This window comes from Gobius niger, assembly GCF_951799975.1.
Source record: "Gobius niger genome assembly, chromosome: 15".
Taxonomy (NCBI): domain Eukaryota; kingdom Metazoa; phylum Chordata; class Actinopteri; order Gobiiformes; family Gobiidae; genus Gobius; species Gobius niger.
This window is the reverse complement of record NC_136866.1, coordinates 11,880,811-12,805,810: the sequence shown is the minus strand read 5'-3', so window position 1 is coordinate 12,805,810 and position 925,000 is coordinate 11,880,811. Positions and strand designations below refer to the sequence as shown.

General features: G+C 43.0%; 57 protein-coding genes and 1 long non-coding RNA gene across 74 annotated transcripts in view; 31 read left to right on the top strand and 27 right to left on the bottom strand.

Moving 5' to 3' along the window:
• epha7 (eph receptor A7) overlaps positions 1-99,649 on the top strand; it is a 146,887-nt gene extending 47,238 nt beyond the window's left edge. The window contains exons 5-17 of one of the 4 annotated variants that reach the window (XM_079571747.1): positions 15,449-15,784; positions 61,413-61,537; positions 67,862-68,027; positions 73,049-73,157; positions 75,082-75,137; positions 85,996-86,121; positions 86,492-86,677; positions 87,099-87,160; positions 87,562-87,771; positions 88,372-88,521; positions 93,103-93,296; positions 95,869-96,024; positions 98,512-99,649. In XM_079571747.1, the coding sequence (XP_079427873.1) occupies positions 15,449-15,784; positions 61,413-61,537; positions 67,862-68,027; positions 73,049-73,157; positions 75,082-75,137; positions 85,996-86,121; positions 86,492-86,677; positions 87,099-87,160; positions 87,562-87,771; positions 88,372-88,521; positions 93,103-93,296; positions 95,869-96,024; positions 98,512-98,626 (1,991 nt within the window). In that variant the 3' untranslated portion in view covers positions 98,627-99,649. Of the gene's footprint in view, positions 1-15,448; positions 15,785-61,412; positions 61,538-67,861; positions 68,028-73,048; positions 73,194-75,081; positions 75,138-85,995; positions 86,122-86,491; positions 86,678-87,098; positions 87,161-87,561; positions 87,772-88,305; positions 88,522-93,102; positions 93,297-95,868; positions 96,025-98,511 lie in introns of all 4 variants that reach the window. The other 3 variants (XM_079571745.1, XM_079571746.1, XM_079571744.1) reach the window with 3 other exon arrangements.
• A 201,726-nt stretch (positions 99,650-301,375) lies between these two features.
• On the top strand, positions 301,376-317,554 carry map3k7 (mitogen-activated protein kinase kinase kinase 7). Its single transcript, XM_079571755.1, has 18 exons — positions 301,376-301,662; positions 301,989-302,109; positions 302,206-302,316; positions 302,397-302,462; positions 302,547-302,592; positions 303,832-303,970; positions 304,143-304,267; positions 306,842-306,970; positions 307,279-307,409; positions 307,581-307,662; positions 308,572-308,702; positions 308,783-308,921; positions 309,761-309,841; positions 312,546-312,613; positions 313,202-313,295; positions 313,362-313,423; positions 313,508-313,623; positions 315,851-317,554. Exons 2-18 carry the CDS (start codon positions 302,017-302,019, stop codon positions 316,029-316,031), a joined length of 1,794 nt encoding a protein of 597 aa, XP_079427881.1. The 5' UTR covers positions 301,376-301,662; positions 301,989-302,016; the 3' UTR covers positions 316,032-317,554.
• Positions 317,555-326,247: 8,693 nt separating this feature from the next.
• bach2b (BTB and CNC homology 1, basic leucine zipper transcription factor 2b) lies at positions 326,248-364,845 on the top strand. Its single transcript, XM_079571752.1, has 6 exons — positions 326,248-326,516; positions 352,401-352,652; positions 357,154-358,413; positions 359,136-359,234; positions 361,336-361,542; positions 361,798-364,845. The coding sequence occupies exons 2-6, from the start codon at positions 352,413-352,415 to the stop codon at positions 362,212-362,214; spliced, it is 2,223 nt and encodes a 740-aa protein (XP_079427878.1). The 5' UTR covers positions 326,248-326,516; positions 352,401-352,412; the 3' UTR covers positions 362,215-364,845.
• A 2,768-nt stretch (positions 364,846-367,613) lies between these two features.
• gja10b (gap junction protein alpha 10 b) lies at positions 367,614-369,635 on the bottom strand (the record flags this gene model as incomplete). Its single annotated transcript, XM_079572571.1, has 3 exons — positions 367,614-367,737; positions 367,951-368,314; positions 368,695-369,635. 3 exons carry the CDS (start codon positions 369,633-369,635, stop codon positions 367,699-367,701), a joined length of 1,344 nt encoding a protein of 447 aa, XP_079428697.1. The 3' UTR covers positions 367,614-367,698.
• Positions 369,636-371,750: 2,115 nt separating this feature from the next.
• casp8ap2 (caspase 8 associated protein 2) lies at positions 371,751-380,466 on the bottom strand. Its single transcript, XM_079572026.1, has 10 exons — positions 380,137-380,466; positions 379,215-379,274; positions 378,969-379,043; positions 378,780-378,883; positions 378,516-378,590; positions 378,293-378,408; positions 375,475-377,564; positions 372,550-374,971; positions 372,372-372,471; positions 371,751-372,247 (listed from the first exon to the last, which is right to left on the bottom strand). Exons 2-10 carry the CDS (start codon positions 379,261-379,263, stop codon positions 372,194-372,196), a joined length of 5,085 nt encoding a protein of 1,694 aa, XP_079428152.1. The 5' UTR covers positions 379,264-379,274; positions 380,137-380,466; the 3' UTR covers positions 371,751-372,193.
• A 65-nt stretch (positions 380,467-380,531) lies between these two features.
• On the top strand, positions 380,532-423,823 carry mdn1 (midasin AAA ATPase 1). Its single transcript, XM_079571977.1, has 102 exons — positions 380,532-380,782; positions 381,106-381,332; positions 381,739-381,963; positions 382,369-382,476; positions 382,584-382,782; positions 382,859-383,068; positions 383,427-383,558; positions 383,652-383,755; positions 383,857-383,971; positions 384,180-384,352; positions 384,822-384,903; positions 384,970-385,071; positions 385,158-385,264; positions 385,597-385,745; positions 385,844-385,904; positions 386,028-386,239; positions 386,312-386,415; positions 387,663-387,807; positions 387,900-387,996; positions 388,068-388,181; positions 388,412-388,559; positions 388,636-388,743; positions 388,948-389,099; positions 389,177-389,355; positions 389,685-389,893; positions 390,063-390,209; positions 390,283-390,424; positions 390,552-390,686; positions 390,772-390,910; positions 390,985-391,117; positions 391,247-391,377; positions 391,448-391,586; positions 391,784-391,898; positions 391,988-392,230; positions 392,473-392,670; positions 392,792-393,000; positions 393,098-393,220; positions 393,406-393,603; positions 393,675-393,782; positions 393,852-394,040; positions 394,158-394,247; positions 394,314-394,577; positions 394,800-395,064; positions 395,137-395,296; positions 395,577-395,693; positions 395,766-395,974; positions 396,120-396,268; positions 396,582-396,781; positions 396,910-397,130; positions 397,861-397,974; positions 398,195-398,324; positions 398,400-398,500; positions 398,569-398,702; positions 398,767-398,933; positions 399,065-399,191; positions 403,851-404,064; positions 404,141-404,381; positions 404,533-404,656; positions 404,894-405,058; positions 405,122-405,336; positions 405,552-405,936; positions 406,012-406,124; positions 406,460-407,123; positions 407,988-408,143; positions 408,332-408,617; positions 408,684-408,922; positions 409,001-409,096; positions 409,179-409,273; positions 409,448-409,572; positions 409,739-409,894; positions 410,688-410,797; positions 410,874-410,947; positions 411,025-411,199; positions 411,319-411,457; positions 411,693-411,839; positions 411,913-412,039; positions 412,140-412,245; positions 412,329-412,444; positions 412,531-412,917; positions 413,000-413,226; positions 413,298-413,423; positions 413,526-413,719; positions 414,429-414,590; positions 418,206-418,343; positions 418,841-418,976; positions 419,090-419,265; positions 419,344-419,475; positions 419,623-419,764; positions 420,004-420,305; positions 420,387-420,539; positions 420,612-420,713; positions 420,822-421,026; positions 421,113-421,277; positions 421,350-421,510; positions 421,576-421,665; positions 421,782-421,897; positions 422,094-422,268; positions 422,357-422,430; positions 422,512-422,626; positions 422,698-422,764; positions 423,027-423,169; positions 423,250-423,823. Exons 1-102 carry the CDS (start codon positions 380,687-380,689, stop codon positions 423,433-423,435), a joined length of 16,497 nt encoding a protein of 5,498 aa, XP_079428103.1. The 5' UTR covers positions 380,532-380,686; the 3' UTR covers positions 423,436-423,823.
• LOC306974629 (transcription factor IIIB 90 kDa subunit-like) lies at positions 414,952-417,617 on the bottom strand. Its single transcript, XM_079571978.1, has one exon. It carries the CDS (start codon positions 417,432-417,434, stop codon positions 415,341-415,343), a length of 2,094 nt encoding a protein of 697 aa, XP_079428104.1. The 5' UTR covers positions 417,435-417,617; the 3' UTR covers positions 414,952-415,340.
• A 170-nt stretch (positions 423,824-423,993) lies between the features above and the next one.
• On the top strand, positions 423,994-425,098 carry lyrm2 (LYR motif containing 2). The gene is made up of 3 exons (XM_079572345.1): positions 423,994-424,061; positions 424,264-424,404; positions 424,636-425,098. Exons 1-3 carry the CDS (start codon positions 424,011-424,013, stop codon positions 424,711-424,713), a joined length of 270 nt encoding a protein of 89 aa, XP_079428471.1. The 5' UTR covers positions 423,994-424,010; the 3' UTR covers positions 424,714-425,098.
• Positions 425,099-428,365: 3,267 nt separating this feature from the next.
• ankrd6b (ankyrin repeat domain 6b) lies at positions 428,366-437,380 on the bottom strand. The gene is made up of 17 exons (XM_079572244.1): positions 437,227-437,380; positions 436,583-436,665; positions 433,608-433,811; positions 433,323-433,421; positions 432,466-432,564; positions 432,257-432,355; positions 432,080-432,178; positions 431,478-431,576; positions 431,284-431,382; positions 431,093-431,170; positions 430,911-431,009; positions 430,486-430,584; positions 430,258-430,416; positions 430,037-430,189; positions 429,781-429,894; positions 429,493-429,688; positions 428,366-429,414 (listed from the first exon to the last, which is right to left on the bottom strand). Exons 3-17 carry the CDS (start codon positions 433,725-433,727, stop codon positions 428,960-428,962), a joined length of 2,067 nt encoding a protein of 688 aa, XP_079428370.1. The 5' UTR covers positions 433,728-433,811; positions 436,583-436,665; positions 437,227-437,380; the 3' UTR covers positions 428,366-428,959.
• A 1,186-nt stretch (positions 437,381-438,566) lies between these two features.
• On the bottom strand, positions 438,567-444,606 carry LOC306975182 (gamma-aminobutyric acid receptor subunit rho-2-like). Of its 2 annotated transcripts, none has more exons than XM_079572613.1 (9): positions 444,383-444,606; positions 443,308-443,411; positions 441,909-441,976; positions 441,602-441,825; positions 441,277-441,359; positions 440,957-441,097; positions 440,615-440,767; positions 440,203-440,411; positions 438,567-440,103 (listed from the first exon to the last, which is right to left on the bottom strand). In XM_079572613.1, exons 1-9 carry the CDS (start codon positions 444,508-444,510, stop codon positions 439,792-439,794), a joined length of 1,422 nt encoding a protein of 473 aa, XP_079428739.1. In that variant the 5' UTR covers positions 444,511-444,606; the 3' UTR covers positions 438,567-439,791. The 2 variants fall into 2 exon arrangements, with proteins under 2 accessions (XP_079428739.1, XP_079428740.1); XM_079572614.1 differs by having other exon boundaries at positions 443,308-443,452; positions 444,383-444,509.
• Positions 444,607-445,488: 882 nt separating this feature from the next.
• On the bottom strand, positions 445,489-451,668 carry ube2j1 (ubiquitin-conjugating enzyme E2, J1). The gene is made up of 8 exons (XM_079572363.1): positions 451,366-451,668; positions 449,886-449,959; positions 449,104-449,235; positions 448,686-448,770; positions 447,544-447,649; positions 447,001-447,130; positions 446,398-446,619; positions 445,489-446,223 (listed from the first exon to the last, which is right to left on the bottom strand). Exons 1-8 carry the CDS (start codon positions 451,406-451,408, stop codon positions 445,984-445,986), a joined length of 1,032 nt encoding a protein of 343 aa, XP_079428489.1. The 5' UTR covers positions 451,409-451,668; the 3' UTR covers positions 445,489-445,983.
• Positions 451,280-462,186, top strand: LOC306974957 (gamma-aminobutyric acid receptor subunit rho-1-like). The gene is made up of 11 exons (XM_079572362.1): positions 451,280-451,321; positions 453,688-454,156; positions 457,096-457,146; positions 457,557-457,660; positions 458,135-458,202; positions 458,569-458,792; positions 460,385-460,467; positions 460,701-460,841; positions 460,917-461,069; positions 461,166-461,362; positions 461,793-462,186. Exons 2-11 carry the CDS (start codon positions 454,056-454,058, stop codon positions 462,078-462,080), a joined length of 1,410 nt encoding a protein of 469 aa, XP_079428488.1. The 5' UTR covers positions 451,280-451,321; positions 453,688-454,055; the 3' UTR covers positions 462,081-462,186.
• A 900-nt stretch (positions 462,187-463,086) lies between these two features.
• LOC306974724 (xaa-Arg dipeptidase-like) lies at positions 463,087-466,243 on the bottom strand. The gene is made up of 7 exons (XM_079572096.1): positions 465,713-466,243; positions 465,276-465,424; positions 464,922-465,064; positions 464,689-464,843; positions 464,069-464,201; positions 463,882-463,989; positions 463,087-463,604 (listed from the first exon to the last, which is right to left on the bottom strand). Exons 1-7 carry the CDS (start codon positions 466,115-466,117, stop codon positions 463,411-463,413), a joined length of 1,287 nt encoding a protein of 428 aa, XP_079428222.1. The 5' UTR covers positions 466,118-466,243; the 3' UTR covers positions 463,087-463,410.
• Positions 466,244-466,382: 139 nt separating this feature from the next.
• On the top strand, positions 466,383-470,201 carry cfap206 (cilia and flagella associated protein 206). Its single transcript, XM_079572095.1, has 12 exons — positions 466,383-466,601; positions 466,932-467,015; positions 467,080-467,170; positions 467,288-467,476; positions 467,560-467,730; positions 467,962-468,179; positions 468,439-468,558; positions 468,728-468,926; positions 469,016-469,162; positions 469,261-469,454; positions 469,546-469,689; positions 469,946-470,201. The coding sequence occupies exons 1-12, from the start codon at positions 466,494-466,496 to the stop codon at positions 470,165-470,167; spliced, it is 1,887 nt and encodes a 628-aa protein (XP_079428221.1). The 5' UTR covers positions 466,383-466,493; the 3' UTR covers positions 470,168-470,201.
• Positions 470,202-471,238: 1,037 nt separating this feature from the next.
• Positions 471,239-474,118, bottom strand: LOC306974976 (uncharacterized protein). The gene is made up of 8 exons (XM_079572383.1): positions 473,943-474,118; positions 473,728-473,850; positions 473,528-473,656; positions 472,597-472,789; positions 472,139-472,263; positions 471,883-472,070; positions 471,639-471,772; positions 471,239-471,538 (listed from the first exon to the last, which is right to left on the bottom strand). Exons 1-8 carry the CDS (start codon positions 474,105-474,107, stop codon positions 471,306-471,308), a joined length of 1,290 nt encoding a protein of 429 aa, XP_079428509.1. The 5' UTR covers positions 474,108-474,118; the 3' UTR covers positions 471,239-471,305.
• Positions 474,112-483,295, bottom strand: LOC306975151 (uncharacterized protein; the record flags this gene model as incomplete). The annotated part of the gene is made up of 17 exons (XM_079572570.1): positions 483,208-483,295; positions 482,916-483,023; positions 482,517-482,640; positions 482,334-482,433; positions 481,548-481,661; positions 481,348-481,464; positions 479,791-479,951; positions 478,697-478,843; positions 477,717-477,819; positions 477,500-477,628; positions 477,252-477,431; positions 476,932-477,170; positions 475,955-476,806; positions 475,744-475,840; positions 475,591-475,683; positions 474,323-475,487; positions 474,112-474,119 (listed from the first exon to the last, which is right to left on the bottom strand). The coding sequence occupies exons 1-17, from the start codon at positions 483,224-483,226 to the stop codon at positions 474,112-474,114; spliced, it is 3,756 nt and encodes a 1,251-aa protein (XP_079428696.1). The 5' UTR covers positions 483,227-483,295.
• Positions 483,296-487,887: 4,592 nt separating this feature from the next.
• rmdn3 (regulator of microtubule dynamics 3) lies at positions 487,888-491,981 on the top strand. Its single transcript, XM_079572202.1, has 12 exons — positions 487,888-488,491; positions 488,700-488,889; positions 488,978-489,118; positions 489,542-489,887; positions 490,088-490,190; positions 490,745-490,805; positions 490,880-490,955; positions 491,031-491,108; positions 491,233-491,331; positions 491,503-491,556; positions 491,627-491,707; positions 491,779-491,981. Exons 1-12 carry the CDS (start codon positions 488,284-488,286, stop codon positions 491,839-491,841), a joined length of 1,500 nt encoding a protein of 499 aa, XP_079428328.1. The 5' UTR covers positions 487,888-488,283; the 3' UTR covers positions 491,842-491,981.
• Positions 491,982-492,342: 361 nt separating this feature from the next.
• Positions 492,343-495,344, bottom strand: rad51 (RAD51 recombinase). Its single transcript, XM_079572172.1, has 10 exons — positions 495,291-495,344; positions 494,758-494,860; positions 494,478-494,615; positions 494,211-494,328; positions 493,977-494,068; positions 493,772-493,866; positions 493,573-493,686; positions 493,276-493,405; positions 492,944-493,065; positions 492,343-492,745 (listed from the first exon to the last, which is right to left on the bottom strand). Exons 2-10 carry the CDS (start codon positions 494,842-494,844, stop codon positions 492,622-492,624), a joined length of 1,020 nt encoding a protein of 339 aa, XP_079428298.1. The 5' UTR covers positions 494,845-494,860; positions 495,291-495,344; the 3' UTR covers positions 492,343-492,621.
• Positions 495,345-496,306: 962 nt separating this feature from the next.
• Positions 496,307-500,425, top strand: ddx51 (DEAD (Asp-Glu-Ala-Asp) box polypeptide 51). The gene is made up of 13 exons (XM_079572153.1): positions 496,307-496,435; positions 496,601-496,751; positions 496,823-496,968; positions 497,178-497,356; positions 497,435-497,543; positions 497,627-497,766; positions 497,930-498,101; positions 498,183-498,298; positions 498,372-498,488; positions 499,711-499,812; positions 499,888-499,951; positions 500,026-500,160; positions 500,291-500,425. The coding sequence occupies exons 2-13, from the start codon at positions 496,607-496,609 to the stop codon at positions 500,306-500,308; spliced, it is 1,443 nt and encodes a 480-aa protein (XP_079428279.1). The 5' UTR covers positions 496,307-496,435; positions 496,601-496,606; the 3' UTR covers positions 500,309-500,425.
• Positions 500,259-501,112, bottom strand: smim8 (small integral membrane protein 8). Its single transcript, XM_079572154.1, has 2 exons — positions 500,850-501,112; positions 500,259-500,696 (listed from the first exon to the last, which is right to left on the bottom strand). Exons 1-2 carry the CDS (start codon positions 500,970-500,972, stop codon positions 500,538-500,540), a joined length of 282 nt encoding a protein of 93 aa, XP_079428280.1. The 5' UTR covers positions 500,973-501,112; the 3' UTR covers positions 500,259-500,537.
• Positions 501,113-501,937: 825 nt separating this feature from the next.
• gjb7 (gap junction protein beta 7) lies at positions 501,938-505,715 on the top strand. Its single transcript, XM_079572049.1, has 3 exons — positions 501,938-502,097; positions 504,059-504,467; positions 505,296-505,715. Exons 2-3 carry the CDS (start codon positions 504,063-504,065, stop codon positions 505,704-505,706), a joined length of 816 nt encoding a protein of 271 aa, XP_079428175.1. The 5' UTR covers positions 501,938-502,097; positions 504,059-504,062; the 3' UTR covers positions 505,707-505,715.
• A 982-nt stretch (positions 505,716-506,697) lies between these two features.
• On the bottom strand, positions 506,698-518,923 carry znf292b (zinc finger protein 292b). The gene is made up of 8 exons (XM_079572025.1): positions 518,718-518,923; positions 517,102-517,256; positions 516,941-517,016; positions 515,805-515,940; positions 515,473-515,681; positions 515,252-515,388; positions 514,957-515,098; positions 506,698-514,811 (listed from the first exon to the last, which is right to left on the bottom strand). The coding sequence occupies exons 1-8, from the start codon at positions 518,880-518,882 to the stop codon at positions 506,967-506,969; spliced, it is 8,865 nt and encodes a 2,954-aa protein (XP_079428151.1). The 5' UTR covers positions 518,883-518,923; the 3' UTR covers positions 506,698-506,966.
• Positions 518,924-521,982: 3,059 nt separating this feature from the next.
• Positions 521,983-524,758, bottom strand: pcare2 (photoreceptor cilium actin regulator 2; the record flags this gene model as incomplete). The annotated part of the gene is made up of 1 exon (XM_079572569.1): positions 521,983-524,758. The coding sequence occupies exon 1, from the start codon at positions 524,317-524,319 to the stop codon at positions 521,983-521,985; it is 2,337 nt and encodes a 778-aa protein (XP_079428695.1). The 5' UTR covers positions 524,320-524,758.
• Positions 524,759-527,618: 2,860 nt separating this feature from the next.
• LOC306974763 (ankyrin repeat domain-containing protein 9) lies at positions 527,619-529,736 on the bottom strand. The gene is made up of 2 exons (XM_079572152.1): positions 529,133-529,736; positions 527,619-528,306 (listed from the first exon to the last, which is right to left on the bottom strand). The coding sequence occupies exons 1-2, from the start codon at positions 529,529-529,531 to the stop codon at positions 527,842-527,844; spliced, it is 864 nt and encodes a 287-aa protein (XP_079428278.1). The 5' UTR covers positions 529,532-529,736; the 3' UTR covers positions 527,619-527,841.
• Positions 529,737-531,985: 2,249 nt separating this feature from the next.
• On the bottom strand, positions 531,986-559,231 carry lrfn2b (leucine rich repeat and fibronectin type III domain containing 2b). The gene is made up of 5 exons (XM_079571743.1): positions 558,845-559,231; positions 549,434-549,494; positions 543,655-543,734; positions 535,453-536,849; positions 531,986-533,855 (listed from the first exon to the last, which is right to left on the bottom strand). Exons 4-5 carry the CDS (start codon positions 536,826-536,828, stop codon positions 532,901-532,903), a joined length of 2,331 nt encoding a protein of 776 aa, XP_079427869.1. The 5' UTR covers positions 536,829-536,849; positions 543,655-543,734; positions 549,434-549,494; positions 558,845-559,231; the 3' UTR covers positions 531,986-532,900.
• On the top strand, positions 558,646-564,835 carry LOC306974495. The gene is made up of 3 exons (XR_013793642.1): positions 558,646-558,924; positions 560,268-560,353; positions 564,640-564,835. It is a non-coding gene; the product is annotated as an uncharacterized lncRNA (long non-coding RNA).
• An 810-nt stretch (positions 564,836-565,645) lies between these two features.
• On the top strand, positions 565,646-579,679 carry lama4 (laminin, alpha 4). Its single transcript, XM_079571721.1, has 40 exons — positions 565,646-565,988; positions 568,501-568,602; positions 568,681-568,808; positions 568,878-568,958; positions 569,033-569,247; positions 569,518-569,618; positions 569,912-570,092; positions 570,220-570,300; positions 570,453-570,604; positions 570,672-570,782; positions 570,883-570,994; positions 571,169-571,333; positions 571,610-571,803; positions 572,161-572,277; positions 572,386-572,534; positions 572,678-572,819; positions 572,902-572,995; positions 573,096-573,212; positions 573,287-573,472; positions 573,635-573,774; positions 573,854-574,018; positions 574,384-574,529; positions 574,597-574,759; positions 574,922-575,055; positions 575,188-575,359; positions 575,448-575,579; positions 575,656-575,798; positions 575,865-575,994; positions 576,123-576,260; positions 576,342-576,475; positions 576,587-576,751; positions 576,868-577,012; positions 577,096-577,259; positions 577,716-577,905; positions 577,982-578,146; positions 578,434-578,590; positions 578,723-578,850; positions 578,917-579,010; positions 579,189-579,305; positions 579,379-579,679. Exons 1-40 carry the CDS (start codon positions 565,881-565,883, stop codon positions 579,528-579,530), a joined length of 5,610 nt encoding a protein of 1,869 aa, XP_079427847.1. The 5' UTR covers positions 565,646-565,880; the 3' UTR covers positions 579,531-579,679.
• Positions 579,680-581,246: 1,567 nt separating this feature from the next.
• tube1 (tubulin, epsilon 1) lies at positions 581,247-587,368 on the top strand. The gene is made up of 12 exons (XM_079572226.1): positions 581,247-581,347; positions 581,508-581,581; positions 581,861-581,913; positions 581,990-582,041; positions 582,193-582,308; positions 583,937-584,058; positions 584,163-584,350; positions 584,551-584,717; positions 584,891-585,031; positions 586,181-586,321; positions 586,403-586,577; positions 586,812-587,368. The coding sequence occupies exons 1-12, from the start codon at positions 581,323-581,325 to the stop codon at positions 586,968-586,970; spliced, it is 1,413 nt and encodes a 470-aa protein (XP_079428352.1). The 5' UTR covers positions 581,247-581,322; the 3' UTR covers positions 586,971-587,368.
• Positions 587,369-587,543: 175 nt separating this feature from the next.
• Positions 587,544-590,048, bottom strand: ccn6 (cellular communication network factor 6; the record flags this gene model as incomplete). The annotated part of the gene is made up of 5 exons (XM_079572171.1): positions 587,544-587,878; positions 588,093-588,286; positions 588,698-588,934; positions 589,184-589,457; positions 590,004-590,048. The coding sequence occupies 5 exons, from the start codon at positions 590,046-590,048 to the stop codon at positions 587,597-587,599; spliced, it is 1,032 nt and encodes a 343-aa protein (XP_079428297.1). The 3' UTR covers positions 587,544-587,596.
• A 1,457-nt stretch (positions 590,049-591,505) lies between these two features.
• LOC306974672 (putative G-protein coupled receptor 139) lies at positions 591,506-592,836 on the top strand. Its single transcript, XM_079572047.1, has 2 exons — positions 591,506-591,622; positions 591,767-592,836. Exons 1-2 carry the CDS (start codon positions 591,544-591,546, stop codon positions 592,771-592,773), a joined length of 1,086 nt encoding a protein of 361 aa, XP_079428173.1. The 5' UTR covers positions 591,506-591,543; the 3' UTR covers positions 592,774-592,836.
• A 1,830-nt stretch (positions 592,837-594,666) lies between these two features.
• traf3ip2a (TRAF3 interacting protein 2a) lies at positions 594,667-597,548 on the top strand (the record flags this gene model as incomplete). The annotated part of the gene is made up of 8 exons (XM_079572568.1): positions 594,667-594,883; positions 595,101-595,158; positions 595,271-595,419; positions 595,786-595,874; positions 595,952-596,020; positions 596,250-596,354; positions 597,131-597,205; positions 597,279-597,548. The coding sequence occupies 8 exons, from the start codon at positions 594,667-594,669 to the stop codon at positions 597,423-597,425; spliced, it is 909 nt and encodes a 302-aa protein (XP_079428694.1). The 3' UTR covers positions 597,426-597,548.
• Positions 597,549-599,745: 2,197 nt separating this feature from the next.
• Positions 599,746-614,509, top strand: rev3l (REV3 like, DNA directed polymerase zeta catalytic subunit). Its single transcript, XM_079572093.1, has 33 exons — positions 599,746-600,189; positions 601,476-601,665; positions 601,840-601,914; positions 602,058-602,212; positions 602,400-602,523; positions 602,603-602,697; positions 602,779-602,883; positions 603,530-603,614; positions 603,737-603,843; positions 603,909-604,037; positions 604,258-604,489; positions 604,562-604,680; positions 604,785-607,623; positions 607,943-608,422; positions 608,514-609,133; positions 609,226-609,311; positions 609,391-609,516; positions 609,759-609,951; positions 610,022-610,133; positions 610,250-610,365; positions 610,427-610,545; positions 610,630-610,748; positions 610,823-610,964; positions 611,080-611,324; positions 611,549-611,657; positions 611,789-611,995; positions 612,065-612,174; positions 612,519-612,633; positions 612,704-612,841; positions 612,942-613,132; positions 613,340-613,586; positions 613,791-614,009; positions 614,082-614,509. The coding sequence occupies exons 1-33, from the start codon at positions 600,051-600,053 to the stop codon at positions 614,220-614,222; spliced, it is 8,229 nt and encodes a 2,742-aa protein (XP_079428219.1). The 5' UTR covers positions 599,746-600,050; the 3' UTR covers positions 614,223-614,509.
• A 552-nt stretch (positions 614,510-615,061) lies between these two features.
• On the bottom strand, positions 615,062-618,854 carry mfsd4b (major facilitator superfamily domain containing 4B). The gene is made up of 4 exons (XM_079572094.1): positions 618,560-618,854; positions 616,841-617,009; positions 616,654-616,770; positions 615,062-616,344 (listed from the first exon to the last, which is right to left on the bottom strand). The coding sequence occupies exons 1-4, from the start codon at positions 618,725-618,727 to the stop codon at positions 615,317-615,319; spliced, it is 1,482 nt and encodes a 493-aa protein (XP_079428220.1). The 5' UTR covers positions 618,728-618,854; the 3' UTR covers positions 615,062-615,316.
• Positions 618,855-620,432: 1,578 nt separating this feature from the next.
• slc16a10 (solute carrier family 16 member 10) lies at positions 620,433-631,449 on the bottom strand. The gene is made up of 6 exons (XM_079572344.1): positions 631,056-631,449; positions 625,680-625,824; positions 624,603-625,029; positions 623,291-623,434; positions 622,774-623,002; positions 620,433-622,396 (listed from the first exon to the last, which is right to left on the bottom strand). Exons 1-6 carry the CDS (start codon positions 631,369-631,371, stop codon positions 622,167-622,169), a joined length of 1,491 nt encoding a protein of 496 aa, XP_079428470.1. The 5' UTR covers positions 631,372-631,449; the 3' UTR covers positions 620,433-622,166.
• A 700-nt stretch (positions 631,450-632,149) lies between these two features.
• rpf2 (ribosome production factor 2 homolog) lies at positions 632,150-636,314 on the bottom strand. The gene is made up of 10 exons (XM_079572322.1): positions 636,092-636,314; positions 635,367-635,499; positions 635,121-635,158; positions 635,014-635,053; positions 634,861-634,942; positions 634,708-634,784; positions 634,522-634,621; positions 633,987-634,089; positions 633,686-633,830; positions 632,150-632,390 (listed from the first exon to the last, which is right to left on the bottom strand). The coding sequence occupies exons 1-10, from the start codon at positions 636,253-636,255 to the stop codon at positions 632,190-632,192; spliced, it is 1,083 nt and encodes a 360-aa protein (XP_079428448.1). The 5' UTR covers positions 636,256-636,314; the 3' UTR covers positions 632,150-632,189.
• A 487-nt stretch (positions 636,315-636,801) lies between these two features.
• Positions 636,802-643,582, bottom strand: amd1 (adenosylmethionine decarboxylase 1). The gene is made up of 9 exons (XM_079571693.1): positions 643,259-643,582; positions 640,646-640,732; positions 639,822-639,948; positions 639,634-639,736; positions 639,523-639,565; positions 639,316-639,460; positions 639,155-639,247; positions 638,787-638,942; positions 636,802-638,507 (listed from the first exon to the last, which is right to left on the bottom strand). Exons 1-9 carry the CDS (start codon positions 643,366-643,368, stop codon positions 638,364-638,366), a joined length of 1,008 nt encoding a protein of 335 aa, XP_079427819.1. The 5' UTR covers positions 643,369-643,582; the 3' UTR covers positions 636,802-638,363.
• A 787-nt stretch (positions 643,583-644,369) lies between these two features.
• On the top strand, positions 644,370-660,400 carry cdk19 (cyclin dependent kinase 19). Its single transcript, XM_079572612.1, has 13 exons — positions 644,370-644,627; positions 650,878-650,953; positions 652,751-652,861; positions 653,031-653,171; positions 654,817-654,874; positions 655,214-655,345; positions 656,682-656,825; positions 656,906-656,975; positions 657,050-657,122; positions 657,831-657,928; positions 658,000-658,078; positions 658,716-658,922; positions 659,534-660,400. Exons 1-13 carry the CDS (start codon positions 644,500-644,502, stop codon positions 659,651-659,653), a joined length of 1,437 nt encoding a protein of 478 aa, XP_079428738.1. The 5' UTR covers positions 644,370-644,499; the 3' UTR covers positions 659,654-660,400.
• A 2,055-nt stretch (positions 660,401-662,455) lies between these two features.
• tab2 (TGF-beta activated kinase 1 (MAP3K7) binding protein 2) lies at positions 662,456-671,074 on the top strand. 3 transcript variants are annotated; one of them, XM_079572185.1, is made up of 7 exons: positions 662,456-662,748; positions 665,224-665,385; positions 665,529-667,017; positions 667,555-667,715; positions 668,214-668,307; positions 670,441-670,533; positions 670,936-671,074. In XM_079572185.1, the coding sequence occupies exons 2-7, from the start codon at positions 665,284-665,286 to the stop codon at positions 671,061-671,063; spliced, it is 2,067 nt and encodes a 688-aa protein (XP_079428311.1). In that variant the 5' UTR covers positions 662,456-662,748; positions 665,224-665,283; the 3' UTR covers positions 671,064-671,074. The 3 variants fall into 3 exon arrangements, with proteins under 3 accessions (XP_079428311.1, XP_079428312.1, XP_079428313.1); XM_079572186.1 differs by having other exon boundaries at positions 670,441-670,521; positions 670,936-671,066; XM_079572187.1 differs by lacking the exon at positions 670,441-670,533 and having other exon boundaries at positions 670,936-671,066.
• A 90-nt stretch (positions 671,075-671,164) lies between these two features.
• Positions 671,165-676,210, bottom strand: ppil4 (peptidylprolyl isomerase (cyclophilin)-like 4). The gene is made up of 13 exons (XM_079572188.1): positions 676,115-676,210; positions 675,530-675,597; positions 675,298-675,362; positions 675,099-675,216; positions 674,822-674,964; positions 674,615-674,711; positions 674,376-674,492; positions 674,183-674,307; positions 673,944-674,010; positions 673,311-673,422; positions 673,149-673,239; positions 672,955-673,072; positions 671,165-672,736 (listed from the first exon to the last, which is right to left on the bottom strand). Exons 1-13 carry the CDS (start codon positions 676,182-676,184, stop codon positions 672,605-672,607), a joined length of 1,323 nt encoding a protein of 440 aa, XP_079428314.1. The 5' UTR covers positions 676,185-676,210; the 3' UTR covers positions 671,165-672,604.
• Positions 676,211-676,299: 89 nt separating this feature from the next.
• Positions 676,300-699,294, top strand: cenpe (centromere protein E; the record flags this gene model as incomplete). The annotated part of the gene is made up of 50 exons (XM_079572567.1): positions 676,300-676,434; positions 678,249-678,361; positions 678,457-678,546; positions 678,620-678,738; positions 678,821-678,940; positions 679,296-679,377; positions 679,449-679,516; positions 679,594-679,659; positions 679,722-679,773; positions 679,855-679,942; positions 680,139-680,268; positions 680,709-680,828; positions 680,918-681,073; positions 681,137-681,269; positions 681,420-681,516; positions 681,601-681,874; positions 682,567-682,623; positions 682,722-682,889; positions 682,970-683,044; positions 683,110-683,178; positions 683,261-683,392; positions 683,466-683,643; positions 683,813-683,958; positions 684,598-684,744; positions 684,879-685,004; positions 685,116-685,349; positions 685,902-686,036; positions 686,160-686,405; positions 686,499-686,582; positions 686,858-686,962; positions 687,066-687,311; positions 687,407-687,490; positions 687,766-687,870; positions 687,974-688,219; positions 688,315-688,398; positions 688,674-688,778; positions 688,884-689,063; positions 689,188-689,304; positions 691,996-692,184; positions 692,605-692,694; positions 692,774-692,950; positions 693,066-693,275; positions 693,460-693,663; positions 694,390-694,593; positions 694,698-694,868; positions 694,943-695,043; positions 695,120-695,211; positions 697,361-697,481; positions 697,901-698,199; positions 699,269-699,294. The coding sequence occupies exons 1-50, from the start codon at positions 676,379-676,381 to the stop codon at positions 699,292-699,294; spliced, it is 6,717 nt and encodes a 2,238-aa protein (XP_079428693.1). The 5' UTR covers positions 676,300-676,378.
• A 1,422-nt stretch (positions 699,295-700,716) lies between these two features.
• On the top strand, positions 700,717-704,306 carry rpl7l1 (ribosomal protein L7-like 1). Its single transcript, XM_079572380.1, has 6 exons — positions 700,717-700,776; positions 701,973-702,081; positions 702,184-702,347; positions 702,856-702,993; positions 703,073-703,182; positions 703,954-704,306. The coding sequence occupies exons 1-6, from the start codon at positions 700,763-700,765 to the stop codon at positions 704,160-704,162; spliced, it is 744 nt and encodes a 247-aa protein (XP_079428506.1). The 5' UTR covers positions 700,717-700,762; the 3' UTR covers positions 704,163-704,306.
• A 5,440-nt stretch (positions 704,307-709,746) lies between these two features.
• slc5a6a (solute carrier family 5 member 6a) lies at positions 709,747-716,670 on the top strand. The gene is made up of 17 exons (XM_079572361.1): positions 709,747-709,810; positions 710,796-710,976; positions 711,461-711,682; positions 712,344-712,409; positions 712,619-712,670; positions 712,752-712,819; positions 712,887-713,041; positions 713,326-713,466; positions 713,558-713,687; positions 713,830-713,918; positions 714,175-714,287; positions 714,358-714,425; positions 714,500-714,586; positions 714,663-714,838; positions 714,897-715,000; positions 715,200-715,321; positions 715,618-716,670. The coding sequence occupies exons 2-17, from the start codon at positions 710,851-710,853 to the stop codon at positions 715,792-715,794; spliced, it is 1,896 nt and encodes a 631-aa protein (XP_079428487.1). The 5' UTR covers positions 709,747-709,810; positions 710,796-710,850; the 3' UTR covers positions 715,795-716,670.
• A 2,047-nt stretch (positions 716,671-718,717) lies between these two features.
• On the bottom strand, positions 718,718-721,109 carry tcf23 (transcription factor 23). Its single transcript, XM_079572307.1, has 5 exons — positions 720,879-721,109; positions 720,517-720,771; positions 720,203-720,319; positions 719,517-719,681; positions 718,718-719,140 (listed from the first exon to the last, which is right to left on the bottom strand). Exons 2-5 carry the CDS (start codon positions 720,637-720,639, stop codon positions 719,036-719,038), a joined length of 510 nt encoding a protein of 169 aa, XP_079428433.1. The 5' UTR covers positions 720,640-720,771; positions 720,879-721,109; the 3' UTR covers positions 718,718-719,035.
• Positions 721,110-721,703: 594 nt separating this feature from the next.
• On the bottom strand, positions 721,704-725,146 carry ephx1 (epoxide hydrolase 1, microsomal (xenobiotic)). The gene is made up of 9 exons (XM_079572407.1): positions 725,072-725,146; positions 724,185-724,396; positions 723,799-723,979; positions 723,515-723,733; positions 723,169-723,298; positions 722,890-723,101; positions 722,489-722,597; positions 722,019-722,141; positions 721,704-721,939 (listed from the first exon to the last, which is right to left on the bottom strand). Exons 2-9 carry the CDS (start codon positions 724,368-724,370, stop codon positions 721,732-721,734), a joined length of 1,368 nt encoding a protein of 455 aa, XP_079428533.1. The 5' UTR covers positions 724,371-724,396; positions 725,072-725,146; the 3' UTR covers positions 721,704-721,731.
• Positions 725,147-725,699: 553 nt separating this feature from the next.
• Positions 725,700-727,636, bottom strand: srp9 (signal recognition particle 9). Its single transcript, XM_079572379.1, has 3 exons — positions 727,456-727,636; positions 727,288-727,356; positions 725,700-726,075 (listed from the first exon to the last, which is right to left on the bottom strand). The coding sequence occupies exons 1-3, from the start codon at positions 727,525-727,527 to the stop codon at positions 725,959-725,961; spliced, it is 258 nt and encodes an 85-aa protein (XP_079428505.1). The 5' UTR covers positions 727,528-727,636; the 3' UTR covers positions 725,700-725,958.
• A 740-nt stretch (positions 727,637-728,376) lies between these two features.
• Positions 728,377-759,085, top strand: enah (ENAH actin regulator). 4 transcript variants are annotated; one of them, XM_079571732.1, is made up of 14 exons: positions 728,377-728,692; positions 737,034-737,199; positions 742,735-742,912; positions 745,467-745,539; positions 749,642-749,961; positions 751,479-752,180; positions 753,130-753,443; positions 753,533-753,648; positions 753,726-753,774; positions 754,496-754,547; positions 754,636-754,702; positions 756,792-756,870; positions 757,447-757,504; positions 757,601-759,085. In XM_079571732.1, exons 1-14 carry the CDS (start codon positions 728,688-728,690, stop codon positions 757,636-757,638), a joined length of 2,217 nt encoding a protein of 738 aa, XP_079427858.1. In that variant the 5' UTR covers positions 728,377-728,687; the 3' UTR covers positions 757,639-759,085. The 4 variants fall into 4 exon arrangements, with proteins under 4 accessions (XP_079427858.1, XP_079427857.1, XP_079427859.1 ...); XM_079571731.1 differs by lacking the exon at positions 728,377-728,692 and adding an exon at positions 734,694-735,020; XM_079571733.1 differs by lacking the exon at positions 728,377-728,692 and adding an exon at positions 734,698-735,020 and having other exon boundaries at positions 752,085-752,180.
• Positions 759,086-762,817: 3,732 nt separating this feature from the next.
• lbr (lamin B receptor) lies at positions 762,818-770,560 on the top strand. Of its 2 annotated transcripts, none has more exons than XM_079571898.1 (14): positions 762,818-762,980; positions 764,804-764,978; positions 765,127-765,315; positions 765,570-765,653; positions 766,160-766,352; positions 766,433-766,629; positions 766,847-766,901; positions 767,251-767,445; positions 767,527-767,630; positions 767,732-767,857; positions 767,931-768,099; positions 768,285-768,365; positions 768,507-768,629; positions 769,348-770,560. In XM_079571898.1, exons 2-14 carry the CDS (start codon positions 764,808-764,810, stop codon positions 769,506-769,508), a joined length of 1,848 nt encoding a protein of 615 aa, XP_079428024.1. In that variant the 5' UTR covers positions 762,818-762,980; positions 764,804-764,807; the 3' UTR covers positions 769,509-770,560. The 2 variants fall into 2 exon arrangements, with proteins under 2 accessions (XP_079428024.1, XP_079428023.1); XM_079571897.1 differs by having other exon boundaries at positions 765,570-765,662.
• Positions 770,561-771,453: 893 nt separating this feature from the next.
• Positions 771,454-775,033, top strand: katna1 (katanin p60 (ATPase containing) subunit A 1). The gene is made up of 10 exons (XM_079572306.1): positions 771,454-771,623; positions 771,794-771,933; positions 772,228-772,423; positions 773,170-773,285; positions 773,393-773,498; positions 773,571-773,729; positions 773,798-773,924; positions 774,179-774,313; positions 774,439-774,565; positions 774,744-775,033. Exons 1-10 carry the CDS (start codon positions 771,462-771,464, stop codon positions 774,940-774,942), a joined length of 1,467 nt encoding a protein of 488 aa, XP_079428432.1. The 5' UTR covers positions 771,454-771,461; the 3' UTR covers positions 774,943-775,033.
• A 1,918-nt stretch (positions 775,034-776,951) lies between these two features.
• rab10 (RAB10, member RAS oncogene family) lies at positions 776,952-788,937 on the bottom strand. The gene is made up of 6 exons (XM_079571694.1): positions 788,220-788,937; positions 783,470-783,530; positions 780,816-780,954; positions 779,639-779,728; positions 779,210-779,311; positions 776,952-777,465 (listed from the first exon to the last, which is right to left on the bottom strand). Exons 1-6 carry the CDS (start codon positions 788,344-788,346, stop codon positions 777,379-777,381), a joined length of 606 nt encoding a protein of 201 aa, XP_079427820.1. The 5' UTR covers positions 788,347-788,937; the 3' UTR covers positions 776,952-777,378.
• Positions 788,938-791,051: 2,114 nt separating this feature from the next.
• On the top strand, positions 791,052-807,418 carry kif3ca (kinesin family member 3Ca). Its single transcript, XM_079572018.1, has 8 exons — positions 791,052-792,961; positions 802,360-802,461; positions 802,655-802,777; positions 804,984-805,102; positions 805,248-805,364; positions 805,471-805,579; positions 806,129-806,274; positions 806,857-807,418. Exons 1-8 carry the CDS (start codon positions 791,573-791,575, stop codon positions 806,936-806,938), a joined length of 2,187 nt encoding a protein of 728 aa, XP_079428144.1. The 5' UTR covers positions 791,052-791,572; the 3' UTR covers positions 806,939-807,418.
• A 3,839-nt stretch (positions 807,419-811,257) lies between these two features.
• Positions 811,258-813,227, bottom strand: LOC306974852 (toll-like receptor 5). Its single transcript, XM_079572243.1, has one exon. It carries the CDS (start codon positions 813,117-813,119, stop codon positions 811,362-811,364), a length of 1,758 nt encoding a protein of 585 aa, XP_079428369.1. The 5' UTR covers positions 813,120-813,227; the 3' UTR covers positions 811,258-811,361.
• Positions 813,228-815,518: 2,291 nt separating this feature from the next.
• On the top strand, positions 815,519-846,793 carry LOC306974445 (dystrobrevin beta-like). Of its 3 annotated transcripts, XM_079571691.1 has the most exons (21): positions 815,522-815,800; positions 823,396-823,445; positions 828,856-828,938; positions 829,067-829,147; positions 829,335-829,548; positions 829,935-830,020; positions 830,302-830,456; positions 830,537-830,636; positions 831,063-831,229; positions 831,441-831,565; positions 832,182-832,253; positions 835,035-835,112; positions 835,600-835,684; positions 835,985-836,064; positions 836,170-836,283; positions 842,772-842,868; positions 843,599-843,758; positions 844,217-844,306; positions 844,390-844,437; positions 845,127-845,157; positions 845,242-846,793. In XM_079571691.1, the coding sequence occupies exons 3-20, from the start codon at positions 828,857-828,859 to the stop codon at positions 845,132-845,134; spliced, it is 1,842 nt and encodes a 613-aa protein (XP_079427817.1). In that variant the 5' UTR covers positions 815,522-815,800; positions 823,396-823,445; position 828,856; the 3' UTR covers positions 845,135-845,157; positions 845,242-846,793. The 3 variants fall into 3 exon arrangements, 2 of the variants coding, with proteins under 2 accessions (XP_079427818.1, XP_079427817.1); XR_013793630.1 differs by lacking the exon at positions 843,599-843,758 and having other exon boundaries at positions 815,519-815,800; XM_079571692.1 differs by lacking the exon at positions 823,396-823,445 and having other exon boundaries at positions 815,521-815,800.
• A 3,462-nt stretch (positions 846,794-850,255) lies between these two features.
• LOC306974627 (DNA (cytosine-5)-methyltransferase 3A-like) lies at positions 850,256-882,146 on the top strand. 5 transcript variants are annotated; one of them, XM_079571974.1, is made up of 23 exons: positions 850,256-850,395; positions 854,994-855,210; positions 859,196-859,303; positions 866,890-867,007; positions 867,242-867,279; positions 867,355-867,471; positions 873,772-873,972; positions 874,210-874,368; positions 874,512-874,619; positions 874,929-875,076; positions 876,035-876,178; positions 876,250-876,294; positions 876,376-876,455; positions 876,541-876,653; positions 877,056-877,239; positions 877,534-877,618; positions 877,752-877,897; positions 878,041-878,131; positions 878,262-878,410; positions 878,495-878,580; positions 878,653-878,722; positions 880,072-880,190; positions 881,056-882,146. In XM_079571974.1, exons 2-23 carry the CDS (start codon positions 855,142-855,144, stop codon positions 881,195-881,197), a joined length of 2,520 nt encoding a protein of 839 aa, XP_079428100.1. In that variant the 5' UTR covers positions 850,256-850,395; positions 854,994-855,141; the 3' UTR covers positions 881,198-882,146. The 5 variants fall into 5 exon arrangements, with proteins under 5 accessions (XP_079428100.1, XP_079428098.1, XP_079428102.1 ...); XM_079571972.1 differs by having other exon boundaries at positions 876,250-876,455; XM_079571973.1 differs by lacking the exon at positions 850,256-850,395 and adding an exon at positions 850,402-850,809 and having other exon boundaries at positions 876,250-876,455.
• A 3,968-nt stretch (positions 882,147-886,114) lies between these two features.
• Positions 886,115-901,640, top strand: dpysl5b (dihydropyrimidinase like 5b). The gene is made up of 14 exons (XM_079572021.1): positions 886,115-886,256; positions 892,147-892,261; positions 892,355-892,504; positions 896,640-896,798; positions 897,768-897,947; positions 898,015-898,083; positions 898,223-898,267; positions 898,344-898,419; positions 898,541-898,697; positions 898,765-898,906; positions 898,988-899,130; positions 899,214-899,421; positions 899,727-899,898; positions 900,020-901,640. Exons 2-14 carry the CDS (start codon positions 892,151-892,153, stop codon positions 900,103-900,105), a joined length of 1,698 nt encoding a protein of 565 aa, XP_079428147.1. The 5' UTR covers positions 886,115-886,256; positions 892,147-892,150; the 3' UTR covers positions 900,106-901,640.
• Positions 901,641-902,012: 372 nt separating this feature from the next.
• mapre3b (microtubule-associated protein, RP/EB family, member 3b) lies at positions 902,013-907,817 on the top strand. The gene is made up of 8 exons (XM_079571911.1): positions 902,013-902,143; positions 904,645-904,709; positions 904,908-905,035; positions 905,111-905,256; positions 905,329-905,485; positions 906,081-906,208; positions 906,597-906,749; positions 906,893-907,817. Exons 3-8 carry the CDS (start codon positions 904,915-904,917, stop codon positions 906,956-906,958), a joined length of 771 nt encoding a protein of 256 aa, XP_079428037.1. The 5' UTR covers positions 902,013-902,143; positions 904,645-904,709; positions 904,908-904,914; the 3' UTR covers positions 906,959-907,817.
• Positions 907,818-909,728: 1,911 nt separating this feature from the next.
• tmem214 (transmembrane protein 214) lies at positions 909,729-918,347 on the top strand. Its single transcript, XM_079572276.1, has 17 exons — positions 909,729-909,949; positions 911,344-911,534; positions 911,780-911,930; positions 912,053-912,187; positions 912,340-912,422; positions 912,580-912,685; positions 913,458-913,539; positions 913,613-913,714; positions 913,948-914,089; positions 914,693-914,784; positions 914,867-914,915; positions 915,020-915,127; positions 915,305-915,422; positions 915,505-915,601; positions 916,483-916,651; positions 916,948-917,099; positions 917,329-918,347. The coding sequence occupies exons 1-17, from the start codon at positions 909,802-909,804 to the stop codon at positions 917,453-917,455; spliced, it is 2,052 nt and encodes a 683-aa protein (XP_079428402.1). The 5' UTR covers positions 909,729-909,801; the 3' UTR covers positions 917,456-918,347.
• A 115-nt stretch (positions 918,348-918,462) lies between these two features.
• Positions 918,463-920,749, bottom strand: ccdc25 (coiled-coil domain containing 25). Its single transcript, XM_079572225.1, has 9 exons — positions 920,598-920,749; positions 920,441-920,488; positions 920,312-920,351; positions 920,181-920,232; positions 920,004-920,079; positions 919,801-919,904; positions 919,312-919,514; positions 919,096-919,141; positions 918,463-919,017 (listed from the first exon to the last, which is right to left on the bottom strand). Exons 1-9 carry the CDS (start codon positions 920,620-920,622, stop codon positions 918,988-918,990), a joined length of 624 nt encoding a protein of 207 aa, XP_079428351.1. The 5' UTR covers positions 920,623-920,749; the 3' UTR covers positions 918,463-918,987.
• A 288-nt stretch (positions 920,750-921,037) lies between these two features.
• esco2 (establishment of sister chromatid cohesion N-acetyltransferase 2) overlaps positions 921,038-925,000 on the top strand; it is a 4,197-nt gene continuing 234 nt past the window's right edge. The window contains exons 1-15 of the mRNA XM_079572170.1: positions 921,038-921,174; positions 921,642-921,702; positions 921,819-921,970; positions 922,080-922,398; positions 922,484-922,733; positions 922,819-922,946; positions 923,022-923,115; positions 923,251-923,317; positions 923,467-923,500; positions 923,585-923,726; positions 923,826-923,957; positions 924,053-924,142; positions 924,255-924,398; positions 924,578-924,762; positions 924,865-925,000. The exon at positions 924,865-925,000 is cut by the window's right edge and continues 234 nt beyond it. Of these exons, the coding sequence (XP_079428296.1) occupies positions 921,653-921,702; positions 921,819-921,970; positions 922,080-922,398; positions 922,484-922,733; positions 922,819-922,946; positions 923,022-923,115; positions 923,251-923,317; positions 923,467-923,500; positions 923,585-923,726; positions 923,826-923,957; positions 924,053-924,142; positions 924,255-924,398; positions 924,578-924,762; positions 924,865-924,997 (1,920 nt within the window). The 5' untranslated portion in view covers positions 921,038-921,174; positions 921,642-921,652 and the 3' untranslated portion in view covers positions 924,998-925,000. The remainder of the gene's footprint in view (positions 921,175-921,641; positions 921,703-921,818; positions 921,971-922,079; positions 922,399-922,483; positions 922,734-922,818; positions 922,947-923,021; positions 923,116-923,250; positions 923,318-923,466; positions 923,501-923,584; positions 923,727-923,825; positions 923,958-924,052; positions 924,143-924,254; positions 924,399-924,577; positions 924,763-924,864) is intronic.

The window sequence follows — 925,000 nt, the reverse complement described above, 5'->3', positions numbered from 1 at the left end:
TTGCTTTAATTTCTTAACAAATGAATAGGACATGCATCAACCTTTGATGAAATAGTCGCTGTTGCACCTCCGGATGTTTTGCAGATATGAGCGTCTCCTAGTGTTGGTCCATTACGCTTATGCAAAACACTTCCCAGCTCCGTCCCTTCTCTTTGTGTGTACGTTTTTTTTGCATAAATCTCAGAGTGAAGCATTAGCAGCTGCGCAGGAAAAAAAAAACAAAAAAAAACGCTGCATTATATTGTCCTTATGCTGTCTTGGCGCTTCTCTCCTGCAATGTTTTATTCCCGTCCACTCACCGTCTCAGCCTCTCCAGAGATGCGACTCAAGTGGATTTTTAGCTTGCAGCACACATTTTCTGCAAGTAGCAAATCCAATATTGAAGTCAGTGTAGTATTGAAGGCGTATTGAAAATGTGGTTATTGCTACAGCGGTGGCAGCCAAGAGCACAGTGAAAAGGAATATCTACATTACTTAAAGTGCGGCGTGAATGCAGAATATGAATCTTGATTTGTGTGCTTTTGACAAGTTTGGATTGAAACACCTCGTGTTGGCCTCGATAATTGGATTTGTTCCATTTCTGGTGCATTTCAATATTTTTTTTGTCCTTATTTTGAGATTTTTAAATTATTATTTTTTATATCTGCCAGAGGGTAAGAAAGATTATTTTCTCGTGTAATTGTTCTCTTCCCGCCTTCAGAAAATGTCCTTCCTCCACACTCGAGTGGTTGTTTTTTTTTGCATCTCCACCTAAGGGAAAGCGCTGGAATTATGTCCCGAAGAGGGTTGTTTGGGCGTCAAAATGCGGCCCATAATGCCCCGCTTTCAAAACTTTTCAGTGAAATGGCCTCATGAGATAACAGCTTTTTAATTTTTCTGGCAATTCCCATGAATTATGAATGAAAGCACCTTCAGCACAAGGAAAAATTGACAAATCTTTCATTAGCGGAAAAATAATTTAGCTTGGGCTAAAATACAAAATAATAATAATAATAAAACTAACTAATCAACTAGGTCAGCGGTGTTCATCTTATTGTGTGTTTTTGCTTTAGTTCTGCATGTTTTGCATTCAAATTGATCATAACAAATTTGTTTTTGTAGACCTTGTTTAGCCTGGATTTAGCAGCCCTGGTTGTAATCAAATTGAAGAAGATATTTGGTCTTACTTTACTCTTAGTTTAGATTTATTTTAGTTTGTAAAAAGAAAAGGCAACTTAAAGAAGAACTAAGTAACTCATGCCCCTAGAGGCCATACGCCCAACTGCAGGTGTCGTTGCATGTTGCGTTTTTTTTTTTTACTCATTAATTGTCCATGAGAGTAAATACTGCGCTGACAGAAAAGATAAAGGGAGAGAGGGATATTGTACATCCAATTACACAATGGTGATCATTTTTTTCACTCAAACTTGGCGGTAAATACTGTTTAAGTGGTGCTAGCCCACAGTTAGCTTTGCCCGTTAGCCTGTTAGCTTTGTGATTCCACTAGTGTGTATTGGTGGCTCCGACCCAGTGGTGAAGAATCATCCCATTAACACTTGTATTACCCCCAGAAGGACTACGAAAAGGATTCATTAAGGTAAACAAGTTACTTAGTACAGCTTTAAAGGTTTGATAGGTGCGTTTTGATACCTAATTTTGACCAAACACATATTCATTCAAAATGTGACGAAATAGGTATTTTTTAACTGTTTAGTGTCAAACAATGGCAAAAAAGGTTAATCGCATATTTAAATCACAGTTAACACTTTTATGGGGCAATGTTGTCCTTCAAAAAGAAAAATACGTCTGGTATAGGGCCTTAATATATGATGGGAAAAGAACAGTCCACATTGGCTGGTGATATTAAAGTAAATTCCTTTATTATCAGCTAAAATTCGACTCAAAACATTTGTCGATTTTGCAGATAAAACGTGTTCAAAGTGAAGGTTAATATGTGGAGATATTCCATTTTGCTCGGAAACCACAAACCGCATTGGCTCTCGCAGGTTTTTTTTTTTTTTTCATTTTCCATAGCCACATCATTAGAGATGGGGTCGCGGGGTCACTCCACACATTTGTAGAGCGAGGATTAGCTCATCCAGGCCATTTGAATAGCACTCACCCCTGATGCCCCCCCCCCCCCCTCCCCTTCTCCCCACCCCTTCTCCAATTAGAGCGCAGCGGCTAACAGGCGGCGGGGCCCGGGCCGCCTGCCTGGAGCTCCTCTCAGCCCGATAAGCGGCGGATTCTTCTCTCTAAGCTCGGATTTACTCAGGTCTCACAACTCCACGCCGGCTCGAGACGGGCTTTGAGACATGACCTAAAATGATCAGCCTCCTATAGTGTCTGTGATATGAGCGGTTATTGAATGTATTCACCTCTCGCGCCTCTCCTACTGCAGCTCAGGCCCGTGTATAAAGCACTGCTGACTTTCTTTAGCTTTGAAACGTGTTACAGTAGGGTTACGCTTTGTCTCCTTTGCACATGCTTGAGTGATCTCACCTATCCAGGGCTCAGAGCGCTCGGTCCCACCTCATGATGTCATCTGGCAGGGATGCTGTGTGTAAATGGACATTTTTGCCTTAACTTGTTACTGCAGTAGAGAATACTAAGGAGATAAGGCAGGTATGGGCGAGTTTGATTGGTGGTGGGGCAATGAGTTGCTATTCTATACAAATGACAGAGGAGCAGTCAAAAACAAAAACATGCACAATTGGCGAATCGTCCTTCAGCCTGACTGGGTCCCTGGGCTCTGCACTGCGGTCGCCCACTGCTCCTTACGGGTCAACCCAGCAGCAACGAGGGGTCAAATGCAGAGTTCAAATTTCCCTATGGTATAAGTACACCTAAACCTTAATCATAGTCACCTATTGCTGACTACATCTTCAAGCATATATCATTTTAAATATAAGTCTTATTCTATTATTTGGACCATTTACTAACAGTGCTGTTGGAGTAATATAATTAGGTGGTTAGATGTCGCTTGTATGCAACAATACTTCATCTGGATGGACCAAACAGTATATGCTGCGGGCCATATGTGAAGTACAGTATGATAACATTCCAAAATAAAATCAAAATCCAGTCTTCACACAAGGTCCATTTTAAAGGAGCATTATGCAACTTTTTATGCGAAAAATAAAGTTGATATTTGTGCGTATTTGACCTTGTAGTGACCCAATGGCTGTATGAGCGGTCAGCATGGCGCTTTTATTTTTGATCACGTGGTCTCAAAGATCAACGCTCCAGGATCAGTTGTTTTTTATGGTGTGAGGCTCCGTCAACAGAGAAAACCGTCCAAACAATTGATTCTGCAGCATCCTAGAGACCACTGTGATGGAAAGTAAAGGCGCCATGCTGACCACTCACACAGCCGCCAGATCACTACAAGGTCAATACGCACAAATATGAACTTCATTTTTCGCATAAAAAGTTGCATAATGCAGCTTTAAGTTCGAATATCTATGAATGCCTCCAAATAGTACCTAAGTCATACTTCGTCCACTATGAATCAAACGACTCCTGCTAAAATGCAACGTTAATTTGCAGAGGCACGGTCTGCCAGCCATTACTGCCACTTATCTTTCTGACTCCGGGTCCTGTAGGAATACACTAAAGGCATTGTTTGCGCACGAACATAGTTACAGTATTGCAATAAATATCGTGCTGTGAAGGCATACTGACAAAGATCCAAGGTGAGACATCCCCCCCCCCCGAAGCATCAACAAAGACACTGTTGCTGAAGATGATATGGAAAACCCCCCCATTACACGACAGGAATACCAATGTCTCGGTTTAGCCCATGAAATTACGAGCTGTATCGGAGACATGTAACGAGCCCGCCTTACATAAGCATAAACAGTATTTCATCCGGAAACAAAGTGCGCGTGCATATATTGAATATTTATCCGCAGCCCCCGAATTCCCTCACACACAAACACACACACACACACACACACACACACACACACACACACACACACACACACACACACAGCCGAAGAGTGCGGGGAGTGATTGAGACGTTTGAGGCTGTGGGGCTCGGCCAGACTAATCCGTGAAATGAAACTGGGAGGAGGGGTGGGGGCGAGGGTAGATAAGACAGCGGCAGACTGGAGCTGTGTGTGTTTGTGTGTATTTGTGTGTGTGTGTGTGTGTGTGTAAGGAGGGGGGCGGAGGGGTCTGGGAGAGGGGCAGAGGCGGCAGAAAAGTGCACTAGAGGAAGAGAGACAAGCTGCAAGGGATGAGTAGGCAGCAGACAGACAGACACAGGAGCAGGCAAACAAGGGCTGGGGGTTCAGACCGGAGCGAGACGAAAAAGATGGGCTCTCGCCACTATTCAGCTGCACTGCACACATAAAAGATGAGCTCGGAGATAATAATAGCCTCCTGAATGAAGAATCTACCTGTCTGTCCAGAGCATCATGTTCGTGTCCGCTCTCAGTCACCAGTGCTTGGTTGATTTCGAACCGAGGGGGTCAGTGACACGGTAAAGCCTGCACATAATATCAGTGACAACCTCTGGGTACCTCACGATTCGATACGATACGCGATACATGGCTCACGATGACGATAATCTCACGGTACGCCGATACTGCGACGACATATTGCACAAATATAACTTCATCATGTGTTTCGTCCAAGTGCTTCAAATTGTAGCGCTGCCCTCTACTGCTCTGGCTGAATGAATATGCATGACGTCACCAAAAGTATCGGTATCGGAATAAAAAGTATCGGTTTTGTATCATACCGCAAAACATCACGATTTATTGATATACAGAACTTACACAGACCATGATCCTGGTTCATTTTCAGTGCGACCAACATGAATAAATGATTGCATTAAAGAGATAGTTTTTTTTTTAATGTATTTACAGCATTAGCCTAATTAGCATTAGCATTTTTTAATTGATTTTTTATTAATATTACAAACATTGATAGAACCCCCGCCTTAACTGTGCACATTTTCTAAAAACCCCAAATCTAAAAGCTTCTTGATGCTTGCTTATAGGCCAGTGTAGTGCCTCATTTGAAAGCTAAGACCTACAAAACTGACCTTGATTTTTTGTTGCATTATTGTTGCGTTTATCACACATTTTTGACACTATTTTGTTGCAATTTCGCCCCTTTTTCGCAGCTTTCAGTTGTGCTTTTATTGTTGCTTTTCTGGCACATTTTTTTGCGTATTCATCACTTTTTTGGTCACTCTTTTGTTGAGTTTTCATTGCTTTTGTGGCTGCTTGTTTTGTCACGTTTCATAGGCCAGTGCTATACCTCAAAGCTAAGCTTGTAGCTTCTGAAAATCTGTGTAAGATCTGGGTGAGTAACATGTTTGTGGCGTCCCAATCCTTCACAGGGACGAGTTTCGAAACTAGTAGAGTCACTTTTCAGGGTCAGTTTCGCAAAATGCTGGAAAACAGCGGACAGCATTTTCCAGGCATGACAGAGGATCTTGTGTAATTCTTCCAATACCAAACTCAATGGCCATCACCGCATTGTTATGAAAGAAAAATCATATGTATTGCCTCAGTTGGATCTTATTCCCCGATGCCAAGCCGAATTTCGATATAACATTAATAGCAATCTAGCGGGTGATGCATTAGCCCCGTCTTTGTGGGATTGTTTCGCTGCCAAGACGCGGCCACTTTGATCTGCAGCACCTGAGATCAGCCAGAGTGGCACAGGCAAATGAGGCGTTAGCATCACTGCCCGGCGCGAGGGGGGGGGCGGCCGGGTGAGGGCACCGAGGAGGTTACCGGCTTCAAACGGAGACATCGGACTGTGCAACTGCGGCCTCAGGACTGTATCAAATGAAAAGCCCTGTACCTGGTGGTTTTCTGTTCATAAACATTAAAACAGAGAGCGTGTAAATTACAGTTAGTCGCCTCCAAACTCATCCCTGACTTTCCCAACTCATTTGTAGCGTCCTCTGCCGTTAACCATGGCGCTCATTTATTGCATTTCAGATTCATGCAGCAACACGGTGCAAATCTGCAAAGAGGCGTTTTATAAGTTGTCAGAAAAACCTCCTTAGTTTTAATCAGTCTCAAATAAACAGGCTTGGAGCTTCTCCCTGTTCAGCTTCATAAATGCACTCTCCAAATCACGAGCTGCAAAATGCTTACGTCAAAAACCTGCTGTAAGGATGTTAAAATTCGGTGCTGCTGTTTTTGACCACCGTCAACGAGAGTGAATTTGCATAGTTTGTATGATGCGTTAAAAAAATACAACTGTCATCAAAACATAACACGAGAGAATGGGGGAAAGAGAAGGGAAAGGAAATGTTTGACTGCTCTTTTGCTCGGTGACATTATTACTATTTTCAGTTTACATTTTGCCAAAAGTACCATAATTTCCGGCCTATAAGCCGCTACTTTCTTCCCACACTTTGAACCCTGCGGCCAATATGACGGTACGGTCAATATATCGGCGCCAACAGGCACTGGAGGCGCATCTAGCATTAAACGCAACAGTGAGACGAGCTCGGCGAAGGATTATGACTGAACGTCTACACTGCTCTTGGCTGAGGAACGGTCACATTAGCCTAAATGTGGAAGGGCTTTGCTCGCCGGTGGAGCGCTCTGAGCTGTGGCCACAACACTTCCACGTTGAGGTCGGTGACACTGGCCATTTCTTCGTACCTTTTTTACACGTTTATCACTGCTGTCCCTGCCGCCCTCTCTCTGCCCACAACTGCACCTTTCTCCGGGATGAGGCATCTCTTCCTCCTCATCTGCGCCATGGGCCGCTCTGAGCGGAGGCACAGCACTATGTATGCCTGTATGTGTACAAGGCCGCAGAGTTACCTGTCGCGGCTTATAGTCAGGTGCGCTTCATTGGCTGACATTTACGGTTACTCAAAGTGGTGAAGCTCAGTTACATTTTTGAAACTGTAGTATGTATTACAAACACATTACTTTTTAAAACTGTAACAACTAATTCAACCTGGATAGACTCAAACAGACAAAAGCAGCGACTAGTATTTATATGTATATATTCGTTTTGGCGATCAGACCCCGGTGGTAGACATTGATGTATGAAAGTCAGTATGGATAAACAGCTTGGAGTTAGGGATGTCTTCCCCAGAGCCTGGACACTGGTGGTGGTATGGAAGACCCGTGAAGATGCAGCAGGTAGAAGCCGTGGACGGAAGAGGTGGAGATGGGGTGAAGGCGGGTCTTAGCACAGCTGTCTAGTCTACATGGTTACGCCTAGGCTTCAGTATAGAATATATTACAATTTGAAAGTAACTTGCCCAACACTGGTGATGAGAATAGTTTGCAGTTTGCGCTGCCCGAGACACACGTGGAGTTTTACTTCAGCCACTCCAGATTAGACAAACAAGATTCTCCTGAGTTTTGATTGGCCGACAGCCAAAGGCAGCGAGGCACGATCATTCTGATTGGAGAACATGTCTATCACTCAAACGGCGGAGGAGCAAGGCAGGAAAAAAAAACGCAGCCCCTTGCGGTTACGTTGCCGCTGTAGCTCAAACCTCAGTTTTGATGTGATAAAGGTTAATAGTGCAGCCCTAGTCACTGTCACTGAAATGCTAACAAACACTAGCCCTGCAAGTTCATGGAATGTATACAGATGCTAAAAACTATATTTTTGTCCCACTATGAGTAAAAGTCAGATATAGGGCCTTTAACATGTTTCAGTTGGACCCTGTTATAGTTTTTATTATCAAAAGCAAAACAATGTCTCACAGAGTTCTGGTATTTCCTACATTCGGTTATGACTCACACGCTTTGTACCGCTTGCGATAAACACAGGCTTTCATCCCCGGCACATATTTTTGCGGGAACCTTTTCATATGAAGCGATTAAGTCTGTCGTTTCAGCACCTCCCTCCTTTGTGCTCGACGGTCCGCCCGCTCGCTGTTCCCCTCGCGCCTGTGCCGCGTTGTAAGCCGGGCTAACAGTGCTTTTGGGACCGGGCAGCCTCTCGCCCTCCAGCGTGTTGTAGCCTGTTGGTCTCAGTCTTGTGTTGATCCCCGGTCAGTTGTGTCCACTTCAGCGGTTCACAGGTGCTCCTTTCATCTCGCCGCTCCCCTCTCATGCCCACACTCATGAATATGGATGCCCGCGCTCCGCCTGCCAAAAAGTGCTTCTAATGAACCCGCACGAAATGACAGGAGTGTGATGCCGGTGGAAAAAAGCCGCTATGTTTGACCAAATAAAAGGAGACACATGCTAAACGATGCTGCTGCCGCCTCCACTACATGTGCTTGTTTGATTGTTTATTCAGTAACAGGTCACCTTTAGTCTCCTTTATATTTCAGCGCTTAAATTACCTTCACTACAAAACATCTATCTATCTAGCATCATGTTGACTGTAGCCACGCTTCCAATGTGTCGTCTCAAAGTGCTGAGGATTGATAAGGATGAAGCATTGGACTCATCCAAGCGTAGGGCTGGGTACCGTTTCATTTTTTTTTTTTTTAAGATACTGATACTTTAATGATACTTGGTTTTCGATGCCGACACCCGAACGATACCTATGCTCAAATATTTGTCATCTAGAACCAGAAAACAGAACGATAATGTGTGGAAGATCTGCACATTTGCAATATATCGGGTTCCCGAAAAATGGGGGAAAATTTGGGGAAAACATTGGCAAAGTTGGTAGAAATTGTGGTAAAAAAAAAGAAAAGAAGTGGAATGGGAAAATGAGACAACAAATCTGACAAAAATGTGGAGGAAAGTAGAGAAAATATTAGAAATAAAAATGCAAAAATTAGGAAAAAACTGGGGCAAAATTAGGGGAAAATGTGTCCAGACTTCCAGAAAAAAAATAAAAACAACCAAGGCACTTCCTTTAATACCATCCCTGTACCCAAAAGGCAACAAAACTTTTAAAAAAAAATCAGCACCTGCTTTTTTTTATACCAGCACTACCTCACCTTTTATTTCGATACCGCACTGTTATCATTTAAAGGGACTATATGGAGTTTAAAAATGTTAAAACTAAGTATTTTCCTCCCCCTACATGTTCCAGCCATGTCCTAATGTGTAGAATGAGCTCAGACCTGTTCACCACAACTGCCTCTAAAATCCTGCACTGTCACTCAAAAAGGTGTTACTTCGGGTTCGAAGTGCCATCATGCGCGAGCTTAATATAGAAGGTGCAGTAATGGTACCCAGCCCTATCCAAGTGTTCTCAGGGAGAATGGAAGTCCTGGTGATGATCATTTTAAGGGGTTGCCATGTCTGCTCCGGTTTCTGTATAATAGGGCCCCCTCTGAGTACTTTTCCTCTGCACTATATACTCTCCATTCATTTTAACATTTGAGAGGCGACTACAATATGAACAGCTACACTAAATCACATATTTGCACTGGTCTAAACGTCGGCAGGTTTGAAACAAAATGAGACCCCATGTAGACAAGATGCTGTATTTAGTTGCTTGCGAAGGATGCTCCACTAAACAACTGCAGTCTTTACAAAACCAAACAATCTCACAATTGAAATGACAAATTCCACAGCAATCAATTGTGCAGCCAACTTATTTTATTGTGTAAGCTTTAGAGCCGCCTTTAATAACACCCGCCGACTCCCAAAGGTTGCGCGCGAGCCTCACTTTTTAAACATTCATAAACGAAGAATACAAGTCATATAATCTTTACTGCGTCCGGGGGAGTTTATTTATGTCAACAGCTGGCCCATAAAACCCAACAGTCTGAAGTTTGAAAGATTACTACCGCCATTTGTTCGTCACTTTTTATGAGGTGCTCTAATCTGTTCGGCATCACTAAAAAGGGGGGAACCTGAGACCAGTGTCCGGCGCGGTCGCACTGTATGTAGCCGATAATCCCGCTTTAAATCTCACTCGTAAATCGCAGGGAGTTTCTAGCCTGACGTTAACTTTCGGCATCCGGTCTCCTCTGGTGATATAAAGACAGGGACCCCTATGCTGCCGACTCCGCCCCCAGGACTCGGGGCATTATTCTGGGGAGGACGGTGGTGGTGGTGAGACATGGCGGTATCCGTCACAGCTGGCGCGTTCACACTCTCGCCAGCGCCATGTAAACAGAGGCTGAGTCAGAGCCCATGAATCACCGGCTATATTTGCTCTGTCTGCGTGTGCTGTGAAACATTAGCTCGTAAAAAAAGAAAAAAGAAAAAGTAAGCGGACGGCGCGGCCACAAAGCCCGGCAGAGTTCAGGCGGTGCTACGTTTATATAGCTCGAGTGCGTAAAGGGAAATGGCCTCTTTATGCGGCGGGTTCAGAGAGTTGTCAGACCTTTGTTTATTAATTTAGTTTTATTACGCAGCCATCGAATGCATTTCTTGTCTGTTGGTTAAAATGTAATGTGCAATAATATGCTACTCATGGACAATCAAATAGCACAACACATGAAAGGCATATCTTTGCATCTTTGGAAAGTTGTGAGGTGTATCATTTATGATATCCGTCTAAGCAGCTAAACATAGTCAGATGGTTTGTTTTGATAAGTCATCTAAGTTACCATGCATTCCCATTAGTGCTGGACGATACTGAAGTAACTCACGATATGCGATACGGATGTGCAATATTCAATTCAACTTTATTCCGGACTCGTAGTCCATTAAAAAAAAAAAAAAAAGACAAGACAAACAATTAAGATGGCATTTTATCAAGACGATCATGCCAATGTCTCCACAAGTCAGATTGATAACATGCCGCACTTATTATATTTGTGAGGGACACTATTATGTTCAGTCTACACATAAAGCTGTACATCAAAGCTCGTAGGACGGCCTGTAATGTGTTCACTCTGACATTGACAAACATTTCTGTGGCGCTTGTCTATCTCGGCTTCTTCAAAAGCACACGCAAAGCATCATTATAGGTCACCTGCAGCCTGCGCATGCTGGCTTTTTTATAATGAGTCCAGAGATGAGCCGTGTACAAGGGAGTACAGTACGCTTTAAATAATGTCAGCGTTACTCTCTCTGTACAACAGCCAAACTTACGCGCCAAAGCCTGGGCAAACAACATTCTGCATTGTCTATAGACATCATCATCATCAGACATCATCATCAGTGATGATGTGCCCGAGGTACTTGACTTTGCTGACAACATGCAAAACATCATTACACAAATAAAAGTTCGGAAAAGTCATGTTCTTGTCTTCCTTGGTTTTACTGCTCATAACCATACTCTTCAGACTATTGTACTTAATGTCATGTTCCAGACCATAGGTAGAGCAGATATTGAGGAGCTGCTGTAAACCAGCTGTGTTTGGACTAAATCGTCTGCATACAAAAGATGATTCAGAACAATACTTCCAGAGACACAGCCAGTGTTACAGGCTCTGAGTTTAGTTCATCTAAATACAGGTTAAAAAACACTGGGGACAGAACACCCTCCTGTGTGACCCCATTGCTCACTTTAAAAGGGCCAGATGCAATTTAATTTGCACAGTTTGCTGTGAGCTCCAGTATGCTAAAAAAAAAAAAAAAAGCACAACATAACTGGGTACACCTTTGTGAGATAACTTCAAGAATAGTTTTCTATGATTTACCCTGTCAAAAACATCCAAAAAGCACATAAAAACAGATGAATTTTGTCTTCTATATTTAGCAATAGTTTCTTTAAGAGCATATACACACATATCAGTCAGTGCCTAATCTGGTCTTAAATCCAAATGGGTTATCTGTAGATCTCATTTTAAAATCCAGTCTAAAAGGACAGTTTCAATAATTTTGGACACCCTACTAGACAAGGCTATTGGTCTGTAGTTATCCGAACAGCCAAGCTTCCCAGTTTTGTTTTTAATGACTGGAACCAATAACACAGCTAACATAGAGTCTGGTATAAAACCATGCACCAGAAAAGCAGTAAAACAGATAGAAAGCAGTGGGGCTAGCCTCACACTAGCAAACTCATATTATTGTGATATTGCGTCAAAGGACTTAAAAAAAACACTGCATCAGGACCAAAACAAGACGATAATTGAACCAAGTTTGTAAATGTTGAATTAAAGCTGAACTTTTACACATTTATAAGTACAATAAATTGTTTTTGGCTGAGTTTGAAAAAAAAAAGTGTCAATCTCAGTCAGGTTTTAGCGCTGTAGCGATATACTGTGGCTTCTTGCGATACGGATATTGTAGCATCACCTAACATCGCGATACGATATCTTTTGCAATACATTGTGCAGCCTTTATTCCCATACTTAGTTTTAATATCCGTTATTTGGTTCAAGTTTTCCTGCAACCGTGACAGTCAGACTTACACAAATAAAGAGGTGGCGTCATTTCAACCCATGTTCCTCCCTTATTCACTTTGGTTTGTATTTTTGTTTGCTGCTTTCATTTAGACTCACACTTATATATAATCCAGACTTACCAGCGGAGGTTAAAATCTTGAACTTACCTGTGAGACAGTGTAGTTCCAACGTTACATAATACTCAGTTTAGTTTCAGAAAAAGTGCCGTAACCCACCGAGAAGCCTTTTTCTTAAATAAATGCTAAGAGACACTTTTACTGTCAAATCTGCCTCTCATTTTCTTACTTTTACCTTACATATAATTCCACAATTATGCCTGTCTGCAAATTTTGGTGGTTTTCAACTCGGAGATTTTGGATCAATGCATAGATATATCAACGTTCAGGCTTAAACGTGTGGACCTTTCCTATTAACAGTCTGTAACTTACCTGTCTCGCACTTCTATCTAAAGGACTGAGGTGCCAGTGAGACTTTAAGCGAGCGTGGATAAGCGTTCCCCGCGCTGACCTGCGAGTCCTCATTAATCAGATGTTGTGTCTGCTCACTGTGACCAGCGGCGGCACTCGTGGCTTGGCTGAAGCCTCTGTAAACACTGCTATTAGAACTGAAGGCTTTTAGCTCCATACACAGCCCGAATGATAACAACACTTGGCGCTTGTACGGACGCACATTCTGAATAGAAGTGCTGTACCCGCCTCTGGCCTTGCACTGTCGGAGCTGTTGCTGATGTTTCATTTGGCGCGGGTCTGCGGATTGTCTGCAAATACGACGGTAACGTAACTCTTTGACTGTATGTCATAATGATTAATCGCGTTAGCATTGTTTTTAATGAGCGTGCCGGCAATGATGATTTATCGCTCCCTGTTCAGCTATACACTTTTGTTAATAACCATCATAATTACGCAGAATGAAACTTGGCACTTTTTATTCTCTTTTGTTCGTCGTAAAAGTTGCGTTCTCGCTGGGCCAGAAGTTTGTTTTCACCGCTCATGTTTGATTATAGTATATACGGTATAAATGATGGCGCACCTAAACGGGACTAGCGGTAAAATAAATAATGTAGCTCATTTGGGGAACAGATGGCGCATACTTCTAAGTACGTTATAATGAATTGAATGGATTCGATGACATTTTATGGGAAATACTGACAGATATGTTTATCCCCAAATGAAAGCGTCCTTACCTTATAGCTGTATGTAATCTGAAATCCTAAGTGAGTAAATATTTCCGCGTCCTCCATCCACCTTTGGGGCGCTGCCTTTGTTTCCTGCTGTAAAACCCGTGTCGTGGTCTGACATTGTCGCTTTGAAAAGCTGCCCATTCTCCAGTCCCTCTGACCTTGCTACCTGCCAGCTCCGGCTTCTCTTCCCCATGTACCTACCTGCATTTTTTTTTTTTCCTTTCTTTTTTTTTTTTTTTTCCTCGGCGGACCTGAGTCTTATTATAATTGAGTGTCAGTGTTTGGCTCGAGGCTGGAGCTGGCTTGTCCCATAGTGTTCCCCTTTTCTTTTCCTTTTTTTTTTTCTTTTTTTTTTTTTTATACCGGGAGAACAGTGAAAGCGCAGATCCAGTCAGCGCGCACTCTTGGCTGTCACTTTCCCTGGCACTGCTTATGTAATTCCCACTTCCTCTCTGTGTCCACCTCCGACAGGACCTCCCTGGGTGCCCCTGCTCTACTGCATCAAACGTGATTTTTATTTCGTATCCCATAGGCTGTAGCTGTCAATTGATCTAATACACATGATTAAAGTCCTGATGCCTGCACTGTTCTGACGGTGGACATCGTCAAACTCTCTTCCCTGCACAGTTTAACCTGTATCTACCATTGTTTTTAGCTTGATTTGGAATTGTTTCCTCTTCACTCTGGCAACAGGGGAAGATTTGTTCCTTCTGTTGTTGTTGTTGTTTTTTTCTCTTTAAACTACAGGAGGAAGTTAGAGTTAAGTTTTTTTTCTTGGCACATTTTGTGTTTTCAATTTTGCTAAAACGTTGTCGCTTAAAGGTGCATTATACAACTTTTTTTATGTGGAGAAAAAAGTTGATATTTGCTTGTAGTGACCCAGCGGCGGCATGAGTGGTCAGCATGGCGTCTTTACTTTCCATCATGGTGGTCACTGGGACGCTCCAGGATCAATTGTTTGGAGATTTTCACTGCCAATCGAGGCTCTCACCAGAAAACCTACAAAACAGCTGATCCTGAGAGCTGTAGAGACCGCCGTGATTGAAAGTAATGGTGCCATGTTGACCATCCATTCAGCTGCAGGGTCATTACAAGGTCAAGTACACACAAATATCAATATTTTCCCATATTAAAAGTTGCCTAATGCAGCTTTAACGTGATTGTGTGGAAGTCTAAATGTTTTCAAATTTTTATAAAAGGTGCAAAATCGACCTCCTGGTCTTGAGCTTTGATGTTAAGTGTAATAATAAATAAATAAATGTTATTTTTGTAAAGTCCCTCCTTCCCAGATCTCAGCAACTAATCAGAGTCTAGCATCCTGCCGTGTTGACCAATGAGACGAGCTTTTCCTGTGAAGCGGCCTGTCAGGTCCAATCAGGAGGGAGGGGAGGGAGCTTGATTGTTTACTTTTGAAAATTCTGTTCCTGTTCTTCTCATTTTGCAAACTAAGAAGGGCTTCCTGGTTAAAGAGGGATTCTTTACTTTTTACTCTATCTCTCCTCACTTTGCAAACTTACAGACTATCACTTTAAGGGCTAGTATTACTACAGTAGATTCCAACAACAGCACGTCTCATTTAGGGCTTCAGTTGTGAATAAACATTGGCCACTGTCCCCCGTTTAAGATTTAGCATGGTCATTTTCTAGAATGTTAATACATCCTGTCCATGACTCCAGAGTCCAGATCTCCCATCGCCAGTACAAGATCTTGCTGAAAAATGAATGCAACCCTGAATATTTGGACCTTGTGGAAGTTTATTGAAACAATACCAGCTAACGGCTACTTTTTTTTTTTTTGGTAAAGCAGTGTTTTGAAAGGTCAAATGTGCTGAAAATGGAAAGAAGTCTGACTGAAAGACTGAAACTCATCAATTGGTGAAATGGGTTTTCTTTCAAAAGTCGGTATGGAGTCTTTAAACACATTGGCAACACTGTGAATTATATTTGTGTCCGTGAAATCCAACAAAAGATACTGGTCACATTTTGCTGAGAGCTTCCAACACATTTGATTTTGCTTTCATTGTAGGATCACGACGCAAGATCATTTAACATGCCTATGCAATGTTTTCACAGGACCTCCATCGGCGCCGCAGAACCTGGTCTACAACATCAACCAGACCACGGTGAGCCTGGAGTGGAACCCGCCGGCCGACACGGGCGGCAGGAACGACGTCACGTACCGGGTCATCTGCCGCCGCTGCAGCTGGGAGCCCGAGGAGTGCGTGGCCTGTGGACCCAACGTGGGCTACTCTCCCGCCCAGTCCGGCCTGGTGGATACGTACGTCGGCATCACGGACCTCCTGGCGCACGCTAACTACACGCTGGAGGTGGAGGCGGTCAACGGAGTGTCGGACCTTAGCCGGACGCAGAGGCTGTTCGCCGCGGTTAGCATCGCCACCGGGCAAGCAGGTATAGGAGCGACTACTCTTTTCTATACGTTTGGGGTGTTGCTGTTGTGATTGCTGCTGACATCACAAGTGTAGCGAAAGACAAGTCAGTTATCCTATGGTTCTAAAGTGGTTTGAGAGTGTTTCCTTAACTGGCAATGTTGACTGCTCACTTCCTGCAATCTTTCTCAGGGTGGTCACATGATGCGATGTGTTTTGGCGGCATTTTCCTACCGGTAGAGGTGGACAGTGTCATTTACAGTCCAGCTTCCAAGGTGTGCAAGGTGTGAATGAGCATAAAGGCCCCTCAATCTCGGTTCGCTGTCCCGGAGTCACATTTTGGCCATACCGCCTTTGCTATGCCTGATCCCGTCAGATCTCAGGAGCAGGGAAGGGCCTGGTCGGTACTTGGAGGGGAGACCGTTTGGTAACACCAGGAAGCCTGGCAAATGTAGTGAGTGAGTGAGTGGTTGGTGGTTGTCGGAGGGGCCTATGGCGCAGACCGGTTGCCTCGCTACCCAAGGGCAGCTGTGGCTGCAATAGTAGGTTACCTCCACTGAGTATGGTGAATAATGCAATGTAAAGCGTCTTTAAGTGTCCATGTATTTTAGATGGTGACTGGTCAATATTGTATCAATGTAGATGACATTCTTTTACTGTTGCCAGAAATGGATCTCTTGAAAATGTGATGGTGTAGACTAGAGCAACACATTTCAATATAGTAAACCAACTTTTCGAAGGCTGTTAGATCGTAAATGCTGGTATTAGCATTCTCCCAAAATTATCCGATGAGAGAAGATTTTAATCACCTCTTAAATTGCTTATTTTCTTATCGTTTATCTCAATGCTGTTGTTCAAAACATGGTGGGAAAAGGCCTCTAGAATGGTTGTTTTATGAAGCTCTGTTGTAGCTTCTTTTCTTGGTGTATTGAGTAAGATAAAAAAACATATATGACTTTTTGCCTGAGGATCGCTGCACAGTCTATTATGAATCGACTGGAACAGCTTTCATCTTGCGTATCTTTCCGCCGCGCACTGCACTGCTACATCACATACATCTGCGCTAAAGTAACAAACACCATTATCTAGGGGCTGTGACGCTACATCGGCTCCCACGGGAATCCTAAGTGCCTCTGGAATATTTGCATCTAGGTCGGAAGCAAATCGGCTGTAATTAAAATGCCGTAATGCGCAATGACAATCCCCCACCCCCCCTATTGCTTTTTTATTCATTATTTGTATGGATCCATCTAACACGATTGCTCTTTCACGCTCGAGCATCCACGAAACGCTCTGTTCTGCGCACAAGGATTCCGTGACCTCAGACGCAAAGCAAATTGGTATTATACAAACACGCCGTTTCCCCGCCATACTTTGGGGACTTCAAATTCCCGCTTACACTCGGTTACGATAGGTTGCGTGCGTGTGATGTTGCAACATTTTGAAAAGCCCCTATAGTTTCAAATTGAGGTGGAGGACATTCAGGATTTGGTGGAATTGAATAGTGTCAAAATGCTAATGAGTAAATGGGTCAGGTGTTAATATCTCTCCAATTAATGGGCCTGAAAGTTTAATATCTTCTCTGTCAATTAGAGGAATTAGAGACCGTTTTCTTCTATATCACATGTTAGATTGTTCCTAATTACTGATACAGACACCGTTTCCCATTGAGAAAGCCACACTATATCGCTATAACAGCATAAAATCATACAGTAACTTAAAAATATGCAGAAGTTCCGTTTTAGTTTGGATTTTCCTCATTAATGTTCCATTTCAGCCTTGTTTTAGTCCTGATTTAATATTTTGAAAGTCTTCTTTTGACACATTTTGATGAAAAAACAAACCAATAAAGTTGTTTATGCAATATTTAAGGGGTGTAATTTTGAAAATGTCTAATTTTTAGAGTTTTTAGATAGGGGAGGGTGTGAGGGGCTTATGGGGAGATCCAGCTTTTTTTGCTTCTGACACTGATAATGATACTGGGGGTTTAAGTGTCTGCCGATATCCGATATTAACCGATACCAAAAGGCCTTCTTAAAAGTGTCTTTCTCAGAGTGAAAAGAGAATGGTCCTCTTATCTCCAGTGTCAATAAAGTCTTTTCATGATGTCACAGATCATTTATGTATCAATATATCTATGAAAAAAATAATGGAAAACATTTCACAAGGTTCACTGGATTTTTGACACTATCTTTGGGACAGGCTATTTTATATTAATACAACTTGCATAAAGTGATCTGGTCATTACAACTCGTGCAATATAAATGTGTTAGATCAGTGATTGTTTGACAGCGTTCCGATTTTATTTTATTAGGCCACATTAGGTATTTCTATCATAGTTTCTGACCAAGCCTTGATTAGTTGCTGCTAGCAATAGCATGCTCCCGCGAGCTTTAGCATGCTGTTGCTAGCCGTGGCATTTTGCGCTGTGATCCGAAATAGAAGGTTAAAACTAACTCAGACGGCATCTCTGGATTCGCCCATATATGGTCACGTTTGAAAACAGTTAAGGGAGAAAACAATTTGGAGAAAAAAGTTAACTTTCTTTAATTATTCAAAAACGACTTTAACAAATGCTGAATTATGATATAGTTTTGTACTAAATAAAGATACAAAGACATGGAGAGGAGCAAAGTCGTTCAAGAGCCCATAAAAACTACTACTAACAAACTGCTAACTTGATTATTATTATTTATGTTAGCATCGGTAGCAACGGTTAGCTAGCGCTAGCGACACCTGCCGTTATTTCACTTCTACTGAACAATCTGCTGTGGGAAAATATCCATATGAGCCTGATTTAGACTTTACTTTATTTATGTGTGACAAATAAGTTCATATTCCACCAGAAAATATCTAAAAAGAGTGAAAAATTGTATTCTATTTTCCCCCTTGGTGAAGCCACGCCCCCTTCTATGACGAGATGCCGTCTGTATATTCACTTGTGTTTTTAAGGCGTTGAGAGCCAAAACTGGTATCGGTTCAGTGTCAGATATTTGTAGCCGATACCTGATATAGTTTTTTTTCCAGAATCCCTAGATGTGACACTACTGTATATTTTGTTTCAGCTGTTTTAAATTTCCTTTGCATTTTCTAACCAACAAAGGGTAAAATAGTAAAAAAAAGGTGTGTTTGAGATTATTAACCTCAAACTAGTGCCCAAACGTTCAGCACCTCACAGAGCATTTAAAATATTTACCAAAAGGACGGCCAGGTTAAGAATGCAAGATAATGAACTATATCGAGAGACTGAACGACTGAAGTTGCTGCTCTCAGAAACAGTCAGTTCCTATAGTTTTTAAAAAAACAATACTTTTTCTTTCCAGAGTTAGAAAAGTCCCACAGTAGCTTTCTCTCTCTTTTTTTTTCTGCTTAGTGCAGCACAAAACCTCTCGTGGTTGTGCTCCGAACTGCGGTGGAAGACAGTATGTCAGGCAGAGCGCAGAATGATGTATAGAGTGGTCCTTGACAGAGAAAACGGCTTGAATCTGTCCAGCGCTTTTTCGGCCACGGACCAAAGAAACGTGCTGACCAATAAACTAATCCAAAACGACCTTTTATCCTGCGCTACTTTGGCTCAGGTCAGAACTGTTGGACATTTACGGTTAGTCACAGTTATGGCACAAGTCACGTTTTTTTTTTTTACTTGTTGCGATGAGTTCTGATAAACGCCAAGTCTTTTTGAGCTTTGTTTTGATACAGTGGTGTGACTCTGAGACGGTTGTAATGAAATGCCGGGGGGGGGGGGTTAGCAGCTCTTTAGACGGTGTCACCCTCTCCATCTGTTCAGGCTCGCGCATACAGAAACCGGATCAGAATGTGTATTGTGTAAATGGATTGAAGTTTGTCGACGCTCAGTTCAAATGCACTGTATGAGTATGTCTTTTTGGTATATTTAGAGACTATTGAATAACCTGTTTCAATACATACTTAGATATGTGAATTACACCAATGGTTCTTTTTCTCAATATAGAAACAATAATGATCAAAGGAGCGGCATTCAGTTGATGCAAAATCATCTCGATCTCTTGCTAAGCTGAATCCTCTTATCGCAGAGTAAAAAACAGCTGCGCAGCGAAGTGGGAGGAGCTTAGTTAACCAGGAAGTGAAACGACTGGATATTATGTTTCAGCTGTTTTATGCCGCCTGAATAAATACCAACTTGCCGAGTAGAAAATTGCACATGAGCGCCACCTCTTCTCGTACTTTCCACTGGGAAACTGGGAGATCATTTTGACGAGTTCCTGAGACGAGATGACCTTTGACCTTTCAACACAACAGAGAACAGCATTAACACGTTTTTTTTTTAGCTGATACTGTGCATTTAGCCATTAGGCTCCGAGGTTTTAATATCGTCTCTTTTTCCACTTGTAATAAAAAAGACAAACCTTTCGATTCGGAAGCGGATACAAAGTAGATGTGGTTCAGCGGTTTGTAGACGACTTTCTCACCCCACCCTATGAATTTATTTGTTTATAGGGTTCACAAAAGCATCGAACAATGCATTCAGCGTAAGATCAATATTGCATTTTCTAACCAACGAAGTGTAAGATAGTGATAAAGATGACATTGTTAAAAAAAAAAACCTGCATAAAACATAATACCCCATCTGTATTTGAACATTTTTACAAGTATCCCGTGTTGAACGCTGTTACCTGTTTGGGAAAAGCCAAACTAGAGGAGGTGCCGCTGTAGAACAAACGAAACACAGTTTGATGAAGAGTGTCTGGTGCTCTTGGCTCGTTCGGTCCTTGCCGCGGGTCCGTTATTGTTTGATTCCTCTTCCGTTCCCATGCTCCGGTCTCTGGTCTGGTAGTCCTCGCCTGAAGCCTGTACTTAGACTCATTTAGACATAGCTGAGAGGTAATTAGATTTCTGGAACAATAAGCGGCGGGCACTGCGCTGCTCCCGCCTCACTCAGACACTTCCTTTGGTGTAATTAGTGGAGGTGTGAATTCCTCATCACACGGATCACCATCTGCATTCACAGGCTGCTCCCGCGCTCCCACAGCCCCTCGCACTCGCTCATTACCCGGGCTCTCCGAAAAGGATGGGGAGGGCAGGGGAGAGGAGGGGGAAGGAGATGGAGATGGAGAGGCCGCCGCTGCTGCTTTTTAAGGTTTCTCTGAGTGCTTCGGGGGCTTCGGCGGTTTGCCACCAAAAGGTTAATCAATTCTGAATGATGAGCCATAAAAGCTTTAATAATGCAGGCCCTCTCTAATGAGCGGCCGGCTCTGAAATTGTTTTAGGAAGGTCCAATTACAAAGCAGCGGAGCGTCGCGTTACGTCCAATGCGAGCCGCGGAGGACGGAGTCACCGAGTCCGGCGGTCAGAGGCTGAGGCGGTTCGCGCGCCATGACGTCAGGGACAGTGGACATAATAAAAGAGTTTGAGTGATTTTGGTGAGATATCAGCACATCCAGAAGTCATTAGTGTGAAATTGTAGGAAAAGCACTCACGCTGGGATCTCTATTGGGTTATGTTAGTGCAGAGGACGTTTCCTCTCGCCCCCAAGAGGTGTCATCAGTAACTAATGATCTCTTAGCAGCAGGCTGGACTCATACCGTTATTTTTTATGAACTGCTAAACCTGTGCCAGAATGTTTTGATGACTTTTAACTTCAGAAGAAAGGATGTTTTATTGTAATGTGTAGTTGAAGTCTTTGAACATTTAAACCGTTCTTGTTCCCTCAACCAACACATGGAACTCGCAGACTGTAATCTAAAGTGCAACCTTATCATTATAAATTGCGTCTTTGCCCCTTGTTTTGGCTTCGTGGCTAGCTGTACCTTGTTTCGTACGTTGGATTTAGGGGAAAACTGCAGTCGGTTGTTATTGTTGTGGCAGACAGACAGGTGTTTAAAATTTCACGAGTTTGCCGAACCTTTCAGTTTGAAAAATGTACCAGTGAGTGTCTGATGTTGGAGAAAACAAAACCGGGGACATCGTTGCTCTGTAGGTTTGAGTCGGTGTGAGTTTTCAAAAAAAGAGAAGCAGCTGCCTGGCATCTCTCCTTCATAATCCAGCGTACTTATCTCCCATAATAACTGATGTCTCATGTTGTGTTGTAAGTGTGTTTACACATCGAGTCAGTTTCCAAACAGCTCAACAGCTTCAGTCCGGGAATAAACAAGCCCCAAAATTCATAGCGTTGTGTTTTATTCCGGAGTCTGCAGATGCAGCCGAGGGGGCACGGAAGAGAGACCCGCGAAGCTCGCCTTGATATGGCCTGAATAATTATTGAAAAATTCAATTTGAAGGGTTGCGCTTAGCAAATCACAAAGGCTGAGGACAAGTTAACACGTCTCATGGGGTCTTAATATTTATCAAACCTGCCAACCCTGAGGTGTAGATCCCCGCAAACATGTTGTAAAATGCATGAGGTGATGAAGCAGTTCATAAGTGTGTTTAAAAAGTTCGCTCTGAGCTTCATTTCGGTTTGAAAAGTCGGGATGCGTACTTTGGGTACATTTGAGAAGGTTGCACTTTGTCCTCATGTTCACAATAGAACAAAGATGTACGGTGGAGCAAAGGACACGGCGGAGAGCCAGGTTATAGGACTGTGACAGCGGCGGCGCATTATTTATTTAGACTGTGGCGAGGAGGAGCCGGAATGCCGGGAATGTCAGGACAAGCCAACGAAAACATCTGATACAGACATTCTTCCACTTATTGAATGCGGCGCTCAATAATGTTAGTCCAAACAGAGGCATTTAGAGCGACGGTCCTCCACGTTATTGCCGCGCAGGGAAGGAAATAATAAAAGACGTGGCTGTATGGTTTGGGTCGGGTTTATAGCAATGGTTATGACAAGTGTCAGTTTGCGAAGCGCACTCTGAAAGCGCTCTAGCATTTGAGAAGGGATAGAAAAATCGTATGCCTTTCAGAATGCGTTTGTAGAGTTTGAAAGTGCGGTGCTGGCAGGTTTTGCAGAGGAAGTCGCGTCACCTTCAGAATTCCACAGTTCGCAACCATTTTACGTAACTGGGATTGAAAACAGCAACTTGTTATGATGGATGTTTTGGGGGGACTTTCGATGTGATTGATGCAGCAGCGGCTCTGTAAATTCAATTCAATCAGCTTTGTTTTCAATTCCACCACATATTTAACCTCTTAACTCCCACCTCAACCGAGTGCATTGCCCAAATCGAAAAGTTTCTTGACTGGAGAGCTATAGGTCAGAGTAGCACCTCATTTGAAAGCTAAGACCAACAAAACTGATCTTTTTCCTTGCTTTGTTGCCATGTTGTAATTTTTATAGCGCATTTTTACAACTTTTTCGGCATTTTTCGCTAGCTTTTTTTGTCACATTTTTTCCACTTTATCCATCACATTTTTATCACTTTTTTTGGTCATTTTTTCTATTGCTTTTTTATCTTTTTTTTTTTCATTTTTGTCATATTTTTGCCCCCTTTTCCATTACTTTTTTTTGTCATTTTTCCTCACTTTTTTGTCATTTTTTTCCTCATATTTTTGTCAATTTTTTGTAGCTGTTTTTGTTGTTGCGCTTTCCTTGTTTTTGTCTCGTTTTTTTGTCGCCTTTTTCCCAGACGTTTATCGTTTTGAGTAATGACAAACTGGAGAAAATGTGCTGCGTTCAGGTGGGGGTTAAAGGAATAGGCCACCGTTTTTACATACTGAGATATGCTCTTACCTCACTTTAGACGTGTTAATATATCCCCGTCTGGTCTTTGTCCGTGCGCTCTGCCAGGCAAACGGAGCACATACGCAGCCTCTCCCACATGTCACATAGCTCCAAAAAAGCTCACGATAGAAGCTACCAAGCTTAGCAAAGGTTATTGACGGAAGTGAGCGGGGGAAGTCTTTAGGAGTTACTGCACGGACGTTTTGCTCCTCGTATCATTATGCCTCACAATATAGTCCCCCTTTTTATTTGCTTATAAAATCGACATGCTACATTTCTGTGTAAATATACTTCGCATGAAAACACTTCACGTAACTTTATTTAAATAGGGAACACGTGGCAGAGCTTGGTAGCTTCTATCGTGAGCTTTTTTGGAGCTATATGACATGTGGGAGAGGCTGCGTATGTGCTCCGTTTGCCTGGCAGAGCGCACGGACAAAGACCAGACGGGGATATATTAACTCGGCTAAAGTGAGGTAAGAGCATATCTCAGTATGTAAAAACGGTGGCCTATTCCTTTAAGAAGTTAAAGCACATGCTGGGAATTGGAATTGTGTTTCTCTCAATCCTGCGATCATGCGGTGGCCTGGCTCTTCACCGTGGAGTGAGTGCTTGTCTCACATTGGCTCAGACATCCATCAAACGCAGCATCTCAAAGACTGGAAGCTCAATACCCACTACTGGAATTGCTAAATACCATTGTGTCAAGTTGGCAAGACACGCCACTGTTGCCTCATACTGTGAACGCGCGCTACTGTGAACTGACGAAAAGATCCCGTGATGTGTTAATTTGGGCTCAATAGAGATCAAAAAGTGCTTCGTAGTAATGTGTGCGTTCCCAGAATGCTTTTCTGTTGGGATTTGAACCCAAATAACCAACAGATTGTGAGTGACTCGTGCGTAATCGCGTCTGATACTCCAAGTTAGCGAGGAATTTCCCGAACAATTCAAGCTGACAGACGCAGTAACTTAAATAACATGTACTTTCCGACATGTTTTAACTTTTCTCATGCCGGTTCATACATATTGTCCCTAATGCTCAACATAGCGACATCGCCTCCTACATAAGCCTTGTTAGAGATGCAAAAGCATTTTCTCATGTTGACAATCAGAGCTGCCTCTTTTGACGGATCCCGCTGCGTTTTCCGACATAAGCCTTAAATACGAGCGATTCCTGCAAATGGCGTCCCCTGGGTGCGTGGGGGCGGCGCCGATCAGACAGACAGGGGAAGTCACAGTCAGTCAGACGCTTGTTTCACCGCTTTACATCACGCCTTTAAACTCTCATGCAGAACGGTTCTGCTCTTTATCTTTCAGCCCTTATGGATCGGGCTGAAAGGATCCTCGCAATCTGATTCCAAATTTTCAAAAGAAACTCATCTGCATTTCGGTTTTACGCGGCGAGAAAAATGGAAGCCGTACGTCTTCCTGACAATCCTCAAACCCTTCTCGAACATTCACGAACGGACAACTGACCGGTCCCTTCTGCCGGAACCCGCGGAGGGAGTCAGGAATGCGAGCTAAGCGGCGGACCTTTGAAGTGAAAGCCTCGGCCCTTCTGTTTCGCGTGAGAGGCAAATATTGGTGTTTTTGAGAATCAGAGTGCGCCTCTGAGCCCCGGGGCCAAAACGTCTGGATTCGCACCAATGACCAGAGAAGCATCTTTGTTTATGTCCGGGCTGCGAGTCCAGAGACCACCTCGGGAAAAAAGCAAGCGGTCAGACAGCTTTACCCATACAGCGATAATATAGATAACTTTGGGGAAATGGCAAGAAATATACTGGTGAAGACAGTTCAAAGACTGTAAGGACTATTTGGAGAGAGTTCCACACAGTCTGGTGGATGAAGCCGTCCTTCAGTCAGTTGGACCTGGCTTTGAGACTCTTTGAGACCTGGCAGTTTCCTCTTTGAAGCTATTATAGTCCAAACCAAGCTCTTTACAGCAATACTCTCTAATAATTTAAGACCCTCATCAAAAGAAGTTGGTTCCTTCGGAGAAATGAGTCAGACTTTGCCGATCCCTGCTCGTGCTAAACTTGACACGGATCGGCACCGCGCTCTGAGAAGTCGTCCTCCACGTCAGCCGTCGAAGTTTACCGTGTGCGCTAATCCATAAAGGCGCTTCATTGACACGTTGTCTCGGCTTTTGAGAAGCCAACACCGCCGGCGCCCCACTCTGCCTTGGGTGGCCGCCAACAGAAAGGAGCGATTGATTCGTCCCCACCTCTTCCCGAGCCCCAGTGTCACTTTCCAGTTAAGCGGATCCTTCTTTGTGGCCGCGGTTTAGCGTTACCTAGCTACCTTCTATACCTCTCCCCACCTTCTCGGCCCCCTTCCAGCCCCCCTGAACTGCCCCACCCCTCTCCACGCCCCCCCTCCAAGACCAGGATCTGGGCAGCGGCGGACGATCCAACAGCGGCGCGGTGGAAGCGGTCTCAAAGCACTTAACCTGTAGCTTTCTGTAAATGCGTCGTGATTTGCCTGTCACCCAATCCGTCAGCAATGAATAATTTTCATGGAAGGTGCACTTTAATTACTTTCCCCATTTAAATGGCATTATCGTGGCCTATCGAGGTAATTAATCTCACCAAGTATCCTGTTTCAGCCTTTTATTGCTGGCAGACGAGCTCCTAAATCCCCCTGAATAGCTTTGCTTCAGTGACCCCCCCCTCCCTCCGTCTCCTGCCTCCCCTTCCCTTCCCCTGGGCGAACGGGAGCTGGCTGTTTCTCCTTCGCTCGGTCCCAGCGGCGGCGGTGCTGCCGGGTCGGGTCCGGAGCAGTGGAGTGTGGCCCGGCTTTCGGAGAGTGCGGAGAGTGTGAAGTCTTCAAAGCGCGGCGCCGAGGATAAGCATCAATACGCAGCAGTTATTTTGACTGCGGTTATCGATCAGGCCGCTTTGTGATCCGCATCTCAGAGAAGAGTAAGCTACAGTGTTCGCCTCGACTCAAAGGCTTAGCGCGCTGTTCTTAACGCGCCTTCAGCAGGTGTAATAGAAATATTTTTGTTTGGGGCGCAGATAAAAGGGGTGAAAAGAAAAAAAGTGCGCGGCTCATTTCAGTCTAGGGAACATGCGCGTCGATGCAACAGGTGAGAAAATAAACAGGAATCAAGACGGAGTGAAAGGTGAACTCAATGAAAATGTTCAAATGACAACGATTTTGAATCAACAGTTAGGGTGATATTGCAAATCTCAGGTGACTTTGTCTACTGAGCTTTGTCCTCAGCGTTAGGCAAACTTATCGTTATTGCAATAGGCTCTGTGCACGCAAATGACACGTGACTCCCAAGTGTGATCTGATTCCCAATAAGGATTAGTGATGTCTTGCACAAAAAAACGAATAGTTCAAGAAAACATCCCTGACAGTGAGTTACTGATAGGAAGTCAGGAAAAGTCTTTTGAGGAGGACTTTTTATATCAGAACTAACAACTTAACTATGAAACAGTGGCGTGCGGTGACTTTTTGAGTTAGGCAAGCAGTGGCCTTGGACTTAAGGAGGGAGACCCCCCCCAGGAAATTTTTATTTGATTTGATGCGATCATTATGCCCGAAAATCAGTATAAAATACACTAGTTATTAGTTAATATTTTAGTAAAGTGATGCAAAATAAATGAATAACTGTATTTATGGGTTATGGGCGCTATGACCAAAATACTCACTGATGCGTCGACCACCCATACACATACCGATAACACAACATACACAATGAACTGCTGTAGGTCTATGTTTGTTTACTTTCCAAAATACTAAGACCCCATCAATGTGTCTCCAGTCCATAAAGATTTATATTATTGCTGGAGTTTTCGACTCTATGCTGCTTCATGGCACTTCACATTCACAAATTCACTGACTAAACAGCCTCGCCAACACTCACCTTCAGCGTTTTGCGGGACTGAGGGCACGCACAAAGACCGGACAGGTACGCATCAACTCGTCTAAGCTCAGGTAAGAACATATCTCAGTTTGGAAAGACGGTGGCCTGTTCCTTTAACATTTGTATTTCGTGTTGTTAGCTTCAAGACAAGCTAACAAGCTCCAGTGAATTCTTTGCTCCTGACACAATGTTTTTCACATGATGCTCATGACTGTCCAACAGTAACTCACTGCCTGCCATGGAATCTTAAGCTATTTATTTTTGACAATGCGACTCACTCAGAGGGAAACATAATGGAGACAGAAAGGATCCCTTCAGAAGTCACGTGACGCTCGCATGCGTATCCTATCAACGAGGTTTTCCATCTGATATCAGCCAACACAGCCTCGAATAAAAGTGCATGGTGAACAATGTGCCAAAATATGATTGATATTTCTTAACTCCTTAACCCCCGACCTTAACTGAGCGCACTTTCTTCTGTTCGGCTTTGCCCAAATCTCAAAGACCAACAGCGTAACGCCCCATATGGAAGCTAAGACCGACAAAACTGATCGTAAAATTTTTGTCATTTGTTGTATTATTGACGTTTTTCGGACACGTTTTTGTCGATCTTTTGTTGCTCTTTTGTCACACATTTGTTTTGCGATTTCATCCTCGTTTTCGTTGCCATTTTGATGCCTTTTTTCAAGAAGCTTTTTTAGATTTGGGTCACTGTGCTCGGTTCAGGTGGGCGTTAAGAGGTTAAATTCCTCCCATTATAACAGTCTTTTGGCCTCGCTTTGTCCCAATTCCATGAATGATGCAATCGTACAGTTATCACAGTATTCAAGACAACTTTTGTTCCTCACACTGTGCGGCCACTTCGCTTCGAAATCACAAGCGTGCCCGTCTGCCGAAACCCCGCGACGCCAAGACAGATCGACAGAGGACATGCGGAATATAAATATCGATTGACTTTGCGCTTTCTCACAAGCAATTATTTGGCCACCTATTTAGCAGCCGGCGTACGTACAGTCGTTTAAACTCCCCCCCCCCCCTCGCTCCTCTCTGCGGCAGAAGCAGCTGTTATCATTTGTCCCTTTTCTGTTGGAGACGACAAACCGCCGTGGCTCTGTCGCAGCCCTGTTGGCTCCTGCCGTATTAATCTGGAACACATTAGCCCATTGTGCGCCGAACACTACAGCGGCCGCTTTTTGATGCATTGAGGCTGCGGCATGTATAGAAAACCGGGGAGAAAGTTGAAAGCCGAGCGTGGAGATTGCGATGCGCCCGAGCTTTAATTATTCACACCTTCTTCTCTGCGCGCCCGCCGAAAGAGATTGAGGCCAGATTCTTTTGGCAGTCAGTCAGACGCTGTTTACCTCGGTCTCTCGCGGACCTTTCAGGAATCGCATCATGCTCCGCACACGTCAGCAGCGCTCGTTTATCAGCGCCCGCGTTTGACAACTCATTTTCACTGAATTCGGCCCCCCAAAAAACAGGGTTTCCTCAAGCGTACAGTAGAGTTAACACTGTCTTGTGGTCCTTATACTGAATTAAATAACTCACTGCACAAGGTCTCTATGGGAGGTCGACCGATAAGGTTTTACAAAGGCCAATGCTGATTTTGGGGGATTTTTATTGGCCGATGTCGATATGCTCAGCTGATAGTTTTGACTAATATTTCTCCAAATGTCTGGCCTTTAATCCTGTCAAAAAAAACATACAGTCTTGGCCACTCCAGCAGAGGCCGATTTGATCATGTCACTTTAGATAATTCAATCATCAGCTTTGATATATTGCTACTATCATTAGCATGCTGCCGTTAGCATTAGCATACTGTTGCTAGCCGCGACATTTTGCACGCCGATCAAAAATACAATTGCGGAGTTTAAACGAACAGGCCAGCGTTTTTCCATACTGTGATATGTTCTTACCTGAGCTTAGACGAGTTGACGCACAAAGACCAGACAGGTACGCATCAACTCGTCTAAGCCCAGGTAAGAACATATCTCAGTATGTAAATACTGTGGCCTGTTCCTTTAAAGGTTCTGTGCTTCAAAATGACATACAGCATACAGTGAAACTAACTAACTTAAGTCAAACTTGTAGCTAACCAATTTTCTTTGCGATGTTCCCCTCGTTCAAAAGCCCTGACTTCCCTCTTTCCAATGCAAGAAACAGGAAGCCTCTATTACTTTTGGTCTGATCGGCTGAAATACTAGCGCAGCGTGACAGGACTGTAAATAATATCGTACTACTATTTTTTATACCTAACTCTTGAGATAACGCTACTGTTAATTGCTCACCTTGTGCTGAAAGGAGAACAGCTGTTTTAGAAGCCTCGACATCCTTTGCTCAGGCCCTGGTTTTGTTTAGTAGAAAAGTCTTAAACTCTTCTTCAGGAGCAGATCTCAACGGAGCTCAAACAAACTCTTATTACTTCATGCTGCTGAGATGATTGTTTCTGTTCCCTTCGCATTTCACGAGCTAAAGGCTCAGGCTTTGGTCTGACATAAAAACATTAGGGCTGTGTGATCATGTCATCAGGCCGCGCGGCTCTGTTGGACAGGTGTGAGGGCTGGCCAGCAGGGGGCAGGTAACCCTATAGGATTAGTTTAGAAACGTGAGCATATAAAAAAAAAAAAATGCTTTTATTGTCCAAAGAAAATGTAGTCCATAGTTGTTTTTTTAAATAATAATAAAAATTAATAAATAAAATAAAGATTTTTTTTTACGGCAACAAATAATCGTGATTTCAATTATTACTAAAATAATCGTGATTATTATTTTTTCTATAATCGAGCAGCCCTAGGATATATCGGGCCGATAGTTCATGGATCTGAACAGTTCTTTAAAGCCACACCGCGTAACACTACACCCAGTAAACTGTATAAATACAAGCATTTATTTTAATACATATATTTTCATAGTTGAAAAATACAAGAGAAAGCAAATGTTGCCTTTGTTGTGAGCGGCTCACTCTCTCCTAAGACCTGACTCTGACTTTACTGGGAGCAGGGATGTCTCCAAGAAGATGTTGCCAAAAGGCAGCCAAATATGGCATTTAGGTTTGGGTCCATTTTCATTCTATGATTAACAAATGCAAAAATTAAAAAAATCTGCAGCTGGTCATTAGGAGCATGTTTCGTAATGCTGACAAAAGTACTGTATAGTCTAAGATGTTACACAGTGTGCCTTTAATCTGCAGGGCAAGTTACTAGAAAAAGTTGATTGTATAGTGCAACATGTTGTGAAATTTCTCTTTAAACCAATCCACTTTTAAAATCTTGATATGTGTTAGTTTAACAGTTCTTATTATGTTCTCCCTCACATTTGAATGCTCCTGAACATGTTTGTAATCTCTAATCTCATCAAACAATTTCAGTGCTTTTCTCAACAATCGCCGGGAAGAGTTCTGCTTAGTTTTTGGGTTTCATACTGTTTGCACCCAATTCCAAATCTTTGCATTGTTTCCCAACCTTGTCCCACATGCTCCTCGCGGTAAAGAAGCCGGACTCAGGAAGCCGAGAAAATGTCCAGAATTAGCAGGACACACTGTTCTCCGCCCACAGACTCCCTCGCTGTAGCGCACATGCCCCAGATTACTCCTAATCTGTCTTTAAAAGCTGCTGCCGCTGCTGCCTTTGTTTTGGAGCAAGGCCCATTTTAACAAATTCTAAAATAGCCGACGGGCGCCTTAAGAACGAGGGAAACTAAGTGGAGTGGACTTGACCTCTTGACCTTTGGAACAAGTTAGTTTTCTTCAGAAACCGTTATACCATACCATACCATACCAACTTTATTTATAAAGCACTTTAAAAACTGTACAGTTGGCCAAAGTGCCGCACACAGAAACAGATACATATATTTACAGTAAAAAATATGAGGTAAGAAGTACAACAACAGCAGCAATCTCAATTTGCATTAAAAGCCAGAGAAAAAAGGTGAGTTTTTAGGAGAGATTTAAAAACAGGAAGGGACTGGGCCTGTCTAATCTCTAATGGCAGCTGGTTCCACAGCCGTGGGCCAGCAACAGAGAAGGCCCGATCTCCCCGAAGTTTGCGCTTGGTTTTTGGGACAACCAGTTGCAGCTGATCCGCTGACCTGAGAGCACGAGAGGGAGCGTAAGGCTGAATCAGGTCAGACAGATAGGTGGGGGCGAGGCCATTCAGACTTTTAAAAGTAAAGAGAAGAATTTTGAAATCAACTCTAAATCTGACTGGGAGTTATGGATTTTTGGCTGTTCTACATAAACCAACACCTACTTTCCTAATGACTCATTGCAGGGTTTTGCAAGATTTTAAAGTTTCTTTTTTAGACGTTTTAGAGTCGTCATGCTTGCTACAACAGCATGCAGTATCTTCTGTACAACTGAGAACACGTCATATTGCAGTGATTGTGAAGTTTGCAGGTATGAGAGCGTGTTTTATGCAGCGGTCGCTCCTGCTGTTGGTGTTTGTTGGACTGTTTTGTTGTACTGAGTGTGTTTACATGCGTTTGAGTAATCTGAATATTATGACAGTATCCTGGACATGATGTTTACATGCGTCTGAGAAACCAGAACACTCATATCCCTGTTTACATGAGCAGCTACAGTATCCTGGATGATTAGGCTCCAGAGAGGGGCGGAGCTCGGGCTGGGCGATATGACGATATTAGACCGTCGTACGATCTCCAGAGCTCACGATCTGTCATTTTTGTTGGATCGTTTTATCACGGTTCTAAGCACTTTTGCACAGTTGACTCTTGTCACTGTCAGTGAAGCAAACCCAAGCCGTTAACTTTCTGCTACGCAATGTCAGACGCTAATGCTAGCATTTAGCAGCGAGCCGCTCCTCTACAGTGCGTTTTTACATCTTGATTCCTCAATCTAGAGCTTTAAACCCAGCGTTCGGTGTCAATTTCAGCTGTATTTATGTCCGTGTCTTTGCCCCGTAGCGTGTGTTTATTTATTAACATGGCACATGCAAGTTTTATTGTGTTTTTTAATGTACAGAGTTAGTTTAAGTCTATGTTTGCTTTGTTGATTATCACAAAGTTGAATAAATTAGTATATTCATTCAATCTTTTTCTTCTTCAGTGTGTAATTTAAGTTATTTTCGTTCTTATAAAAAAAAAGACAAATATGGTAAAGAGCTAAATACTTTAGCAATGTTGCTAACACATGGCATTTTCTGACATTTCTCTCGTACAGGGACAAGAACTATCCAAAGAAGCACTCATAACAGTAGAGTTCTTTCCCAGCTTCAGCGACTGACAGTTTTTTAAGGTTACTTCAATGTTTTGTTGAGGATACAAAGATTTAAAAGCCCAGGTCCCAGATAAAATGGCTGTAGGAAAGCTTTTTCTCCTGTCATCTCTGTTTCAAAGGTTCGCACATGATCAGTACGTAGTGAAAAAACAGGATGCTGTGTTTACATGGCACAGTATTCTGGAAACTGTGGGATTATCGTGGTTTTTAATAACCATCCAGGTTATTAGAAATCGGCTTATCCAGGAAACTGAAACCAGGATTCTGTGTTTACATGAACCAGACAAAACCAGGGAACTTAAAATCCCCATTAATAACCTGGATACTCCAGTGCATGTTCACACACTCACTGTTATAATGTAGAATTTAAAATAACTCTTTGACTAAATCAGCTTGCCTGTAGGTAAATACAGAGTGGAGTTTTGAACAAATTGTCTGTTTCAGTTATATTATAAATCATCCGGCATAAAAGTCAGTGCGAGTGTGAATAGCATTGAGATCATTCTATAATCTAATGTTCTTGCAGACAATCCCTTTACCTTCATAATCACCGACACAACTCGAGTCTGGAGTGGCTGATAAATGCCTGTTGCAGATCGCTCGGTCGCTCCCCGGCGTGGAGCTCGTGCGCCTGTGCTGTTTGTATAGTAATCAGCCGCCGTTTGACAGGCAGAACACGCTGAGACCGGGCTATAAATCAGCCCGACACGTTGTAATTAATCCAACAGTTAATGTGCAGAAAATGTGTCACTAATTTGGGAAGTGTTGCAGTTATTTATCATAAATGCAATCGGAGGCGGAGTGTGGATCGAGTCAGAACAGGTGCGGCGTGTTGGAGCGTGTGCAGATTGGAGGCTTTTTTTTTTCTTAATAGGAAGGAGAACAATCATTGCAATCTAAAACTGCAATTAGTTACGAGTCAAACACAGGTCAAAAGAGTCAGGCTTGTCCCGGGCTGATTTGAACACGATCGATATTTGTCTCTGGACGGTCAGCGCAAAACTGCATTTCATTGTTGGACTCTGATTGTTGATCTATGGTCTTATTCAGGGCGATTTTTTCCAAAACTTTGGTGACTATTTGAAGCATACCTGGATGACTTTGCACTTACTCAGATTTCTTTTCAGACATTTTCCTTTTTATTGTATTTCATTATACTTTTATTATCGTCAAGACCTCGATTTTTCACGCCGTGGTCTGCGGTGCTGAGATTTCTTTGGCTTGCTCTTAACATCTTCATTTTAACGTCAGATTCAAAAGAAGACCATTACGATTCTTTCACGATGTTTATTCGATGACTTTTTCTTGACTCTTAACACCTTGACTCATCACGTTTTCCTAACAACATCTCCACTTTACTAGCACTTTTTTGAAAGTTTATTGGATTTTAATAGCCTATCTAATCCCAAGCCTGATTTATTGGAGTAGGAGTCTCCGTCCAGCAGTTTGGTGGAGTTGAGGACGTTTCGCTTCTATCTTTGCTCTTGTGGACCAACACATTCTGACCACAAGAGCTAAGAAGAAGCTTCTCTAAGCGCATAGAAGCGAAACGCCCTCAACTCCACCAAACTGCTGGAAGGAGACTCCATTTGCTTTGCCAACAGTGAGTATGTGAGCACTTGAATATGGATGAGGGAAATATGCCTCTCACCAAAACCATGATCGTTTTGCCCAAAGATATTTAATAAAACTTTGATAGGACATGAGGCTCGTTGACGTGGGAAACATGGCTAACCCCTTTAGCAATGCAAAACCAGGAGCAACATTTTCATTAATTCAATGCTAGAATGTGAGATACAGTCATTGTTTGTGATTGGTTTGTTACTTCTAAGTCTCGGCATCTCAGTCAGGATTGAATTTGTTTGAAATGTCTCGTTTTTAGTGGTGTTGTTTAGCCGCATTAGCATTGTTTTCTCCATTCATTCCCAGGGCTCAGTGGTTAGCATTCGTTGTCACTGTCCCATGTAAAGTAAATATTGGTCATGTAGTCTTCAAAAGTACAGAAATACTGTTTTAAAGGAACAGGCCACCGTTTTTCCATACTGGGATAAGTTCTTACCAGAGCTTAGACGAGTTGATACGTACCTGTCTGGCCTTTGTGCCCGTGGAAGAGCTTGGTAGCTTCCAACTTCACCCCCGTTTGGAGCTATAGGAATACGTTGGGAGAGGCCAAATGCTAACAACATCTTTGGTCGTTTTTGCGTGACGCATAAAGACCAAACAGGTACGCATCAACTCGTCTAATCTCAGCTAAGAACATGCCTCAGTATGAACAAACCGTGGCCTGTTATGTTATATTTTATGTAAACAGAAGCGAATGGTTTGACAGGGAAAATCCATGAGCACTAGGCAACTGAAATAACATTGAAAAACTGCAAAAACTTTATTTTCCGACCAGATATGACACAAGGACAGTTACAATTATCAGAGAGCCATGAAAGAACACAGAATACTTTAGATAAAAACAGTATTGAGGAAATTGCACTGGGTTAGACGAGCCAGTCACAACATGGCCGCCAGAATTGCCGTTCGTTTCAATGTATTACTATGCCCATGTCCTATCTAGAGTTCTATTAAAGATCTTTGGTTATACCTCTCAATGCGTCGGACAAGTCCACAAAACTTTGCAAACTTGTCCCCCCCCCCTCCTGTCCCTCCGCTCATGTATTTTCATGCTCCGTGCAGCCACTCGACTGCAGGAATGCGCTCTGCCGCTTTTTAGTGCCGCCGTGGTGACCGTACGCCCCCCTCCCGTAAACACCCAAACACTTTCTCCTCCTCGCTCGTAACCATCCGGACTGCACCTGTGCCCCCTCCTCGTATATACCCCGACACATGCTCCTCTGCGGTGTCACGGCCCCGGCTGCAAAACGGCCTGCCCAGTGTTTCATATCCTGTCCAAGGAGTTAAAAGGACTTCCAAGGGTAATAAAAAAAGCGGAGCCGTGCATGCCGTGGGTCGTTCTACCACCCCCCCCCCTTTACCGCCGGGACGCACACAGCATTCCCAAGTCAATTGCACAAGTTTGATAGCCCGTTTCCTGAAGGCGCTGGCTGGTATTTTGGTTTAAGGGAGTTGGGGGTGGAGGGGGTTGCCGGGGATTGTCGGCGGAGTCCGCGGAGTATTAGCATGCTAGCAGCAGAGGGCACATTTCATCTTTAACACTCAGGGGAGCAGCTAGCACAAGTCCCAGCCTGCACCAAATGCTATAAACAGAAAAAGTACAGATGGCTATAAAATACTCGGGGACCGCTGGGGGATACGGAGGGCGCAAAGAGAAATGTTTCAGTCAGCATAATTGCGTCTCCTTTCTCAAAAGTGTGACTGTGGGACGGTATATAGCGGCGTAATGCATATGTTTTAAGGCGGTGGCTAATGTGCGCTTAACTGCACGGAGGGAGTGAATGATTTTTACGCAGTGGAGGTGCAGTAGCTCATGTGGCAGAGCGGGCGACTTCTAACCACGTGGTTGGCGGTTCAATCCCAGCTCCGAGCAAGTGCATGATGACGATATCCCAGTGTTACATGTAATACAACTTTTACTGTAAGATCTTCAACCTTTTTCTAGTTTCAAATATGGTGATTTTTTCTTGTCCTTGTTGGGACAGGAAATCCTTGTCGGATGTTTTAGATGCTAAAGTGGACGCTATTCAAAACATCACCGGGTCACTATTCGCCTTTAAAGCTAACAAAACATGTATGTAAACTACTACAGGCCTGCCACCATAACAAAATCTGAAGTTCGATGATATATTGAGGCAGGAAACTATAACTAAATGATATTATTGGAGAACTTATAATGCCGCAGAAACTAACTCTAAAGCTTAAATATTAAAGGTAGGCTCTGTTCAAATGTACTTAACCTTAAAGGTGCATTAAAAAAGTTGACATGTGTGCGTATTTGACCTTGTAGTGTGTACGTGGTCAGCATGGCGCCTTTACTTTCCATCACGGTGGTCTCTACAACGCTCCAGGATCACTTGTTTTGTAGGTGTTCTGGTGAGGGTTCGTCAGCAATGAAAACCTTCCAAACAATTGGTCCTGGAGCGTCCGAGAGATCACTGTGATGGAAAGTAAAGGCGCCATGCTGACCACCTATACAGCCGCTGGGTCACTACAAGATCAAATACACACAAATATATTTTACTCACTACTGCCACCTCAGGTCATATGAGTAACTGCACCTTCTATATTAAAGGTGCACTATGCAACTTTTTAAGTAAAAAAAAAGGCTTAATGTTTGTGCATATTTTACCATTTAGAAACTCAGTGGCATTATGGGTGCAACTTGGCACCTTTGCCCTCCATCACAGTGGACTAGGCTCCAGGATCAATCATTTTTAGGGGTTCGTAACAAAAACTTGCCAGAAACCTCAAAACAATTGATTCCGGAGTGTCATAAACTCCACTGTGAGGGAAAGCTATTGTGCCAAGCTGCACCCATAATGCCACTGAGTCACTAAAAGGTCAAATACGAACAAATAATAAGTTTTTGTCTTCCACATAAAAAGTTACGTAGTCCACCTTTAAGCTCATGCATAACTCGGACCCGAAATAACAACTTTTTGAGTAGAGGCAGTTGTGGTGGTGTCTACACCTTAGGACATTGCTGAAACATGTATTATTAAACTCTGTATAGTACCTTTAAAGTATCCCACAACGTAAAAAATGAGACACAACTTACTTTGGGTAAAAAAATAAAGCATTACATTAGAAAAATGGGGGGAAAAAGGCAAATAAGTGCACCAACGATAAATGTTGAGCACAAAAATGTATTGTTTATCTTTCATTTCTTGAACGATAAGCTGATCATTATCATGACAGCCCGAATCAGGATGTTTTAGGAAAGTTTGAAATAACTTTGGACCATAACTAATCATTTGCATCCGTGGCTCCACATTCAAACTCAAAAACAAGAAGTCTGCCCCATCCTAAATACAGTGTGTTTAGCAGGCGTCAGTTGGAGTCTAATAATAACATTCCTTGCCTTAAAAATATAGACTCGTCATTACGTTTGTTGGGAGTTTTTCAGAGCCCCAGTGCGCTCGCGAAAGTAGGAGCAGCTCTTTCTAACACTGAGCAGGCACTTTGGATCAAACCTGACCTGGATTGTGTTAGCGCAAAGCCTGCTGTTCCGCGCGGAGGTTGGAGAGAGAGGCGCTGTGGAAAGAAATGCCGGAGATAGTGGATTGGCAGTGGGGGGGGGGGTTTGGAGAAGGGGAGCGGCGAGGCGTTTCGGGCGGTGCTGCCGGCTGCATGGGGGATTTTCGGCGCCCCGTTGCAGCATTGCGTTTCCGCGGAGCTGGGAGGCGAGAGAGTGACAGCTCGGGCGCTTCGTCTCATCAACGCGCCGACTCCTGCAGTGAGGCAAACTAATTATGTCCTCAGCCCCTCCCCTTTTCCCATCAGCACACTGGGAAACACCGGCGAAAGGTTGACCGCAAATGGAAGTCGCAAATTTACGTAGGTTGTGTGATCTACTCTGCATATGACCAGCAAAAGGTAGTACAGGACATATTGAATATCGCATTCTTTTCTCATATTGCGCGGCCCTAATTGCACTTAGGTTTTACATCCTAAAATGTTGAGGCCAAGGGAAATCAAAAATGGCAGACCACTTTGGGATTTACAGTAAGGGTGAAAAAAAAAGAAGCTGTTAAATCTTCTCGTCAAACAGCCCCCTGGCGAGTACAGCCGACCCCGTGCCCTATTGTTGCGCTGGATGACGCACACCTGCTTTCCTTGTTGTGCGCAGACAGGAGATTTCGGTGTTCAAAGTTGGATCAGTGTACGGCCGCGGTATAGCCATCTGGAAGGGGACTTTAATGTTTGGGTGTAAAGCAGCAGTGGAAGGCCCGGGACCGGGACGCGCGAGCCGCTGCACCAGATGGGCTCGTCAGACGGGACAGGGGAAGCGAGGAGGGTCCACTGGGCCGGCTGGGACTTGACAGCCTGCGTAGTTTCGGTTTGAGGTCTGTGATGTACTTTTTTTTATGATGTGGAACAGGTGCGTTGATTAAGCGTTTTCATATTCACTGTTTAAAGAAATGCGTGTATTTCATGAATAGCTCAAATGAGGAGCCGACTGTGGCATCAGGAGCCATCTGCACCCTGTCACTACGGGCCATTTTGATAAAAGCATTTTGTAATTTGACTGATGTAGCATGTATAGCTGAAGTAAACCACTGATCTAAACTATTTCACTTGGGAGATTATTTGCACACATGTCGTTGGTTGGATTTGGTTTATTTCATACTGATGTTTTTCCCCTCACTTGTAACAGGCTCTGTGCACGGAATGTTACATAGCATTTTGATGCTAGCTCCCTAGCGTAACAACTGTTTCCTGTCTGTTTTATTCCTATGGACAGTTAGCCGTGGAGTTCAGATGGCGGCGCTAATTTTGCATTTGTTAGCGTCAATTAAAAGTTAGCCTTTAGCTTCAGCTGCTAGTTTTCTGCCACGTACTGTTCAAAGGAATAGGCCACCGTTTTAGCATACTGAGATATGTTCTTACCTTAGCTTAGACAAGTTGATATGTAGCTGTCTAGTCTTTACGCGTGCCCTCAGTCACGTAAACAGAGCACAGACGGTGTTAGCATAGCCTCTCCTCCTCGCCTCTATATGGACAAACAGAGGTGACGTTAGAAGCGACTTCGACTTTACTGCGTGGACGTCGAAGCGCTCCTTAGATATTATTACGCCTTGCAATATAGTTCCCCTTTTTATCCTCTTAGAAAATCGACATGTTTAATTTTGTGAAACTACACTTGGATCGTGTAAAGGCTCACGTAACCGTATTTAAATAGGCAAAACGTGGAAGAACTTGGTCGCTTCTAACTTTACCCCGTTTGGCCCCATAGAGGATAGGAGGAGAGGCTAAATGCTAACACAGTCTGTGCTCTGTTTACGTGACTGAGCGCACACGTAAAGACCAGACAGCTACGCATCAACTCGTCTGAACTAAGGTATGAACATATCTCAGTATGGAAAAACGGTGGCCTGTTCCTTTAAACAGTACGTGGCAGAAAACATCCAGCTCTGTTTAAGCCCTGAAGCTAAAGGCTAACGTTAAATTGACGTTAACAAATGTAAAAATAGTGCCGGCATCTGAACTCATTTTCATGAAACATACTCGGCTTGAGCTTTATCTAAGTTTTCTTCTGTTTTTTAAAATCTTATTTCATATTTAAATACGCTAAAATGTGGACAGGAAGTAGTCTTTACCCTACACTGGCAAACAGGAAGCTAGCCAAAAATGTTAGCCTTTTGAAGCCATGAATTGACGTTTTATTTCTGACTTTTAAGGCCATATTGGAAAGAAAAAAACGACATAACCTACTTGGTTATTAGTACTGCTGCTGATGTAAAAAATAAAAATACATTTATGTTGTTATTTATTTTTAGATCGATAGATAGACAGACAGGAAAGTGAGACAGAAGAAAGCATCTACAAAAAGTGAGTCACATGCTTTTTTTTTTTTTTTACTTTTTCACATAGGATGCTGAAAATACACAGTTTCCATTGATATTAGGCAGATATGGTTAACATTCTCATACATTGACAACGCAAAAAAAAAAAACAGCATCATCCTCAAGCCCCTATAAAGCAGTGGAGCCAGTTTTAATTGAAATGCTTCTTGTGGATATTGCGTTCATAAAACCTACTCTGATGTCAGTCCCAGACACCGTCCACAAAATCCATCGCCGAGCGCGCGAGCCAACAGTATCCTCTAAAGTCCCATTACAACTCAGTGAAAGTTGGAAGAGTCTCCAGATCCACGGAGATGCGCTAATTAAATTGGTAGTCAACTTCTCTGGGACTCCAAAAGTACGCCGCGACGAGCTAAGACCACGCGCTTTGGCAAGTAGGCGACGCTGGTGGGAGAAGAAAAAAAAAGAAAAAAAAAAGCGACACTTCTCAGCCGCCGTCTTATCCAAGTCGAAACAGCCCCCAGTTTGAGCGGAGCTTCGGGAGATAATCGCTTACTAATGTCGTGACGTGATGTGATTTGCTGGGGAAATTAAATTACATCTCGCTTTTGAGTTTGGTGGCGCGGCTGGATGTATTTCAGCGCTATGCTAATCTGACGTCTTCCCGATAAGATCCGTTGGCTCGGATGAAATGGAGGCTGATAAGACCGGAGGGATTCAGAGAAGTCCGCCGAGAGGAGATGGTGACGGGCGCAGAGAAGGGGGCTCCTCAAATTAAACTAGACCCTAGACTTGGTTTGAATGTTGAAGGATTGTGATTTATTCATGTTGTAAGAAAGTGTACATTCAAAGTCGTAAACCTTGTTTGACAAATTTTGGTTCCTGCAGTGTCATTCGGGTAGATAAGCTTGTAGCCACAGCTGACATTGAACTGACTAAGGAAGGAAATACAGTCTCAATCAATATCAATATACTCCAACATCCTCTTCGACCACCACCAGCACACAATGACATGTTTTCGTCCTCATAGGTGGGATAGGGAGTGTCTTTTCCATGGGAACGATGAGCAAAGCTAATCACATCACAGAATAGAGGTAATCTATGACTTTGTTTTTAGCAACTGCAACTACGGTGGTCAAAAAAATACATTTACTTTAATTAATTAACTAATTTGTTCTCTGCATTTGACCCATCCTCAATGCTGCTGGGGCGACCTGTAGGAGCAGTGAATCTGACTGTACATGTTTTTAAGAATCTGCACTTTACTTGAGTAGTATTTTTGTTAAGAACTTATTACTCCACTACATTTGAAAGATCAATATAATACCTTGTGCATTTTACTACATAACAATATTTCTTAAAACAGGGTTTCCACGGGGCATTGACAGGCATTAAAGGGACTATGCGGAGTGTAAAAATGTTAAAACTAAGTATGTCATCCAGCAATGTCCTAATGTGTAGAATGAGCCCAGACCTATTCACCACAACTGCCTCTAAAATCCTGCACTGTCACTCGAAAAGTGACTCCAAAGTGCCATCATGCATGAGCTTAATATAGAGACTGCAGTTACACGTAAGACCTGTGGTGGCGATAGTGAGCATAAAATGATCAACTTGCATCTAGACTCTTTAAAAGTCACTGAATTAATTATTTTTAGGCATTTTAGACTTAGGGGCCTCAATTGATGCCAAAATAAAGGCCTTAAATGTCATTAAAATGCATTCAATTGGATTCACCTTAGTATTGAATCAACTATTTTCTACTGTACTTTAAATGAAAAATACAATTGGCATTAAATGTATTGTATTTGGGCATTTAAAAGCATTACCTTTGACTGTCTGCTACCTGTAGAAATCCTGTAAAAAGTTGCGTCGATTTTAAAAGCCTAAATAACACACTCTATGAACAGTAGGTGGCGCCGTGCAGATGTACTGTCAAATGCCGCCGACTCACAACAAGGTAGAAGGTTTGTCCCCGTCGTGTTGCCGTATAGGTGCGGAAATTGAGCGCAATTTTCACGTTTTTTGAAGCCGCGGAAGATATTTTTCATACCACTTATTTCAACGGATTGGAACTTTCTTCTTGAATACCTCATTATTTTCCACAGTAAATACTTCAGCACTTACGGCCGAGCAGCGCTCCAAAAAAAATGCATATATACTTTACAAAGTCTGCGTCTAATTCAAACTCCGTATCTGTTCATCTGCATGCTCGGCTCAAATTCGTGCATATCCAAACGCTAATCAAAAACACCTTTCATTCGACATTGTTGCCGCGCGCTCTCTGAAACACTTTCCGGAAATATTCCAGTGACTTCTCCGCTTACTCCAGTCCTCCGAAACTTGTCAAACAATTTTTTTTATAGAAGCGAGGCATGTCACTGGAAGTCACTACAGGATATGTAAAGCTAATGAATGTGCATGTGTGTGTTAGCAAACAGTTGTCAAATTGGCCCAAAGAAGCTTAAAGCAAAGCCCCAGACAAATATAGAGATGAGAGCTGACATCCTGATCACCTCCATGGAAGCGCGGACCCATCATCGGCAGCCGCGGTGGCCCGGATTTGCCATTACGGTAATTGGTGATTTGTGTATGTGAGGAGTCTTTGAGAGTGCAGCTGGACTTTGAGTGTTACGTCTCTGTGAATCTGGTTCCAATTACCTCCTGGAACAATGACACGAATCCGCGCCGGCGCTGGTGGCTTGTGTCCCCGTGTTTACCTAGTCGATCTCCGTCCACTTTGTCAGGAGCTAATTGGGGAGCGCTGACGCATTGTGATGCTAATGCCAGACGCGGGTTAAGAAAGCCGCCTACCTGGAGGACCCTTTGCGACGGGAGCTGGAGAAAACACAGGAGCTGTCACGGGTGAAAAAGTCGCCTTGTCTCGGCGGCAGTCTGCGTGTGTGGGCTGACCTCGCTGCATGTCTGGGCCTTTGTGTAGAGTGAGACCAGTCGGGGCGCGCCGCATCTGTAAATAGAACTAACATTTTCTGTGGATTTAAGCGAGATGAGATTTCCCAGTAATGTGTCGATTTTCTAAGCGGATAACAATCTTTGAGAATTGATATACTTGTACCATAAACACATGTACCATAAGCTTCTCTTACGTTATTGCTGCCTGACCGTCATCTGGATTTAGCTAAACCGTTATGATCTGGGGTTGCTGCAGTCGGCCTGGTCTAGGATCAACAACTCTATGTTCCCAAAGAATGAGAACGTCCTCAATGACCAGGTAATTCCATCAATGGGTTATTTCTTCCTCGATGGGTATGCTCCAAGATGACAATGGTTTTGGTCATGCAGCGTAGTTCATCATGACTTCCTGGTATTTCACTTTAAAGGTGCATTATGCAACCTTTTATGCAGAAGAAGAAAAAACTTTGATATTTGTGCGAATCTGACCTTGTAGTGACCCAGTGGCTGTATGAGTCAATCACAGTGGTCTCTACGACGCTCCAGGATCAATAGTCTTGTTGATTTTCCCGTGAGAGGGATGGTCTTCCAAGCAATTGACCCTGGAGCGTCCTAGAGACCACTGTGATGGAAAGTAAAGGCACTGTACTGACCACTCATGCAGCCACTGGGTCACTACAAGGTCATCCATCCATCCATCCATCCATCCATCCATTTTCTTCCACTTTTCCGTTTGTGAAATGTTTTTGATTTGTGCCCAAATCACATTGCACCAGCCCCATGTGGTTCCTCCTGCAGGTGGGGGGTCCACGGAAGGACGGCCTCACGATTCAATCCAGGCCTGTTGGTCTCTCATAAGGGGTTTCTGAACCGCTCTTTGTCTGACCCGTCACCTAGGACTTGTTTGCCCTGGAAGAACCTACCAGGGGCACGAAGCCCCCGACAACAGAGCTCCCAGGATCATCGGGATGCTCAAACTCGGTGGCGGTTCTAGGAGGGGACTACAAGGTCAAATGCGCACAAATATCAACTTTTTTCCCCCACATAAAACGTTGCATAATGCACCTTTAATCTTGTGTTCTCAAAAAGACACTGGAACTTACACTTATGCATCATGACCACATTTCTGGAGCGTATATAAAAGTGCGGAACGATTAGCCGAGAAGTCCCAGGCTCCTCTTTGAATCGCATTCTGTTGTTGGATCGCCGTAGCCATTACAACACCCCCCACAATTAAAACACCCCAAAAAGCTTTTTCCCGACTGGGCCCGTCCTTTGTGAATGTGTGAGAATTCCCTAATCCTACACGACTAAACTGCAGAGCCCATTCTTTGCCATAGACGTGCTGAGGTATGGTTTGGCTGCGAGCGCCGGAGCCACGGGGGGTAGCTTTTGGAGGGCGACTGCAGGGGTGGGGGTGGCGTTGTTGATGGAGGTTTGCGATACAGATTCTCCCGTAGTAACAAGACCACCAGCCGAGAGCAGCGCCAATACACAAATACAGCTTTATCGGCGAATGGTACATGCTCGCTTGTACTGTACGCTGCCCCCCGCTGATCGGACCAGGAGGCGGGGGCTCGACTGCGGGAGGTGTCAGCCGCATTCTTTGTCGTATTGAAATATCGGTACCTTACAAGTGCAGTGCATTTCAAGGACTTTTGCTGTTCTCCATCTGACATTGGATAAACTTAGCCCACCCCCTGCATCGGTTCAGCACAATTTGTCCTGCTATGAAAACATTTTAGTGAGAAACGCTAACAAAGTATGGCTTGGTACTCTTTTAGCTAGCATTAGCATTTTAAAGGTTCTATTATGCTTTTACAAAGTGCTTTACTCACCTTTTCCCTGGGTTTTCTTGTAGAATGACTTAAAGATGCACTATGCAACTTTTTAAGTGAAAAACAAAATCTTAATATTTGTGTATATTTGACCTTGTAGTGACTAAGTGGCGTTATGGGTGCAGCATGGCACCTTTGCTTTCCATCACAATGGCCTTTATGACGCTCCAGGATCAGTTCAATTGTATTCTTAGGTTGACATAACTGTTTTCAGTTGTAACTGATGTTTTTCACTTCACTGCAAAAAGTAATTTACTAGATTAGTTTAGATGTCTCAATTTGAGCATGATCATCCAAATTTTTGTTCTTTTGACTAGTTAAGATTTAGTTGGGCATTTGACCTAGATTATTTTACTTGATCTGAGAGGTTTCTGACTCATTTCAATACATTTAGCCTTTATTTCAAGGAAGTCTCTCTGCCAATGGGGTAAGAAAAATGGACTGGTCCCATTGGGAGTTTTACTTTCATATTTCAGGCGAGATTTACCATAGCACCAGTCTGAAATGTCACCAAACTAGCAAAATAATCTTTGCCAAATGAGGAAAAAGGTGTAAATGAGTGAAAACCCCTCATAACAAGATACATTTCCTCAATTCAAGTCATTTAAGCCAATACTTGATATTCACTTTTTGTAGTGTTCAGACAACTGAGAACAGTTTGTCAACTTAAGAATACAATTGAACTGAACTGTCTAAGTGAATCTCAAAATTCAAATCGACTACATTGTAAAGTTGTTATTGTTTCAACATAAAAACATTTGGCAGCCCTTGGAATTAGTTTTTTTGAGTTGAAACAATTTTACATTTTACATTTTGTAAGAAAAAAGGTTTGTTTTTGTACCCTTTAGAAATGGGAGCGCAGCATATAGTAGGCTACGATCATGCCTTAACAAACCCCCTCATTCCTGTGTACTCTTCAGTAAGTTATTGTTTCTTCAGGACTATAATCTCTATAAATCAGGACTAGTGCGCTCCACAGTCCACTCTCTCACCACGGCGCTGTGCACTTTATTGGACCTTGCCTGTCTTCAAAAACCCCTATTACAATCTCCCACACACGCAGTAAACAGCGTTACGGGCCAGTCCCGAACGCCGCGGTTGTTATTATAAAGCGCAAAACCGCACACACACGGCGACTCCGATGTCCTTCTCAATATCGCCCCCGTTTCTCTGTGCGCGCCCGGGCTGATGCTCTCTGACACCTCATTACGCCGCGTGTTATCCGTATTACCCGCTCCGGGCTTGTGATCACGCTGGATATTGGGAAGCAAATTCCTGTAACTAGCCCAAGAAGAAAAGAGCCATTATCGCGTCCAATACACGGCGCGAGAAGAAAAAAAAACACACACACCGACTTCGCTCAATGGAGAGGCTGCGAGATTGTTTCCCAAGATACATTTTCAAGGCTAATTATCTCGCAATAATGACACGGTTATAGAGACGGGGCCCCGGCGTTCGCACCGCTCTCCTCCGGTTTCACTCCCGAAGCGAGCGGTGTGACGGGCTGAGCAGCTTTGTTAACGCTAAAATAAACACATTTAGCCGCGGTTCTGCCAAGGTTCCAGCGCTGCAACACCTGCGAGTTCTGTAAGAGCTCAGAAATGCAACAGCGCCCTTTGAATGTAATCGCCCGTACATAACATGATACTATAATAAGGCCTGCCACAGCAGAAAAACGGAATATTGTCGGAATTTGGGGAGGTTAAGAAAGAGCTATTAAAGGCTGTGTGCCTGATATTTTGAAATGTTAGTTTAGATTGTCCATTGTAGTTCAGATTCACTCCTAACTTTTCTAACGCTTATAAGCAACTTTCAAGGTCCCGACCTGACCAGATTTAACACAATGAGTGCCAAGAACGGAAAAACTAGTCTTTAGCTCCCATGCGTTGAGTGCCAAAAACGGAAAAAAAAGTCAAAAACTTGTCAAAAGTCACGATCTGGACATTTCGTATTACTGCGTTTCTTTTCTCTTTTTTTTTAGTCTGGGGGGCGCTGTGTTGCGTAGCGAACAGCTGTAAACCCGACACTTCTCTCTCGCTCGCTGGAACGCGTTTGACAAAGCAGAGTGGCTTCCCATGGAAAGATCGAAACAGTTGAGATTTTAAAGTTTCTCTGAGTTTTTAAATGGTCAAAATCGGTCCACGGACGGCTGAGAAACATCCTGTTAAAGTTTTCCATCCGAGAACCAGACTGTTTAAATGCACACGCGATTAGCGAAAGTGATCGATAAATCGCCGTGTTTCAAAACGTGTCATTGAAAATTGACTTGAAACCAATATATTTAGGCATTTGCCTCTTAACATAACGTTAGTGTCTGTCCAGAGAGGATAGAGGAGGAGAGGAGGAGGAGTTAATCAGAAAGGATAACGTTTCATAATACACTAATTATCTCCGAATCTAGAAAAAAATCTGTGATTTTGATCAAATTTAGCCTCTGTTTAACTTAGATTTCTTAGGAACCGAGAATTAAACTGTTTTCACCTACGGAGAGCTTAAAGTCTCGCCTTTCAAACGAGCCATAGCATGTGTCCATAGCTAAAACTAAATCCCCAAAACAGCACTCAATGTGTTAAAAAAATGTGAAACTGAGTAGAATTTCAATATTACTTTAGCGATGTTTTCCAGTGAAAGGTTTGACTTTGAGAGTATTTTCGCTTTATTTTGAACTTAACACTCTACTCAGTACTGAATTATCCATATTTAGTTGCTTACTTTGTTAACTCTTTGGCAGGATCCTCGAGTTAGGGGGTATTCGGAGTATAAATTTATGCCTCAAGGGGTACGTGGGACAGAAAAAGGTTGGGAACCACTGATGTAGACAACAACCAGCTTGCATTTTCATTATTTCTGCACGCGTACTGTTGATTTCTTGCATTGTGTCTTGTTTCTGGCAGAGAAAAACAGGATTTTATTTCGGAGTGCAGTTTTTGCCTGGCCATCTGTGAATGAAAGCAAGAATTTGACACTGAACCTCCCGTCAAACGCTTTTCTGTTGTGGCTGTAAGTTGGAACACGGCTAAACTCGGTCGGTTGTGTATTTATTATTAAAAAAAAAACAAGTGCATGTTGCGGATCCTGTACGGAGGCTGCTGACAGGTCACAGTGGGGAGCTGTCATGGGCAGGTGCGTACGGCTGACGCGGGCAGGGGTACGGGCGTGGGTGGATCGTGCTCCGAGCTCATTCAGCCTCCTGGAGCTCTTCTCCGCTCAGTTTTATAGACACACTTTATACAAACTGGCTTCTCACGTGAAAATCCAACACAGCAACCTGACACCTGCTATGTTCTCACTCATATGGTACAAGAACAGTTTCAGCCTTAAAAGTGATCCTTGTGGGGGGGGGGGGGTGAATGTAACAACACTGCTCCGCATGTTTCGTAGAAAATTGGGCCAACCTGTGAATATTGTGGATGATTTATTACTACTATGTCCAATCCTCCAATGAGACATGTGTTGAAATAATACAAAAACGATGTTTGTCTGGGTCATCCGAAACAAAGCCGGGGATTGCCGAGATTTCACAAACGTCTCAGTATTGCTGGATATTAGTAAGCAAGCAACTGTTTGTTTGTATGCTAATGCTAATGCGCGTCTGACTCAGTGGGATCTCGTCATCAGCGGCGCGCAGGCATTATTTTGATAGCACGACGAGCCGCGGCAAAGCCAAAAGGCTGTCTAAGAAAGCACTAACAGTTTTCTTTGAGAAGTCCTTCAGAGCTCTTTAGATCCAGTCGCTGCTTGTCTGCCCGTGTCTGCGGCCTCATTCATCTTCATCATTTGCCCGTCTGACTGAGTTAACCAAACAAAGCGCTCGGAGGTGGCTGAGCTCTGCCTTTAGTGAAACATTTCCCCACATGAAGCGGCGGGACACGCCCAGAGAGAGGGCTGTCTGCCCCGCTCCACAACACAGTCACACGAGGCGGCGCGAGGAGTGACGGCCCCATGACAGATAGAAGGAGAATAGACACAAAACTCCACGTTAAATAGACACTTAAAGGCTTTTGTGACCCTGGTCCTCCGCCAGCTGCAAGGCCTCTCTGATGTTAGTTTTCTCCAGCACTGGGGGCAACGGCAGCATATGCTCTGTAAAAGAAAAAAAACACACAAACCAAGGTGATAGTGATGTCCTTTAAGCTGATGCTTTTCACTAGAAACTCACCTGAAAAAAGGAAGCACAAGTGCACCGAACATAGTCATGACTTTTCCATGCATGTACTGTTTATGTTCTAGATTTGTTGAAAGATTGGGTTCAAGTAGAGTAGCAAAATGAGTCATTGCTCTTGAAAATGTTAAAACTTGAACACAGGTTGTCTGTTTACAAAGCAAAGCTGATTCAAATTGTTTAGATAATCTTTAATTCAGCCTTAGAAATTAATTAGTATATTGAGAGGATGAAAAGGCTTTGGGGTCCGGACTAAAGCCTCTGGAGGTCCGGATCTGGACCCAGGCCTTCCAGTTGGGGACCCCTGATCTAGCTCATTCCTCCTCCTGACTGGACCTGAAATCCTGCCCGACGCCTAATCCTGCCAGATTTGTTACTGAGATCAGCAAATGAGGGACTTAAGACAGTATTATTTCATGTCACGTATCATAGTGCAGGCCCAGAAGGACAAGCATTCTGAAAATGTGTAAACGTGTAAATCAAACTTACAGACTATCGCTTACTGGCTACTCTTGTGTTTGGTATAGCTCATAAAAAAACATATACACCAGCACAATTTTCAACCTTGAATCGTGGACCTTTCCTGTCCATGTAAAGTGTATCCGCGCTTGTCTTTCGCAGCTCTAGTGCCGGAGTGTGCGTCTGGTTGGGACGTGCCGCTCTGCTCGGGATGGATCCTGTCCAGTCTGTGATTAAAAAGCAGATGAGCTCTGATGATTCTAATCATCTGCTGATGACACACATTGGCTTCATAAGTGAGTGTGCAGGAGCAGCTGGGGCCAGCAGCCCTGCGCTGTAACATATGAGCTGCTCTGCATTAAAATTTATGTCAATGGATGAAATGCTTTAATGCGAAACACTTACTCAGAATCATAAATGAGCATATGGAGCCTCCACACAAGTGAGCTCGTCCTTGTGGCGGTTCTTGTGGATTTGGACAATTGGTCACAGTTGGGAACTTTAAGTGATCCAAAACGAAAAATGTTTTGATGATTAAATGAATCAAGTTCATTTATTAGACCACAAAATACTCTTGAGCACATAAATCTGTAAAAATCTATTTCAGAGCAGTTAAAGCAGTATTATTGTTTTTCTCCAGTGTCAATGAACCTTGTAATACTTTACCTTAAATGTTTTCTAACTGAGGAGTTTTTCCTTTTTACAGCGAATGTGCTTTGGGGAAATGTCCCGTCAGTGAAGGATTATCCAGTTTATCCACTCCTCCTGCGCAACTTGATCAATGTTCGTGTCTGCTGCAATACAAGAGCTCTCGTTGCTGTATTTTAGGTGTTCTTTTTCCCGAAAAACAAGAGTGTGCTTTTATGAAGATAGATGGTAAACACTGAGTCCGACAGTTGTTTTGGCGCTTAGCTGGGATGCAAATCTGGAAACGACACGGCCCGGGCTGCTGCTTACGGAAAGGTCAGCGAGGCAGCGCGTATAAGCAAATCCGAGCGTTCTAACGAGTGCCGCGCTGTGGCCCCCGTCTCCGAGCCGCCTGTTAGTTTCACTGCTGACTCTCGCTGACAGAACAGTAATAAGGCCATTACGCCCCACTCAGCAGCAGCATGTGGACAAGTGCAATTTTATTCTTACGGAGAAAACTGCAGTCAAATGGGCACAGGACTGGAAGTTCGGAAATTAACATGTCAAGGTCTGAGAAGTCTCTAGTTGAGTTATATAACAAAACTCTTATGGTGAGTCAGCTTCATATCACTTGTAGATGGATAAACAATGACTACATAAGTGCTGGTTGTTTATAGATGTATTTTAACTGCTTCGGTCCCTTCTGTGCCGGCATATTAAACTTTAGTGAATAATGCTGACAGTTCCGTTTACTGTATAACAATGTTTTTGGTTTGTTCTGTCATAAGAACAATCGCAGAGGCTGTGGCGTTTTCGATGACAGGTTTGCCAGAGCGAGCCTTCATCCGGACACCGACGCAGGAAAAGCCCGGCGCTGCGCCAGGAGAGGGTCCCTGCTGCGAGAACAATTATGTAACGGGGCCGAGTCGTGATTTGTGCGTCTGTTGAGTGCCGCTGAATGGCATTTCGATGCGAGGTCTGGGAACACGGCTCATATACAGAGAGTCCTGTCAGGAGCCTGCTGTGAACGAGCGCCCAGGCGTTTCAACAGGCACCTTCCAATCAGCCGCTCATTCCTCTCTCTCTCTCGGTTACTTTAGCTCGGTGGATTTCAACCTTTCACAGGTTCATTTCCCGCTTTATGTTTTCCTGTGTGTGTCTGTGTGTTTGTGAAGTTTGCATGTTTCCACTGCATCGGAACCAGTGTTGTTTTTGTCAATGAAAACTATAACGATGTAATTACGTTGACGTGTCTTTGAAATGACGATAACGTAGCGATGAAGAGCTAAAAATAGCTCTTTGGAGACTTAAACGTGAGTTTATGTAAATGAGATGAGACGAAAATGAGAGAATGTGGTTCGTCAGACCGCTCGACACCGAGCGACGCCGTCAGCTCATGTGGGCTCACATGCAGCAGGCTGCGCCCCTCTCTCCCTCCTCACACGCTACAATCTGCACTGTTAGCTCTATGGTCCAGTGTTCATTTTGTCGCCTAAAATATTTAGTCTTAATTTTAGTCAAAGTGATTTTTTTTTTTTTTTGACAAAAATTTGACTAAAACTAAAATTTACGTTTTTCATAAGACTAAAACTATGACTCAAATGTCTAGACATTTTAGTCGACTAAAATAACGAAATAAAAATGAAAAGGAGAGACTAAAAACATCCAAACTTCTATTGACAGTATGAAAGAGCCTCATATCATGTAAATTCTCTGCCAAAGGAGCAGCTCTGAGCTTTGTTCATGTGGGAGCAGCTCCTTCAAGTTGAGGACCTTGATTAAATATGATTATAATGAATATTAGGAATGCAAAGTCGACTAAATATGGCTTAATTTTAGTCGACTAAATTTACTTGCAATTTTAGTCGACTAAAACTAGACTAAAATTGATGATATTTTTTTGACTAAATCTCGACTAAAATTGAATTGTAATTTCGTCAAAAGACTAAGACTAAAACTAAATTAAAATATGTTGTCAAAATTAACACTGCTATGGTCTGAGTGCGACTGACAGTGATGTTACGGGGACTTTATCTTATCTTAAGACAGTTTTTCCCTGAGTTAAATACAGTAGTGTATGGACGCAGAAAGCATGTTGATAAACGAATGTGTAGACGCCACTGTTAATAATAAAAAAAAGAAATCCGGCAGCAATGATCAGAGGACGAGGAGAGCGGCAGCTTTTGGGAAATGCCCATTTCACCACACATTGAAATTAATTTGTTGAAACACTAATATTTAAATAACCTTTATAATGAAACTGACTAAACCTTAACTAAAACCTAAAACAATTAGAAGTTACTAAAATGTGACTAGAACTGAAAGCAATTTCGTCCAAGAGACTAACAGTAAGAGGGCAGCCAAAACCAACACAGATAATCTAGTCCCCTGTAACCTGTAACACGACAAATCCTCCGGCTCCTCTTACATGTCCGTGTCTGCGAAAGGGTCATAGTGACATGGGAGAATGACTCTTTAAAGGTGAGACCTGCACCTTTGAAGGAAAACTTTTGTGTAGGTTACTGATATAAATATGAATGGAAAGTATTGCATGTTTTCTGTTATTTTAGGTTTTCATATTTAACACAGTGCACAAACATTGCCTGTATTTTCAGTGACACAATCTAAATAATGGAGCAAAGTTTCAATGTATGGTTTTATTATGTGGACGTGGCTGAGTCCCAGAAAGGATATGACCATATTTGGATCACAGCATCATCTCGGTCGCCTTTTGTGCTACACATGGATACCAAACATGCCAGTATTTGTGAGTATTTAGTGTGGGAGAGCGCTGCAATGTTGTAGTACTAAGATAAGCATCGTAAAGGGTGAGTTTTGTATTCTTTAAGGCAGAAAAAAGCTACTCATCACATTTCTAGATCTTGAGGTATAGAATCTTGGTCAGGAGAACTTAGCTGGAGGACTAGAGCCCGTTGTGCATGTTGTGGGTCATACACCAGAGCTTGAGCACAGAAAGAGACTGGACGATCTATCGGGTGTTGAGCGTACTGTACATTGTTTGACTTTCCCTGCCTGTTCCCAGTGTAACATCCAGCCTACGCTCTAATTCCTGCCCACCATCCGGCCGCCCTCCTCCCCTCCCTCGCCCACCCATCAGGACGACGGCGGGACTCTACTCTCTGACATTGTGGCTGCAGCCGCCTGCATGTCCTCCATCAAAGCCGTCGTTTCCTGCCACTATTTGGTCGCGCTACAATTCCTATTCGGTGCCAACAGCGCCGGCGCGAGGTGCATGCAATACCCTTGAACCGAGCGTGTTTGAAAATAGAGGAGTTTTTTTTTTTTTTTTTTCAAAGAGCGCCGTGGTACTAGCGGAATAACAATGACCAGCTGGGACCGGGGAGGCACCTTTAGTGGCCGTACGGAGAGGTCAAAGTTGGCCGCGGTTCAAAGCAATTAGAAGGTAAAAGAATTCTGCGTCTGGATCTGTTCTGTGTCGCCGGGCTGAAGGCGGCAGCTCTTACGGAATTATTATTAATACATTTGTGGCAGGTGACAGCTCCGCTCTCTTTCAGGGGGCCCGCTCATTACTCCGCCGGTTCATGCTCGGTGTCACCTCGGCGGATCAACAGAGAAGTGTCAAAACTCGCTGCCGCTGTACGGTTTAATGATGTGTGACTGAGGGCTAATATTTGAGCGCGGGGCGGGGACGGCGGCGCGCGGTGGGGGAATTCTAAATGATAAAGCAATGTTTATTTTATGGCCCGGTGGCAGGTAAGTGTAGGGTTCAGGGTGACTGGTCAGACACATCAGAGGAAGCCGGGCCAGTCGAGAACAGGCTTTTTCCTATTCTTTACAAAGACATACAGTATATATAGTCTACAGTGGGCAGAGTAGCCAAAGAAGAAGTACAATTTCTACTAAAAGTTTCTTAAGTAGAAGAAAGATAAAAGACCACATACAAACAGCGCAGGCTTTTCTAGTCATATTACTGAACCTTTGTGATTGGATTGGCACCATGTCTGGTTGTTCATCCTTGTCCGGTTTAAAGTGCATATGACGCATTAGACACAATTTTTGCTGAAAACATAGTCTACACAATTATATTTCATATTTTGTTAAAAATGTGCTAAGCCTTCTTTAGTTTGACACTTTTTTGTGATGTTTATAGTTTCACTTCCTTATTGGGCACTGACAGGAAGTGACATAGATAGAGGCAAACAATGTTAAATTGTTGCCATGTCGACCACAGATACAGTCGGCATCGCGTCATACAAGGGGGCTCCTTTTAAGCCGTTTTCTGGAGGATTATAAACTTATTTATCACACACAAATGAAGTCAAGTCTTAATCGGGTCCATATGGATGTTTGTTAACAGCAGATTGTTCAGTAGAACCGAAAAAAAACGGCAGTCGTAGCTAGCGTTTGCATGTAGTATGCTAGCATGACACATCATGTTAGCAGGGGCTGTTTAACTACTTTGCTCTTCTCCATGTCTTTCTATCTTTATTGGGAAGAAAACTATATTCTTTCTTCAACATCTGTTAAAGTAGTTTTGGAGTAATTATAGATCAAGTTTAGATTTCTTTTTTTTTTTTGAGATGCCGTCTGTATCTATATTATGTCAATGGGAAATGAGTCAAACTGCTATGGAACTTTACCTCTATCTATGTCACTTCCTGTCAGTAGCTCAAAAAAAATTCAAATAAGACTAACTTCTTCATTGAAATTGCAAATAAAATATTTTTTTCATATGCACTTTATAAGCATATAACTAATTTTACACACCACAAAATCCCAATCCCCTTTCCCCTCCGATACCCTCCTATACATACCGCCAGCGTTAAACAGCGGGCTAGCTGACCCGAATGGAATGCCGTCTGCCCCCCTCCTGTACGTTTTCGGGCTGACCCTTCCCCACGCGTCCATATGTCCGGGCAGGTTCTGAGTGCCGCACGCCCCAGTGGAGGTGTTATTGCAGTGAGTGAAGTATAGGGGAGTGCATTAGCGAGAGCAGCTGACACGTGGGCTGAGAGGTGAGACGAGCTGTAGTCCGTTATCGTGCCCTTCAACACGGGCCCGCTCAACCAGGAAACATCCCCCACACAGTCCCGAAGTGGAGTCCGCTTCAAACGACCTTCAGAAGTCTTCCTTGGAGCACCGCAGCATTGATATTTTATGTTTTCATGATTTAAAACAACGTCTGTGTGGGAACGACTTGATAAAACAGTACAAGCTTTCATTTTCAGTCGATGGCATGCTAGAAAATTGATTAATTTCATTCTCAATGAGCAATAAAGCAAGCAACCTCAATTTTAAGCCTGGACAGTAGCTATGTGGAATGGCCAATGCTTTTATTTAATTTGAATTACTTTTATTGTCAGAGCAATAACATGATTAAACTCACCCTTCGCGATGTCTATTTCATGATGTTTTGTCAGCTATCGAGCCGTAAATTTCCCCTGTAAATAACAAAAGCATCGCAGCAGACCCACTGCTTTCCCACATGCATTCATTACATTACAAAACTTTAAAATGAGGTTTTCTTCACACTCTTGGAACAACATCTCCACTTTAGTAGCGCCTGCAGACTCCAAACTTTCCAGTCTTGTACTTTTTCAAGGATTTTCAGAGGGATTTTTTTTTAAATATTCAATTGCCTAGCCTAAAAGCAATGCGAAATTTTAACTATAGCTTATTTAAATACTTAACATGATATCCCACACCCTCTTTTAAATACACTTTGTAGCTAATATATTTCCAAAATCAAACCACCCATTTTAACGGAACAGGCCACCGTTCTTCCATACTGTGATATGTTCTTACCTGAGCTTAGACGAGTTGATACGTACCTGTCTGGTCTATGTGCGTGCCTGTGGATGAGCTTGGTAGCTTCTAACTTCACCCCGTTTGGAGCCATAGGAATATACTGGGAGAGGCTACATGCTAACAACATCTTTGGTCTTTTTGCGTGACCGAAGGCACACAGTTCTTCCATAGTGTGATTTGTTCTTACCTGAGCTTAGACAAGTTGATACGTACCTGTTTGGCCCGTGGACGAGCTTGGTCGCTTCCAACTTCACCCCCCGTTTGGAGCCATAGGAATACATTGGGAGAGGCTTAATGCTAACAACATCTTTGGTCATTTTGCGTGACTTAGGGCACGCACAAAGACCAGACAGGTACGTATCAACTTGTCTAAGCTCAGGCCAGAACATATCTCAGTATGTATAAATGGTGGCCTTTTCCTTTAAACCTGGCCCCATCCTTTATTTAGATTTCGTTGTTGAAATATATACATACATCCCCTTTTTTTTCACCAGCATCTCACCAAATTGTGTCAGCAGAGTTCAGGGACAGGAACTTTGAGATCCTCACCCTGGGATGTGAAACCTCTGTGGGGAAATAAGTGTTAAACTTGACTGAGGACATAACCAAGTCATATCTGACGGTCAAACAGTGGAAAATGAAACAGAAGTCTTATTATGACCCAAACAGACATGCTATGCTCGCGAAGACCTACTCCAAGACAGCAGAGGCAACAACAAGTAAAACAGTTGAGCGCCTCTTCATGAACGAGATTATAATCCCTAATTTAAGGTCCCGGACAGGCTGTGATGCATTGGCTCCGGTGTGCGGTTTATGGGTTGTCCCCGTGAGGGAGCAGAGAGGGCAGAGAAAGGCATGAATATAATGAAGTGCCCACGATCAGACGAGCGAAAGAGGATATTAAAAAACGCCTCTAATATTTGCCGGGACTGCGGGGGGAGGGGGCAGGTGTGGGCTGGAGGAGCATCAGCTGCGGTTACAGATGGGGGTGGGACAGGTCAACGCTGTTTATCTGCGAAAGGGAGATTTTTAATAAGACCAGCGAGGAGATACAAACACCGCAGCCAAGGACGGGCGGAGGGGTTTTGTTGTCACTACCGTTTCAGGGTTTAGGAGCGATCGGAGTGAAACCGTAATCTACCTCTTTATTTTGAGAAGGAAAGAACAGTCTCTGTGTGATCGTTCCATGGTCTATATTTTAGCTTTATTTTCTCAGTAAAATGCTGTTTACTCTTCTGACGCACATATTCTCTAACCTGGTGTTCTGTGTAGGAACAAGCTCCACACTTGGACTCCCGTCTCCACTGTAGCAGCAGGAAATACAGCAGTACATGTGCCACTTCAAACAGATGTGCGATAAGTCTGAGCAACAAGTGGAGAGTGCTTCTTCTGTTCGAGATAGAGAGTGATGTAAACACTTTGATGTGGGCCAGATTCAGAAGGGAGATGCCACTTATCTGCTGGACTCCACAGTGGGAGAGTGAAGGAGACTCACACAGTCTTTTATTAGTGAGCTGCAATATGGCGATACACAAATAGGATCAGTGCTTTTTTTTATATACATATAATCCTGGCAATCACACGGGTTTATTGAAAATGCAGTATGTAGGGTTTGGTGATGTTTGTGGAGAGATTGTGCGGTAACAGGACGCACTCAAGCTCCACTTTTGCAAACACAGTTTCATGTTGTTGCCGGTTTATTGCCCGAGGCTCAAACACAGTGACTGGAACATTCGTGCAGTTACACAGCAATAACGCACGCCAGTTACTGTGATCACTGACTTTAGCCTCTTGTTTTCTCTCTCATTGCCCGCAGTTCAGCTTTACCCAAATCTAAAAGCGGCTCGACTGGAGCTTACAGGTTAGAGGCCGGAGTGTAAGCGCCTCCTTTTGAAAGCTGAGATTGGACAAAACTGATGAGCTTCTTCCTCGTTCTGATTGTCATGTTTTTTTTTTCATTTTTCGGTAGTGTTTTTATTGCTCTTTTTGGCATTTGAACACAGTTGCCTTACACACAAAAAAAGGTGATCAAAACGCTTCAAAAAATAATTGAAAACCTGACAAAAATGCCACAAAAAAAGCCACCGAAATGTGACAAGATTGGGACAAATAAGCAGTGAACTAAAATGTGATGACAAAAACAAGGAAGAAGCTTAAAGGAGTTTTGCAGGTCTTAGCTTTCAAATGGGGTGTTACCCTGCCCTATAGTCTGGAAGCTTCGGTCAAGAGGCTTTTAGATTAAGGTGGAGACTAAGGGGTTAAATAACATGAAAGATTATGAAAATTCGGAATTATTCTAAATGTCAGATTTGGACTCAAAGGGTATTTTTGACGAAATCCATATTTCTTTCCATCACGGTCATCCTTTGGTGTCAAAATCTGACTAAAAAGGTTGTTGTCCCTTTGTTGTCACATATTGACTGTTTGGGTTGACCATAATACTACATTTACAACTTACTTATACGGAGCAAACACAAGGTTACTCTACACAAAGTCAGGTTTAGTGACTTCTCAATATAAAAAAAACAAGTACAATCGCAGCAGCACTAGCTCTTAGCTGAACTTAGTGATCATCAGATGTAAACCAGAGTGTTATCGATATATCAATAGGCCTACACATCAATCGTCGTACCCCCAGTAAATACTCAATACGTTGAACGATTTTCATTGACTTATTATGATGGAATGTGACAAGAATCCCAGATTGTTTATCTCATGGCGGCACAATATTTTACTCTATCCAATACCCCTGTCTCATTAGATGCTGCCCCTGCATGTCCGTAAGAAAAGGACATCTGCGGGCGATGGATGGCTAATGGAAATTGCACAACACGGACAAGAAGCGCCATTTAGTCGCCATAAACGCCAACCAAAAGACTTCCCGGGAAGACAAGGCAAAAAAAAAAAAAAAAGGCTAGTGTGTATGAGCCCGGCGTCTGGAGGGGGCACAGAGAGCGGCCAAATTGGATGAAGTTAAGCTGCACTAACTGCTTGTTGTGACTCCGGGGAGCGGGCTCAATCGTCCTTTCAGCGGGCCGACTGCGGAGGAGAAAGCCCACATTGTTGCGTGTTTGCGGTGGATTATGAGGGCCGTGTCACAACAGCGGTTCTGTGACGGGCTCCGGGGGTCGGCGCTGTCGTGAGCAGCACTGGAGGGGAATGCCGATGGGGTCTAATGAGCGCTTAATCCGCGGGCCCCCCTCGATCAGGAGCGGGTCAGCTGAAACAATGGGAAAGGCGCAGGGGTCAGCGCGGGGCCGGCGGGTCAGCGAGCGCGCACGTCACCGGCCGGGGTGGAAACATGGGAGCCTGTCGGAGGACTGTGAAGTTGCGTAACATAAATCTTGACTTGCGGAATCTTGGAAAAGGGACGTTGGACTGGCCGGGGCAAAGGATGCGGTTTTACTCGGCGCAAGGATGGAGCCTCATGAAGCAAAATGTCTGTCCTGCATATAGTAAACATGCAGTAAGCGATCAGGGCCCACACCTATTAATGGCATTTTGTATTCTATTCCCCTTCAGTGTCTCACCTTAAAATCTATATCCATTGTTGCCTTTGTCTTCCAGCGTGGTGAGTAAGTGCTTTATTTGTCAATGTACAATTGCACAGTGAAATTGCGTTCAGGTGTTCAGGGGAAACTGTCGAACCCAGAGGATAACCTGGCTGCCTTCACTGCTCCTCTGATCCTCTAAAACGATGCACCGCCCACTGGGTTTGTCCCTGTTTGAGAGCGTGGTGTCCTGCACTGGTCAGCTTAACCACCTCCTCCTGCGCAGCTCCCTCCGCTCCATGACAGTCTTTCACCATCCGCTGGGAAGAGAGTAGCAGGCGAATATAATCCGTTTTATTCTCCAGTGAGCGTACATTAGTCAGAACAATAGTAGGGATAGAAGATTTGTGGAGCTTAGCTGTGAGTCTTGCCTGGATACCTCCCCGTTTGCCCTTTTTTTGTTTCCCGTAAGCGCCTCTTGTGACGCCTCCACTGTGCTGCAGGTTTCAGAAGGAATTTGTAGCTTCATTTTGAGGAAAACAGTTTGGTACTAAAGCTGCTGGTGATGTCGTCAATATTTATTCAGTCAATCCAGATTTTAAGGAGCAACAAATTCAAATGTAAATAACACAGCTGAAGATGTTTGTAGCAAACGCTCTCTTCTGTGTCGGGTAAGACACTCCACTCACAACGCTCTTTCCAATCATCCTTTGTATATGGTTGTTGATTGATTGTGCCACTTCGTATGTGAATCGTTGCAATAATTTGATAAATTATGGATTGATGGATTGATGGATTGATGGATTGATGGATTGATGGATTGATGGATTGATGGATTGATGGATGGATAGAGAGACTTCAGTGATCCGCTTAATAAAAACTTGCTAGTTCAAAGTTACTGTCCTCGGCAGAGCGGTTATGCAACCTTAGCTTTTCCAATGCAGAAATCCAAAGTTTGCACTCTCTCACAAAGCCCGTGGCGATGGCTGCTCCCTGAGATCTGAATCCATTCCCAGAACGGCCTTCCAAAACCTGCCGCGGCGTGTTAATGAATGTTATGCTCCCACGGCGAGTGAGTCATCACCTCTGCGCGCATGTTTACAGGTGGATGAGGCAGAGCGCAGGGCTGGGGTAAGCAGGTTTGGACGGCCTGTTGCGGGCTCTGGGCGAGGCACTGTCTGGTTGGAGGCTTTAGCGAAAGGCTGTAATGACGGTGATTATGCGACGATGATCTAAAGTAAGCAGAATTAAAGCTCTGGTATTAGCCGAAAATGCATTGAAGTCCGCCCAGGGATCGGGCAATTAGGAGTTTAAAAATAGATTCATCTGAGCTGGGCGCTTTGTGAGGGGAGTCGAGCCATATCGCAATTATTATTCATTCAACGTGTCATATCACGCAAAATTTAACATTGGTGCCTCATCATTAAAAACATACCTGGAGTAGTATCTGACGTCTGACGACCAGTTTCAAGTAATCTTGTTCAATATGGTTGTTTCTTCTTCTATCGCTGAAAAAAGGAACACATGCTAAAGCCCAAAATCCATCACCGGAGCCCCTCTGATCAGTTCTGCAATTATGGTGTGTTCATCTGGTCGATTTGTTAGCATGCCGTTAGCGAAAAGTGAAAGCTTTTACTCACTGTTTTAGGCCTGACCAGCCAATTTCTCACTCCTATCTGTATTATAAAGCAAAATTATCCGTATCCACTTGTTTACTTTATTATTTTCTGGTTGCAACAATGGAAAATAGGAAGTTCCCTTATCTTTTCAGTTCTCATGCTATATTTATGTTGTTACTGCTTCTTAGTCAGTTTTTGTAGCTGTTCCCTTTCGAGCTTTGTACATAGTTCTTTGTACATAATTCCCCTTTCTGCACGGCCTCATTGTTTTGTGCACAAATGACAAATCAAATCAAATTGACAAACTCCCTGGAAACTTGAGAATTCATTAGTCTGGCTTGTCTTTCCGGATCTTCACTTTTCAACGTCTTGCGCCGCTTGACTGTAATTGGAATTTGGATCGTGCGGTGTAAACACTCGGTGGCGTCCCCGTGAATATTCATCAGGGCCTCTCGGACGGGCGCTGATAGCTGCGCGGGCGGGGCGGCGGTGGTGGTGGTGGTGGTGTCGGGGTGACGGCGGTGTGAGCTTACCTCCCGGGGCTTATCGACGTGTTCTTGTCCCAACAGCGCCGTCCCAGGTCAGCGAGGTCATCAAGGAGAAGATCCAACAGCGCAGCGTGCAGCTGTCCTGGCAGGAGCCGCACCACCCCAACGGCGTCATCAAGGAGTACGAGATCAAGTACTACGAAAAGGTGAGAAAATATGCAGGTTAGGGACTCGTGTTGACAATTCGGTGTCATTTTCAAGCTTGCTAATTACCAAAGATACATTAATGGATGTATTCAGACATTTTTATATATTTGGACAGACAACATCAGACAACATATGACCAATCGAGTTCATGGTGATCAGTAAAAGCCAAGAAAATGCACCCAGTCCTGATAACAAATAGAAAGGTTGACTAAAACGAAAGGTCACTAACTAATACTACTAATATAATAAATAATACTAATATTTGGTGGTACCGACTTTAGCATTGACTGTGGCATTGTGTGAATAAGCTTCTGCAAAGTCAAAAGATCTAGTTGCATATTGTTTGTCCCCTTATGGCTCCTCCTGCAGGTGGTGGGTCCACATAAGGTCGGCCTCACGATTCTCAGGCCTGTTGGTCTCTCATAAGGGGCTTCTGAACCGCTCTTTGTCTGACCCGTCACCTAGGACCAGTTTGCCTTGGGAGACCCTACCAGTGTTAATTTCGTCGACTAAAATATTTAGTCTTCATTTTAGTCAAAGTGTTATTTTTGCCGACTAAAATAGGACTAAAACTAAATTAAAACTTTCTCATGAGACTAAAACTATGACTAAAATGTCCAGATATTTTAGTCGACTAAAATAAGACTAAATAAAAATGAAAAGGAGCGACTAAAATCATCCAAACTTCTATTGACCTGATCTGAAAAAGCCTCATATCATTTAAATTCACTGTCAAATGAACAGGTCTGAGCTTTGTTCATGTAGAAGCAGCTCCATGAAGTCGAGGACGACGATTAAATATGATTATAATGAATATTATAAATATAAGTCGACTAAATTAGTCTTCATTTTAGTCAACTAAATTGACATGCAATTTTTGTCGACTAAAACTAGACTAAAATTAAATTACATTTTAGTCAAAAGACCAAGACTAAAACTAAAATAAAATATGTTGTCAAAATTAACAGAGCTCCCAGGATCATTCGGGCGCTCAAACCCCTCCACCACGTTAAGGTGGCAGTTCCGGGAGGGGATAAAATAATAAAATAATATAATCCTTTATTGATCTCACAATGGAGAAATTCACTTTTTACAATGGGCATTCAATAAGATCACTCACTCGTATGTACAATCAGTTAAAGCAAAAATCTTTAGGGGTGGAATTATAACAATAGGGAAATAATAAAAATGGGATAAAAATTAGAACAGATTATATAAATATAGAATATCAAGGTGTGGCGTTACAGTCCTAGTGCAAGTTGTCAATAAGTGATGCTGGTGGAGGGAATAAAGTGCATCTGATACATAGATTATTGCACGTAGTTTAGTCACCTGACCAACTGGCAGAGACCCCCAAATCAGGGAAATCCAGATGGCCACTTGGCGACGTGGTCAGGCACATTTAAAAGTGTTTGAAGCGACACTACACGGCGCCTCCCCCCCACCCGGAACGCTTCTGTGTGGAGTTTGCATGATCTCCCCGTGTCTGCATAGGTTTCTCTTACCACAAAAAACATGTACAACAGGTCAATCCTCCAGCCTGGCTTCGCATCTGGAGATGGGTTCCTGGGCACCGGCCTACGCTGGCATTGAGGATGGGTCTAATGCAGAGAATTTCCCTACAGGGATGAATAGCATTTGCTTTATTCCGGACGTTCCCGTGGGCGTCGCCATGAATTGTGCCCGCCCCTTTACTTGTATTAGTTTACATAGGACTGGAGAAGTCAGGAGAAAGTTAGGTCTACATGGACACGCACAAAGAAACAGGGCATCTGATTTAAAGTTCATGTATGCTAAACAAGACATTATGCGGATCACTGCTCTAAAGACGCATGACCTCTGTGGAGTGAATATCTTTCCAAACACTCAATCTCAAACTATTTGCCCAAGTCTGAGCATTTGTGGCCGGACTTTGCTGATTCCAACGTTTTTGGCTGTTTTCTCTCTAGTGTTTTCTGAAAGCCGCTTTTTTTTTCTTATTTCCCCATTTGAAGTTGCCAATTTTTCTTCATTTGATATTCTGAGTGCACACCGCAATTCTGCAAGCACCTACTTTGTCTCATAATTGCAATAATGAATGAGAGGCTCATAAGATTTTAATCAGGGCTCCTCTCCCGCCCCCGCACATGTTAGCGTTAGCATACACGCCGACCTCACCGCACGGCACCAACATCAATCTGTTGTAGAGCGCCGTGATCCCCCCGCGGCACGCCACAACTTTACATACAGCTTTAATATGTGACGTCCGTGTAACATGTAGAGCCTGAAGTGAAATATTGATGCGGATTAGTTTAACCTGTGCGTTTACGTCCACATGAAACAAAAGCTGGCACGACTTGTCTTTCAGCTTATAGAAACTAAGATCAACCGTTTTCTCCACTTTAAAACGGAGTCACTTTTTTTTCAACCTCAAAGCTGCAAATGAATTGAAATGCCAATCTCTACTTTGGTGGATCTCTGTGGGACTGTGTGCTTTATATTATCCTGGTTTACAGTCATTTCTCTGGCACAACCAGCACCGAGTTTTGGATTTCTGTGTGTTTAATGACACTGGAGGAAAGCGTTTGTTTTTGTTTGGGCTGAGGTTTGTATAAAAGGTACATGTCAAAGGTCATCAATCGGCGACATGTATTTGTTTATTATGGAGAAAATCTAATGAATTATTTATTTATTTATTTATTTATTTATTTATCTAGCATTACAACAAACATTAGCTAATATGAAAAAAGAAGAGGAAAGAACCACTTCAGTATCTGCTGGGTCACTACTGGTCAGAGCAGTGCCTTTTCCCCTGTTCAACTTCACCTCATTTGAAAGCTAAGACCTACAAAACTGATCTAGAAGGTTATTTTTCCCCCCATTGTTGCCGCATTTTTCTTGTGTTTTTGTCACACATTTTTGTCACTTTTTCGTCATATTTTCATCACTTTTTTGTCACTTTCTAATCACTTTTTTTTAATCAAATTTTTGTCATTTTTTTCACACTTTTTCATCACTTTTTCGTCATATTTTCAGCACTTTTTTGTCACTTTTTAATCACTTTTTCGTCATATTTTTGTCACATTTCATCACTTTTTGTCACTTTTCTAATCACTGTTTCATCACTTTTTTCAAGAAGCTTTTAGATCTGGTTTAAGTCGAACTGGAGAAAATGTGGTCGGTTCTGGTGGGGGCTATATTTGTAAATTCGTGGCTTCAGGGACACTTTAAAACCATAGTCTCAAATCTTTGCCTGATCCTCCACAATAATCCCCAGATCCTTAATGGAATAGGCCACCGTTTTTACATACTGAGATATGCTCTTACCTCACTTTAGTCGAGTTAATACATCCCCGTCTGGTCTTTGTCCGTGCGCTCTGTCACGCAAACGGAGCACATACGCAGCCTCTCCCACATGTCACATAGCTCCAAAAAAGCTCACGATAGAAGCTACCAAGCTCTTCCACGTGTTCCCTATTTAAATAAAGTTACGTGAAGTGTTTTCATGCGAAGTATATTTACACAGAAATGTAACGTGTCGATTTTATAAGCAGATAAAAAGGGGGACTATATTGTGAGGCGTAATGATACGAGGAGCAAAACGTCCGCGCAGTAACTCCTAAAGACTTCCCCCCGCTCGCTTCCGTCAATAACCTTTAGGACCTTTAGGCTGCGTATGTGCTCCGTTTGCGTGGCAGAGCGCACGGACAAAGACCAGACGGGGATATATTAACTCGGCTAAAGTGAGGTAAGAGCATATCTCAGTATGTAAAAACGGTGGCCTATTCCTTTAACCCTGAAAACTGTAAGAAGGGGGAAAATAGTTTATTGTTGTGTTCTGACCTGCACTCGTCTCAAACCTCGCGTTTTCTGATTTCACAATCCCGCGCTCTATCGGCCTGCTGCCCTCCATTTGAAATCATGACATCAAGCCCCGTCCGGAACGCCGCGGTGCGCGAGGCGGAATCAAAAGGCGGCGGGGCGGCGGTGCCAGCTCAGCCTGCGGGGCGGCCTGACACATCAGCTCTCTCTGTCACGTACTGTGGCTTCTGCGCTGGCCAGCTGTAAAAGTGGAAAATTGGAAACTACGATGACTTTCGCTAACAATGTCTGGCATTCCATTTGGCCTCGGCTGGCCGGAGCTCTCATGTCTACAACTAAGGACACGGCGTATGCAGCATGAGAATGAAGTCTGTAATCACAAGCTGCGGTTAGAGATTGTGACTGGAGAGCGGGCTGCATAAATAGGGAAAAGTGGCGGTTCTTGCTCCCGTTTTTTTCTCGTATGAATAGTACGCGTTCACGACCTTCGGGAATTTGATGCCGTCATTTCAGATGGAGGGGAAGGGTCCAGTATAAGTGTATGGTAATTCACAGGTTTGGTGGCGGATTGTGGCCTTGTGAAATGACAGCTTTGTGGTTCATCCATGACACAATGTGATACAGGAAATAAGGTTTGGAGGGCTTCAGCGGGAAGAAAAATATTTAAAAAAAAAATTGTACTGTAACACATATTAGAATACTCATAACTGTATTCAGGTACTCTTTCCCGGTATACTTTCCTAAGATCAAAGGAATACATCATGGTGCTCGGTCATTAAATATCTGCTTCATATTGCATAACATTCAGAAGAAAGAAAAGATCAAAACGAACAGAGAAAGGCGTAGCTCTGTAGCGCTTCACTTTTAATGACCAGTTATCTTTCTCTCCTCCCAAAGTACACAAAAGGATTGAACCTCTTTAAGCCGCGGTTCATGCAAACAATATGGATGTGCGTCATGTGATCTGCTGTGCTTCTGGTGCGTTTTCAAAATGCTTTTTTTTTGCACTTCAAATTACAGGTTGGCCGATATATTGGGCCGATATATGGGGATTATACAATATCGGCTGAGCTCGGGCCGATAAAAGCCAGTGTCTCCGGGACAAAAAGGGATAGAGACTTCCCGCTTTTTTCAAAGTCAGGGCGTTAAAGGAACAGGCCACCGTTGTTCCATACTGAGATATGTTCTTACCTGAGTTTAGACGAGTTGATACGTACCTGTCTGGTCTTTGTGTGTGCCTGTGGAAGAGCGTGGTAGCCTCCAACTTCACCCCTGTTTGGAGCTATAGGAATACATAGGGAGAGGCCAAATGCTAACAACATCTTTAGTCGCTTTGCGTAACTGAGCGCACGCACAAAGACCAGACAGGTACGCATCGACTCGTCTAAGCTCAGGTAAGAACATATCTCAGTATGGAAAACTAATCCTCCCACATCTTGAATATGGACATGCTGAGTGTCATTTTGAAGCACAAAAACCGGAGAATTCATTCTCTATATGTATTTTTGATCGCTGCGCAGTATGCTAATGCAAACGGCTAATGCTAACAACAACTAATTGAAGCTGGGACAGAAACTATGATTAAATCACCTAAAGCATTAAAATAAAATAAATAAATGAATTTACAGGATTATAGATCAGACATTTGGAAAAAACGGAAATATCGGCCAAGCATATCGGCATTGACCAATAAAAATCCCCCCAAAAATCGTCATCGGCCTTAGAAAAACCCACATCGGTCGACTTCTACTTTAAATTAGTTCATAAGAGGCGCTGGAACAAGCGTAGCAACATATTTTTAATCATGTGACATATTTATACATATATATAACGGACACCGATGTGAAAGTATTCAGTATTCTGTAACTAAATCCAATTTAAGAGTATTATGATTTCACTACTTTTGAATATTATATATGAAAACAATGTTCACTGACGTTGTTGAACTCTGTGCCTGTTTCAGTTTCATGTGGACAGGCTCGGCAATTACAGAGATATTAACCTCGAACCACGCTGAGCCTTTTTCATAGAATCCTGACCTTTCCTGTGCCAATGTTAAACGAATAGGCTCTTTTAAATGTTACGTTGCCACTTGAGCCTATTATATATGAAATGACTGAACCGTCTCAACCCATGCCTCTGGGCGAATGGAAAATAGTCTCCCCGTCTAGTCTTTTCTGCTTCCAAACAAGTTAAATTGTGGTAAAATAAGTGTCCGCATTTCCATGACCACTGTTTAAAAGAGTCTGAAACGCGGTATAAATATTAATATCGGACTTGAATGCACTTTTATCAGCCGCCTTTGTGTGCGTTTGCTGTAAAGTGGTTAAATCCATTCAGTCGTTTCACAAAGTGCAGGTAATTACGCCCTGTGAAGTCTATCGGCAGTATTTTAGCGAGCGAGCCATTAAGATAACCGCACTTCAATGGGACTCAATTATGAGCTGGATTCTCACATTACCGCCGCGGCCCCTCGTTCAAAGCTCTGCGCTGAAAAACACACTGTCTGTCTGTTCCCGCAGGACCAGAAGGACAAGGTCTCCACCGTGCGCTCCCGCTCCACCACGGCCACCGTCAACAACCTGAAGCCCAGCACGGCCTACGTCTTCCAGATCCGAGCGTTCACCGACGCCGGCTTCGGCACCTACGGGCCCCGGGTGGAGATCACCACCAAAGAGGAGAATGCAGGTACGTCCCGTCTCCTGCTGAACCCATGCTTCAGTGTGAAGAGCATTGTGTACTCGCTCACATTTTCACAAATTGTTTCAGAAAGGGGTTAGATTCAAGTTGGCCGTTTTATGCTCACTACTGCCACCTCAGGTTATACGTGTAACTGCACCTTCTATATTAAGCTCGTGCGTGACGGCCATTCAGACCCGTAGTAACAACTTTTTGAGTGACACTGCAGGATTTTAGAGGCAGTTGTGGTGAATTGGTCACACATTAGGACAGGGGTAGTCACGGAGGGCCGATTTTCATCATTGCCAAAACACCGAGGGCCCAACCTCACCATTGGAGCCAAAAGTTAACAACCATTTTCTACAAATGCCAATGTTTTGCATCTGTGGTTCTAAAGTGGTCTGGCTCCGAGACCCGCCATTACCTTAATGACAAGATGCGACCCCAATAAAACAAACAATAATTTGTGATATATTGTATAAAATATAATATTTATAAAACATGTTTTTATTGAACAAGCCGTGGATTTGCTTTGAAGACTGAAATTTTGATCAAAACAACCCAGTAATATTAATTTGAACAGACTCTTCTGTGTAGTTTCAGAGGGAAAATATTGAAAAAAAAGTTCCTTATAGGTTCGCGACCAACTTTTGAGTCCCGACCCACCAGTTGAGAATCACTGTTTTACATTATATATGACCAAGTGGGATGTTCTGCAAAGATATTTAAAAAAAAGTTAACTTTTTTATATTATTTGATCCCTTATTTGCATAATAATATTTCTCCAAATCATATTGAGGTTCTGTGCTGGAGGGCTGGAATTGGCCCCCAGGCCTGACGTTGCCTGCCCCTGCCTTAGGACATTGCTGGAACATGTAGGGGGAGGAAAATACATAATTTTAACATTTTTAAAACTCTGTGTAGTCCCTTTAAAGAGGGGGTGTTTGGTAATAATCTCAAGCACATCTTCATCACTGTCTCAGACTTTGTTCATTAGAAACTGCCATATTGATATATAACAGCTGAAACAAAACATCCAGTAGTTTCACTTCCTGATTTAGAAGTGAGCTCCACTTAAGCCCCTCCCACACCCTTCTCTTGCTGTACCTCGCTTTAAGATAAGATAAGATAAACCTTTATTAATCTCACAAAGGAGAAATTCACTTGTTACAGTCTTTGCAGCTATTGCTATTTCAAAAACCTCTTAACACCCGCCTTAACCGAGCACATTTTCTCCAGTTCAGCTATACCCAAATCTACAGCTTCTCAACTGGAGTTTACAGCGTTTTAGGCCTGTGTAACGCCTCACTTGAAAGCTAAGGCCTGTTACTTGAAAGGATTAAGCTTGGCGACAGATCGAAAGGTGAGGAAAGTGTTTCCTGGATACAAAGGACCTCAGGAGGAGCTTTTTGGAAGCTGTGGCTGTGGTGCTAAAAAAAAAAATAGCCTTGTAGGATAATTCAAAGATTACTCAAAGATGCGCGAGCAGGTCGAAATACAGCTCCTGTTATGTGTTTGATGAATTTTGCTCGAATTTCCCTTTCTCTACGAATAAATAGAATTTTCATCTCATTGTTTAAAAAGAAACTCAAAAGTCTCCCTTGCATGCATGCTAATCCCGCATTAAAACCTCCAGAATTGAAACCTTGTCGTGGAATTTCCAAACACGATTAAGACGGATTCCATTTGTCTGAGTTTAATGAGTTTCTTTTGGTCGCGCTCATCATTTAATGCGATCTTCATGTTAAATTCATTTTATTTGGAGTCCAGATTGAATCAGTGTAATGAGCACAGGAGCGGGGAGGTGACCGGCCCGGTATCAGCCGCGGCATCAGTAAACCACATTAGGCTATGTACGGGCCCTAATGCTGCGGCTCACTGTAACAGCCCACAGAAAGGACGGCTTTGGAGCAAGGTAAACACAAAGTACACACAGTTTTTTTTTTTACGCTGACAGGAGTGGAAGAGAACAAGTGGTGTTATTAAGGTGAGACTACAGCAGTGGGGGGATAGACAGGAAGGATACAAGTTTATTTCTGAGGACGACATGAGCTACCGTGCAGACTGTCCTTTACTATATCGTACTGCAGGAACAAAATGTCTCTTCAGTTTTGTGTAAACTGTCGCCTAACCTGCAGTTTGTCCTTGATTATAGTAACTTGCAAGTACATTTGAAAAAGGATCATTTTGAGTGCGATAAGATCTCTTTTCTTAATCAAAGTGTAAATAAAACTTGCCTCACGGGCAGATTTCTTCAGATGAGTTACTCAAATCAAGGACAAAAACTCATTTGAAGAAAATTGTACTTAGAGTATTTCGAGATATCTGTTTTGCAGTTCTGGTACCTCTTTCTAAAAACGATACACTATTAAAGGAATAGGCCAGCGTTTTTCCATACTGAGATATGTTCTTACCTGAGCTTAGACGAGTTGACACGTACCTGTCTGGTCTTTGTGCCCGTGGACAAGCTTGGTCGCTTCTAACATCACCCCATTTGGAGCTATAGGAGTACATTGGGAGAGGCCAAATACTAGCAACATCTTTGGTCGTTTTGCGTGACTGAGTGCACACACCAAGACTAGACAGATACGCATCAACTCGTCTAAGCTCATTTAAGAACATATTTCAGTATGTCAAAACAGTGGCCTGTTCCTTTAAGAGACTAGATGCAAGTTGGCCAATTTATACTCACTACTGCCACCTCAGGTCATACGTGTAACTACACATTCTGTAGTAAGCTCGTGCATGACAGCAGCAGGGACCTGAAGTAACACCTTTCTGAGTGACAGTGCAGGATTTTAGAGGCAGTTGTGGTGAACAGTTCTGGGCTCATTCTACACATTAGGACATGGCTGGAACATGGAGTATTTTAACATTTTTAAACTCTGTATAGTCCCTTTAAAGACGTTTCAGCTTTGGGTAATTCCAAACTGGAGAAAACGTGCTCGATTCAGGTGGGGGGTTGAGAGGTTCATCCTTTCTAAAGCATTGGCAAAGCGAACCCGTTAACTGAAATAAGACATCCACAGTCTTTGTATCTAGAATGTCGACAGGGAAATTCTTCATTTTTTTGCATAACATTTCTTATTTCCAGGTGAAACGATTCAAATGAATGTATGTGTTTACTTCAGTCACCTGCAGCTCAAGTTTCAAATGTATGCCTCCTCCCTATTCGCTTCCTGTATCTATTGTGTGTTTTATTCTACCAAGCCTGCTCTGGTCAAGGGAATGTCTTGCCCAAGAACACCACGGCAGTATGAGTTACCCCCCACACTCACACACACACACACACCGAAACTCTCTATCATTTCCTCCACTTGATCTCAGCTGAACACCTCCCTCCCTCCTGTATTTGCGTCTCCTTTTGTCAGCGATCGCCGGCGTGTCATCAGAAAGCGTAGGGCGCGCGCCTTCGCAGTCCCAACCTGAATGTGTCTTTGTTGAGATGAAGGGCACCGCGGCGCCGTCTGGGACTATTAAGCCCACTTTTCGGAGAGCGAGCGGCTGCGAGGACATCGCAAAAATAGCACCTTCTCCCTCTCTCCCTCCACCAGCGAGCGAAGAAGAGCGGGGTGATCAATCTGTACAGGCTCATTAGGCACACTTTAGCTCATGGAAACTCTGTCGGTTCAGAAATGAAGCCGGAATTTGTATTTTTTGTGGCATTGTACTTTAACTTTAATAAAAGTGAAATGCTAGGTGTAAAGTACTTCCAAAGTACAAAAGCAGGCAATACGCAATAATAACAACAGTACATGGAGAGGTAGCTTACATTTTATTCTATCTTATGCTCTAGTTGTATTTCTTTATTTACATGCACATATACAGTAGTTACAATTCTTAATTTATGTGACAACTGCAATCAAACTTATATTCTCATTTTGAAGAGGCTATTTCATTTTCAAAGCGAACCACTGCATAATAAATATTGTTTATTACATGTTGGTTCCTGAATCCCCATCTTTAGAAATCAATGGGAATTCTTTGATTTTTTTTTTTTTTTTTTTCTGTAGTTATGTATTAGATTGATTTGTTGTTGTATCTTTATAATGTTGACGATACATGTAGATTTTTATGTTTTATAACAAATTAAAACAAACAAAATTAACCATGTAATTGTTTTTAATGGGGATAGTTTTCTTTTCATGCCCAGGTCCATGATCCTTGTGTTTTTTTAACCAATCAGCATTACCAACAGTTTTTTTTTAAAGCAGAACTAAGTAACTTTTTACTCGAGAGGCCACAAGCGCCACTGCAACTGTTGCATGTTGAATTTTTTTTACTCATTAATTGTCCGTCAGAGTAAATACTACGCTGAGAAAAGACAAAGGGACAGAAGAATATTGTACATTGTTCCAGAACACAATTATACAATGGAGATCTTTTTTTCCGCTCAAACTGTAAGCTGTAAATACTGCTAAAGTGGCACTAGCCCACAGTTAGCTTTGCCCGTTAGCCTGTTAGCTTCTTCTGATCGTGATAAACCAAAAAACAATGTTTTGCAAAATGTTCATCAATAAACTGAAAGCTGTAGACAGAATACAGTCAGGACTTTCCTGTACCATGTCATGAACCTCAGTAATGTGAGCCAAAAGTAAGGATAACAGAGCAGCGAGGCAGATATTTTCCATTAGTGTGTATTGGGGCTGCCGGGTCGGAGACAGGGAATGTTGCAAGTGTGTTTTTTCTGGCCAGAGACACCGGGGGAGATGAAAGACCCCCCGATCATTCCATTAACATTTGTATTAAAAGGATTTATTAAGCTGTAAAAGTTACTTTGTTCTGCTTATTGCAATTATGTTTTTAATTTCTTATAAAGCTTTTACTGGAAATTGTTTTGTTAATATTGTACATACAGTATTCTGATTCTACTTTTGTTTGCACATTGTCTTACTATCTGTACCTTACTTGTATTAAGAGCTGCTATAACAAGTGAATGTATTCCACTGTGCGATCAATAAAGGTCGATTTTATATTAAATTAAGCGTTTGCTCTGCACTAACTCTCCCTCGTGCTCTGTCTCCCCTCAGCCACACTGGTGTCGAGCGAGCAGAACCCAGTCATCATCATCGCCGTGGTGGCCGTGGCGGGGACCATCATCCTGGTCTTCATGGTGTTCGGCTTCATCATCGGGAGAAGGTACGCTCTCGCGGGCCCCATTGACTCTCCGCTGCTGTGAGTGTGCGCTTCAGATTTCAGCTTTCTGTCACTGGAGTCCCCCAACGCACCACATCGTCTGTGCATGCGCTGGCATCACGCGCCTCACGCCGACCCCGATCCCCCACCCCGAACATCTCAACTTATATGTTTGCACATCACCAAACCCGTGGCTGAAGCGCTCGTGTCATCTTCATCACAAAGCATCAAACCGCCGAGCCACCGTCCCGTCACTTCATCTCAACTCGTCATTTTATGTGTTTTGTGGTACAGCAGCGTAACTGTAGGAGTGAGCACAGAATGTTTTTGGCTAACTTCCTGTTGGCCAGCGTAGGGTAAACGCTACTTCCTGTCCACAAAAATTAAAAAATAAGATAAATTAAAATTAAGATAAGGGGTTTAAAACAGAAGAAAACTAAAATAAACATCAAGCTGAGCGTGTTTCATAAAAATTAGTTCAGATGGTGGTGCTATTTTACCATTTGCTAGCATCAAATTAAAGTTAGCTTCAAGGCTAACTGAAAACACTGAAATCTAAGTATTTACATCCTAAGTAAAAGATACAATTAGACAATTTTAACATGTTGTAAATAATTATCCAGCAGTCTGTTCTCTGCTACATAGTGTTTCAGTGCTCACAAACAGGAAACAGTCGTTACCCTAGGGAGTTAGCATCATGTTGCTATACAACATCCTGTGCATAGAGCCTCTTGAGATCTTGAATTAATGCCTGCAAACATCTGCTTCAGGAAAATTTCTGTCATTTTAAAAGTTTGTAAATGTTGAAGTTAAAGGGACTGGATGCAAGTTGGTCATTTTTATACTCACTACTGCCACCTCAGGTCGAATGCGTAAATGCAGAGTCTATATTAAGCTCGTGCATGACGGCACTTCGGACCTGCAGGATTTTAGAGGCAGTTCTTGTGAATAGGTCTGAGCACATTCTACACATTAGGAAAATGTAAGGGGAGTAAAATACTTGGTTTTAACATTTTTAAACTCTGTATAGTCCCTTTAAGGCAAAACGGAGAGTTATCAGCTTCAGGTTCATAGGCCTCATAATATGTTTAAGATTCATGTATTGTGAATGTGTTCTAGACCATCTTTTTTGAAAATTTCAGATTACTCTCCTATATTAATGGCCGTTGGTTACCCCATGCAGGCTTCATTTATGCACATTTGTCAGTTAAGTCGATGGGAAATATGAATGGGAAATTTCCTTAGAGCTCTAAACGGACTGGTCACTGCTGTATAAACACTGTGGTGTGATTGTGTATGTACATTGAAGAAGCTAAATGTTGATCATGAGTCTGGTGATAGGAATAATTGAGAAAATGGAAACATTACATTTAAATCCAGTCATTGTTTAAATTCCCAAAGCTATTTCACGATCTGTGCCAATGATTTTAGATACTGATCCTAGAAATGTAAAACTGCAAAAAGTCCAAAGTGAAAAAATAGTCAAAGGTTCAAAAGCACATGAGCCAGGATAGTGAGAAGCCTTCACTGACCAAGCGTAAAATAGTTTGTAATACAGTGCTGTCCTTGTAAGGGTTCTCAAAGGGATCAGCCGGACCAGTTCAAATCCATGTTCGGTAAATGCATGTCCATCAATAGCGGATTACTCACAGCACCATGTCATCGCTCCGTCAGCCCAAATGCTCCTCACCTGCTCGGGACAACCTTCAACAAGCTAATATTAATAAGCACTGTACCCACGCTGCCCCCCGTCCCATACACTGCATGCATTCTTTGATGTGTCGAAGCTTGAGCTGCGTTCCCAGGCGGCTCAGCGGGTTTTACGTTTGTCATGTGCAGATTTGTGTGGCATTAAAAGTGCTGTTTGGGAGACTTATTGCATCGAGCTGACTGTGTGCGTGTGGCTCTTTTTCTTTTTTTTGTGCAGACACTGTGGATACAGCAAAGCCGACCAGGAGGGAGACGAGGAACTCTACTTCCAGTGTAAGTCTCGCTGCCCCGGGCTCCATCCTTACTCTAGACCTGTCTGTTGACATGTTTCTCTGATGGGAAGATGTCTCTATAATAGGGACGTAACAATATCCAAGTCTCATAGTCGGGTATTGTCACGGCCTCGCAGTAGTATTTGCAGCTTTACAGCATTGAATTGCCACTTTTCTGTCACAATGTCTTGCCTCAAGTTCAGTCTTCATTGTCATGTTACAGATACCTGTAAGGCAAAGTGCTTAAAGCCACACTACAGAACATTCCAGGTTATAAATTACTATGTCACAAGAGTAGAGCTCTAAACCTAAACAAACATATCACCACACATCCCCTAATGCAATGGTTCTCAATCTTTTATGTCTCGCGTTCCCCTTGAGTCGTTCATTTATATCCCAGTGCCCCCCTACCTCGAGGATCTTGCAAAGTGACCAAACAATGTAAGATTATTCAGTATTTATAGTGTGTTGTGTACAAAATGAAGCTAAAATACTCTAAAAATCAAACCTTTTACTGAAAAAAATCTAAAATTGATAATGCAATTCTACTCAACTAGCTGAGACCCGGCCTTTGGCCGGGCCTCGCTAGTCTCCACATTTGATATTGAGAGATTATGAGTTATTACAAAGAAATGTCCAGTATAGTCCCTATAACCCGTCACTCAGTACAGCTGTAGACCCGCAGTAAGTAGACCAGTGGTTCCCAACCCATTCCTAAAACTATGGCCACTCCAAATGTTTAAAAGAATGAATGCTAAAAGTAATGTCAAACAAACTGCAATTGGAGTGTTTGCACCCGTACTCCTTTCTTATAAACTACATCAGGGGTGGCCAACCAGTCAGAGACCAAGAGCCGAAATTTTCAACCTTGACCCTGTGAAGAGCCACAAAGGCACCGACCATTAGCGAGATTCCGGGGCGGTAGTTTATTGTGAATAAATAGAATGTGACCGTTTTATTTAATCACAATAAACTATAACTTTATGCCTTCTTTTTATTTTTTTAATAATTGTGTTAGATTGAATGGTTTTACTCCTCACCAAGATTGAAATACATGTATATTAAATGACATTTTGTGCTTTCTGCTCTGACTGAGACAGAATTAGATTATTATTATTATTTTATCTTTTTTTAATGCTGGGGTGTGTTTGTATGTGGGGCCCTGCCCACTGAGCCCCCTTCTCTGATTCGCCCCTGGCCTGTGCGCTCAGTGCCTGCAGCTTCGTCCCGACTGGACTGTGCAGAGAGAACGCACTCTAGGCTGCACTAAGTTCATGAACTTTAACCAGGAGCCTCTGGACGTCTGAGAGTCTGTTTTAAGTTGCATTTGTTACAGTTACTGTCACATGTAAAAGAAAAGTCATGACTTTGCGTATTTCCGTGTTACGATGTCGCGCTTCGCATCATAAGCTTCAGAAGAGCTCCGCTTTTTTCCATTTCCTAATGTAGATCTTTTTCTGTGAATATGAGGCCAAATTACATCAAATAAAGAGTAGCTGATCAGAAACCTGAAAAGCAGAAGCTGATCCCAGAGCCACGATCTGCCTGCCTGTTGTTTAACCTACATCCCGCTTTGAGTGAGGCTGCACGGGCTCCTTTTACGCGCCGCCACGAAAAGGAGAGATACAGACTCTCATTCATGTAGAGATGGAAACATGGTCTGTAGGACGATGGTTGGATTTTTGGTCAAAGACTGTTACAGTTTATGGGAAATATTTACCAATTATTTTGCAAAGAGCCGCATTGTATTAAACATCTCCAATCATGCAAAGAGCCGCACTCTGATTGGCCAAGAGCCGCATGCGGCTCGAGAGCCTCGGGTTGGCCACCCCTGAACTACATGGACAATATGTTGCAAAACTCAGGGAATAGAAATGAAGAAACAGTGGAATAGTTATGGAGAAATATTAGCGGTTCAGCTCTAACGGTTCGGTTCACGGTGCAGGACCCGTGGTTTGGAGCAATCTTGTTGTTTGTTATTAGACAGTATTTATATCCTTATAATACAATTGGCAATGCTTTCAAAGCCAATTTATAGAATGTAAAGAAGAAATAGAGAAGAAATGGTACAGCAGCAAAGGAAAAAAAAAAACATAAAAAAAAAAAAAAGCAACAGTGCAGGCCATGCGCTCGTTAAGTGGTTTCACTTTCGCTTTCCGCACACGGAGGCTGAAGCTCTCGGAGCAGCGCGTTTCATTTGAAGCTCGTGTTTCTGCGTGTACTTTTTTTCGGAGACAAAACTTTGGAGACGGAATATGACCAGGATTGGGTCTTACGCATGTGTCTGAGCTTCTGACATGACAGCACTGGATCTGTAATGAACCACAGCCTCGGTCACTGCAGGAGAGACTTAAACAAAGACGCGTAGATGTGTTTTGGAGGATGTACCTGTACCAGCGGAGCGTCTGCAGCTGCAGTTTAGGGTGAGTGACGATGACACACATCGCCCTGTTAGGATGCGCGCACGCACACATACACACACACACGCACGGCAGTCAGATCTCGTGCACTCGCGTTGTTGTGACGGCGGGTTGTCCTCGGACAGCAGCACCGCTCCATATGGACCCGTGACCAATGCCCGCGGCCGGTGGGACGGTGACGTGGGGCCGCCCGCGTATTGTAGGGAAAAGAACATGGCAAGTCTTCTATAGCGCTTTTCCAGACGCTCGTCGGTGTACAATTTGTTGCAGTATTCATTCAGTCCACAGCGCACATCAGCCCCCACCACCAACCACGCACACACTCACTACTGTCGCCAGGTTCCCAAACGGTCTCCCATCGCAGTTCTAACCAGGCCCGTCCCTGCTTAGCTTCAAAGTCGGTATGGGAAATAAACATGGCGGCGCCCAGGCGGCGGCCATTGAGATAGCGTTTTCTATAATAGATTTCACTTTCTTTTACAATGTGAATCAATTCCAAGTAACCCTGGTTGGGAAACACTGCCCTAATGGTCAGTTAAACATCGACAATCGTTGGGTTGACAAAACTCGCAGAAAAAAAATTACATGACCAAAAAAAGCTAGGAAAACACGACAAAAAGCGATAAAAAATGACAAAAAACCCACAAAAAAAATGTGATTAGAAAAGCAGTGACAACGCGACATAGAGATACAATGCGATTTGCAGGTCTTAGCTTTCAAGTTTGTGAGTGGTCTTTATTAATGTAACCTAATAAGTCCAGTCAGCCTTGTTTAATGTTACAGTAAGCCACTTTTAAGATATTCTCGTGGTATCTGTTGGTATCGGATATCGAAAAATACTCAAACCCAAGCAGGCATATTGGTATCATTTTTTTTTTTTTTTTTAAAGCTGGATCGGTGCATCTTAAACCTCATGTTTGGTTAGCTTACAGTCAAAGGAGCAGTATTTATATGAACATGAGCTGGAGATATCCCACTCCCAGCATCGTCAGGTCTGAGGAGATTCAAGGTCGCTTACTGTCAAGGTGTTTTTACCTATTAAAAAACTCATAATAAACAAACCTATATTTTAATTTGAAATGTTACACAGTATGGCTTTAACCTGTAACCTGCCACTTTAGGATTAGGGTAAGAGTTAGCAATTATTTATATCCAAATAGCTTACAGCGTATATGCCAGTTACCTCATGTGACACCTCATTTGAAAGCCAAGACCTTCTATTGTCTAAAAAATATGTGTGAGATCGGTGTGAGTGAAACGCAACTTGTATCACATTTGCCGTTTCTAACCCTCAGGGGGGACGGCAGGTTCATAACAGCCTTCACTGAATTTGAGAAAAGAATCCTGGTCTGTGTAGTTTCCTGACCATTTTCACAACAAAACAAGTCACTAAATATAGAGTATTGTGTATTGTTAAAAAGACAATGAGAATTTAGATTTTGCACTATTATTATAATGCCATACAGTGTAATGGTATTATCAAATTAGCTGCCAAAATAGGTTTGTTGTAATAATAATAATTACTGTGGAAATGTGGTTCCTGTATATGTTTAAGTACTTTTAAATTTAGTCTGAGCTGGGGAAGTTAGAGGTAGAAGTCATATAACTTGACTTTTATTCCCCCCGAACATTGTCCTCATTTTCATCTCCACCTTCGACACTATTGATTTAGTGGCCCTCCCCCCCCTCGTCACATCTCCTCGTGAGTGTCTGAAACTCTCCCAAATAAAGAAGTCATGGAAACTACAAACGCTGCTCAGTGACAGCTGTCGGCGACTCACCTCCACTCGACCCGAACGCGCAGGGTGACTCTCTTAAAAATGCAAAAGCCAGACATTCACAGAGAGCGACGCAGCGGCCGGCACAGAGCGGCAGATATCGGCAGAGAAGCGGCCCCTAATGAAGCCCCAGGAGACGCCGGTGCCACCAGCGCTTACCCCCCCGGGGCCACGGCACCGTCAGCGCTGTAGGCAAACCGCTCATCCGGGCGCTCGGGGTCGCAGGTGGAGCGGGTTCGGACGGCGCTAAGTGTCTGTCAGATCCGGCAGAAACAAGTAAACACGGAAAACAAGCGAGCGATATATATACACACAAGCAAACGGAATACAAATGAGGCAGAGAGCTGTTGAAAGGAACGTCATGATTTATTCTGGATTTTTTTTGGGCCTGACGTCAGTTGCTGCGTATCGGTCACTGTGCAGGTCTCAACGTCCTGACTCCAAAAGTTTCCAGAATTAATTACACAAATAATAAATAGTAAATAATAAAACAACTTTGAACACTTTTGCGACGGTATTTAAGGTTGTCCTCTGCAATTCGATCCGTCCTTCAGTGGAACCTGAATGAGCTCTATGAAAGTAAATGGACTCTAAAAATAGCACGTAAGAACTTTTAATTTGTTACATCAATGGCTCCCAGTCATTTTGCGTTGCACTCATAGACTGTAAAGTAAGAATGGACTAATTATAGCCTCCTGCTTCCTGAAGCCGTGAGGAAATGGCGACAGGCTCCGGAAGCTCCTTGCTCTAATGCAGGGGTTCACAAACTTTTCTGGCCACAACCCCCAAAATCACTCAACCAACACCTCGGGACCCACTTCTGTAAAATGTGATGAGCGGTATTTTAGGGTTCAAAAAATGCTAAATCTGTTTTAATGATATTAGTTTGGATGCTGTATTTTGATGTTTGGCTTAATTTCCCTAATATATGCTGTTTTCAATCAAAAACACACCAATTCAATGTCAGAAATGTCAAAATTGTTGTCTCATAAGATTACATGTGTTGTGCCCCAGGGTTCGATTTTAGGGCCAGTGCTTTTTAACCTGTCCATGCTCCCTCTTCGTAATGTCATCAGGAGCTGGAGCCAAAAACCAAGCCAAACTGCTAGCGTGAACTAGCTTCAGCTAGCCTGCGCTGGATAGAAGGAGCCACCCTCATTTAGTCCATTCTTAATTTACAGTCTATGATTGCGCTTGTTGATTGACTGCGGAATTCTTCCGCAGTCAATTATTGGTTTTCATGTTCTTTATTATTATTCCTCTTCCATCTTTTTCCCGATTTTCTAGAGCTTTCAGCACCTTCATGCTTTGTGCAATTTATGCAAGTTATGCATCAAAACGTTCCGCATGTTGAGGAGAAGGGTGCTATTACTTTTGGGACTTCTGCAACTTACGGTTTTTCCGCAATCGGCCAAAATGTCGGAGATTTTTCCCATTGACTTATAATGGGGCTGCCGCAATCCATGCTTTTCTGCACTTTTTTCTGCATTTTCTGCAATTTCTGCACTTTGTGCATGTTCAGCTTCTGCAACTTGTGGGTTCTGAGGAAAAATTGGCCTTCTGCAGTTTTCCAGTTTTTTTATACGGGAGTTTGAAATTTTTGCATTGGTGTGTATGGGGGAATCCAGCCAATCAGGAGACTCCAGGGCTTTCAGCCATTTGTGCAGCTTCTGCCAATCAAGCACTGAGGCCATTTCAACAGTTTGACCAGTTTATGGAATACAAAAGTTTATGCAACATTAACAATTTATGCAAATTAACCACTTTATGGGATGTAACCAGTTAATGCATTTTAAAGCGTTTATGCAACTTAAGAGTTTATGCCATTTAGGATTTATGAATTTTAAAGAGTTTATGCGATTTACATAATTTATGCAAATTAACCCATTCATGCATTTTACCACTTTATGCAGTTTATACAGTTTATGCAACATGACATTTTATGCATTTTACCACTTTATGCAAATTAGATTATGCAAATTAAGCAATTTATGCAATTTGAACAGTTTATGCAATTTCTGCATTCGCTTCCCGCAATTCCGCAGTCAATCGCAATGGCGCAGCCATTGCATTTCTAGTTTATTTTTGCGACGCACTTGAAACAGACATAAAGGCAACATTTACTAAAAAATTGACATCAATATTGAAATAGTTACACCTTTGGTTCCAGAACAAATTCCACAAACCTTATAAGGAGTGCTTTTGCCTGTTCAGATGACGACAGCCTCGGCAAATGTGATTAAATGAATATGAATCTGTTCAGTCCAGGTGTATTTTGATGTTCAAACACAGTCAGCCAGGAGGACAGGTAAAAGGAGGAAAAATCCAGTGATTCAGCTTGTGCGGACAAGGTAATTACAGAGAGTGGAGGAGAAGCAGCGGCGCACTATATTCAGACAGCTCAATGCATTAAATACAAAAGACTACACATTATGTAACTGCACATTGGACCGAGTAACAGAGCCTACCTGTGTGGAGTGTAAACATGGCTTTTCCCTAAATGCTCTTACCTCATATAACACTTGTCAGGGGCTGCACCGTGTTGCTCTGTGTATTCACAGAAGCAGATTCCCACATTTTCTCTATCGGTTTAGCAATGTCTAAAAGGGGCTTGACTATTACAGCCTTGCGATGAAAGATTATGCTTGAGAGTAAGTCTGTACATCCAAAACTGTACGTCCTCCTCAATACCACAGGCACTATTTTATGGATCTTGTTGCCTTTGACTGTTCTGTCTCCATAGCATTATTGTATCCAGCCCTTTGTCCGCTAATACGTTTTCCATCTGGGCAATTCCAAGGAACAAAGGTTTTAGACGCCACTGATCTAAAATGTCATAAGGAATGGTCATGAAGCACAATGGCCGCTGTCCAGAAACATGCAAAAAATATATATATATATATTTATATAATCTACATAAATAAAATCCACATACCAAAAAAATAAACATTCAATAATTTAACCTCTTAACCCCTACCTGAACCGAGCACATTTTCTCCAGTTTGGCTTTACCCACATCTTAAAGCTTAGATAAAAAGCATAAAACAAGGATGAAAACACAACAAAAAAGCGACAAAAAAGTGAAATGAAAAACGTGACGTAAACGCAAGAAAAAAGCGAAAAAAGTAACAACAAAAAAAAACGTGATAGAAACACAACAAAAAGTAACAAAAAAGTGACAAAAAAAAAAAAACGTGACGAAATGCACAAAAACGCAAAAAAAGGTGACAAATATACATTACTCTTTTGTAGATCTTCGCTTTCAAATACACTGTTGCTCTCCAGTTGAGAAGCTTTTCGATTTGGGTAAAGCTGAACTGGAGATAACGCACTGCTTTTGATAAACTTAAAGGAATAGGCCACCGTTTTTACATACAAAGATATGTTCTTACCTCACTTTAGACGTGTTAATATATCCCCGTCTGGTCTTTGTCCGTGCGCTCTGCCAGGCAAACGGAGCACATACGCAGCCTCTCCCACATGTCCTATAGCTCCAAAAAAGCTCACGATAGAAGCTACCAAGCTCTTCCACGTGTTCCCTATTTAAATAAAGTTACGTGAAGTGTTTTCATGCGAAGTATATTTACACAGAAATGTAACGTGTCGATTTTATAAGCAAATAAAAAGGGGGACTATATTGTGAGGCGTAATGATACGAGGAGTAAAACGTCCGCGCAGTAACTCCTAAAGGTTATTGACGGAAGTGAGCGGGGGAAGTCTTTAGGAGTTACTACGCGGACGCTGTGCTCCTCGTATCATTACGCCTCACAATATAGTCCCCCTTTTTATTTGCTTATAAAATCGACATGTTACATTTCTGTGTAAATATACTTCGCATGAAAACACTTCACGTAACTTTATTTAAATAGGGAACACGTGGAAGAGCTTGGTAGCTTCTATCATGAGCTTTTTTGGAGCTATAGGACATGTGGGAGAGGTTGCGTATGTGCTCCGTTTGCGTGACAGAGCGCGCGGACAAAGACCAGACGGGGATATATTAACACGACTAAAGTGAGCTAAGAACATATCTTAGTATGTAAAAACGGTGGCCTATTCCTTTAAATCTGACATTGTATACGTATTTAATCAAAGCCAGTTGTCTCCTCCACAATAGTAATCCTAAAAATACTATAATATATATAAAATGTACCCTCTTATTTGACCAGGTTAGTTTGACCGTTATTTGAAGTCTTCTGCCTTCAAAGTACTTCACTGTACTTCTACCTTCTAGGTGAATGATCTGCAATGGGACATAGTAATAGCATCGCAAATCGTCCCAACTTTATTGTAATAAAGTTTTTATTCTGAAGTCATTTTCTGTGAGTGGCTTGTACAAAGTGGCCCGGTAATAGCGTCCCCTGGTCGTGGGCACGTGGCGCGCCGTCCCGGTCCCTTTATGCACTTTATGAAGAGTGTGCGCGCTCATTAAACTTTAACGCTGACAGCTTATATTGTTATCAGTGGGATTTAAAATTCATAGTTACGGCCCCGCGAGCGCCCCGTTCACTTAATCGCACATAATGCAGTAAATTGCTCTTAATTTGAGGCCGTGTTCGGAGCGGGGGCCCCCTACCCCTGTCCCGGCCCCTGGGTGACCCTGTTTGTTTTGGTTATTTCGCTTTTAATGTCTAAGCCGCGTACCTCGTGGATGCTCATAAACTCATATTATTGTTGTTTTGAAATGGCGCAGGGTGTTTTTAAAGAGCCCGGCAGCTCCTCTAAAGCCATTAAAAAAAACGCTGCTTTCGAATCAAATCGCGTTTTTTGGGGGGGCTTGACAGCGTGGTGTTTTTTACAAGCAAACTGAAAGTACAGGCTAATCTCAGTTTGATGTAATAATTACACATTGTCAGCGGCAGACCAATTATAGTGGAGCACGTGGCGCACGCTGAGTTACATTGTGTCTGTTTTTTTTTTTTGCTGTTTTTTTCCGCCCAGAGCCGCACAATTACCTGCAACGCTCTCAGCGATAATCTTCAAATAAACATATTCCAACCCGGGGAAAAAAAGAACACGGAGGCAGTTTCCGACTCGATAAGTTAATGTGAAATGGTTATTTTAAAACCCATCAATATGCATGTAGTTAGTTGAAGAGCTGGAGTCCGTTTGTAAAGTCCTTGGCAGCAAGAACATGGTTTACAAAGTTATGTTTGAATGTGTAACTCACATAGTACCGACTTTCAAGTGTTCTAGTATGTTTTATTCATTTAAAGTGAATACAAGTCTGTAAGTTTGTGATAGAGTGAAATGTGAAAGTAAACTCCTCCCCCTTGGACCAGAAAGCCCTTCTTAGTTTCCAAAATGAGGAGAGCTGGACCAGAATTTTGAAAGTAAATGATGAAGCTCCTCCCCCTCCCCTCCTGATTGGATCTAACAGGCTGGTTCACAGGAAAAGCTCAGTCTCATTGGTCAACGCGGGAGGATACTACACTTTACGATGAAGAAATCAGGGAAGGTGGTCGATTTTGCACATTTTATAAAATGTGTAAAACATTTAGACTTCCAAACTATCACTTTAAAGGTGCATTATGCAACTTTTTATGCAGAAAAAAAAGTTAATATTTGTACGTATTTGACCTTGTAGTGACCATGCGGTTGTCATCATGGCCAACTTTACTTTCGACTACTTGGTCTCTACAACGCTCCAGGATCAATTGTTTTGTAGGTTTTCTGGTGACAGGCTCCGTCAGTGGTGAAAACCTTTCAAACAATTGATCCTGTAGCCTCCAAGAGAGTATGTGTGATGCAACGCAAAGGAGCCATGCTGACCACTCATACAGCCAATGGGTCACTACACGGTCAAACACGCACAAATATCATCTTGTTTTTCCACATAAAAAGTTTAAGCAACTTGGGGAGTCATTTATTAAGGCAGGTACTAAACAGTAGGTGCAAGCTGAAAAATTCAATCGGCTGTTTTGTGGGCATGTTGCACTTCATTTATCAATTGATATCGCCTGTATTACAGTAGAGGCCCACAAATCTGAAATGTGAGTAAAATATGAGTAGAAAATGTATAAATGAGTATTCTTATTTCAGCACAGCCCAAACATGCTCAAAATGGCATTAAATGTCTTAATTTAAGCATTTTCCCTGCCAGTTTGAGTGCTTTTGTGCTATTGTTAGCCATGTGATGCTAACAGGTGGATCACTAAAACCACAGGAGAGACTTTGTTAAGGAACAGTGTGGACATTTCCCATAGATATATTTTCTAAACCTAGATTTGGCCGTTTATTCATGTGTTAAATGTTGCCGATTTTTTCATTTTGTTCCTCTTTTCCCTCCTTTTTTTTTTCTTCCCCTGCAGCGCTTGGAAACTTGGCCCTGTTTTAAGCTAACATCTTTATCATGCATCTGTAACATTTCCTCGCCAGTGCTGAGCTGTTCCTGTGAATATCTTTACAAACCCCAAATCCCACTTGACTGAAACTTTCTAAAACAAATAGGTGCTTAGCATTTGCGACTGAATCTGTGTTTCAGCTGCTCAGAAGGAGACGCCTTGAGCCGGGGGGAGACGCTCACAAATGTTCCAGTCATGAGAGATTTTGTAAAGGCACACTCGGGATTATTTATTTATACGTTTATGCCGTAAAATAACCCTCAAAGGATCTTCTAAAGGAGACAAAGATGCTGAGTATATACATGTTTTCTTCTCCACAGTCAAATTCCCGGGCACCAAGACGTACATCGACCCCGAAACCTACGAGGACCCCAACCGAGCCGTCCACCAGTTCGCCAAAGAGCTGGACGCGTCGTGCATAAAAATCGAGCGGGTGATCGGAGCAGGTGAGCGCATCCTATAGCTCCCCATACATCATGATGACAGCCATATTTACACCTTGAGTATAGGGACGCCGGTCTTTTTTTTTTCTTTCTCCCTGATAGCACGATTGCAGAAAGGCAGGGGTTCATTGCAATTAATGTGTGGTCTCGCGGAGGGCTTCTGCCGGTGAAAAATCGCTGCCACATGGGTTTTTCCAAAGGCGGTCAATGACAGTATCTATGCATCTCGAGCACGTCTTATTATAGGTCCCGCTTCCACTCCCCTGGGGATAACAGGATGTCGCGCTCCAATTTGTATTCCAGCTGCTTTGTCTCTGGGATGAATTTGTCATTGTGAGGCGCGGCTGATCCTGACGCGGTTCATTCCTCACAGGGGAGTTCGGGGAGGTGTGCAGCGGTCGGCTCAAGCTGCCCGGGAAGAGGGACGTGGCGGTGGCCATCAAGACCCTGAAAGTGGGCTACACGGAGAAGCAGAGGCGGGACTTCCTGTGCGAGGCCAGCATCATGGGGCAGTTCGACCATCCCAACGTGGTGCACCTGGAGGGGGTCGTCACCAGAGGTACCCACAGACGGTTGAACCTTCTGTGTTTTGTAGTGATTTTGACATGATCATGTTTTTGTAAGGTGCACTCTTAGTGGTAAAAACTTTATAGGCTAAGCATTAAAAGTTTCCGGCATAAATTTTCTCAACAAATTTGCCCAGAGAAAAATGTTATTCTAAATATTTCTGTCTCCGAGTCCAGGACAAAAGAGCATTGTGTGTTAAACGAATGTCATTAACTGTCATTCGATTAGCCACGCTGCCTGTTTCACTCCGCTTCATTTAGACAGTGTAATAAAAGAGCAGATGGTAACTTTTAATTAAAAGCCAATGAAACTAGCGCTAAAAATATCTGAAAGCAGGATCAGCGTTTATGGAGCAGCATTGTAAGCAAACACCATTTAGGAATCAATTAATCACCGAGTGTCTCTTGTCTCAGGTAAACCGGTGATGATCGTCATCGAGTACATGGAGAACGGCTCATTAGACGCTTTCCTCAGGGTGAGCACAACTTCTGCCACGCTTCCCCCACACTTTCACAACTTTCTCAAAATGTTCATTCACCCAGACCCAAACTATTTCATTAACCAAACCCAGTGTAAAGTTGGTCAACTAATGAACCAATGTTTCAAAGAGGGTGCTTAGTCCAGAGTAACATGCACCCTATACCTGCAGCATGACAGCAAACATTCATGTAAATCTCACTACATTTTTAGTTCACAAAAACACCCTATTTCTAACGACTGAACAGCTGTTGCTGTTGATGTGCTCGACGTGCTACACTCTGCTATAATTTAGAGTAATGAGGCCAAAGCCGTGGGTGAAGCGGGCGTAGCACAGCAGCCCTCTGCAGAGCTCCACATCGCTCTGGTCAGTGATCTGACCTGCTTGTGTTTCCACAGAAGCACGACGGCCAGTTCACAGTCATCCAGCTGGTGGGGATGCTGCGGGGCATCGCGGCCGGGATGAGATACCTCTCCGAAATGGGATACGTCCATCGAGATCTCGCTGCTCGCAACATCCTTGTCAACAGCAATCTCGTATGTAAAGTGTCGGACTTCGGGCTGTCCCGCGTGATGGACGACGACCCCGAGGCTGTCTACACAACAACTGTGAGTCAATTAAAGCAGGACTCACACCCGGCCGTCTGCATTCTGCATGTCTCAATGCTCGAATTAGACCTGCTCCGTCTGAGCACTTTTATATGAGAGAGCCATCCATCACACACTGTTTACCACCAGTAAGAGACACCAGATACAGAGGCACGACTGTTCCCCATGCACAAAATAAGAACAGGCTATAAGTGGGGCTGGGCGATACTGACTACAAATATCATTCTCACTTTTTACTCCAGTCCATATGCAATACATTTCATACTATGAAGGAGTACACACACACAAAGAGCACAGGAAAGGCTTTTTGGTTTGTGTTTTTCACATATTTCTAACTTGACCCAGAAACGGCACAACCCTGTATTCACAATCACAAGTTAAGCCTGAATGGAGCACTTTCTGTGATGTCATCTGTTACGTGTCTGTCCAGGATGTTCTAATGAGACATTTGACGATTCTTTATGTTTGTACATGTGTTCTTGTCAGTGTGCTGTGTCCGTCACTAAGTGTCGCCTCTCTCTGCTGCCGTTTTAGGGGAAGAAGCAGGATGTGTTGAATTTGCTGTTTGCTCCAGCCACTGACCTGCGTTTTGCTGAACAGGGAGGGAAGATCCCGGTGCGATGGACCGCGCCGGAGGCCATCCAGTACCGAAAGTTCACCTCGGCCAGCGACGTGTGGAGCTACGGCATCGTCATGTGGGAGGTCATGTCCTACGGGGAGCGGCCGTACTGGGACATGTCCAACCAGGACGTAAGTCACACACTCACCGCCTCCCCGTCCCAACTCACAAAGCAGATCTTTAACTTGAGAAACAAAGTGCTCGGTCTTGTCAAACTGTCCTCGGAGTAAAACAGTGTCACAACCTTGGGCTAAATGAATTCCTCTGAAATTCCAATGATCAGTGGAGTCTGAAGGAGAGCAGAATGAGACTGAGGCGCAGATGAATAAATCTACCATTATTTTGGGGTGAAACATAAATAACACAAACAGAAAGCCGTCACGCACAGATTCAGTCGTCCTTTAAACTTTCTAATGATTTATGTAGATGACAGTCGGCTGAACGCGCCGCAGCTCCGCGGTGGAGGAAGCTGGATTCAAGAATGCAAACGTGGCAAACTACTTGGAAATGATGTGAGATGTTAGAGTTATTGCTACGAACTCCAACAAGACATCAAAATAATAAAGAGTTCTGTATAAACTTAACTTTTATCTCCAATTCACGCCACGGTTCTGCTGCACAGACTATACAAAGATGCGGCACATTTCGTGAGCGCCACAGACATACAATTCCGATCTTATTCTAACTCATGATACATAGAACACTGGACGTAATTCCTCTGCATCCCTTCAAAGTTTAGGGAGTACTTGAAGCATCTTTCAGACCATCCTTCAACAAAAAGACAACGCAATGACTCAAAATCTCTCAAATGGCAAACTCCCCCGACAACTGCAGCACGTTCGGGGCCAACTCCTGAGTGACCCCCGCCGAGAAGAGCCCCATCGAGCCCCATCGAGCCCCACCGAGCCCCACCGAGCCCCACCGAGCCCCGTCTGCTGCTCTGATCTGCTCCGTCTGTCCCAACTCCCGACTGATTGATGCTGCAAGTCAGATTCCGGTGTACAGCATCAGCACAAGCGTTTAGGATTCAGCACCGGCCCTTGAGCTGAGGGGCCCCCCTTTCCTGTTCTCTCTCTCTCTCCCCACAGTCAGCTGCTGTTGGAAATGCTGAACACCGCGGCGTGCCCTGCCCCGAGTGGCGTTTGCTGTACGTTTTTTTTTCCCCCCTCTTTTACCTCGGACGGTGCTTGACAGGCATCACTGTCAGAATGCGTGTCAGGACGTCGGCTCCTCCTGGGGGGGAGCGGGAGCGGTGCCCATTTGCATTTTTTTTTTCTCCCCACTGTCGGGAATGTTTTGACACCTTTCCTCCATGACTCATTTGGGGAGAGGCCCTGACAGGAGAGATGATGAATATGTGCAGGAAATACATCTTATTCTCAGCAGAAAACGGCGGATGAGGATGACCCAGGCGCAACCTGCTTCTACAATGCTGTTTAATAACTAGCACTGGAATCCTAAGAACTGGTCATGCTGCTGGGTTTTAGAAATGGGGAATTTTCTTCCCAATAATACAGAAAAGAAATCAGAAATGAGTAGTAAACTTCCACACAGAAACGTTTTTTTCATTTTTGGAGGATTTGTGTGATCTTATTCTTTGGGCACATAGCGTTGCTGAATTATTTACCTCTACATCTACCACATATACTGTATACACTCCCCCACAGACACGAGAGAATATACACACTAAACTGCTGTGTGAAAAGTGTTGGAAACTACAGTCAGAGGCGGGGGTCCTTGAAGCCTGTCTGTCTTTTTTCACGGGGAATATGTGCTCTTTAGTGCTGAAATGTCACTATAACTGGCTGCTAGAGGAAAGAGAAAGTAAAATGTGTCTTTGTGTGTGGCACCTCGTGTCGCAGTCTCCTTGTGCAAGTTTCCTTCTCTTTCTTCAAATGTTGTCCAAAGTTACAACCCAAAATGGTGTTGCTTATTCCACTGTGTTTAGGCTGCGTGCTCAGGCCTCTCCGTACCCATCGATAACACGCATACGAAGCTACTATGAGACGCAAACTCAGACAGGGATAATATGCACTGTAACAACTATACTATAAACCAGAGGTGGGCTAAGTAAGGCCCGGGGTCTGTCTGGTCTTCCTGTCGAAGAGCTTGGTCGCTTCTAACTTCACCCCGTTTGGAGCCATAGGAATACACTGGGAGAGGCCAAATGCTAACAGCATCTTTGGTCGTTTTGCGTGACTGAGTGCACACAGTTCTTCCATACTGAGATATGTTCTTACCTGAGTTTAGACGAGTTGATACGTACCTGTACCCGTGGAAGAGTGTGGTCGCTTCTAACTTCACCCCCGTTTGGAGCTATAGGAATACAATGGAAGAGGCCAAATGCTAACAGCATCTTTAGTCGTTTTGCGTGACTGAGGGCACGTACAAAGACCACACAGGTATGCATCAACTCGTCTAAGCTCAGGCATAAACATATCTCAGTATGGAAAAACGGTGGCCTGTTCCTTTAATAATTTGAAACATTTCTATTCGCAACTGGTCAAGGGCTCATGCCGATTTAACAAAACAAAATGTGGCCCTTGCATCAAAAAGTTTGCCCATACCTGCTATAAACTATTAAAGAAAAACTTTATTGAACTATGAGGGGTCATTTTGTTGTCAAGGTAATAAAACAATGTGCTATAAACCAAAACAGCATTGTGATAATAATAGTGTTATAAAGTTGGAAGTAAAGCAGGACAATGTATAGATTTGTAGCCAGTATATTGCATTCAAATAGAAATAGAAACATTTCACATTTAGAAAAGCCCATTATTTTTCATTGTTAAATTACGAATCATAATAATCAATTAAAGCCATGTGATCAGTATCGGCTGATCAAAATGTTAGTAATCGGTGATCCTGATGGGTGCACCTCAAGGCAGTGTATGGAGCCCTCACAAAGCCTTACCTGGAGAACCCCCCAGCCGCCGCAGTTAACAGTGAGCCCATGGAGGAGCCGAGGGGAGAATGGAGTGCAATCTGAGATGTGCGTGGAGTTAAAAGCCTGGCTCAGTGTTAAGCAGCTCTTTATTTGCCGCTCACAATGGAGGCTTTCATAGAGCTCCGCAGAATGGAACGGACACAAAACACTCGCATTTGTCTGACGTTTCAACAGCAGCAAATATACCCAGCTCCTATCAGAAACTTTGCACAGGAAGTATGAAGAATGGATCGCACTGTGCTAATTTTGAAATAAGTTTGTTGCACTTGCTCGGAGTTAAGGAATTACGGGACACAGAGCGAGAATCTGTAATGGATTTCAGCTTAAGCTCATAACCATCATGTTGTGTGGTTTGGGTAGGTTAAGGTTCTTCTCGTCATGGAGAATATCGCCTCTTGGGCATGTTTTGGTTTGATGAGGGAAACCGGAGGATCTGGAGGAAACCACACAGGCATAAAGAGAGTGCGAGGAAGCAAACATTGTCCCTTTTTCCGTGAGACAAGAGCGTTTACCACACGGCCAAATACATAATCCCATGAAAAATGATTATTCTGAAGAAAAATGCACACAATAAAGATGATGGAAATAATGTTCTGAATTGCATAAGATTCTTTCTAATATGTAATCTAAACTAATGCTAGAAGTCTAGAAGAACTTATTTGTTGAGATATGAACTACACAGTAACGTAGCATTTCCAGTTCAGTAATTTTAATCATAATTGCGATTTCTATTTCATCCATCATTACAATGAACTCGAGCAAGTTGTCCAACAGTTGAACAATTTTAAATATTAAACGATTATTCTGAAGAAACTAAGCTGTTAGAGTGAAGGGGTAAAGAGTTTTTGCTTTGTCCCGGTTGACCAGGACTCTGCTGGTTTTGTCACTCATCCTGAACATCACACACTGGTTTGGAGATGGACTCTGCCTCCTGGCTCCGCCCCCTCTGCTTTACATGAGTGTCTTAAATGTGTCTTCAATGTACGTGAGAGCCGCAGATGCTTCTTTCCTCTCACCCCTTGGTTCCGAATGAGCCAAAAACTCCAAGTCCATTCCTGAATTAGAAAGCATGTCCCTGTATAACTGTGCTTCCCGTGTGTGATTTCAATTAGATTAAGATGGATTTTTTTTTCTCAGAAATGTCTTTGCATACCCCCTGGGGTACGTATACCAGAGTTTGGGAACTTCTGATCTATTGTATAGTAACTTGTATCATAATGACTAGTTTTAAAGTGGACATGTCGTGCATATGAAGCCTAAAATAGACTAAAACAGTATTTTGGGCGCCTCAACTTTGATATTTTACCTTTTATAATTTGAAAAAGTCTGGGGCCCCTCCTACTGGCAGCTATAGGAATCATTTTCTTAAAAAATCCCTTCAAGGTTGGACGTATGGTGCTGTTAGCAGCTCTAGCAGTGCGTGATAGAACAGCTCAGAATCGATCATGTTGGGTTATCGGCTTTAAAAATGTGGAGGACAGATTTTGGGTTCGAACAATGACGCAATTGTAATCAAGAAGTACAGAACGAGGCGCCGACACCGTAGAAGAAGAAACAGCTAAATTTAACAGCTTTGTCCGAGGATTAATTGAAAACTGCGTGAAAGTCGTGAAATACAACTCCAGATCTGTCTTTGATGAGGGAACAGTGTTACAAAATTCGTTTAAAGCTCAAGAAAGTCGATTTTGCACCATATGTCCGCTTTTAGATTTGTTGGTGTAGAGTTTTGGTGCTGACTGTTCTAAGGCAGCGTTGTCTCGTGCAGGTGATAAAGGCCATAGAAGAGGGCTACCGGCTGCCCGCGCCCATGGACTGCCCCCCTGGCCTGCACCAGCTCATGTTGGACTGCTGGCAGAAAGAACGGGCGGAGCGGCCCAAGTTCGACCAGATCGTGGGAGTGCTCGATAAGATGATCCGGAACCCCAACACCCTGAAAACACCGGTGGGAACATGCACAAGGTGAGGCCCGCCTTAATGGCTTGTAAAAAAAAAAAGTTGGTTAGCAAAATGAGCAAAAAAAAAGTGGGCATTTTCTTTACTCCCCGATAACAAAAAAATGCGATGCCAGTCTTCCATTTATACGAGCAGCAGGTACAAACCGTTCTGAAGAGCGCTATATCTTTACACCTGCTCCGACACAATGGGGAGTTTGCACCGGCGCTCGAACACATTAGCGGCTGATCCGGAGTCCAGAGGATGATTTAGACGCTGTCGTTCACAGATGAAAGATAAATCCTTTGAGATCGATCCCACAGAGCTGCCTCGGTGGCTTTATGGTCAATATAGCCGCCTTTTAAATCAATCTCTGTAATGAGTTCTTGGTACTCCGAAGTGCAGTGGGAACAGAACAGAAAGGCCTCGCTCCGGAGTTTGTCAAATGAATGCTATTTGCGCTCAGGCCATAGTTTCTGAGGTGAGACTGATGCGCGGCGGGTACATTTTTGGTTAAAGAGCAGTTTAATACTTGCAGACTTTACAGAAATCTATACAGGGAGGGGAAGAGTTATTGAGTGGGTTATTTCTCACAAGGCTGCATCCTTCATCTGTTTCTGAACTTCGTATCGATTCATCAAGACGACTTTTTAACTTTTTCTTTTTTTCCCCCCCGCATTGAACTTGATGCAGAGTGTCTTTGGTACTCAGGTTGTCTTAAGTAGTTTTTGTACAGATCAGTCAGAGCTGCAGGTTGAGTTCGTAAACGGGCAAGAACAAGTCAACTACACTAAAGTTACTTGAGGTTTGAGAAGCATAATGTTTTATTAAGTTTACACTGAAAAGCAAATGAACTGGAAGTGAGATTTGCTGCTGCAGTTGGGGCGCTCTGTTTTGTTGGACCAGTGTGGAGGTTGCAAATACGAACAATTTACTTTTCCCACCGTCTTATACAGTAGATTTATTTATTTACTTACTGAAGAGTGGCTTAGTGAACTGAATACTGTGAGTGAAAAAGTGAATATTTCTCTTTTCTCCATTTGAAGATCAATGAAGTCTTGTCTTTTGTTTTTATGTTACAGATCAAATATCAGTTATATCTATTCATAAACTAATGGGGGAAAAAAGGATATCTGGACTTTTTTATCCATGGTTTAGCTACATGATTATTATTCTTAGCATTTCATAAACTAAAATGCAAACACTTGACCACTCCAGCAGTGGTTATTTTATTTTATTCTATTTTAAGCTTCTTAAGGTATTTCTATCTTTGTTTTTGACCCAGTTTTGATTTGTTAGTGTTAGCGTTGGCATGCTGCCCCAACATTACTTACATTACTGTTTTTAGCCGTAGCATTTTGCGCGGCGATCATTGAATTCTCCATGTTCTCAGCTTCAAAATGACATGCGGCATATCCATATTCATTTCGATTTAGTCGGTGAAAGTTGTGTTTTTAAAGCGGTGAGAGCCAAAACAGGTATCGATTTAGTATTGGATATTTGTTGCCGATATCGTAGTTCTTCCAGTATTGGCTCCGACATCTGATACCTGTATCGCTCCATCCCTAGTTATAATCATGACACACGTTTATTGTCTCAGAAAGCAAAACTATCGCTGTGGAGATAAAAAGTAAAGTTTACTCCGCGCTGTCAGAAGATCCTCTATTGAAAGATTTCTCAATCTCAGTATTTCAGCTGTTACATGACGTAAAGTAATTAACATTATCTAAAAATGTATTTATTAATCTTAATACATTAATTTTATGTAGGTATGTCTTTATTTAATTCATTATCTCAAAGCAACTTAGATGCCCTTACATTCTCAACAATATATGCACTGCAAAAAGTAATTAACTAAATTAGTATAAACATCTCAATTTGAGCATAATAATCAAAATTTTAATCCAGTTGTTTTGACTAGGTAAATTGTTCTTGGGCATTTGTCCTAGATTATTTCACTTGTTCTGAGATGTTTCTGACTCGTTTCAATACATTTCGTTCTTATTTCAGGTCATTTTCTTTGCCAATGGGGTAAGAAATATGATCTTAGCTCATTGGCAATTTTACTTTCTTATTTCAAGCGAGATTTACCTTAGAACTGGTCTGAAATGTCCTCAAACAAGCAAAGTAAACTTGGTCCGATCAGGAAAAATGTCTAAATTAGCGAAAAACACTCAATACAAGATGTTTTTCCTCAATTCAAGTCATTTAAGACAATGCTTGATATTTACTTTTTGCAGTCCTGTTGTAGAAAACATTCCGATGTTTCTAAAGTAGTGTGCTTAAGTTATGTCCTTGTGCACCTAAATAAGAAAACAGTCCCGATGCAACCAACCAACACTGTTAGCCTGGAGTCCTGTTATGCACTGTATACTTACTTTATTAATGTGTACCTTTATTGTACACATGATGGAGCCTCCATGCCTGTGATCCACCAGCCACACACTGCTCTGAGAAGACGCTCAGTCCTTGTCTTGTTAGGTCTAAGAAGCCGTATCATGCGTTTGATCGTAGTGCACCTCCAGACTGGGCCCTGCTGTAGCTGCAGTGGCGTCTCCTCTGCCTGTTAGATGTAAACATGTTGTGTACTCGTCCACAGACCAATTAGCCCGCTGTTGGATCAGAACGCCCCAGACTTCACGGCGTTCCGCACGGTGGGAGAGTGGCTGGAAGCCATCAAGATGGAGCGATACCGAGACAACTTCACAGCGGCAGGCTACAGCTCCCTGGAGTCTGTGGCCCGGATGTCAATCGAGTGAGTGCTTACCAGCTACTTAAGATGTATTACTGATATGTACGGGGAGAAATGCCATAGCTCTGCTCAGAGATCACAGCACTATCTTTGCAAAAGCAGATGAGTGCCACTGAACAAAAATGACATGCTGAAATTTCTCCTGTCAAAGCAGAGTTTAACTCCCAGTTCTAGTTTAGAAAAAAGCATAGGAAGTCATTTGTTTCTTTGTCAAATCCACTCTTCTGAACAGACGCACACAAACAGAAAATGGAAACTTGCAGTTCCGTTAGACCCGGAAGTGGAGTGATGACATTATCCCTTTCAACAATGAATTCTCCCGATATACTGAAGTAAAATGTTGTAAAAATCTAGCTCATGTGCTCTATGAAATTGCACTGTCAAATATATACTCATCGAATCAAAGCTGTGAAAATATTGCAACACTTTCCCGAAATCTCCCAATTAGACGTCTTGGTCGCCTTAAACTCTCCTTTTCTGTAACTTTAGTAATGAACAGAGTTGATTTACTGTTGATTTCCTGTTCTGCCATTGTGTTAAGTTTGGGGACCCTCTAAATCTTGAAAGGAGGCCAATAAGTGTGAACGCCGCGGTCCGCCCTTGAAAACGACCACGTAAAATCACTTAAAATGTCACTGCCATGATCCATGTCCCCCCACAAGAACATCCAAGAACATGTCCGAAATCAATCTTCTTAAAAGTCCACATTTCTGCAGCTTACAAACAAGTCTGGCTGTCTTTGACTAACTTCTTACTCCCAGTAATGAAACGCTATAAATCTCGAAGCCCAGCGGGGGCATTCTAGGGAGTAGCCAGGGTTAGAGCGGCCCACCCCCGGGACATGATTGGTCCTGACCCCACTTAGAAGTGCTGATGGGCTATTGGCTATATGTACAAACTTAAGTATGCAATTTGACCAGAAGGCTAACAGTTTAATGTGAAAACAATCTGAAAACACTTGTATCATTCATAATTTGCGATGGTTGATGGCTATTGCTAACGGCTATAGGAAAAATACATTGAGCAGGCTAACCAACCACACACGTTAGGATCGGCTTCTCCTTTTTATTTCTATGTAGTGGTATGTAATAACATTTCCAATACGGGTAGAGTTCTTAACTTGAAATAGACTTCACTTCGTTTTTTCCATCATATTGCGATAAATAGTTATTAACTCTCACATAAAGAAAGCTGACAGTAACAATGAGGCCCATGTGCGGGGCTTGGGGATGGTCGTCACTATTGTTTTTAACCTCTTAATCCCCACCATAACCAAGTGCATTTTCTCCAGTTTGGCTTTACCCAAGTCTAAAAGCTTATTGAACTAAAACAAAGATGAGAATGCAACAAAAGAGCAACCAAAGAATAACAGAAAAGTGACAAAAGAGTGATGAATAAGCAACAATAAAGAGAGTCACAAAAGTGCCACAAAAGAGCAACAAAAAAAGCTTTGGAGAAAAAAAGCGCAGCAACTCCACAAGGAAAATGAGGCGTTACACTGGCCTATAGACTGTAAACCTTTAGATTAGAAGTAACTTGTTTACCTTAATAAATCCTTTTCGTAGTCCCTCTGGGGGTAATACAAGTGTTAATGGGATGATTCATCTCCCCCTGGTGTCTCTGGCCAGAAAAAACACAATTGCAACTTGACTGCCACCGGACCTGAGCAACAAATACACACTAGTGGAATCACAAAGAAGAAGCTAACAGGCTAACGGGCAAAGCTAACTGCGGGCTAGCGCCACTTTAAACAGTATTTACAGCCAAGTTTGAGTGAAAAAAATAATTTCCATTGTGTAATTGGATGTACAATATTCCTCTCTCCCTTTGTCTTTCCTGTCAGCGTAGTATTTACTCTCATGGACAAATAATGAGTAAAAAACTTAACATGCTACGACACCTGCGGTTGCGTTTATGGCCTCTAGGGGCAAGAATTACTTAGTACTGCTTTAACATGAAGTTTGATAAACCTTTGTAACTTTGTTGCTTCTTGAGATTAAAGGCCAACATACATTTTAAAATAGTCTGATATGTTCATAAGACTAATTTAAACTAAATGTACAAATTCACCAGATGACCCAAACATGCAGCCTCCAGAAAAGTTACAGTTAAAATGATGTGATCGATCATAAAAACATATTAGCCACAAATGAAAATGTTTCCCACCATTTATGCCCCATGAAAATGGCACTAACGAAAGGAAAGCTTGGGCAAAGGCATGAAAACAATTCAAATGTGTCCTCTCCTCATGGCTGCCGTCCAAATGAGAAAATCATTATTGGAAGAGAAGAAGAATACCAATACACATTATGCCAGTACCAGCCTACAGCGCCCTCTAGTGTGGCTATAAAAAGCGATGTGACAATTTGTCCCATGTGACAAGTAGCCCTGGTTTCCCCTATTTTGTAGACACATGCATACATTACTTTACAACAAGCGTACTCTGGACACCGCCCAGCCCTGATAAATGCCTCTTTCTCTGTCTTACAGCGATGTTATGCGTTTGGGGATCACGTTGGTGGGTCATCAGAAGAAGATCATGAGCAGCATACAGACTACTCGCGCCCAAATGCTGCACCTCCACGGCACGGGTGTCCAGGTGTGACGCTCCCGCGGGCCGATCGGGCGGGACTCTTAAGAAAACGTACTCCCGGAGCGGTGTGCCCCGGTGGACCTCAGCGAACCGGGGGATCACGGACTACTTTTCCGGCTCTTCAGGTGCGGAGCGGACCTAATTCCTCCGGGGAAGGAACGCAATCCGCTCTCTGCTCGCGGGCACTGGCAACAGGACAAGGGCAAAAAAAAACACACACACAAAAAAAAAACTCCAACAGCAAAGAAACTACCTGGAAGACTTCTTAGTTTTTTTTTGGTTTTGTTTTTTACAGAAGCGCTTATGAACTCTTCCACATATCAACAGCGCTTTTTTTTTTTCTTTTTCCCGGGGAGAGGAGAACATTGCGACGGATTAACTGGCAGTGTCTGCTTTTGTTTGTGCTCACAATATGGCACTGCACTTTTTCTGTCTCTTTTAATTGAACTTGACACAGGGTAAACTTGTCCAAAACGGAGCATCATTGTCTCGTGACTGCGGTGAGGACTGCGGAAAGATCTCTCGGAAAAGATTGCACCTGGCAGAACCTTTGAATCACCAGACTTCTTTTTTCTATTTGAGTAGCAATATCTATGTCTTAGTGTTCACTGCAGGTGTACTTTTAGACAGGAATGCTTTGATTGTATTGGACGCACCGCAAACTGGCTTGTCTTTTCTTACCTGAAATGTTTTAAAACGAAAAGTCCTGATACTGCCTTAAATGTATTTTGAAGTATTGACACTGTCTTAGGTTTGTGGAACGGCGATGCTATTTGGAGTTCCTCAGTGGGGCTCCCGGTATCTTTTCTTTCTTTCTTTTTTTTTTTCTTCAAAGTTGAATCAGTCTAGTGAAGCGCACGGACACGGCGCAACGGCACGACGGTTAGCGCTAGCGGAACGACCAAACAGAGCAATAATTACAAGTCGAACGCGATCTATTACGGTGCTAGGGTTTGCGCGCTTGCGGTGAGGCTCTGTAAAGCCGATAGATGGGAGGGGGGGAGCGTCTGATCAGGGCTCAGTCACCAAATGAAAGCCTCATGATGTATTTTCGCTGCAATGACACGCTCGGGTGTTTGATGAGAATCCGAGGCGGCGTGTGGGGAGCGGGAGATGTGAGGGGCCGGAGAGGCCTGTTAGGCACGCTGACATCATCCTCTGACACCGCGCGCGCACAATCAAAAAGAAGCGCCATCCGCCGGGCCGCCGGAGATCCAAGAGGCAGGGTGCTTGTTCATGTGTCGCACGGCTCGTTCCTCAAAGACGGAGTAAGGAGCATGCACTCAAGTGTCCCACCCCATCCCCGACCGCCTCCTCTCAAACGGGGAGCCCCTGCTGAATATGTGCTAAAAGCCAATCAAGCTATTTGGTGCCATCTGCTTCCCCTTCTAAGGTGACACGGCGCTCTGGACTCGTTTTTGATCAGTATTCCGAGATCAGAACACGGGCTGTGAAGTGAAGTGGCTTTTATTGAAAAGGTGACAACAACAAGCCACTTTTGTTCCACCCCGATCGACATCAAACTAAGAGTAATACAATCTCACTTTTGGACGCTTCCAAAAGCACAGCACAGATTTACACTTATGATAAACTTCACCTTTGTGGTTGTAGGGCCCCTTTTACTCATGTTGTGCACTGTTGTACTGTCACAGACACGAAGCCAACAGGTGGAGCAGCGCGTTGCTCACCCTCTGCTCCGTTCAGAATGAGCTAGCGTTACCCCCCCCCCACCCCCCGTTACTGAACGCCGTGGAGCAGTGAGCACTGTGAGCTGACACACAGCCCTCTTTATCCATCCAGCGCGCTCAGCAGTTGGGCCGCAGCCAGACCTTTGAATTGAATACTGACCTAAAGTCATTCGCTCAGCACAAAACACCCCACCCCACCCTCCTCCTCCTCCTCTCCGCTTCCACCGGTGCGGGTCGGCCCCTGGAGGCCACCCGCTGGACCCCAAAGCTGAAATACCTCTGCCCCTTGTCCCGCTGCGCTGGAGAGGCGGCGGGTTCCAGCCAAATTGAGATTAAGGCCAGGATACAATCGATAGAATGTCCCGATCTCTCACAACCCCCTCCGATGACAGCCACTCGTCTCTCGGCCCGTGTCGTCTGAACTTCAGGCCGGGCTCTGGAGTGGCTCTGTGAGGACAAACACACGGGAAATAATGCAAAAACAAAAGGGTGAAGTGGAGATTTGAAAGAAATCAGGACCGAGGTGTTTAGCCACATTTCTGCTAAGAGGTACTGCATGGTTTGAGAAGTCTTTGGGATATGAGTATTGTCTTCTCACACTATCCTCACAACGTCATCCGTCACTTTCAAAGGTACCTCTTGGTGGAAATGTCCCCACATGTTGGACAGATGCGAATGAGGTGTTGAAGCATGTCTCCAAAGAGCAGCACCACTGATTGTTCCAGGAAGCGCCTGGCGTGAGGGATCCTTTGTAGGCGTTCTAATTGTAAAACTTGTACATTTTATTTATGTTTTCCTTTTTTTTTTTTTTTCTTTTTTTTTTTTACACCTATTACTCAGTAGAGCTCTGAATAATTTGAAATGCACTATATTTTTCTATGTCCAGAGGAATTATTGTCACACCGACTTCAGTTGTACATACTTTTTTCATTTAGGACCAAAGACGGCAGGTCAGGTAGGAGTCCCGTGGTTTTCTTTGGCCTTTTTTTTTTTCTTTTTTTTCTTTTTTGACTGTACAGTGATAAAAGTGTTGATTTATTATTTATTCTTTCTGTGATGAACGTTGAGGACGTCCACTGGTCATGGTACAGTTTTGCCCAACAGCTTTGAGTTAGACTTGTTACATTGACAATTCTTTTGCTTTGTAACCTTTGTACTAGACTGTACATATATTTTTGGAAATACATTACGATCTCTACAGAAACCGCTGTGTCTGTCTCATTATTTACTCTCGCACTTTTTTCCTGAGAGTCCATGGTTCAGATTAATTACACAATAAAGACTCTTGGCTAGAAGTGGCTTCAGCTCAGTGACTAGAGCACATGGCAGCTAGTACAGTGCTGACTCATCTTAAAGACACCAGTTCTAATCTGGCCCATGTAAAGCTCATGTTCTGATTGATTTTGGTGTGATTAATGCCATGAGGGCCATTACGGCGATACATAGAGCAACAGACTCTGATTTTTAATCACTTAGTTAAAGTGAGAGACCTGATCCCAGAGCAGAACCTACATTATACTGCAGACAGGTGCTGATTAAATTAGTAATGAGATCAACACAGCTCAGCATATGAACAGGTCATTATTTGAACCCACTGAGTCAGGTTCTGTTCGAGGTCAAATTTGTTCCACCAGGTACAGGTTGGAGGTGGCCTTAGCTCAGGGAGTAGCGGAGTTGATAAGAAGACCGGTGTCGATGGTGATCTGAAGGTTCGGAGTTCGAAGCTCAGTGAAGCCCAACAGCTCTGACCAAGGTCAGTGAACAGTTGTGACAAGCTCAGACACTGGATGCTACACACCTGGTGGAGTGTCCAGGATAGTCCAGACATTTACCAGGCAGAGCATCCAATGTCTGGACTGTCCCAAAAGGAAGAGATTTTTGTGTTTTTATGACTAAATTGCAATTTCACAAAAATGCTGCAGTCCACTGAACAATCTCACAGGCAGTAGAAGTTACAGGATATTGGCACAAGTGGGACTTGAACCCACAACTCGACAGTGGCGCCGATGGTAGAGCGGGTCGTCTTGTGATCGGAAGGTCGGGGGTTTAAAATACCTCCTCCTGGAAGTGTACACTGTCGTTGTGTCCTTGGGCAAGACACTTTACCCACATTGCCCCCAGTGTCTGCGTACATTGGTGTATGAATGGGAGTATGGATGGGTGAGTGGATCCTTGCTGTAAAGCGCTTTGAGTGCCTAATGTAGTGCCTATAAGTTGAGACCATTTACTCAGAACACAACACACTTTTTTTGGCTCTGGACCTTCAACCACTCAACCACATAGTCATGGGGCAGTTGTGCTTAACTTTTAAGACATGCACAATTAATTTTGAGCAGATTTTGGAGCTGACAGTAGCTCAGTGGGTAGAGCACTTGGTATAAAGAAACATGTTGCCTTTGATCTCATGGTTGTGAGTTTCAATCTGCTCATATGCTTTGAACTAGGCGAGTGTAGACCCAGATTTTTTATTAACACAGAACAATCACCGAGAGAGAAGCTCAACTGACATGACAAAGACCCGGGGGGGACTTGAACCCACGATCTCAGGCTGTGAGACAAAGATCAATGCCCAGCGTTGTAACCACTGCACCACAGAAGCACACTGGCAAAGTCTGTCATGAGTTAGTGTTGCCAAACGTTATGAATATGCAGTTCACTTTGCTCAGATTACTGACTGACTATTGACATTTAAAGACACCTGGAGGATGACAGTAACTCAGTGGGTACAGCACATGGTACAAGGACCCTGTGATCTCATGGTTTTCTGACACATTAAGTTGTTTTAAAGTGTTGACTCATTATTAAATTGCAATTCCACAAAAATACTGTTGTCCGCAGAACATGCACATATATCAGGGCACAACAGAGATGAATAATGTCATCTATATTAACCACTCGACCACATCAGCTCTCCAATTAGCAGTGTGAACCCGCTAAAGCACGCAACAGCCTCCTCCGCTCTCATGTTTGGGTTCATTTCAAATATGTGAGATAATAGCAACAAAAAGACATTGTACTTGGGTAGAACAGATGCTGTATTTCATTGCATGGCTCTCCTCTGTGGCTCACACACATTTCTCCGCGATTGCAGTCCGTGTGTTCATGAGCCTGAGTGGACATATTGCGAGACGCTCTGAGACAGAACTGTCCCTCGTCAGTGTCTTCGTCTCAAATCCTCCTAAAGTCCAGCACACGGCTCCGACTGCTCGGGATTTACACTGATCTGCTACGGATTCGGCTAAGTCCGGTACAGCTGACCATTCTGTCGCTGCCGGCTCGCTCTCGCTTACACATCGCACACAAGTCGCTCTCAACCCCTTCTGTGTTTTGCTGAGGATCCGATGTTTTTTCTCTGTCCAACCACAGACTCTCCAACAACAGTAATCAGACATTACACAGCCCATGTTTCTCTCACTCTTTGGGCAACGTAGTGTGTTTGCTGGATGGAGAGCTTGAGCGGCTGGCTATTGTAGATTCAGCACAAAATACATTTTTCCGAAAACTAAAAATGCTCAACGTTTTATATTTTCATTGTTCTTTTGGCTATACCTTTTGTGGGCAATGAACGGCATTGATAGAGACATAAGATTCATAAACAATCAAAAACAGCACAACGATAATTATAATGAGTCTGAAGTTGTGGTGTCCATTTTCTTTTTCATTCAACGACACTTGTAATAAAACATTTTCGAAGCTGAAGGCCCAGCGCTAGCGATTAATAACTGATATTGGTACAATCGGTTGAGATTTGGTTTGACCACGCCCCCGCACCTGAACATTAGGCTTTAAACCTGGAAAACAATTGGTCTGAGGGCTGCATTTGGTTCACATTAAACAGGTCACTGTGTAAACCGAAAGGTAAGGACTTCCCTGAAACATAAGCACTAAGTCTGACCGAATGCAACCAAGGCAACATCACGCCAAATGATGATTTTATTTCTATTTCAACTTGTATTAAAAAAACAATATTTCAATTTGATTTTTCAAGTTAAAAGCTACACGACAATGACAAAAGTGTTCACAGCGCTGAAATTACCAAAAGATAATGTAAGGTGCTGTTTTGCTAATGAAGGTGCTAAATGTACAGATGACTCTGTTAAAAAAAAAAAAAATACATATATATATATATATATATATATATATATATATATATATATATATATATATATATATAAATGCAGTAGCACCAGCCAAAATCCCTTTTTCTAAAGAACCAAATTCACAGCACCAGACCCAGCACCATAACATTACCTGAGTAAAAGCTCAGATACTACTGCAAAAGTTTCTCCGTCAAATTAAGTAAGTGCTTTATTTGTCATTGTACAACCGTACAACAAAATTGTGTTCAGATGTTAGTCCTGAGTCGCTGTGGCTGAGCCACACCGCCACAGTTGGCCAACCGGGCCAGCAGGTTTTTGCAGGTAGTCCTGTCTTCAGTACTCCTCTGATCCTCTGAAACGGAGCAGTGTGTCCTGGGTTTGTTCCTGTTTCAGAGCGTGGTGTCCTGCACTGGTCAGCTCCACCTCCTTCTCCTTCCTCCTGAGCAGCTCCCTCCGCTCCACAAAAGTCTTTCACCAACTTCTCCTCACTTGTCCATTTCTTTGTTTCCTGCAGTGCCTCTTGTGACGCCTCCACTGTGCTGCAGGTGTGAGGGCTCTTGGTGCCTCTTCAGTCGTGTCAAATGACAATTGTCTTTAGCTCATAAGCTAGCTGTTTGTTTACTTTTAAAAAGCTGATTTCTTCAGGACCATTATGGACTCTCAGCAGTAAAAAATCAGCTGAACCCCAAAAAAAAAAAACACGGCAAAGACGTACAAAAGCATCCAGTAAAACAATGTGGAACACAGAAACCACAAATGCAGTTCTCAGAAAAAGGCAAAAAAACTCAGCTGTACCAAAAGAGAGGAAGTTGCTGCTGGTAACGCGCCGCCATGACGCTGGTTTATAGAGCTTAAATTAATGTGTCATAAAACACTTTAAGACTGTTCCCACATTAACAGATAGTCAGCTGTTGAAAGCACATATACTTGTTGTTTCTTTGGAAATACCTCACTCGAATTCACATGGGCTAATATGTCTCATTGTGACATGACATCAGAAAAATGCATCTGGGTCTAAGTTAAAAAAAGATGACACCTATTGAAAAGAGTTGTCGTGTTCCTCAGTTCTTTACGTCCACTTATTTGTCCCCGTTCCCTCCACACAACAGCCCACAGAAAACACGCTCAGACATTGGCCGACTGCCAGGAGAAGAAGAAAACATTAGCGTTTGTTGATTCGGCAATAATCCGCCGCAGCGTTATTACACTATCTGACATTTTGCATGGAGTACAGCAGTCAGACGTGGATATGGAGATGAATGGTGCGAAAGTGTGTAAATTGATTTGGTGCGGCACGGGCCCTGACTAATGCCTGGGAACACGTTCGATACACGAAGGTCCAAGCAAGAAGGTGGAATATCCAGCAAGTGTTGTTATGAAATGATATGCATTTCTCTCAGATTTGCAACATTACATTACTCACAAAAAAAAAGCATTCAATATTTTGGTTGGAGCATAAAAAGCGAGTCTTTTCTAATTCGGGTACCAAATGGGAATATTAAAATGATTTGTCAGAGGTGATGTGGGAAAAGAATGACTGTTACCAGGGCAACACAACAGGAAGTTCTGTAATAGAAAAGATGAAATGACAAGGTGGGTGTTACATCCGCGAGTTTCGACCTGCTTTGTAAAGTTTATGCTCAGCTTTCAAAATAGAGACAGTGTTTAATGTGCGATCACTGCAGCTTCATAAATCAAAGCTGGAGTACGCAGTACGCTATATTGCATGTCAGTCAGGCTGGGTACTTACAGTAGTTTGCACTATACGAGGCTGGCTAATTGGAATTCTTTGAGAGACGGTGTTATTAAAGTCACATCTATTTAAAGATTAAAAATGTCCTGAAAGAAGAAATTACAGATGCTTTTTAGCACTAGTGTTTACACTGCCTGACCAAAAAAATAAAATGAAATGGCAACCAAATAAAAGGTCACACACGCTCTAATATTTGGTTGGAGCGTCTGTAGCTTTGATTACAGCGCGCCTTTGCTTAATCTTTAAACAGGACTGAGTTAAAGGCCACAGCAATGTCAGAAGATCCAGTGTTGCATTACTTTTCACCAAGATCTGATATTGAGGATGGGGGAGTGTGACCACTGCGCAAAGCCTTGTCCAACACTTAGACCTAAAGCAGTACTAAGTAACTTGTTTACCTTAATAAATCCTTTTCGTAGTCCCTCTGGGGGTAATACAAGTGCTAATATGATTGGGGGGGGGGGGGGGGTCTTTCTTCTCCCCCTGGTGTCTCTGACTAGAAAACCACAATTGCACCATCCCTGCACTGGGTCAGGAGCTAACAGGCTAACGGGCAAAGCTAACTTAAACAGTATTTACAGCCAAGTTTGAGTGAAAAAAAAATATTTCAATTGTGTAATTGGATGTACAATATCCCTCTCTCCCTTTGTCTTTTCTGTCAGCGTAGTATTTACTCTAATGGATAATTAATGAGTAAATAACGTAACATGCTACAACACCTGCAGTGTCGCTTATGGCCTCTTGGGCCATGAGTTACTTAGTAAAGAAATACATCCTCAATAGCCAGCTGTGTCAGCATCAGCCCACTTCATTTTTTACAAATGCAATATCATCGCATATATCTTTTACTACTTTGTATACATTATATGCTGTGATGGTTTCTTGAAGACATACCATCTGATACATTTTAAATGGTTATTTTTAAATGTTAATTTTGCTATTGACAATTATTGCATGTGCATCTTTTCACAAAATGCACAAAATCGTATTTTGTGCATTGTCCCTGTCAAATAAACTACTGGTAATAAACTAAACTAAACAAATCCCAAAGATTCTCAATGGGGTTAAGATCCTGATTCTGTGGAGGCCAAACCATGTGTGAAAATGACGATGGGAACAGCACAAGATGTTGATACACTACAGGCTTCCATAATTTGTAATAACGGGTCGTGGTTCATCGTGATACAGCGAAGGTGGGTCCTAAAGCCACAGCAGTGGAGAAGTCCATTTGTATTTTGTCTGAAAAGTTCCTGAGTTACAGCATTACATTACCTGCATTCTTACAATTATTGTTAACGACATTCTCGACGCGGCTCCTCAGTCACCTCAGCTCGCCTCACGCCTCCCGCCCCGTGCGCACTCATCCCCGGCGCGAGAGTATATACATGAGGTACTGTCTGATTGAGAAGCGGCTGTAGATCCTTGCTGTGCTTTTCTGAGCGCGCCCCGTGGCACCTCCTGCATTAAGTATTTAAAGAGCTGCTAAAAGATGGCCGCGCTCTCTCCCCTCGGCAGACGATCTGTTTCCCCCGGCCGCGCGTACCTTGTGATCAATAGCCGCTACCTGCACTGCATTATGTCGTTGTGGCCCGGGCCAGGCTTGATCCATCTCTCCTTTATAAATTTGAGATTGCGGTGGTTAAACAAATAGCTCAGTGCCTTTAGAGTTGGAACTATAGTGGCAATTCATCACCCGTCGGCCAAAGGAAGTGAGTTTGAGTGCATAAAAAGCAACTTATGATTGTTAAATGCTATCATGTTTCCCTAGACACTCCTCCTATTGGTCACGCTCATAAACGCAAAGCTACAAAATGATCCCTTTAAGAAATCCATAATTCTCCCCACCTGCTCGAGTCTGGTAAGCGGCAAAGTTTAGCTGTTAAAAGTCTCCACTGGTTGAAATATCCAGCCGACTGTTGAGCGAGATGATTGACTGCATATAGCTCCTGTTAATAAAGTCGGAGTCGGCTTGCATTTTGTATTGTGATTGCCCGCCTGGTATTGCACTGTGTGGGATGGGATGAGCAGGTTGCGCGAGCAGCAGCCCTTGTTGATGCCTGACTTTTTGTAATAACACAGCGAGATTGAGAAAGGTTCACCAGATCCATCAAGATGCATTGACATTTGGAGAAGGCGTCATGCTGATGGGCTTATAATGAGAAAAGGCTGTGCTTGGATACAGCGGGGCTTACACTCTTGTTCTTACGTTCGCAGGTTTCAAATGTCTCTGCGCATTCAGATTTGTCCCGATGAAAGGTTAGGGGGATTTAAACCGATTTTTCGCATGGGAGTAAACACCACAACGGATGATATTTTTGTGAGGTTTGCTCGATTACAGGATTTTGTCAGATTCTGTGAAGTCCAGCAAGGTCTTTATTGTATATGGAGAAATTTGTCCTATTTGACCTATTGTCCACCAGGGAAACTTCTCCAGAAAGTCCAGGACACGGCAGATTTACTTCCATGAATCTAATAAAACTGTGACACAGTGCAAAAATTGTCTATATCATTAATCAAACCCAGAAAATATAGTACCTAAACAAATAATGTATCTTAGCTTTCTTAGATCTGCAGCTTGTATGATAAAGGCACAAAGCTAACTAGCCTAGCACAAACTAGCTAGCTTGTTAGATGTCTCAATAATGTTACACTAATCAAAATGAGGCGTTACCCTAATACATATGATAAATACTTAGACGATGCCTTAGCAAAATTGTCAAATAGAAGCAGATGATAGAGAGGGCTCATGCATGTCTTATGCTAATCGTTTCGTGGCCATTGTACGTCTTGTTTCCCATCATGCCTTGCTACTATGTTTACAAATAACCTAAACTGAACTGCTATGACAAAGTAAAAACATAAGTGGCCGAACAGTTGGGATCGCCTGGCTGGACGATTTTGTGCATGCTTTTTGGTTGTGGGGCAACGACCAAAGCTGCAGTGACCAATGGGTTTTTCGTAGCAAGATCATTCGACAGTTATGAAGCCTAGGTGTAAAATTCAACAAGGAAGACTAGTGTCACCGACCTCCAGCAGACTTCCACCTCAGCCTATCAGCGCAGGGCCACACCTTTGTCGCAGCCAATAGTCGCCCTCGGTCCTGCGTTTAAGTTCGTCCGCTTCCCAGCTGTGCTGTGACCCACCTCCACCCCTTCACCGCTTCTTCTATCCACGGCTTCCCCCTGCTACATCCTTCACTGGCCTCCCACACCACCACCTGTGTCCAGGCTCCGGGGGAAGACATCCGTAACACTAACCTACCCATCCATAGTAACTATACATCTATCTTGGTTGAAATGGCATTAGTGACGTGCTTTTCTTTTGATTCTAGAATGGTTCTTGAGGAGAAATTGAGGCCCAGTCAGAGCACTTATAAAAAAGTGAACAGACCGAGCTACATCCGTGAATTCTAAACTCGGTTCACCTTCCTGAGAACACAATCCGGTCTGGCCGGACAGAGTTGGACAAAATAGTTCATCTTTACTTTTTTTTCCTCTCTCTTTTTCATTTGACATCTTACTTCACCGAGAATGTAAAATATATTGTCAAAAATAACCTTTTCCCGGGCACTTGTTATGTCCACTAAGTTGACCGGTAGCAGTTTTGCGGCTGGTTGTCCGCTTGATTTAGCCGCTGCGGTCGTTTGGCAGTCTGGCCGGCCTCATTATGTGCTCCTGAGAGCTGCTCGGTGGCAGAGTGTACTCCCCACAGCTCGACGCCGCACTGTCCCTCACACGCATACTTGTTATCACGGCACCTCCACTCGGACTCGCCGCACAAGCAGGACAAATATCGCCGGCCACACAAGAGGACAGGGTTTGATGGTAGCTTGGGATTCTGTATTTGTTTGTGTCATGTTTTTTTTGTTTGTTTCCGCTTTAGCTTTTTGCGTGTGTGATTAATACTAATAAACAGGCCTTAAACCGTCTCCCTCGTCATTCTGGGCCAGGAGAAAATCCCGACAGTGTTCCTCGCGGTAACGTCGGGATTAGCTGTGGGCATCATCTGTCCTGATTTCACTCCGACATCATTTGGCTGATTTTAGTCACGGCCCACTTCCTTTTATTCCTCCACTCCCCATAAACTGCACAATTATGGATCGTTACATTAGCTCTGAGTGCTGTTCATTAAGGCAAGATCCTATTCTTTAAAGTGATGGCTGCATTAGCTCGGCGGCTCGCACCTGCAGCGACTCCCTGCACTTATGCTGGATCAAAATGAACTTCAGCCACTCTTGCTTGGAATTCCTACTGTTTTCACCATTTGGTTCGAATAGAAGTGCCTTAGAGTCTGAGGCTCTATCATTGAGAACCTTCAGTTAGATGCAAATATAACCTTAATATCATATCATATAATGAAGAATGGCTTGTCTTATGATCAGATGTTTGACCAGTGCTTTGGTTCCTTGGTAAAGATTCATTCTCAAACACTAAAGCTGTAGTGTTTGAGAGTGTGATTGAAGGTAGAACGAGAGGCCATTGGAGCAATCCCTGCTTTGTTAACTGAGATAGTACTGTATTGTCATGTCAAAAGTCATGTACAAAGGTTAGAGACGGCATTTCTAGAGAGGAACATACGCAAGCAAACAGGAAGTGGAGTAAACCAATCAGGCGAAGGGCGGGCTTGTGTTGTCGTCGCGTTGTTATGAGCGGTACTGTGTTAATATTCGGGACAGGATTATGAATCACGGACCTACAGTCGATGTGTTTTCGGTCATTTACCACCAATTAGAGACAGACATCAAAAAGACAACTACAGCTAAAAATATCTACCTCTAAATATCTACCACCTATGGTTCATTTCCCTTTCCTTAGTCCTGTTCTCATATATTTCGATAGTAAAACACAGGGCTTCACCAACATAAATAAAGAGCTGACATCATTTGCATAATCAGGCATACACAGTTTTGGTCGGGCGTATCATTGAAATAGCTCTGTTTGTTTATGTTTACAAAAATCCAATCTGAAAACCTACCGAGCCCAAGGCAGTAAACCTAAAAATATGATGAACCCCAGCTTTTCATTACCGCGTATCCATTATGAAACAGTAAGCGTGCATGCCACACTTACGGGGTAGATTGGTATAGGGCACCTTTGAGGACACCAGGCCACAAATGAGGGGAAAGTCCTCAGAGAAAAGACATTGGGAGAGCAACAACCCAAAACGTGTTGTTATTATGAAAAGCAAGATGGTGAAACCTTAACAAAAGTCCAAGTTCAGCCCGGCCTTGTTCCCTGCACTCTGTCTGTTCCCACCGTCAGCCCGAAGCGCAGGTGTCTGGGTAAAATAAAAGTGACTTGTCAGATTAGTATTAATTCCGCTGCACCGCTGCCAATGAACCTGTGTGTAACAAATCACTCACCAACGGGGTTAGCTCCAAAGCAGTGCGGCGGCGGCCGAGTTTTCGAAGCCCCGAAAGTTTCTCTTGCCAAAATGTAATCAGTTTGGAATTCATTTAATCCGGGGATTCATGGGGCGAATGGTAATACTGCTTTTCTTAATCATCGCGTCTCAAGCAGAGTTCAATAGCATTCCAGGCGCACGTCGCTGAGACAACACGGAGAAACGCAGCCAACGTGGAAGTGTTGGCTCAGGGCTGACATAATCCAGCGCAGATCCTCCTAATGCTGTTAAAACAAGAGAGGGGCGGCCGCGTCTGACGGACCCATCTGCAGCTTAACGGCCACCTTTCACTCCACCGTGGAAGGCGCTCACGTCATTATCAGTGCGTGATGTTCGATGTGTGCAGGGTGACGACTGCGGTGTGTCAATGATGTACATATGATAAACAAGATGTGGACAAATATTTCTCTTCAGGTGTGGCGACAAGACACACCTTCAGCTTTTTCCCCCTGCCATAGGACTCAAGAACACGAAATAACTCTGCAAACAGACTCAAGAACACTAAATAACCTTTGCCGTCAGACTCATGAACACTAAAAAACCTTTGCCGTCAGACTCATGAACACTAAATAACTTTGCCATCAAAGGCATTGACTCTACACTTAGTTCCAAATTATTATGCAAATTGTATTTCAGTGTCAAAAAGGTAAAAAATGTTTTTTTTTTTTTGTTTTTTTTTATGAAACTCATGGATGGTATTGTGTCTAGGGGCTCTTTGAATCACTGACATCAATCTCAGACGCCTGTGATGATTAGTTGTCAGGTTAAGCCCAGTTAAGAGAAAAACTACTGAAAAAGGACGTTCCACCTTATTAACCATATCATCATTTTCAAGCAAAACGGGAAAGAAAAGGGATCTCTCTGTTGATGAAAAGTGTGAAATAGTTGAATGCCTTGATCTAGGTATGAAAACCTTCGATATTTCATGAAAGATTAAGCTTAATCATATTACTGATAAGAGATTCGTAGCTGATTCAGAGCCCACACGGGTTTGTGCAGATGAAGGCACAATGAGGACGGTTTCTCCCAGACAAATACATCAGATTAAGAGAACAGCTGCTACAAAGCAGTAGACATGTATTTGAAGCTGCTGGTGCCTCTGGAGTCTCCCGAACATCAAGGTGTAGGACCCTCCAGAGGCTGCAGTTGTGCATAAACCTTCTATCCGGGCCTCCCATAAACTGTTAATTGAAGCTGATGAACAGAAACGGCTACAGATTTTTTTTTTTTGAAATACCTTTTGATTGCAGTAAATATGACTTCCTAATGCTTTAAAATGTATTGAAACCCTGATTTGCATAATCATTTGGAACAGTAGATTTTGAGTTTTTTAATATGTATTTATAATATACATATTTATATATATTTATAAATTTATCTATGAAAAAAATACTGTTATCACTGGGAGATTTTTCATCCACATTTAAATGATCCTCTACCAGTTAAAGACTTGAAAATTATGCTGACTCTCATTTGAGTTGACAGTTTAGCAATTTAGAAAAATGTACCTTGCATAATAATTTGGGTGTAAGTAAATTACTTTGTGTACATTGTGTGTATTTTGATTATTCAGAGTTATCCCGTTTATTTCTTATCCTATTTTATCAGAAAATTTGCATACCCTTATAGGCTTAGCATTTATTACTAAAAGTTTATGCTTCATGTTGCACTGGGGAAAAGTCATTCCTTAAATAAAACATCCAAACACTATAAGACTGAGAATAAAAATTATTGACCAAAATGATCCACATATTTGCCAAATGGAGGACACATCCTGTACCAGGACAGGACAGAGTGATAGTGGCTCAGTGGTTGGCTACAGAAGCTGCTGAGTATGGAATGTAAAAGAATAAAGGCCTTGAAGCACTTCAATATTAATCCAAGCCATTATTTTTTATGAACAGCCCTCGACTTGGGCAGTGTGTGATGCTGATGAGGCCCTCCAATGCTCACAATGCGCCAGCTCTGAGAAACACCCCCCCTGCCGCCTCTCCTTTACCCTTCTCTGCTCACCAGGACCTTCCCTTCCACGAGAGCGATGTAAAAGTCCTTGTCGTTACAAGGCGCCACTGGCCGACTTACTCTCCCGCCCCCCTCTCGCTCCCTTTCCCTTCAGCCCCGCTCAGCCCTTCTTGCTCTGAAATCTGGATTATGTCTCCTCTGGGGCCGGCCGAGTCTCTAAACCCCAATTACTGCGCTACCATTTGATTTATGGCTTTATTTTTAATGACACATTAAAATGCAATTAGCATCCGTATCCAGAACAAACTGTGTGCATCCAGTGAAGGACTTTGAGGGAAAAAATGACGCGGGCCGCAGTACTCAGACCGGCCCAGACGCTGTTTCAGGACTTACTTTAGATGAGCAGTGCTTTGCCTTAATGAGACTCTATTAAAGCTACATATATTGACTTTTCTTAATGGCACAGCCGAGCGGCCACCTCTGCGGCGCACCCTGGAAACTTTGTGTTATGCTTTATGCAGCAACGCCATAATGGTGTAGGCAAACCGGGCCGCTGGCTATTGGGCTCCAAGCCGAATTGAACAATATTGAGGATGAGCAATGTTTCTCCACATACCTTAAAGGAAAACACACCAAAAAAGTGAGCTGAAAATATGGAAACTCTTGCACCATCCATACATTTTATTCTGCTTTATCCGGGGTCATGGAGGCCGTAGTCCAAGCAGAGATGCCCAGACTTCCCGAGCCACTCTTGCGCCAGACTACGTTTATTTCCAATACTCACACACAGCTATAGGCTAGCTAACAGACACTTGACGTTTTTTTGAACTAACTGTCTTGCTAACTGCACACGCTGCAACTTAAACTTATCAGAGCAGTAACATCAGCAGCTTTTTATAATCTAAAAAACATTGCTAAGATCAGAGGTTTAGTGTCGGAACCAGACTCAGAGATTAATCCATGCACTTGTCTCCAGCAGGTTAGACTATTGTAATGGCCCGCTCCCTGTTAGACAGCTGCAGGACATCCAGAACGCTGCTCAAGTCCTGTCAATAAACAGGAAATACGACCATAATAATAATGCATTGGTTTTATATAGCGCTTTCTGGACACTTAAAGACACATTATTCATTCACTTCATATTTGGTGGTGGTAAGCTACTATTGTAGCCACAGCTGCCCTGGGGTAGACTGACGGAAGCGAAGCTACCAGTCTGCGCCATTGGCCCCTCCGACCATCACCAACCACTCACTCACTACATTCACTAGGCTTCCCGGTGATACCAATCTCTCCCATCCAAGTACTGACCAGGCCCTTCCCGGCTTAGCTTCCCAGGTCTGACGAGATCAGGCAGAGCAAAGGTGTTATGACCATATTAGTCCAGTGCTCCGGTCTCTGCACTGGCCTCCAGTCGCATAGAATTTAAAACAGCTCTGTTTATTTACATTTTTACATTTTATTTAGCTGTATGAACCATTTTGGGCTCTGAGAACTTCAGGGAGGGGTCTGGGGGTGGTCTAGGAGTCAGGACTATACACGGTGAGGCTATTTTATGTCTAATTTTATGTGAAGCCCTTCATACACAAGGTAATTTGACCCATTACCTTGAACTCTTTTCCTTTAGATTTCTATTGTCCATAGACTAACATTCTCTAAAAAAAAAACTGTATAAAAGTTGAAAAGAGCCAAAGATTCACCTGAGCGATCAAAGCTCGCTAACTTTTCTGTGCATTGTTCAATATTCATTTTTGTACTTCTGCCAGACATACTGCGCTCAGCGCTGCAGTGGACAGCGTCTAATAAGAGCATCTCGCAGCGGCCTGCTGCTCACTGCGCTGCATGCTGATGAAGACAGGATTGTATTCCTATAGAAAATAAACGGATTTACATTGGCGCACTTCCGACAAACAGCTTTTGATCGTATGCAGTATTTGAGGTCAGGAGAAGTGCTTTTGTTTTCACATTATGCCTGAATTACCTCATCAATATAAGTGAAAGAAGAAGGAATTAACATCTTTCTGAACCTTCGTAGGAAAATATAACCCGTGCATTTGACCCATTTGTCAGGGAACGCTGCCGGCTGCTCTCAGGAACAAATGTCCCATCTTCAGAGTAGATTGTGCACTTACAGTACATCATTTTCATTCTTAACATTACCCTCTATTGGGAAGTGAAATATTGGGAGACAAAAGGAGCTTTTCGGAGACAGCTCACCTGATCATTGTGGGTTGTCAAGAGTCTCCGAGTTCAGCGTTTGATGCATTAGAGGATTACTCATCTCACAGACGTCTTACACCTTCCTCGCATACGTACGCTGCGGGCATGTTTCAGAAAAAAAATCACCTCTGACTGCCTTGTTACAAGCAGTTCCCAGCTTCCTCTTTTTCTGTTCTCCGCGATTGATCTGACTTCTAAATTCTCCCCCCGTCGGCCGCGGCGGAGAAGCACTGACAGCTTAACCTGCGCTTGACCCACGTGCGCCGAGCTTTGACTGACACCGGCACAGCCTCTGCAAGACAACCCTCCCCTCCACAACCGGCTGGATCAAAGCCAGCTACACCAGGCATCTGGAGTCCCAGCTAAGCAAGCCCGCCAATCGGGGATGCAGATCAGGTCCGCGCGTGGGAGGGAGGGGGCGGAGAGACAGAAAGGGCACCGTTAGATAAATTACGTTTGTACAAGTTTGTCGATACTCTGTTCTTGGCAGTAAACGGTAAATCCTGCGCGTGATGATGTGGGATGCCAGACTGAAGAACATATATGTCTAAAGAACAGCTCAGAATATTATATGTCAACATAGCAATAGAGACATGCTGCTCTGGACAGTTCACTGTTGTGACAGTTGTTGTGTTGCACATGATAATACCCTCAAGGTTAAGCACTGTTTACCCTGTGCAATGTTGTCCCTTATCATAAAGAACCCTGAGTTGTGTTTTCAGAAATTCATGCATGTCAGATTAAGCTTTAAATCATCTGTGGAATCAATTTGAAGTGGAGTGGTTGCTGCTCACACTCTCCAACTCAAATAATAGAAATTGAAATTGTGCAGTGTCTTACATGCACACAAATACAATTTAAACAGAGTACGTTAAAGGAACAGGCCACCGTTTTTTCATACTGAGATATGTTCTTACCTCAGATTAGACGAGTTGATGCGTACCTGTCTGGTTTTTGTGTGTGCCCTCAGTCACGCAAAACGACCAAAGATGTTGTTAGCATATGGCCTCTCTCAACATATTCCTATAGCTCCAGACTAGGGTGAAGTTGGAAGCAACCACGCTCTTCCACGGGCACGCACAAAGACCAGACAGGTACGTATCAACTTGTCTAAGCTCAGGTATGAACATATCTTATTATGGAAAAACGGTGGCCTGTTCCTTTAAAATATTTTTTTTAGTATAATGTCTTATATAAGTATGGCCTTATTTTTTAGAAACGAAATCTGCCATATTAATCTTTTTTTTTCTAATCGTTTCGTCTCTATGCTGCCTTGTTTGTGAAGACAACTTGTAAATAATATTGTAGTAATGCATTGGAATTGTAAATAATAATTGTGTGGGGTTTTGGAAATGTTTATAGTAATCTGGTACGTCATGTGATTGTGGTCATGTGACACCCTCCTGTTTCAAATGGGGCTCACACCTGTAGTGTACTTACCCTGAAGAAGAATGAGTTGAAAATAACAATACACTCTGCAAATTCAGAGTGCCTCAGCCTATCCTCATTCGCCTCTAAGCATGCTTGGCCCCACGAGCCTGAAGAGCACCTGATTTGTAAGTTTATTTGCTATTTTTTAGCATTTACTCTGCTACTGCAGTGATCCAGCGAGTGATCTGCCTCTCCTCTTCTAATAAAGTGCATGTTTTTGAATATCATCACTGCTTTTGGAGCCCACTATTATGAGAAAATGATTAGAGTTCATACTCTGTATGACCAAATAAAAAGTCGCTGCCAAAGAAAGGTCACTCGCTCTCGTATTTTGTTTTGTTTCGCTTTTAGCTTCAATTACAGAACACGTTCACTGTGGAGTAGCCTCTGCAATGCCAAATGATCCATTCATTTTTCACCAAGATCTTGTATTGATGACTGCGCAATACCCAAAGATCCCACACATCCCAAAGATTCTCAATGGGGTTAGATCTGGACGACCCATGTGTGAAAATGATGACTCGTGCTCCCTAAACCGGTCTTGTGAGCTCCATGAATACAGGCATTGTCATCTTGGAATAAGCCGTTTTTTTGGGATGTTCAGGTGCACTCATTCTTCTGGTCACATAAGGCGCCTTTCCACATAACATGGTTGTGTCCCGTACGCCTCGGTCTATGTACTCGTCTTGTCATGTATCAGTACAAGCTTGTGTTTACTACTTGTGTACACTACACAACTGCAGTTGTTATGGGCGTCACCCCACAGATGTGCTCTGTACTAAAGCATCAACAGAACGGCCTGAAAAGTTTAGTAAGGGAACAATGTGGACAAATGCATCCGTCTTGTGGGGGTTGAGGAATCATTCAGAGGTGCCAAGGCTAATACTAGAGGAAAGAAGCAGATAAAAGAATGTTTTGCTAACACCAGCTAATGTTGTGCTACCAGCGGCTAAATGCTAACATTGGCAAAATCTCTTTTTAGAACAGCAGTATTATGTGAAATATAAAATCCGTATGACCTGCATGTTAATAGTGAAGGCTGTCCACTCTCTCGTTTGCCAATCAGAGGCCAGAGTCTGTTCACGTCACATTAGTCTTGGTTGAGCGCTTTGGCCAGAGGCTAGTGCCAAAACTTATACCTGGACAGACCAGTTTGGCCCTGGCCTTGGCAGTCGCTCAACCGGGTTGACCAGGCACTGGGCTGTGTAGTGCCTGCCAGTGGAAAAGCCCCTACAGTGTTGTAGAACCTGGACCTGACCAACGCCAGATCAGAACAGTCAGTTACATCCTGGTGGCCACTGTTTCTTACTCAGTTTGTTTGTTCTCCTCCTGTGCTCTGGTTTCCTATATTTACAGTATATCAATCTCAAACTGCGTTAGTTAATCCTCCATCTACTCTTGGCCATTACCCAAGACCTAGAGACGGGCACAACTCAACACCTTCGCTTCAATACACGGAAAACATTCCCCACCATATCATGGCTAATATGAATACAAAGCTAACTTTTTAAAATTCAGATTCCATTGTGTTGTTGTATAGCCGTGATGCTTTGTAAATATTGACCTGTCCCTATTTGAAAGTTACGCATATATTGCCTACCCGTGTATCCCTGCTCCGCCACGGCTGCCTTTTACCCGCCCGCCGCTGTTTACTCTGTCAGCAGAATGTCAATGTCACGGCGACTCCTCTCTCGCGTCTGACAAATATTAAAAAATGAGCCTAATATTTGGAGAAGTCCTCGGTCAGAGCCTCCTCCTATCAATCACTCAAATTACCCCTCACCTTGCAATATTTATGATAATGCCCCCAAAGGCGAGCGTGTTAATTGCAGCCATCCCTCAGCCCCGTGAAGGTGCTGCGTTCAGGGGCAGGGGGAAAAAAAAAAGCTCTGTTAATGTCCATCCATCAGCGGCAAACTCCTGATGAATGCTGCGTTTAGGAGCCATTATTTCTGTTGTTTTACCTCCGCGCTGCTGACTCGGCTGACACACACTTCACTGTGCATTTGGGCTTGTTTAACAATAAGACTGATTCTTCTTCATGGTCGCGGCCATCAATTAGTTTGGATACTGCCAAGTTCCACGCATGCTTTGGAGATGGGTGGAGGCTCGACGCTGGACACATAATGGGTGTTTAAGGATGAAAACGAATAATAAACAGCCGTGACTCAGGCTGAAGGCAAAGACAATACACCAGACAAAGCATCGGACGGATGAGGTATCTTTGGGCCTAATCCATCTGATAAAACATTCAAGATCTGTATGCTGATATAAGGTCATCCAAATCAGAAATCCAAACTGCGCTTTTGACCCGCTCTGCTCTTTGTTTGTAGTGACAGATCAAAAACCTCTCTGCTGCAGCGCCTCTAATGGTGAGGGGGGAGACTACAGACTACAGTCGGCGAGACACTGCAGGTGAATAGGGAATTTTTTTTAATTTACAGATATCAATTTGAAACTTTTGCTGTAGATCACTGGCATAAATGTGAGGATAAAATGCATTGGAAGTTTTCTGTCATTTTATCTTTTCATATAAGAACAAGGTGTTTTTCACATCTTTTCGGCGACGAAATCTGAATAATGGATAGAGCTACATTCAAATGTATTGTTTCATTTCATTGGTAAATGAGCTACCAAGATTTTTTCAGAGGGGATTTTGGATATCTTGTTTAGTTTTAAAATAAGCTGTTTTTTAGTGGAAAAATTTGTAAAAATGTAATTTTCGCCTCATTTTTTGACATTCAAAACTCAATAAATGGGGCTAGGGATTAGATAATAAAAAATCCCTCCGAAAAAATCTTCCAAATATTGTTCAGTCCAAGGCTGGAAAATTTGAAGTCTTTAGGTCCTACTGACATGGACATAGCGTCGCCACAATGACAGAAAAATGTGTTTGGAGAAAAAGGCCCTTGAAATTGCATTGTCCCATATAAGTCTATGGGGGAACATTGAATCAGCGCAATATTTGAACATGTTATTGTGAAGATTAGGCATATTTTCTGTTTCCGGGTGAAAGCTTGTATGTTCAGAGACCAATTTGGCCCAAAACCTGAAAACTGAAAAAAAAAAATTGAGTTTTGCCTGCAGTGTCTCCCCTTAACAATTACAAAAATGTAAGCTAAATAAGGTCCTGTAGCAGAGAAATGAGACTTGGACAGATGGCAGAAGGAGCACGGAGCAGGCGCCACGCTGTGAAGTCAGACCCGGGGTTGAGTGGGAGGCCTGGTCTTAGCCATCCGTAAACTCCGGCCAGTTATCATTTCCCTACATGTTACGTCTGGGTCTGATCTCAGTGGCCGCGTTACATCGGTTGAATTTCAATCTACCATTCAGCGAGTGGGGGAAGCGGGGGTTGTAAGTGACGTCAAGCATTTGTACCGGGATTTGCTGGTTGTAGTTTAGGAATGGCGGCGGATACGAAAGTAAAGGAAGCTCTTCAATTCGTTCTGGCTCGGCTCCCAAGAGTTATGAGAGCTTGCTTAACTTACTCCGGCGGATGACATAAAATCAGATCCAATCGTTTCAAACTTTAAAAGGAGTTCATTCCTCTCACCTGAAAATGAAGCACATTATTGTGAAGATCCAGACCCTCTGTACGAAATGAGTACAAGGGTATGGTACGACCAGGCTACCGTGGAAGTGCTGGACCCCATGACTATGCACAAATAGTCACAGTGGTGCACTGATTTAGCTGAGTTTGCTTGATCTGGCGTTAGTATTGTGATGGTGAAATCCTGTCCTTTTCTCTTCACCTAGACCTCTTGTGGTCGACTCGGGATCAGTCTGGCGCCTGGTGGGCACCACGGGTTTAGCTGATGTTGTAAAGGTAACTGAGTCGCTCTGCTCCCTGAAACACTTTCATAAACTCATCTGCTTGAAGAAATGGAATGTTAAAGGGGGGTATTATGCAAAATCGACCTTTTCAAGCTTACATCATGTTATTATGTCATTCCCTCATTAAAAACATGCCTGAAGTGTTGCCTTGGCACATTCACATATTTTTGAGTAATCTGTAAAAACTCTGATGGCAGCCATTTTAGGGATAGGTTTGCCTGAGTCCTCCTAGGAACGCCCCCACCTCCTGGAGACGCCTCCGAGCTTTCGTCACCAGCCGAGTAACCAACCACTGCTCCTCAGCAGAACCCCCTCCCCACTGATGCCACAGACAGCGTGTGGAGGGGGCGTGTCGGAAAGAGTCAGAGGTTCTTAAAGAGACAGAGGCCTATTTCAAGACATTCACTACAGCCATTTTGAGAGAGCAATTTTATACAAGGCAGTTATTCTAATTTACTGCATTTACAGACCAACAGAAGGTTTTGTCATTGTAGTGTGCTATAGACTGGTGCTATGTGATTGAAAAAAGCATAATACCCCCCTTTAACAATGTGTTGTGGGGAAAAGTTGGGAAAAAGTTTGGACCACAACTAGCATTTTAAATATGATTAAGCTCTTTTTTTTTCAGTTTGAAAACGTGAAAAAGAAAAGAAAGAAAGAAAGAAAGAAAGAAAGAAAGAAAGAAAGAAAGAAAGAAAGAAAGAAAGAAAGAAAGAAAGAATTACATTACAATCAAAACACATTCCATATTTATTTTTACCTCTTCAACGATCTGCCACCCACTAAAAATGGTTCTGCAACCCATTTTTTATTCCTAATCCAACTGAGAATGACTGCTCTAATTGGTAATAAAAAATAAAAGCACATTCCATCATTCCATACTGTATATAACTGTATGAGATCTTTTCCGCTTAGAGGAAAACTTCTTCCAAGCACAGAGAGAAGACCTCTGGCATAACTCCCGATGTTGGGCTCACACAGTTTGGAAAGTTTGCCGCACATACGCGGCGGGTCGGCGCGCTGACTGCTGCAGATGTGCTCCCAGCTGACAGCTGCAGACTCAAATAGAAGCGGCAAATCGCAAACATCGCTCTCCCACAATTAAATCCGAAACACAGATCTGAATGCGGCTCTGAAGGTTAATTTGGTAATCAGCCGACGTGATGATGAGAGCCGCGGTAAAATACCACAACGGCACACATTTATCGGAGGCTCATGAAAGTGCCTCCTGCTAAGCTTTCAGAATAACAACTGCTGTTTTTATGGAAACATGAATGTGAAGCAGAGGCCGACCAGTGGAGCAAAACCATTCTGCGCTAACCAGACGCAGCGGATTCAGAGAGATTTCTATTATTATCCAGTAGTTTAACTTCCTGGTTTTCAAGGAAGCCCCGCCCACTCGTCACCTCTCGCTCCACTTTGCTGCGCAGCTGGTTCAATAACTAGACAGGGTTACCACGGAGCATTAACAAGCATTAAAAGTCAATTAAATCAAATATTTAACTATTCTTACAACATACGCTCATCACAAATACAAACATAATGGTCCAAAACACTTTCAGCAGCAAGTCAGGCTGAAATTGTACTCAATGTTTTGCTGCAAACTTTCCCATCCAATTGGCTTTTATTGCTTTCTGTTGCAAATCTTCAGAAATATGCACAGATTTGTACGTTTGTGGCATTATAATGCATAAAAAGCTTTATAAATAGAGGGAAGAAACAGACTGTGGCTTTGGTGAAGCTATGGTGAGTGTTTTTTACTCCACAATGAAAGGATGAAGCTGATCGAGAGGAGAGGAAAGCATTTCCTGGCAACATAGGACCTCAGCAGGAGCTTTTGGAGCTGTCGCCACAATGCTCTGAATAGCCTCTGGGAAGGACTCATAGATGACTAGGGCTGAGTAAACAGTACCCACAGTATAGGGAAGGGATCGAAAAACTCAAATTCTTTCGGTGCCAAGTTTCGGTACTTTACTCTCCAGATGTCCATATATATTAGGACCCCCAGTGAGTCTACAAAACAGTTATAACCCAGGATTAAACCAGGCCTGAATAATGAACTAGGACAGTGACAACAACAAAGACATCTTTACTTTAGCGACAGGCCCTCGGAGGCTGTTGTTTACTCTGCAAGACTGTTGTGAGAAAGTGAGCGCTCACTACACTTTTGGTACAGCTTTGGTCAACTATAAGTGACAGAGTGAGCGCTCGCACTGTGTAAAGATCTGTGACCGTGTGAAGTACTTTCACTTTGTCACAGCACAGCTCATGTTGCGGAAAGTTTAGCTGTAAGAAAACCATGTCCTGATGTGTATCTGTCCCTGCAGCTCAGGATGTACAAAAAAGTACCGTTAAGGCACCGGTACCAAAAAAACAAAACAAAGATGTGTACTAAAGATGCGCGAGTGGGTCGAAACACTGAGGAAAACAGAAAACACAAAAAAGTTCCTGCGTGTCCGTTTGCGCTCCTAAAATATGGAATAAACTACATGTAGACCTCAAACGACGTCCAAATATCAGACAGTTCAAGTATCAATACAAAGACAGGATATTCTCTGGGTATATATCTGAAAATATGTGACTCTTCATGTTCGGCTGTTGTAAACCACATGTTGATTGGTATAGTATTCACACTGTATACCTGACCACATGGATTTAGATCACAGAGCTCAAATGATTGTTATAACGAAGCCTAATAAGTCAATAGAACAAGATACTGAGAATACTTAAAAGGGGCGGGACTAAATAAGTGTTTACTTCCCTCCCAGTCCTTTTCGGACAGCCTAATCTAAAATGTGCAAAAGGTCCTAAGATGTAAATGTATTGAGCCGCACATTTGATATACTTCAATCATGGCAGCTTGTATTTTGAGTTCATATAAGTGTGTGCTTTTATGTTTTGTTTATGGTCCGAATAAATATGTGTTCATTCATTCATTCATTCAAACACAACATGGAAAACAACACCATAAGAAAGTTCTAAAAAGTCATGTCATGTTTGGAGAGCGGGTTTTAAACATAATAACTCCTTAAAGAGACATATTATTAGTCCGTCTTATATTCCCTAATAGCTGCCGTTGCAAATTGCAGCCGTTCAAATTGCGGTTTTGATTTGAATTGCGCGTAATAGACATAATGAGGAGCGTTCTACCCGCAGACTGCACTGCCTGTGTGCCTGGAGTCTGAGTGGGAGTCTGTTTGTGTGGCCTGTGACTGTCGCCGACCTTCTAGAACAACAGCATTATCGCGGTTTACACTGCGCAAGCTACACCAGGGTCACAGTGGGACATGTAGTCTATACATCATGCGCGGCTGTAGAGGGAGTCACAAACACACACACACACTCACACTCACACACACACTCACACACACTCACACACACTCAAGGGCGAGCGCCTCCTCATGCGCTTTATTACGCGACGTCTCTATCCAAACAAACATCCTCGCGCCGCTGTTGAAATGAAGGGCAGGCCAAAGTGACTGCTGCAGCTGCCTGACGTGATCCAGATTCTTTTCTCCTCTCCTCCCCGCGGCCCAGGGCGAGAGCAGCCCAGATCGGATCGATGCAGCCCCCATTAGGGACCCCCCCCCCACCCATCGGGGCCGGGCTCCTCAGAATCGAGCGGCCTCCCCACGGGCCTCAGGAGGAAGAACAGCTGGGATATCCACCGCTGGCCCGACCACCGGCTACACATGTCCTTCAAACGTGCTCACGCTGTTGCTCTTTTAAGTTTGGAAACACATCAGGGGTAAAAGGGATTTATAAACGCTTCGAAAGAGCCAAAGAATGGCATTGGTGTATATCCGAGACTTCAAATAGTGAGGGGACAGATGTTAACAATGGCTGTTAGTTTTTATGAAAATGTGTGCAGTCTAATGCGTCCTGAAGGGACAGCAGTATACGTGAGGGCGCCGCGGGAGTTCTCCTCTGTCACCGCGTTTGTCAGAGCCGCCGGGGCCTTCATCTGTTCGGGGGTGTCAGTCATGTGGAGCAGCTCGTGGCTCCTTCTGCAGCACAGCCACAGCGGGCCCCTGGGTGGCCCCAAGGAGTAGAGGGAGAGGACGATGTACACATGGCCAAGCTACTCATCAGTCGGTGGCAATGGCAGATAAAACCTCCAGCTAGATTCTCCTCAGCAAGGACGTCAACATCTGGAGGTTTCCAGGTGCTGCCTCTGCCCAACGCTCCTGACATTTTGGTAGAAGGATGAGTCAAATGCAGACGACACTTTTGTCTATGGGAATATAGGTTTGTTGAGGATCAAATATTATATATATTTGTGCAGATCAAATATTTATCATTGCTCTATCCTTCTGACTACCTGCAATGGATCTGGAGAGGACATTTATAAACCTGAATATCTCCCACCCAAAACATGCTACTGAATTCACTCCTTTTGGCGTCTACAGATGACATTTAGTGGCCCTCAGTGCAGACACATCTTGTATGGGAAGAAGAAAAGTAAATGCATAAAACTTTTTATGGAGCAATTTTTGAATTAAAATGTTGATTGTATGTTTTATATATATTTTGTTTTAAGTCTCTTGAAAACACATTAAGACAGAGACATATTTGAACTGTATATAAACTGTAGTATTTAACACATTGAGTGCCGCACTGTTTTGGGGATTTAGCTGTAGAGTGCCAACAATACAGACCATTTCTCATGATATTTGTAGCACCACAACGTATTCTGTGTTATAGCTATGGACACATGCGGTTTGAAAGACGAGAATCTAAGCTCTCCTTAAGTGAAAACAGTTTAATTCTACGTGCCTCTAAGCTAAACAGAGGCTAGTTCGGATCAACATCACTGATTTTTTTAGAGAAATGGAGATAACAAGTGTTTTATGAAACACTCTCCTTTCTGATGAACTCTCCTCCTCTCTCCTCTCTGGACAGACACTAATGTTATGGGAAGAGGCAAATGCCTAAATATCTCAGTTTCAAGTCAATTTTCAATGACAACATTGTTGACACGTTTTGAAACACCAAGTGTTATCGATTGCTTTTTGTGTTTAAATAGCCTGGTTCTCAGATTGAAGAATCTAACAGGATGTTTCAAACTGGATAGACTCAAACAGACAAAAGAAGCGATTAGGAATATTTATTGACATGTATATTAGTTTTGGTGATCAGACCCCGGCGGTAGACATCGATGTATGTATGTAAGTCAGTTTGGATGAACAGCTTGGAGTTAGGGATGTCTTCCCGGAGCCTGGACACTGGTGGTGGTACGGATTGGAAGACCCTGGACCGAAGAGGCGGAGATGGGGTGGAGGTGGGTCGCAGCACAGCTGGGAAGCGAACGACCCATGATTGCTGGGGCTTAAAAGCGAGACCGAGGGCGATGATTGGATGATTGAAGCATCATTCCAGTAAAGCAAAACATGGACCGTTTTTTGGACGGCAAACTCGTTCTCATGTTGACCTTTATTATTTTCGGGACTAACTTTGTCATCAAGGTTCAGTTTCACACGTATGGCCTTTTTATTCTCAGTTTTCTAATGACCTTGCAAAGATTGGGTGATTTGAAACCAAAGAATTTGTGTCAGTCAGACATATAAGGTTATAGGCAGACTCCATGCTTACAGTATCTTGACTGTTTTTTCCCCTGTCTCTCCGTATTCCAGCCTCACAGTCCAGTGTCCAGTGTCTTTTAGAATAACCGTGAACACACAGTGTTGCCGTGGTCGAGAGGATGGTTCGTCCCTGTGGCCAGGCTCCACTGAGGGGAGTATATTTGGGAACGGAGCTGGAGGAGAGGCAGGTGTTTTAAATTCCGGAGCTTTTCGTCGTCAGCCCAGAGCCATGTGTCACTGTCACATGCTTTATCTGTCAGCAGCGCTGCGCACAGACAGCCAGGGGCCCGGGGGGACACTTTCTTCTGGGGCCCCTGATGTCAGCCCGTGGCAGCTGTGGACATCACATCTCTGTTAGCGGCTCTGTGTCGCGGACCTAAACATTAACCTGCTGCTCAGTGCACTGTTAGCCCCTGGACTGCAGCGGGCTCACCCATCTGCCCCAGACGCTCCCACCTGCACCCACATGCACCCACCTGCACCCACATGCACCCACCTGCACCCGTCTGGGGGCTCCTGCACCCCATTAGGACGTCTGAGCCGCACTAAAGGCAACTTCTGTGTGGCATGGTCCACAGCAGTTTCTCCCAACTCCCAGGTCATGGAAATTACATCTGCAAGTCCACATGATGTTAAAACCATCATGAAAATAACACATTTAAGGCGAGACAGGGCAGGGAATAGGGAAACTTTTAATTTAGGAAACTTTACAGACATAAATATGAGGAAAAAATGTATTGCATTTTATGTTTCCATGGAAAAAAGCCAGGTTTGAATATGGTTTCATTTTGTTGACATATTAGTTTCAAACATTTTGTCAGAGGGGGTTATGGATCTTGTTTAGTTTTAAAACTGTTTACACTGAAATAAGTGGTTTAACAAACAATTAAACAGACAAGGCACTCTCTCAAAAATGAATTAAAATGCCTTTATTATATTATATATTTATGGTATGCCCACGCCCACAGGCCTTCATCAGGAGGACAAACTGTAGTTGTCCACCAAGTTTGAGTGAAAAAATGATCTCCATTGTGTAATTGGATGTACAATATCCCTCTCTCCCTTTGGCTTTTCTGTCAGTGTAGTATTTACTCTCACGGACAATTAATGAGTAAAAAAACGTAACATGTTACGACACCTGCAGTGACGCTTATAGCCTCTAGGGGCACGAGTTACTTAGTTCTGCTTTAAAGGAACAGGCCACCGTTTTTACATACTGAGATATGTTCTTGCCTGAGCTTAGACGAGTTGATACGTACCTGTCTGGTTTTTGTAAAAGAGCATGGTACATTTAAGTCTTAGGAATATGCTGGGAGAAGCCAAATGCTAACAACATCTTTGGTCATTGAAGACTAGACAGGTACGCATCGGAGAAGAAGTAGAACGCAGCATTAGACTCTCAAATCAAGGACTAAATTTGACTTGTTTCCACAAAATATCACTTATTTCACGTTTCTTTTTTTGCAGTGTATAAGTGGAAAAATCTGTAAAATAAAATAACAAAATTCGTTTTTTGAAATTCAAAACAAAATAAATCAGGCGAGGAATTATAGTATATTAAAGGAAAAACAAACCCTTCATAAGCATCGTTCAGTCCAAGGCTGGAAATCTTGAAATCTCGGCCCCATTCAATTTCTCAAATAAAAAACATTGAAACATTGAATCAGTGCAGTAAATAAACATGTTATTGTGAAGATCAGGTTGTTGTTGTGTTTTTTCAAGGTGAAAGTCTATATTATGAGACCAATTTGACCCGGAACCTTTGCCTGTACGTAAGTGTCTCCCCTTAGATGTTGGAATAGAAATTGAGACGTCCAGCTCATTTACTCTGATCATAAAACTCTGTATTCCTAACCGAGCTGTTTTGTCTTGGAAGATCATTTAGCACTATTAAAGTAATGCAAACGCTTCTGAGTTGAGTTGCAGCTCACACTTTCTGCCGCAGAGGCACGACTTTGAGCCCTGACACTTGGTCAATTTCCTTCTCTGGTCAGAAAAAACGTTAAAGAGGGGATATTATGCTTTTTTCAATAACATAGCACCAGTCTATAGCACACTACAATGATGACAAAACCTTCTGTTGGTCTGTAAATGCAGTAAATTAGAATAACTGCCTTGTATAAAATGTCTCTCTCAAAATGGCTGTAGTGAATGTCTTGAAATAGGCCTCTGTCTCTTTAAGAACCTCTGACCCTTTCCGATACGCCCCCTCCACACGCTGTCTGTGGCATCAGAGGGGAGGGGGTTCTGCTGAGCAGCAGTGGTTGGTTACTCGGCTGGTGACGAAAGCTTGGAGGCGTCTCCAGGAGGTGGGGGCGTTCCTAGGAGGACTCAGGCAAAGCTATCCCTAAAATGGCCGCCATCAGAGTTTTTACAGATTACTCAAAAATACGTGAATGTGCCAAGGCAACACTTCAGGCATGTTTTAATGAGGGAATGACATAATAACATGATGTAAAGCTTGAAAAAGTCAATTTTGCATAATACCCCCCCCCCCCCTTTAAAGGAACAGGCCACCGTTTTTCCATACTGAGACATGTTCTTACCTGAGCTTAGACGAGTTGATACGTACCCGCCTGGACTTTGTGCGTGCCCTCAGTCACGCAAAACGACCAAAGATGTTGTTAGCATTTGGCCTCTCCCAGTATATTTCTATGGCTCCAAACGGGGGTGAAGTTGGAAGCGACCACGCTCTTCCACGGGCACGAACAAAGACCAGACAGGTACGCATCAACTCGTCTAAGCTCGGGTATGAACATATCTCAGTATGGAAAAACGGTGGCCTGTTCCTTTAAAGGGGGGAATCTATAATAGAAAACGCAATCTCAATGGCCGCCGCCTGGGCGCCGCCATGTTTATTTCCCATACCGACTTTGAAGCTAAGCAGGGACGGGCCTGGTTAGGACTGGGATGGGAGACCGTTTGGGAACACCAGGAAGCCTGGCGACAGTAGTGAGTTTGTGCGTGGTTGGTGCTGGGGGCTACATCCGCTGCCGGCCCCCACGTTGCGGTCCCGCCGCCCGCGGGCATTGACCACGGGTCCATATGGACCGCGGTGCTGCTGTCCGAGGACAACCCGCCGTCACAACAACGCGAGTGCACGAGATCTGACTGCCGTGCGTGTGCGCGCATCCAAACAGGGCGATGTGTGTGTGTGCGCGCGCGTTTGTGTGTGCGTCGGTGCGTGTATGTGTGCGCGCGTGCATCAAAACAGGGCGGTGTGTGCGTGCGTGTGCGCGTGCGTGCGTGTGTGTATGTGTGTGTGTGTGCGCGCGTATGTGTGCGCGCGCACATCCAAACAGGGCGATGTGTGTCATCGTCACTCACCCTAAACTGCAGCTGTAGACGCTCCGCACAGGTACAGTTACATCCTCCAAAACACATCTGCGTGTCTTTGTTTAAGTCTCTCCTGTAGTGACCGAGGCTGTGGTTCATTATAATTCATTATTATAGCGTAAGATCCAATCCTGGCCGTATTCCGTCTCCAAAGCTTTGTCTCCGAAAAAAAGTACACGCAAAACTTTGCCCTAAACCTGCTCAAACACGAGCCTCTAATCAAACGCGCTGCTCCGACTGATTTATCCTCCGTGTGAGTACAAGCGAAAATGAAACTACCACTTAACGAGCGAATGGCCTGCACTGCGTAGTTTTTTCCTTTTTTTTTACTTTGCTGCTGTACCATTTGTTTTCTATTTTGCTTTAACGAATTGTGAGCCCAGAGGTACATTTTATTCTAAAGCAGCTTTGAAAGCATTGCCAATTTTATTGTAAGGTTATAAATACTGTCTAATAACGATCATTAGGCCATTTCAGTTCAAAACCTACTTATTATTTTTTTGATTGCACACTACCGTGATGCACCAAACCACGGGTCCTGCACCGTGAACCAAAACGTTAGAGCTGAACCCCTAATATTTATCCATAATTATCACACTGTCTCTTGACTTCTATTCCCCGAGTTTAGCGAACATATTGTTGTTGTAGTTTATAAGAAAGGAGTGCGGGTGCATCAAACACTCAAATTGCAGTTTGTTTGAAATTATTTTTAGCATTCATTATTTTAAACATTTGTAGTGGCCATAGTTTTTGGAATGGGTTGGGAACCACTGGTCTACAGCTGAACTGTGTGACCGGTTGGACATTTCTTTGTAATAACTCATAATCTCAGACTATCAAATGTGGAGACTAGCGAGGCCCGGCCGAAGGCCGGGTCTCAGCTAGTATAAACATAACCCTCAAAAACTTGCTTCTCCTTCCACAGATCTTTAACCGCATTCTTAGGATATTTTCCTGTTTTGTTGCTATGTTACATTTCCATCCCCCTTCCCTGAGATCGTGCCCATCTCGCAGAAGCTTTGATGACTATGCTGATGTTATTGGTAACCGAGCGCTAACACTCCTCTTCCTCCACATTCCCATTACCCACAATCGACCAATTACACCACTGCTGCTGCTGCACCGGCCCTAACTTCATAACCATCACCTTCGAATTGAACAAAAATTACAATGGGCATGAGGGCGATAGAAAAGCGCTCAAAACACATACCGTAGGGGGGGTGCGGGGAACGGCTGTAATTCTTTGGCTTCGGGTGCCGTTAGCAGTTAGCGGTTAGCTTTGAACGGCCCGGATCGCCACTAAACCAGCCGCACGCTGAGCCGAGCGTAATTCAGCCGCGTCCGCGAGTCGTTCATTTAGCAGCCGAGTTGAAGGCGAGCGGCACTAAAAGGCGCGTTATTGAAGCTACATTAGAGCGCTCCCACTCCCATTCGCCCGGGCACATTACGCCGGCGCACTTTTCAATTAGCCGGGAGAATTTGTGTCCACCTCTTTGAGATTAGATTCTAAATGAGGAGCATGTTGTGCCATTAATTATCGGGCGCGCTTGTTTTGCTTTGGCGGAGCTCTTTAAATGGAAAGAATAAACGCATGGGGTGAGGAAAGACAAAAGGGGAATTCACAGGAGGATTGTGACTCATGCCCATCACGGTCACAGGTTTAGGTGCAGATCAGAGCTGGTAGAAAGATTAGCTGCTTAAAGCCAAAATCCAAAATCGGCTCTGAAAAAATAATAGTAACTAATACACAAACAAAATATATATAAAAAATATATATAAATATATAACCATATATTTAAACCAGGGCCACTGTTAAGATTTTGTTGCGGAAAATATCGTAAATTTTGACCATTTTTAGGGATAAAGTGTCTTATTTTTATGTAAACACATAAAATTACAGAAAACTTGCCATACATTTTCTTCACATATTCATGTTAGTAATCTACAGCAGAAATTTCAAATTGACATTACTACATTATAATTTATTCACCTGAGATTAGGTCCGCATCTGAGTCCATTCTTTAACCTCTTTACCCCCGCCTTAACCAAGCACTTTTTCTCCACTTTGACATTACCCAAATCTAAGCTTCTTACAGCCTTTAGGCCAGGGCCTCATTTGAAAGCTAAGACCCGCAAAGCTGATCTAAGTGGATCTTTTTCCTTGCGTTGCTGCCGCATTGTTGTCACTTTTTGTTCTAGTTTTTGTCGCTATTTTGATGCCATTTTGAAAAGCTTTTATTTTGGTAATGCCAAACTGGAAAAAATCTGCTCGGTTAAAGAGACTAGATGCAAGTTTGGCATTTTATGCTCATTACTGCCACCTCAGGTCTTACACGTAACTGCAGTCTCTATATAAGCTCAGACCCGAAGTAGCACTCCGGGTTTCCCCTACCACTAAAATGAATCCTCCAGCCAGGTGATTCTGACCACCAGCCCAGTCGATCACTGCTCCTTACGGGTTGCCTCAGTGGCATCGAAGGATGATATTTAAATGCAGAGGACAAATATCCCTACGGAGACAACAAAGTATACAAACAAATAGGTCTGAGCTCATTCTACACATTAGGACATGGCTGGAACGTGTAGGGGGATGAAAAAATACTTAGTTTTAACATTTTTAATCTCTGCATAGCCCCTTTAAGGCGGGGGTTAAGAGGTTTTTTACCCACTGCAAAAAAACAACATCATTAGAAGCATTTTTTTATTGCTCACAACCGTCCAAAATGTTACTCGGTGTGTGAGTAGAGTTCAAACTAAATTTGAAAAACGTGACCCCGACGTGATTCACTGTGTTTTAGATTCAAAGTGTCTGTCGTGTTCGAGCGTGCTTAGTAAAACACATCGGCAAATCCTGTTAGACTTGAAGCAGCTGGTTAGGACTTGAAACAAATACAAGCAAAAGGAAGAAAAATATATCCCCTGTCCTGCCAAATGTACTTTGCTTTGGCCCATTTGAAAGGACGACAGCTGATAAGCAAAGGCTACACACACAAAGTTTATACTGTTTACTAACTAGACATTTACTGGCCATTTTTTCAGTTTTATTTTGTTGCTTTCCTCCCCTCATTAAAGCTCCATGTTTTGGTAGCTTTTCCCAATCCCGCGGCCAATCAAACGGTCCCCATCCTGGTAATCAGGAGGGGTAATTGAGTTTGCGGGACAGAGGCGGGACAGAGGCGGGACGTGGCGGCACTGGGACTGCGTTTGTTTGGGCTCATTTCGGGAGAATGACAGTGATCCCGAGCCGAGAAGACAAAAAGCAAGCGCGTCTAACCTAAATGTTTGGTCGGATCAAATGAGAAGTGACACGGGGAGGTAAGAGGGGGGCGGGCTTTGTCGCTTCCTCAGACGGGAGGGGGGCGGTTAGACGGATGGACAGTTTATGAGGTGGTGGTGATATACTGGGACTGACGTGACACAAGGGAATACAAGGGGAAATGTGATGAAAGGGATTAAATCGTCAGATAAGACACAAAACAGCCTTAGTCAAATAACATGAATAAGTACTGTCATCAAGAAATACAGTTACTTCAAAATGTCAATAATGTGGTCACCTTTGTTTTATTTGTTTTGTCTAAGTAAATACGCAAACGCACTCGTAATTCCCACTTCGCAACTGGAAGGGATCATCTTTCCCAGAGCGCGTGAAGGCAGCACAAGCCACTTCTGTGCATTTCAGCACCATGGACAGCGACACCAAACGGAGAGGAGAGAGACGTGTAAGGTGGCGTGAGGTTGTGCAGTAAATCTAAATTATTTTTGATACTTTGTCCTCAGTTCAGCCGGTGCACGGACAGCACCCGCACTGCCCTTGTTTACGCTCCCGTCTGCCCTGTCCGTGGGAGCAGCGTTTGTGAGCGCTTCTGTGTGTGTGTGACGGAGGGGGGGGGGGGTGAACTGTTTGGCTGACCCTCTGTCTAGCCTGTGTGTCCTCCAGAGCAGCGCAGCAGCCAGGACCGGGCTACTGCTGTACGCTGGACCAGGCCAGAGGACCAGAGCGGTGTCCTTCAGTGAGCTGCCACCGACCCCTGTGTTAGCAACCCACACGGAAAGGCCCTGACATAGGACTGAGGTGCGACTCTTAAAGTAACACAAAAGCAATCAACAAAACATCACAGCGCTCTAGTATGTTTTTTTTCTTGCAATAAAATATTTGGAAGAAAGTTTAAGGGGCGGAATCTAATGCCGCAAGTGCTTTCTCTTAAAGCAGGGGTGCCCAAAGTGCGGCCCGGGGGCCAAATGCGGCCCTCAGACCAATTTATGGTGGCCCTCGGCCTCTTGCTGCATCGGTACACATCACCAGAGATGGACCTTTTTATTTGAAATGTAATAATTCTATACAATTCTAACCGAGCTGGCATGAAGGTTTTAAGCTTAAATAGAGGTATGGGGCACAATTTAAACCTCTGCTAGTCGAAGGTTTTGCGGCACTAACTACTGATCTACGGCCCTTCACCCCGTGTACACTTCAATATGCGGCCCCCCATGAAAAAAGTTTGGACACCCCTGTCTTAAAGTGATAATCTGGAAGTCTAAATGTTTTACACATTTTATAAAAATGTGCAAAATCAACCTCCTGGCCTTGCATTTTGATATAAAGTAATAATATTATCTTTATTTTTTTTGTTAAGTCCCTCCTTCACGGATCTCAGCAACGAATCAGAGTCTAGTATCCTCCCGCTTCGACCAATGACACGAGCTTCTCCTGTCCAATCAGGAGGGGAGGAGCTTGATCGTTTACTTTTAATAATCCGGCTCTCCTCATTTTACAGCGGGGAGGAATTCGATTTTTTTACTTTCAGATTTCACTCTCACTTTGCAAACTTACAGACTATCGCTTTAACATTTGCTCGTTTGATTAATTTGTTCATTAGAAAAGGCAAAACAAACAAAAACAAACAACGCCTCATGTCCCATGTGCAGAATGAGTCAAGTGTCAGGCGTAACATAACACTTTGAATCGACATAATAAGATTAAACAGTGAATGATATTTCACATAATAATTAGCGCGAGCATCATTTCAGCATCAGGGAATATGAGAGTGCAGTAATTAGTTTCAGTTTCCATTAGTTGACCTTGGTTTAACTTTCTACACACGTTATTGTTATTCCTGTACTTCCTGTATGGAGGGTGGCTCTGCTGGGTGCGAGCCGTCGAGGAGGAGGACCGTGGGGCGGGTGCGTGGATGCGGCGCTGGATGGCCCCGCTGCAGTCTGTGATCCGTCAGATTGCGCTGCCGCTCCCTCGGGTGCTGGTATTTGTGTCAGGGCTTTCCTCCGCGCGTATTAATCCTCATTAGGCTGGGAGTGAACGCTCATCGACTGCGCCCAGATCTTTTGAACCGGCAAAGGCTCCGGTGCCCCGAGAACGGCCCAGATCTGTCCCGGGGACGGCCGCCCACATCAGGTGCCGGCAGATTCCGCGCGCTCACCCTGCACAGCGGAGGAGCGCGGGACTATCTCGTGATCTCCCAATGCCGGCGCAGGGGGCTGGACGGTTTGCAAAGCCTCCTCCGGCACATCACAGAGGTGCTCAGTGGGCTTGAGATCTGGACTCTGTGGCGGCCAATCCATGTGTGAAAATGACATCTCGTACTTAAATATGGTAGAAATTAAACTTTTAACCTCTTAACTAAGCTAAGATCTTCAAAATTGATCTAAGATTTTTTCCTCACATTGTCATCACTTTTATGCCGTGTTTGTGTTGCTTTTTAACACATTGAGTGCCGCGCTGTTTTGGGGATTTAGCTGCTGAGTGCCAACAATCCAGACAATTTTTCATGATATTTGCGGCACCACAGCATATTCTGTGTTATAGCTATGCACACATGCTATGGCTCGTTTGAAAGACGAAATCTCTGAGTGTAAACAGTTTAATTCTACGTGCCTCGGTTCCTGAGAAATCCTAAGCTAAACAGAGGCTAGTTTGATCAAAATCACAGATTAATTTGGGTTTTATCAAACACTCCTCTTTCTGATTAACTCCTCTCTCCACCTCTCTCCTCTGGTACTAACGTTATGGGAAGAGGCAAATGCCTAAATACATTCGTTTTAAGTCAATTTTCAATGACAATATTGTTGACATGTTTTTGAAACGCCGCGTGTTGCCGCAGATCAATCGCTTTTTATCGCGCGTGCATTTAAACAGCCTGGTTCTTGGATGGAAGACTTTAACAGGATGTTTCTCAGTCGTCCTTGGACCGATTTTGACCATTTAAAAACTCAGAGAAATGTTAAAATCTCAACTGTTTCAAGTCTCAGGTTTACAGCTGTTCGCTACACAACACCTCACCCCCTCGGACTAAAAAAAAAGAAAAGAAATGCAATAATATCTATAAAATGTCCAGATCTTGACTGTTTACAAGATCATCATCACATCACAGAACCACCAAAATACACATTTCGTAATACTTTTTTTTATTTTTTTATTCTGTTTGGGCACTCAGTGTGTTAAACACTTTTCCATCATTTTTTGTCAGCTGTTTTGTTGCGTATATTTGTGGCTTTTTCGCTGCCTTTTTTGCTGCTTCCTCATTTACATCCCACGATTACTCCGCTACTTTTGACACTTTTCTTTTCCCAAGAAGCTTTCAGATTTGGGTCAAGTCCAACTGGAGAAAATGTGCTGAGAACCAAGATTACCGGTAAGCGTTTGATGAATATCTTTCCGTCATTGCCAGGGAGCTGCACAAAGGAGCCAAAAGTCTATAACATGCCTGACCAGCCGACCACCTGCTAATGCGAGCGCTCATTGCTGACCTGGGATGTGCAGACGGCGCTAAATGGAAGGTGACACCGGCCTGTAATGAGTCTCTTCTAAACAAACGTCCGTTGCCAAAACAGGGCGTGATGGAGCCGAGCGTCGGGCTGTGTTTCAAACAGGCTCATGACTGATATGCATGGCTTACCTTTGTAATTGTCTTGGTGCGCTGGACATTGCGACGGTAGCGGCGCCGCGGCTAATGTCGAATGTGCTAAAATGGCTCCAGAAGTGAATTAGCGCCGCGGTATCGAGGTTCTCTCCGGGCCCCCCCCCCCCCCCTCCCCCCCGCGGGACGGGCCTCGTATCATTTCACTGCCGCGCGTGTGAACTGGGTTGGAGAGTCCGTCGGTCCGACCGCGCCGCTCCGGAAGGTCAGCGCGACCTCACGGGGGAAATGGGCACAGGTACCGGAGGTCTCAGAGGGAGCGAATGAACAAATCCTAATTATAAAGTGAAAAGGCTTTGAAGGACCTCCAAACTTTCACATGGCTGTCATCAGTAACAGTGGGGCTCTAAACACTACCTACACGACCTCGGTGGATCCCGCGTGAGAGGCCAAAGACATGTCAGGGGTCGACGCGTTCGCCGCTTCAATCTTCACACTCATTCTGTGCATTTGGGAGAGCGTTTCAGGTGACGTCTAATTGAGATGAGGCCGGGCAGACTGTTATCAAAGTGAGATACTGCAAAGGAAATGAAATATAATGTGCAGATATCCATATGAAACTATTACTGCAGATTCCTCACATGAATGTAAGGTGTTTTATCTGTATGAAAAAAAAAAAAAAAACATTTTAAGGGACAAAATCTGATTCATGAAAAGAATTCCATACATGAATAGAAAATGATTTATGCTTAAAGAATGCAGTTGAGTCAAAAACACCGAGAAGGTAAGCAGTTGGACTTATTAGCGTTAGTGCCTAGTGGAGGCAATTTGAAATAGAGAAAGAAGGAAAGAAAGAAAGAAAGAAAGAAAGAAAGAGGAAAAAGAAAGAAAAAAGAGGAAAAAGGAAGAGAAAGAAAGAAAGAGAGAAAGAAAGAAAGAAAGAAAGAAAGAGGAAAAAGAAAGAAAGAGGAGAAAGAAAGAAAGAAAGAAAGAAAGAGAGAAAGAAAGAAAGAGGAAAAAGGAAGAGAAAGAAAGAAAGAAAGAAAGAAAGAGAGAAAGAAAGAAAGAAAGAGGAAAAAGAAAGAAAAAAGAGGAAAAAGGAAGAGAAAGAAAGAAAGAGAGAAAGAAAGAAAGAAAGAAAGAAAGAGAGAAAGAAAGAAAGAAAGAGGAGAAAGAAAGAAAGAGGAAAAAGGAAGAGAAAGAGAGAAAGAAAGAAAGAAAGAAAGAGGGAAAAAAAAGAAAGAGGAAAAAGGAAGAGAAAGAAAGCAAGAAAGAGAGAAAGAGAGAAAGAGGAAAAAGGAAGAGAAAGAAAGCAAGAAAGAGAGAAAGAAGGAAAGAGGAAAAAGGAAGAGAAAGAAAGAAAGAAAGAAAGAAAGAAAGAAAGAAAGAGAGAAAGAAAGAAAGAGGAAAAAGGAAGAGAAAGAAAGCAAGAAAGAGAGAAAGAAGGAAAGAGGAAAAAGAAAGAAAGAAAGAAAGAGAGAAAGAAAGAAAGAGGAAAAAGGAAGAGAAAGAAAGCAAGAAAGAGAGAAAGAAGGAAAGAGGAAAAAGGAAGAGAAAGAAAGAAAGAAAGAAAGAAAGAAAGAAAGAAAGAAAGAAAGAAAGAAAGAAAGAAAGAAAGAAAGATAAACACACATTGTGGGGTTTCATGGATTGAATGAAGTGTGATGGGAACAGTTAGCAACAGTGCTTAAAAAGCTTCAACAGAAAATTGGTGAAAGTAATTGATGTTATTAGTGGAGTAACACGGACCTGGTAAAACCCACTGAGCTAATTATAGGTACGAGTCGGTCGGTCGGTCAAATGTTTACCAAAGGGAAAGTGCTAAAGTGCTCGCCGTAAAAATATACTTAACTAAAACTACAAATCACTGCTGTGAATGATAATGTTACGGCTTCAAAAATCATGAATATTGTGCCCAAATTCATCTAAAGTAAGTATGGCAACACGGCGGGGACAAGCCTCCGTCATTGTCGTGAGTTTGAGTGTGCATGTTTACGCTGCCACCTGGTGTTGTGGAGTGTTTATAAGAAGTACTGGAATGTATTTATCTTTCAAAGGGGAAGCAAAAGTAGCCGTTAAGATTCTTCTCAAGTGAAGAGACTTAAGTAAATTATATAACTTCCTCCTCTAAAGAAGAAGAGCCTTTTCGGTGCCTGAAGCTGACGAACACAGAGCTGGTTTTATCATCAACTAATCCTGTTATTTATTTATTTCTTTTTTTTTTCTGAAGCCTGTGAATTTTTGAACTTTTAATAGCTACTTATTGGTTCCATGGATTAGCATTGAACAGAAGCTAATAGGATTTATCGCCGCGCTCCCAGTCCGGCGCTGTGAATGGCGGGCCGGTTTCTGGGAAGCGGCCATTACGGTTTAATTGAGTCATATTTGTATTTAAGGGGCGCTCTCGGGCGGGTCAGCCCTGGTGAGCTGCCAGAGGGACGAGCATGGAGGATTGGAGCGCGTCTCGGTGGGATCAGGAACGCGGGTAATTCAGCACAACAAACTGCAGCGGATCGGATTCACATCTACATTTCTACACTGGCACCGGCGTCGTCCCGGGCCGTCCACTTTGATCATTGTTACGCTGACCATTTGTCGGGAGTAAATCCATGGCGATAAAAATACAAATACAGCTTGTATCCACTTTTAAATAGGGCTGCTTCTGTGTGGAGTTTGCATGTTCTCCCCGTGTCTGCGTAGGTTTCCTCCAGGTACTCTGGTTTCCCCTACCACTAAAAACATGTACAATAGGCCAAGATGAATGATGTGTGTGAGGAATGAAGCCTAGGCGTTAAACCTGGTAGACTAATTTAAGCATCACATATCTCCAGCCTATGATCGCTTCCGAGAGGGCCACACCTCTACCTCAGAGTAAGAGCTGCACCTCTGTAGCAGCCAATCATCGCCCTCGGTCCTGCTTTTAAGCCCCAGCAATCATGGTTCATTCCCTTCCCAGCTGTGCTGCGACCCGCCTCCACCCCATCTCCGCCTCTTCCGTCCACGGCTGCTACCTGCTGCATCTTCACGGGTCTTCCATTCCACCACCAGTGTCCAGGCTCCGGGGAAGACATCCCTAACTCCAAGCTGTTCATCCTGACTTTCATACATGAATGTCTACCACCGGGGTCTGATCGCCAAACTAATACACATGTCAATAAATCTCCCTAATCACCGCTTTTGTCTGTTTGAGTGTATCCAGGTTGAATGAATGATGGTGGTCAGAGAGACCATTGGCGCAGATGTGTGTCATCGCGACAGGGGGAAACTGAAGCTACATACATATTACCACCACCGAGTGTGGAGTGAATGTACAACTGTATGCTTTCACTCTGTGACCATGTCTGTGAAAGGCGCTTTACAAATAAAGCTCTTCTTCTAAAGAAAATGTATCAAGCGCGTGTAAAAAGCGAGTGGAGAGGTATACTGGTTTGAGATCCCCATTATAATCTGTTGGGCTTTTCCTATAGAATTATGACACTGTGAATATCTGTAAAAAAAATTAATGCCAATTAATCGAATTTCACAAGTGTGATTAATCTGATTAAAATAATGAATCGATTGACAGCACTAGTTTTGACTGCACTCAAGTAAAACAAAACTGAACATATTCCACACACATGGAAGAGCGAATAGTGCTATTGTACGTATGTAGAATTGTGCTATTCTTTTCAAACCAGGTCTGGCTGAATGTTCCTCTGATGGATTCAGACTTTATTATTCTGATGGTTCACTATTATGCATCAAGAAATAGGTCATTGCAAAAGCAACTGTAAAAATTCTAAATAACTTAATCCAGTTGGAAGGATGGAAACTGGAGAACAATATTACAGATATGTAAGAAGATACAATCGATTGTTTTGAGGTCGATAAATGTGTAAATTACCAAAGCGTACACATGTACTTTCTTTGTTTGTCGTTTAAACTCTCGACTCACAGCAAGAAAGCTCCACATGCGCCTCCTGAAGCAGGTGTGTGTTTTCTGTCTGACGTTTGCATGCGCTCCTTAATGGGCTGGTTTCAGGTTTTATCCGATCGACCCCAAAAATGCACAGAGAGCCAATCTCCCAAGGTTATCCCGACCGAACCTGGCTCAAGATCTGGAGATGAGTCTCTGGGCACTGTGTCCTGGCCGGTTTCACAGATTGCCCCAATGATTGAGAGACGGATCAAATACAAGAGACATATTCAACTTGATTGTCAGTCAACTATAGTACACAAACAAAGTAGTAAAAGTTATAAAGTTGTCAAAAATTGTCACTCATGAAGGACAAAAGAAGTCATTTACTGAGAAAGAAATGTTTGGCCAGCACATGATCTGGCTGCATAACGTCTAAAATGTGAAACAGACACTTATTCCAGGCCTCAGACTCTGATATTTCCTGATATTTTTCTATTCCGTTGACTTTGGTCGCATGGATTTCCTGCTCGATCTGCCACACACTGACAATTACTGACAATTAGCCGGCGCGGCTCTAATTAAGCTGTCAAAGGCACAGTTCTCATCAGCCCGCATCCGCCATCCGCCCTGGCGACAGGGCTTCCACCGGATTGACACGGCGACCTCCTGGCACCGCGCGCTCATCAAATTATATGTTCAGTCGCCGCTGGAGTCCGCCGGGCCATTAGTGTCATCCTCCCGCCAGGCCGCGCCGCACGCCGGACCTCACGCAGGAAAGGCTTGTCAATAGCATGATTGTAATATTCTCACTCTTATTCTCCTGTTATTCTTCATAGTATTTAGCTTTACTGTACCTCGACTTTAGCTTATACCAAAGAGGCACAGTCAGAAATATCAGTGTGACTTGCTCATGGCCCATTGATACAGGATGGTTGTGTGGAGACAATCATCCAGAGAGTCATGTGAATTCTACCTCTTTGAATGTCACGTCCTGAGCCCATGTTGAACGAGGAAGGAACAACAACTGAGGGAGCGGAAGTTGAACCTTTTGGCCGTGTCCAAACTCAAACCCAACATTTCACATCCAACACATTTATAACATCCTAAAAGGGTCACTTTTCAGGGTCACTGTCACAGTCTTTTAACACGAACCACTGCATATTCAATATGCAGAAGGAGAACAGCGAGCACAAAAATGTTGGCCACAATACCTTTAACTACATGTTCCTCATATGCACTTTAAGGTTTTATTATGTTTGAAAACAAATCAAGTCTGGAAAAATAATGATGAAAGTCTTTTTCTCTGCAGTGCTTCTTTGTACTTTGGTTGGTACTTGGTTGGTTGGTTGGTTGTTTGGTTGGTTGGTTGGTTGGTTGGCTGGTTGGCTGGTTGGTTGGTTGGTTGGTTGGTTGGTTGGTTGGTTGGTTGGTTGGCTGGTTGGTTGGTGGTTGGTTGGTTGGTTGGTTGGTTGGTTGGTTGGTTGGTTGGTTGGTTGGTTGGTTGGTTTGGTTGGCTGACTGGCTGGCTGGCTGGCTGGCTGGTCAAAGTTATGGAAACAGAGATGGTTCTGTTGCTGAGCTCAGCAGAGGGAGGGACTAGAAAAAACGCTGCATCGTGTCATATTGCGGCTTATGCGGCTCATCAAACGCAATCTATTTCATTTCTATTTCAATCTATTTTATATAAGACACCTTTATTCTATATTGTTAATCATGTTAATGTTGTTAATTCTTGGCCTCCCATTTTTAAACTGTCTGCACCTGTCTGTGCTTTAAGAGCTACTGAAACAAGTGAATTCCTCCACTGTGAGACAATAAAGTTGTATCTTATCATAAAATACTGTCTTCTCTGAGTTGAGTTACACTTTAATAAGTATTTTTTTTTTTCTTGTGTGGACAGTATGCAGATGAAACACAGACTGGTTGCAGATTGTAATACTGAGTCTCCTGTTGTATTAAATGTAATGTGAGCAACATCTTCTTTTTCTCCTGTGAACCCTTCTCAAGGACAGCGGGTCCTGGGGGTAAACACCGGCAGCGGCACCATTCTATATTCTGTTTCAAATAGATAAATGAACAGAGGAGTATTGAATATTAATTATTAATTTCACAGTGCAAGCAGAAACAAGCGGCGCGGTTCAGACGTGTTCAAATGAAGTGGAATGATGAGTTGACGAAGGTGAGTCTCCGTGAGCTGCATGTTAAGCGCACTCGGCTTTTGTCACTGTGGTATATCAAATCCTTCAACTGGAGCAGGGAAGAGTGTCATAGTCATAGAATTGTTATTTTTTTGCATTGCACTTCTGTCCACTGCAACACCACCGGGATTATGCCGCATGTACCTCTGCTGCCGTCAGCGCTCTGAGCACTGAGCTCCTGCTTCGCCGTGACTTCCGCGTGACCTTTCACTCCTCCCACTCTCCCCTGGCACTACTTCTCCTTCTGCAGCACCCAAACACTCAGGCGGCTTAGGAAAGGGGATCATTTTGCTGCCACATCCTTACTTCTGTGGGCGGGACTGACGCGAAACAGGAGGCTGGCAACGGGAGCACTTAGAGGATTTAGCCGGATAGGGCTCGACAGAGGTACAATACGTTTTAAGAAGAGTTTGACAGAGATGGAGACAGGGAGGACGTGGCGGAATGCAAGAAGCCGCTCTTGCCATTAATTGTGCTTCTTCTCCTCTTGTTAGACTGGAGAGGCTTTAGTGACGGCAGCTCTCATCCCACTTCAGGACCACAGTGCTTGGGAAAAGATAAGTGTAGTAGCACATGCCAATGTTTGTCAAAGGGATTACAATCTGGACTCTGTGGCGGCCAACCCCTGTGTGAAAAAAATGATGTCTCGTGCTCCTTTAACTGCTCTTTCACAATGTGAGCCTGATCAATCCTGGCATTGTCATCTTGGAATATGCCTTTGCCATCAGGGAAGAAGAAATCCATTGATGGACATTCAGGATGTTCAGCTGATCTCATTCTTTGGGCAATGGGCACACAGTGATCATAACAGTTAGTTCATTTTTTTTTCTTCATTTCTTAACACTGTCTATGCACATTTGTTTATCGACCCTGACAGAAGAACTGGTGGGTGATGAACGTGATTTGAATACATACAGCTCAGGTTTATGGGCTTTAAGAAAGCAGAGGACACTTCCAGGTTCCACATATTAACCAACAAAATGGAGAGGAGACAAAACGCAGCCGATGGAGGGGCACGTGGTCAGTGGTGATCACGTGACTCTCAATTGGCTGCCTTCAGACCCTCAGAATGAAGGCGGGTTCTGTGTCCCAGAGATGAAATGAGCTGTGGTTTGAAATGTGAATATAAACCCAAGAACAAATGCAAAAGACCTGGTGAAGATGCTGAACCTGGCATGCATTTGTCATTATCCAGAGTGAAACAAATACTGTACCGACATGGACTGAGAGGGAACTCTGCAAGGAAGAAGCCCTTACTCCAAAAGAAACATGAAAAAGACAGATTGGAGTTTGCAAATAAAAAAAGGATTAAGGCCCTCGAAGATTTTTCCGTGGTCTGATGGAAAAATAATAATAATAATTTGGCCATAATGATCATCGTCAGTTTTGAGGAAAAAGGGGGAATCTTGCAAGTCTGAGAACACCATCTCAACTGTGAAGTACAGGGGTGGCAGCATCATGCTGTGAGGTTGTTTTGCTGCAGGAGGGACTGGTGCACTTCACAACATAGATGACATCATGAAGAGAGAACACTATGTGGAAATATTGGAGCAACATAAGCCATCAGCCAGGAAGTTAAAGCTTGGGCGCAGATGGGTCTTCAAAATTGACCATGACCCAAAGCATATGGTCAACACTGGTTACAAAGTGACTTAAGGAAAACAAAGTCAATGTTTTGAAGTGGTCATTAAAAGTTCTGATCTCGATCTAGTTGAAAATGTACGGGCAGAGCTGAAAAGGCATGTGCAAGGAGGCAATGCTACCAAATGTTAATGAAATGTATGTAAACTTTTGGTTTTGTTTAAAGTAATTTAAACCAAACCAAACCAACATGTAGACAATTATATCTCTTATTCTTCTGGCATTTCACAAACATAAATATTTTTTAAAATTCTTTTTGATCTAAAAAAAAATTAAAGTTAATTCTGGTTTCATATCTGACAGTGAGAAAAAATTCAAATGTGTCTTATGTAAGTGTATGTAAACATCTGGTTCTCACTGTATGTTCTTCCATTCTGTAATCACCATTTCTTCTGCATTAAGATGCATTAATACTAAACTATGCGTCTGGGTTGCTTTTCAAAGCTCTGAGCTCGAATACAAGGCTTTGAAAACACAATGGCAGCTCCTATACTTCCAACTGTCGTATCGTCTGAATGAAAGAGCTGCTCCGCTGTCAAGAATTGCACAATATTTGAATAAGATCATATATATTCTAGCTCATCTTAAGCGTCCCATAGCCCCGTGCTGTTGTTTGTTGCTGGTGGGTTGGGATAGGGATGGGGGTGGGGGTCTAAGTGAGCCGTTAAAACCGTGCGCTGTCAGAGAAGCTGTCAGGAGTGACACCAGCCCGCCGTGTAGAGCGCTCTGACTGATGTAACACACGGTAATGGTTCCTATACCGGCACATACAGACTCCATTAGTGCCTCTATATGCTGGAAAGAGCTGTCACGGTTTCTCCACGCCGGTCACCTTCAGCTGTCTCAAAAAAAAGAAATGTAAAATACTGTAGACAATAATCAATAACAACTAATCAGTGAAGCGCTTCAGCAGCTGAAGAGGAAACAATCAAAAACTTGGTGAATGGAAAACAAGTACTAAAGCAGATAATATGTTTTTGATGAAAGAACAACAAAGAAAAAGCAGGTTAGAAATTAATATATACGTAAAGGGACTCTCTCCTGCTTCCACAATCCCACATATGTCCCCAGTCAAATCCTACTTAGTGCCAGTACAGGCCTCCAGTAGCCTTTTTGAAATCCCTACAAACATAACCTTAAAAAAGGTCATCGTTCCTCACTCTTAAGTCTCGTGTTTGAAACTATGCACCCAGCTCTTCACTTGACTGGCCACGTCAATTGGACAAACAAACAAGTCGACCAATGATAATACGAATATCTTTAAATAACATTACACATAAGTATAGAACGACTTTGTAATCTTTTCTGCTCTGGTCTGCGCTGAGTCCCAAACACAGATAGTGACCGGGGCAGGTGAAGCATGGCGCCGCTATACCGCACTGTCCGCTGCTCGCTGTCTGTCAACATAAATCCCACTCTCCTCCAAGTACGGGAACATTTTTACTTACATTTTCTGTCACGCTCAAAAGTTTGACTGTCTCAAATCATCAGTCCAATTCAGGAACTAAGCGTTCTAGTAAGACTGTGCCGATAATAGACTTTTAAGCAAACTTTGTTTCAATCTTTTGCAGAAACATGATGCTAACTCTCTAGCGTAAAGACTGTTTCCTGTGTGTGTTTATTATATGGGTTAGCTACGCATGTCATGTTCAAATAAATCAATATTTATACAATACGAAGCTAAAGGCTAACGCTTGTTTGGCGCTAACTAATGTTAAAATGGCTCCACAGATTGAAATAATCTAAATGAAACACACTTGCCTTGACGTTTATGTAGCCTATGCTTTTGTTTTGATTTTTACATTAAACAGGAAGTAGTCTTTACGATGACAGGAAGGAGTCTTTTCCCTACACTGGCCAACAGGAAGTTAGCCAAAAACATTGCATGCACTATGGACATTTTATCATTGTTGTGCATTATGTAACTTTTTATGCAGAGAAACAGTTTATATTTGTATATAGTATCAGTGAGCCAGCAGCTGTATGGGTGGTTAGCATGGCACCTTTACTTTCCATCTTGCTTAAAGGGCGCTCAAGGATCAATTGTTTTTTTTAGGGTTTCTGGTTCCATTAGCAGAGAGAACCTACCAGAAACCCTAAAAACAATTGATCTTTGAGAGTCGCTGGGTCACTGAATGGTCAACTACGCAGTAACACCATTTTTTTTTCTGCAAAAAAGTTGCATAATGCACCTTTAAACAATGAAAAATGTAAACAAATAGTCTTTGTGCATGGAATGTTTTTTTGGCTAACTTCCTGTTCATTGTTGTCATTGGAATGAACAAAATGAACGCTATATGATGATGATTCCTGCATGTGTAGATCACGTGTCACATGCATCATTATAATCCCTAATATGCAATAAACGCAAGAAGGTGAAGTGCACCATGGGATGAGCGGTATTATCTGTTATTTACCTGACAAACCGCTGTGTATTTACTCCCGTAAACAGAGCAGCTGTTTGGTCAAACACCTGAAAAATCAATACGGACTCTTTGTTTGGAGGAGCACGCTGTGTCCCTCAGAGCACAAATGAGACGGCACAATGTTTGACGTGCTAATATTGTTTTGAGTGATCTTCATTTCCCAATAGGGGCACATAAGTGGGTAAACAAATATGAATTATGTGTGCCATCTAAACTGTTTGGAGAGCCCTCAGGAGGGTCCCGCACTTAATGCACAGACACACTGTACATCTTCGAGGGGCTCTCTTGGACTGTGCATGTCTCGAAATAGATTGCCGGTTAGGACTTGGGTGGAGTCAGAGCAACAGCGCGGTCCGTGGAGAGAGAAATTCTGGGCCCTTCCGGAGATGTATTGCGCCCATAGTATCGGTGCATTCTGTGCCTCTATTAGCAGCTGTCAGTTGATCACTTACCCCGCTGGCAGATGCTCTCGCTATGGAAGATGGAGTTATCCGAAGCGTCAGGACGGGGGGGAAGGAGGGGCTTAATCAGAGAGCTCCAACTGAGCGCTCCATCTGATGAGCCCCACTCTGTGTCTGTGGCCCGGGCTCCATTAATCATCCTCAGAGCAAATATCACTCAGCTTCACGCTCACATGGGAAGGCCTGAAGGCTGCGCTCTCCAAGTCAGGTCCAAAGAAAGATTCAGCCCCATCAATCCCGTGCAGGAGTTCACCGCTCAGGCAAACTTCTCACTAAGGCTAAACGGTTTCCAATGGCAATTTCTCGGACAAAACATTGCGATTAGCCCAGGAGCGTAAAGAGAGAAGACATATAAAACATTCACACGGCAAAGAACCAACAACGCAGCTCTCCAAAATGGGAGAAAAGTGGATTGAAGTAAAAGGTAATATGACAGTGGGTGAACAATGTGGACATATCATCTACTGTAGAATTGCAGGAGTCTTTTTTCCTCTAAAGAAGTGCTTGGTTCTACCCTTTGCAGTCATGATAAATAAAAGAGCGCGCACTACACAGTTTAAGTCCCATTTTTCCATTTTCGTTGTGTCCTTTTCGAGATGCAAATGTCAACTGCTCACATGGTTTGATCCACTTTTTTCCACGTGCTCCTCCTTTTGTGCACAACAAAACGCTTGATAAATGACCACTTTCAGAGCAGAACTGCTCAGAAAATCGAGTGATGATTGTGCTCTTTAAAAATGTGGTGGACAGCTTTGTGTTTCATCTATTCCCAAGAGGGCCTTGCATGCTGCCGATGGAGAGGCACGCGATCAGTGGAGCTCCACTTCTCCTAAATGAAACTCAATAAGACACCTTCAGTAAACTCCACTGTCCTTAAGGTTAGGGTTAGTTTGGATTAGTTGAAGCTAGTGCTGTCCTTCTCTCACACAAAGTCCAGGAAGTGCAGATTGGAGTGCTGCAGCGGAGGGGGAAAAAAACACCAGGATTACGCAAAACTGTGAATGAAGCAACATTTTTGATGGAACTTGTGATGATGAAAGTTGTTAAAGGGACTATACAGAATTTAAAAATGTTAAAAGTATGTATTTTCCTCCCCCTACATGTTCCAGCCATGTCCTAATGTGTAGAATGAGCCCAGACCTGTTCACCACAACTGCCTCTAAAATCCTGCACTGTCACTCAAAAAGGTGTTAATTCGGGTCCGAAGTGCCGGAGACCAGAGGTGGCAGTAGTGAGCATAAAAGGACCAACTTGCATCTGGCCCCTTCAAGTTTTACTGTTCAATATTTTTGCGCAATAGTGTTAATATTTTCGCCAAGTCAAGTAGCAAAGGTGGTCTGTGATTTCACCCTGACGTACGACATGAGAGGATAATGCTCCTCTTGGACGATGTTGAGTGTCTGAGGATTAGAAAGAAAACAACAAGAAAATGCCATTTTGAAACGTTTAGGTATACAGTACACAAAAGATAGTGCAAACCAAATGGGAAGTAAATTGCCTTCTGAGGTAGAACCAACTCTCAGTAATGTATTTCCATTACAGCAGCTTTACTCTATCTGACAGCAGTGTTTGCGTTGCGCTCACTCGCCCCTTTGAGAACCTTAGTTAAACGTTCATCATTAGTTAAGCTTATGCCTCAGGCTTATGGCTGGTCAATACATCACTGCTATATTTGTGTACATGCGGTCGACGCGGGAGCACAGATATTGAGCCACAAGTATCTGCATGTTTAATAGTCCAGCCACGTCCTGGGGATTCATTTAGAGCAGAACAGAGGCACCTCTGGCAAAGGCGAACTGTCAATTTTTTAAAAGTGGCATTATGGACAAAGGGCGCTGATCTGAACAAATGTGGAAAAGGGATTGCGAAAAAAGGAGGACGGCGTAACTGGGCGAAATGAATTCACGAAGACTTTTCATAATTCAAAAGATTGAACATTTTGTGAAATCGTTAAATCGCCAACGGTTTCCATATTTCATCATTTGAGAACCATGGAAAGGGATGGCAAAAACAAGAGGCCCACTTTGTCGAGACATACATCTTTTTGCAAGCGATTGGAAGGTAGGATACGATTTAGTGCAAAAGATACTATCATAAGCCAACCAACAACCCTCAACTCCATCCCCAGCTCAAAACGATTAACAAGGAGACGAAACTAGCGTAAAGAAGACAGGACATCGGCAGATCTAGCTCGTCACCTCCGGATAAGTGCTTATAGATTCGGTGTGCCGACCAGAGAAAGCCCATGAGCTGATGAAGTCTCTTGGAAGAGACAAAACAACCTCAACTTCAAACAACCCGGCCCAGACTACAACTTTTCGAGAGCCTCTGCCACTTCGGTAAACTCCTGGATGACTGACAGGCGCACACAAACGTCACGACTGATAGCAGTGAAGGTAAAGCTTTTCCGCGAACTCGATTTTCTACAACGCAGTGGCTCGGATGTTCTCGCGGTGAATCTCATCTTGTTTCTTTGTTGTCCAGCATCAGCGCGGCGTCTCAGAAAAAAACATCGTGTCTCCTTATCAGCGGGCTGTTTTCGAGGCAAACAGCTCTCGCAACGTTCATTTTTTTTCCTTTACTGTAACAAAGCTTTCGCCCCGGAGCCAGGGATACGTCCCCGGCGCCGCACTCTGAACGGAGCAGTGCCACGGGGCATCATTTCAGAATTCAGCATCAACATGACAATACATTTGATTAGGGCGACAGTCATTAAAGTCACATTTCCTGAGTTGGCAGAAAGATGAAGTGCCCTTTCAGCAGATACACGAGCTGATGAAGACGCCTCAGCAGAACACGCTTCGTTGTCAATCTATATTTGCTGTAAAAAAAAGAAAAGAAAAAAAGAGTCACAAGCTTCAGGTAACTTTGTTATAGCTTTATGGATTTGTGTAGATATCACACAAATATGGTTATGAACTTGGGAGCTTGTCGTAACTCTGTTGGGGATTTGCAGGTCAGTGTTGGGCGATTTGGACTCGATTCCCTAATGCTTACTGTGCTAAAGTTCCTCTACATATAACGCTGCATTTACACTATCCATGGGCTTCTACAGTCTATCTTTATAGTAGAATTAAAAGGCCAACCTATAGTAAAAGGAATAGGCCACCGTTTTTACATACTGAGATATGTTCTTACCTTAGCTTTGAGGAGTTCTTTAGGACCTGTCTGATCTTCCCCCGTGCCTTCAATCACGTAAACACAGCGCAGACGGCGTTAGCATTTAGCCTCTCCCTCTCTCCACTATAGCTCCAAAACAGGTCAAGATAGAAGCTACCAAGCTCTTCCACGTTTTCCCTATTTAAATATGGCTACGTGAAGTGTTCCACTACAAAGTATAATTACACAAAATTAGACAATGTGGATTTTCTAAGCGGATAAAAGGGGGGACTATATTGTAAGGCGTAATAATACCAGCTTAGCTTTTGTATAATACCTGCGAATCAGACCCTTTATGTTTTGTTTTTTGTCTACTTTTTGTATTTGAAGAAAGGGGCACTTAGCATAAGCGTTGTCTTCATCGTGCTCCTTTTCAATCATGTATAAAAATATATATACATATTAAAAACAATAGTTGTATAGTTGTTGAAATGTGAAAACATGTAACTAACATGACTGAAATAAATAAATAAAATAAATAAATAAATAAATACCAGGAGTAGTTCGAAATCCGAAATCGCAGTAATCTTCACTTTACTGTGCGGATGCCAAACTACTCCTGGTATTACTACGCCTTACATTATAGTTCCCCCTTTTATCCGCTTAGAAAATCCACATTGTTTAATTTTGTGTAATTATACTTTGTAGTGGAACACTTCACGTAACCATATTTAAATAGGGAAAACGTGGAAGAGCTTGGTAGCTTCTATCTTGACCTGTTTATATAGTGCTATAGTGGAGAGAGGGAGAGGCTAAATGCTAACGCTGTCTGTGCTGTGTTCACGTGATAGAAGGCACGGGTGAAGACCAGACAGGTCCTAAAGAACTCGTCAAAGCTAAGGTAAGAACATATCTCAGTGTGTAAAAACGGTGGCCTATTCCTTTAACGAAGTTGCTACATTCCAATCGCCGACCGCCCCCAACTTGGTGGGTCAAATGTAATGGACGAACTTTCTCTACGTCAGAATACAGTATGTGTTACCACAACCTCGATGTGCTGGGTTTGAGAGGCCAACTAAAATCCATAAGGGGTAATCTGTGATGTGTTTGCAGAGCATGGGAGTCAATCAGACCAGCAGCCTTTCAGAAGATGTGGCCATGAATATTTATGACAGCGAGGGCCCTCATGATGTGGGATTGATCGGTTCGTGAACACCACCAGGTCTGTCTCATCTCATCTGATAGACTGTTCCACAACAACACAGTCCCCCTTTCATTACTTCGTTTACTTTACCTCTTTATATTCTTGGTGTTCGAGCACAAGTGAAATGCTTGTCTCCACACCTTTTTTTTTTCCCTTGTGGAAAACTGTATAGGGTCAATGACATGCAAAGACGAGCTTAAAGTGATTCTCGGTGATATAGTTTTTTGGAAAAAAGGGGTCAACAGGCGTTCGCATCACCTTGAAGTGATATCATTGCGAGATGTCAGACCCACTCTGCATCCTCTGTCAACGCATTTCAAACGTGTCATTATGAGTCATGGCACTTGATCAGAGTGTGAAGATGCTGATGTATGAAGACTATCCCAGAAACACGGCGACAGCTACCCACGTTTACCGCAATTAAGGCCCAAAGTCACTCAGATAAATTGTTCCCATAGAATTATATGGTTCTGTCTGCGTTCTCAGTAGTTCTAAGGTATCAAGTTTTGGCCATTCATAGAACTGAATGTAAATGGGTATTGTGTTTTTGCTCATAAATACATGAATAAAAATAATACTTCACACTGCCAACCTTGCAAAAATAGTATAGTAATAGCGTTTTAGTCCTGAGACCTTCATCAGGCAAATTGTTGAAGAGCTCCAGGGGACCACTATTAAGTAGAGTGTGGCTGGCCCCCGAAGGTGACCCTCTTAAAGGGACAATGTGCCAAAAATGGTCAACCTATACGAGCGATCACGATGTCGTCACATCAGGGCGCCGTGGTAGGCATTTTGCGTTTAAAAAAAGTATTTTCATAAACAGGGCATTGCTTCTCTTGCGCTGTAACAGATCGATCATTTTATAAAACTGTGTTAGAGGCCTGGATGCATCAGCTGGTGCCTACCATTCACCAAAACATCCGGCAAAAACTGCGGAAGTAAACACTAACAGCGGTCGCTCGCATGAATACACATTGAACAGACATTAGAAAATGCTCATAAAACTAAAGAGAAAACAGAAAACAAAAAAACTTTGATTTAGTAAACAGAATGGGTCCAGGAACAAGAATATTTATATAAAAAAAGAAATGTCAGAAAGAACCTTATAATTCTAAGGGGTCCGAGTGTCAATTACCAGGTCCTTAATATAATGTTACTCAATGTGAAGTTAACCTCTTGACCAAGTGTATTTTCTCCAGCTTCTGGACTGGAGAGCTTACGGGCCTACAGGCCAGTGTAACGCCTCATTTGAAAGCTAAGCTACAAAACTGATCAAAATTGATCTTTTTCTTTTTTTTTTGTCACTTTTTTGCTGCTTTTTTGTTTCTCTTTTGTCACTTTTTGTTGTGTTTTTGTTGACTTTTTGTGGCTTTTATATGGCGTTTTTGTGACATTTTTTGGTCACGTTTTGATACTTTTTTGTTTTATTTCGATGCTTTTTTTCAAGAAACTTTTAGATTTGGGTAATGTCAAACTGGAGATAATGTGCTCGGTTCAGGTGGGGGTTTAAAGGTGAAATAAATTTGGGGCTGCTGAAGTCCCGTGGTTAAAAATGGCCTGCATGGATGATGTATTTGCTGTGTGTCATACAGCTGAGCGCCTCTGAAGCACACAAACTGTGTACAGTATGAACTCTGGCGCTGACGCTCTGAGCCTTCAGGCTGAACACGTTAAAAGAGCAGACTTCACTGAGGCTGGTGACAGGACATCCCTCCTTCCTCCTGCACTGTCAGACCAACATGTCTGAGCGAGCAGCAGCCCTGACACTGACACATCTGAAAGGAACAGTGGACTAATGCTTAACCCCGGCCCCAGCTCCGTCTGCCCGCGGCTGCTGTTGGCTCATGGAGATGTCAAAGCCCCCAAAGCCTTCACTTTTCTTTGTTGTTTTGCTTGGCCCAGGGAACTCGAACAACATATTCCACCCACCACCAGGGTTGCCAGAAATTGACTGTTCTGAATGTCTCCACGGGTGAAAAAAAGAAACAGTTTGCAGGTTTTGGCAGAACTGTTTTCCATGTAGAATAAGCTATTTATAGCATAATTCTTCATAAAAATCCATCAGAGCTGCTCTTTCAATGGGAAACAGAGGCGGGAGCGGTCCTGCATCATTTGAGGAGTGCAGTGGCTACAATCCAGCAAAATGCATTCGTAATTACGATTGCACAGTATGCCCGCGGGTTTTGGACGGTTTTTCAGAAACTTTTAGATGGGTTTGGTTTCTGATATCTAGCTGGCAGCCCTCTCCACACTGCACAAACAGGTATCTCAATAATTAAAATCACTCAAATTCACAATATTTTACCTTAAAGGACCAGCCACCGTTTTTCCATACTGAGATATGTTCTTACCTGAGCTTAGACGAGTTGATGCGTACCTGTCTGGTCTTTTGCCCATGGAAGAGCCCCGTTCAGAGCTATAGTAAAATGCTGGGAGAGGCCAAATGTTAACAACGTCTTTGGTCGTTTTGTGTGACTGACCGCACGCACAAAGACCAGACAGGTACACATCAGCTCGTCTAAGCTCAGGTAAGAACATATCTCAGTAGGTAAAAAACAGTGGCCTGTTCCTTTAAAGTGATAGTCTGTGAGATGGAAAATGAGGAGAGAGAGTCATTTCAGAAGTTAATGATCACGTTCCCCTCGAACCCGAAATCTACTCCTAGTTTGCAAAATGGGGAGAGTGAGAAGGAAAAAAACACCCCTCCTTCCTGATTGGTCCTGAGAGGCCGGTTCACAGGGAAGCTCGTCTCATTGGTCAAAGCCATGGCACGGGGGAGTCTGATTAGTCACTGCGATGAACAAATGGAGGGACTTTAAAAAAAAAAAAAAAGTTTTAATATTTAAAATGACTTACATTACGTCAGATTGCAGGCCCAGGCGGTCAGTTGTATGCTATCTATTTAATTAGTAAAACATTTAAACTTACACACTATCACTTTAATTTGTCTCGCCAAGTGGTTTAACATGACATTAGATAATAAATCTAAATTTATTTGAAACGATGTTATTACTTATGCTCTTTGTTTTGTTACTTGGCAAGTCGTGATTACTCAAATAGAAGAATAGTAGGATTTAATTACTCAAATTACGGTATAATATATACTATTACTATACTACTATAAACATCAAGATAGGGATTCACAGTTTGTCCCAGAGCTATAGGAGACTGGCAGCGAAGACAATTCCTTAACCACACGCGATGTAAGAGACACGTCCATTATACACCGCATCTGTCGTGATAAAGCACTGACTTCATGTATTGGTTTGGGGAATATGGTGGAAATAGGCCCTGACTGTGGTGTTCCAGAGCATCACTTCCACAGGACATAAATAAGCCCAGACTCCGAGACTTGCTTTTGCGCCACAAGGCCATTGTAGTGAAGAATTTATAAACCATTCAGACAGGCCTATTACAAGTGTGATGACCCCAAGGCCGCCGGTCCACCATTCTTTTACACAGCGAGAGATACAGAGCTGGCGAGACTGGGGTCTTTATTTCGGAAGCTGAATTCAAAACACGCGTGAGAGTCGAAAACGGTGTCAATGTCAAGGAAGATCTGTAATTATGTGACATTTGTGTGGTTAATAGCATTCAGATTTAGACAAACAGGCTTGCTTACATATTCACAAGATGGATGACATTTAGCCCAGCTTGAAAAAACTATTGAAATTTCAAGTGGCATACAAGTTGATTGTGTTTGATTTCGTACTGTTTTATCTGCAAATACAAACTCAGAAGTTCCCGGCATTAGTCATGTAAAAAAAAAAGTCAAGTTGTAAAAGTGAATCGTAGAGTTTGTTCAGTCTTTGTGGAGTGTATGGAGGACCTCTCGATATATATGAAACATTCATGAAAAGCCCAGCAAAGACAACAACTACATTTTTAATGCACCTTGTCACCATTGGGCCATGCAGCAATGCCCTCTCCAGAGACGGGGATTAACAGGAGATGGAGTGACAGATGACACCCACGGGGAGAGTCCACCTCCAAGCCATCAATATGTCATTACAGCCTGACTGCACCGCGGGCCTAATGAAGTGCTTGGGCTGTGATTTGGGACTTTAGGGGAACGAGCCTTTTTACCAAACAGGGCTGAGCGAAAGGCTTATCATCGCAATCACTGGCTACGTATGAGGGAAACAAGAGGGAGGAAGAGCAGGATTAGAGATTAGAGTAATAATGCAGAACCGAGGATGCATCGAGTGGAAAGCACATATTATAACAGCAGGGTGTTACACAGAGTTACATCAAACCAACAAATCTGCTCGAAACCATCCAAAGCTTCATCTTTTGAAAAATAAAGACAGCTTTTCCAATCTGCAGTTTCCGCTCAATGAAACCTCACTGCGATAGGTGGGTTTTAAGACGCACAACTGTGAACTTCTAATCGTCATTATGGTCCGAACGAATTCCTAGCTTTTCTAACTCAACTCTACTATCCCAAATCCTGGCAGGGATCAACTTTGAGGCCCATTACACAACTTTGAGCAACAATAGTGCAACCTCTTATCCCTCCAATTTAACTGAGCGCATTTTCTCAAGTTTGGTTTTACCCAAATCTAAAGGCTTCTCGACTACAAGCTTGGCAAGTTTCTCTTTCTTTTTTGTCATGTTTTTATATGCCCATATATGGTCATGTTTGACAGTTACAGTTAAGGGAGAAAACAATTTGGAGAAAAACTTTCTCTAATTATTCAAAAACTTCTTTAACAAATGCTGAATTATTGATATAGAAGGAGCAAAGCGTAGAATGCTAACAAGATGCTACATGTTAGCACTGTGCTAATGCTAACGCTAGCTAGCGTATAAACAAGGAGAATGCTAATATGGTGCTACATGCTAGCATCGTGCAAATGCTAGCTACGACTGCCGTTTTATCGCTTCAACTGAACAATGTGCTGTGGAAAAATATCCATATGGACCTAATTCAGACTTGACTTTATTGGTATGTGATAAATAAGTTCATGTTCCACCAGAAAATGGCAAAAAGAGTGGAAAATTGTGTTTCCCTAAAGATTCTGTTTTCCCCCTCGGCGAAGCCACGCCCCCTTCTATGACGCGATGCCGTCTGCATCTATTGTTGCTATTGCTACGTTTATGTCACTTTTTAGCTTGCATCCTCATTTACGTCGCTATGTTGACACTTTTTTCAAGAAGCTTTTAAATTGGGGTAAAGCAGAACTGGAGAAAACGTGCTTGGTTCAGGTGAGGGTTAAGAGAGTAAACAGCAATAGATGCTAGATTGCAAGATCACAATCAATAATATGGTTTTAGATGCACAGCACACAAAGGTCTGTTTTCCAATTCAATTTTAAACAGATTTATTAATCCTGCACAAAAAAAAGATAACTGAGGGGTTTGGTCACAGTACACAAGGCACCGCTACGTCGATCGATTCATGGCCATAACGATGTGCAGAATGTCTCTCCACTCTTCGCCTTGTCCCATAAAGCTATAGGTAATACATATTGCACATTTGAGTAGTTCAGTATGCTGTGGTGCTGCCCTTTCTCTCCACATGGGAATGCTTTGATAACTGTCTACGGTAGCAGCGCCATATACAGTAAAAGAACACAAAAAGTGCAATATTAAAACATTTATTCCAGGGATAAGAATAATGCCTTGGGAAATAACCTGTTGAAGAGAAAGAGCTAAATTTGCAGCACGACACGCAGCCAGAATGCGGAGGTCTACCGGAGGGCAAGTGCGAACAATGGAACACGCTCCGCGCAGCTGCCGACGCATCGAGATAAAGTTGCTGCAGATTACTTTGTGCTTTTGCGGGCCGGACACTGGTGTGGGCAGCGGAAGAATGGGGCAGCCAAACAAAAAGAGAAGGTGTTCCTCTGTAGATAAGGCCCCTCTGAGCCGGGCTGTTAGGTCTGTGACTGATGTGGACGACTGCGACACGCTCATACTGTCAGATAGTGAATGACACAGTTCGGGATGTAACGCTTGCACCCTGAACTGAGCTGGAGGGGTTCAGGATTCTAGACGTATTTAACTGATATCAATTTCCTTTGTCTTCCTCCTCCAACTGCTTCTTACAATGTGATTGTTTTTGGATGATTTACACAGGTTTTGGTGCTGCTTTCCTATCGGTGGAGATGGACGACAGCGCCATCTGCAGTCCGACTTCTTCAGAACGTCTCAAAGCAGAAAAGCCCCCCATCCCGGTTAACTGTCCCGCAGGCATGTTTACGAATTCCTCCTTTTATCAAGTGACAGTGGCTCAACAATGACAAGTGCAAAGGCATGTCTCTGCTGTAAGTCACTGTGAGCACATAATAAGTTACATTATGTTATTTTCACATTTTAAAACACATTTATAATAAGTTCTTGTTGTCGTTGCAGTCTCCACATCTTACTTCCTCTGTGTGCTGTAAGTCTGACTGTCCTGGACTCATTCAGAGGTGGTGATATTCCGCTGATGATAAATACAGTGACCACCCTCCTCCAAACACCTCAGGCACTAAATAAGCAGGAGAGCTATGACTTATCACAGCTGCTGTACATTTACTGCAGCGCGCAGACACAGACAACTTTACTGCTCTTTAACAAGCCGACGTGAATCACAATGATATCTCATAAACACATGCTGCTGCTTTATGGACTTGTATAGTGCGCATATAAAATATCAAGTATGGCATTAAAACTGCCTCGCTCTGACTGCTCCATTTGTTTGTTAATTATTATGCCTTTAAATAAATAATGCAGCAGACTTTACACCCATTCTGTTCAGGAAACATCCAACTGCTTTATGCTCTGCTAGGTTTTCACATTTATTATTGTAGCACAGTCCAGGAAAACATTTATGACATTTGCATAAAAGGTTGTCATGTTATGCAAGCATCTGCCATCATTATTGCAGAGAAAAAACAATCCTTACTGTTTCAATTCACTTCTGCATAAGCCTGCGAGCGATACGAGGTTTGTTTGCACAGTAAAACCAAATACGCTAACAGGGACAGAGCTTCATATAAAGCTGTGGGGTAAAAGGGCAACCTTGAGGAGAACCACTTAGAAAGACTGTCAATCCTACAACAAAGACAGTGTCCAGGACTGATGGAGGGCAAGGAGAGACTTGGACAGAGGGGTAGTTCCTGTGGGTGCCACCATTCATAGTGCCCGCCCCTTCTCTCGTATTAGTTTACATAGTGTAATACTGTAGAGAAAATCAGATCTACGTGCACAAAGACGTTTTTTCCCCACAGAAACGGTGCAGCGTCGACTTGTTGGTGCAAATGAACATCGGACATTCTACACAAATCAAGGCAAAAGTGAGCGGGATGGAATAAGGTGAATATGGGCTGCTCGATTATTGAAAAAATAATAGTCACGATTATTTTAGTCATAATTGAAATCCCGATTGATTATTCAAACGATTATTTGTTGCCTTAGAAAAAAGTCTATCTTTATTTTATTTATTAAAAAACTATGCTGAATATTTTCTTTTTTCTGAACAGTCACTCTGTTTCACACCTGCCCCCTGCTGGCCAGCCTGCACACCTGTGCAAGTAAACTGAGCAGCGCGGCCTGATGACATCATCACACAGCGCTGTTTGTTTTTATGTCAGGCAAAAGCCATGAGCCATGGCACGTGAAATGCAAGTCTGCTTTGCAAAAAAATATACTTTTTTTCCCCCAATTATGCTAATTTTGTCATTGTTTAGTATAATAATCGAAATCGTAATCGAATTTAGATTCATTGCACAGCCCTAGGTGAATAGACAACAAATTAGATCAAAAAATATGCTGCACATACAGACATACAGTGTAATATTACACAAACTTAATCAGATATAATGCAATTTGCAACTGTTTCATCAATGTTCATTAAAGTTGTTTGGTGTTTTTGGATGTCCTTCCGAACAGTAACTAAATGCTGAGTTTTCAACTTTCACTGGACAGAAAAGAAACTAGGAAATGTAAAGGTTTGGCTTTGACTATTTCACGACTTATAAAAGAGTTGTGCAAAATCATCCATGAGGTATTGCTAAAAAGAAAAAGGACTATGTATCTTTATAAAAGGTGCTATAAAAATATATATATTAGAAAATAACAAATGGATTCCATCATCCAAGTCAGAAATAAAGTCCCATTTATTATAATATTCAAAACCACTGAGCCATTTTCAGCGTATGTTTCAACTCTTATTCTCACTAATGCGTGTTCTTACTCGGGCTCTGTGTGTGCTAAATTGAGTGAAATCCGCAGTGTGTGGGGTCAGAAGTGACTGCAATAAACACTAATGATGAAGCCGGTGCATAGTGTGAAATGGCGCGTCTCTGATTTCACAGCACTACATCAGACTGGCACATGCTCTTCATCACCGCGTGGAGGAACAGGCTTGACAACGTAATTATCCACTTCCCTTCAGCTCCATAAATAAATAAGCATAACTGGTGTTTGCATCGGGGCGTACATGAGAGGCCCAAAGAAAACAAAAGCAGGCCGCCGCGTCCCGCACAGATCTGACTGGAGCGGTTAGTCTTTTGTCTGCTCCTTCTCCCTCCCGCTTTGTCTCTGCCCCACACTGAGACAAAGCACAAAGAAGCACGTCTTGTTATCGCTCGACGCGCATAGGGTAACATAAAGCTTTCATTTTATCAGAAGCATAAGTCACTGACTAACAGAGGATTGTATCAAGGCTCTCTTCTATTGTAAGAGTGTGTGAGGTGTACAAAAGCGAAAACAGACCCGAAGAATAAAACTATGGGACCTTTTTAAGTTTTCCTTTCAGGCTGCGTAAAGACCTCGGTGATTTTGTGATATATAACGTGGCTTCTTGACAGTAATTCAGCAACAAATTGTGCAACCCTAACCGACATGGACAATTAACTGAATGTGTGTTTCTCAGCTGCATCTGGATTCCCTCATTGCCCTCATTTTGTTCTCTTCAAGCACATTTCCAACTCCCGAGAACTATTCCACTATTCACCATTCGGGCTCAACTTTAAACGGCGGAACTTTACCGAAGCTGGAAGTATCTCGCGTGCAGCTTCATCTCGATCCCCCCCGAACACTGCGAGCTCGTATTCCTGCCTTCATTTTGACCAGTGCTCATCAGCCGCTGCATTCATCCCCCTCATGTCCTTGACAAATAGCTCTGATCACGCTGCGAAAGGTCTCATTTGGTGGAGAGCGTAACGGATGATTGATTATAATGATGGCTAAATTGCTAAGCTAAAGTTGACTCATTGCGATCCTCCGTGCCGCCGTGAATGAGTTTTGATGTAGCCTTTGTGCCGAATCCATCTTCCTTAGACGCCGCCCGGGGGGGGGGGGGGGAGAGGTTAGAAGTACACCTCGCGCCGAGAATGCATCGGCGGCTCTTCCATTAGCATCTATAAAAAGAGAGCTCTGCGTTGGCCAGTGAATTGGAAGGCCATTGTTCTAACTCGAGCATTGTTGACTTAGATCGGCGTTCATTTTTTATGAGACAAATGGAACTATTCTTTCTCGCCGATATTACTTTATATTTTTAGCCTATTGTTTTGACAGGGCTGCACGCAAACGCAAAACAAAACAGCTTTTGCTTGGACTTTTCTCCACTTTCTGAACTATTCGTCGGCAGTCGATGGGCGGTCATCCCATTTCCAACCATCCAATGTGGCTAACGCTTTGAGGTCACCGTTGCACGTTCTGTTTTCACAAAGCTTTGGAACAATGGAACTCCACAAACCAAAGCAGAGAAATGCCAACTGTAGAGAGAGGCTTGAGATGTTCTGCAAACTGGAACTGGAAAGAACAAAGAGTTTTTTATAAGTGCTACAGAGGTGGAGATGTCTGATTCACTCATTTTGTTTCATACTCTACAACAATCATGAATAATGAGACTACACAATACACATACAGTTCCATTTCTATCTCCTCCCATGAATCACGCTGCAAATGTTTTCATAGTGCAAATTTCACTGTTTGTTTTGACAGAAATTTCCTGTTATTCGTCATGGGCCAGACACTGTGAGGAAGAGGGCCAGGTGCCACCATTGTTTTAGCCGCAGTCAGAGCCAAACTTACGGCAGCCAGACAACAAACTCTCCCTCTCTCTCTCTCTCTCTCGATACTGTTACAGCACGGAGCTGGACAACGACAGCATCAGAGAATCAATCTAAGCTTTTGTCTCCATTTTGTTTGGTCTGAGCTGCGGGGAAGTTATGGACTGCGACTTCCTGTTTGAAAGTGATCATAGACACAACAAACAAGTCACGCATTTACTGAAATCTTTGTATTTCCTTCTCGACCGGGCTTTCTCCTCTTACCGCCAGCGCTGTTCCCTTTTCTGCAGTTTCCCTGTTTATCCGTGGCGTCTCTGGGTCAGCCTTATCTGATTGTGGACATAGTTGTCAAAGCTGTTTCTTTATACAGCAACTTTTAGCTTCTTTTTTCCCGGAAAGAACAACAACAAAGAGTGGTAAACTAACTATAGGGTGGCGGTTGTATTTTCCGAGCTCCTCTTTGGGTTTATTTTTGTGGACCTGGCAGCGTGTGCATCTTCTTGAATCTGCCGACCCTGATCCCGGGGCCTCGCTTCTCTCATCAGAGATTCCGGTAGCGTCCGGGTTGCCCTCGTGTCCCTGGCTTCTTTAACCCTCTGAGCAGAGGTTCAGCTGCTCTGAAGGAGGCCCTCTCCCGATCGATGCGGATCACACAGGAATCAGCAGCGCGGTCTTTAAAGCGGTTTGTCGACGTTTGGGAGAAGGTCGTGGAGGTGTGTTCGCTAAAGCAGCCAAGATGTCTTCACCGTGGCAGGTTATTTAAGGGAATTCAAAGACGCTGCTGTTCTGCCTCTGTCTCGGACAGTGATAGTGTTATACTTTAAGAGATTGTACAAAAGAGGAGGTTTGTTGGTTTGCAGCACTTTAAACCCGATATAGTGTCTGGCAGCCGTTGTTTTACAAAGACAAATTAGCAGCATGGCTCTTGTCAACATGATGCTCAAATATAGAAGGCTAAAGGGCTTAAATGATTAAGTCCGATGGCAGTGAAGGCCTGAGGCAGGGGTCCCAGGCCGGAAAACTGTTTTGAGTGGGTGCCACTTTGGGAAGATTATACCTCTGTGTGCCATGACTTCATATCTCTGCACAAATCCATGATTCTTCCAAGTCATCTATTTTTTTGAAAGGAACTATAAATCTTTCTTGTGTCTCTATTGGACTGTTCAAGTGAAAAAGCGGTCTTCCTTATTGCAATTACTTCAAACAGAGAGTTGAAACCTAATGCTTACTTATCCGATCATAAGGAAGATGAGCACACAAACGGTTTCCTTATCTATTGTAGAACTCCTTCCCTGTTTTGAGATGCAAACAACATACAACAGCATAATGAAGCTTCTTTATCCGATTGTCGACTCGTGTTAAGTCAAGTCCTGTCCATGTGAAGCCGATTGTCCTGCTGTCCATGTGTCACTGCGGAAACTCCAGAGAACTTCAGCAGTCTTTGATCAGCGGCTCACTTCATACAATAGCGCTGCGCTCTTTGTGGATACGGACAGCGCGTATAAATAATACATCCCTGTCTCTGGACCATGATTGATTCCATTAAAGTGTGTTGGCTATTGTTCTGCGTATGTTATTTTTGCACAGCGAGCTTTTGAAAAGGCCTCTTCCCTTCTTCAAATTGGTGCATTCCACTTTGGGCACGTCTTCATCCCCTTAAGAGCACATCAGAGTGTTTACATGCTAATCTGCGCTGTTTGTTCAGCCTTGACAGTATTCTTACACCACAAACAACATCTCCAGTCGTTATTGAAATCGCGCGTGCCTGCTGGGGCCTGCCGCACAATGGGCCGCGGAAACTAAGGTTAGCTTCTCCGGCTCCACGTTTGCATAATGTCATTGGCGCTGCGTCGGGGCACAAACTGCTTTTCATGCTTGATGTTTTTATCTGTGCTGGGAAATAGAGTGTGAATAATAAGTGAGGCGCATTAGATCAAGCAAAGCATCTGTCAAACTTTTCACACCATATGACTTAAGATAATGTGTTTGCTTTCTGTGTAACACCTTTAGAGCGTATATATCAATGGACTAATTATAGCCTCATTCCTCCGAAAGCTGTAACAAAGTGGAATTTAACCTACCACAAGAAATTAAATTGATTGCCGGTGCTGGAACACGTGCTGCATCGTCCTATTTTTTTTTTACTTTTGCAATTTTTACTTTGGAGCCCTGGCTCCAAACACTCGGCCAAACTGCTAGCATGAACGAGCTTCAGTTAGCCTGTGCTGAACGCCCTCAGTCCATCGCTATTCTATACAATATGGCAACACCAGATCTAAAACAGGTCAGTCATGGGTTTAAACGTGAGCTATAGAAAAGAAGACCATAAGGTTAATAAAGTTGATTCTTTATCGGACAAATATTATGTTCCACTAACAGTACCAGCAGAGCTACACTTTTGATCCACAAAGCTTAATGAGATTTTTTTATTTACTTATACGTCTATGATGCTGTTGTTTCCCAGCTATTTTACCATCATATGTGATTGATTATGGACAATATCTAACTGGTTATGGTTAGGGCCAGGAATCGGAAAATGCTTAAAGAAGAACTAAGTAACTTGTTTGCCTTAATAAATCCTTTTCATAGTCCCTCTGGCGGTAATATATGTGTTAATGGGATGATTGGGGTGTCTGTCATCTCCCCGTGGTGTCTCTGACCAGAAAACCAACTTTCCCTGCTCCGGGTCGGAGGCACAATACACACCAATGGAATCATGAAGAAGAAGCAAACAGGCTAACGGGCAAAGCTAACTGCGGGCTAGCGCCACTTAAACAGTATTTACAGCCATGTTTGAGTGAAAAAAAAAAGATCTCCATTGTGTAATTGGATGCACAATATCCCTCACTCCCTTTGTCTTTTCTATCAGTGTAGTATTTACACTCATGGACAAATAATGAGTAAAAGACCACAACATGCTACGACACCTGCAGTGACGCTTGTGGCCTTTAGGGGCATGAGTTCTGCTTTAAGTTTAGAAACAGGAAAACAACTAAGAATGGCGTCTACTCCGTCATTACGGACAACCCTCCATTGTGACGTCCCCCCAATCTACCCCCTTTCACACAATAGTAGGGGGGTGAAATGGCAACATGTAGCTTTAAGGATAAGGTTAGGAAAATGGTTTGGGTTTGGTTTATTTAGCGATATATAAGGACAGTTTAAAGTCTTGTTTTTCTAATAACTTATCATTTTGTTTTAACTCTCACACCATTACCAAGCGCTGGAAATGAACAAAAAACAACATGCTGAGCTGTTGTGGTGTGAGCCCTTGGGTACAGGAGGTATTTTTATCAAATGGAGACAGTAAAGTATCAAAGATAAATTTTCCTGTGTTTAAACTGTAACTCCAATTCTTCACAAGTTTATAAGCCAGTTCCATAACTTTAACTGTAACTGCTAACGACACTCATCATTATTTATGCAGTATTTACCTTAATTATTATGATGTCAGTCAACAAACTGGAATATCTCCCTCTGTGAACTCACTCCTCATATTTATGAAACCGCCCAGTAACCCGCACAGATACCTCCATCTTGGCGCCTGGTGGGATGGTCTGAGGACATGCCAGCGGGGTCTTCCTGTAACATGTGCTAAATCATAGCAGCAGACAGGGCAGGCTCCTCCCCGGGTGAAGGACATCCTGATTCACCACGGCCCGGCTGTGTGCGCGCGCGACGCTTTGACTGATGAAGCTGTCCCGGCGGAATGAGGGGAGGCCGCCCCCCCTGTCAGGATGGGACAGACGGATGGGTCGTCACGGAAACAGAGGCGGATCAAACCAGACTCCGCGGGGCATAATGAGAGAGGTCCCAGGAAGACATCATTTAACAAGTATTTAAAGAGCCGCCCGGTGAGAGGGGCCGACCCGTGAGCTCTCTATCTGCTGCCTGACAGGTGTGCATCACAGTGGGGGGAGATGGTGGTATTGACCAGTGTTACTCTCATGGCTTCTGTGTACGACAGCATTGTTTTAGTGCAAATAACCTCCTCAGCATGAGAAATCTGTTGTGTTTACAGTCATTTGATTCTGGATTGGTTATTTGCCTTGTCAGTTGCCTTTCATTCATTATCATTTTGCTCGTCATACAAATGTGTGAAGAAAAGATGTGTGTGGTCAAATGAATAAATAAAAAAGTGCTGGATAGCAACTGGATCAGTTTTGGCCACAGACATCCAACTAAAAACAAACTTTTATTGGTATATTGATCTTTTTACATCTAGTTTATATCCTTCTCTCTGTTTTTTACTTTTTGGAGAGTCTAGGCCCAGAGTATTCCACACAGATAAAAAGTCGAGCCTTGAGGTTGGCAGGATGGTGTTTGCCTGAGAATCCTGGCTCACATAGCTGGGCCTACTCAGATGGTGAGCACACAGGTGTGAACTTCCAAGCAGGTCTCCTAGAAGGAGGACGGCGACCCAATCAAGGAGCAATAATCGGGCACTGCAGGCAAGACTTGTTTTAAGATGTGAGAGTGGCCTGACCTGCTAAGAACTTGTTACTGTGAGGTCTTTATAATGGGCACAGGTATATGCCTACAGTTCTTCAAGAAACATATATGGTTTGTCGTAGCTCAAAGCTTTGATACAATAGGCCTTTTCAGGCTTCAGAAGTTGCCAGCTCCTTTATCCATGGCCCTGGAGAAGCTGTGCTCATCTGTGTTAGATTAGCCTGGCCATAGCCATCCGTAAACTCCGGTCAATTATAATTTCCCTACATGTACGTCTGGGTCTGATCTCAGTGGCCGCGTTACATTGGTTGAATTTCAACCTACCATTGAGCGAGCGGGGGAGGCGGGGCTTGTAGGTGAGTCAAACATTTGCACCACATTTGCTGGTTGTAGTTTGGCAATGGCGGCGGATACGAAAGTAATGGAAGCTCTTCAATCCATTCTGGCTCAGCTCCCAAATATCCAGATATTTAAATGAAAGCCTTGGAATGTGCAAGGAGTGCCCCCAAGAGTTATGATAGAGTTATGATGCTTCACTCACGCAGGCGCATTATGTACGTCACAACCAAACGCTAGCGAAAATCAGATCCAACCGTTTCAAAGGAGTTCACCCCTCCCAGGTGATAACGGAGCTCCACTGTGAAGGTCTAGGCCCTAGACCGAGGGTCTGGTAAAACCAGGCTAGTATTAGATGGACACAGGCAAAAGCTTCTCGGCAGGAGGGGAGCGACCCGTTTGTGAACGGGCAGAGCAGGACTTGGCCTAAATGTTAAAAGTGGCCGCACTAAAAAACTCACAAGGTCTCTATGGACTTGGCATAGGATTGTGCCAACAGAGGGCAAGAGGTATTATCCCCATGTTCAGGCTACTGTAGTACAGAAGCCGCCAGCTCCTGCGGCTAAAGCAGAGGTAGCGCCAGGCCAAAAACGGCATTATATATGTTAATATTACACAAATCAGAAATCACATGCCTGTTAAAGTATTCTACAGTCAGTGTTGGGGAGTTACTAAATACATGTATTTAGAATACTAATTTTGAGTAACTGTATTGTAGTAAAGTTACACTTTCATTTAAGAGTATTTAGAATATAGTTACTTTCCAAATATCAAGAAAATACGTCTCAGTATCAATCATTACATTTTAGCTCCATATTGCACATTATTAAGAAAGAACTATTGATGTTGACCTGTTTTTCCTCCTAAAATAAAATAAAGATTTAAAACGCCTTATGCCACAGTTCATACAAACACTGCACATGTGTCACATGATGCTGCATTTGCCAAGAGAGTTTTGGAGTTCCTAATTCATGGTAAGTGAGTTCATAACAGGTGTGCCAACAATCGTAGACTTCATTTTTGTAATTATACACCATATGTATACATAAATATAATGACAATTAATGTGAAAGTATGGTAAAAGAATTCGCAGTATTCAGAATACAGTTCTCTGATTTGACAAAGTAATGGAATACGTTACAAAATAAATTTCAAGGCAAAGTAGTTCAAAGTATTCTCTCCAACAATGTAGTACATATGTGAAAAATACTGTCCATTCCTTTAAACTGTCATAGCAGAACACCCATTTAGGCCGTATATAATGCCCACTGGCATTTGTACAAAGTGATGCTTTACTTTGGCCCTTGGTCTTTAGAAGATGAAGAAAATGGGCCGGCTCCGAAGCAAATTGCTACCACCAGAACTCGAGCCTTGTTAGTCAAACAGGAGGCGTGAACACCTTTATCAGTTACCGGGATGGCGTTGATAATGCACCACGTGAAGGTGGACCTGGTTTCTGCACTTCTACTGTTGCCTTGTAAGTTGGACGGGAGGGGAGGACAGCTCGTCCACCTTACTGGCACTGACCTGGAGAACTGATTCCATGTATAATTTATAAAGCCAAAACAGTGTAGCGGAGTGTGAGGAGGGTCGGCCCTTTGAATCCCTGTCGTGCGGTGGTTATTGTCTAAAACACAATCATTCAAACACTGAATATATGAATATCCTTGGGCTTTTCCGGGGCTTCTCGGAGCCTGCCGCGCCTCCAGTCCGGCACAGGCAATGATCTCCTGCAGCCCGGTGGCATTTTCATATAAATATCCAGTTTATCAGATGGACCCTCAGTGTGCAGAGTCCCACAGAGGGGCTTTACCTTCCCCCCCAGTCCTGATCCCAATCTGGGACCGTCCCAGCACTGACCTTTCGAGCCGCGCTGAATAATTGACCTGAGCACGGGAGCACAGAAGCACAGGAGGGCGGATCACTGTCACCAACCGGAGCCATCGTTATCAAATGATACCTGCGCGTGTGCAGATGTACCAGAAGAGACTTTGTGAAATCCTACCTAACGTCTGAGTATTTGAAAGATTTTGTTCTGAAGTAACACTGCTCTACATTGTATTAAATAAACCCATAGAGTATGAATTTATATAAGAATATGAAGCGGTCACCATTTATGAGTCATCCGATCTGTCTCTTTTTATGCCCTGTTCACCTTTTTCCTCATTTTTCAACTGCAAATGAGGAAAGAAGCTGAATTTAAACTATTAGCGCTCTCACAAACCCTGCACATTTTCATTCTTCATGTGCGTGGATATTTTATAATCCTCAGACCGTGAAGCTGAGTCGACCGTCGCAGTATTTGGTGAACCTAAAACTGTTACTTTGTATTAATATTATCATATTTACATTTCAACATATCTTCAGTCAGTTATATAAGGGTAGCAGACAGTGAGGTGGAACCTTTGTACAGGTTTTGTATTTTTGCGGTGAACTTCCTGTTTTCCCTCCAACCCAGTCTGGGCTTGAAAAGCAGCGCTCTTGTCATCATTGTGCTTCCCTTTTTATCTCGTTTTCCAGGTCAGTACACGCTAAAATCTCACCAAATATTACTCTGTGAGGTCGTTTTATGTTTGTGTTTCCGTGTGAGTTTTATCGGTCAAGGCTTAGGTTGGCAGTTCATGGTTGTCTCATGGTGGGGGTGTGTGAGTTTTTTTTTTGTCAATAATATCACTGCACTTTATTTGTGTAACTCACATAAAGTAGAGTCTGAGAGTGATTCGAGCTAAAGTTAAAGGTGCATTATGCACCTTTTTTGGAAGGTTTTCTCTACTGGCGCAGCCTCTCACCAGAAAACCGTCCAAACAATTGATCCTGAAGCGTCATAGAGACTACTGTGATGGAAAGTAAAGGTGAACGGTATCCTAAACATAAAGATTTTATTTTGATTTTTTTACTGAACGTTCACACACAAGTAACAGACAACTGTGAAGTGAAAGCTAAATGATACATGATTCTGTTATTTTTCAAAAAATAGAAAACCGAAAAGTGGGGCTTGCATAAGTATTCATACAGCATGAATTAATACTTTGTGGAACCCCCTTTTGCTACAATAACAGCACAAGTCTTTTGGGTTCTGACTCTACAAGATTTGCACATGTAGAGACTGACATTTTAGCCCATTCATCTTTACAAAACAACTCCAGCGCTGTCACATTAGAAGGAGAACGTTTGTGAACAGCAGTTTTCAGACCTTTCCACAGATTTTCAAAAGGATTTAGGTCAGGACTTTGACTGGGCCATTCTAACACATTAATATGTTTTTATTGAACCATTCCATTGTAGATTTAGCTTTGTATTTAGGGTTGTCCTGCTGAAGGTGAATCTCCGCCCCAGCCTCAGTTCTCTTGCTGACTCCAGCAGGTTTTCCTCCAAAATGTCTCTGTATTTGGCTCCATCCGTCTTCATAACTATTCTTACAATCTCCCCAGTCCCCGCTGAGGTAAAGCAGCCCCACAGCATGATGCTCCCCCCTGTATATTTTAAACTGGGGATGGTGCACTCAGGACCATGAGCAGTGTCAGGTTTGCTCCATACATAACGTTTTGCATTTGGGCCAAAAAGTTCAATTTTTGGCTCATCTGACCAAAGCTCCTTCCTCCACATGGAGCTGTGTCCTCCATATGACTTCTAGCAAACTTCAAACGGGATTTCTTATGGCCTCCTTTCAATAATGGCCTTCTTCTTCCACTCGTCCATGAAGGCCAGATTTGTGTAGAGTACGACTTATAGTTGTCTCATGCACAGATTCCCCCAGCTCAGCAGCAGGACTTCACAGCTCCTCCAGAGTTATCTTGGGGCACTTGGTTGCATTTCTCACCAGTGCTCTCCTTGTTCAGTTTGTTAGTTTACGTGAACAGCCGTGTCTTGGTAAGTTGGCAGTGGTGCTATACTCTTTCCATTTCCAAATGATGGATTGAACAGTTGCTCCGGGAGATGTTTAAATCTTGGTAAATCTTTGTATAACTTAATGCTGCTTTAAACTTCTCCACAGCTTTATTCCTGACCTCTCTGGTGCTCCTTGACCTTCATGATGTTGTTTAGTGACCAATAAACTCCGACCACAGCTCTGAGGGCCTAAAAGAACAGCTGAAATTATTCTTATCTAGAGTAGATTACACACAGGTGGCCTCTATTTAACCATTAGGGTGAGGTGTGAACATTCTGGAGTCATTAGGAATGTTCTAAAGGCAATTTAATGCACTCAGAAAATGCTGTATGAATACTTATGCAAGCCCCACTTTTCACTTTTCTATTTTTTGAAAAAAAACGGAATCATGTATCATTTTGCTTTCACTTCACAGTTGTCTGTAACTTGTGTGTGAACGTTCAGTAAAAAAATCTAAATAAAATCTTTATGTTTAGGGTTGTAAACATGACAAAATGTGCAAAAGTTCAAGGTGTATGAATACTTACGAGAGGCACTGTATATCTAAGATTTTGCCAAAGAGCGTACCCAGCTTTCTTTAGTTTGACCATTTATGTGATGTTTATAGTTTCACATCCTTATTGGACACTAGAGGTTATATTTGGCCCAAATCTAAACTCTATTGGACACTGACAAGAAGTGGCATAGATAGAGACAAACAATTTTATACTGCTGCCTTGACAGCCAATGGGAAATGAGTCAAACTGATATGGAACTTTACCTCTATCTATGTCACTTCCTGTTTGTAACTTAAAAATTCAAATAACAATAACTTTTCTGGCCAACATGTCTTCATTAAATTGCTGTTTCACTCAAATAAAATTATAATGATTTACTTACAACAGATGTTATTCATCTGATTTGTTTGCATTGTAGTAAATGTATTTATATAATCATAGACTACGTCAGTTTAAATTTTATTGTCAGATCCAGTAAAAATGCATCTAAATGTAAAAAAGCCTTAAGAACAGTTGAGTAGTCCTGTAAATGCACTAGAACAGCATTAATTTAATTAAAAAAGAAAAAGTGAAGTGATTTGTGGAAAATGTAATATTGGTGACAAATGCACTGCTATTGTGCACTGGGAAAGGTAGTATTTGTGAACAAGAAGAAAAAAACAAATGCATAGTGGACGTGAAAAGCAACCCTCCAGCTCGGGGCCTATATCCAAATATTCCAGTGGATATTCTAGGTTTAGGTTTATTAAATTTGACATAGCAGGAAAGAACAAAATGTTTAACCTGAAATGTGTCAATTACCATAGAATAAAAACAGCAATATACAAAAAAAATGAATAAAAAGATCTATAAAACAGATTCGTAAAACAATGTTAAAGCTCGAGGAATAAAAGACATTTCATGTTTTTTTGTGTTGCTCTTCTTGGCTGCATATGGTCTTCGGTGCCTGAGCTGGTATCCAATGGCCTGAGTTATGAAGGTGTGCAGAGGAGAGGAACTGTCCTTCAGGATATTCTGGAGGGTCTGCAGTGTGGCCATGTCCCGCCTCTCACTCAGAGATTGGATGGAGGATGGTGGGATACCAATAATCCTGCAGCACCTTTTCTGCACCTGCTCCAGTTCCCCTGTTCGGTTCTTAGAGAGGCCGCCCCACACAGGACTGGCATACTCTAGAACAGGTCTGATGAAAGTCAGATTTTGAGGACATCAGAGGGATTCTGTATATACTTACAGGCAGGATGCACATTGCACACAGTTTTCACATTATTTCACAACAGTTTTTAACAATAGAAATAAGAAGTCTAATCAACTACAAAAAAGTGTTAAGTATAGGGCCTTTTAGCTGTAGTTTGCTGATAAACTCCTGAATGCTTTTGCAGAGAACCACTAGTGAAAGAGTAACCGCATCCAAAATGCCCACTCTTCCTCCAGTGAAGAGTATTATCGGCTCAATGAAACATTAATACCCCCGCGATCACACACACAACAACGAACAGAGAGAGATGGACGTGTCCGGCGCCCGGTCCTGACGGGCGGGAGCCAGGGCTGAACTCGTAAATGTACAACACTGGACCTTTAGACAATACCGCGGTCTAAAGGAGAGGGAGGAAAAAAAGCCTCATACTCTCTTCTCTGCAGATCGAGGCTGATAAAAATAGCTCCATTCATTCCAACGCAGGGCTTTTCTCCAAACAACAAGGCCATTTCCAGCCCCGAATAATGCATCTCCTCTAGGTATTACTCTGGAGTGGCTAAATGGACACGGATGACTTTCAACAAAGCACATTCTGGTTTTAAAAGTTGAAATCGCCCATTCGCCCGGGCCCGCGCCAAAAGCTGCCGATTTAATAGCGGCCTATTCTGGGGACGGCGACCGAGAGGGGAATATAAATTGCTTTATTTTTGTCACTCAATATTCAGCAATTGAATTCGCTGCCCATAAAGGCGGAAGAAAGTGGCGTCGGTCTCTTTTCGCAAACATTGAATACTCACAATCAAATTCATTTTTAAAGGCCGAGTACGACAAAACAGGCTTCCCAGTATTTTCACGTGCTTTGAGTCATTCATTCTATTTCAGCTCGGGTGTTTGTATTTACACTTTTATTTAGGCCGTGGAGAAATGGTTGGCCCTCTTCAAGTTTATTACGCTGCCGTGCGAATAGAAGACGCTTTAAGCTGAAGCGAGGGATTCGAAACCTCCCTTTCCCCACACTCCATTGACAACAATCTGTGCTGTGTCCCATGAGGCCACAGTGGCGGGTGTAATGTGGGACTGTAACCTGGTCCACTGAACACAGCCTCATCGTCTTCCTCATAAACTCAGAGGCAGCAGGTCCTGAATGAGCGTTTTACCGAACTGTCTGAGGGTGCACCACCGAGACACGTGTTGCTGCCTCTGCATCCTAATTATAGAATCTTTTTGGCTTTCCGGGTACCACCAAAGCCCGGCCACAATGAAATCCAGATTAAACCAGATCTGAGATACTGGCGTAATCCAGAACTTGGAGCATGAAATAGTATGTAGTAACAACAGCTATTGAAAATGACAGTCATATACTACATATAGGGAATCTACAACACCCCAACCCTACGTGGTGAACCAAGAGAACCCAAATTCATAAACCTTGTATATTCAAACTGTTCCCCGTGGGCTGCTGAATAACGGACTCTCATAGTTGTACTGTTATAGTCCTATAGGCTTTAAAGGAGAACTAAGTAACATGCCCCTAGAGGCCATAAGCGTCAATGCAGGTGTCGTAGCATGTTACGGTTTTTTACCAATGGCCGCTGGCTGTTCTGCTTTGTGACAACGACACAAAGGTCCACCATTGCTATAGCACCGCCATGTAGCCGCTAGTCCCCCATTGGAATGCATTGCGCCTCAATCGTGTTAAAAACAACTTTAAAGCCTGGTTTCTAATTTTCTTCAACTTTCTACAGCTAGATATTCCTCCTGTGATGACGCTGTGTTAGTTACAATTGAAGGGAAAAAAAGTAGAAATCTCGTACTAATGAGGGTCGGTCTGTGAGCATTGGAGCTGCGCGACATGTCACGCAAGGGCGGAGTCTACAGTGAAGATCCCGCCCTTATGCACTTTTTAGGAACATGCTTCGTCAGAGCTGGGGAGGAGGAGTCTGTAAATCCGCCATGATTTCCCCCTCGAGCGTAGTCATTGTTGCAAACGGGGAGGAGTGAGGAGGAGCCGTCTATAATTTTTTACGGTCTAAATTTTTTACGGTCTAAATTTTTTACGGTCTTTACTCATTTATTGTCCGTGGGAGTAAATACTACGCTGACAGAAAAGACAATGAGAGAGAGGGATATTGTACGTCCAATTACACAATGGACATATTTTTTTTCACTCCAACTTGGCTGTAAATACTGTTTAAGTGGAGCTAGCCCGCAGTTAGCTTTGCCCGTTAGCCTGTTAGCTTCTTCTTCGTGATTCCATTATGTATTGGGGCCTCCGACCCGGTGCAAGGAAAGTTGCACGTGTGGTTTATTGACCAGAGACTCCAGGGGGAGATGAAAGACCCCCCCCAATCATCCCATTAACACTTGTATTACCCCCAGGGGAACTACAAAAAGGATTTATTAAGGTAAACAAATTACTTAGTTCTTCTTTAAGTGGGTTGTAAGCAGCCTGCTGTCGGACACCTGAATAAAGTTACTGAGACTGAGGTATTCAAATCAGAAAGAACTCTCCCACTGCGCCTTTCATTCATACTCACAAATTAGTTCAAGCTGGTCCCGTTTAATCATCTTCCAGAGAGAGACGTATCTGCACGAGTAAATAAGTGGAAAATAACTGAAAAAAGGCAGGTGGGGCTGACAAACAACAGCATTAGCAAGATAGGGGTCTAAGTTATAAAACTCCCAGACCAAAATGAGGTCCCAAGTTCAACAACCTAAAGATGTAAATTCAGAAGACTCTAAACACCACTGGTCCTTTCTGCCTGTACTCCCTTATTGTTACTCTCCCCAGCCGTCTCTGCTTCCTTTACCCCGTTCTGCATCCCCTGGGAAAGCAAAAAAAGGTTGCGTCCTTGTGGTCACGCCGCGGCCGGCCTCCATACATCTGGGTTAAGAGCGGGATGAAGACGAGTGGCTCTGTCCAGCTGCGGCACCTCAAGCATTTGTTCTCACCCAATGCCAGTGTCCACGGTTCACACCCACACACACACACACACACACACACACACACACACACACACACACACACACACACACACACACACACACACACACGCACACACACACACACACGGGCGTCTCTGGAGATAGAGCAATGCGCTCGGAAAGTCGAGCGTTCGTCTTCCAAAACGTGCCCACGTATGAATGTGGTAAGTGATTGGTGAATAATGTTTTGCAGTTACCCTTTACTGTCTTTTCCACCACTTACTCCCAGGTCTCCACACACGCCCCGTCCTCAGTGAGTCCGCCTCCAGGCTTGTACCACCCCCTCCTCGCCTCCTGCCCCTCACTCCATCTTCGTCCGTCTTCAGCAGAGAGGCCGGACACTGTGATCACACACCTGGACACTGAGGGATGAGCCCGTGTGCTCCCTGTTCAAACACGCTCACTGCTCCGGCGGGATAGGGATGTTAGCGCAGTGGGGGGGTGGAGATATCTATCACTGTGGTGGGACTTGACTACCCTTTCATTTACAAAATATACATGCAAGACCAAAGGAACATGGAAGTGTTGTGTCTGAAAATTTGAATAGAGGTTGTCATGCTAGATTTTGGTCTTAGCATGTTCCATTTAGCATGTTCCTTGGACCAAACCTTTCTTACTTTTGATGCCGGAAAACTTGACTTTGAAAACTACATTATTTACACATTTTATTCAATAAAATCCCCTTTCTCCTGTCAATATGTTATCAGACTGTTCTAGCCATGCTGTGGAACATTGAAAGTTCTGCCGTAACCTCAACCAGTGGGGCTCGGGACCCCCTGGTGGGTTACGGGACACTGAGGTGGAGGTCATTAAATGATTTTGACAATATTTTTTTACCTTTCTGAAATTGAATTTGATTGAAAACAGCATATTTTAGTGACATGACAAAAAACATCACATCATTAAAGGGACTATACAGAGTTTAAAAATGTAAGTATTTTCCTCCCCCTACATGTTCCAGCAATGTCCTAATGTGTAGAATGAGCCCAGACCTGTTCACCACAACTGCCTCTAAAATCCTGCACTGTCACTCAAAAAGTTGTTACTTTGGGTCCGAATTGCTGTCATACACAAGCTTAATATAGAAGCTGCAGTTACACGTAAGACCTGAGGTGGCAGTAGTGAGCATAAAATGACGAACTTGCATCTAGTCTTCTCTCTCTAAGCCAGATTTTAAATGTTTTGCACCTTAAATTATTATAAATGCTGATTACATTTTATAGAAGGGGCTCCAGAGTATTTGGGTGAGTTAAAAAAAAAGCCAAAATAAGATAAATCAATATCGGATTTGGAAGAGGACCTAAAGTATTTAAACCACATCCATCAATCAAAATACTTTATTTGTCCCTTATAGGGGCAATTTAAAGGGCACAGCAAAGGACGACAAAAATACACACATATAAATCACCCAATTATGGTCGATGAAGGTCACTTACTGGAACTAATTGAATTCAACATATATACGCTATAATAACTATAAAAATGAGCCGGTTACGTGCAGAATGTAATACCAGATCATTAGGTATATTTGAACGATAAAAACGCCTGTGATCAAATGAATGCTTGTATTTGATTCTGTTTGTTGGGTGAAATGTTATGCATGGCTTCAAAGCGAAGCTCTATTATTAAGTAATGACGTCAATGAAAGAAAAATGTTACATAAGGAAGAATATCACTATAAAAAGGAGCTGTGTGAAAACTTTTGGATGTTTTGGGTGCGATCGCTCAAAAATATAGGACACGTTATAGCCACAGTGCCCTTCAGAAGGACAAAGTGGGCAGTATGTTTTCCAAAAGGCTGTAATTGGGTCAATTTTCCATTTCTAAACAAACATTTATGAACAGTTCACCTTCAGTCACTCTTCACCCGGCTGAGGAGTTTGGGGTTGATGTGTTGCTCTTTTTCTCCCCCCACCCCCCCCTTCCCCAGAGTGAGTCGTATCGATCGGCAGTGCAACTCAGCGCATCGTATACGTTTGGGGAAAAAGCGTCTCTATCACGGCACGGACAGAGAAAGACAGATAATCCCGGGAGCGGCCTCAACCAGCTGCAGGAGTGTTTCCCCCCCACCCCCCACCCCCACCGTTAGTTCCGGTGCCGACGCGGTTTAACAATTGCACCTCGATATGACAGGTCCTCTCGCTTAAGGACACTCGCTGCTGCCACAAGGTTATCAGGGCTCTCCCTGCACACCGCCGCCAGCCCCGGCTCTGTCAAAAGAACCGTTTACAGTCCGGTGAATATGTGCTCCACTGCCATCCACTCGGTATCTCCAAAAGTAAAAATGCTTCGCCCGAAACAAAATGCTTTGACCTGTCACTGAAGAAGAAGGAACGTTTACTCAACAGTCTTCAGTCTTCTTCAAACGGAGCATTGATACGCCGATAAAGTGTACAGGTAAATATCAACAGTCATTGTCTGTTTTGCAGTAGAGTTCCGGACTGCTCTGAGTGATCCGTGAGCTGCCGCACTGCTCTGACTGGAGGCTGACCGCACGCTGGGCACTGTGTGGTCTACACTGATCAGGAGGAAGGGCCTGTCACAGCCCATCTGCTCCGCTCCATCAGGACATCTCACCAGCCTCTCAATTAACGCCCCGCTCCAGTCCACTCCGGAGCGCACCTCGCCACAACCGAACATCATTAAGAGGCTGAAATGAGTTTTTCACATGCATCGTTTCAGTGGGTGAGCACTATTGTACTTGGCAGGTAACTATGTGTGGCATGGCGCCTGTTGCACCTTCTCCCGCCAGCTGGTGGCGCCGCGGGTATATAAGCGCAATGCACTCACTCCTTCGTTCTCTGACGTCACTCACTTCCTGGTCCCGCCGGTGTCGGTGCGTTCCTCGCTCTTCCGAAGGACAGGTAGCGTTTGCTCTAGGTTTTCGAATTTAATGTAACTAATTCTGGCCCTAACTGGAGGTTTTGTGGTCTAGCTCCGCGTGGTAACTGTTCCGCGATGTAGCCCCAGATGCTCCATGGGCAGGGATGGTGTGCGTCTGCTGTCATGGCCCCACACCCGTGTGTTGTGCCCTGCGTTAGATGGTACGTTTGGGGCAGAGTTTCACTATATTCCACCAGTAAGGCTAGGTGTTAATGGTTTTAATTATTTACAGGTGATCTGGCCGCGCTGGTGCGATGACGGCGCTGTCCATGTTGTTGCCTTGTCTTTTAATCTGTTCAACTCACGGACTTTACTTTTGTTGTTTTTAATACTGCCAGGTTGTGGTAGTGTATGTAATGTCTGTGCAAATGTAAACCTGTGGATCAACCGAACGTTTTACCAACGAAAGAGAAACAAAGTAACTTATTCAAACAAAATATATAGTAAATAAAATATGTATTTTTGCTAAGCTTGGACTCTGCCTGTGTCAATCATAAACGAACCTGCGTGCCTTAAGGTCCGGAGCCTTCTCTCCGGTGGCGTTGTCAATATTTGTTAAAAGTAGTTTATTTTGGCGGAGATATTTGTTTATAAATCGCCATACCGCTCGACTTGCTACATTTTGGCGTTGTCTCGGCGGATCATTGAATAAGTTAAAGGCAGCGTTCCACTTAGTTCTGACTTATGACGTGCAGCTGTAAGCCTGTTTAAATGGCATTTGGCATTTTTTTGTGTAGGCTGCTAAACCTGCCTTGACATCTTGTGTTTTTTATATTTAAGCGTGTACTGCTTGCATGTATTTTGATTTCATGTGTGCTTCCTATTTTTGTACATGTGTTGTGCATTGTTGATTATTTGGCATGGTGTCCAAGGAAAGCGTTCGATTCACATTTAAGAGTGCTAATGCTAAAAGTCAAGTGTGCGTTGCCGTTATACTGTCGATTGCAATGAAAGTAATGTGTGTTCCTTTTCTGTACAGACAAAGCAGCAGTGGTTGGAGAAGTTTTGCAGTGTGAGAAGCTACTACCGGGAGAACATGAGGCCACAGCAAACCAGTGTTTGCAATCACCCTGCCTGCCATTGCTGCCTATGGTTGGGGACAGTGTGTTGCAGCACTTGGGTAATTTTTAATAGTCTTTGAGGATGTTCCTAGTAGGCCTCTAGGGCACCTTTTATCAGAGTTTCTAGGGTTTAGTACGGGGGTTTTTGTATGATCGTGTATCGTCGGGCCGCCGATAAAATTTCCGGGGAAGAATGTAACAGTGCGAGCTGTCGATATTACTCCGCCCGTCAGCTGGGGGGCGCTGTATAAAAGGGCACAGTCTACCTGCGTTCGACCTCTGACCTCTTGTTCTTCCGTCTGTCTGCTTGGTGTGGAGGTGGTGTAGCTCGGGCTCTCGTGAGCAGGTAAAAACAAACAATACTTTAGCGTGACTTTCCTCAAAAATGTTAGCCCTAATCCGAGCCCTGTGTTTGGTGCAGCTATGGGTCTGGGGTGCGCTTCAGGCGCAGTGCGAGATGGCGGTGCTGTAGGTGGGAGGTGTGGTTCCCCACGGGCCAGTACGCGAAGCATGACGTCCCCGCGTGAATGATGGATCCAAAAGCGGTATGTGCGCTGCACATGTAACATAGACCGGCGTAAGTTTAGAGGCTAACACTATTCATCTTTAGGAACAATTCGCCTGCATAACAACGATCACCACTGCTGCTTTGTGGACCCGGACGTGATGCCGAAGAGTGTCTCGGTGAACTGTGAAACCTGACAAACGGATGTTTGCCATCCCTTTTTGTTTTTGTTAAAGAAACGAACTGAACTGGAACTGAACAAGTGACGACTGAAACTTAACTTAATTCGATCTAGAAAATAAATTGGATAAAACTACTGGAACGACTTGCCTCTTCAATGAACGAACCTGTGGTCCTTTTCTTTTAATGTGGTACATATGTGTTAAGCTAAAGCCTTCCACTCTGTCACATATGCAAGTGTTCTATAATGTAGAGAGAGAGAGTTAACCAAGGCAATACATTCTGAGCACATCCGGATGCATTTAGATAGGAGACAGTGATGTGTATAGGGCTCTGTAGATCAGGAACCAGGAGCGTTTCTCTGAGGCTTTGTCCACATGGTGCAGGGTATCTCATGGTGGTAGTGGTAAACTGCGGACATAAACAACCGTAGTATTAAGTGGCTAAACATCAATGCCTGCGATAATATATGCTCTGACGTCACATTTAGATTGTTCAGGCGCCTTTTGCTGCCTTGTTTTTACAACCTCAAATACTGTTTCACGTCAAAAGGTGATGACTTCACAGTCGGCTATTTAACGCCAAATAACCATCCGGCATCCGAGACCTCTTCCTCGAAGATGGAGAACTTGGAAGTCGTTCTTCTGGAGGAATGGAGAGACGAGAGCAGAAGAACGGTCTACTGTCATGCTTTCTGGTCAAGATATCTGACGAGGGTGGATTACGAAAAACGGCACACACTTTTAGATTGTCAATGTTGTCTCAAAAAATGTTAGAATGTTAGGCACAGCTTAATTTGTAAATGAGTAGTTTCAGGAACACTTTTGGTCTGATGTGATGGATTCGGGGAACAGGCCAAAACCATTGCCAGAACACTCTCATTAAACACCATTATATCAGATCAAATCTTTGCCGGATCCTCCTAAACAGTTGGTTTGGCGGGTACGTAAACAACAATTAATGTACTTGACAACACATTTATGCGGTTAGGTGTGAATGACGTCTTAAACCAGGCTGTTTCTAGACAGAGGGTGGTTTTATAAATACCCTGCTATGGGAGGACTGGGCCTGTGGAATGAGGAAAATCCACATCTTTGCCTTCCTATGTCACATGAATACAGTTTATGGGTAAGTGCTGAGACAGATGGTCGCTATAATAATATCATTAGTCCTATAAAGTGCTTCTGTAAACACTCAAAGCCACTTGACTTTCTCATGCATATGTCTTCACACGTGAAGGGCTGCATCAAGGTCCGGATTCACAATTTGACATATCATTTTGGTTTGATCCAGGTTTTATCATAATTTATTTAAGTCCGGACCATTGTAATTTCCTTGGAGCTAACTCTATTTTAACCATATGGATTATTAGAGTTTTAGTAAATGGTTTATTGCCCTTATATTCAGTCTGGTTACCGAGAGCTTGGGCACAATCGGTCAGCAGTATCCTGGCATGATTCCACTGGCCCCTCTCTCGCTCAGACATAAATAATACTCTGCTCCAGATAATGCTGTCTCCACAACAGTTAGCGGCGAAGAATGCTAGCCTTTATACGAGCCAAATCCGCACCACATGTGTTTACTCGGAGGAGGTGTGTCTGCTTTCCTTCAGCGAGCGGCCAGGAAACTGCACCGCGGCGCTCCTCGGCGGCCCAGACAGCCGAGCAGTGTTCACAATCAGCAGCGGTGCCCCCTGCCCTCCCACCTGCCCCCATTCAGGACGCAATGCAGCAGGGTCGCAGGTCAAACAAAGCTCCTATCTGCTGTCCACACACGCCTTAACCTGCTTTGACTCCAGTCTGTGGCTTGTCTGATAATAAAGACAGAGCTCCTTCTTTACAAAAATGTCCTGTGGGTACCGAGGATGGTACAGCTCTATAGGTCTGTCATACAAGGATTATTACAATGAGCCTCTTTAAGGAGCAAGCTGTACACTCACCCTAACGTGTTTTACATTCAGATTGTGTAGTGTCAAAACAGTTTTCATACATGTTTAACGGATAGTTTTTGTAAGAGAGTACAGGGTGAAATGGGGTGGACAGCTGGGAGAGACATTCAGCAAATTAGAGGACACATGCCTACAACGGTGAAGTTTTTTTTTACGGATGAGACTTTATTCAATTCAACTTAATGCCTAAAAATAAAGGAACTAGACAAAAAATTAAAAAGTCGTTTTAAAAAGACCTGCAAGACAATCATTTAATCGAGTTGGATAACACTGGGGACTGAACACTCCCCTGTTGGACCCCTTTGCTAACTTTAAAGACACCGTTCGCCCATTTGATCTGCACTGCTGCTGTGCGCACCAGTATGTTCACCTCTTACCCCCTGCCTTAACCAACTGCATTTTCCCCAGTTTAGCTTTACCCAAATCTAAAAGGTCACAACCTATAGGCCAGTGTGACACCTCATTTGACAGCGAAGACCTACGATACTCATCTAAACGGATCTTTTTCCTCACGTTATTGTCACTTTTTTGTCATTTTTTCATCACATTTCTATCACATTTACATAATGTGTTTGTCATTCTTTTGCCACACTTTCGTCTCATTTTTGTTGCTATTTTGACACTTTTTTCAAGACGCTTTTAGATTTGGGTCAAGCCAAACTGGAGATAATGTGCTCGGTTCAGGTGGGGGTTAGGACGTTAAAAAAGTAACAACATGAACTGAACAGAATAGTTTTCTATGGTATACCCAGACAAACGCTTTGGATGCATCTAAAAGTACATATGTTTTCCATATGTGACAATAGTCTCTGTAAGAGCATGCACATGTCAGTGTCTAAAAAGGTCTTAAATACAAACTGGTTATCTGTAGATCTGATGAATTTTAAAATCCTGCCCAGAAGGATTGCTTGAATGATTGTGGATACTATACTGGCCAGGGCTATCGCTCTGTAATTGTCCGAACTGCCAACCTTCCCAGTTTTGTTTTATTGACTTTATTGACTCAGCTTTGGCTTGCCTTTCTGCCATGTGCATGCAGCAGTTTTAATTCAATTTCAACTCCTTTTTTTTTCTTCTTCTATCTGTTCAATTATAGCCTCACAGGCCTTCACAAACAAATGCTGATTCGATCAAACCGAACAACAGTTGGAAAATCAACATTGAGAGTGGAACGGAAATGTCCAACAGTGAAGTGTGCAGATGGAAAGTCGTCTCGGGCGTCCCTTGTTCTTCGACCCTTCTTGGCGAAGAAAATCCCCAGTGCGAAAACGCAACACAGAAATAACAGAACACCAGCCTCATCTTGCCCCTGTTAAGCGTGCGCTGCCTTTTGGCTTTGCTCTTAATAATGTGTCTGACTATGTTGGATAGACTCATTACATAATGTCATTGAAAGCAAACCCGACGGGGAGCGCCCGACCTGTACGGATGCACCCCCCCGGCCCACATCAGGCTTCATTTGCATCAGTGTAATTGAAAACACACCGTCGGGTCCCCTCTCTCCTCCAGCCCAACGCGGGTCGAGCGAGCATGTGTTTTCAGGTTGGGAGAGTGCGACGCCAGCCCCGCTTGCCTTGCCCAAGGGACGTGCGGCGCTTCCACTGCTGTCACAACAGGGCTGCACTCGGACGCGCTCCCCTGAAGGAATTGCTTTGACATGAGGGCTTTATTGCGGAGTATTTACTGAGAGGAAATTGAATTGAAAAGCAAAGCAAACCAGCGCGGGTCGTGTGCGTTTTCCAGAGCAGACTCAAAGCACTCTGTGAGGTCCGCCGAGTGATGGAGCCAATTAAAAGTTTATGAGTAAATATACATTCCACGTTCACTATTTATGAATGGGGGGAAGTTTGATTTTTCTTATACAAACTTCAAAAGAAAATATCTGGTTATGATCGGAGAAGAATGTCAAAGGACTCTACAAAATAATCTGAATAAACAAAACAATCTTGTTTAATTTTCATGCATTTTCTTTCTGGTGCACCATGGGATGTGAACCAATGGACAACATAGTGTCTTTGACAAAATGGCGGCCTTTCTACACTGCATCTCCAAATTATTATGCAAATTATGTTTTTGTGTCAAAAAGGTAAAAAAAAAATAAAAAATATGAAACTCATGGATGTTATTGTGTCTCCGGGCTCTTTGAATCACTGACATCAATCTCAGATGCCTGTGATGATTAGTTAAAGCCCAGTTAAAGGAAAAAATACTGAAAAAGGACATTCAACATTATTAAGCAGACCATCCTTTTCAAGCAACATAGGAAAGAAAAAGGGTCTCTCTGCTGATGAAAAGCGTGAAATGGTTGAATGCCTTGGTCTAGGTATGAAAACCTTTTTATATAATTCATGAAAGATTAAGCATAATCATCATACTGATAAGAGATTTGTGCAAGGCTGATTCAGAGCACACTCGGGTTTGTGCAGATAAAGGCACAATGAGGACGGTTTCTGCCAGACAAACACATCAGATTAAGAGAACAGATGCTACAAAGCAGCATACAGGTATTTGAAGCTGCTGGTGCCTCTGGAGTCTCCCGAACATCAAGGTGTAGGACCCTCCAGAGGCTGCAGTTGTGCATAAACCTTCTATCTGGCCTCCACTAAACTGTTAATTGAAGCTGATGAACAGAAATGGCTGCAGTGGCTCAGAAATACATGAGGACTCATTTTCAAACAGTCTTGTTCACTGATGAGGCCGTGTAACCCTGGATGGTCAAATCAATGGAGTAGTGGATAGTTGGTGAATGGCCATAATGTCCCAACAAGGCTGTGATGTCAGTAAGGAGGGGGCGGAGTCATGTTTTGGGCCAGAGTCATGGTGAGAGAGCTGGTCGGCCCCTTTAAGCCCTTAATTAGGCTCCCTGAAGGTGCAAAAATGACTTTTGAATGACAACGCATGTCATACTGTAAAGAATACCTCTGCATCACTGGCTGCTATGGGCATTAAAAGGAGAGAAACTCATGATGTGGACCCCCTCCTCCCCTGACCTCAACCCTATTGCGAACCTTTGGAGCTTCAACAAAAAAACTTCTATGAGGGTGGGAGGCAGTTTTCATCCAAACGGCAGCTCTGGGAGGCTATTCTAACATCCTGCAAAGAAATCCAAGCAGAAACTGTCCAAAAACTCACAAATTTAATGGATTTAAGAATTTTGAAGCTGCTATCACACAAGGGCTCCTATGGTAAAATATAACTTGACCTGTTGAGATTTTTTTGATTTCATTTCTAATGCTAAAAATTCAACAAATGACCATTTTCAGTTCATTACAAGCTTTAAAATGTATTGAAACGATGAGTTGCAAAATAATTTGGAACAGTAGATTTTGAGGTTTTTACTATATTTATTTTTGAAAAGAATACTGTTATCACTGGGAGATTTTTCAACCACATTTAATCTACCAGTTAAAGACTTGAAAATTATGCTGACTCTCATTTGAGTTGACAATTTATAAAATCTTAGAAAAATGTCATTTGCATAATAATTTGGAACGCAGTGTTATGGAGCTGGGACGTAGTGGCCATAGACATTTTCCCCCAAGATGCTCCAGCTATTTGACTGAGCCCAGTTCAAGTTCAAGAGACGGTGGATCTCCATCTAATCCCCCGGTAAATAGACGAGAGACATGCACAATGGGTCAAATGCAAAAGACAAGACATTTTTCCGAAGACAAAACATCTACAATACAATGTTTCAACACCACTTTCCGCCTCTTCTTATAACTTGATGTCTCTTTAGTCAGTGATTATCTTTGCTCTGTTCACAAAGCGGAGAACCGAATTGGCTCTTCTGAATGATACGAACTGCTAAACAATCCTTTCCTGCTGCTCTGTATGCGCTAACATCTCGGTGATTTGGCTCCATTGGGATGATCAGTAGCGTTTCTCCTCTGATGTATTGTGCGGACTCCCCCTGGTACTGGCCCAGCTGTCCATCAAACCCCTGCTTTAAAAGACTCCTTTAACTCTGTTTGAGGCTGAATTCCTGCTGCATTTCAAAGAGGCCTTCCATCCATCAGTGCCTCCGTCGCATACCTGTTTCTCCTCACATCTTCGCGCTGCGGCCAATAGAATTCTCCGCGTGTGATCTCGCAGCCAATAGCACCCACTTTGTTCTCCCTGCGAGGTTTTTTCCACAGCAGTTAGCAGCTGTTTTGTTGGTATTTTGATATGTTTATTTACGTGGGCAGGTCTTTGATCGATGCGGGCGCTAAGAGCTGTGTGTGTGTGTGTGTGTGTGTGTGTGTGTGTGTGTGTGTGTGTGTGTGTGTGTGTGTGTGTGTGTGTGTGTGTGTGTGTGTGTGTGTGTGTGTGTGTGTGTGTGTGTGTGTGTGTGTATGTGTGTGTGTGTGCGTACGTGCGTGCGTTTGTGTGTGTGTAGGATGGGGGGGCTCTGGATGAGAGGAGGGCAGGCACTCATATGCTAGGACTCTCAGGGGAAGGGCCAGGAGCCTTTTGAATGGAATATTGAGAATTTCAGCCTCAGCAGAAGAGCCTGTGACTGCTACAAGTCACTCATACTTATCACTCATGCAACAATAACATTAAGACTACAAAACAAAATAGACTTATATTAAAAGTGTTGTGGACGCTCTCATCCAAGAAGCTTTGTCAGCAACTATTCATCCTGCTGCCAAATGAAGATGATTAATCGAAGCTTCTTGGGACAGAGGCGAAATGTCCACAACACTTATAACTTCTGGGTACAGATGACTTAACAAGAAAGTGACAGGCATTTTGAATTTCATAATGAATAATCCAACAAGATTCTAATATGATGCTAATAACTTTATTTCTATTTTGAGAATTAAACTGAAGGAGGCTCATCTAAATAGGACACCGTTTTTACATACTGAGATATGTTCTATGGATGTAAGTATATAAAAACGGTGGCCTATATAGTCCTGTAAAGATAAGAGATTCCTCCGTATCCATAGTCTGTTAGGGACCCTGAAGCTGGTTCTGTCTTTTCGACCACAGCCAGTGAAGCTGTTGGCTTTTTTGGAAGAATTGCTGTACACTGGTCCTCGGTGATGACATTTTCATCTTTTGGTGTTTCTGTTTGGCACTCCTCAGTTGCTCCGTTGCTACTGTCAGCCTGGCCATCAGACTGGACCAGTGCAGTGTTGGTTGCCTCAACCTCTGGTTTTTCTCTGGGCTCTGGTGAACTGTGCTCTGTAGCCTCCCGGACAGACTGGACCTCATTCACCTGCACATCTGTTGCTGGTGTCTCTGTGGGAGTCTCGGTACTTTGGTCCTCCATGTCTAAAGCACCCTGAATCTCAGTGATGCCATCTTCATCCTTTGGTGTGTCTGTTTGGGACTCTGAAGCTGCTATGGCGCTGCTGTCATCCTGGTCTTCAGTCTGGAGCAGCGCAGTGTGGTACTCCTCAACTTGAGGCTTGTTTTCTGTGCCTTGGTTGTCTGTTAGAGACTCATTTGTAGCCATTTCTTCAGCAGGAGGGTATAATATATAATATCTCCTTTTCCTCTTTCTTTTGTTGGTGTAGAATGTAGAATCCTCATTTATCACATCCTCCATTATTAAAACACCTTGGCCCACAGTGGTTGTATCTTGAACTTTGGGGGTTTCTGCTTGGGACTCTGAAGCACTGTCCACTGCTGTGGCACACGAGATACCCAGGTCTTCAATCTGGAGCAGTGCTGTGTTGTCAGTCTTAACTTGAACATCGTAAGTTGTGTCCTGAGGATCTCCTGGATGCCCCTCTTTATCCTGGACCATGTGTATTACTTCAGCAGCTGGCTGTTCCTGCTCTGTTATCACATTCTTTGTTTTGTTACTGTTTGGAGGTGTAGACTGTGCTTCAGGAGGGGTTTGTGGTTCAGTTATATCTCCCATTGTCACAGAGGGATCATTAAGACCCTCTTGATAAGAATTCCCCACCTGGACCGTCAGAATACAATGGTACAAGTTGTCTCCAGACTCGACACTTTCTGCTGGCATACCCAGTTCAATCTGTGTCACCTGTGTCTGGTCCTCCCCGGTCACACGTGTGATTCTAGGCTCAGGGATTAAACCATTCAGCAATTGCAGCAAGAGCTGCTCCTTGGCGCTCCACTCATCAGCAACTCTGGCAAACTCTAGCTGCTTCTCATGAGCGGCTTTTGTCTGCTCTTCAAATTTATTTTTCCAAGCTTCTTCTCTTTGCTGTTGAGCACCTTCTGCTCCACCAATTGCTTTTCTCTGTCCTGGAGGGACTTTGCCAACTGCATCCCTTTCTCTTGAAAGACACATCTCTCCTCTGCCCATAGAATCTCTCTGTCCTTTAGAGTCCGTGCAGACTCCATCGCTCTTTCCTGTAGGCCACGTCTCTCCTCTGCCCATAACATCTCTCTGTCTTGAAAGGATTCTGCGAGATGTACCTTTCGCTCCTGTTGCAGGGCATGTTTGGCCTCAAAGCGTGCGTCAAAAATGTTATCCATTGTTCCTATTTGATCAGTAGTTTGTCCAGAAGAAACTGAGTGTTTTTTCAGAACTTTCGGTCTGGTCAAAAGCGACGTTGTGAACGGCTCAAGTGATCCTGGCTAAATGAAGTTGCTTGGTTACAAGGTGCATTCCATACCTATAGTATCAAAATGGTCAAAATAGGTTGGGTTCAGTTGGAGGACTGGTGCCAATAGATACAGATGGAATGTCCGGAATCGCCGGACACGTCTGCTGGACAATCTACTGTAAAAAAAAAAAAAAACACCCATATGGACCCAATTTTGACTGGTCTATATCTGTATGCAAAAAAATGTGAAAAATTGAAATTCCAATAATAAACTTCTTTCCCCCTTGTTTAGAATGTGACATGACACAACCTATTACTGTTGTACATTTCTTTACTTTGTTTTTTAGAAGAACAATGATTGAAAATGTTCTCCATGAATCTAAATAGCTAATGTTTTTGTTTTGTTTTTTCACAAAACACATTTAATTTCACTACTGTAAACAAGAATCAGGTTGACTGACTGAGTGACTGAGTGACTGACTGACTGACTGACTGACTGACTGACTGACTGACTGACTGACTGACTGACTGACTGACTGACTGAATGAATGAATGAATGAATGAATGAATGAATGAATGAATGAATGAATGAATGAATGAATGAATGAATGAATGAATGAATATAGGCCCAGCCTGCACTGTTGGCCATTCAAGTGTTATCATAATAACCAATCCCTAATTACACAATCCAGTCCATTAGCCTCTTCCACACTTCTGACCAACCTACTCCACCCTAGCCCATCATTTTATGACTATAACTCCTCAATGACCACTGTGGCCATGTCTCTGCCCCTCGTCCTGCAAATCTCAGGCGCCCCAACTTCAAAGTGCTTATAATTGACTTTGCAAAAACTGCTTTGAGCACGTTTTTCCAAAGGATTTTTAGGATTGAACGCTACATTTCTAACACTAAAATGTAAGCAGTAAAATGTGCCATCTTTGGTGATGTGTGCTGATTTAACAAGAAGCCTACCAGCCTTCCACCCTGTAATCATCATGTCATGTTACTGGCCCCTCCGTCACAGTGCTTGCTTGGTGAATACATTGACTTTGCATCAATGCGATGAACAACACCACAACGCCAGTCTACTCTCCTCTGTTTGAACAAATAGAAAGAAGGCAGTACAGCTGGCAAGACTACAAAACTGGCCTCCAAAAGGCAAACCATAAATCATACAACAGGTGTCTTATTTGCATTCATGCTTGATCTGATAAGATGTGCGGAGTTTCATAGAAATCAGACAATGTTGAAGATTCATGTATAGGTGGGGGTGTTATACTGAGAAGTGCTTATCATGCAATCAGTCTGTTCCCTTCAGGTCATCATAGAGCAGTTTTACAATCCAAGATCTTGGTCAGAAGTGTTACCACATTAAACAGAAAAACTTTAGATTGTTACAAATAATTTGGATACCCTTTGATGCCCCATATGTATACATCATTGCCACCGAAGATCAGCTCATTTGGATAAAAGCCTTGGAGGAGTTTGTAAAAGTACTTTGGGACGATAAAAAAATAATAAGGGAATATGAAATCAATCTATATCAAATCAACCGTGCATGGAATATCATTGGGTCACTGGCTTTTGGACGTGGCGGCCAATGATGTTTAATAATTCCAGTACCAAAAAAGGGTCATCAATTTTACAATTAATTAATTACATTTCAATTACAGTGGTATGTAAAAGCTTGGGCACCCCTGTACATTTTCATAATGTTCCTTTATAAATCATTGGTTGTCTGGATAAGAAATTTCAGTTAAATATATCATATCAAACACTATTTGAGAAGTGAAATAAAGTTTACATGATTATGGAAAGTGTGCAAGAATTATTTAAACAAGATTAGGCATGTGAATAGATTTACCTTTAGCACTAATTATTAGAACTCAAAATTGGTTTGGTAACCTCAGTGACCCATGACCTCTATACAGAGGTGAATCCAATGATGAGAAAGGGTATTTAAGGAGGCCAATTGTACTTGTTTCTCCTCTTTGCATCTTCTCTGTGAGGAATTGGAAGACCAGAGGCATAGTTAAGGCCTGAAGTGGCAGACCAAGAAAAATCTGAGATATGCAGAGGTGCAGGATGGTGAGAACAGTCACAGTCAACCCACAGACCAGTGGCCAGTGCAGTTGTTAAAGTTGAGGGTCGCATGGATTCCACTCAGTATCAGCAGATTCTGGGGAACAATGTCCAGGAATCAGAGTTGAAGTTGTACAGTGCATTTTTATTTTGTGGTGCCTAAATTTATGCACATGCCTAATTTTGTTTAAATAATCATCTATCATGAATACTTCCTGGACGAATGAGAGCCTTCACAAACAAATAATTTCAAGCTAATTTTACACAGTAACTTCTGAGCAAGAGTCTGCTTCAGGAGAAGGGTCCTGATGGAGGCTGCCAAACCAAGGGGATTAATCGTCCTGGCCAAGCAGACTGCTTTGGAAGCAGCACAGAGCGATGACAGAAAAACGCTGAAACAGTAGGAGAACAGACAGTTGTTCTGATAAATGAACACATTCTCTCTGCATCTGTTCAGTGCTGTGACAGAACTGCCACTACCGGGTTTCCAGCACTGAGGGATGGACTTTGGATAGCCTTTTGTTTGTGTTTGAATTGTAGTACATAATTTACTTCACATATAATCTGCATTTGATTTATGGATTTTCACATGAGAGCCTGCCAGTAAATTAATTAAATATGATCTTCTATCATTTTAAATTGAAGTCATGATAGACTTCACTGCTGTCCACTGCCTGGAGACTTATTTTGAACTATAATATTGGTCAGAAGTATCAAAGAAAAATTTTAGATCCATGTGGAAATAATGTCTCTGCATTTGACCTTCAGTGCCCTGGGCCATGTCTCAAGAGCTGGGCCCTGGGCCTGGAGCTTTACTGATCAGAATCTCACATAACGTACAACTACTACTATGTGCACACCACGTGTCCCCACGATCTGTTCCTGAGCGCAACGCTGTGATTGAAAATCTGTGTCCTGGTTTTTTGATTGTGTTTTGGTGACAATAGAATAGTTTTGCTGCCTTCCACCAACTGAGATGCACTCAGTTGAGTGTGCAGGCAATGCAGAGTTGCCAGATACTCAAAATGAAATGATTGTAAAGACAGCCCAAAATGATCGTATTTGGACAAAAATTATGATAGAGAAGAGGACTTTGCACATTAAATATTAGTATTAATATTAATATTAATAAAAATGAAGTAATAAAGGTAAAGTGTCCCCACCAATAGTTACACCAAACCTACGCCCTTGGAAGCCACAGCTGCCCTGGGGTAGAATGACGGAAGCGAGGCAACCAGTCTGCGCCATCGGCCCCTCCGACCACCACCAACCACTCACTCACACCACATTCACCCCAGGCTTCCCGGTGTTTCCAAACAGTCTCCCTTCCAAGCACCGACCAGGCCCTTCCCTGCTTAGCTTAAAGATCTGACGGGATCGGGCAGAGCAAAGGCGGCATGGCCTGATACTTAAGGCAGGTGCGTAGGAGACCAGGGAGTAACCCATGCTACATTGATCAGGAAAAATCCCACACACTGTCAAAACTTGCAATAATGATATAATTATATATATAAACAATATTGTATTTTATTTGGACATAAGTCAACATTTCGACTCTTATGGCCTTCATCAGGCAGAAGATGGGGGCCATAGCACCGAAACGTTGACAAAAATTATCATACAATGCAAAAAAATGACAAAAACCTGCCTGATTGTGTTTGCAATATCCAAATTGAGGCTTTGCATATCGGAATGACAGCAAAGCACTCTCTAGAAACACAATGCAAACGCAAAGTGCATTAAACTGCAATGCAAGCTCCGTGTTGTTTAATCCACTTAAACCATTCTGAACTATTTCACTTTTCAAGCTGTTTTACCTGAAACTGGTTCCACAATAATAGTAGCTTCAAGCGTATTGAAAATAATTGTACAAGTTGTAACACACAGATTAGCCTCTATTTTATGCATTTCTTTATTTTGAGGTGTATGAGCGAATCTACTGCGCTCTTCTGAGCTCCTGACCAAAGGCGAACCAAAGCACATCGAACAGGGAGCCCTATCTCTCGCAAACATGTACAGCGCGGATAGATGAATATTTGATTGGCTGTTAATCCGCGAGTGCGTGGAAGTGCTGAGACAAGCTGAACGCGGTATCAGTGCCACTCAGCGAACACACCCGGATTGTGTTGACCTGAGAGGAACATGACAAACATCGACGCGGGTCCGAGCCGCAGTAATTACTATCGATTGTGGACATACAAGACTGCGCGGCCTGTCTGCCACCGCCAATTACTGCTCACGCTCCTCTGCCGGGCTTCCTGTGGGCAGGCGTTGGCCATTCTGGTCAAACAAACTCCGCAAACAACATTTCTGGACAAGGCCGCCGTACGGGCAGCTGGTGGCTGAATTTCCAACGTTGCATATTGTTGTTGTGTCCTTGGGCATGAGTCTTACCCCAGTCTCACCCATCGGCTATCATCTATGGTTCTGTGATTGAAGGGTTGAAAATGCATGCAATAGGTAATGTATGTTGCAGTGAGGCAGATGAAGTCTTGTTAGGTGCCGGTGCAGGTGTGTGAAGAGGGAGAACTTTCCGACTGGACTGAGGTGAGGTCTCCAGATCAAGGCTTAGAGGATGATGAATAATGCTGCGTCTGCTTCCTCCCTGAGCAGCTGCAGCAGGAGATGTTCTGCTCAGGCCGGATGTCTCAATCTGGAGTCTGGATAGAAAAGCAAGCAGGATTTTAAAGAACATTACTGCACCCAGAAAAATGCGAGATTAAGGCACTTTATTGTTTGTATCCGTCCCATTCCATTCTGCCGCAGCATCTGGCGAGCGAAGTGCACAGTGTAGCACCTATACACCGCGGTCCAAATTATTATGCAGATTGAATTTCAGTGTCGTAAAGGTAAAAAAATATATATGTTTTTCAATGAAACTCATGGATTGTGTCTCGGGGCTCTTTGAATCACTGACATCAATCTCAGACTCCTGGGATGACTAGTTTTCAGGTTAAGCCCAGTTAAGGGAAAAACTACTGAAAAAGGATGTTCCACTTTATTAAGCAGATCATCATCTTCAAGAAATATGGTAAAGAAAAAGGATGTTTCTGCTGTTGAAAAGCGTGAAATGGTTGAATGCCTTGGTCTAGGTATGAAAACCTTCGATTCATGAAATATTAAGCGCAATCATCGTACTGATAAGAGATTTGTGGCTGATTCAGAGCACACACTGGTTTGCGCAGATAAAGGCACAATGAGGACAGTTTCTGCCAGACAAATACATCAGATTAAGAGAACAGCTGCTACAAAGCCGCAAACAGGTATTTTTAAGCTGCTGGTGCCTCTGGAGTCTCCTGAACATCAAGGTGTAGGACCCTCCAGAGGCAGCAGTTGTGCATAAACCGTCTATCTGGCCTCCACTAAACTATTAATTGAAGCTGATGAACAGAAACGGCTGCAGTGGCTCAGAAATACATGAAGACTCATTTTCAAACAGTCTTGTCACGTCAGTAAGGAGGGGGCTGAGTCATGTTTTGGCCTGGAATCATGGGGAGAGAGCTGGTCGGCCCTTTTAGGCTCCCTGAAGGTGTGAAATGACCTCGAAAAAAAATTTGGAGTTTCTGACTGACCACTTTCTTCTATGGTACAAAAGGAAGAGCCATGCTTTCCCTTGCAAAATCATCTTCATTCATGACAACGCGCCATGTCATGCTTTAAAAAATACCTCTGCATCACTGGCTGCTATGGGCGTAAAAAGAGAGAAACTCATGATGTCGACCCCATCCTACCCTGACCTCAACCCTATTGAGAACCTTTGGGGCCTCAAGCAAAACATCTATGGGTGTTGGAGGCAGTTCACATCCAAACATCAGCTCTGGGATCAAAATATCATTTGCATAATAATTTAGATAATAACGCAGTGTAAGTTAAAGAGTAATTGTTTTTTAGGGTATGAATGCTTGAACACTTGTCAGGCAACATTATGCACTTTTGATATGTGTCAAATGATCATTAGAACAAGCAGGTAATGGAGGACTAAGGGCTTTTATCTTCCTTCTCTATCGCCCATGCAGACTACTGACGAATGTAGAGTGAGAGGCTGTTGGAGGTGTCATGCTTAATTCATTACTGACTGACATGGAAGATCAAAAGACCAAATGTGAGCGATAGAAGGGGTCAAAAATGGGCTAACAACAGGATGGTACTGCAAGGCCACTGACCAGGAAGGCGTAAGGTCCTCTTCTGTCATTTCTGGACACAGTATGGAGAGAGAGTTTGGATGAGGTGTCCCAATCCGACGTTCAGGCCTACAACGCAGTCACCAAACTAGACACTCCTGGCAAAGATCCTGCCTCTGAATCCCAAATGTTAAAGCTCTGGTAATCAAATCACTATCGAATATCATTTTGGACTGTTAGTCTACATTGTAAACACGACAGCGTTAGCATTGGCGGTCCGCCCTGTTCATGTTTCGAATAGGACGCAAATTCGAATAGGATTTAATTTTGATTTAGTGTTAGCCGTTAGCTTCACGACAAAAACATCAACCGTGATTTCCTCTGGGGAATTCTATGCTCCTGACGCAATGTTTTTAACATGATGTCGTGACTGTCTGCCAGTTACTCACTGCCACATAATAATCTTGAGCTATTTATTTTTTTACACAATACACTGACGGAAACAGGAAGAGCAGCTTCTCCTGAGCACCTCCTAAGGATCCACTCGCTGCTCACGTGACGCTCTCGTGCATATAGTCTCTTAACTCAAGTGAACAATCAGGAATTTTGGGAGGGTCTGTGAGAGCTAGAAACACATTTTGGCAACACCAGAGAGATTTTACTCAACAACCTACGACTTTCACGGTTTCATAATGGAGGAATTGAGGTAGTCCAGCTTTAAGTACTGCTCATTGCATTTCATCATATCATTGTTAATAGGACACATACTTCATTTAAAGTTATACCACAAAAATATGCTATAAAGCCTGAATAAAGCCAAATGTAGGACCCATTGCCAGACAAGCAAGATTCCTGGTTACTGAGGAACACCTATACGCTGCAGAGTGCTTTAGAACGCTTTTGTCAATATGTCTAGTTTGAGCCTATGACATAGATACATACGTCATAGACTTACCTTCCAGTCTAGTATGTCCTTAGAGCCTATGGCATATGTATGTCCATTACCTTCCAGAATGCGCTTTTGTTTCTTTCAATTGTCCTAACAGCATTTCCACTATGCTACCACACTACAGTGATGCCGAGCAGGTTGCCGTCTAGTGCCTGTTATTATTGTAATGTACAGCAAAGTGTCCGTTTTATAAAATCAAATAACTCCACACCTGATCCCCACCTCCAACCCACAGCCTCACAATCGCCAAGAATCCCTCCGCTTATCCCACTCACGCAGCCTCTGACATTTACGCCACAATTTACTGCATTGTGGTTATGCATTTATTCATGGTTGACTCATTTGGCCGCTCATGAATACAGATGTGATGTCTGACCTGTCTCTCATGCATATACATCAGGCTGAAGATGGCACAGAAATACACACGGCTTTGTCATAGGGTTAACATTCACTGCAGTGCATTGTGGGTACGTGGTAGTTCCGGACGTAGATCTTTTTGCGGTTCATCTTGAAGTGGACTTATCATTGAGGCTTGAAAACAGTCTTTTGGGCATTTCAGTAATAGGCTAATAAAATCTTTTGAATTTGAAATAGTCTGTAAAGAAAAGATGGAGAGGAGAGAGAGGATTTCAAACTAGCCCGAGGCGCCCTCTGGAGGTGTAGTGGGAATAATTTGTTTTACGACTATTCATGATTATCCAAATTAAGGAAGAAATGCAGAGAATTTCTCAAAACTTTTATTGTCTAAATCTTCACAAAAAAGAAGCAAGACATTATAGGAACCTATCCGCTGATTTCCATGCACTCGCACAGTTTCACTTTACTTTTTACCGCAACATGACAAACGCAGCTGCACATGGTTCTTTTGGGACTCTTCCTTCGGCAACATTATGCAACTGTCAAGAAATGGATACAATTTGCTCTCTGCGCATTGTATTCTTTAACCTGCAGCTGACTTCTTGTGTTTTGCGGTGGATTTAGTTAGCAATTGTTTCTTCAAACTTCACTGGGGAGTGGGCGACGTTGACATAATACGCTAAGGGGCTTAAAAATAGACTGAAAATCATTATTCCGGGTGCCTCTGCATTGGTATTTTACATTTTAACATTTTAAATTGTATCTCTGTAAGAATTACAATGAACTACAGGTCTAGATCTGGTAAAGACTTTGACTGGAGCTCCTCCTGCTGGCAGCTTTAGGAATAACTTGTTAAAAAAAAAACTTCCAGCTTTGATTTACAGCGTGGTTTACAGCTTCAGCACAAACACACTTGAACTGAATGAACTGTTGGATTATGGGATTCAGGAAGTACAGACTGAAGCACTGGCACCGTAGAAGAAGAAACAAAACTGCATGAATGTAGTGAAAAATGACTCCAGGTCTTTGACAAGGGAGTGTTATAACATGTTAAAGTTGTTTTTGTATATGCCCACTTTAAGCCCACGCACTACCAGTTGTACAATCTGAAACCAACCAAGCTCCGTACCATTGACTGTAAAAAATAATGGACGTCTTCTGCTCACTCCTCCCCGTTTACCATAATGACCACGGTCGTGGGGGAATTGATGGCGGATTTACAGACTCCCCCTCCCCAGCTCTGACGAAGCATGTTCCTAAAAAGGACATACGGGCGGGATTTTCACCGTAGACTCGGCCCTTGCGTGACGTGTAGCTCGCGCTGCTCCAATGCTAACAGTCTGAGTCTCATTAAGTACGAGATTTCAAAAATTATTTTTACGAAAACCAGCCTGGTTTCATATATTGTGAGTCTAGTGTTGAAAAAATTGAAACCAGGCGTTAAAGTTGTTTTTAAGGCGTCTAAACTCCAATGCTTTTCAATGGGGGCCTAGTGGCGCAATGGAGGTACTACAGCAATGGCGGAGCAATGGCGGAGCAATGGCGGCCCCCAGTGTCGTGGTCATAAAGCAGAGCAGCCAGCGCCCATTGCTCCATACGTATTACCAGGAGGCAATAGCATGAGGTAACTGAAATCCCCTTTATTTATTTACCAACAAGAAGCCGTATCAAACATCAGTAAAATGAACAAAAGCTTGCTTGTGAGGAGAAGATGTAAGTTGCGTGACATTATTGCATTAGATATGATTCGTATGTCTTCCCTATGTCTTCCCTAATACATATGTATGTCGAGCCCATATTTCCCCCCCATTTGCATAAACAAGCACTTTGCATTTTAATTATGGCAGTGCCTATTACAGAATTTGAATTGTAGATTTTTCCACATTTTTCTTCCAAGTGGCCCGTCGTCAAGAACGGAGCTGGGATTTGTGGAACAAATACTGTAAATGTAAAAGGCACCGTGCTTGGTGTTTTAAATCATCCTGGCTCTTGTCGGTGGCACAGGAGGCTCCCCACTAAAAACAGGTCTCAGTCAGTTCATCCGTCTGTAAGAAGGCACTGGCATTAGGAAGTTATTAAAGCCAGAACACAAAGTAATGGCTTGGATATTGGATTTTACAAGCTTCTCATAGTAATAGAGAAAGCTTTCATTAATTTACACCAGACACAGGCACACTGCGGCAGATACTGGGGGAGGGAGACGGATTAAATGTGCAGGATAATGGACATGCACGAACAAAACAAATCAGGTATTTGGTAATGATCTCCATAACCGTGTCTGTATCACTACCGTACACTTGGAAAATGCAATGCTGATTTAAAACAGCTAAAAAAACATATCTAGTAGTGGATCCTCGACACAATCTCCAACCCCCCCTCCTCTTGCTCTCCTTGGTCAATCAGCTGTTTCAATAAAGAGTTCATGTGGCTGTAGTGAAACTGTGGCAACGAGATGATTAAGATTAGCAAGATATCGAGATGTGAGGAATGCATTTCTTGGATACATAGCATAACTCAGGAGGAGTTGATTGGTAGCCATATATTAAAATGAGTTAAAATACAATCAATTACCATAGGCAGCAGTAAATACATGTGCTTTCAGCCTGGACACAGTCAGGTTTGAGGCCTGTCTCAGGTTCTCACGGAGTTCCACACTGTTGCTGCGTGAAACTGAAACGCAGCCTCACCGTGCTTAGTGGTGACTCTGGGAACCACCAGGAGACCCCTCCCTGAGGATCTCAAGGCCCGAGGTGGTTCATACGGCTGTAACATGTCAGCTACATACTTTGGTGCCTGACCATGTAGAGACTTGTTCACAAGCAGAGCTATTTTAAAGTCTATTCTCTGAGTGACAGGAAGCCAGTGCAGAGACCGGAGCACTGGACTAATGTGGTTGTATTTCCTGGTTCTTGTCAGGACTCGAGCAGCAGCGTTCTGGATGTACTGCAGTTGTCTAACAGCTCGTTCAGAGAGGCAGGTGAACAGGCCGTCACAGTAGTCTAACCGACTGGAGACAAACCCATGAATTAATCGCTCCAAATCTGGTTTAGAGACTATGTTTTCAGATGGTAATAGGCCACTGATGTAGTTGACTTAATATTACTTTTAAAATTCAGGTCTGAGTCCATGATCACCCCTAGATTTCTAACTTGATTGTTTGGTTCTAGTGAAAAAACCTCAAGATGACCAATGACAAGCTTTGTGACCATCATCAATCATCTGAGACAATCATCTCAGTTTAATCTGTATTTAACTGGGAACAGTTGTTTTGCATCCACTAATCTGTTTGATACAGTGACAGTGTATCCACAGGCCCACGTAGTTGCTTTTGCATATGTCCCTCACTGTCCTGTTGCTGACTGATAGAAACATGCGTACCAATCTGGCTCTCTGATTCACACCACTCACAGGCAAAGTGCTTGACACAAGTAACTGCCGACCTTCTATGGGCAACAGCTTCATTTTCTCCACAAACACACATTCATTTACATTTCAAAACATGAAGCATCAATACTGAAATGTCCTAAAGCAGGTTTATGAGCCACATTTACGGCGGAGTGTAGTATGGAGTGGAGGGATTTCATATTCAGCTCTGTGGAGACACATGTTGGAGAGGCCAAGGTTTGAGGAAACTCATTTCATGCTTATTGTTTATCTAATCACGGTCCTAATTGCAGTAATGAACAGGCGATACAGCGGCGGCGGCGGCGGCGCCTTGTATCCCAGTGTCGACGTTTGTACATGTCGGATGTATTTAGAGCATGACGGGGCAGTTTTGGCTCCTCGGCGCTACCGTTGCAAATCTGTTTTGTCTCTGGTCTCTTCATGCTGTCGTTATCAATCAATGCACGCAGGCTAATGAACGAAAGTCAACAGAGAGTCAAAACAACAGCAGCTGAAAGTTAATGCGTCTTCAAAGTTTAGTAAACACCCCACAGCTCCAAGAATGCACTTCATCAGACGCACCATCAGATAATATGTGCATGACTGAGAAGTTGTCATGTGGTCTGGGCCGCCTGGAAAATGTCATGGAGATGGATGGGACACTGGCCATTAGGGATGACCTGCTTCTGGTTGAGGTAAGAACACAGCAGCAAGGGCCACCAGGAGAGGACCATGTCAGACACAAGTAAATGCTTTGGACATTTAGCCATCTTTATTACTATCTTTGTTGGCTAAAAAAAGAAAAAAAAAAAGATCAAAAACAGCCGAAACAAAATATCCTGATCCACTTCCTGATCCTCAGAGCCAGCTAAAATAAGCCCACATCGAGAGGTGTGGAAAGCGTTACCTGGATATGTAGGATCTCAGGTGCAGGGGGGGGGGGACCCGGGGACCATGGCTGGTGGTCAGAAACAGGATTCACCTATTGCACATGTTTTTAGGCAAGGCAAGGCAAGCTTATTTGTAGAGCACAATTCATACACAAGGCAATTCAAAGTGCTTCACAGTTGCATAAATATAAGAAAACAAATACAATCAATAAAAACATCAACATAGAATTAATCAATTACAGTAAGAGGCAAGAGTGTAGATAAAATACTTTCAGTTATATGCATTTTTAAGTCTTGTTTAGATTCGCTCTGTCTTGAGAACTATTTTAAGTCTTGTTTTGACTCGCTCTTTCTTGAGCACTATTTCGCTCTGTCTTGAGCACTATTTTTAAGTCTTGTTTTGACTCGCTCTGTCTTGAGCACTATTTTTAAGTCTTGTTTTGACTCACTCTGTCTTGAGCACTATTTTAAGTCTTGTTTTGACTCACTCTGTCTTGAGCACTATTTTTAAGTCTTGTTTTGACTCACTCTGTCTTGAGCACTATTTTTAAGTCTTGTTTTGACTCGCTCTGTCTTGAGCACTATTTTTAAGTCTTGTTTTGACTCACTCTGTCTTGAGCACTCTTTTTAAGTCTTGTTTTGACTCACTCTGTCTTGAGCACTATTTTTAAGTCTTGTGTTGACTCGCTCTGTCTTGAGCACTATTTTTAAGTCTTGTTTTGACTCACTCTGTCTTGAGCACTATTTCGCTCTGTCTTGAGCACTATTTTTAAGTCTTGTTTTGACTCACTCTGTCTTGAGCACTATTTTAAGTCTTGTTTTGACTCACTCTGTCTTGAGCACTATTTTTAAGTCTTGTTTTGACTCGCTCTGTCTTGAGCACTATTTTTAAGTCTTGTTTTGACTCACTCTGTCTTGAGCACTATTTCGCTCTGTCTTGAGCACTATTTTTAAGTCTTGTTTTGACTCACTCTGTCTTGAGCACTATTTTAAGTCTTGTTTTGACTCACTCTGTCTTGAGCACTATTTTTAAGTCTTGTTTTGACTCACTCTGTCTTGAGCACTCTTTTTAAGTCTTGTTTTGACTCACTCTGTCTTGAGCACTATTTTTAAGTCTTGTTTTGACTCGCTCTGTCTTGAGCACTATTTTTAAGTCTTGTTTTGACTCACTCTGTCTTGAGCACTATTTCGCTCTGTCTTGAGCACTATTTTTAAGTCTTGTTTTGACTCACTCTGTCTTGAGCACTATTTTAAGTCTTGTTTTGACTCACTCTGTCTTGAGCACTATTTTTAAGTCTTGTTTTGACTTGAAAAAAAAAAAGATCAAAAACAGCCGAAACAAAATATCCTGATCCACTTCCTGATCCTCAGAGCCAGCTAAAATAAGCCCACATCGAGAGGTGTGGAAAGCGTTACCTGGATATGTAGGATCTCAGGTGCAGGGGGGGGGGGACCCGGGGACCATGGCTGGTGGTCAGAAACAGGATTCACCTATTGCACATGTTTTTAGGCAAGGCAAGGCAAGCTTATTTGTAGAGCACAATTCATACACAAGGCAATTCAAAGTGCTTCACAGTTGCATAAATATAAGAAAACAAATACAATCAATAAAAACATCAACATAGAATTAATCAATTACAGTAAGAGGCAAGAGTGTAGATAAAATACTTTCAGTTATATGCATTTTTAAGTCTTGTTTAGATTCGCTCTGTCTTGAGAACTATTTTAAGTCTTGTTTTGACTCGCTCTTTCTTGAGCACTATTTCGCTCTGTCTTGAGCACTATTTTTAAGTCTTGTTTTGACTCGCTCTGTCTTGAGCACTATTTTTAAGTCTTGTTTTGACTCACTCTGTCTTGAGCACTATTTTTAAGTCTTGTTTTGACTCACTCTGTCTTGAGCACTATTTTTAAGTCTTGTTTTGACTCGCTCTGTCTTGAGCACTATTTTTAAGTCTTGTTTTGACTCACTCTGTCTTGAGCACTCTTTTTAAGTCTTGTTTTGACTCACTCTGTCTTGAGCACTATTTTTAAGTCTTGTGTTGACTCGCTCTGTCTTGAGCACTATTTTTAAGTCTTGTTTTGACTCACTCTGTCTTGAGCACTATTTCGCTCTGTCTTGAGCACTATTTTTAAGTCTTGTTTTGACTCACTCTGTCTTGAGCACTATTTTAAGTCTTGTTTTGACTCACTCTGTCTTGAGCACTATTTTTAAGTCTTGTTTTGACTCGCTCTGTCTTGAGCACTATTTTTAAGTCTTGTTTTGACTCACTCTGTCTTGAGCACTATTTCGCTCTGTCTTGAGCACTATTTTTAAGTCTTGTTTTGACTCACTCTGTCTTGAGCACTATTTTAAGTCTTGTTTTGACTCACTCTGTCTTGAGCACTATTTTTAAGTCTTGTTTTGACTCACTCTGTCTTGAGCACTCTTTTTAAGTCTTGTTTTGACTCACTCTGTCTTGAGCACTATTTTTAAGTCTTGTTTTGACTCGCTCTGTCTTGAGCACTATTTTTAAGTCTTGTTTTGACTCACTCTGTCTTGAGCACTATTTCGCTCTGTCTTGAGCACTATTTTTAAGTCTTGTTTTGACTCACTCTGTCTTGAGCACTATTTTAAGTCTTGTTTTGACTCACTCTGTCTTGAGCACTATTTTTAAGTCTTGTTTTGACTCACTCTGTCTTGAGCACTATTTTAAGTCTTGTTTTGACTCACTCTGTCTTGAGCACTATTTTTAAGTCTTGTTTTGACTCACTCTGTCTTGAGCACTCTTTTTAAGTCTTGTTTTGACTCACTCTGTCTTGAGCACTATTTTTAAGTCTTGTTTTGACTCGCTCTGTCTTGAGCACTATTTTTAAGTCTTGTTTTGACTCACTCTGTCTTGAGCACTATTTCGCTCTGTCTTGAGCACTATTTTTAAGTCTTGTTTTGACTCACTCTGTCTTGAGCACTATTTTAAGTCTTGTTTTGACTCACTCTGCCTTGAGCACTATTTTTAAGTCTTGTTTTGACTCGCTCTGTCTTGAGCACTATTTCACTCTGTCTTGAGCACTATTTTTAAGTCTTGTTTGGACTCGCTCTGTCTTGAGCATTATTTCACTCTGTCTTGACACTATTTTTATGTCTTATTTTGACTCGCTCTGTCTTGAGCACTACTTTTTAGTGGAAACCGGAGCACCTGGAGGAAACCTACACAGACACGGGGAGAACATACAAACCCCACACAGAAAGGCCCCGTCCAGGTGGGAATCGAACCCGGGACCTTCTAGCTACGAAGCACGAGCGCTAACCGTGCAATAATGAGAGAACAACATTGTAAGATGGTAAAAGGCTCTGAATAGTCAATTTTCGCTTAATTCCTCTCCTTTAAATGTATTTTTAATTCATCACTGTCTACAGCAAAAATCTCATTTAAAAAGGCAGATACGTTTATAAACACAATGGAGCATTTCGAGAAGGACTTATTCTCATTGCAAACATACGGTGGAGCAGAACAAAATGAATATGCAGTTTTCCTCTCACGTGTAAACACTCCGATGCATGTTTATAAGGATCGGCGGTTAAAATCTGAATAAGGCTTTTATAATCTGAACACTTTAAAAGGGAAAAAGAAAAGGCACTGCCCGCTACGCTTCCACAGACCAGATACCGGGTTCAAGTGGGCGTTCGGCTGGACCCCTGTGATCGGAGAGGAGGAAATGAGTCTGAAATGGCCCATAAAAGTCACAAGTTCCTTTTTTAATTCGACACAATGACAAATTACCCGGCGGTTCTTTGCTGACATTTCTGTTCTCGCTTTCACCACAGCAGGTGCTATAGGAGTGGGATGGTCACTACCTCCGCACGTCTGACCTCTCCGGACCCCGCAGGCGCCCCCGGAGACCAGGACTCCCAGCAGGTGCGCGGCGAGCCTCATCGAAAGCCTCGGACCACCCTCGATTCTTGAAACTACAGCGCCTGCAACCACGCGGCATCAGGCGGCGCTCGGAACATGCAATCTCTCTTCCTCCACTAGGAACAGCCTTTATTAATATTGAAATTAAATATGTGCTGACATTGGGTGACTTTAAATTCAACTCTGGATGCCTAGAGGAAGGGCAATGTTGTGCGCAGTCAGGGCCTGCCGTTAAGGAATGGGTTTAAACACAGATTGAATTGTGAAGTATGCAAAGCGGCGCGATTCATGGGCGGCAAAAGGAAGGCTCCAGGCAAGTTTTATTTCAGTTGTTTTCAGCCCCGTGATAAGGCAAACTTTAAGTGCCAGCTATTTGCTCCTGGGCTGTTTACTCACGTCCCCATTTTGAAGGCCGTCCCTTATTGTTGGGGAGACAAATGTCACCTCCTCCTCCTGCAGTCGTCGCGCTGTCGAGGAGCTGACAGATGCCTCGAGTTCATGAATATTCCACACAGCGGCAACGGCAGCCTCCACGCGGCTTTGATCTTAATTTCTGAAGAAAGTTGGTGCGAGCGCGGTGCCACTCAGAGCACATTTGTCAGCAGATCGTGTTTGTCCGAGAGCTGTAATAGAGCGGTGATGGCTCCAGCAGCGCAGGGGCCGGTCCAAAAAGGCAGACCAAACGACTTGTCCATGTTAATGCTCCACCGAGCAGACTGACGCTGAATCAGGACTGACAGCAGTTGGGGTGAACTAATTGTGAAAGTGACGCGGCCTAAAATGATGCTGGAAAAATATCTTTTATGAGTTTGTGGAAACCCAGAATTGAGCTGGAATGTGTGATGTCAAACCGGCATGAATGCCATGTCGGTATTCTCTATTAAAGTGATAGTCTGGAAGTCTAAATATTTTGCAAATTTTATAAAATGTGCAAAGTGAACCACTGGTCTTGCATTTTGTTATAATGTAAGTAATAATCTATAATAGAAAACGCAATCTCAATGGCCGCCGCCTGGGCGCCGCCATGTTTATTTCCCATACCGACTTTGAAGCTAAGCAGGGACGGGCCTGGTTAGGACTGGGATGGGAGACCGTTTGGGAACACCAGGAAGCCGGGCGACAGTACTGAGTGTGTGCGTGGTTGGTGCTGCCGTGCGTGTGCGCGCATCCAAACAGGGCGGTGTGTGCGTATGTGTGTGTGTGCGCGCGCGCGCGTGTATGTGCGCGCGCGCATCCAAACAGGGCGATGTGTGTCATCTCACTCACCGCTAACCTGCAGCTGTAGACGCTCCGCACAGGTACAGTTACATCCTCCAAAACACATCTGCGTGTCTTTGTTTAAGTCTCTCCTGCAGTGACCGAGGCTGTGGTTCATTATGGATCCAGTGCTGCGTAATGTCAGAGGCCCAGACAAATGCGTAAGATCCAATCCTGGCCGTATTCCGTCTCCAAAGCTTTGTCTCCGAAAAAAAGTACACGCAAAACATTGCCCAGAACCTGCTCAAACACAAGCCTCTAATCAAACGCGCTGCTCCGACTGATTTATCCTCCGTGTGAGTAAAAGTGAAAATGAAACTACCACTTAACGAGCGCATGGCCTGCACTGCGTAGTTTTTTTCTTTTTTTTTTACTTTGCTGCTGTACCATTTGTTTTCTATTTTGCTTTCACGTGTTGTGAGCCCAGAGGTACATTTTATTCTAAAGCAGCTTGGAAAGCATTGCCAATTTTATTGTAAGGTTATAAATACTGTCTAACAACGATCATTAGGCTATTTCATTTCAAAACCTACGTATTATTTTTTTCATTGTACACTACCGTGATGCACCAAACCACGGGTCCTGCACCGTGAACCAAACCGTTAGAGCTGAACCCCTAATATTTATCCATAATTATTCCACTGTCTCTTGAATTCTGTTCCCTGAGTTTAGTCAACATATTGTGGTTGTAGTATATAAGAAAGGAGTACGGGTGCATCACGCACTCCAATTGCAGTTTGTTTGAAATTATTTTTAGCATTCATTATTTTACACATTTGTAGTGGCCATAGTTTTTGAAATGGGTTGGGAACCACTGGTCTACAGTTGAACTGTGTGACGGGTTGGACATTTCTTTGTAATCACTCATAATCTCAGAATATCAAATGTGGAGACTAGCGAGAAAAAGGTGGTTTCCCCTCTTCAGGTCGGTGGGGAGTCCTTGCCGCAAGTGGAGGAGTTCAAGTATCTCGGGGTTTTGTTCACGAGTGAGGGACGGATGGAGCGTGAGATCGACAGACGGATCGGTGCGGCGTCAGCAGTGATGCGGTCGCTGTATCGGTCTGTCGTGGTGAAGAGGGAGCTGAGTCGGAGGGCAAAGCTCTCGATTTACCGAACGATCTACGTTTCCACCCTCACCTATGGTCATGAGATTTGGGTAATGACCGAAAGGACAAGATCGCGAATACAAGCGGCCGAAATGAGTTTCCTTCGCAGGGTGGCTGGGCGCACCCTCCGAGATCGGGTGAGGAGCTCAGCTACCCGGGAGGAGCTCGGAGTAGAGTCGCTGCTCCTCCACGTCGAAAGGAGCCAGCTGAGGTGGCTCGGGCATCTGTTTCGGATGCCTCCTGGTCGCCTCCCGCGGGAGGTGTTCCAGGCATGTCCTAGTGGGACAAGGCCTCGTGGAAGACCCAGGACACGGTGGTGGGACTATGTCTCCGAGCTGGCCTGGTGTCGCCTCGGGGTCCCCCCAGAACAGCTGGAGGAAGTGTGTGTGGATCGGGAAGTTTGGGCATCTCTGCTGAGACTGCTGCCCCCGCGACCCGGCCCCGGATAAAGCGGAAGAAAATGGATGGAAAATGGATGGATGGAGACTAGCGAGGCCCGGCCGAAGGCCGGGTCTCAGCTAGTATATATATAAGTGTATATATTCTATTTTGGAAAGCCAATCCTTTCTGGATCTCAGCAACCTATCAGAGGCTAGTATCCTCCCGCGTTGACCAATGACAGGAACTTCTCCTGTGAACCAGCCTGTCAGGTCCAATCAGGAGTGGAGGGGGAGGAGCTTGATTGTTTACTGCTCTGCTCTATTCTTTAATACCTGTACTTTCATTCACTCTCAATTTATTCACAAACAAGTCACTTAAAGTACCATTTAAGAGCGTTCGTGTTCCACATTTTAACCTTAAAGATGCATTATGCAACTTTTTATGCAGAATCAAAAGTTGATAATTGTATGTATTTGACCTTATAGTGACCCAGCGGCTGTACCAGTGGTCGCCATGGCACCTTTACTTTTAATCCCAGTGGCCTCTAGGTCATTCCAGTATCAATTGTTTGGAAGGTTTTCACTGGTGACGGACCCTCTCACTATGAAACTTACAAAACAAGCGGTCCTGGAGCATTGTAGAGACCACCATGATCGAAAGTAAAGGTGTCATGCCGACCACTCATATAGCCGCTGGGTCACTTTATGGTCAATAAGCACAAATATTAACATATTTTTTCCGCATAAAAGTTGCATAATGCACCTTTAATACGTAAAGATATGTTTCGGTATTATACTGTATTTTATAACGCTATATTAATAGTTGTACATTCAAATTGTTTAAAGTTCGCTGGTATGTAAATATCTCTCTAATGTAATCAAATTTCAGGCCTCACATACATATATCATATTTTACTTCAAACATGCTTCAGTGGATAGCAGGATTTATAAAATGATAAGTAATTTGTCAGTAGAGAAACTTGCTTTTTCCCCTCCTTTCACCGCACTCGGGCTGAACATATGGTAAACACCGACATTTCCTCCCTGCTTCTCATATACAGTAATCCGACAGTAAACCCTCATTCTCTTCTCTTCTCTAGAGTCTATAGTTGAAACAAAATGACACCGCCATCTGCAGACTGGAAACGGCATCCGGCTCCACCGCACCCCGCCCTCCGCTGGACCCCCCTTTGCCCTTTCTGACCCCCATGAAACGCAGAAGGCTCCGTAGACAGACTGCCCTTTCACAGCCGTGCCCTTGTAGTGCCAGGCATCATATTGGGTTCTCTCGGCACAGCCTTTGAGCGGAGGGAGGGCTGTCCAGGGGCTCCATTGTTGCCGACCTGGGTGGAGGTATCTCGTTCCCGGGCCTGTGTGAGCGCACCGAGCCCCCAGCGGAGCCCGGCCTTCCCGTTATAGCACACTCACTCAGGAGACGGGCTCGCCGGGCACGCTCTCTGCAGCACACAATTAATCTTCTCATTATTTGACACCACACCTAAAGAAGGACTTGGCCTAAAAAACGGGGTACACTGACTGCAATGTGGTAAAGAATCGTGTCAATGACTAATTGAGCTACATTGTTTGGAATGTGCGCGAATGTTTGCTCGGTTGTTGTAAGGAATGTAAAAGGTCAAGTGTTTGTCTTTAGGGTTTCTGGAAAAATGTTAAAAAGTGGCCACCTGGATTTAACTGACTGAGTTACGATCAGGGGTCGCTGCAGTTGGCCAGGTCTATGTGGCCAAAGAATGAGATCATCTGACGACCTGACCATCCTCAATGACCAGGTTATTCCATCAATAGATTTCTTCTTCCATGACGGCACAGACTTATTCCAAGATGCCAGGATTCATTGGGCCCACATTGTGAAAGAGGGGTTCAGGGAGCGTGAGACATCATTTTCATACATGGACTGGCCGCCACAGAGTCCAGATCTTAATCCCATTAAAGAATATGCGGGATGTGCTGGTGAAGTGTTTGCACAGCGGTCACACTCTCCAATCATCAATATAAGATCACTGGATGGATATGAATCTTTCGACATGGTAGAAGCTTATGTAAATAATGCCAATATAAGTGGCCTTATATTTGTAGTGACTTTTTTAGGGGGGTCTGGTATTGTACAAACAGTATGCACAGGCTGAAATAGAAACTGTACCTACAGCCTTAGGGTTAGTGGAACTAATGCTTTACTAACTGAGCTACTGCAACCAATTCCCTTCCAAACTATAACTTTCAGCAAAGTAGCAAACCTAATAACCCCAAACAATATGAGATACTGTGGAACCTCTAGTGTGGAACATTCGGCTGTTCGGGCCATTGTGTATACATTTTAAAGCTGTCATATTTAACAGATTTGGATATGTTGTATTGCTTTGTCAATGCTTTTCTGTTACTAAAATGACTGACAGTAATATAGAACTACTTAAATGTGGGCAATGTTGCCATGGGTCACCTGTAAGTAAAATCAAAATAAACTCTGTCTTACTGTGAAGAATAGCACTGTGTCGGTGTTAGACCATGATATTGAGAAGGTGCTTAATCCTCGGCTGTTCCCTCAAAGTCCCGCGCCCGTCCCTCTCATTTGCGAGATGAACACATTGGACATATTTCCTTGACCCGAGGAAAACTGAGAGATCACTGAAAAGATTTATAGCTGCTGATGTGCACACACAGGATTAAGTCAAGTTAATATGAAGCTGGACCGGTGCCATTTGTGGGCTTTCAACACAAAGATCTGGGCCAATCCCCGCCCCTCGGAGCGGACAAGGAGAACCAATGTCAGCTAATGCAGGTCAGCTCTCAGGAAAACAACGGCATCCTTTCACTTCCAAACATGTTTAATCTCGCTTGATGAGAGTGATGAGAATGTCGGCATTAGAGTTAGCAAAGATCTTAAAATATATCTATGTAATTGTTTAGCTAGAACAGGCTAATGACTATAACAAGGACATTTTCCATACATTTTACTAAATACCTAATCTTTCACTTCAACTGGCACAGAATGATGTCATATTTAATATCAGATACAAATTCAACCTCTCACTCATTCCCAACACATTTCTATAATCCCACACCTTCAAATTCTTGAGTTTAAAGCATGTTTCACAACTTTCAGGTTACTTTCACGGTAATGAAAGCAAAAAATAACCTCTTTGTTTACGCTGCAGGCTTAAAAAGTAAACTATAGCGTACAAAAGACTTTTTTTTTAAAAACGTAATCCTGAAGAACAAAACAAAATGATATAAAAAACAATCAGGTAGAGATCTGATTGTATGCAAGGCACTCTGAGCTGTGTGAAAAGGGCTTTGAGTTGAGAAGTTAAGTTGAGTAAATGCATATATATATCACTAGCTGAGACCCGGCCTTTGGCCGGGCCTCGCTAGTCTCCACATTTGATATTCTGAGATTATGAGTGATGACAAAGAAATGTCCAACCCGTCACACAGTTCAGCTGTAGACCAGTGGTTCCCAACCCATTCCAAAAACTATGGCCACTACAAATGTGTAAAATAATGAATGCAAAAAATAATTTCAAACCAACTGCAATTGGAGTGTTTGATGCACCCGTACTCCTTTCTTATAAACTACAACGACAATATTTTGGCTAAACTCAGGGAATAGAATTCAAGAGACAGTGGGATAATTATGGATAAATATTAGGGGTTCAGCTCTAACGGTTTGGTTCACGGTGCAGGACCAGTGTTGTGGTGCATCACGGTAGTGTACAATAAAAAAAAAATAAGTAGGTTTAGAACTGAAATAGCCTAATGATCGTTGTTAGACAGTATTTATAACCTGACAATAAAATTGGCAATGCTTTCCAAGCTGCTTTAGAATAAAATGTACCTCTGGGCTCACAATACGTGAAAGCAAAATCGAAAACAAATGGTACAGCAGCAAAGTTAAAAAAAAAAAGAAAGAAAAAAACAATGCAGTGCAGGCCATGCGCTCGTTAAGTGGTAGTCAGTACTGTCGCCACACACACGCACGCGCCCTGTTTGGATGCGCGCACACGCACGGCAGCACCAACCACGCACACACTCAGTACTGTCGCCAGGCTTCCTGGTGTTCCCAAACGGTCTCCCATCCCAGTCCTAACCAGGCCCTTCCCTGCTTAGCATCCGAGGAACGGTCTCCCATCCCAGTTCTAACCAGGCACTTTCCTGCTTAGCTTCAAAGTCGGTATGGGAAATAAACATGGCGGCGCCCAGGCGGCGGCCATTGAGATAGCGTTTTCTATAATAGATTGTGTTCAAGCAATATAACTATACTATGGCAGTGGATCGACAACCATATGGTGATTATGATCAAATGTACACATAATCATATACAGTGTGCTGGGATTGGAAACTAATGAGTAGCGGGGGGTTGCCACAGGGGACAGCTCTTGCTCCTCTCCACTTCTATTGCATTTCCTGTCAAAGTCCCTGGATAAAACTTGAAGAAGGATGGATGAATCTCCATAAAAGGGAAGCGATAAAGTCATTGACCTGATTTTCCAATAAAAGCGGTTATTGCAGCAGGGGCAGTTCACACCAGGTGATTTTTAGACGATTGGTGATGTTTGAGTGTTTCGGCTCACTTTACCCTCTCCGCTGCAAAGTCAAATCAATATTGCTTTCGCTGTCTTTTGGAGCAGGATGAACTCCTTCAACACAACCTTGAGACATGCCGCGCACCGTCAGCATCCCCCTTCACTCAAGCTCGCTCGGCTTTGGCATACAAAAATATAGCACTTTTTAAAGAGAATTTTATTTGGTGACTAAAAAGACAATTAACAAGTGCCAAAGCAAATATAGTGCCTGTTTGTATAAGCTTTTCAGTTGTACAGAAGTTTTCCATTGTTGCATTCTTAAGGTTGGTGTTATTTCATGATTTTTTATCTAAATGTAAAGTTATTCATAGATTTACTTCTATTTTGGGCCGCTGTGGTGAAAATATTAAGTTGAAACCGTTGTTTTGAACCCGTGTAATTACTGATGTTTGTTTTTGTCAATTAATCTTTAAAGAAAAAAATATTTCTTCGATTGCAGGAATTGACCTCAACTTTTCAAGGCTAATATAATTAGTAATGTTTTAGTTTTTGAATCATTTTCATACTAAAAGCTTTTGGTTTCACATTGAGCTATGTATTTTTTTTAAATGTTACAAGCTTAAGCCAATTTTTATAGCTGCTCCTTTTTAACTTTAGTAGTACACAGTAAGAAGAAGAAGAACTTCATTTATATAGCGCCTTTCACAGACATAGTCACAAAGTGCACAGCAAAAATTCATCTTCAAGGTAAATGTGTGCATTAACCTGAATCTTTCACAGTAGCTAAAAACAGAGAAGAAGAAAAAAGAACCCGGTAAGATCCGCGACATGTCACACCTGGAAGGACCTGGAATGAACCAAACAAAAAAAAGGACAAGGCAATATTTCTGTGGCCGTGCGTCTGTCAACATGTGGAGCAGGTTAGCTTGTATACATTCGGTCTCTGCATTTTGTCCGTGGTAAAGGTTCTACGTCCGACAATGACGAGCCGATACTTGCAACGATCTCAGATGTGGAGTTATCTAGGAAGCTGCAACTATATAAACAAAAGGCCCCAAACAGCAAGCAGACCCAAACAAAGGCCTTTAACGGATATAAGCCACGGAAAAGACTCATCATTGCGCAAGCAGCCAAAACATGTGGCAAGTTCACTAGTGTCAATGTCAAGCCCTGTTGAAGAGGATAAAGTTCAAAGCTTAATGAGGATAAGACGGTGACATCACAATCAGGATGACGCCTACAAGCCTTTAAACTGTGGACGATTTGCATAACTGTTTTAGTCGAATTTCATTGTCTAGACATGACCGTTTAGAGCCTGGGAGTGACTGACAGTTAAGTCGCTCAGCCGGCAAATTCGGGAGCGTTCCTAAATCATGAGCAATTTTCCAAAGGAGCACTTAAAGCTGTTGCATAACTGCCATCCATGAGCCATCTTGTAGGGGCGAGGGCCATTTGCAATCAGCGCGAAACCGTTTAAGCTCAAATGAGAGATGAACATAAAGATAACGCATCTATAAAATTGGCTAATAACAAGATAATTTACGCATGCTCAGTTTTTGAGTCCTTTACATCTACGTCTGTCCCTAAGCGCGACCGCTCCAAGGACATTTGCTGCTGCTGAAGATGGCTTAATTCACAGAGGTTGGTATTGTAGACAGAATAAAAAGTAAGGCAACAATAATTTTGCTCAAGTTGAAGTAGAGCAGTAACAAAAACTCAAGTAAGAGTAAAAGCAGAAACTTAGACAGTCCGTATAGGAAGAGATTGTATTTTTCCATGCGGATATAGTGTAGATTCTGGTGCATGCAGTCAGTGGTGTGATGTAGCCAGCGTCTGAGAGTCCCCCGTTGCTGGGCTCTTTTTGAAGACGGAGACTTTACATATCACAAGAACATTTCGGACTATTTGCACTGTCCACTTCTCCGTATAAAGCTCGGATAGCATCGCAATCCACCGTTCCTTCGTCATATTTTATGTAGCGTAATCCTCCCGACCCCAGCTTTCCCATATGTAACACAATTTCAGGGTTAGTTTTATAGACCGAGCGCATAAATATTGGAGCGCATGGTAATATGGAAGTGCCTCTCCCTGTACAGTAATACCCGCCGGGCTGTTTGCGCTGTGCCTTTGAAACACAAATGAAGACCTCCTGACAGAGACGGGAGCATGTCGGATCTACCACATGGATCTGCAAAGGGTTAAAGGGAATACATAATCAATACACTGGCAACATGAGAGATAGATGGATAAATACTTTTTTGTCAAATGCAAAGATCTGACATTTGTTTTGCAAAGTTCATCTGCTCCGTGTCGACACAAAATACACATACAGATATAAGACATTTCACACGATGAAATACAATTGTCCACTCGCCATGACACACTTTGATTTTATCAGTGAAGCTCCTCATTTAGTTTCAGGATCAACTGATGAACAAAGGAGTTCCTCAGTATGACCTTATTAAAGCATGGCGCACAGTACTGGAAACTAATGAGTAGCGGAGGGTTGCCACAGGGGACAGCTCTTGCTCCTCTCCACTTCTATTGTATTTCCTATCCAGTTTCTTAAAGAGAGTGCAACTTGTTTAGAAAATTTGGAATCAGCCATTTTGAGCACGAGAATTATCCCCTGAAGACCAAAATGTGCTGGAGTAAAAAAAAAACATACAGTAGGGGATGATAATGTGGTTGGGTTTGCGTGACATATTTACATCACTTTAATGAAGACAAAAATGTATTTACTCTTTATATGCTATCGCGGCTGCCCTGGGGAGTGTGTCGATCTGAACTGTCATGTCTTCCGACCAGGAAAACAGTCTTTTCTTTGTTGGGTTGCCCATAAAAAATCCCCCCCTGTTTTAAAGCTCTGGCATCTTTCCTTTTGTATCACAGATTCTCAAAGCACAAAATATTGTCCTGTCCAGTCGGTTAACACAACAGATTATGGTGAATATCTTTTCAAACAAACCTGCAGGAACAAAACAAAAAAAAAAAGAATGCTGCGATTTACTGTTGCTCAGATCTGGATTTACATGGACATAATCTGCCGTGTTTGTTGACAGCAGGCGGCGGCGATGTCCATGGCTTTCCATCAGCCAAAAACAATATAAGAAAGCAAACAAGAGATCCCTGGAAACCCGAAGGAGCGCGAGTGATGTCCGCAACATTGAGGGTTCAAGAATGAAATTAGTCAGCCTCCAAGTCAGAAAATGCCCCAGTAGTTTTCACACTCTTCACAACAAGCGCCATCAAAATCAAATCAGAACTAAATAAAGTCTTGATTTGAAATAGACCTAAAGGGGACCAGTATGTCTAAACTGGGTGTCTTATACCACGTCTAAAATTGAGAACACAGTTTTTTTTTCACAAAGTAAGCAATAAAACACTTCCGAATCCTCATAGAGATGACTCAGACAAAGCTACCGAAGATGTAACAGTGTTTGGAAAGTGGAATGAAATCTGGCCAAAAACTGACGAAATGATGTAAAGTAAGTGCATGCATTCCCTGTTATGCTGCAGTCTACAAATTGCCGCTGAGAACGATAAACTCAAGCATTTCGCGTTGTAAAACATCTTTTGGCTTATGAAATGCGCGGCTAATCGCAGAATGCTGAGCCGTTTTGACGACACAGTCCCAAGCTCTGTATCATCTTTGTGATTAGGAGCTCCTTGTGAAAGCCATCCCTCCCTCCGCCGCCCGTTGGCTCATTAATCCACACACGAGCCGCGTCCCGGATCAATGCCGTTGTAGCGGAGGGGGCAGAGACGCGCCGTTAACAACAGCGCGTGTTTGATTGACAGCGGCGCAGCCATCAATATCACGGCTAATCAGGGTGATGGGCGATAATGAAGATGTTTGGGGCGGGTCGCTTGCCTAATGCACTGCAGCAGGACTCTCTTCAAACAGAATGCGCGAGCAGCCTGTTTCTCTTCATGTTCCTGGATAAACACGTGCGCAAGAGTCGGGCCGAATCATGTACATCTCCAAATCGCATCCGTCACGTAGCCGGCATTTGCTATTTGCGGCATCTATTATGAAGTGTTTCTCGCGACGTCTCAATGAGGAGCTTTTCATGCTTTGGAGACTAATAAATGTGTAACTAACAGCGCCTCTGTTTGAAATAAGAACACGCGGTGGTGATGTTTCAATTATAAAGTGGCATCATATTGGAGCGGATGCCTGACAGGGATGGGCGATACCACATTTTTTGGAATCGATACGATACCGATACTTTTGGGGTCATTTTTGTCGATACCGATACTGATACTGATACTATACTTCTCTAAAACTGGTTATTTTATATAATTAACTGGTCAATTAAAATTACATTACTTTAACTGGTTAATTAAACAATACTAATGTGAAATTTAATACATAAACAGCATTTTAAATTAATACTTAAATGACAAACAGAACCCAAACCAGAATGATATGCCTGGCTCAGTTCAATCCTTTGCTGTTGTGGACTGTTTTGGCTCAGAACAAAGAAATAAATCATCCTTTTGTGTTGATAATTGCTGCCCCACCTTCTTTTTACATATGCAAATTAGTATCAATACTTTTTGCCCAATATCGATCCGCCCATCCCTGATGCCTGATGCGTGATGGAAAAGGAAACGTAGGACAGTTGAAATGAATTTAGTGGCCCATGGTGTTGCTAGATACATAAATAAACTATTCTGATCATTTTGGACTGGTTTGTGGAGATGCGCTTTGTGAACACCCGTAAGGTGAGAACATTGATTATTAACGCAGTTGTCAATGTTGAGATTCGTTGCTAGTTTTCTTCTTCAACAGCTTAGTTAGAATGTCAGAGTAAAATTAAGATGAAACTCACCTTTTGCGATGCTTAATCCAAATATGGTCATTTCCTTTCTGGAAGACAGCAGTGGCCATAGACGCAGCAGAAAGGATGAATATAGAGGGGCATGCGCAGAGGTTACACAACTTTATGGCCCGTAACAATGTGATTTATTAACCTCTTGACCCCCACCTGAACCGAGCACATTTTCTCCAGTTTGGCATTACCCAAATGGAAAAGCTTCATGAAAAAAGCTTCAAAACAGCATGAATACGCATCAAAGTGACAAAAAAAGCAACATAAAAGCGCTGGAAAAGCAACAACTACACAATAAAAAAGCAGATCTGTAAGTCTTAGCTTTCAAATGAAGTGTTACACTGGCCTTTAGGCATTGAGAAGCGTTTCGATTTGGGTAAAGCAGAACTGGAGAAAATGTGCTCGGATTAAAGTGGGGGAGGGGGGTAAAAGGTTATGTTTTGAATTTTTTTTTCCACTGAAAACAGACAGGAAAAAAAAACCTCTGAAACAATCTTTGTTACTAATGCATCAACAAAATAGAACCATAAATTGAAACCTGGCTCTGTCATCACTGAAAATATCTCAATATCATAAAACATAAAATTACACTACATTTTTTACCTTCATATTTATATCAGTAATGTAGAGCAAAAGTGTCAAATATATATCTCTAAATACATTTGTTTTCAGTGTGTCGCCTTATAACCTTTGCAACAAAGCAAAAAGCACAGGGATGTTTTGCATCTACACTTTGCGGGGGTCCTCAAACTGTGGCCCGCGCGATTTAATCCGGCCTCTGACTTGTAGAGCACAAATCCCTAGTATGTAAATAAAAAAGTAAGTCTTTAACTCATTCCTGTGCGGAGCTATGTTTTTTTTTTTTTTTTTACTAAATAACCAGTATACTCATACCAGCCACTCGGGGGCAACTTAAATCAATAAAAAATAATTCCTCAAATGTCCAGCAGAGGGCACTGACATAAAAGATCAGGATATAAACAACACATTATAGCCACGTGGTAAATGAAAGTTACCACCACCGAGTGTGGAGTGAATGAATAATGACTACAGTGTTTTGAGAAACTTGTGACACAGGCTTGTAAAGCGCAATACAAGTGTAAGCAGTTATGTCTTTGGTCATTACGCAATTGTGTTTTATTTGAAAATAAAAATAAATGGAAGACCTATGGTATTTCAAATTGCCTGGAATCAAGTGTTGATCTTGTGGATGTAGTAGTGGGGGCGACTGTGCCAGGCTAGTAATCTCTACTTCACAATGAGGCCTGCTGCATTTTGCTCTGGGTCATACAATTCTATGTTATAGCCAACCCGGCCCGGCCCCCCATCACAGTCAGGAGCAATAATGTGGCCCCCTGCTTTAGAGCTAATAAGTTGGCCTTAATGTCATGCACTGCAGCTTTACCTGCAGGTTCTGGGTCTGAAAGAAGTCCCCTGCACTAGATCATTAATATATTTGCAGAAAATGAAATAATCAAAGCAAATCTTTTTTGACGTTTGTATAAGGGTATCTGCAGATTGCATATAGCTGCAGATGTTCCGTAGAGCTGCACGTGTTGGAACCTAAAGCGGCTAGACTGGCCCTCGGTAGATTCCCACACTGACAGCCGGGTTCAGCCACAGGTCAGTGTTGAGTAAGCTCCAAATGTGCGAAGTGCATCTACTGTGGAGCTCTCATCGCCGCCCCAGCTCTCGCTCCTCAGATATGACTGTTTTTTTTTTCCCGGCTGTGTCTTTCCGGCTTGTGTCCGGGATGGGAGGTGTGATCCGGCAGCGCTCCCTCCTCAGCTTCCCGAGTGCCTTAATAACATCCCAGCGGCGCAGATGAAACAGGCGCTCCGCCGCTGTTTTGCCGAGCCGCGCGTTTGAAGCTCGGCTCGTGATGTCTTCATTTCTGCTGCTGAGGAATGTTCCAAGGCCAGAAAATGTGATTCAGATCCGAGCCAGGGAAAGGAGGAGGGGGGGGGGGGGGAGGCAGACAGAAGGCACTGCTCCTCTGTCCCTCCCCCCCTCTGCCACCGCCCCCCTGCTCAAATCCCAGACAGGAAATCACCACTGGAAATATCTGCCACTTTAATATTTCGACGGTGTGCTGTCTTCTCAAACTGAACCGTGTTGAACCGAGGCTTAAAAACTCTTCACATTCGGAAAGGCCTGCTGTTGGGACCAGCGGGGACATTATTTATTCATGTGGCTCCGGCTGCCTGCTCAGAACGGGCTTCTTAAGTCTCACAGTTATAAGGAGGAGCAGGATCGGCCATCGCTGGTAATATGTTTGAAGGCAGTGGATCGTTTCATCGGTTGATATTCTCAATTTTGTGATTTAGGTGTGTATAATGGGCAAGTACACCAATAAAACTGACCTTGTACCTTGACCGCCCATCTTGTTCTTCAGCAGATGGCCGCAGTATTTTAAATGTATGAAACACTTCGGAAACCCTTGCTCTTAATGTTGAGTATTCCGCGGGATGTGCTCCTGTGTCTCTGAGCCTCCACTCCCACTGCTGCAGATGGTCAGTTATCCAACAGCCTGACTAAGAACTGTCCATTTGAAAAGACAAAGACACAACGACTTCATCACTGCTGTTCCCTTTTATATACTTACAAACAAGGGCCCAACGTTTGAATATTTGGTACAATATTACTGAACTCAGCCACACTTCTGTCACAGCAGTGCGTATTGAACAAACTGTGTTTCTTTACTTTTTATTTACTTCACGTTGCAACAAATAAAGCACAGAATTGCAGGGTTCGGTGCAGGAAATCTAAAATGAAAAGTTGAACCGAGGAGGCAATCTTTGAATCTTACTTTCTGTGGCCTGTGCTTCAGCGTGTTGTCAGGGCCTCCCGGCAGCCGCCATGCTCTCGCTCAAATTAGCTCTAATTAATGATGGCCTTCAAAGCGTGGCTCTCCGGTGATATTTCCCACATTCTCTGTGTCCCACAGAACAGACTGGTTCTTTGTTAGCCGCGTGCTGCTAACAAGCTGGACGTGACAGCCCCAAAAACAAGCTGGAGGAGCCGAGGTCAGCGACAGTAGTGCCCCTGACGCTGCTCCCTGCTGCTTTGACAAGATTTGCTGCTGATTACACAGCGCAGAGGAAAGACAGGACAGCAGGAGGAGGACCCTGTCAGAGGGACATACATCAGTCCACATGACAGCTGCTTGTCCAGGCAAGAGATGGGAATTTCCAACCATTCCAGTCTGCTGGATCGTCTGGCTGCTCTCATGGATTGTTCAGCTTGCAAATCATTTTATCACATGTATCTTTTCATTTAATGGAGGCACATCACCAAAATCAACCTTTTTTGAGCTTTTAACCATGCTACCACATTGGCTAACACTTTATTTTACAGTACCTTGACATCTTGTAACTAAATTTAGTACAATGTAATGTGTTTCTGTAACAATCTGTGATAACTTGTACCTATACACTACATGCACAATTGAATATTGTGTATTAGTACTTTGGAAGGACATAATGTAATGTAGCTGCCCCCACGAACCGGCAACGGACAAGTGGAAGAACATGGATGGATGGATGGATGGATGGATAGATGGACCTACAAACTACAAATACATATTATTCCATTGTGTATCGAACCCATAGGTACAAGTTATTACACATTATTACAGAGGATATTACGTAGTACTAAATGTATTTAGGTACAATGTATCAATTGTAACTAAATAAATTAAGTGTTTCCCAACATTGTTTCCTTGTCAAACAAACATGGAGTTGTATTTTTTCTTAATTTGTGCAGTTCTGCATTATTCTGTTTCCCGCGGTTGTTTCCTCTTCTACTGCTGAAGCACTCCAGCTTGGATGATACCTCGTATCTGTCCTCCGTGTTTAAAAGCCCATAGATAGTTTAATGTGGCCCTTTGAGTAGTATCAATTCCAGAGCATGTAAAAAAAGAAAGTAAGTCTCAAGCCCATTCCTGTGCGGAGTTATGGATTTTTAAAGAAATAAGCAGTTTGCTCACTCCAGCCACTAGGGGGCAGCTTAAATTTAAAAAAAGGAAAGAATTCCACACGTGACCAGCAGAGGGCACTGACATAATAAGAGATCAGGATATAAACAGCATATTATAGCCATGTGGTAAACATGAAGAGCTTGGTTAAAACATCCACATTTCTTACACAAATTCAAAATTATATCAAATTATAGAAAGTCAAAGAAAAAGAGGTAGTTTTACATTTTGCATGACACCAAGCAAAAATAAAATCCATTTTGGAGTAAGTCTGGACTAAACCTAAGATAAAACAATTGGCAGCACCATGTAAAATAAAAATGGATGGCCAAATAGAACACTGATTCTTACATAAATGCAGCATTCGAAGCAGCACATGCACGCAGTGTTCCCAGCCTATAGTGCAATGTATGTGTGGACAGCGCTGGGCCAGCTCTGTGTCCCTGGGCTGTGGAAGTCCACGGTCATGAAAGCTGCGCTCTCCCTTCGCCCCGGAGGGATCGGGAATCAAAACCCACCATTGGTATTCCCGGCACAGAGCTGCATCCATCAATCACCCCATCATCTCTGAGCGACGCGGCTCAAAAGCTGCCATTCTCCTCTGTGCGCACCCAGGGACGTGTGCGAGAACAAAACAAATCCACGGACGAAGCCACTCTGAGCCTCTGAAGAAAAAGGATCCGGCGACAGGGGCACTTTGAAAAGTCCGGCCTCAACTCGGACTGCGCTGGGAATGAAGATGTGCCGAGCTGAATTAATGCCCATGCTCTGTGTGTGTGTGAATATGAAGCAAACGTGGGACACTGCTGCATATAGTTATGTGCAGATGTTTGGAGCACAGATGTAAAGCACGGACATTAAACTAAACATAACTGTCATACGATGGAAGTGACAGAATTTCCATTTAGTGTATTGGTAAACCGGAGATTTTAATGTTCATAAATTGCTTTTTTTTTAGCTTCTTACCATGCACATTATTAAGCTGTTTCCCTCACACCTAATCTTTGAATCTTAAACTATCTATTCAAATTGCTGCTCTTACATTGTTCCTTCACAGCACAGCTTAAAGGAACAGGCCACCGTTTTTCCACACTGAGATATGTTCTTACCTGAGCTTAGATGAGTTGATACATACCTGTCTGGTCTTTGTGCCCGTGGAAGAGCTTGGTCGCTTCCAACTTCACCCCTGTTTGGGGCTATATGAATATACTGGGAGAGGCCAAATGCTAACAACATCTTTGGTTGTTTTGCGTGACTGAGGGCACACACAAAGACCACACTGCAAAAAGTAATTAACTAGATCAGTATAAACATCTCAATTTGAGCACAATAATCCAAATTTTAGCTGTTTTGACTAGTTAAGAAGTTCTTGGGCATTTGTCCTAGATTATTTCACTTGTTCTGAGATGTTTCTGACTCGTTTCAATACATTTCGTCCTTATTTCAGGTCATTTTCTTTGCCAGTGGGGTAAGAAAATTGGTCTTATCTCATTGGCAATTTTACTTTCTTTTTTCAAGCGAGATTTACATTAGAACTGGTCTGAAATGTCCTCAAACAAGCAAAGTAAACTTGGTCCGATCAGGAAAAGTGTCTAAATGAGTGAAAACCACTCAAAACAAGATACATTTCCTCAATTCAAGTAATTTAAGCCAATGCTTGATATTCACTTTTTGCAGGTATGTATGAGCTCGTCTAAGCTCAGGTTAGAACATATGTCATTATGTAAAAGCGGTGGCCTGTCCCTTTAAAGTACCCCTTCTCCACAAGCTTTGCTACTACAAAACAACAGGATGCAGCAGCTTCTGATACTGGCGCCGATGTTTGACAGTAGCTACATCCGCCAAATCGGAGAGACAGCGGTGTCTGGTGTTCAAACCAAGCCAAGGGAAACTTTGAATAAGCCATGCATCAAAATGTCTTGATGATCCTCCTCTTCTCGATCTTCCAGAAAAGGCGTGAGCAGTCAGTCCATATAGTCATGTTCACTTTCTCTCTCCGTCCAGCACACAGATAGAGTGAGCATAGATGTAGAGTGTAAAGACTCCATTTAGCAGTGACATGCCTGAGAGACAGGGCCCCCCTCCTGTGGGGAGTGGGCATGGTTATGTGTGTATGTGTGTGGGGGGGGGGGTGGCTCTTCACACTGACAGAGATGGATGGATTCCAGCCAAGGACGAAGGGACACCCAGCCTCTGCGCCTTGTGTGTGGCCCGGCTCAGGAGGGGGTGTGCGAGACGAGATGGTGGTGAGGGGCAGCACCATGAATGGCGGGATGGGGAGGGGGGGAGGAAATAGGGCGGGACACGTACCAGGCATTTTGCTGATGAAGTCCTGTCTGCTGCTCTGACTCTGTGGATGTGATCTGTGTTGGGCAGATTGAAACATTTCACTGACAGGGGTTTGGGATAAGAGCGGAAACAGCGTGGTCGGTGGCTTCAAGAAGGAGATGAACAGCTGTCTGCGGTGTTGGTGCAACCTCTTGTGCAAGGGCTGTTTAGTTTCTCCAATATGAATGCTTTCAGCTCTATTATAGCCACAGGGCTTATAATCAGAAATTCAAAGACATTAAGTATGACCAGAATAACTTAAAGGAACAGGCCACCGTATTACCTTAATGACATATGTTCTTACCTGAGCTTAGACGAGTTGATACGTACCTGTTTGGTTGTTGTGCGTGCCCATGGAAGAGCGTGGTAGCTTCCGACTTCACCCCCGTTTGGAGCTATAGGATTACATCAGGAGAGACCAAATGCTAACAAAATCTTTGTTCGTTTTGCATGACTGAGGGAACGCACAAAGACCAGACAGGTACGCATCAACTCGTCTAAGCTCAGGTAAGAACATATTTCAGTATGTAAAAACGGTAAATTTTGTTTTTGTAGAACTGTAGAATGTAAACACACAAAGATAATCTGAAAGTCCACAGCAAGAGAAAGTATTGGGATAAAAGCTCTAACATTTCAGCAGAATTTCTCGATCTCAGTGTTCAGTAGTCATCCTGAAAAAGTGCATGGACTCGACTGTTTCGGATGCCTTTTTGAACGGATCCAAGCAGGAGTTCTCCAGATATTTGTTTTGATCACGCCTGTGTTCAACTGTTCTTCCCTGGACAGTTCCGCGTGTCCGACGGTAGATGACATTGTTGCTAGCTTATACTGCTTTGCTAACATATTGAACTTTCGATTGGCCATTTTAAATCTGCCTGTGTTCTTGCACCGAGCCTCGTTTAAGTGTAGGCTGGCTGTGGCGTCACCTCCCACTAAAACTGTGGCACATTTCAATGTCCCAGCACCAAAGGCAAACAAGAAAGTCTCATAAAGGGTATAAACAACACGTTTTCTCACAGCTTCCTACCAGCGCTCGCGACAAAATGTCAGACTTTAGTCAAGAAGAGCATTTGCCAAAAACTTCTCAAGTGGCACAAAGAGACACACTGTTCACAAGGCTTTGGTTTGCCAAAAACATACAGTGAGCGCAGAGCTAATATAATATGCAGTCGAATATGCAGCTTTAATAAAGATATTTGAACATGTTATGAATAATGAATAGCTCTTTGCTTTTGTTTCATCATTATTTAAATTTTAGCCTTGTAATGAGTGCATTTTAATTACGAGTCGGCGCCACACTGCAGTCTTGATAATTGGTCCCATTTCTTCAAAGCATTTGCACATATTGTAACGGAGTGCAAGAGTTCGCCGCGTGTTGATTATCAGGGAACTCCGCGCCGCTTTCTAAACATCCAAGGTTAAAGTGATGCACGGCGTATTGGTTTGTGCCAGGCCCGGCTTTAATGCCTTTTTTAAAGAGATTATTTAGCGGCCGACCTGGCCCCGAGCCGTCGATTCGGTGCAATAACACAGTGCAGTGTCGGAGGAAGAAGACCGCAGAAAAGTGCAAGGTCTACAATAAACTGTGTTGATTCAGCTTTTAAGAACAAGATTTATATAATGATGTATTTTATTGCCAAACATTCACAGCTATTCGATCCTTTTCAAGTGGTCTGGTTTAACCCCCGGTGTGCCGACGAGTTTTACACTGACAAGAACTTAAAGCATATCCTATGTTTCACAGGATGAAAAGTCCTTAAAAAATGACATTCTGGAAAAGGTAATGAGACTGAAACCTATCTTTAGTTCTACATTCACACATATTACAGTATGAGGTGAAAGAGGCACTGATTAAAGAATAGAAGTGGGTGAGTACAGACAAATATTTACTCCTGAGTAGGCGTTGAGTCTTAAAAAAATGTTTACACTGAAGAAACATGTGTCATCGAATTTCAGACACTGAATATTCAACAGATAATTCAAAGTGTTATAAATTAGATTAGAAAAAATTAGAAAAGAAATGCAAAAGGAACAATTCACCCATATTCAATATTTAAAAAATCAATCACTTAAATTCAACAGTAGACATTCAAAAAGTGAAATTCACAGTGAATAAATTCACACAGAACGTCCTGGGCATCAAGGCCTGAGAATTCAATCCAGAGTCGAGCCAAATTCTGGTTCATCAGCAAACAGGGCAAGAGACCAATGAAAACTTAGATTTGACACGTCGACTCCTGTTTCCTCATTTGTAAGTCCCGCCCACAAAAGACACAAACCAATGGCGAGGCTTCTCTATTGTCCTCAGGGCGGGGAGCAGACATTGCTGTAATACCACCCCCTTGTGGCCAGGGGAGACTCCAAAAGACAATTGGTAGACATGATTCTAATGGGACCAAAGAGTTTTGCTGTTTCTAACAGTCGCTATGACCCATGTGACAATGCTGGGGAAGGTGAAATATTTTTAACCACGCTGGTTTTTAGATATCAGCCCAAAGTAGTGGAAGCATTTTCAGTGCATTGACTGGCTCCAGTCAAACTCTGGAGCTCTGTGGAGGCTCTGCCCATCCCACGAGGGCGGGGCTTCCTTTTGCCCTTTTAAGGAACAGGCAGCCATGTAAGTTTCACAGAGGATTCGGGACCATTACCGTGAATGGGGCTGAACGGGACCCACTCATGTGTATTATATTATATCTACGACACAAACTAAAAGGAAACAGCTCTCAGTCATCCAGGATCGATTGCTCATGCTTTGATGTCCAGGATGTTCTGTGGGAATTTTTTCACTACGAATTTCACTGTGAATTTTACTGTTGAACCTATGAATTTGAATTTTTCATTGCAAATTTTGCAAGATTCAACTGAATTGTTGAAATAATACTGTGAATATTTAAAAGGGGATTTTTTTTCATTTTGAAAAATGTTTAATGAATATTTAGTGACTGAAAATAAAAAATACAAAAATCAAACATGTGAGGTCTTTGGGATCTGTTCAAGGGCCATTCAAAAGACGGGCTCTTCTTAATACAACATTTTAACGCCAGCCAGATAACTCAAAATTTCTAAGACGCAATCGATAAGACACACTTTTTAAACATTTTTTAGATCATCTAAAATTACCATGGGACTGATATTTATACTTTGACAAATGTGTTTGGGAAAAAAAATCTTGCACCACAAATTATAAAAAGTCAGACAAATCATTTTGACTGCATTTAGCTTTCACTTGTTGGGCTGATTCTTGTGTTCGTTCAGGGGAGTTCTGAGTAAAATTGACTGAAAAACAATCCAGCTCAATTGAGATCCGGTTTGAACCGTTCACCTTAAAGAGCCGTTCAAAAGAGCCGCTCAGTCATGAGCGTCACATCAGTACTCGAGAGTGAGTATAGTAAAAGTAATGTAGAAAGCGCTGACCTAAACAAATAAAGCATAAAAACACTTCTGGGTAACAGCTTTAGCACAAAGATCATGTTTTAGTTGTGAGATCATTTACAGACAAATAATGAGATGATAAAATAGTGGGAAAATGCTGATATTTCCAAAGACTACCAGTCTAGATGAGTGGGTAATGGAGACAAATGCCTGGAGAAATGGATAAACTCTTTCACAAAAATAATGAAATGCACATATGACATTTTTCTGCCTGCACATTCCAGGATTACAAGGGGACAGTGCATGTCCAGTTTACGGGCACATTTTCTGATCTCTTTAATAGCCATTACACTCCTGGCATGGACAGATTTATTAGCAGGCGCTTATTGGAAAATATGAGGCCTATTAGTATTTAATAGAGACAGCAGATCTGTGCGGCTGCTTCAGCTTGACTTCTTCAAAGGTGAACACTGTAAATCAAAGGCCCCAGTTAAAATGGCCCCGCTCTCTTTGTCTTTCTCTAAATGAAGGCTGCGCAGTTGGCAGAGCCGGGCCGGTATTTTCCCAAGCCCCGCGGATAATTAGGACGTCCGCTGATGAGGCAGATCTGAGAATGTGTCTCTGCTGATTACCATTATTTTTAATAATGCAAGGTCTCAAGGTGACATTGCCTTAAAATAACAGTTGATCTCAGCCCAGGACACGCTATAAATTAGTTTGGGAATGAAGAGAAAACTAAAACTCAGAGGATGTGTCTTAAATGTACCCTTGAGTGATTGGAATCAACTCTGAATTTTTAATGTCAGATTTGGGAGAATAGTTTCTTGGCTGGACTCACGATTGGCAAAGTTGGAGTTTGCATGTTCTCCCGGTGTCTACGCAGGTTTCCCCTGGGTACTCCGGTTTCCCCCACCACACATGTATGCAGTTGCGACAGCGCTTCTGTCAGTCTACCCAAGGGTGAAACTGAAGATGAAGAACAAATCTCTGACACTATGTGAAGTGCTTTGGGTGACTTGTGTCATGTAAAAAGCGCTAAACAAATAAACTTCCATTCCATACCATGTAGGATCCACGTTGACATTTTCTTGTGATGACGACCATGATAAATACATAGGAAGAAATTGGAGCACAGCCACAAAGCTCATCTGTGTCCTCCTCTATTTCTGTCTACATTTATGTTGTGAGTTGTTGTTATGCTGAAAATGTCACTTGTAGCATATGTTCCGTCACTCCACGAGGAAAATGACAGAATTGTAACTCACAGACTTTTTTTTTTTACAGAGAAAAGTAACTTTAATCTAATTACTGGTCTGGAGAAAGTAGTACAATTACAGTAACCCGGCAACACTTTACAATACAGCCCGGTAAGTCTATGTAGTTACTGTAGTACATCCTAGACATCCACAGTGGTACATCTATGGTACCTATCATGGTACTTCACAGTTAGGGGGATAGGTACCCTAGATGTACCACTGTGACTAACTGTGAAGTACCATGATAGGTACCATAGGTGTACCACTGTAGTTGTCTATGTACTACACTACATAGACTTACCGGGCCATATTGTAAAGTGTTAACAGCATCACTATGATTAATATTTCACTTCATTCACACAGTTTTGAGTAATCCTCAGGTAATCCTATTTAATTTGGCCATTTCATCTTTGGCGTCAGCGCTTCATCCTTTACTTCCTCTATACAGCTGTGTTATTGCTAAAACTTGAAATTGCTCTCCACATTTTTAAAGTCCAGAATCAAGCATTATATCGGTTCTGCACTCAAACTGTGTTCATCACGCCGTGCTGAAGCTGTAAACCACGGCATAAATCGAAACTGAAAGTTATTCCTATAGCTGCCAGCAGAGGAGTCAAAGTCTTCACCAGCTCTACTGCCTGTATTTTATTAGTGCCCGTTGTTGTTGTTTTTTTTACCCTGTGGAAAAACAGAGGGGAAGGATGAAAACAGTGGAAGAAGAAGTTGTCATGTCCTCTGCTGGAATGGCTTCCTCGCTAACTGACTTCCACAGCTGAAAGCGATACTTGAAACCCCTCTGCCTAATCTCTTAATCACCGATGAAAACATGCTTGACAAATCGAACATGTAGCATCCCATGTGCAAACTGGCCTCACCGACAGAAAAAAACAAACACACAGCACATGTTCAGCTCGGAGTCGACAGCGCCGTAAGCCTGTGCCGATCTGCGAGCAGCACCCAATGTTTGGACGATCGAACCGCACGAGCAGCATCGCGCAGAAGATTTTCTCCACATATTGATTCGATGTTCCCAACAGTAACGGACACAATGCCTTATGGCGGCGCGCACAGGCAGGTGCGGGGGAGACGCTTGTTCGGGGGAGGGGGGGGAGGAAAAAAAGGTCAGCGTTCTCGGAGATGTACGCCGTATAACAGCGCGATCGATAAATGTAAATCAAATGTGTAAAAGCGCTACGGGGTGCCATCAGCCGGGCCGAGCCGTGCCAGGCCTAATGTATCCTCATCTGAGCGGTGCAGAGAGGGCTGAAAGTGAGAGAGAGAAAAGTGTGTGTGGGGGGGGGGGGGGGGGGGGGGGGGTTGGGGGGGCTATACACCGGCTGTTTGTGCTAATAAAGCTACATGATCGCGCTGACAGATTGGCGTACGAGGAACCAGTCCAAATGATTACTATTTTGGACGCCGATGGAATTTGTAAATTGCTTTGTCGTGCGCCAGTTACACTTTTGCAGTCCTTACACACAACTGCTAACGGTGAAAGTGGTTCAACAAATAGCCCCGAAGACCGTTCCTGCCGTTCAAAGCAGTGAAGTGTCTTGCCCAAGGACACAAAGGCATTATGGACTGGCTGGATTCTCTGTGCCCATTGTGTTTAATGTAGAGGGAGGAGGCAATTTGTAATAACACTGCATTATTAGTTCAAAATGTATACACTTGGTGAGGACTAATGAGTTCTGATGGTGGTGCCGTTTTGCCATTTGTTGGCGTCAAACATTAGCCTTTAGCTTCAAGACTAAAACAGCTACAGCTATAAACACAGAAGCCTCCTCCGGTGAAGTATTTACATCCTAAAGTTTTTAACATAAGTGATAGTTCAACAGCTGCTTGTTTTCTGCCACATACTGTTAAACATTTTGGCTTTTTTTCAGCGAAACACAGCTAACTCTCCATAGGAATAAAGTAAACAATCACCTGAGTAAGTTAACATCCTGTTGTCATATATGCAGCATAGGAACCCACAACTAAATCTATCAAAATATGGAATCTTGATGCAGCTGAATCATTAAAGGGATGTTTCGAGCTGACGGACTGGGATCTATTGTTTAAAGACTGTAATGACCCAGACACGCTCACAGAGGTACTGACAGCATACATTTTATTTTGTGAGGACTATGTTACCCCAGTTAAGCAGATCACTGTCTACCCAAACACTGAAAAGTGGATTTCCATGGGCATGAAAAAGCTGCCTGGTACAGAAGAGAAAGGCATTTTTGCAGGGGGACAGGGTCTGGGCCAGGGAAATGGAGAGAGAATTCAGAAGGGAGGCCAGGCTGGAAAACATCAATTACAAGAACAGGGTGGAGTCGCCATGGGAGTCTTGTCGCCATGGCGACGTGAAAACAGGAAGTGACCTCCCTCTCTCCTGGTGCAGCTGAATTTTTTTTTCACTTTTTCAGTGAATTATTTGCCTTTTTCAGCGAACCACGTTGTTTTTCTGGATTCTTTTGTACGTCTTTACCGTGTTTTTGTGGAGGTTTGGTGGATTTGTTTACTTTGAGAGTCCAAAATGGTCCTGAAGAAAGCAGCTTTTTGAAGGTAAACAAACTGCTAGCTTATCAGCTAAACCCATTTGAGATCTACAAACATCTTCTTCTGAGACACTGAACAGTGAAGAGGCACCAAGAGCCCCCACACCTGCAGCACGGAGGAGGCGTCACAAGAGGAGCTACAGGAAACAACAAAAGGGACCAACGAGGAGATGGTGATAGACTGTGGAGGGAGCTGTGCAGGAGGAAGAGGAAGGACGAGGTGGAGCTGACCAGTGCAGGACATCACGCTCTGAGACGGGGACAAGCCCATGAGGCGGTGCACCGTTTCAGATGATCAGAGGAGACAGAGGCAGCTACAGTTTCTCCATCCTCCAAGGTCATGCGGGTGGTGTGGCTGAAGGACAACGAGATCATCGACCCGGCCGAGGACAGGAACTTCTACATCACCGTGGACCACAACCTGATCATCAAGCAGGCACGTCTGTCCCACACGGCCAACTACACCTGTGTGGCCAAGAACATCGTGGCCAAGCACAAGAGCTCCACCGCCGTGGTCATCGTCTACGGATTTCCCATCAACCAGTGCTCCTCCTGTGACCAAAACAGTGAAGATGGCGGCCGCGACACAACCATCTTTCACCAAAGAAAAAAAAGAGTGGTGCGCACTGAATGGGTGCTGCTGCCGGATGCTCTCTCATCGAATGCAATTTCTCCATCTGTGAGATCAATAAAGTACCATCTTATCTTATCTTATCTCTTATCTTAAAAGCTAACATCTGGGAATGTGAGAGAGGCTTGGCAGGGTCTGAACATCATGATGGACAGAGCCTCAAAACCTACAGGACCAAACTGTCCGGATCCTGCCTCCTTCACAGAGGAACTGAACATCTTCTTCACTCATTACAACAGCTGCAGCACACCTTGCACCTGGCCCCCTTCAACCTCTGCCCCCCCTGCCATCGCTATCACTGTCAGCGAGCAGACGGTGACTTCCATCCTGGATAAAACAACCCCGATAAGGCCCCCGGCCCCGAGGGAATAAGAGGAAGGGTTCTCAAAGACTGTTCTGCTCAATTGAGTGGTGTCCTGCTGCGTCCCCAGCCTGTGGAAGGAATCCAAAGTGATCCCAATCCCCAAGAAGACACACGCCAAGGATCCTAAGGACTACAGACCGGTGGCCCTAACATCAGTCCTGTGCAAATGCATGGAAAGAGTTGTGGGAAAGCAGCTAACAAACATGCTACGGGACAAACTGGACCCCCTCCAGTTTGCCTACAAGACTAAATGGGAGGTTGAGGATGCAAGCCTCACACTTTTGAATACAGTCACCCGGCAACAGGACTCAACTAAACCATGCACCAGGATTTTATTTACGGACTTTTCCTCTGCTTTTAACACTGTACAAATGGACATACTGCTGCACTGCCTCAGCAACCTTACAGTTTTTATTGGACATACATGTGTTTTTTAATAGCTTTAAATCAAGCACACTAGTTATAAAAACAGGACTTCCACAGGGCTGTGTCCTGTCTCCCATCCTGTTCTCCATCTACACCAATGGCATCAGCTGTAGCAGGAGTGGGATAACACTGCTGAAGTACGCGGATGACATGGCCCTGGTCGCGCATGTGGTGGATGCTGAAGCTCTGTCCCAGTATCAGCAGGAGGTGAGCACCTTAGTCCAGGTGTTTGCTGAAAGCTCACTGGAGCTGAACATCACAAAGACAAAAGAGCTGTGCTGTGGGCCTAGAGGAAAGCTCCCACCTGCCCTCAACCAACCGCTCTGCATCCAAGGTCCTTCAGATAGCTGGGAACTGAAATAGATGTTTGCCTGTCTTTTAAACATCACGCAGAGTCTGTGTTCAAAAAGGCACAATCAACTTTTTGACTGTTAAATCCAAATCCAAACTCTCCCGCTCAAATCCCTTTGTCTGAACTTTATAGTCACTCAGTGCTGAGGAAGGCCACCCAGATCACTGAAGACCACTCACATCCTCTCTACAGTGCCTTCACGCTGCTCCCATCGGGCAGGTGCTTTAAAGTCCTCCTGGCCCACAAATATGGAAGACATCTATATGAAGTCATTTGTTCCAAAGGCAATCGCCACTTTGAAAGAATAGTCCTGTTGTTCATTATTGTTATGTTGATTTTAAATGTGCCTTGTGCTTTTATGGAAGCGTGTGCATGTTTTGAGCCTGCCAAAAACGAATTTCTGTCGCCTTCGGGGACAGACAATAAAGTTTTCTATTCTTGTTCTTGTTCTTATTCTTATCAAAATCTCTATGTAATGTGGCAAAACAAAAATCTAATATTTATGCCAGAAAAGTACATCAAAAGTACCAAATTAATTCATGTATTTTTTTTTATGTTCTCCCGCAGATCACCTTGCTGAAATTAAGTTTGATCTCCAGAAAATGACTCACAAAGGATCTACTTTTTCATTTTGCGTGTAATTGTGAGGGAGTATGTTAACAACAATATTGAAACCAAACAAAGACGCGCAGGAATCCGCAGGTGAAAAGTTTAAACCATTGTTCACACTGTTGTGGGCTGATGCGTGGTGTTGCTCAGCGCTGAAGGGAAGGGTGCTGGGCTACTTTCCTTTTTAAGCCCGGGATGCGGCGAGCAGAGAACACCCCCAGGACTGCAGCGGGTCAGCTTGATTTGTTCCCAGCTTCTTCAAACGCTGCACCTCGTATGTTCATGCCTCCCCAGAGCTACATCTGTGTGTGGGAGGCTCCATCCGCCTCGCATTGTCTCACTACAAAAACAGAAACACCGACTGCGGGCGCTACAGTGCCGTCTCCTTAGTAACAACGCAAAGAGATTGGATTCTCTCCAGCCTCAGACAGATGGGGCCAGTTTGGATTTGTAGCTGGTGTCCAAAGAGCACACAACAACAAAAAATCAATATTCTCCTTGGCAGCGTGGTGTAGCGCCAGCGCTGTTTGCCCGCTGGCTCGCTGGTCGCCGGGTCAACTCTTTGAGCATCCATCATGGGGCTTGTACACGCCCGGGCAGCAGCCAAAAGAAACCTAGACGAGCTCCAGTCGGTGGGGTCCAAGGGAGGGGCTGGGGAGGGGCTAAATGAGTCCACGAGAGACATAGGTGATTGTGTAAATAATCACTCCATGACTTCTTAGCAGAGGAAAGAAGGAAGCTGCAACAACATTTGAAATATAAAAAGAAGCCAAAATGTGCCAAAATACGACTTGTTTATAAAGTTTGTAAGCGATACAGGCCTATGTGACCTGAAGGTGACCTTATGTAATGTCTGGTGTCCTGTCCTCCCTTACAGAGACTGCAGAGCCGGGGAGCAGAGAGATCGGCAGCCTGCCCACACAACCTATTTTTTTAACCTTGTAAGTCATTGACTAAATCGGCTGGCTTTTGCAGTTTCACAATATTTTCTGCTGGTCTATACGGTATCTGTGAGCTGATTTTTTATTTTATCATTATTATCGGGGGGTATGGCATACACTGTGACAACTTGTCAGGGGTGACAGTGTTCCATTTCCCGATCATAGTCAAGTAGATTATTGTACCAAGCTTTTTTCATTTTACTTCATGAGACTAAAATGCACCACAATGCAGGAAATTGCATGCATTTGATTAAAATTTTCTCTCGACCCCCACCCCAATATTCAACAAAACCTTACACCCTTGCGGCAAAGTGATTCATGGGTTCGATGATGCTTATTTGGGTCGTCATCGTGGGGTAATGATGGGTCCCTGATGCCATACCAGTGGAAAACCAGTGGCCTGTTCTATATTGCGCAAGTCTTAGATTGATGAGGGGGGCAGAGGGAACCCCCAAGACACAGGGAGAACATGCAGATTCCACACACTCACACAAGCCCCACATTGTCAGGAATCCATCCGGGGACCATCGTTGCTTTGAGGAGCGGCCTCTCACACCAGCAAAGCATTTTAATTTAATTACCCACGCAGACATTCTTTTGAACGCCGCGACCACACCGCTGACAAATTGCGGCTGCCGTCCTCGTCCTATAGGCTGTTTTTTTTGTTTTGTTATGGAAATCACTGTTTACTGGAGCGGACATGTCCCGCCTGTACATAAATAATTTCCCCCGTTGTTTGCGGAGCTTGTTCAAACAGCTCATTACCATTGCGGCCGTGGAGCTCCTGATGCCTCTACCCCCCGCTCGTGGCCTCCTGTCTGGGTCGGCTAATTGCCTGCCCCAAACGCACACTGTTTTTGGTGGCGCGCGGATCAAAAACTACAAGTCTTTTTAATTAGTATCTTTCGTAATAAACGTAATTGTCATGTCCACACGAAGCCTCCGACATACTTAGATAATGAATTGAGTAACGATTCATTAATGCGGGGAGGCAAAGCACTTGTAATTTCATTAGCTCTTTAGCAAACAGTGTGTGAAAGCATTCCCCAAATTGGTTTCATTATGTACGGCTAATTGTACTTTTCTGCCAAACAGAGCAACATCAGAGCGAGCAGCAGTGTCTCCTGAACTACTTTGTTAATTACAATGTCAAGAGAGTGTGTGCCTGCTCCTGAACAGCCGCCACCAGACAAAAGGTGTTTAGTTCACTGGGAAAAAAACGAAAAAAATATGTATACTTCCTGCTGTATTTTCCTATAGGGCAAGACACTTTACCCATCATAGGATTGAGCTTGTGTGGGAGTGTGTGTGGTCAGTGGTGGAGAGGTCAAAGGTGCAGAATGGTAGCCATGTTGCTTTCAGCGTGCCCTGGGGCAATTGCGATAACTGGAGAAAACAACCCCCCCACACACACCCAGCTTGACTGAGGGGGGATTAAAAAAAAAGGGGTTTTCTTAAGATCTGCTCAGAAAAAGCGTGATATAACTATAGCATATGAGCTAAAAACATTTGAGACCTACACATTTCTTCTCCTGAAACACTGAAGAGGCACCAAGAGCCCTTCACACCTGCAGCACAGTGGAGGCAGGGGCGGACTGGCCATTTGTTCATTCTGGAAGAGCACAGAAGGGCCACTGGCTCTAGGGCCACCGGTCCCGCCTCAACCGAGCTTTGCCCAAATCTAAAAGCGAAAAAGAAAAGCATCAAAATAGCGACAAAAAGAGGATGAAAAGTCAACAAAAACATGAGAGAAAACGCGGGGAAAAAAACAATCTACAAAAAGGTGAGAAAAACACAACAAAAAATGATAGAAAAAAAGATAAAAAAAACAACAAAAATATGAGAAAAATGTGGCGACGTGACGAAAACTTTCCGGCACTTTTGTAGGTCTTAGCTTTCAAATGAGGCGTTACATTGTTGATCTCCAGTCGAGAAGCTTTTAGATGTGGGTAAAGCCCAGTATAAAAAAACATGAATCTAAAAGGAATTCTGTGGAGTATGGTGCACCACAAGGTTCGGTTTTGGGGCCATTATTATTTCTTATTTATATTAATGATTTTGCTTCTGTTTCTACGACCACATTTCCCGTTCTTTTTGCTGATGATACCAATCAAAAAAATAATAATAAAAAGCCGAACTGGGGAAAATGCACTCGTTAATGTTAAGGCGGGGGGTAAGAGGTTAAAATATGTGTTTGTGAAAGTGCACAATTACGCTAATTTGGGCCAGGCTAGTCAGAGCCCAGGGCTGTTTTTCAGTCCCAGTCCGCCCCTGAGTGGAGGCGTCACAAGAAAGGGACAAACGAGGAGGAATCCGGGCAAGACCCGCAGCTAAGCCACACTAGATCTTCTATTCCTTCTATTGTTCGGACTAATGTTTGTTCACTGGACAATAAGGCGGATTATATTTGTCTACTGCGCTCGTGAAAGACTGTTGTGGAGCGGAGGGAGCTGCGCATGAGGAAGAGGAGGTGGATGACCTGACCAGTGCGGGACACCATGCACACGCACTTACTCATTATTGGAATTCAAGGTTACTGGTTTTTTTTTTGGGACCACTAGTACAACTGGAGTCCTCACACAAAAAAAGAAGTTTCAATTGCTGATCAGTGCCATTGATTTATTAGTATGCAGTTATTGAAAAAGTTGCCTTATGGTTTTGTTTGTTCTTTGTTGCATGTATCATTCCCCTAACTGCCAGCAGAGGGCTCTGTAACCCCTAAACACGGCACTTAGAATCACAATCCTTGCTTACGCTATCACTATGAAGTTTTAAAATGTGAAATATCAATGCAGCGCGTTTACAAACTGTGGGAATAAAAGCGTGAATTGCAGATGGTAAGTTGATGCGCCCTCTAGACTTGTCGAATGGCGTTATTAGTTGTGGCATGTTTGCTTGTCTGATTGTGTCTTAGCGGACGGCGTTGACGCGTGGCCGGAGCGGTAATCACAGAGAGATGGCGTGGCAGTTGCTGTGGGGCTAATTCCTGTCTTCGCCGGTGATTAATGCGCGCTCCGGTGAGGTCAGCGCAGATAAGGCCCTGGACGCTGCTATGGCCCCCAGTGAAGATAATGCTGCACAGACTTTATCAAGGGCAGCGAGCCAGCGTGTGTGTGTGGGTGTGTGTGAGTGAGGAGGCGGGGGGTATATCAACAACTCACTGAGGAAATAGCCCAGGACGGATGGTTTTGAATGCCTGAAATGCCGTGTTCGTTGGCAGACACAATTGTGTATTTGCCTCCAGATGCAGGATTTTGGCAAGTTGAGATTTGCTCATTTTTGATCACCTGTGGTTGGAAACTTTCTTTGGAGTTCTATGGGGACCAACAGGAAGAGTTGCTGATGTGTTGCCAATAGACGGTGGTTCTTAAACTTTTCACATCAAGTATCACATAGCTATGAAAGGAGACATATCATGCAAAATAGACTTTTGCGGGCTTTATGCCATGCTATAGTGTTGTTCCCTTGTCCAAGACAGACCTAGAGTGGTATTTTACTGCATTCAGGTCATTTTGAGTCATTTTGTTTCTTCTTTTACGGTGTCAGTGGTGTCATTCTGTACTTCCTGTATAATTGTGTCATTGTTTAAGCCCAAAGCTGTCCCCCATATTTAATTTAATATTATATCATTATAATCATTACAGAGTCAGTCATTATTTCAAATTACATATAAAATGTCAAATATTAAAGCCGAGGCACCAAAATAATGTTTTTAAGTCTATTTTTAAGCCCAATATGCGACACATGTCCACTTTAAAGGTAAACTAAACCAGATCTAAACTAATTCTTGTGAGCTTTACCCAGTGGCGTAGTAAGGGTGCCCTGGGGCCCCAAGCAAAAGGAATCCTATTCCTGTATCGTGTAGAGTGAGAAATTAGAAATTAGAAAATTAGGAAATATCAGTGGGCTCACTAAAGCATGTGTGCAGGAGGGAAGGCCTAAATAGCGCCAGATAGCACCAGTGGTGAGGTGGTGTAACTGCAGCACAATGCTTTATCACGTGAGACTACACAAAGTGTGTCTGCTCGCAGGGGCCCTTGATAATTGGGGGCCTGCCTTGCTTAGTTGCACAATTCAAAATCTGTGTTAAATTAGGCATAAAACAGGGCTATTACAAGGACTAATATGATGTTCGCTCAAGAGCAGGCGACGTGTCCCTGAGTGGTCGACCACTAGCTTACAACAGGAGGAGTCTGAGTACCAACTGAAGCAGCATCAGTGCTTGTACCACTGTTTGAGAACCACTGGCCTTGGGTTAAGTCAGTTCAGCCTGATCTGATGAAATGCAGGACAATTACTGGGCGAAATCGTCTAATGTCCCTCAACTAAACGTATCAACAAGTGCCGTCAACAGCACTTTAGTCACACAAGAGCATTCTACAAAATACAAACTTTCCAAATGTAATCTTTTATTCTCTCAATAATTTCACACTGATCGGAAGTAATCATTCAGCCGAGAGCACTTTTACAAACAAACCCAAGTGTGTTCGGAGAGATTCCTGACATATCTGTGAGAGCGGGGATGCAAATGAGGGCTGATTACGCCTGCAAAGCACCGTAGGGACACGCTACGAGAGCATATGATTGGAATGAAAGTGCTCGCTCAGATTTAGCAGGAAAACCGGCAGGAATTAAAGTTGCGCCATATGAAGCAATTTTAATTACTTTATCCAAACGTGGGGCTGAGGGACACCCGCCTGGACTCTAAATGGAAACGCGGGGTGCAGATTATTGCGGAGCCAAAGCCCATCAAATTAATGACAATTATGAAGGATCTGGTGGTCAGCGCGTCCACATCACGGCGGGGTCCGGAGGCGCGGGGTCCCAGTGAGCTGCACCGGGAGGACCGGCCCTTCAAGAGGCCGCTAATTAGACCCAGCACGATATCCCCCACTGTCCCACTCTCCTGCTGGCTGGGGGAAATCTGGGCTGTCTGTCTCAAGAACTTGGGAAACTAGTTCACAATCTCTGCTGTTGGTCGCCATGATATACTGATTCAAAATTCATTTGCTAGCTTGTTATATGTATTTTTAGATATAAGCACAACACATCATCAGATTATTTTCTCCCCCAATTGTTAAGACAAAATCCAGACACAACCAAGCACCCCGGGTTTTCTTGGTGAAGTACTTAGCCGGTTTTTTGGTTTTGCTGAGAGCGGGGAGCAGCAGAGAGCAGAGATAAGTGGAGAGAGCGAGGAAGGGCCTGTGCCCCAGGGCTCTCCTGTACCGGCCCGCAGTGCGCGCTCCGCGGGGCTTTGCTCGGCCTAAAATAAGATGTCAGGGGATTTTCTCTGCTCCTGTCAGCACTCCTGCCCGCTCGCCAGACTCCTCACTCCTCTCCTCTGTGGATTACAACAAGAAGCTATCATCTATTTACACAGACAGTTGGGTCCAAATGAGCATAAATCCGACTGGAGAACAGAACGCTTTAGCACAAGAGTCGGAGTAAAGAGAACACTGTGACTGTATACCGATCAGCCACAACATTATGACCCCCTGAGCGCTTTGATCGACTAAAACCAGCGTTACTTCAAAAACCTCCGCAATGTCAAAGGATCAAAATCAGAACATTTATTCGAGTTGTTTTCCTACACTTGAATCCCTGCATTTCTTTTGTACGTTAAATACTGTGCCCACTGCGATGCAGCAGATAAACAGCGGCGCGGGCAGGAGACAGTGCAGAGGCTGTGTCTGGAACATGATCCCAGTTTAGAGTCTGGTGTCACGCAGACAGTTCAGCGCTTCAGAGCACGTCTAAAGTGTCTGTCCACAGCCTTTTGTGCGAATGAAGCCCACACAAAGGCACAGTTCAGCCGCGTTCTCCTCTGAGGACACTTTTCTGCTGTGCGGAGGTAATACGAGACAGCTATAGCCCTTTCGCGAATGGAAAGCCTTCTTGGCAGCCCTGCGTTGTTAGCGGCTGCAGAACTATGTGCTGCAACCGACTGAGGACGTAAACCTGCGCGGACTATTTACATGTGTGTATACTTTGCACGTGTCTGGGGAGGAAACATGGGTGAAGGAACTTGCCGCAAAGACAGCATGCACTTCTGAAGAAAGTTTACTCCAAATGACAAAGCTGCCAGAAATGTCGTGTAACTTTTAAAGCCACGTCAAGCATCTGCAGTGTCTCCGCTTGTTTTGTTAACTCTTCTACCTATTGCCCTATTTCTTCAGATTTATCCAGCGCAGCATAAACGACTGCCGGAGGTTAGTCAATAGCATAGCTGTGTCGAATTGATCATTGTGTTCCCCCGCTCCACAGAGGAGCAGGTGAAGTGGTGGAGATGGCCCGAATCCCAGACGGCTCAATATTGTGTGGAACAGGAGGAGAGAGGACACAAAGCCTTCTGCTGACAACAAAAGTCAGCGTTTCTTTGGGAAATATCATGCCTCTTAATTGCAGATGGGGGGCATCAAAAGTGTGCGTACGAGTTGCAGGGAGACAACGGTTCCTTGGTTTGCGTTTCCTCTGAGCTCCTCTCTGCGTGTCTGGACAGTCATCTGGGCCCTCGTGCAGCAGGAAACGTCCTAATGGCACTGATTAGATCTGAATTGCCTGGCGCTGATCTGATAACACGCTGCGAAGATTATCACACGCATCTGCGGACGACGTGAGGGTCACCTTCACTGGCCGTCCACAAGACAGGGGGACTGGGTTCTGTGCAGGCTGAAAGGTGGGAGTATGAAGTTATGGAGAGTTGAAATGAGTGGGTCAGACCGATGCAAAGAACAAACAAAACGATCTGCTGAGTTTGGAAGAATTGTGTGGACATGATTAAGGGAAGTGCATACATTTCCCTGTGATGCTTCCATGTCTTTTCACTCACTGGTGGTGGTAAGTCACATCTGTACAAGATCCTTACTGCTCCTGACTGAAAGAATGGTCCACATGCAGCAAAACAATTTACAGTTTTTCTGTGTAGATGAGACGCAAATCTCCATTGATCTCGTAACGACTGATTAACTAATTTCTCAAAAAGCTTTGAAAACATGCTTTGAATGCAATTCCCAAAGCTTTAGTCTCTCTTTGTCAGAACTCTGCGTACAAAGTGTATGCCGTGTGTCAGGAGCAGCGTCCCATTAAAAATGAAAAAGAACAAAAACAAAACTGTAAACAAAACGATTAAGTCCAGTGCCATAGGTAAATGTGGAGGATTTGTCTTGATGCTGCTGTAGCTCATACACAGCGCTGACTGGGAAGGTACTTTCACAGTTTTCTCTGTTGGAGGACGTCCAAAGAGGAGACAGATGAATATGTCAACTGTCAGCCTGATGAGATTTACTCATCTTTTAATTAAAAAATTAAAGACTTTGTGAACTGGGCCACACACAGCCTTTCAAATTGGACTTTTCAATTCACTCGGCGGACATATCTGGTTCCAGCCGTTTGTTTAACAAATTAAAATTCTTTAATCCCTTAAGCCATTGGCCACTTCCACAGACGGACCTTATTTAGAATTATGTATATTCATTTGAGAGTTTCTGAGCTGCTCAGCAAACTCGTTCACAGTCCATTCACCTGAAACAGGAATGTTAAGAAAGTTGTCAACCTGCATGTCTTTCTCTCCTCGCTCAGCCCGAGGTGAACTTCCCGTAAAATCAGAGCAGCTGAACCACTGCCTTTGAAGAATAATGCTCCCAGAATGTTAAATGCGCTGTGGCTGATTGGGGCTTGTGGGGGCCCGTCCCTCTGTGATACCGGCCCCTTGGACCCTTGGCCCCTATTAGAACTTAGAGTGGACTTTGACCCCCAATACAAAATTCCTTTTATGTATTTTCCACGATACTACACTGGGCCAAATGCAGAGGACAAATTCCGTCTATGAGAGTAACACAGAAGGCCTTTTCCATATAACACAGTTCACTCTTCACTCTGTACTTGTGCAGCTGTAGTTAGTGGTGGACGTTCCTACCAGAAGTCCCACAGCAGTTAAAGCCAGGGGAGTCTGTAAGCTACCAGGTGAACATTGTGGACCGCTTTTTGAAAGAGTTTATTTAGTGCCAACGAAAGAAGCAGAACTATGAAGGTAAACTAACAAGGCTAATGATATGCTAACAGCGGCTAGTGCAGGGGTCACCAACCTTATTTCAGCTGAGAGCTACTTTAAGAGCATTAAGTTGTTCGAGGGCTACCAGTTAAGAACAAATCCTAAAGACTTAAACGTACACTGTTCACTTAAAGGATATTGACCCCATATTATATTAAAATAGCTTTATTTTAAACTCATACCGAGTCACAAGAACCGAAATAGCTGTAATTTTAAGAATTAGATTCAAGAAAATGAAGTGTTTTACACTTTAGAAAAAGTCCCAAGGGCTACTGGATATGCCCCAAAGGGCCCCTGGGTGCTCGCGGGCACCACGTTGGTGACCCCGGGGCTAGTGCTATCGATCAGTAATCTGTGAAAATCACCTCTTATGCTGTGAAATATTAAATCACTGCTATTGTCTGTCTTCTGGCAAATCCCCGGCCAGCATTCTGTTCACATCAACTTTAGTATCTGCACGACTTATTTTAGCCCAGAGGGGGGAGCTGGCCCTGGTCCGACAAGTGAACCGAGACAAAATGCAACAAAACGCCGAGTCGATACCATGCAGACAATAACAGTGGAACACGTTTTAATCGTATTCTGTTCGTGGGATGATTCTTCCCATCGTCAGTCAAACCCCACAGCATGTGAGACCCCTGCGATGGTGCTAGCCCTTGGGGGAAAACACTTGAATCCATTACTTTGCTTTATAATCAAACAATAGCTTGATAAATAGCTCTGACTCTCACACACTCAGCCCGCAGCTCCACCCGTTTCGCTGGTACGCTAAACGAATATTACTGCTGTGTTTACCTCCATACGCACTGTTTTACCTTTTCCCTCTGGAGACTGCGTTTATCGCGGTGTTTGTAGTCCTGCCGACCTCAGAAGGCGGCCCCGCTATACGGACAATTAGACCGGTTTTCATAATGATTCTTCAATGCTCCTGGGGGAGAGATTAGCGCAGCGGTCCCCTGGCTGGAGGAGCGCTCATTCGTCTGGGGCCAGGTACTGATTATTTATAGGACGTCATTAAACTGTGAAGGTCCCTCTCCTCGTCGTCTACAGAGCCCAAGTCAGTTCAGAGGGACTGTTCGGACACTTAAAAGCCCATTTTATCCTCTGGTGTCATCACCGAGCCGATGCTTTAAAGGACGGGGCTTAATAAGACCTTTGGGTATTATATTCTCACATAATACGGGTCTCGGTATCCAGATTAGCGACATTAGCCTGGCCAGCGCACGGAAAAAGATTTAGTTTGAGATGGTCTGGTTGCTCTGGATGGATTTCTGCGGGAACAAGAGGAGTAACACAAGGCAACAGTAAGCAATGGTGAGCAGTTTCTTATAGCTAAATAAATAAAACACTGGGCTAATATAAAGGATGATGCATGTGGTAGAGCCATTGTCACATTATTCAAGGCAAGGCAACTTTATTTATACCGCGCATTTCGTACACAAGGCAACTCAATGCGCCTTACAAAAAAAGATAATGGTATGTGTGTGCCGTTGTTTACAGTCTGAAAGTCAGTGTTAATGCAAAATATGACCCAGAGAGCTCAGTCCGTATCTGGTTTAGCTCCGTGGCTTGGCCTTGAAGGGAAAGTGTAGACTGCGTAGGAGAGATAAGACGTCCAGCTCCTTCAAACCTCCTCTGTCAAGAGGAAGAGAATTATTCCAGTAATAGTTCATACATTTAACATGAATGAGCTTTTTTGCTTGGTCTCAGCATTCGTTCAGTTCTCCAGAGCAGGTAGTTCCTTTCACAGTTCATCCCTTTTCCTTCCAAGATAGTCCATCTTTTGTCCATCTCCACAGCGAGCTACCAGGTCGTACATAACAGTCCATTGTTGTTGTGCGTTACTTTCCGGTGTAATTCCATCACTCGGTCACTCCCTGCTCCAAAGTGCTTGTTAATTTCCGCAGCGTGGTCCGATTGAGAGCTGCTGTCTTTCCAAATGTCTGATAAACCGGGGCAGTCCATCAAATAAGCCTGTTATCAAGAGTCCAGATAAGTAAATAGCTTTAAAGTCTCCGACCGACAGGACCGCTAGGCAAACGACAATCCACATCGCAAACCGAGCTGTGACAATCCGGTCAGTGAAGATGACCTCCTCTGTGGCCTCACTTTGTGAAAAAAAAAAACGTATCAATTGCACTGAGATTCCAGTTAATCAATTCCATAGTTTAACGGTTCTGGAGGACAGTGCACAGGGATCCAAGAGGAAAGATAAATGGAAAGGGAAGGGAATCTTATTTGTATAGAACTCCCTTCCCTTCCCTTTAAAACACTCGACAGACACTCGCAGAGCCAGGAAAAAAGCAGGACAGCCAGGAGCAGTGAGAAAACACGTCTGCACTCGACAGAGACAGGAAGAAACATCTTCAGCATCAAAAACGAGGATGAAAATGCAAAAAAAAAGAAAGCAGTAAAAAGTTGAAGGACGTTTTGTTGATGTAAGCTTTCAAATGAGGCGTTACATTGTGGCTCTCCAGTCGAGAAAATGAAACCGAACAGGAGAAAATGTGCTTGATTAAGGCATGGGCTAAGAGGTTAATGTAGAAAGCCCCTCACGGCTCCCACTTTATTATCGTGAACTACAACTTGTTGAAACATTTGTTCAAATTACTAAACAAACTTTAGTAAGCCGCAGGTTTCACTCGCGACCGCAGCTCAAAGCCAAAATCAAACAAATGATCACAGTGTGAATTTGGTTCATGAAATTGCAAAACTCATCGCAGAGGTACAGAGATGTAGAGTGAGAATATAAAGTCCCCAAACCACGGTGCATACTTTAATTCAAACCCATTGTCTGGTAGAGAGGACGAGGACGAGGACTTCACGAAAAGCAGACTATGTCTTCAGGTGCAGAAAAGACTGATTGTGTCTCTTCAGATGGCTGAGAGGTTTTCAATTGCAGATGTTTTTGTATAGGTCTGGAAACAGATTAAAATCAGATCTATTGTTAAGTGCTTTGTTGCGTATTATATGGCTGAAATGAATAGTAAAGTTATCTTTGACTGGAACAGATTTACACTTTCCTCCCTAAGTGCATGGTGATTATAGGCCAGCACTTTCCTGTATGTTCTGGTCTGGAGTATGACATAGTGGCTGTAACTGCCTCCTGCACATGGACAGTAGAGTGGGTCTGATGGTCCTCTCGCACACACAGCCTGGTCTCTGAGCCCCGCAGGTCATTATGTCAGTGTCTGCCTCAGCAGCTGCTCTGAGCGGGGCCAGGGACTGCAGACAGGGCACCCCACACTGCGCCGCTGAAACCTCCATGAAGACGTCCCAAAGTCACTGCGAGGGGAAAAGGCTTTTGGACACATCTTAGAGCTATCCAAAAGCAGACCAACTCCTTAGTCAGCAAACTGCTACAAATAGAATACAATACAGCTTTCAAAAACAAAGGGTGCTTCTGTATTAATTGGTTTACGGACTAATGGTTTCACAAACGTTTTGCTCAAGGGGAAATATTCAAAATCTACTTTTCTGAGCTTTTGATCATGTTACTGCATGCTGCTGATCCACTTTTTGCTCATTTTGCTCACTAGCAAACACTTTGTAAAGGACCCTCAAAGTGTTTTCATCAGGGCTCATTGACTTGTGAGCATGTGTACTGGTTAGCTAACAATGAAAGCTTGCATTTGCCATTTTATAATGTGCCTTCCTCAATGCTGACTGCAGAGGGTGTTCCAGGCCGAATCGAAAAGACCAACACACATTATTCATATATAGCCATTACTTCAAAATGTATAAATCAATAACTTGAGGAGTCACAAACATGCATATCTCCTCTTTGAAAGATGCTGTTTTTAATCTACTTAAAAGCATAATTTACAGGTAGCACAAAACAATTGAACAGCAGAACATCTATTTTTTAGCGCAACAATAACACTTTTGTTCAGTGAAACTAACCTTGGAAAAAAGATTTGTATTATTCATCTTTTCTTTTGAAATATGTGAATAACGATTGCAGGCTCATTGAGGAAATCAAAGAATAAAGAGCATTCCGACAGCACCCTGAATGCGGAGCGAGGCAGACCCAAAGTGAACACACTGGTACATTGTATCCCAGTGTTTTCCTAACAAGAAGATCCATGGGTGGCGGAGTGTAATGACTTTGGAGTGTCAGCACATGAGATGTCACACCATCACCAATGTTCATGCCCTTTTGAACACATCTCCCGCGCTTGACATGCAATGCTACGAGCGCGAGCTAACAAGAACAGGGTGTCACAATACAGGCGTAATGCACGAGCCATGAACAATTGTCCCCATCCATCAGCTGCGACATGCCACTTAACACGGACAACATCTCCTCGGTTTCAGCGGGCGCCGAACAGCGGCTTCGGTAATGGCGGGGCTTCATGTGACCAGGCGCACGCGGCGGGACATGCCAACGGAGCCGTTCCGATGCAAATCAGGCGGAACAAATGCGTGTGCCATACGTTGAAGGATCTGCAGAGCTGAGAGAGTGCTTGAGAGAGAGCTTGTTTTTTTTTTTTTTTCAAGATGTATCTGCAGTTTATGTCACACAACATGCCGTGCTTTTACAGATGAATCCATGCCTCTTGTAACTTGGTATTTGCATGATTATATACTTAACATAAATTAAGCATACGAGTGTCACCTCACTGGCCCACCGCAGTAGTGTACATCACTTGCATGGACACTTATTATTGTCAAGAAAACATTTTCACAATAATTTACCGGCATCTTCACAAGTGTGTGGAGCTGATTGGAAGGTGACACTACTGATTAAACCAGCGGCAGGTCACACCTCATCATCAGGCACACAACCTCTCGCTCAAATGAGAAGGCAGATTCTTCATCTCGGCGAGGTTTTTCATTGGAATGGAAACAGTGCTCTGCTAATGACACACGGAAGTTCGAACCGCAGGTCGGTTATCAATCTCTTAGGTATTTTTAGACTCAGCTAGTCTCCGTCACCTCTTCTCATCCTCTTCAAGCTCATTTTCTCATGTTTATAAATACTGCCTGCAAATATTTCACAGTTAATTTGGGGAAGCAGAATTGATTGCTGATTAGTGACCTGCTCGGGTTTTTCCAGCGCTTTGCCTGCGATGCCGCGCTCCTCTGTTTACATGAGCGTGGAGGCGGAAGGCAGCGCGGCACAGATGGAGCTTTATGCCGGATGATTCCTCAACAGACGTTCTGTGAATGCTTATTCAATGTTAAACGTGATAAGTGCTGAAGGGGAGGGAGGGGGGTTTGTTCCTGCGATGCGTGATCTGAATTTTAATTGCAGCTCATCGGGAAAGAAAAAAAACACCCCCACCTGCCCGCCCCCCCACGCAGATACATGGTCCTAATGAAACGGCGGAATGCGCTCATCCCGTTAGAGGCTGTTTTGCTCCGTGGACGTGGTGTGGGACCCGCTCCGGCTGAGTAGGCAGCTCAGTTTAGCTTTATTAAATCCTGCATTTCCCTGGAGAAGGTCGTAATTAGATTGTATAAACGAATACAGGCGCGGACACAGAGGCCACCAGGAGGAGCTGAAGTAAAGGTCAGTGTGATCTAGTGGGGCTAGTGGGCTTACTGCGGGGGGCTGTGGAGGGCTTTACTGTGGGGGACAGGTATTGATATTCTACTGTAGCCTACATTTTCAGTATTCAGCACAAAGTGTTCAGATGGGTCCTGGATGGTCTTTCGCTTTGCTTAAACTTGGCAAAGTCGATAACAGTGGATATAATATGCATAATGGTGGCTTATAAACTTATTCAGATTTTATATTAAATTATATATATATAAGTATATTTATGAAAAACATGATGAGTTGAAGGCGCTTTATGCAACTTTTTATGCGGAAGAAAGTTATTTGTGCATATTTGACCTTGTAGTGACCCAGTGGCTGTATGAGGGGTCAGCATGGCGCCTTTACTTTTGATAACGGTGGACTCTACAACGCTCCAGGATCCATTGTTTTGTAGTTGTTTTTTTTAAGGAGAGTCAGCAGTGAAAACCTTCCAAACAACTGGTCCTGAAGCGTCCTAGAGAGACCACTGTGATGGCAAGTAACGGCGTCATGCTGACCACTCATACAGCGGCTGGGTCACTACAGGGTCAAATATGCACAGTATATTTGACCTTAATGGGAGCATAACCATGCGAAAAACAAAATACAAGGCACCAGCTTTAAGCCAGCTCACAAAGCAATGGCTCCATGATCAACACAGTCTGGTGGTTCTCTGCTCTGAACTGGTCCGGTGGGGGTTTATGTTTTTTTTCTGCAGGTTCTGCAAAATTCCATAAATACTGATTGGAGTGCTTTAGCAGCAGTAGAAGAAAAGTGACTCCAACCTGTGTGAAAGAAGAAAGATAAAACCATCACAAAACTTGGTACTGCGTGATATTGCAGACACTTTTCTTCATTCTGCTGCTAGCTCGGCGCATATTGGGCCTGAGCTACATCACTGGACGACTGTGTGGAAAGAACCACTTCCATCCTGTGATACAACACCTGCAAAAAGAAGGGATGTCTTGAAAGCTCATCAAAGTCACCCTTCATGAAGATTTGCATTATAATATTATTAAGATCCAAACAGCCCATCTGTTCTACCCCGTGATCTGCTGATGGGCTGTCCCCTGGTCCATTTCTTCAAACTAGTCTAAAAGACAGTGTGAGTCTTTTTTCTTTCCATTTTTTTTTTGTCGAAATGCATGCTTCTAATATGACATATGGCCTATCCAATGATCTATCCTCCAAATCAAAGTGACAAAAGGGAAATTCATGGCGGGATTTAGAACAACAGCGCATCCGCTCACAGATGTTAGAACACCAGAGAGCATCGGTATCGCAACAGGGGCCGCTAGCATGACCATATTTGTCACTCAAACTCCCATCCCCTTTTGGATTCCATGTCGCGAAGGCGCTGGATGCCTCTCACGCGACATTTTGGGGAGCGATCCTGTTGAAGACTCGCGGCGGGGTTGGAGAAATGACGACTTCCCTCGCCGTTGTTTGAAGAGGGCGACCGAATGGTTAATAAACGGGCGCAATCAAAATGAAGCGCATGGCTGTACACAAAATTGAGAGTGAAGCGACGCCTTTGAAGTCTCCAGCGGGATGAGATGTAATCTAGCGTTGGCTGTGGCGAAAAGGTAGACTGCGTGGCTGCACGAGCGGCAGAGAAGCGCTGCCCCGGGGGGAAATACTGCATTATAAGCGATAATTACACGTTCACTGCTCTCCTGGTTTTTATCCAAGAGCGCTAATTCATTTGGGGTTATGAAGGAGTGAGATGAAAACTAACATACTTTTTCATCAGTTCTTTTTCACTGAGATGTTAATTCACTGTTTTAATAAAATGACTCCCCATCAGAATCCTTGAGAGGTCGGAAATTAATCACAGCTTTGTCCTTTTTGTATTTTCTAGACGCTTGCATTATTTTAAGTTATAATATAGGGAATGCCAAGTCTCCAAAGGAGTCAGGCCAGAATAATGCATCTCATTGGACCTTGAATCTTTATTATATCAGAGGAGCAGATGTACTCTGCATTTTAAGGTGCAAACATGCCATCACACGAATGTGTGCGTCCTGTAAATGGCCTGAGAGTGCACATTACAATCGCTTTAGTGCAACCTTTACAAAACTGTTCATCAGGTTTTTTGTTATCTTTTCCAAACAAAGGAGGCAGCCATATTATTAAAGAAAAAAAAGAGGGTACATGCAGTATACATTTCACACATTACACTTCACAACATCTCGAGTCGAATTTTCCATGCCATATAAGTAAATACTTTCATTGGTAGCTAATGGCATACAAACAAATCAGTGGCTCAGCAAAAGGTGCCGAAACAAGTGATTATTTAGAGGGACCATACTATTAAAAATGTTCAAACTATGTATTTTCCTCCCCCTACATTCCAGTCGTGTCCTAATGTGTAGAATGAGCCCAGACCTATTCACCACAACTGCCACTAAAATCCTGCACTGTCACTCAAAAAGTTGTTACTTCGGGTCCGAACTGCTGTCATGCACGAGCTTACTATAGGGACTGCAGTTACGCATAAGACCTGAGGTGGCAGTAGTGAGCATAAAATGACTAACTCGCATCTACTCTCTTTCAAAACTGTTGCAATCAAATTATTTTCTTTAAGTAAACTTCTTTTTGCACCGTAGATCTACGCAGTGAACGCGACATTTCGTGTGAGAAAAACAGTGTGCGATGAAGTGTGTGTAAATATAGCACATTTTCCTCCAGTGCGAAGCAGGAAGTCAGAGGCTAAATTAGCACAGTGTGAGCATTGGAGGTCCGTCCTGTTACACGCCTCTACTCTTGTTTTGCTATGAACAACGGCTGAAACACACTTCGAATTAACTCAAGTGAACAATCAGGATGTGCGGGAGGGTCTGCGAGAGCTAGAAACTTTCACGGTTTGATAACGGAGTAATTCAGGTAGGGCAGCTTTAAGGGCTTAAAAAACTGTGTTGAGCTACTGTCTCTATTATACAACAAAGTCCGTGAAATTCATATCGTAGAACTTCAGCTGCTGAAGAGACTACCAAAGTAAACAGCATGACACAAACCTGCAAGTATATAGCTAAATATGACTGGCAGCAACGTGTCAAACAATCGGGCGTGCACCAGTTGAGGGGGAAGGATGTTCTTTTTAAACGTTTCCTGGTGGACTATAAGCATATTTTGCACAAAAAAATTAATGGAAATTTTTTTTAATGGATTTTTTGTCTCATTCTTACATTACAATTAAGCCTATTGTCCCATAGATGTGAAAAAACGGCGCTTGAAGCTTGTTGTTAGCATGTAGCATCAAGCTAACATTAGGATTCTCAGTAATGTATGTGTTCATGGGCCGTTGAATCACTTTGCTCCTCTCCATGTATCTTTATTTCATAGAAAATACATCCATAATTCAGCATTTGTCGAAGTTGTAGTTGTGGAGTATTAGGTAAAAGAGTGCTTCTTTTTCTTCTTTGTTTTTCCCCCTTAAATTTGATCATTTGTGGGCGTTCTCAAACATGGCGCGTGTATCTAAAGCTCCAACAAGTCGGGTTGCTGCTGTCCCGATGGTGAGTATTTTGCTGCCCCAGTTTGTTGTGTCCTCTAGTGGCCATCCTTTTTTTTGCTGGTACATGAATTGAGAGCTGCGCCGGTTGACTGCAAACAGCCGGGGAAGGTTCGCTCCTCCGCGGCCCGAATGCTAATGTGGACTCTTCATGTAGAAAAACGTGCTCCCTCCGTTTAGTGGAGATTTTTCAGATAACTTTTTGTTCACCGGGTAATTTCTGGCCTCGGGGCATTCACATTAAACATGCATCGGAGAAGACTGGAGGGAGTCACTGTCCTGAGCCTGTCTGAACGACCATTACCAATTCACTTTTACACTCTTCCACCGGGCAAGGGAAATGGTGCCACTGCGAAAATCTGTGAAATATGCAAAAGCGACCCTATGGTAGTACTCATGGGAAGTAGGGTAATTTTTGTAAGGAAGTGACCAAGAAAAAGTCACTTATTCAAAGTTATTTCTGAAATTGTTTAGCTTTTTTGGAGGAGCAGCGACTCTACTCCGAGATGTTCCAGAGGGAGTGAGCATCGTATTAAAAGGTATGTAAGAAGCAGATGTTCTCCTTTTGTTCATGATGAAAGTTTCGACCACATAGCTTTAGTAAGTAAGTAAGTAAATGCTTTATATGTCATTGTACAATGAAATAGTGTTCAGGTGTTTGTCCTGAGTCTCTGCGACTGAGCTGCGCCGCCACTGTGGACCAACCTGACCAACACATTTTTTGAGGTAGGGGAAACCGGAGCACAACGAGGAAACCTGGCTAGCTGCCTTCAGTGCTCCTCTGAAACGGTGCACCGCCTCCTGGGTTTGTCCCTGTTTGAAAGCATGGTGTTCCGCACTGGTCCTCCTTCCTTCTGCGCAGCTCCCTCCGCTCCACAACAGTCTATCCCCATCTTCTCCTCGTTTGATCCTTCTTTAGTTCCTCTAGCTCCTCTTGTGGCGCATCCACTGTATTGCAGGTGTGGGGGGCTCTTGGTGCCTCTCAGTGTTTCAGAGGAAGACATTTCTAGGTCTCAAATGTCTTTAGCTCATAAGCTAGCTGTTTGTTTACTTTAAAAACTTTTGTGACAACAAAAGGGGCAGATATTATAAGACTTGTTCTTCTCCTCTGCTCCGTTTCATTCATACTGTGTTGGCTTGGTGGTTTAATTGTGATTGCATAACATCACTTTTGAATGAAATAAATAAATAAATTGAAATGAAAAATGAAAAATGAAAAAAGCTGCTTTCTTCAGGATCATTATAGCCTGGCCTTAGCCATCTGTAAACTCTGGTCAATTAAAATTTCCCTACATGTACGTCTGTGTCTGATCTCAGTGGCTGCGTTACATCGGTTGAATTTCAACCTACCATTGAGCGAGCGGGGGAGGCGGGTGTTGTAGGTGACGGCATTTGCTGGTTGTAGTTCGGCAATGGAGGCGGATACGAAAATAATGGAAGCTCTTCAATCCATTCTGGCTCGCCTCCCAAATATCCAGAAATGAATTTTGAAGAGGCAAAACACGCAGCTGTACCAAGAGAGAGGAAGGTGCTGCTTGTTTATAATTCGATTAGAGATTTCAGAGCAACACATTATCTTGACCAGTAAAACAATCATCTCTTTTCAGCTCAGCACCATCTGCTTCATTTGTACATGCTGGGCAGATCCACCTGTCGCTCTCATATTCCCCATTCACTTGAGGAGAGATCTCTACTAATCTCAAGAAGAACAGCCATTCTTTGCCATTGCTGGCTCACAAAATATGATGATACGAAAATCGTCACAAGACACTGGTACAAGAAGCCTGCATACGGCACTTTGAGAACCGCTGTTAAAACAGTATCATGACGGATGCTATCAGTTCAGTTCTATTCAGATCCTCCTGTGTGATGGCGCAAAGAAAAGTCTCATCCATCTGAATGCAGTCCCATTGGTTTGTACATGAGGCGACTTGAAGACAAATGGCTCGTGCTCTTATCAGGCATATCGGTGCCGAGGCTGGAGTAGCTTTGACAGATGAGTGCCAGGCCTCTCCTAAATCACACACTGACAACGCCACTATAGAGAACCCATGTTACTCTGGGGTTCCATTCAATACGGTCAGGAATATTGCGTTTTATCCGAGTAAATTTTGATGATTTATCTTGTAATTTTCCTTCTATCTAATTCAGGGACCTTGCGCCAATAATTTCAGCGAGTTTGACAGTGAGAGTAAAGTCGCACATAGTCTGCACTGTTGCCAAGAAAAAGCCATCACTTCAACATCACTATGACCATGAGGATGAAAACCAGGATGAAAGGGAGTTGCTAAATGGCTTGGAAAAACACCACAACACCAACTGATTGTTCCGTGAAGCTCTGTTGAGGCTATAACCCGGAAGTGGAAAATAAAACTTTTCACTATAAACATACTCACTCAGCTGTCAAAGTCTCCACGCTTGCTCCCACAAGACTCCATTTTTGACTCTTCACAGATTGATGGGACCAAACTTGGACCATGTTGTCAAATGGTACCGCACATCACCCAAACAGCATCACATGTCAACAACACCTTTAGAAACATATTCCCAGAGAAAAATGGTGACATGTTCAATGCGTATTTTACCCACTGTATAAACTGGAAAAACCCACATGATTCAAAGTAACGGTGTCATAAAACAGAGCCCATTGCCAGCCTTGACAGTGAAGAGAAAAGCACACGAGGCAGGGACGGACGGGGTTTCCAGTCGACCGCAGCCATAAACACCGCACACCGCTCACTGGCAGTTTTATAGCGCGCTGGTGCACGCATTAGATCCGCCGAGGAGGAAGAAGGGGTTTCCAGGGTCCGGGGGGAGCCGTTTGGAGCGTTCGAGACCGCAGGTAGCACGAACGCAAACTGCAAACCTTACACACACATGTTCACACACTCATAACAACCCGCAGCCAGCCACAGCCACCGGGTCCCAGGTGGAAAACACTCTGCTCCCCACAGCTCTATTATCCTCAAAGAGATAGAGAGAGAGCCGAGCCGGGGAGAGCATGGACGCTGAGGGTGAGTGAGAGGTATGCCGAGTTGACTCTCTGCGGTTTTTGACATGACACTGTGCTGTTTTTTTATTCAAAACAACAGAAGTATTTTTCCTCATTCAAACATGTTTAAGGTCAGTAGGTGATGTCAAGCTTTAACTCCCCTCTTTGTAGACCAGAGGTTCCCAAACTTTTCAGGCTGCGACCCCCAAAATCACTCAACCAACATATCAGGCATTCTATAAAACATAATTAGCATTTATAATAATTCAAAGTGCAAAACATTTAAAATCTGGTTAAATGATGTTACTTTTGGATACTGTATGTTGATATGTGTCTTAATTTCACTAGAATATGCTGTTTTACTAAGTAACATGTTTACCTTAATAAATCCTTTCCGTAGCCCCCTCGGTAATAATACAAGTGTTAATGGGGCGATTGGGGGGGTCTTTCATCTCCCCCTGGTGTCTCTGGCCAGAAAACCACAATTGCAACTTGACTGCCACCGGGTCGGAGGTGCAATACACACGAATGGTATCACAAAGAAGAAGCTGACAGGCTAACGGGCAAAGCTAACTGCGGGCTAGCGCCACTTAAACAGTATTTACAGCCAAGTCTGAGTGAAAAAAAAATATTTCCATTGTGTAATTGGATGTACAATATCCCTCTGTCCCTTTGTCTTTTCTGTCAGCGTAGTATTTACTCTCACGGACAATTAATGAGTAAAAAAACGTAACATGCTACGACACCTGCAGTGGCCTCTAAGGGCATGAGTTACTTATTACTGCTTTAAATTCAATGACAGACATGTAAGAAATACTGTCTCAAAATCATCTGGCGACCCCCAATTCAGCGTCCCACAACCCTCACTTTGGAAACCACTGTTCTCGACAAATGAAACCAAGAGCTTTACACATTTACCGCACATGATCTGCTTCTACGACTTCTTCCAATTCATTATCATATAGTTTCCATTTTGCAATTTCTCTGAGGAAGTGCTGGCTATTCCTCAAATCGCTGCTCCTTCGGTGGACGATTGGTTCAATATCTGGGCTAGCTTTAAACACAATGTGTGGTATACTGTAGTCCTTACTTTGATTGATTAACTCATGAGAAGAATTTCATATAGTAGAACCTGAGCTCTGGCTGAATTTTCAACCTCCTCACGTTTTCTGTGGAAGAACGGTTCCTATGTGAGTGTAAACATATGCGTACTATAGCATCAATCCCAGGTGGCGCTTCAAACCTGTCTGACTGCGCTTTCTCAATAACAATAGTGCATATTTACTCATTCCAGTCGCAGTTTTTCACAAGGACAGCCTCTTGTATAGATGGGATCGACTTAATTTAACAGAATAAGATCAATCCTATTTTTTTTTCTTTTTGGTTTACAGGCATTCCTTCAGTATATAATAGCTTCTGTCGAGAATTAAGTGATTCTCCGAACAAGTCTGGACCTTCACGGGCGCCCGAGGTGGACCACTTAACAGCTATTCTAAAGTCATAACAGACAGGTCAAATCAATAGGCGCCGTTTCCACCCACCCTTCTTTTCAACTCTTACAGTTGATATGTCGGGGAGGCTATCAAAAGGCTGGCAACAAACTGTGACATAAAAAATAGCAGCGAGGAGCCTCCGGGGAGTCATCGAGAGAAGTGGCTGGAGAAGTGACGGGAAGATTAAGCGATTAACGGAGTCAAGTGCGTGCATTTCTAATACATACAGGATTTACAGCATGGGTGGGCAACGCCAGGCCTTGGGGTAAAACGAGGCCCTCAAGGATTTGTAGAAATGTGATTTTATGCAAAAAATATGGCCAACATTTCTTATACTTTCAGTGAGTAAATTTAAATAATGGATAGAGGCAGGTTTAAATGTATGGTTCAATGTGTTCATTATTAGTTACAAAGAGGGATTTTTTCACCAGCTTGTTTAGCTTTTGATTATTTATAAGTGAAAGAAACTGTAAAACTTTAAAATGTGCCTTGTTTATTGTGGTTCAATAAATTAAGCTCGGAATTAGACTCTAAAATCCCTCTGTTAAATTCCAGACTGTAAAGTTGGAGTCTGTAAAAGCTGCTAAAGTGGAGGTGTTGTTCAGTGTAAAGAAAACCTAATTTTGAGAGAAAAACAGCCCGTGGTTGTTTGCGAGAAAGACCATAATTGGCTTACATGGTAATATGGATCGCCTTTCCTGCTACACGTGGATACCAAATATGTATTTGTGTACATACCAAATATGTATTTGTGTATGAATAAGTGTGGGGAAACCGAATGGAAACCTGGTTCCATAGCGGACAAAACGTAATAAGATAAGCATCGGAAGAGAGTGAGTTTCTTCTCTTTCTTTTTTTTCTTTACTGACATTAAAACTCTGATGCTGAAAGGGGGAGACTAGCTAAAAAACCCGACATTGACCACAGCGTGAAAGAATCGATGTTTCCACCTGCTGGGTCTCGCCTTAAATACTACAAAAATGAAATAAGAATATTGTCAATTCCTTTGGAGGCAAAACACCAGACTGTTCTGTTAAGTCTATGCGATAATCAATACTAATATTTGTAGAAATGGCTTGGCCTGCTAGAATTCAAAACAGCACAAACCAAAACGTTTTACTGTTTGCACTCGCCGCATTCAGCCTCACGCGATCAAAGACGTCAAAGAAGCACAAACATTCCGACCTCTTCGTGTCGCCGAAGTCGTGTTTGCTTGTGGCGCGGGTGAACATTAGCATGACCCAATAAACTTACAGGAGCTTGAGAGTGTTAGCGCGCGCTGTTGTCTCTGAGGGCTGTTGTTTTCACTGTATCACGGCACAGCGCTCGGGGCGAAAGCGAATGAATTATGAGTCGGAGAGTGCGGAGCTGCAGCAGAGCGGCGCGTACACGGGCAGCTGGGAGCGGGCTTCCGTGGCAGCCGCCGCACGCCAGCCCCTTTAAAATATTTACATCACTGAATGCTTGGGTTTTTTACACATACGGCAACATTCTAGGTGACTTGAAATTACGCTGCAGATTTTTTTGAGAGTTTTGGATTAAGGTTGGACGTGGACACTCTGTGGGCGATGAAGATGCAACGTTATAGCCATCCGCCCTATTTGGCTCTGGGCTTCTTCGTACTCATTGACGCACGCGGCCCGCTGAGACTGCAGCCCCGCGCCTCTCTCTGTATCTCCTGTTTCACTTCATTTGACTCCCTGAGTGCGTCCTCTGCCTGTAATTGTTGCGAGGCTGCTCTATAATGGCATCACTTAGAGGCAGAAGACGGTGTAATTGAATGTACACGCGCCGGTGTCTGTGGCGAGCAGACGGCGCGGGATCCTCTTACGTCTCGTGGCCTTTTTTTCCCCCCAGCACCCTTTGAGCCTCGGATCGATGGGAAAGTGCGTCCGATCACCTCGGCACTGCGGGCTGCCTGTCAGGCCTTTGGTTTGTGTTTGTTCGGAGGTGCGGAGGGCTGTGGGTAAAATTACTGATAGATCTGCGTGTCCTGGAACACGAGTGAATCAAGGACGAAGGAACTGAGCCCAGACCTTTTTAGTAGCGCTTTATTTTACACTGCCCTGAGACAATGTAACAAACAAATTTAGTGCAATGTAATGGGCTTTGTTACAATCTGTAATAACTTGAACCTATGGGTTACATGCATACGGAATAATATGTATTAGCCTACTATTACAGAGGTAAACAATCACTGTAATAATACCTAAAACCCTTACCCTAACCTTAAAGTGATAACCAATTTAATGGTTCGAATATAATGTAAATAATATTAAATAATTTTCCTTTTTTTTCCTCCTCTTCTAATTAGAATCCCTGGTGCCATCAGTTTGACCAATGAGACGAGCGTTCCTGTGAACCGGCCAATCAGGACGAAGGGGTGAGGATTAGAACATTTCATTTAAAAATCTCTCTCTCTCCTCATTTTGCTTGAACCACTAGAACTCTAAAGAGACGTAACCGGTCGAATCTCACTGCCGCTTCTATTTGGTCGCTTGAAATGGTTGCTATTAGTCGCGCAAGTTGTGAATGAATATTGTTCCCTGACTTTTTGCTTGTGTTTTGGTGACACTTAACGCTACCCCCGGATATTATTTCAATAGCTTATGTGTGGTTTGGAGTGTGCACAGTCTTGTTTAAAACATGTTAGTAATCCAGTGTGTTCTTTATTTGCGGTATGTGTCCGTGTTTTCATACGTTTATTGAAGCGTATAATTCCTCTGATCCGAATGCCTGGGCTCGGGAAAGGCATTTCATACAAGCTGCTGTGTTGTCACAAAGCTATTCCTTGTAGAGGTGACGTTATGTTGCTCCAAATTTAAACGGATAATCTCCTTTGTCCTTCCCGAATGTGTGTGCTGGACACTTCCTCTTAAAGGAACAGGCCACCATTTTTGCATACTGAGATATGTTCTTACCTGAGCTTAGACGAGTTGATGCGTAACACGTTGTTAGCATTTAGCCTCTCCTCCTCTCCTCATGGACCCAAACTGGGGTGAAGATAGAAGCGACCAAGCTCTTCCACGTTTCCCCTGTTTAAATACAGTTACGTGAGCGGCTACACAATCCAAGTATTCACAATATTAAACAGGGCGATTTTTATATTGTACTAAGTTTATCAAGGGTAGTGTAAAACAAGAGACTTCTAAAAACTGACACATGCTTCTGGCTTTTAAACCTAATTATCAACTCATCCTTGATTATTTCACAAAAGACAAATGTGCAGAGCCGAGTGCGTCAATTGGCTTTTCAAATTGTGGATGAAATACAAGGGTCAGGGCAATTCTGAACCAAAGAGAAGAGACCACTGCTAAACACATACGACCACAAAACTGTGAGAAGCAACAAAAGGTCCGGGGCGCACTGCACTCACAAAAGTAGATTAAAAGTTGTAAAAATGTCACAGTGAAGCTCTTCAGAAGACATTTGTCGTAACACACTGTCATGCTGTACAATAATCAGAACGCTGTGGAGGTTTCAATCTCATTAATCACGCTGCATGATTTGCCTGCAGTAACATAAAGAATGAGGCGAGGACTCAGATTTGTTGCTTTGCTGATGGAAAAAGAAATGTTTGCCCAGAAAATTAGTTTATGACTTCAGTGACTTCTGTTATTGCACTTATAATACCTCTTCTTTTTTTTCTTTCTTTTTTTTTTGCATATACTGATTGTAAAGTGTGTGGTAGAACGAGAAACAGTAATTGCATGATGTCCACTCAATATAAAACATGTAAAATGTGCCCTTTTCCCCCGTTACACTGCGGTAATCTATCACACATATCCCTTTTTTTCCCCTTTCATTAAAAAAGCCCCTTCAGCTTTAACAACATATGTCTTTGTTCTAACTTGAATTGTCTATACATTTCTCCTCTCTCCTCTATAGCCGTAAATCCCAGAAGCGGCAGAAGTTACCGTTGTTTTTGAAGCAGACTAAATGATCTTGAATATTAGCACACAGCGGTGCAATCATTACACATGAAAGAGCCGGTGCCTGTGCGGAGAGCTGCATCCGCGGTGTGCATCCTACGCTCATGTCCTGCAGCAACGCGATGCTATCAGCCTCTGTGACTTTTTCAACTTTCCGGCAGCTTCAGATACATTTGCATTAATTAGCTAGGCTTGCGAGTAGTGGGAACACGCTGCAGGACCAATACTTTAGAGCTACTTGCAGACATGCTCTAAATACTAAAGTGCCGCTAAAGAGTGTTTTTTGTGCACTTGAGAGCAGATGAGAGGGACATTGCGGCGCTCCGTTCTTTGTTTACAGAAATGGGCTCTCAGATGAAATGGTGCTTAGCAGAGGTGCTCTAGCAGCTCTGTTCTCGCCGGGCGCAGGTCCCTGGGGCTCTGGGAGGCTTTAAATGATTCATGTGCCTCGGAGCGCAGCACACTTCCCTTCAGCCAAGTGGTCAACAATCAGCCGCAGCAGCATTAGCACAACACAGCAGTGCGGTTATGGCTTCATTGCGGTGTGGGAGCTCCGGGGGCCTCTGCGGCCGCTGGGGCTGACCTGTGGGTGACCCGAGCCAGGGGGATATATAGGAGCAGGTGAAGGAGCCTCATCAACAGCACTTTCTGCCAGTTTGTTGCTGAACTTGTTTAAACTCTAGTGGCTGACTATAACTGCAGATTGCCATGGGCCTAGCTTGGTCTGTCACTATTTTAACACTATGCTACCACGTCTGCATGTAGAAGAAGTTTGATTATCATCAGATATACAGTAAATGCATAGCAGTAAAAGAGGGAAGCCTAACAAATGCGGACAGCTGTCAAGCCGGCTAGTCAGCTTGCTACAGCCGTTAGCCTTTAGCAATCAAATATCCCAAGCAGCTGTCAATCCACCGATCACATTAGGTAAGGTCAAAGCTTAGTTAGAAATCATTAACCCCTTAACTCCCACCTGAACCGAGCACATTTTCTCCAGCTTTACCCCAATCCAAAAGCTTCTGGAAAAAAGACGAAAACAAGGATGAAAATGTGAAAAAATGAGAAAAAAATGACGAAAAAGTGCCAAAAAATGTACAAAAAATGTACAAAAAAACGACAAAAATTGACTAAAAATTGACTAAAAAGTGAGAAAAATTGAGAAAAAAATGGACGAAAAAGTGACAAAAAGGTCACGAAAATTTTACAAAAATGAGATGACTGCCCAACAAAAAAAGTGATGAAAAAAAATCTGATGATGTGAGGAAAAAGATCAATTTAGTTTTGTAGGTCTTAGCTTTCAAATGAGGTGTTACACTGGCCTACAGGATGTGGGTAAAGTTGAACTGGAGAAAATGCTCTCGGTTCAGGCGGGAGTTAAGAGGTTAATGAATGTACAGACCTATTTAGATTTTACTTAAAGCAGAACTAAGTAACTCATGCTCCTAGAGGCCATAAGCGCAGGTGTCGCAGCATGTTGCATTAATTGTCCGTGAGGGTAAATACTACGCTGACAGAAAACATAAAGGGAGAGAGGGATATTGTACATTGTGTCGCTTTAACAACCCAATTACACAACAGAGATCATTTTTGCCAGTCAACCTTGGCTGTTAACACTGCTAAAGTGTTGCTAGCCCGCAGCTAGCTTTGCCAGTTAGCCTGTTAGCTTCTTCTTCGTGATTCTATAAGTGTGTATTGCACCTCCGACCTGGTGCTAGAAAAGTTGCAAGGGTGGTTTTCTGGCCAGAGACACTAGGGGGAAATGAAAGACCCCCCAGTCATCCCATTAACACTTGTATTACCCCCAGAGGGACTACAAAAAGGATTTATTAAGGTAAACAAGTTACTTAGTTCTTCTTTAAGATAAGAGTTAGCGTATAAAAGTGACCACAGAGCTAACGGCTAAATCCTATTCCATTATGTGTCTGCTTTTTGCGGGGTCAGATACACATCTAATGGTCACTACACATCATCTTATCATATGTTAATGATGATGGAGAAACCACATAAATTACGCAAAAGCCATGAAATAGACATGTCATACCTCGTCATATTTTAATATAAGGCCTGGCTTCACCATCTATTTGTATGGAGACAGAACGCTCAGTTCAAACAGGTCCGAGAAGCCGTTGGCTAACAGGAGAAGGCATTTGTAGGAACAGGCTCAGAGAGAGACACAGTGCAGCATTCTCACAACAGGCCCTCTTACTGATGGACAGCACCACTTTGCCTCCACTTCACCTAGTTACATGTATATCTTCCATTTGGACAAGCTCCACCTGGCACAGACCATAACGCAGAAATCTTTGTGGTTGATCTTGTGTCCTCGTGACAGTACAATCAGACGCCCTCATGCACACAGTATGAGTCTGCAGATTGTGGCTCTGACAACCTCATACTTCCAACTCCCCCATGCCCGGGCGATCGCTGTGCTATTTTACAGCTCCTGGTTTTGCTAATAGATTGCGGGATGAACCTCCAGCCCTGTCCTGTCCCATTGTGGAAGCGGCAGCATGATAATAGGCCTGGTCTGTCCTGTGTGACCTTGATGTTCTACAGAGGCTTGAACGCCAGTGCTGTCAGCACAACCACCGAATATGATGTTCTTTGTAGCAAAAACTGACAGGGAAAAACGCGTGCCTGACAAAATGTTGTTCTAACAGAAAGTGTTTGTTTACAAAGAGAGGTCCACGACATAAAGTATTGCAGCTGCTGAATGTTAAATACATTTTCCATGATAGAATGCGCGCGCTCTCGATGTTCTGAACTTACTCTAGTGCCACAAAGTATTAGCATATTATCCCGGTTTGATCCATCTACAAACACGCCACCTCGTATGCAGACGTGGGTAGAGTAGCTAAAATATTTTCTCAAGAGTAACATAATTTTAATATGATTTTACTGAAATAGAAGTCAAAAGTGGTCCCCAAGCAGCCCTTCGAGAGTATAAAAGGACTTGAGAAACTGTTCTGATTTATGGTCCAATAGTGACATAAGTTATGAAAGACCCAACGTGAAATGATGAGAAAATACTAATATTAAAAAGAAAAAAAAGAAAAAGAAAGTGCACAAAACATAATACAATACATTGACTTTTTACTAAGGCCTGGCAGATATGGATTTTTGGGGTCTGATATAGATATGAAGGGGGCTGACATGGCCGATAGCCGATACATAGGCCGAAGTAATAATTTAATTTGAGATTTTTTTTAAAGATCTCAAATAGCCTTTAAACATTTATTTTGATAGTAAAGGTTTCATAACTATAGGCTATATCTCATAGAGGTCTAGCGATTTTCTTTTGCCAATATTTCAATGGTAGATGGTCTCAGCTTATATAGAGCTTTTCCACCTACACTAGGCACTCAAAGGGCTTTAGAGCAAGGATCCACTCACCCATTGACACTCATTCATACACCAATGTACGCAGACACTGGAGGCAAGGTGGGTGAAGTGTCTTACCCAAGGACACAACAATCTTCAGGAGGTGGGATTCAAACCCCCGACTTTTCGATCCTGACACGACCCGCTCTACCAACTGCGCTACTGTCGCCCCCAATTTTAAATGTCTATGTATTCTATGTATAAATTCTATGTAAGGCGCTTTTAAACATGTCCGTGTTGAACTGTGACAGCAGGGGGCGCTGTGTAAGGGATATAGGGCTGATTTATTCAGGACGTTAATGCTTAGTGTTTCGGAGATTGTTCAAAGCTTGTTTGAAAGACAGAAATTAACAAAAACGGTAACGGTAAGACGGTTTCTAAATCTTATGGTTCCAAAATATATAACAATAAAACAGGTGTACAAATTTGTGAACAATTTCCACCACAGTGTTTCTCCAACCCCCTGAGGCACAGGGAGTTGTGGGAGGACTCATTTTAAAGCTCGGTTTTGGAGATATTGGTCGATAGCCGACATCGGCCAACTGTACAGGCCATACTTAATTTGTAAACACAAAGCTTTTGCCACTTTAAGATTTACTCACAGCAGCAGGAGCAACATTCTGTTACTCCAGTGTACAGATACTTCACTACTACTTTGTACTACCTGCCTCAGCTTCTAAGACAAAGTGAACAAAGCAGGATTTATGTGTATCCAGTGGTGGTCTCATCTCCCAGGGCCGCGGCGGAAACACGTCTTTGTATTTTTAGACTGTACCCTGAGACCGTGCTGCTGTTGCTATACAGTAATTAATATTTCCACAATCATGACTCACTCACATGTGATGTTTGTCCTACTTTTCGATGGCGCACGCATCAAGGCTATACGTACTGGGCCTGTAGGGAAGGCAAGAGCTTATAGAGATGAAGACCTCAGATGATTATGAAACCGCAAGTTCACTAAGTGCTTCTTTTCCTCGGGCAGTGGAGAAAAAAAGAGAGATTTATGCTGACATAATTATAGGAGCACAAATGAGGAAGGTGAGGAACAGTAAATCTCGGCCCGGAGGTAGCGTGCCTCCTGTAAAACTGAGAACATGATCTATCTGCTCCTATTGATGTTGTTTACATGTACTGAAACATGAATCACAGGCTTTTAGCTGGGCATTATCTTTAGTGTTTGGCCACAAAGCATGTCAGCGGGCGAGCGGCTGTCACAAAAACTGAATGCGAAAGATAGAATGGATCGTTTTCAAAGGGTTGGACAATTAAAATGAAGCGAATGAAGAAATAGTGGAAAGGCTATTTTCTACCTCATTTCCCTCTCGCCTGTCTGTTGCTGTCTGCCAATCACATCTACAGTGTCTGACCAAAACAAAGACAGAGAAGTGTGTCCGTGTGAGTAAAGAAGGGAAGAGAAAAAGGGCATTAGCGATCAATGTAGAAAAAGTGGATAAATAATATATGCTTCATCTACATAACTTGGTGCTGACTGTGGAGATGTATCAGCCTCAGACTGTGTGCGCAGCGTGAAAAGAGAAAGATTCTGGGACCAGCTGGGATGTCTATGGTTTGCACTCAGCTGAAATGCCCTACTCCCCCACCACCCCACTCCCTTCCCCTTGCTGGACGCGTGAGTCTGATTGGAGGAAAAAGCAGCAAGCTCTCACATCGCGCCCCTCCTATACTCTATAGTCTGCGTTAAGAAACACAAGATCGGGCCCTATGTGGAACACTAGGAAACATAACACGAGCAGAGGACAGGCAGGTCCATCAGAATTTGAACTTAGACAAACACGAAATGCAGCACATTTTTGATAAGAAGCGAACAAACATAGCTGCTCACGTTAAGAATCGTGTCATTATAGTGTTTGGAACTATGAGCACAGAGAGACACGGAGTAAATCGGTGCATTGGTTCATTAACAGATGTAAGAAAGCAGAGGCGTGCGGTGCCCAATGGACCTTCACACGCTCACACACTCATACCCGGATAATGATGTAAAAGATGCCATGGGTGACCTTTTCCCTGCCCCTCTGCTTTTGCGCTTTCACGACTACGCTGCCCATGAAGTTCAACGACAGCCAGACACTTCCCTGCACTCACGTAACACATCTTCCTACAACGAAAAACACAGCTGAAAGAACACACATGTGCAGAGGAAATTGGCCTCAGTCCCGACAACATACGGCAGCATCACATAATGTTGACACAGCCACTCACCGTTGACGTCTACATCAGAGAGACACTCCAGCGATGTTCATTCATTCTGTGCTCCTCCATAAGAGATCAGTCCGTGTTCCAGCCGCTGTGTTCTTTTCTGAAAGTCCTTCAGTTCTCAAAGCCGCACGACTCCAGGCACCTATTTCTGTGGATGAGCCCGCGTGTTGCTCTGCTTTGTGGGCTGAAAGTGGCGGACGAAACACGGGCTCCAGGGTCGGTTCTTGTGAAAGGAACGGCAAACACACCCGCAGTCCTCGAGTAGTCCAACGTCCAGCCATTTTGGGAAAGTTCATCCTTCCGTTTCCAAAATAATATTACATGTCTACTGGGCAGGTTGATCGAAAAACGGGAATCCAACACTGACTGGTGTGTGTTTGAGCTCAGATGATTCCAGTCTTTAATGTTCTCACTAAAGCTATTCTCATTCAAGCAGCATTCAGGTAAATCGTGAAAGAAGAACACACAACGAGTCCATGGGAATATGTCAAGTCTGGTGTCGGTCCATTGGAGGAAGAAAGTTTGAGACCACTGCTAGCCGTGTATTACAGTTCCTAACTCTATTTACAATATTTAAAAAAAATGGTGGCCAGCTGCTCGGTGTCCTAGACTGAACTTGCTCTTTGATAATGTTTTTCTGCTTGTAAACAGTAGTCCTGGCTGTAGGCTGTGAACCCAACCTTTTCTGCCAACCCCAAGGCCCACCAGAAAACGTCCCAATTCTCCTTTTCACTGAACACATCACTGGTTCTCCAGATTTTCCACCGGAATCTTATTCAGGGATCTGAGTATTGTTTCATGACGTACTCAGAGTTAAAGTTGTTGTATTTAATTCAGGGGCACTGGTGCTGGGAAGCGAGAGGAGTCCGTTAGCTTTCTCGCACGGATCTCCCTCTTACCTGTGGATCCGCAGCTTAATATTTCACTGATTGCTTTTATTTGGGGAGATGTGGCTGAGAACAGCACTTTTCGCTCCGAGCACTTCGCCACCTTCCGAAGCGCTCCCATCCATTCCCGGCCTTGTACTTTGGGGGACAAAGCTGCTCCGCTCTGGTATTTATATCCACCTGAGAGATGTGATGGATGAATTTCAGATGTGCGTCCCAGGAGTCCAGGGCGATGTTTCCATCTGCGGAGAAGGGGGAAAACGCTCCCAGGCCGCGAGGGAGCAGAAGAACCCAGTCCGGGCGCCCGCGTTTCTATTCGATTACCTCAGCACAAACTCCCAGCGTTCTATGTGAAACAGAGCAAATGCATTAACACTATTCATAAAATATAACAGCCGTGCCGAAGGGGGAAAGATGACTAAACAAGCCGGTCCAGAGGAATACTGCCCTGGCAAAAGCCTTCGTGCGGCTATTTCATATTGAATGATTTGCAGCTGCACTTCTAACCTGTTAGAAAGAACACTCGGCTAAATCATGCAAGATTTGTTTATGCTAAAAATAAACTAACTGCAGCATGAATCTGCGCCCACCGAACTAATTAGCAGCAACCTTCATTTTCCACGTGGTCTGATAGCGTGTGATGTGTCGCGCAGTGGTGCTAAGCAAAAACCTAATTGTTCCATTGTTCTCATTTGTTTTCCCTAATGCAACAATATAACCCACCACTCTCCCTCCCTCTCTCTCGTCTATGCACACACATAAGCATGAAACCCGTAATTATATCCATATCTCAAATAGAGGGTGAGGGCGCAAACATTTACAGTACTTTTATAAATAATCACGTGCTGTTTTTGTATGTAGGCCAGCCGTTTTGTCCGCGGCGTCCTATTGTGCGGTGTTTCACTGGTAAATGTAGACCTCGGTGCGCTAAGTGGGTCCCAAACATTTCGCCGCTGTAGCTTGAAATGTGCGACAGAGCTCTCAAGCCTTTTCCTAAACAAAATTATACAGGCCCGACTCCAGTCTGTGAACTGAAAGCCGTAGCTTGAGTACATACCCATGCAACAGTACAGGATCCTGATCGGATTTTGAGTGAAGATGATGAAACGCTCTCTGTTGAGATTTCCAGCTACTGCTACAGACAATTCTGGGAGAGAAAAAAAAGAGTGAAAATGTGTTGCACTGCATTTGTACAATGGTTATAGTTTGTATCTGCGCAGAAGGGCAGCACTTACCTGATGCTCCGGATGACACTAATCCAAACGCCGGCGAGGTCAGTGAGGTCACCCCCTCCTTCCACACAGTGACATGACACGCGCACGTCCAGTCAGCACCAGTCAGGGCTAATAGGCCTCTGCTGCACACGCTCCACATGTGAACAGCTCACTGTGTTGACAACATGCACGACTGTCAGGAAACAAGTTCAATATGTGCATCTTGGAGTGCTTATTATGCATGCAGCAAGGGATAAGAGCTTATGCTGCGTCGAGGCCGGTGGCAGCCAGGAGAAGCTTCCTCCACAGCTGCTGTGTGACAGTCACGGTCCTGCAGGCTGCGGTCTGAGCTAACGCGCCGGTGGGAACACTCTTCACACATCATTGAGAGGAAATACATCAGATGCCCAACAATTAAGAACGCATTTAATAAGCATCAAAATGTTAAAGGTTGGAGAGGTTTCTTATCCCTTTGGAAAACTGTTCACGGCACTCGGCACATTCTTCGCTACACGAACGTACAAATTCTTCACAAAAAGAGCCCGCTTAGTCCAGGACTCAAAACCGTGACCTTGCAGCTGTGAGGCAGGATTGCAAACCACGTCCTCTACAGTATCTGCCAGATTTAGATTTAAAATTCATATCAAATTTCCACAAGCCGTCATATCGACGTGTAAACAAGCAGCAACCTCCCTCTCTCTTAGTATTGCTGCATTTTTTGTTTTCTTTTACTGCAAGCAGCATTTGTGGTTTCTGTGTTCCACATTGTTTTACTGGATACTTTTGTCGTCTTTGCCATGTTTTTGTTGGGTTTGGTGGATTTTTACTGCAAAGAGTCTATAATGGTCCTGATGAAAGCAGCTTTTTAAAAATAAACAAACAGCTAGCTTATGAGCTAAAGACATTTGAGACCTATACATTTCTTCTTCTGAAATACTAAAGAGGCACCAAGAGCACTGTGCTGCCTCCACCTGCAGCACAGTGGAGGCGTCACAAGTGGAGCTACAGGAAACAAAAAAGGGACAAAGGAAAAGGTATCCGGGAAAGACTCACAGCTAAGCCACACAGGCCTTCTGTCCCTACTACTGATCTGGCTACTGACATTTACTGGTGACCAGTGCAGGACACCACGCTCTGAAACAGGGACAAACCCAGGAGGCGGTCCACTGTTTCAAAGGAGCACTCAAAGGCAGCCAGGCAGGTTTCCTCCAGGTGCTACGGTTACCCCACAGTGATGACGCGGCTCAGGACTAACACCTGAACACAATTTCATTGTACAATTTTACAATGACAAATAAAGCACTTACGTACTTACTTAGACGTAATCGTTGACTGTTTTGCACAACTGACTCGCGGTTAGTTACTTGACTCCTCTGTTACCATTTTATGCTCAGTGTTTGGTGTTTGAGAATTTTCAAACAACCAACGTAATTTTCTCCTACATTTCTGGGGTTCTGGTTTAGGCTTGACATTGACTAATACTGGCTCCTTCTACAAATACGCTGTTTGCCTTTTATACTATGTGGAATCAGGGCATTAAAGACCTCCCCTTTAAACAAGTGTCATGTTTTGTTTACCCACTCTCTCCCCGGGCCTCAGACTGTTGCAAATACATGTGACATTTCAGGAGCAATAAAAGTGCACGAGGATGAAGAGAACTGCTGACATTTATGGTAATAAAAAGAATAGTCTATGTGTTTGACCCCATCTCCCAAAGGTTGTTGACTATGCATTGCCTTTTGAAGTGGTCAGGTAAATGAAAGACAGTCCTCTGGAATAATGTGGCGGGGGGCAGGCAAGTGTGGGTGGTTCTGGTGGGGGGGGAGACACAGAGTGACATTCAGCCAGACAAGCGCACGTGTAATCCAGGCTGGCCAGAGGGATGAAGAGAGCCACGCATGACCTGACTCAGAGGTCTATGTCCTTCAAGACTTCAAAACGCAGCGCTCACTGTGTAAAATATATACATTTTTCACATATAAACCACCTGCCGGAGAGTTCAGTTCAGAGCCTCACTGGTTTTGATGCCGGGCAGTAGGACAACAGCGCCATCTGCGGTACAACTTCCTCCGAACTGGATTCCAAGCTGAAGAGCAACAAAAGTCAAGAAACACCAAGGCTGCGCGGGCACACGCACTATCACTCATGTTCCCGCTATTGTCCTTTACTGACGGACATAGACCAGTGCGTCGGGCTAATGCAAAGGTAGCTTGGACACCCAAACGGACCGCTGACCACTTTCTCCATCACACCTTGACGCACTCAAGGTCTAACCGTTTACCGCTGCCTGCTCCGTGGCCTCCGCGGATAGACAGAATGCAGGACAGGCCGGGCCGCGCCAGCTCGAGTACAGACTGTCACTTCTGTGTAATCAGCGCCTGTCACAACGTGCTGAGGAGGCCACTCTTTTGGAACATTACACATTCAGGCTCCATTAGCTCCGCCGCAGCGCCGTACGATTGTCTGATACAACGTGTCCTTGAGAGAATCATGTGGACAGCCCTGGACGCGCACTGACAGGATATTACCGACTACAAAAGAAGATTAAGAAACGTACATCAAGGGAATTATGTTTTTTTATTGAAGGATTGCTCAAATGGAGATGAAACATTTCCCTTCAGGGACATGAAAGTGTTCCATAATGTTGATCTTATTGACCGTAACATGAACATCTAGACCAAGATCACTCTTTGTAGATCAGACTCCAAATTACTCAAAGAATTTAGAATCATTTCTTTTAGGCGAGTGAGGCGATCAGCCCTGTGAAGGAATCTCGTGCAAAAAAAACTGGCCATTAACCATTTGAGCGCTGTGCAACGGTCCTGCGGCTAACAGAGCCATCACCGCCGCTCCCGCGCATCACTGAGAGTCTGTGAAATAAACCTCAATACCAAAAAGAAAAGTTTCAGGCGCCATAGAATGAAGCGAAAACAAGGCCCTGATGTCGGTTTGTGGTGTTGGCGATGTCCCCAGAGTGAGGAAGTTGAGTTTTCGGCTGAACCACACTGTGTAAGTCATGATTTTTCAGTGAGTTTTCTGAACAGCTTTGTGCCGGTCCCGAGAGGAGGTGCCCGTCTGTGTAGCTTTCCACACACGCACCCCCGCACGCAGGATGGGTACGCTGTATGTGTGTGTGCGCGGAGGTGGGTTTTTTACTGCACTCACTGTTTCAAGGTCAGGCCTGATCACAGGACACAGAGAACATAGCCACAACAGTTTGGTTCAGCGGTTGCCAACCTTTTTCTCTCTGTGACCCCCGTTACAACAGCGGATACACCAGTGGCCACAACACACTTTTCCAACAGAAATCCTACTGTATCTATATTCATCTATATTACACATTTTAAAGGTCGGTGTTCAGAGGTTAAAGACATGCATGCAAAGAGAGTTGATTGTAGAACAGCTCCACTACCGTAGATGCAAACATAATTTCCATCAATTGCTGACAATGATTCAAATCAAAGTATTAAGCAAGTTCATACCTCTAAACAGAATAGAAAGAAGATAGAAAGACACTGGGACAAAATTCCTCATATTGAGCTATATTCATCAAAATGAAAATGTTAACTACTCCTTCAACGACAATAACTGTCAAAATACTTTATCTCAAAACTCTGTATATTTTCGCTATGCCATGTGTCACAATTCACAGAATTCAGAAAAATGGTTTTGACAACCCAATCATATCTCTGCGACATTGACACGGTGTTCTATAGTCTGGCTCCTGTGTACGAACGACTGGGGAAGATGTTGTTTTTCTTCGGAGCTGTCGATCTATCATTAGGTGTCTGCCGGGGACAGGGGAGGTGATCAGGTGTACGGCAGTGACAGCAGAGTGAGAGCTCACCATAGAGGATCTTCATTAGTGGCAGTCTGATTTACAGCACTGTCCTGCGAGCACTGACCTTTCCCTCCAGCGCGGGGCTCAAACTAGTGATTCTCCATCAGCGCGAGGGATGGCGGCCGTGGAAGTGCGCTGCCACACAACTCATCACCGCGGAAATATCTGTATCCCTGCAAAATTGCTGTACTTTACAGAAAATATGAGGCCGGCGCTCCGAGCGATGAGGGGCTACAACCACATCATGAGCTTGTGTATATGTTCGGATGGCACCGTTGGAATACAGATGAGCCCGGTAATGACATATTGTTGTCCGTGTTCGCTCTACTTCAAGCACTGCTGAGACAAATTCCAGGAAGTGTCTCAGGGAAAAAAAAACAGGCCGCTTCAAATGAGGGCAGGCAAGGCGGAGGCTCGGAGAGGGTTTTAAGGGCTATCAAAGAGCGAGGGCTTATGGAAAATCACTCAGAGCCAGACGAAATGAACCTGCGCCAGCGAGGTTCATCCTGCAGAGGGTCAGCATGTGGCAGAGACCTATAGCACAATTACGGTGCAGCAGCGGTGATGTGTAGGGCAAAACGGCTCTCACATGCACTGCTCTTAAAGCTTGGGTTCTATAGGCTTTTCTGCTGGTATATGGTAATCATTTCAATCATATCTTTATATAAGTGCAATCCATCGAAACCAGCTCGATTTTCACCACAAACCATGCACTTCTTCAAAGGCTGAGTCAGTGATTGTATCTCATGCACATCTTTATAACTGTCTTACACTTCATTGGTTAAAGTTTAAGAAAAAAAGTTTCTATTGATCAACACGTGCTCCCTATAAACTCCCTATCAAAGCACGGCTCCTGCTTCAAGGATGGAATTAAACGTTCAGACACTGTGCTGCGGACCGGGAGCTGGGCAGGATGTAAAAAGAGGCCTTTCTGGTTACGTGGACTGTGGGAGGAGCTTGGGGGAAATTGTCAGGACTGTGTATTTATATGCAGGCGTTGCGGAGGTGCAAACAGTTCCCACGGAGAATTTGAAGATTTTTGGCTCAAAACACAAGAGAAGAATGAGGGAACATTTACCATATATAAAAAAACAAAAGCTCTAAAACGTCAGTAGTCAATATCCCCTTTAAAACATTTTTGTATTGTGTTGAAGCCTAGGCGCAAGTCAACCTAGAAGACTAATTTCAGTGTCACGTACCTCCAGTGTCATGGCTCGTCCACCTCCCAGCTGTGCTGCGACCCGCCTCCATCCCTTCACCACTCTTCCAACTGCTGCCTCGCCCTGTTCACCGGTCTCCCATACCACCACCAGTGTCCAGGCTCTGAAGGCCAAATACATAAATCTTTTGAATATGTCTCTCTTTGAGTCTATCCTGGTTGAATTACACAGAGTCCAAAACACGAGGAATACAAATACAACACTTTGTTTGAGATATAAATATATGGACAGAGCTCACGTCAGCCATTTTACACACAATGTTATAAGACTTTGTGAAACTGACGACATTTTGCAGCAGGATTCCTGTCCGCTGGAAAAAATGTGGTACATTGTGCCTGTTTTGAACCAATAAGATAAACAACATAGAACTGGCAAAATAAGAGCAAATAGAAATGACCAAGAATAATTCTTAGCAGAAAATAAATTAAAGTTACTTAACAAAAAAAACTAAATTCAACTAAATTCACGCAAACAAATAGTTTAAATCCTATTGTAACATGTGCACACATATAGGTGTCCAAAAGCATATTTTCAACAACTTGAATGATGCCTAAAATTTTAAATTTGCACTTATCAATTCTGATCCTACAGTGTATTTTCTGGCAAAGGCTTCACTGTTTTCTTACTTTTTTATTTTTTAACGTTCTATTTCAGTCAGCAGGAGTATTTGTTTTCTGTTTTAAGCGGTTTGGCAACTTCCTGGAGTCTGATGTAATGAATATGGTCATATGACAATGGTAATCTTGTGAGATCTTTTTGTGTGTACCAATAAAATTCAGTTTTCAGTACCAACTTTAAATTTGACTTTGTGGCATCTCTGGACGGGACGCTCCGATCGCAGAGTGACAAGTGTGAGAGACTGAATGACTAACAGAGGAGGCCCGCAGCGAGAGCAGGGGCATTAGCGAAACAAAAGTGCCAAAAAATACAAACTTTTCTCCACAGAACGGTCTGCTGCTGCGGCACACTTCTTCACGCCTCAGTGCTAAACCAGATTTGCAGAGAGCGTCATGCTGCAAATATGTGAGTCTGAAACCTTATCCTCTGCAATCTGTGTCAGTCAAGTCCGTTTGACGAGCGGCGCCGCAGACAGAGGGCTTATTTCTGCGCTCTGCTCCGCCACAAAAACTGTCGGGAAAAAACGCTCCGTGATGAAGGAGGAAAACATGGCGGCCTGACAGCTCTTTATCAGATTCTTGTCCAAATGTTTCACGGATAAAACGTGATCCTGCACCCTGCCATTCTGGTGTTTATGTGTGGCCATGTGTGAGAGGGTTATAGGAGAAATAGCGCTGTTCACTTTACATTTAATTCATAACAGCAATATGTGCTTTGATTGTGCACTACAGTAAGGGAACACGTATCAATTATGCTTCACAAGTTGCTCTTTACAAACCTCACCTTGCCACACATTTTTACCAGATTAGACATTAAAAAGGATGATGGATCCAAAGCCAAAACAGAAAAAGTAGCCCATCACAGTGTGAATCCCAGAGCTTTGTCGCCCCCTCCTAAGAGGATGGAGGCTCTAGCTCTGACTATCTCCAGCTTCAGGCGATCGAGAACCAAGCGTGGCCAGTGGACATCAGTTACCTGTGGGACAGGACCCCTCACGAGCTCATCTTTCACAATTCTCAAGAATAATTAACCCAAAGAGGCAAATGAAATCCTCCTCTGGGACAGAAGATTAATTGAATTTAATTTAATTCCAACACCTTATCATAAAGTGGATCCCATCAAAGAAGAACTAATAAAAACCAGGAGTGAAACCACTGAAGCGGCATCCAATCACAGAGCAGGGTTTGCACATGTCCCTTGTGAAGAGCTCCTTCTCATCTTCACAGCTTTTCTCACGTGTTCACATATGTGTATGTTAACAAATCTGATGTATTTCCACATTTCCCATGATCATTTCCTGTGCCTGTTCCTTGTGTTTGCTATTTATACCATTTTTGTGGAGATCGTATATAACTACAGTGAAGTGGGCAGCTTTTGTCGTCTCGGAACATTCTGTGCTTATACACCGTCTGTGTTATTAGAGTGCAAAGGTGCTTTTATTGTCATTATGTTATTTTACAACGAACTAGCCTGGATCGAATCGAATTGGATCCATGAAAAAGAAATGACTAAAGTGAATAGGATTTCTCAAAACTCCCCGAATGAAGCAAAGTACTACTCCAGGAGTGTTTTTGATGAGGAAACATTGTAGTTAAAAGCTAAAAAAAATATATATATATAGTCTTCACAAAGTCAGAAAAAGCCCAGCTTGTCTGTGTCACAGCACACAGATCCTTATGCTCCCTGTTTCCTCTCCACCGGGTGACAAACTTGCTGTGGACAGACATTGCGGTTGTGGTGGAGGTGATCTAGTGTGGCTTGTACGTGGAGGCGCATGAGCTGCCACCTGCTGTGGGGCTTTAGTTCCACGCTCTAATCAGCCTGCTCCGGCTCATATAAGCTCATCCTGCCCGCGCTCATCTGTTCAAGGTTATGGCTGCTTATAGAGAATGGCGTCTGACTCCTAGACAAAGTCAGAGTAAATTGTTAAGGGACAGAAAGATGTCTTCTTCCTTTTCTCTTTTTTTTTCATTATGTTCCGAGAGCCAGCTGTGATCAGATGCAAGCTGACTAATGCGATGCACTCGCTTCATCTGCCGACACTATTCTTTATACGACAGAAGTGACTTGATTCAGACCTGGTGTCGAAAGAGACTGAAAATGTACTTCCTATGGTTTCATGTAGCGCCGCATGTGAAGTCGTCTTGATGGTGATGACGGTCCTTGAATTGGGTATAAGAGGGAATCTTTGGTTTTAACTCATCCAGACTTTCCAGAACGCTACGGGCTCCGGCGAAAACATCCACACACGATGATCAACCTTGAAAGTTTGCTGAAGAGAAAATTTGCAGTGTCATCGCTTTAAAAACCGAGACGCCCGCAGCACCGCATCCACAGGGCCCTCATGCATTTTTAAGCAGCGCTCCACACAAACAAGTCGCGCGCCGCGCCCGAACACGCACTGACGTATGGCAATGGCGCTTTAATTAGTGTCTGACTTGCTGAGAGTGAAGAACTTCTTTGACTAAATGTTGTTCCAAAGACCAGTTGTGCTCCCGCGGGGCAAACTGTTGACTGTGGTATTAGTTCCATTATTGCGGCATTGTTGTTTTTGCGTATTCATGACCGGTGCCATTGCTGAGGTAGAATATCTGAGAGAGACAGGGGTCCGTCTGCATAAACAACGCGGTCCCCGCGGCCCTTTGTGGAGTTTAATGAAGACACAGTGTTCGGCTGGCCGGCCCACAGCAGTGCACTGGCTGGCCCTCGACGCATTCAGACAGGCCAAAAAGTACACAATAATACATATATTTACTCCAAATACGTAGAGATATATTCTAGCTTGCATACACATTAACTCCTGTTTGAGATGCTCAAAGTTGCATCATCCACAGGTGAGGTGAGTGAAAACTGCCTATGAATACAATATTTGGCACTGGTCGCCATTCTTGAGAAGGTTTTTGGTAAATGTATGATTCACATGCACTTTAGGGGAAGACTGAGCCGTGTTTGGCTCAACAACAATGATCTGGACAGGGCCTGTTCAATTGACTTTGACACCCAACCTCCAGCCTCTCCAGTCCTTGCACACATATTTTAAAATTGGTCCATATGTAGTGCTATCTTTTTTGTTTTAGGTTTGTTTGTGTTAGTTTGAGTTTAAAGGAGGGGTATTATGCAAAATTGTCTGTTTAGAACTTCTTACCAGGTTACAATGTTGTTCTCTCATCAAAAACATACCTGGACTTCCCCTCACGCCGTTTGAGTAATCTTTGGATCTTCACCCGAGGCTATACATTTGTTCAGCACCGAGACGCTTAGTTTGCACTTCCTCTCATCACAAAGTGCAAACCCTCATCATCGCTTCACTACTGGCACATACGCCTAATTCTTTGCTCTCTTTTCTTTGAAACAGCTACGCAGCAAAGGGGAGCAAGAGGGGGGTGGGAGGGGTTCATGGTAACTCACTTTGAGGAACAGGAAGTGAAACATCAATATTGCATTTTCAAACCAACTAAGTGAAAGATGGGGATGAATGTTTGACATTATTACCAAATAACTGCAAAAAGCACATGTGCTTTACATGCGGTACGTTTGACACTAACTCAACGTCTCTGCTAGAAACCACCTTCAGCACAATGTCAGTGGAAACCAGGATCTGCTGAAGTCATTTTATCTATATTTTACGAGTCACATTAGGAGGACAAGGCTTAATCAGACTAGTACAAGAGCATACAGTGCAAGTGAAACACCACATGTCTTATTATTCTGTAATGCACAGGCCAGACTTACAGCGCCTACAAAAACGGACTTTATCCTTTCTCATGTTGAACAACGTGTTAAAATCCAGCTGCTGTTTAATAAGTGGCGTTTTAAAGGCTCAGAGGAAATATTGGCGATGTCTTCCCGACGACAGCAGGACACGTGAAGGCCACTAAAGTGAATCCTTGTTCCCTTGGTCCGAGGCTCCGTTATCCACGGATAGTTCATTCACTTTGCAGGGACAGGATTAGCCTTGATACAAACTAATATCAAAGATGAAGGAAAGGGTTAGTGGCTGTCTCCCGTGACAGGGCGCCTCTGCAGAGGTCAGAATGGGGAGTGGGAGAGAGTGCGGTGACCTCCAAACAGGAACAAGGCATTTTACATTAAAACGTGTGTATAATAATGCAAAGACTAAACAGAAACAGGTCGTATCACTCAAAAATGAGGACCATGAAGTTATTCCCAATTTTAAGTACATTCTGAGTAGTCTTTTTTTTTTTTTCTTGTTGGCATTTTTTCCTAGAAATCTACTCAAATCTCCTTATTAACCTTAAATGATGCATTTCAACTATTCTTTAAAGGATAGATGAAAGCAATATATTTCTATAGGCAATGGTCAGTACTTAATAATTAATACAGACTCTGAAGTGCTATACTTTAGTAAAACACTTCTTTGCGGCCTTTTATCACTGCTTTCGCTAATTGCCTTCTCCTTGTAGCATGATTTCCTACAAATGAGCCTGTAAAGAGGAGTGGGGTTATGTGCCACAAGATGCATTGTCTCCCTTTAAACGGCCCATTAGGCTGCAGCTAAAGGATTATGAGCGCCCTCATTAGGAGGCTATAGCTCACCCTGACAGACCATCTCTTCTGGGCACCCCGCCGTCAAGGCTCTGTGAACTGTGTTGGAACAAGGCCGGCCCGCCAGCGCAGAAATGGAATTATTAGCGGCGTTTGAGAGAAATGGAGCTTTTCCCTGAGTAAGTAGTGCTCAGACCTCGGTCACTGCTGTTGTTTAATCCTCCATTCACTGCGTCATGTCGAGCACGGCTGACGGAGAGAGGCTTGGGAGACAGAATTCAAAAACAGATATAAATATAGACTTGTTACGTCCTTCAATCGTAAAGAAGGGATGAGTGCTATTCTATTTTTCTGGAGCCACAGACAAAATAACAACATAAAAATTACAGTCCACCGGTTTGGCTACAAATGGTCCTGTCAGATGAGGTCGCTCTTTAGTGTCCAAGAACATCAATCTGAGATAATACTCTTTATGAAGCATCTTTATTTAATCATGTTTCAGTAAGTACAGTGGGAACCAGATGTTTACATACACTATATCAAAAGACACATGGATTATTTTTCTCAGTGTCTGACATGAAACCAGAATTAACTTTGCCTTTTTTAGGTCAATCAGAATTTTCAAATTTATTTCCATTTGTAAAATGCCAGAATAATGAGATTGAATTTTTTTTTTTACAATTGTTTTTGCAGTTTCTACAAAGTCAGAGGTTTACAAAGACTAAGATAACTATACTTTTAAACAATTTGGGAAAGCCCAGATGACGATGTCATGACCTTGGAAGCACAAGTCATTGGGTGCAATTTCAAGACACTTGAATGTGCCACGTTCATTTGTTCAAACAATAATATGCAAGTATAAAAGGATGGAAATGTCCAGTCATCATACAGATCAGAAAGAAGGCCGGTTCTGTGTCCCAGAGACGAACATGCTGTGTCTGAAATGTGAATATCAACCCGAGAACAAATTCAAAAGACCTGGTGAAGTAAAACAACACTGTACCCACATGGGCTGAGAGGGTCCTCTGCCAGGAAGAAGCCCTTACTCCAAAAGAAACATCAGCAAGCTACAGTGCACACAAGAACAAAGACTTTAATTTTAGGAGACATATCCTGTGGTCTGACGAAGAAAAACAAAACTTTTTTTGGCCATAATGACCATTGACACATTTGGTGGAAAAAGGGGTAATCTTGCAAGCCTGAGAACACCATCCCAACTGTGAAATACGGGGGTGGCAGCATCATGCTGTGGGGTTGTTTTGCTGCGGGAGGGACTGGTGCACTTCACAAAATAGATGACATCATGAAGAAAGAACACTATGTGGCAGTATTGGAGCAACATCTCTGGACATCAGCAGCCAGAAAGTTAAAGACTGGGCGCAGATGGGTCTTCCAAATGGACAGTGATCCAAAGCAACGGCCAAACTGGTTACAAAGTGGCTAAAGGAAACCAAAGTCAATGTTTTGAAGTGACCATCACAAAGTCCTGATCTCAATCCAGTTTAAAATGTATGGGCAGAGCTGAAAAGGCAAGTGCACGATGGCCTATTAATGTGTCTCAGTTACACCAGTTCTGTTTGGACGAATGGACCAAAACTCCTGCAACTATTGTGAGAAGCTTGTGGAAGGAAATCCAAAACGTTTAACCCGACTTATACAGTTTAAAGGCAATTCTACCAAATATTAACGAAATGCATGTAAACTTTTGGTTTTGTCAGAAGTAATATAAACCCTTGTAGAAAACGGTATACTTTGCTTGTCTGCGCTCTGGCTTTTCGGCTCAGTTCTCCACACAGTCTTTGTTCCAAATGTTTTTGTATTGTACATAATAAGGCTACACTGTCCCAACAAACCTTTATGCGGTTTATAGAACAAGGTAGTGCAGTCGGCCCTGTTCGTGTTGGTGTGCAAAGAAAGAAAGAAAAAAAAAAAAGACTTAGATCACCAAATACGGGGGAAAAGAAAGCATACCACCGCTTGAGGTTTGTGTGTTGTTGTGACTGTGTGTTATTGTTGGCTGCACAGAGCTTCGCCGTCCCCGTGCGGAGGAGTGCTTTTTGGATGCGGGTTAGTCGACGGAGCTGCGATAGATCCTCTGCATTTGGCTGCTCTTGACACTGCGCTTGAACCCGTCCTATTAGCGGCGGATTAGCACAGCGAGGCCGCGTTTCTGACAGGGGAATACAGCCCCACATTCGGCGCTCGTGTGATTTCATCTCGCCTTTTTTAATTGCTCAAAACATCTATTCATGCCATTTCAGGCGTGCCGAGCGGCTTTGGGTGTCGGGGGGGGAGAAGTCAACGGGTTCTGTGCTAACAGCTAACGCAGAGTTTTGTAGGTTTGTGCAGCAGATTCAAACGGCTTATGTCTGACTGGCGACAGATCCTTTCCCGCTGTAACAGTATTCAGAATCACAGCTTTTATCTGAGTTTTATTGCGGTTTCAAGCAACAAACAGATTTTCAGAACGTGAAACCATGAACCCATTGTGGTGTTTAGCTTTGTGCGGCGAAACAGTCGAACCCACACCGATCTTGCGCTGCACTTAATCATGTCGCATCAGCAATTATCCTCACTACAAGAGTTATGCGGTTCAATCACGCGGCTCATGATTTATTTGTGATCTAATCATGAATAACAACAGCCTGTTTAAAGCTCGAGTTCATTTCCTGCGTCTTGACAATCATCTAAACCCCGCCTTCAGTGTGTTCAGAGCAGAAACAATTATAGGTCATTTGTTTGTATTGCCGTGGTCGTCAGTAATGTGCTCAGGTTAGTACTTCAGCTAGGGGGATAGATGCAAGTTGGCCATTTGATACTCACTACTGCCACCTCAGGTCATACGTGTAACTGCACCTTCTATATTAAGCTCATGCATGACGGCACTTCGGACCCGAAGTAACAACTTTTTGAGTGACAGTGCAGGATTTTAGAGGCAGTTGTGGTGAACAGGTCTGGGATCATTCTACACATTAGGGCATGACTGGGGTGAAAATACATCATTTTAACATTTTTAAACTCTGTATAGTCCCTTTAACAGAGCATGACATTTTCTCCACTTTTCCCCAAATCTAAAAGCTTCTTGACTATAGAGTTACAGTACAGCCTATAGGCCAGTGTAACGCCCCATTTGAAAGCTAAAACCTACAAAACTCGTCTAAGCTTCCTCCTTTTTTCGTTTTTGTTGTGTGTTTGTTTTTAATCGTGTATTCATTGCTTTTTTAGTTGCATTTTCTTCATGATTTGGTCACGTTTGTGTCATGTTTTGGTCACCTTTTCAATGCGTTTTTGCCGCATTTTGGCTGTACTCTAGGGCTTTTTTGTGATCAAGCGACAAAAATGTGACCAAAATATGTGGAAAAAAGCAACAAACACAACTAAACTGTGATAACAAAAACAAGTATGAAGCTTAGATGAGTTTTGTAGGTCTTAGCTTTCAAATGGGGAGTCACACTGGCCTATACGTCCAGTCAAGAAGCTTTTTAAATTTGGATAAAATGCACTCGGTTAGATGCACTCGGTTAGAGCGGTTAAACGGAAATTTGCCCCAAATCTCAACTGCTGGGGCAACATGTCAAGTGTGATGCCAGTGCCAGACCTCAATTACAGCCTATAGGCCGATGTGACGGATCATCTGAAAGCTAAGGCCGATGAAACACCTATTTTTTTTTTTTAAACGACGAGGAAAGAGCTTAGGCCTTAGCTTTCAAACAAGGTGTTACACTGGCCTATAGGCTGCCAACTCTCCAGTCAAGAAGCTTTAAGATTTGGGTAAAACTGGAGAAAGTGCGCTCGGTTAATGCATGTTTTGTATTGACGAGGAAACAGAAGTACCTTGAGGAAACCCACACCTGTGTCCCTCCACACAGACGGGCCCACACAGTCTCAGAAGTATAGACCAACTATCATTTTACCCAAACAAATCCATCATTCTATCCTTTTATCGCACCGCCAACGGCTCTACCTACCAAGTGAAATTAACATAAGAGTTATGTAAATGTTTGTCCGTAATGGTCTTATAAAAAAAACTTCATTTTGAACAAGTGTGTGTGTGTGTGTGTGTGTGTGTGTGGGCAGCGGTAGCCAGCAGAGCAGCATCCTGATCTCCCCGCACTTCCATCACTCACAGAAGGGCCACTTTTTTTGAACAGGACGTAATCCGTCAATCTGTTTGTCACATCACTCATCTCACACTGTTCGGAGTACAATAAGGAGCCCACCTCCAGGTTTCTCCTCTAATCCTCTTAAAGACACATGGGACAGCAGCAGCTTCCTCCTCCTCCTCCTCCTCCTCTGCTGCGGCGGCGGGAGACACAGGCTGAATGAGCACATCATGGGGCTGGGTACACTGGGGAGGCGGGGGGCTAATTGGAGGAGAGAAGGGAGGGCTTTGGTTGGAACATCCCAGGGGAGAGGATGGGGCCTCGCTCTGTGCGTCTGACAGACCTTTCCATCACACGTCACAGCCTCTCATGTGTCATCAAGTTTATGTTTTTAAAAAGCAGAGAGCAGATCTATTTTACAGGTAATCTCTGTCTTGCTCCAGCTTTTTCTTTTGGTGTTATCACTACAAACCGATCTTATCAGTTCCTCTGCACTGAGGCATGGTGCAAAATGTCAGCGAAATAAAAAGCCATTAGCGGAGATCCTTCACTTCAGTTTTTAGTTCAATGTAGTTTGGTAATGTTTGCTTGTCTGGTAGAAAAAATAATGATAATAACATGAAGCGCTAACAAACTACAAGGTATTCATGAATGTAATTGACAGTTTTCTCTTAGTGACTTATCCCATCAAAAGGCTGCTTTGAAATGCTAAATTGTAATGTTTTGTTGAAGCTGAAGGATGAAAAGCAACAAAATAAATAAGTGGTATGACTTCACCACTTTACAGTGATACGCATGAGCCCGTCTTTCCCACCGTCTTCACATATTGGTATTATTATTCCATAGATCTTCAAATAAATCATCATCTGCTCCAAACTGAACTCTGGTTGTGTCCGAATGCCTATTTCCTATAGTGCACAATATAGTGGACACACCATTCTGCAGTGGTGTCCGAATGTCCTGAGAGAAAAAAGTAGAGCACTCAAAAGGTCCCGCAGTGCATTCTGAAAGGTATTGCGCAACGATGGTCACTAGACGGGTCAATATAGACACAGCAGAGGAGAACAGGTGACAGTGACAGGTCTTTGAACTAAACACAACACGAATGAATGAAAACAGCCATTTTAATCACGTGTTGTATATTTTTCATGAATAAACTACATGAATATACACATTTTTATTTACATTTTTAGGGTGAAAAGTTGCTAGATGCAGTGTTGGGGGTAATGTACAACAAAAGCAACGAGTTACCAAAATGTATTTTTTCTATGACTAAGGAATATAACACATTATTAACACAAAATTTGGGATTACATTAGTCATTGCAATTTTAGTAACTCAAATAAAATGCAGCACCAAATCAAGTTGGACACTGGTGTATAAGATCTGCAGTTTGGCTTACGTCATCAAAACAAAACACGAGAGAATGATGAAAGCGAAGGAAAAGGAAATCTTTGACTGCACTTTTGCTTGGTGGCATTATTACTATTTTCATTTTATATTTTGCCAAAAGTAACTCAAAAGTATCTCAAAGTGTAAGTCAGCTACATTCTTGAAACGGTATGTAATACAAACATATTACATCTTTATAGCTGTAACTACTAATATAGAATACATTACAATTTTAAAGGAATCGGCCACCATTTTTCCGTACTGAGATATGTTCTTACCTGAGCTTAGATGAGTTGATGCGTACCTGTCTGGTCTTTGTGCGTGCCCTCAGTCACGCAAAACAGCCAAAGATGTTGTTAGCATTTGGCCTCTCCCAGCATATTTCTATGGCTCCAAACGGGGTGAAGTTGGAAGCGACCAAGCTTTTCCACGGGCACAAAGACCAGACAGGTACGTATCAACTCTTCTAAGCTCAGGTAAGAACATATCTTTGTAAGGAAAAACGGTGGCCTGTTCTTTTAAGGCAACTTGCCCATCACTGATTAGCTGCTTAGCTGTAGCTTGAGCTGTCAAATGACCGATAACTTCCTCTCTCAGGCATTATATTAATAATCAAATCTGTTTTCTTCATGTAAAATAAATGTGTAAAAAAAGTTTCTGACTAATGTTCAACCATATATATTCCAATGTCTCGTGAATTCGGTGGAAATACATTATTTCTAGGGGTTAAAGCAGATAGTGCACTCATTCTGCTGGCATTTCGGACATGTGGCGCACTACTTTCTGCACGCCACGAGAAAAGTAGTGGGCTATGTGTCCAAGTTGCCAACAGAATCAGTGCACTATTGTAGTCTATTTACTATATAGTGTGGGGTGAATGAGGGGTAAGGGACTATAGGGTGGACATTCAGACACTGTTACTTGTTAGCATAGCTGTCATTAGCACAGCTGTCAAGCCTTGGAAACTACCATATATTAACACTCTTGGAACCCGAATGGTCAAAGTACTTTTCATTACTTGAGTCAAAGGTATATACACTACATGGCTGTTATTTTAGACGCTGTTTCCAGGCCTTTTCTGGTGTGTACGTGCTGAGAGGTGGGGTCAGCCATAGACTGTATATATAATGGACATCTCCTCCTCACTCCTCCCTGTTTAGGGGAGGTTTACAGACTCCCTCTCCCCAGCTTTGACGAGGCATGTTCCTAAAAAGGGCATAAGGGCGGGATCTTCACTGTAGACTCAGCCCTTGTGTGACGTGTAGTTCGCGCTGCTCCAATGCTAGCAGTCCGACCCTCATTAATACGAGATTTCGAAAAAAATTCTTACGCAAACCAGCCTGGTTTCTTTAATTGTAACTGACCCAGCGTTATCACTGGAGGAATATCTAGCTCTAGATGGTTAAAAAAAAATTGGGACCAGGCTTTAAAGTCGTTGTTTAATGTGTCTAAAGTCCAATGCTTTCCAATGGGGGACTAGCAGCCATATGGAGGCACTACAGCAATGGCGGTCCCTAGTGTCGTTGTTATAAAGCAGAGCAGCCAGCGGCTATTGGGGTCAGCTAACGGCCTGAGTATTGCTCCAATGCAGATGTAAAAAGTCCACACAAGGGCGAGTGGATTTTGACTTTGGCACCGGCCGACCCTCCGGCGCTCGCATCAGCGTTCATCTCTGCCATATTAATGCATGGGAGTCATACAGCTGTGATGGACGCCTCTGCTGCTGTATTACTCTCGGTGATTGGTGAGGGCGGAACCGGTGCCAACCTAGTGCGCAGTAACAGCCCCGGAGTGAGAGAGCACAGCGATATGGATGTCCGCCAGAGCAGGCAAAGTTTATTATGAAGCCATTTTAATTAAGGTGTCACAGTATATGAGTGTGGATGTGGAATGTCTTTCTCAGTTTATCAATGATGGCGCTTTGAAATGTAGGGATCAGATGTAAAAGATTAAACATTACGAGGGGCACAGGTGCAAACATTTGTTAAAACAACTGTTAAGTGCTGGGTCAAAAATGTATACAGCCACAAATCGCAATGACGCATTTCACTTGCATTTGGCGCTCTGACTCAGGCTAAAAGTACCAGATACTACCAGATTCGAATCAACAAGGGTAAATCTACTTATTAAAGAGATGCTCAAATATTACAGGCTTAACAATATATGTTTTTAATGTTAACGGTCCATCTAATAATTGTGGCAGGTTGATCATTGTTGGTATTCTTCATTGTGTGTTGTTGTTGTTTCCACTTGTTTCATTTTTCCCACTTTCTACAGACAGAACAGATGAGAAAAAAACAGTGAAATGTGTGGCTTGTTTTTAAACCCAAACAGTTCCACAAAATTGAAGCTCAGAAAAAAAGCGTCCAAAGACTCCGGGAATCGGAGACGTGGCGCTGTCAGAGTGAAGAATCACGACACCATCAGCTCAGCAATAACAGCGCTTTTATTGCACTGTGACGCTAAAGGACTTTAATAACACAGTTTCACATCATTCCTGCAATGAAGTGAGTTCAGCAGTGGATGATGATATATCACACGGCTCCACGCTGCTCGGTGCCGTTCACAAACGGCTGTCAGTGTGTGGCTTTGTCTTACTGATGCAGGCAATCTCAAGAGGTTACAAATGAAATATTTCACCGGTAAGTCACTGAAGGACGAGTTCTTTAACTTTTGACTGTAGCATCATCAGTGCCGCTCAATAATAAATCGATCTGAAACCTGCACAATAGGCTTATTTCTGCTGTAGGTTCTGACCATGTAGCCTATGGTAGGAGGTTTAGCTCACTGAGGTAAGATCTGTAATTGACTAAAGATGTTCGCAATGCAAAAAGGATATTAAAGATATTACATTCTCATAGTTCTACAAGCTACTCCAGTTGTATTTTCTTCGACTTTTATTCCAATCTGATTAACTTTATACTTTTACTTGAGTGACATAATTCGACAGTGAGGCTCCGGTTGAGTAGATATTTTGTATAATCCACTCACCTGTATCTCAGAGAATGGGGGCGCCTGCTCCACCCCCCTCTCAGCTCTGACTCACACTCTGAGACGCAGCTAAATATTCATTGTTCTCCTTTAGAATTCACGCTTGACACCAGACCCAAATCCAGCATGAAGTCTTCATTTGTCAGGCGCGTGTTGGAGGGCTGTGTGTACAGGGGTAGACAGCAGGGATTAAAAATCTCTCCCTCTCTCTCAGCACCCCCCCCCCCCTTCCCCCCATCCCTATTTGTCTCTCTCTCTCTCTCTCTCTTTCCATCTCTCGGAGTGGCGCAGACGCTGCTCAGCCATTCCCTTTCATGTCTGCGAATAAAGTTATCACAGATCTGGGAGCGCGCATTGCACGTCGCCCTCGGCACGTCAGGAAACTTCAGACGGAGATGAAACGAAACTAAATAATAGTGGGAGAAATTCGGCAGTCTAATCAGCTGACAGACGAACACAGGGTCAGACAGAGGTCACGGCTCTCTGCACCCGCTACAGCGCGCTGCCTCGGATGGTTTTACAAGTGTTTTCGAAGACCGATCCGAGGTTAAACACAAGCAGCGTCCGACACCCACCCTTACTGTTCCACTCATGCACGCAATTAAGCGAATTAGATACTGTAAAGTTTCCGGTATGTTTTACTCTGCTTCACAGTTCAGATCTCAAAGCCGTTGTGTCTTCGAGTCATTGTGATTGTGAATCAGCGGTCGGTGGTTGGAGAGGCAGCCAGGCCCAGAGCAAGTGTGACGTCTAAATGGAAACGGGAGGAAGCAGAAGTACTATGAGAAATGAAATGCTGTAGAGCCTGTACAAACACTCTGTGGATAAAACGGTTGGCGGCGCATAACTGTGGTGGATCCCTCTGATTGCATTACAGCAGATTAATAGTGTCCACACTGCTGAGAACCAAGGCTATAATTACCCTACGCAGCTGCCGATATCCCAAATCTGCCTCGGATGGAAACATTACCCCCTCTCTGTATGATATCGACTGGCCGGTCAGCACCTGCGTCTGAGCTGTACTGAATAAGCACTATATATTTCTCCTCGTAATGCCCCACTTTGGTTACAGTCACATTAAATACTGTGTCGCTCCCTTTCATATCAGGCAGCCCGCGGCAAATCAATATTCGAGTTTATACACCCGGCTGAGAGCGCGCACAAATGAATTCATTACTGTCACATCGTAGGCGGAGAGGCCCTTTTGTCAGAAAAGCAATATTTACCTGCAAAGGGATTATTGTTTTCTCTGATTGTCATCAATACCACGGCCCGGGTTTAAAGTTTTCGACATGTTTGTCTTTGTGATATTATTCAACAGCAGCTCGGGGCGGCGCAGCGTTCAAACGGGTCGATAAAGCCTCAGCCAGGTTGCAATTAGCCGGAAATTAATCAGCGCCTAGCAGCTTGTTCGCGGCTAAATAATGGCGAGGGGGGGAATCCTACTGCCGCGAAAACACACCCATGAAGCACCGGTCGGCAAATCAATCCAAAGGCTTTTTATGGAGATGCTTAGGAAAAGAGAGGGACTCTGAAACGGAGCCGTGATGAATGCAGCGCTGGAGGAGAGTGTGCACAAATCAATAGCAGATGATTCATTTGTGGCCGGGTAATAGGAGCGAGTGGCACGGTCCCCCGAGCGAGTCCGGCGCGGCAGGCTTTCGGAGTGTGTGTGTGTGTGTGAGGTGGCCATGATCACGCGACAAAGAGCTAAACACAACAAATCACAAGCGCTAACAGAAAACGCAACTAGTCATCCACTGTGTTTGCAGTGAAGATGACAGATATTTATTGACCATTCTGAAGCTGCTTTGGGGGAAGCTAACTGGCAGCTTGACGCAACAGGATACAGTGTTTGGCTATGAGGGATATAAATCCTCATCAACGTGCCTCTGGGTGCCTCTGCATTCATTATTTTTAGACAGTTTTTGAGCAAGGACTGTATTTGGTAAGCGTCTTGTTTCATCAAGCTGTAGGCTCTGGGCACAGAATGCTTTTGGCTAATTTCCTGTTAGCCAGTGTCGGCTAAAGACAACTTTCTGACTACAATTGCATAAAGCTTAAATAAACATCAAGCCAAGTGTGTTTAATAAAAGATATTTCAAATGGTGGCACTTTATTTGAAACATTTGTTAGCACTAAAATTTACGTTGGCTTTTAGCTTCAAGGCTAAACGCAGAAAGATTTTTTTTACGTGCTTTATAATGCTGTAGCCTTTATAATTATTAGTCAAAAGCTGCATGTTTTTAGCCAAGTACTTCTTAAATTTGCATTCATTTCAGCAAGAGACGGCTAACTTTCCATAGGAATAAAACTATGACAGGACACAGTTGTTACCCTAGGAAGTAACAGTAGTTATGCACAGAGCCTTATATCTATAGTCAAGCACTAAAGCTCTTTCATAAAACTCTAGATAGGACATGGCCATAGAAATGCGTTGGAACGAATGGCAATTCTGGCAGCCATCTTGTGACTGGCCCTTCTAACCCAGTGCAATGTAATCAAATAGAAACACCACTTATTTCTTTGATTGTTTTGATCTGACTCTTTGATAATTGCGACTGACCTTATGTCAGATCTGGTATAGACTTAAGCTACATTTGTTCATGGATTTTTCTCTGTCAAACACTATTTCTGTACTTCTTAACACTAAATGACCAATATTTATTGAACGTGGGACAGTGATACAATGCATGCTAACCACCAGAATGCTAACCATTGAACCCTGAGAATGAATGGAGAAAACAATGCTAATAAGGCGAAACAACACGAATAAAAAGACACGACTGAGATACCTCGACTTAGAAATAACACAACCAATCACAAACAATGAGCGTACTTCACATTCTGCCATTGAATCAATGAAAATGTTGCTCCTGGTTTTGCATTGGTCGCTATAGGGGTTAGCTTTGCCGGACAGTCACAAGATGGCCGCCACGTTTGCCACCTCAAGGAGCCTCATATCCTATCAAATATCACTATCAAATATCTTTACCTAGCACCTTCAGAACTATTACAGTTGCTGAATAAAATGTTTTAGTATATATATTAAAACAAGATAAAGCAATAAGAAATAAGCATCTGCAATTTAAGCCAACATAAATTATATAACTTGAATTACATAACAACCTTAGAGTCACTGTCCAAACAACGATGGGTCTAACTACATCCTACATCCTGTGCAGTGTTTTCTCCCATCCACTTTGCCTGACCCGCTCTGAAAGCCCCGGGACATAACAAAATGATAAGTGAATGTCTATAAGCCCGCTGCGAAGTTTCAGCTGGTTTCATCACTTAACAAACGTTTAATGAGCTGCGTGGGCTGATTTAAGCTCACTTAAATACTTTACATTCAATTGGAGGATTCGGGCGATAAATGAAACAGCTTCTGGAGCCACACATTATGCCAAAGTCGATGATATAACCCTGGTCAGAAAGTGCAAACTGTAGGGGTTGATGTGCTGTCATCAGTTTTCATTCAGTCAAAAGCATCATTTTTGAATCTGTCGTACTGTGCCAGTAGATTTCTCCAATCATAGACATGTGTGCTTGGTGGTTAATTGGGTATCTTATATTTGCTTGTTGTTTAGGCAGCTCTGCATGTGCACATATGTATGAGCATGATGGATCCTTCAAAGGCCTTTGTGTTTTCAGCACCATGGAGAGCTACCTTTATGTTAACAGCAGCCTACGTGTTACCCTCCTCTTTTTGATCACAGGTTTTGTCGAAGGGAATCACACTGTTGCTGAATTCTCCACCTGGCTCAGAGCGAGCAGGCCACACACAAATCCAAAATGGCATTTCTGGAAAAAGACTGCCTGTGTGAAGCTGTCGTCACCCGTCGTCTAAAGAGCAGCAGCCTCCCTTACAATTGCAACAAATCTCAATGAAAAACGTCTGACAAAGAGGCATATTTGGGAAATGTCAGTGTTGTCGGAGGTTTCTGCCAACACATGGGCACAGCATGCAACATTTGGAGCAGACCGAGCGGTACCTTTTTATAGACGTAATTATCCTTAACCTCCTTAACTCCCAGTGGCTTGAGGATTACCAGACAGCCTGCTCGGATGCACTTTCTTCTTTTTAGTGGCACTTGTGTTAATAATGATCTGGAACCACTGCATTTTGAAGCAACAGCTGTTTTGACTCCTTTACACAAATACTTTGTTGTAACAGTGCACTTGCGACAACAGGCACAGCATTCAACTGTACTCTCTGATCATTTGGGAGGGGACATGGTGAATCCATATATCCCTTAGTATGGTCGTTCTCAAAATGTTCACACCAAGTAACAGACTTGGACTTAACCTGACACACACGACCCCAAAAATATTGGAAATGCTGTGATGCAGGTACTCGCAGATCAATGATTGTTATGTTGACTAAACATTGACGCCATTTTCCCGACTTGATCAACTTTCTGAACGTCTACTTACCCACACTTGTCCATCCCCATGATCACAGGTGAACCCTTCCACATGGAGAAGCGCTTTTCCCAAAATAACCCGTACTATAGAGGCGGGGGGTTGTGTTTGGAAAAGACTCTGCGAGACATTTGTCCCTTGTGCGTTCCCAGGTCTGATGGATGGGGAAAAGTTTACTGAAGAGTTGACAGGAGCTAAACCCATCTGAGCATTGTCAACACGAATACACGAGTACGCCTGCTCCTCCGCAGTCAGCCCTGTCTGCTCTCTCTGACACCAGGCTTCACAGTGTTGGCAGTTGGCGCCGGATCCAACTTTTATGTAAATGTAATCAGTGCGGGATTACTGCGCGTGCTACAGTGACTTAGAGGGATCACTGTCTCAACAAAAACAATTTTATCAACTTTAGAAGTGAGAAGAGAGTTAGGATCAAGTTAAACAAAAAAGTGTAGCCTAAATATCTGTCAATAAAGTCAGTAAGCAGGTCCAAAACCGGTTACAATGAAGGCCTTCGATTAGAGGCAGATTGACCAAGAAAAGCATAGGCGAAAGAGAATTAGCCTGATGTTCTTGAATTAGCCCGAAAGAGCTGGTGACCTAGCACTTTACGAAACGAGGAGTTAACATCTAAAAAAAACCTCTTCTTTCAAGCATCATTTAAGCTCTCATTTGATCACACGCTAATGCCGTTGGGAATGCGACGAGGACAAATGAAATTCAGCACTGCCCTTGGATCGCTCTTTTGGAACGTGCTTTTACATCATCCGGACGAATTATGCAAAATAAAAATGACAAAGTAACTGTAGTGATAAATGCTCGCCATAATTAGCAGCCGTTGCTCGGAGATGATTGGCTGCGGGTGCGGTAATCAGGTGAAGTGCGCGCCTAAACTCCCTCTGGGGAGCGTAAACTGATGAGCGCTACACACAACAGATTCCTCCGGGCGCCAAGGGACTGTCTAGCTGCGGAGTCTCATCGCAGAGATACTCCGCTTTTTTGGGGTGGGGGGAGGGGGCGGTGGTGGTTGTGGGGCGGTGCATTTGGGTTCTGGGGCTTGTTCCTGACAGTCTGACACAATGAGGTTAGCGTCTTTACTGATTCAACAAGGTGTTATACACTGGCAGGTTATGGATGGAGCCTGTAGCAGCAAGAAGGTCCCAAGTCTGATGAACATATGGGGTCTTTCAAGTGGAGTTTGGATGTTAGCACGACTGATTTCTGTTGGATGCTTTGGTTCCGACCTAAAAATTTGCAATAAGCTGATCCCTACGCTATTGTGGGCGGTCTATGTCTACACATGCTGCAGATCTGGAGATGAGTCCATGGTGTCGGGACTCTGGTGTCGGGCAGTGGGATGGGGACAGTCTCCTCCCTGATGGCAAGGACTGAAGAGAGATGGCTGGGCAGGATCACCCTCTGAGAAAACCTCACATAAATAAACAGAAATGTGTGCCAAAAGACGTTTGAAAGACTTACTTATGCAATCAACGTATAAACTTCGTAACGTTCATTGTGTCTACTTGTGTTCATTTTTTTAGGTTCGTTTTCTGACAAAACAAACCTAAAAAGTGATATTATGCAATCAATATACGATTGAGCCTACAGCTGACCAGAAGATCAAACTCACCAGAGAGAATTCATAAACACAACATCTTGAAAGCAGCATTTGAACACCGTCTAGCGACTACTGGGAATGGGTTTATCTGTCAGTTAGCAGCTGCCCCATGTCTTTCATCTGCACATGTCACAGAACAATCTTCATGAGTAGCACAGGGAGACAGGCCGTTAGACTGGCATTCTGCTCGAGGATGAGAAAGGAAGTCTTCATTTCACGCCTCCAGGTGTGTACAAGACCAAACCCGAGTTCAATCCTACAAGGTTATGTCAAAGCTTGTTCACTCATCATGATTTGAAACTAAAGTCAAAGCATTCCTCACTAACCAGTTACAAGACAATACAATTGCTAAAGCCGTACAACAATAGAGCGCTCCATGTTGGCTGTCGAAAGTTACATTTAACACGTACAGATTTGTTATGAAGCAACATGCCAGGAAAGTGCCATATGGGTATGGGAAGCAACTTGGAGGATTTGGTTGATTTCCATTATCTCAGTTACATGGCACTGTGGCATCAATCTCTAAATATAAAATCAAGACATTTCACTGATCAGAAAACCGCTTGGACTACGGCCAAATCCTGCTCCACTTCAATGTGGTCTGCTCATTTTCCGCCCGCACGAAATCCTTCCTTTTCACACGCACAGATAGATGCAGGGATGACAAAACAGCGGCTGAAATAATGACAACAACAGAACACATGGACACTGGGGATCACATGTCTATAAAAAACCCACAGACAAACACCAGCATTTCACCAGCGCACGTTCCTCTCGAAGCCCGAGGACAGCGCGGTGGAAAGTGGGTCAGTCGTGGCTTGAATCATCCGGGTCTGACACTTCACTTATTACCAAGAGAGATTAAAAAGTTTGCCATTTCAGCGAGGACGCATGAAAAGCTGTGAGTTCATGGAAAGGTCACACGGACTAAGGTTGAGACACTAATATATACAGAAATATTGAAGTGGAGATTAAGTGTAGTGTCCACATTTAGTATGAATACTCATGTACTGTATCTGTGTAGGTTTCCCCATCGCTAAAAACATGTACAATAGGACCCCCCTGAAAAAGATAACCTGAATCTCAGTGTGACTTTTCTGGTGAAGATAAAGATAAAGCAAAATAAAAAGTATGATGAACTGTGTAATGTTTATTTGTCTTTATTTGTTTATTTGTTCAAATATATCTTTCTTACAGACCCCAGGGGGAACAGCCAGATCTCTTACTGCGGTGAGGTAAATAAACACAAACATTGAATCAAATGGCTTTACAATATATTTGTGAGTGTCATCTTGCAGGTAGTCCCAGGACCAAATATATTTTTTTACTACATTCATATTTTGGATCACTTGCTCCACCCAATCACTAATATATGTGATATGTAAAGAGCAAGGGCCCAAGAACAGACACTCCCGTGTTAATTTTTAGGAATCTGGATTTTTCATTGTTTATCACTACGCACTGCTCCCTCTGTTCCAGATATGACTTGAACCGCCAAGTTTTTGTTATAAAGTCGAAACTGGACAATTTGTGGGCAAGAATGTCATGATTTAGTATATCAAACACCATTTTGAGATCCAAAAAACAGCGCCAAGAGTTTCTCCACTATCTATCGCAAATTTGAAGCAGTTTGATTTTTCTGTGGAATATTGGGGACGGAAGCTAAATTCTATTGGATGTAAAATGTTAATTGATTGTATTAAAGCCATAAGTTGACAAGACACTACACTTACAGGCTCATACTTGCATGCCTTGTCTGGTGTGGCTCCAAACAATCATGTTCTCTAATCACAAACACTAAACTTTGCTGAGACACCAACACAACTGTCAACATGAGCAGGGCAGCTGGGAGGTCAGAGCCCAGACCCTCCCTGTCCGCCTGGACCCTCAGGGCATAGCCTCGCAGCGGGGTGTAAATAGGAGTTGTTAAGCCTGATGAGAAGTGCGTTTAGAGCCCCTGTGTCATTATTGGACCTGTGTACTGTGCATGTTGTGCTGTCATACGGAATTACTGCACTGATGAAGCTCATCTTTTCCCAAACATGCTTCAAACAGCACATTACACTGGATTACTCAGCTTTACCTTCGAGCTGCTGATCCAAAGGAAGCTTCCTCAAGTCAATGTCACTCTGTGTAGATCCCATTACAGCAACATTACTCTTCTTTGAATACATCATTTCTCTATGCTACCCACGTCCTCTGTATGTACTTTTAAGTACTTGCCAAAAAAAATCTAAACAAAAGTCGAATTAGGTTTCACAAAAACTCCCAGTGGTTAAAACGGGCCGTGTGGGTTAGCCCTTTGTCCGGCTCACAGTGGACTCTCCCCTGATGGAACCGTAAACTGGCCCCTCTCAGCTCCAGCTGTGGAGAGGAGCGGCATCTCGCCTCATTATTTCCTCAGCCGCACACAGACTGTCACAGAGCGGCGCGGAGTCAAAAATACAGCTCCAGTCTCCTCGCCGCGCGCCCGGGTGACGTCTTTATTACCTGCACACAGGGACCTGGCTCCTGACAGCACTGACACTGGGAAAACACATGAATACTGCAACTTTATTTGGAGAGGAAATAGTTGCAGTCCATGAAGGCCACAAAATTAAGAAATCAAAAAAGCGTTCTTATTGTTGAGCCGCCTTTCATTTATTTCTACGTTTTTCAAAAATACCACGTCCCTCTTCGACAAACAGTTTAATTACCATCACAGGGTCTGGGTCACAGCCCTCACTTCCATCGGAGAGTCTTTAAGATTTCATTACGTGCCTCTTGCTTTGCACCTCCGTTCACAACCGCACACAATCCTTCGCACCATCGTTTCTCCAGACGCCCATTCATCAGCACAAACGCTTAATAAGGAGCAGCTGTCAAAGGCAACACAGTCCCTGCCGCATCCAGAGCTGTTTTTTGTTTTCTTTTTTACCAAACTCTGACAGGCTCAGAGCTATTTTAAACTGGATTTTTATTATTTTCCTTACACATAATTTTGTACACTAGCATTATAACAATAACATCAAGTTCCTCAATGTTATGTTACCGATGAATACTAAGCACAAGCCATACAAAAAGCAATCAAGGATGACTAAAACCATCATCCCAGGAATTTTAGCAGTAACTTGATCACAATTCATATACCCCTTGTACTTTTCTGTGTGATTTTGGAGCTAAACCTCAGATGGCCTATTCAGTGTGCGGTGCCCGGGCTTGGAGAACTGTAGCGGGGCAGAGAAAGCGTCGGTTTTACTGCTCTCACAGGGAAGACATATCCAGGAATGACAGTGCGCAGCCTCTGGGGACAACCGGGAGAAACAGTGTTAGTATGCAGCTGCAGTCAGGCGGTGCAGGAGTCCTTATCTGCTTCTACACAAGGAAAATGCAGAGGAGGGATTCCCGATCGTGTCCCAACCGGGATGTCAGAGCGATTTCAGTTCATGCACAAGCTTGTCCGTGTGCAGAGACAGAGCGACTGGGCGGTTCATGGCAGGGGTAAAGGTGTATGACTTAATTGGGGTGGATGTTACCGTCACAAAGCTAACAGCTGAATGAATCAAAGGAATAAGACTTTCTGATTGAGGTGCCGGAGAGGAGGTCGCTCTTCGAGATCAGGACTAATCTGGACTTTCTTTCCTACCTACCGGTCGCCATCAAACGAGTGACCTCTGTGTCTTTGAACAGTGCGGTTTTTAGATTTTGCCCACTCTAGATCGCTATGGCCAACTCCCTCATTACCAAGGCCATTACATCATACTGACTAAGACATTCCCATATGGGCATGACAAGAGCATCATCAGAGGCCCGGAATACTCAGGACTCTTTTTGAAGTAATTGTTCTTATTGTAGTCATTTGAGTACTTTTTACTTGAGTAATATAATTTTGAATATAGAAAAGAAGAAGAAAAAAAGTTCATATTTCAATTTTTTGGATTTTTTGTTTTGTTTGTCCTATTAGTACATCATAATAATAAAAACAGATCTCTGTTATTCCCTCAAATAACAGAGTCCACCTGCCTTCCTGTTCTTAGAATTTGTTCTTCCAGAAGAAAACCTTCAGTACACGAACTACACTGCACGACAAGAACACATTTTGAGAATGCCAAACATCTGTGTAAGAACAAACGTTTCATGAATGAGGCCCATTGTTTGCTTGTTGTGCTTGGATTATTTTCTTTTAAATGTATCTTTTAAATTGGAACATTAATTATTTAAAACTGTTTTCCCTTGGTGAAATATTTCCAATTCTGAAGATGATTTTGAAGAGGTGAAGAAGAGCTACTCCAAAGCTCCAAGTTGAAGACCTTTTTCATCCCTGCAGCAGCAACACATTTCTAAAATACTGCACATGTCAAAGTCTACATTTCAGATTTCCTTAATCACAGTATTGTAAAACATGAACACGTATTGAAGCATATTGACTGTTTTTCACTTCTGTGTCGTCTTGTATGGATGCACAGATACAGTAATAGGGCCATGAGTGACTTAGCCCTTTGGTGGTCCTGTCAGCTATTTGGATCCCACTCATCTACACGCACACTCTACAGTACTAAACTACCAAATTATGATGAGTATTTAGGGTATGACCAAAAAGTCTAGGGTTGCATAAGACAAGAAAGTTTGGGAACCACACCACCACATTTGAACTAACTTTCAAACCACAAGCCCGGCTGATCCCGGGGCGATAGTTTCAACCCACAACAGAGTGCGTGTGTGTGCGTCTCTCAAAAGCCTCATGAAAACAATGTGATCTGAAACGAGCAGTTAGCGTGTCCCAGAGCCAGCGGGTGTGCTTTACCTTCACAAGAACCCTGGTATCTTCATCCTGGCCTCACAGCGACAGAGCCTGCACTTCTGCTGCGTCTGTGCGGGGCTGATAAGCACGTGGTGGACGGCAATGAATCTGAGCACTGTCCAACAGAAGAGAGGGAGATCACAACACAAATGAAACTCACGACTGACTCTTATTATCCACCTGCTCAATGAACCTCTTAACCCCGCCTTAACCAAGCACATTTTCTCCAGTTCAGATTTACCCAAATCTAAAAGCTTCTCGACTGGAGCTCACAGCCCATTGTCGTGTTTTTGTCACTTTTTTTAAATCACAAGTGATATTTAGTCTGGGGACCACCAATTCATTTTCTCGTAGGAGAGGTGTGGTTTACGATCGTCCATAGTCGTTTATTGGGCGCTACTAATGTCTATCATGCGTCTGCACGTAGCCACAGCCAATCGTATCATCGTATCCGATGACGTATGACGTACCCGCTGTAAACTTTCGAGCTAAACTATTTAAAACACGGTCTAAAGCTTGATCGAAAAATAGCGTTGTGTCTGCTGCTGTCACGTTGGATCCGTACATAAACATTTATTTTTTTTTAGCTGTAAATAAACTACAAGCTTCCGTATATATAATAGCTCGTCATCATCTTGCCGTCCCTCCTCGTTCTGTGATTGGTTCCCAAATCCATGCGAAAATTTCGCCCATGGTCCCCAGACTGTTGTGCAGTTCGAAATGATTCAAGCGCACACAGTAGTCTGGTGTTAGCCAGGCAAGCTTTTTGGTTGCATTTTTGTCATGTTTTTGTCATGTTTTTGACGTGTTTTTGACGTGTTTTTGTCACTTTTTTGTTGCCTGTTTTGTCATGTTTTTGTCGCTTTTTGTTGTTCTTTGTCATGTTTTTGTTGTGTTTTTGTCCCCTTTTTTCACGTTTTTGTCGCTATTTTGACATTTTCTTCATGAAGCTTTTAGATTTGGGTCGAACAAGATAAAATTATGCTTGGTTCAGGTGGGAGTAAAGAGGTTCGCCTAATTTCCTCCTATTTTGTGCACTCTTTCAATTGGCATATTTCTGTTGTCAAGAATAAAACATGACATAGTACGGAAGCCCTGAGCTGCCAGTGTGACTGAAATATTTTTGACTGCGCTTTCCCATTCGAACGTAATACAACTCGTTCTAACATAGATGACAACTCGCTAGAACGCAATACCAAATCGTTCTAACGAGTTGCCATGGTCGTTTTAACGATTTTTTAGGCAGCAGTGAGTTTCCGTAACATAGTAATAAATGCTTGGGTTTGAATACTTCCCAAACTATTGTATGTTTATTTTCAGTGACTTAGCACTGCATTGTCCCACTTTGCAGCAGTTTGTCTCAGGAAAAGTCGCGGCATTAGCGCTCGTCGTCTTAGGGCCCACTGCCTTCATCCAATCACGGCACTTCATCTGGAGAAGCAGGAAGTGCAATCAGGCAGGAGGATCTCCCGCCGCTCCGTGCCATTCATCGCGGTTTGCATCTGCTCCTCCAGCTCTGAAAAGCCCCGCTCGCTCGCGCCCTCTTTAGCTCCCGTTCCTGTCCAAATACTCCATCATTATGTTGATCGAGCGCTTCAGACGAGAGCCGGGTGTTTGTGTGTCTCGTCCTCGAAGTCCCAGCTGCTCCGCTAATGCCTCACAAAACGCACACAAGTTACTTCCACAAATACGCCGCCGTCGAGGGCTTGTACGTGGAGTAGAATCCAGTTTGGGAGCGTGCTGTTTTGGTCTTCTGTCGGGTTTGTGTGGGCCTTTTGTTCACTCCAAGCACTTAACGGGACCAGTCGCATCTCACGAACGCTAAAATTGTAAACACTTAATGAAGTTGATGTGTTATAAAGTGCCTTTTGCCAACATTTACAGCACGGCGTGTGTGAGGTTTTGTTCCCATTTTAAATTCTGTATTTGTTCCAAGTGATAGACAGTGTGGAGACATAACCTTTGTTTTTTTTTCCCCTTCATGTTTCATATTTTCATATATTCTGTGCCAAGTCCTCTATTGGCACACGCACATATACAGAATGAGCAGTGCTTGTTAACTGTAGCGGGATCTATTTCCGGAGTTTGGCTCCACTTCTTAAACATGTTGTTCACCACCACCCCACAAAGATTGTGTTCGAGAACTTTCTCCGGTCAATTCCTGGCATAGAAGGCGCCTTCCGTGGGGCGGGAGTGGGCAGAGTGTGAAAGCAGCAGGTGGGAAATGTATTCTAAAACAGCACCTAAACTTAAACATCCCACATTTGTGAGAAGACGCACTTGGACATGTGAAGGGGATGAAACAAAGCAAAGAAAAGGCGCCGGGGCCTCGAGGCGGCGGCTGTGCAGTGGCTTTGCGATAACTGTTCCGGCTAATGCTGTCTAACTGATCGGACATGCTTGTGTCTCTGCAGATCACTGGAAATGTCAGCAAAGTTTCCCCTGTCATTTTAATCACAGCAAAACAAAACAAAGAATTGTCCAAAATCCATTTAATTCTCTGACATTAAAGAAGCTACTTGTACTTAATGTGTTTTAGATCCATGAATCACTCCGAGAGAAAGTCCAGAGATTTATTTCTATAAAGGTCAAGAGCATCACAGAAACGAGGAGGTCCCTAAGAGAATAAAACGCTCTTCTCTGTGGTTTCCCAACACCGCAGGGAACAAAACAGCTCCACTCCACAGAATGTACAGTATGAGCATCTCTCCTTGTACATTTAATATTCTATTGACAGCAAACCCCAAACCATAACACCGAATACTCTATTGCACAAATCAAACACGCAGCCCGCTTTAATGTTGCATGTCTTCTTTAGGAACCCCTTGCTCATGAAGAAAACACTGTGCTGAGTTTCTTTTTCTCAACCTGCCATGTGTTTTTGACCAACTGGTGAAGAGACTATATGTATCACAGATGGCCGCACGCCGTGCGAGTGAGCGTTTAAAATGAAGGACAAATGAACAAACACCAGACAATGGAGCGTATGGTTGAACATGTGCAAGACAGTGACCGGTCACTCCTCTGGGTGGGATTTTGGATTTATGCCTGATGTCTGTGGTTCACTGAGGGAGGCCAATAACTTGAAGTTAATTGTCACATAATTTTCCCTCCCAAAAGTGCCACGACTGAATGCACGTCATGTGATTATTAATGACCATAACCAAAATACCATATGCTCTAACTTTATAAAGCTGATTTATTACCCCACAACATAACACTTAAGTCAGCAGAAAGCGCCTCAGGCCCTGTAACTTTTTTAATAAAAGTAAATTTGCTTCCGGAAGGAAATGAAAAGGTGTTCTTCGGAGAGCGATATTTTCCCCTCATTAAATATCAGTCTCACAAATCTGTCAGAATACGACGAGGGGTGGTCGTTGTGTCCGAAACAGAGCGCCTAAAGTCACCCAGAAGGAAGCTTTGGAGCGCAGAGAAAAGGTCAGCGTGGACGCGAGGATGAGGGATGCCAGGATCTGTGGTGAAGCTTTGTCACTCACAGACATATCGCTTGTGAGAGAATATTACCCAGACAGTCCGACACTCTGCTCTGAAAGGGAAGTCGTTGGCTACTAAAAACAGAGGAAGTGAAAAAAAAAGTTCAGTGACAGACCCCACAACTAAAAAATTAAAATGATCAGGCTCCGTGTTTTTTGTTTTTGTTTTTTTGAAACAGGAAAAAGCAGGTACAGGGCCTTTAAACACTACCACAACAGTCCCACCACAGGAGCCGCTTAGCATCAGACACTTCCAGCTCTTTGTGTCGCGCCATTGCCCCACTGGGCTTTCACCCTGTGCACTCAGCTGAAACACTCGCTCACACTAATAGTAATTAGCCTGTGGGAATATTTCTCCGATGATGTATTCAATGTGTCAAATAAATCCTGTGTAAGTGAATGCAGCATTTAGATAAAGTAAAAATGATTTTGCAGGTTGAGATTGTGCGGTCCCTTGTGTCTCTGGGCTGTTTATTTGCTGGTGGTTGTGGGACGAGGGGAGAGAGAGAGAGAGGGGGGTGATTTGGGTGAATTTATATTAACAAACACTGGTTCTCTTTCTCCACACTCTAATTAAACAATGCGAGTCTTATTGGGGACAGAGATATCCATAACGCCAACCTGCGGCGCCTAAAAGCCATAAACACAAGACAAATGTTGATCAGCTGCACAGCAGAGCCCTAATCAATCATAGCAGCGAGCGCAGGAAGCCGATTATTTGCCGCGCAGGAGAGTGCTGATGCCGACAGAAGGAAATAAATGAATGTGTTGTAATTGTGAGAAATTCCTGGGTAGAGGTGCACAAACAGAAGAAGCACCATGCCTTTACATAAGCGCAGAGGGAGAACCCTACCACCACCAGCGCAGCAGAGTCTTCGTGAGCAGTGCAACAGCAGCACCTTCTGGGCAGGGAACATCACCACAATGATAATCTGTAGGAAAAGACAAGGCAAAAGCATTAGGGCTTACAGTGGATTCAGGAAGGATTTATACCCCCAGTTCAAAATTCTGAAATAATGTGGCTAGAATTTTAACAATGAAAAAATAATGAAGGCCAAATGACTTTAGCATCACACTGCTACATAATAAAGCTGAACTTTTGTTTGAAGCAGTAACACTAGTGCTAGTTTTCTGTAAGGAAAATATGATTGTTTGAGGATAACTTGCCTGTTATTCAGACAGATTGTATCTTTGTCTGAGCTCCGCTTGTTTGTTTGTATACGGTTTGTGCAGGGCTGTTTTATATTGTATTTTTTCAGCTCTAAAGGAATTGCCCCATGTGGGATAAATAAAGTTGACTGAACTGAACTGATATAATCTGTGGCCACTGGAAGATCACAGACAGAATGGCATCTGGCATGAGCAAAATCAGAATATGAATAGCCTACTCTAAATCAGTGTGTCTCCCAGAAAACAATTCCTTCAATATTTATCTAATGAAAAAGTATGGAGTGGAGGGAGCTGCAGGAGGAAGAGGAAGATGGAGGTGGGGGAGCTGACCAGTGAAGGACAGCCTCAGCAGCTCAGGACTGACACCTCAACACTATTTCGTTGCCACTTGTACAATGACAATAAAGCACTTACGTGGTAGAAAACTAACTACTCTGTCTCCATGGAATCTTACTATTTCTATATTGATTGTTGTTTTAGTTTCTTTCTGTTGATGTCATTTGTTTTCATTATATTCTTATGTAACCTTTTATTTCAGAAAAACATTGAATTTATATGAAGTTAATTTGTTTAGCGGTGCAGGTTCTCAAACGATATTAATTGGTTGGTTACTGTAAATAATTAAAAGGGGTTGAACAGCGTGCATTTGTTTCTTTAACATTATATCATCATAGATTTTAAATTGTGTGATTCTGCCCGATTCAGCAGCACTGCCAGGTAACTGTGTGCAGATGTTTGATCATCACTCACTCAACAAGACGAAACAGTCCAATGATTCTCTCCCAGCAGAGGGACCAATGCTGCTAATAACAAGCCTCTGTCCAATATCACAAATGACCCACTGCTCATTACAGTAGAATGAGTTGTGATCAGTGGGTAGTTCATGCACTTCCACTGGGAAAAACTTTATTACACATGCAATGATTGTTTCACACACGTAGTATTCATAACTTTCATAAATGAGTGTTTTGATAAAGTACTTGTATTATAATTTTAATAATAGACATGACCACTGAATTTAAAGCAATAAAAAAAATGTTTCATTAAATTTGTGTGAGGTGGGTTAGCTTGTTGGTCGTGTTGTTTTAATATCAATCAACATAAATATATTCAGTTTTTGTCATGCTTTTCTCTTTAGCAAATATAAATAACTCTTAAACAGGTGATTTCATTAAATAAATGTCAGAAATGTACCTTCATCTGATTAGCGTTGTCTGGGCAGCCGTGGGGAAGAAATAGCGCGGCGCACACTTCCGGCGCAACCTCCTGCGAAGCACAGAAATACACTCCTGGCCAGGCAGTTAGATGAGTTGAGAAAAAAGTTATGCTTGGCTGTCATGCGGATGTATAAGTATTGTTTTTACTAACGGACACGACCATTTGATTCCCCGCACATGAACAGTGGAAGACCTCCTCATGTCCGGAGAGCAGGAGCAGCTCACAAGTCAAACTGCGAAGGGCTGGACTCGAGCTAATGGCTAATTTCAGCTAAAGCTCCGGTAGCATCAAGGCCAGACAGCGAACAGCCCACTGACCTGCTGTGAGTTCTGAACATGTATCTGCACAAAAAAAAGTACAGTAACCAACCCACGGACACAGTGAGGCATTACATTACGCTGTATTTCATTCTCCTCCGAGTCTAAACCCCGGGACAAATGGATTTACAAGCACAGATTAGCCGGGCTAGTTCGCAATCTTGGCATTTGGCAATGGCTTGCAAACAGTTTCTCTGCATGACAGTTCTTTTTTAAAATAAATGTGTCCTTTTCAGAAAGCGGTTATATAGTGTAGGTAGTTGACCATCCGCCAGAAGCTGCATGTGATTGTAAATGCTCCCTGTCTTTACATCTTTGTTGTTGTTGTCAGTGAGTTATTTACTAGCTGGGGGCTAGTAATGTCTCTGTCGTTACCACCTGCCGAAATGTTGGAAACTCCACCTGGATATCCTTTTGAGGAGATCAATTATGATGACATTGAAGTGGAAGAGGTATGATGTCTCCACACTAAGCTGTAAACGAATCAATCTGTGTGATGTTGTTTGGAGGTCTTGTTGACCCAGTCTCTTGTTTTGATGCTGTTGCAGGTGGTGGGCAGAGGAGCTTTTGGTGTTGTCTGTAGAGCCAAATGGAAAGGCAACGATGTGGCCATTAAAACCATCGAGAGTGAATCAGAGCGCAAAGCCTTCGTCGTTGAGGTACTGGCACGGCCTTAAAATAACTGTTTGCAGAATCGTTGCTCATGAAGTGACAGTAATGTTCGCTGATTTGCCCGCAGCTCAGACAGCTGTCACGTGTGAGCCACCCCAATATAGTGAAGTTGTATGGTTCCTGCCAAAGTCCAGTGAGTACCATGGTCTCGACTGCTTGGTTATGACGGGATGCTTATGCAGTAAACATGTATTTTCTTTCACCTCCCTTTGCTCAGGTCTGCCTTGTGATGGAATACGCTGAAGGTGGATCACTGTACAACGGTAAGGCACTGCTGTTAGAGTTTATTTATTTATTTGTTTATTTGTTTATTTGACTGGGACAGTACTCATTTATGAACATTTCTGTACATATGTCAGCATTAGCTGCAAAGCTAGTTTTCAGCTGTTGTCCCTGGGCAAGGTATATAATGCCAACAACAATTATAAAACATAATTTAAAAGTTGAGGCTTCATGCTTTCATAACAAATGTTGATACAATTCATACATTGATAATATCAGAATGTTCGTTCTGTGACTTGCACAATAGAATGGAGATTTGTGTGCAATGGCAGGTCATACAGTTCAAACATAGAACATTATAAGGATAAATATGTACTGTAATTATTTACAAGAAAACACCTATGCAGAGGATCCTGACACTTGGCTCAGTCCTGCACCAAGAGATCTGTGCAGGGTCTAATGAGCACATCGCTGATTGGATTTCAACCAGTTTTTTAATCGAGTCCTTAATGTGTTAAACGTGGGGCATTCTCTTATCGTGAGAGGGATGCTGTTCCAGATGTTACATCCCCTAATTGAAAGAACAGTCTGTCCGAAGGTGGTATGTCTGAAGGGCACTTCACAGTCTCCTCTAACCGTCATTGAACTTGATTTATGAAGTGAAACTATGTTGATAATCAAGCTTGCCTTTTGGGTGAATAGGGAATGTAAAACATAAATAAATAGCTCTAAAAAAAAAAGGGCTATATTTAAAAGCTAAGATTGTTTGAATGGAATAGAAAGTGAACTAAATGTATGCAGCAAGAAACAGAAGGTATGCAAGGTATTCTTTCCAACCGTATGTGTCCACAATGATGCAACGCACCACATACTTTGCAGCAAACACAATTGTGCTGTAGTGATCAGTGCACTTCACATTACACCATTTTTTTGTTGTGCTGGTTGTTATTCTGTCCTCTCTCATTTAACACACAAACTCATACTCGGTTCAGCATGCTCTTCTTGAGTTGTGCCCGACCTTCACTTGGTAGAGGCACCTACACTGAATGAGGATCAACAGAAGTTCACAGCATACAGAGCAACACTTGAACAAATGAAGGCTATGTTCTGCTGTTGAAGCTAATCCTGCGAGTTCAAGCTCATATACACACATTTGGTTCTCTGTAAGCTACAATAGAAGGTCCAGACTCTGTTCGAGGAGTAGCTTGTTGTTATTGTGCACTTAATACCAGGCCACTCAACCTGACCGTTGTCTCACTTTGTTATGTTGTTGTCCACAGTGTTGCATGGTGCCGAGCCCCTCCCCTTCTACACTGCATCTCACGCCATGAGCTGGTGTTTACAGTGTGCACAGGGAGTGGCATACCTGCACGGCATGAAACCAAAGGCTCTGATTCACAGAGACCTCAAACCACCCAAGTATGTGCCCAAGGGTTTACTATGTACTCAAAATAAATACTGTTCAATCTCTGTCAAATTAATTATTGTGAAAATTGTAATTACAATGTATTACTTTTTTTTTAATTCATAGCCTCAGTAATATAGTGTAGAACTATGTCTTCATAATCCGAGTGACCCTTTCTTGTTCCAGCCTTCTCCTGGTAGCTGGGGGCACTGTGCTCAAGATTTGTGACTTTGGAACAGCTTGCGATATTCAAACCCACATGACTAACAACAAAGGCAGTGCGGCATGGATGGCCCCTGAAGTATTTGAAGGTATGTATGACTGGAATTGTGGAAATGCCATGCGTTTCTAGAGCAGGATTTAGAGCATTATTAAGTTTACACTGTGTCATGTAAGTTTCTTCTCATAAGTTACTGAAAGCAGAAAATTGATGAGTTTGATCAAACTCTGCACCAAAGCCCAGTGTATGAGTGGTGTCCCAGCTCACACCTTAATAATTGTACTGCTCACAGCGTCAGGACATTAGCTCTTTATTGATCATCAGTGCCTTGTTCTTACTGATGGAACATTGGGAGGCATTGTGAAAGATGAATGAAAAGTTACCATGACTTTTTATTTCCCCTGAAACACCGTGTAGTAGACTTTGTGTTCCTCTGGGATTCGAATGCGTGGTGAGACATGTTCTTGGAGAGGGAAAGGATATAACGAATAAAGGTCTGGCTATTAACTGTTTTTTTTTTTTTTTTTTGCTGGAGTACAAGGCGCTTAACTGCCCTCTCAGTGAACTCTCTCACACTCATAGCACAATGGCCGTCTGGGGGAACACAACAAACCACCCCTGATTCAGTCTGTCTGTGGAATAAGCTTTCTCGGTTGCTCTTTGCGCTCTCCCGCTTCTACTTAACAGATGTTGTTTATAAAGTTAACATCACTTTAAGAATACTCATAAAGGCTTGGTGCACGTTTCATATTATTTATGTAATCCAGGGATACCCATGGGTTATGAATGTTATGAGCATTGTGGTTTGAGTGCAGATGATGAATCCGTGGATGAAATGTTAATTTTCAATTTGGACTCGAATGAACTACTATTAAAGGTTCTTATATTCAAAGCCACAGATGACATTCAGAGGGGTTCTTATGACTCTTGTTGTAATAGACGGGCGAGTTGTTCATAGTGGATGAATGTGGGATAGTGCCAGGAGGTGGCACTAACTCACATTCATGAAATAGTCAATAGCACAAGTTCAAATTCAGTTAATTAATCGCCACTGTTGTGTTATTTGGGCCATGGGCAGATTCCTGTCTGACTTTCTAAAAAAAATTGTACAGTTTTTATTATCTTTGTGAGGATTGTTTAAAGGTTGACCAATACAGGTTTTTTTTTAAAGGCCGAGGCCGATATGCTCAGCTGATATTTTTGACCGTCATTTTAGGCCGATTTATCCAAATGTCTGGCGTATAATCTCATATAATCTCCGCTGCCTGCTTTTTCCTTGTGTCGACGACACCAGGGGCCGCCATTGTTCCGCCATTGCTCCGCCATTGCTGTAGTACCTCCATATAGTCGCTAGCACCCCATTGGAAGGCATTGCACATTAGACACGTTAAAAACAACTTTAAAGCCTGGTTTCTAATTTCCCTAAACTTTCTACAGCTAGATAGTCCTCCTGTGATAACGCTCGGTTAGTTACAATTAAAGAAACCAGGCTGGTTTTCTTACGAATTTTTTTAGAAATTTCGTACTAATGAGGGACGGACGAGTCTACAGTGAATATCCCGCCCTTATGCCCTTTTTAGTAACATGCTTCATCAGAGATGGGAAGGAGGAGTCTGTAAATCTGCCATGATTCCCCCCTCGAACATGGTCATTGTGGTAAACGGGGAGGAGTGAGGAGTTGTCTATTATTTTTTAGCTGTCCCAGCTTTGATTAGTCGCTGATAGCATTAGCATACTATAGCATTAGCACACTAATGCAAGCCGTGACATTTTGCGCGGAGATACAAAATACAATTGCGGAAGTTAAAAGTAACTCATTGAGTTCTCCAGGTTCCGTGCTTCAAAACGACATACATCATGTCCATATTCACTGAGGTTTAGGGAAACTTGTATTTAACAAACGTGTAGCTAAACAATTTTCATTGCAACGTTTCTCTGTTCCCTGAGGCCTAGTTTTAAAGCCCTGACATCGCAAAAAATAATAAATCTCTATCACGTTCGGTCCTGGTCATATCGGCTTTTATCTGCCCTAGATTGACCGATAGCTGATATCCCCAAATAACAGCCCGATATATCGGCGATATATTGGTTGACTTCTAATTCTGTTGCTTTTCTTGAAGCCCCAGAAATCTTTGACTGAAACTAAGCAAGTCAAAATGGTTTACTGAAATGTCATGATTTTTTTTAAAGTTTTTTTTGGTCTGCACTTTTTGTGTACACTTATCACAAGTTCAATAGGAACAGCAATTGAGCCAAACATTAAATTGGAAAGAAAAAGCAAAAGTCATTTAGTGACACACATTGTTTCCACAGCTCTGTACAATTTTCTTAAAAGACTTCAACTTCATGCAATGTAGGGTCTAGTCTACTCCTGTGTAATCCAACAGTGAACCATTACCCTCTCGCTGAACTCTGTGAAGATCATTTGCATCAGTGTGAAACGCTGCTTTTAAATAGGTGCTCTCATAAGCACAATAATTAATCAAGTCCCTCGCAGTTCTTAGATCCGCTCGGCGTCCGCTCAAGCATAAAGCGCCGACGCTCTCCCCAGCCGCGCCCCTAATGTGCCGCGGAGAATTACTTTATCAGTTCATTTTGTCAATCACTTTCCCCTGCTTTGAAGCGCACCTAAGCTCCCGCGCCGGGCTCTTTTCTCTTCTCCCAGGCAGCAATTACAGCGAGAAGTGTGATGTGTTCAGCTGGGGCATCATTCTGTGGGAGGTGATCACGCGCAGGAAGCCCTTTGACGAGATCGGAGGGCCGGCTTTTCGCATCATGTGGGCTGTGCACAACGGTGAGTGCCATGTGAACATGCACCTGCTGAGGAAAAAGCTAAATAAAGACATTGTGTAGCTTTTTCAGACGTACAATAGAAATGGCACTTTTGGCTGTCACAAATGGCAAATAATTTCCTCTGAAAATAATGACATTAGTGACACTTATTATGTGTGAAATCCTGAAATGTGCCCTGAATATCATTCAGTATTTTTACAATATCATTCAAACCTATTGTGGTAATTCTACTAATATCTACTTATCAACAATATGCATTTGTTTTGTATACTTTATTGTAATGGTTCCACTTTTTTTGTTTTCTTCCAGGCACCAGACCACCGTTAATCAAAAACCTGCCTAAGCCGTTGGAGAGTCTAATGACGCGCTGCTGGTCCAAAGACCCGTCCCAGAGGCCTTCGATGCAGGAGATCGTCAGAATCATGACTCACCTGATGGAGGCAAGGCAACTTTATTTATACCGCGCATTATGTACACAAGGCAACTCAATGCGCCTTGAACGCTACTTTCCATCAGTTGTTCCTTTTGTGTTTGTTTTCAGTTGTGTGGTGCAGCGAGTGTGGATTTGATGCTTATAACGTTGTTGCCTTTGGTGTTTTTTGCCTTGGCAGTTCTTCCCTGGGTCCGAAGTGCCCCTGCAATACCCATACCTGTATTCTGATGAGGGGCAAAGCAACTCTGCTACGAGCTCTGGTATGAGAAACATGCATTTCTCTTAGTCTGCAGGAACAGGTGACTCTGTGGATGCAATAATTAACTACTTTAAGGATTGGTGATTGTTTTTGCTATTGAAATAGTTATTAATATTTAATAATTTAATAATAGGTCATTGGTATTTGGACTATGAGCAGATACCATAGTTCAGATACATGACAGGAGGAAACAATGTGACATTCAGTAAATGTCTTTAATATTACTGTTAAAAATAATTATGTATATTACGTAAATAAGTCATTTTTAGTTGCTGTATTTTAGCCTCATCAAAAAATAGGTCACTGACTGGACAAATATTAAAATCATAATAAGCCATAGTTATTATACTAATTGTACCTTTCAAACAGTGGTGGTCATTGGTCAAAGTACTTGATTTCATTACTTGAGTAAAAGTTCAGATACTACTGGTAAAATATTACTCGAATAAAAGAAGCTAAGCCAAATTTTTTGTAATACTGGAATATTTGCTGTAGAAAATGCATAAAAATTCAAAGTAGAAAGTACAAACCAGTTGATATAAGTGTGAAGAGTAACTTTACAGCTTCAAAAACACAAATCTTGCAGCCGAATTCACCATCCGTACGCCAACGCGATGGGGACACATTTTCTTCCTTGTTGTGAGAGTGTGACAGTTGACAGAACATCGGCACAGCGCCACTTACTGTTCTGGAGTGTAGAAAGTTGTAAGTTCTTTAGAAAAACACTACTCAAAGAAGAAAGTGTAGATCTTTAAAAACTCAGAGCAGTATTTATAAATTTCATTTTTTGCACGTCTTCCATTAAAGCTTGCATTTGTAGTATTCTGAAGCCAAATAAAATGGCAGATTTGGAAGGGAAAAGCAAAGGTACGCCTTGATTGCATTTGCTCACGCTTGTTTTGAATATCAGGTTCATATGTGGACAACACTGGCACCAACACGAGCAACAAAAGTGACGCCAACATGGAGCACAGCGATTCTCAAGGGAGCAACGACACCATCAAGATAACGCCCCAGTTCGCCCCTCACTTCAGACCAAAGGCAACAACAACATGCCACATTTTAATCATGTGAAGTTGTGCGAATGTAAGGATTTTTAAGCCTTTTATTTATCCCATCAGGGCGACCCACTGCGGAGCCTGCCTTTGTCCAGAGGGGGCAGTGTGGAGAGTCTGCAACCGAGAACACTGGTGTCCTCTGACAAACGAATGAGCGCCGACCTGTCCGAGTTGGAGCCAAAGATGTCGTTCGCCCCCTCAGGTAAAACAGGGGGATGTGGAGGAGAACAGAACGTCACAGGAATGAGGAGATTTATGACTTTCCCCCAACTCTTCTCAGTTCAATCCCAGGCTCCTTTTCCAGTCCTCGAGTTTCACTTTGTCGTAATCCCAGTGATTATAGTGTCAAATACCTTCTGTGTTTTTATCAAATTCATCTGTATATTCTGGTTTCTCAAGTGTAGTTCACAGCAAGTCTAAAGTTAGTTTAGTCAGTGCACTCGGCCTCTAATTTAATTCCCAAAAACAGCTGTAAACATTGATCCAGTGATTATTGACAGTTTCTTCAACACTGGAGCCTGTTCCGTAAGGGCCATCGGAGGGGAGTTACACTACATTAGAAATATAAGCAGCCAAGAAATAACCACTCTTTCATTCAGTGTAGGCAATCTAGAATAACTGATTCCCCTACATACATGTATACGCATGTGTTTGGAAGTGAAAGACAGACAGCGCATATGTAGACGGCCATCAATTGATGTGTTTTGACTGATCTGAGAGTCATCAGTGTACACACTTAGAGAGCACTCCGTTGTTCCTTTAAGTCATCCCATTAGAACATCTTGTCAATGTCCTGTTGCACTCCTGCCTTGAGACTGCCCCCTCCGTCTGTCCCCTGTCCTGTGAAGACTGTCCGTCAGTGCAGCCGTAGCGTCTGTAGCAGCTGTTGTCTGGTGTGATTGCGGGTGCATGCTGCCTGCACGTCCCTGTGTGCTCTGCATGTGCCTAGCCCCACATGCAGCGTCCGTGTGTGCGGCCCACACATGCCCGCTGTTAGTCTGCATGCTCCGTGTAGTAGCTGTCTGTATGTGTTTTCCGCAGCACGTCCGCAGTATAAGCGAGGCCACCGCAAAACCGCATCATTTGGCACCATTCTGGATGTCCCCAAGATCGTCGTGACAGGTATCACTGGACCCCCAGGCTCCGCTGGTAGACAGGAAGCGGGCCTGAGCACTGGGCTTGTTCTCTTCAGACATGACTCTCTCCTGTGTGTCACTTCTGTCAAATTTACTTTTTTTTAGGAAATCTCACATCACTTTTTAAACATCTTACAACAATATTGTATTAGACATTAATTCTATTTAAGAAGCCTTTCTTTTTGCAAATAAATCAGATTCTGTTGCTCAAACCTGGTCACAGTGGTCTAAATCTCTGTCAAACATCCAAAGAAGTCGATCTCATGGGCTTTAATGGAGAAAACACTAATTTATACAACTAGAATAGATATCTTCAGTACATGGTGACCTGTCCTTTTTGTCGCCTTTGTATCTACCTGTGGCCAGTCTTCTTTGTCGTGACACACATTTGCAGCATCATGTCTCGTGTGGTTTCAAAACACTGCATGGATTAAGGAGTTGTCATCTTTCCCACTGAAACCTATTTCACGATTTTCAACTAAACTCTGCTGACGGCATAATAAAATGCACCGTCTGAACAGTAAAGCAGGTTTCAGTGGCCCCCCATGTGATGACCTCCTAACCCATGGCCCTCCCTCTCCTCCCTCTGCCCTGTGTGTGCTGCAGCAGATGTGACTAGCTGCTGGAGTGTGCTGTGTTTAAGCCTGTCTCTCTTTCTGACGAAGGGCACCAGAAGCATGGCTGATTTCCCCCTTGTTCTCTTTACATCCATTAACTTTGACAAAGTCGTTATGATTCATTTCTCTCACTTTGAAGGTCAGAGCTATTATTGTAGATTTGAAACGAATGGGGACATGTGGTGCATGTTTAAAATTGACTTCTATTTCGGAGTCATGAGAGACTTAACATTCGCTTGGCTCATTTGGGGGAATCAAAGCCACGCATGTTACAGATGGTAAGCCTTTTTTTCCTGCATGAAGATGTGAAGGGACTGCAGTAGAGGTGGAACATTGGCATGTGGACTCATTTGATATATTTACACACATAGATAGACATATATGATGATGGATGGATAAATGAAAGCATTAGTCACTCTTTTCATCAAAGTAGTAACAGTGCGGGTATAACCATAAAACAAAATTGGAATTGGAATTTGGAAAAAAAAAAGATACAGAAAAGGGAGAGGGGGTTAATTTATTTGAGCTGAAACAACCTGGTCACTTCCTTAAATGCTGTCCCTGAACCAACTGCATTAAAACTTGACCTGAAGATATATTGGATATACTGTGTATATACATATTTTTTCCCCCCATACCTGTTTTCGATAACCAATGCACCGATCCAGCTTTTTTTCTTCCAACACCGATACTGGGGGTTTGAGTATCTGCGCATATCCGATATTAACCGATACCATGAGACTTTCTTGGATGGTTTTCTCTCAGTGTAAAGTGAATGGTCCTCTTATCTCCTCTGTGAGATCAATAAAGTCTTGTCATGATGTCACAGATCAGTTATCAATTATATAATATATTCATAAACTAATGGCAAAAACATTTAACAAGAATCACAAGATTTTCCACACTATCCTTGGGACAGGCTATTTTACATTAAAGCCACGTCGCGAAGAATTTCCCCATATAAATCAATTTGAAATATAAGCATTTAATTTATGACAGATGTGTTCCTCATTGAAAAATACCTCATAACATGTGCTTTTGCTGTGAGCGGCTCACCTCTCCTAAGACATGACTGTAACTTTACCGGGAGTGGGTACGTTTCCAGCTCGTCACCATGGAGATGTGATCTAAAGTCTGCATAAAGTCGCTGCATAAATAGCATTTTCTGTGTCGAGCTGCTGTTTCGTGTTAATGGCAACAGTATTGTCCAAAATGTTTCGCAGTGTCCCTTTTAATATAAACAGCTCACATAAAGTGATCTGATCATTAAATCTTGTGCATTAAATATGTCAGATCAGTGACTAAAATACAAACAAGTATTTATTTTATACAGTTACTTAAGGTATTTCTATCATAATTTCTAACCCAGCCTTGATTAGTTGCAGCTAGCAATAGCATGCTCTCTCTAGCTTTAGCATGCTGCTGGTAACCGCGGTATTTTGCGTGGTGATCCAAAATCCATTCTAACCCAGAGACTTTTTTGTGTTTTTGAAGGTGTTGAGAGCCAAAACTAGTATTGGTTCAGTATCGGATATTTGTAGCCGATACCGATATCGTATTTTTTTTCCAGTATCGACTCCAATATCAGTATCGGATTGGTGCATCCTTGCTTTCAATGCTTTCATTTTTTCTATACCGATAGTACCTAAACTTTTTTTTTCCTGCTTGTTGTTGCACCTCTACAGTCCATTTCCGTTACTGCTCAGTCTCCCTCTGAGTCTTAAATGGGAGATGCAGTTTGATAAAAGATGACATCAATTATGAATGTTAATATAGACTCGGTGTCTTCATAATTGTAGACACTTTTACAACAAACACTGCATAAACAAATTTCTGGAGCTTGTGGTTTAACTGTTACATGGAACAATGGGGTAAGGATGGAGACGACGAACAAACCTCGAGTCGTAGAGACGTAATCTGTGCCGTGTGTGCTGAGCTTATTGAATAGAGCCTGGTGTTGAGAGAAGCTATAGAGGTTCTTAGACCTGCCTGTAAACTGCGTAGTCCGTGGTTACCTTTCCACCCAACGTAGTGTACGAGCATGTTCTCTGATCCGTGATGTCTCTTCCACAGCCTCGTGTGAGTCTCAGAGGCGTCGCTCTGTCCAAGACCTGCCGGGCATCTGCAATGAGTCGGGTCCGGTAAGTCGAGTCAACAGAGGGCAGTCACAAAGAGGGGCAGCGACGCAAAATTGATTCCAGTTGAGCCACAATTGCAAGTTCAGTGATTGCAACTGGTCTCTCAAGGCTACTATACTTAATTACGGAAGCAACAATCGTAAAAACAAAACTTTGACCTCATTCGCAGTTTCTACTTTTGTAATTCATCTTCCACTCACGCGCTGCTCAGAAACTCCCACTGCATAATCTGTCAAAAGCCTCAAAGCTCCAGCGAAAGAGAATGTGTGGCGTTTAAATTTAGCCGAAGGAAGATCAAACTGCTGGAGGAGGAGAATCCTGGCGCTCGGCTCAAACACACTTTTGAGATCTGCTCTGAGGCTCGGAGCATTTCTGCTGCTTTCGTAAACATGACTGAAACTCTCAGCACTTTGTAGCTGCGAGTTCATTCAGAGTTCAGCTTGACATCCTTTCTCATGTCAAGTTTCAAAACCAACGGCAATCTTTGAGCTACAGCGTGCCTCTCTTCTCAGTTTTATTTCAATAAATGATCTCAGTCAGTGATGGCAGTGTAATGTTGACGTGTAAAGTTCTGCGCATGTTGTGATACAGGGGAGCAGAAACAGTAGCCGCCCGTCCAGTCCCAGTGTGCGGATGATGCCCTCAGACAAGTCTAGAGCCTACTTTTCCCCCGACGACCCCACAGGTATCGGCTCATCAAACTCTCTCGCTCTCGCTCATTTTCTCCGCACTCACCTCCGTGTTTCCTCAGATACCAACGGCTCAGACAACTCTATTCCTATGGCGTATCTGACCCTGGATCACCAGCTGCAGGTACTTTAAGACTGTCCACATTAATGTTTCATACTTTGGTGGATTTTTTTTTTCTAACATTTACTTCAATGTTCTGGTTTCCAGCCATTGGCTCCATGTCCAAACTCCAAAGAGTCAATGGCAGTGTTTGAACAGCATTGTAAAATGGCTCAAGAATATCTGAAAGTGCAGACCGAGATCGCCCTGCTCATACAGAGGAAGTAAGTCCGGCTCTTCCAATATTGCTTTGCCGCAACAACGAAACAAAAGAAAAACTTGGATGAAAATGCAGTGGGAACCCGATATTTACATACACTGCATAAAAATATGCATTTTTTTGTGACATGAAATCAGAATTAACTTTGAACAATGTAGGACTATCACAAGGCTCTGCACTTAAAGGTGCACTGTGTAACATTTTGGACTATATTGTTGTGGCAAAACAAAACATGCTCCCAATGACCAGCTCAAACACAGAAAATGCTGTTACTGCAGTGTGTAATAAAAGAATTTTATTTGGATGTGAAACATGTTTAAATCTCTTAAATTACTGCCTTTAGTCACATCTCCATGGAGACGAGCTGGAGACGCACCCACTCCCAGTAAAGTTTACAGCCATATCTTAGGCGGGGTTAGCCCCATAGATGTTTGTTTGAACAATTCTGAGGTATTTTTCAATGATGAAAATAATGGTCATGAAATAAATACTTTATATATATTTCAATTTTATTTATTGGGTAAAATTCTACATGGTGTGGCTTTAAGTCTAGCACAAATAAATGATGCAAAGGTACTATAGCCTACCCTTAAAACATCTAGTTTGTCAATATTATGACATGGATATTTTTGTCCATGTCAAAAATATCTTAAATAACAATAATCCTGGGCTGTTCATGTTCCTGTGCTCCTCCCACAGAGGCACAGTGTCAGAACGCAGGCACCTCCTCACCCTTCTCTCTCCTCCTCTCCCTTCTGTTTCCTCAGCTCAGCTCACTCTGCTCTGACCCTGGTCTACGCTCAGCCCTGAAAAGTTACTGACTTCTTACCGCGGACTTTATCCGGACGGTCTCGACACGCGCAGCGCTGACAGTCTCGCCCCGACAGCCCTTTCGTTTCCTTTCCCCTTAATAATCCAGTCATGTCGCGCTGGCTCGTTCATAAAGTTACCGAATTTACTCCCGCGTCTCACAGAGATGGGCTGTACCATCTTCTCAAACGGGGAAACACGGGGCCAGCACAGCTGCCCTTTATTCGGTCGGAGACCGTGCGCTGCCGCGGCTCGAGAGGCAGAGGAGGAATGAACATTATAACTGTATTTTCAGCACATGTTGGCTTAATAGGCAAATATCTAACAGAAAAACAGAAACAGAAAAAACAGAAAAAAACAGGTCTTGAGAAGGGCACTTACAGGGCACAGGGCAGAGGGGCAGGTGCTTGAGCACCACCTGGGCTCCATCTGTGCACGTCCCTGCTTGGGTGCAATTTCAAGACACTTGAAGGTGCCACGTTCATTGGTTAAAACAATGACGTAAATATCCAGCCATCATACAGATCAGAAAGAAGGCGGGTTCTGTGTCCCAGAGATGAACGTGCTGTGTCTGAAATGTGAATGTCATACAAGCACCCTTACTCCAAATGCAAACAAGGATAAAGACTTACATTTTTGAAGACATATCCTGTGGTCTGGCAAAATGCATTTTTTTTACCATAATGACCATCGTCACATTTTAAGGAAAAAGGGGGAATCTTTCAAGCCTGAGAAAACCATCCCCAACTGTGAAATACAGGGGTGGCAGCATCATGCTGTGGGGTTGTTTTGCTGCGGGAGGGACTGGTGCACTTCACAAAATAGATGACATCATGAAGAAAGAACACTATGTGGAAATATTGGAGCAACATCTCAAGACATCAGCCAGGAAGTTAAAGCCTGGGCGCATATGGGTCTTCCAAACGGACAATGACCCAAAGCAAACGGCCAAACTGGTTACAACGTGGCTTAAGGAAAACAAAGTCAATGTTTTGAAGTGGTCATCACAAAGTCCTGATCTCAATCCAACTGAAAATATATGGGCAGAGCTAAAAAGGCATGTGCAAGCAAGGTGGCTACAAATGTGTCTCCGTTACACCACTTCTGTTTGGAGGAATGGACCAAAACTCCTGCCAACTATTGTGAGAAGCTTGTGACCCAAGTTATACAGTTTAAAGGCAATTCTACCAAATATTAATGAATATAATATTAACTTTTTGTAAAGTTAATTCTGGTTTCATGTCAGACAGTGAGAGAAAATTGCATATGTGTATTTTTATATAAATGTAAACATCACTGTATGTCAATGTTAGTAGTTACACTAAGGAACAACCTGCCATGAAACTTGTTCAGGCTAAAAGTTACTGTCAGCTAAGTAAAGGACATCATCTTAACTGTGATTTCTTATTCTTGGTTTACAGAAAGGAGCTCATCGCTGAACTGGACCAGGACGAGAAAGACCAGCAGAACACCTCCCGTCTGGTACAGGAGCATAAGAAGCTGCTGGAGGAGAACAAGAGTCTGTCCACATACTACCAGAAGTGCAAAAAGCAGCTGGAGCTGATCCGTGTGCAGCAGCAGAAGAGGCAGGGCACGTCATGATGATGTCTGTCCACTGCATAACATGTCCCACCTCTGCTCAGAACAAACCTTTGCACATCATCACAGCGTGTCTGTGGTGCAGACCAAACAATCACCTGCTGCTGTTTCTGCAGACTGTCTTCCACTGAGGAGCCAGTGTTTCACATGCTCAGGGTTCCTACGCTCGAGCAGCCTGTTATTCAAATCAATCAAAGGGAATAGAGTTGTTTTATTTATATAAGAATATAATTATATATATATATTATGTACATGAATAGTGTAGGAGCCCCGTGTGCTGCTCTTGGGGCCTGGAGGCTGCATGCTCTCTCCTTCAGTGGGTCATTTTGTTTCTACGGCGGCTGGCGGCACACGCTACAAAGGGCCAGAGCTGACGGAGGAGAAAACTCAAGACTGTTTAAAAACCCCATGAACAAACAAACAAATAACTGTTTGTGTACCAGAAGGACATCAATCACCGCGAGTTACACTATCGGAACAACACAATCTTTACACGTAATCTTTTCTTCAAGTCCAGTGTATGTCTGGGAAACGGCGCTGAACATTTTCACAAGCTGCAACATTTGCCTGTTAGTTGGCGGATGAAGATCTAACCGTGAGTTTATGCCATTTTGTACTGTAGCTGCAGGTTTTCAAGAATGTGAAACCAGGGGCGCTTCTCAGCAAAAAAAAAGTGACTTATGCAGTGTTTGTGAATGAGACTTTCTGGGATTCTTGTTATGCAAACCCCATCTTCCCAATCCCTCCCGTACTTCTATCCCTGTGTTCAAAGGTGTCCAGTGACCAGCTCCACACAGACGCTTATGAACTGAACTCTGGAGTGACCGGCTGCAGGCCACTCTCCGCGGCTTTACTATGACGTCAGTATTGTTCCTGTGTGTCTACCTGTCTTTTCTATTCACTAGTGTTTCTTGTATGATATCCCTCATCTTCACAAGGATGGTATTTTGTCAGACAAATGGAGTCGAGCTCTGAGTACAGTTGTGGAGTTTGGTTTTAGTTCACATGTTGCCTTAGAGGTTACCCGCTTTTAAAGTGCTACATTTGTTTTATGTGAAATGTTATGCAGCAGAAAAGATGTGTAAATGTACCAGACAGTAAATGAATTCAGGTTTTTCAGGCTGGATTTCCCAGTTCTGTTGAATGTATGCTGTCCGCTGACAATGACTGTAAAGCAGCCTTGTTAACCAGAGTCAATCTTTGGGATGGAGACGGAAAGACCAGGCTGTTTTTCTCCAACATGGACATCCCAAACATTGCATTCAAGAACAATCGGATGTGACATTTGAATTCTGACTTTTTGCCCCGCAAGTATTTTGCACACTTGTGTTCACCTTCATTAAGGCTTTTAAATGTTTTTGTCTTTATGGCAAGTCATGGTTTTAAGTGCACAGGAGTGAGCCTCACCCTGTGTCTTTTGTTTACTGAGGATTCATTGACCACACAACACTGTTTCCTTGTTTTGAAGGTAAGCGCTGATGGCTTGTGTATACCATGAGAAAGGACTTTGAAAATAAACTCAGTTATTTGAATACATCAGTTTTGGATTTGAAAAACACTGTCATTCTGAACAGGGCAATATGTCCATAAAAATATGTGCTCCCATTCGTTATAAACTCTAATGTTACTTGATACACTTACTCTGAACGTCTCTTACACTCTCGCTGATTGCAACGGTTTTAAGATGATTTGATGCGATATTTGTTTACTAAAGTATTGTTAGTTCTTTTGACCCTATAAAGTATTTATCCATAAATGGTCACAATCTCAGCTAAAGTGAGAAAGTTGTTTCAGTGAGTAACACATTAGAAACTGCTTATTTATTCACATGAATAGTTGGAATGTAATAAATTATGTCAACTGGAGAAATTCACAATGAAGCAATTTATTAACAATAATTAATAATTAACCACTATATGACACATATGAACTAATCCAGTTTGCCAGACTGGTGTTATATTTTAAGTATTTCTTTCCTTTGGTAGTACGTAATAAACTATGGTGAGCAACAGCCAATGCCTTTCCTGCGAGTACCAGCAGGTGGCGGTAAACGCACAGATGATGCGGGTTTTACTACAGGCACATGGGTCCCTCCATACAGTCTATGGTCCCTCCGCGTGGAGTCCTCGTCATGTTCACCGTCCACATAGCTAAGTTAATCCTCTTAAACAAAATCCGTAAGTAAAATACAGCTCTCTGAGAGCCAGTTTATATGTTATAAACCCATTGATCTGTGCGTTTTGTCTCAGCTTGAAAAAGTGATTCTCAGGAGAACGTCGTGCTCCTTCAAAATTGGGACACATTTTCTCCATAAATGCATTTGAACTTGAAAAGCTACAAAAATCCTTCATGTACATTTCTGCAGGTTTTTTCAGATGGCGGTGTCCCCGACATGATGGTACCATGTTTAAAGAAGCCAAAAGTCTGGCAGTGAGTGTGGGGTCCTGTAGAGCGCATCCCTCTGGTGTAGTAGTGCAGTGGTTCTTAACTGCTATGGCACGGAGACCCAACCTACCCATACTACAGGATGAATGTATTCCAATACATGACACTTGATGGTTTGAATCTGTTCATCACAAATTATTGTTGATTAATGCATTGAATAAGCCGAAAGCTAAACAACACAACATCAGTCATTTCAACAGGCCCGAGTAGGCTAGTCAAATATTGAATGATTTTGGGTCCCGACCTACCTGGGAGCCACTGGTGCTGTTGAGCTTTACTCTTGAACCTTCTGACAATAGAATCTAGTGGACCATAAAGGGATAGATTATTATTATTATTTTCATTCAAACCAAAGCAGAGTTGTTTTATTTATATAAGAATATAATTATTTATATATATTATGTACATGAATAGTGTAGGAGCCCCGTGTGCTGCTCTCGGGGCCTGGAGGCTGCATGCTCTCTCCTCCAGTGTTCTCATTTTTGCCTAAGTTGACTTTTTTTCCCCCATTACATTCGTTCATATAAGTCTCTTTACTCAACCAGAGCCAGCATTTTTCTCATTTGTTCACTAGGAGCTGTTTTAGCACATCTTGTAGCGGAGTTAAATTTGGCGTTGCACTTGAAACCTGGGTGCGCATCCGATTTCATCTATGGTGCAGTTGCCATGGAAACTAGATGACATAAATAGGCTAGCCGAAGCCGAAAGAGTGGCTCCTTTTCCAATAATGGACAGAATATGGGTCATAATATCTCGCCTGTTGGTCTATAAATTGCATCATGTACCAGTTCGCACCCGATTAATCCGTGTCCTGGTTGGTGCTAAGGTTGTACTTCTGTTCATGCATTATTACTGTTTCCCTGCAGGCCTCAGGATTCCCCCCAGAGGAACGGGACTGCTGCATCCCCAAACCGGCCCGGGGCAAGCGATGGAAGGCGAAAACTTTATATCTTTTGAGTGAGAGATGATGAGGCTAAAGTTGACTTCTGCATTGCAAACCGGCTTCTCTTGGTTAACATATTGTCGACCGCCATCTGCAGACGGGACGAGCATGTGGGGTCTAAATGTGTAGGAAAAACCGCTGCATTTGTGAATGGAATTTCTGAGCTGGAGCAGGGTTTTTTTTGGCGAGGCATCTGGCAGCCATTAGCGGTTCCTCACTTTAACAAACCTGCCCCTGGCTTACACTTTGCCGGTGGACGTGGGCAGATGGCAAAAAAACGGCAATGACATCTTTCAGCACAAACTCAATTTAGTGAGAACATCAATTAAAGAGGAGAGAGAGAGAGAAACACACAAACTAAAGGAATGTCTGCCTGAGAGTATGAAAATGACGAGTGCTTGGTCATTTTCATCATAATTTATTCAACCCCCATCAGAACCAAGCACATTTTCTCCATTTCGTCATTACCCAAATCTAAAAGCTTCTTTAAAAAGAGAAGCAAAAGAGAGTCAAAATAGCGAAGAAAACGGGATGTGAACATGAATTAAAACTCAATGAAAAAGCAACAACAAAGTTCCAAAGATGCAACAAAAAGGAGACAAGAAAGTGATGAAAAAGCAACAAAAAAAAGAATTAAAAACGCAACCAAAAAAGTGACAAAAACTGCAACAAAAAGGAGACAAAAAAGCAACAAAAATACAACAAAAGACAACGTGGCAACAACACAAGAAGCGGTTACACTGGTCTATATGCTGTAAGCTCCAGTCAAGAAGCTTCTAGATTTGGGTAAAGCCAAACTGACTGTGCTCGGTTAAAGTGGGGGTTAAGAAGTTAAACAACAATAATCAGTGGGAAAACGCAGTATTTGGCTTTATGGATTTTTTAATTTTGTATGAGTTGTAACAAAGATTGATATTTTGGGGTTTGTCATCCTATGGTGGTGACGGTGGGTTCCGATGTCAGAGCAGTTGAGATCCACGTGTCCTGTGCAGTTAAGATAGTGAACTTTGTGCCAGTTTTTGTTTCCTGTGGAGACGCCCAGAAATGTCAGAGATCCTAAGTTTCAGCCAGGTCACAACATCTGGGTTTTGACAGTTTTGTAAAGGCGGATTTCACAACAGATCTGGCCTCGATGTTCAACTTCAGGCTGCTCTCTAGAGAATTGAAATGAAACCTCTTAACCCCCACTTTAACAGAGTGCATTTTCTCCAGTTTGTGCTTTACCCAAATCGAGAAACTTCATACTGCCTACATAGGCAATGTAACGCCTTATTTGAAAGCTAAGACCTACAAAACTGAAATCATATTTTTCATCATGTTTCCATGAGTTGTCGTCGTGTCACATCAGTGTGCTGGATCAAAATGACACTAGTGAAGAAGAGATAAAAGATCCGCACAACTGTGAGCTCCCAGCGTTTTAATCATGAGCTATATTAAAAAGCTGGGAGCTTTGTTCAGTTGTGCAGATCTTTTATCTTTACTTTCATCGCTTTTTTGTCATGTTTTTGTTGCATTTTTGTTGCTTTTTCTTCCTCATTTATATCTCGTTATCACCGCTATTTTGACACTTTTTCCCAGGAAGCTTTTAGATTTGGGTAATGCCTGGATACCTGGATAATAACTGGGGAAAATTTGCTTGTGTAGGTGGGGATTAAGAGCTTAGTGCCGTACAGTATTCAATTCTCACTAACTAAAATCACTGTGTGCAGGCAATCTCCAATCACTTCCATCCGCTCGTGTCTGGCACTTTGTCTGCACCAACATGTGCGATTGGCTGTAAGTACTCATCATGTGAGTGTCTCTGAGTGCAAGGAGGGGTGATGTGTGTGTGTGTGTGTGTGTGCGTGCACACAATCTTGTACTGCTATCTTAGAGAGGACACTCATAGACATAATGTATTACCAAGACCCTAACCCTGAACCCTAAGCCCCTAACCCTAATCTTAACCCAAATCTAGCCCTTAACCCTTAACCCTAAAACCACATCTTGACCCTCAAACCGTCCTTCAAAGAAGTGAGGACCACCCAAAATGTCCTCACTTTTAAAAAATGTCCTCACTCTGTTGGTCTACAATTCGTTGATGTCCTCTCTTAGTGGGTCTGTACAAGTACATGCGCGCGCGTGTGTGTGTTTGTGTGCGCGTGCGTGTGCGTGTGCATGTGTGTGTCGGAGAGGCTGCAGCTTTACTCATGACTCATCCATTCACTGTTTACTCAGGGCTGAGACTTTGAGCTGTCACACCGAAGCACATCTTAAAGGATTCACCTGGTCAGAGCCTGGACAAGCCGCTTACCCCACCTCACTTCCCCCCCCCCCCCCACGCTTTTCTGTGTGGGCTGGGCTCGGACATACGCTGTTGTTTACCACGTCGCGGCAGACACAACATGCTCAAGTCCACAGCAGAGTACGCCTGTTTCATTTTATATTCATGGCAGTTTATATAGAGGAACCTCCCGCTGTAGACCCTTCAGACTAGATACAAGTAAATACACAGTCAGTTTGAATGTTCTGTATCTGAATTCTACAAAGATCAGCTTATTTGCCCCTCAACTAAAAAGAAAAGTGCAAGCCGACGAGCGTTAGTGTGCATTGTAGTGTCTCCTACCCAAAAATAAAGGCTTTATCAATTGTACACTATTGTACACAACTGGATCTTATTGTCATTTTGTTGCTGTAAGTATGATTCTCTCTAACTGAGGATTATGTGTACACTTTCAGCTCGATGAGGTGGACCCTGTGACTTCACCCTGAGCAGAATTTGGCCCCACTTTGTACGTATGTGCGGGTGAGTACCAGTGCAGTCGTCGGGCAGAAAGTTCACCGTGACCTGCAATATGTAGATTCCTTCTGAAACCGCGATACCCGTGTTTTCATTTCCCATTACGCCGTGCATTGCTTGGTATGTCCTGTGTTGATTGAGCGTGTTGGAACAAGGAGATGCTGAGAGAGCAGGTTCTCCCGCGATTCCTGGATGACAGATGCTTGTTGAGCGGAACGCGTCAGGACAGGCTGATGAACCAGCGTTACCTTAAATGATATTATGTGTACATGCTTCCATGGAGACGGAGTAACCTGGTCGAGTGTTTGGACCATAGGTTTGGTGCAGCCCCTCACCCCCTCCTCCTCCTCCTCCTGCGCCTGCCTGGGAATGCCATTGTTCTTGGGTGCTGTAAATTAGTGGCAGCGGTGGCTCTGGGCTCAGATGAATCATCGCAGAGTGAGTCAGAGTCACACATGACGAGTGCGTTCCAGCCGCGGGGCTCTGAGTCAGGCTTTGTCTTTGTGCAGGACGGGGCTTGTGCAAGTGCGCCGCAGCCGACTTAAATACTTCAGCAGTTACGTTCAGTTGAACCACACTGTCAACTCAAGTCAGATTGGATAGAATGAAAATAAACAAAGCATGAAGTGGAAAGCCAATGTGCCAATGTGCTGCTTTGTTGAGGACGGAGATGGCGGAGAGATGTGGACAGAGGATGCACAGTGTCAGTGACCTTGGCTCTTGACTTCACGAAGCGGCCATGTCTTTGTCTTGAGACGTGTGGCCAGGGTTTTAATCCATTTTACTTGTACATCACAAAACCTAATAAGAAAAAAATTGTGGAAATGATCACAAAGAAAAGCAAACCTGTGTACCGGAATGCTAAAAATGTACCTAAGTCCTTGAAATCCAGTTGATGTTGGACAGTTTATGACTTGGGATGTGACGTGTGTGATTGTACAAGCATATTTCACAGGAGGTTAAGATTATGATTCACTTTATTTCACCGGTTGGGGATTTTGTCTTCTGCATTTGATCCATCCTTCGATGCACCAGGACCTCTCTTCATATCTGCCATAGCTGGAGCATTGGCCAATCGTACGTCTTTAATTATGATGAAAACTCTACAGTTGATCTCGAAATGTTTTCAGATTTATAGGCCTTGGATTTCTTAACACGTTTCTCAGAGCACTTAATATTGCATTTTCAGTGTTTGTGGGAGTGTTAAGCTGCTGTGCCCAATTTGTCTCGTTCACTGTAGTCATTATTCACTCCCGCCACACTCGGTGGTGGTAAGAAGAGGCGGGTAGTACTCAATTACATTTACTTAAAGCCACACCGCGTAGATTTTACCCACTAAATAAAACTGAAATACAAGCAACAAGTGTTTTTGTTGTTAGCGGGTAAGACATGACTGTAACTTTACTGGGAGTGGGTACATCTCCAGCTCGTCTCCATGGAGATGTTGACTAAAACCAGCGGAATTTGAGATTTAAATAGTTTAGGCTCTCATCCAAATCCATTCTTTGATTACCCACTGCAGAAATAGCACTTTCTGTATTGAGCTGGTCATTAAGAGCATGTTTTGAACTGATGGTCCAAAATATTACGCAGTGTGCCTTTAAGTACATGCATTTGAGTAACTCTATGACTTTAACTGTACTGCTTACAGTCGTTTTATCATGCTTTTTAAAAAAATTATAATTACGATTTTCACATTGTGCCATGTTTTGTTTCTCAAAATGTATGTCACGACTGAAACATAAATCTCTCCGTATACTTTTTGACTTGAGTAAATGTTTGGGCCACTACTTTTTACTTCAACTTGAGTAGAATTATTTTTCAGTAATGTTAGCCTTACTTGAGTAAATATTTTTGGCTTATCTACCCTACTATTGTAGCCACAGCCGCCCTGGGGTTGACTGAGGGAAGCGAGGCTACCATCCACTCTCACACTACATTCACTCAGGCTTCCTGGTGTTCCCAAACGGTCTCCCATCCAAGTACCAACCAGGCCCTCCCTGCTCAGCTTCAGAGGTCTGACGGGATCGGGCAAAGCAAAGGCGGAATGGACCCTAACCCAAACCTTTTTTACCCTGTGAGCTCCGTTTTATGTAACAAAAATGGCAGAGAGAGATGCTTCAACGAGTTCACCTTCGCGAGTGAGTTGCTGATGGTGTTTCCACATGTGACAGTACACATTCCTCTCAACCTGTGTCAACAAAAAAACAAGTCTTTCTTGAGCGTCTTTCTTGAACCTGGTGACCCCCACTCTGGTTCATTCATTGATTTCTGCCCCCCCCACCCCCACCCCCCTCAGTCCGCCGATGTCTGCTCCTCCTTGGTCTCAGACTTGGGTCTTGAGCGGTGAGGGGTCAGCGAGTGCAGCAGTGACACTGTGGACTCTGTAATTGCATTCCTCTCATGTGTTCGCGACTGGAGAAAGGGGAGGGGAGGGGGGGGGGACGGGGAAAGTGAGCTGAAAGTCACAGGGTCAGTGTGGGCAAAGGGTTTTTTTAATATTTCAAGCATTAAACTGTCCTGCTTTCACAAACTCATGTGGGGCTAAGTGCTTTTAGGCATTCCACCTGGGGAGCGTTACCATGTTGGGAATGTGCTTAAGGGCATGTGAGAATCTGCCTCGGCCCCTTCTCTGCAAACTTTCAAAAACTCGCTGACGCCCATGTGACCGGATAAAGGGGATGACCCAAAACCCCCCAAAAGATACAAATTGCAAATATGTAAATTTAGAGCTGATAAGGGAAAGCACTGCATTGTTCAAACTCGGCGCCTGCGTGTGTAGAGACAGAGTAAAAGACTCTATAGATCTACAGTACGTGGGATGGATCTGCATAATGTTTGAGAGGAAGCGCAGCACGCAGGCTCATACCCCTCTCACGTTTGCTTTTTCTCTGTAATTCGATGCCAAGCCTCACGGAACTGCCGCTCTATGATCATTCATAATCACATGCACGCTCCCCACAGCGAGTTAGGCATCAGAAATGAGATGAGATCCTCCCACGAGCTGCCTCAGACCCTCACTTCACTCCAGAACAAAACAGCAGCCTCTGTAAAGCGCTCCCTCTTCAGTTATTCTGCATATTTTACACCTTAACAGCCTTATTTTAACACAGCATGTGTCACTGCTGTTGGTACTTCTTCAGGTTCGTCAGCAATTTTAGGTTTAAACTTTATCTTATATCCTTTTTAGATCCGGTTTAGTCCTTATTTGATCTGGATTTAGGCCTGTTGGTACTTGAAATGTCAAATATTTTATGAATTGGTACTTGTTATGAAAGGTTTGAGAATTACTGACGTCTTACAAGCAAGAAAATACCCCGTCACCCAAAGATGTTCTGAAATGCATGGGATTGTTGTAAAAGTTTAGCACTTCATTTTTCAATCGTCTCTCAAATGCTAATGCCCCGGGACATGTTTAGGGTGAGCGCAGTTTTAAAACAAATCATAATCCTAATCTCAATTTACTAGTCAGAAAAATCACCTTTTTTGTTTTTGTTTTTCTTTCTTCAAACTCCAGCTGCCGCAAGGTGTACCAGGCAGGCCCTTAGTTCATGGATAGGCTATTTCTCATATAATAAACATACCATATTTTACGTTGATTAAGTTAATTAATTACCATAAAAGGTAAATGAATTAATAGGTCCCACAGTTATGAACCTGTGCAAGCACTGGTTGTGTCTAGCGTCTGTGCTTGTTATTACACAGTTATAACTCAGCCAGGCGTCTGCAGTAATAAGGACATTTTGTTAACATAGGCCTATGGTAAAAGCTTTTAGTGAGCAGCACTCGTCCAATCCACCACAAACCATCTGCGAACACTTTTATCCAAGCCCCACTTACACCTTTCCCCGTTCTCCGCGTGAAAGTGACACGAGAAGGTGCTCCCACTTCACCGGGGCAGCGTGCTGAGGGGCGGGCAGAGTGCGCGTTGCTCCGCATTGCTATTCTCCAACCTCCGGTGCGCCTTTTGGCCGGAGTAGCCCCACGCTTCGTGCTGTTTCCAACGCTGAAGATCCGCGCGCTAAAGATGTTGTGAATGAGGGGCTGAGTGACGTCAGCGGCCGAATGTCAACAATGTAGCGACTGAGAGGAGGCGTTCCAGTCGAGTAGAACAAACAGCGGAGACGGAGCGGATCAACACGCGCACGGACACGCGCACGCACGACGGCCACGGCGCACCGGAGATCCACGGACGTTGTGTTTAGGGGGGATTTAGCGAGTAGTACGAGGTGGAGACTGTGTGGGAGCGACAACATCATGTGAGAGAAGTTAGAGCGGCGGACAAAGGGCTGAAGGATACGCGCTGAAGAGAAAGTCAAAGGTGAGGGATGGCATATGTTTCTGTCAGCGCACCGCTCGCCTCTGGTGCTCGGGGAGCGCACACTGGACAGTGGGTTTGCAAACTTACGTAAATACCGTCGGTCTATCAGTAATCTGTTCTGTGCAATGTGGAAAAGTCAGCGCCAGGAAAAGACCAAGAGTAAACCGCATGTCGATAGTGAGTAGGGTGTGAACGCGGCTGGAGCTAAAACACTAGCGTGGACCACATCCTGTTGTGCTCTGAGTCAGAGCAGCATCGCGCCGATCCGCGAGGTTTATGTCGGGACTAGAGCAAAACAAAGTGCGCTCCAGGAGCCCGCTCCAAACCACAGAGCGCACTGCCTATTGTGAATGGCAGTCACTGACTTTCACGCGGGCACCCTTGACGTGAAAGTCTTTTGCGTGACTCATTCTGAAGAGATATCTCCATTAAACTCGCCTTTTAGATAACCTGTTCCACTTTGAAGACAGCGTGGATGTAGGTTACCTGATGTACAGTGTATGCGTAAAGGCTATAGAACTCTTCAAACGGGAAACTTATCCCTCACTGGAAAAAAGTCAATCCTTTATAGCGGTGCTTTCAGGTCATGACTTTTCTTACGGGATTATTAATAGGCTAATAATGAAAAGGTAATGTAACTACGCTATAAGCTATACCAAATAAAGGCAATGAACACAACGCTTGCGCTTCTAGATTCATGATTTAGCCGCATCCATACACACCAATCTTTTGTTTGTAAAAAAAAAAAAAAAAAAAAAGCCTTGTTGGCGGTAGTTGTAGTAGTAGTAGTAGTAGTAGTAGTAGTAGTAGTAGTAGTAGTAGTAGTAGTAGTAGTAGTAGTTGCATGCGCGCGCTTTACGTTCTCTCAGTAATCCTCAAACCCTGTGGGAGATTTTCTGTGTAAGAGCGAACCCTCTTCAGCTCGCTTTATGAACGCGATGCTATTTGCCACACTATTAGGCTACGTCTTTCTCAAACACGCTGCCATCATCTGATGTGCGGGCGTTTTTGTTGGTCACGTTAAAAAGCGCTGCGTCTTTACGCGCAGGGGTCTTGCATTGTCATGAAAGGGAAACTGCAGCGGTGACTTGTCATGTTCTGTGTGGGGTAGAAATATGTACATGTCGCAGAGTGGCTCTGCACTGTCACCTGATGATACGGCTGATATGGGCTAATTGGCAAACAGTAGGCTGTGCTTTTATTTTGTGTGTGAGTGCGTGTGCGTGCGTACGTGCGTGTGTGTGTGCGTGCGTGCGACTCGTGTCTTTGTGGCAGTTGTAGCCTTTTATCCCTTTTTTATGCGTTCGGAATAAACGTAATAATTAAACAAATAAGAAGCCTAAGTAAATAACCTACACTTTGAGCTGTGATGCTGCGGTGTGGTTTGGGGGAGCGTGCCGTTTGGTCCACGCGTGGACCGTGAGGCAGCACATTGAGCTGCGGTGGCATCTCTTTGTCTCCATTTCTGCTGATGCACCACTTCGACGGCTCTACACTGGAGCGTCACCGCGTCAATGCCCATCGGTCTTGTTCCAACACGGTGTGATGTTTGAGGTTCGGTCCGAGCAGAAACCGGACATTTATTTATTTATTTATTATTATTTTCCAGTGAACGGTCGCGGCTCATGACGCTTGGGTTTTGGCCAGGTCATGGATGATCCATCACCCTGACACTGTGCAGGCTGATGTTGCACAATTGCTCCTCATTATCCCTTTATGCACGTGCACTTCATGATTATTAGCCAGCACTGTCGTGCGTAACAAAACGTGCTACTAATTCTTGTATGGCTGAAATGAACACTTCATATCCTATTGTCAGAAAACAATGACATGAATTGCCCCTTTCGTTTAAAAATAAAGACAAAAAATCTTCTGCTAAAACAAATGAAGATCATAACCTGCAGCTATTCCAAATCAACATCATTCACCGACATTAGTCAAGCATTCTCACAGCTATTTCCCTCAACTCACCCACTGTGCCCATTTTAAATATCAACCGGTCTTTATCATGTTTTCTCTAAGGCACCATCAGGGTTCAGTTAATGTGTGTGTGTTTTTGGCATCATTACCATCTCACAACCTGTTTGTTTGAATTAAAATATAACCATTTACTGTAGTATATTTCCTATAAAAAAAAATCGTATAATTCTGCTCCTTACATACTGGCTATACCGCATTGCATTTCTGTGTTTACCAAGTGGAAGAGTTGAAACTTCTTACGGACGAGGATATCGGACTGTACAAATCAGAAAATGCCAGTACGTATGTCTGCATTGGCTTCACGTGTGCTGCTCTTGTGAGCTCTTTTGTTCTGTCTTGTCTTCTGCAGCTTACTGTAAGGCTGCAGGAGGACTGGGGGCGGCACCGTTGGCTTTATGTAAACTGATTCACAGCAACAAAAAATGTGATGCCTCGTTAGCGGTAATTGTTCAGTTGTGTCCTCATATTCCTCTGAAGGGCATGCTTCAGAGAGCTGTTAAATTGTATTCAGATACGTACTGCCATTTTCCTCAGGCGAGGCAAGATCACATAGCATCAGTAAATTATGTATGTCCTGAGTATGAGTCCATGTAGACAGCTTTCACTGTCCTCTGCACTGACAGAACATCACAATGTCACTATTCATTCGTTTATTGACGCCATATTGAGGACTTTAGACCATTCTAAAGATAGAATTTGCTTTGAGTTGATAATTGCTATGGCAACGGTCCTAATTTCTAATCACCAGACCCAGCTCTGAGCTCACTCTGATACAGTGCAGCTGTGGGGTTGTCGGTTCAAATTGATTTGCCACAAATTCACTCAAATCCACTGGTGAAACGGGGTTTTACTTTTCCCGACAACAAGTAGCACTTCCTGTCCTATGGTTTGAGACTTGTGATTGGCTAAAACGAGGTGCGCTTCATCCAATCAGTGAAAGCCCACTCTCCATTGAAAGCCCGTCCTCTTTCCGAGCAATATTAACAGGTGCAATTCCAGTTTGATATTGAGGGGTGGGGCTTTTTAGAACATACTTGGAGCTGTGTTTCAACCCACTCGCGCATCTTTGAGTAATCTTTGAAATCCTCTCCAGTGGCTAATGTTTGAATTTGGAACAGGTCAACAAAAAGTGTCCCTTGGAAATTCAAAACCCTTAACATTGATTATTGCACATCACTGCCGAGGACACTAACCCCGATTCCATCGCTGCAAAGCACAGCCGTCACTGTGTTTTTTTGTCCAGAACTGTTCCCGTCGCTGGCCCTCGTCAACACAAAGGCATGTGAGCGAGTGGGCCGCTGCCAGCACTAAAGGAACCTCTGTGAGAATTCAGTTTCCCGTCAGCCCCTGAAAGGAGCAGCTCAGAACCAGGATAACCAAGAAGAACCAATACGAGTCTCCGAGAAAGCCTGTTGTTCAATGTGTGATGAACTGACGGAGCTGATGAGCTGTTTGTAATTGTGGATAATGTGTCCGCACTTGTGTCCTGAATGGGGTCATAGGAAACAGTCACAGAAAAGGGGCGATTTTGGTCAATCTCAGTGATTAGAAACATTTGTGTCATATTTAATGATTTCACATATATGTAGGAGTGTAGCTGTTTATAGAGCCCTGTTTAAACACTTGGCACATACAGTAGTCGTGCATGTTGTGTTCGCGGTGTTCTTGGCGAGTGTTGCGCTGCAGAAGAAAGGCTCTGTGTGTCTGAGGTCACATCCTGATCTGGACACCCTTTTGTTCACGACACCGCTCCTGTTGGGCCGGCATTAGTATGCTGCTCGTGTTAGTGCACTCATTGTACAAACAAGGCTCCCTCGGCACTGTCCTAACCAAGAATGATAAACAGCGGGTTTACGGAATCAATTCAATGTCTGCAAAATAACACTTATCTATCAAGTTTATTTTTACCTCACGTTCTTCTTCTAACTTGTGAACTCTGTAAAAGGGAAACTCTTCTTTCAACCACATTGAGAAAGCAAGACAAAAGCCTAACCAAAAAGGTCAGAATTTGAGTGGTTAATACCGTGATAATGATCAGCTGCAGTTTGTGGCTTCTGCTGCTGCTGCCCTGTATGAACTTGGGCACATATATCACAGTACAGTGCTGGACGCAGTTGAGATGAGTGTACTGATGCTGGCTGTTGTTGAGGCGCTGGAGCGTGCTGCGGTTTGGTGAGCCGTGCAGGTGGGTGGGGGAGACCCCTCTCACCTGTCAATCATTCAATCCCAGCTCGCTGTCAAAGTTGCTTTTATTAGTGGTGTTATAAGTTTGCAGAAGGCGCTTGTTCGGTCTTATTGTGCAACTCTCATGGCATTTGATCTAAAATGTTCAACCGCTTCGCTGGTGATTTTCAGCTATGTTTAAATAACAATGTAAAGTGACATGTTTCTTGAGAGTCAGTGCTGTAAAGCAATGTGTCTGTCGTGTTGAAAACCACTGGATCACATTGCGTCAAACGGAGCACTTCCATTTAAAAACTTTCTGTTACAAAGGAACTCGAGCTTCCTTTTGTCATTTCCTCTGCAGGTGCAAGAAAACAGACAATAGAAAAACGCCTTAACTAAAATGCACAAAATTTCACAGCGCAATGAGCCACCATGATCTGTGAAGTGACTTTCTGCCGTCTCACGTACTTCTGGTGTTTTCATCTGCTCCCGGCCCAAACAAAGGCTCTGATTGTGAGCTATTAGGCCTATGACTGTCTGCAGCTCAGTGGCACAGGGCGGATAAGCAGCTCCAGTAGTAGCTGTCACGGCCTGGCCACGAGGAGCCAACTGTTCCACTGTGTTCTTCTATTCTTGTATCCTAATATCAGACAAATTACTTTGTTACATTGTGTTGACAAGCATTTCAAAGTGCCACAGTGGGCCATTATTCATTTAACGCCCAAACTCATTTGTTATGTGAGTCTGACTGATAGAAACCAACAGCCTCTTTGACCGCTACTCACACTACATGTACACTGGCAATTTAGTCTCATGCCCAAGGACACAACAAATGTATGAATTAGTCGAGATGGAACAGCTGACCTTTTTATTCTAACCTTTCATTACCCCTCCTCGTGTACATGTGTCCTCCTCTCCTTGCGTCCCCTGGTCCTTGTTGCATGTTTCTGTACTTGGAGGGCCCTCTCACTGTCCCGGCCTGTCTCTGTTTGTCTCCAGATGAAGTGTGTGAAAGAGTCCATTGTTGTTGGCTGCGAGGCATGTGGCCTGCACTTCTGACAGAGTGGGAGAATCCAGGCCTTTCCTCCCTGGAATGTCTTTGAATGGATTTGTTTGGTTCAAGTGCTTCAGTCACAGACTTGAGCACAGACAGAGAACATGGGACGAGGATTGGACTGGCCCCGGACATGACTGTCCAGTGTATCCACAGGGCCATGTCAGGGTCACTTCTCGTTTTACCCCAACAGGCTGCCAAGCCGAAACTGCTCTGCTTTTTCCCATTGAAAATAGTTTTGGAGTATAATGAAAAATGCAGTTTCATATTTTTTAATGAACATGGCACTCTGCTCCACTGTCAGAGGAGGAAACTAGTCCCTAGTCTCTTCTGGTCTGCTGCAGCAGGATCTGCTCTTCTAGATTCCTGCTCCATGATGTCACGTTTGGATGATGTGGATAGTCGTATGTTAGTGTAGAGACACCAAAACAAAAGAATATCCTCCCCCTGAAGCAGCTTCAGCCCATCATTTATGCTTCACGTGCCACAGACCTCCGGAGGGGCACAGGAGCGAGGCTTTGACGCGCGTGAGAATACGGCCGTCTCTCGGTTCTCAAGTTACGGGCCTCTGAAATCCTATGAGCTGTAAGTGGATCTATAGATTGGCTGCGTCTTTTGTACAAGTGTGAGCCTCCATGCTCTGAATGAGCGTATTCTGGAGCGTAGCTGTGCCTCAGTCAGGACGGAGGTCGGACTTACCCCACACATAGACCGTGATTGATCATTGAAATAATACGGCTGGGGACATATAACACAAAGCCATTTTCTTTCACTCTGTGCTGGCTACTGAAGAGAAGGACTCCAGGGAAGAGGGGAATGAGTGTTTTTAGGAACGCAGGAGAAAAAAACTCTGTGTAATCAATTTGTCTGTGTCGCCTTATGCATGATATGGTTGTGAGTGGAGCTGAATGATCTGACTTTACTTGACCTGAACAGACTTCTGCCTAAGCCTCATGTGGTCTGTACTGTGGTCGTGGTCAAATACTGCTAAGGAAGGGTTTTAGAGATCTCCACAAACATTAAAAGCCTCTCCTCCTCGTACCCTGTGATGTGCAGCCAACGTGCCCCGGAGGGGAGCGTTAATGTAAACCTTTGCCTGTGCCTCTATTTTTAACCCTGCTGTCTCACGTATCGCCTTTGTCCGCGCACTGGGATATTTCGGGACACTCTCGGGTGCCGCTCCCTGACAGTTGATCTTGCACGCTGTGTGTGTGTGTGTGTGTGTGTGTGTTTGTGGAGAAGCCTGTCGTGTAGCTCCCAGCTCAGTCATTACAGAGGGCTGGTGCTCCGATGCTGTTCCTGCTCGGTTGCCTCTGCCAGCCTCTCTGCAGCCTGTGCGCTCGCGGAGCTGATGGGATCCAGATGCGCGCTGAACGCCTGCGTGGCTCCCAGATTTAAAGGGGCTCCAGCGGGTCAGTGGGTGAGCAGTGGGAGGGAAGGCCCGGCGTGACTGCAGTACAGCAGAGGGTTAGAGGGTTTCCAGTGGGATCAGATGAGAGCAAGTGCACAGCCGTGAATGTGCTCAGATCGGTCACCTGCAGGCACAATGTGAAGAAAAATATGAGACCACTTGAGCACAGTACGTTCCATTACATCAACAACGTCAAATTGTGTCTTGCCTTAGAATTATGCCAACAAAGCCCTTAAGCTCCGATGCTAAACCGTTTCCTTTTTGGCTTTGAGTTTGAATAAGACTATTATATACTTCCAAATTGTGCACATCTCTTACCAGGCAGTACAGTGGATAAGTACCCTGGATAATAACCTTGCCATAAACTTGAACTTGAAATCTGGAGATGAGTCCCCGGGTGGCATAATGTGGCTCCGTATTCCAAAATGTACTTTTATTCCAATATGAAGTGAATATTTGTGAACCGTTGTTACAAAATCTGGCTCTACACCTGCTAAGGTCTTGATTTGAGTGAGCGAGGTTTCCCAGCAGATAGAGCAGCAGCAAACCGGCCCTGATACAATGACTTTGCTTTTCTTTTTCTTTTCTAGCATTTTGAAAATCTTTAAGGCATGTTCGAAAAGCAAACATCTCTCAGAAGTATACCCATACAGCCTGCTTTAGAAAGGTAGAACCAAAAGTTAGATGTCGCAGAGCTACACAATCAATCATAATTGAATCAAAGTAGCAATTTTAATGATTGCAAATTCAGTACTAAGTACTAAGGCTACTGCAATTATTTGGATTGTATAAAGTGCTCTGAAAACCCGGAGGAAACCTGGCTGGGTGCCTTCAGTGCTCCTCTGAAACGGTGCACCGCCTTCTGGGTTTGTCCCTGTTTCAGAGCGTGGTGTCCTGCACTGGCCAGCTGCTCCTCCACCTCCTTCCCCTTCCTCCTGCAGATCCCTCCACTCAACAACAGTCTTTCACCATCTTCTGGGAAGAACGTAGCAGTTAATCTGTTTTATTCTCCAGTGAACGTCCATTAGCCGGAACTATGGTAGGGACTATTGGCTTAGCTGTGAGTCTTGCCCGGTTCATATTTTAGTCGTCTTTCAAGTGTTGATGCTTCTGAACAAATATAAATCCTAAATGTCATCGTAATACTTGAAAAACAAAGAAAAATGGTTATTTAGTATTTGACAATAGGTAAAAGGCATTAATTACTCATTTGCAGCCATAATATGTGTCTTTCTTCACAAATTTACATACAAACAACAGTAACGAGAGTCTTCCTCAGGTCTATTCCGATGATGCTGCTGCTTTAGAGTTATCGAGTGTCTGGGAGAAGGACCTCTGAGCACCATGTTCTCTTCTCTCCTTCCCCTTTGCACTCCTAGCCCGGGTGCATCAGGCATGACAGCGGAGCTACCCGAGCCGTGCACCGCCTCCGGGAACCCGCTCCGCTCCAGACGGTGTGTCCATGGGTTTGTCGAGTCATGAGAGCCCGGGCAGTGGGTGGGGTCAGGTCAGGAGGGGGGGCTGCCCTGCTCGGGGACACTCTTGTATAAGGTCATGTTTGGAGCATGTCGCAGGGACTATTTTAATACGCTGGGGTCCGCGCAGAGGGGGGAGGGGGGTGCGGGTCCGCCTGCGATCTCCCACGACCACTGCCACTCCAGACAGCAGAGGGAGAGTTGAGCGCACAATCGGAGAAAAAAGAGGCACGTCTGGGCTGTCTGCTCCTGTGCTTGGTGAGTCTGGTGTGTGTAGTGCTCTTATATTTACACCATAGCTCCAATACACCAATGTGTACAAAAAGAAATTTGTGATACTGTGCCACCTGTACATTGCAATAACTATGTTTTTTGCGTGACGGTGTGCAGCCCTGCTCCTCACAGTGTTCATAGGTGTCTCTCCCTGTGTCCCTGGCCCCCCCTCGGACACATGCATGTTGTGCGACGAGGCCCCGCGGAGAGTCCGGTGTTTGGCGCGTCCGTCTGGTATTTCGAGCCGTGCCGAAAGAGTCCGTCTGTGCATGTGTAGACTGACACGGCTTGCTTTCGCTCTATACATGCCCATACTTCACCCCTGCACACATTTGACACTCATTTTAAAGCCACACTGCGCAGCATTCCAGGTATATATATTACTATGTCACAACAACAACAACTACAATGATGCAAAACATGAATAAACATGTTTAGTCTAAGGCTCAGCCAGACCATATGCATTTACTTTGATTGGCTAAATGTAATTGAAGCAAAGCAGCGGCATCACCTTAGAGTTAATCTGAGGATGTCCCGCTCCCGGTAAAGTTGCGAGTCAGGTGTGAGGAGAGACAACACCACTCACACCGCTTAGGTATTTCTCACCGATAAAACTGCCCGCACTGAAATAGATTTCTCGTAACCTTTGAATATTGGGGTGGTCGAGAGCCAATCCCTTTTGGGGGGTGCGGGTGTAACGAATGCAGTGTGTAACGAATTTTTGTATTCTATTTATTTGGTTGAATGTTTTGCAGCGTGGCTTAAGTCAAACTAAGTCAAAACCATGTTAGCTTGGTCATGCATGTTTGACTGCAGACTTCACCAGTCAGTGTGGTGTTATGTTGACAGGTGACGCAGCCAGTCAGTGTTTGTTATTGAGGGCCTGCTTAGCGGACACTGAATGGGTCCATCATCTTTATTGTCTGTAAAACAAAGGGCGGTGGGCATAAATCAGTGTGACTTCAGCGATGTGTCGATGGAGGTGTGTACGTGCTGTGCGTGTTGGGAGTGTGTTTTCTACTGTGTGTGAGCTGAAGGTCAGAGAGAGACACTTAATGAGCGGCTCTTACTTAGCCGTCTTTGTGGCTGCCAACTCTGTTCTCAGACGTGTCAGGAACATTGTCTGTCTGGGTGAGGTGAGAGGAGGCTTTGAAAGAGAATTTGTCATCATACGGTTTAAAAATGTCAAATCAAGCAAGGCAGCCTTCTGAAAATATTCTCATGCTATTTTTTCACAGCTCTTTTCTAGCTCAATGGATAATGCTACCTGCTGGAAATAAACATGGCATTTTCTACTTTAATTCCAGCCTTGGTATTGGTTGTGGTGTCTCATTGTACTCTCTCATTGTAATCTACTTCTGTGTAGTTATTGACTGTTTCTGCTATAAGGGCTTGTTCTTGTTCTTGTTGTCACTGTCAAACCAAAAGAAGAAATGCCAGAGCTGTGTTGAATTAAAGTCGCATCTGCTACACACAGACTGACTCTGTTACAGTACACTTGCATTTTCCAAAAGCCAAAAGTTTGCATAATTTAGCGTGAATGAACCTGAAGTTGTAGCTCTGTAGATAGTGACAGATATGCATTTGTGTAAACAGTTTCTAGCTTTCCAATCTGATGAAAATCTGTTGGAATCCTCAGACGAGCTTGTTTTCCGTGGAGCTACTGAAGCATGCTAATTCCCACAGTATGCTCAGAGCAGAGCTGAAAAGATGCCTTTGGTGAGTGCAGGCTTTAGGAAGTGCAGTCTGGCCCATGGGAAAGCGAGAGGAGAAAAACACTAGAGCTGACTTACCTTCTGACACCGAGCGGAAAGAGCCCTGAAAAGTGCTCTGCTGTAGCCGGGGTCATTCATCTGTTTGTCTCTGAACCGGCCTGGGACCCAGCCTCATCTCCATGGAAACCATTATGTGGACATGAGGCAGCCAAGTCCTATGAAGCTCTCCTTGGAATATATTAGCACAGGCCCCACCAGTTTACTGTTAGCCTTGGCTATTGTGCTTTTTTTTGCAAGACCCTTCTCAGGACCAGTCCCCTGTGAAGATCTAGACCCTGTGACCTTCTAGACTTCTGATGATCCAGACCGTGATGACCCTGTATGGATTTGGCAGTATGGCAGTGACAGTATTCTGTTGCCATATGTTTATTTTTACTTAATTCGCTTTTATTTAACCACGAAAGTGCCACTGAGATTTGGAAGCCTCTTTCCCAAAACCAGAGTACCCTGAGGAATCCTACGAAGACATGGAGAACATGCAAACTCCACTGAAAAGCCCACCTCACTTGGGACCTTTTTTTCAGTGAAGGTTTTGGTTCTTCTCTTTGATCGGCTTCTCTGTCAATATTCCACAAGGCTTAAACCGCTGACACGTCTGGGTTTTGCATTGCTCTTTTCACGGCGGGAATGTGTTTTCCTCCTCGGTAGCACTTTCAGCACTGTTGTAAAATAACAGCGTGACAATAATTACAAGGTTTACACAATTAGAGCCGCAAGAGCACCGAGCGCTCAGCCGTCTGTTTGAACAGTCGCGGAGGCAGGGTGGTCCCGCGCAGAGGGCTCTCATTCTGCTCCCTGCAGGATGTTTTTGTTGGGAACCAAAGGGCGGTGCGCAAAAGCCTGCCCAAAATCTGAATGAATAACCCCCCCTTTACCCCTCTCCCACCCTGCGAGCGCACACCCACACCTCCGCTATAGCCTTTCCTCGACGCTGGCAGCCCGTTCTGGAAATGTTGACATAGGAGGGAGCAGCGGAGACCAGCCCCAGAAAAGCTAAGGAATCCCCCCGAGAAGACTGACGGCGGGGCAGAGGAAGAGAGGAGGGGGGGGTTGGGGGGTCTGGAATGCGCTCCCGTCACTTATTCACAGGCTGAACTCGGTGAACCGGGTGTGAGTCAGCCACTTCCACCTCGCTGTTGCTCCTGAACCTGCCCCGCAAGTTCACCGCTCTCTGCCCCTCTCGGTGTGGGCTCACAGCACTCACCTCGTCTGCGGGTGCGGGCGACTAACTAGCTCTGCTCATCTAGTAAGTTGCGTGAACTTCTGAAATGAATAGCTCTAAGCACAAATGAGGCAATTTGAGTGCCGAAAGGGTTAGATAAGGCCAGGTCATTTTTTCTGGGCTTTTCAAAACACAGAGCAGCACCACCTCATGACATCGACAGACGAGTGCAAGTGTTCTGAGCTCTAAGGAGATGGACCGGGTGAGCGTTTCTGCCCAGTGCACCCCCGCCTAAAGCCCAAAGTCGCCTGCTCTAAAGTCTCTCCCCCTGTCCCAGTAGTTCCCTCGGTGTGTTCCTCGTGGCGCTTTGGGAGGAGAGGGGCGTCTTTGTTTGGACTCTTTTTCTCATTCCACACGGAGCCGAAAGTAGGTCAGAGGCGAGGACCGAGGCATGAGGCAGCACTTTACACAAACACTGCTCCTGTGTGCACCGCCATCTGCAGACAGGAACCAAGCACTCCAACTGGAAACATGTGTGCGCTTTATGAGTCTGTTTGACTTCAGGACGCGTCACTCTCCTCGCACGGGGAATGTGCAGGCGTTCTGGTGTTTGTTGGTGGCCAGGAAGGCTTTTAAGGTGGTGGAAGCCTCTTCATCAGTCGGCCCCGGGGCTGGTAATTCTCCAGTGTGGGACTGAAACCAAGCGACATGTTTTTTGTACTTTGTAAGTTATAAGAGTAATAGGTAGGGCTGCAATATTAGGTGATTCAGTATCGCTGTTGTAAGACGCCAGACTATATCTCAAAATCTCGAATGTCTTCCATCTGACTCACTATAAAAGTGCAAAAGTTTCCCTAATTTAGTACAAATTCTGGCTGAGAAAAAAAAAAAAACTTACAATGTGTGTTTAAATGAAAGGTGCATTGTTTCTATTTCAATCCACTCAGTTCAACAATTTAAAGGTGCATTTTGGAACTTTTTATGTGGAAAAAAAAGTTTATTTTTGTGCGTATTTGACCTTGTTGTGACTCAGCGACTGTATGAGTGGTCAGCATGGCGCCTTTACTTTTCATGACTGTGGGCTCTAGGACGCTCCAGGATCAATTGTTCGGAAAGTTTTCACTGTGGACGGACTCGCTCACCAGAAAACCTTCAAAACAAGTGATCCTGGAGCGTTCTAGAGACCACTGTGACGGGAAGTAAAGGCACCATGCTGACTGCTCATACAGCCACTGGGTCACTACAAATATCGACTTATTTTTGAATAAAAAGTTTCAAATTGCTCCTTTAAATTGTTGAAAATGTGTTGAAATGGTTAAGCGAAATGTCGCAATAATGTTTGTTGGTGTTTTGGTGGAAACTTTGCTTTGTTGTTGGACTGAGTGGATTGAAACAGGGTCCAACAGCTCAATATATAAAAACCTGTTATTTATTGTGTTGTGAAGATTAACTTAACTATTGACCGCACAGCAGGAGTTGTATAATTTGTCATCGCCTGCTCTGCATCAGTAATCTTTGTGAACACTCATTGTAATCTTTTTCACACCGGCAGACTGTGTACCTCCCACCTGTGTTTCCATTGCTCTGTTTGGGCAGCTCGGCGTGACCCCGTGTTCCTAGACACCAGAGCGCTGAGACAACAACACGCTGCAGAGTGAACACTGACAGGGGCAGGACAGACAGGTTCAGGTTTGTTTAAACAGTGAAGATCTGTGAGCGCCTCAGAAAGGTTTTTAACGCTGTTATACTGGTTCAAGAACTTAGAGTTGTTCAATCAAAGCAGAGATGGAGAACAGAATCAGCTCTATATCACCAGAGTTGGATGAGGTGGACAGTTTTACGAGGCTGGAAATGGTTATTTGTTGTGGAGGCCATAAAAAAAAAAGAAAAAAAAGAAACAAGCTGTAATTGCAGAATAGACTTGACATCAGTTATGATTGCAGACTTGCTGGCTTGGTTCTGCCTGTGTCTGGTTCCCTCCCGGGTTTCCCTCCCTACACGTATGACCAGGAAGACTCTGCTCTATATTTAGCCCCAAACATCACACCGCCAATTATCCGCGGTACCTTGCTCCATGTGAAACTTTAGAGCGGACGAGTGAGACAGCGCACCTCCGGGCCCCTGCAGCAGTGATGTCAGCGGGTGAAAGGAAACACGGGGGAGAGTCAGAGGCCGGGCAGCGGGCCATAGAGGGGCCAGTGCAGGGCTGCAGGCAGTGGAACCAGTGAGTGCCATGTAGACACTTGCTGGCTTAGCCCTCTGGTTCATACATTTTGTGACATCATCAAGAAGAGATGTAAAGATATGGTTGTCTTATCATGAGGTTTGTGTAGATGAGGCTGAACTATTGACCGAATGCTACACACCCATAGAGAACACGTCCATACATTCATTTCCAGAGTGAAATGATCCAGGGTGGACAACAGTTTTAAGTTGAGTGTGTCCGCCAAAATTGTGCATTGCCCTTCCAGGCTCCAACTAATTGCAGAATGTCTTTGTGTGTTTCACTTTATGCCATTCGAGTGTCCTGTCCAAGAAAGCTTACAGGTTGTAAAAAGAAGAAAACATTGTCGAAGGGAGACGGGTTTGCAAGTGCAAGTGGAATTCAGGCTTTATCTTCAGGTTTTAACTTTGTGCTTTTAGTCCAGCCTCCAGTGTAGTAGGGCTGCATAATGAATCACAATTGAATAAATATTGCTATTTTAATTGATGCGCTTAATTGTTGCCCTTAACCTCTTAACCCATGACACTTTTTTTCAAGAAGCTTTTACTGTAGATCCGGGTAAAGCAAACGGGAGAAAATATGCTCAGTTCAGGTGGGGGTTAAATGTATTGTTATGCTAAAAAACGACTAATCCAGAAGACATCTGCAGGCTCTGAAATGTGTGCCATTCGTATTAATTTAGCGCTTCATTTTGATTTTCCAGAACATCAAACGGAATCCCTCAATCCTACACCCTAACTCCCAGAGCATCTCGACACTGTGCACCGCTCAAATATGCATAGGTCAAAGCCTGCGTGTTTCTTTTTTTCTGAGTGGAAACAATGAGTGCCGGTGGGCGCAGCCTACATTTCCACTTTTTTTTTTTTTTTTTATTAAAGGGTGATGCAGTTTTTCCACTTACTGTGAGGCGGCTGCGCGACTGCTCTGTGCACCAGCGTTCCTCTGATGAGTGAGCTGCGGTGTGCCTGTGATCATTGTTTTACTGAGAAACCAGTTCAGAGCAGGCCAGGGCTGCTAGTGCCGTGAATGCGCACCTGAGCTAACTGTCTTAAGAAAGGAGCAAGTGATGGGAAAGAGGCAGAACTCTATTTCCACAGCTTTGAAATCAGCATTTCTCTACGGCATGACTTATGAAGGCAGCAGCAGGGCATTCACGCACAGCTCTGACCAGTGCACCCTTTTGTTGTGTCCTTTGGCAAGGCACTTCACTGTTGTGTGATTAGTGATGTCGGAGGGAGCAGTCACACTCTCCTACTCAAATGTCTTGTTAAAGGGAACATATTATGAGTTTTTCACAATGCTGCAATCTTGTCCTCTTCTGAAATATGTAGCCACATGTAGCAGTTTTGCCCCTTTCATGCAGGTTTAAGTGTTCCTATTTGCTTTGTTGTGAGATTTTAACAATTTACTTTTGATTTTTAGAGCCTTGCATGGTCTGGCCCCCAAATATGTCTCTGATTTACTATGCACCTACACCCCAGCCTCCTCAATAAAACGTCTTTTAAATTAGGCCTGAGCGATATGGCCTAAAATCTATATCACGATATAAAAAAAGAAATATCATGATAATGATATATTTGACGACAAATTCAAAATCCCAGCCTTACGCCTATTGGGAAGATTAATGCAAAGGAATTTCATTCTCTTTTTTTTTTTTAGCGCCACACTAATCTCCTTGCAATTATGATCTACTCAAGCAATTTACATCCTTCCTTTTTAAGCACCTGCCCCTGTGTCCTACACAGTCAGTGTTTATGCTGCTCTGATGGGGGTGAGCTTTGCATAAATTATATTGTGTCCACTGCGATTTATAAAAATGACAACGATATAAAAAATTATATTGCAAAAAGGATATACGATACGATATGGCCCAACCCTATTTAAAATCAGAGGAGACTTATCCTTTCAAACTGTGCTTCCTCTGTCCCTCCGTGTGGCCGAGGCATCATTAGTTGACTAGGTGGATTGCTTTTATTTTCCCTTGTTTATGCACTTTGTGATTTTATCTGTGAAAAATGCTATAAATATAGTTTCTTCTTATTCTTCTAGAAGCACTCTGAGTTGTACGTCCTGGATTTTGTTGCAATAAAAGATGTAACCAGGAAGTGTCCTCTGCAGCTTTAGGCTAAAACTGCATTTTTTACAGCACCACTGATTTGTTAGCTTAACGCTCATTAGCAATTTATGCTAATGATGAGATGATACAAGAGCACTCTGTACCCATTAACTTAAGTGTCTTTTTCATACATTGTGGGGCTGAAAGATACATCGTATCGATATTGAGGTATCAAAAAAGCAAGATGCAAACGATATAGATTTTTCTCAATTAAACTGCACCCGTAGTTGTATCGTATTGATATCAAGATATCTAGTATAAATATCGAGATATGAAATTTTGTCATATCGTTCAGCCCTAATACATAGTTATTATCTTAAAAATGCCTCATATTAACGATGTGCCTAGACCTGTCACTATAGCAAAGTTTGATATATTGAGGCAGGAAAATATTGTGATAAATGATATAATTGGTTCTAAAGATACTAGATACTTTCAAGTCTAAAGCATAAAAAATGACATATTCCAATAATCATATTCCAAAATACCACACAAGCTACAATAAACATGAAATATAATGTAACCCAATTTGCTTTCAGTTAAAAATTCAAGTTTTACAAAGAAAAAATAAATAAAATGGGTTGATAAATGAATACAGACGATAAATATTGAGCCCAAAAATGTATCGTTTACCTGCCATGTTTTGATCGATGAGTCAATAGTAATTCTCGTCACTGCTCTAGAGGTACCCATGTTTATAACCTGTCATTGTGCATGATGCGTCCACTTTGATACAAGGTCCATGCTGCTGTTGACAGTTTGAAAGTCTGACCATTTGATTTTGGCAGTTTGCTTGTTCCTCGCGAGCGTTTTCAGTTCTACCGCGTTTCCTTATTCGTTGAGCCTTGTGGCATTATTAAGTGTTTGAAGCCCACACAAAAGCCACACAAGCCAAGCTGTTGTGTGGCCCCCGCGTTGCGCAGTGCCTGTTGCGAGACCATGAATGTGACCACTCCTCTTTCAGACTAGGAGGGGAGGGGTCAAGAGCTGTGTCCTGCAGCAACCCCTTCTGCTGTTTACCGTCCGCTAAGGCCTGCTAGCACTCGTCCTATAACGCTCTACTGTGAGGCACTGGGCCAGGTCGGGAACAATACTCTGAGCTTCATGGCATAGTAACAACTTCTTTATTTACCTGTGACCTTGAAAAATATGGAACACTGGATTTCCATTGATTCTCAAGGGTGCCACAGTAGTACATTAGTGTATGTTAAGCAAAGGAGGGAGTTTCTCTTTGAAAGTGTCCATATGCATATTGAGCTGTCCAGTCAATGCCTTTACATTAGCCCATTGAGTATTGAGTGGCACTGGGGAACTGGGACAGAGCACTCAGACAGGACAGGCAATATATAATCATATTCCGTGTGATTGCGACTGTCTGATTTTGGCCATGTAAATTTCTGCAATAATGAGAGATTAGCCATAAACCCCGGGCTCGACTGGACATGTTTATTTTGGTCATGCGGTGCGTCTGGCCATCTTAAATCCATTCAAGGATTAAAGGGCTAAAAATACGCCCACCACAGGCAAGTCCGTATAGCGAAAACACAAGCGTTTCTGACCAGTCTGAACCTCCCCTCCGTGTCCTGCCCTCAAAGCTCATGTGATGCCTTTCTCCGACTTTCCTCACTGGCCATCCTTTCAGCCCACATCTGTGCGCCCTCTGAATCATCCTTGAGGAACTCTATCCTCGCCTCTGAATGTTCTTTGGGACCCCCATCTAAACCTTTCCCATGAGCCTCCAAGCCTCTTCTCAACCTCCTCTCTGCACCTCAGTCCTGCACGCCCCTTATCGCAGCAGTGAGAGCAGAGATGGTATTGGGGACAGCAGCTGGGTCCGTCCTCATCTGGCAGCAGCCCTGTGAACAGCTGAAGGAGCAGAGCTGGTCTCACTCATGACTTTTCCAAGAAGTGAGCGCGGTCCAGCCTTTCATTCCTGACCGAAATACAGCAGCAGCTCAGTAGTCTCTCCCTTGATCGGGCTCTCAAAAGACAGACCGTAAACACCTAAGATTTGACCGTTTCACGTTGATCGAGACTCCTTTTTGCTATATTCATTGAAATGAGTGATTATTACTAGCTATGTATCTGTGTTGCATTCCTGGACCTCATCTGACCCGCTGCTGTGCAAATATTTATGCGAATTTGACTCAACAAATGAGTTTATGGGAAATCCTCTCGCTGACATTGTTCACCTCCCTGTTGCATCAACAAAGTGCCTGCATGCATTAGTTCTTGTGTCACGGGCTATTAGAGGTACTGCTCTGTCACTGCTCTGAATTGGGCTGAGTGAACACACTGTTGTTTATAATGAGGGGGGGGGGGGGGGGGGGGGGGCGCAGCACAGTAGCGGTAAGGCTGGAATGGCTGAGTGCTGCAGCCTGTTGTGTCTGTGTATGAGCTTTGAGTAGATTATTGGATTGGTCGTTTCCAGCCCCATCCGAGAAAAATCAATCACATGGCGGCTCAGAAACTGCACTGTCTAGAGAGTGTTGGTGAGAGTGCAGCGGCTGCTCAGGTTGATCCATAGAAGTGGATTGCTGTGGATCATTGTGTGTGCAACGCGAGTGAGTGAGTGAGAGTGATAGATTGGGTTGAGTCAATACGGCCTCATCTTCAGAAATATATAAATCATGATTGTCTGCCTCCATCACATTTGGAATTTGAAAATAGCCATTGACTTGGGACATGAAAAAAAAAAAACTATTGTTCTGTAATATTTCCACTGTGTTGGTGCAGAAGTTGTAGGCGGCAGCTGAAGCTCTGAATCAGCACAGCTTTCTTTTCTCACTTTAACTCATCAAAACAGCTGCCCACACTAACCACAAACCGCATATCCCTCTACCTCTGACATCTACGGCCCCATGATTGCCATGGGACGCCCTCAAAATGTTTTTGATTTTGACATTTGTATTTGTTTATCTCTGGACAACTTAAGTGTTGTTGCTGGTTGCTCGTTAGTTGCTTTCAGTACATTCAGTGTTATTCAACATGACCACTGTCCCTCTAAATAGAGGTGTGCCCCAAGGTTACATCTTCAATCCGTTACTGTTATCCTCTTGCATGTTGACAAAAGTGTGTTTTAATTAAGCTTGATGCATACGACCGTGGTAAAACATATAAAACGATTTTAACTTTTCTCATATGGTTGTCAATAAGGACAATAGTGCAATGTTTCTTAGCACTTATTAACTAGAGGTGGACATTACAATAAGCGTATTCAATTGGCGGTCAGGGGGCCAAATCTAACCCGTCGAGCAATCTGATCTGACAGTTTCCCATAACAAATATTATAGACCATTAGGCTAATGCTACTGCAGCTATTGCTATCGTCCTCATCAGCTTATACTCTCACTGAGGAAGCTCTGCAACTGCTAAAAATATAATTATTACAGAGAATTCTTATTACCTCATAACTCTGGTAGAATTGAGTCCAACAGCTGTGATCAGGAGCTAAGGTCCTCATGCTTATGAATATTAATGCCATGTTCGTCTGGTGTGAGCTCAGTGTCAGGCCTTCATAATAATAAAATACAGCTGGAAAGGCCTTCACCAACAGGGCTGAAATAAGAAGTGATGAAGTCTATGTTTAATTCTACTTGAGCAATGATGGCCATGAATATTTCATTTATTTATTGCAAAAACACATTCGGTGCTGGTGGGGGGGCTCACCAAATGACCTGGTAAATGACCTCCAAAAACAGCATTTATATAGCCCTAATCTACAAGCTTTAATAAAAAAAAATGTGTGTAACGTAAGTTGCTTGATTGTTTGAGTAACACATTGTTCTGAATGAATACATTTACTACCTTTTGAGGTTTCAGTATCGCCCAGTGACACTAATATTTGACTCAAGGCCCTGCTCTGTCCCGGAAACACCTTGTTGTCTTGGCATTCTAGTCAGACCCTTCTCCGCAGGACTCCCCTCAACTATTTGGGACACCTATACCACGTCAGCATTGATCTCACTGCATTCGAATTATTCATTTCTCCTCTCACTGTATCAGAGCTGTGTTTACTTGCAGCTGCTCTCATACGAGTGTTTGTTTGTGGACACAGCTGCAGTCAGTGAACTGGTTATTCAAAGCCAGAGTTGGGGCCGCCCTACCCCCTCCCATGGTACTTTGTGTAAAAGTGCACCATCACATCATGTCTAGAATTAGCTGTAGAGTGTTGTGAAGTGTCCGGTCACCTCGTATGGCCATACTCCTCTGCTCAGGGCTGGGACCAGTGTTATCTGCATTTCACGTCCATATTTATTACTAATTTTTTTCCCCAAATCAATCTGCCTGATATTTTATCTTTGGTGCATATGGCACAAATATTCTTTGGTTTTGACCCATCCACCATTGCTGATATTGCCTATCACACACCTGCAGTGCGGCTCCTGGATACTGTTCTCTGAATCTTGAGCCGGGTTCATAGTCACAATGCACCGTCCTGAGTGTTGAGCTTATGGTGCATGTTTTAGGCTACATTCATCTCCGCAGGTTGCATTATAAAATAAGAGGCAGTCTTTCAGCCCTGACATCTGTGAATTTGACCAAATGTGCATCCGTGCCACAAGAGTGTGCTCGTTTCTGTGGTATGCACATCATGCAGTTGCCGTGTGCACTCCCACACACATCCATGCGCAGCGGTTTGAAGGCAGCCTGTGGGCGATGCCTGTGTCAGTGCTTTCCTGTGTGGAGACTTTCCGCTCAGTTTTTTCCATGAGAGAGCTCAACTTTTTGGCACAATTCTCTGCACTTGAACTTGACTGTTTGATATCTGAATGTCAGCCCACGCCTCTTCCTTTGCTCAACTTCCTTCTCGCTGCAGGCCAGTGATTCTTTCGCCAGGAGTCTGGCTCTTAACCCCAGGTCACGCACCCCAGCTTCAAGCTTCACTCAAACCTCCTGACACCAATGACTTCACAGATTTAGAAGGGTCTGTCCCTGTCCACTTTGCTTTTCGCATGTGATCGCTACAATTATACAGTTTCACTAACGCCTCTTGAATATGTATATGGAAAAGTGAGTACAGTTCTGAGTTGGCTTTGATTTTGTGGTTGCTCAGAATGCGTCATTCTAGATATCTAACAGGAAGTGATATTGTATGTGACACCGTTAAATGCCATTGATTTAAATATCTGCCCACAGTTGCCCTCTCGCCTTTGTCACAAGATTGCAACACAGTAATAGGTTTTAGGTGAATAGGCCCAATGACCGTGCACAGTCGATGTTGGTTGTTTTTAGATGTTCATATCCAAAATAAACATGATTCTTAAATCAGAAAGGATTATTTAAGTACAAAACATGCTCCTAATGACCAGCTCAACACAGAAAATGCTATTTACTGCAGTGCGTAATAACAGAATGGATTTGGATGAGAACCTAACATGTTTAAATCTCAAATTCTGCTGCCTTTTATCACATCTCCATGAAGACAAGCTGGAGACGTACACACCCCCGGTAAAGTTGCAGTCATGTCTTAGGAGAGGACACTCACAGCAAAGGCACATGTTTGTACATTTATGAGGTATTTTTCAATGATGAAAATAACTTTAAAGCTTGTACTTCAATTTTATTTATTGTGTAAAATCTTGTGCGGTGTGGCTTTAAGCTGAAATAAGGTGCATGATCCAGCTGTATTCACCCAACCTTCACATAAGGTCCGATTAACACTAGTCAATTTGTGAACATGTTGTATTGTCAGATTAGATATGACTAAATATGATATGAAATGCATCCACTTTTACATAACGTGCATCACAAATACGTGTGTACTACTTTTAGATCAAAAGAGAAAATGTGTTTGCTGAGGACATCTTGAGTTTTCAATAAGGCTAGTTGTTTAACTGTTAGTTCTTTGCCTTTTCTAAGTTCAAATCAGATGCAGAGAGAGAGGCTGGCCAGCTCAGACACTTGAGCAGCGGGCTATAGATAACCCCGTCTCTATCACATGTTGTTACCATATAAGACAGCACAGTGAGTCACTGCTCACTGGCCTACTATGTGGGAAGTCATGATTCATGCAAGCCGCGCTGAAGCGGGCCCCAAAATACTCCAGCATGCCATGGCTCTAACGCACTCACCACTCAGCTGCTCCGTCATCCCGCCGCTGTGAGCCGCGCCGCTCTGCACCCGCGACTGAGAGCATGACTTTGAGGTAAATGACCGTGTTTTACTCTTGTTCTGCTCTGGAAGTGAGCCACGTGTGCTCGTCTGCAGCACGGGCTGACTGAAAGCTGCTGTAGACTCGTCATAAAAACACCAGGTGGAACTATTTTCTCTAATGTTCTGCCTAACTTTTGATGCAACTTTTGAATCCTGTGCAATATGATATTATAAAGTGAACATCATTTCAACTACTTTTAGATATGATAGTGTTTTTTTAATGGTCTAAAAATAAAGTTGCATTATTAATGGCAAAAAAGGAACCCACAAAATTCTTTCAAAGTTGTGTTTGCATACACTCATATTTAACCACAGCTTATTGGTGACAAAGAATCTGGCACAACCTGGTGTAGTCTCTGCTGAGTCCTGGTCTATTGAGGAGGCATTTGTAACGATGCATAGATTGCAGTTTGTCGTCTTGAGTGTATGATAACCCTGGCTAACCTGATGTGCATCCTATCTGTTGTAATTACCTTTCAGCAGGGGTGCATGTACTGTGTTGATGGATGAGCGCGGCTCGTGTGATTGGATCAGAGCTGGACAATGCCTGAAACCAAATCAGACACAATTATTGAAGACTGTTCCTCAGGTTTTACAGTTATAGGTTAATTGTATGACTCATCGTCTTTCTGTCTTTCATTGTATGACTTAGTGATTTACAAATACTTTAGGCCAGGGTTCAGATTGCATTATAGATTGTTAAAAGTGTCCTTAAATTCTTATAGATCTACCTATTGCAGTAACTATCATTACACAATCATACGTTTGATTAAAGAGTCCTGACATGGCACCCCTCCACCACACGAGTCTGTATCCAGCGACCTGCCCTGAGCCTGAGCTGCTCCACAGATGCCCTCCCATCCCCTCAGTCTCAGGGTCACAGCTGAACCCCCCCCCCCCCCCCCCCCACACACACACACACACACACACACACACACAAAGGGCTTCAGGCTGCAGCTGAAAATGTCTGGTTTCCTCCATGACGCTTCCTTGGCTGCACTGCACTTGTCGCAATGAGAACGCGTCACCTTCCTTCCTCTTGCTAAAAGTGACTTTTTCTTCTGCAAAACAACTGCTTGGTTCTGCTGACCGAATCATTCCTGATCATCAAAAGCGGATTTCGACACATTTCGCAGATGGTTGTGATTAGTCACATTTTCAAACCCTGTACTTTTCAAAACAGACAGAAGACAAGATGGCGTCAATTCAGATGACATGTGTGCGGACCAAATACATGTCTCATTCATTTGTACAGTGATTATGTTCAGTATGAACATTCTTGACATTTATTATTATTCTAAATACATTTTTAGTGCTGTTTTAATGCATAGTTCTTGCTTCAAGGTTGATGTGCAAAGTGCAAAGTGCCAAAAGCGATGGCACTCTCTCCACTGAACGTGAAGACACAGCAGAAGTGACGTTTGTTTTGTAAATTCAGACAACACAAAGCCCATGTATCAATTTCATGAACATACAGGCTAGTTTTTGAGCATTTTTGTGAAAGTGACCCGGAAAAGTGACCCTGCAAGTTGTGAAATGTGCTCATAAATTGGGATTGGGATCCTATTTAGTTGTTTGTAATTCAATAAAAAGTCAGGTACAGGCAAAATGCATGATGCCGAGACCCTTTTTCCTCACAGCGTTATTTGTACGGATCCTGTATTTGAGGCAGAGGACATCAAGTAATCCTTGAACTGTCCTCATCAGGAGAGTTCATGGTCATGTGATATAACGTTACCAAGCCACACCAGCCGGCATCCTGTCAGAACACTTGATGACGTGATTTAGCTTTAACCAAATCTAATTATCAGTGGAGTGGAGTTGCAAGTAGCTACAAAACATTGCAAAATCATTGAGGTCCAACAAACTGAGATTTACGCATCTTCTGCTCGCACAGCCGAAAACAAAAGCGCATTGGTCACTTAAAGGGATATTTCAGGATTTTTGACATAGGGCCTCATTTCCCAGTTATCCAGTGTTGCTGATTTCTGATTTGAAGAGTTTAATGGTGCTAGGCTAGTGCTAAGCTAGCGCATGTCTATGGTAACTAGTAGCCTGCATTAAAACAGTCTGACCCAAGCACAGTGCACCTGAGGCAAATTACTTATAACACCAGACTACTGATATAAATATCTGTGTTGACTGAATAAATGTTTAAATATAACTATTTTGCATTTAAAAGAACTTATATTTGAGCAGCATCAGCTTCCTGGGTTGTAAGCTACGCAGCGGCAGGGTGATCTGCTAGGCTACCGGATCTACAGTAGTTTGTTTACCTACGCGGAATTCACAAACAGGCTTTCTACAAATCAAATATGGCAACGTTTGGAGGACTACCCGATGATTTTGAAGAGGTTTTAAATGAAGGCTACTAGTTACCATAGACATGCGCTAGCCTAGCACTAGCCTAGCACCACTAAACTCTTCAAATGTAAGGACTGCATGAATTAAAAAATATATATATATATCTCCAGAAATCAACAACACTCTGGATAATTAGAAAATGAGGCCCTATGTCAAAAATCCTGATATATTCTTTTAAAGGTGCAAAAGTCCAGTTTTAGACTTGTTTTGGTCCTTACTGGGTAGTTTGTTTTGGCGCAATTTGATGACAACAATAAACAGAACAAAGAGCTCATGACATTAAATGGTTTGTAAAATATCACTCTTTTTCCTCATATCAGGCAGCTTCACAGTCAATAGATGGCATATGGCAAACCACAAAGAAAGGTCAGACTTATATTTGAGAGAGGATGAATTGACAGTGAAGTGCCTTTGGGCTGGACTGAATTCAGAGGGGAAATCCCGTTATTGTGTTTATGGCCAAGGTGTGTGCACATGCAAGTCAGCTCACTCACAGTTGACCTATTGGTGTCCGCACTACACTACACCAGGAAATTGAGTGAGCTTGTGTGCTGCAACCAGGAGAGTAGTTCTGTGGTCGCTGAAAACGTGACAGTCAAATTGAGCAATGTCTGAAAGTGAAATTGCCTATGGTTTAGTTTATTGTCATTTCTATAGTTTCATAGGAGGTTTGCCCTAAGAGCTTAAATGTGTCAGAGCATGAGTGCCTAAACAATCATTTAGAAGTGTGCTCGGACAAAGGAAGTTGAAGGCACAGGAGATGATTGAATTGTTATTGTGAATAAGTTTGAAAACTGCCTTGTAGCCGTGGACCGAATTCTCCCTCTAGATTTCGCATTAGTTATTTCGGTGCCATCCTCGGATCCTGGCTGCAGCGAGGCACATTCCGGCACAAATAGCATGTTTGGATTGCCCCGAACCTCACGCCGCATCTGGAAACATCATTCTCAGAAGACATCTCATTATGGTGGAGGCCAGAGGGCTGAGTGAGCCGCATGCGCTTTGTCATGGTGATGCTGCTGGTTTAGGATTTACGAAATGATTTCCTATAAGTGAGATATTAAATTGATGCTTCCACAATTTTCACTTCTGCTCTTGTGGTCTAGGCTGGTGTGCAGATGTTGTTGAGGCTGCAAAGACGGTTCACTAAGTTTGGTGTTTGTTTTCATCACGAACACTTGGGTTTGGATTCTTTGGCGTTAATCCCAATCGTGTGAAGAATGACTGTGTCCTACAGGCAAAAGCAGTGTTCCGCCGTCAGCACATGCGGGTTTGGGTGGACTTCAGTCCTTTCGCTCGTCCCGTTGTTTGCTCGATATTCATGGTGGAGGCTGAAGTGGGTCCATGTTTCCCTGGTCTGGGTGGGCCTATGTTATTTTAAAGAAAAAGTGTTGGTCATTATTCAATATTTCATTCCTCATTTCTTATCGAAGTTACAGTCGGTGGTTCATGAGGGAGGGGAAAGTGAGATTATTGCCATCGAAAGAATGTCCATAGTTTTAACAGGTGGCTGCTTTTTGAACAATGCTTTGTTATTGTGTCTGTGCTGTGGTGACTCAGAGCTGATCTCATCTGTGAACAGCCCTCTCTCCCTCTTTACCTCCACTCATGTCTCTCTCCCCTGTCTGTCTCTCTCCCCCTCCCTCTTTGGTCTCTGTTGTGGCTGACCTCAGCCCAGAGGAATGCTCTCTCAGCTGTGTCCTGACCCTGAGTTTGTGTCTATTTCAGGGCGTGAGCGGAATGTCCGTGGATGAGCCTGAAGCCCCCATGTATGTGTATGAGTCCACAGTGCATTGTACCAATATCCTCCTGTGCCTCAACGACCAGCGGAAGCAGGACATCCTGTGTGATGTGAGCATCCTGGTGGAGGGCAGGGAGTTCCGCGGGCACCGGGCCGTGCTTGCGGCCTGCAGCGAATACTTCCTCCAGGCTCTGGTGGGACAGGCCCCGAATGGACTGGTGGTCAGTCTGCCTCAGGAGGTACGTGCACAATCACTGTCTGTGTGGCACTATAGCCATGTAGAGGGAAAAGTCAACCTCAATTATGAAGTCATTCACATTCTCTTTCTGAAGTTCCTGTTTGATCACCTCTTCACAGCTTTATTTCAAGGTGTTTCTTTTCTATTTGTGGTTTGTTTGGGTTCACACTGTAAGACTATGGTAAAACACTGTTTAAATGTGTGCATGCCAAGTCTCAGGTAACTAAAGTGTGTGTGTGAAGAAGCCAATTAGCACTTGCTGTCAAGCACAGCAGGAAGTGCCCCGGGCCATATTCAAAAAGCCTGCAGGCCCTCCGTCATACGAAGGAAAAAGTATGTTGATTTTAAACATGTTTAATGATACACAAAGAAATCTATACATTTACATATACAGTTTACATACTGTACATGTGAGTTTCCACCAGACTGTGACTGAGATCACAATATCAGTAAACGATGCAAAGTGAGATTTGAGCTGCAGGCAGGAGGCCCAGAGACGGCTCGCATGAAAGCGGTGAAATGACATAGTAAAGAGAGTTGGTGCCCTTCGATATTAATCTAAAACTGGTCTGAAAACTAAACATAACTAACTAAACTAAAACACCGAATCAGCTTTCCAGCACTTGCCTTCCATCATTTCAAATGAGGGACATCAGATCCAAACTAGTAACAGAATATAAATCTCTTCAAATTTTAATTGATGATTGCTTATCCTTTAGGCCATGTTATGATTCACCGTCTAAAACGTTTTGCACTTTCGAATTTAATCGTGCTTATCGTTTGGTGCCTTTTATGCTTGTTTTGGATTATTGTGATGTGATATATATGAATGCCTCCACTGACTCTTTACGTGCTTTGGACACTGTGTATCATGGAGCATTACATTTTATTACAAACATGAGGTCGCTGACTCATCCCTGCGTCTTGTACGCCCGGGTGGGCTGGTCATCTTTGTCGTTTTGCAGATTTTTAAGTTCTTAAAGTATTGCTGGACTTGTCTCTCCTTATCTACAGCAGCAGCTCCAGCCTGCTCTCTCAGGACCTTCTCCTGCTCTCTGTGCCCAGAGTGCAAACAGAAATGAACTACAGAAGGAGTATCAGTTAAAATAACTTTATACTTTCAAATCACTACTGACAAATGTTGAAGCAAACTTTTACCTGTAGATGTTTTATCTCAGTGTATTATCTTAATTTCATTGTTCAGTGTTCAATGATGTTTGAACGAATGTAACTTGTATGTGAAATTGTTGCCCCTGCCTCTTGGCCAGGACACTCTTGAAAAAGAGATTTTTAATCTCACTGAGTTTTATCCTGGCTAAAGGCACACTGTATAACATTTTGGACTATACTGTTTCCATCAATACAAAACATGCTCCTAATGACCTTAAAATGCCATTACTGCAGTGGGTAACCAAATAATGGATTTGGATGAGAACCTAGCTAATTTAAATCTCAAATTCTGCTGACTTTAGTCACCATCTCCATGGAGACGGGCTGGAGACATACCCACTTCCGGTAAATTTACAGTCATGTCTTTGTAGAGCTGAGCCGCTCAGAGCAAAAGCACAGGTTTGTTTGTACATTTACGAGGTATTATTCAAAGATGAAAATATCTGTCATAAAATTAATGCTTGTATTTCAATATTAGTTTTTGGGTAAAATTCTACGCGGTGTGGCTTTAAATAAAGAGAGACTTCTGCTAATTAGAGAGACTTCCTACAGTAGAAAGCCGGGCACACATGGGAGGCTTCTGCCAGAATAAGGAAAGATTCTGAAAGTCTCAATCAGGAGCACACTTTATCCCATTTTAATTGTCATCTGGTACACAAAAAGTGGTTGGTCACACAGAGGTTGCCAACTTTCTGTATGGATCTCTGGAGGCTAATCTGAAGGCCTCCAATCTTCATGTGGCCTTCAGATGAGCTCAAGAACATCCCGCCGTAGAGAGCTTCATGGTCATGGAATGGGTTCCCATGGCTAAGTAGTTGCATTCAAGCCATATATGTCACCAAGTCCAATGCCACTGGATTCTAAAGATGTGGAGTGATGAATTGCGCTCCTAGGAGAACTGTACTTGTCTGAGTGGTGAGTGCTTTGTACTTTAGTGTAAAGTTTGTGGAGGGGGGTTATGATGTGAGGTTTCAGTCGCTGGGCTAGGCCCCTTAGTTCCATGGAAAGGAACTCAGAATAGTTTTGCATACTAAGAGATTTTTGACAATTCTACGCTCCCAATTTTGCGGGAACAGTTTGGGAATGGCCTCTTCTTGTTCAAACTTGACTGTGCACCTGTGCACAAAGCCAGGTCCATGGACCTTGAATTAGAGCAGTGAGACTGAGCCGTCTCATCCAACATCAGTGTGTGACCTAACGCTTCTGGAACAATGGTCTAAAATTCCCATAAACACGTTCCTAAACCTGGTGGACAGCTTTCCCAGAAGAGTGGAAGCTGCAATGGGTAGACCGACAACATATTAAACCCTATGGATTAAGAATGGGCTGTCACTTGAGCTCATAGACAAGTCAAGGCAGATTGGCGAATACTTTTGGCAATACAGTGTAGCTGGGATGTGAGGTTGTATTAGCACCAAACCATTCCACTGTTCATTGCAGTCCCTCTCTCTACCCCAGACTGGCAGGTTAAAGGTCACTTTCCCCAATCAATCTGCATCCACCCTGCTCACGACCTCCAGAGCTATGCACACCGGCGGCAATGAGCTTTAAACATGACCTGGAGTAACCCGCTGACTCAGCAGACCTCAAACCACCTCCTGTCAGTGACTCACAGTCCAGCATCGACCGCTGCAAAGCCAGGAAAGAAAACACAAAACAAACAAACTTATCTCAGGACACACTACTGACACTGTTGTTTCAAACAGTTGTTTTTCTGTTGTTGTTGTTGTTGTTGTTGTTGTTGTTGTTGTTGTTGTTGTTGTTGTTGTTGTTGTTGTTGTTGTTGTTGTTGTTGTTGTTGTTGTTGTTGATGCTGATACTGATACTGATGCTGATGTTCTTATTTTCTCTCATTTGTTGCACTATATAAAGTGTGCCAGGAAAAACATATGCTAAAGTTACAATTGTATATGATTAGAACGGTTTCCCTGGAACTGGCATTGCCCCCCCAAAAAAACAAGTATTAATGCACTTTAAGTACATTGGGCACACTGTGGATGGAACAGTCCGACATTCCCCACAGTTTTCTAGGTTCTCTTCGTCACATCCATTCAGCAAATGTGTCTTTGCCTTATATTTGTGATGGTGCAGTACAGGAGCTGACTGTTTTGAGGTGGGTTCATGTCCTCTCCCAGTCTAGCCCGCACTGAAGGATTAATCTGTGTACTGTCAGCTAATCTAGCACAAAGAGCTTTACTGCCCACATGGGTTCTGGTCATTGGTGCTCTCCTGTACAACTTCTATTTAATCATGCAGCTGTCTGATACTAAAATCATTTCTACTGTATTTCTAAACTTTAGACAGTGTACACCATAAAATACATAAAAATACATTCAAATACATGAAATACATTCAAATTAACATTTAAACAAGTTTTTTAAAAATATGTAAAAATAAGTATGGAGACTCTCAATTGGAGTTGCTGCTCCAGTTGAGAGCCCAAATGCTTTTTATTTGGATGAAACTTTGTGTCAATTACCGAGCTGCTTGTGCTTTTGCCGGCTCACTACTTACCTAATTATCAGGATTAGGTCCCAATGGAAGGCTTCCCTGTCGCCACATGGCCACAGCAGGGATTACCACTTACAAACTATTGGCCTCTCACACACTTAAGCTGCATGGGGCCATCGGGGCCAGGACCAGGGCATTGGCTTCAAGCACCATAATACTGGAACTGTTGCTTTGTCATATATCACTGTCCTTATCTCATAGAGTAAAATCTCATAAAGATCTAAGTTAGTTTCGCTCGGTGTGTTTGTCCATTAGGGGCTAAGTGTAGTTTTGTCTCTGGCTTTATTACTAAATCTATTAAATAAACAAAGCAAATAAACATGTCCCCATGTGGCGAGTAGTTTCTGAGTGTAAAGCTCTTGGAATTAGCAGTATTTAGCATTAGGCTCACTTGTATGATTGTGTAGAGAGTGGTTTTGGCACCGGGCCAAAGTTACCCAGACTGACCCTTATAGTACTGTTGCTTTAACATGAAGGTGAAGTTGCCGGGACCTTGCGCTTTTTATGCACTTTTACAATTTTTACAAACAAACTTTATTTATTTTTTTAAACAATTCTACATTTATCACATAATAAAAACAACAAATAATACCATTAATCTGTCAAGGAATCCAGACTCTTTTGAGTGAAAACATTACATCAGTGGATGTAGCTGTGTGGAGGGTGGAGTACCTAGTAGCCCACTGGACAGCAGCCCGATTAACTGCTACTTTATACTGTTTGTTTTTGGAGGGGGGCTGTCTGCTGCTCTCAGTACACTTCAATTGCCCTGGACAATGCTGCTGCTGATTTTAATGCTGGCAATTTCCCTGCTTTTTCAGGTCACAGCCCGGGGATTCGCGCCTTTGTTGCAGTTTGCCTACACTGCTAAGCTGTTACTCAGCAGAGACAACATCCAGGAGGTCATCCGCTGTGCCCAATTCTTGCGCATTCACAACCTGGAAGACTCGTGCTTCCGCTTCCTTGAGGCACAGCTGCAGCAGGAGAATGACGTGCTGCCGCTCTGCCACAAGGGCGCAGCACAGGACGGACATTCGGAGGATGAGAGCATGCAGGGGACAGAGCAGAGTCTGTCCCCCACCGGGTCCCCACGGCTGGACGAGGATGTGCTGTCACCCCATGGTGCCTCGGACCTGCCCCGCTGCCCCAAGTACAGGAAGTACCAGTGGGGCCTCAACAAGCACAATGACACCTCTTCACACAGCAGTACCTCAGGTTTACACAGCACATCCCCGGAGAGTGTCCCGGGACAGTCCCGGCTACCTCTGAGCCACATCAAAATGGAGCCTGGGGGAAAGGCTCTGTGTCTGTCCGGGGATGAGCAGCACGTCCTGGCTTTGGACAGTACTACAGCTATGGACATGGACAAGCCTGTCTCCCTGAACAGGAGTAAGTCCCCTTCCTGCCTCAGGGTCTTTCTAAAGAAACGGCTGGACGTTCCCAGTTTAGCAAACACATCCCAGCAGTTACTAGCCAACAGACTGCTGTGTCCCAAGGACAAAGAAAACTCTCAGGGAGACCACAGAAAAGACTTCAGGCCTTATCCTGGCGAGCAGTCGTCTCCAAAGGAGGTGGACACTTCGCCACTCAAAGCAACCTCCTGTGATGCAGTGTTCAAACAGGAAGTGGAGCTGGACCGCCGCAGTGTGATCTTCTCCTCTGGGCCATGCAGCCGTGTGGGGGCCCCGGTGCATTCCTACTCAGGTGGGGGCTCTTTGGAGATGGAGCTGTCAGAGCACATGTCCAAGGGGCTGTGGCCTGGGGCTAGCCAGTCTTTGCCCTCTTCCCAGACCTACTCCTCATCAAGCACCGCCTCCGACCCCCCTACACTCTGCCGTGCCCGGCCCAACACCAGCTGCCCTGTGCCAATCAAAGTCTGCCCGCGCTCCCCACCCTGTGAGACCCGCACACGCACCTCCAGCTCCTGCTCATCCTACTCCTATGCAGAGGATGGCAGTGGGGGCTCGCCTTGCAGCTTGCCCCAGTTTGAGTTTTCATCCTCTCCCTGCTCAAACATGACCCGCTGCCTCAGCCTGGACCCCCAGGACCAGAGCGGGCCTGGAGACGCACTCTTCAGCCAGGTACAGTCCGTCTCTGTATCGCTCTCATTATCTGCACATTGTTCAGGTGCACCCGTGTGGTATATCCAAGTCAAAAGTACAGTATGAAGGATAGAAGATAAAAGTCACAAAGAAACTGAAATTGTGCTTCTCTTAAATCTCTGTGCTAAATTTTAGCCATGTCATGTTTTTTTGGACTGTTTATCATTTCTATGTTTGAAAAAGGTCTCTCTTGCAAATGAGACATGTAATCTCAAGGGACAAACCTGTATTATAAAGGATAAATAATTGGGGGCGGGCTGGAGTGGACCACAGTTGTGACTGCAGGGTCAAGCAGAGGCAGGGATGATGCGGAAGGGAGAGAGTTCAGCTTTCTGACAGATGAATAAAGCTCCCTCTCAGTTGGCTGGACCTTACCCGTAGACCCTGCAGTCTCCTCCCTGAAGGCAGCACATTGAGGAGACTGTGTGATGGGTGCGAGGAATAACTTGTAATTCTGAAGGCTTTGTGGGTGGAGTAAATGGGGCATTAATGATCTTAACTGTGCTCATTATATATAATATACTGCATGTCTGATGGTCCTCTGGGCTCTCAGTCCGCTAGTATCTTTTCTTTGTAACACGCCTGGTTCATGTGGGACTAGTCTTTAGAACTCTGTCTGCAGTTTCTTGTCTAATTATTTTTCTGGTATTGAATAATTTTAAAATAATGTTGCCATTTCTAAAGTGAGTGCACTCTTTCAGGTGCGTCCCAAGATCAAATGCGAGCAGTCGTATGGCACCAACTCCAGCGATGAATCAGGTTCCTTCTCAGAGGGAGACGTCGCAGAGCGGGGGCCAGAGGTCAGTCTACTATCTCTTCTTACAACATTGTGTTTGATGAATTCTTGTTCTATAAACTTTTTGTACCAAGCATAATTGCTAAGCATATTTTTCTTTGCCCAAATTTACATTTTTGTTTCATTCTACTCTCCTAACAATGCTGCATCATTGCCAAACAGAATGCTTATTACACCCAGAGAAACCCTCCGTTTGACTGGCACAGACTGATGGGATTTGGGAGTGTTTTACTCAGGCATCCATTGTATATACAGTATTTCAAACATATTTCTGTCTGTACATGTTCTATAGTGAATTATAATTGTGTGTGCGTTCTCTATGAGGTGTCCACTATTGTCCAACCAGCATCTTTCATTACTATTACCAACATAATCAGGCCTGAGTTCCTAAAATAGTGCCTCACTCTTCTATTTGGATTAAGATAGGGTGTGCTGAAGCTGTCATCATTCATATCATATACTTTATAACACTTGCACAACATCAAGATACTATGACTACTATATTGACTTGTCAGCTCCTGCTCTGACTGATCATGGATTAAGTGCGTCTTCTTAAGGTCAACCACATTCTGAAGTGTGTGCACTTCCTGTCTGTGCTATATGTCAGCAGGTCGCAGCCACAGCAGCGCTCTTCTCCACTTGAGCTTCTCTCTCTCTCGCTCTCGTCCCCGGTGACTGTGAGCAGGTGCCTGGCTGAACCAGCTCTATGGTCTACCACAAAACCAGAAGTGCATCTTTGGTGTCACTCGCCATACAACGCTTTTGACTTGTTCATTAGACCCTTGCTGTAAATATGTAATGCTGATGATGATTTTCCACATCAATGTAATATGGCCATTCACAAACATGTAATTACAGTTATATCAAAAAATGATGACTTAGTCGGCTTTCTAGCTTTTAAAAACATGTCACGCCTTAGCGGCTTTATTCCAAAACATAACCTAAAGAAACAACTCCATGCATGCATTTATTTCTAGTAGACCAGGCGTTTGAATTATCTTGTTGGTAGGTCTTACAAAGTCAGTCATCAGGCAACTGCAACTAATAGAAAATGAGTGGGCTGATGCAAAAACAATGAGATGACTCCATATTACTCCTATATTAAGATCATCGTTTCGACTTCCAGTGCCTCAATAGATTACATTTCGTCTGATGGTCTGCAGCTCTCCTAAGGTCCTCAGTATCTTTATGACACTAATGCAGTATGAGCATGAGATCCACTCGACTGTTTTTATAATTAATATTGAAATTATGTATGTTGTGTGTGTGTGAGTTTGTACATGTACGTCCTCAACAACAAAAAAGTTGGGCATTAAGTGGTATTTGTTGATATATGTCAGATGTTACATTTGAACCAGGTGCGTCGTTTGGTATAGTTTTTGCACTACTGGTGAGATCATCTGGAACACTGTACTCTATAATAATTGAATAGTAAATACGAGACCTGGGATTAGTTGACATGGCATATTTGACGTGGATACACGGTACTATACTGCCATCTGGTGGTTGATTGTCTTTTCTTTTCTATTCTTTTTTTGAGTTTTTTCCTTAGAATCAGAGAACTTTTTATTCCCATTGTCAGTGTACCTTTACATTCACAAACTAGGCTTTTGAAAAAAATATTATTATTATTATTATTATTATTTTAATTATTACTTATTTATTTATTTTAATTATTATTATTGTTATTATTATTATTGTTATTTATTTATTCAGTGCAATGTAACATGGGCTGGTTATAATGATATGCAATCAAACTTACTATTTTTATTTTTTTTATTAAATAAAACAAAATATGGTGGGTAGCTAACTCTGAATATACATAATATACACGTACTGACGAAACAAGCTGCATGAGTTGTACAATAAGCAGCATATCCAGTGCAATTACAACAGTGCAAACAGCAGATAGCTGTGGCCTGTCTGATGGCAGAGCTACAGTATGATGAGGCTTATTTAATGTTCCTCTAGTGTTCCTCTACTCCATCCTCCTTTCACTTGGTCAAAACACTTCAGCATGTGATGAGGTGGTGTCCAGACGTCTTCACATCGTAATGATAATGTCATGTTATGTTGGCTAATAACACCGACTTGTGTGTTTCTAGGTGAAGCTGCCATTTCCCGTCGATCAAATCACCAATCTTCCTCGGAACGACTTCCAGCTTCTGGTGAAGATGCACAAACTGACGTCTGAGCAGCTGGAGTTCATCCACGATGTACGGCGGAGGAGCAAAAACCGCATCGCAGCCCAGCGCTGTCGGAAGAGGAAACTCGACTGCATCCTCAACCTGGAGTGTGAAATCCGCAAACTGGTGAGACACTGCCTCAGCTCGGTCATAGCCAACAAAACGCTGTCAGAACTATGATGGTCAAAGTCAGTTTAGCTTTAAGAGACAGTGCAGAGCATTTTCCACCTTGATGATAAAAAGTCATAGTTATTTCACTGAGGACTTGGTCGGGAGCGTTGTATTTAGCTACTTATTCATTTGTAATAAAGACTGTGATTGGATGGCATGAGGTTTAGCAGTTGGTTTGATTTGCGACTTTGTGTGTTCTTGTGTGTCCAGGTGTGTGAGAAGGACAAGCTGCTCAGTGAAAGAAACCAGTTAAAGGCCTGCATGGGGGAACTGTGGGAGAACTTCTCGTGCCTGTCTCAGGAGGTGTGTCGGGACGTCCAGCTGAGCCCAGAGCAGGTCCAGTCTCTGCACCACTACTGCCCCGTGCTGCGGCCCAACTCTACTGCCAGCCACTCTCCTCGCCCCCCAGCCCAGGAGCCTAGTCCTGGAACCACCTCCCACACCAGCATAGACCTCACAGCTCACTCCCCTGGCCCCCAGAGTGACCCCCCCTCTGCACTTCGCAAAGGTCCCGACAGGGACATGGACGGGCCAGAGAAGTCCCAGACTGTTACAGTGGACTTCTGCCAAGAAATGACAGACAAGTGCACCACGGATGAGCAGCCTCGCAGGGACTGCTCTCAATAGTGCTATTTGTTTGGAATATTTCATTAAACTTTTCCGACAAACCCCTTGGGTTGTTAGACAGCCTCTGCCAGTGTTCAGTGAAACTCAAGCTTTCTTTGTATTTATGTCTTTGTGTTTGCAAACGGTTGACACTAAAGTTGTCTTAAACAGCAGCAATACTGGTATTGTCCTGGGGCAGAGTGGGCCCCTCTCAACTTTTGAATGGTGCTCCAGGTTCAGCTCGGACCTGTCTCAGTCTGTGTGTACAATAACACTTTGGCCTTTCTAAACAGCCGCCTTTTCACCTGTGCACCACAGTCTGTAGTGACAGTATGTATGAAGTATGGGAAGTTGTTTGACTTCCTTTCAGAGCCAGCACAACACAGTGCAGACTGAGGTACAATTTGATCCTCTTCACTCGCTATTCAGTATGTGCCATCTATTCTTGAATGCTCTATAGCTTTGTGTATGTGTAAGTAATGGATGTGGAAATATTGAGGCACATAAAACCCTGTTTTAGAAAACAACTTTCAATTTATGGATGACCTTCAACATTAGTCTTGTAATCTTAAAGATGAGGTCAAAGCCTTGCTTTAAAACTGCTGAATTAACGTCCTCTGAACAGAACCTAGATCTGTCAGGTTCTGTTCGGAGGACCTGACATGATGCAGTATCTCCCAGTCTTGACTACAGGTGAAATGTTTGATGCATTTAGACTCATGGTGAAAAGGCGGCTGGCCCACTCTGCCAATCTCTACCTCTCTCACCTCTCTTCTACATCAGTATCTCAGTGATTCTACTCACAGCAGTTAAAACTCAGGAAAACTCTGAATGTTCATGAAACTCAATGCTTCTGTACATGCATTTAGACTGTCAAACACTCGTATGCAAAACATGTCTTCAACGTCTTCTTACGCAGTTGTAATGGTGTCAAAGCAGACTGTAAGTAAATACATTCCTCCTTTGCCATCCTCAGCCCTGCTCTGAGTGAAGGATGAGCTGTGGCTGTGCGGGTGTGAGTGCTGTGCAGAGCACACGTGTAAATAGCATGGTGAAGTGTTGTACAGGTAGTGGCTTAGCCGTCTGCTCACAAGGGTTAACAGAGCACCTTTTGCTGTTCCCTGTCCTTCCTCAAACCCCCACCACTTCCTGGGGGTCTTTTACTCAGGAAAGCCTGTATGTGTCTACAGACATGCCCACAGGGAAGGGCGAGCCCCTGTATAAACTTAATGTGAAAACTTAAGCATCATCAGTATTTCTGTGTGCTGTTGTTGAATGGGTATGTAATCTGGAACTGGATATACATCATCATATATTAGGCCTTTGTCGCCCCACATGTTCCAAGGCCCTAGCACTTGACCTCTCTGACTGAGAGTTCAACTCTCATGCCCTGGAGCACTTTGAGTTTATAGGTGTAACTTTGAAAGTACAGTCTGGACCGGAATCGGGCCCTGAAAGCAACCTGAGAAGAGTAGTGAAGTTATTTAGAAAGCCTGTCTTCTTAAACACAGTGGCTTTGAAGATATGCCCCAATCTATAGCAGGTTGCGGCGAAGAGAAGAGTATGCAAAATTTAAGCCTGTCACATGAGGTGAAAATAGAATCAGCCATCATCCATTGACTCGAGAACTAGTAAATGCCCTTGACAAAAAACAGCAAGTGGTTTCACCCAGACGATATAAATCAATCATTGACATTTTTGACTGTTTATTGAATTGTTATATTCAAGGTCTCTTCTTTTTAGTGGAGCTTCAGTGATAACAGCCAAACCCAAATCATCGAAGTAGATCCAATATGTACAACACTTATCCTCAGTGTCCATACACATCCAAGTCAGACCTGTAATACAGCCGCTGGATGAGAAAAATCCCTTTGGGTATTGTAACAGACCACTCACAAATGTCACGGGGTCCCCCTGTTATGTTCCAGCGTCTACATTAGAGCCAGGCTTATTAATATGCTCTTTTTTTAGTAACACATTTAAAGGGAGACTCTTGTGCTACAAGCCTAAAACTGACCAAACTCCGAAGTGTTATTACATTTGGGATTTTCAGCTGTGTGAATTTGTCTAAACTATAATTGGGACAGAGAGGTTTAGATGGCTTGGTGCTGCACTGAGGGTGGAACATCTCAGGGGCATGAGAAGATCCTGCATCAGTGAATCCAAAGGAAAATCTTAAGTGTCATTCTTCCTCCTCTGAAGGCATCTTCATTATGTCGGCTTTGGGATGTGCTCACTGCTGGGTGGGATTGCTGAACATCAAGTGCTTCTCTGATATTTGCCTTAGAACCTGCAGAGGCCATAATTCACTTGAGTGAGTGTATGCAGGGCTGTGGCCCCGAACACGTATCTACCTGTGAACTGCTCATACCTCTCAGAACTGGTCAATGACTGTATCAAACTGCATCAGGTGTTTTCTACATGCTTTTACACAAATTCTATAAATTATTGGAGGATCATTTTTTAATGTTAATAGTTCTTAAGCTTCTAGTTGTTTTCACTTTTTTTTCTAGATGTTTGTGTTAATATTGTCTATTTGACTTTGGTATTATTCTTGACAAAGACCTTTATCATTTTTGATGCTATGGCCCTCATAAACTAAATGGCTTAATAACCATTGTAAATATTTTACTGTACAATGCCCATTTGTATTAATTTTCATTGTTATGGCTATGTCTAGACACCATTTCTCTTTATGAAATAAAGATCCATACATATCATTGGCATGAGGCCATTTGTTTTTTCATTTGTATTCTCTTTTTTCTGGACACTTTTGATCCACAAGAGGGCAGTAAAAACTCAATCAAGCATGAGGAAGATGAAACCCGTTGGATATATATACAGTATATTGTACAATCTACACCTGGGGTCTTGTCAGGTGTGGTAGATTTGGGCATCTATTGCTCTGGTGCTAGCTGCAGCCATGGTGAGTGCCTCAGTGCTGTCCTTCAGTCCAGCTCTGGATATCCACCACTTCACTTATGTTTCGGTGGCACATCCCATGCAGAGGATTGCCCTCCCAAGACGGAACCTCCAGCACTTCATCTTGTGTCTCCCATTGTTATATATTATACACACACATCATAACTAATAGCTTAATGTGTATAATCAAAATGTATCTGGTCACACCTTTGGGACGTCCCAAACCGTCCTGGCCAATCATAGAGCACGCACAGTAGTCTGACGTGTACGTAGCAAAGTGTTTTGATTTTTCATTGGTTCAAACTGTCGCACGCGGTCACTCAAAACACTGGCAGTAATGAGCTCACACCTGTTTATAACAACAATAATCAGAGCCGGTTCTTCCTATACGCAGACTACGCAAGGTGCGTAGGGCCCCCGCAGCTGCAAGGGCCCCGCATCTCAGTCAAACTACGGTGTTGTTCCACTGATTAATCAACGCGTTGTTACGGGGACAGGCTCTTCCAGCGCGCACTCACTCTCCGCCTACTTCGCCACATATAACATCAACACGGAGCAGTCTGCAAGTGAATGAGCAGGAGAGACCGACCGCCTTCCCCGTCTCTTCCAAAGCGCGAGTGCTTCTCCGCTCGTGTCCCGCTCGGCCGTCTGTCTCCCGGTGCTCGTTTCGCCTCATGCGCGGCTGCATCATGTCACCCGTGTCCCGGGCGCAGCTCTCATGATTTCTCTGCGCGGACTCTGGGCTGCAGCTCTGGGTCTCACTCTCATTTAACCCCTTAACTCCCACCTGAACCGAGCACATTTTGTCCAGCTTAACCCCAATCCAAAAGCCTCTGGAAAAAAGGTGTGAAAATAGCAATAAAACTGAGACGAAAACAAGGATGAAAATGTGACAAAAAAGTGACAAAAAATGTACAAAAAAAAGACAAAAATGGACAAAAATTTAAAAAAAAAAAAAGTGACAAAAAAATGGACAAATAAGTGATAAGAATTTGACCAAAAAAAATGCGAATAAATGGACAAAAAAGTGACAAAAAAGTCACGAAAATTTGACAAAAATGAGACGACTGCCCAACAAAAAAAATGATGAAAAAAAATCTGACGTGAGGAAAAAGATCAATTTAGTTTTGTAGGTCTTTCAAATGAGGTGTTACACTGGCCTACAGGATTTGGGTAAAGCTGAACTGGAGAAAATGCTCTTGGTTCAGGCAGGAGTTAAGAGGTTAAACTCTCTTCTTATTGTGTCTGGTGAGTCTGGAGCATCAGGACAGTAGTTTGAGTAGACGAGAGTAAAGCCGTGTCCGTGGTCTTTTTGTTGAGTTGAATCCACATGGTTCTCATGATCACAGTAACTTACAATAACTCTGGTTGTCTGAATGTGCACAGTCTATAACGAGTTGGGCAAATTCTCAGCGGTCTGACAGAAACAACCGTCAGGTGCAGGTTTCAGTTAGTTTTAAATCAGCGGTTCCCAATCTGTGGGTCAGGGACCAGAGGTGAGAGAATGGGACCATTTGCCGTTATTAAAAGCTGGGAAATAGACTAGTAGTCGTCCTAAATCCCAGTCTCACAGTGGCTTAGTGGTTAGTGGTCCTCACACAGGGGGCGGGGCCTGAATTGAGGTCTGTATGTTCTGCTTCTGCCCTGGAACAGTGGAACTGTTTTGACCATAAATGGATTCTCTCTTCGTCGAATAGCCATGGGACGCTACTGTTGGGCCCCCGTGTGGATTTTTGCTTAGGGCCCCAGAAGGGCCAGCACCGGCTCTGACAATAATAACAACAATTATGACGACATTATTCTTCGTTATTTTGCTCTCGTGACTCATTGCAACGAGCTGGCGAAACAAGATGAAATATGGAGCTTTTGTGGAGTTTAACAGCCGCTAAAAAGACGTGAGGAGGAGAAGCTCCCGTGAGTGCAGTAGAATACAGGCTCTATCATTCATTCATGTGCCTTTGTTAAACGCATCGTTTGTTAACAGCCTGCAAAACTTCCTAACGCGAAAACAGCCTTTACTTTGTGAAAACTTGGCCTTACTTGTTGTGTCTCTTAAAACGTCATTGCTGCTGCTTAAGAATGAATTACCTGTAATGTTGGTGAGTTAGACAATATGAAAGATTTGACCAAAGCGTTTTCATTGTAAGGCTTAATGTTAGGTGAATGTGCGGCCGAACACATCAATGAGCGCATGGTGCCTGCAGAGTGTATTTACAAAGAAACAAAAGTCACAACAACAAAGTGTTATAGTTGTTTATTAGAAAAGCTTTACACAGATATACATTTTAAGACAGTTTTAATTTAGCTATTAAATTTGAAGAGCCCTTTTGTCTGGGTTGTTCTGTTTGGTTTGATAATCTATAGTTTTGTCTCCAATTCAACACATTAACATTACAATCATATGTCATTTCACGATTTTAGTCTCATTTTATGAGCTTTGAGTCTGCTTTTAGCCAATATATCCTATTATAATATTTGCCACAATAACTACAAGTGGTGCTGTAAGTGCTGAGACTAATAGTTCACACAGAGGACAGTTTGTGGAGTTGGAGCCAAAGAGTTTAGAGCTGGTTCATACAGGAGTCACTTTTTCATGATGGATGACAGCTCCAGGATCATGCTCTGTGGAAACACACAGCACACTCAGTCACCTCTGCACTGCAGTTACAGAGTACAGTGTGCAGTACAAGGCCATGTATCCAAAGGAAGACTTTTGAGACAAGTTTTTGAAAAAGACAACCACTAGTCATATGTTGAATCCCCTGGTCCTGCATCTTTGGACGAACACTCCTCTTACAGAAACACATTACAACAGTAAAGCAGCTGGTGACTCACCATGGACATCCTGCGGCCAGCTGGGGGGGGTAGGGGGGAGTCGGCAGGACTCTCTCTCTGGGTCAGATGCTGTGGCTCCAGGTCAGAGCCGCTCTGAGAGTCCCCACTGATGGATGAGGCCAGTTTGTCCTCAGACATTCCTCTGGACATGAAGCTGCACTTGCGGGCTGTGGGACAGTGACCACTCTCTGGAGAAGTGCTGGTGTCACTTATCTTACTGGCCTTCCTCTGCATGTTCCTGAGGGCTGCAGGGATCTCTATGTGGCCCGCCATGAGTGAGGGCCTTGGCTGGCCCCCATACTGCTGCCTAGGGGGATGGGCCGCAGAATCCTCACTGCTGCATGACGCCTTTCGATTCGCCACGCTGGAACATTAACGTCAGCCTTACTTCAAATGCTGTTAAACCTGTTCTCTAAAGGTGGTGTTCTGTCATGGGCCAATGGTCATTGATGTCCACTGTCATCATTTTGCATACTTTATCTTCCACTAGCTGTAGTTTCAAATGGCAGTTTAATTAACTTAAGGAGTAGGCCTACCATGATTCTGACAGGCAGGACATTTTCTAATCAGGAATATTATGGTAAAAATTGTTAAGCTGTCGGATGAACAAATACGATTTTCACAAGATTCTACGACTAAACAAGCTGGAGAACATTTGTTATGTGTAAATCTATTAAACTTCTCATCTCATGTTTCCACAAGGCCAGAGGAACAGTTTGTAAATAACAGTAACCTGGCTGTTACCTTTTGCAGAGCCCAGCCTCCACGTGGTATGGGGCCTGCTGACTGGGCCCGTCCTGACTGTGGAGGGGCCCTTGTGACTCATACAGCAGCGGACAGCTTAGGGGAGTGACGTCCATGAGCTTCTGAGGCGAGGAGCTGGACAGCACACAGATCTGCTGCACCATGGAGTTCTTCTTGGAGCGACAGACGCTCTCCTCTTCATAGTGGTACCCGTACAGGCCCTGCATGATCTGCTTGACCCCCAGATGAAAGATCTCCAGCAGGTTCAGGAATAAGGACACCCCTGCAATCACCAGCATGAAAACCATAAAAATATTCTTCTCTGTGGGCCGGGAGATAAAGCAGTCCACGCTGTTGGGACAGGGCGCTCGCTCACACTTATACAGGGGGGGCAGTCCGATACCATAGAGTGCACACTGGCCTATGATGAAGCCCACCTCTACCACAGAGCGCGTCAGGATATGGAAGACATATGTTCTGAGCAGGGAGCCCCTCAGGGGGGCCTTCCTTACACGCTTCTGCTCATCCAGTTTGCGCAGCTCTCGCTCAATTCTCTTGTGGTCCTCCTGGACAGGGTCAGTCCCCTCCAACTCAGCCTTCAGGTAAGCCTTCTTACGGTGTCTCTCCTTCTCCAGCGTCCGCAGCCGGTACAGAGCGTGCCCCATGTAGACCAGTGAGGGCGAGGATACAAAGATGATCTGCAGAACCCAGTAGCGAATAAGGGAGATGGGGAATGCCTGGTCGTAGCACACGTTCTTGCAGCCGGGCTGTTCCGTGTTGCACACAAACTCACTCTGCTCATCGTCCCACACATCCTCCGCCGCCACTCCCAGCACCAGCATCCGGAAGATGAACAAAATGGTGAGCCAGATTTTTCCTACGATGGTAGAGTGAATGTGGACTTCCTCGAGAATGCTACCTAGTAAGTTCCAGTCCCCCATCTTCTATCACATGTTCACCTGTTTGAAGGAAAGGCATGATTAGAGTCTGCTCCAGACAAACAAAACAAAACATTTTAATTTTTCTTCTGCATTTGATTAAAAATAAATAAATGCTTAAATCAAAAAGGTATGGGAGTCCAACATTTTTTGAAGACCATCAATAGCCATGAAGGCACACTGGGTGAAGTAAATAAAGATATTTTGCAGTTTTGATAAGGATTTCAAATATTTTTCTTTGCATACAAAGGGCACCAACAAAACTAATTGTACATGGTCACATCAGAGGATGTAACGGTGGTACTCACATGTCTAAAAACGGCGGGTGAACCAAGTGGACGCAGGTGAAGTCTGGATCCATCCGTGGACGTGGACAGTCTCTCAGACAGAAGAGCTCTGTACACAGAGCCGGCAACTCATGAGTGTTATGGCAAAGTAGGACTAGTTTTAGGTGATCAATGAACCACATGACCCCGATCCCCCCGAGGGTCTTTCCCCCCACCACTTGTACCGGGACACTCGGCTGGAAATAGCATCACATCAATATACACAGCTTTTTACAACATTTTGAAGGGACCATATTGCTTTTTTTTAGGTTATAACAAGTCGTGCAATATTTCAAGACAGGCCTGAACCAGAGGTTTGCAGCACTTTCTGTTTAAGCTTCTCAGAATAGTGTGCAGGGAGTTAAAACTGGGGCATCGGGTTTATTTTTGCCAGTATGTTGTATGTAAACACAGCAAAAAATAGACCTTGTTGAAATTTATTCACCTAAATGTTTATAGAGCGATGGAAGATAGAAGTAGAATTAGAGCAAATTATTTTGGGGTGGTCCCCCTGCTTCACTTTGCCATGCTCAAAGCTGTACACGGGTGTAAATCGGGCTTAATTTGCTTGAACAATTTGGATATGCAGGAGGGATTGTGACAACACAACTAAAAATGTACCAGTTTGAACAGGAAAAAACACAGCTTTAAGAGGAGGGACATAGTACAGTGCACGGGACGCGTCACTGCTGTGTTCACTGTCCCATTGTTTCTCGATTACAGACGCCCCCCTCAGGCACTGGCCTGGATTTCCATACTTTATGGCCCACTTATGCAGATTGGTGTCACGCTCATCAAGTGCGTGCCACACTCACCACTTTAACAGTCTAATAAGGGCTCCATGAATGCGTGCTGCAGCGTAGGGTCCTTAGGGCAGGGTTTTTCAAACTTTGTTGAGCCAAAGCACATTTTTTTCATTGAAATAATCACGAGGCACACCACCAGCAGAAAATGTTCTCATCAAAGTGTCTTGGCTAGGAACACTGTATAGTCTCACTAGCCACAATGCCACAATACATCACTAATTCTCTTGTCTCAAATGGAAGAGTATAATATGGTTACTCTGCCGATCACTAGACAGCATAGACACTCGAAAACGCCACATTATTTGTGGATAATAATGCATTTGTTTAAAAAAAAAAATAATTATGATAATTTAAATAATTTAAAATAATTTCCCAAGGCACACCAGACAATATCTCACGGCACACTAGTGTGCCACGGCACAGTGGTTGAAAGACACTGCCTTAGGGTACCACTAGTTTATAGCACCCAGAAATCATGTAATTCACAGATAATGTACTTTTCCAACCAGTCAGTGCAGTTGTCAATCCCTGCAGTGGTGGCTGGGATTTGCTCAATGGCCATTGTGGCAATAAGTAAATAAATCTTACATATTTTCAAGTCTTAGGTGAGTTGAAATGTTTCAGGGATAGAAAATTAGTTACTTTTTTCCTAAATGTAGGCAACAGTACACGAGAGTTGAATTGCAAGAACAAATATGTATATTTAAAAAGTTTCAAAAAACGTGATTTTCATAACTGTACTATACATAACATATACAAAACACTGCACAATGATAAAATTACACAGGCATACGGTAATATCTTTCAATGGGACTCATCTGCTCTCGCAAAAAGAACTCTTATACATTCTAGCCCTGCAGAGGAATTAAATGACTAAGAGGTTCAAGTTAAATAAATAAAACTTTATTTTTAGTAAAGAAGTATGTACAATATTCATAATACATTTCAAAGTGTTTTCAGTTAAATCAAATAACTGATAGAATGACTAAAACAATGGGACAGACCATTACTTTGATCACTTCACTTCTCAAGCATACAATACAATTACCGGCATGTCCACTGTCTGGATGTCTACTTCATGTTCAGTAACTATAGTCACTGATCTAAAATGGATTAGCAAATTTACTTGTCACAGTGCGAGTTTCCAACATTTCACTGTCAGAAGGCTGTAGTAAAATGGGATGTGATTAAAACAAAAGCAATCACTGATTCATTATAGATAATACTGCTCCACCACCCTATTCTAGATCATTCAAAAGATTTAACTGAAGCTCAAGAACCATATAATGCCACTGAAGCCACAAAGCATGGGCCTGGATATTGGGCATCTTCAGAAATTGCTTGGCTTCTCCAGTTTCTTGGTGGGTCACAACACCGCGGTTTTCTAAGTACTAGTTCAGACCAAGTACTGAATGTGCAGCCGGTGTCCTCACGTGTCCATCTTCTTAAAGAGCTTCATGAGCAGGTGGAACCGTTGAGCGATCTGCAGAGGACAGAAGAGGTAAGAGACTGAACAGGCCATTACCATAATTTAATTTTAACTGGACCTTCTGCTATGAATAATGATAGTAAATAGCATACAAAAAAGACTCCGGTCTGAAACCTACCTGTGCAGAGGGCTTGTCCAGTTTTTCTGACAGGGACGAAAAGGTGTCCCGTGAAGCTCCTTTTGTCTTCAGCTCGATGAGAATAGCCCGATCCTCCTCTCTGGAAAATGCCATCGACAATCATTAGGGGCGGTTTACATTAACACAAGTACATGGTATCAAAATGTGCAGTGCTTACCTAGTCCAAGCCATGACCACTTCCCCCTTCTTCCTGACGACATTTTTGGCAGACAGGCTGTTGGGGGACAGTGGCTCTTCTCCTGTCGCCTCACAGCTCGTCTCTCGGTTGCTGTCTTCTTCCGTCTTGCACCTCTTAGCTCTGGATTTCTCTTGGCCCTTTCTCCTCTTCCTGTCCCTGTGTTTGCGGGCCTGTGGTTTCTCCGGGGTAGACTCCAGCTCCTCCACGATGGTGAGACTGCGCTCAGACTCGGACGCAATCTCCTCTCTGTCCGTCCGGTTCAAAGGCACTTCAGAACTATCGGAGGAGCCATGATTCACCTCCTCTGTCCCTGCTGCCATACCCATTTGGTCCAACGTGACTGTGGAAGCTTGTGGAGCAGTGTTTGGTGAGGATTTTGAATTTGATTTTACGGACATTTGCTCTGTGTCCTGCGGTGATAAATCTTCTGTTTGACCCTTGTGTAAATTGCTAGTATCATTGTCCTGTGCTTGAATCTGGATGCTTGCTGTATTCTTACCCTGTACCTGACTTGATTGAACACCAGTAGATGGACCTCCCTCACTATCTATTTCCTCGATTAGCGTTCGGCTTAGACTCTCGTCTGCCGTCAGTGTGCTATTAGCACTAGAAGCTTGTCGGATCTTCACAATAAAATGATCATTGGACCTCTCCATGACCAGCGCATGCATTGGGAGGCTCGGTCTGAACAGAAATTGCGTGGATGTTCCATGAGATGACTCTACACTGCCACTGGAGCAACAGCTGGAGTTGTCAGTGTCTAATGTCAGGTGAATGTCATGCTCTGTGGCGTCTGCTTCGTCCAATAGTGCGTCTTCACTGATGTGCGCACTCAGCACGCTGTCTGGAGTGGACAGCACCTGCACACAAGGGGGCTGGAGAAAGCTTAGGTGACTGTCGGACTTTAGAGGCGACGGGATGGTAAGAGACACCGCCAAATCTTCAGCTAGAATGGAGTAAGGCCTTTGAGTGATCTTGTTGTCCGAAGGGACTTCCAACAAACAGCTTTCATCAAACAAGGCGGGGTTGAGCAGAATTTTGGAGCTCGGCGATGAGCCTTTACGTGGTGAAATGCTGGACCATGTGGTGATCAACCTGGAGGGACTGTCGAATTTGTCCGGGCTCAGGAGTTTAGATGGGGTGTGGAATTTCCCAGGTGTGGTGATGGTGAATATCCTTTCGCCATCTTTTCTGGGAGTACTGAGAGCCCACGCGTTTTGGTCTCCCGGGATGGTGTTACTGTCCAACAGGTCGGACCCTTGCAGCAGGCACTTAAAAATCTCCCCCATCTGAGAGTCGCGCACCAGGTTGAACGTCAGACTGGTGGCTTGCTGCTCTGTCAGAAGCTCGAAGTCGGTTTTGTCCAGAGTGGATGTGCTAGTTGCCACCATTAAAGAGGAGTTCACCTTTTCAGGAGTGGAAGACATAGTGCTAACCACTGTACTTGGCTCTGACCCGCTCTGCTCATCTGTGTCGTCGCTGTTATCAAGCGTGATTCGGATTCCTTTGCCTCGGCTCCCAAGACCGGTTCGGAAAGGTGTAATGGCACATGCTTCACTCCCACTGAGGCGCCGTGGAGACTGCGCTTCCTTTCTTTTTAATGGTGACTGTTTGCGGCGTTTGTCCTTCTCTCTTGTGTTTCCATGTTTTACTGGAGACTTGGTGGGCTTGCACATACTTTTTAATGCCGTGTTAACATCTTTGAACAAGTAGTCAACTTGAACATCCACAAAGTCCCAAAGTTTCTGCTTAAGGTCCACCGCCTGTTGCTCAAATATACGCTTCACAATGCCATTATTTAACACTTTACTGAAAACGGACATGATCGTCTTCTTGAGCTTGTATTTTAACTCCGTGGTACGATTACAGATTTGACCAAAGTCAGCACCATCCACAAATTCAATAAAAGACTCCTGAAAATTTTCCATTACTCCGAAGAAACTTTTCTTGGGGAAGGTTTTGTGTAGTTTCATGTACTTTTTTCGGATCTCATAGCGAACCAACTTGAACGTGTCCATTACTTCTTCTATGCCGGAGAAAGAAGCCTTTGTTGCAGCAGGACATACCGTCTTAAAACGACTCTTATTTGGCGGACTTGGCATCGTTTCTGGGGATTTACTGGCTTCTAGGTCACTCTTCTCCTCCGTTTTGCGGGTTAGGACACACTTGGGGCTGGCCTTGGCTCTGACTGGCCTTTTTAACTTGGCCCTTTTTATTGGAGGATGAGGAGAGGCTGCTTCGTCGCTCTCACTCAGGATTTCCCCTTCCTCCAGTTCGGTGTCTAAGGGTACCGCTAAATCCATGTCCACTGGATCAGCTTTAGCCGGAGAGCCCGGGTGCTTGTTTTCTTTGTTGACATCCACCTTCTTGGATAAGACATCAGTGGGTGCACTGGAAAACTCTGTAAACAACACAGATCGTAGATATTACACACTGTACTTCTTTTATATCAACAGAAGGCAAAGTACACATTCTACAGTGGTATGCAAAAGTATGGCACCCCTTTAAATATATTTATGTTTATGGTCCATAGTATGGCAAAATGTGGAAAAGTTAATTGAAATTTTATGTCAACCGTGAAGTGAAATGTATACATGATTTCGATTTCTTTTTAAGAAAAAGCAAAAGTATAGGCCCCCTTTCATTTTAGTGCAACCAACTGCCTTCAGAAGTTGCCGGATTATTTCTGAATGATCACATGTTGACCTAATGACTAAATAGAGTCTACCTGTGTGTAATCTAATGTCAGTTCAAATACAGCTGCTCTGTGATGGTCTCAGAGGTTTGTTGAGAGACTATTGGTGAGCAGACAGCATCATGATGTCCAAGAACACACCAGACAGGTCCGGGATAAAGCCTACTGAACACAGGACAGGTATAATACATTTCAATAATACCGCTCACCTCTCTGCAGGCTCTTGACGTGCCCTGGCTTGTGCAGATGCTGAAGGTTTCTCCTGGAGATCCGCACCGGGCTCCTGAGGGGGCTGATGGCGTCGGGGATGCTCTTTAGGCTGCTGAGCGTTCGCATCATGGAGTCTTCATCGTGGAGCAGAGGTACGGAGCTGGTTGGCTTCATGCCTTTCTCGCTACTCTTGGGTGGACTCAAAAACTTGGCTGAGCTGAAGCTTTTCTTTGGCGTTTTGCTGATATCTGCGTACCTGTCCGAGGCGGTGGTTTCCTGTGTGGTGCTGCTCACTTTGGACACCTCAATACAGGCCGTAGAACTAGGCTCTGGGGAAGCCGTGCTGCTGCAGTCTTCATTATTTTGTGTGAGCAAATCAATGGCCTCTGTTAAACTAAGACCTTCTTGAGGCAGAGACTCAAGGCTTATTGAGCTGGACACAGTTTCTACCTCTTTAGGGGCTACCTCTTGACTAGAAATGTCTTTGCTCTGAGTACTGGTGGGAGATTCAAGAAGAGTATTTTTGGGAGGTACTTCTGGAACTTCAGACTTGCTTTCTTCATTAATGGAAATAGCACTTTCCGAGGCGCTTATGGTCGATTTAGAGGTATTTGATCGGTTGATAGATTCTGAAGCTTCAGTTTGATTGGCTGGAATAATGTCTTCAGAAGTACTTGTCTTTGTAGAAGTCTCTTCCCTGTTCTCTGTCCGCTTACCGACACATTTTGGCAAACTGTCTTCTTTCTGAATTTCTGCTTTACCAGTGGAGGTGGAGTGAACCGAATTGTCATTTAAAACTTCCTTGTTGGAAGTAGCACTTATGCCATTGACGGTCTCTGCAACATCTTTGATTTTGTCTGGCGTTTTCAATTTGGGAGCCTCGCCCTCCACAGATGCCACCTCTGGTTCACTGCTGTCCACCTCATCGAGAACGCACATATCCTCCATGTTGGGCTGAAGGCTGTCCTGTGGAGTTTGCGCTGCAGCATCGGGCTCTTTCAGACCACCTTCACTATCGACTCCAGGTTTCTTAACAGGTGACAGAGTGAGATTAAGAGTCTCCATGAAACATAGCTTTCTGTGAGGGCTGTTTTCCTCCGCAACAACCTTTACACTGACAGTCTTTTCTTTAGAAGATCTTTCAGATGACTTTGAAGATTTCTTACTGTGCTCTTTAGACCTGTGCTTCTCTTTTGAATCTCTCCGATGCTTTTTCATATCATCCTCAGCCCTCCGCTCTTGCCGGCCCTCTTTATTTGGCTGGTCATTGGAATGTCTGCGTTCAGGTCGAGAGGAGTCCCTGTGAAGTTTATGCTCCTTAGAGTCAGAACTCCTGCTTCGTCTGTCCCTAGTCCGGTCTCTTCTGTCACTTCGGGACCGGCCCTCTTTTGAACCATGACCTTTACCCCGATCTGATTCTGACGTGGAAAATTTACAATTGTTTTCGTCGGCTAAATTTGATGTCCTGTCCTTGTGCAAGTGTCTTCTCTCATGTCTGTCAGAAGTCGGGTTTAATGTAGCCGTGTCCCTTCTCCCAAAATCATTTTTATATTTTTTATCTTTATGTTTGTCTGCGTGAAGTCTGTGCTTCTCCAATCTCTCAGATGTGTGGCAGTCTTCTCGTGAAGATCTTCTTGTAAGACCATCAGAGGGAGGCTGTTCCAAACTTCTAGACCCTTGTCCTGTGCACTTTTCAGTCTCTTTCCTGAACGGCACTGGCACGTCCTCCCTGAGTGGTGATTTGGGTAAAGGTGGAGCAGGGGGAGGTTGACTTGGAGGAGCAGGTGGGAGGGGAGGTCTATCAGGCAAACTTGATGTCTCCTTTGGTGGAGGAGGTGGGAGGGGTGCAGCAGCATCTGGGGGAGGAGGCTCCGAAGCAGCAGGTGGAGCAGGAAGAGCAGAGTGTGGAGCTGGGGGAGTAGCAGCTTCTTTTGAAGGCAGAAGCCTGGGTCTGGATGAACGCTGGGAGGCAGAGGAGGTAGATGAGGCAGATGGGTCCAAACGTGCAGGAGGAGCTTGTTGCTGGTTCCGACTGGAGCAGCCTGCCTCTCGCTGGGGTCGAGACTGAAAATAGTGACTTTTGCTGCACCTGCAATGAAAGTTCAAATATAATTGTAAGCATGTTGCTTGGACAGTGTTTTGTTTGTACTAATAATAAATAATTAAACTAATGTTAATTGTAAACACAGGTACACAAACTGATATATAGCCTACATGTAGCGTATAAAGTGCCCAATGTTTCTGAGCATAAATTTGAAAATGAAAAATTGTTTCCTGATTCTTTGATGCTTTATTTTGGCCACTAATACAAGTGTGTTGTGAGTGTGCAGAACCTGTCTGTACGGCGATCATGTCATCCTGTTTATAACATGACAGTAATTTAGTGTGTTCTTTATTGTGTCCGTGCCTTTTGTTTTCATAAGTTTTTGAAGCGTGTAATTCCTCTGATTGGAATGCCTGAGCTCTGCAAGGCATTGCATAAAACTGCAGTCATAAAGCTTTTCCTTCTCTTTTAGACGGTGTTTCCGTTTGACTTGTGTCTTTATGATGTAGGAGAGGGGAGGTTGTGTTGCTCCGGGGTCTGATCTGAACTCCACTTCCTCCTGTCACTAATGTTGACGCGCTTGTGTCGCCTATATCACGCGCGAGATGTTCTGAGGGGCTCATCACATTGCACTGTCGTGTCAATCGCTCATGCATGTAATTAATCGCATGTGTGTGCACCTGCACACAGACAATACATAGAAATCAGCCGCACCTAACGCGCAACATGCATTTGTTGTGAACATACCATAAGTGAAAACAGGATGGACTTACTGTTGGTTCAGCCTCTGAATCTCTGCATCCTTTCGTGTGACTTCCTGCCTCGCCGTTTGCAGCAGAATGGAGATGTTCATCTTTAGTCGACAATTCTCCTTGGACAAACCTGTGTTCTGCAAAACAAAATTTGAAAGTAGTTGCAGCATGTCGTTTTGATCAGCACAAAATTGTTAAAACCTTCATGTCTGTCAAATTTATGATGAATAGTCACCACACAAACCTGCAATTGTAAATGTTCCAGTCTTCTGTGGAGGTCTGTAATCTGACTTTGAGCTGCTTGAAATCTAGACTTTAACTGCAGAAAAAGAAAAAATATATATTATTAACATATTGACAGATGATCTTTACCATTAGCTCAATACTGTCCTTTTGAAGATATTCAAATGCAAATCATCATGACTATTGACGAGAATTTCACACCTCCTCCATTCATCAGCGACAACATGCAAAGTATTTTGTAAAACAGGGAGCCACTGCAGCTAACCTCTGTGTAGGATGCCTCTTTGCTCTGTTGTTCCTCAGTGACAATTTCTTCAAAGAGATCCATCGCCTCCTTAAGCCGAGCTGGGGCTGACTTCTCCGGCACCACTAACCACAACAATATAAAGATATTTAGATTGAAACAAAGCCAAAATATATTGGACACCTTTACTGTCGTCTCATATAGACTTGCCATCATTGCTGCTGGAGCCAAAATCTAGATCTTCATAGATATCTACAGAATCTTCATTACCCTCAGGCACAAACACTGTGGACATTAGAACAGGGTCAGATAACACATGACAAAACATATTTCATATTTAAATGAATTGAGTTTGCTCAAGGCCACTTCTGGTTATTATTCATTCTTTACTTAGTACAGACACATATAAGGTCCATATAGGAATATAGGTTATAAGGAATAAAAACAAGTTCTTACAGGCTGGAGCACCATCAGTGACATCCATGTCTTCTGCTGTGCTGGCCATTCAATCCAGACCTAACACAAGGGATACCAGCATTAATATTTGGTTTCTCACAAAAATGCATATTGTTATTTTATTCATAAACTTAATTTTGGCGAGAAATGTCAAAAATATTTTCATCTCATCATATTTAATAATTTTTGTTTGTTGAAGTTTAAGTTTTGTGCTAAAGCGTTACCATCGTTGGTATTAAAGAAAGTGTATAATGTGTCATCTTGGGACACAGAGTCACAGTTGTAAAAGGAGTTAGGCAGAATAAGTCTTGGCTTCAGCCTAAACCCCTTCGGTCAGGCATCATTTAGATTAAAATCTTAATGTATGTGTTTTCTTATTGTATAATGTCTAAGATCTTTGGAAAACATGTGACATGTGACTTAAATGTCCATAATGACCGAAGAAAATAAATTAACTAACTAACTAATCTCGATTAAGCAGTGTACTTGATTTAATGTTTATAATACTGTAGTAAATGAAGGCAGCACAAAAGTGCCAATATCTTTGCTCAACCAATTTAGTTTGATAATCTATTGAGAAGCCGGGCTATGTATACTATAGACACTGTAGTTTTAGTAATGGAAACCGACCATGTTGAAAATGATTTGATTTCATTGTAGTGGTTCAACAGTCTGGCATTGATGAATACATTTTGACAAACGAGACTGGATCGCTGACTTTAATCCTAACTCTTTTAAGCAAATGGTAACAGCACCTTTCTCTCACACAATGAACATGGTTTGCACCCTCATTCTGAATCCATTATTCGTGTGTTTTTTCTTGAAGATTTACTGAGCCAAGAACTAATGTCTTTAATTAAGCGATATGAACCAATTACAAGTGGTAGCTTTTCTGTCAAAAGTACTTAAATAGCAGCCTTACTTGCTTTCGTCCTCTCCGCCCGTTGTTTACAAGTGCAGTGCCGCGCCAAGGTTTCATTGCACAGGAAGTAGGGACATTTTCCCGCGGTCTGTCACAGCCCACCAGCTGCATGTATTCTTTTCACACCGCTTTGTTTCTCTTGATCGTGTTGGGAACAGGCCGTATAAAAACAACACAACTGTAAAAAACACAATCGCGAGGAATTTCAAATGGTTTAGAAGATCCTGCGACAAAACATAAACGATATACACAACATTTCAGCAGCTAGCTCCTCAGAAAGTTGCTTCTTTAGCACGGAATGCTTCGTGGTCGCTCATAGCGTACGTCATCATCAAGCGACGCCACCGGACAGCCTGCACCGGAAGTAGTCGCTTCTCACTCACATGTGCACTCTGGGCAGTGCTATATCAGCCTTTACGGACTCGTGTTGTGAGTACAGTAAAAACAGACTGGTATTTCGCTGTGAAAAGAAGGCTACTTTAAGAAACTATGTTATACACTAATTTGTTAGTTTGATCCTATAATTTGCCAGGGTGACACTCATGGTACAATGGAAAATTTAGAGCTCAATCTTGTATCACTGGGAACTATCTCCAAGCATGTTGATCCAAGACATAACCAACTGTGCCAGTATTTATCAAAACAGGTAAGTCATCAAAAAAATAAAGAATAGATATGATTGTTTTGTTAGATCTTATGAAGCTCATTTATGGCTTCTGCTGGTGCCTTGTGTTTATGTGTTGACCCGTTCATATATTGTCATAAATAGATAGAAATTGATGACTTGATGTTGAATGTTTGAGTCATTGCATTTGATCTTAAACATTAGTTGTTGAAACCACTTAGCACTGAGCTTTATCAAACTCAAAGTTATACATAATTGGTTAAAACCTGGATACTGTAATATATTTTTTTATTTCATTTTTCTTTTCTTTTTTTCATTTCTTTTTTTTTTTCTTTGTGCCTCAGATATGGAGCCAGCAGGACCGACAGTGTATTCTGGAGTTTTTGGCTCAACTGTTGTTGGAAAAGGACTACACATTGTTGATAACGCGACACTTGCGTCCCCTCATTTTGGACCTGCTGGAGAGAAATGTGCAGAGGATCAGAGCAGGTGACCGGTTTAACCATGACCTCCATGAACGACTGTGTGTCGCTCTCAGCAGAGTCCTCAACATCAGTCCTGATGCACCAGCGTAAGTCCACTCACTGATGAGATTGTACAATGACAATTAAAAATGACTCTTGCTTATGCTTTTGATATTTTGTTTTTGTTGAGGTGCTTACAGCTCAGTTGGTAGAAACCTGGCTTTACCCCTCTAGGATTTCACTGTCAGATCTTTGCTGAATCTCATGGCAATGCATGCTATAGCTTATGTAGTGTATATGGGGTGACAGGCAGGGGAGGGATAGCAGTCTAATGAATAATCCTTACCTTTATGAATTGTTGCTTGCCCACATAGATTTTGCTTTGCATTTGTATTTCATCACAAGTTTGGGAGTGTAGTATGCACCAATTTTTCAAAACAGAATTACTCAGACGCACTATATAGTCACTCTTGATCTACACAAAACAATATTGACTCATATATGTCTCTGAAGCTTTGCTGCCAGGTACTTCAGCACAGCGCCCCCAGTGTTCCAGAGACTGTTTTTCTCCAGCGAAGAAGCGGCAGCGGTGCAGTATGGGCCCCGGCGGATGAAGCTGCGGGACCTAATGGGAGCCACTCTGCGTTTCCTTCAGAGTGACTGTGCCAAGTACAGATCCCTGTGGGACTGGAGTCCGTGTGTTTCCCAACTGCTCACCAGTGACATCATGGTCCGAGGGTATGTGTTATAAGCTGGACTTTTGCTCAGTGCAATGGGTGGTGGCATTTTACTACCATTCTACACAGAGTAAGCAAACATAAATACTGTTTTTATACTTCATAGGGGTTTAATACTGTTGAGTGATTAGTGTCATGAATAAGAACATATTTATCATCTTTTTTTGTTCCTCTTTGTAACCTCTGCATACAATATAATGTAATTCTTGAAAAAGTATGTTTTATATTAGATGAGCTACCACACACAAGAGAATACATTTTATTTTCAGAATGTAAAATGAACATGTGCAGCTGATCCATTTACTAGATGTCTAAACATGATGCATTTTTACAACAATCTGATTGAAGTGTGATAGTCTTATGATAATTCCACATTTAAAATCCTTGTTTGTCTTCTGTGTTAAAGGTACACAGCCCAGTGCCTGGCGCTTGTTTCTCTCATGACTGATAATCAGAAAGACATCTTCCTCAGAAAAGTGTTGTCCAGCGACGAGATTTTACACATGAAAATTAAGTAAGTGAATTTACAGTTTTTGTCTCCGGTGTGATGTGAGTTGTCCATTATTCACCATGTAAAAATGGTTACCTATAGTCCTGACTGTATTGTTTTACTCCCATTAGGAGCTTCGAGGAAAGTCAGCAGTTGCAGATGGAAAAGACTCTGGTTCTTGTCAATCAAGGTTGTGCAAAGTGGCACCAGGAAAAGGTCAATCGCTTCACCAGGGGTCAGGTTGTGTCAGAGGATCTGTGCTCCAGTGTGGTGGCCATATGTGGAGTGATTCTACCCACCATCACCCCCCGACAGGTCTCACACGTACAGGTACAGGAGCAGTCAATCACAGATTTATTATACACCTGACATATTTGTGAATATGTTTTTTTGTATATTTATGCAGATTGACCAAAAAGAGCTTGTGCTGGTGGACTCGACCTGTCAGAGTCTGCGAAGACTGGCATTGGCCGTAGCGTCCCAGAGACCTGTGCTGCTGGAGGGGCCCATCGGGTGTGGGAAAACCTCCCTGGTGGAGTTCCTAGCTGCTTTGACTGGACATAATAAAGGCACGGAGATTATGAAAGTCCAGCTGGGGGATCAGACTGACAGCAAAGTAAGTAACATTAAGTACGTCAGTAACTCGACAGACATGGCAATGTGGTGAAATTAGCACTGATAGTGTAGCGATTTAAGCTGTCGCACATTGGCCAGGCATGGTGTCGCCTCAGTGTTGTGAGTTTGACTCCTGACTGACAATTTGCTGAATGTCACTCCCCACTCTTCACACATTATGTGAGGCATGTTGAATTTGGTTTAACTTGTGACAAAGTAGCGTATTTACTTTTAATTCTTCTTTTACATTGATTATTTTGTTCTTCATTTTAGTACTTACTTACAGAAAATAACCATTTCTCAATTTAACTGCCCTGAGATGTGGCCTCATTTGTCGACACTGTTGTTTTGTGCCTCAGATGCTGCTGGGCTTGTACCGCTGCACCGATGTTCCTGGGAAGTTTGTGTGGCAGCCAGGAACTCTGACTCAAGCCGTCTCCAAAGGCCAATGGATCCTTCTAGAGGACATCGACCACGCTCCTCTGGATGTGGTAAATTAATAAGTCTCTATCATATGTACAGTATCTATCACAAGTATATAAGAACATCCCTGATATTTAACATTTCACCTCCTTGTTCTGTAGATCTCTGTTTTACTCCCTTTGATGGAAAATAAAAAGCTTGTGATCCCGGGACGTGATGACTGTATCGAGGTTGCGTCTGGATTTCAGTTTTTTGCGACAAGGAGGTACAAAGGTTACACTTTGACTTTCAAATGAAATATTCTTGTGCTGCTCTAAGTTTTCAGAAATAGATTCATCTCTTGTTGCGTGTATTTGCATTTTGTAGAATGTATTACAGCAGTGGGAGCTGGCACAAACCGCATAATTCTCATGCCACACTGTTGGATAAATACTGGACAAAGCTCCAAATGGGAAACATGACGCGAGAGGAGCTCAAGAAGGTCAGTCGTGACATCTTTCTCGCTCTTAGTTGAAACGTGATCTACAACTCATCTGTTGTCAGAAACTGTAGTATATTCTGGAAAGCTTGTGCTCAGATCATTTTCTTTGTCATATATGAGGTAATATTCTTTCTGATGGCAGTAGAATTCATGCTGTGCCTCAGTACAGAACTAGGGATGCACTGATGTGGTTTCCTCCCATGTGCAGGTGCTGACCAGCAGATATCCACAGTTGTCTGTGGTCTCTGATCGGCTTTTGGACATTTACTGCCAGCTGACCGGGGACAGACATTCTGAACCAGACCCCGTCCAGCCCCAGTCCCCACACACCCCAGAGGAGGAAAGAACAAGCCCTTTAGAGGGACGGGCTCTATCTATCAGGTGCGCTTTAGTGCCACAGCAACATTACACTACTGCTGTAAACACTATGGCAGGACAATACTTTAATACAGGATGTAGAAATATGGATTTATGTTGTGCTTTCTAATTGAGACTCAAAGGCACTATACCTGTTTATTTCTAGTAGTGAAGCAAAGAAGTTGGGTCTTTCTGTAGTATATTTTTAAACCTATTAATTTGTGGGGGGATAACACTATGCGTCTAATTATAAAGCCTTTGTATAAATTTACATGCTAGTTTTCTGACTTTCCTGTGAAAATGAACCTGAAAAGTGACTGCAAGTTGTGAGAGGTGCCTATAAACTCGTCTCTGTGGAAAATTAGGATGCGACAAATATATTAGAGATGAGTTTGGACCATAAATAACTTAATAATTTAGTGTTTCCTCTTTTATTGTGTGTTATCCGGTATATGCCCTTTAATAAATACTGACCACAGCTATGCTCTTGCAGAGACTTGTTGAAATGGTGTGAACGCATCAGTGTCAACTTCAACAGCGCATCTCCAGCTACAGCACAGAACGTTTTCCTCGAGGTTAGTGGAGATCTGCACCAGCACAACTCCAGGTACTCGGCATTAACGGTAATCTTACTTCCCCAGGCTTTGGACTGCTTCACATCCATGTTGTCACGCCCCGAAAGTCGCCTGCGCATGGCAGAGATAATTGGCAGCAAACTCAACATTTCCAAAGAAAAGGCAAGAGTTTCAATATGGTTTTGTGTCATTTTAACGGTGTTGGTGATTATACTGTTACTGTATGTTATTGGGTCTTTTGTGTCCAGGCCCAGCACTTCTGTCAGATGTACCAGCCTGCTCTCTCTCTGGGTGAGCTGGAGGCCATTGTGGGGAGAGTGGCCCTGGATCGGAAGCAGACTGAAGTTGTTCAGCTGAGTCTGTAAGTGGGACATCCGACTGCACCACCTCCTTTGACCTTACATTACACCACATATGCATTAGCTCGCCAATGCTGCCAACGCCCCCGTACGGAAAATCACTCACTTGACCACTGAATAAACTCATTGATTTTGATGTGGCATTATGGAAAGTTGATCTAATGGGTATTGCCACACTGCATCCATAATTTTCATATTGACTGCTTCCAAAGGCGGAGGGTACATACCAGAGGCCAGACATGACCCCATCCTCAGACAACTCACAATGTCAAAATGACATGAATGATCATCCCATGCCTTATATTTCTGTTCATGTATTGACTTTCTTGTTCAGTAAACAGCAGACCTTTGCAGCCACACGCCCCTCGGCTGTTCTGCTAGAGCAGTTGGCAGTGTGTGTGGCCAAAACAGAGCCTGTTTTGTTGGTGGGAGAGACGGGGACAGGGAAAACGTCCACCGTTCAGCACTTGGCCCAAATCACAGGTCAGACCAGAAGTCCATTGATTATTTACTCTCACATTGTTCAACATATTCTAAAAGTAACAGTGTCCAGCATCAAACAATCTCTTGTTGCTGTGCAGGTAATAGACTGAGAGTCGTGAACATGAACCAGCAGAGTGACACCGCAGACCTGCTCGGAGGGTGAGAACATGCAACCATGAAACCATCTTTCTTTACCATTGCTGCATATGGCACTTATGATATTACCCTGGTACAATGTAGTTTAACTATGTAAATGAATAATATGCCACAAACAATTCCCAGGTATAAACCAGTGGATCACAGGCAGATCCTACTACCGTTGCGTGAGGCCTTTGAGGAGCTCTTCTCTCAGACCTACTCCAGGAAGCAGAACTTGACATTTCTGGGCCATGTGCAGACATGCTACAGGGAGAAACGATGGCAGGACCTCCTGCGACTTATGGAGCATGTCTGCAAGTCTGCACTCACCAAGGAGCTGAAGAAAAAGACCAACAGTATGAGTTTAAAGCTGGATGATCTTGATGACCAGGAAGTGTCTGTCTCCTCTATAATGTTTCTCTGTACAGTTGCAGATATGCAGCAGAAGTGGGAAGCTTTGGTCCTCAAACTGCAGCACACGCAGCACCAGGTTCAGGCCTGTGAGACGGCCATGGTCTTTGCATTTGTCGAGGTAATCACTGAAAGGATTATTCAGAACTTTAACAATCAGTACAGTAATCTTGTTAGCCTTGGGATAAAACAACTAAAACATAAAACAACAATACAGGGCGAGTAAAAAAAGAGTAAAAAAAGTAAGTGGTAGCATCTGCGCGAGCAAAAAAAAAAGAAAGTCTAGTAGGCTTTATGAGGAGTGCTACAAACAACGTTATAAACAGCGTCTCCAGAGCACTTCTCTGAGAACACACACACACACTGCACAAACACACATGCACGCGCACACCCAAGCTTCTACTATTATTGAAGAAGTCAGCTGGTAGTTTAGGCTAAACATTTTGTCCAGGCATGTGCCCCACTCTCCCTGTTTGTCTGAGGGACAAGTGAAATACAGACATCAACAGAAGCCACGTGTCCCGACATGAATTAACCTTCTATTACTTTCTGCCAATGCGCACTTTCCGACAGTATATTCCCCACAGTAGTATCTATTTTCACTTTTATGTTATGGGGCAGTATCGCTGCAGCCGAGCGGCGAGCTCACGAGCGCAGGTCAGAGAGAAGCGTGCGCACCAGAGGAGCGAGAGCGACTCGAGAGGAGGAGAAAGGAGCTGAAAGAGCTTAGCGGTTCCTACCGGAGTTCGCGCTGATCTCCTCGCAGTCAGAAAAAGCTTGTTTTAGAGAGCTAACGTAAAGCTAACAGAGAGCTAATATAAAGCTAACAACTGCTGTTATGGCCCGCCCTCCCCCTCAACCACAGCAGATTCAGCTCCTGTTTTTTATTTAGGCTTTAGGCTATATAAGTGACGGTTATATTGCAGATTTGGAAAGAAAGAGACAAACAATTGTCAAGGAAGATGAATAATAATGGATTGAAAACACAAAATTAAAGCAGAACAATGCAAAAAAATTATAATAAAATTATATAAAATCACTGTATTATTAATATGAAAAACTCAATTTAAAAAAGGTTTTAACATTATTTAACATAATCATTATTAGGACCAATTATTAGTGATTTTGAACATGTTTATAACTGTCCTTGTTTTAATTTATTAAAATGGTGAATTTTGATATTGTGTCTCGAGTCTGTGCGACCAAAATATTGTCTGTGTGACCAAATGAAAAAGGTGGTAGCACCAGCGCTACTGAAATAAAAGTTAGTCTAGAGCCCTGCAATATATTTCAATATTCCTTATTTCTTCCTCATTCCTTCATTTCTGAGAAAGAGCATTGTAATGCTTGTTTTTTGTGTGTCTGAAGGGAACTCTGGCCCAGGCTGTGAGAAAGGGCCACTGGATACTTCTGGATGAGATTAACCTGGCAGCAGCTGAGACTCTGGAGTGTCTGAGCGGACTCCTAGAGAGCAGCACGGGGTCTCTGGTGCTTCTGGATCGAGGCGACGCTGGTGAGAACCACAGCAGCTTGTGTTAGGCTGCGTTTCTCTGTTTAAAATGTTTGATAGTAGTTTTAAACATTCCTGGTGCTCATGCTTTTCAGAGCCTCTGGTTCGCCATCCAGACTTCCGGCTGTTTGCCTGCATGAACCCAGCTACTGATGTTGGCAAAAGAAACCTGCCCCTTGGTCTCAGGAACAGGTGAAGGGCTTTAATGTGTCTGTTGGTTGTTTAGCTATTTGTTGTTTCTAAAACAATTGTTGTATGCGTAGGTTCACAGAGCTGTATGTGGATGAGCTGGAGGATGAGGCGGACCTCCGTATTTTAGTTTCCGACTACCTCAGAGGTCTCAACCCACACAGAAATGTCATCAGTGGCATCATAAGGTAGTGTATGTTTTTTCTCTTGTCTTCGCTGGGTGAATACAAACTGCATAGGTAACTTAATTCTAAAAATGGCAATAGTCTTATGAATTGATATAACAACTGACTTCATTTTAATTAAATGACACCGTGCTTATACTGTAAATGCTGTAAGTGCTCGCATATGTCTAATTATTGTGAGGCTGATGAGGTTATGGCCATGTACTCGAGACCTTATGTTTGTCCATTTGCAGTTTTTACCTGGCTGTGCGTAGGGAGGCCAGCTCTCGCCTGGTGGATGGCACAGGCCACAGACCTCACTACAGTCTGCGCACTCTGTGCAGAGCTCTCCGATATGTGAGTGCTAACCCCTGCTACAGCCTCCAGCGATCCCTGTATGAGGTACATCAGAGAACAATTACCAGCTTTTACCAAACCCTCCCCTCTGGCACCTATAAACTCAAGTCTCTGTCCACAGGGCTTCTGCCTCAGCTTCTTGACCCAGCTGGACCGAAGCTCCCATCCAGTGGTTCAGAAGCTGGTCTGCCAGCACATTCTGATGGGCAACACCAAGTGTCTCAAACAGGTACTACATTAAATGTTATAGATAATCCCTTTTGCCTTTTCTCTACTTTTACCGGAAACAAAATGAAAAGGTGTAAAATTTAATTGATAATAATTTTTTCTTTTTCTAAGTTTGTTCAACTTTATTCTTACTAATTCTTGTATTTTACTTTTTGTTTTTTCTCTAATGTAAATGGCTTTTCTTCATGTGTTGCGTTACCCTCAGCCTATCCCCCGTCCATCGGACCGCCACTGTGTGGAGGTGGAGGGTTACTGGGTGTCTCAGGGGGACTTGGAGCCTGCTCAGGACCCCAGTTACATTCTCACTGCCTCAGTCAAACTCAACCTGCGAGACCTGGCCCGAGTAGTGTCGGCAGGGTAGGAGCGCTGCTTCCCTAGAGGTTTATCAAAGTGTGTATTAGGTGTAGCTTTGACATGCTCATGTTTCCCACCAGGACCCACCCAGTGCTGCTTCAGGGAGAGACCTCCGTAGGGAAGACCAGTCTGATCCGCTGGCTCGCTACCGCCACCGGGAACCAGTGTGTGAGGATCAACAACCACGAGCACACAGACATCCAGGAGTACATCGGCTGCTACTCCTCTGACCACAGGGGCAAGCTGGTCTTCAAAGAGGGTGCGCATCACAAACACCAGTGGAATCACTAGGCTCGCGGTGAAAGCATTAATCCAGTCATGCCGAAAATCTTTTACAATGACAAAAACATCAACAAATGAATCTCAGTTATCTTTATTATTAGAATGACCTGTAGCTTTTATGTTTCACTAACATTAATTGTGCAATTAAGACAATACAGGTTATTCCTTGAAACATGTATCATACTTTTTTTTACATTTATTTTCATTAACACATCCAAAAATATTTTTACAAGCTTCCTGTTGCTGATGTAATACAGTTGAATTAGCAGGGTTTATCTATTGAGCAGGTATGTTGGTCTTGTCCAGGTGTCCTCATCGACGCCATGAGGAAGGGTTACTGGATTGTCCTGGACGAGCTGAACTTGGCCCCCACAGATGTGCTGGAGGCTCTGAACAGACTCCTGGACGACAACAGGGAGCTGTTTGTGGCAGAAACCCAGGAAGTGGTGAAGGCCCACCCCAGATTCATGCTGTTTGCCACTCAGAACCCCCCAGGAGTGTACGGCGGGAGGAAGGTAACACCTGTCATTCTGTGGCATAGACTGTCATAGGGCGTAGAAAACTAAACTAAGTTAACTATGTATATAATGTTTCAGTTAAATAATGCAAGGAAAATGAATAATAGAGTTTGGAATCACTGCACAAGAAAGGAGTAGCAACCCATGTTCTCTGGTTTTAAATCAGGTGCTGTCCAGAGCTTTCAGAAACCGCTTTGTGGAGCTGCACTTTGATGAACTGCCCAGTGCAGAGCTGGAGACTATCCTCCACCAACGCTGCAGCCTGCCTCCATCCTACTGCAGCAAGCTGGTCAAAGTCATGGTGGACCTGCAGGTAAAAGTTAGGCCTCTGTTAGTTCATAACCCAACTTGGTGAAAGTGTTACATAGTTTCTGTATTTTTCCTAGTCTTTACGCAGAGGGTCCTCTGTCTTTGCTGGGAAACACGGCTTTATCACTTTGAGGGACCTGTTCCGCTGGGCTGACCGCTACAGGCTGGAGGAGCAGACACAAGCCTCTCAGGACTGGCTCCAGCAGCTGGCTGATAACGGTACATAACGGAGAGTTTATACCTGGTATTCAAGCATGGGACATATCACGACAGCACAAATTCCATCCTATTGTGGTTGCGTTGTATTACTAACTCCATTGAAGCATCATTTGCTTACTCTGTGCAGGATACATGTTGCTGGCAGGCCGTGTGAGGAAGCCTGAGGAGGAGACCACTATCTGCTCTATTCTGGAGAAGCATTTTAAGCGACGCATTCAGCCTGAACAGCTTTTCTCTCACAAACAGCTCACCAGCCAGTTCAGTGAGTGGCTCCGGTCCCTTTTCACTTGCTGTTATAGATCCATAAATGAAGAGCAATCTTTGAGTGTGCTTTTCACTTTCTCCAGGTGAATTGATTGACTGTACTGAAGAAATTCCAGATGAGTTCCGTCATGTTGTGTGGACACAAAGCATGAGGAGACTGGCTGTGTTGGTGGGACGAGCGCTTCGTTTTGGAGAGTCCGTGCTGTTAGTGGGAGACACTGGGTAAAATTTGTGTTCAAGGGTTCTCAAATAAATCACATTTATTCATACTGCTTACTATAGTTATTATTTCCCAGGTGTGGAAAGACGACCATCTGCCAGCTGTTCACAGTTCTGTCAGGACTGAAATTTTTCTCAGTGAATTGTCACCTGCACATGGAGACGTCAGACTTCTTAGGAGGACTGCGGCCTGTTCGACACTCAAACCAGGTCCTGACCTGCACACGGGCAGGAAATTAATTATGCTTCTAAAATGTTTTTACGTCTACCTTATAGCCTTGTTGCCTGTCTTTTATATTGTATTTGCAAATGACAGTGTATTTGCATTTTTGTGTGCAGACAAAAGAAGAGGACTGCCGTCTGTTTGAGTGGCACGATGGACCCCTGGTTCTGGCCCTGAAAGAGGGAGGAGTCTTTCTAATGGATGAGATTTCTCTGGCCGATGACTCTGTGCTCGAGAGACTCAACAGGTCTGTGCCCAGAACACTCTAGAAATCACCCTGTTTGTGCTTTAAACCAGAGCGGCCTTTTGCTCTTTAGTGTCTTAGAGACTGAGAAGACCTTGGTGCTCGCGGAGAAAGGCAGCGGGGACAATGACGATGTGGAGTTACTGAAAGCTGCAGCAAGTTTCCGTTTGGTGGCCACAATGAATCCAGGTGGCGATTTTGGAAAAAAAGAGGTAGAGTAAAATTGTGTTACAGTAAATACAGCCCTCATTGAAGTAACAGCTGGTTTTAATTGGTATAGACAAACGTGTGTGCAATGAAGTTGCTTTGAAAAAAACAAAATGAAATGCAGAAAGCTGGTGTGAATCGTTATTGAGATTCAGAGATGGCGTCAGTATCCATCACCTTTTTGTGTTTCTGTTTTGAACAGCTGTCACCTGCTCTGAGGAACCGTTTCACTGAGATCTGGTGTCCACAAAACAACAGCCGCAGTGACCTCCTTCAAATCATCCGACACAACCTGCACCCAGGCATCGCTCTGGAGGGTAAGTGTCTACCTACCAAACAAACAACTGTCTACCTTCCAATCAAAGAAAGATTAACACCTATATCTACATGTTTGGGTTTTTTGAAGGCCGGGACATTGCCGAGCTGATGCTGGACTTCATTGAGTGGTTGGTCCAGCAGGACTTTGGCCGCCGCTGTATCCTCAGTGTCAGAGACGTTCTGTCCTGGGTCACTTTCCTGAATGTGGCGTGTGTACAAAGGGACTACCAGACCATGGGCACATCTGAGGAAGAGTGGGAGCTCAGACTGGACTCTGTCACAGGCTTTGTCCACGCTGCCTGTCTGGTCTACATCGACGGCCTCGGCTCAGGTCAGAACACGATTATTCCTTAAAAAGAAATCTGCACTCAGTCTTGTGCAGAGGCTTGAAACTCTTATGAATGTTTGAAAGAACAATGAAATGGTCTGAATACTTTTCAAACCCTTTTTCAATCTGTTATTTTTGGGTAATTCGGGGTAGGTGCTTTACTATCCTCTACACACCAGAGAGGCTGTCAACCAGAGTTAGTAATTTATGTGAATATTAGCAAATTGACTATGTTGTCATTGCAGGGACTACTGCGTCTTGTGCGGACAATGCTCTTCTGACCCGCAAACTATGCCTGGGCTTCCTTCAACAACACCTGAGTCACACGACCAAACTGGACCAGCAAATGATGGAGGCTCTGAGAGTGTATGACACTAGCCTGTCCCGGGAGCCACAGTGGGGAGAGCACTTTTTTGGCATCCATCCATTTTACATTGCTTTAGGTTCGTACAAAAGTTGAAAAAAGACAATTGAATTACTCTACATCTACACAGAGAACAATAATCCATGAAGTGTTGGTGGGGTTTTTCACATTCTGACTGTTGACTGTGTTTCTACGGGCAGGTCCTCAGACTGACAGCCTCAGCCTCTCGGATTACACCATTGAAGCAGGCACCACTGCAGTCAACGCTCAGAGGATCCTACGCGCGCTCAAACTCCGGAGGCCTGTGCTGCTGGAGGGTTCTCCTGGAGTGGGCAAAACTAGCCTGGTGGCAGCACTAGCAAAGGCCTCGGGAAACCAGCTTGTTCGAATCAACTTGTCAGAGCAAACGGTTAGTGTTATGATCTTTTTTTTTTTGGGTGCATTTCTGAGTAAATACACACACATTCCACAGTTGTCATGTTTTCTTTCTTCTCTGCTTGGCTAAGGATGTGACCGACTTGTTTGGGACTGATCTGCCAGTGGAGGGAGGTAAAGGAGGTGAATTCGCTTGGCGGGACGGTCCCCTTTTGGCGGCACTGAAGAAGGGTCACTGGATTGTGCTGGATGAGGTAAACAAAAATCACAATGTCAAGCTGTTATGTCAAGGCATTTGCATAGTCCAGGGGATATATGGTTGGTTTGTCCCGCTTTTTGCACCTTTATGGTTGTATGTTTAGTAAAGTGTCTGTGTAAAATGTGCAAAATAGCTCACCCACCCTCAGTAGTCATCACTTGTGTTTCCTTTTTCTGATAGCTGAACTTGGCCTCTCAGTCGGTCCTTGAAGGCCTTAACGCCTGCTTCGACCACAGAGCAGAGATCTACATTCCTGAACTGGCAATGAGCTTCCAGGTTCAACACCACAAAACCAAGATCTTTGGCTGTCAAAACCCGTTCACTCAGGGCGGCGGACGCAAGGGACTTCCCAAGTCTTTCCTAAATCGATTCACTCAAGTTAGTACTTCACCAAAAATCGATATGTGATTTAATCTCTTGTATAACATTTTTTAATCATGCATTTGCAGGTTTATGTGGACCAGCTTACTACCAGAGATTTGGAGTTTATTTCCCAATCCATTTTCCCAAACATTGACAAGGAAATGATCACAAAGATGGTTGACTTCAGTAGCAGGGTCGGTATAACTTGTTGTAGTTTAGCAGTACTTTTATTTTACTTAGTCAGTGTGTCTGTCCTGTTATAGCTGGCTCAGCAGGTGTGTGTGGAGAGAATCTGGGGGCACAAAGGAAGTCCCTGGGAGTTTAACCTGAGGGACATGTTCCGCTGGTGTCAGCTCATGGAGAATGACCAGTCGCCCGGCTTCTTTAACCCGGGGCAGCATGTGGCACTGGTGTACGCTGATCGGATGAGGACAGAAGCTGACAAGGCCCAGGTAATTTTCTGTGAGAATAGCGGCTTCATTACAATTTGTCTGCAGCAATTTTCATCTTACCCAAAACCTTTCATTTGTCTCTGATTATTCCACATATTCTCCTTGTGCTCGTTTCAGGTGTTGTGTCTGTTCAGAAAAGTGTTTGGAGAGGACTTTGAGCCTTATACAAGCTCCAGACACTTCCACATGACTCCACTGAACCTACAGGTTTGTTACTGCAACATTTTTCATTTCAGCGTTCTTTAAGTCTAAAGAAGTGTCTATCTTGTACAGGTGGGATTCTCTATCCTCCAGCGAAGTGGTGCTCCACCAGTCTCTCTGGCCCCCTCTCTGTCAATCACACACCAGGCACTGAGACCCCTGGAGTCTCTGATGAAGTGTATCGAGATGGGCTGGATGACCATTCTCGTGGGTCCAACTGCCAGTGGGAAGACCAGCCTGGTGCGACTGCTGGCTCTGCTGAGTGGACACAGACTGAGGGTCATGCCCATGAACAGCTCCATGGACACCACAGAACTGCTCGGGGGCTTCGAACAGGTCTCTAGTGCTAAATGGCTCTGTTTTGTATTGTTCACTTAGAGAATAGGCTACTTTTAGTGCATCTTAGTTTGGAGTCTAAACAGAAATGTGTCCTTGGTATGATGTAGTTCTGCTTTCACTGAAAAATGTAATGTATGTATGTAATGTAATTATTGTTATAGATAGTAATTTACAAATAACTGCTTTTGTACTAATTCTACCCATTTCTAATGTTTGCAGATGGATATCATGAGACCATGGCAACAGGTGCTGGAAATTGTGGACTACACGGTTGCAATGGTCACCAGGCGGGGGCTAATGTCTTCGGATGTGGGGGTGCAGGACACCCAGTTCTTGCTTCAGACTTGGGGGCTGTTCTGTGATTGGCTGAAGGCAGATGGCCCGCAAAGAGCTGGGGCTACAGTCACCTCTGAGGCAGTCAACAAACTGGAGGTCATCATTATTCTGCTGCAAAAACTCAACACCAAGCTCAAAGTCTTCACAGGTGATTGGTTTCTCACACACGTACACTTGTTTACACTGTCTGGCTTGGTCTCTAACATGCTTTGGTTGGCAGACATGACGCAGCTGCAGACAGACTTCACCCTGCTGCAGGAGCGGCTGGCACAGCTGGAGGAGGGCAGCTCTTACGGAGGGTTTGAGTGGCACGACGGGATGCTGGTTCAGGCTCTCCAAAGTGGAGACTGGCTGCTCATGGACAATGTCAACTTCTGCAGGTGGGATAAACAGGCGCTTCATGGTCATGTACAGTGGGATCAGGAAGTGTTCATACCCCTCTAGGTGTTATCCTTTTATGTTGAAATCTAACACTTAGGCTTAAAACTTCCATTGCAATGTATTATTGATGGGTTTTAGAAAATAATTTGTATCCATTGATTTTTGGTGAAAGCATCTCTAGTCACTGTAAATAAATCGACATTTGCAAAGCTATCCACTGATTTTACTAATACTTTCATTAACATGTGTTTTGTTTATTAATATATTTTACTTTTTTAGTGCTTCAGTCCTGGATCGTCTCAACGCTCTGCTTGAACCTAACGGAGCCCTCACCATTAATGAACGAGGAGTCATTGACGGGAACACGCCCAAAATCACTCCTCATCCCAACTTTCGGTAAGCCTTTGATATTCCCCAGTGCACGCGTCGTCCTCCTCATCAGCTCACTATTGTGTGTGGTGTTCCCAGGCTGTTCCTAACCATGGACCCCGCACACGGAGAGCTGTCGCGCGCCATGAGGAATCGTGGGGTGGAGGTGTACATCCCGGGGGAGCATGAGGGCCAATGCTGGGACGTCCAGGACATAAAGACTCTGCTGAACACCGCAGGAGTGATGGGCGACAGTCTGTGTGATCTGCTCATTGAAATACACAACAGCGTCAAAGACAACATATGGGGTAATCGTGACAGTGGGATCTATAGTTTTGTTGTATTGAGTTTATTTGCTCCCTTTGCCTTTGTGGTCTTGACCGAATATTTTGGTTGATTTGTTGTATTGTGTAAATCCAGGAAGGTTTTCCAATGACATGTCTCTGTGCATAGACTCCCCAGCTTCGTCAGTTTCCTCTCTGCTCCATGCTGCCTGCCTACTCTCTGCACAGCTCCAGAGAGGAGTGGACCTGCGCTCTGCCCTGTTACAGGCCTGTGCAGAGGCCTACTCTCTGAGCCAGCACACGACTGCCAGCCAGAAGGTAAGTCCACTTCCAATTTACAGTGCTTTCAGAAAGCTTTCAGACCTCGTTCAATTGCTCATATTTCATACATTTCTATTGGTGATTCTATTCCGATTACGTTACATTAGCTTCCCATCTAATAGAAAGGAATAGAAAGGGTGTAGATTTTTAAAGAATAATAATTTTTTAAAAAGAGATTTGTCTTTGTATCTCACTTCAACATAATTGTAATAAACTGAGGGGTATGAATATGAATACTTCCTGCACCCAAGCCCTGAATGTTATAGTAAAAATCCTAATTTCCAATATTCCATTGTATGCCTGATTCTAGAACGCGCAGCAGCTGATCGTGCAGCATGTGTCCTCCCTGGACTCAACATCCTGGGGAAAGGCTCTGTCATGTGCTGGAGTGTGGCCTGATAGCCTGCCCTCTGCCCTCCTCTCCACGGAAGACTCCTGCTTGGCCTCCGTCCTTCGAGATGGACAAGTCCTCCTATACTTTCTGAATGCGCTAAGCCTACATGGTAAAAGGTGTGCATACCATCCTACTACCTCCGATCCAGAGGAGTGCATAGCAAAATAATTTGTTAATAAAGTAACCAAGTTTTGCAAAAGTGGCCAGATAATACAAAACCTCCATTTCGTATGTGTGTTGGCAGGACTCGCCCCCTGAGCCTGACTGATTTACAGCAAACCTTACTGAGCAGCGGTGTTGGGGAGGGCCTGCTGTTCTCTGCTGAAGCTCTGGGTGCTGAGTGGAGCCCCGTCACATTGGTTCCCATAGCAGTCAGACTGCTCACAGAGAGGGCCTCTCATGGGGACTGGCCCCTCCGCTGCAGCTTTTTAACACACTTATCAAACAGCTACAAACATGTTCCCGGTAGGTTAAAGGAATAGGCCACCGTTTTTACATACTGAGATATGTTCTTACCTTAGCTTTGACGAGTTCTTTAGGACCTGTCTGGTCTTCCCCCGTGCCATCAGTCACGTAAACACAGCGCAGACGGCGTTAGCATTTAGCCTCTCCCCCTCTCCACTATAGCTCCAAAACAGGTCAAGATAGAAGCTACCAAGCTCTTCCACATTTTCCCTATTTAAATATGGTTATGTGAAGTGTTACACTACAAAGTATAATTACACAAAATTAAACAATGTGGATTTTCTAAGCGGATAAAAGGGGGAACTATATTGTAAGGCGTAATAATACCAGGAGTAGTTTAACATCCGCACAGTAAAGTGAAGATTACTGCGCAGATTTCGAACTACTCCTGGTACTCCACATTGTTTAATTTTGTGTAATTATACTTTGTAGTGTAACACTTCACGTAACCATATTTAAATAGGGAAAACATGGAAGAGCTTGGTAGCTTCTATCTTGACCTGCTTTGGAGCTATAGTGGAGAGAGGGAGAGGCTAAATGCTAACGCCGTCTGCGCTGTGTTTACGTGATTGAAGGCACGGGTGAAGACCAGACAGGTCCTAAAGAACTCGCCAAAGCTAAGGTAAGAACATATCTCAGTATGTAAAAACGGTGGCCTATTCCTTTAAACATTTTAAAAGCAGCCGGACCATTTGCTGAACTTACACAATTGTTTTTTGTTTTGTTTTAGATTCAGCCCTGGTGCATTTACAGGCAGGAAGCAAAGCTCTGCAGGCCGTGTTCAGCAGTCAACTCTGCATTAAGGGCAGGTCACTAACACAGCTGCTTCAGCCACACAGCATCGGTAAGAGCTTCTGTCTGTGAAAACAAAGAGACAAAATACACATGCTATAAAACTAATTTAAGCCCTAGCATTTGTTGAATCTGGCAACCGCATTTACTATTATAGCATTACAGTGAAATTAAGACATCAGCCACTACTCAGTTCAGGAGCTACATGCTCAACAGGCTCAAATCATTGATTATGGTGCAATGCAATAATGTGGCGTCTGTTTTCTTCACAGATGAACACCTTATTCTTGTGGACATGCGCTGGAACAAGCAGTATCTGGAGATGTTGGCCAACAAATGTAACTTTGAGGATGAAGAGAGATACGTGGAGTCCCTTGAGACTCTCAATGCTGTCGCCAACAGGTGTGTGATCAGCTCCGGTCTGCTGGGTGGATTTGTGGTAAATTAAAGGTTAATAATGATGCCTTCACAACCCAGGGCGGTTCTGCTGATGGAGCGTCAGGAGCGAGCAGCGATTGGCTCCTGCTCTCCCGGCTCTCCGGACAGTGCACTCAGAGCCGCCACAGCCTTCAGCAAAGGTATGCAGTATACAGTGCTTATGTGGAGGTTATTCATCAGATAATATCAGCTGTTTGTTTTGTCTTAGGGACCGTAGACGTTGGCCATCTGGCTCACCCTGTGCTGATGCACCTTCGTCCCTTCTTTGATCTGTGGAGCTCTTACATTATGGAGCTCATTCAGATGGAACAGCCCCACATCTCAGACCCTGTTATGTTCGAGGTCAGAATCCAGCTTTAAAAACATCTACTAGGCCCGCACTTGTCCTCACTGCTCTGTGTTGCAGGTCCTTCAGTTGTTGAAGTGGGCTGACCATTTCTGGGAGATGTCTGGCTCGGTGGCTCCAGACCGTCAGGGTGTGGCTGTGTTGGCACTGCACTGGCAGTGGGTCCACAAACACGCTCTTCTAACCCTCCCTCAGCTTCTCACTGGAGATGCCCAGGCTTCCTCTGAGTAAGCACTGTGATGTTGTATGAGTTTAGATGAACCTAAGTGAAGGAGTTTAATTTTCTCGGGGTCTTTACAATACAAATTGTAATATCCATGTTACATTGTAGCTTCAATATATATATTTTTTTTAATAGAACTGGTATTAGTCAAGAGCTTCAGTCTGTGTCGGCGGCAATCCAGAGCCTTCTGTCCACCTCAGTATCTATGGCCACTGTCCTTAAACGCATCCATAGGAGTCTTGGAAAAGCTTTGCCATTCAAGGTAAGTCTATCTATTTGCATGACATCGCCACTCTAGAAGTTGGATTTCAATTGCTCGAGTCTACTAGACTCCACTCTACAATTCCAGAGTTACTGCATGCAAAAAATTGGACTGTAAAGAACGAACGGACAAAAAGCCGGTAGGCTAAGTGCCAGCTAGCACTGCTACAGCTGGCAACTGAATGAATGGCTACAGCTGATTGAAGTAGGTGGAAGCTAGTGGCTTTTTGCTTTGCTCGGCAAAATGCCCTTGGACAATGAAGTTATATGCTGGTGTGATAAATCACGCCATGAGGCTGAAGTCATGTGCTCTAATTGTCAAAAGTACATGCACTACGAGTGCCTCGGGCTATCGGTTATGCAAATAAGCAACCTCATAAATCAGGAGCCTGGACTGTACATTTGCAAATTGTGCAGCCAAAAGATGACCAAAAAAGATGTCAATGCCTTGAAGAAGCAATATCCAACCAATATTTGCTATGAATATGATCCCGCTACCTACGACGCAGTCTCTCATAACTCATGCAACAAGTCCACAACGGAGTTTATGGAGAGAATTGAAAATCGAGTAATTGCTCTTGAGACCAAACTACTATCAAGCGTCGTAGACATTTCAGCTGACGTACAAACTAAAATGAAAACCTTTGCTGAGGCCGTAGGGCCGGGAAGACCTGTTGCAACCCAAGCACCCACGTCAACAGGGCGCACAACCAATGCGCCATACCGAGCTGATCCATTACGCACAGTATTGGTTTCCAGCCTGACTGACCCGAAAAGATTCTCAGTGCCTTCTGAAATCAAGCGGCTAATCACAGAAAGTCGACCTGATGCTGTGCCTCTGATCTCATATGCTAGACTGCTAAATTCTGGCAAGTTACTAATTGAACTGAAAGAAAAAGCGCACCGAGATGTGCTGCTTACCGGCTGGGATCCGCGGCTGTTTGGGGATGGCGCAGTCCTGTACCCGATGAGTGGTCACTCAAATCAGCGTCAACAAAAGTGGGCTATCATCACACATGTCTCCCAGGAAACGGACTTCGTGGATCTCGAAAAAGAGTTGAAGACGGAATATCCCTCGGTGAATCAGCTGGCCAAGTTTCCTCCACGTGCGCAGAGTAAACACGTTTCGATTAAGTTCAACATCAGTGACCAAGCGGAATACTCCAGAGCTCTTCAGTATGGCTTTCGATACGGCTTCTGCTTTTACCGACTCCAGCCACTCGCGCCTCGCCCCACGCGATGTTTTAATTGTCACAGATTTGATCATGTCGCCAGTGTCTGTCGATCACAACGCCGCTGTGTAAACTGTGGCTCTACTGACGCTGACCACGCCCACCCCTGTACAAGTGACCCAAAGTGCTGCAACTGTAGTGGGACGCACGCGGCCAAAAGTTCCACCTGCCCCGTGTATCTTAAGCGCTTTGCAGAAATAAAGCAAACGCTAATTCATGGATAACATCCCGAATGATACTAATATAATTTTCACCAATATCAGAGGTCTTTACGCTAATTATGATGAACTCTCCTATTATATATTACACCATAAACCCAGTGTTGTATTTGTCTCTGAGACATTTTTAACTACTGCAATGCCAGATCGGGTATTCACCATTGAGGGTTACGATTTTATCCGCAAAGACCGCCCCTCATTTGGAGGAGGACTGGCCGTCTATATACATAGTTGCGTGAAATATAAACGACATGTAAATCTAGAAAGCAAGGACTTTGAAAGCCTGTTTTTTTCATTTGACCTAGACTATGTAAAACTATTCGCTACCTTCATTTACCGCAAACCTGATGGAGACATGTCAATACTTAATCATATTGAAGAGGCACTGGAGAATAGTCCTGTCAGTTCCAATTCTTGTAATCTTATAATTGGTGATTTTAATGTACACAATACTGAATGGTGGTCCGAAGACCAAACTGACCAGCAGGGGTTAGAAACGGAGCTATTCTGCATCCAACATGGCATGACACAAATGGTCACCTCACCCACCAGATTTCCAGACCGGCTGCCTGGGACACCATCTCTTATTGACTTGGCATTAACTGACACCCCTGATGTTTTCTCTGGTGTATCTGTGACTGCTCCACTTGGAACCTCTGATCATGGTGTTATCAATATTCTCCTGCCATATGTTAAGCCTGTTCTTGAGATACTAGAAATAGGAAATCAGTCAATAGATGGGTCAAATGATCTGACTCATCTTGATTTTAAACGGATAACTGATTGGACACAAATTCGTCAGGCGCTCAAGGACTATAATTGGACCTCAGTGTTGTCTAGTAGTGATGTTGAGACAGCTTCGGAGAATTTTTACAAAACTGTCACTTCCATATTGACTTGTTTGATACCAGTTCGACGGCGCTGTATGGCTCAAACAGGAAAACAGAAATTGCCTTTCATTACCTCTGACTTCACAAGGCTAAAAGCATCAAAACATGCACATTGGTCAAACTTTAAGACATCAAAGAGTGAACATGATTTACATGCTTTTAGAAAATCCAGAAATGCCCTGCGTGCTGAGATAACTCGTATTAAACAACAGTATTATACACAACAAGCTCAGAAACTAGCAACGAGTTATTCACCAAAACACTATTGGGGTTTGCTTTCTGAGCTGTACAAATTTTCAGACTGTCATGAAAAAATACCTGAGTTATCACATGAAAATCAGACATATGCGAGTGATGCTGCAAAAGCTGATATTTTGAATCATATATATACCTCCAGTGTGTATGAGGATCAACAAGTGTATGACTGTCCATTACCTGAAATGAAGCATGGCTTACTGACTGAGGTGCATGTATCTTCAGAGAGTGTGTACCGTAAATTGTGTAAACTTGATGTAACAAAAGCCAGTGGCCCTGATGGCATACCAAATGTATTTCTGAGAAATTGTGCCCTTGAACTTACACCTGTGCTGACTTATCTGTTTAAACTGTCCATCAGCAATTCTAAAATCCCTCAGATATGGAAATCTGCCTATGTAACACCGGTTTATAAGCACAAAGGAGATCGGGCAGATCCAGCAAGCTACAGACCAATATCACTAACATCTTGTGTTGGGAAAATTCTTGAGAGTATTGTAAATGACAGGCTGATGACATTTTTGTTGGAAAATTCATTGATTTCTAAAAATCAGTTTGGATTTATACCCAAACATTCTACACTAGATCAACTGGCACTGGACTACCATACCTGGGTAAAGGCTGTAGAACTTAAGGAAACATGTGTAGCAGCATTCTTGGACTTCAGCAATGCATTTACAGCAGTACCGCATAATGCCATTTTGCAAAAACTCCCGGCATTTGGCATCCATGGTAAAATGCTGGCCTGGATTCGTGATTATCTAAGTAATCGTCTCCAGCAGACAAGAATAGGGCATTCCTTTTCTTCACCGTTACCAGTGCAATCCGGAGTACCCCAGGGAAGCGTGATTGCTCCAACCCTGTTTATATTATTTTTAAATGACCTACTGACTGTTTTGGAAGACTGCTCTGTGTTATTGCCCCAAAGTGTTAATGTCATTCCAGCAGCATATGCAGACGACACAATAGTCACAGTTTCCAGTGCATATCCAGCTTTAGCTATTGCTGGTCTGAATTATGCACTGGCTACTGCTAGCCGTTGGGCCAAAACCTGGGGCATGAAGTTTAATGCCTCCAAGACGGTGTGTCTGTGCTTCACAAAGCAATATGCCAGCCAACTTAACAACCAGGTTGTGTTTGAGGGTCACACCATTCCTTTCTCAAATGAGACTAAACATCTGGGGGTTATCCTTACGAGTGACCTCAAATTTAAGCGTCACATCGAGGAGACTTGCAAAGCAGCTCGTAAGGAAATTTTTGTTCTGAGACTTCTTAAGACAAAGCTGCCACCAAGAAGTACTGAACTACTGCTGCGCATATACAAGGCCTACATCAGATCTCGATTGGAGTACTGCTCAGTGCTGCTATGTGGCATTGGAAAAACATTAGTGAACTGTCTAGAAAGCCTACAGCGGAGATGTATGCGCATCATTCTCCAGCTGCCATATCGCGCAGAAATAGCACCTGAGCATTACAGACGGCTGGGTTTGATCACACTGCAAACAAGACGCAACTTTGCACTGTCGTGTTTTGCATATAAAATGTGTCATGGACTTTCACCCAAAGCATTGGACCAATACTGTCCCACACAAAAGGTTCTACCTTATAATGTACGTAGACCAAATTTTGTGTTGCCTGATGGGACGCTGCCTGTGGCGGGGGCAGTGCGGAGGTCGTGTTTTGTTCTGGCTGTACTAATGCTTAACATCCTGGACTATGGCTGTGTCTCTCAGCATGGGTCTATGGGGGAGTTTAAGGGGTACCTGACAAGCAATTTCAGAAACGAACAGTTTGTGAATTTTCCATTTTGCTAGGTCCTCTCCCTTTTTAATTTTTTTAACTCTTCCAACGGTCATATGGCCACGGAATCCAAATTTGTATTTTAACACTTGTTTCCTTTACTGTATTTTGTTGTTGTTGTAATTAATAAAGAAATGAATTTAAAAAAAAAAAAAAAAAAAAAAAAAAAGTCTGTCCGCACTTAATCCTAATACTTACCATCCATAAACTGCTGTTGTAATAATGTAACATGTGTAATATTGTACTAATATCTCTTGATCTGCAGCTTGAGTGTGTAGCAGAGTGTGCCTCTCAGCTCAGACTCTTCTCCAAAGCTGTGAACGTCAGTGACCTCCGGTTTGATGGGATCTCTCGTTGCTGGAGAATGGAGCTGCTGCGTCTTCATGAAGCTGGACTGGGCCAAGATGGAAAAGAGCGTCTTCTTGAAGGCTGGGGCCTTGTGTTGATGGCCAACAATCAGCTTGATCCACAACAGTCTGGTGAGGTCATTAGAAGCATCATGTCAAGTATTGACAAAAAGAAAATAATAAACTAAATAAATTGTTGTTTTGTCAGGAGTGCTGGAGAAACTTCAGATAACTGTTGAGCAGCAGCAGCGCCACATGGCCTGTTGCGGGCTCCTGGATGCGGAGGGCCTGTTGGAAGAGGACCAGGATAGACGTGAAGGGCCCCTAAACAGAGAGCAGCTCCAGCAGCTCTGCCACAGAGCCCAGCTGTGGCCCCTAACAGAGCACCTGGCCATCCTGAACCAGCTAAGGCTCAGCACTGCTCTGCTGCACATGGCCCTAGCACCCAGGTATGACCATGTCTGTGTGCAGAGCTGATGTACCTATTGATAGTCTTTATCTCCATTTTTAGGAGATATTGATATGTGGCCTTTTAAGCTCTGTAGGCATTCATGTAGGCTTCAAAGTATTGTACTGCTAAGTGCTGCTTGTACTTGTTAGTGACCCAGACACTGAAGAGACTCTCTGTGCTGAAGTATCCACACACCTGCACTTCTGTCTGCGCTCTACTGCTCTGAATGTCAGTCACCTCCAGCCACTGTGGTTCCTGCTCAGAACGGACAAGGTCAGTCTGACACCCACCATAGAAGGCCTGTAGCACAGGATTGATATTCAAAGTGGCACCCATCCTGTATGTTTTTAGTTTCAAAATTATGTCTCCATCTAACCAGCCTTTGTCTCACAACTGTTCATTATTTGTACAAGGCAGGACCAAGTCAAAGCCATCAGCAGCTTTTTATGACGTGTAGTTATTGGTTTGTGCAGAATAATATGTAGCATTATGTTGTTTGTTGATGCCCAGCCAGCAGAGGCGCTGCAGCAAGTTTGGTGTGAGCTGTTGTCCGAGGCTCTGTCAGCTCTGTGGACCAGTAGTGTTACCTGTGATCCTGACCGCTGGTTTACCTTGTACAACCTGAGCACTGACGGGCCCCTGCCACACAAATTCCCACAGGAAACCCATGCAATGGTAATTGTTTTGTTTTGTTAAAGACATTTTTTTGGAATATAAAGTAACATGTAAATATTTCAGGGTCCTGCGTTGTTAAGTAAAGCCGTGTGGTCCCGCTCTATGCTGGGAGTGCTGAGTGGCAGTGGCACTGGGGGCCGGTGGGACCCCTCTGGCCTAAGCCTCATGACCTCGTCCCCTTTGAGGCTGGGCGAGTGGAGGGAGAGGGTCCAACAGCTTCAGGACATATCGTCTGTGGTCTGGGACAACTTGGCCTTTCCTGTTGTGGCTGACCTCAGGTATGGCATATGGCGGACAACTTTCTGTCTTTCAGCCTTCTACGGACAAGTGCTGGTATGATGACCAAAACACACACAATACACTAATCAAATACTAATCAAAAAATAAAATAATCCAAGAGTTATCCACCGAAAACGGTTATAAAATCACACAAAAGTACTCTGCTCCTATTGGTTTAGCTGCTTGAGATGACAAGTGTCCTGTGTGTTGACAGGTGGACCGACCTCAGGCTGCAGGGGGCAGTGTTGCGGCGGCAACTCCAGAGTATGGCTGAGCTGCTGCCCCCTGGACTGCAGGAGGGGTTCATGGAGAGCTGTGAAAGTCTGGTAGAAGGTCCAGACCCACAGATCCCAGCACAGGAGATCCACACTTTCTTCAGGGACTTCATTTCTCCCAAACTGCTCCCAGAGGGAGTATTGGAGGCCTGCAGCACATGTGTGCAAGAGTACGTTCAAAGCAGGGTCCAGGGGCCCGATCTGGTTCGTTCAGGGGCCTTTTGGGTTCACATGGGTCTGCTGCAGATTAGAGTGTGGACCCCACAGACAATCTTTGATCCTGCTGTGAAGAGAGCCTATAAACTGAAGTATGCCCAGCAGGAGGTCAGTATTTGTTTTGCATATATTTACAGAGTAAAGTTGGTGTCATTTCTTACTTAAAGCCTTTGTCTGCTGTAGCTGATGCAGCTGCAGGAGGAGTGGAGGGGCCGAAGTCTTTTGTCTGAAATCAAGACAGGAGTCAAACTGGAGGAAAATAGCACAACAGATGGATTCCAACACCCTCGAATCAGGTCAGAAGAACTATTGCAGAGCTTCAGAGTGTGACAAGAACATTGGTTTGTGTCTTTGCTGGAGAGACTTTGTTGACATGTAGACAAACGGCATGCAAGCTACAAACATAGTTTTCACATATTATATGCAGGGATATTGGTTTGTGGATGATGATTGAGGGTCATGTAAGTATTGCAATGCACTGTTTGGAAGCTGTTTGAAGAGACTTTATTTCAGTCTGCTAAAAAAAGACACCGGGCTCCGGTGTTTGTAGCCATTGTAACCTACTTTACAAGATGCTGTCTTTGCTGAAAGTCTTGTCTCTAACTCCGCAATCTGTCTGTGGTCTGATCAGATACATGTGGGTCCGTGTGCAGCAGCTGAAGGAACAGATTGCAGAACTTTCCAGAAAACAAGCTTGCCGCCCAGGTGACGCACAGTATGGACGATTGTTCCAGGAGCTCCAGCACTACCTCAGCAGCATTGGCCAGTTGTCCACAGTGCAACAGCTCCTCTCAAACCTGCAGGGGGCATTCCAGAAAACTGGTTCCAGAAGTGCGATTCAGAACCTACTGCGGGAGGAGGATGTGTGGCAACAGTCCCAACAGCGCTTCTGTCTCAGACTGCAGGAGAACTTTCCTTTGTTCCCTGACGTGGTTAGCCCTGTCCGCACTGGTATCCTGCAGATGCGCTATGGGATGAGGCTGGTGTCTGCTCAGTTGGCCTCCTCACTTGCCCCAGTTCCAGGACTGTCTCACTTCCTGTCCAGCCTGCTCGCCCTCCAATCAGTGAGCCCCAGCCTCTGCACCCACCTGGCCCGGGCCGACTACTTGTGCTCCAGGACGTGTATGGAGGTTGTGCAGTCTGTACTGAAGCTCCTTCCCCATCAGGAAGCTGAGCGTGTGATTCCCCAGACCTCAGCTCTGCTGCTGACCGCCCTGCTGTTCGTACAGTGCCACACACTGACCACAGGAGAACTGAGCACTGAGACCATTCAGCTCTTCAGACACATCTGTCAGGTCACTAATTATTTATTTTATTTTTATTGTGGTTGTTTTAGAATCTTAACTGTTTATGCCGGTCTCTTTGGTCAACTGGGTCCTAAAATTTCAGCGATTAACAATTGCTGGACATAATCAATTTAATAAATATTGTCTCATATTATCACTTACATTTAATCATAGATGGAGCGCTACGCGAGTGAGTTTCTTTCTAATGAAAGAGCTCTGATTTAAGAAAGACAAAATAACTACTCGAAATCCAAACATAAAATAGTGCGCGTGGAGACAATAGAGAGCTGCAGATCACATGGTTCCTTTTGGACATACCCCACTGATGAGCTCAATAACTGTCTTTCTCCAGCTCTGTTCGTGGTGTTTGCTGCACACCGGGGCGGGGGCAGCAGGATGCCCTCTCGCGCCTGTTTCATAACTTTGTTTGCAAAATAAATGCCATTAATTATCTCACTGTTTAAATGTTATGGGGTACCAAATTCCTCGCCTAGAGCAATTCACCAAAGACCCAGCTCTGCCACACTCAGAGTGGCTTCAAACACTGGAAACTCCCAAGGTAGTCTGCGCAGACAAGCTTAGGGGGAAAGCAGTTCTAAACGCAATCACACGTCCCGGAGGAGCCGCTGTGAGGCAGCGCTTCAGTCCAATCCGATCATTAGAATTAGAGGAAAAGGTTCCTGCAGGCCACCGTTCTCTTGAAAAAGTTTGACGGCGCAAAGAGAGAAAAGCCCAGTGTGGTGAGCATGGCGTGTTTCTTGTTGACCCTTTTTGGCTGATGGAAATTATATTTACCAGTCATTTGCTTTTCAAACCTGCCAAAATCCAACCTGGTGACACTCCAGTATCAGTGTACTGACTCTTACTCTCCAGGCTCTGGTGAACGAGTGGGATGAGCAGGAGCGGCGCTGCAGAGAGCGAGAGCTGCAGGACTCCAGTCTATATCGCAGCAAACAGCACGGCTCCCAACTCTCGGAAGATCAACTGGACGAGGAAGAGTTCAGACAGCAGTTCCCTCATTTCCAGCAGGTATTCGAACAAAGTAACTACTATAGTGTGAGCCCATCAAACTAAACAAACAACTGTGGCAGAGCTACTAATTATGCTTTAATTATTCTGTTTTGTTTATGAATATAGTACTGCATATGGTTAGCATTTATCTAGTGTGATAGATATTGCGATTGGGTTAATTGCTTTTGTTTGTCTATATCTTACAGGACTTTGCAGACATCATGGTTCAGCCGAGCCTGGAGGGCCCTGGGGCCTCTAGGCCAGAGCCGGGCTCTGATGTTGCTAAGGAGGAGTGCAGTGAGAACAGCTCTTTGTCTCAGAGTGCTCTGAACACAGTGGTGCAGGTGCACCAGCGCCTGTGTCTGGGATATGCTCAGTCTTTGTGGTACTGCAGCACACCTCCAACCAATCAGTGCAGAGAACACATCCAGGCCCTGATCTCCTCCTATCAGATTGCGGCACCTATAATTGTCCACCTGTACCACCTGATAGGTCAGTGTGTCTGCTAATTGTTATAAACGTTAGCGCTCATGTTCTCACATATTCTGTTCTCCTCAGACTCAGACTTGGACCAACAGCTGTGTGGCAGTGAGCTACTTCTGTCTGCTCTTCTGCAGAACACCGTGCAGGGTGTGGGGGGTCCAGGGTCCCTGACTCTCAGCTCAGAGGGGCCTTATGACTTCTACCAGCAGCCCAACATGAGTGAGGCACGGCTCTGCCTGCCTGTGCTGCAGCAGCTCACTCTGGCTGTGAAGCACAGGCTGGAGGAGTGGCCTGATCACCCCGCACTTGTCCAGGTGTGGTCTTGATGATGGCTTTACTTAAAATAACCGAGGACGTACAGTACACGTTTGTAATGTTTGTGGTGTTTTCAGCTCTTATTAGTGATCGAGAGGATTTTGGCCTTTAGTCTGGCCAGTCCTCTGGCCAAGTTCCTGAACGGACTGGAGATCATCCTCAGTAAAGCCCAGGTCAGCACTGATCAAGCCTAAGAACTGATGCTGTTGTCTGGTTGTATGGTGTTGGTGGTGACCACAGATGGTTCTTCTGCAGGACTGGGAGAACAACGCCAGCCGCTCCGTGTCTCTGAGGAAGGAGCTGGAACCAGTTACGCTGCTCATCATCCAGTGGCGCAAACTTGAACTCAGGTCAGACAGAGCTTTGTGTATCGTGGAAGAATTACTGGAGAACATTTGAGCCTTTCCTTTATAGTGCCATGTAATAATCTGGAATTGTAAAAGTACGATTGGATGAAATGTATAAGTAGATATACAAATGGTCTACCTGTTACGGCCTGACTGGTGGTTTGTGCTCTGGTGCAGCTGCTGGTCGAGTAGTCTGGACAATGCTGTGAAACGACACACAGAGAAGTCGACCAAACACTGGTTCTCTGTCTATCAGCTGATTGAGAGGTATCTACAGGAGCAGAGAGAAGACACCCAGCAAGGTACAGCACCTTCAACCTCAGTTCATTTTAATGGGGCTCTAGTTCTAGTGGTATGGAGAAATGTGTTTTCTTTCCCTCCCAGTTTTCATGTAAGATCCATGTGATCATCATAAAAATATTTAGTTTGTAAAGGGCGTGCGAGGCTTCACTCTGCTTGTGTTCCCAGGTGAGGAGTGTGAGGATCGGCTGACGCTGTCCGCAGTGGCCTCCACCTTCCAGGCCTTTATTGAGGGTTCCACTTTGGGAGAATTCCACACGCGACTGACCATGCTGCAGAGCTTCCACTGCCACGTTTTGGTGATCCAAGAGCAGCCAGGACAAGGTCAGTCTTTACCAGTGATGCTGCTTAGTTAAAGATTTATTAACATTGTGGAAATGTGTGGCTTTGGTTGTCTGGCAATTACTATAATGACAAAACAGCCTTATTAGTGACAGGAATAAAGGATGCAATGTAAAGCACTTTGAGTATCTGAAGAGTGACATTGATTTAAAACTTGATTTAAAAATGTAAAACATTTTTGTGATAACCCATGCTCAAATACCCATCAGTGCAGTGGGCACTGCCAAGACCCTGCTGTACAGTCTGATTCTAATTTCACTTCACTGTGTAGAATTTTTCCTTGTTGTTGAGATCTAAAAATCGTCGAATGGAGAAGAAGTCAGAAGAAGATTCTTAATATAGAAGCAAAACACTGTCAAACTTAATCCACCCAGTTCAGTTAGCAATTGTTAAGTCTCTACTACGACACTACTGTATAGTGAGGTTATATTTGAATATATGTATGTCCCTTCTATATTGATCTTGGATATAGCAGGGTTAACAATGTAGTTGTCAGGACATTGACATTGATTGATCTGGTGACCTGGTTGACTTGGCTGTGGGCAGCATTATGGCCTTTTGACCTCTCTCTGCAGCCTTGTCCAGGCACGCAGGCTCAGACACTATTGAGTGTAGACGGGATCATGACATGTCACAGAGGTCATCTGACCTACAGTTTATCATCCATAATTGGGAATGACTATGGCTATTACACCAAATATGCGATCAGTAATAGTAGTGCTTATTTTATTATAATTATTACAAAGAGATCTGAATCTGATGTTTTTGGTTTCAGTGGCTCTGTGCAGTTTGCTGTGGAACTTGACCTGTTACTACACACAGTTCTCTGAAAGTGTCCAGGCCACAATCAACCAGCTTCGCCAACCTATCGAGAAGGAACTCAAGGTGCACTTCATATGTTTGAACTAAGATATGATCATTTCCATTTACACAAATCATTAATATAATTTACTGTCATCAGGACTTTGTCAAAATTTCTAAGTGGAACGATGTCAGTTTTTGGTCCATCAAACAGTCAGTGGAGAAGACCCATCGGTGAGTCCGAATCACTAGGTTTCTCACTGTTTATTTTCACCATAATCAGAGCGACCAAATGTGTGTGTCGTCCACAGAACTCTGTTTAGATTTGTGAAGAAGTTTGAAGAGGCCCTGAGTGGCCCCAGCGCTCCTTCTCTCGTGGAGCAGGGCAAAGGAGCACATGTGGATGATGGACCAGAAGAGACGCCCATACAGAAGCTTCACCTGGAGCTGAAGAGGAGCAGAACACAGACGGACACAGACATTCAGGTCTGACAACCTGCTCACTCTGTAGTTTAGACTCATTTCTCATTCCTCTCATCTCAAATGTTGACGTTCTTGAACAGCTATGGATATTTATTTTATTCAATCATACATTTATTTTATAGGGCTCAGAGGAAGTATCAGATGCCTCCTCTCTCCAAGGACGTCTGCCTTCACTGAGCAGAAAAATGAAGAAAATGTGCGGTGAGCTACTGAAAAGAAACCCTGCCCCGGAGCTGGCTGAAGATCTGGACCAATTCACTGGTAAATGACCTGAAAATAATAAAGTATGTCCAGTTTGTTACAGTACAGAATGTTTTCATACCCCAGTGTTAAGTCCATTTTTATGTTTAAGTCTGTCACTAAAGTCTTTCTTTTAAAAAATCATATTATAGCTATCAGTATCGGGATAATGGAATTTACAACAGACCTTTACTTTAACAAATCGTCAAAAAACTATGGTAGAGAAACTGTACTTAATAAAATATATTTGTATCAGGGGAGATCATCCGTAACGTGCACGAACTCCAAGCCCTGACCGTTAACCTCTCGGCCGACAAAGAGCGGCAGAAGTCTGAGGTCAAGCACATCCTGCAGCAGAAGCAAAGGGCACTGTCCGACCTGTTCAAGATGCTGTCTGAAATAGGTGAGCTCTGCATGCTCTCACCCCCAACCATGCTACGTTGTGTGTGAATTAACTGTGGAATTGTCCTCTTCAGGGCTGTCGTATCGCCGAGGTCTGGCCTGGAGCCGCACAGTCCACACGGAACAGGTGGTGTGTGTGCCACCTCTGGAGTTGTCCACTGCGCTGTCTGCGGTCACGAACAAGGAGGAGTCTGAGAGCAGGTGCACGACTCTTGCTTGAACTTGGGTTTATATACAACATTTGTGAAAAAGAAACCTGCAGTGCTATATTATGAGAAATTAAAATGTGTTTCTTGATTAGATTATTTCCTTTGTTGCTGTCGGCCTGGGAGGGCTGTCAGAAATACTTTTATCGTTCCTGGGCTAGAAGAACAGTTCTGCAGACCTCCCTCCAGCAAGCAGCTAAGGTCAGTTCCCTGTTTGATCGTATGTTACTGCTCTGGTGCCTCCCGATTGGACAGCACGCTCAGTTGTTTTTTTGGTGTTGTAGGAGCTAGGTTTGGGAAACATGGAGCGCTGTAAGGGTTTCTCCTCTCATCTGTTCCGCCTGCTGCTGGGACAGAGACAGCGCCTTGCCAAACTCACTGAGAACTGGCTTCACTTGAGGTCAGTGTCGCCGGTACCATGCAGCAGTAACCACTCTTAATGTTGAATTATGACAGTATATTGTCCCACTTTTTATGTCTGACTAGGCGACTCAGGACCAGTCTCCAACATCTGAAGGTTCAACTCCTGAACTCTGGTGAGGACCCATGCTGCCCCCTGCCCCCACAGCAGACTCTGCAGAGCTGGGTGAGCAGAGCCCAAGCCCTGACTGTGCAGAGCTCCATGGTTCTTCAGCAGCTGTCATGGCTGCTGCAGTCCTGCCCAGAGGAGGGCAACAGACTGGAGGGGGGTATCAGCTGTCCCTCGCCTCTGACTGAGCAAAGGCAACCTGCAGGATGCCTTAGGAAAAGAGGATCTGCTGAGTGGAGCCACCTTAACCAACAGGTCACTCACATGTTGACACAAACTGAGAAGCTCAAAACTGAGCTGAACAGTGTAGCCCAGCAGGCGTCAGAGGGAGCCTTGTACACACGGTGAGACTATGAGAACTCTGCATACTAGATCTACTCTGATGCTTGCATGGGCCTTCACTCAATGACTTGCGTTTCTCCTCAGGACAAACTTTGAGTCATGCTGCTCTGCCTTTGATCATCTAAACTCAGTGGCAAATGAACTTCCCCACGTGGAGCAGCTTTTCCTGCCTTCTCAAGAACAAGGCAGTGAGGAGTTACAGCCAGCAATTTTACAAAGCCTGCGTAGGGTCAGAGGGCAGGTGCAGGCAGCCATAACAGAGTTTACCACATGGAAGACCCAGCTCCTGTCCCTGGGAGCACAACACACAGGTATAGAGAGTACACAAACTATCATTGCATTTACGATCAAATTATAACAAACTGCTGTTTTTGCTCTGCAGCGGCTGAGTCAGTCTTCTGCTCAGAGTTTTCTGCTGAGCTGGAAACACAGATCAACGTCATATTGTGTACTGTCCAGACACTGGTGAAGAGGCGTGAAAAGGAAGTGCAGCAGGACACTGACCGAGGTACAAACAATAATAAAGATAAACTGAAGAGGACAAATGGAGATGCCTCAGATCTCACTTCAGAGTATTATTGAATCAAAGTCTAAAAGTGTTATTCTGCAGAGCATGCAGAAGGATCAGCAGAGGATGACGCGGCGGAGGAGCTGTTGAAGCCAGGCCATCTGAGCCCTATGTTACAGGAGGAGTTGGAGGCCCAAGTCGAGGCCTTGCGTGTGGCTGACGTGAATTCTGGTTTGGAGAGACTCTTCCACTGTCTGAGGAGCTACAGAGACTCCTGCCTCCCTGCTCAGATTGAGGTACCAGACCAGGAGAATGTCTGCCCTGAACAGAAGTGCACATTGAATAACACTGGACTGAGGGCAAAATGCTGCTTTTTACACTAAATAACGTGAAGCTTCAGTCAACTATTTGCGGAACGCATGCCGTGTGTTTGGACCCTTAGACTGTAGTTAATTAGACCTGATAATCACTCTTGAAAACACAAACATTTACTTATTTCTTTGGGCTCATATTAACCCAGTAGTTAAGAAGACCAGTGGTTTCCAACATTTTTTGCCTCTCACACCCCTTCAATCATTAATTCCCTACCTTAAGAATCCTGCCAAAATGTTTACAGAGTGACAAACTAAACTCTTTGGAAGCAATACATTCTTTTTTAAATCTGAAATAATTCCAAGTACCCCCTGCTAAGTTCTCACATATCCCCAGGGGTCCCTGTACCCGTTTGCGAACCACTGGTTTAGACATCTGCAAATATGCTTAGGATTGTAAATTGTCAGTCTAATCACATTAGAAATATTGTACAGTTGGCGTCTTCATTTTGCATGTAAAAAGTCACCCATAATAAGCTGTTTTTAAGATGGTTACAGAGTTGATCCGTCTTACGCTTCACTTCTGTGTTTGATCTAAGTAACAACTCTTTATTCAACAATCTTAAGTTAAGTTTAGTGTTCAGGGAGTGTTTATTCATCCAGTTTTGTAGTGATTTGTAACTATCTTTTGCAGGAATTGAACAGAGCATGTAGGATGCTGGTGCGTCTGGAGCCAGTGTTGGTGACGTATTCAGACCTGGTGCGCTTTTATCTGGCTGTGTCAGTGGGAGTCCACAGGAATACTGGAAAACTACTGTCAGTGCTGAGCAGTATCTTCACAGAGCTCGCCCAAAAGGTCAGTACTCCACATTAAGACCTTCACGGACTCCTCCGGGAGGATACACAGTGAGTCCTCATAATGTTTTAAAAATCAACCATGTACTTTTTCCATTGGAGCACTTGATGTTGTTTTTTTTAAATATACCACTGGCACTATGTAGACTAGACTAGACTGTTCTGTTAATATTTCTGAACATTTTATTAACTTCTATGATAAACAATATTTCATATTAAAATTAAAATTCTTGACATCGGCTAAACAAATACTATAATCATGACAACCTGACTGGCAAATTTTTTTCCACCACAACATACAGACAAATATATAAAACATTCCTTTTTCAGCGAATGTCATACAAACATCACATATTTTTTTAAAGTCTTTGGAAGTCCGGTGTCTAAAGGCCAAGATTGGACTCAACCTTCTCAACATGTGACAATACATGCTTCACACACCTGCTGGAATTGTTTTGAAGACAATATTAAAAAATAAAAACATACTTCATAAAAGTTTAAATTCAGTGCCACTAAGAATTAATTGCATTCTTTGCAATATGAACTAAATCTCACAACAATTTGAAAGTAGCTCTGTCTGAAAATGCTGCTCCACTAACTCTTTACAAAGTACACACATATATATATATATATCTACATACATTATATACATAGACAAATCTAAAATATAGTTGAGACGGGATTTTTGTCATACAAAAGTGCCTCACTCCCATAAGGATTTTACTTGAACAGTTGCTTTAGTTATAGAGGGCTAATAGATCTCCTCTTCCTCCGCCTCACAGCCGTAATCTCCTATGAGTTTGAGCGCACTGACGCACTGCTCCTGCTCCTCCTCTTCCTCCTCCTCTTCTTCAGTGTGTGGGTCCTCAGGCTGTGGGACTTTAGCGGTGTCAGAAGGCTGGGCAGGAGCAGGCTCTGGAGATGGGACAGGAGCAGGCTCAGGTGGTGTGGTGGGCTCAGAAGCAGGAGCCGGCTGTAAGGCATCTGAAGGGGCAGATGCAGCAACTGTAGATTCAACCAAGGGGGTGGTTTTCTTTTTGGTGGAGGTAGAAATGAGTGGCCGGAGCCGTTTGCCCATTGTACTAGCTGTAGCTGCAAACCCTTTGCTACGGTCCTTATTCTTGCGGCTTCTCTGTCGTTTGAGGCCTTTCTTTTCAGGAGATGCAGCAATGTTTGGGGTGCTATTTTCTGTTTCAGGGCTAGCACTGCCTGTGTCACTGCGATTCAGGTCCCGCAGTACATCATAGTTTATTTTACTGGAGATCTTTTTCTTTTCCAACATCCTTTCAATGGCCTCGTTTGCAGTCAGGGCCTCAACCTGAGCTGGCCGCCGGCGAGACTTCTTTGGCTTCTCTTTGTAGGTGCCCTGTTCCTTCTCCTTCTGGATTCTCTCCTCCTTTTCTTTCTGCTCTCGAAGATACTCTTCATTCTGTTGGATCCACAGTGCAGTCTTCACCTCCACCTCTTTTTCATTCAGGATATACTTGTCTATTTCCTGGTCATCAATGCCATTCAAGTCCAGCTCTCCAGAATCCTCATCCTCTGTTACATGTTTACTGGTGTCAGAGATACCACTTTCCAGTTTACCCAGGATAGATGCTATTGGAGCTGTATGTCTTCCAGAACCCACTCCCACCTCCTCCAGCTCTGCTACTTGCTCTTTGGTCTCTTTCCCCTGCCCAGTCACCTCCTTGATAACTTGGCAAAGAAAGTCTTGTGTGAGATGCTGAGCTGTGACTTCAGCATCAAGCTCTTCGGTTTCTGAGATCACAGACTCATTGTCCTCAGGGTCTATATGCTTTGTGTAGGCTGCGTATATGCCTCGGAGTTTGGGTCGGCTCTTCTCCAGCTCGGTCTCAATCTCGTCCTTGTAACAGCTGATCTCGCCCTCCACCAACTCATCCAGTTTCTTTGTCAGCTCCTGCTCCAGCTGCTGCATTTTAGACTTTGTCTGTCCAGCTGTGAACGACGGGGGATCACACTCCTGCTCCAGGTCCACTCTCATGAACTCATCAATGGTCAACTGGCTGGTTGGCGTTTCTTCAAACTCATTTAGTCTCTTACGAAGTGTTGCCTGGCAGACTTTGACCACACTGATCACGTCCTTCACAGTGCGGTTGAACTTGTGCATGCGTGCAGCAACCAACAATGCAGCACCACATAGGCCTGATGGCCGTCGGCCTGTATGCATCCAGTCTCTCTTCATCCTTTGCACCAGGCGCAGGGCAGTCATTGACACCTGATGGGTCTGCTCCCCAAAGTCCAGCATGTGAGCAAAGCGGGGGACATACAGACAGGGATCGATGGCTGGGGCATTGATACACAGTTCCCGAGCCAAAAGTAGGAATGTTTTCCCCAGAATGTATACATTGACCTGGAGCAGGTCACTAAGGTCCAGCAACATGTGTGGCGTGCCTTCAGTGCGGCACACCAGGTAAAGGCAAGCAGCAATGAGGTGCTGGGTTTTCCGACCTCGAGTCAACCGCTTACCAACTGCCATTTTAAAGAAGTTAAATGCTGTGTCAAGGCAATGTTGATTCAGTTGTAGCTGGCTTCCCAAAGACTGAATCTGACGCCTTCCATTCTGCAGCGTCTGAGCCCGAGACTCTTTCCCAAGTCCTGAGTGGAACCCAGTGCCCAACAAAGGTGTCTTGGCTGGCCCCTGGGACGAGACGAACTGTCCCACTGCAGAGGAGACTCCCCCACTACCCTCGACGAATGTGACTTCTGAGACAATGATGTTGTCCTCAAGCACTGAGCCACAGGACGTGCACACCGCGCTTCCCCGCGCCTGGTCAATGTCTATGTCGGAACCTCCACAGGAGCGACATGCGGAAGGAGCCATGGCGTTATCCGATTATGTCCGCTACAATGTATAATCTGTAGCAATTTTAAAGTGTTGCCTGAAGTATTCGATGAGTCAGCGTCATTATTAATCCCATTGTAATCACGCTGAAGTGGTTTACATCGGTTTGAATAGAATAAAACACAAGTATTTGCGACAGATCTTTACCACTTGTGTTTTGTTGCTATGGCGCACAATTATGACGTAATTGGCCGTACCACTGTTAAATCTTGTATTTAAAAATAAAAACACGAAAAGAGACCCCAAAAACATATATTCTGTGGTATGATACCAGTAATTCAAACGCAAAATAATTATACTAACATTGAACATTGAATTTGCGAGACATCGACAAATAAAGTTAGAGAACGGTTACGGCGTGGTGTGGATTGGACGCTTCCAGGGACGTGGTGACGTTGCGGGAGGAGGCGGGAACAAATTAAAACATGCCTCAAGTGCCAAACATGGGTTTTGTTTTAGTCCCAAATCAAAACAGAATGTCACCAAACATTTGTGAAAGAGACGTATATACAATACCACAATTCTGGCAAACATGCTCGGATGTGACGGTTGAAACTGAGCTTACATAGACACCATGAGGTTTTCTTACTTGACCATTTTTATCACTGTATGTGCTTATAACTATCCATACTACTTCATGTTTCTATCAAACTACAACCAGCACCTTTGACTATTAGTAATTAAGAGTAATAAAGGAAGAAGCATTGTTTTTGTGACATTTTGACCAAAATGTTGCTCTTCTGTCCAAAGGGTTTCTGCCTGCCTCAGGAGCTGACCGCTGGAGCAGATGGGGAAGGTGCCACAGAATTTCATGACTATGAAGGCGGAGGAATTGGAGAGGGAGAAGGCAACAAGGACGTCAGTGACAAAATTGAAAATGAAGATCAGGTAAGAAATTATTAAATTGTGCAATAGTGTATGACAATGTATGATTTGTAACTGTGAGGAGGGTGTTACTGTTTTAAATGTATGTTTTGAGACATATTTTACATTTTGCTTATGCGTTCAAAGTGCTATCACTTGTATAATGTATTGTTATGTCTGTATTTAATGCATGTACACTTTTTTTCTTGCACTAAAAACTGCTATGACAAAGGAATTTCTGCATGTCATGATCAACAAAGTCTAATTATATTAGTAATGCAGTGGAAAAGCAAGCAAACTAGTTCATGAAGAAATTTATAAAGGCTATTGTTGATCTGTCTTGGTAGATCATGGGTGTAGTCTTGTGTAATGTTTAGCCCATATCAGTTAGAAGTTTCTCTTATGGGGAGTCAGTAGCAAATCTTTCACATTCCTCGGAGTCCATGACACTTGTAATTATTTGTCAATCTAACATCTATTTATATAAATATACACCGTTTTAAGTAACTGTGCATGTGCAGGTGGAGGACACCCTGAAGGAGGGCCAGGAAAAAGAGGAACAGCAGGACCAAGGAAACATCAAATCTGAAGACAATGCTATTGAAATGTCTGAGGACTTCGATGGACAGATACATGATGGAGATCCCAAAGAAACAGGTATTTTACAAAAGCCAATAACTCAGGTGAACTTTTTTACTGAGTTAAAATTGCTAAAAGATTCAAGGTATATGCCAAATGTCTATTTAGCATGTGTTCATGATCATTTGTAGGTGAGGACGATAAGTCCGACGAGGAAGAGGAAAATGAGGAAGAGCTGGACAAAAAGATGGGTGACTTGGGTGAAGGCCAGACGGACACCCTGGACGAGCGACTGTGGGGCGACGACGACAGCGATGCAGAGGATGGAAGCGAGAAGGAGGAAGAGTATGGGCAGGGGATGGACCAGGTACGAGGCACAACCAATTTCAGTTCAGCTTTGAAATATAGTGACTTTTATCATATTGTTATGTTTTGCCTTTTCCAGGGTGAGTCCGAGCTTGTGGCCAAAGATGACAACTTGGATGCCGCGGAACCCAACAAGGACAAGAAAAATCAAGAGCGGGAGGAGCCAGGCGAGGAGGAAGAAAGGGAGGCGATCCACGAGCAGGGGGATCAGGTGGGACTTCAGTTTGACGGAAGGGCTGCGCAAGGTTTCGGTGTCAACGTGGTGTAATTTTGCAGTTCTCTATAAACATGTTTGGAAATCATGCAGCCCTTGTCGACAGGATTGTGGTTTCATGTCTGTCTTTGCTGCTTATTCCAGAGGGAGTTTGATGAAAACGAAGTGGACCCATATCATGGGCAGCAGGACAAACAGCCCGAACCTGAAGCTATGGATTTACCTGAAGATCTGAACCTGGATCAGGCGGACGAGGGTGGAGATAAAGACGATGGCGATGGCGATGGTAAGACACTGTAGATGTTTTTTTTTTAAAGTTCAATAAAATATAAGTAATAAAATTTTTTAAAAAAAGACACTGTAGATGAGTTGTATGGAGGGGTTCAAAATAAATGTATGAATCTTTTTCAATATGCCCACATAATATGAACCTTTCAAATCAGGCATAATTATAATGATATGTATTTGAAAGGTTATTCACAAGGCTGTAAAATCACATTGAGTGCTTTTCTCTCGCACCGACAGAGGAGAACCCCCTTGACATTGATGAGAAAGCCATGGACCTGGATCAAGAGGGTCAGGGGCAGGACGAGGAGGACGGAGGAGCAGAGAACATGGAAGAGCAGGCTGAAGAACAAGGAGATGACGGCAAACAGGATGAACAGCAGGGGGCGCCGAGCGATGGGCCAGAGGAAGAGGAGGGAAAAGAGGGGGAGGAGGGAGATGGAGCAGAGCCTGAGGAAAAACAAGAAGCCGAGGAGAAAGAGACCGAAGCAGATAAACGTGAAGACAGTACTGTTCCGAACTACCAAGGAGAGGAGCCAAAGGTACAAAAAGATCTACAGGAAAGATTAGGACATTAGGACATAGTGGAAGAAAAAATAATACATTTCTTGTTGCGCTTTCAGGACCAAGAGACCCCCGACGGTGACGAGGAGCAGCTAGAGTCCGCTGAGAGGAAGGAGCACCAGGCGGATGGGCAGACCGGGGAGCAGAACGTCCAGAGTGAAACCGCAGTGGAGCTGGGAGGAGAGGCGTCTGAGAGGGACCAGGCCAAAGAGGTGGGTGTTCTCCCGCGGGACAGATACACACTGTCCTCCACAAAGGTCCTCACGTGGTTCTGTGTCCTGCAGGAACACGGGAGTGGGGCCGCTGACGCCAGCCAGTCAGAGGGCCATCAGTCTCAGCTCACAGCAAGAATGGCCTCGCAGCGACAGACGGAGAAAAAGACCCAGGTATGGATTGTGTATTGTATTGTTCAATTTTGTTATCATTTATTTTGAAATGTCTGGGGGAAAAGCCTTGCAAGCAGCTAAAGCATATTGTTCATAACCACATCGTAGAGCTACAAGAGGAAGCCTGGTCAAGCAGACAATGAACGCACCACGGGAGACTACAACGAGCGCATCAACAAACGTCTGAGAACTGTGGATAAGTCTGCGGATCAGCGGGACGGCCAGGCTGAAACCGAGAACCAGACGCAGAAAGAGTCTGACCTGTACGAGCATGTCCAGCAGGGAGAGAGCTCCTATGACGCTCAGACATATGGTCAGTGCTACACCTGGACCGACACTTTACATGTACTAAACTAAAAAGCAGCTGGTTTGTGAGAACTGGATGTCTGTGCCTTTCAGATGTTGCCAGTGCAGAGCAGCAAAAAGCAGCAGGTCAACAGCAGGACCAGGAGCAGAATGACGAGGTCGCTATGGAGACGGAACAGCATGAGGAGGAGCTTCAGAGCGCTGAAGTCCCGACTCTGAACCCTGACAAGCAGGACACCTCTAACAACCCTCACAAAGGTAACACTGCCAGACCAGACAGAGCCAAGGCACTGTCAGCCCCCTCTTCACTGCTCTGTTCTCTGTGTGAAGGAGTCGACTGCAAAGACATGGACGTCCAGACTCTGGGAGACAACCCGGAGGACCAGGACAGCGAGAAGGACAGACAGATGCTCCACAGAGAGGATTTTAAAGAGAGAAGTTCAGAGTCCACCATCCACACGGTTCCAGAGTTGTTAATGGAGTCTGTTCAGGTATGTCATGATGGCATTTGTAACTTTTAATTAACTCAAATAATTAAATCCTTGTCTGTTTGCAGAGAGCTGAACAAGATCCAGAGGAAATGAGAAGAGAAATGGAGCAGCTCCTTGAAGTCTGTCACAAGCTTCCAAAAGGAACCCCAGAGGAGGTTAGTTCAATGGATGGTTTGGATGAGATTTATTTATTTGTTTATTTGTCTATTGTAGATCTTTTGTAGATCTATTACATTCCAATTCAGAGTGGTGTTGTGTTTGTGTTGTCCAGGTGGGAGCAGCAGCCTGTCTGTGGCAGCAGTACCAGACTGTAACCTCAGGCCTGTCCCAGCAGCTCTGTGAACAGCTGCGCCTCATACTGGAGCCAACCCAGGCCGCTAAACTCAGGTCCGTATCCCCCAAACTCTAAGAATATATGTGGGGTCGGGCCTGGGCAGCAGTCTGTGTCCTGCCTCTTATATTTGATGATTGTCTTTCTCCGCTCTTCATTCTTTTGTCCACTATGATATAAAGGCAAAATAGAGCATGTGTCAAAAAAAGGGAAAGGGATAGTGACAGTAAGTGAACTGAGCTGTGTCCACAGAGGGGACTACCGCACTGGGAAGCGTCTCAACATGAGGAAGGTCATCCCATACATCGCCAGCCAGTTTCGCAAAGACAAGATTTGGCTGCGCAGGACTAAGCCCAGCAAACGGGAGTACCAGATCTGCCTAGCTCTGGACGACTCCTCCAGCATGGTGGACAACCACTCCAAACAGGTCTGAAGTACAGAACGGCTAAGCATCGCTGAACACAAACCAGCAGCTCACGTTAAAATGTCCGTTTGCTCTTGTTGCCTTGTGTTAGATGGCCTTCGAGTCCCTGTCCGTCATCATCAACGCCCTGACGCTGCTGGAGGTGGGTCAGGTCGCAGTGTGCAGGTACGTCTCTCTGCCTTCTCTGGGGTGAGTCCAAGAGGCTGGTTGAGCTTCAGTTCCTGATGTAGAATGTGCTCTGTTCAGTTTTGGTGAAGAGGTGCAGCTCCTTCACCCGTTCCAGCAGCAGTTTAATGATGAATCCGGAGCTCGTATTCTCAGATTGTGCCAGTTCCAACAGAAGAAGACGAGGATCGCTCAGGTAATACCCAAGGCTTGATTCTAGATCCATGTCTGTAATTCAATAAATTGTAAGCCCTTTTGTGTCTGCAGTTTTTAGAGTCATTGACCAAGATGTTTTTAGCAGCAAGACCACATTCTCCAGCATCCATAAAATCAGGTAACTGCCTAACTAAAGCCCGGCACCATTTTACACTTTATCCTGATGCTTTGACATTTTTTGCCATGTTTTTTTTTTTTACTTCCTTATTGTAAGTACTTTTCTTGATAAATATGCCACTACTTGTGTAATACTATGATTAATACAGTCAACCAGCATTATCCCATCAGGTAATAATTAGAGAAACATGATCATGTGCACTTTAATCCTTATAGTCTATGTATTTGCTGAGTCTGTTGTATAAGATGTAATGTGCCCACAGAGACGGCCCAGCTGCTGCTCGTGGTCTCCGATGGCCGCGGGCTGTTCCTTGAGGGCAAGGAGAGAGTGACCGCCGCAGTGAGGGCAGCCCGCAGTGCCAATGTCTTCATCATCTTTGTGGTTTTGGACAATCCCAACTCCAGAGTAAGACTTGGATCAAAAACAATAGTTTAAAGCAGATAAGCACGTGATTTGTAACAATTGGTTCCCTTTGTTGTCGACAGGACTCGATTCTGGACATCAAGGTGCCCATATTTGGCGGGGCTGGAGAGATGCCGGAGATCCGCTCATACATGGAGGAGTTCCCCTTCCCATTCTACTTGGTGCTCAGAGATGTGAACGCACTGCCAGAGACTCTGAGTGATGCGCTGAGGCAGTGGTTCGAGCTGGTCACTGCAGCCCATCAGTGACCACATGCAGAGCCCTGATGTGTCTGCGCTTATCTGGACTATATTCAGGCTCCAAGTCTGACCAAGAGGACAACCTGAAGCACATCAAACCAAGTGCCCACAATTCTACAGAATATACATTTTTGTGGACACGTGTATGAGGTTACGCTCACAAAAGTGCCTTGAGAAGCCTGTCCTAATTTAATTTTCTTAAGACAAACTGATCTACTGTCAATTTTGTGTGAGATAATGTTTTTAGGACAGTCCGGTCTCAGCAGAATGTGACTCAGTTAAAGAGAGCTCTCTGCTACTCTCTGAATCCATCTGCGCACTATTACTATTATTATTATTATGTCATTTTTACAGATATGTAAATGATTTGTAAATTGTGTATGCTGTATCCTGGCATTGAGCCTTACAATAAACATATTCATTTGTCTGCCCCTTTTAATTTTTGCTGCAGTGCTTGATAATTATACATATCGTTTCATTCTAGCGTTTGAATTTTACCTTCAAACCTTCAGTCTCAGTCTCCAATTCTGCTCCTCACCAGTAGGTGGCAGCACCGGGGCTACATGATCATAACATCCGGCTGCATGAACATGGTTGTATCAAGGTTACCACCGGCTGCTCTGTCTCTTAAACAGGTCAATATAATTCTTATTAAGTGCCAAAGATGTTCGAAAAGCTTTATGTGTATGTCATTTAGTGATCGCTGTGCATGCTAAGGAGGTGTTGCAAAAGAGTAGGACTTATGAAACACCATCTTTGTTTTTAAATTCTATCCAGCTTGTCATTCTGTGGTGCATTTGTGAATCTACTCCGAACCTTGGTTGTTCTTTTGTCTAGTTCTTGCAGCGACAGCGGGTTTTGGGACTTTACCGGAACATGCTGAGGACCATCAAACAGGTCCCAGACGCAGCAGATCAGAAGTATCTCAGAGACTGGGCCAGAGATGAGTTCAAGAGGAATAAGACTGCCACAAACCCGGTAAGTGCGGACTGTCAATTCCCCCACCTTTGAGTTATTTAGAATTGTTCTGTGTCATTTTTTTGTGTTAATCATATTCTATTTTGTTTTGCTTTATGCATGCCCTTGTTTTATAGTTTAAAAGTTTTTTTTATAGTTAATTATTTATCCTCCGAGTTTGATGTTGCACGATTGACCTGAAGAAAATTCCTAGTTTGTGAAGCTGTTCTTAATAGTTCCTTCTTTCTTTAGGACGCCATTCGAATGATGATCACACAAGCAAACAATCACCTGGAGGAGCTGCAGACGTCTTTAGCCTTGGCCAGGTAGCCCTCGGCCATGGTTTGGACTCCTTTTGTGAGGAGGAGAACACTATCACTGACTGTGGTGACGCTGTGTGCTGGATCTGATCATGCACATCTGAGCTGTTGAGCTCAGTGGTCCCTTCGTTGATGTAAAGTTTTGGAGCATAAATGTTTAATACTGGATAGCTGCTGCATGTGCCTGATTTCTGACTGATGGACATGTAAAGGAGAAGCTTCACTCCTTTGGACCACGGCGTAGGGCCGAGGGAGTTTGTGCTGATGGATTGATTCGTCTAATGTAAGCAATTTTTAAAACCAGATGATTGCAGAAAGACACAACAGTATGCAGTGTTTCTGTGAATGTATATAAAACAAAAGATGCACAGAAAAACACTGCATGCATTTTATTTGAACAAAATAAACAAACCTTCATCTGTGCAGTGAGTCTGTCTCTGTCTGCACCTCAGACTTAATGTACTGTACATGTACTTCAAGTCCAGCACAAAATCTCACAAACACTAGTTTTAAATATACCTTGAGTTATCTTTCTAGAAATGTAAGAAAAAAGCAATACATTTCCATGTCATAAATGTTTTGAATAGTGTTTTTCATTTTAAGAAAATCAAAGTAGTAAAGTGAGATTTGATCAGACAGGCAGTGGATAGTAAGCGTACGAATAATGTTATATGTTTTGCAAAGATATGTTTGTGTTGAGAGGGAAACAAGTACTAGAGCAGGAACTCAACCTCCAGGAGGTGACAGTGCTTGTCACCATGTAGCAACTTCACCTCTGGACCCCACCACCGCACACGCTGTTGTTATGTTGGGGTTAAGGTCAGGGTGGACCTCACATCTCCAGCATCTTCACGATCCACTCTCACTGTCTGTCTGGAGGAGACCAGGGCCTGAAAATATGACAACTTTCTCCAGCTGAACAGCGCTGAGACTGGGGGTCTCCTCATTGGAACCCCTAATCTGCTTTGATGCCCTCTCCCCACTTTAAGTTTCTTCACTATTAGTTTTGCTCAGATAAATTACACATACCTGTGACATGATGTGGCTGTAAAGCTCAGTGAGTTGAGGGTTCAGTTAATATCTGCCATCTGAATTTCAAAGGTTTTCCAGTCCCATTTGCTCACAGACTCTGGTCTAGAGAATTTAAATGTGTGGAGTGAACAGAACTTGCTTTATACATCAGAAAGGTGTTTATTAGAGCAGTGTTTTTCAACCACTGTGCCTTGGCACACTAGTGTGCCGTGAGATATTGTCTGGTGTGCCTTGGGAAATTATCCAATCTCACAGTTGTTGTTTTTTTCAAACAAATGCATTATTATCCACAAATAATGTACCGTTTTCGAGTGTCTATGCTGTCTAGTGATCGGCAGAGTAACCATATTATACTCTTCCATATCAGGTAGTTAATTTCTTTGAGACAAGAGAATTAGTGATGTTTTGAGGCATTGTGGCTAGTGAGACTATACGGTGTTCCTATTCAAGACACTTTGATGAGAATATTTTCTGCTGGTGGTGTGCCTCGTGATTATTTCAATGAAAAAAATGTGCCTTGGCTCAACAAAGGTTGAAAAACACTGGTCTTGGGGACTGCAGATGGAAATTAGCTCCAAGAACTTAAGTCTGGTACAAAGTATCTTTTCATATACTGAGTAATGCTCCTGTACACGGTCCCTGTCAAAAGAAATACATTTTAAAAATGAATAAAATAAAGAAACCTATTGTACATGTTTTAGTTTAGTTTAACCTGAACTACCACGAGCGATGGTCAACCGAGAGGTGCTACCTCAATATGATGGATGTGAACATAGCAACATAAGATAACCATGCAGGAATGTGGAGGACCACGAATATGAACATTGATTTGACTTATTCATCAATAGGCTACATTTGCAAATGGTTAAAAGTAAAAATCATGTCACATTTTGTGTAAAATATTTTATGCATTAATTTCTTCTTATTTATAAAAAAAATAAAAAACACTTTTTTTTTTTTTTAATCACTGAACGTTTAACCAATCAGAGCGCTCATGTGCGCCGTATAAAGTCCAATCTCCAGCGTAAACGCCCTCTTCCTTTCGCCTACGCGTTTGTACGAAGGCCTATACGGCTGAAACGCGTAGGCAATGTTTTAATCTAATGGCCATGCTGCAATAAAGGCCTTTTACCAACACTTTTTCTTTGAGTGCCTCAGTTTTGTATCTTGTTATCACAATACATTTTAAAATAATGACAGAAATAAGTGAGAAGAAAAGTCATATTTATTGCGTCAAAGTAGATACTGGTCAAATGAGCTATTGAGAGTCTGCAGCAGGAACCACAGGCCAACACGGAGCTCCCATCCACACAGAGAGACAGGGAGGGACAGTGATATACCTCTGTTTGAGGTCTGAAAGTTCGCCTCCAGTTCACCGTTTGCCTTTCTAACTTTGCCAACAGGAAAGTGAAGATAAGACACACAACACGCCACTGTAGTTTAGATGAGAACGGGAAGGGTGAATGCTCAAAGAGGTTTTATGTTTGATGCACCTCATGTACTGTGATGTGAATGGTCTTGCTCATGGGCTTCAACAACTGTGTGCACAAGGGGGCACAGGTGGGAAACCAACCCTCCGGTCAGAAGGCATTGTGGAGACCCTTACAGAACATATTTGAAACATGTGCCTTATTTGATAACATTTTATGCAATACCTACTCAAGACGCCTCAACGTAATCGCAGTCCAAGCATTAACGTTTATCCCTGTTTTGGTGCTTAAGTATTGACCACAGTCTAATAGTGTGTCTAAAGTGTTACAATGTATTTATCTTTTAACTTGAATTTGAGTCCTGTTCAATTCAACCCCTTAATTTTGTGGAAATTAAAAGGTGACATTCACAGCAAAGCTTTTAATCCTGTTCTGAAGGAGAAGGTCCCAGCGTGCATAAGGAAATACTGTTGCTTTAATGCTTTATTTTTGTTATATTGTGCTTTTGCCATGTATTCTTAAGGTGTTATTTTCTCATGACTGAATATAATTTCCTGTGCATAGCTGAGCAGAGGCAGGTCCTCGCCGCAGACGAGAGGAGGCGAGAGTTTCATGAGGAGAAAAGAAATGAGTATGAGAACCACTCAGAGGAAGTAAATGATGGTATGTACAGCCACGGTCAAATGCAGTAGAAAGCCACGTTCAAACACACGCCTTTGTTTCATTAAGGGTGCATTAGACGTGAAAATACCTAAACAAAACTTGTCACTTTGGGAGCTGGACATTGCAGTTTCCATGGAGATGTACCTGCTGATTCTTATTGTTTTGCCTGTAGGCAGCCAAACATAAGCTTTAGTCACGCCTCTTTTGAAGCTTGTTGTTTGTACTGTTTATTATTTTATATTGTTTTCTTCAGGATTTATGACAGTTTAGCTGCGTAGCAACATAACCCTAGACTGTTCCGCAGAGTGGCTTTAATTTTTCATGAATATTAATCAGTATTAAATTAATCTATCTCCTAATATGTTTGACCAATAAAAACTACATTTTTTTTAATAGAAAGGACTAACAGATCCATGCTCCTGATGAAACTGTGAGCCATAAGCTATACAAATACAAACCTGTACCAAGAAAAGACTGACAGATGATGTTTGTATATTTATGGAGCTCCTTTGAACTACTACATAGGGCTTATGTAAGAGAGTTTGTGTTATGTAAGCAATTTATTTCTAAAACAGCTGATTATTGAAAATACAGTATCCAGTGTTTAAAAATGTGGTTTCTGTGATTGTATGTAAATTAAAGCCTGCATATAAAAACACTCTTCAAAACATTTCATTGAACAAAATGAACAAACCTTCAGCAGTGAGTCCAACTCTGACTGTCTGCACCTCAAGCTTAATCTACTGCACATTTACCAATGCAACACATTCAATGCTGATACAAAGTAATACTTCACAATGTACAACTGTACAATCACGAGTTTAAAAAAATAGCTTACATCATCTAACTGGAAACGTAACAAAACAGCAATACATTTCCATTTGGAATATTGTTGCTTATTTTAAGACCTGAAAAAAAATAACACAAGTACACTCTAAATGTACTCTCTAGTTTCTATTCGTAATGTGAAGCCTGTATTCTGTCCTGTACCGTCCAGTGTCTGCTACAGGTAAATTCTGAGAACAGTCCATCAGCTCATACAGTGGTCACTTCTTCATCAGTGTCGTCACCAGTTGTGCCAGAGTTGAGAGTTTTTGACTCTATCCCAGCTCTCTTGACTGGACTGTAGTATCAGCAGTGCTTGTCAGCTCGCAGCACACGCAGCTCGTCCTCCAGGTGTGTGATTTTGTCCAGGAGAGCGGCACGGTCCACCTGGGCCTTCTGCTCGGCCTGTCGACGTGCCTCCCGGAGCTTCCTCTCATACCAGCGCTCCATCTGCGTGGACACCGCCTCGAAAAAGTACTGTGTCACCTTCACCGCCTGCATGTTGTCCCTTTCCTGAGCACATGAGGGCACTGGCTGCTCTGCACATACCTCCACAGCTCCTCTGCCTTTAGTCCTGCCCTGGGAGTGCCTGTGCTGGCTCTTGGATCTGTCGAGGCTGCTCGCACGGTGCCTCCTGTCAGCGCTCAGAGCAGAGCCTGCCTGGTCCTTGTGGTCCTTGTCCTTCCTCCGGAGCTCAGGGGAAAGCACAGTGCGCTGCTTTGGCCTCACAACAGGACCAGATGCCACATCCAAGTCTCCATCTGCACCAAACCCACAACATTAAAGTAAAACTTCTCTCAAGCAAAACAGAAACATTAAGCAACTAAGGGTGACTTTACCTGGAGAGCTGTCTACATGGACTATAAAGTAGTTAGCTGAAGTGTCTGCTGCCTCTGTCCCCCTGGCCCCTGTCTGCGGGGCAGAGGTCACGCTGAGTCCAGCTGCTTCAGGCAGAGTGTCGGTCACAGAGGAGCTTGGGTCCACAGTCTGAAGTCTGGAGAGACACCAGCTCTTCAGATCATTCACAAGGGACTCCTGCTTCGACAACAAGAGGACAAATGCAGGACAATGTGCATGTTAAAGTGGTTTGCTGTGGTGTTGATGAAAGGACACAGGTACAGGCCTACCTGCCGCTTCCGGCACTCTTGTCTCTCCTGAACAGCCCTTTGCTCAATCCTCTGCTGACACTGGCTCCTCTCAGCCCAAGCTCTCTCAAGGGTGAGCTTCTCTAGAGCGCGCATCTGAAATACACTATGGTCAATATGTTGCCTCCGGGCATGAAACATGTTTATTTTGTTTAGTTTATGTGTTTAGTATAGTGTATTTGTTTTGACACTAATAGAAATCAGAAGAGCACTTGAGAATCATGCTTTTGCCTCAGACCTGGTGCTTGTTGCTGTGGTCTAACTGGCCCATCTTTGAGTTCATCAGGTCCTGGACCGCGTGGATCTCTGTCTTCATCTCCTCTTTAGTTGCCTCCAGCTGGTTCTCCAGCTTGCTGATAAGAGGTTCACAGCGGCAGCCGTTGAGTGGGGCCTACAGAGCAGAAGATGCTCAGCTTCAGGAGCTGGAATGGCACAGCTGTTTGAGACTGGAAAACAAACCTGCATAATCCTCCCGTCTTTGCCACGGTACAGAGTGTACAGCTGGTAGGCCTTGTAGTTATGAGGAAGAGGGGACACTCCTCGCAGTTTGCCTTTCCGCCTGTGGGGGGCGCTGCTGTGCCTGGCCTCTCTGCGCCGCAGGGGGTCAGACAGTGAGGGCTGTGACAGACAACTCTTCAGTTTGAGATGACCCATACAGTATGCACACGGTTTAACAGTGAGACCTACCTTGGCCTGGCTTCTCCCGTCTTGGTCCTGTTTGTTCTCATTGCTCTTTTTGGATGCACGCTCACTGCTCGGAGTGTCATCTGCAGCAGAGCCACCCTCCTGGAGCCAAATCAGGAACAAATAAAAACCCTGCTCTGAACATTAAGTTTGTTTATGTATTTTGTTCATTGTGTTTGGCACATTAACTCCACATGCCGGTTTATCTGAAGAGAAATACTCACTCACTCAGGAGCTAATCTGTGAGTTTTTCTAGAATGTTTTATGAAATATGGCAGGGGACTAATGATGAAAAGTAGCCTTTTTGCAACATAGTCTTAATGTTTATTAATGTACATTGTCCCACCTAAAACAAACTAAATAAAATAACAACATTATCCAATATGCTCTCATGCAGAGACAGTCTCTGCTTTGTTCTGTGCATGTACCTTTGAGGGCAGCATCTCATCTCTGGGCACAGACTGAGCTCTGCCCTCTGCCTTCAGCTTCTCCCTCCTCTTCCTCGCACTTCTCCCACGAACAAAGCTCTGCCCAGAGGAAAATCCACGATTGCATCCGCAACACATTCATCTCTGCAGTCTATATGTTACTCACACTGACTCTACTGTACCTGTGGGGCTTTGGTGAGGAGGAGCGCCACCTGGGGGTTGTTGTGCTCCCTGGCCAGGTCTAGTGCGGTGTGGCCAGCCTGTATACACAGAGTGCATTAGTAGCTTATCCTTGGCTCTGAAACAGCCATGTGGCTTACGTTTAGTGTAAGGGTGATGTGATGTCTCTGATCTGAGGAGTGTAGAGGCTCACATTGTTGCAGATGCGACTGTCGGCTCCAGCCTCCAACAGCAAACTGACAGTTTTCTTATGGTTGAGCGCAGCAGCCACGTGGAGCGGCGTGTCCCCAGCCTGCGCAAAGTGGATTGATTAATCTCTTATGCCCCAAGGTCCATCAGTTCTGTTTCTCTCATCCTAGTTCAAACTACTCAAACATGTGCACTAACCAGATTTTTGTGGGACACGGAACAAAAGGCACCGAGGAGGATACGGATGATGGACAGGTGGTTGTAACGTGCAGCTACGTGTAGACAGGTGTCCCCCGCCTGCAGAGGACAGTCTCAGCAAACATGCTTGTGTAGATATTTTAACAAGGTTCCTTTTATTACATAAGGTCAGTAATGTGTTTTAGTTTTTACATTCCCTTTTGCCCACATTCCTCTTGTGTTTTGAGAATCAACAATGAGGCAGATATCAAAACAATTAAACAGATGGATGGAAATGTCCAAAAGTCGAGCAGCAGCAGCAGCAGCAGCAGCAGCTGGAAAATCACAACCCAACCAAACTATACAGATCTACATAATACTACGTATTATCCTTTTATCTCTTTAAAAAGGGTCTTTTAGTAAGTGACTAAATGAATGTTCTTATGCTGAATCGGGCTAAGCAGATTAAGCAGTGGTCATGTAGTTGGGTTATATTAGAGCTGCATAATGCAAGTAAACTTATGATACCTCCTGCTATATTGAACAACACTAGATTTGACACACATAAACACGATACACACTGCGCTCCTGTAAGCAGGCGTTCTTGTGTATGTGGCACATGCCTGGTTGGGTGTGTCGGGCTGGGAGCCCCCCAGCAGCAGGACCTTGGTGCTCTGAGTGTGTCCATTTTGACAGGCCAGGTGCAGTGCCGTGTTTCCTGCCTGTCAAGGACAATAGACAGTGTCAGTGTATACAGTATTCCCCAGAGAAGCTTCATATGATCACTGGGCAGGCAGGACCTTGTTTTTGGCGTGAACATTAGCTCCAGCCTTCACCAGCAGTTTGACAGACTGACTGAAGCCATGCCAGGACACTTCATGGAGAGCAGTGTTTCCATCCTATCAAAATGCAGAATAAGAAATAAGAAAACATCAAAAGTGTTTTCCTCAGTCCCTGTATGGTGGCATGGCTGCCCATTGTGTCTGTGAGACAGTGCTGAAGGGAGCACCTTGTCCTGCCGGTCCAGAGCACAGCTCTCCTGCAGCAGAGCGCTAATGACCTGAGTGTTCCCCTGCACAGCAGCCCGGTGCAGCGCCGTCTGCCCACCCTGAAAGACACAGTCCTGCCATCAACACAATACGCCACAACACACACAAGGAAGGCAATGAAGCCTTACATCCAAAGATTTGAGTAGGCAAAGGCACCAGTCAACATGTGTGGGAGTGACCAGAGCAGATGAAAAGAGCAGAAGAGTGTTTCCCCTGTTGAGAAGCATGTAGTTCACATTGGTTTTCAGCAGGTTTCAGAATAAGTCAGATTAAGATACATCTGACAGGTTTCTCAAATCAGTCAGATGAAGGTACACTGGTTTTTAGCCAAGCCAATGTGAAAACATGTTACCGCCAGGTTTGAAGAGAGTGGACTTTAACAGCTGACACAGATACAGTGGAAGAGACAGCACAGGCCGAGAGGTCAGAGTTCAGGACTGGCTGGAGCAGAACAGCAGCAGTGGAGGAGGACTGGCACAAGCACATTGAGCTAACCTTTAGCGCCCCGGGCTCCAAGCTCCTCCGCCGCTGCTGCTGCTCCCTCACAGCGCTGTCCGTGGGACTCTCAGACCACACCCAGTCCACAAGGCCCTCCTCAGTCAGGGAGGGGGTCCTGCTGCCCTGGGGGAGGCCCATGAGGGGACACTCCAGAGGATCCCACTCTAGCCCACTGGAGGCCATTGTGTCACTGAGCTCAGAATTGAGCAGTGGATGGAGAGAGTGATTCATTTGAGGAGAAAGAACAGAAACTATGTCCTGGGTGTCGGCTGATCTCAGTGGCTGGATGAAGAGCGACAGAAGAGGAGCGGTTACTCACATCATCCTGGATGTCCAGGTCACAGCCAGCTCTCAGTAGGACCTGCACAACCTCAATGTGACCTTTATGTGCCGCCAAATGCAGAGGGCTGCGGCCGAACTGAAGGGAGCAAATAAGACATCATCAATCAGATATCAATCAGATCAATGCACAGCTATATTGTTATATATATATATATTATATGTCTCCTGTTGTCCTGCATGTCTCATTGCCACTTCTTTCATAAGGCAGTTTCATCATTACTCTATACATTTTTGGAGCATGCATTCCCACCAGAGCACTCACCTTGGTCACAGCTACCTCCGCTCCCTTGTTGATGAGCTGAACCACATTTTGGAGCTGCCCCTTGTGCGAGGCTACGAGGAGGCGCTCCGAGAGGGCATGCACCTCATCCTTCTGGTTCATGAAGGTTTGGTAATGGGCTTCAGGGGGCGTTCTAACTCATGCTGCTCTGTTGGGACCAGGGCAGGTGCAGTTCAGGGCCCAGCGCTGAGGAACAGGAAACACCCATGTGAACAGGCAGCGCGAATCACTGGCAAACAGGAAACAGATCTCACATGGAGTCACGTAAAACAACACCATCTAATCTCTACATTCAGACTGTACAGTCAGACACTGTTCAAATTAGCTTGGGCTTGTGTCATTGTTTTGTGGTAGTAAGTAAATATGGGTGAAGAATTGGATTTATTTTACTAAATTTACTTGTTCATGTTCACTGTGTAGTGTACCTTAAAATACAGAGAAAGAAACTTCAAATAATGCCATAATATTGGCCATACCGTGGCTCTCTCTATTCCCTGTTTTGACAAAGGGATTTGGTTTGTTTTCACCCATCTTTCCAGCAGAGATTTACCGCCTTAAGAAATGCTCTGAGGAACATTCCAGTCATGAATGGCATTTCTCCAGGTACTACCAGATAACAAGTACAGCCTTTCCAAACCCCTTCACTGCAGCGTAACAGGTTTACCACTGTTCCACTCACAATACAAACAGATTTGAAATACGTTGTCCAACAGACTTATTTAGGATCCAATACGTAAGTGTCTGTTTGATCCGTTTCAAAGAATACTAGTCCCGAAGTCCTTGGTTTTGTGGCAGACATGAGTTTATTGCAGGTCTATTAATGATGGTTGTAAAGATGCAGCAGACACACGGAGGAGCATGTCCCAACAGGAGAATAGAAGCCTTCTAATGCATTACCGCACTTAAGCCATCTGCCTCTGTCTCATTTAAGTGGCCTATGACAGACTTGAACTGACTTCAGCAACATCTGCTCATTCCAGCCTCATAAACTGGACCATTGATGGTTGAAATGTTTGCTCTACTGGCCCCACTTTAAGAAGTGGGTGTAATTCCAGTTAGGGAGACCTACAGATATACAGGTTTGGATTCAAAGCGGAGCTGGGAGAGCAATGCACGGATTCCATCCCTCCAGTGGCCTACACTGAGACAGTCCTACACAGGGGGGTGGACCCGTTCACTCACTTACACAAAGCTCTGTGACAGGCGCCGCTGGGCTCCTCACTGCAGCTAGGCAACGGCTTTTGTGCCAACACTTAAGAACTCCAAAAACAAGTGCTATAGAGAATACCAACGAACTGAGAGCGGGGGATTCCACAGACCACAGCTCATGTTTTACACTGACCCAGCCCTATCCCGCCCAGTGCAGGGGTCACACTCAGGTCACTGAGGTCAACAGCCTCAGGTAAGACAGGCTGATGTCATGGGAATTCTGCCTTCACACTATTACTCTCATTTTTACAATTACATATTGGTTAAATGCAGCAGACTCCTGTGTCGCTAGTAGTCACTCTGAAGCCTGTTCCTGTAATAATTCCATTGTACAAAGGCTGTTATTGACGCTCATGCAGAAGGTGATGATACAACAATTTTAAAGTTTTGATATTTTTGCACACCCCAACTCTGCCACCATGATCAGGTGAAAACAGACTGATTTTCAGTGAATGAGTAGGCGGTCCATGTCCCCTCCCTGTCCCGCCCGCCAAGAGTCCCATCACGGTGCTCTCCTTTTGTTGCGGTGCAGTGAGCAGAAAACACTTGTGTTTGGAAGAAAGGCTTGCCCACTGGCAGCTCCAGACTGACCACACACACCACTCACTGAGGCTCCACAGCAGTGCAGGCACACCACATATTTCAAATCTGACTGGGGTAAAAAGCAGTACGCTGTCAAAATAAACCCAAAAGTCTGTTTAATTCCTCTTCAAACTGCATCAAAATCACAACACCTGATTCTGACACAGTTTTAAGAATGTGCATTTTGGGCTCCTTGAGAAGAAACCTCTGGAAATCTATGCCAGCTTTTTTGTAATAGCCTATATCTAAATTCTTATAATATGTAATAATAAATGCGTCAGCTGCACATGTACTAGTATAATATAATATAATATACTGGATGAGTCGTGCAGCGTGAGCAGTTCTTATTTCAACCAGATTTAAGCTTCTTTTTTTTTGTTTACATAATTTTATTCATAATGGGAATATTATGTATTGTAGTACTAGTGCAGTATCTTGAGCATTAATAAATTATTCATGCATTAGCTAACATGACCAGCTGATAAAGCGGAGTGTCAGCTGTGAGGCACAACACACAGGAGCTCCCCACACCCTGTAACAACACTCACAGCCAGCAGATTCACAGGAGTACAATGTAAAACGATGGGACAGCTCTGACCACATTAAATCCCTCGACAAAAAGAATCATGGGCTTCATCTTCGCATCTGCACTCAGGCCGTAATCGCATTAGTGTCTCCTACTGAAGCCATTAGGCATGCCCTCTGACCCCAGGCAGCGCACTACTCCTGAACATGTGTGAGCATGACATCAGGCATTTATTATAACAGCATTAGCACAACCCAGTGCCACATCACACTCCATTCAAACACTTGGGTCCCACTCACACCATCATATGCTATTGTTATACCCTGCCTGGCACCAAAAAAGTGGGTTTAATGAGGCAAATAGGTAAGAGACAAGAGGAATTGTGAAAGAGTGGTTTAGTGGTTTTGTTCAGAACAGACACTTGGCCCCATTAAGAATGACATGACATGACATGTGCAGGCTGTGCACAGTGGTCCGAGTCTCCTCTCAGTAATACAAGATCTTGGTGAAAAATGTTTTCTAATAAATCATGTGACATATTTAGAGTGTGTGACCTTCATCTTATTCTGGTTGCAAGCGAGGCCACCTGGCTGCACATTCTATACATATGTATTTGACCTCTTTGTCAGTGTTCACTCACCTTATCTGTATGAATGACTGGGGGTCAGGCAGGCTGCTGGCACAGAATGGCATCCACATCCCGCTCAGTCTGCCTCAGGGCAGCTGTGGCAACAGAAATGAACTAGATTAAAATACATTAAAAAATACAGAAGACTCTGTTTTCCTCTTGACTGATGAACGATTCCGAGGCTGGAAAGCCTAAAATGACTTCTTGCTGGTTTTGAGTTGGAAATTTGTTTGAAAGTGCATTTTTCTCACACACACCCACGTGTGCGATGTCATAATAGGACCTCGCCTGTTTACTTGGGCAAAACAGGCAGATTAGAAGTTTGAGTGTGAGTGATTTTATGTTGTTGAATTTAAAGGCTCAGTCGTACCAAGTGGAGCGGTTATCCATAGTGGCACGATCAATACGGCCTATAAAGTCTTTTGCACAGCGCCACAAAAACCTTGAAACTAGTGTCACGTCAGAGGAGTGACTTTACACCTGCGAGCTACCAGCGAAGCAACAGAGGCTCGTGGACCGCGGGCCCTTCAAAACAACACTGAGCCTAAACGGGCCACTAAAACTTTTGTAAGATTTACGTCAACTTCTTAACAGCACGTGAAGTGTCAGCGAACACACAGCTAAATGAAAACAGCATCAAATAGACAAATACCAACCTCCAGCTTGTTCAAGAGCGGGTCTGCGTTAGCCATGGGCCTGTTCAAAGCGACTGCGCGTCGGGCTGTGCCCTGTGGTTTGCCCGTGTTCTGAGAAGCAGAGAAGTGAGTTGTGTTTACAGCTCTGCGCTGTAGCCGCCTCCGCCTCCCTCCTCTTCTCCCTCTCACTCATCTGCTTCCTCTCCCCCTCTCCCCTGCACTGCCCCTGCCCCATACACTCCGGCCATGCAATGCGCCCCCGTGCGCGCAGGCCATTACCGTCTCACCAAGAGGTTTATAACGGATATAACACAATATTACAACCTAATAAGCAGACATTTTGGTTTATTGCGCACCTGAACTCACGTTTCCCGCATTTTATCGGGCTTTGGCGTGTGCGCGCTCTGGCCTGGCGACCTACAGCAATAGTAGGCTCCTATCATCATATTTTCATATTTCATATTGTATGTTTAAGCTCTTATTACTTAACAGCAAGATCTGCAGCTAAAACCATTCTCTCTATATCATTGTTCTTTAAAATAATAAGAAAAAAGCCTCTCTTTTTTTCTCATATAATTTGAAAATGATTCTTCGATTGAGCTGATGTGAAAAATAGCCGCCGCCTATGACAGTAAAAAAGAAAAATATCTGTCCTGGGTCTTACAAAGGGCAGGCCTACCACTATAATTGAATTCTGGCTCAAGTGCAGTTGTCCAATAGGCTAAAAAGAAGTGTCGAGAGCTCACAAATAAAGTCTGGGTGAGACGGAGCTGGGGCCCTCAGGCGGTGTGTCTGCGCCTTTGAACACGGACTGCGTTTCCCATGAGTCATAGGGGCAGGTTTACAGATGAGAGCATCATGCATATCGTCTCTCATTCTGCTCATTCTTGAGGTAATATGAGCCGGCACATTTGGTGACAAAGTAGCCCAACATTGTTTACCTAAACCGGACTCCGGAGCCTAGTTGTTCCTCATAGCTTTGGAGATCCAGTGATCTGTTAAACTGGGCTGTTCAGAGTGAGAACCGTGCGCGAGGGCAGAGCTCTGACTGGGACAGTGCAAGAATCAGACCCACCACCAAGACTGAAAAGTCAAATTGATAATAAGGGTGATTTTGTGCCCTCGAGCGCCATCGTGTGGTGAAACCTGAGGCAGGAGTAAAATGGAGTAAAATGTGTGTGTGTGCGTGTGTGTGTGTGTGTGTGCGTGCGTGCGTGCGTGCGTGCGTGCGTGCGTGCGTGCGTGCGTGCGTGCGTGTGTTTAAGCAATACAATCAAATAGATATTGACACAGTATTGACAATCATTTTTAATCAAAAACATTATATATTTGTAAATTGAGGTCACATAACTTGCATATTATTTAACATTATTAACAAGTGTCAATTACATTGAACAGGGGTCTGTTGTTGCATGTTTTGTATTGGAACTCCCTGCAGGAGTTCTGTTTGATGAAGTGATGTGTTGAAAACTCTAAAACTACAAACAATACAAAACACTTTTGTGAATATGTTGGATGTTATTCCACTTTTACTCAATGGAAATATTATCCATGTTCAGATGTAGTGGGACATTAGGTAGATTAGAATATGACTTCTCCACACAGAAGTGGAGGAGAACATAAAGATATAGAGACACAAAAACTCCCATCAGAATTGTCTTCTGGACAGGTATTCCCATAAACCTGAAGGAGAACTGATCCAAAGTCCATGTAGCACAGACACCAGCAGGCGCCTGATTCACAAATAGCTACAACATGGACCAGTTTATTGTAAACATACTGATATGTATGATATACTGATACTAATTATGATAATAAATATTGGATTTAAATGAGCTCATTGCACACACAGCAGCATATTAAAACATTTATCTGCAAGAGAGTAGATGATTTTGAATTGGGAAGGACAGAGGAACTGAAAAGACATTTCATTACCCTTTAAGGATTGCTACGTCTCCATTTTCTATCCTGTGACAGTCAAAACACTTAACTGCTGAGTACAACACAGGACCTCAGTAACAGGCACGTTAAGCAGGAACTAAAAGTGTCTCAACATTGATATAGCAATGTTACTCAGATTTAACATCGAAATATCAATTCTGAACTGTTTTATTGGATGATCTAGATGATAAATCTTCAAAATAATCACGTCGGCATAGAACTTTAAATATCATTGTTTCCTGCACTAGTAGTTGTCACTATTTTTGAATAAATTAAATAAACATCTCCCAAAATCTTTTCTCATAACTCCCCAAGTAAATATTCTGAATTTAAGTCTATTTATTTTCACAGTGAAATCATAGCTTTTGGTTTTGAATGCTATTTTCCATTATATACATACATATAAATATGTGTTCAATACATTTACAGAAATCCCAGTCCAGGGGCTGGTGTTGTGCAGTGATGAGGCAGCTTGTCTGGGAGCTGGTCCCAGCAGGGGTTCTTGTGGGTGGAACTGTCAGTTAATATTGCGGGGCCCTTTCATGAACGATGACAGGCAAGTTCCCGTGAAAAATCCAAAGTGTGCCAGAACATAACAAGCTGATGTTGTCCATATGGTAGCCTCTAGCAGAGTGTGTTGGTATATTAGCAGTAGACGCACCAGTAGATGAGGTTGAAGAGAATGTAGGCTGCAGGGAAGATCATGCGTGAATATGTGTCAATGGTGTGCGTGTTCTGAATGATCCGGAAGCTTTTGGGGGGACTGTTTGTCTCTTCGGGCGGGAGGTGGTCCAGGGCCAAGTGCACTACCATCTGCTCCTGCTTCTGTGATGAGTCCTCTGGACCTACAGCCCGGGTGTAACCAGCCAAACTGTTTGTGTCTGCTTCACTGTAGCTCCCATCCAGCATCATGGTTCGGATGTGGGGCAGGCTGCAGGAGCAGGGGGTGCTCTGCGACTGAGGAGGAAAGGGACCAAGGGAGGGGACAAGGAGGAGAAGGGCAAACATTTAAATGGCCTTGTCTTGAATCCAAAAGTAACCCAGAGTAAATCGTACCTGTTCCTTGACTTGTTCACGAAGCTGCCGGTCCCTGCCGTCCCACAATGTGGTCAGGTAGTTGACTGCAGCATATTCCAGAACAGACAGGAAGACGAACACAAAGCTGGTCCAGAGGTAGATGTCCACAGCTTTGATGTAGGACACTCTGGGCATGGAGGCGTTGACTCCAGTGATGATGGTGGACATGGTCAGCACCGTGGTGATACCTGTGGAGTGACAACGCATTTACACAAGTTGCACCCTGGGGCTACTGTCCCACGTACCCCTCACTCACCCTGATACATGGATAAAACAGGTTATAAAATGTATTCTTTGACCACCATGTCATTCCCCAGACACACTTGAGCCCGTCCTTTACTGCTTTTATAAGATCTTAACAAAAAGCAACAGAGTAGGATTGCATGTTGACCTAAAGAGACCCTGGCAGGGACGGCCCGGCGGTCGATCCAGAAGGACACCCAGGACAGCATGACCATGAGCGTGGCTGGGAAGTAGGTCTGCAGCAGGAAGAAGAAGATGTGGCGCCGCAGGGTGAAGTTGATGTACAGACGGTTGTACCAGCCTGGACACAACAGACAATCATATAAAGTTCACATGTCTGTCCATACTGATAATGAGCAACACAGAACTTAAGTGGACAAAATTTGAGTTTGATATAAGGTTAGCGCTTAAAGAAACAGAATGTGGGGGTTCAGTTTTACATTATACTGTATATAAACACAGACTGGTTTAATATATAACTGGTTTGTACCTGTGCTGCTGTAGAAGGCCAGCCGTGACGTGGTGTGGAACTTCTGAATGAGGAACTGGGACAGCGAGATGCGCTCGTCTGTGCTCAGAGACTCATCGCCACTTTTCCAGTAGAGCATCAGGTCCTCCTCTGTGTACGCATCTGCAACACCGGCACACGCACTTTACACTGGCCTCCGCAGCATCTAACCATTAACAAACAGCCTCCAAAGTGTGTCTTCATTTCGGCTCGCGCTAAAACATTCTGCAGCATGGCCCAGTTTTAGTGTCTTCAATATTTTCATCAGTTCTGTCATAGTATATTTAAAGCGTCAGACTTACAGCTCTCTAGCTCCAGTGTGCACGTCTGGGAGTCCAGCGGGAAGCGGCTCAGGTCCATGTTGCAGGCAGCTGTCACAGTCACTCTGAGGGACAGCATACAGTTTGAGCATATTCTACACTGTATCTTAACAACTTTTTTGAATTAGATCTATCCAGAAGGGAAACAAAACACAAACTGGTAACAAAAAGTGTCATCATTAGGAACTTGTTAGTTTCCTTGTAATATTGCCCCTTTCAGATAATCTACATGTTCCTGTAAATGCTGTATGTGATGGTTCATGTGACTTATGGGAAAGGTTTAAGGAATGAGTGCCGTTGGTCTGACCGGAGGCTGTAGAGCACATGCCCGTCGGGAAACACCCTCAGCATGATGTTGTCCGTGGTGGTGTCGTGGATGAAGGATCTCTTGGAGTGCACAAAGAAGACGTCCGGGACCCAGATCTTCTTGACCAGTCGGCCGTCGAACGTCATGCTCTTATTCGTGGAGCTGGGGAAGGACAGGCGCTCGTCCCTCCAGTAGTGTCTCAGGTACAGCGTCATGGTGAAGTCCTCAAAGCCAAAAACATTTTTCCAGTTGAAAATCAGCAAACTGAAAACGCACCGGCATACTGGCAGTGTATGTTTACACTCACCATGTCAACTTCAGAGATGCTATCTAAGCTTTCAACTTGGACATCGACCCCCACGGGCACCGCGGGGCCTGCAATTGCAACAAGAACAATTACGTACAGAGACGCAGTAACCACTATCCCTATTGTCCTCTGGTGTTCCTCAAGGCCCCATCTCATGCCCTCTTCTATTTTCATATTGGTAATCATTCAGTTCCATCACGTTTGTGATGTGAAAGTGAAGATGTAAAGGTTTATTTTTTGTGTCCTTGACCATATTGTTCCCATGGTTATATAAATGGCAGTGAATTTGCAACTACATTATCCCATGCCCTTTCTTTTCACTCACTCCCAGTAGCTCAGCAAATCTGTCACAGAGCCTCTGCCACTGCCTCCATCATTTCCTAAAAAAAGTGATCCAAAGTGTATCTAAATACTACATTACAGGCTGAATATGGTTGTGAATTCATTGATTCAACTCCGCAGCTCTGATCATACATGCCGTCAGCACTGTGCTGTGCTGGGGCACTTTTGAGTGGGCGGCTGCAAATGGAGACTGTGCCCGAGTCTGTGGATGACCCATACTCCCAGAATACCAACAGTGAGTGGATGGGGAGTTTGCAGAGAACTAACCAAAATCATAGACAGCAGAAGCACACAGCTGTATATTTCAAGAGAGAACTACGTGAACAGTGACGTGTGCCAAAGGGAGGCGCTTGCAGTTCAAGGAGAGCAGAATCCAGGAAAGTCAAGCTCTCAGTCAATATGCTAATGTACCACAGTCATCAGGTTCATCACTACTTCCTCCCACACCATTTGGTAGTGTCTAGGGCTACTTTTAGTAAGCACACCACGGCAAATTCAGGAGCATTCCACAAAAACGTCTCAAACCAACAGAATTGAACATAAAACATTGCAGCTCTCAGCTGCTTCCAGCTGGGGACACAGAGCTGCTTCATGGGGGGTGGTTTAGTGGACTGAGCACAGCAGGAAGAACACATGCTGCTGGTTGCTCTGAGCTGCTGTTTTGTCTGCTTTTCTTCAGGATCCAAAAAAAGAGCATGGTTTTTATGTGTGAAACCCTATGACACTTAGGATCTTGACAAGCACATACACTGCTCTGAAGAGTGTGACAAGCGTGATCAGCTGTTCAGAATCCTGCTGTGAGTGGTGGGTCACCAGCATGCCTGCTACATCTACATACCTACAGTAACAACATATTTTTGAAACCATGACAATACAAAAGACAGAGCTGACTTATATACATATATATATATATTTATTTATTACCACAAAGAGTGCAGTGATTGAACCAACCAGAATAAGGCACAGTACGTGCTCAATTGCTTGCATTTCTACTCAAGATAAAATGATCAATCACACACACACAGCTGGGAGATAGGTGTGGGTGTGGGGGAGGTACCTGCAAAGGCTGGTCTCATGGTGAAGTCATGTTCATCGATGCTCAGCAGGTGATTGCTCTTCACTTTGGGCGTCTTTGTTCCATCAAACACTTTCTTCAGAGGTCTGGAGCAGGCACAGACAGTTCACTCGATGCACTGTTTATACTGTATCAAGAATACTTCATAATCAGAAAAGGAATGTCATGATCTACGTGCAGAGCTCCCTTGTGCACACTGGTAGGATAGTTACTGTGGGTTTAATCTAAGGCACAGAGATGAAGTGGAATAACTGATCTAGGACAAAACTACCACAACCACTTCATAGTCTGGCAGCTCATTAGCTTACTGACAAAGTACTTCAATTAATAATGATAATGTTTTATGATGATGTCGTCATCGTTCACTCTCCACACTCAAACTCAAGGAAGGTATATATTATAGACAGTCAATCTGCCATCAATCCCTCCCATCACTCACTCATACACAACATTCACACTCGCAGTGGGTGAAGAATCTTGCCCAAGGACACAATCAGTCAACAGCAGTCAGAGCTGGGATCTGAATCTTTTTTTAAATAATGTAATTTAAAAACAATGCTCCATGTAGCCCATGTGGTTTGTGCAACACATCCAGCTCTAAAGGCGTAGGTTAGATCTGATGTGTAATATTTATTATTTTGCTTTTGGCTCAGCAAAATAATGGATTCTGATATAGGCAAGTTTATGCACAAACTGATCATTTTTGGCCTACATAGCTGGTTAATAATCCAGCTATGTTGAAGTGGATGGACAAATACGAAACGGAACAAAAACATTGGTTATTGGATCTTTACGCACAACTTGGCTCCAAACAAACGCTGTTTTGGAGGTTTTCGTGTCCGCTAAAGCGCACACTTGGCTGAGTGAGCGCGCGTGGGCGTGAGCACTGTTCATCCCTTCGGATTTTGCCAGTTTGCTACAGAGACACATGGCATATGCCCAGGGATTTTGACATTACCCAAAATCCCACACGCATCCTGTAGCCCGTTATTGTAGACTTTTGAATCTCGTCTGAAAATGTGACTGCGCAGTAAAGTTAGGAGGAGGGTGTACTTACGTGCCAAGTTTAATGTTTGCGGAGGAGGCTGACCAGCGCTTGTTTCTGGCCCGGTCTTTCCTCCCTTCCGCCGCCTGGACCAGAACCATGGCCAGAACCAGCGGCACGAGCGCAGCGTAGGGCGACATCACAGACTCAAAGTCCGGTGAGGAGAAGAGCACACGTCTATACGAGACATGCTCCTGCTGCAGGCTTGAGCTGTGCGCCTGCTTCACTGAGATGCACAGGCACGCATGAGAGCATGAGAGGAGGGGGAGCTCTGATTGGTCTGCTGACTCCTCCTCGTGAGCAGCATCAGCACCAACGCCTCAGTCCACATTCAAACCGCTCGAAGGTGTGCGGTTTGGGGACTGACAGTGACCAAAGAGTTCAGCACTCGCTCTGGGGGGGCGGGGGGGTTACATTGGGACACAAACGATGGCATGGGTCCTGTTATGTCGGTGTTTTTTTTTTTTTTTACATTTTGCTTTGACCTCAGTTTAACTACTCTCATTATTGACAAATACAAATGCACAGACGTGTGGAAAAATAAATGGGTGCTTCAAGAGGAACAATAGAAAATGTGCAAAAATAATGATTTTCGATGAGCAAATGTCGATTTGTGGTCACAGATGACATTTCAGCATGGCAACGAAACAAGAGCCAAATTAGTGTCAATTTTGAGTTATCAGATATGACACTAAGCCCAGAACCTGAAACAGAACGCACAACATTCCATTGTGAGTGGTCAAAAATAACAACTAATCAGTATGGAAAATACACTCAAATAAATTCTGCCACTCACTGTCGAATGTTATGACATTACGTGCTATAATAAAAATACATTTTCCTCTGCTTTTGATCAATCCTCCTCTGAGAAGTTGTTCTGAGTTGATGAGCGAAACCCGAGCGATCCAGGTAGAGCAAGAATGCTTAACACTCGGTCGTCATGTCGCCGCTAAACCACAAATCATATCACCACCTCCAAAAGTGCAAGATGAAACCGGTTTCTGTAATTTTTCATAGGCTTGTGTGCTGTAGTGCAACATTTGCGTTGGTGAACTTGCACAGTAATAAATACACTGAAGTATTGGCACATGTACAGCAACCTGTAACAGATAGTCTTTTATTACAATAAAAATCTTATATTACCTTGTTTTTATATGTGGAGCCATTGGGAGTTTGTGATTCACAGTGACAGTGTCTGGGTTGATTTTTCTTTTCTCTTTCTAGATGGTCAAGTTTTTCTCAAGTTAAGTATTGTATAAAAATGCCAAGAAAAAAAATCTGTGCATGTAAAAAATAAACAGGTCAATAAAGTGAAAACGCTGAATGGTGCCGTGAACAGATGTAAAGTGGGACTCGCTGCTACAGCAGGAGTGGTGCATGATGGAAACATAAGAGAAGTTAAAAAGTCCAAAGAACCATTCTTCAGCTTTCAGAACAAGGGAATGAAACACTTAATCAGCTGTTGATCAATAATTTACACATCTGATTAACTAAAAGACAGGACTGAAGAGCACTGTATGAATCTCTGCCAGTCCCGATAAAGCTTCAGTTCATAAAAATTTTACAAAGTTCATAAAATGTAATGTTGACCCATTTGAGTCGCAGGGGTGCCGTCACAGGTCCAAGTCCAGTCTGTAGTCCTGAGCCAAGTAGATCCTGCGGAAGATGAGTGCGGCCAGAGCTAAAGTGAGCAGCACAATGAGCACAGCAGAGCCCGTGTGACTGTCCGGAGCCTGGCGTGGGGCCGTGAAGGCAGCGCGGCTGGGCTCTCTCTGGGCCTGTCGACTCTGCTGCTGCTGGCGCCGCTGCCGGGGGCTCAGGGGCCTCCCGGGAGGTGCTATGGAGGGGTCCACCTGCCAACCACACAATATACAATCAATGCATCGCCCAGGCCCATATCAGCAGGATGACGGGGGAAAAGAAGAATTCAGGCATGCACCAGCATGCTTTAAGATCAATAAACATTTTACACTAGTTGGCATTTGTTCTGAATTAGAAATGACTGTACACAGCAAACAGAGCCCTACCTGCTCTTGTGGGGGTGTCTGAGGCTCAGGTTGGGGTGGTGTAGACTCAGGCTCAGATGCTGCAGACTCAGGAAGGTGGGTCACAGATACTGGTGGGGAGGTTTCAGACTCAGGCAGGGAGCTTCCAGCCTCAGGTGGGGAGGTCATAGGCTCTGGCAGGTCACTCAGGGTTGGAGCAGGTAGATCATCTCCACTGGATTGTCTGGACACGCTCGCCTCTGCCTGCAGAATATCCCATATAGAACGCCTTCAGATTTGCATACTGGTAATAGTGATGATAATGAAAATGATAATGATAAATATACAAGAAACAAACTTCATGAGCGAAAGTCACATTTGGATTATTCCCTACAATCAGAAAGGTAAAGCTTTGATCCAGTAGATAGCAAGTATGGGACAGAACAGTGCTGGTACTGTTGAGCTTTTGCATCATGAATTTTAAGAGAAGGATTTTATACACAGAATAAAAGTTAAAAAATAATAAAAAATAATAATAAATAAATAAAAGCATTAGAGGTGAGAGACTGAAGTGTGCATCTAAATCTGTCAGATTTAGCTACTCTTCAGTTATTTCGCAATACTGATTCCAACGGGAGGCTGTACCTTGAAGCTGATTTGCTGAGCCAGTTGTTGGGCCTTCTGGACCTCAGCGCTCCGGCTGCTGTTGGCAGAGAGGCTAAGGAGGACGGAGCGCATGGAGCAGCCGCACGTCTCACAGCAGAAGTCCTGGGACCTACAGCACAACAACACATTTTGTGTGCAAATGAAAAAGCAGCTCAGACCTGCCTTGTATTCCGATTTTATGTCTGGGGCACAGTGTGAATGCGGAACAGGCCCTCTCCTGCCTGATTCACACTCCGATCAACACAGGGCCTGACAGCACTGTATATTACTTTTATTCTACTCCCAAAGTCTCTTTATAACAAGAAAATAATCACCTCACCATATGCTACATTATATCAATTTAGGATGAACTTAAAATAATTGAACACTACATTTTTACTGGTGTCATGCAGTAGACGACATAATAAGATATGAAGTCTCTAATTTTCTCAACCAGCTGTTCCAAGCCAAGTCACTGCAGCAGTGATAAACAAACCAACTGCACTCCCTCCTCAGAATAAACATTACAAAGGTTAATCTTACTTTTTGGCCAGGGCTCGCCTCTCCTCAGGGGTATAATCCAGAGACCCAATTGCCCCTTCTCCTTTTGTCGGCATGAATCCGATAATGGCCAACAAGGCTGTTCGGACTGTGGGAAGCAAACAGGGTTATCACAAAATAGTTACATAATACCCAGTCTACTGCAACTACAATTTCAATTAAAGTATTTCATCGACACAGATGGCCGCGTGCTATACAAGGGGGCGTGGTCAAGACCAGGGGAAATGAAGCCTGCTATGGGAATCACCATTGTTCATTGTTGACGTTTTCTGACCGCCTAGAAACATGTTAAGTCAGCACAAATAAAATAGAATCAAAATCGGGTCCTTGTGAATGTTTTGTCTATTTGTCTATTCTTGCATTCGAAAATTAAGCGGTAGAAATGTAAAACTGGCACTCGAAGATAGTCGTTAGCATGTAGCATGAAACGAACATTAGCATTACAGTTCTTGATTAGCATTCTCTGTTATTTATTTATGGGCTGTTGAACAACTTCGCTCCACTGGAAGTCCCTTTATTTGATAGAAAATACTTCCAGCGTTTCTTAAAGTAGTGGTGGAGTAGCAGGTGAAAGAGTAGTTCTTTTCTCCTGTTTTGTTTTGAAAACACCACAAATGTAAATCTTTTGTTGTTGTTTTATGTTTACAATGTTGGCATCTCTGAATGTGAGCATTTGTGGGCGTTCTCTGAGATGCCGCCTGAGTGAAATGTGAAGTAGTGTAGTATTAAAGTGCACATGACACATTAGACACAATTTTTGCTAAAACATAGTTAACACAATTAAATTTAAGATTTTGCTGAAGATTGAACCCATTTTTGTGACGTTTATAGTTTCACTTCCTTATTGGACACTGACAGGAAGTGACATAGATGAAGGCAAACGATTTGAAACTGTTGCTGTGCCAACCATGTTAAGTCAATGGGAAATGAGTCAAACTCCTTTGGAAATTTACCTCTAACTATGTCACCTCCTGTCAGGAGCTTAAAAACTCCACATAAAAAAAAACTTTTCTGCCCAACATTTCTTCATTCAAATTGTTGCCTCACTAAAATAAAATTATAATTATTTTTCAAAAGCATTAAAACCTGCAATATACACTATAATAACAAGATTAATAACTTACTGCTCCAGGAAGGCTGCCATGTTTCCGGGTGATGACCAGAAATGCTCAGGCAGATCTTCTTCCCAACTTCAAATCTCCCATTCGGCTGCAATACAATGTAAACATAAACACCAGATGAAGGCTGTGTTAGAAAGACGGTATTCATCCAGCTGAAACTAAAGCCTGTATTCAGAGACACGCAGAGGTGGCGAACATCGAATACTGTATTTTCATTTGTAGTTCTTCATGTCAGCCCTGGTAAAATCTCCACAGTGCGGGGCTACGGTGAACAGATGAAGAGATTCTGACAGCTGCTGGCGTTGACACTGTCCCTGTGTGTGATGAAACTAGACATACATGTGTTTCCACGCTCTGCTGATGAGATGTGACAGCCACAGACACATACACAGGGGCAGAGGGGAGGCAGGCGGGCCCTTACTGTGAGCAGGATGATGCTGGGGGGCTTCATGGGGTACTCCGGGGGCAGCACGATCCGGCCGTGGTACACCCCCCCATCAAAGTCGGAGTCCGGGGGCCCGCGCACAGAGAAGTGCCACTCGAACAGGTTGTCCTGGGGGGGGAGCACACAAGTCACATCATTTTCATCACTCGAGGGGCCCGAGGGGAGGGGTCTGTGGTGGGACACTGTGTACATGAGCCAGAGGCCTTCCAGGAAGCACTGCTGCGAAAACCACTAGCAGATCGCCACAGACATACAGTTCATGTGCACAAACCAACCATTAGCTCTTAATGTGGGCCTTAAACACTAGGACAATGCCTCATCTAGCCGTTTTTACTCTCAAAGAAAGTGATAATGAGTGACAGCCATTGAACAATGTTGGTATTCTTAAGGAAGGGTCAGAATTTAGAGGATGAGGCTGCGTCTTTTCTTTATGGAAGTATTGCAATTAGAAGTAGATTTGCAATTTGGATTAAAAGCCCAGTGCACATTTTAAACATGTCCAGGAGCGTTAACATTCGAAAGATAACAGAAATATGCGCGACTAAACAAAGAGAAGATTCACGTGCGTTTCCCATGTTTGCAAAGGTCTAAACTTACGGGGGTCAGGAGATTATGGAGACAGATTTTGTGTCATTACATTGCCAAAAAATAATCACATTCTTTTGCCATTTGTTAATTTGAATTTCTTGCACTATAATTGTGAAGCACTAGTAGAGGTGCATGAGAAAACACAGTGTCCAAACTTTTCCTGAACAGACCTCGAGTGGCTGGGCGTGGTAGTGCTCCGTGGGCTCTCTCAGCTCCACCGCTTCCTTCATCAGCCTCTTCACCGCTGCATCCGCCAAAAAAAAAAACACACAACAAAGAAACACCACAAAGCAAATAAACTAGGTTAGTTCTACAAAGAGAAACGCATGAGAAATTAAATGAGTCGTGGTCTTTTCATATCGGTCCGGGAGATATAAGGTTTGTTTTCTTTCGGGTTTGGGAGAGCGCAGTTACTTCAAGATGACAGTAAACAAAACGCCGCAGGGGAGTGTACAGCCATCAAGGGGTCAAGTGACGCCTTTGGTTTAGATCAGTGCTCACAGAGAAACATCTGGTGGCATTAATGTTGTATCCAGAGGAGATGGGCAATATGACAGTATAGAATCGACTTGTGATCTGACGCTGTGAAAATCTATAACTTTAAGCTTAACCCAGCCCTACGCTCAAACACACAATGCATCCCATCTAATGTCTCCCACCAACTCCTCGTATTGGTCGGGCTTTATCAGAGCAGCCGAAAGAAATCTCACATTAACCTAATTCATTTTGGAATGTGACAGGGTTTTCTTTTTTTGGTGTGTGTAATATCGTACAGTCATCATGTCATACTGAGAGATATTTCTTACATCCCTTGAGTAACATTGTCCCTGTGGTGCGAGGAGTCAGAAGTGCCCTGTTGGTGTTTGGAGGTTCTCTCTGAGCACGCCATAATCCCGCTCTCTCATCACCTTATGTAACATGCGGAGTGAGCCAGAGACACAGAGGTTATCCACAGTGTAACCAAAGGGAGAATCCACCCTCTGCCATGAGCAATGGGCTCAAGTACACTTAAAATCCCCTCAAAGTCCCAAAGTGAGGGCTGTGTAGCTGTTCTCAATAACAAAAAAATAACAAAAAAACAAAAAACATTCAGGCAATGACAACAGTTGGTCAGACAGAGACAAAACGATTAGTTTAATGTATAGCATGAATAATACAAAGTGGTGATTCCAGTTCACAGCTTTCAAAACGCTGTGCACCCAACCCCCACCTCTGATCTTTATTTCTCTGGGGAGAAACAAAGTGAACTGAAAGTTTGAGGGAAGTTTCATGAAAGTGCGCAGCTGTGCGAGGCACCTGCTCAACAGATACGTGGCATAACCTCAATCCTCTCCTCCACCTGACAATGGATGAGTCAAGGGTTTAATGTAGCCAACATTAACACAGATGTACAGTTTGTGTTCTCAGTGTTATAGACTTGTCATGTGCAGCCTTTATTATAACCAAGAACTACAGTCTCAGAAAGCAAACCACTTAGCACTGCTTTTATTTAATGTCTTCATGAGCTGATCAGTTCATGGAAACACAGTTGTCTTTAGTTCACATTAATGCGCCATGTTAGACGTGGCTTTACATTGAAGCATTCCCAGAAAACAGGCGGATTGAAGTAATTAGCTACAAGTTGAAAACAATGTGTGACAACACGCTCACCTGGACTCTTCAGGTTGTATTTATGCTCCATGTTAGTGGCCATTTACCGGGCAGGTTCTCTCTGGAGTTTGGGCTGGATGACAGTAAGCTAGCTGGTGTTTGCTGTTAGCAGAGCTAACCCGAGCTGGTTCTCCTCCTGAATGTGAACAGTGGACTTGTCGCTCTCTGTCAAAGTGGTCAAACACCGACTGTCCTCTGTCCCACTGCAGGACAACACTCCTGCTGTTTATTTAAGGCCAATCTTCTTCACGAAACGAAACGAAACTATCATCAGCCTGACCTGACGTAAGTTAGGGAAACGTAAACAGGAAGACAGTGTCTTTTCAAAATAAAATTCAACTAGAGTAGATGCTTTAATTTTATTTTTCTTAATTCATTTCAGTTTTGAGGAGGAAGAATAATGTATTATTATTATTACTATTATTATTATTATTTTTTATTTATTTATTATTATTATTATTATTATTATTATTATTATTATTATTATTATACATACATACATACATACATACATACATACATACATACATACATACATACATACATACATATATTATACATTTTAACATAGCAAATATTATTATTGACAATTGAAGTTGATAAAAAAGTGTGTAATCTGGCCTGGCCACTCAAGGGAAAAAGAGGGGCTATGCAGGTCAGCATGGTGGATAAACAAAGTTTGTGTGACAAAATTTCTCTGCCTAATTTCATCCCAAAAGGACACAATGTCTTTGCTTAAAGCTACTTTACAATTGCTCATTTGAAACCAACAAACTGCTCTTTGAAGGACATGCATCACTTCTGCATCATTGAGTCAGGACGCAGTCACACATTGTGTCTGACTTTGCACAAAGCATCCACAAATATTTTTGGTCTTCTGCTTTATCCGGGGCCGGGTCGCGGGGGCAGCAGTCTCAGCAGAGATGCCCAAACTTCCCGATCCACGCACACCTCCTCCAGCTGTTCTCGGGGGACCCCGAGGCGACACCAGGCCAGCTCGGAGACATAGTCCCACCAGCGTGTCCTGGGTCTTCCACGAGGCCTTGTCCCACTAGGACATGCCTGGAACACCTCCCACGGGAGGCGACCAGGAGGCATCCGGAACAGATGCCCTAGCCACCTCATATGGCTCCTTTCGATGTGAAGGAGCAGCGACTCTACTCCGAGCTCCTCCCGGGTAACTGAGCTCCTCACCCTATCTCGAAGGGTGCGCCCAGCCACCCTGCGAAGGAAACTCATTTCGGCCGCTTGTATTCGCGATCTAGAAGTCTGTAGACTACATTATTTGTTGAAATGCAGGCATGTCTAATGGTTCAAAAAAGAAAAAAAGAAAAGGGAAAAAATTCCCCTTTAGGACAATTTGGCGTCAAATACCTGATCATGGAACAAACAAACGTCAAAATAGAGAGTAAATAATAAGATGCTGCCATTTTCATTGCAGAAGCTGGTAAAGGAATTTTCTGTTTAGCCACGTTTAATCTCCCGCAGTTTGGCATTTGTCCCACATGAGGAAACAGCACATGACAGGGTTATAGTCAACATTCCACAAGAACAAGGTGCATGAAGGTGTATGGTTGCTACTCAGGAAATTTGATGCATGTCTTTTGTAGGCCTATTGCCTGTCCTGTTCATCCAGTTATTTCCTCAATGGCCTTAGGGAACCTTTTTACTTGGTAAGACTATTGAAAATCCAAAATTAATGTAATAACAAACTAAGCTTTTGTCAGTTCAAGCAACAACTTCATTTAGGCTTATATGAGCTCACCACTATGCTGAGCTGAGAGCCACGGCTGCTAATGAGTTAACACCCAAGCACACAATAAAGCTGCCTTGATAACATTTATTTTGTATTTTGTCTTTGAGACCATTTGTATAAAGTTTTGCTGCCATCTACTGGTCTGCAAATGTACCCGGACTGGTCCCCATGAACTCACACCGTGTGATAGCGAGGATTGTGCGCTAGATGGCACAAAAGCATAGCACACAAATGATGAGCCAGCCAAAAAACTTTCTGTTCTCTTTAAGGACTCTTGGATGGGTCAGCTAGACTGAAAGGAAGTGAAGAAAAGCGAGGAGACACATTCAGCGAATTGTCGGAGCTTGAACCAGTGACGCTGGCAGTGTTCTGCCATGTGTAGTAAATTAAAACACACGTTTATCATTTCAAAGACTGCGCAGAGAGGTCCTCACGTTTAAAAGGCTGCACATAAGCTTCCAAACAGCCTTTCTGTAGGTATGAAATAATCCACTAAAGGCACGACATCTATCACTCTCCCTCTGTCTGACCAAGCCTCTCTCACTTGTTTCGTTTGGACCTTGAAGGTGGGTGCCCCCCAAGGTGGCTGACCAGGGCATGCATGGGCGCAGTATGCTGTGACTGGGGTGCAGGGGTGCCGAACGCCACGGGCATGTGACATTCTGTGGCTATGAATGTGGGCTTTTGCTATTTGTTTATTATGGCAAATAATCACGTCCTGTTTGATTAGGCCACAAGCTCTCTGAAGTTCCGCCTCCGTGCGTCAGGAGCGCGCTCTGACGCAGAGGATTTATACGAAACTCTCCCTCTCCCATAGATTAAAACTGCAGTCCGCGCGCACAGACCATGTCCGACAGAGCAGAGCGGGTCGCGGGCCCCGACTGACCGGCCCCTGTGCTGAGAACTATTGTGGGACTGTGGAGCTGTGGACGCCATGCTCACGGATGTACTTGTGCTAACCCTGCTGCTGTGGGGAGCGGGGGCCAGCGGACAGAGACGCGCAGGGGCCCCGATGCAACCCTACAAACTTGTCAGGTGAGCCTTCAAGCCATAGCTTTCATATTGCTTATGATGGAGAGCAGAAGTGCTCAGGTGCATCTGTGTGAGTTGTATAAAGTAGCTTTAGTTGGTTTTAATCTATGGAGAGGCACCCCTTGTATAAATAAACTTTCTTTTGCATGCTCTCCTGCATCCATGCATCAATAAAACATTTTGTGCGTGTTTATAAGACTTTGTTTTGCTGAAGTTGCATGTTGTAGAAACTGGTTGCTCTGTTGACATCCCATAGATCATCATTACACACTAAAGGCAGTCAATTGTAATACTTTCACACCTTGACTAATGCTCGATTATCCGATCAAGTGCAATGTTGTGCCATGCATGAAAGGCCATTCTGGTTTAGAGTTGAGGGTAGATTGGCATGTAACCTTTTCCTGTACATTATTATTTATTTATTTTAAAGAAGGCATTGCTGTGTCACAGAGTTATTGGGTGTTAGACATGGCTTTAACAGGAGTCAGTGCCAGGTGTACAGAGCAATAACACATGGAACCCATTTCTTTACCCCAATAGTGAGTGAATTAGCTAATGCTTAAAAGGGCGTTAAAAAAGAATATTCTCAATAACTATAGGAATTCTATTTAGGGTAAAACAAAACAACATGCATTTATTATATTCAAAGTACAATAATTCATTGTAATAAACCTAATGATGTTCAATTTTTATAATAAAATATTGATAATGTAATATTGACCATGGATTGCGTTGAGGACAGAGTGGGATCATTGATGTCTTAGACTTGAGAGTGCCGTTTATCATATTTTCATAATTAATATTCAAACTGCAGCTGCCGGGGCATTCCTCTGAGACTATGTTAGGATGTGTGAGGAGTAGGCATTGCATTATAACCTAGTACAGGACGGGCCAGATCTCCATCCATCCAACTAAAAATATATCACAAAATAGAAAGTGAGACACTGCGGGTGAATGGGGAAAACCCCTTTGAAATGCTGGCTGTACCGACATACAGTAAATATAGGAACAAATGTATTGTGAGCTTTCTGTTATTTAATATGTAAATAATGTAGTTAATGTGTGTTTAGATGAACAAAATTATATTTATGGATAGAGCCTGGTGTAATGCCTTATGTTTTTTGGGGTGGGGTGTTGGGTAAAGCTAAAAAAAAAGTTATTTGCAATACTGAACATTTTGGTGTTTGTTGGTGCTATGTTGAGAAAAACAAGATGAGGAAATGGCCTTAGAAGATACAATTTCTCAGATAAATCAGTTGAGGAAAAGGTATTCTACTAATAATTTGCAGAAATGGCCATGCACCAAGTCCATTTATAAAATGCTTGGAGCAGTGTATCACCAAGAGCTGGACACTGCCATGGTTTGTCATCATCTACAGCCACTGGTGTGTGAGTGATCAGAGCTGCTGTAAAAGGTGACATGTGCCTGTTTAGAAAATCACTCATTCTGATGATGTAATCTAATCTGACTGTGGTAATGTGCTTTCTGAATTATTGCTATTGTGGTGAGCGCTGATCCTGGACTAAGGAACAACAACAATTAAAAGGCATTTTAGGAGAACAACAAACATGGAAAATGCTGGAACTGGTTTAATCCTGTAGTATTTGTCTTTATGCTAGGCATCTGTCGACAAAATCAAATTTGAGAAGCTTAAGCCATCTGACGACGCACTCAGAGCTGTTTGCGACTGTATTCAGGGTTCATCTGCTGCACTTTTATGATTCACGACTCAATCATGTTGAGATGTCCAAATAAAAAGGAATGTGCTCACGGCAACACATCATTCTGGCCCATTGTAACTGGTACAGCAGTGGAAAGAGAAACTAAAATATTTGTATACGTATATATATATATATTGAATTGCCCAACATCTCCACACTTTGAACATGAAGTCATCTTCAAAGAGCGTATGCCAGAGTTTGCGGCCTCTGATTGCCACATGGCTCTGACTCTATTGGGAACAATTACAATTTAACCTGCATTCACTTCCACAATGACATTTTACAGTTCAAAACCATTCTGTAATTGGCTCACTAAGGAATGCTCTTTTTTTTTGTAATGAATGATTAAACCAAGCCCTGGTGACCTCATGTCCACACACGATTAGAGGTCCGTGTCCTGTCCAAGAAGTGGCAGCGATGTCACAGGAACAGACACTGGTCTCTGTCTGGACGCTCGGCTGTCGTGTGCTGGATTCGCTTCTCTTGTGGCAGAACAACAACATTGCTCCTTTTTCACGGCTCACTCAGCAGTCCACACAGGTTTGCAGCAGCGCACAGTTCCATCCTCATTACAAACAACTTAATCAGTGTCAATGCAGAGTCACAGCAATGACCAGAGGAGGTGCCCACTGTGACCCAAAATCAAGTCCACATTAGTCATTCAGAGTCAGACCAAACTGAACGCTCAGAGCTATGTTAGTTTTAGTGTCCTCCTGACTTTCGAAGTTTGATGAAGGTTTTCTAGGGACATGGGCAATGAGTAGTTTCGACCTTTGACATCTGTGTCAGAAAGCCTATAGCTCTTAATCAGTCCTTCAAATACCCTGAGCAGCAGCTGTGAGCAGATAGTTTTGTGCTGTATGAGGTTGTGGCAAAAACCGTGGCACTACTCGGGGTTTGCTGGTTCTCTTCTTACTCGACCCAGTGTCACAGAGTACCTCTTGTTTCCAATTCCAGTCTCACTGAGTAGCTCTGTGTGACATAAGAGGCATCTGAGGTAAAAATCTGACAATGGGACAACTACTTAGACAGTGTGGCCCATGGATTGAACTCATAAAGCTTGTGAACATCCATTAAGGCAAATGGAAGCGTGAGTCCGAGCCACTAGGGCTAGTCCTGTCTTCCATTTCCATGGCTTTACATAATTTAAGTCTGTGATAGTAACCCGGTGGACTTTTAACATTACATAACAGAATTTTGTAATTGTGTCTTTGTTTCAGGTCAAAGAGGGAGATGGCGTCATCAGAAGAGTCCAATGGGAAGGTTGGCAGGTAGGCCTGGAGTTTTTTGGTCCAATTAGAGCCATCATCTTCTCCAGATTACGCTGGACTTAGAGCCCCAGTCAACATTTTAATCAGGCTATTGTGCGCAGCGTATGGTGGGCTTCTCCTGTGTATTTGACTAAGCCCAATATAATCCATTCTTATCCTTCAGAATTAGGAAATTCATAAGATTACTGTCCTATGATCCACTAATACACATAGACAGCAAAGCTCTGACTGGGACAGCTCAGGTGTTCTACGGTCATGAGTTCACATGGGTTCAAAAAAGTTCCCACGACAGTTCTCGCAGGCTTAAAAGAATTCGAAGAATCCTGAAGTTCTCCCAAGTTCCATTGGGTTCTCAGGATTCCTCAGCAGCAACACTAACAGAATATTAAAGCTATTGTCGTGTCTTCCAGTCCAATCAAGAGAAGTCCCGACGTAACCAAAGCATGGGGCACAAAATCAGAGCATCTGCTGAGGATCAACGACCACGACTTCACGATGAGACCAGGCTTTGGAGGTGAGGTTCATGGCTCAGTGTGTAACCAGAGAGGTAAACCAAGCGGCTTTTATAACAGCAGAGAAAGATCGTCATTTACATTGGTTGCACCACACATATATTCTTCAGTTCACACTTGTAGAGGAATTTATACTCAGATTGTCATCTCTCTACCCATCTCTCTAGCCCCCATAGCAACACTACAAATAATGACTTCATGTTTTGACGTTTGTCTGGGGACAATAACTCCATGATATCATCTCGGATTAGTGCACGCATCACTCAGGCCATTTTTAGGAAATCTGCACCACACTGCTTTTATAGGATTTGGATCAAAATGAGCTCAAGTTACAGTTAAAACAAAAAGGTTTGGGGAAAGAGGTTACGATCTTGAGCCGGAGATAATCTGTGGTTTTGCGAGGCACCTGGACCACATCTGTCTCTCCTCGGCTTTCACTCCTTCATTACATAACGCCGCTTTTTGCTGCGTTTCAGGCCCCGCGGTTCCGGTTGGTGTGGATGTCCAGGTAGAAAGTCTCGACACCATATCTGAAGTCGACATGGTAAGTTAGTGGATGTCATTGTATTCAGTTTGTTGTGACACTGAAACCGGTGGCAGCATTACATGATTATTTTCTGTGGAGTGTTTTTTTTCATCTTTGATACTTCAGGTCAAGGGTTGAGGTCAGCCATATTGAACCAAAACTCCAGGAAGTGCTGATGTGATAACATGCTCTGAAACACAGGCAGAACAAGTGACAAAATATATGTAATGTTATAAAACGAGAAAAGGGTATTTCACAGACTCATCACTGAACTCCAGGTTATTGGCCTCTTTTCCTTAAGACAGTTTATAATAGAGAAGGCTGCACATTACTACTGCAGAGAAATGTGCTGTTCTAATTCTAAGCTGATCTTGTCTCCTGCAGGACTTCACCATGACGCTGTACCTACGGCACTACTGGAAGGACGATCGTCTCTCATTTCGCAGCAACAACAACCAGAGCATGACTTTCGACGGCCGTCTGGTCAAGAAAATCTGGGTTCCAGACATGTTCTTTGTCCACTCCAAAAAGTCCTTCACGCACGACACTACCACAGACAACGTGATGCTGCGGGTGTATCCTGACGGCAAAGTGCTGTACAGCCTCCGGTCAGTGTCACCTCTTTCAGTCTTTGAATGTGCTTTGAAAAAGTGCTCTTACTTAATAGTAAATCATTTCATCAACTTCATATTCATCTATATGGATCAAAGTTGAATTTGTTTTAACCCAAGTAAAATTTCTTGTATCTATTTTTAAGTTGTATTCTTTGGCAGTTTCCACTGCACAATACTCGAGCAATAATTTTATGATTTTTTGAATTTTACTATAATAATAATAATTTGGATCTCTTTTATTTACCACTACTTGTTTTAAATTAAGTTATATTACTCATACTTGAATAAATTAGAAATCTGTTATCGGTAAAAGCTGTCCTTCTTTTATACATACTGTACAGATACATATCAGATATTCCTCATTTAGGAGTGTCCACTCCGTCCAGTGAGGCACAGACTCTTTCTGATGGACAGCTACTGGGGCTGCTGATAATTATTAATTGATTTACAAGTTTTTACTTTGAATTGTTTTCAAAGGAGTAAAATAAAACGCAGGCACTATGCTACCACAGGTATTACCATATTACCAAAAATGTGCGGTTATTCCATGCAGGCATCAGTCTGTCCAGTATGAAAACATGGCTGGAACAGTGAGCGCTGGTAGACCGAGTGTTCACTGGGGCAGGTTAGCGTGTTAGTGGGGTGTTGGCTCTCCAAGACAAACACACTCCAGCTGTTGCTCCACAAGAAGTGTGTTCAGGACAACAGTGAGCACACATCTGCCAATTACAAATGCTAATGCCGAGCAGCTCGCCCCTTTTAATTTTGGAGAGTCATCAGGGTTGTAGTGCATATTCAGTAATCCACATTCAGAGGAACAGCTGGCCAGCAGCCCAGTGCTACGCTCACAGTGCTGTCCCCAATTGGCACTAAACACATCACATTGCAGCGGCCAAAGCCTACTGTGCCATTTTCATTTATTGATCATAAGACATAGACATATGAGTGAAAACAGGTGGCTAATAATCAGGATAAAAGCCTCAGTCTAATCTTCATTATGACACATACATGACTGCACCACGTGTTCATTCATTTATGCTCCATCTGACATGGACATGCACTGCATATATGGAACAGCGGAGATGGACAGTAACTAGTAGATAAGGCGCTGATCACATGGCTGGATTAATCTAGGGGGCGGGAGCAGGGGCAGATTGGACAGTGACACTCCACTGGGGGTGGGTGGGAGTTGGAAGGGGAACTGCAGACTCCCACAGACGGCCGCACTGATCCTGTGAGCGGGATTATGTATTTTCATTTATCATTTCTGCAGCAACTAAATCTCCGCTGAAGAGAGTTGTTCAGGTGCACCGGGCCTGTGGCAGTGGTTCAGGTGGAAACAGATGCAAAAGTGTAAATATATATATTTATCAAACTGTACAAATCATCAGGCTTGACTTATGTTAGCTGTGTTGGAACAGGCAGATTTGAGAACCAAAAAAAGCTTTGGAAACGTAGAACTGCCACTGTATGTCCAACTGTGCTTACCATACCTTTATATAAGCAAAGCTGTACATATGCATATTTGGTACATAGATGTTTTGGGGACAGGTACAAGCCACAATTATAACTCTATTGTGTGACAGAGTGACAGTGACTGCCATGTGCAGCATGGACCTAAGCCGCTTCCCCCTGGACACGCAGACCTGCTCCCTGGAGATCGAGAGCTGTGAGTGTGCACCCACCCACTCAGAGCGTACACATGCAAAGGCATATAATCAGGCAGAAAAATTGAAAACGTGACACCTACAGGCAACATTGATATTTGAAATCAGTACCCTTGAATTATTAAAACTAGCTATGTTGCCAAAAATCAGACAGAAATGCCCCAGTTTTTTTTTGTTTTTGCCCCGACTTAAACACGCATTACACGTACTGTAAGTTCTGCTGCTGTTTTTGCAGATGCATACACCGACGATGACCTGATGTTGTACTGGAAAGAAGGAAACCGCTCTCTGAACACAGACGAGAAGATCTCTCTGTCCCAGTTCCTCATCCAAGAGTTCCACACCACAACCAAACTGGCTTTCTACAGCAGCACAGGTCTGAGCACCTTCACAAACACCACTCAACTCCACTGCTCTGCACAGAAACTTGACCTCACCTTGCTCTGTCCAGGCTGGTACAACCGTCTGTACATCAACTTCACCCTGCGGCGCCACATCTTCTTCTTCCTGCTGCAGACCTACTTCCCAGCCACGCTCATGGTCATGCTGTCCTGGGTGTCCTTCTGGATCGACCGCCGCGCTGTCCCTGCAAGGGTCCCGCTTGGTGAGGCTTCTGCATTCGCACTTGTCTCCGTTTAGGGATCACAGGGCCTGCTACTGGCCTTTATTAAGCTCCGGCAGTGGGTTTGTGTCTCTATAGGCATCACCACGGTGCTGACCATGTCCACCATCATCACCGGGGTCAACGCCTCCATGCCCCGAGTGTCCTACATCAAAGCTGTGGACATCTACCTCTGGATCAGTTTTGTCTTCGTCTTCCTGTCTGTGATCGAGTATGCAGCCGTTAACTACCTGTCCACCCTGCAGGAGCGCAGGGAGAGGAAGTTGCGAGAGCGCGTGAGTGTCATACGGGTCAAACAGGAATTTTAAATAATAAATAAAAAACATTGGAGCCAAGCGCTAAGAGATGGCCAACATACTATTTAATAAACTTACCATAAAGCTAATTTTATTCAAGTCATTATGTCAATGTTTCCATCCATTCCAAACAGAGATGGATTCTAAAGTACATGTACTTAGGTCACTTCTTGAGGAAAGTTACCGTTATCTTAGTACATTTGGTACAAGTGACTTGAATGAATTTCAGAGTTTTTACAATATGTTTTCAGTTGTTTTTTATTAGAGTAATTATTTGGATAATTACCTTTAACTTGTACTTGAGCAAAATTTGAAATGAATGTCTCACTAAGTGTAAGAGTTGAGTATTTTCGACTACACTCTTTCACCTCTACCAGTGTGAAACCAAATGTGTTGTCTGTGGCTGCAGCTTCCGTGTACGTGTGGACTGGCCCATCCCGGCGTGCTTTCGTCCGACTACTGCGATATGGACCCCAACACCACGGGGCACTACGGAATGCCGGAGGAGAACGGCGTGAAGCGGGAGAGAATGCTGGTGCAGCTGGCCATGGAGAACGACCAGGTGACGGGCCACGTGGGCTCCAGCGCCTACAACACCATGTGGATCGACACGCACGCCATCGACAAGTACTCACGGATCATCTTCCCCGCATCCTACGTCTTCTTCAACGTGGTCTACTGGTCCATCTATATGTAGACCTGTGATGTTGAACGGACATCTGCCAAAAGCAACAAAATTGTGACAAAAATGAACATTAAACTTTCAGGGAATATGTGCAAAAATCAGCATCTGTGGGAGAGCGGATGTTTGACTGGAGCATTTTCACAGGTTTAGAATTTGTCCGTGGCATCTGTTAACTTGTTCCAAATGATGGGGGTGTTTGCTGTTGGCTGATCAGACCCGCACTGGGAGGACGGACTATAGTGCCGGGGTCATACACAGTGAAGTATCAGTTCATCAGTCCTCCTCAGATTTCTAATGTGTCCTGTGTGAAGCGAAGAAACATTTCTCACCTTGTACAGCCCTCTCTTCACCAACTTTGTCTTTTGCATAATGATCAAATCTGTCTATTATCAACACATGAAACGTTAATTTAATGTAACTTTAGCATTAAATATACATACAGTACATCTGTATTTTAGCTTAAACTGGTGACTGGAAAAGATATCCAGAATTTCTATTTTTGAAAAAAAGAAAAGATCATAAAAATGGAAAGGAATGTCACCAGAATAATCATCAGAAGATCAAATGACCCTTATTGGACTAAACAGTTACACACAATAGGTTACATCTTTTTGGTCTTTATCAAATGGAAGATTCCCGTTTCTTGTTTGCTTCACTATGACCAGGGGACACAGGCTGTAGATTGTTTTCTAAATGGTTTGGAAAGTGTACAAAAGTCTTTATTAAAATGTTGTTTTTTTGGATAAGTCTGTGGCATTGAGTCACTTTGGGGAAGATACCAATTTAATGGAATATTTACTGCGGTCAGAGGCCGATGAAACTTCCGCTCATGCTTTTATTCTTATGTAATGTAGCTGTGACATCTGCTGGGGCTTAAGCCAAATTTGGAAAATAGTAAGCAGACAAAAACTAGGCTCAGAGGGCCCAGCATGTCACAGCGAACAAAACCCGGTAAATAAAGTAGGATTAGCCCCTTCAAAATCTGCCACATCCAGAAGAGAAACACCACAAACATGAGCCCGGTGAAAACACTGATTTATTCAAATCCCTTTGTCTCAGACTTGAACTGAACTTAGTTTCTGAATCCAGGAAATAAGACACTTTTAATCTCTGCATTTCAATGTGGATTTAAAAGTCACAGTGAAACAGTAGCTGAAAGCTTGTCCTGACAAAGTGCATCAGGTCCATGTGCCACAGTCCATGAACCGGATGGAGGATATTAAAATAGTTGATTACTATCCTTTGTGTGATCTAGTGAGACAATTCAATTTTGTCTTTCCACCATTTGACGTCTACAGCACTTGTGGACTCGTGCACAGTAAATGTTGAGGGACTGTCTCTCTCAGCTGTGTGCAGCATCGTCCCCTACTGGCAATGTCCTCAGTAGAGCATGCTCCTTCTTCTCTTCCTTGTCCTTGGCCTGTGTGAACTCCTGTCGGACATGCTCCAGCAGCTCCGGACTCAGAAGCAGGTCCAGGGCGGTCAGGGTCAGGGCTTTGGCCGTCCGCAGGGTGTAGAACTGGGCCTTGACGTCCCCTGAAGGATACCAAATCTCAGCAGGTTTCTAAGCAGTTATTAGGCCTATGTTATAGACATAAAGGGTTCAGCTGATGGTAAATGTATAATCAATCGTGGCTATGCAATGGACTTAGTAAATACTGCATTACTAGAACAAAAAAGTTCAGACTCATGCTTTTAGTTTTTACTATATTGAAATCACTTCAATGGAGGATAATTCCTTTATAGACGCAAGCTTATATGAGACAAATATAAGTTGAGAACCACTGACAACACGACATAGGAATGTTCCAACCTGCAGCATGGGTGTATTCCTCAGTATGGTTCAGAGCGTCTGAGCCGATGTAGAAGTATGGGTGTATCCCAGGGACCTTGAATGTCACATTTCCGAAGTCAGTGGAACCTGTTCAGACAGAATGGGTTTAGGAACCTATGCACAGTATATAAAAGTCCATTGCCGTCAGATAGTGAGGATCTCTGACCAGATTCATTTGCGAGGATCTCTTCATCCACAAAGTCCATGCCCAGCGATGTCCCATTGGCCTGATACAGTTGCTCCAGCGTGGGAATCCGTAGCATATTGTCAAATCTGTTCTTGGCAAACTCTACTTGGACCTGAGGGTGTACATTTTAGTCAATCATTGTGTAATGGTGTATATGTGCTAGGACTGCACAAGAATCCCATGCATTTCAGAACATGTTTGTAGAGGAAGAGAGAAAGATCCCAAAGGAAACTGTAGTGCCTTAAAGAGCCTAGATGGAATAAAATTTAAAAAAATTAAAAGAATGTATTTTCCAACCCCTACATGCTCCAGCAATGTCCTAATGTGTAGAATGAGCCCAGACCTATTCACCACAACTGTCGCTAAAAGCCTACAATTTCATGCATGAGCTTAACAGAGACTGCAGCTACGCAGAAGACCTGAGGTGGCTGTAGCAAGTAAAAAAAAATACAACTTCCATCTAGTCCCTTTCATTAATGCAGCCTTTGTGATTTGCAAAATCAAGCTGATTTGTATTCGTTTTCAATTGATCGTGCAGCTCTAGTGTGTGTGTGTGTGTGTGTGTGTGTGGGTTTAAATGTCAAAGAGAGCAGCGGTACCCGACAGCCTGTGGCCACTGCTGCAGCTCTGAAGCAGCCCTCAGCCTTCTGCTTGAGCAGCGGCAGCTCAGCTCTGGATGGAGTCCTCAGGTAGTACTCCAGCTCCGTGTACGCAGGGATGATGTTCGGCTTGAGTCCACCATGTTTGATGATGCCTGCATGTATTTACACATCACTTTAGAGTTCTGCTGCACAGAGGCACAGAGACACAGGGGCCCGGAGGAGGCTCTCACCATGCACTCTCCAGGTGGGCTTCATTTGTTGCCGGAGCACGGACAGGTTGTTGTAGCACAGAACAGCAGCATCCAAAGCGTTGACCCCCTCCCATGGGTAAGCTGACGCATGGGAGGCCTTCCCATGATACCGGACTGTCACACTGGGACAAGGAAAAACACCCCAAAATTAAATTATTAGGATTACTATGCCAAATATTAGCTATAAAAACTGAATGTGAATGTGAAACACATTTCAGCTGTGGAGAGCATATTGTTTTTAAACTGAATAATGTAAAACCCAGGTAATGGAGGTATAGTTTCTGTATCTGTAGTGTTTGTGTGCGCCTGCTGTCCTTGTCCTATGATACTGACTCATGCTCAGCCACACATGGCAGGTACAGCGCATCCTCCTTCGATGGATGGGCCATGAACACCACATCGAGTCCCTCAAAGGCCCCCTCCTGCAGCAGGTCAATCTTGCCACCCCCATCCTCCTCCGCAGGGGTCCCCAGCACCACCACCTGGAGACCATAGAACAGATGTATTATAATAAACAGACCGGGACATTATGCCAGCCTACAGCTCCTAAAAGATAAGTCCAAGATTGTCCAAGGCCAGTTGAAATTTCTACATTTTCCCTCGTCAAGCACAAACCCTTCTGGCTTATATCTGAAATGACACAAATGATCTTGCAAACTTGAACATGATTGGATTCAAATCAGTTAATAAATCAAAGCTTGTACCGGTCGGGCGCCAGCAGGACAGCTCTGATGTTCTCTGCCTACAGCCTGATTCTATTGCCTCCTCACCTGCACGGGGACCGGGAGGGGTGCATCCTGCAGCGCCCCTCTCAGCCCCAGCGCCGCCGCCACCCCGACCTCCGCGATCAGGTTGTGTCCACACGCGTGTCCAATCCCCGGCAGCGCGTCATACTCGCAGAGGAATCCGACTCGAACCACGGGGCCATTTGGGGCACTTTGAGGGCCCCACGAGGCTCTGAAAGCGGTGTCTAACTTGTAGCGCGCCTCCACGTCCCAGCCACCCTCCTGAGTGAAGTACTGCACCAGCCTGTCGTGGGCGCGGGTCTCCTGGTAGGCCAGTTCCGGACAGCTCCAGATGTCTCGGCTCAGAGCGTGGAGCTTGTCCTGAGCGCGGTCGATGCAGCTTTTGGCCTTCTCCTTCAGCTGCTGCAGGCGCTGCGCACTCTCAGACATTTTCAACAAAGTACAAACAAGTTGAGCTGTCACTTCACTGCACACAGACCTGTGTCCACCACAACATCACGCTTCTTCCGGTGCCTGGGAGCGCTCACTGCTGCCCTTCTCGGCGTGGAAGGAAGTGTGCCTGTAAAGCCTATATTTCTGGTTCAGATAAGTTCTCAATCAAACATTTTTTTGGTTCAACTATGTGATTTAAAAGTTGTTTTTAAAGACTACTTGGTTTTGACACTTCAAAGCATTTCATTGTGATTTGGTAAACGGGTCAAGCGCGCTCCCACGTGGTGCCTCGCGTTGTCATGACAACTGCTCATCGTCAACAACTTCTGAGAAACGTTTTTGTTGTTTCCCCCCGTAGGTTGAGGAGACCAAAATGGCACACGCTCAGGCCGAAAGCGTGATCAGAAGCATCATCTGTGAGCTTGTGCAGCGCTGCTCCTCGCACGGACATGAGGTCTCCGAGACGCTCGCTGCGTTTATGGTGAGTCCTTCTGCAGCCTGTCCCAAACTGAGAAACTTGGAGGAGCGTGCTGTAGCGCTTACTTCTCTGGTGCAGTTGTTTGGGCAGTGAATAGTCGGCCCTATATTAATTTATTCCGAGGTTACAATCAACCATCCCACCCAAAGACAGACATAAACTGTGATTAGGGGGTAGGGCCAGGGCAAAAGAAAAGTGTGGGGGGTATTTGTTTATTTTATTGTGAGCCCCTCTTGACATAGTGCAGGGGGTTTTCTGCCTGGGGTCTCCTTCATTTTTCATCACAAATAAAGTGCGAGAACAGTGGAGAAAGAACTTGTTTTTTGTTCCCAGATTAAAGCAGCAGTTCTGGATCCGACGAATGGTTTTGACGCAGACCGCACTCTGACCTCCCAGGACGTCCAGAAGCTCACAGAGGTTCATGTTTTAAGCTCATGTCTGTATGTGTTTCTGAAAGTGCTGATGGTGCTTTGCTCCTCAGATTTGTCTGCAGAGACTCACGGAGAGGTGCAGCCCGTTCCTCGACACGGTCAAGATGCAGGTCTATTTTGATCTCAACTACACCACGCGCAGTAAGTGGGCTTTGATTTGAATCAAAAACTGACATGTACAATTTTCAATGTTCATAACTCTGAACATTTGGTGCACAAAGACCAAACTGTTATCAAATTTAACTGATCCATGTGCAGGTGAGTTTGTGGCAGAGATCCATCACGTGGTGGACTCCAAACTGAACCCACTGAGCCGAGAGATCACAGACACCAGAGTGAAGACACGAGATGAGGCCGAGATTCTGTACAGAAAAATGACTCGCTACGCGCTGCTGCGCTCCGGCATGGGCACACCCAGTGACACGGACGCACTCCATCAGACCACAGGTACCGCACCAGACCAGTACAACTCCACTGAATGCTTGAATACTTTTGTTTTCCCCTCACAATAATGCCGTCCTCGTGCACAGCGGCCCTTCAGAGCGTCTTCCCTCAGACGGAGGTGGGTTCCTTTATGGCTCTTCTCAAAAAAGACAAAGAGCAGCAGCTGAGAGACCTGAGCATGCTCGTGACGGGAGTCCGAATCTTCAACCGTGCCAGCATGACCAAGGACAACGTGGAGCTCATAGTCCAGGATTTAGGTCAGAATTATACCATTGGTGGCGTGATAGAATTCATGTCATGAATGGAAAGCAACTTTTTGAAACAACTGTAAAGTCAGTTCCACCTTTGTTCATTTCGACTGACAGAGAAGACTTTAAACTTTGAGCCGTTTTATTTATCTGGTCAATAGGCCCATGAAATAAAAAAAAAAAACACTCTTTGACAGTACATGTTTATATAGCTTCTCCTGACATTGGGTGTGTTTTCAGTGCCCGAGGTGCTCAGGGAGGTCCTTCCCGTGAGTGCCACTGCCCTGGAGAAGGAGTTGGGGGACTGCGAGAGGCTGGTGTGGAGGTTCACGGCCACCCTGGAGACCCTCACTGAGCCCGGGACAGAAGCCGCTGCAGAGAGGGCTGTATCTGTGGAGCTGCTCCGACAGGCGCTCTACAACGTCCGCCAGCACCAAGCCTTCCTCAACATGTTAATGGTACGGCCTACACCCACTAGTGTTGCAAGATTAATCACAACTGAGTAGAAATTGCAATTTGAATGGTCACAATTGGCATATGGCTAATTATAGAGGTCCTGTGCAGAAAACAGATGATCCTCCAAGTGTTCATGCTTCTATGTGTAACGTTTATAACTCTGATCTGGCCTTTGCTGATGCAATGTCACTGCTGTAACAATAATACCACAAAGTCCTTTCCGCAACTTGTCACGACCATTTACAAAGGCCCTGTGTTCAGGCTGACGTGAGAGCTAGTGTCCAGAGGGTGGAGCGCCTGCAGAACGAGCTGACCACACAGTTACAGGAGTTGAGAGACACTGTCCAGTCGAAGAAAGCCATTCCTTCTGCTCAAGTCTTTGTAAGTACTCTTAAACATAAGATTTGTGTTAATAGTCTTATTTTTATACATTAACTCCCAAATAATAATGGAAAGCGCTCCTCATATAGATTAAAGGAAAATGAATAGCAAATCCCTGTAAGTATTGTCCTTTTCTTGACTTCCACTGACCTCACTGGCCCGTGTGTAGCCCATGTTCAGGTCATTGTCGCGCCACTGGAGCGCTCTGCAGGATGAGGCCGAGCTGCTCCACATCTTTAGGAACATTGCGTCGAATCTCCGTTCGTTTGTGGAGTCCCAGGCCCTGATCTTCTCCGAGCAGAGTGTAGACGGAGTCCTGCAGGGCTCACAGGTCAAGAGTGACACAGAGAGGAAGAGCCTGTGTGCAGGTTGGGGAATGGATACTCTTGTTTTTTTTTTTTTCTTCACAATTCTTAAATACAATTGAGAAATACTATGCCGTGTCGCCGTTTCACAGAAAAGCTTGTAGACTCGGCAGAGGTGAGTGGTCCGGACACAGTCTGGTTAGTCCCTGAAAACGCTGCAGAAGCAGAGGTCCAGAGTGTGCAGTACAGCGGCTTCTGTGGACATGCGCTGGTCTGTCGGGACGGACTGCTGCTGCCAGGTAATCCCCCTGGCCAACATGTTCAATTAATACAAAACCCATAGTTAGTTTAAATAGTTGATGACTTCACTGAACTAACTTTGGATCATCAATTACAGGCAGCCCACAGCTGGGGCTTCTGAAATACAAGGAGAAGTTGTATGCGTTTAGTTCCAGAGATGCAGCCCTGCAGTTCGCCTCAGCTCCAGAACACTACATTTCCCAGGTGGCCGAGAGGGCCAAACGCAGCCCTGAGCTCATTCAGCTGCTGCGCCTCCACCGCCAATTCTCCTGTGTCACCCCATACACCGAGGTCAGACACCGTCTCGTAATGATGTTTATATTAAAGTATATTAAAGTATATTATTGCACATTAAGTGATGAGGAAACATATCTTTGTACAGCTGCAGTCCGCAGAGCGTCTGCTGGCGCAGCCCAACACTCGAAACTCCTGCAGCACTCAGACCGACACGCACCCAGTGGAGAGCTACATGGACCGGACATACGAGTGGAACGAGTGGGCACTGCGAAGGAAGGCCCTTCAGCTGGTGATCTACAACACTGCTACTGCTAATTTGATAGACTTTGTGCCACTTTTATTCATTGTTCACATCATAGTCCACACTGTCAAACTCTAATCAGGCCAGGGACTTTCTTGCTGTGAGGAACGAGAGCTAACCACACGGCCACTGTGCATCAGAATCAAGGCTATACATTGACCATCGCATTTGTTGCTTTTGTTCGTTCCTCATTTGTAGGCAGAAAAACAGAAGCTTGCAAATCATTACATTTTGTCCTTTCCAGGCCGATCTTCAAGGCAAAATGACTCACTCTACACAGACCAACGTGAGTCACCTCAGGAGAGACAGCAGCACCCAGACGTATCCCCCGAAAGATGCCGCGGGTCAGACCACACAAGACGGTGAGAGCAGTGTGCCCAGGCCACTGGTCTACCTGTCCGGGTTGCGTGGACAGAGGGGTGCGCCCATGGCCAAAGTGGACCTGACCAGAGCAGTGGATGAATAACACTTCGCCTGTCCAAGAAATAAAGTGCAATCTGAAAAGTGATTTAGACTTATTTATATTTACTCTCATATCAGGATTAAAGATTACGGACATCAAGTAGTTCTAGTGAATTGTCAATAGTAAATCTAGTGTTCACTGATCAGGTGATTTTACTTTTACATATGAAGTCTTGTTTTCCTCCTGATCCAAAAGATCCAGTGCACTGAAATAGGAAGAAATGAAGCCAAAAAAAGTTAGCAAATTATAAATATTTATTATAAAACAGATAAATTGGTGAAACACTGCCGCCACCGGGGCACAGTGGTACATGCATTCATATCTGAGCTCCACAGGCAGGTAAGGAACATACAGTTGGTCAGAAAACACATTTCTTTCATATACGTAAACCCCGTTTCTCAAATTAAAAAAAGGGGCAAACACACAATTAGAAAACATGCAGAAAAAAAAACGTTCACAAAACCATGCAGAATATACATTTATATAAATATATACAAATTATTTAGGATACATTATTTACATATGTACATGTTGAGAAAACGGGGCAGAAAAATGTTTTTTTGTTCAAAGTTTTGGCACAAAAGGAAACTGCCGATCACTGCTGCGCATCATCACGTCTCATTTCTATCCAATTAAAAAATGTCAAATGAAACACTGCACTCAAGCACTCACTATAAATGAAACAGACCTGCAGCAGCAGCAGCATTCGAGTAACCCATAGTGCTACTTTTCACGCACATAAATTTCATAAATCTGACCGAGATGCCTATAAATCCTGCCTAAGGATCCAGCGAAGTAGCAGTAATGAGGTTCATTCAAAAATATAATACAAAAACTTGTATTGAACCACTGTGTACCACAAAAGTGCTCCATTCAGTACCCAAAACCGGGTCCAAAAACAACATTTAATACTTCATTTTGTTATTATTAAACGATTTACTTCAGCTGTTAAATATTTTATGTAAAAAAATTCTTGGAACACTTTGATTAAAGGCCAGCTTTAACTTTTCTCCCATATACATAAAAAAGATCCAGAGTTTTACATAATTAGATGAACTCATGGGACGAAACATATGACGCAGAAATATTTACATTTATATTTCCCCAGACCGAGTGCCGCACTTAATACATTTGGGGCGACTTAGAAGCACTTTCTCTGGACGATCCCCGGCCCGTATTCGTCGTACTCGCTCTGACTGATCCAGGTTCCACAGAAGGACGGCATGTTGGCCAGAACCGCTCCTCCGCACCACACAGAGTAGTCCCGGTCAGATGGGCTGCACACGCGCACAGAGGAGCGCGGCACGTGGGGCACCCGGGCACTCAGCTCTGCCTCCAGCCGCTCGGGAAGGCCGGGTAGAAGAGTGTTTCCCCCTGAAACACCACAGGACGCTTTCAGACAGAGCATATCACATTCAAACTTGGCGTTTAATCTGATTTTTGTTGGCAAGGTCATATGTGAGACGACGCATACCTGACAAAAGAATATTTCCCAGGAAGCAGCGCCGCAGGTCCAAGTCCGAGTTCAGGATGGACTTGTACACGCTCTCGTGGAGGCCGCAGTGGTCCCGGCCGATCAACTCTGGTTTAAACAGGATCTCCGGGGCTCTGAGGATTACAAGCCAACCAAGAAATTATCTATATAGTTTAATCTCAACTTCTCAGTCAACTTGCCAACCAGGCCAATTCTTAGAACATTATAGGGCAGGTTTTCTCACCTGATTCGCTCCAGGCCCAGCATCACTATCCTTCCATCTGGCAGAGTGTAGCTCATCTCCCCACAGGACCCGCCCTCACGGAGCTCCGCCTCATAATCCAGAGCCACGCAGCAGCATTTCTCCTTCATTTCACGAACAATCTCCTGCTCCGCCGAGGTTCTCATACACACACCCTGCTCCTGAAGCAGCTGATGCACACGTACAAAAAGTCAGACGCCTTTGCACAAAGCTCTGAGTGGATATGGTATGATTATACCGTGGTAAGGTTCGCCGTGACGTCAGCTCCGGCCAGAGGGAAGCGCTCCACAGCATGGGGCAAGGTATAGCCATCATATACTGGGACACTGTGGGTCACTCCATTCCCAGAGTCCAGCACCACTCCTGCAGGACATGCACCTATGAGCTCATCTGCAAAACCCTTCCCCACATGAGCACCTGCACAAACCCTCCTTCATGAGGGCTGCAAGGCCAATCTAAACCAAATCAAGATCCTCCCCCCAAAAATAATTATTTTGGTAATGTTTCATTACGAATCAACAATTTTCTGTCCCCATAGGGTCATATGTTAAGATGAAATACATGCAATTCTTGGCTGTCATAGTTGAGTCCACTCTCAAATGTAAATGCTCCTGGATACATTCTAAAATATGCACTGGGACCTAAATCTTCATTTGAAACAAGTAAATCTAATCGCAATCATCCACAGACACGCACCAGTGGTCCTGCCTGCAGCGTACAATGCAAGCACCGCCTGCATTGCGATGTAACTGAAGGGAACGCCAAAGAACTCGAACATGATCTCCACAGCGCGCTGCTTGTTCTCCAGCGGGTTCATGGGAGCCTCAGTCAGTAGAACGGGGTGATCGCTCGGATCCACACGCAGGAGATTGAAGGTCTGCTGCCAAATCTGTAATAACACACCATATATATATATATATAAAAGTGCCTCTTAGAATAACACATTTCAGGTAGTTGTGGGTTCACACTGGATCAGACAGGGCTGGTTTTAGGACACACTCACACTGGATATCCGAACCATGCCATTCTTTAGCTCGTTTGAGGAAAGGTCTGGATGCCCGAATGGCCCGCACTCACTTGCACAAACAACCCAAGCTGCGGCGGATAAGATCAGCACAAGGAGTCGCTTGTTAACATGCGCAACAAGAAAAAAAATAAAGATAGCAGCATAATAATGCAAGTTTACTACGAGCCCCGTTGTCAAATCTGCTGCGGCAGTGGGCGGAGCAGTTAGGCACCTGTGTTTGAGCCTTCATTGCTGCTCCAACAGTATTGTAACTCCTGGAAATCTGTGTTGCAAGAAAGCACTTAACGTGAACGCAAACCAAATCACAAGCAATCTAGTTGCACCTGCAGCATTGATCTGATCAGATATAAGCCGATTTGCGAAACCAAGGTACAGCAGCATAGAATAAGACTCGGACAAAGCGCGGAAGCAGCACAAGCCGCCCCCCATAAAGTTAGACCCAAGACGAGAGAGAGGGAGCCGGGAGATGAGAGTGTGAGTGCACCCTTAGTTGTCGGCCAAGTGTACAGTTAAGCTTTATACAACATTTACACATTTTAAGTGGCATTTGCTGACAGTCAGATTAGTACTATGGAAGATGATAACATCTTTAAGCCACACCTTCTCCATGTCATCCCAGTTGTGGATGACGCCGTTTTTGATGGGATGTCTAAGGGCCAGGACACCCCTCATCTGCTGGGCCTCGTGTCCCACATACAAGTCCTTTTCCGAACTGCCGTTCATGACCTCCTGCCGCCCAAACCAGCCATAAGGTTAAAACAAGAATAAAAGTCAACATGTCACCAAAGAGCTTCCTGTACCTCGTACTTTGGTACTCCAATTATTGTTGGAAATACAACACTTGGAAGATCCTGATCGGCAAATCCAGCCTTCATTAAACCAGACCCAGTGTCCAGAACAATGGGGGTCTCAAAGTCCGCAGGCTGAAATGATAGAAAAGCCCTTGAAATCTCCTTTTTTAGTTGCATGGAGACTGGAAATATCACTAAAATGTCTCAAAATGATCTGTTTATACCAGAGTGGTGTTGATGTTGAACAGTTCCTGAAATTTGGGGGCAGATATCTTTGTGCCTTCTGACCAGTTCCCATCTTCTTCGGTCCTGAGGTTGTACATAGAAGTAGAGGTAGTGGGCTCCATCTCCACACGAGGAGGATGATATGAATCGGCCGATGTGGTCATGTCTTCAGTCTGCTGTGTAAAAGATTATCAGCCTTATTTGTCAAGAGTAAACGAAGCAGCAAATTAAACATATTTTTTGTAAAGTCGGGGTACCTGTGCCTCTTCAGGGAGAGGGGGGGGGTGCATCTCTCCAGAGCCCATCAAAGATGGCAGAATGTTATTATTGTTGTTATTGATATGCAGTGCTGCATTTATTGTCAGAGAGAGGGATTGACCTCCATCCACAGTGTCCCCAGTGTGCTCACTCATGTCCCGTGCGTCCCCAGTGGGTTCACTCACGTCCTTGGCGTCCCCAGTGGGCTCACTCGGGTCCCCGGCGTCCCCAGTGGGCTCACTCGGGTCCCCGGCGTCCCCAGTGGGCTCACTCGCCTCCCCAGTGGGCTCACTCGCCTCCCCAGTGGGCTCACTCGCGTCCCCACTCGTGTCCCCAGTGGGCTCACTCGCCTCCCCAGTGGGCTCACTCGCCTCCCCAGTGTCCACAGTGGGCTCACTCGCGTCCCGAGTGGGGTCACATAGCATGTCCCCATGGTCCTTAAGGGGCACGTTCCTGTCCTCATTGGAGTGAGCAGTGTGCTGCTGCCTCATTGTGTTCAAAGCCAGGGAGGTTGCTTTTCTGGGCTTGGGGATGGGGTGGTGGCGTGACGCTACCCTCTCACTTGATGTAGTGTCTGGTCTGACACTCAGGGGGTCAGAGGCCGGCTGGACTGGATCTATACAAGTGACTGGTGTATTTTGAGACACTGGGAGCTCAGTGAGAGGGCCGTTCAGAGGGTCTGCAAATCTTTCATCAGTTTGACTCCTAGCAGAGTAAATACCACCAAGGTCTGCTTTACTGTTTAAACATTCTTCTGAAGAACCTACAATGTCTGTCTGATTACAGGAACTTGTTCTGAACATGTCCTTTGATGTCCCCTCTGTGAGTGGTCCCTCTAAGCTCCTCTGTCTTAACAGCAGCCCATTACAAATGTCTCCGTCCTCCTCACTCTCTGTTCTGGACATTATGGAACACTTGATGACTTTTGCTGGTCGCTCTCTGTGTGTGTCTGTTTGGCCTGTTCTGACTGAACTGTCTTTCTCTAGGTTTCCCTGCTCCGATTGTTCATTTGCAAGCTGCGACCTGCTGGTGCTATGCCTGTTGTGTGTGTCTGATTTCCTCTGGATTTCTTCTGAATTTTCTTCTCGCCTGAGTTGGTGGATCTTCAAGTTCTCCTCCAGGATCTTCTGGTCCAGAGCATGGACTTCTATGAGCTCTGTGAGCAGGTCAGGTTTGGATCTCCAGCCTCCAGTCTGGGGAGACATCAGGTCTGGGTCAGACTGGGTATCTGCACCAACCTGGGCTAGGACCGGTCTGTTAGCCATGGTCAGTTCAGCGGGGGACATCTGCAACACAATCGAGCAAGGACAATACTTAAAGTTACCTTAAACATTCAGTAAAACTACTGTCAAGTGCGTGTGTGTTATGAATATGAAGTGGACATTTTACTTGGTTGTCCCAGGCCAACCAGGGATGTGGCCCCACTTCACTCTGCAGCAGATCATCCAGCTGAGCCTCTTGAGCCAAGACACTCTCCTCCTCCTAAAACACAGGAGTTTAAAACTGCTTACAAAACAACCACAGCAGCCTTTTCCAACTCACCGACAGGATAATGTCTGCTCGCACAAGGATTCTCTCCACCTCGGTCAGGTTCTCCTGCTCCTTTATGGCCCAGTCCTTCAGAGACAGAGCGCTCACACTGAAAAAGAAAAAAAAAGATTTTGGACCAAAATTAAGTCTGGAACGTCAGCTATTTTAACAGCAGCAGCATGAAAGTTCATTCTCGTCTCAGATCATGTGGGTCAATTATTACCCCTCTGTTGCATCCGGAAACTGTTCGTGAAGGTCGTAGGAGTCCCAGACCATGGAAGGGTCTCCTGGGGTGCAGGTGTGGTCTTTGGGCTCCGTGACGGTGCTGGAGAGGACGTGTGCCATAGGGCCGAGCTCAGAGTCTTCAAGATTGCTGTGGGAGTGCAGCGGCCAGGCTGCAGAGGGAGCTGCAGGGGTGAGGGGAGAGGGGTCTGTGTGGATTTGGCTGGCTGTCGCATCTCTATGCTCTAGCGATGGCTTTGGTGTGATGGTCACAGTATAGGAGCTCTCCAGGTTATCGTCCGGTAAACTCAGCCATGGGTTGGAGGGATGCGCTGCTGACCGTTTCACTTTGATTTCAAAGTCGAGTCCGCTGTGAGGTGATTTAGGACCCAAGTGGACACTGGCCCTGGAGGAATGTCCAAGTGATCCAAACCAGTCAGAATTGGAGAGGCTTGACGCGGTCTCCTCCTGGATCTGAGGCTGGATCTGGGGCTGGTTTGGGGTTTGTTTTCCAAAGTCTGGGGTTACGGTTGGTCCTTCTAAAAGACTCCCAGCTCCATCAAATCCTGAGTCAAATGAACTGAGAGAAGAGGGTTTTCCCTCTGTTGTGGTGCTGGGTCTGAGCCGGTCTGATGTGGCTGCTGCTCTGCGCTGACTGTCTTGCCTGCGCAGAGAGGACAAGGGGCCATCGGTGGAGGTTCTCTCAGGGCTTCGCTGGACCCTCTGAGCTGGACTCAAACTCTGGTTGACCAGTGAACTGCGCAGCAGCTCATGCTGCCACTGCAGCGCCAGCTGGAGTTCAGCAACAGTTAGTGGCTCAGAGGAGATGATCAAACGTCTTAGAGTCATACACCTGAAAAAGCACAGTGTATCATTAGGAACCGAAAAAGAAAAAAGTGTGGGGAACTCTTGAGACCGGATTCATACACAAATATTACACAAACAGCATAAAAGTTGGATTATTATGTAGTCAGTCACCGTTGAGACAACTGCATGCCCTCCTGCTGGAGTCGTTTGTCAGGGATAACATTTGAGAGATGGGCCAAATGAACCAATTCTTCAGAGGTTGGAGGGGGATTGTTTTTGAGGAAAGCATAAAGTCCCTTTCTCCACGTGGGGAGGGTACCAAAGCTCCTCTTCTGTGTCCGTCTGTCCACTTCAGAGAGCAGCTTCTGTAAGAAATTCTCCGACAGCACCAGCAAGTACCAGCTGCGAGCCTATGAAGACCAAAAACATGTGCAACACCACTGCATTATCTCAGGACCTTATGTACGCAGAGAGTTATACAAGTGATGTACCTTATTGCAATATCGGTGGTATTTGGACACTGCCCGCAGTGTTTGCAGAGTCAAGTGCACAGTGGAGTGAAGCTTCTCTTTCAGTCTGTACAGGTCCAGCAGCCAGCGCTCTCTGCTTGGTGCATCGCTCAGCACCTCTGTTAATGTGCTCACCACCTTCTCTGCAGCAGCCACCAAAGACTGAAGTAAAAGACTCAGTTATAGTTTATTTATTATTCTTTCTAATACTGTCCAGCTACAGATAGTACCATGGCCGGAGTGTAGACAGAGGAGTGGAACTCAGACACCAGCCGCTCCGCCTCAGCCACATCGCCTGCGATCTGGATGTCATATGGCTGGAGCTTCTGCTGAAGAAGGCTCTCAATCTGCTCAGTGATCTGAAACCATAGCACAAAACATGCATTTCTCTTATACCTTGATAGAAAAAGCACCCAATCTTTGCCCACATGATCATCTGTAAAAGACCTGCAGCGCGGCGTCTCTCAGCTGCAGCACATGTAACTGGAGCCGAGCCTTTGCAAAAGCCTCCTGCCAGAGGAGCTCCACTTTCTTCACCGCTGCAGTGATCCTGCCAAGCAGATGAGGAAAACAAACAGGTTTTATAATGTGCTGCACTGTTGGTTTTTGACATGATGTACTACACTGAAAGGGAACAACTACTTTTTTTTCTCCCATCATGAGCTCAAACACATGAAACATTTTCTATTTACACAATAGACCCATTTCTCTAAACTATTGCTCACGGATCTGTTTAAATCCGTGTTAGTAAGCACTTCTCTAATAAGATAATTTATCCCACCTCACAGGTGCGGCACATTAAGATGCTGATTAGATCAATATAGGCTGTCTACAATAAAAGGACAAGGTGCCAAAAAGATCTGCACAACTATGCTTCCAATCCATTTTTTGTTGCTTGCACCACGAAAGTGACGTTTTGGGCGTCAGTTCAGCCCTTCATCAACAAGACGTTGTCTGATGAAGGGCATGAGGCCCGAAACGTCACATATACTTGGTATAAGAAACAATTCAAAAATCGGGAGCTTTCACTGCTGTGCAGACCCCTTCTTTAAATCTCTAATCTTGCTTTGGATCCAGCACACAGGTTTTACTGCCTTTGGATGTGCGTGCCTTGTTCTTTTTAGCCAATGTGTAGATGCTGCCCATTGGGTCGCATTTATACAGCGTTTCTCTTTGTCAATTTGTTCGGACATCCTATTTTAAGGGCCGTTCATGTGCCACTTCCTTGGAAAGTTGTATGTACCAAGTACACACTTTGGTAGGACACTTTGGTCGGTGGAAAGTTTGAGTTGTCATTGAACAATTGTACACTACAAACAGAACAGGGCTGCCAGCTGAGGACAGCATGCTTTTTGATTACTGATCATGTATCCTAACAGACTGCTTAGCAGGAATGCATTTCTATGAACATCAGGCCGGGTCTGTACCTGCTGTGCTTCTGCAGAAGGATGGAGAAGTGTTGGCTGAACAGAGCAGTGCCGGCCATAGCCAGAAAGTGGGGATCAAGCTCAGGAGAGCCAATTTTTTCCTGGAGAAGTTCAGAGTGTCTGAGCAGGGTGTCCAGACCCAGCTCCCTGCACACAAAGAGAAATGTAGTCAAGCTCTTTGAAATCATGTTTTATAGTCAAAAGTTAGTTTGTTTTTCATAACACAACTTTTGTAAAAAATACTTATGGAAAGCCAAAGAAAAACAATGTAATGCAAGGAACAACATGTGCATATACTGCACGGCATGTTAGCCATTCATAGGTTACACACTCCTAGATTACATGCAGAGAATGGGAAACATTTTTGTGAATGTGTATTTTGATGCACATATCTTGAAAAAGATCACATGCACCAATAGTTGGTTGTAGAGCCTTTACCTTTGATTACAGAACACATTCGCTGTGGCTTTGTTTCAATAAAGTTCTGAAATGTCAAAAGATCCAGAGTTGCAAAAATGTTTCACCAAGATCTTGTACTGATGATGGAAGAGTGTGACCACTATACAAAGCCTTTTCCGGCACATAGCCAAAGATTCTCAACGGGGTTAAGATCTGGCATTGTTGTCTTGTAATACGTCCGTGCCATTAGGGAAGAAGCAATCTCTTGGATATGGAATAGCCTGGTCACTGAGAAAGTCAGCTGATCTCATTCTTTCAGCACATAGCGTTGCTGAATTTAGACCTGACCATCTGCAGCAGCCCCAGAGCATAACAGTTGCATCCAGGTGGCGAGTTTTCGGTTAGGCATTGTAGTTTGGATATTCAAAAACTGGCACAGGGTTTTTAACTTTTTACTAAAAAAATCAACATGGGCCTAAAGATCATATTGCCTGCTGTGATTTAAGAATATTATTGCAATTTAGTCACCTCAATAATCTATTATGTCAACCATTTCATTAACAATGCCAATATGCACCATGAAATCTGGAGTATGCTGAGAGAAAGAATGTGAAGAATTACAATCATCTTCCAGCGGTTTAAAGAGATATTCTGAGGCTAACCACCAGTGGGAACTGAAAGCCAGTTTGTCTGACCTCTTGAGCTGCAGGAAGCGGTGTTCATTAGTGGAGCAGAAGAGCTGGAGCGCAGGAGCTGAACTGGGCAGCGGCAGCATGGACAAGGCCTGGAGAGAAGAGAGACAGCCAGGCAACCGCTGTGCAACTGACCCAAAGTGTTCTGCAAATGCATCCATCTCCTGCGATGAGAAAAAAGACAAGCCGTTAGAGAAGCTATAGAACTAAAACGACACAGGTCACTGTATTCATTTAGACAGAAATGATCCTGTTATGCAAATAGATATTTATGAAACCAGCAAATCTGTTATCATAAAGTCAATTATCCAACACAAATGCTGTGCTGTTTCAAAAGCAACTTGTGTACTTTTTAGCTCAAATGTCATGAAAAGGTGTTCGGTCTTCCTCACACCTTTTGTGTTCAACAGCATGAACCCTGGCCCTCTCCATGGTGTGTGTGCATGCAAAAATTCTTTTGAGAACTCGAATGTAATGCGGTCATGTTTACAATGTTCCAGGCCGGCTGCTTTGTGAAGCCATAGTATGTTAATGAGCTCTGGCAGCCGAACCAATGACTGAATGTATAATCTCACAGACAGAAGGGCTCTTTTCACTCACTAATAAGGTCAGTACTTACACAGCGCTCACCAAGGAAACCACGATACAAGCAGAGCACTTCTGAAGCGATCACAAACACAGCCTTTAGAGCAGGCACACATGAGGGGGAGTGAAACAGACAGAAAGGACAGGTCTGTGGACTCCTGCTCTGGAGGATGCGTATGGACCGGTGGGGTGAAAAGAGGAGACGACAATGCTTTGTTGATGCCACCCTCGCCCTGTGGCTGGTCATGAGACTGCTACTGCGCCCACACACCTGACCTGACCTGCACACCATGAAACACTCGGAATACAACTGAAACATTTCCTCATTTACAAAATAAAAAATAAAAAACCTGAATGATGGACCGTTGTCACATAATGTTTCTTTTGGGACATGGAAGTCCTCAACAATGTTTTTTCCAATCAGTGGCAAATGATCAAAAATACATCGACAATAGAACAACGACGCACGCCTTCCTTTCACCGATCGGTTTATTCCGCTTCCTGTCTGCTTGTATATGTTCCGCTGTACAAATGTAGTTGATGCAGACAGCAGTAAGTCTGAATTTTTCCAGGCAAGAATTATGCAACAACATCAGACGTACAACATGCTGGCAAACTATATTAAGTTTGTGTAAAAAATAATTATAGTCGTCACAATATACAAACAGATATCATAAAATTGCGTTTTAGACGTTTTCAATTGTTTTAGAAAGTGTTTAGATAATATAATGAGGGACCATTCTTATCCAAATTTGTTGCTCATGCAGCATTTACATAATGCATGTATTTGAAACCAAAAGTACATTTTTATCATGATAAACAGGCAGCTTCCCTTTAAATTCAGGCCTCATCACGGTGCACGTTACCTAATATGGCTTCATTTCATACATTTTTGTAAAGGCAGCGCAGCCAAAAGCAGAGGAGATCCTCGTGTGAGATAACTAGCACAAGAACAAGGTTTTAGTAATAAGTGACCTTTGTGAAGACGGCCCAGCTTTGGTGAGAGTACACGAGATATCCTCCCAGGGAAGCCGGCAGCTGACTTCTGTCAATGTAGTTGGAGAGCTCGAAAACCTCTTTCAGAAGAACTTTCTGGGGGTAAAAAATCATGAATATATCAGTATAAAAGCACTGACTGTAATTTGACGTTTGACATTTTCATTGGTCAAATGTACCTTGAAAGTAACAGGCTGAGATTTGGAAGAAGTCCACAGTTTGAGCAATAGTCGAAGCGTGTCTTTCCTCTTTGGCTGAATTATATATGCACTGTGCACCGTTCTCTTCTGCAGCTAGGACAAACGTATGACAGAGCATGAAATAACAGGTCACCTACAATTATACTAACCTCACTAAATTATGTACTGCGCTAATGCAGATAAAAACATGTAAAATCATATACAAAAGAATAGGCTTGTGAAGTCAAATTTACAAAACATTATGCAGGATAATGTTAAACATTTGGCTCAAGGTTTGTACAAAAACCCTGATCAATCATCAACCTCCAGCAGCATACTACTCAGCCTGGTTTATTTTTATTCATACACACACATTCCAGCTATTAGTTGGCCAATGCAATGTGATATTTTTGACAGTCTTAATCATATGATCAACCATTCACATGACCAGACCGAAGCCCACATCATTCTGAGAAAAACATTGGCGTTACTTTATGGAATGAACAATGGTTACATAAGAGACTACTTATCTGAAGGGCAATCATACAATACTGCACTGTAGAGCTCAAGAAGTAGACGGAACTTTAAAGTGTTCACACAGCACAATCATCCCTTTTGGCAAACACTGCAGCGTCTTTGGGATCAGATGTTCCCCACACCCTCCCTTACAATCCTCTCAAACCACACAATCAGCATTTTTCAAACACTAGTACCACTAAAGCCATTATCAAGGTAAGTCTTTGCAATTAGTGTAAGGAAACTCATGTGCAAAGCTGTTAAGAGTACCTCAAGTAGGAGCAAGGTCTCGGCAATGAACCGTGTGGAGGAGGCAGACGCTTCTCTGAGGTCAGCCACTACTGACACCAGGCTGCTCTTCTGTGTTTTACTGACAAAAAACAACAAAACAAAAACACTGAAGTCAGTCAGACATCATCAGAGACCCTTCACACGTGTGTCCTGCCCGCTTACTTGTGCTGGTAAAGGCAGTAGTTGATGAAGTCCACCACCTCAGCCTTACTGAGCGTCGAGGAGATCTGAGCCTGTCCAGCCACAGGGAACACAACCAGAGGGGCACCCAGCTGATCGAAAGCGCCTGGACAGAACAGAGTACAAGCCGTGGAAATAGGTCTTGTGCACAACTAAAAAAAAGTCAGACTTTGTGCTGGAGTAAGGCAAAAAAGTACAATACATAGCTTCACAAACATTTAACTACTGCAGCCACAGTTGTCCTGGGGCATATTGGGATCATGGCTGCCACTCTCTGCAATTACTAATTACAGTGCGCCCTCAAAACTGCTTCCATCAACATAAAACAGGTCAAATCTGAAGTCCCAGTCGTTGCAGCCAACCTGAAAATGGAGTCCATACCTGGGAAAGAGACTGCCCCGGAGAAGAGGACGTGATCTGCGGGCAGCGGAGGGGAGGGCTCGGTGGACTGCTGCTGCTGCTGCTGCTGCTGCTGCAGGACCCACATGCCTGAAACACAACCACAATTATGATTGAAACTATGACCCAATTCATCCCATACATTCCACCGGTCATATCCCTTTCAAACTACACAAAGTTGGGCCAATAAGCGGGTGAGAGTGAATAAAAACATGGAAAATACAACGGAAGAAAGTTTTGGAGACAGAGCCGAGGCTGCACTTGTTTTTTTTACCTTCGCTGCGTCGGCTCATTATAGTTTTCAGCTGCGGTTCATTTGCAGAAAACTTCTCTCCGACTTTTGAAACAAACCCACTCCCGTGACAGCGGCACAGTTCAGTGAACAATATTCAGGAATCAAGATATACAGCCGTGGCGCCCGCAGTCACTTTCCGCCATCTTTCACCCAGTAAACGCAGCCTCCGGTGAGCAGCTCGCGGAGACCAGGGACGCGCTGCGGTCAGTCCGTTTATCAGCTCTGAGGGCGGGGACAGCTTCAGGGGCGGGACTATGGGCGGGACCTGCACGAGGCTCTGTAAAGCTAAGGTACCTGACTTTTTATTGTTGCATTAGAGTAAAGCCTATGTCTTTTTGCGTTGTAAACAAAGCAAAAAGCAGATGTTTGTTGCATTGTCCTCACACGTTTTTTTTTATTGAGCGATTGAAGATAGAAGTAGAATCTAAATGAGTGCAATTTATTTTAGGGGTGGTCCCTCCTGCTTTACTTTGCCACTGCTCAAAGCTACACAAGAGGGATTGTGACAGCTAGAAATGAGTTTGGGCAAAAGCTAAACATTTCATTCTTTTTGAACAGGAAAAAGCAGCTATGCCATCTTTAATATAGAAACTAAAGGACACATATTATTTACTTTTATTTTTATTTTTATTACACTGATGTTAGTTTGGAGTTATATTGGAGAATAAACTGTTTTTAGACTTTTAGATTGGGTTTATATTCTTTTACAGCACTTTGGTCGACTACGGTTGTTTGGTTGTTTAAATGTGCTTTATAAATAAAATTGACATTGACATTGACATTGACATTACATATTTGACAATAAAACAGACAGAACAACAATAATAATATTAATTGCTTACACTTGTATTGTGCTTTCCAAGCCTGTGTTAAGTTTGTGCTAAGCTGTTGTAGCCATTGGGGTATAGACTGACGGAAGCAAGGCTGCCAATCTGTGTCATCAACCCCGTGTTGTTTGTTAGTCCAAGATATTTAAACCATTACCGACCTGTGGCCCTCACATCCACTACAATGAAGTGCATGGACAGGCTGAGTGATCCGTATACTTTGCATGACTTTAGTTTATTTTCCATTTTAAAAGAAAAATGCATTTTTTTTTTTCATATTCTGTACTTAATATATGAAAAACATGACTATTGTTGGCTCATTTATTTGATAATCAATGCTGCTGAAAAAGAAAATACAATAAAAACCTTTTGATTACGTTGAATCCTATTTACTACTCAGTACTCAAAGAACATTTTCTTCAAGTACTTTTTTATTCTTGGTCTCTTACTTGAGTTATTTGGATCACGACTTACTTCTACTTCAGTAAAATTATTGTTATATATTTTGGCTACCTCTACTCACCTATGAAAAATCAGCCAGCTTTGTGAATTCTAGGTTGATGCCTAATGAGAAGCATCTGGGCTGTTTTATTATTATTAGGCCGATCCAAAGGCTTATATTCAGCAGTGCAGTAGTTTATCTAGTAAGCCGAAACTAACGTTAATTTCTTCTGACAACAAAGGCAGGGATCTGGTTAAACAGGAAGCTGAGTGCCTTTGCTACAAATGTAATATGTTCAAAAACAAATACCAGTCAGACTGCATACCCTAGGATAGTGTCAGAGGACCTACACTGCAGGTCACATGTATGACCTATTGACATGAGGCAGAGTGGAAGTGCATCAAAGTACAAAGTAGTGGTTCCATTTTGAGAAGCTGCCTGGCCTTATCCAAAGTGCTACCATAAGACAGGTCATGAGGAGGCATTTTTCAGAATGACTGCGCACACACACACACACACACACACACACACACACACACACACACACGCACACACACGCACACACACGCACGCACGTGCACGCACACACACACACACACACACACACACACACACACACACACACACACACACACACACACACACACACACACACACACACCATATAAATACAGTGCCTCTCGAAAGTATTCATACACCTTGAACTTTTGCACATTTTGTCATGTTTACAACCCTAAACAAAGATTTTATTTTGATTTTTTTACTGAACGTTCACACACAAGCAACAGACAACCGTGAAGTGAAAGCAAAATGATACATGATTCTGTTATTTTTCAAAAAATAGAAAAGTGAAAAGTGGGGCTTGCATAAGTATTCATACAGCATGAATGAATACTTTGTTGAAACCCCTTTTGCTCTAATAACAGCACAAGTCTTTTGGGGTTTGACTCTACAAGGTTTGCACATGTAGAGACTGACATTTTAGCCCATTCATCTTTAAAAAACAACTCAAGCTCTGTCACATTTGAAGGAGAGCGTTTGTGAACAGCAGTTTTCAGATTATTCCACAGATTTTCAACAGGATTTTGGTCAGGACTTTGACTGGGCCATTCTAACACATTAATATGTTTGTCTTTAAACCATTCCATTGTAGATTTATCTTTGTGCTCCGGGTCATTGTCCTGCTGAAGGTGAATCTCCGCCCCAGCCTCAGTTCTCTTGCTGACTCCAGCAGGCTTTCCTCCAAAATGTCTCTGTTTTTGGCTCCATCCATCTTCACAACTATTCTTACAATCTCCCCAGTCCCCGCTGAGGTAAAGCAGCCCCACAGCATGATGCTCCCCCCCCCGTATATTTGACACTGGGGATGGTGCACTCAGGACCATGAGCAGTGTTAGGTTTGCTCCATACATAACGTTTTGCATTTGGGCCAAAAAGTTAAATTTTTCTCATCTGACCAAAGCTCCTTCTTCCACATGGAGCTGTGTCCTCTATATGACTTCTAGCAAACTTCAAACGGGATTTCTTATGGCCTCCTTTCAATAATGGCTTTCTTCTTCCACTCGTCCATGAAGGCCAGATTTGTGTCGAGTACGACTTATAGTTGTCCCATGTACAGATTCCCCCAGCTCAGCGGCAGGACTTCACAGCTCCTCCAGAGTTATCTTGGGGCACTTGGTTGCATTTTTTACCAGTGTCCTCCTTGTTTGATCTAATATTATAGATGGGCGACCGTGTCTTGGTAAGTTGGCAGTGGTGCTATACTCTTTCCATTTCTGAATGATGGATTGAACAGTGCCCCGGGAGATGTTTAAATTTTGGGAAATCTTTGTATAACTCAATGCTGCTTTAAACTTCTCCACAGCTTTATCCCTGACCTCTCTGGTGAGCTCCTTGACCTTCATGATGTTGTTTAGTGACCAATACACTCCGACCACAGCTCTGAGGGCCTAAAAGAACAGCTGAAATTATACTGAGAGTAGATTACACACAGGTGGCCTCTATTTAACCGTTAGGCCAAGGTGTGAACATTCTGGAGTCATGAGGAATTTTGTAAAGGCAATTTAATGCACTCAGAAAATGCTGTATGAATACTTATGCACGCCCCACTTTTCACTTTTCTATTTTCTGAAAAATAATGGAATCATGTATCATTTTGCTTTCACTTCACAACTGTCGGTTACTTGTGTGTGAACGTTCAGTAAAAAAATTAAAATAAAATCTTTATGTTTAGGGCTGTAAACATGACAAAATGTGCAAAAGCTCAAGGTGTATGAATACTTACGAGAGGCACTGTATATACACACACACGCGCGCGCACGCACACAGACATTTGCACATGTTGGAAGGAAGCTGCCCATATTGACTTTTTGTACTTTTCTCTAGATTTAGTTAGTAGAGGATCTGGGACCTAAGATGTGATAAGCCTATGTGTTCCATTGTTCACCCAATCAATCACACTCTGTCACATTTACTCATGTACAATATATTTTGAGGTAATGCATTTTTATTACACATCTTTTTTTTACCTGTTCTTGAGTAATATTATATAGTACTGTAGCTACTTGAGTAAAATATTTGGTTGTTCTTTCCACCATAAATCTGCAGTGAGGCGAATAGCTTCATGTTGACATACAATTTCTAATGCTCACGAAATATTCTTTTAGATATCATCAGAATTTTATGTTTCGTCTTTCCCATTAATGTGAACAATGTACATTTTGGACTATACTGTTGCCATCAGAAAATAAAAAAATGCTCCTAATGACCAGCTCAACACAGAAAATGTCATTCTGCAGTGGGTAATCAAAGAATGGATTTGGATGAAGACTTAACCTGTTTAAATCTCAAATTCTGCTGACTTTAGTCACATCTCCATGGAGACGAGCTGGAGACGTACCAACTCCCAGTAAAGTTACAGTCATGTCTTAGGAGAGGTGAGCCGCTCACAGCAAAGGCTTGTGTTTGTTTGTACATTTATGAGGTATTTTTCGATTGTCGATCTGTCATATAATTACATTTTATTTATTGAGCAAAATTCAACGCGGTGTGGCTTTAAAGCAGTACTTTCCCTGAAAAGCCTACCTTGTTTTTGTTTTGGTTTGTTTGTTTGTTTGTTTGTTTGTTTGTTTGTTTGTTTGTTAGATTGATACCCCTGCAGTTCTATGACCCAAAGACAGTATTCAGTTGTTTTATGAACACACATGATCACATGCTAGAGGATAGTATTATATAGAGCTGGTTGCATACAGAATAGTAGAAGCAATGCTTTACAGCTATAATCTGACTATGGACCTATGTTAGTCCTTTATTTTGTAATATTCATGTTTTATTTTGAAACCGGACATTGTGTTATCTTCTTTTGCATCTTTGACGTAGGCTACTCGGGAACAACACACGCGCTTCACGGAGCAGCGTTCATGCGGAGATGGTTGTACCACTTCAGTGATGATGCTCTAAATGCGCTACTGCTCTAAACATTTGACATGTTTAGATATTTATTCTCATGTAGTTAGCTTACGTTTTTACCACATATTCCGCTTTGGGTGGAAAGACCACCGGATGTCATTATTTGACAATTGTTTTTATGTAGCATTAAGAGGCTAATGATGCTCTGATGGATAGATCTACTCTAAACTGAACTGCCTGCACAATCCTAGTTGACTTTAACTACTTACTCATGAATAAGTTAACAATGAAAGGTTATGATGCTCAATAACATGTGTCATGATAGTGACATGACAGCGTGACAGACTGAAGTGCGTGCTGCGTTCACTGACAGGAGCCATGAATCCTGCTCTCGGAAGAAACGGACTGATAGGGCTCGCCGTGGGAGCTACAGCTGGACTGGGCTTGATCGCTTTCATCATTTTTCGGGAAGTAAGGAGGAGAAAGTGTCCTGCATTGACTGTGGAGGCCCTGCCTGTCCTCGCACAGTCGATGGACGATAGTGATGGAGCGGCTCTGATGCTGAGGGAGGCGCTGGATGATCAGGGTGCGTGCTCTGCCTGGTAGGCTTTACATACGCTCTGTGGTGTAGTGTTCAGTGGGAGGCAAAGGAGGGCCATGATTGTTAGAGGAGGTAGCTGCATGTGGGAGGATATGAAAAAGAAAAGAAAAAAAAAACATTATATTGACTTTATATATGTTATTTATTTTTATTTGAAGATGGTATAAACTCAGTGCCCTTTTGTGTTTACCAGAGCTGGAGGCAGAGCAGCAAGCCCTCGCCGCTGTGGAGGCTGTGGTCCAGGGCTTGTCTCCTGACCAGCAAGTGGCGCTCCGGCAGCAACTGGACCAGGTCTTGAACTGTGTGTCCTCTCTGCGCTCTGAGGTGGCAGAGCTGAGGGGGGGTCTGAAGGACATCGCTCTGCAGATTATTCAGGATGTTAAGTAAGACTACTACTAATAATCTCTGTTTCTGGCCTCTCAATAGACGTATGAGTATACATTTAAGGATTGTTATTTTTTCTGTGTGCAGAAAGGGAGTGGAAGATAGCCAGCGCATTCGCCGGCGGCGGCACCTCGTTCACCGAGAGCGCACAGACTCCACCACTTCCAGCTCTATTTATTTCACTGCTAGTCAGGGCATAACCAGCACATACGAGACCAGTGAGGGAGGGTATGTATTACCAGTGTGAGGGAAGAGGAGAGGAGGGGTGTGACTAGAGAGCACTGGAGGTACGTTGATGTAGTAATCCAATGCTTCAGCAAACACAAAGTGAAAATTAAGCATGGTGCCACTCTAAATACTGGAAGAGTCTTCTTGATTTTTAGTTTCTGTGTAGTGTTGGAATGGAATGAGACAAATGAAACAACATGCTTCTCCAGATATGTTGTAACATTCAGATTTAATGATATAAGAGAACGTTCCAATTCTATAAATACATGTTCTGCACGAATAGATGGTGTGGGGGATTTCCTTTCTGTTACTGTTTGGCTTTAGCCTTCATCCTACGCACCCATCGTTATTGATGTGTGAAGTCGTCTGCTTCTGTCCCCAATTTTCAAATAGATGAGTAGCTACTCTTGTCCACTGTTGCAGGTACTCCACAGCATACGCTGAGTCCGACTACACAGACCGAGACACTGATCGGGAGGAGCCTGAGCAGTGTCCTGACCAAGAGTCTGAAGGGGAAGACCAGAGCTGCGCCACTGTCCTCACCCTGAAACAGGATGACTCCCAGGATGAGGACCCTGAGGAGGACACAGACCCCGGGGGACAGGACACAGGGGCTGGCGGGCAAGGTCCCGGTGCTGGGGTGCAGCTGAGGACAGAGGCCCCGAGTGGAGAGCTGGCTCTGCTACTGGCTCAGAGTGACATTCTGCACACTGGAGACTCCAGACTGAAGGCAGAGGGCTACAGGCTGCTGCAAGACAACAAAACAGAGGTTTATACTGATACTTTATACTGCTATAGTTTCAGTGGTTTCTGTCGCATTGCATATACAGGCTGTCTGCTATGCCGCTATCACCTCTGTTTAGTTTTTTTCTCTGTTAGTGTCCGTATGGAGCTTGTGGTATAGTAAAACACATAATGAAATTGTTTTTTAAAATAGTATGCATTCTGTGTGTGACCATTTGTGTGCAGTATGGAGACAGCCGAGAGTTTGTTTGGCGTCTGGCCCGGGCCCTCAGCGACATGTACTGGTGTGCAGCAGACCCCCAGGAGAGAAGGGCGTTGGCACAGCAGGGTGAGTCCGGGATGGCATGATTTCTACCAACGTTTCTCTTGCCAACTCAGGCTGGGCAAAAAATCGATTTGAATTAAAAATCAAGTTGGCAAGTCAATATTCATATTTTCTGAAAAAATTTATAGATATTTTTAGTATTAATAATTTGGATGTTCAACAATCTTGCACAGTGACTTGAATTTGCTATTTTTGTTGAAGCCAAAAAATATATATACAGTATATATACGTATTTAAAATATGTTTATGGTCAACAGTTATAGTTTTTAAATTTTGGAGAGGTCATACACTGGATAAATTAAAATAATCATATAAAATTATATGATATAACAAATAAATATAACAAATATAGTGATATATAGATTTCTTGTTCCTGTTTGCTGCACAATAATCAAATATATTTGTAATAATAATAATAGAATAATAATGTAATATTTGAACAATGTTAGGACATAAACTGAAATAATATTATCAATATAATACAAACAAAATTGTGTATGTCGTCTTTAGTCATGCTATTCTGTGCTATTCTCTCATTCATACTGGCTTTTGTTCAGGTTTGGAGGAGGCCGAGCTTGCCCTGCAGAAGGACGGACTAAACAGTGAGGGCCATAAATGGTATGTGCGGAAACTGTTTCTCGTGAATGTTTTGTGAACACCAATTTTATTATGGTTCTGCTTTTGTGGGGTAGGTTTGCCATGCTGACAGGCCTGACAGTGGACCACGAGAGCATCCACAACAAAATTAGAAGCAGCTGCGTTATGAAGGTATCTCTCCCTCCCACTTTCCAAAGCCAGTTTAGATGGGCGTGTTCAGAGTGCCATTCATTTGTGTTGTCACAGGAGCATGTGGACCAGGCTCTGGCTCTCACCAGCAGCGACCCTGTCTGCCTCTATCTGCTTGCCAAGTGGTGCTACCAGGTCAGGCACTCCACTTTGTTTTCATACAATGTGTTTGTTTTACTTTAAAGCAAGAATGGTAAAACGGTCATAGCAGTCGTCTGCTCTTGAAAATGTGTTTTTATTAATACTGTGGCTGTGGCAGGTTGCTTCTCTGGACTGGCTGGAGAAGAAGGCAGCTGCAGCTCTGTATCCCAGCCCGCCCAGCTCCTCTTTGCAGCAGGCGCTTGACAACTTTCTCAAGGTATAACTTTCTATACTGCCCCACACTTTTAGGCTCCTGCTATATACACACGTCCAGTTCTAGGACTTTTGGTGACACTCGTATTACTGGAGCTACTGTGAAAATGCCCCAAGTAGAGGTGTCACCAGTACTGAAACTGCCCACTATTACCTCCGTTTTATTATTGAACAGGCGGAGGGGCTGAGTCCAGGATTCTCAAAGACTGTCAGACTCTACATATCTAAGGTAACTGTACATTTATTAGTCTTCACACATTGATTGTATTTACCATTCTGAGTGGATTTGTTGGTCCTAGTGTCACCAGGAGCTGGGAAACAACTCGGAGGCATCAAAATGGATGGAGCTGGCAAAGAACACCCCCACCACCACCCTTCAGGTGGGTCGATGTGAGGGTAGATTTAATCCTGTCATCAGTTTGGCAGATTCATATTAATTTCTATTTTACAGGATGAAGAAACTTCAAAAATTCTGGAATCACAGCTCCAAAATAATGAAACTATGAAGCACTGATGTCTTCAGATGCAAACCTGTCTTTACTGTGTGCACTGTGCTATGCTGTCACGAGGGATTTGTTGTACAACTGATGTAATAATGAAACTGACTTTTGTTCTGAAACTAAATAAATGGTAAAATAAAAATCTATTTATAAATGCAGCTCGTTTATGACAAATTATGAATGAACTGACCCATCAGCGAACTCAAAGGAATAAAACCTGTGACAATGCTCATTGTCTATAGTTGTTTTACAACTATAGACAAGTTGTAAAACAAAATGTGTCAAAATACTTCAATGATAACTTTGAAACCCTCTATAAAGATAAGAACACAGGATATTGAATGAAGAAAAAAAATCCATCAGTATATTGATAAAACACATAATTTATGTTATAAACACGGAAATAAACAATACAATAAAGTTTGAAGGCATTTGATCTTTATCACATCCACAAAGCTACAGAAAGACGGCACTAAACACTTACGAGACAACTCAATGTGTCATTTGAAATCTAATTCTGTAATGGATTATTCTACCCATTACTTCTGTATTAAATTTCCTTTCAAATGTGTCATGTCACGTGCAAATACTTTCAAACAAACACTATCAACACAAACAAATACTGACATTTTCTTACATCAGTGACAGTTACAAACAAAAGTGTAAATTAAACACGACAGCTAAATGAGCTGTGTATGAGAGTTTTTCTCCTGTTCATATAAGAGTCTCAGCTTCTCCACAGAACACTCAGAAGTCTTCTGAAAAACCAGGACAGGCCAAAGGTGAATGTGCACTCAATCCTTGGCATCCCCCACCCCATCCGCATTAATGGCAAACATCGCTTCAGCCTCTGGTAAACAGGGCGAGTCGTAGATTTTACAAATCCTAGTCTCTCCACGGCCTTTTCTCAAATAAAGGCTGCAAAGGAGGCAGAGAAAGTTTGGTGTTAGACATTTTAAGATACTTATTTGATAAGACAAAAGTTGAGATACACGTTGAAGCAGGGACTAATATCAATGAGTTTATCTGCAATAACTCTAACCAATGAGCTAAACAGAAACTTATTTGTGAAAAAAGTTTCCAGTTCCACACGTTTTTTCTTCATGAAACACTCACCGTGTGGTGGAGGCATGAGCCAGAATATTTCCCCCAATTGGTTTTTTGGGATCTGCTGAGAACATGGCAGCTCCGTCCACTTGGGCTACCACTTGATTGGATATTACTACGGCAACACCAAACTGCCAGAGGAAAGCATATGAGGAAATTACCAGACACTTTTACAACACTAGGTCCTGGAAAAAATATTTGTTTGTCAAGTTTCAGTGTAAAAACAGCTAGACGTTAACAGCTGATCAAAGACTTAATGGATTCGGTATAAATGAGGGGTTAAGCATTTCAATCTGTTTTTAACTTTTCAGGTTTGTGCCTGACGTGTAGCTGGCGCTCACCTCATCTGCCAACCGCAGCAGCATACGCAAGAAGCGGCCCAAATGTCCCTGTCTCGCTGACAGCTCTCCTCGACCGGAGTAATCAGTTCTGTACAGAGCCGTGGCACTATCCACAATCAGCAGAGCATACCTGCGTCACATGAGAGACAACTAAGACCCAAAACACCACAATTTTGAATATTTATCTTTAGACTTATTTTCTTTATATGAGGAATGAATTAATACGTTTTGAGACTTTGGGACTATTAACATCAAACCCATTACAGATTCTTCTCCAACCAAATCAACTTTGCTCACCTTGACTCGGCCATCATGGCCGAGGCCTGATACAGAAGCTGTGTCTGGTGGTCTGTGTTAAAGGCTCGAGCATAGGCCACATTATCTAAAACGTCACTGCCAACCAGTCCATACCTGACCAAGGGAAACAATTTAAAGATCGTAGTGAGTTAGACTCAGGATGAAAGGAAATATGCCACCCAATCTCACACTGACTTACCTCTCAGCAACAGCCAACAGCCTCTCTGGTCTGAAGGTGCCCTCAGTGTCAATGTACATGGCTTTACCCTCTCCTCCACCTTGATCAATTGGCAGCTGATGAATAGAAAGAACCGTTTTTACAGGGAGCTGCTTTTCAATCTTTCAATCAGGGTACTGTGTTTTGTAAAGAACAGCAAGTTGATCAAAAATGATTTTATGTATACCTGGCAGGTAACTGCTAGGGTGTGACAAAGCTGTGTTTTGCCTGTTCGAAATTCACCAAACATCTCAGTGATGGAGCCGGTCTCGATGCCACCTGTGGAAGAGAAAACGTCATAGAATTGAACACTAATTTCTGAACATATTTTTATATATATATATATATATATATATATATTTTTGAAACAGTGTTACAGCAGTATTAATTCCTTTCACTCATCTTACTAGTCAAAACAAACCTTGTAGCAACTTGTCCAGTTCCTTGGAGCCCGTGGAAATCTGAATGATCTCTGCCCGTCGCTGGTGGAACTCAGTAGCTGTGGTAAAGCCCATGGGTACCAGCTTAGCTGCTTCGGTCTGATGAAAGAGAAAAATCAATAGAACAGAAATGGCTCGATACAAAACCTTGACAGATAAAACAGCTGATAAACCACTCCTTTGTTGATTTCATCAGAATAATAACATATATATATATATATATAGAAGATTAATGTATCTTCACTCACTAGGATCTTATCAGCCTTGGCCTCGCTGATGCCCTTGATGTTGAGCAGCTCTTTCTTTGGGGCATAGGCCACAGCTTCAATGGTGTGAAAGCCAGCGTCCTCCAGCTTCTTGATATCGCTGGCACTGATTCCACATTGCTGAGAGCAAGACAAATGCAATGAGTGCAACTTATAACTTTAGCTAAAGATGAATTTGAACTACATCTGACAGTGAAATGTATTCTAATTTAGACTTGAGCCACTGTATGGACCATTTCCCAGTTACTAAAGTATCGTTTACCTCCAGTCTGACGAGAGGCTGCGGGCCATAGCTCTCCTCCTCCTCCACCACCTCTGTCTCCACCCGGGTGTCACTTCTCATAGCCATTCCTCAAGCGCAGAACCTTCAAAAACAACCATCACTCATGACAATAACATCACTGTACTGTTTGTCTGCTTTTCCTGAGCAAGAAACCGCATTACCAACCTGTGTACACTTTTATACTCAAACACGTTTGTAAACTCTGCTCTTTAAAAACTCTGACACCGCGTTCATCTACACATTTTGAAGAGAAAAAGAGTGAAATGTATCATTAGGAAATAACAAATGTTTTTCACGGTTCTTTAACTGTATAGAACTAAACCATTACACGCAGCTCTCGAACCCAACATAGCAGTAGCTAACAGCTGACTCTGTCTTTGCAATAAACATTCACGAGGACACCGGCAGAAGTCACACTCAGAGATCACTGTGTCCGTGCAGCACAGTTGTCAAGGCACGAAGTAAAGGTTTGTGATGATAGAGCTATAAACACAATTTTTACCATTATTTACCTCGGGCTCTTGTTGAGACCTGATCCAAAGCTCCCGCGCGAAACGTACAGGAAAATGCACAAAACGTCACCACACAAGATGCTCTGTGATAGGCCGGAGACGAGCCACAAAATATAAAAAAATATAAATAATAAATGTGAAGAAAACGTTCTTTATTTTAACGTGTGTGCGCAATTCGACTTTATATTATTTTGCGCTTCAACTGCGATTACTACTTTAACGGTTACTATAGCTACTTACGTGACATATACATTTTTTTTTACAAAAATATGTCTGTCGCTTTACAGATAATTTACGATATGGTCGCTTTCGTTGTACAGTTTGTAATGAGTAACAATGAAAACTATTTTTTATATTTTTTTATTTTTCACGTTCACTTTGGCGACTGTAGATGACGTTTATGAGGTGACGTCATCAAACTGCGCTTAGCATGTAAAACGTGTTTTTGTTGATTTTTGTTTAGCTTGTTGTACAATATTATCAGTACAGTGAAAAGTACTCATCTGCTGCATATAAGATTACTACACAATAATGTCTTTATTTCTTGTAAACAGGTAAAAAAAAAAGTGCTAATATTAATAATTGTTTCATGATTAATCCGTGTGTCTTCTGTGCGTCCATGTTTTGTTTATTTCAGATACCTCGGTGAGGAAGAGAACAACGAAAGCAAAGACACTCGATCCCAGACATTATTAGCAAAACTCAAGGAGAAGGCAAAGGAACGAGAGAAGCAGTGCAACTCTCAAACTAGTCTACAGACAAAGCAAGAAAATACCACACCAAAAAAATCCAAAAAGAAAAGAAAATGTAAAGATGACAGTGGGGAAGAAGCCGAGTCTTACCAAGATGAAGCTGTGCCGACGAAGAAGTCGAAGAAGAAGATAAAATGCTCAGTTGGACATGTTCAATCAGGTTACATAGCCTTCTCTTTTGTTTTTACATAAAGAGACAATTTAATCATAAACTACAGTGTTTAAAAGTATTGCTTGCTTCTATCTGCTCGCCAAGTGCAAACTCCAGCTGCTGAAGACGGAGACACCAAAAAAGATGAAGTCCAAAAAGAAGATTCTTCAGAAACTCCAGAGAAGACTGCTGCTCTGGGGTTCACTGTTCTTGGAGGATTTTCCAGTAAAAACACACAAAAGGTATTCTCAGGCTCTATGGCCATGACTATTTTCTAGTGTACACCTCAGAAAACCCAAAGGGCTTATACTTTCATCCGTGATAATATAGTAGTTAGCTACATTCATTTAAAAATATTGTCTTGATCAAATCCACAATGTAAAACCTGACATGAACTGTTTGTGTAGGTGAATATGGTGCTGCCTCAGTGGCTTTCTAAGCCTGACCTCATTCCTCACAGCCTTAAAGGCAATCTGCATTCACTCTCTGATGTCTCAGGACTTTGTCCACACCTGCTTAAGAAACTCGGCAACAACCAAATTCAACACTTTTTCCCAGGTATTTACAAATAGCCATGTACTTGACTCATCCACATAAAAAAATCTATCAGGAACTATGTATGTCCTCAGTGCAAGCGGAGGTCATCCCAGCCATCCTTCAAAGTGCCCAGCATGGACTACTAGTGGGTCCTGGGGGCTACAGACCCCGAGACATCTGTGTGTCAGCCCCAACCGGCAGTGGCAAGACACTCGCTTTTGTTCTACCAGTTATACAGGTAAGGTAATATTTACTTGAATAGGCTGGCAAACATTTTAGTGTCAAGTTAGTTGTTGTTAAGAAAGTAAGCATGTTGTATGGGATACTGCTAGCTAGAAACAAAGGAAAGGACTGAAGGTCAAAGGAAAAAAAGTAGATAAATACAGTCATGTGTGTTGTATAAAAGGACAAACCCCTGCATACAAATGTACTGAGTGTGTGGACCAGGTGCTGATGCAAAGGGTGATCTGCGAGGTCAGAGCCTTGGCTGTGTTGCCCACCAAAGAACTGGCCCAGCAGGTGTGGAGAGTGTTCTCAACGTACGCAGAGGGCACGCAACTCAAGGTGGTGATGCTGGCAGGACACAAGTCATTGGCAGCTGAGCAATCTTCACTTGCTGAAGTCAGGTGAAATCTCTGACATGTTCAAACATGCGTTCTAAATTTTAGAGGGAGCCCTTATTGATATTTTTGACTTAATTCCAGGGGAGGTCAAAGACGTAGTTTAGCAGACATTGTTGTTGCTACACCAGGCCGCCTTGTTGACCACATCAATAAAACCTCCAGTTTCTGTCTGAAACATCTCCGGTTTATTGTGAGTTTGTCTTGATCACAAGATTTCCATTAATTTTCAATCTATCTATATAATAGAGACCACTTTTACTTTTTTATTTACAGATAATTGATGAAGCTGACAGAATGGTTGACAGCATGCATCAGTCCTGGCTCAATCAGGTGGTCAGTGCTGTGTACTCTCCAGAAAATGAAGCCAGTGGCCTCTTTAGGAGGACAGAGGCATCACACATTACTGCAGCCAGGTGAGCTTACAAGGAAAGCACTCAATATCATACGTTTTTTACACAGTGATGGCTGTTTCCCAGCCTTGATTTTGTAGAACAAAGCTCTTTTTGTCCTCTGATACCTTTTTATTTGACCTCATCTGTGTATAAAAAGCATTATGTGGCACTGTCTTGTGTCTAGCCTGTGCCCTCCCCAGATGCCACTGCAGAAGCTGTTATTCTCAGCCACTCTCACACACAACCCAGAGAAGCTCCAACAGCTGAGCCTATATCAGCCGCGCCTCTTTACCTCTGAGCCCAACTCTACTACTGCCCCGACGCCAGAACGCTTCAACTTCCCACAGGGGCTGACGGTAAGGGCTCCAGCTCTCAGACAAGGGCAGAACATAGAGCAGCAGTCCACTCACTCTACCTTTTTATCTCATATTCTTAAGGAGTACTACGTTCCATGTACACTGAGTAAGAAACCTCTGGTCTTGCTGCATTTTGTCACTCGGATGAAGCTCAGCCCTGTTCTGTGTTTCACCAACTCCAGAGAGGCAGCTCATAGGTCAGAATAAACAGCATAACTATCTCCATTGAATATAGTGAGCATAAATAAACTTAATGTTTTCTTTTATTAGACTGGTGCTGCTGTTGCAATTGTTTGGTGGTATCCAGGCGATGGAGTTCTCCTCCAGACTAAGTCCAGGGGAGAGGAGGAGGACATTGAAAGAGTTTGAGCAGGGAAAGATCCAACTGTAAGTCCATCTACACTACATATACACTGAAGATAACATATAAATCCCAGAAATCTACTTATTTTATTACTACATGGTGAATGACAATGTTTACTGTTAATTTCGATGACTAAGGCCCAATCTCAATTCTCCCCCTTAGCCCTCCGCTTAGCCCTTCCCCTCCATTTTGCGCGTTCACGAGAGACAAAGGGGTGTCCCAATTCTATTTTAGGGCGAGGGGCAGGGGTGAGGGCCACATAGCCCTTTAAGCGAGGGTTTCTCAGATGCACACTTCAGACGAAGGGGTAGGAGGAGTTTGACAAAACATGGAAATATGCTGCGAAATGAATTCACGAACATAATCACTAATCACTCTTACAACATTTATAAAGTTGCAGAATGCTTCGTTTGTGACTTTATTCGCTTTGTGCAAAAATTAGAACAGTCCATTGCGTTTAACGTGTCAGTCCTACGTTTTTGCTTTGCTGTTTCGAAAGCTTAGTTTGCGCTGTATTGGCTGACGTTGGTGTTTATTTCCTACGGGGTTCAGTGCCTCGCTGCTGGGCCCGCTGTCTACCCGTGCCACTGTGCGGTCTGAGCGCACCTCGACAGCTCCGCTCCGGGCTCAGAGCGGAGGCGGAGGCTGCCTGTCCCGCCCTGAGCGCACTGTGAGCGGGTCTACCTCTGCCCGGCCCCACTATGAGTTCGCTATGAGCAGAGCGGCTGATCTCTCACTGCTCTGGCTAACAGGCTGCAGCAACACACGGACGGGGGAAGGAGAATTTAGCGCCGGATGAAGCAGAAATAGATGAAAATGTGTTGGGTTTGGCCTGAAACGAGTCCTGTGGTTTAGGTGTTGCAAAACAGCATCAGTCTCTTACAAGTTACTGATGAACTGGTTCAGTAGAAACATGCTATAGAGTAGAGGCTTGCTTTTTACATTTTCTTTCATATAAATGTGTTCCAATTGAGAAAAAAATATATTTAAAAATAAAATTCCATTCCAAACTCACATACTCACTGTGTTAGTTGTGAAATGCAGTCAAATGGAGGGCTGTCCCATTTCTTTTGGCGGTCTTTTCAACCCTCACCCTTAGCCCTCGGTTTGAAGGTGTAGGGAAAGGGCGAGGGGAAGGGGTAGAAAAGAGAATTGAGATTGGGCCTAAGACTCATGAAAAATGTATTTGTCAGTGTTTAACTAGAGTGGTAGAGGTTTTAAAGAATATGGTGTGTTTTCATGAAGGCTGGTGAGCACAGACGCAGCGGCCAGAGGCATCGACATCAGCGCTGTCAAATGTGTAATTAACTATGACGCACCGCAGTTTGTCCGCACATACATCCACAGGTCTCTGCTCTGATTAAAAAAAACTCCATCTTTCCTCGTAACCTCCAGTTTCTAACTGTTCATCTTTTTGCTCAGAATCGGACGAACGGCAAGAGCAGGCAGAGTGGGACTTGCCTTCACCTTCCTCCTAAAAGTGCAGGTCTGGCAGATCCAACATGCTCTTTGCTATTTAAATAAGTGAGTTATTATGAGCCATATGGTTTGCTCTGACAGGAGAAGAACTTCTTGCACATGGTGAGTGAGGCGGGCAGTCCAGGCATCGAGAAACAAATGGTCAAACCTGAACTTCTCAAAAGTCTGGAACAGCGTTACGAACAGGCACTGAGGGAGCTGGCTGACGTCATAAAGGTACAACACACTTAAAACAAAACAGCACTGTTTTTGAATTATAATTTATTATAATTGTATTCACAACGTTGTACATTTTTGTGTTCAAATGGTGTGTCCATGAAATATATTTATGCTACTCTGTTCATAGGAGGAGAAGGCCAGGTGAGGAGTCACACTTCGGACCTCATTCTAAAAGTTCCATGGGTGGAAATGGAATACTTATTCAGATTTTATGGTCTGGAATAAAATATTTAGCTGTCATATTCAGAATAGCAGCCAAATAGTGTAATAAACACTTTAATGTACACAACACCTCAAGTGGACGTCATTCCCCATCATTTCCTGTCAAGCAGTTTTTTGTTCTTGTTTTTCATCTTGGCACAAACATCAAACATTCAATCCCATTTGGAAGTCTTCCTCCGCATGTAGCGCTCGCCCTCGCTGTCAATAGCCTCGTACAGCTGCTCCTGGTTCTCTTTGGTCGCGTGCATGTAACCAAGGTAACCCACGCACAGGGTGATGGTGAGCAGCCCGAATCCCATCACCACCTTATTCTGCCACACACAAAACACTTTCTCAATTATTATACAGTATTGTTTCATAATAGCTTTATACTTAGGCTATAATATGCAATAATGAAGCACAAATTAAAATCCAAAAAATAAAAAAACGAAGTCCTATGGAGAAACAGATTGCAAAATGCTTACAGGTCTGATGAAGAGCTCGGGGTTGACAGCGCGGAACAGCGTAGTGGTCGTTGCACCCCTCAGCCCCGGGGCGCGATAACCTTTCTCGGGAGGGGTGGTATTTTCTTTCCCCGGATCCGACATGTTTGCTTTGTGTGGCCCCCGCAATTTGAGGTGGATTATAAAAGTTCGAGAACCCAAAGTAAAAAGAATACTACATTTTAGAAAGTACTTGGATATATGAAGCTACAGATGGACGCCATGTTTATAACAACAACGAGCTGCGAGAGGAAGGCAAAATAATGTAGGAGAGGGTTATGAAGTAAAACAGCGCCTCTAGTGGTACGGAGGTGATCGTGTAATCCGTGTATATATACATAAACAAACCTAACAAGCCTCCCACCATAAAATGTGTTAAAGTGTACTGCGTAAATATATGAACATTTTTTGGAGGTTTATATACGTTCATTAAAATGCAACCCTAATGCATAGAACAAGATCTTTTGATAAAAATCTCCGGCAGTTTGATCAGAACACTTTCCACTAAACTTTCTTTAAAAGAAAAAAGAAAAAAGAAGAACAATATGAAGTTTATAAAGTTTTGGTGTCCTGTCCACAAGGTGAGATGTTCTGTGGCCTTTCAGAAGTTATATAGCAGAGAGATAAACAAACGATTTATTTTCATAACCCAGGTGCTTTCCAACACTGGAGACTCAAGCTGATTCATCCTCACTGCTTTGTGCTGATGGGGAAGTTGAACTGGTGTATGTATAATTGATGGTAACTCTACCTCTTGCTCAGTTGCACTCAGAGACGAAACTGGAGTCATATTTGCATTAGCAGTGTCCATGGTGACACACACGCCCACGTCACCACAACTTCAGCCACAGAGAACAACTCGCTTTGGATCATCCTAAACAAAACCGGATTTCACTACTGACTAATGTGAACAGAAAAGCACAGAGTACTTCACGCAAAACTCTTCATTAATGATCATAATGTTTTGGAGTGGTGGCTGAAACTAGAAACAACTGGGTTTTATTTTCTATGATGATAATTCACTAAATGACATTGACATTGATTTCATTCCAAGTTATGCCCCACAGGCTGCACAGGGTATAGTTTCAGCATCAGTCAAATCCAGTGGTATTTAAATGTGGAGAACTAGGCGTGGCATGGACCAATTCCCTGAGGTACAACTCTCTCACCTGTCTCTCCCACTCACGGAGGGACGGAGCGCAAGGAGGAGAGGCGTCCCAGGACACGCAGGTACAGCATTTTATAATAAAATATCAATGTCTTAATATAGCATGTGGCAAAAGTTTGTTAGTGGAGTTGTGTGTTATATGTGAGGATGGCTAATAGTAAACAGTATTACAGATTAAGATTTCATAAAGCTGCCTCAAATATGGCTTGTCTGTTTCAAAACCAAACACATGTTTCTATATGTAAATATAGAAATGAAGCAAGTCATATACTAGTACTTGTACTTTGGAAGTATTGAAGGATTGTTTTGTTGTAACAAAGCCTAAATTGTACAGTGGGAACCAGATATTTACATACACTTTGTAAAACGACACATTTGCATTTTTTTCTCACTGTCTGACATGAAACCAGAAGTAACTTTTCCTTATTTTAAGTCAATTAGAATCATAAAAAATATTTCAATTTGCTAAATGCCAAAAGAATGAGCAAAATATTTTTTTAGTCAATTTCTTACTTTTACAGAGTTAGCAGTTTACATACACTAAGATTATTATAGCCTACCTTTAAACAATTTGGGAAAGCCCAGATGACGGTGTCCTGACCTTGGAAGCACAAGTCTGGTTCATCCTTGGGTGTAATTTCAAGACGCCTGAAGGTGCCACGTTCATTGGTTCAAACAATTATACAGCCATCATACAGATCAGAAAGACGGCGGGTTCTGTGTCCCAGAGATGAACGTGCTGTGTCTGAAATGTGAATATCAACCCAAGAACAAATGCAAAAGACCTGGTGACGATGCTGAAACTGGTTAGAGTTTGTAATTATCCAGAGTGAAACAAGTCCTGTACCGACATGGGCTGAGCCAGGAAGAAGCATAGAAAAGAGATATTATAATAATAATATATATTTTTGAGACGTATCCTGTGGCCTTACAGGAAAAGAAATGTAATTATCTGGCCATAATGACCATGGTCACGTTTGGAGGAAAAGGGGTAATCTTGCAAGCCTGAGAACACCATCTCAACTTTGAAATACTGGGGGCAGCATCATGCTGTGGGGTTGTTTTGCTGCGGGAGGGACTGGTGCACTTCACAACATAGATGACATCATGAAGAAAGAACACTATGTGGAAATATTGGAGCAACATCTCTGCACATCAGCCAGAAAGTTAAAGTAGGCGCAGATGGGTCTTCCAAATGGACCATGACCCAAAGCAAACGGCCAAACTGGTTACAAAGTGGCTTATTAAGGATAACATTGTCAATGTTTTGAAGTGACCGTCAAAGTCCTGATCTCAATCCAGTTGAAAATGTATGGGCAGAGCTGAAAAGGCATGTGCACACAACATGGCCTACAAATGTGTCTCAGTTACACCAGTTCTGTTTGGACGAATGGACCAAAACTCCTGCCAACTATTGTGAGACGCTTGTGTACAGATGTCCGACAGGGGCGACAGTGGCGCAGATGGTAGAGCAGGTTGCCTCGTGATCGGATGGTTGGGGGTTTGAATCCCAGTTCTTGACTGCCGTTGTGTCCTTGGGCAAGACACTTCACCCACCTTGCCTCCTGTGTCTGCGTACATTGGTGTATGCATGAGAGTGTGAATGGGTGACTAGTTACCTGCTGTAAAGCGCTATACAAGTTCAGACCATTTACCATATCCAAAGCGTTTGACCCAAGTTATACAGTTTAAAGGCAATGCTACCAAATACAATGAAATGTATGTAAACTTTTGGTTTTGTAAAAGGTAATATAAAACCATGTAGACAATTCTATCTCTCATTCTTCTGGCATTTGACAAATATAAATATTTTTTACAATTCTCATTGACCTAAAACGTAAAAGTTAATTCTGGTTTCATGTCAGACAGTGTGAAAAAAAATAAAAAGTGTTATAAAGTGTTCGTATGTAAACTGGTTCCCACTGTATAGATGCCTGTGAATGCAGAAAAAAAAAAAACCTTTATCCACTGAAACAAACTTGAAATGGGAGCGTCTCTAACAGTATTCTCTGTTGTTGTACAGTAAGATGAACTGGGGATTCTTGGAGAACGTACTGAGTGGAGTCAACAAGTACTCCACTGTGATTGGCCGCATCTGGCTGTCAGTGGTCTTCCTATTTCGGATCCTGGTGTATGTGGCTGCGGCTGAACAGGTCTGGAAGGATGAGCAGAAGGACTTTGTGTGCAACACCCGTCAGCCGGGCTGTGAGAACGCCTGCTTCGACCGCTCCTTCCCCGTGTCGCAGGTGCGGCTCTGGGCGCTGCAGCTCATCATGGTGTCAACTCCGTCTTTGCTGGTGGCACTGCATGTGGCCTACAGAGAGAATCGAGAGGCCCGGCACAAGCGCAAACTATACGCAGACAAGGGAAGCCTGGATGGGGGCCTGTTCTGCACTTACACTGTTAGTCTGCTCTTCAAGACAGCCTTTGAGGTGGGATGCTCCAAACATAATATTCCATTTTTATCTCCAAAACTATGCTTTAAGTCATTGCCAAAAGTCTCAGACCTCCTCACCCCCACCCCTTCTTCATGGACCCCCTGGTACTGGGATCAGAGCAACTTCCATAACCTTACTGAGGCTAAAACACATCACTCATCATCTTTAGCTGCTAATACAGTTACAGTCCAAATAGTCAAATAGGAATACCACACTCACAGACCAACTCATTTAACTCATATCTAGAGAACCTTGCAAAGGCATTATACAATTATTTTTTAAATACATTTATAAATGCACCTGTTCAAAACCAGTACAGATGCAGGAAGTTTTGGTTGTTAACTCCATGGTAAACATAAAGGCCCTCAGCACTAGTGCAAGTTGCAATGAAATATATGTCATAAAGCATATTGCTAATTATGTGACTACTGACTATGTGTTTGTATGGCTTTATATGTAGGCATCTCTTTTAGTCACATGACAGATCCCAGGTTATTTTTAATATTTGCCATTGGTCTGATTGATTGGCCTTTTACTGGGATATCAGATATCTTTTTAGAAACCTACATCAGTGTCTGCTTTGGTTTTGTCCTCACTGGTTATAAATAATGATTCAAATTACTTCATTAAAAAGGCAGCCCTAGTTTGTTGTAAGGAAAGGAATTCCACCCCTGATTTTTAAATCACTGGACCAGCACAATAAGTTGACAACAAAACATTGCCTTATATTTTGCCTGAGACTGTAATACTCTCCAATAACTATTAATAGTTGATGATTGTCAGAATGAATATTGTTTCTGAGTTTGGTTGTTTTATTTGCAGGTAGGATTCCTGTTAGCCTTCTACTTTATCTACAACGGCTTTGAGGTGCCCATTCTGATCCGCTGCAGTGAGAGCCCTTGCCCCAACACCGTGGACTGTTACATCGGTAAAGCCACTGAAAAAAAGATCTTCCTCTACATCATGGGCTGCACATCCATCCTCTGTATAGCTCTGAATGTGATGGAGTTTGTCTATATTCTCTGGAAGCGCCTTTGGAAATGCGTCACCAGACGCTATATCCCAGTGGAAGAGAGAAACTGGAAGCACTACCAACCACCTGCTACTATTGTCAACAGCAGCTTTGTGTGCACACAGCCCACAGCAAACACAGACGCACAGCCCGCGCCACAGGCTCCAAAAAGTGACCAAAACCTGCCGAGCCGGTCCATGTGCGCAACAGAGGAAAAGTAAAACTATCCAGACCAATCCAAGGCCTCCCTAACAGGACTGCTGCCTAATTATTAAGGATCCAAAGTGGGACATGTCTATGTTTATTAGTAGACAATAGACTTTGTGGCCCCCCCATTGTCTAAATATCCCCATATAATTTGAAAATAAGATGCAGAATAGATGGTGTGACATTACTTTTTAATATAAAATTATTATTATGAACCCAGGAAGCAAACTGGGGCCCCTGAAGAGCTGCGATCCTGAGCTATATGGAAGAGAGGGTTCTGAAATATATTCACTGGTTTCATTTCAAATTACACATTTTGTAAATATATATTTTTTTTACATTTAGTATTGTGCCAGGGTTAAAAAATAAAGGTAATTTAACTGTGGATTGCACATGATCTTAAACACCCTAATTCAGGTTATAGATGGGAATGTTCAGACTTCTTTAGTCCCAAAATGTTTAAAGATCCCCTTTGCGCCAGTGCTGTACAGTAGTGCAAAAACAAGCAACTATTAATTGTTTGATTTGATAGGTTGTAGACCATGGCAAATGTCTGTTTGTGTAAACCCATGTAATGGTCAAGGTTCTGAGCACATTCATAGACGGCACATTGCTTGGACAACAGCGGCATCTAGTGGAAACAATGAGGAGCTGCGTGCCATTCAAAACCAGATGTTCTTCAAATCCTTTTTTGTCAACATTGAATAAATATATATCCATTTACGACATATAGGAATACTATATTTTTATGCTTTTGAATGTGTTTTTAAATAAACGTTTCATACCAGTACTAGTTGTTAAATGTTATTAAACTATCCTAATCCCAAACTTTATTCCAATCATGTTCATAATTCAAAGTCAATCGCAAACACCGAGCAGAGTGTTGATGTGTATGTAATTTGATGTTAAATTCTAGCCGAAGATGCAATTATAAGCAAACAAGTGACTTCAGAACAAGCAGTTATAAAATGTTATTTAATAAGAGTGAGACGGCTGGTGGCAGTATGCAACGTTTTAAAATATGTACACAACATTTTCAAATTACAATCTAATCACAAGACTAGCCATATAAAGTCCACGAGAAGTCCCACAGTGAAAGTTGAGACAAAGGATATCAGTCCATAAGTTAAACATGCATACACTTTTCTATATATACATATAGATTTAAAAAAAAAGTTCATATTTATAGTAATAAATCAGTGGTACTGTTCAGAACATTTCTATAGGGTATGCAGTTGCCTTGTCCTGAGATACTGCTCCCAAAAAAACAAAACTTATTTTTTCTCCAACAAAACCATAGGTTGCATGTTCTGCAGCTGTTTTAACATAAGTTCACTCACACCAACAAACGCTTTGTCAACTACTATTTTTACTTTGTCTAATGATTTCAGATTCTGGGGGTTGTTGAATTTGATACAGGTTTCTTTGGTGCTCAGTTGGGATAATCTGACCCAAGGGCCAATCAGGGGGATTTCGCACGTTAAAGAAGGTTGTGTCTTGTTTGACTGTTCCAGGAACTTTAAAAAAGACATCTCAAATCCCATGGGCTTGAAAGCAGTCAATGACGCCGTATGCTCAGACGACTCTTCTGACGGGACAACTGAAGAGTCTGAACACTCATCCCTGCTCTCACTTTCTTTGGGTGGATGGGACATTTTTTTGCGTTTGACAATTTTTTCAACAATCCTTTTGGGCCGCCCTCGCTTGCGTTTGATAACCACAGAGCTATCCGAACTGTCGTCATTAGACAGCGAGTCAAGCAGAGCAGCGGGGATTATTGGGCTTGTCCGTTTGCGCAGAAAGGGCCTGGAACCTTCGAGCTGCGTCTCCTCTGTGCCATTGTGACCCATTAGCTCAGGTTCAGAGTCAGAGGACTGGTCAGATTTGGAGTCATCGCTTCTAACCGAACCGTTTTTCTGTCTGGGAAACTTTTTGCAGAAAATATAGTGACTCCTGTGCTGTTCTAAAAACTTTTCACTGAGGCCATGAACTGTGTAATGTTTGAGGATGCTCTTCTCTGAATTCATGACCGACTCACAACCTTTAATCATGCAGGGATATTGCAGCGGATAAGATTTTGTACACATGGCAGATGCTTCGACCTTTGATTTTAAAACGGGTTTTTCATACTTAGTCCAATAGTTGTTGATTTTACGTGTTCTTTTGGAGTCATTGTCTTTCTGTGGACTTGTTTTATTACTCTCAATATTTTCCTTCCCGTCACTTGTCTTATTGAGTTGATACTGAGTTTTTGAGTTTTGTTTAGCACCATCATCTAGTTTTGGCTGCCTCTGTAGGTAATAATCATTATGCTTTTTCATCAAATGCCGAAGCATGTTGGACTTTGTGGCATAGGCACGATCACAGCCTTCAATCTCACACTTGTACATGTTCTCCGGTTTGGACAGCCTAATATCTTTGTGTAGTTCTTTAATGTGAGCAACATACTTCCAGAAAGCGGTGAAGGAGACAGTGCACCCTTCATGGCCACACGTAAATCTTCCCAGCCTAATTACAGATAAGAGGTCGCCCACTTTATCAATGGTGAATTCATGCAGCCGAAGATAATGTTGCATGAGATGAAGAACCTCTTGGAAGATTCTGGAACAATCTTTGACCTGGCATCTGAACTCTGAAATGTGTGCCTCGTCCTCTTCCTCCTCCTGCTGCTCCACGGCTTCATCTGCCTCATTCTGGTCTTGCTCTTTGTTGACCTCGAGGGCTGACAGAGCGGACTGGTGAACAGCTCTATAGTGAAGGATGAGATTGTGCTGAATGGCAAAAGCAGCCTCACAGTCTTTGTGAACACAGCGGTAAGGCTTGTACTGGCTCAGTGCATCGCTTGACGAAGATTTTTTGTCAGTTTTCTTCAGCGGATCATTGCTAGCTTTCACTGCTGCTGGTTTGTTTGCCTGTTTGCCAGCTGTAAGTGGTCTTTTAGCCACATGAGGAGAGACTTCAGTTTGGGGTAGATGAGCAATGGCCAATTGACAACCATTTGGAAAAGGCTTACTAAATTTAGTTCTCTGATGGCCATTTGTAGCATGTCCGGTTGTAGACATTCTGCCATGTCCTGTCTGCTTCAAAGCTATACTATGCATATTTGCAGAAGGCAAAGACTGGATAACTGAAGTACCTCCAGGATCACTTGGTCTCTGATATTGTAATTCTTGTTTTCCCTCAGACTGTACAGCAATCAAACGGGTCATAGCTGCCTTGTCTTTCCTACGTTTCAGGTCCAACTCTTCGATTTCTTCAATTGACAATTGGTGAGCAGAGATGTAATGCGTTTTAAGATTTGGGTTACGTGTAAATGTTCTTGGACATTTTTGACACTGAAATGTAGCACTATGTCCATATTTTTGTTTGACGGCATTAATCTGTTCAAATCCAAAGTCATGGACTTTATTGAGATGTCTCCAGTATGCAGCACTTGAAAGAGTAACATAGGTGCAATTTTCAGACACACAGTAAAATGTTTTGGGCAAAACAGAAGATTGAGAGTCTTCTGATTTAACCACTAATGGTTTACTTGAACTGCCAAACAATGTATCTGAGCTGACACGATCAGTAGCAGGCTCAGGGACAGGATCAGGAGACTCCCTGATAAGGTTTAAGCTATCAAATGCAATCTGAAGTTCTGAAAACCACTGCTGTTGGCTGGGAGATAATTGCTGGGACTCAATATCTACGTCTTGACTGAGACCTGTGCTTGTAGGGCTCTCCGAGCCCTGCTTTGAGGGGTAGTTTTGTCTGAAACTTGTAAAGCTGTGGGTTTTTAAAAGTTCATCTATTTCAGCCGCAGTGCCAGGGATGATGGGAGGAGTTTCTCCCTTTGGCCAGTTGCTCTTGGAATCCCAATTAATTTGACAATCCTCATTTTTAGAGCTTGTCTCAGAGCTGCAAGACATCGGGCTTTCTGACTCAAAATGATGACAGGCATTGGCTAAGTGACTCAAATTGTTTCTGCGTTGAAAGTCACCGGCCAAAATCTGCTCCCGTAATTTCTTTTTAATATTTTGCTCAGTAGTATTTCCATGAGGGGGTTTTGCTTTGTTTGGAGGAGGACCTTTTGAATGTACAATTGGAACTGCAGTGTTTGAAACTTTCAGCTGGTCCTTTGAAGGGATTTCACTTTGACATCTGCTTATGGCTTTGACTGATGCAGAAGTTTGGTTTTCTTTGAGTGCTTGGGACAGTAGCGGTGTAGGATATCTTTTTCCGGGCGGTCTTGTTTGATGATAATACGGAGGGCTAGACGAGCTAACGTCTTGAACACCACCTTCCACAGATTGTAAAGCAGTGCTGCTCTGGAAACATTTTACAGCAGAATCACAACACTTCTGAAATTGAGTTGGCTGTGGAGGTATACACAGGTCTGCCATATTAGACGCCGTCATGATTTGCTGAAGGGTATCATTGCTTGTCTCTCCATCTAACTGGTCTTGACATTTCTGAGAGCTATAGCTTGCCTGTTCTGTTGAGCCATGTGATTTAGAAGTGTGTGGTTTGTTGTGGCAGGTCTCGTGTGGATTAATTGAAGTATTTTGTGGTGAATTACTAACAGTTTGGTCTGAATTAAGGAGGTCAAGAAATGATGCTGGGAGGTCAGAATTCAGTTCTATTTCATCAAATGGATTACATTTTAGTCGCTTAGACAAATGCCCACCAAGAGATTTTGTACTCTTAAATGATCGAAAACATCGTGGACAAAAAACCTTTCCATCTCTGACAATAGCAGGCCATCTGACCTTATTACGTTTTCGAGCTGGTTTGCCATTTTCTGGATTGTCGTCTGCAGTAGCTTGGTTCTGCAGAGGTTGGCTGTGAGGATTTTGCACTGTGTTAGTATTCATCAACTCTGTTGAGTCTCCATGTGGTGTGAAAGGAGAACTGTCTTGGCAGTTCTCATTTTTAATGTTGGCAGGTACAGGAGGTTTACAACTTAATTGCATGCTTGATGCTTGGATGGCAGCTGTATTGTCGTTACACTCCCCAGGGATAGGAGGACCTTTTGCTGGGATGGGCGCATTAGTGTTGTACATAGCTGTGGGAAGCATTTGTGAATGTTTAGCACTTGTTTGTGTTTCTTGAATAAGGGGTGAAAATGTCGATTGGCAGCATTTAGAGGTTTTGTGTTTCCCAACTGAAGACAGAGGTGAGGCTGGTTGCGGTGTGTAAAGAGGTAGAGGACTACAACGCGTGTTAGATGTTGGATTAGAACTCACAGAAGTTTGGTTTGGTTTTTGGTCAGCCCTCAACGGGATGCCTCTCGGATGATCTTTAAATGGAAGAGGAACACTTTCAGCTCCCATTGCTCTGTTTGGGTGCATTTGCGGAGGTGTCCCATGTTGACCATGGTTAACTTCAGAGACAGATGGCCATAAGGGCAGACTTTCCTCTTCAGTTTTTATTACTGTTTTAGGTGGCAGAACCGCATTGGCAGATGGTCTGTATAGAGCACTACTTTGCATCTCCTTGTATGCCTTTGTTAGAGAGTGTGCCAAAAGAAGATTAGGATCGATGGAAACAGAAGATCGATGGTCAGATGGCAGGGGGACACTGGTAGATGGCCTATTTGGATGTAATTGGGAAGTGGCACCCCTTGGTATTTGTTGATTTTGATGAGATGCAGACCACATTGCTTGACTCCTAGGTGGCCGGAGAGCACTACTGGTGGGGGTTGGCATATTGAGAGGTTGAAAACCGTTTCGAGTACTGGGTACAGCTGGGTTTGACTCTGTGAGGCCTTTGGGCACAATGGGCGCAGTGATGGATTCGGGTGGTCTGGGTGAATTCATCATTGCAGTACCGCACTTGTGCTGCTGTTGTGTGGCCATTGGAAAGACTGGCTGATTAAGTGTTTGTAAGGAACTAGTACTAGTAGTGGTTTTTAATTGAGCCACTACAATAGGATTTAAAACATTTTCCATTAATTGAGGGCCAGTTGTATTTACAGGTGAAAGTAACTTTTCTGCATTAGAATTGTTCACCATATTTGTATGGGGAGGAGGCAGGATGACCTTTGACTTCTTTTGAGTTCCTCCAAAAGGCTTTAGAGTTGGAGGGGGACCAGAAACATAGGTTACCTTAATTTCACAACGTGGTATCCTGCGAATTGCGTACATATCGGGGTGGGATGTTTTAATGTGTTTGGAAACACTCTTATAACAACTGTAATTTCTTGTGCACAAGTCAAAGGGACAATGATATCTCTCTCTCAAAATCGTCTCGGGTGGAGATTTATTCATTTTTACTTCTTGAGTTGCACATGTGGCCACAGCAGGTGGAACAGCTTGCAACTTTTCTACAGAATGAAGGGGATGTGTGGCTGGAATAGAAATATGTTGTGTTGTTGCTGCCATGGGAATAGGTTGTGTTGCTGCCATAGAAAAAGGTTGTGGTGTTACCATGGGAACAGATTGGGTTGTTGCCACCGAAGTGGGTTGTGTTGTTGCCATAGAAGTAGGTTGTGTTATTACCATCGGAACAGATTGGGTTGTTGCCTTTGCAATAGGTTGTGTTGTTGCCATGGGAAAAGGTTGTGTTGCTACCATGGGAACAGATTGGGTTGTTGCCATAGGAGTCAGCTGTGTTGTTGCCATAGAAATAGGTTGTGTTGTTACCATCGGAACAGATTGGGTTGTTGCCTTGGGAATAGGTTGTGTCGTTGCCATGGGATTAGGTTGCGTTGTTGCCATGGGATTAAGTCGTGGTGTTGCCATGGGATTAGGTCGTGTTGTTGTCATGGGATTAGGTCGTGTTGTTGCCATGGGATTAGGTCGGATAATTTGTGTTGCAATGGGATTAGGTTGTGTTGTTCCCATGGGATTAGGTCGTGTTGTTGCCATGGGATTAGGTCGAATAATTTGTGTTGCCATAGGATATGGTTGTGTTGTTCCCATGGGATTAGGTTGTGTTGTTGCCACGGGAATAGTTTGTGTTGCCATGGGATTAGGTTGTGTTGTTCCCATGGGATTAGGTTGTGTTGTTGCCATTGGATTAGGCTGTGTTGTTGCCATGGGATTAGGCTGTGTTGTTGCCATGGTATTAGGCTGTGTTGTTGCAATGGGAATAGGTCGTGTTGCTGCCATGGGAATAGGTTGTGTTGTTGCCATAGGATTAGGTTGTGTTGTTGCCATGGGAATAGACTGGGTTCCTGTTGCCATAGGAGTGTGTTGTGTCTGTGGTGGTGAAGTCGGTCTAGTTGCGTTACTGACGGGCAGGCCACCGTACTTGATCAGGCCTTGATTGAAACTACTGGAGAAAAACTGTAGTTCACTTTGTAGCAATGTTTTTTCACGCAGCATTTTATTGATAGTAGCCTCAAATGGAGATATATGCTTTTGATATTGGGGAGATGGTTGTTTTAAATGATCTGGAGTTCTGTTAGGATGAGTTTCTTGTTTACAGTACATATCAGCTGGCCCTAAATCTGTTTGCAGGTTAACACTCTGACTTGCCTCATCGATGGAAACTTCATCTTGCACTTCAGTTTTGATTTCGAAACGATCTACAGTTCTGATAGGGGTTTGTGAAGCTTTTAAGAGGCTTTCAAGGGTCTCTGGTTTCCCAACACTGACAGTTTCAGCTCTGTACTTTTCTGGTGACCTCTCAGTTTCTTTTTGTGTGGATGCATTAGGCATGATCTGTGTCTTATTCAGAGATGAGCAACTCTGCAGGGGTTGTTCCTTTGGAGAAGAGATGTCTGTCTCTTTTTTAATGGCGTGATCGTTATGGTGCAAATCCAGCTGTTGCTGTGTATGAAAGACCCTCCCACAGTCCACAAATTTACAAGTGAAAGTTTTGTAATGCTTTGCCTCATGGTCATAGAGCTTAAAGGCCTCACTAAAAATTTTGCCACAATTTGAAAACATGCATCTTGCCTTAAAATGGGAGTGTGTTTTTCTGTGCACAAGCAGTTCAGTGTTTGAAAGAAAGCTAGCTTTGCAGTTGAGCTGAATGCATATGTATGGCTTTGTGCCACAGTGAACCTGTAGATGATCATTAAGGTGGTTAACACTGACAAAATGGCGACGGCAATACTGACACACTACCTTATTACTGTGCAAATCAAGGTAAGACTTTGCCTCCTCGTCATCTCTGTGGGCTTTTACATGAGCGATGAGGTTTCGGTAGAACTTGAAGGTCTTTTTGCATGTGCCGACAGGACACACAACTTCCTCGCTAGGCTCTTCAGAAAATCGTCCGTGACTATTTTGAATACAGTCAGCATTTTGCCCCAGTGAACCTCCACTTTTTGAACCATCATTTTCAGTCTTGCCGATTAAAGAGGCAATCATAGGGGCAGCAGTTTTAGGATTAGCAAGTTTCCTGTTAGCCTTCATTGCAGTTAGCCTATCCTTGCTGGACTGTTTAACATGTGAGGTGACGTGGGGAATCAGAGTCTCTTTGGAGTTGAAGGACTGAGTACAAATGGGGCAGCTGTACACCCCACGGTCGAAGTGGATCTGTGCATGTCGTATGATTCTGTGGCCTAAGAACTCCTTGTCACATAGTACACAGTACTGCATGTAGACCTGCCAGTTTCGGAACCTGGCAGATATGAAGCCTTTCTCACGTAGCTTCTTCATTTCTCTGTTTTTCTGTTTCTTGTCCATTTGGTCGGTGAGTTCATATGTGCCACTGACTTTTTTATCAGCGCTTTCTAAAAACCCATCGTCAATCCATGTGTCCTCCTCCTCGGCATCATCTGTATCATTCAGTGAGTCAATGGATGAAACTATTGAAGCCTCCTCTCCCATAAGAGCAAGGCAGCGCCTCTTCAACGTTTTCCAGTCCCAGAACTCTGGGTCAAAAGGCCACTGCGTTTTGAAGACCAGCAGCAGCTCACACCGCAATGAATTTGGAACAGCCATTTTATCCTCATCCAATTTTTGATCTGGTTCATTGTAAAGAGTCTCCACAGCGTAGTACGAATCCACAGTAGGCTCCAGCAGGAACTGGGTGAGCTGGCAGGCACGCTTCACTTCAAGGTCGTTGGGAAGTAAACAGGTAATGGTTTTACACACTGTGGCTTTTGTGTTTCCATCCTCTGTCTGCATCCGAAGAGCCCTTATGCACATTTCAATGCACACAGGTAGACCTGCCTCATTGATCTGAAATAGAAAAGACATTCTTAGTGAACACCAAATACATAGGTCTAAAGATTTCAAATTGTCCTTTGTCCTTAGGCAAAACTGCAGAGCTATGGTATAGTTGCAACTGCATTAATAACTAGTAGAAGAAACAAGTGTAACTCACTTCAGACTGGATGACTTTGATCAGGAACAAGATGTGGTAGACAGTTTTGGAGAGTAAAGACATCTGACAGCATTTGTCCAGAAAGGCCTTCTCACTGGGTTCAAGACGCTTCAGCAATTTGCTCCAGAACAAAGTAAGCTCCCTGGAAAAGTTAGGTCAGATTAAGTGCACAATACATGTCAAGTAATTTGTGGGTTTTAGTACCTATTATTACATATAAAGAGATTATTACATATAAAGTGAATATATAATATTCTATAATATATATAGAAAGTATAACCCATGAAAATCTCACCAAGCACAGTATGCATCTGCCTGCAGGAGCTGTCGGGACAAGAAGGCTGAACACAAAGTGAAGGCTCCCGTTTCATCACCGTCAGACTCCAAGTTACAGATCATCTCCAACACATCATGGCAGTCCACCTTACTGAGCTGGAGTAGACACATTCACAATACTCAGATTTAGTAGTAGTATGAAAAGAATGACAAAATTCAAGACAAAGCTATATTTCTTGCCTCTTCCATGAGTTGATCCTGTTGTATGGTAGTGCAAAGGCAAAGGCAGACAAGGTACATCTGCTTGAAATTTGCCTTTCCTTCACAAAAGGCGCTCTCAGAGCAGGTCTTTGCAAGCCGTGCGGCTTTTTCCAGCTGCTGGTCTTTTATCAGCTGTTTAACTCTCAGCTCCAGCAGACGGTGTCCCTCCTGAACCAGCAATTGTTCAACTGAAAACAAAAGCTACTGTTAACAATGGATTTATTTATTATGGATTTATATTTTATTTGTGAATGCATCATGAAGCAAAATAAATATTAATACAATCACTCAAAATTATATCACAAACGTACTTTGCTGGGATGGAAGCTCTTCTCCTGACAGAATGCCTTGCAGGACAGGGTTGGTCCAAACACCTTCTTGTTGGCCCAGGGTCCAAAGCATAGAGAGCTGGGTAATTCCAGTCTCCTGGAGTTTACCATGTGAAAACTGAGCACAAATACAGCAAGATGTTTCTATATGATCAAACATCAGTGGGTGTCTATGATTGAACAGTAAGTTTTTTCTTGTTTTTCTTATTATTGTTTACCAAAAAGAAGCCTTTTGGGAGCAAATACAAAATATCCCACTACATTACAAAATAGGCAAATATCTAGGAATGTAAGTCAGCAGCAGCAGGATCGAGTACACAGCAGGATAGTGCCATAGTGTGCCATAGACTCTGGTTGCATTTGCAATGTTGTCTTGAGTATTTAGGTAAAATATAGCTACATGTTAGAGATTTACAAAGTAGTGTTGACACACATGACCTCAACATCAGATAAACTTCATTATGGTTTTCCAAGTATACATTTACACCACATAGCACTATGTTTAAAAAAAAAAAAAACTACAAGGACAATAATAGAGCAATTCTTGTGTGTGCTATGTGCTTGTTTACTTTAGAACTCACACAATGACATTGAACCCAATTGCATTTTTTTGCAGGCATCCTAAATTTTCCTGTTTGTATTTTAACAGACGGTTTTTGAAAGAGAAATATGGATTTCTTAACTTGAAATTTCTCACTTGTGTAGCACAAACATTGCAACAAAGCTCACTGTGACTAGTTACCAAATACAAAAACAAGTCAACTGAGTGATCGAATTAATCTCTGACCCGCTGCTATAATAACAACACTTAACTGTTGTTCATATTAAATCTATCTGACTGGGCAGTTATCATTACATTCTGCATTATTGTTGTTATATTTTTATGAAATTCGAATCAATCAGCTTTATCATTTCTACAACATGTCATAATTTTGTTCCGCTCAATCCATTGATGCAAAAAGATAATCCTAATATCAAATACATATCTACACAATAGGGGGCAGTAATGGGAGGGAGGGGATGTGTTGCAATTATGAACATTTTGTCTAACCTTAATGTCAGTGCTAAAGTGATACAACAAGACTTGTAACTGTACATGCTCCTCATCAGTAACTGACCTGGACACATGAATTGAATTCATTCCAAACGTCTTCTGGAAGCTCCTTTTGTGACAGCAGAAGTTCCACAAAACTCCTGGCAATAAGTGAGTAATGTATAAGTAATATTTCAGGAAGCATAAACCTGGAAAAAGACTTGTCTAAGGTGCAACAGGACTTACATTGCAAGTCTCTCCACCACGAGTGGCACGCTGTCACACTCCATAGAAAGGTAAGCGGAGGTCTCCGCATAACTCCGCAAGGCGACCATGTACACTCGAACCACAGGCACTGGCTCATCCTCCATTCTCCAGCAGCCCGCAGACTCCAGCAGGGCCTACACAAATGTTCAAAGTCATTAGGCTGTGATGAAAGATTTCCTACAGTAGAGATGTGAAATGTTACAGCAGCGTAATAACGACAGTGCCATTCTGCACAATAATATATCGCCAAATCATTATCATCGCAATATTAGGCAACGTGATACCCATATTGCAAGAAATATATTAAGTCACTGAGACCTTCCATCTGACTAGGAATGTTATTTTTTGCTGACACAGCCTAAAAACAAACACAAAATAAAAAGCTATATGGACAAAAAGAAGGTTCAGTTGTTCAAGTCATAATTTCCTTAACTTAGGTTTATTTTATTTTCAGCTTTGTTTTGACATAATTTGATGAAAATAAAAATTGCTTCCATTTTTTGTTTGATAACAATGAAACATTTAATGCTCAAACGGCTCCGTACAAGATTGCAATAATTTATTATCCCAATGTTCAAGATATTTTTTGTCATATCCAGCAGAATAGCAGCACCAATCACTCACATACACACTTCATGTACTTTAGCCAAAGCCGCCTATCTGTCTATTATTTGGCTATTTCCATAGCGTTGTTCGGGGGATTCATATATTGTATAATGGTCATCATATCCAAGCTGCAGCCATTGTCAAGATGATGAATTTGCTGATACTTGTTAGTGTGGTTCAAGCTCATTAATAATACAATTATCTTGATCAAAGTGGACTTTACTCTTGACCCCCGGGGCCCTTAATGTATGGCCCCTCAGCGCAGATTCATGTGCTAGGGGGATATGCTGGTCTTCAGTTACCTGTCTGCGGGGCTCTCATATGCATGATCCTCATATAATGAACTCCGCAAAGGCGTGCGTTTCATTCTGCACGTACACACGCGTGACTGGCCGAGGGAAATCCAAGAAACCCAAATTATTGGCTGCACAACTTAAAATAAGGTATGTCACAATTAAACTCCACGTCTTCTTTCACCTAAGGTCCTACATCTTTAGGACAATGCACGGCCCCGGACACGCACAGAGACAATCAGTGGAATGATGATGGAGACGTGAACGCGCACGGTGCTAAACACTACAACATGCTACAATACAGCCTTGAAATAACTGGGTCTGCAGCCAGATGCTCACACAGTGGGTTCACAAACACGGATATGCAAAAGCTGGGCGAAAGTGCCACCAAGCTCAGCGCCAGTATAATAGATAGTAAGGTCTTTTAAATGCAATTAGATCGATAACAGGAAGCTTCAGACCATTTATTAGCCGTTGCATGCTAGAAGCTAAACCGTTGACTGTCAACAACTTTGTAGCGTGTATCAACGTGTGATTCTGAACGAAATTATCAAAGTATATTTTCATTTTCATTTCAGATAGCACAAAGGCACGTTGTCCCATTCACTGCTGTGCTCCCACAATCTCCACAGTGCTCTGGGGGGTTCACTGGGAACAGACTCTCGGAGGCTAGGCACTAGCCCACTGTCCACTTACCCGACAGAAGTCTTGGCAATAATTGAATGAGGACTGGGTCGGGGAGTCCTGGCTCTCTTTGACCATGTTTTCCTGTAGTTCTTGTAAACGCAGTGTTAGTCCTGTTAAAACAACATTTACATCGTCTTCAGGACCACGGTCCCTCTCGGCCTCCTCGTCCGCCATCTTCACACCCAACTACAACGCGTAGCACTTTGCGCACAATGCGCAGCGCTCTGCGTAGTGACGTCACATACTACATACCTCTCTCGGGCCCTTGCGTTACAAAGGGACCCCTGCTGAGTGGCCCCCATGTGCACTGGTGTATATGGGGAGAGCATGGCTACTTCTGGCCTGTTTAAAGGAAGAGCATAACACTTGAAGGTGGCCAGACTCTGAGAAAGCATAAAGATGACAGATATTTGGTCCCCTCCCATAAACGTAATCTTGATAATAGATTGGGAAATAGCACTGTTGGTGTCTAGTTGAGCATTCGAGCCAATTTTGGCATTGCTAGCCTGTTTTGTATATTCATCAGCATTTTGCAACAGCTCAGCACATTAGCCAGCCCTGTAACATAGGTTTTAACCTGTGGTGGGGGGGAAATGCGTCTATTTTTTTAACAATCCAAAAACCTTTCTACTACCCTAAAATAGGCTATCTTTGGAAATGTATGTTTAATTCTATGCAATAAATATTGGCAATTTGTATTTGTATTTCTGTATTTATTTATTTAAAGGGACAATGCATTTACAAAAAAGTACAAAAAACAACAACATCGCATTATATCCTGGCTAATTTCCATCCTTTGTCCCCAACCGGACCAGGCCTGGCTACACACCACACATGCATTTGTCTCCAGCAGGTTAGACTACTGTAACGGCCTGCTCACTGGCCTCTCTAAACGAGCTGTCAGACAGCTGCAGTATATCCAGAACGCTGCTGCTCGAGTCCTGACAAGAGCCAGGAAATACGACCATATTAGTCCAGTGCTCCGGTCTCTGCACTGGCTTCTGGTCACTCAGAGAATAGACTTTAAAACAGCTCTGCTTGTGTACAAGTCTTTTCATGGTTTATCACTGAAGTACATCTCTGACATGTTACAGCCGTATGTTCCATCTCGGGCCCTGAGGGTTCTCAGGGAGGGGTGTCCTGGTGGTTCCCAGAGTCAATAATAAACACGGTGAGGTTGCGATTCAATTTCATGCAGCTAAAATCTGGAACAGTCTTCATGAAGATTTGAGACAGGCCTCAACTCTGACAATGTTCAAATCCAGGCTGAAAACAATTATTTTTGGCCATGCATATGACAACTGAAAGTATTGTATCCTCACTCTTGCCTTTCACTGTAATTGATTAATTTTGTGTTGATGTTTTATTGATTTTATTTGTTTTCTTGTAATTTTATGCAACTGTGAAGCACTTTGAATTGCCATGTGTATGAATTGTGCTCTTCAAATAAACTTGCCTTGCCTTGCCTTGCCACACACCACTCACTCAGCAAAGCACTGTCAATGCTAACATTGTGATATTCTACATTTTATAGTCTGTTCTAGTTTTGCCCTTTTAAGCTTTTTTATTCATTATTCAAGATACTTCTTTGCACATTTCCTGTCTATTTTGCACACCTTAAGTGTTTCTTGAGCGCTAATGTAATAAGTTACTATCTCCACTCTGAGATCAAGAAAGGATTATCTTATCTTATCTTCTGCACATACTCACCCACCCACTCACACACTCCTACCCCCACCATCCTAGATCTTGTTGCAAGAGCAAGAGCACTAACCGCTGTGCCACCGTGTCTCCCTAATGAATAAATAATCATTCATAATGCCAAGTATGTTCCTGCTCAGATAGGTCAGATAGTACTATTTTCCCTCTGCCTCAATATTTTGATTATATATTATTAAGGTGGCCCCTCCATCCCTTCCTCTCTAATGCTCAACTGGCACTGTTGGTGCTATTTGCAGTAGGATTCATCTTTGTACACTAGAGGGTAGTATTGTGGCTTACAAAAATAACGCAAGGGCACCACTGACGCCTTCACTCTCCAGGCTTTCTTCTCCAAGTTCCCTGGGAGCCCTTGTTCATTTTCTAGTTTATTGTGTTTCTTTTTCTATATGTTGGCATCACTTGGTATAGCAACTGTAGCCTATATTAACGACAATGGCTTTCCTCTGCAGTTTGTCCACCATCACAATGTCCAGTCCGTTGCTGGTTACTACTCTGTCAGTCTATCTAGCTGTCCCACATGATCTTGGTTCAGTCATTCACTACCTCCTTTGGAGGTAGTCCTGTCCATACTCTGCTCTTATTTTCCTTTAGCCAGCCCCTTGGAAAGACGCTCCCGTATACACAAAGCTTTCCCTACCAGTATCCTACACTGTGCTGGATTGTCTCATGAAACTCTATGCACAGCCTACACCTGTTTGTTGAGATAAATATGGGCTTTTTAATTTATTGTCTTTATGTACACATAATGCTTTCAAATAGTCTGACATCAAGAGTCAACAGAAAGTGCAAGAGCATTTACTAAGATCTGAAGGATTTGTGAGGTACAGTTTATCCTCCACCTGCTTCACCACATGGAACAGCTGATAAACCCTAGCAAGCGTCATCAGGCAGAATGAGAAAAACAATCCGGTTTCAACGACCAGTGAAATTTAATTATGATAATAAAAATGAACAAAGAATAATACAATGAACAATGCAAGACCCAGAATGGGGAATCATCATATAACACAGATAACAGACATGTTTTTTTGTTTTGTTTTTTTCAGTTATAGCCAAGAAGCTTGTCATGGTGAAAAACTAAAATAAACAACAAGTTACTGGGCCCCACAAATACGATATATTACGTCCCTGACAGTTCACTAAAACATTTTCACAATTGAAAAGCTGACATTATTTGAGCTCCTTTCTTTGTATCCCTGGCCGACTGAACTGAGCAGCCCTTTTCGTGGCTTAGTGGATTAATGCAGAGACAGTGGGGAAGGAGGGCTTATCTACTTGGGCCATGACAGAACTAAATTCACCCAGGAACATCACCCATTATCTAAGGTCATCACTGTTAACTTTTACATGCTTGGGTTTAGTTTACTTTATTTCTTATTTGGTGTCTTGCACCTAAATAACATGCTTGTCAGTCTCCTTCTCCCAATGCAGGATAGGTTTTTTTCTTTTTTTATATTAAAGAAAGAAAAACTTTCTTTCATTGGACAGATACAAGCTGTATTTGTCCAACGCTTGTACAGATACAGTTTGAGTCTGTAAACCTCTGGAGCTTTCACTGTCCAGTAGCAACCAGGGTGTGGTCATGCTTGGCAGCCCGTGTACGGATGCTGATGCTAGGCCTGTGGTCAGACTGTGTGCGGCGAGGGGAGTCCGTGCCTCTTTTTACTGGTCGACCTCTTGAGCCCTCGCCCCAGGGCCTGGGAAGCACTGATGAACCAGCTGAACTGTACAGCTGATGGGGTTTTTCATTTTGACAGAAGACTGAGCGGGCATCTTTGAAGGACAAAGAGGGGATGATTTGTTCCACTGGATTGTCCGAGGCCCGAGTGATTGTCTTTGGGGAGTTGGGGCGAGAATTGCTGGACTGAGGCCTCACAGGTGGACTTGGGTATCTGTGGCGCACAGGTGGACATGATGGAGGCAGCCGCACTCTGGACACTGGTGGTGCTATAACAGGGAGGCTGAAGGACCTATCCTCCTCATGATCATCAGCACTGTCAGTCCTCTGAGGGGGCTTCTGCTGGGGCCCAGCTGCACTGCGAATGTGAATGATTGCACGTGCTTGTTGGTACAGACTACAGTCAGCATCAAGAGCTGCTTCCTGTTGCTGTGCCAGTTCCTGTGTGGCCACAGAGGCATCGTGGCGGATCGAACAGGCAGAAGAGAGATTCAATGATCTTGGCTTGATACTTGTTCTGTTTGGCAGAAGTTCTACAGTAGCCTTCAGGCGATGGTGTAGACCCTGTCTTTTGTTCATTGTTGAAAAAGCATTATTCTGGTATGCTTTTTCATTTCCTGATATGCTCTCAGTTATTTCAAAGGAATCGTCCATCAGTACTTCTGGGGGAGGAGGGGGGAGGTTGTCTTCATCTGTGTCCTCTCTGCTCTCAGGCCAGCTGCTGGCTTGTATGCCCTCGTTTGTTGTGTTTTTTCTGGGTCTCCTGATATTGGCAGGTGGATTATCCCAGCTCTGCCCTGGTCGGCTGAAAGAGTTTATCAGTCTCCTCACTGAAGGTGGCTTGGGGGCCTGTGATGCACACTCTGGGTGCATCTTGTTAAGTCTTTTATTTGAGCCAGCTCCACAGATTGAGTGCCTTCGAACACTAATCGTGTCCAGCTTGGTTTCATGCCCAACTAAATTCTTTCCCTTGACGTCAAAACAACTGACTTCACATTCACTTTGTTCTTTAGATAGCATCTCATGGATGTACAAAAAAGTCTGGCTTGGATCTGGAGGCGATGAGTTGGACCTTTTTCTCATCTGCATGTCATCATCTTCCTCATCCATTTCATCTCCCTGCTCTTCGTCCTCATTATTTTCAGGTGTGGAGTTGCTCTTCAGTACGGCCCGGATATTGGCTCCAGAAGAGCTGCTGCCAGACTCAGCGCTGCCTCTGTGCCTCCTCTGTCTGTCAAAGCCAGTCAGACTGTCATTCTCTCCCCCGATGCCACTGTCCTCACTGTGCAGCGCTGAATCCTCACGATTGCCCTTTCCCATGGCAGCAGCCTCCACATGGGCCAGAACCTGGGCTATTCTTTGCTCCACATTGTGCTTGGCCTTCATTTTCTCAAATAGCAATCTGGAGATAGATGCAAAGCACTCAACAGCTTCTTCTAAAGTTGTGTCCCCCACAGCCTGGAATGAACCCCCCACGAGCCTCATCTTCTCTGTGGAGTGCTTGAGCAGTTGCTGGAGCAGGTCAGGAGGAGGGTCATAATGACTGTCTTTGTCACTGCTTGATTTCAGTGCGGTCAGAACAGGCGTTCCCATCATCCCTGAGGGTAAAGCCATGTAGTCTCCATGTTCTTTCAGCATCAGTTCACCTTCCTCCGCCATCTCCTCAAGAGCCTGGTTGATTTCTTCAAAGCGCAGAACTAAAGCAGACATCATGGGCTGAAGGGACTGCTGTGTGTGTGCAGCCTGGTCTAGCAACTCCAATAAACCCTCAAATTTAGAGATGTTAGGATTGAGGAAAGCATAGGCGGCTTGATGTGCTCTTACCATGTGCGGTGGGAAGTCCACTCTTGTGATGGAGGATTTTCTCAGCTTTCCATTTGACCTTTGTTTTTTCTTGTTTTTTTGTCTTCTCTGTATTCCGTTGACCTGGTCAGTTTCATGGATTTCAATGACACTTTCAGCCACCACCGCATCAACATGGTTTTCCTCAACTTTGGCTTCTGTGTCCATGACAATCTGGGCTTGGTCCGCCACATATTCTTGGCTAGTGGGCAGAGGAACACTTTCCTCCACCTTGGGGCAACAGTTTTCCTCTCCTATAGGTCCAGGTTTCACACAGCCCTGAGGAGCTTCATCCATCGGAGCATTTTCCAGAGTAGAGGCATTGTCTGGTTTGGAGAATAACTTGCCTTTAGATGGGGAGCACCCCATTGTGAGAAGTTAAAAATCTATAAAAAGAAAACGAGCGAGAAATATAAAAGTAAGAAAGTCGAAACCTTAGTCCAGTTTCAGTGTCTGACAAACAGCATCTGAGGGATAGAAAGACACCTATACAACCTGCTGGGAAAGCTTAGAGAGTGCTTCTGGGTTAAAGCGGATTGTGGGATTTGTTTCTCTGAAGCACAGATGGTTGAGGCTGCTCACAAACACTCACTCCTCCTGCAGGTTAGACCCTATAAGCCATGGGCAGTAATCAGCTGCTGTTTTTAGATCCAGCCACTTCTACAGGTGGAGTCCATGCACCTAATTATAAAAAGAGTGACCATATTTAGAACTTAAAACTGGGACAACTTACCAAGTGAACCTAAAAACAAACTATAAGAGGTAAATGTCCTATCCTTCGTGTTTGTCAAAGTGTCTGTTTAATGCTTTTATTCCACAGGTTATCTCTCTTTAAAATATATACAGTTGAATAGACAAGTTATGAAATGGTTGCAGCACATATCCAAAGCAAAATTATTCTCTTTCTTCAAAGAAACAGCATCTTTGTACTACCTGTATACTATACTGACTCGTTCCTCCTCTGGGGGTGTGGGTCAGAAGGTCAAAAGGTCAAAAATCGGAATAAACAAATTGTGATTGTGATACCATCTTCGCACGAATGAAAAAATAATAATAATAAGTTGGTCTCACAATATAGGACCATTCAGGGAAAAAAAGATCAGCAGTGCTTTTCTGAATGGAAAACACGGTTCCCTCCTGGAACCGTCACCTTAATGTGGTGGAGGGGTTTGAGCACCCGAATGATCCTAAGAGCTCTGTTGTCGGGGGCTTCGTGCCCCTGGTAGGGTCTCCCATGGCAAACAGGTCCTAGGTGACGGGTCAGCGACGGGTGAGAGACCAACAGGCCCGGTTAGAATCGTGAGGCCGTCCTTCTGTGGACCCTCCAGCAGGAGGAGCCATAGGGGTCTGGTGCAATGTGATTTGGACAGCTCCAACAGCTGCCCCCACGACCCGGCAACGGACAAGTGGAAGAAAATGGATGGATGGATGGATGGATGGATGGATGGATGGATGGATGGAGTCAATTAAGAAATTGTGTTCAATGTACTGCATAGTTTGAACAGAATATTTAATGACACAAGATACTGTGTAACTCACAGTGAAATTCATACCATGCTTTCCTGAAGTCACACAATGGATATGTTTTCATTACCGGAAAATTCCTTTATGGACCTTACATGTGAATTACAGTATTTTGGGATCCTGTTTAGTACATGCAAACTGCTTACATAATCCATTCCCATAATTCCTATAAAATGATCAGTTACCAAATAAAAACATAGATAAAAAATTTAAATGAAAGTAGCGTAGCACTTAGTAAGCGTCTCACCCTGATGTATAGTATTCGTAGTGTAATTTCTGACCGCACTAATATTGTACTGGGGACAGGAACACTTCATTGTTCTTCATTGTTCTCCAGTTTGTACTTTTTGACTTTCCATGATTAGATTTAGATGTTCTTTGAAGATTCCAATCGTCTGAAGGCATTTCCTGATGATTTGTTTGGTGCTAAAGTACAGCCTCTCCATGTGCCTTATTTGTGTTTCAATGTGAGCAGTGTTGACAAGTCGGAAGGCGCAAGTATTTAAGGGTGCGCTTTGTGAATGTGCTCCAACATTATGAAATGACATGTAAAAGCTACAGTTGTGTATCATGCTTTGCTGAAGCAATAATTTATATTTGATGCAAACTGTTACTCTTGTTGTGTCTGTTAATTTTCCTGGCCCCATAGGACATAGGTCATAGATACTTAAGCAGAGTAGCTCCAAGTAGTCACAATGCTGGACCACATACAGACCTAATGCAGCGCCGACCTAAAACATAGTGTCCTACGTATCTGTAATTAATCTGAGAAAAATTATGTGTGAACATCATTATTGTTCGATAGAAATTACTCATGGCAGTGAGTGTGTGCTTCTGTGGGCCAGATACAGGGTAGAAAAAGTCTCATACCTGCCTTGACTTTGTGGGTTCAACTGTGTGATTGTTCTGTAGGGTGTAGTCTTTTTGTTGTCATACTTCAATAATGTGTTAGAGAGGTACCATTTACTCAATTTTGATAACTTTATTTATTTTAAATATGGTTGCCTTGTATACAAAGTATTGCATGGACTTGCCCCATTGCGGGATTTCATTAAACCAAAGTCTGTGAGTGGGATGGGCACCAGGGCATCAGCTTGAGGGGACTGTGAGGTTCCACACAGACGAACCTCCTTTGGACAGACTGCTCTCTGTCAAAGGCACCAAGTACTGGAATAGACTTCCGTTATCAGTAAGAGAGACTCCATCGCTGGCCACTTTTAAAACACACTACTGTCCCTATCAAATAAATAAATAAATAAATAAATAATATATAATTAATCATGGTAAAACACACTTCTTTCATTTTGTTTAGTGCCCGCGGGGAGGGCCTGTACTGCAGTCACAGGGAGGGTCTTCACTGCTGTGTGTGAGACCTGGTTCATTCTATATCATCGGGATAACAGGGGTTTGGACCCAGCACTTTCCTATTTCAGGTGGTTAGTTTTCCTCCACCACTGCCAGCCTTCATATAGCATTAATCACATTAAACGAACTATGATTATCTATAAATACACACCTAAAATTAAATAAAAGAAACTTGACCATCAGTGTGTGCTCCTATGGTCCAGTGGTTAAGTTGCAAGGCACTAGAATGTTGCTGCCCTGTTGTTCATCTGTGGGTTCTATTCCTGCCTATTTTGTTGTTATAAATTAATCATGAAAAAGAAACTTGGGCCAGACTTACTCCAGAACAAGCCATCACACTTGGTAGTCTGAACAAGGTTAATGCAGTCGCAGACACTGTGATTAGACACTCAAACACACTGAGCTATAGCCACCACTGCCACACTAGTCTGGTCAAGTGGATGTGAGTGGATCTTAGTTTTAAGCTCATATAGTACTTACTTTTTTTTAGTGTTAGCCGGCCAAAATGACTAAACCCAAGCCAAAGTAACACTCTAAAGAAATTCCCTCTGTCCCTGTAAACACGAGGGCGAGCTCTTTGTATTGACCCGCTGCAGGGTGTCCTCACAAGAATGAGCCCTGCCTGCGTATTTCCCCATTTTGACTAACAAACGGGGCATGTTTATTTGGTTATATCTTATCTGTAAAAAATGTAGGGGGTCCAGAAATGTGTGTTTCCATAGGGCCCAGAATTTCTGGCGGTGCCCCTGATCCAGGGTATGTACCTATGTGTGTAGTCTGAAGTGTTAATGTTATATATGCACGCACATGGGGGAAGCAAAAGTTAATTTCCTTTGCTGTAGTTACTTGAATAAGGATATAAGAAAAACATATTCCTGAGATATATTACCATATTTACATTACATGTCCTTGAGTTTAAAACAGAATACTTGAGTTAAAGAACTATGACTTTATTACCAGCTGCTGCATGTGAGTCTACTGCACATCTGTTCAGCTGGGGAACTATAGAGTTCTGTCTCTACAGTGGGGTCCCGGGCCATGGGCCAGTCCAGCTGGTTTGAGGGAAGGAGGTATGGGCAGCTGCATCAAGCTGTCTGAGAAGGTGGTGGGGCTGAGCTGCTGGAGGACAGTCTGCATGGAGATTAGTAGCAGGGGGGCTGGCCTGTGACCCGTCAGAAACTGCACAGTGTCAGGCCCCAGGGCACCAGTCCAGCGATGAGGCTCTCTGCACAAAGCCCCCTGCATGTGGAACTGCAGCCTGGGCATAAACATGAGAAGCGTGTCCACACACTGGCGGCGCCCTCTGCTGGCCTCCTTACAGTCTTTAAGCTGTTCCAACAGGACGTCCAGAGGTGTCAGACCCTGGGCGTCACGGGCCACCGGGGACGCACCGCTGCCTAGCAGCAACAACATGGCTTCAGGACGAACCAGCTCACAGGCCAGGTGCAGAGGAGTCTTTCCATCGCCCTGCAAAACAAAATGGGCTGTGTTTATTTAGGCCTGTTAGAGCTTGCATGCACACCTTTCCACTTCCTTCTGCTTCCTCACAGAACCTAAGAGGCCCAACATTAGCAGAGTTGGAGAGAAAACTGTGTTTAGTTATACTGAATACTTGCTTTAAAATGTATTTTGTACTGTATTGTGTATTTTGTATTCCGTTACTTTGTAATCTGAATACTTAAGAATACTTTCACGTTGATTTGCATTATATTTATACATAAACAGAGGTAGCTCCTGTTGTAATACTGGGCTATACAAAACCACTGATTGATTGATGATGTGATTATTTGATTATTTGATATTTACCACACATTCTAAAAACTCAAGGCTTTGAGCAAATGCACAGGAGGATCAGACCACAGCACATCATATGACGACCATTGCTTGCATGAACTCACAAGGCGTTTTAAATCTGGTGCCTATTTTATTTTTGGAAAGAAAAAAAAAAGGTAATTATTAAAGGTTTTTTCTTAATAATGTAGCCTAATAATTTGAAGATGAACATAATATTGTTGTTCAAGTTGTTCAAAATGAGTAATCTGAATAGACATGTATTCCGTACTACCCAACACTGAGCATTAGGGTTATATTTGGACCAAAATTGTATTTTTATTGTAACTCATCTGCTCAGGGACTGCAGATGGAAACTAGCTCACGCTATCTCTTAGCGTGTTTGCATATTGTACCTGTTGATATAAACTAATAGCCTAAACTAAACTAAAACTAACAAATAACAGTCCTGTTATAACATTTGTTTATATTTAAATAAGATTCAAATGAAAGAGGAGTGCACCTGTTGGACACAGTCCTCTCTGACACCAGGGGCCTCTCTGGGGAGCCGGTGAACCACTTGCAGGATGAGGCCTAGGATGGAATGCCTGTCATAGCGGACAGCTAGAGACAGGTGCGGGGATGGTGTCGGGCAGCAGCAAAAGCGCTCCCCGGGCTCCGCTAGCGCCTCTTCCGGGAAGCGTGACAACAAATACTGGGCATAAGCCTGGTGGTCGTGCACGACGGCGTAGAGCAGTGCCTCTGACGGACTGTACGTTTTCTGCGAGTGGTCCTCGTCAGGACAGAGTGCCAACATTGTCCGCATGTCCTCCAGCATCCAAACCGGCTTCAGGTCCCGCACTGCGCGGTAGAACAACAAGGACAAACAGCGGCGCTGCTCCAGGCTCACGGCTGAAGACATGGCGTCCTCCAGCGGTCACTCCTATCCCGGTCGTCCCTGGACATGAAGAGAAGGCCCCCGCGACAGACCCATGTCAGGCAGTTCTCCTCTCGGTCGGTCTAAATAAAGAGTCAATCGTTCCCGTAGATACGGGGCCGCATTCCGACACTGACAGCCGCCCGCAGTACTCCCGCACGGCGCATGCGCAGGACCCAGTGACTACACAACAGGTTTCTTTATTGTTAAAGGGAAAATAATCAAGGAATGTTGGATCAAAATCCTAAACTTGAAAGGCTCGTATGATTGGATAGGCTTTAGACTATAGAGTGTTTAGTTCTGTTTTCTCAACACTGCAGCATAAGGACACAATTTATTAAGCATCTATAAAGTCAGCTGAGGTGCTAAAAATTCAGCCTAGGGTCCCCCAGCCTAGTAAATGTGGGTTCAAGTGTTTGCATAGATAGCTACGCACAGCACTGTGGCAGGCAGTGAGCCTCTGTCCTTCTCACAACCCCTTTGACATGCAACCTATGGGCTAACCATTTTTCATCAGCAATGGACTGTGGAGTGGATGAGAAATCTGTTTCCTCCTTAAATGCTATTCAGGCTTTTTCTGAGGGACAAACTGGAGAAGAGTGGACCCAGGACTACCTGACCACAACAGCCCTTAGTTTGAGACGTCCTGACCTTCAATGGGCCACTAATAAAGACCTTCTATGACCTGTGGTTGCAAGTTGCAACCGCATCCTGTACATTGTGGTCTGCTGGCAATGCAGCTTCAGAGAAGGTGAGGAAGAAGCTAGAAAAGGTCATAAGATGTCCAGCTCTGTCCTGGGATGTTCTCTGGACCCTGGTTGGGTAGGAAAGGCCTGGCTAAACTGGCATCTACATTTGCTGGTCTGAGTCGCAGCTCCTACAGGATTGTCTATCTGGAGAGCAGCTTCAGTGACAGACTGATCTGCCTTCTGTGTGAAGGAGCGTTTTCACAGGTCTTTTTTCTTTTTGCTACTGTCAGACTGTGCGAGGAACGCTGTTAGTGCAATGCCGTGTAATATTAATATTGTTATAACTTGTGCAATATGCTGAAGTCACTCCCTGAAATTTCTTGCAGTAATATACTGTTGTTATTGTTTTATATTTTTAATTTTTTGCCTTTTTAAATCTTATTTTACAGTTATTATTGTTTTTTAGATAAGGATGCTGAGGATTTCTTTTACATTTTTATATCTGAGCTTATATTTTTGATACTTTAATACCATTGCTTTTTTTTTTTTATCTCATTATCATCATGATCTGTTTCAAGCAGTTTGAAGAGTTAGCAAGAGACAAACGAACATGTAAGTTTTAACTATTGGTGCAACAAACGGAGAACACTGGTCACAGGGTGGCAGCAGAGCTCCACAGGCTGCAGACAGCTATGTGAGACGGTGTGAGTCATGTCATGATCAGAACAATTGAGTTCATGACCATACAGAGTTGACCATATTCCACTTAATCAAGCAAATTCTGAATCTGGAATGGAAACTGCATTGGTAGCTGGTTTTGCGGCTGGTATTGGCCAGATACATAGTCTAAGGACATGAGAGTTTAGCCTCATTCAGTTGAGAAAGGCAATAACCAGTGAGGAGATCTTGAAGGAGTAATTCCTTCCCCATGAGACCACAGATATTCAGAAAAGTTGATTTTAAAACCACCTAATTTCATGTACAAATACAGTATCAGCCCCCCCTTGAACTTTTTGACATTTTGCCATGCTATGGATCATAAACACAAATATATTTAATTTAAATTTGATGTGAAAGACACACACTACCGGCCCCCTTTCCTTTTAGGGCAGCCAATTGCAAACCTATAACGACCCGGTCGTCCTCTTCAACTTACTGACCGGTGCTTATGCACATCCCACTTTTCAGTTTTTTAATTTATAAAAAAAAACTAAAAATCATGTATAAATCTCATTCACTTCACGGTTGTGTGTCACTTAGTGTGTGTCTTTCACGTGAAATATCACACGAATATATTTATGTTTATGGTCCATAGCGTGGCAAAATGTAGAAAATTAAAGGGGGGCCGATACTTATGCAACCCACTGTATCTCATTCGAGGAAAACCATGTAGTAGCCAAAGAAATTGGGATTAGTAATATGAAAACAAATGTACAGAGAAGGAACTTCCTAAGGCCTTTTTGTTCGATGCAGTGTGGGGAGCTCTTTGACCGACCATTATCTAATTTCCATTTTTTGATCGCCACTTTGTACTTAGTATGAAAGTTTCCTGTTTCCTATATCCAAGTTCAGTCGTTCCAAAGCAGTGATTCAAAGAGCTTAGTGGCTTGAAAGCATTTTGTTTTTTTCTATTTTGACTTTCCATTTTAAGTGTAGAATGACCTACTTACTACTCTTCTTAAAACACAAGTTGTTAGGGTATTTTACTAACTAAACAGTAAAAGTTAAAATATTTAAAAAATAGTGCAAACCAGACAGATGTTAGAAAAAAATGTGATGTATCTGCATAATTCCAATGGCATACATACATACACAAATTTATCAAGTGTGCAGTTATTGAAGAACACTGTAGTCAGCACCAGAATTCTGGCATCAACCACTGCAGAAATCAAGCAAACCAAAACCAAAATCATGATTAAAACAGGTTCATATGTTGAAGTGGAGCGTCTCAAGGACACAAACTTTTACTGTCACTATTTGGCAATGAAAAAATCATAAAAAACAAAGACAAAGTAAAATATGCAGGATCCACACATATTCCACAGATTCACTTACACCTGTATTGTATGAATCAAAGCGTCACATTTATTTAAATATACACCGCACCATAGAGTCAGAGGTAACTGCATCCAAGGGTCTGAATGTTCAAAACATCTGCCCATTTAAGCATAAAATAAACCCTTTCATTTATTGTTCTGATGAATTATAAGTGCACCAAGTTCATAAGTCTGAGCAAACAAATACTGTATATTCTTATATACATGAAATATCCTGTTTTCTGTGAAAACAGTGTATAAAAAATTATAATGTCCTTTTTTAAGTGTCAAGCCATGGGTGAATAGAGATTGGTGTGATACTCATTGCAAAATAGTAACTGTGTGAGCAAGGAGATATTTTTTTTCTTTTTTTGGTGGGAAAAAAATAAACAGTAATTTGTATGAAGTAGATATCAATGAATGTATGTGCCAAAATGAAATATTAATGCTCTGGAAATTTGTTTTACAACTGAAAAAATTAAAGAAACCATTAAAAGATAGGACTTATAAAATTTCGGCTCACTTGTATTTACATTTGCAGCATAATAATATTTGACTGCTGCTTTATACAATATTTGTCGCCCCCTTCTGGTCTTCAGCACAAGCACAGCAGAAAAACTGCTCTGTGATCACACAGTACTTTCCAGGACCCAGTCAGAGTCTAGAGTGTCTCTGCTGCCCCCAGGGTCAGCCTCCTCCTCACTCTGCAGCAGCGTGCCGTTCACTGACATGCTCCTCTTAGTCCAGATGCGGCTGATCCGGCGTGGCCTGCTGGAACGCCGGCTCCCAGCGCCCGAGTCCCCCATGTCGAACGACTGACTGCGCCTGGGCCGCTCCAAAGGCATCAGGAGCAGCCTACTGAGGCGGGAGTCCAGTGTCCGTCCGAGCAGCGGTTCCTGCTCGACAGGATTAGTTAGTCTTACAGAAGCACTGCCAGATGCTACAGTGTTCCGAGGCTGGTCCCTGCGCAGCTCCAGAGCAGTGAGGGCTCCCAGCAGATGGTCCAGGTTTTGACGGGGATTAGGAGCTGACCTCCAGATGTGGGCCAATGTAGTGTTGGGGCTGTAAGAGTCTCTGGGCATGGAACCGGAGGAAGAGGAGGATGAGGTGAGGCTGCTCTGTAAAGAACCGCATTTAAACTGCACCACCTCCTCTTGTAGCGTCACAGCCACCTTTTCCTGAGGCTCCAGGGGCCGCGGAGCCCGCACCTGGGGCAGCAGAAGTCCATTTGGCCCCAGGCGGCCTCCATTTGTCTGTGAGTGTGTGTCAGTCAAACCACTCAGCTTCCCCAGAGGCTCACCCTCCGCTGCCTTGTACCTCACCATGAGGATGACGATGAAGACCAGCAGTGTGGCCACAATGACACCTCCCACCACCAGGATCATGGTGCCCCCCAACAGCTGACTGGGCATGGCCTGGCACTGTGGATACTCGTCCAGAGTGAAGAAGTTGGTGCAGCCCACCACATTGGTGGCTGTCAGGGTGGTGGCCGTGTCGTCCCACGCCGCGAGCACACACAGGTCATAACGCGTCCCAGACACAAGATTAGTGAGCAGGAACGACTGGGAGGAGGCAGGGATCATTCTGAGGAGAAGAAAACAGACATGTCAGAGGACTAGCTTTAATAAGGCTGCCATAAAAGAACATCAAAATGTGTGTTATGAATAAGGAGATAATTTTGACCCCCAACCTTAAACAAAGATGCAATCATTCTGTTCTAGATGCAAGTTCTGATCAGTTAACTTCAAAGCACCCGATAAGTCTAATAATAATAATGATAAAAATAATGCATTGGTTTTATATAGCGCTTTTCTGGAATTTTTACATTGCATTTTTCATTCACTCCATACTTGGTGGTGTTAAGCTACTGTTGTAGCCACAGCTGCCCCTGAGGTAGACGGACGGAAGTGAGGCTACCAGTCTGCACCATCAGCCCCTCCGACCGGATCGGGCAGAGCAAAGGCAGTATATGGCCAAGTCTGTACTTTAAGTTTGTCACGATTGAATGTCCTCAGGCTAAGCTAAGTCTCTTGTTGTGACAGTTTTATTCAGAGCTATTATTCACCAAAACTAGTCACAGCAAATACACAAACTAACCTATCGTCTGGGCCACAATCTGCTGCAGAGAGCCGGCATCCTGCCTCCCTGACTTTTCACACTTAAGACAAAAGGCCAAAGACAAAAGCCTTCCTGTCTTCCTCTAAAACCATGCCCTGATTGTATTAGCATCGCAGACGTCTGCTACTCATCTGCATAAACACACCAAACTGCCATGGTCTTTCCTGCTGTGCTGTTGTGACCTACGCTATATAGCTGGATCAGAGTTTGCTCCTCAGAACTCTGATGCACTGCTTTGTGCGTTCTCCGTGTATATACATGTATTAAACCTCACCTTTTGACTAGACAACATATCTCTAAGCTTTATTAAGTAAATGAATTAATTAACTCCAATTAATTAACTCAAAGTCACCATAATAAGTCTTGGTCTCCACATAACTGACTTTTTAGAAGAAGAAGAACTTTATTTATATAGCGCCTTTCACAGACATGGTCACAAAGCAAGCACTTTGCATGAGACAATTTTACATTCACTCCATCCACGGTGGTGGTAAGCTACGTGTGTAGCTTCAGTTTCCTCTGTGGGAGACTGACAGAAACGCTGTCGCGACTGCACACATCTGCACCAACTGACCACCATCATTCATTCACGCACACCGTTCATTCTGGCCTATTGTACATGTTTTTAGTGGTAGAGAAAACCGCAATACCTGAAGGAAACCTACACAGACATGGGGAGAACATGCAAACTCCACACAGAAAGGCCCCGTCCAGGTGTGAATCAAACCCGTGACCTTCTAACCGTGAAGCGAGAGCGCTTACCGCTGTGCCACCATGCCACCCAACGGCACGAATAAACTGTATTCATTATGTGCAAAACTGAAAAAATATACTCTCAATAATGTCTCAACAATATACTCTCTTAATTATGTAGCAAATAAAGGAATCATCTTTACATAGTATATTGGGGCTTAATGTCTGCCTTTTTTTCTTTTTTTTCCTTTCTTTCTCTGTCTGTCTGTCTGTCTGTCTGTCTGTCTGTCTGTCTGTCTGTCCAGAGCAGATTCCATAATAAACTTCATAGGAGTATAAACTGACATAACATAATCTTATGTAGCTTTACCTGTAGATGAGCACCTCGTCATCGGAACAGTTGTACTGGAGTTGGTACATCTTCACTTTGGGGGCCGTCTTACTCACTGTCCAAGAGACCAGTGCTGACACACCCGTCACCTCAGACACACTCACGGCCTTCTCAGGGGGGCTATTCGGGACGCCCTTGCTGACCCTGGTGGTGCTTGTAATGTCTGAGAGACGGGACTTGGGCTGCTCAGATTGCCCAGTGCCATTGCTGAGGTGCGGGAGCTGCACAATGGATACTTCCACCTGTGCAGTGGACTCCCCCGCCACATTGGCCGCTATGCACGTGAAAGTCCCGTAGTCCTTGGTAGTGGTAATGGTGATGCTCAGAGTCCCATTGGCGTACACAGAGGTTCGGGAGGAGTTTCCCAGGAGGCGGTCATCGGGGGCAAGCCAGTGGATTATGGGTGCGGGGTCCCCATTGGCCTCACATCTCAAGTTTGCAGTTTGGCCTTCTAACACCAACATTCTGTGAGTGTGCTGCGTGATCATAGGTGGCTGACATGTGATTTCCTCCTCTCTTAGATTCCAAAAGTAGCGTCCCTTCAGGCTGGGGGGAGACGCGCAGGTTTCTAGATCGTCATCTCGATCCAGCCTCCTCAGCCACAGGAGCTCACAGTTGCAATGCAAAGGGTTCCCCCCGAGACTCAGGGATAGCTGCGGGGCATAGGGTGTGGTCAGCATCATGGAGTCCTGGGCACGGGCAAAGATGGGGTCTGGAGGCAGTTTCTGCAAACGGTTTGAGGTGAGGTCTAGTCTGGCTAACCGCTCCAAATCCTTGAACGTTCCTTCTGGAATGTAGTCCAGCAGATTATGGTCCACGCTAAGCTGATGAAGGTTGATCATCTGTCGAACAGAGTCCCAAGGCAAAGACCTGAGGTTATTGTAGGAAAGATCTAAGTCCTCCAAAGCAGGGGCCAGGTCTTCAAACGTCTTGTCATGTATTCGGCTCAGCTGGTTGTTGTTAACAATGAGGTGTTGGAGGTTGATCAGGCCTCGCAGGTCGTCCTGACCCAGCTCTGTCAGGCGGTTGTTGTCCAGATGTAGAGAGCGCAGTGTCTCCAGGTCACCAAAGGAGAAGGGCTGGATGTAGCTGATGGTGTTCCGGGACAGTGTCAGATCCACCAGGTCACTCATGTTGGCAAAGTCCAGCTGAGTAATGCGGAGTATGTAGTTCCCACCCAGACGCAGCTCAACTGTCCCGCGATCGATGTCCGGAGGCACAAACAGAAGTCCTTTGGATGGACAGAGAGTCCCCAGAGACTCAGATAGGTTCTGGCAGGAACAGTATTTGGGACAAGCTTCTGTGGCCATGACTGTGCCTCCCAGCAGCAACAGGCAGCACAACAGGATATCCATGGCCCAGTTATACACAGCGGCCTGTGGAGGACAGAAACAAATGTTAGCACAGTTAGACTGCCGCATTCTGCATCAAATACTTTTTGATAGCATTAAAAATGAATCACTGTATTTTGGAGCTGTTAGGTTACATTTTGTACAACACAGACACAGACATTCAACAACCAAAACCTCAAATTACCATGTCATGAGAGCACAGCACTTGATAAAGCATGCAAGTTTACCGTGAACAGCTCCACATATTCACACCCAGCCACAACCCTTAAAACCACGTCAGATCCTAATGGAATGATCTATATTATATGTCGCAGATAATAGAGCTCAACAGTTGAGGCTCCGCCCGGTGCCAGAACAAAAAAATCCCATTTGAAATCTCCATACACTTTGGAAAAATTGTAAGAGTTTAAAGCTCGACAGACACAAATCAGCTCCGTGCAATGTACCGACCCTAGAGCATTTATTTTACCTGAGAAAATATTAAATATGGCGCAAAGCTTTTAAAACGTTTTGTTTTTTAAAGTTTTGGTTAAAACTTCAATTTAAAGTTGTGTATTTTATGCCAATTCATTTTATTTTTTTTCTTCCATAAAGTCTAAGAATATTTTGATTATTACTTCCATCCCCAGGGCGAAGTCTCAACTGTTGAGCTCTATTTGGGCTTGGTACCGTTCAAATGCTTCCTATAACAGTACTTTAAGTGAGTTTAGTTTATTGTCCCCAAGGGGATATTCGTTTCTACAGTAGTACAGGCAGTAAAGCACAAAGATATACACAAATATACAGACAAACAGACAATATACTGTATACAAATATGACATTATGACAACATGGATAACAAAATACAGGCATCACTGTGAGAGCGTTAAGTGTGTTGATGGCTGTGGGGATTAGACTCATTTTAAAACGTGCTGTGTTGTAACTGAGTGACCTGTATCTTCGACAGGGGGTAATAGAGTGAAACAGTGGTGCAGTCAGTGAGTGTCTGTTTTATTGCACATGCAATGCGTGTTATGGCCTTACTTTAACGATACTTGGTTCATGATACCTGAACAATTTTTTTTTATACCTATACACAATCATTTCAATCAGAAGAATAACAGTAATTGATTCCATAAAATACCATTTCTTTTCATTTTGTATCATTTACTTGAGCTGAAAAAGCAAGTAACTTGCATTCTGATTTTTTTTTAAAAATTATTTCATTTGAGCAGCCGGGTGGCGCAGCGGGGACAAAATATTGTTTTGGATTTGGATACAGGGCGGATCTGGAGGGGTGGCATAGTAAAGGTCTTGCCACCCAGCTGTCACCCCATTGATCTCAGCCAGGTTTTGTCCTTATCTGGAACTGTCTAAACTCTGGTGTAGTCATTAACCTGGCACTTTATGAACGCATTGTTTCAAGGACTAGGTGCAATCCAGATCTTCAAAGCCTGATTCATTTTATATTTTTTTAGTCTGTATTAATGTGATGGGATTTAAAATTTTCCTTTTGATCCAGCAAAACTTGCGTACCCCCCTATAAACATTTGAAATTGTAAAATGAAATCATCCCTGACCCTGCTTGCCACCCCATGATTTTTTTTTTCTAGATCCACCCCTGTTTGGATATCAATACTTTCTGCTGCAATGCCAAGTACTGATTGATACAAGTCAGCAATTGAGAAGAACTGATGGTTAAATTACTTCTTACTTCTCCGTGTCATCAATCAATGTAACAGTTGGGCAAGAACAAATAAACAAATAATTGCCATCACATTTTGACCGTTAGGCCTACAGCTCATTACATTAGTTTGCATTTCCAAATTATATTTTTTACAATAAACATTTCAAGTAGCTCAAATATATTTCTCATTAACTTTACAAACTTTGCTCCACTATTGACTTTGTACTTTTTAAACCTTTTCCATGGCCTTTTACGTGCTTTGCTGTGAACATTTTCAGGCTTTTTTGTGTCTTTTTTCTTTGTCTGTCAGGCTAATTTCCATTAGCATACTTCAGGTACAAAAACGTTACCAAAATAAAAGCAATATACTAGAATAATAGAACTTAATACCATAGCTATAATCACAATAGTGCTAAACTACTCTGTTGGCCTTTGCATACTATATTTAAAGTAATCATTTTGTGCTTGATAAACCCGACGCACACTAAACACACTGTTATTAAGTGGAGTAAAACTAGTAGGTCTATTTGAGTTAAGTGGAGTAGAAGATGTGATTTGAATTCCCTAAAGGTATTGTGTTAAAATGTGCAAAAATGTGCTTGTGTGCACTAAAAGCTTAAAAACCCTGGTTCACTACGTCTAAGCCCAAAATACGTGATTCTGAACGTTTGCTATAGTGGCCCTGAAGGTGCAGTTGCTGTCAGAGTTTGGTGGATGCAGGTGAGTCATGTCCTCTCTCTCCTCATTACAGCATAGAGGGTTTTTCGAGCGTTAAGTCTGGAAATGCAGGCTCAGTGATGTGAATTTGGGATTATGCAAACAGCAGCTGGAGTGTGGAGTTTGACAGTGAAACACCCAGACACTCCACATTTAGTGTAAAAGCCTCAGCTGGATCACGGATGTTCATTGTTCTGTGCTGCTGGCTTTAAGGACCGCCATGAGCTTTGGAAAGGTTCAATTAGCATGTCATAGTGTGTTGACAAAACCCTAACAAGCCATTAACACCACTTTAATAAAGGAACTTTGGGCTGAATGACAAAATTATGCAACGGACAATAAACAGAATGGTAACTTGTATAAATGTAGTTTGTTTTGTTTATTTTTAATTGTGGTCTAAACTCATTCCTGACTTTTCTATTCCTAGTTCAATTCCTAATGTCCCATTTCTTCACAGGGATGAGTTTATAAGCACATTTCACAAGCCTGCATGTTCCCTATCAATTCAATAGCTTTATAATTAGGCACACACTGCACAAAGGTCTTTTTTCACAACTGTCTGCTTTTGCAATGTGCTGAAAGACAAAACAAATCAGGTGGTATTATCATACGTCTGTCTCATTCTTCAAGTGAGCCAAGCAGAGCTGAAGTTTGTCTGTCTCTGGATATGTACCTGTCAACGCTTCACTCATTCTCACGATTGGCCTGTTTTCTGCAGATTGAGAGAAAACAGCAGCGGTTTGTGTGGATTAGTCATGGTTTGAGCCGGTGACGACAGAGGCCATATGGCAGCCGGTCTGACTGCACGTACGAAGACGGGTGACTCTGCCATTAGACCAGCCTCAGGCTCGTCTAGCTGTTTCCTAAGCAGTTTTTATACTGCAGGAGACATTTTAAACCTTTTATTGCAATTTATTGTGTTTCCCTGTGAGAACCATATTCAATCAGTTGTGACTGGCCCAAGCATAACTTATTATAAATTGACTGCTGAGACTGTAATGCAGGGCCGACTCTTGCTGAATTGGTGCCCCAAGCAAGATTGGGCTTTGCCACCTTTGAGTGTTTTATGCATAATTTATGTTATATCTTTAAAAATTTCACACAATGAGCTCTGGATGCATGAAGACAAGAATCTATGGAGGCACATCGTGAAAGCATATGCTCCTGCTGCTCAGAAGGTGTAGATAATTCATATCTGGCTCTGTGCTGTCACATTAGTCACCGCTGGAGCAGAGATGTGTGCTGGACTAGTGGCTAACATTAGCCTCAGCCTTTATGTTTGAGTGGGCCTGAACAACCGTGCGGCTCTGAAGAGCACCATCTGCCTCACAGTTTACAGCTCTCAGTTTACTCCTCCAGCGGACTAGTCTGTTATTGGCTTTGGGAGCATTGATACTTGGCGAGTAGTACTACAGTCAGCACAGCAGCCAGAGTAACTGTGTCTGACCAGACTCTCCCACACAGCCTGTTCATCCAGGGACATGCCAAAATGCTAACACATGCTAACACGGCTCCCTTCTGGGCTATTACCTCTGAAAAGTTAATCAGTGCCGTTTTACAGTCTGCTGACAGTGACTCAGATGGGAAATGAGTGCACAAATCTGAATTCAGTGAATACATGTTACTCACTGCGTGTAGGCACTGTGTGCAGTATTTAGAAGATAACTAGCTCTATTCAATCAATCAATCAAAGTTTATTTGTATAGCACCTTACAACAACACAAGGAAGACCAAAGTGCTTCACAGACAGATAAAACAATATTAAAAAATCAATCAATAAAACAAGTGCGATCTAAGTCTTAAAAGCTAGTTTGAAAAGATGTGTCTTCAATCTAGACTTAAAGAGGGACAGCTCAGTGAGAACACGCAGACTGAGGGGCAGGCTGTTCCACAGTTTTGGCGCTACAACCCTGAAAGAACGATCGCCCCACTGTTTGTACCGGGACCTGGGCACGTCCAGAACCATTTGATCGGCAGACCGGAGAGTTCTGCTGGGGCGATGTACGGTCACCAACTCAGTCAGATATAACGGAGCGAGACCATGAAGGGCTTTAAAAACAAACATTAAAATTTTGAAATCAATCCGAAAACGGACCGGGAGCCAGTGCAGGGAGGAGAGGACGGGAGTGATGTGGCTGTGTCTGGATGAACCGGTGAGAAGACGGGCTGCTGCATTCTGTACTAACTGTAACCGGTGGAGTGACGACTGTGGAAGGCCTGAGTAGAGAGTGTTGCAATAGTCCAACCGAGAACTGATAAACGCGTGCATTGCCTTCTCCAGGTCTTGGCGCGAGAGAAAGGGTTTAACTTTGCTCAAAAGGCGCAGCTGGAAAAAACTGGCTTTGACAACAGCATTTATTTGTTGTTTAAAATTCAGCTCTCGGTCAAAGATGACTCCCAGGTTCCGAACTGCATCGCGAACTGGACCCATGACCCTGGAATGAAATTGAAGGACATCCCCGGAACCAAAAAGAACAAATTCAGATTTGGCTTCGTTCAGGTGGAGAAAGTTCTGAGCAAGCCATAGTTTAATGTCCAAAAGGCAGCTATGGAGTGATTCGAGAGCAGAGGCAGTGTTGGGGAGTACCGGTAAATAGATCTGGACGTCATCAGCATAAAGGTGGAAGGACAAATTATGTTTAGAAATGATGGACCCGAGCGGAAGCATGTACAGTGAGAATAGGACCGGGCCAAGGATGGAACCCTGAGGCACCCCAGATGACAGCGGGGCAGAAGAGGAGGAATAATCGTCGACCATCACAGCAAAGCTCCGGTCAGTCAGGTAAGACCTGAACCACTGCAGGGCCGTGCCCTGAACACCAACATGCTCCGCGAGCCGGGAGAGGAGAACTGCGTGGTCCACGGTGTCAAACGCCGCAGTCAGGTCCAGCATCATTAAAAGCACTGGCTGCTTCAAATCCAAACACAGCAAAATGTCATTGTGGACTTTAAGCAGGGCTGACTCTGTACTGTGACGGGATCTGAAGCCCAATTGAAATTTCTCCAGGATTGAATTATTTTCTAAAAAGGTCTGCATTTGAATAAAAACAAGTTTCTCTAAAACCTTTGACAAAAATGGTAGGTGAGAGACAGGTCGAAAATTCGACAGAGCAGCAGGATCAAGATTAGGTTTTTTTAATAGTGGCCTAACCACAGCATGCTTGAAAGCTGCAGGAACAGATCCAGTGCTGAGGCTGCTATTAAACAGAGCGAGAAGGTAGGGGCCAACTGTGTCAAAAACATCTCTGAGAACTTTGGATGGAATGATATCTAGAGGACAGTTTGTGGGTCTCGTCCCCTGAACCACCTCAGAGAGGAGAGACAGTGTTACAGGCTCGAACTCTTTGAGAACAGCAGGGGGCAGTGGAGGAGTATAAAAAACAACAGAGTGAGCATTACAGCCAATGCCCATCCTCACTGATGCCACTTTGTCCACAAAATGCTTCTGGAACCTTTCACATGTCGATTCAGAAACATTCTTCAGCACGCTGCCAGAAGGACTAATTACAGACTGTATGGTGTTAAAGAGCACCCTAGGGTTGCTAGAGCTGGAGGAGACAATGTTCGACAGATATTGGCATTTCGCCTCCCTGACTGCCTTTTGGTAGCTAGCAAGGCTCTCCCTCAGGATCTCCATAGACACCTGAAGCCTGTCCTTCCTGTACCTGCGCTCAGCCTGTCTGCATTGCTGCCTCAGGGCTCGGGTGGTTTCATTGAGCCACGGGTCTGGCTTGATTTTAATAGATTTGCACCTAAATGGTGCAATACTGTCCAAGATGGCAGTGCAGGTGGAGTGGAAGGAGGAAACAGCATCATCTGGGCAGACAGGGGAAGCCACAACTGTCTCTGTGTACAGAGCAGAGGTCTTAAAGGCAGTGCTATTGCACTGATATACAGTATATTTTTATATTCTGTGTCTCTAGATCAAAACAAATGTTCAAACCACAACAGACTGTACACAATGACCTTTCGTTTGGCGGCAGTAGCTCAGTTGGTCGAGCGTTTGCCTCCTCATCCTTCGGTTGGTGGATTGATCCTGACTCCCGGTCATTGTGTCCTTGGATATCACAATTATTCTTCCGTGTCTGTGAACCTGTTTGTGAATGCATGAATCTTTGCTTGCTGTGTGAAGCGCTTTGTGTGACCAGAAAATCACTATATACTGTGTAAAGCCTTTTATGTTGCATAACGTTGTTTATGGCAACACAATGATGAGCTGCGATCAGTGATGTTTAAACCAGTGCAGTGCATGTTTCCCACAGCAGGACTGAGCAGTAACACAAGTCAATGGATGAGATTTGGTATTTTGCAGTTGTACAGCACTATTGACAGGAAGGACAATGGTCATGTTGTCTTTCCTCAGTCTTTTTTGTCAATGAATAGACACAAGTACTAACAGGAAAGACACAGTTCCCTCTCACATTGTGTTTAGGTCAGATGCCATACCTGAAGGGTGCTGTCTCTTTGCCATAGGTTCTCTCCAGGCCAGTGTCCCCTCTTCCTTTCCGCTGAGACTAACGGAGCACCTGCAGGGCAGAGAATAACATTGTTTTTTTTAATATATAATAATGTCTAGGGTACCAATAACTTCTATAACTAATCACCAATTTTCTTCTGCCTGTTTTCGTCAAACTCGGCTCAATATCTGCACAACAGTCTCCCAGTTGCTGCTCTGCGGTCGCCCATCAGTAGGACAAGGTGACCCAAATGCAGTGTCAAATGTATATACATATTTAGACAGAACATATCCCGTCATGTTATGCATTGTTAATGGCAGTCACCCCCTACAGAAGAAACATAGCAGGGTTGTTTTATGAAACAATAAATGGTTACCATGTGTCGTCAGAGCTTGTCTGATTTCCCGTTAGTCTCGACTGCACTAAATAAAATATTCAGCAGTACTTAAGAGCTCTTGTTTTGGTGCTGAATTATGGCCGGCTCTGACCCCTGTTCCACACTCTGCTCCCATTAAACATACGGCTCATTCAGTCTCCGTTCAGATTTCTCTAATGCACGTCTAATGGGGCATCTTTAAGTACACACACATTTCCTTTTAAGCGTTTCCGGACACTCTGCTGTCAGAGCATAGATCAGCATGCTGTATTACATCAAAGTTTTCAATCAGGAAGCCGATACACTTCTTGGTGTAAAATCAAATCATTTTGTTATTATCTGACTCCTTCATACAGTATTGTTAAGCCTTTGGACACGGTGAGGAGGTGTTAGAAAGAAAAGTCCTCTCCTCCAGTTACCACTCTGCTGTGTGGATTTTTACACATGCATTGTTACAAAGGTCCTTGATGGAGCTGTTTTCCCATTAAAATACTGTTACTGTTACTAATGAACTGTTTTGACAAAATCACACTTGTTTTCAGCACAGATACACAGTAAGGCTGTATGCTCAGTCTGAGCTCCGTCTAAGTCCAACTCAACATCACATTTGCAGATAACACCGCACTTATTGGCTTAAACCCGCAAATCTGTCTAAAGCACTGAGGTGGATCATCTTATCCAGTGGTTGAGGCTAAAACCTGACAGATTATTAGACTTCAGATGAACAAAGATCACACCCCAGAATCTGGTAAAAAGATTTGCCTGTAATAAGATTAGCATATCAAATGTGTGAGCACATTATAGCGCTTAAATGGCAATAGTGTAGGCTAGCAATAGGCCTTCTTTGCACTGTCATGTGCAATGTGCAGGTGTTCTTGTAAAAAAACATGACTGAGAGGACAGTCCCTCCACTTCGGGGAAGATGGTGCTTTTATTGAGTGTTTGCAAAGGAACTGGTAAATATTTAAAGACTCTTCTTTGCAGACTACGGGCCCCAGTGCTCAGATGATGGCAGAGCAGCATGGGACACGTGGCATGCTCTGCTCAAATATTGATTCCGCATAACAGAGGGGACATGTGGGCTGTGCTGGTGTGAGTGGCAGAGTCGTTAGCAGTGAAATGTCCTCAATCTATGCCACTAAAGAAGACCAGCGCAATGATTGTTCAACATATTAGACCTGACAAATTAGGTAATGGTGAATTTGACAATGACGAGGCTGTGAACAGGTTCAACAGAGCTGTGAGACTGAATCTGCTGCCATCAGCCAATCAAAGGTGTTGCATTTGTAATGTGTTCTCATTTCTTTATCATTGTGTAGCATCTGCAGAGTCACATCATTCAGTCGGTTTTTGTGCAGCTCGTGTTCAATATAGAGTGCCGTCTTACTTTATAATGCAGCTGTTTCTTACATATTTCAACATAGAAAACTACAGCGAAACAACATTGTACATTAGTTCCATGCACTTCTGCACTATTCATGAACAGGGTTGCTAAACACGCGGAGCATCGTGTGTTACGTAATTTTCCCTGAATTCAAGCAAGGAGCTGCAGAGGCCGTTGTAAACAAACTAAAGTAAAAATATCCGCACAAGTGCGTGCTCTGCCATTTTTGTTGTCTTCATTAAAAGCTAAGTTTCACTGCTGTGCTCTGACCCACTTGGAGCTCCTCAGGCTGTGTTCTGCAACTGCCAGCATGATCTAAATGGTTGGGGCGATGGTGCAGTCTGCCAGCGCCCAAAAGAGTTTTCATGACACGGGGAAAAACAAGGTGTAAAGGATTTATAAATCTGCTTGAACAGATGCAAATAATCCTGTTGGTGCCAGATTGATCAAACCATTGTGTGCACTCCCACTCCTGATTCACATACTGTAAATAGGACATGGACACTATGGTAGAAAATATACTACAGCAAAAATACTACAAAATGCTTGCAGTACACAACAGTATCTGGATTCTTTGAGGAGATAAAACTATTTTTAGACTTGGCTCTGAGATTTGGAGCAACTATCTTGGCCAAAGTATCAGCTGGTGCTGCTAATTAGACAACGGCATAGGCTCATAACGGACTGCGGGCTGTTTCTCTGAACTTTGATGTGAATCAAGGCTCTGGGGAAGTCCTTCAGTGAAAGAATGGTGAAATTAGGCCAACACTGAAACAGGCTGTCAGAAGGCGGCTCGCACCACGTTTATACTGCACTTCACAGCTGCATTTATCTCCCAAAACCTCTGAGCCAAACAGCAGCCCTCAACTTCCTAAGTAAATCTCTAACAGTGGTTTCCAAAGTGAGGGCCGCGGGACACTGAAGTCACAAGATGATTTTGAGAAAACATTTTTACAGGACATTTCTGACATTGAATTTGATGTATTTTTGATTGAAAACAGCAGATTTTAGTGAAATTAAGCCAAACATTAAAATACAGTACCCAAACTAACATCATTAACCCAGATTTGAAATTTTTTGCACCTTAGATAATTTATAAATTCTAATAATGCTTTATAGAAGGGGGTCCTGAGTTGTTGCTTGAGTGATTTTGGGGTCGCGGCCTGAAAAGTTTGGGAGCCCCTGCTCTAACATGAGTCCTTCCGTGCCAAATCACCCAAATTCACAGAATCTTCCCAGGTGACCCTCTCAGATTTTGTTTTTGGTTTTAGTTCCCCCACATTTGTAATGAGCACATGCAAAGTGATTTCCTCTTTTGATTTGTTTTTTTTTTAAGACAATTTACAAAACGGAGTTGTAACCACCTTTTCTGCTCCCAGGTGCTTTTTGTGTTTGTGTGCACCTTTAAAGAGCTTTTGCTCAGTAATGGAATCATGTTTAGAGCTACAATGGTCTGTGTAATGTCTACTAAAGACATTTCCAGGAACAATCAATCAAAAATGCGCTAGATTGTAAAGTTTTGGATTCATAGGCTGCTAAAAATTGCATCGGATTTTTAGCAGAAGTATATTGAGTGATCATCTTCATATTCTAGATTTTAGTTTATTAGGATATGACCTTGCTGCAGTAGAAGCAGGATGTTGATCGGATAAAGGGTCTTCACACAGAGGTGGGTCCTACTTAGAAAAGCTCAAAAATGGCCCTCCAGTTTATGCAGGATTTGACCATGTAGTAAACTACTGAGGCACTTACATTTTTTTCACAGATAGAAGCCATATCAGTCAGTCTGTACCCCAATTTTTTTTATCTATCTCCAATGGCTTCATGCTACTCGCTTTTTGCAAAAGAAAAAAACAAGTGCATTTCTAACCATCTATTCATTGATACAATAAAAAAGACAAGGTTTAAAACACCTACAAAAATGCATATTTATGCACACAGACCAATCTGAACATAACATTTTAGTTTTACATGTATGTAGATACATTTGTTTACCTCAACCTTCTCACTAGATTCTACATTTTTTAACATTTCTGTTTTGTTTTTTTAAACTCCTCCTTCAGCAGCCTGTAGTATGGTGGGTATGGTGGGTCTTCATTTCTACATGTCCACTGCAGTGAGAATCTGATTGTCAATATTTTGCCTGCAGACTTGTTCTGGCTACAAGAAGTTTCACAATTCCACCAATCCCATCACAAGGACTCTCACCAAGGAGGTATTTGTAAACTTCATGAAACAAGAAAGAGAAACCCTTTCTTTTTTAACCACCAAGACTAGTGTTGGTGCCATTTCACCACGTTGTTATGATGATCCACCATACTGGCAGACGGTACAGGCTGCAGAAGGAAGAGTTAAAAAAAATAACTGAAATGTTCAAAAATGTGTCATCTCAAGAATTATGTTTGCATTGAATATTCCTTTTAGATAGTATAATGAAGCTAATGAGAATTCAAAGTGGAAGACGTATCTGCAGATTTTTTAAGGTAAACAAATGTTTCTACATACATGCAAAACTAAAATGTTATGTTCATATTGGTCTGTGTACATCAATATGCATTTTTTTGTCGTTAGAAACCATTGTTTTAGAAATGGTGAGAAATGCATTTGTTTTTTGTAAAAATATTTTTTAACCATAAAATCATTTGAGATAGATAAAAATTTCTGAGTACAGACTGACTGATATGGCTTCTATCTGTGAAAAAAAATGTAAGTGCCTCAGTAGTTACTACATGGTCAAATCCGGCATAGGCGAGAGGGGCATTTTTGAGTCAGACCCATCTTTGTGAAGCTATAACTCAAAGACCCTTTTCAAAGACATCCTGCTTCTACTGCAGCGAGGTCATATCCTAATAACTAAACTAACTAACTAAAATCCAGAATATGAAGATTTTGGGGGGAAAAAACAAACACAATTTTAGCAGCCTATAAATCCAAAGCTTTAGAATCTAGAACATGTTGTTCTTGGAACTATGTTTGGTAGACATGGCACAGACCAAAGTTCTATTGGGGGTTAGAGCAAATCACTTTGCATGTGTTCATTACACATGTGGAGGAACTCAAAAAAAGTTTCATCCAAATCTGAGAGGGTCATCTGGGAGGCTGTGGGTGAAACACAGAATGACCCACATGCTATCCACTGCTGCTGTTGTTCAAATTTTCAACAACCTCAATCGGACCCAAAGTTTCCCTTTTGGACATCTGTAGTACGCAATTTGTCCATCACACACTCCATGGCATGTCCAAACAACAGTATCCCTCAGTGGGACGTGGGACCACATACGCTCAATGACTGGCTCTATTGTCCTGTTATCTGTATTTTGGGGCACATGTTTTGGACACTCTGCACATAATCGATCAACCTTGGACCAAAGTCCAAGACATATTAGTTCCGCTTGATAATATGTATTCATCATGCTGTCATGATCCAAAAAGCAGCGTCCACAGAAAACTCTGGTGACAGTGGATCTGAGTGGGACTCATTAGCCCGGGTCCCAGGAGGACACAGCAGTTTGCTTCAGCAGCCAACACTGTTCATTTATGTTAGCTTTACGAGGCTGCATTTAGCCATCCATCTGCCAATTAGCTGCTGCTACTGGCGAGGGGAAACACAATATCTATCCATTATGTCTGTTGGCAGGAGGCAGCCGACCCCACAGGGCCGCCTCGGCTCAATTTATTACAGTGATAGGCCATCCTCCCCTGGGCTCTGAGAGTGCACTGAGCCCAGTGAGACACAGCCAACTCCTATATAACACCAGAGTTCACTGCAACAGGCAAGGGGACATATTCTCAACCCATGAACCGCTTTCACGGTTCTACATCTGCATTTACTAGAAAAATGAATCAACAACAGATTCGATCAAAATTTTTTCAGCAGAAAGATCCTCATCTATGTAAAGTTCAAGTACCAGCCACATGAGTCTAAAAAACATGTGCTTGTTCTTAATAATGACACTGTAACGGTACACATGAAGAGCTTCCTGGTGCTGGTGTGACAAAAGTACTCACCGTCTCAATCTTGAGCTGAGTTTACAGGAACACAGCTGTCTGACGAGCTCCTCAGCCATCCCTGCAACACACAATTGCAGGTATTAGGTTCCATCATAATATTTATTTATTTTAAGACCGCTAATCTAATCATGTCCCTGAGGGGAACCAAATGCACCTGTCTTTAGTGGTAAAGGGAAATCAAAGTGACCGGAGCAAACCTACGCAGACGCCAGGAAAACATGCAAACTCGACACAGGAAGAGGAATTGAACCCACTGTCAGGCCAAGCAGTGAGTGCTAACGGCGGTGTCACTGTAACCCAAAATATCACATTAACCCACCAATAGTTAGACTTAGCAAAGACTGCAGTGCCTGTACAGAGTCACTGCTAAAGGCGCAAGAATCCATAAAATCAGGTCTGCTTTAATTCTGGCACAGGGGTCTCATTTGTCTTTCCACACTGCGCCTCTGAGCAGGAAACCCCTCAGGAGTATTGCACATCTCATATTGTTAAATCATATGAAAGACTGGTAATATACTGGTACTAGAAAGTCAACCCTGATTTCTGGACAAACTGAATGCATATATAGTTTAGACAATTTACCATCTATTAACAGGTATCAACATATCCCTTTAATCAGTTTGGTGCAGAGTAAAACAACCACAGCGTTTGGAAGATTAATGTCAGTGCTGCATCTGCATTCCTCTCTGACAGAGCCACCACAGACGCCTCCAAGGTTTGCGTTAAAGAACGACTTCCCGTGCTACTCTCATTAAAAGCATCGCTGCCGGAGTTGACAGTGAGATGCCAGAGCTGAGCTAAAAATATCCGCTGTGCTTCTGTTCTAAATCCCACGTTTGAGCCCCCCCCCCGGATCCTCAAAGCACCACCAGGCAGTGTTTTGTGTGTAGCGAGTGTGAGTCACTGACTGCACGGCGACTGCACCCATGTCAACAACAACAACACGTATGACCGTACAGCAGCACCTAAGACAGTTCTGCAACAACACGTGTGAGTAAATAACTCATAACACCATAGGCAGGGCTCCAGACTGGCATCCATTTGGGCGTTTGTGCATTGAAACATTTAATGGGGATAAACAAAAGAGGTGTAGCTGACGCTGTTATAAAATATATTCTAGTGCGTCCCAATACACAAATTTAACTGCACATGAAAATACAAATACAACTATATGACGAAACAGTACAACAACATGCATGGTTGAACAACACCGTACGTGTGCAGTGAACAACAGTGAGACGGCAAATATAATCTGTCCAATGAGCTTTAAGAAACAAACTATAAGTACTACCCTAAAAAGCATGTTCATCACTCGCCACCGTGTTAATCTAGGGAATGAATTCGAGGAGGACTTGAAATGTTGTAGCTCACTGAATAACTTTAAACAAATGTACAAAGAAAAGTATTTAGAAGCTATGCTAAAGAAGATGAAGAACTGTAAATTAAGACTTAAAAAATCTGTTCTTTGGCTCTGCTAGACATTTGTTTTTTTTTTGTCTCTTTTGCTAGATATGTTCTGCTTTGTTTTGTGTACATTTTCAGTCAACTGTTTTCCTTTTGTGCACGCAACTTGCATAACATTGCAAAGATGTGTATTTAATTTGTACCTTAACCGATGTCTGTAACAAAAACAATTGTTGTCAAGGAAAGAATGAATGTGTTTTATTCTTCAGCTTACTCCTTTTGAGCCTTTCTGTGTGCCTTGCTTAATAATTGTATACGGTGTAAATCTGTAAAACGGTTGTATGACAGTAGATTACAACATGTATGATTTTACAATAGCGCAAGTGTTTAACAAATACCAAATGAGCATTTCTACACCTGTATTGCATTCATAGTTGAGTCCAGTGAAATATGAAAAACATGACTGGGTGCAACATTGACCACACAGCTGCAACGACCAAACAGCAGAGGATTTGTGTTTCCTTTTTGTCCCGTAAGCTTTATTCGACAGCGCAGGGTGAAAAGTGTGAATGGAAAGAGTATTTTTTGGGGCACTGCAGGCCCTTGGATTAAGTGTCAGAGTGCTCTGATGAATGATAGCCTGGGGAAAGTCATTTATACATGAAAATATTATCGATCGCCCCACACAGAATAGCCCACTGTCCCTGCAGAGCGCTGTTCATTAATTCATGATGTGTGATCTTATCGCGTGTCAGCACTTCCTCCTCCAGTTCACCTCAGCAGGCCTGTGTTCAGAGGGATTGTCCTCTGTGGGTTTCGTGTTGTGGGAACTAATACCTCTTCAAGTGTCTTTTGAATAAAAATGTACAATGAATATTTGATCGTATTTGTGCATGTTAGCACACAGGGCTGCTGTGCATGGGCAGAGCAGCAGGGGCAAAGTTAGTTTTGGGGAACTAAATTTGCATTCTAAACTCTCCCCCTGCACTACAGAAGAGTCCTGGTGCTGTGGACATGTTTGGAATAATGCATTAGACTCATATAGTGCTTTTCCAGATGCTCACATACACACTTGCTGGCAGTAAGCAACTATTGTAGCCACAGCTGCCCTGGGATAGACTGCCAATCTGTGCCCCTCCGACCACCACCAACCACTCACTCACACATCACATTCATTTAGTGTGACCTTACTATCTGTTGAAGCCACTTGAAGATGCCAATACATGCTCATGCTTATCTATTTAAAAATGTAATGATGTGTTGTATTATTATTATGTATTAATGCGGAACAACTAATCGATTAATCGACAACTGATCAATTATTGAAATAGTTGACAAGATTACATGAAATTTTTGTATTTTTAATGAAAAATTACTTTGTAGAGTTAAGGTATATAGAGTGTTTTGTACCTTGTAAATTTCATGAATATTATCTGTCTGTGTCTCAGGACAATTATCCAATTGGAAAGCAGAATTAACTCCACTCAAAATGTTGCCAGGTCCTACAGATTAAACCAGTTTTGAAATATACATAAAAGGATTCTCTCTCACTTCCTCTATCCCAGCTCCTCTCCCCAATAAAGTCCCAATCAGTGCCAGTGCAGTCGTTAAAGCTCAGTGGCTGAACTCTGGAGGTTCTCGGCTTTCAAATGAGGAATGGCTTGTTCACAGAAACTTGTCCTTATGTTCATGGGCCTTGAGGAAACCAAGCTCAGTTGTACTGATTTTAAAGCACTAAGATCCTCCGACAAATATTCACTTTAACTTTACTCCATCAACATGTCCTCAAGCGGCGCCACTTTAGCTTTATGGGGTAAAAGGTTGAAAAAATGAAATGTTCATGCACCCTTAACAGCCAAGCGATTAATCGTAAATAATAATCTGCAGATAAACTGATTACCCAGAGGGGTGCTATGGTGGGACAGAAGTGGGGAACAGAAGGGTGTTGTGGGACAGTTGTTAGGTGCTGTAGAGGGAGAGCAGGTGCAGGGGGTGTTGTGGGACAGTTGATGGGTGCTGTAGAGGGACAGCAGGTAGATGGGGGAACAGAAGGGTGTTGTGGGCCAGTTGTTGGGTGCTGTAGTGGGACAGCAGGTAGATGGGGGAACAGAAGGGTGTTGTGGGACAGTTGTTGGGTGCTGTAGAGGGACAGCAGGTGCAGGGGGAACAGAAGGGTGTTGTGGGCCAGTTGTTGGGTGCTGTAGAGGGACAGCAGGTGCAGGGGGAACAGAAGCGTGTTGTGGGCCAGTTGTTGGGTGCTGTAGAGAGACAGCAGGTAGATGGGGAAACAGAAGGATGTCGTGGGACAGTTGATGGGTGCTGTAGAGAGACAGCAGGTAGATGGGGAAACAGAAGGATGTCGTGGGACAGTTGTTGGGTGCTGTAGTGGGACAGCAGGTGCAGGGGGGAACAGAAGGGTGTTGTGGGACAGTTGATGGGTGCTGTAGTGGGACAGCAGGTGCATGGGGGAACAGAAGGGTGTTGTGGGCCAGTTATTGGGTGCTGTAGTGGGACAGCAGGTGCATGGGGGAACAGAAGGATGTCGTGGGACAGTTGTTGGGTGCTGTAGAGAGACAGCAGGTAGATGGGGAAACAGAAGGGTGTTGTGGGACAGTTGTTGGGTGCTGTAGTGGGACAGCAGATAGATGGGGAAACAGAAGGGTGTTGTGGGACAGTTGTTGGGTGCTGTAGTGGGACAGCAGGTAGATGGGGAAACAGAAGGGTGTTGTGGGACAGTTGTTGGGTGCTGTAGTGGGACAGCAGGTGCAGGGGGGAACAGAAGGGTGTTATGGGACAGTTGTTGGGTGCTGTAGTGGGACAGCAGGTGCAGGGGGGAACAGAAGGGTGTTATGGGACAGTTGTTGGGTCATGTAGTAGGACAGCAGGTGCAGGGGGGAACAGAGGGGTGTTATGGGACAGTTGTTGGGTGCTGTGGTAGGACACGTTGTTGCAGAGGAGAAAGCCTGTCTCCATGGTGACTTCTTCATGTAGATCGGCTTGATAAGATGACTCAGTGCTTCACACATTCCAATCTGCTGCCATTGAAAATCATGAATATACAAACAAGCTATTTCCCACCCGTCTACGACAGGGGGCGACTGGTGGGCGGACTGACTCCGCCCACCAGCGCCCCATCATTCTCTCACAGAAGGCTGAACGGATCTCATTTAGACATCAATCCTACATGGAATCACACCATAGCAAAGTTGATGGTACATGTACATATTTACGCTTGTAATGACAATGTAAGGACAGTCACTACAATCCAGAGAACTACATCAGCACACTCCCTGGACCAGGCATGTCACGGTGAGGAGAGGAACAGCCTGGTCAGATCAACTCTGAGTCTGGATTAAATGTAGCTACTTTTCATTCATTCATTTATACTTATTAGTGATTGTCTGGTGCTTCTCTCAACCACATGAATGTATCTTGGACATACAATGTATATAAACTACAGACAGCCCATGTGTGTGTCCACTCTCAGGAATAGTGTCAGATGGGTGTGGCCTATTAGCTGGAGCGGCACCTTACTCGTGCAGGTCTGGCTGGATCAGGACAGGCTTAAAGTACGTCAGAGACATATGTGCCATTATTTATAGGCTACAGATCCGCTGAGGCCCAGGGGCTGCTTAGACCATGCATTAGAACCCAACCTGTCCACAACGGCAGACAGAAAAGACTGCACAAACACGGCTGTAGGGCAGTATCACTTTTGTCAACTTTTATACTTCCACTAGTTTTCATCATATACGTAATGTTTAATCCAACCAAAAAATATTAATTAATAAAGACTGAAGCGTCAGTCTATACAAAATTAAACATCCTTGTCTCCTTAGTGTCTGAGGCAATGATATATGAATGATACGCTGATACTTGAATGATACTTCAAGTTGATTAAATTAGCTTCAACTAATGCATCGGGCATCTGTTCAAGCTCCTGGTCTCCTCCCTGGGGAGGTGCTCCTGGCATGTCCCGTTGGGAGGAGGCCCTTGGACTACGTCTCGCAGTAGTTCAGGGAACAACGCCTCTGGATCTCCCCGGAAGAGATGCAGGAAGTGTGCGTTGAAAGGGAAGTCTGCCAAGACCCCAGACAAAGCAGAATAGATGATTGGACAACTCACTTTTATTTCATATATTGTTTCATTTGATTGTTATATTGCTGTTTTCAGACCATTTTAATCTGTTTTGCTCTTAATAATCCATCCCAAATTCAACCCCAGCACAGCTACTGCAGACAGACATGGCTCTCCTCTGTGTCTACAGTTCTTGTTTTTGAGCATTCGTAAAAGTGTAAACTCTATAATGCCCATGTAACAGAGTGGTTTAGTTTTTTTTAAGAATAAATAAATAATGAAGAAAAGGATTAGCTGGAGGTGCTGACTAGATCCTCTGTCGTCTGATGCCAGGTGCTCTTTCGGATACAGATTGGCAGGGCCCTGATGAACGCGCTGCCGTTGAATAAAACTATTTTTTGAATAGACAAGATGCGTCTTTACTTTCAAAATTAATAAATAACATTTTAACTTTTTCTGTATCAGACTTCAACATAATAACATAAGAAGAAATCGGGAAGAATGCGAACACTCCCAGAAGCCGCAGTTTTCACAGTAGCAGATGGTACAGAATAAAGCCAAGTCACAGCACGAGAGATTTTCGGTAGTGCATTTAATATTTTTGTGCAAAGCAGACTCAGCTCAGGATAATTGTTCCTAGTGTTTTGAGTTAGGTGGAGTCCATGAGAATGACACTTTCTCGCCTGGGACAAAGAACAAATTCACCCAATCTTTCCCATTCATTTGGGGTTTAGCGCAGCAGTGAGATAAAGAGAAACAAATTTCAGATGTGATTAGAGCGGATTAGCCGTTTCACTGCGGCGCACAGGACAGGCCAAGGGGTCCAGATTAACGCCCCTCCCCCAGTCACCGCCTGCAGAAGGCTATAGCATGACTCCAAAATATGTGTTGAAAGGGTTAGGGCTAAGTCCATTAAGGTCTGTGTGTAATCCCACAGAGGCAAAGGTCATCTCTGAGTGGGCAGTATTCACCTGCTCTGTCCCTCCCACCGCCGCTTTGCCCCGCCCACTGCCGCACGGACACAGCAGTCAGAGCTTTCCAAACACACGGGTCAAGTCACCACCTCCAACTGTGTCGGCAGAGCGTTTCCTATCAACGTTATTAGCCTGATGGTGACTGGTTAAGTGTCCAGGAAATCTGATCAGACGGAATGTCCCCACATCTGAAGCTCAAACATCATTTAATCCATATAGGACTATGATATTATTGGAGGCTGCATAACTGCGCATCATTTTATACTTGTTTGCAGTTCAAACCTCATAAACCAATAGAAACACTGTACACTACACACTAAAGTGTTTTTCTCTGTGCAGAAGACGGCAAAACCCTTAGACTGCACTTGATAAAATCCATTGTGGATCTTGAAGTGTGTTTAGAAGCCATTTGCTTTTTAACTTTTGCTTTTTCACAGATGGAGTTTTGTTTTCCTGGTAGCGCAGTGGTTTGTGCCTGTGCTTCACAGTAACAAGGTCCCAGGTTCGATTCCCACAGTTTGCATGTTCTCCACCTGTCTGCGTATCCCCAACCGCTAAAAACATGTACATTAGGTGAATCCTCCAGCCAAGTGATACTGACCATCAGCCTGGCTCCACATTTGGTGATGGGTCCGCGGGCGCTGCACTGCCGTCGCCCACTGCTCCTTCCGGGTCGCCCCAGCGGCATCGAAGGATGGGTCAAATGCAGAGGACAAATTTCTCTATGGGGACAATAAAGCGTACCTTAACTTTGACCCTAATTGAATACAGTACAGTATATTGGTCAAAAGAGCTTTTCATTCAATTCTGTGCACCTTCTTCTCCATACGGACCTTCGCTCTATGGTGGCATGCACAAGTTTAGTCATAATATTTAGACTATTTAGACTCATGCATTTTGGAGACAAAACACAGAGGTTAAAACATGACTTTTTGGCCAGAGAAGAAGGCACACAGGAACTCTGTCCATCTGTTCAGCAAGTTGGACCCCCAATGGCTGCAGCCAGTGTCACAGTGAATATTGCCTTGGTAGAACAAAGAAGGGGTTCCATTAATTTCCAACAAATTCAGGGGGAAAACGCAACACCATCTGTGAAAAAGCTGAAGTTCAAAAAGTAGATGGCTTCTGCAAGTGGATGATCATAAACTCACCTCAAAATCCACAATAGATTTTCATCAAGAGGTGCAGTCTGAATGTTTCCTGACCTAAACATCATTGATCATCTGTGGATAGACCTTTAAAGAGCAATGCGTGCAAGACGGCCCAGCAATATCTCAACTCTGGAAGATTTTTGTCAGGAAGAAAGGACAAATCTCCCTCAAACTAGAATTGAAACCCTCTTGGCTGCCTAGCAAAGTGTTTACAGCAGTGATACTTGCCATATTGGGGGCTACAGGGCATTAACTCTGCAGGGTACCCAAACCTTTGCAGTGTCCTTTTTTCTTCTTATGTTATTTTGAAAATGTAATTCATTATTCATTCATTATTCCAAAAACAATAAAACCGTTCATGGCTCCCTGACCTGCTGACCTCCCTGTCCCAACAGCACCCAACATCACACACACAAGATACTGACCTTGAGTCTCCCACAAGCTTTATTATCTATTGATGGCTAAAGTCTAAAGCAAAAGCAGGCATTGTACACATTACATATATATAACACCTCCAATATAATGTACATCTGAACATCCATCCCTCAATCAATACCATTTATAACAGTTAAATAACAGTAAAGTCCTCCATTCAGGGGTGGTTGTTTGTCACACTAACCTTATTTCACACTAACCACTGTAAGAGCCAACAATAATTTGTCCCCTCCATTTAATAACATTGGGACAAACAAACAACCTGGGACTGAACAGCTCCGTGATGAGAAAAGGGCGAGTCACATAGATATTAAATCAAAAATAATATCTTATCAAGAATATCACAATATGACATTGCAAATAGCAATAGCAAAATCTAGACCTGTACAATATACATTATACATATATGAATATAAATACATATTCAGCCCTGTCCTTGATGAGCACCGGTCATCTTTATGTGATTTCCAGGCCATTGACTCACTCGCCCTCATCAGCTTTTCATTGTTTTATCAATACATTATATATAGACTAAAAATCAACAGTAAATACTACAGCCAACAACACATAAAGGTTCCATTCACCAAATTAAAATTTCTGTCAATTAAATAAATATACAAAATATTCTTTACAGTTCTGCCAAATAGTGTTTCAGGCCATCAGAATATCAAGATGCTGTCACACTTACAGTAGGGATGTTAGCAATAGTAAAAATGAGATGAAAGTTACATGTGACATCATACATTATTTCTTCCACTGAAAGTATTATGTGAGATTTCAATGAAAGTAGAAACGTGACAACTAACCAATCTTCTTCTTTAGCCAAAAGCACCACGCTCCTCTTTGCTTTTACCAATGTGTCAGGCTGTCGGCCTTGCAGCTGCAAGTGCATCATTTTCTAAAACGGGCTAGGCTATATGAGGCCTAAATAATAGTTACTTATTACTCCTTCTAATACTCTTTTAAATGCATCCCTCAAGTTCCTTTGCAGATCATTTTACTTTTCAAAGTGGGTAACTGCACTTTTGTGTGCTTTATAAAGGGCCTATTCAAGTCAGTTAAATAGGTTTATGAAGAACATCAAGTCATCTGTACTCTCCATCTAGTGGTATAAAGTGTCATTACAGGATTAACAACTGGTGGCTTTATAACCCATAGGCTATAGCTTATAATTTAGCTCATAAGACGCGCTCTTGAGGAAAAGAGGTGCAGATATAGAGGAAAAGCCCCGAGTTTTCGGGCTGCACGAGTCGTAAGTAGGACACCGTGTTAACAGCGGCAGGAGACAGGAAAGCTCTCACAGGATCTTCCCTGCGTCTGATGCTGCATGAAGCGCCGACACCAGCAGCACAAACATGGAGCCTTACCTCAGGGTGCACGTTAGTCCTGGAGATGTAGCCGATAATCAGGACCTGACACCGCGCGGGCGAGCTGTAAATCCACCCCGGTCCGTGTAATTCCCATTTCTAAACTCTGCTGTGCGTTGGTGCGATGAAGAGGCGTTTATTCCGTTGCTCAACCGCGCAGCTCCACGCGCTCTGCTCCTGCAGCCGTCACCGCGGGGGGAAAGTTTGCATTATCCGCAGTGACACGGCAGTCCAAGCGAGATAAATCCACAGAGAGGCTGTGTTCCACGGGCTGCCCGCTGGATGAGGGAACTCTACCTGCAGCCTCCCGCTCAGTGCGCGCTCAGTCTCCTCACATGCACGCGCGTGGCAGATGGACTAAAGGCACGTGACACACAGAGCAGGATGGACGTAATCTACCCGGTGTCGTGTGTGAGTGTAGGCTACGCCGCGCGCACTATTAGAGGCTTTCTTTATTAATAAGACCTTACGGATCATTCCACAAAGACAAATATTAAGTTAAAGGTGAAAGAAATACTCTAGGAGGACGGTATCGCAGTCACGAGACACAAGTAGGAAAAAGTTACAAATAAATGTCTATAACAACATTTATAGGGCCATTGCTAACTACAAAACACGACTGTTGTCCAGGCCCTATAATCAGGCTATGAAAATGTACAGGGGCCACATGGGGACCCCAAGGCCTCACGTCAGGAAGGTACCATGGGTTTGCCTATACTTTATTTATTTATTTATTTATTTATATTATTAAAGAGTGACTAATAATTTGAATACAATCTCGTGACTGAAGCAGAATCACTCCCCCAGAAGGAATTTGGCCCACGTAAAACTACGAACAGCCCTAGCAACAAATAGAGAAGGATTTTTAACACCATTTAGTCACAGACTATGTCTTTATCAGCTGCTCCATGTTCTACTTCAAAGAGATGAGTGTTTGTTTACTAGTGTTTGTCTGAACCTAATTTAATGGTTACCATAGCATTTGCCTATTTAGTATTGATTCTATATGAAACCCTGCCCACACAACACCTTGCCCAAAAAACTACTGTGTCACTGAGAATCGTGCATGTTTTTGTGTCACTGAAAAGCTGTATGAGCTCTAGCACCAGACTGACCACACAGATGATCAATGTGCACCAAAGGGAGGCCTGCAGAGGACCTGTTATGGCAGTGTGCTTCCCCCAGTGGGCTGCAGTAAATCAGAACATACACTATAATTTATACCTGCTGTGCCTTTATCACCTGCCTCTGTTGTGCTATCTGTGCTGCACAAAAACAACTCAGCAAAGTTGTTATGTCTTTTCATTGTTGTTAAAACTTGCTTGTTACAAAAGTTCAAGATCAGATGAGATCATCTCTCCAAAAGAAGATTATTAAATCATTATTAAAAGTGAATTAATCAATTGACTGGTTTGGTTTTCAGCAGCGTGTGAAGTGACTGGATGAAAATCAGCACCTCCAAATCTGAGGGAGTGGCTCTCCAACAGCGGAGGAGAACTTGCCCCCTCGGTGAGTAGAGAGCGCCAGCTGCAAGTGAAGTTTAAGTATTTCTGGGTCTTCTTTATGGAGCGTGGAATTGACAGGTACAGTATCCACCTCAGGGTGGCCGGGCGCTCCCTTAGAGATAGGGTGAGCAGCGCAGTTGCTCAGGTGGAGCTCGGAGTAGACCCGCTGCTCCTCTATGTCAAAAGGAGCCAGCTGAGGAGGCTCAGGCAGCTGTGCTGGTTGTCTTGTACCGACAAGGTTGTGTAGTGTCTACCAAACACAACCTAGGTCCAATGTTGTGTTTGGTAAGGTCCTAGGACATCCCAGTTAGTAGTTACTCTTGGCTGCAGCGTCGCCCTGGGATCCCCCTAAAGAGTTCAAGGAAGGGCACATGGAGAAGGGAGTCTAGGCATTGCTCCCTCTGCGTCCCCTCCCCAAATAAAGTGGAAGTAATTTGATAGATGGATGAAATCACATTCTATATTGAAGATTTGAAGCTTTTATATCTTGGCAAACATTGTACATCAATCGATAAATCATCTTGTGGCAGTAACTTTGACTGTGTTGAGCTGTCAACCATGAGATCATTTGTATAAATGTCTGTTCAACAGGACACTTAATCCAGCTGAGCAGACGTCTGGTTTGCAAAGCATGCATCCACACAGAACAAGGCCTGAAAAGCGATGCGCAAATCACTGTAGCCAGAGTTAGAGTGAAGGATTACAGTTCCTGAACCCAGACATAGTCTGCATTTGTCTGGAAGTGCAATCTCCTTTTTATATGCATTAGACCATCCGTAAGCCTCAACAATACGACTGTGTGAAACTCACTCCACATCAACATCTGCCTCGCTTCCTCAGACAGAGCTACCATCTCTCTTTTTTATCACCTCTTCATTTATATTATTCGATCATTCAAACTTTATTAAAGACACAAGTGTCTCTGTATCAATCATTCAATGTGAGCCTCTGCAGGGTGGACATTTCTAACATGGCCAAGATTTTGCAGTTTACAAATGAGAGAAAATTGATTGAAACATGGGAATTTTGACAATCACAGAGCATGAATTAAACTTCATGACCAACATGTTAGATTGTCCATACAATTTGCTCATCTGCCTGTACATATTCCTGTCATCAGTGAGGTCACTGCAGATAATAGGTAGTTAGGCCAACTTCACCTCATTAGTACGTTAAGAACACTGCCACACAAAGTGAGCACAGTGGATGTTATTTTCTAATTATCCATTGTTCTCACAATCAAACAATATAGCTTTTCATTGCATTGTATTTATCTTTCTCATCATGGCCATATTGAGAAGATAATGAGCTGCTAAAGTCTCAGACTGTATGGACAGAACACATGAGGGCATTAAACACAGAGCCTTCAACCACATCTTGTATCCCAGTTATTGAGCTGTACAGAAATATGGAGCAGCAGGAGGGACAATATCCCACCCTGCTGAGAGTCACTGTCAGACACAACCCTGTTTCACTGCATGGTCTGCTGTTAGTTATTTGAATTGTCATTGAAATTCCAGACATTTCCAGACTGTTTTCTGAACAATTTCTTATGATTGATTCCATCAAATGCTTTAGAAGCATCAAGGAAACACACAAAGATACTTTTGTATATAATATTTATCTAACAATTCCTTTAAGGCAAAAATACAGGTATCACTTGTGTACTCAAGATTAAAACCAAAGTGATTTGCAGCCGTATATAGATAGGGGTCCAGTTTATTTAGGATGACCCTCTGAAACACTTTTGACACTGAACTGGCCAAGGCTATAGGCTGACAATGACAAAACAGATAATGGTTACTTAGGCAGAGTACATGTATCATAAATCCAGTTAAACAAATAGACAAGCAAGTTTAGATGTTCTGATGTTACGTGATCGAGACATGACTTAGTTACTATCACTCCCTCATCAGTTGCTAAGGCCTCTGCAGTATCTAAGCTTCTCTTACAGTTAAACAACGTATGATAATGAAGCTGGCAAATATTATCAGAGGCAGTAACCCCATCAATATTAGAAGGAAGATCTTTCTATCTATCTTTTTAGAAATTGTTTTTGCAGCGATTCTGACCTTAACCGTGAGCATGTTTTATGACTCAAACAGAAACATGTCGCTCACGCATCTCATACATCTGTTTGAGACACGCTTGGTGCAAATGAAAGCAGGTGTTGTACAGAGCTGCTGCATTTGTGCAATGAGAGGGGCTCTTGATTGGTCTCACTGTCACCCACACACCGCAACCGTCTGGAGGTCAAATCCACACAGTGTAATCTCCAAGACTCAGCTGGCACTCAGGTGTAGGAACAAGTCTAATGATAGCCTTCTAAATACTGTCCACATCTTTGATAGTTTTAAAGATGAACCTTCAGGGCTATCGCTGAGTTCAGATACAGTTCCGACAGCTGCAGCAGAGACATATGCTGCAGTATGAGCCCATGTCCCTGAACCACACGGGAGCGAAAATGAGACAGATCCATACAGCGAAGCACTGAGCACTGATCAATATTTCACCATTGTTGTCAAGGCAACTATGGAGCTCAGTTCTGTAACTTGTCATTTTGCGGTTTCACTTTCAAGTCCCATATGCATGTGCAGTACACACTCAAGTATCATAATGGAGCGTGTGGAAGCCCGGGCTCTCTCCAGCGCTCCCTCCATCTCATGATTAAGCCAGTCTGTTGCATAAAGGACGAAGGCTGTATTGTGTTGCATATGATAACGAATGTATGAGCTTATCTCCCACTCAAACATAGTAACTGCGCTGTCGTGTGATCCTGTGAGACTTCCTCCTCTCCCAGGCCTCATCTTGCTCTGGGGTGAGCAACAGCCACTTTCGAGGATACTGCAAATATACAAAACAACTTTCGAGGATGCTTCAAATATACAAAGTCATTAAGGAACATGAAGAAGGGCTTTTGATTCACATGGGGATTCCCTCCCCCTCATGGGTCAGCATTCATCCTCGACACTGTACTTTTCTGCAAAAAAAACATAAATACCTATCCACTGATGCACATTATTCTCTCAACTTCCCACTGTTCTGATCTGTAGCTGACTCTTCATTTGGCCTCACGGTCCTTTCCAGGGGTAATCCTGCGGCAGGTCACAGGGGCTCACATAATCCCATAACGACACTGGTTGAGGATTAAATAAAGCTCCATCCTCCACCATTCATTTTAATCCCACAATCATAGAAAAGAGTTATTTTACTGTTCAATATGGGCAGCTCTGCATCCTAAAGAGGAATGACGCCACAGGAAAAGGGACCTAAATGTTTAGTTTCCTGCAGATGTATTATTACAGTCATTAGTCGTTTTTGATCTCACTTTCCTCATTGTTGCTTTATCCTCATATTCAGCAGTCGAGTGCCCCCGACAAGAGCTCCTCTTGTGGAGATGCTGACGTTTCCTATCTGACATTATGAGCCATATGTTTGTGTTCCAAAATGGGGACTTCGTTAAATTGATCTATATAAAAATGAGCCTTATAAGGCTTTTGGAAACTTCTGTTCAGTGTCATTCTGGTGCCACCTTCACAGAACACTCTCAGTATGTGCGAGGCAGAAGGAGCATGCTCTTTCTGTCTCATCATTAATTAATACCATTAAAGTGTTTCACTTTTATTTGCTCAGATATAGCAGTGCTCTGGGGAACTTCATAGGACTTACATTTCTTTCAATTCTTTATACTTTTGAGCTTGACACCGCAGAGAGGATTATTTCATCAACGTGAAGTTTTCAGGAGTAAATGTGTTTTCATGGTGTGTTCTTCTCAGACACTTAAACAACAGGAGGAGATGCTGCATTAAAACAACTTAACAAAACGTGTTATTTGTTGGAATAAATATAATAATTTGTGATGATGTGTGTAAGTGTAAAACTTCAAAGACACACAGACCCAACAAAGAGCTACAGTTCACTTAAAATGTCTCAATTGCTGCATTGTGTTGATACACCACTAAATGAAAGCAAATCCTCACATAATATAGATTTAAAAAACACTGTAGGAAAGAAGGAAAAACCCCTCACTTGCTGAGCAGACAGAGCTCTCCTCTTCAGTGACCAGCCTTTAGGGTATAAAGCAGGACAAGGAGGGCTTACTGTGGGCACTTAACGCCCTCTGCTGGAGCTTTGAGCCGCAGAAATGAAATCTATACAAACATCAAGGACTATGGATTAATGTTTTTATTTTTTTATTTAATGTTTAATTCCTCTCAGCAGCTGGACCACAACATCCTATTGCTGTATATTGCATGGCCATATGTTGAGTGAATCCTGCTTTGTGTTTAGTCCCTGGAGTCACACCCCAGTCTTGGCAGAGCCTGCAGATCAGCAGCAGATGTACAGAGGAGAGTCATGTGAAAGTTTGGAGCTGAAGCCCGAGTCACCTCCAGCTGCTCTGCTTTCTGCCCCACCAACACGCACCAGCTCAGGCCACTGGCCGCCCCCAGTCACACAGAGTAAACTCACATTTCGTCTTCTATACATATGAGCCTTTTCTCCTCATAATAGTGGCATGCATTTGTAATGTTGCTGTATACTTCCACAGGACGGGGCTAAACTGAGCAGTCTTTTGGTGACCTGCAGACAAAAATAAACAGCGAGCAGGAAAGTCGCAGCATGTGGTCTTCCTGTGAGGACAGTGACGTAGCGTGGAGCCGGGTCGGCTCAGGGGTGTGGTCTACAGAGCAGGGGTAAAGGTCGCATGGTTTGGACATGGAGAAGCAAATCAGCCTGTGTCCTGTGTTTGCAGGACTTCAGCTGTAATAGAGTGAATATCAGGTCAAGATGACAACTTTTGGCAGTACAAATAGCTTTAATCATTATAGTTTGAGTCGTGTGCATCAATGACAACACAACGCCATTTTGGGGTTTTCCTTTTCAGGGAAACCAACTTGTTGAACTTGAACATGTACTTCATAGTCATCAACATACTTTTATTGTTATAACATATTTCAATGAATTTAGTTTTAGTCCAGATTATTATTATTATTTTTTTGTTCTCGTCTAATTTTATTTGAGTAAATGTAAAATATTAATTTATATTCATATCATTTATTATAATGGAGCTTCTACCACATGGACAAAGCACAGACTTGTTCCTTTGGCAGTGACTTGAAATGAGGCTCTTTCAGTCTTTATTAGTTGACAAAAATATAAATATTGCTGTGATATAAAAGTGTTTCAGTAGGCATGTCAGTGTCCTCAACAATAAATATGAAAGATACTGACTATCTTAACAAACCCACTGCCCTGTGATGCTTGGGTGCAGGCTCTCTCTGCCCCTCTCACTCTGTGTCTCTCTCTGGACAGTAGCAGTCCGTCGCTCTCTCTCTCACCGTGCTCTCTCAGCCTTCCCATCTGGATGTGATCTGTCTCCTGAGAGGCCGTGCACTGGCAGGGGGGGAGCTGGAGGAGGGTCTTAGCCGAGGACTTGGACTCCACCAGATCGGAGCTGCGGCTGACAGCAGAGGAGCCTGTCGCTGTTCTTTCCGTGGAGAGTAGACACAGAGCGGCTCCACTGGACCAAGATGGCTGCTGGACCACTGACCGGCCTCTCCCTGCTCTGCATCTTGTCCGGGATCAGCTGTGGGGCCACTGCAGCGAGAGTCCGAGGGCAGCAGCAGACCCTTCACAAAGTAAGTCAGCTCGGTCTCCGCTCCTCTAAGATAGGGTTACAGTGAGGCATATTTTAGGTGCATTTGGCAATCCTTTTGAAACCTGCTCCTGACTACACAACACAGTCAGAATGGGAGAGGTCAAGTTATTACCCCTAAATGCTGTTACAACACTCGCAATGTTTGGTATTTCCAATATGACTGTATAACCCAATCTCCCATACCCAAATCATACAATAAGTTCCTCTGTAGATTACGTTTGCAAATTATTTCACACCACATTGGCTTCCTAAAGGCCAAACATCAGGTATTCTATGAGAAAAGAATGGGTGCAGCAGGGGGAGGTGTGAGCTGTGGTTATACTGATGCCCAGATGGTCTAATTCTGAGAGTTGCTCACATAAACAATGTCACATAGTATTAGTACAAGGGGAGAACTCATTTAAACGTATCAAATTCATCTTCTGCATCTGACCCATCCCGACAGATCCCGATGGGTCTGCATCTGACCCATCGGGGCAACCTGTCAGGAGCCGCCCAGACCATTGAGTCCATGTGAGCCTGGGAAACTTGGACTCCATTCGGTCACCCAGCCCCTTTGTCCGGCTCATTTCTCCACGAGTGTTACATTTAGGACATGGATGTGGACTGCTCTGCCCTGCTGTTTGTATGTGCAGTGTGTCTAAGCCCTCCCTTCCTATCCCGGCGCGCTAATAGAAAGCAGCTGCCACGGGAAAGAGCTACAGCGCACTGAGCTGCGGGCCATGGGAATCTCTGCAGGGGCAACAGCTAACAGTTACGGAAGTATGCTAATGTTTCCATAAATCCCCAATCATGGAGCTGTTTATGGGAAGCTCTTGGCCCAGCTGTAAAACGTTGGTGGCAGAGATCCAGATGTGCCTCAGTCCATGGAGTTGTGCGTAAGGGACCAGACCAGTAGAGTTCAGCCCATTGCACAGAGAGCAAAGATGCCTCAGACTCACTGAGGCACGATGGCTGAATGTTAGCACTCGCCTCACCGCATGAAGGTCCAGAGCCTTATTCCCAAACTGTGTGTTGTGAGCTGTATCATGATGGATTTGCTCTGCCCAACCTAAACCAATCCACCAGCTATGACTACGATTCCAAACTGCTCCTGACATTAAGTGCACATTTGATCAAGCTTTAGAAATGGTTATGTTAACATTACGCATTCCACATAGATGAGAGAGACAAAACTCTGTGACTATGGTGCAGAGGGCATAGGGTGATCCATCTCTGTTGATGTGTCTGAGAAAACACTCTTCACTTTGTTTAGACTGACACTGCCCACATTTCTATTGTGCAAACACTGGTTAGTGCAAGTCTACCTTGTGTTTTCAAATATTTTGCCTTAAAGTTCTTTAATTTGTGTGACCAGTTGAGTTGTTGTCATCTCTTATTTACGCTCACATTGTTATGCACATGTCATTATCTCAGAGACACAATCCATCTCTGCTTCAGGACTTCCCTCCCAACGATACAGAGTGGATTCAAACTCCTTGGATGGTGGGGTGAAATCTTATTACCTTTCCAAGTGTGGCTCAGTGGCTTAGGGAGCTGAGCAAACTTGATCCATTGGCACGGCACGCCTTTCATATAAACCTATAGACAGGATGGGTAGCTTTAACTCCTACCTTACCGTTATAGATAAGGTAAGCCTTTAAAGGCGGGGCAGAGTAAGATAGAAATACCAAATGTGATTCTGTTAACCCTTCCACTGAGAGATGTAACGTTTGCATTATGTGAACTATATGTCTCAGTGAGACAGGATATACGAACCATGAACAGAAGTTCACACATCCTTCCATGTATCACATGCCTGCCCCCCCTCCCAACACACGCGCTCCTCTCTCATACACACAACATCACCCCCTCCCCTCACTTCCGTCCTGTCTACACAGTCACAGCAGCTGTTGGAGCTGCTCTGTCCCAGACATGTGTGTCAGCCCTGCACCATTTGAGAGACTGTGATTTGTTGTCATGTTTTGACACCAGTTAGATACACTTCTCTAGCAACTTTGTGTGAACTTGGAGTTGGCACAGATTGTTGACATAGTCTGTGCTCCAAATGCCATGACTCATGTTCTGATCTTCCACAGCTCAATATGCCAACTCAGCCAGGTCTAAACTCAGTCTCTAAACGAAAGCTTCAATCAAAATTTGCTCAGTACAATGCACACAAGTTGGGGTGTGTTGAAATGTAAAACTGTGTTGTGTGTATGCAGCTGTTGGCTCATCCCACACGGGCTGAGCACATAGGCTTGTCTTTGTCCCATCTGTGAGTGAAAATATGTGTGCATGTACTCGAGCAGAGAGTTCTGTCTGAAGACTGGATCTTCTCAACATTGTCTCACAGACAGACTTCTAATGACACAATTATTTAGATTCTTTTCTCTGTTGAGAACTTTACAAAATCTTTCTTATATACAATTAAAACTAATTTGTTATTATTTATTTTCATTTATTTGATGTAACATTTGTATAATCTGCTGAACAAATCTGTGTTTGTGTAGGTTTGTGGGAAAGGTTTCTTCCTGAGTGAGCGAGGCCTCTGTCTGCCCTGTAACTGCAAAGGCAACGCCGACCACTGCCAGGACATCACCGGCATTTGCATCGTGAGTTCTCTCTGATTCATTACCAGCCTGTGCTGATGTATTTTGGAGTTAATATAGTATATGGTCATTTGGGCTCAGAACTGCAAGAACCACAGCACAGGGGACTTCTGTGAGCACTGTGAGGACGGCTTCCTCTTAGGTCCGGGTCCCAATGGGCGGAGGTCCTGCCAGCCCTGCGCCTGCCCCCTGGCTGTCCTCTCCAACAGGTGAGGGCCGACCTGCTCCGGTTCCAGGCCTTAGTGTGAGTTTATGCTGAACTCCGTGTGTTTGTCTAGTTTTGCAGTGCACTGTGACAGAGGGGCTGGTGTTCTGCGCTGTAAGTGTCTGGAGGGCTATGCTGGACAGTCCTGTGAGAGGTAAGAGCCATGGTACAGATGTTCTCTCATCATATGCGCCTACCTCAAGTGAACTAACCACATTCAATTCTCAGATGTGCCCCTGGTTACTACGGCAACCCCGTGGTGATAGGAAACTCTTGTAAGAGATGTGACTGCAATGGAAACTCAGACCCCAACCTGATCTTCAATGAGTGCCACAACAACACGGGCCACTGTCAGCACTGCTGGGGCAACACGGCCGGAGCCCACTGTGAGAGGTGTGCCCCCGGTTTCTACGGCGATGCAGTCACAGCTAAGAACTGCAGAGGTGTGCCCTAACACGTCATTACATACACATAATCACCCTGCTGCTTTAGCTACAGCAATCTAGCCACTCACTCTTTGATTACGTTTTGTACCTCCACAAAAGTTAACGCCAATGCATTATTAGTTAAACATAGATTGTTTACATGAAGTCATGTGCATAACAAGGTCACGCTGTGCATGAGTCATTAGCCAGTGCATTCTCAAGGCCCCACATCCAAAAATATCCCACAGCACCTCCAACTCCCTGACTCTGTCCATGTGTCCTCTGCAGAGTGTGAGTGCAATAAATGTGGAACGTCTTCATGCGATGACAGGACAGGAGTGTGCCACTGTAAACCGGGGGTGACCGGCCGTCTCTGTGACCAGTGTGAGGTGAGAATGCCTAGATATAGTGTTTCATAGTGTTTTCTACTGCTACGTTATTCTTAAATGTGCAGTATGTGAGGAATCTAAGATTCAAGAGGCTTTTTTATGGTTTATATCATAAGTATAACAAAAATATTAGAAGTAACTTACTTCGTCAAAAGTAGGAGTTGTAGAAGGTGCTTCAAGGAACAAAAGGTTGGCAACTATTGTACCTAATCTGAAAAAAAGTGTATATGTAACATAAATCATTTATTCATCTTTGTTTCATTAATTATATTTTCTGACTCTGACTCCTGTAGGAGGGATACTCTGGTTTCTCTACCTGCCAGGGATGTCGTAGGTGTGAGTGTGGCCACGCCTCCCTGCGGCCCACCTGCCACCCGCTGACACTCAGCTGCCCGTGCCGACCAGGGGCGGGCGGCCGCTACTGCGAGCGCTGCCTGCCTGGATACTGGGACTACAGCTCGTCTGGCTGCCAGAGTGAGTCTTCTCTGTCCACAACATTCACACTTCTGCTGTTGGCCTAACAGTTTATAAATATGAAATAATTTCAAGGTTGAGTCATTAGAACTTGATCATCTAATTAGTGAACAATGTGCTTTTTCAGAGTGCGACTGTGAGAGTGGTCACTGCGACATGCACACAGGAGAGTGTATGCTGGAGGCTGCTGTCAACCTGTGCAACAGCAGTGAGTTTACACGAACCACCCATTATTAAAATGCTCAATCCTCAGCTCCTTGATCCCACTGTTGTAAATCCTGCTCTGTTTATAACTGAGCTATTGAGGAGTTCAGGCTTTGAGGGGGCAAGTCATCAGTGAGTTTTCTTGTTTTTGTTCAGGCTGTGATGAGTGCACCTGGAGCCTGATTGGAGACCTCCGCCTCTCCAACAAGACCCTGGACCAACTGAAAGTGGGAGTGTTGAACATCTCCACAGGGGCAGCAGCCAACGACCGCATCAAATACTATAACTACACAGCACTTCGATTGAGGGTACTCACTCCCACAGTCACTTTGGGTTTGGTGTAAACTGTACAGTACTCACTGAGTTTTGTGACAGGTTCAGTTTTCCGACTGGGGGAAGAGGCGCACCCTCTTGGAGGCTCAGACTGATGACCTGGACACAGCAGCAGGTGCCATTGTGGCTGACATGGAGCTGCTGGGAGAATCGGTGTGTAACAGCTACTCTCGCTCTCTCCCTGACTACAGTGGATGCTCTATAGACTGTGTCTTCCTCTTGACAGTTTTATGGCTGCCTTGTGTCATTTCAGGACAATGTGGTGTCGAGGTCATGGAGCCGGCTGGACAACCGGACTTCACAGACGCTGAGTGAAGCAGAGCAGCTGACATCTGACCTTTCTGATCTCAACCTCCGCATCGAAGGTAGTGCACTCCTACTTCATTGCAGGCCTCTTTAACCCCAACTATGAAGCCTCCCGGTGTCCAAACACTGCATAAACGATAGATAAATATGAGATTTTTCTTGTCCTATTTCCAAAGATGATGTACACTAACTGCTGCAGATTTGGTTGACACCCGTGCTGTGCCTGGTTTCAGACATGATCCATGACTGGGAGCTATACAGCGTGCAGCAGGAGGTGCCCCCAGAGGTGGTACGGCAGAACACTGTGCTGGCCCAGGGGATGGTGGCCTGGATGAGGACGCTCGACCTGTCTCCTAGAGAGCCTCGGGCCACGGAGGAGTCCACTCAGGCCCTTGACAGTGAGTGCCGCTGAAGCTACCAGCCCAGGGCTTTCTTGTTCTCCCTCTCAGCTGTCATGTGATTAGGCACATGTCCGTCAGATGATTCATCCCCTCATCCAGAGTCAGCCTGGATGAGTGGGTTCATTGTATTCAGTTGCCTCTGACCATTTTTTCTCTCTGCTGGTGCTCCGAGAGGCTGTGGTTCAAATTGCCTGCACTTAAGTTTGATGATCACTGTTGATAAATAAAGCACTGATCCCAAAGCAGAAATCTGAAGCTATACGTGCCCCACAGTGCTGCGCCGCGTTCGTCAGCAGGAGAAGAAGTTGCTGGCCACCGATGGCCGTCTGCCTCCCATCCGAGAGCTCCTGTCGCGCTTCTCCACCCAGCTGTCCCATGGCCACACCCTCCTCCAGCGCGCAGCCAGCACCATCCAACAGACCCAGGACAAGAACAGGGTCAACGTTGTGAAATACCAGAGGAATGAGGTGATTTCCTGCCGAGGCCTCTCTATGCTCGGACTGTGCGCTTTCTCACAAAGACACAATAGATTAGCAGGCAATCCCCTCCATCTATTGGAGGCAGTAGCGTCTGGAATTCCAGTACAGTAAATTCCTTTGGGATGTTTTTCCCCAAACCTACCACAGATGTTGATCTAAAGCATGTTATCAAATGCATGAGATATCTCCTGAAATAATAGGCTAGAGTAACTGCTTTTTGTGCTTCCTATTGTCACCTGCTCATTCTGATGAAGTTTGCATGGTTGCTCAGTCTAGTGTTTGCTTCGTATTTCTTCCCACTTGTAGTTTTTAGGGCAAAAATAATTTCCTCTGTGTTGTTGTCAGGCCAAGCTGCGGAGTCTCTCTGACGAACATGACAGTGTGAACGAGACACTGGCTACAGCACGAGAACACTTGTCCCACACAGAGAGGACCGTGGGCGAGGTGGAATCCATGTTGCAGGTACTTTGGGGACAGTGGACACCAGCGACTTGGGTTAATCATGGAGCAATGTGTCGTGTGGAGATAAATGGAAGATTTAAAGTTATTTGTGTTGTTGCGTGTAAACAGAACGTGACGCAGTACCACGCTGCCATCGATGGCGCCGGGCAGAAACTGCAGGAGAAATCGGAGCAGCTGGCACAGGTGGACGCAGAGCTGGTGTTGAGAGCAGATGAACATGCAATGGAGCTGGACAGACAGGCCAACGCTCTGGAGGAGTAAGACACGTATAATCCACTGTATAACAAGTTGTTTCTTGACATATGAGCCATGGGTTAGTGCAGGGGTGGAATCAGCGCTGTGCTGTTTTGAGAATCCTTTAGGCAGAGAACTTGAGAAATGCTCTATCTACTGTACGCAGGGACTTGCGGGAGAGTGATGGGAACGGCTTTGTGCAGCGGGCCATAAGTGCAGCCAATGTGTACAACAACATCATCAAGTACATTCATGACGCCAACATCACCTCACGCACGACTTTCAACCTGTCACAGAAAGCCGAAGAAGTACGTTCTATCTTCAAATAGGTGTTGTTGGTTTAATCATTGAATATGTGACCAATATCTGTCATCTGCTCCGTTCTGCCAGGTCATCAGTGAGCTCAACTCTCAGCTGAGTGAGCTCGTCACACAGAGTGACAATGTATTTAAAGAATCCGTCTCCTTGCATTCAGAGCAAAGCGGTGAGACCCATTATAGCCTGATGTACATCGGTTCAACTCTTTACATTTTTAAGTTGATTTGTATTCAGCAGTAATTTGCACCCCAAGTGTTTCTTCACAGAGGTCGAAACAGAGGTTGCCGACAAGTTGAGCTACATTCAGGAGACCAAAGACACCATGCAGAAGAACAGCAAGAAGCTGAAGGAGTTACAACAAGATATCAGTGAAATCCACACGGGTGAGACAGCAGCCCCTTACAACAAAAAAAGCGATAATTCAAATAAACTGTGAAAATGTGCTCCCTGCAAGCAGACCGGACCCCCCAGCGCCTCAACTTTACTCTGGAGGTCGCAGAGGAAACTCTCAACCACTCTGTAGACGTGCTCCAGACCATCACTCCCATCAGCCAAAAGGTGGAGAAGTGGGCCGGCAACATGAAGAAGAAACAGTACTCGACTGAGGCCTACGAGAGCGCTGTGGACTCGGCGGGGGAAGCAGGTAACACAGATCGCGTCAGAACACACATACCAAGCCACCACATACTACAGCAAACATGTGTCTGTCCTCAAGCTCTTAGGAGGAATTAGGGATACAAACCATTTGACAAATACTGAAAAGAAATCTGATGTGAATGACTTTTGTGTGTTACAAATGTGGCAGTGGAGAACTTGAATGTACTAGTGCCAGAGCTGCTGGATAAACTCCGAGTCGTGGAGCAGAAGAAGCCTGTGAACAACGTGACCACCAACATCATGAGAATCCGAGAGCTCATCGCCCAGGCCAGAAGTGTCGCAAAGAAAGTATGTTCCCTGCATTTGCGCTCTTTTTACTTTTGCATACAGAACAGTGGATTTTGACAACTCACGCGATTGTCCACAGGTCCAAGTGTCCATGAAGTTCAGCGGGCAGTCAGCTGTAGAGGTCCATCCTCACACCAATCTGGATGACCTCAAAACGGTCACCTCCATCAGCCTCTTTATCAGAGTGGACCCCGACAAGGACCCCATCGAAGACCGCTTCATCCTCTACCTCGGAGACCGCAATGTGGGCACACACTTTTATTTCCCTATTCGAGTTAGAGGCAATGATGCCATGACCTAATCTCAAACTAAACCACTTTTCGGTTTTGTGGGAATCAAATTAATACTGCAAAATGCGGTTTATTTGACTGGTACCATCAATTAAAGGGAAAGAAGGACTGTGGGTTTGTAAAAATAGGATTATTATATAACCAAATCTTTTTCAGGCAACACTACTGCTATAACTCTGATAACTGATTGGTGTAGCCAAAATGCTGTACAGGACCTCAATTTGTATTTAAATAAAAATCACTTCACAGATATTCTACTTGTTACTTTATATTACTGCTTTCTTAATCATACCTCATTGAAACTTTCTCTCTCACACAGGGAAGGAAAGACTACATGGGTCTCGCCATAAAGAATGACAACCTTGTATATGTTTACAACCTTGGTGGTGAAGATGTTGAGATTCCTCTGGGCTCCAAACCCGTCAGCCAGTGGCCTGCAGTCTTCAACTACGTCAAAGTGGAGAGGTGGGAGTGAGTGCTCACAGAGTTCAGCCTCTCAGACTGATCGCTCATGTTACTGCTCTGTGTGCAGGCTTGGCCGACATGGGAAAGTCTTCCTGACCATCCCCAGCCAGAGCTCCTCTGATGAGCAGAAGTTCATCCAGAAAGGCCAAGCTCCGGGGACAGACTCACTCTTTGATATAGACCCAAACGATATTGTGTTCTTTGTGGGTGGGGTCCCAGCAGATGTCAAGGTGAGAAGGTGATGTGTAGACATGATAGTGTGGGGACCATTAAGGGACATTTTCACTAGCATTTTACAACTGCTGTGTCCAATAGGGCTTTATGCTGTAGATAGTTGTTGTGTTAGTTTTTATGTGATGTTAGTTTTAACGCTCTGTCATTGTCTGTTCCAGCTGCCGCCGCCTCTGAGTCTGGCCCCGTTTGTTGGCTGCATTGAGCTGGAATCCATAAATAATGATGTTATCAGTCTCTATAATTTTAAGAAAACTCACCAGATAGACATGATATCGTCTGTACCATGTCCCAGGTGTGACATGTTACATCATACCATATGACATTCCTGTAACTGTCTCTCCTGTTACACTCCTGTAACCTCCTGTCATATTATACATGTCACTCACCGTTAACAGCCTCTTTGATTTCTCTGACTATTTTCTAGATATAAGCTGGCATTCTCCCAGAGTCGAATAGCCAGTTATCTGTTCGATGGAACAGGCTACGCTCTCATTAATGATATTGAGAGAAGAGGCAAGTTTGGTGTTGTCACCAGATTTGATATTTCAGTCAGGACAGTGGCAAACGATGGGGTACTGCTCCTCATGGTCAATGGGGTAAGGACCGTATATGTACAAATAAATATATATTTCTTATTATACAATCATTTAAACAGAGATGTATAATATATGTCTCATTTGTTAGGCTAAATTCTTCCTTTTGGAGTTGAAAAATGGCTATTTACGGTTAGTATATGACTTTGGCTTCAGTGGGGGGCCAAATCGCTTGGAGGAAAATATTCCTGTGCTTCAAATAAATGATGCAAAATATCACGAGGTAAGTATCACAGCCGTGGACAGCCTTGTGAAACAAAATACCTGCTGCATATGACAATACTGTCTGTGGTGCTCAGATTTCAGTGATCTACCACCAGTCCAAGAAAGTCATACTCCTTGTGGATAAGGGGCACGTCAGATCTCTTGAGAATCCCAAAACCACACTGCCTTTCTCCCATGTGTACATCGGTGGTGTTTCCTCACACATTCTTGAAGCGAGGTGAGACATCTGCTGCTACAGGAGCACAGCCAGTATACCTTTTTACTGTATTTTCTCTCTCTACAGTCCCGAGTTGAAAGAAGTGGTGGGACTCAGGGGCTGTGTGAAGGGCTTCCAGTTCCAGAAGAAGGATTTTAACCTCCTGGAGGAGCCCGGTACCATCGGCATCAGCAGTGGCTGTCCCGAAGAATCCTTTGTAAGTGTTCCCCTGCACGGCCACAGTGCACAGTGTCGCTGCCTCCACCAATGCAGCACTCTATTACTGCTATCACCCCTGTCTCAGCCCGGGTCACTCTTGTCATTTCTTCTTTCCCATACTGGCAGATGTCTAGGAAGGCCTACTTTAACGGAGAAAGCTACCTTGGATCCACAGCCAGGACCAGTCCATTTGATAGTTTTGAAGGGGGATTGAACTTCAGAACTCTGCAGCCTGGTGGACTGCTCTTCTACCACCGAGAGGGGGTCTGTGTTCAAAAATCAGTCCTTTATGTCGACTTTATGTCGTCAAACTGGCTAACTACATCTCTCTCCTTGCATTCACAGTCCGATGAGTTCAGTATTGCTCTGGAGAATGGAGGTGTGGTGCTCAATAACAGGGGGACCAAAGTCAAATCACACAAGAAGCAGTACAACGATGGAAGGACACATTTCTTGGTAGCATCAGTTAACAATCAGAAGTAAGTATTTTAAATTGAATAGCATACATGACAAGAACTACACATAGGATCCTAGGCAACTATACTGAAGAATGCATGAAGCTGGCTTTAATTCTAAATACTCTGTGTCAGGTATTCGCTGATGGTTGACGACAAAGACAAACAGGAGAAGAAACGTCCAGCATCAGCGTCTAGAACCTCATCAGACTCTTCCCTAAAAAGCTTTTACTATGGGGGCTCTCCTCACAGCAGCCCGAAGAACTTCACGGGCTGCATCAGCTATGCCTACATCAGCAGGTAAAGTGGTGGACAGGAGCAGTGGAAGCAGGTGTGGCACTGTGTGCCACCACTGGTTATGATACTCAATATCATCTGTGGCGGATGATATTGTTTGTGTGACGGGCTGTTCACAGACCGGAGCGAGACATTCAGCCTGAGGACTTCCAGAAGTACCCGGAGAAGGTCAAGGTTTCTCTACAGGAGTGTCCTGTCAGACAACCCCCAGCAGCGCTACAATCCCAGGAGTCTACCAAGAGCAGAGGCGCACGCTCCAAGAAAGTATGTCCACTTCTACTTTACATAGAACAGTTCTTTTAACAAAATGCTCTTCTCCTGACTGTTGACTCTGATCTCTGATATAGGTGAGCATCGTGCCGGAGGGGCATAACAGTGACGATCCCAACACAGATGGAGGGTCTTGCTCCTTGCCCCCCAGCCCCAGGACCCCGTCCCACTCCTTCCGCTATGGGGGGTTCAGCCACAGCAGGCAGCACTATCCACTGCCACACAATACCTTGGACCACCGGTATAGCCCCCCTGTAGTGTGAGCTTTTTAATAGCAGTTGGGATTGTACACAAAGAAGGAGAAAATGTGGAAACTATTAGCCAAAGAGGCAAATCATTGCACATTTTTGTCTTATCTATGATTCTCTGGGCTGCAACTCATGATTAGAAATATGGCATTCAAGTATAGTCTGATAACAGCTCAATTCAAACAGGCGACGTTTGGTTATTCTACAATTTGACACTATATGGGATTTTTAAAAACAACTCTTGGCATTGATGAACATCAGCTGTTTGAATCCAGATTTTTCACTGAAGACGGGTTGTGCAATACTGCTTTGAACATTTACAAACATTATTGAAGGTGAACTGTCGAGATACATTTAAGAGTGTTTCCTAACTGGTAGATCAAGAGAAAGGTAGATCATGTTTCTGTAAATGTTCATCTTGTGCATAATAAGTGTTTCTGTGTCCACAGATGGCACTTGTCCCTGTCCCTGAGGACCACTACATCCTCTGGTCTGATTGTGTATGTGTGTGACGCAGAGGAGCGCTCATTTATGGCTTTGTACCTGGCCCACGGGAGGCTGGAGCTCACATTCAGTGCTGGAGAACAGCCGGTGACACTCCACAGCCAGGATAAGTACAATGACGGGAAGTGGCACAATGTAAGTCCATCTGCCACTCAGAGTGACATGCCAGCTCAACAACATCACCGGATAACTTTTCACATCTCCTCTAAAGGTGGTTCTGATTGGTGATGGAAACCTGGGGCGCCTGATCATTGATGGGCTCACGCTGCTGGAGGACAGAGCTCCAAAGGACAGAGGCAGAAATAGCACCCAGTCGCTCAATGGGCCACTGTATGTGGGAGGAGTGCCCCCGGGGAAAGCCCACAAGAACGTTCCAGTAAGAGCTGCTGTGCTTTATTTTCACTTGGGAATTCAGAGTTTACATAATGGCTTGGGAGAGCATAAACAGAGAGGTCTAGGAGCAGATTTGTGTGTTGTACACATGGAGACACACTCTTATATTGTCGAGTATGGAACACTAGGACTCCACGTTCATGCACATGTATGTCTTTAGAAGGAAGGAGGAAGCAGATAGACCAACTGTAGCACAGGGAGGACACACACACGTTAACCTGCTCTCAGTTAGATACTTTGTGGTGAATTGATGAGGTGTGTGCTCTGCAGTCAGACTCCCTGCACAGCATACAGGGCTGTCTCAGGAATCTTCAGCTGGATGGACAGTGGCTCCCAGCCCCAGACACCTTTGGGGTCACTCCCTGTTACGAGGGCCCCTTTGATGAAGGTGCCTTCTTCTCTCCACAAGGAGGACATGTGGTTTTAGGTAAACCTTGAACGAAATGTGTTTTTCATGTTTATTTGACTTTATATATATATATATATATATATATATATATATATATATATATATATATATATACCAATTCATATATTCTGATGCACATTGCTTCTACAGATGACTCCTTTCAGCTGGGGCTGAAGTTTGAGTTGTTGATGGAGGTGCGCCCCCATGTGGACTCTGGGTTGCTCCTGCATGTGCGCGCTGCTGAGGGTTATTTGTCACTCTTCTTACACCAAGCAGCGGTGAGCCCTGTTCTGTTAGAATAGTCTAAACATAAAAATATACATGCAGTAACACTGTATTTTCAGGTGATTGTTCTGGTGAATGATGGCACACATGAGTACTTCACCAAAGTTGAGCCAAAGCACAGTCTCTGTGTTGGCAACTGGCACCAAATCACTGGTGGGTTTGTCATGTTTTCGTTTTCTTGTAGAATGTCATTTACAGTAACAACAATTTCACATGTCAGTTAGCCTAGTCCTCTGGCCTGAAACATACTACATTTATGCCTTCAATAAACTTTTCTAAATGACAAGCACATACTTACACTTGTATATAAAAATCTGGTCCTCTTTGTCAGTAATCCGGAATGCTAACGTGGTCCAGCTGGCTGTGGACTCAGAGGTGAATCATGTGGTGGGACCCCAGAGTCCCATTGTGGACCACAGTGGACCCGTGTGGATCGGTGGGGCTCCAAGTAAGACTGCACTGTCTCCACACACCCCACTAACATCCGCAATGTTCTGACACGCTCCTGTCTCCTTCTCCAGAAGCTGAGAGGCTCCTGCCTGACAGCGTTGGCCCTGTGAAGCCATATGTGGGCTGCATGCGGGGCCTGAGCATTGATGGACGAGACGTGAGCTTCAGTAAAGCAGCTGTGGTCCAAGGTGCAGTGAGCGCCATGGGGTGTCCAGCAGAGTAACCCTACAACTGCACTATTCTCATGTAGCACTGACCAAAATCTAAAGAGGCTGTTTGTAACATTGTCATCATGAAAAGGGCCAAAAGAAGTTCTGTGGGAATTATATCCAAACATCTTTTTGACCACTCATAGATGCTTAAAGAGGGGGTATTATGCTTTTTTCAATCACATAGCACCAGTCTATAGCACACTACAATGATGATGAAACCTTACAGACCTCTGTTGGTCTGTAAATGCAGTAAATTAGAATAACTGCCTTGTATAAAATTGCTCTCTCAAAATGGCTGTAGCGAATGTCTTGAAATAGGCCTCTGTCTCTTTAAGAACCTCTGACCCTTTCCGACACGCCCCCTCCACACGCTGTCTGTGGCATCAGTGGGGAGGGGGTTCTGCTGAGGAGCAGTGGTTGGTTACTCGGCTGGTGACGAAAGCTCGGAGGCGTCTCCAGGAGGTGGGGGCGTTCCTAGGAGGACTCAGGCAAACCTATCCCTAAAATGGCTGCCATCAGAGTTTTTACAGATTACTCAAAAATACGTGAATGTGCCAAGGCAACACTTCAGGCATGTTTTAATGAGGGAATGACATAACAACATGATGTAAAGCTTGAAAAGGTCGATTTTGCATAATACCCCCCCTTTAAAAGGTCTGCACAGATGATGGATCTCCTCATATGTTCACCTACGTTCAAAGTGAATCGTTTTCTCCCAAGAGACCATTTCAAAAAGGACCACTACCGGTAGATGGAATCCTCACCTGAAGTAGACCAGACCTACATGGTCTAAAGTTGAATGTCACAATTACACAGAGCCCCTTTAAATTTATATTTCAGGTAAACTTTGTTCACTGACTTATTTGTACCTTATATGTATGACTTGTTAATAATAATTATGTATCACTCATTGCATACACATTTATTCTGTCCATGGCACTTTTTTTTGTCCAATAAAACCATGCTTTAAAAACATAAGATTCTGTTCTGTTCTAAATCAAAATAAAAATATTTTTTTTTCCTTTTTTTTCACTCTCAAGGGTCCTTTTGTGTGTCTCTGTTCTGTGCGATTTTAATATAAAAGGTATGTATTATTTGGGTCCAAGTTTTACTAATTTAAGTGCAATCTGAGTGAAGATCTCTCGGAAGCCTGGTGAATATAAACCCTACCTGCACTTCTAATGTCTATTGGCTGATGTTCAGGTAATGTTATACTTTACCCTGGCTCAATTACCAGCAAACTGGCCTGTGCCCAGGGTCAGAAATAGACAAGAGAAAAACTAAGTCATTGGATTTATATATTCACTTTAGGCTAACATCACATGTAGGCTAGGCAATATAACTTTTGTCATGTTCCAAATAGCCTGGAGAGAAATACATTCGAAAGTTTAGAATAAAGTCAGTTTAGAATAAACAGAGAATAGTATGGCTGGCCAGGCTGCCAAATCAAAGCATCAAAACACAATGTCGGTATAGTTTTGTCGTGTCTTGGTATAATTATATTGCAATATTGTTGTTATGGGGACCGTTATCTTTTGTGAGCTGATTTTATTTTATTTTGTAATAATTAAATATAAAGTTCCCAATGCGCTTTGAACGCAGCAATACAGCGTCTCGTGGTTTCCATGGTAAATCGTCATTAAAACGCGACGGAGAGGACAAAACAAAGTGCGCACAGGTGCGCAGAAAAAGTTGTACTCAACCATGGATCTATTATAATAACGTACTCAACATGTTAATTGTTGAAATAATTGTAAAACATGTTCGAATCAAGTGTTAAAGTTTGACCACGGTTTCGCTGACATGACGCAGTCAATCGTGGTCCAGGGTGAGTGAACTTATCTCTCGTGCTTTTTCTCTGTGTTCACAATGATGTAGCGCTGCTGCTGTGGAGAGTTCAGGCTGTTGAGCTACAGTGCGTGTGAACTGCCTGCCTTCACTGAATGAATAAAAAGCAGTTCCTGTGTCTGAAGTGAGGTCTGTTGCAGTTGGACAGTGTGGAAACCAGGTCGGCTGCAGGTTCTGGGACCTGGCACTGAGAGAACATGCTCATGTCAATAAAGTAAGCTTATTCTTGGTTTTACAACTAAACTCCATTTAAAGCAGACCTTTAATATTATTTTTTATAATGACATCATAGGACAAGACAACACGAGTATAAGTTCACATCATTGCAGTGTAGTTTCTACTATAACTATGTTTTTACAATAGTGTTGGTTGCAAAATTCTTGGTAGTTACTATGGCCCCTCTCATCACCAGATGAGAATCACACATAGTTGTTATATGTCCAATAAGATACTACATCTGTATTTAACTAAACTTTGTTTTGTTTCGGTAAAGAAAGGACTTTATGATGAGGCTCTTGGCAGTTTTTTCCGCAATGTGGATTCCAGGTAAATAGCCAATTTTTCCCCCCTGGAGTTCTACTCCTTTTATCTCCATCTTGAACCATGTCTGTAATGTCTTCAGGCAGAGTTGTGGTGCAAGTGTCGGTGGGAGGATCCACCAGCTGAAGGCCAGGGTAAGTCGTCCCCAGTTTTACCATAGTCTACTACCACAGCTTTTGGACTTTCTGTATTTGTTTTCTGAAATCTGTTAAAATGTTAAATTAATAATGTTTTGATTCATCATTTTATTAGAACGTATAAAACTTGCCGGTGTGCTCTGTCCAGGCAGTGTTGGTGGATATGGAGGAAGGGGTGGTCAATCAGATCCTCCAGGGGCCACTCAGAGAGGTGTTCGACAGTAAGCAGCTCCTCACCGATGTGTCCGGCTCTGGCAACAACTGGTGAAGACGCTTTCCAATCATTCAGCTCCTAGAGACAGCCTCATCTACACTCTTTCTTTCATTCTGATGACCCAAAAAACTTTGAAATCCTGATCTCATAGGGGTTGATGCACTCTTTGGCTGAGTCAGAAACACAGACTCATCGAACAGCAAAATCGTCTTTCTAAGTTAGTTCTTTCTGATGAACTTGTTCAACTTAAAGGCCTCTGCATACTCCACAAGACGCGAGAACTTTGTTCTTGTTCTTGAGGCAAAAAGAACAAGAACAAAGTTCGTCTGGGCTCTGACATTTCATACTCCACAAGACGTGTTGCTGCCGAACTGCCACGCCCCCTTTTCCGCAGCCAAAACAAACAAGGAATGACCGAAATAAAACAAGCCATTTGACTTCAAACTATTATAAAATGTATCAGTCACGATCATTGACAGTGGATTAACATTTTGAAGATTGACTTCATGTTTAGCCACATCTCACGCTGGTTTATTATGTTAGAAAACGTGTCACTCGGTAAAACCATGTTGTTTCATTTCATTTCATTTTATTTATTTCATTCAAAAGTGATGTTGTGCAATCACAATAAAACCGCCAAGCCAACACGGTATGAATGAAACGGAGAAGAGGAGAAGAACAAGTCGTATAATATCTAATAGTTTCACGTCCGTGTAGCTCAGTACAGGTTTTGTCCATCCAAGAACCTTCACTGAACATGTTGGTGATGTTTCCCGGTGTTTGATGAAGGGTCTATGATGTACAAGCTTGGTATTCCTCTGTCCACGAGCCTGAACCACTTTTTTCTTTTTCTTTATCACTCGCCTCTTTCACGCAGGCAGCGCCAGGCTCTTCTGTTTCCTCTTCGTCCTCGCCCAAAACGTCCGCGTGTTTCTCCCCAGGACTTTGTTGCCGTTTGCGTGTCCTTGTAATCCTTCAGCGAAGTGTTTTACTGCTGCGAGCGGTGCCGCAAAACTATCCATGTTGTCTCCGTTTTCCGCACCGGTGTTAGGACGTAAACATTGGATTCTCGCTTCCCGCTTCCGCTAAAATAACCCCGCCCACTAAACATCCAGCCAATCACAGCCAGAGTTCTCGCAGCCCTGCCGAACAAAGTTCTGCTGAGCTGATGCGTCAGCCAGACCTGCCGAACAGGAGCTGCGAGAATAAAATGACGTCATTTTGTTCTCGCAGCTCTGGGTGCGAGAACAAAGTTCTCGCATCTTGTGGAGTATGAATAGGCCTTAAGCAATCACTGTTTCAGACAGTGCAGGAACTTTAACCGGCTACTAGGCTTCCAAGCAAGTGTTACCTAGTGTTTTGATCTCTAAGAACTTTAAAAACCATCGATAGACCACAACAAAACCATAGTACTCCAATTTCTTTTTCTGACTACAAACCCTACATACAGTAGCTGGCCAAAATACTTATTTTTTGCTAATAATATAATAAAAATAACAAAAAATTATATATTCCGTACTGTGTGAAAATACATGCATATTTATTTATTTATATTTATTTGAAGAGAGCGTAATGAACTATTCAACATGATGATGAATAAGAATTGTTGCATCCTTAATATTACCTTGTATTCAAAATGCCTGTTTTGTTTTTATCAGTGGTTTGTCTGTCTGTGCAGGGCAGTGGGGTACATGACGTATGGTTCTGCATACAGGGAACAGATCGTAGAGAAGCTTCGAAAGGCGGCTGAGGACTGCGACTGTCTGCAGTGCTTCTTTCTCATCCATTCAATGGGTGGAGGCAAGTGTTAAGAAACAGCCTGCATTCTTTATTATGATAATACTGAGTGTGAATGTATGAATTGAAAGGACTCTTTTGGTGTAAGAGTAAGAGTGTTCTTTCAGGAACAGGCTCAGGCCTCGGCACCAGGGTCTTGGGCCTTCTGGAGGACGAGTTCCCTGAAGTGTGCCGAATAGTCACGTCTGTTTATCCCTCTGAGGAGGATGATGTGGTCACCTCTCCCTACAACAGTGTCCTGGCCATGAAGGAGCTGAGCGAACATGCTGACTGTGTCCTGCCCGTGGAGAACCAGGTAGGGGCTACACGAGAAAGCTGTATTAATGAACGTTGTTCGGAAAAAAACATGTACAGTATACTGTATTTATGATTTGGAAACTGTTATGTCCCCTATTAACTAGTTAAGTGGTTTTAATTGTCATTTAAGGCATGAATCTAGAATGTGCATCCCTCATATCAACAGCCCACCTCTCTCTGCCCATTGTCTTCTGCTAGTCTCTGGTGGACATGGTGAACAGAATCAGGTGCTACAGTGGGAAAGCAGGGTCTGCGGTGAGAACGGACGGCTCCGTTATTTCAGGCCACGGAGGGCTGTCTGCGGCCGAGAAGCCTTTTGACGCCATGAATAACATTGTGGCAAACCTTCTACTTCACATGACCAGGTCAGGATTAGTCATCTCACAGGAATAATATTCAAGGAAGAGATACTCTAGACAAATAACAACATTGTAACTTTATTTTTTTGGCATAAATCTCTTTGTCAGTAGTAAAAGGATTAAAAGGATTATGATGCTTCCTAGACATTATACAGCTCACGGTCTGTATGCTTTTTCAGCTCTGCACGTTTCCAGGGCTCTCTCAACATGGATCTCAATGAGATTCCAATGAACCTGGTGCCCTTCCCTCGACTGCATTATCTAATCCCCAGTCTCACGCCGCTGTACAGCCTGGCAGATGTTGGCATGCCTCCCAGAAGGTCTGCACATCCCACCACACAAACATTAAGTTTCATTAGTATTCATGATTTACCCCTTTTTTCACAATTATATTTATTGGAATTTTCAATTTAAAGGCAAAATGTGCGTAAAACACACTCACCCTAAAACCCACCCTTAACTCGATTATAACAAAAGGGCAAAGGTCTTCAAAGTCCTCGAGTTTTCCTTTGGCCACATATTTCTGTTTCTCCATTGCCAAAGTTACTTGACATTAGTTTCACCCCAGGCCTCTCTGTGTCCTTCCTTTTTAAAGCAATAACATATTTCTGGATGGGGCCTTTCTGTGTGGAGTTTGCATGTTCTCCCCGTGTCTGCGTAGGTTTCCTCTGGGACTCCGGTTTCCCCTACCACTAAAAACATGTACAATAGATTCCCCTCTGGGGCCAGGACTCCCCTGAAAAAGAGATTCTTAATCTCAGTGGGACTATCCTGGTTAAACAAAGGTCAATAAAATAAATAATAATAAAATTTCCCCTGTGCCTGGTTTCCTTTTCTTTGTATTGCATTTGAAGCAATTTGGGAAAAATGTTCAGTACACAGATTTTACCATCAATGGGCATTTTACATTCAATTAAATCAGAAATGACCATTGTGGACTTGTGCAGGACAGATTTTCACTCAGTTTTTCTGGATTTCGTGAGCACAAAATGTTATGGTATTAACATGAAAGAAATAAGACTGGTCTGGCGGATGATGTGAGGGTAGCCATGCCCCTTATCCGTGAAAGGCCCACACTGTGCTGTGTGTACTCTGCAGCTCCACCCGCTCGCACACAACGCTTGCATTCACCTGTGGGTCCCAGTCAGACCTCATACCCCACTGTGCTGCTACTGCACTTCTACAGTCGGGCACTGTACGGTTTGATCAAATATTACCAAACAAACACGGCCTATTATACTGTTTCTGTTTTTACTCGCATGAAAGCAGCACATTTACAAAAAATAGGTTTCAATAATATAGGAATAGTGAAAATATAGATTAGTATTGTAATGTAAAAGCTAGAAATACATTTACAACAATAGATACAAAGAGAAAAGAAGACGCCACTCAACTTGTATTAAAAGCCAGCGCAAATTTAAAGTCCCTGAGAAAATGTATGTTTGACATATCTTTGCTTTGTGTCACAGGCTGGACCAGATGTTCAGTGATGCCTTCAGTAAAGAGCAGCAGCTGATCGACGCTGATCCCAGACGCAGCTTGTACCTGGCCTGTGCCCTCCTGCTGCGTGGAGACGTGGCGGTGTCCGACCTGCAGCGGAACATCCAGAGGTCAGAGAGGTCACCAACACGGCCACGGCACAGCCAGGACATCCTGAACATCCTTGTTTTCTGTCCGCCTTGATCCCACAGATTGAGGCCCACATTGCCTTTCGTTTGGTGGAACCAGGATGGCTGGAAGGCGGGACTGTGTGCCGTGCCCCCAGTCGGACAAACCCGCTCCCTGCTGGCTCTGGCCAACAACACGTGCTTACGAGGCACTTTCAGCCGACTCAGAGACCGCTTCATGAAGCTCTACAGGAAGAAGGTAATGCCCCTCTGTTGCTTCTAAGTCGAGACGTCTTTGCTGGACTCAATGTGAGGAACACCACAAGAAGTTTTTATCAATTTATATGTAAATTTTTGTATTTTGGTGGATTTTAGGTGAGATTTTCAGCTAACATGTAGTACTTAGTCGGTGCTTTTACAAATTCAACTTTAGAGAAAACAACAAGTTGCTAAGGAAATCAACAGTCCGGTCTGTCTCCTCATTGTTTTCCAGGCGCATCTTCATCACTACCTGCACGTGGAGGGGCTGGAGCAGAGCACTTTCTCAGAGGCCGTGTCTTCTCTTGGCTCACTCATCGCTGAGTACCAGCAGCTGGACTCTACTAAAGACCAAGTCGTACACAACGTTCCCCGGCTCGGTATTGCCACGTGACCCTCCCTCTGCCGTTTAGTGTATGTTCCCTCTTCTTTCTTTGTGCCTTTTCTGTACCTTAACTGTCCTTTTGCCTACATTCATAACTCTTCTCTTTGGTCTTCCTCTGGGCTGTCCCTGTATTTCAGTGGTTCTCAAGTACAGTTGCCCAAAATGTTGACAGACAATAGTGTCCTCTTTTGCTTAAGCTTCATTTGATTAAATGTAACCTAGGCTTATCACTTTGGTTCATCGTTTTTGTTGAGCTTATCATGTAAGACCATTTATGACCAAAGGCAGAGAGCAAATTACTTTTCATAAAGGTAAAGGATGGAAGTGGTGGCTTGCTTAACTGATGGGGCCAGATGGCAGCTCTGGGGGGGGCTACAGTAACTGGAAACACCAAAATATAAAATTGCAGATGGTTTTGTCTATCATTTTTAATAAATATTGTAATGATGAAGTCTGTTTTTTGCATGAAGGTTAGTCAATGACACATGAATCTTTATACACTTTATACATTGTACATCAAGCCACATTTGGAGAGTTATATATTACACATAGAGTACTCTCTCTGTGCTAAGCCATCCGTGAAGAGCCTTTGGATAGTATCTTCTCGTTGTAAGCATCAGTTGGGTTCACAGTTTTCAGAGCAAGTGCAGCTCAGAGAACATGTCCCCCGGCTCGCTGCACTTCTTATGGCACACACATGACGTGATCCACTGCATCTTCCACCGTGTGCTGGAGCCGTCCTTGCACACAAAGCTGACTGGAACCATGCGCGACTTGTTGGGCACACAGCAGCGCTTGTCTGTACACACACCGCAGTACATGGGCCGCAACTTCTTGGTGCTTGTGCAACCAGACAGTGTCAGCTTCTCTGCCTTTTTTGCCTGGAATTTGGGCCGACATGTCTTTCCCTTTGGCACCTGCCCAGAACAAAAATATTGACTTAATATTTAGCCAGCTCAAGTTTTCACACATAGCATTTACAATCCCCATTTCACTCAATGTTTGTTTATTGGCGGCAGGAATCATAATCTGTTCATGAACTGTTCTCATCACATGACTAATATGTAAAGCAGTCACACTAAGTATCCTGGACCTAAACGTATTTCTGCCAGGAGATCCTTGTTATTTTACCTTTGTGCTTTTGAGCAGGCTCTTATCGCAGGGCCGAAGCAGGCACAGCCGCCGCTCCTTCCTCATCTCGCACTTGCTGTTGTTGTTGTGCACCCTCACAGAGATACCCAAGCCACAGCTCTTGGAACAAGGGCTCCAGGGAGTGGTCTGGACCAGGCAGTTCTTCTTCCAGACTAAAGGAGGATCCCTGTAAGCTTTCAGTGTTACAGTTAAAGCCAGGTGTCATCACCCTAGCATCTACACAGGACTCTCATAACCAAATGTATTCTTCCTGAATAAACCCATCGACGACACACAATCCTTTTTAGTCATGAGTGATGGAATCTTTAGAATTTGAACAAGTTTGACAAGGGCCTAACTGCGATTGCTCAACCACCGAGTGAGAGCATTTCCAAAACTACAGCTCATGTGGGATGTTGTGGAAAGTTCAGACAAGTGCTGCAGTTGCTGTGGAGGGTAATGCTGGTTCTGACAAGGTCAGAATACATGCATGGCTTAGTGTTTCATATGTTTAACAACTGCCTGACTGTTTATCCCACTTTATTATGCTTAAATAATTATAAAAGCCTGCAGTGTATTATGGTGGTTTTAACGCTCGCACTCACCTGACATGTAGGTGGTGTCCTGCTTGTGCTTTGCAGAGCTGGGGCCATTTCGAAGGCCTGCAGGGACGATGGCCATCAAAGATGCAGGGCCTAAAAGAGCAGCAGGCTTCTGGATGAAGGCAGGGGTGCAGCCGATGGCACCACCGATGCAGGTGCACTTGTAGAGAGGGCTAGGCTGGAAGGCCTCTCCGTTCTCATAGTGAGCCCCATTTAGGTCACAGCCCACAGCCATCAAATCTGACAGAGCAAAACGTGTTTGTGCAGTGAGTAGTCAGTGTACTTTTTACTGCCAGACAACCCACTCTAGATTGATGTTGTTATGGCCGATCTATCAGGCTGATATTTGCACAAAGATTATCGACTATTGACCTTGAAGTATTAGCAATGACATTGGTCGTTTCAGGCTAGGTTCAAGTTACAATTACAAAACATTCAGTTCAGTTGCTGTTGACTCATGTTACACATGTTGGCCTTTGTAATACTCACAAGCGCACACGCCAACTTCATATTTGGGCTTGTCCCTGGAGAAGTCACAGTACATGCCCTTGTGGGGGTCGCATACGTCCCTCTCGTTACAACTATCTCCAATCTGTCGAGCGCAGCTCTTACAGCAGCCACATCCATCCAGCACCGAGCTGACACCCGGGGCGCACTGCGGTCGCGGGGCACATTTACAGGGCCACTGGCAGAACTGACGCCGCTCCACCCGATCGCCCCGACCAGACACGTATGGGGCATTGTTGGTGGTTCTACTGAAACCCTGAGCAAGACACAGGCACTCTTATGTTAAAACATACTGTTGATCATCCATATGAAAAGTATACAAATCTTTGAAAGTACAGATACTGACTCTAAAATGATTGATGATGGATCAAATGTATTCATGTTACATTTACCGAAGGGCATTAGGTGGTAACAAACGAAGCTTTGACCTATTGAAGCCTCTGGAACTGTTATCGTACACTTCATGTCTTCAGAAAAGGAAGTGGTTTAATTACTTTAAAAAGAGACTTGCAGCATAAGCCAAATTCTCCATAAAGCCAGAACTACATACTGTGTTGGAGGTCAGTGAGGCTATGCCAAAAATCTGGAGCCTGTGCGCCAGCTTTAGAGAGTGAGCTGTTGGGATGGTGTGAAAACAGCAGGGCCATTGATTTAAGCCTTCATGAGCTCTCACATTGGGAAACATCAAACTGAACCAAAAGTCTATAGTTTTTACATAGTAGTTGAATGTTTGACTCTGCATTTCTTCATACATTTGTATATCATTGAAGTAAAATCACAGCTACACAAAGAGTTTTCTTACCTGTTGTGTGAGGATGAGGAGCAACGCAGAGAAATGCAGCAGCATCTCTGATGTGAGGTGGTCTGTGGAGTTCCAGGAGAGGGTCTCAGGATGAGGGGCCAGGGGCGGGGTCAGGACAGAGCCGCTGAGGGGCACAAAGCACACTCTGTGTTCTCCACAAACACCCTCATGTAGAAGGGAAATATTTGTGTAGAGACGCACCCATCCCATTCCTCCTTCGCTCCCCCCTCTGCTCCCCTCTCCCTCAGTGACCCACTCCTTCCCTTCAATGCCACACTCCTACCTCAGTGTCCCACTCTCCCCCATTAATATTCCTCTCTCCCCCCTTAAAATCCCACTCCTCCCTCAGTGTCCAATGCCTCCCCCTCAGTATCCTACTCCTCTCCCCTCAATGCCTCACTCCTCCATCAGTGACCCACACCGTCTCCCACATCCCTGTGTATCCCCCTCCTCTCCCCTCAGTGTCCCACTCCTATTTCCTCTATGGGTAACATTTCAGGTGTCTCCATGTGTATTGACACTTTTTATGAGCCCAGATGGACTGTGATGGGTTGTGGAAAGCCCGCACACTCCCGCACTTCTTATCTCTCTTTTACTACCCCATGCAAACAGCAAGCTCTTATCAGTGTCGTCCTGCGTGGAAAGTGCACCCTCCACCGGACAAATCAATGGGCAGCAAACATATGCGCTTCCTCCATGCAAGTGTATTGTGAGGAGTGCAGTCCTGAGCTAAGGTACAACACAAATGAGTGTCATCATCATAAAGAGCCCCATTAACTGCAGCCCGGGGCCTCAGAGCCCTCACCTCAGTGCCTGCACTGGTTTGGTGGCCCAGTCTGGTCCATGCCTTTTTATCGGCTTACTGTTTCACACTAATAATATCTTTCTTGTTATCACCGGTCACTCATCTTATTATGTGGCAGTAAGCAGCACAGATAACATAACAGATAACAACACATTTTGTTTTAAAAAATTTACTTAAGACAGAGATGGGACAGAGTTATGCCAAGTGTCGTGTCCAAGGAAACAACAACAGTATGCAGTGGCCAGGACTGGGATCAAACTGCTAATCTTCAGATGAGTGGATCTGAATTCTATACCTGCTCTGGTTACTTTTATCCCGATTAAAATGTTTATCTGAGGATTCTAAATGTAACACGTGCACAATATGATGGATAGAGAAGTGGAAACCCTTTCCTTTGCTCTGCAGTAAGTAGGAGTTGTTGAAGCTGATCACTACGATCATGTGACCTGGTCCTTATCACTGAACTCAGTGGAGAGCAGGCACAGTGTCCAGCTCCTGCAGAACGTAGGACCTTCATATTCTGGAGCAGCAAATTAGAATTTTCTTCAATTGCTCAAGGTATTTTTGATGTTATTATTGTTGTTAGTATCATTCACTTAAAGTAAACTAGTTGACAATTATTTAATTTGTTTATTTTGTACTCAGCGTTTCCAAGTGGAAATCTGAACATGTTTCTCAAACTGTTCCATAGATGGTTTGATGCCCTAATGTTGTGAGCTGTGGGGCTGAGTGAAGATGTCTGGCTCGATTGCGTTTGTGTTGGTGTCGGTGCAGAAGGTCTACTACCCCCTACTGTGCTGTCTGGGAATCCCAGGTCAGTCTTTTCTCTGAGTTTTCTACTGATGCTGATCACCAGGCCCACTGTTGCCCACCTTATGTATAACTCACACAAAAAAACTACTCTAGTTGTTTTAATGAGTCAGACCTTCATATCACATTTGTTTGTTTTTTCTTGTAGCCAATCTCTTCACGTTCTATATGATCTGCTTTCATAAGTGTGGGATGTCTGAGTCGGCAATGGTGTACTTGAGCTGCTTGGCTATTGTAGACACTTTCTACCTGGTGTGGGTCATCCTCATCGACCTGACGCTGACGTTCTGGGTGCTGCAGCCCTTCTGGCACTCTCACCCCTGGTGTGGCATCTTGGGCTTCCTGCAGTACGGTTCACTCTACAGCTCCTCGTGGATCGTGGTGGTGTTTACCATCGAGCGTTACCTGGTCCTCCGCAGCACCCAAGCTAAACAGCACTTCTCCAAGGCGGGCCTCACTAAGCTGATGTGCGTGGGCATTGTGCTGGCGTCCCATCTTGTCTCTGTGCCTCTTGGGTGGATTAATTTTGTGTCCACTGTGAACTTCACAGCAAATGGCAAGAATGTTTCGCTGCCCAGATGCCACTACCGGGACGCCACCTACAGCACGGTGATCGTATGGATAACCACCTTTCTGTCTGGAGGGGTGCCCATTGTGCTGGTTATCATTTTCAACTACCTGATTGGGTACCACCTTTCCCGAGCCAGCAACCTCTTCACCAAAGAGGAGCGACGAGTGATGCAGGGCCGCAGTCGAGGTGTTCTTCGCAGGACCCTGCTTCTGCTGGGCACTGTGTCTGTGGCCTTTGTGGTACTAAGTCTGCCTCGGTTTGTCACATATAGTATCCTCAGAACCATGTACAATAAAGAGGACTTTGATCGCAATGACTACAGCATCCCCATCAACGTGGCCGGGGACTTGGCCAACATGCTCCAAAACCTTAACTCCACCACCAACTTCCTGCTGTACTGCATGGTGAGCCGGCGCTTCCGCAGAGAGATGGTGAGTGCACTGACGTGCACAGCCAAAGCCCGACGCCAGGCCTCTATGCCCACCTACAGTACCATGAAGGTGTTCTCTGTGGCAGAGCGCAGGGCACCGCCTAATGGTCCTCCAGGCAGTGTGGTGTTAACTAATCGAAAACTCACAGACTGAACCTCTTCTTCCTACATTCTTTGTAAAATTGTCTAGTCTTTTTCTCAATAATTACAATGTTGTACTGTCCATTGTTCAGTCCATATAATGTCTATTATACCATTCTACCACCTCCGGATGGAGCAAAAGTACAATTATAACCTAAAGCAATGTTATACTATTGATAAGGCTAAATAAAATGGTGTTTTTTATAAGCACTGATGTTTTTTGTATTATTATTATTTAGAGAAATAGTAAACCCTTATAAAAGGATCAGCAAAAACTCAGGTGTTTCACATACACTCCGAAACCTGTTGCAATCATCTGACTTAACTTTTTTTCAAATAAAAAAAAAATTATGTTGGACCTCGAAAATACTAAAGAAAATACTAAAGAAAACCGGGAAGATTTTCTTTGAGTGGCACAAGTTCGCCTTATTTGCACATGAGACTTGCGCTTCCTTGTGGCACAGTTGGAGCGGCTGCGGGATTTCGTGACATTTCCTGTTTGCCTCACAACACGTTTGGGCTGTGTCTTCCAGAGCAAAAACAAAAGGTAAGTCAAAGTCTGTTTAGGCTATGAAAATAAACATACAAGTGAATGTACAAGAGTAGCGTCTGCCCGGGACATTGTTTTAACCGCTAAACCTTACGCAGACGACGTGTCTCCGCTTTTGTTTTTAGTGTTGCTGTGCGCACCTGACCACAGCTGGCCAGGTGCGCAGGGAAGTGGTTCCTTTTTGTGTGTTGTGCACCGTTTTCACGGTAAATGAGTATTTTGTGATCTCTTCCAATGTTTTAGCTAGATCAAGACAAAATATAGGCGCTAGTCTGGCTGACACAGTCCCGGTGAAGATCCAGGGAAAGCGAAACTGTAGCCATAAGAGTTAGCCTGTTTGTACCTGGCGTTAGCGCATTTTCAAGCATCTAAAGTATATTTAAAAAGAGTTAAAGCGTTTCTATTTGCTTAAAGGTCCTGTATTGTAGCCTTTATTTTTGATACAGTTGAATTCTTATGGAACCTAAAATCATAGCTCGAGGATTAAACAAGGCTAAAAACAATAACTTCAGTTGCAATAACAGTTTGCAAAGTCTACTTAGCAGTGTTGGGGGTAACGTATTACAAAAGTAACGAGTTACAAAAATAACTTTAATAATATTTAATAATAAAAGAACTTACTTTCAGTAACTAAGGAATACAACATATTATTGTGCAAGATACGGGAATATATTAGTCATTACATTTCAAGTAACTTGAGTTACAAGAGCATTTAAATGTATGAACAAAAAATGGCAAACTCAAATGCCCCCAAATAAAATGCAACTTAGCAAATCAAGTGGGACACTGGTGTATAAGATCTGCTGTCAGTAGTTAACATCATGAAAACAAACGAGAGAATGGGGGAAAGCGAAAGAAAAGGAAATCTCTGACTACACTTTAGCTCGGTGGCTTTATGACTATTTTCAGTTTATATTTTGCCAAAAGTAACTCAGAAGCAACTCAAAGTAGTGTAACTCAGCTACATTTTTGTTACAGGAATATGCAATACAAACATATTGCATTTTTAAAACTGTAATCACTAATATATAATATATTACAGTTTTTGTTAAGTAACTTGCCCAACACTGCTACTTAGCAGAGTATGCATATGTGTGTGTTTGTTTGTATATTTGTTGAGCAGATTTTAATGTGCTGTTTATTTATTTTGTAAGTGTAATTGTAGTTTTTGTTTCAAACTATTACAATGAAATGTTTTCGCCCTTTCAGCAGAAACACAAGAGCTTATTAGTTGAATTGTGATTTCAATTGTATCACTAGGTAAAAATGTAATTTCTCAAACCTCAGCTTAACTTACTGTGTCTGAACTGCTCTGTCTCTCTTGCACAGAGTGGGGGAGGTTTTGTCACTGGTACCATGAGCTGGCCTGAATGGGGACTGCGGCCTGTCCGCAGTATACCAGTAGAGACGGATGAGAGCTTGGACCTGGCTGAACAGTTTCCACAGGAGCCTGTCCACCGTTCCAGAGAAGAGCATTGGTATGCCTCTATGGTGGCACAGAGCCTTGAAGCCCCCAGCTCATTGAGGTCAGATCGGTCTCTGGGACAGGGTGCTCCTGATGGACCACCTGCCAGTAAGTCCCGACCAGAACCAGGGTTTTCCCCAGATGCAGTGGGGGACACCTTCAATAATCTTATTCAAGATCGTTATAAGGCCTACTCTGCTGCATTACATAATTTTTTCTGCACTCATTCACAATGTCATTGTGAATACCCAAAAGCCAGATGCTAGCCACTCTGTTTTATTCAATAAATCATACATAATATATTAAGTTATGTCACTGTGTTCAGGTAATGAACAGCATCAGTTTCCTGACCTGGCACGTGGCCCCCGGCACTTCCCTCTCTGGTTTGTCTACTTTCATCATTCACATTTTTTATTTATTGACCTTACTTTACAAAATCTTTTCAGTGGTCTGAACACACCAGTGAACAAAATGTACAAAATTGTGTTCTCTCAGCCATGTCCCACAGAATAGACCACAACACGAACAGCTAAAGCGGTTGCCCCAGGTTCCCCAGGTCACAGAAGAGGTCATGAGAGAAGTCCAATTTGTTCGTCCTGTGGATCCCGGTCAGATCAGAACCTTAACCCTTCCAGAGGAGTGCAGTAAGTTCCAGCAAGCTCACATGACCATCCCTGTGAGTTTTTACATTTGAAAGTCTGCAGTAAGGTCCAGACCTAAGTCTGACTAATTTGTTCAAGCTTTTAGATTCACACCAAAGTCTGTAAAGTCTTCCATAAGATTCTAAAGATCTGTTCTGATAAATAAATATATATATGTTTTTTCCATTGTTTATTTTATTGTTGGATGTATAAATACAAGCAAAATCGTGTGTATTAATGTTCAATATATTATTAATACTGTGCTTCTACTTTAATATTGTCTATGAGCCGCTTTACTATTGCTAATGATAGTCTATGGGTGTACTGTATTATAGTAGTTTTGACTAATGAAAAGTATTTTTCTTTCAGAAAATGTTTTCATCACTTACTCTGTTGACACGGCCAAAGACATGATTCCCTTCACTAAGTTTCTTCTCGCTAATGGGTTTCAGCCAGCGGTCAGTCAGCAGCACATACATACATACATACACAAACAGCGAAGTATCATAACAAATGTTCTGTATCTGTTTCTCAGATCGACATCTTTGACAGCCCCATCAGGAGTATGGACACCACCAAGTGGATGGACCGCTACCTGAACGATGTGAGTGTGAGAAGATGGTTTGGAAGGGCACAGAATGGGGTATTGTCAGTTCTCATATTTTCATTAAATGGTAAAATCATGATCATGATGATTGCTGTACTAAAATTGTGATGTGATCAACTGTAAGCAGTTCCCCACAACTGCCACTTGGAGGAATCTATTAGAAAGTAGTTAAATGTGGTAATAACAATATATTGAACTGGACTGATGCTGTGATGTGATTGGACAGAAATCCGTGTTGATTATCGTGGTCATCAGTCCTCAGTATAAAGTGGACGTGGATGGGCTCGGGCCTGACGAGCACTGCCTCCACACCAAGTACATCTACAAACAGGTGTGCGCTTCAGCTCTGCTTCACATTATAATATGTCTCCAAGCCTCATCAACTGCCTGACTTACTTCATGTGTTCTACATAGAGTCTGGTGCTGCTGTTATTGAACGTTTTTTCAACTGCAGAACCAGGACGAGCTAATTGAAAATGATTACACCTCCTTACTTGGACTTGGAGTCAAAGTCCTCCATGTGGCATCGGCCTCTTGTGCTTGGTAGCCTAGTGGATACAGCACAGTAGTAAATGAGAACTCCAGAAATCAGCTCAGGATCAGATTTTTGTCTGCATGTAAATATTGCCAGTGTTGTCTGTAGATTACTTGCAGATTTTGGAAGAGGAGCTTTAAAAATAGCCAATGACTCTTTTCTTTCACAAACAGGAGCACAGTTGCAAAAACTTCTGCAGCCATTTATGCTTTATTTAAGTCAGACACTGTCTTACTCTATATATAACACAAGTCAGGGGCTAAACAGACCTTCATGACAGTTTAGACTAGAGGTTTAGAGCGCATTACCTCCACAACACAATGACACACACGTTGTTAGTGCATGAGTCTGACTGATGCATTATCAGTTGTATGTTAAGACGTGGACTTATGCAGGACTAATTGAAAAAAATAATAATTCAATGAAATCCCTCAAAGAAGAATAAATACAAAAGGTCTTAAATGCAATACATGTCCACCTCTGGGTCAGTAGCGCCATCTGCTGTTGTGAAATGTTATTACACATTTGTGCATGATTTTAAAAATGCTCTCTATGTTCTATGATCTCAACAGATTCAAAATGAGTTCATCCAGCAGGGCTGTCTAAACTTTAGGCTCGTGCCAGTGCTGTTCCCTGGAGCCTCCACGGTAGGTTGGACTGGACTTTCTCCTGATGCCGTCCCTCTAAGGCTCAGTCCTGTGTCCTGTGTTCAACTTGCAGAATCATGTCCCCAACTGGCTGCGAAGCACCAAGCTGTACCGTTGGCCTCAGGACGGTCCTGACCTGCTACTGCGACTCTTCAGGATGGAGCGCTACATTGTCCCCCCACCTGGACCTGGGCTCACCGTGTCCGTGCAGCCATGCTGAGTGCACTCATTCTGATCGATCATTTATTGCGTATTTCCACCTCAAATGGTGTGTACATGTTCACCTCAAATCAACACATTTTTAAACTGTAAATACAGTAAAGTTAATTTTCAAACTGTTAAAACTAGTAATTATTTAGGAGGACTTGGCCCTTTTTAATATTCATAAAAAGAGTGGATAGGCACATCCAAAATCTATAAAAACATGGCATCAGGCATCACCTCAGCACTTCATCACACATAAAAACAGCAGCAAGACCCAGAGTTACACAAAATACATATTTTTTTCTGCTCAGCACTGTGGCTCCATCTGTTACAAAATTGTATGTTTATTTTTGTGTCTGAAGGGCTGAGTTGATACCGAAATGTCACAGTCTTTCTTGTGCCTCATCCTTTTTAATATTGACTATCAAAACATAATGTGAGAAACAATAATCCTTATGGAGGGAAATGTCATGAACTCAGGGTGTCTGTGGGGCAAGTCATTAAATGAAATAAATTGTGCCAAAATGAAGACCTTAAATGTTATTAAAAAGCATTAAATTCGATTCAAACAGGCATTAAATCTAAATTTCTTGGAAATTTGCGACGTTGCTTGACTAATTTTGCTGCATAAATTAATCAGAAATACAGAAATTATGGTCCAAAACACATTCAGCTGCAGTTTTAGCTGAAATTGTACACAATTATTAATTCAAAAGTTTTCTATTTTATTTTTTTTGCCTTTGAATCTTGAATTTTTCCCTCATTAATTAATTTGATGGAATGTTTGCTCATGTTGAGACAAGAAATATTCAGATATTTTGCTTTTGTGGCATTAAAAAATCGCTGAAGAGCATTAAACTGGACTTGTTGCTGCCTGTAAACCCTGGAACTGAGAACAGAAGGAACAAACAATAAAAAAGGACTGCAAAGTGATGTGTGCTCCCAGTTCAGTTCCTGTTAAGACCAATGGATATCCCCCTGCCAGTGAATGAATGTGATCATAAGATATGACAGTGTGTTCAGTGGTTGGTGGAAGGGCCATCGTAGGATTGGCTGCAATTATTCTGTCTGATTCAGCCCCAAAACAAATGGAGTGCTTCCTCCAAGTGTGACTGAATGAATAAATACCATTACACTGTAGTTCTCAAACTGTGGTACATCTACCACTGGTGGTACTTGAGCTTCTTCAGGTGGTACTCAGAGTCATAAGTTATTTTAGACGAATCAAGGTCTGTATTAGACCTGCTTAATGACTTTATCTTGATCTGGTGGTGGTACTTCAAAAGTTAAATATTTCATGAGGTGGCCGCCTATTTGGTGTGGAAAAACCTGAACTTACGCTTGGCTGGCTTGAAGATAAGATAAGATAAGATAAACCTTTATTTATCTCACAAAGGAGAAATTCACTTGTTACAGTCGGCGTTACTTCACAGTCTTATTGTACAGTCTGACAGCAGTGGGGATGAAGGCTTTGCGGTAGCGCTCCGTCCTGCACTGAGGGTGTCTCAGTCTGCCACTGAGAGAGCTGCACAGCTCTTCTACAGTCCCGTGCAGTGGGTGGGAGGTGTTGTCCATGATGGAGGTGAGCTTGGCTAACACCCTCCTGTCCCTCACCTCCTCCACAGAGTCCAGGGGGCAGCCCAGGACGGAGCTGGCCCTCCTGACCAGCTTGTTCAGTCTGTTCTTGTCCCGCTCTGTGCTGCCCGGGGCCCAGCACACGGCAGCGTAGTGGAGAGCAGAGGCTACCACAGAGTCATAAAAAGACCTGAGCAGAGGCCTGCTCACTCCGAACGACCTCAGTCTCCTCAGAAGGTGGAGGCGACTTTGGCCCTTCTTGTACAGGGCGTTGGTGTTGTGGGACCAGTCCAGTTTATTGTTGAGGTGAACACCCAGGTACTTGAAACTGTCCACCTCCTCAATGTCCTCCCCCTGGATGTTCAGCGGTGTGTGGGTGTTGAAATGAATAATGATAAAATGGCTTACACTTAACTTGTGTTGGCAGGCTTCTCAAAGCGCTACACTGTAGTCCACCAAAGAAAAAAAGAGTGGTGCGCACTGAATGGGTGCTGCTGCCGGATGCTCTCTCATCGAATGCAATTTCTCCATCTGTGAGATCAATAAAGTACCATACCATACCATAGTCATCCATTCATTCCATCCTTTGCTCTAGACTGAGGGAAGTGGCCCCTCACAGTACGAGCACCACCATCCTTTCACTCACACATCTGCAAACACACAGCAGCCCTGTTGATTATTGACTGTGTGCAGCCTACAGCCATAGATGGGGGGCTACAGATGGGAAATCAGACCTTTTATTCTGAAGGTGACTGGAGGAAGTAGAGGCTGCAGCTCCGTGCAGGTTTAGCTTGTAGCCTGGTGAGCTAGCCTGTGTTGAATAATGGAAGTTTGAGTTTCCTATGGAAGCGGATAATCGGGGCTGTCCCCCAGCTGAGCCAGAGGATTTCGTAAACCACTGAGCACCGGAAGTGTGCGGAATAGGCTGCTGTCTCTGGTCCAGACGGTCCAAACAGCCCTAACGCCTTCATGCCACCCAGAGATGGGCTCTTCAGCACCGAGGCGTTTCAGGGACTTATGCCGGTGGTTTGTCTCTCGCTGACAGAAGCCAACATCAACCACAGCCATGTTCGCTGTTCGTATTGTCACGGCGGACTATTACCTCGCCAGCCCCGTTAAAGACCTGGACGTGTGTTATTCGGATTTCCGAGAGAGCGACGTGAAGAGAGTGCCCGTGGTGCGGATCTTCGGAGCCACCCCCGCAGGTTCGTGCGCAGTGTTGGTGCCTGTCTGGGTAAATGTAGGGCCACGTGAACGTGCCACTGGCTCAAGCACCGCAGTAAACATGTCCGCACATGATCTTTTAAAGGGAGGCTGTTGAAAAGGGATTGCATTTCGATATGGGGAGGGTTTTCTGTCGCTGACACGGTGTACTAGGCGATATTTTGCGCTGTCGGGAGCAAGTGGTGGTGCTCTGTTGGCCCCCTCCTATGGCTGGGCTTTGTTTTCTCTCCCCTCCATCACGGTGCTGCTGATGGACACCTTCTGAGGCTCTTACTGCGTTTGTAAATGCTGACAACCTCCTGAAACGGGTTGATAAAGTTTTAGGAAACCCCTGTGGCTGGAGACACACATCCAGTCTTTATGATAATGACATAAAAAAAAAAAAAAGCATGTTAATAGGAGCACATGATGGAGAATAATGTTAAACCAAAGGGCCTTTGAAGTATAAGTAGTGAGAAATAATGGTATGAGGCTGCAGAAGAGTGTGCACTGACTGACAAACCTGTTGGTTGCTCAAGTAAAATAACAACGCTAAAGCACTGAAACCATTGTGAAAACCACACAGTGGCCTAGTTGGTCTGTGTTTTGATCGGCCTTCTTGTGCCATGTGCTTTGAAGTGTGTGCGTGACCAATGGAGCTGCATGCGTGGGGGGTCAAGCAGCCTACTAAAGGGGGCCCCAGGTTTAGCACTCCAGGGATGCCTTAATGCCTTCAGAGGAAATTCCTCCAGGATCCATTTGTGATTAGTCTCTCACTGGTAGCCACTTGTGTGCATAAGGTTCTTCTAGAAAGACAAAAAAAGGCATTTAAACAAACCTTTGTTATACCTAAAGTCTTTCTAGAGGAACTATAAACCTTAGCTGACATGAAATGTACTAAAAGATTGTTTTGGTTCAGTTAGAAATTCAGTGAAGCGTTTGCTGCTCATCTTGTGCTGCTAATCTTGTATGAGCAGAAACAGTCGGGGAAAGTGGACATTTTCCAAATCAAACAGCAAGTGTAAGATTTTCGAGCTGTTTGTTTCTGTGGATTTGTCAAGAACTGGATCATTCAAGCAGATGCAAGTGCTGTTGGAAATGCTCTCTGCTGTTTTTATTTGGTAAAGCTTAGTCATGGGACAAAAATAATCCCAAGACGCTCAACACATTTTCACACTTCTTACTTCATCAGTCACTGTGTCTTGAAGTGCCATAGGTGCCATAGAAGAGTCATATAAAGATGACTTTTAGGAGCATAAACAATAAATGCAAATATGCTTATTCACAGGTCAGAAGACTTGCCTGCACCTTCATGGCGTCTTCCCCTACATCTACGTTCCATACGATGGCTTCGGACAGCAGTCGGAGCGCTACCTGCGGCAGTTGGCCTTCAGCATCGACAGAGCCCTGAATGTGGCCATGGGAAACCCCGGCTCCAGCGTACAGCATGTGTTCAAAGTGGTGCTGGTCTCTGGCATGTATGTTCACCTGTGTGCTTCTCTGGTCACGCTGCAGGCTTTAATCTCAGGGCTCCTTTATGGGCTCCTTTATGGGCTACAGCTTCTACCCATAACCAACAGAATGCATTGGTCATGTCTGTCCTTTGACTGGAATTACAGCATCCTCATCATTGTTGTGGTTGTTTCTTTTAGGCCTTTCTATGGCTTCCATGCCAAGGAGAAGCACTTTCTGAAAATATATCTGTACAATCCTCAGATGGTCAAACGGTAAGTCTGCAGTTGATGTGGAATCATAGAAAGTATTTTTAGGGCTGGGAGTAAACTGTTTCAAATCCCCATGTAACTCGAATTCCAATGCTTCTTTTGCAAAGTTTCCTTGAACATAAATAACAATCGGAGTGTTGTTGCAGGGTATGCGAGCTGCTGCAGAGTGGAGCGGTCATGAATAAGATGTATCAGCCACACGAGGGCCACATCCCCTACCTGCTGCAGCTCTTCATCGACTATAACCTGTACGGTATGAACTTGATTAGCTTGGGGGCTGTCAAGTTCCGCCTCAGCAAAGGTAACTTCTGTGCAAAACTACAGTCTGTGCAAGAGTGTAACAAAGTATAAAAGCTTTTTCACTGTAATTCACACATTGATGCTCCCTCGTCATATTTGATTTGTACTAACATAGTTATTTTTTTTCTGCGCTTAAAATAATGGACTTGTGTAACCGTCTCGACTGATTCTTGGCTGTTTCTCTGCAGATGCAGCGCAGTTACAAGACCACAATCGCAGCCGTGGCCCCACTATAAGCCCCTGGAAGAGCCCCTGCACCTCTCGAGTGAACGAGAGCGTGTCCGAGCGCTGGGAGGAGAGCGCACTACCCTGGTGAGTACACACAGGATGCAGACACTTGGCTCATGTCGTAACGTGCTGCTCAGCTTCCTCTCGTATGTCCTGTTGGCAGTTCCCTGGTGCTACCGGATGTGGAGAAGCATAGCACCTGCGAGCTGGAAGTGGATGCCGTGGCTGTGGACGTTCTGAACCGCCTTGAGATCGAGAGTATGTCAGCTGTGCACACCTCTCCTGTGTTAGATATTGCTGTACAGTTCTGTGTCGGTAAACATTGGTGTTTGTGTTCAGACCAAATCGGTAGGAACCCCGGGCTGCAGGCCATCTGGGAAGATGAGAGGCAGCGGCGGCGAGAGCAGAACCAGCCCTCTCAGATAGACACCCCCCACTCACAAGGTCAGTGTTCTTTTTAACACTATGACTCTGAATATGCTGAAGGAGCTTTACTCTGTTGCAACTGGGGTTTGCTTCAAAAATATAATCAGTTTGACCGAAATGGGCCTGATGCTTAGAGTTAATCAAATATTAATCAAATACATCAAAAACAAGAAGTATTCAGCAATAACAATGGCTTCAACTATCTCTCTGTACTGACAACTTGAAATGTTTCATACTATAAGTGAATAATGCATCTTATGTAGGGCTGGGTAGCGTCACATGTTTTCCAATATTGGTACTTTAACAATACTTGTTTACGATACCTGAGGAGCTATACCTTTTTCCAATACCTATATATAAACTATAAACTATTTGTCATCTAGAACCACAAAACGGAACAATAATGTTCATTTGTTCCATGCAATTTCTATTACATTTGTATCATTTATTTTGAGCTGAAACAACCAAGTAACTTCCTGTAATGCTGTTCCTGGACCCAACAGGCATCATAACTTGGTCTCTAGATATTATACTTTTTTCAGTACCTGCTTTCAATAATTTTTTGTTTTTCAATAACAGTGGTACCTTCTGATACCACAGTAGTAGCACTTAACGTATCCAGTCCTAATCTTATTGAAGTAAAATGAAAGGAAATGTTTTACAGAACGTGGTGTGATTACGCCGACCGACAGTGAGAATGTTTTCATCCAGAGACTGAGGGACATTTTGAAGGAGAACAACTTTGATGTGTAAGTCTGTTTCAAATTCAATTCCCAAACACTTTTCATATTCAGCTATGAGCAGGTTCAGAATTTAGTGTAAACTTGGATATGTATAATCTGTGTGTTAAATGCCATGGATTACTGTCTAGAACGCAGCAGTCTGAGTCGGAGCAGGAGGACTTTGAGCTCACCATCCATTCAGAGACTCCGTGTACACCTGCTAATGTGCTGGATATGCACAGGGACTCCCAAACAGGTAACACTGTGGAGTCTGTGTCATCTGCAGATGCCTCAACTCTGACCTGATTCACTTTTCTCTAGACTCGGGCAGGAACTGTGCATTGTTGCCAGAGGAGGCTGTTGTGGATGAAGAGGCCATCTTGGGTCTGCTGGAAAACAGCCAGGAGTTCCTCCAGCTAACCCAAAACTCAAACCACTCTGTCACGGATGGTAGGTTTTCCCATGTCGAAATAAATCAAAAAATAAACATTTATTTATTCATTTATTTATTTATTTAGACACAGACTTTACAAATTAGAAAAATGAAATGAGGCAGCTACACACTGAAAGAAAATACTTCAGCTACTATGTATCTATCTATATATGTGAGCTCACTAGACCTAAAGAGCCAAAGTGATTATGGTTCACTGTTATTGTGGGGTCTCCGCAGACAACGGTCATGAACAGGCTCTCATCAGCTTGTTGGCCGGCCTGGAGAATGACGGCTTTTGTGGGAGTCAGCAGTGCTCCCCGCCAAAACCTTTTCCTGGCGTCCAGCGTTATCAAGGCAACAGTGATGATGAGGAGGGAGAGCCAGATGTGGACAAGGAAGATGCAGAGCTGAGTGTTGTCATGTCACAGCGCTGGGACAGTCAGAGACCTGATGTGCCAGAGTATCCAGGGTACTGTTAATGCAGCTGGCTTGATTACAAATACATTACTGAAATCTTGAACATGGTCTCGTGTTCTTGCAGAGTGTCCACTGAAGATCCCCAAGAGGTTTCAGATGAAGAAATGGAGTGGGGCAGGACAAACTCTGAGCTGGCAGACCTATCCATCCCTCAGGTGGATGGAACAGCCGACGAAAGCAGCGGTAAGCGCCTCATCTGTACTCTGTAATCTATTGATGTATGTGAAAGTATTTGGAGACCAGTTAATTGCTGATTTCTGAAAATGTGTCTTGTGTCTCGTGTGCAGATTCATCTCTAACAGACAGCGGCTCCAGGAGCCAGTCATCGGTCGCAGAGAAGATACGCAGTAAAAGGAATGCATTTCTTTTGGACTGCAAGCCCCAAGAGCTGCAGGACACTGAGCCTCCTCTCAATGAGCACTTCGAATTGAGAAGCAGCGCTCACACCAGCAGTGATGCCCCATTAGGATTTAAGGTTAACAAAGACATCCCCTACATCCCACCAGTCAAGCACCATATCCCCTGTAAGACGGCCCGAGAAGCTGGAGCATCCCCTGACTGTCTCAATCAAGAGTGCATAGGACCACTCTACAAAAAGACCTCTGTTAGTATTGACAACACTGATGTGGAAAGTTTACCTTTTGGTCATGGAAAGGCTTCTAAAAATAGTAATCTGTACAGCAGTCTGAAGAATGTGGAGACAAAGTGTCTGCCGATGCTCCAGAACCACAGGACATTATTGTGTTACTCTGAGCTGAGAAACTGCTCAACTAAAGAAGATGCAGAACTAAGTCCGAAAGAGAGCAACATGAAAGTAATGGTTCATTCCACCTTAGTGGAGGACACAGGACGCCACAGAGAAGAGGACCATGTGGGCGAGCTGAAAATTTGCTATGAGGACTATCAGGACAACAAGACTGACAAAACAATTGTAGCACAACAAGAAGCTCATTATAAGTTTTTCCCTAGTGTCATTCTCTCAAACTGTCTCAGTAGGAAGAAGTCTGGAGGCAAAAAGGTGTTGGATCCCATGAGCAAGCTGGAAGACACTCAACCCCGAAGATCACGACTAAAGCTGAACAAAAAGAAGGCTGCAACAGACTCTGTAGATTGCTCGCTCATGGATATCAATGTTATCACTGGATTAACCTTTGCGACGGCAGCTGCCACTGTTGATTCAAACACAGCTTATGCAGAAGATTCCCAGTCAACACATGTAAAAGAACACGAACACTGTCCAGCATCAACAGAACTGCTCACCAAAATGGATCAGCAAGAGTCTGATGAGGAGTATGATGAGAAATCTGAGGAAATAGCCGTTGCAATAGAACCCCCTCCTCCTAGTTCCCCCAGCGGCTCTGAAAACACCACTGTCCCCTCAGAAATTAGCGCTACACCACCTCATCTGCTTCCTGGAGGCAAGTATGCTTTAAGAGCTAAACGTAAGCTCATTCGCGATGCTGAGGATGGGGAACTGCCAAGTGACGGTCGGTGCAAGAGCTCTACCTCTGGCACATCGATCCCAACAGACGATCCCAAAGACAATGGAACGACTGCACCAGAGCACAAAAGCAAAAAACGCTGCAGGAAAGAGCCCCCAGTCATCATTAAGTACATTATCATCAACAGGTTCAAAGGAGAGAAGAATATGTTGGTGAAAGTGTCCAGAATCCAAGCACCAGAAAAGAGGGTTTTATTGACGGAGGACAAGTTGGAACTCTATAAGAAAATGGCTCCTCTTAAAGACTTTTGGCCTAAAGTCCCAGAGTCTCCAGCTGTTAGGTTTCCTGTTTTTGAGATTAAATCCAAAAAATATATTAAACGAAAGACTAAACCTGGCAAAAAAATAGTAAAAAACCTGAGCAAACCCCCAGTGAAATTGCCCCAAAGGGGCTGTCAGAGGGGTCTGTACCTGCCTTCGCTGCCTCCTCCTCGGCCCTGCTACTGTGAGCTGGCCCAGGACCAACACTCTGTCTATTCTGATGTCATGGTGGAGCTGGGCTACCTCTCAGATGCATCGCTCAGTCCCAGAGACTTGACGCCTCCAAGATGTTGGTCGCCTAGTGACCCACTGATGCTAGACAACCCAGTCCCAGAGCATCTGATCAATCCTCTGAGTGACCCATGTCTTAGTTCTGCTTCTCCCTACTCTACACAAACCCTACGAAGAAAGTGTTCAGCTACCAAATCCACAAAGCCTATTAAACAAAGATCTAGTAGATATTTAGGTAAATCGTTGGGTTGTGAGACCAAAACTGTTACAAGAAAAAAAGTTCTCAAAAAAACAGAGAACCCTTCAAAGGGCTCAGTTAGACCTAGAAGTTACAGTCGAAAGAAGACAGAAGTGCCTGAAGACCAAAAACAATCTGTAAACAGCTCACAACTTCTTTTCCCAGAAGGGGACGCTGCTCTTTCTCCAAACTTTTCTCAAGAGGTGCCTCCATATCAGCTGCCAGCGTCCACAGACAGCTGTGCTCTTTCTACATCTCAATCCATGCAGCCAAAAAGTGAAGACTCTGATACCTCAATCATGGAGAAAAACAGTGCACTGTCCCCACATCTTCATCTCAAAGTTCCCAAATGCATAGAGACAGATCAGTCAAAACAAGTGCCCCTTTCTCCTCTGTACTCAGGTCAAAATGAATCACTCCCCGAAGTCCCTCATTGCCCGTCTAGTGTGGTTGTCCTCAAGAAACTGCTTCAGAAAAGATGTCAAGGCCAAAACCCGCCACAGCAGGACAACCATTGCACAGAATCAGAACCCACTAAAAAAAGTCCCAAGTCTAAAGCTACTACTTCTGCAACGGCACAAAAACCCAGGCCTGTGAAAACTACTACTCCCAAGTCAAGAAAAGCCAGGAGAAGCAGCACTCAAGCAGACAGCCCCATGTTGCTGTCAGAGCCTGAAATGGACAGCTGTAAGTTCATAGAAGACAGTCTGTCGCAGTCGGAGTTCCCACACAACAACTTTGATATCAACACTATAGACCAGGCGGACCTCTCCAGCCCATACAGCAGCAGCCAGTTTGTCCTGACCGACAAGAACCTGCCTCTCAAGTTTCTGAGTGATGTTTCCCAGGACGGCCTCGCACCCCAGACCTCCAGTTCTGAGAAGAAGAGTAACAGGTCAGTTCCCCATTTTTATTCCATAGTTTTTATAGAATACTTTTACAATGTCTTTTACAACACTTTTACCACGTTACTCTTCTTGACAACTATTTCATGTCACTGTTACTATAATCCGAAATCTTGATCAACAAAGTAAATGCTTTTTTTTCTAAATGTACTAAGCTATTTCCAAAATTTGGCACATAAGCCTAACCCTGCAATAGATTTGAAACACAATAGAATGAAAATCCTGCGTTCATAATATACTCCTTGATATAGCGCAATATAATAACTATTGTAACAGCCCGTTCATAAAGTCCGTTCCTTTTTGAAACAGGATGTTGGGTTCTGAAGAAGAGCTTCACAAAGTTTTCTCAGACAACCGCATGGACCATACTGAGCCTGCAACCACCGTCACCTCAGACACTGAAGAAATGAAGAGCAGAGAGTGGGACTTTTCAGTCAAAGAGGGACACAGCCATTTCCAGGACTTCCACTGTGAGAGAAAGGAGCTCCTGTTCTCGCCGCTGGATCCCTTACCCCTTAGCTCTGCATCCCTCACCGACATCTCACCCACCAGCGACCTTCTGGAGGGCATTGATGGCCTGACCTCCAGCACTCCCAGCAGCTCACCCCGTTCTGTGTGTTCACTGACCCAGGCCAGAGCCAGCCCTCGAGGGACGAACATCCTGAAGCCCCTCATGTGTCCCCCGAGCAGAGAGGAACTATGTGGGACACTTAAAGACTTAAATATGTCAGTCACCACTTTCAAGGAGCCATTCTGCAGCGATCCTTCTGATGCACCGGGGAAACCTATGTAAGTACACTTCCATCTGCAGAAAAGTTTAAATGAATGACTTCTAACCTCTGTGTAATCTGAGTTTGTCTGTGCATAATGACTGTTTCAGGGAGGTGGGGGGTCGTAAGCTGACTGTGGGCACCAGGCTGACCTCAGAGCTCCCAGAGTTCACCGGCGAACTGTCTATGGAGGGTTTGCATTTCTGGCGGACGGCCTTCACAGCTATGAGCCTAACCTGCACTACAGTAGGCCCCAAGGCCGAAAGAGCAACTCACCCTTCGGATAACGACAAACCGGTCACGCTGCTGCCCTGTAAAGGCCCTCCGAGCAGGCAGCGTGTGCAGCTTTGGCTGGAGGCACACAGGCGGCACAGGGAAAAAGAGACAAGTTCAAACATTCATGGAGCTGCCCAGCTGAGTGTACAGCTCATTCCCAACACACCGTCCACAAACCAACCCTCTCCACCTGTTTCTCCTCTAGAGAAACCAGAGTTTACAGAAGTATGTCCAGTGTCTGCAGAGGAAGACATGGAGGAGGTTACTTCTCCTGACAGCCCTGAGCTTCCCCCTTGGCAGGAGTCCCATCAAAGCAGCCCCAGGCAGCAGTTGCCCCCGAGCTCTGGACACACTTTATTAGAGGACAGCCCCTCGGTTCATGCCAATCCACGCAGCCAGGATAGCCCCATCAGTATGAAAATCCGACCTGTCTGCAGCACTCCCATCTCTACGCGTAAGAGCCTATCAACTTAACATTTAAGGCACTCTCCAGGTTATTCAGGGTTGAGAGCATATATTCATTCTTTTGTTCATCTTCCTGTGTAGAGGAGGCTGTTGGTATGCGAGGGCAGCAGTGCAGGAGGAACCAGGTCAAACCTTTGCGGAGGCTCATCCTCAGCTCCCAGATCAAGGTGCCTCACAGTGCATCAGCTCTCACGCTGTAAGTCCAGCAGACCATCTTAATTGTTTTGTGCATCCCATATTTTGCAGAACCAGTTCACAGCTCTCAATGTACCAAAGAAGGAGAATTCTCAAATAGAGGGTCCGAGTATCGCCAACTCCTACGGTTTCAAAGTTAGCATGCAGAACCTGCAGGAGGCCAAAGCGCTGCATGAGGTGAGTATATGATACACTTAGTATATTAGGATAGAATAGTATTATTCACATAAAGCGGTTGTGTTAAATTGCATATGTTTTTTTTTTCTTTTTCATACACACAAACAATACATCCACTTTCAACTGGTCTGAAGGGTAGTCAAGAACTGTAGGGGGCAGCCATGCACTATTTATTGATTGTACCGTGAGGCTCACTCAAACATTTCAAAAGTGCTCAGAAATACAATGCTCTGTCTTCTTAGGTGCAGCACCTTACGCTGATGGCCCTGGAGCTGCATGCAAGGACGCGGCGGGACCTGGAGCCTGACCCCGAGTTTGACCCCATCTGTGCCTTATTCTACAGCCTGAGCTCAGACGCCCCTCTGCCCTGTACCCTAGACTTACAACTGACCGGGGCCATTGTGGTGGACACGGAGCATCCAAACCAAGCTCAAGGTGAAAACATGGCCATGGTGCTTTCTGAAAAGTGTGATCAAAGTTTATTATTGATGTACATGTGTTCCAGGCCGCACAGGGCGTGCGCCCCTCCTGGTGCGCTCAGGGGTGTCTGGACTACAAATCACCTACGTGTCCAATGAACAGAAGCTGTTTGAGGAGCTGGTCGCAGTTATTAGAAGGTGCCTAATTTACACTGATACGAGGGCCAATGTAATAATCTTGTTGTACTGGAAAAACAGTGTTATTACACAATACTGGAATCACGTGTGGGTGTCTAAACTTTGTTGTGTGGCAGGTATGACCCTGACATGCTTTTGGGATACGAGGTGCAGATGCATTCCTGGGGCTACCTCCTGCAGCGCTCTGCAGCACTCGGAGTCGACCTGTGTCAGCAACTGTCCCGTGTGCCAGGTACTGCCCAGTCTACCGTTTTTTTGATTGTCCTTTTCTGATTTATTATGATTGTCTTTAGGTGACTCCAAAGACAACCGTTTTGCTGCAGAACGGGATGAGTACGGTAGTGACACCATGACAGAAATACACATTGTGGGACGCGTCACGCTGAATTTATGGAGAATAATGAAATTTGAGGCAGGTGTTCTAAATGACTCAGCTTTTATTAATCATTCTCAATTCTATGTGGTAAGTAAAAATGAGCCCTGTTGTGTTTTGCAGGCGGCATTGAATAATTACACCTTTGAGAATGTGGCATTCCATTTACTGCACCAGCGCTTCCCTCTGTACAGCCATCGCACGCTATCGGACTGGTTCGACCACAACACTGACCTCCACAGGTTTAGATGAACAGTCACTACCAGATGCTACTTGCCATATGTGCCATTAACTCAAGTTGTCTGTGTAATTACAGGTGGAAAATGGTAGATCATTATGTCAGTCGAGTGCGGGGGTGCATGCAGCTTCTTCAGCAGCAGGACATCATTGGCCGCACCAGTGAGCTGGCACGAGTATTTGGCATCCAGTTCTACCATGTCCTCACTCGCGGCTCACAGGTCTCAGTCATTCAAAGCCGACCCACAGAACACAGGCCAACAGTGTGTGCTTTTCACTAACCTACTCTCGTTGCATTCTTAATGCTTGGTGCCGTGTTTCCTGGTGGGGCCATAGTACCGGGTGGAGTCCATGATGCTGCGTGTGGCCAAGCCTCTCAACTACATTCCTGTGACACCAAGTGTACAGCAGCGAGCCCAGCAGAGGGCGCCACAGTGCATCCCTTTGGTGATGGAGCCGGAGTCCCGCTTCTACAGTAACTCTGTGGTGGTGCTGGATTTCCAGTCCCTCTACCCATCCATCGTCATCGCCTACAACTACTGCTACTCCACCTGTTTAGGCCATGTGGACAGTCTGGGAACGTAAGGCTCTACAGAACACTCCTCATGGTTACTGTTACACTGCTACAGCCTGAGTAGACCCTCCCCAATGATACAAACTCTGATTCTGTTACCCTTTTTTCTTCAGCCTCTTTACCATAGGCTGAGGACTGACAGATTAACCAAATAAACAGACATATAGGATTTATTACATTTTTCCCCCAAAAAATCTTACTATTCTATTATTACTGTTGTGTCCGTTTCAGACCTGATGAGTTTAAGTTTGGCTGCACATCCCTCAGAGTGCCCCCAGATCTTCTGCACCAGTTACGCCATGACATCACTGTGTCGCCTAATGGCATTGCCTTTGTCAAGGTGAATTTCCTCCATCGAGCTGTCTTTGAAAGTCTTAGAGCTACTTGTTTCATCCTTGTAAAAGAGCATTTCCTGTTGGGTTCCTTTAATATGAACCTCTGCATGTTAATGATCTTACTTTTTGTGTGCAGTCATCTGTGCGTAAAGGCGTCCTGCCTAACATGCTAGAAGAGATTCTCAACACACGCATCATGGTCAAACAATGCATGAAGAATTACAAACATGACAAGGCCCTGCTAAAGCTGTTGGATGCACGGCAGCTTGGACTCAAACTCATAGCCAACGTCACCTTTGGCTACACTGCGGCAAACTACTCTGGACGAATGCCTAGTGTGGAGGTAGGTGCACTCAATCACTGTTCATCTCCACCAGACGTCTAATGACAGGAGGTGTGTGTGTGCTCATAGGTCGGGGATAGCATTGTCCACAAAGCCAGGGAGACGCTCGAAAGAGCCATCAAGATGGTGAATGACACAAAGAAGTGGGGCGCAAGAGTGGTTTATGGAGACACGGACAGGTGAGTATGTTGGCAGCCCGCTCATCTTACCACTGGAAGGTCTAGGGTTCAATTCCCAGACTGTGCAGTCCTTTCTGCTTAGAGAGTGGAGGTTCTCCCTGTCTGAATGGGAAAGTGACTGCCTGTCCCGGTGTGGTGCAGGACGTGGATGGGGGGGAACCCCCTGACCTGGGGGTCCCTCAGCCACGCTGCTGCCCACTATGACCCACATGACTGTCTTACAGACAGTCATGTTGCTAATGGATTGTACACAAATATAATGTTATGCTTGAACTTTTTGGAGTCATGATATCGTACTCTTGTAGTGTAGTCATTGTTAAACCCTAGTATTTTGTGTTTTGCAGTTTGTTTGTCTTGCTGAAAGGAGTCACTAAGGAGCAGGCGTTTAAGATCGGAAATGAAATCGCAGAGGCAGTGACAGCCACAAACCCCAAACCAGTGAAGCTGAAGTTTGAAAAGGTAAGGAGTGTCACACTGGGCACTTTTTAAGTGCCTTGTGTGATTGTACTGACTCCTAATCTGTATACAGGTGTACCTCCCGTGCGTACTTCAGACCAAAAAGCGGTATGTGGGATACATGTATGAGAGCCCAGAGCAGACAAAGCCTGTGTTTGATGCCAAAGGCATTGAGACGGTGCGCCGAGATGGCTGCCCTGCTGTTTCTAAGGTAACGTGCCCTCCTTTGCTCACGCCACTCTACCACTTTTAACAGAACACTGGACCGTTGATGGTTTCCCTCTTAGTGTCTATGCTTCATGTGTTTGCAGATTTTAGAGCGGTCCATCAAGCTGTTGTTTGACACAAGGGACATCAGCCAAATCAAGCAGTATGTGCAGCGGCAGTGCGTCAAAGTGCTGGAAGGCCGGGCCAGTTTCCAGGACTTGACCTTCGCCAAAGAGTACCGTGGGGCTGGATCATACCGTCCCGGGGCATGTGTGCCTGCGCTGGAGCTCACCAGGTCAGTAATTTCAAAGTATTGCAGTACCTTTGTGCCAATTTGTCCAGTACTCATTCAACAAAAGGCTGTTTCATTTATGCATGAAATCCTGCATATTTAGTCTCTTGAAGTATGATGTATGCTGATGTATGCTCTTTCTAAAGTCCTTATTCTTTTACCACTTCAGCACTCAAACAGCTCTATACAAGACTTTTTTGTGCCCCACAGGAGAATGATGGCATACGACCGACGACGGGAGCCAAGGGTGGGTGAGCGCGTGCCCTATGTGATTGTGTACGGGATGCCTGGCCTGCCTCTGATCCAACTGGTGCGGCGGCCCATGGAGGTGCTGCAGGACCCCAGCCTGCGCCCAAATGCCACGTACTACATCACCAAACAGATACTGCCCCCCCTCGCACGCATCTTCCAGCTGATTGGAGTAGATGTATTTAGCTGGTACCAGGAGATGCCACGGGTGAGCAGTGTTTTTTTTTTTCATTGTATCTAGAAAGTCAGTCTGACCCTGCTTGATCTGAATGAAATTTCATGTTGGATCTAAAGGGTGTGGCAGTGGTTGATCAAAGAAAAATATGTGTGATGAAGTTAAACCTCTATAGAGCGATTACCAGGCTGACATTATCTGCACTGTTGAGTCTTTAACAGAGATGGCTGTGTTCAGGTCCAGAAGGCGTGGTGCTCATCAGCAGACGGAGGTTCAGAAGAGACTGGGAGGAAAGGCACCATCTCCCAGTACTTCACCACACTACACTGTCCCGTATGTGAGCAGCTCACACAGCTTGGCGTGTGTTCCAGCTGCAGAAGTCAGCCACAGCGTGTTGCCGTCACTCTGTGCTCAGACCTGAGGGACAGTGAGAGTCAACAGGACGGGCTGCTGCAGGTGAGCTCAGGGTCCATGGTCTTGTTGTTCTGTTGTGCTTGTCTGGACTGACTGTGACACTCTGTCCCTCAGATATGCCGGAACTGCAGTGGCTGCCCTGAGCGACACATGCCGTGCATTTCTCTGGACTGTCCCGTGCTATACAAACTGTCCCGGGTCAATAGACTGCTCTCCAGGGCTCCATACCTCAGACAGTTGTTGGACCAGTTCTGAAGTTTACAACTGGTGCTTGTATCTTTCTCCTGCTGTCATTTTCTGCTCAGAGTATTCTCTCTGTGCTCTGTAAATACTGCTCCTGTGGACATGTCGAGTGCAAAGGACTTTTAAACCGGGGACTGTTGCAATAATGCCTACATTATTATAATGTCAAAAAAACTTTATTTTCCTGTATGAGTCTGTGCTGCAGACCTCAGCTTGAGGAGTGGACTTGTGAAGGAACTATTTGTAATGCACACTGTGGAAGAAGTATTATTAAATCAACAGATATGGCTCAAGATACTTGTAGATGTTCATACGATCAGATTTGAGCAATAATTCTCAAACACTGCCCTCTTTCTAGTTCAACAAGTGACGACCCCTCTTAAATTATATTTTATGTATGTAAAGCTTTCAAATATATCTTAATCATGATTTTTCAAGTTGAACAAACAAACAAAAATAGTGTCCACAAGCCTTCAAGCAAACTGTAGTAGCTTTGACCAGATGATGTCACTGAGGTAAAGGTGGTTTATGGCTAGAGTTACAGCCAGTCAAGCCAATGCTGTGTACACCCTGAAAAGACATGCATCTGTTCTGCTGATCAGCTCCAGGTTCACACCATGAGTAAACTTCATTATTTTACTGGCTCTTTGCCCTCGGAATCATTGTGCACCATCTTAGTAATGTCACCAGCAGGACTTTGTTTGTGGTTGAAAAATATGAACTTGTGTGGCAGGACTGAAATGAGTGTCTTATAACTAACTAGAGTTAACAACACTTGAAGCTTGATTTGAATTAAAGCTGTTATAGATTTGACAATTTAATCAAGCATCAATGAAAACTAGTGAGGAAATGCCTTTCAGTTAGGGATCACATTTTAATATCACTCAATATAAAAGCACACAGTTAAAAACTTCTGTCAATAAAGACCCACTTCCAGTTACCAACTATAAAGTGCACCATAACCCGACCCCAGGGAAAAGACCAGACAACAACCGTAGAAATAAGTAGGTCCACATTTAGCAGACAACCTTTCAGTCTGCTCTGTGCTCGGTTTACCCTTTCCATCCTGGGCTGACTGTTCTTCAAAGTCCACAGTGTCACTCCATTCAGTCCTCCCAGTGAGGATCTCGGTCCCGCTCATGAGAACTCTGAGCAGAGTCCATCTCAAAAAGGTCATTGTTCTCAGGCTGCAGCAGTGCCTGGCAAAACTCCCTTTCTCCATTGCCCTGGGTCCGGGCTCCAGAGACCACAGCCAAGCAGTACATGGCGGGGAAGAGGACAGAGCAGAAAATGGCACAGGCGAGAGCTTGGTACATGAGCAGAGGCTCACCACTAACTCGTCCCATGAGGAAACCAAGCAGAACGGGTAAAACCATTTCCCCCAGTGCAGCACCCACCACCAACACTGCTGCAGTTCTCCCCGTCACAGGAGTGTACTGCTCCACCCATGACAGGCCACTGGGGAAGACTACTGCCATTGAAGCGCCATACAGTCCACTAGCAGCCCACAACACAGCGCGCTGCAGAGGGAACAGGCAGAGCAGCAGAGAGGATATGCAGCAGCAGAGCAGGCTCAGTGTGATGAGAGCCCCTGGAGACACACATGTTGCCAGAAGAATGGCCAGACCACGACATGCTGCAAAACTTCCCCAGAACAAAGTGTTGATACCTCCCGCCTCAGCTTCCTCCAGGTGCACAAAGTCCTTAGAGAAGGTGAAGATGAAGGAGCCGTATGCCACCTCTGCTCCCACGTAGGCAAAAAAGAAAAAGAACAGCAGGGCCACAATAGCTCTGTGGTGTTTGGCCACCTGGGGTTGCTCCAACACAGAATGGGCTTTGCCCCGTGACCTAGTGCCGCAGCAGTACAGCACGAAGAAGGACAGCGCTGAGAGAAACACAAACAGGCCAATGACCACATAGGCCCACATGGCGCTCAGGTGGTTCCAGCTCTGGACGTCATGCGCCGCACCAGCAGTCGCGTTCTCAGCCACTGAGCTATGATTTCCACGAACCCCGAACAGCAGCTGAGCAATGATGGGTGACGCAAAGGCTCCGGCTGCAAAACTGAAGTGAAGAGCCTGCATGTGCGGCCCTGCCTGCTCGCCCCATGTGTTCAGCGCCAGCACATTCCCACCTGAAGGGCATACAAACACTCAAAATCAGTCCAAAAGAATGAGCAGATAAATGCACTCTGAAATGTAGTGTTGGTATGAATATATGCTTGTTTTGCTTGTATTGGTTATTATGCTCAAAATGATTGATGTCAAAGAGTTGAGCTATATTTTCCCACTTTCAGACTTGTCAATCTTATATTACCAAAAATGGTTAGAAGAAATATTACAGTCCTGTCCAACATTCTCAAACGGGCTCTTCTATTGATGTCTCCACTGTCTATTTGCATTTAAATTCAAATATTTCAAAGGAGAGCTGTTTTGCTCCGCACCTGTGTCGAGAATGCCCATAGAGATGCCGATGCAGGACATGAGGCCCATAAGCAGCAGGACATTGTGGCAAAGCGGGATAGCGCACATCCCCACTGCCGTCAGCAGCATGGACAGCCCTGAGAAGAGAACTTGTGTTATTAATGGACTATTAAGGTACACAACAGGTTGCAAGGGGACTACAATTACCTAGGAGCAGGAAAGGGTTCAAGCAGTCCAACAGTGTGCCCCCCAGCAGTGACCCCCCGATGTATCCAGCAGAGCGGCCCGCAAATATGTACGAGATGTTGCTGATGTTTTTGTGAACATTCAGAGCCAGATCTTCAAATGTGGGGCCGATGACCGCAATGCACATCCCCTGCAAAACACAACTCGGTCAGTTTGTTTTGACCAAGTGGATGATGTTAAAAGCCAGAGTTTAAAGGTCCAACACAAGGCAATGTTCAGGTTTTCAAACTGAAAATGAGCATTGGAAATGGTAATTTAGCCCTAGGTTTGGAGCATACGAAACACCCTGACTCATCTATTGGGGGTGAAGCAGCCCACTTTAACCTGTTATCTGCCGTCCCCCTGATCAGGGGGTCAGGATATAATTTACAAGGTTAAGAATGGCAAATGTAACGTAAGTTGTGTTTCACTCACACAGATCTCACAGATATTTTTAGAAACTAGAAGGTCTTGGCTTTCAAATTAGGTGTCACACTGGCATATAGGCTGTAAGAGTCTCCAGTCAATACTCTTTGAGATTTGGATGTAAATAATGTGGTGGTTAAAAGAAAATACAGCAGCAAGACAAGATTATTTGCAGTGAAGGGAATTTGAAAGCTGAAATTGTCAGGTGTTGAAAAACAGAGAAACAACCTGACGTGTACTTTATTCTTCAGAAACATTTTATTTTGTATATTTTTCTGCAGTTTCTTTTGTAAATACTAGGATTTATTTACATAATTTCATACTTTCTTTCTCATAATTCACAGTGGGGAAAAAAAGTATTTGGCCAGAATCCAATAGAAAGTCTAGACTTTGTTACTCTTACTTGAATCGTTATTTTTGTCACTATTGTTTTTTTCTGGAGTAAAAATATTTCCACGTAGCCTAAAGTTACTCTTATAAATAAAAAAATATGTAGTAGTATTTTCTTCCTCCAAATCTAAATGGTTTATACGATTTCAATCTTGAATGTTTACCCTTCCTCATGTTCATTACCCCATTCAGTTTACCTTTACCTCTATTATTATTGTTTCTTTGCTATTATTTGTTACTATCATCATTTTTCATGTTCCACGATTTGTTTCCCATGATTTACTATTACCATTTTTTTGTTTTCTCTCTTATTCATATGTCACACCTACTCAGCACACACACCGCACATCCACGCCATGCAGAACCCAAGAACGAAGAATCAAATATGTACCCTACCCTTATGTGTCTTTCCTTTGTCTATGTGCTATTTGTAAGCTTTGTTTTATGTCGATAAAAAAAAAAACAACAACAACTCTTACTTGAGTAAATATTTTAGCTACTCTACCCACCTCTGATTATAAAGTATCTCAAACAAGATTTTAAAAGCAGGTTGAGGAAAAAAATCAATGTTGACTCTATCTGACAGCTCATCGCAAGCTGTCAGCCCTGTCGGTCCAGTTAGGCCATGTATAGCAGATCTGAGATACACCAAGATGTGAGTCATATCTTGGTATTTCTCAGACATCAAATGATATCAAATCATATATGACTGAGTCGGAGTCAGACAAACCCCTGTCCTGTCTATTCCTACACTCACACTGCTCGACAACAGTCCATCATTGAGGGTGTGCAGCGGCCGAAACGAGCGCGGCGCAGGGCAGGTATGATACTTTGATGCAACAGAAATGGGTCAGTGAAAACAAATGTGGTTACTACAGTAGTTACCAGCCCCAAGAAAGAGAAGCACAGCGCGGCGGTGGTGAGCCAGCGTCCTCCTCCGGTGGCGATCATTTCCGCAGGCGATCGGCCTCCCGTTTTCTGCGCTCCGAGCCTCCGCCCGTCGCCCCTGCACCTGTCGAACAGCGTGTCAACTCCCTGGACCTCGTCCTCCATCGCGGAACAACCATAGATCAATGAGTGCGCAACAGACGGGCTGCTCCTTTGTGGCGCTGTGCACTTACCTCAAGCGACCTCACAGCGATTATTATTATTATGGCAAGCCGGATGGGTCATGCTTTCGTCACGCGCGTATACAGTGACAGCTCTGCTCCTCCCATTGGAAACCTAATCACCATCACGGCTCATCAATTGAAGGAATACACATGAAGTTGTTACTTTAATGAATAGGAGTTTATTTAAAAATACATTTTAATTTACACATTGCACAAGTCAATGGTTCTTTCTCAGAGGAAGCTGACAGCTCAGAGCCTTACACCTCCTTTGTTACTAGAGCTGTAACATTCTATAAATGCTCAGTTGATAGTGTTCATCTTCTAGTGGCCAATGGTTCGATCTGCCAGTCCTTGAGCAAGACACTTATCTCACCCTGGCGCCTCGACCGGGGAAAGTGCTTGACCATTTGTAACTATTTAGCATGGCTGCATGGTTTCTACCAGTCCATCTGTTCTGCATTCTTTTTCACAATGCTGTTCAACTTGTTTTTGTTGACTGCTGTCAGATGATCAAACCTACTGTAAGATGAAACCCAAGGACACTAGCAATCAGACTGACATGTACTCTGTGTCTCCTTTGCTGATCATCAAGACTCTCTGTTTGCTTTGTTATATTTTTCTCATCCACATTTTGAGTGAAGTTGAAGTTATTGTGTGGGAAACTACCTCAGACAGCCTCAATGGTCACAGAATGATCAGAGGTACATAAATGGTTTGAACAGGGCCATAAGTATTAGTTATAAGATAAGATAAGATAAACCTTTATTAATCTCAGTCGGCGTTACTTCACAGTCTTATTGTACAGTCTGACAGCAGTGGGGATGAAGGCTTTGCGGTAGCGCTCCGTCCTGCACTGAGGGTGTCTCAGTCTGCCACTGAGAGAGCTGCACAGCTCTTCTACAGTCCCGTGCAGTGGGTGGGAGGTGTTGTCCATGATGGAGGTGAGCTTGGCTAACGCCCTCCTGTCCCTCACCTCCTCCACAGAGTCCAGGGGGCAGCCCAGGACGGAGCTGGCCCTCCTGACCGGCTTGTTCAGTCTGTTCTTGTCCCGCTCTGTGCTGCCCGGGTCCAGCACACGGCAGCGTAGTGGAGAGCAGAGGCTACCACAGAGTCATAAAAAGTCCTGAGCAGAGACCTGCTCACTCCGAACGACCTCAGTCTCCTCAGAAGGTGAAGGCGACTTTGGCCCTTCTTGTACAGGGCGTTGGTGTTGTGGTGTTATTTGGTCTTCTCTACTAAAATAGGCAGCTGGCATTATTGGTAATAAGAAGAAACCGGAATTCCTGTTTGTCCATGTTCATAACGGTTTGTGGAGGTGTGGAAATATGTGGTGTGATGACTCCAGGGCCCTAATTACATATTAGCATCCCAAAATGAGAAGATTGTTTAAAGTTGTCCACAACATCAATAACCTTTTGTACATTTAAATATTTACTCTTATCCCTCAGGTAAGGAATAAAACTTGTGTCTACAGTAACTGACTGAGTTTAGGATGAGCCTTTTTCTAAATGTGACAATTCAAGCAATAAAGTAAAGGTAATGTGTCTTATTCTCGCAGTAGGATTTCAGGGCACAAATAGGAAAGGCAATTAAATAAATAAATAATGGACAAAGACAATGGTATATGCATATCTATTTACTGGTCTCAAAATATGAAAATATTAATTGTTTACATTTCATATGTTCAGAAAAGGCAGATAGAAAAGGAAGCTTTTATAGAAAATCCATCAGAACAAAACATCAAAACATCGTATAAAACACAAAAAGAGATCTCCGTTTGTCCAGCACGCTGGAATAAGTAGAGATATGAGGCACTTTGGTTACAGCACAGTCAAGTAAACTCCAACACTAAAGCACAGAGAAGTTAAGGCCATGAGGGCATTAAGGCAATAAGGCAAAGGTAAGACTTACACAGTCGAGCCAGCACATGGAGGACATGGCAGATCTCAGACCTGCTCACAGTCATGTCGCACTTTGGTCTTTACAAGAGAACAGCCATAAAAAACAGATAAGAGATATCATGTGATTAAAGGGCAGAGAATACTTCTTGTTACCACAAGGCCTATGAGTTAGCTAAAACTCATCTACAGAAATGCTCTTTCTTGGTAACATGTCAATAGGCCAACAAACTGCACATGTCTTCTGGCACAAGCTTAATACAAGATGTTTCAATAAGATCATTTCACAAATGCTGCCAGCATTGCTCCAAAGGCATTCTTCATTTAATATACATTTATAGATATATAAATACTAAAACAATATGTTGCAATACTGTTGCGGTCAAATTCAAACCAATGAGCAAACCCAATTCAATGGCTTCAATAATTGTAGTGACTGCACAAACTCAACCAGTATTTACAAAATGCAGGTTTAAAAATATACCATAGAGAATATTAACTACATCCACATGTTATAAGGCCTAAATGCACATGTCCTATGACTGAAGGCGACCTAAACACAAGTTCTCATCTCACTTGTTTTTTAAACAACTTTAAACAATAAAACAACTATTTAAAACAGCTTGTCTCAACTGGTTCATCTTCAGGACTCATTTTCAATCCATCAGGACAAGCTGCGACCCAAAAAGCAGAATAAATTTCAACTTACAATACAATGCCACACTTAGCATTTTGATCCAGTTGTAGTAAAAAACAGCGTTTCCTTACAGATCTCAGTAGATTCAAGCTTTGATCATGACGCTGACAATTAGAAACTATTTCAAAACTATTTCTCAACAGTATTTATTGGCATAGGCTTACAACCTATCAGTTGAGAACCTCAGGCCCCATTTTTATAAACAATCGGGTTGTCTTTACTTAAAATCGAGCCAAGACATTCTTTTTTGTGTTTAGTGTTAGGTGTGCTTTTGGTAGGGAAGTACTATGCACGGCTTCAAAGGACTCTGCTTTACATATAATAAGCAATATTATAAGAAAATATAATTTAGTAAGCCATCTATGCATTGTTATATTGAGCTGAGCTGTAAAAGTCAAGCTTACTGTGCAATCCACACCTATTTTATGTACCAAACTTATAACTTATATAGTTTACAAAGTTAGTTATTAAAATTATTAAAAATTAAGTTGATTTCCTACTCATGGACTCTTTTTAACATCCTGTGTGTTTGATGTTGACAATTCATTGATTACTCCATTGATTGTACAAAGACATAGTAAACAGTAATATTATTTGATATAGGGTCCAGCTGATCTTCAGACTGATGGTCGAAGAGACACTGGCATCTGCACAAACAATGAGCTCTTTCCCCTTGGACAAAAATGAGTACAATTTCCTCATTTGAACCAGAATCCACTTCCAGTTTGAGATTCCTTCCATGTGACTAAAACAATTTATGTTGATGTTAAACACTACAAGTCTGTCTACAGGACAGACTCGCCTGTTCTGGGGTCACCATGTCCTGGAGCCTTTTCTGTGTCCAGCATTTTCTGAGAGACGTCCTGCTCCTGATCCTGGGCCTGCTCCTGGGCCTGTTTCCTGCGCCGCGCTTCTACCCATGGGATGAGGCAGAGCACTGCTCCACCCACCAGTGGGGGGATCCCAGCCAGGTAGAAGGCCAGATCGTAACTCTTGAGCCGGTCCCTCAGGAAGCCTAAAGCACACACAGAGAATGAGTCCCCCACTTGTACTCTCAAACACATTCTCACTCAACCTGGCCTGTTGTATGTGTTTTTAGAGAAAACCTACGCAGACACAGGGAGAACATGCAAAGTCCACACAGAAAGGCCAGGGATCAACCTGTGACCTTCCAGCTATGAAGCACGAGCTTCACAGCGTCCCACCTTACCTTCACCCACTGCCCTAACACCACGCACTCCACCTCACCCCCCAAACGCCACCTGTGCTGAAAGTCATTGTGGAAACTGTTTGATTTTAGAGGCATTTGTTTCATGGTTTTGGCAGTCCAACAGTGCGAAACAGTTCACAAACAGAGAAAACTGAGCAATCAGCTATCCCATATGGGGTTACCTGCTATGGGGGGTCCCACTGTCATAGGCACAGACATGAGGCCCAGTAGGAAGCCGATGGCCTGGGACACATCGTCAGCCCCCACCAGCTCAAAGGCTATGGGTGCCATGATGCAGATGAAGCAGCCATCGAAGAGGCCCATGAGGAGACACACGGCAATGAGCCCCCCAAAGATGTTACACAAAGGGATCATCATAGACATGAGCCCGATGACCAGGAAAGATGAGACCTGCGGCACATTAGCATTTGTTTACTCAATCTATTTGCGGTAAGTGTTTCAGGCATAATTTAAACTTGGTACATTTTAAATAGGTTCAAACTGGAATGTTTTAATATTGTGACACCATTTCTGCCTCGTCACAGCCTGTCAAACGATGTAATGACAAACTTCCACCACCAGAGGAGGTACTTAGGCACTTTCTCAAACTACAGAAATTATTTAATGAGTATTGCAGAGCATGCTCAGTGAGATTTAGTGGGTGCATGGTTTTGTATTGGATTCAGTGAATACACTCACTTGCAAGTAAACCTTGTTGACCCCAGGCACATAGTCGGCCACTCTGCCGAAAATTAGGCGGCCCACTCCAGACGTGATCCCGATGCACATGAGCAGCACCTCTTTGTTGGCATCTTTGCCAAAACGCTCCTCAACGTGCTTCATCTGTGAACACAGCAAACACAAGTCTGTGGGTACGTTATCATGTGCAGCGTGACTGTTCTTCTACAGTGGGCTTTGTGTGCCCAGGACCTCTATCCAGCACACCTTGGTGAGCAGACACATGCATCATTAGTACACCTTATCAGTTTAAAAGTGTATCTGCAAAGGGGTGCTGCTTTCGCCCCACAGGACTTTGCTCCTGCCTTCTGTACACTACAGACTGAAACGAGGAAGGCTTAGAGCCGCACAGCTCAGCACTTCAACAGGAAGCACTCTGCAAAAGTCAAGGAGCTAAAGAACATCCGCAAAAGTATTGCACGTGTTTGGCCTTCCTTCCCTCTCCTCCTGCCGTTTGCCATGAATCATGAACAGAGACACTAAAACATGGCTCCACAGGTCTCTGTCTGTGATCTTGCTCACACTGACACTCTGAAATGCAGTTACAATATATTTATGTTGTGCGGTCCAGTGCGAAGTTATATGATCAGCCAGTTTTTGTTAGCAGTTTCAACAAACCTTTCAAAGTTGTTCGTTATTTTTCATATCATTCAGTGTGAGCTCTTAACAGCATTTAATGTTGCATCTAGCGACCAGGTGATCCCACAGGTCTGTGTTTTCGCTTAATCCACCAAGTAATTCATTCATGTGTAGACATTTCAGTGAAACAATCGCATAAAACTGCTTTTTTGGCTGCTGTTCCCATTAAGAGCACAAAACGGTAAATAGCCATCCCGTAGCCCTGTTGTCCCTTTAATTATTGTTATATTCCAAGTGCACATATATTCATTTTATATTGCAGTGCATTTGTGCACACATCCATAAGAAACCAAATGTAAGTAAACACTGAAGAGAAGGTCCCGAGTGCAGTCTGCCCTGCCCACAGTGTGCTGCACTGAGCTGTAAAATCACCAGCTGAAAGCTCCTCTCATTTATTGTGATTCAGTGAGTGTTATGAAGCTGTTTGGTGACCTTTGCCACTGTCTTCTTTCCCTCAAACCACTGGAAACATTGAAAACATGACATTGAGACACTGGGAACAGGCAGCTGGAGAGAAGAGTGTTATCTCTAACCTGCTGCTATTTAGCAGGGGCAGGTCACCACATTCTGCTGCCTCCAGTCCCTAGAGTTTCTACTAATGACCTAAGACTTGTATGTAGTGTCAGGATCTTACCAGGTGAACATAAGGCACAAAGTAGCCATACAGGGCAGCAGGAATCCCAAAGGCCCAGATCCGATAGCCCAAGGACTTCCAGATGTTCACATTGAAGAGTTGGCCCAGACGTGGACAGCGGCTGCCAGTTTGCTTCTTGCTCTTCGTGGGTATCAGGGGTTTGTAGGTAAAGCTGGCCAACATGAGGATAAACATGAAGATGCAGAGGATTCGCATGGTGTTCTGACGGCCCACCTTCTCCAGCAGCCCTGAGAGAAGGAAGGGCAGGGTGATGGTAAACACGCTGCTGCCTGCTGTCACAATGCCATTGACCAGGCCCAGTCGCTTCTTGAAATAGTGCCCCAGGATCACCAGGCTTGGCTGGTAGGCGAATGAGCAGCCACATGCAAACACTATCCCATAGGTGAAGTACATGGGGCCCAGTGACCTGCAGACACAAAAACACAGAGTTCTAGGGTTGCACAGTTCTGGGAGATACCAAACTTTAGCATAAACACCAGCTAGAAGGCAAAACAATGTATACCAGACTTTAATCACATCTGAGAGATGAACATTGTTTACAGTGTTATGTCAGTGTATCGTGTGTGTATTGTGTATTGTTTTAGTCTACTGCCGAACCAAATGTGCGGGACATGTGCCCGTCATGCCTCGCATTCTTGTATCTACCTGGTTGAACTTGAGGTTGGGAAACTACTGTGTTCAGAAGAACTCTCTGCCTATTGGAGAAACACTTGATAAGGTGTCATTTATAGAGCAGATATGTGAGGGTATTTTGGAGGCTGCCCTGTCTAAGTGTGTATATGCGAGGGTGAAGGCGGGGGGGTTCTCACATGTTGGATGTACAGAATCCTTGGAAATGAGGAGATAGTGCTAAATTCAAGCTGTATTCACAGAGGGACTACATGTGTGCCAATGTTAACACACAGACGCTGATGCATTCTGTTGGACATACTCGAATATTTCCCAGAGCAGAGCTGCTTCTTTCCCACTGTAATACTGATCCTTCACAGATACAAACTAAAGCTCACAGTATTCTTAATGAACAACATGGGAGAGAGAGCAGTGTGTGTGGCTTACGTGACGAAGGAGCTGGCGAGGAGTCCCACAAGCCCCACTGCGGAGCCACCCACCGCTGTGATCCGGCAGCCCAGCAGGTCGGTGAATACGCTCACAATCGGGGAGCAGAAGAAGATCATGCCCATGGACAGTGAGCCCACCCATGCTGTGCAGAAACAACACGAGAGTCAAAACATGCCCTTCGCAGCCACTGTCCACCGCACGAGGAATCTCACATACAAAAACATCAAAGTTACTCAAGTACTTTTCCTTAATTAAACTTTACATTTGAGCAGTTTTATCAAATACTGTTTGCATTTAACTACGCAAGTAATATTATTTGGAAGGAGCGATATGTTTACCTCAATGAAAATGTTAAGTGAGGAATAACTTAACAGAAATTAGGACAGGGAGCTTCTGGTATCCAGCAAAAAATGGTGCTCATGGAAGGAGACAATGGGATGTGGAGAGAAAGATCAGGTCCAGGCACTCATATTTTGCAAAAGTATGAAAGGCTTTATTAGTGGGCCAGAATCATTAAAAAGCACACCAACGCGTGTCGGCTTGCGCCTTCATCAGGGTGTGTGAGGAATAACTTACGTTCTTAAAATTGCTTATCTATTTTTATGTCATGTTCTTGGAAAACGTTGGTCTCATTTGGGATTAACTATGTATAAAACCTGCTAACTCTTCAGTTCAGACCTTTGCACAAGCTGTGATATGCATGTGATTCTTTTATTAGTTTAGCAGCTTATATTTCAGTCTCCTCTCAAATGTTGACGCTCCTGGACTTGTTTGAAATGAGCAGAGAACTAAATGTTGAAAAAATGACAAAAACAAATAAACAAATAGCAAGAACTCTTGGTTACTCTCATTTACTCACAATAGGTAGCTATAAACAGGTGCCTACACTTGTACTATTTTGCAAATACTGACACTTGGTTTCCTCACATTGATCACTCTGGAAATGTTTATCAGTGCAGCTATTCTTAAGTGTGGCCTTCAAGAGCACAAAGTAGCTGGAAGTCAGAACAAGATGTCACTTGGCTCGACGGCAGGGGCCAGCAGGAAGGGCAAGGGCCCACCTGATCTTGAGCTTGTTTATTTGCAGCTCGTGGAGCCGGTGAACATCATGTCTTTTCCTCTCATTTGGCAGAGTGTATCTAGGAGCAGCTCGTCCCAAAAATAGAAACAGCTTTTGAATTAAGTGCTTCCTGTTTTTTTCGTTTTCTTGACAAGACGTGATGGAAACACTGCTGCTAACCCAAACACACATAAAAAAGGCACACGAGTGACTTTCATCATCTTGTTAAGAAAACAAGGGAAACATTGCTGTCCTATTAACAAAAATCCAATCATTTTTCCACCTCATTTTGCTGAAGTATCTGGTCAAACCGCTCTCTTGCATCTAATGATCCAGCGCACCACATTAACACCAGGCCAAATTGATGGAAGTGGTGTCGCTGTGAGCAAACACACTTAGTGATCACTGAGTTAGCCTCAGTACGAACGCTCACCAGAGCCAGAGCAGCTCCACTGTGTTACTACTAGTGTTGTCATGGTACCCAAAATACAAACTCGATACCAATTTTGATACAACCATACTGTACAATGAACTCATGTCACCTTCACATACTATCAATAAAATTCTAGATTTTTTTACAGAAAGCCTCATAGTTTCCTGTTTTATCATTGACTCAAAGAAATGTTATTTTGATTAGTTAAAGGCACAAGTAACATTTTGGACTACAGGTGGTCATTAAAAGCAAAGCAGGCTTCTAATGACCAGCTCAACACAGAAAATGCTTTTACTGCAGTGGGTAATCATGGAATGGATTTGGATGAGGACCTAAATAACCTGTTCAAATGTCAAATTCTGCTGACTTTAGTCACATCTCCATGGAGACGAGCTGGAGACGTACCCACTCCTGGTAAAGTTACAGTCATGTCTTAGGAGAGCTGAGCCGCTCACAGCAAAGGTATATTTGTTATTTGGTATTTTTCAATGATGAAAATATCTCTCGTAAAATAAATGCTTCTATTTCAATTGTATTTATTGGATAAAATTCTATGCGATGTGGCTTTAAAATGACCTAAATTAAGTATATTTGAGCATAAAGGCCCTAAGCTATACCTGATTTTATTTCTTAGTGGAACAAAATGTGTTTTGTCCTCCTTCACTGTATTGTAAACTAAGATGATTGTGGAAAAGAAAAATCACGTGCATCTAATAATAAAGCATTTGTATAGATTTAATTAACTTGCAGGCTAGTTTTTTAGCATTTCTGTGACAGTGACTCTGAAAAGTGACTCTGAAAAGTGACTCTGCCGGTTGTGAAATACACTTATAAAGTCTCTTAAGAATTGTTAAATGTCAAAAAGGTTATTGAGTTATTGACTGAGTTTAGACTTCATTTACTCCCTCTCTCAGGTATAGGGCCTTTAATAATTTTAAGTAAAAATAAAACTGTCTTTGGAAAAAGTATTTTGCACTTACAATAAGACAAATCCTATTATTTAAATTTAATTTAGATTTATCATCTAGGCAGGAAAACGAGATGAGATTTTTCTTAATTTAGGTGCATAATCTAAGTATATCTAAGTTTTTGTATCGATTAGTATCTGTCTGGGCTTTTTTTTTTGTTAACTCTGGGCCCTACTTCCCTGAGGCTGCTCCAGTAGCTCCACCATGGGCTCTACTGCTGTGACAGTCATAGTTCCTTTCATAATCTAACATCTGCCACAAAAAGAAAGGCATTTTTTGGGATAAATGGCTGTTTCAGATTCAGAAACGGCGCCTGGACTTTTTCTGAACTTCCTGAATGAATCTGGAGCAGGCGCCCAGGCCAGTACCATGGCTTTAGCTCCAAATGATGTTGGTGGGAGCTGGGGGGGGGGAATATAATTTATGGCTTTGCATAAAAAGAGTGAAGGAAAACATATGCTCTGCCGCTCATGTCCAGGGCTAAGGAGCTCCAGATGAGAGCAGTGGGGAGAGGGCAGCTCTGCTTTCTGATTGGTGCAGTCTGTGTCCGCCCTGTTTTAGGTCCAAACCAAAGTGATGATGGCAAACCACATCTGTACATTCTAGCTGTAAGTGAATACCCCCAGTGAAAAGAAAGAGAGGAGGGTGGGTCTATCCAAAAGCATTCACTTGAAATGTGACTGTATCTTCATGAAGTTCAATATTTGAGGCAAATTCTTCTTTTGTGAGATGTGGGATAGTGAGAAGTTGTCACAACAACCTGGTCATGGATCAGCAATAAACTGTCAAAGATTTACTTGTGTTTGAGCCAAAGGGCAACACTACCAAAGCCCACGGTCTCATCCCGTATCTGCCCGGTGCCCACGATGGCAGCTTAAGGGCCAATACCACAATCAGAAAAAGCCACATCAGAACTTCTGTGCGCAGTGGCAAAGAGAGAGATTAGATAAAAAATTAACTTATTGATCTCACCACAGGAAAATTTGTTTTGGCAGCACTATTACTAAACGTGAGTAGCAAGAAAGGTGTGCACAAATGCGAAAAACAGCGATAAAGAACATTCCCGTGGCACCCCATTACAAACGCCTCCCATTGGTTCCTGCCCCTTTTTTTCCCACTCTTACTACATATGTGGGAGTTCACTGTGCCGCACAAAGAGAGAGAATCATGTTTCAAGTGTGCAACACCAATCCACATGGCCCTATGAGCAAATAGAGCGGTTCAAAGTACATCTCACCCACACGCATACACACAGGTACGCTCGGAGGTTGCAAAGGAAACGCGTGCTCACTATCAAATGAGGTTGACATGGTTGGATGTATGAAATCTGTCGGTCCAGTCATTGTGAACAGTCCTGTCCCAGTGCCAACACACCGGCCGCAGTGGGGCGTGTGAAAAGTGTGGAAGTGTGCAGGTATGCGGTGGATGCAGATGCCCGTTCACTGCACTGCACTAGACTACAGTATGGGTGAGGGGGAGTGGGAGGGGCCAAACAAGGGACTGAGTGATCAGTGTCCGGCCTCACAACAAGGTCCCAGGTTCGAGTCCCGGACCATATGGGGTCTGTAATAGGCCACTTCCCCAGCTAGGTGCTCCATGACCATGAAGCCATTTCTCCTGACAGGTTCATCCCTATTAAAATCAAGTGAACGTTACTTTAACATACAGTACATTAGTTAAATTAACCTGTAATAATAAACTGTTTTGTTGTGAGCTCTCAGTTGCCAAAAGGTTGTCATTGGTAGGTTACAAACATTTGAGAACCTTTGCTACAGTGAATTAAAGAATTGATAAGAAGGGCAGCTGTCACTGAAAGCTTTGTTTTGAATTTCAGTTGAATTGAGTGATATTTTTATATCTTTGTTTAAGGACGAACAGCACATACAATGATGAGAGCAAACAGCTCCTTTCTGTCCAGTCACACACTGAGGTCCCGTCCATTTATTTTTCCATTAGTCTTTTACAGGTTGTACAGACTGTAAAGCAATAGATTCCTTTCTGCTTTAGAATGTATTGGGTGTAAGTGCTTATGGATATTTATATTTTTATTTTGAATCACTTGGTCCTCGGGGTCACCATAGGAGCCTGAACACTAGTGTTTATTTAGCCCTCAAGCCAAAGTAAATCTGTTGTGAAGAGAGTTCAAGGACACAACTAGATGATGTCACAATTTCAGACGCAAACAAGGGGACCGGTGGTGCCATTAGACACATTTTAGAGAAGATCATATCCTACACAGGGGTAAAGCTGATAGTTTAATCAAGTAGGCAGGAGATAATAACCATAAACATAATCATTATAAAGGTGATCTTGATAATCATTCACATGTCCGAGTCACAGGTTTCTGCTCTCACAGAATTCTCCACGTGCATATTTCAGTGTAGTGTCAATTGAAAAGAAACATGGCTGTTTTCACGCGCACTCTGGCCTTGTGCGCGTCACGGAGCCGACACAGCAGCAGGCGCAGTTGTTTCCACTGAGGTCATCGTATTAACGCAGAACGAGGATGTAGATTTCTCTGAAAGTTCATGACCATGTGAAAGACATTGGTCCAACAGTGCGCGGCGGCCGCGTGCGTGTGTGCGTTGAGTAATCAGTGCATCACAGAGATACAGGCTTAATAAAGGGTTAATGTCGCATATATCCATATATCCTGAACTGACTTATTTCTGCTTTTTCTATCCAAAACTTATCTGCGCCCACCAGGAAATAAGCGATCAAATTACCCGCTAGCTAAAGTACAGTTAGTGCAGAGGTTTAGCCATGCGCTAGAAAACAGTTAAAATCACTGCTTGGTTGGTGATTTAACTACCAAAGCTTTGACTAATTCATTGGACTTCAAATAATTCATTTGTGCGTGTTTTTCATTCAGTGGACAGCACACAGACAAGGTGAAAGAGGGCCACTCTCACCTGTCCTGAACCGGAGGTCTTCGTCGTTTTCTGAGCCGAACTCACGCAAAAGGGACACGAAGAGGATGCCAAAGGCATTCTGGATTCCAAATACCGAGCCATTGCACCACATGGCAGCCAGCATGACCACCCACCCCCAGCCACCCTCAGGGTGCACAAACTCCTCTGTCTCAGGGTCCGCAACTTCATCTGCCGGGACACTCGCTGATCTGTCCCCATTCTCCATCTCCGTGGACGGCTTCTCCTCCGCTGCGGACCCGGCGGAGGCTTCATTCTGGACCGCTGAGTGCTCAGGCAGTCCGTTTCCTTCTGTCATCCTAATGCTTAAGTTCAGAACCAAAGTGAATAAAGTGTAAAAACGGGACTATTCAAAGAGAAAATAAAGCTACACGCGACTGAAGCTCATACACGAGCACAAAATACAGTCTACATTCAGTTTTGCACACACATCTTTTTCAGTTACGTACACACATCTTTTCACAGTCTGACAGCTGTGCTCTGTATAAATAGACCGCAGGGGCGGGGCTAGGGGGCTCCCTCCATGTGATTGGCCACAGACACTGGCGCTTCACTAGAACATCTTCGACCTGTCTACTCCAACAAATTAGTAAAGTCGTGTAGAAATGCGGGTTATTTGGTACAAGTTCTGTTAAGTCCTCCTTAAAAACATATGAGTGGCAACATTCTCTGAATTAATAAAAGTGTGACAGGCAGTGTTGGGCAAGTTACTTTAAAATTGTATATATTCTGTTAGTAATTACAGCTTTAAAAATGTTATGAATTACACTACTTTGACTTAGTTCTGGCAAAATATAAACAGAAAATAGTGATAAAGTGCAGTCAAAGATGTCCTTTTCCTTCGCTTTTCCCCATTCTCTCGGGTTTTGTTTTAATGTTAGCTTCACCCAACTGCAGATCACCAACCTCAATCTTGATTTGGTACAATGCATTTTATTTGGAGGGAGCAATGCACTTGTAACTTGGGTTAGTTAGTTTTGTAATACGTTACCCCGAACACTGGTGACAGGTCTGACCGAGCACAACAGGCCTTATAAAAAGTAGGAAGACACCAAAATGATGACCATTGAGTTTCAATTCACTTTATTATGGTGAACACTCACAGTAATTACATTCTTAGATTGAGCCACTGCCGTCCTCGGCTGTCTTAGAGAGCTTAGGCGTCACGCTGTCTTCTTGGGTAACTGCCTCACCCCTCCTCTTCCTCAGACCCTTCATTTTCCGCGTGTGAAGTTTGGACAGATCCTGCTTCTGCATGTGCACACGACCAAACTTGGTGCCAAAGGCATCATGGGAAATATTCTTCTTTTTCTTGGGCTGAGATAAACAAAGAAAAGCATATGCAGTTTACCAGTTAGCAAAGGTCTAATTTTTATTAAGCCACTTAAATTGGACCATCCTGCTGAGAATACAGTTTTATTACAGTCAAAAATCTAAATTTCACCACTGAATAAACACAAATTAAGTCAACATGTAGTATTTTCATAAAAATATCCAAGTGTTGAGCCTGAGTTTATTAGTGACATGGTATGATACTTTATTTCTAGGGGCAGTTCAGGGATGTTTTTAATGCTCTTCCATTGTCTCAAAACTCCAAAACCAGGAGCGGTTTCTGTAAACCTGACGATTATAAAGTCCTATGATGATTATTGAGATTGACCAAAGTAGAGATTTTGATTTCGATTAAATTTCGTAGAATTGCCCCGCCCTATTTGACCATACATCATAAATTAAGTGTGTGGGGGTGCAAATATAACTTGGCCACACGCTGGAATCTCACCACCACATTTCATCACTTCAATAATAATAAAATGACACCACATATTTTTTTATGGATGAACAGAACTCATAACTATTTGACATTGTCAGTGACTCTTATGTCAGTGAAAAGACATTATAAGGTATGAGTGGGCAGCTGGACAAGTATGTACGTTTGGAATGACACAGTGCCCCCCGGAGGCAGTTTCTGGAGCTGACCAAAGTGTGTGAATATGTTGTATGACAGTTTCAGGGCTCCCGAGCTTGTATCGCTCTACCTGAAGCAGATTGCTTTAAAGCACTGCGTTGGAGCCCGTTTCGCCAACAGCTGGTCATGTGACTTGTGTGTTAAACATCTTGAAAAGTGCTATCAGTGTGTCAAAGCAGCTCATTGGCTCAGAGCGTTTCAGTGTGTTGCCTTGACAGCTTTGAGCGACCCTCAAGGCTCTAAACCACAGCTGTTTTCGGATCCATCTTGGACAGGCAATGTAAACCATAAGCGAGGAGTAAATGTGCTGCATTTCCCCCGTTTCCCATCTATCCGCGTTCATATGGTGCAAGTTTTTTGGGCCAGGCCGTGGGAAATCTAAGATGCGCTAAGATGGAAAATCTATTGCACTCATTGATTTGGTTTTGTTGCTGCAGTGCTTCAATCATGTTTACGAGAAGTAAGTTTGACAACAAGATGTTAGTGTTCACACAGAATGAAGCAGCACAGAAGCTCTGAACATTTATGATACTTTTGGCCAGGAAAGCCTTGAAGTGTCACAAGGCTTCACTCGCCCCAACACGAGAGACTGGTGATGGTCGGAGAGGGCGTTTGGCAAAGAGTAGCATTAGCAGTAAAAGCTCACCTTCAAAGCTTTGGGCTGCCTGTGAGCCAAATGGTAGAGCTGTTCTGAGGCCAGGTGTGTTCTTCTCAGGACAAAGTCAAACGAGGGACCCATCTCCTCCAGCTCCATCCTAGGCGTCCGGCAGCCTGATTTCTTCAACATGCATCTGCGCACACACCAGCAACACAACTCACAAAAGGCTTCCTGCACAGCTAGATATCACACTTGTTTTATGTCTTTAGAAAAATAATAATCTGGAAATTCAGACGGGCACAAATATAAAGTTAGCTTCCAATGATATCTGCAGGCAAACAGAACTCACTTGTAGCTGCGCATGTAGATTTTGCTGTCTAACGCGGTGAAGTGTATCACATGCTCCAATCCGGCCAAACGCACTCCTGTCACTGTGGGACCTCTGAAAAAGTCTGAAAGAGATTGAGAGATTGACGATAAGCACTCGCCTTAAGTACATCATAACATCTACAAAGCTATGAAACAAGTTTGTCCGGATTTTGAAAGTGGTGCTGAAAAAGAACAATATAGTGGTTCAAATTTCTATTCCATAGGCTGACGGTAAACCATTTTTTGTGTTTGATGGAAGTTAACTGAATATCACAATGCAAAGGAACAATCTGGAACTAGGCTACAACATCAGACAGTGCCACAAATCATTGGGTAGTTAGTTCATGATGGCCAATTGGCCAAACTTAAAATGGCTGGACCTTTGGGAGTCTGAATGTTGAAGTGAAAAGTATTCTGTTGAACTCAATCTTTATTTAATAGAGTTGTATTCCTTGCTCAGCCTTACGGGGTGTTGCGGGCCATTGGCTTTAACTGGGTGTGATCCTTCTCCTTACCTATGAGCAAACTCTTGAGCCGCTTGAGCTCAGCGTCTGTGTGGAAGGCTTCTCCTGCGAACACGAGCATAGGTTTGGTGCCTTCAGGACATTTCCCCGTCTGAAACAAAAAAATGAAGTCATTATAAAATCATTAGTTACTAGATGAGTCAGTTGATTGAATAACAACAACAATAAGAATAATACCTTAAACTCTTTCAATGAGACACACTTCTCAATGCCAAGTTCAACCATGTCTAAAACATGAAAATCAAACAAACGACCTGTTGAAAGAAAGAAGTTTAAGGAAGCAGCTAAGGAGCCCGGTTGATTCCAGTACAGTGAATGTGGCTGTAATACCAAATATGAGATTGTTGGGCCTCTTCTTGTTGTGTGAGCCAAATAAAAATAGAGAGCAGTCGGTCTTTTTGGAGAAAAATTCCTTTGAAAGAATTATAATAGTTAACAACAATCCGCCACAGGCAGTACATGATCAGGAGAAGTTTTGCCTACCAGTGAAGTGGAGTCCTCAAACGGCCGTGTAATGTTCTTTCTGGAAAACAAAAGATCCACATTTGACCATGTTCATTTTCCTGTGTTCATGATTTCAACGCACTTACTTTTTGTACAGCACAGCATTGGGCTTTTTTAGTGCATACTGAAAATACAAACACACACATAAATAAAAAAAACAAATGTGGAAGATCATTTACACCAGAGACAAACAAATCATGCTTAATTCTTTCTCTTGTCTCTGTACCACAGATTTCTCTGGAGTAGTGACATATGAGAGACAGTCAAACAACAGAATAACAGGAAAAGGACTGGGGCATTAGACTAGGAGGCATATAGATACAGGACAGTACCATATCTTTCAGAGCCTGTGTGACTGTTTCACTGGAGTTCCCTCCCTTCATAATCATGGCATTCTTCAAGTCCTCGCTCAGTTTAGGCGCTCTGCTCTCCAGAAAACGCTTGGAGCGTTTTGTCTTGGGTTTCCTGGCAACACAGAGAAACATCACTGCCAAAGAAAACTATCCCATCAACAAGAAACAACTCACAAAACTTTTTCATTTACAGTGGTTGTAATTAATAGAATCTTGACTCCAAACTAAAAATATGGTGTGCTCTCATGACAAATTGGCAATGCCATGCTGCTGACAGGGCATTAACACAATAAATCATACTAATCACCACAAGCCACATTGGACATTCAGTATATTCTTGTTATTCTCATTATATGTAAAATGATAGTTTGCAATGGTTAAAGTAAATTTTAATGTATGGCAACATGTAGCATAATTAATCTCAGTAGTGAAATCACCAACTGGCTAGAAACAAACTGATAGGAAGCTGATAGGAAGTGTGGGAGATTTATTTAATTTAGTTTCAACAGATCAATAAGAAACAAGCAAGTGCATTTATTACATTTTTTTAAAATATAGGAAAAGAGAATGACAAGGATATGACTCGTCTTTGTGAAAGTCCCTTCTGAAAAGTCTCCAGGGTCTGCCTTACTAATCAACGTGAATATTTACACTTTATCACAGAAGCTGCGGCCACAGATAACGAATAAATGTAAGACACTTACGTTATACCGTCCGACTGTGTCATGTTGTTTAGTCTTTGATTGTGAACTAAAAACGAGGCTGTAGCATAGACTGTAGTCCCTCCACACGTGAGGCGCCACCGGAAACGTCGCTCAGCTGGTTTCTTCTTCGCCTGCTTCAGCCGCAGCTTCCGGTCTGTTTTCATTTAAAAGCACTACCGCCATCTAGCGTCTGACTAGAGGTGTGATCCAGGAAAGATCGACAGTCAAGTCCAGGCAGAAAATATACTTGAAAATATGTTAAAGAACAAACAGTCTTGCTAGAACGTCCTCTGCTAGTTTCATATCAAACTCTGAAACTCCCTGGATAACTGAGAGCGTGCATAAACACACACACGGTTGTTGTTGTCGTTGTTTTTTGTCTGATCTACACATGTTTGTGTAATTTACCGGTTTCCATTTTCTAAGCAGCTTTTGTTGCTTAAGAACGGGTGCCAGGTGTTATCTGAATTCACATGAGTTCAGGCGTGCAGGGTCATGTTTTATTCATTTGGATTTAGACCTTCTACCGCTTGGTAAGTTTATTACTCTTATGCCTCGTGAGTGTGGCTACATATTTACAGTAGATAAGAAAGTACCCTCAACAGTAGAATAATTTCGCCTCTGCAGGTCAGATTGGACAACATATGCCCTATCCTCACTCACTGACCAGCCAGAAAAGAAGAGCTGAAGAATTCAACTATAGCCCAGTGTATTCAGTGCCCATTTATTGCATTTTCTTTATTTATAAATACCAATAAAACTAGTTGACAAGTACTTTTATTTTGAAGCCTCAAGCTGGTAACACAGATATTTAGCACATCTTCTTGACCATCCAAAGAACAGCAAAAGAAAGAAGTGAACAGCAAAGTTTTGCATCCATGTTTGTTCCTGGCTCCTGCAACTGTGCTTCTCCCACACCACAGCCACTTAGTGCCCACTTTACCACTGAACATTGGACAAAAAGGCCCACAGACAAATGATTGGTCCGCAGCATCAATACAAATTTTAGTAAATAAAAGATATAAAAGTATCAGTAAACATGAGATGGCTGTATAAAAAATTGACCTATGCCACCAAGGCTAAAATGTAGTGGCTAATCTAATAGATGGCATTCAATCTAAGAGTGCTGGCTTTATTTCCCTTAACACTACAACAGAAACACTTCAGCTTTTCAAAACTAAGCATTTTGTCAAAGTGAGGCAGCTCTTGGTCCTTAGTTACTACTGTCAGTTTTCTAGCTGCTCAAATGGACAGAGTTTTTCAGGAGATGAGCGCTGTGCACAGCAGAGGAAGCACCAGGAGCCAGGGACATTGGAGGAAGACACTCAGTCACAGGCCAGGCCCCACAAAGAAAGACCACAAAGAGACCAATTCAATAAATGGAATAAAACGGCAGTTTTTGCAACAGTGACGTGTGGAATGATCCGGGATCACCCTGGCATGCTCAGACTGCTAGGCCTCTATTGTTCCTCTACATTTATGTATGGGGCGGAAAGACACAGACGCGGCTATAATGCGGCCAAAAGAAAAATGCTTTGCTGGGCAAGCGCTGGACTAAGCAAAAGTGTGGGATTCATTGGATGTCACGTCCAGTGTCTGTGTCAGGCAGAGCCAGCGGAGGGAGCCATAGCCACATCCAGACTTTTCTCTAGAGATGGGGACTAAAATTTCATTTAACTACAGTCAAAGCAGGGGGAAAAAAAATCAGCTGAATATGACTGGGGGGATAGGGACTTTTCCAGAAGCTTCCCATAGATACACATATCTGTATGAAGTAAAATCATTCCTTTATGTAGATTTGCACACTTTGACTCTCAAAAGCTCCATTTGATTGTCAGGTCAGGGGATGAAGAAAAAAGCGGAGCCCAGCAAAGCAGCCACTCAGAAAGGCAGAATTTGCCCAAAGTGCATCACAAAGAGCTCACAGTTACAGTTACATTCACTCGTTCTGTTCAGACGGTGGACACAGGTAAAGTGCGCTCAGGTAGCCCCATGGGTAAGGTCACAGAGAGGCAAGCTTTCAGAGCATGTCAGGGGCCAGCCCCGTCTGCAGGGAATGGAGTGGACTGAGCACAGCGCCTCCAATTCTTCTACATGCACTTCATCACAGCAAGAGTGAGCTAGAATATCGAGACAGAGAAAAGAGCTTTCATGCAATAAATCTAGGTCACAGGTACGACAACCCAAAGTAGGGCTTAAACTACGGCCCGGTGGCACTGTCAGGACGGCAGAGCAGGGGCAGCACGCAGACAACTCTACAGGGGTCTTGCTCTCAGCTCTTCTGGCTCTGCGGGCACGTCTTGGCGTAGCTAGTGAAGACAAAGTTGTAATCGTTGAATTGAGCCAACTGGCGATCCAGCCGCTTGAAGCCATCCAGTTTCTGAGCAGAAGAGAAGACACTGCGGCATTTGGAGCTCTGTGGGATACAATATAGAGTCACCAGCATATAAATAACACAAATGTATGCAGTAATATCTCTAGAGGGACTTCAACCACCAGTTTTTTTTTTACATACAAAATGTACCAACCACAAACCACATAAAGCCAAGACTTTTTATACAGCACATTTACAGAACATGCTTAACCACTGCTCTATGTAGGTAATGGTTTCTGAGGGTGTGTATATATCATAGAGCATGAACTTGAGGTTTTTCAGCACAAACATTTAAGAACTCTACATAAAGAAGTTCTTTACCTGATTAACAAACAGTGTAGTGACAAACTTCCCCGGTTTGAAGACCTCCACCACCTTTCGAATCAGGTCGTCATACGAGGTCTCGGACAAGTTGGTTTCAAAGCTGACATAGGAGAACTCTGGCTCTGGAGTTATATGGATGGTCCAGTATGTTCCCTATGAACAAACAAAAGTTTCAACTCTAGACAAGATGTGCTTTCATGGAACCAGTTGAACTTGTTCAGCTCTCTCTGTTGCATTGCAGCATGGTTGGCAATACACTAGTGATGTACATTAGTAGATGAGAAGTGGCATACAGCTTCACATTAACCAAAAAAATATGAAAATACACCATAACCAGACATTTTGAAAAAGGAAATGTGGCTTACGTCAGTCTTCATGCCGTTCATGGAGTATCCACAAGGGTTAAACAATGTGGCATCAATCACAGAACCTGGAATCAGGTCACAAATTCCACTCATCTGTAAAAAGACACATTCATGAGCCTAGTTTTCTGGATCACTGACCCAACCGCCTGCCCTCCACTTACACGAGTGACATCACTTGCGGAAACACCGTCTTTCATGAAGAACTGGTCCATGATGGCTGGGTCCAGGTGGCTCATCAGAACTTCCAGGGTCTGGTCGGCGTGCTTGTTCTCCCAGAACTCAGGCAGGTCCAAGGTGAACAAGTACCTGCACACAGTCTGTTAGAGCCACACACAGCTACAGAGGAGCACAAAAATACAGGCACTTACCAGCAGTCTGAGTTCAACCGCCCCATACAGTAGGCCGCACCATCTGCACAAACACATATTTCAGTCACTTCTCACACGCACTATAGATAACAAAATAATATATTGCTGTACTTGGGAAAATCTGGCTGAGAAAGTCCACTTCCTCTTGAAAGTTTCGATGAGGGAACTCCTGGTGAGTTGGCTTCATGAAGTTTTTACGAGAGTAAAAGAAATTCTGCGACAAACAGATTTGTCTGAATTAATGGTCTAGAGAGGATTGAACTAGCTTGGTACTTCTGGTGCTCATGTGCTCCACTTACCTCAATAGCATCAAAGCCACTGTACTCCCGGGCCAACTCCAGCAGGGGGACCAGCGCTTGCAGCAAAAGGGTGGTTCCGCACGTTTTCAAAATGAAACGTCTCTTGGAGACAAACATGCTACTCTCACTGTGAAGGGGAACACACAAAGATCACATTACCAAGTAGAGTTAAAAATGCCATTGGGACATGACCTGGGCAAAGAATTACATGCAAAGCCTAAGATTAGGGCGATCAGACGTCCAGACAGTCCGGATAGTCATGGACACCTCTGCGTCTTTCAGTCCCTTTCATGTGCTCTATACTCAGCGAGGTTGTATCGCACACTCATTTAGACCCAGTGTGGATAACTATTTCAACCTTTACCCTTCATCCGCCCCATATGATCCACACCCCAATCTGACTGGTCATAGCAGCAGCTCAGCAAGAGCTGATACAGCGCTGCCCTCACACACCTTGGAAGGGAGAAGAGGGAGTGCACTGGAATGCAAAGAAGAGAGCGGTACAACGCACTCATAGCTCGGTTAGTTCACCAAGTCTGCACTTGAGCCAAAAGAAGCATCGGCTTTGTCCAAGTCAACCTCTCTGCTGTTACCACGGAGACTGGTTATTTATCACCATCACCAAATACATAAATGACCTATGGACTAAACAATGTGTTATTGTTTATTGGGCTAATTACTTTTGATAGGCATACTGGTACTTTTAGGGGGATAGACAGTATATTACATAGGTCTTAACTTCTAACATTGGTCCGACTCTGAACACTTGTCTGTTGTGATGGATTCTGTACTTTCCATGGTGTCCCTTCCAGAAAAACACTCACCTGAGTATATAAGCTTCCTGCTTGTCCGTCTTCGTCACACTTATGATCAAACAATGCACATTCTCCAAAAGTTTGTCCCACTCAAACCTGCAACAAAGCAGAAAAACAGGATCAGATTAACCCACTTCAGCAGCCTTACATCGCCTCACTGAGAACTGAGTGCTTTTTTAAAAAGGATTTTCGGCTTTATTGTAAGTCTACTTTTGAATTTGTTACATCTGTTTTGGTCACACTTCTGATGCAGTCTGTCCTTGTCAACCAAAATAGTAAGTGTTACTTTTCAGTCTAATGCCCAACTATGCATCAAACAGCACTGACTTATTTAAAATTGCGCATAAAACAATAAAAAAAGATTAAAGGAAGCAGAAAAAATGAAAACAAGGTGCAATACATAAACTTATGAAGTAAACATCTCGTGTTTTAGCACCATCACCTCTGTGCAGAGCACCAGCTTGGCTGACAACTCTGGCATGTGATGGGAGGATGTTTGAGCATGCTGGGACAGACAGGAGCAGAGAGCTGCAAAGGTCCCCCTCCCCCACCCGCTGCAGTGAGATGGCACTGCGTCACTCTCCAACTAGGAGAGCACACTTGTCATATTTGAGTAAAGAGAGAGGTGCCCATCGGGACGGCAGCGACCAGACTTTATTTTCAAAGCACAACAACAGTACAGGATTCAGACGGACAGACAATGGCATGGAAAGACACCAGAGCTGTTGTTCTTTTAAACAGTCAAGGGCAAGACAATTGTTTGTAATTACCCAGAAACAAAATGGCCAAGTTTCCACAGAGCAGGAAACAGCTACAACTAGTTTAGAAGGCACAACTCTTCATTTACTGCGGCATCAGCTCCAGTTTCAAAGAGAAACTCACACCACATGCTATTTCAAGTGGCTCATTGCGATCCCATTTTCCTCAAACAGCACCTCCAGGAAAGGGCTTTTATTAGACGAGATCCCACTGAACAAAATGTGAAACTGTTGGAAGTTTGCCACACGTTTACCTGTATTGTAATGTATACTGTTCAGGTCTTTTACAGGTGAAAGTAAGCACGAATATAGAGGTAACATGAACTGATGACCTTGTGGACTTATTTGGACATTGGCTAACGTCCAACCGCTTGATCCACTCACTAGCTACTAATCTGCCCTCTAGACCTCACTGCAGCAGCCTGACCTCGCACTGGTGGACTGAGCACTCAGAAATATTCACTCCGAAGGAAGAGGACACACTTTCAGATCAGAGCCTGCTGAAGGCAGGACAGCTGCATCATAAGTCAGCTGCTGTCACCTCCTGTAAGTGCTAGCATGGCCACCCAAACTACTCTGTATATTCTAAAAAGAGGTTGGTAAGGCTGGCCAGGCTTACAACTGCACTCCAGTTTAATCTTCCAACTGTATCACGCATTTACACACTGACCAGATAGGACTGTCAAGTCCACATGGCTCAGAATGAGAAACTTAAGCCCAGAATGTACATCTAAATAAGCAAAGGCTATAGGAGGCCCTGCAGCCAATCACAGGCGCCGGAAGGAATGAGGCTGCATGGCAGCAAACGTGACCAGAGCAACTGAAGAATCAAACCAGCTTCCCAGCGTCCACGAGAATTAACTACCAGCCAAGGTGTTTTTATAATCTACGGTGCCATGGATGCGTATGTTTGAGAGTTTATGTCGCACACACAGAAGTGAGACGACGCACTCCCATTCCCGGAATAAAATGAGCACCACGCGGCCGCTACACACTACTCCTCCCCCTAGAAGTCTTGAGTAAGCGAGTACACGCTCCGATTCCAACTCCTAATTCAAACTACAAAAGTGAATATGTGGTTGTAATATGCAGTTTGTAACAAGATGCTTGTAAAAATTAAAGCTACACTCAACATGTGTGACAGTTTAAAAATATAAATCAACAAAATAAATGGTTGTTTGATAACGATAGAAGCGAAACGGGATCTACGAATAACACCACTATAAATAGATTTTCGAAGACAGGTCAAGATGGCCACTAGCTTTACCAAGGCCAAGCGTTCACAGTCACAACACAATGAGTCAGTCCATACCACGAGGATTAGTTAGTAGCGAATGACGAGGTTAAAAATGAATGAGTCAGCTTTAGGAGGCAAAGGGGGGAGGTGAAGCCTCTCGCAAAGGCCCAGTGCTTGGACCCTTTCTGGCCCATCCGTAAAGTGCGTCGTGGTGACGGGCTTTACACAATGTCTTAATGAGACTGTGGTAGATGTCAGAGACCTTACACTTAAACTTAATCAGGGCTGATTGTACCGTTCAAATGTTGGCAAAGCAACTTAAAAACGTAAGTATTATCCACATTTCCTTGGTTACACAGCAGCCATCTTGGTTAAGATGTAAATGACAGGTTCAGTAACAACAGCGCTTGACCCTTCTGTCACTTCACAACAGTAAACTGGGCTACTTTGATGCATTCCCATCTAGAATCAATACACATTTATAGAAACGTAATAAGAAAATACTCTTATTTGGGCTGCGTATGTCCCAGAAAGTAGCTGCAGTGCCTGGTCCTCCTCTAGGTGCCGCTCTACAGTGCACTGCACACACGCGGATCCACGGCAACACCTCCGCAAAATCAAACAAACCTTGGGATGGTTCGGAGGTCCCCGGTTCCTTTGGTCTCATCCTGGCGGGAGAACCACACCTCCAGCAGCTTCTCGGTCCCCTCGAAGAAATGTGCACCGTTATCTTCCATTGTGAGACAACAGACACCCAACAAAAATATCAGTCGTCAGTCGATGGTAGCGCTTTACTTTAAATATTTCTTCCCCGAGCAGATATTATTTATTAGGTACAGTCCTTTGTAACAATCCAGGTGTTAGTATTCTTGAGTTACCGTCTTCCCTTTTGCAGAGAATACCGTTAGCGAGTGCTAGCTAATATCGCCGGCCATACTGTGAAGAGCGCTGAATGAGGACGGCGCGGCGGTTTTATACACCAGGGCACTTGCGTCATGTCCCGTATCAGCCAATCACAGCAGTTTTAGCCAACGCTGTCTTGCACGCTCGGCAATGATTGGTTTTAAGACCTGTCCATCATCAGAACAGCACCACGTGACCTTTAATTTTACTAAAACGCATAAATCTTCGATATAAATGCTATTTTTAAGCCAGTTTATGACATTAACATTGGCCGAAGCCAAACATTGCTAAATTTCTATATGGTTCATATTTTACTGTCGAAGGCCACTTTAGTTGAGGCAAAGAATAATTGAAATGATCTGATATGATTCAGTATAAGAAAATTAAACATGGCACACAAACAAGAAATAGGCTTTTTCTTAAATATCCAAAATATGCAAAAAGAGCTTTAAACATAGTGACAAAAATCTGATAAAGATTAGCCGTGGTCGGGGAACAAAACAACTGGCAAAAGGAACATTATGACATTAAATAGAAGTAAAAGCAATCATGATATACGTTCTCAAATTTAAAATGAATACAAGGAAAAATGAATAAAAAAGCTTATTGTCAATACAAAGTAGCCCTCAGTGAATTATGCACACATAAATATGAAACAAATACAAAGTCACTTTTGAGAAGGCTGCGCAAATTGCTTCAAATTGTCACGACAAACGCGCGCTGTAGTCTCACCAGAATCCCCTGTTCAGCTGGTGAAGCTCCGACCCTGCCACACAACACTACATTTCCCAATGATCCTTGCGCGACAATTAGAAACGTCAACGAGCCAGTGAACATTAAGCGGAGCAGACCAAAATCCCAAACAAGGAAATGGTGGGGGAATAAAACGGCAAGATTATTAAATTAATGCATGTAATAATTAATATTTTATTTTATTGTAAATTAAGCCGTATTTATGGGTTGAAATGGATTACGACTTCAAAACAAAACTGGCCGCCGAAAGGGAAAGAGTAGAAGATCTATTCGAATATGAAGGTTGCAAAGTGGGTCGAGGCACCTACGGACACGTTTATAAAGCCAAGCGCAAAGATGGGTAAGAGAACCGAAGCTCGTGCTTGTGCTGACTTTAGCCGGACTGCGGCTGCTTTTTGGGAGCGCGCAGCCCGGTGCAGTCGCCTGTTCCTATAACGATCACCGTGAGTCTATGTTTTTGTTTTCACTCACCAACGCCCCCCACCCCCGCCTCCCTCCGCTCTCTGCTCCCACAGCCCCACAACAAGGCGCTAAAGTCGCGCTACAGTTCTGAACTTAAAGGTCGATATCCTACAGATTATATTTTATGTGGAGGGGATTGGAATATGACTCCAAATGAGTGGCTTGATAGATGGCCTGCAAGAGTTGGAAGACCCCAATATAATACTCTAATTAATAACTTTATGGCTGACAATAACATTAGTGACATTTGGAGAAAAATATACCCGGGAATAACAGGTTTTTCATGGTTTAGACCAAATGGAAGCTGTAAATCTAGGATTGATTATTGGTTGGGTACTGATGATATTATAAGTCACGTTACAAAGACAACTATGACAAATGCACCTTTATCAGATCACTGTTTCATAGAACTAGTTTTAGAACCTATAAACAAATCAACATATAGGAAAGGCTTTTGGAAATTTAATGCCAATTTATTGCATAATGAAGAATATTGTAGTAAAATTAAAGAAATAATTACTGAAATCAAAAATGATAATACAATTATTGGTCATATTAACAAATGGGAATTCATCAAATTCAAAACTAGAGAAATCAGCATTCGGTTTAGTAAAGTATTAGCCAAGAAAAATAAAGAAATGGAAAGCAAATTATTACAAGAAATACATACATGTTGTAGCAACACCAATTTAACCTCTGAAGAAAAAAGCCGACTTGTCGAATTGCAGAACAAATTAGATCAACATTATCTTGACAGAGCACATGGCGCTTTCGTCAGATCGAGAGCAAAGTGGATCGAGTCAGGGGAAAAGAATTCCTCTTATTTTTTCAATCTAGAAAAAAGCCGACAACAAAAAAATTGCATCTCTAGTCTTTTAGTAAACGGAGAGGAAAAGAAAGATTCTAAAATAATAGAAAATGAAGTCTACATGTTTTACTCCAAGTTATATTCTTCTCAATTTATGAAAGAAGACTGTAATGACCTCTTTCAAAATCTTTGCCCACTAATCCCTCAGATTGATTTGTCTTTTAAAAAGATCTGTGACTCTGAACTTAAAATCGATGAACTGGATGCAGTTCTTAAGAAAATGGCTTCAAATAAATCCCCGGGATCAGATGGTCTCACAGTTAATTTCTACAAACATTTTTGGGAAGATTTGAGAATTATATTATTTGAAGCACTAAAAGAATGTATAATTAGAAAAGAATTGATGACCAGCATGAAACAGGGTGTAATTACTCTGATTCCAAAGCCGGGGAAAGACAAACGGCTATTAGACAATTTAAGACCGATAACACTTTTAAATACAGATTATAAAATATTTTCAGGGTCCATTGCAAATAGACTCAAAAAAGGAATAGCAGACATAATAAGTGAGACTCAGTCAGGCTTTATAAAAGGAAGAGTTATACATAATAACATCAGACTTGTCATGGATTTATTAGATTATAGTAATTTAATTGATGATGATGGCTTTATACTCTTCCTTGATTTTTATAAGGCCTTTGACTCTGTTGAACATGAATTTATTTTAGAAACACTTCATTATTTTGGTTTTGGTGACAAATTCAAGGATATTATACAAATGCTCTATTTGGATATAAATAGCTGTGTGTCTTTGGGTCATGGAACTTGTAAAAGATTTAATATTTGTAGAGGAATAAGGCAAGGTTGTGGAAGCTCCCCCTTGTTGTTTATAATGGTTGCAGAAATTCTGTCTATTTTGATTAAGAACAGTGTGATAGAAGGTCTGAATTTGATGGGCAAACAAATAATTATAAGTCAGTTGGCTGACGACACAACTTTATTTCTTAAAAATGAGCTCCAAATTCCTATAGCACTACAAGCTATCAATATTTTCTCAAAAGCTTCCGGACTTCAGTTAAATTTAAACAAATGTGAACTATTGCCCTTAAAAGACCAATCTATGCAATCATTATACAACATAAAGGTGAAAAAAGAAGTAAAATACTTGGGTATTGTGGTGACTAAAGATAAAACGATCTCTGAAAAACAAAACATAAAAGATAATGTAGACAACTGCAAATCATTCTTAAATAGGTGGCTACAAAGAGATCTTTCTATTTTTGGCAGAATATTACTTACTAAAATGGACAGTTTATCAAGATTAATATACCCAGCTTACTCCCTACCAATAGCACCCAAAATAGTTAAAACTATCAACAAACTGAATTTTGATTTCATATGGCGAAATAAATGTCATTATATAGCCAAGCAGGATTTAATTAGAAGTTATGAGGATGGAGGTGGTAATGCAATAGATTTTGATTGCATGAATGGTATGTTGAAAATTAGATGGTTGAAAAACTATGTTCAAAATCAAAATTCCTTGTGGTCTTACATTCCCAATCTGATTTTTGAAAAAGTTGGCGGAATTAGATTTCTTTTAAAATGTGATTTTGATCTTAAAAAGCTTCCTATAAAACTTTCAGATTTTCACCAACAGGTTCTTTTATACTGGAAACTTATATTCAAGCACAATTTCACACCACACAATACACCAGTGTGGAATAATAGGTATATATTGGTGAATAGAAAGTCTATTTTCATTTCAGAATGGTTCTCTAAAGGTGTCTGGGCTATTGCCCACTTAATGGATGAAGAAGGAAATATTTTACAACATAATGATTTCTGTGACAAATTTCAAATTAGATGCACCCAGAATAAGTTCAAACAGATTGTGAAAGCTCTCCCAACATCACTTGTAGCTATGATTAAGCAGGATATAATATATTCAAAAGTCACTCCTACCTTAAGACAACTTTACATTAATGGTATTGATTTTCAGAATTACAAATGTAACAACAAACATATAAGAAACTGTTTACTTAACTGTCAAACGAGCTCTCTCAAAAGAGATTATATTCTTAAAGACTTTGGAAAGGAGATTGTAAAAAAGATCAGATGTAAATATATAAAATTTCCAGTCCCGCCAAAGATGAAAGAAATTCAATTTAAAATAATCAATAGGATCTATCCAACTAGTAGCTTTTTAAAACAGAGATTTAAAATGGATGTAGGAAACTGTAGCTTTTGTGAAAGTGAACCAGAAGATTTAGATCATCTTTTTTGTTTGTGTGAAGTTGTCCAAAGGTTTTGGCTGGACCTTCAACAATGGATTGTCTCTAAAGGAACTCAGATTATCAACCTAACAATTAATGATATAAAATATGGTATTTTTCGCAATAATCATTATGATTTTGGTCTTAATAATATTATTTTGTTAAGCAAACATTATATACATAAATGTCGTTTTTTCAAGACAAAACCTAACATCACTCATTGGAGGAATGAGCTGAAACTTTTTTATAAATCTCTAATATTGATCAACACCCAAAATGCAGAAAAACTGGCTTCTTTTATAGACAATCTTATAGAATGAAATGCCCTTTACATTTTTTTATTTTTTATTTTTTATTTTTATTTTTATATAACCTGCCCCATGTTCTTTTAAATATATATATATATATATATTCTGTATTATGTGCACTGTACATAGTGAGGTCTTTACGCTGTACCTTTTTTGTTTGTATTTGAATAATAAAAAAAAAAAAAAAAAAAAAAAAAAAACATTTGAAAAAAAAAAAAAAAAAAAAAAAAAAAAAAAAAAAAAAAGTCGCGCTACAGCGTCATCCTTCATGAGCGTGTCTTGTACATAGCGGGATCGATAACAGCGCCTATAACATTTTTATTACCTATTGGTAATTGAGGTATCGAGAAAAGCTCTGATGTCGCTGTTTCCCGCGATTCTGCTGAACGTTCTCTCACGGTGTTGCTGCTCCTCCCATTTTACCACTGGCATGTTTAAACTTGTCCTCCTGTGTGACGCCAATTCCCACACACCACATTATTACTTTGGCTCGCGGGCTTTATTGTTGTTAGATTGAAACTTCATGTATGTTCCTTTGGCCACAACCTGGTCAACAGCCTTACTCTGTTGGCTTGACTTTTGATGATGACTATACACTGTGGTTTTGGTATATCACTGCATTTTGCCAAGCTACAGTATTATGGAGTATGTTGGTGAAGGCTCCCAATCGTCCAGGAATTATTCATCATAGTGAAGTAGGCTGGAGTTGATATAGTTTTCACAACTTGCAAGTCTACATCTCTGAGAGCAGGTCAGAAAAGTCTTTGCCACTTCAACATTTTTTTGGTCCCAGTTCACAGAAGTCTTTAGCCAGATATTGCTTTCATTACATCAGAACTAGGCCCAGAACTATTCTATTAATTTATCAGAAATCTGTACCAAGAAAGACGGTAAAGTAGGCCCATATCTTTGTGATATAAAAATTATATCTAAGCACTAAAAATTCTCGAATTAACTCCTATTGAATTTTCATGGATTTTTTTTATCATTGGCTTAACTGATCAAAATAAAAACTTACAATTTTTAATCGCTAAGCTGTAGAATAATATTTGTTCTAACTGAGATCTGTTTGTGTATTATTTGTCTTGAGTTAATAATTCTAGTTTTTTTTTTTGCTGTATTGTCACTATTTCTGGAAAAAAGCTCTTGTATATAAGAGATACAGCCAGTGTTTAGGAGTTAAACATAATCGTTTGGTAAAGTGACCAAAAAGAGAAGAGCTTTAACAGAATGTATATCCCTTTGCCCAGAACCTGCAAAACTAAATCGCCCCCTTACGAATAAAATAAAAGTATACATGAACATCTCAGTCACTCACTTCCTGAGGACATCTGATTTGTTTTGTTCCTCTCTGGAATGCACCATCTGACCATGGCCCACATCAACACTTATGGAGCCTTGAGCATAGAGCCCTGTGAACCAACAAGTGTGAACACACAGCTATTTTCTATGTAATTGCTTAATTTGAAATGCAGTTGAAAAAAGGATTGGACACTTTAAGAAAGGCATGGAAAGCCACAACAAAAGATGAAATCCATGTGTATTGGTTATAGAAGGACTGCTAAACATCAGCGTGTTCCCATAAGCACCATTGGTGAAGTAAAAAAAAAAGTGGAAAAACGTCATCAATTACATATAACATAACATATGATACAAATATTTACGCACATTTTTGAATCATTTTAAGGTATTCTATTGATTAGGGTAAATTTTTTGGACCCCCCCATCCCATTCCAAGATATTATTTTGTTGCCAATGTCAATATTGTGTGCAAAACAAGGTTTTAAAGTCCCATAACAATTATTGAGATTGACCAAGATTAAACTTAAACGAGGAATTGCCCTGCCCTAGCTAACAGATTTCAATGGCAACAGCACCTTTGTCCCAAATACGTGACATATTTTACCGTTGGAGGAGACTTAAGAAAGCAGGTGTGGCACATACCTTTCCAGCATGACCCACCACAATTCTTATGATCATCTGCTCCTGAAGTACACAGTGTGCCTAGTTATGCAGAAAATTACAAACTTTACAAAGGAGTTTGTAGCACAGTGTGGGGTGTAGACCAAAGTGAGTAATAGCACTCTTCTATCACACAGTTATGGCCAAACTAAACTGCCATGACTCACAGTTTTGTCAATCATGACATCAATTCTATTGGTGTCTTGGCATCTTATGTTTATATGGGTCAACATGCCCCTTTCCACCTATTAAACTGTACTGCTATGTCTGGCTTTTAACAAGTGGCACAGTTTGTGGATAGCACTCTTTCCTCACAGCAGGAAGGTTCTGGGTTTCCTTCCGGGTTCTCCGATTTCCCCTACCCCCAAAAACATGCTGGTCAGGTTGGCCCCCACACAGGGGTCAGCACCAGACATTTCATTAATGCACTTTTGTTGTACAATTGTATAATGACAAATAAAGCACTTTACCTTTGATGGTTGGTATGAGACAGCGAATAGAACCAAAGACACTGTTCATAGAGGTAACCACAAAGAAATGTCAAGAGAGGACTGGAAGCTGCATTGGAATAAATATAGGGGGATTGAAAATTTGCAACAACTCTTAGGCATTTCAGCGCTATTGGTAATTAGGGTGTATTTCACATTTTTTTCCTGGAATGGAAAAAAAATATTTTTGAAATACTTGAATGACAAACATATAATAATAATAATGATGAGAATGAGAAATTAAGCAGTGTCATGGATTTAATTATGCTTTATTTTAATTCTACAGGAAAGATGAGAAGGAGTATGCACTGAAACAGATCGAAGGGACTGGGATCTCCATGTCAGCCTGCAGAGAAATTGCTGTAAGTCCAGCTCCTTTTGACACCTCCCATCCTTAACATGAAAACCATGAGGAATGAAGTAGGAAAATTAATCCCAATTTTTTTTTCTCATATTGATCAATCTTGATTTTTAATTAGATTGTATTATTTCATAACAAGAATAAACACATCTTTGCCCAGCTAGAGAATGAAGGTGTGAAAACAGTCATTTCAGTGTTAATTTTTCGGGCTCGACATATTTCATTTACTTAAAATAAAAGTTAACATGATACTTGAACTAGAGGCACCGAAGTTGCAGTTTGCCTTGTGCAATGAGGCTCTAAACCTTATATGAACCTTATATTTAGATGTCAAGTGCCTTTAACATGTTAATTTGTAATCAAATTGAATGTACAATACCTACTCAATTGGATGTCTTGTTTATTTTGCTTAGTTGCTGTGGTGTGTCAAATCTATGACCTGGAGCTCCGTTTTGTTTTGTTTTTTTTGGCTTTGGGCTTCCAGTTAAACTGGTCCATAATTGTCATTGAACTGGTGAAACTGCAAGATGAAATTAATTGTGTTACTGCTGAAACAAATATGTTGGTGTGAGAATGACTTATGAGACACAACACTGAGCTTAATTTAAGCTATCATAGCAAATATTTGAAGGACATTTGTTCTTTATTTTTCCCATTTTCAAATGGCCGAGGGCAGTCTGAGTGAATGGCCATTTTACCTCTCCTTTTCAGTGTGTCTGGGTAGAGTCGCGCTGCACAAGCTTCATCCACATACCTAATTTTGATGAATTGCATAGCCTTAATTGGTGCATCATAATTGTTTGGGATGGGGTACTAAGAGTGGTATTATAATGTTATGGTACAGCAATGGACTGAGCTCATAGCCCTGAGGCGTGCCTATGCTGAGGACAAGTGGCATTCTGAGATGGCCTAACAGGAAGTCCATTATTCACGCACATTGATGTGCTGAGCCGCAGGGTCTTGATAGTGACAGTAATATCCCAACATAGCTTTTGGGGCCTAAGGGAAATATGATGCGGTGCACAGATAGCTTCTTCTGTGGTGTATTTGGCACGCAAACCAAACTAAGGGTTGGACCGTCATCCTCACATCTTCATTCAGTTTGGTCAAATAGATTCTCCAACATCAGACATGCACATTCTCAGACACATGACCTAGTTTCATTTTTCCAAAATGGACGAATGGACGGCTGCAACTATTGATTATTATTGCAATTGGTGAGGTCCTTTGATCGATTCCCAACTCAAGTGGGGTGGGGTTTGCATGCTCTCCCTAGTTTTCTCCGAGTGATCTGGTTTCCTCTTCCGCCAGAATGTACAGCGGGGTCCCCTTTGGGTCAGAACTTTCTTCAAGAGAAGATTTTGAAGTCTTAATAGGAATTTCTGTTTAAATTAAAGATATTAATTTAACCATCGAAGACTAAACGATGCACAAATACAAGTTTTAGCTTGTTACGTCTAAGAAGGCAGATGCCCCTGAGTATCACTAGGAGAAGCCCATTGGTACAATCCTGTTTGAGACCCACAGACCTTGGAGGTTGGGATGGTGCTACAAACAAACATTTTTGGGGGGTATAATTTAATGCATTGAGAATACTGCTTACGTTGTTTTATTCTTATGCCACAACACACATAAAAGGTTAGTTACAAACCGTTTCATGATTATTATTATTCATATCAGTGCGTATGTTTCTTAACAAGTGGAAGTGGAGTGGAGATTTTCAGAGCTATAGGGCATAGCAATGTAAAGCTTTTGCCGCATGAGTTCTAAATAATTTAACAATTTTCTTTTCTTGTAGCTGCTCCGAGAACTGAAACACCCAAATGTGATTGCACTGCAGAAGGTCTTCCTGTCTCACAGCGACAGAAAAGTCTGGCTTCTCTTTGACTATGCTGAGCATGATCTCTGGGTGAGGGCTCTGCACTGCATCCCACAGTCTCCACCATTTGTATTGTTTCCTACATTTGCTCTATACAAAGATCAGTTGAACGAGGGATTTTACTTATTGGAGCAGTTCCATATGTTCACTTAACATTGGACTGATAACAGATTGGCATTTTGTTATTTGATTTGTGTAGCATATCATCAAGTTTCACCGCGCCTCTAAAGCCAACAAGAAGCCCATGCAGCTTCCACGGGGGATGGTAAAGTCACTGCTCTACCAAATCCTTGACGGCATCCATTACCTCCACGCCAACTGGGTCCTGCACCGAGACCTGGTGAGACTGTGCCCGCTCACACACACCAGCACACATGCAACCACTGCCACCAAGCATCTGTGGTGATGTGTGGACTGGACCCCATTGTGAGCAGAGACTCGGAGTTAAGTTTTATGGAGCCAGTGATATTTACACACATCTACTACAACACGTGTTGGTCTCAGGGCTCATAGTTCTGCAGTACCTTGTGTAGAGACAACAAGACACTGAAGTTCCAGCAAAGGCTGTAACAAAATAGTTACAAAGTATTTCCGTGTGAGTTAAATTAGTCCCAAACGCGCTTGGTGTGTGTGTGTGTGTGTGTGTGTGTGTGTGTGTGTGTGTGTGTGTGTGTGTGTGTGTGTGTGTGCGTGCGTGTGCGGTGGTGCTGCCCTAAATATGACACCCACAGTCTGAGCCACACTATCATGCCATGTGTAGTTTTACTTCACTTTGGGTGTTTGATGTGTGTAGAAATAGATTTAGAATTATGGGATAGATAGGTTTAGGCCTCTGTTTGTAAAACTATAGTACATTCAATACTAATATGAAACAAAATCCTGAGATCTGAAATGAGGACCTCATGCGCTCCCAGTTGGTGGAGTATGGATGTAATGTACAATGTGTTACTTAAGTTCACAAATAAGTAATTCTGCGTGTGTGTATGAGGCATAGTAACGCTCTACAATTGCCCAGACATAAGCTCCTGTCAACAAACCGAAGTATTCATTTATTAATACATTTTATGTATTCTCTGTGGGGCGTTTCTGTGGGCGGGCAGACTGACGATGATGCTCTTGAAGCCTCAAAGTGTTTCTTGACCATTGGAGAGGTTTACTGGGCGGTGTCAGCTGCTCTCTGACTGTTGTCTTGGGCGTCTAATAACTGGCTGAGGATGTCGCAATGTGTCCCAACCAGCTATCCGCCAACTTTACTTTCCTCTATGTGCTGTTTGTACTTATGCTCTGTGTCTTTATTTGCTCTTAAAATGTCAGCATGTGATATTCACACTGTTATAAATGACTCTGAGCATTCCATAGCCACTTGTCTGACAAAGGGTATAGTTCAGCAGTCTGACAAAGTATCTGAAAGTCTGGTACATGCAGCAGTTTGGTTTTGGTTGTAAGATTGGGTGAGTGCTCTGCCTTTCAGCTTCACTGTATCTCCTCTGTGTAAGAAGTACTGTTTGACCACCGCTTTGATGTGTTTTCTCACATTTATGTTTCAGTCAGTGTTTTGACCTTTTGAATCTTCACTTTTTAAGAATCATTTCATACTATTAGTGTATTTGTCCCTAAGCAATAGCACAAAACAGTGTGAAGTAAACAACGTCTGCAAAGCGTTCTGATCTTAAGCGCAGTTGTGACATTTACAAATGAGCGTGTGTTGGCTGAGGTCTCTGCTGCAGAATGTTACATAACACACATGTGCTTCAACATGCTTTACTCTGCACCACTCTGACTTCCCCGGCCCCCACCCATGCCCCAGCCTCCTGAGCCCCCCGCACCACCACCACCACCACTACCTATCCCTCTGCAATCTCTATTGATTCTTTTTTAATTTAATCTCCCAAAGAACGAGACTTATGTATGAACCTTTGTGGATTCTCAATAACTTACTCTGTCATATGCTGAAATGCTGATTATCTTTCTGTGCGTCTCACTAGAAACCTGCCAACATCCTTGTGATGGGGGAAGGTCCGGAGCGAGGCAGGGTGAAGATTGGTAAGTCCAGTGCCCCCTGCTGCCTTCAGAGAGCGGCACCTGCTTCATAAAGCTCAGGTTGCACTGTAAGGTTAAACGGTGCTGTTCCTCTGACAAAAACATGTTTTGTAATGAGCTGTTGAGAATTTTTCCAGCAGCAGCATGTTCATATGACTTTAGTACACACGTTTCTTGAGGCACCACTGTGGCGATAACCTTAACTGTGTAAAGAATTGAGGGACTGGACTGCCATTGGCTGCCTCGACCTCTATCAGCTACGGCCTCAACAGCCTTGGACTGTATCTGTTTTTTGATAGCAGCATTTCCTAATGTCATATGACCTCTGCCCTTTGTACACAGCTGACATGGGGTTTGCAAGACTTTTTAACTCCCCCCTGAAGCCTCTGGCTGATCTGGACCCTGTGGTGGTAACATTCTGGTACAGGGCCCCAGAGCTTCTGCTAGGGGCCCGGCATTATACCAAAGCCATAGGTAAGAGTGCCAACATGATACAGTATGTGCTTCTTGAAAACATAAGCTACACATGTACAGTCCCGATCAAAAGTTTAAGACCAGTTGAAAAATGGCAAAAAATAACATATTGTTGGATTTTAACAAGGTTCCAAGTACAACTTCAATATGTAATATATGTAATGGGAGTGAGACACAAAAAAGTAAAGCTTTAGTTAAAAACTACAATTAAACTGGAAAGGCTGTTCTGCAGCTGATCAAACGTTTAGGTCCGCATGCATTTAAAAGGCCAAATCTATGTGGATTCAGTGTCATTTTCTGTCTGGTATTCACACTGTCATGATGACCTGATGGCAAAGTAAAAAAAAACGCACAAGCAGGGCCTCTGAGGTTGGACGCTGTAAAAAAGCCATTTTTTATTTCTGAAAATATCCTGAGGGTTATGGAACAAAAATGTCAAATGAAAGACCCAAAAAAATGTCACCAGCACTGAGCCGGAGGATCCGATTTGTCGTCCATCAAGACACAGGTGCCGACTGCACTTTAATTGTTGTTTTGTTCAATTAAAGCTTTCTAATTATATATTTTTTTGTCTCACTTCTTATCTGCATACTGATGTTTTTCTTAGAATCTTGTTAAAATCCAACCATGCAAAATGTGAATTTTTGCTATTTTTCAACTGGTCATAAAACTTTGATTGGGATAAGTGTATAAGTGAAATTGTAATTTGTCAGCGCTTGCTCCAGTGACATTTATAATCAAACTCAACTTTAAAATTGTTAAAATAATTGCTATTTATTTGTGTGAAGGAGGTATGTTATTAATTCACCAGAAGTTTAAAGGCCCTGTACTTGATTTTTTGATTACAAACAATGAACGAAGAAACCACTAAATTCAAACGTTAGTTGTAGTCTGAATTCATTCCTAACATTCCTAACATATTTGTATCATTACAATTCTGCACAGGGACGAGTTTATTTGCAAATTTCACAACTTGCAGGTTCACTTTTCAGGGACACTGTCACTGCGAGAAAATTTGCCTTCAAGTTCATAAAATTTATTCTAATGCTTTACAATTAGATGTTAAGTGTTTTTCCCCATGTCAAGTGTTTTTCTGAGTATTGTTTACTCAGACACAAATGTGTGAGTAAACAAATGTGTGAGTAAACAATACAATAAATAAAAGCAAAAGCACATTTTTGTTCCATTACTTAAAAACAATTCAGGTGTAGGGCCTTTAAGACTAAGTTCGGATCCAAATGAACTGTGATGAATGATATCACGCCATATGAGCTCAAACATAAAAAGTGTACCTCAGGGATTCCATTTGGGAGTGCTCACATCTGGCATCTTCCAGATATCTGGGCCATTGGCTGTATATTTGCCGAGTTGCTGACGTCTGAACCAATCTTCCACTGTCGCCAAGAAGACATCAAAACAAGCAACCCCTTCCATCACGACCAATTGGACCGCATCTTCAGTGTCATGGGCTTCCCAGCGGGTCAGTACAGTCTTCTGTCAACAAACATTTACAAAGCCTTGAATTATTGATTTTGTTGTTGTTGTGTGCACTGTGTTCAGATAAAGACTGGGAGGACATCCGGAAGATGCCTGAATACCCCACGCTGCAGAAAGACTTCAGGAGGACCACGTATGTTGCAGCTTTAACATCGTCATATAAACACCATATTGTGGCTAACTCTCATGTGTCCCATGTCATTACAGGTATGCCAACAGCAGCCTTATTAAATACATGGAGAAGCATAAAGTAAAACCGGACAGTAAAGTGTTCCTCCTGGTAGGTGCATACACAGCAGCACTGCATTATACATATTTATGAGTTTATAATACAACCATAAATGTATGATGAAAAAGTGGTATAAATGAACCTCCAGTGAACTTGGATCTTGCAGAAGAAAGTAACTCTTAAAAATCCTTTATAAGGGTTTACTAAAAGGTGTACTTGACTGGGGCAGAGAATCTAGTGGGAACCAGGGGCTGGTGGTGCGTTTTTGCATGGAGATGTGTTGGGCTCTCTTGCTTTGCTGTGGTATGTGAGGTCTCAGAGCTGCTCCTACTGGCACAGAAGAATCCTTTGTCTTGAGACGGCTATTACATGAGTGTCTGATACAAACTGATTTAGTGTTACAAAATGGCATAGATAAAGCTGTTTTCAAGGTAGCAGACTAGCAAGAAAAAAGACATTACAAACAGACTTACTTGCGTCAGTCCCAGGGCAGCTGTGGCTACAATAGTACCTTATCACCGCCATGTATGGTGTGAAGGAATAATGCACAAAATTGCATCTGGAAAAGTGCTATATATTTCTGATGCATCATTATTACAAGTACATGTAATTAAAACAAATCCACAGTGCAAAGAACAAAGGTGAGTTTGTCTGCAAAGTGAGGCACCTGATTAATGGTTAGAAACTTTATTCATGTGTGCACAGAAATAAAATAAAAAAATGACACAACTCACTCAGTGGATCAATCTTTCACCTTAGCTGCAGAAATTGTTGACCATGGATCCTACCAAGAGAATCACATCGGAGCAGGCGCTGCAGGACCCCTACTTCCTGGAGGAGCCTCTGCCCACCACAGAGTAAGTAATGCATCTTTCTGCCAAGCATAACTGTTGTCTAAGTCATGCAAAAAAAAAATATGTGTGTGCAGTGTGTTTGCTGGCTGCCAGATTCCCTACCCGAAGAGAGAGTTTCTAAATGAAGATGAACCAGAAGAGAAAACCGAAAAGGTAGTTAAGTTATTAAAGGAACAGATTTTGCATACTGCGATATGTTCTTATCCGAGCTTAGACCAGTTGATGCGTACCTGTCTGGTCTCTGTGTGTGCGCTTCGATGTTGTTACCATTTTGGCTTTCCCAGTGTAATCCTATGGAGCCAAACAGGGGTGAGGTTAGAAGTGACCAAGCTCTTCCTCGTTTTCCGTGCAGTAAAGTGAAGATATTATTGCGCGTCCATCGAAGTGCTCCTAAGGTGTTATTACGCCTTGCAATATAGTACCCTTTTTATCCGCTTAGAAAATCGGCACACGTGTAACAACTCATGTAACCGTATTTAAATTGGGAAAACGTGGAAGGGCTTGGTCACTTCTAACTTCACCCCTGTTTGGGTCCATAGGAATATGCTGGGAGAGCCAAATGCTAACAACATCTTTGGTCTTTTAGCGTGACTGAGCGCACACACAAAGACCAGACAGGTACGCATCAACTCGTCTAAGCTCAGGTAAGAATATATCTCTTTATGGAAAAAACGGTGGCAAACATACAGAACACTAACTACTACTTTATGCATAGAACTTACTAATAAGAATGATTGAATGTTGATATGCACTTTTAACTAGAAGTAAATGTGTGTGCATTTGCCAGCAGACCCAGCACCAGCAGACCACAGCGCAGACACAGGTGCTGCCCCCTCAGCAGGCCCCCTCCCAGGGCACCCAGACCAATGGCACTGGGGGGGGTGCAGTCAACGCCCCACTGCAACACGTACAGGACCAGGGTCTACCGAACAAGAAGCCTCGCATGGGACCGTCAGGAACCTCCTCAGGCACAGGGGTGCTGCAGTCGGACTACCAGGTGAGCACTGCTGCATACATCAGATCAGAAAATGACCTTTGCCCAAAAATGTAGAGACCTTTTTGCCACTAATCTTTGTCACAATCTTCATCACTTGTCTTCATTATCAGCTCTTCAAAGTACCCTTTCATTCCATAGTGGTCCATGCACAACATCTGTCATTACCATTGTCCCTCAAACCTGTCGGACATCTTTATTATCTCTAAACTAGTCCGCCTCCTCCTTGCACTGAAACCTACAGTCCTCTCCTTTGTTCTGCCGCACCACCTGTTCATGCTTTAGGCAGCCTACTCTCTTCAGTCCTCTTGTTATCACACTTCTACTTCACAGTACACACTTCCTTGATCCATAACTTATCACATTGTTGTTCAGTCTTCCAAAAAAGAGCCTCCTGACTGGCCTGAAAACAACACAAGCACTTGTTTCTCTGCTCACTTCTACATGCATTGTCTACATAGAATAACTGTCCTCTTCGTGTTGTCCAGCATGTTGATGCCCCTATTATACTTTGTAAACATTTTTACCAGTACAGTATCTGTCTGCCTGCAGTATTGCACTTTTACTCTGGATATAAGCTGACCAATTATTTCCCCACATTTATCTCATCTCAGCACTCTAGTTCACGACTTGGGTACCAAAGCACAGTCCAAGGCACGGGGCCGCCACAGAGTAGCATGTATACGTCATCACAACAGAGCTCCCAGTACTCCCACCAGAGCCATCGCTACTGACGGATAAACTGAAAGACTGAATGAGGGCCTTCTTCAGACCGCAGCTGTCTTCATATGCACACTATTTAAAACGCACCTCTGTCTATTTATTTATTTTATTTTTGCTTCTTTACACAAATTATGGAGTTTTTATATTGTAAATACTGTTACATAAGAAAGGCAGCGTTTTGAACTGAGAGCTTGTATTAACTTCTCCAACTAGGTCACTTCTGCTTCTTCACATTTTCCCCAGTTCCAGGGAAATGCTGTCCCACTAAGACCACAGGGTATTGTGGCTCCACCTACTGTTCCAAAGTCATACTGCTGTCTGTGTGACCAGAGCATGGACTGTATTGCATACAGTAAACAGTAGCAGATTATTGAGTACATTATGTGGTAGCTAGCAGCTTAATCTTGGCTTTCCACTTTCTAGTGCTGCCGGTGATTTCAGAAAACTGGCTCCGCATGCATTTCTGAAGCAGCATATAATGTACATGATGTGATAACTGTACATGCACTGTTGTTGCTTACTATTTTGTGGTATTCAAACATTTCATGGCTTAATGTCGACATGAAGGTTATGTCAGGTATGGCTCCTCTTCCGACTGCAAGTGTCTGCCTTCTCTCATACACAGATCCCTCTGTACAGATGGACTCCACCAGTGGGGCCTAGGTTTTGTAATGAATGCGTGCCTATTCTTGTTTTTGAGGATGAGTATGTTCATATTTGCCACCACCACACTGTTAAGTCCAATTGTAATGCCCACAATTTGATTAGTAAATTAGGAACTTTTTCATGTCCGATTTTAAAAATAAATTTCAAAATTTTTGCTGTAAATGTTTTATGTTTTGCACCACCTAGGTTTCTAGTTATAAATATGGAAGGTATTTTTAACAGTAACTATTATGCAAAAACATCAAATTCAGAAGCATTGAAATACTTACAGCACTGTCACATTTATAGTTTAATGGTGCAGCGTTCATGTAAACAGCAGTTTGCACATGGCGCCGTGACACAGCTTTCATTCGACCCTTTGCCATGCAGACAGACCTAAAAGTACTTTTATTATTGGGAGTATTTCTGTGTGACTTGTGCGATGCATTGACAATGTTGTTTGTCTCGCCTTCAATTCACCGCATGATGGAGTCATGAGCACAAGACTGACTGAAGAAATCTTTAAAATTAAGTGTTGGTTTTTGTTGTGATGGACAATTCAGAAGCTCTTGTTAAAACAACTTTAAACATGTCTTGTCCATCACTCTGCCGTCAAGTGGCAGAGTGATGGACAAGATGGTCAAATCATTTTTAAATATTTACTAACATTACCATTGAAAGCATAATGTTTTAATTTTGTCATAGATGGAGCAATGACTGTAATGTACCATTTTCTCTATAAAAAGGAAATCCCATTCATGGAGGAACAGAGTCTCTGACCACAGGATTGACTTTGTCCAGAACAGCTCTTGTATATTTTATAGTTTGTATTATAATAATAAAACTTTTGTCTCACTTTTATGTCTTTTTTAGGTGGTTTTGTATTCAATCGTCCCGGATATGTCTCAACAATGTTAAGATCTTAGACATTTACAGTAGAACTAGGGATGGATAAAGTGGACGCCAGAAAACAATGGCTTCCCGACAGTATTTGGAATTCACGTCATTACCTCTAACACAGAGACACAGAACTTGAAGCTTAACATGTAGTTTTTGGGCCCTTAGTGTCTTGTTGGGACCTATATGTGGTTACCAGTAGTGTTGGTGAGTAACGGATTACTAAGTAATCCATTGCTGTAATTAGATTACTTTCTAAGCAACACAGTAATGTAATACAACAACAAATTACTTTTCAAGTAACTATTAATTACTTTTTGTAACATTTTGACAGCTGAAAACAATGTGATCATCAGACTACAAAATTTGGCAGGAAATACGAACATATTTTGAGTTCGTCTCGTCTAAAGCAAATAATATTGTGGTCCATTGTCGGTTGATTGCAGGAAATAAGATATTGTCAACTGTGAAACATCTGCAAGTCAAACTGATTTAAACACTGGTATGACTAGACCGAAACAGCCTGGCTTGATTGTTATTTACAACCTAAAGTAGTAACTAGACAACTTTTAGAAAGAATAATCTGTAAACAGTAGTTGGATTACTTTTATGGAGTACTCCCACCAACACTGGTTACTGGTTAGTAAATGTAGAAATGGCCCAGAAAAGTCTCCAAATTTGTTGGTTGTTTTTCTGACAGGATTTTGTGTCACTTAACCTAATATTCAGGACACGTAGAAAAAGTTTCAGATATGATTCAGTATTGTTATGTTTTATGGATTGACTTTTATCTGATCTGCCTTCTTGTAAGTTTGTGTAACTGTGCAGCACTTTGAATTACCTTGTGTATAAATTGTGCTCTACAAATAAACTTGCCTTGATATAATCATAATAATCATAATCAGTCATTATATTTATGGTTAAAGCAAACATTTTGTCCAAAAAGACCACCAGCCTAAAATGCCCTGTTAGCCGAGGCCCACAGGCTGCTTGTAGGTTTTGTTGTTGGTTTTGCTTTGTTGATTGTTTTGTTGTTTGTATAAAGTCTATTTTTTGTTCCTGTCTGACATCAGCTGTAAATCAACACAGCAAACAAGGAGCTGAGATGTTACATTTTAACTTGAAATCACATTTTCAAGCTGAAATGTTCATTGCCACGACAAGAAATAGTGCTCTCTCCGACTCAGGATCTCAGATCAGCACAACTTTGACAAAGTAAAAAAAGGAAACCACTTGTTGCTCTCGCGATAGTGTTACGCTCGTGCCGCCGCCATATTCTTGGACAGTATTTTGATTCGTATCTGCAAGAAAGAAGCAAAAAGCGAGAAGTGCAGCCTGGCGAGGGGAGGGGGGCTGTCAAAAAGCTTTTCCACCCTGCGGTTCCGTGAGCGCTGGGCTGAAGAGAGCCTTCTTTCCCTGACGTTGTTCCGCGGACACAGTAGGCCCGGGGCCTCGGCGTCTCCTTCGGCAGCGGGACCCTCTGCTCTCCGTCCCGTGCTCGAAGCTCACGGAGCTCTAGCGGGAGTGACGGCGGCCCGGGGGAGCGGTGGCAGCGGACACAGAAGTAAGTTTGTTTCAGCCGACAGCAGACCAAGTAATAATGTCGTTTTATGACTGCACTAACACCAAGCGATGTCGCGGCGTCCACGGTAAAGAAACGCGCTCACGAGCCTCTCGTTCAACGGGATAAAAGACTTGAAAAGCTCCTAAAAGTTTTTGTCAGAGTTAGTTCAGCTAGCGTAGCTAGCCGACTTCGAGTGTTTTGGGATGTTCCTGTTTTGACCGAGTGAGCAATCACTACATAAAGTTTATATTTGCTCGTTTGTATGAATAGTATTACACAATTATTGAAGTAACATTGTAGACAAACAGATCGTCTTCTCGTCGCGTTGCCCCAACTGTCGCTCCCTGATTCAATAGCCATTTAATCCTGTCTACTACTTTTTCCATTCAAGTCTGTTGAACATTGTTGTGTCATTTGCAGTGGAGAAAGTTCACCATAAAGCCCCTGTCGCTAATCTCTCATTTTTGGTTGTAACTGAACGGATTAGACTTGACTTTGTTTTTTTGTGTATCAAACAAGCTGCCATCATTTTCCTGTTAGGGCTGTTCAGCTTGTTTTCCTTGATTAGTGCCAGATTATATAGGTTTTCACCACATTGTTGTTTGGGCATATCTCTCTTATTTATCAACGACGTAAGCCAGCAGTTTTAACACCAAATAATTTAATCAAATGTCACAACTGATTTCTGACAGTTTACCACAAACACCCCCACAAACCGAAATCTCTGCTTTCTCAATAGGAACACTTGCAGAAATTATCCCAGGTAGTGATCCCAGGTAGTGATCCCAGGTAGTGATCCCAGGTAGTGATCCCAGGTAGTGATCCCAGGTAGTGATCCCAGGTAGTGTGCATGCTCATATTTTGCTGATTCAGGTTCTTCAATGCTGGTGTATCTTTTTACGCTTAAAATGACTTATTACAATGGACTGACAGTGGCTCATTGGAGTGTTCGCCCCCTACCCCGGCTGACAATTTGAACACTGCACCAGCCAATGCAAACTGTTGCTTGGTCCTTGGGCAAGACACCTAACCCGCTTTGCCGATGTATGAATATTTGTGTGTGGGTGGAGAGTGGCTGCAGGCTCATATCGGGAGTAACACTTCCGTTTGCTTGCTCCAGGGCGGATTAACAAGTTTGGTTAATCACCACCGACTGTGACTGAGGAATGAATGAATAATGCATGCAGTAGTGAAGCACAAGCACCTTACACACACACATGAATAACACGTTCACAGACGTTTTTGACCTGGTTTGTGGTTAGTATCTCCAAGCTTAATGTCAGAATAAATGAATTGAAATAACTTTGTTGCATCTAACAAAGATCTATATACTCCCATTGACCTTTCCCTTCCGTAACACTTCATGACATCTTCCAAATCTAGACCCTGAATCCAACCTGCGGCTGTGTGATGATGCCTCAGCAAATGCAAAACAAAGACAACCAAATGACACTTTCACTGCAGAGATAACTCAATGACGAGCTAACATAAGCGGCATGGATAAGCTTCATGGAAGAGGAGACAAAGTCGATTCAGCTTCACGAAAAACAGAAGCCGAGCTGTGTCAAGTTCTTGAACATGGACAGCGCTTATTCCATTGACAGCAAAGAAGCATCATATCTTGTCAGTGGCTTATTATACAATGACAAGTCATTTTTGCAGAGTGACAGGCCCATTAATGGCATTGTTTGTATTTTCATTATTATTATGTGTTATTATTCCCACGTCCCCGACTGGTTTGAGTGTCCAAATAATTCTATGAGCAAGCGATGTTGTCGAAGGCTTCTCGCCCCTGGTATGGTCTCCAATGGCAAACTGGTCCTGGTTGAGGGGATAAAGAGCGATTCCTTGTGTTGAAGGTCCAAGGTGGCAAAACATGGTGGCCAGGTCAGCCCTCAAGGGGCATGGCTGGGCATAACCTGAGGGTCCTGGGGCCGACCCTCACCCAGCAATGGATAAGGGGAAGAAGATGGATGTATTATTATTATTATTATTATTATTATTAATTGTAATGATAATAATATAAGACAAAAGTTATTTTGGTATTAGCACCTTCAGTAACAGCAGTTCTGTATCTGAAATCTATCCACGGAAATCGGAATATGTTTAAGCTACACTGCAAACCCATGAGACGCGTGTTTGAGCGGGCCGTTATGATTGTAAAGTCACAAAAGTTCTGTAAATTAGTAGTTTAACACATGGTAAATGCAGGGAACATAGAGGTCCGAGCTTATATTAAAGGGTAATATTAAGGGTAAAGAAGCTTGTTACAAAATGTAGGAGACTAACACACCTGGGATGCTCTTCACGTTGGGCTGCAGTTGTTCAATCAACTGAAGAGACTTTTTTGATCCACATCCATATTCTGAGCAAAACCTCATGATGAAATAAAACATGTTCAGGTGTCTAAAAAAAAGTTTGATTTATTGATTTTATATCTGACTAAATATTTTTTAAATAATTGTTTTACTGTAGGCATCAAAGATGAAACCTCTACTCGCTGGACACAAGCTCTTCTGACGAGGCTGCATACGAATGGCCCAGGGAAGCCATCAGATTGATGTACAGGTTTTACACGACCTGCGGCAAAAGTTTCCAGAAGTCCCAGAAGGTCTGGTTTCTCAGTGTGTTCTGCAGGTAATGAGACACAATCCTTGTCTTCCTTCACTACCTTTCCACAAATATACATTGAAGTATTTTTGGAGAGTGACGGCTACTACATGTATTTCATTTTTAATGAATTTGTTCCTGACAAGTCTTTTGTGCCACTCTGTCTACAGAACAACAATAACTTGGACGCATGCTGTGCTTACCTGTCCCAGGTGAGCCCCACAAACCAGGACAGTGTTTCTGAAGATTCCTCTTTCACACGACTCCAAAATCACATGACCCAGCTGAATCTGGGGGTGCAGTGTCACAATGTCCCGGATGGCTTGAGGATGAACGGCAGCCGGACACTGGCTCACAGCCTGAGTGACGGGCCCTTTCAGGTGGCACTGGCCCCCGACAGCCAATCGTTTGAGCAGAACTCTCAGTCCACCTTGTCAAAGGCTGCTCCCAGCCTCACTGTGTTTGGTGTAATGGAACCACCCCGAAAACCACAGCCCCCTCAGCACTTAGGACTTTACCCCATGGGGGTTAAAGGAACTCCTCGCTTCAATCCCATCACAGTAACTCTGGCTCCCAACATTCAGAGCGGACGCAACACACCCACATCTTTGCACATTCATGGGGGTCCGCAGGCTGGGCTGGGCAGTCCCCAGGGAAACTCCATCTACATCCGGCCGTACTTGAGCCAGTCGGGCGGCGGGCGGGCAGTTCAGCCAGGACGAGCGCAGTACAGCCCCACCTCTCAGCCCCCCCAGCACATGCCCTCCCTGTCCAGGTCTGCTGCTCCGAGCTCACAGGGTCATCAGACTTCACACGTCTACATGCCCATCAGCTCACCCACCACACCCCAGGCCCCCATGGGGACGTTTGGTACCCAGGGCTCATCGTCAGGGGTGTCGTCGTGCTCCTCCACCTCTTCCCTGCCTGTCAGTCAGTATAATATCCAAAACATATCTACAGGGCCCCGCAAAAATCAGATTGAGATAAAGCTCGAGTCTCCTCAGAGGACCAGCTCATCCAGCACAACTGTGCTCAGGACGGCCTGCCCCCCCACCTCTTCCACGTCCACTCCATCAGCGCCTTTGAGCATGGGGGGCCGTGGACAGTCCACCCTCTGCATTTCTGCGAGCCCCCCTACTGCGATTGGGGCTCCCGCCACAATCGGGGCCGCTTTGGCTGCCAGCAGCTCACGATCCCAACCTAGGTTTTGTATCTCGGCCAATGCTTCAGGCGACAGTGGTGCAATCAGTGGCACTCCCACTGTCTGCATATCTGCCGGTCCGCCTCTTCAGGGGCCTTCAGGCTCCAGAAACATGGGCAGTCAAGTGAGCATGGGCCCATCATACATCCACCATCACCCACCTAAATGCCGCAGCTCTGTGGGAGGAGTCTCTGCGTCGTCCCCTCGTGTGGTAGTCACCCAGCCTAACACCAAGTACACTTTTAAGATTACAGTGTCACCAAACAAGCCCCCAGCGGTTTCCCCTGGAGTTGTGTCTCCCACCTTTGAACCAAGCAACCTCCTCAGCCTCCCCCCTGACAACCATTTTGCAGAGACAGAACCTGTTCATCTATCGGACCCTCTGTCCCTCCAACACGAGCGGCAGAACGAGCCGCGAAGACTCAGCGTGGGCTCAGACGATGCAGCGTATACTCAAGGTGAGCTGCAGGCCATTTACTGTTTTAATCATAACCCGTGGGCTGCTTCAAGTGATACTCCTCTGCAGGTCGGTTAAGTTTAATTTGGAGACCACCCTTTTTGCATGGCCACTTTTGGGCCAGTTGTTTTAGTTTAAATCTATGAAAGACCTGATTTGGTCTTAAGCGTAAAGTTTGATCTGATACTTTCTCAGGTGTTTTTTTATGGTGAGCAGTATAAGAACCGGTGATTTAAGACGCTGAATATATTTCACAACTACAAATGTCAATGCAAAGCCACTGTATTGAAGTATTACTTGACTGTTATAATGGTATATGAGTATCAATAGAGGCGGGTGATGACTCTTGGCCAGCAGTGGGAAATGTCACATTTGCTGAAAAACCTTATACTTCTTGCCACAGTGTAATTAATATTAATATAAAAGTACTGCTCTGTACCAGTTTCTGGCCTCCTTTTGGTGGATTGTGTGATGACTATTTACTTGAGTTTTTGTGTTGTTTTTCTATTCTTTTTTTTCACTTGCCTTGTGCTTTCAGCTTTATTGGTCCACCAGAAAGCGCGCATGGATCGACTGTGGCATGAGCTGGAGCTGAAGAAGAAAAAACTGGAGAAATTAAAAGAGGAAGTGAATGAAATGGAGAATGACCTCACCAGAAGAAGACTCGAGCGTTCCAACTCAGCCTCACAGATCCCTTCGGTACACAACACTGATAATGCACTCCCTTCACCTTTCTCAACCCACAGTTTCACAGTCGCCCGTCTGTGAATGGACTCATATTTTGTATTTTAAAATTACACTTGAGAGCACAGATAAAGTAAAGTGATGCCTTTACATAGATTGGGTGTTGTTGTAAGGCAGGGTCTTTGTGCTCATTTATCAAACTGTGTTTCTACTTCTGCAGGATTTTTTATTTGATAGTGAGACGTGTGATCCTGAAGGGTAGGGCAAGTAAATTAACCAATAAATGGGGTGTTATCAGTCCTGTTCCTCGGAGTCCATTCATCACAAATGTTTGAGGAGTAGTTGGGTGCAGCTCTGCTATTGCGTAGACTCCTCCATAATACTGTTTAAGGAAATAAAGTTTGAAGAGTTAGATGCAGATGAGCATTTAGCAATCATGTTCAAATGGCGCCAACTCCCTCGACTGTTGGCGACATGACAGTTTTGTTGATATGTTGTTTGTTTTTCTGACAGATTGAGGAAATGAAGCAGTTAAGAAGCAAAAATAGGTTACTGCAAATTGACATTGACTGCCTCACCAAAGAAATCGACTTGCTTCAGACAAAAGGTAATTGTCCAGTGTCACATTTGAAATGTCTGTTTTCTATATTGTTCTTTTGTGCAGCCTGTGTGTCCACACGTTTTCTTCAGACCAAATGGTAGAATTTTGAAGGTTTTCTAACAACTGAATTTAATTTTACTGTTCAAACATTATTGTGGATTATAAAGGTAGCTTCAAGCTTGGGTGACAAGGTTGCATAGTGGTTAGCACTCATGAAGAAGTTGTGGAATCTGACTCTTAAGGCTAAGGTTGTTTTCACACATGGAGCACCTTGTAGGTCGCCACGACACCGCCTCCAACTGCATTTACTCCAAAGTTCGTTAAGTCCATGTTCACACGCGCTCGCACAAAACATTGCAACATCAGCCACGTAACAACGATCAGCTGTTCAACAAACTTATTCCCATGACAACGAGCATCAGCCTGTCAATGTGCCGACACGTAGTCACACGTCCCCGATGTTACGCGGTGGTCACTCCTCTCCCTCGCGGTTAAATACAGTGAGGGATTTAACCGTAGCACGCGAAGTGTGGAGAAATTAATCAGCACACGGAGAGGAAAGTTTCACTGCAGCAGGAAGGGAAAGATGGAAAAGAGAGGCGTACCTGATGATTTAGAGTTGATCCATTTTGCCTCGTCAGCGCAGTAGGCTAGGCTAATCCAAACGTCTTCATGCAGCGCGTAGTCATTCTTTCTTCGTGCAAAAAAGAGGCATCAAAGCGAGAATAGTTCACCTGAGGGCGGCCACATTCACACCACACTCGCTCCGATGCAGAGGGCGTCTCAGGCCGCTCCGAGACCACCTGTTTCAGCCGCAGTCGGAGTGGCTGTTTAGACCGGCTTAAAGTGCTGCGCTTAGATTCACACAGACACTAAAGTGCCGCTGTCGGGCCGAAAGTCCCTTAAAGTCGACCTATCTACAGCCTGTGTGAAAACGCCCTTAGTCTTTGTGGGCATTTGATACACACGGTCATATTTGCTATAGGGATGCATGCAAAATTGTTGCCTTTCGATGAAATCCAGAAAGTCTGGAATATTAAAAAAATAAGTGGGGTGAAAATTCTGTTAAATACAGCCTTGATCAAAAGTTTAAGATCAGTTGAAAAATCGTATTCACATTTTGCATGGTTGGATCTTGTCAAGGTTCCAAGTAGAACTTCAATATGCAACAAGAATGAATGGAAGAGAGACAAAAAAAAGTCACCAGTAACGGCTTTCATTTGGGTCGAGGATCGTCCAGTGACAGACAACAAATCGGATCCTCTGGTCAGTGCTGGTGACATTATTTTTGATCTTCAACTTGCCATAAAGCCTCAGGATCTTTTATGAAATTCAAAATTGTCTTACTGTGCCCCACCTCAGCTGCGATGGCGAGCTCAACAAAAATAAAAATAAAAATGAGAATAAAAATAAAAATGCAAAGGTTTTCTGGACACTCAAATGCTTTACATTGCATTATTCATTCATACTTGGAGGTGGTAAGCTACTACTGCAGCCACAGTTGCCCTGGGGTAGACGGAAGTGAGGCGCTATCGGTCCCTCCGACCACCACCACTCATTCACTCACTACATTCACCCAGGCTTCCTGATGTTCGCAAACGGTCTGCCATCCAAGTACCAACCAGGCCCTTCCCTGCTTAGCTTCCGAGGTCTGCCGGGATAAGGCAGAGCAAAGGCGTTTTTTTTGCCTTTGCAGTATGAATACCTAACAAAAATTGACACTGAATACATATTTTTGCACAGATTTGGCCTTTTAAATGTATGTGGTCCTAAGCTTTTGATAAGCTGCAAAAACAGCCTATTTTAGTTTAATTGTTTTCCATAAAAGCTTTACTCCCATGCTCTCCCATGTCTTCTTGCGTATTGAAGTTCTACTTGGAACCTTGATAAGATCCAACCATGCAAAATATGAATGCCATTTTTCTAATGGTCTTAAAATGTTTGATCGTGACCTTACATTGAACACACTGTAGTGTCCAAATGTGCTCATTTGATTAACGCCAGTATTTTACACTTTTAAAATCTATTGGTTTATAGAATATGCCAGAAATCCCAGTTATCTTCGCAGTTTTGACGAAACAGTCGTGAGCTCTATAAAATGTGTGTATTGCACCAACATGTCTTTCATTGTCTTGACAGGGCCACACTTTAATCCCAGTGCAATCCATAGCTTTTATGACAATCTTGGGTTTGTTGGACCTGTTCCACCCAAACCTAAAGGTACTTTTTCTGGTAGGTTGCTCTACTAATTTTGGCACGTTTGTTTTCTCTCAACAATTGTATAGAAGCTGTGCATTTTTACTATGTAGTGATGAGAACTATGCAATTCTGAGGTTCCCATTTGAAGCAAACGTTGCATGAAAAGAAACTAAATGCTTAGAAAGGCTTACCCTCTGAACAGTGTACAGAGATGGATTATTACTCCAGTAAATATCACATTATCCCGTCTGAGACATATGTTGATTAATCTGACCCCCAAAGACATTAGCCTAAAATGATCACATGTTCAGAGAGGTACAAAGTGACTGAACAAATCTAACTGCTGCCATTTATCCTGATGGAATGGGACATAAAGCTACAACATTAATGAATTACAGAACTTTACTGACTGTGTTACCTCCGATTGTCCTGCAGAGGGCGGTATGAGCCTGAAAGCCCCCCCTGAGGAGGAAGAGGCTCAGTGGAGCTGTACAGCCTGCACCTTCCTGAATCATCCTGCCCTGGATCGCTGCGAACAGTGCGATTTCCCACGCCATGTCTGAGCCAGCCACACCCCCCTCTGTCCTCAGTGAGTCCCGGGCCGGAGATGCTGACCATACCTCGCTGCTCATTTTACAGTGTTAAATAATTGACGGTGCCAACGTTTTGATTTTTTTTTTTTTTTTTACTGAGCTGACGTGATTTGGGAATCGAGCGGTCCGCATTGAAGCCTCTCTGAATGGACATCACTCTGTTTGTTGTTTTTGCAGGATGCCTGAAGCCATGTGTTACAGAAACTTTTTTTTGCATGCTTTGTTACAGCACAGAGGCGGAAACTCTCAGCTTTTGACTGTACATATTTTAGAATGTACCTTTTCCTCACACTATGAATTTCTTGTATTTTCTGTAAGTATAGTTGCTTAAAGACCTAATTAACTTTTTTTTCCTTTTTCAAACAAATAATGTTCCTTTTGTAGCTTTGGAATAGTTTCTGCCTTAAGACAGTCTCTATGAAGCTTTGTGCCTTGTGTAAAGTCCTGTGAAGGGAGGGCCACAGCTGCTGTTTAAAATGCCTCGTTTTCATTGACAACTGGAATGACGGCGTCATGTTGGACGACTCTACAGGAGCGCAGAGACACACTTGGGCGTTAATAGCAGGGTGACACCTCAAAATTGTGTCCTGGAAAGGTCTAGCACCAAAATGCAATCGGATACCAAAGATTCAGTGTTGTGATTGTTTTGTCTTTACTACAGAACCTCATATGACAGTCCACCTGGGAGAAATAATGAAAAAATCTAATTGGCTCAATTTTCAAAAACCTTTCCATTCATGTTTTTCCCCAAGGTTTACTCACTGCCAGAGCCTTAAATTTTCTGTTGAACTACTATTGTTAAACATTTACTGTCTAAGTGCCATAGCTAAAAGTGGAAGATGAAACATCTCCGAAGCACTTAGAACAACCCAGCTAAAAGCAGTTTTAGCTAAACCTGTATCTTTGTGTGAACAGGCAGTTTATTAATGTTTTAAACCAATTAAAAAAAATAATAATTTGGATATCTTGTTTTTGTTTAGTTGGGAAGACAGTCTTTGTAACAGATAAGTTATTTGTAAAAAATAATAAAGGCTATTTTGACCTGTCATTTTATGTGCACTTTTGAAATCTCTGTCCATTTGATGTCAAGCACTTTGTCCAATTGTGGACACAAACTGCAGCCACAGAGGAGATGGACAGAAAACATTATTTTACTTAAATGTGAAGCTCACACCGACAGAGGTTCTCTGTGGGTTCTTGTGGGCCTGGCTAAGCGCAGATTTACAATGGAGGAAAAGTTTCTTTGCAGAGGAGTGTGCTGCAGGCATTGAATGTGTGTTACATTTTGTTTTTGACCTTGGCTTTAACCATACAATTTTGTGGATTCCAAATGAGCCAGTGACTTTATTTACAGTTTTATTTGCTTTCCATTAAGCTGCCATCTGACAGTTAACAGTCTACATTTCCAAATATGAGACTTAACAGTTCAGAATTAGTTTTGTGAGCCACTAAACTTTAAAAATATATATAACCAGTTTTCTTGAAGCAAGACTGATAAAATAGTGAATCCATCAGCGGTGTCTCCTGTCCCGCTCTCTGGAGTGTTTGGGGGAGTGGTCTCTGTGCCGATGGTGTGACTTGTGCTTGTCTCGAGAGCGGGACCGGGAGCGCTGTCTGTCCCCTCTGTCGCGGTGACCCTCCTCCTGCAAACAGTTAATCAAGTTTGACTGTTGATCCATTTCTCTGCCACCAACTCAAACACACGGCTACTCAGAACATGGAGTTATTTCTCTCAGAACAAGGCCAACATGTGGTAAAGAGTTTCTTAAAAATGCTTTGTAAAATGGACCTCATATCTGAGCTTGCACAGCCCACCATCACTGAGTGAGACTGTGGCTGCAGAAGAAGCATGTTTAATTACCCGCTGCCTCTTGGACTTTTTCTTGTCCTTCTCTTCAGAGCGATGGTGCTGCTTTTTCTCTTTTCTCTGCCGCCCCTCACTTGTCTCATCATCGTCCAGCAGTAGCTCGTACTTTGAACTGTGACATATGTTAAGTAAATCCTGGGAATATGAAAGCCGTGTAATTGCATGAACAGAGCACATGAGGAGGATACTTGTGTCGGGGCTGGTCCTTGAGAGCCAGTTTGGATCTTTTTTCCATGTCCTTCTCGTAGGCTTTAAAATCATCTTTGGTGTACTTCCCACCTTCAACACATACACTGCATGGTGAGGAGAGCTCTAAGCATTTGGGCAAAGGATAGATCTAACTGCAGTACCTTTTCCTTTCCACTGAATCTTTGCGACTGACTGGCTGAAGTCCACATGAATACGACGATCGTCAATTAGCACATTGTCCATCTTAAAGTATGCCTTTTCACAGTCTTCTTGCTGTTGGAGCAAAAGTAGTGATTAATAATGTAATGTTGAGAAGTCGGCACACAGCTGCTGTGACCATGCAAGATGAGACTTGCTTTTAAGATGTATCGTCAGAGCTGTTATTGTTTGGTCGTGGTGCGCAGTTTCACTTGCTGAGTTTGATCCACCCAACCCTCAGTACTGTGCCCAGAGAGCAGGGCACAAGACTTCTGTCCTTCTAACACATATGTGGAATTTGATTGACCTCTTTTGCCATTTTCATTAGATTATTTGCACTCACTATAAAGATCAGTCTTGCTTATACCAGGTTAGAGAATTGTGGCCTCGAAGGTTTTGCAATGATGCACTGACTTGGAAGGTCTTGGTAAGGACTGACACTCTGTTATAAAGAGTTCCTTCATTTGAGTACTGCACACTTTCATTAAGTTTTGCAAACTTAACTACACCACTCTAGATTATTGTGTGACAGTGACGCTAGACTTTCTAAAGTCAGTTTTAGTTTATTTTCAAAATAATTGCGCAGAAGAACTTACCCTTTCAAACTCAATAAATGCATAACAGAGAGAGTCTCCAGTCTTCCAGTCTCTGATGATCTCACAGCTACAAACACAAGTGCAAAGTAATGCAAAGGCAAGGTTTATTCACAGACATGCAACAAAACTGTAGTTGTGGAGTTCAGCACAGAAATGAGGATAATTATTAACTTGTTCTTATTTTCTATTCAGTTAGAGAACGTGAAAGGTTGTGATGTCCAAAAGTGTAACGCATGTACCTCTTGATGGTGCCAAAACGAGAGAAGATAATCTCCAAGTCCTCATCAGTGGTAACCGGGTTGAGCTTGCATATAAATAGAACATTTTCAGGAGGCTTTATGTCTGCGTCTGGTAGGTCCCCCACCTGTCGGGATGAGGAAGTGTTTAGAGGAGACAGCAAGCCATCTTCTACAACAAACAACATTTTCTCACCATTTCCAGAAGAATAGCCTGGGTCTTCGCTTCCTTCTCTTTCAGCCTTTCCTCCAACTCCTCTGCTGCTTTTCCATCATCCTCATCGATTACTTCATCTGCACCAATTCGACCACTCTACAGAAGACCGCGTTGATTAAAAAGCATTCACAATTCACAAATTTGACCTCTTTTCACAAGGACATTTGGTGCACAGATAGACCGAAGCTGCAGAAAATGACATGAAAAAGCATACTGACGTCCAACTGTTCTTTGGTGGGCTCTGGAGATCGATCCGGCACAGGGAGGCCAGCAGGGTCATCAAAGGGGTCATCGAGAATAACAGTGTGGTTTATCCTGCAATTGACACGTTCATAAGAAAATGCCATTCGAGGGCAAATGTATTTATCATTCCTTTCCATAACTGAGCCAAAGCTGCAGAATAGTGCTGATGTGAGGGAGCTTACCTTATGTCTTGAAACGGCACAAAGTCTTTATCCACAAATGTCTCATTAATTTTGGCCAGCACATCCATTCCCTCGGACACTTCCCCAAACACAGTATGTTCTCCATCCAGGTAATCCAGGTTCTCCCCACACGTGATGAGAAACTGCACAAAGACACATTCTTCAACTCAATCATTTTGAACGTACTTTTTAGACTGTTAGACATCCATAGTAGAATAGACTTGGAAAGAAACAATCACTGGTTCAAGTTCTGAAACAACAGTGGGAGCAGAATAACCTGAGAAGCATGCTGCCCATTCCCGTTGTTCACCATCGACACTGTGCCCTTCTTCTTGTGCTTGATCCGAGGGGTCTTTTCGGCATCAAAAAAACACGCCTGGTCTCCATAGAGCTTGCTGAGCAGACAGAGGAGTGGGTTACAAACAGGAGACAAAAAGCAACGTTGAGCAAAAAACAGGGACGGGCTTCAGGCTCACCTGTACACGGACTCACCCCCTCGGCCAGTCCCTGTAGGGTCTCCGGTCTGAACAATAAAGTTTCTCTGAAAATTAAGTACAAATACGGTAGATGATGAAATTTAATCTCTGATTATATTGCAATTGTGCGCTGAGGAAATTGCTCTGTGTAAACAACAATGTGTTCAGTGCCATCCAGTTTAGGAACATAAGAACCTAATCAATGAATAAAGATTAAAATTCTGGATGTTACCTGCACATTGTGGATGAGGCAGTAGTTGTAGTATTTAATCTTACATAATTTCAGAAAGTTTAGAGATGCTGAAGAGAGAAAGCAAAAAAAGTTATTTGAAAATGTAGCCATAAAATTCAATCTAGTTAGTAGTTTTCTCAGGTTAAAGCACATTTTACAATTCTGACAAAGCTGTCCAAGTAAATCAAATCTACAGTTTGATGCATGTGGGCTGAGATAGACTCGAAAACCTGCACATAGGTTTTGTAAAGGCATTCTGTTTACTCCCAGTTTTCAAATTTTGTCTGTGTTTACATTATAGCCAGTGACCCAACATCAACGTAGAAACCAACCCTACGAGTTGTCCGACATGTACTTGAAAGCAGTGCCTAGGCAAGCATTGGAGATTGATTCAGTTATACAAACTGTGGTGAAATCATATAACATCCATGGTTTAAATGTTTATTAAGCAGACGTGCTAAAGCTAGCTCAGCCCTGACTGTTGTTTTTACGTGGAAGCTTTATTGAGTGCGGGATTGGATAACAAACTTGGGCGATAATGCACTTAATTTAACAGGATCATAATATTTAAAAACATGATATTACCCTTTGGTCTCTCCTCTGTAAACAAATCAACTACAATGTCCCCCAGAGTCGTTTCAAGAAGCACCGCCATGCTGCTACACAAATCTCGCGTGATTACCCGCGCTACGTGACCCGTGCCACGATGACGCTGACCAATAGCACAAGGGGAGCAGATTTTAAACGAACGGTCTCAGTTTGGACATTAGCAGGAAGCGCCAGTTTGCGAGGCATGTAACGTTATTTATTCCTTCAATATTGTTTAGGATCTCTGTGCGTCAGAAGATCATGGCAGAAGACTCGGCGGTGAAAGTTTGTGTTCGTGTCCGTCCGCTCATTGAAAGGTGAGTGAATATACAGCCTGCCAACTCAATCCAAGAACAAGTTGCTTGAGCTCACGTTAGCTAAAATTGGTTTAACCTCTTACCCTCCGTCTTAACCGAGCTTTATCCAAATCTAAGCTTATTGACTGGAGTGTTTATTTGACCTTTATTTAACCAGGAAACTCCCACTGAGATTAAGAATCTTTTATGTTATAATTATCTCTAATATGACAGCGTAACGCCTCCTTTGGTCTAAACTGACCATTTTACATCCGTTCAGTCAAAATGTCCATTGAAAATAACACCAGTTGGCAAAAATCTGTTTTCTACCTTTTGTTTCAGACGGGGTTAAAAGGTTAAATCAATTTGTACATGGATATATTGCATGTGAATGTGTAATGCAATATAAAAAAAACAGTCTTGCATGGCGCCTTTCAGTAATTAATGTTTTGTTAACAGATTGGTTAGTATGATGCTGTTAAAATCTCTTAGCCCCCAGCTGAACCGAGCACATTGTCCACTTTGTCAGTATTCAAATATAAAAGCTTCTTTAAACAAGTGCTAACATAACAACGAAAATGTGGATGGAAGTGCAACAAAAGCAACAAGAACACAACAACAAAGAGACAAACATGTACAAATATGCTTAATTTGACATAAACAACAGAAAAGTTACGATCAGTTTTGTAGGTTTTAGCTTTCAAATGAGGTGTGACACTGGAATATTGCTGGGTTGCAGGTCCTAGAATGTGATGATGTCATTGGACCCAACAGGGGGCAGGAGCCAGTTTTTCCTATTAACAGCACTTTCACAAGTCATAGCTCAAAAGAAAATGTATGAATTACAAAAATGATCATTAATATCATTCGCTGGGTCCATGATCTCTCTGTACAAGACCAAATATTTCCTCAAAAACAAAATAATTTTTCCTCCATACAAAGTATTGGCCTTTAGAATGCTGTGATGTCACCTGCAACCCAGCAATAGCAAACTCTCCGGTCAAGAAGCTTTTAGATTAAGTGAAGCCGAAAATGCGCTTTAAGGCGGAGGTAAGGGGTTAAAAGCGGTCTTCTTGTACATGATCGTGTTATTGACACACTGTAGGTTACATCATTCAACACCTATATATTTATTATCGTCCAGGGATTCTCTACCGTAGAAGATTTTTCAAATATCGTCAGCTGGACTGGGCTGACTATTCTGAGGACGTTCTATTTCAGACTCCGAGGCTTCTATCAAGTATAAGACTGGTTAGGCACAAGCTCGAGTGTAAATGTGTCTCTCTAACTCAGGGGTGTCCAATCTTTTTTCCTGTGGGGCCGCATACTGAAGCGTACACAGGGTGAAGGGCCATAGATCGGTGGTTAGTTCCGCAAAACCTTTGACTAGCAGAGGTTTAAATTGCGCCCCCCACCTTTATTTCTGCTCAAAACCTTCCTGCCAGCTCTGTCTCACAGTAAAAGGTTAGTTGTTTGGTTAGAATTGTGTGGAATTATTACATTTCAAATAAAAAAGACCATCTCTGATGATGTGTTCCGATTCAGCAAAAAGGCAGAGGGCCACCAAAAATTGGTCTGAGGGCCGCATTTGGCCCCCGGGCCGCACTTTGGACACCCCTGCTCTAGCTTGTGTGGTAACCAGTCTCTTATAGTTGACTGCAAGAGTAACAAGAAGCTTCTGATAATAAAGGTGAATCGTCCTCAACTCAATCAAACCAGTCCGGTTGACGACATGTGGAAAAATCACCACTACTATTGTCTATAATGTATTTTAGTCTTCAGTCTACAGTCTTTATAGCCTCGTATTCAACCAAAAATACATGCTTTGCCCACAGAGAAGAGAATGCTGCTTTGGAAAATGCACAGCTGCCAAAACTCTGTTGGAAAACGGACCAAAAATCAATTCACCAGGTCGATGACGGGGGCTCGGTGAAGAGTTTCAGTTTTGGTATGTTTCCAAAATGAATACGTCTGCCAAAGTAGTTTACCTTTGTGACCTCACAGACCTTTTGTGTGTAAACGTTGAAATGTGTTTTATTCTAGATCGTGTGTTTACGGCTGATGAAACAACAGATCACCTTTACCGAACAATTGCAAAACCACTGGTTGTATCTTCAGTTCAAGGATACAATGGTACGGCACCTTAACCTAATTGTGCATATTGTGTACATTAACTGGTAGATACATTTTGGCTTTGTGATTGCAGGGACTATATTTGCTTATGGCCAAACTTCATCTGGAAAGACCTTTACCATGATGGGGAGTGATCTGACTCCTGGAGTTATCCCTCTTGCTGTTGAGGATGTGTTTCATACTATTAATAATGTGAGTGTGTGTGTGGATCAGTATTTCTATTGATCCCTGTTTTATTGGGTTGTAAAATAAATGGGAAATATCTTTGTCACAGTATCCTGAAAAGGAATTTCTTCTCCGGGTGTCCTACATGGAGATTTACAATGAGACTGTAAGTGATCTGCTGGTTGACAGCTGGAAGAGGAAGCCCTTGGAGGTCAGAGAGGCTCTTAATGTAAGTTAGCAGGACACACATGATCAATGATTTTGTTTCCTATCCTGTTACTCTTGCATTACATTCTCCCAAACCAAAAACCAAAAGGTGTAGCTGATGAAGTGTACCTTTTATGATTCAGTTTAAATTCAAGTCTGTTAAAAACATGCACAGTATTTTTATGTTAGCGCTTATAACACAATGTAGTCGATGGATAATCCCCTTTAATTAATAAAATGTATTTTATTAAAAAGGCACACCGACTTCATCGTGCTCACATTATCCCATGTGTTTTGTATTTGCTCTGTAACGCCATGTTTATCTGTGCTCTGCTTAGACCTCCTCATTTTCACACCATCTTCCTTGTCTCATGCAGAAAAACATCTATGTGGCTGACCTTAGTGAAGAACTTGTGACTACTCCTGCACAAGCTTTGCACTGGATAAAACTAGGAGAAAGTAAGCTCTATTATTATAATCTACTGTATCATGTGGTGGTCTATATTTCACCGTCTGTGTCTTTATTGTAGAAAACCGGCATTATGGGATGACCAAAATGAACCAGCGCAGCAGTCGTTCACACACAATATTCCGAATGGTGAGTAACATTTAAGTTTGTTTCATGAGAAGAATCAATATCACTTGTTCACAACATGTCACACTTTGATACTGTAGATCTTGGAAAGCCGAGAGAGAAATGAGAGTGAAAATGCTGATGGAGCAATCATAGTCTCACATCTGGTGAGTTTATATATCTCTTTCTTCGTGTTGAATATGTCTAATTTGTGGATTTTGCGTTTCAGAATTTGGTTGATTTAGCCGGGTCTGAGAGAGCCAGTCAAACAGGAGCAGAAGGTAAGAAAGTCTTGAGCCGCTGTTCTCGGACATAGACCAAACGACACTGGTTCTCTTTACTGATGATTTGTGCTGTGGCAGGTGCCCGTTTGAAAGAAGGGTGTAATATCAACCGGAGCCTCTTCACCCTTGGTCAAGTCATCAAGAAGCTAACTGATGAAGGTCAAAAGTGAGTCAATTGTTTTGGATTTTGCATGTTGCATTTAACATGATTATTTGTGCCTATATTAAATTTAGACCATTGTTTTGAAATTAAATATAAACTTGCTCTTTGAGGCTGTTTTTAAAAAAAATGTTCAACATCACAGTAACAAATTAATTATTATCTATAACTCAATGACTTCAGTTTTTTTTTTTAATTCTAGGGGGTTCACAAACTACAGAGACAGCAAGCTAACACGCATCCTGCAGAATTCTCTGGGTGGAAATGCCAAAACGGTCATCATTTGTACAATCACACCTGTCACATTTGATGAGACCTTAAGCACTTTGCAGGTTGGAGTACAACATTTCTCTTGTGTGAAATTTTGTTGTACATTATATTCTTCAGGAACGTGATTTTTTTTTTTTAAATATTGCGGCATCGGCCTTTAGAAATAAAACATAATTGATCAATCTCTATTAGAAATATTTCTATGATTGAAGCCTTTTACTATATAATGTTTAACTATAGGCTATTTGAGAGAGAAAATAATCTGATTAAATTACTTGAACATCAGTCTATATATCGGCCGGGCCAAACTCCTTCATATCGGTATCGGACACTAAAAATCCACATCCAAGCTTTTATGAACCGACTAAAATTAATACAATGCTTGTGTCATCTATTGATGAACGAAGATGCTGTTGTTCTGTTTGGAAAGATGTTTCTAAAAATAACGACATGTGATGTGTTTTCATTTTCGTTCTCATAAGATTATTTGCTTTTGTGTCAGTTTGCCAGTACTGCAAAGAAGATGAAGAATGACCCTCATGTGACTGAGGTGTCGGATGATGGCGCTCTTCTTAAAAGATACCGCAATGAAATTGTGGATCTCAAGCGCAGACTTCATGAGGCAAGTTTTATCTTCTAATGAGTATTGTTTTGTTTTATTACCCATTAGTAATAAAAAACTAAATGTTTACTACAATTTGGCCGCCCCAGGTTTCCTCGGTGACACAGACCACAGCCACAGAAAAGGAGCTGCTTTCACAGCTGCTTCAGGAGAAAGACCAGCTTCAGCGAGAGCAGGAGGATCGGATCAAAAACCTGACTAATCTGCTTGTGAGCTCCAGCTCTAACCAAGTCGCTGTTCGACGGGTATGTAACCTGCATCTCGATTCACCCTGTGCTTCTTGGTCTGATGAGGTGTATGTGCTTAAGGTACCCAAACGCAGGGTTACTTGGGGCGGGAAAATGGTCAAGTTGGCAGACTGCTCGAACACTGGCTCTGAAGCTGGTTTTGCTGAATCTATAACTCGAAAGAGAAAAGCCAACCGCTCTTGTATTGAGGCAGGTGAGTACAGTGCAAAAATACTTGTATGCTTTGAAGCGAGGGTCATGTATGAAATTGGATTGATTATGGCAATCGGTGTAGGTTTTTTTTTTCATATGGGTGTTTTTGTTTTTTTACTGAGATCATAACATGGACTTTTGCTTTATTCAGAGGATGAAGAAGAATTTTATACTCACTGGGAGTTTCCCGAGGAGCTACCAGAAGACATGGATATCAGTCAAGTCACAATTGGCAGCTTTGGAGACAGGTTTGTTGAGTTTCAATTACATGTTCTTGTAAATTGCTGCAGAGTCTGACTTCTTTTACTCTTACTCTTTCTCTACACTTCTAGTCCCAGCGACTTTACGATGCCAGACCGCCTTCGTGAATTATCCAGGAAAGTGTCGAGTCTTGAACAACAGCTGCAGATGGAGACTCAGATGAAAAAGGATGCCTTGGATAAACTGGTTGTGGCAGAACAACAAAAGGCTGAGCTGGACCTGCAACTGAGGGACAGAACTGAAGAGAATCTTCTGCTGGAAGAAAAGAGGATGATTTTCGAGGCGAGAGTGGTTGATCTTGAGAAAGAGCTTCAGGCGCCAGCGCAGAGTGGCGACACTGACCAGGTTTGAAGCTTGTATTATAACGGCGTGTCCTGAACTGATCTGAGTTAAGGGATTTTCCCAAAGCCTTTGCATCTTGCCTGAGTCTGATTTGGGTATAAGACATCCACGCCACTAAAAGGTGCTCCAATGTTCATGTCCTCTGTTATTTTTCATGTGGCTACTGGCTCATTTTCCAAATGCACATCGGTGTATCCTTCGCTGGCAGAAAGTTGTGTATGTTTGTGCCAACAGATGCTATTTTCATTTATCATAAAGTTGAAACTCGTAAAAGTCTAATTATAGGAGTTTGTCTTAAAGAGGGGGTATTATGCTTTTTTTCAATCACATAGCACCAGTCTATAGCACACTACAATAATGACGAAACCTTCTGTTGGTCTGTAAATGCAGTAAATTAAAATAACTGCCTGGGTTCTGCTGAGGAGCAGTGGTTGGTTACTCGGCTGGTGACGAAAGCTCGGAGGCGTCTCCAGGAGGCGGGGGCGTTCCTAGGAGGACTCAGGCAAAGCTATCCCTAAAATGGCTGCCAGCAGAGTTTTTACAGATTACTCGTGAAATACGTGAATGTGCCAAGGCATTCAGACATGTTTTTAATGAGGGAATGACATAATAACGTGATGTAAAGCTTGAAGATGTCGATTTTGCATTATACCCTCTTTAATAGTGAACACAACTTTCTCTGCTCCCCCTCACAGATAAAAAGACAACTTGTAGAAGCCATCCAATTATGTGAAAGTATGGCAGCAGAAAAGGTATTTTCGTCTCACATTTATGCCACTTCTAATGTCCCTTTCTTCTTGAATATTTGGTTCTCTATTTTCATTGATTACATTTTTGTTTTGTTTTGTAGGATTTATTATTCTCTGAATGCAATTACCTAAAACAGGAACTTGGAATTTCCCATGATCAAATTAAAATGCTGGAAACGGAGAAGGCAAATCTTCAAGACGAGCTCAGGGAGAAGCGAGAGATTGATGAATTTGAAAACCTAGAGGAACAGTTTGAGAAAGGAAAAGAGGTACTGACTGAGGTTTATAATAAACGATTAGCAGTATTCTAGCAACACTGCAGATAAGTCATAATTGTGTCACCACCCAGGATGAACTGCATCAAGAGATCTTGCAGTTGAAGATGGCGGCTGACTCCTCCGAACAGAAAGCCCAAGATTTACAGGTAAGCTGTCGCATAAGTATTTGGGTATTTACTTATTTTAAACTTTTTCCTTCTTTCCTTTCCAGAATCAATTGGAAGCCCTGTCATTGGAACTAAAAAACAAATCTGACCTTATCCAGGATCTTCAAAAAATGGTTTGTGACGACGATGCCAAACAGTTATTTTGTTCTAGACAAAATTTGCATGAATTAACTTTACGTTCTTTATGATTTGCAGAATGGAAAAGATTTAGTTCAAGAGGTGTCAATGCTTCAGCGCTCTCTGTATGATGCCGAAAAGCTCAGCAGGGACACAAAGAAGGAATGGGCTTGTCTCCGCTCTGAAAATATGACTCTGGAAGAGAAAAATGTCTGAATCGCAGCATTAATGATTAAATGTGAATACTATACCATTTTCTAACTTTGGCACTTCTCACTTGCAGGTAATTCTTGCCATCGATAATGAAAAGTGGGATAATGAAGTGGGCAGTCTGCGCTCCCAGCTTGAGACGGAGAAATCCAGATTTAAGAAAATGCAAGTTGATCTTCAGAAAGAGCTAAACATTGTATTTGAGGAGAACACTAAGCTCACAACTCTTCTTGATGGAAAAGTTCCAAAAAGTAAGTCATGTTGCTTTAAATGTACTTTTCTATTTTGCACAATCTCTCTTTGCTGAATTCTAAAATGTATTATTTGTGAAACTTCTTCTAATTAGAAAACCACTGTTTATTAGTCACTGAAAGGCTTGATTGCCGATGGGATTTCATGCTGCTGGTGTTTCTTCTCCAGATATGATTGACTGTATTGACTTGGAGAGGACTGTGGCGAAGCTAAATCAAGAACTTGCTGCTTGTCAGGAGACCAATGCAGACCTCAGTGAGAAGTTAAAAGAACTACAAGAGCTCCCTGTCAAAATGGCCGAACTGCTGAAGCAGGTGAGTTAACAGGCTGCAAAAAAGTTCAGATCTTTATGCTGCAAAATGTGTTTTGTAATGTTAGCAGCCTAATAAATGCAGGTGTCCATGCTTAAAACTGTCCCTTAAATATATTATGCGTTTTACCGGAGATCTATCTGACCACTCCTTCACACTAAATTATACCAGTAATTTGAAGTCTGGTTCTACTTTGCTTGAATGGCACTTTAAAGTGGGACATTTCAGAAGAGTTTACTTTATCGAAGTGTGTTGTGCCTGTATTTCACCAGACGTGGAGACGTCTGCTTTTCTAAATCCAGTACCTCGTCAGCCACTGTTTTTGTTTGGGGATACAAATTTCGCACCAAACTCCAGCAACCTGGTTCTTGATTGTACTGGCAAGAATCCACCAATTTAAATAAACCTTCGAGGATTTGATGATGTGCGGGAACTTTTTATTAGACTTTGCTTTCAGCCTTCATCCTACCATCGACAACCGATCTGCGAAGTCCCCTTACTTTTTTCTACAATAATTCACCAATTAAAATAAAACAAATAGAAATTCAGCTTTGTAAATCTGATAAGTTTTAGCACACTAGTAAGAGACTGATCTGCTCTCCCAACAACCCTCCCAGTATAACTGACTGGTTTGTTTTTCAGATTGAGGAAAGTGAGAGTGCTCAAGTATCCTTGACTCTAGACATGTATGAGGTTCAAAAGCTGAAGACCGACTTGGAGGAAAGACTTGCTGACAGTGAAGAAGCCAGAAGAACAGATGAGGATATTCACAAAGAACTGGAAGAACAAGTATGGGATTTTTTTATGTTTTTTTTTATTTTTTTGGACCGATTGAGCAGTATTTCTGAGAAACATTGTTGCATACAATGACTGTTAGTTTGATTGTTTCTGTGCCGACAAACTTGTAATGGTTGATGTTGCAGCTGAACGAGCTGACTGCAGAGCTGCATAGGGTGCAGGCCAATAAAGAGGCGGACGTGGCGGAGTTGGAGTCCAGGCTTAAGTCAGTGAGCAATGAACGGGACGCCCTTCAGCAGAGCATTGATGAGGTTTGTCTCATAATGGATAAAGGATGCTTGAACCAAACGGCTGGAAACGCCCAGTTGGGGCAACTCTGATGACTCTAGCAACACATTTGATATTATCTTATTGTTTAACAGAATCAAAGTATTGTCCAGTCCCTTCAAGAGAAGCTTGAGGAGGAGAGGCAACAGCGGTTTAGTGAGGAGGCACTTCATCTGCAAAGAATGGCAGAGATGGAACAGCAAATTAGTGTTGTCTCCCAGGAGCTGACCACACTGCGACAGGATGAGAACGAGAACATGTCTTTAGTGGCCAGTCTGAGGGAGGAGAGAGACCAGCTCAAGGTTGACCTCCATGAGAACATTAATATGGTGAGTATATCTCGCAAATATCATGTTTTCAACGACCTATTAAATCTGGTTCCATGTACAAAAATAACATAATTTGTGATCATTATATTAATTACTGTAAATGTATTGGTTGCATTTGCCTTGGAGGCGTATTTTTCTAGCGGCCACTCCCCCGTCTGATCCCCCTGAGAGTAGATGTAAACTTGCCTGCACGCTCGCCTGATTTAGCCCCTGTGGTTCTTCCCTGTGGGGTTTATGTTGAATCCCTAGTTTATAATGATTGTTCACAGATGTTGGAAACATACAGAATATCATCCGAACCGAAATTGCCAATATGCCCGTGAACATGCTTGAAAGAGTCAACCAAAACTTTAGAAATTGTCTGAATCAGTGCATTGACAATGGAGGCCAACAATTAAAAGATATTGTAAAAGTTAAATATCCGATGTTATGTGATGGGATAAAAATAACAATGGAGTTTTTGAAACGTGTTTTTATTTATTTTTCATATAAGAAATGCCCTGTATGTATTCCATAATAATTCGATAATTGATCAAATGTGCACCTCACCAGATGATTGAGGTCCAGGACGAGCTCAGGACTTTTCAAGAGAAGAACCTCAAACAAAGGGAACACATTACAGAACTGCAGACCGAACACACGGCTCAGGCCTGTAGTCTCGCCCATCTAGAGGAGCTCCAGGCACAGGTTAGCATTCCCCACAATCAACACAGTCTCTTCAGAAATGGGTATAGTTAAACTGAAAACATCAAGGTCATTAAACGTTAAAGATTTTGTGGTTTCATTATTGTGCGATGTTTCCCTGCTCAGACCAACGCTCTTCGAGAGGAGCTCCAGCGTGTGGAAGCGGACAGAGAGAGCTCCACACACGAGATGAACGAGCTTGTGTCCAGAGTGAACTCTCTGACTGAGGAGCGAGAGCAGCTTCAGCAGACTCTGGATGCTGTTATACTGGAGAAGCAGCAGATCCTGGACAACAGGACGGACATGGTGTCATTGCACAGTGAACTCAGTCAGGCAGAGACACAAGAAAACATGGCCAGACTTCAGCAGGAGGTACAGGTCGCTTTGTCAGCTGTAACTATGTTCTGCAAACAGTTTTTACTTGATAATGAACACCCTATATGGTCATATCACTTTGCCTTTTAGATAGAGCAGCTTCAGGCTTCTCTGCAGACGGTCAGTGCAGACAAGAGCCAACTGGAGAGCGACCTACAGCAGAACGTACAGAAGGCAAGTTATCAGAGTTTAACATTTTAAAGATCAATTCATCCTGGCCGGACTCCCCTACGCTTTTCCTTCAAAAGTAAAATGCTTGTATTACTGCAATAGATCATTTTCAGTTGGCAGACTTTTCTGACAATGCAGCCATGCTTACTATGATCAGCTTCTCTTCAGTCGCATCCAAAGTTTCTCTTATCAGCATTTAACAACAATTTCTACTGCACAGAAACTGTCATTAATGCACAGAAATTTCAATGTACATGTTTTTTTGTTTTTTCCAATAGCTTGATGAGACGCAAAAGAATCTTGGGTCTTTGGAACAGATGCTACAGGAGCAGAGTGACTTGGAAAGACTGAGTCAAGACAAACAGGCTGAGCTGGAGAGAGAGGTTTGTCTTCTGCAGTCTTTATATATCATGAGATTTCTAAGAATGGAATGTGTGTTATGAGATATATAAGATTAATGTTATTGTGCAATGTTTCCCTGCTCAGACCAACGCTCTTCGAGAGGAGCTCCAGAGTGTGGAAGCGGACAGAGAGAGCTCCACACACGAGATGAATGAGCTTGTGTCCAGAGTGAACTCTCTGGCTGAGGAGCGAGAGCAGCTTCAGCAGACTCTGGACGCTGTTATACTGGAGAAGCAGCAACTTCTGGACAACAGGACGGAAAGGGGGTCGTTGTACAGTGAACTCAGTCAGGCAGAGACACAAGAAAACATGGCCAGACTTCAGCAGGAGGTACAGGTCGCTTTGTCAGCTGTAACTGTATGCTCTGCAAACAGTTTTTACTTGATAATGAACGCCCTATATGGTTATATCACTTTGCCTTTTAGATAGAGCAGCTTCAGGCTTCTCTGCAGACGGTCAGTGCAGACAAGAGTCAACTGGAGAGCGACCTACAGCAGAACGTACAGAAGGCAAGTTATCAGAGTTTAACATTTTAAAGATCAATTCATCCTGGCCGGACTCCCCTACGCTTTTCCTTCAAAAGTAAAATGCTTGTATTGCTGCAATGGATCATTTTCAGTTGGCAGACTTTTCTGACAATGCAGCCATGCTTACTGTGATCAGCTTCTCTTCAGTCACATCCAAAGTTTCTCTTATCAGCATTTAACAACAATTTCTGCAGCACAGAAACGGTCATTACTGCACAGAAATTTCAATGCACATGTGTTTTTGTTTTTTCCAATAGCTTGATGAGACGCAAAAGAATCTTGGGTCTTTGGAACAGATGCTACAGGAGCAGAGTGACTTGGAAAGACTGAGTCAAGACAAACAGGCTGAGCTGGAGAGAGAGGTTTGTCTTCTGTAGTCTTTATATATCATGAGATTTCTATTAATGGAATGTGTGTTATGAGATATATAAGATTAATGTTATTGTGCAATGTTTCCCTGAACAGACCAAGACTCTTCGAGAGGAGCTCCAGCGAGTGGAAGCGGACAGAGAGAGCTCCACACACGAGATGGACGAGCTTGTGTCCAAAGTGAACTCTCTGACTGAGGAGCGAGAGCAGCTTCAGCAGACTCTGGATGCTGTTATACTGGAGAAGCAGCAGCTTCTGGACAACAGGACAGACATGGTGTCGTTGCACAATGAACTCAGTCAGGCAGAGACGCAAGAAAACATGGCCAGACTTCAGCAGGAGGTACAGGTCGCTTTGCAGAACATACAGTTACAGCTGACAAACAGTTTTTACTTGATAATGAACGCCCTATATGGTCATATCACTTTGCCTTTTAGATAGAGCAGCTTCAGGCTTCTCTGCAGACGGTCAGTGCAGACAAGAGCCAACTGGAGAGCGACCTACAGCAGAACGTACAGAAGGCAAGTTATCAGAGTTTAACATTTTGAAGATCAATTCATCCTGGCCAGACTCCCTTACGCTTTTCCTTCAAAAGTAAAATGCTTGTATTACTGCAATAGATCATTTTCAGTTGGCAGACTTTTCTGACAATGCACCCATGCTTACTATGATCAGCTTCTCTTCAGTCACATCCAAAGTTTCTCTTATCAGCATTTAACAACAATTTCTACAGCACAGAAACGGTCATTACTGCACAGAAATTTCAATGCACATGTGTTTTTTTTTGTTCCAATAGCTTGATGAGACGCAAAAGAATCTTGGGTCTTTGGAACAGATGCTACAGGAGCAGAGTGACTTGGAAAGACTGAGTCAAGACAAACAGGCTGAGCTGGAGAGAGAGGTTTGTCTTCTGCAGTCTTTATATATATCATGAGATTTCTAAGAATGGAATGTGTGTTATGAGATATATAAGATTAATGTTATTGTGCAATGTTTCCCTGCTCAGACCAACGCTCTTCGAGAGGAGCTCCAGAGTGTGGAAGCGGACAGAGAGAGCTCCACACACGAGATGAATGAGCTTGTGTCCAGAGTGAACTCTCTGACTGAGGAGCGAGAGCAGCTTCAGCAGACTCTGGATGCTGTTATACTGGAGAAGCAGCAGCTCCTGGACAACAGGACAGACATGGTATCTGTGCTATTTTTTTTTTTTTTTTTTTATGTTTACATTTGTGAGATTGATCAGTCATCTATGAAAATGCAACAGTAATTCTGTTGGGAGCATTATATGCATTATATTATGTCTTTTATAGCTTGATGCGACGCAAAGCAAACTCCAGTCTTTGGAACAGATGCTACAGGAGCAGAGTGACAGAAACTTGGACTTGGAAAGACTAAGTCAAGACAAACAGGCAGAACTGGAGAGAGAGGTTTGTCTTCTATATTTATCATGACAAATGTGAAACGCATCAATATATACTGCGGGTTCCTGCAGCAGAGGGACCAGGTTATCTCGGAGCAGAGGGAGATGTTGCTCCCATCTTAGTCTCTTCGGTCCTCCCTCAGGGAGAAATCTGTGGAGTCTTCCTCAATGACAGGTCCAACAGACTGAAGGACCGCTACCTTTCCCTCACTCTGCTGGACCCTATTGTATACAGGATTGCAAAAGTCCGGGAATTTTCTATGTCAGACATTTGCCATGAGAATAAACTGTAAAGAAGCAACCTCCACTTGTCTTTAACTGATTGGGACAGTGTCCGTCTGGAAATCAGCACCAGTTGAAAAATGGCAATAATTCACATTTTGCATGGCTGGATCTTAGGTTTTGTTTTTGTTTGTATACTTTATTGTCCCTGTAGGGAAATTTGTCCTCTGCATTTAACCCATCCTTCGATGCCACTGGGGCAACCCGTAAGGAGCAGTGGTCGACGGCCGTGCCGCGCCCGGGGACCAAGTAGAACTTCTATATGCAACAAGAAAAAAATTGTGTGAGACAAAAAATGTAAAACTTTTTTATTGAAAACAGTTAAACATAAAAAATAGGCTGTTTTGCAGCTGATCAAAAGAGACCACAATAAAAAACAAAACTCTGAAGTTCCAAATATGAACTCTGTAAGGAGTACCTCCAGTGTTATTGTTGGTCACTTAAACATTTGTTAAGGCATGCTTGATGCACGCTTTTCCAGGAGGTAATGGGAACATTTCTCCAAGTGTTGACAATGGCCTCACGAAGGGCATCGACTGACTGGGACTGTTGTCCATTTTTGTCAACTTCCCTTCCATCCACAAAGGTTCTCAATTGGATTTAGATCCGGGGAACAAGCAGTGTGGTCCAAAAGAGTGATGTTCTCCTGGAAGAAGTCCTTAGTCCTGCGGGCATTGTGAACTATAGCGTTGTCCTGTTGAAAAACCCAGTCGTCATGAGGGCTGGTCTCTGCAACAGCTTATAGTTATACACTGAAATATCTATCAGAGGTGAAAAGTGTCTGAGAAAATCATCTTCAACCATGTGACACCAGGGTTTGAAGAGGACAGTGTTTGCTCCATTTCCAAAAGCCATTTGTATTGGCCATACAGACTTCATATAGGGTGTTCATCAAGTAAAAACTGTTTGCAGGTAAAAATGTAAACATGGTCATATCACTTTGCCTTTTAGATAGAGCAGCTTCAGGCTTCTCTGCAGACGGTCAGTGCAGACAAGAGTCAACTGGAGAGCGACCTACAGCAGAACATGCAGAAGGCAAGTTATCATGGTTTATCATTTTAAAGATCAATTCATCCTGGCCAGACTCCCCTCCTATAGATTCAGAAGCGAAAGAGTGGGTTTCTGTGCTACACAAACTGTTTCTTCAGTCTTTATGGCCATAAAGACTGAAGAAACAATCTATCACAGAACAATTTGAAGAATTTGTTTTACAGAGTATTATGAAATGTTAATCATCATTGTTTCCCTGTATAGACCAAGACTCTGCAAGAGGAGCTCCAGCGCGTGGAAGCGAACAGAGAGAGCTCCACACACGAGATGGACGAGCTTGTGTCCAAAGTGAACTCTCTGACTGAGCAGCGAGAGCAGCTTCAGCAGAAGGTAACAGTATGTTGTGTCCATTTCATGGCATTTGTATAATGGGGTTAGTGGTTACTTTTATCATTAACATCTGATTGGTTGATGTGTGGTGGGCATTGTGTTTGTCCGACCCCACAAAAAGCAGAAACTACTGAATAGGATTTAGGTCAGAAGCTACTTGTATACGCCAATTTGTATCTAGTAAACTCTTGCATTCATGAATGATTTCCAGCTAGCCTTTGACCTCACCTGGTCAATGTGGTCAGTTGGTTGTCAACAGCTGGAAACATCTGGATGGTTCATAATATGCAATGTTTGATGGTTAATGCTAATGGACATAGGAAAATGCATTGAGCAGGCAAACGGACACTGAAAGTTTTGCTTCCTGCCTCCGGCTAAGCCCCGCCCTCCCCCTCCAATGTTTATAAACAATGACGGGGTCTAAAGAGGGGTATGCTGATGGAATTTAATGTTGCCATTGCCAACAGCATTGCAGAGCCATCTGAGTGGCAGCTGAACATGGAAAAGGTTGCACTGCTTCACAGTTCTTTAAATGTCACAAGACTGATGCCATTCAATTTTCCAGGTATCTGTATTAGTGGGAATAAAAGAAAGCATGTTAACAGATTTACTTATGTGTGTTAGGTGTCACATTAGATTCAACTTTGACTTTGAAAACTGTTTTTCCTGTATTTGCACGTCTGACAAAGAAATGGCTGCTGTACAAACAAGACTGTACTTATAAACGCACTACAGTGTTCAATGTGTCAATCCAACCAGATCTTTGTAAAGATCCTTTTGTTTTTTTTCTCTTATAGCTTGATGAGACGCAAAGCAAACTCCAGTCCTTGGAACAGATGATACAGGAGCAGAGTGCCCGAAATGTGGACTTGGAAAGACTGAGTCAAGACAAACAGGCAGAACTGGAGAGAGAGGTTTGTCTTCTGTAGTTTACATTGAAAATCGGAGACATATCAGCGTATGAGTAAAACTGGAACGATTTTTTTTCCCACTGTCTTGTGAAATGTTAATAATTGTGCGATGTTTCCCTGAACAGACCAAGACTCTGCGAGAGATGCTCCTGCGTGTGGAAGCGGACAGGCAGAGCTCCACAAACAAGATGGACGAGCATGTGTCCAGAGTGAACTCTCTGACTGAGGAGCGAGAACAGCTGCAGCAGACTCTGGACTCTGTTATACTGGAGAAGCAGCAGCTGCAGCAAGTCCTGGACCAAACTGTGGAAAAGGTACAGAAAAGAAAATCCTACTTGTTGTTAATGCCATCCATCTGCATTCAGATGTATGAGAGGAGCAGACTTTGAGCTGAACTCACCACAAAGTTGCTTTTGTTGGATCACTTTTTTGTTATGATTGCTTTGTTTCTGGAGTCATCGCCATTTTACTGTCTGACATTGTTCATCTTAGGTCTTGTGTTATTGTTGTTTTATCATTATTTAACCTTTTATTAGGATAAGATTGTCTAATCATGGAGATTTAACCGCTTACTTTAATGGTGGAGCGGCAGAAAAATGAGTCGTGATCATACAGTTCTATGGTCGCGATGCTAAAGAGGAGTGAGACTGAAGCACAAGTTTGTTTTTGTGTGAACAGCTAATCATCTCTGTACGGTTTCACTATAATTCTATGGTTACATGTTCTGTGTTTAGTTAAGTGATGCTGAGCAGACCGCCTCCAGTCCAGACCCTGAAGACGTGCCTCTGTCTCTGCTACTGAAGGACTCCAATCTGCATGTTCAGGTACAACTATCTCACTTAGTTTTTCTGAACAACTCTATTTTATTACTGTTTTTTAAAGAAGCGTTTTAAATCGTTGCAGGAGTTATTGAAGAAGTTGAAGATGTTTACAGAATTATGTTCACGTTTCAAAGAGATGTCTGGGTTTTCGTCACGGGTTCGAAGGTGCCTGGCCTCTTTCCCTAAAAGCACCATAGATTCCTATCTTGCATTGAGTCAAATGACTCAGCAAGATCATCAAAGCTTGGCCCTCCTCTCTGTAAGTGTAGTGTTACAAGTGTCACCGTTTCTAGCCTCTAAAGCTAGACACACTCAGCATACTACACACTCTTTTGAATATAGAAAGTAATTTAAGACATTTGATTTCTTTTCAGGACCATCTACAGAAGTGTGCTGGCAGTTATCATCGGTTGTTTGAGGACTTGGTGAAAAAGGACTTGGCTTTGTTTGAAGAGAAGCGTTTGCAGGATGTTCTGCTGTGCAGAGTTCAGGCACCAGACTTCTCCATCAAAGATATGGATTTTGTGTCCGAGTGGAAATTGAGGTTGAATGAGGTGCTGGAAAAGAGGCAGTTCTATCTCCAGGTGTGTGCCTCCGATGTTTGCACAAATGTTTAAAAGCTGATCCAAAACATTAAGCTTCTCCAGGTTATTGTTTGTTATGGAGACTGAATGATTTTAAATATTCTATATATTATATATTTTTTATTTAACTATGGGAAACCTCCCAAAAGAATCAAAAACAATCACATCTGCTCTGTTTCTGCAGAAAATGAACAGTATTACGAGTAGTCTTTGGGACACATACCAGAGTGAGATTTCGACTGAGGCCAGTATTTCGGGTCAGCTTGAGACAAAGCTCCCGGAGCTGTGCAGAGGGCAGCCTGTGGACGTTACTGCTGTAGACTCCTTCCTGCGTGCTCAGTTGCAGCTGCGCACCAATGCGTGTCAGAGACGGAACGGACTTCTCAAGGTAACGTTCACTGATACGCACGAGGACAAGTTCACAGGAGCTGAAGCTCTTGATTTAATGGCCTTCTATTGAAATCGTTTCCAAACTTAAAGCCACACAATTCCCCAATACATATGTTTAGCATTTAACTTGTTTGATATTCCTATTTATTTATTTATTTTTTACAAAAACAGATCAGAGGCGAGCTGCTCACTGCTAAGACACATGACTTTTAACTTTTTTGGGGACGGGACATTTCCAGCTCGTCTCCATGGAAATATTGACTAATGGCAGCCAGATATGAGATTTTAATAGATTAGGTCCTCCTCGTCCAAATACTACTTTCTTTAATTGCCCACTGCATGTCATTAGGAGCATGCGTTGTATCGCCGACAACAGTATAGTCCAAAATCATTGTGCCTTTAGTCTGATGTTTTACCGTAGGTGCAAGGGTGTCACAGTGGTGAAGCAGGTCACTGTTTTTATCTGGGAACATGTGGGACATTTCTATGTGCAGAGCCTAGATGAAGTGTGAGACAAAAGATGGAAATTAACCCATGATGATTCGGTCTTAACCATATTCCTATCCCTAACCCTAATGTGTTGACTTTAATACTGTAAAATGTTTGTCCTTTTTCAATCTTAAGAGAATTATCCTCACACCTCTGGTGTTCTTGAAACCATCTCTCCCGAGCAGATTATCCAGCACAATAGTTCCGGATGTGAAGATGATGTTTGTCTTCACAGGCCGTCATGGAGGAACACGGGACCTTCCTGCAGGAGCTGAGTGAGCTGGACACTCAGACACAGACTCAGTTACAAGACGACCGGAGTAAGAGATGTACTCTGCTGCAGGGGCTGGAAGGAGCCCCTCTCAAAACTGAGCTCTCGCTCATCCAGGAGAATCAAAAACTGCAGGCTCAGCTCTCCTGTACCAACGATCATCTTCAGGTGCTTCAGACGTTGTCATAATTCCTAATATTTTGACCGTACTTGCGTATAAAAGGCTGTGGTCAGGTGATTGTTTTAGGAACCTGTCATTGTCTTGTTTTCAGTCTCTGCGTACTGAAAAAGAGGAGCTGCAAAAGGCCCAGGTCAAAGCAGAAAAAAGAGTTTCCACTCATAAAGAAGCCACTCAGCTGCTGCAGACAGAGCTGCAGGACACGTGTGCAAAGCTTCAGGAGAGGGAGCGCACCATTGAGGAGCTCAGTGCTAGCTTTCAACAGGTAGAGCTTGACGTCACCTCATTCTCTCTGCACGCCCTCTTACACCAAATTCATCTTTGTTTTTCTTCTGACAGGCAAATTCTTCTGTATGTGCTGTGGAGATGGAGAAACTCCAAAGTAAAATGCATAAGCTGGACATGGCGCTTAAGCTGTCGTCAGAAAAGTACCAGCAAGAGTAAGTTGCACATTAATGTTGCTAGAGATTATAAATGATCAATGTGCTTAATGGTTTCTGTCTTTACCTGTGCTAGGATTCAGAGGCTCACGTCGCTTTTAGAAGCAAAGGAGCTGTCAATCCGGAGGCTTAAGGAAACACTCCGATCACAGCAAGGAGAAGAATCATGTCAGTGCACCCTCTTTAAACCACTAGTATTTTCCTTTTTACACTGCTCACAAAAACTTAGGGCACACTCAAAAAACACATCCTTCATGTCAATCAATTCGATTTTTCGGATGAAAATCTTTATTCATAGTGTAGGGCAATATGTTGAGAACAAAATAACAAATTCTCAGCCCCTGGAGGTCTGGATCCAAAATTATAGTCAAAATCAAAGTGACAAATCAGGTCACTGGTTGATCCAAATTCTGTAGAAATTCCTCCAAACGAGTCTGTATCATCCTCAGTCGTGTGTGTGGCCTCCACGTGCCTGAATGCACTCCCTACAACGCCTGGGCATGCTCCTGATGAGACCACGGATGTCCTCCTGAGGGATCTCCTCCCAGACCTGGATTAGAGCATCAGTCAGCTCCTGGACAGTCTGTGGTGCGACGTGGCGTTGATGGATGGACCGAGACATGATGTCCCAGATGTCTCTATTGGATTTAAGTCTGGGGAACGGGCAGGCCAGTCCATAACATCAATACCTTCATCATGCAGGAACTGCTGACACACTCTTGCCACATGTGGCCTGGCATGATCAGGCATCAGAAGGAACCCAGGGCCCACAGCACCAGCATATGGTCTTACAATAGGTCTGAGGATATCATCCCGGTCCCCAATGCCAGTCAGGGAACCTCTGGCTCGCACATGGAGGGCTGTGCGGCCCTCCAATGAAATGCCTCCCCAGACCATCACTGACCCACCACCAAACCGGTCATGCTGGATGATGTTGCATCAGCAGAACGTTCTCCAGGGCGTCTCCAGACTCTGTCACGTCTGTCACATGTGCTCAGGAGAACCAGTTCTCATCCGTGAAGAGCACAGGGCACCATTGGCCAATCTGGCATTTGCCCGAGAACACAGCGATTGGCAATCGGGCTGCACGGTGTTGGGCAGTAAACACCGGCCCAACTTGTGGACGTCGGGCCCTCATACCACCCTCATGGAGTCGGTTTCTGACCGTTTGAGGACCAACATGCACATTTGTGGCCCTCTGGAGGTCATTTTGTAGGGCTCGGGCAGTGCTTCTCTTGTTTCTCTGTGCACAAATGAGCAGATAGCGGTCCTGCTGCTGGGTTGTTGACCTCGGTCGCCCCCCCCAGGTCTCCTGGTGTACTGGCCTGTCTCCTGGTATCTCCTCCATGCTCTGGACACTGCGCTGGGAGACACAGCAAACCTTCTTGCCACAGCACGAATGGACGTGCCATTTTGGATGAGCATCACTCCCTGAGCGACTTCTGTGGGTTGTAGATGCTCCTCATGATACCTCTAGTGGTGAGAACACTGGACAAATGCAAAAGTGTTCCAAAAATATGGTACAAAGGATGAAGACAGGGAAATGGTCTGTGGTCACCACCTGCAAAACCATTCCTCTTTTGGAGTGATCTTGCTAATTGCCTCTCATTTCCACCTGTTGTCTGTTTGATTTCCACAACACCAAGTGAAATTGATTCACAATAAGCGTGGCTTCCTAACTGGACAGTCTGATATCCCAGAAATTTGACTGACTTGGAGTTACATTGTGTTTTTTGAGTTTGCCCTAAGTTTTTGTGAGCAGTGTATATTAAGCCTTTAGAGTTTTGAAGTGGCAAAATCTGTAAGCTCTACCTGGAGCCATTTGACTAATAATATTGCCACCAATGATATAAAGGATTTAAATCATTTCTCATGTTTGCACCTCTCCAATAAATGCATTTTATCACCACAAAAACATAATCATCAATTATCAGATACATTTTCCACATAAAGAGCTTATTTTAGACAATACTACAAGTTAAAATGTGTATATTGTTAAACTTTTATAGCATTTTATAGATTCAGTACAAAGTGAATTTCCCAGGGAAATCAAAAATGTACAATGCAAAACATACATGTGCCCCCATTTGCCATGTCACAAACCATATGTCAGTGGCATATCAAGCTGGGGACTCCGAGGTGTTTCCGGAAATTATAATTTTATCACCTGTGTGTTTTATATTTAAAGAAAAAATATTTAATCTTAAAGTAATAATTAAACCTTCCTCTAAGTTCCCATCCTTCTGTAAAAACTCCACTAACCTGTGCAGTGCCAAATTCTAAATGGAGATTATGAGGCTGGCTGTCTGTGTTGCAGACCTGGAGGGAGAAGCTCTTCATGCCCATTTAGTTCAGCCCAAAGGCCTGGTGAATCTGGATAAGGGCAGACTGGAAGATGAGGCAAGAAAACTCAAACTGCGGATCACTGAGCTGGAGAGGTAAGTCTCACCCCTGACGACTGTCTTCAGGGAATATTTTACAACTAATCTCATAATTATGACTTTCGGTTGATTGATTTTATTCAGAAATGTACTTGTTTTCATCTAGTAAATTTTCCTGCTGAAAAAGTATAAGCTTTATACTGTTTTATGTGCAGAGAAAATAATTGTTTTGTTTTTTATATGTTGGTAAAAGGTACAAGAACCAAGTTCTGACTCTTCTATAAAGAGGAGTGGAGATTTACTTTCTTAAATATATCAATCACTGTACTGAACATAACTGGAAACTTGTACAAAGAGGACAATAGTGAGAAGGCAAATTGCCAAATATAGTAAGAACATGTTATTTTTAAAGGGGGTCACAAATGTTTAATAAAGCTTTAAATGAAGCACCTAGTCTGATGTCCCTTCTCTCTTAGCCTCGTCACCAGTCTGCAGGCTGAGGTTGACAAGTGGAAACAGCGTGCCGTCAAGATGAAGAGCAAGACTGAGTTGAAGAGAGAGCAATGTCCAGGCCTTGACTGCAGTCCTTCCAAAAAACTCTTATGCGACTCACCCAGGAAGCTTATGCGCTCCCCCAGGAAATGCTTGGATTCTCCCGCACGGTCTCTGCTCAACTCGCCCAAAAGCAGGTTCTTTGAGGAGCTCGGAGCTACTTCCAACATCAGACACTGTCCCAAACAGTTCTTTGATAACTCCAGGCTTGGGATCCCTCCAGGTAAGACATCATCGGAGCAGACGCATGCTCCCAGTTTCCGATGTTTTGAACTTGCTCTTTTTCAACAGAATTATTTCATGTTCCTGAGACTGAAAGAGCAGAGCTTGGTAAAAGAAAATACTGGGTTTAATTAATGAGGCACTAAAATGCACCATTGTGGCATTAACACTTGGAACTGCACTGTCAGTCTGACACAATACTGTACACAGGCATTAGTCTCTAGTCTCTAAAAACACTTAATATTGGCTGATTAGTGTGTTATGCACCTTTTGAAACACGTGAAATTCTCTGCAATAATAAGTGCATTACACAAGCGTCTAAAAAAACACATTTGAAAGTTAAAGAAACGGGAGCCACTGATTCCTGCCAAGTTCATAATGGCCTACGTAAACTTTTATTTCATGTTTGCTGTACTTTTTAGTCGACTACTTCAGCCATTGTTAGGACAGCACTCATTAAATTTATAAGTATTATTTGCATAACAAAGTTAAAGCACTTGTTTCTAATGCCTGCCCTGGGTGTGTTGGGTTTGTTGGGATGTGGAGGAAATGTTTCTCTCGCTTGTGTACAAATCTGTTGACTTCGTTGCATGTCCTGATGTAAAGTGTATAGTGACTTATGGATTATGTTTCTACAGTATGTGCAGATACAGAAGGCGGGGCTGACTCTAAGCAAGGAGGTGCTGACTCTATGCAAGACTGGCTCCAGTGGCCCATGTCTCCGAAACAAGAGGAGATGTGTAATAAACAATAGGTTTTTTTTTTAATTAGCATTGTATTTTTAAAGGTCATAATAAAACAATAAAGAAATGAAACTGCTATACAATAAATCAACTTTTGTCAACATGAAATGGTGGTCATTGATTGTCACACTTCAATAACAATATTGCTCAGGGGAAAGGCCAGTCTGTAGAATTGAGCGGCAGCGAGGAAATGGATCAAAAATAAACAAGAATACAAGCATAGGCTTCATTCAGTGATTGAGATAAATTACTAAGGTAAACCATACTGATTGAAATTTGGTTCACTAAAAATAAATTAAGTTTTTGCTGGTTGTGGCATTGTGTCAGGACACCTCCAGCTACAAGGCTCTTGACTGACAGGATAGACAGTCTAACATACCTTTTATGTAGGTTCTTATTGATCCACTCCAATAATGGAAAGCTGCGATAGTGCGCCCTCTGCTGGTAAAGACGGATATACGACGGTATTTAGCTCATGTTTTACACTTGTATTGTGTAATTTAGTGTTGACATGTAACTTAGTTTAGGCTACATGTACTATTATTTGGGTTATTTTGTGAAATTAAAACTATGTTTTACTCCAATATTTCATTGTATTTTGTTCAATAAGGGACAGAGACAATATTTTTATTGTAACAGGCCATTGCTGTAATCAGTAAAGAAAGAGACATCATTGGGTTAATGATGTTCGCTTGCAGATGCAACCAATAACACAGTAAAAAATATAATTTGTACTGTCAGGGTCTTCCCTGTTTCCAAAATTCAGCATCTTTCTGTCAACTTCACTAAAACAAAAGATCAACACTGATGTCATTAAAGGGGCTGGAAGCAAGTTCGCCATTTTATACTCACTACTGCCACCTCTGGCCATATATGTAACTGCACCTTCTATATTAAGCTCGTGCATGACGGCAATTCGGGCCGAAGTGATACATTTTTGAGTGACCGTACAGGATTTTAGAGGCAGTTGTGGTGAACTGGTCTGAGCTCATTCTACACATTAGGACATGGCTGGAACATGTAGGTGGAGGAAAATACTTAATTTTAACATTTTTAAACTCCTTATAGTCCCTTTAATGTGTAAAAATCAAATGTAATTCTGGGCTAATAATGAAAATAATAATACGGTCAAAACTAGTCTGTAATGACATGCAAATATTAATAATGGTGCCATGACTTTTTTTTATTTATTATATTTGTCCTTTATTTATCCAGGATAAAATTCGTTGAGATTAAAAATCTCAAGAGTGGCCAAGATTCTCTAAAATTAAAATATGCAATAATTTGCCACAAAAAGGTACCCGTAATACATAATTATGAATAAATTATATATATACTTTACAGCCGGCACTTTTGGGTGGCATGTAATTGGGGTTATTTATTGTTTTACTCATTTACAACTAGCATAAACGCTTAAGCAGAAAACTAATGTGTCATCTTATCAAACAACATTAATTGTCATGTTAGCTTTATCAAACAACAGAAGCATCTACGATTTCTATATTGGTTCATAAGAAATCAAAAAATGAAATAACTCGGTTAAAGTCTCACGTTCGTTGAGTTGATCAAATCAATCTTCCCAAGACATAATACCGTCGTATATCCGTCTTTACCAGGAGAGGGCGCACTATCACGGTGGATTCGCTTATTATATGCAGCTTTCCCCTACTCATCCAAACCGTGGTTACGCTTATCTGTTATAAAAACCTTGTCCAGTAGGTGGCGATAAAGCTTGCGTACCAGCCGTATACACTGTACAAGCAGAGTAAGAAAAACGTAAACAACGTGACGTCATTAGTGTGCGTCCTCCCAGCTTTCAGGATGGCTGAAACTGAGTAAGTGCACATTGGATTTTTATCTATTTCCATCTGATACGAATAGCAACATCAAATGTTATTTTAGCCTTTGGAACAGCTGGTTAAGTGTCTAAAATAGATTAACGACTCAAAATTGAGTATGAATCTGCACAATTTAAACAGTTGATGCATGAAAATCTCGTCAGTGGAGTGCTTGTAAAAAATGGTGTTTTAATCGACGTATTATTTCTAATTTTAGAGTCTTCCCCCCCCCCCAAATCTCCGCATGGTCATTAACTTACATTTTTCCACTACTAGTAATTCGCACAGCTCGTCTGGGCTTTGGTTTCGCGGTCTGTGTTGCGCGGAGGAAGCGCTCAGGCGACACGTTTGTGCAGAGCTACAGCTGACTTCAGTCCAAACGAAGTTCACTCTTAGCCGGACATCTAGGATACTGACATCCTAAAGTAGTCAGTTTTAGACAAGTTATGTGTTTTGGTGGGACATGCCTATAATCACAGTCGGGCTTAAAAGTCAGGCTTTACGACATTTAATTTCTTTACTCTTCAATAACACTTTACCACATAGGGCACTGCCTTATAGTTGATTGTATTGTGTATGCTTGCTGCCTGATATTATGATTGCGGTCAAATCTTTAAAAATGGGAGGAAAAAAGGTGTTAATGACTGTAAGCAACCAAATGGGGGGCAGTTGTCATTCCAAGGTAAATCTCTTTTGGAATGGACAAAGCCAAACATCTCTCATGAACAAGCCAGTCGTCATGTGAACTATCTTCATGGACATTTTTAACTAACAGTCTGTATGAGGGAGATGGATTGTGATTTAAGTGGCCAGTCTCTGTTAATCCAATGCAACAGAAGTGCTGTAGCTACTGCCTCCAGATACTGGCGTGAATATTGAAAAAGCTTAACCACTTGAATTCAGTATAAATCCAGTATTGTAGTTTGCTCTTTTTACTGAAATAGTCCTCCTTCAGTTTACTGTAATACATTGTTTTAAAACAAAAGCATTTTGAAACCAAATGCCTTGCACAGTTCATTCATTCTCGAGCTTCAGCCACAGCTGTATGAGGTCAGAATCTTCTATTGTTTGTGTTAATCTTTGAATTAAAGTAAAAGGACTTCCTACAATTCAGAAACGCAACGTTTGTTCTAAAATGACCAACATCATGTGTTTGACATTATTTGTTCTTTTGTGTCTGCTGCATCGAGCAGGTCTCCAAAAGTCATCAAGTTGGTTCCAGAGTATCTGCTCAAGAAGAGGAAGGCGTACCAGGCAATCAAAGCCACACAGGCCAAAATCGCTCTGCTTGAAAAAAGAAGGGTCTGTTCACTTCCAGTATATTCTGAAATGCTCCCAGTATCTTGTCTGAGTTAAACCTCACCACAGCGATGCAAAGATTTGAGTTTTTTTTTCTTATTAAAGGTTTCAAAGGGCAAACCATTGAAATTCAAGCGTTTGGAAGACTTTCTAAAACACAGCCACAAGAAACATCGTGATGATAGTCGCATTCGCAGAGCCGAGCACAGGCCTGCTACGACTGTCCCTCCTGCAACAAATAAACTTGCATTTGTTGTAAGAATAAGAGAGTAAGTATGTGAGTTCTTTCAGACATGTGTGCTATAGGTTGCAAAATGATGTGAAGTTCATTAACTACCTGGGAAAGTTAAAACTCTAATATGTATTTACAAATGCATGTCACTTTCAATAATCAATTTAGCTTAAAACACATTACATTCAAAACATCCAGCAGTTTACTAGTAATATTCAATCTCTTTGTTGCTTGGGATGAAGTTTCCTTTTCAGAAGTGAAATGTCCCCTAAACTGGGGACTATTATAATGATTAGGAAGCTGCTACTTGGATGTAAAACTTTGCAAATGAAGGTCTTGAGCCAAAACATGTCACAATGAATTTACCCAGGCTAGCCATGTGTTAGCAAAGGCTTTTATAATATTCAGTTCATATTTCCTTTTAATTAAATTGCCTATTGTCTTTAGTTATCAGGGATAGCTTTACTGTGGTGGAAAGACTTTTGATAGAAAAAGCAACGCCTGTCCTAAACAAACTGTTTTTCTTTCTTTTGCATCTCTTATAGGATCAAAGGAGTGAGTGCTAAGGTTATGAAGGTAGTTCAGATGTTGAGATTGAGGAAGATCTTCAGTGGGACCTTTGTTAAAATCAACAAAACTTCTTTAGCCATGTTGAAGGTGGTAGAACCGTATGTGGCATGGGGGTAAGTGCCCACCAATATATATCCAAGATATCCTCAAAAATGATTTTGCTCCATCATTGTTTTTTTTGTTTTTTATCAGGTTTCCCAACTTGAAGTCTGTTCGAGAACTTATTTTGAAGAGGGGACAAACAAAAATTGGCCGTAGAAGAGTTCCTTTGACAGACAACACCTTTATTGAAAAGCACATGGGTATGATGTCACATTAATTCATTAATTTAAAATATTTGCCGTGTTTGGCTGCGGTCCGCTGGTCCCCCCCTGTGCACACACTCCTCAATCTAAAGCTGTCACATTAGAATGAGCTCTCACTAAACCGGGCTCTACTGACTTTTCTGATTTTCCTTTGTGGGACACTGTTACGGCGTGCACTTAATTTACCTGCAAACAAGGAGGAGCAAACAAATCCGTGCTGTGTCCTTAAATCTCTTTCTATACTTGTGGAACGCATCACAAATATCCTGTTTATCCATGTCTTGAAAATGTTACATTCTTGATCAAAACAACAGTAAATCTTTCTTTAGTTTCCCTCTTTGTCAATTAGCCTGAGAACGGAGCGCTTCCTGTTGGTCTTACAAAATAAAAGCAAGAGCCGTTGTGAAAGGCATGACATAACTAACGGCTTCTTAAAGCATTTTTTACAAATGACACTTGGAAAGTAAAGTTGTGTGAATTTAATTAAGGACAAGTGACTTTATATGACATAGTATCGACAGGAAAAAGAAGCTACTTTCACCCCTGATCAGTATCCACAGGAAAGTACAATTGTACCATTTTCTTTACCTGTAACCAAAGAAGCCCCGGGTTTTAGGCCAGACACCCACCGTTTTAAATCCTAAAGATTAGAGTCTCAGTTTGCTGAATGTCTCTCCCTACTCTTTACCCAGTTTTCATCCTGTACTGTCCAGTCAAATAAAGCCTACGGGCCAATACTAAGATGCATTTTGTGTTGTATTCACCTAGGCCACCATGGGATCATCTGTTTGGAGGACCTCATTCATGAGATTTACGCTGTTGGAAAAAGCTTCCGTGCCGCCAATAACTTCCTGCAGCCATTTAAGTTATCAGTGGCACGTCACGCTGCCAGGGACAAGGCTGGACTTCTCAAAGATCTTGGAGCTCCTGGTTTTCGCAGTGCGGACATTAATGGCATCATTAGGCAGCTCAACTGAAGGACAAACCTCACAAAAGCTCTGTTTATGTTTGTACTATTATTAAAGACATTTATCCAGCAACAGATCTCTACAGTGACCAGATTCCTTTAGTGAACTTCCTTTATTGAAAATAGGATCCTTACAAGTATGTTGGTCCGAGTTCAGTGGTTGATTCATAATTAGGTTATGTAAATTTGTATGTTTACATTGTGAAATAAAATATAAAAAAATACACCTCCACTGAATTGTTATGAATGTTATTATTTGGCATTACGTCCAAATGCAAGGCCAGCCAACCCGTATGCTTTTACCACTAGGGAATGAGTCAGCCGCGAGGAGGGGGCGCGCTGTTCCATCATTGGCTCCAGCGGTCGTTGAGTGGTACAGATGGGAACTGGGTCGGGTCTCTGGCCAGCGCACGCTTCGAAGACATGACAATTGAAATTACACCAAAAAAACAGCGCAGTATCTTGACGCTTTTGGGGAACGAGAATTTGACCTAGAATCTTTACTCTGAAACGACAGGGGGAACAGTCGGCCTACATGAGTGAGTCCCGTTCCTACGGTAACAGTGAGGACCGTGTATGCCCCCATTTCGCAGGCACGGGTAAGTTCATTCTTGTGTGCGGTGTATATGACCTCTAACATTATCTGTAACAAGTGAGAGGAGAATGGTTGATACCTGGCCAATGTCAACATAATAAATGCGTGTCAATGTCAACATGATAGTAGACTGGTGAGAAAAACGCGAGTTTATACCACGGGGGAACATGTGGAGTAGCGCGCAGGTCTGCCCGGACTCACTGTGCGAGGGCTTTCTACAGCTGTAAGATACACGGCGGTTGTGGGATTTATTATAAATAAAACCCGGTGTCTCCACCATAACGACCCAAGTGCGCATTACGCATGTGCGCGTCATGCCTGTCACGAAGGGGCGGCACGTTCATGTGAGCTTCTGAAATGGGCGGCGCGTGATCCAGCTATATCACCAGCAGCGTGGATCACCGTGAAGTGAGTGCTTCACAATAGGACTAGACACAGAGGGGTCTTGAAGATCAAACACTGGTTGATAAGGTATGTTCTCGACGAGCGCCAGTGTCTTCTCTTTATTCTGATAATGACTTCATGTAACACATGCTCGCTGCACAAGAATGGATCAGGGATGACCAAAGACACGTGTATGAGGGTCAAAGTGTGAAGGTTAGGGGTTGATGAGAACTGATAACAGTCAACTGAAATGCTCTTAAAAGGAATATTCAAGATGAAATATTTTAGTGACTTGGATTTTATGTTCCGCAAATTTGTTACGCATTTTCACAGCGCTATAAAAGTTATTCATTCACTTCCCAACATGTGTTAGAAAATTATATGTCAAGTTTGTCGCAACCACACGCCACACCTGCCTTGAGGCAGATTAAGTGGCTTCGGATTTGCGCCAACGAGCCATCCGCACCAACACTTTCACACACTACTCATTGATTCCTAAACCATTTGAGCTTAGCTGATTATCAACTCTGGTTATCAGCATTGCGATATTTCATAAAGCGTAAGTGGATCAATGGATCAAATGTTGATCTCACTGAGATACAAAAAAGGGGTAAAACCTGTTTCCTAACGTGTGTGGGAAGGGCTACACATCATGTGCTCGACCATTGTGTTCTATATAGCCACTCAGCCACAGCCTTTTTATTTGAGAAAGAGCATCCTAACTAAACCCAGCAGCGGAACAACAAGATTCTACTGCATTTTAGTTGAAGGTAGGGCACGTGGGACCTTTCTGCACTCTATCTCTAACAGTTGTATTGTAGGTTTTTATATATTTGTATGAATGTAAGCGTTTGTGTACATTTTTTGTGGTTATGAGAATGATCTAATCAGGAAGCAGAGTGGCCACATCTTATGGCTGAAACCAGTTCTCAGACTCAGAAAACAGGTGTTTGGAGAGTCCCTTTAGGTTTACTATCAAGTCCTTTTCGTGCAAGCGCAGAATTCTAGAGCTTCTGATCTTGAGTCCTCTGCTCCTCTAAATGTCCACACGCTTGTGTCTCTGGCAGCTTAAGGCATTCAGTGGCGGTCCTGACTCCTGGCCTGTTGGGAACCCTGGGCACTCACTCAAAATGCATAAGTAGGACATTAGTGTTAATTACAGAGGCCTCTTTTTATTGTAATATTATTATATACACTTGTTTCACTTCCTGTCCGCACCAGGTATTCTGCAGGTCAAACCTCTGATCACTGACCACATCTGAAAATTAATTAAGTCCAGATAAATAAACAGTATTAACCTTTATGATGTATACAGTATATAGTTTTATGTTTAATTAATATAGTGGGCACTTTAGATAGAATTGTGAGCTACTTCTGACTAAATGTGTTATTTGAAACAACTTAAAAGCCAACAGGATTTAAAGCTTAAGTCTTCATTTTAGAGGAGCAGGAGAATAAAAAAAAATAATCTTATTTGTCTAAAGGCGGCTGTATACTGCAGAAGGCAGCGGTGCTGTTTTCACAGTGTGTGTTGCCACTAACCAGAATGATATGCAGAGGAGGGGCTGGATTGAACAGGTAAACCAGCTGTTAGTGAGATTTGTTACTGATCTCTCCCTTGTCCTGCAAGAAGAATGTATGAACGAGTGGTCTTTCACTGCCATGTGTATCGTGCACGTGTACTATAAACATGAACAGAACCACGTGAACTTCAGCTAGGATTGTAAAACAACTGTAAAGACTTCAGCCATGTGTTATCATGAATCTGCAGCAACTTTGGCCTCTGGCCTGCTGAATGATGATAATGATGATGATGATGATGATTATGTATTTGTTTTATCTCTCTCTCAACGTTTTGCATTGCATTATTCATTCACTCCATATTCAATGGAGATAAGCTACTATTATAGCCACAGCTGCCCTGGGCTAGACTGACAGAAGCGAGGCAACCAGTCTGTGACATTGGCCTCTGACCACCACCAACCACTCACTCACTACAGTCACCATTCCTTGTTTTCCCAAACGGTCTCTCATCCAAGTAACCGACCATGCCCTGTTCAGCCTCCGAGGTCTGACGGGATCAGGCATAACAAAGGCGGTGTAATAAAATCAGTTCAAAGAGGTTGAGACACATGATTGAATGGATTAAAAGTTGTCAAAATGCTGTGATGCATTGTTTCTCCTTTTGCCACCCCTTGGACTGCCCATGTAGCTCATATCATCGCTGTTGATGAAGGGATAACCTGGCGAGATATATATACAATATTATTTAACAAATGCTAAACGGTTAAAAAAAAAAATGTTGTTCAGCTTTATTTTGCTTGCATGTATGTTAAACGTATGTGGAAAAAAGAGTCAAGTCATTGAATAGAGGTTCTGCGTGTTGAAGGTATTTCTATTTAGACGTAACATGTATACCCTCTACTGCAGGCCTATCCAATTGGAGGCCAGATCCAGCCACAAATTCCCATAATAAATAAATGATAGCCTATTAGGCTTATCACATCTGCTAATGCTATAGTGGCTACCGTGGCTAGTGCTACTGCAGCAGCTTTGGTCTCACTCAGGAATGGTAAATGGGACAATGATGGCTCAGATTGGTTGCCTTGTGCCTTTGTTTATCCAGGCAACTGTGAGAGCTACAAGAGTAGCTTACCACCACTGAGTGATTGAATAATGACTAAGATAAGAATTTTATTGATCTCACAATTAGGGCTGAAACGACTAATCGATTAATCGACGACAAATCGATTATTGAAATAGTCGACAACTATTTTAGTAATCGATTAATCGTTTTCTGGTTCACACAGACTTAAATGGAGCAAACATTACATAATTTTTTTTGTAATTTTGATGAAAACCTACTTTGATTTTATATTTAGGGTCTGTAGTGTTTTGTACATTGTAAATTTCATGAATAGAGCCTTCAAAAAACATTTCCCTATAGTTTACTCCATCAACACATCCTCAAACAGCACCACTTAAAGGGACTATACAGAGTTTAAAGATGTTAAAATGAAGTATTTTCCTCCCCCTACATGTTTCAAGAATGTCCTGATGTGTAGAATGAGCTCAGACCTGTTCACCACAACTGCCTCTAAAATCCTGCACTGTCACTCAAAAAGTTTTTACTTCGGGTCTGAAGTGCCGTCATACACAAGCTTAATATAGAAGCTGCAGTTACACGTATGACCTGAGGTGGCAGTAGTGAGTATAAAATGGCTAACTTGCATCTAGCCCCTTTAAGCTATAATGTGATAAAAAAAAATTAGAAAAAAAATATTTTTCCTACACCATTCACAGCCAAGCGATTAATCGTAAAAATAATCGCTAGATTAATCGATTACAAAATAATTGTTAGTTGCAGCCCCTCACAATGGAGATATTCTCTTGTTACATCAGCTTTTTATACTATTATCGATTGCCAATAGCCATATTAGTAGTATCAGTAATCTTAAGCAGATCACTGATACTTATTAATGACTTATTGATACTTAACGAGCACCCTACAATATAAATGGTACCAAAAACTTTAGGAAAATAAATAATAATACAAATTAGAACTGAATATGAAATATCAAAGCGTTTTGCGAAGCTTGTAAACTCGGGCACATATACAAGTGTAAAACAATGTTATTATTGTTATTATTATGATTATTATTTTCTTTTCTTTTTTTATTATTATTATTATTATTATTATTATTATTACTACTACTTCAAAGTCTAGAGTGCATGTTGTAAATTGAGAAATGTCCCTGGGCCAGGGGCCTGTGCACCTTTCAAACTCGTTAAGTGGGCGGAATATAGGAATTGGTTACTCTTTAAGGAGAAGGGACAGAGTTCGACCCATAAAAGATGGGACTGTAAAGACGAACATGTGTTTGTAAGATTCACATGGGGACAATGAAATGTGGATTGATTAAGCAGCAGAAAATGTAATCATATTCCATACAGATCGTATGTCTCGGTGGGTTTTCCCTGTGCTGCAAAGTCAGATTTGGCAGGCATCCAAATCCTTTTTTAATAAGTACATTTCTTAACCTAATTAGAAATTACCACTGTACAATAATAATATGTATAATATATTTAAAACAATTTTTTTTTAAAGGACTAGTTGTTATCTGGGCTTTGATAATGGTACATGAACCATTCTTTCCACACCAATTAATTATGTAGAACACAAAAACCTTAACAATTATTTTCATAAATTCATTCATGATTTTTTGGAAAACCACAATCTATGAACTATCAGGATTGGCAGCTGAAGACATTTGCATTGAGAATACCAAGCAAGTTTCAGTAGGCTAGAACAAAGGGTTATAAGCAGGACATTTGTGAACAGAAGATTAGCTGACACAAGCTGACAGTATCCGAACAGCTCCAGCTCTTAAGGCTGATCATGTGCATGAGCTCCAACTGAACCACACAAACTGGGCTTTCCTAATGAGAGGGGAAACAGGACAGTTACTGTATACTGTAAAAACACAAGGATTCATTTGGTAAAAGCAAACATTAGAGACGGGTATTTCTGAGAAGCTCCACATGCATCTGCTCAGCCTGAATAATATTGATGAAGCTCATATAACTGTTGAACTATTTCTTCCACAGAGCGTGGGGGTCACTGATGTACGTGGGTCCTCCAATACTGTACTTCTCAGTTGTGCCTTAATTTCTTTAAGGTAGGGATTCTTGATTTAATATAGTAATATTAATAATAATTAGCATTTCAGAAAACATGTTATATTTCCTTTTTACTATGTTCTAATGATTGATCGATTGAAAGCCATGGATTCAACTTGTGCTGTGGTGTCCATTAAGCCTATGACCAAAAGGATCTAGATCAGGGGTGTCAAACATACGGCCCGAGATGATTTAATCCGGCCGCTGCCCTGTAGAGCATAAATTCTATGTCAAAAAAAAAAGTAAGTCTCTAGCCCATTCCTGTGCGGAGTAATGCATTTTTAAAGAATAACCAGAATGCTCATTCTAGCCACTAGGGGGCATTAAATAAGAAAAAAAGGATAGAGTGCCACACGTGTCCAGCAGAGGGAACTGACATAATAAGAGCTCAGGATATGAACAACACATTATATAGCCATGTGGTAAATGGACAGTCTGCCCCAGGGCGGCTGTGGCTTCAATAACAGTTTACCACCACCAAGTGAATGAATAATGACGACTGCACTTTCAAGAACTTGTGACACCGGCTTGTAAAGTGCAATACAAGTGTAAGCCGTTGTCATTAATGAAGCTACAGTCAAGTTGGGGCTTTGATCAAATCACAGCTTATTATTATTCATTTATTGGAAACATTTTCTCTATTATATGTGGCCCGCGACCCGCCATGGGAGCTGAATTTCGGCCCGCGACCCAAAATGAGTTTGACACCCCTGATCTAGATCTAGCACAGCGGTTTGTGCCCATGCTTCACAACAAGAAGGTTCCAGGTTTGATCCCCGAGCTGGACAGGCCTTTTTGTGTGGAGTTTGCATGTTCTCCCCGTGTCTGCATAGGTTTCCTCCATATACAATAGGCTAGAATAGGTGAATGAGTGGTTGTAGCTTAGCTAATGTAGCTTACCACCACTGAATAATATATTATGTAATATTTATTGTTATTGTTATTATTTAAACAAACAATATGCTGTTTGCTGTATGTCTTCAGGTCACCTATGGGTCAGGCTCTTCCTCTAACGTTGTGACCCTCCAGACGCATCAGCATGGGGGATGTTGTCCTCATGCACTTTACCACAGTCGACTATGTCATTTTTGCTATTTTGCTGGTAGCTTCAGCCGGTATTGGCCTCTTTTATGCCTTGTCTGGAGGTCGCCAGCGCACAACACAGGTGAGTAGCTGATACTTGTAATCCTAGCTAAGTAATATGAAAACCTTAAGGTCCTGTGGTAAACACACACACAAATACAAAGATATATTCAGGTCTCTTCAGTCCACACAATGTTTTCTTTGTGTTCCTCGTAGCATACGGATGATTGAAAATCAATATTTTTTTTTCTCTTTTGTTAATAACTTTGAGTCTTTTTTACTATAATATGCTAAATTCACTGTTTAGAGATATTAACCAGGTTAAACTCCCTAATGAAAAACCTGGAACTGTGTTTTATTCCATACATGGATGGAAGGATTGTTTGATCTCTTTACAAGAGATTTGGATGACTTTGGGTGTTTCTGCATCATGTGCTGTTTTTTGAGAGGGATTTGCCATCAAGATTGCTCAGTTCCCAAGAATACTTCCAAACATTGATTACATGCTGTAGGTTTGAGATGAAAGAAAAATTGATTGTTAGGCAACCCATTTTGATGTGCAACAGGAGTTCCTGATGGCTGATCGATCCATGAGCTGCCTGCCTGTGTCACTGTCCCTCCTGGCTACCTTTCAGTCAGCTGTGGCCATCCTGGGAGCCCCATCAGAGGTCTACACCTTTGGGACGCAGTACTGGTTCCTGGGTTGCTCCTACTTTTTGGGCCTTCTCATTCCAGCTCATGTCTTTATTCCGGTGTTCTATAGACTGCGCCTGTCCAGCGCCTACGAGGTAAATGAAGTACCTGTGTTCCAGCTTCATGATTGATCTTTTTATTTGCCTGTGTTTAGTGCAATATGATCTCAGAGACATTATGTCTCGCGTACGCAAGTTTAAAAAGGCGGCTTTTAGTCGTTGCCATTAAAAACTGTTAGCAGTATTGACAGTATGCAATAAGAACATGAGGATCGCTCACTATAATGCAATTATAGTGAGCGATATTATAGTGGCCATTGTCAACAAACTCTGCAATACAACTGTTATCAATGCTACACTCAACAAAAATGTAAGCACTTTTGTTTCTGCTTTCATTTTTCATGGGGTGACCTCAAAGACAAAACCTTTTCTATGGACACAATGACACTTCTCTCAAATATTGTTCCCCACACTGTCGAATGTTTTGTTTGTTAAGACAATCCTAGGTTGGCGTTCTTGCCCTAGTGTCCCCCCAATACATTGTTCGTGGCCATCTGTGGTCCAGTTCAGTTATGGACACAACACTGCTTTTAAAATAAAGAAAACTTTGTTCAGATGAACTTTAATGGATGTTTTTTTTTTTTTGTACTGATTTCTCTCTGATGACTCAGTGTCTTCTCAAATCTCAAAAATCTGGAAAATCTGGAAAACAATGACTCTGAGAGAATACAATACAGTCCTCCTTTTGTTTTGACAGTATTTGGAACTTCGCTTCAACAAAACAGTCCGAGTCTGTGGAACCATCACCTTCATCTTTCAGATGGTAACTTCTTAACATATTAAGTATATCTAGACAACTTATTCAGTCATTTTCAATTCCTGACACTTTAATGGTCTTAAAGAAAAGTTACCATTTGTAGATCACTTTGTACTTTTCTAATTAACATTATTATTACCATTGTTCTCTCACTAGTTTTGTTGCATTAGAAATGTCTGCAGATTCTGCTAACTTTGAAGTCCTCTCTCCTGCAGGTCATTTACATGGGTGTTGTCCTTTACGCTCCTGCGCTGGCACTGAATGCAGGTACAGTGTGCAATTTTTCCATCAAACTTGGACATTTAGCAGACCATCTACTACTTGATTAACACCGATTTCTTTTTCTAGTGACCGGTTTTGACCTTTGGGGGGCGGTGCTAGCTATGGGACTGGTGTGCACTGTGTACACTGCACTGGTAGGACTGCATGAGTTTGTGACTTTGACTGGGTCGAAATGTAGTGTTAAAGTCTTTTCTGTGACAGGGGGGGCTGAAGGCCGTCATATGGACTGACGTGTTCCAGACTGTGGTGATGTTCGCTGGACAGTTAGCGGTCATCGTGGTGGGGGCCAGTCAGGCAGGAGGCATGAGCCAGGTGTGGAAGAAGGCGATGAATGGGAGTCGAATTTCTGGACTAGAGTGGGTTTTCTTTCTTTCATCAAAATCTCGCTTTATCACTTAATCCCTATGGCCTGCTACTCAGGTATTAGCCATAATTTTCAGAATTTGACTAAATTTTAGCCTTGTTTTGGTCCTGATTTACTCTATTATTACTCTATTACTATTTTTTTTTTTTTTTATGCAATATGACCATAATATTTAAGACAGTTACATCTTCTCATATCACGCAGCGTTACTTGTCACATTCTTTTGTACCATACCCTTTGCCAAGAGACTCTAATGATATGTCTTAAACTGTGTAGCCTAAACCCAGACCCTCTGGAGCGGCACACGTTCTGGACATTGTCTGTGGGTGGAATTTTCCTGATGCTGGCTTTGTATGGGGTCAACCAGGCACAAGTTCAGCGATACCTCAGCTCTCGCACTGAAAAAGAAGCAGTTATGTATGTTTTATCACCCTTCTAATTGGACTCTATTTAAACTACATTTGGCCATTTTCTTTCTAATACTGTGGTCACTTTCCACCCTCTACAGGTCGTGCTATGTAGTTTTCCCATGCCAGCAAATTGTCCTCTGCCTGGGCTGTTTGATGGGCCTTGTAATGTTTGCTCGTTATGGAGAGGATAGCCCACTGGACAAGGGTTATGTCAAAACTAATGACCAGGTAAGGCTCAGGTTCTCCTTATTGGTTCAACAAGAAAACAAACTTTAAACTAAACATAAAAGAGTTTCCAATAAAGCTACTATGGGCATAATAAATACAATGTGGCTCGGATAATGGTTCATTTTGTGTTTCTGGAGACCAGATGGTGCTGTACTTTGTCATGGATGTCTTCAGGGATCTGCCTGGTCTCCCTGGACTCTTTGTAGCCTGTCTTTTCAGTGGAGCACTCAGGTACGTCTGCTAGATCAATGGTAGATTCATTGTCAATTCCACCACATGTAGAGTTTGGTTACAGTCTGAGCCTATTTATTCATTTGAGGTGCATAAATGTGCAAACTTATTTCAGTTCAAAGAACTTGTATAGTACTTAGTATAGTTAATTTCATAACCCATATTTGTCACATGCTGAATTAAGCCAGTAGCATTGTTTGGTCTTTTTGTAAACTTCAGTTTCCTATTGCTTAGTATTAGTGTTTTCTTTTACCAGCACCATATCGTCAGCGTTCAATTCCTTGGCCACTGTAACTATGGAGGACCTAATAAAACCCCATTTCCCAGCCATGGCAGAATCCAGAGCTACACTGCTGTCCAAAGGACTTGGTATGAGCCCTGAACATATTGCACACATACAGTAGATTTATGATTCATTTATTCGTTTATGCTTCATCAGCGTTAGCCTATGGTCTTGTCTGTCTAGCCATGGCCTACATAGCCTCCAGAATGGGCTCAGTGTTGCAGGTATATTTCTTTTTTTAGTTTCTGGATGTAGTACCCTCAGACTTGTTGTTGACCCAGTGATTGTATGTCCTTAGGCTGCCTTCAGTATCTTTGGGATGATTGGCGGTCCTTTACTGGGTGTATTCTGTTTGGGCATGTTCTTTCCTTGGGCAAACCCCACCGTAAGTGTCTCGGAGTCATTGATAATCCCTACTATAGATTGTGTTTGCTGCTGTTGATGAGGCTCTGTCTCCGCAGGGCGCAGTGGTTGGACTGATAGCTGGTCTTGCTATGGCTTTCTGGGTTGGCATTGGCAGTTTCATGATGCGTATGTCAAACTCTGCCACTGTACCCCTCCTGAACACCACCATGGCTCCTGTTTTTGAAAGCACAACATTGGCGTCATTATTGACTAACCCAACCTCTAAACCAAGGTAACAGCACATATCTGAATGAGAATGTGAATGTGAATGTGACTGTTTTCCTCTGTAGACCAGCAGGTGTTGAGGCCCTCTACTCATTGTCTTACATGTGGTACAGTGCTCATAACTCCACCACTGTAGTGATTGTGGGACTGCTGGTCAGCTTCATAACAGGTACTCTTCACACTTTTTCATGCAAGATTATTTTTGTTACCATCTTAAACCCCTCAGCAAGAGAATGTTTGAACAAATAACAGTGTTCAGTTGATAATAGTGTCAGTGCCACATTGTTGTAAAACTACAACTGAAATTTAAGTTAAAGCAAATGTAGCAGTGTCTGTAGGCTGTTCTCAGTGTTTGTGCATCTGGACAGGTCCTATGAAGGAGAGCGAGCTCACCCCTGGTACGGTGTTCCCGGTTCTGTCCACGCTCCTGTTTTTTCTGCCTGAGCGATACAGAGAAAAGTTGTGCTGCAGGATGCCTCTAGCACCAAAGGTAGACACACAGATCTTCTCTTTTTTGTTCTTGTCCTGATTTGTATTATGAAAATATGCAGAATTACCTCAGATTAGCACACCTTATTTCTGATTATACTAAATAGGTCAGGTTTATGGGACATAACTTTCTAAAGAACCAATAGTTTAATAATGAGGACGGCTAAGAATTCAATGGTGATTTGTTTTCACTGTAGTATTAAGAAGTGGTGCCTTTATTCTGTTATAAGGGCACCATATTTCATGTTTTAGGACAGTTCGGGCTTAAACATTGATATGTTTGATATTTGTGGGCAGATTGGAGAGACCAGTCCGTGCTGTAAGCAGACAGAAGCCCCCAATGGAACAACATCCTTGTGTAAAGAGGACACCGTGGATGATCTGGAGAGCAAAATAGACGCCTCAGATGAGAATGAGAAGTGCAGCTGCCTGGTGCCTGTTGTGGGACTCGATGTCCAGGAAACGGCGCTGTGAGGAGGCACTCCCCTTTATTCACTTACCCACACATTTTACCAAATAAGTGCACTGACTGTGGTCATTTTTGTACAACCAACGGAGGGAAAAGTCATATTTGTTAAGTGTCTTAATAGACTATTTGCTGCTGTGATTGTCTGTCCGTGAATTGTGTAAATTTCAGGGTTTTGCCATTTAATTATTTTTGACTGAAGCACAATGTGCTACATTCCAGGCTGAGAATGAATGTTTGGATCTGAAATGTGACGATGTACTGACTGAGCAGCTCTGCTTTCTTCCTGATGGGAGTCTGTTTATTATTGTCCTCTGCACTGTGCCAGTTACGCCTTTTTACAAGTGATTTCTTTCTTTGAAATGTTTTTGGAATCAAAGAATTCTTGTGATCAGATGTGCCCGTCTTCACCTATAGAGTGCTATCAACATAGTTTCTTAATTTTGTAGCAAAGTTCAAGAGCCAAGAAGTAGCATCTTCTTGTTCTTGTTCAGACCCCAAAAATACCTCAAGCTTTCCAAAGCACAAAGAATATTATTGTTCTTTTGCTTTTCATGAATAAGCCTGTGTATTTTTTTATGATGCATTTAGTATTGTATTATATATTTTTCTAGATGAAATGTAATTTTATATGGAAGAACCATGGACACTTTTGAATATGAAATAGAAATGGGATGTTGAGTATTTTTTCTATTGTCACCCTCCATCGGCCCATGTACATCCCATGTTCTGACTGTTGCCATGGTTCTGTCCCAGTCCCCATCACTTCATTTTTCATACCTGAAATTACTTGAAGTGTGTGCCTTATTAATCCGTACTTGATCCCAGCACAGCTGTAACCCTGTATTAACAGAGCTCCTCTCAGTAGGTCTTATTACTTTATAAATGTGGAACTACCACTGTGCATTACAGGCATAAAGACTTAAGTGTTCGATGATGCTGAAGTGCCAACATGTACTGCTATTTTTAGTGTAAATCGTGTTTTATTCTTCATTTAGTGGCATTGACGATCTATTGTCCTCCTGCTGTTCTTAGAGCGCCACACTCAGTAATGTTCAACAGTCGTAAATATTGTTCATAACAATATTTACTTTATTTATTTTTCACACAAGAATTCCCTTTAACTGCATTCCAAAAACTGGATTAAGCATAAATCTTTTAGTTCACAGCCACTGGAGAATCATATTCAGATGACATCGGCAAGTGTTGGTTTTGTGGAAATGGGTCCAAAATCCACCTGATAAAAATGTCATGTTGATGTTTGGATAGTGTAACCTTAACTCGTGCATTTGGAAATGACTATTAAAAAGTAAATTTTATCACTTTATGGCAGTTAATAGTGTTGGCAAGAGATTCTATTATAATAATGTACTTGGATGAGTTTGTGTATTTTTACACAAAAGCCAGTACACGCAATGCCGTTTTTAAAAGCCCACTTAAGAGAGAGGATCTGCCCTTGTGCCGAGAGTTGATCCACAAACCGTTCATCAGGCAATGAATCAATAAATTAATGAATCTTTTTGTGGTCTGATCATTTCTGATTCACCTTCAGGGTGGCACTTTGTGAGATCGTGACGGTGTGCAGTAAAAAGGTAGGTAGCAGAGGAGAGGATTTGAAGTAACAGACTCGAGTCAGATTTGAGTCACTTTTTAACTTGAGGCTTGACTTGATAAATTGAACTAAAAATTGGTTCAACTAGACTTGAGACTTAATGCTTCTTAAAAAATACATACACAATTTCATTAACTTGTTCTCACAAGGCTAAACATCACCAATACTGTTGAGCAGCGGGAATGATTCAAACCTGATCGCATTTGTAAAGATTTAAAAGGGCTTTAAATACCAAGCAGAAAACTTGAACTTGTCTTAGATTTGAGGCTTAATTTGGGACTGGTTATCACCTCTATAATCTATAATAGTGTAAAAGTTAAAATGAATGGATAAATAAATGGGCCATAAGCACGGCAGGAAAAATATGAAGTAAAGGGAAAAATGAGTAGAAAACAAAAATTAAAATTAGGGCTTGAGTTACAAGTCAAGGTAATGTACTACCCAATTCAAAAATATTGTGATTAAATAAGACTAAGTGAAGAGTCATTGTGTAAAAAAAGAACAAGGCAAAGTACTAGGAGAAAGTAAATAAGCTGATAACCAGGAAGGGTGAGGGTTGTTGGGTCTTGTACATGTCTTGTATCGTAGGTGAGGGCTGTTGGCGTCTGGGGGCGGCGCTCTGAACAGAATGCACAGGGAGTGTGGGGGCGCACCATAAATCGGTGCTGTGTTCTCTGTAATGAGCGCAGATAGTGGAAGTATGCAGATGCTCTCTTCCATTTCATCAAACAGGCGGGTGAATATAAACATATCAGAATCAATCAATTGCCCATTCCAATCTCACTCTGTATTTCCAGATTCTAGATATCAAGCACCATTGTTTTATATTTAAATGTGACTGCTTCTTTAAATTGTTAAATTGTTAAACTTAAATTGTTGCCAACTTACACACCTGTTTGTGATTTTGTTTCCCTCTACACAATCGAGGACTTAGCTGATTTAACATTACAATTACTGACACACAACTATACATTTTTATTTTTAAAGAAAGTAGCATCACAGTCCTGTTCATGAACCCTGTTCTTTTGTTACAACCACTGGTAGTTACAGCTTACACGTCCAAAAACTCCAAATGAATCAGCACTCTTCACAGGAAATGAGGACTGCCCCCCTCTACTCCTCCGTCCTCTCCCCCCATAGATTTATAGGGTTAGCCTTGGACTTGGACCCCCGCCCCAGCTTTGTCTAGTTCGTCTTCATCATTACCATATCAAGTGTTTTACTCTTCAAGGAAAAATTAACATGATGAGGGGGGAAAACAAAAATACATTTCAAAACACACAAATCGTGTTTTTATTCATGCACAAGTGACCTGCTAAAATAAATGCAAGACGTGTGTCACGCTGAACAGTTACACAGTGCTCTTACAGGGGGGAAAAAAGAAGAGATTTGTGGCCTGTGAACAGCACCCTGCACATGACCATGATTAATATTGGCTCCGTAGTGCAAAGCATATGGGTTTTATGGTAGCGTGACATGACACAAAACTACTGCCCTTGTGGATCTGAGCTTCAAATGTAGGTAAACGATACAACATGGAGAATCTGTGAGCATAAAGGTCACTTGTGGTTTCTGAAAATGACTGAAGCCGGAGAGCGGTCAAAGATTTGGAGAAACTGGGATTGGAAAGGGTTGTTTCACTCTTTGTCTGCATCAGAGGCAGGGACCACAGTGCATGTGCCATCCAGAGCGCGCAGATCCCCCACACTGCCGCAGTACAGCAGCGAGCGCATGGGCCACTTCTGTGAGAGAGACGGTATCATTCAGTTCAACTATTGATAGGCAGACATACTTTCTGCTCTTTTTCATTCATATGTTAAATGCTGTAGTTGCACTTGCCTTTAGAAATACATTTAATAAATAAAAATAATTAACTATCAAAAGTTGTTTGTATGTGAAGGCAGCTCATTATTCTGTGGAATGATTTACGTTCAAGATGAATGCAAAAATAATCTTTCCTTAACTTTCAAGCTTTAAATAAAAAAGTGCTGATAAGTTGATTGTAGAACCATCGAATCAAATGTTGCCCTTAATGATATTTGGATAATAATATTCTACAATATGGACATGTGTATTCTGAAAGGAGCAGTATTTATTAGCATTGTCAATCGGTCTAACCTTCACAGGATGCAGGTATCCTCCTGGTCTTGAAGGCAGGTTGTGTTCTGCTAGGGTCCCATCCCGGTCCAGGGTCTCTGTCAGATAAGCGATGTAGTTGGTCGCCAGGAGCAGCACATCAAGCTTGGAGAGCTTGGTGTCAGGGGGCACAGAGGGCAGAGCTGCCTGTGGACAACAGGGGGCCGGTTTTAGTTTCCACTGAAGGCTTGTCACACAGGGCCTTGAGTCTAAACAATATCTGGCTTTTGGGTGAAATGTCACACTTTAAACTCACCCTCACCTCTCATGTGAGCTTATAAATAGGACTGAAATGAACTAATGTTATGGCTGTTTATTAGACCAGTAGACATTGCAGTTGAGTTCATACTTCTTTAAAATATGTGAATGTCACCCTATTTACATTCTGTGATGACGATGACATATTTGATGGTGTTGCGCCACTACAATTTGACTTCTGAAAAGAAGAATATTTCATTCTCTCTAAAATAAAAAAAAACTTGAACTGCTAAATTTTCTTATTTTTCTGAACTAAACCTTTTGTATTGATTTGCTCCACAGAGGTTTGGTCCTCAACAGATTTTTTTTGCACAGCAAATTATTTTTTGTCCACCCATCAAACCAATAAGGTGAGCACGGCTGCAACAAACCCAGGGTTTATCCTTGTGTGTGACACGGTGCGGTCTGACCTGCAGACTGTGGAAGGCTTGTCGAAGGTTGCGTACACGGCTCCGCTCTCGGGCTGCATTTTCTGGAGAGTGCTGACTTCTTTGGGCCCGTGGCAGGGGCATCGAGCTGGTCTGCACCTGTTGAACAAACCGAGGATGCATCATATGGGTTACTTGTTTTTAAAATCAAAATAAATGTTTTTGTTTAGCTACTATAAACACTAGACCGTAGTTAAATAATAGTGTGTACATTTTAGAGGCTTGCTGCACAAACATGCTATTCCAATACTAAAGCTCAAGACACTGGCTTTGTATTTATAAGAGTGGTCACTCACCCGTGTCCTGGAGCGCCGGGCCAGGCTGCTGCCAGCGCTCGCCTGCCTCTGTGGATCCATGGAAGGGCTGGAGCTGAGTCTCTGCTGCACCGACATGAGAGCTTCCAGAGGATTCACCGCCATCCGTGCTCAGAGTGCTGGCTCCGGCTCACAATGGCCTTGAACTTGAAGAATTTGATTTTCCTTAGTCTGAAGAGCGCATGCTTCAAGGGTTAGTTAAAGAAGTCATGATTTATTCTGCAAAAAATACAACGCCTCCACCAAAACAAAAAGTTAATAGTACTTAGCTGAGCAGCACCTGATCACAGTGCGACCCTCCAGCGCATCTGCAGAGCCAATCTGCCTGCGTCTGCGCATGTTACCTTATCGGGTGAGGTAATGAGGGGTCCTTATCTCCCTGCGCCGGCGTCCCCATCCTCCCCTAGATGCATGGCTGCCAAGAGGAGCAAACAGCCAGTCAGGCCTGGGGGGGCTGTCCCAGGGCACTGGGGGGCTTGGGAAACATGTAGCTCTGCTAACATCTGGACTGTAGTGGGAATGGAAGTTTGGGGCAGAGCGACACTACAGAGATGCAACTGCTGGACCAGGAAATGTCTTTATCTAGTCATCATGGGAATATTACTTCAGTTAGGTACTCTCTCTTTAAAGTAACTCAAATTACTTTTTCATCAGTACCAAATGATGCTAGAAGCAATGTAAATAAGAATATCCACCTTTGTGGAGACGTGGAGAGTGATTTAGAGCTGAATTTTTGCTCTACAACAGGGAGATCAACTACTGTGGGTGGTTAAAATAAATAAATAAATAAATGTATTTTTTAAAAGCTATTGTCTGGAAATTATATTGCAGATGTCAGAAATGGAAAATAGGCCAAGATTGTGGATATGACTGCCCCCAGCCTTATTTATCTGAATTCCAAAAGCAGCTTATGTTGGTTTGTTCGGACGATCAGCTTTATTGGTCACATGCACAGCTATACAGTGTAATGCTAGTTTAAGTCCAAAGACACAGAGATTATTTTAGATCTTCAAAATATTTCACCTACAAAATTCCAGTGAAGAAACAAATGGCATGATTTGGCTTGACCCACTGCCTATAACCTTTTAAATTTCTCCTAGAGTCAATCATAAATGCTTCTAAAAACTAGGATAATATAGCAAACGGCAGTTGTGTCCAAAGCCCCCTATTGCCTATTTCAATCTCTTCAATCTGCCTTTATTTCTTCTGTCTCTCCACTATATGAACAAACTTGTTGATATCTTCTGCCATCAGCTCCGGCTCTTCCATCGCAGCAAAGTGTCCTCCTCGGAGCATGGGCGTGAAGCTCACCAGCCGGTGGTACTTCTGTCGGACCCACAGCTCCGGAGAGTGCATGAGCTCATTGGGGAAGCAGGCATACCCGGAAGGAACCACCACTGGGATTCTGGGGGGAAACAAGAGGGTCTTTATCAGTGTGAAACAGCGCCGCAAACCTCCGCCAGGCGCCTGCTCCAGTCACTCACCGTGTGTGCGGCCTGTTGAGACCTTGGCTCAAGTTTTCTTTATAAAACCTCATGGAGGAGGTGATGCAGCCTGCGGTCCAGTAGATCATGATGTTGGTGAGGAGATCATCAAGAGAGAACTTCCTGTGCACACGGGAAAGAAACAGAATACTGGGTTAAATAGAGAAAGCCTATGGGAACAATGACTTTGGTAATGTGGCTGAACAACTGCAGAGGACGTTTGCCTTTTTTGTGGTCTTTATGGGCTAAAGGGTCTGGACAAACTTTGAGCAAATTGGTTGTGTACATGAACATAAAACATCGAGATGTGCAGGAGTTTTTGTATGAGAAAGAAACAGTGCATTTGTATTCTTAAACAAAGAGCCCTGAATTGTTTTTGTCATGAAATAAACTTTTACATTTATATGAACTCAATATATATACATTGGAATAGTTTAGTTCCAGCCCTGTTGGCAGAACTTGTACTTCACCTGGTGAGACCTCCATCCTCTAGGTTTCTGAAGTCCTTGCTTGTCCAAGTGGTGAATTTCTCCAGAATGTAAGCAGCTAAACCAACAGGAGAGTCGTTGAGTGCCCGACCTGTGAACACAAACACTTCAGAACCTGATTCACTTCTCTCTGTGTAGTTATGTTGAGTTAAGGACGGGTTTATATTTCTGCTTTTATCAGATATCTTGGCCTATCTAGGTCCACATGAGGGGTCAGATGCTTAGCTATTCTTCCAATAAAAAGTAGTTGATCACAACTAATGAAACACTAAGAAACCACCCCTTTGAAAATCGGACAAAGGTCAGTTTGATAGTGGTTGAAATTTTGCAATTGTTATTTTCACTGATTTAAAATGTGGCTGTAGCTGGGGTGAGGCTCTTACCCACTGTGTCCGGCTTGGTGGCCTGAATGTGCATATAGCCCGACTCCAGGAGGGGCTCAACCAGTTGCTTCTGCACAGCAGGGTAAAGACGCTCCAAATCCATGGCAGTGAAGCCAAACAGCTTTGGGAAGCTCTTGCCCAGAAGGATGGAGAGAGTAACCAGCAGCCCTGGCTGGGGTGGGGCAAAGTTAACATGTAAGCCTGTAACTGTCCTGAAACACACCATTGCCTTTACTGTGAGCTCAGAACATTGTGGAGGAAATAGTGGATTATACTCACTTTGGCTCCAGCTGCGCCATGTTGGTGGTGACCAACCAACCCCAGTCGCCTCCGTGAGCATAGAACTGTTCGAAGCCCAGGCGCTTCATGAGTTTGTGAAAGATGCGTGCAGCACACACTGAATCAAAACCTGAGAAAAAGCACATCAATAATAAATAATAAATAATTATTATAAATGTTGTTGGCAACTGTACAAAGAACAAAGAATAGTAAGAAAACACAAGCATTCAATAGTTTGGTGTAACGATCTCATAGAGGTCAGACAAAGGCCAATGTACTAATGTCCCTGGGTCTTTCAACTAAAAAATACACACTGGACCAAAGACTCAAACATCACTGAGCTCACCTTTCTGATGGGGCGCTTCAGAAAATCCATAGCCAGGAATGGAGGGGCACACCACCTCAAATATACAGCGCTCAGGCTGGGATGGCTCTGTTAACATAGGTATGAGGCCGTAGAATTCATAGAAAGACCCAGGCCAGCCGTGGACCATGATGAGAGGAATCACCTTCGTGCCTTCGGGGACACTCCGGGGCTTCACATGCACAAAATGAACATCAAGACCTACCGGGGCAAATCAAAGTCTAGTACTGGCCAGGGATTACAATGAGAAGCACGGAAGCACTGACCTTCAATGTTGGTTTTAAAATGAGGATACTGGTTAATTCTCTCCACTTGCTTCCTCCAATCAAAATTGTTTCTCCAGTATGAGATGACTTTTTGCAGATACTCTGAGTTGAAGCCGTAGTTAAACTGGCTGTTGTGGAGCGAGGGCACAGATCTGGTCTGATCCAGCCGCCGGTGGAGATCCTAGTAAAGACAAACAACAGTGTTAAAGCGTATAATTACAGAGTTACTTAGTTTGATGAGGCAATGCTGGTGATTAGCATTAATTCTAGTTTTACTCCAAGGAAAAGACTTTATGGATAAAAGTATTCTAGTGAAATGGATAGTCTGACTTGTCACATGAAATAATGAGCCATTTAGAGGGGTTTTAGTGTAAACAGGGGCAGACCTCCAGCTCTGCATCACTGGTGCTGAGATGAAAAGGCTGAATTGTAGTGTCCTCCCCAGCTTCCGGTCTCTCCCCGACACCCCACCAGCCATCCTCTGTCTTTAGGACTTCTGGGCCTCTTAGCTTGTTCATCACAAACCAGATGACCGCTCCCACCACCACAGCCAACAGGACCTCAAACAACATGATGCCAGGAAACAGAATAGGACAACCTAGAATGACAATACACAGATTTTAAAAATATATCACCACTAAGCGCCAGTCACAAAGTAGTAGAAATAAGACATTACTGAGCAACGGTCAAGTTTAACCACAAGAGTTATGTTCTAGCCAGGGGGTGAAGGTCGCTATAACACAGTTCATTTGGATCATATCCAGATACAAATCACCCCTCCCATTACACACATTCCCAACTGTGATATTTTGCACCGGTGAGTGAGTCACAGAATAATCAGAAATCAGCTAAAACTATTGATTGATTAATAAGAGATACTTGTTATTTCAATGGTATATGCATAAACTGAAAAACACATGAATATCTTTCCTAGGAAAAATATTGTCATGACCAAGGAGGATTTCAATACTTTAAGACTCCACGATCTCCCACTCAAAAGGAGCAAGAACACGGTTTGACCAGCAGCGTTTTGGAATAATAAGTCTCTCAAGTTAAGTTGAAAGTGCGTACAAAGTTCACCGTCTACCCAGCAACGCACGTACTACAGCTCAGCCACGACTGTAGAACAAGTACCGAGAAGTTTGAGGCTAGTGGTCAGGCCCTGCAGCGATATCATGAGCGTCTGTGTCGAGCGCAGTGTCCGCTACGAGTGACTAAGAGACACCGACACAGCACTGTCCTTACGAAGCCGATACTGGCGGAGAGGGCTCACCTGAGTGACGGATACCTGCAGACAGGAGCTGGCCTGCGATGCAAGTCCGCAGCTCCGCGCTCAGTCACAAAGTCTACAACGACTAGTGACGTAAGAGCCACGGGAGCGCACCGTCAGAACCGAGGGCGGAGCAAACCAGACACAATAACTATGCTCTTATTTTAACCTTACTGTGGTTGTACTAGATTATACAATGTATGGTTTTATGTTACCCGAGGTAGCAGCAATATTATATAGAAAATATATTTTCTTGGTTCCATGATTAGTTGGTTAATCAATAGAACTGAATTAAAACCTGAAACAATTTATGACAATTTACCTAAATTAGGCAAGTTCTTTATTCTGGCTCCAGCAGGTGCAGACTGTTGTGTCCTTGGGCAAGACACGTAACCCACCTTGGTTGTGCAAGGTTGTGGAGGTCAGAGGGGCTGATGGCGCAGATTGGCAGTCTCCTTTGCAGCCGGTCTACCCCAGGGCAGCGGTGACGATTGTAACTTACAGTGTGTTGTGAATTAATAATGACTGTAGCACTCTGAGAAACTTGTAAACACAGGCGTGCAAGGCATAATACATAACACACAACAAATATGGAATTAACAGTTTATTGTATGAGATTGTATGCATTGTATTATGACATATTTCTCAGTAAAAGAAATGTTGTTTGCCACAAATGACATAATGTCCACCACATGTCTCCGAGTGTCACAGGTCCATAAGGAAAAACAAACTTCGGCCCTTTGCTCCTTTTCATACACTGATGATGCAGTAATGAAGCTTTAGTTGAAAAAGTAAAAAAGAACTCTGCGTGGGCCACATCGCTGGGGCTCTCTCAGGAGTCACCTCTATCACCAATGAAACTTAGTCCACATCTGCAGCACTGAAGCATCTCAGTCCGTCTCCATAGCACTGTGCGTTTCCTTGGAAACCATCAGTCTCATCAGTTTTCCATGAAGCTTCTCAACCTTCTTCACGTCCTGGGCCTGGTCCGTTTTGTACTGTAAACACTAACAAACATCACCAAGTCAGTTTGGAAGAAACAGCAGAAGAAGTTTTCAGCACTACTTTTTAGGAGTAAACTCCAAGTTAAAAGGAAGACAATCGCCAGAAGCTAGCAACATCTAGAAAGTCCTGATGGCTCCTTCCGAAACCATCAAATTGCTAAGAGCTCTTACGCCAAACCGGATGTGCATCAGCGTCCGCCATGGCAAGTTGCTTCCGAATTGGTCTGTCAGTTAGGAAGTAGTTAGGAAAAGGAGCCTCGATGCTAACTGTCATGGCCACTTTAGCATAGGGACCTCTGATGCTAACTAACCGGTGATTAGGAGCTATGTGCCATCCCACAAGCCACTGCGCCAAACCCCCCACCCCCCTCGCGTGATTCATGCGCAACCACTGTTGATTGACAGGAGCACATTTAATGATAAAAATAATAATAAATTAAAAATTAAGATTCTGCACAAGCCAAACTTTATAAAAGTGACAAAATCCATGTTGTCGTCTCCACAGCTCAGTCACATGTCAGTGTTAAAGAGGAAACTCAGGAAACGGATTAAATGCTTTTGTTTTCATTTAGTAGAAACTTAAGCCACATGGATCATTTGCTACTGTAGTTTTATGAAACAGCTGTTGAAATAAAATAACACTAAAGGGAAATGTATGGATCATTTGGATTATTTTTCTCCTTAAATGTCTTTGTTTGGACACTATGTTGTTGTTGGACACTGTACACTAGGGGGCGACATGCACTTTTGTTTGGCCTGCACTCCACCAATAACTTTAAAGAAGAAGAAAAACAGCTGTTGGTGAGGTCACTTCCCCTTCCCCTGTTTCAGGATGGAGGGATTGTGCAAATGCTGCTGAAGCTCTAGTTCACTAACTGCATAGAGGTCTAACAGCCGATGAAAGGTTAAGGAGTTAGTTGCTAGTGTTAGTGCTTAGAGGCTACAATTTGATGGTTTCAGACGCAGCCCTGATGTCTTAATGACGAGTCAACAGAGCCTAATGCCCCTGGGCTCTTGTAGTCAGCCATAAGTCCATCAATAATCTGGCAGCACTGCAGAGCAAAAGCACCGCATAGAAGTTCTGTTGTCTGGCTAAAAATCTAGCACTCAAAAATTAATCACGAAAGTTTACTGGGACAGATCCGTCAACCGAGCCTGTAACGCAATTGACCCGAGGTTGTGTCTTGACCCTGGTTACAGTTTGTGACCACTCACCACTGCATTATCCGTGACTTTTATGCAAAGATTTCCGTCGCAGTGTCGGTATTTGAGAACGACTCGGACCTGTAGCAAAAACACAAACACTTGTGAGCACTCAAGAGATAGCTAGTCGGCTAGGCTAAGTAAGAACACTGTCGACATTGAAGCACAAATATACAATACCTTCATTGGATCTGTCAAGTACAGTTTTTCTGCTGCACGTGCGAACTCTTCCCACGTCTGAAAATAAGGCATTTTGGAGCAGAACAGGGACTCTTGGACTGAACTCTCTGGGGAAGTCTGTCACAGCGCGAGGCTAATGGACTAGCTCCACAAGAACACATCAGCAACAGCCGAGCTCCTTCTTCCTTCCCCGCCTTCCTCTTGCCTTTTTGTATTATACTGCCACCTTCTGGATGGGCGCGTGAACTGACATTATAGCCAGTATACTCCTTTGAACCATGGATCTATTATATTCAATTATTATATTTGAACCCATCAACAGCCATCAATTTTGCCCACAAACTAATCAAAATGTTTGCCTACATTGTTTGTTTTAATGAACATCTCCATAATTCTGGACCTCCTCACTTAGGCTCTAACATGGTTGCAGGACAACTTAAATTAAACTAGGCATTTTGTGAAACTCATCAAGAAACAAAACCGGAAAATCATAATTGTGGGGCCTAATTTTAACACCACTCACGTTTTGTTTTTAAACAAAACACCGGCTTATTGGTGCAAACCTGTGTGTCCAAGGGCAAGGCCAGAGAATGGCCCACAACTTTTTGGACAGGACAACTGCTGTTGCCAGACGCACATGCGTGAGGCCCGTGCTCTTTCCACATATGCGTTAAATGCTGCATTTGGGTACCTTTGTGAAGATGGTTAAACCACAAACACAGAGTTATACAAAGGCTTGTTTTACTAAGACATGTATTGACTAAGAAATTAGGACACATATCTTCTTTCAAACAACAGCTGTAAAAAATAGCATCGTAAAAATAGGTGTAGTCTGTGTTTCTAAGACTTCCAGATAAAGAAGCACCTGAGGTCCCTGAATGCAGCACTTGTAGCGACACTGAGCGGCAGCCGAGCGGCAGCAGAGCGGCACAGCGGAGCATCGCGTTGGTCCAAGTGCGTCAGAAGAACTCGAGAAATTGTGGGTGTCTCCACTCTTTTATTTTTCGATGACCTGAACTCTCATGAACATGTAGGATTTAACGGAAACTCTTTTCAACTTTCGGGATTTTTTTTCTTATTTTCCCCTCTTAATATTTTTTTTTTACCCAAACCCCACAGACGGTGCAGCGCACACACAGACTCATTCATTTTTGCCTCTATCTTTGAGCGGAGCTACAAATTGGTCGAGCCCGAGCGGAGAGAGCGCAGAATTTGTCCTGACAGGTCGCGCCATGAGGTAAGCGGCTCTTTTTGACATGACGGGCTAAAAATGACCACTGAGCTGTGCGGGAGACCCGACAGTCCGTGCCTCCGCTGACATGATGAGCGCTTTGCCGACAGCCTACAGCGATGGGTCGCTTGCTTCGAGATGCCCCTCTCGCGGTTGGATATGGCCGCAAAGCGATGGCCACGGCTTTATTTATTTCGAGTTGCGTTGCGTTTGTGTTTTTGGACTGAATAATTGTTACAAGCATTTGAGTTGGGCTCATGTTATGGCCATGTTCACTGCTGAAGCTGAAATATTGCAGGCCGTATATCGTTTAAAGGGAATGGCCAAGGGGCTTTTAACTTACATACTCAGTCACCTTAGGAACTCTAGGGTTTGTGGAGTTATTAGTAAATGCAAGCTTTTGACCCCCCAAAAGTCATCATGCAGTGCTCTTGCTGCTACACTGTGTTGTGTGAATGCCGTGAGGGGGTGGTCATGCCTCTCCCTTTTAGAACGCCCCTAATTGATTCCAGCTGTGGGGCAGCTGTGGTTATGAGGCCCTGGTGTACTGAACTGAAGGGCAGTGGAGAGCCTCTTTTCACTTGTGGTGAACAATGGTCAGTCTAAGCAGAATAGGCCCAAGGCAGAACTGTATTTATGCCTCTTTTCAATAAATATAGAGCTCCAACTGAGGAACTTTTCCTGTTGACTGTGCTCGTCCATCACAGTGCAAGCCAGCCCATCCTATTCTTTTTTGGTAGACAAGGTTCTAATAAATCTACATTGTTTACAGAAATCATTAGTCTTCTTGGCTGCCCAGGATCATGTTATTGTGTATTTCCGTCTGGCCACAAAATCAGTATTAGGGATTTATAATTAAGCGTAAGATGTTTAGTTTAGTCTGCACATACATCCAACAAAACCTGCTGAAGGTTTTCACCTGAATCAAAGAATCAATGCATGTATAAATAGCCCACAATAGCAAAAGCCATCACTTAACCGAGAGTGCATGGCATTTACATTTTCTGTGCAAGATTGAGGCTGATTACCTGGACAGTTGGTGGTATGTCTGATCCTTTGAGGTCTTTCCTCCAGAATTTTGTAAATGTCTGTGACTTACCTCTTTATTTACTCAACGCTAATTTAAGTTTCTTCTGGCATCTCGTCAGTACCGTGGCAAGATCTTTGTATCTTACGTTCATGATAAATAGGCCCTGACATCCAGTAATGTGTCCGACTGTGCTTCAGCGTGAGTTTGTAATTTTTTTGTTTAAATCTGTCCACAGAGCTGTAGAGGAACTTGTGATTAATGTGACCTTTGTAAAGTTGATATCATCATGAGTGTGGCAATGTCATACAGCATAAGTGTTGTAAGAGTTGTGTATTTCCATTTGACTGTCTTCTTTGTTCTTTGAAAGCACCCAGACCCTGACATGGCGACGTGTAACAGTGTACTCACGTTTTTACGGCGCAATGTCAAAGTCGAGGTTTGACTTGCCCGCCCCAGGGATTCCCACGGTTCCTGAGAATTAATGCAACTGTTTTTTTATTTATTTCCTCTCTCCGGGCAAAGACTTGTCACCACAGACCTATGTGTTGAATCAAAGAAGAGCAGGACGGTTCACATTCATTTGCACAGAAGTGATCAGAACGTTCTTGTCTTTGCACAAGTCGAAACAGCAAACTCAGCTTGTTAACTTGCTCTGCGAGTGGCTCAGGTGATGTGGGGGGTTTTATCTGTAACATTTCAACCTTATAGCATCAACCCCCTCTGCTCTCTCAGTGTTGGGGGGGGAGAGGGAATGTATTAGTCTCCTGGCTGTCTTTATCCATTTTAAGTTTTAATTTCATTTCTTTTTGAGGTGGTCACCCATTATCGGATTTCCAAAAGCAAAACACTAACTAACTTTTACACATTTGAACCATGCATTTTTGTCTTATTCAGATGAAAGACCTTATATCTTAGTGATTTTACGACATATTGCAGTTAAGTTAATTTGACGGCCTATTGTGCAGCTTTACAGGCCGCAGTCATTTGTGTTAAAAAAAAGGCAGAATATTTTTTCTTTTGTTTTTCCTGAACAATGTTTTGGGTTTTCAATGTCTAAAAGTCGCAACATCGCTGTAGTAAATGCTGAATGCTCAATCTGTCAACTTCATAAGCAGCTGATTATTATGGATTATTGGCATTTTAATGTGCGTGCGCTTGTGTCACAGAGAAAGCCCCTCGCAGCTGGTCAGGGTGGCACGTGTCAGTCGTTTGCATTATGAAGCCACAGGTACAGCAGATACTGTAGAGAAAGGAGCCATAGCTTGTGTGGTTCTCTGGTAGCTGTGCTGTGTCACAGATTGACTCATAGACTAGTTGTTCTGACACAATAAAATGACTAATGTAAGCCAGATGATTTAGTTTGAGAATGAGGTCGAGAAGTGAAGCTCTACTTTTTTACACAATGCTGATGGAGTCTTGGCTTTGTTTGTTGTCTGAGCTCCTTTTATGGATATGATTTAGCAGCTGACCTGGCCGTAGCCTATTCTTAGGTTCTGTCGCTGACATCTGAGCTTGGATTAGAGCCAACTGCTCCTGGGGCTTCAGTAAACTGATGCTCAGGGCCGCATGGCTTCACACCCACAGCTGACTTGACCTGTGCGGCCTGACGTTCGTTTTTTTCCAAGTGTTTAAACGCCACTAAAACCTCTCCAGAAATCTTCAGTAAGCTCTGCTCCACTGCACACAAGCCAGTGACACATGCTTCTAGAGATTCAGAGAGGGCAGTTTCAATGACACTATTGTCAAGTAACCGGACACGCATATGATTATAGGCAGAGTTGTCTAATTTGAGGTCTGATGTCTTCAGTGAACTGGCCAAAAGTTCCAGCAAAAGTCTAAAAGTGGGAAACATTTTCATGATGATGATACTGTTTAGATGGACTGGGAGGACGAGTTTCTTTATTGTTTTTTTATTTTGCGCTACCAGCAATTCTTTTTTGTCAGGCATTACATGAAAACATTAGGACACATGTCTAATATTATTTGATGCATGAGACTGAATTTCTTTTGTTATCACAAATTTGAATGTTGCATGTGACAAAGGGTTAAGCATTACTATTATTGTTCATAAGATAAGAGAGGAGAGATATGGACCTCACTGAATTAACTTGTTAAACAGCTTTCAAGAACAGGGTGCGAATAGTCAGAAAAAATGTGCAATCATAGAAGAACAGGATAATGTGCAAAGAAGTAATAGTACATAGAGGTATCTTATGTACAGTGAATACTTTTGAATTATTGACTATTTTATTCAAAGTGGTCAACGTTACAGTTTCTGTCCAGCTCAGTAAAATACACAATAATTTACTTACTTTACACTTACTTTCATTAATTCTAAACAGAACCCTGAGTGTCTTTCATAACTCACGCTTTGACATCATGTGCATACCCTCTATTCAGAATCCAGATTGTCCAGCTATTGGCACAAACTCACCAGTGACCAATGTGGCTGCAAACACAGGTTTGGACCCTTCAAACAACCAGGCACCTCATGGCCACAGTCCACTTCCTCTTGAACTGCTTATTCATGGGCAGCAGCTATGTCGCCCAGTATCACCTGTTACCATTCAGCTATCCAGAGAGCAAGCATAGAGAGACCATGTGGAAGCGGGACTATAATCTGCCTTTGCAAATGTGTGCAAATTTAAAGCTGTACCCTGCCCTGTGTACAAGTGGTCCAATGACCCAAATGGGTTAGGTTAGAAACCTAAGCCATTTGGAGATGGCTTCCTGCTCGTGTGTGCATGTACAGAGCTATGTTTGGCCTTGGCTTCTGAGGCTAACGGCTAGCTGCTAGCAGTGATGACATGTCCAATGACATTGTTAATGCGCAGTGACAAATGTCTTTCTCTGAACATTCACTATCTGCATTTGTGACCTGTGAACAACTGCTATTTTGGAAACTTGTTTTGGAGCCCCAGTGCCTCCTGATGGCCCCACAGCTGCTCTAGAGTCTGTGTGTCAATGCTGCTGGGGGACCACCCCTGTCACTGTCAGTCCAAATACAAGGTTCAGTCGACTTCAGACGTGCAGAAACCATAGCATACAGTGTGGAGTTAGGTGGACATAATAACAAAGAGTGGGATTACTTTGCGGTGGAGGTGCAAGCAACACCAACGCCAAAATGACTCGAGACTCGTAAGTTTTTGGCTGGACTTAATTCCTTTTAAAGAATGTTTTTTTATTCATTTATTTTTTCATTTTGTTAATAGTTATGCGCATGTATTGCTTTTTACAAGGCTTTCATGAAGAGTCGTTTCTCCCTCACTGAGCTGGGACAATGAAAGCCTCGCGCTCTTTCCTTACAGCAGAAGGGTCCCAGGGTTAATGGATTGTGTTGTGTTTGGAGTTTGTGTGCTCTTTTTCAACTGGGTTGGTCTCATTTGAGTTGGCCAACCTTTTCTTGTAACAATCTCATAACTGACAATGATACAAGTACAGGCTGGGTGTAGGGCACCTTTCTGTCAAATACAACTTTTAAATCTCTTTAGAAGTGGTGAAGTTTACTTGCTGTTTTTGGGCTTCATGTCATCCTTGTTCTTTGGCACAAAACCTTTTTATTTCATTTACTGTACAGGAAACGATTACACAGAGGTTAGCGCTCGTGCTTCACAGCTATGAAGTCCCGGGTTCGATTCCCGGCCGGATGGGCTTTTCTGTGTGAAGTTTGCACGTTCTCCTCGGTCTTGCCCTTGTGAATGAATAATGACAGTGTGGAGCTTTTAGAAACTTGGTAGCACAGGCTTGTGAAGTGCAATACAAGTGTAAGCCATTATTATTATTATTATTATTATTATTATTATTATTATTATTATTAATAACCTTGTGCTGTAAGTCAGGCCTGAGTTAAAACTGTTTTACAGAAGTTTCTGTGTTGTGTAAATTCAAAAGAACAAATGAGGCATGAGTTGTTTCCTGATGACTCATAAACGTTGGAAGGACTAATCCCAAAAGTTGCTTTTGGGTTTGAGTTGATCTTTTGTTGTGTGTTGCTGTTGGGAGTCGGAACAATGACCATGAGAGACCGTAACTACACTTAATATTTGGTGGAAAATGTGAGGGTGAATTTGCGAAGATTTTAGAGAGTGATGCATCGAGTGAGCTCTTTCTAATGAACTTACTGCACTCCTCAGACTAACAATCAATACCTTTGTATATTTTCAGTTTTTCATAATAAGGGAGGAGATCTCATAGGTGTGAGCTTTGTACTTTTGAACTGTCTTTTGGTGCATTTGTTGTCTGGGCTGTAACTGGATCTTTCCTGTCGAGCTGCCCGTTCACATGACTGAAATGTGATCTGAACACATTTGGCAGAGCCCAGCTCTGTTTGAGTCTCATGGGACATCCAGGACAACAAGAGCCTCTAGGTCCTTGTAGCCTTTACTGTGTGCACAGCTCTCTTGATAGAGATGCTCGGTGCTGTAGTTTCTGTGCTAAAGAACCAATTAGCATCTGCAATAATCCAGTGATCTTTTTTGCCTAGACACTGTTTTTTGATTTTTGATTTAACAAGAACTGTATAATTTTCCACACCCCTTCAATGTTTAAATAAGTTATGATCTATTTATTGTTTAAAAGGGGTAGATAGACGTATGGAGGTCCTACTTGACATGCGCAAGAGTATACTGCAGCGTCTGTTCTGAGAAGGAGCTTTAGGCTTTGGTCAAACCACAAATGTTTAACTTTTACACATCTTTATGCTAATTAAGAATAAAGTTCGTTCCCACTGCCATGACTTTATAAACAATAAATAACTCGTATTTACATTTATTCATTATTTGTTCTGCTTTTATTGATGGTTCAAAGATAAAGTGTAGTATTTGTATAGTAGAAGCCCACTACAGACCTCGGCAACTGTTTTTGTTGTCTTTGTTGTTAAATGTGACACCATAACTAAACTGCACTGCTCTGTAACCTTTCTCGCTGTTAGATAGTCTGTGTTGTCTGAGCACAGAGCTGGGGGTGTGAGGCAGGAGCAGACTGAGCGTAGCTCATGGAGCTGTCGGAGGCACACAGACTCTGAGCGCTTTCATCCAGGTTCTGCTCACTACACCCACAGCCTGTTGCCTGGATACCTCCTGCACCAGCCATACGGAGGTAGCCGTATTGTGGTAGCCATGGGAAAGGCATTGCTGGCTGACAGTAAAAGGCGCGTGTGAGAGGAATACTGTGATCTCGCTTTGCAGAGGGGGTTGTGGAGGAGGGGCAGGGCCGGATCATGAACGCGGATTTACAGTAGAATATGCAGCTCAGCGTCATCCTCCAAAAGAGATGTGTGCTGACCCCCAAAATGGAAATCCACCGGTATGTACCTGCTACAGCTACTGCCCTCTTAACCAGATGATGATGATTATCTCCAGTCCACCTAGTAGCATGCGCAGAGGAAGTTTGGCAGGAGCTCCGGGGCACAGACTAATGCTATGTTTCGGTGCATTGTCATGAGGAGTGTTAGACATTATGTTTCTTTCATTAGTCCAGGATTCAAGACTGCTTCCCCCATCACTTTGGATGTTTTGATATGGGGAAATTGTTGTGAAAGAGTTATGACTCAGGTCAGGATCAAGCTTGCAAAACTGCTCTTTTCCGGGACAGTCACTACTGTAGATCTCAACACCTGTAGAGAATAATGCTAAATGCTTAAAGTAAATCAAATTGTACAGTAACAGAAGTCTTTTATCTTTCTTTTTTCCCCAAAGTCCTGGGTCATGTATCAGTGTCGTTTCTGGTACAAATCTCCTTTTCCCAGTGCACAGACTGCTCAGGGCAAGGGTGATGGTATTTGGCACTAATAGACTAACGGGTTTTTGCTGTGATTTCAGCGCTGTGAGCCAGTGTGATACTCAAACATTATGGCGGCTGTAGAGAGCCAAAAGGATGAGCTGCTTCATGTGTCTCTGAGGATTGTCTCTTTTTTGTTTTTTCAAGAATCTCTGTTAAAGTTGACTCCTGACTGTGCATATTTTTGTGGTAGAGAAACCAGAGAGGGAGGAAACCTATGCAAACACAATGTTAACATGCAATCTCCATACAAATCGTCCCTGAAACTGAAACCTACTGCTGTTAGTGCTAATTGATCCACCACTACACCTCTTTTGTTGCTTTTATGCCGTAGTTATGTTAAAGGGACTATAGGGAGTTTAAAAATGTTAAAATTAAGTATTTTCCTCCCCCTACATGTTCCAGCCATGTCCTAATGTGTAGAATGAGCCCAGACCTGTTCACAACTGCCTCTAAAATCCTGCACTGTCACTCAAAAAGGTGTCACTTCGGCCCGAATTGCCGTCATGCACGAGCTTAATATTGAAGGTGCAGTTACACATATGGCCTGAGGTGGCAGTAGTGAGTATAAAATGGCCAACTTGCATCCAGCCCCTTTAAATATTTTTGAAAATATAGCAGCAGCCAAAGAATAAACCTGTGGTTGTTGAAAACCTCTAATTTAGGTGTTTTTAAGTTGTTGTTTTTTTAAGAGTGGAAGTATGAAACATTTCCATACTGTCACTCGGCCGGCCGATATTTGGATATTTTACGATATCGGATTTAGGATTAGTAGGTTTTAATGTCTCACTTAGAAATTAGTACGTGTAGTAGTGCTTATGGCTTTTTATTGGAATGTGAATGTTGCTTCTCCCACAAAAGCAAAAAAACTGAGTTCTGCTTGAATAGTGTTGTAAATATTTGTGATGTCAAAAATGGTTTTCTCTCACCTCTTGTTGTCCACAAAGTGCAAATCACACTGACTTTATGAGACTTGGAGACTGCAGTTGTGTTTGCGTAAACAAGCCTGTACAGTGGTTTCTGTGAAAGCCTGGTTGTTCACTCTGCTTGTATATCTGTTTCCAGACCCACTCTACTCAATGTGCTTTCTGTCTATGTGTAAACATCAGACCTTGGAGGTGTGTCACTCATCAAGCCAAATCTATAGCAATGGGTACCTTTTCACCCTGTAAACCTGAAGAGCATGACACCAGTCAGTGTGGGGTTTCCAGTTCCATGGCCAAAGCAATTATGTCGGTCCATCCATAGATATTTAGGAATAATATAAAGGCCAAACCGCCTTTGCGCTGCCTGATCCCGTCAGATTTCGGAAGCTAAGCTGGGAAGGGCCTGGTCGGTACTTGGATGGGAAACCGTTTGGGACCAGGAAGCAGTGTGTAGTGAGTGAGTTTGTGGGTAGTGGCGGTCAGAGGGGCCGATAGCGCTGACTGTTTACCTCTCTTCCGTCAGTCTACCCCAGGGCAACTGTGGCTACAACAGTAGCTTGCTACCACAGAGTTTGGAGTGAATGAATAATGACAATTGCCTGTGTTTGAACAGTGAACAGAGCATCTGCCAGGCGCGGGCGGCTGTCATGGTATACGACGATGCCAACAAGAAGTGGGTCCCTGCGGGAGGCTCGACCGGCTTCAGCAGAGTGCACATCTACCACCACACGGGAAATAATGCTTTTCGGGTGGTAGGCCGGAAGATACAGGACCACCAGGTCAGTGTCTGTTAACGTCACTCGTCAAATGATGAGTTCAATGTTTCAATCTGACCTCACGAAGCTGCACAACACATTAAGAAATGTATCTTAATCTACCCACTAATGCAATATCTACACTGCAAGAATCCAAAACGGCAAAAACACTTAACCTCTGATTAGAGAGAGGCCTTTTGTTTGCTTGGTCGTGTCCTGGTTAAAGGTAATATTAATTGTATGTTTTGTTTTGTTTATAAAAAGGCAGAACTACAGCTGAACTTGGGTCGCCTTAAGTTGCATATAAGGACACAAGCACACGTTTCACTATGTGAGACCTTGTCATGCTTCATTTGAAAGAACCTCCTAAATTCAGTCACTGAGCTTTAACCAGTGAAAATCTGCACTAGCACCAGTAAGGAGCTGGTGTCAGCCATAGGAACAAGCTACTTTAAGTGTGGGGCTCAGCTTTCTGATCGTAGCATCATCACAAGAACCAGAAAAAAAGTAAACATAAACTTTACATCATGTAAACTGTTTTTGTGATCGTTTACCTCATACTTACTTGCAGATGAGAGCCCTACATTTACTGATTAAATGACTGTTGTTATAATATTCAACATATTTAATATATTATGCAGTTATTATAGAGAAGTGTGTGTTGCTGTGTATGGATGGCGTAGCCTTTGTCTAAACTGTTATTATGCAAATTGGATTTTTGTGTCAAAATGGTTAAAAAAAAAGCAATAATAATGAAACTCATGGATGGTATCGTGTCTTGGGGCTCTATGAATCACTGACATTAATCTCAGAGACCTGGGATAATTAGTTGTCGGGTTAAGCCCAGTTAAGGGAAAAACTACTGAAAAAGGGTGTTCCACTTTATTAAGCAGATCATCATTTTCAAGCAATATGGTAAAGAAAAAGGGTCTTTCTGCTGATGAAAAGCGTGAAATAGTTGAATGCCTTGGTCTAGGTATGAAAACCTTCGATATTTCATGAAATATTAAGCACAATCATTGTACTGATAAGAGATTTGTGGATGATTCAGAGCACACTCCGTTTTGTGCCGATAAAGGCACAATATGGACAGTTTCTGCCAGACAAACACATCAGATTATGAGAACAGATGCCACAAAGCAGCATACAGGTATTTGAAGCTGCTGGTGCCTCTGGAGTCTCCCGAACATCAAGGTGTAGGACCCTCCAGAGGCTGCAGTTGTGCAAAAACCTTCTATCCGGGCCTCCCCTAAACTGTTAATTGAAGCTGATGAACAGAAACGACTGCAGTGGCTCAGAAATACATGAGGACTCATTTTCAAACAGTCTTGTTCACTGATGAGGCCGTGTAGCCCTGGATGGTCAAATCAATGGAGTAGTGGATAGTTGGTGAATGACCACAATGTCCCAACAAGGCTGTGACGTCAGTAAGGAGGTGGCGGAGTCATGTTTTGGGCCAGAATCATGGTGAGAGAGCTGGTCGGCCCCTTTAGGCCCTTTTAGGCTCCCTGAAGGTGTGAAAATGACCTTTGAAAAATATGTGGAGTTTCTGACTGACCACTGTCTTTTATGCTACAAAAAGAAGAGCCGTGCTTTCCCGAACAAGATCCTCTTCATGCATGACAACGCACCATGTCCTGCTGTAAAGAAAACCTCTGCATCACTGGCTGCTATGGGCCTAAAAGGAGAGAAACTCATGATGTGGACCCCCTCCTTTCCTGACCTCAACCCTGTTGAGAACATTTGGAGCCTCAACAAAAAAAAACATCTATGAGGGTGGGAGGCAGTTTTCATCCAAACAGCAGCTCTGGGAGGTTATTCTGACATCCTGCAAAGAAATCCAAGCAGAAACTGTCCAAAAACTTACAATTTTAATGGATTTAAGAATTTTGAAGCTGCTATCACACAAGGGCTCCTATGGTAAAATATAACTTGACCTGTTAATATTATTTTGATTGAAATAGCTTTTGATTTCAGTAAATATGACCTCCTAATGCTACAAATACAACAAATGACCATTTTCAGTTAATTACAAGCTTTAAAAAGTATTGAAACGATGAGTTGCATAATAATTTGGAACAGTGGATTTTGAGGTTTTTACTATATTTATTTTTGAAAAAAATACTGTTATCACTAGGAAATTCTTTCCACCACATTTAAATAATCCTCTACCAGATAAAGACTTAAAAATTATGCTGACTCTCATTTGAGTTGACAATTTAGAAAATCTTAGAAAAATGTCATTTGCATAATAATTTGGAACGCAGTGTAGATGGGAGAGAAGTCCTATAGTTGAGAAGTGCATACATAAGGGGCCTGTCACAATTGGCGTACGGAAACAATGCGATCATTTGCGGCCTCATAATATGAAGGTCGTGCGAACACTCTTTTGTCGCACGGGCATCTGCACGAGCGACCGCTATTGACCACATGAATAGGTGTGAATCGCAGTTGGATTATTTGGCGTAGATGAATGTCATGCATGCAAAAAATTCAGTAGCGGTCGATTGCGACTGAATAAAGCCGTAGCAGGCCGCTACAGTCGTGAGAATGGTGAGAGATAAATCGTCTCAGTCGCACAGATGGTGAGATACTGGTGAGACACTGGTCAGCGCCACTATCAGTCTCGTGCGATTGCTGCTGTAGCTATATGGCTAGACACTGTTTCCTCTTCCCCAGTTTGGTCTTGAGTGCGGAGCAAACTTCATGAATATGCAAACGAAGGTAATTTTGCCACAGTGCGCAAAATCTGAGGCAAGGAAATGGAGTATTTATTTCGACTGTGTGAAGTAAAACGGCGTAGGAAATGAATACGTGGAGAAGCAGGTGTAAACCTTCACGCAGAACAATATAATGCAGTTTGTGAACCAATGTGGTGGTCAAAACGTTTACAAAAGTTTGTATCCGGCTCATTTACAAAGATAAAATAATAATTAGGCTGTTTTAATGATGTGCGGGTTTATAAAGAAAGTACACGTTACCTGCGACTTTGTTTTCTTGGCTCGGAACAGTCCAAACAAAAGGCTCCACAAATTGAAAAGGCTCCACGAGTCTGTCCCATGTCCGTCCTCTTAAAGTCCTTAATCCATACGAAATCCACGGGGACGGCGTGTTGATGATAGCTACATGAGGAAACACGAGCCGTATGTTCACTGTTCACCCGCTGATCCCTGCGCGCGTCTCCAAAGTGCGCGCGTGTACTCCTCCTACTGGATCAATATCCTCTGCTTTTGAAGAGTCCATGATAAAAACCTCATAGTCCTCGGACTAACATCCAGCAGCTGAGCTGTTTCCTGCTAGTTTCCATCCCCGATTTGACCGTGGCCTGTGCGCTGCGTACTGCAGCAGGTGACGCACCTTGGACCAGCGCGTGGAGACCACTGGATGAGCGCGGGCTTTGAGTTGTTAATTATTTTTTCCTCCTTCGACAACACGTGCACGTACACGATTAAATAGCTAAGCAGTATCGATAGGCTAATTCTTTAAAGCCAAGAGTATTTATTTGCGATAATGATAATTGTTTTTTTGGGGGGTTTTTTATATGATAATTATTGATTTTGGACGTCTGTCCTTTATTCGTCATAACTTGTAAATGTTCCCTCGAAGGCGCTCTGCCAGGAATAAGTCAGACAGAAGCTGGTCACTTCCCCGGAGCAGGGCCTGAGCTCAGGGTCTTGCTGAGCTTGGTGCGTAAAAGCAGTGATGCGCTAATGCCTCCAGCCACATACATCATACACCGCAGGTCCAGTTTATTTATTGATTTTTTTCCCACAAAAATGAACGCTAAGTCGCTCAACTAAACAGGCCCATTTTAATTTTACACCAGTTTCATTTGTAAACGCGCTGATCCGCACGAGCCCGAAAATAAGTTCACTCTAGTCCGCAGCACTGTCCGCAATCAGTGTCTGTGGCCCGTGAACCAGCCTCTCACCAGCCTCTCACCAGCCTCTCACCAGCCTCTCACCAGCCTCTCACCAGCCTCTCACCAGCCTCTCACCAGCCTCTCACCAGCCTCTCACTAGCCTCTAAACCAGCCTCTCACCAGCCTCTCACCAGCCTCTCACCAGCCTCTCACCAGCCTCTCACCAGCCTCTCACCAGCCTCTCACCAGCCTCTCACCAGCCTCTCACCAGCCTCTCACCAGCCTCTAAACCAGCCTCTCACCAGCCTCTCACCAGCCTCTCACCAGCCTCTCACCAGCCTCTCACCAGCCTCTAAACCAGCCTCTCACCAGCCTCTAAACCAGCCTCTAAACCAGCCTCTCACCAGCCTCTCACCAGCCTCTCACCAGCCTCTCACCAGCCTCTCACCAGCCTCTCACCAGCCTCTAAACCAGCCTCTAAACCAGCCTCTCACCAGCCTCTCACCAGCCTCTCACCAGCCTCTCACCAGCCTCTCACCAGCCTCTCACCAGCCTCTCACCAGCCGTGACTGCGATTTCTTAAAAGTCTACTCTAATCAAAAATGATTAACATGTATGATTTCTTCTGTTATATGTCATGTTTTAATATGTACTGCGTTTGCTTTAATGGACAGGTGCTGTAAATTAGCACTTTTGCGCACTAAAATCATTGCATCTGGTTTGCCCAATGTACATGTGATGTCCGTAATAAACGAATTAAAAAAAAGAAAAATACTTTGCGATCTTTGCGGCTGATGGCAATTTCAATTTTGGCGCAGAACAAATGGGGGACAAAATCGCTGCGGTCAATGCGCCAATTGTGACAGGCCCTTTACTCACGACAAATACTTTATTAAAAAATAGTAGGTAGAAACTTCTTCTGTATTTCTATAAACCTAGAGGGTTATAGAGGATGCAATTGTTTTATTGCAAGTGAAAGGGCATCACAACATGGTGAGCAAGACACTTAACCAGTACCATACCTGTCTCAACATGTTAATATGGTTATGTGACTGATGGGGGAAAGGGGCAGAGGGCTGACTGTGAAGGCCGTTTTAGTTTTCTTTAAAATTGCTCAAATTGCTATTCCTAAGTTATTTTGTTTTGTAGGCAACAGCTATATTTATGTTTTGTGTGTTTGGGTGGGGCCAGGTAGCCATGCAGTTCTTTAAATGGACAGGTGGGGGAACCCTTGTGGTGTGGAAGGAGGCCTGGGCTTTAGGCCCAACAGTTTTTTGACTGTGCTGTGAAAACTGTGGAACTGTGGTACTGTGGACCTCTGTCTATATGTGAACTAGTGGAACTTGGACCATATTAAACCCAAACTTCTCCGTTATCCTGTAAGTCTGGACATTCCATTTGTTTTTACTAAAAAGCACACGTCAAGCTAAGGCTACAGCCCAGGCTGCTTACTACGGCAAATTACCCTCAAAGATTGCCATAACAACCATAACTGACCCTTCTCTGTCAGTGTGCCCCAGGGCGTCTGTGGTGGTATTGCAGAAGCTCATTGTCAGAGTGACTTGGGCATGAAGGAAGAATGCACAAACCTGATCTCCTTCTCCAGAAACAGAAGGACGTGGATTATCTGCTCTCGGAAGACCAGAAAACATGAACATCTTTGGTTGAATGTTTTCTATCTCTTGTGTGTTGACCAGGTGGTGATAAACTGTGCCATTCCTAAAGGTCTGAAATATAACCAGGCCACGCAGACGTTCCACCAGTGGCGCGACGCCCGACAAGTTTATGGCCTCAACTTTGGAAGCAAAGAAGATGCCAATGTATTTGCCAGTGCCATGATGCATGCACTGGAGGTGCTTAACTCTCAGGACACAAGTGAGTGCTGATTGCCATCTCAATACCATCTTTAGAAGAGTTTTTGTGTCATTATAATATATAGTGTACATTACATTGTAAAAGTGTCATCGTGTGTTACATTTAATTTTTTTACTATTTCATTATTTTTAGATTTGACCTTATTAATTTGTTAAGAGGGTAACAATAACTACAGTCCATGATGATGTGAGTCTGGTAGCTCCACCTTCTTCCCCCTGAAGAGCGTACAGTGTGTCTCTGAGAATGTGGGGTTGTCCTGGCCTGACCCGTGTACTGGGATGAGCCAGCAGCTTAGTGCTGAAAACAGAGGAATGTCAGGCTAACCACTTCACAGTCGGACTGTTCTGCTGCTCCATTTTTGTTTAATGGGTTTAACTGTGACTGTAGAGACCTTTCACTACCCAAAAGCATCTGCCATCTGATAGCAGTTGTGTAGCAGCGCAATGACAAAGTAGTTAGCACATTCGCCACACTGCTAGAAGGTCCCATGTTGGGCTGGGTTGGGCCTCTCTGTTCCTCCTGTGTTTGTTTGCTCTGGGTGTTACGGTTTTCCTTCCACTAAAGACATGCACAATAGGGTCCCCTGTTAAAGAGATTCTGAGAGGCTGTGAGACTTTCCTGGTTAAATAAAGGTCAAATTGCGACTCTTTCTGAAGGTAAAGAAGACTGTTCGTTTTGTGTTTCTATAACGAGAATTACAGACAGGACATTGGTGGTTTAAAGTTGTGTAAGTGAGTGAACGCTCTATCACCTCAGTGCCTCACTGTGAGCAGACTTTGGCAGGAGCTCATTCACATGGAACTGAGCCTGCCCATGGACCCATTATAAAGGAGGATAATGAATAGCTTAATGGCCACAGACTTGGAATGGCTAACGGGATACTCAGGAGAGGCTTGAGTGTTGCCATTAGCCAATCAGAAGTTAGGAAAGACACACAGCAGCGCCTCACTGTTGACTGAATACAGCCACTGTCTGAAGATTAGAATGATCATCATTTATGTGTATTTATCCTTAACTAATGTGATGGTACTCGTATGAAACAGTAAAAGTACTGTTACTAAGCACAGATTGGCACACATCCTGTAAAATTACTTACAAAGTTAAAGAACGTACAGAAAGGTCACATCGACAGAACTGTCTATATGCAGACAGGCACGTAGGGTCCACATCCACGTGAAACATCACCTGAGACGTGAAGTGCCATATGCAGTATTTTAGAAAACAAAGCTTATTCATTTGTTCAGTTACAATGTTTTTAAGTGCCCCATAATTCTGATTGTCCTTTAATACTGTCTGTGCACAGTACCTTGACTCTAAAAACTCCAACAAAGTGAAGTAGGCCTGCCCTGTAGGAGATTTGCTCAGTGACCTGGCTCAGCTGCTCCACGAGGGAGCGCCATATTATTCAGATCACATCTGACAGCTGCGCGGATTCATTTAAGTGCATATTGTGCCATTGTAATCACCGGAAACATTATTGATGTCTAGCTCTCAAGTGAACGACACTGTGGCTTATTATAGATGGGTTTTATTGTTCTGGATGCCCATTCTTTTTAACAGAAAAGAATAAATAGTCTATAATATAATAATATGAAACTAAGTCATGTTTTGAGGAGCTCAGAGGGCACATTTGTCCAGAGTTGTTGAATGCTTCTCTATGTTTCCAAACTGCGCTGTTGGAGACACAGGTGCACACATTCCTCGTGAGTGAGACAGTGGTCTGATCTTCCTCTTGCTTCCTGCATGTGGCGAGTATTTTGAGTGTGGAGACAGAAAGTCGAGAAGGACAGTGCAGCTACACCTCTCCATCACTGCTGTGGCTGACAGGCGAACGTCCCATGGCCAGGGCTTGTCAGAATGTCATATGAGAGATGATGACACGAGTTTCAAATATGTGCTTAGAATAGTCTGAGATCTGCCTGGAAACATGTGTTAATGCTGGGTTTCAAGTGACATTACAATATTCTTGTATGTTTTATTTAAAGCCTGGTAATTTTACCTAGCAAGAACAATTTACTGTTAAAATAATCCTCTTGGCTTATTTCACATATGATAAAACAGTGTTTTACTTGATTTATACATAAGATGACTCTTGAAATAAAACGAGACCATTTGTACTGTACTGTGATGAAGTTTAAAGTTTAAAGTATGTTAATGTGCTCATGTTAAAGCGCAAGAAAAGCTTTTAACTGAGGTGTTAACTTATGTAGGTATGATACAGAAGAATATAGAAAATGACAGGTAATCAGCCTGATCTGCCATTTTCTAAAGTTAACTCTCTCTTGTGGTGTTCAAATAGTATTAAACTTAAACTATTAAATTAAACAAATGTTGCTCCTTCTCCAGAGAAATATTGCATTTAAGAAATGTTGCATTTAACTTTTAATGTAACATTGTTTTTGTTATTTTCCTATTTAGATGTGAATGCTGTGAAATAGCTCTTTTGTTGTTTGTTGAAACCTCAGTTTTAATGTCACAAAACTATAAAATGTAATGCATGTTTTGTCCAGTAACAAATGATTGCTCCCTTTCTAACTTGAATGTGCCTTTTCAGGCCCCGCACTGCACAGACCGGGGCCGCAGGTCCAGAACGGCCCCACAGCAGAGGAGCTGGACCTCCACAGAAGGTAGGATATACAGCTAAAGAAGTGAGAGTAGCTCCGTGAGCTGCAGTAGGTCTTTTAGTGACACAGCCCCATCAGTGATGTCCCTCACGAATATGACAGGTCAAGAAGGCATCCAGCCAAAGAACTTTATTTACTATGGTATGGTGACATCAAATTACTAATGACTGTGTATTTGTGCTGCTGCCAGTGAAACTGGGCCAAATCTGAGAGGGATCCTCTGCTACTCGCATCTGTTCCCCTCCAGTCTGTGCCATGCGCTGAACTGTGAGCACAGAGACTAGCTATGGGTAATATTCCCTCAAACTAACACACAAACATAAACAGCTGGCATATGTGCTGAAGTAATTTAAATTAGAAGTTTAGTTAGTTTTCATATGGTAATTATTTGTAAATCTGTGCTTCTTGTTGCTCTAATTCTTAATAACAATCTTACAATATTTTAAAAGCTTTTCCTCTTAGAGTTTGTATCCAGAATGTGCACCTCTTTCAAGAGCATCACATTTGTTAAAATAAAATAAATACATAAAATACAGGGACTTCCTGAGTTGAGACACAGTGACATGACCCTCACTCCTTAGGGACAGCTTCAAGACATGGAGTGAAGCAAATCCCCTCACCGTGGCCAACTCCTGAGTTGAAGAGAGTTCAGCTTGGAGTGAGGGTTTCAGAGTTGGGTTTCAGAGCCCAAACTCCAAGATGGCCTCACCCCTGAAGAGCACCATCATAGCACCGCCCACACCACCTGAAACACTGTGTTACATGTGCCAAGATTGCGAAACTGGAAGAAGGTGCTTTGTATTGCCATATAAATCTCATCTTGCGTATTTCTAAATATGAAATTGTTTGACAAGGCTTTCCTGATTCCCACATTCATGGCAACATACTTAAACTGGCGCATTACCAAACTAATCATTGCCTCCAATCTGCAAACCAAAATAAGACAAGATTGTACATAAATGTTTCTAGAACCAATCTACTACCACTGTACCTTCTGTTTCAATTCCTTAAAGCAAGAGCAGTCCCTCAGCAGAAAATATAGATATGAGCTAACTTTTTGACCCATGTGCCACTTTATCTCTTGTACCACATTTCTATTGTACTGGGCACTACATTGTTGGTGGGTTTGAAAATAAAAATCAAATAACAAATCAATGCTTACTTGTTCTTGTGATACACCGCCATATTGCAAGAGAAGCTAAATGTTAAGCCAGCTTGAGAAAAAGATTAAGCACAACGTGATTGCACATGGAGATAACTCCATCATTAATTGGAGTGAAGCCTCTCTCCTTGTGTGCTTCCAGGGGAAGTGGAGAAAAGTGGTCACTATAGAGAGTGTCGTGCTACCCTGACAAACGTGTAGAAGCAGCTGGAGCTGCTTGTGCCTTAAGTTCTTCATCTGAAACAGAAAAGCATTTGATGGTAGTTTTGTGGAGGTGATGTGTAGGGAAGGAATTTAAATGCTGATGTTGGCACACCGACAACCTTTCCTCTAGGTTCAAATGTGGCTGAAGTGTGCACAATGGTGCCTCCTGGCCTGAATATCTGAAACCCTAAACCATTGGACGTGTGCGCTGTGCTGCTGGCTCAGCTCTGACCTGCCTGGGGTGTCTTGAACACAGACGTGAGTGAGAAACGCTGTTGCCAAAGGCAGGACGAACATACAGTATGTGTATGTGGTGGTACAGCTGGTGTCACCGCCTACGCTTGCCTAGCAACAGTTTCCTTGGCAACACTTGTCAAGACCCAAGTGCGACACCAGCTGAACAGCAGATCAGGAGGTGTTTTACTGTGAGACAGATCCTGAAGGAAATCCTGTTTATAGCTGGCGCTGCACAAAAATGACCCATGTTCATCTTGGCTAAAGTAGGATGAAATGGAGTGAGAATCGTAACTGGAAGTGCATGAACTCAATATCCAAACACGACTAACATGTTGACTCAAAAGTTCAGTAAAATTAGCTCCAGAAAAGGGAGAGCATGTCCATAAAAGGAACAAATGAAACCCATATTTAGTGTGAACATGACAAGGACAAAAAAGGAAAAGTGTGCTCAAACGCAGCATTTGGCCTAAAGTGTGCCTTACCTCACTGTAGGGGAATGCTCTGTGGGGAATGTGAGTGGAGACAAAACCACTTCCATCCGCACACCTCAGCCACAGATCTTGCTATTTTTAGCTGATGTGGACACTTTGCATTCCTCGGGCTGCAGATCATAAAATTCCTAGAGTGTACAGTATTTAAATCATGGAGAGTGTAGAGGGCATTCAACAATTATGAATAATGAGGTACAGGCTTGTGTTATTTGTGGTGCTTGTGCTTCAAAGCAAGAAAGTTCCGGGTTCAATTCCCAACTGTACGGGGCCTTTCTGTGTGGGGTCTGCATGCTCTCCCTGTGTCTGCGTAGGTTTCCTACACCACTACAAAAAACATGTACACTAGGTGAATCCTCCAGCTAATACTGACCATCAGCCTGGCTCCACACCTGGAGATGGGTCCCCGGGTGCGGCACTGCCATCAGCCACTGCCCCAGTGGCATCGAAGGAGGGGTCAAATGCAGAGGAAACTTTTTCCTACGGGGACAATGAAGTACACCTTAACCTTAATCACAAAATGGCATGATAATGAAGACGTTTTTCAAAATGTTGGAATGTCTGGACAGGTTTTTTTGGTGTATCACTCTACGAGCTGAACTTTTAAACTGTAATCAAACATAGCGAGTAAGTCATATAGCATTAAAAGTGCAGGTTCACTGTGCTGTGCTGAATGAGCAGAGAGCTGAGGCAGCGTGGGAACTAGGACAGAGGAGGGATTTCCTCTTCTTCAGTGTGATCTGTCTGTCCAGGGCTATTGGCTGGACCTCCACTCCTGAATAAAGCAGTGTATTTTAGTTCCAAGTCTTGGAAGGCATCACATTATGCACTCACAGGCAATGACAATGTTCCCTCAGTGGCATAACTCTCACAATTAACACCATGATGGTGGACCACAACAGTAAACAGAAAACTCAGCAACAAAATCCTTTTGAGCGTGCTTGTGCGTGTTGCTTTGGGATAAAGAGGTTGTGAGAGTGAATGGAGTGAGAGACAGGAGTGTGGGAAAATGAGTCAAGATGCAGAATATTATTTGACCGCTGTCTGTGTGTTTTAGGTCAATATAAATGACTGGTCTTCAGGGGGGGAAAAACTCTCTCTCTCCAGATGCTGCGCTGATGTGATCTCTGTGCTTTTTGCTCATTTGTTTCAACTTACATAATGACAACATGACACGTCAGTTTTCACTCTAGCTACCCTCTAGTGACATCTAGTGGCTATTTGACGGACTTACCCTTTTTTCTTTCTTTTACTGTGAATGCATGTGATAGTAAATGTTCCACTGGATTCTTGAGCTTTAGTAACAATAAATGCCATTGTACAATCTGAAGTGAATGAACCAACTACAACGTTTTGTGTTAATCACGATTAATTTAATTAATCGCGATTAATTTAATGATCCTATTTCAACAAAAAATATTTGTATTTTGTCCTTATATTCTACTTCATGAACCTAAAAGTTTGCAGTTTCTGTCCAAAAGGTTCAGCACAAAAAAAAAAGTCTCTAAAAAGTGAGTTATTAATCCCAGAATCTTCAGAAATGGCTGAAAGGGCTTTTCACATAAATATGAAACTGTGGATTTGGTCAATCACGTGCTTTAAGTGTTTTATGTGGGATAAGTATTAAAAATGAATATAATTATTAGACTTTTATTAATCGCATTTTACAAGTGCGATTAATGGCGATTAAAAAAAAAAATCTATTGACAGCCTTGATATATTTATATATATATTATTGTAAGCAATAGTAGTAATAATGATACATAACAGAAAGGGGGAACAAAGTTTAAAGTCATCCCAGTGACTTTCCTGATGAGCAGATTGTATCATTACAACATGACAGACGTTTATAACAAAGAACTTTGGGCATCTCGTGCCCTAAGATCTACTCTGGATTCCAGTGCTACATTGGGCTCTACATCTATAGAATTGCAAGTAGCGATCCGTTTGTTTTGTTCAAATGGTTTGTGTATATTATTTTGACTACATTATGTATCCTACACTCTTCTTCCAGACAACTTCAGGAGCTGCAGAGGCAGAAGGAGTTAGAGCAGGAACGCCAGGAGAAGGAACGCTTGGAACGGGAACGCCAAGAGCGGGAACACCAGGAGCGAGAACGGGAACGTATGGAGCGAGAGCGTGAGGAAATGGAACGGCAGGAGCAAGAACGACTGGAGAAGGAGCGACAGGAGCAGGAACATTTGGAGCAGAGAAAGGCACAGGAGCAGAAGGAGGCACAGGAGCAGAAGGAGGCTGAGGTGATGGAGCAAGAGAGCGAACAGTTAGAGAGAGAGCAGCCTGATTGGGACAGAGGGAGACGTGTCTCCAACACCGGTGAGTCCACACACATGTTCTACACTTCAGATGAGGATGTGACCAGTGCGAAACATGGCACACATTCAGAATCAGACATATTTATGTGAACTAGATTTATCAAAATGTTTAACTGTTGCTAACTCATTTATAAATGAAATGTTCAGCACATACAGTGCAGTTATCACACTTTGACTAAAGTCTTTCAGAGAAAAGATAATGGATAAGATCAATATTCTGCATTCTTTGTGAAAGGCATTGTGGATCTGCTCATCTGATGTTTTTAGACATTTGGATATAAACAATATCCCGGAGCGGGTGTTGTATCAAAGCATGTTTGCCATGTTCTTGACTGGGTCAGAGGAGTAAAGCCCATTGGTTGCTCTTTGTTTTGTTTTTGTTGTTTTTTGCCAAAAGTGTATTGTTTCAAGAAGAAAAGCACAGCAAATTAATTGTGCTGGTAAAACTTTAGACAAATGAAAAACTAAAACACATGACATGAGCAAAACTGCACAGTTCCCTCTATTGCAGTGGTTCCCAACATGGGGGCAGGGCATCTGGAATTGCAGAAGGGGGTCAGATCATAAGAGCTATTATTTGAACAAAACTATATGCAATGATATGAGCTGTGGTTTTGGACCGTGGCTTTGGACTGTGGCAATCGGACGGTCTCGAGTTGGGGGGGCTTCATTGGAAAAAGGTTGGGAACCACTGCTGTATTGGTTACTCTCAGCCAAAGTGTGTTGGGAAGATGCATGAAGACCTAATATTGCAGTTTGCAACATAATTACATGTGTTACTAATACTTTGAAAGGAAATGTTATACATTAACATGTTCTGAATGAACAGTCTTCCACCTGTTACCCTTACTTACATATTTTTCCAGAGAGAGAAAGAAAGGTCTATGTCTGGGATGCTGGAGTTCTGTGTTTTATACATGGCTTTCCTCAAAAGTTTTTTGTGTGTATCTTTGAAACCACAACAATTTTAGTTGAATCTGCATGAGTCGATGAAAGTGATGGAATGGTTGGAGAAATATGAGTGTCAAAGCTCAACGACACCCTGTACAACTCACTAGCATCCCCTGCAAACCAGCCTAGAAATATCTGAATTATCTAGCTGAAAGTGTTCATCTTCCACAGACAAGAACAAGCTTTGCATGTCTCTTGATTGGTCTGCTTTTTCTGCATGTTTGGGGATGCATAATTGTGTTGCTTGTATCATTCTGGGTATAGACAGATGTGCTGCTCCTGGGCCCAGTATAAATGCTGCTCTGAAAGAGGCTAATATGTCCACCAACTATAGCTTAACATACACACCTGAAACAGACTTGGTCAGGCTATGTGCTGGTTCTTCCTGCTTCATCTGCACCCTTCTCTTCTTTCTCCCTCCTTCACATCCATCTCTCCTCTCTATCGTGACCTGCTGTTTGATCCTCCTGTGTGCACTGTGCCTGCTTCCTTCTGTTTGTCCTTTCTTCCTGTTTCCTTACTGCCTTCCCTATCTGTTCTTGTTTTGTCCACCCTTGCCGCATACAGCCCTTGAAAGCACCCCATACACTTCCGCCCCTCAGGAATTCAGCCAGATGTCTATGCCATCTTCTCCCTCCATGCCCACGTACCCCAGCCCAGGTGCGCCTTCACTAGTGACACCCCCCACGCCCCCGCTCCGGCACTCGGCTTCTCGATTTGCCACGTCACTCGGGTCGGCCTTCCACCCCGTCCTGCCACACTATGCCACTGTCCCCAGGCGACAACAGGCGGATGCACCTCCTGTACCCACACCTACACCCCCTCCGGCCAAGTCGTCCGTTTGGTCGTCCTGTAGCTTCACCCCTCTCCCGCCATCGCCCCCCGTCATGATTAGCAGCCCCCCTGGGAAAGCAGCTGGTCCTAGGCCGCTCATCCCCATCGCCTCGCCGTCTCCTCTCACTCACAGGCCTCCTTCGCCATCCCCAAACGGGGCCCCAACATACCCTGCACCCTCCCCAGTCACCGTGCTCCATGGCCACACTCCCATGGGTCCGACCTGCCCAACCCCTCCACCACCCACCCCGCCACCCGTTCATCCCTTGCCGTTCCCCTCGTCCTTCTCGTCTGCCCCCTCCTCACCGCAGGCTCCTGGTTTGCCCTCTGCCTCCACAGCGCCCCCTGCTGCAGCTGCGGATTACTTGTCCTCGGGCCAGGCAGGAGACAGCAGCCCGGACAGCCAGCCTAGAGGGGCGTCATCACGGCCCCAGGGTAAGACATCCAGAGGTTTCACTGACTTCACACACAGTGCTGTCCATTCTTATTGGCCCCTCTCTCAGAGATAAACAAAAGTTTAATCTGTGCATGTAAAGAGTTACAGCTGGGAAAGTCCAGAATTGAGGTTTGCTTTGGGTCAGAGAGTCTGAAACTGACACTTGCCTCCAATATCAGGGTGCCAATATCAGTGGAGTGCACTGGAACATACTTTGAGAATGGAAAATTCAGCACATTTGTCATCCCAAAAATGAATATCAATTAAATTGTAGTTGGCTTCATAAATGTACTATGTAGTATGTACTAATGCAGGTATTTACAAGTAAACATTGGGCAGCTTTATGATTAAAAATAGATTATCAATTAATTATTTATTGAGACCTGGCTAGCATTCCTCACGAGAGACATGGGACACATCGTCCATGGACTCACTAACATGAATGTCGCTTATGACTTCCATAAGCATGCATCACTGTCTGCTTGCTGCTTAAGTGGCTGTGTTATTTTTTTCAGGACATAAATGGTGGCTTTATGTTGAGCATGATCTTTGTTTAAAGATGATCAATGATTTGGGTCCTCTATCATAAATGACTTCCAGTTTTTTATTTATAACAAAGGGACTGTGAACAAATGTGCTGTGGTTAGTGAATTATGCACATAATGCACATTAATGACACAATATGTGTAGCTGAGTGATTTGATAGGACATTGGTACATCTTTTAAAAAAGATGGTGCCAAATATAACTGTCTGTGTCTTGAACTTTGCACTGTGATCAAAATCTGTGTATTGTTCTACACTTTCATCTATCACGTGACTGTGTTTTGCATGCCGGAGTCGGTCTTTGCAATTTATGGAACTATGTTATGTTTTGTTTTAAACTCCTGAAGTTTTTGACATTAATTTCAAACCATTGTCTCCCTCTGTGCCCCCACTCTCTTCTTAAGACTCCACCCCCGGCCTGAGTGCACCCACCCCCCCTCCCCCTCCCCCACTGCCACCCGGCTCCACTGTGACTAGCCCGTCCATGACTCCTACAGTTCCACCAGGACAACCACTCCCACCCCCACCGCCGCCACTTCCCCCCACCCTCTCCCCCGGAGTGGCTCTTGTCCCACCAGGCCCACCTCCTCCACCTGGAGTTCCACCCCCTCCACCTGCCCCTCCTCTACCCGTTGGGCTATTCAGTCCTGCAGAGGATCGCCCACTTTCAGGACTAGCAGCAGCTCTTGCTGGAGCAAAGCTGCGAAAAGTGCCACGGGTGAGTACACGGTGTAGCCTCCGTTATGTATCACTAACTGGGCTTTTTCCAGAAGGTCATGTCCCTTTTATGCATCATTGTCTGTACAGAGCGATGAGGTGGGGTTGGCTTTGGCTATCACCCCGCCAGGTGCCAAAACTGGAAATGGGCACCTTCCTGGAGGAGGCGGTCTGATGGAGGAGATGAGCGCTTTACTAGCAAGAAGGTACTACAATACTCAGCACAGCAAAACTTTATTAAAGTAACACAATTCTTCTTTTTTGTGTGTGTGTGCTTTTGCAGAAGAAGAATTGCAGAAAAGGGCTCGTCGCCTGAACCCGACCAGAGATCAGTAAGATGGTCACTCTCCAGTACTTGTTGTGTTGGTTTCAGTTTACCGCTTTGTGTCCTCAAAGCAATGGCATATGATTACAGAGAGAGAGAATGTTTTCTAGAAACATCTTTCAGAGCCGGTCATTTAATTATACCTTAGCTTAGGCTTTTGACCCCCTCTGTGGTGCCTCATCAAATAGTTTTTAAATTCTCACATTGTCCACCATTTGTTTCCTCTGTTTGGGTATTTCACCAGCATGCACCTTTGCTGCTTTAATATTGTTTGTATGTTGATGTGTGGGCTTTTCCTGGGAAAAGAGAGCTATCTGTGGGCCTCAATGACTTACCAGCGGTGTTTATACTGTATGTTCTACTTCATTTTCCTTATTCAAATATTTCTGCATAAACTTTCTGCACGGTGGCGCAGCGGTTAGCGCTCATGCTTCACAGCAAGAAGGTTCCGGGTTCGATCCCCAGGTGGGGCCTTTCTGTGTGGAGTTTGCATGTTCTCCCCGTGTCTGCGTAGGTTTCCCCCGGGTACTCCCCTACCACTAAAAACATGTAAAATCGGCCAGGATGAGTAAGAGTGTGTTTGAAAGTGCGCGTGTGGGACAGTGGATGAAAATTAGTCCATGTTTGTTCATTAACATGCACTGTCCCGACCAAATGAACCAATAAATACTGTACATGATACAAAGATTGTGTCCTAAGCTGATCTTTGCCATTTGTGTGACCAACAGGATGAGGGCGACCCAAACACAACACCGAAAGTGTCTGCCTGTAGCACTCCAGGTGAGTGGGTTATACTATTCTTATCAAAAATCCCCTTTCATGGACAGTAACATAATTGCGAACCTAATCTGATTTGGGTTTTGTCCAGATATGCCCAGGAAACCATGGGAAAGAGCAAACACCATGAATGGTAGCAAATCTCCAGTAATTGGAAGGTAATATATGAATTGTTTCATTTAGATGTTTTTATTAGATACCTTCAAAGTAGCATTATGCTGTTGGTAAAACAAGTGCCTGCACCATTTGACTCTGCACCTCTTAAACGCACTAACTTTTATTATGTATTATGTATGTATTATTTTGGGTTACAATGAAAGAGAGTGAATTATATTTTTATTTGTGGTCTAAACTCATTCTTAGCTTTCTTAAAATATTTTACATCCCAAATCTTCACAGGGATAACTTTATAAGCACGTTTCACTACTGACAGGGGCACTTTTCAGGGTCACTGCCACTGAAATGCAATAAAAACTAGCCTGCTTGCTTTGTAACAAGAGTAGACAGTTTAGTGCCCGACAATTGCCTTAGTTTACAATGTACTGAAGGAGAAAAAAGCTCATTTAGTTTCACTTTGAGAAAACAAAATCATGTTTAGGGCCTTTAAGTTAAGTGTTAATAATAAGTTGACAACATTCTAACATAATTTCACATGAAGGACAGGGGCCTGTATATCTCTATGGGCGATTCACTGTTTTTGAAAGAAATAACCAAATAAACAAAAACAAAAAATACTTAATGTTGAACGTGCCCTAGGAAACTAACAGCATTGTGGACATTTTAGAGTACAATAACAGGTATTTGATCTTTGTTGTGTATAGAAATGTGTTGAGTCAAAAAGTCTTGAGGCTAAAGGTAACTATTGAATGTTATGAGTATTGCCTTATGTGCTCCTCTCATGCTTCTTCTCACTCTCACCTATCAGTTACATTCAGTGTCCGCCCAGCTCGGCCCAACTACACTGGTCATGGCACTGCATTATCACTGTAGCGCCAGAGGATACGATGATAAGACTCCGTGCCTGCACTGTACTCACATGTAATAACAATTTGACACATTCTAGTTGTGTTTATTTGTGTGAGGCCATACGTTTATATAGTTATTTGTATTAGTGTTGGGTTTGGTTGATAATACAACAGTAAAAGTGAACAATGATGTTACATTCCAACATATCAAGTAATATTCTCAAGTAAAGAGAAAATCCATTTTTCATATAATTATTCATATTGCCCCTTTAGCATTTTTCACTCTCATGAACCTTTGAAAAGTTATTTTGACAATAATTATTATTATGACAGTGTTAACCACTTGGTGGCAGTGTTCAACAATAGTAGGTAGGCTACTGTGTGAAAAGCCCATCACCACTACATCTACAGTTGTGCTCAAAAGTTTACATACCTAGAATTGTTTATTTTTTTGACTATATTTCAGTGTGTGCGTGTGTGTGTGTGTGTGTGTGTGTGTCTCTCTCTCTCTCTCTCTCTCTCTCTGTGTCCCCGTCTCTCTCTCTCTGTGTGTCTCTGTCTGTCTCGCTCACTCTCTCTCTGTGTCTCTCTCTCTCTTGTCTCTCTCTCTCTCTCTCTGTGTCTCTGTCTCGCTCTCTCTCTCTGTGTTTCTGTCTCTCTTGTCTCTCTCTCTCTCTCTCTCTCTCTCTCTGTGTGTCTCTGTCTCGCTCTCTCTCTCTGTGTCTCTCGCTCTCTCTCTGTGTCTCTCTCTCTCTTGTCTCTCTCTCTCTCTCTCTCTCTCTCTGTGTCTCTGTCTCTCTCTCTCTGTGTTTCTGTCTCTCTTGTCTCTCTCTGTCTGTGTCTCTTGTCTCTATCTCTGTGTCTCTGTCTCTCTCTGTGTCTCTGTCTCTCTTGTCTCTCTCTCTCTATCTCTCTCTCTCTCTCTTGTCTCTCTCTCTCTCTCTCTTGTCTCTCTCTCTCTGTGTCTCTGTTTCTCTTGTCTCTCTCTCTCTGTGTCTCTCTCTCTGTGTCTCTATCTCTCTTGTCTCTCTCTCTCTCTGTCTCTCTTGTCTCTCTCTGTGTCTCTGTCTGTCTCGCTCTCTCTCTCTGTGTCTCTCTCTGTCTTGTCTCTCTCTCTCTGTCTGTCTCTCTGTCTTTGTCTCTTCTTCAAAACAACTTTACTACAGTAGAAGTAAAATCAGCACAATGTCATTACAAACTACACTTGTGGGCAAATGCTACCAGTATCTTTGCTGCTGTTTGCTCCAAGCCTCTCTCATCTATGTGCCCTGTGTGTTCACAGACCCAAGTCCACACCCACAGCTTCCCTAAGTGCCAACGGAGTCCCGACAGAGGCAATAGACTACGACAGACTGAAACAGGTAACTTCCTGCAAACAGTCTTCAGTGATGCTGCTGCATATGTCTTGCATGTTGAATTTCTCAAATTGTGAACAATATTCTGGAAAAAATCTGTATCATGCCAACCTATCAGTATCATGCTGTCTGAATAACAGATGGATTAACTGTGGGTTGTCTATCCACCAGTCTTTCATTTAATGGCACTATACCTGATTTTTTTGTCTTGTAGTGGAACAACATTTGTTTTGTCCTAGTATATAGTAATCTCAAATATTTTGTGGTAAAAAAATACTGTGCATCTAATTAATAAGCATTTGTATCAATTTCATGAACTGTCAAGCTACTTTTCGAACATTTCTGTAAATGTGACTCGAAAAGTGACGGTTATGAAATGTGCCTATAAACTTGTCTTTGTGAAAAATTGGGATGCTACAAATGTTAGGAATGAGTTTGGACAAGTAACATTTTAATTTACTGCCTTCTTTCGTGGTTTGTTTTGAAAAAGAAAAAAAACAGGTATAGGGTTGAGTTTGGTGCTAATCATGACACTGCTGACACTGTCCTTGTAATTTTGTTTACATGTTTTTTATATTGTAGGATATCCTGGATGAGATGAGAAAGGAATTATCCAAGCTTAAAGAAGAGCTCATTGATGGTATTAAGTTTACTGCTCTTTTCAGCCACACTGATCAATCATACTTGACAAAAAAGTTACTAGCCCAGTTATTAAAGACAAATTGACTCTTTTCAGCAATCAGGGAGGAGCTGGGAAGGTCCAGCACGGCATGAAGAGCCACACACATGGCACTGTTCCTGTTACAGCAGTGGAGGCGGAGGCAGAGGAAGCACACCGCTGAGGGAGGAAACGGCTCCACTGCACACCTTTTTCCATCATGACGGCGAAGTGGCATTTGTGTGTGTGGCCACTGTAAAACTTGTCTTCCTTCAATACTATCCTAACCTGAATATGTACAGAAAAGAGAAAACTTATCAGCAAACCAAGTATAGGCCATAACAAGTAGCTCAATAATGTTTTTGTTTTTTTAACTGCAGAGCTCTTAGCTCTAAATACGGTACTAAGTGGACACAATAAGTTGAGCTGTCCGTATAGCACTCTACCAAACCTCTCTGTTCAAAACTGTTGAGTAAAGCTTCTGTCCCCCTTTTCCTGGTCATACTTCATTTCCAAGACTCAGCCACGAAAGTTTCTGATCAGCAATAAGTGTAGCATTTTGTCAAGAGTGCGAGACCTTTCCATATTTGACATGAAAGATGCGAGTGACGTTGCTGCATGTTTCTCTTATCAGTCCAAGGATCACCTGAAATATCAGTGAAGTGGATATAACCCGGACATGGAAGAGGATTGTGCCATTGACATTTTCTCTTACTCAGTCTTTTTCCTCTTGTAAATCCTGTGTGGGAACAGCTCAAACTGAACCATTGGGGGAGGCATATGGCTGTAGCCAGAAATGTGGTAGCTTTTGATTTTACGCATTATATTGTGCAGCCACCTCGTTCGGTGTCAAGAACAAATTGAAGTACACAGATCAAAAGAACAGGTTTTAAGGAAGGAAATGGAGGTCAACAGTCCCAGCCACCTGGTGCTCTCTTGAGCTCTATTGGTCTACTCAGTTTGAATAATGAATTTGTATTTCAAACATAATTTTATATAGCTAATATTTGGCCAAAGAACTCTGACTCAGAAAGCTGAATGTCTAAATGATCAGTATCAGCTCATAGGGCTCAAATGACTCAAATGTTGTAGGTCTCAAGGGAAAAGTTATTGTTTACCTGTAGTCACAAATACTTTACGCTACAGCATTCATATGTGCCTCACCTCCAGATCGTTACAAAGACAATCAACAATGACAGACTTTATCCGACTTTAAGGCGTTTAGTGGCAACGGAAGAAGCACACTATTGTAGATGGATTGAATCAATACTGTTGAACATTTTGCACCTCTAGCAAACCACAATACATTCATTTTATATTTCAGCAGTTCTGGTATAGCCTTTAATATACTGAATAGTCATGGCTTGAGTATGTTGGGGTCCTGTAAGTTCAATTTGATTTTACTTTTAATATAACTACAACAATTATGACGAATGACCATAAACTAAGCACAAACATAAACACGAGGTCACCAGAAGGCTGAAACACATAAAGGATTGCTTGGCCCAGTCCTTGTGCCACCTTTGCATAACTTAAAGCCCTCCTGTAGGCCACCTAAATAAACACACCCCTGTGGTTTGAATCTAATTTTTAGGTCATGTTTTATGACAGTATTTGAACACATATACATGCTTCAAAACTTTCAGGACAATCCACTTAGCAACACTCCCCTCAGAGCAGTTGCTGCCTCGTGAATCTTGCTGCTACAGCCGTCCCATCTCTCAAAACTAGCCTTTGTTTTTCTTCTTTTTGTTTTCTATTTTTTAACAGTTGATCAGAAAGTGAAGGTCTGTATGTCCACGTTCTGAGGTGGTTGTGAAATGATGTAAATTGATGGTGCCTTGAACTGAAGTCACGTTTAATATGTTAGAGATACAAATAAGAGTAACTACTGGGGAGACACATGCTGTTGTTTTTTATTCACCACTCCACTCTGTTCCACATCTATTGTTTTCTTTATGTCTTTGGTGTTGAGGGGACTTTTTCCAAATACACACTAAATACTCAAAATCAGACTGGTTTAATGTAGCTTTTCTTTGTTTAGTTTTTGATTTACAGATAATAAATGATGGAGGATGTTTCCATGTTGCCTTTCTCTGGACGGTGCAGTTTGCCTCAAGTGTTTGAGCTCAGTCAATAATGGCATTTATTTGATTATGTTGTTCTCACGTGAATTAGTTCTTTCTTACATGCTAACCTATTGTTTTGTTTCAGCAAATTCAATAAAGTTACAATACAAACTTAGACATTGTATATCGTTTTTTGCCTATCCATTTACATTATGCCATTAAACAGTCTCTTAAGATAAATCATTGTTATGGCCAATCATATTGCACAAATATTCAGGTATTGTGAAGAAGGTTTGCCATTTTATCATACGGTACTTTTTACTATAATATTTAAGTATCTGTACAGTTACTTCAATTAAAAAAGGTTACTCATTCCACTGTGGGTAAATCTTAAAGGAGCATTATGCAACTTTTTATGTGGGAAAAAAGTTGATATTTGTGCGTACTTCACCTTGTAGTGACCAAGTGGCTATTTGAGTGGTCAGCATGGTGCCTCTAAGACGCTCCAGAATCAGTTGTTTAGGAGGTTTGTGCTGCTGACGGACCCTCTCACCAGAAAACCTACAAAACAATTGATCCTGGAGCGTTGTACGCTGCGTTCCAAATGATTATGCAAATGACATTTTTCTAAGATTTTCTAAATTGTCAACTCAAATGAGAGTCAGCATAATTTTCAGGTCTCTAACTGGTAGAGGATCATTTAAATGTGGTGGAAAAAATGTCCCAGTGAAAACAGTATTTTTTTCAAAAATAAATATAGTAAAAACCTCAAAATCCACTGTTCCAAGTTATTATGCAACTCATCGTTTCAATACATTTTAAAGCTTGTAATTAACTGAAAATGGTCATTTGTTGAATTTGTAGCATAAGGAGGTCATATTTACTGAAATCAAAAGCTATTTAAATCAAAAAAGTATTAACAGGTCAAGTTATATTTTACCATAGGAGCCCTTCTTTGAGCAGCTTCAAAATTGTTAAATCCATTAGACTTGTGTGTTTTTGGACAGTTTCTGCTTGGATTTCTTTGTAGGGTGTCAGAATAGCCTCCCAGAGCTGCTGTTTGGATGAAAACTGCCTCCCACCCTCATAGAAGTTTTTTTTGTTGAGGCTCCAAAGGTTCTCAATAGGGTTGAAGTCAGGGGAGGAGGGGGTCCACATCATGAGTTTCTCTCCTTTTATGCCCAGAGCAGCCAGTGATGCAGAGGTATTCTTTGCAGTAGGACATGGTGCGTTGTCATGCATGAAGAGGAAATTATTAGGGAAAGCACGGCTCTTCATTTTGTAGCATAGAAGAAAGTGGTCAGTCAGAAACTCCACATATTTTACAAAAGTCATTTTCACACCTTCAGGGAGCCTAGAAGGGCTTGAAGGGGCCGACCAGCTCTCTCCTCATGATTCTGGCCCAAAACATGACTCCGCCACCTCTTTACTGACGTCACAGCCTTGTTGGGACATTGTGGCCGTTCACCAACCATTCACTACTCCATTGAGTTGACCATCCAGGGTCACACGGCACTCATCAGTGAACAAGACTGTTTGAAAATGAGTCCTCATGTATTTCTGAGCCACTGCAGCCATTTCTGTTCATCAGCTTCAATTAACAGTTTAGGGGAGGCCCGGATAGAAGGTTTATGCACAACTGCAGCCTCTGGAGGGTCCTACACCTTGATGTTCGGGAGACTCCAGAGGCACTAGCAGCTTCAAATGCCTGTATGCTGCTTTGTAGCATCTGTTCTCTTAATCTGATGTGTTTGTCTGGCAGAAACCGTCCATATTGTGCCATTATCTGCACAAACCGGAGTGTGCTCTGAATCAGCCACAAATCTCTTATCAGTATGATGATTACGCTTAATCTTTCATGAAATATCGAAGGTTTTCATACCTAGACCAAGGCATTCAACTATTTCATGCTTTTCATCAGCAGACAGACCCTTTTTCTTTCCCATATTTCTTGAAAATGATGATCTGCATGATAAAGTGGAACACCCTTTTTCAGTAGTTTTTCCCTTAACTGGGCTTAACCTGAAAACTAATCATCCCAGGTCTCTGAGATTAATGCCAGTGATTCATAGAGCCCCAAGACACGATACCATCCATGAGTTTCATCATTATTGTTTATTTTTTTTACCTTTTTGACACAAAAATCCAATTTGCATAATAATTTAGAACGCAGTGTGGAGACCACCATGATGGAAAGTGAAGGCGCCATGATGCCCACTAATGCAGCCGCTTGGTCACTACAAAGTCAAATACGCACAAATGTCAACTTTATTTTTCACTTAAAAAGTTGCATAATGCACCTGTAGTGGCAAAAGCCTCATTGACTTCAATAGATGTACTTATTGTTTCGAGTGCACTATTCTTCAAAATGACATTTTTGAACAATTTTTAAAATTTCCTTTGGAAATATTACTATTTCTTTCCGCTTTATTGTATGTTTTATTTCTCATGATTTATGTCTGGTGAAACGTAGAAAGTTTATTCTGATTCTAAGTACTCAGAGTACACACGTTAGTAGGCTCTAATAAGTAAGTAATTATTTGAGTCACTACTTTGTACTTCTACTTGAGTAAAGTTATGTCAAAGTATCTACTCTTCCTTGAGTAAACATTTTGGCTGCTGTACCCACATTAGAAAATATATAGTTTAACTTTCCTTTTAAGTCCAGTTCAGTAACAGAAGTGACAAGGATATATTACAGCTATTACATGTAATCATGTGATGCCCAAAACCTAATCCATTTTAGGAGAGTTGATTATAAACTTGGTAAAGAGGTTGGCTGCATGTTGCAAAGACTAAACGGAGGAGCTCTGTGCAGAGTGCAGTGAGGACTGAGTGCGGAGGGCACAGTGAAATTTCCTGTGGGTGGAGCGCATTCTATCAGCATCTGCAGTTCATTTGAGGTTTCGTTCGCAGCCAAAGCTAGATCAGGCTCAGGTCGAGGCACGGCTCTTCTAGGGTTACAAGAGAGGAAGTTAAACACATTCATTGGCTTTATATGCTAAATTATTGTTCAGTGCAACATTAATTGTGTTGATTTCAGAATAGCTAATCAATCGCCGTACACCTAATGTTATGTTGTATGTAGTTATATTGTTTTAGTTTCTGTATCTGTACTAAGTAATGGTGAGTCAAGCGATGACGACCCCGTTCAGTTAAAAATCCACAGTCAGCCAATGAGAAGACAGCTCAGTTTGAAATACACGCAGAGGCAGCCAATCAGCGGCCTTCGCGCCTTCCCCGCGCGGAGGGGCGCACACAGAGGGAGGGGCGGAGAGAGCGTCAAGCGGATGGCAAAGCCTGCTTTCAAAACATAAAGCTAACTTTAAGAACTTACAATAATACGAAGACATTTTGTTTATTTAGACCGGGAATCGCATTATTGTCACGTAAGTACACATTTCTATTTGATAAATAATACAAAGAGAACAAGCGGGGTGTTTGGATGATGGTCTTTGTCGGGGAGTTAGGCTTTAGCCACTGTGCTAGCTCAGCCCGCAGAATAACGGTGTTATTAGCTCTGGCTGTTTGGTTGAGCTAAATTCTCATAAATCTTTACTCGCGGTCGTTTCATTTGTGGAACATGCCATTAATGGCGTTAGTGTACAATGCAGGAAGTTGGTGAAGTAGTAATGAGTGAAACAAACTAGTTTTAGTGTTACATCTCGAAATACGCAGCCATTTGTTGGGAATTAAGGGCTACCTCGCGGAGGTTTGTTGACACAAGACCGTAGTTTGTTTTTAGAGTTAGCTTGTGCTTATTTCACGTGGCCTTTGAGTGCGGGACGTTTTTTTGTCTCAGTAATCTTGGCTTTGCGCTGTATTGTGAATCCGGTTGAAATGTGATGTAGTTTGAGCTGCTGTGGTCGGCGTTTTGCTAATGGCAGAGTTGCCCGTTTACCGACCCCGTTTGAAAACATGACGTTTTCCCTCCACTGCTCTCACCGCGGAGCCGGACTGTCTTCAAACTATCGGCAGCTTAACAAGTGCTGTTTTTAGGCATAGCTCACACAAAATGTGTTTATGTCACAAAGATTATTTTTACACGGAAATGCATTGTGCATGTGCTAGTTTGATATTCTTACTAATGTTGCGAGATTTGAGAATGATAATAATATTAATAGTACATGCATCACATAATATACACGGAATTGACACCCAAACATCCCTCGACGTCTAGCCGTCTTGTGCACTATCGTGTGCAGCAGAGATGCATTTTTAAGATTTAACCCTCACTCACACGCACACCTTCCCTCCCCCCGCGCTCAGTGGGAGCCAGTATGCGATGCGTGTCATCACTAATTTCCCGCACTAAAGGGGCATGTAAGTAAAACTCCACCCACACCAAAAGCACACTGACTTTATTTCTGATGGGAAACTCGCATCGCTCAGCAGCCCGGCCCGGAGCGCTCATGACAGCTGGAGGCCCGCAGGAGCTGGGCTGTAGCACCGCCACGGACTCTGGGTGTGTCTGCACTCACTTTTATGTTTACAGATTTGATTAACTATGAATGTTTGACTTTTGTTTTAGTTGTTGTGTGGACCATGTTTAATCCGATGTTTGTTCCCTTAACTTTTTATTAAATGTACTGTGTTCAGTCTCCAGTCTGCTTGTCTTGTGCTGGCCATGAGCTCAATTACAGAGATTATCAAGCTGGGTTTGGTTTGGCTGAGCTGCTGTCTGCACAATGTGGTGTTGGACGGGGCTCTACTCTGTTATGTTAAATGTGCTGTTGTTGAGGTTTGGGTTGAGGGGCTTTGGTGACCCTCCCCAGAACAGACTGGTCAGCAGTTCTGCTCTCTAATGGCAATAATGCTGACTTGACCTGCACAGCTCTTTGTGGCAATACAGAAAGCTCTCTCTTTTCTGAAGTTTGTGTAAAGTGTGCTTTAACTTTTGAATAATACTGTACGTCTAAAGTTTTGTGTGGTATTAGGGAATCTCAGCCAGTCATTCTCACTAACACCTCAAAGTTTTGTATTTATAGACATGGGGTTTTGGTCAGCCAAGATTTAGGAAGTGCCTAAATGAGAAAGATTAAAAGGGAAAGCACTTTTTAACGTGGGAGTTTATGTGCATGTTTTGATCATTTACTCTAATCTGGTTCCAGATTGACTGATTAGTGTTTATTATTAGTTTAGTTGTCTGTCTACACAGACTCTACGAAGAGGTGTCTAAAGACAGCTAAACGGTGCTGTGTTTTCTCCACAGGTCAATGAGGATGCCGACAGTCAAGTATCAGCGCGGGGATACAGTGATGGGGCGCTGGCCGGGCAGCAGTCTGTATTATGAAGTCAAAGTGCAGAACTTTGACTCCAACAGCCAGCTTTATACAGTCATCTATAAAGACGGCACCGAGTTGGAGCTTAAGGAGCAGGACATAAAGGTATATCAAGTATTTGAATGTTGGCCGGGTGTTCTATGGCCTTGTACTACACCCCTATACTATTGGTGGCAATGTGACACATGGTTCTTATTGGTTGTGTTTGGTGTTGAAACCGCTTGTTGACTGTATTTGTTTGTAATGTTCTCAGAGTGCTCTGGCGTTCCAGAACAACACCCGCTCTCGGTCACGATCGCGGTCACCGGGTCGTCGCCGCAGTCGGTCTCGCTCCCCGGGGCGGACCACGCGCCGCTCCTCGTCCCGCACTGCGGCTGTTACAGAGACGGCCACTCGCAAGGAGCCCAAGGTCAAGGATGTGGAAGTCCTGCTGATTCCACTGGTGCGACGGCTTGATGAAGCATTTCATTAGTTTTGAAATGGTATCATGTGCTAGGCGTTGTGTGTGTGTATAATCCTCACAGCTAAATAACAAGTACAGTTTCTATGTTTCTAATGCCGATTATAGGTAACAGGTGTTTAGAAATAGTTTTATAAAATGTGCACATCTTGTTATTGCTAATTTGTCTTTGTAGTCCTGTGTTTTTACACTTAGTTTTTCTCTCTCCCTCTCCTGTGTTTATGGGACAAAAACAGACATTGCCCAAAGAAAGCAACAGCAACAATAAGCATGAAAACAAAGAAGAGACCAGTGCTACGACCACCACCACCACCACCACAGTCAGTCAGGTAAGTTTGGAGCATGTGTTATTTTTGCTGTCGGCAGGTCCTGCTGCAGTGGCTTTAAACTTATTGGAATGTCATGATGTTTGCATGTTCTGGGAGGCACTGACGCCTCACAAGATCAGACTTGATTTAACAGTCACATGCTGAAGCAGCATGTGCCTCGTCTTTACATTCCTCTTTTTAAATGCCCATCAGTCTCTCCATCTTACCATTTTAATTTCTGTAACCTGGTCATCTAGAGATGAACCAACAAGAGAGAAAGAAGTTAAAATGTAATTTTGTATCTTTTTTGCTTGTTCATGAAAGTAATTTATTCCAATTGGGATTTACACATCACTGACTTTATATGGGCATAATCTAAATTAAACAGTTTAAAATGAGGTTTCTTACTTGAAACTGCATTCTTTAATCTCTATATTGACAAATTCAAGACGTTTTCTCATCCATTTCTTTCCATGATGTCACGTCAAATATTTTCTCATGTTTTCTTATTCCTTCAGAGTCCAGCATCTAAAAATGAAGTGGAGCCTGAGAGGAGTCAGAGCCGCTACAATTTGAGGCGCAGGAAGGATGACGGTGAGGCCAAACCAGTGGAGGCCACAGCCCAGGCCCCTGAGGAGGCTGAGGTCAAACCTGCAGCTGCTGCTGCACCCGCTGCAGCCTCCACCTCTTTGGACTTTGGCGGGAAGATTGGTACATATGCGCTCGGTCATGTCAAAGCTTCCAGTTGGATGTTATTGTTGGACTTTCTTACCCTGTTGGTCTTGTTTTAGGCGCCTACTTCTGGCTGTTGTTTCTGCCGGCCTGGGTTCTCTTCCTGGTACTTCAGGGTAATCGGGTGGACCCCAGCCTGATGAACTTCCCCCCTCCACTGCCAGCGGTGCAGTCTCTCTGGGACGTCCAGGCTTTGGGCATCGTTGTCGTCTGGATGTTGTTCCAGGCCCTGCTCTATGTCTTACCTGTAGGAAAAGTGAGTCATGATCTTTATTTCTATATTTTAGTCAAAATAGTTTGCAAACAAATATAGAATCCTTGATGTTCTGTAAGTATAACACTGCCGTATACACCACAGTGCCAGTTTGCACTGTTCACTAGTGCTGACATGGCATGACTTGTTTAAACGAAACCATTAACATCGAAGTAAAAGAATAATCATCATGAAATAATGCAAGACTTTTTCCTCACAGCTCAGTGAAGGAATGCCCTTGAGATCTGGAGAAAGACTCAAGTACAGAACAAACGGTGAGCTTCTGCTTCCATCACTGATGTCCAGACTCTGCTCCAGATGGAAATGTTAAGATAACAATAAATGTAGATTAAATAGATAATTCTGAAAGGAGTCAAGTCCAGGTCAAATCTGTCCCTGTATTCGTTTTGGAACCTCTATAGTTTTGACTCTTGTCTATTATAGAACTGCATGTCACTCTGCTGCCATTGTTGGTAAAATGTGCTAGCAGGAACTTGATAAAACAAGTCTACTGTACATTCACTTCTGTGATTAAAAATGCCACTTTAAATGAGAGACAGAATTGACTTTATGATCCTTGGTAAGTTGAGACATCCTGGTTTACAGTTTTCCCTCTTGTATCAGGTTTCTTTGCCATCATGGTGAGTGCCATGGCAGTAGCGGCCGCCTTTCATCAGGGAGTTGACCTCACTTACATCCACAGCCACTTCCTGCAGCTGGCAGTGGCTGCTTTCCTCATTTCCCTCCTTCTCAGTGTGTACTTGTATATTCGCTCTCGCAATGCGCCTGCTGAGCAGCTGGCTTTAGGAGGAAACTCCGGTAAGCAGTGCTCTCTCCTTTTATCGTCACACAAAGCCTTTCAAGAAAAAATATACATTCAACCACCATCTTTCTTTCCAGGCAGTGTCATGTATGACTTTTTTAAAGGAAGAGAGCTTAACCCCCGCATCAAGAATTTTGACCTGAAATTTTTCTGTGAGATGCGTCCCGGTCTGATTGGCTGGGTAAGAGACATAAAAAGAAATCGTGAATAGTTCATAGATGACAGTAGTGCTAAGGAAGCATGTCATATGAGACACAAAGCTAATCTGTGTCTGTCTTTTAGTGTATGATCAACTTTGGCATGGCGTTGGCAGAGATGAAGCAGCAGGGTCTGGAGGCTCCATCTCCTGCTATGATCCTGGTGAATGTTTTCCAGCTGCTCTATGTGGTGGACGGTCTGTGGAACGAGGTACGAGAAAAAAACACTCCCACTGGGCACTCCCAACAGCAGCACGAGCTCATCGCTAACTTGTGTTCTTTAGGAGGCCATCCTCACCACGATGGACCTGATGCACGACGGCTTCGGCTTCATGCTGGCCTTTGGAGATCTGGTGTGGGTTCCCTTCACCTACACGCTGCAGGCCTATTACCTGGTCAGCCACCCCAACCCCCTGAGCCCCGCCTGCCTGGCACTCATCATCACTGTCAAACGTCAGTCTGTTACTACTCAGTCCTTTCACAATTTCACATTGTTTTTGCTGCTGTTAAAAAAAAATCTTTACTGAAGAAAAATAGCTACTACTACAAATCACAAAATGCTATGAAATTCAAGAGGGATTTTTTTTTCTACCAAAGAAGAGGGCGTGGACAGTTGCTGATACCTGTGTCTTTTGCAGTGGTCGGTTTCTATATCTTCAGAAAGTCAAACTCTGAGAAGAATGCTTTTAGAAGAAATCCAGCGGACCCACAACTGTCTCGTAAGTGGCTCGTGATCACAACCTGTAAACCATAAGTGTTGTTTTTTTTTTTTTACTGTGCCTATTATGTGTCGTAACTTGCAACTTTACATTATATACGAGACAACAACATGCAGATCGTAAGTTTCCCTGTGGTTGCAGATCTGAAGAGCATCCCAACGGCAACGGGGAAGAGCCTGCTGGTGTCAGGGTGGTGGGGAGTGGTCCGCCACCCCAACTATCTGGGAGACCTGACCATGGCTCTGGCCTGGTCTCTGCCCTGTGGTCAGTATCACTCATGATCGTAGTACTTTAAAGTCTAACTTAATGCTAAAGAGCCTACATCATCCAAAGTTATATCTTGATCAAAAACCTGAGGTGGTGATTTGTATAATTCGTACATTGTTTTCTTATATTAGTCAGTCTCTGCGGGTGTTTTGTGTCTAAAATTCATGATTTTGTTGTCGAGACTAAGTTGTGCTATATGGGAAATACCAAGGCTGTCCAAAACCTGAATACAGCCTAATATTGGACTTAACTGTAGATCATTTTCATGTGACAGAAGGAAAAGCACAAGCAAAATTTATGGCAACGTTTTCTTAGATGGCGAGCAGGTTCACTGCCTCAAACGCTGCTTACTTACCCAAACACAAGTCTGGGCTTTGAGGGAAACCAAAGCACTCTCCCTGCATCAAAACAATCTATTTACATTTTCTCTTCATATCAAGGGGGGGTAAATAATTACAAGGAAGAAGGCTGTTTGATGCAGGAAACGTTTTGCTCCCTAAACACCAAAGAGCACCACAGTCAGAACAATTGTTTAACACAAACTTCCTGAGCAAAAGTCTGGGCTGTGTTTATGACATAATAATCTCGACACGTGAGCCGAACTGTTGATTTGTACAAGCCTCTCTGAAATAACATTAAGAACGTCCCACAAAATCGTCTGTAGTTGTTGAAGACCAATGACTATTACATGTAATATCAATTGTCTTCTGTCTAGGTTTCAGCCATCTGTTGCCGTGGTATTACATGATCTACTTCATCATCCTTCTTGTTCACCGAGACTCGCGGGACATGAGCGACTGCAGGAGGAAGTACGGCTCGGCATGGGACGAGTACTGCCGAACTGTTCCCTACCGAATCATTCCCCGTGTTTACTGAGAAACTGCGCGTGTCACTCAATCGTTACCACTCATACGGCCCAAAACCAAATGGACTGACATTCTTGACATGTAATGTTTCTTTTTCTTTTTTTTTAATCTTGACTGAAAGTGGTACATAGAAGGAAAAAATTGTGGAAGAAAACAATGCCAAAAAAAAAAAAATGTCACGCAAAACAGGAAAATGCTTGAACTATTTTTGATATTAAACAGCAAGAAGGCCCTTGATAGGATTGTTATCGCGATGTAGATTTTGTAAATAGATTTTTGTTTAAAAAAAAGTTTAAAAAAAACAGACAAACAAAAAAAAATCACAAATAATTGACTGATTTCAAATTCCTCATTTTTTCCTTGTGCAACAGTTCTCGCGTGGCTTTTATGAATATATTTTATGTTAAGTCTTCCTGCACAATATTATTGCTTTTTTGTTTTTTTTGTGAACGGCGGGGTTCAAATGCTCGTTGTTTTGAAAGGCTGCACAGTGGAACTCAGGACACAGGGCTATGCCAGGAAGTTGACACAGAATATTTTGTCTTAATCACTTTTGATGTGTGCGAACATTAGAGAAACCTAGCTATGAGTTTAGTGTTGAAACAGTTTTGAGGTGTGACGAATGCACTAATGTGTGACAGTGTTGTTCTTAATTTAACATGAGTTTCAATGAATTTGGCTTGAATACTACCTCAGATTTACACACTGTCCATCCTTCAGACATGCCCCTGACATAGTACAATGTCACGGCTGAAGAGTTTTATCAGGGGATGTGGCTGTTTTAATTATCTTTTTAATTTTAATGAAGTACGTATACTGTGATAAAATTCAGAGCTGTGTAAGCTTTTCAAATATGTGCATTTTAAACCTGTAGATGGGTATGTAGCTATAAATTAAGTTTTCCTTTTAATGGTGGTAGTAGTAGTAGGATGTAAATATTTTCTTACAAGGATTTTGTATTACAGCAGCAATAAAGTAAAGAGTATTTTCAGTATTATAGGTTGGCTTAAATGCTTGTTTTATGAATATTGTAGCTTCAGACATTTGCCTCTATGTGGACCTCCAGACATGAATTAGTTTTTACAAATAAACATTTCATTGGAACATCTAAAAACATGACATTTTCTGCGTCTTCTTTTTTTATTTGCTTTTTAAACTGGTTGCATGAACAGATTGGATTTTATTAACCTGAAAAGGTACCGTAGCTCAGATAAATGGTTAAATATGATTTGATGATCAGACACTGACACTGCAGCGCCCTCTAGTGCAGCCGCAGAGTACAACCCGCGGAGCAGCGCCAGCAGGGGGCGCTAAACTCCCCTTGTCTTACACATAAAGGATAGAGGAAGAAAGCGGCGCTCAGCAGAAGCCACAGGTCAACAGCCCAGCACCGAGCCTGTATTTGGACAAGACGGTAAACATGAGTTATCTTTTTATCTTTTTGATGTGTTAGTCAGATATAACGCAGATACGACATCATCAGAGCGAGTTTATCTGATCAAACCTGTGTTATGTTTGTGGTGACTCAGCTTTTAAAGCTAGCTAACTGCTGTTAAACTGCTAACTAAACACAAGTTGTTAAAATAGTTAGGATCCTTAGTAGTTATGTTTCATAATAGTTTTCTGATATAACCAAAGGTTACAAAAGCTTTAGTTTGCAGTTGATAAGTCTTAAAATCCCAACTAAACTTCCCCAAAACTGTCAGCATTTCATTTCTCATAATCTCGTTGTTTTGAAAATAATAAAACATATAATCAATGATTTACATTTGTGTAACACAGACGAAGCACAGGGAAGCCTGTCAATTGTTATCAATAATAATATTATTGATAATAACAACTGAACTGGCTCAAGAAAGAGGACCATATACCAGACTGGTTTAGGTAGTCGTAATACACACTTTTCATTTACTTTTTTTGTAAATGTCTCCTGTTGATAACAATATCCTTCATCTCCAGAGAAATGAGTGTCCGGGAGATAGTGGAGAATGTGAAGCTGGCTCGGGAGTATGCTCTGCTGGGGAACTATAGCTCAGCCAGTGTCCTTTATCATGGGCTGCTGGAGCAAATCAAGAAGCACATCTACACAGCGTGTGAGGGCTCCTACCAGCAGAGGTGGCAACAGGTAGAGCCCTTCTTATTTAAGTAAATCATAACTGAGAACAGTCGCAAAACTCAAACCATGTACTTAAGTAGAAGATGAAAGAACTGCACTTTTCTTTGTAGCAGTAGCTTTGCCACAATCATGTTTTTTTGTTGTTCAAGTATCACAAAGTAAAGCAATTTGTTTCACAGTTATGGCAGGAAATCAGCGAAGAAAGTTGCCAAGTGCAGGAAATCATGTCAACTTTGGAGAACTTCCAGTTTGATGCAGCAGCTGCTAAACCTGCCAACCACAGCGACTTTGACCAAAGGCCGGTGCACGTGGAACCCAGGTTCAGAAAAGTGGATTATAGCATGTGGTTTGTGCCAGACTGTGAACACAAGGAGGCACTGTAAAATGCCTGTCATGTGAGAGATATTAGTGCAGTGCTCGCATCACCTCACAGCTTTAACTATTTGTGGTGCTAAAAGATAATATTACAGTTTTTGTAGTCAGAGAAAATTACATTTTTTTCCCATTAGCCTTCACAGTTTGGCATGCAAGATTTCTTTTAAGCTAAGAGTTATGCAAACATCCTGAAACTTGATCTGTAGAAGGGCTTGACGCCTTGATACCTGTTCTGCAGACATTCTCCTTGTCCTGTGAGGCGTCCAAATGCACATAAAGAGCACAAACCCCCCAACAATCGTCTGAGTGCGGCAGTGCGGGCCCAGCAGCGGCACTCGCCCCGGGGTAGCGGAGACCGCAGCCGAGTCCCCAAGAGCAGAGACAAAGACCCAAAGGAGGCCAAGGAGGGCGCTGGCAAAGCTAAAGATGATAAGGTAAAGCACATATATAACATTCACACTTTACATGTTCGTTTCAGCCAAAATGTAGAACTTGTCTAACAGAGGTGTTTGCATAGTGGACCTACTGGACCTAAAGCAATGACCCGAAGGACCAGTGTCTTCTGTGGCTACTTCACAAAACCTTTCTGTCCCGATCCTTACGGTGCCTCTCTAAGTCCCTCATGGTTCTGTGCACGCTGTTGTGTCAGTCTTTCAAACAGCTAATGCTGCTCAGCCATAGGTGGTACTAGTGCATGAGTTCAAAAATTATAATAAAATATCTAAGTTTTTCTCTCATAAATCCCTAATCTATTGTGATCCTTTGCTTATATGAGGATACCATTTAACAACTTGGTTATGGTCATGTTTTGTTGTGTGTACTCATGAGGTGAAAGGCGTGGATGTTTTGAACACCTCCTTAACAAACAGTGTATTAGGCCGATCCGTGTTGTGTTAACACTTCTCCAGGGCCACACCTGAAATGCTTCAGGGCTTAAATCGTCTGGTCTAGATCAAGTCTAGTCATTTTAAATCTGTTACAATCTATCTCTGTGGGTAATGGTGTGTTTTTTGTCCTTCTATACACATTTGATATGGGTTGAAAGATGCTACTCATGTCAAATGTGCGTAGAAAAAAAAAAAAGATTTCTGCATGGACGTGTGTCCCGGCTGCTTGTTTGTTTGAATGTAAAGTTGACGTCTGGAGCTGGTCAGTCCTGTTCACACTCTTTTCATTTCAGACTAAAAGCGACGTGCAGGAGAAAGAAATCAAGAAGTTTGATGGGAGTGGATACGACAAAGACTTAGTGGAGGCTTTGGAAAGAGATATTATTTCCCAGAATCCAAACGTCAAATGGTGAGTTCTCGGTTGTGAACGCGGCTTCATAGTGGTTGATAGAGTGTCTGACACTGTATCGAGTCATGTCCTGTTAACTCCTGATGTTCCTGTGGTTTACCCTTTAGGGATGATATCGCAGACCTCGAAGATGCAAAAAAACTCTTGAAAGAAGCAGTTGTCTTGCCCATGTGGATGCCCGCTTTTTTCAAAGGCATAAGGAGGCCGTGGAAGGTGCACTTACAGGGTCTGGCTTGTGTTTGATTCTTGGTGAATGTCTGAAACATGGCTCTGGTCTCTCTGTAGGGGGTGCTCATGGTGGGACCTCCAGGCACAGGGAAAACACTCCTGGCCAAAGCTGTTGCAACAGAATGTAGAACCACCTTCTTCAACGTGTCGTCGTCAACGCTCACATCCAAGTACCGCGGCGAGTCCGAGAAGCTTGTCCGACTGCTCTTTGAAATGGTAATGAAATTAACATTAAGAGGAATCTCAGGAGTCTAAACATATGGCACGAACTTGTCTTCACGCAGGCTCGCTTCTATGCTCCCACTACCATCTTCATTGATGAGATAGACTCCATGTGCAGTCGGAGGGGCACCTCAGAGGAACACGAGGCCAGCCGCAGAGTCAAGGCTGAGCTCCTGGTGCAGATGGACGGTACTTCTTTTTCTTCACCTTTTTACACTGAGGTTCATGACCAGCTCAGGCCTTAAGTGTTAACCCCTCATACCTGCCAACCAACTACAAGTTAATAGTATTTTAAAAACTCACACATCAAAGCAAATAGAGAGACAGCAAAACATTCACATGCAAAGCCGGGAAACATTGATTGAGTTTCTTTGATACTGTATTGTTGAGAATTAAAGAGCTCGTGCCCACTGAGGGATACTCAGATGTGCCTTGTTCTGCAGGTGTGGGCGGAGCCTCCGAGAATGACGACCCGTCAAAGATGGTGATGGTGTTGGCTGCCACTAACTTCCCCTGGGACATCGACGAGGCTCTGAGGAGGCGTCTGGAGAAGAGGATCTACATCCCTCTGCCGTCAGGTGTGAGCTCATTCTGCTGTGGGAGTGGAGGGATTTGAGGATGAATGTGATATTTGACGGGAAGCCAGTGTAGATCGAGTAACACTGGTAATTTTCACATCATCACTTTGCTTGTCATTTCTCAGCCAAAGGTCGAGAGGATCTGCTCCGGATTAACCTGAAGGAGCTGGAGCTTTCAGCTGACGTGGACATGGAGAAGATCGCAACTCAGATGCAGGGCTACTCCGGAGCGGACATCACCAACGTCTGCAGGTCCCAATCCAAACAACTGCATTGTCCTTATACATGTTTATATTTCACCACCTCTATTACCTTACACTGGGCTCAGAAATTATTCACACTCAATTATTTACATCTTGTGATACTACTTTACTATGGGTAAAAATCACTGACCACTAAAGCTTATCTTCAAATGTTTGTGCGCCCTTAGAGATGCTTCTCTGATGGCCATGAGACGGAGGATCGAGGGTCTGTCTCCAGAAGAGATCCGAAACATTTCCCGGGATGAGATGCACATGCCCACCACCATGGAGGACTTCGAGTCAGCTCTGAAGAAAGTGTCCAAATCTGTGTCAGCGTCAGACCTGGAGAAGTACGAGAAGTGGATCGAGGAGTTTGGGTCGTGCTGATGACTCCTTGTTCAGCTTTACCAACGTGGGCACCTTCACTGTTAACCAAGTGCACTTAGTTTTTTAATTACAAATGTAACAAGAATTCTAATAAAGTTATTCATTTGTTATTTTCTGAACTGATGATGTGCTCGGTTGGTCTGTAACAGTGATTCTCAACATGTTATAACTTAACACTGGACCACACAAAGTAAATGATGCTTATGGTTTTAGAATCTCAGGGTGTCCTTTGCAACAGGAGAAACATTTTACAGCCCTGCAACTCACCACTGGACTATAGAAGCACACACTGTCATGAGTTATTAGCATATGCAATTTTAACTAGCCGCTCTCCACTCAGCCTAAGATATTCTGATTAAGCCTTTATATTCTGCCATTGCCTTAACGGAGGCTAACCTAGACTGAGAGGAAATAGCAAAGTGTCCACTTGAGGGCGCTGCACGTTTTCAATTTGACTCCCATTTGTTGCACTAAAACAGGGGTGGCCAACCCGCGGCTCTCGAGCCGCATGCGGCTCTTGGCCAATCAGAGTGCGGCTCTTTGCATGATTGGAGATGTTTAATACAATGCGGCTCTTTGCAAAATAATTGGTAAATATTTCCCATAAACTGTAACAGTCTTTGACCAAAAATCCAACCATAGTCCTACAGACCATGTTTCCATCTCTACATGAATGAGAGTCCGTATCTCTCTCCTTTTCGAGGCGGCGCGTAAAAGGAGCCCGTGCGGCAGCCTCAGTCAAAGCGGGATGTAGGTTGAACAACAGGCAGGCAGATCGTGGCACTAGGATTAGCTTCTGTGCTTTTCAGATTTCTGATCAGCCTACTCTTTATTTGATGTAATTTGGCCACATATTCACAGAAAAAGATTAAAATTAGGAAATGGAAAAAAGCGGAGCTCTTTTGAAGCGTATGATGCGAAGCGCGACATCGTAACGCGGAAATACGCAAAGTCATGACTTTTCTTTCACACGTGTTAAACTGTAACAGATGCAACTTAAAACAGACTCTCAGATCCTCCAGAGGCTCCTGGTTAAAGTTCATGAACTTTATGCAGCCTAGAGTGCGTTCTCTGCACAGTCCAGTCAGGACGAAGCTGCAGGCACTGAGCGCACAGGCCAGGGGCGAATCAGAAAAGGGGGCTCAGTGGGCAGGGCCCCACATACAAACACACCCCAGCATTAAAAAAATAATAATAATCTAATTCTGTCTCAGTCAGAACTGAAAGCACAAAATGTCATTTAATATATATGTATTTCAATCTTGTTGAGGAGTAAAACCATTCAATCTAACACAATTATTAAAAAAAAGAAAGAAAAAGGCATAAAGTTATAGTTTATTGTGATTAAATAAAACGGTCACATTCTATTTAATCACAATAAACGACCGCCCCGGAATCTCGCTAATGGTCGGTGCCTTTGTGGCTCTTCACAGGATCAAGGTTGAAAATTTCGGCTCTTGGTCTCTGACTGGTTGGCCACCCCTGCACTAAAACATCAGTGAAAGTCCAGTGTAGCATGTGTTTGCCCAACAGACTGGACTTGCTTGTGGAGACATGAACAAAAACACAAGGACAGACCATTAACTTAAACAAGCTTATTTTTAATGGATCTGCAAAATTGTTTGAATTTCCAAAGAGAACTTCTGTACCTCCTGCCCAGTTACCCAGTGGCAAGCGTTACACAAAGTTACAGAAACGCTCCCAACCCCAAAATAATCTGCATGCAGGAAAAAAAATACACCCCCCTCCCCCCCAAAAAGGAAAATAATTAAGTAAAATAAACCAATACAGTTAAAAATAAAACATTGATAAACAGGACGCATAATGCCGATCTCTTGGCTGGAGGAGAAATTCAAACTCTTCTGCTTTAGTTCAGGCTCCAAGTTGAGGCCGAACACACAGAATATTAAATTGTAATTTCATTGGGTGGATGTGGCTCCACCCACCACACAGCCCCGCCCCTGTCTTCCATATAAGGCACAGGACAAAATAAACCCCCACATACAAAAGGAGCTAGCCACGCCTCTGTCACTTGGTAACAAACAGACGACCAAAAAAAACAAAAAGTGTACAAATAGTTGAATCTACATTTGTTTTCCTCTGACTGAAGATGAGTGCTGTGGGTGGGGGGCGCTGTGGGGAGCGGGATGAGGGCAGCAAAGGAATAGTAAAAATATGAAACTGTTTTTTTTACACTCTTTTGTACAACCATTAAAACAAATGACAAGAAACGTGACTGGATTTCTCTTGGTTTATCGGAAATAAAAATGTGGATGTGATGCGGAGGCAGGGAACGAGCTGAGTGTTTCAGACGGACAGGGTGAGTGTGTGGGACAAACTGACAACACGGTGGTTAGAGGGTTAGAGTTAGCGATTAGAGACAGAGACGCGTGGTTGGTGTGGTCGGTTTAGTGTGCGATATTCAGTGGGACTCGTTCAACTGCAGCACTTGCTCTTCCAGCCCGTGACTCCGCCGCCGCTGCTGATGTCCACGTTTTCACTGTTGGGCTCTTTTACAGGCGTCTACGGGGAGAGAAACGGGACAACTGTTGGTACAAGGCACTGCAGAGAGAGGGAGTCACCGCTGCAAAATCACAAGTTTAATGAATGCAGTTAGAAGATCGCCAACACCCCCTTTTTGGCCTCTCCCAGTATATTCCTATAGCTCCAAACGGGGAGAAGTTGGAAGCGACCAAGCTCTTCCATGGGCACACACAAAGACCGGACAGGTATGTATCAACTTGTCTAAGCTCAGGTAAGAACATATCTCAGTATGGAAGAACGGTGGCCTGTTCCTTTAAGGTCTTGCTTGTCTCAAACGTGCAGCTCCATGAAGTCTCTGCGGTTGTAAAAGGTTTATGACATTCATGAACAGGTTTGTCCAATTTTCCCATGGATCAGTGAAATCATAAATCATTTTTTTGCCTGCTAGCGTTGATGTTCCAGTTACATTATTGCTCTCAGAATCTTACTTTTTTATTTTGTGCTCTTTTTCAGGCAATCATGTTTATAGCATTGGCGTCTGCAGACGGGTTCATATTGTCAAATTGATTTAGATAGAGAATAAAAAGGAAAGAAGACCCGAGGTATTTTCTGTCCAATTATCAAACAAAACATTTCACTGACACTAAGAATAGACCCTACTTAATTACCATTAGTCCAAATAGGTTCATTAGGTCTTCTAATAATGATCGTTTCAGCTGCCTTTGCTGTCAAGGTATGAAATAACTAAGTTAGTATTCTTATAGCCAGGCTGTTCTGCATCAGGGGTGGCCAATGTGTGGCACCATCTAACTAAAGAAGAGAGGGACGCAGGTCACAAGAGATCACCAATAAAAAAAAAGGGTCACCAGGAAAACCGTGAGAACAACTGGTTTCGGCCATACATCTTCTCCCATAGGGTCTTATTACATATAAAACCTGCTACCCTAAAGAGTAGACATCTGCAAACATGTTCTAAAATGTGTCTCATATTGGTTCAGCAGATCAGATCTCAGTACTCTCTCAAATGCTGAAACTCCTGAATGTGTTCAAATTATGACCAACTTAATGTTCATTTTAAAACATAAAGAGCAATTCACAATCTAAACTTATAGAAAATATGACAATTGGCTATTTTTCTGAATTCATGCAGTCCTTAGTCAAGACCATAAAGTCACATTCTTCTTATTCTAGATGAAGGTTCTTGAGTCATCCTCTGAACTCTGTAGCTGAAGTGTGTAGGACATTTTGCCTCTGATCAAACAGAACCTTCATCTCAACCCTCGTACAACTGAGAGCTTACACAGGCATTCTTCTTATTATTGTTGATGCTGCTGCCTTTGCTGTAAAGATATTCATTTCTCTTGAGCTCTCTGCATCTCCATCAGGCACAGGCTAAAACCTTTACTTTCTGTTTTGTTTTTTATTTTTCGTGGAAGAAATACACTTTTATTTCATACAAGTCCTGGAGCTTTAACTTTTGAGGGCAGACTGCATTCAGAACACATCGCTGTGGTCTAAACTAAGACCCAATGAACGCACATTTAGCTTGCAAAGAAAATGAATAGCCAAATAATTGCACCCAGACATGTAGCAATTTGATTCAACTGCAAAAATCTTGTAACCCTGTTAAAAATCCATTCATTTGGCAGTGACTAATGATGACCCAGAAAAACATCAATTTATGCATTTTGTAAGCAACCTCTTCTGTTCAGGTACTGTCCATATTTGACAATTCCAGCCCCCACGATCAACAACACACGCAAAATGAACAACGTCACTGTACCTTTCTGAGGATGTCTTCTGCTAACGTGAGGAAAGCCTTCTCAATGTTGATGTTGGCCTTAGCACTCGTCTCAAAAAACCTAATGCCATGCTCCCGTGCAATCTGGGAAGAGAGAAAGAGGGAGAAGACGTGTCAACAGCGATGATGGAGGGCTACGAGGGTCTGCTCCTAAAATAATCGGCCTCCTCTCCGGTCAGGTGTGCGTTTCTGTGAGCGAGCAGATTTAGATCAGGTGAAAAGTAACCAACGCTGAACCTGCAGCAAGGGCCCAGCTGTGCCTCAGCTGTGATAACGAACATGGCTTCTTACTTGACCCACATAAAAAATACTACACGTTATAGACTAGAATGAAATACTTGCACATTGTATTGACAGGAAAAGTGTATTGGATTGGGATAACCATAAATACTTTGCAAATGCTTTTCTCACCTGCTCCCCCTTGGCTTTGGGTACGACCCTCTTGTCCTCCATGTCACACTTGTTGCCGAGCAGCATCCTCTCCACATCCTCATTCGCGTGCTGTAACACAGACGACACACAAACCCCATTATAACACCTGCGCGGACAGACCACACATGCCACAGGTGTCGTCTCTGTTCCCCTTTTGCCCTTCCCCTCGTCTCCACTGACGACGCAGCGGTCCGGGCGTCGCTCCAAGCCAAACATATCCAACTACTTAATGAGACAGTTTACAGTTTTACTGCACAGTCCTGCTTTCCCTCGTTAATAATATTGAGCAATGTTTTGACATCTATCAGCACCAACATGTTCCTCGTATGGAGAAGCAGCTCGATCACATAACTCCAGTCTCTGCTGCAGAAAGGAAAATACAACTCGCCCTGAGGGAAAACCAACACAATGAACTTCCTGCCAGAGCCACTTGACCTTGGTCAGTTTGAACATTGAGACTTTGAGGGAAAAGAGGCCATGGTTAAGCTTAGATTCAATTCCTTTATTTCAATCCACTTTCAGCACGCGATGTCCAATGATTAGTGTAAGTAGCTGATGTTCTCTTTGTTGATGTTGTAGCATCTTTCAACCATTAAAAACATGTTGCCAGTACATGAGCAGAGCAAACAACTTTGGGATCACCTGCTCCCGATATGTATAAATATGTCTGTATATAAAATATGCACCATGTATAAACCTTTTGATAACAGGGTTTATACAGGCAGCAGCAAGTTCGACTTAATGCCATTTTAACGCACAACTACTATATTTTCAAAGCCACAAACGCAAAAGAAATCGGTGCACATTTCTTCCCTCAACATTAGGAAACATTTTCAAAAGCAAAAGGGAAAAAACAAAAAACCTTTGAGTAAAACAAACATTTCAGCCACAACTGCAGCTGAATGCATTGTGGATCATAATTCATGTATTTCTGATTGACTTATGCAGCAAAATTAGTCTTTAAATGCTTTTAATGCTTAATGGAAACCCTAGATAAGCACTGAGTGGTCAGTTCAGAGAGAACACTTTTCAGTGGACTCTTGCTTGTGCTAAATCTTAGTCATGACTTCCATGGCTAGAACGTTTCTATCGGTATCTGAGGCCTATAAAAGGCAGATGCTGCTCGGAGCGCAGGTGAAATGATCGAGCGTCTTACCTCATCAATATTACGCAGCCATTTGCTGATGTTTTCGAAGCTCTTGGCGTTGGTGATGTCATACACCAGCATGATGCCCATGGCGCCTCTGTAGTAGGAGGTGGTGATGGTGTGAAACCGTTCCTGCCCTGCCGTGTCCCTAAAACACACGCAATAAAATGAGACAATGCCACACAGAACGAACTTGATATTGATAAAGCTCTAGAGATCCCAGAGATTAAAAAAGGGATTTGCTTTGCATAAGACTCTTCATGTTGACCTGCTGTTCCAGGACATTAGCAGTTGGACTTTATGAAAAAAGAAAATATTCAAAACACATACACAAATTCAAAACATTTCCTTGTACCAATGAATATGGCCCAGACCAGAGCAATGGTAGAGATCCACATAAATGGTCTCCGATATGTCACTGGATGATTGTATGATTTTCAAATGTCAGTCTGTATGTATACAGAGAGACAATAGCCAGTTGCCGGCATTGTCCACCTTTGCTGTAGTACCTCATATAAATGGGCGCCAAACAAGCTAGCTCTTCCATCAGAAAAAGTTTTTAAGCAGCTGTAAAGTCTGGTTTCTAATTTTTTTGAACTTTCTTCACTGGGTTAGTTACAATAAAAGAAACCAGGCTGGTTTTCATAAGGTACATTTTAGAAATCTCCCTAACCCTATACTAATCGAGGGCCGAACTTTGATTCGCCGTTAGCATTAGAGCTAACGGCACGGCTACGACCGAACTGCATGCCACATACGGGCGATTGCTGTTATTGTTTACTTCCACAATTTTCGCTGGATGTTTTGGTGAAGGGTAGGCAACAGCTGATGCATCCAGGTCTCTAACTTGGTTTTATAAAATGATAGATCTGTTACAGCGCAAGAGAAGCAATGACCTGTTGATGGACATTGTTTTTGCCGATCATAGGATTTTAAATAAATGTTTATCAAATATGAAAACGCAAAATGCCTACCACACGACATCGAGATCGCTCGTATGAGGCTGAGTCTACAGTGAAGATCCCGCCCTTATGCCCTTTTGAGGAACATGCTCCGTCAGAGCAGGGTAGGTAGGGTCGGTAAATCCACCATAGATTCCCTCTCGAATGTGGTTATTATGGCAAGCGGGGAGGAGTGAGCAGACGGAGTCTTATTTATTATGTCTATGACAATAACATCCACATCTAGTCATTATTTAATCTACAAACTTCAGTAATCTGAAACTGCACTGCCTGTAGAACAGTAGATTAAAAAAAGCAGAGGAACTACATATACCATGATCCTTTGCCTTCTACATTATTATGTGAGCAAATGATACAGAGTTCCTTCCAAATGAGGTCTTTCACGTCTAAAGGCTTGTGACTCTTTGTAGCCTCCACTGCACTGCTGTAAATGCATCTGGGGTCAAGTTGACAGTGTCCCCGTCTTCCCTTCCCAGCAGGACAAACAAAGGTACACTCACAATATGCAGCGTGACGTTTCTGTCCAATTTCGCATCAACGTAACCCACAAGTTCAAGAAAACAACCCAAAGCCTGTTTTCGATTGTTCACATTCTGAAAAACTCCCCAGATGATCATTTTTCTCATCAACCACTCAGGATTTCACAGCAGTTTCTTTTCAACTGTGTTTTTGTTTGCACAAGAAGCATAGAAAGGGTGTGAGTCTGATCAAGATGACAAAGATAAGCGATTGAGCACAAACCTCTGTTTACCAGCTCTGGATAAACTCCTCTCTTCACAGTGTTTCCCACAGATTTCAAAGAGATTATAGTGGTACAGGTTTATATTTGTACTGATCTTTTCTCTTTAAGAAGTCCTTATATAACAGAATAGTTCATTTTAGAAGTTTATGACAAAACAAGAAGACGATTTACTGTATCTCAAAAAATGTCATATCGCAGTATTATGTGATGCCATATCTGTGTTGCAAGAAACCACAATAACAACTGCATTACAGACTGACATTTAAACGAAAATAACTAAGAAATATGCAAAAGGTCAGTTTTAGTTCAGACGTCAGAGCTGAAAAAGCCTCCTGAATAAGAGAAATTATGAACTTTTACAGCCATCCGCGAATGTTTGACAACAAGAGATTTAATGCTGTTCCATAGACACTCAAAACAAAGCATTGTCCGTCATGGATCTGTCCAGCATTATCTGGAATCTCCGACTAAGGAGCCTTTAACTTATGTGAGCCTTTAGCCAGTTCTCGACAACAGCTTTGACTGGGCACTGATGGCATTTCAACATCCTTGAGTTTCTGCTTTGGTAAATGTGCTCAAACCACGCTTGAACATTATGCATTTGGCCTCAGCAGTGATTAAAACAAGCTGCAGAAACATTAGTGCGTCCAGTGCGGGACAGAGATCCTGGTGGGACGATGACCATTTCCTTTTGGAGCCGAGTTTTGGACCTGGGGGAGTCTTTGTCGAACAGATGTTTCACCACCTCAGGACCAGCCGCCTTTGTGCAGTTTTAGACTCAAAACTAGAAAAAGCTGCACAATCTTCTACTATTTGGTTATTTAGAGTCTTCGTTTTGACTTGGAACAGAACAGTTATAGTTAAGTCCATGTACGTATATTGTGACCATAAGATAAATTGGAAAAAAAAAAGACTCCATCCTTTCATTCGAAGATATTCATGTTTGATGCCTTGCTTACCAAATCTGTAGTTTGATCTTTTTTCCTTGTAATTCGACCGTTTTGATCTTGAAGTCTATTCCTGAAACAAAACAGAAAGTGAACAGGTTAATAAGTGTTCAAACTGAAACAAAAGGAAGGCACATCATCAATCTAAAGCGACGGTCTGGAGCGCGGGAAGAGAATGGAGGCTGTGTTTCCATTTGGAGACAATAGCATTATCTTTTCCTGATTGTGCTGCGTCAGGCCCCGAGTTTGGCCAACACGAAGACGCCGAGCTGAGCCAAGAGAGGATCCACATTTCATTAAAAGTGTGGTGTTGTGAGATCCAAGAGAAGCCAAGTCTTGATGAGCTGAGTATTCTGTTATTTGCACAACAACACATGATCTGTGACTATGAAACGTATAAAAAAGTAAGAAAAATAGGGCTGCATGAATCCATAAGTCAGAGTTCTGTATTGTTGCATGGGTCATTATTACGATGTGGACTTTAATTACCCCAGAGAGCCCCAGGGAGGTCTGTTCTACAGCGTTTTGAAATGGTGAGCTAAGCTAAGCACAGGTCAGAAGTTGTGGACGTTCCAGAAACAGCTGTGCATTGGAAGGAAGTGAAGAAAGCCACTGCCAAAGTCTGACTCACTAAATATTATGAACGCCCCAGAGAGAGGGAGGCGACGGAGAACCTGAAATATAGCTTCAACAAACTCACACAGCAGGATTATATGATGCAGCCGAACCTGTGTCATGTTATGCTCAAATGGCCCTGTGCCTTTTTCACATTTTCAAACTGAAAATCTAAGCCTGTTCATTTTGAATGATTAGTTTTGGTCCAAAATTATTTCCAAACGCATTCCTTACATCGCAGGAATGAGGTTATGCCATCGGGAGCAGTAATGTTTACCACATTAGCTTCTACCAGGCTAATTGTTTTTAGCATCGGTGCAACTTCCAGGTTTACAATCACTCATTGATTTTCCACAGAGACAATAATAACTCACGTAATATAACTGTCCAAAATACAGTGATGAAGTAAAAATATTTATATTAGGATACGGTCAAGGAATTCTGAGCATTGTGCAATCCCAAAACCCTGGGAAGAGATGTTTTATAAATACCAAAGGGTCAGTGATGGATGTTAAATATTACATTTAACTCTCAAAGGAAGTCTACATTTCACTTCTGTTTCTTCAGTGCCTGTTTTTGAAACGTCACAGTACACTTTTGTGGATATGCAGCAAGGTCTGTGCAATTAATCCATTTATAAATCAAGTGGTGATCAGATCTAACACAGACCACTATGAGGAGCTTGTGTTTTTTATTTTAAATCAACAGCTGACCCTGTGGATGTAACGGCTCGTGGTTTGGGAAGCTCAGACTTTGGCGGAATATAAATTATATTTTTACTGTTGTGCGTTACTTCACAGCAGATTATGGTCCATCTTCATCTACATGAACCAAAAGCCATGTTTTAATTAGAAAAAAATGACATCACACAATGATAAAATAAAGGAGTGTGGCTGCCGTTTTGCCCACATCACACATTTGGTCCTTTGCATTTTGTATGAGCCCTTTCCTGTAGAAAACCATCTGGACGGACACATCGGCCTTTAGATTCAGGAAAACCCAGTTGCTTGGATTGATCGGACTCTGGGACCGTATGGACGTGTATCACGGCTCTGATATCGACAGGACAAGAACAGGACGGCGTTATGGAGGAGATGAGGAGAAAGGGCAGCGGGGGTTTCCAGGGGGGTATTTTGAGAGTCAGCTGTGCGCCTCAGTCTGTGAACTTACTGGTCCAAATGTCTCGGGTTCACTGGGGCATTTTGGGGGATTTAAACATTTCCAAAATGTAATCAAATATCCAACGAATTCTTGTATAATGAGAACTCGCTATTGAACAAGTACAATATTGGAAACGAGACACATGTGGCAGTAATATGCCTGTGGCTGAGTAACTACAGATGTATAAATGACAAATGTATTCTAGTCATTGCATTTTGTTCCTGGAATGACGGGTGTTAGATAACTGTGATATGGGTAATGGATAAAGCGTTAAAATCTGGCTTCAATCGCTTCCCTCCCTCTCTCTGCCGGAGTTAAAGTTGTGATAAATAGTGTATACAGTCCTGAGGTTTTCCTGGAGGCCGTTTGAAAGGCTGTAGAAAATAATATCTTAAGCAGATATGAAATCCAAGTCCCAACTTTATTCCTGTGTTTAAACGCTCTACATTAAAGGAGGCGATAGGAGAGGACTTACTCACAAAAATGAATTTACAACAGTCATTCAGTTATGAAGCACAAATCGACATCATTATCTGCTGACAGTTTACACTCGTCTTTGCCAAAGGCTTGAGTTTATTTTCTAAACATGCCCCAGCAAGACAAGACTGGACGGTAATGTTAGAGTTGAGAGAGGATCCAATCCCCTTTTCCTCCCCCCTCAACTGGGGATTGTGACACAAAATAGTTCCAATAGTTTGTTGAAGAGCCATTATCACACATAGCTCCTAGACGTTTGAGCAAATGCATGACATGGGGTTTCAGGAGTTGACTGACAAATGAACTTTGTCCGACTTTACACTGTGATTTAGCAAATCATCTGTTTTAAAGCGGATGTCCTTACACTGACATGACTCATCCCCTTTGTCACCAGCGTTTAAACAACTTTTTCATTGCTCAACAGGTGTCAAGACGTAATCAAGACGGATTCAGATTTATTTCAATAAAGCATTGGAGCAAAGCCAACAAAATGTACCCAAGTGTCACATTAGTGCATACGTGGGGTTTTTAATGCTTTTTAAAATATGATCATTTTATTTTAGTGAAACAGCAAATTAATGAAGAAATGTCGGGCAGACGAGTTATTTTCATTGGAGGTTTTAAGCTCTTGGCAGGAAGTGACATAGATAGAGGTAAAGTTCCACAGCTGTTTGACTCATTTCTCAGTGACGTAACAAGGTTGGCACGGCAACAATTAAATGCCTCCATCTATGTCACTTCTTGTCAGTGTCCAATAAGGGAGTGAAACTATAAACATCACAAAAATGGTCAATGGTAAAAAATGTTTGTGCAAAATCATCAAATTATAATTGTGTTAATTATGTTTGGGCAGAAATTGTGTCTAATGTGTGCAACATTCTCCATTTTTTTTTCCATTTTTGTTATAGCCAGTGCATAATTTCCTCATGCATCTGGACTTATGAAGCAGGCTATGGGGTTTTGATCCTTAAAAAGACAAATGATAAGTTTATAAGAAGTGGGCCAATCTCCAGGCTCAAAATCATCTTAAGTCTCTCCTTATCAGTTTTCTTTTTTCTCTACAAAGGCGCCAACATAACTTAATACGTGTCTGTTTCATTTACTGATTATACACTTAACGCCAATGCGAGTGCAGCCAATTCCTCTCACATGACCCTGTATGTACTGAATGTTCTTGGATGTGTTGCTGACACTAATGATAATTGAATCCTTGACTGAAATACGACGTCAGTGTTGCCACTGCAGCCTGAATGTGAGATGTGTGGCATATAAACTAGACAATACAGAGCTGCTGCAGAAAGTGTCTGGGAACAAAACGGTGGTTATGGTGAGAGCTTCTTCACACACACTGAAGGAGGAGCTGTCAGTGAGTTACAAAACAACCGGTTTGAAATCGAAGCTCGGGAGATCGCCGGCATAAATCCAGTCACAGCGTGACATGTCTAAAGTTGCACTGTTACTCAGCACAGGTCTGAAGCAATGGCAGCTAGTGGAGTCTTCAATGAGCGTGAACATTTTACATATTTTGACTCATGTGAGCTCACAGTCAGGCGCATATGCAATGGATGAACCATTATATTTTCCTATTGACAAGTACAACCCATAACTAAGTCCAATTTGACTGGTGACAACTATAAAACTATTATATGGAAGTCTTGTGATTGCTTTCACTCTCACTTTCCCTTGTCATATAATTGTACAGTCTTGTAATATTTGGGCAATTAAATTACAAATTCCCCGTTTTCTTTTTGACACAACAATTCATTACCCACGACACTTTGAGAGCAGCTTTTTCTAATGAACAGACTATGTTTGAGTAAATATGGGTTATTTGTCACTGTTTCTAGTACGTGTGCTGTAACGATTAACCATTTACAAACCAATAACATTTAGACGGGTCACCTCTTTAAAGATGACAATAAGAAATTTCAACTTTTTATCACCGTATGTTTTGATAACCAAATCTCTAATAGACAATAGATGTTTTATAAGAAGTGGTTCAAACCCCAGTTTTTGGAGAGTTTTTAAATCTTAACTAAACACACGTAAATATCTCAGCAGACCCTTTGTCGTAAATGGATAATAGGTAAGTTTACAAGCATATTATCTATGTTTTACAGCAAAGTAAAGAGGAGTCGATAAACTCCGTGTTGGCACAGGGAGCCGTTAGCCTACTTAGCACCAACCACTGGGTCAACGGACATGCCCGCATCATCGTCCAGCAAAACCGGTTTATACCCGGCATCATAGCATTACTCAACCCAATAACAAGACAGATTTAGCAAAGTCTCATGAAGTTTCAATTGTGCCTTTCAAAGAAGATGTGGTTTGTCAAAGAGCCCGAGTGCTGCTTTTCACTTGCTAACCCTGTGGCCCAAATAGCAGAGTCCAACTTCGGCATTCCGGGCCCTGCGGGGTTAGCCGGAAAGTCCGCGAGTCCCCCAGCTGTCAGGCCTAATCAAAGCCACCTTTAGGGGAAACCAGGAACAGCTGTGCGTGTGTGCCTCACCTATGGTGGAGATGAAGGTTGTGTTAAAGGCGTCGTCAGAGAAGCGGAACAGCACACAGGTCTTCCCCACGCCTGAGTCTCCGATCAGCAGCAGCTTGAACAGCAAGTCGTACGTCTTCTTCGCCATTTGACAAAGCTTGTGCTCACCCACCCAGACAAATACAAAAAAGAAAAAAAAAACAACCTAACACGCAAATGTGCGGTCTAAAGCCAGCTCCTTTGTCAATAGGGCCACCTCTCTTGTACCCTTTTTCCACTCAACAATCTGGGAATTGTTGATTAGCTTTGGCAAGCTAGTCGGCTAAATACCTCCCAAAATACGTGTCCAAATCTGTATCCAACAGGTTATATCTTCCAAGTCGGACTGATTCCCCGCTCAATCACAGAAACACAACGCAAAAATAGGCTCTTCTTCCGCGTGATCCCTCTTTTCCACTCTTTCCTCTCTCTCCCACACAGTCAGGACAAAATGGCTCCTCTTCAGCCCTACTCACTCTTTCTTCAAACTAGCGACGAGCTAATTCAAATTCTCAGCACACCCCGTCATTCCACAGCCCCGACAGATGTTCGACCAGGAGGAGTCTGATCAAAATCTCAACGTGAAAGTCATTCGGTTTCACGGCCAGTCTTGTTTTGTCTTATTCCGGAGAGATAAGCAGTGAAATACAGAGACGACCGCCGCCGCCTTCGAATATGGGCCTCCACCGAGGCGACACCCTAGTGCGTAAGCCGCGCCCACATCCCGCCCCCTTTGTCCAAATAACCTCCATTGATTGGCCAGTCAACCTGTCATGTCACTGAGAACTCTAATGTGATTGGCTGTCATTGCAGGCATCCAGAGGTAAAAGGGCGTGCCTGAGACTGACAGAAAGGGCAAATGTTACTGCGTAAGTTATTCGGACATGTGGGCTCAAATCTCCCTTTGCTTCACTTTGTAGCATTTATCGTATGACACAATATGGCGGCCGGTTTCCTGCGGGTGCCGGGGTGCGCTTCATTTGTAGTAGATAAAGCTGGCACTTGATGCGGTGACTATCCCAGCTGTGAGTCAGGCAAAGTGATGTCATGTATATATAAGTACTTTTGCCCAATGTTACGGGCGTTTCCCACTTCTCTCTGTACAGCTAAGCACGTTTTTATTATTGTCTATTGACTGCACACAATAACGTGCACTGTACAGTGTGCACTATAAGATCACCACAAAATTCAAATTAATCTACTGTTTGTTTATTTATTATTGCCATGTCCATTTAAATAAAGGACTTTTAACTCAATCAGAGTTAGTCACAATGCCTCATATCCTCTTTTTCCTACGTTAAAGCTGGAATACCTGACTTTTTGTTGTTGTAAAGTAAGCATTTTTTTGCCATCAGAGTATGTTGTAAACACAGCACAAAAAAAACAGATGTTGTTGCATTGTCTTTACCCAATGTTTTATTGAGTGATGAAAGAGAGACCTAGAATGTAAATAACGCAGTGTATTTTGGGGTGGTCCCCCCTGCTTCACTTTGCCACTGCTCAAAGCTGTGACAGCTGCATATAATCAATTTGCTTGAACAATTTGGGTGTGCAGGAGGGATTGTGACAGCTAGAAATGAGTTTGGGCCAAAAACTAAACATTTCATTCAGGAAAAATCAGGTACCCCAGCTTTAATGTATTTATTCCAATATTTATTTGATAATTTCTTTACTTGTTTTTAGATACATTTTGTCGTTTTATAATAAACATTAAATTATTCTCAGGGTAAACTAGTTAAAGTGTTGAAGATTAGCCTATATTATACAAATGGAGTTGAACTTGAGTGTTGTTTGTCCAGCTTCTTCTTCCGTCAGTGCAGCTGATTCAGACACTCCTCTGGAATGTGGAGTATGCCCTGCTACCTTCTGCCAAGTACAGACATGATTTGACAAGGAAACACAAGGAAAGAGAAATTGAAAATGAAGAGGGGAAAGGTAGTATTAATGTGTTCATGAAAAAACAAACACTGGATGTCAATATAAACACAAAACTACAACTGATTCAAGGAAACGTTTTTTCTCTGAAGCTCCAATCACAAAAGTGAGTCATGACATGACCCTCATTGTTCTATGTCATGTCAGCCAGTTCAAGTTATGCTCTCTGCAGCAAGAAGTGTCAAATTAGAGAAATGTGCAAGACAAAAAAAGCAGATGGGTGAAACGGCGCGAGATAGAACTATATACAACATTTCAATGGGGACAAATGATCCACTGAAACATTGCAACCTTTCAGTCAGTTCTTCCAAACCGTTGTCCGAGTTTCCATCAAGTCTCAAGAAATACATTTTCAACGACAGCACTTTCAGCTCTGGGGCTGACATCTACTCTGATTTGTTGTATAAAACTAAAGTATATGCAAACATGATGAAAATACTAAAACGGGAGTTTAGTCTTTGGATCAGCCACAAGATGGTGCTGCAATGGCATGTTGCACGAGATCTAAACCAACACTTCAGTTATCATTATTCCTTAAGATCTTAAGAGTCGTCCTATTGTCAGAATTTGCATACCCTGGAAGTTGCAACTGAAGATTTATTTGACTTTAAGTATGTTTATTTACCTCAGAATGATTAGGCTATAATGACCAGATTCATGTTTACACAGGTCCACATATTGTGAATAAATGTCAGACCTGAAATGAATAGCAAGAAGTAGTAGTTCTAGTAAGTATTCATATGCAGCAGTAGTAACCTGTCCACAACTAGGCCATTATGCTCCAGCAATCTTAATTAGCCTATATTTTGAGGAGACTCCATTTCCCATGATGCTCCGAGCGCCTCCGCAGTGATGTGGGGTGTGGTGTTGGAATGACTGGGTTGTTATCCCGCACCGGAGCCTGTAAAAGACGAGGCAGACGAGACGAGAAGATGCGGACAGGGCTGTGTAGCGGATCTTCTGAACGGGTTTCATCAGGATGATATAAATATTCAAGTCATTGTTCCCGCTGTCATCTCCAGGAATGATCATTTTTACCAAATCACAGCGGGGACGTCTGGCGGGACTGCGATGGAGCGTCGATCCTGTATGTGAGATGACCGATTGTCTATAAAGCTAATATTACTCATAATTAGCTTTTGGCAAATGAAACATGGTATTGTCTTGGCCTTTGCGATTGGATCTGCTGTTTTAAAACAGATGTCAACAGTGTCTCTGTGGGAGACCATTAGAAAATAGGAAAACATTTATTTATTTATTTTTACATTTTTTTTAATTAATAATTCAAGCATCAATCGTTTTTTCCCCACCGCAATTGGTGGTTCTTATTGTAGTGATCCAAGCATCGCTCTTCAGACAGTTTTAACATTCATTTGTATTTTTTCCAAGACAAATCAATCATGTCAAAAACGAAGAGCAGTGAGTGTGTGAAGGTGGTGGTGCGATGCCGGCCTTTGAACCGAAAAGAGGAGTCCAATGGGCCTGCAGGTGGGATTGTAAAAATGGATCTGAAGTTGGGGCAGGTCATCCTCAGAAACCCTCGTGCGCCCCCCAGTGAACCTTTAAAGACATTCACGTTTGACGCCGTCTACGATTCCAACTGCAAACAACGAGATCTATATGAGGAGAGTGTCAGGCCATTGATAGACTCAGTTCTTGACGGGTTTAATGGCACCATATTTGCCTATGGACAGACCGGGACCGGTAAGACTTACACCATGCAGGGGGCATGGATGGACCCTGAAAAAAGAGGTGTGATCCCCAACTCTTTTGACCATATTTTCACCCACATTTCACGCTCCCAATCGGACAAGCAGTATCTCGTACGGGCATCCTACTTGGAGATCTACCTCGAGGAGATCCGCGACCTTCTAGATCCAAACCATGCAAATACGAGATTGGAGCTAAGGGAAAATCCTGATACTGGCGTTTATGTTAGAGACCTGACTTCTTGTGTTTGCAAAAGCATCAAAGAAATAGAGGAAGTTATGAATATGGGCAACCAAGTCAGGGCAGTCGGGGCAACGGACATGAATGAGCATTCTTCAAGATCTCACGCTTTATTTTTGATTACAGTGGAGTGCAGCCAACCTGGGCCAGATGGGAGAAAGCACATCCGAGTAGGGCGTCTGAACTTAGTCGACTTAGCTGGAAGCGAGCGACAAGCCAAGACAGGCGTGCAAGGAGAGCGCCTAAAAGAGGCGGCGAAGATCAATTTATCCCTGTCTGCTTTAGGTAATGTAATTTCAGCTTTGGCCGATGGTAGGAGCGGACATGTACCATACCGAGATTCGAAATTGACCCGACTTTTGCAAGACTCTTTAGGTGGTAACGCCAAAACTGTCATGGTTGCCACCCTGGGTCCGGCCCCTCAACACTATGACGAAACACTGACTACACTAAGGTACGCAAATCGAGCCAAGAACATCCAAAACCAACCGAGAGTCAATGAAGACCCCAAAGATGCTCTCCTTAGAGAGTTCCAAAAGGAGATTGCTCGGCTGAAAGCGCAGCTCAACCATAGGAAGTGGAGGAACAAGCAGAAGAAAGATGGCGATGTGTGGGACGGGGATGAGGATACAGCAGGAGAGGAAGACTACGAGGAGAAGGATGGAGAGGATTATGTGACCCTGGAGGAGCGGAGGCTGGAAATGGAGACAGAAGCCATCAAAGGAGATCGATTCCTATTGGCCGAGGAGAAGCAGAGGCTCCTAGGGGAGAAGGAGAGGATGATGGGAGATCTACGGAAGGAGCAGGAAGCCACCGAGCAGCTCACGGCCAAATATAAGGTGAGTCAGTCAACGTTGAGGCATTGGATCTCTCTCATGACATACACAATGACATATAGTCCCACTTATCAATATTAGTATCCTTTGACAGGGAAGTAGATAAAAAGAATCTGCGCAAAAGTACGACAACTCTACTAAAATCCTACATCAGTTACTAGGACACATGGCTGATGTTTTGTTGGTGATAATATGAAACAAGAGTGCAACAAAGCATTATCCTTGTTCCCTTATTATCATGGTATTTACCATCCTATCTCCATGCTACTACTCTGCTGTAAAGTCATTTTATCAGCATTAGGAGGATTGGGTTACTGTGAAAACACACAAAATCTGCTGAAAATGACCCTGGTCACTTGAGCAGTTTGCACTCACACTACTTCTTACTACGTGAACAGACTCTGTGAACACGTACCGTTCTGCAACATGTTGTAGCCTCTGAGCTATCAGAGAAATTAAGTAATTAAGCAAGAATTTGGACAATTTGCTATAGAAATTCAGATTTACTTTTAGTAATAATCTGTCCTCAAGTGAGCTGAGAAAACTGCAATAATTTTAGCCTTTCCATTTTTATCAAGGTGTCATCAGCATCACCTAACCACAGGTTACAGTGCATGTTTAAACACATCTAGGAGCATTAACATCTGAGAGAATACACTATAGGGATTGCAGAAATAAAGACCCCATGAAGATAGAATATTTTGTACTTCCTGGAGAGTTGCAATAAAATGTGTTAATAATGTTATGCCTCATTAATAACATTGCCGTAAAATAGAAAAGGCTGTTAAAGTTAGCACAGCGTATCCCAAAATAGAAATAGCTCTCACTGCCCACCACTAACCAAAACATTTACTGTTCTCTGGTGAAGTCCTTTTAATCAGTGCCAAGGCTCTGGAGGTGACCCACTTCTCATTTATTTCCACCATGATGCTACAGTGCTCATTGTGTAGTGATTAAAACCTTCCCTAAAGAGTCCTTCACTAAACTAAATATATGTGGATCGTAAAACAGACATTTTTGAACTTCATAGAGGCTGCAGGCAACATATAACAAAAGGTCCTATTTGGATACGTTTTAGAGAGTCCAATATCAAAGTGCTTGGGACATTGTGTAAAATGATTGTTCTGTGTTTAGATGGTGCTATTATTCCCCTTAAAATAAAATCTTTTTAGAGAATTTAAATAGAGAATTTTGACACAGAAAGAGTGCTTTGTTTTTCTTCTTTTTCATGCAGATGTATAGATCTGGCTTGTTTGTGACAAGGATGATAAGACTTTTTATTTGGGATTATACTGTAGTGCCTTTCTATGGGGCTGACATGGGTGAAGCGTTTTACCAATGCCGCCTGAACTGGCTAAAGCAGGGGTGGGCAATTCATTTTCATAAGGGGCCACATGAGGAGCCTGAATTGAGTCGGAGGGCCGCACCAACAATAACTCAAACTTATATCGGGATATAAATATATTGGGAGTGTATCGCCGGGGTCCATAAACAAAAGCTCCAAAAAAAATAAAAATGTTTTGATTGGGAAAATACATTGAGGACTTTTTTTCAATAAATCTATAATGATGAGCCTGACAGGACTGCAGCCTCATAGAAACGGCTCACACTTATTGCACTTGACAAGCCTGTGTCACAAGTCTCTCCTACATTGTAGTCAATATTCATTCACTCCGCACTCCGTGGATTGTAGCCACAGCTGCCCAGGGGCAGACTGTCCATTTCCCACTTGTCTACAATGTGTTGTTTATATCCTTATATCTTATTATGCCAGTGCCTTTTGCTGGACACCTGTGGAATTCTTTACTTTTATTCTTATTTAATCTGCCCCCTAGTGGCTGGAGTGAGCATTCTGGTAATAAAAAATAAAAAATCATAACTCCGCACAGGAATGAGCTAGAGACTTACTTTTTTTTTTGACATGCTTATGAATTTATGCCCTACAAGTTATGGGCCGGACTGAATCATCTCGCGGGCCGGATGTGGCCCGCGGGCCGTACTTTGCCCAGGTCTGGGCTAAAGTAAGATTCGAACTACCACCATATCCATAAACGTCAAGTTATGCCAAATTTGGGCCAGAGCAATAAACAGTTAAAATGGTCAAACATAAGGGTGGATGAATTACAACTTGGAACATAATTAACATTTTTATCCCACTTCATAACATGTCTTCATATCATCCTCTACTGCCTGAGTCACAGTCGCCCATTTCATGGAGATAAACCCTCATTTCCCAGCATCGATATTGAAATGTTCACCAGTAAATTGCTCTCTGCACTCTCACGCTGACTGGACAGACTTCAGACAGGAGCTGTGGCCTCTGGAGTCTAAAATGCCACTTCCTCAAGTCCGGGCCCACACCATCACACGTCAGCCAATAAAACCGGATAGTCAGGCCGGATTAATTACTGGCTCTGAATCATGGTCCAGTCGATAAGTCACCCGTGCAGAAAGACTGCAGCCTATAACTTCACAGACCCACACAGACAAGACCGGACTGGGGTAGTTTTACTGAGCAGCAAACAGCCCCAGGGTTCAGTACATTCTGTGGTCAAAGAGAAGAGAGAGAGAGAGCAAATACGTCACTTCTTTGGGAACAATAGTAGATGCCTAAAGGAAGTAGCTCTTTGTTTGCAATTTTAGCAACAGGGAGCACTTATTATTGTACATTGTAGATGTTGCCAATTTTATAATGCTTTTTATAGGAGCTTTTTGAATATGTTGTACGTGTTTTGAGCAGGTATTCCCAAGTGTTTAAGTAATATACTTCCTGACCAAAAACAAAGAAACCTGAGTTTAGCTAATTGTTGTTTTCTGTGGTTTCTGCATTTGGTCAGGTCTAGGTTCAGCAACACTATGGAGCCCAAGGAATGAGATCAGCTGAACACCCTGAATGACCAAGTTATTCCGTCAGTGGATTTCTTCTTCCCTGATGGCACAGGCGTATTCGAGGATTCATTATCAGGCTCACATTGTGAAAGAGTGGGTCAGGGAGCGTGAGACATCATTTTCATGCATGGTTTGGCCACAGAGTCCAGATCTTAACCCCATTGAGAGTCTATGGGATGTGCCGGAGAAGGCTTTGCGCAGCGGTCGCAGTCTCCCATCATCAATACAAGATCTTGATGATAAATGAATGCGACCCTGGATCTTTTTACAATGCAGAAGCTTATTGAAACAATCCACAGCGAATGCTTGATCAAAGCTTCAACCAAAACATCATTTTTTGTGGCCTCTTATTTTAGTCAGGCAGTGTACCTTCAGAATTCAGCAAAATTTCTACTGGGTTGTGTTAATCTTCGGAACAATTTACCTCTCACCTCAACAGGACAACAATCTTCAATATTCTTAAAAAACAGCAAAATAGCAAAATGTACTTTCTCCATGGCGTCTTATAATATTTGACAGTTCATATTCCAGTTTTCATAATCCACAAATTTAGTCACTTAAGTTATTTTGCAGCCACACATTCATATTTTTGGGCCTCGCACCTCTGTTTGTCACCCACCAGTCATTTATTTACTCAGACATGCATTCTACTATAGTACAGTACCAGGGGAGGGACAACCATCTGGATTTGGTAACGCAGATGCCACTGCCTTGAGAACAATGGAAATAGATTTACAGTCAGAAGGAGCATTGTCTGTTCTTCAAAGCTGCTGATTCGACTGTGGTCTATTATTTCTCGTTGAAAATGGCCGTCTCAGCATATTTGCCCGGTTCCTCTTTGGGAGCAGGTTTCTGGTCAAAGGAAAGTCCCGCGAGGTGATGCTAATGTGTGCGTATGTACTGCATCATTCAGACCGAGCGCTTTCATGTCTTTGGTGATGACTGTAGCTCAGGTTTCCTCTCTCCTCTCGGTCGGTCAAACCACCGAGGGGCAAAACCCTGGTGTGAAGTCATCTGTGTGTTCATACATCACTCTCGAGTTCCTCCATGTAGATGAAGGGATGGCTAATTACAATCAGTAAAGACATAAAATGATAACGCTTGGCCCATCCTAAATAATATCCAATTCTAATCTTGTTATTATAACGAAATAATACAAACCCGTACTGTATTCTTTTCCACCTTCCTGCCTGACATCCCTCTCCAGTATCTAATATAAGCCGGCCAATCACAGCTCACGACCTACAGGCACCATTTTTCTCTTCTGCGCTCCCGACCAATGAGAGCGAGGTTGCTGAGGACGGAGGCAGCCAGGCACGGTGATGGGAAAGATGGAGAGAGCAGACAGCGGTAAATGCCAGCGAGAGTGAATTTGAAAATGTCAGATAAAAGCGACTTGAGAAGCCGCTGACTCTCCGTGTGCTTTCTTCATCCTTGTCGCGCCGTCGAGTTTAAGTAGGTCATGAAACTGCGTCGTCAGTGCTAGTTCAGCAGGTTTGTCTTTATTATTTGAACTGCCATTGTAGTGGTTGCAAAATGTCAATGAAACAATAATGAGCAAGTCTTAAAGATTCGTCACAATTCGACATTGAACAGCCTTAAGTATCAAAATAAAACATCAGACATACTCCTTTCTTTTACTAAATAATGTACAATGTTCCATTCTGTTGAAAAATGAACCAACATTTCCTACATATCAAACTGCAGCTTGTCTGTAAGGTGTGACTTCGCAGCATCACAGGGTTTCTTCTGTAACCTTCGCTGCCATGTTGTGAGTGATGATAAATTGCAGTCACACTTGAAGCTCTGAGACCTTACAGTGGCCCAGTAATTGATTTGATGTGAGCCGGAAGGGGACGCGCTTGTAAAGCAAGCTAATGTAATCAAAGGCTGTGACCACAGCAAAGATAAAAGCGGTCAGTCGTAGTTTATGCAGAAACGTGGCTGTGTACTCGCAGTTTGGACTAAGTAACAGATAAAAAAAAATATTGATTTGATCTGAATGCCTAGTATGCCTGATTGCTAAATCCAGCTTGCCATTGTCCATTTTGAAGCTCAGAAAATATGTTTTAAATTATAAACTCTAATATACCTATGGCAAAGGTGAATAATGCACTCAACATCACAGATACACAGTTGCTTGACTGTATTTGTTCATCTCAGGAAAGAGGCTGTGGCTTGCAACATTATCAGTTGTTTATGTTGGATAATTAGTGAATAGTTTTCTGTCATTGTCTCATTATAGAAGCCCAAACCAACTTATAAAAGAAGATTAAATCCATTTTTGTGTAGTCGCCTCACAGGGCTTCACAAAAATTAACCAACCATGAAACAAAGAAGCCAAAGGGAAAAGACAAATGGGAAATTTATACACATTTATGATATTTTTAACCTATTTTCAACACCATATATTTACATGTAAAATGTAGCCTGCCCAAATGATGATTTACAGCAGTCTGGGGCAGACTTGAATTGTAATCCTCATATTTGGAGTCAAAATGATCTCCCGCTCTCTCCTCACCTGACTGCACAGCGCACATGCCGCTGCAGTGTGTTTTTGGGGGGAGGGGTTCTTCAAGGTCTCCACATCACAAACCAGAAGGACACCAAATCACCGGGCAATTTGAAGTCAGCATTGATTTCAGCCCGAGGTGCTCCCTTTTTCCCATGGCTGTTTTTGTTTAGTTATTATATGCCCCTGTTGAAGGACTAAGGGCTTTTTGAGGGAAACACACCAATGGACTGCAGTACAATCTAAACGCTAAGTGCTTTCGAAACTCTTTTTCAGTCGCTTATTATGAGTGCGTCCAGTGCCGTCTATTATGTAGAGCTTCCCTGGGTATGCTTCTCCCGCTCCACTGGACTATTCTTAGATCCACTTTTTCTGGGTCAGAACTGAGCTGCAGCCCTAACTTTCACACAAGTCTTTCATAACAACCACTTAGAGATATATTTCATCTTTCAGCTTGTTTTTTTTTTAAACACCGTTATGTCATAGAAATAAAAAGAAGCAGCATTTGATCCTAACCTGCATGGACAGTTAGCAGGCTGGCTAATCCGAGTCTGTTAGCCTTTTCAATGTATTTTTCCTATAACCGTTAGCACTTAGCCATCAAACATCGCAAATAATGAAAGAGACAGACGTTTTCAGCTGTTGTCTACCCATAGACCACATTTAGGTGAGGTCAAAGCCCTGTTAGAAATCATGAATGAATGTGCAGACCTTTCTAGATTTTATTTTGGATGAGAATTGGCGTATAAAAGCTGCCCCTGAGCTAAAGGCTAAATCATATTAAACTTTCTGCTTTTCGTCTACACATCCGATTCTAAACGTCATCTTATAAAATGTTATTGATGGAGAAACCACAGAAATGATGTAAATGCCATAAAACGGACTTGTCATTCCTCGCCATACTTAATTATCGGGCCTGACTTCACCATTCATTTCAATGGGTAAGAAAGCTCAATTCAAACAGGTCCGGGAAACCGCTTGCTAATATAAGTACGCACTTGTAAGAACAGGCTCAGGTAGCTAAAGCCATTTCTTTGTTTTTCTATGGGCCAATTCAGCACCTAAATTTCCTTCACTACACACAAAAAGCAAATGGTGTTTTCGTTTAGCCTGGAGTCAAATATTGTGCACACAGCTTCACATTTGGGATTTAGCTTGAGGGTTAGCAGATTATGTCAGTAGTGCGACAGAAGTCAAATGTTGAGGTATAAACTTATACTATTGTACTAACTATAAATATTATTGGTTTGGACACTCAGTTTGGAATAAAAAAAAGAGCATGTCCTCTGTAGTAATATGATTTCACATGGATCATTTGGCAGAAGAATACTCAAAAAACAAATCTAAGTTCTATTCAAAGTGCTGGACTGGTCTCAAACAGCAGCATGCCTCACACACAGACAGTGAGTGGTTCATGGATTGAGTGACTGTGCTTCCTGTTTATGGAGCTGCCTTCCTGTCTAATTAGAAAAGGAAAGGCCTGGGTCCAAAGAGGGAAGCCATTGTGTATGTTGACATGCTGAACGTACAGTGGAGCTGGTTGGGCCTATAATGTCTGCACGAAACTATGGGATTGAATCAAATGAGTATAATCTTAAGCATGCCTCTCTCTATAGCCCACCAGTGAGTCCTCATCAGACATAAGGTGTGCGCTCATCTCTGCTCCATCGCTCTGAAATATTGATGAGTGTGTGTCTGTTTTTAACTGGAGTTTGGGGGATCTGATGCTGTTTGTTGAGGACACCGCCATAAAGAAATCCAATCTTTACTGTAAATGTTTATTTTTATTTTTATTATCAAACAGCGATGCAAAAGTAGTCCAAGAATAAATCCCTCTGACGCCTCATAAAATATAGAGAACAATTACTAAACATATGAATAATTTATTATAACATCTTATCAAGCCGTGTAAAAGCCCAATGCTCGTGCACTAGAGAAGGCACTAAGCAAATCCCTCCATTAAACAGACGCAATGTTTAATGCACTTTTTCAAATGTACTGTTCTTACATGAGATAAACTCACCAGTCGTGACTCGGCAGTTGTACCTTGGCTCTCTTATTGTAGGATTTTGTCTGTAGATTGTTTCATATCCTGAAGTAAAATGATCTCTGTATGCACGCTGATGTGTTACAGAAATATTTCTAAAGATAATTGAGCCGTAATACGATTGTACCATTATGTTCTGCTTCTCATATCGACCGGCTGATTCCTGGAGACAGCGTGACCTTTTTATCTCCCTGCCTGCGTCTTCTCTTTGCCTGTTTTCTGTCTCTCCAATCGCACTCACAAGACTTGTCCTCATTGTGCAGTATTTAAGAGCAGTTCTCCAGACGTCCACGAGGCTCCTGTGATTGGCTGAGGAAGGGCAGATTATCTCGTGCACTTCCTCAATGATCATGTACCCAGCAGCAAAAGGACCAGTCACAGCCAAAGGAATGTGTGAATGAGCCGATTCAACGCGCGGAGAGAAATCTTTTTTTTTTACTATTTTATTCAGCATTTACTTGTCAGTTTCTGTGGAAGTTGTTTCGTTAACTTGCTGAGGGCCCGACCGAACATTATCATAAAGTTACCTGTTCACCAATGCGCTTCACATGGATTGTTTATCCAGTTCAAAATAGCGTTGAGCTTCCTACTATTATAGGCTTGACTCATCATTGTACCGAGATGAGAGCGGGCTGAGCATCCCTGTCATGAATGGGGCTTTTAATAACGAGGCTGACCAGATATGACAACACACAATGCGCGGAGGAGAGCAGCACAAAGGCCATTGCAAACAAAGAGGCTTTCTATAATGTCTCTGAAGGACTCCACTGTACTCTGGAGCATGTCGCACAATTAGCGGATCATGTGTGTGGCATATCCATAGGCTCTATGTGGGAGGAATGTGGCCTCTCCTCTGTGTGCCCCTACAATGCTGTTCACTCTGGGCTTACAGTCGTGCCCTGCAGACACAGCCATTGCCCTGTCACTGCAGCGCAAGTGCAGTTATGGATGTGCGACTCCTTATGTCACATGACCTCAGGCACTGTTGTCATGGATACATGAGACGCTAAAGACATGGGGCTTATTAGCACATAAACCTCTCTCACTGGGTTTTTGCCATGTCTGATGGACTGAAATAGGGCTTTTCCAAATCATGGAAAAAAATATAATATAGGACAGTGTTTTAGTCTTAATTCTGTTCTAATTCATGCTCGATTTTTGTGATTTGCAAAACTAGATAAGGCCAAAGTCCTATTTCCACTGTACTGCAGTCAAAACAGCTTTACTTTACAGCTAAATCAATATGAAAGTGTGAACAGCACAACACTTTTTAACCTTTACAAGTCTATGGCAACACAGTCACCCAGTTCTTTTTTCTACTCATGTCAAGGACAAACACCCCTGGATTATACGTTTACTGCATTTTCAGACTTACTTGAGCAATGACCTTTATTGAACCTTTATTTAGGAACATCCCACTGAGTCCCTAGAATGATGCGATTTATCAGTGTAAAAATAGATGTACATTTATGAAATTGATCATCTCTAATGAACAGAAGCAGAATAGTAGATGCTCACTGTTTGGTGTGTCATGTTAAGGATGATGAAAATGTATCTTACAAATACATATTATACTTATATGCCCGACATATTTACTGTAGGTCGTCATAAGTCAAACATTGCACACATTTCAAATTCTCTTCTCTTTCAGCCATTTTTCACTTCCTGCAGAGTTCAGCTTGTTGTTACACTATCAGTACAAAGAGATCCACACAGACATATTAAATATCCACATGAACTCAGAGTGACCCTCTGAGCTGCTTCAAAAATACACTGAATTTATCTACAGAACCTCACCTCCAAATCCAGATTTATTGATGCAGAAGTCTGCACTATTTCCCTCACATTACCTCCTCAAGGCGAAACGTCTCAGCACAACAACACAAAACAACACAAAAGTCTAAGCCAGTCCTGTGTTTAAAAATAGTAAAGAGTGAGTGATTTGCTTTTCAGGCGATAGAGAGCAAGCTGCTGGTGGGAGGCAAAAACATCATGGACCACACCAACGAGCAGCAGAAGATCTTGGAGATGAAGAGACAGGAGATTACTGACCAGGTGAACTAAAGTTTCCTTTGTGTGGTGAAATAAGTGTTCTGGGAAACCCCTGAAGTTATAATTAACATATTTCCAGTGCTGGATGATCTATTCATTTCAGTATCTCCCCTTAATGGGGATATCTGTCTTATTTTTTTATAGAATTAAAGTATTGACTTTTTGACATTGTTTGCATGTGTTTGTATGTGGACAGACGCGCACGGAGCGGGAGATTCAGCAGCAGATGTTGGTTCGGGACGAGGAGACTCTGGAGCTCAGAGACACATTCACTTCTCTACAACAGGAAGTGGAGGCCAAGACCAAGAAACTCAAAAAGGTAACAATATTTTTACATTTCTGCATATTCGGAATCCTAGTAAAATTTGTATGTATATACACACGTTTCCTGTGACATCACGCATAGTTAAGGCCGCCATTTTGAAGACCGAAGTGGAATTATTCTGCACGACAACAAGTAACAATAGCTCAACTCAGGATGAAAGTAAAGGACAACTGATTGACAGTAGCATTTTATATGCAATCATTGCTCAGGAAGGTAACAGTAAAAAGACAAAGCACATGCTCATATAAACAGACCAGTATGTGGTTTTGTTTATCAGGCAAAGATGTAGCAGCTGAGTCCAGCTACGGCAGGATTTACCAAAGATCTGCTTCCACTCCTCAAACTAAATAAACACATTAAAGAGGAAACGGAACATTTTCTCTGGGAATTTTACAGTTTCTCATGTGTGATAGAGCCTCAGTCTGAGTCAGTGTTTAAGCTGCTGTAGACGTTAGCATTCTACCGCGGTTAGCCTCAACATAATAAACACATATGTGGCTCACATCTATGAACACTGAGGAAATACTACAGTAGAGCTCTTAGCTCTATCACATGTTGTATCCAAGGCTAGATGTTTTGAGTGTGGTTCAGGCCGAGCGCTTTCTCTTGGAGGTTTGTAGCTCAGCAGCTGTAGCTAGTGTCCACAAATGTTATCCATGGCACTGCCATGATGGCAGGCGTCGCTGCTTTTATGTGTCAGTAACTCTCCAGGCAGTTTATAAGGACCACATCCTAAGTTTTCAGTTTTCTCATCAGTATCAGCTCTGTTCATCTGCATGACGTGTGCTATTTTTGGATGTAGCATCTTGACTTCAGTCAGTGGAGATGCATAGTTTGATATGATATACACCAGCCAGAGGTCTCCAAGATGGCGGCCATAACAACAAAAGTCACGTGACTGAAAGGCATGTATATTTACTTTTATTTATGCACTACAGCCTATTGTTGTTTGTGTTTCCAGGAGTTCACATGATTGCGGATGTTTTCAAAGTCAATAAGAGGCAACAGAGAAAAGAGAGTTGAAACTGTCCTCAACTAAAACAACTCATTTGGCGACTTTGAAACCCTATATTACATATTGTTGAATATGTAACTTTTAAGTTATGTTGAATGAGAGGGAGTAGCTGTTCATAAGTAGCTTAGTAGGTAGTTAGTATTGAAAATGTCATACCGAGAGTGTCTGCACAAGATCTTTAGTTGCTATAACATGAAAAGCGATGAATGAATGAAATTTAACCACATAATACAATACTCAATACTTAAAGAAAATCTCAAGCTTATTTACTCGAACGCTGCAATCAAAGCAACCTTTTTTTAACATAACACAATTTTGTTTTGTCCTGATCTGCCTATACTGTATATCCTTGTCCACCCGTGTGTTGACCCCTGACTTGGACACTTGATCCATCTGGACCCTCTTTAGTATCTGAAGGTTTGTCCTGCCGCCTGCCCTCCTCTGCCTCCCAAATGACTGCTGTCTTGGGCCTCGTACCTCCCCGACTAACCACGTGGATGTCTTTACTGACTGAATGTCCAGAGAGAGAAAGCACAGTCAGAACTCACCATTTTCCTTGTTTCCCCGCAGGACTAACCTCATCAGGTCATATTTGGCTATGACAATCTGGATAACCTTGTAACTCTTAATGATAAAATCCGATTCCTATTCACTCTAACGCACAAGTTTACCATCTGCACATCTCACTCTGCATGAACTCAATGACTCAGAGAGGAAATCGTGTTTATAGGAAGGGATACAATGCCCAGAGCTCTGGAAAGGGTATTTATGAAAGAATAAAATGCAAAAAAAAACATCCGGAGTAGGGCTGCACAATAAAACACAGTACGTAAGTTACATCAGAGCGACCAAAACATGAAAAAAATAAAAATAAAGTAAAAACAGTGACAGAACAACATATGTACAGCTGCTGATGATTCAATAACAACAATTTTGCGATACAATGTGCAGCCCTAATCTGAAGCCCATGATTATTAGCTTGACTTCGAGGTCAAGTGAATCTTGAATGAGAAGTCAAGAATAAATCATTTTGATGCCTTGAAAGCAGAGAGACCTCTGTACACTGCACCCCATTGGCTGGCCGGCGCTGTTGCTACGGACGACCGGCTCCGGCCTATCCAAGCCCGGTCCTTTCAGCCCCTGCTCCGCGCTGACTCTCTCTTTCCGCTCGTGGCTTTGTTGTAGTTGTACGCCAAACTCCAGTGCCTCAAGACGGAGATAAAAGACGTGAACGACGAGCACGTGAGGAGCCGGCAGGAGCTGGAGCAGACCCAGAACGAACTCACGCGGGAGCTCAAATTCAAGTGAGTGCGGGTACAGGAAGTGAAGGGGAAATAATTGCAACACTTATGATTCACGCCTCATGAGAAGATAGTTAGAAGAAGTGAAAAGTTGTGTGTAAATATTTAAAGAAATCATTTGACTTTTTTTTTTCTTTCTTTTTTACAGATATTTGATCATTGAGAACTTCATCCCACCGGAGGAAAAGAACAAAATCATGAACAGGCTGACCTTCGACCCGGAGGAGGACCAGTGGAAGTTCCAGCCCCTCGTCCCGTCAGAAAGGTTTGTGTCCCTGGAAAAGTGATTTCATTGTTGTGAATATTTTACGCTCATGTTGTTTTTGAGCCTCGTGCATTATTGATTTAGTCTCTCTCTCTTGTTTGTGCAGAAAATCCTCCCAGATGAAGAAAAGACCTGCCTCGGCTGTTGGATACAAACGCCCAATCACACAATTTGCCAGAGTCGCCATGACGATGGGCCCTACCACCAGATACAGGGTTAGCGTGCTCCTCTTTCTCTTGTTTTTTTTTTACATATTTGCCTCATTTACATCTTTGTGCTATCCCGTTAGCATATAGTAATCACAAGTCATAGTCAAATTGACAGCAGAGCAGATAGGTATTACTTATAGCACATTTTCTCCAGTTCGACTTTACCCAAATCTAAAAGATTCTTGGCAAAAATGTGTCGAAATAGCAACAAAATTAGCCGAAAATGAGGGTGAAAACACAACATAAGCGCGTCAAAAAAGCAACCAAAACTGTGGTGAAAAAGCACAAAAAAACGCTACAAAAGAGAAACAGAAGAGTAACAAAAAATGCATGACAAAAAAGTGACAAAAATACAGCAGCAACAAGGCAAGGAAAAAGATCAGTTTAAATGAGTTTTGTAGGCTTTCAAATGAGGCATTACTCTGGCCTAAAGGCTAAAGGCTGCAACATTTCAGATATGGGTAAAGCTGAACTGGAGAAAATGCACTTGGTTAAGGCGGGGTTAAGAGGTTAAACCGAGGACGATGATCCTCACTGTGTTTTTATTGCGTTAAGGCTGAGAACATCATGTTTCTGGAGCTGGACATGAACCCTCTGAACATCAGCTCTCCGGACCGAAGCTCCGACACCGACCCCAACCAGAGCCCATCTCAGGACAGCTCCCCCACCAAGGACAGAGGCATCTGCAAGTCCAGCTCCTGGTCAGTGTGCAACTCCTTTGGGCCATTTTTAATTTGTTGAAAAATATAAACAGGAATCATTCATTTTTTTTATGGAATAGGTAGATTGTTAGCATCACTGTATATATTTAGTATCTACAAATAAGTCGTCTAGCACAATACATGTAGCACGTGTACATTGTGTTCCAGTCTCATGCCCCTACAAATAAAATCTGTATCAAGTCAACATGGAGCACAGCAGGTTAGAAGGCAAATTATGAGGAAGGTATACTGTATAGAAAGAGCTGAAAGTTTGAGTGACAATACCCATAATGAGTAGGGCTCTTGTTAATGCATTGTTTTACACATGGTAATATCAGAAACCTCCTTAGAATGAGCCGTTTCAGTTTTGCTAATTTTTCCCAGTTCCGGGCTGTAAGGCCTTTAATAGGCTTAGAGTTGCTTGGATTTATCTGTATAATCCTTACCTTCTAAGCTTTCCTAATCTCATCATGTATCTCCTAAATTCCGAGCAGATCTGCTATAGGTTAATCCTCGAAGGGTTTTGCATGTTTAATCAGCTATATGAGGACGATACAGTATATGTTTCTTTCTTTTTCACAGGTGCCAGACCCAGAAATCACTTCTGTCGTCTTCGTCCAATGGTTCTTTGGTGGCATGTCAAACACCTGCTGTGGCACAATGAAACACGTCTATCCAGGACTTTTTTATTATTTATTCAAATGACTTTATTTATTACAAGGACAACTTCTCGGACATCATCCTACGTGTTTCACCAATGTCCCACTTTACGAGAACTACACTCACCACTCCTCCAACCTGTGCATGAGCTCACAGACTGCCCCGAGGAAGAGTCAAAACAGCGAAACCTGTTGGAATTTACGCAGGATTTTGGACTGTCGAGGATAATTACATGTGTGTCCGTGCTGTAGGGAAAAGTAGATACAATGTTGAATCTATTGTACAGTTTGTTGTGTGTCTATGGTCAGAGGTGGCTCTTAACTGAGGCTAGAATGACGACCTTTATAATTACTGTCTTTCCGCTGAATCAAATGCCTTATAAATAATATTACAATGTGTGTGGTATTAGGGCAGTTGCTGAAGGATTTTAAGCTAGATCTGTGTTTATATTTGTTTCCTTTTTCTGCTACAATGAGTAGGAAGTAAGTAATGCATGTTGTCCCATGTATCCTCTGGGTGTGCTGGTCTTCCCTACCACAAAAACATGTACAGTAGGTTCCCCTTTGGAGCAAGGAATCCCCGGATAGGAATCACAGTGGGACTTAAATAAGAAGGTGAAAAAAAGTGGAAAATGTGTTACCAGTCTGCTGGATATTTGATCGAATATTAAACTTCATTCATTTCCGCTAAAATCCTTCAGCAAATTCTCTTACTGTCTGTACAAAGGTAAAAGCTTCTGAAACATGTGAAAAGTGTATGAGAAAAGCGTATTGAGAACTGAATCTACCTGCTCTGTGTGTGGACCTCACTGTGGTGCACGGCTCAGTGGCACAGGGTTTACTGACGGTGCCTATATGGGGGTCAGGTGGATCCTGCAGGGGCCAGTCTAAATTATCCCTTTATTATTGATGCTGACCGACCGGAGATCGGGTTACAGCTGAAACCCCCGGCAGGACAACGGTGTAACTGGGAATCACAAATGCATTCTCCTGCATTTTTTTCTGTGTCGTGAGGGAGTTTGCAGTTTGTGAATGATTGTTAATGCACCGATGCTTCAGGTGGACGTCACAAATACTGTGGAAAATGGAGTTAAATCAAAGTGATGCGTTGCATGAATTTAAAGCCACATTGCGGAACATTTCACCCGGTAAATAGAACAAGAATATCAACATTTATTTCATTCTGTATAGCTGACAACTCTACTTAGATACACCAAGATGCAGTATTTCAGAGGCAGGGCAGTTTCTGTAGTGGCAGGTTTAAAGTGAAATGTTTTACAAACGCATAAGATTGTGTATAATTGAGCGCCTAATCATTATGCCCAGTGCCATCACTTTGACCAATGAGCTTTCTTGTGATCCGGCCTGTCCCGTTTGTTTGTCCAATCAGGAGGGAGAGGGGCGGGAGCTTGATTGATAATATAGAAGCCTTTATCTACCTCCCCTCATTTTGCAAACTAGAAGTGGCTTTCAGGCCCAATCAGGAGGGGACAGGGGCGGGACTTGATTTTGAAATCTGTCTCTCTCTCTCCTCATTTTTCTTACAGACTATCGCTTTAAGAAATTGATCACATTTGTAGTGTTTTTGGAGTGCTTAAACATGTTTGTGATCATTGATGTGTGCAGTTCTCTCAGTCACCTTCGAGGGTCGGTAGAATTGTTTTGAAACCTTGAAAGTAGGATTGACTACCTGGGTGACTGAGAATTTGCACCATCTTCATCCAAATACAAGATTTTGATAACCTGCTGTAATGGCATCTTTTTGTTTTAATCTTAATTTTTAACTTAACTTATTGTAACCTATTTATCATCGTATTCCGCAATGTGGCTTCAAATATCGACATTATTATTGTTTACAGTACATTTTGTTTTTTCTTTTCCGTGGCCACTAACAACAATAGCCTAACATATGTAAATCTTTGGTATGTTCATTGATTTAGGGGGAGGGAGGGGGGGGAGACGCTTTCGTTTTTGTCACTGGGGGCATTAAACTATTTTCTACACCTCTATTTACATTCCCAGATGGCGCACAATTGTCCTAGTTTGTCCAAATCTAAAAGTCTAAATAAGTAGTAGCTGTATAATCTATTCATGGTGATGCCATTGATGTAGTGATGGTTGCGCATAAATTTACATGTGCTTAATTATAAGATTTTATCCATTTTAAGATGATTATGTATAAAAGAAGATGGCAATGGTGTAAGTAAATGCATTGTATCCTGTTCTGCACTTTGGCTTTTGGGGGCAAATGAATAAAATGAGAAGCAAAGAGGAACATTTTGCCGTGTATATTTCATTAGTACAAATAAGTCCAGCATAGTTTTATTACTCGGTGACACAAATTATTCCTGTTGTACGTGTTTAAAGTTGTTCACAATATTGTATCATATTGTGAATGTTGTTGGGGGATGGATGGAAGGACGCTGGAATCCAGAGACTAGGAGGAAGTGACACCCAAATATGGAAATGAAAGGATGCCGGGGCGGCTTGTTTCCATGACAACCTGGAGTAAGGGGGCAGAGGATGTGGTAGTGGGATGGATGGGGGTTTCCCTGTGTACAATATTATACAATGTGGTGAAGAAGGCCGATAAAGACAGCAGCTCGAGCACCTGCTGCCACGTGGAAAATCAATGGGATCCATGGCTCAAGATTTCTCGGTTTCCCTTGGGAGCTCACTTTATTCTTAACAAAACAAAACAAAACGTAAGCAGATTAAAGTGGGCGTTTTCTGCCACGAAAGATGAACGTGTGCGTTTTAGAAAGGTACTTCAAGGGCTACAAGCTCAGTTGTATTTGCAGGTATAATAACATCCATGATTAGCGTTATCTGAGATTCCGAGAACGCGCGTTGCGCAGGTTGCTATGTGTCGCCATCTGGTGGTGACGTTTGAAAATTACATGCCTTTTATTATAAATCTGTGCTGTTCACTGAGGAGTTAAAGCTGAGGTACCTGACTTTTTGTTGTTGTGAAGTAAAGTATGTTGTTAACACTGCAAAAAGCAGATAATGTTGCATTGTCTTACCCTTGTTTTTTGTTTTGTTTGAGCGTTATTATTTTTTTTGAAATAAAATGAAATGAATGCATTGAATATTTTACACAAAATGTGATATGATTTTACTTCTAACCATTTGCAAATGTAGCCTATTGATGAATAAGTCAAATCAATGTTCATATTCGTGGTCCTCCACATTCCTGCATGGTTATCTTATGTTGCTATGCTATGTTCACATCCATCATGAGGTAGCACCTCTCGGTTGACCATCGCTCGTGGTATTTCAGGTTAAACTAGACTAAAACATGTACAATAGGTTTCTTTATTATATTCATTTTTTTGTTTTTTGTTTTACAGGGACCGTGTACAGGAGCATTAATCAGTATATGAAAAGATACTTTGTACCAGACTTAAGCTCTTGGAGCTAATTTCCATCTGCAGTCCCTAGACCATTGTTTTTCAACCTTTGTTGAGCCAAGGCACATTTTTTTCATTGAAATAATCACGAGGCACACCACCAGCAGAAAATGTTCTCATCAAAGTGTCTTGGCTAGGAACAACATATAGTCAATGTCAATGTCAATTTTATTTATAAAGCACATTTAAAAACAACCAGTCGACCAAAGTGCTGTACAAGAACAGTAACAATATGTACAATAATCACAATAAAACTTAAACACAGGTAATATATAAAGGCACAAACTGTGTCTGGTCTACATAGAACCGAAGGCCAAAGCAAAAAGATGAGTTTTTAATTTGGTTTTAAACTCCTCTACAGACTGAGGCAAGCGCACATGTAGAGGAAGGCTGTTCCAAAGTTTAGGGGCCGACACTGAGAAGGCTCGGTCACCTCTGGAGACATGCTTGGATTTAGGAACAGACAAAAGGAGCTGGTCTGCAGACCTCAGAGCTCTGGGAGGACAGTAGAGCTGCAGCAGTTATGACAGATACTTAGTCTCACTAGCCACAATGCCTCAATACATCACTAAATCTCTTGTCTCAAAGAAATTAACTACCTGATATGGAAGAGTATAATATGGTTACTCTGCCGATCACTAGACAGCATAGACACTCGAAAACGGTACATTATTTGTGGATAATAATGCATTTGTTTAAAAAAAAAAACAACTAGGTGAGATTGGATAATTTCCCAAGGCACACCAGACAATATCTCACGGCACACTAGTGTGCCACGGCACAGTGGTTGAAAAACACTGCTCTAAACGACCGGAGTCGACTCAGTAGTACTGTATGTCTGAAATGTTACTGCAGAGTGTGCGATATTACAGAAGTAGTTTTACCAATGGCTCTTCTTTTACGTGTAGTAATAGAGGTGAGTGTGATAGTCTACAGGGCAACTTGTTTTCGATACTGGAGTAATAATAGCAATTGCAAGTTGCAACAGCTAAACTCGTACTCAAATGTAATATATTCACTGTTTGTCGTCAGGAACATAGACATTCACCAGAGAAACACCTTGCAAGCTCAAGGGAAACTCACATGTCCACTGCTCTACGGCGCCCATCAAAGTCACATTGGTCTCTTTGATCCAGGTCATGAACTTCTGCAGGCCTGGGCCACAGTGAAACCGGTTCATCCTCAGATCGAGGACCCGGAGTGTTTGGAATACTTCAGGTTGAGGCTCTGCAATAAAGTTATCGGCGATGTTTAGCATTTGCAGATTTCGAGGGATAACGCTGGTCTGGATGGTGGTCAGGGAATTTGAAGACAGGTTGATGTTCTGGATAGATTTAAGGCCCTTGAAAACGCCGAGCGGCAAAGTCCTGATGTTGTTGTTGGCGAGGCCGAGGACTCGCAAATGTCCAAGTTTGTGGAATAAATCCAAGCATGTGCCCGTTGCCCAGACGGACTGCAGGGAGATGTGGTCAAGATGCAGTGATTGTAATTGATTTTGTTCAATATGGGACTGTGCTATACATTTTTCAACTGGATTGTGCCCATAGAGAAGATGCTGCAGGTTTTTAAACACGCTCAAAAACATGTACACATCTCCCAAATTTGTCAGTCTGTTTTTCGACACATCCAAGTACATTACAGCACGAGCAAATCGTGCGATACCGTAGACTGACTGTAATCTATTGTCATCCAACTTTAGTATTTGCAATCTCGGTAAAGGCGCAGGAGAACCTAAAGTCCTTACGGCGTTCCCTGTCAGGATTAGCGCTCGCAAGTTGTTCAGCCCATTGAATGTGTTGAACCCAAGTGCTCCGATGTGGTTGTGGGACAAGTCTAGCACTCTCAAGTTGGTCAGAGAAGCAAAAGAATAGGAGTAAATCTCTCCAAGCAGATTGTGGGACAGGTTCAGCAATAGCAAATTTTCCTGAAGGCCATCAAAGGCATTTGTATGAATACGGTTGACATTGTTTTGTGACACATCAATGATTCTGACATCCCTGAATGGGCTGAAGACTCCACGCTGCAATGCAAAAATCCTATTCTCAGACAGATCCAACTGCTGCAGCTCACTGTCCCTTAAGCCTCTGAATGTCTCGCTGTCCGGATCTGGGAGATTGTTGAATGAAAACCCCTTACCGTAGTGCCCAGACAGTTTAAGCTTGCCAATTCTTGTCCCTTGTATTGCCATGAAAAACTGCTTCAGACTTTGCAAACTCAAATAGTTGTTTGAAAAGTCCAGAGTCTCAAATGTCATATTTCTGAAAGGGTTGCCACATTTCTCCCAATCAAAGCCTTCACTTGACATTTCCCCAAGCCGCACGCTATTCAGACTCACCAGCCTGAAGTTGGCCCCTGTAAAAGCTGCGACGTCCTCCTCGCAAATCTGATCAAGTGGATTCAATTTCAGAGTCAAATCTTTCAAATTGGTCATGTTTGTGAAATGCTCCGCGGGCCGGAGCCTCTTAATGTTATTACCGAAAAGGTCAAGTGTTTCCAAAGATGCCAGTGGTTCCAAAATACTGCTGCTGAGAAGAGTTTCATTCAAATTGCAGTAACCCAGGTCTAAAAATCTCAAGTTGGACAGTCCCGCAAAGGCCAGTGGCTCCAGATAGAGATTCCTATTCGAGCCAAGCACAAGCCTGGTCAGGTTGGTCTGCTTGGCGAAAGCGTTGTCGCGGATCACGAGGGGAGCGCGCTGATCTCCCAGGTCGAGTTGCCGCAGCATGGGGAGGCGGGACAGGGAAGTGGCTGAGATTTCGCGGATTTGGTTCATCTCTAGAAACAGGTGGGTGATGTGAGGAGGGAGTGCAGGAACTGAGTTGAGGTTCTGGAAAGCGCAGGAAGCCACAGTTCCAGTGACGTGGCATGAGGAGCTTCTTTGGATCTGCAATAGACAAGGGAAACAAGATATTAATTGCAAGTTTAGATGTTAAATGTTCTGAGCTTTGATATCAGAAAAGTAGACACTAACGACATCCAGGGTTGAACATGCCTTACCTGGAGGACAATGCAGATAACAGCCACTTCAAAAAACAGTCTCCATTTCTCCTCGCTCATTTTGAAATCCCGATTCGGTGCAGCTCAGATCTATTTAGTGTAGAATTTTCTGATCTGCAGTTATATCAGTGCGTGTTGCGCCACACTTTGAACAAGCGAACGTAAGCATTGACGTGATGGGCTTCCCCCGCTCACTCCAGTGTTACAGAACTCAGGGAAACACTGTATTTTGTGAGTCTGTTCTTGCCCTTTTAGTTTATACAAAGCAAACACACCTATTTACGACAATCAGTGCATTTGTTTACAGCTTATCGTCTTGAATGGTGTGGCTGTGCATGTATATTCCTCGATATTCGAAAAGACTACATGCCTATGATGTTTTTGAAAGTTTCTATACTGTAAGTGCTACCAACAGCAAAAACTACAGGTCAGGTATCAGCCACACAGAGCAACATGTGCCTCTTTAGACTTGCTCTGGTGGCTCTTGGTAGAGAAAGGAAGTCTAACAAATAGTAGTTTAGTCCTGGTTTGGATGTGCTTTGGCCTCATTTAAAAATAATACCCATTTAGATCTAATTCAGTCCTGGTTGGATGCTGATACTAAAAAAAAATGCGTATTGCAGATTAGAAGTATGTAGTTTCTGGGGGGAAAAAACGGCTCTTTGGATCTAAGTGTAAGATAAACACAGTCTCAAGTCCACTCAGTCCTATTTGTGCAGTCAATAACAGCGGAGCACAGAATGTCCCGCACAGACAACTCTTCACTCAACACAATCTACACATCCTCATAAATAGATAAAGAACTCTTTTCATTGAGCTCATCCTAATCGCATAAAGCTGGTATACGTCGTACAATATAAAGTGATGTTTTGGCAGGGGATTGTGGGTTTTGTCTCTCACTTACACTTTTGTGGTGAATTTCACAAATGGAGGAGAATGAAGCGGCTCAAACTACTGTAAAAATAAAGGACATTGATTAACTCAGAGGAAGCCATAGCGTAAAACAGACATGTTCAAAGGAATGTCTCTGATATCGTGAGATTAACAAACCAATACCTCTGGTCTGATGTTGTGTTACTATGTTATAGTAATATGAATAATGTATGACAAGGTTTGCAGTCCTGGAACTTTATAAAGCAGTCATACATACTTTCATGAGTGTAAAAAAACTATATATATTTTTCTCAACAATTAAAAATAATCCTTGTTGATTTGTGTAATATTGAAAACTGCAATGTTACAAACAGTGTTGAGCAAGTTACTTAAAGGAACAGGCCACTGTTTTTACATACTGAGATATGCTCTTACCTGAGCTTAGATGAGTTGAAACGTAACTGTCTGGTCTTTGTGTGTGCCCTCAGTCACGCAAAACGACCAAAGATGTTGTTAGCATTTGGCCTCTCCCAATGTATTCCTATAGCTCCAAACAGGAATAGGAACTAGCCAGTTCCTTTAAAATGGAAATGTATTGTTTATTAGTGATTACAGCTCTAAAAATGTAATATGTTTCTATTACATATTACTGTTTCAAAAATGTAGCTGAGTTACACTACTTTGAGATACTTTTTTGTTACTTTTGGCAAAATCTAAACTGAAATAGTAATAATGTCCGCGAGCAAAAGTGCAGTTATGATTTCCTTCTCTTTCGCTTACCCCCAGTTTCTTGGGTTTTGTTTTGAGGACATTATTTGTTCAGACATTTAAATGCACTTGTAACTCGAGTTATTTGAAATGTAATGACTGAGTAATATGTTATATTCCTTAGTTACTGAAAAAGGTAATGTATTTTTGTGGTTACATAACTAGATGTTGCCTTTATGTGTCAACATTGACTACGGTCCTACATGGGTGAAGTCAAGGTCATACTAAAGTATAAAAAGTTTGCATTTACGCAAAGATGAAGTTATGCTCATAGGCTATCTTACAGACTATTTTGTATCATTGATTATTTGACTAACCATAAATGCTCTGAACTATCTGGACGCTATTGCTTTTCTCTGTGCTCCAGTTGTGAGTCCAAACGCTACAGACAGTCCAACAAACTTCACAGCAGCAGCAGCAGCCTTCAAAAGCCCGTGCGCTCGCTGGTTACAGTGCCCCGTTACATCTATAGAGCGGGCTAATCAGCGGGGTTTGTAGCCTTTGTGTCGCTGTCAAAAGGGGCGAGCGGTGGGCGGACGCACGGAGCGCTCAGAGGAGTGACTTTCTTTCAAAAATAGTAGCCAACACTTCGTCGAGGCTGCAGCACACCCGGCAACAACACGCGAGAGGGGGCCAGCTATGAAGGCTTGGGGAAATATGACTTTTTTACGGGAATAAACGACACAGCGGGATGTTCAGACCAAAGAGGAGGACGCAAAGGATATAAGAAAGAGGGAAGCGGAGATTTGCGTAGAAGTGCGTAAAAGCTGTTCATGTTATTTGGCGACGAATACCTGCCGAAAATAGTCCCCCCCGGTGAGTAAAACCCGAGTCGTGTCGCCTATTAAGGAAAACACAGCAGTAATTAAACATCATAGCCACAGTTATATCCTGTTTATGACTTTTAGAGGTTGAAATGTTTTGGTGAGTGGACAGACTTACGCATTCATTCGGGGGAACAAGGTGAACAGGGAGTTAAACTTTTTTCCTTTTTTTTTTGGCAACATGGCCGCTCAGATGTCAGCTTCCCCAAAAGAAAAGTTAGATTCAGAAATAAAGTTGAGCCCATATATAAAGCCCAAAGTATAGTTCATGAGCCACAATGTTGTCGTTTTCCATAAATGAAGGGGGAAAGTCCGGCCCTGTGTGAGTTTGTGCCCCGTAGCCGAGTGTCGGGGCTCCATTTAAACCGATGACGCGCACTCTCCAAAGGCATGCCCACTTTTCAAATCATAACCACGGCAGGAAAAGCGGTCAGTCCATTTGGGGGGAAACGTGGGCTAGTGTCTTACTCACTCCGTAGCACATTTCTTGGACAAGTCTGACTCACTGAGCAGTGGTAAACTGTTATGGATGACACAACGTACAGCTTAACCTTTTGAACTCTTTCACAAATACCCTAAAATGTATTGGCTATTCCCAGACAGGCAGATTAACTTTGTCATCTGATTTGTTATGTCACTTATTTGGATGAATCATTAATAGTCTCTTTTACTAATAAATATGTAATATACTTCAGACATTGGCTAGAATGACAAAACAAAACAATAGTAGTGATATTCAAGACCTGTGTTTCTGGAATTACTAGATTTTTCTTCAGATTATGCCAAAACAACACAACAAGGCAAACATTGAACTATTGTAGGAAAATCAAAACTAAAACAGAACGTTTTATTTGGGCTGTGAACAAAATGTGTGTAAACCTCAGTCAGATGGAAAATCAGTGATCAGCGAAACGTCGTGGTTGCTTGCAATACGTCATTGCAATAATAATAAGTTGGTGATTTTGTGCAGTACAAGTAAAAAGTGCAAATTATAGGTACTTTTACTTTACTTAAGTACATTTTATGATGAATACTTTTTACTCTTACTTACTACCCACTACATTTTAGAGCCTGTAGCTGTACATTCTACTCCACTACATGTTTAAATGAGGTTAAAAGTAAAAGTTTTTATTTTCAAAGTGACCTCCCTACGATGAACTGGGTTAGTCCCAGTTTAGACTTGGTTCAGTGGTTTATTCCTTTAGACATAGTTTGGATCTGGTTTAGTTTAGTCCGCGTTTAGACCTGGTTTAGTTCCTGTTTTTGAGCTGAGTTGGTGGTTTACTCGTTTAGACCTGATTTGATTCAAATGATTTAAAGAAAAAATCCTGCACATTAAATCAATTTACTGTTAATCTATAAAGTACATTTTACAATGCATACCTTTACTTAAGTAAAAAAAAATGTATTAGACTTTTACCTTAAGTACATTTTTGGTCCTGTATCTTCACTTTTACTTCAGTAAAATATTGAGTACTTCTTCCACCACTGATATTGTGTAGCCGCAAATGACATGATGCACTTTTAAATTTTACCTCATATACTCTCATAGCTCTTTCTCCTTTTTATTCAGACTTTGTATTTTTCTAAAGTATTACCTTTATCTGACACATTATAGTTATTTCAACAATTCCCCAGAGCAGCAGTGATTTGTAGGCGGAAAATGGCATGTTAAGATTTTCTGTATTCTTGTTTTCGCAAACCCCTCCTATGGAAAGACTTTATTGGCTGTAGATTTGTGCTGTGCCCGTATCTCGTGGCTGGCGGTGGGTGGCTTCATTGCAGTGTTGGTGAGCGAGAAACCTATGATTAGGAAGAAGACTCACTCCTCTCTGCAGCTTCATATAATTTCACAGGAGCCGCATTTTTATTAAAACCTGACTCTCGTTTGTGACTCTGCTGACCTCAGATCTTACTCACTTTGTGGTTCAGCTTGTTTGCTCTCATACACAGTGACGCACACAGTGAAGCGGCGTTTCTTAAAGTCTTGCTAACCCCACATACGAATTTTACTGTTTGTCATGATTTTCATTTTTTGCAACAGAAAGTGTTTCCTTGTGTAAGTGCTTGTTGACTTCCTGTACTGCTGTGGGTACGTCTGAATGTACTTTCCACATTTCCGTTTGCGTTTCCGGTGTCTCTTTAACTTTTGATTTGAAGATATGAATGTGTCCTCAGATGTAGACACTATTATATTTATGGTAATGCTGTTGCTGAATACATGTGGGTGGGTATATTTAATATTTTTTATGTATTTATTTTATTTATTTTTCTGTTAAACTATCTCCGGTGATTATTATATGTAGCTCATTGAGAAATTGCCAAGAATAAAGGGTGGCAATTTTGAAGAATTTCAAATATAAAACATATTTTGAGTTATGTCACCCTCCTACATAATCCCTTGTGTTTTTTTTTTTTATAGTTTAATGTCTTCAATGAGAATCACACAATATAAATAGTGTTGGAAATAAAGAAAAGCTGACATTTTGAACAGTGCTACGTGAGATGTTCAAATCTTGGGAAATCTTTGTATAATTTAACGCTGCTTTAAACTTCTCCACAACTTTATCCCAGACCTCTCTGGTGCTCCTTGGCCTTCATGATGTTGTTTAGTGACCAATACACTCCGGCCATAGCTCTGAGGCCCTAAAAGAACAGCTATACTGAGAGTAGATTACACACAGGTGGCCTTTATTTAAAGGTGTGAACATTCTTGCAGTCATTAGGAATGTTATAAATCCAGAAAAATGCTGTATGAATACTTGTGCACGCCCCACTTTTCCCTTTTCTACTTTTTGAAAAATAACAGAATCATGTATCATTTTGCTTTCACTTCACAGTTGTCTCTTTCTTGTGTGTGAACTTTCCTTGCAGTCTTCTTCTTCCATTTGCTTCGGCCGCATCCATTGTCCACATTCCAATGTCTTTCCTTTTGGTTTTCACTCTAGTACAACCCTTTAAATCCTCGAAACTTCCATCTGACTAATCTTTCTCCAACACTTTGCTCGTCCTTTTGCAATGACGCTGCTGGAAATACAAGTTATGAAAGTAAAAGAAATCTGAAAAATCTTAATATTGAGTAGCAAAAACCAGTTGGTCAAGATCATGGTCAAAGCGGGGGTTGGGACTCTTGCTGTAGCGGCCAGGATTTGCCCTATGCAAAGTTCCGCTCTGGCTACAGTAATTAGGCGTCTTGGACGCGTGTCTTCCAAAACAAATCGTCGCTTGATACTGTATTTTCAAAGGTTTATTTGGCATACCTCACAGCCATCAACAAGTATACAGATTTCCAACTCCATAGACACGGTCAAAAAGATGTATGCCTCCATACTGCAACACCTGAGTGCGCCTTCCTCGGCCTTTATATAGGGCAGGTAATTATGTAAACACACACACAGCGCCACACGGTGGCAGGTGGATCAAACGTGGCTGAAATGGCTCCAACACACCGGCCCCTTAATTGCTTAAGCCAGATGCTAAAGCAATTACTAATACAAATACACAACTTAAAATGGAGCCACAACAAATACATTTCATACATTTACATTTTCAACAACAGTTTACTTTATACAGACATTAAATTCAATCCAAATTCCAAAATCATGTCAGTAGTTTTCACATTAGCGTGGAGTTTTGCATCCTAATTATCTTAGTAAATGAATTTCCATTTCTTCCTTTTGAAGGTTTTGTATTGCTTAACTTGGACTAGTTTGTGGGTCTGTCCAACAAGCAAGAACATAAAACAGGTCAACATGGCAACGGTACAGATTTCAGAGTTCATTGAGCAACCTTTCACACATGTGGGTTCTACAGGAGTTTGTGCGAACATCATAGCTACAAACACAAACATTTTCTCTGCGTTGAAACAGTCCTTGTTCACGATGTTCTTTTCTGGCTCCTTATCCTTGAGAGAGCCAGCAGCAACCACCTCAGCAGTAGATTGGTCGACCAGTGATCCATTTTCCCAGTCCAATCTGACCAGAGTGTCCTTCTGATCAACATCAGGAAGTGAAGGTTGCAATTCTGTGGAGTTACCGGCCCCTGTATCGTCACAGGCAACACACTGTGGAACAAATATCTCCGGCCCTTCCCAGTCCACCTCATCAAAGCCATCACTGGCCCCTGTGTCTTCACAGACAGCCATTAGAGGGACAAAGATAGCTGGCCCCTTCCAATCCACTTCATATTCTTCAAACAGAAAGTGTGCATTTTTTGCAGTGTTCAATTTTACAGTGCACTCTCTGTCCCGTTCCCAAAACGCATTCATTTTTTCCTGTGCCATTATTAAGAAACTGTGCTTCCACGATCGAACTCACGAAGTTGCATACCAGGTGGGTGATCTGCCTTTGCTTCGTGTAGTCTCCGAAATGCGTGGCGTGGCAGGCTTCCACTGCGGGCCGCTCCCTCGTGATCCAAGCTCCCGCGCAGAGCCCGTCCCGCGCCAGTCGCCACCACCGTTCCTGGTAGAGGACGCACATACAGTCCCCTTCCTTGCTCTTCCTCCTCCCGCCAACAGTCCGCCGGTTCGCCGTAGACCTCGCGACGATCACCGCCACGGTAGTTGGTGGGTCCACTCCACTCCAGGAAACCGCGCTGTGCCTCTTACAGCCGGCGCAAGCTCTGTACGCCCGGTGCCCGAGGCTATCTTTTTGACAAATGTAGCGGCCAGGATTTGCCCTATGCAAAGTTCCGCTCTGGCTACAGTAATTAGGCGTCTTGGACGCGTGTCTTCCAAAACAAATCGTCGCTTGATACTGTATTTTCAAAGGTTTATTTGGCATACCTCACAGCCATCAACAAGTATACAGATTTCCAACTCCATAGACACGGTCAAAAAGATGTATGCCTCCATACTGCAACACCTGAGTGCGCCTTCCTCGGCCTTTATATAGGGCAGGTAATTATGTAAACACACACACAGCGCCACACGGTGGCAGGTGGATCAAACGTGGCTGAAATGGCTCCAACACTTGCTATGTATGTTTAAGAGCCTATTTTAAGTGTGGAGACAGTGACAACAACACAACACCATCTATGTCAGGTCTACAAGTTTAACTCTCTGCTGCTCGCGCCGGTCGTCCTAAACGCTCCTCTTAAAAGGGTGTAACCAGAGATTTGTGACTTCTGTTTTTACCTGCCCAGCGACAACCCTGGGGTCCTCGCCATGGTAACAGAGGTCTAAGGTCAGAAGCCAGACAGGAGATACCGGCGGGGCCCGAGAGTTTTAACTTTCAATTCAAGCTGTTCGTAAAATCGTTGCTTTAATGGGTCATTAGTTATATTTTCGTTAAGTTAGTAGTTACCATCTTGTAATTTATTATCAATGGAAAACAAGACACTGTGGCATACTTTGAAAAGTGAGCCAGTCAAGTAGTGGAAGAAGTAGGGCCGGATGATAAGTCTACTTGAAAAGGACAGCCAAAGGGTCACGGGTCTGGCCTGCCAACCTTTTCATTCATCATTCATCCTGGCTTGGGACTGGCACAGATGAGTTACCCCTTTTTGTGACGTCTTCTTGGACTAGATTCCAGTCATACAGCTGAAGTTCTTTAACAGTATGTAATAATCATCGGGGTTAAAACAGGTGCGCTGGGCTACTTAAAAACACGACGATGATGTCACTGAACTTCATTAAGAGCACAGCTTTTACAGTCTAACCTTTTGTTGCCATCTTGATTTTTCAATTTCCTGGATCGGCCCTATAACCCTCATTTTGCCCTCTCCTCCTTGTGTGCACTACATGTTGGGCGGGTCGTGAGGAGGATAAATAGCGCTCAGGTATTTAAGGGTCTAAAGTTACAGTCCAGTACAGTATATATCAGTCATGAGCATAGGCTGCAGAGCTGTCAGAGCCCCTGTGAGAATGGAGAGCAGCTGCAGCATGCCTCAACTGTCTGCGGACTACGCTGGACAGTCAACAGCCTGTTGAGTAACCTTTAGCCTGCTAGATGCTCCACCACTCAGGAGATTCATATATACGAAGAGAGCTGAGAAGGCATAAGGATTTGACAAGGCCCAGAGTCTGATGGTTAACAACGAGGGCAGAGGTCTTCTATGGTGCTGCAGTGGTCAGTGTTTATCGCACGTTTTCTAAGGAGGGAGGTTTAATGAACAAGTGATGAGTGATGGAGAGATGGGGAGTGAAGGTGTGTTGTGTGGTCTGATCCATCAGGTGAGATGCAGAGGAGCAAGGCTGTGGGTCACAAAACCTTTATCATGGTTTGGAGGGGAGTTCAAGGTTCTCTGGTCTATGGATAGGTTAGGGTTGGAAATGAAAGGGCTGGCTGTGATGTTTTCTAGATGATAAGATGATTTGAACATGTGAAGAGGAGTAGTGATGTACAGGGCAGTTTTCCCCCCATCCATAGGCTTTGATGGTCAGGACCCTTAAGCGAGAAGTTAAGAGAAGTAAAACAGTCACAGGTTGGAAGTAGAAAGGGAACTCACGCCCCCCCTGCAAAGTGCCTATCATACAGTATGTGGGCTTAATCACGAGGCAAAACCCAAAGAGGAGAATTATGGATGAACGAAAGAACATAAAGTTAAACAGGAAGATGCTGCTGATACACTGCCTGGAATAAAAAAAAAGTCGCCATAAGGTCACACACTCTAATATTATGTTGGATCACCTTTAGTTTTGATTACGGCACACATTTGCTGTGGTGATGTAACAAAACGCCACTGCCATGTCAAAAAATCCTTGTGTTGTTGAAAAAAGATTCTCAATGGGGTTAAGATCTGGACTTTGCCATGCGTGAAAAGGATCATGCTCTCTGAACCAGTCTTTCACAGTGTGAGCCTGAAGAATTCTGTCATCTTGGAATATATTGTGCCATGATGAGGAGAGAAGAACTCTAATGATGGAATAACCTGGTCATTCAGGATGTTTAGGTTGTCAGCTGATTCTCATTCTTTGGGCACATAGTGTAAGACCTGACAAACTACAGCAGCTCCCGGATCAGTTTGTCGAATCTAAGTGGATACTTGCGGTGTATGTTATTGGTGAAACAGTGTGACTGCAGTAGTTATGTGCGGTAACCCTACAGTGTTTGGGTGGTCTGTGTGAAACGGACCCCCTACAGACTCACACAGTGCCTACATATGAGTGACAGGAGGAACTAGAGCAATGCCCAGGTCAAAGGCGTTGAAAAATTCATCTCAGGACTTTGAGAGGGGATGACACTAAATTCAAAGCTTATGTGGTGACAACAACTGTAATGCACTGATTGATAATGCTCGATCACGAGTCATGTAATAGTAATGGTAAATGGTTTCAATATATATAGATTACTATAGTTTACCCATTCACTCACACACTCACACACCAGTGTACACAGACATTGGGGTCGAGTTGACACAATGACTGTATATACTGGGTCTGTGGGCTCTTTAACTAATTATAACTCCCTCGGATCAGGCACAAAGGCACACGTCCAACCAGTGCACCAAGATGTAAAATACAGCCCCCATTTAGCGCTGTTTACTGCCCTTATTAGTGCTCTCTCCATTGACCTTTTCTCTCGTTCGTCTTTGGACTGAAAAGGCCGTGTCTAATTACTTCTCTCTCTTCTTTGCCCCTGTTTTCAGCCGTCCCATTGAGGCCCCTCCTGTCCCGCGCGACCCCCTGACACAGAGAGGTACGGTGCACCCCTCCCTCCCACTGCACGGGCTTTGTATATCTGGCTGTTTCCCCTAGCTGTAAATCAGGCCGAGGCTCCGAGTAAACCGCCAGAGTGTGCCTTCGTATTTGGGAAGTATTAAGAGCGCTGTGTGTTGTTTGCCTGTTTGTCTCTGTGAAGCTCGGCAAATGTCGGCGACTATAAAACAGTGTGGTGCAACAGGAGAGAGTTTGTCAGGCACACAGAAACACATGAAGCCAGCTGGAGAGGGAGTTATGAACGGGCTATCGCTGATTCATTGGAAATTGTTTTGCAATGTAACTGTTGGGCACACTAAGAGAAAAAGAGTAATGGATAACTATTTTGTCATTGTTTGGTTAGTGGTTACAAAGCACATAACCCTTTTCACTAATTTAAGGCTCTGTACCTAACATTTTACACTTATAATAAAGTAAATTGCTTATTCTCTTTTGAGTCTGTTAGAAAAGCTGCATATTCTGACAAAAAGTCTTTGTAAAAGGTTTATACTGTCTTCTTAGGTAAAGCCTATTACAGTTTTGTTCTTTTAGTAAGACAGAAGGTATAGTTTACCTGCTTTACTAGTTTCAATCCCTTCCTGTGATCTTCCTCAGAAGCGTCACCTGGTGGTGGAGGTGACGTGTCGTAGGCAGCTTACATGGATTTTCCAGTCAGTAGGGGAAGCTTACGCCCCCCTACTGACTGGCGCCTTCTCCAATACGGCATCCCAGGTGTGGGATAAGGTGTACGCTCCGTCGTCCCGGTTCATAGATGTTGGCGCACGTTTCCTGATCCAGCGGTGGTACTTGTTACTTTCAGCACGGAAAACCCTTGTTAGCTGCCTACGACACGTCACCTTCTGTCTTACTAAAAGAACAAAACTGTAATAGGTCTGACAAAAAGTGTTGCGTCCTGTCTGTGCAGTATCAACAACCACTTTTAATCGTCTATGTGCTTTGACTTGAGTTGTAAATGTTGCTATGATAAGCTATGGTAAAACTGTCAATTGTCTAACCTTCTAAAAAACAGTTCATGTGTTGACCAAGAAGACACCCTTATTTCTCAAGATCAATCTTAAAGGCCCTGCACCTCATATTTTCCCTGGTTGTGGAATGAAATTACTTTTGTCATCCTTCAGTAAATGGTTAAAGTAAAGGCGTTTGTGTAAAGCAAGGGTGCCCAAAGTGCGATCAGTTTTTGGTGGCCCTCAGGCTTCTTGTTGCTTTTATGACAAGTTCAATAATTCCATACAATTAAAACTTTAAAAACCTGACATTTTATTGTGAGACAGAGCTGGCATTAAGGTCACACACACCTAAATAAAGGTTTGGTGCTTGGTTTAAACCTCTGCTAAATGCACACAGTTCAAAGTTTCACTTCATTCATCACCCGTTTATATTGATTATATTGATATTTAATAATAATGAGACAGAGCTTAATGGTTTCAAGCTTAAATAAAGTTAAAAAAAATTATTCTAGTTGACTGTTTGACTTGACTGACCAACGATCTGTGGCCCTCATTGCTGTACACACTTCATTACGCGGTAAAGACGCTGTGCTTCTAACTGAAAAGGTTTTTTAGCACTAGAAGTAGCAGGCACATTTTTGTTAGCATTATTGTGTCAGTGACCCCGAAACCACTGTGAGACCAGCTTATAAACATATCCCCGAAATGAAATGGGATGTTAGAAATGTGCTAGGAAAGTTAAAAATCAGTTTATACACAACTAACAATTGAAACTACAAACCATGAAAGCCTTTAAATGGGAGCACAAAATGTATCAGAATGAAATTGTGTCTATTTTATATTTCATCACTGCTGCAATCATTTTGGCACAAGACTCAGTTTATTCATGTCAATTAGCCTGACAGGCCAGGCTGATTTATGATGCATTGGAACAGATCAAAACAATTACAGTACAAAATTGATGTAGTGATATCGTCCTCATACTTGGAGTGAAACAATGGTCACTTTTACGAGCTGTAGAATTATGTCTTCAAAGGAAAGTCTGGGATGGTTGCGTAGTCTGTCCCCCGTGGGTGAGATAAAACCTGTGGGAGTTCGAGTACAATGGGACGTATTGTAAAAACGAGTGCTTCAGAGCGGCCACTTGAGTATGAGTAACGACGCTGCACTCGAAACAAAAATGAATCACATCAATATCCGTGTTTCAATCTAACCTCTTGTCATCCTCGCAGCAAACTGTCTGGTGCCGACCCCGCCCGAGGCCCTGTGGTTGCTCAAATACCTCCCACCTCCCGACACACGCAGCGGCCACAGCACTATGTTAATCACATCTCAAATGATTTAAACGCCAGGAGTAAAAATAGACAAAGCAACTGCTCATCCATATCAGCTGTGCACAGACAGACGGACAGACGCACGGGAGACAGGATGCAGTTATCTCTGGAAATAACAGTTTAGTCATCGGCGGCGGCAGCGGTGCGGCTAAATGCGGTGAACAGTGTGACTTTGGGAAGCGGTGGTAACACGTATAGGGATAAGCGTTATTTATATCCAGTGCGTTCGGCTGTTTTTAAAAAAGAACATGAGCTCAACAAACACATTCACTACTCCATCTTTACTTTAACTTTCTAGAGAAGCCACTGCCGAGAGTTTGCCACTGCGCTGCTGTGGTTAAATGACAGGAAATGTTCTCAAAGGTTTATCTAACCTAAGACAGCTGCTGTATATTGGGTTTTTTGAAGTTGCCGATAAGAGTGGTTACATGCAGTACAGTTGATGATTGTTGTGTGAGATTTTTCATAGAATGATAGCAGATCAGGGACTTATGTAATTCAGCTGTCAGAAGTCTATATAGAGGATGAACTAGAATTTGAGAGACTTAGGAAGTGAAACAGCTGTGGAGAGGCATGAGGGAGAAGCAGTGCCACCAGCCAACAGTGTGAGTGAGAGGAAGAGAGGGCGAGAGGGGAGGACTCTCGAGGTCTTTTGTCTGAGTGAAGCCCAAGTCTCCTGGGAAGGTTTTGAAATCCTCTCAGGAATGTGCACAAGCCGTGTCATAGTGTAAAGTGTGCGTGTGTGGGGGGGGGGGTGCCTCTGTTGCCATAGAGATCCACATTGAATGGAGTCATCTCTATCATCTGATAATTTATTTTCTTTTTTTAAATTTAAGGATGCATCATGGAATTCTTTATAAAAAAAAGCACTTTTTATTCATGAGTATTTGAGCTTTTAATGACCCAGCGGCTCTACGAGTGGTTAGCATGACAGTGGCCCCTGTGATGCTCCAGGATCAATTATTTTTAGAGTGTCTATTAGATTTTCATTGCTCACTAGAAAACCTGCAAAATAATTGATCCTTGAGAGTTGTAGGGGCCACTGTGATAGAAAGTAAAGACGCCATGCTGACCACTCGTACAGCTGTTGGGTCACTATATGGTCAAATACGCTTTTCAGTGTAATATATCATGCTATGACTGCACATTTTTAACTAAAAGCCACATCACGTAACATTTAATCATTTATAAATAACTACAAGCATTATTTTATTATTTATACTTTTATAGTTGAAAAAAAAATTACTGTAACTTTATTCATGTCCATGGAGACGTTGACTAAAGGCAGCCAAATATGAGATTTAGACGGATTAGGTGCTCAAAAACACAATTTTCTGGACGGAGCAGGCCATTAGGAGCTTGTGTTGTGTTGTTAGCATTGATATAATCCAACATGTTACTCAGCCCTTTAATATGACACGTTAGACAATTTTTTTTGCTAAAACATAGTCAAGTTAACTTTTGCTAGTTTGTACCTAGCTTTGTTTAGTTTTACAATTTTTGTGATGTTTATAGTTTCACTTCCTTATTGGACACCGACAATAGAAAAAGGACAACAATTTTAAACTGTTGCCGTGCATTGCTGTAATTATGCAACTGATCTAAATAAGTCACATTTTCAAAAGCATTAAAACCTGTCAAATGCACTTTAACCATCAGAGTAGTGACACAGAATTGGAGAGATTTGGTGGCCTGGGAATACCCATGCTGCTTTGTGCGCTCGAATCATTTCCAACTGCTCACTTGTGATATTTTGGCTGGCGCTAGACAGGCTAGAGATTTGGATGGATGCATTTCACAATGATTTAAGTTATAGTATAATGTATATACTCCCGCTTCAAAATGCTATCATGCATACGACTACTGCACTAGCAACAGCTCATATTTCAGTCTTTTCCCAAATGTTCAAAATTTAAAACAGAAAAAAGCAAGTGTAAAGGCAATGCCAGTCAAACAAATGACATCAGCTCCAATATACAGCCTGACACATTCAAAATCCTCTAGTCAAAACCAAAGGCAATATTAGGACGATACCTTTTTAACTCCATGTCTGCTGCAAATATCTCACGATGCTCGGCGTGAGCTCAGGTTACCTCAGCTGTTTGTTTACAAGCCCATCCTTGAATGGCCTTGAACTTGATATGGTCTGTGTGTGTCCAAAAGGGCGTGCCGTCATTTGAAGCTACAGTTACAAGGTGCTGGATTTGCCCGAAAGCTTTTTGTGTCGAGTCAAAAGAGCGATACCACGATGCTCTCAGACTTTCTCAGTCCAGATCTAAAGATATGTCTTTTTACCTTTTAACAATATTACTTACCCGAACGCTGCTGGAGAGGAGGGAGAGAGCTATGTTAGTTTAAGCTGTGGAATAACTGTGGCAGGTTTATTTTAGAGTCAAATTTTAAAACCACAAACCTAAGTATATTTGTTTTACTGAACACTTTTGTTCAACCACAAGGAATCCGTGTGACTGACCAGGGAGGTTTTTGGCCACTGGTACCGAGGTATTTTATTAAACCTAAGTATTTTTTTCTTAATGTGTTTATTGAGTCTATATTTAGTTTTTAATTTCCTATTTTTCATTAGTTTGAGATCTTTCAGTTAGCAACATACAGGATGTGGTCGTGATCTTAATACTATGTTAGGACTAAGGTGAAGATATTTTTCCTTCTTGTTCAGATATTCTTAGAGCCTAGATCCCTATTTAAATGTAATTGTGATTGTATCTAAACTAAAGTCTGCTGCTTCTGAGGGTTCACACTTAGCTGTGATTGGTTGTATTTGCTTGTCACTCACTCAGAGCTTGACGAGACCGACCAATTGAAGGAGAAGTGTCTGTAATGGCACTAAACTGAAAAACCACAACATCACGATATAATGGAATCACCTAAATCATCACAGGGATGAGACCGTGTTTCGATTTATATTCCTATATCATTCCTGTATATTTCAGTTTCCCCTTTATAAGATAGAGATATAAAGATATTCTCTCATCTGTGCATAGACTTGGAGACTCATCTTTGCTGTTAACCTTTCCTGTATACCATTGTACTTAATGTTAACACTGATAAACAAAAGCTAGATGCATTTTCGTGTGTGTTTTGTTTGCAGGATGGTGAGGATGGAGGAGGGGGGGCTGAGAGATCGGGGGCGGGGGCCAGAGGTGGACGACCGGCAGATCCTGGTGGAGCTTGGTGAGTCACTTTAATACAATGAATATGTGGAAAGAATCAAAAGTCTTCTGTGATGTGGAGGTCTGCAGGGAGGCGAGTGAATGAAACCTCGGTGTCCATTACTGACATTTTGTTTTGTCTCATCGCAGGGGAACAGAACTTTGATGCCATTGTACTGTCAACATATCGAACGGCCTGCAAACTCAGGTTTCTGCAGAAAAGATGCAACTGTAAGTCTCATTCACTGTCTACCACCGCCATATTTATTTATACTGTATTTTTATGATGGAATAATGCAATAGTTTTGAGGGTTGTTTTCAGGCAGTTTTTTTATGAAACAAGCACCTGTTTGTGATGACTTTTGAGTTCACATTCTCTGTATTTTTTTGATAATACTTGAACTTTCTTCATCCCTAGTGCACTTGATCGACATTTACCATGTGATCGAGGCGGTACGTGATGCAGGTCTGAACGCTGTGGAGTTGCACGCTGGTATCTCGGTCACTCGTCTGGAGAACTTGGTCTCCTCTCTGTTCAACCAGCTCAGTAAACGCCTGCCCACCACTCACACCATCAACCCCAGAGAGAGCACAGTGCTGCTGGTGCAGCTCATACTGGCCGCCGTGGACAGGTGGGCATCTCACGGACACTTGTCAGCACTTTGTAATGTTCATACTTAGTCACAAAGGCAGTGAGGCACAGCCAAAAATGTAATTAGCACTTGGACAACATAGGAGCTATTTCTGCCTGCTACTGTATGCAATATGTAGTACATTACAACATGTACTGCATGTTACTCCTGTTTTACAGTACAGTTCTATTAAAAACAGTGTACAAAACATATGGGCTTTTACAATAGCACAATGGCATTATGCTGCTGTAGATTTGAGGAAAACTGCTTCAGGAATATGTGTTTTTATTTAATGATAAGGCAGATACTCTAACTCAAAGTAATTAAGCACATATTGGCTCTCATTAAATATCAGTTCAGATACTAATGATCTGCATGTGTTGCAGTGATCCAGAGGGCCGTCTCACTGTGCTCTCTGTGAAAGCGATGCTGTCAGTGCTTTGTGGAGGGAAACTGGTCGACAAACTCCGCTGTGAGTATAAACATCCACCTCTGAGGAAGTATCTGTTTGGTTCTCTATAGAAAAGAAGAAACTAATAAGGTCACATTTATATGTAGATATTATGAAGAACTACATTAGGTGTGTAATCGCTATGTATTATGCCCTACTCATGTTACATTAGTGCCATCTAGTGGATAACATGCCTAATTACAGCCTTGTTTAGAGAAGCTCACTTGTTGTGTAGTAAGTTAGCTAGATGTAACAATCATCAAACATAAACTAAAACTGCTTTCTGCTGTGTGTCTGTGCAGATGTGTTTTCTCAGGTCTCTGACTCCCATGGAGTCCTGGTGCTGCCAAAGTTTGATATTTTCCTGAGAGAGGCCCTGAAGCTGCCGACTGCGGTCCATGAAGGACCATCCTTTGGATACCACCACTCTTTAGTTCGCTCATGTTTCCCACAACAGGTGCTTTTTTAGTCTCTTGAAAAATCAAGAATTCCTGTTTTACATGTATAATACTATCTATCTTTTTGTTCTTTTTGTAGAAGAGGGTCATGCTCAACATGTTCCTGGACATCGTCTCAGAACCTCCTCAGTGTCTGGTGTGGCTCCCACTGATGCACCGCATGGCCAACGTGGAGCATGGTACGGTCAATGTTTCCAGTGTCTTTGCCCCTTATTTAGAAGTGTTTGGCTACAATCACTGTCTTTCTACCAAATAATTAACAGGAATTATGGCCACTATAATTTGAAAATTGCTTTGTGAATTTTGGCATAATTGAAGGGGCAACTCATGCTTTGCAACAATTAGGTTTTTGGTTAAACCATTGGGCTGGCCATGATAAATGTGACTAAATGACAATAATCAGAGAAGCATTACAGACCTCTCCAGATTGTTTAGTAGGTCAAACGTTTTACAGCCAATATTTACATAAAAGACTAGCTGAAGCCCAAAGGACGCTGTTGGATAAATGTAGCTCTTATCCTCCTTGTCCTCGCACAGATATACTTGTGTCTCTTTCTTTCCTGTACGGTGTATTTAGATTGACGATGTTACCTCCCTCTCCCCAGTGTACCACCCGGTGTCATGCTCCTATTGCCGTAGTAACGGGATGACCGGGTTTCGGTACCGCTGCCTCCGTTGCCGCGGTTACCAGCTTTGCCAGAACTGCTTCTGGAGGGGCAACACCAGCGGGTCCCACAACAGACAGCACCAGATGAAAGAGCACTCGTCCTGGGTGAGTCCCATCAGCGTGCGGGGCCAGGCTGTGGGCAGCAGGGGGCACTCTGTGGGTGACGGGAAATGCACAAAATCTGCTGTCATCCATCAACTTGGTGTAAAGTCATGTGGTTAGGACCATTTTCAAACATAGATAAGCTAAATAATGAGTTGATGATGACAAGACCGAATCAGTTTCCCATTATGTTCATGTTGTTTTATTATTGTAGAAATCTCAAGCCTCAAAGTTTGGCCGAGCCCTGGGCAAGACTCTGGGCTGCGTGTCGTCTCGGGAGCCTCCACACCCGGTTTACCCCGAGGAGCCAGAGCGAACCCTCAACCTCTCCAACATTGTGTAAGGCCAGTTCACACATAAGCCTCAGTAAAAAGTATATCAACGGCTCTGAACTAATCTGAATGGCTGCTTAATTTTACACCCATCACTTTTTGCAATCTGGGCTTTGTATATTTCCCAGTAGACGCCAGTAGAGAAAAGCACTGAACAGTCATCAGTTAAAGTAATAGCTGTAGTTTTAGTGTGGCCACTTTAAACTACTGATTGTGACATAGCGAATCTCCAAACATTTTCCTCTTTTATGCCGTAAACTCATAATCATTATTTATGCGTACACATCAGCCTTGTGTTTACAAAACCTCCCTCTGCTACTGCCGCCCGCCGATGTAGCTCCACCTCTGGTCTTTGATTTTTCTGGGTGACCTCAGAGTGGATCATTACAGACCTCCAGCAGAAACGACTTAATTAGGCCATTGCACAAACGCTGCACTTTGCACACACGTTGAGCTCAGACTACTGTCATGTGAGTGGGTTACTTTTTAATTATGCAGTGTAGAAGGTGGTTCTTCCGTTACCTCATGTGACCTTGCGTAGTCTGCATGTTGCTTGAATCCATATCATCGGTACATTTAGTTTGTTTTGCTGCTAATCATGTGGTTTATGTTCTTGACTGTAGTCCCTCTCGACCGCTTGGAAACGACGGTGAGGACATGATGCTGTCCCCAGTGGTGCCAGAGTCATCGAAAAGGTATTTACTTGTATTATCTGTTTAGTCATCCATAAAGCGCAGCGTATCCTTAGACCTGTCACTAAAACTATGAACTAAAAAGCCTTCAAAGCGTTCAGATATAAAGTAAATGAACATTATTTTTGCAGTACTAATATGATGTTTTAGTGAAGTGATTTTTGTTAACATTTTTTGACAGGCTTGCTGTGTATATTTATATTCAGAAGGTACAATGCAAGGGGAAACAAAAGCAATAGTTATAATGCTCAATGCTCACAAAGAAACCTAAAGGCCCTGAATGTCCTTGTTAAAGGAACAGGCCACCGGTTTTCCATACTGAGATATGTTCTTGCCTGAGCTTAGACGAGTTGATACGTACCTGTCTGGTCTTTGTGCGGAGCTATCGGAAGGGTACAGGTACGCATCAACTTGTCTAAGCTCAGGCAAGAACATATCTCAGCATGTAAAAACGGTGACCTGTTCCTTTAACAGATAATTTTCCATCAATCAATCAAAACTTCATTTATAAAGCGATTTCATAACACAAAGTGCTTTACAGATTAAAAGCAGTTCCCGCCCACCCAACCACCCACTCTTCCAGATAGAAACAGACACAGACACAGACACAGACACAGACACAGACACAGACACAGACACAGACACAGACACAGACACAGACACAGACACAGACACAGACACAGATACAGATACAGACACAGACGGACGCCCAGTGGAAGCGCAGCAGAAACACCACACAGAGGGCAGAGGGCTCCCTCAGAGGAAACACTAGAGATTCTAAAAATGCAATATGCAAACAATAACATTAAAATAAGACAAATAAAAACATATATAAAACTCAAAAAACAGTCTAATAAGCTAATTATAAACATAAATAATAATAAAAAGTACTGGATAAATAAGGAAATAGATCTCAGCTAAAGGCTAAGCTAAAAGGTGGTTCTTGAGCCTACTTTTAAAAACATGAACGTTCTCTGCGATCCTGAGCTCCTCCGGCAGGCCGTTCCACAGTTGAGGTCCGTAATATTGGAAAGACGCCTCGCTGTGAGTCATAAGGTAAAAGCAGTTCTGAGAGATAAGAAGGACCAGGACCATGAAGACACTTAAAAACCATTAAAGGAATAGGCCACCGTTTTTACATACTAAGATATGTTCTTACCTCACTTTAGACGTGTTAATATATCCCCGTCTGGTCTTTGTCCGTGCGCTCTGTCAGGCAAACGGAGCACATACGCAGCCTCTCCCACATGTCACATAGCTCCGAAAAAGCTCACGATAGAAGCTACCAAGCTCTTCCACGTGTTTCCTATTTAAATAAAGTTACGTGAAGTGTTTTCATGCGAAGTATATTTACACAGAAATGTAACGTGTCGATTTTATAAGCAAATAAAAAGGGGGACTATATTGTGAGGCGTAATGATACGAGGAGTAAAACGTCCGCGCAGTAACTCCGAAAGACTTCCCCCCGCTCACTTCCGTCAATAACCTTTAGGAGTTACTGCGCGGACGTTTTACTCCTCGTATCATTACGCCTCACAATATAGTCCCCCTCTTTATTTGCTTATAAAATCGACATGTTACATTTCTGTGTAAATATACTTCGCATGAAAACACTTCACGTAACTTTATTTAAATAGGGAACACGTGGAAGAGCTCGGTAGCTTCTATCGTGAGCTTTTTCGGAGCTATGTGACATGTGGGAGAGGCTGCGTATGTGCTCCGTTTGCCTGACAGAGCGCACGGACAAAGACCAGACGGGGATATATTAACTCGACTAAAGTGAGGTAAGAACATATTTTAGTATGTAAAAACGGTGGCCTATTCCTTTAAAAGAACCTTAATTAAAAGAACCAAAATTAACCTTAATTTTGTCAGTTGTGGCCTACTCTAAACACACTCATAACTTACCTAATGCTTTTCTAATGTTTCAGCACTTCACTGGGATGAGTTTATAAAAAAAAAAGTATAGTATAGAGGTATAGTGTTTAAAAGAATAGGCCACCGTTTTTACATACTGAAATATGTTCTTACCTTAGCTTTGACGAGTTCTTTAGGACCTGTCTGGTCTTCACCCGTGCCTTCAATCACGTAAACACAGCGCAGACGGCGTTAGCGTTTGCCTCTCCCTCTCTCCACTATAGCTCCAAAACAGGTCAAGATAGAAGCTACCAAGCTCTTCCATGTTTTCCTTATTTAAATATGGTTACGTGAAGTGTTCCACTACAAAGTATGATTACACAAAATTAAACAATGTGGATTTTCTAAGCTGATAAAAGGGGGGACTATATTGTAAGGCGTAATAATACCAGGAGTAATTTGGCATCCACACAGTAAAGTGAAGATTACTGCGCGGATTTCGAACTACTCCTGGTATTATTACGCCTTACAATATAGTCCCCCTTTTATCCGCTTAGAAAATCCACATTGTTTAATTTTGTGTAATTATACGTTGTAGTGTAACACTTCACGTAACCATGTTTAAATAGGGGAAACGTGGAAGAGCTTGGCAGCTTCTATCTTGACCTATAGAGGAGAGGGGGAGAGGCTAAATGCTAACGCCGTCTGCGCTGTGTTTACATGACTGATGGCACGGGTAAAGATCAGACAGGTCTTAAAGAACTCGTCAAAGCTAAGGTAAGAAAATATCTCAGTATGTAAAAACGGTGGCCTATTCCTTTAAGGAATGCCAGTAGTAACCGTAAATGGTCAACATTTTGCATCAGAATGTAATTTAGAAAAGAATGTAATGTAAGTCAATGTGAGTGATGTGTTTCTGTCGTCCAGTGTTGCAGCTGCTCAGAGAATGAATGAAGAACATGCACTGATTGCAGCTTATGTGAACCGGCTCCAGGGCAGTCCCAGGTCAGAGAAGTGTTCCTGATCTGGCTGTTTTTTGTAATAATGATCTAATTGCTGACACATGCTATTAAATACTGTATTGGTTGGCACGGTAGTGCAGCAGTTAGTGCTCTCGCTTCACAGCTAGAAGGTCCGGGTTCGATTCCCACCAGGGACGGGGCCTTTCTGTGTGGAGTTTGCATGTTCTCCCCGTGTCTGCGTAGGTTTCCTCCGGGCACTCCGGTTTCCCCTACCGCTAAAAACATGCACAATAGGCCAGGATGAATGATGTGTGAGTGAATGTATGGTGGTGGTCAGAGGGTCCGTTGGCGCAGATGTGTGTAGTCGCGAAAGCGCCTCTGACAGTCTCCCCCAGGGGAACTGAAGCTACAAACGTAGCTTTCCACCACCGAGAATGGAGTGAATGTACAATTGTCTCATGTAAAGCACTTTGTGACCATGTCTGTGAAAGGCGCTATAAAGATCTTCTTCTTCTATTTGTCACATTTAGTGTGGACAGCCCGAGCCGACAAGATGAGGAACACAAACTGATCGCCCGCTACACGTCACGCCTCGCGGAAACCGAAGGATCAGGAGTGAGTGAATAGGTTTTCACTGTCTGTGTTGTCCACAAGTGGGCCAGGAAGTGTGGAAGTAATGATTCAAATAATTACTCAAATGAAAGCACTTGTTAAAGTACTACTCGAGTGACAGTTAAAAGACGGATTTGTTGTTGGTGGCGACATAATACAAGAGTCATAACATCAAAAAGTTAAAATTCGATTGTTCTTCTAAACAGTGCTCGAGTAAACAAACTCTAGGGTCTATTATAAAATGAATGAATGAGGGGGCGGTATGGGATCTTGCATTGAACCACTTTTTTGTTCCATTTGTAGATGATCCCAAATCGAAGCATTAACTTTGATGTCAACAAGCAGAAGAGGGAGCTCATTGCCCAGCTGGAAAACAAAAACCGGTTTGTGCTGTACCTTTTAATAGTTGAAAAGCTTATCTCTCCAAAACACGTGTAGCTATATAAAGATCTGTGTTTTCGTTTGACTGTGGTGTTTTTGTTTCCTAGAGAGATTTTGGCTGAGATCAAGCGTCTCCGCGTCGAGCATGACGCAGCGTGCCAGCCCAGTCCCGACAAGGGCACCACTAACCCCACTCTCCTGGCAGAGCTGCGCCAACTCAGGTGAACACCGCCCCCATCAGGGTCGCACCGGGACTCCACCTTTGCACATGCATTTCTTCTTTACATTCTGTGGGACTTCCGTTTTTTCAACTCTCTCAGTGTTGAAGCAACAGTGTTTTTCAGCAGTGGCGTTGTCTCAGTTTTGGCGGGAAACGCTGGCGGCTCAGAGGGAGCGCTCGAGAGCAGATGGACACAGCAGATGGGGATTGTGTGAAACGCCAATGTAAAAAATCACACCCAGCATGTTTATGCTCCTCTGCAAAACAAAAACATTATGGAATAGAGAGAAGAGTTACAACAGCGCTTAATTATATTATGTGGAGCCTTTATGGTTTACTTATTTTGATGCCTGAAGAAAATCATAATCTTTCACTTTAGAATTATTTAGAGCCACTAAGTGTGGGGAAGTTATTTTTAGCAAAAGGTGATGACCTTGGTGCAAAGTCAATTGATATTATCGAACAGATAATGCTGTGAAAAAGTGTGATGAATTCACTGTTATGTGAATATCACTGCTGATCTAAACTTTCTACTTTAAGCAGAAGCTGTGGGCAGGTCTCACGTGGCCAGGGAAAATGGCTTCTACCCCTTAAAGACCCTATACCTGATTTTTTTTTTGTTCTTTTTGTGAACAATGAAAGAGGGAGTGCTTAAATTTAAATTATAAGTTGTGTTCTAAACTCAGATCCCAGTTCTAACAAAGCCATTCTTTTTTTTTGATCAAGGTCTTTTTATTGTTTTGTTTTTTTTAACATACTTTGATACATTTAAACAATAAAAACAAACAAAAAGTCCCCCCCTCCCACCCCTGCTATACCGGATCAAAACGATACATACAAATTTGTACATTACAGTGCTTTGCAACTTAAATAAGTTTGTCAGCAGATATACTTTCAAAATATTGCATAAATGGCAACCATTGCTCATAAAATTTACCAGTATGACCTTTAAGGGTGTATCTGATCTTTTCCAAATGTATATGGCCCATAACCTCTCTCATCCAGTGGCCATATGTTGGAGGGCATGGATCTTTCCATTTGCACAAAATAAGTCTTCGAGCTAACAATGAACAAAAGGCAATCATATTTATTTGACGCTTCTCAAAAGGAGCGTCTACGGATATTGCTCCAAACAAAGCAGTCAGAGGACAGGGGCGTACTAATTTCCCACAAATGCTGGAAAAAGCTTCAAAGATAGAAAGCCAATAACCACAAAGTCTTGGGCAAGTCCAAAATGTGTGAAAAAGTGTAGCGGGTGTTTGTCCGCAACGGTTGCATGAAGGATCCAGGTCAGGCTTGATTTTGGACAGCTTGTCTTTAGACCAGTGCAGTCGGTGCACCACTTTAAACTGCACAACTGCATGTCTAAGTGAAACCGAAGAGGAATGAATGTTCTGTATGACTTTTTGCCACACTGAGTCTGGTAAAGTGTCATTCAAATCAGTTTCCCATTTCCTTTTAAGATCCTCCAGGTTGGTCTCATGGTAAGAAGAAAGCAGAGAGTAGATCCTACTTAAAACCTTTTTGGTGTCTGTCCGAAAGTCCAAAAGTTCATCCACCAGTGAACGAGAGGGACACATAGGGAAACAATCAGAATTAGACCGAACAAAATTTCTCAGTTGCAGATACCTAAAAAATTGTGACTTGTAAATATCAAATTTTTCCACCAGCTGTTCAAAGGAACCAAAAATGTTATCTATGTATAAATTGTACAAATTTTGTACTCCTTTCCCAGCCCATGTATTAAAAACCTCATCAGTCATTGAAGGGATAAACATGTGGTTCCTTGAAACAGGTGCCGAGAACAATAGCTTTGTAAGCTTAAAGGACCGCCTGCATTGGTTCCAAATTTTAACAGTGTGTATGACAACTGGATTAGAAGAATAAGATGAAATAGACTGTTTGAAAGGTAGTTCAGAACAAATCAGTGCACCAGGAGAGCTCGATGTAATTGAGTCTCTCTCTAAAATAACCCAGCTAGGTACTGCGACATCTCTTCTTAGCCAGTACAGCACAGCTCTACAGTTAGCTGCCCAGTAATAGTACATGAAATTAGGCAATGACATGCCACCTAAATTGCGAGGTAACTGTAATATTTTCTTGCCAATTCTTGGAGGTTTTTTATTCCATATAAAGGAAGATATCTGGCCATACAAATTAGAAAAAAAAGATTTTGAAAGAAAAATGGGTAGACTTTGGAACAGGTAAAGAAACTTAGGCAAAATAACCATTTTAACAGAGTTAACTCTTCCCCCCAAGGAAAGAGGTAACAGTTCCCATCGAGCCAAGTCTTGTTTAAGATTTGATAACAGCGGCAAAAAATTGTTCTTATACAGGTCTTTATAATTACGTGTTACCCATATACCAAGGTACTTTAACTTTTTAGGATTGCTCTTAAATGGGATTGTTTCAGAAAGATTTCCTTCCAGCGACGTTAGGGGCATCATCTCACTTTTTTGGAGATTGACTTTATAGCCAGATAGCTTCCCAAATTTGTCAAGCATACTTAACAATGCAGGAATACTGGACAGAGGGTTTGAAATAAACAGTAGCGCGTCATCAGCATAAAGAGAGATTTTATGCTCGGAGCCCACACGCATTATTCCCTTTATGTCCAAACTTTGCCGTACTGCTATAGCCAATGGTTCAATTGCAACTACAAAGAGAAGCGGCGAAAGGGGGCATCCCTGCCTTGTGCCTCGGTGCAGTTGAAAATATGATGATATGTTATTGTTGGTACGAACAGCTGCTAATGGAGAAGAGTAAAGTAGCCTTATCCATGAAAGAAATTTAGAACCAAATTTGAACATATCCAGGACTCTAAAAAGATAATCCCACTCCACCCGGTCAAAGGCTTTTTCGGCATCTAAAGAGACAATCACCTCATTATCTTGACCGGGTGGAGTGGGGGCATACAGAATATTAAACAATCGCCTGATATTAAAAAAGGATTGCCGATTTTTTACAAACCCTGTCTGATCAGGTGAAATAATAGTAGGAATTACTCGTTCAAGGCGCTTTGCCAGTACCTTCGCTAATATTTTAGTATCTGTATTTAAAAGTGACACTGGTCGATAGGAGCTACAGTTTAGAGGATTTTTATCCTTTTTAAGTAACAGAGTGATAACCGCTTGACGCATGGACACCGGGAGCACTGATGCACTCAAGGATTCTGTGAAGACCGACAACAGTAGTGGAGATAACAGGTCTGCAAATTTCTTTAAAAAGTCAGCTGAAAAGCCATCAGGCCCTGGAGATTTACCGCTTTGCATGTCTTTTATTGCCAAGCTAATCTCAGCTGCTGAAATATCCCTCTCCAAATCAGTGACCAGGTCAGAGTTTACCACAGGAAGATCAATATCTTTGAAGAAAGTTTCAAAATCAGAGGCCTTTGGTGCAGACTCACAGGAGTATAGGGATTGGTAAAACTTGCTAAAACATGTATTAATTTCTCCATTATCGGAACATTTAATGCCTTGATCATTGTTAATTGACGGAATGGTTTGATGCGCAGACCTCTGACGCAGTTGATGTGCGAGCAGACGCCCCGCCTTCTCTCCGTGCTCATAATACCCAGATTTTAGTTTTGAAATCAAATATTCAGCCTGCTGTGTAGATAAAGTATTATACTCAGTTTGCAATGAAACACGTTTCTTAGCTAATTCTGGTGAAGGGGTGTGACAAAGTTCCCTGTCCAACAATAAAATTGCTTCGTTCAGCTGTTTTAGTCGTGTCAAGTTTTCCTTCTTTTGGTGAGCACAGTATGAGATGATTTGACCTCTCAGGTAGGCTTTTAGAGATTCCCAGATAGAACAGAATGACATGCCCGGGGTTTGGTTAACCTCAAGAAAGAAACTTATTTCAGTATTAATAAACTTAACAAAATTCTCGTCTGATAGAAGCAAGGAGTTAAATCGCCAGGGGCGAAATACGGATTGTGTGTCCGGAATTAACATTTTCATACATAACGGAGCATGATCTGAAATAACCATGGCTCCATAGTCACACTCCTCCACAAGATGTAAGATTCGATTGTCAATGAAAAAATAGTCAATACGAGAATACGTCATGTGGACAGAGGAATAAAAAGAATATGCTCTTACATCAGGATTCCGGCAGCGCCATACATCAGCAACTCCATATACCCTTAAAAAAGATTTTATAGATTGGGCAGACCTAGTAAGGGTCACTTTACCAAGTGCGCTTCGATCTAAAGATGAAAGGACACAATTAACATCCCCGCCAATTAGAATACTATGTGTTGACATATTTGGTATCGTTGAGAAAAAATTATTGAAGAAGTCACAATCATCCCAGTTTGGTGCATAGACCGAGGCTAAAATGACTGGGAGTGTATGTAGTTTCCCCACCACTATTACAAAACGCCCGGCGGAGTCAGTATGCACACTTGATGCAGTGAACTGCACATGTCTGCCAATCATAATGGCCACCCCTCTTGATCTAGTTTGGAAATTAGATTGAAACACCTGACCAGCCCACTTTTTATTCAGACTTGCAGCATCTGTAGAGCACACATGTGTCTCCTGCAGAAATGCTATGTCTGTATTGAGCTGTTTCAGATGCGATGTAATTTTTTTGTACTTTAAGGAATGGTTGAGGGATTTCACATTCCAACTCACACAGTTGACAGGACACCCATGGGGATGTCTGATCTTTTTCGTACTAGCCATTTTACAAGCACCCTACATGGTACATAGTGCACACAAACCATTCAAAGAAAGATCCGGTATAGCTAACCCACTCTCCTAACAGAACCTGGAGACAAAAAAACAAAAGAAAAAACCAAGAAAAACAATTAAATCCTGAACTAAAACAAATCCACACATTATAGTGCTTGTATTGAGTGATACTGCTTCAACTAGTAGGGCTCCCGATGAGCCCAAAACGTAGAAAATCAAACAACAAGAAGACAAGTAATATGAGCAAAATAATATTATATAGGCTGAGCAAAAGACAAAAAGACCATAATATGGGTCTGCAGTGGACAACCTGCGCGATCTAATAATGCAATAAACCCTAGATGGGATGATCAAAGTAGATGCGCTTCAAAGAATAACATAATACCTAATAGGTAAGTATATACTACCTGAGAAGTTTGTAAATAGGCTCCAGGGCTACAGTCATTGTTCATCCGTTGCAACCATTACCCTCATGGTTGCGTCAGGGATGATCTTCTCTTTTACATACGCCATGGCAACACCCGGGTCAGTGAACTCCACATCCATCTCCCCGTGCGTGATACGGAGACGTGCAGGAAAAAGTAATCCATAACGCACTCCCTCTCTGCCGCGAAGGATCCTCTTCACGCCTGTAAACGCCGCTCGAGCCCGGGCCACGCTGGAGGTGTAGTCAGGAACAATGGTAACCGGTGCATCCTTGTAGCTTAGTGGGCCTAGGGTACGAGCGCGGCGCAAAACCTCGACACAGTCTTGATAATAGTGTAGCTTAGCCACGATTACTCGCGGCCTGCCACCCGTCTTCTTTTGGCCAGGTGTGCGATGTGAGCGATCCACCATCGGCTCTTTGCCGAGTTGTAGCACTTCCTTTAGCATCGAAGCTACCGCAGTAGTTGTGCTGGCTTCCGTCTCTGCGACTCCGAGAATGCGAATGTTACATCTCCTCATACGACCCTCCATGTCTTCACATTTATCCCTCAGACCCTTCACCTCAGCTTTCAGCTCTGCCATTGAATCTCGCAGGACGACCACCTCGTCTGACCATGCGGACAGGCCCTCCTCCATGTCGTTAACTCTGACATTCACCTGGTCCATGTCCGAACGGAGCGCGGCTGTATTGTTGATTAAAGTCGTCTTCACTGACTGAATTTCGACCTTAAGCATGTTGAAGTCCTCTGCGAGAGCCTCTTTCATCTCTTTCTTTATTACAGCTGAGATATCAGCTTTGAGAGCGAGAAGTACTTCTTCCTTCAGATCCGCCATCATGTCGGTTTTCTGCGAGGGAGGAGCCGAGTTACTCGCGGTCTTGAGGGAACTCTGGTCCGAGGCAGCGCTGGGCCTATCTCCGGATGGTCCAGTGTACTTGTATTTGCGAAGTTTTGAAGTCATTTCGGAGATTTTACGACGCCAAAATCACGAGTGTCCAAAACAAACCCGAATAAGCCAAACTTTTTGCCGAAATCACTGATGAAAATACTCAATTAGGTAGGCATCTCGGGAGCCCTCGCTAAACACGTCTTACTCCTTCGCCGCCATAGCAGAACTCTAACAAAGCCATTCTTCACAGGGTGAGTTTATAAGCATGTTTCACAACTTTCAGAGGGCAATACTGTCACGGTAATGTAAATGTAAATGTCTGCTCTTGTAATATACTGAAGGACAAAAACTAACATTGTTTCACTGTTAGAAGAAATGGCAGGTATTGAGTCTTTAAGTGTGGCTTTACTGTTTCATTTGTGCCTTTCAAACCTCTGATCCAGTGTGTAACCCGCCGTATGTGTTTGTGCTTCAGGCAGAGGAAGGACGAGCTGGAGCAGAGGATGTCGTCGCTGCAGGAGAGCCGCAGGGAGCTCATGGTGCAACTCGAGGGACTCATGAAACTGCTCAAGGTGAAAATACTCCAAAGTTTATTTAGTTATTTTTTTATATCATCCCACTCTTCCTCTGTATTTCCACTCTCCGCACACTGCCATCCTCACTGTGGTGGATTATAATTACACTGTCTGATGCTACTATATTTCCAACTGCGCTTTCCTTTGACTGTCTCTGACCCTCTTTTCCGCACATTTCTCTCCTTTTCCCCCAAAATCGGCTCCTTTTGTGCTTGTTCAGGACGAGGAGCAGCGCCAAGCAGTAAGTTTCATCATCTACGTGTGCTTTTTATATTAATTACCACATTTCAACTAACACTGCAAATCTATAAGCCCAGGAGGAACAGAAATCACTTTCCCGTTTAAGATCTTTATTTTGATTTGTTGCAATTATTGGACATTGAGGTTCTGAGAATCTCTTTCATAATCGATTAAAGATTTACTCACATACTTGAAAATATTATTACTCAAGTAGAAGTAAAAGTAGTTACAAAACACTCTAACCAGTAACATAATTTAAAAACTTTTTACTTAAGTACATGTAATGCCCGATATTAGTGATGGGATTCATGCCTCTGTACAAGTAGCTGAGTCTTTGGGATTCTTTGACAACAAAGACCTGCTCAAAAGAGCTGATTCCATCATGAACGTCACATCACTCTCCTATATGTGCAGTTTTGCAACAGCCCTAGTGCAGAAATGGTGCAGAGGATTATATTTTAAACCTTACATTGTTATTCATTTCCAGGCCCAGGCGGCGGGCTCCTCCCACACCTCCCCTGCCCGTCCCAGTCCAGTGGCTGCAGTGCGCTCCGTCAGATCCGCCTCCCCCCACACGCACATGCACCACCATCACCACGACTCTCTCGCCGGGGTCGGAGGCGACGTACAGGAGGCCTTTGCCCAAGGTCCGTGACATAACTTCTAACAGCTCTCATGCTTCCTCCTACACTATTTTCTGCTAAGTCTGTCCTGTTTGACGGGTCTCTTTCAATTTGAGATATTCACTGTGGGTTTTGGTTGGGTTTTCCGATGCTTCAGGGCAGATTTAGCCGCTGATACCTGGCAACCTTGGCTCTGAGCTCTCCAAAGCAGTGCAGGCAGCGCTTTTGAAGTAAAAAGTACATGAGTAGTAATACAAAAGTGTGGGTGCTCAGGCTACACAAGTCGAACTTTGCTTATTACTGTGATTATGAGTCATTCGAGAGAGGAGAACATCACAAAAGCTTATTAAGACATTATACTCCCACCACGCTTTTGTCTTTGCAAAGTATAACCTAAACTGGATCGTTCCTATAATAATGCTGCTTTGCGCCCCTATGTGTTCCAAACGCATCACCCTTTTCTTCTTATCTCCCCGACACAGGCCCGAGGAGGAACTTGAGGAACGACCTTTTAGTCGCCGCCGACTCCATCACCAACACTGTGTCCTCTCTGGTCAAAGAGCTGCACTCCGGTACGCCACCATTCAGCTGCATCAGCATAATTCAGTCTCAGTTTACAGTATTGTTAATGTTTTTTTACCTTCTGTTTTACAAGACGAAGGGCGGGAAGAAGAGGAGAGACTCATCAATGGAAAGGACAGAGGTAACTTTTTCCACTTTACTTTGAAAACACCAGCACAGAATGACTTAACGACTTAACGGCTTTTGGATTCTTCATTCTTGCATCAAAAGAGTGACTGGTTAAGAGTGGGTGTGAACTATCCGCCAAATTATGTTTTAGGGAAGTGCTCCGGCTCACTCTGAGTTTTAAATGCTCTGTGCTCTTTCTCTTTTCTTCCATCTCTATTCGATACAACTCTTCTCCACACGACTCCATCGCTGTCCCTGTACCTGCTCATCCGTCTGCAGTGAGCCTCAGCAACACACCGCCTCATTATGCCGGCTTTATGGGGCGCACGCTTTTTTACGAGAAGGGCCTCGTGTTGAGACACAGCAGCGCTCAAACTAAAACTACTTCCTCTTCTACTGCCTTCATAGACACAATACTCATTAAAATTATACTACTTACATGCAGCTCCATGCGCCACCGCCGAGCTTTAAGATAACAAGTATTTTAAATACTCCGACATGTACTGTAGTAAAGGCAGTAGAGAGTAAATGCCCGTCGACAATAGAAATCTTCAAATCTGTTACAGCTACTACCTTTTCTTCTACTTGTACTTCTACTTAAAACATTACTTGTATAACTATGACTCTGACTACTCCACTTCCCAAAATATCTATTGTGTTGTTCCTTGCAAACTTTTAACACAACATTTCTCTGTTTTGCAGCAGGTTAAAAAGATCATGGACTAAAAAGAAAGTGAGTGACTAGTGTTGAAATACCAGATAACATGAGCGCTATAACACTGTGACTGTTTACAATATCTCTGTGTCTTTCCCTTAGACGATGTGATGCACCCAAAGACTGATCCTCTGGACCCTGAAGTCGAGTGTTTCAGCGCCGTCCGATGGATATTTCGAGCTCTTAGCCAATCACAATGCTGGACACCAAACGACCTCGTGGTCTCTACTGATGTATAGCTGTGATTCAGTCCTGGTCTTGTCACTGTGGTTGTCTTTTTGTAAAGCCTAAATTTTGCTGAAGAAGAATCTGAAGCCTACTGATTTGTACTGCAAGTGTGGAAGGTGAAGGGGTCAAGTAAGTTGAAGGGACGGAGAGGACACAGGACGTGTTGCAAGTTGTTTGAGGATGTTGAAACATGAGCGAAGTGTAGGAGGAGTGAAGCTTAATGCGTTGTAATGTTTTTAATTTTTGGCACTGTGTGCTTTGTATTTATTGCTTTTATTTTGATTTGGAACATTTATTACTCTGGGTGTGTGTTTGTTTTTTTGCATGTGGTCAGACCCTGCTGAGACTAAGCTTTAAAGGGACTATTCCCATTCTATTAAAAGGAGAGGGTTGACTTTTTGACTGCTCATTGAGATGTTCTGAGCCAATAGTTGGCTGTAGTTCTTGTTATCTTGATAACGATGATTGATGAAGATGTAATAACTTGAAATCAATCATTAACAGAGTTTTCATTATCTAGCTTTTTCAAACAAGTTGAGTCCTGCTCATTCATTACGCATAATGGCTTTAAATATTTATTGAACAAGTGCCATTTATTTTCTTAATTAGGAAGCAACATGTTTTAGAGTCATAGGACTAAAAGGCATTGTCTGTCAATATTTACCTCTCAGAACTATGTTAAAAATGTTGATCTTTCACTTTTACCCCGGCCTCTTGTGGCTGAGGAGCGGAGGGGGAAGCAGTCGTCCCGCTGTGGGTCTAAGCCTGGTTTAGAGCTATAGGTGCTATTAGTTTAAAGTAGCTCGGGTTTGTCCAGGCTTGTGTGCGTCGTCACGGTACTGCAGTGGAAGTACGAGAGTTTAAATTGACTATTGCGTGTGTGTGTGTGTGTGTGTGTGTGTGTGATACAAAATATGAAGCTATGTATATTTTTTCCGTGGTCAGTGGAGGATTTCGAAATAGCTGAAAGTCCTTCTGTTTGATTTCACTTTTGCAACTTTTCAAAGTCGTAGGTGCTTCTCAACTGGTCTCGTTGTGGGATCCTATTCTGTTAATTTATTTCTCGTTGTAAATTGTATGGCACATATTCGGAAATCTGTGTCAACAATATAGTTTAGTGTAAAATGTAAAATATATTCAAATTCCTCATCCACCTGTCGAGAAATATTTAAGACTTTGTACCATGAGTTCGGTCCTTCAATTTCAATGTAAATTTTAATTACACCTTATGCTCACGTTGGCACTGTACATTTCGGAGTAAGCTTTTGAGTTTGGCAGACTGCTTTTGACTGAAATTTTCTTGATTCGCCTTTGTGATTTTAATGAGTATGTGAAAATGGTGAGCGGGAGAGATGACTGAAATGACAAACATAAACCTGCTGTGACTCAAGAGTGTGCATCTGTGTTACTGCAATAAATATTTAACATCAAGTCAATGGGTTTATGTCTTTTATTCGTCCAATTGATTATGAGCTTTTAACCATAACAGTGTTCAATGATGTACTATCTTTCTTTCATAGATTGTTTTGGCCTTTTCGAGACCGCTCCACTCCATTCGCTGTATCTTTTGCTGACAACAATGGTCTTTTACCTGTTTTTATCCATACATAACAGAAATGAAATATGAAGGGTATTATGAAATGTGTAGAGCACATTATAAAGCAGCTTTTAATCACCGCCTTCCACACGATATTCTAATTATTTGCTAATTCATTGACCTTAGCTTGACCAGATAAGACCCTTTGAAACTGAGGTCCCATTTGCAAAGCCTGACCGGGCCAAGAGGTCAGCAGTCGCAGTAAATTCCAGGTGAACAACACAATGCAAAAAAATGCTTAATTAGGTCAACATTAGACTGACCACAACCCATTTTCTGCCACCAATCCCCCCCCCCATGAGTGTAAAGAGGCTCCACAGTCGACTACCTTTTTAAGCCGCTCCTGATTTAGTGTCCTCATTAGTATGGATGAACAGTTTTCACTTTTCCCATGAGGCTGAGTGGAGGTCGTGACCTTGTGAGACGAGTGTGTGTGACTGAGATAGGCCCTGTGGTAGTGGGAGAGGGTTTAGCATGGGCCCATCGTTGACTCTGGACTGAATGAAAGCCATTGATGATGTCGCTGGCTTTAATGACGGCTATAAATAACTCGCTCCAGCTCACACTCAAACAGCAGCATGACCCTGCTTCTCTCTCAGCCCCCCCCCCCCCCCCCCCTCCTCCGGGGCCAAAGCAGTGGGGCCGGGTTATGAGGCAGAAATGCTCTACTACCCTGCCTTTCCCCCCAAAACGTTATATTTTCTTTTGTGTTGTAACAGGGACAGGACAAATACGAATTATTATTATTGTTATTAACTTTTATTTTTATTTATTTATGGAGTTCTCAGGTCATTGAACAGTAGCAAACAGCATAATCTGATTTATATTATCTGATGTAGACTTAATCTGACTTCTTCCTGATCTTTCTGGCACAATGGCGCAGCGTTTAGCATTCGTGCTTCACAAGAAAGTTCCTTGTGGTTCTCTGGACCTTGCTTTGTGGAGTTTGCAGTTACCCCTAAAAACATGTACATTAGGTTGATCCTCCAACCAGGTGATCCTGACCATTAGCCTGGCTCAACATCTGGAAATAAGGTTGCTCCAGCCGCATTGAAGGATAGGTCAAATGCAGAGGACACATTTCCCTAAAACTATAAAGTATACCTTTCACACCTCTCTATATCTTACATCATAAAACATAAAATACACCTTGTCTCATTTCCCTTTCCTTTTCTGTTTTCCTCAATGAGCTGAGATCACAACAATGAATAAAATACAGGGTTTGGATGAAATAGATCAAAAGAGTCTGACACTCAGAGTCAGTCAGAGTGGACAGCCACTGCACACCCAGAGGTTTGAACTCTCACATCATCACCATCATCATAGTATGGAGTTACCTGACTACTCCACTTATTTGATTTCTCTGACTATGTAAACATAGCCTGATCTTGTTTTAGCAATGATAAAGGCTTCTGCTAACTATCTCATCGGCCATCGCAATAAAATACGCTATACTGTGTGTAATGGATACTGAAAATGATTGAATAGCAGGTATTAGGGCTCAGCAGAGAATATGTACATTGAACATGTCTTATCTTATAATATGGAAGAAGTGGTATAGCTGAACAGAATAATGCAGTGGCTCTGACGCCTGGGGATCCAGAGGTGGGTCACAGGCCTTTGCCAATAATTATTGTTGAGGTTGAAATCAATATTTAAATTTGGGTCAGACTCACAGCCTCATGCACTGGTTTTAGACGAAGTTGAGAACCACTTAGAGCTGATTTTTCCTGCCCAAACAGTGACATTTTTTTATTTGGCCCAAACTCATTTCTAGCTCTTACAATCTCTCCTGCATGTCTGAATTGTTCAAGCAAATTGTTTATATCTACGTTTCAAGCCCGTGTTCAGCTTTGGAGGAATGGAGGACCACCCCCAAAATGAATTTCACTAATTTTGTTCCATCTTCCATTGCTCAATAACAATGAGGTGAAGACTCTGCAACAAGGTCTGTATTTTGCTGTGTTTAAAACATACTCTGTGGTGGTAAAAACACATTTACTTTACAACAACAAAAAGTCAGGTACCTCAGCATTAATGTAGGCTAAGAAGAAACTTTAAATAGAAGTATTTGCATTCTTGCTCCCACCTGGACGCCCACAGTGGACTTTGGAAATGACATAATCTTGCACGTTGCATCATCTTACTTCATGTCCAAATGCACAGATAGTGCTGGTTTTCAGTCATGGCAGGAAGCCTCCACAGCCATTATAAAACATGTCGTAACATGACTAAACAGGCCACAGCGGCACCTGCTCCAACTAATCCAACGGCTACACATCACTCATTCATGCGTTCAGTCTGTGGACAGATTAAATGCCTCTGAACAAATATCCTGCACCGCTGTAATCATCCATCTTGATACAAATTTGGCAGAAATTATGTAAGAATAATGGAGGCACTTAAACGATTGTTAGAGTTCTTTTGGACAATGTTGACCCTGTCAGCCCTGTGTGATTGTGACTGAACCCAGAGACATGCCTTCACCCAACTGACTGCAGACTCGACTCACCTTGAAAAGCCCTTGGGGTGATGAGAAAGACTGAAGGACTAATATCAGGGGAATGTCGATGCTTCATAGCTTAGTCCTACATTATTTATAAAAACCTAGCTTGAGGAGCTTAAGGAGAGGACTTGGCCTAAAAACAAACAAAACTGAGGTTCACTAGCCTATAAGATATGGGCTTTTCAAAACTTTAGGGCAGCGTTTCTCAAACTGTGGTACCTGTGCCAGTGGCGGGATTCGGTTTTCTTTTCTTTGGTTTTGGCCACCTACAATTTGAACATGTTTCTCTTTAATGAGAGATCATTTTATCCATGCTTTACAACTTGATTCATGGTAAAGTGTTCCTGGTCTGGACAAAATTCCAGTTTAGACACAATTTAATCCCATGTACGTTTAATTTAGAGTTTTATCCCCGATTTTCTTCTGATTTGATCTTGATCTAGGCCTGAAGGTACTTGGAAGCTCAACTATTTTATGAGGAAGTACTTTTTGCTGAGAACTACTGGCCTACTATAGGATAGGGGGAGGATGGTAGTCTGTGAACCATTGAGTTGACACTATATGATCCAGTTCCCATGTTATAGCCCTGGATGTTACCACACTGCAGCATGTAGTAAAGCGTTAATTCAAGTACATGGAAAAGTTGAAAAGTCAAGAATTACAAGAGAACTTGACATTGTCTGCAGACAGCCTGGCGCCTCTAGGACCCAGCGGAGCTGCGTTGGCGCTGCAGCCTCTGCGGCTCGTGAAGCAGCACAGGCTCAGAGAGAGAGAGAGAGAGTGAGGGAGAGAGAGAGAAAGAGAGAGAGTGAGAGAGAGAGAGAGAGAGAGAGAGAGAGAGAGAGAGACAGACACGGAGCAGCCTGGAGGAACGCGAGGAGGTGGAGGAGAGAGCGAGGCTCCGGCAGCACGAGGGACGCACACGGTAAGCACCACGGCACTGGTCTGTCCTTATGTCCTCCGGTTAGTTACGGGCCCCGCAGCGCTCCAGCTGCAGACACACATCAGCCAGCGCGCGCGCGAGCGAGCGAGCGAGGGGGCGGGAGCGCGCCTGCCGGGGTTAACGGGTGCATTCGGTGTGAAGCGCGCGGCTGACAGTGTTTTTACCGGAGTGAGCGGGGCTTATGGCGGATACACGCTCATACACGTGTTTCACAGCGGCAGATCGAGCCTCCGAGGGATTACAGTCCGTTTACAGCCTGTCCGGTAAAGGCCGCGTCAGGTCGCTTCTGCTAGTACTGTCACCAAACTGTCCGTGAAGGCAGCACCGCCACCTCCACGGCACCGGGAGCACTCAGGAGGACTACACAATAAAATGACTTAATGGTGCATGCTATAGGTAGGTTATTGGACATTTATAGCCTTTACAGTACTCCTGTTTCATAGTTGTTACCTGCTGGCTGTGGTGATCTGACAGTGCATTAGAGACAGACTCAGAGGGTCCATCACTCAGCATCAGTGGAGTCATCTAAGGTCCATTTGCAGCTTCACTGTAGCCTTCACTGTTTCAAAGAATTAGGCTTGATATCTCTGTCCACTGTATTCACTCTATTTGCAGGCTTATATGGAGCAGGATAAAGAAAAATGTTTTGCCCCTTAAGAGCTTAACCAGTCATTGTGAATTCATAGACTACAGCCTTATATAGGCTTGTGTTGGTGGTTGAAATGGTAGAGTTGGCATATGCTGTTGTTGAAAGTGAACTCATGCTAAAAATTTCCTCAATGTGATTTGCGCTAAATTATGCCACACATTTACTTCTTTCCGTGAAGATTGCACTGATTGCACAGGATAGCCTCATGACAGAGTGGCCTGTGCACACTTTGTGCTGTTCCCAAGCCTGGATGAATGAAGAAGTGTAAAGCCATGTGCAAAGATCAGCTGTATATCTGGTCTTTTTGGGCGCCTAAAGATTGTATCTAACGACATTACTGTTGCTGCCTGTTTGTAATAATTCTGAGGTTATGCATTTATTCTGAAATCCTTTCTCCACTTCCCGTGCCTGTCTGTAACTCGCTGCACTGAGACGCACCTCTGGAGGGGTTTGCTGTGATCTGCCATGTCCCTCCCACCAACAAGCTCCTTCACTCCTCCGACCTGGACCCTGCTTCAATTTAAGCTACACTCCAGGCCTATTCGATCCACTATCGGGGTGCGAGGGGCCAGACTGACCCCAATATGTATATAGAGCCTGTGGTAATGTCGCTCCTGTGGTAGTGCTGGGTGGTGGGGTTTGCAGCCAGTGATTTTGGGCTAAATTTCCGCTCATGCTGCTAATCTTGGCCCACTGCCTGATCGAGTAGGTGATGTAAGGCCACCGCTTCGAGGAATGACATAGGACTGTACAATGCAATGCAAGGGAAACCACACACATCGGCTACTGGGAACATATTGTGCTTTTAGACCAAAAAAATGACCAGTATGTCGAGACTGTCGCCCTCTGCTAAGTCACAGGTCCAATCCAATAATAGTGAACATAATAGTAGCACACCCATGGGCATCATTTGGATCTTCCATTACTCTATATTCCTGTGTTTTTTTTTAGGGGGGTGTTGGCTTTATTTCCTGTTACTGTGGTCTGGAAATTGCAGATGCAAACATATGGAAACAATACCACAGCAAGGACTCAGGCCAAGCCATAGGAAAATAATATCACTTTTTCTTTAATGGATGAAAAATCGGTGTGGTTTTTACAGACAGACTTATGTAATGACTGTGTAAAAATGATTGCATAGTTTGTATTGGGCAAGACAGGATCCTGATTCATTTTGAGTTTTAAGGGCTTTGTTGCTCAAGTGCCTTGTGACATTCACCGCTGAAGTAGGTCCTGGCACTACATCTTACCATTGTGAGCGAGAGTCACACTGCCTTACCGGTTCAGTACATGTTTTCCTCTATACTTCACCTTTTCTCTCGGCTGTTCTGTGGTTTGACAGTTTGTGGTTTTTTGTGTTTTGAAGTTCATGACACATCTAGGTCATTGAGCTGTCACTGCCACGTCCACCTGCAGAGCGAGCTCGCGCCCCTTTGTCTAATCAAACAGGACATTTTCATCTGGATGCGCCAATCACTGACTGACCCGCGCTGCCTTTCCCCCCGACCCGCTGCAACCATAGCTGTCTGAGAACACCTGCGAGGCCATGTGTGTGTGTGTGTGTATGTGTATGTGTGTGGGTGCAGGTAGAGAAACTATGTGTTACTCTCAGTTTCTTCCTGGTCTGTGCATGTCCCATCAATCACCTGCACAGTTAGTTGGTGTCACGCACCTGTCGCACCGGGCTGACCCCAGGGGCAGGAGGGGCTGTGTTTAAGAGACGGTGACAGAGGCAGATCATGAGCTGACTCTTGGGAAAGTAGAAAACATGTTTGGTTGTAATTACGCAGTAGTTACATTGTAAGTCAGGGACATGTCTGAAATCAGCGTCTTTTCTTTAAAGTGACAGTCTGTAAGTTTGCACAGTGAGGAGAGATAGAGTGAGATTTGAAAGTAAACCCATCCCCTCTTGGGCCAGAAAGCCCTACTTAGTTTGCAAAATGAGGAGAGCAGGAACAGAATTTTCAAAATTAAACGATCAAGCTCCTCCCCCTCCTCCTGATTGGACAGGCTGGTTCAGGAAAAGCTCGTCTCATTGGTCAACGCGAGAGGATACTAGACTTTGATTAGAAATCCAGGAAGGAGAGACTTTACAAAAAAATATTTATGGATTTTTGTACCTTGCATCAAAATGCAAAACCAGGTGGTCGATTTTGCACATTATGTAAAATTTGGAAAACATTTAGACTTCCAGAAAATCACTTTAAGCCTGAAAAAGCATGAAAAAGTGGTTGCATTGTTCAGTCACACGGACATGATTGTTGCCAATTGAGGAGATTTTAATCCTCAAGATTATTATGGCAAGTTTTTGGACCCAATTCCTAACAATTAATGAGAAGAAAGAAGAACTTTCTGAAGATTTCTTTCAAAAATAATGAATTCCCCATAGAGATAAACAGACCCTCTCCCTCCATGTGACAAATGATATGATATTTCTAGAATGTTGTGAACAACCAACAGGAATCCATCCGGAGATATTATGGCATGACAGAGCAAATGGATCAATCAGTGAAAAAATAGCGCCGCGGGTTTGAGTCCTTGCTGTGACAGCTTTACAAATGTGTCTCTCCGCTGTTCGCTGTCTTTGTATTATGATCGTGTTACATGTGTTGTGATATCGGTTATTGAAACGGTATAATACGACAGAGCTGTATAATTGATGATATCCACAAAAACGCTCTATTATCCCAGCCATAGTAAATTCACCAAAATATAAATAGTGCTGTCCACAAACCAGACAAGTGTGGAGAGTTGGCAACCAATCAAACAATTTGCTTTTTTTCCTCTCAAAAAGGTACAAAGACAAAAGACAAGAAGGAAGAATTATTTTTTGCACTGCTTCAAATACTTCCAAAATCTGCCAATTTGTCATCCGTGAGGCATTTTTAGACACATTTTCTCTAAAACTAAAACAAAAGGTATTTTCTGTGGCTGAAACTTGCATCATATCAAACTGAACTTTGTCTGACCTGTATCCCGGTCTTCATGACCTCATGGCTTTTGTCATTATTCAAACTTGGCAAATTGACTTACACTTAACGATTCTGAGGAAACACAATTAAATGTATAAATAAATAAATAAATAGAATCTAATTACTTGGATTACCTAGTGTCTGGAAGATTTCTCAGTTAGAAGCAGATGAGAAGGCAATATTTGAAGATTAGTGAATTTCATTTCTTCATTTTCATAATGATGCAATGACTGGGCGGCGCAAATAGTTGCCATTTGAAAAGGTCAGACTGCAGTTAGAGTCAGTACAAGAACTCAAGAAGAAGAGGTACTCAAGAACATTTTGACTTAAAGCCACACTATGTAACATTTCACTCATTAAATAGAACAGTATGCAATCGTTTATTTTATCACAGATATTTTTATTGCTAAAAAGAAGCTAAAAAAAATTAACTAACAAAGCTGTGTGTGTGTTTGCTGTGAGCGGCTCACCTCTCCTAAGATCTGACTTATAACTTTACTGGGAGCGGGACGCCTCCAGCTCGTCTCCATGGACATGTCGACTAAAGGCAGCCAAATATGAGATATAAATAGTATTTTCTGTGTGTCGAGCGGGTCATTAGGAGCATGTTTTGATTTGCCAGCAACAGTATAGTCCAAAATGTTACGCAGTGTGCCTTCAATTTGAGTATTTTTTTTTATCAGTCTAAATGGATTTTAATGAGATGTTGTTTTTTACAATAGATGCAAAAAATATTTCACTGGCTCATTTTTTTAAAACTTCAAAATTACTCAAATTAAGGTAAGTATATACATTTGAGCCATTTTAACGTGTGTGTTTTTGCAGTGTTGAACCTAAATTTTTCCATAAAGTTATATATTTTTCCCCCCAAATCGTGCGTCCCTAGTTTTTTCCCCCTTGTTTTATGCACAGCCCGGTTTAAACATAACTCTTACATGTCGTCTCTTCTGTCTTTCCAGGAGAGGGGGAGCGCTGACTGATTGCCCGCTGACAGACAGACACACCGAATGAGGCTGCACCTGATGTCTCCGAGAGCCTTTTCCCTGTTATGATTTTATTTCATACTTTTGCTTTATAAACTCGTTTTTTTGGGACCCGCTTTCTGCCATGCCGTCCAACAGTCCCGCTGCCACGGACGCTGCCCAGACGCCAGAGAATGACACCTCCAATCATGTGGTAAGACAGTTCAAACATTAACAGATTGTTGACAGTTGCTACAAGGGCAGTAAACTAAACCTTAATCGTCTGGTGACAGGATTTCCTATGGTACAGAATACTACGAGGATTTTAACTAATATCACACGCATGTAGTTATTTATTCACACAGACAACCAGACATTCCTCCAAGCTGCTGACCCAGGTGAGGCTAAACCAAAATACAACCAAGCAGACACACACCCACCCAAAAAAAAATAGCTCCGTGGACTGGCACCCCAGAGCCGCTCGTAAATCTGTGAAGTTTGAAGTTCTTTTCTAAGGGGCTGTTGCTTTATAAAGGCACGTCTTAAACGCTCACCCACTTCAACATTCACAATCTGGCATCGGGCCAACAAATACAGAGTTTTCCCTCCAGTGCTTTTTTTTTTTTCCTTTTTCCTTTTAACTTCCTCAGACTGAAGCTCAAAGACAGGAGATAAGCCTGGAGAAAAGTCATGGTTGGAGGTCAAAGATGGAAATCCAGAAACAATGTAAACTTTCTGGACTGAAAAGTACATTGTGCCAGTAAGGGCGTGCAAATTACTGTATGTGTGCTAAATATATAAGCAAGAATAGACCTTTTTTTTTTGTAAACTGATGTAAGTTTTCCATAATCTATCTTGAACAAATGCAACAAACTGAATCAAGTTTTCTGAATCCATTTTTAAGAGACCTTTTGTCCCGGCGCGCGGCCATCTTGGTTCAGATTTGGCACCAACCCATCACCTTCACATGAGCTGCTGTGGCTCGTCCGCTGTGGCTGACCTTGCTTTTGTTTTTATTGAACACATCATCTGAATTGGACTAAGCCAATTTTAGCCTGCGTTTGTTTCACTGGTCTCCTTCAAAGACACATTGTGATTCAGTATGTAGTCTAGCTGTCCATCGCTGACTTTATTTTTGGTTAAAAAGTATTACACTTTTGTACAAGAAAAGGACCACGCAGTCTCCCTTCCAAACCAGTATGTTGTTTTTCTCATTTTCTGCAAAGTGAAACACATTGTACTTGTTGAGACACTTTAAAGAAAGGATTTGCCATTTGTGCGAGCTAAACACCTGTACAGCAGTCTTTCCCATGTGGTGTGTGAACATAATCAATAATCCGTATCATAATTTGGTTAATGAGGTGTCTGTACGGCTATATTTCGACTGTTCGGATGGTGTGAACAGGTAGAAAAGCGTACAATAGTAAGAAAGCAGAGGTGAGCGGGAGCAGCGGTGGCACAGAGCGTGAGGATGTAGCACACATAAAGAGGACATGTTGTCTGCGGCTCATGGGAGGCTGCTGCTCAACGCCCGGTCTGCAGTCTGGTCTCTTAGCAACTGCCGTGTCCTAAAATAACCCCAAGACCGAAATAGATCAGAGACGTATGGACAATGACGGGATACATGCGATAAAACGTGTCCCCTTTGCGCCAGTTCCATGCCTGGATAACCCACCCCAGGGAGGACATGGGGGGACAATGGATGTATTTTCATGATGAAGTCATTTCAGGACTAACGCAACTCAAAATGTGTACAAGACTAGTGTGGAAGTTTAGCACTAAGTCACTTTTTCATGGATTGACGTTTTTTCTCATTCAGCTGTTCACTAATATGCAGGCAGAAGGATCCCTTATTTATCTTGATCAAGATATTCGGATTGCATCGACACACTGGTGTAATTTCCTCTTTACGCTAAGCTCAACCAATGGAGATTTTAACATGTAAAATATGTTTATGTATTGCCTTGTAGCGACCCCGCAGCTAATGGAGTTGTAGCTCTTTTCTGCCTTTTTCTATTGTTTTGTAATGTTACGCTATGCTCATTTTCAGTAGCTCTTAATTCAAGGATTACTGTGAATGCTTAGTAGAGCGGCACAAATATTAGGCCAATAGAGTTCAGGATCAGGATGTCATATCGCTAAGCATCATGGGATTTGCAGCAATAATAAACCAATGGAGATTTTAAAAGATAAAACACCAGAGTTACACATTAATACACTTGCACAACACAGTACTAATACTCTTTTTTGCTAATATTATGGTGCGTTCCAGGCAACTGGTAACTGGTAAATTTCTCACATCCCACTTGGAAAAATACCTTGGAAAGCCACTCGAACTGGTTCATTACAATTTGTATACTCGGAGATTTCAAGACTGCTACGAGTTCAAATGTGAGATGAAGACATGGCGGCCCCCAGTGGAGGAGCAGCTAATGATAAAACTGTTACAGAACCACTGCATCAGTGAAGTGAACATTACTTTTGGTCACAGCTTTCAACATAACGTTATGTCGCATGTTTTTAGTTATATCTGGTTTGGAGGAACGTTCATCTAACGTTAGCATCGTATGAGCTAACTGTTGTAGCATTAGCCGTGTTGTTTACATACGAGTTTAATAACCTGGTACGCTCTGAGGTCGTAAGTCGTGCTTTTCATGTGGGAAAGATACCAGTCACCAGTTGCCTGGAACGCACCATTAGTCTGTGGAAAATGTTTGCTAGCATCCACAAACATGGCGGCTCTCCATGGTAACAGTGAATTTTCCCGAACTCTATTGTATGGAGCAGGAGATTGTGTCGTTAAAACCTTCCTTTATACTAAACTAAACCAATGCAGGTTAAAATTTTAAATACTGGAGTTATCGTTCACAGTCAAGCATTTAGACCCCTAGTTTACAGATCTTTTCTCAACCTTATTACCTTGTTTTTAGCTTATGTTAGTCTATGGAAAATGTTTGCTTCTACCCTCCAATGTGGATGTGAAGCTGCCATCCCGAACACTGTCTTTCGATGCCACAGAAGTGGGATAATTCAGTTGTAGTAACGTGCGCTGCTGCTTGCACACATGAGCACATGTCTGACAGTTGCATCAGGTGAGTTTACCTCGGCAGCTCACCGTTAGACACGCGTAAGTGAATCTTCAGGGATTTGCCATCTCTCGTGTTTTTCGGCAGCAGCACCAGTCGGGCAGCGGCGGAGACAGTTGCTAAGCAGTTTTTGCACCTTAGCAACCACTTGTGTGTCGCCGCGGCTCCGGGACCAGCATGAGAACATTAGACAGGCATTAGCAGAGAGATAATGTCAGAGAGCAAGACGGACTACGTCCTTTAGACCAGAGCAAGTCTTGGTACAGGATACAACAACAGTATGCACAGAGGAAATTCTAACTGGCTCCTGGTTGTTGAGTGTATACTTAATCCACTGCTCCAGTAGGTTGCATTCATGTGACATCATAATAGACACTTTATGACAATGTTTTGCTGAATTATTACATGCCATGGCAACGGTCCTCATTTTACATCACTGTGAAACCTATCTATTGATTATTGTGGTGGAGGAAAGGTCAGTATTCTATTGTAGAATATCTCTGTAATGAGCTTCTCCTGAAGAAACTATAACTGGGATAAGGTTCAAGGTCCCCAAAGTATGCTCATATAAAATAAATATTCAGTCACACAGGTGTAATTGTTGGAATAATTTAAAGTCACACGATGAATAAAGCACATTTTGAGACCCAATTCCTCTCAAGAAAGTTGGACTTCCTGTTTGGTTAAAAAACATTGAATCTCCCAAAGAGTTGCATAGACCCTTGCCCTCCATCTGAAATTATTCATATTGTAGAAGGTCAAAAATGCAACCTCTTTGTGCTTCGTGAACAACAAAATAATGTACATCAGATGGAGGACAGTGTTTTGTGTATGTGGACCTTGCCTTTTCAGCTGTGTACTCGAGAAAAGACTAGTTCGTTGTTTTGGCAGCACAGACAGTTGGAGAAGTCCAAACGAAAACTGTTTTGTAAAAGTGTTGGTACTTTCTGGTTTTGTTTCATCAGCTCATGTTACAAAGGACTTTCCACAGTATTCTTCTGCCCCTTTCTGGTCTACTGGACTGTTTCAAAATACCTTGAATCCAATGATGGCCCCGTGCCTGATTTGAAGTGAAACATGTTAATTTAGTCCAAACTGATTGTGTTTCTCCAGGGTGAAGACGGGGTAGACCAGGACAGCCCGGAGGAGGGGACTCCCGCGAGCCCCCCCACTAAACGCAGAGTGGGACGTCCCGGCAGGAAACGCAAGCAGCTGCTTCCTGTGAGTCCTGTAATTATAGTCTGTGCACTGCCTCGTGTCTTCGATGATTCATACAAGAAATGGCGGCTTTTGTGTTGTCACCTGCATAACCTGAGAAAGTGTTTTCAACGTGCTTTTGCCATTCGATTCATTTAGAGCCGCTACCCTTTGGCGCTTTGAGAAATATGAGGCCACACACGCGTAAAAAAGAAACGATCAATCTTCACAAATCATTGACTGACAGGCTGCCTATTCCATTTTATTTGTACTTAACTCATCTGTCATGTACTCTACTCTACAGTTTGAAAGCAACTGTCTCATTTCATTATCCAGGTCACAGGTTTTTATTTTCATTACATCTTGTCATATTTTCCCATTGTATTGGGAATGCCACATAATTCAGCTTTAGTACAGAGTCATCATTGTGTGATTACCTGTTGATTGCAGTGTATATATCTCATAATTACAGCGCAATTACATGAAGCACATACACAACACTTCCAAGAGAGAGTACTTTAGTGTTAATGTACTCTCAGGGGTTGACTATGATTTTGAATTGGCGTGAGTCCAGTGTCACAATGGCCGTTTATCCTATTCCTGAGAATCTAGTTTAGATACAAGATTTAGTATTGATTAATATCTAAGTATTGATTTTTTTTTTTTCTTTGGGACAACCCCCATACAGGGCATGAGTGCTGCTTAGTCTCCTCCTCTATACTGCTGTAATTCAGAGTAGGGCAACGAGACTACCTCCTGAACCATAGAGAGCATGTCTCTGTTTTTATGTTTGTCTTTGTAAATGCCCCTCTGTGTGCGGGACAGCAGGTCTGGACTTGCACTGTTATTGTCTAAGATAGGACAAGGATAGACCTCCTTCTCAGGGGAACACCACTGACCCCGCTATCGTTTCATCATCGCTATATCTGAGCACGTTCCGAATGAGACAAATGTTTTCTTTGATTCCTTCCTATTGAAGATTCTGAAACAATATTTGAGTAATAAAAGATGAACATAGTAATAAGTGTTTTAGCAATACTAACAACCACACAATCACAGTAATAGTTGTAACAATAGCTGCTGTTGAGGTTTTCTGTATTCATCAAGTAGTTTCACATGAACTATGTTAACAGTAAGAGGGAGAGTAGAAGAGCATGTTTCCTTGTGTCAGCTCACTGAAGCTGGTCAGAGCTATAGTTGTTGCATCTGCAGAATTATCTGAAAATAAACTGTATAATACAAAAGTGGAACACGGATCCTCAAGGGGTCACGAGGCACAGAGCTGGCAAGATTATTTCAACATACAGCTTTCAATATTGTAATTGCTTTAAATGTATTTTGTGACTAAAGCAGTTTATTGAAGTACATTGCATCAACTAAGATTAATTAAAGTAAAAAAAATAGGTCTATAATTAAACATTTTTGAAATGAGACAAGCACTTATTACATTTAACTGGTCATGTTAAATGGCACAATTTGTACACCAAATATTCCAATTAGGGCTGAAACAACTAATCGATTAATCGACAACTAATCGATTACTAAAATAGTTGTCAACTATTCCAGTAATCGATTAATCGTTTTCTAGTAAACACAGACTAAATTTGAGCAAAAAAGACATGACAATTGAGTATTTTGGATGAAAACCTACTTTGTTTTTTAAAGTTGGGGTCTGCAGCGTTTTGTACATCGTAAATTTCATAAATATCTGTCTTTGTCTCGTCCAATCAAAGCAGAATTAGCACAAAGAGCCTCCTACAAACGTTTACTTTAAGTTTACTCCATCCACGTGTCCTCAAGCGGCGCCACTTTAGCTTTATGTGATAAAAAAAATGGAAAAAAATACAATTTCCATGCACCTTTCACAGCCAAGCGATTAATCGATTAATCGTAAAAATAATCGGTCGATTAATCGATTACCAAAATAATCGTTAGTTGCAGCCCTAATTCCAATACATTTTCAACTGAAAAGAGAGGACTGCAGATATAATACTACACAGCGTAACAGAGCTGTTTTCTTTCTAGAATTGGACATTGTCAGTGTGGAGCAGTAGTAACAAGTGGGAAATCAAGTATGTTTCAGTAGAGTGTGCAGATGCATCCGTTTTTTGTGGTAGTAACAGTATTGGTAATAACTGCACAATTTCAGAATAAAATTCTAATAATTTTGATTCCCCGAACAAGTATTGCAATTGTGATGAGATTTGTACACAGCAGATTTATAAAGCTGTGGTGCTATCTGGTTGATGTTGAAGAGTCTTTGGGACAGATTTATCTTGTAGCGTAACATGAACTGTAAGAGTAGTTTACAGTAGTCTTTATAATAGAAGCCCCAGGGTGAAGTGCACTGTCTGTTCCCCATTAGACCCTTCTCAGAGACGAGTGTGTCCAGGAATAGAGCCTTTGTGTGGGGCTCAGGGTGGAGCTGACACTGACACTAACTATAGAGAGGAGCCAGAGGGGAGGGCTGGGCTGCATACTCCCGCTTTTACTATGGTGCACACACAGCACCGTTTTTTAAGAACAAAGAAGGTGTATTGATGCACCACAAGTTGTTACAAAAGAGAGGAAAACCATTACTCAGAGACGCAGGTTGCATGTTAGTTCAGTGGTTAAATGCTTAAAGTGGTGGTACTATGTTTTTGCAATTTAGTAATAACTGAAAGTCATCCTTCTCACAATCATGTGCCCCTTAGCCCCCCACACCCTCGCTCATCTCCCCTTCAAACCTCCAGCTCTATGGATGCAGTGTGCAGAGCTAGTTTCAGTGCGGATTGCATCATGTTGTTTTGTAGTAGTGAAGCTTCAATGGATGTTTTTGCCTGTCCGTGCTCTGTGAAGGAGGGATAAGCTGTGATACGGACTGAGAGATAAAGGAGAGCACTTCCTAGTTGTGCAGGGTCATGGGAGAAGCTGTACGGAGAATTGAGAATAGTCCTGACCCCCTGCTAAAGATTACGCAGAGATTGGTCAAACCAATGGCCGAGGCGCGAGCTCAAAGCCAGTGCAATGTGAAAACCAATGGGTAATTTACACATGTCAAAAACACTTTCAAGCCTGGCTTCAAAGAATGTTAGGGACCCTAAAGCTAGATTTTCCTCCTGTGGTGCGTACAGTTTTTTGAAACCACGCTTGTTTTTGTTTGAGATTTGATGAGTTTTAGCAGGCTTTGATTGACAGGCCCTGGAGCCTGTGGGGGCTTGTTGCTGCCCAGCCCGCTTCACCCGCGGTGTTTCCCGCCTTTTTGTCTTTATTTGAAACATGCTCTGGATGAGGAGACTGAGCTGCCACAATGGATTCTCTCTCTCGAATGGTGTTATTAATGTAAATGGGGAGGAGGAATGACAGTCTACTAATTTTATGTCTATGGCTCAAAACACAATATGTTTTTGGTGAGTGAACAACAATGTAAAAAAGTCCTATTGTATAAAATCCCTCAATGGGAATAATTTGTACTTTTGCGTGCAGTAAACACTTTTGTTGCAAATTTCTTAAAGGAATAGGCCACCGTTTTTACATACTGAGATATGCTCTTACCTCACTTTAGCCGAGTTAATATATCCCCGTCTGGTCTTTGTCCGTGCGCTCTGCCAGGCAAACGGAGCACATACGCAGCCTCTCCCACATGTCACATAGCTCCAAAAAAGCTCACGATAGAAGCTACCAAGCTCTTCCACGTGTTCCCTATTTAAATAAAGTTACGTGAAGTGTTTTCATGCGAAGTATATTTACACAGAATGTAGCATGTCGATTTTATAAGCAGATAAAAAGGGGGACTATATTGTGAGGCGTAATGATACGAGGAGTAAAACGTCCGCGCAGTAACTCCTAAAGGTTATTGACGGAAGTGAGCGGGGGGAAGTCTTTAGGAGTTACTGCGTGGATGTTTTGCTCCTCGTATCATTACGCCTCACAATATAGTCCCCCTTTTTATCTGCTTATAAAATCGACATGCTACATTTCTGTGTAAATATACTTCGCATGAAAACACTTCACGTAACTTTATTTAAATAGGGAACACGTGGAAGAGCTTGGTAGCTTCTATCGTGAGCTTTTTTGGAGCTATATGACATGTGGGAGAGGCTGCGTATGTGCTCCGTTTGCCTGGCAGAGCGCACGGACAAAGACCAGACGGGTATATATTAACTCGGCTAAAGTGAGGTAAGAGCATATCTCAGTATGTAAAAACGGTGGCCTATTCCTTTAAGTTTCTCCCAATAACATTGATTTAATACGTCTTGTATAAGCCGAGGGATTAAATTCTGTCCAATAAAGCCTACTGGTCCTTCAATAACTGTATGAAGCATAGAAAATGATTCCTAGGTTCTCATGCCACCCTTTCAGAATTAGAGTACTAGTTGATAATGCAGCGTTTAACTCGTCTCTGCTCACTACTGGAGGTTGTTGTTGATAGCCAAACAAAGTGCACTTATCCTTCCCCTCTTCCCCTTGGTGCTTTCTCTTGCTTATGTTGGCTGCATGTGCGGAGCAGCTGGCGGGGTTTCGTTTCTCCGTGTGAGTGGCGGCGAGTGTGCGTTGAATTTGAGGCTTGTGGCCGTTTGAAGTCCACAGTTTGGCTGAGGAGATGGGGAACCACATGCCCAAACATTTATGTCATGGCTTAAGGCATCACTTCACAGTCACAAATGTATCACTGACGAGACGCTATAGGCAGGATGCATGTGAAGCTTTGCGGAAAGTGTGTTAACTGGAATGTGGAAAGGGTCTTCTAGTAGTACTGCAGTAGTTGTTTTAGTAGTAGCAGAAGTAGCCATGAACAGTTTCAGCAGTATTTGCAACATAAAATTGGTTTTAATGATGTTATTAGTTGTAGAAACTGAAGCGGTGCCTTTCGAATACATTTATTTCTATTTTTATTATTTTTCAGTTACTTTGCTCTCGAGGACAACAGGACAATGTATACTTCATTACTATAATCACTGCTCATTATTGTATACTGTACATGCTTGAACACAGGGGTTCCCAAAGTAGAGGTCAGGACCACCCAGGGAGTCACGGGACAGTGAGGCAGGGGTCGTGAGATGACTTCGACAGTATTAAAGCAGATATATTTGTGATCGAAAACAGTCTATTTTAGCGAAATTAAGCCCAATATCAAAATATCTAACATTAATAAACCTGAAACTTGGACTTGAAAAATGCTAATTATATTTTACAGTGGGGGGGTTCTGAGTTCTTGGTCTTGCAATTTTGGGAACCTCTGCTCTAACAGGCTTAGACCACACTATGCGAACACTCTCTTAACACTTGGTTATGTTGTTGTTTTACACTGAACATATTTTCATTTTCTACTTTAATGCCCGGGAACAAACTCCTCCCAAGTCTGAAGCTTTAAAGAACATTTTACATACTTAATGATATCATTTTTTTTATTGCGACTGCATTTGTCAACATCAAAGCAAAAGCAGACGCATATGTTTTGCGTTTTCTCAGTGGCTTCTAATATTTTTAGTTTACTATTGTTCATTGTTGGCCATTTCCTGTTGTGCCGCAGAGCCCTCACAAGGTCCCTTACGTTTCTTTTATAAAATGTTATTGGCCATTGAGAAATGCCAGGTACTTTCCTTTCTCTGTCACTATATGCATGATGGGAAAGGACCTCACCAAGGAAGCATGTGACTTGGTGAAAAGTGTCTATAATAATTATATATTATTAAAACAGTCGGGGAAAGTAGCTGTAGTGTTTTGAGGAAACATGTTAAAGGCAGTGTAATCCCAAAAGGTATAACTTTGAGTTTTTGCACTTGTAGTTGTTATAAACATAATTTGAAGTTAATTTGAAGCCACAGATTTGAACATTTATCACATGAGACCTCTACAAAGCGTTTACAGTTCACATCAGGTTCAAAGACAGCGCTCTCTTGAAACGGAAGTGCAGCTCACACACGCTCGCCGTTCACTTCCTGTTCGATTTCTCAGAGTTTGAAAGATGCAGACACACTAAGCACAAACCTTTTTCAGACTTTTTAACAGAAGTCGCATCATACCAGGGCTGACATTGCTATGGCATTTACATTTGACCCTTAAGATGACTGCAAGTCCAGGTTCTGCTGAATGTGTAAGTAGATCACTAAAACTAAGAATATCTAGTAGAGGACTTGTTGTAACGTCATAAACGGCTTAATGCAGCTTCCCATTTTCAGCTAAATCTATGATGCTAAAAATACACACAAAGCAAACAGCACAAGCTAATACGATCGAAGATACCACGTTTTAAGTATGGTATTAAAATGTTAATCTGTTATTTAGTTACATATTGATTTGTTCATGTTTTTGTAGCAAGTTTTGTCTTTAATTATGCAACCAAGTTTTATAATTTTATAATTTTAATTAACTGTCTTAGCTTTTGCTACATTGTCATTTTACTGTTGTAACTGGATGCTGATTTGTTACGTATGAGTGGTTTTAACAAATCTTTGCACCTCTTTTTACATCTTCCTTTTATCTACCAATCTGCTAACTTTTCAACAAATCACCTCTAAGATGTTCTGGGACTGGCACAGCAAATCCTCTGCTTGTGTGCAGCGAGCAAATGTTTGCAGACAGTGCAGTACAAGGGACTGTGGGAGTAGTAGTTCACAGAAAAAAATGACTCAGTCATTTTGAAAAGAAGCGGCATGTGCAGTAATTTCATTTTTGTTCTTGTCTTACCAAATCAGATGCATTTCATGTTGAACTGATGTTGTCCCGGGGCGCTTTGACCCCCCTTCTGTGTCCCTGGTCTTTTACAGCCCTGCTCACCTGCTCATTACTTCTTTGTGAGCTTGTTAGCGCTCGCCACTGTTAGTGTAGCCTTTAAGTTTGACTTTCACCCCTGCCTCTCCACATTTTAACTCCACTTCAATAAAACCTGTTAGCCTGTTAGCAGCATGTACTTAAAACCTCCTGGCCTTTTCTAGCTCTACCATCGTGTGGTCAAGAGAGATAAGTTTGTCTTTAGCAGGGCCCACTTCTTGCTCAATAATTATTATGCAGTGATGATTTGTGATCAGTCTGTTTTCTGCTCTCCACCGCAGGCCATGGTTTCTGGGTGGATAATATAATTTGAAAGCATTTTATTGATTGTGATCTAGCATGCTAGTTGGTATTGGCTACATATCCGTGACAGTTTTGCTCCCTGAAAGCTGTGAAAACTTCTTATAAACAGATCTCTGTGAAGAATCGGGACGTTAGAAATGAGCTACTAACAAAGTGAATTTTAGGGGCTCTCTGTTTTATTGTTTGTAAGCAAAACATGTAGGTATAAGACCTTTAGAGACGTTTTTACTCCTTGGCATTACTACATCTTATTTCATTAAAAACTTTTTTCTCCACCAAAACCTGGCTACCATTAATCATTTGCTGTGTTAGCGTTTTATGGCAACACTGTTGGGGGAGTTTACTCCCATGATCCTCTGCAGACACTACTGGACCCACACAAGCTCTGTGTCGCGCTAACAAGCCCAGACTAATAGCTGTACGCTTGTAGCTCTTTGATACTCATGTATGTGAGGTGTGTGTGTGTGTGTGTGTAAGCATTATGCACATGTGTGGAGCCTGGTTTCAAGCCAGACGGAGACCTAGACGCTGTTTTCTTTTCTGTTTCCCAGGAGATGGCAACCTCTGACCCCTGTGCAAATGCCCCGCCCACTCCACCTGAGGAGCCGGAGCCCTCACCGCGCAAGAAACGAGGACGGCGGAAAACTGAGCAGAATGACAAGAGTAAAGGTGGGGGCTAAATGTTCAGGCTGTGAATTCAAAGTCTCAGTAGCGCTATAAGACCCCTTATACTCTGCTTTTGTGGAATGATCTGCAAAATAAACATGAAGAATCATTGAGTCTTGTTTTGACCTCCATAATGGCCACATGCACAAAGGCAGTATGGACTGGTGAAAGCAAGAATGGATGTCTGCTTCAAACCACTGCAATTATTCATACAAATAACAAACTCTTTTTTTCCAGACGAGCCAGAAGACAGAAACTGCGACTCCCCCCGAGAGGTGAGCATGTCCTTTCTGCTGCATTAACAGCGTTAAGTGATACGTAAATGACGAAGGTGCTGTCTGTGGCCAAAGGGGGAGACCGGGAGGCTGAGGAGGCGGCCTGTGCCCAGAGTGACGTTTCAGGCTGGAGACCCATACTACCTCAGCCGCAGACAGAAGGAGGAGTGGCTCAGCCGCTGGAAGCTGGAGGTGGGACCAAAACTGTACCTCAAATTACAAACTTATGCAATTATTCATGCAGGCACAGATCAACTCAATGGTCAATGAGTTTGTCTAAGTATCATTGCTTGATTTCAGAGTAATGCTAATTTCATAAAAGCTGTAAATGTTGCTACATAAATGCTGTAAAATTAGAATGTATGAATTTGGTTCATGGAGGGTTTTCACTTTCCTAGTTAATATAATTCTATAAAATAAATGTAAATAATGGTGAAAGAGAAACTAAGAAAATGAAGTTGTTGTTTGTTTGTATCATGACATCTTACAGGTGTGTAAAAAATGGCTGATAACAGTTACCAGCAGAATCTCTGTTAGATTTGGTGATAAAGTCTGTACAACGTCCACGTGACAGATGGAGAGCGGTTTCTTGGCGACAACCTCTCGCTGACTCACCTTCACTTACTCTGAGAGCGATGTGCACCGTACAGTGAAACCAGTCACTTTCACCTCGACATCTTTAAAAACATTACAGTGCTGGCCTCCTACATTACTAATCCAATTAGTAATAGTCGTAGGATGCGTTTTTAATGTCACTCAGATGCCTCGGGTGAATTATCTTAGCTGTTTTTTGAGGAAAAATAACAGGGGTTTACAAGTACAGTGAGAGTCATCTGTTGCATTCACGTGAATGTCAGTGGTTCCATCTCATGAAGTGTTTCCAGGTCTAGATCAAGATCAAAGTGTCTAAACTAGATCTAAATTGGACTACCGGTAAGTTATGTCTAAGCTGGATGTAAAACAGAAAAATGTATCCTAAATGCAACACTAAAGCATAGATTAAATGAACCCTGAATAAAATTGAAACTGTGGTACCTCAGTTTGAGATCCACTTCAGTGAGATTGCACCTTTTTTGAAAGCCTGTGGACAACTATAACTTTCACCACAATTGGTCCAACACTTATGCCAATCCAAATAAAATCTTTGGCACCACTGGTTTATAAATGATGTGGTGCACAGATGAATTTGCACACCAGATTTATCCAAGGTTCATAGCGTAATCAGCCCTATTGTATTCTATAGGCATGCATACTCTTAACTTATCTTGACAAAGGTTTATAACCCATGTTAAATTGCAGTAAATCAGTGCTTTCGACTGTTGGGAGTGCAGTAAAATAGAGAAGTTATTGCATGTGAGGGGGGAGGGGGCTGGAGTCAGTAATGGATGGAGGGGTTAAATGTTTCCAGGTTTCTTTAGCAGAACGTGTGTGTTTAGTCCATCACTCAGCGAACTGCAGCCAGCTGTTAGCACCCCAACATATCCCTGTCCTATAGAAACCACACCGTCCCATTCAGAGACACACACGGCCTGGCACAGCTTCATTCACCGCTGAAATTACAGCCAAGAGAACGTCGTGGGGGTAAAGTGCTCTGAGACTTTCAGTGGGTTCTTTGGACTGGTATTTTTTACTTTTTATATCATTAAACCAGGCCACACTCTGCGCCCACACATTGCTGCAACCTTCTCTCATTCAAGGTTATAGTAGCTCGCAGAAAAAATCTGAAATGAAGGCCCACGGATGAGGTCTTCTTTTGGTTCATCGTTTATTTCTGCCTTTGTCATTTAATGGGGGGTTACGATGAGCCGTTTTTGGTTACACACAATTATTATTAGATCATGGTGGATACTTTTGATTTCTAATCTACATTTACCAGTTAAAACTTTGTGTAAAAGACGGGTCAATTCTTGAGGGCACACAAAAATTTGTTTGAGGTTTGCATATGACCTTGGGCCCTGGGAAACTCCTGCTTTAAAGCCGTACAACCTGAATTAAAGTCAAAGGTAGCATCTAGCATCTCAGTATTTCATCTCAGCCAGAGTTCATGGCGAGACAGAGTCGTGACATGAACAGGGCCAATGTTAACTCTTCCTGATTTGCTCACAAGTGCACATGGTCTGTGACAATGTGGATCTATGGTGCTTAATGAGGTTTTTTCCCTACTACAAGAAAACCGTTTTACCACAGCTTTAAAAACTGATTAAGCACATAGCTATGCACATTCTTTTTGATTGATATTTCTTTTTTTTTCATACTTCCTGTCTGTGTATTGATTACTGTGTCTCTATAGTCTATATGACTATACACATATAAGTGAACACATATCAGTGAACCCAGAATATTCACTTATATTAGTAAATAAGTTATATTTACTACAGTATTGAGTAAAAGAGCCAAGACTTTTGTGTTTGTACCAAGCCTGTACTTGGTTGAAAACTTGCAGTTCTATTCAAAAGCAAATGCTGAAGTTTCTCTTCCATTAAAAGCAAACAAAAAGAGCAGTTGTTCTCCACTGTTGGTTTATGTTCTTCTTCTGATGACATTCAGGGTCATCTGGAGTTTAGACTTTATTCATTTTACTTCATTCATTAAAACGAGAATACATTTAATTTTGTTTATGGTTTAGTATCGCATTGAATGCATTGTTATTTTAGACCCTTTTAAAAACGCGTTTTAGCCTAATTCAATTTTTATCTAGGCTCTTGTGGTACTTGGAAGGTTGAATATTTTATGAAGTGCTGTTTGGTCTAAAGAGTTTGAGAAGCACTGATTGAAACAAACAATAAATGTTTCTGCTTTTCAGTCTAAACTCGTAGCAGTGCTACCTCACCATTGACTGTCACCAACTTAAAGAAGTAAAAGAGAGCTTGTCAAGAAAGCCATTTGTAATGCCTCCTGTCACAACCGACTGCATTACTGTGACTGATGTAGGCAATGATGGGGTAGTTATCGCTAGCAAGTAAGATGTCTGCTGCCTTTGCTTGGGAGGTGAATGCTTACAAATATGACTAATCAATGCATAATTGTAATGCAATGGTCCAGAGATTACAGTGCATTCTTTTAATTCCTTGACTCCTTGAGCTTGCGGGAAATCCACCATTTTGAAAAAGTATTCTCCAGAAATATTATGTTTTTGTTCTTTCATCCCAAACTTTAGGCTCCAAACAATTTGATCCAAACCAGCATCATCGTACATTGCTTCTAACACATGCGTCGTGACCCTGACACGTCCTTTCTGCTCGTCAGTCTGCCGCTTACGTAGCCTCTGACCCCACACACACACAATGCGCCTCTATCCCGTCATCATTGCTTTTTAAAACCCCCGCGGCTACCAGACATAACTCTACACCCAAACATCTGTTCACTGCAGGAGCCACTAAATCACCGGTGCGGGGACTGGCCAATCAGAGCGCGCCGTCAGGGTTCAGGGGGGAAGCTATAGGGCTGCGTTTTGCTTTGAAACGCTCAGAAAAAGAGAAAGTGTGGGAGATGACAGGAAGGAAACGGCCCAGAGATGCGGACGGAGATGTTCGTGCAGTAAGTCAATTGGCTTTTTTTTTTTACTTGGCAGATCATCAATAGGAAGTGCTTCAGTGCAGCAATGACATAAGTAGATTTTTGATGCGTCCTTGTTTGAACCTTGTGGGGGTTTGCACGATCATTTTGCACATTTTGTATCTTATATTAAGCTCATTTACTACTAGCTTCATTGTTTCCTCTGCTGTTTGGCACCAAAATCCCAATGTTTAACTTTATTCCATCTGAGCTTTTCGCAGCTATGAATGATTTTGACTTGCAATATCAAACTACATGCTGGCATTTCTGAAATTTTGGAACATTTACAGTGCTTGCGTGAAGAGAAATCGTTTGCTTTAAGCTTTTTCTAAATCAAGTGGACTACTAGCTTTTGAAACGGTAAATATTGCTTTATTTCCTCTTTCTTTAAAACTAGAACATGCTGACGTTTTAAGTTCAGTTGACAGCTGTGGTGTGTGAGCATGTCCTTATAGTAACTTGGTGAGTTTTATTCAATACAAAGTCGTAGGAATGCCCATTATTATTGTGTTTATCTTGACATTTGGCATAATTCATTTGAAGCTTTCACAAGAGATTGACCTTCCTTATTATCCGTTGTGGAGCAGCAGTTAAAGGAGCAGTAGCAGTAAGAGTGTAGTTCTGTTTTTCGCAGGTACAGACATTTTAGGATCTTTAGGTCATTGCTACCAGCTCAGAAGTTCACGCCAGTATGACCCAGGTAAAAAAAAAGGTGGGATTCCCCGGCAAACAACGACCTGTCGGAGTCAACCACAAGACGAGGATTTTTATTTTCTCACCAGGATACTATAGACTTGGAAAGAGAGTAGTAACAGTAGTATTTGTGTGTTTGTTAGATCGGGGAGGTTCATCTGGGGGTCAGGGTCAGTTGCAGTTTGAAAGGGGGCGTGGCTTCAGCGGATGGGGATGTCGTAGGGTGAGAGTTTAGAGGTCAAGTAGGGAAGGCTGAGAGTGAAAACACAGGGTCCGGTAAAGTTCAAAGTCGTAACTCACAGCATTACAACCTCCGCTCGCACCATTACTGTCCCCTGTTGCCTTTGTCTGAATGAACACTCTTATAGCATTACCCCCCAAAAGATATGCTTCACTTTGTTGCACTTTATAGCCACAGCTGCCCTGCTCTATCTGAGACATGGGTGCCATTCTTTACATAAAACCCAGTCTTCCGCCTCAGCTACAGTTTGTGCAGTTTTGTGTAAATAGCACTTAGCGAGTATGTAATTTCACTGGTGACAGTGTCATCATAAGAGCCGAGGGGGCTGAGCATGTTTGTGTGGATGCAGCAGATGAAGGAGTCACAGTGAGTCAGACCTTCTTCCTGTGGGATGGTCACATGACTCCTGTTACCAGGCAACAGCCACAGCTTCATCCAGAGATGGATTTGGGGATTAGACCAGAGTTCAGCCCAGTTCAACACGCATGAATCTGTCACTTTGTAAAGGTGCCTCAGTGACACTGACTGAAGTGTGGTCAGAGGCAGTGGTTCTGTCTTCTTCATTTATTATTTATGTATGTATTTTCACATAAATATTTATTGCTAATGTTATGACTAAGATCATAATGAATCCATAGTTGTTTCATACGAGTGATACAAGCTCTTTTCTATACAGACACAGATGTTTCCTCTCTCAGAGTGTTCGCTCCTGCACTTTTGACTTGGTTGTCTGTCTATGGCCCGTGTAACAGGGCCATTAGAACTTTATGGGGTCATGGGTCAACAGGAGTGGGATGGGGTGACCCTGTGACCTCAGGTCAAACTGAGGACATGACTCTCTTTTTTACTGTCTCTTCCTCCTGACATCAGGCTGCTGCTTCTCTGTGTGGAGGTTCTGATGCAGAGGTGTAACATGACAAGATACTTTTGTTGACTGTAAACATCAGAAAATCCTAGATTTAACCAGACAATTGGAGTTGTAGAAGTAGTTACAATTCAAATGCAAATGCTTCAATGAAAAACATCTCCTCTACTATCTAGTAATAGTGTATATTTTAAGTACTTTTACTCATGTACCTTTGAATTGGTGTTTTTTTTAATTGTCAAACGTGTACAACAAAAGGAGGTTGCTGAAATGATCAAAACGTTGTGGTTGTATGTGGACAGTGAAAAAACTTATTCCTCTGCAAACAGCACTTAAAGGTGTGAGTGAAACAATATTCTACTCTAGGTTTGTTTTTGGTGAGAAAAGAATTGTATAACATGCTTAAAAGCTCATTAAAGTCTATTTTGTTTAATTACTCTCCTTGAATAATTGCCATACCTGCATTACATGCCCCAACTCACATCAAAGATGGTAAAAACACTTTCATTGCCTGGATTTGTTTGTTCCATTAAACGCTTGATTTAATTTCAAGAGGGCATTCGAAAGCTTTTCTCTTGCTTATGAGACATTTCTGGTGTCTACGTTGTTTCTGTGTTTACCAATTCGTTCATAATACCATCATACCGAGCCTGTCCTGCTGTGCTCACTGATGAACTCACTGAACTCTCTCGGAGCCCTGGCACCACACCCTTTCTCTGCTCTCGCTCCAGCACTTCCTGTTTAGACACAATTAGCGGATTGTTCCTGGAGCCTGCAGCGCTGTGGCCTTGATCTAAAGCCGTCCCCACGCAAAGAACTGTCTGCTATATCGACTTAAGTCCAGACACAGTTCAATGTAATGCAGCAATCATGTAACATAACCCCTTTTCCCCAATTAAGTAAAAGTATTGCCTTAGTTATTCGAGGCGACAGCTGCTCAGGCGACTGATCCGAAGGTTGTTGGTTTGAACCCAGCTTCCACCATACTGCCATTGTGTCCTTGGGCAAGACACTCATCCCGCCGCGCCTAGTCACAAAAAGCCTGTAATAACCAGAAGTCGTACAAATGGCCACAAGCACAACACAAACTGCGACCATTTACTGTTTTGTCATTCTTTTTGTCTTCTGTACTTCCCAGGCCGAGCGGCGCGCTTACAGAGCGGCGGAGATCAGCATCATGGACGACTTAACAGAGGTTTTTCAGAAGGAGGAGGAGCCCCCCAGCCCAGCCCCGCCCCCATCTCAGCAGCACACTGACCCCGCCTCCCCCACCGTCGCCGTGACACCGGAGCCTGCGGCCCGTGGAGACCAGGCCACGCCCAGAGAGATAGAGTACCAGGTAAGGTTTTTGTTTTCGTTAAAATAATGTGTAAAAAAATCCCCCTTTGCTGCCAACAGTCGGCAAGAGAATATTGTGAAATGGCCAATTAGCAGCACAGCTATTAGCAACATGGTCATTTTCATGTGCTAAAGTCGACACTCTTTGCATGACGTACGACTCAAAACATGCATCTGTGAAACTAATTTGTCTGAACTGGCGAAGTTCATATTTGATATATTTTGTGGCTGCTCATAGGACGGCCGCGGCTTTGGCATTGGGAACCTGGTATTCGGGAAGCTGCGGGGTTTCTCCTGGTGGCCCGGCCGCATTGTGTCCTGGTGGATGAGCGGCAGGAGTCGGGCGGCAGACGGCACGCGCTGGGTCATGTGGTTCGGAGACGGCAAGTTTTCAGTGGTGAGTTTGAGCAGAAATGTTTTGACTTGCAGTTTTCACAACATCAGTGACACTTTATGTTGCTGTGAAGCAGTCTCTTTCTTCCTTTGACTTCTCACGCACAGTCTTGTCAATGCTAACATTGTGCTCTCATGGTCTTGCAGGTTTGTGTAGAGAAGCTGATGCCGTTCAGCTCCTTCTCCTCTTCCTTCCACCAGCCGACCTACAACAAACAGCCCATGTACCGCAAAGCCATCTTCGAAGCCTTGCAGGTAACCTAACACATCTGCTTCTGAACAGTTGTATGCATTTTCTTCTAAGTCACAAAAAATGGACGAATCATGAATACAGATTAAACATTTACAAAGGTTCTGCAATATCCAAGTCAGTCTTGAGCCTGACCAGGATCTAAACTGCCCCATGTGAGTATCAGACTGTGGTGAGTTGTATACAAACAGTAAGGAACGAGATGTCCACCCATAATTGGTACTTTCTTTCACTTCAAGGGTGTTTTTCCGTCCAAACCAGCTATGAGTCAAAAGCTCCAGCTCAGATTGCATGTGTGTTTGTGTTGTGTCTAGGTGGCCAGTACGCGCGCTGGTCGGCCACTACCACAGTGTGACTCCAGCGATGAGGGAGAGGCAGTGGAGCAGCAGACCCGGCAGATGATCGAGTGGGCCATGACCAACTTCTTACCTGGCGGACCACAAACACTGGATCCTCCTGAGGGTACGCAACAACAAAGGAGTCTTGTTTTGCTTCATTCATTCTAATTCAGAGTAATAACGTTTACTTTGATTGGTCCTGATTAGAAATTCTTGAACTTGACATTCTCCTCTGCATTTATCAAGACTGTAAATTGAATTGAATTTTTGAGCAGTTTTTTAATTTTGGGCACCAAAGGAGTGTGAGCATCCCGTTAGTCAACGACATGCGGTGCAGTTTGTAGCCGGTGAGGCACGTGTTGCATAGACTCAAACATAAACAAAACTGCAGCATGATGCAATGTGCAATCAATGTGTAAATGACAAAAACACTATTAAACAGCTACATTTCTACATAAAATGTATTCTCTCGATATTGTAGAAGACACAACATGACATACATGGGAGTGAACTCTCCCTGTCCATATTTTTTGTAGAAATGTGTGGTGCAGGCACAGTTGCCCCCTCGCATCGTCAGGGACAGTGTGTGAGGCTGGCCTCACTGTGGGTTTTTCAAAACATGGTTTAATGTCAAATGAACAGGTCAGTCGTGTCGTGCATTCGGCAGATTCTTTATCCACAGGCTGTCAGCAGAGCCTCAGCTCCACCTTCTTCACACGATAACAACGACTGATAAATATTTGACAATTTTTTAACCACAAAATGGATGAAAATCATAGGAAATGACTATAAACATTGGATAAACTGCTTTTTAATGAGTTTTCATTTGTATTCACTTGGGTATTTTTCTCATGATGACTAGTGTCTTCCTTACCTGCCTCCCCTGACCGCACGTCACTGCCATTCGCTAAAATTACTACATGTGATTTCTTCAGAGCTTGGTCCCACTCCCACTGCCTTCAGCAAAGAGAGGTCAAAGGCCTTAACTAGATGTTTAGAAACACTGCCCTCCGCGATATCATGTTTAAAATCCACAATTACAACAGTAACTTACTCTACTATCTTTATTGTTGTCGCAACAGAGGAACAAAATCCATATAAGGAGGTGTACCATGAAATGTGGTCGGAGCCTGAGGCAGCTTACACACCTCCACCTGCGAAGAAGCCACGCAAAAACGCAGCAGATAAAGGGAAGATCCGAGAAGTCATCGACGAAGGGACCAGGGGTAAACACGGATCAGTGCTGAGAGGACCATGCACATGTTTACATGCTGACACTTTTTTCTCTTTGAAATAGAGAGGCTTATATTTGAAATCAAAAAGAAGACAAGAAACATAGAAGGTAAAAGCAACAAAAAGGTTACGTTTATCACTGTTTATAATGTCATTGAGTCCTATAAGAAGTTGATTTTTGTCTTTTCAGATATCTGCATCTCATGTGGAAGCCTCAACGTCTCATTGGAACATCCTCTCTTTATGGGAGCCATGTGCCAGGGCTGCAAAGTATGGCACCGAACATTATACTGAACAACATTGTTTTTGGTTTTTAATATACATTGTTCTCTCCTCATCTTTCTGTCTTATGCAGAACTCTTTCCTGGAATGTGCCTATCAATACGATGATGACGGATACCAGTCGTACTGCACAATCTGCTGTGGAGGGAGGGAAGTGCTCATGTGCGGCAACAACAACTGCTGCAGGTCAGAGGAATGAAACTTCATATATGACTCAAATGAAAATTGCTTTTGATTTTTCTACCCACAATATGGCCTGATATGAGGCAGAAGTCCTAACATGTGATTTAAAGACTGGTTGATGATCTGCTATTCAAATTTGGAGCACAATTGATATTCGTACAAGCATATAGTCACCAACAAAATGCAGAATCTAGATGCTTTTCTTTACCACCACAATACTGACCCCTTGTGGCTGTAATTATGACCAAAAAAAAACACTGAATTGCATGTTACTTTTAGCTTTGGCTATAAGTCTGCATTTTCACTTGTATGTGCAATACAAATAGAAAACAATAATAAACATGCTTTTAACTATGTTTTTTATATTGTGGGTTACAAACTGTAAATGGCTGTTATTTCCTGCAGGTGTTTCTGTGTAGAGTGTGTGGACTTGCTGGTCGGGGCGGGCTCAGCTGCTGTAGCCATCCAGGAGGACCCGTGGAACTGTTACATGTGCGGGCCGCGGAACACCTACGGCCTGCTGCGACGGAGGGACGACTGGCCCTCCAGGCTCCAGCACTTCTTTGCCAACAACCACGAGCAGGAGTTTGTACGTACACATCAATCTGTTGTCCCTGATATTGTATCCCATGTTACAGCGGTCGGGAGACTTTTTTACACGGGATGCTGCTTTATTTTATTCGGTTGCTCTCTTCCCTCAAATTAACATTTTCAGTGCTTCTAATTAATAATCCAGGAAGTATAATACCCATTTAAACATATTTATCATCTATTATTAATGTCTAGAGACTGAAACAGAAGGAGCTGATCCTGTTCATGAATAAACCAACCGTTATGTAGTTCTTGAAATACAATTGGTAAATGTTTTTTTTTTTTTTCGCAGGAACCAACCAAGTTGTATACTCCAGTTGCAGCAGAGACAAGGCAGCCCATCAGGGTTCTGTCACTGTTTGACGGCATTGCCACAGGTGAGCACATGATGGAGACTCACAAACTTTACATAATATTATATTTCATGGTAAGATATGGTTGTGGCTTTTCACACAGTACACTAAGCACGGTAATGATTTCAGTGGAGACTTAAGTAGCCGATTTGTGCAGGTCTTTTGGTGCTGAAGGACTTGGGGCTCCAGGTGGACAGGTACGTGGCCTCAGAGGTGTGTGAGGACTCCATCACTGTGGGGTTGGTCCGACACCAGGGGCGCATCATGTACGTGGGAGATGTCCGCAACGTCACACGAAAACATGTGAGTGCAGCTGGTTTAGTGTCTTCAAGTCACTCCTCTTTCAATGAAATCATTTTAATTATTCTCATTTTGATCTGATAAAAAGACCTACATAATGTTTTATATGAGGCTTCTTATCCATGATCTATTGTGTATCATTTAAGATTGAAGAATGGGGACCATTTGACCTGATAATTGGAGGAAGTCCCTGTAACGACCTCTCCATAGTCAATCCTGCACGAAAAGGCCTTTTTGGTAAGACACTTGAAGTAACCGCATCTCGTTTTTCAACATCTGTGTTTGATATTGCTGGATATTGATTTATCAGTTACAGTTTAGCAAACAACATTCACTGTAATCCTAAAATACTGCTCCATCCTTGCAGAAGGAACTGGGCGGTTGTTTTTTGAGTTTTACCGACTTCTTCATGAAGCCAGACCCAAACCTGGTGACGAGAGGCCTTTCTTCTGGCTGTTTGAGAATGTGGTGGCCATGGGGGTCAGTGACAAACGGGACATCTCTCGCTTTTTAGAGGTAAAAACTCCAAACATTTTTATGTAATACTACAATACAATGAAGTTTGAAGTTATACTGAGCACTGCTGTTGCTTTGCTTCAGTGTAACCCAGTCATGATCGATGCTAAAGAGGTGTCTGCTGCCCATCGCGCAAGGTATTTCTGGGGAAACTTGCCAGGCATGTCCAGGTACTGCACTCACTCTCAATTATTACTTATAGTATCAACTTCAGATTTCTAAAGTGTTGTATCATGCTTTAGGCCTCTCTCAGCAATGGTGAATGACAAGCTGGACCTACAAGAGTGCCTTGAACATGGCCGCACTGCTAAGGTATAGTACGCCCATTGTGTCTCTAACATACATTTAAAAAACATTACATGATAGCAGGGTTTGACAAGTAGCCACATGCTGGTAGACTTTCATTTAGTTTAGTAACTCTCCCTAAAGGTTTCATACCTAATGCCCATCTAATTATAATGTATTCTTTAGCAATCCTGACCAGCTGGATAGTAGTTGTTTTAAGCATTACCCTGGCAGGAAAAGTCTTCTTTCCTCCCTGAAAGTTGCGAAATGTGATATGTGATGTTAGAAATTCCTTAGGGAAGTTAGGAATGAGTTTGGACAACCACTAAATACTTAAAGTGTGCTTTCACTGTTTGAAACAAAAAAGAAAATCAGGTATAGGACTTTTCAGCTTAACGAAATAGGCCACGGTTTTTCCATACTGAGATATGTTCTTACCTTAGCTTAGACAAATTGATGCGTAACTGTCTGGTCTTTGTGCGTACGCTCAGTCACGCAAATGTTGTTAGCATTATCCTCTCCTAGCAGAGGTAATAGTCCCAAACTGGGGTGAAGTTAGAAGTTACCAAGCTTCCACGTTTCCCCTATTTAAATACAGTTACGTGAAAAGTTACACAATCCAAGTCTAGTTACATTACACAATTTTGTAAGCGGATAAAAAAAAGGGTACTATATTGTAAGGCGTAATAATACCTTAGGAGCACTTCGACTTTACTGCGCGGATGTCAAAGTGGTCCTGTATTATTACGCCTTACAATATAGTACCTATATTTATCTACTTAGAAAATCGGCATGTTTAATTTTGTGTAACAGGGAAATAGGAAATACGTCACCCCAGTTTGGAGCTATACTTATACTAGGAGAGGCTAAATGCTAAAAACATTTGCGTGACTGAGCGCACGCACAAAGAGTACTTTAGAAATGGTACACACCATAATAGCCCCATTTTATTTAGACATTTAACCAAATAAACAACAACTTTACAGTCTACCCGAAAGAAGTAAATAATTGTTGTTAGTTAATGGTAGCTTTTGACTAGACAAGCCTCAAAGAAAAGGTTAATTGTCAAGCCTTGCATCAGAATATATTGATATTAAAACAGATTAGTGATTCTCATCCGGGTCCACAGTCCAATAATGCTTTGTAAAGAGATTGAAATTGTTTTAAATCTAAACTCCAAAAGAGTTGTAGTGAACCCTCATGACTGGGTAATGTACATAAAGTTTTGAAATTGGGTCCCACGGATGAGAGCCACTGTTGTTCATTTTCTGCTTGTGTTGAAAAAGAGGGTTAGCGTTAGCATTAATAGGCTTTACGTGTGTCTGTCCGTGTGTGTCTCTGTGTGTGCGGACGTGGTGTGTGGGTGCGAATTTCAGTTTGAGAAGTTGCGTACGATAACGACACGCTCCAACTCTGTGAAGCAGGGGAAAGACGAGCATTTCCCCGTCTACATGGACAACAAGGAGGACATCCTGTGGTGCACCGAGATGGAGAGGTACTGCACTCTGTTCACGGTTGGGCCAGGGTTAAGACCCAGAATAAGTGGAGTCGACCCCTGCTTGTGATTGTCCTACACATCTACTTATTCTATTTTTACATAGAATGATGAAATTAATATTGATTAATAAAAAAATGCTTTTACTTTTGTGATAAACCTCTGAACTCCTGTCTGAACCGAGCATATTTTCCGCAGTTTGGCTTTACCCAAATAAAATAAAATAAAATTAGCAACGAAAATATGAATGAAAACACAACAAAATAGCCCTAAAAGAGCGACAAAAACATGACAAAAAAAGCAATGAAAAAGTGACAAAAACATGATTAAAAAAGTGATGTAAAAGTAATGAAAATGTGATGAAAATGTGGCAAAAATATTATTAAAAACGTGATGAAAACATGACCCAAAAAAACGATCAAAAAGCAATGAAAAAGTGACAAAAACATGATTAAAAAAGTGATGAAAAAGTACTGAAAAGGTGATTAAAATGTGGCAAAAACATGACAGAAAAAGTGATGAAAAAGTGACAAAAACATGACAAAAAAAGCAATGAAAAGAACAAATGTGAAAAAAAAAAGTAGAAAAAAGTGACTAGGCTGTAAACTTTCAGATTTGGGTAAAGCTGAACAGGCGAGACTGTGCTCGGTTAAGCCGGGGGCTATGAGGTTAAACAGGAATAAGAATAGGGACTGAACTACTGCCGTCTATAATGTGTACACTAATACTTAATACATACAGTAAAATGCAACAATACCTCATCAATAAGGTTTAACAGTGGAACTTTTCAGACCAAAGACCAATGTAGTATTCCAGGTCTGAAATAGGTGGGATTAGCAGTTACCGTTGTCTTGTGTGTTCCCAGGGTGTTTGGCTTCCCCGTGCACTACACCGACGTGTCCAACATGAGCCGCTTGGCGCGGCAGCGGCTGTTGGGGCGCTCCTGGAGTGTCCCCGTCATCAGGCACCTTTTCGCTCCCCTCAAAGAGTACTTCGCCTGCAACTAGTCCTGACAAGTCTCTCCCACACAAACAGTATGAGACGGCAGACACACAGCGGCTAGTACATGAAGGTTGGCTGACACACAAATATACACAAAGACTGCTTCGCAAAATACCAGACCGCTTAGCCCCCTGGTGCTACTCCTCAACGCAAAGCCGATCTACACACTCACAAGTCACACCTGGTGCAGGACGACGGTCTTCTCACGCTACCTGACGTCTTTCGGATAGTCTGTGTCCTCCAGAGGGCGGCAAACCTTCAACTTCCTGTTTTTAATACCTACATTAACACAAGCCCATCTGAAACACTTCTGGTGTGTAGTGCTACAAATCACTGGTTTTTACCCTATGGTGCTGGCCCACACTGACACCAGTACACATGGTGCAATCGCAGTCTATCTACTTTTATCAGTTCGATGGTGCTTAAGGGACAAACAATAACATGATTTTAGCCGCTGCAGTTTCAAAGGACAAGAATTTGAATCATGGGATTTGCAAAGCTTTTGAAAACATAAACTTTCAATTTAGAATGCATAAAATTGAATTGATTTTTTTTTTCTCCTTGTTTGTTTTTGTTTTAATCTAATATTATGATATGATGTGTTTTTGAGAACAACCAGAGCAGTTTTAGGAGTTAATGATGGCAGGTGAGAAAAGGTTTATTTGTTTGCCAAAAGCTCACAGTGCCCTCTAGTGGCTTCAAGATGTCACTTTTTTTTTGGGTTAAATCCAGCAAATGAAAACAATAAAAAAGCAGCAAAGGTTAGACAAAATAATGTTGGTCAATCTGGTCCCTCTGAGTATGTTTAGCTATCACGCAGTCTACCACATAATGTAATCGAGAACTGTCCTATAGGTAACGCAGCAACAATGTTAGATGATCCGCTGGTTTTCCACTTCCTAAGACTGAAACTGACAGCCCTGTTTAAACCTCTGCAGTTTGAAACCCCCCCCCCCCCCCCAACAAAGAATATCAATGAGATTCTATGTATATGAATGCTGACCCAATGATGTACTTTCACAAGAGGCAGCGCTGACATCATAGGTTTTAACTTTTAGGTAATAGCACTAAAATGCAAAGGTATAATCCATTTGAACAGGGCTGTCTTTGAGAAAACACCTCCTCAGTCTGGTGCTCACCTTATCCAGGAAGCCTTCCATAAACCAGCGTCACAACTGGACACTAGTACCATATCCTTCAGAGTACAAGTACAAGCATACAATAGTACAACCAGCAGCTTACTTTACTGTATTTACTTACTGTTTCTACAACCAACCTTCAGGTGCTTTTTCAACTACTTTCTACAGTGCTCTTACAGGTTACAGTCACAGGAATCCAAAATGGTGCAGACTTACTTAAGAGTCACCTATTGTACTTCCCTACGGCTCACTGTCTTAACATTTGGCAGTTCTCATTTGGGTTGCCACAGTTAATCATCCGCCTTGGACCGTAGAGTCCTGGGATTTTGCTTTGTACATTTGTTGACAGTTACTGGTAACCCAGTTGTTTTTTTTTCTTCTGCAAATGAACAAGCAAACAGAAATCTAGAAATAAGTAAAATTTTCTTCAAATATGTAAATGTGGCTTTGATTTGAGTAACTAATTTAAAGAAATCTGTCCATGAGGCATGTTTGTTACCCAAAATTAAGAAAAATATCCCATTGCACTAAAATAAGATAAAGTGATCTTAAAAATTACATTGTTGTCGATGTTTTTTTTCTTAATTTAAGTGTAAAAACCTTGCCTCATGAACAGATTTCTTGTTGTGGTTAGTCAAATCAAAGGCAAATTTAATTATTTCATGATGATTTCACTCATTTCTAGATTATTTTTTGCAGTTCATGTCTTAAATAACACATTTCTGCGGCGATATTTTGCAAAGTGATCAGACTTTCTGAAGATAACGATATAGAGAAGTAATAAAGCCAGAAATTATAATAGGTGACTTCACATTTTTTAGTACAACACACATTTAGCATACACACTGTGCTTTCCAACGGCCGCCTGCTGTCCCCAGGCCTCTACTCGCTCCACTAGGAGGCGCCATACCTCCTTGGGGCTTCTGGTGCTCCCAGTCCCAGACCTTTCACCCCTTTGACCCACCAACCCCTTTCCAAAGCGCCCCTCCCCTTCCAGGTGCTGCATGTCAGTCAGTCAGTGTAATCTCCAGCTTCATGATGTTAGATTAGGGAGTAAATGATAATAATAATGGTAATAATACCTACAATAATAACCTGTTATTGTGTGTATGTGTGTGCGTGCTGTTACAGATCGGTGCTCAGTGCAGTCTCGGCCCATAGACAAGAGAGGCTAGAGAGAGAGCATATATACAGTTAGTTACCGTATAGTGACCTGTCTATTGTGCACAAGGACTAAGGGGGAAATGAACAGATTCCGAATGCTCCCAAATAGGACAAGATGAAATAACACCTGCTACTGTCTGTCACAGCAGATTTTCCACATATGTACTGTTACAGTATATAACATTTCCTCTCTAGTAGCATATTTGTTCTTAGAATGTATAAACACTGTTACAGAAGATGTTACAGTAAATGAATTTTGAGGCTCACATTGCTCTGTTTACAATATTCGGGTTATCTATAGGATTGAGAAACCCATCCTGAAACTAATTCTGGTTCAAATATATAGAGCTGAGAGTGGCTCGATGGTGGACAATCAGTGATGTGGTAACTACTGACCTTTAATTAAAAAAACAACAACCCAACATCAAATATTTGAAAATACAAAATGTATTCATTACTTTTTCATTTATAAAGTTTTTAGCTATGAGTTAACGCATTGCTAAAAAGCTTCATTTTCAAGCTCTGCAAAGTTTGTTAATTCACTAAAAACTGATAATTGCTGGGGCTGGGATAATATATCGTATTACAATCTAGTGCAATACGCCTTTGTCGCAATACTATGTTTTGATACTTTTTAAATATAATATTTCTCCAGGAACAGTTGTACAGCACTTTATGTTAAGCCTACATTTTGCTGTGGTAATGCACTTGTCACTCTTAACACTTCAATAATTGCCAAGTGACAATGGTTTAAAACTTTTGAACACATCACTGTTTTCTTGCTCAAAGCTTCTTAATACTTCCTGTATCACATTACGTATCTCATTGTCCCTTAAATATTGTGATGCATATTGTATTTTGACTAAGGCGTATTGTCCCAGCTCTTCTAATTACTAAAGTCAGTTGGACTACTATTAGTCATCTCGCAGGTGTTATTTTAACTCGTGACTATGTGGACTCATAAGGACTGGTGTGATACACATTGACCTGATGGCATGATGTCTGTTTTAGCCTATGGACAGCTTTTAGGCTGAATAATGCGCTGTTATTTTTTTTACTGATACAAACTCAAACACATCTACAACGCAGTCAGTCACAGACACAAACACAAAGCAGCGCTCGCATCTCATGGACTCAAAGGGCGGTGAGCTTCTAAGGAAAAGGAGGAAATGGTGTATGTTTTCAAAAAGGTGCTAAAATTTTATCTGAAAATAAGTAAAATATATTGTTAGGAGTTTTAAATCAAGTTTGTCTTTACATGACTGTATTTAAGTTTGTCGTAGTAATGAAAAAGGCACTATTATTATTTTACTCTTGTATGAATATGAACTAATTAAAAGGCATTTTAACTTTGTACTTGAAACAATGTAAGAAATGAAGCGTGAATAAAAGACTGTTTCTTGTGATACAATGTGTTTTTGTCCATATTTTCCTATTATGTTTATCCAGTGATTTGGTCTATTGAACATCAAGGGTCATAAGTGACTATGAGCCTAAGGCAGGTTGTAACAAGAGACAGATGACTATTCACTTTCACATTCACTCATTCATTCATTCATTTATTCCTTCATTCCTTCATTCCTTCATTCATGGTTATAGGAAATCCTAATATCTTGATGGAACAGTGCATGTCAAAGTACATATAGAAATACTACACTAATAAAAGGAAGACTTTCTTCTTTTCTAGTAAGAGGCACGAGTGCTAACCACTCTGCCACCTTCATTTTTAAAAATAAAGCATTGTCAGTCTTGTTACTGAAATGGCTTGAGCTTAGAGGGTGATGTCAGTGCTGTGGCTGGCCTTTCATCTCCATATGATGCCTTCACTTCACTCTTGGAAAATGGCACCTTAGAAGTTTGTTGTGTTGTAGGCTAAATTATTTGTGATAAATATGCTTTGTTGTTGTATATTGCATCGTGACTTCAGTCTTCAGTCGTGACTGTTGCCAAAATTAATGTAATCCAAATCCATACAAAGCTCACTCCTCAAAATTATTGTTAAATTAAATAATGTAAAAAATGGTCGTACTAATCATCGTGAATAATAATCTAAGCGAAGCCATTGAACTGTAACAAAATTGTACAGTTTTGTCACCATACCATTTATTTTTATTTTTTATAATAATCACAAATATCCAGAAAAACAGAAGGCAAGACAAAATAGGCACAGACAAATTATTCCCAGGTGATTGAGATCAACATTGCAACAAGCACTGAGCTATCATACCTCCCACTAGAAGAAGAAGAAGAAGAAGAAGAAGAAGAAGAAGAAGAAGAAGAAGAAGAAGAAGAAGAAGAAGAAGAAGGAGAAGAAGGAGAAGGAGAAGAAGAAGAAGAAGAAGAAGAAGAAGAAGAAAAAGAAAAAGAAAAAGAAAAAGAAAAAGAAAAAGAAAAAGAAAAAGAAAAAGAAAAAGAAGAAGAAGAAGAAGAAGAAGAAGAAGAAGAAGAAGAAGAAGAAGACATGCACTTCTCATCACAAACATCTAAAGGTAACTCCTTCCCGGTGAGCCGTTTTTCCTACACTCAGTGAAAGCGCCATCTACGCCCCTGTCTCCCCAAACACGAGAGCCCCCTTCCTCCCTTCCTCGTCCACATCTCGCCTCCCATTGGCCGCCGGCTCAGTTTCTCTGGCTCCGGCGGCCTGTGATTGGCTGCGGACGGGGGGTGAAAGCATCTGCGGCTCTCCGTGGCAGCTGTCCCCCTTCACTGTGTGGCAGAGGCTTTTGCAGCGGAGCAGGGTCTGGATAACTGGATAAAACGGGTAAGAAATCCAACATTTTCTCTAGAAATAACGAAATACATGGCGTTTTTTCAGCGATAGATTGGGCTGCAGACAGCTGTCTTACAGGTGTAGCCTCTTACAGGTCATTCCTTTGCGATCATATCTCCACACGCTTGGTTCCCATTCATTCTCTGCTTGTATCAAAATGTCATCAATTTGAAAGGCATTGCCAAGGGACACAATTGCCATACTCGCACTTTCCTGTGAATATTAACGTTGTTTTCGACACGGTTCACCGTAATGAATGAACTGCAACATTGAGACGTTCATTTTTTTTATTTTTTTTTATTTTTTACAAAGATACACCTAATGACAGTCAGTGGTCACTGGCTGGCACGCGATGTCGAAATGCAAAAGATCAGTCTTCTTTACGCGCACCGTCTTTGCGATTTAACAGCAATACGTGCCATTGTGGAACATTATGTAAGCCTATTGTGTTTTTCCTGTTAAGACCACGTACAGTGATGGGGATCGACGTAATGCATGCATATGTAGTCGAGTTTCTTCGTTAAGAAACACTGTGCACCGTCGTAAATAATCTGTCCGTCTTATTTAGTGATGCGGACTTTACGCACTGCTCCTATATTTGCTGCTGTGCAAGGATGCTGTCGACTCTTTTCTTCAAAGGTTTGCCTGCTCATTGGTGATGCATGTTGGGGGTTAGGGGGCCTCTAATGCAGCACATAGATTTGAATGCATTACATGTAACATACAAGGGCTGGAGGAATAAAGAAGTACAGATCAATACATTTTCTTGAGTGGGAGAAATTGTGGATTTTTGGTCATGCATAGTGAAAATTATGAATGAGACTAGTTGTAAAAATAGTCGTAATTTAGCAAAGCACTTAAATTGCCACCAGTTGCATCACCCGATAGGCTATCTGTGTGACTAAATAGAGATCATTTTATCCTGTTGGATGAATGCTGTCTGCTACAAGTGCACTGAGGCTGCCACACCCCTCTCAGCATCACCGCATGTAATGTCCTCTCTATTACACAGTGTCCCCTTTCCTGCAAAGTGATCAATGTCTCTTTTAAGCCCGTTTCTGCTCGGTCATGAAGACCTTCGGGCATGTGAGCACAGCAACGGTCTGACTGGTGTGTAAATGAGGTTTAATCGTCAGTCAATGTAGTGATTTTGGCGCAGGTGTGGTCATTTTCACTGTAATGATAGGCCTATGCACTGTGCAAAGCAGGCATCTAATGTTCAGCTTCCCAAGACAGACAAATACATGACAATACTTAAGCTGCCATGCCTGATACCAACAATATTAATGTGTGTTAATTGTTAAGGGGTTTAGCTTGGAGTGGACAACATGACAGTGCTGACATGACAACTGATGCTGATTCATACCTTCAATCCAGGAATAAGGTCATGTTGCAAAATATTAGAGAAAAGTTTTCAAGTCTGGACTGGAGTATCCCCTCTTTATCTCCTACTTCTCCATGCAGTACCCTCCTATTTGTGCTCTTCTCCCTGGGCCCCGCATTGGCTTTTTATTGCTACTTAAGCAGCATTTTTTGCCGTTATCATCACTACGCCTTGCATCAGCACAGATAAGCCCACATTAATAATTAAAGTCATTCAACGGACTCCTTCAATCAATTTTTATGGGGTAGCTTGAATAGACTTGTAAGTATTTGGATATTATATTATATTATATTATGTTATATTATTTTATATTATGTTATATTATATATTATCATAATAATTGCACATTTTATTACATTTGATTTTGAAATCTGCTGTAACATTAAGATTATTGCTGCTTGTACCACCAATTCCACTTCAACTACTTTGAGCACTACCACATCAATGATTTGACTCCTATGTAATATTCCCAAGTGCCTTCTTGTTGGACACTAATGACCAATTCATCTGTGCACCTCAAGTCTATATCCCTCATCTCCTCCCATCTCGGCTTGTCTTCTCCAAGGCTCTTTATCACCAGGGCCGGAGCATTTTAAACCCTCCCATGTGACCTCTGTGTACCTCTGTGTATCAGTGCAAAGGAATCAGCAGCTGTCTGCTCAGCTCTGCATCAACGCTCGCATTTGACGCCGTGCGTGTCGGCCCCAAACACGGCCACGGATTTTAAGGATTGTTTCTAAATGTGTCGCCTTGATCCAAAAATACGTGTGACTTTTGTTCATCGCTGGCTGCGGGTTTTTATTGTTTTGCCTGACAGCAACGCTCTCAAACATGCATTCTTTTCCATTCATTTTCTGTTCTGAAATCCAACATATTTTTCAACATTTGGGGATCGGTAAGAATGCCAAAAGCAGGAGGCAGCGCTAAAGAAGATGCTGAGGTTCTCTTTGAGAGCAGCAAAGATGGATGAAAGGAAAATTATTGAATTTACTGTTTTTCGTGGGGGGAAAAAGTCAGGTGGTTTTGCTGTGTAAAAAATATTCTAAGTGGAGTATATCGATTATGGTCTTACAGTGATTTGTGTGATTGGTACATCGAGTATCTCAGACACGTTTAGAGCATAGGCAAGGCAAGGCAACTTTATTGTATTTATCCTGATTATAAGTAACACGGCTATGGTTGACATCATAGTTATCTGCACTGTGACCCTCAGCGTGCTGCTCCAGTGGAGGCAACAGACTGACTGTGCACCAATATTTCCTAAAAGTGCTGATGCAGGCACCAGCCGTAACAGACGCTGTCCTCACTACCACTAAGGACAATGTGCAGTGACCCCCTGCCGCTGCTCATTTATTATTCATTCAGACCTGACTAAACAGTGGCAGCTAGTGGACCCTGGTGTGTCTATTGCACGTGTCCTTATGAGCTTAATTTCACATAACATCAAGTCGACTTGGGAGCAGCTGGTTTGTACAAAGTGGGAAACTGTCTGGCTGTGACACAGCAGAATCCACACCAGCATTATTGAAGTGTTGAGAATAGATTTAGGCTTCTAACTTTGGGGCTTTCAAGTTTTTTTTAAGGTCTTTCCTGGAATACTTTTTGGATTCTACTTAAATTTAGACATTGGGGAAAGTATCAGACATTATGTTTAACCAGTTTTTGGTTTAAATGCAGGTTTAAGTGTGGGGTAGAGTTATCATTGATTGATTTTTATGCCAAAAAAAGGGATGTAAGGTTTAAATACTTGTCGCCGTTGGAAATTGTGTCTTCAGCATTTGAGAATTGAATGGGCGACTCTTCGCAGATGTTAACCAGTCTCTGGTCAAGGGTAACTAGCTGGAAGATCACCGTATTAGCTAGATGGAGCTAACTGGTGCATTCTCCTATGCTTGACAAAAAGGGGAATAAAACTTGTGACCTGATGGTTACAAAATGTATTATCGCTGAGCCATTGATGAAGAAACAGCGTAGTCAGATAAGCCTTTCCCCATCATTCACTGCTACGTCTAGTGAGAGAAGTCCAAAGTTGTGTCGTGAAATCAGAATTAATAAAGAGATGTGTGGCTAAAAGCTTCACAGTTTTTGTTGAGTAGTTTAATATTACAAATACTCTGAGGAGCACAATACAGACACAAATAAAGTTCTGCCTGCCCTGTGCTGCTGTCACAATGATTTCTGCAGCTCTTATAGGTTCTCCCCCAAAGAGAGGTAAAGGTCACAGAAAGATGTTCTCTGATTGGACAGAGTGGCTCAATGATGTCGTCGACCTCTTGTCAAACTGGTCTAAACCTGGATCTTTCCATTGCCACAAAAACACAGCACTTATTCACTAAATCTTAACGTTTTACCACAAAATAAACAACAAAGGTAAGGCATAGAATTTGTATACGGTGCCTCACTCAATCCCAAGCCATAAACACTTAAGCAAAAGTTCCATTCTTCAATTTTTTCTATCACTCCATTTACTGTATAGTTAGAAAATGTAATTCACTCTACATGCCAACACAACAGTCTTTTGAGCAAGTGGTTCTCAAACTCAGAAAGAATTGGGAATACTTCATCTATAACAAATGTACTTATTATTTTTCACTTCCTGACTAGACGCAATACTTGAGTGTCCATTGAGTCAGCATTCCCTCTCTCCCTCGGGGTCGGTTTGGACCAGGCCAAATGGAAAAGTGAAACTCAAGCTTCAGTCTTTAATTATTAGTTAGAGCAGACGAGTGTTTGGTGGTTTCTCGCGGCCCTTTCCCATGCTACTGCTGCCTTGGGGATTGAAAGGTTGAAGATATTGTTATAACCCAGAGGAAAAACAATAGAAAGTTGTGAAATATGGCTTGTTTTTGTCCTCATATGGTGCATCCCTAAGATTACTACGCTGCTCAAGTGCGTCTCAGTCTCTTCCATGTGTTAAGTATAGGCTGTCCCACTGACGCTCATCTCCAGGGAAACAGCTCTTTTATCCCACTCGGTATAAAGCCTGCAGGGGCTGCTTTCTCCTCTGCATCCACCCCCCTCCACCGTGTATACCACACTGCTCACTTAACACACAATGACCTCATTTTATTTTAATTAGCATATCTGTTTTGGTACGTGCTAAACTCCATTTCTTTGTTTTATTTTTTTAAGTGAAATATGTTTCATGCCTTACAAAAAATATGTCTGTGTTTTTAAAGATGCTAAAATAGACCTAAATTGGACTACATTATGTGAAACTGGATGTAAAATGTCTAAACAAGGATAGGTTGCATCTCTGTTGTGTTTATATGCTCTGCTAAATCAAGATCTATATTTTTCTTAACGTCTTTAGTATATTTTTCTTTATACTGTGCACTATACTTGGTCTCTCCCTCCTCTCTCTCTCCTCCTCCATCTTTCCGACTGTTTTTGTTTGACTGAGGTCCATTGTGTCCCAGGCCACATTGCACATAGCCATCCATCCATGCAGAATACAAACCAAACTCAGGGCAACATTTCAGAAAACCGTCTCCAACCACATACTATGGCACAAAATGCTACATATTACGAATGCTATGCAAACCCTGTGCTTTAGACCTGAGTCTTGAGCTTGATTGCAAATCTTATCGCAATTGTAGTTATTAAGAATTGGGTCAGGCATCTTGTCTTTTCTTTTTGAAATACGTTTACTCTCGACCAGTTTCTCCTGCTTTTTTTAGCGTGCCATGCAGACTGTGAATTATAAATCTGCTGCTCACACTTTTGAATATTTCATAGACTGAGATCAAACCCTAAAAGCTCAAAGCCGTAAGAAGTCTCCTGGGAAACAGGTGTCATAAACTGTAGTACGAGTCAGCAACGACTTACTTACAGGCCAAGATGATGATGATGAGGATGATGATGCTTGTGACTTTGCAAGATTATTATGCGTATGTGAAAGATCTGTTTTATTGAGTGTAGCTGGCTTCAGCCTTTTATTCAGCTCAGTGCAACAGCAAGTCTCTGGGGCTGATTGTGACACTGATATCATTTTGTTTTCCATGAGATGTTGGACTGGCAGATGCCGAGTTATTGTTTTGGTTTCCTTGGTCGGTTGGTTCCTGTTGATGTTCTGAACCTCACTCTACAGTTGTGGATAAATGTTTGTAATGTTGTATAGGGCTGGGTGCCGATACTGTAAACGATACTTGGTTTTCGATACCGATGCCAGCCTGGACGATACTTTTTTCGATGCCTACACTACATTATTTGTCCTAGTTAAATTTCCCCCCATTTTTTATTCTTTTTTTTTTCTTTTTTCAATTTTGACCCAATTTTCCTAGTTTTTTCCAACCCCCCCGCATTTTTTCCACTTTTTCTTTTCTTGTCTTTCACTTTTACCAAAGGGTACTCAGCCCTAATGTTCTATTGTAATTGAAAACTTCTCAATATGCCTGGTTCTACTCTCAGTGTGGTTGCTTTGTATGCCTTGAGAATGAATAAAGTTTTGATTAATTGAGTCCCATACTATACTATATTTTTTGTTGTTGTTGCCAGGACGATGTCTACCAACGCGGGGTCCATGCGAATCCTCATCAAAGGAGGGAAGGTGGTCAACGATGACTTCACCCATGAGGCGGATGTCTACATTGAGAATGGGGTCATCCAGCAGGTACAGGCCTCCAGTTTGTGTTTACGTGATGTTGTAAAAACGATGGGTAAAATGTTTGATATAAGTCCTTAACCTGCCTTGTGTCTTGATCAGGTTGGGAAGGAGCTGATGATTCCCGGGGGCGCTAAAGTCATCGACGCCTCTGGGAAACTGGTGATTCCTGGCGGGATTGACACCTGCGTTCACCTGGAGCAAAACTTCATGAACGCCGCCATCCAGGACGACTTCTACAACGGCACCAAGGTACACGCTCCCACATGTGCACACTTGATTTAACCAGTGTGCACATGGCAACTTTTATGATGAGCCCCTATTGTTTGAAATCGACTGCATAAAGAGTAGACGAGTTCAACAACCTTCTTCTTAATGGAGAGCAATCAGTGTGGAGGTATGAGGCAGCTGTATCTCAGTTTAATAGAGACTAATGATCACACGTGTTGTGCTGATAGCGCTGCTGGATGTCTGAAAACAGTTGTCACCAAAACAGACCAGACACACCCCTTTGCCCACAACTGTTCCCTCTGCACTCGTCCCGGCTTTAGTTGTACTTTTCCAATGAATACTTGGCATGTTTTCCACTGTCCCCTGAGACACGGAGCGCAATGGAAGATTTACTAATTAGGAGATTTGAAATTTTAATGAATGAAGGCATTGTCCCTGCAGCCCAATGAAATGTAACCCTATGAGGGTGTAGCTTTCTCTTTCTCTGCGGGGAGGTATTGTGACACAAAAGAAACACCCAAGAAGAATCTTCAGACATCCAGGTAGATCAGTAAACAGAGAATTAAATTGATTTAACTGTACATTTTATTGATGTGCACTATTCTTCACAATCTTTGGGAAGTCAGTCACCAACCTCGGCCCTGGAGAAGGATTTGGTTCATTCTGAAATCTTGTCTATACTTAAATAAAGCTGTATTGATTCACCATACGTTGTGTGTTGATATAGAAGTATACAAATGGCTAAAAACAAAAAAAACTTGAAGCTGTGGTAGAAAAACATGGTAATTTGAGTCTGGAAGTGTCACAGGAACACCTCATAACATCTGCATGTGGGGGTTGAGGTCTTTAAAAGGGCATGGACTGAAAAAGTGCATGAATGAAACAAAAGAACACTCCATCATAACATGTTTAGAATCTCAAAACATTTGGACTTTTATTAAATGTACTTTACGGATTTCTTAGTGTGCGCTTCAAACTTAAAAAGCTTCTATCCCTTCATCGAATCAGATAGTTTATGTTTTACAATCATGCAATAATGTATTTTTGAATACAGATCCCGAGAGAAAGAAAATTGATAAACTCACTTTTCGCGTTTAAAATATATAATATCAACCTTTCCAGTTCTATTTCCGTCTACTTCCTTAAATAGAAGGTGGCTATTTTGAGGAAATACAAATCTGTTCTTTCATTTCCTGGAGAATCTGTTGGCAGTGCGGCGGCAGAGGTTCAGCTGCAGCTGAGGCTTAGCGACACGTCAGGCTCGAGTCCAGAGGAATGCCAGCTGAAGTGGGTCGTCTGTGCCTGCGTGCGTGTGTGTGTGTGTGTGTGTGTGTGTGTGTGTGTGTGTGTGTGTGTGTGTGTGTGTGTGTGTGTGTGTGTGTGTGTGTGTGTGTAGTTGTGTGTGTGTATGTGTGTGGAGGAGGGGGTTCAATGCTTCACATAATGCCAGTTTACCCCAGCTCCCTGTCATCCCAACTCACATCCCCCTCAAAAGAAGACTGACCTCACTGCCATGGCAACCTGCCCAATGCCAGAGAGAATATAACCCAGCATAAGAAAGGAGATGGCCTTCTACATTTTGAGCAGGAATATTGCAGGAAAAAAACACATTTCAGAAATATTTAGTGACTGGACAAACTAACAATAAATCAAGACTCAGAAATATCTTAAAATACGGAAGATTCAACCGTGCGATTTTTGCTCGCCTCTCATATATAGGCGGCGGAGAAGTCCTTGGACACATTCAGCACAGCTATAGTTCTTGTGGTAATCAGGCTGAAGACGTCCATAGATTGAGAGCAGAGCGGAGCGTGCGTGGAATTGTGTGGTCTCTATGGTTACAGTGTTGCCACGGAAACATCCAATCCCCCAAAAACTATTTCCCTCCGACTGTCTGCATCCTCCCTGGCATGGCCCACCCATTATTCTGCAACCAACCACTGCCTGCCGCACGGGTTTTTAGAAGTGGGTCAGCGTCGAAAAAGATTTGGAATAAATCTTCACTTTACAGTTAACAGGGCTCATTTTACACACATTCGCATTAACACTTGAGAGTAAATATGAATATGCATTTCAGAACATGTTTGTAGAAGTCTAAACTACAGGGTCAGCAGGTTTTACACATAAAAAGACCCCCTGGAGAGGATGGATGCTTTGCGGTTTCCAAAGGATACTGAAATAATTGCAATTTAGCAATGTGCTTAATGTTTATTGCAACCATTCACATTGGGATTTTGATTCAATTGCTTTTACTTTTACAACTAAGTATACGAGATACGTGACAAAATATATACTTAAACACCTTAATATTAACCTGTTCACTAAAGAGGTGGTGTTAAAAGAAACATTTTGGAATAGAAAGTAGATTTAGTAAAACATGTATAGACTTGCATATATTTGACCCCATCTTGTCATGCAAGTTGCAAACTGTATTTAACTAACTGTTCTGTGATCTGGGGTTGCTCCAGTTGGTCAGGGTTAGGTTCAGCGTCACTATTGGCTCAGAGAATGAGATCAGCTGACTACCTGAGCATCCTGAACGACCAGGTTAGTCCATCAGTTCTTCTCTCCTGATGGCACAGGAAAGGCAGTGTATGATTACAATAATGCAACTGAGTTACACGTATGACACACTTTTCAAAAGGATTCAGTACACACCAAATCATGAAAGTTGTTCTTATTATGTCAGCTCATTTTTGTGTAGGCCTACTTGTACTTTATAATGTGGCATAGCGTCAGGCAGTGTAGTTGCACAGTGCCCTCCTTCTGTCTCTTCCCCGCTTTGAATCCCTCTTTTCCATGGATTATGTTCCCAGCAGGAGCCTGGGATCTTCAACAGAGTAACCCAGTGTTTGGGGTTTACGTGTCACATCACCATTTGCTGCGGTGCTTAGAGATAATGAGGGAGACCAGATTTATGCAGCCTGACTAGAGACATTACACTACATTACATTACACTAAAACAGATTGGGGAAAAGCTGTTCTACTCCTGTCCAGTTATGTATTGAAATATGTCCAGTTATGTATAGAAAAAATCCTTTTTAGTTGTCAATGACTTGGCAATGCAATTGCTCGTCCACATTGATTTGCACTGTATGAAATTTCTTGGTACATAACTGTTTTTATCCACATTTGGATCACAAAAGATAACCCAGACCCAGTGGATTCTCTTTGGTCATTGACACTGACCTTACCAAGCAGGGACAAAAAAGATATCATGCATTTTTAAACACCACACATGTCCTTTCATCGTTAAGAGTTGTTTTTTTAAAAGTTTTTTTACAATGACTTCACACCACAGTCACTACATATTAATTAAGGTCACGCTCAGAGACAGTAAATCCCACAATCCCTCGCGACAATCCCAGTGTCCTCTGCCATCTCGGTGTCTGACAGAGTCCCCCCCCCCCCCACAGCGACTCTGACTGATGAGACAACACGCTTACACGCACAACATACTGCGTCTCTAAGCCATTTGCAAGCTTGATCTTTGCGGATGATGCGGTTCCCATAGCAACGAGACATATACAGGTGGCTATGTCAGGTGGCTGATCGACAAGTAGAAAATACGTCCTCCATCATGACTTTGGTCGACCGTTTTCGTACCCCATGCCATACTTTATGCGTTATCTCATCTGGATTCAATGTGATGAATTCAGATGGAAGCACAGGAGGGTGGGGACCTGTAAAAGGCAGTGACTGAGCAGTATCCGTTGCCATGACGACACAGAGGAGCATTTTTTTTTTATCCATCTTGCGGAAATGAGAGAGACAGCCAACCACTCCTAATATTGCATCACCTTGTTGTCCTAGTTCCCTCTATTCAATGAAACCTTTGCTTAGCCTCAAATCTTGCTGCAGGATTAATTGATAAGAATAATTTATTGAGTAATATTGAGTTATATGTGTGATGATGGATGATTGCCTTCAGGGGCTGATTGGAGCATTGATTTCCTATATACATATTTTATACATCGGTGATAGATATCTGAACTTGTTAATTTCAGACTGACACATTGAAATACACAGAGACACTTCATTGTTAGGTCCTATCCCTGTTACTCAAACAAAGTGAGTTTGTTACTGTGCCATCATTATTTACCCCTCTCTATCTATGCTCCATTGTCTCACCCCTACATCCCTGTCTGTTCCTCAGGCGGCTCTGATGGGTGGCACCACTATGGTCATGGGTTTGGTGCTGCCCGAACAACACTGCTCCCTGGTGGACGCCTTTGAGAAGTGCAAGGACCAGGCTGACGCCAAGACGTGCTGCGACTACAGTCTGCATGTCGGGGTGACGTGGTGGGGAGCCAAGGTAAACCCAACATTTTGTAAACAACAAAAACACTACATTCGACTGTTATTTTTCTTTGAGAATTCTAAATAAAGCTACAGAGTGAATATATCTGAAATGTGAAGTGACCTGGATTAAACCTTGGTAGATCTGGGTTAACACACATGCTCAGTGGGCACATTATATGTGTGATTCATTCAGCCAGTGGCTCAAAAGTCTGCTCCTGGCACTGTAGTACTATGTGTGCCATATCCGATTATAGTATGCAGCAAACACCGCAGTCAAGCCTCATAGCATCTGTTTTCATTTATTATGGAAGGCAGAGGATAATGTTTCTGCCAAATAATGTAAAAAAATAAATAAATAATGTTTATTGATTATCTGATTATAGTAGGTGAAAAAAGGAGCTTTTAATGAAAGTACATGAAATTAGCTGGTGTCAAGAGTGTGTGGGAAAGGCACTGACCATCAAAAGGCAGCATTACATAACATACTGCAATACTGTTATTTCAATATTAAGCACATTTACCAAGTCTTGCCATTTTTCCCCAGCCCTAAACTACTTTGTGGTGTTTTGTATCTTCTTAACATGGGCTGACAGCTGCTGTTGTTTGTGTGCTGAAACAAGGTGAATGAGCTTTGACCTGCTTTCATTCTTGCCTTCAGCTTTAACACCTTTTTATGACTGCTTTCTGCACTCTCTGCAACATGTAATTATGGTAACTTCCTTTCTGTTGGCTTGAGGTTTATGTACAATATTATCAAAATCCACCAATTTATCTATTAATTCTATTTCCACAATAATCCAAAAACAAAACTTTATAAACCTTATTTATCCACAACAGAAATTCCTTGGTAAATAACACCATGATACACATTATATATACACATAAAGATAATGTAAAAAACTGTAAAAAAGGAAGAAAAAAAACAGCAAAATAGGTATACACATCATTCTAAATCAACTCTCTCCCTTATGTAACATTTTAGGTGAATAATGAGATGGAGACCCTGGCGCGGGAGCACGGCGTGAACTCCTTCCAGATGTACATGGCCTACAAAGACATGATGATGCTGAGGGACTGCGAGCTGTACCAGACTCTGCAGACCTGCAAGGACATCGGGGCCATCGCCCGGGTCCACGCTGAGAACGGAGAGCTGGTGGCCGAGGTCTGGATCACATACATGCACTGGCCTTGTACATTAAAATCATTTATTAACTACGCTGGTTTTGTAGGGCGCCAAAGAGGCTCTTGAGTTGGGCATCACGGGACCAGAAGGGATTGAAATCAGCCGACCCGAGGAGGTAAGGGCCTGAGAGAAGATGGTTTAGAATTCATGCCATCTAAGACAGTTGTTTGCTCGCTTATCTTTTCAAACTCAGCTTGATAGTAGGTCACAAGTTTCAGAATATTTGTCTTTATATCCTTGTTTGCTTCTTGCAGCTGGAGTCAGAAGCCACACACAGAGCTATCACTATTGCAAATCGTGTAAGCCATACAGCTTGTTTTTTAATCTTCTCTGCTGATTATAATATATAAATGAATCAGTGTTTATTCTTCTTAGGCTCGTTGCCCGATCTACCTGGTTAATGTGTCCAGTACATCTGCTGGAGACATGATCGCTGCTGCAAAGATGCAAGGTGACACATGTTTAAATTGTTATTAATTGGTAACACAAAAAGCAAAGATGTGCATTTATAACAGTGGATGCCAACGCACATTGAAATAAAATTCAGACTTGTCCTGTGCTTGTGACTACAGATAAAGTGGTCCACGCGGAGACCACAGTAGCCCATGCAGTACTGAGCGGGATGCAGTACTACCACCAGGACTGGGTGCACGCTGCTGCCCACGTCCTGGTGCCTCCTCTGCGCATCGAACCAAATACACCTGGCTACCTCATGGGCCTGCTGGCAAAGTATGTTCGGAATCAATCCAAATATACTGAATATGCATTATTTATTATTATTTTTATTTTTTTTCAGTGATACTCTGAGTGTTGTGGCATCAGAACATCGCCCGTTTAACATCAAGCAGAAAGCTCTTGGGAAGGAGGACTTTACTAAGATCCCCCACGGAGTAGCTGGAGTCCAGGACAGGATGAGTGTCATCTGGGAGAGGGGAGTGGTATGTATACTCACTTAAATTACTATTTGTCCTTGCCTAACACTTTCTCCTACTAATTTTGTATTTAATCTGATCTCCTAGGTAACAGGAAAGATGGATGAAAACCGCTTTGTGGCTGTAACGAGCTCTAATGCTGCCAAGATCTACAACATGTATCCACGTAAAGGGCGCATTATCGCCGGTGCTGACGCCGATGTGGTCGTTTGGGATCCAGATGCAACAAGGTGAGAATCTATTTTTGATTTCTAGTCTGTTTAAACAATGCAAGTTTATATTTCTTAAGTTAAACGCCTTTGTATTTGTGCAGGATTATCTCCGCAAGCTCCCAGGTGCAGGGTGGAGACTTCAACCTTTACGAGGGGCAGAGGTGCCACGGTGTGCCACTGGTCACCATCAGTAGGGGGCGTTTGGTTTGTGAGAACGGTGTGTTCATGTGCGCTGAAGGATCTGGGAAATACTACCCTCAGCGCATTTTCCCGGACTATCTCTACAAGAAGATGGTGCAGAGAGAAAAGGTTACTCAAACTGTCACTTTCTATCAATAATACATAAAAAAAAAAAAGTTTTTATCTGTACAGTACTTTTAATGTGTTTCCTTGATGTAATGTGACGTGTTGTAGTACATTGTGCAGAACAGACTTTTTTAGTTTCTATTTTCAGTGCATCTCCTGCTCTATACTGTCTTAGATCAGTGTGTGGCTTTAAGAGATTGTATTTGAGTCTAGGTTTGTTGTTAAATGTAAGATATAGTTACAAATACCTGATAACTATGGTTTGGGAGTTGCAAAAAAGACTCAAGATTTTCCTTTACCCTTTTCAGTCTCTGACCTACAAAGGAGTTGAAAGGGACCCGTACTCCGGTGATGTGGCCAAGATTGCAGTGACTATGAAGAAGGAGCTTGGTCTGGGCCCCATTGACGGTGAAACTCCTAAAGGTCCTCGAGCGCATCAGGGCGTCCGGGATCTACACGAGTCCTCCTTTAGCCTCTCAGGTAGAATTTAACTTAACAAATACACAATATCAAGCTTTATTTTCCATTGTCAAGTTAACTGACTCACACAGATAATACTTTTGCAATGATTTGCATATTTTATGAATTCATTTTTTCCCAGGATCTCAAGTTGATGACCACATCCCCAAGAGATCCTCGGCCCGGATCCTGGCCCCTCCTGGCGGCCGCTCCAGTGGGATTTGGTAATCTGGTCATGGAAATGCGCAACTCCGAGCCTCATTGTTTTATTTGTTATTTTTTTGCGAAACCAGGAAAACTGCACTGATTTTCACAAAAACAGATATAAGGGAATAATATATGTAAAATACAACTATTGATACCCAAAAGTTTACATAAAAAACTTAATTGTCTTAATTAGAGTGATTGATTTGGGTGCTTTGCAAAAGTCATCATATCCGAACAGAGAAGTATACTTTATCAAACATGCAAGAAACCAGTACAGTTTTTGGTGGTCTAAACGGAAATAATATTGACTGGATTATTTAAAAGTAATAGCCTTGGAACCATTGTCTGATAGCCCTGCACATATATCATACCGAACACAGTAGGCAAAATGGCTTTAGACTTGTATGAAAATGATGTGACTTATGTTTGTGACTACACCTCCCACTGTGCCCGACTTCCTGCTGCACCGTGGGCTTGTCCGACAGTGTTTTTATTTCCATCGGATGATCTCTGCCGTATGGTGATGAAATCCAACTGCTTCAAACACATCTGTGCCCTGTTTAGGTTAGACTTGACCCCAGCAAGGCTTATACGTTCACTGCTCTGCAATTATACCATGCTGCATATCTCCAAGCATCTCGTCCTCCTCACTAGTGTTCATGCAAAGGTGGAAGGAGAAGCAATAGTTGTGACCTCATAATGAGAAAAGAAAATTATAATAAAAAAAGATCTTGCGCTCTGCATGTGGCTCTATTAAAAACTGTTAGTAAAAATAAATGCATAATAAATATCATGGGGGCAAACTGTTTCTTGTAACATATTCAAACATTTGTAAGGAACGTGTGCCTTCTTGAATCTAGAATCTGACTGAAGGTGCTTATTATGTGCTGCTAAAGCGCTAACATATCATAATAATGCACTTGTTGCAGGTTAGCAGTTTAGGGCATAGGAATATAATAGTCTTTTCTGTTGTTATTGTCTATAACAAATGTAAACAATTGGGAAATAAGACGGTATTATCACCTGATTTGTCATAATTATGATATCTGTGCAATATGCTAACCTGTCAGTAGCATCAAATAGATTCATAAAAGCAACTTTCCTATGTTAGGATTCTAAGGGATTTACTGGTCAAGTCTCCACAGGCAGATAGATTGAGCTGCACTGGCTAAGAAGACTACTCCTCTCACCTCCCAATTCTGTCCTTTCTGCCTAACAGTATTATATTTATATGTGATCACAATTATGACTGTGTATATTTAGGATCTTTGTATTTTAGTTTAAAGAACGTGCCATCATTACTCACCTGTGCCACATTAACGTTGTGCATGAGACGCACCACATGAACTGTCTGTCAAGAGGCATCATCTGAACAACAACTGGTGCTGTTTTTTACTATTAACCAACATTTTAATGTGAATGGATTCATTGTTTGAAGGCATAAAGTGCTCACTGGCTGTGTGTTTGTAGATTGTTGTTGTGCTGGACAGTGAAACTGTTGACTCTGTAAGTGGCTGCTTTGTTTCTTACCACAATTAAAATGTGTGAAAAATAAATTATAGTGTTGTTATTATTATAAATCAAAATTCAGTTACGTATACATTATAAAACTATTAACACCAGTGATTGAAATACTTACTGGAATAAAATGCCATGTTGAGCTTATGCACAATTTGCAATAAAACATTTCCCATTGTCTGTAAATAAATAAATAATAATAATAAATGTAGGCTCTAAAATATTCTTTCCTCCACTTATATAAATTTTATGCCACAATTGTAAAATAACGAAATAATATTACTTTTGGCTTTAAATAAAATAATGGCCTAACATGGTTCGCGCTGTGCACCGGACGTTTTCGCCAACATGGCCGGTTGAGAAGCGCCAGTTGCACAGAACGTAAAGCAAAAAGCCTGCAACTGCATGGCGCATGCGCAGTGTGAGCAGCTTAGGTGGGAGCAGTCTGGCGCAACTTGCTGAGGTAAGAGTCGGGTTATAGCAACAGAAAGCCATCATCTGAACAACGGGACCGCCGAGTGAGGCTGACTGTGGCACTTCAGTGAGTATTTTCTTATCCGTGTAACTTAAAATGTACTCTTTTATTAATTTAGCGTTGTTTTAAGGCCAGAGATTTTTTGTGCACGTGAAAGAATTACTTATAAATAACACCCCGGCGAGGGCAGACAGCGCTGTCATTCTTTCTCGGGTAATGTGCCTGTGTTTTAACAGAAAGGCCTGCAGAGGGGGTAACGCCAGTGTAATACTATTCTTACACCTGATACTTGGCCACATTAATATTTCCTACACGTTTTTTGCTCGGAAATTAAATATACAGACGCACAATAAAAGCACAACATGAAGCCTATTTCTGGAAAAATCCATGAGGCAGCGTTAGCAATTAGCCAGCAGCTAGCGGTACAATACTGAGTCCACAGAGCGAGCGAGCAGACTGGCACCGGGCAGAGGGGATCACAGGGGGCCAGTGCAAAGTGCACAATGCGCAAGACTTTCACTTTTACCTTTTTTTTTTCCCTTTCGGCCCATATTTTGTCCTGGTTCCATTTCAATGCAGACTTTTTTTTTGCTATTTGCGTTGCTGTTATTGTAATGTTTTATATTGTTTTGATCTGTAGTTTAGTTTTCTGCATTATAGTGCAGCATTCCTTTCTTTTTTTGTAATTTTGTGTTTGCGCTTGGCTGTTGCTCTGCATTTCAGTGTTGTCTTTTATCCACAACTGCAGACATAAGAGGGTCTATTCAACTGGGATTATTGTGTTGTTTGCTTATTCAGGATTTTTGGTTGGCCAATCATGCGGGTAGATTTACTCTTGGTCAAAAGGTCATTTTGACGTCACGCTATTATCATCACACCAGAAACTGAATCAACTAAACTTATTTGGATGAAAGTCAGTAACACTTTTATTTTGTGATTCTCTGCAAAGTCTTCATTGTAATCTTTGCTCTGTAACAACTGATCAACAATAATATGTATGATCTAAAGTTTTTAAATCTTAAATTATTAAATATACATATCTATAATGTGTTTCAAAAACTGGGTTGGTTATAGTTAACTCTTTCTCAAATTATGGGCAAAATGATTTAACATTTGCCATTAATAAATGTGTTTGAACTATTAAAGACTATATCAAAATAAACAGGGCTGGAACAAAATAGTTAGTTGCGGTATTATATTATTATTATTATCATTATTATTGTATCCAAAACCACGCATTGCAATACTTTGATACCCAACTCAGTTCTAGAAAAAAATGTGTTTGAGGTATTCCTGTTTTGTTGGTAATGATAACAAAAAAAAAGATCCATGTTTTTTAATTGCACTTTTCAAAATAGTCGTGTCAGGCTCTTTTATAATTAATTTATTATGTTTGGAAACTCACTTTGTGCTTTCTTATTGAATTAACTGTGGGTATAGTACTGCAGTTTGTTTTGAAGACAAATCGTAATACTTGCATAATACATGCATTAGAATATATTGTATTGCAATATGTATTATATCATATCAACCACCCTGTGTTGTCATAGTTGCAATTTTATCTAATGCTGCCATTCAAACTAATCCTTTAACGTATCCTTTTTATTATGTATTTATTTGTTTCACATATTTTTGTCATAATAAAAGTGTTACTTGGATCCAGTGGGCCCTTGGGAGACAGGAAGTGATTGCTGAGCGCGGCATCCTGCAACTGTTTATGCTGGAGTCCGTCTTTTCACAGGAAATACTCCAGCAGAGTTGGACTTTAGACCAGTGTTCATTTCGTCGACTAAAATATTTAGTTTTAACTTTAGTCAAAGTGTTATTTTTGACGACTAAAATTGGACTTAAACTAAATTAAAAGTTTCTCATGAGACTAAAACTATGACTAAAATGTCCAGATATTTTAGTCGACTAAAATAAGACTAAATAAAAATGAAAGGGAGAGACTAAAATCATCTAAACTTCTATTGACCGTCTGAAAGAGCCTCAGATCATGTAAATTCACAGCCAAAGGATCAGCTCTGAGCTTTGTTCATGTGGAGCAGAAACATGAAGCAGAGGAACAAGATTAAATATGATTATAATGAATATTATCAATGCAAAGTTACTAAATTTACTTGCAATTTTAGTCGACTAAAACTAGACTAAAATTGAAGATATTTTTTTGACTAAAACTGGACTAAAATTGAAGATATTTTTTTGACTAAAACTAGACTAAAATCGAATTACATTTTCGTCAAAAGACTAAGACTAAAACTAAATTAAAATATGTTGTCAAAATTAACACTGCTTTAGACCGTTTCTGCCGCTGTGATAAATGGTAGCTGCGATTTGGTTTATTGGATCCAGTCGGGGGGGACTTTGGCTGCCGACATGAGCTGTGATGAGTTACAGCGTGTTGAAGCTGGAAGAGGATTAACGGGCAGATTATTGAGCGACTGAACTAGTGACTCACTGCTGTTCATCTGTGGTGCCACTTTCAGCGCTACATTTTTTTAGGCAGAAATCGTGAAATATTCCAGTGATACTCTTTATAAAAAAATGCATGCTTTTTTTTGCCACAGGTTTCTTGAAGGTGGCTCGGCACAAACCAGTTCATAAAGTTCAGTCTTACAATAACCAAGTGCAGGTGAGTGAGTAGTGTCTTATTGTGTAACATATGCATTTCTTTCTGCAGCTTATAATAAAGCGCAAAACATTACATTCTTTTGCATGTGGATAGAAGGTGTGTTAGAATTTAATTGAAGGGCATACCCTCTATAGATGCACTGTAAATATGTTATTGGCCAAAATGACTTGACACCAGTATAATGTTTCTTCTCCACAGCCTGAGGATGGCGGTGAATGTTTACTCCACGTCTATGAACGTAGACAACCTGAGTCGCCATGACATGTTGGCTTGGGTCAACGACTCCCTACTGCTCACATACACAAAAATCGAGCAGCTATGTTCGGGTAAGCCTAGAGATATATTCATCATGACTGTTCAATTATTCATTCATAAAATTCTGTGATTGTGAAATCCAACAGGTGCCGCCTATTGCCAGTTCATGGACATGCTTTTCCCAGGCTGCGTACTGTTGAAGAAAGTCAAGTTTAACTCTAAATTGGAGCATGAATATATCCACAACTTCAAGGTCTTACAGGCTGCGTTCAAAAGAATGAACGTTGACAAGGTGAGAGGGGTTTTTGATTTTGTTGCAACTGATAATTACAGTCAATAACAATGTTTCACAATACTTCTTCAGATCATCCCTGTGGAGAGACTGGTAAAGGGAAAGTTTCAGGACAACTTCGAGTTCCTCCAGTGGTTTAAAAGGTTTTTCGACGCGAACTATGACGGGAAAGAGTACGACCCTGTTATGTCTCGCCAGGGCTTGGAGGCATCGCCGTTGCCCAACCCAGGTAGGCGCCGACTCGAACAACCGGATTCGCTTAAGTCCGAGAGCTCCACCAAATACATCCTGATATAAAGCAGTTATTGTAGCCGTGCGTGTCACTGTGTTGCTCATCTTCATCCCACGTCCCGCTCTAACCAGGTGTCAGTCATCACAAACCTAAGAGAGCCTCCCGTGCAGGTAACCTCTGTCAGCAGCATGTATGTGTGCTGTGAGCGCTATCCTCAATTAATAATATATTTTTTTAGGAATCTCAAAGGTGATTTACCATCAGAACAATGCAAGAAAATTCATTTGTTGTGTTAATGTTACAAAACCATAATTTATTAATCTTCAGTTTAATTTTGTAAACTGCATATTTAAGTGCAAAAATGAGTAATTAAGATGAATAAATCAGACTTAGACACTCAGAGATGGATACGGTATACAGCATTTCACTTGCCTGACTGGTTTAAAAGCTGAGCATGGTCTGAAGCGTGCTAAGAGTTGTCAGTGCAATGGCATTAAGAAGAAAGGCATAACTTTATAAAGAGCTTGTTGCATGTTAAGAATGGATGCTTTAATGAATCCATTTGTAACTCGTGTGTCCTTGTGTGTTCTAGGCCCAGTGAGAACATCTCCCACAGGCCCTAAGTGTGTCCCTCCGCCCCAGAGGCAGATAGCTACAGCGCGCAGGCCTCCCGTCACACGCAACGGAGGAGACGCCGAGCTGGTGGAGCTCAACCAGCAGGTACTGTGTATGTGCCTCAAACATCTACAGCATGGTTGTTTAATGTATAGTGTAACTTTTGCAGTATAAAGGGAGATGGATTTAGGGAACTCAAGAAAGTGAGTGAACCAAACCCTGAACCCTTTCAAGTTACCTCGATTTAGGCCAGTGCTGGTATGCTCATTCTGAGAAAGGCTCGAGTCCACTCAAAATAGCATTGCACACATGTGGGAACTTTTCCACACAGGCCCTGAAGCCCGTTTTTGAGCTGTGTTGGAACAAAAGGCGGATTATCCCGCCTTTACACTTAGATATGAAGTTTTTCCTTCTGAAACGCAAGATGTAGAGTATACTGTGCACTTGTTTTTGGATTACTAAAAGGTTTTACCTTGTTCTACCTTGCCCATAGCTGCTGGACATGAAGCTCACTGTTGACGGCCTGGAGAAAGAGAGAGACTTCTATTTTGGAAAACTGAGAGACATTGAAGTCATTTGTCAAGAACATGAAAACGAGAACAACCCTGTCCTCTCTAAAATCATAGACATACTTTACGCTACAGAGGTAAGTGTCCAAAGCTCCAAAGTCCAGGCTAGGCTAATGGTTTATAAAAACCATTATTAAAAAGCTGTGTATGTATAGCGATCATTGCCAAAAATAATGGATGCTTCTGTATTTTTTTTTGTCTTGTTGCTTGTGTCTGGCAGGATGGCTTTGCACCACCAGAAGATGAAGATATTGATGAAGGGGCTCGAGACCAGGAAGAATACTAAACCCCCTTTTTCATCACATCCTCCCTCTCTCTATTCAACCTGTTACTTACATATGTCCCATTTGCTTTACTTTTGACACTTAGCCCCTACCTCTCCCCCAAAACATGGCCCTTTTACTAGCAATGAACACTACAAAAAGCCAGGCTATGGCTTAACCTGACTTATACTCTAACATGTTGCCAGAGTAGACAAATGTACGGCTAGTGGGTTGTTTTTGGTTAATAGCGTTGAGATTAATAATGTAGGAATCCTGCACTTGTGGCCTGGAGCCATCCGTGCTGTCTGTCTGAAGAGATGCAAACGGTCACTTTTTCCCAAAACATCTAGGTTTTCAGTGCAAATTTACAGAGGCTTTCAAAGGGGTCGTGCTCATATGCTCTATGCTTGAATGCAAAGTATTTTATGACTTCTTTAGGATACTGAATTAGATACCTGCAGTTGACGGATGTTTACAGGTTAGGAGGAGCAGACAGGAGTAAAGCGGTAAAGAAACCTGGAATAAAAAATACATTTGCTTGGAGACATTTTTCCTATAGCACAACATTTGTCTGATACACAAGGAAAATGCATGAGTCACAACTTGTTGAAATACATGGCTTATAGTAATCTCTTGGTACTTTTGCTGTAACTGCTGCAAGACTATATCAGCTTGTCTGCGTTTGCCTGTCTGCTTCCCCAAACTAGGACTAGTGTGAACTGTGGGAAATGCATTGACTAAATGTACAGGAGCTGAAAATCAGATTGGTCCCTTGAAGACAAAAAGCTGCATATTCGTATATATATATATATATATATATTTTCAACATATTTCATACGACATATTTTCATCCAACACAAACATATCACTGACTTTGAAGCTCTTGTGCATAAGAAGTCGTCATTCCGAGGTGAACACTATGTGTATGTACTTCTTCATTGACTTGTCTTACCAGAGAGTTGCTCATGAAACAATTATGACTGCTTGTTTATGAGACAGCATGATGTATTTATGTTTTATTTATTTATGTTTTTTAATCTGCTCTACACACTTTCAGAAAAAAATATGTGGTTTTGGATTTGGGGAATTTGAAGGTGCACTAAATGTAGCAAATTGTTTGAAAAGATCCAAAATGCCAAGATGCAGTGACTGGCTGCAGCCAGAAAGACACAGGAAGATGCAATTTTATATTTTATAGATTTGTTTTAATGGTTTGTTTTTTATTTGCATTGATTTGCTCAAAGGCCAAGTTGCAGGCTTCAGTGAAAACTTATTTAGCACACAAGCATCGAGCTTAACCAATTGTTTTGAACAAAACAGTACAGACAGACACTACTAAGTACTAATGTTTGACTGTGTTCAACTTTTTAGCTGCTATGACTTTTGTTTTACTGTATTTAACTGATCACCATCATGTGTTGCTTTAGCAGCACATGGACAACCAGGCTGAGCTTGATGTTGGTTTGAGAGAAAACATTGCGCCCTCTCAGTTTGATGTAAAGGCAGCCTCGTGTCAAACCTGCATCATTTGGAGTTACTGCTGGAAGGAAATAAAGCTCTAAGGTTCAGGAAAACTACTATTTTGTCATTTACTATTCATGTGTTCAGCTACATGTTTTAATAACTCTACTTATTTAGAACTTACTACAAAATGATAATGTATCATAGACCTATTGTTACTTTGTTTCCATCATGTCTTTAATACAGGGAACAACTTGGATACTCAGCATTATAATGGTAGTTAGTGGGGAGTGCACAGTCACCAGAACAAGTAACAGAACCCCCGGAGGAATAAAGGGAAAGAATTGTGTAAAAGATTCTAGTGAGTTGATGTGTCAGTATCATAGATTACCGGTATGTGAGTTGATGCGTCAGTATTATAGATTATGTGAGTTGATGTGTCAGTATCATTGATTATATGAGTTGATGTGTCAGTATATTTGATTATATGAATCGATGCATTAGTATATTTGATTATATGAATCGATGCATTAGTATATTTGATTATATGAATCGATGCATTAGTATATTTGATTATATGAATTAATGCATTAGTATATTTGATTATATGAATTGATGCGTCAGTATATTTGATTATATGAATCGATGCATTAGTATATTTGATTATATGAATCGATGTGTCAGTATATTTGATTATATGAATCGATGCGTCAGTATATTTGATTATATGAATCAATGTGTCAGTATATTTGATTATATGAATCGATGCATCAGTATATTTGATTATATGAGTTGATGCGTCAGTATATTTGATTATATGAATCGATGCGTCAGTATATTTGATTAGCCTATATGAGTTGATGCGTCAGTATATTTGATTATATGAATCGATGCGTCAGTATATTTGATTAGCCTATATGAGTTGATGCGTCAGTATATTTGATTATATGAATTGATGCGTCAGTATATTTGATTATATGAGTTGATGCGTCAGTATCATTGATTATATGAATTGATGCGTCAGTATATTTGATTATATGAGTTGATGCGTCAGTATCATTGATTATATGAATCGATGCATCATTATATTTGATTATATGAATCGATGTGTCAGTATATTTGATTATATGAATCGATGCATCAGTATATTTGATTATATGAATTGATGCGTCAGTATATTTGATTATATGAATCGATGCATCATTATATTTGATTATATGAATTGATGTGTCAGTATATTTGATTATATGAGTTGAATCGATTAATTGATTACGCTGGAGTGGTTTGAATCAAATGTCGACGTCACGCCGTCAGAGAGACGTGGCACGCTGATGATCCGCTGGTTCAGGAGGAAGGGGAAGGAAGTTAGCGCAGTCCACAAACTAACTGGTCTTTAGGGCGAAGAATGGCATCGAACAATGGGTCCGCGGGGAAATGGGAGGTGGTGAAGAAAGGAAAGAAGAATAACAACACCGGAGGGAATAAAAACCCCAGCGATAAGAAAAATGAAGCTCGAAAAGCTCTGGGCGAGTCAAACCAGCAGCCATCCAAACGTGAGTGAACACGGCCCGCTCCAGCCGAGGCGCTAGCTTCTCTGTCTGCCATACTTTACACTGAGATCACTAAGAATATGCTCTAGTGCTTCTGCAAACACATAGCAAACAATATCACACCGAAAAGTTCAGGTGTTTCAGTGAAAGATAAGTGTCGGTAGCACGGGGCATGGCTCTGCCCCCCTGCCTGCCTGCCTGCCTGCCTGGTTAGCTTGTCGTTTTCTCTTCGCAGCCTGGAGATGGGTAAATAACTAACGTTACAGCTTTTCACCCTGTGAGAAATCATTACAAGTCTATCGTTTTCCGTCGTTGAAGAATAATGCCTATTTTTATGAAATCATCTGCTAACACGTTAGCATTATGTTAGCAGAGTGTCAACAGAGCAACGTCATCATTGTCAGATCCAACCTTTCCTCTGTAATCAGTTTACATGAGTCTCTCTAGTCTGATCAATAAATGACTGCCTGAAAGATACAACATCAGTTTAACTTAAATATTTACAGCACTGTTGTTCACACATGTTTTTACAATATTATACATCCTCTCAAATGACAATGCCAGACATGTTTTACTAGTATATATATATTTTTCTGCTGATGCTTTGAAGCCACAAGACAGGTCAAAACTACTAAATCTAAGACCGACCTTATTTTGTCCCAAGGCATCATTTTGGCAATAACTTTGATTTCCTATTACTGCTACTGTAGTGTTTTTTCCCCTCAAAAATAACGTAGACAGTAGTGGGCTCACATATTATTTTCAGTTTCTGACCTGTGAGCAACTGGTGCCCTCTGTCAACACCTGTCGTGCCAGTGTGCTTCTCATATGTGTTCAGTACTGTACGGCCACTGGTCAGTGCTATTTAAATACTGCAAAAAGGCCCCTTCAGTGACATTCATTTTCTTTTTAAATTCAACAGAACTCGTCATAATCTCAGCCTTGCTCAAAAATCCAGGTTTACTTTGTGGAATCCAGTCACAAACAAGTACTGTTTCAGTTTAATGCCCGGAGAAATGGCAAACATTGACGTTAAAAATGCTAAATTAATCTATGTAACCCTGCATGCTGAGGCAGGCTTCAGTCCCATTATCATAACAGTTATCATAATCCCTAATAGGAAAATGCCTTGATGTGTCATTTTGATTGTTTCAAGTATTTCTTTCTTTATGTATAATTATTGAATATTATGAATAGATGTGTGTTGTGTGGGTTTGCTTCTGTCTTACAAATACTTGAAATACTGCTGGTGCTTAGTTGTGGAGTACTGGTGTTAATTATGTAATTCATGGAGGGAGGGAATAAGCTGCTGTTTGTAAGAGGAGTGTTCTGCTACGATGGATCAAATCTCTTTTCAGTGCTTCATGGAGCTTTACTGCCTGTTGCATTTCTTTCAGCGCTAAAGATGTCCGAGACTTTGTTTGAAAACTTTGATAAAATGTCAAAGAAACAGAACAAAGAGCAGGTCCCGCCACCAGCTGAGCCTCAAAACAAGAAACCAGCGCCCGCTAAACCAGCCAAGAAGGCAAACTCCAGCAATACAGCCTCCCCGACAAAGCACAAGAATCTGGAGGAGGCGTTCAAAGCTGTAAGTATTTGCCACATCGATTTGCACTGACATTACATGTAATTATAAAGGTTAAAGATGAAGCAGATTTCTGTCTCATTGGTTAGTAGATAAAGTGATAACAAAATGAATCACAGTTTGTGCAGTTTAAGGGGTTGTTTTTCTGTACACGACTGAATCGCACTGTCACATGTCTACGCGTGATCTCTTCTTCATAATGGCTGTGTTGTCTGGGTATCCTATTTTTGTTTTATGTGTGTGTGCAGTTGGATGTATCAGACCTGAAGCAGCAGCTGAGCCGCAGTCAAACGCTGTTCCCAGACAACCCCTCCGTCTGGGTCAAAGACCTGGCCGGTTACCTCAACCTCCACCTGACCGCGCCCGAAGCGGAGCCCACGCTCAGCAGCTACGCTCATGGTAAAAACTTTTATGTACACACTGTCGCACACAATGATGGAATAGTCATCTGCCACGTCCCACAATGATAAATGAAAGATTGTAGCCCATGTAGATCTTTGCTCCCATTACTGTGTCCCCAGATTACCCATACTGCCTCACCACGAAAGAGCTGAAGGGAGTGATCAAAGGCCTGCTCGGACGCTGCGGTGACGCTGTGCCAGATTTCTTTGACCACTGTGTTTACACTATGCTCAGGGAGTTGGACCGACAGTCAGGTAAACGCTGGCATCATGACAAAGTGCTCTGGATGAATGCTTTACTCTCCTGCCTTTATAGATCGTATACTAAAGACTCTTACAGTGATTTGGTTCATGCATATTTTATCCTTGTTTTATAGCTGTAACATCCCCGTGTTCTGTGTTCACAGGAGAGCCTTTGTATGGTTATAGAGTCTGCATTCAGGCAATTCTACAGGACAAGCCCAAAATTGCAACTCAAAACCTGCCAGAGGTGAGTGCGTCTATCCTTCATCGACTGTCATTACATCTTTAGTGCAAAATGTCAAACGCTTTCAACACTTGCAAGTTTCATTTCTGCTGAGCAAACGTTTGAGGGCACTAGTGTTGTAATACATGTTGTAAGAGTCGGCCTCTTCCCTGTTTTGCAGTACTTGGAGCTGCTACGGTCGGTCCACAATCGTCCGGTGAAGTGTCTGACCATCATGTGGGCGCTGGGCCAGGCTGGATTCTACGACCTCAGCCAAGGACTCAGAGGTGAAGCTCTGCCACACAACTACACCAGATCTACACCACACAACTACACCAATCTTCAGTGTAATAATACCTGTAGTTTGCATAGCGCTCTTCAAGACACTCAAACGCTTCATAAAGCTGTGTACTTTCTCTCTCTGATATGGAAATATAATTTGCCAGAGCTGTCAAGGCCTGCGGTCTCTTCAGTGTGGCTTTCAGTTTCTTGGGAAAATACAAAACCCTCGGGCACAAATCCTACATATTTCGGAATTTAGTTATTTTCTTAAATTCGTAATGCTACAAAAGGATTTTATTTTATTGTTCGCCAATATGTTTAGTGTAGAATGTAACGTTGAAAGCAGTTGACACAAGTGGATTATTATTCAGAAAGTAAAGTGATGTTTTAACTCGAATGCTTTCAAAAGCCAAGCACAGGTTTATATTTTGGAGTGTCCTCTGTATGGCCTGGATATGATACTGTATTAGTCTCCAAACATGAGCTTATCAAACCTGTTCTGTCAGATGAACCAAATTGATGGTTTAAAAGAAGTATCTCATCCTATGTGTCAAGACAAAATGCAAATGTGAGCCTCGGAGTCACGTTCATATTCAGTTTGATCTTTCTTATGGTTACTGTACTGTATACTTTCAGGGCTTTGTTTGTATCGTTGCCTTGCTTTTTGTAAAGTTGTTTTCACGCAAAAGCAAACCCACTTCAGAGCAACTGGAGTACAACAACCTCTGAACCTTTAGTATGTTGAGAAGTTAATGCTAATATGTTGTTATTTTACAGTCTGGCTGGGGATCATGCTTCCTGTGCTGGGAGTCAAGTCTCTGTCTTCATATGCCATTGCATATTTGGAAAGACTTCTTCTGTGAGTCGGTTTACTTTTATCGCTTTATTATATTGGTTAAAATGAATGTATAATTAAGTTTCTTTTATTGCAGACTTCATGCAAACTTGACAAAGGGTTTTGGCATCATGGGTCCTAAAGACTTCTTTCCTTTACTCGACTTTGCCTTCATGCCCAAAAATGCCCTATCATCAAGGTAAATTTACTATTGTTATGAAACAAATTAAGCTATATGAGTAAAGCTTTTGATTCCATCTGTTACCTTTGTACTACACAACGTGTTTCCAGTTGAGTAAAAGTTAATTTAACAAGTGCCCTAAGCGACGAACTGTCATTGATCCGGGATTCAAATTTCTTCAGACGCACTGAAGTGGCAGCGACAGCAAAATAACTTTACGCAAGAGTGCTGAAATGTGTGTCTCTCTGAAGTTTGCAGGAGCAGCTGAGGCGGCTGTATCCTCGTCTGAAGGTCCTTGCGTTCGGAGCCAAGCCCGAGACCACGCTGCACACGTATATGCCTTCGTTCCTGTCTCGAGCCACTCCGCACTGCCCCGACGACATGAAGAGAGAGGTAAGATACACGCGGACTATTGGACACAATCTTAGTATATACAAATTCATCCGTCAATTCTTTTTGTTTTATGGCCTCATGATTATTCACCTTATTCCGGAGGCTCGCGTGGGCGCCGCCATGAATTGTGCCTGCAACTTTTCTCCTATGTGTTGGGGGGGACATGGGACTGGAGGAGTCCAGATAAAATCAGTCACTACACGAAAACAAAGCTGTTTTTCGGCCGCGCTGAGAAACGGTGAAAAACAGTGTTGACATGTTGGTGCAAATGAACATTGGCCATTTTACACAAATCAATCGACTAAACATCAGATTTGAGCGGAGAATATTTTCCCTCGTTCTCCGTTAAAATGAACGGGCTTCGCGCTCGACCGGAAGTGTCTGGACAACGGAAGTGCCGAGACGACGCAAAAAGTGACAAAAGTGGGCGGGGCGGAATAAGGTCAATATTCCATGGATCCGGTTATTATAACGAGGACAAACCCTTAAAAGATTATAGGGCTAGATTGCTGTTGTTGTAACTTTAAAACCCTAGATAATAGATGTTTAAAAAGATACTAATTTCGTGAATGAAGTATTGTTCTTGTATTATGTTCCTTGCAGCTTCTCAGCAGTATGACTGAGTGCTTGTGTGTGGACGCGCAGAGCCTGGGAGTATGGAGGCAGCTTTACACGAAACATTTACCACAGTCGAGGTGAGCTTAACACAACACCTTTTTTAAAAGAAAATATATATAAACAAATTATAAACCGCATTTGTCACTTTCTTTCCCTCAGCTTATTGTTAAACCACTTACACAAGTCCTGGAACACCCTGCCACCGAAGGTATGACTCCTCCTCCTCCTCCTCCTGTTAAGTTAAACAAAACCATGTAAAGTCGCACATGAATAATGACTTTATTTTTTATTTTTGGTGTTGTCTTTGTGTAGCTGAGGAAAAACATGGGAGAAACAATCCAGTCTTTCAGAGTAACGAACGAGGAGATGAAAGATGGCATTGAGTCTCAGGAGCTTCAGGAGTGCAGTAATCTGTGCCAGGTGAGGCACACAACAGCAACGCAACAATAACATGTTACGCAATCTTTAGACTCATTTCTCATAGATAAGCATGTTCACTATAAGCATTGCGTCACTAATCTAGATCTTCAAGTTTAGACATATGATTTTGGGCTTGCTTTTGGAAAATGAACTCGTCTTGTTGTCCTTTGACCCCAGAACCTGCAGGTGAAGATGAAGGGCCGGGGGTTTCCTTGGTCCAAACTCTTCCTGGCGCTGTTGGTGTTCGTGGCAGGTTTTATCACACATGACGTCAGATCACACGGCTCTTTCGCAGGTCAGTACACAACAAATTAAAAATAACGACCCTTTACATAAGATCTAGCAGAGTGTTTATAAATCCTTTGGTTTTATCTCAGATTCCACCACAGCGTTGTATCTCCGTAACTCGGGCGTCACTGCGGTGTCTCAACAGGCCTGGGGCAAGATCACAATCTACTCAAAAGAGGGCTTCAGGTACGAGCCACAAATAACAAAAACAAGTCATGTCGCAAGCTTTTCAGAATAATATCCAGGAGAATCCTTTTCCAGGAAACAATGACACTATTATTGAGGAATCATAAATCTGTTCATGTGGTTTTAAATTAGATTTTAGTTTAGTTAGAAGTATAATGTTGTCCCTTCATTGCAAAAATACTCGGAGATGTTTTGTCTTGAGTAATTCAGCTTACTCAGTCTGAACCCTTCACTGTACTTGCTCTAATCATTTCTGTGCTCAAATTGCCTTCAAAACAAAGCATATTCCTCTAATACTGACAGAATATTTAAGTAAAAAAAAAATGCAATGCTATAAAAAAAATAGGCATCTTTTTTCACTTAATTGTTTTTTTATGAAAAGATTGAGGTAAAGTAAAGTCTGTAAGGGCAAGCAAAATAAAACAAAATAAACAACATATAGTAAAATAAGCTGAATAAACATAACACAGACAGCAGAGGTGAATACTTATGCAAATATAACGTTCCTCATTCTTCACAGGAATTAGTTTATAAGCATATTTCACAACTGGAGCTTTATGTGCTGTTATGCTGACATGATCAACAGCTACTAATCTGCTTGGCCACTGTAGCTAAAACTGCTTTAAAATTAGACACACAAATGTTATACTGCTACCTGAAAAACAGTGGGTACAGAGGCTTTTAAAGCTAAAACCATTGATCCTTTTACCTAGTCTGATAAATCTGTTAAGAGTACATTTGTCTATTTGTGATGTTGGTCTATTCTGAGCCCGGCGCACCATTTGACTTCGTTACTGCACTATTTGCATTCAGAGCAGACATTCTGCTTTATTCAATGGTCCATGAAATGACATTTGTTTGTGTTTTTGTTTTCCCTGCAGCTGGTTTGAGAAAAACACCCCCTATTATTACTCCGAGTGTGTGCGAGTCCTGGGTCCACTGACAGAGCAGGGTTTAGAAAAGACCAAAGCAGCAGCAGTTTACGTCTCTGAAAATACATCAAAGTTTATCGTGTGGGTGAAGGAAACGACGCCCCTGGTCATTGAATGGGTAAGGCGACACATGTTAACCCCTATATGCATTAACACTATCATTTATTTTAACACTAAAGTATCTACCACTGCAGACACTTTCCACAAAGGTCAGACTTGCACTCAGAATCATTGCCTAAAAAAGTATATAATTTTCTTTGCTTCTCTACTCCCCATTATATGCCATTAACATGTGCTAAATGATAATAAAGACGTAATCGCTGTGAGTCGATGTGCTATTGGTGACTACAATGCTCATGTGTATCTTGTATCCATTGGTTAAGTACAGCTGTGTTCTTCCACCTTTCTGTGCAGATCAATACAAATACTCCAGACAGTGTGTTCAGGGCCCTGGAGTATTTAAAAGAGCTGCTCATCTTCATCCATCAGAACTACGTCCTGCCAGCTCTCGCACACATGTCTGAACTGCTACAGCGAGCGTGGGCCAGCCTACAGGAGTCCTGCAAGTCAGTGCCTTAAAATCTCACTCCATCTCTTTCAGTGTTACTACGATACATCCATTTGGATGTTTCTGATTAGTTTGATACTTTAGATTATAATATTAACTATGTTGCAAACACACCAACCAGGGCTATTCTACATTATTAGTGTTTATAGATTAGTTAGTAATATTTATGATACATATAGAAGTGACCGTTGTAAAAATGTTGTGACGCTCTTGTCTCGTGTCTGCAGTGGCGAGGTGTCTGTATCGTGTCTCCAGGGCCATGCAGTGGCCTTCACAAACTCCACATGGCAGCTGCTGCAGCACACCACATCCGCCATCAAGACCTGGGCCCAGGACCTGCTCACACGAGCCTAACACACACTCTGACGCTGAGGGCACTGCTCGTTCTCTGAGCCGCTACGACAGACTGTGGGCTCCAAAACAGACCCTCCTGCTCCTGTTTTTTTTTTTTTTAACCAGTCTTTTTGTCACTGCTGGAAGCAGAGGTTGTCCCTCTCTGAGTTTTCTATGACATTTCTCACCTTGTTCCTTTTTAACCTCTGGGTTAAAACTAATTTATAGAAGCTATAATTTTGTAGATTGTTTATGGACAATTTTATTTAAAGATTTATAAAGTGTTTTCTTAACTCAGTGAAAGGGCAGGGCAATGACCAAATAAGAATTTCCAGACTTTTCCGAGCCACTGAAGGCGCCAACTAGAAACTGCGGGGCCACTTTGTCTGTTTTCACTATTAACCTTAAAGTACATCAGGTATCAGTATTTCTGTGGAAATGGTCACATCTGCTGGTTCAGTATTTATTCAGAATATTAAATCTAAAGATTCTAAAGCTTCAAATGAAGAAGAAACCCACCAGCTGTCTATTCTCGTCTTATGAAGTACTTCTCTTTCCTGCTGCTGCGTCCCTCTGGTCCAGAGCTCATACTTGAGTCAATGACGTTTAAAATTGTTTCAGTGAGTCAAATAATTTTGTGCCATCGCACACCTGTCGGCCTGAACACCTATGTCAACAAGATGTTTGGATAATTATGTCTTACTTTTTAATGTTAATTTGTAATAAAGGCTTAAACGTAATAAATGACTCACTTTTTTCAGCTGAAACTAAGTATTGGTGGACTGATTAACTCTATGTATGAGAAATACAGTATATGCCTGCGTTTACTTTAGGCAGCACAAATCAACACTTAGGGGTTGCCTCCATCATTGTCATTTTTCACAAAACGAACTGTGATGTTTGCTTGTTAAAAAAAAAAATCTCAGGCATTGTAGCCTGTATAGTTTTGTGAACAATAAACCTGTGTTCTTAATTGTGCGCTTTAGTGAGTTGTAACACATATCAATTATTTTTTTTATTATGTCCTTTTTATTATCTGTGACCGAGTGTTTATTGGCATTTTTTCCTCGAAATGTTAGAAAACTGAAAAAACACAAAGCGAGCAATGACATTTTCCACTGTGTAAATCTATTTTGCTGATACAAGGCTGCTCAGTAGGTGGCGATGTGGAGTAGCACATAAATGGCACAGTCTTCCCTGTGTACAAATAAAATTGGACATGCATAGACTGAAACAAGAATCAACAGAATTACACTGCTAAAGAAGCAAGAGAACTGTTATGCAAACATTTGCATAATCAAACAAAGCCGACCCGGCTTTGTTCAATCAATTCTGTTTCCCGTTTGCTGTAATGTAAATATCTGCCATTCTGATTTGGTAGCAGTATGAGACACAGCATAGAAAGTCCCAGAGCTGTCCCTTATTGGCTCAAGTCTGCTCCAAAAAAAGCAAAGTCTTTATTGTCAGTGTAGACGTCCCAGCAGCAGAAGAGGCGCGTCCCATTCAAGATCTGACTGAGGAGAGTGTCCACAAGAATTGGTCTTTTAACACCATTACATGAAGTCATCTGAGTCATTGCCATCCTGTATCAACAGAAACAATCACTAGTTAGTACACGGTATGTTGCCCAAGTGAGCTCCAGTTTTTCTCACCACACTCACCTCATTTGTTTGCATATTCTCAGACTTCATCAGTGTTGTGTAATTTCTAAAAAGAAAAGTTCATGCACTTGTTAAAATTGTTTAAAAAAAAAAAGCTTTACACTATAGATCGGCTACTAAAGAAGCCGACCAGTATTTATCCTGGGCAACAGGATAAATACTGGTGCAGGATAAATACTGGTGCAATTCTTCCTTGTGGCTTTAACATAAACAAACCTGAGTTCCTCCATCTCCTTTTTCATTTTCTGCTCCTCCTTCTCTCTCCTCTTCTGTTCCTGGAGTTGTGCTTTCTTCTCGTTCCTCTCCTCTCTGTCTCTGGACTCTTTCTCTGCCGCCAGGTCTGGGTAGCGCTCATCTTTGGTCTTCTCCAAACGGTTTACGATTTCGTTCACTTTCTTTTCAACAGCGACGATCTTTACCTGGACAAAAAAATGCAGTGTTAGGATGCAAGTGTGCACCCTCTTCAACCAAGACATGGAGATTTGAGCATCTTAGTCTAGATCAGGGCTGCACAGAACGTTCATGTTTTTAAGAGCAGGCTCAAGACCCACCTTTTTAGCTTAGCCTTTAAGTGACTAATCTATTTATTCAATCCTAATATATAAAATATATATATATGGGTATATATCGGTATGAAAAGCGCTTTATAAATAAAGTTTGATTGATTGATTGATTGATAGATAAAGTTCACCAAAGGCCACAAACCTCTTTCTGTTTGTAGAAGCCTATCTGTCCCACATCCATGTCTCCAGTCTTCTTTAAGTTTGCCCATGGCGTATAAACCACATTAATGTTGTTCATTTTGCAACCTGGCAACAAGAAGCATCGTTTTAGGCATGACCATTAATACTAACAACAAGAATAACAATATGCATTAAAGGAACTCGATCAATGTGAAATGTTTATACCTTGAATGCTGTTGTTTTTCACCAGCTGTGCACAGTCTATCAAAACTTCAACTGGAATGTTATCTATGGTATGTCCCTAGAAAATTGAAGCATGTCAGTGAATGTTTAATTACAGTAGCGACACATACAACTATTCAGATATGTGTTATTACATGCAGTATGTCACTGGACCCTTACCTTTGGCAATCTCAGATAAACATGAGCAGAAGACAATTTGTCAACATGAAACCTAAGTGTAATAATAACGTATTTTATTGTAATCAGTTTCTGCAAAATATTGTGATTGTGTATGTTCATATCAAGCTTACCAGATGTCTTCAGGCCACCCATACTTTATCAAATCCTCATCTAATGATAAAAAAAACACAAGTGTAAATGGGTGTTCACTGTACGATGTTGACAAATGACTCATCTAAGCATTCTTGTGGGTGACTTACTCTCATATTTATCTTTCCCCATGTATATAGTGTAGGGAGGATCCACCACTGGAAGAGCAAATACATAAAACTCATTATAAACCATTAATAATAATGTTAGTTTGCTAAATGATTGCTACCGATCATGGCAAAGATCACTGCTGAAAACTTTACTCACCGGCACTTGTAAAGTAAAACACCATCTTATCTGATTGACAAAATGTTCATACGCTAATAAAAGTAAAAAACAGAGAAAGTATTGGAGTTTAAAGAGGATAAAAGAGACAAAAACAGTACATGCCAAAGGGAGAAGCCTGTGCACTGTGCTGGTCACTTGAACCGGAGGAGGATGTTTTTCTTCTTCTACAATGCTGTGTCTGTGAAGCAAATGGGCGTAGTTGCGCCCCCTAGAGGAAAAAAAAACAGTGTTTAATTTTTATCATAGTTTATTTATTTTTTAAAGAAAGAAAACTTACATATACACCGCTAAAAGATACATGAAGTTTTTAATAATAGGCTAGATAATAAATTAAACTAATGATAGATTTTTTTTTTATTTTCCCCGTAACTCAAAAGAAAATGACACTACTTCCGCTTCCTTTCGCGCAGTTTTTTTATGTTGCTGGCGCGCGCTCTTCAAAACACACAGGCGGAACGCGGGTTCAGAACAGGACAGTCCTCTTTATAAAGCATTATATAGTTCAGGAAAGAGTTTGACTTTACTGTAACGTCCGAGACGCTTTGGCGACGCACAGGTATTTGTGTTTAATGCGGCTTTTACGATAGGACCTGTTTGTTTGCCTGGCTTGTCGGATTATGAAACTTCCACGGTGTTGATGGATGCAAATTACCGAATTGTCCACACAGCGAGACGGTTAAAACTACATTATTTAACTCTACTCATGTTAAATGTGGGCACTTGGCTCGTTTGCTTTGATTCCCCCCCCCCCCTTAATGTAAGCGTCACAACCCGCCATTTACAACGACCTTTGATTATAGCAACACTTTCGGTGTGATCAGGCATAAATACATCTAATGTTATGTAGACTTCCTAAAAACGGTCTCATTATTCTCATATGGACCGTAGAACTCATCCAGACTTCAGCAACAAGGATACTAATCGATTACTGTTTGTGGAATCTTACATAATCCTTACACATTACTTATAAGGGTGCAACTCAGTATTTGAATCACAATGATCTGTATGTTCATGTCTTTGCAGGGTTGGCAAAAATGATGCCAACGACCAGAAAAAGAAAGCTCTCCTCTCTGGACTCTGACAGGTGAAACTCGAAGACACAATTACACACCCCTCTTATAATATAACACATAATCATTCGGAATTTATATATTAGTTTAGCTGTAGTACTTACATTACACTGTGTCTTTGTTTTATCAGTCATTCATCCAAGAAGGGCATGGATGAGATGTCTCCAGTGAAAAGGAGGTCCCCCAGGAAGCCCACCAGGTCCCCCAAGAGGAAACAGCCAGTGGGATGCAAGGAAAAGGAGAAATGCGCTTCTCCACGTAAATCCGCACGAAGACTACCAGGTAAAGATGGATAATGCACTGAAGTCAGATACATTTCTGATTATCAATAGTGTCACCTTGGCCCTGGTCAAACACTAGGCACATTACTACTCTATTTTCTTTACTCTAGCATCACCAGCACAATCTCCCCGCAAAGCATCTCCTTTCAAACCTACAGTGGTTTCGAGCTCCTTCTATGGAAAACAGAAGAACGTCTATCTCACACCACTGGAGAGGAAGAAAGTCAAAGAGTCTTTGCCATCTCCTCCTCCTCTCCCCTCTCCTCCATCGTCTAAGGTCAAAAAGATGGTCGCCATTACCAAGAAGGATGGTAAAGGAGTCCAGCAGGCCAAGAGATTGCCCACAGAATCAGAAAATAACATGAAAAATGGGATGAAGCGGTACGCCGTTTCAACAAATTCAGTAAAGGTCTCCACACTTAACAGAAGGTTTGTTTTTAACGGCTTTTAACACAATAAACTTTCAAATTTTTTTTTTTCTTGTAATGATTCGCATGTGTATTTTGATTGTCAGCTACATTGTTAAACCAGCCGTGCCACCGGACACAAAGAAATCCATCACCATCTCGTTTAGCAGCTTGAAGCCCAAACCTAAAATCTTCGTTGGAGCTGCGTTCTTTGGCACAGGCAAGAAACCAACGTCAATGTATAAGAAAACTGCCCCTAAGTCAAACAGGCCAAAGAAAAACAAAGCACCAGCTCTGCCAACCCCCACTGAGAAACCCAAACCCCTGCCTACTTCAGAGGCACCTACAACCCAGAAGGTCTGTACAAATAATTATAAATGAATGTGAATATTCTGGTGAAAAAAAAGTTTGTTTTTAAATACTATTGAAAAATGTATTTCAGATTACCCCTACACTACCACAAGAGGAGGAAACTGAGCCGGTTTCCAAACAGGGGACCAAGTTTGATCCATTAGACTGGGTGGATTCAGTTGATGAAATTGTGGACTTTGCAACTCCAGGCCCCGAAAGGTAGGAATTTTAAATATGAAATCTATATCTTTTTTCTCATCCCATAAACACTTGTCACTTGTTTAGCACCTATAGTTCCCCCAAAGAGAAGTTTGGAATCAAAGACGTGTCAATTGTGCTCACAAGGACTCCAGAAGTGGAATCTCGGGCTTTGTCGTTCAAGTCCCAGGTAAACTTTCACTCACCGGGTAAAAAACAAACAGGACAATAGCCTTGTATGGATCACATTTCCCTCATAATAGAAACTGCCTTTTTTCTTCTAATTATTATTATAAAATTCAATTAATTTCTATCTTTTCCACAGGCGGACTCTGTGGCTCATTGTGGCTCGAAGCCTGTCTTTGACCTCAGCGAAATAAGTCCAATGAACGGTGACTCGAGTCCAGCCAAAGGTATTGTGTCTGAAGGCTAACAATAACAAAACCACATCAGTTTGATTGGTCAGGGTTGATAACTGTGTGCCAGGATGATTCCTTTATTGAACATTGTTGTAATATTCCCTTCTGTATAAACATTGTAGGCATGTATCCCATCTTTGGATCTTCCTCCAAAAAGTGAGTTCTTCAGTTGCATAGTGCACAGAAAGTGAGATTAGAGACAGTTTGACCAAAAACAAACCAACAACCTCATTCACACAGGTCAAGGATTACAACTTTGAGACCACCCGTGTCCTGCAGCACCCCCTCTGGTCCAGTGTCGGCATTACAGTCCATCGCTCCTGTGAAAGAGAAGACACAGAGGAAGAGGAAAGAAAAGCAGGATGAAGACCAGCTCATTATTGTAAGTTGAATAACAAATCTCCTTATTTTAGACACATGCTGTGCTTTTTATCTCTTCATTTTAAGGTTCAAATGCTCACAGTTAGTTTGTGCACTCCAGGATGCAGGTCAAAAGCAGTTTGGTGCGATCAGTTGCAGCTCCTGTGGGATGGTGTACAGCGCGGACAACCCCGAAGACAACTTCCAGCACTCCCAGTTCCACCAGAGATTCCTTGAATCCATTAAATATGTGGTAAGATGTCAATATTTACCTCACGAGCCATTCTCAAGATATCGGCCAAATCATGTAAAGAACAAACTGTAGGAAAGTCTTTTATTGGTTCACAGGGCTGGAAGAAGGAGCGTGTAGTAGCAGAATTCTGGGATGGAAAAATCCTTTTGGTGATGCCAGATGATCCCAAATATGCCATCAAAAAGGTATTTTGTTCTTTTAGATAAAATCCTCTTTTAGACACATGTCCCTCTGCTCTGGTACAGGGTTTAGTTGTTCTTTAAGTATGGAAATGTTAGATGTCTTCTGTTGTCCCAGGCAGAGGAAGTGCGGCAGGTTGCGGACAATGAGTTGGGTTTCCAGCAGGTGACACTAACCAGACCAGCTCAGGCCAAGACCTACCTTTTCATCAACTCTGAGAGGATGGTTGTGGGTTGCCTTGTTACGGAACCAATTCGTCGGGTATGCATATTTCACAATCCACTGCTCAGTGGCGTAAACATTTAAACAAAATGACTTTTTTGAAAGATATACAAATAATCATGCTGTTCCACACATAGACTAAACAGCAGAATGTTCCCAGCATACTTTTTAAATTTGGATTTGGCAAGGTTTCAATCTCTTCCATGTTTTATTCTTAGGCCTTCAGAGTTCTTATGCAGCCAGACCAAGAGAAGGACATGACCAAAGATGATTTCATGGAGCGACACAGGGCCTGGTGCTGTTCCACCGTCCCGGAGCAGGCCATCTGTGGCATCAGCCGAATCTGGGTCTTCAGTCTGGCCCGACGGACGGGCATCGCCACGCGCCTGCTCGACACTGTCAGGTACTGTCTACAAAATACTATCTTCTCATAATACTACAGGCATAACATTCTATTTGCCAACCCATTTAAAATCGACTGATTATTTTTACTTTGAATCTGCAGGAGCACCTTCATGTATGGAAGTCATTTAACAAAAGAAGAGATCGCCTTCTCTGACCCTACACCCGATGGCAAACAGTTCGCAACCAAATACTCCAATACCCCAGCCTTCCTTGTGTACAACTTTGTCTCGTAAATA

Bases quoted from the DNA above. Each gene is read 5' to 3' on its own strand.
- map3k7 (XM_079571755.1), top strand. From the start codon at position 302,017: ATGTCTCTGTCGTTACCACCTGCCGAAATGTTGGAAACTCCACCTGGA. The intron at 304,268-306,841 runs GTATGTATGACT...CTCTTCTCCCAG, and splicing joins GGCCCCTGAAGTATTTGAAG to GCAGCAATTACAGCGAGAAG. The intron at 307,410-307,580 runs GCAAGGCAACTT...TTGCCTTGGCAG, and splicing joins TCATGACTCACCTGATGGAG to TTCTTCCCTGGGTCCGAAGT.
- bach2b (XM_079571752.1), top strand. From the start codon at position 352,413: ATGTCCGTGGATGAGCCTGAAGCCCCCATGTATGTGTATGAGTCCACA. The intron at 359,235-361,335 runs GTCAGTCTACTA...GTGTGTTTCTAG, and splicing joins TCGCAGAGCGGGGGCCAGAG to GTGAAGCTGCCATTTCCCGT. The intron at 361,543-361,797 runs GTGAGACACTGC...TTGTGTGTCCAG, and splicing joins AGTGTGAAATCCGCAAACTG to GTGTGTGAGAAGGACAAGCT.
- casp8ap2 (XM_079572026.1), bottom strand. From the start codon at position 379,263: ATGGCCAGCACAGCAGAAGACATGGATGTCACTGATGGTGCTCCAGCC. The intron at 378,884-378,968 runs GCAAGTCTATAT...TGTTGTGGTTAG, and splicing joins TGGCTCCAGCAGCAATGATG to TGGTGCCGGAGAAGTCAGCC. The intron at 378,409-378,515 runs GTTTGTGTGGTG...TTTGTTTTGCAG, and splicing joins TGGAACATTTACAATTGCAG to AACACAGGTTTGTCCAAGGA.
- mdn1 (XM_079571977.1), top strand. From the start codon at position 380,687: ATGGAAAATTTAGAGCTCAATCTTGTATCACTGGGAACTATCTCCAAG. The intron at 391,118-391,246 runs GTCCTGACCTGC...TTTTGTGTGCAG, and splicing joins CTGTTCGACACTCAAACCAG to ACAAAAGAAGAGGACTGCCG. The intron at 420,306-420,386 runs GTACAAAAAGAT...TTGCGCTTTCAG, and splicing joins ACCAAGGAGAGGAGCCAAAG to GACCAAGAGACCCCCGACGG.
- LOC306974629 (XM_079571978.1), bottom strand. From the start codon at position 417,434: ATGGCTCCTTCCGCATGTCGCTCCTGTGGAGGTTCCGACATAGACATT.
- lyrm2 (XM_079572345.1), top strand. From the start codon at position 424,011: ATGAACATGGTTGTATCAAGGTTACCACCGGCTGCTCTGTCTCTTAAA. The intron at 424,062-424,263 runs GTCAATATAATT...TCTTTTGTCTAG, and splicing joins CTGCTCTGTCTCTTAAACAG to TTCTTGCAGCGACAGCGGGT. The intron at 424,405-424,635 runs GTAAGTGCGGAC...TTCTTTCTTTAG, and splicing joins ATAAGACTGCCACAAACCCG to GACGCCATTCGAATGATGAT.
- ankrd6b (XM_079572244.1), bottom strand. From the start codon at position 433,727: ATGAACCAGAAGGATGAGGTGCATGCCCTCTCGGAGCGCCTCCTCGTA. The intron at 433,422-433,607 runs GTGAGTGCTCTG...TGCTCCCTTCAG, and splicing joins CGGAGGTAGCTGTGACCAAG to TTCGGCCGCAGCCCTCTGCA. The intron at 431,577-432,079 runs GCATGTGCCACA...TGTCCTCTGCAG, and splicing joins AGCCCGACACACCCAACCAG to GCGGGGGACACCTGTCTACA.
- LOC306975182 (XM_079572613.1), bottom strand. From the start codon at position 444,510: ATGTCGCCCTACGCTGCGCTCGTGCCGCTGGTTCTGGCCATGGTTCTG. The intron at 443,412-444,382 runs GTAAGTACACCC...TGCCTGCTCCAG, and splicing joins GCAAACATTAAACTTGGCAC to ACCTCTGAAGAAAGTGTTTG. The intron at 441,826-441,908 runs GTGAGTGTAAAC...TTTGGCTTTGAG, and splicing joins GCATCTCTGAAGTTGACATG to GACTTCACCATGACGCTGTA.
- ube2j1 (XM_079572363.1), bottom strand. From the start codon at position 451,408: ATGGCCACTAACATGGAGCATAAATACAACCTGAAGAGTCCAG. The intron at 449,236-449,885 runs GTCTGTTCAGGA...CTCCCCCCCCAG, and splicing joins ACCACGCCCAGCCACTCGAG to GACAACCTGTTCGAGTGGCA. The intron at 446,620-447,000 runs GTACAGCCTCCC...GATATTCTGCAG, and splicing joins CTCAGCAAATCAGCTTCAAG to GCAGAGGCGAGCGTGTCCAG.
- LOC306974957 (XM_079572362.1), top strand. From the start codon at position 454,056: ATGCTCACGGATGTACTTGTGCTAACCCTGCTGCTGTGGGGAGCGGGG. The intron at 457,661-458,134 runs GTGAGGTTCATG...GCTGCGTTTCAG, and splicing joins GATGAGACCAGGCTTTGGAG to GCCCCGCGGTTCCGGTTGGT. The intron at 460,468-460,700 runs GTGAGTGTGCAC...CTGTTTTTGCAG, and splicing joins CTCCCTGGAGATCGAGAGCT to ATGCATACACCGACGATGAC.
- LOC306974724 (XM_079572096.1), bottom strand. From the start codon at position 466,117: ATGTCTGAGAGTGCGCAGCGCCTGCAGCAGCTGAAGGAGAAGGCCAAA. The intron at 465,425-465,712 runs GTGAGGAGGCAA...TATGGTCTCCAG, and splicing joins CCCTCCCGGTCCCCGTGCAG to GTGGTGGTGCTGGGGACCCC. The intron at 463,605-463,881 runs GTTGGAACATTC...GGTATCCTTCAG, and splicing joins GGAATACACCCATGCTGCAG to GGGACGTCAAGGCCCAGTTC.
- cfap206 (XM_079572095.1), top strand. From the start codon at position 466,494: ATGGCACACGCTCAGGCCGAAAGCGTGATCAGAAGCATCATCTGTGAG. The intron at 467,171-467,287 runs GTAAGTGGGCTT...ATCCATGTGCAG, and splicing joins TCTCAACTACACCACGCGCA to GTGAGTTTGTGGCAGAGATC. The intron at 467,731-467,961 runs GTCAGAATTATA...GTGTGTTTTCAG, and splicing joins GCTCATAGTCCAGGATTTAG to TGCCCGAGGTGCTCAGGGAG.
- LOC306974976 (XM_079572383.1), bottom strand. From the start codon at position 474,107: ATGACCACATCGGCCGATTCATATCATCCTCCTCGTGTGGAGATGGAG. The intron at 473,657-473,727 runs GTACAGGAAGCT...TTTGGGCGGCAG, and splicing joins TTGGAGTACCAAAGTACGAG to GAGGTCATGAACGGCAGTTC. The intron at 471,539-471,638 runs GTATGCGTCGTC...GTGGTGTTTCAG, and splicing joins GGGAAATATTCTTTTGTCAG to GGGGAAACACTCTTCTACCC.
- rmdn3 (XM_079572202.1), top strand. From the start codon at position 488,284: ATGAATCCTGCTCTCGGAAGAAACGGACTGATAGGGCTCGCCGTGGGA. The intron at 489,888-490,087 runs GTTTATACTGAT...ATTTGTGTGCAG, and splicing joins TGCAAGACAACAAAACAGAG to TATGGAGACAGCCGAGAGTT. The intron at 491,708-491,778 runs GTGGGTCGATGT...TCTATTTTACAG, and splicing joins CCCCCACCACCACCCTTCAG to GATGAAGAAACTTCAAAAAT.
- rad51 (XM_079572172.1), bottom strand. From the start codon at position 494,844: ATGGCTATGAGAAGTGACACCCGGGTGGAGACAGAGGTGGTGGAGGAG. The intron at 494,329-494,477 runs GTGAGTGAAGAT...CTCTTTCATCAG, and splicing joins CCAAGGCTGATAAGATCCTA to ACCGAAGCAGCTAAGCTGGT. The intron at 493,406-493,572 runs GTGAGCAAAGTT...CATGTGACGCAG, and splicing joins GCCATGATGGCCGAGTCAAG to GTATGCTCTGCTGATTGTGG.
- ddx51 (XM_079572153.1), top strand. From the start codon at position 496,607: ATGGTGCTGCCTCAGTGGCTTTCTAAGCCTGACCTCATTCCTCACAGC. The intron at 497,544-497,626 runs GTGAGTTTGTCT...TTTTATTTACAG, and splicing joins TGAAACATCTCCGGTTTATT to ATAATTGATGAAGCTGACAG. The intron at 498,299-498,371 runs GTCAGAATAAAC...TTCTTTTATTAG, and splicing joins TCCAGAGAGGCAGCTCATAG to ACTGGTGCTGCTGTTGCAAT.
- smim8 (XM_079572154.1), bottom strand. From the start codon at position 500,972: ATGTCGGATCCGGGGAAAGAAAATACCACCCCTCCCGAGAAAGGTTAT. The intron at 500,697-500,849 runs GTAAGCATTTTG...TGTGTGTGGCAG, and splicing joins CCGAGCTCTTCATCAGACCT to AATAAGGTGGTGATGGGATT.
- gjb7 (XM_079572049.1), top strand. From the start codon at position 504,063: ATGAACTGGGGATTCTTGGAGAACGTACTGAGTGGAGTCAACAAGTAC. The intron at 504,468-505,295 runs GTGGGATGCTCC...TTTTATTTGCAG, and splicing joins TCTTCAAGACAGCCTTTGAG to GTAGGATTCCTGTTAGCCTT.
- znf292b (XM_079572025.1), bottom strand. From the start codon at position 518,882: ATGGCGGACGAGGAGGCCGAGAGGGACCGTGGTCCTGAAGACGATGTA. The intron at 517,017-517,101 runs GTAAGTCCTGTT...ACTTATTGCCAG, and splicing joins GTGGTGGAGAGACTTGCAAT to GAGTTTTGTGGAACTTCTGC. The intron at 515,682-515,804 runs GTACGTTTGTGA...TTTTGTTTTCAG, and splicing joins AGAGCTTCCATCCCAGCAAA to TTGAACAATTGCTGGTTCAG.
- LOC306974763 (XM_079572152.1), bottom strand. From the start codon at position 529,531: ATGTCTTCAGCCGTGAGCCTGGAGCAGCGCCGCTGTTTGTCCTTGTTG. The intron at 528,307-529,132 runs GTGCACTCCTCT...TTTGTTTTGCAG, and splicing joins GAGAGGACTGTGTCCAACAG to GGCGATGGAAAGACTCCTCT.
- lrfn2b (XM_079571743.1), bottom strand. From the start codon at position 536,828: ATGGATATCCTGTTGTGCTGCCTGTTGCTGCTGGGAGGCACAGTCATG. The intron at 533,856-535,452 runs GTAAAGCTACAT...TCTTCTCCTCAG, and splicing joins GACGAGGTGCTCATCTACAG to AATGATCCCTGCCTCCTCCC.
- lama4 (XM_079571721.1), top strand. From the start codon at position 565,881: ATGGCTGCTGGACCACTGACCGGCCTCTCCCTGCTCTGCATCTTGTCC. The intron at 572,278-572,385 runs GTACTTTGGGGA...GCGTGTAAACAG, and splicing joins AGGTGGAATCCATGTTGCAG to AACGTGACGCAGTACCACGC. The intron at 573,775-573,853 runs GTATGTTCCCTG...GATTGTCCACAG, and splicing joins CCAGAAGTGTCGCAAAGAAA to GTCCAAGTGTCCATGAAGTT.
- tube1 (XM_079572226.1), top strand. From the start codon at position 581,323: ATGACGCAGTCAATCGTGGTCCAGG. The intron at 581,348-581,507 runs GTGAGTGAACTT...GGTCTGTTGCAG, and splicing joins GCAGTCAATCGTGGTCCAGG to TTGGACAGTGTGGAAACCAG. The intron at 582,309-583,936 runs GTGAAGACGCTT...CTGTCTGTGCAG, and splicing joins TCCGGCTCTGGCAACAACTG to GGCAGTGGGGTACATGACGT.
- LOC306974672 (XM_079572047.1), top strand. From the start codon at position 591,544: ATGTCTGGCTCGATTGCGTTTGTGTTGGTGTCGGTGCAGAAGGTCTAC. The intron at 591,623-591,766 runs GTCAGTCTTTTC...TTTTTCTTGTAG, and splicing joins GTGCTGTCTGGGAATCCCAG to CCAATCTCTTCACGTTCTAT.
- rev3l (XM_079572093.1), top strand. From the start codon at position 600,051: ATGTTCGCTGTTCGTATTGTCACGGCGGACTATTACCTCGCCAGCCCC. The intron at 608,423-608,513 runs GTAAGTACACTT...TGACTGTTTCAG, and splicing joins GATGCACCGGGGAAACCTAT to GGAGGTGGGGGGTCGTAAGC. The intron at 609,952-610,021 runs GTGAAAACATGG...CATGTGTTCCAG, and splicing joins GCATCCAAACCAAGCTCAAG to GCCGCACAGGGCGTGCGCCC.
- mfsd4b (XM_079572094.1), bottom strand. From the start codon at position 618,727: ATGGAGGACGAGGTCCAGGGAGTTGACACGCTGTTCGACAGGTGCAGG. The intron at 616,771-616,840 runs GTAATTGTAGTC...TTCTCTTCTCAG, and splicing joins GAACCCTTTCCTGCTCCTAG to GGCTGTCCATGCTGCTGACG. The intron at 616,345-616,653 runs GTGCGGAGCAAA...TATGCCCTTCAG, and splicing joins TATGGGCATTCTCGACACAG to GTGGGAATGTGCTGGCGCTG.
- slc16a10 (XM_079572344.1), bottom strand. From the start codon at position 631,371: ATGACAGAAGGAAACGGACTGCCTGAGCACTCAGCGGTCCAGAATGAA. The intron at 625,030-625,679 runs GTAAGCCACACA...TTGTGTCTGCAG, and splicing joins CTCGCCAGCTCCTTCGTCAC to GTCACTGGGCCCCATGTACT. The intron at 623,435-624,602 runs GTAAGATCCTGA...CTGTGTTCACAG, and splicing joins TTGTGCCTTATGTTCACCTG to ATGAAGCACGTTGAGGAGCG.
- rpf2 (XM_079572322.1), bottom strand. From the start codon at position 636,255: ATGAAAACAGACCGGAAGCTGCGGCTGAAGCAGGCGAAGAAGAAACCA. The intron at 634,622-634,707 runs GTATTATTCTTA...TTTTTGTTTCAG, and splicing joins TCTCATTGAAAGAGTTTAAG to ACGGGGAAATGTCCTGAAGG. The intron at 633,831-633,986 runs GTGAGTTCTGTT...GTGTGTGCGCAG, and splicing joins ATCTACATGCGCAGCTACAA to ATGCATGTTGAAGAAATCAG.
- amd1 (XM_079571693.1), bottom strand. From the start codon at position 643,368: ATGGAAGATAACGGTGCACATTTCTTCGAGGGGACCGAGAAGCTGCTG. The intron at 639,737-639,821 runs GTAAGTGGAGCA...TGTTTGTCGCAG, and splicing joins GTGGCTTTGATGCTATTGAG to AATTTCTTTTACTCTCGTAA. The intron at 639,461-639,522 runs GTAAGTGCCTGT...GACTGTGTGCAG, and splicing joins CGGTTGAACTCAGACTGCTG to GTACTTGTTCACCTTGGACC.
- cdk19 (XM_079572612.1), top strand. From the start codon at position 644,500: ATGGATTACGACTTCAAAACAAAACTGGCCGCCGAAAGGGAAAGAGTA. The intron at 656,976-657,049 runs GTATGTTGCAGC...ATGTCATTACAG, and splicing joins AAAGACTTCAGGAGGACCAC to GTATGCCAACAGCAGCCTTA. The intron at 658,923-659,533 runs GTGAGCACTGCT...ATCTCATCTCAG, and splicing joins TGCTGCAGTCGGACTACCAG to CACTCTAGTTCACGACTTGG.
- tab2 (XM_079572185.1), top strand. From the start codon at position 665,284: ATGGCCCAGGGAAGCCATCAGATTGATGTACAGGTTTTACACGACCTG. The intron at 667,018-667,554 runs GTGAGCTGCAGG...TTGTGCTTTCAG, and splicing joins CGATGCAGCGTATACTCAAG to CTTTATTGGTCCACCAGAAA. The intron at 668,308-670,440 runs GTAATTGTCCAG...TTGTCTTGACAG, and splicing joins CGACTTGCTTCAGACAAAAG to GGCCACACTTTAATCCCAGT.
- ppil4 (XM_079572188.1), bottom strand. From the start codon at position 676,184: ATGGCGGTGCTTCTTGAAACGACTCTGGGGGACATTGTAGTTGATTTG. The intron at 675,363-675,529 runs GTAACATCCAGA...CTTAATTTTCAG, and splicing joins GCCTCATCCACAATGTGCAG to AGAAACTTTATTGTTCAGAC. The intron at 673,073-673,148 runs GTATCCTCCTCA...CATATGTCACAG, and splicing joins AAGGACCAGCCCCGACACAA to TTCAAAGTACGAGCTACTGC.
- rpl7l1 (XM_079572380.1), top strand. The intron at 702,082-702,183 runs GTCTGTTCACTT...TTCTTATTAAAG, and splicing joins CTCTGCTTGAAAAAAGAAGG to GTTTCAAAGGGCAAACCATT. The intron at 702,994-703,072 runs GTAAGTGCCCAC...GTTTTTTATCAG, and splicing joins GAACCGTATGTGGCATGGGG to GTTTCCCAACTTGAAGTCTG.
- slc5a6a (XM_079572361.1), top strand. From the start codon at position 710,851: ATGGGGGATGTTGTCCTCATGCACTTTACCACAGTCGACTATGTCATT. The intron at 713,042-713,325 runs GTGGGTTTTCTT...TAAACTGTGTAG, and splicing joins AGTCGAATTTCTGGACTAGA to CCTAAACCCAGACCCTCTGG. The intron at 714,288-714,357 runs GTATGAGCCCTG...ATGCTTCATCAG, and splicing joins ACTGCTGTCCAAAGGACTTG to CGTTAGCCTATGGTCTTGTC.
- tcf23 (XM_079572307.1), bottom strand. From the start codon at position 720,639: ATGGCGGTGAATCCTCTGGAAGCTCTCATGTCGGTGCAGCAGAGACTC. The intron at 720,320-720,516 runs GTGAGTGACCAC...TTTGTTCAACAG, and splicing joins CCCGGCGCTCCAGGACACGG to GTGCAGACCAGCTCGATGCC. The intron at 719,141-719,516 runs GTTAGACCGATT...TCTCTCTCACAG, and splicing joins GATACCTGCATCCTGTGAAG to AAGTGGCCCATGCGCTCGCT.
- ephx1 (XM_079572407.1), bottom strand. From the start codon at position 724,370: ATGTTGTTTGAGGTCCTGTTGGCTGTGGTGGTGGGAGCGGTCATCTGG. The intron at 723,299-723,514 runs GTGAGCTCAGTG...GCTTTTTCTCAG, and splicing joins TGAAGCGCCCCATCAGAAAG to GTTTTGATTCAGTGTGTGCT. The intron at 722,142-722,488 runs GTGAAGTACAAG...CCGTGTGCACAG, and splicing joins GAGGATGGAGGTCTCACCAG to GAAGTTCTCTCTTGATGATC.
- srp9 (XM_079572379.1), bottom strand. From the start codon at position 727,527: ATGCCTTATTTTCAGACGTGGGAAGAGTTCGCACGTGCAGCAGAAAAA. The intron at 727,357-727,455 runs GTATTGTATATT...TTTTTGCTACAG, and splicing joins ACTTGACAGATCCAATGAAG to GTCCGAGTCGTTCTCAAATA. The intron at 726,076-727,287 runs GTGAGTGGTCAC...GATGTTTGTTAG, and splicing joins AAGTCACGGATAATGCAGTG to TGTTTACAGTACAAAACGGA.
- enah (XM_079571731.1), top strand. From the start codon at position 734,959: ATGCAGCTCAGCGTCATCCTCCAAAAGAGATGTGTGCTGACCCCCAAA. The intron at 753,649-753,725 runs GTACTACAATAC...GTGCTTTTGCAG, and splicing joins AGCGCTTTACTAGCAAGAAG to AAGAAGAATTGCAGAAAAGG. The intron at 753,775-754,495 runs GTAAGATGGTCA...TGTGACCAACAG, and splicing joins CTGAACCCGACCAGAGATCA to GATGAGGGCGACCCAAACAC.
- lbr (XM_079571897.1), top strand. From the start codon at position 764,808: ATGAGGATGCCGACAGTCAAGTATCAGCGCGGGGATACAGTGATGGGG. The intron at 765,663-766,159 runs GTAAGTTTGGAG...TTATTCCTTCAG, and splicing joins CCACCACCACAGTCAGTCAG to AGTCCAGCATCTAAAAATGA. The intron at 766,902-767,250 runs GTGAGCTTCTGC...CTCTTGTATCAG, and splicing joins ACTCAAGTACAGAACAAACG to GTTTCTTTGCCATCATGGTG.
- katna1 (XM_079572306.1), top strand. From the start codon at position 771,462: ATGAGTGTCCGGGAGATAGTGGAGAATGTGAAGCTGGCTCGGGAGTAT. The intron at 773,925-774,178 runs GTACTTCTTTTT...CTTGTTCTGCAG, and splicing joins GCTCCTGGTGCAGATGGACG to GTGTGGGCGGAGCCTCCGAG. The intron at 774,314-774,438 runs GTGTGAGCTCAT...GTCATTTCTCAG, and splicing joins CTACATCCCTCTGCCGTCAG to CCAAAGGTCGAGAGGATCTG.
- rab10 (XM_079571694.1), bottom strand. From the start codon at position 788,346: ATGGCGAAGAAGACGTACGACTTGCTGTTCAAGCTGCTGCTGATCGGA. The intron at 779,312-779,638 runs GTGAGAAAAGCA...CTCTCTTCCCAG, and splicing joins CCAAAGCCAAGGGGGAGCAG to ATTGCACGGGAGCATGGCAT. The intron at 777,466-779,209 runs GTACAGTGACGT...CTCTCCCCGTAG, and splicing joins CAGAAGACATCCTCAGAAAG to ACGCCTGTAAAAGAGCCCAA.
- kif3ca (XM_079572018.1), top strand. From the start codon at position 791,573: ATGTCAAAAACGAAGAGCAGTGAGTGTGTGAAGGTGGTGGTGCGATGC. The intron at 792,962-802,359 runs GTGAGTCAGTCA...TTTGCTTTTCAG, and splicing joins AGCTCACGGCCAAATATAAG to GCGATAGAGAGCAAGCTGCT. The intron at 806,275-806,856 runs GTCAGTGTGCAA...TCTTTTTCACAG, and splicing joins ATCTGCAAGTCCAGCTCCTG to GTGCCAGACCCAGAAATCAC.
- LOC306974852 (XM_079572243.1), bottom strand. From the start codon at position 813,119: ATGAACCAAATCCGCGAAATCTCAGCCACTTCCCTGTCCCGCCTCCCC.
- LOC306974445 (XM_079571692.1), top strand. From the start codon at position 828,857: ATGGTGAGGATGGAGGAGGGGGGGCTGAGAGATCGGGGGCGGGGGCCA. The intron at 831,230-831,440 runs GTGAGTCCCATC...TTATTATTGTAG, and splicing joins TGAAAGAGCACTCGTCCTGG to AAATCTCAAGCCTCAAAGTT. The intron at 832,254-835,034 runs GTATTTACTTGT...TCTGTCGTCCAG, and splicing joins GTGCCAGAGTCATCGAAAAG to TGTTGCAGCTGCTCAGAGAA.
- LOC306974627 (XM_079571972.1), top strand. From the start codon at position 855,142: ATGCCGTCCAACAGTCCCGCTGCCACGGACGCTGCCCAGACGCCAGAG. The intron at 877,898-878,040 runs GTGAGTGCAGCT...GTATCATTTAAG, and splicing joins GCAACGTCACACGAAAACAT to ATTGAAGAATGGGGACCATT. The intron at 878,411-878,494 runs GTAAAAACTCCA...GCTTTGCTTCAG, and splicing joins ACATCTCTCGCTTTTTAGAG to TGTAACCCAGTCATGATCGA.
- dpysl5b (XM_079572021.1), top strand. From the start codon at position 892,151: ATGTCTACCAACGCGGGGTCCATGCGAATCCTCATCAAAGGAGGGAAG. The intron at 892,505-896,639 runs GTACACGCTCCC...TCTGTTCCTCAG, and splicing joins ACTTCTACAACGGCACCAAG to GCGGCTCTGATGGGTGGCAC. The intron at 898,084-898,222 runs GTAAGGGCCTGA...TGCTTCTTGCAG, and splicing joins AAATCAGCCGACCCGAGGAG to CTGGAGTCAGAAGCCACACA.
- mapre3b (XM_079571911.1), top strand. From the start codon at position 904,915: ATGGCGGTGAATGTTTACTCCACGTCTATGAACGTAGACAACCTGAGT. The intron at 905,257-905,328 runs GTGAGAGGGGTT...ATACTTCTTCAG, and splicing joins AAAGAATGAACGTTGACAAG to ATCATCCCTGTGGAGAGACT. The intron at 905,486-906,080 runs GTAGGCGCCGAC...TGTGTGTTCTAG, and splicing joins ATCGCCGTTGCCCAACCCAG to GCCCAGTGAGAACATCTCCC.
- tmem214 (XM_079572276.1), top strand. From the start codon at position 909,802: ATGGCATCGAACAATGGGTCCGCGGGGAAATGGGAGGTGGTGAAGAAA. The intron at 914,916-915,019 runs GTATGACTCCTC...GTCTTTGTGTAG, and splicing joins GGAACACCCTGCCACCGAAG to CTGAGGAAAAACATGGGAGA. The intron at 915,602-916,482 runs GTACGAGCCACA...TTTTCCCTGCAG, and splicing joins TACTCAAAAGAGGGCTTCAG to CTGGTTTGAGAAAAACACCC.
- ccdc25 (XM_079572225.1), bottom strand. From the start codon at position 920,622: ATGGTGTTTTACTTTACAAGTGCCG. The intron at 920,489-920,597 runs GTGAGTAAAGTT...TTGCTCTTCCAG, and splicing joins GTTTTACTTTACAAGTGCCG to TGGTGGATCCTCCCTACACT. The intron at 920,080-920,180 runs GTAAGGGTCCAG...TCAATTTTCTAG, and splicing joins TTTATCTGAGATTGCCAAAG to GGACATACCATAGATAACAT.